At 32.3% G+C, this 1,011,998-nt stretch overlaps 15 protein-coding genes and 5 long non-coding RNA genes across 96 annotated transcripts; 14 read left to right on the forward strand and 6 right to left on the reverse strand.

The window, feature by feature from the left end:
• Window positions 1–2,013: 2,013 nt before the first annotated feature.
• LOC141451212 (uncharacterized) lies at window positions 2,014–124,243 on the forward strand. Of its 19 annotated transcripts, XR_012456587.1 has the most exons (27): window positions 2,014–2,152; window positions 4,083–4,226; window positions 16,225–16,296; window positions 34,106–34,161; window positions 40,958–41,125; window positions 41,584–41,814; window positions 44,899–45,196; window positions 48,397–48,527; window positions 63,758–63,910; window positions 72,253–72,327; window positions 81,377–81,441; window positions 81,535–81,680; window positions 83,916–84,625; window positions 91,284–91,432; window positions 94,689–94,902; window positions 99,139–99,254; window positions 101,423–101,732; window positions 104,072–104,235; window positions 105,192–105,449; window positions 105,662–105,848; window positions 106,203–106,318; window positions 106,536–106,666; window positions 108,167–108,364; window positions 112,931–113,088; window positions 120,014–121,826; window positions 122,915–123,090; window positions 123,593–124,243. XR_012456587.1 is itself a non-coding variant. In XM_074122419.1 (26 exons), exons 2-5 carry the CDS (start codon window positions 4,201–4,203, stop codon window positions 41,005–41,007), a joined length of 204 nt encoding a protein of 67 aa, XP_073978520.1. In that variant the 5' UTR covers window positions 2,014–2,152; window positions 4,083–4,200; the 3' UTR covers window positions 41,008–41,125; window positions 41,584–41,814; window positions 44,899–45,196; window positions 48,397–48,527; window positions 63,758–63,910; window positions 72,253–72,327; window positions 81,377–81,441; window positions 83,916–84,625; window positions 91,284–91,432; window positions 94,689–94,902; window positions 99,139–99,254; window positions 101,423–101,732; window positions 104,072–104,235; window positions 105,192–105,449; window positions 105,662–105,848; window positions 106,203–106,318; window positions 106,536–106,666; window positions 108,167–108,364; window positions 112,931–113,088; window positions 120,014–121,826; window positions 122,915–123,090; window positions 123,593–124,243. The 19 variants fall into 19 exon arrangements, 3 of the variants coding, with proteins under 3 accessions (XP_073978520.1, XP_073978518.1, XP_073978519.1); XR_012456588.1 differs by lacking the exon at window positions 81,535–81,680 and having other exon boundaries at window positions 122,924–123,090; XR_012456590.1 differs by lacking the exon at window positions 81,535–81,680 and having other exon boundaries at window positions 48,400–48,527.
• A 40,211-nt stretch (window positions 124,244–164,454) lies between these two features.
• Window positions 164,455–269,083, forward strand: LOC141451215 (uncharacterized). 27 transcript variants are annotated; one of them, XR_012456619.1, is made up of 32 exons: window positions 164,455–165,370; window positions 167,739–167,924; window positions 174,792–174,966; window positions 176,468–176,629; window positions 181,071–181,287; window positions 185,068–185,210; window positions 186,072–186,183; window positions 188,150–188,268; window positions 194,656–194,821; window positions 200,504–200,593; window positions 205,077–205,177; window positions 208,246–208,343; window positions 216,863–217,010; window positions 217,621–217,817; window positions 221,726–221,835; window positions 222,628–222,722; window positions 224,832–224,959; window positions 244,192–244,308; window positions 244,380–244,908; window positions 246,902–247,517; window positions 248,763–248,923; window positions 249,516–249,668; window positions 253,218–253,366; window positions 254,950–255,010; window positions 257,371–257,524; window positions 258,266–258,397; window positions 263,248–263,401; window positions 263,624–263,765; window positions 264,055–264,288; window positions 264,485–264,646; window positions 266,476–266,669; window positions 268,667–269,083. It is a non-coding gene; the product is annotated as an uncharacterized lncRNA (long non-coding RNA). The 27 variants fall into 27 exon arrangements; XR_012456617.1 differs by lacking the exon at window positions 264,055–264,288 and adding an exon at window positions 170,295–170,377 and having other exon boundaries at window positions 164,458–165,370; window positions 268,667–269,082; XR_012456608.1 differs by lacking the exon at window positions 264,055–264,288 and adding an exon at window positions 192,141–192,341 and having other exon boundaries at window positions 164,459–165,370; window positions 268,667–269,082.
• A 22,819-nt stretch (window positions 269,084–291,902) lies between these two features.
• Window positions 291,903–297,708, forward strand: LOC141450626 (uncharacterized). Its single transcript, XR_012456198.1, has 2 exons — window positions 291,903–292,053; window positions 297,100–297,708. It is a non-coding gene; the product is annotated as an uncharacterized lncRNA (long non-coding RNA).
• Window positions 297,709–393,646: 95,938 nt separating this feature from the next.
• Window positions 393,647–454,980, forward strand: LOC141451219 (uncharacterized). Of its 7 annotated transcripts, none has more exons than XM_074122427.1 (10): window positions 393,647–393,799; window positions 399,913–400,147; window positions 400,234–403,648; window positions 404,560–404,789; window positions 405,485–405,572; window positions 406,432–406,597; window positions 416,009–416,286; window positions 426,898–427,072; window positions 447,477–447,675; window positions 451,281–451,444. In XM_074122427.1, exons 6-10 carry the CDS (start codon window positions 406,465–406,467, stop codon window positions 451,411–451,413), a joined length of 918 nt encoding a protein of 305 aa, XP_073978528.1. In that variant the 5' UTR covers window positions 393,647–393,799; window positions 399,913–400,147; window positions 400,234–403,648; window positions 404,560–404,789; window positions 405,485–405,572; window positions 406,432–406,464; the 3' UTR covers window positions 451,414–451,444. The 7 variants fall into 7 exon arrangements, with proteins under 7 accessions (XP_073978528.1, XP_073978527.1, XP_073978526.1 ...); XM_074122426.1 differs by lacking the exon at window positions 405,485–405,572 and having other exon boundaries at window positions 400,234–400,514; window positions 400,839–403,648; window positions 451,281–451,443; XM_074122425.1 differs by lacking the exon at window positions 405,485–405,572 and having other exon boundaries at window positions 400,234–400,514; window positions 400,844–403,648; window positions 451,281–451,443.
• A 38,148-nt stretch (window positions 454,981–493,128) lies between these two features.
• LOC141451222 (polyamine-transporting ATPase 13A3-like) lies at window positions 493,129–761,718 on the forward strand. Of its 7 annotated transcripts, XM_074122438.1 has the most exons (23): window positions 740,879–741,044; window positions 745,267–746,180; window positions 746,414–746,496; window positions 748,124–748,291; window positions 749,033–749,103; window positions 749,184–749,296; window positions 749,564–749,720; window positions 749,832–750,036; window positions 750,244–750,451; window positions 751,371–751,675; window positions 751,752–751,952; window positions 752,029–752,214; window positions 752,589–752,717; window positions 752,792–752,945; window positions 753,167–753,412; window positions 754,058–754,212; window positions 754,311–754,459; window positions 754,767–754,951; window positions 755,030–755,495; window positions 755,594–755,953; window positions 756,358–756,545; window positions 756,779–756,943; window positions 760,261–761,718. In XM_074122438.1, exons 2-22 carry the CDS (start codon window positions 746,054–746,056, stop codon window positions 756,937–756,939), a joined length of 4,017 nt encoding a protein of 1,338 aa, XP_073978539.1. In that variant the 5' UTR covers window positions 740,879–741,044; window positions 745,267–746,053; the 3' UTR covers window positions 756,940–756,943; window positions 760,261–761,718. The 7 variants fall into 7 exon arrangements, with proteins under 7 accessions (XP_073978540.1, XP_073978536.1, XP_073978537.1 ...); XM_074122435.1 differs by lacking the exon at window positions 740,879–741,044 and adding an exon at window positions 493,163–493,305 and having other exon boundaries at window positions 756,779–761,718; XM_074122436.1 differs by lacking the exon at window positions 740,879–741,044 and adding an exon at window positions 737,386–737,684 and having other exon boundaries at window positions 756,779–761,718.
• LOC141451230 (uncharacterized) lies at window positions 504,538–515,974 on the forward strand. Its single transcript, XR_012456634.1, has 5 exons — window positions 504,538–505,973; window positions 509,979–510,125; window positions 511,212–511,329; window positions 514,703–514,899; window positions 515,641–515,974. It is a non-coding gene; the product is annotated as an uncharacterized lncRNA (long non-coding RNA).
• On the forward strand, window positions 533,175–565,816 carry LOC141451231 (uncharacterized). Its single transcript, XR_012456635.1, has 4 exons — window positions 533,175–535,591; window positions 537,521–537,702; window positions 556,998–557,412; window positions 563,775–565,816. It is a non-coding gene; the product is annotated as an uncharacterized lncRNA (long non-coding RNA).
• Window positions 667,100–701,809, reverse strand: LOC141451226 (fatty-acid amide hydrolase 2-like). 5 transcript variants are annotated; one of them, XM_074122448.1, is made up of 12 exons: window positions 701,666–701,776; window positions 701,133–701,178; window positions 676,130–676,312; window positions 674,705–674,924; window positions 674,414–674,631; window positions 673,204–673,315; window positions 672,972–673,129; window positions 672,687–672,830; window positions 672,495–672,596; window positions 670,693–670,857; window positions 670,431–670,613; window positions 667,100–668,758 (listed from the first exon to the last, which is right to left on the reverse strand). In XM_074122448.1, the coding sequence occupies exons 3-12, from the start codon at window positions 676,298–676,300 to the stop codon at window positions 668,672–668,674; spliced, it is 1,560 nt and encodes a 519-aa protein (XP_073978549.1). In that variant the 5' UTR covers window positions 676,301–676,312; window positions 701,133–701,178; window positions 701,666–701,776; the 3' UTR covers window positions 667,100–668,671. The 5 variants fall into 5 exon arrangements, with proteins under 5 accessions (XP_073978549.1, XP_073978551.1, XP_073978548.1 ...); XM_074122450.1 differs by having other exon boundaries at window positions 701,137–701,178; window positions 701,666–701,769; XM_074122447.1 differs by lacking the exon at window positions 701,133–701,178 and having other exon boundaries at window positions 701,666–701,809.
• LOC141451225 (fatty-acid amide hydrolase 2-A-like) lies at window positions 701,999–731,038 on the reverse strand. Of its 2 annotated transcripts, XM_074122445.1 has the most exons (12): window positions 730,908–731,030; window positions 728,432–728,573; window positions 709,495–709,673; window positions 708,694–708,913; window positions 707,857–708,074; window positions 706,592–706,703; window positions 706,341–706,498; window positions 705,932–706,075; window positions 705,055–705,159; window positions 704,388–704,555; window positions 704,069–704,251; window positions 701,999–702,542 (listed from the first exon to the last, which is right to left on the reverse strand). In XM_074122445.1, exons 3-12 carry the CDS (start codon window positions 709,663–709,665, stop codon window positions 702,450–702,452), a joined length of 1,572 nt encoding a protein of 523 aa, XP_073978546.1. In that variant the 5' UTR covers window positions 709,666–709,673; window positions 728,432–728,573; window positions 730,908–731,030; the 3' UTR covers window positions 701,999–702,449. The 2 variants fall into 2 exon arrangements, with proteins under 2 accessions (XP_073978546.1, XP_073978545.1); XM_074122444.1 differs by lacking the exon at window positions 728,432–728,573 and having other exon boundaries at window positions 730,908–731,038.
• Window positions 761,719–762,982: 1,264 nt separating the features above from the next.
• Window positions 762,983–830,185, reverse strand: jar (Myosin heavy chain 95F jaguar). Of its 2 annotated transcripts, XM_074122441.1 has the most exons (26): window positions 829,924–830,184; window positions 826,091–826,261; window positions 783,905–784,039; window positions 777,824–778,008; window positions 777,285–777,358; window positions 777,068–777,197; window positions 776,768–776,932; window positions 775,301–775,563; window positions 774,174–774,323; window positions 773,833–774,092; window positions 773,489–773,646; window positions 773,234–773,398; window positions 772,925–773,148; window positions 772,637–772,837; window positions 772,334–772,558; window positions 770,844–771,051; window positions 770,622–770,746; window positions 770,417–770,533; window positions 769,305–769,525; window positions 769,129–769,219; window positions 768,891–769,030; window positions 767,330–767,380; window positions 766,239–766,359; window positions 766,012–766,129; window positions 765,325–765,549; window positions 762,983–764,367 (listed from the first exon to the last, which is right to left on the reverse strand). In XM_074122441.1, exons 4-26 carry the CDS (start codon window positions 778,005–778,007, stop codon window positions 764,210–764,212), a joined length of 3,774 nt encoding a protein of 1,257 aa, XP_073978542.1. In that variant the 5' UTR covers window position 778,008; window positions 783,905–784,039; window positions 826,091–826,261; window positions 829,924–830,184; the 3' UTR covers window positions 762,983–764,209. The 2 variants fall into 2 exon arrangements, with proteins under 2 accessions (XP_073978542.1, XP_073978544.1); XM_074122443.1 differs by lacking the exon at window positions 767,330–767,380 and having other exon boundaries at window positions 829,924–830,185.
• Window positions 830,186–830,593: 408 nt separating this feature from the next.
• cn (Kynurenine 3-monooxygenase cn) lies at window positions 830,594–844,378 on the reverse strand. The gene is made up of 11 exons (XM_074122451.1): window positions 843,771–844,378; window positions 839,455–839,524; window positions 838,019–838,209; window positions 837,386–837,434; window positions 837,039–837,126; window positions 835,977–836,145; window positions 834,940–835,185; window positions 834,406–834,495; window positions 832,848–832,988; window positions 831,877–832,038; window positions 830,594–830,870 (listed from the first exon to the last, which is right to left on the reverse strand). The coding sequence occupies exons 1-11, from the start codon at window positions 843,810–843,812 to the stop codon at window positions 830,751–830,753; spliced, it is 1,368 nt and encodes a 455-aa protein (XP_073978552.1). The 5' UTR covers window positions 843,813–844,378; the 3' UTR covers window positions 830,594–830,750.
• Window positions 834,361–854,029, forward strand: LOC141451229 (2-acylglycerol O-acyltransferase 3-like). Of its 4 annotated transcripts, none has more exons than XM_074122455.1 (6): window positions 834,361–834,488; window positions 850,083–850,294; window positions 850,385–850,650; window positions 851,821–851,992; window positions 852,098–852,297; window positions 853,231–854,029. In XM_074122455.1, exons 2-6 carry the CDS (start codon window positions 850,083–850,085, stop codon window positions 853,389–853,391), a joined length of 1,011 nt encoding a protein of 336 aa, XP_073978556.1. In that variant the 5' UTR covers window positions 834,361–834,488; the 3' UTR covers window positions 853,392–854,029. The 4 variants fall into 4 exon arrangements, with proteins under 4 accessions (XP_073978556.1, XP_073978558.1, XP_073978555.1 ...); XM_074122457.1 differs by having other exon boundaries at window positions 850,083–850,287; window positions 850,367–850,650; XM_074122454.1 differs by lacking the exon at window positions 834,361–834,488 and adding an exon at window positions 847,796–847,934.
• Window positions 854,030–854,824: 795 nt separating this feature from the next.
• LOC141451228 (2-acylglycerol O-acyltransferase 2-like) lies at window positions 854,825–861,561 on the forward strand. The gene is made up of 6 exons (XM_074122453.1): window positions 854,825–855,315; window positions 855,442–855,703; window positions 857,278–857,543; window positions 858,205–858,379; window positions 860,352–860,551; window positions 861,229–861,561. Exons 2-6 carry the CDS (start codon window positions 855,480–855,482, stop codon window positions 861,384–861,386), a joined length of 1,023 nt encoding a protein of 340 aa, XP_073978554.1. The 5' UTR covers window positions 854,825–855,315; window positions 855,442–855,479; the 3' UTR covers window positions 861,387–861,561.
• An 823-nt stretch (window positions 861,562–862,384) lies between these two features.
• Window positions 862,385–913,738, forward strand: hlk (hulk). Of its 4 annotated transcripts, XM_074122430.1 has the most exons (35): window positions 862,385–862,606; window positions 882,419–882,601; window positions 883,872–884,012; window positions 884,670–884,705; window positions 886,762–886,944; window positions 887,089–887,232; window positions 887,569–887,751; window positions 888,222–888,353; window positions 888,449–888,631; window positions 888,779–888,910; window positions 889,414–889,596; window positions 889,687–889,818; window positions 889,914–890,096; window positions 890,482–890,613; window positions 890,697–890,885; window positions 891,199–891,339; window positions 892,189–892,371; window positions 892,761–892,898; window positions 893,225–893,407; window positions 902,221–902,352; window positions 902,430–902,612; window positions 903,055–903,195; window positions 904,222–904,410; window positions 904,563–904,700; window positions 905,428–905,520; window positions 908,191–908,291; window positions 908,397–908,481; window positions 908,697–908,828; window positions 909,438–909,620; window positions 909,709–909,849; window positions 909,936–910,010; window positions 911,104–911,211; window positions 911,345–911,485; window positions 911,782–911,964; window positions 912,583–913,738. In XM_074122430.1, exons 1-35 carry the CDS (start codon window positions 862,432–862,434, stop codon window positions 912,750–912,752), a joined length of 5,151 nt encoding a protein of 1,716 aa, XP_073978531.1. In that variant the 5' UTR covers window positions 862,385–862,431; the 3' UTR covers window positions 912,753–913,738. The 4 variants fall into 4 exon arrangements, with proteins under 4 accessions (XP_073978531.1, XP_073978533.1, XP_073978532.1 ...); XM_074122432.1 differs by lacking the exon at window positions 905,428–905,520; XM_074122431.1 differs by lacking the exon at window positions 884,670–884,705.
• Window positions 913,739–916,020: 2,282 nt separating this feature from the next.
• Gdap2 (ganglioside induced differentiation associated protein 2) lies at window positions 916,021–970,111 on the forward strand. Of its 4 annotated transcripts, XM_074122460.1 has the most exons (14): window positions 916,021–916,209; window positions 916,637–916,701; window positions 924,829–925,009; window positions 927,018–927,160; window positions 927,650–927,782; window positions 929,027–929,136; window positions 929,610–929,861; window positions 936,947–937,109; window positions 948,011–948,115; window positions 961,064–961,217; window positions 963,156–963,295; window positions 964,243–964,297; window positions 966,940–967,083; window positions 968,600–970,111. In XM_074122460.1, the coding sequence occupies exons 3-14, from the start codon at window positions 924,831–924,833 to the stop codon at window positions 968,639–968,641; spliced, it is 1,620 nt and encodes a 539-aa protein (XP_073978561.1). In that variant the 5' UTR covers window positions 916,021–916,209; window positions 916,637–916,701; window positions 924,829–924,830; the 3' UTR covers window positions 968,642–970,111. The 4 variants fall into 4 exon arrangements, with proteins under 4 accessions (XP_073978561.1, XP_073978563.1, XP_073978562.1 ...); XM_074122462.1 differs by lacking the exon at window positions 948,011–948,115 and having other exon boundaries at window positions 916,023–916,209; XM_074122461.1 differs by lacking the exons at window positions 916,021–916,209; window positions 916,637–916,701 and adding an exon at window positions 920,850–920,997.
• LOC141451237 (uncharacterized) lies at window positions 927,017–949,060 on the reverse strand. Of its 6 annotated transcripts, none has more exons than XR_012456639.1 (5): window positions 947,711–948,025; window positions 947,519–947,623; window positions 937,707–937,799; window positions 934,624–937,545; window positions 927,017–928,528 (listed from the first exon to the last, which is right to left on the reverse strand). It is a non-coding gene; the product is annotated as an uncharacterized lncRNA (long non-coding RNA). The 6 variants fall into 6 exon arrangements; XR_012456642.1 differs by lacking the exon at window positions 927,017–928,528 and having other exon boundaries at window positions 930,586–934,910; window positions 936,437–937,545; XR_012456641.1 differs by lacking the exon at window positions 927,017–928,528 and having other exon boundaries at window positions 930,586–934,910; window positions 935,299–937,545.
• A 3,548-nt stretch (window positions 970,112–973,659) lies between the features above and the next one.
• On the forward strand, window positions 973,660–979,123 carry LOC141451233 (TBC1 domain family member 15-like). Its single transcript, XM_074122459.1, has 11 exons — window positions 973,660–974,005; window positions 974,165–974,308; window positions 974,528–974,642; window positions 975,510–975,705; window positions 976,091–976,275; window positions 976,348–976,625; window positions 977,103–977,301; window positions 977,587–977,804; window positions 977,895–978,092; window positions 978,173–978,289; window positions 978,690–979,123. Exons 1-11 carry the CDS (start codon window positions 973,952–973,954, stop codon window positions 978,972–978,974), a joined length of 1,989 nt encoding a protein of 662 aa, XP_073978560.1. The 5' UTR covers window positions 973,660–973,951; the 3' UTR covers window positions 978,975–979,123.
• On the reverse strand, window positions 978,724–987,040 carry LOC141451232 (protein arginine N-methyltransferase 9-like). The gene is made up of 7 exons (XM_074122458.1): window positions 986,878–987,040; window positions 986,684–986,807; window positions 982,572–982,808; window positions 982,324–982,491; window positions 981,197–982,240; window positions 980,333–980,486; window positions 978,724–980,089 (listed from the first exon to the last, which is right to left on the reverse strand). The coding sequence occupies exons 1-7, from the start codon at window positions 987,038–987,040 to the stop codon at window positions 979,742–979,744; spliced, it is 2,238 nt and encodes a 745-aa protein (XP_073978559.1). The 3' UTR covers window positions 978,724–979,741.
• Window positions 987,041–987,270: 230 nt separating this feature from the next.
• GABPI (zinc finger DHHC-type palmitoyltransferase GABPI) lies at window positions 987,271–989,676 on the forward strand. The gene is made up of 5 exons (XM_074122464.1): window positions 987,271–987,411; window positions 987,644–988,207; window positions 988,335–988,511; window positions 988,877–989,085; window positions 989,152–989,676. Exons 1-5 carry the CDS (start codon window positions 987,305–987,307, stop codon window positions 989,187–989,189), a joined length of 1,095 nt encoding a protein of 364 aa, XP_073978565.1. The 5' UTR covers window positions 987,271–987,304; the 3' UTR covers window positions 989,190–989,676.
• A 999-nt stretch (window positions 989,677–990,675) lies between these two features.
• Window positions 990,676–993,511, forward strand: LOC141451236 (uncharacterized). Its single transcript, XM_074122465.1, has 3 exons — window positions 990,676–990,849; window positions 992,204–992,999; window positions 993,146–993,511. The coding sequence occupies exons 1-3, from the start codon at window positions 990,724–990,726 to the stop codon at window positions 993,148–993,150; spliced, it is 927 nt and encodes a 308-aa protein (XP_073978566.1). The 5' UTR covers window positions 990,676–990,723; the 3' UTR covers window positions 993,151–993,511.
• Window positions 993,512–1,011,998: the final 18,487 nt, after the last annotated feature.

A 1,011,998-nucleotide genomic window follows, 5' to 3' on the forward strand; every position in this document is an offset into this window, starting at 1 on the left:
ATTAACCCAACTGGTACCTGTTGCTGAGTAATTACTTCTATCTTTACCACAGTTTTGTTCGGAAGGTTAACAAGTTGGAATGAGAGAAATGTATGATTACTGATAAGGACATAATGTCAAACTAGCCTTCTATATCAAGGTGCCAGGAGTGAGAGCCATTTTGAAGCCTTAAAACAGTTTTAAAGAAGAAAATACAAAGTTTTGAAAAAATTTATAGATCTTTTCAAATGATTCAGGCACAAGATTTTTCTCTCCTAGAAGTTTCTTAAAGAATATTTAATTTATTAATAGTAAAAATTATTATATAGTGAGAGTGAAAGGCTAAAGGAGTAACCTAGTGCTAGAGAGCCCAATGCGGGGAAGTGGTTCTCTGCTAGCAACAGAAAGATCCTCTGCAAGAGAAAGGTGGCCAAGGGAACCAATATGGCAGACAACTGTTGTTCCACTATCGTACCCGATCTTAGAATCTATGATAGGATCCCGGAGAAAGGAGGAAGGTTAATTAAATAATTACAAAAAGAGAAACCAACGACGAAGATAAAATGGCCAGTGCCCAAAAAAATAGATAGGAATGTTGTTTTTATCAAACCTCTAAACCGCATGTTCAATGAGATCAGGATTAAATAAGTAAGTAAAACTCAGAAAAACAGTTAAATGGTTTTAAAAGCATTAATTTTTAATGCATGGGTTAGGGTAGGTTCTTAAGAAATGACTGTACTGCATAAAATTCAAGAATTCCAAGTTGGAAGAACGATAATACAAATTCGTTAGTAAATTCTCAGCTTATCCGCTAAAAAAATATTTACTTAACAAACAACATTGGAACAATAACCAACGATTAATAAATAACCCTATTTAGACTTTTGAATGATGTTAAAATGTAAAGCCTAGTTAGGAAAAGATAATACTACTCTTCTGACTTGATAGATACAAAAAAATAGAAGCCCTCTGAAGTGATACATGGTAGCGAACATATTAGATATAACCCAAATTTTGAAGTAGGATTTCTACAAGTTCATTACTTATGCCCCAAAATGATGTCATTTAATGTAAAAACAAGTTATTTAATTCTTCCATTAGATATCCCCCAAAAAAACTCATTGGAGAATAAAGAGTAAGCATAAGAAATATAGAGGTTAAACCAATGATAACTAGGTTTTTCAGTCTGCAAATGATAATGAATTCACAAGTTCATTATTTGCATTAAAATAGTTTCCATGAAATTTATTTTTTCTCCACGTAAATATAATTTTATTGTGTTTCAAATCAGTTATTTATTAATTATCATAAGAAATTATCAAACAAGAGGTAAAAAAAAAGTATGTCTTACCTTCTAAATGTTTGGAACAGCAACCTCCAGCATAGTTGGTTCTTGAGTAAAACAGACACCTAAACATCGAAACCTGGAAGTTATTTTCATATAATAAAATATTATCTTTATAAACATAAACATTTCTCATCCTTGGTTGTGGAAACAAATATCTAGGAGATCTAAATTAATTGACCGAATTTTATGTTAAACTAAGGATCAGTACCCATTCCCGCTCAAGGGTGCAAAACTGTTTCCATTCCCGCACAGTGGCGCAGTCTGGTGAACGGATTTTCAAGTTTGTTCTGTTGCTTGGGTCTGGATAAAAAAAAGGCAAAAAAGAAAGTTATATTTCATAGGTGAATCTGCTAAAAATGTATCGTTTTATAGAAGCAATCAGTTATACATTAAAAGATTATTTGTTTAAATGATAGAAATCATAGAGCTATTATTGAAATGTAGCAAATCACTGCTTCCCCGCCATATTGGACAACTTTCCAAACGCCTAATTTTGACTAACTCTTTTATCAAATAATCTGTCCTTAAATGTAATCAATCTTATATAATTTTAATGGGTAAAGGACCTTAATTGATCTGTACAAAACATAACAGAATTTTGATTAAATTTAGTCAAACAAAATTAAAATGAAATAACTTACACATATGTAGAACGCCATTCTGAACAAACTTCGCGGAATAAACTGAATAAGCAGAGGGAGGGAGCCACTGCTGACCATAGGCTAACGTCACAAAACCTTCCATATTTGATTTATGACTTTCATTGCGTCACTTGTAGTGGTGTCAGGCCCTTCTTCCCGCGTGAACAATGCACATTAAATTAAGGTAAGTACTCGTATGTTTTAAACAAAACATTTTTTTTTTTCACAAAAAATATACCTTTCTACACATTTGTTTGGGAAAATTGTTCGAACAAAACTTTTCAGTGCATCGAACCACCTCTATATTGCCAATTAATATGAATCATACTTAAATTATCACAAGGAATGATTTAAAAGACCACATCAGTCCTAAATTGAATTAATAGTAATTGAAATTGAAAATATCCTTGTTAACAAATGTTAAGCACTAGCAAACCCCAAAGATACCCTCTTTGGATGAGTTATTTATTAGATAATTGCATAAACGGGTGTGAAACCGACTTGTTACCCGAATTAAACAAATTAATTTCCTCTAAATAGAATTCTGTTTGAAGTTAGCATAATTTTAGTGGTAGGAGATATACCAATTGTTTATTAACGTAGAGAAGTATTTCTTTAAAATCTTTCTGATTTATTTGCGGCAGTTACTTAATATTCAGAATAAATTAATTGAGCTGGGACAATTGTACCGGTTATTTTTGAAGTGTTAGGCTTAATATTTACAAATTCTAATTTCATTAAGGGGAGACACTTAAAAGAAGCGACTGGTTTAATAAGTTATTGATGTTTATAAGGAATAGGATTTATGTATAAAATGAAATTTATGGGAGTAAATTCTTCAAATAATAAATAATTTATCATTATTTTTCCCTTTTTTTGACAAGTTGAATAAAATTTGGCAGTAACTTCAGTTGAATTCTGCCAACTTACCTGTAACTTTACCTGTTTAAAGCACACGGGATTGAGATTAATGTACTACAATTATCATGGAGTTGCCTTACATAATTAATAATACCAAATATCCTTTGTGAATAATATTACCGTCTAATCTTAAAAGGTGATGGTATGTATCTGAGCCTTTGTATTGTCTTATGTGATCTTACTTGGAGTTTATAAAGTATAATTATCAAACTATCAAAAACTAAACAGAAATTTGACTGATACTGATTGACCAATTTGTAATATAAAACGGTAATGCTGCTGCTAGTTTACCATTAAATTGGAATTGCGGATTTACAAACATTCTTGTTTTGTTGTCGGACCAATTAAACAATTCACAAATTAATAAGACAAAAATAATAGGCTTGTTCTAAGTACGATTATGATTGTTGCGGTTTAACATTTACTGCGCATCTACATTTGTGCTAGTTCTGTTTTCTTTTTGTCTCTTTTTCTCTTTTATATTTACTTTGATTTTCCGTTCATTGTATTTAATTCTACTAAGCTCATTAAAAAAGTACAAGATAGCATTTTAGCAGTAATTGACAATCGCATTCTTTTGGGAGAAAGTATTTGCTGTTCGGTTTTCCATCCTCATGAAGAGAAAATGATTTCAAGGGCAAACCACCGCTATTTGGGGACAAGGAGGTTCCGCCTTAGGTTCCCCTAATCTACTCTTGATGTGTTAAAGGTAAAGCCTTTCTATAAACCCAGATACTTCTTCTCCATAGATACGAATGAGAGAAATGTCAATTTTTGTTTTTCTTTTGTAACAGAGGAGCGAAGAAGTAGGCAAGTCACTCTCAAACAATCAAGTCACTCACTCCCATAGATGTACACGATCCTAAATTCCCCAAACATCTTCCCAAGATATCAAAGGACGACCTCTCTTTGCCCATCTCTCAAGATAAAGAACTTGCATCTCAGCAAGATAAAGAGGTTTTGTGATTGAGGATTTTCTCAAGCCTGCCGTTGGGAAAAGCCCTCATACCAATATTATTATATAATTTCATACCAGCTTTGAGTTCTAAGATATCTAGAGGAATTCTGAGGGGCCACCACGAAGAGATAGCAATCGGATTTTGCTTTTCTCGGCTGATATAGTGACCTCTATCAATCTCGCCCCTATTTTTGAAACATGTTTCTATAAAAAATGATATAAAATTGGTTTCTAGATGCTAATAAATCAATCAATCTCAGAAGATTAACGAAGATTGCCAACTGTTGGACCATTAAGTGTACAAGCCTAGGCACTTTTTGTAGCCTGTTTAAGAAGTAATTTGAGTGTTGGAGATGACGTCGCATCTAACTTATTTGAGGTAAAGTAAGCATTAAAAGAATACAATAACAATTAGCATTTTAAATAATTGACTTCTTAGGAAAACTCCTTGAGAAACTGCTCCTAAAACGAATTTATCCTCTCCTAGAATCACAGGAAATACTTCCGTCCCATCAATTTGGTTTCCGCGCTCATCACTCTACAGTCCAACAATGTCATCGTGTTGTGGATGTAATCTCAACCTCTCTTGAGAATGGACAGTATTGTCCGGGAGTTTTTCTCGACGTTGCTCAAGCTTTCGATCGCGTCTGGCACCGGGGATTGCTTGCCAAACTCAAGAGCATCCTACCAACTACATATTTTCTCATCCTTCAATCTTACCTTACTGGACGCTTATTTAGTGTCGTCTGTGGAAATTCCTACTCTCCTTGTTACCCAGTTCGAGCAGGTGTTCCCCAGGGAAGTGTCCTTGGGCTTGTACTCTACACCATATACACTGCTGATATTCCTACCAATCCTCGTACCTTCCTTTTTACTTATGCCGATGATACGGCCATCCTCTCTCCTCATAAAGACCCGGTCCTTGCCTACCGCTTCCTCCAATCCCATATAGAATCTCTTGAGCCTTGGCTAAAGAAATGGAGAATTAAAATTAATGAAAATAAATGTAATTACATTACATTCTCCCTAAGGCGAACTATCCTTCCATCCGTTTACCTAAACCTCACTCCTCTTCCCACAACAGATTGTGTTAAGTATCTAGGACTCTTCATGGACAAACGCCTAACCTGGAATCCACATACTAGACTCAAACGGAAAGAACTGAACAGACGATACAAACTTCTCTCTAGACTTCTTGACAAGCGATCTAAACTCTCTCTACAGAATAAACGACTTATCTATACTATGATACTAAAACCTGCCTGGACTTACGGAATGGAACTTTGGGGCTCAGCCAAAGCTTCCAATATCTACAGAATCCAATCCTTCCAGTCAAAAACTCTCCGTAGAATCGCTAATGCTCCTTACTTTGTTTCCAATCATACCTTGCACCGAGATTTCCTTGTTCCCTATGTTTCTGAAGCTGTAAGATCCCGATACTTTAAATTCCACACATCAATCACCTCACATCCCAATCCTCTAGTAGCTCAACTTACCACTCTACCAGGAAATCCTCCCAGGCGGTTGAAGCGCAGGTGGCCACGCGATCTTCTAAATGAAGTAAGAGCCAATGTACAATAGTGAAGTGTACCACTTTGGGAGTTTCACCAATGGGTGAATTCTCCCCTCATGTATTCATGTATGTATTCTATGTATCATGTTGTATCAGCTTCACTTGATGCAGAATTATTCTGCAGTTGTGAAAATAAATAAATTAAAAAAAAAAAAAATAAAAAAAAAAAAAATAATAATTGACTCAAGAGACAGTTGCTTGAATTGACGCTCCTGATTTTTGTTTATTTTTCTTTGATTATACAAAACTGACCGCGACTTTTAAAATAATAATAATAATGATGATGATGAAATTTACAATTAGTGATGGATACTGGAAGGTCCGAATTGCCTTCAACAAATAAAGAAACCAATTCTTGATTTAGTAAAATTTTAAAACTTTATGCTGCATTTTGAAAAAGATTTATTATTTATGAATGTACAGAATATTATTCATAGTTACATGAAAAAAGATAGTTTTGTGCCAAATATGTAAATTATGGTCATTATACCAGCAGTGCTTATGAAATTTCAGTCTTTTATTTTTTTATGTATTTTAAGAATATTCTTCTCATTGATCATAAATTTTCATTCCTCTGCAAAGAGAAGCAAAGAAATAAATATCGCTAACATTTGTGACAAATGGAACTCTTTTACCACTCATGATTTTTTATGAAGTGATTCAAGTTAGTGTGTATGTATTATAAAATAATGCTATAGACAAGTTGTGAACGTCCAGCTCTACTAAAGACTGATCCGTTCAGTCCTGTCAGGCCACATAGAAGTGGACCATATCCTGTGGAAGATGAAAAGGACTTTCTTGTTTTCGAAAAAGAAAGTTCCTTTTTAAAAATATTTGATCCTGTAAGAGACGATTCAGGCTGGCGAATTAGAAAGAATAGGGAGTTGTATAAACACTTCGCTGTGGCAAATATCAGAATCTCTAGGCTGGAGAAATACTGAACTGAATTGGGCCACCTGACCAAAGTAGAGAAGTTCGCTCTACTAGTGGGCTATCTGTTCCTGTACTAGTTAAAGTTCGATTTAACTTTGATTTCTGTTGGAGCTCCTAATTATGTTGCTCAAGCCCCCAAAAAAACTTGAAGAATTTGTTTTTTTAAACTTCTTGCTTCAGCGCGTCTGAAATCCCCTATGGAATTTCGACAAGTGATATCGCACCATTGTAGATGATGAGTAGGTAGACCAAGATTAAGATGGGCATTAGCAAGAAGCTTTTTAGAGAGAAAGACATTGGAAATCGGGTGCACAGAATGGAGTTAAGTGACGTCGGCTTATTTAGAAGGCTCATCGTGGATCGAAGTGCCAACAATATAAGTTAATTCCGTTAAAGAATTTATTAGTTACCAATTTATTTATAATTATTTAAATTCTGTTGCACCACTTAAATTACTTTGCGCATGCCCAGAAAAATTTTAATGATTTTTTAAATTTTTCTTTTATGGTCTTCAAAAAGACCAAGGTGCCCATATTTGCCTTGCTTTGCTTTACTCTCCACCTCCTGACACTCATGATCTTGAGGTCCTCCTGTAGTTGATGCAGTCACCAGTTAATTGGACATCCTCTGGGCCTTCTACCTCCAGGCTTACCTTCCATCGCGGCTTCACTCCATTCTTAATACGTGGCCGGCCCCATTTCAGTCTTTCTTGCTTTACTCTTTGCAGCTGGCAAATAAATGGGTTTTACAGCGCATGTTTGGTTCACCAGCTGCTCTGATAGATCACAAATTAATTGGGGAACACCAAACTCTCATGGCGCATGTTCAGTCACAAACTAGTCAGAGATTCTGATGAAACAAACCTAGATAGATTTATATCTATCAAATGATTGAAAAAGAACATCAAGAAATAACATCAAGAGGACCACTCACACGACTTTCTCTTACCCAGTTCCAAAGGATATTTTAAAATTTTGAGGCATTCTAACGCGAAGTTGTGGTCTTGCCATTACCATGAAACCATTATTTTTTCCCATTCACTAAAAAGAGGTTAATTTCTGCCAGAACACCAGGTTCTCTGATAAAGAGATATTCCAAATAATTTTATCAAAAAAACGCAACGATATTACCCAGAACTAACCTAACCAAACCTAATCTAACCTAACCATATTTTCATCGACTTATTTAACGTTCTATTATTAAGTTTAGTATTAGTTGTTTATCTGAATAATGAATAAAGTGGCACTTTTACACACTTCACTTCAGGCCTTGCCTTTACGAGCGCTAGCGATCGTGACACTGTTACTTATAGTATATAAAAGCACTTTTACTCATGCGTTAAATATCAGATTTCTTCCGCCCTAGTTGCAACTATCCTAAAATGATTGAAAAAATTGTTGGAAGGAAAAAATAAATAAACTTTATAATGAAAATAGATTATATTCGGTGTAATAATTTTCAATATTTTATTTTACTGATTAATTTTAAGTCGTATTTGTTTCATAATTAATCTTCCTTGAATTTCGTGGAATTTTAGTTTACCAGAGGAATCTATATAAGTATATATTTTTTTCTGTATTCTTTATGGTTTTTTGTATTTAAGGCGCGTCAATATTTGTGGTCATGGGCGCCCGGAGCTTTTTTTTTTTCTACTTAAATTCATTTAAGATTTATTAAATTTATTTTATTTATTTTAGACTTGGCTGTCTTGAACGCTGGTGTGATTTATTTATTTTCAAGGAAAGTGTCAATGCATGAACGTTAAATTCACTTAATTGTATTTTTTTTTTAAATAAATTTTAATAGTACGGTAGCAATAATGTTGAAAAGTATCTGATTGCACATTATAGCAATTATTAATGAAACTATCCTTATGATTGAAGGATAGTTACAGCGATTATTAATGAAACTATCCTTATGATTGGAGGGTAGTTACAGCGATTATTAGTGAAAATATCCTTATAATTGAAGGATAGTTACAGCGATTATTAGTGAAACTATCCTTATGATTGAAGGATAGTTACAGCGATTATTAGTGAAAATATCCTTATAATTGAAGGATAGTTACAGCGATTATTAGTGAATCTATCCTTATGATTGAAGGATAGTTACAGCGATTATTAATGAAACTATCCTTATGATTGAAGGATAGTTACAGCGATTATTAGTGAAACTATCCTTATGATTGAAAGATAGTTACAGCGATTATTAATGAAACTATCCTTATGATTGAAGGATAGTTACAGCGATGATTAATGAAACTATCCTTATGATTGGAGGATAGTTACAGCGATGATTAATGAAATTATCCTTTACGATTGCAGGATAGTTACAGCGATGATTAATGAAATTATCCTTTACGATTGCAGGATAGTTACAGCGATGATTAATGAAATTATCCTTTACGATTGCAGGACAGTTACACAGTCTGCGCAATTTTAAACGTTTAAAAATGTTTTATACTCGAAAATTTCTCGGAGATTTTTTTTTGTTTCCTTACTCGAAGGATTTAATCGTGACTATTAAATTTTTAAAGGGTCTCAAATTAGGATCCCGATTTAAATTTTTCCTAAAATAATCCATACAGATAAAAGTATTGAACCGACAAGAGTGTCTGATTGATTGAAGAGTGATTGATTCTATTAAGTTGGGTTTGTCAGCGTTAGATTCACAGCTTATCAGATAGAAATCTATTTCTACCAAAGATTTTTTTCCCCAATATTTGCCTTAGCTTTATAAATACAACACCTTGGAAGATGTACACAAGTATATACATACATGTATATATAATCCATTTTGTTCACACTTCACATCTCTCTTCTACATTCATACCCATCCCAACATGGAACTATTCCTTCCATTTCATTTCAACGTCAATTCCTTCTAATATATCATCCTGTTTATATTTCCGCAAAATATAATTTTTATTCCGGAAGATGTAATTTTTTCTAAACATTCAAAAATGTTGATATATCGAAAACATTCTTTTAATTTTGCGAACGGATAATTAATGTGATAATTATTAAATCAAAATTAAGCGTATAAAGTTGTAGTTTTAATAAGCAAATAGCTGAGTCTACCCAAAATGTTTTACGAGAAAAACCTTGCTTTTTTATTAGTCTCTTTTAACGTGTCTATATTTCAGCGTAAAAACAAAAAGCTGTATAATTTTAAATTACGTGGTATATGATTAAGCGGAGCCTAAACGTTTAATAATAATATTACAGATTGGTGCGTTTCACAGCCTGCTGTAGTTGCGCTGTAAACAATTTTAACCTTCCTTAGTGTTATATAAAGCTCAGAAAATTCGCTATGAGTTCATTTTTTTTTGTTATCTTCGGGTACCATTTTAGTGAATTTTATGTTACTTTTAGCTGATGAGAATTTCGAAGTTTTACAGTTAATCTGTGAACTATTGAGTTCAGATAACAACAGTTCTTAAACAGTGCACAATCAGTTCATCTTATTTTATTACTGTAGCTGCCCAGTACGCTGGTTGTATATAGTATCTCCCAAATCTTGGGAACTTGGCAAGGTTAGCGCGTACGCTAAACATTGAAATATTAGTGCCAGCGGCCAATGTTTTGAGATACGTACACCAATTCTTGCGCCTGCTGGCTAAAACATCTTCCACGTCGATTTTTCATCCTATTTTTTTTTTTTTTTTGTATTACATTCCTTTAACTTCTATAAAGTAGTTATTCTCTATCTGGTTTTCGTTGCTACTTAGTGTGTTGCAATAAGGCAATTAAGGGTGCCGTAAAATTATTATTTTTATTTAAAAAACGCTGAATATTTGAATGTTTTAAATATCGTATTACCTAAATGCCTTGTTTACCTTCCATATTCAATAATTGAATACATTTTAGTTTTAAAATAAAGTAATCGCCTATTTTTTAAGGCGGGGCTCAGAAATATCGCGTTTAAGTCTTCGAAAGGCTGAACAATTAACCAGTTAAGCGAGTTTGACGTGTATAAACGTCAAACCAAATCTCTATTACGGTGCGTTCGACGTGTTTACTCGTGAAAAATATAAAATTGCCATTAACCATACAAAACTCGAAATTTTAACCCTCAAACCACAAGATGAATTTTCCCGACACGAACACCAAGGTAGGGTCGGATCCGACCCGATACTATATTTTCTTACAGTGAAAAACTCAAATATAACTCAAAATAACACATTTATTTCTATATAAAATGTATAAATTTTTTAATAAATTGTATAATTTTATGGCATTAGTCTATTTAGAATGGACTAATAAGTGAAGAAATGAACTTGAAAAAGGTACTTTGTCTCAATAAAAACAAAACTGTTTACAAAAAGGTTGAATGAAAATTAAAGTAAAATAGTTTTGTGGTAACAAAATTATTGAATCGTTATGGAAAAAAATCATTTGATTGTTCGCCATTATCAGTGGGAACAAGTAGGACATATTTTCCAATCGTAAGGAGTAATTCCTTTGGAAAACGCTTGTTTTTCAGTCTTTTTCCTTCTAGAGGAAGCGTCAAGGCAAACGCAAGATTCTTGAGAAACGTCGAACGTGCATCTCCAGAGTAACTTTCTTCATTTTTGTTCCACTTGTGCAGGACAAAACGTATAACGTTAATACCAAGGTCGGGTCGGATCCGACCCAGAATCTGACTTACTGAAAGAAATACAAACCTAGAGAGCGGAGAGACCCTTACCGAATCGGCGGAAACAGTGTGGCCTCTTCCTAAGGACTCACAGAAAGGGTATACCGAGTTTAATCGCTAAGAGTTAATTGTGGGGGGAACAATGGAAATATGTTTTCGCCTCGGGTCGGATCCGACCCGCATCTTGTGGTTTGAGGGTTAATAAAATACAATAAGAATATTATTTGGTGGGATGTTTCCTTTATCTTACCAATAGAAGTGCTAAGTATTTTATACGGAGAAGGGAGCCAGCCAAATCATGAGTGGTTGGTGCATGTTTGGTCTCCCCATTAGAATTACGCTCACAAATAGAAGCTCTCAACCCTTATGCAATGCCGTTTTTACCTTAGATAGAGGTTCAGACCTCCAGTACGAGCTTGATTTCATTTTGCACAGAATTCAAAGCTCTTTTCTTCCTTGTAAAACCTCTTGCGTCCCTAGTTAACTAGGGCAATTCATAAATGAAGCTGTGCAAGATTTTTGAATTGCACAGAATGCTCTATAATTTCAAACCCCAGAGATTGCAGAAAAAGTCGCTTGCAGTGACTATTACGACGTTGTAAACTTCTAGTTGTTTTGCCCTGCGTTCGTCGTGTATACACGTCATTGTCTGATTTTAATTCAGCACACTGTGGGAGGTTTTTTAAAAACTAAATTCCACGCTTAACTGGTTAATTGATACGTAACGATCTCTTGTTAAAAATTAAAACATTTAGAAATGTGTCTAAATTCTTTATTTGGCATTCAAAAAATTATTAATATCCGAATTTAACGTTAAAAATATTTATCACTTTATTGCAGTTCTCCTCATAGTTTCTGTGCGAGCTGAAATTTTGTTGCCCACGTTAATTTTAAAATAAAGAGAGAATAATTAAAGCCCCATGAAAATAACAGATGTCAAAAACAGACCACCATAAAACCCAAATAGAGGTACATATTGTACATTTACACATTTTATTATCAAGTTACCTTTATAATAAGTTTTGTGTTGTTTGGGAGTAAAATAACTTAATTTAAATAACCTTTAATTTTTTTGTCGAATACTTTACTTCTTTTATTTCATACCTAACTTTAGAAAGCAAAATAATAATAATATAGAGGTGCCATGAATTTTGTTTAATGGTTTTAATTGTGTCGCCTGACAGATTAGTGACGGAATCGCTACTAGGAAAGGGTAATTGCGGATATACAGGGTGAACCAGTAACTAATATCCATAAACCTACTCTGTGTATTACATCTAGAGTTCAATGACGTATTGGCCAACTTCATATTTTCCACTGTTCTTTAGTGACGTCATTTAATTTTTTTCCCCAAAAATCATTACTTTTTTGCAATAAAAATATTATTAATCAGAAAGTTTTAGTCCGAATTCGATTCTGATGACACGGTTAGAAAGACATATAAATTTTCTAAAAATTGACACCATTTTGAAGCATAAATTATTCTTCAAACAGCCTCCGGAAACTGGGAAAATAAAAGTTACAGAAATTTTTAAGAAAACTCATTAGACCCTTACGTGATCATTATCAGACCCTAGGCGCTGCCACTTTTTATAAAAGTTTCCTTGTTTAATGGGCTTCCAAACGGTATATCATTTTCCAGGATTCCTTTTATCTTCGTGTGAGAAATTACGATTGTTTTGCAAGAAAACGGGTTCATGAGCACTCAACAGTGTTAGTTTATCAAGTTGTTTAATTCATTGAAAACTCTTTTAGATGGACCAGTAGTCAATTTTTAAAGTAGATTGTCTTAAAATAAGGAAGTCAAAGGTTACAAATCGCACTTGTAAACATTTACTTCTGATCTATCTGAAATATTTGAGAAAATGTTAGGAAATATTTTAAACAAGTACTTAAACAAAAATGCATACAGTTTTGTATTTACCAACTCTAAATTACAATTTCACACACATTTTAGAGGTGAGGTACATTTTAGGTGGTGTTGATATCGTGAGAAGCCGAAGTCATAGCAGTTTGGAGTTTTAAGTACTTAGTCCAATTAAAAAGAGCTACTCACTTATAATAAATGCCTTTTTTTATCCAACAGAATTGCCTCAATGTTCAAACGAATTCTGTGCACAGGATACGCAATAATTAAAAACGTATTTTTTTTTTCTTTAAAGCTACCAAAATGTGGTTTCAAAATGAAACATCACTTGCCTGCTCGTCAATGTCATTCGGTTCCTGTAGAGCTATATCCTGAATACTACTTCACTGCGTCTCCTAAACTAGGTTGCAACGATCAAGGAGGCCGTAATATCCTAGCCTTCTTCCTTTAGCTGGCTTATCTAGAACATTATTGCTTTGCGACTTCCATGTTATCTTATTGGTTTTCTTTCTTAGTTTTATTTTCAGAAGTGTTACTTTTGTTTTCAAAATCTTCTGTGTCTTATTATTATTATATCATTATTTAGTTTTGCTATTCCAAATTTTCGCTATAGTTTTTTCCCTCCTTGTGATAAGTAACTTGTTCCAGTTGCTTTTCATCTCTTTTTCATTGAGAAATATATGCCCGACATTTACATTATCCGGAGGCGCTTGTTTTATTTCACCTTCAGTTTTTACATCATCTTCTAAAACTGCTGCCTCTCTTCTTCAACAACTTCTTGCTCGTTTCTTGAGGCAAGCTTAATAAATCAATTAGCTCTTGAGTTATAGTTGAACTTTCTCTTCTTTAACTTTTTTTCTTAATAATTTTCTATTTTCTTTGTCGTCATGACAATTTCCCCTTCGACAATTTGCTCAACTTTAATCTCTTTAATGCAATCAATTTGATTTACAACTCTTTCGCAAATTCCACTTACTTTGTAATGTGATATTTTGGGGTGGTTCCTTTACAATATTGAAATACGTAATTCATTTAAATAATTAATTATTATTGGAGAGATGCCTCAAAACATGTGACCCGGTGAGAATGAATGTCCATTTTTTATTGAAATCAAGGTAACGACAGCTTTGTATTATACAACAACTGTTCTGTTTAGAGTGACAATGCAGTAAGTTCTTAATGCACTTATTGGCCATCAGGAGAAGCACAAAGTTTTAGTACTTTATCAAAAGCTCATACTGTTGAGAATAACAGTGGCGTAAGTCCACCAGATTGTTTGTTTCTTTATGACTGTTTTTTTGGTGAAGTTTATTGTCGTGTGTTGTTAATTAGTAAATTGTTATATGGTTGTAGTTAACTGAAAATTAAAAATAAGCCTTAGTGTTGGGGTTATTAGTTAAATTTTAATTTTAATTTTTTTTGGTTACTTTTATTTGCTGATATTTTATAAGCTGATACATCCAACATGATAATAGATAAGTACATGAATAGCATGAGGGGAGAATTCACCCATTCCCAAAGAAAACTCCCAAAGAGTTCACCTATTGTGCACTGGCACTTACTTCACTTAGAAGATCGCATGGCCACCTGCGCTTCAGCTGTCTTGGAGTATTTCCAGGCAATGCAGTAAGTTGGGTTACTAGTGGATTAGGATGTGAGGTGATTGATGTGTGAAATTTAATATAACGGGATCTTACAGCTTCTGAAACATAGGAAACAAGGAAATCTCTGAGCAAGGTAGAGTTAGAGAGACATAGTAAGGAGCATTTGCGATTCGACGGAGTGTTTTTGACTGGAAGGATTGGATTTCTGTAGATATTGGAAGCTTTGGCTGAGCCCCAAAGTTCCATTCCTTCAGGCAGGTTTCAGTATCATAAGTCGTTTATTCTGTAGTAAGAGTTTTTTTTTTTTTTTTTTTTTTTTAATCTTTTATTGTAACTTACCACTGCAACAGTTGTTGCAACATGCAAATATGGTGAAAGAGAAAAGAATTAACAGGAAATCATGATTGGAGAAGGCACCCAGTGGTGTCACTCCAGTAACGTGCTCAGCTACACTGCTCTCACGATAAGAGAAGATCACGAGGCCATCTTCTCTTCAATCTCCTTAGAGGATTACCTGGTAATGAGGAGGAAGATAGGTGTTCTATGAGAGGGTTAGGATGTGCTGCTGTAGAGGAATGAAATTTGAAGAAACGAGTGTTAGCAAGATCTGTAATGAAAGGGATTTTGAGATCATTGTGGATGGTGAGATTAGATACATAGAACGGAGCATTAAGAAGTTTTCGAAGTATTTTTGACTGTAATGTCTGGAGACGTAGTGAGTTGGAACGCTTAGTCGATCCCCATACTTCGATGCCGTATGACCAAATGGGTCGCAGTAACATTAGATATAAGAGTCTTTTGTTGTCTAGGTTTAGTTTCGATCGTTTGTCAAGTAGTCTGGCGAGAAGTTTGTAGCGCTGGTTAGTTCCTTGCCTTTTCAGTCTAGTATGGGGATTCCATGTCAACCGTTTGTCTAGGTTCAGTCCAAGGTAGCGTACTTTGTCCACAGTTGGTATAGGAGTTTGGTTCAAGATGACAGGAGGTAGGATTTTCCGTCTGAGAGTAAATACTATAAACTTTGACTTCGAAACGTTGGTTTTGATTCTCCATTTGAAAAGCCAGTCCTGTAAGTGGTTGATGTGTGTTTGTAGAGATCGTGAAGCGATAAGAGGATCGGAATGTGGAGATAAGATAGCAGTATCGTCAGCAAAGGTGGAGAGGATAGTATTTGGATGTTGAGGTATGTCTACTGTATACAAGGAGTAAAGAATAGGACCTAGGACACTGCCCTGAGGAACACCAGCTCGAGCTAGACGGATATCAGAGTAAGAGTTAACATCGCTTGTCGAGAAGTCTAGAGAGAAGTTTGAATCGTCTGTTCAGTTTATTGGGAGAGAGATGACTGTTGATTGAAGAGAATTGGTAGGATTAGTTGGGATCAGATTGTGTTGAAGACAGTTTTTTATTACTATTGCAGTGCCTTCTATGGGCAGTATCATCAGGGTGATCAGTTCTGTGGATAGTGTAGTCGGTTATGTTGAAATAAGATCTGCTAGTAAAATGAATCTCTGTGATGAGTCTTCTCCATTTTGAAGCATTGGTTTATGGAATAAAACCCTTAAAATTGGTTTTAAATGCCGCTTTGTTTAACACCTTGCGCCAGATATGCTGAGAATGACAATGAAGTAAGTCACATTTTTGCATTTTCTAAAATAATTTAAAATCCCATTACATTCTAATATGCAACAAAAAATTTGATTCTACCTAATAATAATAAAAACAAAAGTAATAAAGCTATTTTTTTATCTGCATTTTTTTACAGAGCAAAACACAAAACTCATTTTATCATAAAACTGCTCAAAATGGACTTACGCCACTTTCAATCTCATCTGAAGTAAGTACATGAACTTTTTTTTTATACAGAACACGCAAAATCAAGTATCTATTTCCTTTAAGTCCCAAAATCTAACGTATGATTAAATTTTGGTTTCAAAATGTCACATTTCTAGGCAACTCTTCTCAAAATGTTTAATGAATTTTATGAACTTTCAACTAAAGTTACTGTTTAAAATTGTTCTTCACAAAAAAAAACGAGTTAGCGACTTTGACGACTACAGGATATCATACAAATAAGCTATACTCTTCTGTTAGCCAAAATAGTGGTTTGCAATTCGCGGTTATCCTCTATCCTTAGATGCAACGGTAACGATCCAATGTGGTTACCAGTCACATCATGTCGTTGATTAGTGTTACCATGACAACTAGCAATTAAGCAGGCCACTATCCAAGTCTTGGTGTAATACTCAATAAGCACGCTGTTCCCTGATTAAGGGTTGTAAACGTCGTTTTGGTAACCTGTACGGCATTAAGAGATTTGTGATGATTTCTGTAATGCAGTAGCCATTTTACAGAAATTTAATTTGTATTCATTATTACCTTTGAATTTAGTCTTGCTGAATTATTCTTACAATTATTTACTTTTTAAATATATCTATTATTTTGTAAATAATTATTCGCTAAAATTCGCATTTTTTATTTTTTCTCATTAAACTATTGTAATAAACTGCTCCACAAAAAAAGTGGCGCACTTTGAAAAAAGCGTTTATTTTTTGTTTTATCACATTTTGGGGAAAGATTATTAGTTTTAATTATTTTCATAACCTGTCAGGGAACAATTAATCGAATCAAGGTCCAAAGTTTCTTGTAAATAGAGAAGCAATTCCTCGTTTAATCCCCTTCAGTCTTTTTGTGTAAAGAACAACGTGAACTTTACCTCAACAGTAAATAAATTTATTGACTTCTACAGTTGCGTTTCGACTTTTTTCAAGCTGAAAGCATTGCAAACTCTCAATTACAGCAGAGCAAGTGGCCCGTATTATTGCATTAGTTGAGGATGGACGGAGTCAGCGGTACGCAGCACGAACGTTAGAGTTGCCTGAGACCACCGTCCGTAGAGCCATCCATCGTTACCGGGAGACAGGCCTCTGCACTCGCAGACAAGGTTCGGGTCGACCAAGAGCCACAGAAGCACTTGATGACCGATTTTTTAGAATTCACACTCTGAGAAATCGTACCCTCTGAGAACGATTGTAGAAACGTTCCCTTTTCAGACGAGTCCCGTTTTGCTCTCTACGCACCTGATGGGAGGCGACGAGTTTACCGAAGGCCTGGGGAGCGCTACGCTCCGTGTAATATTTCTGGTAGACTACCATTCGGAGGTGGTTCTGTGATGGTGTGGGCTGGGATTTTTATGGGGACTTAAACTGAGCTCCACATGTTCAACAGGGCAATCTTGAATGCAGATTTGTATGTGAGGGAAATTTTGCAGCAATATGTGATACCCTATGCACCATTTATTGGGGAAAATTTTATTTTTATGCAAGATAATGCCCGATCACACACTGCCGCCTGTGTTGTTCAATATCTCCACGATACTGGCATTCGTGTTCTGAGATGACCAGCACGCAGCCCGGATTTAAATCCAATTGAACATCTTTGGGATGAGCTGGGTAGGCGATTAAGATGGAGAAATAATCCTCCCAGGAGCTTAGAAGAGTTGCGAGGTGCTCTGGTGGAGATATGGCAGGAATTAACACAAGATTTCGTGAGAAATTTAATAAGGAGTATGCCGAGGAGATTGGATGCAGTAATGCGAGCAATACACGTTACTAAAATTCTTTTTCTCCTTTTTTAATCGGAAGAAATACTTTTTTTTTCAAATTCATTTTTTGCTGAGAAGTACTTTTTTGAGGTTTTTATTTCTTTTAGATCATTTTTTATTTTATTTTAGCCCTCCCGTAACTTTATACTTCTTATATTTGCTAACTAAAATAAAATGTAGAACAAAAAAGTTACAGAGAAAAAAAAATAACGCATTTTTAAAGTGCGCCACTTTTTTTGTGGAGCAGTGGAGTAAGAAAAGCTGTTGTTATCGTGCTAAGCTTCGATTTTAAATATTTACATATTAATCCCTCTCACACATACTCAGTGTACGTCTATTTGTGTGCTTGTATGTATGTTACAATTTTATTAACCGCAATTTAAAAACGAAACCGCAAAAAGGTAAAATTAGGTTATGTTGGTAAATTTATCACTAACCAGCTTATTCAAAGAAAGTTGATTGTATAAAAGTAGTATAAATGTTTTACTAATAATATTTACATTATTATTTCAACAAGAATCACTAATTAATTCTTTCATTAGGCAGTCACTTAAAGTGAACTATTAAAAGAAGAATGAATACATTTTAAACTATCTTGCTTAGTTTACTTCTTTAAGAATCAAATTCCACAGTGTCATAGTCCTGATTGGCCAATCGTATTTCTAAATTTTTTCTTAATTCCAAATCATTTAGATAATCGGCACGGATGGTTTGGCTAGTTCCGCACAAGTGAAATGTTCACTGTATGTTTCCTGGCCGAGTCTAAGTTGCGAAAAGAGTCGAGTAAATTCCGAATGCAGTATAATTAACTAATAAAAAATGGCTGTGGATCATCAGTCAGCATTGAGCTAGTACGAAGTGTGGCTATTAAATAACGAAACTGATGCTGCTACAGAAGAACTATGCATGAGCCAAATCCTAACGACCGACAGCTGTGCAGCGTAAAGCCTTCTCTTTCGATTGCAACGACTCACGTGTTTGTACAGAAATCTGTCTGACCGGAACCGTCATTTGTGTAAGAGGTGTTAGTTTCGTTTTGCCGAAAACATGATACTACACATGTAGTAGAGCAACGAATTGTCGTGAAATTTCACATCAAAACTTGGTAAAACCGCTACTGAAACTTATCTTTTATTAAAAGAAGTTTATGGCGATGAATGTTAATCACGTGCGCGAGTTTTTTTAGTGGTTTAAGCGTTTCCAAGATGGCCGAGAAGACGCCGGAGATGACCACCCGGGGGTCGCTCTTCCACGTCCAAAACGGATGAAAATATCTATTATAATTAATCAACATTACTACCGTGAGGTGCTTGCTCAACTCCGTGAAAGAGTAAGGAAAAAACGACCCAATTTGTGGAAGTCATTGTCTGTCAAGACGTTTCTAGCCAAGTACAACATCCCAGTTTTAGGCCAACCGCCTTATTCGCCTGACCTGGCCCCACCATGTGACTTTTATCTGTTCACCAAAGTCAAATCTACAAAAGCGGCCCGCGTCATGCAGGAGCTGACAGAAAAAGACTTCCAGCACTGTTTCGAACAATGGTAAATTTGCATGGAGCGTTGTAGGGATAGGGGAGTGGTGTATATTGAAGGTGATAATAACTAAATATGTATAAATTTAAAATAAAATGTTTTATAGCAATAGTCTCGTTATTTAATAGCCACACCTCGAATCTGAGACTCTCATTAAAACCTAAAACTCTAATTTATAACCTCCCTCCTACAAAATGCTTAAAGCAAGTACCTTCAATCTTAAAAAAAGTATAAATTAATACTTACTCGAGCAGATGAGCAGTTTTCATGGAAACAAGGCATTCGTTTAATTTAGTCGAAATTAGCGAAGAATAAATTAACTGCTGTGGCATTATTGTTAGAAAATTAACTTCTAAAGAAATGTTGAACAAAAACAAAAAATACTCTAGCCAGTATTGAATTAAAGTATGGAATTAAATTATTTAAAAAAACATAAATAAATGGACAAAAGATAATAATGTGTAAATAAAATATAGAATGGCCCCCAAATACAATGGAAAAGAATTTAACAATGCCGACTAATGCGGCAAAAAAAACAAATCAAGGGTCAATTCAGACTATCAATTATAGGAATATAAACAAGGCGGAAAATCAACCAGCTACTATCGGCTTCCGTTTTACAATTAAACAGACCCCATATTCTCGCCGCCCACCAAAAAAAGGCGTTTCTCCCAGGCAAAGAGCTAAATTGGCCATAATTATTGTTTCAGCGTATTCGGCTATATTTTTATAATTGCCGTATTTTGTTTACTTAAAATATCTAATTTGCGTACAATGTCCAATTTGGCCATTTTAATGGAACTGAAATTGTATATTGATTTTTATTTTATTTTACAATTACTTTAAACCAATTACACATTGCTAAATATTGATCAAATTAACTACATCAAGGTTTATAGTAATTTTAAGCGAAATTCATTTGGGGTATCCCTTCTCTAACTGTGGGAAATATAATACAATAGGTTGTAGACGTATCTAATCTGTAAATTTCTTTGTTTGTACGAGGTGTGGCTATTAAAAAACGAGACTGATGATGTAAAACATTTTATTTTAAATTTATACATATTTAGGTATTATCACCTTCAATGTATACCCCTCCCCTATCCCTACAACGCTCCATGCGAATTTACCATTGTTCGAAACAGTGCTGGAAGTCTTTTTCTATGAGCTCCTGCATGACGCGTGCCGCTTTTTCTTTCACAGCTTCAACGGACTTGAAATCTTGTTCCTTTTAATGCAGATTTGACTTTGGGGAACCAGATAAAAGTCTCATGGGGCCAGATCAAGCGAATAAGGCGGTTGGCCTGAAACTGGGATGTTGTACTTGGTTTAGAAACGTTTTGACAGACAATGACTTCCACAAATTGGGTCGTTTTTCCCTTACTCTTTCACGGAGTTGAGCAAGCACCTCACGGTAGTAATGTTGATTAATTATAATAGATATTTTCATCCGTTTTGGACGTGGAAGAGCGACCCCCGGGTGGTCATCTCCGGCGTTTTCTCGGCCATCTTCGAAACGCTTAAACCACTCAAAAAACTCGCGCACGTGATTAAAATTCATCGCCATCAACTTCTTTTAATAAAAGATAAGTTTCAGTAGCGGTTTTACCAATTTTTTTATGTGAAATTTCACGACAATTCGTTGCTCTACTACATTGTGTAAGTATCATGTTTTCGGCAAAACGAAACTAACACCTCTTACCCAAACTATGGTTCCGGTCAGACAGATTTCGCTACAAACATGTGAGACGCTGCTATCGAAAGAGAAGGCTTTACGCTGCAGCACAGCTGTCGGTCGTGTATAGTTCTTCTGTAGCAGCATCAGTCTCATTATTTAATAGCCACACCTCGTAATAATTACAAAATTACAATTATTATTACAAATATAATTGTAAGATAAATAATAGCAAAGGTTTTGGAGGAAAGGCTACTAATGGTCTTCATTAAGACGTTAAGCATGAGTAAGAAAAGCCAAATAATTTGAGCCTGGTTAAGGACGAATTTTGGAGGAAGTGCACCTGAAAGGATTAAATATATCCTTAAAAATAAAACTACACTAATGTTTCTCAAGTTCAAGCTGAATGCGAACAACTTTATAAAATCACCTAAAATTCTTTATTTTATAAAACAATGTAAGAATTTCATAGAAAATTAGATACTTTTTTCTTTCTTTTTACTTAAAGGATAAAAAGTCTGAAACAAAAAAAAATATTAATAAAAATAAGAAAGAAACGTACAAAATTCTCTATAATAATACAATATTTTATACAAAATGAGATAAAATTTAGATACAGTACATATATATGTAAATAGAACATATATATGAGGATTGCCTATTTATGGAAATAGGTACAAGTTGGAGGAAAAAACCTTGCCTTTTACCCCCTTGGGACATATTAGGGTGCGCATGAAAAAGAAAAACAAAATACATATAAAAAGAAAAAGAAAAATCCTTGTATTTCTTGTTTGTGAGTTTAAACAAACAGTGGTCTTCGAAACTTGTTTGTATCATAACCTGGTTTGTTTTATTGTGATGAAATTACATTTCATTAATTTATTTCACTCCAAAGTTTTATAGTATTTTATTATAATGCATTGGTTAGCTGTTACCTCTGTTGATGTAAAAAAACAAAAAAGTTAAATTCCCTTAGGTACGGTTACCTCGGAATCTTGTAAAGGACAACTGGGTAGCTATTTTACAATTCGCAAATAACGAATCTGAATTACGTTAATTGTAACTAAAAATTGCAATTAACAATTTAAACAATAGTTGCATTCCATTCAATTTTGTCTTAGATAGGGTTAAGAGTGTGAGTGTGCACAATAGATTTCTCAAAAATAGTTCCATTAGAATGTATTGTGTAATCTAAAGTAGCTACTTCCGGTAAGAATTCTAGTTTACAAGAAAACGCAATTACATAGATAGTGGTAAGAGAAAATCGTGTGAGTGTGCACAATAGATTTCTCAAAAATAGTTCCATTAGAATGTATTGTGTAATCTAAAGTAGCTACTTCCGGTAAAAATACTAGTTTTTAAGAAAACGCAACCACATAAATCGTGGTAAGAGAAAGTCGTGTGAGTGTGCACAATAGATTTATCAAAAATAGTTCCATTAGAATGTATTGTGTAATCTAAAGTAGCTACTTCCGGTAAAAATACTAGTTTACAAGAAAACACAACCACATAAATCGTGGTAAGAGAAAGTCGTGTGAGTGTGCACAATAGATTTATCAAAAATAGTTCCATTAGAATGTATTGTGTAATTTAAAGTAGCTACTTCCGGTAAAAATGTTAGTTTACAAGTAAACCGTACCACATAGATAGTGGCAAGAGAAAGTCGTGTGAGTGTGCACAATAGATTTCTCAAAAATAGTTCTATTAGAATGTATTGTGTAATTTAAAGTAGCTACTTCCGGTAAAAATGTTAGTTTACAAGTAAACCGTACCACATAGATAGTGGCAAGAGAAAGTCGTGTGAGTGTGCACAATAGATTTCTCAAAAATAGTTCTATTAGAATGTATTGTGTATTTTGAAGCAGCTACTTCCGGTAGAAATTCTAGTTTTTAAGAAAACGCGACAGCATAGATAGTGGTAAGAGGAAGTGAGTATGCGCATTATTTGAAATAAAGTAAATATTTAAATATTAATGGTCAGTTGTGCCGAAAATAGCCGAAAAAAGCCGATCGCATTCGGCTCGTTAAAGAGAAATGAGAGAAGTAATATTAAAAAAGCACGGCTAAGGCAGGTTGGGTTAGAGATCCAGTGATTCTTGGAATTCTGTTATTTTTCCTACTAAATTTGCTCTGTCTAACCCATCGTGCCTTGATGCCTTAGGTTTGGACTGACTTTACTGCTCTGCAGTTAGTTTTTCCGCTATATCTCAGGAACAGAAAGTCGTAGAATGTTCAAATTTGGTATTTCGTTCAAGTGACTCCAGAGGAAGCGTCCAAAAATTTTTGGTCAATATAGGTCCACCGGAAATACCACTTTACTGAATAGATTTTTCACTTTTTTCCCTTTATTTCAAAAACCGCTTTTCTGATTTTCTTCAAACTTGTTATATTTATAGCTTTCAAATAGTTCTTTAACTTTTATTCGAAAAAATTTTCTCTAATACTTCCATTAAGGGCACTTTTGTGGAAGGGGGGGTTAAGCAGTCAGGTAGAATGCCAGTTGGCCGTAATATATGGACTAATTTACAGATTTCCCAGTTTATTTATTTATTTATTTTTGGTTGCGTTTCTGTCTGAAAGAAAAATCATACCTAACGTGTCATCAAACTGCATCAATCATGGCTGGCTCATTGCAAAATCAAGAGATAAGTGTGCACAATCAACCAATGCATATATTACGTGACAAAATAGTATTTACATAGAACTCCTGCATTCTGGTTATTATTGACAGATGGTCTGTTTAACAGCCTCACTAACATGTTCTGAATTTTGTATTTTGTTATACAGCGAATCCATGGCTCAAAAAATACTTTTCTCACCAACTGTATAGTAATTTTATTGTACAATTATGTTACATCGGAAAACAAAAAAAATTCCTGCCGCCACTGAAACTTTTGTTTCGGCGCCGATCCAGGTATTCTTATGATGACTCAACATGATCCCGGTTAATCCGAATCCTGGTTAACCGATAGCCAGTTAATCGAGGTTGTACTGTAGTTCCTTTTTTAGTGAGGTGAACCTCAATTAGAATTTAAAAAAAAAAGAAAAATCAATATTACTTCACAAGCGCAATGTAAATTGTGCATAAACCTTGCACATAAATGCAACTTTAAAGAAAGCTTTCACACAACTGAATCCCCTCTCTTTCAAAGGGCAGAGGGGGGTAACCTGCTTCAAATTTAATTTCAGCATGTTCTTAGATTCTCTTTTCTGAAGTTTTAACGGATGCAGCAAAGTCAACATTTAACGCTAAAGTGTTTTTACTAAGTCCCTGTTTTATGTTGGCAAACTTGTTTATAGGCAAATCTCCATGATAGTGTAAAACTATACACTAGTGAGGGTTAAATTTTTTTTTTTTATTAAAAAGATTATGTTTACATCCGGTTTTTAACAATGATGATCCAATTTTATTATAATTAAACAATTTGGTATTTATTTTCAAAAAATAATTATTTAAGGCGCGTCAATATCTGACGTTATTGGCGCCCGAAGCCTGTCCAGACAGTGTTCTCTAATTATTCCAGACAACAATGTCCATCACTGAACAGTAATCTGAAAGAAGCTCCTAGGAAGAGAAAATCTAAGGGCTAGCAGCTGGATGGATTCGAACCCGGGATCTTAGCGTGGGAATCCAATACGCTAACCGCATAGCTAATCCTTTCTCTAACAATTTTCCTTGTACTACTTATTCTCTCTTACCTAAATAAGGACATTCGCAATTTTCATTTTCGAGCTTTCGGTAGAAAAATACCTGTTCTACGCTGAAAGTGTTTTTTTTAAAAATTAGCCACTCCCTCTAGTGTGTGTGTATGTTTGAACCAAACATTTCAGAAAATCACTTGAAGATGAAACTTTAAACATGTAGTAGTGTGTCACTTCCGGGGTTGACTGATTCTATTTCCGCTCTACAATGATTAGCTTCAATTCAAAATATTTTTTGTGTTTTGTTTTGGGTTATGCTACACCAACGCCGGTACATACAAATTATTACCAATTGGTAAAAGCCACTAATTCGGAGCTAAAAAAAAAACACGGAGCTTTTTGTCTTTTCAAGCAAATCTCAACAGACAGATTCTGGTGTAAGATTTTCTTGCGAGATTCAAGAATTATATCTTTCTGACAGTTGAGCTGTTCATTTTGTTGCAGAAATTGAATTTCCAAACGCTAGATATTTTTCTGCAGTAATTTTGAAAACGTTTAAATTGAATAGTCTATTGATTTGTTTTTCCAAATTTCATCGATAAAGAATTCCATTTTTGGAATTATTTCCACTTCAACTGTCTCGTAAAGTCAAACGAGGAAATTGGTTGCTAAAATATTGACACTAAAAAGAGTCCATTTGTATAATCCTTATTTCGTTGATTTATTTATTTAATAATTATAAATTCAAACATTAAATTTGAAGAATAACAATCAAATATTGGAAATTCACGTTAAAAACAATGTATTTCACATTTATCTAAATACAATGCATTGGTGAATGAATTTCAAATAATGTTTATATAACGTTCCCAGGATTTTGCTATTGATTGTGAAACCATAGCGGCCGCGTAACCAACCAGCTTCCTTTGGGAATCAACCTAAGGGATTTGGTTGATTGTCCTAACTCTGTATAGCGGTTCTTATTTTTCCATTATTTATTACGCCACAAGTTAAACGAAAAATATATTTTTAAAAATAATGTATTCGTTTTCTTCTATTCAATAAAAGAAAAAGATGGACAGCTTATTTTTTTTTTTTTTTGGCGCATCAACAGCTGAGGTCATTAGCGCCCGGAGCTTTTTCCAGTGCACTGCCGGCCTCCGGACAGTGTTCTCTCGTTACAGACAACACTGTCCATCACCGGACAGTGAGCTGTAAGAAGCTCCTAGGAAGAGAAAATACTAAGGGTCAGCTGCTGGATTCGAACCCGGGTCCTCCGCGTGGGAGTCCAGTATGCTAACCTCATAGCTAATCCCTTCCCTATGGACAGCTTATTAATTTGATTCCTAATTTTTCTGCATTCCCTAAATCAGCGTTTCCCAACGTTTTTTGGTTAGCGAACCACTTGGCAGTACATCATGCTAAATTGTACGTAAAAATGATTGTATTCCGTGAAATTTGTTATTCCGAATGTGTTATTTTACTATTATTACCTTTATTTGAATAGAGATACAATGTATCTGTTGCAAAGGAGTTCCAAGTTCATGTTCACTTTATAAACTTTGTAAAGTGTAAGATCTTAGTTTTAAACCCTTTTTTAAATAATTAACAATTGCGTACATATTTTTCTCTTCAAGATTATTAATTAATTTACAAAGTTCTTCTTTAAGGATTATTATATTTGTGCCCAAATATTCTAAATTAATTTCTTTTGAGCATTCAACTACCTGTACGAAACAATTAAATTTAATGTTGCTTCGCTTAATGTTGAAATCGTTTCCTCAAATTTCATTCCTCTAAAACAGCTCATCCTAACCCTCTCTTAAAACACCTATCTTCTGTTATACTTTATCCTTATCACCTGTTACATTATTTTATCACAATTGCTTGTTGCAACAATCGTTCTTGCAGTTGCAAATTTCAATAAAAAATTAAAAAAAAAAAAAGAAAAGTTGCTTGGATAGAGCTTACTCATTGCAATCAGTCTCTTTAAGCAGATTTTTACATAGTTATCATTTAAGTTCTGTCACATGATAATTCTATTAAATTTTCTTTACCTTTTATTGATAATGATGTAGCTTTTCCTAAATTTTCTTTATAGAAGGGGTTTGAAATAAAATTATCATTTGTATTTTCGGGTTTTGGAAAGTACTCCATGAAAGACAATTTTAATCCAGTTAAATGTGTTATGTTTTCTCGTATATCTTGAGACAGACTAACCTTATTACTGTACATACTAACAACTTTATTGTATAATATTATTAATTAAAATAATTTTTATGTATTATAGGAAAAAACGTTTCTGTGATATTTTTATGCTTTAATTTTTTTTAAATTTTGTTTGTCCGCCATTATTGATTATTTTTCGTGTAATACCAACCAGCAACTCGTATACCACAGGTTGGGAAACGCTGCCCTGAATAATGGATCCACTATTATTCTAAATTTTGTTCAAAATTAGTAGGGTACCACATAAATTTGACAAATAGTATTGTATTTCGTTTGAATTCTAATGGCAATGGCAATTTTATAGGTCGTCCTTGTAGTTAGTCAAGAAGTTTCTCATGTTTTGACATTTCGCTTGTTTTTGAAGTCTAGTGCGTGGTTTCAACGGGAGTCCGTTTGTCTAGGAAGAGACCAAGGAAGAGGGATCCACAAGAGGAAGATATTCACTTTGGTCGACCATTTTTCCTGGACTTATTTGATCCCAAATTGTAGACAATTTTTGCATAATTGTTTTCTGCACTATTGCAAATATGGCTTAATTACTAAGTTCTCATAGTACCATCGTAGCGGACAAATTTATTGTATTTCTAAACCGGTTTGGGACTTTCATCTCATCAGAGGTTGATTAAACAGTTTAGGGTAGAAATTCCAACTACACTATGTTTCTGTCTCGTTAACTCAGTGCCAGAAGGGAACTTAATGAAGCCAAGAACACTGTTCTAAGACCTGAACAAATTCTGGCTGAAAAAAAGTGCCGACAAATGAAGCTAGGCGGGCTGATCTGGTTCAGCTTACCAGATTTAAGAATTAAGATTTCTTCTTGAGTGATCTTCTTAAATCGACCAACTTACAACTTCAATTGATTCACAACTTCAAAATGAGCATTTAGCGGCTAACTGATAGTCCACTATTAGGTCTAACAAGACTTCGCAATAGATAAATCCATCGGTGAGAAGTGCTGGTGTTCTTGTAACCCAATATTGCCTAGCGCTCCTAGAATTTATCGATGAACTGTCAGAAATAACCACTGGGAACTTATTTTATTTAGACATTGTAGCCGTTATAAAAAGCAACCGCGGCTGGGATAATGGTCTTAGTTACATTACTGCTTCTTCATTAATGAGAAAATAATGTTTCATATAAAAAAGTAGCCAAATAATCTTACCAACATTGTGAGGCAAGAAGGGTCAATATTCAATTAGCCTTCTGAATTTGACCCTTATGTGTGAACGAATCCGTAGAAGTTCAAACCAATCTGTAACAGCAAAACAAAACAATTCTTCAAGTCTTGTACATTAAAAAAATGAAGATGTAAAAACAGATTCTTGGCCTGAGAGTTGAGGAAGATACATATCTTATAAAGAACCCTTTTTTTCCTACTTCGTAATCATGGAAGCCCTAAACCCTAAGAAAATACTAGTAAACATTTGTTAGAGTCTTGCCGGAAATTAGGTCTTAACCTTATAGTTCTTGAATGATGAACAGGACTGTTATCTTTAGGGGGGCACAACGGAGGTTGTACCTTACTTCCCAATGGAGGCCCCTATTACAAATTAGCTAACAATAAATTAATTTAAAAACGAACAACTTACAGCTTCAATCTTAAAGTTATTAATTTGAAGTCAATAAATTCTCTCTATTAAGTTATCTACAATCTGTGTATACATATATACAATAACTAAATCAGGAAGTACAAGAGTAATTAATTGGTACGTGAAGAGCAGGAGGAGAAAAACTACCAAGTGGTAGAATTTTTAGGCCTTCAGACTGCGAGGAAGTCGCGGGGCCACTGGCGATTCAGTCGTCGAGGAGTATTGCTAGGGATGTCAGAGGAGACGAGAGACAGTACAAGTAGAGAGTAGTATAGAATTTTTGGTATTTAATCTTGGCGAATTGTTTGTACGATTGGGGATGTAGAGGTCGTTGCGAAGAGTGAGGTTAGTCACCGTAGAAAGGCGCGTCAGCTATCTGTAAGAGTAGTTTTGACTGAAATGTCTTGTACAGTCCGTATGTTTGTAGGTTTGGCTGAACCCCACAGCTCTAGTCTGTAAGTCCACATAGGTTTGAGGATAGTACTGTATATTAATCGTTTGAGTTCAATGGGTAATTTGGAGCGTCGTCCAAGTAGTCTGTAAAGCAGTTTCGCACGTTTCGTCATTGCCTGTCTTTTAAGTCTAGTGTGTGGGTTCCAAGTGAATCGTTTGCCTATGTAGAGCCCAAGGTAGCGCACCAGATCTGTACAAGGAAGAGGATTGCTGTTGAAGAGGACAGGTGGACAGGAGCCCCGACGTCCCACTAATATAAGCATTATTCACTGATTTTTGATCATTAATCTAAAGATATTTTACTAAATTTTGTTATTTCTACTAACAAATTTCTTTACCTAGCAAATTTCAATATCCACGTTATTTATAATATTTAAATAAGTTAATAATTCCCCCACTCTAAACTTAAAAGAACAGAACTGAACAGACGCTATCGACTACTTAAAAGACTCTTAGACGACAGATCAAAACTCTCTCTGGACAACAAAAGACTAATTTATACAACTATTTTAAAACCCATCTGGGCGTATGGAATAGAGCTGTGGGGTTCAACCAAACGCTCCAATCTTCAAAGGATTCAATCTCTTCAATGTAAAATACTTCGAACTATTGTACACGCTCCTTTTTATGTCTCCAACTTGACTATACACACTGACCTTAACATCCCTTTTGTCACCACAAGTTGCTAAAACAAGATACAGAAAACTCCACTTCAACCTGCAATCTCATATAAATCCTCTAGCTAAAAATCTTTCTTCTAGAACTCTTCCTGACAACCCGACAAGACGCCTTAAGAGACAGTGGCCTCGTGATCTCCTCTCAAGTGAAGAGAGCGACTAATAGCCTATTTTGGAGTGTTACCGCTGGGTAACTTCTCCACTCGTATTCTTCTGTTATTTGTTGTTACTGTTATCACTGTTACTTATAGCGCTAACGCGCTGATTGTAGCAAAAATAAACGCAAAAAAAAGTTTATAATTCTAGTATGGGGAAATAGGGTTCCAACTCGTTTCACATCCCCCCTATTCTCCAGACTTGGCTCCCTCGACTACTATTTGTTCCCCAATATGAAGAAATGGCTGGCGGGAAAAATATTTTATTCAAACGAGAAGGTGATTGCAGAAACGAATGGCTATTTTTCAGACTTGGACAAATCCTATTATTCGGAAGGGATCAACAAACTAGAGCAGCGTTGGACGAAGTGTATAAGCCTAAAAGGAGACTATGTTGAAAAATAAAAAAGGTTTACCCCAAAAAATTATGTAGTTTTTATTTTTGCAAGGACTTTTCAAACGACCCTCGTACATGGTATACACTGAGAAAACGGGTGAAGTCCATCCAAAACACGGGCAGTAAGAGCGAAGTCCTGCAGGTGTGGATTTCTAAGCTGTATTAATTTTTTTGTCTGGTTTTATGAAAGTTATATATTATAATTTACATAAGTCATTCAAAAGAAAAGCAGAAAACTTGTAAACAATATTATTATTTTCTGAAAACCAGTCATGAACACCCCTGTATGATAGACGACTAGACTGACAGATAAATAGAATTTGGTCGTGGGAGTTGCATGGAGTTTATATAGTGAAATATGATCTTTAAATTACATTATATTCTCATTTTCACAATCTGATTCGAAGGTTATACTAAGAAACTAGAAAATAAACATACAGACAAATAGACACAGAGGCCCCCCAATTTTCAAAAATATTTGTTTGATACTTTTAAGAACATTCAATGCACTGTACAAAATAAAAAAGCATATTTCATTGAACACTGAAACTGTAACGTTTCAAACATTAAAGTTGCTCTCATGAAAAATCTATAAAATGGATTAATTAACCCTTTCTTCCCGTGTAGTCTTCAATTACTACATAACTTAAATATTACACATTTATTTAAAACAGATATTAAGTTTTTTGAAGAAGCTTTCTAATTATTTACATAATCCAGATACACTATATCTTTCTAAGTTCATAATAACTTATATTGCAATTTTACAGAACACTGTTAAGTCCCACATATCATAGTTTTGCTAAAAGAAGTTAACAAATTACAATTTCCCTCTAGTACTTAAGCTACTTACAGAAAGTTTCCGTTTGAAATGTAAGTTTATTTTCCAAGTAAAGGAAAATTGTTTCATCAGTTTTTGAATTACTTATGGTACACTTGAAGTTTATTCTTATAAATACCAAAAAGTTATTTTACGGTTGTTAGAAAGAATCTTTGTTTAGTTAACTTTTTCCCCCATACTAGAATTATAAACTTTTTTTTGCGTTTATTTTTGCTACAATCAGCGCGTTAGCGCTATAAGTAACAGTGATAACAGTAACAACAAATAACAGAAGAATACGAGTGGAGAAGTTACCCAGCGGTAACACTCCAGAATAGGCTATTAGTCGCTCTCTTCACTTGAGAGGAGATCACGAGGCCACTGTCTCTTAAGGCGTCTTGTCGGGTTGTCAGGAAGAGTTCTAGAAGAAAGATTTTTAGCTAGAGGATTTATATGAGATTGCAGGTTGAAGTGGAGTTTTCTGTATCTTGTTTTAGCAACTTGTGGTGACAAAAGGGATGTTAAGGTCAGTGTGTATAGTCAAGTTGGAGACATAAAAAGGAGCGTGTACAATAGTTCGAAGAATTTTAGATTGTAGAGATTGAATCCTTTGAAGATTAGAGCGTTTGGTTGAACCCCACAGCTCTATTCCATACGCCAAGATGGGTTTTAAAATAGTTGTATAAATTAGTCTTTTGTTGTCAAGAGAGAGTTTTGATCTGTCGTCTAAGAGTCTTTTAAGTAGTCGATAGCGTCTGTTCAGTTCTGTTCTTTTAAGTCTAGAGTGGGGGAATTATTAACTTATTTAAATATTATAAATAACGTGGATATTGAAATTTGTTAGGTAAAAAAATTTGTTAGTAGAAATAACAAAATTTAGTAAAATATCTTTAGATTAATGATCAAAAATCAGTGAATAATGCTTATATTAGTGGGACGTCGGGGCTCCTGTCCACCTGTCCTCTTCAACAGCAATCCTCTTCCTTGTACAGATCTGGTGCGCTACCTTGGGCTCTACATAGGCAAACGATTCACTTGGAACCCACACACTAGACTTAAAAGACAGGCAATGACGAAACGTGCGAAACTGCTTTACAGACTACTTAGACGACGCTCCAAATTACCCATTGAACTCAAACGATTAATATACAGTACTATCCTCAAACCTATGTGGACTTACGGACTACAGCTGTGGGGTTCAGCCAAACCTACAAACATACGGACTGTACAAGACATTTTAGTCAAAACTACTCTTACAGATAGCTGACGCTAAAAAGGAGCGTGTGTCACCACTGGGCAGAGACAGGCGAAGGAGTTCATTAAAGGCTATTCACCGAGGCTGACTGCAGAAATAATCTGACAAGGCCGTGGGGCTATAAGGATGAAAAGTAGGCTTATTAACTGACCACTGCAGGCTCAGGAAACACAGGCATCGCCTGGGCCTAGCAGATGATAGCCTCTGTAGGTTCTGTCAGGTAGAGGAGAAAACGGCACTGCACGTGTTGTGTGCCAGTGTGAGGGGCTCGTATGGCTAAGGATGTTACTTCTCGGGGAGGAAAACCAAGGCCTGTGAGCTTTGCCCAAGAGTCGTTCTCCAGCATTAAGAGTCTTATAAGGGTAAAGGGAGTTTTAAAGGGTAAAGAGTAAGGGGAGTCACAATAGATCCAAAGGGGTCGCAGTGACGTAGGCCTTGAGGCCGCCCTAGTCTAATCTAATCTAAGTTGACCCATCTGAAATTTTGAGTGTGGCCAAAAACTCATTTTCGTCAAAATTAGACTTAACCCCTTATTTCCGTATAGTCTTCAATTAGAATCGGCTAAATTATTTCTAACTACAAGGTGTATTTCTTAAGGTATCTTAAAGGATAATCCTAGCCTAACAACTAGGACATCACTTACCTTTTGCATCACCCTACAATTTTCGTACGTTATCTCCAATCGAATTATAAAATTTCAACTATTTGCAATTTTTGTTCTGTTTTTGATATTCGTATTTTGTTCTTATAAACACCTGACTTTGCAAGCATCTCAAAAACGGATATTACCTATTTAAGAAAACTCATTTTCCCAAAATTTTTAATTATCCACAATATTTTGTATTTTCGACAAGTAAGAAAAAGTAAAAAAAGACAAAATATAAAGTAAAAGCGGATTGATTATGAGAGAAAACTAAAGTAGAGAAAATCTCGATTATTCATTATCGATTTCAATACACTTGGCCCCAGTAAAAAATAAAAGTACAATGTGAACGCGTTCAGCATCATTAAAAATTCAAGCAGTTTTATAGAATTAATGTGGGCGACTTATTAACATGCTGATGGCTGGTTCATTAAACGCTGTTTTTCGTTCAGCATTTATTCCAAGTCATGATTGAATTTCTGTTCTTTTCACTTAACCGGGTAGAATATAAATAAAAGTTAACTATACTTCATTTTAAGGGTAAAGGATAATTTTTCAAGGATTTTTGTTTTTATTTTTAATAATAACTGGCTTATCAAATGGTGAATCAAAACTAACGTTACTAAATCAATATTTATAGTATTTACTCTTAGACGGATAATCCTCCCTCCCATCATCTTGAACCGAACTCCTGTACCAACTGTGGGACAAAGTACACTACCCTGAACTGCACCTAGACAAACGGTTGACATGGAACCCCATGCTAGACTGAAAAGTCTATCCATTTTACCATCCATTGTTTTATCCACCACAGTTGAGTGTACTTGGGAAGTTCTCATTTGTACATTAATCGTACGATCAAAATAACGTAATAATTTTATGTTGAATAGATTATTAATGTAATTACTACAATTTAATGTAATAATAAAGTGTTCCACATTTCACACTTTTCAAAAAACACTTTTTTGTTTCAGAAGATTCTATCTCTCTTCTTTGTTGAAGATTGCTAATGAATTGTTCGACTCTAAGGGTGAGTTTTTGTATTTTTATAATTTCTCTATCTTATTTCGTCTTTTAACTACTTACTACACCAGACTCTGGCATCCGTCTAGCCAGAGCTGGTGTTCCCCAGAGCGGCGTCTTAGGTCCCCAGATATACCTCAACATCTAAATACCATACTTTCCACCTTTGCCGATGATACTGCAATCTTATCTCCTCATTCCGATCCTCTTATCGCTGCACGTGCTCTTCAAATGCACATCAACCACTTACAGGACTGGCTTATCAAATGGTGAATCAAAACTAACGTTACTAAATCAATATTTACTCGTAAGACAAAAAATCCTACCTCCCATCATCTTGAACCAAACTCCTATACCAACTGTGGACAAAGTACGAGGGTCGTTTGAAAAGTCCGTGCTAAGTCAGAGAGATAGCACCACTGGCGCGTATCGAGGTTATGTTTAGTTAGTAGCATCTCTTGGAAGAACACACACCAAGTTTCAGCCAGATCGGTCTATTTCTTTGTGTTTGGCATTCGTTTGAATCAAGGAAGTCGAGTGATTTTTCAAAAAATGGACGAAAAAGAATTTCGTGTGTTGATTAAACACTACTTTATGAAAGGCAAAACGCCTGAGGAGACTAAAGAGAAGCTTGATAAACATTATGGTGTCTCTGCACCTTCGATTAGAACAGTTTATAAGTGGTTTCAAAATTTTCGGAGTGGCCATATGGACACAAGTGACGCTGAACGTTCTGGAAGCCCTGTTGAGGTTACTACTCCAGAAATCATTGATAAAATCCATGATATGGAGATGGATGACAGAAGAGTGAAGGTGCGTGAGATTGCTAGTGCTGTGGGCATCTCGAATGAACGGTTACATAATATTTTGCCTCAACATTTGGACATGACAAAGCTATCCGCAAGATGGGTGCCGCGATTGCTCACGCTTGACCAAAAACGAAATCGTGTGAAGTGTTGCAAGGACGGTTTGCAGCTGTTCCAGAAGAATCCGCAGGACTTTAAGCGTTGTTTCGTCACTGTGGATGAAACATGAATACATCACTACACTCCTGAGACCAAAGAACAATCTAAACAATGGGTTACCAAGGGGGAATCTGCGCCAAAAAAGGCGAAGACCGTTCCTTCGGCCGGAAAGATTATGGCGACTGTCTTTTGGGATTCGCAAGGAATAATCCTCATCGACTATCTGTAAAAGGGTAAAACTATTACAGGTGCATATTATTCATCGTTATTGGACCGTTTGAAAACCGAGCTGCAAGAAAAACGCCCACGATTGGCCCACAAAAAAGTCCTTTTCCATCACGACAACGCACCAGCTCACACCTCAGCAGTTGTGGTAGCAAAATTAATGGAAATAGGGTTCCAACTCGTTTCAAATCCCCCCTATTCTCCAGACTTGGCTACCTCGGACTACTATTTGTTCCCCAATATGAAGAAATGGCTGGCGGGAAAAAGATTTTATTCAAACGAGGAGGTGATTGCAGAAACGAATGGCTATTTTTCAGACTTGGACAAATCCTATTATTCGGAAGGGATCAACAAACTAGAGCAGCGTTGGACGAAGTGTATAAGCCTAAAAGGAGACTATGTTGAAAAATAAAAAAGGTTTACCCCAAAAAATTAAGTAGTTTTTATTTTTGCACGGACTTTTCAAACGACCCTCGTACACTGCCTTGGACTGTATCTAGCTAGACAAACGGTTGACATGGAATCCCCATACTAGACAGAAAAGACAAGAAAGGAACCAACGCTACAAAACTTCTCGCCAGACTACTTGGCAAACGATCTAAACTTAACCTACAAAAAACAAAAGACACTTATACCTGCTGTTACTGCGACCTATTTGGTCATACGGCATCGAAGTATGGGGATCGCACCCAGACTTTACAATCAAAAATACTACGAAAACTACTTAACGCTCCATTCTATATTTCTAACCTCACCAACCATAATGATCTCAAAATCCCTGTCGTTAAAGTTCTTGCTAAAACTCGTTTATTAAAATTTCATTCCTTTACAGCAGCTCATCCTAATCCTTTAATTGAACACTTATCTTCTTCCACATTACCAGGCAATCCTCCAAGGAGATTGGAAGAGAAGATGGCCCCGCGACCTACTCTAGTGCATCTATTCACGTTAATGGATTGTCGCCACTGGGTGCCTTCTCCTATCTTCATTCACGACACTTCGTTGCAATTGCGAATTTCAATAAAAGATTACAAAAAAAAATAATAATAACATTTACTAGGGAAGGGATTAGCTATGAGGTTAGCATACTGGACTCCCACGCGGAGGTCCCGGGTTCGAATCCAGCAGCTGACCCTTAGATTTTCTCTTCCTAGGAGCTTCTTACAGCTCACTGTCCGGTGATGGACAGTGTTGTCTGTAACGAGAGAACACTGTCCGGAGGCCGGCAGTGCACTGGAAAAAGCTCCGGGCGCTAATAACCTCAGCTGTTGATGCGCAAACAAAAAAAAAAGGAAAAAAAATAACATTTACTTAGTAATTAAATTCAAAAATAAATTCTTTTATACAATTTTTAGATTTCTTTTTCTTTCTGAAATTATTTAATTTAGGAACTTAAAAGAAGAACTATAATATCATAGTTCCAAAATAGTTTCCAGGTGTCGGACCCTCATTTCTATCATTCTCACCTGCATAGGGGCTGTCAACTCCACCCACCACAACTATGTGTCCCGTAAATAGATAATACGGGCGAAATAATCATAAATTCTATGGAGCTAGCGCGTTATCTAGCGAGGTGATTCTTTTTTTTCGGAATCAATATGATTAAAAGATAAGATCTGTGTTATATTGAACAAACTGAACTGTGTTTACTGGCGACCATTGTAAGTAAAGTATTTATAATTTTTCAAAGATGGCAGCTAAGAGTTTTATTTCGAGTTCACTGTGTTGTGAATATTATTTTCCTAAAAGTTCATCTCGTTACTTCATTTATTTTGCAATGAAATAAGTCAGTTTGACGATGCAAAAACTTTTTTAAATTGGCAACAAAAATCTATCCAGAATATGCGACTCGAGTTATCGCTCGAATGTTCTCCAAGCACATCGAGTGGTGGATGTAATCGCTACTTCCCTTGAATTAAAGCAGTATCGCCCGGGTGTCTTCCTTGACATATCTCAGGCATTCGACTGGGTATGGCACGCAGGGCTGCTTTATAAACTCAAACGCCTACTGCCTTCTACCTTTTACCTCATTCTTAAGTCTTATCTCTCCGACCGTTTCTTCCAAGTCAAACAAGGTTCTTCTACTTCTCTTATCCTTCCAATACTCGCTGGAGTTCCTCAAGGAAGCATTCTAGCCCCCTTACTTTATATTCTCTACACTGCCGATTTACCAACTCACCCAAACTACAATTACTTTCACATTCGTCGACAACACTGCAATTCTATCCCATCAGCTGGGTTCGAAACCGGAAATCCTGTGCTAGTCCCTTTCCATTAATGCTTCAAATAAAGATAAATATTTGCAAATAGATGTTTAGATAGAAGCGCAGAATTGATTTTCACGAATATCGGATTAAAAGAAAGAATATCACTGATTTTTCTCTTTCGTAACTCGCAATTTTTTAAATATTTTTCACCGGTTTCTCTTTTCATTCATCAGACTTGAATTAATCAGTTTGTGTTGTAGAGAAATTGAGACTTCAACTAAGTTTCCGCTTCACACTGTATGTACTGATTCAACAAAATCAGTTCCGTTTTTGTACTAAGAATAAAATTTGATAGAAAATAAAAGAAATTCAGTAGAAGTCAAATTCTTTCTAGTAAAGTGATCATTCAACCTCACTTGGTAGATGAAAATACCAAACGTCAGGAATATAAAAATATTGAAAAGATGAAATTAGCGATATTTAACCAGCAACATTTAAAATATTCTAAAAAAAAAAAAAATTCAAATCAATAAATCGTCAGGATTTTTAAGTTTATGAAGTTCTTCACAAACACATTCATTCACCGAGAAAGTGAGAGAAATACGAGTAGTACCCAACAAAAAAACCTAATGGGAGGTTATAATTTATCTATTTTCCAAAAATCTCATGAATGGATTGCTTGTAATAATTGGTTAATAAAAATACTTTAATTATTCTCATTAAAATGGTTTGAATAGTTATTCCAAAAACTGGAGTGAATTTTTGTGGAAAACACTAAAATAATTCTCAGTTTAAACAAAAAAAGTTTGGAAAAGTTAAAAACTTTGCCCATAGTAAAATACATGTTTATCTTATGAAGTAATTTAGATTATACAACGTGCAGTTAACATTAAAAATTCAAAAGAAAATTTTAAATTTTATAATTTTCTAATTGTGGAATTCATAATTGAAATTTGTTTTACGCGCTCCATAGGATTAGCGTTGTGTTGTTACACGTGGAATACTTTAAGCTTCTAATCTTTAAGACAAAGTATGGAAAGCTCTTTCATAAAAGATGCCTATTGTTCCAGTATTCATAAAGCCTCAGGCATGAAGAAAAACCGCTTACTGCTAGTAACACTGAATACAGCATGTTTCAAGTTATTATTGAATAAGTAATTTTGGAATATAATTTTAAAAAGAAGTTCAGTTTTTCAATTTTATGTATTTGAAAAATAAAGGTTTGCTGATTTTACTGATTTACATTTAAGAAAGTTGATGTAAAATATCGGGATATTTAACCAGTTAAGCGTTAAATTTAGTTTTAAAAAAAAACCCACAGTGTGCGGAATTAAAAATCAGACAATGACGTGTATACACGTCGAACGCAGGGCAAAACAACTAGAAGTTTACAACGTCGTAATAGTCACTGCAAGCGACTTTTTCAGCAATCTTTGGGGCTTGAAATTATAGAGCATTCTGTGCTCTTTCAAAATCTTGCACAGCTTCATTTATGAATTGCCCTAGTTAACTAGGGATGCAAGAGCTTGTACAAGGAAACAAATCATGCTCGTACTGAGGTCTGAATCTCTATTTAAGGTAAAAAAGGCATCGCCCAAAGGTTGAGAGATTCTATTTGTGTGCCTAATTACCCAATCTTTAATGGGGAAACCAAACATGTACCAACCACTTATCATTTGGCTGACTCCCACCGCAGTTCTATTGGTAAGACAAAGGAAACATCCCACCAAATAATATTCTTATTGAATTTTATTAAAATTTCTAGCTTTTATAGTTAATGGCAATATTTTTCACAACGAGTATACAGATCGAACGCACCGTAATAGAGATTTGGTTTGACGTTTATACACGTCAAACACGCTTAACTGGTTAATTGTGAAATATTCTCCTAAACGGAAAAGAAATAATAAAATTTAAAATAGATGTTCCCTTATTGTGCAAAGGATAGCATAATAAGCCCACACACACTGTCAAAAATACATCCCAATCTACGTTATAATCGTCTACCAGTCTTACGTCTTGCTCATTCGCCAAATTGATCGACATTAACCACAGTATCATCTTCTATATTCTAATTCTAGTAGATAATTAATCTATAAATTTCGGCAATCTCGTTTTTTAATTTGATAAATAGTGCAGTTGTGAATCATTTACTTTTCCCTGCTACTTATATCAAATAATATTAAGAGCATTGTTGCAGTTTCAAATTTCAGAAAATTGGTAAACGTGTAGTGCGATTTTAGAGAATAGTTATTTTAAGAATTATTTCAAAAGTTTCATTAAAGTTTCTTATTTATATCGGCCTCTTCCTACTCTTTTAAGGGTTACCATTTTGGTCAAAGCACTTCCTCCACTTCTCCTTGTCAAGGCAGTCCTCGACAGTCAAACTGCAACCCGCTATCTCCTTCGGGATACCATCCTCTCATATCTGTCGTGGTATTTCTTCTCCCCAGCGGCACTCATTGGTAAATCTTACCTAGTATGTGGCCATTCTCCTTTTGTGACCGTACCAACTCAATTCTTTTTCTTCACTAAATTTCTGGTATTGTCCTCTTTTACTTTTATCACTTCTCTTGTTCTTTCATTTCTCATCTTATCCATCTTTCCTTTCTTAGAGTTCTCTTCGGAAAATTCATCTCCATATTCTTTAGCCTCTTTTTTAATTTTGCTAGCGTTGGTCCACTTTTCCCCTGCATACATTTTGTTTTCTTTTAAAATGGTCTTATTCCATTGCACCGAGTGAAGCATTTTTGTGGCCTTCCTTGCATTTGCCATGTTTTTTTAAGTGCCTTCACATCGGATCCCCCTTTTTATGCTTGGTTCGCTAAATCCTTATATTAGATCACTCTTATGCCTGAGAAATTGGATCAGTGTATATTCTAGAGGACACAGGTTTAGCACTATAATTATAACAATATTCCCCGGATTGACGAAGTCGGGCAGTGAGGCGGCGGAAAGTTTGCATTATAATGCATATTCAGGTACACTGTCTAATATATTGCAGTTAGCAGATTTTGTTTTTAAAATACACTTCTATTGCAAAGGATACCGAAATAAATTCGCAGAAAAAAAAGTCTCGGAAAAAGGCACAATTTTGATTAGGAAAAAAGTCACTCATAAATTTAAATTCAAATTTTAGCTATGAAAGGAAGTTAGGTAAACAATCAGAACAGAAGATACATCGACGTTAGACATATATCATATACATACGTTAGACGTGGAGGAGTTAAATTAGGCTTTTTGATAAGGAAGGTTACATTTCATTGTAACTTACAATTTTACAAACTGTGTATTGTTTGTCAGAATTAAATGTATCTCAAATATTATGAGTTTGAAGAATATTCAGTGAATTTAGAATTTTGAGAATATTAGAACTCAGCAGATCTTTTTTTTTTTCTTGTTCAAGGTTACATGGTTTTGAAATGGTTACTGGAAAAGGCTCGAGAGAAAATGTGAAGACTATTCGCCCATCTTTTCCAGCTTTTCTGATTGACGAAGTCCGTAGTTCTCAGAACAAGTATTTCCTGTACAATTGCGTCAAAGGAAATTGGAGTAGTCGTCACAATTTGACAAGGTGAGAGCATTCAAAGTATTTTTTTTATTTTACACAGTACTATTATTTTAACACTGTTTTTTTTTTTTAAATACTTAATTGTTTTCATCCTTTTTATCTGAAGTTAAACCAGGAAAATGAACAATTAATTTAATAACATTATTTCCTGCACACGTGCTTGTTTAAATGAAAAATAGAAGCCGGAATAGGAATCGACGGATATTGGAAATAATATTAGTAAAGAAGGATGTAATTGAGAGTTTAAGATATAACTTGCCATATCCTGTTTATTTTCTTATTATTTACTTTATTCGATAGTTACTTAAAATCTCCACATCCGCTGGTCCTCCATTAAATCAGCTTCAACGAAATGAAGGTTCTGGTTGTTTGTGTAAATGTGGTAATAGAAAGTCGTTTTGGTGTTTTGGTTCACACCAGTTTTTTTAAATTATTATTATTTAATAGATATTGAATTCTAGATGGCAAATTATGTACGGCAACATGAACAGTACCTGGACAAACACGGTTCGCCTAGAATCTCTAGCAGGAACTTCCGTTATCGAACGATCAAAAGGCTAGTCGACAAACGGAAAATAAGAGCTCTACACAGCTCTACAAACCACAATCTGGATGCACTGGAACTGCATGGAAGCTACACATCACCCATAAGTATATCTAACTTCACCAATCGAAAATTCTACGCACTGACGGTAAAGCATCTTTCTATATCTAATGTTAGATGTAGTTACTAGCAATTCTGGCACTTATTGAATTTTATAAATTATTATACATTAGATAAAATGGTAGGATTTCATTGTGTGACAGTTACATGAATGCTTTAATTGCCAAATCGATTAACTCCATAAAACAAAAAGTTTAGAAAAATGAGAAACTTCAATTCAAGTAAACGATGTAGACTGTATTACTGCAGATGTATCTTTTATCTAACGACATATTAAAAGTATAAGATGGAATATATTCTTATTATGCATCAGTGGAAATTAGAATGCAGCTGATTAATCTCTTTCTTTGCTACGGGACAACGACAATATCCAGTTATTGTCTCGTAATACATCGTTGCATTAAAGAGCAGTCTACATAAATAAGAAGTCGACCATTGCGTTGTATAAAGTGACTTAACTAAATTAAAACTGTCCGGTAGGACAGTTGTATAAGGGTTGATCGTCAAAAACTGCACGAAAAAGCGTAACGTTGAAAAACACCCAACTTTGACAATTTTTTTCTCTTTTTCTATAAAAGATAAAATTCCCAAATTTTCTTTAAAATAAAGGGCAAACCCTCCTTTATAACTGTAATTTTTTTGCAACAACCCAGATCTAATAGGTTTCGAGAAAAAAGTTGCCAAAAATGAGCAAAAACCGCTTTTTCAAAAAATCTTGTTGTTCTTGTTGTTACCTTTTTTGTAAACAACGTAGCGCCTAAACGCGCAAACCGATTTTCATGAATGAGGTGTCATTCGATTCGGAATTTTATGTAGATGTGCCTTTTGGGGGTCTCGACGCTGTACATTAAACAAGAGAGGAGTTAGCCCCCTTAATGTAAGGCCCCCTCCAAAATTATTATTACTAATTACTCTGTAAATCTTGGCCCGATTTTGATAAAATTTGGTAGGATGATAGGGTTAGGGCTCCCCTACGTAACATTAAAGCGGCGATCAGCTCTTACACTTGTTGAGGGGAAGTATAGCAATCGTTGCAAATTATCGACACGTGAACCGATTTTCATGAATGAAGTGTCATTCGAATCGAAATTTTGTACAGATTTGCACTTTAAAAGTCTCGACGCCGTGCCTCATAAGGAGGGGAGTTTGCCCCACCCAAATAAGGCCCTTTCTAAAACTATTATTACCAATATTTCTATAACGCTAAATCCGATTTTGATAAAATTCAGCTCGAATAAGTGGTTAAAGCTCCTCTACGTTGCTGATGCTCTTGCACCTACTAAGAGGAAGTACTGCAATCGTTTAAATTATCAATGAATGAACCGATTTAAATCAATGAATTGTCGTTCGATTAAAAAATCTTTGCCTCTTTGCCTTTTAGGGAGAAGTACTGCAATCGTAGTTTATTTTTCTTACTCCTCTTAAAAGGAAGTACTGAAATCGCAGTTTAATTTTGCTATTTACGTACAAATACCTTCCTATGTTATTCAAAACGCTTTTTCAAAAAAATTGTTATTGAGGATGGTTTGGGGGAACGCAACTATAATCATTCTTTAAAAAGATCTCTCCAGTGGTAGTTACGGTTCCGACTTAACACCTTATCAGATTATAATGATAGAATTGCTTATTCCAAATTTTAAAAAAATCTGTAAAGAAGATATGTAACTTTGTAAAATAGACAAAAAGGAAAATCTATCCAAAAGGTACAAAAATCTCCTTAACAAAAACTTACAGTTTCAAATGTTAAGTATAAGGGTTGATTAAACGCCAAAAGGTACACAAATCAGCGTGTACCCAACATTTCATTAATACTTCATTAATAGTCAAGTAATTCTACTGCATTAATTTTCATTAATAAGTTATTTTTTAGAATTTATTAGATGTCACAGACCCTTATGCTGGCCACTTCATTTATAATATTTTTTGTTATAATTATGATAAATCACATATATATGTACATGCATGTTAAAGTAGAACAAGACAAAGTTAGAGTAGGCTACTGTCTTGAATTCGTCTTACCGAAATATTCGTGAGCACAAATAACAAACAGTTAATAACAAGTAGATTATTCAACAACAATTATTGATTTCTCAATTGTAATTTAATTTAGTCCCCCTAATTTTACTTATAGTAAAATGCTGGAATAATTAGCTGTCCTAAAAATATGTATATCTACATATATATGAACAAGCATGTTAAAGTAGAAAAATACAAAGTTAGAGTAGGCTACTGTCTTGAATTCGTCTTACCGATATTACATATATACAACATTGTGGGATGAATACCTAGATTGAGAATGTAATTGAAGAAAACTATATTATTTGCGATAAAGCCAGATAATTATTATCTATTATTATAAACGTTTGACTACTTCATAAAATAACAATTGCTTTAATCAAAGAATGAACTTAAACCGACGATTTTTATTTAAAAATAAAAATAAATAAATGAAATAAACAAAATCATTGATGTAAGTTTTTTATAAAAAAAAGTTTTGAATTTTTTAGCCTCATAATTTTTTTTATTTTTTGTAACGTTTTTCTCTTTAACCTGTAATTAATAGTTTGATTATTATAAATAACTAGATATTACAGTCAATCTACAGTGCTACTTGAACATATTATATTTTGTAGACGAAAATGGCCAGCATAAGGGTCTGTGACATCTAATAAATTCTAAAAAATAACTTATTAATGAAAATTAATGCAGTAGAATTACTTGACTATTAATGAAGTATTAATGAAATGTTGGGTACACGCTGATTTGTGTACCTTTTGGCGTTTAATCAACCCTTATACTTAACATTTGAAACTGTAAGTTTTTGTTAAGGATTTTTATTACAAATTACATTAAAGTATGAAGTTAATCAGATTAGCTTCTGAAATAATATTTATTATTCAATGGCTAAAAAATATTTTGTCATTTAGTAGTGCTAATACTAGGTGTTCTTCCCACAATCTTATATGTATGGAATATAAAATAGATATAGATCCAATAAATATACCGGAAGAGAATTTAAAGGAATAATTAGAGAAAATAAAAAAATCAATTTAATTAGAAAATTATTAACAAAAAATGTTCAAATAAGACAGAAAGTAAATATGTGTTTTAGAGAGAGTTGAGCGCTCTAGGTGTGGTGATAATCTGTCAGGCGGAACTCGTCTTCTCTCTTCACAGAGGACTTTGCCTATAACCAGAGAGAGAGAGAACTGCCAGCATATATATCATCTCTTCTACAGAATCTTGTGTTGCGGAACAACACGACTCATTTGCTGCTCATTCCTGTCTACAAAACACCACCAAATGCCGTGCCCGTGCGCTCTATATAGTAAACAGTTGGGAAAACTAACCGCCGACACTCCTTGCTCAACTGGATGGACGGATGAACTCTCTGGGGGGAATCCAACAGGGTATGTATATATATATAACTCTATTCTAGTCTGTGTAAAGATTAAACACTCGACGGTTCTTCTCTAGAGAGTTTGGCCTAGCTTTGTGTTGTCTTTAGCGTACTCCTTTTTCACCATACTATCTTCGGCCAACACATTAATATCTCAAGCCAAACTTAATGTCAACCATGGAGACCATACTAGTGAGCAGTAGACTGTAGCGTGGTTGATGCGCATTGTGGAGAAGTGGTTCGTCATACAAGGCCAACTTTGTTGTATAAAGTTCAAAGTAACTGTCGTGTTTAGAAGCGCGTTAGATAAATGATGAACTTGGTAGTTAATTCTCTATCTCAGTTTGGTGCACACTTAATTTATCAATGTTATTAAGAAAATGAAAATATTAATCATTCACTAGGTAAACAATTATTAGATCAATTTTCCATTATCCAGGATAGCATCTTCACCTAGTAAGTAATTAGGGGTCATATTTGACCGCAAATATAGTTTTTGATTCAAGATTGAGTAGTAACCAAGCGGTTAAGAGGCGAGTCCTGCAAAGCTAATATGCATTGTTGGTACTGGGTTCGATTCCCGGTCTTGGCCTTGGATTTTATTTAATGGTTAAATGAGAAATAGTAAAGTACTTTTGCTAGTCGCCTCCGTCCTCGACACCTAGTAAATCGTAGTTGGACGTTAAGCCCCGCCTGAAAAAATAGGCGATTACTTTACTTTTTTATTCAAGATTGAGTAAGTTTGGGGCAGAATGTGATAGATTTTCGACCTTAATCCGGGAGATGCTGTTCTTTGTCAAATTCAAATGGGAGAAAATTTTCCGTACATAGTATTGTTTCTTCTCAAAATTTCCTTCTGAAGAGAAGGCTGTGAATTTATGAAAAGTCACTTGATGGGAAGTCAATCTCTCGTCACATCTTCAGCAATGCATTCTTAAAACGAATTCTGCTAGAAAAATAAATCTGATCAGGCATGCTTTACGTCCTACTACTACTACTAACAAATTAGATGTCGTGGACGGAAGCGATTAGCAAAAGTACTTTACAGCGAATTATCAATTTAAAATTTTTGGCTTTGTAGACTTCAAAATTCACATTTCTTAATAAAACTCTGAATAATAATTTTGACACGATATAATTACTTTCTTTAGAGAAAGTAATTAAATGATTTAAAAAATACAAAATTTTAGAGAAGAAATTGTAAACAATAAATAAGAGGGGAAGTCTAATATCTTATCTAATAATAGCTTAGCAACTTCTGTTTTGAATGTAGTCATTGTTGATGACCCTAAAAGTAAAGATAAGCAAAGAAATCTCATAAAAAACCACTATTCTTTTTGTTGAAGACAATTATCTTGTCCAGGAAATTAGTGACATCTTCAAAGTCATCTTTTGTTGTTGGAGATGTTGTTTTCTTTTTTTCTTTCAGATGTAACATTACTGACAAACAAACAGACACATTCCAGTACAAAGAGGTAAAATGGTAATGATATTATTGTATTTCAAGTGATTCTTTACTCACCATGTTTCATTTTATTTTCTTATTGAGAAGATTAGTTGTCGGACGCAATAAAATTATCTCTGATTCACCACCAACAGTTAAGGCGCTCCTTAAAAGTCATTGCGCAATTCTTTCTGACAATAAATATTTAAATTTAATTTCTTTATTTTATTTTATTTTTTATATTTATCTATGGCCTCTTTTCCCTTTCATAGTCATTTCAATTTTAATTTAAATTCATTTCGAAATGTTTACATTAAAAAAAAAAAAGAAAAATGTAAAAACAAAAATATAAAAACCTTTGTAACAAAAATAGATGAGGTCTAAACAATTGAATGTGTGTTGTAAAAGAGATTGATCTTTAAAATCTGCAGGAAAAAGCGTCACGTTGAAAAAAAAAAGCCAACTTTGATAATTTTTTCCTCTTTTCCTAATAATACAATTACCAAATTTTCCTTAAAATATAGGGCGTATCCTCATTAAAAGTGTAATCTTTTGCAACAACCCAGAACAAATAGATTTTGAGCAAACGTGGCCAAAAAATGGTAAAAAAAAAACGGCATTTTTAGAAATTCTTTTTCATCTTATCAATTTTGTGAACAACTTAGCGCGTTTAAATGCTTCAACTGATTTTCATGAATGAAATGTCATTCGATTTGGAATTTCATTTAGATACGGCTTTTAGAAGTTGGTCGCTGTACATATATTAGGATGGAAGTTTGCCTTATGTAAGAATGACCCTCTGTTAAGCTATTATTCTTATTATTGTTATCTTATCATCACTATTATTATTGTTGTTATTATTATTAGTATTATTATTATTATTATTATTTTTTTTAGCGCATCAACAGCTGAGGTTATTAGCGCTTGGAGCTTTTTACAGCGCACTGCCGGCCTCCGGACAGTGTTCTCTCGTTACAGACAACACTGTCCATCACCGGACAGTGAGCTGTAAGAAGCTCCTAGGAAGAGAAAATCTAAGGATCAGCAGCTGGATTCGAACCCGGGACCTCCGCGTGGGAATCCAGTATGCTAACCGTATAGCTAATCCCTTCCCTCTCGTCCCTTATTATTATTATTATTATTATTCATTTTTTCCTGAGTTACATCGACAACTTGTTCATTAGCGCCGTTACGTTATATAAAACCTCTTGTGCTAGAATGGCACCTCTTCTTCCCTCGTTATGTCCTTCATAGCTTCCACTGGGATGTAACATGGAGCCGAGGGATATTGGAGAGTATCGCCCCTCTTCAGCCCTTTGACCATCGAATTCAATCGATGGAGGAAAAGAGAGTTGCTGACTTGCTGGCACCATTCTTTCTTGTTTTGAATGCTTCTGGTGGACTTTTGATAATATCCTTATCACCCACCCTCTACCGTCAATTCAAATCTACCTCGTCTCTATATTTCCAATTTTTAACTTGGACATTACATGTACATCTAAACAGTGATATCAACATTTGAGGTTATTGATTGCGTCCGACATCTTTTTCAACTCTGCCTGTTCCAATGATCTGTAATAGGCTCCTTTGAAGAAGAAATCTATAATTATTATGGCCTTGAACCAAAAATTGAAAGTAGAAATTCAGTAGCAGCAATTGCAGTAGCTGAAACAGCACTAGCAATAGCAATAGCAGTAACAGTAGCTGTAACCTTCTATGCATCTTATTCTCATTTAATTTTGTTCTAATTTTGAACATTGTTTCAGTAGCAGAAGTTGCAGTAGCCGTAGCAACAGCAAAGCAGTAAGAAACTGCACTACCAGCATCAATAGCAGTAGCAGCCGTTGCAGCGATAGCAGTAGTTGCAGCAGCCGTTGCGGTTAAGGCAGCAGTAGTTGTAATTATGTCCTTATCTGATACATAGTTTAGAGTTTATAATTTACCTTCTTGAAGGGACCAATATAAACTAAAAAAGAAGATAATTTTCACTGGTCCAAAATACATTTTCTCATTGATAGATTAGAGTAAATTAATAGAAATAAAAACTCAATCAAAATATGAATGAATTTGCACTCTTTTTCTTAATATAGTGTGTCAAATTCCAAACTTGTTGTCCGTTTATCGTGCAATGGGTAACCCAAGTTGTGTACGTAGGGATCGAACAGCTGGAAATGGTCGAGTACGTGCTGCTGTGGCAACAGCAGCTGCCATTGCAGTCGCCATTGATGTTGACCATAGCTTAATGTAACCTCAACATTGCAAGTATCGTACGCTGCTCAAGTGGCTTCCTGTTTCATATTAGCCACAAATAAGTGGCAATAGATTTATTCTAAAATGTTTGTCAAAAATGGAGGCTAGACGACAACCAACTAACGTTTTTGAAATAGGTTTTCTTAAAAATATTTTTTCCCCAATTTATGGTGCGTAAACATCTGAGATTATTGACTTTTACCAGTGCACTTCAGGCTTCGGGCAGTGTTCATTCGTTAAAGAAAACACTGGCCCATTTCCGGAGTCTGCTTCTAGGTAGAGAAAATTTAAGAGTTGGCTGCTGTTGGAATCCAGAACCAGAACGTTATCCAACAAACTAACTCCTTCATTATTATTTCATTAGGCACCTTGTAACTAACTATACAGTTAAATTTGTGTTAGAGTGCATTCACGAATGGTGTCTCAAATAATATGGAAAACTACTTCTAACATTGTGGTTACATTACTAACTTCAAGGCTTCAAGACTACCGAACTTTTTCGTCATAACTTTTCTTAAAGAGAAAATCCATTCGTCTACCTGTTTCAAGATGAGTTCCTTTTTATTTTGTATTGAAAACATTGCCTATGACTTTATTTTGGAATGGAATTCCTTAAAATCCAGCTTAAATACTGTACGAAATTCAAATTTAATAACCCTTTTAGAGCCAGAGAGTATTGTTCTTCTTCTTAAATGGCGCTACAACTCATGTAGAGTCTTGGCCTCCTCAAGACGTACCTGCCAGGCGTCTCTTTCCTGCGCAGCTGCCCTCCAGTTGCGGAATCCAAGCATTGCCAAAGCATCTCTTGCCACATAATCCTGTGCCATCGCGTTCTTGGTCTGCCTACCCTCCTTGTTCGCTGCCCTCCATAATTTTTTTGGGATCCTCCATCCTTGCCACGTGCCCTGCCCATCACAGTCTTCCGAGTTTTCTGAATTTTGGCGATATCCGGTTCCTTGAACAAAGCACATATACCTCCCGGTTTTTCCTGATTCTCAAACTCTGACCAACACGTACAGGACCATAAATTCTACGGAGAACCTTCCGCTCGAATACCGCCAAGGACCGATCATCTACTTTTGACATGGTCCATGCTTCGGAGCCGTATATAAGCACTGGCCGGATAAACGTCTTGTACATTTGAATTTTCCTGCTGCGGGAGATAATCCTGATTTTTATGTACTTTACTGGGCCAAAATAGCACTTATTTGCGGCCATAATTCTTCTTTTAATTTCCAGGCTCTCCTGATTTTCACTACTTACTAGGGACCCTAGATAGCCAAACTCGAATTTGTAGTGCGCAATTGTCAGCTGCTGTTCCTGGATGGTAGAGCTATATTACAATAAGAAAGTATTGTAATTTTCCGGAATTAGATGATTCTTCATTACGCGAAATCAAACTTAATTTTGCTTTTCTCTCCGACCTTTGACGTTTACTAACGCTTTTAGCATTCATTTTAAACATTTTTTTTTCGTTTAAATATAAATTATTTGGAAGGCAGTGCTGGTATAGCGCGATTTAAGAAAATTCACTTAACGATTTTCTCCAAACATTCTGTAATTAATTAGCAGCTTTTTTAAAACATTTTTTTTTTGGCTGGTTTCTTGCTACTATCGATCTCTAATATCGGCTGATTCATCGATAAATTTGTGAAGCCATTTGCTTATAGTGGAGTGCAGTGATCACATAAAACCTCTAGAAATAAATTGCTCTTTTTACTCTTTTTTGCTTTGCTATTTTTAGCATTGATGCCATACTTCTAGCTCAAGTTCTTCTTTTAGTCACACAGTGTCCATCAGAAACATTCCTCATGGTAACATACGGTTAATGAATTATTACTCTAGTTTCTTTACGAAGATCGTTTTCCTTTGCCAGTCATCTAATCTCGACTTTTTCAAGCAATATTAAGTATGCAATAATTATAATGATAATAAAGCCTTTTATTCTTTAAAAAAAAACAATAACTACAAAAGTAATTTCATTCTTAAACATAATAAATAAAAGACATACACTGGGTCCAAAGGAGACCATCCGTGGAATTGTTGCCTACAGTAATATAGTTAAACATTACAAAAATTGCTTTAAACTTTCATTATAATAATACAGAATTAAAATTAATAAACATTAACAGAATAAAGTATTACAGAATACATTGCATTATACCATTATTTATTTTCTGATTGAATTAAGGTAATTATAACGGAATTTCCAAGCGTGTTTACAAAAATTTATAATTGGATTCCATTTGCGATAACCATTTAGATATGTTATTAACTGCTCTTTTGTGAGACTCTCCTTTTCAAAAAAGCGAATGCGTAACTCTTTTAGTGCCGGACATTCAGCGAGAAAATGAAAAGTATTCTGTGGCAAGGACATATCGCACAAAGAACAGAGGCAACCTTCATCATCTCTAAAAAAATCTATAATTAAGATACATAAGTTCACCTCTCGCTTTTATAATCCAGGAGATCTGATCTAGAGAGTACTCATTGTTCATAAACTTATTTTCTCCTAAATCATAGCTCAGTTCCCCTTGTACAGTCTTCCAGAAGAGGAGTTTCTAGCATTAATAACAAAATTCTGCTTAAAGTTATACTACAATTTGTCACAAATTTTTTGAAATCTACAATTCAAATTAATTATACATTCTAAATCAAAATTAGCAAAATTAAAATCGGGTTCATATTTCTGGAAAAGTATTTTCAAATTTTTAACCCAAGACAAGTTTCTTTTAATTAATTCATTCGACAGCATTTTGGGATATCTACGCTTTTCCATTGTTGCTATTTTCCTAATATATTTAAAATGCAGTCTAAGTGCGTGTAAAAACAGAGATTCGGAATCTATTTCTAATCCCAGTATGTAAGTTGGGGTATTCTGAGGCAAACTAAATACATTTTTTTGGTAAAAAAAAAACGTTCAAATTTATAAACCTTATCAGATTCTTTCCAACCCCAAACTTGAGCCCCACAACTCAAAATAGATCTAAATACAGAATTATAAACAATAAGCTTGGAGGAGTAAGAAATATTTTTATTATTAAGAAAACCATTCCAAACGGAATGTAAACCAGTTTTAGCCTTTGTTACTCTTTCGGGTCATTCCATGTCAAATCAACACAAAAAAAGACCATTTTTGACCTCACCATCTCGGATTTTCTTGAAATTTGGCCCATGTGTACTATTGGTATAGACTTGGAAAAATATGAAATTTTACTGTGATATGTCAACTGGTTTATGAGTTACAGGGCTGTAAAGTTGCCAAAAATGGGCTGAAAAACAGGGAACCCCGTGTTTTTAAATTACTGTAGAAGCTTTCCTAATTGAGCTACAGACTTGGGATTGGTGTCATTTTATAGCATATATAATGCCCTTTCCTGTGATATGCGACACCATATGGGTTAGGATAAATAAAGTTTGTTAAATTTGAATTTAAATTTTTTTAAAAAGTACATATTTTAAAATTTTAAAATTAATTCCATGAATAGCTAGTAGTGTTATGAATCACTGGGCAAAATATTAATTTGGGACGACAATGGCTTCATTGTTAAAAAAATTTAAGACTAAAGCTCCTTTTCATGGAAAATATATTTTAATAAAATTAAAGTAATAAATAAATTGAAAATAGTAATAATGAATCAATGAATCATAATTAATAATTAATTATTAAGATTTAAAATATTGATTTTGAAATCATTTTTAGAATTAATAATTATGATTACAGTAATTAATCATATTAGTTATAATATATTATTTTAATGAAATTATGCAGTTAATCAAATTATACAAAAATAATTCAATTCAATATCTTTGTTCAAGAACAGTCTTCTTTGGCTGAGATAACAGCTTCTTTCAAACAGCAACGTCGGCAAAAGGCTTTAAGTTAAATTTTTTTAACAATGAAGCCATTGTCGTCCCAAATTAATATTTTGCCCAGTGATTCATAACACTACTAGCTATTCATGGAATTAATTTTAAAATTTTAAAATATGTACTTTTTGAATAAATTTAAATTTAACAAACTTTATTTATTCTAACCTATATGGTGTCGCATATCACAGGAAAGGGCATTATATATGCTATAAAATGACACCAATCCCAAGTCTGTAGCTCAATTAGGAAAGCTTCTACAGTAATTCAAAAACACGGGGTTCCCTGTTTTTCAGCCCATTTTTGGCAACTTTACAACCCTGTAACTCATAAACCAGTTGACATATCACAGTAAAATTTCATATTTTTCCAAGTCTATACCAGTAGTACACATGTGCCAAATTTCAAGAAAATCCGAGATGGTGAGGTTCAGACCCCGTGTTGATTTGACATGGAATGACCCTTTCATTGAAATGTCTAAGTATGCAATAATTCTACACATTTTTTCATTAGTTTCTTTTTTGTTTTCAGTGGATGATTTTGGTTTTTATATTTGTAGAAATATCCCATTTTGTCCTGGATTTGTGAACCTCCTAAAAATAATTAAAATCTTATAATAAAAATTAGTAGTACTGCTAAAGGAAAAAAAAATGTTTGGTTTAAACAGTCCATTTAATGCAGAATTTCTCTTGTCCCAATGGACCAATTAATTTCAAACAGAATTTTTAAACACTTCTCTTTTTTTTGCATCAAATTTAATGGAGCAGAACTTAAGGGTTTTTATGCTAAAGCTTGCAGAAATAATGTCAGTTGCCATTAATTCATTTATTTCTTTTTGTTTTCCACGTTAGTCTACGTTTACATTATGTTGCATGCATCGAGCGTTGGTGTGTTTGCGTTTCATCAAGATGTTTTGATCATGAATTAGTTAGCACAAAATGATGCAAGCTGTCTTGGAATAGATTTTTCTAGACAGTGAATTCCTAATAAAAGCATTAGTGACTACATAGCATCTGTTTGCTGCATTCTTTACCACATTATTCTTGTGATTAGTAACTTTTTGTTTTTCTCTCTCTCATATTTACTTGTTTGATGAATTATGTGCTTCCACCCTTGGTCTAAGACTCCTTATTTGATGGCTGAACGTTAAGCCCTGCCTACATAATATGCATTTTACTACCCATTACTAAATAAAAAAGTATTTAACAATCATGTCTAATTACCAGAAATATCTGTTTAGTAGCCTCCTGAGACCACAAAAAAGTGGTTTGTAGAAAGTGGTCATTATTTGTGCGTACTTTCTCCTACTGGATATTTCCCATAAATAAGAGAAATTGTGAATGCGTCAAAATTCGAAAAATCCCTTTATAAAAACGAAACTTGAAATTTAAATTTGATAGGAACCACGGTACGCCTGAGTGGTTGAAGCGGAAGAACCCAGATTATTGATTCGATTTTCTTTGAACCTTACATAATTATTGTAATCATAACTTTTATTTAAACAATTTTTAAAGGTACTTAGAAATTAGGGCTGGTTAGCTTCACTCTAAAGTAATAATTCTCTATAATGTATGACTCTGAGTCTTATATATCTTTAAGAAGGGATTACTAGGTTGCTGCCACTCATAGATTTACAATTTATAAATTGTTAGATTACGACGTGAGATGTGCTAATTTCCTCAGTGAGGAGGTAGACACTCTCAATAGTTTATCTTCTGTTCGTTGGGCTCTCAAACTGAGAGGAGAACTGATGAAACTTGAATTATAAGCCCTATGACCAACAACAGTCTGGTGTAGAATGTCCTCTATGTAATCTTGAGGAGAAGGAAGATACTGTCCACTTTGTTGCTACCTGCCCTGACGCCTATACGTTTGACAGTTTTTGGAGAAAGATATCTCTCTCTAGAAAGATTTGTAAATCTGATGAATGGTATAGATTGGCCTCAACTCATCCATTACGCAACTCATTCTTGGATATGTAGAGGAAAATTCCTCAATGAGCCGGTTTCTTGATTTTGCAATCATTTGAGAGGAGCTTTTGTACATTCATGAAAGTGAATGAACTTATGAAAATTTATGTATTTTCTCACTTTTCCTGTTTTTGTTAGTCAAATCTGTATTTAAAATGTTTTTGTTTTATTTATTTACGTAAAATTATTAATTTCAACCTTTTTTTCCCCCCAATTGTGTAAATAATAAATGTTTCAAACTCCGGCAGACGGTAGAAACCATGCCGTTTAAAGTTTTTTTTGTTCTGTTCCAAAATATTGTACCTTGTATTTTGTTTTTTCATTTAAATAAACTTTATTACTACTGCTACTACTACTAGGTTGCTAAATTTCGAGTTAGAACCAAAATTATTTGTTATTAAATGAATTTTTAACATTTGAATTTTGTTTTTTTTGGTTAAATGCTATCTTGGATTATCTCTTGCCGTGTATATCAAAAACGGTAACAATTTTTCTAGCAAAAATGATTCATAGTTTTTCCTGCAATACTTCTTTGTTGACGTCACCTTCCAAAACATATATCTCATTCATGAACTAGTTAAACATTACTTTAATACTAATTATTGAATTTTATACTACAGTAATAAGACAGTATATTACTTTTTTGTCATTTATGCAATTATAAATATGTATTATCTTTATTATGTCATAAAAAGGGAGTAAATAAAACTTAGTTGTTCCTGTGGCGTATATTTGTATTCTAAGTTATCTCTTAAAACTGCGTTATTTTATATCTTTTAACTATTACGTTTTATATGATGCTTTCTGCTTATCGCCATGAACAAAAATCGTTTAATTGACTATGAAACAATATTAAACGAACAATTTGTAGTTTTTAATCAAAAATTATGACTCATCAAAATAATACTAGCTCCCGGTCATGAATGCTAATTTAATTTCAGTTATGAGCTAATTATTGCTGTCAAAATATTATCTGCTTATCTTTTTTTTTTAGTAGATAGTTTATAGTTCGTTTGGAAATGAATTAGCAAAAGCAATTATGCATTTTTAACTAATTAATCTTATAATGAACTGGTCAGTCTTTATAGTAAATTGAATGCAACCAGCGGTAAAGGGGATTTAGAAAATTGAATGCAACCCGTGGTAAAGGGGATATAGAACATTGAATGCAACCAGCGGTAAAGGAGGTATAGAACATTGAATGCAACCCGTGGTAAAAGAGACCAATTAGCTTGGTCACAGTAGTATAAAATCGTACAAATTTCATGTTTCTGCAAACTTCTTTCAAAGCTAAGAATTAATATTTCTTTTTAAAAACGCTCGTTATAGCGGCTTACTGGGAGCTTCTTATTTTAGGAATTATTAAAACCAGAAAGAATGGAATTCAATACAGTAGTAAGATCGGGTTAATTGGAATGTTTGAATGTTGTTTTTGCTGATAGTTGTTAAAATAATGTTTATTGTAATTACCATAATTATACGTGCTTACTATAAGAGATGTAAAATAAATGTAGCAATTTCCTAGAAAAATAAATATTGTTTTATTGCTATAGCAACTAAAAAAACAAAAAATTGGCAAGTCAAAATTTTTTATTCAAATAGAGATAAAGCAAAGTAGCTGCATTGAGGGAGGGGGCGAGGAGTTGAAGCTGTTTATGCAAAAGCCATCATAAGCAATGCAAATATAGTGTGCAGACTAGAGCGAAATGTTCCTTTCAGATGTAGATGTGTGGTATAGTGATACTCTCAAACCCTTCCAGATCGTGTTTTACGTCATTGCCTGGTTGCCCGGCACCCTATTGTGGGCCTACCGAATTGTCTGCTCTCTCTTTCTCTGAGCAGCGAGCCGACCAATTTAGCCCACAAACCCGTCTCCACCACGGTTTCTACTTCTTACTCTTTCTTTCTAATTAAAAACAAATAAATTTCTCCCCTCCCTCGGCGTCCTTCCATCCTTGCCTTGGCCCTAAAATGTCTTATTCACTCCCCCTTACTAGAAGATCTTGTAGGAATTACTGTGTAGCTCCTTTCCTACAGTCCAGTCGCTAACAAGCAACTACTTGGAAAACAAGTTGTTAAATTAATTTCAAAAGATTATATTTTATAATGATTCAGTGCTGAAAAGAAGAAGGAGTCGGAAAAGCACCCGGAAGCAGCTGCCCCTTATCAAAAATAAAATTTTTACTGTAATATTAAATTACCACAAATTGGCAACTTCATTATTCAAGGCAGAATAGCTTTCTATTAAGAAACCTTACTTTTTTTTAAATCATTAAAATTATCTTCTTTTTTTCTCAATAATAAAAGTATTCTCTAATTTAATGTTTCAACATTTAGAGTTAAATTTATTTCTCTGATTTCTGCTGCATTAACTCCCAGAAAAATAGCCAAGTGTTTGTCAAAGTAGGGGAATTTGAGTAAGTCTTATTGTGAGTGACTGTTCGTTCGAGGTGCCCTATTGAGTGCTATTTTAGTTGTTAGGCTGGGATCCAAGCAAGGAAGCCAAAATCTCTGAAGAAGTGACTAGTAATTTTTGTACTAAGATATTTCGTTAAGTTGCTAATCCATTATACAGGGTGTTCACTTTTAAGTCGGCTCAAATGCATTTAATGCTTAAACGGTTAATCTGAGCAAAAAATGGTAGAGGTAAAATTTGTTGCCCGTCACCTCTAGTTTCAGAATATGTGACTTGATTATAGATTCCTGCTCGCATACGCGGCTGACGCGAGACCAAAAGTGAGGGTTAGCAGTGGACCCCAATTTTCATGTACACAGTTTTAAAGAGTATAAAAATTTATGAAAGAAACCGGAAACCGCAATTCGATATCTTCAAAATTAAAGGTGCTAGGCCATTTCAAAATCTGGTATTTATTAGTCATATTTCAATTTTTTAACTTGTTATTAAAGAGAAAGAAGAGCACGCGATAGGTCATTTTTATGTATTTTTTCATCCCCTTTCTTCTGAAAATATTGCCAAAGCAGTAAAGCTACTATATTTCTTAATATCGGGAAATAAGTCGTTTTCCGAGTGATTTTTCTAAGAAAAATCAAATGTTAAGAGCTTTAGATGTTCTCAAGCATACACAAAATGGCTTAAAATTAATTTTACATCTGTTACAAACAAGAAGGTTTAATAATTATTTGGTAATTTTGGCCTCCTGCCACATATTTAAGTGATCAATATCTTTCATGTAAAGGATCAAACTTTTTCCTTAATTTATCAAATAATGCACTTTACTCAACTTGTTGAGCATGTACTGTGCCTTCAAAGATGCCTCTTCAGATACAGAGAGCAGTTGATAACCTCCTGGCTAATCTGGCTTGCGAGTCAGAGGAAGCACCTTTGAAGCACATTAGATGCTTTATAAGTTGAGTATAAATGTTTATATTAAAACTGTCCGGTAGGAGAGTTGTATAAGGGTTGATCGTCAAAAACGGTTCGAAAAAGCTGTTAACGTTGAAGAAGACCCAATTTTGAATTTTTTTTTTCTCTTTTTCTAAGAGCGAGAAAATTCCCAAACTTTCTTTATAACATACAGCGGTCAAAAACGGTTCGAAAAAGCTGTTAACGTTGAAGAAGACCCAATTTTGAATTTTTTTTTTCTCTTTTTCTAAGAGCGAGAAAATTCCCAAACTTTCTTTATAACATACAGCGAATCCTCCTTTATAACTGTAATTTTTTTGCAACAACCCAGATTTAGTATATTTCAAGAAAAAAACGTTGCAAAAAATGAGCAAAAATGGCATTTTCAGAAAATGATCTTGTTTGTTGATACCTTTTTTTTGGTAAAAAACGTAGCGCCTAAACGCATGAATCCATTTTCATAATTGAGGTGTCATTCGATTTAGAATTTCATGTAGATGTGCTTTTTGTTTTTTATTTTTTGTATTAATTTGAGGAAAATGGAGTACTATTTTTTTAAATTTTTGTTTTAAAAGAAGAGACTTCTTTAACATTTAGGTATGATCCATTGGTTTAAAATAAAATCAATTACTGAAGACAACAGTTTGGTGTTAAATGAAGTTAGCCTAACATCTTAAATAACAAAAATTAGTAATAAGAAATCTATATATATAAAAATGAATGTGTGTCTGTCTGTTTGTACTCGATAGATTCAAAAACCATACATCCAATCGCCGTGAAAATTTGGGAAATTATTAGGTATATCCCCGGGAAGGTTTTTGCAATTTTTTTTTAAATCAGAGTTGGGGTTCTAGGTGCACTCGAATAAATATCCCAAAAATATCAAAATAACATTTAATTAGTAATATTTGTTAAAAATGTAACCATGAAAACCATGAAAAACAGTTTTTTGCAATTATTAATACGAGAATAAATTATACCGAAGATGGTGGAAAATCCATCAAACTAAAAGTACTCAACAATACTATTGACGTTGATAATCGTTGGGTAGTACCATATTCTCCATTACTACTAAAAACGTATTACACACACATAAATGTTGGGTACTGCAATTCAGTGAAAGCTAGAAAATAAATTTGCAAATAAATGAACAAAGGAAGCGATATGGCAGTGTTTGGAGTGGAAAATACAACTGCATCTAACGATGAAGTCACCCAATATCAACTGGGACGCTTCATAAGTAGCAATGAGGCTGTATGGCGTATTACCTGTATATCATTTTCCATTCATGAACGATATTCAACGGTTGTTCATTTAGCTGTACATCTTGAAAATGGACAGCGTGTGTATTTTATATCAGAAAATGTACGTGCAAGAGCAATGTCACCACCGCCAACAACATTAACTGAATTTTTCACATTATGTAGAAATGATACCTTTGCAAGGACACTACTGTACTCTGAAGTAGGGGTAATTTTATTGTTAATTTTCATTTCGATGTATTGTATACATTTGGTCATCAATAAATTATGTTTGAGGTATCAAAACTGCCTTTTTGTTCAAACACAGCAACGTGTGAACGGGTACAGCTAGTATAATATAAATATTTTTCTTTCTTTAGTAAATATCTCATTTAATCTACCTGTTTACGAATCGTTCAATATTCGGAAAAAGAAAATATACCAAGGATATTGATTTTATGTCAAAATGAGAATAGATGTAATGGCCAGTGAAGTACATTGCTTTATTACAGAAATTACAGTCCATTATGCAGACTAATAACTCATTAAAATTTCTTCCAACAATAATATGACCTTAAAAACCTCGTGTGAGGTTACTCACATGATTTTTTCCTACCCAAATTCTATCTTACTCGTATCCTTTTTCTTCAAAGTTGGACATTAAAAACAAATTTAATGCCTTTAAACTAAATCTCACAGCAAAATTATTCTAATAAAGTTATAGATTACATAACTTTAGGTTATACGAAATGTAAATATTCTCTCTTCTAAAAAAAAAAAAAAATGGTTGTACATCTTTAGTTCTTCAATAAGTATATGTAAAGAAGTATCATTCGAGAAACTTTTTTTAAAGTGTGCATTAATGTAAAAATTCATAAAAAAAATGCATAAATGTAATGTAATTTTCAATAACTTTGGATGCTACGAGCTCTTTATCAGAGAAAGGTGTCTGTAACCACTTCCAACGCAAGTATAACCAACTCTACAAAGGCTAAAATGCGGTCCTTGCCATTAAAATAGCATTGCACTACCTAATAATTCATAAGAAGAGAAAACGCTGGATAGACCCCCAAAAAAAGTTGTACATATTTCCCCTCTATCTTTACCGCCGTATAAAGCTCACAGATCAAAAAACCCCATTTTAATCAACCAAGGAATTCTATGGAAATAATACGCTATAATAATGATGGCTGTTGTAGCACTTAGATGGTGTGAGTAATCTAGTTTGAAATTATTCATAGATCGCATTAAAATTTGTTCTCCAGAAAGAGGTTTTAGTTTTATTTCCTTTTATTGCCAAAGTTTGCTAGCCAAGTTGCCAAGTATGCAAACAAAATTTGCATAACCAAAGCTGTATTAAAAAACTAATTTTCTGTTAAAACCAAGTGCTGATTAGTGAAATATTTGATAAAAATAACTAAGGAAGAAATAATATCAATAAAAACAAATCGCTCCAAATACGAGATAAAAAGATCTAAGAATAGATGCGAATGGTTATCTCGCGCAGTAAATTCTAAATTAAGAAAGTGAATGAATAAAGCGGACTTACTCTAGTATACGCCCTAAGGGTTTGTACCGGAGTGATTTCCTGTTTTTGACTCCCTTTACTGTACTTTCAGGACAACCTAAAACCCTATTCCATTGCCATTCCTTATCCTCTTACAAACCTTATCGCCTAACAGAACAAAGTCAGCACAAACTTTATACCACTAAGTTGGTTCAGTATTGTTTCGTGGGTTAGGTCTCCCCGACCATCTTTGGCTAATGGGTGCTATTTTACCTTACTCTCTTCTCTGTGTGTCCCATCTAACTAACTACGTCAGCTATATATATATATATATATATTTAATATAATATATATAGGTTCATCGTCTATTCCCGTCTTTGGAACCCTTTGATGACAGAACAATTATCCACCATTGAAATGCAATATCTTAACTTCTAATACTGCCATCAACTTTCTGAAAACTTGACTCATTAATTACTCACTTCAAAAATTCATTAAATGTATTTACTTTTTTTTTTTTTTTTTTTTTAATTTGTTTATTTATTTTGCAACTATAATAGATATAACAAGCAAAAGGGATGAGAGTAAGGAAATGGCGCAAATACACGGGCACGCACATATATGCACTTATATACACGCGCGCGCATATGCATGTGCGCCAAGAGGCGTGAGTGGAGTGAACGACGACCATCCAGTGATGGAAGCCGTTAGTTCGCCTGATTGGCAAGCTTACACAGCAACCATCCTAGGAGGTCGGCGTTGTGTTGAGATGGTCGCGTGGCCACCGCCGCTTTAGTCTGCGATGAGGATTAGAAGGAAGTGTTGTGGTAGACATGTTGTGGATAAGAGGGTTGTAATGACTGTGTAGATTTGAGTGGAGTTTTGTGTAGCGAGATTGTGCTATTTCAGAAACGAGAGGAATATTGAGATCAGTGTGTATTGTATGATTGGAGACGTAGAAAGGAGCGTTAACTATTGTTCTCAGGATTTTTGATTGTAAGGTCTGAAGTCGGTTGATGTTCGATTTTTTGGCACTTCCGTAGAGTTGTATTCCGTACGTCCATATTGGGGCAAGTAGAGCGGTATATAAAGATCGTTTGTTCGTCAGGGTCAGTTTTGATCGTTTGTCGAGTAGCCTTTTCAACATTTTATATCGGAGATTGAGGTCAATTCGTTTGAGTCTCGTGTGTGGGTTCCACGTCAGTCGTTTGTCAAGATGTAGTCCGAGATATCGTACTTGGTTAGTCGTTGGTATAGAAGTATTGTGGAAGGAGAGAGGAGGGAGAGTTTTCTTGTTTAGAGTGAATACTATGTATTTAGATTTTGATTCATTCACTTTGATTCTCCACTTTTGCAGCCAAGGCTCGAGAAGATTTAGGTGAGTTTGGAGAGCACGGCATGCTATTACAGGATCTAGATGAGGAGAAAGGATTGCAGTGTCGTCGGCGAATGTGAAAGTAATTGTAGTCGGGTGAGTAAGAAAAGAAATAAATGTTCATACAAAGAATTCTGGCGTAATAACAATTTATTCCAGAAAAGAAAACATAAAAATCTAATATTTTCTTATAAATTGTAGTAGAACTGAATCAAAAAAAGGATTACCAACTAAGAAATAACTTACTACACTGAAGTAAAGTAGAAGAAAGAAGATTTGAGAATGGGACTCTACCTCTTTGCCAACCCCTTGATTCACGCTGTTAAGCGTGTCGTTTCCTCTCTACCAAAAGCAGAGGAACTGTATCATCCCAATAGTCCACAATAATGTATCAAGTGGATACATTCTCAATTCTTGTTCTATCAACGATTTGTCGCAACGATTACTTCATCATCTAACACTTTAGTTTTGGTATTAATCTTATACCGGGATTGTTAAGAATAAAGCGTAAGTGTTTCATCTCTAAGTTAGATTTCATCCTTCTTAAAAAAAATTCTATTTTTATATTTTACTTATTCGCATTTTGTCCCAAAGAAATTCAAACTATACACCAAATAAAACCTACATCCAAAGTCAGGTTTCGAGAGGAATATTCTTCAATATGGACTCCAAACTGCAAACTGAGATCAGTAGAGATAAATCTTACAGTTAATCTGAGTAGATTCTTGTAAAAAATACTCAATTATTAATTTATAAGTGTTGAACATGTCGAACAAAAAAACTTACATATTACATCCCTTTATACTTTTAACGACAAAAGTTTTAATACGATTACATTCCGGCTGTTTATGGGTTATTGTTCTAATTAAATCAAGTATAATGTTTTACTCTCGTTATTGTGGATATACTGCTAGTTGTACTTATTTAATTAGCTGATATATTCTACAGAATAGTATCTCAACACAGTAACTACTTAACCAAATCCTTTGTGAATCATTTATGGCAATTCTTGCTCTTCAAAGTAGCCATTTTATAACTGGTACTAGTATGAATGAGAATTTATGTTGTGTTTTGAGATCTTATGCCAACAAACTTATATGTATGTTCCATTCGTTTTCTTTTGTACCTGTCTTCATGTGGCAACTCAAAAGAAGTTTGTTTCTGTCCTTCATATCACTCAACAATAGCCCAATTCGTGTTTCTATTTGACTGCTTTATCTAATAACAATCTGTATTTTTAACAGATTGTGAGCCTACACCATAGATTCACAACCTGTAAATCACGTCTTTCTTAAATCAAAATCTCTCTATCCCATATTTTTTTTCCTTTCCTTTCTTTCCGTTCTCATTGGCGGGGGGATGTTCTAAGGATATGTCGCGTGACAATGCACTAACAGGAAAGACAAACAATAATTAGTCTCTATAAATTATCTATAAAATTTAAATTCCATTAAATTGTATACAGTAAAGACCAAGATAATAAATAGAAATACTTTTCACAATTATATAACCAAAAATGTTTACAAAGCTAATGATATCTGACTTTCCAGGTGTAGTATTGGATGAGGGTATATCTGACCAGACAAATACCCAATGAACTCTTCCCTGGAGGGAGTAGTTTTTCTGAAATAAATCAGCTTAGAAGAGGATATGCCCACCACAGGAAGTGATAAATCTCTTTAGGAACTTTGTAACTACAAAAGGTATATTTTTTTTAGTAAAACAAAAGTAAGAGAATTTTTATTTATTTATTTTTGTAATATTTCAGTCATTAGTGTATGTTTAATGCTTCGGGAGTTACAGTTTATGTGTTTGAACAGTTAAATTTTGGTTTAATTATTCTAGAATCCTAATGCAATGAAATGAATATCATTTGTTTGCATTTCCGATTATGTATTAATGTAAGGCAAGAAAATAAGATTGTTTAATTTTAAATATACATTATAGTATTTGTATATTTATAATAAAGCACTCTTGTATCATTTGTCACCTGATATGAGTGGACAGTTATTTCAAAATATTCCTCTTCAAATTACTTTAGCTAATCAAAAGAGCCATGAAAACTGTCATTTTGGTTTCAAAAACATTTTTAATTTAATTATAGATAGATACAGTCATTTTTTGTTTTAAATAAGGAATAAACTGGTTTTGAGTTATCTTTCTATTTATTATTTATTTTCTTCAAATGAATGACGCAAAAAATAAAAATAGATTTTTAAATGTTATTATTAAATTAAGTGGAAGTCTGGGTCAGTATGCGTTTAATTTTTTTTTTTCCTTGCACACCTAAATTACTTAGCACATGTCATCACTAACGAGCTCCAAAATTCATTCATTTACATATATCCCATCATATGCAAATTGGCACCAATATGGAATGATTTAGTTACATCGATGCTGCAAAATCTAGTAATGGACTAAATGTTGATGAATTGGTTTTATTTGTATTAGCTATTGATTGATTAAGATGAAGTAATTAAAATTTTTTAATCATAATTAAGTTGAACTATTTGGACTCGGATAATATACATTTATTATCCTTATAATTAATTTCAAAAATTATCAATTATTTTAGAGGGGCCTTTATACACATGAAGCTAAGTCCTCTCCCATTTGATGTACAGTGTCGAGACCACTAGAAGCATATCGTATATGAAATTCTGAATCGAATGACACTTCATGCACGAAAATCGCTCTCATCCCAATGAAAAACACCACCCTCTGGGCTTCTTTAACGTCGGCAGGAGGCTTTTTCTCCCAGCTTGACCTTTAAAGTGTTGCCCGAACCTCAGTCTCTCACCGAAAGCGCCCAATTATGTTTTTTTTATCGAAAAAATTTTTCTGTGAATATAAATCCATTTTAGATTTTAAAAAACCTGTTATAGTCTCCAGTGGTAACATTTTCTAGCAATGGTTACATTTATAGTTTGACAAAATATATTAATAAAATAATATTGCTAAAGATTCCTTCATCCAAGTACTCACAACAACGAAAGAATAATAAAACGCTAGATGCTCAAGAACTTAATTTCTTTATTCTAAATGATATTAATTTTTAGAGTAAATAAATAATAAAAAATTTAATCAAAAAGCAACATCTAAACAATTGTAAAATTAGTAATAATCGTGTTTAGAATAAATTAATTTACTGCCCCTGTAATAATTCTAATGAATAAATGTGTTCGAAGATAATTGAGTTATAAATAAACAAATACTAAATTAAAATAATATGCTATTGAAGAAATAAATTTAAAATGGAAAGCAAATTCAGTTGGGAATTTTAATTAAATTCTCGAAAGAATAAAAAAAAAAAGGTTATCGAAAACAATTGTGTTATCAAGAGAATCAATTTATTCTGTTCGTGCTTTTTATTTGGTTTGTTAAACTATTGAGGGTTTGTAATTCTATGGTTTTTTATTCGTAAAATTAAGAAAGTAAGTTTCATTTGTAAATTTCAACTCAAAAAGCTAAGCAAAATGTTGACTCATTAAATTGGCAGCGAAATAACATTGTCATACGGGTTTGCAATCTTAAATTTGAAGTGAATTCCATCTTTGTGGTGAAAGAAAGGAGTGGCTCGGCTTTCTCTTACTACAGCTCGCTAGTAGGTTTTCTCCTAAGATCTAATTTTTTACTAATTTCTTCGCTTTTGAAGGAAGAAAGCATCCAAGAACTCTTCCCAAGATTCAATGTTCTTAACAACAATGACGAAAAAGCAAAAGTTTTACCAGACAAGATGGAACGCGCTTTTTCTTATTCTGGAATTTTTTTTTTTAATCTTTTGTTGGAATTTACCCCTGCAACATTTGTTGCAACAAGCAAATATGGTAAAACAAAAAGAAATAAAAGAAAATCATGAGTGGAGAAGGCACCCAGTGCCACTCCAGTAACGTGCTTTGCTCTCACGATAAGAGAAGATCACGAGGCCATCTTCTCTTCAATCTCCTTAGAGGATTACCCTGGTAATGTGGAGGAAGATAGGTGTTCTATGAGAGGGTTAGGATGAGCTGCTGTAGAGGAATGAAATTTGAAGAAACGAGTGTTAGCAAGATCTGTAATGAAAGGGATTTTGAGGTCATTATGGATTGTGAGGTTAGATACATAAAACGGAGCGTTATGTAACAAGAAAATATGGCAAAAGAAAAAAGAAATAGAAGAAAATCATGAGTGGAGAAAGCACCCAGTGGTGCCACTCCAGTAACGTGCTTGCTATACTGCTCTCACGATTTCACGAAGTCATCTTCTCTTCAATCTCCTTAGAGGATTACCCTGGTAATGTGGAGGAAGATAGGTGTTCTATGAGAGGGTTAGGATGAGCTGCTGTAGAGGAATGAAATTTGAAGAAACAAGTGTTAGCAAGATCTGTTATGAAAGGGATTTTGAGATCATTATGAATAGTGAGGTTAGATACATAAAACGGAGCGTTAAGAAGTTTTCGAAGTATTTTCGACTGTAATGCCTGGAGGCGTAGGGAGTTGGAACGCTTAGTCCATACCCATACTTCGATGACGTATGACCAAATAGGTCGCAGTAACAGTAGATATAAAAGGGTAGATATAAAAGGTCCCGGGTTCGAATCCAGCAGCTGACCCTTAGATTTTCTCTTCCTAGGAGCTTCTTACAGCTCACTGTCCGGTGATGGACAGTGTTGTCTGTAACGAGAGAACACTGTCCGGAGGCCGGCAGTGCACTGGAAAAAGCTCCGGGCGCTAATGACCTCAGCTGTTGATGCGCCAAAAAAAAAAAAAAAAAAAAAAAAAAAAAAAAAAAAAAAAAAAAAGTCTTTTGTTATGTAGGTTAAGTTTCGAACGTTTGTCAAGTAGTCTGGCGAGAAGTTTGTAGCGTTGGTTAGTTTCTCTTGTCTTTTCAGTCTAGTATGGGGATTCCATGTCAACCGTTTGTCTAGGTGCAGTCCAAGGTAGCATACTTTGTCCACAGTTGGTATAGGAGTTTGGTTCAAGATGATGGGAGCTAGAAATTTGAACACAAAATTTAATTCTCATTGCTGTAAATACTTAAAATTCAATGAATTTCTTTATGTGTGAAAATCTCTAAGGTAATTAAAATTCGATCTTAGAGCGAAATAAATCCATTATCTTTTGATTACAAAATACAGTGGCGCCGTGAGTTTTCAAATCATATTCTTTTAAAACCCAATAAAATTAAACCATCATCAGGTATAACCTTTGAATACGGTTTTTCACATTTTCAAAACTATTATACAGAACAGTAAACTTTTAAAGAGGGGGAGCTATTTACGTAAATAAGAAATTCTCGCCAGTTAATGTCTATACTTCCAAGTTGACACGTTTCAACCGAAATTGACAGCTGCTTCAAAACGGAATGCCAAATGTTTTAAAGCTTTCTGGACGCACGAACTCTTATTATGTGCTAAAAATATTTATGGCGAGAATTCAGTTTTGGAAATTTGATAGATTGAAATGCGTTTAGTCTTTTTCTTAAGGATAAGTGATTTAGTGAAAAGAAGAATCTGTTTAGCGGTTATCTTTCCAAATTTGTAACAATTTTATTATTTAATATTTGAACATTTAATTTATTCTTTAAATATGTGTGCTTTAGACAGCTATAATTTGAAAAACTTAATAATTTACTTTATTCTAAATTAATTTTCAAAAATATATTTTGAACATGACTTTCCTTTACTGGAATAATTATAATTGGTTTCTTCTTCATTGAATTTTGCTGGCCATTCAGTTGTCTTTAAATAACTTCATGGTTCGTCTGCTAAAATCACTTTTTCTTCTGGTAGAATGGTCGCACATTTTATTTATTTATTTAAGGCTCGTCAACTTCTGACATCATAGATGCCAGATGCTTCCTTCAGTTCACTGCTGGACTTCCAGATAGTTTCCTCCTCTTGCAGACAACACTATCCATCACCGGACTGTGAGCTGTAAGAAGCTCCAAGGAAGAGAAAAATCTATGGGGCCAACAGCTGGATTCGAATCCGGGTCCTCCGCGTGGGAATCCAATACTCTAACCTCTGAGCTAATCCCTTTCCATGTACAACAATTAAATACTTTAAATAAGCAGTTCTACAGAACTTTTTTTTTTTCTTATTTACTGCCCATTTCCACAGTCACGCCTCCTATCAAGTTCCTGGTGTACTTCATATTAGCAACCAACTTTCGGAGCGTTAGTGAGCTCCAAAGATTAGAGAAACACGTTAATTGTATAATAAGTAATACGTTTGTTGACCAGGCTTAGGCTAGGTACAATATAATATTTGAATCTCATATTGTATTTATCCTTGATTTTAAGGAGTTCCATGTAACAAAAAGACATCCTTCATGAAGTATTCTATTCACACACATAATAAAACATTCATATATTCATACATTCACACCAAGAAAAAATATACCAAGTGCTAATAACATTGTTTTCGAACTTAGAAAAGCGTATTTTTTATTGAAATTTTTTGCATTCACAAAATTTCCATATAGAATTATTAATAGAAGCTTCTTACAATTTTCTTAAATAGTGAAACATAAAGCTTATATAATTATTTCCCTATCTAAATTTGTTGATCGTAGCAACTGGTTGTGTCTGATATGTACTTCGTGTAAGACAAGAAGTACCAAGTCTTGTACTTAATGCTAAATTATAATGTTGAGATCTTCAAATTAGTGTGTAATGATACTACAGTAATACATAAATAAAATTGATGAATAATGTACAAGTTACGAATACTTCACGATGTATATTAAAAAAAAAATAATAATAATAAAAAAGGACATCAAGCACGCCTAACTATGTATTTATGTATAATTTATTTAAGAAGCAGACAGCATGTAATGAGGTAATCGTAGGCATTATAATTTATTTATAACTCGGAGGGTTAGCATGTCACAAATTGTAAACACAGAAAAGATTGATTACCTTATAGTTCACATAAATAAGTATCAATTATGCTGTTCTGTACAGCCTTACAATATTTATATTATATTGTGGTCTGAGCTTTTTGCCTTACTATCATTCACACTATTATAGTATTATATGAGATTATTATGTGATTTTTATTATAACCCAATATTTTTACCTTATAAATCTTATTTATAATTTTTCATAAGTTTGATTAATAATCACATATAACTTCAGTTTAGTTCGCATTAGTATGATTATTTAAATAACAGTTTGATTTTAAAGTCAGTACTGGTTTCCGAAAAACTAAATCTGTAAGATGTTTTGAAGTCTTATATTGAGGACCAAAAATTATTCAAGGCGGGCCAAACACAGCCTGCAGGCCGCGGGTTGATCACCCCGTCAACAAGGCATGAAATATATGAAGGAAATGTAAGGCTCCCAATCTTTATCATCTAATATCTACTCCAAAAATACAGTTAGAAAGCTGCAGTTATGCACAATTGTAATGGCAAATGAGTACTATAAATTGTTTTCCGAAAGTTTACTGAGTACATTTAATGGTAAAGCCTGCCTGAGATATTATAGGCATTACTCTACTTTTACTGTTATTTATGGGCTAAAAATAGTCAATTACAAAAACCCAGATGTCCCGAGTAGATAGATTGACTACATTCAATAAATAAAATTCTGAAATTTCAGTTGTTTTATCAAGAAAGAACTGTTTTCACTTTCTGTCGCTAGATTGTTAAACTGTAGCTTTAATCTTTTAATTTTGATTGAATAATTGTCCCTTTATTATTCGGTTGCAGGAAAAGAAATTAACAGGATAAAAATTTAGAATGTTCGATAGGAATTTGACGTTAATCTTAAATGAAAACTGTCATTTTAAGATTTATAGGGGATTGTGTTGTAACGTTACTTTCTATTGTCTATTTTTTACGTGTCATTTTTATGTTAACTTTCTGCGCTTTATGAAATATTTATTAATTACTATTAAGATATGAGTGATTCACTATTTTCAAAATAAATATTTGTTTTTTATTATGCTATGTTTTGTAATAAAGGTAGTAAAAGAAGTATATTGCCCAAAAATAAACAGTAAGGATCTGAAGGCATTACGAATATCACCTTTGGGATTTGTATGCATTGGAATAACAAGAATAAAAGGGAAATAACTGAGGCGAACAATGGAAATGATGAAGATTTACTCATACTATATACACACACGCTCACACTAAGCAAAATAAGGAACGCCACATCCACAATGTATGTGTCAGAAATAAAGACAATAGAAAATGTTCATTGTAGCAGTGCCTGAATAAACATGAATGTACAAGAACAAACTTGACTATATAAAATAATACATATATGTGTATTCGTACTATACGAGTATGCGCTCTAGCCAAGTGTATAAAACAGGAAATTAAATTCCTAAAATAATTTATAAACTAAGGTAATCTGATATTGATTGAAATTGTTTAAAGTAATCCACACTATTTTAAATTAAACTTATTTATTAATAAGTTTTTACTGTTACAATGTATTTAATTTGTAAAATTGGTAAAAACGTGAAAAAAATTCAAAGTGAAAAACTTTTTAAACATGAAAAATGAAAATATGGAACGTGGGATATTAGTAACTGTGGTAGAGTGCTGGGATTCAAGCTGGAATTACGGAATCAAAGTCATGCTGTGTGCGTTTTAATTGTTAGGAGCCTCAAGAAGAGCTGAGAAAAGGGATTAAACTGCTCTGGAAACACTTCGAAAATTGAGGCTGGCTAAGAATTTTCAGAAAAAGTCACGAGCACGATCCAGTTCGATTTACGTCCACCTTTTTGGTTTGATTACACTTACAAAAGCTTGCTTCTAAATACTCTAAGGTAATGGGCATATTTGTATAAAATGGACTTTATACAGCGGGATCAAATGAATCCCTTACTTCAATGATTTTATGCTCAAGTCTGGATTAAATACCAGAGATTTACTAAAGATTTTAGTTAAAATTAGTTTTTTTAGGTTCTACTTAGATTCAAAACTCGTTTTCAGTTCTAGAAAAGTTTACTAGGTCATACACACCACTTTTAATGTGTGGGTTTGTTCCTTAAATGGTTTAATAATACTATTTAATCAATTTTACTGATTACAAAAGAGCAACTCGATAGAAATCTTTTTTTTATTATTATTATTAGTGAGGCATTGCAATTAGGCCACGATATAAAAATCAATTAATTGATAATTGGAACATATTGATTTACTTATATTAGAGTTAAAATGAATAAAAAACTAGTATGTACAACAATTTAGTTTGGACATGGGTAAACAAATGTTAGCGATAAAGGAAATGACAAGAACATTTGGCAAAGAGGGATGAATACTTTTAAGCTCTCTTTCGGAGAGAGAGGAACCCAGAGAGGCAGTGAGTGGTAGAGTTAGCGGAAGAACGTAAGAAGGCTAGTGGTTATCCGGTTGTAGTAGCGCCTTTTCCATTCCACAAAAGCCTTTAAATGAGGCAGAAGGCAAAGTTGACGTCTGATAAATTGATGATGAGGTATATGAAAAGGGCAAAAATAGAAGAGAATTCTGATAGTGTGGTGTGGTTGTTATATGAAGTAGTAGGCGTCAGAGGGGTATGTATGGGGTTGGGGAACAGAGCCACCCACAGTCGCGGCCTTCTCTGACGCATTTTATCGCGCCCTATACCTTTCCACCATCATTCTAAACACGCTAGCCTTCCTTACCTGGTGGCCCAAGCGGGCCGCTTGCAGGTGAGGTGGTAACTGTGTATAGACTTTTCTGTGGTGGTAAATAGAATTAGCCTTCGCCCGAGAGGGGGATTAGTCAGGGATCGATACAAGGTCACCGAACCTCCCCTGTGCGATACCCACAGAACTTTGCATTATTCCTCACTGACTTTATGTATATTCATTTCAAACATATGTTTATGTAACAGTGTGAAAATGGCGATATAATATGGCTTTTTGACGAGAGCAAACTAAGGTCCTATGGAAGCTCTAATCGTTTTAAAACAGTTACAAACCTTTAGCTCGAATATAATTATAAATTGTGTAATGGGATTCTCTTTACCATAAAACTTTTATCCTTTAATATAATTTATGATTCTAGGATTACTTAAAAAATTGATTACTTTTAATTGCTTCCAGGTTTTTTTCATGGAAATATGCAGAGTAACCTATCTGAAGAATTTTGAACAGTCTATAATTGCATACACAACATACGTGAGCATACATTTCTTTAATAAATAACTAATTATTGATAGCAATAAAAAAATATGTACGTAATTGTAGTTGATAAGTTAGTTTCAATAAGTCTATTAAGAAATATCTTTGGTTTATAGCATACAAGGTATGCTCAATCTTGTTGAGAAGTTGTGCAGATTAGTGACGACTTAGTGGTTTAAATATATTTTGTTGGAATCAAGTTAAAATATGAATATAAATTCCTAGGAAAAATCGATGGTAAAGATGATGACTAAAATGCTTTTAATTTACTTTTCCAATTACCATAAAACGTTCGTAACTGAAGGTCTTTATTATTGATCTCTTTAAAATTAAAATTTACATCATTTCAACGTTCAGAATTTTGTCTAGCAGCAAAAAGTTTTAATTAAATTCTTAATTGATTTTATTACACACAAATGAAAAAAAAAATAAACCCAAGTTAAATAAATATTATTAATTTTAAAAGAGAACGATCAAAGAAGTGAAAAGTGATGGAAAATGTTTTGAAAATTTAAAGAAATAAGACTGTAATAAAACATACCTTCTAAAAAAGAATCCAGTTCACATCGCAAGAACTTTGATCATCTGAAAAGTTTAAAACTTTGTTATTAATTGATTAGAAAAACTGAAAGTAACAACCTCATCAATTCATATTTATGTTTTTAGTTAAGAGGTGCCACAACAACTGAACTCACTGGAGTTTTCTTCGGTTCTCCATCAAAACTCGCCACTACCGGACTATCAAACTAGTACACTCTTAGAAGCTTTAAAGATCCTCCGCCATTAACTTTATTAAGTACATACATACTCTTGTTTGATCGACTTTTTAAGGAGTTAAAAGTTGTAATATCACACTAAACTGTAAAATGTATTAGCTCTCTCAAATCCTTAGGTCAAAAGCCAGTAAACCCTGTCTAAAGTAGAGGCGATTTGTATTGACAGGCTTGACGTTGGCATAGTCAATTCACTGTACTGTGTGCTGACATACCATCTGTGTCAGCTATTAACTCACCACCAATTTCACTCACAATGCATTCAAGTGAGTGAACTAATAATATTCACCTGCCTAGTAAATTTTTGTACTAGGTTACATTCTAATGTATTACCTTGCTGTTAAGTTAAACAAAAATGGCCGAATTTTGAATTTTGTCTTTCGTTTAAGTCCTAAATTTTGCAGTACAATTAATTCAAGGAAATGCTGCATGGAAAATTGATGGACAGAAGTAATTTCATTTTTTTAAATTCTTTACATAACCATTATATTGACTTCTGTATTTCAGAGAGTCGACAGCAATGAAAACTGTTCAGCCTTCGTCATCCAAATTTTACTCTTTCTATTTAGGCTTGCAATCATGCCAAATTTTTGAAATTGAGTTTACTCCAGAACATCAGTTTTGAGGTTTTGAGTCTTTAGACTTCGAAAAAATGTGTATAGAGTATTTTTTTTTTCGCAAAATATCTTAGATACAAAAAATCACAATAAGCTGGATTACATTTCCCTCCACTTTTACATGGTGACCAAAATTTTTAGTTTTTCTCGAAAAAAAAAAGTCCATTGACTTCATCTATATTTTGTATATTCATTGTACTCTTGAAACTTAAGCTTGTATAATGTTTCTAGCAAATTCGATTAAAGGTAATTCATGGTGGGAGTGATGTGTAACATCCCTTTCAATTAAAATTTCAGTATAATGTATGGTCCGATGTCTAATATATTTTAAAGGAGGGTTAAGGAATTTGTTACCAAAATTCCGAGTTAAAAGTACTACAATACTGAATGGATATTCCACATTTTTCTTTCAATATTTTTGAAATTTCCTTGTACAAATTCTTTTGTACTTCGTAAACACATTACATACAAATAGATCCATTAGATTTCTGAGTATATTATAAGCGGAAGTCTGCTATCTAGTGTCATGACATTGTATTGTGAAGTTCCTACAATCTGGATAGTTTTAGTAAGCATTAGAGAGTTTTAAAAAAATGTGGAAGTTAGGGTCTCGATAACCGTAGTAAAAAGATACTGTGAAAGTATTATCGAATGTTTTGCTTTTTGCTCTAGTTTATTCAAACTGTCTTTACGCTTCTCACTTCTTTGTAAATTTTTCTTTACTAGTAATAAAGTAAATTAAGTACATTGTTTTAAAAGAAAAACAGCCGGTAAAATCCAAACATTTTTTTTTCTCATTACTACACTTCACGACTAATCTCTTCAAAGTTTTTTAAAATTAAAATTGAAATACTTTCTTTGTTTTCTAATTTCAAGTAATTGAAAACAATTATTTTCTTTCGATCGTTTTTTTTTTTTATATTTACATGTAAATAAAGGAAAACTTCGTGGCAAAACTTATTCAATTTTACTTAATTATACCGTAATAAAAGTTTGCAAAAGGAAACAAAGACGGATAAGTGTTTTTTTTTTAAAGCGAAATTATTTTCTCAAGTTGAAACAGAGAGGACAAAAAATCCATTATTCTGCAGCAACAGTAGGGAAATTAAGTCGAGTAGAATATTTTTTTTTATATTATTAAAAAAAAAAAGATGCTTGATTATTAAAGTAGAAAGTAAACTTAATAAAATCTAATCATCTTAGATCCTAAATGAAAATGCATAAAAATTAAAAGAAACTATCGTGAATTTAAAATTACACTTTTAGAAGTCAATTTTCATTTTGATTAGTACCAGTTTTATCAGGTTCAGATTAGTTACTTTAGTAATTAAACTACTTAAAACCAGAATTCCGCATCTGGTGTGCTACGGTATTTTGGTGTGCTATAAAATGCTGTGATTTTTTTAAAAAATAATTTATTAAACTGAAAAGTAGTATTTTTTTCTGGGTAGGGAAATAGCAGATTTCAGCAGCACGCCTTTTATTCCGTACCTGTTTTCCAGTTCACTACCTGGTCGTCTTTATAACTGTTTTTAGTAGAGTAATACCCTTTTTTTTAGGGCAATTGATAAGAGTTGTTGTGTTGGTAGTCAGGAGATGGTTATCCTCTGACTACCGGCTCTCCGCTTTACCTGGGTCTTCCTTAGATATGAAATTGGATTTGAATTAGTACTCATCTATTTTCATGTAATTTGGGGGCGTCTTTTTAGTAATATCTTAGAATACATTAGAGGGAGATTTCTGCCAGTTTGCTTACACTAGCTCTAGCTAGAACTAGAACTCATCTAGAGAAGTAGGGTAATAAAAACATCACCTGGAGATACTATTCGACGAGAGGCCTTTCGAGTATAGAGCAAATTAGATCTATTTTGATTGCATTGCAGTACTCTCTCCGTCATTAAAAAAAAAATAAAATAAAATAACAGTTAATGGAACGAATTCCGACGCACAAGTACTACACCTCAGCTTTATTAACCCTGAGTAGATTATTTAGTAAAAATACGCTCCTAAATTTTTTGAAATGCATGTTCTTAATGAACTGAAAACTGTCAGACGAACGAGTAACGAAATAGCTTGTGGTATGCTGTTAATCTTGAAATCTATAATATTTAGCAATTTTAAACGTTTAAATAATTGGGTATTGTATTTTAAGTCATCTACTACACTAAGCGGCAGGCCTATCTTGTTATACTTGTAAATTGTTACACCTCTCAAGAATGTTTTTCACAGTTATATTTGACAGACAACAAGGGAATTTGTTAGGATTTTCTTCAGATAATAAGATTATGTTATGTGTTTCGTATGCCCAATTCTTAATTCTTGTAATAATAAGCCCTTTTATTTTTAAAAGGGGATCAAAATTCCTTCGCTTAATTTTAAGCGCTGCTTTAACCTTTTTTTTTAATCTCAATTTCTTTGCCACTTATTATAAATAATTCTCTTTATATGGTATTTTAGGACGTTCGTCTGAACTTACCATCTCCATCTTGACGCTCTGATTCATCAACCCTTTCATTACCTTCTATTTTGATGTGGCTTGGTACCCAAATAAATACCGACGCACTCACCCGATTCATTCTGCATTCATAGATCATATTAACCTTCTGAAAATTTGTCAGAGTCAGCCTTTAAGCAGCTTTGAGAGTCTGAAAAAAATTACCAGGCTTCCTTAATTTACTTTCTTTATTTATAGAGCAACCTCTGTTAAATATCAAATAGCTCTTGAATTAAAGTGAGACACGGTATGGAAGTGACTGTTGTTTGTTCCCTTTATATAAATGACTGCCCTTCTTCATTCATTGTTATACGGTTAAAATAAATAATAATGATTCATTTTTTTAAAAAGAAAAGGTACCTATTACAGATGGATGTAAGGAAATACAAAACAAATTTAAGAGCTATTTATTATTAGGGCATTTCCTTCCTTAAAGAAAATTCAGAAGGCATTTCAGAGAAAGATTAAACTAGGATAAAGAGGCACTGCCTCAAAATAGGGATTGGACATGGGCCCAAAAAAATCTGCCTTTTTTATCGAGACAATTTTGATAGACTCCTTGAGCATAGTGAAGCGTGATCACACCTACTTTTTAATTTTTTAACAAATAATTTAATAGGTTTTGATCCAGTTTGCTTTACGTACATGTATTTATTATTAGAATAATTAGATTTCTACAATATTTTGCCCAGGTTAGATGTATTCAATATTATACAAATTTATTTGTCTGCTTTATAGTTTTACTCTGTATTGTTTGTTTGACGTTACGTTTTTAATAAGTAATAATTAATTACAATTGTTGAAATATTACTGTTAAATGACATTTTTATTTAAGTAGCCACATTTCTTGTAATAGAGTGTGCTCTCTCTTCTGTAATTAAAATAAACATGATTTTTTTTTTAATCCCCAAAAAAAGCAGTTGATAAGTGTAAACAATTGACAAAAACTTTACTTTAAAAAATTAACAGAAAAAAAATCATATTGGAATTATTTTTCTTCTTTAATTGCGACTGAGTATTAGGGTGGCAATGTAAAGCAAGCTAGCAGGTACTACGGTAATGAGACGGTAGCAGAATGGTATTGGCGGGTCTCTTTTGCAAAGGACAAAGGATGCACTCGAGTTGATCCATACAAGTATACTCTGTACAGGCGTTGGTTTAATGAGGCCCTCCAGCGATCACGACTGCCAATTATGCTGCTGTCAACTCTCAGCTAAAGGCAACTCACTTCTTAACTCTCTCATTGTCCTCCACACGGTCCATCTTGTGCCATTGCCACCCGCTAAGCTCTACTTCCATTCCTCTTGTCATTTAGGATTTTTTTTTTTTATTTTAGCTTTAACGTTAAAACGCGTGCTCGAAATACTATTCGTGATTACTTGTTAGCCGAAAATTTCTTTTTCTTCTTTTTTTCTTTTTATGTAGTATCTTTCCAACAATAATTCTAGATGGTATTCCGCGCAAAAAGATGTTTATGTTACTTACACTGAATATTTTTTCCGCATACAGCCATTCTTGCCTGTACTTCGTTGACCTTAAAGCCCCAACCCTTCGTAGAAATAAATATTAGAATAAATAAAATGAGAATGAATTTTTTGTGCCATATAGATTTTCTTTGTACAGGCGTTTATTAGAGCCCACTTTCGACAATGAAGTGGTAGGTTTCTTCAGTAAATAGAGAGAATAGAAGCCATTTTAGATAAAATCTGATTAAAGTGAAAAATGATTTGTGTAAAGTGGTACTAGCGGTTGAAAATTGCTGATATTACTTTTCGAAGTACTAATAAATACTAAAATTTTCACTTAAATATTCATAACAATGAAATAACTCTAGATTCATTAATCTAAAGGTTGATAGTAAAATCAATAAAACGTACATTAAAGGGATGAAAAAGAAAAAAAATAGCACGTCAATTGTGATACATCAATCACAAGAAAATCAATGTAAAACTAATATTATAAGGAGGTTAAATATAAATCTGTATAAAAATGAGAAAACTCTAATATATTATCAAAAATGTAATTTACACGACAATACTCCGACTATCCTTGTGAAAGATACAAGCGTAGATTCAGCTTCAAGAGAATAAATACTTTACCTCTTCACATGGCATATTTCTTATCAAAGTTTATTCTCAATGCTACGAGTAAAGCCATCATTCACCAATAAACAGGCTGAATATTTTCTCTTTTAATGTGTCACTTTTGTTTCTCATTCTTTCACCTCAGATCGTGATCAATATTGATTTCACTGAAAGTGCATGTTTCGAGGTAAGCTTGATCCCAAAACAATGCACGGTGTATGTCGTGTGTCGTAATAGCTCAATTTTTTTATTCATTCAATGATAATGGTAGTTCCGACAACGTCGGATGTGTTCGTCTTTTTTACTGAAAGGGTGTTTGAATTTTTCGCGATTTTCTGGAATAAACAACGAAAATTCCTTTAATTTCACTAATTAAAATTAAATTCGATGGTAATCTCTTTTAACTTCTGTTGCGTTTTGCAGAACTGAGTGATCGGTATACTCAGAAAATGGAACCCATTTTTGGGGTTAAAGTATCGAATCAGCAGCACCACAATCTCACAATTGCTTGCTCTTACCATTCCTCTTCACCATGCTAAATTTATTTTGTCCATAACTGCGTAAAGAGTAATTTAAAGATAAATTATTTTAAAAAAAATTGGTACAAACGCCTCGTTCCTGCTTGTTTGGAGTAATAGTTTAATTAAGACATTTAATATTTTTTATTTCTCCGATACTACGATAGTACAAAAAAATACGTAATTGTGCATTTTTCAAATTTTGAGTTTACATGGAATTATCCATTTTGTGGTCCCCCGATTCCGAAAAAGTATTTTTAATTTGTTAAAATCTTTGCAAAATGTATATAATCTTTCTTCAATTTGAGTTGCAGAAGTTTGAATCAGTATTTGAAATAATTGACATTTGTAAGTATAATTAACAGGAATTTAACTCAACATTTGGAATCATGGACATTTATTACTATAATTAAGAGGAGTTTTAATTAATTAGTCCGTTTAGGTTTGATAACTAATTATTGGGTAATTGAAATCAATAGAAGTACCCACGTCTCAACCTCACGGGTTCTAAATCACCCATCTAATTAGAAGGTGGTCAGACATCAACCTGTCTACAAATCCATGATAAAAAACTATTAAAAAGGAATATTCCATTCACGCTGACCTAATTTTATTCTTATATATCTATTCTTGCCCACGATAAGGTCAAATTAAAAGGGTTAAAACGTTAAAGGTGAAGGATGAAATTGACTGATTAAAGGTACAAATTAAGAAATAGAGTTCCTTTTCATTTTGATTATTTGTTGACATATTTCATTTTTTGGCATTTGTACTTTGTTTACAAATTATTGCATGGTGCCAAAATTTTGGAAATTGGAATTTGTTAGGAACTTTATGTCAGGAAACTTTGAATAACCAAACATAGGAATGCTTTCCTACGAGGGTCGTTTAAAAAGTCCGTGCAAAAATAAAAACTACTTAATTTTCGGGGGTAAACCTTTTTTATTTTTCAACATAGTCTCCTTTTAGGCTTATACACTTCGTCCAACGCTGCTCTAGTTTGTTGATCCCTTCCGAATAATAGGATTTGTCCAAGTCTGAAAAATAGCCATTCGTTTCTGCAATCACCTCCTCGTTTGAATAAAATCTTTTTCCCGCCAGCCATTTCTTCATATTGGGGAACAAATAGTAGTTCGAGGGAGCCAAGTCTGGAGAACAGGGGGGATGTGAAACGAGTTGGAACCCTATTTCCATTAATTTTGCGACCACAACTGCTGAGGTGTGAGCTGGTGCGTTGTCATGATGGAAAAGGACTTTTTTGTGGGCCAATCGTGGGCGTTTTTCTTGCAGCTCGGTTTTCAAACGGTCCAATAACGATGAATAATATGCACCTGTAATAGTTTTACCCTTTTCCAGATAGTCGATGAGGATTATTCCTTGCGAATCCCAAAAGACAGTCGCCATAATCTTTCCGGCCGAAGGAACGGTCTTCGCCTTTTTTGGCGCAGATTCCCCCTTGGTAACCCATTGTTTAGATTGTTCTTTGTCTCAGGAGTGTAGTGATGTATCCATGTTTCATCCACAGTGACGAAACGACGCTTAAAGTCCTGCGGATTCTTCTGGAACAGCTGCAAACCGTCCTTGCAACACTTCACACGATTTCGTTTTTGGTCAAGCGTGAGCAATCGCGGCACCCATCTTGCAGATAGCTTTGTCATGTCCATATGTTGATGCAAAATATTATGTACCCGTTCATTCGAGATGCCCACAGCACTAGCAATCTCACGCACCTTCACTCTTCTGTCATCCATCACCATATCATGGATTTTATCAATGATTTCTGGAGTAGTAACCTCAGCAGGGCGTCCAGAACGTTCAGCGTCACTTGTGCCCATATGGCCACTCCGAAAATTTTGAAACCACTTATAAACTGTTCTAATGGAAGGTGCAGAGTCACCATAATGTTTATCAAGCTTCTCTTTAGTCTCCTGAGGCGTTTTGCCTTTCATAAAGTAGTGTTTAATCATCACACGAAATTCTTTTTCGTCCATTTTTTGAAAATCACTCGACTTCCTCGATTCAAACGAATGCCAAACACAAAGAAATAGACCGATCTGGCTGAAACTTGGTGTGTGTTCTTCCAAGAGATGCTACTAACTAAACATAACCTCGATACGCGCCAGTGGTGCTATCTCTCTGACTTTGCACGGACTTTACAAACGACCCTCGTAAATTGGGATTTGTTACACTGTAGATGGGAGCGACTACAATTCTTCTTAAAATTAAGGAGAAATAGTTTATAGTTGCTATTGTTTTGGTTTCATTTACTTATTTTTCCCTGAATGAAAACTATACTTGAAGAACCGTCAGGTGATCTAAAATACCTTCTGCATAAAGTACCGTTAGCAGTAACAAGACTATTTGCACAATTAAGAACTTCAGGTCAATACGTTATTTCATTAACCATCAGTATCAATAAGTATATAATCAATCCTAAAATTTTCTGTAAACCAAAACGATTTGGTTTGGATTCATAAAGAGATGAAATGTAAATACCATTAAAATTGTTAATATTTTTAAACATTCATTTATGTATGTACAAATATGTATTGTTTTGTAGAATGACTTATGCGACAATAAACTCAGTTGAACATTATCTTGAATATTTGATCTGGATCCACAAAAGTAATTATTAACAAATTTTCTAATAATAACTTTTTTTATTATTATTATTTAATATCTTATTCACTGAAGTTAATTTTGTTTGTTCACTATTAGACTTCTGTGACAGAATTTCTTAGTACTCGATAAATCAAGTGAAAAATTTCATTGATTGAACTCGCTTTTTCTAGAGATTATCGGTTCTAAGTGGAATATTTACAGCGAGATATTGTTAACAAAAAGAAAATTCCATCTGATATCCGGTAATAGCTATAGCTCAAGTAAGATTTAACTAAGAAACATTACACGGTAAGGTGCCTTTGAATTTCTAGCGCTGGCTCAAACGACATACTCGACAAGGCCTGTTTGACATAGAATATAGTAAAGAAGAATATCAGCATGCTTTAACGAACTGTGGTGTTAAGCTATTAGATATTTGAGACACCTGTTGCTCGGCTAAAGTTAGTTTAGACCAAATTCAAATGCATTGAATGGTAAAATATTATAATGCTAGTTTGAATTACGCTCTTGGATGTGTTAAATTCTCTATTTGCACACTAAATGTCACGACTTAACGTCTTTCTCTTAATGTAATCAAGTAAATTATATTTTCTAAAAAGTTAGTTGGTTATTATCCACGATTACTATGATGAGATGATTATTTTGAAGGAAGCATAACGTAACAGTTTAATCACTCTAAAAATCATTGTTCTCCGAAAAACGAATTTTTTTCGGCGAAGATCTTCAGCTTACAGAAAAGTGGGGAAAAAAAACATACCGGACAATTGAACGTCGGATTTTTACCACTAACTTTTTAACCACATAACATTATTCAGGTGGTAGAATCATAAAACCAAGCGATTCTTCAGTTAATAGGAGAGCTTAACTTGCCCCTCCTTATTACGCCAAAATGACTATTAAGAAAATGTTACAAATAACAGCAATATATTTAACAGTAAAAGCACTTCGGGCAAAAAACTTTCAAACCAAATAATTCAGGAGTCATTTTCTTAACTCATTAATGGCATATTCATAAATGGCAATATTTCAGTTGTGCTAATGTTATTGATCATAAAGTAATACCAGAATAAATATTTGATCTAGAACTATCCTTGAGACAGCATGATATTAAGTTAATAATATTTGATAATTTAAAAAGAGAATTTTGATATCTTTCATGGCCAGCAAAATATAATAGTTCGTAAAGGAAATAATATTTATGGATTGAATGTTATTGGAGTTAAGGGAAATATTCTTTTATTAAAAAGCAATGACAAAACTGTCATTATTTTTCCAATCTTTGGCAAAACGTATGAAGATTAAAAATCATTTAAATTTAAAATAATTATTCCATTTTAAATACTTTAAAACCATTTTAAAATATGCAAATTAGATTATATTTAGAAAAACTAGAAAGTTATAACTTCATAAAATTACTAAACACGTTGATCAACTTTTTTTACAAATTGAAAAATAAAATTAACATAAAATACAATATAGAGTTATTTCTTTATTTGTCGTAAATATTTGTTTGCGACAGCAATGATTCGTTTAAAGACAAAACTTGGATTTGAGTGGGGGCGGAAAGATGTAAGTGTAGTAGAAAAAGACCCTAGGCGCATTAAACTTACAATTCTGTTTGAAGTTCAAGTCTCAAGTCATCTTCCCTTGTACATTTTACGCTCCTTAAATAGAAAAGTCCATTCTCAAAAGTTGATAAGTGGGGTTTTAGTGTACGATTGGACTTCTCCCTTTTGTTTGTCTCTGTCTCATCTCTTTGCGTTTGTAAAAACAATAGGAAACGAGGGTTGTGTTTTGTGAATAGCTGAAGTTTCATAGTAGGAAATCTATTAGTTGAACATATCATCTACTTCTGCAAATCCTGCTTGTTGTTTGGTCTCTTATAATAGTTGTTCGTGTGTGATATCCTATAATCTTTTAGTTAGTATCCGTTCTACTTGCCAGCTCATGTGTGCTTGAATCATATCATTGTTCTCTATGCGCATGAATTCATTTCCTAATAACAAATTATGTGACATTATATTTGTATTTCTTGTTTTTGGTTAATTTAAATGTTAATTATTTTCTAAAAATGTCGAGAATTCAAGAACTTAAAAAAAGTATAGTTATCTGGTGTGGCCAGAAAATAAAAAAATAGATCAGTCACTGGGCATAAATCTATTGTACTAATATTGATTTAGAAATTCAATTGGCTATTGTGTTGGGTACAGTTAGTGTACAATTGCATAAAGGTTAATTGTGTTGCCCTACCTACAAAATAAATTTCGGTAGCTTAATTATAAAACAATAAAGCAAACATTTCTGATAAATAACTTAAAAATCTATTAAAAAATATACTTACATTTGTGAGGGTTGTGTGTTATATTAATGAATAAATAAATAAATACATTGAATTATTTTAAATAATTGCATATTATACGCATTTCTGATAACTTATTGGGTTTTGGAGTTTTTAATTGATGTTTTGATATTTTCAGCTATCACAAGTTAGACAAATACTAAGATGCTGAGCGGCTGTTCGAATGGAATCTCTCAACTGAGAACTTCATTTTGTTATTAAATAGAGGCAGAGAAAGGTGTAAAAGAAAATGACTACAGTAAAAAATCCACTATACTGCGACATGAAAGATAGAAATTGATTTAAAAATGATGAAGTCGACTGTAAATTGTGCATTTAGTTTTAGTGTTGGACAGGTTGCGCTAAGCTCAAATAATTGGACCAGTATGGTGATTTTTTTTTGTCTTGCAGAAGTTCATCCTGTTGTTAAGCAAGCAGAACAATTTATCCTAGGATAAATTTTTCAATACGATTTAAAATACGAGGGGGGATAGCTTAAGATTCTGTGGCATTTTAAAAAACAGAATTATTTTACTAAGTACCTAATTTTATCAATATTGTTCTCAAAAGGTTTTTAATAAAGAACTAGGTGATGAAAGGAAAAATGAATCCGAAATGGTTACAAAAAGTCTGTTGCCTACACCTGAAGGTGCATATGTGTTCCCACTGGCTGAACCACTGATGAATAGAGAAGAGAAAACAATGGAATTTACAATCAATTTTGTAATCAATCATCAACTGAAAGGAAAAAGGATAAAAACTAATTAAACGTTTGCTGGTTGATGTATCACTGTTAAAATTGAGATTTAAAAAAATAAGAGGAAACCCCTTAAGGATTTGGCAATATCAGTGAGTAATAATTACAGTTAATTTCGCGTCTATGAAATTATTTCATTCATGATGTAGACTAAAAGATTAAAGACAAACTGTGCTTTCCACTAAAGTGTAGAACCATGAATATTAATAAATGTTTTGAATTCGTCATGTATGAGTCACAGAACATCCACATCAAACTCTTAAATAATCATTCGATTTTTATAACATTTCTAATCATCCAAAGGCTCAAGGTATCCTTTTCTCTCTTTTTTTTCCAGTCCTTTATAGTTTCTTCAACTCCATTTGTTTGTTCCTCTCCTGTCAAACGTAGATGTTTGCGTTTTGGTAGCTGGAAGCACGCGCTGTATGATAGTCAACGGCGGCACTCCTAGATCCAGTTCGAAAATTTACTGTGAACGGGAGGTAGTGGAAGTGAAGATGACTCTTTTAAGTGTACTTTAAACTGTAATAAATAGATTTTCCGATCCTCTAGAGGGCCAAGAAAGATCTGGAAGTTACGAATCGAACAGCGAATGTAAACTGGACTAGCGTCATGGAACAGATTAAGGTCAGATTACTATCAGAATTTGAAATAAACCGTTAGGAAGTTAATTTATCGAACTGATAGAGGAATTGTTAAGATCAATAGTGCACAACCTTTTGCATTTGTTTACAAGTGTAGATGAAGGGCTGCACTTTCCAGCCTTCAAATGTAATTAAATTAATAACAACGCAAATTTTAACATTCAAAAGCAGATCATCCTTAAAGTTGGGAAGATTTCGCGGAATAGTTAATTTACAATAGAATGGAAGCGAAACGGGGTTCTAGATTGCGAATGAGGGTGAGGGTTCACGCTGGAAGAGGCCAAAGTTCACTTTAAACAATACGATCAAGAAAAGATGAAAAAGATATATTTTGTGTAAAACTTGCACTTATTGGATCGATGCAGTTGTTTTCAAAAGATATAAAGTTAATAGAATCAAGAGATAGATTTATCAAAGATCCAAAAAGGTCAGAGGATTGCCTGTTAGTTAGAAAGAAAATTGGTTCTGGCCGAGTAGATAGGGTAGGTGAATGAAGAGGTAGACAGCTGTGGAATTTGTTGTTAAGGGATATTATTGATAAGGTCGATTGAAAGGAATCGTCAGATTGTTAGGAAGGAAGAAGATGTAATGTACATCGACTAAAAGCCACAACTTTTGGACTGGGGTTCTGTTAAAGTATTAAAGCTCCATTTTAGATCTCTAAAATATACGTGGGGTAGTTGCAAGCGGTTAAGTTACAGAGGGATATTTGTTATCCAGAAGTAAGGGTTATATTTGTAGAGAAATATACGAGTATAACTAGGAACTATTTTAAGCTTGTTGGAAATATTACGTACGCAATACTGAATAAAGTAAATAAAAAACAAAAACGCTTTCTACAATGGATAAAATCTGCTTTTAATAATTTTACAATTATAAATTATGATTAAGAACTTATAGAAAAAATTACGAGAGAAATTGTTCATGGCAACAAAAGAATGGATGGGACAGCTGCTGTCTACTCGTGAATATTGACGTTATGCAAAAATATTTGCATCAATATGTGTATAAAAGTATTGTAAAGAGATGTCCAATAAATAAGTCCCCAAAAAAAGAAAAGAAATTCAAGAGGATTAGATCTCTCGATAACAGAAGTCCACTGTAACGAATTTTATTGGATACCTGCCAGTGTTTCCCCCTGAGCATCCGCAAAATATAAACGATATTAATTGATAAGAGATTTGAGAAATAAATAATATACCTTCATGCAGCTGAAGGACAACTTCCGAGTTGTACCATATTCTGAGGGAGATAATTCTGTCAGTTGGGAAGGTTTTTTTTGACCGTGTGAACAAATCGCAGTAGCGATCAGCTGTGTTTTTGGCACTTGTAACAAAGATCTACTCTAATTTATTGACAGTACTGGCCACCATATCTTTGACCATATGGTATGTGTTTTGGGAAGTGTTATTTATTTATTTATTTCTGTGACAGCTAAGCGATTTTTCGAATGAATATCTACTTTTCTTTCTCCTTGGAGAGTTAGCACATGTTTCTGCTACTACATTGTTATTGAGAGATTTATTCTTTCCTATCTAATGCGTTCGAGTTTTTCACAGAGATACTCAAATAATTTCTTGATTTACTTCTGCTTATCTATGGCTCTTTCAATAAGTTCCTTTAAAAGAAAGCATATGACAAAGAAGTAAGTACCCTACACAGTTCTATTTAGTGAGAATGTCTATTAAACTACTATGTTAAATTCGTTAATAAATCTTACAGTTGTAAATAAGTAAATTGTTCTTACATACTTAACTGGCCCTTAGTCAAAGGAGAACTTTGGCTTGAGTTTTTCATCTCCTTTCGGTCACTCCGATTTTAGGCAGATCATTTTCTAAGACTCTACTCCAGACTTTTCCTCGGGCGTTTTTCTTTTTCCTGTTTATCTGGAATACCTCTCTTCTTATCCTCTTGGCCATTTTCTCATCTGATAGTCTTTCAAATGTGCAAGCTAGCTTATAAATTTTTCAATTAATGATACGTACATCTTCATGCCCTATCAGGTCGTCGCAATTCTTGGTGGGACCTAATCCGCCACGTATCTTGCGTCCGAATTTACGTCTCATTACTCCCCTCTTGAAGATTCTCTAAAACTACTGGTCTACTACTTTGGGAATCCATGATTCTGCACTGTAGGAAGCTGTGGGTCTTGAGTTATACTTAAAGATAGAAAAAAATTATTCGAAATATATCTAATAAAAATAAATAACTTCCCCAATTTTATATTAAATTTTTATTTCAATTTAGGCAATTGCTTTAACTTTAACTTGGCATGTTCAGAGATGGTAGAGTTTTTCTTATTGGCCAGATTCCAATAAAAACTTACTTCAGTGAACATTGGCCAAGTTTGTATATTGCAAATATACTTACTAACTTAACATTATCCTATACATATATTTTTCTGTTATTGTGAAAGACTACTTTTAGAAAAATAAATGATAGATATTGTTATAGTGATTTTATATATGAGTATTACAGAAAAGAACATACAGAAAGCTGTTATTGTTATGCTAGAATTGTTAACTTTTTAGAAAATAAAAAGATAGTAGGCTATGGGTCTCAGAGATGTTATTTTCTTCAAAATTTACGAACCCTCTAAGAAAACATCAGATCGGGCTGTTTTTAGATGGTTCTAGAAAGTTAGAGTAGTCAGATACTAAATATTTTGTATCAACAAACCATAGTCTGAAATTAACGGTCCAATTAATGGAAGTTAGTGATCACCAGATCTGGTTTTCTAGTTTACAGAAACTTAATCCTCAAGTCCAGAACTAGTACAGTTCGGTTCTTTCTTAAAGTTGTTATTAATACCTTCACTTCTAAAGCATTTTCGAATTAGCTCCGTTAGTTTATAAAATGAACTGGAAGTTTCAAAATGGATTTTGATAAGAGTTTGTTTAATTTTGTTAAATTTCATGACATAATGAACTCCACTATCAGCATCCTCACCCGCACAATCATCCAACTGTTGCTTCAGTATCACTTATTTATTGATTAGACCTAAATTTACTTACAAGTCTTCAGGCCTACTCAATCTGTCGAAAGATTATTCTGTGCTGCTTAATTAGTCCTCAGTTACAAAAACTTAGTTAAGGTTTCACCAGCTATACCTTCGAATCCCACACAGCTGTTCAGTTGTAATTTCTTGTTTTCTATCCGCTCTATTGTCCCTATCATCTAGGTCTAGCTAACATAAATGTGATCACAATGATTTCTTTAAATATCTCATATCTTTCGATTCATTCGAGATCTTCTTTCCTATCCACCTGCTAGCATTACCCTATCTGGATTTGTTAAACAATCTCTTTTCGAAAGTCAAGAAAGCCACATTACACATCTGCTTAAGATGTGATCCAAATTTCAGAGCAGGATATTAGAAATTGACAGATTAAGCAGTTGTAAAATTTGTATTTAGCTTCTCACTTTATTTTCTTGAATTCCCAAATGTTTTCGCATTCTGAAGAGATGCTATTACGATGTTAAAGCTTTTCGCCTTGTTTTAACTGACGTAGTGAACGCATTATCGACATCTATCAAAGCACAAATAAATAAACTCAGCTCTGCAGATTGACCCTTGGCTTTTGATTAGACGCCAGTGTTTACTTTTCTTTTGCTGTCATTTCATTTTGTTAAATTTTTCTTTCTTACGTTTTTGGTTTTTATATGTATATATTTTTTATTTAAATATCTGTTCTAACTTACGTGACTTTATTTTTACTTATTTTTTAAAAATTTTGTTCCATAAAATTGCAAAAATTATACATTTGTGAAGCGAGTAGAACTGTTTAATAATCTCTCTCTCGTGGTATACCTTTGTACGCAAGACTGCTAGTACAAACTTTATAAAAACTGATAATCACGTGAAAAAAAAATTTCTTTCAGGTTTCGTAATTAAATCTAGTAACTAAAAATGATGCTGGTGGCTAGTCGTTAATTTAATTTTCAAAAAGGAAAAAAAGGAAGGCATTCTACGAAACCAGATCGATGTTAATGTAAAGAGACCTCTCTTTCATATCAGACCTTTTTTTAAAATTAATGATAAAATCTGTTTTTTAATGAGTGCAACGTAAAATAAAAAAGTAAAATGAACCGTTGCGTGGTTTAATCAAGCAAAATAAGTTACATTTATATGTTAAATCTAAATTTGAGTCAGATAATTTGCAAAACTCCTGTTTCAATTCTCTCGTGATATTTGTTTTTATTAAATGAATTTTAGTAGAATATCGAGTGGAATCTCAATTTTTAGTTTTTGTATTAATTTAATCGCCATAAATGGCTCGTAATGATACGCGGTTCAGAATGATATTTCTCTTATGAAGTTCTAATGAACTAGACCAGAAAAGAGATTGTAATGTAGCGTTATGCCAATACTCTGCCGTCAATAACAAAGGTGGTTAATTAAGTATGTGCTAATTAATATAGTTAGAAATTCCAGATATAACCTAAAGAGAAGATACCGAGGCTTGCACGAAGCATAATAATAATAATAATAATAAATTGTTTAAATAATAAAATTTACATAATGAAAAAAAAAATAAACCTTAAAGTGCATGGACATAGTCCATCTGCAGAGTTACACTAATTATGAGTCATACCATCTATTGAATTTCACAAAATACATTATAAAAAATAAAATGTAAAATTAATACAAATTATAAATTCTGTTTGTACAAAAATAGTGAAGAAAGAGAATTAAAATAAAAATACTCTTTCTTACATACACATACGAGGGTCGTTTAAAAGTCCGTGCAAAAATAAAAACTACTTAATTTTTTGGGGTAAACCTTTTTTATTTTTCAACATAGTCTCCTTTTAGGCTTATACACTTCGTCCAACGCTGCTCTAGTTTGTTGATCCCTTCCGAATAATAGGATTTGTCCAAGTCTGAAAAATAGCCATTCGTTTCTGCAATCACCTCCTCGTTTGAATAAAATCTTTTTCCCGCCAGCCATTTCTTCATATTGGGGAACAAATAGTAGTCCGAGGGAGCCAAGTCTGGAGAATAGGGGGGATGTGAAACGAGTTGGAACCCTATTTCCATTAATTTTGCGACCACAACTGCTGAGGTGTGAGCTGGTGCGTTGTCGTGATGGAAAAGGACTTTTTTGTGGGCCAATCGTGGGCGTTTTTCTTGCAGCTCGGTTTTCAAACGGTCCAATAACGATGAATAATATGCACCTGTAATAGTTTTACCCTTTTCCAGATAAGCGATGAGGATTATTCCTTGCGAATCCCAAAAGACAGTCGCCATAATCTTTCCGGCCGAAGGAACGGTCTTCGCCTTTTTTGGCACAGATTCCCCCTTGGTCTCAGGAGTGTAGTGATGTATCCATGTTTCATCCATAGTGACGAAACGACGCTTAAAGTCCTGCGGATTCTTCTGGAACAGCTGCAAACCGTCCTTGCAACACTTCACACGATTTCGTTTTTGGTCAAGCGTGAACAATCGCGGCACCCATCTTGCGGATAGCTTTGTAATGTCCAAATGTTGATGCAAAATAATTACCAGCTGAATGAATAAATTTATTTAACAATAGCCAATCTTTTCCATTTAATTGATCTATTAGTTCTGCCATGCTTAATTCTACTTTGCCAAAACACCTGACTCTAAATTCCCTCATAATTGGGCAAACCGCTATAAAGTGATAAACATTCTCCACAGCCCCCAAATTACACATGGAACAGTAATGCTGTGCCTCTGTACGCGTTATGTTGTAATTTAATTTAAGAAGCTGCCCTCTTGCTTTAAAAATATTACTCATTAGATAAAAATTATTGTCATCAGATATATAATGCTTAACCAAACTTAATTTAAGCTCTTTGTACAGAGAGTGAAAGGTTGAATGGAAAGCTTTTTTTAGACATTCTTCTTTAAACTCTTGATTTATTTTCTCAAACACTTATTTTTTGCACGGAGCATGCGTATTCAATGAAAATTTATTTTCAACTGATATTCTGTGAACAACTATATTTTGACAACAGAAACAATTGGTAAACTAAGACTGTAGGGTTCATGCACACCTTTCAGCTGGGTCTCATTGGTTGTGATCCTAAAGGTTGTTTGTAAATTTTTTTTTAAAAGTACCTTCATCTTCTTTTGTTCCAGATTCCTCCAGGCAAACTGGGACTTTGACTTGTAAGAAGATTTTTTGTTTTCCACAACTTAATGGAGGTCAAAGTTTACAGCTAGAGGATGGATTTCAAGATGGTGGATTTATTGAAGAAAGATTAATGGAGAAATTCCATCGTGAAGAAGTAATTGTTTTTTTTTATTGCCGAAAGCTGTACTTTATGTAACATTAAGAGCCGTAAAAAAAAAGTTTACAAGTCGAATATGCAATTAAATAAAACAAACTTTTGGACTCAAGAAAATTTCTTAGCTGCATGGTATTTTTGATAATGTGGAGCACCGAAACTTGGTTTTCTCATATACTACTGTTCAGTATTCCAGAGCCTTATTTGCTAGGTGAAATAAAGTTTGAAAATGTTCTCATTTACATATACAATGTAATTACGATTGTTATTATTATTTTATTTAATATAACTGTGTCAACATCTGCGGTCGTCGGCACTCGGCACTCATCTTTTGTCGATCTTTTTATTGCTCTATGAATCTTCAATTTAGAGCAGGACAAACTATTCGGTTTTCTACCCATTCACTTCATATCTCTTTCAGGAGGTTTCCTTCATCTTCCTCAGCACTTCGTTATCACCATTCTTAGCAGTAATTACCTGATCGTCACCAAATAAAAGAAATGCAAAAGTTTTGTCAATTTGAGCATCCATGCTTTTGCAGAAACGCTTCTAGTAAAGCCTCTTTTATTTACAAATTTGAAGGGAATTGGTGAGAGACCTTAAACCTTGATTGACAGGAATTTTCCAAGATCTGTTCGCCTAACTTCACAGTTGTTCAGTGCTATATTTTGTTCCTTCCATCCTCTGAAGAAACCTCCATTAGTTGGTTAATTAAAATTAGATGTACATCTCGATCAGCATCAATATTTTATTCTTATCTGTTCATTTAAATTTATAAAAATGTTAAACATTTAAACTATGTAGATGATATATGAAGTTACATGTATGTTTCGATTGGAATTCATTCAATCAAAAACTAAGTATCTGACTGGACAGGTAAACAACTTTTTTTTTTTAATGTAAATAAATCGCATAAAATCTTCTTTTTTTTAATTTAAAATAAAACTTTCAACTCTTTCGATTATTAGTAAATATATGAAACAGAGTTTTTCATTACCTCCGGATTTATGATTTCTTTGTTTAATAATTTGCTTATAAAAACAATCTGTAAACATTGTTAGAGAGTAAGCTGGCAGTGTGTGTCTACTAGTACTTTTAAGTAAGGAAAATTGTTAAACAGAATTAATTTCATATCGAGTTAGTTGGGAAGGTTTGAGTCGATGTATGCTGTACTAAGAGCTGAGAGTTGAACTGCTAACAGGATTAGAGTGACGGGCTCTGATTACCTGCACAGCTCACTCTACCTAAATCAATTCTCTATACTCGTAAAGTATACAAACAGACCTGCCAACATGCTTCTAGTGCGAGTGAGTAAGAAGACTTAGCACTAACACAAAATCGTGCAGTGTACCTACCTTATGAGACATATAAATAAGTCCTTTACACCTTCAAACCAAATATCATCCTCTTTCACACCAAAAAATTATCTCAATAATTTATACTTTCTCCGACCTTCAGCGAGTAGCTACTGTGAATTTTTAATTATATCCAATCGAATTGAAGGATTATGTACCAGATCACAGTTTCATTTTTGTTTTAATAAAAAAATTTGAAAACAGCAAAAAAAAGGAGTCCAGAATCCGATCTGATTCTCAGCCATTGCTTAACATCTCGTCCCACCTGATCCAGGCAAGCTCTGCCTCGTTTTCTTGTAACCTATTGGCTTACCATCTAAGCACATGCTCAACCCCCTTCGAAACCCATAAATCCATGTTATAAGCAATTTAGAGATGGTTTCGAGACTCCGTTTCAGGTGTTTTTCAGATCGAGGACTGAATGGAGGGTGAACAGTGCCAGAAGGGAGACATTTTGGTTTACCGATGGCTCCAAGATGGACTGTGGGTCTGGGGCTGGAGTGTTATGGGGTCAAACCCGAGTTACCCATTGAGAGATCTCTTGGGAGATACACCGCCGTCTTCCAGGCCGAAGTTTTTGCAATTCAAATATGTGCTGAGGAAAACCTGCGGATGGATCCTAGAAATAGGGAGATCTACATCTTTTCGGACGGCCAGGCTGCACTGAAGGTCCTTGTTTCCTTCAGAATTACCTCTTTCCTGGTCTGAGAATGCAGAAAGCCCCTAGAACTATTGGCTCAGCACAATAAAGTTCGGTTGGAATGGGTCATGTGGGGATTAAGGGGAATGAGACAGCTGATGAACTGGCCAGGATTGGAGCTAACACTCCTTTCATCGGCCTGGAGCCTATCCTGGGGGATCACCAAGGGCTCTCAGCTTCGTGCGGTTCTCAGAGATTGGATCTGGAGGGAGACACGATAAGAACTGGGTGATGTGTCTTGGGGTTAAACAAGCTTGGCTGTGTAAGCAAAGAACCAAAGAGATCCTGTGTAATCACTCTGATTACAGAAGTATGCACGAGGCACTCTAGGTTCAGGAAGCATCTGCACAAGGTGGGGCTTATTAGCTCTCACCTGTTGTTCGATTGTATCGCAATCGTGCGGTTGTGCTATGAAACCTTTAGAACCTTAAAACCAAAGGAGATAGTAGCGCAAAGAGAACTAGTCCTCAACCTCTTTAGTAGGGAAGGGTTCGTCCACTAGATCCAAAAGGGGCTGGCACAGTAAGCCTCTTGTCCCGTTTTTTAATTCTAATTCTAAATTCTAGAGAGTTGGTACGTGGGCGTGACATACTGTTGGCCTATCATTCAGTACGAATCTTTTTCTCAGAGAGTATCTATTTGAATGGTGCTCTGGGGGAAAGTGATTTGTAATATTGAACGTTGGAAAGCGAGCGCGAGACGAGAAGACTGAAGAATAAAAACGAAATTCGAATAAGCGGAGAAGATCGAGAAAATGAGGTGACTAATTGGAACAAATATTTTTGTTTTGGTGCAATTTTCTTACAAATTTTACATTTTTCTTAATCTTAGTCTTTTAAATGTGATTTTTCTGTAAAAATCAGTTTCATAATTTTTTAAAGAAATACCCGGTAAGAAGGTCTACCTGCTAGTCGTCCGTACGCTAAGCCGACTAATCCTAGCAGTGCCGTGGTGGTCCCAGTTTTCTTCTAATGGGGCGGCGCCCAATTTAAAATGATGTATCACTTTTTTTTTGAAAAGTATTATTATTCACTTCCACCCATATTTTATACTTAACTTTACTTACTAATTTTTGTTTATTCTGGAATTATTCCTTTCCTTATCCCATGTGGCTACTAGGACAAATCTCATACAATAATAATTGGTAACTAGTGTACATCTAGTGAAGTTAACTTCTCTAATTGTGTTTTTTCATTTACAGATTCCAATTTTTGAGAAATTTAATGTGATAAGAGAAAGCCGTGTGAATCACACTAAATTACTGCTTAAAAAAAAAAAAAAAAGCGAGAATAAAATTGAATAAAGATAGAAAAACTCAATTCAGTATCGTGAGTACGCGGTGGGAGAGCACTGTATGCTGAGAAGAGTATTATATTACAGCCAGGATACACTGTTTTGTATTCGAAATAAAGCTGGTAAGTTGGAAAGCACAAATAAGTTTAATAAAAGAGAAATAAAAAATCCTTCTATACGGAGAGAGTTGGAATCTGTGGGGAAGATAAATCTGAAAGCGTCCCGCTCGCTCCTCTATCTCTAGTTTAGAATACATGTGTGCACTGTATTTTATACATATATCTTCTGTGGGTATGTCTATGTGTGCAGCTGTATATATATATATAAGATGTCTGAGGCTGACTATACTGTGGGTATATATACACTCAATCGAATGTTTACTGCTGCTTTGATTGGGAGTACAAGGAGGGGACTAGAAACAACTAACCAAGAAAAAGGGTAGATGCTAGCAGACCAAGGGATGTCAGCATAAAAAAGCAAGAAACAGTGCGCTTTCCTCTAAGTTGGCCTTGTGATTCACTAGCTACTTTAGAATGGAAATTTTACTGCAAACATTGGGTCGTCCTGTATCTATTAGTAGTTTTATTTTATTTTATTTTTTTTTTTCAGTATTAACAGTACATCACACAGTTAATATGGTGATTAATGTGAAGAGAAAGATAGGTTAGGTTTAAGTTGTATGTTTATGAATTGTCGAATAAAATCAATTGTGAACACCTTTTTGGTGATGATAGATATTTATGCGTGATATCTAAAATAATATCGTAAAGATAACGCTTTTCTGAGATTAGAGAAACTTCTTTCCTTATGCTATCTTACAAAATTAGATTTACCATCTAGCTTTTGCCAAACTTGGTTTGAAACAAGCGGAAACGGTTAAAAATATTTACGCAGGAGAATGGGCGGATTTCTATTACTTTTAGATTAGGTTCTCTTATCAGAATTTAGTTCCATATATTAGGGGTCGCAAAAGCATTAAAGTTGAAGCCCGAACAAAAAAAAAAAAACTTTAAGAAATTGTGAAAATAATAAAACCTAGATACAACAGTTACCAATTAGTTACTGTTCATTGTTTTTGGCGACTTATTTATTTATACAGAATGAAGAAAGAATAATGTCAATTTCAGTCATTATTATTTGTTTTATTGTGCTGAGCTTTCGATTTAGGGACTAGGTCATCTTCAGGGCTGTGGAACATATTTTATAATGTAGTTACAATAATTGTATTAAAATGATTTTTTTAAAAATTGTTTGTTATTCACAATCTGCAAAAAGAGTAAAATGTAATCAGTGAATATGATAAAAGAAGACTTCATGACTGGATCAGCTTAAGGAGAGAAGCTGCCCACTGGCAACACTCTCGCTGGAGTTTCTTGCACTATTGAAGCTGGTCACGAGGCCAACAGCGTTTCAGTCGTCGTGGGGGATGATCTGGAATCGTTTTGGAGGCAAGATTTTGAACAAAAAGATTAGGACAGAATGGAAAAGAGTCAAAGAATTTTCTATATTTAGATTTAGATTCAGTTAAGTATGTGATTTTGAGGTCGTTATGGAGGGTAGAATTAGAGACATAAAATGGAGAATTCGTAATCTGACGGAGAATTTTTGATTGGAAGGACTGTATTTTTTGTAAATTGGAAAGTTTGGCTGAACCCCACAGTTCAAGTCAGTAGGTCCAGATCGGTTTAAGTACGCTGTTGTATATTAGTCTTTCATGTTCCAGTGGTAGCTTAGATTGTCTGCCAATTAGTCGTAACAGTAACATTTGTTTCGTCTCGGTTGAGTTCAAGTCTTTTCAGTTTGGTGTGCGGATTCCACGTTAATCTTTTGTCGATGTACAACCCAAGGTAGAAAATGAATTTGAGAAAGTAATGTAGTTTACAAAAATGGATTTACTTTATTGCCTATATAATATAACGATATTATAATATAACAGTAACCATGTAAAAATATTATATAGACATTAAGCCCTGAAGATGGCCTAGTTTCTAGGTCGAAAGTTCGGCAAAATAAAAATAGATCATAACTAAAATTGGCATTACTTTTGTCCATCCAATTGATACCAATTAGCTTTATCCGCTATCTGGGAATCATTCACTAAGTAATAATCACTGGGTTCACAGTCTGGAGCTGGAACAATAAATTCTTCGTATGAAACCACGCAGTTTCTGAAGTAAACTAAACCTTTCTACCAAATTCAGTCCCACCTGTTCTTCTGAATTGTTGCCAAGAGACATTTATCTAACATGCCAAGTTGAAATTTCGAAAGGGTTGCTTACTGTGGTCTTTATTAGAAGAAAAGCAGAGAATGCCGGACTTGAAAGCGACCTTTTAACGATTCTCTTTATTTATCTAAGAGAAATGGCGGAGACAACGACTTGTTATTGTTTTCCAATATAGAAACTTGGAAAGGTAACTTCCGAGTTAGAACATTTACTTTTTGAATCTCAAATTGTTTTCTTGGGTCTTATGTCCATACAAACATATCTAGTAGAGGATCTAACTAAAACAATACGTACACATTTGTAGAGACTCAGAAGGAAAGAGAATGTGATTGTTTTCAAAAAAAATTGTATTCGTTCGAGATTATTTTAAAACCTGTGTTTTCGGTAATAATTCATATACTTTAAATGTTTATGCGGTAGTAAAAGATCCCTCTGAATTTAGCTAATAATAAATATAATCTAAGAATTTGGGAATGATTGATTTAGAAAGCTGTTTAATGTAAAATGCTTATAATTAGAATGTGATAAATTGGTAGGAAACAACAACGCTGCAGATAAGGCAGAATAAAAAGACAACTTGAGTGATACACCATTCGTTTCATTACATATACACAGGTGAGACAAGTTTAATTCGTTGGGTGGTGCCTGTTGAAGGACCCATTATACGGATTACCCTTGGGAATGTAGTAGAAAAGGATTTAGTGAGAGCAGAGTACGAAGCGTTTTATTGGAGAAATGGGAGCATGAGGGAAATTTATGGTCCTGTGCCACTGGTGGGGATTCCTCTTCTTCCATTTCGTAACCAACCGAACCAACCCTCTCCGGATCTCCATAATGTCACTCTACCACTTATATAAATGAAGTACTGCCTTTTCCAAAGGGTATATACTTATCCTTTATTATCGTAATAATGTTTCGGTCGATTTGTTTAATGATACACCTGGAGCCCGATTAAAAATTCTCTGTAAACAAGCCGCACAAACTTAGTGTTAATTTGTGTTCGCTCACTATTTTCAAAAGAATTAAACCAAAATTAGTAGGTCTTATTTTTATTTTATTCATATTAATACAAAAAATCTCATTGGTTTTGACAAGATAATGGTGTTATTAGTTAATGAAGAGTGGAAAGTAAGAAGGGCTGTTACTAAACCTTAATTAGGAATTAACGTTAAATGTTAAAATAGCTTTTCTCAAACTTCTCTAATTAACAGAAATGTTGATTTACTTTGCGAGTAGATTAAGTAAGTGGTAATACAAATAACCATCAGGGCCAGTTCTACTTGCGCACGTTTACTTTGGCACTATTGCTATAGAAATCCTGTGCCTTGTTAGGTAATGGAGAGTAATCTACAGAAATACTCGTAGTAATCTTTTTTCCAGCTGCCCTGTAATGAGTTGTAATGTAAACTCATTTTTAATTCCTTACTTTAATCTATATTTTTGGAGAGAATTTAGATTTTTTTCTGATGAATTGGATTCTCCTAAGAATAATATTGCGCTTAAGCCAGATTCCTCTGTTTAACTTTACATTGACTTAATTGAAATTAAATATTATGTCAGTAGCAAGTAGAATCCAATTCAATGGTAATAATTCCTTCTGTATGCCATTAAAAAGGTTCTAATATACCACACAAGCACCTTTCCTCTGAACCTGTACCGACAGACAGAAGCTCTTGTATTTTCCACTTACTAGAACAAACTTTCATTCTACAAGTTGGTGTTTTGGAACCTAGACATATGAGTCAAGTCCTTCGAAACCTTTGCAGTACCCCTTTTCTAAACTGATATTTTCTTTCTAGATATTATCGACCGGCTATCTCGAAATCCTTCGCCGAATAGTCAGTAGCCACAATTTCATTTCGAATCGCCCGTTTTATCAAGACCTCAATGTTCCATTCTGATCATCCACTGCATCTTTAATACGTCTCAGGCCTCGTTATCTTCTTACTCGTAGTTTCACTCTTCTATCCAATCCTAGGGAGTTATATCGCTGGCTAGTGTTTTCCATCATATATCCTAGTTATGGCACTGAGCACGATTCAGAATTCACTAGGATCATTTCGCTTTAGTCGTAGTATAATATACCTCTTTGTTATGTTTATGGTCTTTTAAGGAAATCAAATATTATTTCAGTTTGACTGAAGTTACCTTGCAGAAGTTTGATCATGTTGTATGGCAGTCCGTGTTAAAAGCTATGTAAGTCGTAAGACAGGCAGTCAGCAGAAATGTGTTTTGACATTACACGACTGGTAAGTTGGTTCACATGTCATCTATTCGTCTAGATTTGCTGCGGTTAGATTAAAGATTTTAGATTAAAGAATGAAATATCTAACTTATGCCAACAGTAATGAAAGATAAGCTCTCTATTGATAATTAAAAAGATAAAATTTTGAAAGCCAGTTTAAATGTTATTAAAGCAGCAAGATAAAGTTGGAAACTTCTCGAAGCTTTATGTCCTATAGCTACCGTTGAATAAACGGCGGATATTATTGCAATAGCTAGTTTAGTTTCTAGATAATCAACTTCCATTACAACTACCTTGCGCTAGTAATTTCTTAAATTGGGTAATTAGCTCGAAGTTTGTTTTTACAACTTACAAATCCTATTTTTTAGTTGCTTCTATTCTTGGAATGAGGGAGTATTGTGATCGGCTAAATTTTTAACAATGAGTTATCACAGAAAGTATATCTTTTGAGGTCTTCTGAAAGTTCATAATCAGTTTGCGGCTTCAAGTTACTGCAATCTTAAGCATCTCTTCAGAACAAATTACTGCACTCAACTATGTGTTGTATAATAAATGAAATAATCAATTACTCCAATAAATAAATTAACTGAAATCCATCAATCTATTTAGAAGAATATTGCCAGTTATTTACTTTTTCTAAAATACACTTTAAATCTTGAAGTTTTATATATTTATATTTAAAGAGGAAAGAAAGAAGTTATCTCTTTTAATAATAAACATCTTATTATGTATTCTACAATGTCACTTACATGGTTAGACAGAAAAATGACGAGTAGGCAATATTGAAAAGGTTTTGAGTAGGGTTGGATATCTTCAGTATAAAAAGAAAACTCTTCTGACTACACTGTAGGTAGGCTGGGCAAAAAGAAGGCATGCTATTGATTCTTACAAACTACAAAGAAGTATCAGCCATAGTGGTAGACGAAAAGGAAGAGGGTATATACTTCAGGTACTTCTCTGTCAGCCTTACCTTGGTAGTTCCCCTAAGTATAAACCTTTATAGTATATATATATATATTATCATTTCATCTTTCCTCTTATTTTTGAAATTGAGTGTCCACGCTAAAGAGTATGTGTGTTATTTTTGAAAATTATCTCAAAAAACGGAAAAGATTCGGGTAGCTCAAACTTGTAATCCTTTCAGACGCAAAGATTTTGGTTTGGTGTCGCGTAGGCGGAAGGGGTCAAGCCACTATTCAGTGTTTTTTGCGCCTTGCGGTTTTCATAGTCTAAAAACTAACAAAACGTGCAAAACGACCAAAAATTCATGCAATAAAACCTGCATGAAAACGTGTGCGGCTACTTCTCTAGGGTTTCTCTAAAGACAAAACCAACTCACTGGGATGCCGAGTGGGGACATATTTGAATAAGTAGAGGGCTTCTTCCTTCCTTGAACTCGATGAGTAATATTAGAAATATTTTTGTGGAATATCGTAATCAAATTCGACTATAAAACGTTTTTATTTCACTGTTCCCCTACATTCTGGAAAATCTCCTTACACTTTCACTAATCTCATACACCCGTACAGGCGTTGTCTAAAAGTTCATATTATTGTCAGTTTGTGTAAATGTGGCTGTAAGGTGAAAGATGTTTTAGTGAATGGTTAATAATTGATATTAAGGAGTTTTTTAAGCCTTAAATTTCCTACATTTTGATTTTAATTTTTACCTTAACAAAACTTCTATACAATAGAAATGAATTTAACCTCTTTACAAAATGCCAACAGAACTAATACGCACATATTCCTACGTACTAACAACATCCGTAGTTTTACATAACCCACAAATCCATTTCTTATCGCAATCTGTAATCTCTAAACTTCTTACATTCAACAGCACCCTCTCTCATAATTTTCATTCAGATACATATATATACAACATCTGAATGAGAATGTATATATACAATATATACATATCTTATAACTTACAGATGGCGGAAAGCCTAATCCTATTTTCACACATGTGGAAGCACTCATGCAGGTGTAGAATAATCTTATTAGAGGCAAAGCTATAATGCCTTCAATTGTTCCTACAATATTCGTGATATTTAGTTGTTCTTCAAGTTCTCAATTAAATTATTTTATTATACCGTTGACTTGAAAATATAAAAGTATAATTAATAATAAACAATGTCAATTATACTTATACTATTTAATCTATTGTAATTTCCAGAATGTCCAGATGAAAATAAACTCATAGATTTTCATGTTTCACGGAAGTATGGCATTCATTCAAATTTTGAAAGAAAATATGAGTTCAAAACAAGTTTGGGCGAGAACAGAATATCTAAAAATTCTAAGGATTCACTTAGCAAAACCAAAAAATTATCATCAAATGTAAATCGCTAACATTGGAAGTTGTTTAAATTCATAATTATTGCGAAAATATTTATATATGAATTTAGAGATAGCATTAAATTGTAATTTGCTGAAGAGAAACATTCAAAAGAAAGATGGTGCTGCATAACAACCATATTAGAAAAGTGAGAACATGCCTTAACCAACACATACTCATCGCCTCTCAAATTTATTCTATTAATTAAGCACTCATTACCTGTTATTTCAGTTTGTTTCCACGTTTGTACTTCGTAACTTTCTGAAAGTCCTCAACTCCTCAGCTCTTCATCATAATTTGTTATGTTCTCTATTCGAAGTAATTATTAAAACAGTCATCTGGAAAACAAGCATCACTTTAAAACTATGATTTACAAAATACGAAGGACAAATTTAAAATATTATTTCAAGAAGAATATTTGAACTGCGTTGGTTGAAAAAAAAAAGAAAATTTGATTCTCTTAAATGGTATATTTAGTAATAGAGAATGCAACCCTCCTTCTTAATGACCGTACCGTGTACTTAAATGGTTCTGAAGGGAAAAACATACCTAATCCTCTTCCCATTATTGCTCATTACATTTTCTCTGAAAAATAATCGAAATGGAAAACATATATTCATGTTCTAGAGATAGTCTCGAATCCTAAAAAATGCATTCTGATAAGTCGTATAGTTACAGTCAAGTCTTTAATCGAAATATAAAGTGTTGATTCATTCTTGGGATATTTTTTTCACCTGAATGTACACCATTTTCAAGATCAAGTTTCTTAGTCGCAGTTGATTTCAGACAGAATTTCTGCGAAACTTGACTTGAACATTGTAAATTATTTTTAACAATGTCCAAACAATACAAAAAAAATTCTTGATAAGAATAAAGTTTGTTATTAGAAACTTCTTCAATAAAACGGAAAAGTATAAACAATAGGTGACCATAGACAATAGCGGGCGGTGATGACGTAGCACAATACTGAGATAAGGAAAGAAGAGTGAAAATAAAGCGTAAGGTAAACTAAGAGAAAAGATAGTTAAAAAGGGCAGTGTGCGCTGCTGGGAGATGGGTGAAATGGGGTTGGAAATCTCTAAAGGGTTGTTGCAATTAGATGAAAAGCTAGAACGTGTAAAAGGCTTGGAAGGAAATGTAATCTAATACCTTAGGGCTTTCATTCGATTAGCGCAAGGCGGGTTGTGTGTGTGAGGCGAGTATGTTTGCTTTATTATTGAATAATACTGATTATTATTTTTTCTATGTAATATTATTACATTAGAAAAGCAAATTATATTGTCAAAAAATTGTGTACAAAAAATAAAAATAACATCCTCAAATGAATTTCTGAAATTACATTAGAAAATTACTTCAAGAGCGGATCATCGAAGAACTCTAGAAGAGAGGGTTTTGAAAGATGTATGGGTGATAATGGAAGTTGGTAAGAACTTTTTGTGAGAAATGGGAACAAAACACCTTCGATTACGCAGAAATTTGAATAGAAAACCAGCAGCCTAAAGCTTTATGTACAGAGAACTCAAGAACCAGAAAGAAGGGGTAGATCTTAGAAACGTTGAATGGTCTGTAAAAGACTCATTATGATTGTCACCTGAGATGCTCTAGCCTTGAATCGAAAAGAATGCGAGTGAAGGCTTCAAGAAATAAGAATTTCTTTGAATTTTAAGAGCGTCTCTACAACAGAAATATCCTAACTTCTAAAACTTACGAATCTGTCTAAAAAATTTAATGCAAAGGTAAATTCTAGATCTCTCTAAAGTAGGAAGTGACTAGTTACTTTTTTAAGGAGGTATTATCGAGCCTAGTGTCACGGAACTTAGGAATGCACTCCTAATTTTTTAACAATATATGCAGGTGCTTGCAAAGATTAGTGTAAATATTTGGTCTTATGCAAACTAGCTCACTCACGCAGTGGGAGTGAGATATTACAAAGTGTCGCGTCATACTACTCACTCTCATACCACTACAAAAGGGTTGGATGTCGAAAACACGTCTATTCCTATTCATCAGAAACAGAGAATAGCCCTCCTGCAAACAAATCTTCATGGATACATGATACGGCTTCACGCTGTCAGCAGACAGTTCAAAAGGCCGTCGCGTTATGACTGAACATGTTAATTTCGGTTATCATTCATTTAATTCTAGAATTTCTTTCATACGCTGTTAATTCTTCTGTAAAGATCTACCTCTCTGCTGATGGACCAAGTCCATACATTTGTGTTCTGTATTGTAATTTTTCTTCATGTATGTTTATGTAAATTGAAAATATACACATTATTATTATTATTATTATTATTATTATTATTATTATTAAAGATCTACCTTAATCCTGAATTGGAAATAGTTTCAAATAAATCCACTATGTCAGCAGTAAATCGAAGATACCTGTCCTAATCTAACCTAAATATATTTAGCCTTTAAAACCTATCCTTTTTTAACTTTCTAAAAAAAAAATTAGGTTATGCATTAACTGTATGGATGTTACAGATACATATATACTGCGAAGAAAGATATTTACTTCGGAGAAGAAAAAAACGACAGATTGTCTGCATAGTTACAAAGATAATAGTGCAGAAAAGGAGCAGTATTTATTACGATTGACGATCCAGAAGCTATCAGAAGTCAACTGCTAAACACGATTTATGTTTAAGGTGAATATAAGTCTAACACTTATTTAAATATCATAGTGTACGATCAGTAATGCCAGATTAAGCCTTTAAAACTGGTACAAAATCTGAGTAGAAACAACTTGTCAGTAAGTTGTTGTCAATACGTTTTGCACACAGAAACTGAAGCAAATCAGTAAAACAAGTCCCACAGAGACCAAAATATTTTATTTTTTGTAAAATTAGAAAAACCTATAGAAAAATAGTTGAGAAAGTGCAAGATATCAAGTAAGCTTTTGAAAAATTTCTAGTTCGTAAACACTGTTAACAATTTTAAACGTTTCATGCAAATTTTTGTTAGATTCTTAGTTACTTTTTTTCAGTGATCCTTTAAACCTTTTTTCTTGTTTTCTCCGGAGCAAAATGGGATATAACGTCATTAAAATCTACTCACTTTGCATCTTAAAACATTTAGCCTATCTTGAGATACCTGGGAGCTGAGGTAGTTTTTAATAAGCTTCAGTACGCTGAACCTCCTTTCAGCTGATGCCACTGACACAGGAACAGTTAATAGCAATTGTAATGCTAAAACGAGATTTGTGAATGTCAAGTGTGATACTGTATACTGGAAAGTTTCCTGAGGGCACAGATTATGAGGTAACACCCAGCCAGTGTTTAAAATTCTTCCAGCATATCCTTCCCGCCTCTTTGGTCGTCTTCATTGGCAGTCATTCTGTTAAAAATCATGTATCTTGTGTTTTGTTGATCAACTTCTTGATTTGCTTTAATCTCCTTCTAGATCTTCCATTCCAGGGGGAGGGGAGCTCAGTTGTAGTTAGCAGTATGCTCAGTCTAAGCATTGAAGCTGATAACGTATTTTTGAGCCAAAAAGGCATTAATTTATTAATAATTTTTTTTTCTGCCTTATCTCATAACCTTTTAAAAGATAAGAAAAGAATATTTAGTATTAATTAGATATATAATGGAAATGTTTTTATCAGGCTTAGGGTTAAAGACAGGAAGCAGTGGCGGAGGTTAGGTGATACTTTATAAAGTGTAACTGGTAGGATGTGAGGCTTTCTACAAAGGGAATAGGACTGTAAATAACAGTAAGGAAGGTTCCTGGGCCGGCAGTTCTCCCTTACATTCGCTTCAACATTACATTCAGCCCTACAGAGTACACACTAATCTTATTTGTGGTCAACCAAGGGCTTTCCAGCTTGCCGCAAAGCTCAACAAGAGCCCTCTAAGCTGTGCAGGTAATGATGCTCTCCTTTGGGAACTCATTTAAAACATAATACTATCTTTTTACTATTATATCTTTGTTATATACTTATTGATATACAAATACGTTTATACTCGTAATATTTAGAGAAATATCAACTTGGGAATTAAAATAATATTCTTTTAGACATTAAACGAAACTAATGTGTCTTAAATGTACATATATTATTTACAAATTTGTTATCAGAAAGTATGAAACATTTCGGACAGTGCACGTCATTGACCTACAGACAGTCTACCGCAATTGACTAGTCAATCATCAATAGTAAGAAGCTTTATTGGTGTAAATCAAATTCTCCACGTCACTACTGATTAAAAAAATAATGCCTATTTATTCAGAAAGGCTTTACGTCAAATTAGATGTTTCATCTAATGTAAGTAGCAAACATATTTTACTATAAAGTTCTCATATTAACCATTAAATAAAATCCAAGGCCTAGACCGGGTATCGAACCCAGTACCACAATACATCTAAGTTTTACAGGCCTCGCTTCTAACCGCTCGGCTATCGTGGCGCTTTAAAAAAACTGATCAAACAACCCTTAGAGATTAATGAAAAATACGATACCTGTCTGAATTAATAAAAAGAGGATAAAATCAACAATTGTTAATCATAAAATAGAGAAGGCAACAGTAGTTTGTTTTAATAACAAGTTTGCGCTTTTATTGATAGGTATTATCTAATTACTTTTAGGTTTCTGTAACAGTGTAATTGTTTATGTTGTTAGATTGGACGACTCGCAGGGACTCCAAGTTTGTGACTTTCCGCCTATGGGTTGTTGTTCATGTTAATCAAATTGCTACTGTCTAAACTTGACTTTCCTAATGTTTTCGAGGCCTAAAGGTATTTAGTTCATTAAAATCTACGATTACTCAAAGTCTGATCACAATAGAATAAATTTACCAACTTTTATCATTCAACTAATTAATTTTTTGGGGGGAAAAATGTATTTTTAAGAAAGTCATCACTCGTAAGAAAATCACAGGATCCAATTTAAACAATTGCAATCAATATTAAATTGTTATCTTACGTTAAAGTACAATTTACATTCTTTTTCTAGATAACGGATTAGCAAATAATCTCTCGATGTATGGATAAGAAACAGATATTTTGTATCAAGTTGTTCGGTCTGGAATTAAGGCACTTCTCGGCAACAGTTTAGAGATCAAGTCAGACTTGGATGCATTACAGGTATTTTCAATGTAAACATAATCACTAACTCCTCGCATTAGTATTTTTGGGTATTTTTGTTGATTAAAATACTGTCCTTAACCGAAAGTAGGCCTTAAACTTAGAGACGAATTATTAGTTTTTCAATCCAAACAATTTCTGTCTTTATCAGTTACGAGCCTTTATCTCTCAGACGGCGACCTTAATTTCTAACTTCAGTTCGTCACTGCTATGCTGCTTCGTCTTCAGGGTACCCAAATCTAACGACTTTCTACGCCATTTGTTGGACTCCTTCCCTCAGCTTATTAAACTATTTCCACTTCATTTAACAAATTATTGAGTTAAAACCGTTTGCTTCAATACAATATAAAGACAAAAGATTGAAAACTTTATCTGTGTAGTAAAAATTCCAATTTAAAGCAAATTCGTTATTTAAAATAATAAAATTAAAACCAATAAATCAGTTTTGTTTTACATTAGATTAACTTTTACCAAGGGAAAAAGTATGTTTTTATGGAATATGCAAGTTTTTAAAAGTTGTTAAACGTTTAATATTTTACACTTATTTATACATTTCAACGAAATGTCTTTCAAAATTTATTCATTTTTTGGTACATTGAATTATGTTGTCGAGAGGAAGGCCAGACCGAAGGTGAAAAACTGTTTACTGCAAAAAAAAAAAAAGTAACGTTGCGTTACTGCAATTCCACTCTACAATGGATTGTTTAAGCACGTCACATGTTTGAATTCCTGACATTTTGGTCAATTAATTCCAAGCAAACATTCATTTGAATAGTTACCTCAATATCCTCAGTGGTGAAGTTATTTTTTTGCTTTTTGTTAGTGACAGAACGTAGGATGGTCCTACGGGGTGACTGGAATCAATAGGGCAAAGGAGAGTCAAAAGTGTTCTCTTGTCTGCTTTCTCCTTCCTCCTTCCTTTTTATTTAAAAAATTTAGGAATTCTCTTACTAATCTAAATTATCATTTTTCATACCTTGTTTTTCGAATATTAACCATTTACTTTCAGTAGAACCAGTGATCGCATTTACATCCAAAACTTTCGAACTTCTACTGTTTTTTATACAAATATCTAATTCACACTTTTCGGCATAAGCTTTTGTTGCAAAAAGAGAGGGAATCTTACAAATTTTAAAGAAAGGGAAGTGCTTAAAAAGATTAATGGTTTTGTTTCTGTAGAAGCAAGAACTCTTCATCTAAAACACGGTTTGCATTCCGATGCCGAATTGCACCCACATACTTTTGGCGTGTTGATATAATTGAATTTCTGAACAAAAAAAAAAAGACATTTTAAATTCCAGAGGTTGAAATAGGAGATCCATTTGTTTAATCAAGCCAAATTGTTCATCTCAGACGCGTTTGGAAAGTTTACTCAAATATAAAAATTTTAAATCTATAATGTTCATTAAATTAATTATAAATTGTAATAATTGTAAACATTATTACAATGATTATATAATTTATTTTAGAAATAAGTAAATTAAATGCCTATTTTTTCAGGGTGGCTATAAGTTCAACTACCAAATTAGATAGTTGGAGGTGACTAGCGAACGTACTTTACCATAAATTTCTCATATTAACAAAAAAATAAAAATAAATTCAAGCATATAATGGTAATCGAACCCAGTACCACAATACATCCTAGCTTTGTGGGCCTCGCCTCTTACTGCTTGGCTACCGTGGTGCTAATTAATTTGAGTAATTATTTTATTTTATTAATATAATAAAAATAATTGTTTTTGTTATAAGATTTATAAAAATTATGATTTCATGCTGCTCAGTGCTGTGAATTGCAAAATAAAGCATTGAAGTCAGCTCGAATCGATTTACACAACGCAACAATTCACAACATTCACACAACAATATGATTAATGCAAACGTAATATTAGAAAAAAAGAAGTCTGTTTTCATTCACAGGATTAATGGGACACTTCCTTAGAATAAACAAAATTTCTTCAAATCCCGGTCTTTTTTGCCTGCAGGAGATACTATTCACTGAAAATGAGGAATGCAAAGGACCCCTGGGGAACTTTAGCTCCAACACTAAATAGGAAACTTACTTTCTCCATCTTGCTACAAATAATCTTCAAAAATCTATTAAAACCATTTTAATGAGCTGGCGAAAGAAAAAAATATTTTTCTGTCTCTTAAACCTGAAAACAAGAGATTATTTCATTCACAGGATTGAACTTGATCCAATTTTTGTTTAATTGCGAAGAAAATGAACGATTCAGTATCGGTTCAACTACGAGTATTTCAATATGGATGGAAATATTCTATTGTTTAGCTAAAATAACGTTGTGAAGACAGAACTTTTTAAGTGTATACACATATTAATCATACTGGCCAACAATATCTTGTGACATTAGGGTAATCCTGTTACGTCTATTGTCTCCTTTTAAAGGGTGTGAACAATGAATACCCAACTACTGGTCTTTCTCCGATGAAATACAATACATAATTCGTCGCAAAATAATTAATATCGCTCAGAAACTTTATTTTAATCCTCATTCCAGCGTTTTAGATCTGCATGGGCGCATGCTAGAATATGGTCTTGCTATAAGTGATTAGTGAAGTCCGCGTCTCAGTAATTAATTGTTAACCCATTTTTTTTTTTTTTTTTTTTTTTTTTTTTTTGGCCTTCTGGGCTTGCAGATTAGCCAAATTGTTAACCCATTTCTGTTATTATTAATTATTTTTTAACTCACCTTTGCTTGTGAAAAAAAAAAAAAAATGATGCGGTACTTTAAAAGTAGAGTTTTGTGAGAATATATATGTATTAAGGATTAAGTTTGAGTTTATATCTACTTTAGCACAAGAAACTTTCTGAGAGGCCCCTGAAAAGTACATTGAATCTACGAAAGTAACCCCCAACACATTTGTGCTTTTTTCGGACTGAATTTTCTGACTTTTTTGTGAAAAAAAAAAACATATTTCTGATTACATATGTCTCTTTGCTTGACAAAACTTTACCATTTTTTATTCAATGAGATTTAACGACAGTTACAGTTGGTCACAATACGAGGTATGTTCAAAAAATAAGGTGAATTTTCAAATTTCGCGGGCTACGTACATTCGAATTTCGATTGTCTTTTTTTTTTTATGTTGGTACACTTGTCTCGAACATATTTTCAAAGTTGTAGCTATATAGCATGTTTAGTTTGTATGTTAGAGGCATAAATAAGACAAGTGTTTTGCGAGTTCGGCGATTTTCTTCTGTCGAAAAAAATGGATCAACGAATTTGAATCAAATTTTGTGTAAAAAATGGAATTAAGTGCTCAAAAACACTTGAAATGTTGAGAGTGGCGTACGGTGAGAGTACTCTGTGTCAAAAAAATTACAAGTGGTACAAGCTTTTCCACAGAAAGTCGAGAAGATGTGAATGACGACGCTCGCCCTGGACGCCCCAGCACATCAACAACCGATGAAAATGTTGAGAAGAATCGTCGAATCACAATTAGAAAAGTTGCTGAGGTTGTCGGCATATCGGTTGGCACATGTCCTGCAATTTTTTTCGGAAATTTTGGGCATGAAGCGTGTAGTAGCGAAGTTCGTTCCAAAATTGCTGAATTTTGATCAAAAAAACCGTCGCATGAGCATCGCTCAGGAATTGTTGAATGACATTATCATGTCTCAGTCACCGTATTCACCAGATTTGGCGCCCTGCGACTTTTTCCTGTTCCCATGATTGAAGAGACCCATGAAAGGACGGAGATTTGCGACGATTGAGGAGATAAAAACCGAATCGCTGAGAGAGCTCAAGGACATACCAAAAAGTGCATATCAGAACTGTTCCGAGGATTGGAAAAAACGCTGGCACTTATGTATTATATCTGAGGGGGACTACTTTGAAGGAGACAAAATAAAAATCGATGAATAAATAAATATTTTTTAAGAAAAATGAAAATTCACCTTATTTTTTGAACACACCTCGTACTTTTAATTATTCATTTCTTTGTTAATAAAATTAGATTATCTGCAATTTCAATCTCGAGGTAATTCAGCATTAATCTTAGTAAGCGCTTTCATTGTTAATGTTAATTCTAATGTGTATGAATTAGCTCAGTTAGTAGCGTTGGACTTTAAGCTTAGGATCCCGGGTTTCTTAAGTCGCAAGTGTGCTGCCTTGAGATTTAGTTTTCTTCTGTCAGTCTCTACAGCCCAGGTAAAAAGACTTCGGAGCCCAGAAATGTATTGAGAAAGCTCCGAGTGTCACAAACTTCTTAGATGTTGACCTTATTTAAAAATTAATAGTAATATTTCATATAGTAAGTAATCAAGATCTGAGGGACTCATGAGAGTAAAAAAGAACTCATGTAGGCACTCTTTCCTGTGGAGACTTTGCACATAATCGTTAAGATTGTTTGTGTTTACACAAATAAGATAAATCCATCAGTGATAACGTAGAGAAGTACTCATTGTTATTGCCAGTATTGCAAGAACACTTTCGAGAGGCAGGTAGTGCACTGTGTTAAAAAAGAAGAGGTTAGGAATTGAGTGAATGGAGTAGTGGCAACCAGAAATCCCGGACTCCAGAGAAGAGTCTAGATTTTTTTCTTCCTGTGGGTACCTCTACTTGTCACGCCGTCCGATGAAGAACCATATTATCTATAACTAGAAAATACTAGTTGAAGTAGGCTTAAGTGAGGAACGAGACAGCCTGAAGTTAGCCGGAAACAACTGCAACCCTGAATCACTTCCAGTACTTCTCCAAAATGGAGGAACGTCTAAATTTATGTTTGCTGCGCGAAGAAACAGACCTTTTTTTCCTCTTAACTGTGGTACAAAAAAGTAATAAACATAATAATACTTTTACATCATCCATTATTCATTAATAACCTACACTGTGGTTCACAAAAAGTTTTTTAAAAAGCAGAAAATTACGAAGGAACTTTATAATAACATTTTAATGAATCATGACCTACATCCTAGAGAGGCCACAATGCATAGTTTTCATGAAGAATTTATATATATATATATACGTATGTATAGTTATATGGTGGTTAGATTCTGCGAGCTCTCGAGGTCATTTAGTAAGCAGAATAGTTGGGGACAGTGAGTAGGATTATATGTTTGCGGAGAAAGAAATCATGTTGAGGGTCATAGCTGCAGGGTATGCAGAGAGATGCCCGCGCACAAGGGCGAGAAGGCGCCGTTCCACTATACCCCTGTTTTGTCCTTCTCGGACGGAAGTAATTGTCCGTTATGAATATTTCAAATGGATGAAGAGATGGGGCAGTTTGGCGAGGGTGGCACACAGAAGGGATACACGGTGTTGAGGAATGGAAGGACCGGTATTAAAGTTGATACAGGAACGTTCTGGAATTACAAACACAGAGATATTGCATACTCGCACATACGTACACTTTCAGCCAACTCATTTATTCACCAGTCTTGCACATGAGAGCACTCCCGCACACCACTTCCAGGGATTTATCCTGAATATTTCAAGTCTTCACTTCCATCCCTACCTCTTCAGCTGTCCCTCCGCGTCCCGACTATAATCATACTCACCTGCACACATACAAATCGTCTACGGATTACTATCTAACAGTAAATTCTTTTTTTCACTCTTGTTTACCCAGCTGAACCATGGCTCTTTCGGGGCTTTAAATAGTGATTTCAAGTATTACCATCTTCTTTCGTAATTATTGATGAACTAGTTACGCCAACTGGAGGCTATGCCCCATAGGACCCTTTTCTCGGATCCATACATTTTTAATTCTAGATTTTGCTTTCTATTGCTAGTATAACTGGAATTATTGCAATCTTGATTTAAAATATGAATTTTTGGTTTATTTTGTTCGGGCGCTAATCGTACAATAGGGTATATAATATTTATTTTGGTTGCTGAGTCTTCAGCAACAAATTCTTAGATTTATTACTTTCTATTAATTTCTATTATTTTTTTCCCTTGGTTTTGGCTTCTTGAGCTTAGCAAGTCAGCCATTTACATTATATAATGTACAATAAATATTTTAAATAAGTTATATATGTATAAAATAATTTTCAGTGCAAAGAATGTTAATATAGATCACTTTTGTATCATTATTTTCATTCCGAATCTACTAAAAGTGCATAAGAGCTTTTCTTAATTGCTTATAATTATTTTATTCTCAAAAGATGTCACTGATCTAAGGAAAAAGTTTATGGCATTGTGGTGATAAAGAATAGGCTCTTCTAATTGTACAATATTAGAATTACTAGAAAAAGCTTCTTTAAGATAAAAAATAATTATAATAAATACTTTTTTTGTGTTCTAGAACAATCAGAAACCTGTTTGTGAGTCAACCGTAATGTATGACCACCCCTTAGCAGGGATTCGACCGTTACCATGAATTCAATAATGAGGTTTTTTCGATTGATTTTGAAAATAGGATTCGTACAAAGAGAGGCCAACAAATTTTGTAAGGAAGTGAAAGTAAGAATCACTATTTTATTTACTGAGTGATTTTATTTTATTTCATTTATTTCATTTATTTTCGTACACATTTATGAAATGTGCTGGAGTTATTTAATTAAATTAAGATTTAGGAGGCGAGCTGCTCTAAAAATTATAAGTCGTAGGCAATGAAAATAGACTATTTAATTAGTTGAAACTAATAAACCTGTTAGAATGTAGAGAGTTAATACATTTCTAGAGAATATATTCTGGAATATATCATTAAAATTGTTACTGCAATTTTATGGGATATCGCAATTAAAAATTATTAATTAAATATTTCTATCTATATTATTCGAACAATTAGTTCAGCACCGTATAAGGATTATTATTCCTAAGTATATGGCGGTACCCACATTCAGGTACTACTTAGCGCACCTGGTTATTTTTATCATTGAATTTGAATTTATCTTTGCGTAATAATTTCTAGTAATAAGGTGTTATTATCAATGTAACCAACCAGTAAATTACTAAGTAAAATTAGCAAAGCACAATAGCTTTGTAACAGTAAACAAGCAGGCTCAATAATTGTTAAGTGTTGCTTTACAACGCGAATTGAATTGCAGTAGTACTTAGTTTACCTACTAGTGGGAGGTCTAAAAAACTGTCTTTACCCTTTATGCCAATAAGACCTATGAAGTCTATCAAGTCTGGTATGGGAACGTTTAGAAATCCTGACGAGAATAAGAATAAGATGCCAGAATAGGGTCTTTCTGGTCTGTATGTCCGTGCATTCATTCGGGTTATAAAAAAAGGCAATGGGGTGGCTATTCCCGAAAAGTGTCCTGCTCAGTTCTAATGGTTATAAATCAATTCAAATTATATACACCACTACACTATTTCAGACTTAGTAAATCTTAAAACTAGCTCATTTGGTGAAAATTCAAATTTGATAACGCCCGGCAACATCAGAGGTCAGAAGCACTCTGTGGTTTTTCTTCATTGCCCTGCCAGCTTCCAGAACAATTCTCTCTTTACAGTTATTTTCTATTACCGGACAGTGAACTGTAGTGACATCTAGGAATAAAAAAATCAGTGGTTGCACACTTTGCATCCGTGACCTTCATTTGACAAGACACTGGCCTCATAAGTTAATGCCTTTCCTTTTATTTCTTCGCACAGTGTTCTCTTGTTACAGACAACACTGTCCATTCCCGAACAGTCCATTCGAACCCGGAATCATTCAATACGCTAACTGCATAGCTAATCCCTTCCCTAATTACATTATTACGTACTGTTAATATTTCTATTTTATTATGTTATTATTGAATATTATTGACCCCTCCTATAAGTGTGGCTTATGCCAACGTCAATTTAATCCTCCCACAGTCGCTTCCAATCATGTCTGTTTTTTCCTCATTCTACGGGAGACTAGTATTTTAAATCGGTGCCCTAATTGGTTTATCTGCTGAACATTTTCTACCAATATATTCGTCTGATTTATTTCTTTGTATTCATTCTCACATCTCACAAACCATAGTAAAAGTTGGAAAAATACAAAAGGTTCTCATTAGCTTTATAAAATGTGTAAGTATCGATTAGAGCGTAATTGATAAAAAAAAAAAATACCCCATTATTGTAATAATAATTTATAAGAAATTAATTTAAAAAAGGGTGAATACAAGTGTGAATGTTTGCAGTGTTGTTGATCTTTAAATAAAACCACTATGTATAAAAACTTTTATCTACCAGCTAATGAAAGTATATGGACTAAGTGAAGTGATATAACTTTGTTTAATGAACTAAAAGTACCATATCAAGAGATCTTTGGTAAAGTGTCTTGTACACAACATTGTGTAGCAGAATCTGCTGCAAACAGTATGAGATGGCCTCTATAAGTTGGGATATAAACTGTAGACACTGCAGAATGCACACTTCCCCGAGCCACCTTAATAAAGGTTATTTTAAAGGTCACATATGTTCATTTGACCTCACCATGGTGTGTGTGTGTATAAGCATTAGTAGCTAACCATATTTATAAATCCTCTTAGATGTTACGTAGTAAAATATGATGCTGAGATCTTCAATTAAATAGTTTTGCTAGCATTGAATTCCATTATGACAACTTATTAATATTGAATCTTGTTTTTTTATGGTAGTCGCAAAAATAATTAGTGACATTTTAGATTTTTCGATAGGTAACAGAACTTTTTAAATTACATAGCTTTTTTTTTATAGTTAACTTCGGGAAATTCTGTAGTAAACTTAGATTTCCTTGAACTTTCTGCATTCCACAGTCGTGTGTTTTCCAGCAAGCCTACGATTTATGGTGTACCCATGGTTCAGTCGTTATACTAGGAGGCATTTTGCTATGCAGGGAAAAAAGTTCAGATATGTGAGCGGCCTCTAGAAACCGGGCCAGCAGGTCTCTGATCTCATTACTCCTGGCCATAATGTATGGGACTCTTACGAGGAAGGCCTAGTTTTGGCTATATTAGGATTACAGTTTTTCTCTATCCTTTAACTGACTTCGCCAGTGATCCAACAAAGCTGGGAGAAGGTGACTGTGAAATTTGTTATCCTCGACTTCTTATTGGTAACTTGATGCGACTCACTGAAACACCGTGGTTTGCTAATCGATAAATTAAACCTGTACATCTCGGCACCCGCTCTGTTTATTCTTTTCTAGCCGTCCGTACTCAATAAAGTTGCTGGATGGTCTCTAATCCACTTACTGTTTTTAAAGCCAGAAACCTTTAGGACAAGCTTTACAATAGAGTTTGCTATTGTCAAATAACATTTGATGACATTATGTTTTATTCCACGGAATTAAAATGTTTAAGTAAAAAAAATAAATACAAATATGAATAATTATATTAACCCTTTATTTAAGAATACTGCAAGGTAAAACTACAAGCTGTTTTAAATATGTAACTACGATTTATCACGGTATTACTCCACGCGGACGAAGGTTCTGTTTAATGCTTAAGTCTTTTAAGTCAAGTGATCCACCTTCGGTATCCACACCGGCGCCAAGATCAAGCATCGCATCTTGTTTTTCTTCTCCTTTATGGTACCCAAGAGGAGAATATACCTTTGCACCAAAGAGTGCTACCAGAAGACACAACTGAAAAATAGTTCAAAAGAAATAATTGTAATCCGTTGTTAGGCCGTTGAAGTACAGTACAAAAAACAAATTAAACAAGTTTCAGTAGATATGTATTAAGCAGTTTGCAAATGGCATTCCACATTATTTATTACAATTAAAGCTGTTTATTATTCGTAGCCGAGTATGTTTTGTCATGAATAAGTTTTCATATAATTTTACTAAAGAAAAAATACTTTAGATCAACGACAGTCCATCTGCCGAGTTTTAAACATTTTCAATGGTTGCTTGCTCAGTGTTGTAGTTTACTTCTTTTGGGTACTAATTGCAAGATTCCAGAAAACTAAATTGCATAAACTACAAGAAAGTCATGTGAGATTTTACATCTAAAGAAATTTAATATCTCAATGAAAGTAATTAAATTAAATATCTCAATTAAATGAACTTACTTGGAAGAAAATTCTCATATTGTTGTTACACCAGACTAGTGTTTAGGCAAATGTTATACTAACTGAATCTTTCCCTTTTTTATAAAGTAAATGTGAACTAATTTTAAATCGATTATCTATTGTCTAAGTACTAATAAGCAAAAATGACTTATCGTTAGGAAAACCAGCTTGAGAGAAAGTTAATGTTGCACTCGATATCTGGATAATGGTCTATTAAAGTTATTAACACTAGCTATTTAGAAAAATGATAATTACAGTAGGCAGGAGAAAATATTTAGAACAAAGGTCCCAAAGGTATGATAATAGTAAATCTAGAGAAAGAGAAAATGGAACTGAAACAATTCTTTAGAAAATTGGTATATAGTGTTTTAATAAAACATATAACAATAATAAAAAATAACATATAACAAAAAAAATAGTTCTTTCCTAGTAAAATATGGCAATGAAGTCAATGTGGTTTTTTTCATTAAATTTTCACATTGTTTTCTAAAAAGTAGGACTTAAAATCTTTAGCACGTAAAATATTTGTAACTACATTAGCTGCAGGTAAAATGTAAAATAAGAAATGACTCTCAGCTTGTTTCAAATAGAATGAGATTTCACATAATTTTTTTTGTAAACCTAGACTAGTTTAATTATTTTTGGAAAGACATTTTAATCTGAATTCACAACATAATAAAGTTAAGTAATTCTTGAAAACACTTGACTTACAGAGAGAAACGGTGAGACTTGCACATTTTTAAACATTTAAATTGCACAGTTCTGGCTTTAGTAGTTATTTTCTTGCAAAACATACTTGCTCTTACATAGGGTCTTGAAATCTCTTACACAAGCCACAAAAACATCCAAGTTTGATTTATTTATTTATTTTTTAAGAATTAGTAAGGATTTTAATAATTTATTTCCTTTTAACAAAAAAACCGTTTTCTAATCCCTAAAAATGAGTGTGGAGAGATATAGTACACTAATTTTCTAGCTTCCAAAAGTTAGCTGCGATCCCTTGAAAACAAAAAATAAAATAAAAGCCACACATTTTCAGCTGTTAAAATTTGAGGTCACTAATTATTTATTTAGTACATTACTTTTTTTTTTTTACTACGCCCAATTTTATTTGCAAAATTAAAGGGGGAAAAAACAACCAACTAAAGAATTATCTTGAGTCAGCCAGTTTGAAAATGATACTTTAAGTAAAACTCTGTACTTTATTACATATCTTCTTTCTACAATTTATAATTTCCAAATAGTTTTTAAGGAAATTATTGCATGTAATAGAAACATTTCGTTCTTTTTACACAAAGCAATCATAAAAAGTGGCCAGTTTTCTTTCCGACTTTTAGCTCATAAATTGATTAAATTTCCTTATTATAATACTAAATAGCTTTAAAAAAAAGCTTCCATATATTAAAAAATACAAAGAAATTTATTAAAATATGTATGTACATTTTTATGTGTTAATGAATAAATAAAGTTGACAAAAACAAAAAAAAATTAATATAAACAAAAAGAAGCTCCTATGCACTTCTATATCCGGATACAAAACTTGACATTTCACTGTGTTTTAAGGTGGTTAAAGCTTTTTCCAGTTTACAGAGCGCTCTAGTGGCGATCTTTGGAAACATAAATAAATATATATTTTTTATTTTGTTAATAATTATCAGTTAACTGGGAACTGTTATAATAATAACATTTCGGCTAATGCAAGAATATAAAGAGGACTAGATCTCTTTCGACAGTGATTGCAGAATTGGTTGTTAACAAATCTTTATTGTTGCTATTACTGCTCTTTATCTGAAGCTTTTTTATTCTTGAGAGCTAATACGGTCGTTCTAAACTGCATGACATCGGACCCGGGATCTCGGGATGGAAGACCAGCGCGCTAACACTAAGCAAATTCTTTCCAGCCTTTTCCTCACAAATTAAATTCATGATTAGGTAGTATTTTGAAGTGAATTTGCGTATGAGGATAGCAAAATACTTGAGGTATTTATCAGGACTAATAAACATTGCATGTGATAATTAACTATAATTAGAGTTGGCATCCACAATCATAATTTTAGTTTATATCGTAGTATTATATTGAAAAAAATATTAAAAAAATAGTGATGAGTACAGGTAAAATTCTAGATATACTTTCATGGGGGAAACTTCAGGGTAAATAAAGGTAATCTCTTCAACTTGGAGAGCTAGAGGCTTTTTGTATCTTAAAAGCATAGGCGATGTTGCAACCATTTGCTTACCCCAAATGTTGTATTCTAAATGAAATGTATAGTTTTTAAATGAAAAGATAATGCATTTAATTCTCAAAACCAACTTCCTCCAGCTCCTTAAAAAATATCTGCGCCACTAATTATTTATATATTTAATTATTCTTGTCACATAGCCTGTGCAGTTCCATTTTATAATACGTACTGTTTTTTGGGAGGTATTTAGTTTTGGATTCGCGTGTATCTTATTTTGTGATTTAGCCAAATATTTAGTATGTATGTCAAAACTTTTTAAAACTAAGATATTAAACCTTTTATCGATTTATATTTTTTAATTTGGTCAACTCGATTTATTTGGGGTGACAAATAAAAGACGTTCAATTTTTCAAAATATTTGTATTTTTAAAATATATTGAGAAAAGGTTGTGCTGAAACTTTCCATTTTATAAGAGAATTAAACATAATTTGATCGGTGCTGAACAAACATTCAGCACTTATAATATCATATTACTATAGAAAGTGTTTGCTCGGCCAGCGTAGCTGAGACCAGGGTTATTGAAGAGTAGCGGGGCCAGGGTGGACAACGAGCTGCTGACGGAGGGGAAGAACTGTCTATCAGTTCGGTTCTATTGTTGTCCTTTTACCACTTTCATAATAATGGACAAACAGTACCTCGGCATTGTCCTGATCGAGGTCGGTAACTAGACTGCTCCAGGGGAGGTTGGCTGGCAGTAAAGTGCTCCTCTCCCTAACCTGTCCGGACTTTCCTCTAATGGTGCTCCATTCTCTGCCCTGCCTCATACTAACCTACACTTCCATTGATAAAGTTAAATCGAGCTCTAACTCGTGATAGCAATTCTCTCTTTCATACTCGTTTCAACTTTCCAGTCAATACGGCAAAACTGACACTCTGCTTCTAACCTAGCTTACTAACTAATGGACTAACGTTTTTGGATATATATTGCTTCTCTTCCGTACCCATCAACAGGGAATTATCTTTACACACTCCCATTTGCAGCAAAACAATTGTAGCCTTGCTTTGAGTAAAGCACGGTAATCACTTATCTTTTTACCACACTCAGAATTGAACATTTTCCCTAATTTTATCAATCATAAGACCAACAGAGAACTGTTTTTATACTTTAATTGCAGTAAACCTTTAGCAAATAATTATCATGTATTTTTTAATTTATTTTTGTTTCCAGAAAGATGAGAGAAAACCTGGTAGCAGTTTTGGTTCAAAACATTTCGAGAAGATTCTTCTAGAGCAGCGGTTCCCAACCTGTGGTCCGCGGACCTCCAGTGGTCCGCAAGAACTAAAATATGGTCCGTGAAACACTTAACATTTTTAAAATAATAGTATATTTATTTGACATGCGGCCGCGTGTGCGGCGACGGCACGGTGAATGGGACGTCGAACGAGCGTAGAGCGCCTAATAAAAACAAGTCCAGGAATCGACTAAAAGCAAATGATGTTATGCGTGCCGCTTTGAGCAATCTCATCAATCCCAGGATTACCCGTCTTGTTAAGAAATACAAGCTCAAAAAGCACATTAATATAACTGAAAACATAATCGCAATGTTAATTGAATTTTATTTTTAAAATCTAAAAATAGTTGACTGTGATGTTAAACCTGTGTCCCTGCTAACAACAAAAACATTAAAATGGTCCCTGGTCATAAAAAGGTTGGGAACCACTGTTCTAGAGCTACCATACAATGATATCAATTACTTTACAGTAACTTTTGGATTCTTAGTGATGAACACGGAATCTCCTAAATCATAGCAATCCTTTATGTTGACCAAATAAGTCTTCAATAAAATGAAGACTTCACAGTTTCACAACAACTGCTTTATCTATCGAAAATTAGGGGGAAAAAGATTTGGCGCAGTGATTGGTTTGTTTGAATAATAATAAGCCAGCGGAGTGTACGAGCTTAATTGAGATGAGACCGTTCACCAAAATGATCATAGGCATCACTTATTTCGCCATTAAATCCCGCATGTCTCGCAACTTCACTGCCCCATAATACTTACGTCTTTTCTGTGCCATGGTAGGGGCTGGAGTCTTAGAGGAACGGCAGTGTCAACAATAAATCACTCTCCTGCAAGACTTATCCAGTCAGATTATACCTAGCTTGTTGGCTTCCACTGTCTGCTTAAGCTTTTATTATTTTATTAATGATATATTCGTAACTGTCACAAGTACCCCCTATTTTATTCACCTCCGAAGGCAGAAAATAAATACGTATCAGTAATGCAGTAAATGTGTAATTTTTTTTTAAAATGAAATTATGTAGTAGGTGGACAATGTAGGTGCTTTAATAATATGTTGTCTAGTTATAAATAAAATAACTTATTGAGTTGTAGACATGTTTTTATTACTTATAAAGTTAATATAATAGACAATGTTAAAAAATATTCTTTAAAATTTTAGGTTTATTTATTAGCAGAGAGACTGTAAGATATAGAAATTAAGAGACCTAAAGCTAGACGTTTTTAATTCATTGAAATCTGTCTGCAAGATTATTTTTTTCTCATACACCCACTATAAGAACACTGATTGTGGAAATAATATAAGTGGGTGTGAAGTGACAGACTGAATGATAGATTATGTTTGGTGAAAGGGGCTTGTAAATAACTTAAAACTTATTTTATGTGAGCTAACAAGATATCGACTAACTCATTCGTACGTTTCTAGAATATATATTATTTTTAATAAAACCAAATTTTTTTCACAAAATTATAAAACACATTTTAGGTATGTTAAAAAATAAAATGTTCTAGCAGGTGAAAACTAGTTGTTTGCTTTAGTGGACTTTTAAGTACACATGGTTTTGAAATTTAACTTCTTAAATTAAATCTGAATGAGCAAATGATTCATTCGGTTCTTGTAGATAATTTTTTATTTATGAAGTTCAACATTTTTTATCTGGTGGAAGTATTTATTTCTGCTACTTTCATTAGAAGAATTGTGCCGCCACTAGTGCCAGAAGATATACCCTGTAGCACCTCCAGGTAATGAAACAACTTATCCAAGTATTCTATAGAAGTTCGAAGAAGATAAGTGAGAGCCGGCAATTAGGGATAACTACTCCCTAGCGCCATCCCAATCCTCTCCCTACATTGGCCCTCTTTAAATATTCTGAATAAAGCCCTCCAAAGAGAATTTTAGGTAGGGTACTACCTAACACCTATCACATCCCTCTCTAGCTACGCCTCATTCCCAGATGTTTCAAAGATGGCTCCTATTTCCATCAGGGATGTTCTAGGAATATTAAGGAGTTGGTAGTCTGGAATAATCTCCCAGGAGTCCACGCATCCCTCCCCGCAAAGTTCTCCCTAGACGTTCTAAAATTAGTTCCAAATTAAGGTGTTGTTATTTAATGAACTCCCTTCTTATCAGGAGAAAATCTATTAAATCTAAATTGTTGCAAAAAAAGTTACTTATAAACCAGGATTTGTCATATAATTTAAAGAAAATTAGAGTACATAGAATGAGTATCGAATTAAGCTTATAGAATCTTTTACAGAAAAAGAGAATAAAATTGTGTCAAATTTGGGTGTCTTTCAACGTACTTTTTTTTTGTGCCGTCTCTTACAATCAACCCTTATACGATACTGTCCTACCGGGCAGTTTTAATATTAGATGTAAAAACTCCCCTGCAACCCTGGTTTTCTGCCCTAGTTTTCTACGTAAGTTCGAGGGACTAGGGAGTTAGCTGATTTGGAAAATAATCCGTGACGTTCTACCGAGAGATTATATATTTTTGACATCAGAGAGATGTAATGCGTACATTGGTGAGCAGCAGAATGATGGCACTTAATGTAATAATTTCTTATTAATTTTTTTTTTGAGAATTACAGCCTTTGTTACCATTGTTACTGGAAATGCTAGCGTTATTTTGAGAATGAATTTCAATTTGGTCAGCGCGATTTACAGAATTGATTAAGGAATTAAATTAGGATTAAAATACAAAAAAATTAACAGAATCATGATGAATTAAATAAATTTAACCAACTTATTTATTATCCTTTTAGTTTATCCTAAAAATAAATATACAAAAACTAATTTTAAAAACATAAAATAAAAACATTATGAAAAGTTGTTTCAGAGAGGGATTTTACCTCAGTTTATTGGCGATATTGAATTTCCCTAGGGAAATTTGAAATTTGTTCAGCGTGCCTTCATTTACGAATCATTTCCGGCTGGTGGACTTACTGCTCTATTTGAAAAGCGAAATCTTCCATTTACTAAAATTGGATGACTTCAATAAAGGGCGTGTGTTTACTTTTTTACATAATATTATCAAATATGTATAAATCTTGATTGCCACTAGATTAACAAGTCTGAATGAAATATAAATTGCTAGTTTTTTGATTATTTTTTTTTTAACGATTTAAAAGTAAATTAAAAAATTATAGCATAGTAGTTATTTAAACTACAATATTATTTTACCATTCTTTTTCTGTCAGTTCTCTCATTTTCATTTTCACCGAGATTCTGCCAATGCCTCCCAAACATTCTCTGCTTTCTTCAGTGAAGGTTCTAGTAATATTTTTACCAAGTAAGAAATTTCTTGAAAGCTATTGAAGAAAAAACATTTGTTTGTTCTAATAATATTATTTAGAGCATTCACTTCTTTCTTTCACTTTTTTAGTAAGAAAAATAAAATTCGTATCTAATTACTAAATATAATTTTGTCCTACTTAAAGTTTGCATTAAAAAAATCAAACTAACTTATTATTTGAAACCTTTTTTCACAAAACTTTTTGAATTTTAGGTAAACTTCTCGTGTAAAAGAAGAAAAATAGTGTAAGCGGACAAAAAGATTGTGATCCTGGGCCGAGGCGTCGCGAGACTGTGATAGAAACATTTTTGGTCATAATCTAGACCTAAAGCTTTATCCAGCTTTTATAGGCGAAAGAAAGGATGAATAGTGCAATGAAATATTTTTCAAGAATGTTCTAGAATTTATAGTACAGTATTTATTCATGGATATATAAATCCCTTTGCATTATATTACACTTGAAATTGGTCAGACGATTGTGGCGATTATACAATAAAATAATGTTCGCAATCAAAAATTATTTTAGCGAAATATTTTTTGTGTTTTTGCAAGGCTCCTTGTGTTTCTAATAGATTTATTTGTATAATAATTTTTGAAGTATTTTTTTTTTGGCTATAACTTTTAAATACATTCATATTTCTTTGCTAGCTCTGCTACAGATTTAAGCACATAGATGTTAGTGGAGAATATTATGTATTCGTAGCGAAATGGTGCATCTAAATACCTGTATAAGTCGTCAAACATTCGTTTTCTTTTTACTAATAACGTGGAACTAAATTATGTGTATTTTAAAGTATCATAATAATAATAATTTATTGATAAATTGTGCTTTTTGATAATAAAAGTGCTCTTTAGAAGCTTTGATGTAGTGTAGTATACTAATACTTCGAGGAACTTTTTATATTATCCTCTAATTCCTAAACTATCATGCCTATAAATTGTAAGGAGAAGGTTTCCTTTTTGAATAATAAAAAGTAATCTATTGGGGAAAAAAACATTTTTTGTTACTGTACAAATAGAATACCTTTGATGCACTTCATCAGGTATTTTTGCGTGATCGCATTGCTGACTAAATTTTAAACGACCTTACACGAAATCAGACGTTTGCCAGTAGATATGTATTCTGTTTTAACAATTGCATAATAAAATTTTAAGAGTGCAAGTGTTATTAAATGCAGTTGAGGTTGGAAAGTTATTTTGGATATCAAGTTAACTCTAAAATAATGTTTTTTTTTTTTTTACCTTTCAGCGCTTTCATTTTATTAACATTTCCCACATTTTGGGCATATGACCTCACTTTCATTATATTTATTTCTGTAATGCTTTTAAGCGAGCATTTACATTTTAATTTCTGTGGCGATTATAATCGAAAACCTTGACAATTAATTTCAAGCAAAGTACTTGGTTGTGTTGCCGGAATTATTAAGTCGAAATGTTTATTGAATAAAGGTGCTAATGCCAGTGTCAATATCTACTACTAATTTTTAGCATATGAACAAGAAATAGCATTTTAAAATGCTGACGCTTATATTATTTCAGTTATTTTTTTTTATTTTCACATAAATCTATTTATATCTTAGCAATTTTTATTCATGAAGCTTAAAGGGATAGAGAGAGAAGATTTGATAGGAGGAAAGGGTGAAGGAAAGAATAAAAGTGAGGAAGTTAAAAAAGAAGCGTGGTGCTTTTGAAGGAATAGAAGTTGCCTTTGAATATTTTACGTTGAATACTTTAGTCCAAATAATGTCCTCCTAATGGTATAAAAGATGGGTTTATTAGGAAGGAATGATATAAATTTATTGGTTAACTATTTTATTTATTTTTTTATTTCATTTTTTAAAAGTACGTATTTTACGTACTAATAAATACGTTTATTATTAAATTAATTAGAGATAACGGTGAGCAAGATAAAGTTTTATGAGGTTATAAAATGCTTAAATTTGTGTAGAGAATATTTTAGTTGATTATGTCTAAACGGTTTTCTGTCGCAAACAACAATACCCACATCAGTCCGAATTAAATAAAATGTTAACTGTCAACCCAATAAGCACCTCGTGATACTGATCTCGCTTCACGTCCTAGATTCCTATTTTTGCACGTTTATATCTTATCCAGCAGGGAAGCTTTAACTAGAAACTTAATGACCAGTTATCTTATCCGATCTTGTCCTCTAAATAGCGTTTCCCACCAGTGGTACGCGAGTTGCTTGTTGGTGGTACGCGAAAAATAATCAATAATGGCGGACATAAAAAATTAATCATAAAAATATCGTAGAAACGTTTTTTCGTATTTCATAAAAATTATTTTAATTTAATATTTTACAGTAAAGTTGTTAATATGTACAGTAATAAGGTTGGTTTGTCTCAAGATATTCGAGAAAATATAACGCATATTTAACAAGATTAAAATTGTCTTTCATGGAGTATTTTCCAAAACCCGAAAACACAAATGATAATTGAATTTCAAACCCTTTCTATAAAGAAAATTTAGGAAAAGCTACGTCATTATCAATAAAAGAAAATTTAACAGAATTATCATGTGACTGAACTTAAATGATGATAACTATGTAAAAATCTGCTTAAAGATACTGATTGTAATGAGTAAGCTCTATCCAAGCAACATTAAATTTAATTTAAAAAAAGTCTTAAAACTAAGATCTTACACTTTACAAAGTTTATAAAGAGAACATGAACTTGAACTCCTTTGTAACAGATACATTGTATCTCTATATAATAAAGTTAATAATAATAATAAAATAACACACTCGGAATAACAAATTTCACGAAATACAATCATTTTTACGAAGTGATACAATTTAGCATGATGTACTGCCAAGTGGTTCGCGAGCCAAAAAAAGGTTGGGAAACGCTGCTTTAAATTGTTGGAAAGCCCTGTGTACAATCTCTCTTGTTCATATATTATCCTGTACCTCAGGCACATGCTTTACAGATACCTCAGGCACATGCTTTACAGATAAAGACTTGCAGCAATTATCTCTCTTAGCAACTTCAAAGAATGATGACAACCATAATATTTAAGCACATTCTTCTTTTTTTATACTTCACTACAATCTAAAATGAAAACCTTTAACCATTATTATTGCAGCCCTCAAAAGTATCGCAGCCAAAATCGAGCTATGCTGCTCTGACTTCGAACAGTAAATCAAAAATTTGGTTTTATCCTCTAGACTTCCCCACCATGTTTGATCACTTACTGGATGCATCAAAACGTTGTAGAGATTTTTTTTTGTCAAAAGTTTGTTTGTTCTTTTAATCTGAATCCAGTATACCTGTGTGATGTGTTGAGTCATCATCTACTATTTCATTTGACAATGCTGTGAAATATTAGAGAATATATTAATAATCACTATAATACATTATTTATTTTCTTCTATAATTGTCTAATCCTCTTCTCTCCAAAGTTTGCCGTTTAATCTAGTGAATAAATGTATTTCTTCTGGTTGGTGGAATTGGTTTGGAATAAATTGACTTTTATGTCTTATATATCTTAGAATAGAAAATTATATGAATTTTTTTTAAGGCTGTCACCTGTGGACACTTGTGGATCAGAAAAGATTAATTTTTTTTTAAAGTGAATATCAGTCATCAAAAGGCATAATAAACGTGAGCGAGCGTTTTAGCAAATAATTTCATTATTTTTATGAAGTGACAATTTCATTTACAAAAGTCTAATCTACAACATGCAACTCTGATCCATTAACTAAAATTTCAATCACTGACTGAAAATTAAAGAGATTCCCTAATGCTCAACTGTAAGGGTGATGTGATTAGGAAATTACTCTGGAAATGATTGGAGAGTATGGCACACCTGTTGTGCCCTCCCAACCATCGTCATCCAGTTGCTTGACGACCACTTTTCTCTCTCTCTGACGTCAATTTGCTCTTTCACATCATATTACATTTCGTCGGCAGAGTATTTTCTTATTCTTTTTGTACTTCAATTTTTGTTTCTACTTGATGTAAATAAAGGTAAATAGCATTGCATCAACGACTCGAAATTGAGAAAGCAGATTATCAAAAAAGATTTTAACGAATTTCAGTACATTATTATAAAACTTTACCGCCACGCATGAAGTGATTTCAATGTAGTTTTTGCTACTTTGTTTGGTAGTCGGAGCAAATTTGGAAGAATTGGAACAAATTTTATTTATTGCAGTAAAATAAAATTAGTGTTTCATACTCATTTTTGGCAAATATAATTTCAACCTAATGAGTCTAAGGATTCCTTGTAATTTATTCGGAATTATATTGTAAACAATCTTATTAAAGTGTTATAAGGCCCAAAGTGAACAGTTAAAATGAAATATTAGTGAATTGAATGGTAAAAATTAATGTTGTTTGGGCAAGAAGTCGGGATGTAAGGTTCATTATTTCTCTGATGTTTACAGAATCACAGAAGTCTTTTACAGATTAAAGAGGACTTCCACTTACCATCACAAGAGAACCCACTCTGTTGGAACAAGACAGAAGACCAGAACACCAGACATAGAAAGTACATCTTTGTTCCTCGCTGGGAAACACCACTCTTCCTTTCTTATACAGAACGCCATCACACAGTATAGATTTTTTTTCTTCTTTTTAATTTTCTTTCCATCCTTGGTGCTTTCCACCTCCAGTTGTAGAGTCTGAACAGTCGCCTCTCCGCACCTACACATTCAACGATTCCTTTATTTAATTCTCTGCTCTCGTTTTTATAGACCCACTGTCGGCACCCTGTTGGCCTCCCTTCACGCTCTTTATATATTTCTCAGCAAAGCCACACTCTTGTTATACAACAGACTCTCTCAACAAACTCTCTGTAGGCTCTACTAGAAACAACTTCAAACCCAACAAAACAGGGTCTACCCCCCTATCTTCGCTGTCATATCGTGCTTCTTCTTACTGAGTACACTGATTTCTTGAGTTGTTGATGTAACTAGATGAAATCGTATTCCACGGCTCATTCAATGCGTTTCAGAGTTGATATTATTTTTTAAAAACTCTTTTATGTTCGTCTCATTGCATTGAATGGCTCATTAATTGTTCTAATAACTTATTCCTATATTTACACTATTTAAAAAACCTGGAGGGTAGATTCTTATATTTGTCAAGAATTAATAATAGATTTGAAATTTTTTAAAGTCTTACATTCAAATCCACGAAAATGATTCCGTCTCGTCAGTCTACTTCAAAGTTGATTCAATTCAAATCAAAGTTGAACTTTATTTTACATTCTTTTTGTCTTCATACTATTATCATATTGTGTAAGATTTTGTACTGACTGATCTTACTCTATTTGTAAAACTTATGTTTAATCAAATAAATTATTATTTTTTACATTCTACTTCTGTTTCACTTCTGAAACTCAGAATTGGAATTAGGCTAAGTGTACCTAGACGAGGCTTTGCCAATCCAATTCCACCACGTATTGTTCTTTAACAAGATCACATTAAAAATGATTTGTAATAATTAGTGATATTTTTTTTTTTTTTTTTTTACTATGCAATAATTATTATAGCGTAAGAGTGTATTTTGACCTTGTAAAATGCCGTATAAAATGGCGATGCTGTGTAGAGTAAACAGTGTAGCATCCCGACGAGAAGGGTTTGGCTGTCCAAATCTATTGAAAGGCTCCAGCTAAAACAAGATCAGAACTGAATTGGAAAAAGGATTCTACTCTGCATAGTTAGTTTTTTACTTCTCAACACTCGCCAAAATACTTCCGTCAACTCACATGACATTCTGTTTTAGTTCTTTCCCGATTTCTTAACACTGCTGATCTGTACAGATTTAGAAGACGTATTCTCTCCTACTCAATCTCATACCTTTCAGTCTCACTTCAATGACAACTACTATTCTAACAGGTCAATAAAAGTTCTAAGATATGAACGATGATACATTGAACAGATGTATTTTTATTTTTTGTGTGATAAACCAGATGTTTAATCAGAAGTACAGCTGTACCTCTCCAAAATGTCAATTGCAGCTCTTCAGGGTCTATTGGTCTGCCCAAGAATCTGAGTTTTGAAATTAATAATAGCAAAATATGAGTGAGTTTGCATTGTGGTTAGCTAAAGTTTGTCTTTAAGTACACTGAAACGAAATAAGCGTACATACCTGCATGCTCTACAAGCTGAAACTGCTATTAATCCATAATAAAATGGCAAACATCAAGAAAAACTAAAAAAGAAAAAATGGCGAGTCTTCTTGGCAAACAATGATGAAAGAAAATTCCCCATATGACGCATTTTCAAGCGATCTCGAACAAATTTTTCACTAGAAAAACTTAGCACGATTATAAAACTTTCTTTTTGAAAAGTGAAGTAGAATAAAATGAATGAACAAGAAGTTATCATACTTCTTTTATTGAAGCCATAAAGCAAACGGTTGTTGAATGGCCCAGTCCACTGGCAGAGTTGGGCACTGATTAAAAAAAAAATTAAATTATAAATTTAATTAATTAAATTTTTTAATTGATTAAATTTATTTTTAATTTTAATCAGAATTTAATCAGCGAATTTAATCGCAATTTTAATCATATGACAATTATTTAATCAATTAACTTTCAGATTTAATCGTTAATCAAACTAAAAAAATTATGATTAAATCTGAGAATTAAATTGAACTTTAATTTTAATCACCGAATTATTGTAGTTCAATTTCAATCGTTAATCAAACTAATTTAATCATCCACTTTTATGGCATTTCAACCAATGGTTCGAACCACGTTTTGGCGAGGCCATTTTTATAAGCGTCTTCAATACTTTTCGGTTAACTTTTGTAGACTTGGACTTATTCACGAGTCTCTAGACCAGTGGTTCTTAACCGGTGTTCCGCGAATATGGTCCAAGTGTTCCGCGAAATTTCAATTTTAAATGTATTGAAATTTAGAAACTTAGGAAAGATACAAAAACAAAAAATTGTTCCTTTTTTTTTTAATTTAATTTTAAGCTCTTGCTAAATACCGAATTTCAAATTATTTAATGTTAGTGTCCGCGAGAAAAATATATACATATAATTGTGTTCCGCGTCTATGAAAAGGTTAAGAACAACTGATATAAAGGGTTGAAAATTTTGTGGGTCATGAAATTCTGTAAAATTATGGCTGTTCTATATCTCCCACTGTGAACCACGTATTGATATGGAATTTTGTTCTCTTGTACACTTTGTTTTTCTCAATTAAAAAGTATAGTTATTTTGTGCACAGTTCTAAAAAAGTAGAAGATATAAAGGGTTGAAATTTTTTTGGGTCATGAAATTCTGTAAAATTGTGGCCGTTCTATATCTCCCACTGCGAACCACGTATTGATATGGAATTTGGTTCTCTTATATACTTTGTTTTTCTCAATTATAAACTATAGTTATTTTGTGCACAGTTCTAAAAAAGTAGAAGATATAAAGGGTTGAAAATTTTTTGGGTCATGAAATTCTGTATAATTATGGCCGTTCTATATCTCCCACTGTGAACCACGTATTGGTATGGAATTTTGTTCTCTTATACACTTTGTTTTTCTCAATTATAAACTATAGGTATTTTGTGTACAGATCTATAAATGTAGAAGATATAAAGGGTTGAAAATTTTTTGGGTCATGAAATTCTGTAAAATTATGGCCGTTCTATATCTTCCACTGTGAACCACGTATTCGTATAAAATTTTGTTCTTTTGTACACATTGTTTTTCTCAATTATAATCTATAGTTATTTTGTGCACAGAACTATAAATGTAGAAGATATAAAGGGTTGAAAATTTTTTGGGTCATGAAATTCTGTAAAATTATGGCCGTTCTATATCTCCCACTGTGAACCACGTATTCGTATGAAATTTTATTCTTTTGTACACTTTGTTTTTCTCAATTATAAACTATAGTTATTTTGTGGACATATCTAAAAAAGTAGAAGATATAAAAGGTTGAAAATTTTGTAGGTCATGTAATTCTGTAAAATTATGGCCGTTCTATATCTCCCACTGTGAACCACGTATTGATATGGAATTTTGTTCTCTTGTACACTTTGTTTTTCTCAATTATAAACTATAGTTATTTTGTACACAGATCTAAAAAGGTAGAAGATATAAACGGTTGCAAATTTTTTGGGTCATGAAAGTTTGTAAAAATGTGGCTGTTCTATATCTCCCACTGTGAACCACGTATTGATATGGAATTTTGTTGTCTTATATACATTGTTTTTCTCAATTATAAACTATAGTTATTTTGTGCACAGATCTATAAATGTAGAAGATATAAAGGGTTGAAAATTTTTTGGGTCATGAAATTCTGTATAATTATGGCCGTTCTATATCTCCCACTGTGAACCACGTATTGGTATGGAATTTTGTTCTCTTATACACTTTGTTTTTCTAAATTATAAACTATAGTTATTTTGTGCACAGAACTATAAATGTAGAAGATATAAAGGGTTGAAAATTTTTTGGGTCATGAAATTCTGTAAAATTATGGCCGTTCTATATCTCCCACTGTGGACCACGTATTCGTATGAAATTTTATTCTTTTGTACACTTTGTTTTTCTCAATTATAAACTATAGTTATTTTGTGGACATATCTAAAAAAGTAGAAGATATAAAAGGTTGAAAATTTTGTGGGTCATGTAATTCTGTAAAATTATGGCCGTTCTATATCTCCCACTGTGAACCACGTATTGATATGGAATTTTGTTCTCTTGTACACTTTGTTTTTCTCAATTATAAACTATAGTTATTTTGTACACAGATCTAAAAAGGTAGAAGATATAAACGGTTGCAAATTTTTTGGGTCATGAAATTCTGTAAAATTATGGCTGTACTATATCTCCCACTGTGAACCACATATTCGTATGAAATTTTATTCTTTTGTACACTTTGTTTTTCTCAATAATAAACTATAGTTATTTTGTGCACAGATCTATAAATGTAGAAGATATAAAGGGTTGAAAATTTTTTGGGTCATGAAATTCTGTAAAATTATGGCCGTTCTATATCTCCCACTGTGAACCACGTATTGATATGGAATTTGGTTCTCTTGTACACATTGTTTTTCTAAATTATAAACTATAGTTATTTTGTGCACAGATCTCAAAAAGTAGAAGATATAAAGGGTTGAAAATTTTGTGGGTCATGAAATTCTGTAAAATTGTGGCCGTTCTATATCTCCCACTGCGAACCACGTATTGATATGGAATTTAGTTCTCTTATATACTTTGATTTTCTCAATTATAAACTATAGTTATTTTGGGCTCTGATCTATAAATGTAGAAGATATAAAGGGTTGAAAATTTTGTGGGTCATGTAATTCTGTAAAATTATGGCCATTCTATATCTCCCACTGTGAACCACGTATTGATATCGAATTTTGTTCTCTTGTACACTTTGTTTTTCTCAATTATAAACTATAGGTATTTTGTGTACAGATCTATAAATGTAGAAGATATAAAGGGTTGAAAATTTTTTGGGTCATGAAATTCTGTAAAATTATGGCCGTTCTATATCTTCCACTGTGAACCACGTATTCGTATAAAATTTTGTTCTTTTGTACACATTGTTTTTCTCAATTATAATCTATAGTTATTTTTTGCACAGAACTATAAATGTAGAAGATATAAAGGGTTGAAAATTTTTTGGGTCATGAAATTCTGTAAAATTATGGCCGTTCTATATCTCCCACTGTGAACCACGTATTTGTATGAAATTTTATTCTTTTGTACACTTTGTTTTTGTCAATTATAAACTATAGTTATTTTGTGCACAGATCTATAAATGTAGAAGATATAAAGGGTTGAAAATTTTTTGGGTCATGTAATTCTGTAAAATTATGGCCGTTCTATATCTCCCACTGTGAACCACGTATTGATATGGAATTTTGTTCTGTTGTACACATTGTTTTTCTAAATTATAAACTATAGTTATTTTGTGCACAGATCTAAAAAAGTAGAAGATATAAAGGGTTGAAAATTTTGTGGGTCATGAAATTCTGTAAAATTGTGGCCGTTCTATATCTCCCACTGCGAACCACGTTTTGATATGGAATTTGGTTCTCTTATATACTTTGTTTTACTCAATTATAAGCTGTAGTTATTTTGTGCACAGATCTATAAATGTAGAAGATATAAACGGTTGAAAATTTTTTGGGTCATGAAATTCTGTAAAATTATGGCCGTTCTATATCTGCCACTGTGAACCACGTATTGGTATGGAATTTTTTTCACTTATACACTTTGTTTTTCTCAATTACAAACAACAGTTATTTTGTACACAGATCTATAAATGTAGAAGATATAAAGGGTTGAAATTTTTTTGGGTCATGAAATTCTGTAAAATTATGGCCGTTCTATATCTCCCACTGTGAACCACGTATTCGTATGAAATTTTATTCTTTTGTACACTTTGTTTTTCTCAATTAAAAACTATAGTTATTTTGTACACAGATCTAAAAAAGTAGAAGATATAAAGGGTTGAAAATTTTGTGGGTCATGAAATTCTGTAAAATTATGGCCGTTCTATATCTCCCACTGTGAACCACGTATTCGTATGAAATTTTGTTCTCTTGTACACTTTGTTTTCTCAATTATAAACTATAGTTATTTTGTGCACAGATCTATAAATATAGAAGATATAAAGGGTTGAAAAGTTTTTGGGTCATGAAATTCTGTAAAATTGTAGCCGTTCTATATCTCCCACTGTGAAGCACGTATTGACATGGATTTTTTTTCTCTTAAACACTTTGTTTTTCTCAATTACAAACAACAGTTATTTTGTACACAGATCTATAAATGTAGAAGATATAAAGGGTTGAAATTTTTTTGGGTCATGAAATTCTGTAAAATTATGGCCGTTCTATATCTCCCACTGTGAACCACGTATTCGTATGAAATTTTATTCTTTTGTACACTTTGTTTTTCTCAATTAAAAACTATAGTTATTTTGTACACAGATCTAAAAAAGTAGAAGATATAAAGGGTTGAAAATTTTGTGGGTCATGAAATTCTGTAAAATTATGGCCGTTCTATATCTCCCACTGTGAACCACGTATTCGTATGAAATTTTGTTCTCTTGTACACTTTGTTTTCTCAATTATAAACTATAGTTATTTTGTGCACAGATCTATAAATATAGAAGATATAAAGGGTTGAAAAGTTTTTGGGTCATGAAATTCTGTAAAATTGTAGCCGTTCTATATCTCCCACTGTGAACCACGTATTCGTATGAAATTTTGTTCTCTTGTACACTTTGTTTTCTCAATTATAAACTATAGTTATTTTGTGCACAGATCTATAAATATAGAAGATATAAAGGGTTGAAAAGTTTTTGGGTCATGAAATTCTGTAAAATTGTAGCCGTTCTATATCTCCCACTGTGAAGCACGTATTGACATGGATTTTTTTTCTCTTAAACACTTTGTTTTTCTCAATTATAAACTATAGTTTTTTTGTGCACAGATCTATAATTTTAGAAGATATAAAGATATTAACCGGTGTTCCGCGAATATGATCGAAGTGTTCCGCGAAATTTCAATTTTAAATGTATTTAAATTTAGAAACTTAGGAAAGATACGAAAACATAAAATTGTTCCTTTTTTTTAATTTGAATTTAATTTTAAGCTCTTGCTAAATACCGAATTTCAAATTATTTAATGTTAGTGTTCCGCGTCTATGAAAAGATTAAGAACCACTGCACATGGGTAAATGTGAGTGTAAGGTGGTCCTATCTAAGTCTAGTGAGTGGTAAACATGGTGAAATGTGAGTGTATGGTGGTCCTATCTAAGTCTAGTGAGTCGCCAACTATGTTAAATGTGTGTGTAAGGTGGTCCTATCTAAGTCTAGTGAGTGGTAAACATGGTGAAATGTGAGAGTAAGGTGGTCCTATCTAAGTCTAGTGAGTGGTGAACATAGTTAAATGTGATTGTAAGGTGGTCCTGTGTAAGTCTTGAGAGACACCAACATAGTACAGGTGAGACACCAGACTGGTAGAATGAAGGTGCCAAGTTTAGGATAAGTGATAATATTGATAGAGAAGAGGCACCAGCTAGGCGGAATAAAGATGCATTGGTCCGATTCTGGTTTAACCATTGGCAATGTTTGGTTTTAAAAATTTAATCTCTTAAATTTTGATTAAATTAAAAAATTTAATCGTCCAAAGTGATTAAAACTAAATTTGGAATTTAATTCAATCAATTAAAATTCTGATTATTTAATTTTAATTTTAATCTTAATTTTTAGTTATGATTAAAAATTTTAATTGATTAAATTAAAAGTGAATTTAATTTTAATCAAGTAATTTTGGCCGATTAAATTTTTTAATTTTAATCATGATTAAAATTAAATTTCGGTTTAATTCAATTGTTTTTTAATTGATTAAATTTTTGCCCAACCCTGTCCACTGGGTTTGATTCAACCAAATATGTTGCTAGGTAACTATGTGCAGAAAATAATCCTTACTTTGAGGCGGATGTATAGACCTAGCCAAAATAAGGTCAGTGATGAAGTGATGCGGAAAAACAGGGACAGATTTTGACGAACTTTGACATTCAGCAGTTATATTTTTCCAAGTTTTTATTAAAGGCGTGTCAACATCTTTGGGGATTAGCGTATGAAGCGTTTTCATTAGAGTGACGTCCTTCTCCGGAGCAATGTAGGCTCTTTAGAGAGATATCAAAGTAAATGTTCTAAGGGATTTTAAGTTTTAAGGAAGAAAATTTTGGAGTTTAGGAAAGAATGGATTATCATAAAACTTTTAGGAAATCTTTAAGTTTTACGCACATTTTCAACAAATTAATAAAAAAATGATGAGTTTAGAAATAGACAATTTTAATTAAAGATATTAAGAGTACTTTTTACGTCATTTAACATTTAACATTGCAATGATAAGTTCTTTTTTTATTCCAGAAAGTATTAAAGGAAATAGAGCGATCACACAATAACATCACATTACAGTAGCGATGTACCACAGAAATGAAAACGACAGAATAAAGTTTAAAGTTGGTTGGATGCTGAGAGAAGGTGGATAATCTTGGTTAGATGTAATACGCTAACTTTCCAACCGGCTAAAGTACACCTGTTACATACAGTTGAAGCATCAAATCCCTTTCAATATTATTCCGACAAAAGAGGATCTTACATTAAAAAGAGAAATATACATGTACTGTACTCTGATACAGATTTTTGCCTTTTTTTTTTTTCTTTTCTTTTTTTTAATCCGAAGTGTATTCAAGTTTAAAAATGAAATAAAGGTAGGGTTATGTATATTTTTGTGGGATTATATTTTTCTTTTTTTTAAAAAAGGATTATCTTTAATCTTCTTTTAATTATTCATTTTATATAACCTTAGAAAATAAAAGTGTATACGGAAAAAATATTAAAAAAATCACTCACACAACAGTTTTTACAGTAATAATCATTCTGAGTTCTAAAGTCCAACAAACTGAGAGTCGTGATAACAATAATTTAAACGAAATTTCTTTTTGACCAATCAAGCCACAGTGAGTGAAATTGTAACAGACGTTGATTAGGCTACTATTGCCGAAAATTACCCTAAACAAGAATGGCTGAGAATATAATTTTATTCTAATTTTTCTTCAGTGAATTCCAGGGATCTTAATCCTGTAGGAGCGATTGCATCAAACTATCGTACAGAATTTCTAGATGTTTTGAAAACACTTTAATATTAAAAGTACTTTAAGGGGATGAGAACGCAAAGTTATCTTGGTTGGTTACCAAATCTACCATCTTGGCCCTAGTCTCAATAACCAGGAAAATGATGTGCCAGAGGTAACCACAAAATAGGCTCACAGAAGACTACACCGTGAAGGATGGTTTACGCTTATAATTCTAATAATGGACATCCACTCACTGCGGAATTGAAGGGAATGATGAGACAGATCAGTCGACTAAAGAAGGATGTCAAATTGGGCGAAAAAAGTTATCGGAATGGGAATGGTAAAAATTGAGTGAATGTTTACCATTCCAAAACAAACCTCTTTGAGGAACTGAATGAGATTAAGAACCAAATGGGAGGTTCGAACCGAAAAAACACACTCTTTATATTGGACAAGTTCTAAGTTCATATGAAACTAAGTTAGTGTTGAGTTTTATTAATTCTAAGAGATTCAGTTAATGTGGCAAGGCAACTTCCTTAAATTATGATATTTCGAAGTTTAAATATAAAGTTTTTAAAGAGATAGAATGAGAAACATAAAAAAAAAACCGTTGTCTAATTTGAAAGCGTTCTCTCAAATGTTTAATGAGCTCCTCACCAAAAACTATTCTGCAGTTGGACTTAAATAAGAAACAAGCGATTATTTCGCGAGGCTTTCCAATCTGATAATTTACCTTCATAAACTTATGGTGTTTAGCAATGGTTTACTGCGAATGATAAAAAGGATAGATCAATATAAGGAAATGAGAACGATTTCGCAAAAGCATAAAGAATTTAAAAATGCACATGAAAGTAAAAATGTTTATACTTTTGAATGTAAACAAATATGATAAATCGTTTTGGGAAGATTAACTTTGCTGATTGCTGATTAAGAGGTTTGGAATGGTAAACCTTCACTCAATTTTTACCATTCCCATTCCGATAACTTTTTTCGCCCAATTTGACATCCTTCTTTAGTCGACTGATCTGTCTCATCATTCCCTTCAATTCCGCAGCGAGTGGATGTCCATTATTAGAATTATAAGCGTAAACCATCCTTCACGGTGTAGTCTTCTGTGAGCCTATTTTGTGGTTACCTCTAGCACATCATTTTCCTGGTTATTGAGACTAGGGCCAAGATGGTAGATTTGGTAACCAACCAAGATAACTTTGCGTTCTCATCCCCTTAAAGTACTTTTAATATTAAAGTGTTTTCGCAACATCTAGAAATTCTGTACGATAGTTTGATGCAATCGCTCCTACAGGATTAAGATCCCTGGAATTCACTGAAGAAAAATTAGAATAAAATTATATTCTCAGCCATTCTTATTTAGGGTAATTTTAGGCACAATTTAAATCAAAAGATTTTGCCATTTTCGACTGTATTTAAAATAGTACTTACATATATGTATATACGAACCTACTTATATTTCAAATTAATTATTTTTTGATTAATTTTCAAATGTTTTAGTTCAGTTGATAAATTTGACAAAACGCTACTTTACTATGTAAAAGGCGTGCTATTTTATGAAGTATTTTCAATATCATAAATAACTACACTTAGATAAGACTGACATATTACCCTACATACCAGCAATAACCTGCTGCTAAGCCCAGTTCGATGAGACTTCGCCCAGTATGCAGCTTCTGTTACTCGTTTTGTCAATATATATATATATATCAAGGACTGTCGGTATTACAAAGAAATATAAGACACTCTTTCGATATTAACTCTACCTTTCATGGATGCATGTATACTATAATACAGACATCACGCAAACATACCCAATATTACAAGAAATGTACATATAGATACATATTTTGGAGCATGCAAACGTTATTTAATTTACTGATACTTTTTTTCTTCTTTTTTTCTATGCTCATGGCAAATTTTTGATATGAAGAAACATTTAAACAATGATGAAATATATGTTTTATGAGAATTTGAGTGTATCTATTGAGATCAAAGAACGAAAAATTGTTGCAAGCACGTTCTGCAATGGTTTTTCCGTTTATTTCTATTTTTTTAGAAACTTGGCTTTTTTTCTTACATACAAAATGTTATTATTTCAGACATTTGAATATTTTACGAGAGTATAACATTAACATACAGATGTTTAACTGGAATTCTTTCTTTTTCTAGTACCATACAACGTTTGAAGTATACGAAAAAACGACGCTGGGTGAAGCCGAGGATCTCAAAAAACAGTGAAGTCAAGGAAGCGAAAAGCAGTTGTATTTCAAACTCTAGACGAAGCTAAATAGTTAATACCCAAAGCAATAAATATCATCTGATTTTTAGTAGTTCTGCAATCCGCTCATAATCTAGGGAAAATACTAAACATCAGTGATTTCAACCGTTTTTCTCTCAGGTTGACAGATTTCTGATTTTCATTCATCTTCAGAGATGGAAGCATTATATTTGTGTGGAATAATTTGATTTTCACCAATATTGCTGTACTGTTACATGGTCACCATATTATGTCTCACTACCGACCCAATTTTAAGGTTTATTTCTTGCAAAAAATGAAGTTCAAACTGGAGATAAGCTTCGCTTCATTCGCTTTTCTTCACTTCTTCCATCAAGGTCTTTTCAGAATTTGGTCACTCGATAATGAGAGTCAGATAGTATGATAAAAAATGTGTCCAAAGCTTTATAATTAAAAGTAAAGTTTGTTTATTTAATCTCTGAAAATGGATGACAATCAGAAAAGATGATCAAAGTGAAAGAAAAAATGCATACTGTTTAATGATTTTCAAAAAGATATAAAAAAAAAGCATCTCACAGTCGTGTTAACGTTTCGGAAATATTTATTTCTTCCTCAGAGCTTTATACATAAACAATGCATAAACAATAAATCAACTATAACAGCTTGTTTACATTTAACGTAATTTTCGAAAAATCATATCGATAATTTCAGTGGCATTTTTTTAAAACAAGTTTCTATAGTAGTTGAAGTCGAGTGATATTGCCCAGTAATCCTTTCCAAGTGTTCATCAAACGTTCTAAGCATTTTAAAAATTTAGTCGAGGAATTTATTAGCAACAACTTAAATAATATTAGAGGATATTTCTCTCCAGTCTTTGTAATTCTATCGCCTACTTGTTGAGCATCAGGCTCGGGACTGTGAGAGTGCTTTATCCACTGGCTTAAAAGATGAAGTATGAATTCTTAACTAATGCTTAATTAAATTTAATTATCACTTACCTTTTTAATAAAATCTGTCACTCAAAATGGCCCTGTCATTAAATTATAGTCGCATGATCAAACGGTTCAGTGGATCTGAAAAGTTAAGTATTATTAGTAAAAATAAATTTCAGATTAGTTAGAACTGTATAATTAACAATGTAGGATAATATTCCTATTAATAGAAACTTTAAAATAAGCAAATGTATTTTAACACAAACTCAAATTATTGCTTGGAGCTATAAACGTTCTTAGTAATTAAGTTACACTCAGATCGGAACATCACATCACCATCAGTTACTGTTGATTAATTCTCAAAATGAAAAAGATTGCAGAATAGAAGCTATTACTTCTAAATGGTAGAGATTTATAAATTTCTTAATAGAAATAAAACGATATTGTAAAACTTATTTTGAGAATGAGCGTGGGGATTGTTAGGCTTCTTTATAAATTTCCACTCAGAATAAGGCTTAACCTTATTGATAAGTTAAATTAATTCTGATAAGTATTGTTAATTTGAGTTAAATGTGTTGTTTAAATAAAAATTCCATCTGAAATGGTAAAAGTGTTCTTGTATAATATTCAAATCAACTATCTTTTCAGTTTAAAATTCTGGTTCAAGACAATTTAATAATGTAAACTGCAGTAAGTGAATGCCATGTGAATTTCCTAACCCTTTTTTTTTTTAGTTTTTGATAGTAAAGATGATAAAGAAGTTGACATTCTTAAAAAGATAATTTATGGATTAAAATGGCACAGTTGAGAAGTTATTTTAATAAGCATAACACTGGTTAGAAGTGAATAGAAACCAACTACAGGCGTACTGTTCATGCCAGTGTAACATGTAGTTACGATTGTTTAGACTAGCAGCGAGGCTGGCTGTGAAGTGACAGTTAAAGAGAGGGAATGACCGTTCATTGTTTAGCCTGAAATCACGTAACCAACAGACCGAATTTCCTTGAACTAAACCTGCTTTACAAATCTACTACAAATAAACCCAACTAAATCAACTCCCAACTGCTATTTCTGTTCCAGCAGTTCACAATAGCCCTTATGTACCATCACTGTCACTCGTTGTTCCCTAGATTTACATTTTCCTATTCATTAATAAGCTTCAGTTAATTTGCGTGTAATATTTATTTAAATATTAATATTTCTATTTTAGATTTTTGCTAGTTCTTAGCCCTTTATCTTTACTGTTATCTTTTTAACTAACTTCTACTATATGTTGCAGGGTAGTTTAAGCAAAATTACAATTGGGCAGAAATGCTACGGAACAATACGTTCTGCAGTCTCAAATCCTGGCATATCTTCTTATTAAGCCCAGAGATGAGCCTAGACTACATTTCAGGAAAAAATAAAATATTGCTTTTGTTAGTTTTTGTACTTAGCACAAATGATCCTTAGTTTTGAATTTCACTCATTACGAATAAACATTGTCTCAGCTTCTCGTAAACCTTTTCAGTTTCCAATCCTATGAGAGTTATTGCTGCTCTGAAAAACCTAAAAACGAAACGCCCTTACAGAATATTATGCGGTTATTTTAAATGAAAAAACGTCACTAAGTTCTCTGGTTTTTTTTTTCAGTCACTAAGTGTACTTTATTTTTTTTAAGGCGCATCAACATCTAAGGTTACTTGCGCCCGCAGCTTTTTTAAGTGCACTGCTGGCCTACACCGGAGCTGTAAAAAGCTCTTAGGAAGAGAAAATCTAAAGGCCAGCAGCTGGATTCGAACCCAGGATCTACGCGCTGAAACCCAGTATTCGCTAACCATACAGCTAATTCTTTCTCTTTGTACGGTATTATTATTTATTTTATATAATTGTTGAATTGAAGTATAACTAGTTTAAATTGAAAATAATGCCATATGTATATGCCTAAATCTATTTCGCACAGGATATCCCGAAAACTAAATTCAAATGATATTGATGATTATTATTAGGAAACTTAAAAATTTAATGTATTTACTAAAATTTGAGCATGAATAACAACAATTTATATAAATGCAAAACATTTGATATTAGAGAAAGGGTTAAATTGTACAGATGTGAGAATGTGCCTTCAACTAAAATATAAAACGTTAGGATCGCATGAAAATATCTGCCCTACCATATGAGGGATATAGTGTAACACAAAATTTATTGACATGTTTGTCAACTGTGTATACTAAATCTCCCTTTAAACCCCTCTTGCAGCATTATTTCAAATACTTCATTTAGATATTGTATACGATTTATTGGCCTGCCACTGTTTGACTGATTTTATTTTAGTGTCAACTGTACTAGTTTACCCTTTAGTAAAAGAATGTCAACGAAAACATATAATCATGAATTTTGGAATTTTCTGTATACGCTAGCTAAATAAAATATTGGTCTTTACATATCGAAATATTCAAGTGGAGTCCAGTTTTGTAAAAATACAAATTTATTCACTTCTCTTTTAAACAAATTTTTTGTACAAATTGGAATGTTTCTTTCATTTAACACATATATCTTATCATCAACATCAAACCTAACGCTCCATCCATGTGAGCGGTAAAATGACTGCCAGTTTTCCGTATTGACTCTCATTAGCCAATTCTTCATCAATATTCGTGGCCTTATTTCTTTACAGGTAATCTTTTCTCTCGAAGAGAAAGATTTCAGCCATAAGAGATGTTGTTGTGCACTTACAGGTGGTACTACCAGGGAGTCTTTCATTTTTAGATGTTCCCTAACGGTAGATAACCCTCTTTAGACAATCTAAGAAGTATATTTTGAGATTCACTCTCACCCAGCTTACTATCCAAACCTAGGCTTACCATAAGATTTTTTTCTCAAACCGAGACAAATTAGTTCAAAATAGAAAATAAAGCCTCTATGGCTTTCAATAATTAAAAAGGACAAATAGAGGACTAGTTACAAAAAAAGCAACAATTTTGTAGTATTCATTTTATAGTTACTCATAAACTCTACATGTGACTAACCTGGACATCATTATTACACTGAAATTAAGAATTGCATTTATTCATTTATACTCAGACTTTTACTGACTCATGCAATTAACAAATTCTCAGGGAATTGGAAGTATCCACAATAATAGACGGTGAACACCATTGACTCAAAGAGAATACATACATGACAACGGCTAAAACTTAAGCTACCACAGGATGTATTCAAAACTATTTTAAATGTACATTGTTTATTTTTTCATTGTATTGAATTTGTGAGGCAGAAAGAAACTATCCAAAACATTAAAGGTATTCTTTTTTTTTTTTTAAAAAAAAAAAAGAGTTACATAACTGGACATTTTATTTCAAAAAGATGTTGATATTTGTCTTTACAATGAACAGTTTTAAAGAAATTCATTAATTTTTATCGCGTCCAAAAATTCAGTACAACTCAGTTCGCAATGGATTTTGCTAAACAATAAAGCCTTTACAGTTGATTTAGCTAATTAAACTCATTCATGATTCATTAAGACAGGCTGAAAGTGCATTCTTATTCTACAAGTATACTTTATCAATTTTTAGATAGTGTAGCACATACATTTGGTACTTACAGATTTTTCAGATAACTGTCCCGGTCAAAACTGGACGTATGGTAAGCCTACCCATACCCATCGTCCATCGATTATCATTCCTTTCTTTTACCTGCTAAAAACTAAAAAATAAAAAGGACATGTAAACAAGATGTTTGGAGGGTTTTTTTTTGCAACCTTTATGTTAGAAGGTCATCGAATATTTCATTCAAGTTTAGTTCAAGTTATAATGATAATGTTAGCCTTTTGTTATTATTCAAAAATGCTTGAAAGGAGAGAATATATTTTGGACAAAGTTAAACTTAAAGTCGCATAGAGTTTGGTTACTCTCTCGAATACTTCTAATTAATTAATTTTGGTAGAAACATTTCAACATATTTTCGAGTTTAATACACCTCGAAGTAGATATTTCCTGTGTACCCAAATGATTGATTACCAAACCATGTTTTAATTAAACACATAAAATTAAGATGTTTCAATACGAATATAATTTTATTTTAAAGTAAAGCTGGAATGAACTCTCACTCACATCGTATATTACACTGAAATTTAAATTTATAAAGAAGCCCCGAGAACTAGAATATATATTTCAAGTTTTCAGAAAAGCCTGAGCCATTTTTGAAAAAGTAAACCGGGTAATTGGAGTAAAAAAGTTGAAGAATTTTTCATCAAACTAGATTTTAACAATTCACAAGATGTAGGACTGTACTTTACTGAAAGGATAGCACATTAGAGAAAATCTAACCACCATTCTCTCAGAAATTCCTCTTGATATAATTATTCAAGAAAAATATGTCAAATATAAATTCGTATATTTATATGTTTAATCGTTTTACGAAGATCAAACAAAATTTTAGAGCCGTTTGCTAGAAAATCTTAAAATTCTTAATATTCAGTAAAGGTGGAACGGTTTGTCGATTTTCTTTGAATTTGAAAATTTAGTGCCAATTTTTTTGATTCTAATTAATACTTTGTAGTTGGCAAGTTATTAATTTTGTACAGAAATGGTACTTCAAAAGAAAGCCTAACAATACCTCTCAAATAAATCTCTCTTAATCGAAAGATAGGCCACGTTTTAGTAAATCGTTAAAGCTGTTTTAGAGAAAAATCGAAAATAGTAATAGCTTGATCGATTTTAACAAGTACCTTACTGTCGCGCTCCCTGATAGCGTCTAAGTCTAAGCGAACGAAGTATCTGATGTTATTTCTCTTCAATTTTGTTTTATATTTTAGTTACGTTGGATAAAAACACACACGAACTCACACAGAATTTATAAAAACCACTTTTTCATTCTAAAAGGAATTCAAGATGAATATTTGTGGTACAATCTGGTAATTGAAAATTTACCCATACCTTCTCTTAGTAGAGACGAATAAAGTAAAAGAAAAATATGCCATTTACACACTCGTTTAAACTTAAAAAAAAAAAAAATAATAAAATAAAGAGTTTTTAAATGAACACATATTCAAAAAGTGGGAGGAAAAGTTCAAAGAAGCTGCGATTAATGTGTGAGCGCAAAGGTTGTGTGGCGGTGGGTATGTGAACCCAGAGTAGTCAGGCGTATCAGGGTCAGAGTTGAAGGACCAGAGACAAACGAAACAAACAGTCCAGGGGTAAAAGGTGCGATTCCAACACGGCCGGGAAAACTGCTCACATACAGACAATATTTTATCAAATTTTCACTCACATTATCTCACATTAAATTATACTACAAAATAATTCTCTCATTTAATTTATTTACTCAGATTTTTGGTCCTTTATAATATACGCTTTATTTTATTTTTGTGAAAATGTATAATTATTAAACCTTTTATGGAACATTCTTACTCTCTCATCTTTCTTTTTGTTTTGTAATTCTCACAGATCTAATTAATATCTCCTTAACAAAAACTTACAGTTTAAAATGTTAAGTATAAGGGTTGATTAAACGCCAAAAGGTACTCAAATCAGCGAGTACCCAACATTTCATTAATACTTCATTAATAGTTAAGTAATTCTACTGCATTAATTTTCATTAATAAGTTATTTTTTAGAAAATTCATTAGATGTCACAGACCCTTATGCTGGCCATTTTCGTCTACAAAATATATGTTCAAGTAGCACTGTAGATTGACTGTAATATCTAGTTATCTATAATAATAAAACTATTAATTACAGGTTAAAAAGAAAACGTTATAAAAAATAAAAAAAATTATGAGGCTAAAAAATTCAAAAACTTTTTTTTATAAAAAACATACATCAATGATTTTGTTTATTTTATTTATTTATTTTTATTTTTAAATAAAAATCGTCGGTTTAAGTTCATTCTTTGATTAAAGTAATTGTTATTTTATGTAGTAGTCAAACATTTATAATAATTAATAGGTAATAATTATCTGGCTTTATCGCAAATAATATAGTTTTCTTCAATTACATTCTCAATCTAGGTATTCATCCCACAATGTTGTATATATGTAATATAAAGTAAATAAGATATGCATATTTTTAGGGCAGCTAATTATTCCAGTATTTTACTATAAGTAAAATTAGGGGGACTAAATTAAATTACAATTGAGAAATGAATAATTGTTGTTGAATAATCTACTTGTTATTAACTGTGTGTTAATTGTGCTCACGAATATTTCGGTAAGACGAATTCAAGACAGCAGCCTACTCTAACTTTGTCTTTTTCTACTTTAACATGCATGTACATATTTATGTGATTTATCATAATTATAACAAAAAAATATTATAAATGAAGTGGCCAGCATAAGGGTCTGTGACATCTAATAAATTCTAAAAAATAACTTATTAATGAAAATTAATGCAGTAGAATTACTTAACTATTAATGAAGTATTAATGAAATGTTGGGTACTCGCTGATTTGTGTACCTTTTGGCGTTTAATCAACCCTTATACTTAACATTTTAAACTGTAAGTTTTTGTTAAGGAGATTTTTGTACCTTTTGGATAGATTTTCCTTTTTGTTTATTTTACAAAGTTACATATCTTCTTTACAGATTTTTTTAAATTTTGGAATAAACAATTCTATCATTATAACCTGATAAGGTGTTAAGTCGGAACCGTACCTACCAATGGAGAGATCTTTTTAAAGAATGATTATAGTTGCGTTCCCCCAAACCATCCTCAATAACAATTTTTTTGAAAAAGCGTTTTGAATAACATAGGAAGGTATTTGAACGTAAATAGCAAAATTAAACTGCGATTTCAGTACTTCCTTTTAAGAGGAGTAAGGAAAATAAACTACTATTGCAGTACTTCTTCCTAAAAGGCAAAGAGGCAAAGATCTTTTAATCGAACGACAATTCATTGATTTAAATCGGTTCACTCATTGATAATTTAAATGATTGCAGTACTTCCTCTTAGTAGGTGCAAGAGCATCAGCAACGTAGAGGAGCTTTAACCACTTATTCGAGCTGAATTTTATCAAAATCGGACTAAGCGTTATAGAAATATTGGTAATAATAGTTTTAGAAAGGGCCTTATTTGGGTGGGGCAAACTCCCCTCCTTATGAGGCACGGCGTCGAGACTTTTAAAGTGCAAATCTGTACAAAATTTCGATTCGAATGACCCTTCATTCATGCAAATCGGTTCACGTGTCGATAATTTGCAACGATTGCTATACTTCCCCTTAACAAGTGTAAGAGCAGATTGTCGCTTTAATGTTACGTAGGGGAGCCCTAACCCTATCATCCTACCAAATTTTATCAAAATCGGGCCAAGATTTACAGAGTAATTAGTAATAATAATTTTGGAGGGGGCCTTACATAAAGGGGGCTAACTCCTCTCCCATTCGATGTACAGCGTCGAGACCCCCAAAAGGCACATCTACATAAAATTCCGAATCGAATGACACCTCATTCATGAAAATCGGTTCACGCGTTTAGGCGCTACGTTGTTTACAAAAAAGGTAACAAGAAGAAGAAGAAGAAGAAGAAGAACAACAACAACAACAACAACAACAACAACAAGAACAAGAACATTTTTTGAAAAAGCCGTTTTTGCTCATTTTTGGCAACTTTTTTCTCGAAACCTATTAGATCTGGGTTGTTGCAAAAAAATTACAGTTATAAAGGAGGGTTTGCCCTATAATTTAAAGAAAATTTGGGAATTTTATCTTTTATAGAAAAAGAGAAAAAAATTGTCAAAGTTTGGTGTTTTTCAACGTTACGCTTTTTCGTGCAGTTTTTGATGATCAACCCTTATACAACTGTCCTACCGTACAGTTTTAATAATTTCTAAAAGAGTGAATTCTTACTAAAGCTTTGTTTTCTTATCTCTACCAGGTATTGAAACCTTCCAGACGAACGAATATGGAAGAAACAGGGATGGATCCTGAGCTGTATAGCATCATACAGATTCATCATGTTGGCTGCTTTCAAAGCTTTAATTTAGCTGTAATCCTGCTGCACCACAAGAAGATAGTTTTACCTCCATTTGCCTAGATGAAAGTAAGTGCGAAGACTTCATTGGAACACCAATGCCTCTTCAATGAAAGATACTTTAATAATCATGCCAACAGCTGGCCATTGGAATATGAACATTAATTAACAAATTAACAAAATATAATGTTTTTTGAATCTCTTTAATGAGTTGGGCCTTCTATCTTAAGACTTCTTCACATTGTTAGGATATGAACTTATGGACATATTGAACAGTTCAGCTTACTTGTTTTCTATTGTACTCAGATCAGAATTGGCTGGTAATACCATGCGTAAAGTATTTCTATTATCAAGATTTTCATTTACAACTTTCCTGCACATGTGAATGAGTTTGGTCCTAATGATCTCAGCAAATACTGTACTGTAAACTATAAATTATCCCTTAAGTACAAATTGGTATTCATAGAAACATTTCCAATCATGACTAGAGAAACCAAACCGTTTCATGTGATCCCGCTTTAAATTGATATGCATTGACGCGATTATACACCGTAGATGTCAATTCTGTTGGATCAGTTCTTTTGCAGTTGTTTCTCACTACCATTGTTAAACCAAACGTTTCATCTCCGTTATTGCAAATGTCTTAAATTGACTGGAGGTCTCCGATCTGAGTGGAAGTAATAACTGTAGTTATTCTGTAATGATTCTGTTCTGTTTACAATTATTGTAAAATTAAAGTCAAATCTTTATAAGAGCAGATCTCTTTCTCTCCTTTTTTGTGTTATCTTTTTTCTGAGTTTTTCAATAAATTCTTTAACAGACATTTCATTAGGTAATGAATTTCTACTCAGTTTCCTAGAATTAGTGGGTGTTTTAATGAAAGTTTAACAAACACAAGATCAAATACCGGCAGACATTATATTAATATTGTTAGATCTGGAAGATTGAAAAGACAAAATCTTCTTTTTATTATTTAGATTGAGACGGGTATAAAAGTTAGAAGAATGGGGTGAAAAAATAAAGTTTCGTTTATGAAACATAAAAATTAAGGAGAAAAATGTTCAACTTATTGTTTAGTTTTTTTTTTTTTTGCTTTACTTGACTTTTTAAACTCCTTTAATTAAAATATTAATGTTCTAGAAGGGTGAAAAAAAATTTGTTTGTAGAAAACTTAAAGGTCTTCACATGTATTCACGCACAAACTTCGATCCGTTTGTTCTTGTGGGCTTTACAAAGTGTAAAACGAAAATTAATTTGCATGTTTTTTGTAATTATTAAATTCAGTTTATTTTTCTTTCTTTTTCTTTATTTCTTAGTAAAGTTAATTAAACTGTGTCTACAACAAAAAATTAAACTTTCCAACAGGGATAAAGTTTACGTGTTAAAATCTACACAATTATTGGTGTTATTCTAAGCAGTAAAAAGAATTTAGTTAGGAAAATTACGAAGTTATACAAGAAATTTAACAAACTGTTCCACCGTAATGGTGGAAACTTAAATTCAAAAAGTTCAATAAAGTGGCACAAGGAAGCTTCATGAATCAATTTTCGGGAAAAATATTTTTGAAAAATATTTTACTTGTCTGTATGAATGATTATTATTGTTTTGCAAAATTTCAAGAAATCATCTGGAGTAGTTTTTTTGGTTAATCGCAGAAAAGAATAGTTCTGAAAATTGACAGTTATAATCAAACGATTTTGTTTCTTTCGAAAATCGTAACTTTGATAATACAATAAATAAGCAAACTGAGAGTACTCGAACAGACTTGAAGTCAGACGCAACTCTTAAATTTTAAATGAACTAGAATAGTTTTAGGCACGGTTTAAATATTTTAGTACAAACCAGCTAGGCGAGGTGTTATTTACCAATTAACAAAAAAACAAAATAGCTTATTTCTTTTATGGTTTTAAAATCCTCTGCTTAGAGGAGGCTTGATTATTATTTTGTGACTGTAACGAGACTCTTGGCTGAGTTAACGCAGAGGATGTTGCAACCTTTTTCTTAGCAATTTAATCTTTTCTAATACTATCAATTCAAACTTTATTTGTATAAAGGTACAATGTATCTGTTACAAAGGAGTTCCAAGTTCATGTTTACCTTATAAACTTTGTAGATGAGAGAACACTGTCCGGAGGCCGGAAGTTTCCTGAAAAAAGCTCTGGGAGCCTATATTACCTTAGATGTTGACGCGCCTTAAACATTAAAAACTTTGTAGACTATAAGATCTTAGTTTTAAAACTTTTTTTAAATAATTAAAAATTGCATACATATTTTTTTTCTTCAAAATTATTAATTAATTTGCAAAATTCTTCTTTAGGATTGTTATATTTGTTTTGTATGGAGTGGGATTCTAAAACTTTCATAGACTTGGCAGCTGATAAATATGTGAATTAATGTTCCGGCTCATTCTGATTAACACATTTGAAACAATGATCTTTGGGTTTGCTTGTATATGTGAAATTTTTGATTTTAAATTTAATAACATAAGGGCCACCTAATCTTATTTCAGAAAAAGTTCTTACAACTTGAAAAGAAATGAATTTATCTAAATGTTGATCAACAATTTCTAATAAATTTTGAGAAATCCAAGATGTATTAAACATATTTTGATTTACTTTATTTCAATCAGTTAAATGCAAATATTCTCTATATCAGGGAATACTATCAGAAAAATGAATATATCGCACAGTTAAGCTTAGTATCTTGCAGTAATTTTCATTGATAGTGAACTTTTAACTATATAAAAAAAAGACGTAAATTGATAAAACCAATAAAATTAATAATAATAAAGAAAGATATACACTTACTAATAAAAAGGGTAATATCCGAAGTTGACGGTCACTAAAAAGTTTAGCACGATATTAATTACGAAGAAGCCGGGTCACATGGAGTTACAAGGAACATCTGTCCGTGGTCCTAGTGTGCCAGATGTACCCTAAAACCATTATTACTGTTTTTTCTTCCCCATTCCACTAACTCTGCCACTCATCTTTTACAGATTTAACTTTCTTTTTTTTTCTTTTCTTTTTGTTATTTCTTGTAAAAAACCTAAAAACTGATAATGTTGTGATTCCTTCGGCTATTCTTGCTAAAACTGAAGTAGAATCATCGTTCAAATTGTTTTCTGCATTTCTAATTGAAGAGCTTGGTGCAAAAAGGAGTTATCTACATTTTTTTCAGAAAATGTGTTTAGTGGCGCGCCCCCTATTGTATGTTCAATTCTACATCTTTTGGTGCGTAAACGAGTCTTTATGCAGACTCGTTTATTATTACTTATTCTCTAACCTAGGTTAGATTTGGAGCAAAAATGAGTTTTCTACTGCAGATAACTTTCTGTTGCTCCAAACAGAAAAGATGACGCAATCAATCAAACAAAAATATTTATATTAGGTTTACTTAATGTTTACGTATAATAGGTAGATATTATTATTTTTCTTTTTGACAGGCATAATAATATATCTAACATTCGCTTCGACAAGACACAAAATGCCACTTAAAAGCTAAAAAACAAGAAATCTGTTGACTAAAGTACTTAATATGTACTCAAGTTTTACTGAAAATTATGATTTTGGTGCAAAAAAGAGTCAGCTGCAAAATAACTTTTGCTTATAGCAAGCTTAAAAAATGCCCTAGAACAGGGATGAGCAACCTTTTTAATCAATGGGCCAATTTTAATTTTAATTTTTTTTGGCGGGCTGCACATAGATTAACTCTTATTAATAATTTACGAAACGTCCGTATTACATGTTTGAACAAGTCACCGACAAGGGTGTATCTCGTCTCAAAAAAATCGCGCAGACGCGGCGCGTTCGTATTGCATGTTTAAAAACGTCGTCGACAAGTAACTCGCCATAAAAAAACATTTCGGTTTAGTATGTACTACTAACAATATATTGATGGGAGAAAGTCGATAAAATAAATTCAATTTTAGAAATGCTTGGCGGGCCGCAAGCGGCCCGCGTGTTGCTCATCCTTGCCCTAGAAAGTTCAAATTGAGCCCCCAAATGACCCCTTCATAATATATTAACTAATCCTTACAGCAAACACAACATAAGGAATACATCTTAAAGCATATTTAGTTTTTTGTCCCTACTAAAACTTTTAAAAAACTGTAGATAACCCCTTTTTGCACCAAGCTCTTTAATTATCTTAATAATTTTGCATTAAAGGAAAATAATGTTAGAATTTAAGTAATAAAATTCTTATTTCTTAGATATTTAGAAAGGAAATTGAACGAAATTGTTTTTTCTGCAATTTTTCGGAGAGAAAGAGTTTGCAATTGAGAGAGAGCAATATTGAGTGACAACCCAAAAGTTGACGATACCACTATATGTCCTCTCATCACTATAAAAGAAAGTATAAAACTGTTGTTTAAATGGCGGTGAATGTGTAAAACCCAAGAGAGCTTATTCAAACGTAGAGTGCCTTGCGCGCAATAAATTCAGGTACCAAGCCCCGGGGTTTTGACAGAGGAGGAAAGAAATTGCTTTCCAAACGTTCTGTACCGTAAGACTTTTTAATCAATCTTTCACTTTATAAGATACCAATTGCTATTTTTGTGGCCAATTTACAGCTGAATAAAATCTTTTATATTTACGTAGTATAACCGAACTACTTCTATTTATCCTCTGCACTGTTGTATTATTTTATGAATAAAGGCAGAAAGAACAAAATTGTCTAAAGGAAAGAAAACAATTTCACTATTTAGTTTGTTATTGCCCGTTTTTTTTTTTCAGGTCACTCAGGCCAATTTAAAAGTTGGGAAAATCATTTCCTAGAAAACTCCTCCCGGAAAAAGAGAGCTTACATTCCGTGAAAAAGTCGTTTAAGTGATCCTCCACTGAATGAAAAATAGTGGCAATTTCCGGCTGCAATAAAATGACTTTTGTCTTGTCACTTTCCAAGTAGTTTTTATGCAACCTTAAGGAGTCATACCACTACTAGAGAATGTTTCAAAGAGGGGTTGATTCTTGTTTTATTAAATAATAAAATCATTCTATGTACCTACATAAAGTTAGATAAGTAGATTTACGTGAGAAAACTAATTTTTTAAACTTTTTCCCACTCCTAAGACTTCTTTTTTTATATCTTTTAACGTTGAAAAAACAGTAACAAGTAACAATAATAATATCATACAATCATATTCCATCAAAATTTCAGTGTCAGCCTGTTGCGGACATTTGATTGTAACCAAGTACTCGTAAGAGAATAATCTCTACACAATGTACGTTGTCGTAGATTCTTAATACCTACTGGAATCACTGAGGAAGGAAAACATCCATTATTAATCGTTTGGCAATAACAAAATTATGATTTTTTAAAAACCTACTCAAAAAATAAAAGGGTTAAAGATATTAAAAAGGAAAAAGAAATAATCAAGGAGTAAGCAACATAAGTATGAAACCAATAATCACATTTCATAACGAATTATTGGTGTTTTGTACAAATTTCACCATGTTGAATGATTCACCAATGTGCTCTCAAGAGTAAAAACTAATCTAAGATGGCTATGTTTCAACCCGTTTAAAGGTTTTACTACCTCACTGAGGTTGGTGAACTGCCCGCCCGACTGTGAAGAAAGATTAAAGACTACGGATTATAACTACCAATGGACTCGTTTAAACAGAGAGGGTAGAAATATTCTTTCTATCTTCTTGAATTTTCTTTCTTATCCTCTTCGCTCATTTACAGGGCAACCAAGGTTTATCCACATTTCATTCCCTCTTTATCTTTTTTTCCATTAAAAACCATCTGACGTCAGTCGCTGAAAATTCATTTATTTTCTCTCTGGCTTAATCATGAGTTTAATTGATTACTGAAAGCATGTTTGCCAAAAATTGGATTTTATACAATTCCCACCATCATATTAGCTTTAACCTTTTCAAGTTGGTGATAAAGTAGGGTTAGAAGAGTTAGTAGTGCACTTTGTGTTCTCTCCCCGTGCTTATCTCTTCTCTGGCCAGTTAGAAGCCGAACAAGGGCCAGCTCCCTAATTGAAAGCAACACAACCCTCTTAAACATCTCATCTCGAACCTATTACAGTATTCATTAAGTTTTTTTTTGTATATTAATTTTCTAATAAATATCGTATATACTTTTCATAAGAAAAATTAATGAAGTAGAAGAAATCTTTCCTTTGCAAATTAAAAGGGATTAAAAAGCAGGAAACTAGGTGTTTCCTAAAAAAAAAAAGATTTTAAAAAATATAGAAGATTTTTATAATTTTAACCTTTATTCAGATTTTTTAAACCTGCACAAGTAAAACATAGTCCATAAATGAGTGTGCTGATAGGCCAGAGGCCAACAAGCACTCACCGTCATGACTGTCGTGAACAAAGGCCAAACCAGCGATAGCAGTCGTAATATGCCATTATTCTAGGAGGTCCACGATTGTCATACTAAACAGACGACGTTACATTCGAAGTTGGTCGTGGAGGTTTAGTTGGGAGGTTGGTGGTTGAGAAGGCTTGGACTAATGAGAGGATATTTGGGGATAGAGTTCTAGGTAACTGAATTTGGAGATTCCAGAGGCAATGGGAATTTTAAGGTCTTGGTGGACAAAAACGTAGAAGGGGGAGCATTGACTAGAAAGAGTAAGATTTTTGATTGAAGGGATTGGATACGATATAGGTTCGAATGTTTTACTTACCCATATTTCTATTCCGTATGTCCATGTAGAGGATGGTATTTAGTAGCACTGCTGACTTTTGTTACAGAACGAGACCATTTGAAAACCAGGTATTCAAAATTTACATTATTAAAACTGCTTTAGAAAATTATAAATGATTTGCAGTTATTTATAAATTGTAATTATTTAGTATTCAGTTTGCCATACGAGCGGGAATGTTTCCCACAATTTTGTTAGTAAGATCTCCCGCTCCTTAGTATTATTTTTTATTATTTAATTTATAGCAAAGTGTTTGACTATTTTTAGTGTAGAGAGACATAGCTGCTAGATATGTAATGTTTACTAGATAGTTTGTATTCCTTTTGACAGAAAGTTGTTCATAATTTCACCAGTTCAACATTTAGACAAATTTAAAATAAATCTCTATTCATAGTTACTGTTTATTTTTTATTATTTTATTAAGGCAAAAACTTATCCACTTTTTTTTTAAAGCTTATATTAATTTTATTTGTTTAATTTATAGTTTTACTAAGTGTAAAGTCCATTGTAGCTGTTTCATACATTAGTCAAATCTGTTTTGACCTTGTAACGTCATTAGTTTATAAAAATTATCTTAATTTAATTTACTTGAACTTTAGTAACTAAGCATCATGTATGTAAATCAATTAAAGTAAGGGTTGCTCGTACGAAAAAAATTAATAAAAACTTCAATTTCATGCTTACATATTCATAGTGTAGAAATAAGTTATTTATTTTATGATCATTTTTCTGTAATGAATTATTTCAGAAAGTTTATTTAGAGCTATTTTTTAACTCTATCATTTTCTTCCCAGTTGAATTATATTCATGCAAAGTAAGGGAAAAATTTTTTAGTCATTTTTAAGGGTATGCAGGTTAAAAGGTTTCTTTTAAACCTACTGTGTACGCGTATGTATGTCACTGGAGAAACGCGTTGGTAAAATGAGAGAAGGAGAGGAGAGTTGAAAAAAAAAAGAAAGAAAAATAAACTGCGTGCGGTTGGTTAGAGAAGCAAGACTGGGAAGCAAGCTGTTGCCGGAGTGGGCCCTATCTCTGAGGCTGCACACATATTGCCCTATCAAGCTCCAAACATACACTTCCCTTTCAAAAAAAAAAAACCCTACACAGTCCAAAATGCTTCATACTCGTATAGCTGAGTGCGTCGACGTTCACCACAGTACAAGCCCTTCGCTCCGGAGAACGGCCAGCCGTGATACATTATATACAATATATCTTTCCCGCTACACCGTGTAGCTGTTATATCATTCGGACTCACAAAATAAATCTAACGAAAAAAAAAAGTGGGTAAAAGAAAGACTAACACACATCAATGTCTCAGTGTATGTGAAAGGTGTATTGATTACTTTAAAAACCAATAAACAAAAAAGAAAACAATCACCAATAGCTTTTTTCTTAAAAAACTTCTTTTTTGTTTTCAATATAAAGAAGCAATTGTCATAAAAAGCAATATTTCTCTTATAAAAACATTATTTATTACACCTATTTATTTCTTTAACCATTCTAAATAACACATTTCCACTTTTATATGTACCGATGCATTGCGTTTATGCAGTTAATGAGCATAACAACGTTTTGCTAATGCAATACTGTTATTTGGGCTACTTCTTTCTACTGCTACCTTTTAGGGCACGATGTATTAATTCAACTAGTACTGGATCTTGATATACCTGCGATTATCCCAGCTTTAATAAACACAAACCTTTCATTCTTAACTGGTAGTGTTAGATAAAGTGTTCTATTGCTTGGATCTAGCTAAACCACAGGCTCATCATTATGCAAAAATATACAAAATGTTCAATTAAAAGATGTTTTAGCCTATGAACAATTTAAGATGCAGTGAAGTGGCTTTGTTGGTCACTCCAACAAAATATAAATTTTTCATATTTTATTTTTACCAATTTTAATTATATTCTTATATACTATTGGAAACTCATTAAGTACAATTTAATTTTTATGTAATACAAATGTGAATCGGATAGAGAGAGGAAAAAATGCATTGTATTAGTAAATTATTCTATTTTATTTTCCAATTTAAATAAATTTCAGCAGATTTAATGAAAATTATAACATTATAATTAATCGAATAATTAAAATAATTTGCAAAGAAACAATATTAAATTACCATTGTATAAACAATATGTACTAATTAATGCTTAATTGGGAACAAATGGATATAATTTGAATAGATTGGAATGAAGAATGGAAAGGTAATGTACATTTGCACTAAACTGCGCATTGTGTAATACCTATTATTGACTCTTTTGTTGTTTAGGCTAAACATTGTTTGTGCTAGAAGTGACTGCTAAATCAATAACACTCCTCCTCTCTTCTGACAACCTATCGCAAACAATTTTTTTTTTTTTTAATTTGTTTTCGGTTTGAAAAATTAAAAAACAAACAAATGGTAACAAAACAAAACAAAAAAATCCAGCAGAAATCAATACAAATATTGCCATTATAGTAACAAAAAATTAATTCACATCCATGGACTAATAAATTTTGTATAATATGTCCACTTTATTTCTTAAATTAGGTATTTGTTTTTTTTATTTTAGTGATAATTCTAACAGTAGTCACTGGAAGAAAAACATTTAATTACTTTTTTCCCAGATATTTTGCCAATTATTTATGATACTATGAACGTATCCAACAGTTCCACATTTTGATACTTCTTGTTCAAGAACTTAAGTTATTTCAGATGTATCAAATTCAAAGGTTTATATAGTCTTAATATGCCAGAATTCTTTTTACACTCACAAAATTGCTCGCACTTATTTGTAATATTTTCATTTAATTTTGAAAAGTATAGCTTTAAACATAGCCAGTATGAATTGTACAATGTACAATTCTAACATCTTTATAATGTTATAAGGGCCACTAAATTTTACCTTAAATTTATAGTTTTCGAAGAAAATAGTTTTACAGAAATTTTATGTATAAAGTAAGGAAATTGCATATTTTTTATGGTAGCAGGGATAATAAATTTATATATTTATTTTATTTTACATTTATAAAGGCAGCACTTTATTGCTATTTGTTCATTAAGGGTGAACCGTGTACCTTCAGCCAATCTGCCCAGGGACTCTAGACTAAATTATCTGGCAGACTGCACAAGTAGGTGTTTTAGGAATTGAGTAGGTATTTAGCTGTTTTCAGTAAGTTGATTATGGAAACGTCGATTTCAGTCATTCTCAGTCGATTTTCAGTTTTTTTTTCTTTCCAAGTCAGTTCTTGGTAGCTTATCGTTATTTGATACAGGCAGTGGTTAACTGATTAAAATAATTCCCTCTTTTTATTAAATAAGCCTACTAACTTTATCATTCATTTCTTTACAGTACTCTAAAATTTACATCCTTGATTGAGGTAAATTCTTTAATAATTTGCTGAATAATTTCTTTTTGTTCTTATTCCTTCATTTGCCTTTATTTTTATTTCTCTTCCTCTAAAAAAAAGTATAGCGTTCTTGATTTACAAAGTATTTTACGATTAGATAAAATTCTTAAGTTCTTAACAATTATAAATATTTCAAGAAAAAAATAGAAATAATTTTAAGTTAGTTGATTCTGGCGAAAGGACGCCTCAACTACCCCAAACAGAATCTCCTTCAAAGTAAACGAAGAAGGCTTGGAATTGCAATTCTTTGAAAGCGAAATGGCATACTTAGTATGTGTTTGTGGCACTAACCTGCCACTAGGCAGTTTTTACCACTCTGAAGAAAAAATAATGTATCCATACATTCCCGCTATGAATACGCATATTATACATGTTTTATGCATTTTTCTTTGCTTTTCTTGCCCAAGATAGATAATTGTGTAACAACTTTCGAATATGCTGTTGAATATTTTATGAAATGCTAATAATTTTCTCTGAAGATGAATTTTATATACATATATATATATATATATATATATATATATATATATATGTATATAAAATTCATATATATATATGTATATCGTTAGGCCTTTCTGCAACTTATACATATATATAAAATGAAAAACTTTTATATCTGCTAAATCTTAATCCTTTCAATTAAATGAAAAGATTGTAAAGGGATTTAAAGATATTATTTTATTTATTTCTCTACAGAAAAAAAATCTGTAAACTAGATAAGTATACTTCAAAATGGATTTTACATAAGTTTATACTTTATTTTATAACAATCTGTAATTGAAATAATAAACTTTAACAGAATTTTATTTAATAGCAACAAATCTACCCATGTAACTTATTTGTGTTCAGGAAGATGAAACTAATGAGCCATGAGCTTTAACGATGCGTGCGAATTCAGGATCTGAACTTATTGGCGAACCCACAATGGCCTTCATTTTGCAAGTATGTCTCAGTCTAATTAAAGATATTAGATTGTTATCCTGCTCTTATTAATTCTGTCTTATCTAATAACTATAGTAATTAAACTATTATATTAGGTTAGCATGGTGGCTAACAGACAATACGCTACTGCGACCTAAAGGTCTGTTGTGACAACCACTAGTTAGAGCATCCCTTTTAATACTATTAGTTTGATTAGTTTCTGAAGCTTCTGGGGCAAACCTAAGAAAGTATGGGTATTCTTTTTCTCGAAGAGCCAAACTTTGTGTCAACAAGAGTTGTTTACATGCCTAAGGTATGAATTTGTTTCGGGGCGCTTCAGAAGGCCTACGTTCACTTGATTGGCCGTCTGTCATATCTATAGTAATACTATTACTATATTATCATAGTAATACTATTTATATTTAGCTAATAAATAAAAGGAAGAAGCTATTCGTGTAAAATGCGGAACAGGTGAGTAGGCAGGTGTTGTCGCTTGAAGAGCAGTATTTACATAGTCATTTATTTAATTATACTTTTATAGCGGTTATTCAACTTCTCAGGTATAATCTATCTAGGCAAGATTTGATTTGCGGATATACTTGTCTAGGTTTGATAAATACAGATACAAACTTGTTTTATTTAGGTTCAGTATTTTAAAAGTTGAAAATATATTCTAGAGCGAAAATGCCAGAATTTTATGTTTAACTCTTACAAAATTTTCTCATCCAGGACCGATAAGTTAATTTTAGAAGTAAACCGAGAGAAGTGACCATTAAATAACTTTGAAAACTTTCAGCAGAAACTTCTAAATTATTTTTTTATTTACATTTCTTTTGGTGGTATAACTTTTTATTCGAAAGATCAAACTGTTTACTTGCCTTTAGTTTTTCACACAGAAAGCTTTTGTGATATGTTCTTCACATTTTAAAATATTTTCTACTGTTTGGAAATTATAGGAAGCCAATATCTAAACTTGTATAAATCAAAGTGAATTTAACGCTAACATTTTGTTCCTTTATTTCAAGATAAACTTATTTTTTTTATACCAATGAATTTTATCTATGAAGTGAAATGTTTTGTAGCTTGTTCCCATTTGAGAAATATGGGTTTTATTAAGAAAAAGATAAGAGTCTGGGATCGTTCCAGACAGGAAATTTACGTAAACGTTGTCGCCCAACGTTCTTTGGGGGGGGGGGGTGGTAAAATGTAGCTGTGAGTACTCCAAGAAAGCTTCTTCTGTGGACCAGGGCTGGAGTAGTGAGAAGGCACCGTGTTGCAAAGAAAAGTTAGAGTAAGATGACTATCTGTTATGGGAAAAAGCGTTTTGTAGGTTGTTTTGGTGATAACGTTTCAAGATGCGGGCTGGCAATGTCGTCCTCATACAAACACTCATTATAAGATCTTTCCTCATCGTGGTTTTTAGCGTTACAACTAACTAATCATTACCTGTTTTATCTTAACTGTAGGTAATATAAACTTAGATTAATATTGTAAGTTTTTAACAAATACCTTCGCAAGACTTTTCTTAAAATTTAACGCTTTTAAATTATTTTTTGCTTATAGAAATTTCGATAATAGTTGATGTAGAGTAAACGTTTGTTAATTTATTATTTTTACAAAAAATATTGACAGTCATCAAAGTCGCACATTCTGCCAACAGATTTTTACAGTTTTTATTCGGTGATGATGAATAAGATAATGGATTTTTTTTTTTTTGATGGATTATTGCCATTTTAATTAATTATATTTTTTATTCGTTTTAATGCCTAGCTCGAAAGCTTGGTGTTTAAACAAATAAAATAATTATAATTAGAACTTAAAATAATTTATTAGTGTAAATTTAATAAACAACTGAAAATATTCAACAAAAATAAAAATTTATGGAAAGAGATTACTTTCAAAGATAATGAATTCAAATAAAAAAGACCCGCAAGTCAGCAAGTATACGAGTAGTGCTAACGACATTTGGGTAACGTGTGTGAAGTCAAACTGATTAATCAACCTCTGGTCCAAAGCAGGTAAAAGAAATATGCATGCTACGACGACGGATGAAGTCGAAAGACTTTCGTGATAAGTTTAACATTCCTATTCAATTGGTTTTGCTTTGGATAAAAGTGGAATTACAGGATTTCTCTTAGAATTCCTTGAGGTCGGACATTTTACTTAAAAAAAATGGAAGAAAGCTCTTCAGATGTGAAATTGGGTTGCTATAAATAGTTTTTTATCTGCATCCCAGGGATTATAATACAGATTCAGCAAATCACCAAGTACTCTTCAAATTATCTAACGAATTGCTTTCTAGATTACCTGTATTGTAGCTATTTCTCTAGAAAGCTCGTGGAAAATTTGCCCTACAACTCAAAACAATGCAGGCAGTTTTAATCGGAAGTCATGTCTCAGTTTAAGGAAGAGTAATTTTAAGCAAACATTCAAGAATATTAATTAGCAGACACCTAGTTGGAAATCGGGGCTGAAGGGTTACCGAAAGCGTGCTTAGTCAAAACATTAGCTAGAAGAACTGCTATCTGAACTTTATTTTTAAACGAATGTGTATATAAATTTGTCCTAAACATAATAGTTTTACATAATAGGGATATAACGTTTTCATGCAAGAAGATTTTGCATATAGTCTAGTTCGGTGTATAAGATTAGAATTAGCATTTCAAATACCATCATGTGCGTATCACCGCACTAGTGAGGTAACTTGACAGACGTGCAGTTCAGTTACTTGCTGCTATAATCCTCTGAATGAAGCCATTTTAACTCGTCACAGAGCATTCATTTGAATACAGCTTAACTTTCGGGCTTTGCTTTAATTTATAACCTCGTTTAAAATGTCTTAAGATTGAATTTTTTTACATTAAAAAAATGCTGAAGATTGTAAATAGTTTAATGAACTAACGAAATTAATTTAATTTTTATACTTTTAAGTAAAACTTGTTCTAGAATTATTTTCCAAATTAAAAATCTCATTTCCAGTTTCTCTTTTTTTTAGGTTTTTGAGATAATTTGTGAGCTCACGCACCTACGCGGACCAAAATAGAAAACTTATTGAGATTGATTGATAAATTAGCAATACTTTCATTAAATAGTTGTTAGAAAAAGTTCTTTGATTACAAATTTTTTCACTGATACGGATTTTTTTTTGGAAGGGGTTACATTATAGAAAAAAAGTTTTAGCATGTTTTAACAGGTTCACAAGTGATACATCCTAAAAAACTATGGCGTTCCTTACATTAGAGGCCAATGTTTTAATAAAGATGTATCAGTTTTTGTTCAGTGTTCAGCCATCAAAGGCAACTCTAGTTAACATGGCTGCGCCACATAACTGGGTACCTCTGCGACTTGAAAACTAGCGTACTTCCACTGAACAGCGCATCTCTTCGCTTTCATTATAAAAATAGCAGTACTGTCCAAATATTATGGTTTTACTTTTTCAAGCAGCTCAACATTAATTGAACAATTCATAATTTGTTTGTTTAAATTAAACACTGCAGTACGTTTCTCAATTCATCTATGCAGACATGGCTTCACATTAATTGGACTGCATATTAGGGTCTTCAGAAATAAATTACAAACGTCAGTTTACTTCTATTCTTTTTTTGGTATTAATTTTCATTGTTTGTTGTTCTCCAAGTAAACATCAGAGTGCTCGTAATTGAATTGTTCTATTCTGTTTAATAAACGATTTCATCTCATTTTACTATAACAGGAATAAAAAAAGAAAAAATCTTTAACGAGCATACATATCGGTAAAACAACTTTATAATTTAATTGGATAAAAAAAAGTAAAAAATCTGGTTTAAACAAATTGCATCTATTTTCTCTTTTATGGTCCAGTTCTTTTTTTTCTCCTTTGAGATTTTCCTCAAAATTGAGCGATTACTGCACCGACATCAAAAAAATTACAGAACGAAAATCATCCAACTTACCAAAGTGTCAATGTTACTTTTCCAGTACAGACTCCAGCGCTCCCAGCTGGCACAGTTCTACGCTATTCTGGATCTCTTCCATTTAGTTTTGCCTGTTATCTCGTGGACTGCCAATTTTTCTGCTTCCTGGTGGTCTGCTTTCCATGACGTTCTTAGGCATTCTCCTTTCTTGTATTCCGAACCATATCAATTCATTATTTGATTCAAAATGGGCGACTTGTGGCGGAGGACCTAGGTCCGAAATGGCTCCTACCCCTTTTTTTTAAGAAATATTTAAACTTAAACTTTAATCTTAATCTCCAAAATGCCAAGATTAATTCGATAACGGCCAATTCCCTGAAAGTATCATCTCTATTCAATCAGGAACAAAATCTTAAATCTATTTCTCTCCAACAAATCAGTTGTGAATATCCTCAATGTTGTTTGCATAAACATCGGGCAGTTTCCTAAGTAGTGAGCAATTCTTTCACTTAATTCTTCGAATTGCTAACACTCTGTGCCTGTAAAGTACGCCCTTGACGAACAGTGATCCCCAACGATGGCGTGACCAGTAATCAGCCCTAACATATTCCTCAAATTAATTTGTTTTAAAATTGTTTTCCTCTCTTTTCTTGCTACTGTGCTTGGTTCCTTCTTTTCTCTTTGAAGAACGTTCTCGCGGAATTACGTGAGAAATCAATTAAGTCGTCGTTAACTTTTTCTACATTTTCTTGTCCAGTGTCTTTGTTTTGGGTGCGTAAAAAACTGGATGCTAAGTGTAACTGCCTCTTAGTATTTTAGTGCTAATTTTGCTTCATAAAATAGTATTCATACTCATAATACTAATTACTTTTCTTGCGCTTGTCACTCTCTTTTCCAAATCCATTGACATTGTTGGAGGATATGACCCTTGTTATTTAAAGCAGCTTACCTTAATTTTTCGTCATTAATTTTGTATTTATTGTTCTAATGAAATTTATTTATTTAATTCTATAATTTTATGTTGCAGGAAAGTTGACATTAATACCATCTCCTGGATGTTACACACTGATCAAAATGTTTATTTTACAAACCGAACCCTTTAACCAACTCAACGTTGTGTGACGAAAACGGCTGGACTATGGTTAGCTTGAAATTGTGACTGTTCCATCCATAATGCTGATTAGATGATTCGAGTACATTTGATATATCAAAATATTTGAATAAGTGTAGATTTACATACTCCCCATTTTTACAATCAATGAATGTGTGCGGGCGAGAGATTAAAAAACCAAAAAAAAATAATTATTTCAAAGATTTTATAAAAATCCTATAAAACTGGACAAAAATCTATATATAAAAAAAACAGTAAAAAAATAAGAAGGCAATATATTTAAATTTGAGTTACAAGGAATAATAAATGTTGCGTAAAAAACAAAGATGTTTACAATGTATCGGTAAAACATTATGATAATTCTATTACTATTTGGAGCCAGCCGATATGACAGCAAGCTCTCGTATGTACTGTACAAAACAGTTCAATATCGCCAGCTGATAGAAATATTCTTTTTTCGCTTGCCAATATTTTTTATTTATCTATGTTGTTCTAAAATATAGAAGGAAATGCAATATTTTCTTTCTAACTCAGACAAGGAAAATAAAGAAATTTGTTTAATTTAATTTAATAAAACTAACCGTTTAGTTTTCTGTCAACAAGGTTGCCGTGGCTTGGATTAGTTACTATTTTTGAATCACGTGATTCAATTTTTTTGTTTTGTTTGCGTGTGGCGCCACTACGCGCCCATCATAGTAAACTTCAGAAACATTGCACATCTTACTGTAAACAAGTAAGTAAATTAATTAAAAAAAAGTGAGATTAAATGCATCCCTCTCTATAAACTGCATTTTCTTTGTCTAGTTTCACCCCTTCACAGTTTTCTTTGACTTAAACAAGGAAGTGAAATGTTTCTCTGAGTCCTAGGAATTGAAGAGCAACTTACTGAACTACACTTTGCTGACAGTGATTTGTGAGTTCAGCGGAGCATACAGTTGACATTTACTAAAATGTTCATCTACTCATAATCTGTTTTATGTATACTCATGATACAGTAATTTGTTTTCGGCATAAACCTTTGAGAATGCTGGGCTTTGTGTTAGTCAAAGAACACTAAATATGGAATTCTTGGATCACCTTCATCTTCTCTATGGTCCTCTTGTAGGAATTTCCCAGTAGTTTACATACCAAGTATAGTCCTGCCCATAAGATCTTTTATTGTGGATACTTCCAGCTTCCTGCGGATTAGTTCATTCCGTATGTACCATGGTGCTGCCTAAACGATTGGAAACATTTAATTTTGGAAAACATAGCAGTTTATTCAATACTAGCGTCCATGCACATAGGCTAAGGTAAGTCAGTAATAATCAGAGTTTAGGTGGTATATAACATTCTAAAGGAATTAAATTTCAGAGGTATCCGTCGGTCAATTAGCGAGAGCTGTCAAAGAGTTTGTTATTCCTAACCCAAATTTCAGTGCAATATACGGAGTCTAGATTAGTCCACGTTGGAGTTTAAAATAATTAAAAAGTTATTACTATGAAATTGTTACTTTTTGCTGACTAGATCGCTATTTAGCCTGTTCAGTCCCTCTAGATCCCGGTTTGAAAAATGGATATTATTGATAAACTGATATCGATTGTTTATGCTAATAAACCATTAATACCATTATAGAACATTGTTGATAAAGCTGATACAGAAAAACGGCAATTAATTTTAATTATCTATATACTTGCTTCTCGTTATTTTGTATCTAAATGGCCTTTACTTCAAATTGATTTTATAGGTATTGCCAAACAAGTTTACCATAAAAAGTCAATAAAGAAAAAATGTCGTAATCATTGAATTAAATGTCGATTTAAGTGTTTAAAGCGTGCAATTAATGACCTAAAAACCTTTTTGTGTATTTATATATATTCCTGATTCCATTCATTACCATTATCTTAAACAAACTTATTTATAATTGCTCCTTTTCTTATGTATTTCTGTCCCTATCACACCCTTTTTAAGGAGTTCAATCCTCACCTTCACTAAATGTACTTCTAATTATTATTAAGCAGAAGAGAAAGATCTTTTGGTTGTGAATTAAAAGACTAGTAACTAAATGGAGTGAATCTGCCAGTCCTCTAATTGTAGAAGGTTTTAAAACTACACAGTTAATTTTATGAAGACCAGATCTGGTCTCATTACATATTTCTTTTCATTTTTTTTGTTTCATTTTGCAGCTTAACAACACACTACATGCAATACTCTATATGACTCGTAGGAAAAGGTTTTTCGCTCTAGATACTTTCTAAGTATCTAGAGGGAATCATATACAGTAGTTTGCTTGAAGAAGCAGGCTTTGGAAGAATGCTTCGTATCTTTACGCATTGAAGAAATTTCCACCAACCTCCCATTTGCTTTTAAAATGTTGAATGGCTTGGCACCCATTGTTAAAAAATCATCTTCCCACTAGATCAGTGCTTCTTAAACTATGGGTCGCGTGTTACATCCTGATATTTTCATTAATAAGCTTATATATACAATCATATCAAAATTTGACCTTAACTCAACTTATTGCCTAATCATTAGGTGTTAGGATAAAGAGGTCGGCAAGAAATTTTTACTTTAAAAAAGGAGTCGCGGTCGCAAAAAGTATTAGAAGCACTGCACTCGATGATTAGACGGGACAGAGCAAACTTGGGACAAAGCTAGCAAAGATATACTTCTCAAGGAAGAATTTATTAGAAATAAACCTTTCTTATGTTGAACTGAACAGAAAAAACTGATGCATAGTACAAAGTGATATCTTAATTTTAGTAATCTTGGGACATATTCCCAGTGAGGGACTAATATTCCATTACTTAATTAGGTCATGTAACTGCGAGCTGTTTAACTTTGCTAACTAGTATTGAACTGCTACTGAACTTGTAAAACGGTCTTTATTAATAAAACAGCGGGAAAACAGATAACTAAATCGTAAGTTTATTTCATTGGCTAATAGATCTACTAATACTTAGGTGCAGCCTAATAATTCACTCAATGGAAAGCCACCGATGTGTGGTAACTCCCGTCTTGTCACATACAGTCATCTACTTTACTTGTTGCTGGGGCTTTTATGCCTTAAATTGTAAATTTCAATAGTTATAAAAAAAAATTAGTTAATGTTTAATAAATATTGAAAACTTTCTTTAAGCTTAGAAAACTAAGCGATAGCTAAGCTCTAAAATGATATTTGCTTTCGAACTTAAGCTCCTACTTAAGTTGGGATGGCTCTTGGTAATCTCATCTGGTTTTCCGTTACAATATAACTTTCTCGGCAAGGAACAGTGGAGCCATTAGGTTATTAAGGAGGTTCTATAAGCTCTAAGCACCATTTAGGTGTAGACGGCAACAGATTTTTTTTTTTTGTAACAAATAAAAAGTAGCTACCCCAGGGCTTCGATCTAGAAATTCCCTAATTACAAAAGACACGTTTCAAGAAGACAATACAAACACTCTACCCAATTTAATTGAGAAGGCGTGTAAGTTTTTTAGCGTTGTATTTACACTAGTAACAATTGTTACTGCACACCAAAAAATAAATTCCAAAAAGGGTTAAAATAAAATTCAAATAGCTAATGTTAACATTTATTTTATATTTATTCATTGTTGCCAATAAATATCATCACTCTAATAAATACAATAACGTTAAACTATGCTGCTATTTTTAATAATTTGTATCTTTTTTGTTTGTAGGTGGAGTAAATTAGTTACTATTCAGTGACAGTTATTTGGAGGATATAAATAAATAGTTTTTCGGAGAAAATCCAATCAGAAGTAAATATAGAAAAACTGGAAAAATTTAATGAATTTGGAATTTTGTATTGTTGGATTTTGAAGAAAAATTGTGTACTTGATCGTGGTAATTGAACGAAGTATCAGGTATGAGGTTATTTACACTAATAAATTACTGAAAACTGTTTCAAAAATTTCATAATTACTCCTATATTCATGTAAATAATTTCAATTTTTGGACAGTAATATGGATGCTATGACGTTTGACTAGCTTTTTAATTAGTTGAAATTTTGTTAAAATGTAGTAATTTCTATCTCTCAGTATTAGATAAACCTACTGAAGATAATTAATCTAAAGGTTAGATAGACTTTAAATTTGTATTGCTTGCAATGATTTGTATTTGGTGGTACTTTAGACTTTAGGTGATGTATTTAAAGTGAACGATTTACTGTGTTAGTTAGCTGCAAAGTTGTGGAGTAAAATAGATCGACGTTGTTGGACTTGTTTTGATACTTTCATTGATCTTTTTTGGTCAATTTCACGTATTGAGCCAGCTGGATAGTGCCCTACGTATTGTGTTTTTATAAATTACTAGGCATTGTTTCTTTACCTCTTTGGACCCCCTCAAATAACAAAGGGTAATTCTTTTTTTGGAGTTTACTGTTGGCGTTATCTTCAATGGAGAAACGATTTGCCAACATAAGCATTTATGGCTTACTGCAGTAATTTTCTTTCGCAACATTAAGTGGTGAAAACTTTATCCAGTAAAGCCAAGTATCTCTGCGATAGAATTAGTTTTAAAACAGTTCTTACTGCAAATAAAATGCACGAAATATCAAACAAAATTATCTCTTAATCATGCAAATTTTAGAATACTTTATCTTCCTTTTTTCGATACTTTCATTTTCCCAGGATAAAGTCTGACATTTACAAATGAGGTTACCCAGTCACAAATTACTATGTTAAAAATAGAATGATACATATACTCAGAAAACTATCGTTACAATTTTATCTTCCCGATATCTCCTACTACATACTGGTGTTACCAACAGCACGAACTGCACATTAAACTGTACTAATTGCCAAAGTAGTTAGTTAGTAAAGTTATTACCGGTTTGCCGAATAAAATGGATTTAAGTTCACATGATAGCTCTATAAGCTTCAGATAATAAACTTTATGGAAAACTTTTAAACTGACTAAAGATATAAAATTTGATAATTAATTTATAAACATTTGGAATGAAATTGCATCATATCATATCATCATAATGATATCATTTGTTGTGGAAAAGTTGTTTTAAAGCATTTATTGTAGTTTTCGAAGTTAGAGGAGCTAAGTAATTTTATTAACATTGTCAAATCTATATTTATTCAACTATATGCAGGTAATTTATTATATGAGGAATTATTACAATCGTACAGATCTTCGGGTTTGAGTTTTCATTTGAAATAATTCGAAAATGTGGTTAGTGCTAGTTAATATCTTTGATTTTATCGGTTGTAGAAGCACTTTTATTGTATCCCTAACCGATTTTGGACTTTCAGCATGTGTAGTACGAGCCGCAAACTTAAGTGATTAAACCAAAATGATTAACATCAAATTGATTAAAACTGTGATGAAAATACGAAACCGGCCATGATTACGATAAACATGCTAACAATAAAAACAAAAGATGTTCGTTTCGTGGTTCCCCTTGTTTGAAAAATGGTTTTTACGACTTGATATATATTTTAGAGTGGTGACCGTAGATTGGAAAAGGGGGCGGAAGCTATGCCCCACGGCACTGCAGCCACAAGAGACTTATTTTGCCTTAATGGTGAGCGTAAACAAAGAATGGAAAAACATCTGAATGAAAAGAGCTTTCTTAGCTGAATTTCCCTCTCAATAAAAACGGTTCACCCACTAGTTGTTTAAAATCAGTAATCTGCTGTTTATATCTGAAGATGCCTGACTGCTGGTTTTGTAAATAGTTTTAGGGCAACACAAATTCAAAATTCTTATTTTCAAATATGAGTTGTAAACACCCCGATCTTTATTATTGCTATCATATCATTTAGCCACTGAATAGGGCAGACATCCATCCCGAAATTTTAATAAAGAGTGCCAATTATTTGTTGTTAGACTAGAATTTTGCAAATTTTATGTTTGGAACGTTAATTAAAGTAGTTTTTGTAAAGCCAGAAGGTTAAGACATCTTTACCCACTGTGTTCTGCTGTTAATGGCGGTGCGTTGCTTTTGAAAGAAAGAAACCCACTTCTGACAGTTCCCTTACCAATTCTCTTATATATTAAAAGAAAAGTTGATGCAAAATAAAATTATATCTAATAAATTGTAAACAAGTCCAATGAAAATTGTATTCACTAATTAGATGTTTTGTAAAGTTATTTATTTTTGTTTTTATATCTTGAATATGATCTAAGCCTTGAAATTGAATGAAAATAGCCAGTGTATTATAATGATCTATAAATTCATAATTTCAGACTCTTCCATTTTAATGTGCTCTTGATGTTTCAGTTGTTTAATTGATTCAAGGCTATTTCTTGATGATCTCTTGCTGCACAATATTTGAGTATCATCTTTTCAAATTCTATTTTCTGGTAATTTAATTTTGAAAATTTTAGACACTAGTTTTGTATTGCAGCAAATTTCCCTTCCATGTTCCTTTATTTTCAACCTCTTTTTAACTTGTTCTAAGATATTAAACCAAGCGCAAATTTTAAATGATTTTAATATTATATATTGAATTAGTCTTTATTAAAACTTTGAATTACCGTGAAAAGTTTTCTAGCATACATTATTAGTTGAAACAGTTGTTTAATATCTGTTATAAGTTGGTTAAAGGCCCTAAGGGTTTTCACTAAGTGAGACATGGGAACTATGAATTTGAATTAGTGAGGGAACCATTAATTAATCTTAAATCTAGTGAAAACTGTGAGGGTGAAGTTTGGGCTGGCCTTCAACTAAACTTTAATAAAGTTCAAAGCTCATAATAAAATTAGAATTTCAAAATTTTAATTTCTTATTCCTCAAATTTATTTTTATGCTAAGAGTGCTGAAATTGTTATAGTTTAAATTAATTGCTGAAATAGTTGAAGCCTAACTGTTGCGATTGTTTATGTTTAAAATTTGTAGTGTAGAGTTTAATGTGCCTCCAACTTGTTTTGTATCTATCATATGTGCAAGCATAAATCAGATTTCGATTTTCTTCAAGCTTAAAATAATTTTAACACTGGAGGTAAAGTGAAAAGCAGGGACAGTGGAGCACCGTAATGATCGGTGAAGCAAATTTTGCTGTGGATATCACATTGTATCAAAAGCTAAATTTCAGGGCTAATAATTTAGAAAAAGATAGGAGCTGATTAGCTATACTATCTGTCGACTCATTCATATAAGAACTGGTGACCAGTATACAAGAACATCAGTAGAAGTTAGTTCTACTAGAACTTTCCAACATTAGGTGATGGTCTAAGAATCAAGAATTCAAGAGTTATCTAGAAGGTTTTTGTATAAATACTCGTAGAAGTCGATTTGATAATCATAGTCGTGAGAACTGTGTTCGACAAAACTTCTGGGTTATCGATAGTTTCTGTTTAATTCATTTCTTTTTTTTTTTTTTTTGTCTGTTCCAAGCCAACCTTTTGTCTGCGTATTTTTTATGAAGAGAAGTAATGGAAGAGTTCCATGGAAGGAAAGGAATTAAATCGTTGTAGATTGGAAGACAACAGGATGAAAGCAACGTTTTAAGATTTGTTTTCATTCAATTTAATCTTTAATTTTCTAAACATTATTATTCTAAGAAACTACTAGAGTGTTTCATTAAATGTGAAACTACTAGATGTGTTCATTAAAATCTGTGCTTAAAAAAAAAGGGGGCAATCGAAATTATGAATCGATGAGTCCAGTTTCTGAATTGTTTAGTACCACTCAGAGCGAAAGGTTTTTGTTTGTAGTTACACAGTACTAGTAATTGTTCTAGTCCTGTGTAATTGGGAGTGTTTTTGCGAAGCGAAGGTGTAGTTAATTTACTCTTGATTTGCAAAATAGGATATACAAATACTTAGGTTTTAAAGTAGCAGATATGTGACTAAAACTACGAAAATAATTTAACCGTCGCGCTCATAAAATCGCTCTCTAATAGGTTCTAGAAATTATAAACAATGGCAAATCACGTAATGGATACAAAAAATTCTAGTAACAAACTAGCAACTCATTGAAATTTTTTTACTTAGAGCATTTTTTTCTAAATTGCAAAAGTCTGAAGTAAAAAGAAAAATGTTTTCTTCATATTAATGCTCTTAAAATAAGACGAGTAAAGGTGTAGAACGCCCACTTTGAAAATGATTTTATTTAATTATATAAGTGGAATTAAAGCTAATAAAAACACGAATAATGAATTGAAATTTAATTGGGTGAACGTAAGCACTCGAGATTGTAAGCTGAGCACGCTATCTAATACTCGTACATCAGCACTTTGAAAACTTCAAACTAAAAGAGAAACAAATTACATTAACTAAGTGTTCATATTTTATTAATTTAAACTAAAAAAAAATCCTTATTTTCTCCACTACATTATACTTTTTATAACCTCAGACATTTGCACGTATCACTTGACAGAGCGGTAGTTGGCGTAAATTACTTTTAATTTGGATTGTAGAGGTACATTACGGTTAGCCAGTAATGTTGTTGCGTCTGCTAATAAACGCATTTTCTGAAGTGGTTCTTTCAAAAGTCAGCGAGGTTATCAAATAGAAAAATAGTCTCCCAGCTACTTGTACCTGTCAACTATTTCAATAGGTTTTGTTTTTATCATACTTCCATTTTGATAGGCTTTAATAATTTAATTTTTAATTGAAAATTAAAATTGTAATTATGGAACTAAATAAAAAAATAACTTTTTATTACAATCAGCAGTTATGTAACAAATTGTTTACGTAAATAAGAAGAAAGTAGCTAACTAAACTTGGTATATATTGTTTTGTTTTGTGGATCCGAAGTTATAGAAGTTGTAAATATTGATCTTAAGGGACAGAGGGATGACGAAGAGATTGTATCTAGCTACGGGGTCAATATATACAAACACGCTAACTTCGCATTTTGTTTCATATTTTAGTGGTTTCCATTGTCCTCTACTTATTAATACTTTATTTGGAATTATTATTGCACCTTATTATTGTAGATTAAAACTGTCCAGTAGGACAGTTGTATAAGGATTGTTCGAAAATGCGTAACGTTGAAAAACACGCAACTTTTACAATTGTTTTCTCTTTTTCTATAAATGTTAAAATCCAAAAATTTTCTCCTTTACAACAAGTAGAAATCTAGACGAACTGGAAGGCAATTCAGTATTTTTCCGTTGTATTTTACCTTATATTTTACTCTTCAGAAGATAGGGAATTTGAGCTAGCATTGCCACAACTTTTCCGCTCCTTTTAAATGTTTATCTACTCTATCGGAAGTCTTTTTTATGATTTATTTATTTTTTAATCTGGATGATTGCAGGGGATTGCTGAAGTTCTTTCTTTGTTTTTAAATATTATGGTTAAGCTCTCTCATTTTTGTTTTTGTTTAAGTCAAAATTAATAAATTTTATTATTGCTATTTTATTCTTGAGTACTTAAATTATGATGAGAAAGTTTTTATCTTTAATGACCAGAGAAATAATTTTTTTGAGAAAAATTTTATGCAATGTATCTCTTAGGTTTCAGGTTTCATTGGGTGCTCCATCGGAAGCTTCAAAAAATGGTATACAAAAGACCTTTCTAAGTTATTATGTACATTATGATGTAACTAAGTTGGTAACGAAATTTATTTGAAACGTTAAGAATTTATACATAGTAATACCTTATCATGTTCATGATATTTCTATCATTTTGATATATCATAATGTACACAATAACTTTGTGATATTTTTAGAAGCTCGTATTTAGGACTCTACTAATTTTCAAAATATAGAGTCTTGTAATTACAAAAATTAGTCAAACAAAAAAATCTTCTGGCCATGGTTGTTTCTCATCTTCATAAATTTATGATGGACGGGATAGTATTTTGAAAAAGCTACGAAATACTTAACAGGATAAAGGATGTAGTCTCTGGAAAGAAATTACAATGAGCTGAGTTGATTTCAACTTTAATAGGGTGTACTATTGGCTGAGCGTGTTCGGTATATGGTACTTCTGCCGCGCTGCCTTCTCTTATCCGTTCTGTAAGGCTAAGAGGATGTATGATAAATCTATAAAACATGAGTCAAAAGGTTAGGCGGGCTGTGGGTTCGGCAAGTATTGCGTTGCAAGTCCCTTAGCTATTCTCTGCTACAGTACAGCTTTGGAAGGGTGCAGGGCTTCTGGTTCTACCAGAAAGTAAAGTGGAAAGAGGTAAAGCTATCTGAAAGTCAAATGCATAAGCATGGCTGTTACTATAGTACTGGCGTCGCAAACTCTGTTACTAGCCCTCTGCCCTTTTACTTAACTCACACCATTAAAAGTCCCTTCCTCCAACCCGACTCACCAAGGCAGCCTTCCTTTCAAATCTACAACCACTCTCTAGCAGAGTGTCCCGTACCATCATCTTTCATCCCTTAGCTACCAGCAGCTACCTGCTCCAGCTAGAGAACTTTCTGATGGTTGCAACCAGCTTTAACTCTAACATATTAGTTATACACCTTTATTTGAGTTAAGCTCCTAGCTAGCTCTTCTCACTGGAGCATTGAAGGCCACAGGCTTTACCCAAGATTAACTAATCCTAAACTAAACTAAACCTACTGCAAACACTTGAAATCCTTTATGATAATACAACCTAATGGATACCTCAGTTTTAGAGGAACTTGTCTTTCCAAAACCTGGTTTAATTTGCACTCGCCAACGCTCTAAAATAATATTTTAATCGTTTTAATTTAACATAAATTCTTACTTAAATTTTTCTAGACTAAACCAAAAAAAAAATTAAATAACAAAAGTCAAATACTTAATTGTTTTTTAATATTACTAATTAAGGAACTATTGCTGCTGTATTCAGAAAGAAGAGGATGATAAAATTATTTTACATTAATGAAAAGTTGAATACGAAAAATGGAGAGCTTGAAAAAAAAAAGTTATATCTTCGTTTGGGCTCATCTGGTTACCTGGACATGCCAATAGATTGGAATCAGAAGAAACAGAACCACAAAAACTGAAATAACAATTCAGAATTGGTAAATAATTTGAAAAATGATAAAACAATTTAGCATTAAGACTAAGTTTTATACTTTTGGAAGGTAATTGTAGTAAAGGATAAAACAAAGAAGTAAGAACCTTAAGAGTTTTGTTACCAAATAAACAGAGAACCATCTTTTTATAAATAGAAGGATTTAGGATCAGCAGACACAAGAGTTTACAGCTGTTAACACGCTGACACTTTTTTTTAGCCATTTATGATCTTTATCTGGTTCTTTACATCTGGTTGGTGATATCTGGTGGATCACTTGTAACCTAGATAATCCGACTAGCTGACAGCTTTTAAAGATTTTCATGTTCTTAGGGCTTACAGCTCACCACTACGTAATAATAATGCGCAATAAATAGTAAAAATGAGTAAATGTATCCTTAACTGTTGACAACAATTTTGTTCGAGATACTTTGTTAAATAAAAATTCAATCTTTTTTCAAGGAAGGTGCTTTTTCGTGAATATGTCCTGGACATTCTAGCGCCCAACATTGATCACATTTACTTATTTTGTCTTTTAAAAATCACAATTTTATAAAAATACTAACTCGTAATTGTCTTTGTCTATTATTTTGCAAAATATATGTATATAAATAAGGAAATGAAATAAAAATGTGTACTAGAGTTTATTTATTATAAATGAGATAACAGTAGATTTAGCGATGGACCAAGGTGTTGATGTGGGGAGACAGAAATGAAGAGACATGGGGCTGACAATCATTCATGGTTTGCGGTGCCAGTGGGTTGTCGGTTCAGCCCGTGGTGGCTTACTCACACCGTCTCAATGTCACTACATATCACACTTTACACTGACCACACACTCGACTGGCTCTCCTTTTTTTATATATATATATATATATATTTACTATCTTTCGCCTTATCCTTCCACTTTGTTAACCAATATTTGAACCGTTTATCAAATTTCTCTTTGCTCTCTATAAACTACATATATCCCACAAATAACAAATAAAAATAAGTAATAAAAAAATGCAATGAACAAAAATAATACCATCTACCTTTCAATTTAATACTTGGGATAAAATTTCATACTTTTTTTTTACCAGAGTTTTAAGTATTAAATTACATTAACTCTTCTGCATTATTATTTACACCAATCTTAAAAAGTCTCCTTTAGTGCATTGCCGGACTAAGGATGGTGCTCTCTCGTTACCAGAACACGTCATCATTAAACTGTCTCGGAAAAAAAAAAATCTAATGGCATCCCATTGATTTGAATCCAGCGAATGATCCATGTTCGCAATCATAGCTAGTTAATCACTTTCCATTTCATTGATTTCAATTACTGTAAAAGTTCAACAAAAATAAACAGGTGAATATAATAGAGCGAAAAATAAGGATTAAATAATATTGATTTTGTTTCTTATATTTGTTGAACTTTAGAATTACTTTAGTTCCTTTTTAAAGGGATGCTCATTTGTACTTAAATGTTAATTATAATTAACGTTAGATTATTAATTCTTCTTTTCTAGTAACCGTCTAGTTTGGAAGGCGTTTTTTGGGACTTAACAAAAAAAGAAAAGAAATCAAGTTGCATCAATCTCTAAGTTCATTGGTGAATATTTAGACAACACAGTCCAATACGAGGAAGGGAGGTGAAATGGTCTTGTAGGAAGGGAAACGCGTAAGATCAGGTAGTACTCCACTTGCCTGCACTAGTCAATCTCTTCTCTAGATGTTTTCCTTAAAAAAAGCTAATTACCTAGAATTTAATATTTTTAATGATTTAATTAACTTTATTCAACCATATAACCAAGAATGACAAAGCAAAACTGAAAATAGAGTAGTTCTAGCGTGGAGTAAATATACTTTAGATCTCAGAGGGAGTAAAAAACAATATTACACTCAAATACATTGATGTAATAATTCAGATAAATACCAAAAACTTGTCATCCCTGTTAAATTCAATATAATAACATACAATTTCTTCAAAAACTGTTTAAATAGAAGTAAATCAAAAATTTGTCAGAAAAAAGATTGAAAATGTATGGATATTTCACAGAAAATTTGAAAATTAATCATATATTAGGTGATTATCTTAAAAACATCAACTGATAGCGCAAAATTGATAAACATATTTAAAGAAATTACCAACAATTATTCGATGCTCCTTCTCAAAGGAGTTACAAATCTTTACCAAAAAAATATTACCAACTAATAAGAAATTGACAATTCTTATTAAGTAAGTAAACATTTTATAATTGACAAGTAGAATAGAAGAAAACTGCAACATTTTTACCGAAGTAGGGAAGACTAGTTGCTTTTAGTCATTTAAACTGATTCAGTGACAAGAAAACTGATTGGACCACATTTATGGGCGATATTATTGGCACGATCACGATAAAAACATGTTCTATTTTTGTAACCAACTCGTAAGAAATAACAATCCTTATCTCTATAATGATAAGATGACTTTTTTTTTCCATCTTTCTGATAGATAATGATAGTATTTGAAAAGTTACGGCAAATTGTTTGGCCGGATAAATAAAAATTTCACATCAAAACATGTTAGTTTATTTTAAATTATATCTTTATTAATGTAATTTATATGATGAAGTTTATTGGTCTGGAGTGTACAATTTATATACATCAGATATTACTCTCATTGATAATATAAGTTAGTTCAACCTTGAAATTAGAACTACCTTTTAAAGCAAAAAAATGAAAAGAAAAGGATTTCCATGTTGGAAATGTTCCATGGTCGTGCTGACATAAAGGTTTACGAAGAATTACATATATATATATATCCAGCACTTTGCAGGAAAAGGATAGTTAATAATTACTTAGTCATTAGTAATTACTTTAAACTTACAACTCAGTGCAGATCTCGGAGTAGCTGAGATAAATGGTGCTCGTTTAGGATCTATTATCTAGGTAGGTCTAGAGAAACTGGCATTTCCGAAAGAGGCAACTACAGTAAATTTGTGCTGCTGAGATAATGAGAGAAGAATGATCAATTTCGTAATTTCTTCACAAATTGAGGCAGATCTACTGACTATCAAGTACTAAGAATTTTAATTTAAAATAGTGTGAGATTGCCTGGATCATGTTATAATGAATATTGTCTAGGGTGTTCAGGTATTCAAATGAAAAGCTTAATCTAAGCCATGTAAGTATCTAAGCCATTTTGTCGCGAAGGAAAGTGCCGTATAACCACAGCAAAGAAAGTGTTGTAATAAGACAAAATGGTGGTAGGTGAACGAATATCTGTCTCAGGTTAGAGATAATAAAATTCATTAATGGCCGCTAAGTTAATTAAACTGTGGCATTACTCCATCAAGACCAGGAGGCCATTTGGATGATCTTAAACCTCTTGAAAAGCCACATTAGAGTGAGTAAATATATGCATTGAATGAGCCTATCAACAGATTATCTTCAATCTTATCAGATTGAAGGTTTGTCAGAAAAAAAAGAATAAATAGCACTTCTGTCAGGGTGAAGGTCATGCACAGCTGAGAGTTCGGCACTAAATATATGTGCTTTTAAGCTTTTACTTCTAAACCAACTCTGAAAAGCTGTCTCACCTTGAGGGTGCCACAACAAAGCCTTTGGTTGCGGTGCAGTAGGCTGACTAGCTAAACTCACATTAAATCTAATCCAATCTAAACTTACGTCCAGAGTTAAGGTGAAAGTACTAAGTTTAGAATTTTGACAACTAATGAATTCATATTTCTATACAAATCTAAGAGAGTTTAAACAATTTAATCTTCTCTTTGTGTTGTAATTTCCTAAATAATGTATACAGTCTATATTAAATTAACATTTGGTGTAGCATATTATTTGAAAAGTGTATTTTTCCGTGTACTGTCAGTATGTTGTTGACCGCCTAAAATACCTCTCTGCCATTGACAGAACTATTTCAAATATCCTTTTGAGTGAGTTGCCGATCTTATTGTTCTATTCCATACATCTTTACTTTTTTGAAATATGTTATACAACTACAGAGCAATAAAGCTCCAACAAAAAAAGTAAATACGCTTAAAATAAAAACTTGAGTAATCATCATTCAATATGACTCTCCGAAAGTAATAATGTTTATTACTCATTTTAAATAACCCATTTTGAAACAAAACAGCCAAATTTATTTCCTTATTACGGTTTATGAACGGAAAGTGACATAAGAAATCATATCTAAAATGCTGTAACCCTAAAAAATAATGATTAACAAAAAATATTCTCAATAAATTATCAAGATTAAACTGACAATTTATAAGAACTGCGTGACAATGGGAACTACAGACTGATATAAAGCTGTAAATAACATTCATACTAAGATAGATAAACAAATAAATAATTTTGACTGCAATCATTATATTATTACAACAGCGAGATTAAAACACAAAATTGTGTGAAAGTTATTCCACGTCCAATCACAAATTTTCAATCATTTTTAAGATTTCAGCTGTGTAAAAACAAAATTAAAAAAAAATAGATATTCAAATTAATTATTATTATTTTTTTATTTATCCTTTTAATGAAATTTACACCTGTATCTACAGGGTACAATAGGTAAATGTGATAGGTATAAATCAATAGCGTGTCAGACGTGAATGACGCTCATCCAGTGATGGCTGCCATTAGTCACCCAGTTGGTCACGGGGCCAACGGCGCCTCAGCCGTCTTTGAGGATTGGAGGGTAGCGTAATTGAAGATAAATTTGCAGCTAAAGGGTTGTGATGAAGTGAGAGTTTTAGATGAAAATTTTTATATCGAATTTTGGCAAGTTCGGAGATGAGTGGAATTCGGAGATCTGTATGAATTGTGTGGTTGCTAACATAGAATGGAGCGTCTACTATGCGGCGGAGTAATTTAGATTGGAGTGTTTGCACAGTCTATTGATGTTAGATTTTTTAGCTGTTCCGTAAAGTTCGAGTCCGTAAGTCCATATTGGTGTGAGAGGAGTTGTATAGAGTCGTCGTTTGTTCTGTAGTGAGAGTTTTGAGCTTTTGTCGAGTAGTCTGGCTAGAAGTTTGTATCGTTTGTTTAGTTCGGTACGTTTAAGTCTCGTATGGGGGTTCCAGGTAAGTCTCTTGTCTAGGTACATTCCAAGGTACCGCACATGGTCGGCTGGTGGGATAAAATTAATTATTTATAAACAGAATTTTAAATTTAAATTTACAAACTAGCAGCACCTTTCAAATATTAAAAGAATTGTTTTACTCTTTATTCGCTCTTTGATCTTAATTTTTACACTTTCTAAATCTTACTGTTATTTAAATATTCTATAATGCAGCCTAAATTTCAGCAGGTAGCCTTATTGCCTTCATTTTAACTTTATGTAAACAGAGATAAAAAAATTAAGTTAATATTTTTAAATATTTGAGCAGGGGAGCGGGAATATAGAAATATAAGGCCTGCATAACAGCTGTAATTTATAAGCTGTCTTATAAATCAACACATCAATCTTAGAGGCACTACGTCATTTTTATATGATAAAATTTGCTTACACTCTGTAAGCTCTAATTTTTTTTTATTGCTACAAAATGTAATATATATTGCAAAACAATTGTTCATACTTTTTTATCTCAGCTACCATTCAACCAAAACTTAATAACGCTAGTTACTTGTGAAAAGGAGGATGCGGTCATATATTACTTTCATGATTGCTGAATACATGTTTTGAACTTCTCAAAGCTAACACAATCCATGAAGACCATCTTCCTGTTTCTCCTTTTCTAGCAGCAGGAATTGTCTAGTGTCGTTTTGATTACCGGCGGCTTTGGTGGTGCATTTTGTATTGTATTTTATCTACCAAGGTGGAGAAATTTTTCTCTTAATACTACTTAGTAGATGTCTTGAAATCTTCTTTGTGTAATTGATGACCTTTATGTTGGGTTTAAGATGGGTGGTAAAATATTTTTCATCTCAAAAATAGCTCTCCGTAGTTAGGAGCAGCTACTTGAAGGAGTGCTCTTATCTTAATATATACGGAAGACCCAGGTCAAGTTCTACGTACAAATGAACACCACTGGTGGAAGTTGGGTGGTCTGGGTTCCAGTCCTAGATTTTTTTTTTTTTCATTTATTTATTAATTTTTTGTAATAAACTTATACTTTTTTTGTTATTATTTTGCAGGAGATGGACCCATGAAAGACGGAATCATGTACCTAGTTCCTTGCAGTTATCATCACAACAAGCACCATAATACAAGCCTTCACTATCGTTTTAAAGGAATTGCGTATCCCAAAAAATTGTAAAACGTTACTCATATTTGACCTTACGACGGAACCTTCGAGGCCTGAGATCCTTAATCAACCTGTTGAGATAGTGAAGGAAAAGAAACCTATCTAAGGTACTTTTACTGTGTAACAGTTTGGTGGTAAGTGGTTTTTGAATAGAACCACAGCTGACCAACGACATAGTGAATTTAGCTAGCACTAAGAAAACAGATTAGCACTGTTTTATTTAATTTTTTGGTCGCTGTTTAATTCTTCGAAACTTCTTGAGAGAGATTTTGAAAGCTACCTTAACGTAATATGCCTTGCTATTTATACTGATTGTAGGCTCCGCCTTACACCTACCTAAGTTACGTGGAAGAAGGACTGTTTATTTTTTACGTGATAATGTTTTTTATTACTTGGAGAAGTAACTTTTTTGTCTCACTACTTACCGATTTCATTCCAGGTGGATTTGCTATTTCTTTACGTGCGTTGAATACGGGCGAGTAGCGTTGGTAATTTCGGGTCGGAGAGTAACATCCGTAAAAGAACTCTTGAATTTTTCGATGAAGTCGTTATTGAACGATAAAATATACCTACAATACCTTATTAACTCAACATTATTATTGCGTGTACGTTGAGTCATTGCAACTTTATAGATTATTATAATTCCTAACACAGATGTTTATTCGGCTGCTTACTTATTTCTTACCATTTACATTTTGTTTCACAACTATCAACAAAGATAGGTAACAACGTCTAGCACATCAAACTTACAAGTGCATTCTCACTTTGTAAAATTTTGATAGCTATGTGTTTCTCAACTTATTACTGATATTGATGGTCCAGTATAGCGTTCACTTTTAACTGAAAATTGATTACTGTGTTTTTATGTTTAAAAAATCACGTTTTATAGAATATAAGAAACATGATTTAAAGTTTCTGTTCAGAAAAACTTAAATTGTTTCCTCTCCAAAAGTATTTCTTTGCCAAATGTTATATCGGTAACACTTATGAAAGTATCTTAAGCAGAATTCAGCCGTGCAGAATGGATATTTATTTACTGAATTATTTATAACCTTTGGGAAACAAACTTCTGCACTCATACCATCAGCTTCTAAAATCACATTTTAAAAATATTTTCTCCCTCTATTGTTGAATACATAAATTCTAATAAGTTTCCTCTATATTTGTTTTTTATTTAATTTTTTCCTCTTCAAATTCCTGTTACCGATGCAAAGAGAAATTAGAGTAAAATTTTACTTTAGTTCTAAATGTTTGGGGGGGTCACTTCAGTATAAAAAACATGTTTTTATTTCAAATAAGTGTTCTAAGATATAGTTAGAACTGAGTTCGCAGATCCTACCTGATAGAAAAGTCTAACTTCCACACATCCAGTATTCACTTTGGTTACTTTTAACCCTACCATAGTCGTTTCACAAATTCGTCAGACTCAGGTGATTGACACAGGAAAGACATCAATTCTCAAATGCATTGCACAATACGCGGACCTCTCCAAAAGTTGTTCTTGTCCAGTATGCCACCGGTAGCGTCACTAGCTTCCATTATACGAGATCACTCCTACTGTTATAATCTTGATGGAGTCCTATAGACTTAACCTTCAGTATAAATCTTTTCGACTGGGCAAAAGAGTATAGTTGGCATATGACAATGTCATATCAATTTATTTTGACACTTTTTGATTCTGGCCGCCAAAGAACTGTCAAAAGCAGGAAAAGAAGAACATATTTTGTGCGAATGTGGGTATCTCTTTTAACATCTCCACATTGAAAAGTTTCAGACAAATAAACTGAACACTCAGATTCCAGCTAACATGCTGTGGAGGAGAGGAGGAGGTTTAAATAAGACGTACTCGAATCTTACACAAACCTGAGGAACTAATCACTGAAAATGGATAATAAAATTTTTACTTTATGGAGAAAACATAAAAAATGTACCATGAATGAATCAAAGGAGAGGTTAATTTATCTTAAGTTAACAGAAAAATATTTTTAAAAAATGACTGTCCAATGTTGGATTTAATCTTATCTATTTGGATACTTTATTACTGAAAACAAGAGTAGTCTAACTGTAGACAATCTGTAAATTAATCACCAATAATACGGAAACTGTGCGTGCTACAAGTTCAGTTATCGCGTTTCAGTTACAGGCGGCCATAAAATAACTACCTGTAATCTGGAAAGCAAGCAGAGGGATGCTACATTACAACTGCCGGTTACACTTGATATCAAATTGTTGAGATTAGCCACGTATATTCCATTAAAAAGTTGCATAGTTACGATATCCATGAATTACGTTTAACGATTCATCCTGTCATTTTATTCTCTGAAAATAAAAGAACTGATATTTATCGACTTCTCAAAGCGATTGCTGTAATTGTGCTTAGGGTTAATTCTAATATCTCAAATTAGATTTGTAACTCTTTCGTGGAATTTTTCTACTCATTTCTGTAAACTTCAATTTATTTCTCTGAAACATTCAAATTTATCAATAAAAAGATAAAAGAGATTCCATTGAGCAGATTGTGGAATTGTTTCTATTTGCTTTTTCATTTTAAATATAAGTATTAAGTTTATATCTTTAAATTAATACCATTAAATTTATGTTCCACGAATTTAGAGATATTTAGTTAAGTTGTGTAGAAGATGTATTGTCCAAATCTTGGAATAGTTGATCTGCGTATTGGCGTAAATGATTTGGGACTACTTCTGATGACAGATTAAATATGGACGCAAACTTTCATCTCCAGACATCATAATTAAAGACTGAAGAGTTTAAAGAAAGAAAGTTTGAGGATAACCTTTAATGTTCGTTGAAAGCTTGTCAATTTGGTACTATTAATAAAATCAAGTTACTAATGATGTGAAGAGTGTGTTTTTAATGATAGAATTAGAATTGATCTTCTTGATGTGAAAGTGGTAAATCAAAGCTGCAATTGTCAAAAGCAGTAAGGAGATACAGAAATTGATTTTAATATATAAAGTAATAAGTACACTTGATTTGATCATGAATATGAAAAGTAATGGACCCGAATAGCAGGGAAAAAGATTTCTTCGGAGTTTGTGTTATTCTCTTTGAATAGCAATTTGGTTTCTCTCATCTACTCACTAGGGAAGCGTCAGTGGCAACTATTACCTTAAGAGAGAAGTGTTTCGGACTTGGAGGCCTGTCTCCCTGTCCTCCTAAATATACTTTTCTCCTACAATCCTCTAGCTGTTGTCTTTTTAAGGCATTACCAACAAACGGTTCACAGCAACAGTTATATTTGTCGCTTTTGAAATTATTTGTGAGGAAGGTAGACGTTTGAAAAAGCCAGGATTCGTGCAACTAACTAAATAGAAAGTTAAATATGAGCCGCCGAGTTAAAGCAATTTACTTAATCTAGATTATAAAATTGCCAACTAGAAATTTTTTTATAGCAATTATTTTCGTTGAAAGTTGAATCCGAAGTTTTTGTTAAAAATAAATTTAAAAAATTTAATCATTACTGCACTCTATTTATTCAGTTAATTATTAAACAAGATCCATTATAATTCAAAAATTAACAGTCAAATAAAGACTTTAAATAAACTTCATTTCAGAGATTAATGAATTCGTTTCCAGTTTTATTTTCTTTGTAATTATGCTGTGTAAATATGTTTTCTAAATTAAAATTGTATTCGGATAGTGATCAGATTTTTAAATATTTATTTTTATTTAGGTTGCCAAATCTACATTAAAAAATAATAATAATTTACCGATCTCCGATCTCTATTCCATGAGGCACTTTTGACTTTTCTCAGGTCACAAACGACGTACAAGAAGTTAATCTTTACATTTGCGAAAACTTTATTAACTATTACTTGTAGTGTTTTTTAAAAACTTTTTAACATTAATTCTCTCTGTTTGTCCAGGGCTGTGTTTTAAGATAAACTATGATGCAGATGTTACCAATTGGAATTATTTAATAGTTCGTGGTTAGGTGCTATAAGATCGTCTCGGTGACATATTCGCTCTTAGTGTGTCAAGGAACAGCCGCAGTACGCTACTTACTTAAGTAAGTTATATGTTCACTTTTAAGCAACAACCCTATATTACAATTCCTTAATTGCTAAAACTAAAATTCCCTTTAGGAAGTAGTAGACGTACCTGCAAGGGTCTCGTCATTCCTGTTGAGCATACTGGCTTAGCATTACAAAATTAAATTCAATCCAATCACCACTCAGTACAAGACCATTAACACGCGTAGTTAGTTGATGCGTGTATTTGTTGCATTTGGTCCTGTGAGACCTCAAAGCCTAGCTATTCATCAAACTTACTAAAACAGTCGTCTACATACACTTGGAGGTTACAAACCTGAATTTTTAAACTATAAAGAATTTGGCTTTTATTAAGTCCTTCCATAATTTACAACTTACAGTCCATCCGTCCAATCCCTTCAAATCATCTCACCATTCATGCATCTCTTTAGCCATTTCTTCTTTTATTGCTAGTTTTAGATTTCTTCAAACACCACTTAACACGCAAACTTAAGCCATTCAAGGTTCTATTAAAGTGAAGCATAACATTGAAGTAATCTTATTTTTAGAACAAGTTATAAGTTGTTTCAATTAAAATTAATAACATAAACTGTGGTAAGAGAAATGTTTGAGAATTCGCCCCTATTTAGGTATTTTCATAAATCTTTTGTTGTCTCAAAATCCGTTTAACTTAATTTTATTTATTTATTTTTTTAAAGATGTTTCGATCATGTGCCTATCATTTTCAAATTCAATAACCTTTTCCAAAAATAATGGAAGTCCATTTTTAAATTTATCTACAAACCAAGCGGCATCAGTACAGTTAAAACCTTTTACAAAAGTGTTAACAGTAATAAAAAAGCTGAATTTATTATGAATAATTTTGATATTAATTGCAGGAAGGAAGATGATCTTGTTATCTAAAAATTGTCCTTACATGGTCAGTTTGTGATATCCGATGTTAAGGCCGACCTACTCAAGATATTCTTCAATTTACGTTAGAAGTGCTCCGTAAGTAATTTTGTTTTATACGACAATGAAATACTTGTTATTCTCCAACTTAAGCCATATTTGGTGTTGGTAGTGTTGCGAAGCTAAAAGGGGTTCTGATAAAAAGAAATAAATGTGTAAATTGCGCTCTCTTTATCGCTCCCTTGATTGCAAATAGAAATTTTACAAGAAATAAATTAGAACAATGAAATACATTAAGGTTAAGTGAGATAAGTACTCTTTAGAAACAAAATAAAGCAAGTAATGAAATAATCGTTGTTGATGAAAAAAAGGAACCAATGTTATTGAAGGGCAGGCAAGAAATATCACATTAAAATGAATAAGGGATTAATATTGGTATGATGTTGGTGTGTTTTGTGAGTAGATGAATAAACGAGCCGTACTCAGTGTGTGTGGAAGGTGATAAAGCCATGGTAGAGGCATTCAGGTCGTAGTCTTGGTAACACTAAACAAAACATTTCATACAATATGTCTTAAAAGCTCCTACCCCTTTTTCAAAGTGAGTTACGATAAACACTAAAATGTTTTTTAATTAAACAATAAAACGACCTAATTATCTGGCAAATTTAATTAAAGTGAGTTAAAATGATTCATAAAGGCCAAAGCTGTTCTTAATTGATTTGCTATTTTAGTTTTTTATTAAATTATAAAAGGATCCGAATTTTGTTAAAACAAAAAAGAAGTGTGAAGGACACAGTCTAACTGTTCTGTTTTTTAAAATATTTATGGACAAGAAAAGTCCATAAAAAAAGACTAACAATACGATTGTTGGTAACTGGGAAGTCTTCAGTGTGATCAATAATACCGTGTTCTTTTAAAGAGAAATAAGGAAACAAGTAAAGGTGGCAATCATCAACACCGTCTTTACTTCTTTACTTCAAAACAGAACAGAATCGTGAGCTTTATTTCATTTGTATGCAAGTAGTGATCTGGCTGAGGAATGAGATATTACGTATCAAAGAAGAGAAAAACCAAGCGTGATTAAGTAATGGAAGTTCTAGCTGGGAAATTCTACGTTTTGTATCCAAGTTGGAGAATAGACTGTTGAATTGGTACGGTCATGTCTTCAAAGGAAGAGAAGAGGAGCATGTAAGGTGAAATTGGAAGGCCGTAGACCATAGGGAATAAACTATCGTAGAAAAGAGGGGATGCTAAAGTCATCCTTTGCAAGTCGTTCTAAGATAGGAACTGAAATAACGGATAGATCATTTAAAACGTTTTTTTGGAAAGGACTAAGAGTTTCGGAAGTAGAGAAAGTTTGTAAAAATGATCAAAATTTCCGAGGAATTGTGTACTGTTTAAAAAAATGAATTCCCTTTGATTTCTATATCTTTTAAGGAACATTTAGAAGATCTCGCTACCATGCTTGTCTCCCAGAAACTATCAATTAGTTCCATTTTGAGATTCCATTTATACCAAATTAAAATCCACAGCCCTGATGATGCCCTAGTCCCTACGTCGTAACCTTGGAAAAAAAATACAAAATAATAACTGAAATTGGCAATAATTCTTTCTTTCCTTTAAAAACGATGATAATTTAAAATTCAGTACAGTTAAAATACAAAACTAGTTGTAGCAAGGAAATAAATTTTAGGAACGAATAATTTAAGAAAACATTGGCAAGTTTCCATTAAGCCACAACCTGCCCTCTAACTGGCATGTGGTCACTTTTTGACCTGGATAATATCATAAATTTACTACCTCCATCATGATTTGTATTGTAGAAATTGTACTCCCAAAAAATAACGGAAAATGTACTTTTAATTTGTACAACTTTACACTGGTGAGTTTTTTAATCATTAAATATTATTTAATTTTTTCTTCCTTAAGGAAACATTATTGTGATAAATTTTTGTTATTAATTTGCTCAGCAACTAGCAATCTCATGGATTTTGGCAACACCTTCCTTATTTTTGACTCTTATCAAATATTATTTCTCTTTCTCTTATTTATTTTTTATTTTCAGGTATAAGTTGCTTAACGTTCCGGGCCAATACTCCAACCAATCAAGAACAATACTTTGCTGAGCATTTTTTTCAGTCTTCAGCAGCGATTTCCAAAGAAACAATTGGTAAAAAAAAACTGGTATGTATTCAATATTCAGTTACTTATGTAGTAATCTCTGAATTAAAAGTGGTTTTTCGAGAACCAGTGGCATGATGAGAGGCTTCTTCTTAATAAATAATAAGAACAAAGTTGCGAAAATATTACACGAACAGTACTGTTGGGTTTAAGTTTCCTCTGATCTTCTGAGCGAATAGTTCAAGAACTTCTTAAATAAAAATGTACTAAATGCCATACCTATCTCGTTTCTCATTTCATAGTGGCTCACACATTATCCAGTTCTAGAGGAAGTTGCAACTCTTAAAATGGTTCACAAAAAGTAGTCTTTAGTGAGCTACTTGATTAGTAAACTAAAGGATAGTCTGTATGAATGAGAATCGGAAAGTTCGTTACAGAAAAGGATTAGGAAAAGAATGTACATTTAAACTAATAAAAATTTAAAGACATAATTGTTATTTGAAGGAGAAATATTAAATTACTTGAAACTGAAAAATAACAGAAACTTCAGATCACCAAAAGAGCACTTTTGGTTGATATTTTGTCCTTAGAAATAAAATAAAATAATATGTTAGAAATATTGAAAGAAGAAAGTATTTAATTAACAAAATTTCTATTAGTTTTAATTTATTTTAAGAAAACTTGTAATCCTCTGGGCCAATCTAATTCCTTTGAAATTAGTTAGCTTCCTAATACTGCTGATTTAAACCAATCACGTTGGTTGTTGGTTAATTTCCAATTGATTTCTTGGTTTTAATTAAGTTCAAAGTTGTAATCAAGGGGAATCGTCTTCTAAGAACTGTGGGTATCTATCAGATAAAACTCGACTGGCGGAAAAATAATTCAACGGCAAATTAATTTATTGCTTTGGGATTCAAAATTGAATAATAGGTCATGTTATTGAGGACTAGTTAAATTATAAATTTCTTAATTTCATTTATTTGATAATGTTGATTTACTCCTTGTAAGTTCCAATCGGTAAGAATTAATGAGCTATATTAAACATTAGTTGTTGCTTTGATGCTGTATAATCAATAATTTGTCGAAACTTCAATCAAACTGAATTTCCTCATTTTAATGAATTCTAGCATAATATCGGCCAAAAGCATTGTTTCCATGCATGTTTCCTTTAAGGATCTTTTAAATGACGTTTGTTCAAGGGTATATTCCCTTCGTCAACATCCCTTGTAAATCTTGTTTGAATCGAAGGGACGTACTGAATCGAATTAAAGAAAAAGAAATGGATGTTTGTTTATGTGGAGTTATTGTTTATAGAATATCATTTACAGATAGGTCGAAAGTTACTGAGCGAATCGACTTCATAAGCATGCTGCTGCATAGTAATCAATTGACGAAACTCTGTTTAAGATTGTTCCGTAAATTTCACCACTTTTTTTTTCTACTTCCTTCTGTTCATCCTTATTGACTGTAGAGCAGAATAAGAAAGATGACCGCAACCTTCATCTCTTCAACTGGGCAAGGAAGTATGGCTTAGCTAGGAGGTTAAACTGAAATTTATAGCCTTAAGTTTCTTTTGCTCACTACTGTAATACATCATCACCTTAGCCTAGTTCCATCCTTGGTTATCTTTCGAGCTTTCTTGAGCTTCTTTTCGATTCTAAGCTTTTATGAAGAGGACAGGCCGCAACAGGATTTCAGCTCGGTAAAGAAAGTGGGAGACGAGTCTTTTATTAAAAGGTTGTCGGCTAATTCATTACGTTCAAAATCAATATTTTTTTTGCAACAAATACAAGAGTACCAATTTATGTTCAACATGTTTATTTGAAGTTTTTAGGTCCATTTACATCTTTGGCAGTAGGTCTATGGAGGAGATTTTCCTCTGTAGAAGCATCAGAGGCATCACAGACGATCTATCATACCTACAGACTATGAATATAGTGTGTTCACTTTTTTAAATAACTTTCATTTCACTTAAAACAACACTGACCTCAAGGGAATCACTTCTGAACAAAAAATCTTTTTAATCTCTGTGAATTGGACTTTTATAATAATTTCCTAGTAGTGAATAAAAGGCATTAGATTACCTCACTCATGTCTTTAAGAATTAGGTTTTTAGAAATATTTCAGTATCAACCAAAAAAGTTACCTAGCAGAATCACTACTTTGTTTCTGAAGATTTTGAGGTCTAAGCACACATAACTATGGTCAAATCCTAAATTTTCTAGTTGTTTAAGCGACACTAATGTCTGAATGAAATGTGTACCTTTCTGTGAACTTAATACAAAAAATATATTCAATACCAACATGAGATCAAACTAAAAGATGGTTGTCCAAGAAGTTTTAAAACTTTTCAGTGGGTATTCATATATCGAATAGAAAAGATGAAATGAAATAAAGCAATTGGGCTGTTCAGCTTTTTAATTCACTCGTGAAAACAAAAATCTAACAAAAAAAACCTCTTAACAATTGAATTTGATTGTTCGAATCGTTTGCAACATTTTTTTATTTGTACTTTTTTTTTCTTTGTTGACGAACACTGTGCAACAAACAGTTCAGTGTGTATATTTGAAATATTCTACCAAAATGTTGGAAATTTTTTTAACAAACAAATCAAGTCCCTTATACGAGAACAGCTTGCGTTTGAATCCAGCACGTGTGTTGCCTGTGTGTAAATACTATTTGCTTTACTAATTACTAAAGTTCATTAATCATGCCAATCGCCATCGCCCTGACGGTCTTGTTCGCTGTAAATCAATAACTGCATGCTATTAATACTTCACGCAAACTTTACTGTCGACTACTTCTGTTAATATTTACCACTTGAATAAACATCAATAATTTAACTTTAATATAAGGCGTTTTCTGTTAATGCTTTCACCATTTTCTTATTTGCAAATCAATATTAATCAATAGTGATAATATTGATAAATAAAGTTAATAATACTTTAGTTAAAACAATATAATAACATTAACTGTTTAATTACTTAGTAAATCTTGAGAATGAGTTTTTCTAAAACATGTAACAAAGTTAATAAATTGACTGTACTTAGATCGATTTCAGGACATTCTTACACCGAATTAAACACGATATATTGATTTAAAACTAAAAAATTTTATTGCCTAAAGCGTGGTATGAACTAGTATTCCTCGTATCTTAAAGAAAGATCTCAAATGGTGAGATGGAATTCTGGGTACTTTCAGGTGTTTCTCAGAGATCGCATTTATCACTTGTAATCTCGATATTTGGATGTGACCTCAAAAAAAGGTCCTAAACGTTGAAAATTTGTTCTTTATGCAGACGATTCAAAAATCTTTAGTCTAAAATTAGTTGCTCATTGGACTTTTAAAACTTTTCAACATGCTTAAAATGATCTAGTTTGTTGGAGTCACAGTAATAAACTGTAAATATATTCTTAAACTTAAATAAATAAACTAACATATTTAAATATATTCAAATATCGAATTATAGTATTTCATAAGATTACTTTTTACTATATTGAAGTAATTTTTACTAGATTGAATATATTTCTGCAGAATATATTTCTGAAAAAAGTTATATTTTATTAAAAAGTAAATTATAGCTCTGTGTTCCTTCTCAGAGAGCTCAGGTATCAGCTAAATCTGCCTTCTTGGCAATCGAAGAGAATTAATTGTGATCTTATAGTATTTAACACATTTCTGCACGAGATTGTTCACAACTATTAAGTTCAATGAAATACCATGTTCTATCATTGTATTCCATCGGATTGGAAGAATTTTTTCACTTGAAAGTGTTATTGTATGTTAGTTATCAGTTATGATCTGGATTATCTGGCGCGAGACCTTGCAATTAGTGCATTTATGCTTTCTTAGCTGCATCTATAAGTTTCCTTGTTTGTGCCATAAAAGATTTCAGGTTCTATGAAGGTACCGATATTATATTTATGCTATTCTAGGTGATGCCAATAAGTATCGCTTCCACAATTCTTCAAAACATATTAATATTTTATTTCTTCCCCTATCTCTGCCGCCTACTAATGGAGTGAAAGGTATCTTAAAGAGATGATAAATTAATAGTTATCCAATAACTAAGCCCTGAAGGCCCTGGAGAATCTTAAGATATTTGAACATTGTTTGAGAAGATTAACAATATTATGGTAAGGGCCCTTATGATTATTAATGATCCTAATTAGCTGTACAATTGGAGGTTACTCTACATTATTGAATAATAGCTAATATACGCCTCAGCGCGTTCACAGACCGGTCTTGTTAGTTGTTTAGGATTATATTTTTCTGTATTGACTAAGAGAACTCGCTATAAGACGGTAAATGTTATCACAAACCCTTGAAAGTTTTCAAGTATAATTAAACATTTCTTTGATTTACTGAACCCCTTTGTATACATTAGAAAGTAATATTCAAATACAAACATGTGAGTTTTTGAAAACAGATAGTAAAATATTGGTAAAAAATAATAATAATTTATACATCAACCAATAAATAAGTTGCGGTTACATTCTGTCACGTAATTTGTTATAAACATATACAGAATGCAATGAATAGAATAGTCATCAATGTTTAACATAAATGTTTTATACTCTAGACATAACATAGACCATAAAACGGAGGTAATTGTGATTTGGTTTAAAGTTACTGGTTATTTATTCTTGTATAATGTTTTATAACTTCCACTAGAATGTTGTTAGTGAAATTAATTTGTATATAAATCTCACTTAACATAATGGAAATAATATTTTGTTGAAAAATTGAAACTTGTCTGTTATTATTTGCGGCTATAATTTGGTTTATTTATTGAGGGATGCTTCCATATCAGGTTAAAACCAGATGGCATACAAAATTATTTGAGTGAAAATATCTAACTACAAGTAGAATTAAGATTGCATTGATTTCTTAATAATTAAGAATACGTTTATCAGGATTCCTGGGTTTCTACTTCTTTTGGGATTTGCCTCCCATCCTCACAACATCAACACTTAAATAGACCTAATACTCCTAGATATTCATACGGCTCACTAAGAAAACTATGTGAAAAACTCTTTGGATCTTGTTACCACAGGCTCAATTTTATCCTCATTCATCAACACATTGAACATGTTGAAGAACCAACATTCTAGCTATACAAATATTTATTTAGTATTATTTGCCAATAAATATTTGTAAAATATATAGCTCTTCAAAAATGAAACCAAGTACCTTACAGCATATGAGAGAACATAGCTCATGTATCCAGGTCAACGAACATAACTTCGAAAGAGTTAATGATGTAATAAAAGCTATTGTGAACTCCTAAAGTATTTGAACAGCCGAAATTTAACCAGCACTAATAATTGTATTTTGTACAAAGTGCTAATACGCCTTGTTCTGGAGCTGAAGTATGGACCATGTCCTGGTGACGGAGCAAAAGCTACTTATCTTAGAAAGAAGAGAGACATATGGACCAGTTAAGAGAAATAAACAGTGGATGATAGGTCACAATGAGGGATTGTCAAACTTATATTTGGTAGTGATTGTCAAAAATATCCAGTTCATTATACTGCGATGGGAAGGCCACGTTGTAAGGATGGAAGGAACTGCCAGTCCCAGAAAAGTGCTGTACGGTAAACTAGGGCGGAAAGGAAGTTTGACAGGCAGAAAATAAGATGGCTAGATAGTATTGGGAATGGTAAAAACCAGCTAAATGGCAGGAATTGGTGTATCATCGGGGCTAGGGATAGAGAGATGTGGCTTGGAATTCTTAAGCAGGCTAGGACATAACTGTAGGTAAGTGCATATCTCAAGGAGTTAGTTAAAAAGTTCTTCAAAGCTCAGTAATCAATCAATACATTAATGCAATGTGATAAAGTAAATCCTAGTGATGTGCACACGTAAGAGCTTTTTATTTAAACAGTAAGGCGCGTTAAAATCTGAGATCATTGACGCCAGCAGCTTTTTAAGTGCACTGCCGGCCTTCTATCAATGTTCTCTAGTTACAAACAAGTCCTTCCATCTATCGGAGTGCTGTAAGGAGAAGGAAAAAAATAAATCTAAGGGGCAGCAGCTGGTTTTGAAGGCAGAATCTCCGTATGGGAATCGAGTGTGCTAACCATTGAACTATCCTGTCTTTGACAACATTGGTACCAAACTAATCGCTAACATTGAAGATAAATTCGGTTACTTCAATAAATTCTAATCTTCCACTTGTGTTTCAGAAACTCAAATCATGAAACACTGAGTTCGATGTCATTGAAACAGTTCAACAACAAACAAATAAAAACTGAAACGCACACCTAAATGTATCACTCTAAGTTTTCTTATTTCATCTTTCAAAGTTCAATTCAATTCCAAGTTATCATATTTTAGTTAAATTAAGTTTGGACTCAAATTGTACTTAGTCAACCTACGATAAGGTGTATAATTTTTTATCCTTGTATTGTGAGATTATTTCATTGATATGATTTCTTGATGTTTCAGAGCTTACTCTTAAATAAATATTGATGCCAGAGCAGAGTCATTAAATTTAATTCTTGAATCAAAGGCCTTCTGCTATTCTAAACATTGACGATTCAGCATCACTCGTAACAATTTTTTCGCTACAACTTAAAATTTATTGGATCAAATGGAGCTCACCACAATTGAGGTAGGATTATTTTTTTTAGGAAAACAATAGAATAAAAATTTAAGCCAGAACAAATTTTGGGTTCCTTGTTATAAATGGTGATAACAGCAAAGAAATTAAACAGGCCTACTTAACTATTGTCGACGGGAATATCACAAGTGTAACGCCACATTAATCAAGCGCCTTAAATTTAAGAAGGTAGAAGTTTAAAGAAACAGTTATTGATGCTTTACACTTTCTTAGTAGGGTTAAGAAGTCCCTGTTCCATGAAAGAAACTACAAACAACCGACGGTAGCTGTTGAACCATAAGTAAAATGTTTACTAAATGGAAACCAACTAGAAATTGGCCATTTTCTGAGACTAAATAAATGAACAAGAGTTATAGTTAAGTCTAGACAGAACAGTTACATAACTGACTGTTGGAAACCCTTCTCCAACGAACAAATAACTCGCCAGTCTAAAGTTCTCTAATTGAACAGTCTAAATTAAAGAAGGGTTAAAGAGAGGGTTCTTTCTAAATAACTATTTTAGAGAGTTTACTGTTAAAATGTAAAAAGATGTTCTTTATGAGTATTGTTTTCAAAGAAAATATTATATTTTGTGAGAAACGGTGGTAATTAAAAAAAAAAAATTGAATTTTTTATCTTTTGAAAACAGGATGCTGTAAAGGCCATATTTTCTTTACACTTGGAGATTACCTACAAACTATCCAGATATAAACGAATAGTGTTATTGACAAGCTGAAAAAAAGATTTATAGGTTGAAGTGTAGGCTGTGTGATGGGGTTGTTTGTTGCTATAAAAATACTTGGGAAGAGCGAGGTATGATTTACGCAAGCCAAACCTGCAAAACCTCAATAGAATACAGAAATTTCAGTCTGAACTGTTGAAACACATGACTGATGCATCATACTATTTTTCTCCAAATGCTCACAGATCTATTACTGACAAAACTAAATATAAAATGTTCTACGAAACATAAGCACCTAACAAATCTAAGCAACTATTCTACAACATTGAAAGATAACTGGAAACCAAGTAACCTCGGTAGTTAACTACCAATTTAATGCCAGAGTATCGGACAATGGAAGAATTCTCCACTCAATGTTTTCCTCGTTACACCCTTATTGCAGCATTACCTGACAATTATTATGCATTTACAGATTTTGCTTTTTCAATTAAAAAAGTAATTATGAAAAACATTCAATACTAATAATTTATTAAAATTATAACTTTATTTAATCTATTATTATATAAAAGCGACAATTATTTATTTAGATAAACTAGCTTTTATTTTTCAGAATTTTCAAGGCATCGTTTCTTGAAGCAGATTAGCTTTACAACCCAGTTTGATTAGCAGATATTGTTGGAATCAAGATGCGAGAGAATTTTGGAGTTATCTTTTGGATAGAGGGTTCCAAAACTTGACAGTTCTGCCCTTTTTATCTTCCTGTGATTTTAGATCTGTAGTAGAAGCTTAAAAGGTTAAAGGTCGTTTTCACTATCCTTATAGTCTCGTAATCTATATTTGCCCTTCTTCGCTTTAGTTAGGAAGTTAGTTGTTTGTCAGTTGGCACCTTTTTCTATCTCTTACTAATGTAAGTTCTGCCTAGCGGCTTTACTTGTCTTTACTGATGAGTTCTACCATGAAATTTCTCTTTTTTAAAAAAAAGTCAGAAAAATGATGTCAAAAACAAAACTGGATAAAAAAATAGGTGCATGTTTGTCAAAAGAAATCAGTGACATTGTCCTTGATGAAAGTCTAAAAAAAAATTATTTCCGTAGAAACTTATTTCAAAAACTGGGCAAGTTCCCGTTACATCCTCATATGAAGGGGTAATTGAAATTAAATAAATACTTTAGAAATAATAGCATACACCAACCTAAATAACAACATCCTAATATTATTTTGTTCTCGCTTTGTGTAAACAAAACTTTGAAAGAAAGCAAATATAAAGAATGGTTATTTATTTTGATTCCCATTAAAGTTATATTGAAAAAAACATTGTGCTAAAGTGCTTTATTGATTCGCTGAGAAGTTATTTCAGTAGCACAACTTGAAAATAAGAACTACTAGAAAACTGCTATTACTAGAAATTGGAAGTTTGTTTTCAAATAAACGAATTTTATTAATCTAAAGGTAATAAAATACTATTCTGCTAGAGAATTTTAGAAAAACGACCTTTTTTTTTTTAACTAAAGCAAACAAATGTAATCGATTTGAATATGTTATGTTCAAATAACATAAACAATTTTTGAAGTAATAAGAAAGAAAGAAGGCCCACTAAGTTTTTTAAACATTAAATAATATTTTGTGGTTTAGTATGATTTGAAAAGAAAGAGCTGGATTTCATAATAAACCAAAATATTAATTGAATCTGACTTGATGGTAATAAAAAATAACTTATACACGCAATATTATTTGAGCATGAAGAAGTAAGTTGCACAAAATAAGAAATACTATTCAGTTTACGTTCTGAATCAAAATGCATCCAATTCTCCAGTCTATGTTCAAGACTTAACGGCAGAGAACAGTATCGAACATCCTTTCCTAAAAATGTATACTATTAAATATCAGAATCTTAAGAAATGATCTAAGTCATCAATATTGTTTCGGCGTAAAAGGCTGGAGAATTTATTTGAAACTTTTTACTTTTTCTTAAAAGCCTTCCGGTTTGAAGAACATGAACCTCGGCCAAGCTTGCCACGCTGCAACGCTACTTTTTTAATCTCTTCAAAAAGTATTATTCATTATTTCATCGTTAAACTAAAATAATTGTCATGAGTAAGCAAAAATAACTGTTTATTGTAAAGATGAAGTTACCTGGTAAAGGTCCTTTTTCTGCCCTTTGCATTAGCAGAAGTGGTGAAAGCTGTCAGCATCGTTTTTTGTATTTTTTTTCTTTTATCGCCTCCTGCAAAAATAAAATATGTACCATTAAATTAAAGATTTTTTGCTATAAACTAATTTATATCAATGATCAATTAATGAAGTAGGTAAATTTGTGGGAAAAAATCCTAGGTCTCATGTGATTTTTTAAAATACGCCCTTTCTTAATAGTAGAAATACCTTCCTTTTCCATCCCTTCCTGTCATCAAAGGCATTCCAGTCTGGGTGGATAACCCTTTCTTTACACAATCCCTCCTAATCCGATATTGTAGGATGAAGTTGTTACCAAAATGTTATTTTATGTCTAAGTTTTGTTCAATTTAAAAAACAACACTAACACTTTAACTTCTGAAAAAATCCCTTTAATGTTATTCAATTGTTTGCATAAAATTTAATTTAATTTTTATCGAACTTTTTTTAAAGTTTGTTTGAAATTCGCTCTTGCATGCTATTATCAGTTTGAGTCCCGCGAGTAAATATGTAAGTTTTTATTTGATATAAAAAAAAAGTATTAGCTACAACAGCCCATCCACAATCCCTAGTTATGTCCTGCCGGAAAAAAATAGGCGTTTAGTTTACTTTTCTTTTACTTATTTTGTAAATGTAGTAACACTGTCGTTGTCAGAATAAGCTGGTTGGGGCTGCTGCCCTAGCTGTAGATCCCTAGGCAAAAAATGAAAAGCATATATTTAAAAAAACAAAACGCGTCAAAATTAAAATTGCTCATTGCTTGACATGAAGGGAGAAAGTGCTGGCAGCTGGAATTTACGATTAATTCATTGCCAGCAATAGATCCGCATTCTTCATTCAATCCAAACTACATGAGGAAAGAATTGAACCAAGATGTAGTAAATTTTTAAAACGTGAGGCCTTATTTTAATTAACCTGGTAAATGATTACAATTTTGGTAAAAATGGTAATGAAGACGGCTTTGGTACAAAGGTTAGTAGACAAATAAGTTATATTTTTGTGAAAATTTATTCTTTAAACAATCAATCATCGTCTGACCTAAAATTTTAAGTGAACGTAGAGCATTAAACTTAACAAAATACGCACGATTTTGGATCAAAATTGGATTACCGGTTTGCAAAACAATCTTCTGCATTTTTTAGACTAAAACTATTCTTTTGATCAAAGAATAAAATCTATCAGTAATTTAAGAAAGATAATAGATATTATTGGCAGAGAATTAGATTGTTAAATATACGGAGAAGATTTATGAATATTATTTTAAGAGAAATTAAGGTACTTTTCCGTAAGCCGGGCGCAAATGTCGCCAATTGTGAACCAAACGCGAGCCAAGTCACCGGAAAAAAGTCGAAAACGTTCAACTATAAACAAATATTAATTAATAGTAAGCAAAACAAGTTCAACTATAAACAAATATTAATGAATTGTAAAGAAAACAGTTTTACCCAAAACTGTTTTTCGCTTGCGCCCGGCTAACGGAAAAGTACCGAAATTAATTTATATTATTTAATAAAATGTTGGAGGGAATCAGCAGCCATGTTTGGTTTACAATCTAGGGGAACGACCCACTGCAGAGCCAAGACGGACAAACACTCCTAGAATTTTAGATTAAGTAAATTTGTTCTCTGGACGTACTTATGGAATATATTTCCCTCTACCTCGTACATTTGCAAGTCTTACGGAGAATGGTGCGAGTAACATAGAACTTGACTAAACTGGGGTGCAAAAGCAGCCAATGCTTTTGCGTTAATAATACATGTTACTGAGCCCCCAAAAAAGGGGGGCGAGAGATTAGATGCGTACTTGTCCGGAACAGTGATTGACCACTAAACTTGCGCTCAAACCACAGACATAAGTGAGGACGTACTCATTTGGAAGATACATAACAGAAGAGGGAGGGCAATAAATTTAGAATTAGTTGAGGGGGGAGAGCTTCATTGCAAATGTATAAGATAGAGTGCGCTCGATAATGTGTGGTGTGGCGCGCGCGTCCCAGCCTTCATATAACAAGGATGAAGAAATAATACCTTCCACTGTCCAATTTATTTTCTAACAATTGTCAGTTTGAGTTATAGGCAGCAATATTGTGGGCTCTCGCCCATAAACCACATCACCTTCATTACAACATTATATGTAGGTAGAATCCAATTCCAGGTTTTAAATCAACTGATTCAATCATATTTCTTTCTATATTTTTACTTATATTAAACTTAACATTTTATTTATTATATTTCTAAATAATAATTTTATTAAACATTTTTATAAAAGAAAACTAATCTACCTGTCGTCCAAAATAATTGACCGAGCTACTTTTCACAATAAATGTTATTCAGACAGTTACCAGACGACTTCGTATTACTCAACTGTTTGTAGTTTCTAAGGCGTATCAACACCTACTAATTTTGCTTAAATTTATGCTTTTACTACATTCTCTTGAGATGTGCTATACGCTTTCAGTTTGAAAAGCATGTGAATTCTTGTTTTGAATAATGCTATAGCCAAGCGACATATGAAGGGTGCTTTCAAAAATAATATCTTTTGTAAAAGAAATGTTCACGTTTTTAGTAAGGGTATAATATGGTTGGTTGGTCCAAGCATGCGTCACCGCATTTTGTTGTTTAAGAAGATGGTTTTATTTTCCTCGCAATCGAAATTCAAAAAAGAAGCGTTGTTTGTTTTTTGATTCCTCTTTCAAAAATTGATTTGCGCTGTTGAGAAATGTAATTCTATTGCGGAAAGTATGGGATTTTAACGTAAATCTTTGCTACTTATTAAAATTGTTAATCTATAAAAAAATATTAAATGTGATTTATTAATTGAGGTGTTTTTATTTTCTGTTACAGGTAAGGAAAGTATTGCATTCGTGCCGAATTTTCGATATATTCGTCTTGAGATCTCCTGAGTCAGGAACAATAGGTCTTAAAAAATAATGTGTGAGTATTTATAAATTATAAAATATCCCAAAAACGTAGTGAACTGAAAATTTCTATCTAGATTTAGTAACATGATGAAGGGACTTGACCGCTTCTTAGCAATCAAAATTCTTCAATTTGCCTATTGCTGGAACCCACGAAATTATCTACAAGATGGAAGCCGTGTTCTGTCCACTTTCGAAGCGGAAAGTTCCGCAAACACCAGCATTTAGTTGAGGATAAACTGTTGAGGCAGAAGTGACATCTTACAAGTCAATGAGACTGTAAAAGAGATAGAGATAGGCCTGTTGGGAAGATAAAATCAAATTACATGTATTTGGCGTAGAGTTTACTCTATGGAGAGCAATTGGTGACCAATGAATTGCATTATAAATCATTTATCCAATTTACTTGTTGGGGTAAATGAACGTACAGTTGTAAATTTCAATAAATTTATTTATTTTTTTAAATGAGATTTGAAGTAGAAAAAGAGTGTGATAACAAAAGGGATATTACACCGGTGAGATATGTCAGAGAAGATCATCCACAGTAGAAAGAGCCTAAGATAAGACCTAAGAAAGAGCTTTAAGCGGTGGGGTGAGACGTAAAAGTAGTTATGTTCACAGAGAAGAGCAGAAAGATCGAATAGATCGTGAATAGAGGAGAACGATAAGACCTATCCAGAAATCTTTATAAAAAAAAAAAAAAGCAAAGCGATTACTAAGGTAAGGTATATAAGGCACAGGCTATCTTAGAGTGTAAGAGATTATACTTGAAGAAGAAGAGACTTGCGGGGAAGTCTTTATAAGACGGAGAAAACATTAACAATAAATGATAGAATTTGGCCTTTATCGGGGTTAAGAGTCTAGGGAGGGCTCTCTAGATGTGATAAGATCCTTCTACATAGAGGTTACAAAAACCTCTATAGAGGCTCTGCTTAAAGTCACGCCAAAAGAGTTCAGTTATCGGATATCGATTAACCATGCGAATTTGATAATTGCAAACTAAACTATTTAAAAAAAGAGGTTTTCGAGTAAACTTTTAGTATTGGCTAAAAAATATTAGTATATCTATTTGGGAAAATATATTTCGAGTTAAATCTGATACTATTTGTGATTGATGTAGCGAACTGGCGACAATTCTCCTTAATAAGATATGTGAGATTATCGTTTGCGAATGCTTTCCTCACCATTATATCTCCTCTAAATTACATGAATCTAGTTGGTGTAATGTAAGTGTAACTGGAGAATACATGGAAAGAATCATGTTCGCAATTTAAGTGGGAAAAGGAGGTGTGCATTTCAAACCAGTAACTTTATCCAAACAAGGATGCCATGATCTTGAAATTATATTTGTCAGTTACTAAATTGTAAATAAAATGTCCGACAGATTTTCAAAAAGAAAACGTTAGCTATCTGTTTTAATTTTTAGTATTATCTATTTGGTAATTTTGAAGTTGAATTTAAGGGAATTATAATGCATTAGTGCAAAGTTCCGCCAGGAACCCCTGTTTTGCTATTTTTTTTTTAAATAGGTATGCCGTGATTTTTGTATAATTATTTAATAAACATCAAAATTATTTTTATCGCCAAAGTATGGTAGTAGCTCGATTTGACTTGACTTTAAATACTTAGTCTCTTTTCGAATTCTGTCATTCTTTACAACCAATGATGAAGAATATATCCTGTCTGGGAGTATTGAGGGGCAGGAGAAGTGTTATCATCTAGAAGCGGATATCCAGACTGCCGACTTCCGCCCTGCTTGGTGAAGAGAAAACTGGATTGGAGTTGGGCATTCTTACTCCTTCTTTTAATTTTTTTTTGGGCCTTTCCTCAAAATATCCATTATTCAGCAAACGATGATCCCTGGGTCCGACCTCCGCCGCTGTTTCCAAAACTTCCCTAGAGAAAGTTGGTGAACTAACAGTTTCATAACCTGGAGGTGGTATAGAATGAGATGTCTCATGAATGACTGTAGGGCTAAAAGATCGAGAGGATTCCAGAGTAATAGTTCAACATCTCCAGCTTTAGTAACACAGAAGAGAAGTTCTCAACGAAACATAACTGTATTAGTGTCCTAAAATAAAAGTTATATCAAACAGCTTTGAACACAATCAGTTATTGAGGTAAGCACTGAAGCTTACGCTCAGGAAACGCAGCAAAGAGGACCAAAGGGTGTGCGGAAGATTTCTCTTGAAAAAGTTAAACTAAACTTCCTTCTGTTTGCAGAACAGTCATGAAGCTTTAGCTTTCCGGTGATGGACATTCTGTTTTTAATAGTTTGGTGGCTGGCAGTGCACCGAGTAAAGGATCCGAACAGATGTTGACGTCTAATAATAATAATATAATTATAATGACAAAAACCGCAGGCCAGAGAATAATTAAAACAAAATTATTGATGATTTTTAGAAATAGAACAAATCGAGGCCCTAAAAATCATCAACTATGTAGACAATATAAATCCTATTATGATTTTAGCAGGCAATCCTTCTTCCGTGAATGATGTAATTTTCAGTTGATAATTGCCTATTGCGTGTAGTTCCGCCTAGTAAACAATTGTATGTATGAATATTTCATAGCTCAGAGAATATAGCTCTTGTTAAGCTGTGTAAATTGTGCGGTTAGATGCTAGCGGTTAGCAATTATGGCGTAAATCTTAAAGGAAGTCTTGTTAATATAAATTATTTAGAATTTAAAATGCAGTATCATAGATTTTACTATTAATAGGTTTTATGTATTAGATAGGATCACTACTTTCACCTGTATTTTAAGAGAATTTTTGTAAAAAAAAAATCAAAAGTTAATCCCTAAAAATAGAAGTAAATTGTAGAATTAAAAAAAATTATTATAGATAATTTTAATAATCCTCAAATTAGTTATCGCTTATAGTTAGGTAATATTGTATACATTGCTCTAAACCTGGTATATTTGAGAAAAAATAATATATTGATTATTTTAATGATTTTTAGGCTTTTATTAAATAATTTATTTCTGTGAACAGAAAATAACGTCACAATATGACAATAGCAGTGGAAATTAACCTCAAGATTGCAGGTTAATCACATTTAGCTTCTTTTTCCGAAAATCCAACAAGTTACGTGCTCGGTTCCCTAATTTTGTAAGCATCTAGTGATAGCAGTAGGTAAAAATTATAACATTATCATTAACATTTGTAAGTTGCCGGAGTCAAAATTGTATCAGAGAAAGATATCTTCTTTTCTTTTTTTTCTTATGGGTAACCTGACATTTAATTGTTAAATTTGAGGAATCGAAAGACCTAAATCTAACGCAGCTTTTCATAAGTTCAATAGCACTTAGTTTGAATCTTACTTGGTACACGGGAATGAAGGTCCAACTTAAGACAAGCATAAAGGTAAATGCAAACTCTACATTCTCTGCTCCTCCCCATAATATGGAAATGCCACATATATCGCCTGCCAAAGAGGCTTAAACTTCTATCCGTAGTTTTCTACATTAGTTCTCGTTTGTTTATCGAACCAAGGCGATATTGTCTATACCCTGGGCAATATGACCCTGTGCATGTTACTGCCGGTGGAGTGATATTTATCAGTCTGGTAAGCCTTTCTCTCTGTTAGTCCCCTGTGCCTCAATAGTTTATTTGTTTTTAGCGGATCTTGCTAATATATCATTTTTCCGTTTGTTTATTGAAAGATATGCTGTTGTTTATCTTATGATGGTATTTTAAAGCAAATATACGATCCTTTGTCGCAAAAAATATTTTATTATTATTTTAAAATAAATGCTGTTAGTTCTATTTCTATAACTTTTGGCCTCCCAAATTAATTTAAACGTCAACACTCTCTTTAACTTCATCACAGATAGGTAGTTCTATCACTTTTAAATTCACTTTAATTCCAGCTGTGGGAGCCATCAGGGAGCAGAATTGATCTAGTTTTTGAATCATGTGACAGAGAATAAATAATGAAATTCGCTCTTTCTCAAATTCATTATTCGTTGAATACTTGAAATTAGTAGCTGACATAAATGTCAATCTTATATCCTTTGATTATATTATCAATAAATTTGAATAAATTCAAATAATTTTAAATGAAAAGGTATTGTAATCTTGTGCACTTTATTTTAAAAATATTAGTTTCTTCGAGAAAATGTGATGGCCAAAATACTGCAAGAGGACAGTTTCAGTAGTACAAATTTTCAATTATTTCTAAATGTAAAATCTAAAGATAAAGGATTACAATCGGCAGGTGAAATTAGGAGAAAAAATATTGTTAGTCAGCAGAGAAATGAATTGGAGAAAAATTCCTAAAGTTAACTTGGTTAATACGAAAATATTAATTGTTAACTTTGTTTTTAAAGGCTATACGGTATGTAGTTGGAAAAATTTTGGGAATTTATTGTTTAAATTGCAAAAAAAAACTTTTCGGTTTTATTTTATTCTAATTTGTGTTTCAGTTGCTGTTATTTATTTTATTTGAAGTGTTATATTTTGTTTCCGTTTTTAATTTTCTTGTTTGATTTTCCAGAGTGATGGAAATTGGAGAATATATTTTATTCTATTGTGTGGGTTGCTGCTGGATTGAGTTTGCTTTATTTCCTCGTTTCTCTACCTGTACTACAAATACAGGTAAACATTTTGGATTACTTAATTTAGCTATTTTTAAGCGGAGCATTTAAGATGGTTACTGACCAGAACGAAAGCTGACCATCGTTATTAATTAATTTGCTTAAATCGTCATTACATTTATTATTTTTGGTAACCCGTTTATTTTACTTAAAGATGATTGAATCAAAAGAAATAATAAAATTTATAAAATAATAAGTAAATTATTAAACTTTAAAAAACAAATCGACATAAACCTTGAATATATTTCTAAGAAATGCTTTTACAAAATAAAATAAAATAAAAAGAGATATTTTGAGCAGATTTATTCCAGAGCTGTGCGTCACTATTCAAAAGTGTTCAGATATTTATTTTATTTTTTGAACGTTGCTTTGTTTTAGAAGTTTGATCAAAGTTTATTCCCTAAAATTTGCTTTCATAAAACAAAAGAGTTTTATTAAACAAACCATCACTTCAGAATGATTTATTCTAAGCAAGAATAGGATGTTTTCAGTAAATAACAAAAGAGGATCAAGACTACTGAATTTCATTAACACTTGGTGGACCGCTCTTTTTTGGGAGTTTAAACGCTACAGATTAACCCACAGCCTTCTCAATCCCGTCCAGTGTCAATTCACTCTGAGAGAGAGACTTCTCTTTTCTAAAGCTGCCACCCTTTCCTCCGCCTAGCACTTGGGAAATCTCTGTGTCAACCTTTTCGCACACCTCACATCATACTCTTTCCATTTAGTGTGAATTGTAAGCAAGTCACTTTCCAAGATTAAATCCCTTTTTACTGTTATTTTACTGAAAACTCTCTGTTTTTCTGGGAAAGTATCTGTTAATGTTTTAATTATTGATACTTCATTATAGTTCAGGAAAGTTTATTTTAAAATTATTTTTTTCTGTCTATTGTTTTAAGAAAAATGAATGACTTTTAATTTTACCACTTTAAAATTTGAAAATTCAGAAGTTCTTACATCATCTACTTAATTTTCCATTTATTTTCAATTCTTGATGCACAGACAAATTATTTTTTTACATTTTATTCTTTCTGAGAAAGTAAATCTATCTGCAGGCTCGAAAACAAACTAATGTCACTTCATTCACTTCAGTGCAGAATGTAAAATATAACCCAAAAGATTCTGAAGAATAGTAGAAAAAGATCCCGAAACCTCGAACAATCGTAAAGATTTCCAGTAACCATTGCCAAAAGAAAATACCTTTTTTACGAAATCTAAGGACTGACGATTTAGAAAACACAATCTAGACATTTTTTTTTTTCTGTGTTAAGTCATTTTTTTAGGCTAAATGTATTTGGATTTAGGTTGCAATGTTATAAAACTTAGGTTGATTTCTCAAATACGTCTTTGCAGAACAAAATGCGCAAAACTTTATTTAAACGGATCCACATACACATTTGACTGTGATGATATTTGCTTAATTTGCTCCAGTTCTTGTGAAGATTCAATAATGCATTTTCTTTTCGAATGTAAAACTCTCCAACAGCTTAGATCTTACTTCCTTTCAAATTTTTTAGCAACCAATTTTCATGCTCCAAAAGTAATTCTGTTTGAAAAATTATTAACTATAAAATCCAAAGATCAGGTAAATGCCATACACAATTATTGTAAGCAGTCTCTTAGAATAAGAAGTTTTGTTTTGGGAGAATAGTTTCTTTTAGTTTATGTTGATTTCTCTGCTCTTAAGTTTGTTTGCTATTTTGAACTTTATATTTTATTTCCAAGCATGTCTGTTTTAGTTCTTTTATTTGAAGATATAATTATTATTATTTTTTATTTTATTATTATTTTTTTTTACTTTTGTATTTCTATTTTATTTTTATTTTTATATTTTGTCGTACTTATGTACTTATGGTTGACTCACTTGCTCAAAAGCGTATGTAAGCTTAATAGCAACAAATAAATAAATAAATAAATATTGTAGCTCTTGTTCAATTTATTGTCCGTTGACTTTTGTACCACCCTCTACTCCAGCCTGACATGTTCAAACCTTAGGGTAAGGCATTAAGAGAAATTGAGAGCACCAAGAAAATCGTCCAGAGATCGCATCAAGAGAGCAATTAGTGAATGAAAACATGTCCATTATTACATCAATTCGAGATTCACTGACAATAATTTACTCAAATATATATATTTTTGTAACTCACATTTCTATGGTTGTTTAAAAAATTCATTGATTTTATAGTTTCTTTAAAAAGTGAACTCTTTTAATTAATTATTTATTTTGTTTTATTTTAAACTGGTGTTTCATTGTTCGCGTAAGTTATGTATTTGCTTCAAAATAATTATTATTCATTGCTGTTAAATACGTATTTATTATTTTATTTTGTGTTGTAAAACTGTAAAAATAAAGGTTACTATTATTCCTTTTCCATTCTCAGATATTTTGGTGTGATATAAGAAAGCAAATAAAAATTAATACCAGAGCTTCGGGAAGGGATTAACTGGTTAGTGAATACTGGGATTCCAATGCAGAGATCACAGGTTCGAATCCAGCTGCTGGCCCTTAGATTTTATCTTCATATGAGTTTCTTACAGCACACTGCCCGGTGTGTCTCTGCAATTGGAGCAGTCTCCACTTCCCACAGGCTCTTCCTTTCGAAACCTATCTCTGCAAACTTTTGTTTTTCTCTTCTAAAACTTGAAGGGCCTTTATAATGCTAGGAACAATAATTTCCACCATTATTTCTCCGTTTCACAATTTTCTGGTCCTTATCATGTAGCAAAACTTCAAATGGGTTGTGTTGGAACGTTCTGTCAGTGATTACTGTACGGCCTGTAGTACAGTCAGGTATCTGTCACACTCAAGCATAGACTCAATATTGGTTTCATAACACCCTTTTGTTCTTGCAAACAAATAACAGCAGGTGGAGCCAAGCGTTGATGCTCATTGGTCGAAATATGACGTAGTTAGAAAATTTATTGGAATTTTATTGTTTAAATTGGAAAAGAACTTTTCTGTATTGTTTTATTTTAATTTGGTATTTTAGTTGATGTTATTTGTTTACTTATTTAATATGAAGTATGTTATTTTGTTTCCGTTTTTAATTTTCTTGTATGATTTTCCAGAGTGATGGAAATTGGAGAATGTATATTTTATTAGATTGTGTGGGTACCCGCTGGATTGAGTTTAAATCATCCTTTGTCTCCTTCTACATCAAATACAGGTAAAAACCTATTTTGAATAACCTAATTTATGTAAATTTTAAGCGAAGAGTTTTGTGTCACACCATCATTTGTTGCAAGCGTTGATGCTCATTGGTCGAAATATAATAGACTCAGCTCATATGGGTGCCAGCCGAATAGTGACATGCTTTTCTAGATTTCAATCCTACAGAAATTCTCTGCAGGTTCCTTGCTGTCTCCAGGATGTTCGAATGAACACAAGTGAGAACTTAGCATCAACCTGAGCAAGAGGAATTCCTCAGTATGATCATGGGAGATATTTCTGTAATTGTCTAAATTGTGAATGGCATAGTTACCTAAAATCAACCGAACATTTCCCTTTCTTTATAAATACATTCGCTTCACACATTCATCCCTCTACTGTATACAACTATTTACATAAACTACAGCTAATGATGGATCAGTACTCTGTATTCCTGCTATCCTTATAGCTTAACCGAAATTAAAATCACGTAATCCTTCTCTAATCATTTTCTTGCATTCATTCTAATCGGCTATAACTTTTAAATTCTTTGCTAGCTCTGCTATAGATTTAAGCGCATAGATGTTGGTGGAGAATATTATGTCTTCGTAGCGAAATGGTGTATCTAAATACCTGTATAAGTCGTCAAACATTCGTTTCCTTTCTACTACATAACGTGGACATAATATTATTATATGTTTGAAATCCTCTTCCTCATTGCAATCAACGCAAAGAGGAGTGGACCTTTTGTAGATCCTGTGAAGATACGATCCGCAGACAGCGTGGATCGCTCTCAGCCTGCTTATTGTCGCAACAACCCATTTATTAGTGACAGTTCCCTTAAACCATGGTTTACTAGGTAACTGATCTGATCTGATCTGAGTTTTATAGAATCTCCCTTCATTACCATTACTATAATCTGTCTGCCATTTTTCTCGGCTTGGGGAACGGTGAGTCTGACTCACCTGGCATGTTTGCACTGCTTTGTAATATGTTACTGTATATTGCATTGCGAATCCTCTAAGCCTATGTTGCACTTTGATCTCATGGGAATCCCATATGTTTTTAATAGTTCGATCATTATTCACGCCACTGAGCTCGGATTTGAGCCTCTTTATCTTCTGAAGATCAATGCTCCATGTTATTATTTTGAAGGTTGTTTTTTAAGTTAAAAGAAACAGTAAATAATTCTAAGGAATCTAGAATGCCCATGTTGTTTCTTTTATAAGTACAACTTTTGTTGGGAAAAATGATTTCTCTTAAAAATTTTCTTTCTTATATTCTCGTTGAATATAAGGGGGCTGAGAGAGTAGTGGTGAGCGAGTGCGACAGATAGACTGCTAGACGAAAAGAAAAGAAAAAAAAATGAAATAAAATTGAGGAAAGTTGTAAGTAGTTGTAGCGCGCCGCCGGGGAAATGGGGTTACAGTAACTGTTTGAGGACAGTTGGTGCCAGTCCAGGCTAATGAAGCGTGAATCACCCAACCAATACCCCATATAAATCATACACTCACCCCGACATGCTGACTTTTCTTATAGCCACAAAACTTTATCGCTTTGTACACAAGTAGAGTTAAGTATTGGAAAGGACGTGATATCGTTCTTAACCCCTGGGTACTCGCCATTTAATATAACCACTTCTACCACTTGCCCCATTTCTGCTCCCTCCAAAATTCTTTTTTTTTTTCTCTTCCTTTCTTTCTTTGTATTTAGCCATATATCTTGGTTTCAAGCTATTATACTCTTAACAACAAATCTTTGGCTTTCTTAGTAACCATTAATATTCGTGTTAACTTCCCTTTCTTGAATTGATATTAAAATTAAGCAATTTTATATTCTTATGGTAAACGAAGCAATACTTTTAAAATGGTCGTCACATGCTCAAAGGTTACCTAATTTTATGGAACCTACAATTTTCTAGCGTTCACTCATTTCTAGTAAGAGATGCCATAATGGAATATTACTTTGTCAATGTGGGCCGAATATATTTTTACGATGAAAAATAAATACTCTATAAACAATTTTTAGCTGATGAGACCTCTTACCACCGCTTTCGAAGGCGCATTGAAGAGATTCTATTGGAAAGAACCATCCACAAAGGAGCACAAAAGAAATGCTCACGAAATCTGTTTCTAGTGTGGACATATTGCTACAAAACGAAAAATATCCTCTTTTATTGTTCAATGAGCAAACCACGCTAAGGAGAATAACTGAGGAGTAAAGAAGTTAAAATGTGAGCCTGAGTAATCGTCTCAGCTCTTCCCTGTTAAGACCCAAGGTCCTCCATCGATTAAGCTAAAGATTTGCGTCCATCATGATTCAATACTTTGTTCAGCAGAATTTTTTTTTTTTTTCTTTTTAATGCTAACTGCCCTCGGTTGTGCACCTATAGTGGTGACCATTCACTGATCCTTCCACTGGACAGTATTGACTAAAAGAGTGTCACTTTTTCTAGAAGACATTTCAGATATATTGATGTAGAAGGCTGTGTGTTTATCATTTCCAACGAAACAATAGTTGGTTAACCTGTGTAGTTAGAGATCTAACTCTGTTGAACAATATTTGAGATGAAAATGAAATTGTGTTTAAACCAGTATGAGATTGGTAAACGTCAGATCTAGTGTAGAAGGAGGCAAATAATAACTTATTAATAAAAAAACTTTAAAAGCTATCCAGGAATTTGAACCTCTCATAGCCATACACCTGTGCAGCGTAGCTCACCACTCAGCGTAAACTGCAATAAAGGGCTGCCTTTTCGCAGGGCAGGAATAGAGTGTCTAGGACAAAAAACTTAAGCCCTAATTTAGTACTGATATTTTGATCCTTAGAAGACGGCAACTCAGAACACCCAAGTATTATTCGTAAGTATTAACAGCATCTACAGAATCACGTCTTTACTTACCGCGTTGAGAAGCCTCTATTTTTCCGAAGACAGTAATCTTAGATTTGTTGAACTTAACCATGAGAAAAATCCTTTGATAGCAATACAATGTTAATGTTCCTCTGAAGATATGAAAGACAATATCATCCACCCGCATCAGTGTAGTGATACCCATCAAGGAAATCCTCCTCACTGCAAGAACGGAATCGTCCAAAATTTATGACCAGTAATTCGAAAGTATGCCTGCCAGATAAGGGTAATAATAGTAGGTGAATCTGTAGATGTAAATGGTGGCTTCACCAAACAAGATCAGAAAATGGAGGACGATAGAAAAAAAACGATACGCCTGACACTTAACGACTCAAAGAATTTATACAATTAGATTTGGTTCTAATGAAACTTGCTCACGTTAGAGTGTAAAATATCTGAACGGACAAAGTGATTCAGTGAGGCTGTCTGAAACCGAATAAATCTGTTTACGGCAGTGTTGATTCATTGTTGAAATGAATTTTATATTACCTTTAAACTTCGTTACTAATTGAAGAGACAAAACTTATCTCCTTAACAAAAACTTACAGTTTAAAAAGTTAAGTATAAGGGTTGATTAAACGCCAAAAGGTACACAAATCAGCAAGTACCCAACATTTCATTCAAGCTTAGTTGATATAATTTAAGTAATTTTGCTGCATTAACTTTTCCTTCACATTTTTTAGAATTTATTAGATGTCACAGACCCTTATGCTGGCCAGTTCGTTCATAATATTATTTGGTTATAATTATGATAAAATGTATATTATATCTTCGTTTTTAAATAGGTACTTTATTTTAACTCTATTCCAAATTATTCTTCTGATTTATCTTTAATATGCCCTTTATTCTGAAGTTGTAACATCTTATACATGCAAGTTAAAGTAGAAGAAGACAAAGTTAGAGTCGGCTACTGTTTAAATTTGAATCACGGAGGATTTAAAACAATATTTCAGACTTGAATTCGTCTTACCGAAATATTCGTGAGCACAAATAACACACAGTTAATAACAAGTAGATTATTCAACAACAATTATTCATTTCTCAATTGTAATTTAATTTTACTTACAGTAAAATACTGGAATAATTAGCTGTCCTAAAAGTATGCAATACTTATTTATTTTATATTACATAACATATATATAAAACATTGTGAGAAGAACAGCTACATTGAGTGTGATTGAAGAAAACTATATTATTTGCGATAAAGCCAGATAATTATTACCTATTATTATAAACGTTTGACTACTACATAAAGTAACAATTACTTTAATCGAAGAATAAACTTAAACAGACGATTTTTATTAAAAATAAAATATTCGAAATCATTGATGTATGTTGGTGTAAGCATTTTTTTAAAAAGTTTTTAAATTTTGCAGCTTCGTAATTTTTTTTATTTTTTATAACGTTTTCTTTTTAACCTGTAATTAATAGTTTGATTATTATAGATTAATAGATATTACAGTCAATCTACAGTGCTACTTGAACAAATTTTTTGTAGATGAAAATGGCCAGCATAAGGGTCTGTGACATCTAATAAATTCTAAAAAATGTGAAGGAAAAGTTAATGCAGCAAAATTACTTAAATTATATCAACTAAGCTTGAATGAAATGTTGGGTACTTGCTGATTTGTGTACCTTTTGGCGTTTAATCAACCCTTATACTTAACTTTTTAAACTGTAAGTTTTTGTTAAGGAGATTTTTGTACCTTTTGGATAGATTTTCATTTTTGTCTATTTTGCTAAGTTACATATCTGCTTTACTGTTTTTTTTTAAATTTGGAATAAGCAATTCTATCATTATAACCTGATAAGGTGTTAAGTAGGAACCGTAACTACCACTGGAGAGATCTTTTTAAAGAATGATTATAGTTGCGGTCCCCAAACCATCCTCAATAACAATTTTTTTGAGAAAGCCTTTTTATATAATATAGGAAGGTATTTGTACGTAAAAAGCAAATTTAAACTGCGATTTCAGACCTTCCTTTTAAGAGGAGTAAGAAAAATAAACGGGCGATTACAGTACTTCTCCCTAAAAGGCAAAGAGGCAAAGATTTTGAATCGAACGACAATTCATTAATGTAAATAGGTTCACCCATTGATAATTTTAACGATTTCAGTACTTCCTCTTAGTAGGTGTAAGAGCATGATGGCACTTCACAGCCATGTAGAGGAGCTTTAATCACTTCTTCGTGCTAAATTTTATCAAAATCGGACAAAGCGTTATAGAAATATTGGTAATAATAGTTTTAGAAACGGCCTTACTTGGGTAGGGCAAACTCCCCTCCATATGAGGCGTAGCGACGAGACTTTTAAAGTGCAAATCTGTACAAAATTTCGATTCGAATGACACTTCATTCATGAAAATCAGTTCACTTGTCGATAATTTGAAACGATTGCTATACTTCCCCTTAACTAGTGTAAGAGCAGATCGCCGCTTTAATGTTACGTAGGGGAGCCCTAACTCTATCATCCTACCAAATTTTATCAAAATCGGGCTAAGATTTACAGAGTAATTATAATTAGTAATAATAATTTTGAAGGGGGCCTTACATAAAGGGGGCTAACTCCTCTCTAATTCGGTGTACAGCGTCGAGACCCTCAAAAGGCACATCTACATAAAATTCCGAATCGAATGTCACCTCATTCATGAAAATCGGTTCTCGCGTTTAGGCGCTACGTAGTTTACAAAAAAGGTAACAACAACAAGAAGAAGAAGAAGAAGAACAACAACAACAATTTCTGAAAATGCCGTTTTTGCTCATTTTCGGCAACTTTTTCCTCGAAATCTATTAGGTCTGGGGGGTTGCAAAAAAATTACAGTTATAAAGGAGGGTTTGCCCTATATTTTAAAGAAAATTTGGGAATTTTATCTTTTATAGAAAAAGAGAAAAAAATTGTCAAAGTTGGGTGTTTTTTAACGTTACGCTTTTTCGTGCACTTTTTGACGATCAATCCTTATACAACTGTCCTACCGGACAGTTTTAATATTTGCCAAACGACATAAGAACAACTATAATGAGGAAGTAATTTAAAGTATTTAATTAAAACTGTCCGGTAGGACAGTTGTATAAGGGTTGACCATCAAAAACTGCACGAAAAAGTGTAACGTTGAAAAACACCCAACTTTGACAATTTTTTTCTCTTTTTCTATAAAAGATTAAATTCCCAAATTTTCTTTAAATCTTACTCCAAACCATCCTTTATAACTGTAATTTTTTTGCAACCACCCAGATCTAATAGGTTTCGAGAAAAAAGTTGCTAAAAATGGAGCAAAAACGACTTTTTCAAAAAAATGTTCTTGTTCTTGTTCTTCTTGTTCTTCTTGTTCTTCTTGTTCTTGTTACCTTTTTTGTAAACAACGTAGCGCCTAAACGCGTGAACCGATTTTCATGAATGAGGTGTCATTCGATTCGGAATTTTATGTAGATGTGCCTTTTGGGGGTCTCGGTCCTGTACATTGAATGGGAGAGGAGTTAGCCCCCTTTATGTAAGGCCCCCTCCAAAATTATTATTACTAATTACTCTGTAAATCTTGGCCCGACTTTGATAAAATTTGGTAGGATGATAGGGTTAGGGCTCCCCTACCTGACAATAAAGCGACGATCTGCTCTTACACTTGTTAAGGGGAAGTATAGCAATCGTTTCAAATTATCGAAACGTGAACCGATTTTCATGAATGAAGTGTCATTCGAATCGAAATTTTGTACAGATTTGTACTTTAAAAGTCTCGACGCTATGCCTCATAAGGAGGGGAGTTCGCCCCACCCAAATAAGGCCCTTTCTAAAACTATTATTACCAATATTTCTACAAAGCTTAGTCCGATTTTGATAAAATTTAGCACGAAGAAGTGATTAAAGCTCCTCTACGTGGCTGTGAAGTGCCATCATGCTCTTACACCTACTAAGCGGAAGTACTGCAATCGTTAAAATTATCAATGAGTGAACCGATTTACATCAATGAATTGTCGTTCGATTCAAAATCTTTGCCTTTTAGGGAGAAGTGCTGTAATCGCAGTTTATTTTTCTTGCTCCTCTTAAAAGGAAGTACTGAAATCGCAGTTTAATTTTGCTATTTACGTACAAATACCTTCCTATTTTATTCAAAACGCTTTCTCAAAAAAATGGTTATTGAGGATGGTTTGGGGACCGCAACTATAACCATTCTTTAAAAAGATCTCTCCAGTGGTAGTTACGGTTTCGATTTTACACCTTATCAGGTTATAATGATAGAATAGCTTATTCCAAATTTTAAAAAAATCTGTAAAGCAGACGTAACTTTGCTAATAGACAAAAAGGTAAATCTATCCAAAAGGTACAAAAATCTCCTTAACAAAAACTTACAGTTTAAAAAGTTAAGTATAAGGGTTGATTAAACGCCAAAAGGTACACAAATCAGCAAGTACCCAACATTTCATTAATACTTCATTGATATTATTTAAGTAATTTTACCGCATTAATTTTCATTAATATTTTTTAAGAATTTATTAGATGTCACATACCCTTATGCTGGCCAGTTCATTCATAATAGTTATAATTGTGATAAAATGTATATTATATCTTCGTATAAATAGTTACTTTATTTTAACTCTATTCCAAATTATTCTTCTGATTTCTCTTTAATGTGCCCTTTATTCTGAAGTTGTCACATATACATGCATGTTAAATTAGAAAAAGACAAATTTAGAGTCAGCTACTGTTTAAATTTGAATCACGGAGGATTTAAAACAATATTTCAGTCTTGAATTCGTCTTACCGAAATATTCGTGAGGACAAATAACACACAGTTAATAACAAGTAGATTATTCAACATTATTTATTCATTTCTCAATTGTAATTTAATTTAGTTCCCCTAATTTTACTTATGGTAAAATACTGGAATAATTAGCTGTCCTAAAAATATGCATATCTTATTTATTTTATATTACATATACACAACATTGTGGGATGAATACCTAGATTGAGAATGTAATTGAAGAAAACTATATTATTTACGATAAAGCCAGATTGACTACTTCATAAAATAACAATTACTTTAATCGAAGAATGAACTTAAACCGACGATTTTTATTTAAAAATAAAAATAAATGAAATAAACAAAATCATTGATGTATGTTGGTGTAAGCAATTTTTAAAAAAGTTTATGAATTTTTTAGCCTCATATTTTTTTATTTTTTATAACGTTATCTTTTTCACCTGTAATTAATAGTTTGATTATTATAGATAAATAGATATTACAGTCAGTCTATGTTAAATGGTGTGCTACTTGAACAAATATTTTGTAGATGAAAATGGCCAGCATAAGGGTATGTGACATCTAATAAATTCTTAAAAAATATTAATGAAAATTAATGCGGTAAAATTACTTAAATAATATCAATGAAGTATTAATGAAATGTTGGGTACTTGCTGATTTGTGTACCTTTTGGCGTTTAATCAACCCTTATACTTAACTTTTTAAACTGTAAGTTTTTGTTAAGGATTGTATTGGAATTAACCTGCAAATTAGTTTATTTAAAGACTTTTTCTTATTTTTCTTTGTTATCGGAGTATGAAAATTATCTAGAACATTTTGTGATTTTCGTGATTGATAAAGGAGAGTGGAAATGCTTATTTTTTTTTTTTTTTAGTGGTTCATCAAAGATTAGAAATAATTGGATTACCATAATGAAACAGGACTAAAATCCAATGAATGAATAAAAAAATGAAATTAATTAATGGAATTCTTTTACTTGAGCCCGAGAGGAGATATTCAATGCGACATTCCAGTAACGGAAGGTATCCTAAAAACTAAATTATTATTATTTATTATTTTGTCCTGAAGGCAAAAAGAGTAATGGCGAATGTGAAATGTGTTTAGAAGCATTTAGTAATTGCCTTCTGTCACATATGTGCTTGAAATGAAATCATCGACCAAATTTGATTAAAAGTGGGTGGAATATATCAACTTTGGATTATGCATTGGCGTTATGATGGATTGTCTATCATCAGCCCTGCTCAATTATTTGTATTATTTATTTTAACATTTGGGCTACTGTAGAAAATTGTTTAGCTCTTCGTCAGCCAATTCTTGAGTCCGGTAAAAGACTAAAAAAAATTCCTTTAAAAGCAGTTTTCATTCCCTAATTTTTAAGCTTATTGCTTTATGTACTGCTTGTTATAAATTTTGAACTATCAGCATTGACATAAGGAGGAGAATCCCCCAACTACACTTTTTCATGGTATTGGAAATGAATTTAAATAATCATAGGGTCACTTATGGCTGAATAGAGATTTTCTAGCACTTACAACAATAAAAAAGACAGTCAATAAGATATAATTAAAAATTAGAAATAAAATTGATAATCTATTATGAAGTAATTAATACGTTCTTTTCCACTTTTTATAGCATACGACCGCTATTGGAAGATTTTTTTCCTTTATAAGAGATAGGAAAGGGCGGAAGCTGTCTCTATTTCGCTAACATTATTTGGTCGACCTCTATCTCTATCTTTCTCGACAAAGCGAGTTATTCTGGCCAGATAGAAAGAGATTTAGAAAGCAGACAAAGGAATAAAAGATAAGAGTGAAGAAAGATTAGAGAAGGTGAACTTGTAATTTTAATTCAATTTATCTTCATCTACAGCATCCAGTCAGCCAATCTCCACCACTGGCTCTTCTGTATTCTCCCTTCATTATTTATAATTCATTCTTTCATTTTTCTCCCTGACCTCCTCCATTTCTCTCCCATTTTCCCCTAATTCACTCTTTCTCTTCTCTAGTTCTCTTACTCCCTTTATAAATATTCATTTATCAATATTATTTAGAAAAAAAAATTGCATTAATCATTTCAGAATACACTTTGGATTGGCTAAACCGTAACAAATATTTGTTCCAGAAAATAAAAAAAAATATTGAGAACACTCACAGGACTTTCTCTTACTGCAACTTTTTGTGTTCTAATTCAGATATTTGTTCAACTTGATCAAAAATATCGATCTTCTTCTCGATTACGATTATTATTGTTTAGGTTAAAAGTGAAAAACCTAATCGATATAATAGTGTATCCAGATGTAAAATTTACTTTAAAACTAAACAATTAACAAAACATTAATCACTTTTTTTAAAATAATATTTAAGATAAAGGGTCATATATTATACCTAAATGTACTCTAAAAGGAAGTTGCTAAAGCTATCACCCCTTTACCAAAAAAAAAGTGCACTTAAACGAATTGTTTCAAATAATAGATTTATGTTAATATTAGTGCCGAGTGTGTGCAAGCTTAATGCAAATCGTTTCCCTCATTTTAGAAACTTGAAGGTTTAATGGAAATTTTTGTTTCACTACATTGATTTTAAGGATAGCAGTTCGTTTCGAAAGTCAATTTCGATTCCATTTGAAATTTTAACTCAATTTTCAGGATTGTTTATTTTATTATTAAAATTTCCTTATTATTTTGAAAATGTGCTTAGCTCCACACTGTTGGATAATTTCACTGATTTTACTTCTACTTACAGAACATATTTTTGGTATCCCTTAACGGGTTTCTGTCTTACATCCATCAGTTTACTGATAAAATCAATTTTGGGTAGAGAATTTGACTTCAGCTATGATTCCGAGTCACCTAACACTTTCTGTAACTAAAAATTGGCATCACTTACAGAAGATCTTCGACTATAACTTTTTTCTTTTTGACCTTTCCACATCTTTCTCTAAAAATATTTTCTCTGCATCTTAACGAAAATGATTAATCATATTTTCAACGTTCGTTGGGAATAATAAAGGTACAATTTTTTCATACGTCATTCAAAAAACAAAAACAATAGATTCTTCATTTTAATTGAAAACATTCACACATATTGAATTAGTGAGAAGCTAGTTAGAGAAGGAGTTAGTTGTGTGGCAGAGCAGTGGCAGCACATTATTTATGTTATTTGAAATTTACTGATAGATAAATAGATAGATAAATAATCTTTATTACAAGTATGTACAACAAGTAAAAACATGAAGTTCCAATGAACAATGCATCATAACCTCCAAAACAATAGTACGAGGAAATATGTGAAGGATCCAGAATGAAGGGAAAAAGTGAGGAAAAACCTGTAGCTAATGTAGAAAGTTAGAGAAGGAAGAGTTTAATTCTTTTATGTCTGTAAGGAATAGAAGGATCAGTAGGAGGCTATGTCGCGGCAGAGTGGATTAAGATGACAGGATGGAAAGGAGTTTGAGCAGACGATTTTGGGTAAAGGAATGTATGGCTGCCTCGTGGAGTGAGTTGAAAGTTACTGAAAAGAGTTAAGTTGTAACCTTAAAGAAAATTACTCCCTCACAGACCATAGGAACTAGAATAATAACCAATAATAACATAATAATTATAATATGTCTCATCTCATGTTGTTTGGCTCATAATGTAAGTAAAATGAAAATTATAACTGTAAAACTATTATTAACTATTACATTTTGTATACCCAATTTTCTTTTCAACACTTATATTTTAAATAGAAGGAACAATTTTTTAATAAAGATATTAGTAGAGAAATTATTTTGAACTAAATCTTTAAAGGAAAAGGGCTTTATTACTAATCATTTTCACATTATAAGAAATCAACAGTTTGCGGTAGGTAGGTAGTTGTAGAGAACCCCTGCCAGCGTGTAAGTTCCAAACCCGCAATACTTCTCACTTGTGATGGTTTAGTTTAAGGCAGTTAACTCAGGGATTTTAAAAAATATAGAGTTTTATTTTATTTTAATTTTTTAAATTCAAGTCCACCATCAACTCCCAGAAAATTTTGTTGGTTACTGTTAGACATTTTTTTTAGCCTTACTTCTCCATTGTTATTTAGGTCACTGTAAATTAACTGTAGAAATTTCAATCCGTACCTTTACTGCTGGGTAATGTTAGGGGAGGTTATGCAAAATTTTTTAAATAAATTGATGGATTACCTTATTATCTATAAGTAAGGCGGAAAATAACTCTTGTTCCCACTCAAAGATTCTCTTTGCATTTCCGGTACTTTGGTGTTTGTTGATTTTAGGGCGTTTTACAGATATGAGATCTCGGTTCTTTGTTGAAGAGTGACTTGAGGAAAAACTCTGAAAGGCAATGTACAGGATAAAGTTTTTCCACATACCTATAATAGGTCGATACATAAAGCCTGTTTTGGCTGCAGTGTCTGGAGGGAAAAGATTCATCCCCAAATATAATTTGCATTTAAGCTGAATTTTTTTTATCATTAAAAAATTGAAAATGAGAGACAATCGCCATTTGCCTTTTTAAATCCTATGCGCGAATAGCATGACAGATCAATAAATTTGTGTTAAATATAATAATGTAAATGCGTTAGGAAAACTAGAAGCATATGGTTGGTTGTCTCTGGTAATTTGCAATCTGTTGGTTACGGGCTGGCAGATATGTCCGACAACTGATAAGACCAGCGAGCTCGTTATTTTGACCAACACTGATAATGTTCTCTCTTCATTCACCTTCAGCTCTCTCCAAAACGCTATTTCATTCTATCTTGCTTTTAGCTATATCAGCTTTGTGTTGATGATAGGAGATATATTGCACAGAACTTTAAATCATTTAGAACTCTTCTAATCAATCAAGTTATATATTTGTAGTTTGTGGGACGTCAGTATTATCAAACTTAGTCTAGATTTATGTCAATTTTTGAAATTAATTAGTCACTGATAGATGTTCTAGTTTATCCTCAGGATATCCTCCCTTTCAATTCTGATTCAGGAGAAGAAGAACTTTGTTTTATTTTTTGAGATGTCCCCACACAAGAGAGGTTGCAATCTTATAACACAATATTATGTAGGCACTTAATAATTGTCTAAAATAGATGGATAATAAAAAGTAAAATAAAAATTTATCTAAATAGGATGAAAGTAAACACTTGCAACTTGAACATATGCACCAAAAACATAGCCTTATGGTACAACACAATCTAATACTAATTTGTTAATGCAACACTGATTTGGTTTAATAACTTAAATCAAATAAACACCATATTGCTATCCAAGTTACCTGCCCTGTTATATTCTGACTTTGAACTCAAATTTTGATTAAAAACCGAAACAAATAATAATAATAATAATACAAATAATATAATTGACTCACGTAAAGTGTCGTATAATGGCGGCAATAAACACTAATTAATGTTTTAAATAACACTGAAAACGAACTTCTGATTTTTTCCAATAAGACACAAAAACATTATAGGTATAGTATACTATGGCATTCTATAGTTTCGGCAAGTTTGACAAAATTTGGTTCGTAAAATTTAAACTAATTCTTAAACATGTTTATAAAGGTAAATTAGATAATTGCGAACTATTGTTAGTTTTTGTTGCGTTAGTGTAACAAAAAAATTCATTGAAATTTGAAGCTAATTTTCACATATTTGGATCTTTATCTCTATCCATCAAAATCCAGAAGTTCTTATATTTGATCTCTATTTACATTCAACTGTGATCTGAATTTATCACTAAAAATTTTCAATACTTTCAGAGTCCTTGCGGTCGACAGAGGTCGTAAGTCTGTGCAATTTCAGCTTTAAAAAGAAGACTGACTTCGTTAAATCAGCTCAAATAGAAATACATCTGGAACAGGTTAAAAAGGTAATGTTTGACGATGATATCAACTTCTAGTTTTCAATTTTATAATTTTGTTTATATGCATAAATCGGCGCCAAACACAGTAGCGGTCAAAGGCGTGGCCCGCAATGCCAAGATGCATTTTTGTACTGGGTTCGATTTCCTGTCTAGGACTTGGATTTTATTTACTGGTTTATGTGAGTTTAGTAAAGTACGTTTGCTAGTCGGTTCCGTTCACGACCGCTTATTAAGTAGATGGACGTAAAGCCCGGCTGAAAAATAGCCATTACTTTATTTTGTTAACATTCAGAAGATCTCAAACGAGAAACGTACTGAAAATCTAATTTTAAAATTTTACACAATGCAGTAAGAACAGTAAGAGTAGAATGTCTGTAAGAAAAATAGCACTGGAATTATTCCATTTGGCCTTAGCTATAAATAAAAACAATTTTTGAACATTGTGAAAACTACGAACCTTGAAAAGCTGTCAAATAAAATTGATTCTGTCGGTTGACCGATTTTAATCAAAAATTTCTCTAGTAGCAATAAGCCACTTAGCAACCACCTATCTTCTCTTGCAGAGAGGGAGCAAAGCGATTTAACGTGGTCGAACAAAGCTTGCTAAATACATTGATTATTGATTCATTTTTATACATGAAACAAGGTCTTTTATTTTCTATTATGTAATGACATATAATTTCCACAAAGTAATTAAAAGTTTGATCTTCATTTTCTCGAGCGTTAAATAAATAAAAATTTGTTATAATATCTAGAATTTACTTTTCTGCTGTATTTAATAAAGTGTGATTGTATTAGCTTCCACTGGAAATGACGAGTCCCTTTTGAAGAGCGTCCGAAATAGAGGAGGTGGAAACAAAATTGCAATCAAAGGAGTATCTTACGACTGATAGGTATCAAAATTATCAATATAAAATATCTCGTAATTAGTAAAATGTGTAATCATGAATATATCCCAAATTAGATTACATATTGCACCAGAAAATTTATTCCGGCATGTTTGAAATTGTAAGAGGTTATTTAACGATGTGGGCGTGCAATTTGGAAAAAAAAAAATGGTACGAATATCAAAAAATCTGTTCTAAAATACGAAAATAAAAGTGAATAAACATTTTCCATAAAAAATAGGGACAGTCAATCTTTTTGATCTAGAGAACCACTTTGTGAACCTTACGTTAGATATCGAGTCATATAGGGTTAATAATAAAAAAAAAGTTGGCGTTAAATTGCTTGCCTAAAAGAATTAATTAACCTTGCTTTTAAAGTTTAATCAACTATTATAGTCTTGTTTGTTTAATTGACACTTCGCTTCAATCGCCACAATCACCACCCACTCGATTATATATATATAAAGAGCTACTATAACCACTTATATCCAATAACTTGTTCAAACTGTTCAAACCGCAAGAGCATGTTTTGAGCTTCAACGGGCGACCACCCCACTCGATAAAACGAAGAGAATTTTTGGCTTAAGGTTTTCTACCACATTCCTCAATGAAATGAAAAAATTTAAAAAAATAAATAGACTATTGCGGAAACTAGTTATTTGATCAAACTATTTAACAAATAACAATTTATTTGAAATAATAACTCTCACATAAATAATCACTTGCAAGTAACTGTAAGGTACTTACACATAGTTGTAGAAAAGTTTTACCGATAAAGCTGTAAATTTGAAGGGCACTTCCAAGAAACAATAGTTCGGGTGCTTCGTTATCCAAACAGAAAACAAAACCGAATTTCTGGAATAAAACGAGGATTAATACTGTTTAAAAATAACGAAATATGAAAAAGTTTATTAAAAATGACTAAAACTAGATTATTCCAATAGAACAACACTACCGAATATTATGGACTTGAACAGAATGACTGTACTACAACCGAGAGCGTCAACCTTCTTTAACAATCATCTGACTAGAATATCTATGAATGCAGAATACCATGAGGGTATGCACATGTGTGACGATGTCAATCCGCATGCGCGCCCTACATTCTGCTTTGCCAAATTTATGCCCTAAAATTCCATTTTTTTTTTAAATTTCTGGCTCATTTTATGAAATTAAATTAATAGTTCATTTTTCCTCAGAAGGAATATTTAAGTAGCTTTTATAAAAGGCTGCCTTTGTTCCAGTTTTTTGCAGTACTCCTTGGCAATAAATTTTGTCTAAAAATTTATAGAATAATATTTAATCTTAATGAATATGATAAACAATAAAAGAGATAATATTAGCTTGGTGGATAGTGTGTAGAAATTGAACGGAAACTCTCAGATTTGATCCCAGTGTTTGCACTTATATTTCCTCTTTTTAGGAGCCTCACATAGTTCACATTTTGGTGATGGGCCGTGTTGTGTGAAACGAGAAAACATTGTCCGTAGGCCGACCCAGTACTGGAAAAAAAATGGGTGCTAAAAACCAATCCAATATATTGGACTCTTAGGCACCACAGTAGCCGACCGGTTAGAGGCGAAACCTGCGAAGCTAATATGAATTTTGGTACTGGGTTCGATTCACGGTCTTTGGCCTTGGATTTTATTTAATGGTTTATAAAAGAAATTTACAGCAAAGTATGTTTGCTAGTCGCCTCCGTCCACGGCACCTAATTGGTAGTTGGACGTTAAGCCCCACCTGAAAACATAGGCGATTTTTTTTGACTACATTGAATTCGCCTTAAATAAAAAATACAATAGTACCAATATAATTATTAACGGTATATTGTCCGATAATTAAAAATATTGATGTAGATGGAAAAATTTAGAATTATTTGCTCTAAGAATAATTAATTAATTAAAAATATTGTTAGGGATTGATTTTTAGGTCATCTCAATGGGAATTTCAATCATTCTTATTTAGGACATCTTAAAAATAATGATTTTCGATACTTTAAGATTGATGATTGCTCAAATTAAACTTAGAAATAATTTAGGAAGATAAATTTTATGTATTCTTTAAAATTGGTAAATTAATTGATTATTATGTAATTATATAACTTCTATTTTGCAGACAAACACATGAAAGGACTGTTCAGGAGAATGATTGGGTCAAGCTGTCCTCCAACGTGCCATTTCAGTGTAATTCTCATCAAAACACAATATTAGCATTACATCGTATTGGATCTCAATATTTTTTAGGTATTGGTAACATTTTAACCGTTTATTAAATTATAGGTGAGAGACTTCTCTAATGTTCCTTTCCAAGGTATTCTACCCTCTAACACTTGTATATATATATATATATATTTTAGTGAGTTTAATGTATCAAGCCTGATTTACGTCCCAATTTACAAAACAACTTGTTCTGGTTTTGTATAGTAATTGTCACCTAAGGGTTCTATTTGAGCACAATGTGTGTTAGGCCTATTACTTAAGTTTAGAACTTTTTCTTTGGCTATGTTGATCTCAGTGGGTTCTAGGAGAACTGTTACGTCTCGTTTCCTTCATTGTACTATTTTATTAGAACTTTGTAGATGAATGAATATATAAAAAGTTGATTTTATCCAATCTAGGACGCATGTTTATTATCTCCCTGACCGGTTTCAGACGTGCATCCATTAATCAGTTTGGCATCGAGATTTGGACTTCTCTTTTGTCTCTCTTTGCTGATTGATGAAAGTCCAAACTGGTAAAGTGATATGATAAACATGCTTCTTGCTGTGACGGATAAAATCATCGATATTATCAAGCACTCCGGATCTAATATATAAGTGTGTGAGTGTAACATGAAGCCCATCTTTTTATAAATTTCAAAAAAAAAATTACTTTACATGAAATTGAGTATTAACATCAGATTTTTTAAATTTTATTTTACTGATTAGTCTGTCGCAAAAGTGATAAAGATTGAGTATTTATACTTAATGTTCCGGATGATAAATTACTCTCATTTGGCTATTCGTATATGTCTACTTAATTAGAAATTTGTAATAATTAGAAAAGAAATCTGGAAGCCACTTAAACTTCACACCAAACCAGGGAGCATTCCGATTGTTGGCGATTACCCAAGCATTTGACTTGGATGCTAGAAGGACTTTTTTTTTAAACATTGATTTACAACCAACAAATAAAATGAAATCAATGTTTTCAAAAATATCAAAGAAAAAAAAGACCCTATCTTTTGAGGCAGTTCTTCATTAATAACGATTCTTTATGTATATACGCGAAAAAAATGACAAACAATTAAAATACTCCACTTGAAATATTTTAACCAATCGTGAGATGATTTTATGTAAAATTATTTTTTTACGTCACCCAAAGTAAAAGAAACATGTTCTGTTGCCCATATGTCTAAAGAGGTAAATTTTTCAATTAGATATAGCAAACATTTTCAAAATTGGGCTTCCCACAGTCTTGAATTGAATATTTTATTATTTAGTGCGCCACGGTAGCCGAGCGGTTAGAGGCGAGACCTGCGAAGCCCAAATGCGTCGTTAAGCCCCGCCTGAAAAAATAAGCGATTACTTTACTTTTATTATTTTAAATTGTCACGTTGATTCCTTGGTTTCTGTACGCAGTCAGGTGGTGATATAGATAATAAGAATCTTTGATTTATTTTTTTTAAATCAAATTTAAACCTTGCGAAGAATGATTTCACCGGCTTAAATAAATCAATAAAGTGATGATAATGAAGCGACGTCATGCAGAATACAGAGAAACAATTAGAGCACTGTTCTTTTGGAGCGAGGTTTCCAGGTTCGTATCATTCTGGCTGCCCTTAGATTTTCTCTTTCAGTGAGCCTCATAAGCTCTTCGGATAGTGCTGCCTGTAATAAGTGTACACTTTCCGGAAAGCCGGAAAGAAGTGAAAAGGTTCCCGGTGCCAGTGAAATCAGATATTGGATTGTATTTGAAATGAAACAAAATATCTGGAGTTAAAATTCACACGACTAGCTTTCCCCAAGGTTTTAACTCACTAATTTTCTTCAAATTACGAATATTTTAGTAATATTTAATTCATACTAACATTGTACACTTTATATAACCGGACATTACACTGAAATGTAACTTGATGTAGGGAAGCCTACTTTAACTTTACCAAGGTTAAATTAAAAGTTATAAAACTGTATGAAAGTTATAAGAAAATCTACTGAGCAAAGTGATGATGCCGGTTAATGAATTATCTCCCCACGCGCAATTTTAACAAAACTCTCTTTGACGTTCCACAAGTGATAAGGCTAGCACATTACATAAAAAAAGAGGCATTTTAGAAAGAATCTATTAATACCATCGCTCAAAAATGCCCTAAATGCATTAGATCTTTATGCACTTTTACAATTCTTTCTTTTCTACGAAGAGTAAGAGAAAATAAGAATGCATTTTGAGCTGAAATGTCTTGCAGATATTGGATGGTACCCCACCCTAGAATAGCCAAAAGATTGGCAAGCAAAATACTAACGAAATACTGAGTCTATCCTAAATATCTACGAGTATAAAACGGATTAGATAATCTCGTTCTTCGCAGACCCAGGTTTTCATAATAATTTATGCTTTCAATTAAATAGAAAAATTCATCATTTAAAATAGACAATAAATAACTTGGTAAAACGTTAGAGAGCAGTTATTTAAAAATGGATTTACTTTTCTTCATTACGGTTTTAACAATGTTAAAATTCTAATTTTCTCCCGAATTACATGAGAGAATGAAGTAAGACAATAGGATCTTACAGGGAATAAATTGCTATTATTTAAACTCAGTTCTCTTTAGTTTTCAATTTATTCTTGTCTAATTTTCACTTAAATCTTTCTCGTCATATAATTAAATGTGCCAGTAATGGGAGAATCGTGATTCATAAAGAAGCAACTTCTATATTCTTGAACTTATGAATTTTTGATTAAGAATAAATTCGTTGTGGAATATTGGCTTCGTTTATTTTGTTCATTTCCTTATAAATATTTATGTAAAATAGTATTTTGATAAGCTAAAAAATTGCAAAAAACTAACTACATAAAAATCAATTTCATTAAAAGTTATTATTATTTATTACAATTGTTTAAATGTAAGTTTGGAATTTCTCAAGATTTTATGAATAATCATTCTATTAATGAGCTCGTATACAATTATAATGACTAATGAGCTTATCTTTTGTTACTGTTTCCCTTCTTTTGCCCCACTTATTTCGAGTTTGCTTTAATTACACTTCATCAAACATTCCTATCAAAACTAGAGAAACCTTTCTTCTTCCACCACTTGTTCAGAGATATTTCTCTCTGTATTACAACGGTCAGGATTCTTCGAAAAAAATTTATGGATTCTTGTAGTAAGTTTTTGTTATTATCTTGTATAACAACATAAATCAAATAATGTGAGAAAATCATTAAGTTTTGTTTGTTTCATTTTTTTCGAATGTATTTACTGAAAGATCGCCAGTTTCTGGAGCAAGCTGTTTTAATTCACAATGAGTTTAAAATCTTTGGACCTCAGCATTTGGCAAAGAATTACAAAATCAAACAAGATTTCTTGGTCCATTAAATAGCATCTTAGTTTAAGGATTTCCTATTTAAACTCTTATGAATAACTTATTACCGTATACAGATTTAAATATCTTTTCTTTACTACATTCATTAATTTCTTCATGAACAAAATGATCTTTCTGCTAGATTCTTTGGGAAGAACCTAACTTAACGCATAAATAAAGAAAGTAATATTTAGAAAGTTCCGATTTGATCTGAACAAAAAGTAAACTCTTTCCAGACTTCAGGTTTTCTTATTTTTAAAGAAATCCTACGAAAATTCTCTTCTGCAAGTTCTACATTCTAACTTTTCAAATTTTTCATGGTTCTTCATTTGTTCAGAAATCTCTGTAACTTCTATCTTCTCCATCCCATGGGAACAAGGGCGTTTTGAAAGCTACAGATTAAACATCTTTGAACTAATTTTCACTTTTTAAACATTAATTTCATGTTTCTTTCAGAACATTGAATACCTCCGAAACATTGTTCACAAAGTGAATGCTAGTCAAGTGTTGGCATGTTGTTTAATTAGTGAACAGAATTATGTGAGATGATTCGATTCTCCTCAACGAATTAATACATGCAGATCTACCATTTTTATAGCAGCCAACAAGGTTTTTCACGCTACAATGGAAATCAGATATGAAGTTAGCGGTCAGCATTTTTAAATGCTCCTAAAAGAAGCTGAAGTATAAGACCTAGTTTTTAACCTAACATTTTGGAGTTCCTTGAATAACTGTGGCTTTAAGAAGAGGGCTAAGCTCGCTTAACATGCGATGAGGCAGAAAGCAGAGGATTCCAGGTCTAAATTCTCTCTTCCTAGGAGCCCCTACCTCTAATTATGGTCTGAGCAGATGTAGCAATGGGCGGGGACACTGTCCAGAGGTCGTTAAATTAGAGTCTATGAAGAATGAAAAACTTATGGGCGCTAATAATCATTGATGGTAGATGTCCCAAATTAAACACCATTATATTATAAATTAATGTATAAAGCATTCATAATTCTTGTAACTGAAGTTAATTCTATTTACAAAAATTTAGAATTTTCCCTTACATCATCAACTTTTAATGAAACATATGGTAGGTTACACAAAATTCAGATTTTTATCAGAGTGATAAAATATTAAATATGTTCGGGAAAAGCTTGAAATGGAAATTGATATAGCTCTGTCTTATCCAAGATGGCCATTTGTCTTCAGCATACAGCGCAGCGTTAGGTTGCCAACCTTCCAGTTCTGCTGAAGCTTTTGATTGTAATCTTCAGTATTTTTCAGCATCTAGTACTTTTAACTTTTTCTTATTTTGCACCGAACTTCAGAATTACCATCGAAATCGTGAAATTTATTTCTGTTATTTGATTTCCTATATGTTTTTATTAATCAGGTAATAATTCTTTAGTGATAATGAAAAAATCGTGGAAATTAATTAATATATTAATTCTCTTACTTATATGTATTTAAATATGAATCCAATTTTAATCCTAACATTATGTATACATATATAAAAATCCTGCTACATTTTTTATAAGTAAATCGCTTAAACAGCTCACGAAGGTGAAATGGGATATTGGGATACAGGTGGGGTTACTTTTTATTGGGCAAGAACATTAGGGCGATGGAGGCGTAGAAGTTTTGTTCGCTATATAGTCCCCCACACAGGTCTGCAAGTATTCTGCTCACGTATACCTATCTTTCGGATTTGTATTTTTTATATGTTCTTGTGAGCGATATTTATGTAAGTAAAGTTAGAAATATAATATGGAAAGAATTTTTTAAAAAAAAGAAAAAAAAAAAAAGAATAATGTATTGAATGACAAAATTTTCAATGAAACGGTTTTCACTTTCATTTTATTAATTTGCCAATTCTATAATATTAATTATTGTGATAGGTCTTAATAAAACTAAATCATTAATTAATTATAAAGTTAGTTAATTCATTGTAATAAAATTGTATAAATAGTCCATTTTCTCTAAGCTAAAATGTTTAACGATAAAGAAGTTTTAACGTAGAACAGGGTTAGTAGAGTGAGCGTTGGTAACGGAATGTGGCTTAGCTACAGGTGATCTTTACAGCTTCCACTTCGCACGTCTCCTTTTCATCTCTCTATAATCACATATATAGAAATGTTTATATCTATTCACTTAATTTTTTCTTAGTTGTTATTTTTTTTTATCTTCGGCCAAATTTAATGTTTGAATTTCTGTTCCTTCCTAATTTCGATTCTTTCAATACGACTTTTAATTCAAAAGATTGACGGTATTTACTGGAAATTAGCTATAATTTATATATATATATATGTATATATATTTTACGAATATTAATTAGTAATAATTATGAATTATAGCGAAGAAAACTATCCTAGATTAAATATAAATCATGCAGATAAATTGTTAAACGTACCTCAAATGTTATTTAAGTTCCATTGATGTGGTCTGCAGTGAGGCCCGTAAATTTATGGTGTTTTTTATTTTTTTTACAGACGTTACAAAAGATTATTATATTTTTTTGACGCCTAACAACGAGAAACTAAATTTGTTTATTTTATAAACCGAGAAAAATAAAAAATTAAATTACTCTAAATATTAAAAAAAAAAAATGTATTATTTATTAAATGTTATACATCGGTAGATTTAAAAAAAATATTTTTCAATTTTTAAATATAATATCTTTTTTTAAAAAAAAGATCGTATTCTATTATTTGAATAAAATAGTAGAGCGGTTCTGTGACAAGGGCCAAACTCAACTAAAAGCTGGTTGGTGGAAAATTTCGAATTCCCGTGTGGGGTGCTGCGCTCTGGCTTGGGTTTGTGCACCCGCTCACTCTTCCTTCGCTTCTTCCTTTGCCGCTAGGGTGAAGAGTGTGGGAGTTTATGTAGAGGATAAAAGGGGGAACCGTAGTAGTTCGGGTATCTCCGTGACTGCGTCAATACCCGGCTCTCTAGGTTTTAGGATCTAACGCATACACAAACCTTGCCGACTGTTTCCTAACTAATACATACACACATATAACCTCCACCGGGGTTTTCCTCTTCTACAAGGCGTGAGCGAGCAAGCGAGAGAGAAAATGGTTACCCTTCTACCCCCCCAATATTCTATCTCTCTCCTCTTATTACACCCACACTATCCCCGAAATGTCCCTCTTTTAGTTCCCACACTCTTTGGGTTAGGGATTCCTCCAACTGCAAGGCTTTCTCTACTCATAGCCTCTTCCAGCTGTGAGTGAGACTAACCCGTATTCCGTCCGTCCATCCAGTGTCTCACACCCCATAGCTTACTCGTCACCACTAACCATCAGAATCCTCCCGCACTTGCTCCCGGAACATCGCTCATTCACTCTCTTGCCCCTTCATCCTCCACCGTTCAGTCTCTCATCATTCTAACCAACCTCTCTACACCCAAAAAAAAAGCCTTTCCTCGTTTCCATCCATCGGACTTTTTGCCTTCCTTAAAAATTCAAATCTACTAAAAAGTATGCCTTTAAATTTTTTTTTTTTTTTGCTCTTACTGGTAGCAAATACTCAGTGTCACTAACTACACTGTTATTTTGAAACCAGAGAAGAAGAGGCTCGCAAAGGTGTCGGAGCCACAAGCATTACTGTTATTACACTGCGCCTAAAAGCATCAACCTATTTAACCTTTTATTCCGTTTACCTGATTTAAATTATAAATTTTAGATTAGTAAGTAAAGTATCGCCTAATTTTTCAGACACGAACCTTAACGTCCAACTAACCATTAGGTGTCGGTAATATTTAAGATTAAATAAATGTGAAAGAGAAACATCGTAACTCTGTACTTTAAAAACAGCACAACTGAATTTATATAAATAATAAAATATGTGAAATTTGTCTGAACATTGCTGGCGGCGACTAAAATTCATAGATTCCTTCCTGATCATATTTGCTAGGCAGGAAGTTCAATAATTATAATATTAATTATTTATGCATTCTTTATTGCAGCCTTTATTATTGTAGCCTTTATTATTGTAGCCTTTATTATTGTAGCCTTTATTATTGTAGCCTTTATTTGAAAAAGATTACTTTTTGTTCATTTAAAAAGATAATTCTTTTTTACTAATATCTTCTGCTATTTTAGGCCAATAATTGAATTCTCAGCTTTCTTTAGTTAATTTATTAGTAGATTAATTAGACAAACATATAATAATTCAAAAACTTATCGCTGATTTCTTTCAACGAAGCTCGTTTGGACTAGTTCTCTCTTAACTAATAGAGGATTAAATTTACCCTTTCTATTGCGGTCAGCTTACAAGGTCACACTTCTGGAAAATGCTTTATATAGAAAGCTATTGATGAAGTACCTTTTGATCCAAACTTTTTATGAATTTGTATGTTTTAGTTCTAGTTAAATTATTTCATACTCGACTTTCAACCACATTTTCATCCACTTGTGGCTGCAATATGGAAGCTCTTATGTACTTAAAGATTATCTAAAAATTAATTTTCTCTTTTATATATTTATGTTTGAATTAAGAGGAGTGAATGAATACATTTTCTTTTGTGAGCATTTAAAAGAGCTCTTAAATATCCGCCCCCAGTGATTTTTATTAGATCAAAATTATTAGAATGATAATGGTGGCGCTGTTAATTCTTTCTCGTAATGATAAGTTCTTTCGATCTTCAGGGTTTTTGCTTATAAACAATTATAATATTGTTTACATTGTTACATTTAAGGTTAGTGTATCTTCTGTCCTAACTGTTTAGGTACTCTAATCAGTTTCTTTTTTTTGGATTAATGAATCACTTACCAAAAAACGATGAACAATACTCTGTAATTAATATAAAATTTTATAATTTCATTATAAATCATAAATCTTGTTCTTAAAGAAATAATAAAGTTAGTTAAAAACGGCCGTGGTACTGTGAGACTGCTACAAAACTCTGTGGTAACAACATAGAAGTGTGGCTAAATGTTAAAAGAAGAAATCTGTTTCCTCACGTAGAGAGCGTTAGAAGACCGGAAATACTTTGCCACTTAACTTTCTTGTGGGGATGTTCGCCACTTTAGATAAATCACTGGACCACAAACCTATATCTATTCTAGACTCTAGATCTCTTCCAATATCCCACTAATGTTGATTGATTTCTTTCAACAATATTTCTTTTATTGAGCTATAAAAATCAGTACAGTTTTTTTTTTTTTTAAAGAGATTGTGTTGATCTGAAACCCTTGGAGTGATTGCTTTATATTTTCATTGATACCCTTCCTAAAAAAAAATTACCCAAATGAATTTCTCCTCGAGAATCATCACATTTAAGTTTCCTTATGATTTTAATGGCTGTCTCTACACATAATGCACTAACCATGAACGAATTTTGGTTACTAGCTCACCTACTTTACTGTTTTGGTCCATCTACCCAAGAAGGTCAGAGAAAGAGGAATAACCAAGCTCCGGAAAACATCGGTATTATTCTCAATTGTCTTTACAGGAAAACGCTCATTTTATCGAAGTTTCTTAGTTTATTGGTTTCTTAAATGGGACCTTTTTGCAGGTGGTCATTTGGCACGTTACCTAATCCGTTTCTAATTTTGGGCTTTGCCATCGTCATTACGAGGTGTGGCTATTAAATAACGAGACTAATGTTGCTACAGAAGAACTATGCATGCGCCAAATCCTAACGACCGACAGCAGTGCAGCGTAAAGCCTTCTCTTTCGATTGCAGCGACTTACGTGTTTGTAGAGAAATCTGTCTGAGTTGTTAGTTTCATTTTGCCGAAAACATGATACTGCACATGTAGTAGAGCAACGAATTGTCGTGGAATTTCACATCAAAACTTGGTAAAACCGCTACTGAAACTAATTTTTTTATTAAAAGAAGTTTATGGCGATGAATGTTAATCACGAGCGCGAGTTTTTGAGTGGTTCAAGCGTTTCCAAGATGGCCGAGAAGACGTCGGAGATGATGACCGCCCAGGTCGACCTTCCACGTCCAAAACGAATGAAAATATCGATTATAATTAATCAACATTACTACCTTGAGGTGTTGCTCAACTCCGTGAAAGAGTAAGGAAAAAACGACCCGATTTGTGGAAGAACAAGTCATGGGTTCTCCATCAAGACAACTCGCCGGCTCACACTGCTTTGTCTGTCAAAACGTTTCTAGCCAAGTACAACATCCCAGTTTTAGGCCATCCGCCTTATTCGCCTGACCTGGCCCCATGTGACTTTTATCTGTTCCCCAAAGTCAAATCTGCATTAAAAGGTACACGATTTCAGTCCGTTGAAGCTGTGAAAGAAAAAGTGGCAAGCGTCATGCAGGAGCTCACAGAAAAAGACTTCCAGCACTGTTTCGCACAATGGTAAATTCGCATGGAGCGTTGTAGGGATAGGGGAGGGGTGTATATTGAAGGTGATAATAACTAAATATGTATAAATTTAAAATAAAATGTTTTACAGCAATAGACTCGTTATTTAATAGCCACACCTCGTATATAAGAAAAAGTTGCTACTTTTCCCATTGAATGCTAAATGGCCCAAATCAAATACTTTGCGGATTTGATGTATTAAAGTAGACATCAACAAATGCCCTACTACTTATATTACTGTTGACTTTACAATTCATTAGCAGACAAAACTTAAGCCAGAACCAGAAACTACTCTACCTCATTCACTAAGATTTTAAAAAATAATAAAATTGGTGATTTGGTCTTGAATAGTAAATTAGGTAGTAGTTGGCAATTTGTTCAAATAAAAGCTAGGACATCCTGTAGAATTGAAAAGCTGCCAGGTTTATATTAATCGGCCGCTACGCTCTATTCAGGGTCTTTACTGATTGAAAAAGCTTAAAACAGCTTTCACAATCCATTAAATCAATGGACAAGGAAGATGGTGTGCAAGAGAGAAAGTGAGAGTAATCGGAGGAGATATTACAGAATTAAAGAGACTTAAGGATTTATCGTTAAAGGATCTTCTAAGTCTAACTTCCTCCCTGGCTAGACTTGACAAATGAGAAAGTAAGAAGAACAAACTCCTGAAATTGAATCACTCATTTTGATGAAATACTCCATTGATTCGAATTCTTCGGATGTAAAAGTTAATTAATCTAATAACCTAGTGACTGGACTCTTAAGGATTTAAGGATTTATAAAAAGAAGACTAAACTGTGCTTGTTTCATAGTAGATGCTTTGCTAAACTCTTCTATTACAGGAGATGCTATTAACTTCTTAATAGGCTACAAAGTTATAGAATATTGTTTTAACTTCTATTGTGTATTGTATACATAGCTTCTATTTTCTATTATAGATTCTATTTCTCGCTACCACAATAAATACAACACTGTAAAAATGCATTATGAACATTTTTTTTTAAAATGTTTTTTACCTGGGTAGGATCCACATATGATTCACATTAGCTCACCGCGATCTGTTTAGAATGGTTTTATCCGGCACGTGATCTAACTCCACCGTCCAAACTCCTGTCCTGGGCATCAGGATCACGGGCCAAATCCAAAGTCCTCAGAGTCTCTTGCAGACAAATGTTCCCAGTAAGAGGGCGGTATAAGGACTTGCCTCCATAGCCGGGATAATCCTCAATTTCAAACTTCTCTACCTTGCTGAGAGGTAGGCGGAGGCAGTCACCTTTAGAATGTTTGAGGAGTGAGAAGGAAACGATGCTGCCAAGAAGCGAGATATCCCAGAACGCTGTTCTACACTCTTCCCAGCATTTCTCTAGCTTAATCCAAAGTTCGTTGCGCGGATGGATGGCACAAAGGTGTCCGTATCGAAAACGGAACCTCCGAGATATTTGACGCCTCCTAGTATTAAGCAGCATCAAAGAAATAAATTTTACTTACCATGGACTGGCAAGATAGCATCTAATGTCTCAGAAAGCCTGTGATTCCTGGTATATTCCTAGATGGTCTGGGTCGTGTTACCAACCTTAGATGGATAAATACCCTATTTAAAACACTTTCGGTAATTTAATTTGAGATTAGGTGGGCTTGCTTTGTGGAAAGGGAGACTGCGGCTCCTCTATCTTTCTAGAATCTTTCTGGTACCTCTTCTATACTTGGGGGGCTATCTAGAGGAAAGTTGATCTACGACACGGCTTTCTCAAGCCATGAGTGCAGACTGAGACTCTTCGGAAATGTTCTCATAGAAATTATTAAAAATAAACTTTTGTTTATTTATTTGTTTATGTTTATTAATTATTAAAAATTGCGCTTTAGATAAAGACAGATATTTTATTATTCGAATTAATTCAAAATGAGATAGAAGAACTTAAGTTTTTGGGAAAAAAATCTTTATCATGGCCATTCAAGTTTAGAACGAACTATAATTAGCTATGCTTTAAGTTTTAAATAAAAAAAAATAAATAAATAGAGTTACAGGGAAACTGTTAAATTGAAATAATAAGCGTTGGCTAAATGTCAATTAGAACTGCTCATTTTGTAATTAAACGAAAGCTGACATATTTAACAAAATTTAACGATTAATTCTATTCGTCAGATGTCAAGCCTAACATCTGACAAATAAAATTGTGCTGCAAGTTGTTTACTCCTAATCACGATTATGTAATTAATATTCAAACACATTCCTGTAATTGTTTAATTTTGCATATTCAAATAAGGTTAAAAATAGTAAAATTTAATATTTGACCAAAAATAATTAGCATATTAATTATTTAATTGAAGGGAGATGAGAGAAATAGGCAAACTCAATAGCCTGACTATAAAAGCAGACAAGATCGATACTGCCGGGTGTCTAGCTGGTCTAGCGGGGATCCCTTCCAGCGAGCGACCAGTTGTTGCATTAAGTATGTACTGAGAAATAACTTGTAACAACTTGTTTTTAACAGATCGAAAGAGTTTTACAATCATTTCCTGTAATGGGAACGCTGAAACATCTGTTATTCAAAGTTAACAAAGAGTAGTAACGAATTTAACATAAATATAATTTCGTTCGTTTGACTTTGATTATGATTGTGCTCCGCATATTGTATAAACAGCCTGCACAAACTATCTAAGCCAAAGGTCTAATTGTAAATTTTTTGAAATGTTAGCGGGCTATATCCATTTAGTAGTTAATTCAAAAAATTACTCCGCCAGTGTCCCCTCTACAAAGAATAGAATAGTTTAGTTTCTATGAAATATGTTCTCAGGGAGACTAACTGGTAATTTCCCTAGAATTATTTAGTACGTACATTTCATTAAACGTTATTAACATTAATTTCACCACGGAACCATCCTTACTTGCCATTTGGTTCAGGAAATAAATGTTTGAATTAAGAGAATTGTATTTTCTACGAAATATAATTTCTATTATTTATTTTTAAAGAAGAATAAGAAGGAGACAAAGAAAACCCAGCGAGTTGGAAAATTCACTGGTCAAAAACTGATAAAATGGCAGCTATTTTCCTGATAAAATGGATTTCTAAAAATAATACTTTTGCAGATGAGATTTTTCCCTGAGTAAGTGGTTTCATTAAATGCTTTTCACCAGTTTTTCTCATTATTTAATAGTACCAAGATTTCATTTTCAAGTTCCCTCGGTAAATCGACAACCCTGCAACAACCTAACCGAACAGTCAACCTCAAAGTGGTGAGGCCACATTCAACTTTGTGTGAAGCTACTGTGTTAAAAATTCTACAACATTTTGTGGATGGATTAATTTACTTAATTAATTTATTATTTACTTGTTTATTTAGGTGTCCCCGTTTCCAGTTCGGGCAAATTTAAAGTAGCGTCGGATCATTTTCCATGAAAGGCCTTATTGCGATACCCAGGGTAATGCAGATGCTTTCTTACTATAAATCAGATGAATGGGGACCCAAGATACTTCTTTACAAATCGATTGTTTCTACTATACTGCTTTACTGTTCTGAGGTCTGGGCCCCTCATTATGTGGAAATTGTGGAGAGAGTACAGTTGAGGTTTTTTAAAAACCTTACTGCGTCTCCCACAAAATACTCCGAATCATTTTGTGCGACTGGAGGCGGGCTGCATTAGTTTAAGATCTCTTGTGTTCGACAGAATGCTGAATTACTGGTATAAGATTCTCACTATGTCGGATGACTGTTTACAGAGGGCGTGTTATTTGGAGCTCTTCAGACTGATTGATAACAGAGTTATACCTTTTAATTGGGTACGCTCGCTTAGAGACCAGCTAGTTACCATTGGAGCTCAGGATGTCTGGTTCTCACAATCCAGTTTTACTCTAAAAGAAAATATGCTCAACTTAAAAGAACAGTTTAAAAACCATTGTTTAAGCAAAGATGTGAATGCCGCTATTCATTCTAATTTTAACAGTTATTTTAGAAATATTAGCACTTTTAATATCGGTGAAAATTACCTACTTTTTAAAGTTCACATCAATAAATTAAGACTGATTGCTCAAATTCGCCTGGCTAGCTGCAAGTTCCCTACATTGTCTATTAAAGGAAACAAATGTAAATTTTATCCTGAAAAGTGTTGTAATACCTGTTTCACTAACAGCTCAGATAGTCTATCACATTTTATTGTCAATTGTCCGTTTTTTAACTCAATTCGGGAAAAACTTATCAGTAAATATTTGAATGATACCAGTCCCCTGGAATCTCTATTAACTATCAAAACTATTGAACAAATTAACGATATCTACCATTTTTCGCTAAAGGCTATTGAGAAAAAAACCAAAGCAATTCAGATAGTTTTAGGTCAAGCTGACTGAACATTTGATTTAATAAACATTAACTGAACAGTGTTTGATTTAATAAACATTAACTGAACAGTGTTTGTAAGACATTTCATAAATGTGTTATTTTTTGATACCACTACTATCGAATTTTAAATTGCTCTTAGTCACTCATTAACATTAGTCCAACCGTTCAACTTTTACTCTACATCTCCACAATATTATTAAACTAGTCGTTTCATTATTTCGTGAATAGTCTCCTATTCTTGTTTATGCGTTCTTTCTTTCCCTTTTTTTTTTTTTTTTTTTTGTTTATATAAAGATCTTGTATTTTAAGTTACTTATTACTTTATTTTTCTTTTTCTATTTTATTATTATTTCTGTAATTTCACAAGGATAATCATTTATTTTGTACAACTATGTGTATATTGTCAGACTCCTCTGCAAAGAAGATGTATCTTCAAAAGCAAATAAAATTATTATTATATTATTATTATTATAATTTACTTAAAGATAGCGAGGGAACTTGCAATCTGTCCATTCATTTTACTATATTCCTTTACCAATGTCTACTGGAGAATTCCATATTCTTTGGTTCTACATTCCTCGAAGGAATTGGTCTCCTCAATCGCTTTTTTCCCCACATTTCTTCTACTACTATTCCTTCTATAAATCTTTACTTTCTGGCTCCTAATATCATCCTCGAGTTGCTCTTTCTCTTGAGTCTACGCCTTTTTCAGCTGCTAGCTCTCGATGGTTTTATCTTGCTAAGAGCTCTTCCTAGATATTTCCTCCCAGATAAAAGCCACTTCAGACTTCTTCTCTTACGTTAAAACTTGTTTTTTTTTCCTATTGTAATTTACGGAAAATAACAATTCTCTTGATTTTCTCTAGGTTTTAAAACACCTATGGATTTGCCTTTAAAATTGTCCGCAACAGGAGAAGATTGGGTTTGTTACATATGCGGGTGACAGCTGCCGGTCGTGGCAATACAAAACACCGCCATTATTTAGTTTTTCCTGCGGTTTCTCTTCTTCCTTCTTTCAATCTTGAAGATCCAGTCTAACTCATATAAATGGGCTTGATTTCAAATCCATTATGGACGATTATCTCTATTTGATTACGATAATTGCGGAAATAATACTATTAAAGTATTTCTTTCTGTGAGAACGAAACTACAAAATATTTATTAAAAATTAAATGAAAGTACAAAAATACAACTTCATGTAATTTATAGAAACTGGCAAACATAATGCAAGTTGTAAACCTTTGATACTCAACTAACCGTGCAAATACATTACTTACCCCTGCACTTAAGTCTGCTTCCTCATCGCAGAGGTGACCAACTGTTAGTAGTAAGTTCAATGCACACTGCATCACCTCATGCATAATCACAAAAGCTAGAATTACCATTTCTGATTCACTTCAGGAAACTCTTGTCACTATCCCGGCTGTAGAGGAGATAGTAATAGTAACTTCTGCCTGACACTGCATAGAACATTAATGCAAATAACGCCTACAAAATCAAATTTCTCTAACTTCAATTTATCATTAACTTTGTTCATTTTATTTTCGTACATCATAATTTCTGTTAAAATGAAAAAAATAGCTTAAAATTGCATTTTCAGTTGTTTAAACAATTTAAAGATTTTTTGGTTAATTAAATGATTTTTATTTTAGAATTATTATTATTAAGAACTTATCAAAAGAATTCCTGTCTAAAATGTGTCTTCTTAAACAGCGTCTCTAAATATCTTTATCTAAATATATAAAAGGCCTCGAAGTACACTATTAAACCCAATTATTTGGATTATATAGTTTGTTACTATTCAAATCCCTAGAACTTTGAACACATAATAGAAATAAGAGAATTGCTATTTTATATTAGTTACGATAGAGAAAGAAGTTCGAACGTTGGGGAAGAAGTCTGAAGTGGCTTTTATCCGTGAGGAAATATCTGGAAAGTGCTCTTAGTAATATAAAACCATCGAGGGCTAGCAGCTGAAGAATGCTTAAGAGAGTAGACGATGACGATAGGATTTCAGGAATCTTGGATTAAGGACTAAGAGAAGGAATGGTGCAAGAAAATGTTACTTACTCTAGGAAACTATTTAAATTATTAGGAAATGTTAGCCTAGGTGAACTAAGGATAAATTAAAACAAATAGTTAAATACAGGCGCCATGGTAGCCGAGCGGTAAGAGGCGAGGCCGGCAAAGCTAAAATGTATTGTGGTTCAAAGGCTTAGATTTTATTTAATGGTCAATGTGAGAAATAAATAGTAAAGTGTTTTCTTTTGCCTTCATCTACGTCGCTTAATGTGATAGTTTTGACATTTTAGATAAATTCGAAAATTGTAAGATTTTTCATCTATAAGGCATTTTGCCTATCTTCAGAATGTTTGATTAAACGTGTTAATCACTGTCAAAATAATGCGTACAATACTACCAGGGGATCTCACACTGTCTATCTAAACATCTATAATATACAGGGTGTTCAGCATAAGACTACGGTAACTTCGGGAGGCGATTCTGGGCATCATTTGCAACAAAAAATTCCATATAAACTATGGCTCGATTCGGCTCCGTTTTATAGATATTTTTAATTTTATGTTTTTTTAAGGTGTTACTACTTTTTAGCAAAAAGTTGTCTATATTTCTTAAACTATTAAAGCTACAGCTATTTTAATAAGCTCATTAAAAAGAAGGTTAAATTTCCTTTTAAATAAGCTAATTTGTATTCCAAAATAATAATATTAAGTATTTTACTTTGTGGCCCAAACATAAGAAATAGCAAGTTTCTAATTTTTTCCAAAAACTTTGACTTCATTTTTCTCAAAAACATTTTATATGAAAAAACCGTGCACTATTCAGGAAAAACATCTACATACAATCAATCACCTTTCGAACGGTATACAATAATTGGGGTTATGTTAAAAATTGACGCAGAAATCTGTGATTAATTGCAAAAAAGTAGGCCTCAAAACAGTGTCGGCATTATGAAAGGAACTTACTTATCTCTCTAATCTCAAAGTTAAAAACTGATATGTTTTATCCTAATACGACTTATAAAAACAAATAAATACAACAAGAAGAAAAGATAGTTTAAAGTCTACATTTTCATTAGATATTTAGTTGTCATTTTGCTATCATTATGCCAGCGTATTCGAATATTGAATATCGCGACATGTTATGCATCTACGGTTTCGTAGATGGGAATAGTGGATTCTAGATGTTTTCCTGATAGGGTGATCCGAACGCTAAGCCGATCTTGGAGGTGTACAGGCGGTCCGGTGAAGTATTCCATCCACTATTATTTAATTTGGGGATCAGAGCGAGTAATAAGTTCTTGGCTTATTCATTAGCTCTTCACAACCTGTTAATTCCAAAATTTTATTGAGTAGTTCAAAATGATGATTTATTCACATTATCTAGCATATTTCTTTAATTAACTAAAGAATAACACACAGATCTAAACTCGTTAAACGAAAATCCTTTCTTTTGAAATTGGTACCTTACACTCATTTAACATCATATTCATTTCTCTTCTTTTTATTTTATTTTATTATTTATAATGTAAATTTTATATTTTTGAATATAGTTCTTAAATTAATTAATTATTAAATTACACGTTTGCAAAAAAATCGTACTGGATTTGATGATTCTGATCAGTTATATTCTTATGGTAAGTGAATTCCTTTTATAACGCCGACGCTGTTTTGAGGCCTACTTTTTTGCAATTAATCACAGATTCCTGCATCAATTTATAACATAACCCCAATTATTGTATACCGTTCGAAAGATGATCGTATGTAGATGTTTTTCCTGAATAGTGCACGGTTTTTTCATATAAAATGTTTTTGAGTAAAATGAAGTCAAAGTTTTTGGAAAAAATTAGAAACTTGCTATTTCTTATGTTTGGGCCACAAAGTAAAATACTTAATATTATTATTTTGGAATACAAATTAGCTTATATTAAAGGAAATTTAACCTTCTTTCTAATGAGCTTATTAAAATAGCTGTAGCTTTAATAATTTGAGAAATATAGACAACGTTTTGCTAAAAAGTAGTAGTACCTTGAAAAAACATGAAATTAAAAATATCTATAAAATGGAGCCGAATCGAGCCATAGTTTTGTAAGAGGGAGATCCCCCAGTTCGAATCACGCGTATGACTAATTTGTTAGAAAAAAATGTTTGTAGTAAAGTATGAGCTTCTGCTCCCGTCCACGACACCTAATTGAACGATAAGCTCCGCCTGAAAATATAGGCGATTACTTTACTGACAATTACAAGATGATATTGCTGAATAGTAGAGTGGCGATGTATAAATTCAAATTGATGATCTGCGACAACTTTAAAGAGTCTTCGAGGATTTTAAGGATTTGTTTAAGAAGAAATTTTTCTAAGGATTAGTAATAAACTAATGTGTCGGTGAAACAAAGGGTGTTGATGCCATTTATTTAGGTTTTGGGATAGGATAAACTATGAAGAACTTCCACAAGACGGGGAAGTAGGTTGTCAGAGAATCACGTTGTATTTGTAAGTCAGAAATACTACAGCTTTTTTGGGGAAGATTGCAAAGAATGGTTGAAGTAATGGAGATCAAATCCAGGCGTTTTCCTACATAAGAGAGGATTTATGACATACTGAACATCAGAAGGTTTAAATGTTTTGGGTGGGAGTGAAAGAGAATGAGAAAGAGCAGTGTCCAGGTCTTCTACGAGAGGTTTAAGGAATTGTGAGAGTCGAACATTTTAGAATGTGGAGTGAATACATTTGAAACTTGAGAAGAGATGAGTGAAGTTTAATCAACATCGGCCCATACTATCGCCCATCACTACATCGCAGTGGGGAGGTACTGATTTGTAGCGAGAAATAAATTTGATTTGTAGCGAAGTATTATTTTTGTAGTGGTTCAGAGATATTTGTCTTCAGCGCACAGAGATAATGTACTAAAGATTTTGGTATAGACTTTAAAAAAGATATCATGCCGGAGAGTAAGTACGTATAGTCATCAAAACGATTAGTAAATTTGTTATAGATTTGTTTGTCAGAGGGATAACGGGAACGCTGCCACACGGCGCGTGCTAGTCTCTTATCATCAAAATTAACAAGACTTCGCCCTATTTATATGTATTTTAAAACTTAGTAAATAAGTGTCGTGTAAAGCGAAGAATAGGTTGAAAAAGTAATAACAGAATGAAAAATAAGAATTTAGAATCTTTCTAGGTTAAACTTTCTGTTTGCCCAGGCTTCTTGCTAAAAACTTGTTTTTATGTTTTGTTTTTCAGAAGACTTGAAAACAAGTGTACCTCAGGTGACAACTCAGCTGGGAATATTGAGCAACATTCCTCTTTAATGAAATATAGAAAGATGGAAGAACAAATGGACGAATAGAAAACCAAAGGGTAAAAAAAAAAAATCAAATTTATGTGTGCAGATGTAACGAAATAATTTTTTAATATTCTTTAATTTCTAGGTACCATTCTTTAAAAAGTAAAATTTGAATCTACCAGAGTGGTTCGTGTGTAGTTAGAACACGTTTTAGACATAATAGTTGTACTGGATAAAGAATTATAGTTTGGAGGGAAGTGTTTTATGTGGTAAAAATGGAACATACTGGAGGTAATTGTGTTGTGAGTAATACAGAGCCAACTATGTTGTGTTGCAGCAGCAGTTCTCTCAGGTAATATCATTTAATTATCGAATGTTGAAGAGGTTTCAGGCTATTGGTGTAGAAAGTGGTGACATATATCATCCAGGTTGCCAATATGTAGTTATAGCTAGCTAGATATGAAGTAAGAGGAATGTAGCATGGGCTGAGATAGGAGTTCCCATGGGAAGGGGGTCACATACAACTTCACCACTAGCACAGAGAACCACACATACACTAACGAATATACAGCCTTATTTTATCGGCCCAGCCTTCTATCTATCATCCCACAGCAAACTGTGGGCCGGTGGAGATTCGCCATCATACCGCCTCACATATCCCAGAGCTCACCAAGGTAGTGATGGGCTATTAGAGCGGACTCGTTCCAGTGGAACGAGTCCGATGGTGGAACGAGTTGATTCAAATCCCTATTTTAAAAAAAAGTGATTCCGCCCCGCCCCAAAAAATTGAGGCAAATTAAAATGAAAATAATTAATACTGTAGTCTTTTACACTAAAATAAAACTCACTTAAGGCTACTATGTAGAAGTTCACTGACACATTCCAACTTGTACGAGGAATCCACACCAAAATACAAAATCTGGCGAGCTTAAATACTGATGCTTGAAGAATAAAATAAGTTCCAAGGTTTTTTTAGAATATCGATTCTAAAATAATATTCATTTTATTATTTTGTTAATTTCTAAACAAAAGTAGGGGTCGATCTAAGACAGGGAGTCGAAGGAAAAATAATTTCGTACCCAATATAGCGAACCTTGCAAAGAAACACCAGGCACACCCATCTCATTAATTAAAAAGCAATGCTGTAGTTACTTTACTTATTATTTAATATTTTATTTTACATATAGAAAATGCTGTGTGCTTAATCTTTAACTTAGCGGCTGGACGCTCTTTCTCTTATCTTCATTGGCGAAAGTTAAATCGTGTACATGTTATTACGACGATCAAAGTAATACTGAGCTAAAAAATAGTATTACCTAACTGGTTTACTTACTGCTGTATCCCTCCCACTCTATCACCTACTTCACAAACATTCGTCGATTGGAAATGGGTTGTAGTTTAATATTCGTTTCATTTGAAAACAAAAAACATTATAACGCTTTCTCAAGATGTTTTTAATTTTTAAAAATTTGTTTTTGTCCATTACTCTTATAATATACGAAGAATTTCGAATAAAATATAATATACAAACACAGAATGATCTAGAGTGCAGGTGGAGTCAGTCGTCGTTGTCATGGTGATGGAACCGTTTAACGACTCCGGCCCAACACCAGCAATTTCATTGGTTAAATCCACTGGAATTGGTGGAGTCAAATCCGGAGTGATTTAAATCCTTTTGAAACCGGACTCGTTCCATTTTTTCGTTCACTGAATCTAGCCAATAGAAAATGCTGGAGCTGGAACCGGAGTCGTTAAACGGTTCCATCACCATGACAACGACGACTGACTCCACCTGCATTCTAGATCATTTGTGTTTGTATATTATATTTTATTTAAAATTCTTCGTATTTTACAAGAGTAATGGACAAAAACAAATTTTTAAAACTTAAAAACATCTTGAGAAAGCGTTATAATGTTTTTTGTTTTCAAATGAAACAAATATTTAACTAAAACCTACTTCCAATCGACGAATGTTTGTGAAATAGATGATAGAGTGGGAGGGATACAGCAGTAAGTAAAGCAGTTAGGTAATACTATTTATTAGCTCAGTATTACTTTGATCGTCGTCATGACATGTACACGATTTAACTTTCGCCAATGAAGATAAGAGAAAGAGCGTCCAGCCGCTAAGTTAAAGATTTGGCACACAGCTTTTTCTTTTTGTAAAATAATAAGATATTTTAAAAGCTTGATATTAATTCATAGTAAATAAATATTTCTTTCTTTATGAGTAATTATCATTTTGTTTGAAGGGTTATAATTTTTTTTTATGGGAATAATTTCCTACCCATTTGCGTTTTTCTTCTTGAATCAAGTTAACTCCGGTGGTCAAGCTAGATAACGACAAAACTGCAGTTGCTTTAATTTTTATATTTGACTAGCCTATTTTTGTTAATATTTGGTTACGTTGTTAATTTTATATTTATCAGATCAATTGGGAATTAGGGAACTACTTAATGTGTGTTAAAGAAATATAGTTTTGTTATTAACTGGAAAAGCTAACTTTTAATTATTTATTTAATTACAATGCGTGACATTTGTACTAATGCATAGGGTAAGTACAGACTGGAATCAGTGAACGAGTTGTTGGAATCGATTCCAACCCTGGAACTGATTCAAATCCAACGACTCCAAACGCGGACTCGTTCTGCCCATCACTACACCAAGGTCCACTCAATATATTGTTACCAAACTATATAACCTTCATCCCTTCATAACCCTCTCTCCACTTCTGTAGCGCCCTTATTACATTTCTTCATATTAATGTAATATTTTTTTTTATTAATAAATTCTTTAACAATACTTCTTTCTTACTTCCAAAACATGCCTTAATAAATATTTATTATATTTTTATTGCTACACTCCTGTACATAATAAGCGATTAAATATTAAAATGAACCTTGCATTCCAATTTTGCTTATTTATTTTTATTTATTTATTAATTCTTTCTTTTTTTATTTTTTAATTATTGGTATTTTCAACAATAAGTAATATTTTCTACTAAGTACAATTTCTACTTGAGAGGGACAATATTCGGTAATATCAAACCTTAAATTCTAAAATTTCATGTTTGACTTAGTTCAATACAGGGCTCGCGGCCATTGGTGAGGACTTCCAGCAATGAGAGAAGAAGCCAACTGCCGGAGTAGAAAATCAACATGAAGAAGAATGGATTCACGACTCTTGGATTGTGAAGATTGGATTCTTTTGGCCTTTTTTGAGTCACAGATTTCATCCTCGAATTTCTCAATTGGACTTATTTTGGGATGCGTATACTACAATTGTTAGTATTATGACAAAAGCTTTGTATCTTTTTTTTTTGCCTTTTTTTTGGCATTGCCTTTCGCCATACAGCCAGCATTATCTAGGTGCTTATAACTAGAATATCACTCACTCTCCATTCTTACTTCAAACATACATTCGCTTCACACATTCATCCCTTTACTATGTACAACTATTTACATAACCTACAGCTAATGGATGGATCAGTACTCTGTGCTCCTGCCATCCTTATAGCTTAACTGAAATAAAATCACGTAATCCTTCTGTAATCATTTTCTTGCATTCATTCTAATCGGCTATAACTTTTAAATACTTTCATATTTCATTGCTAGCTCTGCTATAGATTTAAGCACATAGATGTTGGTGGAGAATCTTATGTCTTCGTAGCGAAATGGTGCATCTAAATACCTGTATATGTCGTCAAACATTCGTTTCCTTTCTACCACATAACGTGGATATATCATTATTATATGTTTGAAATCCTCCTCCTCATTGACGCAAAGAGGAGAGGACCTTTTGTTGATCCTGTGAAGATACGGAGCTTTGTATCTGCGCAGATGAATTAAAATTGAAGCTCCAAAAAAAACAAAAACTAAAAAGTAATTCTCAAAATACAATGAATTTTATTGAACTAACATCAATACTTGGAACATGAGAGACACGCTGTGCAATCAACTAGAGTTTTTCAGTGGTTGTACAATTATGTCTCATAAATAATATTTTATTCTTAAATTGAGTAAAATAACTAATTTTGTTTTAATATTCGTTATGAAAAGGCTTTTTTATTTAATACGATTATTAACACATATGGGTATTAGCGTTTAAACAATCGGCCATATAGTTAAGCTAGCAATAACCAAGGTTTACGACCAGACGAGAACATTCTCCAAGTTCGTACAACATTGAACTTCCAGAACATTCCAGTGTAAAGTTGAGTCAACATTCCAGCGCATCCACCTCGAAGATAATCATGGGTTTCCTAACCCACAAACCTCTTCGTCTGTCCTTCCTTTATTGTTCTTACACGTAGTACGAACGCTTTATATTAAACGATTGAAGATTTAACTTAATTTATTGCTTTTAACATATAAGCAATTATTATTCTATTTGTGTGCAAAGGGAATATTTCATTCATATATGATGTAATTAGGCAAAGGATATTTCATTATATTATAATGAATAAATGATATTAATTTTATACAATTAAGTTAAACTTTGATTGTAACTGTGTATAATTCTTTTCTAGAGACGATTTTTGTTCTGAAAAAGATTTGATGTGGATTTATTAGAAGCAAGATCAGAGCGAATGTCTTATGGAAATCTAAAAAGAGATTAGGAACTATGAGATTATGAAAAATGTTAATCCAGAATAGTAGAACTGAATTGTGGACTCTGCTGGATTTTTGAGTGAGTAAATACAAAAAATATAATTATGAATGTAGGCGCAACGGTAGCCGAACGGTTAGAGACGAGACCTTTAAAGCTAATATGTATTGTGGTACTGGATTCCTGGTCTTAGGCCTTGGATTACATTTAATGGTTAATAAAAGAAATTTACAGTAAAGTATGTTTGCTAGTCGCCTCCGTCCACGACATCTAATTGGTAGTTGCACGTATAGCCCACCTTTATTTATTTAAATTACTTTACTTTTTAATGATCAATATTTTTTTTACAGAATAATGAGAGAAAAATTTCAAAACCAAAAATTTAATAACTTAAACTTTAATAGGGAAAGTCCTGGAATATTATATGAACCTATCGTCACTCAAGACGACCTAAAGATAAAGTTGCAACATACTTCATTCTTCCCCGAATGGTTATTCCAACACTTAATTCATCACTCACTTCTTTGTCCCTTTCATACAATCCTATTCGATGCGCTGGCCACGCGATTTCCTCAGTGATAGGGGTTAATAGATAAAAACTGCATTTGGAGAATCACCATTGGGTGTTGACTCCTCTCACGTTATTTGCGAACATACTATTTACTTATTGCAGGATACTTGCTCTAGAAGAGATGTTAATAATAATAGCGAAGATGATTTTGGATAGAGAAGTCAATTAAAAATAAATAAAAAAATCATATGTTGAAGACAAAAAATATATATGTGTGGGTGTAGACAATAATTTCAACCAGATATTGTACACATTGTAAGTATTATCATTTAACTAGAACATGAGTAACCTACCTGATTTATTGACTTGAAATATTATTAAATCTGTTTTTGGTTGTGGCTAACTTGGCTGCAATTGACGTATAACAAATGATGCGAAAGCTCATTCGTCAATGTCCGCACATGCTAAGCGGCAGTGCGGTTAATCCTCTATGGAGACGCCTATGCTTTAACCGCTGCTGGAATTCCTTTAACATGAAGCATAAATATTCACTCTATTTTTTTATATTATCATTCTCTTTATATCTTTCTAAATAATCACCCACACTTTTTATATAATTTTTTTTTTTTTTTTTGGTCATTATATCTATAAAGTTATAATATTTGGAATAGTTGTCACTTCAAGATTTTGGTTTTAATAAATGCATCAATCGAAAGCTTTATTTTTTATTAAAGAATTTATTTGATTTAATGCATACACATTCTTTAGTAATTTTGTAGATAATGATTAATTTAAAAATGACTTTTTACTGTATTTTAGTGAAGGTCACCAACAAGGGTAAGTAAGGGCATTGGTGCTCGCAACATTCAGCCCACTGTATTGTCGATTTACAACATGAACTATTATAGTTCTATCTAACGTTGGTGTATGTAAATCCACTATTAGTGCAGTAATCAGATAAAATCTTTTTAAATGTGCAGAATTTGCTGTTCACTTTTGTTGATTAGATTTCGTTTATTTATTTTACTTTATTTTCCTTCCTTAAATGCCTACATTAGTATATGTTTTGCCTCTGTTTGTATTTTGTTATTTGTTTTTTTGGCTATATTGGATCCAGAAAGGAGATTAAATATGCTAAAAAGACGATTCAAATCTGTATTATGTTAGCCTTTTGATATGAAAGAAACGGTATTAATTAGTCATCTTCTTTGTTCTTAAGATTAAGATTCCAGGAGGGCAACTAAGACCTACGCTAACGTGACCCAATGTATCAATTGTGGCTCCCACTACTCTAGAGCTGCTACTCAGACTCTTAATTCTGGAGAGCGGCTCCTGCATAAAGCTCTCAGGCCTTGGTTTTTTCCTCTCCGAGTAGTGACATCCTTAGCCAGCCAGACCTTTGTTCTTTGCTTTCAAGCTACCGAACTGTCCTTGACAACGTGAGGAAGAAGCAGGTTTCGTGACGTACAGTTAACAAGACAGTTAATTGACAAACAGACTATTTGTCTGTACTGGATACTAATTGCGGCAATTATTAAACTGATCGGAGCAAATAAAAAACACTAAACTAAGACAAAAAAAAAAATAAAATAAAAAAGACATCTTACTACATCTTGAGACATCTTCAATCTCAAGGGAAGATGTAAAGTACTTTGAGCTGAAAGGATGACCGAATTCCTCATGGCCACCAAGAAGTGTGATCTGTTTCCAACTCTTCAAGGCTTCTTTACATCTCTATCGGTTTTCGATTGAGCCCTTTCAAAGTTACCTGAATCATGCTGCACCCTCGACAAAGTCAAATTTAAAACTGACAAAGAAATTTCTAATCGCTATATTGATAATAAGTTTTTTAACATAGATTTTATTAGGGTACTTGTAACATGACTTTCGTTTACTAAAATTCTCGCGTTGTTGAATTTAAGGGACTTTTTAGCAAACCTTATAGTGCCCAAAATTTTCTTTTCAGAAAAATTATTCTTATAAAAACTTTTGAACCAAATACGAAGTTTAGAAAAAATTTAGATATTTAAAAAAAAAAAAAATCTTAGAAAAATGAAAAATCCATTCAGAAATATGGTACTTACGGAATTTTATACGAACACAGAATTTATCCAGGGCATATAAATCCTCTTTGTAATATAAAACATGCAGAGTCGTACATTACTCTGAATTGGTACTTTAAAGAAAGGAATGCCTGCCTCTTTTCCCAAGAGCCCCCAGAATTGTCAAATGGACAAATGTCTTAAATGAAAGATTAGCCCAACATTATGGTGGAGCCATCTTTTGGCAAATCATAAAGAAGTGAAATTCCAAGAAATTTTCATTCAATTTGGAATTTTAGAAACACATTTAATTCTCCATTATAATATTTTGGACGAAACTATACTTTATAATACCCTTTATATTTTTAGAGGAAAGCCTTAAGGGAATAAAAAGTAAAGTAGTGCCTATTTTTAAGCCGGGTTTGATGTCCAACTAACCAATTAAAAACAAACATACTTTACTATACATTCTTTTTTTTTAAATAACCATTAAATAAAATCCAAGGTCTTGACCGTGAATCGAACCCAGTGCTACAATACTCGTACATATTAGCTTTGCAGGTCTCGCCTCTAACCGTTCAACTACCGTGGCGCCTACCTTATTTAAGTTAAATACAAAAAAGAATGAAAAAATTTTACTTTATCGCAATGCTATCTTAAATATATACTTAATAAATTCAAACTTCTGTGTACTTTGGTTATTAGTCAGTTTTTTCTCATATCTTCTCTAGAACTGTTACGTTCTTCCCGTGTACTTTTTTTTTTGTGAAATCAATAAAAATATTTTTGGAAAGAGTCCAAAAAGAGTCTTTTCAAGAGAAAATTCTAGCCCACCAATTTAGGAGACCTTAAATGGGAACTTGTTTTCAAAACTTACCCTTTTGTCTTCTTGACTCTCTCTAGTTTTATGTTCATATACGTATAGGGCGTACGTGTATGAGAGAGAGGTAGAATATATATATTTATATACAATACATATATATAGAATTAATTTTATTTGAAAATCAAACACTTGAATTGGAACTGAAACCATTGTGTATATTTTGCTAATAGAACGGGAAATTGGTAAAGCGGCTGATGTGGAATTGGGTTGCTTTGAAGTTAGAACCGGGCACTCGTTCTCTTGTCTGACACTGCAGAACAAACTTTGAACAGTTCGCCAACATTGGCACCTTACCTTTACTTTATGTAGGAGCCAAAACTACAGTCTAACAGCTAACTACCTTTTTCTCAGCAAGGTTTTCTAGTTTTTACAGCTTTAATAACAGGAAATATTGTCAATGCGAGTTTGAAATTCTAGCTAATTTCTCACATTTTTGATCAATCATGGTTTTACTATTAAAATAAAGGTTACAATGTAGTTGCTAACTTTTTTTAAATAGTATATTGAATTTTAAGGAATTATCAGTAAATGTGCTCTGAACTGGACGCTCATTCTGGTTTACTGTTTGTATAATTTACTTTCCTAAGAGGATTCTTTTATACCCTCGATGTCTCTAAAAAAAAGAGGACTCTATTCGGAGGCTAAGAGTCAAATCACAACGATTTATTGAATCCCCTTGAATGTAAGCCAAAAGTAAAATTGAGAGATTCTAATCTTAGAAACAGTCTGTTAAAGCCGGGGGTTCGCTATCGCTAATTCATTTTCACATTTGTGAACAAGTTTTACGGTTATTTTGCTATACGTAAAAGCCAATTTTATTCTATCCTTTTGATGTTATTTAACCTTGAGAAAAACTTACTGTTCAAGGGTTAATTACTACATTTGTATAATAATTATATGGTTTAAAACTTCCCTTTTTTTTTTTCTTTTTTTTTTGAGGTAAAATTAGTGCTGCTTATATTGATATTGTTAAGCCTGCCAGGAAGTCGCCACGATAGCCAGAGGTTAGAGACGAGTTCTCACAAAGCTAAGTTGTATTGTGGTTACTGGGTTCGATGCCCGGTCTAGGCCTTGGATTTTATTCAGTGGTAAATATTTTGAACTCTATTATTTTTGGACTTTTTTCATTTTTCTTTTGGTGAAAAATCTGTTTTAGAGGGAAATTTAGAAAAAAAAATTAAAGAAATGTATTAATCAACAATAAAATGCCCATTGTTCAATGTTGATGTTGCTTCCGGGAATCAGAAAGATCCTAAAGAAACAATTGCTTTAGCTAAAGAATTCCTTAAAAGCAAATGTATCTATTCTAAAGTCTTGCCGGAGTTATACAATACTGTACAGCCATCCTGTGTGGGGGGATTTCTCCTTTTCGACCACATTGACTTTTGAAAAAATGTTCTTTATGATTTAACTAAAAATAATAAATTATAAGTTTTGCTAAACTTTATAAATAACGTTTGTTAGTAAAGTAAGATTTTATTGTGAATGTTTGCGCTGGCACAGTAAACTGTGGCGCCAATCTTCGTCAACAATTCTAAAACAACAAACAATAATACAAGTGAACTCTTCTACAAGACCTCTGTGTCTTGTTATTATTCTAACTAAAGCAACACCAGCGTTAGGCATCCAGACCATTTACTTCAATCCTTCATTCCCTAACACTGACTACTTCATCTCTCTCTTCAGCCTTTCCATTCCCGGTTCCAACACATCACTTGTTAATGGTGGATTTCACTCTATTCGCAAGGTTTAATCAAAATGGGATTTAGCCTCTTTCTTGTTTCCTTCCTCTTTCAGGGGGGGGGCATACTTCCTTTTTCTCTCTGTGCTTCTTCTGTTTATTTTAAAGAGATGTTTAAGAAGGACTGAGCAATTGGATCTATGCTTTTTATCTTTTGTTTGTATTCAAACCAGTATTGCATTGTTATTTCCATTCATAAAATCAGATATCCGTTAAGTACAATAAAGTATTAGTTATCTGATGTTTTTAAATGAACTAAATAAATGATGAACATGCTACAAATAACTTGTAAACAAAACAAAACAGATAGAAGAAAGGAAGCTAGCGCTGCTTGGTACAGTTTAAAAATACTTCTTATTTCCGATTTGTGTAACTGGAACTCTTGCTCATTGGATATCACCTAAAAACCCTCCCCGCATTATTTTAGTCAAGATAGAGAACTACGAGTGTATTATATTCACATTTTTTTAAAAGGTTTGTGAATAAATGGTTGGTCAGTTGTTAATATAATAACAAATGTTTTGTAAGAATGGCAGTAAAAAAAACAAAAAACGGATAAGCACATCAATATCAGGAAACATGGCACAAACAAACTTTACTCAAAGAAAAGAAGAAAACTATAATAAATTATGAAAGCTTGAACAATACTTTTCCATTATAAGTTATTTTCATGCTTTTTGCTAAGAATGCATCCATTGAATACACTCGATCTATTTTTAATAAATAATCTTCTAGCTTATTCTTTAGGTCTTTTAAACTTTGAACATTACTTATAGAATGTGGTAAAATTTTTATAAATTCGTTTGTCCAATGAAATAAATTAATTCTAAGAAGAAGGAGAAGGAGTTCAGTAAATAGGATTTAGAAAGAATCTTTGCTTTTGTTTTGTGCAGTCTAATGTTTTTATTGATTAAAAATTCTTCTTTATAGCCAAATACCAGAACTTCTAATTTGTTGATGTACAAGTATAAGAAGGAGCGTACAATATGTGGTAAGGTACAAATAATTTTCTTCTGTATTCTGAAAACTCGTATAAGTTTTTCATTGTGAGTTATCACAGTATTTTATGGCATAGGATAACTCTGATACATGTTTCCGTTATAATTCAATTTTAACGCTTTAGTGAACATTTATTCAGAAGTTTAGAATAAATAAATTGTTAAAGCTAACTTTAACTACTAGCTGGTCAATTTTTCTTACCAAATTTAATACCGACGAAATGCGTAGTGTTAGCGAACAAGAAACAAATATAGTTCCCTGAGATAACGAATTCTGGCTGGCTTGAAGGGTTAGGGTGCATGTACTGCTGTTGATAGTCAAGTTGTCCTGTACTGTTTATTTATGCCTGCAAGACATTTCTTTTTATATGGTGCTACAATCCATCAAAGCGTCTTGGCCTTCATGATTCGACATTCTTCTTTATTTAATGTGGCAGCCTTCCAGTGTATTGAATATTACCCATGCTCCATGCAACCTCACTTACTATTGTAGCCTGGAACGTCCAACGCTTCTCGCGCGATTAAAAAGTCTATTCTATTTCTGAGAACTTCGTCACTTGAAATTCCAACCATATGATCCACCCAACGAAGTTTTCCAATCCTGATTACATCAACGATTCATCATTAAATCCCAGTTTTTTTTTTGTCCGCTTCCTCTAGGTAAACGCGTTCTCTAAGTAAACCGTAGATCCATCTAGAAACCTTTCTCTCATAGGTATGCAGCATCTTTTCGCCTCTAGAATACGTTTTTTTTTAAAAAAAAATTAGTGTCATATTTAACGAACTGCTTTGGTATTCCATGAGTTTGTTCTAAATTTTCAGTTTGTTCTAAACGTAACAGCCAATTTGAAAGTTACTTATTTTAGCAAGTCATTTCTTTCTTTTCTTTTAATTACCACGGATAGATAATTAATTTGGGTAGCGAAATAAAGTTTTGTGAGTGCCAGGATGTCACGATTAATTTTGTTCGTAAGTTGGATTCACTGCAAATTAATAATAAAAATTTATGTTCTTTGATTAAGGAAAGTTTTACTGCATTAGAAGTGCGGAGCTGGTTATTACTTTGGCCAGAAATCTGAAAATAAGATAACCTGCTTTCTAGAGGATGAATATGAAATTTGCAGCTATTTCTTAGTTTTGCCCTTGATCATTTAAAATATTATTCTTCAAAAAAAAAAACCTTCCTCAGGATTATTCCTTTCAGAATTTGATATTATAAATAGAAATATTATATGAGAAAAGGGAAAGAGAGGAAGGAAAATGGAATTTAATCTTAAATCTAATTCAGCAGACATGATTTTCTTTTAGGACCAGAGTAGAAAAAGAAAAGAAAAAGCGTAACTCTAGAGCTTATGCTACTTACTTAGCGAAAGAAATGCACGGTAGTCAGAAAGTATTAGAGCTTTTCTTAAATTAAGTCTTCATGGGAGGTTAATAAGCCGTGCAAAGCATCTTTCTACTTACCACAGTAACCATGTAGCTAACGCTAAAGTCAGAAGACGTTGGCTTTATATTGACCACGTAGCGGCTAAAAGGTTTTTTTTGCCTTTGCTGTATTAACATTTCTTTTTAAGAATCTGTAAGAGAGCCCCCTTTTTTTTTTTTGATGCTGCACCTTGGAATAATTTAAATTTATTATTTTATTTTGTAATCTGATCATAATGATGCCGAAACGTAAATTCTTAATTATGTAAAAAGAAAACACTTTCCTTTTCAAAGCTTAAAGAAAAGGCCACGCATGTGATTGGGTATATGTTTCTATTACTAATTACTTGAATTGGATTTCAAATTATCTAGATAAGTGCAAACTTGTTAGGGGTGATTACTATCTAATTAAGACGATTATTGGTACAGAGGAGGTTTACCATTCTCTAATACAATACTTGATCTTGCGTACTATTAAACATTAATTATATTAAGCCAATGAAAAGGATTGTACAAAAAAAAAAATAGTCGAAGTTTATTTGACCAATTGAATTAAATGTTTTAAAACTGACATAAAAATATATTAAAAGAACATGACTCTTGTCAATTTAAATAATTGTTACACAACTTTAAAATGGTAAAATAATTCTATATCAAGAGAAAGTATTTAAAATGATATTAAAACAGTAATAAAATTAGACTAATGAACGTACAAGTGGAAATGTAACAGTATACAATATATAATTAATTATTAATTAATAAATATTCGTTTTTTTTTTTAGTTTTTAATTTTATATTATGTGCAAATTTTATACTGTAATGTTTACATTTTTCTATATTTTATTTACTATATTTTTACTACATTATAATTTAACTATATTTTGCATTATATTTACTACTGATATCACTCAAATGTCTTCATTGTTAGGTTTTTAATTTCAAGATATAATTTCCCAAGTACAAGTGCTTTTAAGAACATTTACACATAATCTTTTTCAAGGAAAGAAAAACTAAAGAGAAATCAGAGTCAATGATAATGTCTTGTTGAGTTGATAACTGGTTGTACTAAAACATAATGTCTGGTAAGTACAGGAAATGAAAAATACATACAAAACCAACTGAATGATCGTGATTTCAAAATTTATATACTATATATTTTTTTTAACATTTGATTACTCCGCTGAGAAAGGAGGAAATAAAAGCCAACTGTAATGTACTTTTCAAGAAATGCGATGAAAATTTTAAAAGCCTCAGTAAGGGTGTTGTTCTATTTAATCTAGTCGGAATCATACTATAAAACTGCCTTGAGCGTTTCAAACAATACTACAGTAAAAGCTCGCATTGCATTCCTTAATTTATTTTTACAACCCTCTTTAGAACCTCATCCAACAGCTCTCGTTGAGTCCAATCTTTTTCTTCTTTTTTTTATTTTTCTTAAAGATAAATGAATTAAAAGTGAATTACAGCATTCGGACTGAAAATTAGTTTAAAATTTACATCGATTTCTTTTGTTTATTAAAAAAAATACTATTGTTTTTCATGATTATTAATTAATATGATCTCAAATTGTTTGCCTATTAATTTTAATTTAAAACCGTGTAGTGTTCTGAAATCTGAGTTCATCTTGAGCAAAAAAACTTGAGTGTGTAAGTTTAAATATCTACACCAACTTGACTAACCTAAACCCTGTAGATAGAGTAAAATTAGAATTCTATCAAAGTATGAAGTAATGGGCCAGAATAGTAAAATATATTCAATCTTTCTGCACAAAATGATTGGAAAAAATTTTGAATGACCAACATCTTCTTTTTATTTAAATTCAGACGTTTGCCAGTCAAGATAGATGGAGGATTAAGACGCTGCTCGCTTCAATTTTGACCTACATTTGCTGCGACATGCATTAGAACTGGAACTGAAGCTACTGGACAGAGCATCGATCTCCTCAATTGAAGCGGGTGAATCTGATTTAAAAAAAGTTTTGTTATCCCTAGCATATAATTAAGTACTTGGCATACAATTTAATCTTTATTTAGCTTAATGTTTTATTCTGAAACAGGATTTAAAAAAAAAAAATGCAAATTATATCATCTTCGGAAAAGAATTTCTTAAATTTTAGCATGTTTTCAGTTTTTACTTTCACTCCGTTCATTATAATTTATTGAAATTGTTTTAAAATTTAAAACCTTTGAAAACCAGAGAATGCTACTGGAATATTTTTTCAAAAGAAATTATTTTTTTAATTCCTGAAATGATCTTTTATTTATTAACTTCGAAAATTCGCTGAAACACAATATGACCTGATTGGCTGCCGAGTTGCTACATCGAAATACAACAAAATAATACATCATCGGTAGTATGTTACAGCAAAGTAATTTATAAACATAACCAAAAAATAAATTAACAATTCATTGAAATTCCTCCATAATCTTTCTTCTATAAAACAGCGCTGCCTTTATATATTTATATAAGTGGTCCCAATTTTTCCCATTAAGAAAAAGAATGACATCCTTCTCTGCTAACTTTTTCCCTCCCAGATATTGTAATCTATAAGGAGCCAGGATAGGGCATATCCCAATAAAGTGGAAAACGTCTTCAATCTCAGATAGATCACACAGGGTACACTCTTAGACTCCGTACTAAAAGGCCTGTAGATAAGGTACAACGATTCAGGTCTGGCCTGCATGATAAGTTTTGCCTCAGGAAATGTCCTGTTACGGGGACATAATCTACCTCGTATAGCAGTCTGGGATACAGTTTATGAAATTGTCCCATTCTAGCACGCGACTCCATGTTCTCTTTCTCTTGTTGTTGCACTACCGAAATAAAAGTATCCAACGTGGTTTCCCCAGTTAGCAACTTTTCCATTTGGGAGTACGGTGTCTGCAATTGGGAGCCTATTTTTGCACATTTTTCCCACCATAGAACTTTATTGGCAATTACTTGTTTGGCTATTATTTTGGTGAGTCTGTGATCCGGGAGTTTGAGAACTTTCAAAATATATTTCAAATGTAATTTCAGCGTGAAAGTAAACATTGCATGTAATCCTGACTCTAAGTTGACGATATAATTTGATACATTACCAGATAATCTGAACAACTTTTTTATAAAAAACCTCTGCAACTTCCCAATGTGTCATATCGTTTACTCTCATAGAGTAGATTCTTTTTTTTAATCTAGTATCTAATAATGTGACAATCTAGTATTGAAAAAAGAAGTCAAATTGGAAGCTTTAGTTCTTAGAAATAGAGAGCTTTTTAGATATTTTTTTTTTACACTAATCGCAAGTACAGGCTTATCGCCAGCTTTTAGTTGATGCTTGGGGTTTTTGAGACGAAAGCAGGAGACAAAATGTTTACAGCAATTTAGATAAATTCAATGTTTGTGGTTGATCTTTTAATGAGTGTAAGTTGCTTTCTGTGTATAGGTTTTCCCAATGGTCGTATTTCCAACTAAAGTGGCAGTGTGTTAGTGTATTTATTATATACAGTGTAGAAAAGACCCATGTGGGTTCCAGATATGAGAGTGAATACTCTGTGTGCCAGAACATCTGTAGATAGCAACAGACTGTGTGCCTCTTCTTTTTTTTTGGATAGGATGGCTTCTCCTCACTGCTACAGCCAGAGTCCCTATTCTTATCTTGCCGGAGTACTATGTCCTCTACTCCAGTCCTCGCAATGTACCCTGTCTCCAACTATACACACACTCCTCAATACAGCTCACATACACACTTCTATCATACACAAACACTCTTCTCTTTTAACTTCTAGTTTATTTGCTTGTTTGTCCTCAAGACCGCACTACTTATTTACAGAGGTTTGATTCTCTTGGGCGCCCGGCTCCCAAACCTTCGCTTCTACCATCAAATAAAAGAGTATCCACCAATTCTTCACTTCTTTTATCTCTTGTCTTTTTATTTATTCCATTTACTTTATTCAACATTTGTTTGTAGAAATTTTATATTTGTATAATGTTAGTGCAAATGCATTTTGCTACACCTCTCTACGTGTTTAACTGCATTGCCTATTTTTTGGCTTGAGAAGAGTCTTCGACAAAAGCTTTCTTTCAGCTTAAGTTTCCAGGTCCATCACGTGGAAGAACACTTAAGCTTTTGATGCATTTTTCCTTATTCTTGTTTTAACAATTGACAACTGCATGTAAGTAAATCACATGGCTTTGTATATTTTCTATGCCATTTGCTCTGTTATCTAGCCATAATACATTAAACTTTATTCTAACAGAATAACAGACTAGTTTATTATCGTACAGCGCTTTCACAATTTAGAGATTAGTGTTATAGTCTTACGCATGCTCTGAAAAAAATCACAAACTTATCAGTGGTAGAGTTATATTTGCTACATGGCTGAAAAGAGTAAGGCGTGACACAGTATGCAACACCAGCAAAACTCCATTGCTGTGCGTAGATAGCATACCGAGATTAAATGCAGGCGCAATGGTTACTCTTACCAATGTTCCAACAATCTGTTGCCTAGTCACACGACGACGTTCCTTTAATATACAATAGTTCTTGAGGTTCACTTAGGTATATCTTTCTTTTTTTTTAAAAAAAATATTTAATTCTACCTAAAATTATCTAGTTTTTAAAGCAATTCTTTAAATGTTTCTGAAAATAATTTTGTTAGAAAAATTATTGAACTACATTACGAGTACTACAAAATACTGAAGGTTATTAACCTCGGGCCCGTACACCGATTTCAACAGAAATGTTATGTTACATCCTGAAAAGAGGTAATCTACATGAAGTAAGATATTAATATGGATATAAAATTTAATAATTCTTAATTATGACCCATAATTTTATTCGAGTTGTCCTTAGTTGATCTAATCAAGGTTAAAAGGGCGTCAGGTTAGCCGAGTAACTTCGCTAGCACTTTGTCAATGTTTAGTAGGGGAAGTTAGTACATACACCAGAATTGCAACCGTCATATCTATACTGGGCCTTCACCAAATCTATCTCCGGCAAGCTCAGGTGAGAAGGTTGGGTACAAGCTGTAACAATAACCTTAATGTGGCCTGAGGCCCTTCATCTATAAGTTCCCCTTCGTAAGATTCTTATCGTTTCTTGTATTAAACAGACTCTATGACAATAGCGCTCCTAATGTATCCATATTTTGACTTGGAAAAATGTACTTTTACGTAACAACAGGAAATATCGTTAGTGATAAAACAAATTGTGTATTAAACACAAGAAGATAACAGAAGATTGAATAATGCAAAGGAGAATGGAATAGTGGCGGGAGGAGTTGAGATGATGTAAGCTGCAGAATAATGGTTTTATAACGGGGTAATGAGTGTGATGGCTTGGAATATCCTCAGCCATACGCCCTCTCCTCTCTGACTGGAAGAGATGGCTGGCGCTTGGTATACATAATATGCATGAGATAGTGTACCAGTGGTGGTTAAATGAAAGGATGTGGCAATATCACCGCCTCTTTTGTTCTTCCGGTTTTCTACAACACTCACACATACATACACATATAAAGAACGCTATGACATTTCCCAGTAAAATGCTAACATCTGACATTCTAACAATGACCTTTAATCAAAACGTTTAATATTACCTAGTATATATACAGATAGATTTAATAACAATAGCGAATATGAAATTCCTTCAATAAACCCTAAATACCTATAATATAGCTTATAACGTTTAGATTTTGTTCTGTCAGCCATTCTCCCTCTCCTCACTCCTCACACTCTATCGCTCCCTTATCTCACTCAATCTCCTCTATAACCTTCTTGCTAGCTGAAAACTTAGTTCTATAATACTATACTGAATTTTCTAATCTTTTCCATACCCTTTTTTTACAAAAATTAATAACCTAAAATACAATTTACTTCATGAATTTCACTTTAAAACTAGAATTAATTTGGTTTAAAAGTTTTAATTAAATTTAGTCTGGTATTTTAATTGAATAATTTAAGTGATTTGTTCTTGGAATCCTTGCTTTAGTGTTTACACAAAAATTTATGTATATACTTATTTAAATTCTTCTTAAACAGAAAATCTAAATTGTCATACTGTCCTTCATTCGTACTATTTTATTTATTTATTTAATTGCACTTTAGGCAATCACCCAGTTACAATGAAATATAATTTAAAGTAACATTTAATAATAACATAACGTATAATATTTATAGAATATACATATATTATACATACTAAAACTGTCTGATAGGACAGTTGTATAAGGGTTGTCGTCAAGAAGTGCACGAAAAAGCGTATTGTTGAAATATACATATATGTAGTCACAGAACGTAAAATATTTATATTGAAATAGAAATAAAATATAGACATACTTAACTTAATAGATATGCTTTAAAATACGTATATACTTTAAAAATGTACTTTAAAAATAGATATACTTTACTTAATAAATAAATTTTAATGATATCACAATCAATTGGTATGTAGTTTTCCTTAGTACCAATCATCGCAAAATCAGTTATTTAAAAAACGTTTCAATTCAATCATGGTATTGAATAAATCAAAATCAGTGGGTAGATGATTAACTTGATCCGTAATTATTCAGAGACTTCTCCTACCTCATATCTAATAATAATAGAAATAATAATAATAATTGTCATCATTTCGGTTAAGGACTTCGACTTCTATTATGTTTTCATTATACATTACAATTGGTGACTTATTACCAATGTAATGGACATCTACGTTGTCCAGTTAATCCTAAACTAGTTGATTTAAAACCCAGTTACCAGTTTTTATTTTATTTTATTTCTTTTAATCTTACAAACAATGAAAAATTTAGATTTTATACCATTTCAGTAATTTGATCGAGAAGATAAATCATGTAAATCACCTCCTGGACATCGCCCGAAACTAGAGGATAGACTTGTACAAGAAGACTGCTGAGAACATAGAGAATTGTGATGATGCTCCCTATCAGAATCTTTCCGTTTTATTTAAATCTGGAGAAAAGGTCTTAAATTAGTGGAATTATTATTATTATTATTATTATTATTATTATTTGAGTTTTTGTTTAAATTTAACAAAAGTTATTTACTTATGTAAAAAAAAAAATAAATCATTATTTATTTTTGAAGATTATTTGTATTTGCTGAATCATAAATTATTTACTTTAAATTAAAATTTAAATTATAACTGAAATTTTAATGATGTACGACATTTATATATGTTACAGGTATGAATGGAGCCTTTATGTCTGGTTAGAAATATTGATCAGGGGAATGCGTTTGCGTCTGGCAGGAACTAAAGGGCTAAGGGAGGCAGCGTTGGACCCTATGCGACATTAAAACCACAACACTATTGTACCCAGAGTATATGTGAGAATATATTCCTCAATACGGTAGACATATAATCATAATTACATCTGATCTACCGTACTAGAGGGTGTCGCAGACATGAAGAGCTAGTTAATAATATGATTGGCCTGGTATATCACAAAGTTAGGTCCGACTAATAGGATAGATGATACTTTTTACCCGTCTAGTGAAAAGCCAATTTTCTTTAACTATCAAAGAGTTTTCTTTCACACGCCCTCCCAATACTGTTCACACTCATAAATTTTACACTTTCTTTTTTCTTTTTTTTAATCTTCTCCTTTTTTTGCAGCAACTAATTCTGAACCAAGCGGTACTCAACTTGACAACACTAATTTAAATCTGGTTAATTATTAATTATATAAAAAGAGATTCTATTAGGCAGAAAAAAATAAATAGGCAACCCATGGTTTTATAAAAAATTCAAGGTGTTCATTTACCTTTATATTATGCGGCCTTAATTAATTATTTCCTACAATTAAATTATTTGCCTATTGCTTTAAAAAAGTTACCTTCCATCTATGATGTACGTATATCAATATTATCAAAGCAATATTTTATTTTTTAAATATCAACTTACGCGAATAGATTCTGTACATAATTAGGGTTTATTTGTGGGCAGAATTATTAATAAGTCAGAAAATCAGCTTGTGCAGATGTTTATACATGACAAAAAGAAATAATTTTCATCATTTTAAGTGTTTAAAGAAAAAAAATCTTAGTTTTCAGGAAGGAACGTTCTTTAACTACGTACACCGAGAGTTCTGAAACTGAGAAACAGTACCAAAAAGAATTTTGCTACATGTGGCGGCAAGTGAATACAAAATACTGAAGTTTAAAAATTACAGAAAGTTCAATTATGGTATTAACCTAAGTTCCACCAGGTAAACTATATTTCTGTTATAATCGGTCAATCTTAGTTATTATTACTCGAAAGGAATCGATTTTCCAGCTTTTTTGGCAATTTTCTCGAAATGGCTTCTGAGATACCTTAAATTGTACAATAGTAGTTCTATAGCATTTATTTGCTTTTTTATTTAAGGCATTTATGGACGACGGAGATGGTTGTTCATCTCTCTAAAGTCCCATTTCTCACCTACTAAGTATTATTATTTGTAATAATTAACTATGTAGCTGTACTGCTAAATTAAAAAAAATATCAGTCCTGAAATACCGCTTGGACTCAATGATTTGTTAGTGTTTAGCGATTTATTTCGAAAATTATTCTATTAAAGTATAATATTGAAGTCAGCTGTCGTTTTAGTACAAATTCCAAATTTTAGGAAGTTTTTATTGTGTTGTCCAAATTTAAGTTTTAAGAAATGAAAATTATTCTTATTGGATTATTATTTAGTATTATTTATGTCTTTTTGGGGAGAAAAATTGGAAAATAAGACTGAAGGAAACAAATGCCAACACATTACTTATTTTTTGTAGACAAATATGCTTTCCTTTACACAATAACGATAGTGAACTTTTGTTCAGGTACTCTACCTCAGACTGTATTTAGACAACCGACTTACGTACAACCCACATGTGTGAATGAAAAGTGAGAAAAAACGATATTAATCCAACGACTTAAGACAAGAGATCAACGATGAATTACTTACTCTTTACAAATCACATCTGAGATCTAAAACCTAACTAAACGGTGCTACGCGAAATAATTCAACATCTGAAATGTCCAATCCATCAAATTTGAAGTTCTTCATCAAATTTTCAACACTTTGAAATGTGTCTCAAAGTTTAATCTCCCAAAGATCTTATTATCGCTTTCTTTACTGAACTAATCCATTCTCGCTTCCTCAATTTCCACAGCAATCTTAATGCTCTTTTCTGAATCCACAATCCCATGTTGGCCTTGCAACCTCTTAAAAAAAACACCTACCTTCTGATTTCCATACAGAGAGTTCCAGCATTTTATGTCTCCTCTCCATTGTCCATTCTACACTATTGTCAAAGTTTATCTTCACATTTTCTGCGGGTTGAAATAAAACATTTGTATTCTTATATTTTCTAATTATTTTTTCTCCCTTTAAATTAGAGAGAAAAGTATATCTTACAAGAATTTTCCTCACAATAGAAAAATGTAGATTCCTTTTTTTATTCTTCTTATATCTGAGAAATTTTAAATAAAAAAAAAAAGACTGAAATAATGAGTGCACGAAGAATAGGAAAACAGAGTGAGTGGTAAGCTAGGGGGATTAGTGGAGCTGACGAGCTGTGAGACAGAACACAAGAGCAAGTATACACGACGGAGGGTAAAGAAATGAAACTCTGGTGCAGCATCTAAACCACAAGATGGTGAATTAAAAAGAGTCCAGCTTTAATATTATATTCAACTCGATGAGATTTCTAAAATCTTTCTTAATTTTTCTTCCTTTATATTCAAAAAATAAATAAATAAATCGGGTTTCTCACATGACTTTTCATCTTTAAGGTATTTATTTATTTTTTCTTATGATTCAAGAAAAAGCTGCCCTGCCTTCCTACTCAACATTTTAGGGAGACATCATCAAATATTTCTTAGGTGGGGACCGCACAATATTTAAAGTGACATGTTAAAGGAGCAGCTTCCCTGCTCCCTAAGAAACCCGTTTATTTTGAGAACCTTAAATGTTTCAATAAAAAAAGAGTTATTATAACATTAATTTATATTTAATTTGGTGGATTTGAGTTTCTATATTTTTTCTTTTATCGTATATTTTTGTAGCAGGGTTATGAAGTTCTAAATTCTTGGGAGTTCCTGCTGTAAGTCATCGGAGAAGAGATTCAAGGAAATGTACAGCTGAGGTTCCATGTTTGTATCTCTTAGCGTTTACAGTTCCAACAATTTGTAGAGATAGGAGGTTCTAATTACAAGAAATGTATATCATTTTTTAAGGACAACGACATCCAACCATTTAGGTAATTGCTTTCTCTTAGCACATTTACTTCCTTCTATAAGTGTATAAACAACATATTGTACAATATAAATTTATACTGTATTATACACCACCACTTCAATTTTCACTTTATGTATATTATAAACTAACTACTGCGTTCAATTACTAAAGATATTAGTGCTAATAAATTTTATGAGAATCATTATTATTATTGGTGTGGGCAATCCCAAAGAAAAACAAAAACAAGCTTTGTTTACGTAAGATAGAAATGTAAGACCCTCGTCTAATCTACTTAAGATTCATAGTGTCTGGGTCGTCCGATCGTTCGGACAATAACCTGAAAGTGTAACAAGTCGTAAGTACTTCTTGTTGTCTATCTTTGCCACCCAAAATTCTTCAGACTCAAACCATCAAATATAATAGATATTCTCTTCTCGGATTCTCAACAGTACAAAAGGGTTTTTGCATTAGCTCGATAAAAATAACTTGGCTTTCCTCAAACTAAGAAATATTGAATCCCCGAAGAATTAAAACCAGTTTTTTCTTGAGACAATAGCTTGAAGATAACAGTTTTAGACTGCTGGCAAATTCTGGATTCCTATTTCGAAATCTCAGCTTTTCGTCTGATTCTGCTGCTGTAAAAAAATTATACTCTTTATTTCCATCAGGGGCAATAAGAAAAGAGTGTTCATTACTTTTTCTTAATAAAAAAAAAAAAAAAAAAAACAGTGGAAATCCTTTAACATTTTGAGAGAAGTATGTGACTGCATTAAAGTGGTGACAATATTCACTAATTTTGAAAAGTGTAAGAACAAAAGAAATAATAAATAAGTTAAAATTTAGGATAAGGTTATATTGGAAATCATATTTAGAACAGCTAACAGAGCTGCAACAGCAAACTAATGACAACAGAACCATTCTCAGCAAAACCTTATCCGCACTCATTATCGGATATCCGACTACCTTACGTTCTCCTTACCTTCTATCCTTACAATCTCCCTCCTAATTAGATAGAGGCCCTTATTTGTCCTTCGCCTTGTTCTTCCTTCTCTCTCTTCACCACTCTCTGATCTCACAACCTGTAAGATCTCCCAAGTAATCCCTCCTTCGCTTTGCTAAGAGTAGCTTACTAAAGCTGTACTCCTCTGTTCAATATAACCACCTCAACAGTTCTATATCTAGATAATACATTTTCCCTTAATGTAAGAGTCTCATGTTGCTATTTATAGTTAATTTTTTGTATTGTTTACCTACTACAGATTCATAGCTTTATTTAATTGTTACTTTCTCTTACTCCTACAGAGAAGAAGTATTGTGATAGCCTCACTTTTTTTAATCAATTTTTGAGGAAATTTTAGAATTCCGTAGCACCTTGCTGTCTTAATTTCTCCAACAGTATTCTACCGAATGCAGTTTCTTATCTGATAATACTTTGTTTACATAAACGCCTTCTTTTTCAGTTTTTAGTTTCAAAAATAATAACGGAAGAGACTATCTATGTACTTGCAGTCAGGAATGTATCATGTCAGGTCATGAAGCAGTACAGAATCGAATCATGTGTACAGGTGTGGACGCTAGAACGAAGTCCAAAATTGCTTTCCAACTTGTTCCCATCAACTTTTTTTTTTGTCAATCTTCTCTCCTGTCTAGAGAGCTGCGTGATTGTGACTTTTCAGTGAGAACAAGGCATTTCATTTCTTTGCTGTTTTCTTCTTTGTTTCATTAAATACACACATAAATAAATTGTAATGCATGATGTAGCTTTCAATAAAGCCAACAATTACTCTTCTTATACTTTTATTTATTTCAAAATTACTTCTTTGCGTTTCGACTTTTGAGACCATTTATAAGAGCAAGACCTACAATTAGAAACTGTTATTCTTATACAATTTTTTTTAGTTATTTCTAGTCTTTTACTTGTAAAAGAAAAAGTCTGCAGTTTTTGAAGTAAATGTTTTCCTTTCTATTAAATTGCATAATTTTTAACAAAACATTGACTTTTTAATTTTTATTTTTCAGATCAATCATAACGATTCTGAGGAATTGGACAGGAGTGTAAAAAATACTTATCTGAAGAGTCTTAAAAATATTTTAAGTTTCTGAAAACTTATTGATTGTTAATCGATTTTTAATTTTATACCAGCTAAATTTTAAATTGAATAGGACTATGATATATGAAAATGTTAACTTCCACATCAATTAATAAATCTATCTTTATTACATTATTATACCTACTTTATCAATAAACACCTTTGATATTCATAAATGTGCATTCAGTATAATGAACGATAATTTTTTAGCTAACTTTAGAATTTATAAATCAAAGTTAAAGACCCGGCCCTACAATCTGGAATATTGGATAATGACGAAGGATTTTTATCAATTATAATTTTAAATTTAAACTATGAATTCTTAATCATAATGTATCTACATGTATTTATTTTGTCAATTTTTTATAGGTTAAGTAATAATCATTTTTTTTTAAGACTCTCTTTAAATAGCGAAGGTAGAAGTATGCAAAGAATTATAGGTATTTCAGAGTAAATAATGATCATAATACATTAATTTGCAATAAAAACTACTACACTAGCTAAAAACACAAATTATATATATTTTTATATTAATAAAATGTAAAAATTAGTTATAAAAGAGTTGTAAATATTGTATGATTTAATATTTGAATGAAACGACCGACTAAAGAGTGTAGATTTGAGGAAAGAAGAAAAAAGATGTTAACCCAAGGGAACCAAGCTTGCTGCCAGTGCAGAAATCCCAGTAATAAAACGTCCCTCTAAAAGCATTTACTTGTATTTGTGAGTGTATTTAAAGCTCTTGTGACTGAGCTCTTTCTATATATATGTTTGGAACTTTTAATATGTGTGTGTGCTTTTTGGGCTCACTCTATTTCTTCCTGTGTATGAGTTTGCGAAAGGGTTATATTGTAGTTAACTTTTAGGGTAGCCAATAATGTGTTTAGTAAAAAAATTCATTATTTCAAATTCTTAATTCCAAAATAAATTTTTTGGGTTTTTCTTTTGTTGGAAAGGTATTCTGTTAAAGACTATTCTGACGATAGTTATAGCTAATTTCTCCTGTTTGACATGCAAGCAAGGTAGAATTAGTTGTAACAAAGCTTGGTTGGGTAATAACAACGAATGAAGTAATTTAATCCACTTAAAAACATGGCCAAAGGTTTCAGTTTAATTTGCTTTATGACTTCCATCAATTCTAGCAAATTATCTTTATTGAAATAAACATGTCAGTTATTGCTGTTGCCTTTGCAATAGAGATTGATTCTTTTCAGTTAATGCATTATTAATTATGTTTTCTAATCAGCTGAAAATTAACACAGATTGCAGCCATCGACCCGATAAATTCTGTTTATTCTGCTTTAACATCATTATCTTCAAATTGCCCATGTGACAAGACATCCATCATCTATTGTACGACTGTCTGTTTCTTGCAGGACATAGAATTCTATCTGTAAGGAACATAATTGAACATATTGTGCGAGCAGGGCTACTGTCCTATTTGTGAAAAGATGTGAAGAAATGCATTGTGTGGAAGCCATCAAAGGAGGTGTTACATCTATCAACAAGTTTGGCAATCACATAAATTTTTTATAAGTAATAAATTAAATATTTGTAAACATTAATTAACACCGCATTTTATTACCTTTTTTTGCAGAAACAGTAAAAGTTTCTCCTAGGCCCTGGGTTCTTTTTTTGAAAGCGTTATAAAAAAAGTAACTAGATAAAAACAACTAGATATTTGATAACGGGTCCCTGTGAAGCACTGGAAGAACGAAGTACGTTTTAGTAACCAGGTTTTATTAGTAGTGATTAGGTATACTGGAAAACTGTAACGTAAGTGAAGTCGAAATTTACACAAGAATTGACAAGATCTAAAGACAAAAATTTGAGGTAATAAAGTTACTTCGTAACAGAGTGAGAAGAGCTGCCATACTACCCTTCCAAAATCCAAACAGCTGTCTCACAATCGAATGGAACTCATTCGATAGATTAAAATAATGATATTGGCTAAAGCTGTTCCAAGGAACCGATAGAAAGCTTTTGTTTGTTGTTCAATGCTCCACTCATTCTGTTCTATCTTTTATTTGCCATCTACCATCTTTACTCAAAAATATTGAAATTTTAGTTTGAGTACAAGTGCTTACCCACAAGATAACATTCTGCATCAATTAAGACTTTTTCTGTCTCAATAAAATAAATTTAAATTGGATTTATTATTTTCTAATCAGTTTGCCTTAATAAATAATCCATAGAAATTCAAATAAAAATTGTACTAAGTAGTTACAGTTTAATGTAGCAGCTATCAAACATATTCACGTATATATCTTCATTATGTTAATAGTAAGTTTCAACACAATATTAACATGAGCAGTATAACATGTATTACATCTGTTAAACTAACTAGTTTAATATCCGATACGTGATATTAACAAAGCTGTCCTGATTTAATTCAATGATACTAACTAATCGCCTATATTTATTTTTGTCTAGAGAGGAAAGAGAAATTATTGCCAATGTCAGATTTTTTTAAATTTATATTTGCAAGCTTTAACATAGGAACTAGTTCAGCCAGCTGGGCAAAAATTAGGTAGTTTATAAAAACTTAAAATGGTAATAATTTTTCGTTCGTGGATGAATTTATCGGTCAAAAAATAATTATAATAATAGTGCGATAAATGGAATCACATTAAGTGAGATAATTAAGTAGATACAATAAGTCCTACAAATATAATGGAAGGATGGAAATAAACGTAAGTAAACCAGCTCTTACGTAGTAAGTAAAATCTACCGTACAGCAGTAGCTAACGTGTAGTAAAGGGAAAACTCGGCCAACACCCTAACTCCTGGTATGGAAATACCTGTACGTTAAAACCCAATCGGGAAAGAAGTGCAACCTCTTCTTCCTTACCATCTCGAAGCTTTAAAAAGATATATATAAAAAACTAATGGGGGAAAGAAGACGCATTTCTTATAATCTCAGTACATCTCGTATCAAACCATCATCGCATGGAATTGCATGACCCAGCAGTTCCCTTACCACATTCTCAAACCTTGCTCTGCTTTTACTTAATCAATATGTTTATTCATACATTGTTTACCTAAATCTATTTTACATTACCAGTTATCAATATTACATTACCAATCTTATAATTCATGGTTTAGTATATGTATTATTATTTAAGTCAAATATAGTTTAATGTTTCATCTTCAATAAGCATTATCTATTTAATTATTATCTTAAAACTTTGATCTTAATTAATTACTTGACAATCCTATTATGCTACTTAATCCCTTTCTAATAAACTTCACAGTAGAACACAAACACAACCTTTGGTATTGTGAAAAAAATATTGAAATTTAAAAAAAGAAAAGAATTTTCCAGAGTTCTGTGAGGTTTGTTTGGCTGAGATTACTCGGACATCTTAAAGAATGTATAATAAAAAAAGTCTCATCCATGAAAAACATTAGGAAGAGGTGCACCTGCATGAAATAGAAAAGATCTTCGACAGGATCTCTTCTAGTGGGTGAGAGGAGTTGGTTGCCGAAAATAAATTGCCTTTCAATGGTAAAAGAGGCTTTGGACTGTTTCTTGACCATTCTGTCCTGGGGTTTTCCATTCAATTTTCTATTTTACTCACAAGTTTTCATGGCATGATAATTAATATTTATTTATATTACTAAGCTGTAAAATGGTTAAGTTATAATGAAGGTTTCAACAGAACTCTCTGTAAAGAAGTTCAACTCACGACACCATAATCTGTATACTTGGAACGCCCGGGATCATTAGAAATGCTCATCTAGTCAATATGACTAAGAAGACCTAAACTAGTTTGCGTTTCATCGTATAAGTCGACTTGTTGCAGCTGAGAAGAAGATAATTCTGAAATTATTTTTTCCATAATAAGCGCACATGCAGATGATACTTCTTTTTTTTTTTTTTTTTTTTTTTTCACTTTATTTGTGTATTTACAACTGCAACAATTGTTGCACCAAGTAAACATGATCTTACTGGTTCAGTTCACTTGTTATGACATGATTAGAGCAATCACCCACTGGTGAAACTCTTTCGCAATGATTTAGTCACAACAGATCTCTAGGCCATTTTCGCTTCAAGCGTCGAGGAGGATTGTCGGGAAGGTGAGGAGAGGAGAGTTGTTGGACAAGAGGATTAGGATGGAGAGCTAGGAGGCTGTGAAAGTTGCGGTAGCGAGACTTTATTAGGTTAGTGACAAAAGGGATGTGTAGGTCAGTGTGTATGGTAAGGTTAGAAATGTAATAAGGAGCATTCAGGATTTTCCTTAGGATTTTGGATTGTAATGTCTGTAGACGTTTGGAGTTAGAGGGTTTGGTTGAGCCCCACACTTCTGCTCCGTATGTCCATATGGGTCTTAACAGGGTCTTGTAAATAGTCAGTTTGTGATTCACGTCAAGTTTGGATCTGCGGTCAAGTAGTCTACTAAGTAGCTTGTAGCGTCTGTTCACGTCTTGTCGTTTCAGTCGAGTATGTGGGTTCCAGGTGAGTCTCTTGTCAATGTACAGTCCTAAGTATCGTACTGCGTCAGCTGGAGGAATCGTTACACCGTTCAGTTGAACTGGTGGGCTCGCAGATTTTCTTAAAGTAAACGTAATGTTTACTGACTTTTGTTCATTAATTTTAATTTTCCATTTTCGGAACCAGGTTTCGAGAAGCTTTAAGTGAGTTTGAATATTCTGACTGGCTTGCACCGGATCGGAGTGAGATGAAAGTATAGCAGTATCATCAGCGAATGTTGAAACTATTGTATTTTGAGAAAGAGGTAAGTCAGCAGTGTATATTAGAAAAAGGAAAGGGCCCAGTATGCTTCCTTGAGGAACTCCAGCTTTTATAGGTATAAAGGATGAGAGAGCCTGCCCTTGACGAACGCGGCAGTACCGATCGGTTAGATAAGATTTTAAGATCAGATAGTAGGTGTAAGGAAGATGATTTTTGAGTTTGTACAGTAAACCCGAGTGGATACTTCTTTAAAATCATTTTTTTAGCGGTTGTGAGATTTTAACAATAAATATTTTTAGTAAAACCTGATGTTAGGATTTACTCAATTAATAATAATAATAATATTACTTTATTTAAAAATACAGAACAAAACTATATTCATGAACAAAATCAAACAAGTAAAGTACAGCATGGAACTAGTCCGTCTGCTGGAGATCGACGTACAAAACAAAATATTGATTCTTATTATTATATAAAGCAATATACAATATAATTAGAATATAATACAAGTTAGAACATAATACGAATAGATTAATAACAAAGACAAAATAAAATTAAATGTCTAATAAATTATAATAACTGAACAGAAAAAGAAATCTGAGATTGAAACAAAATAAAATTACTATCTCAGACTATATAAAATATAAATATCTTGCAATATGAAGAGGCGAAAAGAAAATACAAATAAATAAATAATAATAATAAATAAAATTAAATAACTAAATGAATAAAATAAATAAAAGGATAATATCAAATATAAATCAATAATTAAAACTCCAAAACCAGCTGATAACGTTAGTGCCAAGCGTGTCGGGCAAATTTAATTAATTTTTTAAAATTATTACTTAGCTGATCAATAATACTCAATTAATATACCAAATTGTAAAGAAAAAATGAAGTTCTGTGTGATTAATATCCAACCCTTGTACGCTCACCTAAAACTGGCTACTTTTGCAATGTCACTCTTAATAATGTGAATTTGCGAGTAACCATTAAATGAGCAAAAACTGGTAACACTCCCCAACTCTCCATCTTGAAACCTGCACTCATAGTGTGGTGAGAGATTGAGGGGGAAGCTATTAGAGCGAGGCCACAGGTGTCCATGCACAAAAAGTAGTCCCTTGTGTGACACAAGTTTTTGGCAATTAAATAATGGTATTAAAATACCAACATTTTTGTTGAAACAAAAAAAAAAAACGTAAGTCTGCTCATTGGGTATTTGATCTGCTAATTCTCTTTGGTGCGTTTGTGACGCACGCTTCATATAACAGTAAAACTTCACTGTTATAATTGTACAACATTGAAGTCCAAGATTCAAGAAAATAAGACAAAAAGGCGATAAGAGGAATCCTTATTGGTGATTACAATAAAAATCCCTGAAAATTTATTAATGGGTAATTTTTAGTTTTTAATATAGTGATTCTTTTGCGACTATAATAGCTTTTCTTGAGCTCAACACTTTTAAGTCACTAGAAGATAACTGAGGACAGAATCTCCTCTTTTTCCTCCTTTCTTACGTATCAGTCACTTGGCAGATTGTTAGCAGGAAAATCCAATTTACTTCTGATCGGAGCAACTTTATTTTTTAGAATTTAATTCTTTTTACTGTTAAATTGTTTTCTTCGTCAGGCGTTTCTACGTTGGCATATATAGTGAGAGATGTAAGACCCAATAATACGATAGACGTTGACTAAACTACACTAAAATGGATTTTATGAAAACCTTTTACTTTTAATCAACCTTCTTGAACTCATGAAGGAATCTTATACAACAGGATCACTCTTCTGTTTTCTCCTTAAACAGCTATTTAGTTTTATTTTCTTAAGAATTTTCTCTCCCAGATTCCGGTTTCCTGAAAAAAAAAAATTATCTCTTTACTTTCAAATCCAATCTTGTGAAGCTTTACCACTAATCTATAAGCCTAGTACTTTCATAAGATGTGATAGAAGAAGCGAATTTTTAATACCTACAGTCAACAGGCTCTTTTGAAATTTCTTCTAAACAAAACTACCCTTAGGATTAATCAATCCAGCTTACCATCTCCAAAATAGGTCTTCACAGATTCGTCGTTCCTCCAAAGGATACTACTGAGATGTAATATTTTAATGGTGTGATCCCTTAAACTATTGAAATAATCAAGCCGTAGATGAACACATTGCACATTAAGTGCTACATTTGTTCTACATAATCCTGATATCAAGTATGCATAATCATTCACAATAGCTTTAGCATGGATATTGTTTGTTGTAGGGAAATAAAGTATAAGAAACATGTAAATAAATATGAAAATATGAACTCAACAAAACAAATTTCTTATTTATATTATTAAACAAGTACATAAGGCTTCTAACAAAAAAAAAACCCACTTCAAAAAAAATACAATTATGAGGTTTCTGACATTTTATAATGAATTCTTTTTCTTTTAAATTAGTAACATGTTTCCAAGAGGAAAATTTTTACTTTGGTTTCAATTAAAAAACAAAGATGATATATTTCAATTATATAATTATAATTTCATAATAATAAATACCATAATAATAAAGATATTATTCTCTCGAGTAAGTCACTTAAAAGAGCAATTATTAATCTAATTTTCTTCGTAGTAGCTCTCTTGAATTTTTGAAAATTTTAATTTAGGTAAGAAAATTCTAGAAAAATCTACGAGTAAACAGGTACTTACAGTATAATCAGCAGTTTTTCTTTTAGCTTAATAAGCAAAATGTTAAAAAACTTTATCTGGGTTGGAATGGAATTATTTATAATTAAAATCATGATTAACAAAGAAAGTGAAAAAATGTTAAGATAAAATATTACTAAATTATTAATTAGGAATTATGCACTGAGTAATCTAAATACAAGAACAACTAGTTGTAATGTCTTTTTTAAAAAACGTACTTAAAACACATTCATTAACCTAAACTAGTAAACTAAGGCAAGAAGGTTAAATTAAATAAAATCAACTGAACCGAAGAATGCCGATAATAGCCGACTACATTCTGCTAGATGTAGTTGAAGCAGTTATTGGAAGGTAACAGGCCGCTAAGGCAGCATGGGTTCTGACCCATGTAAAATCTTTGTGTTAGTGAGGTAATTCCAAGAAATCAGTCACTAACACAAAGATTTTACATGGGTTAGAACCCAAGGTGCCTTAGCAGCCTGTTACCTTCCACTATCTGTTTCAACTGTAACTACCCGAATGTATTCGGCAATTATCGGTATTCTTCGGTTCAGTTAATATTTAATTTAACCTTCTGCTATAGTTTTCTAGTTTAGGTAATCGTTAATGTAGTTTGTTTGTGATTTGCAACGAGTTTTTGTTTGTTGTTTCCATTAATAAAAGTGATTTCATTAAACAATTCATTTGAAAAAGAACATAAATGCAACCTTTAATTCATAGTTTACCTCTGGATTATTTAACAAAATGAAAAAAATTGATGTAATAATGCCAGTCATTTAAGGTACAATAAATTATTATTTTAAAAAATGTGTCTCCGAAAAGTTAATTTTAATTTGCCTCTTAACATTTGCATTGCCGGCAGCACAACCAAAATACGCTGTTAAAGTTCATATAACGTATTGTCATATTTCCGTTTTTTTATTTATTTATAAAGCTCGTTTAATTCAATGTGTTTTATCAGTCTCTTGTAGAATGTACTTTATATTCAATAGCTTTCACTTATCTTTGTGCTGAACACTTTATGAACAACATGCACTTTATAAAAATATATTCAATGGTTTTACAGTATTGCTTATTAAGCAAGAAATAATCTATTCATAAAAAATAGAAAATAATGACTGCATTTATCTGGATTATGGTTGTTAATTATAATTTTGTTTGAAGAACAACAAACCAGCTAGAAATAAAATATTGCGTTTAAGAAAAAGGAAAAAATAGAATACAATGCGGAACAGTACTATATATTGTGGATAACATATGCTGTTATTAAGTCATTATCATTTATTAATTAATAGTGTATAATTATTAAAAAGTATAGAATGATGTAAAAAAACAAAACAAAATGGAAGTTGTAGTGTAATAATGATGGAGATACAATGGATATAATTGTTGCTGGAGGTGGTACCATACCCTTAGTGAGGAGGTGGAGTAGCAAAGGGGCCGCCAGACGTCTGGCGCCTACTAAGGTCTTTCTATCTTCTGTGCACCCCTTACATGCTCTGCCCCTTACCAAACATCCAAGGATGGCCCCCCACACTCTTGCTGGTACTCCATCTACTGTCTTACATATTGCACTCTCTGTTACACACAGCATGGTTGCAGCTGTTTCTCTTCTCTTCTAATACTAACCTACTTTACATTTTCAGGATTTTAAATTAATCTTAAATTATTTACTCTTAATTATTTCTTTAAAAAACAATACTATTTTTAAAAAATATATATACTATATATATATTTAAATAAGCTCCATTAAAGACGTTCTGACTAAAGTAATTTTTCAAATAACTAAATACTTTTGAAGACATCTTCCTATCAAATTGTTGTTAGAACCAGAAAATTTGCAGAAGGTAGATTCATGTGTATGTTTACATATTTTTGTTTGAATTAAATTTTAACAAACAATTTTAAATAATGCTGAAACTTTTCTAAAGTTAAATAATTTGCCTTATTTTGACATATTTTCTTTATATACAAATATAATTAAAGCTCATTAACTGAACTTTTCTAAATGACTTCTGTAAGCCCACATTCTTGTCTAACATTTTTAAAATATTTATTTTTAAAAGAAATACCAATTTAAAGAAAGTGGAACTTAGTCTAGCTTTAAAGCTGAAAAAGTGGTGTTGGAAAGTTATAAGAAGTGGGTAGCAGGTCATGAATATTAATTACAGTTGTAAACTTTTCATTTAATTTGCATGAATTATAAATATTACTCAACTTTTTTCTGTTTTTTTTGTTTTTGTTTTTTTCCCCTCTACTTTAACTTTTAAGAAATATAACTGAAACCAAATGAGATAATAAAGTAGAAAAACAAATAAGAAATTAATTTTAATAGATTAATTCTTGCTGTTTTGTTTTAACAAAATGTTTTTAACAGAATTATCTTCAGCGAAACAATTAATTAAAATATATGTATAAGGAAGTTTTTAATAACGCTAATGTAATACTTAATTATTTGACTACAGAGTAATGCCAAAAATTCTTGAACAGAGAAAGGCAATTTTTTTTCCTTCTGCCAAGTGGCTGGATTCACAACAATCGTAAGAATGTAGCGGCTCTATAGAAGATTTAAAAGTATTTGGTACCAGTTATAACGTTAAAAATTAGACTTAAATCTGTTTAATTATATTAAGAGCATTCATTTTTATTCTGATATTAAATGTAAGATCGATAAAGGTTTATTTTAAAGGCATTTATACCCAAAGATGTTACGCTTAATCATGCAAAAAAAAATTACTTTGTTTATAGGATTATTTTAAAAATTTGTGTATGTATCGTTTATTTACTACAATAATATACTTTTCTCAATACCATCTTAAAAAATCTGGTAAGAACATAAAATATTTTCTGTTACTGCAGTGCCTAATCTGTGCATTTTATTTGTTTTAAACTTGGGATTTCTAAACATGTTTACTCTTACTTACATGATACAGTTAGTAAAATGTACATTACAATGAAGTGTAAATACAGCCCAAAGGTAAGGTAGTAAGGTTAAGCAATAATTTTTATATTTGCAATTAATTTAAAAACAAAATAGAAACCATGAGTAAACACTTAATAGGAACAATGTAAAAGTTGGTTAGAAGTTTATTATCAAAAGAATAACCTTACTGCCATAAGAGAAACAATAACCTTAATTCAGCAGTTTTGTTCAACTTTATCTTGTTTTTTCACAGTATATTTCTGCAAGAAGTGAAGCTGATACAATATACTACATGTATAATACAATATGTAAATGCATGAGTAGCTTAAGGAGAAAATCCACCTTATGTTGAAACCTCCCTAAAAAGAACACCACCATTATGCATTGGCACTTTCTTCATGAAGAAGATCACGTGGCCATCAGCGCTTCAACCATCTTGGAGGATTTCCTGGCAATACAGTAAGTGGGTTAGGATATAAAGAAACTGAAGGGTAGAACTTAGCACAGTTGGAATCTTGCTGCTTCGGAAAGTAGAGTGTAAGGTAGAGTTAGAAACGAAGTTAGGAGTATTGGCGATTCCATTCGAGTGTTTTTGATTGGAAGGATTGGATTTTTGCAGATATTGGAAGCTTTGGTTGGGCCTCCAACGTTCCATTCCGTATTAATATTGTTTGAGGATTCCATGTTAGATGTATGTTAATGAAGAGTCCTAGATCCTGTTGTGCTTTAGGTAAACGTGTATTCGCCTTGGGGACAATACCATGTAATTACATTTTTGTTCATTTATTTTAATTCTCGATTTCTTTAGCCAAGGGATTCTAAATGGGATTGCATGGATTAGCATGACCGAGTATTTGTGAGGGTTAAGGATTTCTGTATCATCGGCGTAAAGTAAAAAGATAAGTGTGAGAATGTACAAATATATTAGCAGTTTAGTGCAGTGAACCTAAGGATACTCCCCTGGAGAACGTCTGCACAAACTGGAAGAGCAATCTCTAAGAGTAGCTGGCTTGTAATCCACCTTCTCAAAGAATTGTGAGTGCATATAGCCCTTATTTCCAGACCTAGGGACAAGCTAATGGTGGAAACAGCATGCTCTGAGGCAAAGAGAAGAGCTGTTATTGTGAAGCATTGCACGTTTTTTACTGATAGAGAAGTTATTGATGTTGAATCTGAGTCATTAAGTCACAGTCAGACAACATTGTTTTTGTTAGACCTATTGCTACCTATTCTACCTTTGCTTGTAAATAATATAAAGATATTATTGAATTATTTAAGCTTGTGATTTAGTTCGGATGTTAGTCCATTCCGATTCTTCTAATTTTTCACAACCTTTATCTTGCTCTAATATCTTCTGTATCTAAATGTTACACAACCTAATTGAATAAAGCGTGAATTTAATTTACTATTTTTTGGAGTTCATTAATTATAGAATTAATTTTATTTTGCTGGAAGATCAAAAATATGAAAATGCTACATTGCGTACATCAATCATAACTTCTTTGTTGATCTATATAAAATAAAGGTAAGAAGAAAATAACCAAAAAAACTTTAACCATTAGGTTGTTAAAGTATAATGTTAGACGATGTGAAGGGGCTGATGATTGCAATAATTATTTAGCATAACTTGCAGGTACGTGAATATTACAAGAACGGTTAATTATATCTGGACTAGGTTTGACAGTTACTAATGATTGCACACTGCTGGGTTGCCATCAAATCGGGATAAATAATACATTTAGATAAGCAGATATACATTATCGTCATCTACACACTGAAATATTAGTAATCGGTGAACACAGTGTGATTTTGGTGAGACATTATTATAAACATAAGCGTATTCTCTTATGAATGCAAGATATGCAAGATGACTTGGAATTCTTTTTATACTTTATGAATAAAAAGAGAACGTGGTCATTAAAATAAGTATCAATGCATGCACATTTAGGAACACCGCAAGTTATATTTTTAAGAACTGTAGAAGAGCTAAAAGTTTAGCAAAATTGTTCTTTAGTATAGTGCCATCAGAGGGGGCTGACGACAACGCGACAAAACCTGAAGGTTAGGTTATAGTCTGGGAAGGTTAGCGTCACTTTAGAGTGTTTACGTTTCATAGTGTTTATCGACTGTGAAATATAAACTAGTAATTTAATTATTCTTTACAGAATAATAAAATCTGTTTCAAAAACCGTCTTACATATATGATTTGGAAAATATGTTACATTTTTCAAAGAACTATTGTATATTACTTCGGCAGATCTGGAATAAAGTTAATTATTTGGCCGATAAAAATTTGGTTTCTGTTTAAAAAGGTGACAAAAATCATCAAAAAACGGGGTTTAAAAAGATATATACAAATTTAGAGCTAGACAAATTAAAAGTAAATGATAATGCTGACCAGAAATTATTGGATAAAAATCAATTCGGAAGAATTTGTAAAGATATGTAGGTGGAAGTATTGCTTGTGCAATAATAGTTGCGGTGATTGAATTTAGCAGTTTGTGGTTATTGATAACCTTAAATTAGCTTTCCTGGTCCATCAGAGCCAATTGCAGAACTAAGTCACGTTGTTTGCAGTAACTTAAACTCAAACTGGAATAAAATAATGGTTGGTCCAATAACGCTTTGTTTCTTATATACTTATGATATTAATGCGACAATGAAAGATTTACACTCTACTAGTTTTTTTGTTCCATTTAAGTAACCTTCAAGGGGGTTTTTAAACTTCACTAACATCTTTCTAACAAACACTTTCTATGAGAAAATTTAGACTTGATGCTGAAGAAATTGGAGTTTTAGAAATAAAACATAAGATGCCGTTCGCTCACTTAATTTGTGAATTTTTTTTTAGCGGTGTTAAGGAATTCTTTGACAATTAGCGCAAACTCTTGATGCGTTTTATCTCAGCTTAAAAAGTATACTGATTAACGCAAAACCATGAATACATTATGCGTTAACTTGGAACTCAATCTTGGCAAGCCTTTAACGCAGCAGCAAAAAAAAAAACAAAACATTTGACTTGCTTAAAAGTAATCAAACTGTTAATTAGACGTGAAATATATTTTTCGTACAATAAAATAAATTAATAAAATGAAAAGCAATTAAATACAAGTTAATGTGAAAGTTATAATGACGAGAGACGAGTGCTTGCTACTACAATAAGTTTTAATTGGGTGTAAAACTGGATGGGACTTAGTCGTACGCTTTTAAGATAAGTGTGGTATGGAATATAGTACATGGGGTTTAATCTACGGAAATGAACGTGTCACATATAGTGATAGTTATCGGGCTTAGGGATCAAAACCAGCAATGAGGTTGTTGGGCGCCACAGTTTTGGTTGTCGCAACATACAGGCTAAAGTGTATTTAATTAGTGACTCATCTATAACAAATATGTCGGTTAATTAGAGACAAAGAGGTGGCGCTGCCCCAGTGCAGAGAAATGCCGCTAGTACTAGATCATTCTCTCACCATTATTTATGTTCGCTTCCTTTTCAGTTGATATACCGACTTCTTTATTCATTCCTCATCTTTAAACACCTGCTCCTGCCCAATATTATATACCATATTGTTGGCCGCATTACATGAGACCCTTCTTATACGTATAATTTATTTTCAATAATGTCTAAAATATGTAATTAAATCATTTTGAAATATTTTTAAATAAATTCATAATCTATTACCTAAATGTAGATTATTCAAACAATAAATTGTCTCGAGAAATTATTACACCCACGCCATTTAATAAATCCCCCGTCGTGTATCACCATTTTACAATTAGTATAGAATAAATTTCCATACATTTTAGGAACCTAAAAATAAAAATTAACATTCTACTTTTCTTAATTTATATTCTCTGTAACATCGTGGCAAAGTACGTGACATAAAGAATTAAATAAATTAATCTTTATTGATACGATTTAGATGATTCGTTTTATGGTATTTTAATGATATTTAAAAAAATGAATAAATAAAAATTAGCATTCTACTTTTCTTAATTTATATTCTCTGTAACATCGTGGCAAAGTACGTGACATAAAGAATTAAATAAATTAATCTTTATTGATACGATTTAGATGATTCGTTTTATGGTATTTTAATGATATTTAAAAAAATGAATAAATAAAAATTAACATTCTACTTTTCTTAATTTATATTCTCTGTAACATCGTGGCAAAGTACGTGACATGAAGAATTAAATAAATTAATTTTTTTTGATACGATTTAGATGATTCGTTTTATGGTATTTTAATGATATTTAAAAAAATGAATAAATAAAAATTAACATTCTACTTTTCTTAATTTATATTCTCTGTAACATCGTGGCAAAGTACGTGACATAAAGAATTAAATAAATTAATCTTTATTGATACGATTTAGATGATTCGTTTTATGGTATTTTAATGATATTTAAAAAAATGAATAAATAAAAATTAACATTCTACTTTTCTTAATTTATATTCTCTGTAACATCGTGGCAAAGTACGTGACATAAAGAATTAAATAAATTAATCTTTATTGATACGATTTAGATGATTCGTTTTATGGTATTTTAATGATATTTAAAAAAATGAATAAATAAAAATTAACATTCTACTTTTCTTAATTTATATTCTCTGTAACATCGTGGCAAAGTACGTGACATGAAGAATTAAATAAATTAATCTTTATTGATACGATTTAGATGATTCGTTTTATGGTATTTTAATGATATTTAAAAAAATGAATAAATAAAAATTAACATTCTACTTTTCTTAATTTATATTCTCTGTAACATCGTGGCAAAGTACGTGACATAAAGAATTAAATAAATTAATCTTTATTGATACGATTTAGATGATTCGTTTTATGGTATTTTAATGATATTTAAAAAAATGAATAAATAAAAATTAACATTCTACTTTTCTTAATTTATATTCTCTGTAACATCGTGGCAAAGTACGTGACATGAAGAATTAAATAAATTAATTTTTTTTGATACGATTTAGATGATTCGTTTTATGGTATTTTAATGATATTTAAAAAAATGAATAAATAAAAATTAACATTCTACTTTTCTTAATTTATATTCTCTGTAACATCGTGGCAAAGTACGTGACATGAAGAATTAAATAAATTAATCTTTATTGATACGATTTAGATGATTCGTTTTATGGTATTTTAATGATATTTAAAAAAATGGATAAATAAAAATTAACATTCTACTTTTCTTAATTTATATTCTCTGTAACATCGTGGCAAAGTACGTGACATAAAGAATTAAATAAATTAATCTTTATTGATACGATTTAGATGATTCGTTTTATGGTATTTTAATGATATTTAAAAAAATGAATAAATAAAAATTAACATTCTACTTTTCTTAATTTATATTCTCTGTAACATCGTGGCAAAGTACGTGACATAAAGAATTAAATAAATTAATCTTTATTGATACGATTTAGATGATTCGTTTTATGGTATTTTAATGATATTTAAAAAAATGAATAAATAAAAATTAACATTCTACTTTTCTTAATTTATATTCTCTGTAACATCGTGGCAAAGTACGTGACATAAAGAATTAAATAAATTAATCTTAATTGATACGATTTAGATGATTCGTTTTATGGTATTTTAATGATATTTAAAAAAATGAATAAATAAAAATTAACATTCTACTTTTCTTAATTTATATTCTCTGTAACATCGTGGCAAAGTACGTGACATAAAGAATTAAATAAATTAATCTTTATTGATACGATTTAGATGATTCGTTTTATGGTATTTTAATGATATTTAAAAAAATGAATAAATAAAAATTAACATTCTACTTTTCTTAATTTATATTCTCTGTAACATCGTGGCAAAGTACGTGACATAAAGAATTAAATAAATTAATCTTTATTGATACGATTTAGATGATTCGTTTTATGGTATTTTAATGATATTTAAAAAAATGAATAAATAAAAATATCACTTTTTAATTTAGGGATAAATAAACTCAAATAAGTCTGAAGAGCTTACGAGGTGTGGCTATTAAATAACGAGACTGATGCTGTAAAACATTTTATTTTAAATTTATACATATTTAGTTATTATCACCTTCAATATACACCCCTCCCCTATCCCTACAACGCTCCATGCGAATTTACCATAGTTCGAAACAGTGCTGGAAGTCTTTTTCTGTGAGCTCCTGCATGACGCGGGAGCAGCTTTCACAGCTTCAAAGGACTGAAATCGTGTTCCTTTTTTAATGCAGACTTTGACTTTGGGGAACAAATAAAAGTCACATGGTGGGGCCAGGTCGGGCGGATAAGACGGTTGGCCTAAAACTGCGTTGTTGTACTTGGTTTAGAAACTTCTTGACAGACAATGCAGTGTGAGCCGGCGCGTTGTCTTGATGGAGGAGAACCCCGTGACTTGTTCTTCCACAAATCGGGTCGTTTTTTCCTTACTCTTTCACGGAGTTGAGCGAGCACCTCACGGTAGTAATGTTGATTAATTATAATCGATATTTTCATCCGTTTTGGATGTGGAAGGGCGACCCGGACGGTCATCATCTCCGACGTCTTCTCGGCCATCTTGGAAACGCTTGAACCACTCAAAAACTCGCGCACGTGATTAATATTCGTCGCCATAAGCTTCTTTTAATAAAAGATAAGTTTCAGTAGCAGTTTTACCAAGTTTCATGTGAAATTTCACGACAATTCGCTGCTCTACTACATTTGTAGTATCATGTTTTCGGCAAAACGAAACTAACACCTCTTACACAAACGACGGTTCCCGTCAGACAGATTTCTGTACAAGTACGTGAGACGCTGCAATTGAAAGAGAAGGCTTTAGGCTGCACAGCTGTCGGTCGTTAGGATTTGTCACATGCATAATTCTTCTGCAGCAGCATCAGTCTCGTTATTTAATAGCCACACCTCGTACTCACTTTTATGAAAACTCAATTTATTTTCTATTTCAATGCAATGCCCAAAGTTTCAATAAATTTTACTCAAATTTGCAATTTCAAAACATTTCTATTTATTACTCATATTATACAGTTTATAAAACCATACATTACAATGAAATGGTGTTTAGAAATGTATCCCCTATATCTCACCAGAAGTGCTCTAAAACGAGACATTCCTTTTTTTAAAAGAAGTGTATATGTTACCATGAAAGACCGAGATTGGAGAATATCAAGATTCACTTGATGAATGTTGAGATTCACCAAATACATCTGTAAAAGACCGAATATTTGGTTTAAGTTGTTGCAATAAACAAGATAGTTAAGTTTATTATTGATATTATTTTCTTTCCTCATTTAGAATGTACTTTTAGTTTTAAGTTCGTTTATTTAATGTGATGTTACTTAAGCTTTCTCCTATTTTGACATATGTATATCATATGTTTTAATAATAAAGTATGATTTAAAAACGTAACAAAAATATTTTTATACCAATAATAAACGCAATTATATGATTGAAATTATACAATCACGATAACATATACATTAATAATAGTTATTTATTTAACAAGTGTGGAAAATACTTGACACTTGAGTTAAATATTATATGTTTTCAGCAACCATTAGATTTATTAACTAATAAAATTAAAAATTTCATTTTTACAGTCTACAAAAAGTAATTTATTTATTATAAACATTTATTGTTATATTACAATTATTTACATTACTTACGTATTTACATTACTTATTACATTTTCTGCTGTTTCTTGGGAGGAGTGTTTTCTAAACAGGAATCACAAGAATCCATTTTAAATTTCTATAAGGTAACACTATAACCTTTTTAACTGTTATAATTAAAAATATCTAATTATTTATTAAAGTATTACTTTTATTTCTATATTCTTTTCAATTTTTATTTTATTGTTTAATATTCGTTTTTTAATTATTTAGTTACGTTAAATAAGCTTATTAAAGTTTTACAGAAAATATTTATGTTAATAACAAAACTTCTTATGTCAAGGAAGCACAATAAAGTTTTTCCACTCACTAGTGAGGAAAGTGACACTAATGGGAATTTCCCCCCACTAGTGTGGGAAGTTGGGCATTACACAGCTGATTTTAATTGAGTAATGAGAACCTCCCTACATGGTTGCAGAAAAAGGTTTTTATATGCATACTTTTCGATAAATCTGTTTTTAAAAAAAATTAAAGACTACAAACAGGAATGGATTCCAGAACCACAATTCATTTCAGATTAGCGGTCTAGCAAAAGAGTGACTAGAACGTGCTTGAAGTATTGATTTTGCATTCTCGAAGTGGATTTTTATTTTTGTATCTTTATCCCAAATGTTACGTCTTCATCCATGGTTTTCCTCTTCATCATGCGACTTATGTTTTCTTTTTATTCAGTTTGTTTATTAGATATATCTTAAGCATATTAGATAAGGAAGTTGTTCTGTCTTTAACACTAATCATTATTTTAAGTTTATTTCCTCTCTCATTGAAGTTAAAAAAAAGTACAATTTAAAGTTGAAACATTGTTATTCGAAACAAGTACTGCAAATACAAAGAGCAATAGACATTATTAAAAAATGTTTTAAGTTATAACTAATTGTTAAAACCGTAGCGCTTACAGAGTTAACCATTACCTGATTAGGGAAATTTTCGTGGAAAATAATATACACTTTAAAATAGTTAAACATAAAATTAAACGAGAGTTCTAATTTTGAATTTCCTTAGCTATATACTTATATGCTGGATATAGGCAACAGTGGCAATCCACATAGAAAGTATATATATACAGGAGGCGATGGTAAAAGCTGTGCTGCTGAGCAGAGATATTGCCAAAAGTTTCCATGTAAGCAAGCCTAACTTCTATTGTGCGGTCTGCACGCTGCAGCACACATACACCTTTATACCAGCTTCCTCGTCCACCCCCATGCTTTCTCTGCCATCCAGTTAGGCTTTGTACTCTTCTCTCGCCACCGCTGGCTTACTCTTATTTAGCTAAGGCTCCGTTATGTCTACAAAACTGTATTAAATTCTGCCTTTGCTCAAACTTCTCAAAATGTGTGTCTCAAACTTTTTTTTATATCTACATCAAAAATATATACGTATATATATTTAAAAAGCGTAATTTTTTGTTTTCTTGTTAGGAAGTAGATGTTTCTTCTTTGTTGGGGAGTTTATCAAATATATCGACAATAATCTATCATCTAATATTTATTGTCTAATAACTTTTAAATCTAATTTAATTTATTCATAATATTTGTACGTTTAATATTATTATTGAAGCATTTTTATTAGTTTTTTGTTACTTTATTATTATTATGTTAACGATTATTATTTAATTTCATGGTTGAGATATCGCGAGTTTCATACTGTTCTCTCTATTTGTTCTAATCTGGTCCATAGCTGTAACTGGACCATGTCTTTCTTAGTCATTGTCGCGCGGATCATTTTTCTGAGCGCGGCCGGCCTCCAGAGAGTGTTCAAATTGTGGCTTATTAACAAACTGCTTATTTACCTTAATATTTTCAACAAATATGTGCTTCTTTTAAAATAGCTCAACAGGTTATTATGTGTTCCAGTATCACCTGTACGAATTCCTCTTCTCTGAGCATGAACTACAGTCGAACCTCTCAATAACGGACACTGGCGGGGGAAAGCAAAGTGGCCGCTGTTTGGAGGTGGTCGTTAGAAGGAGTGTAGGCAAGTTTCATAATGAAAAAATATGGGTTTTTTTACCTCAACATCTATTTCAAAATTGTTTATTATTAATAGATTTCAAAACGTACATAATTGCATAATTATTTAGCTATTTGATATGCATCAAATTTTGTTTAATTATCCAAAAAAATTATCAAAAAACTACATATTATTGACTTAATTAATAATTTTTATAATAATCATCACATTTATTCATAACAATAATAATTTATGGTATAATCATCATCATATTATCATCTATTATTAGAAAAATAGAAAAAAACCTTTCGGCAAGTTGACGACGGCTCGATTTGGTTTTTGCAAAATCTTCTAACACATTTATTTTCTCTTCTAGAGTTAACCACTTTCGTTTTAGAGACATATCAGAAAAAATAATATTGTTCGTCCAAAGTAATATTGAAAAATGATTAAATTGGTACAAGATGTGTGAGCTTATATAGGAAACTTTAGGAAAAACCAGAAAAAAAGAAAAACGAGAAGGGATAATTATTTTTATTACCGTGTCAAACGAATCTTTAATATTAAGGTGGTCGTTGGTGGGAGGTGAAACATATAATCCGTTCCCCAAAATCAATGTCCGCTGTCGTTATGTAGAGTGACCGTTAGTCGGAGGTTCTTTTAGTGTATAGAGGTAAAACGGGGAAATCCAAAAACTGTCCGTAAATGGAGGAGGTCTGTAGTGAGAGTGTCCTTTATGGGAGGCTCGACTGTATTTAGTGGTCGGCTCGAGACTGACGGATGTAAGCTGGGCATAAACTGCCTTTGTACCCCCATTCATTGTTCAAATAATTCTCGCCATTGATAGCCGCCAATTGGATGGCACCAATTGTAGCAAGTTCTCATTATTTAAGTTCATCTTCTCTACTGAAGATTCCTTATCTTATATCTTTGACTGGACATACACCAAATTATGATTCCTTGGGTAGAAACAAGCAGTTGGCGCTTCTCAGGACAGTAAATTAAAATAAATATCTGTAATTTTCTTGTAGTCACTGGGGGTACAAAGGCAGTTTATGCCCAGCTTACATCCGTCAGTCTCGAGCCGACCACTAAATACAGTCGAGCCTCCCATAAAGGACACTCTCACTACAGACCTCCTCCATTTACGGACAGTTTTTGGATTTCCCCGTTTTACCTCTATACACTAAAAGAACCTCCGACTAACGGTCACTCTACATAACGACCGCGGACATTGATTTTGGGGAATTGATAAATATTATTAATAAGATATTATGTTGATTTAATACCTTGTTCCCTATTATTAAAAGTTTATATGTATTAAATATCCAGATTTTAATTAGTAGGCATAAGTCGCGACAAATTTTTCAGAGAAAAAGTCGATCCTCATACATTTACAGAATTTTGCCACTTCTGATCTAGTCGATCAAGTAAAGCTTATGAAAGTTTTTATTAAATAACTTTTATTGTTTTGATTATATTAATATATTTGTGAGAATCGTTTTGTATATAGTAAGTGGAAAAAGGGTATTGTAAATATGCATTTTTAATCTTTTATTTGGAGATCTCTTAATTGAAAAATCCACGTGGTTTTGTTTGGCGGCCAATATTCCAGATTAATATAGATACAATATTTCGGCCACAAACGTTTTGCCACTGGCAGGTGGTCTGATGGAATGTTTTCAATCCTGAATTCAGACATGCATTGCTGGCGCCTCTCTTTTTTATACATGCTATCCTATAATACACCCGCCTATATGTAAAATATATCTGGTATGTGTGTAAGTGTAGTCAAATACAGAAAAAACAAACAAACACATATAAAAGGCTCATATATATACATATATATATAGAACAATTTTTATACCTATGCGACCAAAATGGTAGGAGCACGGGATAGGGAAAGGCAAAGACCGGAAAGACTTTATCGAACAACGGTGCAACAACTACGCTGAATTTTAAATCCACATAATCCTGTGCCATTTAAATAGCTAGAAAGCTGCAATATTACTTGCTGGTAAAAATAAAACAATAAAAAATAACAACGAGAACTTGTCATAAAGATGGGAATAAAAGAACAATAACAGTAGGTATCTAAAAATATTTAAAGATAAATATTCGAATTGTTTGTCAATTTTGTTTCTTTTTTACCTGTTAGTCACACCTTCAAATTTATTTAGATTTACTTTGTGGTTATAGTTGTCTACTATACAAATGCAAGATTAGGTATCTTTATCATTTCTATCCAGATTATTATAGTGTTAGACATATCTTTACTCAAAACAGGTGAGGCCAGTGTACAGTGTACTGGGTAACATTATCTCAGCCGCTTCAATTGATTGGTTATTTTAATAATATTGGCTTCTAACTACGCCATTGAGTCTTGGCTTTCCACAACTTTTTTTTTATCAATCCTAGACAATACCAACGCATTCCAGGCCCATGTAACACACCCGGGTGATAAGTGACACTACGTTTTTTTAAAGATAGGATTGCAACGTCTGCTTCTAGTATTAGAGTTCCAACCGATATGTTAGAGTCTTGCAAGAAAAGATGTAAAATTCGTCTTCATAAAAGTAAAAGAGAAGACTTACCGTTGATGACCCTAGTGCAGGGGTCGGCAACCTATTTCAAGTCGAGAGCCATTTCTCCTTAAATAATATTAATAAATCTTACCAAGAGCCGCAAGGATGATAATGTAAAAAACTCTGTAGATCATTTGTATTCGCAAATTATTATTTTATGATATTCAATAACATTTAAATGTTTTATATATTTATTTTCACATATTGCAAAGTAAATAAACAAATAAATAATAACTTAACGAATGAAAAGGCGGCAGTATTACTTCAATCAAGTACTTTATTTTGATATTGTATAATTCTATTCAATTTCGAACCTATCACATTTAAAATTATTTTTGAAAAAATACCTTTAATAAATGGAATTTTCATTAGTTTCAATAAAACTTAACTATTCAATATACGATATTTTTGGCAGGCTGAAGAGTCACACAATTTCGATAAAAGAGCCGCGGGTTGCCGACCCCTGCCCTAGTGGAATGCTCCAGAGAATAGAGGTAGCTCGCTATTGGGAGGCTGAAAGAGGTTAAAGGTTTGTGGAATGATGTAGAAACGGAAGAATTTTTTTTGGTGATGTATGGTGAAGGAGCGATGTCGTTCGTTGTGCAGTCCGACAGGTAGCGTAATGAGTGTTAGGTTATAAACAGACTGTGGTGGTTATAAGTCACTCACTAGAAAATAACGGATCCTCAGTTCTAGTCCAGTGTGTTTTAATCTGTAAAATGTTAATAGATGTTAATAAATGTTAAAATATGAACTTCTGCAACTTATTAATAATAGTCGATCATCAAGCCTAAGTAAATGTAATAAAAAGGTAAACGATGACTTTCCTTTTTTATAAAATTAAAACGTTCTTTAGTTACTAAAGTTGTCGCTCTACTCCTTGTTTAGTCTTCTGGCTATGTTGTGTGACAATCTAGATACGCTTAAATTAAAAAATACTGGTTAGTGCATTTCGTGACTTTACGCATTTTGGTTTGGTTGTGTCAGTTATAAGTAGTAAGTTAAACTTGGTGTGTTGAGAAACATTTGCGACAAGAGGCATCAGTAATATAATGGTGCAGATTTTCATTTACATTCTGTTTACAATTGAAAAGTTTCTTTTTAATCCCCACACTTCACAACCGAACTATCTCTAAGTCCACTAAGGTTTTTTGTAACATATATTACATCGTTTTATGCTAAATTTTGTTTACTTTCTAGAAAGCATCCTAGTTGTCAAAATTGTATTTTTAAAGCAGGTTATTTATTTCTTTCAAAAACAATTTCCTTTTATTCAGTAAATGAAATTATTTTTACAAAAACATTAAATGTTTTGAAATGTTTCCTTACGTTTCTAAGTATTTAAAGAAAATTATTTCTATTTGATCTATTTGGTGTCATCTCTCATTTGAAATAGCTAAAACAAAGAGAAAGTTTAGGTGTGATAATGTTTTAGATGATTAAAGAGATAGAAAAGTAGAGGAGTGCGCTATTTTGTGTTTGAGTGTTGAACACTGTTGAGAGATGGCGCTAGAGGATGAAAGTTGGCGTTAAAGAGAAGAACAGACAAAGCTCCTAATTGCGCAAACCCCTTCAAACATTCTAGGCCTTGTCTGTTTAACTCTATTCGGACCCTATGCCTTCTAATTACTGTTTAAACTCGTAACTCCACCTCTCTTTTCTTCAATGACCATGTTCAAGTACACTCACCCGTCTGTTCTAACTAACCTTTTGGAAGTATTCCAACATTACTTAAGATATACAATATTAAATGAAGTTTTAAACTAAACTAAACTGTGAGTTTCAATAGTTTTAGAGTGATAGCTCTTTAATCAATGTTACATAAAGTATAAAAATGACATTCGCATAAATTGAATACAAACAAATGAAGATAAATTATTTCACCTTAACTATGAAACAAGCCTTCGGCTTCTTTGATAGCTGAAAACTGTCCTACCTAACACCTATCTTGTTCTGAAATCTTCGCTACTAGATAGACTGAAATTATCCAAGAAATTTTCTAAACTTCACTCTATCCTGTAAAGATTTAAATTCTCATCTTTCAGTGGCAGATGGTGTCTAAAAAAATATGGTTTATCAGCATATAAGACAGAATTAAGTTTTAAGCTCTGCTATTTCTATCATTAAAGCAATATTATCATAGGTACAACCTACCTTCTCTTTTAATAATAATAAAAGTAAATACATTTATGTACCATTATCAAAATGATGTCTCTTTACGCAGAAAACATTGCCAAAGCTCGAACTTCTTGAAATTCAGCTTAAATACTATTCACTATCTAGTCCAGTCCAAATCTGGTCAGTAAATAAATGACATTTTATTAGTATAAATATCGGGTGCACTGGAAATGAAGCGTGCATTTGTAAATGGGAGATCGCCAGTTCGAATCCCGCTTGGAGCTACTTTTTTAATTGTTACAAAAAAAAAGTGTTAATAGTAAAGTATGTGCTTTACGCCAGCTACGATACCTAATTGGTAGTTAGACGTTAATCCTCGCCTGAAATAAAGGCGATTATTTCATTATTTAAATATTAAAACTGTCCGGTAGGACAGTTGTATAAGGGTTGACCGTCAAAAACTGCACGAAAAAGCGTAACGTTGAAAAACACCCAACTTTGACAATTTTTTTCTATTTTTCTATAAAAGATAAAATTCCCAAATTTTCTTTAAATCTTACTCCGAACCCTCCTTTATAACTGTAATTTTTTTGCAACCATCCAGATCTAATAGGTTTCGAGAAAAAAGTTGCCGAAAATGAGCAAAAATGGCTTTTTCAAAAAATGTCCTTGTTGTTGTTGTTGTTACCTTTTTTGTAAACAACGTAGCGCCTAAACGCGTGAACCGATTTTCATGAATGAAGTGTCATTCGAATCGAAATTTTGTACAGATTTGCACTTTAAAAGTCTCGATGCTATGCCTCATAAGGAGGGAAGTTTGCCCCACCCAAATAAGGCCCTTTCTAAAACTATTATTACCAATATTTCTATAACGCTTAGTCCGATTTTGATAAAATTTAGCACGAAAAAGTGATTAAAGCTCCTCTACGTGGCTGTGAAGTGCCATCATGCTCTTACACCTACTAAGGGAAGTACTGCAATCGTTAAAATTATCAATGAGTGAACCGATTTACATCAATGAATTGTCGTTCGATTCAAAATCTTTGCCTTTTAAGGAGAAGTACTTTAATCGCAGTTTATTTTTCTTGCTCCTCTTAAAAGGAAGTACTGAAATCGCAGTTTAATTTTGCTATTTACGTACAAATACCTTCCTATTTTATTCAAAACGCTTTCTAAAAAAAATGGTTATTGAGGATGGTTTGGGGACCGCAACTATAATCATTCTTTAAAAAGATCTCTCCAGTGGTAGTTACGGTTCCGATTTAACACCTTATCAGGTTATAATGATAGAATAGCTTATTCCAAATTTTAAAAAAATCTGTAAAGCAGACGTAACTTTGCAAATAGACAAAAAGGAAAATCTATCCAAAAGGTACAAAAATCTCCTTAACAAAAACTTACAGTTTTAAAAGTTAAGTATAAGGGTTGATTAAACGCCAAAAGGTACACAAATCAGCAGTTCCCAACATTTCATTAATACTTCATTGATATAATTTAAGTAATTTTACTGCATTAACTTTTCCTTCACATTTTTTAGAATTTATTAGATGTCACAGACCCTTATGCTGGCCAGTTCATTCATAATATTATTTTGTTACAATTATGATAAAATGTATATTATATCTTCGTAATTAAATAGGTACTTTATTTTAACTCTATTCCAAATTATTCTTCTGATTTATCTTTAATATGCCCTTTATTCTGAGTAGTCACATATACATGCATGTTAAAGTAGAAAAAGACTAAGTTAGAGTCGGCTACTGTTTAAATTTGAATCACGAGGATTTAAAACAATATTTCAGTCTTGAATTCGTCTTACCGAAATATTCGTGAGCACAAATAACATACAGTTATAACAAGTAGATTATTCAACAATATTTACTCATTTCTCAATTGTAATTTAATTTAGTCCCCCTAATTTTACTTATGGTAAAATACTGGAATAATTAGCTGTCCTAAAAATATGCATATCTTTATTTTCTTTATTTTATATTACATATATATAACATTGTGGGATGAATACCTAGATTGAGAATGTAATTGAAGAAAACTATATTATTTGCGATAAAGCCAGTTTATTTATTACTTATTATTACAAACGTTTGACTACTACATAAAATAACAATTACTTTAATCGAAGAATGAACTTAAACCGACGATTTTTATTTAAAAATAAAAATAAATAAATAAAATCATTGATGTATGTTGGTGTAAGCATTTTTTAAAAAAGTTTATGAATTTTTTAGCCTCATATTTTTTTTATATTTTTTATAACGTTTTCTTTTTCACCTGTGATTAATAGTTTGATTATTATAGATAAATAGATATTACAGTCAATCTAAGTTAAATGGTGTGCTACTTGAGTAAATATTTTGTAGACGAAAATGGCCAGCATAAGGGTCTGTGACATCTAATAAATTCTAAAAAATGTGAAGGAAAAGTTAATGCAGCAAAATTACTTAAATTATATCAATGAAGTATTAATGAAATGTTGGGAACTGCTGATTTGTGTACCTTTTGGCGTTTAATCAACCCTTATACTTAACTTTTAAAACTGTAAGTTTTTGTTAAGGTCTTTATTAAGTTTTACTGTAAAATAAAACCAATATTATTTGTTTTAAAAATATTACTGTGGAGCAGCAGACTCTGCTATCCATCTAGCTGGAGCTGGTGTTCCTCAGTGCAGTGTTCTAGGTCCTCTTCTTTACTCCTTATATACAGCAGATATACCTCAACACCCAAATACCATCCTCTTCACCTTGGCTGATGATACTGCAATCTTATCTCCTCATTACGATCCTCTTATTGCTACACGAACTCTTCAAGCGCACATCAACCACTTACAGGACTGGCTTATCAAATGACGAATCAAAACTAACGTTACGAAATCAAAATTTATAGTATTTACTCTTAGACGGATAATCCTCCCTCCCATCATCTTGAACCAAACTCCTGTAACAACTGTGGACAAAGTACGCTACCTTGGTCTGCACCTAGACAAACGGTTGACTTGGAATCCCCATACTAGACTGAAAAGATAAGAAAGTAGCCAACGCTACAAACTTCTCGCCAGACTACTTGCCAAACGTCGAAACTTTACCTACATACATAGCAAAAGACTCTTATAATATAATATAAAGACCATATTAAAACTGTCCGGTAGGACAGTTGTATAAGGGTTGATCGTCAAAAACTGCACGAAAAAGCGTAACATTGAAAAACACCCAAATTTGACAATTTTTTTCTCTTTTTCTATAGAAGATAAAATTCCCAAATTTTCTTTAAAATAAAGGGCAAACCCTCCTTTATAACTGTAATTTTTTTGCAACAACTCAGATCTAATAGGTTTCGAGATAAAAGTTGCTAAAAATGAGCAAAAACGACTTTTTCAAAAAATGTTCTTGTTCTTCTTGTTCTTGTTGTTGTTCTTCTTCTTCTTGTTACCTTTTTTGTAAACAACGTAGCGCCTAAACGCGCGAACCGATTTTCATGAATGAGGTATCGTTCGATTCGGAATTTTATGTAGATGTGCCTTTTGGGGGTCTTTAATTCTTGCAACAACCGTTGCAGTTGTAAATTCCAATAAAAGATAAATACAAAAAAAGAAAAAATGAATTCTAATGAGAAACGATCTTACTTCTTTCAATACAGCTGTTCTTTCCATTATAACTCCCAAACATTTTATAAATAGTTCAACTAACAGCCGATCTAAGGATAATGTTTTTCTCATTACTGGCAGTTTTATTCACCAGCAGAGAGCAGAAAGAGGCTCGTAGAATGCGAAAATCGGAGCCATAAGTAGCTGGGACCTCCGCATGCTGAACCCAGACTATCCCCAGATTTGAGGTAATCTTCCTGTACCCTGTAATTGGAAATAAAAGTTATCATTATTTAAGTGATTGGTCAGTACGAGAAGAGTGTAGAGAAGGTGAAAATCGTTGGGAGCTAGTTTCAAAGTTGAATGCACTCAATTTTAGTCAAATAGTATTTAGGGCAATGTAAATACAGTTTTGTTTTCTGAAAGAAATAAATAAATTTTAGATCGTCTTTACTGGTCTAACTAATAAATAAAAGCAATAACGCTCTATTGAGGGAAGGGATTAGCTATGAGGTTAGCATACTGGACTCCCACGCGGAGGTCCCGGGTTCGAATCCAGCAGCTGACCCTTAGATTTTCTCTTCCTAGGAGCTTCTTACAGCTCACTGTCCGGCGATAAACAGTGTGGTCTGTAACGAGAGAACACTGTCCGGAGGCCGGCAGTGCACTGAAAAAAGCTCCGGGCGCCAATAACCTTAGATGTTGACGCGCCTTAAATCATAAAAAAAAAAAAAAATAAAATAAAAATAACGCTCTATTTCACTTACGAGGTTTGTAAATTAAGCAATGAGACTGATTTTTTTATTAAAAAAGAATTACAATTCTATATTGTCACCTTCAAAATAACTTCCTTCTGAAGCCACACAGCGCTGGAGACGTTTCTTCCACTCCTCATAGCAGTGCCCGAACTCCGATACTGGAATAACCTTCAGCTGGGTCGGTTACAGCCGTTTGAATGTTTTCGACTGTACCAAAATGAGTTCCCTTGAAGTTTGACCCCATTTTCTGGAACGTGTCCATTACTGGCGACGAGTCTTGGGTGTTTGAGTATGACCCAGAAACCAAGCGCCAGAGCATGGAGTGGCACACTTCAACCTCTCCAAGGCCCAAAAAAGCAAGGATGGCGAAATCGAAGATCAAATGCATGTTGATTTGTTTTTTCGATATCCACGGAATCATCCACAAAGAGTTTCTACCTCAAGATCAAACGGTCAATTAACACTTTTACCGAGAGGTTCTTGGAAAAACTTCGAAAAAGGGTCATTCGTGTGAGACACAAACATCAAGAACAAGTGGGTGTTGCATCACGATAATGCTCCTTGTCACACAGCAATTTCAATAAACCAGAGTTTTTGGCCAGTAAAAACATTCCTGTGGCTCCTCAGCCTCCTTATTCGCCTGACTTGAGTCCTTGTGACTTTTTTCTCTTTCCGAAGTTGAAAAATCACTTCAAGGGGACTCATTTTGGGACAGTCGAAAACATTCAAACGGCTGTAACCGACCAGCTGAAGGCTATTCCAGTATCGGAGTTCGAGCACTGCTATGAGGAGTGGAAGAAACGTCTCCAGCGCTGTGTGGCTTCAGAAGGAAGTTATTTTGAAGGTGACAATATAGAATTGTAATTCTTTTTGAATAAAAAAATCAGTCTCATTACTTAATTTACAGACCTCGTATTAAACTAAAATATTTAGTGAAATATTTTCAAGAAGTTAATATCAAATTAATTAAAATCTTATTAACAATTAAAATTCTCTACAATAAGTTAGATGAAACTAAGTGGAAATTGTACAAGTTTTAGAAAATAAGACTTTTTGGTTTGGTGATAATAAATTCGGTGGGAAAGCATTAAGTTAAAAGCTGCTCTTACGTTTATGAAATGGATGAAAATTCATGCATATGGAAAAGATGGAAAAGTGTGTGGTATTATAATTGTTAGGAAAACCCGAGAGCACTGCTGGGAAAGCTTTCCTCACAGTTTTCACTAACACGTTGAATTAAGAGTATATATATACATATTCAACTCATACAGTCACAAGATGTGCCTCAATACATTTCTAGGTCTGCTCTATGGCAGTCACTTTTCCCACATCGTTCTCATTGTATGCTCTCCTTCATACTTCAGTTGAATTTAGATCTATTTCCTCCCTGATATGGTACTTTTTCCTTATTTCACCCGTTCAGGATAATAAGAAGAATCCTTCTCTTCCTGCTAATTTCTATTTTAGATTTTTGTTAATTAAATTTTATAACTTGAATTTTACCATTCTATTTCAACAGCTTCACTACACTGTCCAGAAATGCTTAATTGCGTGTATACCCGAATTTTGTAGAAGGGTTCTTACTTAAAGTTGTGGTTTGAAGGTTTCATAGATATGGTAGTAGAGGTAGCCGAACTAGTATTATTTAGTACCTTAATCTCTTAGATCAGCGTTTCCTAACCTGGAGGTACACGAAAAATAATCAATAATGGTGGGCATAAAAAATAATAAAAATATTAAATCATAAAAATATCATAGAAACGTTTTTTTTCCTATAATTCATAAAAATTATTTTAATTAATAATAATACAGTAAAGTTCTTAGTATGTACAGTAATAAGGTTAGTCTGTCTCAAGATATATACGAGATATGTTTAGATACTCGTATGTTTAGAAATAATATTTTACTGTAACTATTAAGATATCAAGTTTAAAGTTTTTCTTATTTTAGGTTTGCTGTAAAATCAATCAAACATAGATAAGTTTTACGCAATATATTCTTAGCTGATAATACAAATTAAATAATTCGTTTTTGCACTTTGCTAAAGATAAATAACTCAAGAAAGTGGTATAGAGTTAGAATAATGTGGGGATGAAAGCACAGGATAAATACCTAGCACCGATTCTTTACAGAAGGTTTTTATACTTGGAACTATCATTAAAGAAAGGACAAGAAAGATCTCTTGGAGTCTTAAGATAGAAAGCCATGGTAGTTGCCTTTCTCTTTTCACCAAAGGGATTGATAAATACCTGACGACCAAGGTGAGCTTATGGTACAGGAAGTTTGGGTGTTAGAAGCCAGCAGGTTAGTAATAGTCTCACCAACACCGGCAAGAAGGGTTCAGAAGAGTGAGAGAGGAGGACATTCTGTACTGTCGCCATCTGTCTTCTGACACAATCCCTCGGACATTGGCATTTTCTATTTCTCACAATATTGAAGCCTTTTCATTCTCTTTTCGCGCAACTCCTTACCCTAAAGCTTCTACACAGTATTACATCATGTACCTTCTTCCTTTTTTTCTTATTTCTCTCCAGGTAACTCAAATAGCGACCTCTAAATCTTTTTAATTACATTTTATTGATAGACTTGTTCAACTTGTTATTAGTCTTGATAAGTTAGGAAGATGGAATACAATTAATTCATTGTAAAACCACAATTCGATCTATTACCCTCCGAATTTATTAGAAATAATTATAGGCACAAATTGTTATTTAAGAATAATATATAAAATTATGAATAACGTAATATGCAGGCAAACGCCATCTGCCAGTGTTTATTGAACATTAATTCAACCAAAAAACCAGGGCTTAAACATGTACTATTGTTGTCTCTTTTGTACTTTTGTGTTTGAATTATTCTTTGGCACAACATTCATTTCTTCAAAATATCATTATAATTATTGTCATTGATCTACATCTTAAGATGCTAAAGATTTCCATTATATTGTCTAATAAGGTTTCTTATACCCATATGTAAGGTAAGTGGGGGGAAGATGCCACACTTAACACTTATTTCCGTTTTGTAGGAAACTGGGTTATCGAAAAACAACACCAAATGTATCAACGTCCAGGTTGTTTTTTACTCTTTAATTACATATATATATTAGTATATTAGATTAATTGCAAAACCATTAAAATGCATTTGAATGAAATTTGGCAAAACTGGCATCTTCTGGTTTATGCGGGGGAAGATGCAACTATATCTTAAGATATAAAAGAAAGAAAAAATTACAAATTTAATGTTAGGTAAACAGCAAAATATTCTCATTAAACACTGAGGGGAAGGAACACCGAACAAAAGACATTTTTTGTTTAATTTTTAACATTTTTTGCAATGCAAATTGTCTTTGCTGCAAATATCATGTAGTCATCTCTTGCATGTTATGCATTGAAGCCAATCGCATTTTGGGCCCTTCCTATCATAAAAATATCCTTTACACTCAATACAAAAATCATCGTCCTCCTCTTCAATGTCACTCTCACCACTGGTCATTACCAAATTATCGGGAGCGGAGGATGCTGAAGATGAACTGTCCTTCCTTTTCTTTTTCTGCAGAACTTTTCCCCCTTTTTTGTCGGCAAAGCAGCCTTTCTTCTCAATGTCTCCCGTTTCTCCACCGTCGTAAGGACTTCAGCAGTTTGTTTCTTTCCTCGAGTTTGCTTGGGTTTCTGAAATCTGGGGATAGGACTAATTTCTTCAAAAGAAGTGATGGCACCGCTGCTGCTTGTTGAAGCTATTGCCAGAGATGCGTTAACTTCTTGTGTGGCATTCAAATTTTCTTTCATATTGTCAGAAATGGTATAAACATGTTCTGGAATTTTTTGCGTATCGTATGGATAAATTCCGCATGCAGAAAATCCCACGCTGCCATTTCCAACGGTGGTTGCCCTATTCCACGCGGCGCTCAGCGAAGACCCAAATTGAAGTCTGGTGATTCTGCGTCCCGGGTTAGAATGGATCCAGTTGTTAAGGGCCTGCTGCCAAAAAGTTTTGTCTTTGATTTCTATTCCCTACAACATGATATTAGTTAGTTTTTCCTTTTTATTTAATATGTTTTAATGCTGGGTCAATATGACCCGAGGTGACGGCTTATGGCACTTCACATAAGGTGACGGCTCAAGGGTTAATAATATTAATGTATTACACAAAAACTATATTTCGTGTGTCAGTAATTGTTTTATATTGATTTTATATTATAAAATATATCATTATAATGTAATAATGAATGAGAATCAATATGAAATTGAAACACATCAATAGGTGGCATCTTATCCCAAGCACTGGAGGAAGACGCCACATAGGTTTATTTTTGTACTAAGGCTTCAGTTATGTTGTTTCAAGCTAACACGTACTCATCAAGATGTACACGACAAAAATATCACGGAATTATTACGATTAATCTAGTCAATCCGTCACCAAACCTTAAGTATCGACAACGAAATATTATAACATGGGTACTCACCAAGTTCAAAGAGTTGAATTTTCAGTTTAACGACGATTCAACTAGATATAAATAGAAATACTCACAAGCACGGTATTCACAGTTGTTTACTACACAATTTTAACGTAGGAATTGCTGTCATCCAGTTGTAGATATGCAAAATCTGACGATACTTGCATCTTTCCCCCACTTACCTTATATTTTTTTTTATGTAAATTTCACTATTTTACAGGATTTAAAAGAACCCAGCACTAATATCCAATTAATAAATTAATATTTTTATAATGTTTATTAGGTTATCAGCTTTATATGCTCACCCCTTTGCTGTGGTGATAACTTGAAAGCAATAAATTTATTATTATTATTAAATTCAAACAAAAAACGATAGATAACAATAAAAATATCTCTTACAATACAAGAAAATAAATAAATAAATGAGAAAATAGCATCACCTCCGGACAGTGTTCTCTCGTTACAGACAACACTGTCCATCACCGGACAGTGAGCTGTAAGAAGCTCCTAGGAAGAGAAAATCTAAGGGCTAGCTGCTGGATTCGAACCCGGGACCTCCGCGTGGGAGTCCAGTATGCTAACCTCATAGCTAATCCCTTCCCTCTTCGTTAAAGTGTTTAATAACTGTGGCCATTAATTTTCATCAGATTAGAGAAAACAATTGCTTTCTTTTTTGAGATCTTTCACACTCAATTTACAAATCAAATAATAAAATCAAAATGTACTCGATATTTTTTCTTGATCTTTACAAAAACAAGAACTTATAACCATTAGCACATTAACCAAAACTAAATATTATTTGGATTGTGGTGAGAATGAAAGGTTTGATTGAGACTCAGCCGTTTCTACTCTGAGCTGAAAGACTTATCCGCCCCTCTCTACCACTCTCACACTGCTTATCTTCAGCACACAATCTATTTAATGATGATGATGGCAGCTGAATCAGCAGCCCAAACTCAAGCTAATTTTCTAACAACAACGGGAGGTTCTTCTTAATTCACTTTCACTGTCACTGTTAGTGAAATCAAGCTAAAATCAAGCTGTCCGTCCTACTTCTTCAATCAATGTGCACAGTGTTTACTACACCTTTTGCCGAGCTGGAAGGGTTGAGTTTTTTTCACCGACTATTATGGTGTCAATTTTTATTGAATGATCTAAAAAACAAGCTCAGAATGAGCAGCATGAATATTGGTGTACGAAAATGCAAACAAGAAATTTTTTATTTTTATTTACTATTTATTTCTGTATTTATACAAAGTTGCATGTTACGGAAAGAGTTAGCCTTTTACTGTACTATAAGAATTAAGATTCAAAAGTAATTAAAATAAACAAACTTATACAGAACTTAAACGTAATACAACTGCAGGTGAACTTAAAAAGAAAATGGAAAATGAAACTCAATAGAATATAAACTGTTAGTAAATAGGAATCTAGGTGGAACAAAATCATAAATAAAACCTTCGCATTACTGACTAAAACAACATTACACAATAGTTCTACGAGGGTCGTTGGAAAATTCCGTGCAAAAATAAAAGCTACTTAATTTTTTGGGGTAAACCTTTTTTATTTTTCAACATAGTCTCCTTTTAGTCTTATACAGTTCGTCCAACGCTGCTCTAGTTTGTTGATCCCTTCCGAATAATAGGATTTGTCCAAGTCTGAAAAATAGCCATTCGTTTCTGCAATCACCTCCTCGTTTGAATAAAATCTTTTTCCCGCCAGCCATTTCTTCATATTGGGGAACAAATAGTAGTCCGAGGGAGCCAAGTCTGGAGAATAGGGGGGATGTGAAACGAGTTGGAACCCTATTTCCATTAATTTTGCGACCACAACTGCTATCCGAGCAGGTGCGTTGTCGTGATGGAAAAGGACTTTTTTGTGGGCCAATCGTGGGCGTTTTTCTTGCAGCTCGGTTTTCGGACAGTCGCCATAATCTTTCCGGCCGAAGGAACGGTCTTCGCCTTTTTTGGCGCAGATTCCCCCTTGGTAACCCATTGTTTAGATTGTTCTTTGGTCTCAGGAGTGTAGTGATGTATCCATGTTTCATCCACAGTGACGAAACGACGCTTAAAATCCTGCGGATTCTTCTGGAACAGCTGCAAACCGTCCTTGCAACACTTCGCACGATTTCGTTTTTGGTCAAGCGTGAGCAATCGCGGCACCCATCTTGCGGATAGCTTTGTCATGTCCAAATGTTGATGCAAAATATTATGTACCCGTTCATTCGAGATGCCCACAGCACTAGCAATCTCACGCACCTTCACTCTTCTGTCATCCATCACCATATCATGGATTTTATCAATGATTTCTGGAGTAGTAACCTCAACAGGGCGTCCAGAACGTTCAGCGTCACTTGTGCCCATATGGCCACTCCGAAAATTTTGAAACCACTTATAAACTGTTCTAATCGAAGGTGCAGAGTCACCATAATGTTTATCAAGCTTCTCTTTAGTCTCCTGAGGCGTTTTGCCTTTCATAAAGTAGTGTTTAATCAACACACGAAATTCTTTTTCGTCCATTTTTTGAAAATCACTCGACTTCCTCGATTCAAACGAATGCCAAACACAAAGAAATAGACTGATCTGGCTGAAACTTGGTGTGTGTTCTTCCAAGAGATGCTACTAACTAAACATAACCTCGATACGCGCCAGTGGTGCTATCTCTCTGACTTTGCACAGACTTTTCAAACGACCCTCGTAGTGGGCACAGATTGGACATTACTCTTGTAGCGAAGTACTACGTAATCTCATTGCTTTAGTAAAAAAGTTATACACATTAAATACTTGAACTTTATTTGTACATACAAGTATGTTAGTTAAAGAAGTATCTGACTGACTATTAAGGTATCTATTTCTATATAAATAAACTGCAGTAAGGGCATTTTAAAAATATGTGTTAGAGAGATTGATTCCTCGCTTGCTCTGCATAATTTATAAGTTTCAGTTAGTTCAACGCTATAGCTTATCTTTTTTGATACAAACAAGAAAATTAGTAGATAATCAAATCATATTGATAAGTTTGTTCAATATCCGCAATCACTTCTCCGCCCAAATGTCTGAATTTTTCTTTTTAAGCTAATTTCTTAAATCGAGGTTAAAATATATATATATTTTTTTTTAAATTAATAAAACGTTTATTACTTCTTTTAAACATTAGATTGCAAATAAACAACCCCAAACATTTTAAGGGTAAAATCGAAAGCTGTTTGTTTCTTTTTTAAAACCTGTCTTCACAAGCTCAGTTTTCCTCATTTGGGAAATATGATGATTTGAGGTGAACGGCGTTGAAGTGTTTTAAAATCTCGCTTTCATCAGAGTTCTGTATTTTTTCGAAAAGTGATAATTTTGAATTAAAGACTTTACTAAGTGCTCTGTTTTCACTCCAAAAATGAACATTTTCCCGCTTCTTACAAGGCGTTGGATTTCGATCAAGTTCACGAATACCATCATGTGGTACATTCGTCAGTAATAATACTTAATTTTGGGTAGCCGTCAAAGCCGCCCATTACTCGATCGTGTGAATGTCCTTCAGCTGAAAGTTGTCCAATGTTATTCTTTCGCCTTCTGATAGTATACCTCTCCTATATTTCTTTTCGAAACTCTCTGGCCAACCATTTCCGGCTTTCTTTAAAGATCGTTTGAACTCCCATTCCGCTCAAGCTCATTTCTATGAATTACCTCTAACAGTCATTCCGAAAGTTTCTTTATTGTCCTTCCACCTCTAGTCTAAATATATTCCCTTCATCTAAGCTTCTCTTTAACAATGTCTACAACATGGCTTTTTGCGTGTTTCTGAGTTCCGCATTTTGCGTTATTTTCCAGTTGCTTCCTCCTACATTCGACCCAATTCCTGGTCAAGCAGTATTTAGTAAAATAGTTTTACAATAACCCATTGTTTTGCAAATTCTCAATCTCTCTTTTTTTTACAAAATATTAAATAAATTAAATGAAAATAACAACTAAAATATTGGACTAAAAGGTAATAACTGTTACCATTTAGTAAGTTTCAGCTAGTGTTTATTATCTGTAAAGGCTGTAGTGTACAGAAAGAGGATGAGCATTGTAAAGTCTGATCATGTTCAGAGGATATAAAACAAGTAAAAAAAAAAAAAAAAAAAAAAAAACAGAGAATACAAAGGGCAACGATAGGGGAAGAGGTATGTGCAGTACCAACACAGTTTAATAAAATGGACTTCCGTTACTACCTAGTCAATTGCAAACCCTTATTTAAGTATTTGTTTCGCTGGATATTGCCACAATATATTCTCCCATCTATGCAACTGATATGGAATTTATCTGGGACTTCTGCTAATGCAATTATCTAAATGCAATTATGTAAATATTATCTGTATTCATTCATTGAGACCACTTTTGCACTGCCTTTTGGCCATATTTGATTTATTTCGGCAACACAGTCCTATCCTGTATTAGCGCCTTGCTTCTTATAATATAGAGGCCTACTGCCGCAAAGGGTGCCAAAATTTCTTTCCTATTACAAATAAAGAAAAAACTGACTTTCTATTCTATTAAAAAATTGATTACGAGGGTCGTTTGAAAAGTCCGTGCAAAAATAAAAACTACTTAATTTTTTAGGGTAAATCTTTTTTATTTTTCAACATAGTTTCCTTTTAGGCTTATACACTTCGTCCAACGCTGCTCTAGTTTGTTGATCCCTTCCGAATAATAGGATTTGTCCAAGTCTGAAAAATAGCCATTCGTTTCTGCAATCACCTCCTCGTTTGAATAAAATCTTTTTCCCGCAGCCATTTCTTCATATTGGGGAACAAATAGTAGTCCGAGGGAGCCAAGTCTGGAGAATAGGGGGGATGTGAAACGAGTTGGAACCCTATTTCCATTAATTTTGCGACCACAACTGCTATCCGAGCAGGTGCGTTGTCGTGATGGAAAAGGACTTTTTTGTGGGCCAATCGTGGGCGTTTTTCTTGCAGCTCGGTTTTCAAACGGTCCAATAACGATGAATAATATGCACCTGTAATAGTTTTACCCTTTTCCAGATAGTCGATGAGGATTATTCCTTGCGAATCCCAAAAGACAGTCGCCATAATCTTTCCGGCCGAAGGAAAGGTCTTCGCCTTTTTTGGCGCAGATTCCCCCTTGGTAACCCATTGTTTAGATTGTTCTTTGGTCTCAGGAGTGTAGTGATGTATCCATGTTTCATCCACAGTGACGAAACGACGCTTAAAGTCCTGCGGATTCTTCTGGAACAGCTGCAAACCGTCCTGGCAACATTTCACACGATTTCGTTTTTGGTCAAGCGTGAGCAATCGCGGCACCCATCTTGCGGATAGCTTTGTCATGTCCAAATGTTGATGCAAAATATTATGTACCCGTTCATTCGAGATGCCCACAGCACTAGCAATCTCACGCACCTTCACTCTTCTGTCATCCATCACCATATCATGGATTTTATCAATGATTTCTGGAGTAGTAACCTCAACAGGGCGTCCAGAACGTTCAGCGTCACTTGTGCCCATATGGCCACTCCGAAAATTTTGAAACCACTTATAAACTGTTCTAATCGAAGGTGCAGAGTCACCATAATGTTTATCAAGCTTCTCTTTAGTCTCCTGAGGCGTTTTACCTTTCATAAAGTAGTGTTTAATCAACACACGAAATTCTTTTTCGTCTATTTTTTTGAAAATCACTCGACTTCCTCGATTCAAACGAATGCCAAACACAAAGAAATAGACCGATCTGGCTGAAACTTGGTGTGTGTTCCAAGAGATGCTACTAACTAAACATAACCTCGATACTCGCCAGTAGTGCTATCTCTCTGACTTTGCACGGACTTTTCAAACGACCCTCGTATTTAAAGTGAAAGCTTCACTGCGAGCCTTTAGAATGAACTTTACATTTCCGAAAGAAATAATTAAAGCAGAAATATAATAAGAATTCTAGCACAGTTTGGAATATATTTTGTAGTACATTGCTGGACTGGCTTTAATTTCAGCAGCTACCTTTCCGTTAGTTTCCAAATTAGAAATTATGGTATTTAAATTTTATTACCAAACCGATGATTCAGGAATGAAAACTGCTGCAGGTAGCTGAAATTCTCAGCGTTGTGCCTTCCAATTGCCAGTACAAGTTTTCAAGAGTCCACTTTCATGGGAATCAATCCAGGCAATTTATTCCCTGGCAAAATAAATTTAGAATTTAATATCAGAATGTTGATATACTGGTCCCAGGCTTGTCTTTAAAGTTTGTGACGTAACGTCGAAAAGTAGGTTAATCAGTCAAAAATGGTCACAATAACAATAAATTTAATAATAATGATAATAAGAGTGTTAATAATAATAATAATAACAAAGAAGAGCAAGAAGAGCTTCAAACAAGTGCAGTGGTGGGAATGTGGTAGTGGCGAGAGGGGTAATGCAGTCGGAGAGGGGTGTGGAGCAGTCTGGAGTACTTCAGTGCTGGAGTGAGAGCGAGACAGAGAGCGCTTTAGCAGCGGCGAAGATCTGAACGAATCGAGCTAACCGGCCGACCCGCTTCTAAGAAAACGTTCCACTCTACATCGAGAGAGAGAGAAACCGCTGACTCGAGCCACGAATAGCCAGGAACCATCGGCGGAAGTAGGTTGCTGTGCCGCCCCCATCAGGTACTGTGTGTGGTGTGGTTCCCCTGTCCTCGTCAGACCACCAGGACTTGCAGGGAAAATTTAATCGCCAAACCGAACAATTATTAACCCAACCTCCCCCCCCCTGTGCAATAGATTATTTTGTGTTTCGGTTATATTATATTTAAGGAATAAATATTTTAGTTCAGTCATTAACAATAATATCAGGTTATAGATTATATGTAAATTAGGTGAAGGATCCTTATTTTATTTTATTAATGATATTTCATTTTAATTTTTTTTGTCTATTAAATATAAGGTTGTAACACATCCTAGACTTAGTTATTTCTTGCCCTCATTGTGATTATTGTTATTGTGAGTATTCGTTCTCCTCGGAAGTTCCTTGCCCTAGTCTGACCACATCAGCGGAACCGCGTCTACTAGACGACCCTACCATTGGTAGTGTCACAAGTTAAAACCCAATTTGGTGTATTTGGTAGAAAATAAATTCATTTCTAGTGGAAAAATATCTGTAGTTTTTCAACAGTTTCATTTTGTAAAACCTTAGATTTGAGCAGGCGACGCACGTTGCAGCTCTGAAATTGGTGCGAATAACTTTATATTTCAAGACTGCAGTTAAATGACGATTACGATAACAAACTTCAAGTTCAATTTAACACTGCATTGCCAATCCGGAGTCAATTTGACTCCAAAAAAAAATAGGAATGGCCTCTGTTCCCCACATTTCATAGCTATCCCGAAATGCTCTTTGATATGCTATCCCCACTCTCTCACCATTCGATAGTCACGAGCTGAAGACCGTGGAATTCTTAGTTTTTTTTTGCTGATTAGTTTACTTGAATCATAAGAGTCATTTTGACTCCAAATTGGCATTTCACGTAAATATATCGGAGTCATTTCCACTCCTGATTGGTAATATAATCAGATTTTCTGTTATTAACTTGACTCCAGATTATTGCCTAAATGCTTATTTGATAAATTTACATAATTTTCACAGAAAGTATCAAGGCACAAAAAAAAAAGAAGCCTCTTTCTAGAATTGATTTTCTGTCCGAATTGCAGCGAATTGGGTAATTTCCGATTCGTGTCAACAGCGCACAGTAATTGAAAAAATAGTAAATGTAATTTAAAAAATGAAAATTTCCCTGATCAGATGGCAGTCAATCAGGATTCTAGAAAATACTGAAATTACTGCGATCCTAAGTTGAAGTTAATTCCTTCTGCGAGAAATGTTAAAGCCGATTTGTGGACAAAATTTGTTTTTTCGTTCTTAACTCCTATTCTTTCTCATCCTTTAAAGCAAATTTTATTATTAAAATTGAAATCAATATAAAAAAAAGATAAAAATAAATTATGGAGTCAATATGACTCCATATTGGCAATAACTGACTAAGTTCGAGCTTTGGCAATGCAGTGTTAAATTAAATTAATCGTCCTTAATTTCATCTTTAAAAATTTCCAAAGGAAAAGATGGCTATAATTTTACTTTTAAACATTTGCAAACTTAACAATTTCTACAATAATATGACAGAGTGCAGAAATATTGACGCGAATTATAATGAAATTAATTAACTTTAGAACTTATGTAATTCATTATTACAAAATTTCGATATATTGCTTTCTCCTTTACAAAAGGCCTTATTTAAAAGGCTATCAGAATATATACTTGGTGGAGTCCTAACTTATTAGAAAGTCAATAGCATTCAGAGCTATAAACTTCAACAAATATCCTCGACGCTACCTCCTAGCAATGGAGCTTGACTGGGTTTATTAAATGGCTGAAGTTATTACACCGAAGGCGAAAGATGCTCTATTTATCCACATGATTGTTTTGCTTTGATATAATATTAGATGCTTGCTCCATATTAAATCTGCAAATAAATAATAAACAGAAACAAGTAGCTCCGCGCAATTTGCTTTCATTCTAATTTTAATTAATCCAATTTTTAAAAAGTTGATTTGAGTTTAATACTTCAAAAATGTTAGTTAAAATTTAAGGCTTTCTATTATGTGGAAATTTATTAAATATACCGATTTTCTTGCGGCAAATAGTTGTCTTATTTTTAAACTTTTGTTGTGCTTTAGTTGCTCAAGCAGTCTCTATCTTATTCTTTGATTCTGCGGAGGCTACTTTTCCTAGAGTTGTTGTTAGAACCAAAGGCAAATTTCTTCTATCGGCGCCTTACAATAATCTTCTGGCCGTTTCCTCTTTGATCTGCTCTTCCGAGTGTTAAATGAAGTATTTCTCTTTCTACGTCCTCCCAGAACTCATTACTTCCTTCAAATTTCCCTTCTCCAATCACTTAATTTTTCATTATTTTGCCCATTCTCATCTTTCAACTATTTTCGTGATTCTTCACGTTATCCATCTTCTCCGAAAATCTTTTTCCCATAATTCAAACTTATTTTTTGCAGTCCCTTCGTCATTATTCAGGTCTAAGCCTCATTCGAAACAATGGTTTTAGAGATTCTTCTGAACATTCTTTCCTTTATTATCAATAACAGCGAACCATAGAAAGGACGTTCTTAGAATTCCAATTTATTTTTCCTCATGATTCTTTATTGCCCAGATCATGTGAGTTATTATATGCAATTATTTTGTCGGATTTTTTTGTCTTTTATCTTTCAATCTTCATCTATACTTCTTCACACCCGGTGGTTAATGCCACTTTTGGAAGCACTTGAAGCAAAGAAGGGCTTCTGGGCTTCATTGGGATGAAGTTCAAGGCCAGAAATCTCTTTTCTGTGCTTCCCAACTAAATAAACTGTAGAAATTTCTAAGAATTAACTTATTGCTGAAATATTTTTCATATATTGTGCAGAAAACTCTTCTTATGAATAGAAAATCTCATATCATAGATTTTGTTTTTTTCTTCACTTTTAAGACCAACGTCCATAAAGTGTTTTTCCTTTCTTTACGATCCTCTTTCCTTTATACATATCGAGATTACGCAAGTACTTAAATATGAAGAATATAAGAGAGTTGTGGAGTTATGGAAGAGGAAGGGTGACAGCGTTTTATGATCAATGGCCGCCGACTTTAGCTGAATGTGGTATGGAAGGTAGGTAGGTATGTATATCGGTTGTTGTTGGGGTTTAGGCTTGTTCATGTTTTACGATGTATTCGTTGCTGTTGTTGTTGCTGCTGGTGGTGTTCTACTATAAGTGTACAAGCTAGCTGCAACAATGTAGTATGTAACCTATTCCACGCCATCACCTTTGCTATACTTTCATTAAACCCAGTTCTAGCGCTAACCGCACTTCCCCATAGTCAAGGCAACAAAGTTATGGGTTACCCATCAACAGATTATCGCGCATAAAACAGAACCTCTAGCACTTACTATCAAATATCTTAAAACTTTTATTAAATCTTCAAATTTTCTTTTGAAAATCAGTTTTATTAATTAAGTTTTCTCAACAAAATTTAATGGTCTTAATTCCATGTACTGTTAAACTGAAACCTAAGATTTAATTTCCAAATTATTATCCTCATTTTATAAATATTGTGTAAAATCTGGAGACAAGGGATATTCTACATTGATTATGGCCTTCCACAGCCCCTTTCTACACTTTTTGGTAACAAATATTACATCATTTGCATCTGCAATCATCTTCTTCTTCTTAAGAGGCGCTACAACTCATGTAGAGTCTTGGCCTCCTCAAGACATGCCCGCCAGGCGTCTCTTTCCTGCGCAGCCGCCCTCCAGTTGCGGAATCCTAACATAGATGCAGCATTCCTTTGCCACACTATCCTCCCAGCGCAGCTTTGGCCTGCCTACCCTCCTGGATCCTTGCATGTTTCCTTTCAGCACTTTCTTAGGGTACGTTCACAACGGAGCTGTGAGCATAGATGATAGCGGAGATGATAGCAGTGATGCATCAGCGCTTATAGAATAACCTAGTACATTCTTATGTGAGCGTGCACAACGAAGCTTCGACTAGTGACTCATACTCGCTGCTATAAACGAGCATAGATGATAGAATTGAATTTTTCATTTTTCTGCTAGCTGAACTCCAGTATCGGAGCTTCAAAATGGACGTCGAAAAATTATTTAGTGCTGTCTTTACTCAATATTTTTGGTTATTATTTTATTATTTACTTTAAAACAATATTTTGTTTTTTAAATCGTGCTTACATTTATTTTCATGTGTATTTATTTGTTGTTTTTTTTCAATAAAATCATTACTTGCCTAAGAGTAATCACTAGTTTTTCTTCTATGGTTATAGGATTTCCATGACAATTTTTCCAAAGTTTTCTTAATTTTGACCTTATTTTTTCTAAAATATAGTCGAATGTGGGTGGACCCATCCTCACATATTCAAAAAAAACGATCCGGATAATTTCTAAGTTCCTTATATAAATAGTGAAATTCACCCAAAGTACTTCGTTTTTTATTTATGGGATGTACATGATATTTTCTTAAGCGTTTTTTCTTTAAAATATACCATTTTGTTGCTGCTGAACATAAAAACTCTTCTTCACTACTCGACATGTTGCATGTATCACAGCTCCGTTGTGCACACTAATCAGCGATTATATTTTACTCTATCAGTTATCATCTCTGCTATCATCTATACTCACAGCTCCGTTGTAAACGTACCCTTAGGAATCTCATCTTCACTCATCCTAGCTACGTATCCTGCCCATGGAAGTCTATCGAGCTTTATTACTTTTACTATATCAGGATCCGTGAAGAGTGTGTAAAATTCCTGATTTTTCCTACTTCTCCAATTCGGTCCATCGCGTGTAGGACCATAGATTCTACGGAGTACCTTCCGTTCAAAAAGCGAAAGGGACCGTTCATCTGCCTTGGTCATCGCCCACCCTATACTGGAACCATAACTCAGCACTGGTCAGATGAGGGTTTTGTAGAGAAGGGGCTTTTGTGTCCCGAGAAATGAGTCTACTTTTTACATACCTTACTAAGTCAAAATAGCATTTATTCGCGGCCATGAATCTCTTTTGTCTGCAATCATAGTTATTTCATATAATTATGGTTTACTTCAAGCACAATGTGGTGAAGAATAACAATGCCATGCTAATCTTTTCTGTATCGTTCCAATTTTAGTATAAGCACCGTCGAAGCGAAGGATGTACTCGTAATTAGCTATGAGGTTAGCATATTGAATTACCCTGCAGAGATCGTGGGTTCGAATCCAGCCGTTGGCCCATAGATTTTCTCTTCCTTAGGAGCAAATTGTGCTACAAAAGTCCTGGTTTTTGTTTTTATTTTTATTTTTTTTTTTAATTGCAGTGAAATTAGAATCAGGAGAGGCATCATCTCCGTATAATGATTTTGCGAAAGTAACATTTCTTTATTGAGTCAGCTGCTAAGAAAATCGCGTGATAAATTGTTCTTTTAAACTAGTAAGTGACTGAAATTAAATGATTAAATTAAATTAAAACAAAAATCAAAGAAAATTAAGTTTATAATAATATCCTGTTGTTTTTGGCACATAAAAAGGAAAATACAGAAATACCAAACATCCGCCCTTTATTATTCTCTTTGTGTGTGTACTTTGTGGTGAAATACTGTGGCTGGAATGTTACAGAATTTTTCGTTTATTTTAACCAATTTATTTACAAGTTCCAAAGAATTTCACTTAGTTTCCATTTGTCAAAAAACTTTCTTTTAACTCGTAATAAAGTTTTTAAAATACGAACAGACAAACACGTTAAAAACAATCTAGAGAAATGTTTTTCCTTTTATTTTTTGTGACTTTTTTTCTTTAAAATGTTTATTTTTCAATGTAATTTTGTACGCAAACAACATTACGCGACAGTTATTTAATTTCTCTAATTTCTGTAATTGTACAGAAATATATAAAAGCTTACGTTGAAATTTGATTCTTTTCTTTGATCTGTTTTACTATTTTGTATTCTGATTCTGATCAGTCTAAGTGTAGACATTGATTTCAAATAGTTATGTTACTACGATTGTATTTTATATAACCCCTCGCTCGACCAATCAATTAGATAAGCAAACTTAAGATAACACATTTATTATCAGAAATAATGAATGTGCTATTGTGTGAAATATACAAATGATGAAAATATTAAATGAAAAATAATGATTTAGGCAAGAACTGAGGTACAGGTTGGGGCAAAAGGTATGAACCGGTTTTAAAGGGATGTAAAACAAAAACAATTCAACTTACTGAGATTTTGTTTATATTGTTTAATTCAGTACAGAATCGAGTTTTTTACATTAGGTTTGAAAGATGGTATCACGTAGGTGGCGGCCGTCAGCCGCGATGCACTCTTGAAGGCGAATTCTGAAGTTTTCAACCGCTCTTCTGCACATTTCGATGGGTATTGCCGTAACTTCCTCTCTGATTCTGTCCTTAAGTTCTTCCTGGGTTATGTGGACGATGTTTACAAATTTTTTCCTTTATCTACCCCCAAAGAAAAAAAATCACAAATGCACAAATCAAAGCGAGGAAGAAGTGTGGCGATCGTCACTGTCACCGCTGAACGCTATGTGACAATGTTGGAAAGAATAAGAGATAGAAAGGTTTTAAAACAGGGCAAAGTTTAATAACAACAGGCTGATTCAGAGATTTGGAAGGCGAATAGAATCCTCTTCTAATCTTTCAGTCTATCTGGTCTTTGATACGTTGATATTTTTATCTTTAAAACAATCATTTTTACATAAAACTATTCTTTGAATAGTAAATATTAAGCTGACCCTTAGAGACTTTCAATCTTGATATTCAAAAAGCACAAATCATCTTAATTTCTGTACGCATTCTAGTATTAACATTGATCTTTTAAATTAGATATTCTAATATCTTATCTGTGTAAAATTTTATTTATATTTCTAAATAATTATTAAACTGTTCTTTTACTTTTATGTAGATTATCAACTTATAACTAAAGTTTCTTGTTTGTATGAACTAGCAGCTATTTATTTTATTAAAAACTTATTAAACTATGAAACGCAGCTACAAAGTAAATGGACCCAGAGGCTCTCAAATATCCATCTCATTACAGTTGAGCTTGATCACTGGCAAATATTCTATGTTCAATCATAGAAAACAAATAGATAAATAGTGAAATATTATATTGCTTTTTGATTTATTTAATATTCGTCTTACTGTGTTTCTTAACCTGGCAAAAGCTATCATTTTTTTGTAATAAAAAGTTTATTTACTTTAAATGAAGTTCTTGAAACTATTTTTGAAAGTTAGAAGACAGATTTAATGAATTAATTTTAGGTTTTTGCACGCGGTATGATTGTTTATCAATCAGTAGATTTTTCGGCCTAATGAGGTCACCTTCAGCACTACATCTAGTTGCTCATTATTGTTGGTCATGTATTGATTATTCCTTACACCTTATCTCTAACTTTAATTACATCTCATGTCTTTTCCTACTTCCAATTTGCAGTTCCTAAACTAAAAAATTCTAATGATTCAATAAATTTTGTTCGCATAAATATGAAAATCCACAAATGAAATACTGTTTCAGAATACAATTATCTAATTTCGGTTCTATTAAATGGACTTAAGTTATCAGCATTAAGGGAGAAGTTAGAGCAAAGAGAACATTATAGGTTTCTAACTAAATGTGCATGAATGTTGTGGAAAGTGTAGGAGGAAGCCAGTTATAATTAGTGATATAATCTGGAGCACTTAGTTTGAGTGTACTTAGAGCGGAAGGGAGTCTTTATTCGGCTGTTCTTGGGCGAAGAAAAGGGGCCTTTGCATGGATATACACATATATATATTAAGGGGCTGAGTGAAAGTAAAAGGAAAGTAAACTTAATATCTGCTGGTGGCCCCTTTATAATAAAGGGACCAGCCCAGAGTACGGGCCAGTGGCATGGCTATCTTCCTGTCCCTGTCCGTAGCCATTCTTCCGCCTCCCACTGACTATTCACACCCCCATATCTTTCTCATTCTAATTTCAGTATTTCTCTTAGCCTCTTTTTTTCTTTTTTTGCTCTTTACCCTTTTGCAAACCCATTGTTCCCCTTCGTCCAAATAGAAACAAAAGGCCCTCCAGGGAAAAAGTGAAATCAGCAGAATTGGCCCAGGTTTTTAGAGAGTGATGACCTTCTTTAGGTGGGTGAAGAAACAAAAAAAGGTGCATTTGTTGGAAGAAGTAAGCAGTGGGGATGGAAGAGTATGAAGGGCGATTCGACCGTACCACAAGGAGGTGGAGTCGACCACATTGCCATAATGGAAGAGTTGATTCGAAGAAAGACTGCCAACACTAGATGATCTCTAATATCTGGTAATTACAGCCATTTTGTTCCACTCTAACCCAGCCGTAGCGCCTGTCTGCTTCTTTGTCCTCATACTTAACCTCAAGTTTAAAGTACCTGAATGGCTGTCCCTTTTTCTCCAATAGGCTTCTTCTTTTGTCCACATCATTAAAGAACAAAAGTTTATAAGGGTTGCCTAATTGCAAATTGAAGCGCCCATCTTATAAATTTTATCTAAAACTTAAAAAGTGTCCATCTTTTTTCCCTCCATCAATTGATGATGTTTGTGTGATTCAAAATGTTTCAAAACCCTTGGTGGGTCTCTTCATCTAACTTCTGAAGAGAACTAACTGACAATATTTTTATCGTACTCCAGAGATTAGTGGATCAGAGTTAAATCATAATTGTCACACCAAACATCCATAATCTAGGAAATAGTGTCAGGCCAGGCGACAAAATTGTGAGTATTTCTTTCTGTTGGAAAAAAAATGAATCCAGTCTTTAGTAAAAAAAAACCATTAAATTAAAGAACAGGACAACCTAATGTCTGCGACTTTCATCAGCGGTATTAACCAACACTATGGAACTAACTACATTTTTAATTCCTGGTTAACTTTGTGGTATTGTGGTTAGACTGGCCATCGGGCTGCATTGATTATATTCCAAGGAGTGTGAGTCAGTGGACGACTATGGTGGAAGTTGAGGATGCTGTACTTAATCCTTTGAAGTTCTTGCATATATAGACCCACCACAATTACTACCTCACTTATTTACTGCAAAGATGGTGCCATCTAAATGGATCTATGAAACTGTACAATGGCGCCAAGAATTTTTCCATTAAGAGTCTGCACAAGAACATCATCGAATCTATGGTTTTTACAGGCGATCGTCAAAGAGAAACCTGTGTTCTTGTCGCGGAATTTCTATTATCTCAAATGAGTTCAACTTTCAATTGTAACTCTATAGTTCCTCATCAAGAGGTTCAGGCAGAATTTGATAGTTTTCAGTGAGGTACTAAGGATTGTCTGAGGAGTTTGAAGGTACTTTTGGATTAGATATTCAGTTGACTTTCTTTTTTTTTTATATTTATTTTTCAATAATCTGCTTATTAATTAAGCTCTCCAAAGTTGTAATTGAAGATTGTAGAGAATCGGTACACATAACAGCTTCATATCCTTGGAGTTTGGTGCAACTTCCTTTATATCCAACAGCTCGGCTTTTGAAGTCCAGCAAGTACTGCCTTACTGAAGCTGTATTATTTCTATGACGCTGAAGTAACCAACTCCATCACCCTGTTTGTGCCCGTATGTGTAGATCAGTGGTTCCCAACCTTTTTATGACCTGGGACCATTTTAATATTTTTGTTGTTAGCAGGGACCACAAGGTTCAGTATCACAATAAACTACCTTTAGATTTTAAAAATAAACTTCAATTAACATTTTGATTATGTTTTCAGTTAGAAATTTGATTCTTTTCTTTGATCTGTTTTAAGATTTTGTATTCTGATTCTGATCAGTCTAAGAGTAGACATTGATTTCCAATTGTTATGTTACTACGATTGTATTTGTTACAACCTCTCACTCGACCAATCAATTAGATAAGCAAACTGCAAGATAACACATTTATTATCTGAAATGCATTTTGCATTTTCTTAACAAGATGGGTTATCCTGGGATTGATTAGATTGTTTAAAGCGACACGCACATCATCATTTGCTTTTAGTCGACTCCTGGACTTGTTTTTAGACGCTCTACGCTCGCTCAACATTTCACTCACCCCGCCATCGCCGCACACGTGGCCGCGTGTCAAATAAATATATTATTATTTTAAAAATGTTAAGTGTTTCGCGGACCATATTTTAGTTCTTGCGGACCACAGGTTGGGAATCACTGGTGTAGATGATAAAAGCATCTTAACATGCTCTAACTCCTGAAGTGCCGCAATCTTATTTCCATCTCTAAATTCTATCCATTTTTATTAAAGTAAACATTGCTGAATTAACAGTTTCGCCAAGAATAATTCATGGCATTATGTTATACCTTCCGTAAAATTAGAAGCACTGTTTATTGATAAATTTTCTATTTTTATTAGTAAATTAATAACTTTTCGAGTAGATTTGTGGTTTTCAGTGACATAATACGGTATTATTTATTCAAATACTTTGAAATTATTATGAAAAATTAAATTATTTGTCTGCCTTTAAGTGAAACAAATAGTTATTTATTTAACAAGTGTGGAAAATACTTTACACTAGAGTTAAATATTATATTTTTTCTGCAACCATTTATTAACTAATAAAATTAAAAATTTCATTTTTCTGCAACCATTTATTAACTAATAAAATTAAAAGTTTCATTTTTACAGTCTACAAAAAGTAATTTATTTAGTATAAACATTTATTGTTATATTACAATTATTTACATTACTTACGTATTTACACTACTTATGACATTTTCTGCTGTTTCTTTTATTGATGGAGGAGTGTTTTCTAAACAGGCATCACTAGAATCCATTTTAAATTTCTATAAGGTAACACTATAACCTTTTTAACTGTTATAATTAAAAATATCAAATTATTTATTAAAGTATTATTTTTATTTCTACATTCCTTTCAATTTTTATTTTATTTTTTAATATTCGTTTTTTAATTATTTAAATAAAATAAATTTAAATAAGCTTATTAGAGTTTTACAGAAAATATTTATGTTAATAACAAAACTTCTTATATCAAGGAAGCACAATAAAGTTTTTCCACTCACTTGTGCGGAAAGTGACACTAATGGGAATTTCCCCCCACTAGTGTGGGAAGTTGGGCATTACACAGCTGATTTTAATTGAGTAATGAGAACTTCCCTAGGTGGTTGCAGAAAAACAATATTTTGTATTAGCGCCGCCCCTCAAGAATGGCCACTCCTCTAGCAACCCTCCGCCATTGTTTGTAATATAATTTTATTATGATTATAATTTTTTTTACTTTAATTTTTCTTTAATAAATCCAAATGATGGTAGACATCAAGGGACGGCGAATGATGTAATCAAGAAAATGGTAAAGGTAATAAAAGGAATAGGGTAGATTGCGTGCAGGAACATGGAATGGTTCTGGATGTGCATGTTCGCGTGTTTTGGCCGGCCAGCGATGTCCTCACCCCTGACTCTCCGTCAGAGGAGTACACAGTCCCCTGTAAGTTGGATAAGATTACATTTCACCTTGCCGTGTAAATGTGAGTGACATTATTTGTTGTTGTTTTCTTTGTACCAACAGCGCGCTCTTTTCTTTCGGAAATAAACTAACTTTATAAACTTTTATTACTCTTTGTTTTCTAAGCATTTCCGATAATTAAATCAACCTAATAACGAAGATATTGTTCAAATATGTAAAATTATGTTATATTTTTATTAAACCTATCAGTAAGGTTTCTTTTCTAGTTTTGAAGGTACGTAATAAGCAATTCGCCGTGATCACTCAAAGTTTCGTTGTCCATCTTTTATCACTACATCAATTTTAGTTTTCCATTTATCAGTGATCAGTTCGCTGCTGCAACCATTGTCCACAAAACCATGAGCGTGTTAATTTTCTTAATAATTTCAATATAATTATTAATATTTCAGTTATAATTAAATTATTATAAGATCAATACAAAGTAGGTTCCCATCTGTAAATAATTTATGTATATTAAGTATATAAAAAAAATAGAATCAAGTTTCTATGAGGGCCAACAAAGTGAATCTTTTTTTAAAAGGCTTTGTTGCGTGTTTTGGACCAGTATCGGCTCACTACGAAGGGTGACCTCAAGCAAAAGGACTGCCTCTAAAGGCAAAATGGGTCCATACACTTTATTAACCATATTATTTTTAATAATAAATGAGGGAAGGGATTAGCTATGAGGTTAGCATACTGGACTCCCACGCGGAGGTCCCGGGTTCGAATCCAGCTGCTGACCCTTAGATTTTCTCTTCCTAGGAGCTTCTTACAGCTCACTGTCCGGTGATGGACAGTGTTGTCTGTAACGAGAGAACACTGTCCGGAGGCCGCCAGTGCACTGAAAAAAGCTCCGGGCGCCAATAACCTTAGATGTTGACGCGCCTTAAATCATAAAAAATAATAATAATAATAATAAATGATTAAAAATCAAGAAATTGAAAAAGTTGAATAATTTTTTTGATTCGCACGCTTAATCCGTACAGTTTTTCATTCGCGTTTTCGAAAACTGAATTTGTTCTTCTAATTTAAAAAGTTGTTGCAGTGTAACTCCATTCTATTTCTTCTCTCTAGCTGACTTCTTTCTTCTAACTGTCAATCCGTCCATCTATCCATTCTTCCTTCTGTCCATCAATCCTTTTAAACACCATTTTCCAATCCATCATCTCTCCAATCATGCATCAGTCCTTTTAACTTACTATATATATTTTTGGAACGTACTTTCTAAATAGTACCCCCAAATCATCTATCAGTTCATCTATCTTTTTTATTTATCACTTGTACAATCAATTGCTCATTCAGTTTCAGTTTCCAATGTCTTCACTTACGGAGATGGCAGTTTTGTTTTGGTTTTACATTTACAACTTCAGGAGGAGTTTTGAGAAAACTAGAATAGTCATGAAAAATTAAAAACCGCAACAAAAGCTACAGCTTTATTGTTTTATGCATCTGAATATATTTATCAATCTAATTAAAATGAAAGCAAATGTTTTGGATGTTTTTTGAAGTTTACGCATGTCAAGTATTCAAATTAGAACAATTTAATTAATTTTAAAAAATGTTAATAATACAAAATAACTAAATACAACATTAAACAATAAATCAAGTTAATATGTACAATGTTGAGTGATATTTGGTTTGGTGGATGAGATGTAAAAGCTGAAAAGATGAGATGATAACGGATTTAGTTTGGGATAAAGTTTAAAATTTCTTTAAAGAGAGATTAATTTGGCCAACTTGAATGTTTTCTCTTAGGAAACTTTATTTTCTGACTAAACGGAGAGAGTTTTTAAGATGGAAAGGAAATTCAAGGAGAGAGACTGAAAGAATTGTGGAGGAAATGTAAGTTTTGTGTTTAAACGGCTAATTAGAGTAACAGAGGACACAAATTGTTGCTGATTTCCATACAGATCGTAGAGTTCTGTTGTGAACTCCCTCCGGGTTCCTGGACACTCATCACTTCGTTTTATATCATTAAACTGTTTATTATCTTGGATTTTTTTTTTTTTATTTGATTAAGAGAAAATTTGAACAATTTAATCTCAGATTATTTCCTAGGTCCTCTTCTTTACTCCTTAAATACAGCAGACATGCCTCAACATCCAAATACCATTCTTTCTACCTTTGCTGACGATACTGCAATCTTATCTCCTCATTCCGATCCTCTTATCGTTACACGAGCTCTACAAACAGACATCAACCACTTACAGGACTTGCTTTTCAAATGGAGAATCAAAACCAACGTTACGAAGTCAAAGTTTATACTATTTACTCTCAGACGGAAAATCCTGCCTCCTATCATCTTGAACCAAACTCCTATACCAACTGTGGACAAAGTACGCTACCTTGGACTGCAACCTAGACAAACGGTTGACATGGAATCCCCATACTAGACTCGAAAAGACAAGAAACTAACCAACGATACAAAACTTCTCACCAGACTACTTGACAAACGTTCGTAACTTAACCTACATAACAAAAGACTCTTATATCTACTGTTACTGCGACCTATTTGGTCATACGGCATCGAAGTATGGGGATCGACTAAGCGTTCCAACTCACTACGCCTCCCAGGCATTACAGTCAAAAATACTTCGATAACTTCTTAACGCTCCGTTCTATGTATCTAACCTCACCATCCATAATGACATTAAAATCCCTTTCATTAAAGATCTTGCTATCATTCGTTTTCTCAAATTTCATTCCTCTACAACAGCCCATCCTAACCCTCTCATAGAACACCTATCTTCCTCCACATTACCAAGTAATCCTCTAAGGAGATTGAAGAGAAGATGACTTCGTGATCTATTCTTATCGTGAGAGCAGTAGAGCAAGCACGTTACTGGAGTGACACCACTGGGTGCCTTCTACACTCGTGATTTTCTTCTATTTCTTTTACCATATTTGCTTGTTGCAACAACTGTTGCAGTGGTAATTTACAATAAAAGATGAAAAAAACAAAAAAACATTGAGAATAGTACAGACAAAATCTTGGAAAATGTAATTGGAGTTAGAAAATTCGCTGGAATAAACCCTTTTAGATAAAGTTAATGTCGTGATTAGCCTCCATTGAAACCACCTAGTTATAACCTTTCAAAGTAAAAGTAGAGTAAGACTAGCACTTTTTATCTCAAGTGAAAAAGATTTCTCGTACTTTTTAAAAAGAAAAAGAAAAAAACGAAGTACTTTTTAAGACAAAGATGATGTCCTAGCTAAACGTTAAGCTGAACTAGCTAAATAGCGAAGACAAATGGATGAATACACATTAAAAATAATTGTATTATACATATTTATTAATTGATATTATACATGTAAGATATTTAATTGTAATTTCCACCCCCGTCTTTCTGCGCATGCTCGTAGCTTCGAGTGACGAGTGGGTAGGAAAAAAAGGACAGGTTAGGATTGAAAAGAGTGTAGTGAATTATCGGCTTTGAGTGTCGTTTTATAATGCGACCGTTTTATAATGCATGTTGAATTACAACTAGACTGAGTTTCTCTGAAAAAGAAAAGAGATTTATTTGGCATTAACAACATTCTTAAAACATTAATTTTCAATACATAATTATTTAACTATTCTTCAATACCTGAAAAAGAAATGTAAGATATTTAATTGTAATTTCCACCCCCGTCTTTCTGCGCATGCTCGTAGCTTCGAGTGACGAGTGGGTAGGAAAAAAAGGACAGGTTAGGATTGAAAAGAGTGAAGTGAATTATCGGCTTTGAGTGTCGTTTCTCTTTTCTTTTTCAGGTATTGAAGAATAGTTAAATAATTATGTATTGAAAATTAATGTTTTAAGAATGTTGTTAATGCCAAATAAATCTCTTTTCTTTTTCAGAGAAACTCAGTCTAGTTGTAATTCAACACGCATTATAAAACGGTCGCATTATATACATATGTTCATTACATATGTATTTTTTTTACACCAATCATCAAAATTTGTACAATATTTTTCGTTTAAAAGAAGTGCCTAAAATTTCTTTAATCTTCAATAAAACTTCCATGAAAGCAGAGTATTGATTTGATTAGAGGTGTACATTTAACAGGATTTAATGAAGATCATAAAAGTTTTACGGGTATTTAACCAATAAAATGAAGTAGGTTAACACAATAAATCTGTGGTTAACGAGGTTTTTACTTAAATTGAATTTCTTTTAGAATAAAACACTACATAAAAGTAACCTAACAAAAACTTTAAATTAAAATGAACGGTTTTATTTAAAAAAAAACTAAAATTCTTAAGTTTTATTAGGATGAATATAATTTAAAATTTATCCTCTTGCGCCTGAAGCAAACCTAAATTCTGACACCTTAATTCTAGGGTTTTCCTCACAATTAATGTGTAAAAATTTAAATTTTATAGCTTAAGCATTCAAGCTAAGACTTTTATCTCATCACGTACAATATTTAGTATAAATTTCATTAAGTCCTGAAGAAAACTACTCCTACTAGCTACAAAATTCTTCGCATTTTCAGGAAGTTTTGCCTGATAATAATACACCGCCTTGCATAAATAAAAACATATTTGTAGGAGGATCAAACCAATTTCTAGTTTCTGCACATTTTAGGTATGCAGTATCTCAGGTACTTTTTAGAGATATAAGTAAATCATTGCCGTGCGTGAACAACAACTTCGTACACACTCCTTTAAAGAGTAAACCTGGTTCCTGACTTCGATCAGAAGACGCTCTTAGAATTAAAATAACAATTTGGCCATTTAATTTAAACTCGCCTAATTTGCTAGCGCAACAAGGAGAAATTTAAGCCTCTCTCTTTGGAGACATGCCTTGAAGTTGGTCTTAAGTTTTTTACCTCTATTTTCTGAGATTTATTTTATATTTGAGATAATTTCTGGCAAAGATATTTTTGATTGGATACTTCCAAGAATGTGTCTCAAGATCTCTACGAAGTAGAATATTGCGAATATTAATTGCAGCTCTTAGAATATTACTGGAACAAATTATTAAAGGATTTAGTTTGGACTTACGATATATCATTGCTGAGGATTCTAGTAGAGCTTAGCAATTACTTACTTCGTAATGCTTAACATTATTTATTGATGCAGCTCGTTCTAACATCTTACAACAGTAATTAGTAGGAGAAAGAAACAGTAATATGGAGGTTCTGTGCCGAATGGTATTAATGAATTTTAAGGAGGTGAAAAAAAAAAAATGAGACTGTAAAATTCTTTAAATATAAACCGGAAAGCGATAAATAGAGATTCAGCGACGGAAGTAGAATAAAAGAATATAGGACAGAAAGAGGAAGTGGGATTGAAGTGTGTAACTGAGCGCAAGAAAGAACTTGTCTCTGGAGTCTTGTTAAAATTCTAATTCTGGCTCGTCTAGAGAAGACCTTATCCACTTTTATCGTGACTGTCGTCTGGGTTAAAGTTTTCCCCGCGCGCCATATTCCAAGCTTTTATAAGATACACACTGCACAAATAGTAACGTCTAAAAGTGTGTACAAGAAACTTATTCTCTCAACATTTCTTACAGTTCAGACTTTCATATTTGTATTTCAGCCATTCTTTTATTCACTTTTTTCTTTAGCTCCTCACTTCCTCTGATTTCTTCTTTTTCATTTCTTTGTTTTATTTCAATCAGACATGCAACGCTGTATAAGATTATGCATTTGTTGTAAGGCTAAATTAAAAACTTATATTAACAACTAACTTTAGAAAGAAAGTTTTATACAATTTTTTTTTTACAAGTAGGAGAGGTGAATTTTAATATTTTAAAAAGTTGGTTAAAACATTTTTTGTTTACCACCACTAAAATTTAGTTTGTTGTTGAAAATGTACGAGGGTTTAAACTCGAAGAACGGAGAGAGAATTAAAGTAAGTCCATTGGCGACTGTATTGGTTCCTCCTTGCTCCGTTCTTAGCCTCCACTGGCCACTCAGCGCTTGGTAAATCCCTTAGATTAAGTAATCTAGCTGAAATTTTGAGTAAAAAACCGTCGTAAGAAGCCTCAGTTGAGAGGTAAATCCATAAATGTTCCAATGAAAAGGCACTTCAAAAGCTGAAGTGGATGCAATCTACCTTCAGGAAGAGATGTGAAAACAGGTACATTGCCTGAAAACTCTTCATATGTTACTTATTCAATTGGCTAAAACATGGAGTTTAAACGTTTAAAAACTTGTTTAACCTTTGCGCAGGTCTTTAAGGCACTAAATTTAGAAATGATTTAATTTCGAAGGCCCAAAACTCTACTTATCACGCATTATATAAAAAACTAACTATTGACTTAGAGCAGAACAATTATTTTTCGGATAAATTTAAATAAATTTTGTTAAAGTTATTTTCAAATTAATTGGTAAATCTCAATTTAAATGTTGCCAGACTATACTTAGGACTGTACATTGACAAGAGACTCACGTGAAACCCACATACTCGACTGAAACGACAAGACGTGAACAGACGCTACAAGCTACTTACTAGACAACTTGACCGCAGATCTAAACTCGACTTGAATCACAAACTGACAATTTACAAGACTCTGTTAAGACCCATATGGACATACGGAGCAGAAGTGTGGGGCTCAACCAAACCCTCTAACTCCAAACGCCTGCAGACACTACAGTCTAAAATCCTACGGAAAATCCTGAATGCTCCATACTACATTTCTAACCTTACAATACACGTTGACCTTCACATCCCTTTCGTCACTGACCTAATAAAGTCTCGCTACCGCAAATTTCACAGCCTCCTAGCTCTCCATCCTAATCCTCTCGTACAACAACTCTCCTCTTCTCACCTTCCAGACAATCCTCCTCGACGATTGAAGCGCAAGTGGCCTAGAGATTTGTTGTGATTAAATCATTGCGAAAGAGTTTCACCAGTGGGTGATTGCTCTAACTATGACTTTACAAGTGAACTGACCCAATAAGATCAAATTTACTTGATGCAACAATTGTTGCAGTTGTAAATGTACAAATAAAGTGAGAAAAAAAAAAATGTTGCCAGAGATGAAACTGTACATTTGTGTTCCATGTGTAACCAGACTGTGATTGAAGATACCTTTCATTATCTAAGTGTCTGTCCTGTACTATCTGATAGAAGGTAGATTCAGAGTAAAGTAATATCATTTAATACAGATATGTATGTAAAGTACCGACTGTTTATTGATATAGATCTGTTAAGAAGACTTGAAAGTTGTAGAAAACCAAATAAAAAGGTTCAATAATACGATTCTGGTGCACTCTGCAACAGAAAATGTAAATTCTGTTCAAATGTGGCCCCCTCTCCCCTATATGAATTAAAACTGAGTATTTATTGATAATGTTTATTTTTATTTGTCAATAGCAAATAATTATTAAAAGATTATGTCAGAATTTGAGAAGATTTTTTATGGCCAATTTGAACTAGATTTCAATTCAAAAGAAACAATATGGTTATACTTTAACGACGGAAGAATTAATGAAAAGAAAAAATGTGAACAAATAAAATTATGTGGCCGGTAATTAGAATAACAATAAACTACCGCAGGAAATTCATTAATTCCTTTTTCCTCTAGTTTGTTCGCAAAACGACGCTTTGTGAGGAGGTTCTTAATTATGTATTTATACTTCTTTTTTTGTTAATAATGGAATTTCCTGCTTTACTGAGAAAACAAAGAACATATTTCTGCTAGAAATCTAGCCTTACTTTTACATGTTAGATTTTAGCAGTCAACAATTACGCTTGTATGAGTGGAGTAAGTAATAACATCAATGTAAATTGATATCAATCTACACTCAAGTAAATTGACTTTTCCTTTGATCCTGGAAACTTCACCTAGACGTAACTTGTAATATTGTAAAAGCCACTGCCTCCATCTTCTTCCTCGCTTCCTGTAAACTGTTCTTAGAGCATCTCTTTCGCTTTGATTTACTTAAATATTCGTGATTTAATATTACTTCAACACATACACTACGAAAAATTAACTTAAACAGTATTTATGCTTTATAATTAAGTTGAACGCTTATTTAGGAAATTTAAGGTTTCAGATCAAGGATGGTTAGAGGGATCTTAAACTAGTTAAAATATGCTAAATCGGTGCAGAGGCTTTGTAATAGAGTAGTCTAATTAACTATTGCTAGATGCAGAAGGCATCTAGAAATAATCAGTTTGCAAATGTAATGTTTTATACAGTGGAGTCTCGGTTATCCGTCACCCTTTTATCCGTCAATTCCAATTAACCGTCACTGTCCTCATTTTTTCCTTTATCTTTTAGGTACATACTCGTGTCCATCATTCGACAGTTTGCGGGTTTTTTTTCCTAAAAAGATCAACCACAAACAAAACCGCCCACAAAACCGATTAGATGTCGCAGACATTGTATTCATTAATTTTAATACACAATAGAATGAATTGAATAATGAAAGATTAAGGCTTAAGCGTATAAACGTATAAAATATGTATACCAGTTAATACAAAGTTTTATACACGTTAAACAAAAGAATCTGGAAATTTTCCTGTTTTTTTCCATTATCCGTCTATTCGACTATCCGTCACGTGTCCGGTCCCGGTCATGACGAATAACCGAGACTCCACTGTATATAATCTGTAAGGAAACAAAAATCTTTTAGGCATTAAGATAGAAACAAAAATTTGTCTTTATCAGTTTGAAAATTGGTTGTAGTTAGTGGAATAAGTGTTTCATTTCAACTTTTAGATGTGGTTTTTAGTACTTGGCTAAATTGAAATCTGCTTAATTGAAAAACCAGGATGAAGGTTATTTTCACTTTTATAGAAGCGCAATCAGTGCTGGCCATCAGGATAAAAAGGTGATTATCTGGCAATGAAGAATAGTTAGAGGGGAAGTCTAATGCTTTTCATTAAGGGCGAACTGGAGTCTCGCCAAAGGCTTCTGTTCAAATTTAATGGATTCTCCAGCTAGTGAAGGTTTTAATTTTTTGATGAATATCTAGCCTCATAATAGTCCTATACATTATCGATTCTCCTCCAGCTGTGGTGTTGGAGAAAATCATTAATTCGATTTCGATTTCCCCCCCCCCCCCCGCCGTTAGATTTTATTAATACTTTTATTGATAAGATTTGGAGATTACAGATTTTACGTGAGACATTGCACAAAAGTTTTATCTGTTTCAGCTTACTTAGAAAGACATATTCTAAATGCGCCAAACTTGGTTCATCTTTGAACGGAAAATGGAACATTGTTGACGATGATAAAATTAGTGAATTTAATTTACAATTGTGAAACTACGAGGGTCGTTTGAAAAGTCCGTGCAAAAATAAAAACTACTTAATTTTTTGGGGTAAACCTTTTTTATTTTTCAACATAGTCTCCTTTTAGGCTTATACACTTCGTCCAACGCTGCTCTACTTTGTTGATCCCTTCCGAATAATAGGATTTGTCCAAGTCTGAAAAATAGCCATTCGTTTCTGCAATCACCTCCTCGTTTGAATAAAATCTTTTTCCCGCCAGCCATTTCTTCATATTGGGGAACAAATAGTAGTCCGAGGGATCCAAGCCTGGAGAATATGGGGGATGTGAAACGAGTTGGAACCCTATTTCCATTAATTTTGCGACCACAACTGCTGAGGTGTGAGCTGGTGCGTTGTCGTGATGGAAAAGGACTTTTTTGTGGGCCAATCGTGGGCGTTTTTCTTACAGCTCGGTTTTCAAACGGTCCAATAACGATGAATAATATGCACCTGTAATAGTTTTACCCTTTTCCAGATAGTCGATGAGGATTATTCCTTGCGAATCCCAAAAGACAGTCGCCATAATCTTTCCGGCCGAAGGAACGGTCTTCGCCTTTTTTGGCGCAGATTCCCCCTTGGCAACCCATTGTTTAGATTGTTCTTTGGTCTCAGGAGTGTAGTGATGTATCCATGTTTCATCCACAGTGACGAAACGACGCTTAAAGTCCTGCGGATTCTTCTGGAACAGCTGCAAAACGTCCTTGCAACACTTCACACGATTTCGTTTTTGGTCAAGCGTGAGCAATCGCGGCACCCATCTTGCGGATAGCTTTGTCATGTCCAAATGTTGATGCAAAATATTATGTACCCGTTCATTCGAGATGCCCACAGCACTAGCAATCTCACGCACCTTCACTCTTCTGTCATCCATCACCATATCATAGATTTTATCAATGATTTCTGGAGTAGTAACCTCAACAGGGCGTCCAGAACGTTCAGCGTCACTTGTGCCCATATGGCCACTCCGAAAATTTTGAAACCACTTATAAACTGTTCTAATCGAAGGTGCAGAGTCACCATAATGTTTATCAAGCTTCTCTTTAGTCTCCTGAGGCGTTTTGCCTTTCATAAAGTAGTGTTTAATCAGCACACGAAATTCTTTTTCGTCCATTTTTTGAAAATCACTCGACTTCCTCGATTCAAACGAATGCCAAACACAAAGAAATAGACCGATCTGGCTGAAACTTGGTTTGTGTTCTTCCAAGAGATGCTACTAACTAAACATAACCTCGATACGCGCCAGTGGTGCTATCTCTCTGACTTTGCACGGACTTTTCAAACGACCCTCGTATGTGAGAGGAATGGTTTTATGATTCCCAAAACATGATTTAGCAAGAAGCAAAGATCAATATTGGTAAAGTTGCTGGTAGCTTGGCATTGCAGCCTGAGGCTATAAGGTTAATAACAATTAACTCTTAAGCCACTTAAGTACTTGTTGTAATTGGGAATATTGTAACGCCATTACACGTCGTTTCCTCATAGAAAACGTGTAACATCTCGCCTGGGTTTGACGATATCAATTCTATGTTGCATGATAATCTATGTGTGTAATACAGATCTTTGTTTGTCACTTTTGTCTCCTTTTTTTTTTACAAAGCCATAGTCGTCATTCCTTCCAACACTGTACGAAGTTGATCTAAACATTATGAAGTTTCTTTTTGGCTCCTTTTCTTTCCTTATTTAGTGTTTCTCATTTTCAAAAAACAAATTCATACTCTGGTTTCTCTTTAGACAGCTTTCAAAAATATTTATGAAATTGTTCCAAGTATTTTGCATTTTTAGAAGTTAGTGATCTTCTAGACAGGTTCTATTGCCTTAAACAACATAATGCCAACTGCTAATTTTACATCGATTTTTTTAGACTATTGAAAGATTGCCTTTTATGAAAAAAAATACTCATTTTAAATATAAATCTGAGGTAGTTTGCTTGTAATGTTAACAAACTGGTATCCATCACCATTGGCTCATAATATTAGACAAGAAATATCATATTCGTTTTCTCAAGTTCTGAGAGAGAGGTAAAGCAAGGATGGGTACTTTATGTAACTCGGATCGAACACCAACTGTAAACTCAATTATACAATCATCACAAGGAATATAAAATAATGTAATCGTCCTAAAATATTCTGCTTAAGAGCAAGAGAAGTGGATGGTTTTGTGAGCGGGGATGGTAGAGGAGACCAAAGGAGAAAGAAAAACCTTTCTGTTGGTATGGAAATTGTACCAAGGAAGAAGAGAACAGTAGAGTTTACAGAAGACAATTAGGGAGCAGCTGGCAGAGCTTAAATTGCTGATTTAACATTTACTTACCCTAACTTATTACCTTACTTTATAAAATAACTTTTATCTTTATTTATTAAACGAAAAATTGGTACTATATTAATTTAGAAGATGCACGGTATTTTCCATGAATGAGTGGTTTCTTAGAAAACAGATATCTTTATTATTAACAGGCGCCACGGTAGCCGAGCGGTTAGAGGCGAGACCTGCGAAGCTAAAATGTATTGTGGTACTGGGTTCGATTCCCGGTCATAGGCCTTGGATTTTATTTAATGTTTAAAAATGAGAAATAGTAAAGTATGTTTGCTAGACGCCTCCGTCCACGACACCTAATTGGTAGTTGGACGTTAAGCCCCGCCTGAAAAAATAGGCGATTACTTTACTTTACTTTACTATCTTTATTATTAACTTCTTGGATAGTAAGCTATCGCTTTGTGATGCACCGGTTAATGGAATTAAGAGATAATGTTGCTCCAGAGATTCTACTAGGTTCATTTTGCTCAATTCTCGATTGGATAATGAACAGAACTAAGCGACATTTGAAGCAGTTTTTTAGAATTTGCAAAAATTTGTTCTGAACTATTCACAAACGTTTTTCTCACAAAAAGTTGTTACAATTGTTTGCAAGTTTCTTAAAATAAAATTGTAGATCAAATAGAATGGAAGTTGGGTCTTCATTAATTGAAATAAGTTGGCAGATAGTTCAGACGCCATAACTTTACTAAAGAACATCTATTTCCCAGTTTAGTTGTAAAGGTAATTCGCGAGGTATCTCCTCTCCCGCATGCTAGAGGGAGGCGTCATTGTTCGGTCTTAACAAGTTGTTCGACGAGATCACTGTATAAATTCACGAAGGTGAAGGTCACTAGAGATTCAGTCTCAATGAATTTAAGTTCCAGTTAACGTTCAAGAACAAACTATCCTAAGCGATTTAATCCGGAAAACTTGGTTTGGATAACGCTATGGATACTATCGCACATCTTTTGTTGGGTTGTGAATTTTTTACTATTTATAGATTGAAATATTTACACCAGTTTAATTTTACAAGGGAACATAAAGACAGATAAAATAGACATTCTACAAAATTGTAAAAGTTTAAATAAATTTAAGCCTATTTATATTTATTTGAAAATATGTTTAACTTTGAAGAAGAAAATTGAGCAAATGGACATTAAGTTTGTCTCACACATATTATTAATAATAATAATAAATTAATAAAAGTGAATAATTAGATTTGTAGAATTGCTGTTATTTCTCTGTTAGTTATTGTAAAAGGACTTTGTATTCATATTTACATTTAAATCAACAGTCTGTAACTTTCACTAAATTCTGCTAACTTTATTTTGTTATATTTTTTTCTCAAGCTTATTTAAACTGATCAATATGTGAAATAGCTGAACTCTTGCTATAAAAAAATTTGTAATTTTTTGAAGCCAATAAATAATTTGATTGAATAATCCCAAGCGATCCATTGTGAAACTGCCTCGCTAGAACGCTGACAGTTCTGTCAAAAGTCTTTCTCAATGCTTGCAAATAGAAAGTAATTGCGAAATTCGTGTAAAGTCGTTCCGCATAAATACGAGGTTTGGCTGAAAAGTAATGCACACATGCTTGCCAAGCGCGAATGAAGAGCTTCCAAAAAATGCGCGAGGTGGCATTTGGAAGTCAAATTTTCCCTTATTACGTATGTGCAGTTTGAATTCGCTGCGTTCAGCCAGTGTATTTTTAGACGCCGAAGTATGGATACTGGTGTTATGTCACTGCGAGATAAACAGCGTGCTGTTATCGACTTTCTTTTGAATATTGTGCCAGGGGACGAATCCATGGGTCCATCATTACGACCCAGAAGAGAAAAGGCAGAGCACTGAATATCGACATGCGTCTTCTGCTCGGCCGTAAAAGTTCAAAACACAACCGTCCGCTATAAAAAAAAAAAATTCTTCTGACTGTGTTTTGGGATGCTCACAAAGTTTATGTGACCGATTTTCCTGGATCCAGCGGCAACGGTAAATTCTTCTCAGTACTTACAGACTCTAAGAAACTTCCGACGTCGAGTTTGTCGTATTAGAGGCAGCTTGGCACCAATAATGTTGTAATACGACGACGCTCGTCCTCACAACTCGCGCGGCGAAACTGCAGAGGCTCTGGAAAAACTGAAGTTTGATCCAATTCCACACCCTCCTTATTCCCCGGATCTTGCCCCCATGCGATTTTTATTTGTTTCCTCTACTCAAGAGAAATCTCAAGGATAATTAGTACTCCTCAGACGATGAGGTGAAGGCAGCTGTAAATTCCTGGATTCAAGAAAAGTCAAAAGAATTCTTTAGTGACGGAATGGAAAACCTTGTTTCACATTGGGAGAAATGTATTAGCGTTAATGGTGACTACTTTGAAAAGTAATACATAATTGTGAAGCTTAAGAATTGCACTTTAGTATACGTTTTGTCCGAACTTGATAACTCTTTTCTTTCTCCCTCTCCTAGCATGTGTGCATTACTTTTCAGCCAACCCTCGTAATATTAATTTAAGAAAGCCGGCTTACAATAAAGATTCAAGGATCTGAGAATTAAGTTATCGAACTTATAAATAAAATGTAAAGGAAAAAAAAAGTGTTTTAAAATATATTCTGATGATTAATACGATGATATAATTGAAGAGGTCTATGACATCACTTCAGTCACATCTTGAATTAATTACCACTTTCCTGTTCTTTAAGAGTTTTAGGCCGGCAGTAGCCAATTAAAAGGGCTTTTACATCTAACAAACGTTAGCCTGGTACAATGTAAGGTAGAACGTGAAACCCTTTCTTCCGACTTGAAGGAGAGCAAAAACTGCTGATTGGATTGCTTTTTAATTCGCACCCTCCGACCTATTTAAAAGGTACAGTGTGGGTAAAAAAAAAAGGCTAGTCTCAGCACAACTTCAAGTACCGCACCAGTTTTGTAGCAGGCATCGTATTTAGGGAACCCTAGACCCATACTCGCAGCGTGCGGAGGGGTAATGGCAAGATGATGTTTCTCTAATCTCTACACTTTTGGTGATATAAAAATCATTCTCTTATTAACATCCGCACCAGTAGTATTTCAATTTTTTGTTTGGCCGCTTTTCTAGTTGGTCAAGTTGGGATTAATAACCGGTACAATATATCACAGGAAATCATACCTGGATTACTTTTCAATAGAATACTATTAAAAGATTCAATTCCTAAGGGAATATTACTGGCAAATTCAATTATTCGTAAAAGAAAATATATTAAAGCTCTTCTCAATATTTTTATTACGTTTAGTTTCACATTAATGACTTAAAACAGGGGTGTCAAACTCGCGGCCCGAACATTTTTGCGGCCCAGTCAATATATCCGACGCAAAGTAAAAATAAAATAGAAATGTGAATTAGAAACGAAACCAGCATATAAAATTATAATATACTTTATTTATAAACAATACGGATCATTTTAAATTGTACGCGCGAAAATGTAAAATTCTAATTGGCTGGAGTCCGTTTCAGCTAAGCTCCCGAAATAGGAAAGATAGTATCAGTGAAGAGATGTCAAGTATCAGGACGTAAACAATAATTTAACTTTATATATGTTTATTACAAAGTACTAGTCAAAATAATAGTTATTTATTTAACAAGTGTGGAAAATACTTTACACTAGAGTTAAATATTATATTTTTTCTGCAACCATTTATTAACTAATAAAATTAAAAATTTCATTTTTACAGTCTACTAAAAGTAATTTATTTATTATAAACATTTATTGTTATATTACAATTATTTACATTACTTACGTATTTACATTACTTATTACATTTTCTGCTGTTTCTTTTATTGATGGGGGAGTGTTTTCTAAACAGGAATCACTAGAATCCATTTTAAATTTCTATAAGGTAATACTATAACCTTTTTAACTGTTATAATTAAAAATATCTAATTATTTATTAAAGTATTATTTTTATTTCTATATTCCTTTCAATTTTTATTTTATTTTTTAATATTCGTTTTTTAATTATTTAAATAAAATAAATTTAAATAAGCTTATTAGAGTTTTACAGAAAATATTTATGTTAATAACAAAACTTCTTATATCAAGGAAGCACAATAAAGTTTTTCCACTCACTAGTGCGGAAAGTGACACTAATGGGAATTTCCCCCACTAGTGTGGGAAGTTGGGCATTACACAGCTGATTTTAATTGAGTAATGAGAACTTCCCTACATGGTTGCAGAAAAAAAGATTTGTTTCTATGAACAGTGATTTTTTTTTTTTTTTTGCGGCCCACCTAAAGTTAAGCATTGTTTATTTGGCCCAAGTTAGCTTTTGAGTTGGCACCCCTGACTTAAAACAATATCTTGTCAGCGTTATCATAAATATAATCTTTCTTTCTATACCATCCAATTTTCTATGACGAACTATTCCTCATCAAAATAAAAATGCCCAAATCATTTGGTTTTGATTCAGTATTAAATACATTCTAAAAAAATCAATTCTCTGCAAAGCAAACAGAAAACAACCTTTTTTTTTCCTATTGAAATATTATAGTTGACAATAGAAGTGAGTCAAAAATCATAACAAAATTCAAACTAAGAAAATTATTCATTTAATTTTCATTTCTAAATCCTGTGAGTTATTCATTAATATTAATGGCTGTAGACTGTGGTATCAGATTTACGTTTTTTTTTTGGCATCACCACTGGTTGGCCCTATCTCAAACCTCAATTACAGTAGACCCAGGAGATTAGGGTAAGTTATTGAAAATAAGAGAACAATATCTTTAGCTGAACAGCAACACCGTTGCCTGTGATGCCAGTAAGACCCGGAACCCACTCAAGATCTACCTTATTATTGTACCGAGAAAACCGCCCCAAGGACTCTCTGCAATCAGTAAAAGAATTGATGTGGTTTTATAAAGTGCTAAATGGTAAAACAACTGTGGTTGATGTAAACAACTAGAAGGTTTCAAGCTAAACTTTACTCTTTTTGGGCTGTAAAATGTTGTTGGTAATCATTTGGAGTATGATAGTTAGAATTGATTACAGTAACAAGAACTGCTATCACCTAATAGTATAGTGATTTAATGTAAAGTAACGTATTAATTTTAATTTTAACTTAAAATAATATAATAAAATTTAACTTAATAGAATAGCATACCAAATAACAAGGACATAACAAGTAGACAGCGGACCTGAAATAAATCCCTAATGACCAGGTATATTCGCTACTTTGTGGTATTCAGCAAGACCCCTGTCTTTTACTCCAACTGTCTGACATCGTTACACAATATTCTGCAGGCCAGATAACCAAGCTGGATTACCTTGGATTAAAAAGCCATTCCTTGTTACAAATACCAGCCTTTTTGTACTTTGTTTTTTTTCTTTATAAAAAATGGTAGAGTAGAAACCTTTTTGTTCTTCTCAACTAACATTTTTGTTCTTCATTTCCACAAAGAACGGGAACTGTAATTCATCCAATCGAAAATTTTAATTGAAATGTTTTGTCTGTAAGAGTTTCCACTTTAATGAACTCTTCTACACCATATTTAGAGCTTCACATTTATTGAAAATATCTATATTCAAAGAATAAATTAAAACAGTGAAGTAACCCACTGTAAGAATTCACAAATGAAAATATTTTCTCAACTCTTCACTGAGCCGACTTGCAATTCCAGTTCGTATTTTAGAAGCTTAGTCTTTCATTACAAATGCAAGACAATAACTTCAGGCTTACTTTCAAGTACTATTTGCTGTATTTGTGTTTTATAATTAATTGTTGAAAATACTGGATGTACATTTTGATGAAAACATTTGATAAACAATCCACTTCCTTGGGAGCTTTATTAAACTTGAACTCTAAGTTCACAAATCGGACGTCATGCCACTTGTTGTACGTACATATACTGAAGAACTGCGGTGAAGCGAATGATCAGGTTTCAATGAACGACATCTGTGATTGTGAAAAAATAATATTTCTTTCAAAGGCAACAAGTGATCTAAGGAAGCAGCAAAATGTAGCGGTTTTATTTATGAAAACCTTATGATTGCAAACCAGACTGTGGGCTAGATATAAAGATATTTAATTTATTACAGCGAACTGACTTACCTCAAGTTTGTTTGATGTGATGTATTTCTGATTTTAAAAATGTAGGTAGATAGGATAAGAAAAACTTCTGCCTTCAAGCTTTACACAGGAGTTATTCTTCAAAATCTATTCGGACAGATCTGGAGGGATGCCATAACAGATCCTCTGGTTACCTTGCCGTAGGTCACTAGGACTAGTCAATCCCAACGGGTCCTAATCTAATCTAAACTTACTTTCAAATGCTAGAATAGAGAATATAATGCATATGATAGGTGGGTTCATGTTTCTGTTCACATGTAGGAGTTAAGCAATTTAATAGTGACTTTGAGCAGGAATAATGTATTCAGTTAATGTTACGATTGTAGTTTTATACAGCATATTAAAGGAAAACTTTTATTGTTTCAAATATTCTTCGGTAGATGAATCAACTTCTAAACACTCCACCAGCATAATATAGGGTTTGGTGACAACGAAGCATGACATAACTGTTTGTGTATTAACGCTTTTATATGTATATAAATTTGTATTATATAAAAAGTGGAATAGAGGTGAAATCTTGTTAGCAAAAACATTGTGAAGTATGTTGTTTAAACCCCAAACTCAATCGTGTTCGGAGGTAAAGTTATGCCAGTCAGCAATTCAATATAGAAGTCAATGAATGATTAAGGAGATAAGAGAATGAAATATTTTAACTAATGGAGAATTGGCTCCACATTAATTTGAAAAGATAAGAACATAAAAAAATAAAGATAAGAACATAAAAATAAACATAAGAAAATAAAAGGAAATAAAGTAATTCTAATACAGAAATACAGCACACCCAAGAATTTGTGCACAATTTAGTACTAATAATTAATGTCTAATTCCTTTTCAACTTGTCACATGAAATTATTAATAATAATAGATAAACTTCAAAAGACAATTTCCAGAGAACTGAAATGGGAATAAAGGGAATTAATAGTTCATTATTTTTCTTATTTCTTCCAAAGTTTTTAGAAATGATTTCTGATAGTTAATTGCATCAATTTACAAAATGAAGTAATAAAGTTAAGGTAAATAAAAGTTATTTATAAATATAAAGGCATAACAAGATAATAATACAAACATTGTGGCAGGAAGTATAAACAGTGAATTCTTAATAAATTTAACTTCTTCTAACACAGTGTTGTTTTCAGTGTGCTCTAAGAATTAAGTTAGCTTATCGAAGCTATTTATTATTATTGTTAAAATTATTGATAGTTTTTTTTGTAAGTTTAGCTTATAAGTTTCTGATAACACACGAAATTTTATTCTACATTTTACTTGCCATAATTAGAGTGATGAAATAAGACAATCTTCTAAAATAGTTAATATTTTCCTTCCACTAATATACTTGAATGGTTTGTCAATATTTCTAATAGTTATTCATAGCTTTAGTTGCAATAAATTTCTGTAAATAAAGAGAGAGAGAGTATGATACATAGTCTTCATAGAAGAAAACAGAAGTCTAAATCTTTCCCGATTTTCTTTTAACACAGATAACCTGGTTGGCTGGACTAAAGTTTTCTAGTAAGTTGTAAATCTCTCTTATTTTCTTGTTTGCCAATAACATGAATAAATAATTTATATGAATTGATTCTTTCATTACCATTTTTTTTGTAAAAACTTTATATGTTTTATTTGTTCTATATAATCGGAATGAGTGTAATAATGCACCCAATAGAGAGTATGAACATGTTTAAACGGACTAATTCAATCATTTTCATGAAACATGATGAATTATTGCATTATAATTATTGTAGTTGTATTATTATGTTGTAAATACAAAATTGAAGCGAGTTATGAGTGCCTATTCTAACAAACACCAAACCGTTGAAATATTGAAAATGAATGTCTTTGCGACGCCAAATGTTTTATATGAGTTATTCGATTTTCTTCAAGGGGAAGCTTTTCTCCTTTTAAAGAAAACCGAACTGGACTTCTAACTGGTAGACGAACTGTTTAGCACCGTTGGAAATACTTTTTGCATTGGTCTCTCGTAACCTGTTTTTATTTCTTGAGTATTCTAGCAATGAAAAGTACCTGTACTATTCGGATGCTGTATAGCTACGGTGACCATTCGTACTGTTTTTGGCAGGACAGTACTGTTTTCTAAGACGCTGTCCTTTTTTTTTTTGACGTGAATACGTCTTTAAATTTGAATCATATGGTGGCTATCCAAAAAATCTAATGATAACAAAATCGGGGGATACAGTTTGGCATTATAGTTTCGAATCTATCGTCTACATCCAAAATTAAATTAGACCACTGGATAGCTAAAGGATCAAAGAATTCATTACGATAAGCGAGGACTGTGACACATTGCACGCGGTGGAGCGGGAAGCGCCGCCATTTTGAAATAATTTAGCTGCGTATTGAGATTAGCAATTAGTATAACTTTTGACTCGGAGAAGCTACGATGTTCGTTTAAGTTTTAATCGTCAGCTGTCGTCACAATCTATTGATTGTATATAAAACATTAGTGTATAATAGTGACAGTGAATAAAATAAAGGTGTTAGAATAAAAAAATATTATCAAAAATATATAATGTCGGCCTTTACGCGTCGAAAAGCCAAAACCAAATACAGAGATCGTATACGGTTGGAAAGGGCTTCTCAAGAACAATCAAATGGTAAAAGTTGCAAAGCCGGTGGAGTCGCCATATATCGCAACATCAATAGCTTCACTGATTGTCATAGAGTTAACATTGACATTTTGGAAATTTATTTGGAAATGAAAGACGCAAAAGCTGGTGATGTCTGTCTAGTAAACGAAAAAGGCCAATGGCATCTTCAAATTCGTACTCGGGTGTGTGTATATCCATCCGGGCACAGCGTTAGCAGAAATTAAACTCTTACGATCGTTGTTAAAATATTCCAAAATCATCTCTAAAATTATACCCGATTACGAGCCTGATCTTACTACACCAATTATGATAGTTGGAGACTTTTAAGTTGATGTCTCACAAAACCGCTCATTGCCCGACTTCATGCTCAGCGAGTTCAATTTGTCTTATATTTTAAGCATAAATGTCCTGTTTTTTATTTATTTGTACTGTTTTTCAATGAAATTTAAATTGTACTCAAATTTAATTTTTGAATGTAAAAATATAGTATAAATGTATAATAATTAAGTTCGCAAATAATCGTTTAGAAAATTTTTTTCTGTGTACACTAACTTTGGACGAACCTTTAGCGTAAAACACAACCTGTTTTACCGATAGAGTAGACTAGTCGACTAGTGTAAACATCGATCGCTAAATGTCATGTAAAAACTATTAACTAAACTAACCTGTACTATTATAAAGGCATTTGTTTTGTAATAACCGATCTCGTGTTAATAAACGTATTATTATTTTTATAGGATTTTTTTTGCTCCTTGTCCTGTTTTTTTGATACAAAAATAATGGTCACCGTATGTATAGCGTATTATCTTGTGCTTATAGAATAGGTAAATTTTTTGTTTTGTACATGTGTTGAGAATTAGCAAACTAGATGCTATAATTACAAAATCGTGTGTTCTTAAAAAGTAAGAAGCTCATGGCTCATAAGAAAAGATCCGTAGCTTCTAACTTAGCTGACAAGGAGTGAGTTAAAATAGGAAGAAATGTTTGCCCTAAGGAGGATAGTGTGTTAACATTTCTTCTTTTAACTTACGCTTCACTTAGCTCATGCATTTTTCCTAAGAAGGAAAAAAGAGCTCTTATGGGATGAGGAAATTTTCAACTAAAGAGAAAACTAGGTGCTGGAAAGATAGGGAAATATTATAGAAAGGAGAGAGAAAAGAGATGAAGCGCACCGGCTTTTCTCCGACTTTAATAATTAAACTACTTAGTAAAGGTAGGGGGACTTGATATGGGCTTTTCCAGCCCAACCAGTCAGTAAAGGTTAGAAAGCAGCCAACCCTGTTAGAGCTAAGTTTTCAATTATGAAACAATCAAAATTCAAAGTGTAAAAGCGGTTTCACTTGTTACCTTTCCCAGAATGTTGAATACTGAGTTTGGATTACTTGTTAGCTTCGCGTTTGTATTCTTGTGGGCTTTCATTAAATTTTCTGCGGTAATAATATCCATTTTCTACCTTATTTTAATTAATAATAGTGGAATAAAATATGTACAACTTCATATTCCAACATTTACTGGTTTAAGAATGAAAATGTGCGACTCTTTTAACTTTACAACAAGCACAAGGGAAATTTCTCTCAGTAAAAACGACATAATATGACTAACAGTGTGTTATTAGTTTGTAGATTGTAAAGGCAATTTGATCACAAGCTAAAAGCTACCTATTTCTTATAAGTAGGTTATAAATACAATAGGTTTCTTATAAGTATCAGTATTTGTTCGTAGAATGTTAGAATCTGCAGCTGTGCTCATTTTGAGTGAGTGATAAAGTAGAATTTGCCAGTTTGATCTCAGTATAGTGTTGTTATTTGTGGGATACCTGCCAGTAACGCCAAGGTTCATACAGAAAAGGTTAGTCCCCCTCTGAAATCTCTTGTAACTAAGTGAATTTTCTCTTGACCAATTTTCTGCAGAGATCGTTGTCCTGCTTTATATTTTACTGTTCAACTTGTATGAAATAGTTTGGTAATATTTTTTGTTTTAATTTTTACATTTGGTAATAGATTATTCCTGAATTATCCCTTCTAGGTCCATCAAGAGATAGCTGTTACAGAGTAACCATTTTACGTTGTCTGCAATACTAGAGATTTTATTTTGAAACTGAATCCATTTTAAGCTGATTCAACATCTCCTTAGTAATGACAGCTAATAATAATAATAAAAACAATAACAAACATAAGGCTACTCTAAGGCCATTAAAAATTTAATAGGAATTCCTGGAAAACTACAACTAGAGCACATATTAGGCATGCCTAAAAATTGAACCATTAATATTTTTTAAGAGACACTGTAAAGTCACGTACTGCCTATATTTAAAGGCAGAACGAAAGTTATGAACACTGCTGTACAGTACAAGTCAGTAATATAAGGCAGAAACAGAACAAAGCTACCCAATATTAAAACAGTACTAGGCCAAGAAGCATTTAATAATAGTTTTGCCCTGACATAAGCCAGAAAAGTGAACATAAAATTTACCTGGCCAGAGAACTATTGCTCTTTTGTAGGTTCTCAAAGTGATTGAGGAAGGTTTTTGCCTCTTTACTTTAGAACTTTAATAAGACTGCAATTTGTAATAATGAAGCGCAATTTATGCTTAACTGAAGTCACGCTAGAAGACTCATGCTTTATACTTGTCAAAAGGAACTGTAGTAACCAGTGCTACCAAAGTCAAACATTGCTAACCAAACTGCCAGTCAAAGTCAGTGCTAGTCAAGTTAACGATCTCGTTCATGTGTTGTGCAAATTTATAACGTGATGTTTTTAAACTTCTATTCAAAATTTCACTATTTATCTAGTCAATTACATTGTCATTGTTTTACATACGAAACTAGATTGCTAGTTGAACCAGGACTAGGAGATGCGTCTTCTCGCTGCAAAATGTTCTTTAGAGTTTGCCCAATCTGGGGGTAACTCATACCTGGCGTACATAAATAGTTTGGGACTACAGTGTAGAAGTATGAAACCGGATTTTTTTTTGTAAAAATTATACGACGTTGTTTGAAAATGGTAAAAAATATTTTATTCAAAATAATCTCCATTGCAAATTATACATTTTTCCCACCTCTCACGCCAAAAAAACAGTTCTTTTTTTGAAGCGAACTAGTTATCGAGCCATTTTCGTTCATTTTCATACGAATCGAAGCGTTGTTCAGCGAGAGCGTGTCCCAGTGATGCGAATAGATGATAATCGGACGGAGCCAAGTCTGGAGAATAGCTAGTAATTCCCAACTGAACGACTCGATCGTTTCTCTGACCCGTTGTGTTGTGTGTGATGGGGCGTCATCATGGAGCAAAATGACTTTGTGTTGCCTTTATCAATATTCTGGACGTTTTAGCAGCCACTAACAGATTATACACCTTTCTGATCCCACCAAACACAGAGCATTGTTTTCTTTCCAAAGCGTTTTGGTCTTGCAATGGATGTCTATGGTTCACCTGGATTCACCCATGATTCACGACGCTTAAGATTCTCAAAATATATCCATTTTTCATCACCTGTCACGATTCGACAGAGAAATGACTTTCTTTTGTATCTATCGAGCAGCATTTCACAAGTGGTTTTTCAATTTTCTTGCTGTCTTTCATTCAGTTCATGCGGAACCCATTTTTCCCACTTTCTGAATCTTTCCCATAGCTTTCAAACGAATGGAGACGGCTTTCTGCGTCACATTCAATTGATCCGCGAGTTCTTGTTGAATTTGAGTATCATCTTCATCCAATAAGACTTGCAATTCTTTGTCTGCGAACTTTTTCGGTGGTTTCACGTCAAAATCACCACTTTTGAATTTTTTGAACCACTCGAAACACTGTGTTTTACCAAGAGCATGTTCACCGTAAGCTTCGGACAAGCATTCGTTGCGATTCTGTAGCAGTTTTCTTCAAATGATAACAGAAAACCAATGCTATCCGCAAATCGTAGTTTGTAGGCACAAAACTTGACATGTTTAAGGTTATAGAAAAATATACCGGTGTCTGGAAGTTGGATTGTGTGTTGAAAATCTTCGTCAGCTGTTAGAGGGAGATGATGGCACTGCAGTATCGGTCTTACGATCCCTAAACTGATAGCACTATCAGTAGGGAAATTCCGGTTTCATGCTTCTACACCTATGTACGAGGTGTGTTCAAAAAGTAACGGGAATTTTCGTTTTTTGAAAAAAATATTTATTTATTCATCTACATTAATATTGTCGCCTTCAAAGTAGTCCCCTTCGCATACAATACACTTGTGCCAGCGCTTTTTCCAATCCTCGAAACACTTCTGAAACTCGATCTTTGTGATAGCTTTCAGCTCTTTCAGCGATTCGCTTTTAATGTCATCTATGCTTGTAAAACGACGGCCTTTTAATGTTCTCTTTATGTTTGGAAATAGAAAAAAGTCACATGGAGCCATGTCTGGCGAATATGGAGGCTGGGGCATCGTTAAAGTTTTGTTTTTGGCCAAAAATTCACGAACAAGCAATGAAGTGTGAGCAGGTGCATTATCGTGGTGCAAAATCCATGAATTGTTTTGCCACAAATCCGGGCGTTTTTTTCGGATTGCTTCACGCAAACGGCGTTGAACTTGTAGGTAGTACTCCTTATTGATTGTTTGACCTTGTGGCAAGAATTCATGATGCACTATGCCATTAAAATCGAAGAACACAGTGAGCATAACCTTCACATTCGACCGCACTTGTCGAGCCTTTTTCGGTCTTGGCGATCCAGAATGCCTCCACTGGGACGATTGAGCCTTAGTTTCGACATCATATCCGTAAACCCATGTTTCGTCACCTGTTATAACACGTTTCAGTAGATCCGCATCGATGTCGACTTCATTGAGTGACTCTTGAGCAACTTCCATTCTCCGCTATTTTTGTTCGAAATTCAACAATTTTGGAACAAATTTTGCTGCCACACGTTTCATACCCAAAACATCCGAAAAAATTTCATGGCATGAGCCAATTGATATGGCAACATCATCAGCGACTTCTCTGATTGTGATTCGGCGATCGTTCATAACCATTTCTTTCACTTTTTTCACGTTTTCATCGGTTGTTGATGTGCTTGGACGTCCAGGTCGTTCGTCATCTTCAACGTTTTCGCGGCCATCTTGGAAACGCTTATACCACTCGTAAATCCTTGTTTTACTCATAGCAGACTCACCATATGCCTTTATTAACATTTCACACCCTTTATTTCATTTTTTACGCAAAATTTAATACAAATTCTTTGATCCATTTTTTTTAACAAACAAAAATCGCCAAGCTCGAAAAACACGTCTAACCTTAACGGCTGCCACTTAAGAAGTAAACAATGAATATTACTGAAAATTTTATCGTACTTCAGGGGCATGTGTACCAACATAATAAAAAAAAAAAAATTACAATCAGACTCTCCAAACCCGCGAAATTTGAAAATTCCCGTTACTTTTTGAACACACCTCGTACATAAAGGGAGCCTTGTGTAAATATTCTTTAAGGTGGACAAATATCTAGATTATATTAGGGCCTATGGTCAATAGATGGAAAGTGGAGAAGCGCAAAGAAGGTAAAAAAAGACGAAAACGCATTCATCCAGATTTTAGTATTTTGCCAATAGCATCTTTAATTCGTGCGGGTAACTAAAGAAAAAGAAGACTAACTGCTGACCTTGCCACTAAATTTAACCTTGCATTTTATTAATTGATTCCTCTTGAATTAATAAATTCACACAGTACCCAATTGCATATCTTTCTCTCATCCTCGCCATTATTCTCACATTCATGCCAGTGGTGGCATTCACGCCGCAATTGAGCATGTAATAATGACGAGAGAAGTTTAGGTATGCAGAAGTTCTCTCACTGGAGCTGTGCTCTCTATATATATAGCTTCGTAGTCTCCAGTCAATGCGCCAGCTAGCCTATATAAGGGTCAGCGGCATCCACTTTTAATCTTTTTAATGAAAATTCCTCCCAGCTGGGGAATGTTTTGGCGTTTCCTCTCTCTAATCAAATGTGTGCAGAATTAATATGAACGCTCGTCCTATTTTCAACGAAGTTCCTCTCCACCAAAACAGTTCTCTCGCTTTACCAGACAATTGTGCTACATTTTGTCTAACATACCAATATAGAACACGTTACTGAATATAAGTTAATTGGTTTATCAAATAAGAAGACGTAAAATATATATATAAAATATATCTTATCTCCTCATTACGATCCTTTTATTGCTACACGAACTCTTAAACGTATATCAACCACTTACAGGACTGGCTTATCAAATGGCGAATCTACTAACGTTACGAAATCAAAATATATAGTATTTACTCTAAGACGAAAAATCCTATCTCCCATCATCTTCAACCAAATTCCTATACCAACTGTGGACTGTACCTAGACAAAACGGTTGACATGGAATCCCCCATACTAGACTGAAAAGACAAGAAATTAACCAACGCTACAAAACTTCTCGCCAGACTACTTGACAAACGATCTAAACTCAACTTACAAAACAAAAGACTCTTATACCTGTTGTTACTGCGACCTATTTGGTCATACGGCATTGTTATATGGGGATCGAATAAACGTTCCAATTCTTGACGCATTCAGACTTTACTATCAAAAATACTACGAAAACTTCTTAACGCTCCATTCTACATTTCTAACCTCACCATTCATAATGATCTCAAAATCCCTTTAATTAACGACCTTACTAAAACTCGTTTCTTAAAATTTCCTTCCTTTACAGCAGCTCATCCTAATCCTTTAATTGAACACTTATCTTCTTCCACATTACCAGGTAATCCTTCTAAGGAGATTGAAGAGAAGATGGCCCCGCGACCTACTCTCCTCATATGAACAATATAGTGCATCTGTTCACGGTAATGGAGTGTCGCCACTGGGTGCCTTCTCCAATCTCCAATCAAGACACTATATTACATCACATTTGCTTGTTGCAACAACCGTATTAAAATATACTTTAATAATGAATGTACTAATTACAAACTTCTATCACTTTTAGCTTTTTGCTCAAGAATTTTTGTCCATTTCTCAGCAATCAAAATATTAACATTTTATACCGTAATAAGACCTAGCATTACCGTTAGTACCAAGCATATCAAAACAAATAATGCCTGAAATGCCTTAAAGTAAATTACATTAATAAATTCTAAGAAATAAGTTACGAATACTTGTTTAATATTATTATACTAGTGTGATTATAAAAAGAAATGATGGAAGTAGCTAAGTATTTATGTGAAACCGGAAATGTGATTATACTTGCGTAAAAGCTGATAGTGTGGAGGTGATAGGAGCGGTTAAATTGGGAGCCGTGATCTGTTTTACTTACGTAAGTAAAGGAAAATTTGCCAGATCCTTATTCTCAATAAATACTGTAATTTCTTCAAAACACTCCATGGATCTCTATATTATTTAAAATTATAACATAATTTTTTTTTGTCTCATTCGATGCACACCACCCAAAATGAATTCGCGTGCCTTCTCTGACACGCTTGCCATAGGTTCGCCATCACGGTTCTATACCAAAGTAAATTTTAATTACTACTCTGAGATTTACTCACTAATTTGTGCAAAGGCGACAGTCCGCATTAAAGGTGGTTGCCTCTTTTGACATTAATCGCCATTTCTCTCTTGGAAGTCCACGAGGAACTTGAGTCCCTAGAGAATCACAATCTGACACTTGGTTTCAGGTTATAAAATTTATGTGAAGGTTTGAAATTAATTTGCAAAAAAAGGATCAAAATTGAAACCAAGGATTTCATTGAAGTTTGCAAAAGTAATGCTATTGATTTGTGAACTTAATTATTATGAAAATATTCCGCTATAATTATTAAACTAAAGTATTTCTATACACATCCAAAAAAAGTATTCGTAAATTTTATTCAGTTTCAAGTAGGTTTTCCTCAATATGTTATTGAGGTTATCAACAGTATTCAACATTAAGTTACTTGATTGACTTGTGATTGGGTAAACATTTTTTGTGTAAATTGATGACGACAGAATAATCAACAATCTGTAAAGGAAGTTAGTAGGTATCATTTACATTAAGTTATAAAAGTTAAATTGGTAAAAATATTTCAAATTTTACTTAAAAACATTACTGTACTGAGACAAATCAATAAATATTCAATTAATATACTCGCCTGGGAGGCTTCTGTGTAATTATATTGTATTGAATTTCATTAATTGAATTATTTTCAATTTCAGAATAACCAAATTATGATTTATTGTATTTATTGAATTTAACTTTAATAAAATAAATTCTGTTCTCTTTGTACTGAGCGGATCTAGAACCTAAAATTAGCTGTAAAATTATTTTAGTATTTTAGAATAAAACTTTGTTTTGAATAATCTATTAACACTAAACCTACCGACATTTATGCATAACTATTCCTACCATGACTGGTCAAATGACCACACTTTAAAATCACTTAAATTTCTTATTTTAGAATGAAGATAATAATTAGTTAACAATGAAAAAGCATAGTTTCTCTTGTTTAAAAATAAATCTCGTAGATTTTACTCTTTTTTGCATCATTTTTTATAATTACAGGCTTCTCAATGGCAAATTTCCCGCATACTTACTTTTTACATTTTAGACAGCATTTTTTAGTCTTATTGCCTTTGCAGTATCTTATTTGGCTATTTTCCGACCATTTGTTCTTGTACTAGTATTTGTCATGCTTTTGCAATGGTAACACAAATTTTGCCTTGAAATTTCACTTCCGGTAGTTTTTGATACAAAATCCATGCATTTATCCCGGGGCTAAGTCTAGGATATTGAAAACTATTTGTTGTGGCCATCTCCGAAATTTTCTACGGTTATATTTCTTCCACGAGCTGTATACATTTCAGCTAATTTCAGAGCGACAAACTCCCCAAGCGGAACTGAAGGTTTCTCTGCTTTCACGTTTTTCCAAAAATGGAAAACCTTTTATTGCATCGAACACTAGCCAAGATTTGATACCAAATTTGTCCGGTTTATTTGGCATGTACCGAGTAAATCTGCATCTTGACTTTGTTGGGAACAAACGTCCTTGGAAGAGATATATGCTCTTGGTTAGAACAGTTTTGACTGTCCTCAACGAATTTGTTCCAAAATTTAGAAATCAAAGCAAATTTATAGGTTTGTAAACGATTATTTCTTTGATCCACTCGAATAAGCCTCGAAAATTTCCGTCTATACATTTCTGCTCACAATGTTTGAGAAGAATGCTCGTTCCTATTTTTGTTCCAGTGAAAAGGGCAAAATCGTACATTTTTCGCCTCATATGCACCACATGCAAACAATACTCCGATAAATGCATTATCAAATTGAGTTTTCGAGAGAATTCTGTTACAAAAATAAATAAATAAATAAAATAAAATATTAAATAATAAGTAAATAAAATGAAAATATTCAGCCGGTCAAATGACCGGTCGCTGAAGTTAAGACGGACTACAAATTTTTCTCAAAAATCAAATATTAGGAAAAGAAGTGAATATTAAAAAAACAATTGTATACATATTTTAGGAAAAGTCGTGAAGTTTAATGGCGGTATGATGACGCTGTAATTATAAAATTTAAATCAAATTTAAAAAACAGTCAATTGACCGGTCGTGGTAGGTTTAGTGTTAAGTAGACTTTCAAAAATTATATATTCTTTTAAATTTTAACTCAAAATCTTTGAAGTGATGATGCTTTACATAAACTGCAATTGTAAAATTTTACTATACTTTTTTTTTATGACTACAATTAAATAAGAATTTTCTTATGTTTGTATAATTAGAAGTTAAAAACTGCGAAGTGATGATGAAAAACAAGAAAATTATTAACCTGAAATTTGTGATTAAAAAAGATACTGATTTATCCATTAGTGAAAAAGGGGAAATTTTTCTTTAATGTCGTGTACATAACAATTTGCTCTTGTTAGAAATGTAGCAACAGCGCTACGCTGAATGGAGATTTCTTTTAAAGTATTCGAAGTGATATTAAAGTCCACATAATCTTTTGCAGCAAAGGCCGCTTTTAATAACTGTCAGCGCTGAGAGAAGATCCTCCTCCAACTCAACTACAACGTCTACCCTAGTTTCTACTATACTTTGGCTGAATATTCTCTATGTTTTGTTAGGGGGGTCTTCCTTCACTCTTTTTTTTGCCTCATCTTTATTCGCTTCTTTGCGCCAGAAACCCCGTTGCCATCATCATCATCATCATATCATTTCTAAAAAAGAAAAAAGGTCCATACTATCGAGAAAGATGGTGTTGAGTGTTACTACTACTTTGGCACATTGCACTCCACTTCCATTCCGCTAACTCCTAAAGCTTGCTTTCTTCTTTTCAACAGCCCAATGCATTTAAATGAGTTTTAAAAACTTACCGAAAATAATAGAATAAAAAGTCTTTCACTCGTATCCATTGTTATGATTGCCAAAAACTGTCCAGACTTAGAGATGGTATTTTTCTTAGTTGCTTTCTTCCTTCTGTTCTTTATCGAGGAAGCTATTGTATCCCTTTTTTTTCTTCTATTCTTTTTCTTTTCTTCACAATTATTTTATTATTAGCTTCTATCCAAATAGAATTTATTTCAACCGGATAAATAAAAATTAGGTTTGCATTTTACTCCCTTTAATCTCTCTTTTAAATTGTTTATCCCTTTTTAGCAGGGCAAACAGGTTTTATAAAGAACATTTAATGCTCTGTTTTCTTTACCCTTTGAAGTCAAAACAAAATAATTGAGAATGAAGAATTTTTTTTTGTTTTTTTTTAATCTTAAATAGATTTGTAATGAAAGTCTGCAGGTCTAGTTGGGTAAACATAACCGAATACAGGTAGTCCTCGACTTACGACGTTGTTCCATTCCTACGCGGCGTTATAAACCGTTTTTTCGACGTTAAGTTGGAACATTCGTAAACTGTACCATATACAGTAGGGTGGGTCAAAAAAATCGGCTATTTTTTTTTTTACAAGTGCAACGGAAAAATGGGTTCCTAGACACCTTAAAAAAATTCCCACCAAATATGAGCTCTTAATTTTGAAGGGAAGATCCTCCGCATCGCAGTTTTTTATTTTTTTTTCAGTCCAATAGAAAAAAATTCATACCTTTCCATTAATTGACTGTACAAAAAAATGTTTCGAATAAATTTTGTAGGAAATTTAATGTTCTACAAAAAAGGTATCTTATATTTTTTTCGTAAACCTCGCCATTTGAAAGATATAAAGGATTTAATTTTGATTATTTTATGACAAATTCCATTTTTGTTTATGAATTTTATACCTCGACAATAAATGACTTTTACGAAATGCGAAATACTAATATTTGTTGGAAATTAACTGCTCTATAAAATCGGTGTCTTATGTTTTGGCGATAAAGTTAACCGTTCAAAAGATATTCATCATCAAACTTTCATGTGTACGGATTTTAAAAGTTTTTGATTAGATATTCGAAAAATTTCAATTTAATTTATAAATTTCATTTCTTGTCATTAATATAAGTATTATTTGAGTTTTATTTTCAAAATTATCAAAATTTTTCTTCATTTATTCTAAACATTTTAGTTTTAATCATTAGAAATCACGAGATCCTAGGGAAAATTCCTTCTCTAGAGAATTTTTGTTTCGTATTTTATTTCATCTGTTTGAATTGTGAACTTTGAACTAACACCACCTACTTTTTACTTCATCGTTATGTTGTCGTTGGTTTGTATACATTTATTTCTACAGCATTTTTAGTGTTTCCAAAATTTATGGTCTTGTATATGTGATCGATCGATTAATTATTTACAAATATTGTGGTTACTACGTGAATTAACTTGATATTTATCGAAAATATGGATAAAGAAATTCATTTGATCGGAAAACTTGTGCAAAAACTTTCAGAACGTAAGTTACCAACAGTGAAAGAGGTTATGAGTGTTTTTTTTCATCAGCTCAAAGTTTTGAAATGTTCTGTCAAACAAAGTGCCAAAAATGCAGCTGATCAAGTTATTGAATTATGGAAAAACAACCAGATTGCGACTAGTGAATCGACTAGTGTAATAAAAAAAATTCTTCGCTATCATAATCGATGGTTGAAATTGCAAAAATCTTTTGCGCGAAAAAAATCATCAGGACGATGCAAAAATGAAATAAAATTTCAGAACGAACTTAAAGCATTATTTGATATTGTCGATAATAAATCGAGACAAATATACTTAAACATAAATAAAAACTTAAAAAATATTTTGACGTTTCTCAATCGATAACAACTAAAATTCGTGTAAATTTTCTTAAAAATCATAAATTAAATTGAAATTTTTCGAATATCTAATCAAAAACTTTTAAAATCCGTACACATGAAAGTTTGATGATGAATATCTTTTGAACGGTTAATTTTATCGCCAAAACATAAGAAACCATTTTTATAGAGCAGTTAATTTCCAACAAAAATTGGTATTTTGCATTTCGTAAAAGTCATTTATTGTCGAGTTATAAAATTCATAAACAAAAATGGAATTTGTCATAAAATAATCAAAATTAAATCCTTAATATCTTTCAAATGGCGAGGTTTACGAAAAAAATATAAGGTACCTTTTTTGTAGAGCATTAAATTTCCTACAAAATTCATTCGAAACATTTTTTTGTACAGTCAATTAATAGAGAGGTATGAATTTTTTTCTATTGGACTAAAAAAAAAATGAAAAACTGCGATGCGGAGGATCTTCCCTTCAAAATTAAGAGCTCATATTTGGTGGGAATTTTTTTAAGGTGTCTAGGAACCCATTTTTCCGTTGCACTTGTAAAAAAAAAAATAGTCGATTTTTTTGACCCACCCTAATATACAGTACAGTACTGTATCACCATAATAACAGTACAGTACTGTAAGCACTTAGCCTGTTAATCTGTGGGGGAGAACAGAAGGTGGTGTCCAAATATAAAACAATTGAAAGTATAAAAAAACTATAATCAATTATTGAAATAAAAGTTACATTTGTACATAAAAAACCAATGTCTTATACCTTGGTTGCAACCTTGACAATTTACTTTTGGGCCCTTACTAATAAAACAACACATAATTAAAGAGTTCTCAATGACTGGCAGCATACAAGTACAGTAAGACCCCGCTTAACGCGGGGGATACGTTCCATCAAAGTAGAGCGTAATGCGAAACAGCGCTAAACGAGGCTATCTTAATATGTTTCTACTAACTATATAACATGAACTATTTCTTCGACGTCTTCCACATTTACCTCATCTAAACCGGTTTCTTTCGCTAATTCCACTATTTCTTCCACAATTTCGGGGAATCCCCGTAGTGCTGCAAGCAATTTCTGGGAATCCCCGGGTTGAAATAAAAGAGCGCTAAACCGAAACAGCGTTAAGCGGGGTCTTATTGTATATCCATATTATCTTCAGAAGAAGTAAGAAGGAGGTAATCTCTAAACAGGTTGGTACCTTCTCGCGGACGCTTGTGCTGGTCGGCTATCGATACCTGCGCATCCTGTCGATTAAAATTTATTTCTAATGGGGCGACTCGACGTCGTTATTACCTTTTCTTCAACAAGCCTATCCTAATACCTATCCTAACACAGTACCCTACATAATTATCAAAAAACACATAGAAAATACTGTACAGTACGTTTAATAATTAAATGAAACAGTAATAAAAAAAACAGTAGCGTACTTTACGATATCTAATTTCACTTCCATGGTGATGGCCTTGCTTTTCTTCGATGCACTGCCATCAGAAGAGTATCTATCTTACGTTTGGGAGCCATAATGAAGGGCAAAAAGTGATCGTGACAACGATGTTAATTGCTTACTGGGATGCTGGTGACGCCGTCTTCCTCGATCCCGAGCCGCCGCACACCAAAACACGTACAGTAGTTCGCGGGCTTTTCATAGTACTGTACTGTAAATGGGAGTCGTAACCACGAAACGTCGTAACTCGAAACAGTCGTAACCCGAGGACTACCTGTATTACATTATTATGAAATCAAAAATTCTTTCAAATAAAATATTATTCTGGTAGAAAGAAATCTATATAAGCAAACAAACTTCTTTTTATTAAAACTAATTTTTTTTTTTTTTTTTTTGCGCATCAACAGCTGAGGTCATTAGCGCCCGGAGCTTTTTCCAGTGCACTGCCGGCCTCCGGACAGTGTTCTCTCGTTACAGACAACACTGTCCATCACCGGACAGTGAGCTGTAAGAAGCTCCTAGGAAGAGAAAATCTAAGGGTCAGCTGCTGGATTCGAACCCGGGACCTCCGCGTGGGAGTCCAGTATGCTAACCTCATAGCTAATCCCTTCCCTATTAAAACTACTAAATTAAATAATAAGTAATATTTTCAATTCTAATTTCCTAAATTATGGCTGTTCAGTCAACAGTATCAGTCATCTAACTAGGTGAACATTGAACAATAGAAGATGTATAGAGAATTCACGGATGGTAACGTTTTACATTCCTGAAACTCTCTAATTGGAGGTTTAGTAATTTAAACATTCTTACCTCGTGGATATTATTGGGTGAATGAATGTCGGAACTAGCAAATTATTGCGTTGCACTTCGAAAGAACCAACTAGAATGACAGAACTCTTTTAGACTTGACAACCTGGTGATTAGAATAAAGTCAGAATTTTGGCTAGGAGAAAACGTCTTTTATATACAGAGTGTTCAGCATAAGACTACCGTAACTTTGAGAGGCGATTCTGGGCATCATTTGCAACAAAAAATTCCATATAAACTATGGCTTGATTCGGCTCCGTTTTATAGATATTTTTAGTTTTATGTTTTTTCAAAGTTGTCTGTATTTCTCAAACTATTATAGCTGCAGCAATTCCTTATGTTTGGGCCACAAAGTAAAATACTTAATATTATTATTTTGGAATACAAATTAGCTTATTTAAAAGTAAATTGAACCTTCTTTCTAATGAGCTTATTAACATTGCTGTAGCTTTAATAGTTTGAGAAATGTAGACAACTTTTTGCTAAAAAGTAGTAACACCTTGAAAAAACATAAATTTAAAAATATCTATAAAACGGAGCCGAATCGAGCCATAGTTTATATGTAATTTTTTGTTTCAAATGATGCCCAGAATCGCCTCTTGAAGTTACGGTAGTTTTATGCTGAACACCCTGTATATAGAGGCTGTTAAAAAAATCCAACCTTGGCTGAATTTGAAAGTAAGAAATAAGTTAACAAAGAAGAAGTTATTTAAGTCTATTATATGCTTAGAGAAGGATTACGTGATTTTAATTTTGGTTAAGCTATAAGGATGGCAGGAGCACAGAGTGCTGCTCCATCCATTAGCAGTAGTTTATGTAAATAGCAGTATATAGTAGAATGATGAATGTGTGAAGCGAATGTATTTGTAGGTAAGAATGGAGAGTGAGTGATATCCTAGTGATAAGCACCTAGACGATGCTGGCTGTATGGCGGAAGCCAATGCCAAAAAAAAAAAAAAGAAAAAAAAAGAAGTCTATTATTCATTTTTTAAGTACCAGAAATCATTAAATGATTCAGAAAGAAAGTATTAATGTCAGATAAAATAACTGGCAACACATTGTAAACATCGACTTTATTATACATAGGCCTAATATCATAAATATTCTGATTATTGACTCAAAACGTGAAATTTGAATCCTAAGTTCATAATTGAGCGAGCCCAAGAGAGAAAAAAAAATGATGGAATATCACCCACTATGTGAAGAATGGCAGCGATAATCAACAAATCTTCCGTCAAAGAAATCGCACCAATCTTTATATAAATTTTTGTCGTTTTTAGTTATCTAAATAAAGCAGCAAATGGAAGTTAGATAATTATGTTGTGAAGCAGGTTAAAAAAGAAATAGTTGGCCAAAACAAATGAAGTTTAATTAATCTTAAAGGGTAAACATTTCATTTAACTAGACTTACAGCTGGCTGATTGGATAATTACCCTCTCCTACCAGGAATACTAATTCTCTACTCTTCCGTTTCGACAAACAGACTTAGTATACTAAACGTTCTTGTTCTGATATTTGCAACGTGAGTGATCAAATCAAAAACTACAGTGTAAAAGTTAGCCTAAATGGGATCTAATGACGCGATTATGAAGAGAACGATGGGTGTAAATCTATTTTTGTTTATTATGTGGATTAGCTAACTTTATATAGATTATGGTTATCTAGGCCAGGAAATGAATAGGAGAATATTTCTTGCAAAAAAATCTTCTCGAGAAAAAGGTCCATAGATTGTTTCATACAATTGTTTTCTCTTAATAATTTTAAATTGTAAACACAAGTCTTAAAGCGTGTTAAAATAATTCAAAAAAACTTTATTCAATTGTTTAGGAAGATAAAGTACTGTTTGTTTATCAGAATAATTATTTTTTGGAGGTTTTTGGGCAAACTTAGAAACAATATTTTTTAATATCGTCTTATACAAACAAATAGCTTAAATCTAAGAACATTCACTTAATGTGTGAATGGTGCGATTTTATTCTAACAAAGTCAAACTTACGTCTAATTTCCTTGTATTCATCCTTAATCCATTACAGCATTAGGCTACACACTTCATCTATTTAGCCTCACGATAGCAGCGCTCAATGTGATTGTATTCGTAACTTCTCATCGCGTTCATCCCTTTCAGTTAAACCAATTCCTAAACATTATTTATGAGTAAACGCTCCTACTGTTTTTTGTCGCCCTCATTCCTGTGACGTCCTGAGTATGTGTCCATGATACGAACGTTTAGTAAAATCTTCTTCAGATAATTAAAGAAAAACGCTTTCTTCAGTTGGCCGCAAATTAATTTTCCAAGAACTTCTTCATAGGAGTCCTCAATTAATAACCATAGGGACTTCCCAGACGAAGAAGAGTTTTAGTCCACTAGAGGTTAGAAGTGTTCTAAATTTCAAATGAAAACCCTGTAGTGTACTTATTAAAACAGAATGAAGGGTCCACTGAAGTATTTTCTGACACTTCCAAAAGTAATAAGTTTTATTTCATTAAAAATAAAGGTACCAAACATTGCGTAACACCTTCTATATAACATTTTAATGATACAGACGTTGTTATGCAAAATGTGTTCGCGTTTGTTCTCTTGTTTTAAATATGAATTTGAAATCTTTTTGTAAAAATAAATTACAGAGAAAAAAAAAATGAAGAATGCTACTTCTGTTATATTTACCGATATTTTTGTTGTAGAAAGGATCATTGTATACTACGTATCATTCTAAACGTGGTATGTTACTGTGGTTTACCAAGCAACAATTGTCAATATCAGATTGGTTGATCTAATAAAAGGATAAAACAAGAATATGACAAGGAACTGTGGCAATCAATAGATTGTCTTCTTCCTTCTGTTCTCTTTCCTTCTAAAAGTTGTTTTCTTACTTAAAGTTGATTTAATTTAAATTTATATTCAATTCATTAGTAGATTATAGTTTCAGAGCTTAGTAAAATTGGGTGCCAAAAGATTTAATTGATGAATTTCGGTTAAAAGTAAAGAAATAAAATTAAAAATATAACATGCGAAATTAAATGAACAAATAATACAACCGAATCTTGCAAATAAAAGTGCAATAAATTCTCTGTCGTCCACTATACAGGGTGTATACAGGGGAGAGGTCGAAACTTCAGGAGGTGATTCAGCAGCTCAAATGCAACAAAAAATATTCTATTCACTATGGCCCGATTCTCAATAGTGTCCAAGATATTTGCATTTATAACTTTTTCGTCGATGTTCGCGTTTTTCACCATAAAAACGGCCGTAACTTTTCTATCCTTTATCCTACCACAAATCTGCTTATTCCAAACGAAAGAGCATTAAATTTCCTATAAATTTACTCAATACCGAGCCTCAAGTCGTTTCTCATAACAATGATATTTTTACTTTAATGTCTAAAAAATTCGTTCTCGATGATTTTTGTTAAAATTTTCAACTGCATTTTTTCAATGATTTTTTAGAACGAATTTTTTAGACATTAAAGTAAAAATATCATTGTTATGAGAAACGACTTGAGGCTCGGTATTGAGTCAATTTATAGAAAATTTAATGTTCTTTCGTTTGGAATAAGCAGATTTGTTGTAGGACAAAGGATAGAAAAGGTGCGACCGTTTTTATGGTGAAAAAGTTATAAATGCAAATATCTTGGCCACTATTGAGAATCGGGCCAAAGTGAAGAGAATATTTTTTGTTGCATTTGAGCTGCTGAATCACTTCCCAAAGTTTCGACCATTCCTCCGTACACACCCTGTATATTTTGAACTTTTTTTAACAATCAAAATTAGTAACCTTTCAAACCTTTTTTGATTTATCTATTATTAATATAAACTTTCTCCAATTTTATAGTTAATAAACCAAAGCGTGGTATAGCTAATAGATAGATCTGGTAAAATGCATGCAGCCAAATGGCTACTTATACAAAATTATGTTAAAATGAAATATTTAAAATGATCAGTTGCAATTTTTTTCAACTATTTTTGCAGTTAAATACAGGTATGACAGTTTTTATAAAGAAATTTCTATTAAAAGAAAACAAAATGTTCGTGCAATGAAGGGTTTAATATATGATCGTTGTTACTGTGAACAACATTTATTGGCGAGTGGCACACGTCCAATCAATAGCAGCAATAAGATTAGCATTTCAATCGGACCAAACACGTACATCAGGGTGGCCCAGGAATTACCAGTAACGATAGAACGGTGTAGAGAAGGTGGAAGTAACAGTGCTCTGAAGCCCTCCAATCACTGTGGCCGCAGGCACTCGCAAATATCGCAAACTAGAAAGCAAATTAGAGGTGCACGCCCGTAGGTATGTATGTACAAACTGTGACAGTAGTCCATTCCTGCAACTAGTACCAGGGCACAAAGATGAGAGGGCAGGGAGATGCGATTCAGACCAGGTTTAGTGGCCCAGGTGACACTTTCTACTAATTACCACATTTGGTCTAAATTCTGACTATACATTGATTTATTATCGTATGCTGAACTATGTTTAATCTAAATTAAGTTTATCACTAGCTAAGTTAAAAGTGGAGGCATTTGACCATCGTATAACTAACTGGGTTTGTTATTAAATTCTATTACCAACTAATTCTGTGATATGGTGATTGAAATTAGATTTATTCCCCTTCAGTATCTGCTAAAGATGTTTATTTAACCAGTTAAGCGTGGAATTTAGTTTAAAAAAAAAAAAAAAAAAACAGTTTGCGGAATTAAAATCAGACAATGACGTGTATACACGTCGAACAAACGACGTGCAAACAACAACACCAAAACAACCAAAAGTTTACAACGTCGTAATAGTCACTGCAAGCACTTTTTCTGCAATTTCTGGGGCTTGAGATTACCAGAGCATTCTGTGCTCATTCAAAATCTTGCACCGCTTCACGTATGCATTGACTAGTTAACTAGGGACGCAAGAGCTTTTACAAGGAAGAAAAGAGCTTTGAATTCTGTGTAAAATGAAATCATGTTCGTACTGAGGTCTGAACCTCTACCTAAGGTAAAAAAACGGCATTGTTGAGAGCTTCTATTTGTGTGCCTAATTCCCAATCTCTAATACGGAGACCAAACATGTACCAACCACTTATCATTTGGCTGACTCCCACCACCTCCCTCCGTATAAAATACTTGGCAGTACTATTGGTAAGATAAAGGAAACGTCCCTCCAAATAATAATCTTATTGTATTTTATTAAAATTTCGAGTTTTTTTAGTTAAAGGCAGTTTTATATTTTTCACAACGAGTATACACGTCGAACGTACCGTAGCAGAGATTTGGTTTGACGTGAATACACGTCAAACGCGCTTAACTGGTTAAAACCTCAGAATGAAAGTCATTTAAGTGATCGTTCCGTCCAAGAAATTTATTTGACTAGTCATGTTTCCATCCAACAATTTCTACCAATCTTTCAGTCATACAATGAATTACAAAGAGCAAAACAGAATCATAACAAAGAAGTGTTTTTAATTTGTAATTTGATGTGAAAAAGCTGATCTTTAATTCAAATCCAGATGGACCGAAAAGGTAAGGGGCTCTAAACTCAATAATGCCATAAATATGCATTGCACGAATTTTGGAAAAGAGTTCCTTTTAATAAGAAGGGATGTTAGGCTGGGATTGCCGCTATCTTCAGGCAGCCCCTGGAAATTCTTGGAGAATTTTATTGGTTCTAAGCAGGGCCGGATTTTCCTATAGGCTAACTAGGCTTCAGCCTAGGGACTCAAGATCAAGAGGGGCCTACATTCAAATTGTTAGGAAAATTAAAATTGGACTATTCTAAAAACAGTACCAGTAACAACATGTTTCATTTAACATATGGATATTTATATCACAGTAGTGATGTATTTTATTATCTCTCATGTAATATATACAAACTTAAAAATGGGAGGTGAAAGGGCCTCCTAAGTGGAATAGCCTAGGGCCTATTTTAATCTAAATCCGGCCCTGGTTTTAAGTTAGAATTAGGAAACAGTTTAATCTAAATTTTATGACGTTCGTATTATTCTAGAATTAAAAAAAACATTCGTTCTGTATGTTTTGATTAAGATATTTCTTGACATTTGGCCCTTTAAAATACTCAAAACTAGTATTGTACAAAACGTTTTCCATCTGTGCCTTCCAGATAGTAATGATGTCAGATTGACCCTATTCTGTTTGAGCCAAATTAAATACGCAATCGCATTAATGGAGTTTCGATTCTACAATACTATCTTACATAACTTTCATATTTAATTCTTTCCACTTTATTAGCCCCAACTTCATACTTTAAGTCTTTTTACTATTTATTCTTTACAGTTGAACTTGGCGAAATCATTTTCTTGCAAAATTCTGCTTGTGTATCATTCTACAGTCTAAATGGATTGCCTTCAAGTTATTGATTTCTTGCGCTATACATCCAATATTATAGCTGAATCGAACTTTTTGCTTTAAATCAGGAATAACAAAAAGTAGTTCACTACCAAAAACGATGGAAAACTATTATCTGAAAGCAAATAAATGGCGTTTTTATTGAACTTCTATGGAATATAGGTGAATTATGGTACCGAAATATTTTAGATATATGCCGGCTATCGTTGGATATAGAACCAGGAAGTATACAATTGAAAAGAACTATAATAGCATCATGTATCCAGCATAATTCAGCATAGCTAGCCATAGAAATGTTACTGACGCAAGGGTTTCAAATAATGTTCTGCCATAACGGAGACATATGATGCCACATTTCCTATGCTGTACTGCCCACTAATATTGTTGCTGCTCTTATCGCATAAATCTTTGAATGAAGTGAATTCTGATGGGATGCTATTTAATGTTTTTCTCATTTTAATGGAATAAAATTTCTTAAGTTTTTTGTTTTTTTTTGAAAATTGTAAATTGTTTCACCTCTAATGAGAACCGTTTACGTGATCTTACACTTTTCTAAAGAATGTTTACAATTAGAGACAATTCTAGGTTTTCCAATCATTACCAAAAACCGCAATACGAGGGTCGTTTGAAAAGTCCGTGCAAAAATAAAAACTACTTAATTTTTTGGGGTAAACGTTTTTTATTTTTCAACATAGTCTTCTTTTAGGCTTATACACTTCGTCCAACGCTGCTCTAGTTTGTTGATCCCTTCCGAATAATAGGATTTGTCCAAGTCTGAAAAATAGCCATTCGTTTCTGCAATCACCACCTCGTTTGAATAAAATCTTTTTCCCGCCAGCCATTTCTTCATATTGGGGAACAAATAGTAGTCCGAGGGAGACAAGTCTGGAGAATATGGGGGATGTGAAACGAGTTGGAACCCTATTTCCATTAATTTTGCGACCACAACTGCTGAGGTGTGAGCTGGTGCGTTGTCGTGATGGAAAAGGACTTTTTTGTGGGCCAATCGTGGGCGTTTTTCTTGCAGCTCGGTTTTCAAACGGTCCAATAACGATGAATAATATGCACCTGTAATAGTTTTACCTTTTTCCAGATAGTAGATGAGGATTATTCCTTGCGAATCCCAAAAGACAGTCGCCATAATCTTTCCGGCCGAAGGAACGGTCTTCGCCTTTTTTTGGCGCAGATTCCCCCTTGGTAACCCATTGTTTAGATTGTTCTTTGGTCTCAGGAGTGTAGTGATGTATCCATGTTTCATCCACAGTGACGAAACGATGCTTAAAGTCCTGCGGATTCTTCTGGAACAGCTGCAAACCGTCCTTGCAACACTTCACACGATTTCGTTTTTGGTCAAGCGTGAGCAATCGCGGCACCCATCTTGCGGATAGCTTTGTCATGTCCAAATGTTGATGCAAAATATTATGTACCCGTTCATTCGAGATGCCCACAGCACTAGCAATCTCACGCACCTTCACTCTTCTGTCATCCATCACCATATCATGGATTTTATCAATGATTTCTGGAGTAGTAACCTCAACAGGGCGTCCAGAACGTTCAGCGTCACTTGTGCCCATATGGCCACTCATAAAGTAGTGTTTAATCAACACACGAAATTCTTTTTCGTCCATTTTTTGAAAATCACTCGACTTCCTCGATTCAAACGAATGCCAAACACAAAGAAATAGACCGATCTGGCTGAAACTTGTGTGTTCTTCCAAGAGATGCTACTAACTAAACATAACCTCGATACGCGCCAGTGGTGCTATCTCTCTGACTTTGCACGGACTTTTCAAACGACCCTCGTAGATCCGTGAAATAAAGAATATATCAATAGCATTTCAAAACATATTCCACTTGACAGAACAAGTTAATAAATTCAACAATGGACTTAATTTACAAAAATAAAAATCTCTGATTCTGAAATCTTTATGTTTTTGATATTAGTGCTTTTGTTCCTTTCTTAGCTAAAAGTAATTGCTACTTTTTCCAGGTGGCTTTACGTCCAATTTCCAAATTAGTTCTAGCCTACATACTTTATTATAAATTTCTTTTATTAACCATCAAATAAAATCCATGGTCTTGACAGGGAATCAAACCCGGTACCATAGTACATCTTAGCTTTGCGGGCCTCCCCTCAAACTGTGGCACCTTTACCCAGTTTTACCCAGTTTCATGTGAAATTTCACGACAATTCGTTGCTCTACTACATGTGTAGTATCATGTTTTCGGCAAAACGAAACTAACACCTCTTACCCAAACGACGGTTCCGGTCAAACAGATTTCTCTACAAACTCGTGAGACGCTGCAATTGAAAGAGAAGGCTTCACGCTGCACAGCTGTCGGTTGTTAGGATTTGGCGCATGCATAGTTCTTCTGTACTCAATTTTAAATTAAATATTATTCCCTTCAGCCAAACCTACAAATGTAGGGACAGTACAAACATTTCAGTTGAAACTACTTCGACAGATAGCTGATGCTTCATTTCTACGCGACTAACCTCACACTTCATAACGACCTCAACATGCCATTCGTACACCAAATCGCGAAGACGAAATACCAAAAGTTCTAATCCTCTTGTACAGTCCTCTGACATCCGACTGAATCGCCGATGCCCCGCGACTTTCTTGCAGTCTGAAGATTATAAAAATTGTCATTCATATCCTGTAGAGAGTGCTACCGCTGGGTAGTTTCTCTCCTCCTGCCTTTGACGCGTCCATTTATCGTATATATTTCTTTTTACTTATTGTGTATATTATATACAGTTTGTATATAACTAAATAAATTTTTAAAAAAACAAAAAATTAGTCTCTTCTGCCATCATACTATGATACCCATGGTTGGATAGAAGGGAAAAATTCAGAGTTTACTACATCTTAAGTGCTATTTTCCTTTTAATAAGAAGGGAAAGACCCTTTGTACAAAAACTTGCGCACGTGATAAACATTCATCGCCATAAACTTCTTTTCAGTAGCGGTTTTACCAAGTTTCATGTGAAATTTCACGACAATTCGTTGCTCTACTATATGTGTAGTATCATGTTTTCGGCAAAACGAAACTAACACCTCTTACACAAACGACGGTTCCAGTCAGACCGATTTCTCTACAAGCACTTGAGACGCTGCAATCGAAAGAGAAGGTTTTACGCTGCACAGCTGTCTGTCGATTGGATTTGGCGCATGCATAGTTCTTCTGTAGCAGCATCAGTTTCGTTATTTAATAGCCATACCTCATGAATTTTTGAAGGCAGCTAGTATTCATCAAAAACCAAGTTAGACGAATCTAGGGGTACTGCGAGGATTTTAGTGAAAGGATGTCGAATTGTTTTAATAATTTGAAGTGGCAGTAAAAAAGAGTTGCTCCTATCAAAGAACTTTATTTCTGCAATAATATTATCTACATTGTAATTGAAGCTCTGCAACTCTATAGCCATGTTTACAGTGGCTGTCTTAGAATGAACCATAAAGCAAAACACATTAAACCCATGTCTAACTAAACAATTAATCTGTGTCGAATCAACCTGTGTCATGTGTACAAGGGTTGTGTTAAATGTTGGGCAATCCCAGAGTAGATATAGGCTTAAAGCTAGGTTACCATCGTTCCTCTGGAAATCCATCTTTACGCAGCTCTAGTGAAAACCAACATTAGGTAAATTTGATAAATTTTATAGCTTTACTTATAAATTTAAGTTTATGTAGTTATTTTAAACGTGTTTTAGGATAACAATTGAGTAATTTAAACACAAATTTTTTTCATAGAATTGGTGAAGTCTAAACAGTAAGAACTTGCTAGTGCTGTGAATATTTAAATTCTGTAATAGAAATGCAAATGCCAGAATTGTAGAGAGAGATAAAAAAAAAATTACAATTTAAGTTTAATAAAAATTTTCTCCATGTCCAACTTGAAGAAAGTTAAAGTTACAAGTAATAACATTTAGAGGCCTTTATTAGAGAGCAGAACAAGAGGTCTTCTTCTGCTAACTCATATCCCACCCAGGCGGCATGCCCGACAATCCTTTCCACACTTTTATACGACATGCGGCTTCTCGCATCCACAAGTATTACTTTTCTGTCTTCTTCTAGTCTTTACCACATATTTCGAAAATGACTTACCAACGATTCCTTTAAACTTCATTTAAAGATCCATTTTGGGTTTTTAGTTTAACCAGTTTTCAGTTTTAGTGACAATATGTTAAGCTTTTTCTATATAATTCTTTGGAAAAAAAAGAATCCTAGCACGAACATGCAGTAAGTGATTGCTCCTTGTTGGAAATTCTAATCGAAGTCAAACTTGTAATCCCTTGTAAAAGAATTATGTGCAAAGGACGCTGACTTTTGGGAGTGTCAGGGGGAATTAGGCGCTCCTTCCTTCCAGATAAGGACCAACATCAACCACTCGAAGTCCTCTGAATCTAGAAGAATCTTAGGATGTGTATGTGACTCTTCCTGTATCTAACCTACATCTTATTTGAATGATAGCCACGCAGACAGTTTGTTGGAATCTCTTATTTTCCTATAGAACCTGCAGATGTCTTCACCTCCAAGGCACCGTTTGTTCAGATACAATCTAGTGAGCTTTTTCCTTAAAAGAAACCAGTCATTAGACGAATCTTTTTATTTATTTTAAGGCAAAGCTTAGGTTTCTTTCGTTACAGTTGTCAATGTATTGTGCACTGTAAATGCTTGTTGTATTTTTGATCAAGTTAGCAAGTAGTACATTTTGCGGATAATTCATTTATGGTGTTCCAATTATTTACTAAGAACTTCGAAAATTAGAGGTAAACAGCACCTTTTAATGTCTAATTTGACTTGCTTAATATGAGCAATTTTCAACATAAAATGATGAACTGAATAGGCAATTATAGAGGCGAAACAAACTGGGAACGTAACAGCGTGGTAGCCGGTTGAAATTAGACGCTTTTACCGCCAACAAAATTCTCTAATTTAGACAAGTTGGTTATTTACATTGAGTGATTTCTCACTCAATGAGATCGGTTATTCTCTTTGGCCTTATGAGCTTAATTAAGCTGCTAACCGTAATAAACTCTTTCTAACTTGAGGTTTATCATTTTTAAATTGTTTTCACTTTCTCTAATTCTGTCGAATTCTTAGCTTTTTCGCCTCATTCTGTTGCCATTAAACGAAGGCGAATCTTTGTCTTCAAACTCAAACGCACCTTAAAAAATACTTTTAGCATGGCCCTCTAAATGGGCATTTCCTGTAAATGGGCGCAATTTTGAAACTTTATAGGGATGCAGTACTTCTGGGTTTCTTCCGGGCAGAAAGTAAACTGCATAAACTGCAATAGAAGATTCTAATTGCACGAATAATTTAAGAAACAAACAACATTTAATTATTTTTCTAAAACAATAAATATGATTTAGACTCACATGAAACAATCAAATTATATTTGTTGGTGATGTAATAAAATATGTACAGTAATAATAGTATGAAGCCGCTGCCATCAGTATCCTATTTGGTTCTTGCTTGTTTAACTCCTTCTAAAAAAAGAAGGACTCGATTCATTTTTGTCTCCGCTGTATTATGTTATTATTTATTCATTTTTTTACCCATAAAAAATAAAATAAAATTTGGGATAATGTGTTTGTTAAGGTATGGACTTCAAATTAAGGTAGTTAAAAGCGGTCAGCAGGTTTATTCCAGAACCTTGCTTTTAGTTGAGAAAAGGGAACAAAAGGTCTGCGCGAGGTAAAAGGGTTGAACAAGAGGTTGTGGACGAGTGGGAAAGTGTGCGGGGGATAAAAGGTTGTCCCTTTTGTTGCAAAGAGAAGGGTTATATCCTGGTTTAAGAGGTCCCCATAGTATCTGTTGCAGGCTGGCCACTAATTGCCTGCCACCTAGATCCTCTGGCAATAAATGTTGTATATTAAAATTTATGCTTAATTTTGCAATATTTACTTTTTAAGTATCACTTAGCCAAACGGTTTGAGGCGACGCTTGAAAAAGTTAATATGTATTGTGTGATACTGGGATTCGATTCACCATCTATATCTAGGTCTTGGATTTTATTTAATGTTTTATATGAGAACTTTGTAGTAAAATACAGTACAACCTCGATTAACCGGGCTGACCTCCGGCTATACCCACCCCAGAAAACTGAAATCCCGGTTAAACCGAATACACAGTATTACATAGTAATACATTACTGTTTCGTCCCAGAGGTCTCCTCCTATCTTAGACAGCAATCCTATTTTTTATTATTTTTTGTTTTTTTGTACCGTATTGGAGGGCAATATTTTGTACACTTGATTTTTTTTTGGAAATTTCGATGATGTGGATTTTATCTTCGATAGATAAACAAATACGTTTACGTTTAGCACCAGTTTTCTTAACGGATTCCATTGCATAAGTGAAATAAAATTTCGACCGAAAGGGCAGACGAAAGATGTTTTCTGTAGGATGAACTGATTAACACTGAAGACTAGCTTGAGATTAGGCTGCTCTCTAGGAAGATTAAAATAATGCCGGTAATTATCCATAAAAATATTACATATAACCGTGAAGTTGAAAATCAACCATTTACGGACACGTAAATCCCATGGTCTTTTGTAAGACCGTGGTAAATCCCGAGAAATTGAGTACTAATTGCTCCAGATTTTGGGTTTTTATGTACATAAATACATACATGAAAATCAGGTCATAAAAGAGTTGCTACCACGCCTACAATTATGTTACATCGGAAGACAAAAAAATTTCCTGTCGCCACCGAAAATTAACTTTTGTTTCGGCGCCGATCCAGGTTTTCTTATGATGACTCAACATGATCCCGGTTAATCCGAATCCCGGTTAACCGAGGGCCGGTTAATCGAGGTTACACTGTATGTTAAGCGGTTAGAGACGAGACCTGCAAAAACTAAGATGCATTGTGGTATTGGGCTTCATTCGTGGTTTAGACCTTGGATTTTATTTAATGTTTTATATGAGAACTTTGTAGTTAAGTATGTTTGCTATTCGCCTAATTGGATAGTTGGACGTAAAGCCCGCCTGGAAAAATAGGCATTACTTTACTATATAACAAATCAATTAATGGAAAGAACAAAAACGAATTTTCATTAACCATGGAAATTGTTTATTCTATTTTGAGCACAGTTTTAAAATTTAAATGATATTTACTCTTTATAAATAGTCTGGTTTAGAACTGCTTGTTTTAATGCGCTCATAGTTTTAGAAATTTAAAACAGATAGAATAATTTAAATCGATTGCGTTCGACCTTTATGCGATTAGTGGCTGAAACTGGCAGATAAATTTGAAATTTCCAATTTTGAAATTAACATTTAGTTCGTGTGTAGGCTGTAACACAAACTGGCCCCTCTCCTATCTCGCTAATCAAGTTAGTTTTCGACCTCATTCTCATTCATGCGCTATGCAATTAATGCGCATGCAACTGTTATAATTATTTTGCACGTATAGCTTTTCCAATATAATGATTTAAAAAATATAATAAATATACTTATTCGAAATATTTTTTGAACTTTAAATGTTGTTCTAGTTTGCTCCTTGCAAAAAAAAGGGAAATGCATCAATAAAATATATGAGGAAAGGTAACAAGCGTTGAGCTGTTTGGAAGGTTAAGATTTGATGATGTGGAAAAAAGAGTAGAAAAGGGAAAATCTTGGATGGTGGGAGAAAACGTTGAGATAAAAGAGGCGATGAGACAAGCAAACGGAGGGATGTTAAAATGTAAATAGGTTCGGTGTAGCTGTCCTTATGCAGATGTCTATGTTCCAAGTTGCGGCTTGTGCGTATGCTATTCCTAGGGCTGGGTATGCCAAATGCACCCAGTGAGTGGCAGCGTACAAGCCTCTTCTACTCACAGAGGTGGCTCTCACTTCAGCCCAATGTCTAGTTATGAATAATTGAACTCTCATGAGTCTTACATTAGAATGGCTTGCCTCTACTCCCACAGGAGGAATACTGTGTAAGCTGGCAGTGACTATGGAGCCGGTACAACAGTACGGGGACTTAGCGTTCTGAAGCGCCACTACGAGAGAACACTCTGCTGCTACTTTAGCAAACAGTCTAACAATTCCACTATACCATCCCAGTGTAATGTATTGTTCCCATATCCAGGTCCTCTTACATTCTTGTCAGCCCGTAACATCTTCAGCAGCTTTTAACTCTGATAGTTTTGGAGGAACATCAGCAGTGATGCTTTAGTTTACATGCAAAGTACAACTTTTTGAAAACGTTTTATTGGAGGCTTGTAAATTGTATTGACTTAATAGTTATGAAGAGGGAATTTGTAATTGGAAGATCCCCAGTATAGCTACTTTTTATATGTTATAAATAATGTGATTTGTAAAGATTGTTTCCGCACCCGTCTATAGTTATGATTTTTGAAAGAGCCAAGAGCTTTTTAAAACATTTCATTTGACAGGAAAATTAGATTATAGCAGCTCGGAGGGTTCGACATGAATACAATTGCAGGAGAGATAGGAGAGAGTAATGTGGGAAAAATAAGTGGTATTTATTAATGTTATTCTGCGGAGTCAGCTTGAGGTGTCAGGCTCGTGTTTGCAATGCTGTAACTCACGACACCTAGTTGGTAGTTGGACGTAAAACTACTAACTTTACTTATTTTACGTGATTAAATTGTATTCTAAAACGGAGAAATCCTAGGAGAGTGAGTGGTAAGCACCTAGACGATGCTGGCTATATACATAGACGATGCTGGCTGTATGGCGAAAGCCAATGCCAAAAAAAAGGCAAAAAAAAAATCCTACCTCCCATCTTCAAGAACGAAACTCCTACACCAACTATGGACAAAGTACGCTACCTTGGACGGTACCTAGACGAACGGTTGAAATGGAATCCCCCCATTCTAGACTGAAAAGAAAACTTAACCTACAAAACAAAAGATTCTTATACCTGCTGTTACTGCGACTTATTTGGTCACACGGCATCAAAGTATGGGGTATTGACTAAACGTTCCAACTCTCTATGCCTCCTGACACTGCAATCAAAAATACTTCGGAAACTACTTATCGCTTCATTCTATATTTCTAACCACACCATCCAGAATGATCTCAAAATCCCTTTAGTTAAAGATCTTGTTAAAATTCATTTCTCTAAAAATTTCATTCCTCTACCGCAGCTCATCCTAAGCCTCTAATTGAACACTTAACTTCTTCCACATTACCAGGTAATCCTCCAAAGAGATTGAAGAGAAGATTGCTCCGCGATCTAGTCTCATCATAAGAACAGTTAATGGAGTATCGCTACTGGGTGCCTTCTGTCCATAGTCATGACATTGTTATCGTATATGACAGTTGCTTGTTGCAACAGTTGTTGCAGTTGTGAATTCCAATAAAAGATTTTTTAAGAAAACATTGTATTATAATGAGTGGCTAATTACTGCAAAAAGAAGCAATATTGGGAAATGTTCGATTCATAAAATGATCTGCCTTTATCGTAGTCAAAGTTCATCGTAGAATAAGCCCAGAATATTAGGCACCAAGTGTAACCCTGCTGAACTATTTAAAAAGAAAAAAATTACATTGTAATGTGGACAGACCAGTATTGTATAGTGTCCAAAATTTATGCGAAATTTCTGGGCGCCTATGAACTCAGATGCAAACGCGCCCTAAATTAAAAGAAAAGTAGAAAATAAAAAGGATAATGAAGATCATAAATTCGTGTCTTAACGAAGGAAGAAGATAAGATAAGTCAGTGAAATATTTCTTATGCCGCACTAATGCACACCAAAGAAGGTCTATCTAGCCCACAAAATTAACAATAAAAGAAAATAACAGTTATAGTAGTGTAACAATTATTATGGTGGCAGTGAGTGTGTATGTGAACGTCATCAGTGAGTTAATGTAATTAAAACGTAATGTATCACAATTTAGGTAAGGAAGACCTCGCCGCGCTCCTCCCGGGCACACTGTGTAATTGAGAGAATTGTAGGAAACTCGCAACTTATTGGATTAAATAGCCCCAGCAGATGAGGGGGCTACACTGGTAGGGGCTACATCGTAGGCTACACTAATTGAGTTCAAAGAGTATACAATTAAAGCAATAAACCTTGAAGCACTAGCTTTTAGAAAAATATTTGTAATTAAGTTCAACAAAAGTTAACTTTACTTTAATGGTACAATAATTAAGTTATTTAGAGACTTTGTTGTTTAAGTCCAAAATGATATTAATGAAAGCCTCATGTACAAATTATTGATTCAGTTATTATTGTATTGTTTTGAATTTAATTTTAATGAAATATCCTGATTGGCCAGTAAGTTTTCATCATAGTTTACACGCATAAAATATTTTGTCACTCGATTATAATTATTTGTTTGGTAAGTGGGTGGTAGTCCTGTGCATACCGGAGCTCTTTTGGGCCTACTTACCTACCTCAATGTTAAGGTTATTTTGAGAGAGTACATATGATGTACGTTGGTGCGGAGCTAGGGTTTCCTGTGGCCAAGAAATTACTTGTTCCTAACAGAACCCTCTTCAATGAAACAGCGTGGCCATGCAGCTAACTACGATGATGAAGAAACGCTAGGCCTGCTAAAAGTGTTGCTAGGCTTTTCTCCCCATCGAAGGGTACACTGGCCATCCTAACAACTAACCAAATAGAACGGGGGGACCTATATAATCAACATGGCTTCTTTTTGTTGACAAGCGGATTGTTTACTACATGTTTAATGTCGTTCCAAGATGTCTTACCAGTGCTAAAGACCTTTTTCCATGTTCTTCTTCGATAAATACTGGAGCGAAGGTTCCCTACTTCTCTAACGTTAATAGTACGCCCGCAAAAGTAACTGTAGAATCAAATAATTGGTTATATATCTCTTTTTTGTTTTATTTACTTATGAGCTTAAGGAAAGATTATGATCCAGTGGCCGTTAATAGACACAATTACAGCGAAAATTGTTAATGTTCTTTTTTTTTTATAGTTATGCTGTACAATTCTGGATAAACATTTTCGTTGCACATGCAGTTAAGAGGTTACTTTGTGATGCATGCATGCATATTTAGCTTATTGAAGTATTTGAAGAAGAGGAAGGCCTGTGAATAGCTGTCTCGCGCAGGTAAAGGAACTAATGATAGTGCGAGGTCTATGCGAAAGCGACGCTCTGGATAGGGAATGGTGGATGCTTGGCGCAAGGAACGCTGGTTAGGGAAGGTTGGAATAAGAAGAAGAAGAAGAAGTATCTCTAATTTTAGATTTGGGTCATGTAGCTGTTCAGCATGTTAGATATTATCTTCGGCCTCTATCATCAATAATTTAGATGAGTTTAAGCCATAGTTCTTGTGTTCGATGTAAAAATTGGAGCACAAAAGCTGTTAGCAAAAATCTTGTTTTGAACTAGTCGCTAGATCGTAAAACATTTAAGTTTTACTATGAAAACACATTTGGTAAGTTCAACCTATTTTAATTCATTCTGTTTGAATAGTTTTTTTGGTTAAAAACAAAAAAGAATGGTAAAATAAGAATATTTTTAGAATTAATAATGTGGAGACGAGAATAGGGTAATTGATAATTGGCGTAAACGGTACTTGGAGCAGTGTAAATGCGGGGAAGAGAGGATGAACGAGCTAAAAAAAGAGGAGGTAGACGTTCTCCCTAGATGAGAGTGGAGGTAAGCTTGCGAGAGGGAGTATTTGTTCTGGAGGATATTGTGTGTAAAAGGAAGTATATTGTTGGTAGAGAAGTGCAGATATGAGGACGACATGGTATGTATATACGAGTGTGCGCCGGTAGGCGATAGAAGATAGCAGCACTGTTATATAACCTCCAGACACAACCACAGAAGCACTTGCAGCCTCACCTACTATACTCTTCAGTTGGTACCTATCAGAAGGCATATAGCCTCACATTCCCTGATATACCCCAGACTTCCAACGTTCTCTCTCGTTGCTATCTTCTCACGATATAACCTGCAACCGTTCACATCACATAATACAATTTAACACTGAGTGAACTCGTACAGGTTTATTATTTTTTCTAAAATAATTTAATAAAACAAGTTCATTTATAAAGAAGCTTGGTTGTCTATGTAAATCTAGATTGTACAAGTCTAGGGTTCTAGTATTATTTATAATCAAACCTGAAAACAACAGGTCAAGACGGTTTGGTTTTATTTAACAATTAATTTCACTTACAACTAATGGCTGAGCATAACCAATCTTTTCCCCCCCAAAAATAAAACATTCTTTCACCAATCTTCAAAAATTACCTTTCTCGAACGATAATTTTCAAATTACAAGAATAAACGAAGCCTGAACGTTCAAGAATTATATCTTTTCGCAGCATCTTTTTAGCACAGTGGTCCATACTAGTCGTGTTTTTGGTCCTAAATAGTCTTGAGGATCCTGAGGCGTTCATTGCCTTCTGATAGGTACCAACTGAAGAGTATAGTAGGTGAGGCTGCAAGTGCTTCTGTGGTTGTGTCTGGAGGTTATATAACAGTGCTGCTATCTTTGAATATCTCTTCAACTGATCAACTTCCTTAATTCTCTGCTAGCTTTCCATTTAGAAAATTCGTTCATCAATCTTGGATGAGAGTATCACTGTTTTCTCGCCGCATTAGAATGTTTTTATTTACAAGAGATATTCAAATTTAAGTTATACAATCAGATGGAAAATGAAAATTACTTCTTATTGTTAAGTTATGACTGCGGTGCTAAGTTCTTACTGTTATACTTATAGCAGAGATCACGGCTTTAATTGAAATCAAAAGTTTAACGAGTACTTTGGTAGAATCTCCATCTTTCTTTGCTCACTAAAAATTAAAACTAAGTTCTAATCGTAATCATGGTCAATACGAGGAAAAGGAGAATATTCCTGAACCTATGAGTGGGAGAATGCTCTCTTGAAAGGGTGAAAGAATTTAAATACTTGGGAGCAGTTTTAACCTCTAATAACAGTGTTAGGGAAGATATTTGTGAGAGAATCGCAGCAGGTAAAAGATGTCTGTGGGCGCTGCAGCCAGTTTTTAAAAGGAAAAGCTTGTCCCGAGCTATAAAGATAAGAATATACCAGACTAACTTGCGTCCAATAGTTACCTACGGTTCGGAAGCATGGGTATTAACCAAAGCGGACGAACAAAGGTTGTGGCAGGTGGGAACGAAAAGTATTAAGAAGGATTTTCGGACCTGTAAGTGGCGCAAGATGGCTATAAAATCAGGACGAATCGAGAAGTCGTTGAACTGTTCGGTGAGCTTGATATAGTAGCCATTGTAAAGTCTGGTAGACTACGATGGCTGGGACATTTGCACCGAATGGAGGAGACGAGAGGTTCCAGGAAAGCAATGTATGGACACCCTGGTGGAAAAAGGCCGAGGGGTAGGCCTCGACTAGGATGGTTGAACGACGTACAGGAAGATTTGGAGGCCCTTGGTCAGCAGAGATGGAGGACGTCGGCAAGAGACAGAGATAGGTGGAGAGGCTAAGGTTCGGGTCCTTCATGGACCGTTATAGCCCTTGAGTAAGTAAGTAATCGTAATCTCCGGTTTAAGGTACATTGATGGGATTTTTTTTTTTTGTAAACATTGTCATAGAAACCCCGACTTTGGCCACAACTAAATTCATGTTCTGGCAAAAGCTGCAGTGGAGTCAATTTTGCTTCTCAGTCAAGGAGTTAAAGTCATATTTATCTCTTCACAGACTGTAGAGAAAGATGGAACTACTGCTCGAGATTGCCAAGCAAGATAGCCTGGCAAACAAAATATGTAATACGAGGGTCGTTTGAAAAGTCCGTGCAAAAATAAAAACTACTTAATTTTTTGGGGTAAACCTTTTTTATTTTTCAACATAGTCTCCTTTTAGGCTTATACACTTCGTCCAACGCTACTCTAGTTTGTTGATCCCTTCCGAATAATAGGATTTGTCCAAGTCTGAAAAATAGCCATTCGTTTCTGCAATCACCTCCTCGTTTGAATAAAATCTTTTTCCCGCCAGTCATTTCTTCATATTGGGGAACAAATAGTAGTCCGAGGGAGCCAAGTCTGGAGAATAGGGGGGATGTGAAACGAGTTGGAACCCTATTTCCATTAATTTTGCGACCACAACTGCTGAGGTGTGAGCTGGTGCGTTGTCGTGATGGAAAAGGACTTTTTTGTGGGCCAATCGTGGACGTTTCTTGCAGCTCGGTTTTCAAACGGTCCAATAACGATGAATAATATGCACCTAATAGTTTTACCCTTTTCCAGATAGTCGATGAGGATTATTCCTTGCGAATCCCAAAAGACAGTCGCCATAATCTTACCGGCCGAAGGAACGGTCTTCGCCTTTTTTTGGCGCAGATTCCCCCTTGGTAACCCATTGTTTAGATTGTTCTTTGGTCTCAGGAGTGTAGTGATGTATCCATGTTTCATCCACAGTGACGAAACGACGCTTAAAGTCCTGCGGATTTTTCTGGAACAGCTGCAAACCGTCCTTGCAACACTTCACACGATTTCGTTTTTGGTCAAGCGTGAGCAATCGCGGCACCCATCTTGCGGATAGCTTTGTCATGTCCAAATGTTGATGCAAAATATCTCCCGTTCATTCGAGATGCCCACAGCACTAGCAATCTCACGCACCTTTACTCTTGTGTCATCCATCACCATATCATGGATTTTATCAATGATTTCTGGAGTAGTAACCTCAATAGGGCGTCCACTCATAAAGTAGTGTTTAATCAACACACGAAATTCTTTTTCGGCCATTTTTTGAAAATCACTCGACTTCCTCGATTCAAACGAATGCCAAACACAAAGAAATAGACCGATCTGGCTGAAACTTGGTGTGTGTTCTTCCAAGAGATGCTACTAACTAAACATAACCTCGATACGCGCCAGTGGTGCTATCTCTCTGACTTTGCACGGACTTTTCAAACGACCCTCGTATAAGAATCAGGCATTTTCTCAGGCTTTTTTAGTTGATCGTAACTCTCGAGTTCAAACATAACTTGCTTCAGATGGTTTTCCTTGGCCTTTCTCGGCTCTTCTAAGGAGTCGATCTCTTATTCCCCAAACTGAGTTACCAGCTCATTCCTTTTCCAGATTGTTGGACATTAAAAAATTAACCAGCTTTAGCAGCGTGTCTTTACTCTGAGAAAAAAAATCTCTAACAAGAAAAGTTTTTATTTTAAATCTAAAGAGCCACATATTTTTTTTTGTTCGGTGCCCTAATTATTAGGTTATCTTTCAGATAAAATATTGAAATCACAATTATTCCTCTTTCATAATTTCAACACTTTCAATAGAGTGCTTAAAAGTGCTAATGTTATTAATTTTTAAGCTTGATATTAATAAAAAGTCAAATCAAATTAGTAATGTCAGCTTTTAAAATTAGATAGCATTAAACTCTTCCTTTTTTCATTACCACATTTTACCCATTATATTTATTAAAGTCATTATTAATTCTACTTATTAATACTTTGCTGTGATAAAATTATGAAAGAAATTCATTAAACCTTCAATTTTTTATTAATTTTTCTTTCTTTCTTTTTTTTTTTAATAAAAGAAGTATTTTTAATTACTTCGTTAATTAATTTTAAAAGTTAATGCGGCTCAAATATTATAAAAAGCCAGTCAATTCTGAGTAATTCTCTATTTTCGCTTATTAACAGAGATTATTGTCAGTGCCGATTATCTTGAGAAATTATTTGGAATGAGTCATTCTGAATTTAAAATAGAGATTTCAACTTCTTTATGCTATCTCTCTTCTTGCAGTAAATATTAAGAAAGTATGGTCACTAGAAATTTGAAGCTGAGTTGCCTTGAAAACTGTGTGTTTTTTGGGGAAAACTTGAGTTACAATCAACCGTTTTTTGAAGCTGACGTACACAATATGTGCAATCATGTGTTGAAGTTTAATTCGGGTCTTTTGAGCGTACATTATAAACGCTTCTTGGTACGTCAATCAATAAAAACTAAGCAATTATCTTCCAAAGTAAAAGGAAACTACGAACAAAATAAAAAATGTGGCAAATAATATTAAAATAATCACTTTCTGGGCACAAATTTAACTTAAAACACTTTCATTGAAATACAAACAAAATTCGTGAGGACATTTAAATATTTAAAATTAATAAAATCAGATAAGGGAAAATATCCATTTGCAGTGTGATAAAAAAAAAAAAAATGACGATGTGGGAAATTGAAAAGGAAAAACGAGGATCATTACATGATAATAGGCAATTGTATTCTAAAAGGACATAGTGGGAAATTGGACTCAACTAGGCCAGGGAGGGAATATCAAGTATGGCGCAGATCAGCTGATACTGCTGAGGCAATAACTACTTTAAAGAATACGACGCGGCAATACTGTTATTATAATGGCGGATTATTATTGTTTTTATTGTATAAAATAGTAGTTATTTTTAATAAATACTCGATATTCTATTTCGTATTACTTAGGGCAAACGAATATTGCTTCACTTTTGCTAAATGATCCCTGTAAATCTTATACGTTTCCGCCCAGCTTGCACGATGAATTTAGCTACAGAAATCTGAAGAGAAACACTCCAGCTTCAAAACTTTCTCTTACTTCAGTTCTTAAAGTTCGAATTTACAAACTAATACTGAACTAACCTGAACAGTAGTCTTCTGCTGAACTTATCTTGCTACAAGAATGTGTTTCCATAAATTATAATTGAAGGTAAGAAAATTTGACTACTTACAAACGGGATGGTTTAGGGAATGATCACCAAAATTCTAACATTTTCTAATAATATGTTACCTGTACAAAATTATTGTAAAGTCGACAATATCTATTATTTAAGAAATTACAGCCTCTTGTGCAAATATTTTTCCTAAATTATCTTCTGAAGCTGGTAGACAGCCTATTGATTTTCTTTTAATAGATTTTTCCAAAGCAGATATTTTGGAAACTGGTGGTATGTGATCCTTTTGTTAAAAATAAAGACACCACATGATTGTGTTCTCTAAAAATATTCCGTTTTTATTTATTTCATCCTTTTTCGTACTCTGTTCCATTCTGTTCAAAGATCAAAGGAACTGCGTACCACATATTCACAGTGTATGGGTGTAAGAATATACAGACTTCAAAGAAATATATTATTTTTAAATATATAAAAAGGATTGATGTTCACAGAAAAACTGTTGTTGCAATTGATGTTGAAATACAATTTTAAAACATTTAGTAAGCCTGAGTGTGATCTTTCAATCAGAGTTTCAACATTAAATTAATAATTTGAGAAGGAGTGTTGTTCTGGGGTGTTCCTTGATGTGAAGCAGGCTTTCCATCGGGTGTGGCACACTGGACTTCTCTGGAAGCTCAAGACCATCCTTCCAGCCACCTATTTCCTCATTTTGAAATCATACTTGACTGACAGACATTTTAGAGTGAAGGTAGGAACTATTCTTTCTCCATTCAGCCTTGCTGACGCTGGAGTCCCGGCAAGGCAGCATACTAGGCCCCATTCTGTACACTATCTACTCCTCAGACATACCTACTCATCCTCAAACTACTCTTCTCATCTTTGCTGACGATACTGCCATCTAATCTACTAACAAAGATTCGTTAATAGCTCATAGAAACCTTTAGTCTCACCTCACCTCCTTAGAAAAATGGTTCAAAAAATGGGCTATCAAACTGAACGAAACAAAATCTCAAAACATTACCTTCACTCTTCGACGCATCACTCTTCCTCCTGTCTTTTGCAATTTAAATCCTTTACCAGTAGTCAACGTAGTCCGCTACCTTGAGCTTTGCCTTGACAGAAGACTTACATGGAACCCTCATGCTCGACTTAAGAGAACAGAACTCAACAGACGCTTCCGACAACTGAAAAGACTACTCGAAAACAGATCAGCACTCACTCTGGACAACAAAAGACTTATATATGTAAGTATATTAAAGCCAGTCTGGGTTTATGGCATCAAACTGTGGGGTTCAACCAAACGCTCAAATCTGCAAAAGATCCAGTCCTTGCAATCTAAAATTCTTCGCTCTATAGTAAACGCTCCTTTCTACGTCACCCAATCAAACCATTCACACAGATTTGAACATTCCTTTCGTGCAACACAAGTTGCAAAAACACGTTACAGAAAATTCCATCTTAATGTAATGGTTTTTGAGGAGATGTTGGTTGTAGATGTTGATGGATAAATAACACTTTTAGTATCGGTATAAGACTTTGTATATTTATATGACTGACTGCCAAGGACTGTATACTTTACACTACAAGAACAGAACAGACTGACTGACGTGGCTAAACGATGTGTACAACTCAAGTGTAAGACTTTGAACAGAATATCCGAATCTCCGAATCACAGAATCTCTCGTTCTTATATACATTCGCCGAGCCTCCCTTCTCTGTGTGCCGAGGGGGCTGTCTCTTTCTCTCTGGCTAGAGTGGGTGAGTGGTGGGGTTTCACTACCCCTACGCTAGAGTGGATGAGTGGTGGGGTTTCACTACCTTTACATCATTTGAGGAGATGTTGGTTGTAGATGTTGATGGATAAATAACACTTTTAGTATCGGTATAAGACTTTGTACATTTATATGACTGACTGCCAAGGACTGTATACTTTACACTACAAGAACAGAACAGACTGACTGACGTGGCTAAACGATGTGTACAACTCAAGTGTCAGACTTTGAACAGAATATCAGAATCTCCGAATCACAGAATCTCTCGTTCTTATATACATTCGCCGAGCCTCCCTTCTCTGTGTGCCGAGGGGGCTGTCTCTTTCTCTCTGGCTAGAGTGGGTGAGTGGTGGGGTTTCACTACCCCTACGCTAGAGTGGATGAGTGGTGGGGTTTCACTACCCTTACATTAACATTCAAACACATCACAATCCCCTTGTACAACATCTATACAAGAACATTTCCAGACGACTTAAAAGACAGTGTCCTCGCGATTTCCTCTCCGATGAAGAGAGTCAGTACAATTTAGAATGTTATTGGAGTGTTACCGCTGGGTAACTTCTCCACTCTGATATGTGTGAATGTTGCTTATTATCACCCTTCTTGCTTATAACGCAATGTGTTGATTGTAACTAAATAAACGATTAAAAAAAAAAATTAATAATTAATTTTATTGTTGAAACTGTTGAGAACATGTACATATATAACAGCTCAGTTGAGCTTGGCAGATTTAAATTTAAGTAGTTTAAAGTATAGTAATATTATATTTGAAAATGAATTTACAGTTCAATAGAAGAGTCAGTGAAAGCCGAAGGTCCAACAAAACAAACATCTTTTATCTACTGCAAAATAACATTATGAAAGAAACTAAACTTATCACATATCATCTCAAACAGGAGGATATCCGCGAAATCTCTGTTTCTATAAAACTAACGCTCTCTTTCGTTTCTCAGTGGTTTTCTTTGCCAAAACTTAGTTGGGCTTTATTGTATTCCCTCAGAAACTTTAGAATCTTTAGGAGATCCACTGTTTCTACTATCACTCGGAAAATTGTACTGCAATGATCGATATACCTCAATCAAACCTAATACATAACAAAATTATAAGTAAATACAAACATAAATTGTATTCAGAAAGCTATACATAAATATGGATGGAATTAAGAGTAATTTATTAGTTAACTGTTCTAGTGTGCACTGTTAATATGGCTGAACCGATGATTTGGTGTATACAAATGTGGACACAATTCATCGGAGACCCGTGGCCAGTGAGCCGTCGTCTCTAATCTATATGGAAATGGAAAGGATAGGATTTGCATTGATAGACTGTCGGCTGCTATAGTGGACATACCGAATTATAACTCCAGAGATAAACGACCTTCCACACTTCACTCGCTAAAATGATTCGACCCCCTTTGGACCAAATATCTCTCCTTCCCACTCAATCTTAAATTCTCTATCAACCCATCTATCTGTCAAAGTCTCTTTCAACTTACCGGGCGGAATCTCATATTAATTTTCTCTTTTCGCTTTATTCATTTAAAGCACGAATGGCCAACATGCATGTGGCCCGCCTCGAATAATAGTATGGCCTGCAAGATTCAACCAATTATACAAAGCCGCTTTCTAGCGGTTTTTATTAAGGAAAATAATATAAGATATAAGGTAATAAAGATTTGGTGTTTTGCACTTCCTTCATATTTCGAGTTGCTGTATCTCTCGTCCTGTTGGTGCAATTTTTGCGAAAACATGGACAATCGTAGTACTAGTTTATTTCTACAATTGTGAAAAATTGCCACATTCTAGCTGTGTTTTTTTAAGGAGATATAAGGTGATAAAGTTTTGGTGTTTTGCACTTCCTTTATTATTGGAATAAAAAAAATAAATAAATATTGTCAAATTTATCGAAGATCAACACTACCACCTTAGAGTAAACTTATTTTTTTTAAAGTTTCGAGAGTTGTGTAGAATGGAGCTATATCAATTCTTGTATCTTCATGAATCAATTTTTATTTTCTTTCCAGAATTATATTATGTTCAAGAGTTAAAAGAAAATAAAACATTTTACTGTTTAAAGTGGTTTATCACAGAAACATTTGGTAATATAAACAACTTGTCAGTTCATTGTGGGCTTAGAAAAAGTTGTGCTTTAGCTTGTAAACTTGTGTAAACAATAATGGGAGAAGTTTGGATGTATAAAAGTTTGGATAGAAATAAAAATAAAAGAATATGTTACTTCTTGATTTAAACCGCTACCACAGAACTCTTCTCAGAATTATGTGACAAGGTGAGTGTAAACATTTATTGTGCGGCTGAATTCAGTGTGTACTCGGCTTTAACATTAGGTTTTTCCCAACCTACTTATCAAAAATCTAGCTTGTTTTTTTGACCCAATCCGTTTGTAGTTTTATTTTATCAGGCATTTTATATCACATACTTTGATGGTGAAGATAGAATAAAGAACTTACTGATCAAAATAGTTTATTGCCTGTGGTTTACTTATATAAATTATTTAGTTTTATTTAAATACTGAATCACACTTTACTCTGAAGCGAAAGCAAAAGTATAAAAACTTACAAAACTGTTTTAAGTAAAGGCAAGAAATTACAAGTATGGTTTGCAAAAACCTTATTCCATAATGTTGTTTTTAGAAATTTACTGTTCTTTGCATTTCGAAAAAAAGAAAAACTGCATTTGCATCCCAATTTACAGCACGATTAGTAACTGCAGTGCTGAGCATTCCAATTTATAGCAGAAACTCTTATGAATCTTACTTTAAGAAATGTCGCCTAAGTAGTTTTCCGCTATAATTTATAATTTTATGATAATTTTCAGCAAAAACTTTACAGCAATAAGTTCTAGTAATTATTTAGCACAATTAAATGTGCATTATTAAGAATCCAAGATGGTTATCACATTAGCTTTACCAAAGTGTTTTCTCTAACTCAAAACATTTATCCTAAACTTCTTATACATTCTCTGTTCCAATCTCTATATACTACTTAACCTTTATTACTAAAACTTCTGGAGCAGTTAGTTCCTTTTGTAGAAATACAACTTTCGACTGATATATCCATTTTTGAAACCCGGATAAATAACTTGAAATTCAGCTTAAAAGGAGTTCCAAATTATAAATTTTCCACCTGGAATAATACAAAACTAGCTGCAGTAAGATGCCAATATGAACGGCCTGTGTAGCTCTTCAGAAGTAAATAACTATTGTATATCCAACAATCACTTGCCACTCCTAAATTTAAAATTAATAATTTAAATTGTTATGTTCTTTTTAGTTTACTAAACTTTACCATTGCTTTTGTTGCGATAAATTAATGAACTTGACTATTGTTTTAAAATTTATTTTGTTACTTGCAATCTGCATATACCTACATATGAACAATAAGTTAATAGAATAAATGAATGCGTGATTGGTTGGAGAGAAACTATCCAGCGGTAGCACTGCCTGCAGGATATTAAGGATCTTTAGGTCTTCAGACTGCAAGGAAATCGCGGGGCCACTGGTGGATTCAGTCGGCGAGTAGGATTTTTAGGAATGTCAGAGGAGGCGAGAGACCTTTACAAGAGGATTAGAACCAGTAGAGAGAGCAGTATGGAACTTATGATATTTCGTCTTGGCAAATTGGTGTAAGAATGGAATGTTGAGGTCGTCAAATTATCACAGTTTCATCTCACTTCGATGTCCAACAATAAATAGAATAAGAAACAATTTAATATTAAATAGTCACTAGAAATACTTCAAAAAATTAATAGCAGAACAAAATTTAAGCACACTGACACGTACATATGTACAATGGCGAACCAGCTGATTCCAACTGAATTATTTATGTTGCTAAGCGATAATTCTGCTAACGTGAGTTTTATAACTCTGTTTAGGAATTATTAAGCTGACGGAAAAGCTTAACCTTGTTACATACTTAAGGCAAGGTTTTCAATTAGAAATTTCATCTGAAGGTTTAAAAAACTTTTCACTTTAAACAAAAAATATATAAAAACATCATTTGGCAATCTGAAGTTTTTCAGCTGACCAGTATTTATATCTCATAAGTTGTTGTGAAAAGATAACCAACATTTTAATGTAACTTATAAATAAGGCGAGTACAGTGGATTAGTAAGTGGGAGCTTCCAAGTTCCACATGTAGCTATTTTTATTTGTTAGGTAAAATCTTAATAGAATAGTTCAAGCCTCCGTCCACGACACTAGGTGGATGTTTAACCATCTGAAAAATAGGCAATTACGTTACTTTTTTAAATTTTCATTTGTTCCAAATTTGGTTTGATTTGCAGAACACATTTCTATAGTTAATTGTTATCCATAAAAAACGCTTCTTCACAATAAATTTTTCTGAACAGAAGAAAAAACAACATAAAAAATCTAGGATTAAAATCACCGATAATTGGTGAACTTGTTGCCCTACTCTACATGTGGTTTACTTAATAGCATGTGGTTTACCTAATAGCTTGTGGTTTACCTGGAGTACATTTTATCTTCACTTTGTTCCAAACAATATTTTAAAACCCTCCATCGGGCGCATTTAATCTGTGAAATGAAGAGGGCATTTTCTTATTGATAGCAACTCAGGTATTTCTTAAGAATGAGCCATGACCCTCAGTAGCTTCCTCTTTTACCTTCTTCTAACTAAACGGCTTGTCGGTGGTGTTACATGGTCTTACTTAGCCTCCGCGTAATCTGTTACGCCCGATAAGTAGAAAAATTATTCAGGTTTTCTCATCAAAAACTCTTACAAAGTACTATCATTTACGAGACAGTTTCCCATTCATTGATTATTTCTGCAATGAGTGTTTTTGTAGAATAACATTGAATAGAAGAAAGAGAAGGAGATTCAGACTCTAAAAAAGAAGCTTTTTCTTTTAGAAGATCATGATGCGGATGAATTAGAGTGGGTGTGTACAGATAAAGTAACCAAATTGTCGGTTAAGTAAACCTACTTCTAGAGTTAGACGAGGAAACCATAATATTTTATTGTGTTTGCCAGGTGTAGTTGGTGGCAATAGGAATACAGAGTGTACAGGAACGTTCGAAGATGGCTCATGGCCATTTTTTTTGCTCTTCTGAACAAAGCGGACACCAATACGTGCAAAATTTCTTGGATAATAATGCTAATAAACCATCGCATATTTACAAAAAGAAATATGCACCTCCAAATTAGGGATTTTTGTATAGTTTTTTATGGATGTTAATGTTCTATTCCACTTAACAAGTTTTTTTAAAGAAAAATTTGAAATAAAGTGATATTTTTCAAACGTTTTCAAAACATTTTTGATGAAATTAACAGATATTTGGTCATTAATCTCACAGATTAGTTGCGCCCAATGAAGCGTTAAAAAAATAATAAAAAAACCAAAAAAAATTGAGGAATGAAGACAAAGATATTTGGAATTTTAATTTTGTTCAAGATATTTTAAAGAAATACATCGTTGTCAGAAAGATGAGGAGGAAAGTCTTCTTTCATCCATCAATCTTTTATCAAATCGTTCATAATTCAATCAATCATGAGCAAGTTGCTTGCCAGACAGTTGAACAGATTGTGTATTTATTTATTTAAAAAAAGAAAAACAGAAGAATGGTTGGTGAAAAATTAGTTTTTCTGCAACCATGTAGGGAAGTTCTCATTACTCAATTAAAATCAGCTGTGTAATGCCCAACTTCCCACACTAGTGGGGGGAAATTCCCATTAGTGTCACTAATGAGTGGAAAAACTTTATTGTGCTTTCTTGATATAAGAAGTTTTGTTATTAACATAAATATTTTCTGTAAAACTCTAATAAGCTTATTTTACGTAACTAAATAATTAAAAAACGAATATTAAACGATAAAATAAAAATTGAAAGGAATATAGAAATAAAAATAATACTTTAATAAATAATTAGATATTTTTAATTATAACAGTTAAAAAGGTTATAGTGTTACCTTATAGAAATTTAAAATGGATTCTAGTGATTCCTGTTTAGAAAACACTCCTCCATCAATAAAAGAAACAGCAGAAAATGTAATAAGTAATGTAAATACGTAAGTAATGTAAATAATTGTAATATAACAATAAATGTTTATAATAAATAAATTACTTTTTTTTGTAGACTGTAAAAATGAAATTTTTAATTTTTTTAGTTAATAAATCTAATGGTTGCAGAAAAAATATAATATTTAACTCTAGTGTAAAGTATTTTCCACACTTGTTAAATAAATAACTATTTTTTTATTTTCACATTTTTCTGAATTAAGTAATTATTACTATTTAATGTTCATGCTAGTATTGCTGGTTAGGTTGAAGAAATTACCTCTTCTTCTTGAATATGGGTACAACTAATTTCATTTCATATTTAAGATAATGGTGATTGGCGAATATAAATGTATAATACAGTTTTAATATTGAGTTTTTATATTCACTTTCAAAACGATTGAAATTGAATAAAAGGAAACTTGGTTAAAGAAAGGTGTAGAATAATAAAAGAAAGAAAACGTAAATCTAGTTAGTTTCACTACCTTAGAAACTATGAAGAATATTTGATGTAGTTTCTTGATAGAAATTAGAATAACATAATAATAATGAAAAAAGTTACAATATAAACTGTAAATACATTTTAGAAAGACGAAGGAAGGAAAAGGCTATTGGAGAACAAAGTATTGGAGATGGGCAGTGAAGAAAGAAGGAAAGGACCTATGTCCTGCCGACCGTCTATTGTACAGCCAAGGACATAAGAAGTGTTCTGTTCACCCTTCACTCGTTCTACCTCTTGATAGTGATAGAAACTCGGAAATGGACTCCAAATTGGAAGGATGATAATTGGTATAAATCAATTGTTGGGCGGAAATAGGAGCGTGCTTTCCTGCTAGTAATGGTTCCTTCTTTTCACTTCTATTGCACAATCGACATCGAATCTCCAATACCAACCTAGTCACATGCTACACTACACCCTCCTTTGCTAGACACTTTTCTTTTATTTCTTAAGTAGCTGCTTCTATTTAGAATATTTTCCCTATCATTTAATTATTTCTTATTATTTAAAATGATGTTAAGTTTTTTTTTAAACTTACAATAAAACTTAAAATTAAAATATCCATTATGTTGGCAAATTTTAATGAAAATGCAGTCAACGTTTTTGTCGCCGCTCTGATGAAATTCAAAATTGAAATCTGATTCATTAAAATAAAAAATCTTGAATCTCGATGAGAGAAAATAATAGTTATTTAATAGCCAGTATCAGTCATCTTTATAACATATAGAACCCCTTCAGAATGGGCTAGTTTGTCTTAGAATTAATTCTACTTTCCTCTTTAAACATTAATAGATTTGAAAATTATATTTTCACAGACATTAAGCCATACTAGCATAAAATTGAACTGCATTGTTATTATAGTAGGAGCTATTTTATTATTTACTTCAAAAATTAATAATACTCGTAAATAACCAACTCTACTAAATTTATACCGCTTATCTGAAAATTTATAAAAATAAAAAGTTACTAAGTGTAAGCAATACCGCTTAAAACAGCGATTTAAAGTTGAACTTACTTCTCTAAAAGGGGTAGCGGAATAAGAGGGGTCTGGCGGCCCCCACCGGTTTTGATACAATCGACCCAAAAACCTTGGAGGAGACCGAAAAAAAATTTTTGAAATTTTTTCCGACCCTCTCCAACCCCATGAAAACCCGTAAACGAGAAAAATGTGTTTTTTTGATATTTTAATTTTTTTCGAGCGTTCTAATCATTTTAAAGCGGTTCCAACGCAACTAAAAATGTATTTTGGATGTGTAGATGTTCCCTGAATTTTTCCGGTTTTTACTGTACAGTTAAATGAAGTGAAACATAGCTTTGAATCCAAAAAAATCGTTAAAAATCGGGATTTTTTAAAAACAAGTCTTCGGCATTTTGGGCTGACTCGATGGAAAATGACGGCCTAACTATGGTTGAAAGATACACTCTTACTCTACAAAATGGCGCAATTAAAACTCAATTTGGTTGCTTGTTGTCTGCGATAACTCAATTTGAGTAAAACGCGAATTTAAAAGGTATGCGATTTTGGCCTATAAAATAAGTCACAATTTAATTAAACAAAAAAAGCACCAAAAGTAATGTTCGTATAAAGGTATTCAAACTCGCTGATCAAGAATTTGATGTCAAAAACATGTTTTGACAATTGACAGCTGTTAAAAATGCTGTCAACAAAAAACGAAGAATTCATTTTTTTTTTCAATTTTTTTTAAATGCACGGATAATTGTTTTTATTTTCAATTCATTGAGGTAATTATAATCTTGAATTTGATGATAAAAGTATATGTTGATAAAACGTCATATCACATTTTTTTAGTTTGATTTTCTCGAAGATGTTAATTTTTTGAAATTTTTTTTAGCTAAAACAGAGATGCCACCAAAAAAACGAAAACTTCCAAATGATGAATGAATGATGAACCTGTAAAAACAATCTTCAAATCTTTTTCTGTCATTTCGGGAAAGTCTGATACATCGTCTGATGTCAATGGTTTGAAGATCCTGATGCTGACAAGTTTGAGAGTACTGATAATTGTCGTTCCACACGATCACGATCTTGCGGAAAAGTTTCGTGATGACTGTGGCTTGTTGATGGTAGATTCGGATCCGCACTGACTAGACGAGTTGAACGACGACATTTTCCGCACAGAACGTTTCCTACATCCACTTCTTTGTCCAGTTCAACCGAAAACAAGTTGGCTTCTTCTTCTGAAGTAATGACTTTTTTTTGCCCGGTGCCGTATCGCAACAGTAGGTCGCATTTTATGCACCTTTCATCATTTGGAAGTTTTCAAATCCAATTCCTCGGATCCGAATCTACCATCGCGAGCCTGACACCTCGAGCTGACTCCGCAGAATCACATTAATATAGTATACACTTATTTTTCCCAAATTACTCTCTTATGCTCTTACGCTCTTATTTAACTGTACAGTAAAAACCGGAAAAATTCAGGGAACATCTACACATCCAAAATACATTTTTAGTTGCGTTGGAACCGCTTTAAAATGATTAGAACGCTCGAAAAAAATTAAAATATCAAAAAAACACATTTTTCTCGTTTACGGGTTTTCATGGGGTTGGAGAGGGTCGGAAAAAATTTCAAAAAATTTTTTTTCGGTCTCCTCCAAGGTTTTTGGGTCGATTGTATCAAAACCGGTGGGGGCCGCCAGACCCCTCTTATTCCGCTACCCCCTTTAGTATAAAAGTGGTTTCACTATTTAACGATTACAGTAAACCTTTCTAGGCCACTGGAATCAAAAATTCATAAATAATAATAATAATAATAATAATAAGTGTTTATTTAATTTCAATTATATACATAAATTACATTACAGAAATAAAAATAATAATAACACTCAAGTGCATGGAGCGTACTCCGTCCGCAGAGTTGAGTTTCGTTTATATACAATACAACATAAATACAACACATTTTGGAAAAAAAATAAAATAATCCACTATTGAGTAAAAAATTAACTAAATAAAACATTTTAATCACAATTAAATTCATTAATTATTAATCTTCTATAATGTAAGGCCTCTTTTAAGTAATTGCATAAATTATTCCAATTCCAACCGTTTAATATTACATACAAATCATTTTCAGTAAGGTTTTTTTTATTAAAATACTTTAAACGGTATGGAGTTAAAATAGGACATACGGAAACAAAGTGTACTATATCCTCCACTTGATTAAGGTTGCACAGTGTACATAAATGGCTGGTATCAGGTTTAAAAGGTCGATAGTTTAAACACAATGTCTCCGTTCTGGCTTTTAATATCAATTCTATGTCGCCGAATTGCCTGTTTGAAAAATAATCTGGATAGTAAGTCAATTTTGGATAGACTTTATGGTGGATACCATTTCTTGCTTTTGACTGTGCAGTTATCATTTCCTCTATCCCTAATTTACTCACTATTGCATTTAATTTTCCTTCCCAAGCAATCACAGAATTATTATTAAGTTTTATAAAAGGTATGTCAAAACGAGTACATAAATTTTTCAGTGTTTCATACCATAACGTATTTCTCGTAATAACTATCTCAGCTATCATTTTAGGCAACCTTCCCTCTGGTAATTTCATTATCTTTATTAAATATTTAAAATGTAATTGCAAAGTGTAAGCATACATACTACAAAGATTTAATTCTAAATTTAATACATAATTAGCAGTATTAGGAGGGAGGTGAAATAACTTTTTGACAAAAAATCTTTGAAGCCTTTCTGAATGTTCATATTTTTTATAGCCCCACACCTGTGCCGCATAACATAATACACATCGCGAAGTTGCATAAAATAATTTGTATTTACAATCTAGTGTAGTGTAGTGTAGATTGTAGTGAAAATTCATAAATAAACTCTGGTTATTTTATATAATTCTGTTTAAATATTCACAAAATGGATTCCGACAGAAGGTTTTACCAAGCCGTAGAATGTGTAGAAATTCATTACTTTTGTATCTATTATTTTATTTTGTAATAAAGCATTATTATACACAAAAGGATATTATTTTGTTCTTGTTACTTAGATACAGTTCCCTCTAGCTCTATGTTACATTCAAGCTACCCAACCAAAATACATTTTAGTTGTTCATAATCATATTGTTTGCATAGTTTATGTAATTCGTATTATAATATTTCTCGATTATGCTCGATAAATGACTATAATTCCTAGTAACTCTTATTTTAAATTCAGTATTTTCGATAACAGTCTCACAACAGTTTACACGTCTGTAATATAAATTTTATGAATATCACGAGTATAAGCAGTCCAATTTGTGCTTGAAATGTACGAAGAGAGAACGAAGACAAAACAAAAGTAGAGCGAACGTTTTACTTTAATCATGATGTAGTGTTGTGCGAATCATTGGACTCGCCAAGCGGCAGATATTTTACATTAGCTCCCCATGGTTGCTAGTCGTAAAGCCTGTAAAATGGTTATTGCGTGCTAGTTGGTTGGGGAAATAGCGGTAACTGTGAAAGAGTTAGTAGAAGCGGAACAGTGACTTTGGGTAAGAGGGACGGTAAAATGGTTTCGCTGAGTACGATGTGCGGGTAGTAGAAGGTAGAAAATGTTACAACAGACGACTGGATCAACAATCGTTTTTTTTCTTCTTGTTTTTTAAACTCGTAACTATCCTTCTGTGTTAGTTGCAGATTTCTGCTTGCAGTTGACTTTAACCTATATTCTTTTTGCTCTCCAAGGAATTTCAACTTTTCGCAAACATAAATCAAAGTCTTCCAAGCTTTAAAATTAAGTAATAAAATATATATTTTAGGAAATCACGCAATAGAGATTTCACTTTTTCCCAGTCACAAGAATTTAATTGTAATTAAATAACTACTCGTTAGGACCTTAACCTCTTTAATAAAGCCTCTTAACTTCATTTCAATTACTGGGACTAATTTACTGCTCAAATAATTTTGTGGTCTTGAAATAGGTACGAAGATGCCCCACTCTTATTACAACAGAACCCATCTCAGACTGGCGATCGCGCGCCATCTAACAGGGTACCCTTATCATACTTCTTCTGACACAATTTGAAAAATGCTACTAAGTTGATGATCTCACCCTTCATAGAACTTGCGCTATACACTTTATAAGAATGCCAGTTACTAGGCTGTTCTGGAACATCCCTAGTTTGAGTTTCATTAGTTCTTATTTTTCTCAGCATTGGCTCTTCTTACCGTGATTACAACTAGAATTGGTCAGGCGCTCTTCAAAGCTATTATAAAGGGTGCGAACATGCGCGGTGTTTTCATATTATAACTGGGCTACAAGGTTTTTGGAGAAATTAATGTAGTAGCATCCTTTATTACTGGCCAGCTAATTGGCGTACTATTTACACTTAATGTTAACTTGACCCGGCAATAATCTAAGTGTTGCCTTATCTTTTGTTCAGTATGCCTTGTCAGGAATTTCCTATACTATCTAGCCAGGAAAGAGGTAGTTTTGAAGGCTGCCAGTGTCCTTAGCGCAGCCTGGTTGTCCAAAAAATAAGTTGGATTGATTTTTTAGAGATCTTTCAATTAATATCTTTGGTCACACTCCATATAGTCTCCAGACCTCATGCTGCAGGCATTTGTTAACTAATAATAATAATAGTAATAATATTATCTTTATTAGGTCAATTTAGGAAAATAAACAATGTATGAACATTAATATTAACTTAATCTTGGTTATAAACCGTCAGAGGGACCACTTGTAAACAATATTCTCCATTTGATCAACAGTGGTCTACAATGACTCTATACTGTGCCATTATTTTAAGGTCACTTGAACTTATTTGATTAGTATTTTGGGAGGATATAGTCAACAATCGAAATGAAAACAATTACTAGCAAAAGGAAAGGTATGTTCATCAACTATAGTTCATTGCTACTTTAGTTTCCTTCCACTGTTAGTGAGAGTTATCATGAATCTAATTTTCTCCTGTACCAAACGGAGTGTGAAGTAGTATTATTCACTTCTCCTTTAAGTACTAGAGTATTAAGTATTAGCTGTATCAATGAGTGGCAACTTTTAACTTTATTTTACACTTAAAAGAATTTCTGATAAGATCTATTTCCACTGACCGTAATAATGAAGTAAAAAACAATGTACCCTATAACTAAAACTTAACCTGTCTAAACATTCCAATTGTTAAACAATTCTGTTTTGAAATACTAAGAGGAAACACTAAAAAAAGGATATCTGTCTTGATTAAAGTAATTTATTTGCTTTAGAAGCTGTAGACATTTAAGTCGGATTGTTGTTTTAAAGTGAGTTTGCTGAAATTTCACCATTCAGTAATATAATATTATTTCTAACTCTAACCCGACAGACGATTTGAATATCTAAATTAAATCTTTTACTCTTTCGTTCGCATTAGTTGCTTTAATTTCACATTTTTTAATTTATTTTTTAAATTGATCAAAACAGAGAAAAATTGAACTTTATAATTCAGGTGTATTAAATGAATAATATATTTTGTTGTGCAGTATATTTTTCCCGAACCATGCAAACTTATTTATTTGGCCTGAAGTTTAATAAAAGGGCTTATACTTTGTTTCAAATCAGAGTGGTATATGACAATAATTCTGAATATAATTCTAAATTTTTTAAGAAGAGCACACAGAAATAGAATAAGAGCTCGTCCATATATCCATTCATTAGAAACTGCATTATTGGTGACGAAGAGTTAACACAGCAGTATTTTAGGACAGAAAACAAGAGTGTCTAATATCTTGTGTTTCATCTCTTCGACAGTTTCCGGAGCTAGCCATAAGCTAACCTTTGAGCGCACAATAATATTAAATAATAATCAAAACGGAAGTAGAGAACTTTGCAACTGCAACAGTCTTCGAAAAACGGCAGTCTCTGATTTAATTCTTGAACGTTCAGGCTTCATTTATTCGAAAAGCAAGTCATTCAAAATCTGCATTTTTATGCTTAATATAGGCATTATAAAATATTAATAAATGTAATGTTTGGTTTTAAGAAAAAGTTTGGATAGACTTAGGGTTTAATAGAAAGCCTCTGCTTCCGATTTAAAGATGAAGTGTGCACTAGTAATGCACTTATCCTTTGTGTTGAGGGCAGTGTTGGCCATTATTTTTCAGTTAATTTGTATAACTAGTCGTTTACTATTACAACTAATTGTTCAGAAATAGTTGAACACTATAACTGGTAACTAATGTGTCTGAATTATAACTGCGGACTTAATAATTGTTGACTTCGCCGGAGTTGAAAGCGATTATCTTGAAGTTTAAACAAGAAAATCGATTTATTCTTTAGGACTAGTGAGCTCTAGCAGCCAGGTCAGCTGCAGTAAACTACCTCTTCAAGTAGAGTACTAGTTTTGGGATTCTACACTTAAACGTACACCCATATAAGAGATCTGCACCCTTACAATCCACCTCGGATTTGAGGCTGTTACCATTTTCAAAATAATAATAATAAAAATTATTTTTTATTACGATTTCCTCCCTTGAGTATACAGTTTGAACAATAAAAATAAACTTCCAAGCAATATGAAACTGTTCACCATCTATAGTTTGCTATTTCCTATCAAGACGGCTATACTCAGTGCTGTATTACAACTAGTGTGATGTTCAATATATTGAAATAGCTGCCCATTAAATTAATCGAATCGTAACACTATTAAGTGCGCGCGCTTCATATAAGATTTTTTTATTAGGTTATAAAGTGTTTGAACTGTTTATGGTGAATCTTGGCCAAGAGTGTTTATGACCCACTATTACTTTATCCTCTTGTGAGTTAGTATAAGTGTTATTTTCTAACGTTTTTTCCATTAACTGGATGATTACATATTTATAGGATAATAAATTCTGTACAGGTTAGATTTACTATAATCTTGTTGGTATAGTTCAAGATGAAATCGTTTCTTCTGAAGGGATTTATTTCAGTGCTTGCTGTTAGTTATATTTTGAAATCTAAACAAAATGTAACATCAAATGAAGGAGGGAATTAACTGAGTAGTTGGCGTACTTGAGTTCCAAACCAGCTGCCAGCCCTTAGAGAAGCTCTTTCCCTTAGGACTGTGATTTCTTTAACAAGATGTAGCAAAAAAAACCATTCACATCAATCTGAATGAAACAGTAAACAATAAAATGAGGCAATAATTACTTTATAAAGGTGATTAATTTGCTATTTGTTTCGAATCGCTTGTTGGAGATAGGGAAAATTCAATTCGGCAAGGTGTAATAGTAAAAATATTGACAAGTTCTCAGTGAATCTTGGAGATAAAATCCAGTTTTTATGTTTAGGAATTATTGATTCAAAGTCGCGGGTCAAACCAAATGAAAAATAGCTCTTATGACTAACAAACTTGCAAATACAATATACTATAAGTCCAAACAATACTTAAGCTTTTTTAAATTTTTCATGTATTTAATTTTTTTTGTTTGCTTTAAAGGAATTCTAGAGTCCCAAACTGATTTTCGGGGAGAACTCAATTTCAAGATTCACACACTTACTCAATTCTTGAAAGCTGTAGTATCTGAAATTAAAGCTTAGACAATTCTTAACTCTTTGGGAGGCCTTAATATTCTCGCGCCCAATAATCTTTTTGAAGTTATGCAACAATGCTCCCTCTCCTTCTTCGAATTGAAAACATTTAGGGAAATAATTCGAAAACTATGAAACACAGTAAGCTCTAAAAAACAGGCAGGGATAAGCATGTTCTCTATCTAAAACCAAACAAGTTAGAGTGACTAATGTGGTTGCTAAGAAAACTTTGTAGAGATTAAGGCTGTACTTCATTTTGAGTGCACTGGAATGCCATTTTAAGAGAATTTTCAGTCATATGCAAGTTAATGTAATGGAGTTATCGTAAATGAATTACAAAGTGCAAACAGCACTAAGTTATTAATTGCCCATATTTCGGTAAAGGTCTGTTAATAATATTTTAAGTTAAGAGTAACATTTGTAGATAGGGAACAGTTAGATAATTTGATGGCGATAAATAACAATGTAGGTACCATATTAATAGAGAGGAGATGGTGTATGATGGCGTAGGATGAGTGAACTGCGGGAGGGTGAGGGCCAGCCATAATATTTATGGTTTGTGGTCAGCCAGTGTTCTGCTACTAAATAACGACAAGATCCCTGGGTAACACTGTTACACTGGAAACGACGTATTTATCGCCATTGGCCCCTTGTATTTCATTGTGTTCTGATTTGTGTTGCCCTGTACACCAGTCACTAAGAGAGAGAGAGAGAGGGAATCGGCGAGAGTTCCGGACTACGTATGAAGCTGTAACCATCAGGATGGTCATTGTGGTGTCGCCAGTGGCTAGCCGACATGTGCACATTGTTTTGTGCTTACATACCACGCCAACAGATAATATTACCAAGCATTCTGTGCTTAATCACTTCAACTATAATCAACATAATTTGGAGTTGTTTTTTTTTTGATAATTTAATACATAATTAACCATACAAAAAAGCAATGCGCATGTCAACAACCTTTCAACAAGTGTTTATTTTAGAAATCAAATTCAATTGTGACTGATATGACTTTCAGTGACTAATTGATTTAAGCTCGATTGTTAACATTCGTAGTTGCAACTAAATTCGTATGGAAAGTTTAATTTTTCATTCCTTTTAAAAATATTGTCTTCCTATATTATGTCTATATTTTTCTCCACCTTACACAAGCAAAAGATGAACCACGATGCAAATTTGAATTTAAAAGTGGGTCAATAAAGATAGAAAAAAAAAAAAAAAAACTGCTTGGCAATAAATAAGCTTCGAAATGTCGCCAAAAAATAGAAAAGAATATAAGAAGCATTTAGAAGAAAGAGGGACAGCGCATTCTACATCACTACTTTGTAGGGGAGTAAAATTTGGTTTGGGTCTAATATCCTCAGAAGTTTTTCCAATAAAGGAAGGAAACTTTTGATTCATAACAAGAATTTTCTAGTAATCTGTGCCAAATATATAGGATTCATGCTTTATAAACCTTTTATTGTTTTGTTTCCTTTGAATGGAATGAACATATCCATTCATTTTGAAATAATAAACACACATGAAGAAAGGTGTAGTATACTATTTGCATCATTAAAGCGTTAAATATTAGTATTAGAACATTAAGAAACGTATTAAATTTGCCAATCTCACTTTGATCCAATCAATACAAAATTAATCTATACAGATGTGATTCTTTTCTCAAATTGTCAATTTTCTCAAATATAATTTGAAAGTAGATTCTGTCTTTATATAATTCATAAATACAACTTAACATTACAATTTATAGTTAGTTACCTTCTTCACAATTTCTATGATATTAATTTGTAAGTCAAACGAATACAGTGTATTATTCTAGCTGAACGCAATTCTTTTAAAAATCATCCGTGACCTGTTTTCGTGATGTAGTTAAAATTTTTCATCATTCAAGATTATATCTATAGTTTTAAGAGATGGAATGAAATTTTTACCATTACATTTTATAAAATTCTAGTTTTTCTTCTCTATTGTGCGAACTCTTAGCCTTACAATGATGTTTACATTGAGCAAATATCTGCTGTGAACATTCATGCGACTTTCTGTAACGGTAAACATAAATTTTCTTCTAAACTTGGAACTTTTGACTAATAATTAATTCTTATTACTTCAGAAGAAATCTAGCAGCCTTCTCTCTCTCAGAAGTTATACTTAAATTGAACTCTAAATCGAATTTTTAATAGAGAAATGTTACAAGTAAAAGTTGTAGATTCATGTGTTTGAGTATCTTAAAAACTATTATTTTAAGGTCTCATTGGTACCTTAAAGATTAAGGTACCTATGGGTACTATTAACACAATCTCCATCGGCATAAAGTCAGCACATTGATATCAGAATCAATCAATAGATTTGCTCCATCAAATTCTTGCCCTGGCAATTCCTAATCACTGCAAAAATGCGAAGGGTATGTAGACATATTCGAAACATGAGATTATAACAGGATTAAATGCGTTCTTTTAATAAAATTTCATGGTCCATGGTGACCTTCTTTTTTAGCTGTTTTTAGCTGTAAATTTTGTTTCATATTGACTCGACTGGTTAAATATTAAACATTTAGCATGATTCTGTGTTTTTTTAAAATTTAGTTTTCCAAACATAGTTTTCTTTAGCCGGTCTTATCTTAGTATTCTTTTTTCTTACCAATTTTTGGTTTGTTTTTAAATCAGTAATAGTTAAAAAACATTCCTTGTCCCTTAACATTCACGATATGGAAGGTTAACCCCAATGTTAATTCCTTTATCTTAAGTAACATGCAAATGGACACAACGTAAAAAAAAAAGCTTCTTTTAACAATCTGCATTCGAATTTTACATTATTGTTATTTGGATTCCGTTCCTACGCCTCTTCAACTCTCTACAATTCTGGAGTTCCACCCACTCACGCTACCATCGATTTGAGCTTTAAATTCTCAGATTACTATTTTTGTTTAGATTATTCTTTTTTCATACATTTTCATTGCAGAATAATAGTGAAATAAAGAAAGTGTAATATTGAACGAGAACATCATTTGCTCATTCTTCCCGTAATCAGTAAATCCATTTCAATAACATTCATGAAAATCAGTTAGACACTACGTTGTTTACAAAAAAAAGGTAACAAGCCTAGAACAATTTTTGCCCATTATTGGCTAAGTTTTTCTCGAAATCTATTTAATTTGCGATCTTGCAAAAAACAATTACCCTTATAAACGAGACTATATTTACCCTATATTTTAAAGAAAATTTGGGAATTTTATTTTTGATAGAAAAAGAGAGAGAGAAAAAAAATGGCCAAATTTAGGAGTTTTTCGTCGTTACGCTTTTTTTGGGGGGCTCCTTTTGACCTTCCGGACGGTTTAAGCTAAATCAGCTCCATCCCATTTTCCATTTCATACTAACTTCTTCTTTAGAGATCTTGAGCGTTCTTGGTGAGCAACACCTACAACACAATATTCATCAAGCTTCTTCTCTGTACCCTTAGGAAATACAGAGATACTTGGTGATGGATGCGTATATCTATATTGGGTTTAGCTTATTCACAGCCAAATTCTACCTCATCATCACTCTCATTCGTTCACATTTGCTCATTATGCATTTCACGAGCAAAATGGCCATTGAAGTAGCCAAATTTAATCTTTAAATTCTCAATAGATTTGTTACTGACTCTAAATCTACAAAAGTTTCTAAAGTATTTCTTTTTAATTTTTTAATCTTTTGTAGCTTGCAGTTAACAGTTTCATCTCGAATAAATTTTGATAATTGATTTTGCCAATGAATGGTATTGATTAAATAATAACAAACAGCAAACTGCTTAAAAAATTAGTTGTATCCCAGCTGTACACGAAATCAGCAGCTAATTATTAAACAATACAGCTACTGAAGTATGTGCCAGACAACTTGAAATATCTGTTTAATTTTAGTCCAAAAATCCTTCCCCATGTATCTCCACAGCGTGTTAAAAGAAACGCACATTTCTTGGCCTGACCAAATTATTATAAACTCAATTGGCCCAAATTAAATATCTTAAAAATAATGTGCGCCTAGAAGAGGCAAATTTTTTGAATAGAAAAAAGAGAAAATAAAACAATAGGAAGTTTTATAGCGAAGGAATTAGCTATGCGGTTAACGTACTGGATTCCCACGCGGAGATCCCGGGTTTGAATCCAGCTGGAGGCTCTTACATTTTTTTCTTCGTAGGAGCTTCTTACAGCTCACTGCCCGGTGATGTACAGTGTTATCTGAGAAAACACTCTCCGGAGGCCGGCAGTACACTGAAAAAAAGCTCTAGGCGCCAATAACCTCAGATGTTGACGCGCCTTAAATTAAAAAAAAAGAAGGTATGGGCGGTAAACTGAATAGTGTAAGGTTTTAGTGAACAGAGAAGATTATATTGTTCAGGAACAAGAGACGATAGCGGCAAGGTTAAGACCCCGTTCTGTTCTTGTGTGTCTCTTACAGTTGAGAGTTGACAATCGACCAGTATCCACTTCTCTTCTACTCCCTTACTGACGACAACTACAACAAGAACTGAATCTCACCCTGCCTACGTAAGTACTCCACTGCTGGCAAGCTGTCCCTGCAACTGACACTTCATTTGTTATTCAAGATCCATCCTCTTCTTCCACAAATACACTCTGTTCATTATTTCCATCTCTGTAATATGTATAGTTGATTTCTCTGCTTCCAGTTCTTCTGCTACCATTAGTGTTGAAACGAAAGATCACTGGATAGTATCCAATCGAGCAATAATGAACGAAATGGATAGTAACTTTAAGGGAAACCAGCTAACTATCCTTAAGCCCGATTTTCTCACATCCATAGTGTCATAGATCTTCAGCAGGGGGGAGACTCTTCTTTCTCACAATCTCTACAAAAAAAACGTCTCTTGTGAACCCAATTATCTAACGATATTTTGAAAAAACCACAGCCCAGCAAGGAACCCAACCAGGAATCTAACTATTAAAACAGCATTTTTATTCACTGACCTACATACTCCAACGACATAGATGATTGGTCTAGTTGTAGTTTAAAATCATTTCCTGCTTAGGTAAATTTAAGTTTCAAGCCTGTAACATTACGTACTTCGTTTGTCACTTCATTTTTCTTTAACTCATTTGGCCGCTACAATTGAATTGTGACTTTTTCTATAACTTTGTTACCAATCAGCTTGAGATCACACAAAAGTTCATCACAAAATCTTGGGTATATAACCAAAAATGTGTTACAATTCCCAATCGTGAATTTGTAGAATAACACTAACTTTTCAACCTTCTTTCATTACAACCAAGTGGTCTGGTGCAAGTAAAACATCAGCCATCTTAATTTTTATAAAGTTAACAACAATAACTGTCCAGATTTTACAATTTGAATTCTCTGTCATTAGGTTGCAGATGTAAAATTTCAAGGAAGTGGGTTTAATAGTAAAAGACTAACAGAAAAGACAAACTTTTCCTGAAAAGGCGCCCGCATCCTGTACACCTCGAGTAAAAGTTTATCCTTCCAACAAGATTATGAAATCATCTAAGACATAATCATATCTTGGCAATAAATTCAATTCAGCTTCCAGCGCCAGGTTTGAGGAAAAAGTGAAGGAAATTTAAGAATAATTTAGTACAAAAGTTAGTATGTAAATTAAAATTTTAATATATATTCTTATATTTATAAAAATCATATTATTACTGATATTAATAAAATATTTAAATAGGTAAAATCAATATTGCTGAAACAGTAGAGGTTACTGAACAAAGCCTGGACCCAATGTGATAAAAGTACCCTTTTCAACAATATTATGCTTAACGCTAACAGTATCAACAACAATACAAGGTGCATTTCCATTTGATTAAGCCACTACAGTTAGGATACGACCGCTTTAGTTTACCAGATGAAGAGGTAGGTAGAGTGTGATGTTCTAACTCCTGTATTCAACATCATGGTTTTCATGATGAACCACGAACGAGGAAATCATTGTCAGCTGTATATGTACAGGTATGTATATAACCTCGGTTTCATGCTCTGTTTAAAAGTGAATTTCTGTGGACTACATTAGCATAAATTTTCTACAAACAGCTTTTATGTTTGTAACTAATTGTGTAAATTTTATTTTTATTTTTTAAGCTGAATATAATAATTATAATAAATTGAGAAATAACTGGATTTCTAATTTGGTCTGTATTAATGCATAAAATATCTACAACATCCTGAAATTGAAATTTATACTTTTTTTTTTTAATTTATTAAGTTATCTATAATCTGTATATACATATATTCAATAAGTAAATCGGGAAATACAATATTAATTGGTACGTGAAGAGCAGGAGGAGAGAAACTACCCAGTGGCAGCACTCTCTGCGGGATATTAATGATGTTTAGGTCTTCAGACCTCAAGGAAGTCGCGGGGCCACTGGCGATTCAGTCTGCGAGGAGGATTGGAGCAAGTGGAGAGAGCAGTATGGAATTTTTGATATTTAATCTTTGCGAGTTGGTGTACGAAGGGGATGTTGAGGTGAAATTTATACATACTTATTTTTAAATATGAACCTGTTTCAGATGGGTTCGACATCTACAGTTAACAAAGTAATTGAATGATATGGTGACATTCTGAAAGAAGTTAGAATGGTTCACCAAAACTCATAATTGGATACCATTATGTTACATTTAAGCTTAATTTGTCTTGAAGCCGTAAATAGATCATTTTTATTAAAATATTCTAAAATCGGCAAATATTTACCGAAACCTTTTAAAATAAATAGATATTTTCTTAACATCCGTCTTATAGACAAGTATGTAGACAATCAAGATCGATTAACTCAACCAATCAAGCTAAATTCCATTCAAATCCTAAAATGAATTACCAGCCTCCTCACGTATAGAAGAACACTACCAGTCCTAAGAAAACCTACTTGCTCAGTTTTATTCGCAAACATTTACCTAAGCAAAGGAAATAAGTGTGAGGATTAACAGTGAGCACCTCACAGCTCTGCCAGTTGGCCATTGTTCCTTCCCAATGTTATGGATACGAATGTACTATATCATGGTCATGGTATTTCTCTCTCTGTTTGTTTACACTCCTTTTCAACAGTGCTTTTTACTTCCTTCATCTTGCTGCCATTTCCTTTTCCGGCTTTTCTTCTCTGGGTGCAACAGGTCTGCATATTTGTGTCTTTTAGTCTATTCAACTAAATTTATTGCCGGTTAAACGGTGCCTATCTCCTGTAGATTTCATTATCTTCTTGATAATTATATCTTTACAATTCTTTCTAATTTGAAAAACTAACCTCCAGTTTTATTAGTCAATAATTATTAAAAAATTAAAATTTTTTGTTTAAAGTTTTAACCATTTAAAGATAAATTAAGCCATTTAAACTTTAGGGTTTTTACTGTATATTTAAGAATTTTCGCATCGTAAGTTTAGCTTAATTCAAATATAATTAATTGTTTTTTAGTTACCCAAATGTTCTTCGTTGATGATAACAAATTATCTATTGGGTAGCTTACAAAACAGGATAATCTAAACTGATAAAAACAACGAATTATGTGTTTTCTTCTATTTTCGATTGTACTTATAAAACCATTAAAACTATGCGTTTGGTAGGATTGGTAGACTCAATTTATTTTCGCCTCTGACATTCCTATTGCAAGCGCGCAAAAGCGCCTTCTCCAGCCACAGAGAATCGGGTATTTTAGAGACAGTTAGTCTCTAGTTCCTTAGTTCGCAAGTCCCACCATTTCGTCAAGGTTAGTCACAAGTGGGATCAAGGCTGGAAGGGCCAGGGCCTTAAAGAGGCCAAAATAAGAACACCGTACGAGACAAAACTCAACACTGATGCAGAGAAAAACCCTGTTGATGACTATTCAAAGCATACAGAAAAGCGGCTGTTGTTCCTAGAAACATTTAAAAAATTGTAGATTATAAAACCAAGTCTTTTATAATAAAATGTTTTAAATTACAAATTTCAATTTTCTTAATTAAAGTAAATGAAATTTCTGAACGTTGGGTCAAAATAATGGAACAGTTTAGGTGGTGGTCTGACCTGGCCGGCCCGTTATATAGACTCAAAAGACTCATTGTTTGTTAGTAGTGCTAGCTTTCATCGGGGGAAAGGATATTAAATTTAGGTTTAGTAAGAGGAGTTCATGTCCAAGAGGAGATGAAAATGAATCTTGAAAAATGGTGTAATGCTATCCGCCATCAAATTTAGCAATTAGAGAAGCTGCTTAAGTAAATTCTTTGTTCCAGAGCTCAACCTACATTATTGATGTAAGTGTTATTAATGAAAAATAATAATTCTATATAATTTTATGGTAACTGCTATTAGCAGCTTCTGCAATTTATATTTTGTATGAAAGTTTAGTTCTATAATTTCAAACTACATATTTATACCTTTTTAAAATGTACAAGCCTTTTTAAAGTTTCAGTTCTCTACATAAAGTGTAACGCAGACGTAAAATACTTTTGAGGAAGCCTCTCGTAATCGTCAGTTATTGGTTAAAATTGATTATTTAATTATTGTTGAGCCTTCTTCCCAATTAATTCACTACATATGACTGACCAGAACTTTTATATATTACCATCGTTCGAAATTTTCCTCTGAGGAAAAGTTTTGCATAGAATTTCATATCAACTCTGGGGCCCGACCCAATTATAACCTTATCAGAAGGTACCGCCTTCTGGTCAACAAGGACCTTGTATTCTGTCACGTTCGCTTGGTTTTTGATTGTACTTTCTGATACCACCAACTATTCAGTTATTCCTGATGCCTGCAAGTCCCATTGCGTTCTCAAATCCCCATCTTCCGTGAGATTACATTGATACCGTGGACGGCTCTTTTACTGATTTCCTGCGGCGTAGCAAAATATGAAGTGCGAGTTTAAATAACTATTGGGCTACATTGATCTAACTTAATTGGTTTCTTTCTTACAGTTGTGGGCATCTAACGGTTTTTTATTATGTAGTTATTAGGATATTATTATAACATATAATTTAAGGAGCATCAACATCTGAGGTTATTGGCGTTCACAGCTTTTTTAGTGCACTTCTCTTTCGTTAAGAAGCTCCTAAGAAATGAAAATCTATGGGCCTGGAGCTGCATTTGAACCTGGAATTTCCATGTGTGAATCGAGTAAGTTAACTATTTAGCTAATTCCTCCTCTCTATTCTTGTTATTAGGCGACTGAGTAGCCAAATGGGTTCTTATCTTTCTATTTCCAACCCACCCTACACAAACAGGTCCTCTCCCAGAAGCAATCGGAAGTTACTGGGAATATCACAAGTTATTCCAGAACTCAAAATATTCCAACCATTCCCTTGAATGTCTCTCCTTAAAGCACCAAACCATGTACTAGCGGAACGAGCACACTGAACTAGTAATAGGTTATCCTGTCACCCCAACACTGTCATCACAATTCTTAACTTAGGAAAGATAACCCAGCATATCTATTAAAACTCTTAATTGCATTCTGCACTGAGGGAGCAGAAACTTTGCGACTCATCCTGAACCCTTTTTTATACGTTTTTAGCTTGGTGGCACTAGTTCTTATCTTTTTAATATTACTCCAAAACAATGTCCTTGTCACAAAATTATTTTTGTAATGATGACCGTTGTTTCAGGACCACTAAACGGTGTTGCAAATCCATTTCTGGCCGTGTTTGTGCTTTCGTGTTTTAGCCTAGACCGCTGCCAGATTATACGAAAAGATTCTCAGCTTATTATAATATTCCTGCTGCTCCTCCTTTAGCCAACAGCATTTAAAATATATCAGTGATCTTAGTCTAAACACCAGTTTCGCAATTGTTCAAACTCTATAACAGTTTGTGCCGGAGTGCTCCTGTGTAGATCCATCAAAGTAGCAACAGATTGTGCCATTACTTTCCTCCTTCAAGAAATATCTTCCCCGGACAACTTACTCTAATTTATTTACTCTTAACGAAACCCTATTTCTTTTTCGTAATAAGTGGTTTAAAGAACAGAATTTGGATAACCATGCATCAACTTTCATACTATGTTAACATGTGCTTCTTTGACTGCTTTAGTGGACCGGTTTACATCGCATCTTGAGACGTTCATCATTGCCCTCTTCGATTGCAGAGAGCTGTAATTAAGTTTAAAAGCTAAAAGCGCTTCCAGGTAGGATATTGGCGTTGTTTTTCATCGCCTTGGGGATTGCTAAACAGACCATGCATTATACTCTGCAAAAGCTTGACATTAACTCCTATCTGAAGGCTCGTCTGCCGTACCACTGCGGCAAAAAGAATATTAACAGGTGAGCTAAAAAAAATTGTAATTTTTAAAATACATCCTTTTATTTATTTCTTTACAAACAATGCTTATAATTATTGGGTAAATTGTAGAAGGGCCAGTCTGAACTGTTGAGAAACCAGAAAAAAACATTCTTGATAAGACTTGGTTGCTACTGGACTTGGTGCCTGAATATTTCTCGTTCCTAATCAGCTTATTATTTGCAATAATTATGGCTGGTGAATCCTCTTCGTTAATAATAATAATAATAATAATAATAATAAACATTAAGCTTAATTATTTTAGAATACCTGAATATATTGACCTTTTTTTTTGTTGCTTTGCTTGGGTGATCAGCCTTGAAATTCTTCTTTTTACATCCTAATCTATCTGTTTATACTCTTAATTTTAAAACTAAGGCTTTTGGAAAGAATTCCACAAATCTTCTCTGAAATTTTTAGTACAGTAGGAGGAGAATGTTTATGACAAGAGTTGTTTTAAGTTCTTTTGAATAAATCATAATTTTCCTCTTTAATTTCCTTACATAAAAAATCAGATACTGATTCAATGAAAATTCATAATCGTCTCTTTCAATGAATTCAAAATTCAAATAAAAACTCGTTTATGTAAACTTGACAAATTTCTAAACTAATTACTGTTCAATATTTAGCCTCTCTGTAGTAGATTAGATGTATGAGCGATAGAAAATTATTGTTATAGGTCGTTGATCCTTCGAAATCTTGAGTAAAAGAAAGAAGTACAGATTTAATATTCGACGATGAAGAAAGACCTAACAATTCGGCAGAAGGTAAAAATAAAGTTTAAAACCCAATCTGACGTTAATTAATATTTCAAATAGAGTTCTGCCGTCATAATCTGAAAGGAAATATTCTAAGAAACATAATTTACTGACTTTTAATTAGTGATTTTTTTTTCGAACTCTAAGAGAAAATAAAAAATGGAGACAGAAAAGAAAGAGAACAAACGATGAATATCCTTTGAAGTGAGAACATCCAAGTAGCGTCCGTTTTCTTTTAAGTCTTTTCCAGTATTAAAATGATTTCTCTGTAGATTTTCAGATCAGTTTTTAAATTAACGATATCGCTTCATTCATAACATCTTTTGATGTTACTTTAATTACATTGCCTTATCATTTAATTACTAGTTACTGGTCTGAAGGGCTATGCCTAAATGTTCGTTCCATCTTATTTTTCGTTAATCTGTATTAAAATTTTTATTCATCTCTACTTGTTCTGTTCGTTAAGAGAATTTACTTCCAAGTACCATGTTTCCATCACCAAATATTTACATAAGAATGTGTATAAGAATATATGGAATGGATTGTGATGGAATCCAAATGAACCTGTTCATGAAAGAAAAGAGATTACCTCAGGAATAAAAAATTACATACAAGTTTCGAAGCTAGCTTACGACGCCTATTCGATTCTTGGTTTCAGGTTCGCTAATAATCTGTCGTTCTCGCGCTTTTTAATTAAAAAACAAATAAAAATAAAATAAATAATTTCTAACCCCTGAAGATGGCTTAAAAACCTAACGAAACAGAATAAAAGAACGTAACGACTTGAAATTTACAATTTCCAGTCAGTTTATTTTCATCTTTTCACATTCTCTTTGCATATTTTGAAGTTGTTTTTGTTGATTTTTAGATCATGAAATTGAAATTATTAAGCTGAAGAGATATGGCTCATAAAGTAAGCAATTTCTACCATAGAATGGAAATTCTAAAAGTTTTTGCTCGGGCGTTTATGAGTTCTACACAGAAGAATGCACTTATTCATTTGCTCACACAGCCACTTACGCTGGAAACGTTTGGTAATTATAATTTAAGTGTGAATGCACTTTATTTCCTCTTATTCTCAGTTTTCGAATTATCATTGGATTGGGTGTATTTTGTAGCGCATCTAATCAATGACTGGCTTCATCAATTCCTTGAATATAGTTTTATGCACAAGGTGTGACTTTGAACTCAAAAATACTGTTTCTTAAGAGAGCTGCTGTTACTCTCTTGAGTGCCGCTGTTCGTACATCTGATGTAGCCACACTTTATTTTATTAAAATTTTATTGCGGGTGAACTTGCAAGCTGTTTCTTATACTTCAAGTACATGGTTGCGTTTTATTGCTTACATCGCTGATTTGTGCTAATCGACTTCAGCGAACAATATTAAATTGAAGATACTTTTCTTTCTCAGCAAGTTAACGAATCCATCACCTCACCACCACAACGGCTTATCCTATGTAAATGTGAAAAGCTGGGTGAGTTGTGAAAGTATTTTCCTTGTTTGGAGGCCTTCATAAGCGCCGAGATGTCTTGCATGAGCATCTAGCATGTCTTTTGCATAAACATTAAGATACCGTGGGCTTAAGTATTTTTGAACTTAACTTTTAAATTCTGTTCTCTTCTAAAAATAATATAATATTAGTCTAAACTTTTTAAAAAAGTAAATTTTAACGCGGCTTTCAGTTTCTGAATGTCTAAGATTTCAAATTTGTCTTTTATAGTACACTCTTTCTCATTTGTTTTTTCAAGAATATAATATATTTATTTCATAGAATGGTATAAGTTGATACGAATTCCCAATTTATTTCAAAATATTGAAAAGTGGGGGTTCTATGTTACAGTTCGAACAATAGAGGAAGGGGCGAGGTCTTGATCCACTAATAGTTTAAATTGGTCTTAGATGGCAAAACTTGGTCGGTTGCGCATAGTGTAACCAACCTTCGGGCATTGTATCTCATGTCGTCCCTAACCAGTCAGCAAGGTAATACATTTTTTTTTCCATGCAATTCTATTTACAAATTTATAATTTTAATTTTTAAACAATGTTAATTTTGTGAGCTCAAGAAGATTAACTGAAATTTGATTTCTTATTAGTAAGTTTAGAAAATTTTGGAGGTGTTATTTCTAAAGAGGAGAGTATAGAATTTGTTCGAGAGTTTGCTAAACCTGCACGTAAAATGAAAATATCACTTGACTCACCGTATGTGAATCGTACAGCGAATCGCCAATTAGGTCCTTTCAATTTTCAGATTTCTTAAGCAATCCCAATTTTTTGTTTTGGAATGATTTAAATATGGTTTAGTAGCTATGAAAATAATAATTGTTGTAATAAATTCAGAAATGATCAGAGTTTAATTAAGACATAAACAATGGTTTCAAAAATTCATAAAAATTTACTAATTTAATTAAAGTTGCGTTGTCAGAGAATTATTTCATGATTTAGAACATGTAATTAAAGTTTGAAACTATTTTTAAGCTTACATGGTACATTCCAACAATTGAAAATACTCCACAATTGAAATACCCGACTCCCAATAAATCTTCACAAATTAAAGTATAGTTTGTTTAATTAAAATTCTTGGTCTAAATATTTGAACTAAACTTACAGTCTTGTATTTTTATTTTTTTAAGTGTATAAAATGAAGGCAGTATTTTTTTCAAATTTTCAAATTACTTGATATTTGAGCATTCAGCCAACAATTCAGTCTATTGTATCAAAATTTATGAATACAAAAAGTAAATTTTTTAGTCTCCAAAATCAAAATACTCATTATTTGGTATTAAATTCCACTTACACTCTCATTCACAAAGGCGTGATACGTTTAGTTGGTAAATTTTTCTCTACATCTTTGATATCCATTTATATTTATGGTCATCAGTTCATCCAGTTGCAGATCCAAGGGCAATTCTTCTGCCTGCCTAACTCATTTTTGGCTTTCTATATCTTCTTTTTCCGACCATTAATTTCATGTAGCTTCTTGGAATGGGGATTCCTCGAACCTCATCCTAACTGTGTGTACAGGTCTTTACACCGCAATCTATCCTATTTCTGCTAGACCTTAATAGACTTGCCCACCCCAATGAAAAACTTCGGATTTTGAATTAGAAAATACTTTGTATGTGAGAATGCTTTGGAAGTGGATTCTTATCAAGCCTCCAGTTTTATCTTTTATCTATGAATCCGTTATATACATATAATCTATAGATGTATAGATAACTGAATTTTGTAATCTTCTTGTAATGTTTAAGTGAGAAAAGTTGTTTACTTTAGGAATCTATACTTCGCTGTGGGTGGCATCCTTAATTAAGAACTATACTTAAACGGCATAGTCATAAAATTCTAGGTCAATTTTGTTTACTCCATCAAAGGGATGTCACTTTTATTTCATTTTATTCTCGCCCAAGGAGCATCAATATCATTGAACATTGATCTAATCAATAATAAAGATGTTTTTCCGATCTGGTATTCGCTCTTGGGGAGGATTATACTTAATGCTTTACTTTTATGTTCAAGTAACTCTTTAATCATTTTGCCCCAGATATCGTTCTAAAGTGGAATACAATGTGATAAGGAGAAGATGTAAATAATGAATTACGTTAAACACATCGTAATGTCATGTCGATGTGGAAATCATTTGTAAGATATACGATGCACGGATAATACAGGGAACCAAATTAGGTTTGAGACCAAAGAATTATTATGTTCAGATTCGTTGTATTTTTCTATTATACTTAAAAGGACATCCTGCATTTCTTAGTGATTTTTAGTTATCCTCTATAGTACGGTGAGAATTTAAGTAGCAGTTTCGAATGTATTTTTAGTTTAATATAAGTTCAAGTTGTTGCAAGATTATCTAACAAAAAAATTTGGGGCGATTACTTGAAAGAGACTTTCTTTTACTTCAATTAATTTAATTTAAAGTTTTCTTGAAACAATTTGTTGGCAAAAAATCAGTAAATTGTTGAAAGCAACTTTCGTTCAAACGATTTTCTTCAAATTTGAAGTTTTATTATTGCTATCTTAGTAGTAATTAGATAGTAAACTAAACTTAAATGAGCCTTAAGAGAAAAGCTTAACCCATTTTTTCTTCCAATAAGAAGCATTTTAGAAGACATGAAAAACCTAACCACTAAGTGTATGAAATGAAATAAGATGAAAGCTATTTATCAAATATTTTAAACAATACACTTAAATATACTTAAATCAGCTAACGCTGTGGCTACAACTATAGACTAAGTCTATAATGTTACAAAAAAAACAAAACCTTTAACCGGTTATCAACTCCAAATACTACAAGACTCTTCACTTTTTAACTATATTCAAAATTATAAAAAATATTCTGTTTTTAAAGTATTCCACTTTTTAATATTTTTTTCCTCAAAACTTTTCTTTTGGTATATTTATCTAACAAACAGTGCATTCACGTTTAATTTCTAGAAAGAATGATTCCTTTAGAAAAAGATAGTACCTTTTAATGGAACAAAAAGAGATTAAATTCATCTTTGTACGAAAGAAATCTCTTTATTATTTCGTAAGATAAACTACCATCTTTGCTCTTGATTTCTTTTTTGTACTTCGACTTGTTTTTTTTTACTAACTTTTCAGAGAAAAGAAGAAAGAATTTCAGAGAAAGAAAGTCAGTTTCTGCTTTCAAGTATCATGATTGATTGTAGGCTAATTGAACTTCAGTTTTTATTCACCCAGTCTAGTTGTTTCGGTTAATATCATTTTTAGGAAGTACAATGAAGGCACTCTGTTAATTGTACAATTCCAAACCATTTCTATTTCTATATTTACTGAAAGAATAAGAAAAATGGAAGTCAGTAAGATAAAATAATGGAAACTTTTATCAGCTATGGTCCTTCGGGAATCTGCAGGTTACATGTGCTTTCTTGAACCTTACTTTGGTTAAATTTATTAACCTCTCGTTGCTATTAACAACATATCGTTCTTTAACTTAAAACATTGTTTTTTTTCCCTTCTCCGTCAACAAAACCCGTTCATTGAATTAATAAAGCTAGGTATTTTTATTGTTTAAAGAAATTAAATTAAAAAAGGCGAACAGTTCTGACCTGAATCTTTGAAGCATGAAATCACCATTTCCTCTAATTCATTCTGACCGATTTTCCGACCTATCACAACACAATTACTTTCAGGCAAGCTTTATTCCATTTAATAAATTGGTATGGATTGCAAACTTCAATCGCTGTAAAAATTTTTATATTAACGATTTAAGTAAAATTGAATTTCTCCGTGATCTGGAATCAAGTACCACATTTTAGGTAATACATTGTATCAAATATTTTTTTTTCCTTCATAGCATTCTAGTTGTTTTATCTTCAATCCCCTCATAATCATTGTAGACTTGAGGCTTTCTTCTTACAGTCTTCTTAGGAGATGCAGGTGGAGAGGATGTGTTGATGTGGTTAAATGAAATTTGAAGAATTAGATTACGTGTTTAAGGATTTTAGAAGTCAGTTAAAGGAAAAGACATGAACGCTTAGATATTGTTAATAACTCATCAAATCAATCAAGGCTTTCTTGGTGCTGAAAAACTTATTAAATGAACTATAGAACTTTCTGCTGAACTTCCTTCGTATTATTTGACTTTTCGTGCATTTAACTGATTTTAATGGCTTCATCTGAGAGATTATTGGTGCCTGGAACTTTTTCCTCTGATAGCTTAGAAAGAAGACTATCTGAGTAAAGGTTGGTGGCTTTTAACCCGCCATAGCAGCGTTCTCTGGATTCCTGGTTTAATCTCTTTCCCTTTTACACGGAATTAAAGTAAAACCACTTAATCAGAAAATTTGAAATAACTCTTTTCATCCAGATTTGCGTCAATTTGTTTTCACAGAAATTCATTATATTCTTGTGACATCTTCTTAAGAAAGTTGTACAGTTGTAGCATTTGGATGTGAAAATGCACAAAAGAGGCTAGGATTTCATTTTCTTTACAAATGTCACAATATGCTCCAGTCATAGTGTTTACACATTATATGCAAATGATTTGGATTTTGAAAACAATTGAATATTTTGAAATCCATCAATCCATTTATTGCTCTTCAGCTTTAAAGAATCTTGGTTGAGATACTTCTTTGACAATGTAATAATAGGTTTTTACAAAGCTGCGATTTCAGTCTTCGTCATACTCTGCAAGAGGGTGATTTGTTTCTTCCCTTCACCCCGAAGATTTATTTCAGTGGCCCCCAACATACTTAATAAGATTCCCTAAATGTACCACCTTATTAAAAATGAATCGCATGTAGAGTAGGTAGTTTTTAATTGCTGGATTGCTTGTTTACAGTTGATGTTATCCACTGAGAAAAGATCTATTTCTTAGCAGCTGAATAAATGAACAAAATATTGACATCACATCTGCGAAAACGGTTCCAATTTTAAAACGGAACCAAATAATTTCCAAAATAAAATAGAATACGTTTTCTCGGAGTGTTTTGTTCTACATTTTTTTAAATAAAAAAAACTAGAAGGAACAGAAAAAGATTAAAAACAATGTGCAAATAAAAAGAAGGGTGGAGCAAAGGCAATCTTCAGCCAAGGCTATGTTGAAATCATTTCCGTACATTGTATTCGCAGTAGTGTGTAAAAGTATTATTGAAATTATTCCACTTATAACGCCCTAAATAATGCATGTGTATATCCTAATATCTATTATATAAAATTTCATTATTATACAGATATATATGGTATATTGTTCCTCTTTAATAGTAATTTAATCTAATTCAATTTAGATCAGATATTCTCTATATTATGATTACATTTATTTTATTAATAACGTTAAAGTGTTTCATTATTTAATTACAAATTAAGTAATTAAATACTAGGTGCTTGTTAAGTTATGTACTCACATTTAGGTTCAAACATAAATTAACCAATGGTAATTTCTGTTGTTTTTCATAGATTAAATTATACTTAATTTCTGTGATTTTCCCCGAATATATATGTAAGATATTTAATTGTAATTTCCACCCCCGTCTTTCTGCGCATGCTCGTAGCTTCGAGTGACGAGTGGGTAGGAAAAAAAGGACAGGTTAGGATTGAAAAGAGTGAAGTGAATTATCGGCTTTGAGTGTCGTTTCTCTTTTCTTTTTCAGGTATTGAAGAATAGTTAAATAATTATGTATTGAAAATTAATGTTTTAAGAATGTTGTTAATGCCAAATAAATCTCTTTTCTTTTTCAGAGAAACTCAGTCTAGTTGTAATTCAACACGCATTATAAAACGGTCGCATTATATATATATATATTTTAAACAAATTGCTATTTTCTTTAAACATAATGTAGAATTGATGTGGATAAATAAATAATAAAACCAATGAGAGAACTCCTGACAAACCCATGTAACATTGAAATTTGGACCAGTATTTAGTGTTTCGCTTCTATGTTAAATAATTCATGTAAATGTACTGATCTCTTTCAAGAATACTAGGTTTGAACAAAAAGTTAATAAACTGTTGAAGTAACGTTGGTCCGATTGTTTAATAAGTTAAGAAAAGAATATTTCTAAACATTTTCTCTTTTTTCTGAATGTAGAATATATAGTGATATAGAAACAGTCGCAGATTACCTCGAACTGCACGACTTCTTCTAATTAATTGATGAAGTTCATGTTGCTTGTGTGGAAGTACTTTCCCGATCATATCGTTGTTTTGTCATTCGAGCATTACCTAATGAGACCAACTAAATGTTAGTCAAAAGAGCATCTACAATAGGCAAAAAAAGTATTTGCACACCCTGTTATTTTAAGGTTTCATATAAAAAAAAATTCGCTTTTTTTCCCAAATTACGTTTATTTAACTTCTTAAATCAAGCTCTATAAGATGATAAATAAAAATATGCAAAAGAGTCAAATAAATTAAGTATAAAGAACATAATGTTATTTTATACTGCAAAAAAAGTATTTGCACAGCTGTAATTTGGGATCTCTTGACATGTAAATAAAACAAATGCCCTAACAAAAGAGGATTAACGTCACCTTTGGTACTGTCTATACTCCCTTTACTAGATTCATTAGTTTTAATTGTGTTTTCAACTAGTGCATTGAGATGGCTCCAAAATCTAGAAAAATTCCTGTGAGTGTGAAACAGGAAGTGCTTATATTACATCGTGCTGGAAACAGTAATAGAGAAATCGGAAATAAAGTAAATTTATCGTTTTTAACAGTGAGGTATATCATTGAAAGAGGAACAACAGAAAATAAACAGCGAACAGGTCGACCAAGAGCCTTAAATGAACGTGAGAGGAGGAAGGTCGTCAAAGACGCACTGAGAAAACCAACTTACAGCGTTCAAAAACTTGCGCATGACCTGGCGTCTTGTTCAGGAAAGACGGTTACACCTCAAACAATAAGAAACGTCCTTCACAATAAAGGCATACGAGGCAGGCGACCCTTAAAAAAGCCATTTATTAGTGAGGTTAATAGGAAAAAACGTCTTGAGTTCGCCAAAGAATTTGTTAAAAAACCTGTTGAATTTCGGGAAAAAATTATTTTTTTCTGATGGAAGCAAGATTGAGGTTTTTAAACCACAAAATATAATAACAATCTGGAGAAGAAATAAAACTGGTTTGAATACAAAAAATATATTAAAAACTGTTGAGCATGGAGGAGGAAATATCTTGGTTTGGGGCAGTATGGCTTACTCTGGGGTGGGTAATTTAGAAGTTATTGAGGGCATAATAACAGCTCGGTCTTAGGTGGAGATGTTGCGAGGCAACTTGAAGGCAAGTGCTGTAAAATTAGGTTTGGAGAACGATTTTCATTTCCAGCAGGATAACCATCCAGAACATACGGCCAACATTACAAAAGAATGGCTCCTTTATAATGCCCCAAGAAGATTACTGACCCCACCTCAATCACCAGACCTCAACCCAATTGAAAATCTGTGGCATATTTTGGACAGGAAAGTCCGCCAGACCTCTATTACAAGTAAGGAGCACTTAAGACAAGTGTCAGTTAATTCCTGGAACAATTTATCAGATGAGGTGACAAGAAATTTAGTTGAATCAATGCCAAGGCGTTACAAGCCGTAATTGAAGCTAAAGGGATGCACACTAAATATTAAGGACAATGTTATGATTGGTTATGGGTCAACCAAATTATTTTTTGAAATGTTTAACTAGGTGTGCAAATACTTTTTTTGCAGTATAAAATAACATTATGTTCTTTATACTTAATTTATTTGACTCTTTTGCATATTTTTATTTATCATCTTATAGTGCTTGATTTAAGAAGTTAAATAAACGTAATTTGGAAAAAAAAAGCGAATTTTTTTTTATATGAAACCTTAAAATAACAGGGTGTGCAAATACTTTTTTTGCCTATTGTATACAAGGTTAATTGGTCTTCTGTAATGATTCTGCTCATTCAACCGTTGTCATTCGTGATCTTTGCCTGAAAAATACTTAGACATCTTTCGGAGTTCCTTGAGTCGACCCTACCAACTTTTTTTTTATGCCTAAGCGTAGAAGTAAGAGTTGAATAATGGATAACAAATAGATATAATACTGGACGAACCACAGCACATCGAACAACGCGTTTTCTTAGTGCTTTCTGCAGTGGTAGCACCACTGAGTTCTTTGAGTAGCTAGCCAGAGGGAGCTCTTTGAAGAAGAAATGTTAGATAAGTCATTAATAAGTTCTGCTACTTTTTAATGTGCATGGTAGTATTCGCGTTTATTTAGAATAGTAAAATATTGGGCAATGATTTTATCTATCCAAGAATGTTTTAGATCATTTTTGTGATTCTCAACTGATTTGAGAATTTTTTGTCCACTATTCAAGGCTTTCCAACAGTTCTGCGGGTTTACCTTCTTGAAGAACTAACGAATGCGAACTGTATTTCTTAAGGTATATTTTTGTTTACAGTTTTTTTCGAAGTAAAAGACAAAACTTATCTGATATCTGATTCTTTCAACAGAACTGCTTTTGTATATTTTACTTCATTAGACTTTAGTCAGCTTGCTCTTTTTAGAAATTTTTAGAGTAGTGTTTGCGGCTAGTATTTCTGCTCTGCATTATCATCCTAGTAACGTTAGATCGCCTAACTTTGTTGTGAACGATTCGCTAAGTATCACTACCTCTCTCTGCCGAGAAACACTGTACAATCTGACTTTGTTTGGCATTTTTAGGTATTTTTTTTCTGAGTATTTCAATCTTAGTATTTGTTTTAAAATCTACCGTCTTACTCCGGTGTTCTTGATCAATAAATTTCATCGTCGGTAATAGAAATTGCATTTTTTTTTATTCGTAGACAATCGCCCTTTATTTTTCATTTTTAATCAGCCAGACTGTGTACTCAATGGTAGGCATGGGATAATCTCTTCTCTTGAGAATGGCCTCGTGTCAGTCCAGCGTGGTCGGTTAATTCTCCTCTGTATACATTTATTATTTAATGTCTAATGATACTCCATTTTGTTCTTGCAGAGAACGCCATGACTAAGGGTGATGGCCACTCCGACACTGAAAGTGAAGCATCAATAGAAGGATATTTCCTGACTAGAGGAGCCTTCTTATTAACGCCAAGTCATGATTTGAATATGGACAAAGCTGCTTCAATATTAGATAAAATGAATTTTAAAGGTCCATTCTCATTGACAAAAACGGCTACAGGAATTTTATTTAAATTTGCTGATCCAGAAGATTATCAAGCCACGTACAAGAAAGGATTTCACAAAGTGACTGGTGCTAGATTTTATAAAAAGGTTAGATTTATTTTTATTTATTTTATTTAGGCATTTATTTTTTTCCTTCTCTTTACAGTGGTTAGAGGAAGTATTGCAATCGTGTCAAATATTGGGTATTAAGTTTTCAACTATTTTGAAGTGCGATTAAGTTGTTTTTAGAAATGGTCTTTGTATTGTATTTAGTTTCTCGATTTCCCCCTAAAGGGTCTTTTTATGGCATTGAATAAATTATATTATATTTATTGTTTGAATAATTATTTAAAGGAGTTTTAGTTTGTAAATTATGTCGGGAGGTGCCAAAAGTCAAATCTACTGTGACCTAAAAGAGCAATATGGTTCCATTAGTTGCTAATATTTTATTCGTAGCATGTAGACGACTGTAAAGTATACGTTGTGTAAGTATGTGAAGAGTGTGGAATAGCTAGAGTTTGCGTTTGGGTTAGCTAAACCAAAATGTTTGAATACATCATTACAGATGCAATTTGTATTGTGGGAGTGTTAAAGGTGACATATGATGACGGCTTATCGGGGCACGGCCAGAAGCACATACTTTATTATATACATTTTTTCTAACAAATAAAAAGATTCGAATTGTGGTCTCCCAGTTACAAAGCGAAAAGAATTTTTTTTTTCGGCCTTTAACAACCTTAGGTCATATGCCGAACCCCAACAAAATGGATCGCCAGTACCCTCTATCTTCCCAATCTTCCTCAGACAGGCCTCTTGTTGCCATTATCTCCTCTACCCCGTGCAACCAACTCCTTCTTGGGCGGCCTCTTCTCCGGCTCTTCTTCGGGACATAAGCTTCTTCAGCCATCTCTCTTGCCCCATTCTTCTGAGATAGCCGTACCACTGCAGCTGTTTGGTCTCAACGGTGTGCACTATGCTTGTGCCCACCTTAACGATGTGTCGCGTGTAGTCGAGTTTGTCACCCGCTGAGTCCTCGAAAAACGACTTCTCCTAAAAAAAAAAAAAAAATCCATTTCTAAAGCTTGCAGCCTTTGCGCTTCGTTCGTTCCAACCACCCACACTTCCGAGCCATAAGGGGTTACTCCTTCAAGGAAGGAGTGGAAAATCCTTTTTTTGTGGTCTCCAATGAAACACTTGTACTCCACAGCACGGGGTTCATCATGCCAATCACTTTCTTTCCTTTTTGTATCTTTTCATTTATATCGCTTTTAAGCGTTACCTTTCCGTTGATACAAACTCCCAAGTACTTAAAGAGAGCACCCCGACCAAGGGACCAATTTTCTAGTGGAAGAGAAATTGTAGGAGTATTACAGGCCAAGTATTCCGTTTTCTCTTTGCAAATTTCTAGACCCCATTTAGAATATTCCTCCTCTAGCTTCCTCAGCATGTAACTTAGATAAAGAAAAAATAAAAAACAAGAACTCATGATATGTATACACACTTTTTGCTTGCTTAATACAAAACAAAATTAAAATCTGTGATATATTGGCTAGTGTTCACTAGTCATCTTCAGAAGTCAGTCTGCCCTTACCTACTTAACCGTCAGTCAGAGATTGCCAGTAAATTAACTGAGTAGTTTCGCCAACTGCTCTATTCCTTATTTGATAAATTGTGATATAGTGACAACCCTTGGCCCATCTGTTGGCACCATTCTTACTGTATGTCTAGTCAACTGCCAAAAGTAGTATACAGGATTAAATATAAACCCTTTTGGATGGATTCGGGAGTTTAATCAAAGTTTATTCAACAAAGCATTCTAATTCCTATGGCTTATATAATCCTAAACAAAATTACCATTCTACCAATTAAAATTCATAGGAAAACTATCAATGTTCTTTACATGAACTTAAAACTTACTTCAAATCCAGTTTTATCCATTAGCCCATTAAATTTTATCCATTTTGACACGCATTAAACAATATTACATGTTTTCTAAAGTGGCCTTTTTGTTTTACACTAATTTGTTTTAGAAAATGGAACCTTTACTTTGCTAGGAGGAATTATTTGTCGCTCTTACTGATCAAGTCTTCACTTGCCAGTTTTGCTCCTTTTCTCAGAAGCAATTTTTTTTTTTTTGACACAGTTAAAAAGGATAATCAGATTTAAGGGTATACTTAATTCAAATCATCAATTTTTAAAATATTTTCATTTTTACAGATCTCATGTGTAACTGCGTGTGTCTTGTACTGACATTTTTCTCTAGCTGTTTCTCAGTTGGTAGATACCTAAGAAGGGATTGCTTCCTCTAAATAAAAATTATAATTATCCCTCTCTTGTAGTTCCATAACAGCGCTCTTGCTTTTCGTGTTTGCGGTTTTAGAACGCTGCATGATACCTAGATGCCCAGTCAAATAATCGAACTCTGGCAGGCTTTAGTAGGGGTCCTGCATTAGACTGTTGCACTAAGTTTTACTTTAATCAATGGCTTTACTGTTGATTAAGATTGATTTATTGCCGGTCATTTACTGTTTTAGTAAATAAATTGCTGAATATCCCAGCTGAGCGGCAACACTCAGGTTTCAAGCACCAGTGATATGATGTGCTTCAACATGATTAAATATCACACAACAAATTGATAAGTTTATTAAAAATTAAGAAGAAATTCGCTAAATGTATTGAATCTGTATTAGGCCACCCATACTTTTGCCCTTAAATTAAAAAAAAAAAAAAAAAAAAAAAAAAAAAACTGACGTAAATGGAGGTTTAATTGCCGACGCAAATTATAGGGTTTGAAAACGATAAAATATTTTTTCTTTGTTTTGCTTTTAATATTATAAGGCAGCTCATTACAGAGACAGTACTGAGGTACCTGTACCTGGCAGGTAGCTGTCACAAGTACCCTCCATTATATACACAGTTACGTCATTTTTTGTTTAGCCAAATAAATTTCATTTAATGTTACTAAATGTATTTTTCTTTTTTTTAAAACGTGCCCTCATATATTATTTTACAAATATATAAATTGGTTAATTTTCAGTATGTGTATTGAGAAAGAATATTGTTTATGCTTTTTGCAACTTGCTATGTTTCCATCAAAACTTTAAATAATATTCTTTTCAAAATATTAATATTAATACAATTATCATTTTTTTGAGGTCTCTACTATAATTAAATTAAATAAAACATAAAGCATATAATGAAGCTATTGGCTAAAAGAAGAATTCATCTTTTGGTAACCCGTGGAAGGGTTTCTCATTTACATTTTCTACAATGTTTGAGAAGCATTTTGAGACATGTAGTTGAAATTGAGAGGAATCCGAGACGTGAAATCTGATACTTTGGAATCTTGTAGATTCTATACAGGGTGTCCCAAGCTATATGGATAACGACTTTTTCTCGGAAACTAAGATAGCTAGAAAAAAAACTAAAAAATACGTGTTCCCTTAGTTTTTTGTTAGAAATCCAAATTTACTTTGTAAATTTTTTTCGGTGCTTCCAGAAGCGAGATACAGGCACCAACTTCATTTTTTCAAATGGGGAGGTGCGGTTTTTATTTCAGAAATTGATTCCTCTATTTTTTTAAAGAAAAATTTACTGGAACGGTTTTTTTCTGTGAGCGATATTTTAGAAGTTATGAATGAAAACATGATTCTTATAAGAAATTTCAAAATGATAATATTATAACGGTTTTTTGATTGAATAAGAAGAAAAGTACTATTTTATCATAAATTTTACTCCTCATTAATATTACAGATCATGCTCGAAATGGCCTCCACCATTAGAGATGCATAGACATGCACTTTCCTGCCCCTTACTGCCAAAGAAATAGAAGCTTTAACCGACTTACAGGCATCTATTATTCTCTGCTTTAGTTCATCTACAGATGCAATTCCGGCTTGATTCTGATACACCTAGATTTAGAAATGCTTTCAGATAAGCAGAAATAAGGAAAGAAAGAAAAAAGTTATGAATAATCACCTTGTTTTTCAGGTATCCCCAAAGGAAATAGTCCATAGGTGTCAAGTCCTGTGAGAGAGGTGGCTACTGAATCGCCCCCCGTGTCGATATAACATGCCCATCAAATTGCCTATCGAGATATCTCTTTACATGCCTCATGGTATTATATCGACACGGGGGACGATTCAGTAGCCACCTCTTTCACAGGACTTGACACCTATGGACTATTTCCTTTGGGGATACCTGAAAAACAAGGTGATTATTCATAACTTTTTTCTTTCTTTCCTTATTTCTGCTTATCTGAAAGCATTTCTAAATCTAGGTATCAGAATCAAGCAGGGATTGCATCTGTAGATGAACTAAAGCAGAGAATAATAGATGCCTGTAACTCGGTTAAAGCCGAATGTACTTCTTTGGCAGTAAGGGGCAATTGGCAGGAAAGTGCATGTCTATGCATCTCTAATTGTGGAGGCCATTTCGAGCATGATCTGCAATATTAATGAGGAGTAAAATTTATGATAAAATAGTACTTTTCTTCTTATTCAATCAAAAAACCGTTATAATATTATCATTTTGAAATTTCTTATAAGAATCATGTTTTCATTCATAACTTCTAAAATATCGCTCACAGAAAAAAACCGTTCCAGTAAATTTTTCTTTAAAAAAATAGAGGAATCTATTTCTGAAATAAAAACCGCACCTTCCCATTTGAAAAAATGAAGTTGGTGCCTGTATCTCGCTTCTGGAAGCACCGAAAAAAATTTACAAAGTAAATTTGGATTCCTAACAAAAAACTAAGGGAACACGTATTTTTTAGTTTTTTTCTAGCTATCTTAGTTTCCGAGAAAAAGTCGTTATCCATATAGCTTGGGACACCCTGTATATTGGAGAACAGAAGGTTGTTTCGGATTTTCAACGTTATAGTTTGATTCATTACTTCTTTTTTTTCGCGCCAACAGAAATTTATAGGGGTTACTTATAGTTTTGACTTAATACTTTTTTTTTTTGATTACCGCCAAATGTACACTGCAGTCACAATATCCATTTTAAGTGGGAGTTAAGAAATTAATATTTAACATGATCAGCTTTTAGGATTTATTTTTATGTAGGATCATGAAAATGCAGAAAATTTGAAAAATTAGAAAAACTGCATCATCATTCTTCATTAAATGTTCGTGCAACTTACCGTTACACTTTTGAACATGCTAGACATTAATTGTACAATCTATTGTTAAATAAAAGTAGTAAGGATGTTGGAATTTTTACATGAACACTTGTGGTTTCAAATTTAGAAATACCAAATTTAAACAGAGAAAATCTGGTAAGAACATTTAGACGACTCTTTCTTGCTACAGTTCATGTTCTTCTTCTTATTATTATTTTTTCTTGCAACTTAAAAATTGCCTTAAAAAAGAAGGCTTTATTATTGTACATAGCAGTGTAATGAAACTTGAAGAAAGGTGGTGAAATATTTTCTTCCCAATCTTACTAGAACCTCTGAAAGTTTGTAACTGATTAGGAATAACCATACGTTACTCCCAAAATGAAAGACTTAGATAATTCTCAGTTGTCAGTACAAAATCAGATTAACTTGTACTATACAGTCACAGTTTTTCAAACATTGAATTTTAGCATTTCATTTGATACTCATAGTCAGGAGGAGCAGAACTAAACTTCCTTTTTTCTGAAAACCTCGTTTAAATGAAGCCCTGAAAAAAGTTAATAAAAATAATTCGCCTGCATTTACATAGAACATACAAAAGTTTAAGGAATTTTATTTACATATTGTAAGACGGATGTCCTAGGCCTCAAGTGAGCCTTACCTACATACTTACCTGTTGTTGTTTTCAAAAAACTTGAAAATATGATCAGTGAAATAGCTCTTAGGTTGGATTATTTAGCTGAACCATTTTTTTTTGTAAGTAGAAGATCTTTTAAAATATTACTTTTTGTGAACATTAAAAATCTTAAATCTACTCTTTCGCGACCCTTTTTCTTAAGTGGGTTGTTAAGAGCGAACATTTCTAAGGGCCACAAAGAAGGCCTTGAAAGACCGCTTATTTCCCACTCCATATTTGTTATAATAAGAGTCCTTGTTATTTATTGCAATAAAAATAAATAAAAACAAATCATGCAATAAAAATAAATAAAACAAATCATGCAATAACAATTTCTCTTACAAGGATCTAGCTAGAGCTACATACTGGAAGAATCACTTCCTTTTAAAAAGCAATAACTGCTTTGTAAAGTGGGTTAATCGTCCGAAACATTGCCTCAGCCATCTTTCCATATCATATTATCGTTGCATTCTCCTTCTAGTACTTCCTTCGTCTTCTTTGCTCATGAAGCCTGTCTCTAAAGTGAGTCATTCATTTTTAAATATTTCGACTTGTTAAAGTCTGGTATATTATTTATAATTTTAAATTTTTATAATACTTAGTTCAAAAATTGATCATTCAAAAAAGGTTTTATTAAGTAGTGGTGTAAATTGTTAAATCAATTCTGTAAATGGTATAAATTGTGATTGGTTACTAGTCAAGAATATATAATCGGTCTTGCTGACTGTGAGTTTGCTTTAAAAACCAGAATGCGATTAATTTTTTTCTAGTATCCAGTTACTAAGGATTGGAAAAATCACAGAGAACTGGTAGAATACTAGTTGACGTTGTGTTTTCTATTGATATAGAAATATGCGTGACATTAAATTTTATTTGTTTATTTCTCAATCAAATTTGACTTGATGTATTGCTTTTTTAGAAGATTAATTTAAAAAAACTTTGAAGGAGATTTCCTTGTTAACCCAGTGTGCCTCCTCTATTTGGAGAATAGGGATTTGGATTCACACCCTCTATTGAAATTTATAACACGCTGCTTTTATTTAATTTCCATAGACTCGTTTGGAATCAGAATTTGGTTCTTCAAGTTCGTTTATGAAGATTAATATTCCTCTTGTTGCAGGAGGAAAGAGATAGTGTTCCTTCTTTACTCATAAAAGTCTAATTTATAACGACTCTCCAAAACATTTTTGTTTTTGATTTTGGCGTCGCCGCTGTTCATTACTTCTACGTCGAAAGGCATAGGACTTAGTCCTTAGATAGGCCATTACCCTAACTCATATTCAGTCATCCAACTGTTGTATCTTTAAACCTCGTCCATTCCAAAGATCCTCCGTCTGCTATAGCAGAAAGAGGGAAGATTCTCCGTGAATTCTTCCTATCTTTTATTGGACCTACCGAATTACCTTCATATCGATCAAATGACGAGCCCCAGGCTTGGTTTATTAAGTTTGTTTTAGGAGAAAGATTTAGTGGTTAATGTGAGAATTTTATAAATGGTTAAGTATGTTTGCTAGGCGCCTCCACGACACAAAATTTGGTAGTTGGACGTAAGGCCCGATTGTAAAAATATGTAGGCATTACTTTTATTTACTATACAATTTTAACGAGAACTGATATAAGTTTTTCAGTAAGCTTTATTTGTTCTTAGATACATTTGAGTTCGCTACTGACTAAGCGTCCGATAAGTCCTTTGTAGACTTTGTAAGTTACCTAAGTCTTAATATTTGGTGGTTAATTGGGAATGGACAAGCCTTTTTTAAAATCAACCATTTTTCCTATGCTAGGATTTGCAGTTTTCTTTTCCACTAGATAAATTATATTGTTCAGTTTTGTTTTGAACATTATCCTGACTTCTCTCAAAACTTAGAAATCTTTGACCCTTGATAGTTGTCGTTAATTTAAGGCCTAAAATCTTCTTCACAATGAATGTTATATTTAAATGATTAGAACAGTTATTTCATTAAAATAACGTGAAATATTAATTTCTTTTAACAGTTGCCACCATATGAAGTAGATCACCTAGTTAGCAGGAAATATAATTTAAACAACTTTATTAGGGAATTGCAGCTAAGAGAAAGAGAACACTTAGAATCAAGAGCGAGGAAGGGGCAGTTCCATAGGATTTATCCCAGACTGAAATACATTGTAGATTATATTCTTAATAGATCTTACTCTGATTCCAAACTTATTATCCAGGCCAGATCAGAATCATTCTGTCTAAATTATAAACCTCACGCTCCAGTTGCTTGTCAATTGTGTACCCTTTGCAATTTAAAAGAAACAGAAGATATTTTGCACTTTGTCGGAATATGCCCGAAATTCGCAAATATCTCGACTGGTCTTTACTAATATCTAAAAGATGCCCTCACATTATAGGGAATTGTTGCTGGAAGAGTTGATTTAGTTAACTTCCGTGTTCATCTCCTAAAGGAATAAATTTCTTTCTATTCTATCTCTTTTTTCTTTGTTAATTTTTTTATTAATTATGAAAGTAAAAAGTCGTTTGTAATCATTCATAGATTAGCAACTCGGCAGGCGGATTCTGTCCATGCTGATAAGTACCGCTGATTTATGTTTATCTATCTTTTATAATGTATTCTATTTATTAATAAATGCACTATTATTATTATTTTTTTTGTTTTTTGTTTTTGGCGCATCAACAGCTGAGGTTATTAGCGCCCGGAGCTTTTTCCAGTGCACTGCCGGCCTCCGGACAGTGTTCTCTCGTTACAGACAACACTGTCCATCACCGGACAGTGAGCTGTAAGAAGCTCCTAGGAAGAGAAAATCTAAGGGTCAGCAGCTGGATTCGAACCCGGGACCTCCGCGTGGGAGTCCAGTACGCTAACCTCATAGCTAATCCCTTCCCTTATTATTATTATCATTATTATTATTATTAATTTTTTTTATTGATTTTCTGCATTCACTATTTAAATGTAATTGATTGTTTAAAATACAAATTATACGAGAGAATATTATAATACATAATATATATACCACAAAAAATTATCTGCCATGCCATATTGTTATATAAAAAGTTTATGGCAGCTGTAAAAAGATGGTTGTCGACAGTTTTGTTGAGTACAGCATTGGCTGGAGAGTGTAGAAGGCGATGTTTTTTGAAGAGTCCGATGAGGGTGTTTTCAGAATACAAGTGGTCGAGAGCGGCCGAGGCTAAATGAGAGAATGGTTTTGTGGCTGGTATGGACGGACCATAGTGAAGGAAGAAAGAGATCCAAGCACATAGTACTTGACCCACTAAAGTCCAGATCTTGCTTTCTCTCTTGGTGGTGGCTCGTACACCAACGATGGCGCCGCCTCTTTGCCCCCCCAGCTCTTCCGTCAAGCTGGCCCCTTTTCAAATATTTAAACGGCCTTGTATAAGTTTCCTAGTGGAGGTTTACTCCCTTTAGCCAGGCACTATAGCTACCATCTGTAACTAGCTTTACCTCTTCACACTCATACGATAGAAGAATACGCCTCAGTAACAATGATACCACCTTTGATTGTATCTATTATTAACACGAGAAACAAGAAAGCAATCGCTGAAGTTGCTCTGTGTTTCCATTCCTCCTCTTCACAAAATGGGCTTACACCTCAAACTCCCATCGCCGAATAAACTATGAATTAATTATAGTACTTTCCAAACCAGTGAGTATACCTGTTTAATATTTATACAAACACTGACTTCAACCCTAAATCTAACCATCATTCCATCTTGCTAACACTTGATTACAATTTCATCTATATAGATCATTGTTATTTCTTTATTTGTTCTCTTTTGCATTGCAAGAAATTTGAAAATAATTTAGTAAAACAGGCAGTAATATTATTTCTGATTGGAGGATCGTGACCGAACTCTGAGAGGTCGTAATTTTACTGTTCAAAAATGTTGCCAGTCATTTGTATCTATACAATCCACATTTTCAATGTATAAACATCTTGTCATATTTTATAATGTTATTTTATTTTTTATGTTACATACAATTTTATTTATATTTAATTTTTTTAAATCACGGATTTTTCTATTTTTGAAATCGAGAAATGAACTTCTCGGAGAAATGCCGACTACAAGCCACTGATAAGTCTCGGGTAATGAGCGTCACTGTCTGAATACTCTGGAAATACCTTTATACCAAACTTGTAAGGCGCTGTAATGAATTTTGAGCTTTTTTTTTTAAAGAATTTTCAATTTTAATTGAAGCTTTGCAATTAAATAGAAAATCATCTTGCAAGTCCCTAAGCATACTATTCAAAGATTTTTTAAGATCATAAAATTTCTTGATTAGGTAGCTGAAAGTAGCACTTATTTATTCCTTCATTTGTCCGTCAGTTTGAGAATCTTAGTTTTCCAAGGTTTCTTTAAAACCCTTGGCAAGTAATCTAGCCACTTCTTCTGGCAACTTGGTAGCCACTGCGTTACCAAACCACTGTAAGAAGATTTGGGTTATGATATTGTGGAGACCTATGTAAAAAAATGATTTCTTTTTTTCCCTTTTTATATAATGTATATGTATTTATGGCAACCGACATCTGGTTTTTCTTTAAGAATTTGTAATTACCCGTGACAATCTACAACCATTCCATCAGTAAGCCCTATTGTTAATCACAAAAATTAAGGACAGTCGCAACAATAAATGAAACTTGCTTTACCGCAATGTACAGCTTCTTATTACAGCCACTTTTGGACTCCTTTGACTCCAAATAATCAAAAAAAGTCAAATAGAAGTTGAAACATGAAATCTACTGAATTTTCACTTCAATCTAATCAGTTATCTTTATATGGGCGTTATTTCAAAATCCAAAATGCATTGTGAAATACATTATTATTTAAAATCCTTATAAAATACATTATAACTTTAACTTTTTTAGTTATTAAATTGGACTATAAATGCAAATGTTTTAAAACAAGTTGACCTTTCAGGTACCAATTCCTTGCCGCCCTCAGAAGACTTTTGTAGTCCTCGTGTTGGATGTACCAGAAGATCTGCCTGAAGAAGACATACGCCATTCACTTTATAAATTCCAATCAGTCGTAGAGGTTACCAGAGTGCACAGTTTACCAATTTCTAACGTAACGGATAAACAATCAGCCAACGGTAAGTTGGAAAACTGAAAAATTTTCTTGGTATTTTTTTCTAACTCAGTTAGCCAATTGAGATGGAAATGTTGGATTGAAATTAAAAAAAAAATTAACAGTTAGTACCTTGACAATCGCCTGCTAAACTTTTTCTAGAATTATTTTAAATTACTTCTACATTGTTTAACAACATTCTGTATGTATACATACAGTTAGTGATAACTGTAGTTATCGCAAGTGAATATAATTATTCTGACATAAGTTAAATTGGAAACAAGAGCTATTTCCTTTTTAATAGAAACATCATATAATACCCAGTGCATTCTGGGAGATTAATTCCAAAACTTATTAATAACCGTTCATGCTGTCAAGTCTGTGTTATACATATGTATATATACATATAAATATGACAGTGTGCGTTTGGGGATGGATAGAGAAAGAGGGATTAGGTTGGTGGAATAATAATTCCAACTGTAATGTACCAAGTATTCCTTTTCTATGTCAGCGTCGGGGAAAAGCATGCTATTCCCTTCCAGACATAGATATATGTATATATAGTAAGGGCCTGGAACGGCCCCAATGGTGGCCTACCATCATTTAGAATATTACGTGCCTTGCATAACCTATCGTCACCTAATATCCCCACAATTCCTTCTATGCCCCTTATACACTCTAGCTTGTTGCTAACCCTCTATTTTTCCAACCAACTTTTATTTTTTTTTACCTTTCCAGACTTTACAATCTCCCTTACGCTTGTATAATTTTATGTAAATTTGTTCTTTTATTTATTATACAATTTATATAATGACCAAGTTGATTGTAAAAATTTGCTGGATATCTATGTTTTTCTTTTCTTTTTAACTTATTACTGTTACTACTAACAACGGGTTTTTGAAATTGAGAAATTCATAAAAAATAATAATTAATTTTCGATATGTGTTTGTGGGATAAAATAAAGTAAGTAAAGTAAACTAATCGCCTATTTTTTCAGGCGAGGCTTAACATCCAACTACCAATTAGGTGCTGTGGACGGAGGCGGAAGCCCATACTTTACTATTAACAATTTTTTATAACAAATAAAAAGTATTCACAAGCGGAATTCCAACTGGAGATCTCCCACTTATAAAGTCATGGCTCTTGACCAATCTTAGTAGTTTTTAAACTCTAAATAGTTTTAGTTCACCGTTTACCAACATTGGATTTTATCCTGTATTTTTATGCTAGCAAACTGCACAGCTTGTTCAGTGGAGAAGTTATGATTTGCTTTTTTTATTTCTATTTCCTGCCTCTTCCACAGTGTCACCAGCTTGCACAGCCATGTTGCTTCTGTCATTATATCTTCCACTCTCGAAGGATTGTTCATTAACGAGCTAATTTAATTTTCTTAAGCTCATAGCAGTGAATCGTTAGGGTGTATCAACAATTCTTACAATTTCTTCTTGCTCTTAAAAGCAAAACATAATCATCTAAAACAGGCGTGGCCAACAAGTCGATCGCTCGCAATGTCTGCGGTGGAATTCCGTCTACTATGGACTTTGAAACGATTGTAGAAAACATATTGTTAATAATTATCCATGTTCTTTTAATTCCTTTGGATGTGAGTTTTTTGGCCCTTTAAATAATTATTGTTGTTTTTTTTTTACGTAGGTAGATAAGCCGTATATCTATATTTCAGTACGAGGTTTACTCAGCGAGCTATTGATAGATTAGCAAAAAGTAAGTCATATTATTCTTTCATGATGAATTTTCCTGGCCCAAAATAAAAAACGCGTGAGTGAAATATTGAAATCAAATTATCAGCCATACGTGCATTTTTATAACAACTTTTTCATATTTACGAACAAATAGTACAACAACTTATACATTACAGTTGATAAAAAAATTAAATAGCATTTTAAGTTAGTAAAAATCTATCTTAAAAAAGTGTCGGAAAATCGAATATTTTAGGTACCGCATGTACGGAATGCTGCTTTCAAAAGTTGGGACTGGAAATTTATTTTCTTCATGAGCCTATATTTCGAAAACTTAATAAGTGATTAAAAAAATTATATATTTTACTTATCTACCATACCTTGCTGGAATGCACCTTATACTTAAACAGAGTGTATAAACATAGTATGCATTTCACACCCCTTCTTCACCCTTAGACTACGCCTAAGATAACAAGTCGATCGCCACACACTTTTAAGATAAAAAGTAGATCTTATATACAGAAAAGTTGGCCACTCCTGATCTAAAACATATAATAATAAAAACATTTCTCTAGTTCAAAACTTAACACACTTCGAGCATGGACTTAGTCCGTCTGCCGAGTTGACTCTAATTTACAATAACATAAACTACGAAAGTAAACATATTTCTGTATTAAAAAAGATCTAAAACATTTATGTAATGTAGATTCTTATAAGATAGTAGTCTTAATTGTATTGGCGATCCCACTTAAAAAAAAAAAAAAACATAAGTTGCTGCATTAGGCGTTGCACATTCACGGGGTGTTTGATTAAAGAAAACAAGATGAGAAATTGAAGTCCACCAAAATTAATGGAAAGATACATGGATAAAACATTAAATTGCTGAAAAAGAAAATCTAGATTTCAGAAATTATGAGTCGGGGTTGAATGAAAAAGATATTATTTCTGTCAGTTTTTTCGAAAACATCTCAAACTGCTGCATCTATCTGCTACGTTTGAATTCTGGTCGATAAATATAGAGAATAGGCAGAGAGAATTGGTAGTGACGAAGTAATTACAAAAATATGACAACCACTTTTACTGGATAAAAAAATATGAAATCATATTAGTAAACTGATTTTATATTATTTATATATTATATATAATAGATTCAGACTTCCGAAAGCTTCTTTTTTTTTTAATTATTTAAATTAAAAAAGATGATATTTGTATAGCAACCAAAGAAACGATCTAATCCTAACTTTTACCTAACGAGAACCTTTGTAAAAGGTAAATGAGAGGTAGTAACTCTTAAGTTTCGAGTAGTATTTAATAAGAGGAGCCAGCAAAGTTGTTTTAGGTTGGCTAAACTTTGTAATGCCCATCATACTGTGAGGTCAGCCTGCTGTTGCTCTGGCAATCACCTTAATTAGCAAAGAGAGGGAACGGCGGCTCGCCATTTTCGTAACATGAAGCAACTCTTCTCTAACTTTTTTGTTTTTAAAGAAAAAAAACAGATAATAATTACTAGAAATTGTTTATAAAAAATATATTTTACAAGAAATTAATAATTCTTTGATCAGAATTTATAATTGTTTCTAGTGAAAAATTCCCCTGCTTTTCTCAAAATTCGAAATTCTAACTGCAAAGAAGAAACATGTTATTTTTGCTTGAAATACGTTTCAGACAAACAAAAGATGTATTTGTATTTGTGAGAAAGTTTTGGAGACAAAGAAGAATCAATAAGTGGTCATAGCAACTGCTATAAACCTTGCAATCTTGACACTACAATCCCATCTACCATTTTTTGGTGAAAACATTTACGTTTGCTTTTGCTTTATCTACATTGTGTTAGTTTTAATTTCTTTGATAAACGTTGTTTTTGTGGTTTGATCACGTAAATTTCTTTACTTATAAAAAGGTTTAACTGGTCAAAAATTTCCTCCGATTACATAGGTTACAATTTTCACAGTAAATATTAAATAATTCTATTAATCAAATATCAGGCTCTTAAAGTGAACGGTATCAGTACATTATGCTAGAGCACTTGCAACTATAGTATAAAGGTAATTTGGAGCATTGAATTGTATTAATGCAAATGCTGCCCAAAACCATTAATGCAATGCTATCCTATCCCATAATACGGCAACATTGAGTACTATCGCTACAATACGGCCGTGATTGGGTAGATGGCCTTCAAAGTGTACATTCGATTGGTTGTTGAGTGAAATTACCTAGTATTTAGTAACTGTAATCTACTACTGATTTCACAAACTATCAGGCTAAAATTGCCTAGGATTACCTTAAATCCTGAATTGATTGCGATTATAATTTTAGATAGAGTTCACAATAGTGAGATAAAAATGTATGTTGATTTAAGAATTTAGTAGTAAACAGAATCGCCAAAAAGAAGGAGGTCGAATTTGATCCGGATAGGTTCTAGTAAACTTGTCACTGAGAATTTGAGACCTAATGGCGTAATACCACTTCTCAGAGGCAGGTGAAAGAGTTAATTCTAGGAATCCCTTCAGTGTTACGAAGAATCTGCTTAGCAAGGATTAAGGATTTCTGAGAGCAATCTGCGTCCCGTGAATGCAGACTAAGGACTCTTTCTTTGCCGTTGTGTGGTCGCAGCAGAAGCGAGATTCTTCTCACAGGGCGATGAAATGGTGTTAAACTGCACAAAGACTCCTGCCAGGCAGGGATTGTTGGCCTATTTCTCTTTTTATATTCGTTATTTTGATTAGTAACAGCCCTTAAAGGATTCTAAAAATAATTCTGATGAGCCTAAAGCAAATGTTGTTGCTACGGCTCGTGGGAGTTGTTTCTTTGAATAAAAAAAGAGACAGCTAACGCTTGCTTGCCTTCCCAGTGCTTTTTTGATTTCTTCAAGGAAACTATCCTTTGCTTTCAGCGCTGATTTAGTGTTATAGGGCGATTCTAGCTGACTTTGGACAGCTCCAAACCGCGCCAAGCGGTCTGACTGTTCGTTACAGTCAGTTCGTTCGCAGGTATATCCTGCATTGGGACGGAACCACTTAATGCCACCTTCTTACCAGCCTTTGATGTCGCAGAGGCATTGTATGGTCTTGGCTTCTGCCAAACTCTAATTGTGGCAGCTTCTAAAAGTTCTGCGATTTTCTAAGCAATTACCAGAAAAATTGGGTAGTCGGATAGTGCTTTTTTTTGTTTTTTCTTTAAATTAATGTAATGTAAGAAGTATATTTACAAACTTATAACTGTACAGAAAGTTTGCAAACCACGAAAACACTGCCCAAAGTATCGCAACAAAAATAGTCTCTCTACCACAATGTTTGCCACAATATTGCTTCATTCTCTGGGCTTAGTATTGGATTTTCTTCTTTTTTTTTAATTTGTTAATTTTGGGAATTCCTGTTAATTTGGGAAATCCACTCCACTCATCCAATTTAAGAAACCTAATCCAAGTTAAAAGTAAACCCTGCATGGAGGCACAGTCGCCCATCTATTTTATTTGTTTTCTTCTTTAATAAAAATTCTCAAGTCAATTCTATTGGTAATCTTCATTAAACTTTAATGCAGACATCGGATGACGTTTTCGCGTTTTCAGATGGACAGAAAAAGCAGCAAAACAGGATGGAATAGTTGATTTAGTTTGATTTATTTAAAACAACTTTAAGGATTAAAAATATGCTAATTGACATGCATAATTTATAACAGCATCAGATTTACAAGTGACATACTATACTGATTGATCACACTGGGTAAGACAAAATGCTAAACCCATTTCATCTTGAATCAGGTTACAAACAAAACACAAACGCCCACAAATGTTTTTAGACAGGGATGATGGATTCGCTAGCCTTTACTGTGCCAACTGCTAAAAGCTTTACAATACAAATGTGGAATAGATCCTTTCTTTGTAAATAAAGTATGTATTTGCAAAGATATTTAGATTTTAAAGCTTGTTCTAATTACAATAAATGGAATGTCTGCTTGGAATTTCCCCTCTATTCCGACTTACTAAAAAAATGCCTTTCTAAGTCTGCTCTCCAACTAACTGCAGTATCGCAACGATGTCTTGGAGCTCCAAACTTTCCAAGCTATCCCTTGAGAATGTATCTCTCCCGAACAATCTAAACCTAGCATTGACAAAATGGGACATTTGGAGTCATACACCATTTCCTCATCTCCTTTATCGTATTTTCTCTCTCAGGACATACCATCGTTTTTATTTTGCTCAGCATATTCATCAGGACAATTTACCCCAACTTATTAGATGCTTCAAACTGTCAAACTGACTAAGAGTATAATTTATGGTACTTGTTAAATGAAACCTCTTTACACTTAGGTAAAGTTGTTAGCGAATAATATTTAATAATTCTGCTTGATTACTTTTAATTGGAATAGAATTGAGTGAATTAAATAATGGCATAATTGAGGTATGTGATTAGTATTCACCTTTCACCAGAACACCCTTCAGACTCATCCAGTCTTTCGCACTCTCCAAAACAATTCCTAAACTCATCTTTAAGAATGTTTATGAAGAATAGAAGCTAAGAGTGGAAAACAGGTGGTTGGTTTTTGAAATGGCTGGACGGGTAGTAGGTGGTAACCTATAAATTAGTAATGCTTGTAGCAATTAGTTGACCAACGTAGCTTGAGGATAATTTGTGTCATTATGGTAGCTAGACAATTACCGATCAATATTAAAGTTTCATTTTGACGTAACTGCTAGTGAAATGATGAGTTATGGGTGAGTTTGGAGTGGGATTTAACTTGGTCCAGACAATTAATGTCAACTTGTACAGCAGATGATTACATAGTATTGACCACGTATAAACTTGTCAATTAAAACCTTTCATTATTCTATCAAATTCTTTTACAAATAATTTCGAAAGGGAATATTTTTTTTCTACCATTTATTCAATGAAGATGATAAGTTATACTTTTAATCTTTAAAAGAAATAGTAGAGAGAAAACGTTGTTAATCAACGGACAGCGAGCTGTAAGACAAAATCTGGGAGCTGGTATTTGGATTCGAACCCTTAATCTCCGCTTACTCCTTTAATTGTGTGAAAATATTATTCTTGTTCGTTAGAGTGCACACTAAAACTTCTTCGATAACTGTATATTCTCCACTGCCATCTAGGTGGTTTTATTTAATTGAAACTGCATTTTTCTTTTGTAATCATATTTTTATAAAATATAAATAATTCAACTCAAATTCAGTAGCAGGAACTGAATGTTAATGGTAAATTTATTTGAATTTATATTATAAACGGAATTTTAAAAAAACCAATGTACATTATTTGATCGTATTTCTCCATTTTCTTTTTTGGTTTTATGGTGTTAATCGAGCTGTGCATTGAACGGCTCATTTATGAGTAAATAGTAGAAAATTCTTTACATTTATTCGTTATTTTTTCAGTTTTAATGTTAGTATCAAATCTTGGAGAATTGTTCATTTCATCTTTGATTAAATTCGCTAGTTTGCTTTTTCAAATATCACCATCATTTTGTTGTATTTAATGGTTTTGAAACCGTTTATAGCGTTTATTATTTTTCCGAACACAAATTAAATTGAAGTTTTTTTTTTTTTTTTTTTTTTGTAATTTATTTGTTATTCACAATCTACAAAAGAATAAAATGCAATCAGTGAATAAGATGAAAGAAGACATTATGGCTGGATCAGCTTGAGGAGAGAAGCTGCCCTCCGGCAACACTCTCGCTGGAGTTCCTTACATTACTGGAGCTGGTCACGAGGCCAACAGCGTTTCAATCGACGTGGAGGACAATCTGGAATCGTTGTGGAGGCAAGATTTTGAATAAGAGGATTGGTACAGAATGGAAGAGAGTCAAAGAATTTTCTATATTTAGATTTAGATTCGTCAGTTACGTATGAGATTTTGAGATCGTTATGGAGGGTGGAGTTAGAGACATAAAATGGAGAATTCGTAATCTGACGGAGTATTTTTGATTGGAAGGACTGTATTCTTTGTGAATTGGAATGTTTGGCTGAACCCCACAGTTCAAGTCCATAAGTCCAGATCGGTTTAAGTACGCTGTTGTATATTAGTCGTTTATGTTCCAGTGGTAGTTTGGATTGTCTGCCAATTAGTCGCAGTAGTAATTTGTTTCGTCGGTTGAGTTCAAGTCTTTTGAGTTTAGTGTGCGGATTCCACGTTAGTCTTTTGTCGATGTACATCCCAAGGTAGCGAACTAAATTAGCAGAAGGAAGAGGAATTGAGTTAAGACTTATAGAGGGACAAGAATTACGACGCAAAGTAAAAGTTATCTGTTCGCACTTTTGAGGATTGAATTTGACTCTCCACTTTTTGGCCCAGGGTTCTAGTTTGTGTATATGAGATTGTAGATGAGAGGAAGCGGTAGTGGCGTCTGAGTTAGAAGAGAGAATAGCAGTATCGTCAGCGTAAGTGCAGAGCAGTGTGTTTGAGTCAGTTGGTAGGTCGGATGTGTACACAGTATAGAGGAGCGGTCCGAGAATACTACCTTGAGGTACACCAGCCCGTGCCAGAGAGTAGTCGGAAGAGGCAGATCCACAACTTATCTTAAAGAAGCGGTCGGTAAGAAATGATAGTAGAATTAAGTAATAAGTTGATGGAAGAGCACTCTTTAACTTCCACAATAGTCCTGGGTGCCAGACTCGATCAAAGGCCTGAGCCACGTCGAGAAAGGCCCCACAGCAATATTGTTTCCGCTCCAGAGAGGAAGATATGGCGTCTACTACTCTGTGACACTGGTGAATAGTGCTGTGCTGTTGTCGGAAGCCAAACTGATGTGTTGGAATTATAGTCACAGATTCCAGAATAGGGTAGATGCGTTTAAGTAAAAGTTTTTCCAATATTTTTCCCATAATAGGTAGCAAACTAATAGGTCGGTAAGAGGTTGGAAGGTGTAAGGATTTATTAGGTTTCGGTATCATTTTTATTACAGAGAATTTCCAAGTTAAGGGAAAGTATGTTGTCCTGAGAACTGAGTTATAAATGTATGTTAAGAAAACGACTGCTTTTTTCGGAAGATTGCGAAGAATTTGTGCTGTTATCAAGTCGTATCCTGGAGATTTTTTGTACGGTAGGGATTTTATTACGTGTTTAACGTCAGACGGAGTGAATGGTTTTGGTGGTAACGAGAGTGGGAGAGGGATGTCTAGGTCTGCTATGACGTCAGTGCAGTGTGACTCGTCTTGAATATCTGGGTGAGGAGTGAATACGTTAGTTAAGTGGTTCTTAAATTCTGTCGCTGTTTCATTGTCGGTAACTGTCCAAGATCCATCGTCACGTCTAAGAGGAGAGGAGACAAATTTATATCTGGGAAGACGTTTGGTGGCTGTCCAAAGAGATTTGCGGTCAGATACCAGAGAGGTCACGTACTCGTCATACTTTAGGGATCTGTGTTTTTGAAGCTCTCGTTTCAGCTGTCTCGTCAGTCGGTTGAAGGTCAGCTTGTCACTCGGATAGCGAGTGTGTTGCCACACAGCACGGGCTCTTCGTTTCTCTCTTATTAGCATTCTTATGGCAATAGGTACATTGTATTGTCGAAAATTATTGTCGAAAATTAAAGTAAAATTGTTTTTTGAGTATTGTACCCGTGCTTATTGGGAGATATTATCCTGTATTTCTAATATAACTTTGAGCTGCTTTGTTAAATGTTTGCTCTTTAAATAGACGAGTGGTATCCTCCAAAATGTAGGTTATTTAGTTCATTTTTACCGGAACAGTAATTTCCTTATGTTTCTTTCTATATTCCAAAATTAATAATGAAATTCATAGAAAGGCTCGTCACATTTCTAAGAAAGTTTATTGGTAATTTCTAAAGTAAAGTATTATTCAGTAAAAGCTGTAAGAATATCTTATAGGAGGTCGTTATTGATTTCTTCTGAGAAGTATGAAACATTATATTAAAGAAAGGTATCAAGTCAGAATCAGATAGTTATTCAAAAAAGTAGGTATCCCCTTACATGATGAAAGTTTCTTTTAAGAATTTAGCTAATTAAAGTACTTTAATCTGAAAAAAATGTTTTAGCAATAACTAAAAAAATAAGTGAAAATGAACACCACTATAAATGCCACAAGTTCCTTATTAAGCTTTTTTTGTCTCTCTTAATTAAACTAAATTTTAGCTATATTATCGTTAATTATTGTTTAGAAAGAAAATACGAACTCCTGCGGTTGGTAGACATCCAAGTACGCCCGCCCATTAAAAACAACCTTCAGTATAAAGTGTACCTAACCTGCACCTGCTTATGGCAATTCGTCAGAATTGTGCCTTTTCGACGTACCTCCGTCAGGTGACCGCTTCGAAGTAGATTACTCTGTGTCGTTACAATCTTCGTGGGAAATATGTTGTAATCACACACCTAAGCTGAAGATCCCCCTCACAAAAGGGACGTTTTATCATAAGTAGTAACCAACATTAAAACTATCCGGTAAGACTATTGTGTAAAGGTTGATCAAAAACTGCATGAAAAAGAGTGACGTTGAATTTATAATAAACACTCATAGTTTGAAGAAAAATTATGGTTACCTTTTTTGTGTGTGTGTAAACTGCGATAATACCAAGTCTTGTGAGTGTTGATAACATATATTTATATATTTTAATACAGTACGAGAGTATTGGCTTATAGCTAGAGAAAATTTTTATCTGACCTAGAACACTGCTAGACACAATGGATATCACGCCTGGTTGCCGCCTATTTCTTAGTGATCAATAGGCCCACTCGGCTGTGCACATAGAGTTGGATGAACCCACTGTCTGGCAGACGTTACAGCCCATATATAACTCTCTTTTTTCCACTCTTTGGAATGAAACATAACTAGGTCATTATAATTTTGATGATTTTCTTTGTGGAAAATATTTTTTTTACATACAGGGTGACCAGAGTTATATGCTCCACCCACTTTTTTTTTTAACGGCGAGTAATTTCGAAAAAATAAAAAACACGTATTTAATCATTTTTAGTCTAGTTTATTTTCAGTGATTGGCCCATTTTTTTAAACCCCTGTATCTCGAGATACAGCATCTAACTTTGTCTTTTCAAATGGAACGTTATATTTTTTTTTGCATATTTTTATAGTATTTGAGCTCCTAAAAAAAACAAAAAAACATTTTTTGAAATCGGTTAGGTTTTTCAAAAGTTATGGTAATTTAACAAGTGAAAAACAAATTTCAGTTTACTGTCAAAATTACATTATTTTTTTTTAAAGAATCTGTTCAAACTGGGCACAATCAGCGGATAGGCAAGCCAAAACTCTGGACTCCCACGCTTTGCTTGTAGCAGCACTTATGGTGGCGAAGTCAAGATCTAGGCAGGCTAGAGTTATTCGACGTTTCAGATCATCGACTGAAGCCACGGGATTAGGGTTACTGTGCACTTTATTTTTTAGGTATCCCCACAAAAAATAGTCCATTTGGGTTAAGTCCAGAGATCGAGGTGGCCATTGGTTGGGACAATGAGTCCCTAAGCACTTTTCATGGAAATTTCTGTCCAGGTAACCTCGAACAACTCTCACGATATGTGCCGGGCAACCATCTTATTGAAAATACATATCTAGCCGACGTTGTAGATGAACATCTTCAAGCAGAACTGGCAAAATGTCTCTTAAAAAAAAGTTGGATACCTTTCACCAGTTAAGTTCTCTCTGTAGAAGTATGGGCCGATTAGTTGATTTCCTAAAACTCCACACCAAACGTTTGTTGAAAAAACAAGCTGAACGTCGAATAACTCTAGCCTGCCTAGATCTTGACTTCACCACCATAAGTGCTGCTACAAGCAAAGCGTGGGAGTCCAGAGTTTTGGCTTGCATATCCGTTCATTGTGCCCAGTTTGAACAGATTCTTTAAAAAAAATAATGTAATTTTGACAGTAAACTGAAATTTATTTTTCATATTTTAAATTACTATAACTTTTGAAAAACCTAACCGATTTCAAAAAAAGTTTTTTTGTTTTTTTTAGGAGCTCTAATACTATAAAAATATGCAAAAAAAATATAACGTTCCATTTGAAAAACAAAAGTTGGATGCTGTATCTCGAGATACATGGCTTTAAAAAAATGGGTCAATCACTGAAAATAAACTAGACTAAAAATGATTAAATACGTGTTTTTTATTTTTTCGAAATTTCCCGTCGATAAAAAAAAAGTGGGTGGAGCATATAACTCTGGTCACCCTGTATATATTATTTATATAATAGGCCAGCTTGCACTGAGAAGGTTCCGATCGCCAAATATAAAGTGATTGGATTTATTGAAACATTTTTAAACAGAGGACCTAATAAAAAAAAAAAAAATGGGTAGGAACTTCAAAACAACTCCTGGAACTAAAAATAGAAAGAGCTTTCCTATGCGGTGATATAGTCTTAAAAGTTTCTTCTTTTTATAGCCTAACTAATCTCCAATTCCTTAGTAAATTCCAGCGTTTTAGATGCCAGATTAATTAATTAATGTCCAGGCTTGGTTTTAGTAATGTTAATTTATTTATATATTTGTGTAAAATACAGTTCTGATTTTTATTATTTAAACCTCAAACCCGTTTTTATTGAAACAAAAATTTAGTTGGTGCAATTCTAATATCATTTTTAAGGTATTCTCGTGCTACGTTGCTCGGCCAGCTGGCAAATATCCCGTGCCTATTAAATTAATTTAAAAAGACGAATGTTAATATTAAAGTAAAAGTAGTATTAAGTAACTAATTTCAAATAATCTATTTTGCTAAAATAATGTGCTATTCAATGATAATTCCAGATTACTTCAAAAATTTTAAGAATTGGGTTATGAGAAAGATACTTCTTGTTCTTGAATTTTGGGAGTGAAATCGGCTTTAAATCGTGGTGTTATTCAATTTTGGATGTTATAATTTTTTTTTTAATTTACCCCATATTTTTTTTTTTTTAATCTTTTATTGAAATTTGCGACTGCAACGGTTGTTGCAACAAGCAAATGTGGTATAATATAGTGTCTTGATTGAAGATTGGAGAAGGGCGACACTCCATTAACGTGATCAGATCACTATACTGTTATGAGGAGAGTAGGTCGCTGGACCATCTTCTCTTCCAATCTCCTTGGAGGATTGCCACATTACCAAATGTGGCAGAAGATAAGTGTTCTTATTAATTAAAGGATTAGGATGAGCTGCTGTAAAGGAGTGAAATTTTTAGAAACGAGTTTTAGTAAGGTCGTTAATGAAAGAGATACCCCATATTGAATAATTGTATGTAAGATATTTAATTTTAATTTCCACCCCCGTCTTTCTGCGCATGCTCGTAGCTTCGATTGAAGAGTGGGTAGGAAAAAAAGGACAGGTTAGGATTGAAAAGAGTGAAGTGAATTATCGGCTTTGAGTGTCGTTTCTCTTGTCTTTTTCAGGTATTGAAGAATAGTTAAATAATTATGTATTGAAAATTAATGTTTTAAGAATGTTGTTAATGCCAAATAAATCTCTTTTCTTTTTCAGAGAAACTCAGTCTAGTTGTAATTCAACACGCATTATATATAGATAATAACTTAAAAATGCACATTTTTTTTTTTCAATTTTAAATTTAATGCGAATAAAATCTTAAATATTGCTTGTGCAATAGTGGCGCTTGAAAAAAGATTTAAATCGTTAAAAATAACGAATCTCTCTTTTAGATTTATAAAATGAAACGGAAGAAATACTAACGCTTCTCTTTGAAGCGGATTTTATAGCATACTTTTTTTCTGCCCAATTTATTTTCAATATTACTTCACAGTTATAGCAAAAATAAAATGACAGATATAAATAAAATAATATTAGTATTCATAATATTTAAAAAATAAAAATTTATCTAGTAACCATTGTGAATAATTGATTTTTGAATGTAAGCTCCAATTCTAACTTTTAATTTTCATAATTACGTACTGATAAATGTATCTAGTGTGAGTGAATAAAATAAATACTTAATAAAATCAACTTTTTTCTGTAGGATAATTATTATGATAAATCCGGAAGTTCTATTTTTATTTTGCAGCCACGTCTCCTCCTCAAAAAGTGCTAAACTGTAATCGCAAAAAGGTAGAATAGAAGAGGCCGTTTCGTCCGCCTACTTTGATGATTACACTTTCTGGATGGTCATAAGTGGAGTCAACGGTCAGAAATTTTATAAGTGAAAGTCAACTTTTACTATATAAAACCTGATGATTTAAACTCTGAGAGTGGATGAAATCAGAATTATAGAAATAGGCATCTTACGACGGTTAAAATCAGTGATAATAAGCTGTGTTCTCACTGTCCGGTGATGGACAGTGTTGTCTGCAAAAAGTTCTGGGCGCCAATAATTCCAGATGTCATTAAAAAAATATATGAATAAAAATAAAAAAGCTGTATGGCGAATCTAACCATGTCTCATAGGAATTTTAAGTTAACTTAGTCTACGAGTTAACTTGGTCCATTTAGCCTCGTATCTTACAGAGATAATTTCTGAGACTCTCGCACCATATAAATAAAGCATAAAACCAAAATTCGAGTCGGTATGGCCATCATTATTGGTCTGGGTCCAACAATCACTCAATCTGGGTCGGAATTTCACGAAGCTTGAGCCATTTACCTTTACAAACAGTGACTTTTTAGGATTTGTACGCCCCCTTTACTGGCCCTAAGTAACAACCTCACCCAGGACAAAAAGCTGTAGACGCCTCTCAGCAACAGGATCTTCTACCCTAAGTTCAGAAGTGCCGTCCAGAAACACGCCCACTTATCCAAACTTGATTGGCTGGCATTCCCTGATAATCTCTTCTTCCAAAAAAAAGAAACTAGTCCTTGCCCCACTTTTTGTGCCACCCCCAATGAAAAAAGTGGTAGTTGGCCATTCACAGTATCATAACTTTACCAGTGAAAGAAAGAGATAACAAAATTTTTATTGAATATAATGTAATTAAAGGACCATTTTTATGATGAGAAAATTTTATTGCTAAAATAATTTTTACTGCCAATATTTAAACAGAAATTCTTCATGAACCTTTATTTAATAATTATATAAAAACGTTTTTCCATAACGATAACCTGACGGTTACGGTTTTTGTTATATTTTATTCATTTATTTATTTTGAGAGCCCTTCAAGTGGGTACGTTTTCCATTTACATTACTGGGGGCACGCTGCCTTGTTCAAACTGTGGAAATTGTAATTGGTAGGAGTAAATCAACAATAAAATTAAATTTTCACATTAATATTAAATTATTTTACTTAGAAATAAAACGAAAAATTCCTTTCTTTTGCGAGAGAGAGTGCTCACTTACACAGACCACGAAGCGAAAATATCTTATTAATAAATGTGAAATCGCAAAAAATTCAAATATTTTTAATGTAATTATAGTCAAGACGGTTATATATCAATAAGGTTTTTTTATAAAAATCACAAAATAAAAAAAAAAACGAACTGTTAGCCCAAATTATTATTAAGGCATTGCAAGTTTTCCATGAAAAATATTAATTCATTTTCTTTGGCTTTTTACAGGTTTTTAACGTTTAAACGACTAAATATTTTCTAGAGCAGTTTTTGACTGGAAATTTAGAAGAGCTCTGTTGACGTGTCAAGCTTTGTATTTGTCACATTTTCATTGAACGGTTCTTCAAAAATATATAGTATTCTGAACAAATATAAGTGTCAAGTCAAGACGGTGATAAAGAGTGGACGTACAAAATAGTTATAGTTTTATGTTAAGTAAAACTAACACAGGCCAGATGCAGATGAAAAAGTCCATTTCTAGCCCACGCTTACTACAGTATTACTTCAGCAAGGCCAAAAGGCTATTCAGTGGATCGTAGGCTCTTGATGGGCATTCTTACAACTGTTGACGGATAGCCTTGTTTTGGTTAAGACTCTATGAAAAAGTCAATAGTGATGATAAGACTTAAATATTGATGTGAAGGACATGGAGATTTCTGCACTACATAGAATGAAAACTATGTTTTCAAATTTTGCCCAGCTATTTCTCTCTAAATTGATACTGATTTCACAGGCTGCGACCGCATAGGCTGACAAATCAACCTACAGAAACTAACCTAGTCTGTACTTAACGACCAATTTCTTTTTAGGTTGGAGAGTCAGCTTACTTAGTTTAGTAGACTGAAGAATACAGGGTGTCTCAAGCTATATGGATAACGACTTTTTCTCGGAAACTAAGATAGCTAGAAAAAAAACTAAAAAATACGTGTCCCCTTAGTTTTTTTGTTAGAAATCCAAATTTAATTTGAAAAAAAATGTCGGTGCTTCCAGAAGCGAGATACAGACACCAACTTCATTTTTTCAAATGGGGAAGTGTGGTTTTTATTTCAGAAATAGATTCCTCTATTTTTTTAAAGAAAAATTTACTCGAACGGTTTTTTTCTGTGAGCGATATTTTACAAGTTATGAATGAAAACATGATTCTTATAAGAAATTTCAAAATGATAATATTTTGCAAAATTTTTTTTTTGATTGAATAAGAAGAAAAGTACTATTTTATTATAAATTTTAACTCCTCATTAATATTACAGATCATGCTCGAAATGGCCTACACCATTAGAGATGCATAGGCATGCTCTTTCCTGCCAATTGTCCCTTACTGCCAAAGAAATAGATTCGGCTTTAACTGAGTTACAGGCATCTATTATTCTCTGCTTTAGTTCGACTACAGATGTAATCCCGGCTTGATTCTGATATACCTAGATTTAGAAATGCTTTTAGATAAGCAGAAATAAGAAATAAAAGAAAAAAAGTTATGAATATTCACCTTGTTTTTCAGGTATCCCCCAAAGGAAATAGTCCATAGGTGTCAAATCCGGTGAACGAGGTGGCCGGCCACTGAATCGCCCCCCCCCCCCGTGTCGATATAACACTATCAGGCATGTAAAGAGATACCTCGATAGGAAATTTGATGGGCGTGTATTATGGTTGCATAGGTTTTGTTCCATTTATCTTCTTTCTTTGACTTCCCTTCAATTGTAAAAAATTGTTATAAGTTCGATCAAAATAAAAAAAAGAGTACGGGATATTTGTTTTTTTTAAAAAAAAGTTTGTATACGTTAACAAACTAAAAACAATTAGTTACGGTAGAAATGACATTAGTGGAATTGTAACCAAGATGAAGCAGTGTCTAGTGGCGAGACAAAGGCACAAAGATTGTTCTGCGTTTCATTAAGACAGCCGGTATTAAGGCTTCCCCAAGTTTCTCTAATTGTCTCATCTCCGTCCCTATCGCACACTTTACTCTTTCAATCCACTTCTCTACTCTCATTTCTTTTCTTGTTTTTTCTATCCTTTAAAATTACTGTTCTTTTCAAGGTATTTTATAACAACTGGAATTTAGTAACCGAAGTATAAATGTAAGCTTTAGCTCAAGGCAAATATTTTAACAATTTTATTTAAAGTCTTATGATTTTGAATAAGTATTAAAATGTAACTTTTCATTTATGTACTTATTGATTATACATTTATAATTATTTTAGCGAATCTAGAAGTTTATGAATACTGATTAGTAAAGTTAAGGAATGTATATATTTTTTAATGGTTGCTCCTACTCAACTAGGGAAACTAAGTATAGAAGTATTTTCCGTGTTGCTCAGATACTGTGATAATCGAACTTAGATGATGAGTGACATTACACTGCCTGACGACTTATCAATTGTTTGTTAATAAAAAAAACTAGGTAATAAAGATTGATTCCAAACCTGACCTTAAAATTGATCACAGATGATTTTACAATAGTAAATTGCAATTTCTGTTGGTTATCATCATTAAAAGAAAAATATTCTCAATATGAGCAATCGTTCTCGCAAAACTGAAGTGAGCTTGAGAAAGGTATGATGCATCAAGAATTAATTGGAATATGCGTGCGCTGATGGTGAATGCTTTTGTCTTATAATTTTTGAAATCTTTCTATCCGTAGCAATGTAGGAGAAAGCTAAGATGTATTTACTAGCTTTGATTTTCGATGCGTCCTTTACGAGCCGGAAAGAATAGTTAGCCGTTGTCTGCTGGAATGGAAGAAATGATATGAGAAATTTGTTTAGGCATACGTGAAAATAAACAGGGAAGGGTTTAGCTTAGTGGTTAGCGTAACTAGTTTTCTATGCAGAGATCCTGGGTTTGAATCCGGTTGCAGGTCCATTGACTTTCTCTCATTAGCAGCTTCTTACAGCTCACTGTCGGTTGATGAACAAAGTTGTCTGTAACATGCGGATATCCAGAGGTCGGCAGTGTAACACTGGTTTGCAATAACCTCAGAGATTGACGTGTGTTAAGTGATAAGAGCTGTTCTATAACTATAACTTTGAGCCCTCCTAAAATAAAAGAAATAACCTTAATTTTTCACTTCTTTGTAGAATTTGTATCAGATAGGCGGCAGGCACTTTAACTATTTACTTTTATTACAAATATAAAAGCTATAATAAAAGGAGTGTTTAAATAAATAAGTCAACTACAAAAAAAAATCGTAGTTTAATTGTTACAATAAAATAATGTTTAGACTAACTAGAGTTGAATGTTAAAAGTAAACAGAAGCAGTTGAACAAAATGTTAAGAGCTGTTGACTTATTTTCTTTCACAATATGTTAGCGGTGAAGAGTTACGACGGCCAATACAATTAATATCGGCTATCTAGTCTGTCCCATAAAAGTACTATGTTACTTTTATTTACTATGGTCGACAATGTTGTAAATTTCATTTACTCTGTACAAACATTTACACTAACACTAAAGTAAGGTTTTTTTTTTTTTTTTTCTTTAAATTAACCCAAGCCACTATCTAAACAAATAAGCAATTAGATTGTTGAGTAAATAAATGGACGACTGGTTTCTTTTAACCCTATGAAAGTACGAATGGAAGTAAAGAATTCCTGTAAAGTAAGAATATATTCTACAAATATGTTCGCCAATCACTTATTAAGTGAATGACCTCAAATATTGGTTTCACTTGTCGATATAGTTTTATCATGTATCATTAGTGAGCTTTAAGGCTCCTTATAAGGGTGTTCCAAGTTTTTGCTACTTATGTGATATTCCTCCTCTTCACTTCAAATATTACAATTTTAGATTTATGCTGAGGTTAAAAAATTAAATGTAAATTAAGGATTCAAAATTGACGAGGAATCGGTCAAATAAAGACAACTACTCGTCTTTTTACCTGGACATTACAAATACAAAAATACAAACAATTTAGAGAATCAGTAACATAGGAAATCAGTAAAAAATCAGTACTATAATAATAAAACGTCTTAAAAAGTAAAAAAAAAGACGAGTTGTTGTTTTTATTTGACCGATTCCTCACCAATTTTGAATCCTTAATTGAATAATTTACGGTCACGAAACCTATATATTCATACTAAATGTAACTAATATGTCCTCAGCTTTTGAAAGATGCAGCTGTAGGATTTTAAGCACTTGTGCCCCACAAACTGCACAACCCCAAATCTTGATAATGCAAAAGAAAAAGTGAATAAATAACAAAATTCTGTAGACTTAATCTTTGTGAGAAAAGTATTTCATCTATATTTACTCTGTGTTCGTGAAATGAATAAAATACATTAAGTTTACTGCAGATGAAGCTCTGATGAAAGATTTAACCAATTGAATAAATGTTCTAGTCTGAGTAGAACCTGCACACATACATTTATTCTAGATAATCTGGCGGTAAGAACTCTAGCAAATCCTTTAAAGTTTGGGAGATCAGATCGTTGAGAATCCTTGCTTCTAGTTCTAGTCACCCAAAATTCAAGCCTATCGTATTTGTTGGTTTTATAATATATTCAAAAAATCTAATTGTCTGATTTTCTCTATTGTTAATCGCATCCATTTTGCCCAAACTATCTACTTGTTTTTTCTTTACAAGTTTTAATGAATTTAGACAGTCGATTGTGTTAAATTTTGTAGAAGAAAATCTGTCTAAATACACTGCAATTCACTCTTCTTATTTTGGTAATATCGGTGACTTCAACTTTGGCTTTTCCAATCTATTGACAGTAGTTTGCTTTGTGGTTTTTTTCCGTATAATTAATCCAAGCGATGGGACAAATCTACGAGTATTCAATCCTTGAGTTCCTCGCACATACTTGAATATAACCAGTTCAATCTCCTGTGTACTAAAATGCTTCATTCTTAATAAGTTTATTATTGTATTTTTATAATTTTAATCTAAATTATAATATGAAATAAGTAGGGGTTAGATTAAGGCGAGAGGACTATATTTAGAATGGACCACTTTGGAATACCGAAAAGAATTATGGATTAAAGAGTGGACATAGCTATGTAGGATAGCCGGAGAGATCGGATTGTTGGATTAGAGGAGAGCGCAGATTAGTTTTTTCCGATTGGGAATTGGGTGGCTGTCACATTGACTCTTGATTACTGGTGGAAAAGCGTCAAAGTGGCTACAGCTCTCTAGTGGGCTGTAATGCCAATAAATAATCATAAAGTTTCAAGAGTTCATCTGGAACTCCCTGCTTTTTGGACAACTGCGTCACATTATAGCTTCAGTAACGCCAATTTTTTTCCCCCAGATTTATTTCTTTTAATAGTAAATATTGGATTTTGGATTTTGATTTTTCATCAACATAAAAGTTTTTAGTGATTTTCTTTCTGTGTTTCTAGAAGGAACTAACTATCCACATAAATCAAAAATCAGTTCTTTCTTAATCCATTAGAAAACAATAACAGCAACATTTTTTTATTTGAAAGTTAATAATTTATTTATTTATACTCTGGTCTCTCTTCAAAACGAATAAAGTTAATAATAATAATAATAATTAATTAAATGTTTCAGAAACAGGAAAATCAAACAAAAGCGATGGTTACAGTCCACCATTAATCCGTATTACGTTAGCCTCAATGGACGAGTGTCATACATTATTGCAAAATGGACTGGATTTCTATGGTGCTACCTACTTTCCTACTGAACCAGGTCCGAATAACACTTTGCTGAAGGTGGTCGGTAGAAAACATTCAGCGCCAATTGTTAACAGGTAAAATGTTTTACAATAAAATTATTATTTAATATATATTCTGATATACTGATTGGTTTAAATATATACGAAATGAAAAGCAAAAATAAGGTAAAATATACCTACTAGTAGGTATTCATAATCAACAGTATAATGTACATAATTTCGTAATGAGGAGAAGATAAAGTTTGATTGAATTAGTGGCTGTTTCATCGAGAGATGCAATACAATCAAGAGTTTGGTTCGAGATTTATTTTCTAGCTCCTTTTAGTGACATTTACTAACCATCAAAACAAACGCATCGAAAACTTTGAAGGATGGTTTGAGAAAGATGTTTTAATTCTCTTTCTCTTCATCAAAAATTAGTTTGATTTTGCATTGAATAATTGTGATACTTAAGATCCCAAAGTCAGTAGTGTTTAATTAACAGCTTTTCGCCAATAAGTAATTGCAAAATATAAAAAAAATAAACTAGAGTGAAAAAAAAAGCGTAAAGAATGGTCGTAGAAAATAAATAAATAAAGCTGTACATTTTGAGGTAATAACCATAAACTAGTTGGAAGTGAAGCCTGGTGGGACGTAGAGTGGCTAAAAAGAATTCATTGGACTTTCATATGACAACCGACTAACTGTGCAATACGTTCATCCAATCACAATAAATTTTCATAAATTTCTTTATATATACATATATATTGTATATAGTTATTTTCCAGAAAATATTAACTGCAGATCAGTTACTTATTTGTCCAGAGAAGTTTATTCTGTACAAATTTGGACAGTGAGTTCAAATTATTAAGCAAACTTGATTGGGAAAGAATGTTAGAAGAGGCAGAGTCCCAGACAGTGACAAGGAGAAAAAGAGATTGTCATTCAGCCATAATCATCAATAAAATAATCGTTTTACTATTATAATAATATCTTTTTTTATTATTTGCTTTGATTTTATTTAAATGTGATTTGTTATTAATGGGCACAAATAAAGCTCATAGTGGTTGAGTGTTAAAGCAACAAATTCAATATCATCAAGTTCTTACATTTTTCTTTAGTCAGACGTAAACTGTGTGGCAGTGTATGATCTTGCTGGAAAACAAAACTTGCGTTTGTTATCAAACTAAAATGAAAAATGTTGGGCCATTTTTCGAAGCTATTCTAGAAAGTAGTTGGCAGTAAAAGATACTTGTGTTTTCATTCGATTGGGTCTTACCAAAGGAGTGTTGGACCTGAAATTGTTTATTTTAAGAGCGATAATTACCACTACCAAAGTTTTTGAAACCAGAATTATTGTTTAGAAACTTTATAACAAAAAAATCGCTGGAAGCGCTAACTTATTATGTAAGGATGTTGATGTGGATCAGAAGTAATATAAGAACAATGAAAAATAATTAATTTTAATGAAGTTATATTCCATTCAAACGAACGGAATAAAGTTTTAAAAGGCAGAAAATCGAATAAATACAAAAATAAAATAAAAAAATGGCTGCGAGATTGAATTATCTTTCGTTCCTAATAAGTAAAAAGGAAAGAAAAAGAAAAAAGAAATACAGGAGACTGCAAAAGCCCTTCATAACTGTAATCAAGAAGGCAAAAACCAATCACCCGTTTCAAACCATATTATACGTGGTTTAAGCTAAATAACTGAGTTATAAAAGAAGGAAAAAAAGTTTCATGGGAGGATTGTTTAAAAATAAAAGTAATGTTTTTAGATTCTTTCATGGATAAAAATGGTGTTATTATTTTAATTTCTTAAATTAAAGCACAACATCTGTGAAAAAGGCGCCCGGAGCTTTACATTGTACTGCCGGCCTTCTGTTAGGTTCTTTACAGTTAACACTGTCCTAAATTCCAAAGTTAACTGCCAAAACTTCTAGCGCCTTACTATGTCTTATCAGGAATATGCCGATATGCCAATTTAGCGCGCAACATTTTTGCTGATGTCTAAAATAATTCACAGCAAAGTGAAACTAATTCTTAGCCTCTCCGAAAAACTAAAAATAAAATAAAATAAATGAATAAATAATAATAAAATACAAGCAAGGAACGAGGATTGTAAGCGTCCTGGCTAGTTTTTCTTTGAAATTTTTCTGATACTAATTGACAGTGTTAGGAAGAGGATTACCGCATGTAGTAATGGCCAGAATGCTGGTGCAATTTAATTCACTCACAGAAAATAAAGTGTGATTTTGAGATGAAAAGCTAGTCCCAAAAGTCGTCTAAAAAGTTCAAAAAGCAGTTTCGAAAATAAACAATTTGAATAAGAAAAGAAAAACAGCATAAGGTCATCTGGTGAAAAGTTTTGAACATAAACTCAAACATAAACATTTTTGAAAAAACCGCTAATTAGTCATATGGAGAATGCCTAGTAAACAACAAAAAGAGGTGTATTATATTAACCTCAAACCTTGGGGTATTTTCCAAAAACAATAAAAGTTCATTACTATTGGCTTGTGAAAGGTCATTATTATAAATGGCATACTTTTCTAGTTCGGTTTTAATCTGCCAAAAACCTGTCAGATTCATCATCAAGATGGTGACAAAGATTGGAAAAAGAAAAAATAAAAATATCAAATAGAAGGAAGGTCTAAAAACTCTTTAATTTGCATTTTTTTAATAAAATGCTTCCTTAATCTCATTTCCATTAATCATATTAAACCAAATGATGGAATGCAGCCTACTTTAGAATAGAAAAAAAAAATTAAATGGAACGGTAGAGTTGAAAAGATGGAAACTTCGGGATGTTTGGTCAACATAGTACATGTAGAGGGTATTCGACTAGAGGAGTAGTTCTGGATATCCAACGTAACTTCGTTGTGAATGTATGTGCGGCATACTGGACAGGTAATCCATCTTAGTTATCTTACGGAGAGTGGTTATATCAATTGAGTAAGACTTGTCCCGTCTATCTATCTGCTTGACACTCTCTTAGTCACTGCTGAAACCTACCAGCCGCCTTTCATTTCTCTTAAGGAAAGGAAGTAAACAGTAACACGCTTGTTTTCAGGATAAATTTCTTTAAATTTGTAGTTTTTCAAATTTAAACCACTAAATAAAAACATAGATAAAACTAAAAAGTGAATAAAACGTTTAGCACAAATAGAAGGATTGTTTCAATTCAAAAGTGAAATCTTTTAATGAAACTATGGCGATTGAAATGATTATCTACAATATATCTCGATTTAAATTAATCTACTTTAAATAAGATATCTTGACTGAGTTTCAACATTGTTATGTAATAAAAAGGTTATTGCAAGGTGTTTTAATCACTTTTTTAAATTAAAAATGAAACTAACTGACCATCACTAACATATCCGTATTCATGAGAAGGAAAGATGAATGAATTTTGAAAACAGTTCAAATTCTTTTTCTCCAACATCTGGCTTTCTAGCTTGGATAACCGATTTCTAATGGTATTCAATAATTGTACATATATGTATCAAAAAATGTGATATTGGGTCTCTACTTTAAAAATACATCATATGGAACTGAAAGAACAAAAACCTTAAATCTTCAAATATTATTGAGATTTTTAGAAAACATTGAATTACAAAAGATATGATCACTTGAGAAAACAATTTTTTTATTTTTATTTTTCAACGTAGATATTGATAATGAAAATATTATTTTTACAGTAACGTGTGGTGTAGTTGCCAATTGGTCTTCATTAGTGGCCATAAGTGTATTAAGTATACTACCAGATACTGGAGAGTATCAAATAATTGGCATAATAACCATCATGTTGATCGCATATTACATATTGCATGAAGCTCTTGCTATGATTTTAATAAAATTGGGTTACAGTTTCCTACATTTTTTTTTTTTTGTAAATAAAGAAAGATTACTTTTGTTAATCATTTGAATGTATTAAGATATAAAAAATATTTTTAAAAAAACTATAGTAATAAATATTTGCTGAAAATAATAACTTTATCTCATTTATTATTATTTTAACATTTCTTTTAGTATTAAATTTTTTTATAGCACATAACCTGGAATCAATATATGTGATATCATATTCATGTGAAACATAAAATCAGTATGGTGCTGCCATAATGACAACTACTTCAGTCTGTAGAGATATGCATGAGGTTTAGATAAAAAAAATAAAATAAAATAAAAAGTGACATAACGTCTGTTATAGAGAACTATAATACAGACGCATGGTAAAAATGTTTAAATAACATAAAATTTTAAGTGCAAACTTGAGAACAAAAATAATTAAATTTTATTTAATTGTTTGTTTGTTAAAGAGTTGATGTATAGTCAGTTATCCTAATTACTACTCTTATGTATTTAATATTGAAGCTAAGGAATAAAGATTTTTGAATTATTCCATATCTTGAATTCAATCCAGATTAGAGACTATCTATATTTCTGTATACTTATTGTTAAATTGTCTGAACATACTGATTAAAAGTTCATGGAACAGTAAACTGTTGAAACCTAAACAGTATTCAAAATATCCAGCAAAAGGTCCTCTTCGTCCTTCACTGATTGTAGGATAATTTTTGATATGCCTGATAAATTTATCTAATACATAATTAAGTGGAAAATTGAAGTGTGGAAGTGAAAATATATCTAATAAATAATGTTGATGTAGGTTTTCTTATTTATTTTCTGAACTTATTTCGATTTTTACTTATTATGTTTAATATGCTTACATCGTGTGCTTATTAAGCAGTTGTGAATTACATATAAAGGATAACAACAATTAAGATAAAACCTTTAATAAATTAATGTATAATGCACAAACTTTTATCCATGTGTAAAAAAATATTTTTATAAAATATCTTGTGGTTTTTACCGCATAATGTACTTGTACATATTGTCTGCACGGTGTCAGTCAGATCGATAAGAAGATGGACAAAGGGGTAGAGTGGACTCTAGTCATTTAATCAGAGGCAATATGTTTACAGAAGGCATTGGAAAGTTAATACGGGTCCATTAGTTTTGTGGTTCCATCGACGCCATGGAGGAGTATACTCTTAGTGTGATGTGTATGTTGTTATGTTTGTGTGTGTGTGTGTGTGTGTGTGTAAATAAGGGTTGGGTCAAGGGGCTAATGAGGGTCCACTAACAACTTGCTGGGATAAGCGGCGCCTCGTATGTTCACAGGCGTCCGTGGACATGGCGACCTCATTACTGACTTAACTTTATTGTACATGTTTCAAATCATGTGTTAACGTACGGAAATTATGCTTATTATGTTTGCATACTAACTATACCTGTAGTAAGCGTAAAATATCTACATATGTACATATTTATAAATGTATACATATATCTGAATATAGAAAAATGCTTTATTTATTTTAATTTTTTGTATGTAACTGCATAATAAGTATGCAATCACAAGTAGAGACTAAAGTTATCCTGTATATATTTAGCGACAAGAATTAAAGGTACCATTACTTTACTTAATTTGTGAATTTCAACAACTTTGATAATTTTTTTCAGGCCTAGTTTTTTAAAAAAATATTTCTCCTTGACATTGCTGTGGGGATAATTAAACTTAGCATTTTGTAAAGTTTATTTCTTTATTTTGGGATCGGTTGAATGTACGAGTATTTATTGTACAAGTACTGCTGCTGATAGTTGATCTTCAAGTACTTTTTTTAAAACTATATATTTGTAGCTTAAATAGTTGAAAGATTTAGTTTGAGAAAGTAATTTTTTGTTAGGGATAGGCAGCTAAGAGATCTTTAGGAACCCAAATCTTATAACGATTCCTAACCCATTTCTTGTAGCATAAAGAGCAGAAATATCAAAAGTACCTACACTTTATAGCAAGAAAATCATCATTTACTTTCAGCATTTCTAGAAAATGGATTTTCAGATGAAAAATTGGAATGAAAAATTACATGAATAATTATGTCTCACCAAAATTAATGATCATATATTTCTGATAAAAAAAAAAAAGTTTGAAAAAAAGGGTTTCAACCATTAATAAAAATTATACAAATTATTCTTGGATTAAGGGAGATTAAGAGAACTGCTGTTGTCAAAACAGTTTATTTGGCTGAAGGAGGTAAAGGAATGTCTGCAAATGATTAAATGTCATCTCCGTGTAGTGCATTTAATTATGCTGAAAGCTTGCTCCATAAAGTATGGAGTGGTGGGATTCACTTACTGACCGGGACTCGGCAGCACGCCATCTCCATGCAGTTATCTCCTAATCCACAACAATAACTACTGTATAACTAACTATATCATTGTGAGGTACTGTCGACTACATTTAGTTGCCATTGATGTATTTTGTGGCATTATACTCTCATTAATTAAATATTAACCTAGCCTTGCTTTTCAGCTGAGTATACATATATAGGTACATATATATATGCATGTAAACATATGTTCAAAGCTCTCCCTTGCGATATTTCACAATAATTATATTTTTATGTTAAACTTTATGTTAAACAATATCTGCTCAATTTTTATTTTAGTTAGCGTCTCTCTAACTTCATCAAGAAAATGGAAGTGAAAACATAATACATCAATAAAATTCATTATTTTCCAATATGTAGTTAAAAAATGTATTGTCTAATAAAAATAATTACTCAAAACATTAAGTTTACATTTGAATGTAGGAAATGGATATGCTATTTTCATATAACAGTTGGATATATCTCTGCTTGTTTAAATAATTCGCTGCTTTTGAAGGCAGATAAATTTGTGAGATCAGCATGTCCTGGTTTAAGTTAAATAGATGAATTTTTTTTTGTTAAAAAATTTCTTTCTCTTTACCTAATAAAGCAATAATTATGAGAAAAAAATTATCATTAAAATTATTAGTTTTAAATTTAAATTTATATTTCAATTATTAATTAAGGTAAACAAAAAATAATCGAATTTTTTTGGTAATGTTGCAGCCGACTGTGGGAAACTGGAGCTAAAGTTCGAGATCTACTGCCAGTGTTCGACGCATCAGGATTTGCGAAGATACCTCCACCGCCGAGCAAAACTGTTAAACCTAGAACATAATTTAAAACATTTTTCAAAACTGAAAAATATATGAATATTTTATTCATAAAATATTAAATATAATAATGTTGCTGGATTATTTAGCAACATGACGATTTGTCTTCCCACAAATGATCGACGTATGCACCGAATACGAAATATAATTGTAACAATTTTAATTATAATTAATGTCTAAATTAAATTAAATTATTTTTTTGTATGCTAATTAAAGATAATAATAATTCAAAATATATTTTAATTAAATTACTGACGTTAGAATTATAAAAAAAAGAAGTAATAAGTGCACTAATCTTTATATCTTAAAGCAAGAAGTGTTGTATTAACCTTAATAACAACAAATTTTCTAAACAACAATTGTATCTTTTATTAAATTTTTTTATTTAGTTTTAAGAACCTCTTGCACTGCACTATGCTGCAGAGCAGTATTCTTAATAATTTATTCAGATACAATACATCAAATTTTAATGAAAATTAGGAAATTATTCCCAGTTACGGGAAGGTAATCTAAGCACATCATGGAGGATCATTGCGTTCCTGTGGATTGCCAAGTATTTGTTCTAAAGATCTAAGTTTGGGTCTAATGATGCACTGATTTTAAAGATGGAGATCACGAGACACAATTGGTGTTTGCATCACTCAGTGAAAGTTAATGTTTAAAACTAAGAGATATCTAGTATAACCAGTCAATTAGGCAACTATTTATGTGGAATTTATGACAGGATTCACAATTGTGAATTTCCCTCTGCAACTCAAAACTGTTTTTGTTTTGTTAAAGTTGCGAAGTGCAGTGCTGCACTTCTGAAGATAGACCCTAGAGCTTAAAAGATGCAATTTTGAGAATAAAACGTGAAGTAATCGTCACTTATTGGACTTCGCAAGGTGATTATTTAAAACAATTGTCTCCTATCGTTTTAACTTCAAAACAAAACAAAAAAATAAAGTGATATCTATTGTTTCAAGCAGGCTTTACGTTCATCTACCGATTTGATGTGATGGACGGATGCGACTAGCTAACATAATTTTCTCTAAATTTCTTTTTCTACCATCAAATAAAACCCATGGCCTAGAATCGAACCCAGTACCATAATTCATCTTAACATAGCAGGACTCGCTTCTAACCGCTCAGCTACCGTGGTGCCCTTGTTTCTAATTATTTTTCAGCTCACCATTTTCTCAGTTCCCAATGATTAACTGCTCAAAGAGAATGCAGTTAGAAAGGCCACTTAAAAAATTCAATTGATTTATACAATCACCTAAAGGTTATTCAAGAAGCTTTCAGCACGTTTGTATGCGATTCAGCTCTTTTGCTACAGTCAAAGAACTTTTCACCCACTTATTATTTTAAAATCCACTTTTCTCGCTGAAGATTTATCTGATTTTTCTTTTTCTTTTCTACGCTCGAATCGCTCTTTTAAGTTTTAGGAATCAAATTTGAACATGTGGTTCATTTTGTTTCCTTCACTCTCTTATCCTTCATCTTCCCTATTTCTTTTTTTCTGTTCCGGCTGCAAAACATCCCTTTTTCAGAAGATTTTTAAACTTTAACAGTCATATAAAACAAAACTGCAATCATTTTGCAAAGAATTTTTAATAAACTCTATAATAAATTAACAAACAAAGTTTTACTCATCTGTGTATAATAATAACGGATAAATTAAAGCGTTCTTAACTTGTAAAAAAATAAAACAAAACCCTTCTTCAAACGCTGACTTAAATTATGTTTGATAATTTTAAGTGTTATGTCTACAAAATCATGAATAGCTATGTTTCTTATCACAGGATTGCTATTACTCACTTTTGCAACAAATGATTTTGATTTTTCAATTATAAAATCGTTTATTCTACGGAGTTCGTAATTTACAACGTACAGTTTTCTTGTTTTCGAAATTGGAGATAATTTTAGAGCCATGAGAAAGCATTGAACTAGCAGGCGTTATCCCAGGTTCACATAACATTTAATATGTGAAGGGAAAGATGTAATGACAAAAATAGTACAAATGTGCAGATAGAACAATATGTTTATTAAATGCAAATAATAAATTCTGATTTAAGGAGGATTGTTGCTGTCAGCGTAACGTACAGCCTAATGTTTAGAGAGAGGCATAGCGAGCCTGCATATTGGTTTGATGATGACCTCCATCTGTGTCCTTGGGAAAAGCCAGTAAACCTTCACACTTCAGGAAACCGAGTGCATACCCATGAAATAGATTCGCATCCAAATGGAAGAAGCAAAAGTGGAAGAAGAAGGATTTAGAAGGTAGTGGTGAAAAATGTGAAAGCAACTAGCTAGGGCTTAAAGTGTGGCCTCAAAAAATAAAAGAAAAAAAAAATAGTCTACAGTGAGTAGCTTCCTTCTTCAGCGCGTCAATCCAAAGTGCGAAAAGGGTAGCAGGGAAAGAAGCTTTAGGTGGTATGCATTAGACACGCTATGTTAACTCTGGCAAGCATCACGTTTATATTTTAGAGCCCTCGGGAGTGCTGGGAGAAGAGACGAGAAATAAGAAAGTGGGAGTCGGTCAGGGATGAGATGTAAGCTCCCTACTTTCATTCACTCTACATAGAATTCCAATTCTTTTGGTTCAGAATTAAATTTTTGGGAGACAGTTTTCGCAAAGATAGTTTATTTTTAAGATTTGATTTAAAAAAAAAAAACGCATTTGTTTTATGCATTAACAGATATTTTTCCTTAGATTTAGATTAGAATCCGTTAGGATCCTATTCTCCAAGCGCAATGGAAAAAGTCTTCTTGTGCCAACTTCTTGAGGTTCTTATAAGAAAAATCACTACTTTTTTAGAAAGGTATAGGTTTCTTCACATCTAGTTTTTGGCTATTTCTTCTAGTCTCTGGTTTACTATATTGTGAGGTAACGATTGCAACGAATAAGCCGAGATTTATGGGGCTGGTTTCTCCTCCCTCTGACTAAGTCTAAAGGTCTGAAAAAAAAAATGGCTTTTGATAAGACCAAAAAAAAAAAGACACAAGGGTTTAATACAATGCCTAAACTCTCCTGTCCTTTACGGGAGTATACGAGAGGTGTGGCTATTAAATAACGGGACTATTGCTGTAAAACATTTAATTTTAAATTTATACATATTTAGTAACTATCACCTTCAATATAGACCCCTTCCCTATCCCTACATCGCTCCATGCGAATTCACCATTGTTCGAAACAGTGTTGCAAGTCTTTTTCTGTCAGCTCCTGCATGACGCATGCTGCTTTTTCTTTCACAGCTTCAACGGACTTGAAATCGTGTTCCTTTTAATGCAGAATTGACTTTGGGGAACGGATACAATTCACATGGGGCCAGGTCAGGCGAATAAGACGGATGGCCTAAAACTGGGATGTTGTACTTGGCTAGAAACGGTTTGACAGACAATGCAGTGTGAGCCGGCGCGTTGTCTTGATGGAGAACCCATGACTTGTTCTTCTACAAATCGGATCGTTTTTTCCTTACTATTTCACGGAGTTAAGCAAGCACCTCACGGTAGTAATGTTGATTAATTATAATCGATATTTTCATCCATTTTGGACGTGGAAGGGCCACCTGGGCGGTCATCATCTCCGACGTCTTCTCGGCCATCTTGGAAACGTTTGAACCACTCAAAAATTCGCGCTCGTTTAACATTCATAGCCATAAACTTCTTTTAATAAAAGATAAGTTTCAGTAGTGGTTTTATCAAGTTTTGATGTGAAATTTCATGACAATTCGTTGCTCTACTACATGTGTAGCATCATGTTTTCGGCAAAACGAAACTAACACCTCTTACACAAACGACGGTTCCGGTCAGACTGATTTCTCTACAAGCACGTGAGACGCTGCAATCGAAAGAGAAGGCTTTACGGTGCACAGCTGTCGGTCGTTAGGATTTGGCACATGCATAGTTCTTCTGTAGCAACATCAGTCTCGTTATTTAATAGCCACACCTCATACATCCTCCTCCAACTCCTAAAATTTCTGAGGAAGTTTACGCTCTTACAAGACCATCTAAGTTGGGAAAGGCTATCTCCGTGGGATTGCCTACTGTTTCGGAGGCACTTTCTTGATACATTCACTTCTATGACATAGTCCTTTAGGGCAGTTTGCATGGCACCTTGGATTGAGCAGAGCTAGAATTTGCCTGTAGGTTATACTTTAATCAGAGTAGAAGATCAATACTGCTGTGGATAGAATCTATTGAATCGTATCGGTAAGTAGCCCAATAGGTGAAAAAGAGGGTTAAGATGATGTTAGCAAATAAGAGAGATAGCTGGTGAACGCCAGAGACGAGAAGTAGAGTGAACTCTGTGCATAATGAAGATGAACTATCAGTCTTCATCTCTTTCTGTCCTCCTCTATTAATCCCGGTTGGCCCCGTTCAGGAAATTAAACTTTACCTCTTCCCGTCGTACGTACCTATGGCGTCTTTCCTCTTCCATCCAAACCTCCTCTCTCGTACACCTTCTAGCTCTTCTGATAAGGTTTATACCATTTCTCATCTTTTTCTAACTTCTTAGTTAAAAAAGAAAAAAATGGCCTTACTTTCCTTCTCTCTCATTCACAAGACCATCTTTATCATCAATCTTCAATCTTCACTTCTGTTACCCTCATTTTATTGAAAATGGAAAAAAAAAACTGTTCGCATTTTTATTTACTCTTAAAATGTAAATTATTTTCTAATCCCTGCACCATTAAACTAACCAAAGTTCCTGATTTATAAAACCAAAAGACAATAGAGTTATGAAAACTAAATTCAAAATTATGGTAAAAATAATTCCAATTTCAGTCATGATTTTTTATTATGCCGAACTTTCGACTTAGGGACTAGGTCATCTTCAGGGCTTTATATAATATTTTACATTCTATAGGGTTGGTGTACCTTCTGCCTTGTCTGCTTATGAACTTATAAGTACCAACCTTATAGAATGTAAAATATTAAATTGTCAATAAGCTCTGAAGATGACCTAGTCCCAGGTCTAAAGCTCGGCATAATAACAAAAATCATGACTGAAATTGGGGCATTATTTTTTTCATCCTATTGTATTGATGAATCAGTCACCAAAAACAATGAACAGTAAGTAAAAAATATGTTTTGTCAACAGTGCTAGTAGTAATAAATTCGCGCAACTTTTTTAAATTTATATAATAAAAGAATAATCAGTTGTAATTTTTTCACACATTCAAGTGGCTTTATTGTTTAAGTCCTTCGAAGTTAATTAAGTCAAAATGAAACTGTTTGGACGCAAATTCTGATCTGTATTGGTAAATATTAACTGAATGCTCGCGCATTCAAGTCTAAAGTACAGTGAGACGGTCGGGAACTGGGTCTTGAGAGGACCAAAGCCATTTACGGCATTGCTCTTGGCGATTAGTCGTAGCAGTGCTGGGTGAAAACCACAGGCTAGAGATAGGGCGAACACTTTTATTATTAGCCATTTGCAAAGTCAACTACCTATTGATCCATCAAGGTTGGAGCGTTATTCAAATAATCGGTAGCTTCTCTACAGAGTGAATGCAGGCATCACATTAACCGATAACCTGCGTGTAAGTTTGATAGAATAAAAAAACTACTGCATCGGGTGTTATGTGAATATTTTGTGTTAATGTGACAAAATGTGTGGCTGAGAGATCGGCAATTTCTGAAAAAGCTTATTCCCAGGCGTTCCTCTCCTCGTAAGTCTAATCAAACACAAGTACGGAGAGGGTGCCACAAATCCCTGGTTAGCGCTCCCATAAATAATAAATAACTTTCATTCAATTTATGCCAAATTTTTAGATTCTAGAATTACGTTTTGATTGCTTAAAACAGATGGATTCATATTTCCATAAAGATTTAGAAAAGTTAAGTCATTTGATCATTTCTTGGGGCTGAAATTTGCTATGTAATGTACAAAGCCTGATTAACAATAACATTTTTTATTGCAATTAATGGTGGCCTCTAAATTATGCATATCTTTTTATAGTTATGTTTGAGGAAGAAGACTATTGGATAAAGGGAAGAAGCATAGTTTTGCATTCACTCTCTTGATTCTACAAATATTTCTATCACAGCCTTTCATTGAAGTTAATTAAAGATTAATTGTTGCAATGAAAAGGTAAAGCGCTTGTTTCAACAAATAAAGTCTACTTTTCACAGATTTATGTAAAAATCATACCAGTATTTGGAGAAGGGTAGCTCTGAAATAAATTAATTTCACTTATCAATAGCATATAAAATCCCAATTTATAAACAGACTTGGGATAGCAGAAATAACAATACAGGAGGCATTCATTGTTGCAAATATACAAATATTACTTCTATTGCCAGTGATTTTCCATTATTGAATTTTAAAGTGTATAAATCAACTTTTTAGACTGAATAAATGAAAATGATCAAACTGGCCTATTCTGAATAATTCATAAGGCCGTTAAAAATAATGATATGCATCTGATGGCAATATAAGCCGGTATGTATAGACACATAACCATTCTGCACATTTGCTCTTGTTGATTTTATGTTCTAGTAAACAGATTCTGCAAAACTGCTTAAGTTTCCATTGGGAACCTAATATATAAATATATTTTTTAACTTATTTTACATTCGTAAGTGGTGAAGTATTGCAATTTTGTCCGTAAAATATAAAATAAATAAAAATTGTTGAGGATCCCAACTTCGAAAAGTGTAGTTTTTACAAATTGATACTTGGGATTATGAGGTCAGCAGAACACTGAAACGAAAAGCTCAAATTTAACATTATGACTATGCCCAGTAGAAATTTTGACAATACTTTTTTATACAATCATTGGTTATCCAAGGAAATAGCTGAATTTTCATAAATATATACTTATTAACAAATTAAATCTCGAGAATTGATCTTTAATATTGTGAGAAAAGTTTTTTTTGGTTTAATCTGTGATAAAATGAAAATAAGATACAGGGATATAAGCCTTAACGGCTTAGAGGACCTTATGCATTTTTTTTGTGATGAAACCTCGTTTCAAAAACCTATCAGTATGTCCTCTTTTAAATTTAAAAAGTACGAAATAAGGAAATATATACATTTTAGGGAAGGGATTAGCTCAGTGGTAAGCGAATACTGGTTTCCAACGTGGAGATCGCAGGTTCAAATCCCAGCTGCTGGCCCTTAGGATTTTCTCTTCCAAGGAGCTTCTTACAGCTCACTGTCCGGTAATGAACATTGTTGTCTATAAAGAGAAAACACACGAAAGTCGGTAGTGCACTGAAAAAAACTCTGGGCTCAATTGACCAATTATACAATTTTATTTTTTTTGTATTCAATTCCCAAATTTATTTTTAATGAAATGAAATAAAAGAGGAGAATCAATACCTACTATTGACTTTTAAATTACATTTAACTATTTTCAGAAAAAATAAAATATTTATTCTTATAGAAATGGATGTAATGTCCGTGGCGTATGGTTGGTTGAATTAGAAAATGGCATTTAGTCCGAGTTAAAATTCTCTTCAGACCGCTTCAGCCAATTAACGCTCATTCATTCCTATTTGCATTTTTAGCATAACAACTTCCGCTCTGGTACATACTCCCTTCGTTTTCCATCCTCCTGAAACCTATAAAAGTTCTTTATTCACTTTAAAAATGCCCGTTAAAGTTTTCTCATGTATAAGTGTGTCACAAAATGGTAGTAGTTAAATACCGATAAGAAGTTCATTTACTCGTTTAAAAAGTGAATAGTAGTGAAAAAAAAAGAGGAGAAAATTAAAATAAAAAGTGCACTTATAGTTTATTAATGCAGCTGGTGTTTGGGGAAACAAAAACGCAAATTAAGTACACTACAAGAAAAAGAGAAACACTATAAATGGTAATTATCACATCTAAATATAAAACAGCACTGTAGCAGGTTGTTATGTACTTGATTTAAAGAAATAGAGTTTTAATTTAAGAACAATTATAGTCATAGACATTCGACCGCCTTCGCTACAATTACAAAAATAGAATGGCATTAGATTTAATTTGTACAAAGTCCTAGCTTGAATTAATGATTATTAAATTAGATAAACTGCTGAAGAATTTATTTTACAAGGGAAATTCTGAACGTTAGAAGTAGCGTATCTTGAAAGTCAACGGGCTTTACAATTCAAATCGGTTAGCTGCTGGCGGAGAATTGAATTTGATGTAACTACTAGTTGATTGAAGGCTTTGAAGGATTCTTGCAAGAGACTAAGGTAGGAGTTGGTGCTTATCTTTAATGTTTTTCGCCTTGTCGATTATCTGCGTTCATCATTTTTTCTCAAAGGGTGGCAGGATTCAGGTGGAAGCATCTCTATCTCTTATCAGAGTAAGTTCTAATCCCGCAGATTTACTTAATGCGGACTGTTGCTTTCTGCCATCATTTCTGGCAAATCCATTTTGTGTATTCTTTGGAATGGCTTTCTCTAATAGTTTTTAAAACAAATTCTTGCGAATACTTATAAAATATTTTATTGCAGGATTGCAAAAGAAAAGAATTCAATATTGCAAATAAAACGACTTTAATTACAAAAAGACATACAATTTACAATGGTGTATGTTACAACATATAAAACTCTCTTTTTTCTAATAACCCCACTGCTGCCTTGTCACTTTGCACATTTATTACATTTACATTCCAACACTCTCCTTTAATTGCTAAGTGTGACACAGTTGATGAGATGTCAAGTTTGTTCCCTTCTCAGCTCACAGAATTTAATGAAAGCCAGGGTAAAAATTTCTTTCATAGGTTCTACTGAATCGATATGCACAAGTTCGATGATCCCGTATTCACATACGAGGTGTGTTCAAAAAATAACGGGAATTTTTAAATTTCGCGGGTTCGGAGAGTCTGATTGTAAAATTTTTTTTTTTATTATGTTGGTACACATGCCCCTGAAGTACGATAAAATTTTCAGTAATATTCATTGTTTACTTCTTAAGTGGCAGCCGTTAAGGTTAGACGTGTTTTTCGAGCTTGGCGATTTTTGTTTGTTAAAAAAAATGGATCAAAGAATTTGTATTAAATTTTGCGTAAAAAATGAAATAAAGTGTGTGAAATGTTAATAAAGGTATATGGTGAGTCTGCTATGAGTAAAACAAGGATTTACGAGTGGTATAAGCGTTTCCAAGATGGCCGCGAAAACGTTGAAGATGACGAACGACCTGGACGTCCAAGCACATCAACAACCGATGAAAACGTGAAAAAAGTGAAAGAAATGGTTATGAACGATCGCCGAATCACAATCAGAGAAGTCGCTGATGATGTTGCCATATCAATTGGCTCATGCCATGAAATTTTTTCTGATGTTTTGGGTATGAAACGTGTGGCAGCAAAATTTGTTCCAAAATTGTTGAATTTCGAACAAAAACAGCGGAGAATGGAAGTTGCTCAAGAGTCACTCAATGAAGGCGACAACGATGCGGATCTACTGAAACGTGTTATAACAGGTGACGAAACATGGGTTTACGGATATGATGTCGAAACTAAGGCTCAATCGTCCCACTGGAGGCATTCTGGATCGCCAAGACCGAAAAAGGCTCGACAAGTGCGGTCGAATGTGAAGGTTATGCTCACTGTGTTCTTCGATTTTAATGGCATAGTGCATCATGAATTCTTGCCACAAGGTCAAACAATCAATAAGGAGTACTACCTACAAGTTCAACGCCGTTTGCGTGAAGCAATCCGAAAAAAACGCCCGGATTTGTGGCAAAAAATTCATGGATTTTGCACCACGATAATGCACCTGCTCACACTTCATTGCTTGTTCGTGAATTTTTGGCCAAAAACAAAACTTTAACGATGCCCCAGCCCCCATATTCGCCAGACATGGCTCCATGTGACTTTTTTCTATTTCCAAACATAAAGAGAACATTAAAAGGCCGTCGTTTTACAAGCATAGATGACATTAAAAGCGAATCGCTGAAAGAGCTGAAAGCTATCACAAAGATCGAGTTTCAGAAGTGTTTCGAGGATTGGAAAAAGCGCTGGCACAAGTGTATTGTATGCGAAGGGGACTACTTTGAAGGCGACAATATTAATGTAAATGAATGAATAAATATTTTTTTCAAAAAACGAAAATTCCCGTTACTTTTTGAACACACCTCGTAGTACCATTTAACATCGAAATGCTTAGTCCATCTTGAGTTTCCACTGTTTGTTGCTATGCTGTTACAGCTGGTGTTATCTTCTCGAACCTTCACCTTTTTCGTATCTATATTTTCTTCTAATAGACCCTTAATCCATACCCAGCCTCTGGTAGCTTTCATACAAGGCATTGTAATCTGCTTCAGCCGAAACAGGTAAGCATTCCATTTGTTTCACCATCCATTAGAGCTTGCTTAAATGCATAAACTGTCTTAGACCGTTGCTAAGAGTCTATTTTTTTTCCATAAACATTAATCATCATAAGGTCTCCATTTATAACTCTTACCTGATTTAACGCAATAATCGTTGCATTTAACATGTACTTATAAAGGAGGCTTATAAGTAATCCCGTTCAAGGGAAAAAGCAAAACTAATCCACAAGTGATTAGTAGAGTGTTGGAAAAGTTCCGTAACCACTAACTTCTTCTAAGAAGTTGAACATTCTTGGCAGACTGAATGGCCAACCTGACTAAGTGAAAATCCAGACAAGAAAAAAAGATTGTTAGTAGAGAGATTGATAGTCTGCGCCGTTTTCATGAATGCAAAGCATACTGATGGCATTTTATTAATAATTTTTCATCCGCATTTTATCACTTTGGTATTTTATTTAATTTAGAATGAAATCATTTTACAACGCTCACAATTTGAAAGTGTTCTTTACTTTCTTCGATAAGAAGCTTTCATTTTAATTTAGAATAGATCATAAACTAGCCAACGTGCAGCGCCACTGTACACTTAAGAGCAACGTTGCCATCGAATAGTTAGGCTCCGTCCAGTAGGGAAATAAAGAAAGAAATGGGCAAATAGACCTGCAAGCACTAGACAACAACAAGACCCAACCAGTCGTAAAATCTGATGTAGTCTAGTAAATTTGACCTGTATTTTGAGATAATTTATTTATTTCAAGGTCTTATATGATATCATTTGATGCATTCATGGCACTACACTCCGTTTTTGCCAGTTCTTGGCGTGTCGGAATGAATAAATCAACATAGCTCTTAGCGGTAAGATCATTTTTTTAAAAATTTATTTAACTGAAATATATTGGCACATTTATTTGAGAAATCTTTTCTATTTGTTGCTAGATGGAAATCTTGATGTAATCAAATGAATGTATTGTGTCAGATACCAAAAGTTTTGTGGTGACAGTGAAATTCAAATTAATGGCTAAAAGAACTATGCAGTGCACTCGATATATTACAAATTGTGGACCGGTCAATTCTTCTCGTGTAAGTAAAAACTTTGTAAAGAAATATTGAAAATAGTTTTGGTAAAGGCTGCTGTTTGAGGGGTAAATTTTGTAATTGAAGTTTTGAGGAAGAAAACATCATTTTTTTTTATTTAAAAAAATCTGACTATCTAAACAAAACATGAATTTAAGGTACTTGGAAAAGTTTTGAGTTCTATTAGTCACATGTGAACTGTACATAGTAGGAGGCTTTTAGTTGAATATGTGAGCTAGCGAATACGTATGGTTGATTATTTTAGATGTAAATTACTTGTGTAGTTAATGTGATTGTGGTCAAATGGTTGAATCGCATTAACCAAATGAGAAGGCTCCCAGAAGTACTTGTACTGGCGAGAGTGCCTCTTCAGCGACGACTACTGGTGTGCCCTACATACACACTACTATCGCTGAGCCGGCTAATTGACCGACTGCCTGCACGCACGTTCATATTATATCATCCTCTTTAATATTGTTATTATCTTGTAAAGCTAATAAATTGTACTCTTTATTAAAATTAATTATTTATCCTTTTTATTTTATTTGTCTTTTTGATTGTTTTAATACTCTAAAGCAAAGTTCAAGAAATGATTGTTGTTAGATTAGTAAAGCGATGGAGACTGAAGTTTCTAGTGGGTTTTAACTAAGTATGAAATTTAATGATTGATTTTTATGCGCAGATCAGGTTAGCAGTATCCTTACATAGTTATGACTGTAAAAAGTTAAGGCCAGAAATAGGGCAATAAAGGAATCTCCATTATTTTTATTGACAGCGGAATTATAAAAAAGGCTAGAATAGCGCAGGTTATCTCATTCAAAAGAAAGGTATACTCCAGGTAACGAAGCTTGCTATTATTACAAGCACGCATAAATAATTATGTCCTCTCTTAACAGAACTTGGACAATTATTAATGATAAAGGGACCGTTGAATGGAGATAAGACAAGGAGTGCAAGTGACCCATTTGTGGCCCAACTGCCGTCTTCCTACAGTTTGTTGATGGGAACGAACTAGAGAGGTGCCCTCTGTTCAATTAATCAGCTACAACAATAAATAATTAATATTACTTAAGTGGCAAGGTACATAGTCTTAACAGAATTGTGTACATGACATCAAATTGTCTGGGTGACCATTTATCAGTGAATTGTTGAAATAATACGCTGATTGCAGGAGCACTTCATAACCAACGTTATGATGTTAAAGTAGTAAAAACCTAGAGCTCAATTTACATGAAATTGAAATCTGCCTACAGCATAACCATTACTAAAAAATAGTTTGTAAAAATTGAATTTTTTTTTGGTGGAATTTGTGTGGCTAAATGTCAACTCAAGTTTTGTAAAAAGCTGTCACCAAAGGACTTACAAAGTAGATGACAATCACAATGGATAGTTTAAAGTAAATTGGTTAAAAATCAATTGTTATGACAGTCTTGAAAATATAAGAATTAGTCAAAAGATAGGGAATTTTTAAGTTATGTTTTGTTCATGGCTCAATTTGACCGAACCTCCATATTTAAAAAAAGTATCTTAACGTTAATTTCAATTTAAGTTCGATCTAAAAATTGACACTTATTGCTATAAATATGCCCTTATTATTAGAGATGAAATGTCTTTTGTTGGGCATTCTTTTATTTTATCGATATTGGCTATTATTTTAATATATTTTTATCCAATTGGGGTTCTCTAAAGATAACTATTTGTTAGAAAAGTGTGATTATAAGTTTTGACAAATATATATTTTTTTAATCATACTGAACCATACAACTGGGTGGTTTTGAATACCACTTTTAAATAAACAATTTTAAAAGAAACCAAATTAGCATTATTATTATTGTTATCCGAAATTTGGCACAATGGCAATAGTTTTTCTTAAGAGTATAGGAAGTAAAATCGCGAACATGTTGCATCCTAGTCGTTGTCATGATTATGACACCCAAGCAAACTGTAATATGAGCAATTTTAAAAGGTAGAGGTTTGTAAAGTTGAACATTAACAATGCTATAGTCAATGAAATTAACACTTGCGTAATTAGATTACAAATAATATAATCGCATAATGTAGTCCATTTAAATGGCATAATTGTTTGCAACGTATATACGTGCATTAAGGGTGTTTGTGGGATACGTCTAGGGAATCTGTTTATAATATAATTCATGACGTGTTGAATTCAATAATTTACTAATATGTATGCTGCAATTTGGTACGTAATACTACCGCCACCTGATTGTCGGCTAGCTAAACGTAATCGAATGTAAATTTGTCATTGTCATTTATAGTTTGTGACGTATATAAATGTGGGCAATTATTGACTTACATTCATGTAAAGGAACTGAACAGTTTTCTAAGATCTTGCAACTTGACAATTTAATCAGTTTATCTAAAGAAATCTTATTTTATTTTTTATTTCTTTAATTTTAATATTAAATACCTTATAAGCAGCATTGCTTGAATGCGTTTTGTCGAAGTTGTACAGCATTTGTTGGAGTCAGGCAACGTTGTTTAGCTGTAGATTAAGAGGAAGGGAGTGGATATAAGCCAAATCCACAGCAACTTAAGGGATTATTTTGGCTCCCACTAATGTACAAGTGTATGTACACAGAATGTATACTTGTAGAGTGTATATGGTGAGCTAGATTTTGCCAGTGGGTTTGCTAAACCTGGAATAGTTGTAGAATAACTAGCAGTGTGGCCAATGTTAAGAGTTGGGTTAAGCTAAGTTTGAGAGAGGCATTGATAAATTAGCGATAATTTCGACAATCTCTGGTAACTGAAATCTCTACGTTTGATATTTGTCGGAGGTGTACTTGCTACAGTTTTTGTTGAGATTTTGCTATCCAGGATGCTGAAGAGAGAAGACTGCTTTGCCCTGAGGGGAAAATCTAAATAAAAAGAATTACAATACCAAATCTGTTGTTAATTTTCCCGACTTTAACTTGAAGCAATTCACACAATTAAATTTTCTTGAGTTTTTAAAAATACATAGTTTGCTGGAGGGCGGTAAGTAGGTGCTCTCCATTGAAATGACAATATTCATCCTTACTTCATTGTTCAGTAGTTAAAAGAGTTAACTGTCAAAAGATTTCTAGCCGGGGTTTCTTGCTACCAAAATTCTGGCCTGAGGAGCCTTGTTAGCAGACTTTGGGCATTCAACACCGAGAGATGGTCAACCCTCTCACTTTTGGCGAAGGCCACCTATGGAACTCTTACAGATCAGAGAAGTAGTTACTAAGGATCAGCACGCGATATTCAAGTCTATCCCAGTAGATGCGCTAGTCAAGGAAAACGGCACGGCACAATCCTATAATTGGCCGTGAATACTAGCCTTAATATGTCATTAAACCTTTTTAGGTGCTTGATACGCTCAGATAAAATCTTTTACAGATTCCTGCGAAGAGAGGGTTCAGCTCTTATGCATACTAACGAGGTGGAAAGGATACGCTTTTTTGTATCCTAACTGATTGGAATCGCTAGTTTACGATATGAGGTTTCTGACACTTAGAGGCTAGTGGACATAATTTGCAATAACGACTAGTGGAAAAACCTTGGTTCTTATAAAAATGGAAGATTTCTCTTATTTTTGACTGCAGTACCTGAGGAAAAAGACCCGCTTCATGTTTTGATCTATTCAAGATTAGAATAGATATTAATTAGATTACTCTTGTTTTTTTTTTTTTGAACAGGTTGGAAACATCATGGAAATATTGTAATTATTATATAATATAATATATATTATATATTATTGTAATACATAGCTCCCTCAAAACAGATAGTTTCAGAGTTTCTGTCGAGATACATTTCTTACTCATACTGTATTTCTACTGCTATGTCTTTTGAAAGCACAGATACTATCCTACAAAAGTTTAAGGACCCCAAAAATAAATTTACAAAATCACTTAGGGATCAAGTTGGAATGATAATACTAATACCAAATAATTTATAATGTAAATGGCGTATGTGCTTAAAGTTGTTTATCCCTCAAACTGTTTGTTGCTATTGGATGATGCAGTTTGAATGTACTGAAGGACAACAGGAGATGCACTGTACGATTGCACATGGTGATTTGTAATTTCCTGTTTGCAGAACACAACACTCAATCAGCTAAACAGGCAATGCTAGTGCACATGCTAAAACAATCAATGCTTTTGATCGAATTCAAAAATTACTTTAATCAAAATGTCGTTTTAATATGGTTTGAATACTGGTTAATAGAATTTTCAACCTTCAGTTCAATTTCAAATTTATTGGTTACTTTTTGTAACCAATCATTGTTGTTCGTTTTAAGTGTGGTTAAAAATTTCCAGAGTAGTTAAAAAATTTGGATGTAAGGAATTTAAATCATAGTTATGACTTAAAAAGTGCAGCATTTTTATCTCCGGTATCAAGAAAAAGTCGATTATTTATAACAGCGTTTCCCAACCTTTTTTGGCTCGCGTACCACACGGTAGTACATCATGCTAAATTTTACCACTTCGTAAAAATGATTGTATTTCGTGAAATTTTTTTATTCCGAGTGTGTTATTTTATTATTATTATCCTTATTTGTATAGGAGAAACAATGTATCTGAAAAAGGTGTTCTTTTTCATTGTATTAACTTTGTAAAATGTATGATCTTAGTTTTAACACTTTTTTTAAATAATTAAAAAGTGCATACATATTTCCTCTTCAAATTACTAATTACTTTACAAAGTTCTTCTTTAGGATTATTATATTTGTGCCCATATCTTCTAAATTAATTTCTTTTAAGCATTCAATTACCTGTAAGTACCAATTAAATTTAATGTTGCTTGGATAGAGCTTACTCATTACAATCAGTCTCTTTAAGCAGATCTTTACATTATCATTTAAGTTCTGTCCCATGATAATTCTATTAAATTTTATTTATCTTTTATTGATATTGATGTAGCTTTTCCTAAATTTTCTTTATAGAAGGGGTATGAAATCCAGTTATCATTTGTGTTTTCGGGTTTTGGGAAAATACTCCATGAAAGACAATTTTAATCCTAGTAAATGTACTATTGTCGAATATCTTGTGGCAGACCAACCTTATTCCTGTACATATTAACAACTTTACTGAATAATATTATTAATTAAAATAATGGTTATGTATTATCTGAAAAAAACATTTCTCTGGTATTTTTATAATTTAACTTTTAATGTCCGCCATTATAGACTATTTTTCGCTAACCACCAACCAGCAACTCGCGTACCACAGGTTGAGAAACATTGTTAAATCCAGGACACTGAGAGAACATGACTAATTCATTAATCCGGAAGAAAAAGAAAGAATAATGCCAATTTCAGTCATTATTTTTATTATTTTACCGAGCTTTCGACCTAGGGACTGGGTTTATCCTCGGGGCTTATTGACAATATAATATTTTTTCATTGTTTTTCTGAAGTTAGTCTGTCTTCTGACCTGTCTGCTTATGAACTCTCATTATCGCAGTCCACAAGAAGACAGGACCTACAATACAGATCGACATAAAAAAGAAAGGAACGCCATGCTGATTCTCAAAGACAAGCAGTTGTTCAACGATCTTAAGAATTATCTAATGTTTTAAGCATGCTATAAGGGGATCTTTTACATGTGTTATTTTGCGCCGAGTTGAACAAACCTATGTTTACCAGTATCTATTCTGCCGGCAAATGGTATAATTTGTCCTTGAGATCATCTCACATCCTGTTCTACTCTTTAGCTGAAACATATTTTAATGAGAATTTTTTGATAAACTCAAACTAGATACTACAATAAAGCAAATCATTTCACCTTGGCAGATTATATCTCCTAGTAAAATCTCTTTTTCAACAAAATTTACCGTTTCAATATTGTTAATTTATTTTTTAATTCAGGCTTGTAAACTTACTACTGAAGTCAATGGTGCCTGGAATGAAGTCTTTTTCAGTGCAAGCACAGCTTCATCCTAGAGCAAGCTGCTGAATGCGATCTCTTCTTCTATTCTTCTTGCGAGTATCCAAAGCACTAACTATCTCTTCCATTCTTCAATTTTGTATTCGGTTTTTTTATTTTTACTGTAAATGAGGAATGAAACAAAAAATGAAATAAGTGTATTACAATTTTTAAAAACCCTTGAAACTGAGGAAATAACAAGTTTTATTGTTTCAATTTAATGAATGCACATCAGCAAGTTTTTATCCAGGTTTTTTATTTTTGCTAACACACCAGTTTAAAACATGTACATTTATGCATTAGATAAGGAAAATTGTACAAAATTAAAACAGGCGTAGGAGAAAAGCGAATAAAGTTTAAGTGAACAGAAAAAGGAACAATGATGCGGAGGTAAGAGCAACGCTGCGACTGTGCGCGTGTGAAGGAAGTGAGAGAAGGATTGTTTAAAATGGAGAGACCTTTTACGTAATTAACTATGGTGTGGAAGGTAGAGCGAGAACTGGCAACGGTCGCTCGGCTGGGTTGTAGAGTATGTAGTATTTGGCGCTCTCAAGTGAGCATGGTTGATGTAGTATGGGGATTGTACAAGTAGGGCTATACTGTATATGTATATGTGAATGTACATCTCTGCATGTGGAGCTCGAGAATAAATATATACTATAGGATGTGAGAGGATTTCATTTCTCACCAGATTTTACTCCAGTGAAAGAGCTGTTATAATAATTTTCCTTTTCTGCAAATAAATCCATTTAAACGCTACCCTGAAGAAATGGATTTATACTTGAGTATACATTGTTAGTATAAAATGCACAATACATAAGTCATGTTTAGGAGGGATCCAATACAATCTCTTAAAGCAATGCGAAGTAATGGCTGCTTGAAGGTCTTGCAAAAAGTTGAGCGAAATCAAGGAAATTCTAGCCAAACTATTGAAGAATTTGTATTTTTCCCTTTTTTTCTGAATCTCTACATCAAAAACTGGCCGACCTAATCTGTATAATATAAGCTTGGCATTAAAGTACAATGTTAGAAACAGAAATTGAGGAAATTGCAGCTAAACTCTTGCAGAATTTGTATTTTTCCCTTTTTTTCTGAATCTCTACATCAAAAACTGGCCGACCTAATCTGTATAATATAAGCTTGGCATTAAAGTACAATGTTAGAAACAGAAATTGAGGAAATTGCAGCTAAACTCTTGCAGAATTTGTATTTTTCCCTTTTTTTCTGAATCTCTACATCAAAAACTGGCCGTCCTAGTGTGTATAATATAAGCTTGGCATTAAAGTACAATGTTAGAAACAGAAATTGAGGAAATTCCAGTAGAACCAATGAAGATTTAGTGTTTTTCGCTTATTTTTGAAACTCTACATCGAAAATTAGCCGACCTAATGTGTATACTATACGCTTGGCCTAAAAATCACTGTTAGAAACTGAAATCAAGGAAATTCTAGTAGAAATACTGAAGATTTTGTATTTTTTCCCTAATAATAATCTATAATTTTCATTTAGGAGGAACGTTTTCTCAGGCTTACAGACCTGATAGGACTTGGGCCATCTCCATTCTAAAATTTAGGATTAAAATTGATTGTGATTACCTATTAGTTAGGTATTTAATCATCAAACAAAATTATAATGATGGACAATTTACAATTTTATAGAAAAATCAATGCAATACAATGAAGCCATAAAAAAAAAACGCGTCAGTTAAGTAATCAAAACGGCGGTACAAGTCTGCTTCAGAAGTGGCGCATGCCAGTTGCAAACAGCAGTTCGTGCTAGCTATTTGACTGCAAACAATGGCCTTCTGCCTCAGTATCCTTCTACTAAGCTTGAAAACAAACCGAACACCAGCTTTGACAAATGATTTTCTTTGTTATTTATTCATTTATTGATATATTTTGCAACTGCTTTCATCAAGTAAATCTGTTAATAAACACAAATAGCTTAAATAAGGGAAGAGCAGCTAGGTGTCCATTGATAACCCTTTAAAAAGAAAAGATAGATGATAGACTATGAATGCTGGAGGGTTTTGTGAAATATTTTCGATAATACGAGTATATTGGAGAAATGAGAATAACTGCAAAGTAATGATAAAAGTTAAAGTTTCAGTGAGAAAAAATGCATTGAAAAACAAAAATAAATCATTATAATAGTCGTAATACTTAATATTCTTAATTGTTTAATAATTTAATTGAATTCTATGAAACGTTTCGTTAGGAAATGGGTACGGTAAGACCATAATATTATGGGTGTGCAATGAAGGAGCTCTACTGCAGCAAGACTTGCATATGGCGTTTGTATGCACTAGTTGGCTTTGTTCAATATTACAAACAAGCGGTATAAGGGGCACAAGGCATGTGCAGACTGAAAGTAGTCGGAGGCGAACTGGAGGCCTCCCCTCTCAGCCGTCGCCAACTTGCTCTAGGTTTTATTGTTTTCGCAAATGGAGCAGCTAGGCTTCCCGTGCCTCTTGTCTGGCCCAGAACAGCCGCATACCGCTATGGTTCTTTACAACGTTCAGCGGCGGTTGTACGGGCGCTAATACACGTTCTCTTCATATTCCATCCTTTTATTTCCCATACCCTTCTAAACCAACCCTTTACTCTTGGCTGCAGTAACGCCTAGGTTTCAGCCGACTAGTCAGTATCAAAACATTCTGTACACTGCATAAATATATACATATGTATATAAGAGAACCAAAACTTTCATCTGACTATAAATGTATGTACCAACATACTCCCTTCTTTTGATTTTTCTCTCAAAGTTTCTTGTATTTACCCAAGTAAAATGTTCACGATATGTCTTTAATTAATTACTCCAAAAATTGTCCATTAATCACGTTTCCTGAATTTATACATCATCGTTTCATTTTCTTCAAGATCTAAAAACTGCAAAGCTTAAGCAAGAAAATTTGAGCAAAAAGTACAGTTCATCCAAGATTATGAAAAGATATAACGGCTGATTTGGATTCACCTTTAGCTAGCAAGTTTCAAACTCTTGAAATCCAGTTTCAATAATATCAGACCTTTTTTTTAATCTAAAAAAGAACGCATATGGAAGGTTTCAGTTGAGTTTCACTTGAGCCATAATTTTCAGTTAGGAGGAACGCTTTCTCAGGCAAACCGTCCTGAATGGACCTGGGCCTTCTTCAACTGCTTCCTCCATTTAGGATTAAAATAGATTATGAAAGTGTTAAATCTATTATAAAAACGAATTATTAATCAATAAAAAAACGGAATAGTTGTGCCAGCCTGTATATCACTGAGAGAGGCAACACTGTTATCTGCTTAAATTGGTACATTTAATAACACATCACTTAAAATAATATACAGGTACTTTTTCACCTTACTTTTTCTTTCTCTATTTTCTGCTTTCATTTAATGGACTTTTAGAATGAAACGATTAGTTTTAGTAAAATCTTTTCTTTTTTTTTTTTTTAAAAAAAATCTTCACTTTAAATCCCGGCCAAATGAAATAAGTGATTTTACAACTAGTCCATGATAAATAATGATTAGTCAGGCAGAATAAGGCTGGAAGACAATGATAAATAGATATGAAGGCGCAGCTAAAACTCGCTATCACAATGGCTTTGGATTAAGATTAATTATCTATTTATTTCAACTTTCTTTTTCTAGTTTGCCTTGTAAGTCGAAAGCACGACAAATACCCTTCTTTTGTTCACCAATTTCTATTATTATCCAAATATCCATTATTATTACCAGGTATATCTAAATCCACTGATTAACCATTAGCTTAATTTTGTACAAAACTTTTTGTGCTACAATTAAAACAATCAATTTTATGTTACTACCTGTGGTTGCGGTTGGATAGAGAACCTATTTCACTTAACTATGTAGCGATTCTCATTTTCAATGTTGGTTTTCAGTTATATCTTTAAGTACATTCACGAGTAGGTGCATGTTCACTCGTAGTTACATGGTGAATATACTTAGTGTCATGAATTACTCATTGAGAGATCTCTTGGGAGATACGCCACAGTCTTCCAGGTCGAGGTTTTTGCTATTAATACATGTGCTGAGGAAAACCTGCGGATGGAACCTAGAAATAGGGAGATTCGTATCTTTTCGGAGAGCCAGGCTGCACTGAAGGCTCTTGTATCCTTCAGAATGTCCTCTTCCCTGGTTTGGAAATGCAGGAAGGCCCTAGAACTACTGGCGCGGCACAACAAAGTTCGGTTGGAATGGGTGCCGAGTCATGTGGGGATTAAGGGGAATGAAAAAGCTGGCCATCTGGCCAGGAATGGAGCTAACACTCCTTTCATCGGTCCGGAGCATGTCCTGGGGATCACCAGGGGTTCGGTTCGTGCGAGATTGGATCTGGAGGGAGCACGAAAAGAACTGGGTGATGTGTCCTAGGGTTAAACACAGCAAGACCATGATGCCTTGGCTGTGTAAGCAAAGAACCAAAGAGACCCTGTGTTTGGGTAGAAATCAGATTACTCTGATTACAGGCCTATTCACGGTGCACGGTAGATTCAGGAAGCATCTGCGCAAGGTAGGGCTTATTAGCTCGAAGACGTTGTGCAGATTATGCCAGGAAGAGGAGGAAACGGCCTCTCACCTGTTGTTATGAAGCGTTTGCGTTATGAAACCTTTGGAACGCTAAGGCCGAAGGAGATAGTAGCGCAAAAAGAACTAGTAGCGAAAGTCCTCAACCTCTTTAGGAGGGGAGGGTTGGCTAACTAGAATTAAGACGAGGCTGGCACAATAAGCCTCTTGTGGCTGCGGTGCCGAGGGGCGTAGGTCCCGTCCCATCTATTATCTTATCTTAGTGTCTTGAATGAGGTTGTATTAGGTTCAAAGAAATATGAGATCCTGTATTAATGTTGTGTGAGTAGACTCTCAGCTGATTTGAACTTTTAAAAATTAATTAATCTTACCTTTTTGGCGGAAAAAATCTGGATCTTCTCCTCTTCTTGGTATTTCTCGAATTACTTCTCTCCTAAGAGTAGCGGAACAGAGATTTTATGAAGACTTATCCCGTTGGTGAGATTGAGGACTCACATCTCTTCATTTTGCTGAGTGATGGATTATAGGAGATTCCTCAGAATATTTGGGAAGACATAAGGGTGGAGGTGCTAGAGAGCCAGATCCTTTCTTCCCTGCACAATGCGTCCGGCAATCTGTGCTGAAGTAGATTGGCCAAAGAGTGACTGGCTCGGAATCAGAGCCCTAGGAGTAACTAGAGCTTTTGAACTCCTCAGAAATCCTCCTATGGGGCAAGGAATGAGGATAATCCCAATTTCACCTGGATCTAAATAGACCAATAATGAAACAAAAAAAAAGTCCTTTTTAGCTCTTCTCTTAGAATATTTAGTTTGTCTTTGCAGTGTACTTTTCTTGGGCTACATTTCCAATGCCTTAAATATGTAACCTTAGATTAAAAATATTATTTTTTTTAAATACATAAAAATATACAATAAGCCTTAAATGATTTCCTGCTTAGAAAAGGAAAACGTAAGCAGTTAATATAATTTTGCTAATTTCAAAGCTATAAGCCGCTTCACCCCTCAGGGCGGTTCGCAAGTAAAAGTTTAATACCTCCCTTTCCTCTCGTCCACAGCTCGATCCATCTCTTGCCAGCAGTAACTAAATTTAAAATACCTTTTTTGCTACTTCGTTACAAGAGACCTGCAAGGAGTTTAAAGGCTTTCTCATCTAAGCTTCCTAACTTGTATTACATATAAATTGTTTTTTTTTTCTTTTTTTTTTAAAACCCAAATTCTAATTAATTTTTTATTAAAAACAAAATATAACATTTTTATAAAACTTTTTTTTATTTTATTTTTGGGTTAACAGGGTTTGGGGTTTTCGCACTTTTTCTTTTAATATTGGGATTTTACTGTTTACTTATTAATTTTGTTTTTTTGTAGCCCATTCTACATTTAAAGTTATTCCTTTCTCTTTAGGGTTTTGAATTTCAGTTTTCTCGATGTCAAAAAAGTTACGTATCCCTCCAATCATGACCTCTTTTTTGTAAAACATCTTGACAAGCCTGCAGTAGTGTTAGATATCCTTCTGGAGCATTCCTTTGACTGAGTATCTCCCCCCTTGCGAATTGAACCTAGTATTGCCAAAACGGGTCCTCTGGCTTTTGGTGGTATTAAGTCTTTTCCAACTCCCTAATCACAATGCTTACCCTGACTAATCACTCAAGGGGGCTAGCCAAGCATAATCAACAGTTATGATGATGTAGCTTAACATTAAACTCCAAAAATATTACAATATCCTGGTAATATATTTACCGAAACGTTGGTATGAAGAAACAAAATTTGTGTTTGAGTTTATTGATTGACCGCACCTCAGTATTCCCCAAAAATCATCAATTAACAACCGGTCGAAAACCAAAAAATCATCGTTGATAAGACTATTAAAATAAATAGTTCTATCCTGTACTAATATTTACATCCTTTTAAATGAAATAAATTTATTAAATAGAAATATTTTTCTGTAAAAAAAGTACAAGTGATAAATTATTTGAATTTGTAAGTAAGAGATGGAATAGGATAAGATGGGTACAGCAGGAGAAGTGAGATACAGAGCTTATATCCAACCAGCTCACCCTAAACTAAGTGCTACAGATTACCCTACCTAAAGGGCTTGTAGCAGCAACTTAATTGCTTCCAGTGTTACTAAACTTGCCGAGTTTCTAGCCACTGGATAGTATTCTAGTTACTCAACAATTTGAAAAGCAATTAATTCAAGATGAAAACTTTTAATTAATAATCATAATTTTATTTAGAACGTAAATTTAAAAGTTTTTGCCCAAAATTACGTTAAAACAAGGGGTGCCGGGAAATTTAACAGTATATGCGCGTAAAGCAATATATAATCATAAGGTTTTTGTTATATGCAAGGCACTATTTTCAAAAACATGTATACAGAACAGCGTCTTTGTTTTGGGTCTAAGTTTCTTATTTTATGCAGAGCATATTCTTCGTTTCGAACAAAACTTCAGTATTGCTAGAGCATTTTCTTCTTCATTAGGTTTTAAATGTCAAAAGGAAACTTATGACGAACCTATGGCGTAAATAAAATCTTCTATGTGACCACTCTTCAGTCAGTTTAGGAGCTACCGCCTTTCTGTAGCGCCCTAAGATTTGCCAAATAACGTCAAGGCAATGCAATGAAAGATCTTCAACAGTCTTCGGGCGTGACAAAAGAAACTGTTCGACACCAATTATGAATCAGATAATTAGCTGCTTCATCATAACCAGTTCTAGTGTTTAGATTACTGACTCATGTGCAAGAACTATTGGGATGGACATAGTTCACAGAGTGAATAATTGGAGATCAATAAAATGTCCCGTCTAAGTTAAGAAAAACATTATTTGCCTCAAAAAAAGTCTGGCGCTTTCTTCAATAATAAAGATATTATTCACAAAGAATTATTTCAAACTGGTCAACCAAATACTGGTGAGTATTATTCAAAATGTTTTAAAGTAGTTGAAGGCCAGAATTCATTGCATTTATCCAAAACACATTTATAGTTGGTTATCAACAAATAATGACCGTTTGTTGAATTATTCAATGAGTTTGCCAGGTTTAACAAGTTTTCTAAGAGTAACTCTGTGATTTCTCTTCTTTTCCGAAGCTTGAAATGTTAAAAATACTTGTTGAAATTGTTGAAAACTTGTAAAAATGGTTAAAAAGTTGAAAGAAAGTTTGTTTATTTTATCGAACAAAACACCTTTGACGCATGCTTTAGAGGTAATTCTGCAATAAGAACATAAACATGCTTTATTTTAATTATTTAAATCGTTGTAACAAGAATATTGAATGAAAAACACAATCACATGGAATAATAATTTCTTGACTCTATTTCTTTTTACAGGTCTATTCTTATGAGTAATTCCCAAAGTATTTCCTTACTTTAGAAGAATTTTGGAAGTCGTTAGACCATGCCCTATGCTGTAAAGAACAAAAGATTTAAATGGTACAAATACCTAATGCGAAAAGGTTGTATAGATGTAACTACACTAGGATAGTTTCACAAGTTACCGATGGAATCGTCTGACCAGAAGACGCTTTAACCATCAAGGTTATTAACAGGTAATAGCGAAATAAAATTGTTATCTGTGGAATTTTTGAACCAAATGTTGATAGCCCAATGCAAAGCTTATTTTTTATAATTAAAACGAATCTTTTCTATAAATTTCAAATAATTTTTGTTAATTTTGGAAGTTTTGTTACTTTTATTTGTTTTATTAAAAAAAGCAAAAGGAGAAAGGCAAATAATGCTCATAAGAACAATGATTACATATAGAGAAAGAACCTTTTTCTAAAAATAGTAGATGAATCTGAGAATCGATACATCATTTCATTGCCACTCCAGACTTCCTTATGCCCTGTTAATTTTCTCTGCGATGCACTTAAAGGGCGACCAGCCACTTCTTCTAGTCCTCAGAACAATAGACAGTACCGGAAGGAAGAGTTGAAAAGAGATCTCCAGGTTTTTCTTTTTTTTTTTTTGTTATTTCTGTCTCGCTCTTCCAGTTCGTCTTTCTTTTTCTTTTCTTTGTTCTACTTCTTCTGTTCCTTCAGTTTGCTTCCAGCAGCCTCATCTCTCTCTTCACATCACTTCACTTCTCGTACATATAAAGTCAGACAGACACACCTACCTATTCACTAACTAAGAACAATGCCAGCAATTCTAAAAGCTCAGCTCCTTTTTGTAATGGCTTAGACTTCAAATTTATATTCGCAAACGTGCATACTCTATATATCGTACCTAAATCATTAACACTAAGAATCAAGTATTTGCTAAACAACTTTTTTACTCGTTTATCTAGTTTTAATTTAAAAGTGAAGACATCAATAATTTTTAACCAAATTTAAAGATACATTCATTTCTAATTACTCAACATTTTCGATTGGTTAGTATCTGCTTCGTCAATCGAAAGTAGTCAGGTGTTCATAGGCTCCAGGAAGCTGGCAATTGAAATTGGCCATGGAAGATGACTTAGGGCAGAGAGGTCGGCAACCTATTTTAAGTAGAGAGCCATTTCTCCTTAAATAATTTTAATAAATCTTACCAAGAGCCGCAAGGATGATAGTGTAAACAGCTCTGAAGATCATATCATAGCAAATTATTATTTTATGATATTCAATAACATTTAAATGTTTTGTACAGATGTAAAGGAGGATTTGCCCTACTAAATAAAGAAAATTTGGGAATTTTGTCTTTTATAGGAAGAGAGAGAAAAATATTGTCAAATTTGGGTGTTTTTCAAAGTTACACTTTGTCGTGCAGTTTTATTACATTTATTTTTACAGATTACAAAGTAAATAAACAAATAAATAATAACTAAACCTGTGCTTGGATGAAAGTATTTATTATATAATTACGTACTTTATTTTAATATAATTCTATTCGATTTCAAACCTATCGCATTTAAAATTCTTTTTGAAAAAATATCTTTAATAAATGAACTTTTCATTTGTTCCAATATAATTAAAATATACAATATATTTTGGACAGGCTGAAGAGCCTCACAATTTGGATAAAATAAAAGAGCCGCATGCGGCTCGCAAGCTGCGGGTTGTCGACCCTTGACTTAGGGGAACAAAGCCAAAAAAATATCTCTAAGAAAAATTTGTAGAAGTTCTGGAATAATTTACTTCTTTTTTTTGCAAACATTTATTAGATTTATAAGAAGCATAAACTGTAAGGCTAATATAATACTAAAATTGTGAACATATTCGATTATTATGTTCCTATTGTTACATAGATAAACCACATTAACAATAATTGACTTTGCATAATTAATGCGGCCAGTATCATAGAGGTGGTAGGCGAGATGTTGTGAGATAGGTTATTGTACAACAATAAACTGAACGAGGCCTGCGTCTGAAAGCTGTAATTGAACTATGAGGTCGGTATACAACCACCATCGGAACTGTGGTTACTAAATGTGTCTTCCTTGATTGATTTATATTAAAACTTGTATACGTATCATGAATATATATAGCCGACAATGAGCGGTGAAGGGAATTTAATATCTGTAACGAGTGTGCCTTACTTCGCGGTTACTCATTACGTATTATGCCATCATCTTTCTCTAAATTTTGCCAGGGAAATTGTTCATTACACTTACGACACATTATCCTTCTCTTTACCACCATTGGACAAAAACTGGTTTGTGGTATGTGCGATACTATTAACATAAAATAGTCAAGGGTTGTAAGTACCTTGTCAGCGTTTTTTTAAATTGTTACCAGGAATCTAATCACTAGAAAAACGATAAATTGCAAGAAGCTTAATATTGCAAATCAAATTTTAAGTTTGCTCCACCCTTGTTCAAAATTCTCTTCTCCAAAAGCTCTTTCTGTTCCTCATTGGTACTTGCCTGAATCTTCTATCCTACATTCTCAATCACTTCATTACTTTGTGAGAGAATACGTCTCAGGGTTGTTACCATTGTTGTTGACAAGTGTTATGCCACTGAATTCAACCAACCTTTTATCAATAACATACTCTTGATTCCACAGAAATGGTTAATAGCTTTTTTCACTACATCATTGTGCTAAATATTTTCTATAAAACATGAACGCTACCTGTTTCCATTTTGACATAAAAATTGAAAGTATTTCTGCGCAAACGAAGGAAGTAATCTAGAAAAATCAGCTTCCCATATTCACCTGTCTGGCTCCAAAATTCAGTTATAGAATCCAGCGAATATACCAGTTTACATTTTGTATCCCAACTCTCGGACATTAAAAAACGTAAAATTTTCGCCACAACCCAGTTTAGAATAGCATGTTTTTTTGCCAAAGCTGAATTTTCGGTACAAAAAATCAGTGCTGCTAGAGCATTTTCTTCTTCGTTAGGTTTTAAATGTCAAAAGGAAATTTATGACGAACCTATGGCGTGAATAAAAACTTCTATGTGCCCACTCTTCAGTCAGTTTAGGAGCTACCGCCTTTCTGTAGCGCTCTAAGATTTACAAACTAACGTCAAGGCAATAAAATGAAAGATCTTCAACAGTCTTTGGGTGGGACAAAAGAAACTGTTCGACCCAATCAGATAATTCAGATAATTGGCTGTTTCATCATAACCTGCTCCCAAATTGTTCACTGCCAACAAGGAGTTCTAGTGCTTAGATACTGAATGTCATGTGCAAAAACTATTGGGACGGACATAGATCACAGAGTGAATAATTGGAGATCAATAAAACGTCCCTCTAAGTAAAAAAACCAAACATTATTTGGTTCAAAAACGTCTGGCGCTTTCTTCAATAATAAAGATATTATTGACAAAGTATTATTTCAAACTGGACAACCAATTAATGGTGAGTATTATTCAAAATGTTTTAAAGTAGTTGAAGAGCAGAATTCATTGCATTTATCCAATATACACTTATACATCGTTATCAACAAACAATGACCGTTTCTTGAATTATTCAATGAGTTTGCCAGGTTTAACAAGTTTCTAGGTCTAAATCTGTGATTTTTTTTTTTCTCCGAAGCTTGAAATGTTAAAAGTACTTGTTGGAACGAGCGCCTTATCATCCTCCAGAAAGGTGCCTTCATGCTTTTGAAACTATTAAACATCCCAAGTCGATCATTTTCATAAAAAAACCATAAATTTTGTATTTTCGGTTATTATAGTTATTGAATGTATGTTGTAATAAATTCCTCAGCATTCGTAAGACCGTCTGAGCTTCAATACACATGTCGAATTGTGACCATTTAATCAGCATATAATAAGAAAACGAAGTCCATACTCCCTTTTATGCAAATATAATGAATAATAATGTACATAATATTATGAACCGCTTAGAAAGACAAAATAAATTAATAATGGGATGAAAGTTAAAAAAACAAAAAAATACATTTCAATTTCAGACTGCTTGGAAACTAAGCAGTGCTACTTATTTGAAAACTAGGCTTAAATTAATTAAAAAATAAATTTGTATTGCTATAAAATAAATTTATGTTATACATATATAATACATTTATACATAATAATGAAACATAAAAACATTCATTTTATTGCAATGAAAATTTAATTTTTAATCAATTTGAGTTATTTTTTACTGCTGTTTTTCTAAGTCTAAAATTGAAATGTAAATGATTTTTTGTTTCTTCAAATTTCATCACATTATTCATTAATAATTTTTTTTTTTTGGGTTACCAAGCTGTTTTATTAAAGCAATCATTATCCATCAATATTTTCTGAAGTATGTATAAGAAATAGACATAAAAAGTGGATATGTATAGTTGAAATAAATAAAAACCAACCAGACGTTTGGTATATACCAGACTGGAAGGAAACAAACCATCTGTCACCAACAGCAAATCACCTACAAAATGATAACCCCTTAAAAAAAGAGCCTCACACATACTACTCCAAGACCGGAAAAAAAATACCCAGTCATTCATTTCTATCATGGTTTCCTAAGGAGGGTGAGTGGCTAATGAACCTCTTTGCTGGTAAATCTATATATATATTTCCTGTCTTTTGCGAGCTGGGTTGTATTGATTTCAGTATAGTCAACCTCTTTTTTTTTTCTTTTTTAAGCATTTCCACGTATATTTTATCTCTCTCTCTCTCATTTGCACAAATGATTCCAAAAAAAAGAGTAGTTTGAAAGTGGAAATCATAAAGTAGATTAGTTTATTATAACTAAATATCTTAAAGACTTGGAATTTTTGGGAATGTCTTTTAATGAAGTTTTCATCTGTGACACTTTGAACTAATTAATATTTTAATTGAATTTTTTTTTTTATGTGAAGTCTTATTGTTGTGCCTAATTTATTAAGGCAGATTTCTGTTCTGAGTACTTACCGTAAGAAATGAAGATTCTTTAGAAACAACCAGCTCGTTAGAATCAAGTAAACTCAATAGACATCCATACTCTTGGAAAGTGTAATGAGTTTATTTTTGAAAAGAAAATTTACTTAATAATTTTAATAAATAAATTTTAATTGACAATTTAAAAAGCATTATTTAATTTATGAAGAGTGTTAGAAAATAATGTAATAGGAGTTAATCAGAAATTGCTTATGCACAAACTAGACTCGTTCTTCTTTTCCAAATGGAAGACAAATCAAAGTTACTAGAGGAATGATTAAATCTTTGAAAAGATTTCCTTTTAAACTTAAGATATAATATCTTTATTGAATCTATTAATTAGATACATTTCCTTGATTAAAGTAAAACAAAAAATTAAAAAGAGAAAAAATATATTTTACAAATGATGGTAATAACACTACTCTCATTTTAAATATTTTTTAATCACATTTTAAGACAAATCAGAACTTTTTTATTTTTAAATTTAAGTTACGCCAACGTTTAAGGTAGTTTTTACCCAGTTTCTTCTCGGTAAACGGTCAGCTTTCACATGGTGTTCTTTCGTTTTAACAAACATATCCTTCACATGCTGTAGAAGCTGTTGGAAGAAAAATTTCTAACTTCGGCTTATAAGTTAAGCCGTTCAACTGAGTTTCTCTTGAATCTATTAAAAAATATATATTTATTATAAACATATCTAGCTTTAATTAACTGAATGTAGTAAGGTTTTTTTTTTTTTTTTTTGTTTGCCTTAGTATTAAGTTTGGCAGATTAACCAATGTAAATATTAAATTCATGGAGTGTATATAGGCACTGCAGCCTGAAACCTCCTTTGTATAATTTGTATTTTTATTCTATTTTAAACTGTAAATAAACTTTTTCAATTCAATTCAATATTTATTATATCCTTTAACGAAAAATTATATATTTTTTTAAATGTAATATTTCGAAAATTGTACTAAATGATATAGCGTTATTGTTGTCAAAACAATATAACAGAGCAGAATAAAGAGGAATATATATTTATATAGTCATTATTAGTATGGTCATGAACTAACAGGTGGTCTGCTCTTCATCCAAAATATGGCATCACAAGCAGGAACAGAGCGGTACATGAGGAATAGTGAAGTGAGTTGTGGCGCTGGAAGGTCCTAAGTTCTTGGACAGATCCCCTCGTGTATATCCACTTCACAGGAGGTCGCTCCCCACACAACACCTCACTCGCTTCTACACTATGGAGCTCACGCTGAACCATGGCACCATCTTCTCCTGCTATCTTCTCCTGTTAGCGTCGAATAATGTATTAAAATGTTCTCACCACTTCAACGGAATTCACTATAGTAGTTCTTTCAATGTCTCTCTTTCCTTACATAACTTATGGATGGTTCAGCTTTCGCTCTAGTGCGCTTCCATAGAAGAACAACATCTCCACCACTTCAGCTTGCGCCCATTATATAATTTTACTATAAATCATATACTACTATTTCTTCGCTTTTCCTGAAATTTGTTTATCCCTCCGCCAGGAATAGAAGCATTATTAACATAAACAAGAATAACATAGCGCTACAGAAATACATTTTTTCACTGATTAAGTAGCTGTTACATAATGGAAAGAACAAAACTGCAGGCCATTCTGACTCTATGTTTGCTGTTTTCATTATTTCATTCAGTTTGTTGCTGGGAAATATTTCAATACATGCTGTTCATGAGAATAAAGGTGGTAGAAACACAAAAAATCCGTATAAACTGGTTCTTGTTTATTTCATAATCTGATCGATAACTGTCGCCACCCAGGTAATACGTATATTTTTCAATTTCAATTTAAGGATAACCGCAGTTGAGTACAATAATTCTTAAAATGGTTACAGATAGGTTTTAATTACAGAATGCTTTATAATCGCCAAAGTAGCTTCACATTTAATGTTACCAACTTTGCTACAGCTAATCTGTGCCAATGGTTTGCACATTTTCAACTTAAATCTTTCCGAATTTTATGTTTATTTTAATCGCCATTTAATTACCCATAAATCTTGAGAATCTTTATTAACTTTTTACGATTTAAAACCGGTTTCAACTGAAGCGATAAGGTTATAAGGCGTATAGCCAAAAATACTAGAAAATAATATTGAAAAAGTGCAGTTCTATTCTTTCTACAATTTTTTATTTTTCTGCAATAAATACAGAGTAACTAAAATTTAAGAGCAATTTAAATTTGTTGCTCAACAATATAGAATAGGTAAAGAAAAATTAGAAATGGGAAAAGAAATAAAATTTTAGTTAAATCAAAGGGAAGAATCTCACTAAATATAGCTAAGTAATAAATCACTTTGAATCGTGTTTTCCGTTGCATGTCAAAACCCATTGCATGTACCAAATGAATAGGATTTAATTAATATAAAAAAAAAAATCATCAATTTTATATGATCATTCATAAGATATTTTGAATAAACAATTGGTTACTACAAATTCGAAATATTGAATACTATTTATTATATTCTCAACAGTTTCCTCAAGATGGTTGCCATGACCTTAGTGAGTGAATAATTAATGGTAAATAATAAGGTCTGGTGAACTAATTGCTTAGTAATTCGCGGTTGCTCCGTTAATTTCTATCTCGGAAATTAACTTAGGCCACAGGAGTTTAGCAATCAGTGGTTGTAGTAGCTTTGAGCATTCTACTTCAGATGTAACAGGAAGAAGAGAACAACTTGCTAGTATAAATGGGCCGAGTTAGACAGGAATTCTCTTACTCAATCTTCTCTCTTCCCTACCTAGAGATATCTCTTCTCTTTCGTAGTACTCATTCCAAGTAGACACTTTGGTTGGATGAAGTGCACGTTTTACTTGATGCAGAGGAATGGGTTCGGACAAAACTACTAGTTTAGAAGATTCAGAAATGGTGGAAATAGTAAGTTAGATGGGCCGAGACATTTGTCAAGTTACAATTCACACAAAAGGAGGTTTGCTTCGCTACGGCTGACCACAAAACTTTACATATGTGTTTATAAACACGACATGTTGTCGCCCTTCTCACAACATTTCTAATTCCAATGGTGGTTAGCTATAAATCAATCCCAATGCAACCATTTCCTTATTACTGCAAACTATTACTCCACAATAAGGTCTGTTCTCTCTAATTAATTATCTAGTGAGTCTGGAAATCTTAAATTTGAGAGCGAACTAAAAAGGTTCATACAATCCTGAACTCTGAAAATCTTTAAGGCAACTAAATATTAGTAACTTATATTTTCTTTTGCCATCAACGACGTTGCAATCGTGTCAAATGCTGAATAGTGGTGATGGAAGGTAACAAAATTATTTCTTCTGGTGGTGCCTTCCCCTGGACAACGGCCTACAGAAACATTTTAAGAACTTGTCTAGTAGCCAGAAGTTGAGGTTATTCTTATTCTGAGATATGTCCTAAGGTAAACTATTCTCAAAATATATGGGGAAAATTTTTGGGTTTAAGGAAGAAGGGCGCTCAAATGTCAGAGAGGGCAGCAGCCTAGGAGATACCTTACTTCCTGGCGCTGATACCTGACCGAATCCAAGGCGCCAAACGATTTTGGCAGAATGTTGGAGGGTGACTGAATCGAGAACAGACCGGGGAGGCACCAGACTCCTTCTGGAAAAAGTAGCTTCTCCTGACTAATACGAGTTGGCGAGGACTGCCCCCTCAAAGTAGTTTTTTCTAGAACATAAACCTATCTTCGGGTACAAATGGTTAGGCTACAGATAGTTATTATCCCAAACTACTGGCTCCCATTCTTCCTATAACTTCCATAGAGGATCTGTGTGAGATGTTTCATTACCTGGGAATGCTGCAGTTTAGTGAGCTCCCTGGCGCCTACGGGAGGCTCAATAGATTTAAATAAAGGTCATAAAGGGCAGACTACCTCACCATAAAAAAGAAATACCTGCAGTATAAGTATAAGGCACTGAAAATTCAAACCTAAAAGATAAGAAAATCAAATGATAATGATTCAACACTCTGAATGGAAAGCATAAGATATTAATCGCATTTATCAAGCATGTAAGTTATAAAGCAGCAAAAAATGGAAACAGCAAAGGTTATTGCTGATAATAAAAAGCAGACAATGCTCTAGATGATACAGGTTTTTATATTTAAGTCACCTTATTTCCTTGTGTAGGCAAAGAGTAGCACCATCATAAAATCACAGTTCTTTTTTTAGTGGAAAAAAATGAGATGAAAAGACCGTTTGGAATTATGGCCGCAGCGCTACTTGCTACTACAGTACGCGGGGCCTCTTGCTTAGGGTCGTATTTTAAAAAATAATTGACAACAAGCTCTCAGCCAGTTCAATTTTCTATCTCATCTAGCAGCAAATTGAAGTAATGCACTACATCCATAGGGGAGTCGATATGTAGTGGAAATGTATTATCTGCTATACCAGTACGTAAGGTTATAATAAATGTTTCTTTTTTTTATTTTTCTTCATATATATTAAATGTACTAATTTATTATCCGAATTTCTTAACTAAAAATAAATCTAATACCACTCAATTGTAAATATGATTAAGCAGTTCTAAATAACTTTTTGTTGAACGAAAATGTTTTTGACCATTCAGCAACATACCTTGGCATGTGCAAGACAAATATCAGCTGAAAGAGCTCTTAATATCAGGTTAAAATATGATCTACTGAACAAAAACTGCCATTCGAATACATTTTACTCGGTAAAAGATTGTAGCAACTTCATAATTAACCACCTTTGTAGTTTCTACATTACTCCGCACAAAAAACATTTCCTTATCTTTTAGATAAAAACTTTATTTCCATTATATTGTCTCGTAGTAAGATAGGCGCACACTGAATTGTAAATCATTTGATTTCATTGTTTAAATAAATGGGAATAACAGTTAAAAAAGGATACCCTAAATTGTAGAAATGTGCTAGTTGTAATACAATGTTTTTCCATGAAATTTAATATCAAACAGAATGTCTATTCAACGAGTATGTCACATCTCCATTCTAGTGACACTAGCATAAAATTTTCAATATTTCTTCGTGGAATTTCTAGACGGACACATTTCAACTACATATATATTTTAGGAAAACTTGTTCTTTATTTGTTACGACAATTTTTACATTAAAATTAGAACTTTTCTCATAAACTTCATTTAGATTTGACCATGAATTAAATAGTTTTTGGCTGTTAGGATTTTGAGATAATAATAATTTCTTCTTACATTATCATACAGTATTTAATTTTCTATGAACTGGCGTAAAAAACGCCATCCTTCGAGTAGATTCTTGCTGTTGATAGTACTAATATTAATAATACCAGAGAGTATGGATGTGAAAACAAATAATTGTGGAATTTGATAAAGTTAGATTTAGAAAGAAATGGTGCGATATTTACAAATAGGCTACTAACTTACTAGCAAGCGTTTTCAAAGCGGCGGAGGATTTTAAACTATAGAGTTTGTGTTCTGTTGAGGTTTAGTCGTTATGGTCGAATTAAAATGTAACAACTTTGGTAATTACTAATATAATGACTGGATAGATCTCATGTACATGAAGTAGCTAATAATAGTTACCAAAAATTTATAATTAATTTGTGGAATTGTGTCGAAATAATTGTTGCGGGGAAAGACTGTTTTCTGTTGATTAATTCCCTGATATTTATCCCAAATTGTCTCCAACGTACCTCAATTACTTATTCACCAATTCCCTATTTGAGTTTTGTTAATTTATTTAAATAATTGTTAGCAAATTCTACTTTCTGAGTTTTCTTCTTCTGTTACTCATCAGTTCTGTCTAAGGCATTGGATGTACTAGATATTTTATTCAAGACATAATGTTCAGACGAGAAATTAGCATTTCAAAACACGTATTTTGCAAATAGAGTATCTTTTTACATGACATAATCCTCTAAATTTATGTTGATAGCATTGCTATTCTTTGCATTTGCCAAAATCCTTTCACTCGTCTCTTCAAAGCAAAATGTAGGGCAACGTAGTTGCACATTAAAAAGCAATAAACAAAAATAGAAAAAGAATTTCACGCTCAAAAAAAAAAAAAAAATGCAGAATATGAGGCAGTAGAGAACTGAGAATGGGAATTTGGCTAACTAACAAAGAAGGGCATAAAACATTTTATGCGACGCAAGGCTAATAACAGAAGATAGATGATCTTTTTGGTTCTATCAAAAGCACATAAGAAACTGTTACAGAAAGGAAAATAAGTATACATGTGAGATTATGGCAGCATGAACGAGATCCTAATGATTGCAGTCTTGTGGCGATACAGAAAAGATTGTTCCATAGCGGAAAAGAAATTGAATACAGATGAAGCTCAATAATAACTAAAGGCAGTGAGAGTTTTCGACATTAGTGTTTGTCCGAACTTCACTGGAGGCAAACTGTCAAATTGATACTTGATGCTAAGTGGCAGCCGTCAGAGTGCCGTTGGACAGCTGTATGAATAATGTAGGGTTATAACCTCCGCCCGTTTTGTTTGTGTAGTTTATTTATTTCGTTTTTGTATGATGGCTTTTCCACTTGTTTGAGAAAAGAACTCTGTTTTTCATCAAAACTTCACCTATGACCTCTTTCCAACTAATTCAACCACAAAATCTTCACTGAGTTTATTAGGCATAAACTGTTCTTGAATCTACTTGATGTGGTAACGACTTGTTTATGGAATAATCTTAATGGTTAAAAATTTATAACGTTGTTTAACTTTTTCACCAGTCTTTAAAGTTTTATTAACCATAGTTGGCCTTAAAATTCGGTAGATTCACTAAAATAAAACTGTTCAGTTGGGTGCAACTCCAGTAAACTTCATGTTCTTTTTTCAATGTTCTAGAATTTAGCACTTTGGTGAAGAAGAATTCGTGCCCTGAAATTCCTCTCCAAAGTCTAAAGTCTAAGCAAGCATACAGGACAGGAGGAAGTCTTACTCCAACAGATTCCCTGATCACGGTAGAAGAGATTGACTGGTAAAACGCCACATAATCTAATTACATCTAAATTTATGTCCAATTTTTAAATTAGATAATTATGTTTAGAAAGCACATTTCAGATGGATTCATGTTACTTTTCAGGTGTAAGCTATTTAATCTTGCCTTAGAGCTGGAATTTCATATATATTGTTTGTGTAGTTAATTTTTTTTTTTTGTAGGATATCAAAGGAAAGTTTCTTTTTGTATTTTACATATGATTCAACTTCTAAATTCCTTGAGGATTGACTACCGTAGTCAGGTAAAATAATTTTCAATAAATTAAAAACAATATTTAGAGTTTTGATTATATTAATTTTATTGGATCGGTGAAATTAATTCTGAATATAGCTTATCACAAACATATAAATAGTTCGCCACTTTGCTATTCTATGGTGCGGTGTTATAATCTAGTTTAGAGCAGTAGACCTACATCATTCTAAATATCCTATCCAATCTAATAGCTGATACGCCATTGTGCTTATTGTTATGTTCCAACTTTTATTACTCCTAGTTACTGGCGTCGTTCATTAGCGGATTAAAGTTTCTAACTGTTCACTAGTACTGCAATCATCTGCAGTTTTCATTGCACTTTTCATTCCCTTACTATTTGTTTAATTCAATTTTTTTTTTTAATTCTAGTTTCAGATACTCTGACTTTCCGTATTGTGGTAAAGCACTATTTGGCAAAACTTCTGATCTCTATTTGACTATAATTGCATCTAGAAAACATCTGTCTAAATCTTAACTCTTATTATTTTATTTAATATCATTACATGATATTTTAAAATAACTTATCCAATGCCTTTTATTTACAATATGTAGCTTTCTAAATTCTTTTTGATCACTTAGGAGTCAGACATTTCTTAAGTCGATTCATATAAACCACTCGACGTTCCCGGAGGTTAGCGATTCTACTTTCTTTGAACAAAGATGTACGGTTTGTGAATGATCCGATATACGGCCAAAGCAGTTTGACAAATTGCCAACTTCTAGAGCTGAAAACTAAAGCCAAACGCTGTCGCCCCACTTTGAATTCTCTCTGACTACATTAGGTATTTTATAAGTTCTTTTGTCGTTTTTTTGCTTCAACTCTTGCTGTCTGAGATACTCACAATCAGCGAATAAAATGGTATATTCTTCGTTGAACAAAGAGATTTACATATCCGAAGAACGAAGTGGACCTCCAAGAAGCCAACCAATTATCCAGAGGAGAATGGTTAGAGATTCTTGAAGAATTCCATTTGGGACCTTCTGGAAATCACTTATGAGTTAGTTACACAGAGACTATAGAAAATTAATCTCTATTCAACTTGATTCTAAGTAGAACTAATGATGCTGTTACAAAATCATTCTCAATAAAATTTTACGATTACTAAAATGAGTTCTTAATGACTATTGTAATGTAAAATTAACATAATAAATACCTTATAATAAAGATATGCTGACGTCACTAATTGGTGATAAGAAACACTTGGAAATTATCTTAAGCATGTTCTTTTAGTCAGTGTTAGCTGTGCGGTCCTAGTTAACTGTGTGTAATTGTTTTTGAAATTACTTTTTGAATTGTGAAGAAATAATAAAGCTGAGTTTTTAAAATCTGACGGGGAATGAATAGTTCTTCTGTTGGCTTAGAATGTGTGCAATGTAACAGAGATAATATAGTGAAAGGTAATGGAATTTACTTTATTATTATCAGTTCTTCCTTATTATATTTTGTGTAAAAAAGCATCTACTAAAAACTGTAGATTAGCTAAAATACTTATACGAAATAAAGCTAAAGTAACGCATGTTAATAAGCTAGTAACGCCATGCTATTTAAATAAAACAACTCATTATTCAAGTTTATTAATTTGGTTCTTATTTATTATATATATGGTTTTCTAAAAAATAATAACTTTTTTTAAAAATAAATTATCTCCTATACGAGGATTAGATAGTAATCTGGATTACGAAACGAATTTAAATTGGATTTTAATGAATTCCAGCTCAAAAGAAAGATACAATGTTATGTATAGAAAGAGGCTTCATATTGGAAAAGAAGGCCAATAGATTTTACCTTTAAGGAAGGGTACTTTTAAAAAAGTTTTCTACAAAATATAAAAGAAAAGACAGCTTTTTTTTTTGAGAAGAGTCTTTATTAAATGGGACTGCTTAAGTTTTCGGCAATACATTGTTTACGTGATTTGTTTATAACAACTTCAAACACTAAAAAGTAAAAAAGGAAAATGTTTAATAGTTAATTTTTTATTGGGTGGAAAAAATGTCTCGTTTTCAAAAAAATTCTCGAAAATCACACTAGCTGATTTCATTAAACATATCATAGATATTTTTACACATATGTAACTGGTAAATTAAAGATAAGAAAAACATCTGGGAGGTGATAAAAAGAGCTCTGTATTTTGCGCAGAAGGAGGATTTGGAGAATGGTAATGAACTGTATCAATGTTAAAGTTTAAGACACATCACTATCTTTATTATAACAAGTAACAATATTTGTTTTGGGATAATTTTGAACATTTTATTTAGCGTTTTAATTCTTGCAGCATATTCTCAGTTTGTTCAAAATTCTTATCTTTAGTGCCTTGTAGCGATTTGTAAAATTAAACAAGAAAATTAAAGTAATTCAATTTTTTTTTTTTAGCTGGGCTTTAACGTCAAATTAGCAAAAATCTCCTGTGTTACTACAACATATTTAAATATTTTAAACGATTTTTAACAAATAAAAAAGATTTTAACTTTTTATTGAAAGCTGGAAATCACAATTAAAACGAATAGAAATAGAATAGAAACATGGAAAGCTCAGATGAAACATTATAATCTATCCCTTTAGTATTTTTCGAAAAAGTGAGGCAAAGGCTATTTCATCTAACAGTCTTTACTTCCATTTGCCGATCAGAACACAACTAAGAACTTAGTTATTAAAGTAGCAAGATAGATAGTTGATAGAGTGGCGTAGACGTCGTAAATGTGTAATTCAAATTAACGCTAAGATTGTACGTAAAGCTGGGATTACTTGTGAGATTTAATATTTATTACTGCTAAAGTTGTTCACGGTTGTGACACATTGTAAGAATGAAGCAACCTAGAATCTGTAAAAGGTAAATACGATGGGGTACCCAAAAATAACCGGAATTGCGTTGCCGCGCATGGAGCTTATGTAGTACGCATTTCTGCCGCTAGACGTGTATAGCGCAATTCCTTGCCAGTTCAGTCCTGCCTGTGTTGTCTGCCTGGCTTGTTCTGTTCATCTGCAGTGATTGTTTTTACCAGCGCTGTTTTGTTCTTTTTTCGTTTTTTATGATGGCAAGTTTAAGTGAACAACGTGCAGTTCTGAAATTTTGTTTTCTACTCGGCAAAAATGCTGCTGAAAGTGTTTTAATGTTGAAAACAGCTTACAAAGATGACGCTATGGGAAAAACTCAAGTATACGAGTGGTTTACTCGGTTTAAAAATGGCGACATGTCGATTGATGACAAACCTTGTTCTGGACGTCCATCAACTGCCCGAATCGACGAAAATGTTGAAAAAATTCGAGAGCTGGTGTTCACAGACCGTCGACAGACAATGATCAACTGTCAGAGAGTAGTGGGTTATCTTGGAGCTCGGTTCAGCGAATTTTAACGGAAGATTTGGGGATGAAAAGGGTTGCTGCCAAGTTTGTTCCTCGAGTTCTGACTGACAATCAAAAAGAACATCGAGTTGTAACATGTCGTGCTTTGAAACAACAGCTTGAAACTGATCCAGACTTTCTGTCAAAGGTCATTACTGGTGATGAGTCATGGTGCTATGGTTATGACCCAGAAACAAAGCAACAGTCGAGCCAATGGAAGACGTCATCTTCACCCCGACCAAAAAAATGTCAAGTCAAGTCAAACATCAAAACAATGCTGATTTGCTTTTTTGATGCCAAAGGCGTAGTCCATTCAGAGTTTGTCCCCCCAGGTCAGACCGTCAATCAAACCTTGTATTTGGAAGTTTTGAAAAGATTGCGCAATAGTGCTCGCCAAAAAAGACCCGATTTGTGGCAAACAGGAGACTGGTTCTTCCACCACGACAATGCACCTGCACACACAGCCATCTCTGTTACACAGTTTTTGGCTAAAAATGGCATGGTTCCGCTGCCCCACGCACCTTACTCGCCTGACCTGGCTCCGTGCGACTTTTTCTTATTTCCACGCATGAAAAAGGGCATGAAAGGTCACCGATTTGACAACATTGAAGAGGTCAAGAAAAAAACGAAGAAGGAGCTGTCAGCCATTTCTAAAGATGACTACAAAAAATGTTTCGAACAGTGGAAGCACCGGTGGGACAAATGTATTAGTTGTAATGGAGAGTATTTTGAAGGGGATAAGGTTGTTCTGTAAAAAATTTGTAAATAAATAGCTTTTAAAAAATAATTCCGGTTTTTTTTTGGGTACCCCCTCGTAGAAGATGTCGAATACGTCATTAGAAGCCTAGGCGTAAGAAGATGGGGAAAAGTCGCTTTGGTGAAAGAGGAAGATTGAGGAGATCCTTCGAGGACTATAATACCAAGAAAGAGGATTCTATACCTTATTGAGCGACAAGGAAACATAAATAACTACTGCGCTTTGGCAAGAAAATCTACTTGAAAGATTCATAAAAAGTAATAAAAATTTTATTATTGACATAAAAAACAGAAGTTTTTATAAAGAACTTTATAAAATAATTTTTTATAAATATTAAGTCATCGTTATTTCTTAAATTTAACTTTTTTGAGGGTATAATTTGAATTGAAATGTTTTATTTAATTTTTGCTGTTGAAGACTAAAATTAAATCAGTTTTTTGAAAAAAGAAAAAAAAAAATCTATTATTTATAACATTTGTTATTAACTTCCTTAATTTATAAAAGACAACCCTGATGGCATTTCGTTATTAAAAGTGGAAATGTCTCGTCGTCAAATGTAATCTCGTCTTTATTTCTTTTCTTCAGAGGTTTTTCCTGTAACATTTTATGTTAGGCAGTCCAAAACCCTTCATGCTGTCTTTTATTCTAGGCCAACTTGTTCCTCTTTATATCTCTTACGTTACTGTGCCTTCTATTGGTGAACACATGCTCCCAAGGGTGGTAACATTCAGTGTTTGACAATCTTACCTCCATCTTCCTATTTTCAGAAGAGGTTTTTCTTTTACAGCCATTTAAGTAGTCCTTCTCGTTTATATCATTCTAAAACCAAATAAAATGTGATTTTTATATATTATATATTTTTCATTAATTTTAAAAATTGATTAAATAAATAAAATTGCCAGTCTTTGTTTAAGAGTTATTACACCAAATTTTACCATTTTCATGAAAACTTTGTCCATCAGGTCAAATTTTTACAATTTTAGTAACACATTTACTCTATATTAATGTTAAGGTTACAGGGTCCTGCATTAACCTGAAAGTTTTCTTTTTAGAAAGGTTTAAAAATTATGCCTTAGTCAATAATACCGTCCTAAAACTTATATTCTGGCAAAAATTTTCGAATAAAAGATTACAGAGCTGCATGTGTGAAGCCATTTTTTGAATTTAACCACCAAATAGTGCTGAAAAATTCTTTCAGTGCGGTATACCTACTTCGGATGAGAGAGTTTACCCGTTAAGGTGTAGACTATACTTTCTAAAAGTGGGCGTTAACGGCCCCACGGTAAAGGGCTCAGAGAAAATTGGGGCAATGACTGATTCGTATTTTTCAAATATTTTACAGTAAAATCAAAGCCTACTTCGATTATTTAGTTGTTTTCTATTTAATTTTGGCAACATAAGCCAATTCAACAATTGCTCCCTGTATTGTGGAAGATTGTTCAACGATTTTTGATAGCATTCTCATCGTCGTATTTGTGTTGAACGTGGATTTAGTGCTGTGGTAACGCACAATAATCAAATAAATCGTTTGCATGTTACCAAAAGCGGTGACTTACCGCTGTTTTTTTTGAGTAAATTCGAGCCCGATATTAACAAACTTGTTAAAAATCATCAGATCCATCTTTCGCATTTTTGCTAAATATTATTTATTAAGTTGCCTTTTATTGCTCTCATTAAAACAGTCTCATTTAAAATGTAAGTTTTGAACTCAGAAACAGGATAAGACTCAAATGGCACGCTATAATTAAATTACATTAATATTGCGATTGTGATTAAGATGTGGTAAAGTTAAAAATTTTATGGGGCACTAGAAAAATAATTGATCCCCCAAAAAATGTGCATATCGCTCTCGTTATCCGAAATCGGAGCAGCTCGCAAAAATTCTTCCTAGTGCAAAGAAAAATGATGAAAATTTGTAAAAGTTAAATGTATTTTTAAATTACAATTTTCTTTCTTTTTCTTTTTTTTTTGGCGCATCAACAGCTGAGGTCATTAGCGCCCGGAGCTTTTTCCAGTGCACTGCCGGCCTCCGGACAGTGTTCTCTCGTTACAGACAACACTGTTCATCACCGGACAGTGAGCTGTAAGAAGCTCCTAGGAAGAGAAAATCTAAGGGTCAGCAGCTGGATTCGAACCCGGGACCTCCGCGTGGGAGTCCAGTACGCTAACCGCATAGCTAATCCCTTCCCTCTACAATTCTCATTTCTTTTATTATTTATTTTATAAAGTAATATTAGTGGAATTGTGCTACATTTTGTTGCTAAAACATCCCTTATTTTTTTCTTTTTTCTTCCAAGTAAGGGATAAAGAACAAAAAAAAAAATGACATTTCACGAGCGCCTAGAATAAGATTAAAGCACTCTGAACTTTTCGCTGTTAAACTAAATTAAGTCATCGGCGCAGCAGATCACGTAAGCGCTTAGTTCAACGTGCATAATGGTTTTTCTTCTTCAACCACCATTGCCCTTCTTCCTACATTTATAAAACATCGTCGATCCCTCAACTGACGAGAAGGGCTCATTGCTAGCAGTTAGCTTGTTACTTGTAGGACGATAAGAAAGTAAAAAAACTTTATCTTAAACTTAGGTTTCAAAACCGTTTTATGGACTAACTAGCATCTATCTTGCATAATGACGAATTAAGGTAAAAAGTTAAGGTTATTGGTTCCTAATAAAATATTCTTAATATTGGAATAGCCTTTCCGGAAATAGGCTCTTATAGTATCTTAACTTCTTCACGAAATAAGAAAACGTGTCATTCCTAAAATTTTTCGGAAGAAATTATTAAAGGAAATATCTTCGCTTAAAACAAATACAATATATGAAAATAATTACCTTCAACAGTTTTCAGAGGCATTAATTAAAATGATATTTTACAATAAGCGCATGTCTACTTAGCAACATCTCTAAAATTAAGTTTCTTAGACAAAAGATATGCGATGACAAGGACATAATAAAATATTTTTTGGTCAAATTCTTCGATTTTCTAAGCGATTGCTAGTAATTGTAACTAACATAATGTGGCGTTCCGCCTTGGAGTCGAATAATACTGTTATTTTCTTAATTTAATAAAACAGTTATATTTATGAATTCAAACTGTTAGAAAAGTGAAAGGTAAAAGGAGACGTGACGCTATTGATTTAGGGTAGAAATTAAAAAAAAAAACTAATATTGTAAAAGGTCTCATAATCTCGAAACAAGCATCTTATGGAGCTGTTTTATTCTTTGTTGATTATCTAATTCTGCTTAATGCAAAAAATAAAAAATAAAGATAACTGAAATATTGTAACCAGAAAGGATAATTGCTAGATCCTTATCCTTTGTAGCATGTTAAAGAGAGAATGAGCCAAAAGTTTATCTTTTTATTAAATATGTCGTCTGACTAGAGTAAATAAAATTAACAAAATGTTCCAGCCACTTAAAATAATAAACATTTTTACCATCAGGGCGTAAGCAACTGAAATTCATTATGTATTATCTATTTGTTTTTTAAAACTACCTGATACTCGTATTATATCTTTAGATAAGCTAAACATATAAATAAGGCGCTACAAAATAAAATAAAAATTGTTACAAATTGGAAAGGTTATTGAGAGAAATAATGTGTTAGAGATTTGTGAGAAATAAGACGAAATAGAAAATAGGATAAGACCATGGGTGAAATAGAAGATATATCTAGAGTGATGAGAGTGTGGCGGCTAAGTTTAAGGAGGGCATTGTTTCTTCACAAATGGCCACATTGATCCATGGCTGTCGTCGTCCGGGCGTCCACTGAATAGAGGACCGAGGTCCGATAGAGCCAGGCAACAGCGGCAGCAGCAACACGGGGACACCCTACCCAACAGCCACATAGATATTGAGCCTTCTTCCAAGCAAGCAGAATTCAATTTTCTTGTTCAATATCCTCTCCCTTCGTCTTGGCCTCTTCTGCTCTTTCCGTCACACCCATCCATCCCTTTTTCTTAAAGGCGTTCTTGGTGTGTGGCCTCCCTTTTTCTGCTTTCCTTCTATCTACATCCTCCAACACTCCAATTGCGCAAGAAGGTACTTCACTCTTCTATCGTCATATTTCCCTTCTTCATTCACTATCTATATTTTTCTTTCATTCTTCTCTCTTCCTCCTGCCTTCTTTCTCTTTCTCTCCTGCTATGTCGCTCACTCGTTTCCTTTCGGCCGCCTTTATCGTGCTTGCATGCAAATTTTATTTACACTGCAGTGGGAATCTTTTTCCGCTTTCAATTTTCTCTAAAGGGTATGAGGCTCCAGTCAACCTCTTCTCATCTGAATGCTGAAGAAATGAGCAGCAACAAAACCTCCAGGATCCTGGCACTACCTCCTGCCTCTTTCTTCGTATCCCAAAAGAGAGGAAAAGGGACAGCACCTTCATCTTTCTTGCTCTACTATTCACTTTATTCCTTAGGTCTTTTTGAGCCCTTGCCCTATCTTTCCTAAATTACATATCCATAACCTCGGCCATATTCAATGCACCTTCCAGCAGCCTATTTCTAGTACTGGAGTGACTAACTCATTCATATCTTCCAATACTTATATTCATACTCGATATTAAGCCGAACCTTATATCTTTATATATTTATTTTCTTTTTATATACATACACAGACATCTTCTAATATTATGAGGAATTTCTAACACATTCTTATTCAGTACATTTATTAAATGATTCTCGTAGACAGTAAAAATTACATTCACTTACATCTTACGAAGCTAGATATTAACTTTACTTAAAAAGCTAAGTATAATATCTTTTCTGTCAGCGATTGAGTATTTGACAATGGGGTTATGTGCGTGGACTGGTAACTAGAAGTGTAAAAAGTAATTTTCGTACTTCTATAGCAGTATGTCTACTTTTATGATCAAAATAATGACGTGTTTCTACCAAGAATAGGCGTTTCTTTGGTTTGTACACTGTTCAGAGTTCAGTCAAGGGGATCACGGAGCCCTGTAGACGGTAGGATGTGAGAGGAAACGCGACAAAGTTAGATCAAAAATTCGGTATGAGATAATTTTGGATATAAAATGAGATCAAAGATAGGGAGTAATTATTGTTTACCCTAATTTCTATTTTGAGAGGTAATTAAATATATTGATTTTATAACAAAGGGAAGGGAACCAGAAAAACTAAAAATTTTCTTTGATAATTACGTTTCTCACCACCATCTTTATTACAATATGCCTAATTTAGAACCTAAAACACCTGACTTAAATAATTTTCATTATCTTAATTCCTATTTTGAGTTCGCAGTTTTTCGCCTGATTCTGCCTAAGCACTTCTAAACAGTACGGCTTCTTTTTCCCCTATAAGCGGAAAGTTTTACTCATGATTCAAACGTCAATGAAATAAATGACATAGTTAAGATGATACGTACAAGGTGCAGACAAATAGTTATTTCAAGAAAGTAGCTTTTAATTAAGCAAATAGCTAAGAGATAGCTTGGTGATAGCTTCTCTCTATTAAAATGCTATTTTCCAAGTGCAAATAATAGCCGGCAGAGTAAGTCGAGAAGCCTCTAGTAATTTGGGGTAATAAGAGTATGCACCTGATGAGAAGAGTTTTGTTCAATTGAAATATAACAGTTTCCATCTAATACAAACTTCCTTTTATTCAATGCCAACATAAATATTTTTCCTGCCTACGATAAATGAACATTTTCCAAAAAATTATTTACATCAAATTTTCTTCTTGATGTGATAATTTTTATTTTATTTTAATTCTTCAAGATTTATTTTAAAGGAGTAAGTGTGTATAAGAAACTTTTAATCAGGTTGAAAGTAATGGAGATTTGTGTTGTGATTAGCAAGAGATTTTGTTTTGAATTGTTGAAGTCATTTGTCCTTAAGACAGTAATTAGAGTGAAATAAAAAGTAATAGGGAAAATGGAAGGCAAACAAGGATATTACAGCCATTTTACTGTAGTAATACAGGACTCCAAGAAAACAACGTAAAAGATAAGAACAATAGAAATTAAATATGTACTAGAAAAGAGGCACGAGGGTGGCCTGGATGGTTGAAGTGAAAAATATAGTAATTAAAGGAACTTGGCATCATCAAGTAAGGAGGGGTGTTCAAATAAGATAATCAATAACAAAAAGCTGTGAGGGCAAAGTCCAGGTTGTGGAGAAGGCCGAAGAAATTGATGGTCTGGGGTGACATGTCGAAGGAAGTGATAGCGGCCAAGCAGCAGTGGAAGAACAGCTTAGAGATGCAAGCTGGTCGAGCTGGGAAAAATCAAAGGAATTGAAATGTTGCTCCGATTGATAACCTACAACCTTGGTACTTAGTAGGCATTCAGGAAAAGTAAAGTAAATTTGTTGTCTAGTGTTATCTAGTGAGACAGATTGTTGCAGTGTAAGGGAGCTTCTTTAAAGATGTGTTGAGATTCCCATAGGAATGTTGCTCCTAGAGTGTTGAAAAGAGGCAGTTGGCCTTAACTAGGTAAGATGCTAGATGTCTTGACAGTTTGGACTGACAGTGCTAAGTAGTGGTTTGTGTTGTTTGGCTGGGTTACCTATGGGTACTTTAAGGTATAAGATGTTAGTCCATTGTATGCTAGTAATACTTGGTTAAGTGTTATCTCCGTAGAATGACCAGAGAAGTATGAATGTAATAAATATAATTCGAGTTATCACAATAAATCTAATAAACATATTCTACAGATAATAAAATTTCCTTAAAATTTTTCAATTATTTATTTGTATTTGAATACTTCTGTACTGTGGGTGTTGCTTTTTTTTCTATTAAAATAAGGCAGTTAGTAAGATAGTGGTCATGAATACAGAAGATTGTTGATTAGGAGAAGTTGGATGGCCAAGATACAAATACCCTGTTTTTGTCGACGTAAACCCGGCTGGCCGCCTCCCAGACTTGGACCAACTACCGCCCTTACTAATTCACACAGCCAATATATTATCTTCACTCGCAAATTTACATTCACCGACAAATTAACACTAATTTATATCATTACGCTAGTTTATTTTTTTTTTTATAAACATTTATTAAGTTAAACAATATTTACTTCAAAAACACTAATTTCTTTATAAATCAAATTGCATATAATATTTCCAAATATAGATTACTTTGGTGAAAAGCACTTTAAAGATTTGTACTACTGATTTATTAGTCTTTAAATTCATTCTAACTTTAATATAAATAAGTAAAAGACAAAGTAGCAACTAAAATTGACTTCAACAACAACAAAGTTATGAATGTATAAATTAGAAAATGGTAAATAAATGTCAGTTAATACTTGCACTAGCCTAAATCAGAAATAACTTCATGTTATAATTACTTTACAGCTCAACAAATTTAGCTCTATTATAACTGATCAGCTCAAGTCATAGATCTCATTAGATCTGATACTAATTACGCAGAACACTTTAAAGAAATTACTTAGTTAATAACTTAATTAAAAGCTTGAAAGTTAGGAAACAAACTTAAGATTAATTATTTTCAACAGAGTGGAACAATAGTGTTCAAAATATTAATATAATTGAACGAGGGCAGTTAATGTACTTTAGAAAGTGCCCTATCTTAGTGTGCCCTTAATTCATTTGTAAGATTAGGATTTAAGGAATTTGTTTATTTTTTAAAGAATTTAATAAAATGATAGGACGGTGAATGTGTCTGTTAACTACGACTTCTCGCGGCTCAGGCTCGACCACTGGGCTGAGACAGGCGAAGGAGTTCATCGGAGGCTATTCGCCGAGGCTGACCACAGAATTAATCCGTCAAGGCCGTGGGGCTATAAGATTGATTGTAGGCCTATTAATAACTGGCCACAGCAGGCTCAGAAAACACATGCATCGCATGGGCCTGGCAGAAGATAGCCTTTGTAGGTTCTGTCAGGAAGAAGAGGAAACGGCACTGCACGTGTTGTGCCAGTGTGAGGGGCACGTATGGCTAAGGATGTTACTTCTCGGGGAGGAAAAACCAAGGCCTGAGAGATTTACCCAGGAGCCACTCTCCAGAATTAAGAGTCTGATTAAGCGGTCGGGTCTGGAGGGGGAGCTCTAAAGCCGGGGAGCCACAATAGATCCATAGGGGTCGCGGTGGCGCAGGCCTTGACGCCACCCTAATTTAATCTAATCTAATCTAATGACTTCTCGCAGAACATCTAATTATTGTTTTCTGAAGCCCATGGAACACTCGGGCTACAACTGTCTTACTAATAAAATGGGTAAAATAATAAAATCATTTTCAGTTTATATTGGTTGAAAGCATAGGTTCAAATATGGAAATATGGCTATATGAATATATAGCTGGAAGGCACGGATCTTTAGTTATGGAAAGAAAATTAAATATTGCTTTAAAAGAGTTGAACTGCAATGATACCTTTCTTATTTTATTAACTTGCTCATTTTTGTCCTTAAGAATTATTGTAAATTGAAGATGAAGATGAAATTAAAATCATAGTAAGTAAAAATTAATTTTACAACATTATTTATTAACTAATTAATTTTACAACAATATACCTAATTATAATTCAATAGATATTTATTTTGTCAAAAAAAGTTACGAATACTGAGAACAAAATTACATCAAATTCTGTAAAAGCTTAATATCAAGGGTCACCACCATAAACAGCATAATTGGGAACACAAAAAAAAACTCTGACAAATTAAGTTGTACTGGCTAAATTAAGAGGTTCCACTTGGCCATCAGTTTCCAAGAGTTACAGCTCGGCATGATGTAATTAACCCAGTTTGCTGTGAAGCCCAAGGAGTAGTGGGCGATCGTACACCTACTTAGGCAGCACGACGTTGAATTATTAGCCTTCGTCTAGTTTTTATTACCACAGCTGAAGACCAAACTGGAAAGTGTTGAAAGAATCCAAGTCATTTCATTTAGTTTTTGCAACCCATTCTGCCATATCTTTTACACATTATTAACAAGCTCAGTCTAGGCACGTTGTTTACTTCTTTCACACTAATGAAGTGTAAAATATTCCTTTCATGTTTCATCATGTATTTACTGCAGCTGCAATTATTTACAAAAATCATTCCCTTCTTTTTTTATACATTTTTTTTTTTTTTTGGCAAATGACTGAAAAAGCTACATAGGTTACTTGCAATGAAGCTATTGTCCATTTTTTTTTGGCTAGCTTAACTTTTTGGTTTTCTTGAACAATCTGTACCACGAATTGATGTCATATTAAAAGGGCACTTTTCCATGCTTTGGAAAAGGGTTGGGTGTAAATTAATGAGTCAAAATAAAACACACAAAAACAATAAAAGATACTGTTTTATCGAGTTAAGAGTTAAAAGAAAGAAGAGAGTAATTCTATTTTCTTTTTTGATTTAGCTAAGTATATTCTATTTTCATCATTTCAAACTAATCGTTTCAAAAAATTACTGGTAAAATGCATCATCATTAAACTTGAGAAAAAATATGTACATATTAGGTTAGATCACAGCATGTTAAAAGTAGTTCTCCAATAAAGAAAAATCTATTTTGAAGGTGAAAACCTTTCTTTATTGTGCACTGTGAGCGCCACCTACTGAATGAATGTGATAATGCTTGTAAATAACCTTACGCTAAATAATGGATATAAAACCTCTACAACAAATCCTTGTTTTTTTCCCTGGTCATTCAATGAGAAATCAAAATTATATGCTTCTTCATCCAGCAAAAGATAAAACTCGTTAACTAAAATAAGCAGTTAATCACAATGACCCCCAAATTGATTGAAGCAAAGTGTTGTTTTAGAGCTTTTTTTTTTTTATGTAGTTTCCAATTTTTGTGAAATACTACAAAATCAAGTTGTTAATTCCTTATTCAGAATCCATGGAAGAGAATGGATACAGAATGCAATAGACCAGTCCGTGACCTTCCAGCAGCCCTTTGGTTTGAAGGACACAAAATAGATTAATATTGGAGTTGCTCAAATTCTGCAAACGAAATGAGCATCAAGTAAAAGTGAACCTTTTTTGTTTACAAAAATAGAAAAATCTCTGGTAAGTCAAATAATCAGATCTAATAGCTAGTTAGTTATGTAATAATGATAATAATAAAAAAAATGAATTGTTACAATTTTGTAGAATAATTAGAATAAAGCGAAATTTGTTTGATGAAAGCGGAAAGTTATATAACAGTAAAGAGAAGAAGAAGAAGATTTGTTTCTATAAATGGGTTATATAAGATGGCAGAAGTTAGCTAGTTGACTGGTCCAGAATGAAATCAAGTAAACTGTAGAATACTTCGACCCATTTCTAATCCCTCATCGTTCACTTTTCTTTCCCACGCACTTTGCTTTAGGATAAAGAAAGAAAATAAAGTGGAACTTTTAAAATCTTGAGGAAACGATTGGGAAGAAAATTACCATCACATAATCACTTAGGGTAATTTCTTTCTTTTTCTATTTTCGAATGATCAAATAAGTGAAGAGAGAGAAATTGAGCAAATGTGTGTTTGGGAAAGAACGAAAAAGAGAAATAAGGGAATTTTCCTTTTATCTACGGTTAAATTATCCATTACAGGAGCAATAAATGCTGGATTAATTCTTGAATGTACAGGAGTGAGCTTACACTGTAATTAATGGCTGTACACTGAGCTTTTCATTCAGGTGGAAAAGTTGATGTACCAGAAGTTCCAGGTCTCCCAGAATTTTATTTACTCTTAAAAAAAAGAAGAAATTAGTACAAAAATATTGTCCTAAATATATAGGTGCTACGTCAACCGAGCGGTTAGAGGAGCAAAGTAGTCTGTCTGTGCCTAGGATTTTATCTGATAATACTAAGAGAAAATTTTTTTTTTGCCTTTTTTTTGGCATTGGCTTCCGCCATACAGTCAGCATCGTCTAGATGCTTATCACTAGAATATCACTCACTCTCCATTCTTACTTATAAATACATTCGCTTCACTCATTCATCCCTCTACTAGTTATATACAACTACTTACATAAACTACAGCTAATGGCTGGATCAGTACTCCGTGCTTCTGCCATCCTTATAGCTTAACCGAAATTAAAATCACCGTAATCCTACTGTAATCATTTTCTTCCATTTTTTCTATAACTTTTTAATACATTCATATTTCATTGCTAGCTCCGCTGTAGATTTAAGCACAGGTTGGTGGAGAATATTGTCTTCGTAGCGAAATAGTGCATCTAAATACCTGAATATGTCTCCAAACATTCGTTTCCTTTCTACCATATAACGTGAACCTAACATTATTATATGTTTGAAATCCTCCTCCTCATTGCAATCTACGCAAAGAGGAGAGGACCTTTTGGATGATCCTGTGAAGATACGATCCGCACACAGCGTGGTTCGCTCTCATCCTGCTTATTGTCGTAAACAACCCATTTATTAGTGACAGTTCCCTTAAACCATGGTTGTCTAGGTAACTGATCTGCCATAGTTTTATAGAATCTCCCTTTATTACCATTACTGTAATCTGTCTGCCATTTTTGTAGTGCTACTTTTGCAATGATACACTTGATATCGGTGAGTGCTAAGAGAAATTAATGTTCGCATTAACTCAAAGTAAAGTCACTTTACTTTTTATTTTTTGTCTTGTTGTGGTAAAGTCGTTCGACAAAAATGTTAGCATTTTTCACCTTACAAAAACAAAAAAATTGTTTACTCGCTTATTAAGATTACTTTTAGATGTATAGGCTATCATTTTCAGTAATTTAAATAAATCGGTTAGCAAACTACTCAATAGCCTCCAGATATCAGAAATTCTTTAGGGTGAACAATTCTAATTACAAGTACTTTAATGTGGATGTGACATTTCTTGGTATATTTTAAAACTGCTGCGTAGTTCGGTTGGCATGAGCGGTTTACTTTATTTAAAGAAACACAATTATCAATTCTGGACTTGGGATTGGTTTTTAAGAACAATTTAAAATAACTATTTACTGTCTAGATAAGATGGGCGATTAACAAATATAAATTATAATACTTGATAATTATGTACGGCTAGACAAATTGCATAGATTCAGTAAAGGGTTTACACTCTTCATGTAACAGATCATTCCTGATATTAAAAACAACATAGTTCATATAGTTACCATTATTTGGCTTACCAATTTCCAAAAAAAATCCCTCAGATTTAATTTATCTTTTTACTGAATACCTGTGAATCGTACCAAAACTTCTTGTAACCTGAGTTGTTGCAATTTTTAAATTATTTTCATTTTCTGAATTCCTATTTCGAATTCTCAGCCTTTTTATCTTGCTCTGCTGTCATTACAGTTAGCGATAGAGGGGAAGATTATGTAATTTGTTTGTGAAAACCATGCGCTGCTCGTAAGGTTAGTGGTTCACCTGTACTACATATATATATTAACTCCAGGAGAAGCGTTCGTGACTTTCATGGCCTCATTACCGGACTTAAAATCGAATGTATTAATAGATTCAACTTATTATTTTTTTAATAGCACCGCTCTAGTGCATGGCAACTAATATAAAGGATTACAAAAATTTAAATCTCTGTTCTCTGAAAGGTCTTGTAGATTTGTAAAGCATGTTTGAAAAATGTAAATCTCCTGCTTATGTGGGCGGGTTGACGTGAATTAGTTTTTTTTTTTTTCCTACGCCAAGAGGTCTTTGTGACATGTCACCGCCTGCTTGATTCATGTGCCGCCCATCAACTCAGCACTGCTGCCACTCACATTTTTACAGCCCGTAACACGGATCTCTGCCCACTCTGCTCTATTCTCCTTGTTTAATAATTTCAACTACAGATTTGTGCTCTTAGTCTGTCTTCTAAGTTCTGGGCTAAAAAGTGTTAATGGGTTATTCGCTAAATAAAAATGATGACACTCAGTTTCCAGGTGGATATTCCTCCAGATTTTAACAAATGAATCGTTTCCAGACATACTTGGTTCAGGCACCACAGTTTAATTTACAGCGAGCTCTTCACCAAAATGAAAAAATAAATCATATTTTTATTTAAAATGTCAGCCTAAAAATGGCTAGGCTATAAATGTATAAATTTCACTGAAATCTAACTTCGTGATATGGTGGGTGGCGTCACGCGATAGTGATGATTTTTTAAATAAGAAATTAATTGCAGAAAACCACTAGATTATACACACAATGCAAGAGTAGGCAAATAGTAACATCATGTTTACTCAAATTGGAGTTAAGGGAACATTTTTAAGATTAGGTTTCCAAAAGGACGTAGATTGTGGTCAAGAATTCTAAAATAAGCTGCGAAGAGTTCCATCAGTTAAATATAAATAACTAAGCCAACATAAAGAGTGAATTTATGTCAAAAAAATTTAATTACATAGAGTCAATTTAATTTATTTATCTAATGTTTTTCTACGTATAATTTCAATCATATCCTTGATCTAAGTCCATCAAGAAAAAACATATTTAGTTGGTGGAAATAATGAGAGAAACAGTTTGTAATTGACTTAGTTTTGTATTCTTAAATATACATATATTCAAGAAAATCGGTGCAAGCGTTTAGGCGCTACGTTGTTTACAAAAAAGGTAACAAGAAGAACCAGATCAACAAGAACAAGAACATTTTCTGAAAATGCCGTTTTTGCTCATTTTCAGCAACGTATTTCTTGATTTCTATTTAATTTATGTTGTTGCAAAAATATTACAGCTATAAAGGAGGATTTGCCCTATATTTTAAAGAAAATTTGGGAATTTTATCTTTTATAGAAAAAGAAAAAAAAATTGTCTAATTTGGGCGATTTTCAACGTTACGCTTTTTCGTGCAGTTTTTGACGATCAACCCTTATACATCTGTCCTACCGGACAGTTTTAATTTATTAAATACTCGTATTCCTTCCTCTAACTTATTAATGCATATTATTCTTATACAATTAAATCTAAGTTATCTGCGTTAAATTTGTCTTTTTTTACTATGTACAAGATTATTTGGTATATAAAGCTACTTTTTATTTGTTAAAAAGAAAATGTTAATAGCATAAGTATTTATCATTGAAGTTTAAGTCCCGCCGAGAAAAATGGGCAATTTGTTTTACTTTTCAGAAATATTTAAAGGAAATAGAAAGGACAGTAAATAATAGAAAGTAATATTTTTAAAATTGATGACTCAGTATGCTGTAGATATAAGCAATAAATAGTAAACAGTAAAAAAATCAAAAAGTAAAGGAAGGACAACTTAACAACGAAGCTGTAAGTATGAATTATTTTGTTGTATATAATAAAATAACAATTCTCATTCTACGAATGATAGAAGAGAGAACAAAATGTAAATAACGTAGCTATCGAAACGTCAAATAACTTTGAGACCAAGCAGAATATTAAATTAAAACGTTACAAATTTAACAGGATTAATATGCACTCCTTTGGCAATTGTATGGCTCATTTAAGAGCAGAGCGATTGATTGTTTTCAACCAGCCACTCGTGTGTAATTTTACGCTCTGTTCTATGAAGTATGAGGTAGTTCAAGGGGGCTTGAATCAGCCACAGATTGATTCAGTGTTACAGTAGATCATTCCTTTGAAAGAATACACCTATGGATTTTACTAACTTCTAGTTTTCAGTTTTTTAGATTTTGTTTTCTTTTAAAAGGAAACACAGATAAAATTAATCGGAGGATTTCTGAAATATTCAGTATTATTTTAGAAATAACATTGAATATTCATAATTATTATACTTTTAGTACTGAAAATCCGCCCTACTGTATAATATCTTAGATTTATTTACATTATTATGCTTCATTCTATTTTCAGTTTAGGATTTTTATTTAATGTCAAGAGTTTTGTTCAACAGATTTGTTTAAGAGAGGATTTACTAGACATATTTAGTTGGACTTTTCTACCGTAAGGTGTAGAGCGATGACAAATAGCTCTCACCACCTAATCTGGTTTGTAGCTTCATTGTGGGCAGAAAACAAAGGCAATCACGTTTTTTAATGTCCGTTTAAGGTTATCCAGCGTGGTTGTTTTGAAGTAACCTCTTCTTTTGAAAAAGTTTTTGGCCAGGAACATCTAGGTACTTAATGTAGTCATCTTTGTCTTCCCAGACAGTTCTCTTTTTTTAGAAGCTTCTCCATATGAATGATTGATTCTTCATCACATCTTGACTAACTTTCTCATCTTTATCTAAATTCACTCCCTTAACTAAGAGTTAATTTAAACTCTTCGACTTGTTCGGCTGTTTATCATCTAATAAAAATTTATCATCTAGAAATTTAAAAAAAAATTAAATATTTATTTATCAATTCTTTCTTTTATTTACCATGGAACCGTGGCAAGGAGTTACTCATTAAATCACTGGCAAGCTACGATTCCTAATTCGCCTGGAAAAGCTAGGGAGTTAAAATTTTATTGGAGCTCCAAGTGTCCAACTTTGCAGTGAAAATAATCTTCTGAGGTACGTATTTCACATAATCAATTAGGGCAAGGGACAGCAAGAGTCTAATAATGTCTTCCTATCTCACTCCTGAGGGAGTAGAAGAATTCTGAGGATGTGTAGTTCCTCAGCCCTTGCACAGTCCCTACAAATAAAATAGAAAGATTGGTGTTCTCAGGTTTTTTGTAGAGAATTGGACTGTAACAGCCAGAACACTAACTCAGATTGTGATTGACATATAGAAACTACATAAATACATCTAATTCTCTCCACAAAACTGGTGCACCAAAGTGAAGAGGGTTTAAAGTCCAATTTAAGTTAGTTTAATATAAAAAAACAAGAAAGTGATGTGGATGTATTCGTGGTGTGCTCCAATTCGGATGCAACAATGTGTCCTTGTTGAACCTGATGAGACAGGAAAGGTAAATGAATTATGAGAATAATTTGGGTCTTTATTTTTTTAAAAAATAAAATAACTAAGAGAAAAAAATAAAATTAAAATAATAATTATAAGTTAATTTATATTAAGAGTTGCGTGCCTGATTGATACAATGAACGTTGCAGCTAGAAATTCAGGAATTATTAAAGAAAAACATTTTTCTAATAGGTCTGCATGCAGCAAACCTTGGTTTAATAGGAACTGCAGAGCCGCAAAAAAATGTTTTAACTCTATTCATAGAAAATGTAGGAGGGATGGTTTTGAGGGAGAGTTGTTTGAACTCTACTTGAATGCTAAGAATCAATATAAAAAAATTATTAGACAGGAGAAAGAAATATTTAAAAATAAATTGAGGGCTGATTTCATGAATATAAATAATTCCAAGCAATTCTGGAATTTAGTGAAGGCCTTAAATAGGAAACCTCAAGTCAGTAGTTTAGATGTTGCAGCTTGGGAGCAATTTTATACTAACTTATTTCGAGCTAATTCCCCGATCCCTTTAGAATCGGTCCATTTTTATGGCGTTTCAGTCGAGAGTCTTGATTCGCGTATCACCTTGGAGGAGCTTGTCGACAGTATGGATTCTGGCAGGAGTGGCAGGTCACCTGGCCCTGACTTGATTCCTGCCGAGTGTTTTAGGACTCTGCCTGCTAGCTGGGTTCACTACCTTTTGCATCTCCTAAATGTAGTTTGGGAAAGTGAAACGGTACCTGAAGCCTGGAGTGTCATCAAGCTAAATCCGATTTTTAAAAAAGGGAACCCCGAACTACCTGAGAACTACAGGGGTATTGCCCTTGTAAATTGTATTACAAAGATTTTTACAAAAATTTTAAATAATCGACTTAGTAGTAGGGTTGAATCGAATGAGGTGCTACCTATAGAACAATACGGCTTTAGAGACGGCAAGAGTTGCGTTGATGCAATTTTTGTTCTGAACTCCGCTATTAATATTCAGTTAAGGTTGAAAAACAGTCAAGTCTGGGTCATCTTTGTAGATTTTATGAAAGCCTTTGACTCTGTGTCCCATGACCTTCTTTGGCTTAAGCTATTTGATCTAGGAATTAGTTCGAAATGTATAAGATTGATTAAAAAAATTTATGATAATGCTGTTGTTTTCATTGATCAACAAGCCACTCAATCTAGGAAAATAAAGGTCGATAGAGGGGTTCTTCAGGGGGAAAAGCTGAGTCCTCTGCTATTCTCACTCTTTATTAGTGACATTGTGGACTTTTTCCGTTCTAATGGGGCTACTGGTATTAGCATCAATAACGAGTCAGACCTGCTGATGTTGCTGTACGCCGATGATCTGGCTATCTTTGCATATTCGTGGCATGATGCTCAATTTAAACTTTCGTTTCTGGCTAAGTACTGCGAAAGAAATGAGCTTGTAGTGAATACCTCAAAAACAGTTATAGTACCATTTAACAGAGCTGGCCGCATCAGGAAGCACTCCTCTTTTACATATAATGGTATCCCAATAAAAGTTAGAAGTAACTTCCACATACCTAGGTGTACCTCTTGCTTCCTCTGGCAAATTCAGATTAGCATGCGAGTTTTTTGTTTCCAAGAGCTCTGTTGCGATACCGAGAGTTTTAAACGTTCTATCATATTACAAATCTGACAGTTGGAAATCTAAAATGCTTCTTTATAACAGTATGATCTCTTCCGTGCTCTTATACTCCTCAGAAATCTGGGCGCTAAATTATTTTGCTCAAGTTGAACGCGTTCAGTTAAAATTTTTGAAGTTGCTCCTGAATCTTCCACTTCACACACCTGATAGTTATGTCCGCCTCGAATCTGAGTGTCTCCACATTAAGGTCAGAATCTTTAGTAGAGTTTTGAAATTCTGGGTTAAATTGTTATCCGCGGATAACGATTCATTGCTGAGAAAGTGTTATTCCAGACTTGTGGAACTTTTGCCTAACTCTGATGTTCCCTTTAATTGGGCTGGTTCCCTGAGGGACCTACTGTTCTCCATTGGAGCTCAGGACGTATGGCAGAAGCAATACGCGGATAGTTGTCATCTAATAGACCTTAATTTAAAATTTTCTAATAATAGTTTCAGTAGGGATATCGATGTGGTAATCAACTCAACATACAATCCAAATTACCGATTATTATGTGCTCTAGAGCAGAATAATGCGCTTATTAATCTTAATTGTAATTTTGTTATGACCAGAGTAATTGTTCAGTTTAGAGTAATTAGCAATAAGTATCCAACCGTTCTGTACAGTGGTGTGAAACACCATTTCTATCCTAATAGAACCTGTTTTACTTGTTTTAGTAATCAAAAAGATGATGTTTCACATTTTGTCCTAAGCTGTTCTTATTATGGAAAGTTAAGGGAGAAATGGCTTCACAAGTATTTAATTGCCAGTTCTGATCCCTTCCTCTCACTATTTGATATTGATGACAATTTAAAATTGAAAAGTATTTTTTATTATTTGGCAGGCGCGTTGGATGAGAGATTAAAATTTGTTAACTGTATTTTTGGTAGCTATAAGGATATCTCTTTCTAGAAATAAATTTGAATTTTCAGTATCCACTTAATTATATGAAGGGATTAGCACCAACACTAATTAATATTGTCATTTGAATTTTTGTTTTTTGCTCTTGTAATATTTATATTTTTGTTTCTTATGTAAATTTCATTATTTTTTGTATTTTATTTTATTTTTGTTTCCAATGTACCTTTTTTGTTTAGCAGAGGCCAACTCTCTTGCTCTTTGCTACAGAATGTAATTTCTATAAAGCATTATAAATAAATAATAATAAATAATAATAATAATTAAGAGTTGCGTTAGAAACTTGTAGACAGGTTATTTGTAATATAAGGTTATTAGCCAACTGAAGACACGTTCTGCTAAACTTAATATCAGAAACATTGGAAGGCTCGTTAAGGTGTAAGTTATAAGAGATTATGAGTTTCCGATGAGAGTAAGGTCTTCTTCTCAGGGAAGGAAGGAAACTGTGCGAGAAGTAAGGGGAAGTGAAGGGCAGTTTACCAAGGAAAGGAAGTTAGCAAACTTTACACTCCTGGAAGATGACGGTACTAAGGAGTAATAAGGCCGTCCCATAACTTTTGCTGATTCTGTCCTACTAATTACTTTGATAACCTGCAATAATGTGATATTAGTTATGGCGCTTTTCTCGTAAGTTATATTCGTTTTAAAAATACACTTACACTTTATTATTTATAAAATAAACTAAACTTTACAGAAAATTTACTAATTAAATTTAATATAAGAACAAAAATTGGAAAGAATTTAAATTTATCATTAATTGGCAGTGAAACTTTAGTAAAATAGAATTGACAGTTTTATAACAAAATTCTATAAAGTAAAATTTTTCTGGCCCTCACTGTTGTGAGAAGAAATATTGCTTCATCATTTAAAATTTGAGGTTTTTGAATTCTCCTCAAAACTATTAAGTAATACTTAGAAACCAAATTGATGAAAAGGTAAAACTATTTTGACCTTTTCTGAAATAATATTCTTTGTTTGAATGTTAAAAGTATGATTTATAAAACAGCTAAAAAATACTTTCTCTTTTTTTTTTTGAGACTAATTAAATTAATATTCAAAGGGAACAAATATTATTGCCAATAGCAGTCGCAATTTTGTATTTGTTTTATTGACAAATTTTTAACCTAGGTATTAGGTATCTACAGGGCAAATGCTTACAATTGTAATTTGTTTGAAATCGTTTAGCATTTAATTTTAAGGTTGAATGCTTGGCCATAAAACTAAAACAAATTTATGACTGAAATTGGCAATTACATTTCTATCTTTCTTTTAACAAAAGAAGTTATCTCTGAGGAAGAATCTTATTTCATTTATAGAAAATTATATTTTATTATATTTTACAATCATGGATCATATTACATTTTTCAGAGATTATTGATCTAAACAACTGTACACTCTATATTCAAATTGTGTTTGCCGACTGGGTAAATCAAGAGCTGTTAATAAATTTATTGTTCTCTCGTATTACTTATTATTATTTATTATATATATTTATTTTATGTATTTATTGAATATATAATTTATTTTGAAATTTACGCCAGAGCTGGTTGCTCTATATTATTATTAATTTTTTTTTAAAAAGTATTTTTAGTTAATATTAGAATTCGCTAGAGTCGCTAGTAACAATACTCACAGTTAAAAAAAAGAATTTTATCTGTGATAAAATTCTTTAAAACATTTATCTCTCTTGGGCATACAACTTTTTCTACTTCGCTTTTGTTGAGAGGAAAAACTAAATAAAAACTACAGCATTTTCAAATTGTTAAACTTACGGAGATCTCTTGAAATTAACATTTATCAATTTCTCGAAATGTTATTTTCTATCATGATTATTCTTGAAAATAAAGTGATGATTCTTTCTAATTTTCAATTCAAGTTGTTGTAACGCATTTGAAGGAAATCGTTCTCTATCCAGGCTAAACCAGGTTTGTAAGATTGATGTGTTTAATAAGGTACTAGAAGCTCCTCTAAGGATTGCTTGGTCAAAGTATTTACAACAGAAAGAGACTCTTAAGGACTGACTTTATCCACTGATTTGGGGTAAATCTGCTTTCGATGACCTTCTAGCTGAAAGACCCTGGAGAATCATGATAAGAATTGGCAGATACTTTAATGCAGGATATGATGTTTAAGAACCACTAGAGCTAAATTGTTGTTATAGATGAACAGTTGTTCTAGTTATGTCTTACATATTTTATATACTGTAACTCGATTAGAGTGACTTTTGTATAAACCACTTCTTCTTAACTTATTAACTACATTTAGTTAAAATGTTCCTTGTTCTTTACTTCTGTGGAGACTATGCAAGTTTGCTAAATCTTTTTTGGCCACCAACGATGGATTGTCACACGATGAATTACGGTGAACAATCGCATAACTCCTTTTAAAGCTGAAAGAATAGAATAGAATAGAATAAATATTTATTATAATAAATATATACAATACATAAAATAAATATAGAAGTATAAATGTATAAAAACATTTCAACCTTCTTAACTAAGTGAAGTAAGAGAAAAGTTAGGTGAGGAGGATTGGAATGCAGGGAAAAAGGAGGAAAAGCCTGCAGCTAGTGTAGAAAGTTAGAGTAGGATATGTTTTAGACTTCTGTGTCTGTATGTTGTAGAAGGATCTGTAGGAGGCTATGTCGCGGCATAGTGGATTGGGATGGCAGTTTAAGATGGAAAGGAGTTTGAGCAGACGATTTTGGATATAGGAGTGTACGGGAATAATGGACGCAGTCTCGTGGAGTGAGTCAATTCTAGTACGTCGTGGAGAGTCTGTTACTTTTAAAGCTGAAAAAGAAATACCATTTATTTCTTAATAAAGAATAAACAACTTTTAATCAGTTATCCAGAAATACTATAGCGTTTAGCGAGAATGATCCATTGTGGTTATGTGCCTGATTCGAAGTGCATATCAATTTAGAAGAGGAATATGTGAAATTTATTAAAGCGCATGAGATTTGTGTTTCTATTGATCTGCAAGAATATTTTATAAAAAGACCATTTAAAAAGGTACAACAAAATAAAATGTGTATTGCAGTGGATATTCGACAGAGACATTATTGTGTCACTGCATTTCCTTTTTTTGATAATCCCCCATCCTGGGAAATTGATGGTAGCGGAGTAGCCAGTGATAGAAGGTAGGGGTCATGGAGGGAAATATCCATATTGCCCAGAACAGTGTGGAAGCTGACATCATTTTGAAAAGCTAGCAAACGTTGTGCGAGATAATCTGAGTGCCTGTTGCGGCCGCCAATAATAAACATTGCAAGTTTGTCCTCTAGTCCCCAACACAAATATCATCAAAACAAACCAGAAATCAATAACAGTATTCTTTCACCATAGTTACAGTTAAATAAACTATTATTATTTATTTAAAGATTTATTTTTAATTATGATTCAACGAAATGGGAGTTATCATTTCTCTTATCAACACTTATATAAGTATGACAATAACAATATCTGCCAACATCGATGAATCTAATGTTGCTATCTGCTAGAAATATACAGGGTGTCCCAAGCTATATGGATAACGACTTTTTCTCGGAAACTAAGATAGCTAGAAAAAAACTAAAAAATACGTGATCCCTTAGTTTTTTTGATAGAAATCCAAATTTACTTTGTAAATTTTTTTCGGTGCTTCCAGAAGCGAGATACAGGCACCAACTTCATTTTTTCAAATGGGAAGGTGCGGTTTTTATTTAAGAAATAGATTCCTCTATTTTTTTTAAAGAAAAATTTACTTGAACGGTTTTTTTCTGTGACCGATATTTTAGAAGTTAGGAATGAAAACATGATTCTTATAAGAAATGATAAAATGATAATATTATAACGGTTTTTTGATAGAATAAGAAGAAAAGTACTATTTTATTATAAATTTTACTCCTCATTAATATTACAAATCATGCTCGAAATGGCCTCCACCATTAGAGATGCATAGACATGCTCTTTCCTGCCAATTGCCACTTACTGCCAAAGAAATACTTAACCGAGTTACAGGTATCTATTATTCTCTGCTTTAGTTCATCTACAGATGCAATCCCGGCTTGATTCTGATACACCTAGATTTAGAAATGCTTTTAGGTAAGCAGAAATAAGGAAAGAAAGAAAAAAGTTATGAATAATCACCTTGTTTTTCAGGTATCCCCAGAGGAAATAGTCCATAGGTGTCAAGCCCGGTGAGAGAGGTGGCTACTGAATCGCCATATAACACGCCCATCAAATTGCCTATCGAGATATCTCTTTACATGCCTGATGGTGTTATATCGACACGGGGGGCGATTCAGTAGCCACCTCTCTGGATTTCTATCAAAAAACTAAGGGAACACGTATTTTTTAGTTTTTTTCTAGCTATCTTAGTTTCCGAGAAAAAGTCGTTATCCATATAGCTTGGGACACCCTGTATAGTGGACCTACATTATTTTTGATAGAAAATTATCCACAATTCTCCTTGCATATTTATTAATTTAGCTATCAGGCTGTTTAACTTAATAAAAGACCAAAAAAAATCCAATGGGAAATTGTGTTAATATGTATTTATCATATTTGTTTTAATAAATTGATAATTCACTAAATTTTGTAAAGGAGGTAAAATTAAAGCTGTATTTTTTATTTATTCTTAAATTTAACTTTTCCCTAATTTTAATATAAATTAAATTATTTAAAATTTATGAATTTACAATTTTTCTATTTTTTATATTTTCACTACCTTAGAAAAGACGATGTGTAATAAATAATCAGACATAATTGATAAATGATCTACCCTCCCATAGAAAAACATTAAAAAATAAGTACCCTAGAATAAAAATAATGAGATTCATTCTGCTACTAAATGATTCCTTCCAGAATCCACTAAATCCACTGAGAAAAGAAAAACAATTTAAAACAAAAAAACCCAATGAGAAATGGTGGTGTTACATATATGCCCTTAAACTTTATGTTAGTAAAATGATTTCATATATCATCCATTTCTGGTGTGGCCAGTGGTATCATTTTAATTAAAACCATATTCACAACGGCATACCTTTTTCATTCGTACAATGCTGTCATCATTGTGGAAGAATTTTACTTCCTCTTTTCCAATTCTATTCCAGGATATAAGAGGCTATATTGGAACAGATAAATAAATGGATATTTACAAGCCAATGGCTTTCACACGGTAGAATAAAAACACAAAAATGTAAAATAAAAAAAACAAAAGGGAAGGCAGATGAATTATTACAGTTGGGCAGTTAGCTTGGCGTCCGATATATAACAAAATGGTCAGATTATGGGGAAATATTGTAATCGCCATATTAATTCACAAATCGCAAGAATTGAGCGCCAGATTTCAATTTATTGTTTGCACTTTTTTTTTAACGTTTTATTAATTTCTTGCAGTGATGAAGGTAAGAGAAATTATTGGTTAATTTTCAAAGAATGTTCACCTTTTGAGCTTTATGGGTAAAAAAAATATGGTTTGTAGAAAAATAAACTGAATGACTGGTAAAGCAATGAAGACATACCATTATATGTCCAGTCGGTAGGTCATGTGGGGATTAAGGGGATCAATTAGGATCTGACGTGAGCATGGAAATAACTGAGTAATGTGTCTCTGGCCCTGGGGTCCAATACAGCAAAAATATGTTGCCTTGGCTGTGTAAACAAAGAACCAAAGAGACTCTGTGTGCTTGGGTAGAAATCAGATTACTCTGATCATAGGCCTATATACGGGACTTGGTAGTTTCAGGAAGCATCTGTACAAGGTGGTATTTGCTCGGAACCGTTGTGTGGATTGTGTCAGGAAGAGGAGGAGACGGCCTCTCACTTGTTCAATTATGTTGCAATCGAGTATTTGCGCTATGAAATCTTTGGAACTTTGAGACCAAAGGAGATAGTAGCGCAGAAGGAACTAGTAGGGAAAGTCCTTAACCTTCTTAGTAGGGGAGGTTTCGCCAACTAGATCCAAAGGGGAAGGCACTACCTCTTGTAGCTGCGGTGCTGTGGGGTATAGGCATACCGCTTCTTTTTTTTTTGTAATCCAGTCGGCAGAGCTGAATTTCTAGAAAGCTGGGCATCAAATCGCTAGCGATTCGAGAAGACCAAACTCGGCAGAGTTAGGTCAGAAAAGTGCGTAGTCTTTCACTAATTCATATTAGTCTATTCGAGGCGACTATTAATCTTATTATGAAATGGACAGTACCCTATTGCTAATCTCTGTTTTGGTTCAGTGGTGTCACAGCAGGAAACTTCCCTTATCGATCTAATCCTGTTAGGATTAAGAAAATTGTTTTCCTGCTTTTTAATGATTTCGTATCCATAGTGACAGATAAAGATAAAAATCTTGATGGGGGGAAAAAAATAATGAAGGTAATTTTGTACCAATCAGAAGTTAAAAATAAAACCTTATTCATTCCCAAGTTATTTCTTCCTAATTACTAGAGGAAAAAGGTATTTTTTTTTAGATTAATATTACCTATTTTTAGGCATTAGTAAGAACATAATATCCTCTGAACATCTGTGCAGGTTCAACAGCCAGTTCGCTTCATTTACTCATTTCTTCAAGTGCTTGTCGAACTCGCACTCTTTATTAATGATTGAGATAAATTAAAAGATCATTTCCTGTTACTAAAATGATATTTTCACATTCACATTTTGTTTTCTACTTTTCTAACAAACTTTTCTAGAACTCCCTCAATAAATATATTAATTTTAACTGATTCTACGCTTCCACACCTAAATATATTGCAAGCGGAATTATGAAAAAATTATTTATTTATTCATAACGCAAGATGGATTGAAATTAAAAATATGGTTAAATTGTAAAAATAAACGTTAAAAGAGATGCATTTCAATTATTACTGGAGAAATAATTAAATTATTTCTTTAATTTTATTATTTAATTTGACCATCAAAAGAAATTTTGTAAATTGGCCGAATTTACATATGTAAATTATAAATTTAATAAAGGTTAGCTCAGTAGTTCATTTCATTCATTTGCTCAGTACGAAAATTTATTTCACCCAACATAATGTAAAATTTTGTTTGTATGTTTTTATTTATTAAGATAAGATAAGATAAGATAAGATAAGATAAGATAAGATAAGATAAGATAAGATAAGATAAGATAATAGATGTGACGGGACCTTACGCCCCACGGCACCGCAGCCACAAAAGACTTATTGTGCCAGCCCCTTCTTAGTTCTAGTAAGCGAACCCTCCCCTCCTAAAGAGGTTGAGGACTTTCCCTACTAGTTCTTTTTGCGCTACTATCTCCTTCGGCCTCAACGTTCCAAAAATTTCATAGCGCAAACGCTCGATTGCAACGCAAACGAACAGCAGGTGAGAGGCCGTTTCCTCCTCTTCCTGACAAAATCTGCACAATGGTTCCGAGCTAATAAGCCCCATCTTGCGTAGATGCTTCCTGAACCTACCATGCCCTGTGAATAGGCCTGTAATCAGAGTAATCTGATTTCTACCCAAAAACAGGGTCTCTTTGGTTCTTTGCTTACACAGCCAAGGCATCATGGTCTTGCTGTGTTTAACCCCTGGACACATCACCCAGTTCTTTTCGTGCTCCCTCCAGATCCAGGCTCTGAGGGCCGCACGAACCGAACCCCTGGTGATCCCCAGGACGGGCTCCGGACCGATAAAAGGAGTGTTAGATCCATTCCTGGCCAGATGATCAGCTTTTTCATTCCCTACAATACCCACATGACCCGGCACCCATTCCAACCGAACTTTGTTGTGCCGCGCCAGTAGTTCTAGGGCCTTTCTGCATTCCCAAACCAGGGAAGAGGTCATTCTGAAGGATACAAGAGCCTTCAGTGCAGCCTGGCTGTCCGAATAGATGCGAATCTCCCTATTCCTAGGTTACATCCGCAGGTTTTCCTCAGCACATATTTTAATAGCAAATACCTCGGCCTGGAAGACTGTGGCGTATCTCCCAAGAGATCTCTCAATGAGTACCTCTTTTAATTATTAAAAAATATTATACAAACATCTTTCATTTGACTCCAAATAAAACAGAGCTAGCACCAGTTTAGATACACCAACAGTGTGCACAAAAAAAATCTGAGCGTAGGCTATTTTTAAAACCTTTAATTCATTGAATAACGTTTTTGAGAATGGTACAGTTTTAATTATTTTCTTTATAACCACTATTTCAATTAGGTCTCTAGATATAGAATACACACGCCTCTTTTCACCAGTATGAATAATAAATACGAAGTCATTCCAAAAGTAAAGCCTCCTATTTACCTTTCTTGAATACTGCCAGAGATTTAAATTATACATTATAATCATTTACTAAATCCTTTTTAAAGAATAAAAGCAGGGTAAATTTCAGAGATTCCAATACGATAGAATTAAATAGTAAAAAAGATTTTTTTGTTAAAGCAAGCACAAGAAGTCACGCTACAGCAAACTTTTATCTAATAAGACTGAAAAGGTTCTTCCTTTTCTAGTCGTTCTATCTTGTGGTCCGTTTAGATAAATTTATAAAATAAAATATTTCTCTTGAAAATTCTTTCTTAAAGGTTCTACCTGAGATCTTATTCGCTGATAATTTTTAAAAATAGAAAATTAGCTCTTAACGTTAAATATGAGCTTACAAGCTGATTATAAAGTAGACGATTACATTTATGTTTTAATAAAAAAAAAAAGTTGTTCTACTTCAGCATCAATTTTTTTCTTAAAGGTCTTTAACAAGAGTGTCAAATTCAAAGCTGTCCCTGTAGAGGGAATAGTGTACCCCAGCCTAACAATTCACACCCAGCGATACTGCGAACACTCACATAGTACTTAGGGCTTTGTTGATGTCCGCAACTGTTAGAGTACAGCGGATTCTCAGCCAAACCACTATCACTGGCAGACAAACTCAAATACCATTTACGGATTAACTAGTGGAGGCTTTTTTTTCTTTCTAGAAGCCTCTATTGCTCGCTTTCCAGTGATGGACAACATTAACTATATAGAACTTATTCTCAGACAGTGAAACTGAAGCCTGAGTAAGGTTAGAAAACCATTTTGTCAATAAGTTGAAAATATTGTTTATTATCAAGGCTAAAACTATTATGAAAACTTGACCTATTTTGAGACACAAGTGGGCTACATAATTTACAGGCAGCCAGTCAAATAGCACTCTCTGAAAAGAGGAAAAAAAACCCGGAGATTTCACGATACCGATTCTCCTGAAATGTTCGTTTAGGTAACCGTTCACATTAAGAAACGGGATTAGAGAACATTTTGTTGGTAGCAATTTGACCATCCTTACTCTATACATTCCTTGTCCTTGCTGGACGCGCTTTAACACCTCATTGCCAATGCTCGAACTTAAGTTATTGCCACTGTGGAGTCATATTGACTCCATAATTTATTTTTATCTTTTTTTTTATATTGATTTCAATTTTAATAATAAAATTTGCTTTAAAGGATGAGAAAGAATAGGAGTTAAGAACGAAAAAACAAATTTTGTCCACAAATCGGCTTTAACATTTCACACAGAAGGAATTAACATCAACTTAGGATCGCAGTAATTTCAGTATTTTCTAGAACCCTGAATGACTGCCTCCTGATCTGGGACATTTTCATTTTTTTAAATTACATTCACTATTTTTTGAATTACTGTGCACTGTTGACACGGATCGGAAATTACCCAATTCGCAGCAAGTTTTGGCTGCAATTCGGACAGAAAATCAGTTCTAGAAAGAAGCTTTTTTTTTTTGCCTTGACACTTTCTACGAAAATTATCTAAATTTATCAAATAAGCATCTAGGCAATAATCTGGAGTGAAGATAATAACAGAAAATCTTCTTATATTACTAATCAGGAGTCGAAATGACAAGATATATTTACGTGTAATGCCAATCTGGTGTCAAAATGACTCTTTTGATTCAAGTAAACTTATCTGCAGAAAAGAAACTAAGAATTCCACGCTTTTCAGCTCGTGACTATCGAAAGGTGAGAGCATATCTAAGAGCATTTTGGGATAGCTACGAAATGTGGGAAACAGAGACCATTTCAATTTTTTTTTTTTTTTGGAGTCAAATTGACTTCGGATTGGCAATGCAGTGTTAAACGCACAGTTTCTTTTCATTTTGCTCTTATAGTTTTTCATAAGCACTCGTTATTATAGATTCAATATTATAGGCTATTTGTAATTCTACTTCTTCTGCCAACCTCTAGACTTCTCAACTAAGGGGGATGTTAACAATAACAAAAATTTCTTTTGAAAAAAAGCCAGTCAGTTCTATAAATTAAGGTAGACATGCTATTATCTTATCGAATATAATTAATTTAGGTATTATTCAGATACAATTCGATATGAATACAATAATAATTTACAGTGCCTTTATAATTAATTAAATGAAACATTTTATTAAAAATAATGACGGTGATATTGAATAAGTTTTATCATCAATAATTATTGGCCAAGTAATTATACAAACATACACCCATACATAGTACATAATATATATATTTCTTAGTTAAATATATCAGATATATAAGTGAGAGTTGGCTATAAAGTAGGCCACACTTACAGTGGGCGTACACAGACACATATACGCTTCTCTGCTGCTAGTTAATGGAACATTTAATTAGTTTAGGTCCTAGAGTTAGGAGTGTAGATGATGGGTATATAGCACGCAACTAGCAAGGAGTATCTCCTCCCATTACTGTACCGATAAACCCTTATATTTCACTTGATATACACGTCAGTATTCTGCTAGCTCTCTCTCAGCCAATGCATTATACAGTTCCTGCGAATATCACACTATTTGTTACATCAAAAACACTCCCATACCGACACTTTTCCATTACCATACCTTTACAAAATATGAATATGTCTCTTCTTTATTGCTGAATAGAATATCTTAAAAGAAAAAAAAAAGCAAAAAATGGAAGAGACTATTTCAGGTTGTACTTGGAGTATCAGATGATAAGCGAAAGTGCAAAAACACTCGAAGCTTCATTGGTTACACTAAGTAGCCACTACGCTAATGTGTGCAGTGTTTTCATGATGTAGGTTCTAATAATGTATCTGTAAGTAATATGGGCAATGCAAAATAAGTTATAATAAGGAATCATGAAAATTTTGCAAAGCTTTCTTTAAGCTTTAACTTGCAGGAAAATATGGAATGAAACTTTTGGAGCATCTGCCAAAGCTTTAATCATCTACAAAATCCAATCTTTTCAATCAAAAATATTCCGTCGAATCGCTAATGCACCTTTCTTTGTCGCTAACTCTACCTTGTTCCCTATGTTTTTGAAGCTGCAAGATCCCTTCTATGGTAAGTTTCATGTCTCAGTTTTCTCATATCCTAATCCTCTAGTTTCCGAACTTACTGGAATGTCAGGAAATCCTCCAAGACGGGTTGAAGCACCGTTGGTCACATGTTCTTAATGAAGAAAAGTGCTAGTGCACAATTATGAAAAGCTCTTCTTTGGGAGTTTCACCATTGGTGAATTCAGACCCTCATGCTACTCGTATATTTGTGCTATATATCATCTTGTATCAGCCTCACTTTTTGCTGAAATATGCAGTTGTGAAAATCAATAAAGTTTAAACAACATCAACAACAAAATCACAGAAATGATCCGTTGTAGACAGAAGAAAATCGATACATTTTGCTACAAAGTCATAGTTCTCTAATTACAGTTCAAAATCTTCTTTAAGGCAAGATTTTTTAGCAAATATGAATTCGGAAGGAGAAAATAACCATTGGTGCCACAAACAAGCCACCATATGACTGTAAAGCAGAACTGAGGGTTGAGTCATGCATAAACGATTTTGTAAAGATTAGGGACGGCAGCCGGGGGCTCTACAAGATTATAGAATGTAGGAGGTGCGATCTAGATCTAGGCACTGCTCTTCGACGATTTATTCTTGATAGCAGAAGAGCTACCTGCAACTATATGCCCTCGGTTATTGCTAGAGTTTGATAAGAACTAAAATCATTCATCTGGGAAAGTCGTTCCTGTCTAGTACCATAAGCAGGCATCTTTGTCGCGACATTGGTGCTTATATTCGAACAATAGACTTTCTTTTAAGTCCTAATCCAATCTTAGCGATCGTTTTCAAGGGGGTTATTGCAAAACCAACTTTTGGATCCGGTAATTGTATCATTCTTCCGCTCTTATTCGAAACTATTCTACTCTCCAAGAAAGTATATTAACAATATTATAAATATTAAACCCATTCCATGCCTGAATACAAATTTCAATTCAATTTTTCGCACGTTAAAGTATGAAATTACCATGAAATGTTTCTCTTTTTCATTTCTGCGGTAAATGTAAATTTCAACTGTCATATTACCAAGAATTTTAAATTTTGTAGAACATATCTGCCTACTGTTACCACGATATTATTAGCGTCACTGGAAATATAACTTCGTGCTTTGTGTTTTTCGTTTAAATTTATTGCAATAAAAAAGTTCTAATAATCCATTTGATCACTTTTTATTCGTTATCTCTTAAATGGCCCAAAAACTTTCGTTTTTTAAAATTCAAGTTTTAAGAGATATTTATTGGTTATTGGATAACAGGCAAACAAAGAAGAAAATGGGAAAAATTTGGGTTAACCTTAAAAGTTAATTGTTTTTGGAAAATTTAGATTAGCTCTTTTATCATAATATTGGAATATAGATTTGATAATTCGATATGATTTCTTATTTATTTTATTTTTTTTACAAACAATTTTACAAAAAAAATGTTCTAAAGGTAAAAACCTTTAAAAATAACTTAATAATTAATATTTGTTTGCGTTGAAGACCACAACTATGTGAAACAATAGATTTTCTATGGCCAAATAGGATGGAAATCTCTTGACAATAGGTAGATTAGTTAGAGCAATTGGACGGCTAGCATGCTGGGTTGTTAATTGCTTCGAATTATTCACATGACCAGAGCAGAAGTTTAGATGGTTTGAGGCTCTAAAGCTAGGAATGAGTAGAGTTCCCAGGAGTGGCTACAATTCATTGACAACATCATAGTGTAAGTACCATGGTCCGAACTCCATTACTGGCTATATTGCTTTACCTAGATACCTAGCGCTGCTTTTGGTGACCCATCAGCATGTCATGCTGTTCGTCCAACGTTCTACCATCTGTCTATTTCTCTTTCAAATACAGCTCTGATTTCAAATCGTTGTATTGAATACGTTTTGATGTTCAATGAAGGATTACATCTAGAGCTGGTCAACTGGCATTCGAAACTTTGAAAATAACGTATTTTGAAAATGGTTTCATTTGAATAAACATTGCTTTATTAAATATATTAATTATGGTCTATGATTAATATTTGAGTGATGAAATTCACCTTTTTTATAGCTTCGTTATTTTCTAGATATTAAACTTCAACAAAATCATCAGTTTGATTTTCATAACTATTTTGTTTTCAACCGTTTGTAGTTAAGGAAACGCTGTATTTATTTAGATTAGATAACGTAAATTAAATACACAGTGAGAGAAAATCTGAGGTAAATGTTAATTTTTCTATCATAAATTTAAGATTAATGATGCAAGTTATCTTGTGCATTATAAGCAGGTTATAATTATAGGAACTCGAGATTGTTCTTAAAATCTTCTTTTGAAAAGTTTTACATTACTTTGAGGCTTTTCTCCTTTACTTCTACTGCCAGTAGTTTTGCTTTTAGTTGAAAGAATCAAAAATTTGCTGGAAAAAAGGTACAGGATAAGATGTATTTTCCACACGTTTAGTCAAATATACTTTCCAAGAAATTTGTGACCGATTTGAATATGGTAATCCTAAAGAAAACTTTGTAGATTGTATTTATTATATTGACTACGAAAAGTTGTTATAATTCAGTATCGTTTAGTTTTGATTTATACTCAAAAGGTACAATTATTAAGTCCTTTGTCATTTTGCACTTATGGCCACGATTATTTGAAGTGAACAACACCTCCGCATTGATATAATAATTTCAAATCAGCAAAATTAATTAATTCAAGGTAATAAAATAATTTTATTACTCTTCTTATAAAGTCATAATTGAATTGATTAATATTGATAGTTGCAATCAAAATGGCATATTGATTGTCAGATTAATCGTATGCTTACACATATACATATAATATATATAAATGGTATAAGAAAGAGAAATGTTTAGGTCTTGGACAATTCTTAAGCGGTTAGACTAATTTCAAGGGGTTAGATTTAGTTTTAGGGTTAATCTTAATAGATTAGAGTTGAACTTAAATTTAAGACCCTTTGCACACTGGTTTAGTTGTAAGGGAATAAGGCAATATACTTGACTGCGCTTTGGTATTCGTGCCAACATCATTGTAATCAAGATAACACTGCTCGTACAATATTACGAGTATTATTAATTGTTTATGGGTAAGAACAAATTCCTGCGCTATACAAGGTCATTTTGGATCCGTACAGCATACCCTAAAGTAAAAACAACACAATTCAATCCGAGACTAGCACAGAATTCAGCACAGAAATAAACTTAAGGTTTAAACTATTGCCTAACTTCAAGGGGAAACAGTGTTATACTTCGTCTAGTGTTAACTAAATGGAGGACTGCTAAATAAAATTATATTTATTTTCATTAATTATGAAAAATAAAGATTTTATCATTTTGAATTGACAATTTTAGATGGTAGACTAACGTAAAACTTTAAATTTTTAAGTTTTAATGAATATAGCTTAAAAATATTGGAGAGCATTGAGCATTGACGCGGATAGCCAGAGAATGTGTCCAAAGCATACCGTTTTTTCCCGTATCTTAGACGTATTCAGTATTTATTAGGAGAGCCCAACTTGGATAATCGATTCTGGTCAAAAAATTATCTTAAATCATTAAGTTACCAGGCAAAATCATGAAACAGTCTCCTAGGAGTTAGTCTTCAGCAAAGGAAGTCTCAATAAACAAATGTACAATAATACCGTGTTCTGTTATGTTACTGCGATATGATTTGGATGGTGTAGGAGGAATGGCCTAAGAAGCTGATTCAGTATGTTGCAGCAAAAAATTGGTAACGCGGGCAACCAAGAAAGTAGTGATTAGAAGACACAGAAGAGAACATTTTGGTAAGAGCATTGCGAGATTTGGATTGAAGTATCCATGTTTCTTTTGATGCCGAAAAAGAAATAATAGATTTGTACAAATTAGTTCATATCGAACATGAAAAGGAGTTTGATTTCATTAAACAACTTAAGGTTTTATTTAAACAAGACTTTAATAATTTGTACTTTTACCTAAATTTAATAAAAAATAAAGTTAAATGTTTTTGAAGTGAGTAATATTTAGAAATATAAACTTTTTGATGAAAGTAGTTTGTGGTTTGTGTACGACTTTGTTATTAAATGTTGCTTCCTGAGTGGAAAACTGGGACCATGGTTTGTGTACAGTTAAGGACTGTAGGAAGTCCTTATCAGCTCTCTCTCCAGTGCTCTGATGTTATAACGCTTAGTACCTCTACCACAGCATTCTGCGAGCACAGCGTTCTACACTGTTATTACATTTACCTGCGAAATGATATTAGATTTATCTTTATATAAATAACTTTAATTTTCACAATGTTTGTTATAAACTATTTGATTGTTGTAAATTATGAAAATAATAAAGCAACAAATTTTAAATTCAAATTTTTCTTTAAGGGACAAAGTTATATTATAATTTGTGAGATAACAAATAAAAATGAGTGTTAGCAGGAGTATTTTTGGACAGATTTGTATGTTATCTTGCAAAATTGCAAACATATTTGTGTTTTTGTTAATTTTTAATCTACATACTGAGCTTTATATACAAAAAAAGAACATCAGAGGCATTGAACATCAAAGTTTTCCAATTGAGATGCAAGCTCAGGTTGGTTTGTGGAAGATCAATTGTGGAAAACGTAGTTTTAGATTTTCTATAAACTACCACGTTGAACAAAAATCTGCAAAACACAGAAAAATATGTCAAACGAGTATTATTTATTGAAAAAAAAATACTTTTTTAATACTTACTCAGTTGACGTTCGTTTCATAATAACCTCATACTCTGTAATCGACTGGAATGGTAGTCTTGGTCTATCTAAAAAATAATTTTCTTCGGCTAACCTCAGGCAAATCTACATTTGTAGGGGTTCACAGAAAAGAGCCAGTGGGATTCAGCGACTCAAGCATCGCTGCATTCCAGGCCAGTGAAAAGCAATTGATCTCCATCAATGGCCTCCGGTTACAATTTGTACATCAGCAAGAATCTCATTAACCACACTTGATCTATTAAAAAGAAGTAGTATGATCGGAATACTTTATAACTTCCAACGAGGACGAACATAAAACATTTCTCTTTCCTCTCAAACCTTATACACTCCATCCAAATGGAGTGATTACAAAGGAGATAAATAATTGTAGACTCAGATAAATAGTAAACTGTCTTTTCCGTTAGCGAACCCATAAATGTACAATTAAACTTCACACCAAAGAAACGTGCGACATTGTCCATTTTAATAATCAGTCAGAAGTTAACGCAGTCCATTAAGTTAAATTCGCTGACAACAACGATGTTCAACCAGTGCACCCATAATTCTATTGATTCTCGTTTATCTTGTGCCAGTGTCTCAAAGCGAAAAATAAAAAAATATCTAGTGATGTATTGTTGCATGAGTTTAGTTACACATTTTTTTAAAATAAGATCAGTTGAATATTACTCTGTTATGATTATACACATACCTTCTAATCAACTGTGTATCGATTCATCTGATCCTCCAGCGTACCGTGTTCCTCTAAAAAGATCAGTCGCTAGCTCAGAACATCTTGTCAAACAGACTCAACTTTAAGGCCCTCTTGAATTGTCACTTCTCCAAGTACTTTTGAACTACAGTAAATAATGTGGCTATAATTTTACAAACTCCATAAATTCATTAAAACATTTAAATACACCATAAAATAAACATTTCTGTAAAAGATTTTATAGCTTATCCCTGCATCAATATGGTATCATTGCTTATAAAGCCAAGCATTTATGATTTGGATTATAGCCGCAGCACTAAAAGGGGCTGTACAATATTAACTGTGAACTTGATGATAAAGCCAGCTAGAATATGCTGACCCAGATTTCCGCATTATATTTATCTACTTCCTTAAATTGCCAATAATAATAATAAAAAAATAAAGATTTTCTTTTAAAGTGTTTTTACCTGACATAGGTTGTTCCTTTATTAAAATATAGATTATTACCCATTCCACAATAATAGTGGTTACTTTAATTTTTACTACACAACCAACTGTGGTATTCATCGTTGATGGCAAGTTTTTATGACAGTAATATAATACTTTACTTTTTATGAAGTCTTTCTGTTTCTTTTCATTTTTCGCGTTATGAATTATCGATCTAACAAAGGTAATGGCCAATTGAGGTTCTGCATCTGCTTCCAGAGTCAATCCTGCAGAGCTGGAGGCTATAATAGATTTTATTACCATTAATTTATTATTGACTTTTTACTGGAAAACAGTCTCAAAATGTTGGATATCATTTCTTAAAATTCAAAAAGGTATAAATGTAAAATCCATTCATTTTATTACATTCTCATTTCTCATTTGGTATTTGGTGCCCACTTAATTATCTTAAAGTCTCCTTTAAAACTTTGAAAAGATTAGACAAACGAGTTAATATTTTTTGGCTTAAAATGCGGATTCTGACTAAAACATTTTCAAGTTGAATTTAAAGAAATCGGATTCTTGAGCAAAAGAGAGTTTTCGAACGCATTCCATAAATTAAAATGTGTTGGTAAAAATTATTCCGATTACTGATTCTGATTCTCTCCTAATCTGTGTGATAAGTCTTAGGGCTGTTCAGTACTTTAACAGCTCTAGTTTGTTATTTGTTATTGATGTTCACTCGTGTTGCCAGCTACGATTTATATGTTCTTTTACTACCCGACTAAATCAGCGTCAATGTTGATCCAAGAATGACTACTTTGTTAAAATTAATATGATTCATTAATTCGTAAGATAGTATTATATAAATTATTTTATTAATTATTGTAGTTTAGTGATAAATGGTCTTATGAGAGATAGTGTTACATGTACACTGAAGGTCGTGGAAAGGCGGCCGGCCCTTCATCAAGACTTGTGTACAAATTCTGGCCCTATGACTTCAAAAGGTCTGTGCACCTTTAGTCTAAACTGCCGGCAAATTCACTAAATTGACTTAATGAGCTCTTTGCTTTCCCCGTAAAATAATAAAGCTACTTCTGAACTTCTGACAATATTATGTAAACTTATTCAAATTTCAAAAATATATTCTCATGTAAATTAAATAAAATAATTTATATGTAAAGGTTTGCATCTTTTTACAATCTATATAGAAAGTTGTTTCGCAATTGTTATTACTTTAATAATCACAAATCTTTAATTACTCTACCTACTAATACTTAAAATTTCCAATAACGTTCAACAAGAATAAGGTAACTAATTTTGTTTTTGGAATCGGTCAGAGAACTGAAGATAAAGACTCAAAGAATTGATTTAGGCTCCTGATTTAGTCGGACTCCACAAAAATGTTCTGGTCTAATAATAATAAAAATAGTTTTATTTTATTTTTAAAACAAAAATAATTATGTGGAACTGAAAAATATCATTTAAGACAAAAGTTACAAATCAGAACCAAAGATAGCAGCACCCATTTCAACTACTAATAAAAAATTGTTCTAAAATAATAACTAAACTTTTCGCTTGAACCGTTTTAAATAGATTACAAATATAATAGATAATCTGCCAAGCAAATGAAGCAAGGTTGAGCAATCATAATTGATTTTTCATTTGGATCAGGGTGATGTAACGTTAGTTTTCATTTCATAACATCCACTTAGCATTTCGGCCCTGGAATTTACAAAATTACTTGTAACTACAGTATCTATTTGCTTGTAAATAAATGTAACTAAAGATTTTTTAAAAATCCCATATTTAAAAAGTATACAATTAAAGTTGTTATAGTAGCAACGATAGAGAGTCTTGCAGGAGGATTACTCTTTATTGTTTACAAAAATGAATAAACTAGTTTAAAATAATATCCTTTGACTATAAACCGTCAAGCCTGCATTTGTTTCTTTAAAATTCGTTGAGAATATTTATTTTTATCGTAATTTATTTCAATTATGTAATATTTACATATTTATTTTATTTTAAAATAGATCCTTTAATTATTGTGCCTAATGTTGGTACTGTTTCACTTATAATGCAAATATTATCCAGTATCATACCTTCCACCAGCCATGCCCATATTTAAATCTCATCAAAAATGTCTTTAAATCCTGTAGTCGGTTATGAAGGGGGAAGAACCGGGAGCCGTAATTGGTTTGTAAATTAGTTTCCCTGGCATATAACTGAATATTAAAAGTTGCTATCCCAAGTGCTTATCCCCAGGGCAGTAGAAGTTGCTCTCAGCTGTCAGGCGCGAGGAGAATAGGGCGCTGAGGCGGGTGTGGGACGGTTGAGTCGGGGGTTTAAAAGTTATAGAAGTGTCACAGAAATGGAAGCTGGGAAACCAGAGGGAAGTGCTCTTTCTCAATACTGAATCTAGATAATGCTAATTGTTGGTAATTTATATATAATTTCAGTTGCTGGTATTTAATTAGTCCTCTTCATAAAAACGAAGAGATTTAAAGCCAAGGTAACGTTGGATTTTTATTTTTTGATTTAGATATTTTTATTTAAAATATAAAAATGTTTCGTTTATTGGTGGTTAAAACAGAAAAATATTAAAAAATCATTCAATTCCTTAACCAAGTAACTGTTTATGACAAAGATATTCGTCATAAAAAAAAGGGTAAAATTTTGTGTTATGACGAATATATTCGTCATGCGTTTTCAGTGGTGACCATCGGCATTTAATTTTGCAATTTTAGTTAAAACTAAAATATATTCGTAAATTTATTTTTGATGTTTTTGGTTCCTATTTATGTTAATTTAAATAAATGAATAAATGTACATGAAATAAATAAAGAAAAAAGTATAAAAGTAATTTCATTGCAACCTAATTTCAAATCAAACATACTCTGGGTTTGACGAATATATTCGTCATCGCTTATTTTGGTACGAAGCACGTAGGGGACACATTTTCCAACTAGGTCGAAACAGTTAACTGGTCAAGAGAGGTAACTTTTTCTAGATCACTAAATTTGGAAAAAATTCAGTATTCACAAAAACCAAAACTACTTAACATTTTGGGAAATCATCTTAATTTCATTATTATTTTTTGGTATTTAAGGCGCGCGTCAACATCTGAGGTTATCCTGCGCACGGAGCTTTTTTCGGTGCTCTGCTGGCCTCCGGACAGTGTTCTGTCAGACAAAAATAAGTAAGACAATGAGCTGTAAGAAGGAAAAGAAAATCTAAGGACCAGCAGCTGGATTCGAACCTATGATCTCCGCGTTGGAATCCAGTATTCGCTGACCACTCAGTTAATCCCTTCCATTTTTATTATTATTATTATTTTGTATGAAGTATATTTTTTTTCTGCTGGTTCAAACGATCTATTTCATGAAGTTGTTTACTATTGTATTTACTAGAGACTTTTATTTAAACTCACCTTACTCATTGTGACAATTTATTGATAAAGTATGAAATCTATGAATAGAATAGGATTAGAAGGATAGGTCCTAGGAAAGAGCTGCTCAGTATAGAGTTGATAAATCAGTGATGATAGGCTATTATCGACCAGACAAAGCAATGGTATTCTGGGTCTTTCTTGTGGTATGCTCATCCCACCAAAAACAGCCCGCTTTCTAACAATCCATCTTCTTTACGGGACTACTGTTTCCCTGTCCGTGGACTGATGGTTTAGAACTAGAATTCTCTGCCCACAGTAATACCCCCACTAATACAAGTTTAGCAGAGAACCTGGGTCTCGGTTTGTTGTTAAGGTAGAGAAGGATTAACAAGGGGCATAAGAAGAGAAGTGGGCCAGGAGTTGGCCAGGTTATATGTACATTCATCTATCCTATGTCCACGCTATTAATCAAGACTGTAACCCCCACTGGCTGGCTGCCTTCGTCTGCACAATCTACCTGTGTCCCACTCTCTAAAATCAATTGCCCTCTGTGAATTTCTGTCTTTAACTTTGTTTCTTAGAAATTACTTTACAGACAGTACAAAATGTAGCAGTTTGAACATCTTTCACTCCATTTTAAATCATGTACTGTACATTAATTAAATAATTGTATTGGTAAATAAGGGAAGTCATCTAAAAAGGCAAACTTCAATTAAAATCATGGCAACGAAAATATAAAACAGTTATTACAATTTTAATGAACGAATTTTCTTAACATGTTCAGTTTTAATGAAGGTTTAAATTACACTCGCATTAATTAAAGAAAGTTATGGTAAGATAAATGAATAAATACAAACCTTTAACTTGCAAGATATTCTTTAAAATAGAACATTTTCATTTTCTGTGCACATTGCCAATGATTTGCTAAAGTACGAATCACTCTGCTAACTAATGTGAATAACTTTCGGTGCTGGTGAAAAAAATCTTATGTAAAACTTACAGACATCGATTTCCTACGGCTATTTTAGGCTTATATTCTCGCTTTATATGGCATCTCATCTTCTTTTTCAGTGCACTGACAGCCTTACGGACTGGGTCTTCTCGTTACAGACCACACTTACATCACAGGATAGTGCATCTGTAAGAAGCACCTAGGAAGAGAAAATCTAAGGGCCATCTTAAGGCTACTTTTTCCGTAACCGTGTTAATAAGCAAAGATTAATAATTAAGGGGTCACCGAATATGCATAAATTAGCAATAATACAAATAATGATGTCAACAACAAATTGTGTTGTAAGTGGTGTGTAGGTATATATAAGTTTCTGTCTGCAGTCTGCTGAATGTAATAGCTGGTGCTAAATTTATTACTATCTACTATTATTCATATAAACATCCATCACCAGCATTACGGCCCTTCAGGCAAATCAATATAACACAATTTGGGTTACTATGAGGAATTATCGCTGGCCAAATTTCCTTTAAACATTCAGTTAGATTCTATTCTCTCAATTGTAAAGTGCATTATTACATTCACATTCACTTGTAAGAAAAAGTATTACTCTGATTTTATCCGACGTAGAACGCATGTTTATTAAAGTATCCTTTGATCAAACAACTTCAGATAATGGATGAAACTCCTACACTAGTTGGGGGTACTAAAAACATTCGTGCTAAGACGGACAAAATTTACAATATTATCAAAAGTATCACATTTTAAAAAATCGTTCCAATCGTACAGACTTTTCATTTCAATTTTCCACCCGAAAATAAGAGATTGGAGTCCCTGAAAAATTAAAAAAAAAAAAAATACAGTCAGCTTGAAACGAACCAAATCTATAAACGACGATCCTGGCTAGAATGCGTCCATGCAAATAGAATTTTTAAATCAAACACACATTCAAATTCTGCCATGATTTGCTTTCCTTCAAATTCCTTTTTTTTAAATTGTAAACCTGTATGATACATTAAAATTATCATACATTTATTTAGTAAACATTCGTAGTTTGATACTGAGTTTGTAATAAAAGAGAGTCGTATTGTGGTAAACATCACATTACTTTTGAAGTTACTCTACGTTTTGACTTTTTGTTTTAGATTCAACAAAATTAGTAAAAAGCCCTTCTCTTCTTTCTACAAATTTCTACAAAAATGTTACACAATCGCTAAACTTCCTTTTGCGAATTGCAGTTGATGTAACAGTAGTATCATTGCTCTTGGTAGGTTAAACTGTAAGAAAATATTATTCTGACGTAATTACTTACTTTAATTAATTAACTTGTTAAGTGGTCTGTCTCCTCCCGTCCCCCAAACCATTGTCAACATTTAGTAAACACCGAAGTTGCTGGTGCATGTTTTGGGGCTGTTATTACCAGTCTTGAGGGCTGGAACAACCAAACTGTCTTCGCCTTACCGGGAAGTTGTTCTACCACATGATGAGCTTAATTAAAGGTTTTGATTGAATAGCCTGCTCTGATTAGTATAGAGTAACTCAAAAGATGTCAGATACTCTGTTAGCTCAAGTAATTTCATCAGGTGTGTAATTTGTGTTAGAAAATACAGTAAATTATTCAACTACGAATAGCAAATGTAAAAGACGTTTAAATATTCTGAAATTACATTTAAAATACATGTGACTTTTACTTAGAGGAAATCTCTGAGTCATTTTCACATCATATTTAAATAAATTGAAAGTAACTGTTTTTTCGAGCACTATAAATTCAATCGTTTACTTCTGATAAGAGCATTCTTTTTCATCTTTCAGGAAAGTGAAGGTAAACTTCTGTAAATAGGAGAGGCTAACGACTCATTTTTGACTTTGGGTAAAACAAAACCTCTCGAAATTTCTTCCTGAAGAATCTAGGATGCACGTAGAGGTTACCGGGATTCCCAGTTTAGTTCACGAAGAATATACATATATAATGAATAACATGACTTCCGTAAAAAGTGAGCCTATTCATTACTTGATTCACAATCAAGAGTAAAAAAAGCGAAAAGTCAATTCTTAGTATAGCAAATTGAATCCGTGTAAATAATTAGCAATCAAATAGAATTGCTTATTTCAGTTGTACATCTCATGAGAGTAGTAACTCGCTTTTCTTAAAAAAATCATTAACACTATCTTCACTACAATTGAGTTTTGAAAGGCACAATATTAATAACAAAAGGATAACAATAAATTTTAATTCTAGTAGACTAAGGATAGTGTATAACAATGTCCGGTAGTGGCAATAACGGGGTTACTTGGATTAGTGTTAGTCACTCGCAAATCCCTTCTGGAGAAAATGCTATCCTGACAACAACAGCAAAAAAGCATTACAGTGAGTAAGTGAGAAGATGAATTGTTAAGAAAGGAATGGAAGCGAAATCCTCAGGGACCACTTGGAGTCTTCTCGCCCACTCATTCCTCTAAGTCACCGCCCTTGGTTATCCTACCTGTCTTTATTTTCTTTATTACTCCATCCTCGATTCTCTTCTTTATCTACTTAATAATCTTTAAATTAATTGTTTACTTAAAACTAACAATCAATAGTAGATAGGATTTGCCGATTCTGGCACACCTAAAATACAAAATGGCGGCCATCCCCTCCCCCTCCCCCACCCCTACCCCCACCCCTCCTTATTGACCAATCATCGATTTCGACGACCACTTAGGCCACGCCCCCTACCCCCACCCCTCCCCTTTTTGACCAATCATCGAACTCGACGACCACTTAGGCCACGCCCCCTACCCCCACCCCTCCCCTTTTTGACCAATCATCGAACTCGACGAGGGCTTTAGACCACGCCCCTACCCCCACTCCACCCTTTTAATCGACCAATCAGCGAATTCGATGACACCCCTTTTACCCCCACTCCTACCCCCACCCTTCTTAATAGACCAATCAGCGTATTCGACGACATCCCTTTACCCCCACCCAAGCCCTACTCCTATCACATGACACCTACCTTTTCCCCCACCACCTCTAGGTCGTCGTATTCGTTGGCCTCTTAAGCTCCTCCTACAAGATGGGGGCTCTCCTAACAGCTGTAGTACACAAGATGGCCGACCTCGTACCAGCTGATGACCACAAGATGGCCTACCTCATACCTCCACCCCCCTCGCCCACTGATAGACAGGAGGGGGATTTTTTTTTTTTTAATTATTTTTACTTACCTGGGATTCGATCCTACAACCTTCGTACTGGTAGACACGTCATCTGCACCAGTCGGCCACAGTGGTAGTCTCGCTTACTCTAGTTTTGAATGTTCTCTTATGTTTTAACTTGGAATTATTTTTTAAAAAATCTAACCCCCCTCACCAAGAATTTTTTTTTTATTTAAATTACCCCCACTATCACAAAAATATTGAAAAATAAAAATGGATAACCTCACTTTAGGTAATAGAAAAAATTATTTACTTACCCCCTCCACCTGGACTGCTTCCGCTGCTGATGACGCGACCTACACTCATTGAAAACTAAACCCGAACTGACACTTGGACTGCGATACTAGCATTAACCCCCCACCACCACAATTACGTCACACTCTAACTAGCCAATAGAATTGCATCTTTTTTTCCAAATGATTACCTCTCTGGACAGGTCTCTGTAGCAAGCCACCCCCTTTCCCTTCCACATCTTTTATCATACCTGTTAATTTATATATATGCCAACATAGCTGAACATGCTCCAACAAGTCTGGACATGTAGCCAGCTGTTTGAACAGGCAAGTAAAAATAATGATGACTCATACCATTGTCATATCCTCAACGAGCACAAACATGCTCCAACAAGTCTGGACATGTAGCCAGCTGCCTCTTTGAACTTTGAACTTTCATATATCTTATTATTATTTCCGTTTACCAACTATACAAACCTGTATGAACATGCTCCAACAAGTCTGGACATGTAGCCAGCTGCCTCATTCGCTTTAACCGTTTTTTTGTTATGTGTGATTACCTGAACATGCTCCAACAAGTCCGGACATGTAGCCAGCTGCCTCTTTCGCTTTAACCGTTTTTTAGTTAGCCAATAGAATTGCGTGCTTGTCTTCCCTCTCTCTCTCTTACAAGTGTCTCTCTCTCTAAGGTGAATCATACCTCCCACCTTTGATGCAGGACTCAACCTGTCCGTTAACTTCATATATGTTTCTTAGAAAAACAATATTTTTAAAACTGAACTTTGCCCTTATTAGCTTTTATTGCTTTATAAATAATAAAACTTTGACTCAACGAGCACAAACATGCTCCAACAAGTCTGGACATGTAGCCAGCTGCCTCTTTCGCTTTAACCGTTTTTTGTTATTATGAAGTTAAAAGTAAATTGAACTTTGAACTTATTAATAAAATATAAATAAGTTTTAATTAACTTTTCTTTATTTATCACATAATTTGTATATGGCTTAATATTGCTCAACTTGCATGTCTGAGCTTGCCCTGTTTGAATTGGTCAGTAATTAACTGATATCTCCCACCCTTGGGTATGACGTCACTTATAGTTAGCCAATAGCATTTCATGTTTTTACTAATAATCGATTATCATAATCGATTCTTCTGATAATATAAAAGTCGCTCCGAATTCTGCTGCGGTCATACAGTGTTTAGTGTTCTTAGTGTCAACAGCTTTTCCAGCGTCTTGCCTTCTTTGAACTGTAAGTACTTTTTTTATTAATTTTCAACAAATATATATATATTCGTTTTTTTTTTATTATTTCACTTCTTTGTATTTCATTTTTTTAAGTTTTCAATTTTAATTTCATTTTATATAGTTAATTCTGTTTCTTGTATATATTTCTTTAGTAATATCTTAGTCTAGTTTATATTCTTTATTCATTTTTATTAGTAATTTTGAAATATTCGTGGTTTAAATATATATATATTTGTAGTTATTATTTTGTGTTACTCACTATTTGAATAATAATGGAGTGTCAATATTGTGGAAAAATGTTTTTACGGGGGGATTATAAGGAACGTCATGAACGTGCTTGCGCCGCAAATGAGCAATCTCGTCGATGTCCTAATTGTAGAGAAAGTTATTCCTCAAGAAAAACGATGCTTGCTCATTTGCGTCGCTGCGGTACTGAAACACCAGTCATGGCAAAACGAGCTCGTATTGAGGCAGCTCAAGGCCATTTGTACGAAGTGGAGTCAGCCTTTGGGAGGACTCTTCGAACTTTTTTCCTTCCAAGTTCCGGGGCAGTCGACGCAATGGAATTTCTAACAGGTCAGATAGAAACATTGCGTCGTCTGCTTCAGGAAGTAATGGCAGACAGCGATTCTCCCCTCAAATATAACTTGGTCTTGGAGGCGACCTTTGAAAACATCAAAGGTGAAACTTGTGATCGCGCCTTCAAGACTAAGAATAAAGTAATTTATGAAGACTCCTCCATAGACGATTCTCTTAATGAGAGCTTCAAGAAGATTGTAGTAGAGATGGAGGAGTCAACACTAAAGGGGAGCGGCTGGTGCCTAAAAGAGTTCGACGGAGTCCTCTTAAAAGTAAATAAATTTACCCCTCTCGGCGGCTCCAGCTTCATTCCCCTTCCTCCTCACATTGCCAACAAAAAGGCTGTTATTAATGTTCAAAATACGGATGACCGATGTTTTCAGTACGCGATACTCTCTTGCTTCATCACACAGAATCCACAACGCGTTAGTAAGTATGCTAATATAGAGCACAGGTACAATTTTGACTGCATTTCCTTCCCCACTCCTCTCCATGAGGTGAAAAAATTTGAAAAGTACAACAACATCACGATAAATGTTTTCACCCTTGGAGAGAAAGGAAACGTGTACCCTCTAAAAGTGGTAAAGCAGGAGAAGGAGGACCATCGCGATCTCCTTCTTCTGACTTTAGAGAATGGCCGAAGTCATTACACTTATATTAAAGATTTTGATAGATTAGTCGTCAGTCAAATTACTGCGCATGGAAAAAGGGTACACGTTTGCAAGCGGTGCTTTACCCATTTCAACATGGATGGTGAAAGCATCGCCGAGCGGGTGAGGGAACATATGGAGTATTGTGGAGTAAATAGACCGACCCGGATTGTATTGCCAGAATGTAAAGACGATGGGACCCCTCCAAAAATATCTTTTACAAAAATACAAAACCAAATGAGGGTTCCCTTCGTCGTTTATGCTGATTTTGAGGCAATTTTAAAAAAAATGGATACAAACGGAAACAATCTGGGCCGATCGTACACAACCCCCTACCAGAGCCATCTTCCTATGAGTTTCTGCACTTATGTGAAAGTGGCAGAAGACATACGCCACTGCCTTCCTGCCGATTTTCCTGCGGAACCTTACATCTATACGGGTGAAGATTCCGCAGAGAAATTTATGGCTTACGTAAAGGCGGTGGCCGAGAAGGTGGCTCTGGTATACTCCATTAAGCGGCCAATGCTACCCCTGACACCATCTCAGCTGGAAGACTTTAAACGGTCCCCAAAATGTCACCTCTGTAATCTTCCCTTCAATAGATCCGATCCTAAAGTGGCGGATCACGATCACATCACTGGTGTGTATCGTGGTCCTGCTCACAATTCCTGCAATATCCTTTACCGCACTCCTCGTTTCCTTCCCGTCTTCCTCCACAATCTGAGCGGCTATGACGCCCACTTTATTGTTCGCCAGTTGGGGTATGACTCAAGTCGCATTGACGTCATCCCCAACAGCGAAGAGAAATACATCTCATTCAGCAAGCAAGTGGGCGCTCTAACCGTCAGATTTGTGGACACCTTCCGTTTCATGTCTTCTAGCTTAGATAGGTTGGCCAAGAATTTGCCCAACAATAAATTTATAGACACGGGCAAATTCTTCCCCGCCGACAAGATGGATCTGGTCGTAAGAAAAGGAGTGTACCCCTATGACTACACAGATTCGTTCGAGAAACTTAGGGAGACGGTTCTACCCCCTAAGGAGGCATTCTATAGCACCCTTAATGAATGCCACATCTCGGACGAAGACTATCAGCATGCCCAGTCAGTTTGGGAGGCCTTTGAAATTAGAACCCTAGGGGGGTACAGCGAACTCTACCTTAAGGTAGACGTAATGCTCTTATGTGACATCTTTGAAAATTTCAGAGATGTTTGCATAAGAGCATATTCGCTGGACCCTGCCTGGTATTTCACGGCCCCAGGACTGGCTTGGGATGCCATGCTGAAGTGTACAGGGGTACAATTAGATCTACTCACTGATTATGACCAGCTCCTGATGGTTGAGCGGGGCATTAGGGGTGGCATTTGCCAGTGCAGTCTTCGCTATGGTAAAGCTGATAATGCTTATCTGTACCCAGATCGTGATCCTCATAAGGAATCTAGCTACATTGCCTACCTAGATGCAAATAATTTGTACGGGTGGGCAATGTCAAATCCACTTCCTTACGGGGCTTTCGAATGGCTATCAGATCCGGATACTCTAGACTGGGGCAATATGCAGGAAGATGGTCCCTTCGGGTATATTGTCGAAGCCGATATTGAGTATCCGGCCGAGTTGCACGAACTGCACAACGATTTCCCCCTTCTCCCGGAGAATAGGGTGCCTCCGGGACAGGTTAATAAGAAATTGTTGGCTCCATTGACCAACAGGGAGAAATACGTTGTTCACTTCGTCAACTTGAGGCAGGCTATGGGTTTAGGTCTGCGGTTGGTACGCGTACATAGAGCGCTGCGATTCAGGCAGTCCCGTTGGCTTCGTCCCTACATCGACCTCAACACCCAAATGAGACAACAGGCGACCAACGACTTTGACAAAGACTTCTACAAACTAATGAACAACGCAGTATTTGGCAAATTCATGGAGGACGTACGAAAACGAACAAAAATAGAACTAGTAACCGACGAACGTAGAATACGGAAACTAATAGCGAAACCTACTTTTAAAGACAGGACGATCTACTCTGAGACGCTGACTGCTGTACATCTGGACTTTGAACAGATCACGATGAACAAACCAATCTATGTTGGGATGGCCATTCTTGATCTGTCCAAAGTCCGGATGTATGACTTTCACTACAGTACAATGCTGACCAAATACGGACCTGACAAACTAAAACTTTTATACACAGACACTGACAGCCTCATGTACTTAGTAAAGACGAAAGACTTTTACGAGGACATAACTACAATGATGGACGAGTTTGACACCAGCGACTACCCAGACGGACATCCATGTAAGAGCAACAGAAATAAGAAGGTGTTGGGGAAGTTCAAGGATGAAGCCAGTGGAGAGCCTGTCTCTGAATTCGTGGGCCTCCGCGCAAAGATGTACGCAGTACGCATCCGCGGCCTAGAGAAGAAGCGGGCGAAAGGGATAAAGAAGGCAGCCGTAGATAAAAAAATCACCTTTGATGATTATATGGCTGCCCTGTTCGAGGGAAAAGAGTTTACAACCACGTTTAGAACAATAATTTCTAAAGAACATAAACTCTTTTCCGTCGAACAGAGAAAAGTATCCCTTTCGCCCCACGACGACAAACGCCATCTAGTCGATCGTGTACATACTCTCGCCCATGGCCACTTTACCATAGCGGACTTGCCTGTGTAAAGTTGTGGATTTTTTGTAAATATATATATTTCATATACTATGTACATGGTTACCTTGTTTAGAGTAGGTCTTTTTTTTTTTTTTGTTCTAGTCAATCTTTATTTATTAATTTTTTTTTTAAACGTATTTTTGTAAATATTTTTTTCCATATATTATTATTTTTTGTAAATATTTTTTTCTATTTATTATTAGTATTTAGTATTAAGTTTTTTCTAATTAATAGTTTATTAAAATAAAAAAAAAATTAAAAAAATTAATAAATAAAAAAAAAAAGGTGGTGGGTATTTTAGTTTAAGTTATTTTATTTTATGTAAATAGGATGTGTGAATGTTGGTGGCGGGTGTGTGAATGCAGTGTAGATAGATTTCCTGTGCCATGTACATAGCTTAGTTATATATATACAGAAGCGAGAGAGCGTTCCTTATTAGTTCCCATCATGCGCTTGATAAAGCAACATCACACCCTCTCCGTGCAAAATCTTGACGACAGGGCCTCTTCCAAGAAATGCTCCAAACACGGTCAGCTTTTCCCAGATTCCATTAGATGTTTAATATGTGGACCGTCTAATTGTGGGAAAACTAACCTGATGTTGAGCTTAATATACGATCCAAAGGGGTTGAGATATGAAAATATATATTTGTTTGCAAAGTCATTACAACAGCCCAAGTACCGGAAGCTAGCTCAAATTTTAGAACCTTTAAAAGATATTGGGTACTTTGAATTTGAGGACAATTCTCAAGTTCCCCCACCTAAAGAGGCCCTGCCAAATTCAATAATTATTTTCGATGATATAGCATGTGACAAGCAAGATAATGTAAGAGCCTATTTTTGTATGGGGCGCCACAGTGGAGTTGATATATTTTATCTAAGTCAAAGTTATACTAGAGTTCCTAAGCACTTAGTAAGAGAAAATGCAAATTTCCTAATACTCTTTCGGCAAGATGAATTAAATTTGAGAAGAATTTACGATGACCATATCAATTCCGACATGGAATTCCAAACTTTTAGAAAAATTTGCCACTGGTGTTGGAAAGAAAATAGATATGGTTTTCTAGTGTTGGACAAAGATAGACAGATTACTGAGGGAAGGTATCGAAAAGGTTTCGAAGCCTATATAATACCTTAACTATGTACTTGAAGATCATTGTTCATTGAGCCATGGAGGGGTCAACTAGTGACGTTGTAATGCGTGAAATAATCGAAACCAGAAAGGCGATTCAAGAAAAGTGTAATTTATTGAAGAGAAACAGAGAAGAGACAGATGAATATTTGAAAATGAAATATCAACCTTTATTGAGTCCATTGAAAGCATTGGTGGAAAAGCAGGAAAAGCCACCACTTGAATTAAAAGAATCTCCTAAACCGGAAGTAGCTACTTGTGAAACACCCCTTCCACCTCCAAAGAGACTAAAATTTCTGAGGCTGGAATCGGCTACAACACCGCCGTCAAGATTTACAAAAACATGGCATGAAGAACTTTCAACCCCAAAGCGACCGGAAGTTCTAAAGTTATCTTCTTCTGCTTCTGCTGAAGCAACCAGCCCGCTTCAAGAGGTACGAGAACAAGCACAAACTCCCGAAGGGAAGGAAATTTCAGCAAAATATTTGAAGGAAGTTGGAGAAATGTCCTCAAAATATATCAAAAAATTTATTAAAAATGAGACCAAGGACTTGGATATGATATATGGTGTAGTTTATGACGGCCGGAGATTTAGTATTGGTGACTCAGTGGTCTCCATCAGCAAAGATATTCTATCCGTTGGTGATAATACCTATTTCGGCACGCCAGGTCTTTTCGAGTTATTATTCTTGACAAATCCAAACTTGTCTATGGTGAAAAAGACGGATTATATCAATTATAAGAGCATACTGCAACAGACGAACGCTCATAGAGAAGGGCACAGCCCTTCCGGACCAATTAAAGTTCTGAACACAAACATGAAATACAAGAATGTGATTTCAAAATTGTTTTCAACAAAAAGAGGTGCCGGATATGTAGATCCTAACATGCTTGTAGATCGATTAAGAAGATTGCTTGGCACCAACAATGCCAGCGCGGAAATAAAAAGTATTGAAGCCCAGCTGAGAGATGGAGGTATAATAGCGTAGTGTGGACATGAACAAGCTTCATTTCATCATGGCCTCTGTTAAGGAACAGATTGTAAACGAGTTGCATAGACCAGCAAGAAGAGTGTTCAAGAGAAGAGCAGTCCTTCTGAAGGGCTTAGATGACCTGTGGCAAGCCGACCTAGTGGAACTAATACCCTACGCTAGATTCAATAAAGGCCACAAATATCTGTTGACCGTGATTGATTGTTTCTCCAAATATGCATGGGCGATCCCTCTGAAGAATAAGACAGCCCTGGAAGTGAGTCAAGCATTCGAGAAAGTATTAGCCGATCGGAATCCAAACAATTTGCAAACGGATAATGGAAAAGAGTTTTACAACAAGATATTTGGCAAGCTGATGAACGTGAACGGTATAAATCACTATTCTACCTATAGTAACTTAAAAGCTTCAATAGTGGAGAGATTCAATCGTACTCTGAAAGCGGCAATGTGGAAAAAATTTAGTCTCCAAGGATCGTACGACTGGTTAACCAGTATTAAATCGCTAGTGAGTAAATATAATAACACTAAACACAGAACGATCAAAATGGCACCGGCTTCAGTACGGGGAAAAGAAATAGAAGAACAGCTGTTACGTGAAGTATATGCGAAGAAAACTTTGAAAAACGCCAACATTCCCAAGTTCAAAGCTGGTGATCATGTACGCATATCCAAATATAAAGCTCAATTTGCTAAAGGCTACTGCCCTTCATGGTCTACAGAAATATTTAAAGTTGCTGAAGTGAAAAATACCATACCGATCACCTATCATCTGAAAGATTATAAGGGGCAAATGATTGCTGGAGGTTTCTATCAAGAGGAACTGCAGCTGGCCAAACATCCCGACAGTTACCTAGTGGAGAAGGTTATTAAACGGAAAGGTGATAGAATTTTGGTGAAATGGTTGGGCTTAGATAATTCACACAACAGTTGGGAGAATGTTAAAAATGTTCATATATAAAGCCAGAAACAACTAACAACGTTTTAGTTTATCATGAGACGTGCTAAAGATAAGAAGAAAAAGAAGAGAATCATCCCCACTCCTAGACGGATGGGTGGCAAATCTTCAAAATTGAGTGGAAAAGCTAAACGAATGCTGGATACGCTACCTCGCTTGCGGTTAAGTAATTTTGATCTAATTAATTTGGCGAAATCAAATAAAATTCCTCATTTCAGAGGAGTATTCATGATTGATGAATTTCCAAAGAAACCTTGGAAAAATGAACGAGCCATTTTTAATTTGGATAGCAGTGTTGGCAGTGGTACTCACTGGGTTTGTTACAAGAAGAGAGGAGAATATGTTCAATTCTTCGATAGCAGTGGTGCCAATCCCCCTGCTGAATTTGTCCGATATGTAAAGGGAAGTCGAATTTCATGGAACAGGAAGCAGTATCAGAAAGTTGGCACTAACAACTGCGGCCAGCTTTGTCTACTCTTCCTGCTGGATGTCTTATAAAAGAGAGGCTCACAACTGAAGTTGGCCATTTGATCACTAGACGGAGATGGGGTTAGACTTTAGAAGAGGCGATAAAAGGACAGTTGCGGAGAAAAAGAGCATCATTCCAGTGAGAACAGTTGCCGAGCGAACATCGCTGACCAACAGTAGTATTCGATTTCTTCAGTCTGCAGGTTACTACGTTCTATCGTCATCATGGAAGTGTTAGATTTGGAAGAGAAATGTCAGTTTGACAATTCAATCGAGTGCATAGAATTGCATTCCCATCACCCATATGCTTCTTCAAAACTACTGCCAGGCGATGAAATACGCATTAGTGTACAACATCAAGATCTATATACGCTACCCAGTCAAAGTTTGCTCTACTTGGAAGGCAAGTTTTTAAAGGAAGACGGCTCTGCAGTTCCTGTTTCATCCAAATTGACCAATAATGCTTTTGCATTTCTATTTGATGAAATAAGATACGAACTAAGTGGAGTTGAAATAGATCGAGTAAAAAACCCAGGAATAGCTTGTACACTTAAAGGGTTGGCTTCGCTTAAGGCAGGCTGTCAGTATATTACAAACTGGGGCTGGTGCTATCCTCAAAGCGATGCTCTCAACATCACTTCAGCAGAAGGATGTTTTAATTTATGCATTCCGCTGTCATCGCTACTGGGATTTTGTGAAGATTATCAGAAAATTGTGATTAATGTTAAACAAGAATTGATACTTGTTAGAAGCAGACAAGATGGAAATGCCTATAAATTCAACAGATTGAATGAAGAACAAGCGGTGGAGAGGTGTAAAATTGAAATGGTGAAGCTTTGCTGGATGCTGCCCTATGTAACAGTCAACGAACATCAGAGATTGGCTCTTATGCGTCATCTTAAATCTGCTAAGGTATTTGCTCTAAGTTTTAGAAGTTGGGAACTCTATGATTACCCTTTGTTGCCGGCCACTCAGAGGCAAATCTGGTCAGTAAAGACATCTAGTCAAATGGAAAAGCCCCGATATATCATTCTAGCTTTTCAAACCGGACGTGCTAATAATGTGGAAAGCAACGCTAGTCACTTTGACCACTGTTCTATTTCAAATGTAAAACTTTATCTTAATTGTAAAGCTTTCCCATACGGCGATTTGAATGTAGATTTTTCCTCTAACCGTTTTGCCATTCTATATCATATGTATGCTTCCTTTCAAATGTCATATTATGGAGAACAAATGTATCCTCTAAGTTCTTTACAAAATTTTAAAGAGAAAACACCCTTAATTGTAATAGATTGTTCTAAACAGTGTGAATCTATCAAATGTGGTCCGGTAGATGTTAGATTGGAATTTGAATCAAAAGAAATGTTCCCGCCCAACACCACTGCCTATTGTCTTATTATTCACGACAGGGTGGTAGAATATAATCCTTTGACAGGTATTGTACGTCGTATGGTATAAGAAGGCTTGAAGAGCTAGTTCAGTGTTCAGTATGGCTCAAACAGGCGTGCTGATAGCTGACTTCCAGTGCTTTGTAGACAGTGTAGGAGGTTATATTGTTAAAGAGCTTTCTCTATTAGACTATAATTTTCAATCAGTCAGGCACTGGATATTCAAGCCACCTGCCCAACATAAACAATGTGAAAAAAGTAGAAGAACCAATTATTGGTTAGAAAATTATTATCATAAAATTAAATGGAATGACGGGGATATTGAATATGACATGATTAGAGATATTTTCAAGTTTATTGATTGTAATTATAAATTTGTGTTTGTTAAGGGTTATGAAAAGAAAAGATTTCTTTTGCAAAATCTGTACAGTTGTTGTGTAATTAATTTAGAAGATTATGACTGTCCAAAACTTGATTCATTAGAAACAGCAGGAAATCAGTGTATTATACACAATACTTGTAAAGAGAAATGTACGCAATATCGAATTAAAGCCATCAATTGCTGGCTCAACAGTAAATTTGGTTGAAATGAGACGGAAATATTTTTGCCTTGAAGAACGAATGTGGTCACTGGCGAATGCATTGAGTTGCACACAAACCTGAATGTTGGTCACTGGCGGGGTGTAAAATCCCCGTAAACCACGAATGGATTTGTGCAGATTCTGTACAATGTATGAATGCGATTGATGCAAGGCAGCTAAAATTCCAACAACCATTAAAATAAACTGATTCGATAGCAAAACATTTCTTATTTATTTCACTTTAATGTACTAATTAGAAATTAAATATTTTATTTGTATTTGAAGTTGATTTTTAAGTTTTTATATTTTTCTGTAGATATGTATCTTTTTAAGTTTTATTTCAATAAATGTATTGAAGTTAAATTATTGCTTTATTTTTCAATTATTCCTTTTATTATTATAAAATTATTTAAAAAAATAAAACAAAAAAAACAATCTTCCTCGATGACCTCCACCTTGACGTGGTGAGGAAGCTTAAGGCGGAAGCCGAACTAAGAGGGGCGCATATACAAAATTTATTTAGTTAAAAAAAAAAAAAAAGAAAAACTAAGCTGCAGCTTGTGCACGTTGAGGATATGACAATGGTATGAGTCATCATTATTTTTCCTTGCCTGTTCAAACATGTTGTGCAAGCGTGTTAACATTTTTTAAAAAGTAAGTTTTTAAGTCTCCAAAACATTCAAAGTTTTATTATTTATAAAGCAATAAAAGCTAATAAGGGCAAAGTTCAGTTTCCAAAATATTGTTTTTTTCTAAGAAACATATATAAAGTTAACGGACAGGTTGAGTCCTGCATCAAAGGTGGGAGGTATGATTCACCTTAGAGAGAGAGAGAGACACTTGCAAGAGAGAGAGAGAGAGAGGGAAGACAAGCACGCAATTCTATTGGCTAACTATAAGTGACGTCATAGAGTGGGGGGGGCATCCGTAACGGTAGAGTAGTGAAGCTTGTAAGGTAATTCGTCATTCGTTGCCCACAGCTCGAGAGGTTAACTTCATACTTCAAAGGTAAGTAATAATACTTTTTTTAAAGAAACAATATATTGATAATGATGTGATACTTTCATATAATATTCTTCTTTTAGATGTCTAAGTTGGCAAGCTTTTTGAATGATGTGAATACAAGGTCTGTGGGCATTGGCAAATTATCAGATCTAAGAACCGGATACTCATACGAAGTGAAGCAATTCGAAAGAATCAACACTAAATTTGGAGATGCCATCGTTGCCCATTTACATTATATTGGCCCGACAATGGACTACCCAACGAGGATCTTCCTTCCACGCAGATTTGCGGCAGTGATAACTGATGAAATGGTGGAAGATTACCAACAATCAAAGAAAAAACTGTTAATAATGTACAAAGGCTTTAATAATGGAAGATATGACATAGAATTTAAATAAAATTTATACTGTGAAATAAATGTTACTATTTTACTTGTATACTTCCGTTAAATAAAAATAAAATGTTTTAATTAATGTTTGTTCATTCTTATTTTTACTTTATACACTTATAAATAAAGAAAAGTTAATTAAAACTTATTTATATTTTATTAATAAGTTCAAAGTTCAATTTACTTTTAACTTCATAATAACAAAAAAAACGGTTAAAGCGAATGAGGCAGCTGGCTACATGTCCGGACTTGTTGGAGCATGTTCAGGTAATCACACATAACAAAAAAACGGTTAAAGCGAATGAGGCAGCTGGCTACATGTCCAGACTTGTTGGAGCATGTTCATACAGGTTTGTATAGTTGGTAAACGGAAATAATAATAAGATATATGAAAGTTCAAAGTTCAATTTACTTTTAACTTCATAATAACAAAAAAAAAAAAAAAAACGGTTAAAGCGAAAGAGGCAGCTGGCTACATGTCCAGACTTGTTGGAGCATGTTTGTGCTCGTTGAGGATATGACAATGGTATGAGTAATCATTATTTTTACTTGCCTGTTCAAACAGCTGGCTACATGTCCAGACTTGTTGGAGCATGTTCAGCTATGTTGGCATATATATAAATTAACAGGTATGATAAAAGATGTGGAAGGGAAAGGGGGTGGCTTGCTACAGAGACCTGTCCAGAGAGGTAATCATTTGGAAAAAAAATGCAATTCTATTGGCTAGTTAGAGTGTGACGTAATTGTGGTGGTGGGGGGTTAATGCTAGTATCGCAGTCCAAGTGTCAGTTCGGGTTTAGTTTTCAGTGAGTGTAGGTCGCGTCATCAGCAGCGGAAGCAGTCCAGGTGGAGGGGGTAAGTAAATAGTTTTTTCTATTACCTAAAGTGAGGTTATCCATTTTTATTTAAGTTGAATATTTTTGTGATAGTGGGGGTAATTTAAAAAAAAAAAATTCTTGGTGAGGGGGGTTAGATTTTTTTAAAAAAATAATTCCTAGTTAAAACATAAGAGAACATTCAAAACTAGAGTAAGCGAGACTACCACTGTGGCCGACTGGTGCAGATGACGTGTCTACCAGTACGAAGGTTGTAGGATCGAATCCCAGGTAAGTAAAAATAATTAAAAAAAAAAAAATCCCCCTCCTGTCTATCAGTGGGCGAGAAGGGTGGAGGTATGAGGTACGCCATCTTGTGGTCATCAGCTGGTACGAGGTCGGCCATCTTGTGTACTACAGCTGTTAGGAGAGCCGCCATCTTGTAGGAGGAGCTTAAGAGGCCAACGAATACGACGACCTAGAGGTGGTGGGGGAAAAGGTAGGTGTCATGTGATAGGAGTAGGGCTAGGGTGGGGGTAATGAGGTGTCGTCGAATACGCTGATTGGTCTATTAAGAAGGGTGGGGGTAGGAGTGGGGGTAAAAGGGGTGTCATCGAATTCGCTGATTGGTCGATTAAAAGGGTGGAGTGGGGGTAGGGGCGTGGTCTAAAGCCCTCGTCGAGTTCGATGATTGGTCAAAAAGGGGAGGGGTGGGGGTAGGGGGCGTGGCCTAAGTGGTCGTCGAGTTCGATGATTGGTCAAAAAGGGGAGGGGTGGGGGTAGGGGGCGTGGCCTAAGTGGTCGTCGAAATCGATGATTGGTCAATAAGGAGAGGTGGGGGTAGGGGTGGGGGAGGGGGAGGGGATGGCCGCCATTTTGTATTTTAGGTGTGCCAGAATCGGCAAATCCTATCTACTATCAATAATTAAGGCTAGTATTAGTTTAAAGGTATTATTATATATTAAAATAAATACAAAAATTTGTTGTAGGATATATTTTAAGAACTACAATTGCTTGAAAGAGATCATACAGGATTGTTGACAACTTCATTTAGTGCGCTTCACTGCACTTAATAGTGGAAATATTAAGATCAATTTACACGTTAATAAATCATGACATTTATGATGTCTTTCTCAGTTACCAAGTTCCATTCTATCGAACCACTCAGTGAAATTTGCCCCTTATACATAATATAAGGATATAAGCAAAGATAGAGTTATGATAATTTGGTTAGCCACAATAAATTAAGGTTCAAAAATAGAACAATCTAGTTGATTTCACTCGATAATTGAGCAGCAAAAATTAGTAAACAACATTTCATTAATAACACATGACTTTACAAAATTAGTTGTTAAAAATATCGTCCCTAGTTTATAGATAAAGATATGCTAAGTTTGTAAAATAGTTGTAATAAAGTTAACATATTTTCCTAAAGCTTATGATAGATTTTACGCAATATAGGAGTAGTTTTCAAGTATCTTGATTGTCTTGAGTTCATCTTTTTCTTTTCAATGTAACTCTAGCGCAAACTAACTTGTAATTTAAACATTATTAAGTCGAAAATATTATTTGTGTAGCTAATTTGTGTAACGATCAACTGAACAGAGAGGGAACATGTCTTTTTCATAAATAACCTTCAAGAACAGTTTTCTAGCTTAGAATGGAAAGTTTTCCAAAATTTTCTGTAGCTAAACTGGAAAATGTTAAAATAAATTACCCAGACTATTTACAAAAAATGTTTAACTATTTGTAGAATACGACATACTACAGAAAACTACTAAAAACTCTAATTCTACTAATGAAAACCTTTAAAATTTATAGTACTAGATGCTAAATTCAACGAGATTTCTATATACTTTGAAATTCTTTTCCTAACAAGGCATTTCTAAACTGAGAAAGCCTGAAACTGAAAAAAAAACTTTATCTTTCTAAAGAAAAACTCTGAAACGAAAAATGTTTTCCTTTTTTTAAAAAAAATGGGAGGCACACATCTTGCTACTCATTCCAATCAAATTAACTCCATTTTCTGTGGGAAAAGGCAGCTCTCCTAACAACTTCACGGAAGGGCTGCAGTATGAAGCCCTTAAAGAATTTCGGAATTTTCGGTGGTGTTGCAAGGAGATGGGTAGTTTTTTTTTTTCTTATAATGGTTATATATTTATTACAGGCCGTGACCACTACATAATGATGAATTTATACATTCAGTTAAATTCATCAGGAAATTTCTAAAAGTATATTTACTTTCTTAATCCTCTTTCCAGTGATTGTGGAGAAATAGTTCTTTTATAGATTAGAACAGTTTGGTAATATTTTGAAAACAAAACACAAGTTACTAACAACTCATTATATTTTTTTCTGCGCTTAGTCTCCGAAGACTATTTATTATATAGCTGGACTGAAACTTATCGTACACTTATAAAAAGAACAGAAATGGACAAATTTTCGCAGAACCTGATTTAGCGAAAGAGTGGATTTTATACGATTTGGCTGCTATAAATCATTAATGAGAAAGACTTTAAGTTGGTGGGAGAAAAAAGGAAAGAGAAAGTGGGTAGCTACTCAGAGATCGAGGGCGCCACGGAAGCCGAGCGGTTAGAGGCGAGACCTGCGTAGCTAATATGTTATGTATTGTAGTACTGGGTTCGAATCCCGGCCTTAGACCTTGGATTTTCATTAATGGCTAATAAAAGAAGTTTACAGTAAAGTATGTTTGCTAGTCGCCTCCGTCCACAACACCTAATTGGTAGTTCGACGTTAAGCCCCGCCTGAAAAAATAGGCGATTTCTTTACTTTATTTTTTACTCTGAGTTCGAGGGTAATTGACGATAGAGAACTAAGTTTTTCTGTACTCTGGTACAACTAGAGTATCCATTTAGAATAAAAGAGAAGCAGAGTGCATTTTCCACCAAAAATAGAAAGTCAAGATTGCCATTTGGAATTTTTCAAATAAAATTGTAATCATTCATTAAAGGAAAGCGCGTCACTGTTCACACCAGATGTTTGGAAGCCGAGATTATATTTAAATACACTTCTTACACCGCCCTTTAAAAGAATAAATTGAAACTTAAGGTAGGACGGTAGTATATGGGTAATAATGTTTAAGATTAATATAAAACAAATATAAACTTAGAAAATAATCTGAAGATGTAGAGAATATTGTGGCATCAAGTCAATATGATCATGTTGGCTGTTGTATTTTGCCCTACGAGATCTGTTCAACATCAACAGCTAGTAGCCGTATATAGTAGTGTGTGGACGTACGGTTTTCTAGACAGAATCCCTTGGGTATCTCCGAGGGTATTGGTATAGCCTTCGGCCAGCCGAGCGTATCTGCTGACGCAACAGACATAAACAAGAGAGAAATAGAGATACCAACTTGCTAAGGAGAGAAGTAGTCTTGGTTTTGGCCCTGCCGCTGCTACACAACTGCCCTGTCGACACATCAAAACCACCAATCTCCTTCTGCCTCCAGCTAGTTCTTCTGCTCCCACTCCACTTTACGCCTGCCCACCACTCTTCTTTACTTTTATATATATATATTTACAACAAATCCCCACACTACTAACATTCTCTTGTTACTATAGTCCCACTCCTTACTGTTTTTACAGTCTTCAGTAGCATAGTTCCTTCCTAGCTAAACCTCGATGTGAAAGCACAGGCGTGGACAGAAGAGGGTAAGATATAAACCCTGTGTATGTCTTTCGTAAAATTGGATTTTATTTGTGAGAGACAGTAGTTTGGGAAGGAGAGCATGATTTTGGCGACTCTCAGTGTTGAAATGAAAGTCCTGTGTTTGTAACAAGGACTTCTTCTTCCTGCTTAGAATATATACAAAACAACTTCCTGCTCTACATTTGTAGCATTACCTGTATTACAGTCATATCTATAAACATTTGTAAACTTTTTGTTACATTTTTGTTTTGTTTACTTTTATTTACTTCCTTAAATCCATTGAACTATATTTGCCTTGTAAAGGCATGGATAGTTAAATTTCCTATTTTGCTAGTTTTTAGTGATATTTATTGATACTTGTTTTGTTTTTTAAAATTTACTGCTAGCCCTTAGAGCGAAATATTTATTAGCTTTACTATAGCAGGGCAAAATGAAAAGTTTTCTGCCTTGCACAGAAATGGTGCTGTTAACAATGAAAATTTGATCGATGGCGAAATAACTTTCTTGAAATGGCTTTCTAAATTAATCATGTTGAATGTATTTCGTTCAAAACAGTAATATTGTTAAATGGTTTAATGCCAATGGGAATTCATCAATTCTTTATTATTATTATTATTCAAAAGAAGGCTGCTCTTTCATGTTTTAACCATGAAGAAATGGACGGCTGCCTGCAGGAGTCAAACTGGGCTGTCTTCTCTTGAAGATGACCCATTTAAAAGAACCACAAAAAAAAAATCCAAGAAGTTGAATAATACTCTACTGGACATTCAGTCATTATAGGTAGGTGAGGTAGCTGACATACATTAAAAGAATGAAGAATCATACACGTGTGTTTGGTAGTGCAGGAGCACATAGATCTCAGCCCACAAAACAAACTTTGGAATTCAGCATGCTGTAATCAGCCCGTCAGTATAAAATATTTCTGAATAATTTTTGTAATAAATTCCTGAAGCACATTCCTGTTACGAATAGACATCTCTTAAGTATGAAGAATCTCTGACAGTTGTAGTATCATTACTTTTAGCTATTTCAATGGTGAATTTAGAGCAAATTGAATCCATATCTTGGTGATTTCTACTCATGATTATCTAAATAAAGAATATAAATTGTCAGGACCAGCGAATGAATGGGAAGATTAAATGAAAACCGATACTAGCTTCTTTCAAAGTTACATGCGTCTAATGTCTCTCATATTTATCAAGAAACGGGTATCTGAAGACTTTTTTTTTTGGGGGGGGGATATGCAAGCTCTTAAAAATTTAACGTTTAAATACAACTGATATTTTATTAAAACTAATACATTTATTCGAATAATTGATTCCTTAAAATTTCAGATTTCAACTCAATAGGGTTGGATGAAAAGTATATTACTAATATGTCCCAACTATACAAGAATCTAATTCCATTTCTCAAACACAGAATATAAATTGGTTGTTTGCACTATACTGTGGTCAATGGTTAAAAAGAAACGGAAAAACAAGATAGAAGTAAAAGAAAAGAAAAACTTTATTAGAATAAAGGCAAGACAAATAAGTGGCCCATGAGAGAAAATAAGAAAACTTGAAAGGCTGTTCTCTAACAGATTTACACTTAGATCGCAAGAGTGACTTATTTAGAATACCAAATTTAGAATACTCATGGTTGCTGAGGGTTGTAGAGTAAGGACTTGCCTCTCAGTTCATCCCTATCGCTCAAACAGATCTCCCTTTTGATACACAAATATACTTTTGTATATTTATTATTATTAAAGTAAGTATTTTTCTTTTGGTTTACAAAAATTTATCATGAATTCTCTTCCAATTATTTCAGTTAAATAGAGACATAATCTTTTTTCAGTAAATCCCTTTCCAATTTAAAAAAAAAATAATCCTTTACGCGATAAAAATAATTACATAAATAAATAAGTGGGGAAAAAAATCAATGAATTCATTCTTTTAACAGGCATATTTACTTGATTGGTTTTAAGTTTTAAGCATTTTAAGTGATCAAATCATCTAGATTGGATAGAGAATTTTTAATTTCATTTCTATCATTCAGTGCAATATATGACTCAACACACTATTGATTATTTATTTTCTGCACAAAATAAAAGAAATGGTAGTTACAGGAATACAGCCAAAAGTCTAAATCAAAGCTTGAATTAAAGCTTGAAAAATTTAACAACTGATGCTTTATCATCATCCGTTTCTAGAATGTTTCTACCTCTTCACATACAGTCTTACTCCCAAAAACATTTTTGCAACTTGAAAGCTAGATAAACCCATTGGTCAAACTATAATGAATTACAAATTACAATTCGTATCTATTCATAAAAATCTCTTTTTTATTAAGAAAGACAAACAAAAAAAAAAAAAAAAATAGGCAACAGTTACAATACCTACAAAACATTGTTTACACCATAAGTTATACCCATTGTTGATTACGCTACTTAATACAAATAATTCTGCAAAATTACCTATTTCTCGATTTTGCTCAAATCTGAACCCCTTTTATTCTAAAACACAATTGAATATCGTTCTCTGCCGAAGTTAGACAGAGCCAAACAAATCTAATATCAACACAGATTACTCCATAATTAGATCAATCGATCAAATCAATAGTCCTTATTTACTTGAACAGTTATGATTCCAAATTTCTAATACATACGCCAAATATTGAACGTTTCATATTAGAAACATCTTAACCTTCAAAACAAACCAGTGAATAGAATTATTTGGCTTACAAATAAGTGTTCATTAACATTCCTTGCTGTAATAAACTGGATGCCTTAAAATGATATTTATCCTGTATGTTAGAGATATTAGGATATTTTTTATGATTTATATATTTTATAATATTTACCCTACTTTATTAAAGTTTTATTTTCTATTTTTTTATTCATAGCCACCAAAAAGTAAAAAGGTCTATTGCTAAAACAAATAAATACATAAATTGTGGGTTCAACATTTCCATACTGCTTTAGCTCATTCATCACATTAGTCTTAAATTTTAGATATTCTCCATTTGTGGTTACATTAGTACAATCGGAATTTAAGTCACGTTTAAAGTTACAAAAATTAAATTATTGAAGCTTAGCCTTGGATTATACACATTAAAGTTAATCTAAGGATTAAATAAATAGAATAGAGTAGAAATTTATTATTCTGGGACAATTGTCCCCTAAGAATAAACACAGGTACAAATAGAGGCCTTAATAGTTTGGCCTGTGATTGAAAGAAAATAAATAAATAAATAAGTATTTTCAAAAAGTGAAAATAAAAATAACAGCAGAAATTAAGGAAATAAATTAAAACAATTAGAATTTCGGAGGAACCTGAATAGAAAGGAGATAACTGAATAGACGGGATTTAAAGATAGATAGGATAGGAGCATGGCGGACAGATGATGGTAAGGAGTTCCAGAAAGTGGTAGGACGTATTAGGAAGGATTTGTCAAAGGATGAGGTACGGTGAGAGGGAATATAGAGATCGGATGAGCGAGATCTTATATTACGGGAATGTATCAAGGATTTAAACTTAAGGAGTTGAAAAATATAGGAAGGCCTTTGAGACTGGATGACTTGAAAAAGGATAGAAGCGAAAAGATATTGGCGGCGATAGACAGGAAAAAGCCACTTCAAATAGATGATAAAAATAAATAATTATTTAAACGAAGTGCCAGTAATCTAGTATTCAGATAATACGTAGATGAAATTAATGTACATAAAAAATTCTTTATAAAGAAGAGATGAGATGATGAGAGATGAGAGATGCTTCCTTGAGGGGGCAAGAATATTTCTGCCTTCTATAGATTTTTGTTGCCCTATCTAAACCCTTCAAATATTCATGGCAGAAGATACTATTGCATGTCGCATTGACAGCTGGTCCGACGTAAGAACATGTGTCGACCTAAATTATCCCTTAAACACTTATTATTTTTAGGGATTGTAACTCTACAATACTTGCTCCAAAAGGAATGGAATTTAACAATATTTTATTGTATTTAATCATCACTTCTTCATTTAGAGTAAGTACTGGTGCGAGTACTTACTTGGGATATTAAAGAGGAGAAATCAAGTTTATTTAAAGTTTGTTTACTCCACGAAGAAGGAAATTGAAGCTCCTTTGACTTTTTTCTTTGCGAAGAGAAGGAAAGCGACCATTTTGTTCGGCAGGGCGTTTAATTGGCTTTACTTGTAATGGTATAAAAAGTAAGCTTCTAAAGTAAGCTTAATCGCGCAAGGCGCCGGTTGATGTAAATATAGCGTCGAGTTAATTACACGAAGTTGCTCGCTGATTAGAGTGTATAGCAAGCGTACTTTTTACTCATCCTACCGTGCTTGTAATGTTGAAAACAGTTTGTTGCTGTCTAGATGTAGACACATTTGTATGTTAATAGGGAATAATAGAGCTGTAAGAGGAGATTGTATGAGCCAGAGACGAAAGTTACCCACTTCTAGTCACTATTCGTGCTGAGCACCCCGCTCCAACTTTATATCTCTGCCGCACCCACACGGGGCGTACACCATACTAGTCGGGCTGTGAAGAAGTGAGGCAGACGATGCAAACAGGATTTGGCCGCCTTTCTGACCAAGATTTACAGAGGCTGTTGCCAGCTATTTAGTGGAATACAACTGTATTCCAGCGTCAAGGCACAGAGGCGATGTAGCCCCATAAACCTCTCTACATCCAGCCCATAACTTGTTAACAATGCCCCGTATCTGGCCAGAGTTTACAGCCCTCTTGATCCTATAATATAATCAGCTTACTCTTTAACATTAAGCAACGCCCAAACAACAACATGATTTTATAACGTTTTCTTAAAAAAAAACTGTTTCATATAAAATCTGTTTATGAAACAGATGAATATTTGAAAAGTCTGTCAGTACAGTAACAAGTAACTCAATCTCCCAATCAAATTATAGGGGAGAGGTGGCACCTTTGAACAGTTGTAATTTCTCGCCAAATATTTAAAACATTTATGATTGGTAATTTTCTCCCTATTTTGTGGTAGACCTGTTGTATAATTGACAGAGTATCCCTTCGTTTTTAATTGTGTGTAAAGTCAGAATTGAGGAATGTTATATTTTGTAAGGTGGAAGTAAAATTTTTGTTCCAGCTTTGGAAGTAAGTATATTGTGAAGATTGAAGTGGACAAGGTGTGAGTATTGTTAAAGCCCATATTACAATTTGGAATTCGTATTTTTAAATCTAGTATTTACAAAAGTCTATTCGCTTGCAAAAAAGTGTTGGATATTATATTTTCTTTTATGGAAGGAGAGGGGGCACATTTCAACATCTCAGTTAAAATGTGCCCCACCGACCTGCAAGTTTGTGACTTTTTTTTTTGTTTAATCGCAGAGAAGGAGAAAGTGGCCTGAATCTACATTAAGAAGCGCAACAAACCGAATATTTTGTTTAAACTTCCTAAACCCATCACTCTTCCTTCGGGTACAACATCCCGAACTGAGGCATTCTTGATTGTTGAACTAGATTTCAGTGGTTTAAAAGAGAAAGTAATGTACTAGTGAGAGAAATAACTAATAGAAGGTAGATTCAGAGTAAAGTAATATCAATTCTTTCTAATTTATATGGTGTTGAAAGGTACCCCACCAGTGGGGCAGATATTAACATTTGACACAACATTTTTAAATTAAAAAAATATAGATATGTATGTAAAGTACCGACTGTTTATTGATATATAGATCTGTTAAGAAGACTTGAAAGTTGTAGAAAACAAAATAAAAAGGTTCAATAATACGATTCTGTGCCCTCTGTAACAGAAAATGTAAATTCTGTTCAAATGTACCACCCTCTCCACTACTTTTAGAAAAGATAAAATTCCATTTTTAAGAATAACAGTCATGCAACAAAATCTGATTGGAAACAGATTTTCTCTGAATTTCCTCTTGCTGTAATTAAAAATAAAATTATAATTAGTAAATACAGAATTATCTTCCTTTTAGTGTGGATTTCCGCTTTAAATATTAATTATAATTGCTTCATCTTACAAAAAAGGAAATAAGAATTAACAATATTAAGAAAACGATAGAAAATTATGATCATGTACCCTTAATCGCAAATTTTCTTTGAACGTATAACTTTTAATTCAGTAATGCACATTTATAAAATAATCATAGATTGTGCGTAAATTATAGAAGATGACTCTTACCACTGGATCGAGCTCTGTTATCATCAAGTAAAGAAAATAATCTGATCAACGCTGTTAAGAAGATAAATGATACTTTTGTAACCTATGTTATATGCTACAGTATCTACCTACGGTGGTCCTGTAGTCCTGATTATGGTAGGACCAACGGACGACGGAATACACTGGGTGTAACAGTCGATTCGGTTATAAATTAAAAGTTAAATATTTTAAAAATAGTGACCAGAATTGATTAACAGTCTTTCTCTATCGCTAAGGCCCTCGAAAGTAGTTTTAAGTTACAATGATTTAATTCAAAGTATTATTATGAAAAAGAACTAATCCTAAGGACAGGCTAAAAAACTCCATCAAGGTTTCTCGAAAGAAAGCTTGTAAGAAGGGCTACTTATCTGCCCTGAGAGGCCCACAAATTTTTTACACGTGTAAAAAAAAAAACACAAGCGGCGTCTTTTTACAGGGTGTTTGATATTATAAAATGAAAGAGCAATATGTTGTTGGCGTAAATTAATTCTTCTCTGTTTCTATCTCACTTGCGTACCGAGAGTGTCCGAGAGTGGTGGCTGTTCCTCAGTCAAGAGAGACGTCGCAGAGAATACGAATAATTAATGTCCCACTTTAATTAGCAGGACGTGTTGTCGTTTGAAGGAAGGCCCTGGCTTGCGGTTATGCTAACCCTACTACTGTACGCCTTATAACATTTATAATTCTCTTCTCCGCCGACAATATATCTCTGTCCATAGCAGGGCAATCGATGTTGTGTTGGGCGATGGTAGTAGAAAGTGGTTGGTGCCCAGGGTGAGACTCTCTCGCTGGGCTACGCCCGCTCCTTCCATAGGGCTGTCAGACCTATTAATTCGCCGGCTCTGCCCGCATAACCCTCTCCCTGAGTTCAGTCCCTAACCAGCAGGGCAAACCTACTCGTTGTACGCCTTTTCTACCCAGTCCAACGCCTCCAGACTTCATTTGTCTTTCGTCCACGGCCAAATTTAATTATTTCCTCTTCTCTTCGTCGCCGTATCTGTTGTTGGTTACAGAAGAGAGGGGTAATTGCCAACATCCCTACCACAAATTTTTTCCAACTCCTGAAAAATGTTATTTCCGCAGTTATAATACAGGTATTTTTCCACTAAGCAAAACCGAAAACAAAAAGAAAAAGGTTGTTACTATTTCACTTGACAGGAACCTGAGGAAGAAGATTAGGTGTTAAGCTAGGCGCCCATGAATTCAGCTTTATCTTAATAAATAAGTTAATGTCCTTTATTTGGACAAATAGAAACAAATAATTAGCCTTTGTATATAGCAACTCCTTCTTCGATCCACACCATTAATAGTTGTTACTCACCGATCTTTGATGAATATCCATTTTTGGGGTAGAGCCACCAAAAATTCACAGAAGTTCAAATCGAGCAATAATCTTAAGAGGAAACATCTATACCTTCTTCACCGTCAACCTATGTGTGAATAAAAGACCTCTAATCCAGATTTTCCACCCAACCGAGTAACATCTAAAATACTTTTCATACCAGATGAACACATCGTGAAGAGCGGAGCTTCTCAACCTTTTCTTATCCACGACCCAACCAAGATCTATCTCATACTGAAAATGTTATAGCGACATCAAATGATTAATCTTTCGAAAATTTGGTTAGCTCCACCACAGTGCTGGATAACATGGTTGATTTTTGTCCGTTGTATCCCTGAACGGTTTTGGAGTTTTAGCCATCATCACTGGTAGATTAATTGGTTAGAGAATCCGACTTCACTTGGATATTCATATCACCAAATTGATTAAATGTACCTGCGATAATCGAAACCAGCCAGGGATTCGATAAACATGCTTGCTACGACATACAAAATCACCGTTATTATTATATCCTCTAATTTTTTTGAAAGCATTATTTTTTATATAATTATTATTGATATTATTTAACCAATAATTAATGGTATTTTGTCCAATTTTGCAGGAGTTCAGAGTGAGGTGGTTAGGAAATAAATTCATAAGTGATGATGAAGCCATAAAATATCTGAATGGTGATTATGGTTGGGAAAATTTATATAAGTACACCGAGTATGCCTGGAAATATAGAAGTTTTCTTATAAATGAGTTTAATTTTTAGTTTATGAAAGTATTATAATTTAATTTCTTTTCTTTTAAAGTAACAACTCAGTTTTCAGTTTTATTTTAAAATATATTTTCGTTTTTATTTGTTTTGTGTATTAAGTAGCGGCAAGTATGGAAGTCTAGGGTTTAAAAGTACAATTTTAGTTTATTATATTTATATTCTGTAAATTTATTTGAAGAAAAAGAAGTAAACATCTTTAGTTATAAACTTTTATTTGTGCATTAGACAACTTGGTCAACTTGGCGGACGGACTCTGGAGTCTATGCCCAAGTGTTTGTAATCTGTTCGTGTTGTAAATATGTTATTTTTGTTTCAATAAAACACTATTATTATTATTTTTTTTTGGCGCATCAACAGCTGAGGTTATTAGCGCCTCTAATATCTGTTCTTCTCGAACATATTGCTCCACTACATGGGATGGCAGATGTTCTTGCAACCCATGCGCATCCGACGCTGAACCTTGACCAGCAAGGTTAGTGGAGCTCCAGGTTATGAACAATGCCTCCATACATCCCCTCTTACATCATCGACTCAGTCGACGAGGGGGAGGGTGGATACATAGTTGCCATCCCTTACATTTTCCTCATTTCGGGGTTATCCAAACCCTTAGGTATGCCTCTTATCAGTAAGATAAATTAAAATAATTGTAAGTAAATTATCGATGTGCTTCCTTATAGTAATATCATGTAGACTCAACTCGTTTCTTTCTTGGCCAAAAGGTTATTTGCTCTTGAAGGGAAGTACTTTTATAAATATTCCTTCCCCTGTTAATAGTCCTTAATTCTAACTGAGTGTAGTACTCTTATAAATATTCCTACACCCGCTACAACAGCTATACCTACAACTAAGTACTGTACAGTTATACAATCATTCACTCCAATAAATACATTCACGCCAATAAATACATTCACGCCAATAAATGCATTCACGCTAATAAATACAATTATACCAATAAAATTCTTTCACTCTACATTTACACTATTATTATTATTATTATTAATTAATGGTATTATTTTTATTGGTATTGTTCATTAATTACAAACGATTGGACACATGCGGCATGCGAGCTGGCCAACCCTACAATCTAACATACAGTGGAGTCTCGGTTATCCTTCATGACCGGGACTGGACACGTGACGGATAGTCGAATAGACGGATAATGGAAAAAAACAGGAAAATTTCCAGATTCTTTTGTTTAACGTGTATAAAATTTTGTATTAACTGGTATACATATTTTATACGTTTATACGCTTAAGCCTTAATCTTTCATTATTCAATTCATTCTATTGTGTATTAAAATTAATGAATACAATGTCTGCGACATCTAATCGGTTTTGTGGGCGGTTTTGTTTGTGGTTGATCTTTTTAGGAAAAAAAACCCACAAACTGTCGAATGATGGACACGAGTATGTACCTAAAAGACAAAGGAAAAAATGAGGACAGTGATGGTTAATTGGAATAGACGGATAAAAGGGTGACGGATAACCGAAACTCCGCTGTACTATTAATGCTACGAGTATATTGGCGGCAGCACATGTCTTTGGCGTATTACACACTCGTTGCAGAGCACTGGTTAAACAGGAACCAATCTTTGTTAATTTTCTTTAAGAGAAAACCGGAAAAGAAAGTAATAAATCACACTTGCGATTTATGGGTTATATAGGAACCGTTTTAAATATTATTGACATTTTGTTTAGTTTTGCCACAAAAAGAAACAATTTAATACTTTTTCAAAAACTCAACAGCTCTCAAATGCTTCTTTTTCTGCTGTAATTTCAGTTGCAATTGAAACATAACTTCCTGCTTCTGCGGATAATTCCTAATCCTTTATTATTATTATTTATTAAAGAACTACATCAAAATTAATGGACTGTCAAATTTCATTTTAATGGACAGGAGACGTTTGACAACTAGATATTGCACGATTTTTATAGCACATTAATGGCGAGTTCTATGCATCATTTGTTCTGACATTATTTAAATTAGTATTTCGAGACCATTTAAGAGTTCCATTTTTAATTAATTATTATGCAATTTTCGCCTTGAATGTAGCATGTCAACGGATATTTACAGGCGATGTATTAATTATTAAAATAAGTACGCAGTTTTTTTTTACTGTCATTAAATTACGTAAGTAACTTCTCTTGCAGTTACTTTAACAGCTGTATTAAATTTCAAGAGCCGGATAAACTTCATTGATGCTTTCTTATACCAAATTACCAATCGAACTGCTAAAAAGATTTGGACTTTACACAAAAAACCTTATCAAGAAAGTAGTTAATTCACTAATAAACATGAAAAAAACAGACAAAACCGGTAAGTAGAAGTTATAATAGTTTCTGGAAGATTAGGGCAGATAATGGGTTAGCCCTGTAGGGCACACAAAAACTGTCATCGAGTGTCAAGAATAAAATAGATCCTTGACAGTTATGTATTCTGTAACTTCCGCAACTGCCTGAAGTTTACGTCTTTTTCTGCATTGTTAAGCCTTTTGAATAGCCTAAACCGCTGAATAATTTTTTTTTTTTTCCTTAAGGAGTCTTGGTGTTATAAAAGAGTATTTCCTACATAAATTAAAAAATGAAGTAAAACTAGAAAAACCATTTTGCAAAATATATAACTTTCCAAAATTAAGATTCAAAGAATAAATGAATTCTACTTTAAGAAAGAAGATAGATTTACAATAAAAGCGAGTACTTAAAGTTGGTATGAAAATCGCTGCAGCTGTTTCGAGAACACTTCAAAACACTCATAAACATATTATGCTAAGTTTCATATCTCGTTTTCCATCAAATATTGAATTTTTGCAATACTTTCACTGCATTTTTTTTTTATCACTAGCTGTTGGTTCGTAAACTTCATTTTTCTAAGGATCACTTAATATGAACATGCACTATTTCTATCAATAATAACAATAATTACAATTGGACCTGATTTAATAATATTGACGAGACATTAAAATAATTAAATAAAAAAGAAATTGATAAAATTATTTAAATTATTTCAACTTTTCAAGAAATAAAGAGAACAATTTTGATGAACGTGTGTTTGTAAAAGCGTTGTAAGCACTTACTGAAGATCTTCTGCGTTGAAATACTTTAGGTGTGCCAGGCACGAACAATTATTGTCCGTGCCCAGCAAGTTAGAGGGCAAGGTTGGCTTGAGCAAGAGCCGTAATGCAAACAGAAGGAGACAATGTATGTTTACACAGTGTTAAGGGCTCCGCCCCATCAACGATCCCCCACCTGAGGCTAGTAAACAATGGCACTATTGACACTGTAACCCCCATTCTTTCTGGGCTTCTACTTCTACAGTCATGTTACTCGGTTTTTGTCTTTTTTTTTTCTTTTTTTATCTACGGCATAATCTTTGGATCATCGCGAAGGAAAGCGTCTAAGTCATTGGTTCCGCTTAAATTATTCCCAAATTATAATAATCTTGCATCTTGTTGCGCATAAATGTCATCAAGGATTATATAACCTGAATTTGCATGTATTTATACATAAATACGAGGTGTGGCTATTAAATAACGAGACTGATACTGCTATAGAAGAACTATGCATGCGCCAAATCCTAACGACCAACAGCTGTGCAGCGCCTCACGTGTTTGTAGAGAAATCTGTCTGACCGGAACCGTCGTTTGTGTAAGAGGTGTTAGTTTCGTTTTGCGGAAAACATGATACTACACATGTAGTAGAGCAACAAATTGTCGTGAAATTTCACATCAAAACTTGATGAAACCGCTACTGGAACTTATCTTTTATTAAAAGAAGTTTATGGCAATGAATGTTAATCACGTGCGCGAGTTTTTGAGCTTTTCCAAGATGGCCGAGAAGACGTCGGAGATGATCACGGCCCGGGTCGCCCTTCCACGTCCAAAACGGATGAAAATATCGATTATAATTAATCAACGTTACTACCGTGAGGTGCTTGCTTAACTCCGTGAAAGAGTAAGGAAAAAATGCCCCGATTTGTGAAAGAACAAGTCACGGGGTTCTCCATCAAGACAACACGCCGGCCCACACTGCATAGTCTGTCAAGACGTTTCTAGCCAAGTACAACATCCCAGTTTTAGACCATCCGCCTTATTCGCCTGACCTGGCTCCATAGAAATCTGTTTCCCCAAAGTCAAATCTGCATTAAAAGGAACACGATTTCAGCCTTTTGAAGCTGTGAAAGAAAAAGCGGCACGTGTCATGCAGGAGCTCACGGAAAAAAGACTTCCAGCACTGTCTCGTTATTTAATAGCCACACCTCGTAATTTAGCAAGAATTGAAAACTATTAGAATGAAATTGCGGATAATATACTTAATGAACTCACATTACCATTGTAAACTTTAGATCTTGGCGTATGCATCTATGCCCTGCCTACAACGCAATTCTACGCTGTCACCATTGTACTAATATAACATAAACTACGATTGCCTGCAGATGTAGTTGATGTGTCCTAGCAACTATTTGAGATTAGCGAACACATAGCAAACAGGGAAACTTTTACATAAACATCTCCCAATGATTACTACGCTAGACCTTACATCCAACCAGTGGCTCACAATGTTTTACAGGCTAGTGATTCGCGTTTGTACACTTCTACATTAGTAAATGTGGCCAGTATTTCAAAGACTTCCTGTGTATATATTATAATTGAAAAAAGAATTCCAAATTCCACGAAAACCTGATGAATCTGAAACTGAATGGATGGAAAGATGGAAAATGGAAATTCGAATGAATTTGCACAATGAAAACTGATTCAATGTGAAGAAAATCAAACCACATTAGCTTTAAAAGAAAAAAGAATTAAACCGACTACATAAAATTTCTTTTTAATTGTACAGGAAAAACTAGAATTAAAAGTTTATGTATTAAATTATTTAGTAAAAAGAATTAAACTTTTTAATTATAATAAGCATAAAAGTTATGGATTATAACCAATAATGATAATAATCAATAATGATGGAAAACATGGCACAATCAGAAATCAAACTTTCAACTAAGTCAAACAGTAATTCTAACAACACTAACATTTAGTTAGGATTTCACAAGTTTGCTAACTTAGTATGGACAAGTTTACGCCTTAGGTTATTTTGCTATTTAACAGCTCCGCTAGTAAATAAATATGTTTACTAAGAGAATCCTTTACTAATTTCGTTATTTGTGAGATTTCATTTATTACATTCCCAGTTTGCTTTGCTAGCAAGAATGGAGACGTTTTAACAATTTGAGATTCCCTGTTCTGGTGTAAAAATCTCATCGATTACTGACGTATGCATACAAAGAACATTATTCTTTCCTAAGGCTATTAATTGTGGCTTCCAGATTGTTTTTATTCTCGCACACCTCACAATATTTAAAAAAAAAAAATGTTTAAAAAATATCTAAATTGACTACTTCAAAGCATGTTGGTGTCATTTATTTCGTTTGTGTTAGAAATATGATCAACAATAAATAACCTCTGCATCAAATCGCCATCTAATAAGTGATTTTGGGCTTCACCAAAATCCATCAGTCTGTTAGCTGATCTTTAATGATTTCTTGCTGTCTCAGGTAATCACCAATTTAATGGTAATGAGGATAACTATTACAGTACTGCAAATGTAGCTTATAGCAAGCCAACAATACCGTTTAGATAAATTATGTTCATAAAAATTCAGTGCAGAATTAGTCAATTACAAGTGTGATAATGGCAGTGATAGAGAATATTTTATTGTGTGTCTTTGTCACCAGAACACATGACCCAACTCGTGTCGTGAGGTACTGTGAGAACGTCATTTGAGTAGTCTCTATTTAATTCCATTATTCATCGACTCTACAGGACCATTGAATAGAAATGACTGATCCAGCTAAAGAAAACTAGTTGTGGAAATCTAAAAAAAAGAAGTTTTCCTGCTTTAAAAGGAGTGCTTTATATATATATAAAATTGTGTGTATGTGAGACAGAGAGAGAATTGGCACATAGAGATTCGAGACCACTTAGATTATACAACTTAGTGTGGATTATAAAGATGTGTGTGTATGTACTTCTCCTCCCTCCATAAAAAAAAGGTGGATGAAAAAAACATGGATAAAATGGGAAAGTAGGATAGACGTGTGGAGAAGAGAGAAAAGGTTCAGAGCTTGATATAGAGGCGGCGGAATGGTTCAAGTAAAGCCGCAGTTGGATAATATGAAAAGAAAATACCGCAGGCAAGGGTTAGATGAGTAAGAGTAGTGTACGGGAAGTGGGTTAGCTATATATGGATGTGTATGTAGGCCCTGGAAGTCTGCTCTCTTCTCTGCTGCGGGCATGTTTGTCGGGCAATAAGAGTAAGGAGAATGGAGAAAAGCAAGCAAGAGAAGTGGTGAGGATGGGAACGAGATGGCATTGGATTAAGAATAATGGTGTGGAAAAGGGTATAGCCGGGAAGAAAGCTTAGCCAAGTTAGCAGCACTGAGACGTGCGGGTGTACAACAGGTAACCCGGCAAAGTCAACTTTACCGACAACCAGAGTGTGCAGGCCAACTCTTACAAACTACTATTAGCAATATCCAGCCCCTTTGCATTAAACATAACCTTATTTAACTTGTGCTAATTATTCACTAATCTGCGATGCCTTAATAATTAATTATATTCAACTTCACCACCTGTTTTGTTATCGCAGTTCAGTAACAATAACACAATTATTGATTAAAACCTTTAAAAATTAAAACAGTTAAACTTGATCAGAATTAACGTTGAATGTTTTGTTACAGGTATTTTGGAAACGGTTGACTTACATTTTTTAAGTATCGTTTTTAGAAATACATGAATTCTTTCTGCCTCACTTCTTTGGGAAAATCCCCCAAAAATAACTATGTAAAAATTGGGAAACATAAATGACCGACATATACATTTTACACTCTTCTAGCATATGAATTCCAAAATCAACTCCTGATATAGACTTGTAGACAGAGTTTTGTTCAGATGGCTGTAAAAAGTTAAATCTGTTGTAAAAGATCCTTTGCGATTCCCTTAAGTGTAGTGTTTGTATAGGTACACACATTTTATCAAGTTTACAAAGAGTTAAGTTATTAAATGTGAATGTGTGCGAATAACTATAGCCTAACTACATCAGGTCTATTGGCCATAAAAATGTTAACCATCTACTTCTTTCAGCTGAAAAAAAAAAATAGCAATTAATAAAATTATTCATATAAATTCATTAACAAAATATTTATGTAAATTCTTTGACATAAATTTTGCCTAACAATAGTAGCAAGTGAATGAGAAATTTAGAATGTTAGTTTAATTTTAACAACACTGTTAAACCGAATTAATATTTTTTTCAAAATGAAATTATTTCAATTGTAAAGCAAGCAATGTCAATTGTATAAAGGTATAAATTAGTTAAATAAATACCATAATTTGATTAAAGAATGTTTTATTTGGCTGAAATAAATTTATTTTAGGTGGAAATGCTGCAGGAATGAGTTCACTTAACGCATCTTAAGACTTGTCAAAAAATAGATGTAAAACTTGGTCCATTCAATTAAAATAAGAACTCTGTGTTGCCTATATATTACTTCCTGTGATATTGTAAGTATCCCTAAAATCTATATAGTAATATTTTATAAATGAAAAGTAGGTAAAATACAAACAGAAGTGAAAAAAGAAGTGTGCGTCGTTGATTTTATCCGTTGTAGCACCCATGTTTTTTTTACGTGTCGACCAACCACATTTTAAAATATGCATATTTGTCGCCTACAGTAAAAGTATGTGCTCCACTTGTACCAAAATTGTGTGGGGAAGCTGCGATGAGAAAAGTGATGAGGCAGTTTTATCACCGACTAAATAAAAGCTTGGCAGAGCTGAAAAATGTAAATAACGCCAGCCAATGGTGTTATTTAAAGCTGGTTAATTGCTGGTTTACTTCAATCCCACTGAGTACACTTAACCAATCATTTTTTTTTAAAACCATCTATACTTTTCATTTTGTTGATAAAGGTAACATTGTACCCTGAGGACTTACGATAAATGAATGTAATGTAATATGTAACATTTTTTAGAAGACACACAAGCCCAAGGACTAGAATGTTATGTAGTCAAAATAAATTCTCAAACAAAAAATAATCTTTACTTCATACTAGTTGGAGTAGATTCTATGTCAAAAATTTAATGAAACTATTTTTGAGGCTACTTGGAGCACTTTAGCCAATTTCAGAATGGAATTGTTACAGAATTAAAATAAAAATCTGTAACAGCTAACAGAAGAGAGTTTCATGACTAAAAATAAAGTCATCCAGCTACGCCATTTAAAATTGAACTGAATTTTACAATTTAAACGACAAAGATTCTCAGCGGATTGAAGCTAAATTATTTTAATTGTAATTTTTTATTGCTTCTATAAAAAATATTTCATTCACACTCTCTGTGTTATTTTAAATTTGTCTCCTATCGTCAATCGTTGTTAAATGTGAAGATGAAGTGTTGAGGTTAATGATAAACTCATGCCACTCTTGCTAAATCAATTTTTCTTAAAATTTGAAATTTGATTCCATTCAATTCATGGTAGTGAGTCTACAACTGAAGTGCACTATAGAGGGAAACTTGCTTCCAAGCATTATCCTAAGAATATTTTCCATAAATGTTATAAAATAGATTTATATGTACAAGAGTGCAATGGGTACATCAAGTTTAAAATTAGAACTGTTTTGTTAAAAGCATAATTATGAACATTAATATTCACAATATTATTAAAAAATGTAAACAAGATATTATTGCTTCTTTCCGTTATCACTTATTAAGTACTGACAAATATTCAAAAATATAAGTTTAACTGGATGTACGACTTAAACAGATTAAGAGAGAAATATTTGCTTAATTAACTTTATGGTAAGATTAAAACATTATCCATTTAAAGCCAACATATTAATACAATGTTCGAAAAGGTTTAAATGTCAGGATTTTATTGCTTTAAATTCAGATATGCATTTATTATTATTATTATTATTATTTATGTACTGAATTTTGTCGTTTTTATTCTATAGGTCTAATTTTTGCTTTCGAAATATACTTTCTTAAAAGTTAATAAATATTTAATTTTTAAATAACGATAAAAGAGGAAATTTAATACGTTACAAAAACATTTGTAAGGCAATAGTACACACATTCAAAATTGCCACTATATAGCGTTGCAGTTAGAATTTTGTACAAATATGAACAAAAATTCACTAAAAATTAGATTTAATTCTTAAAACACAAATAAGAAATTTAATAAGAGAAAAAAAATATTATCAAGAAAAGGTATAAATAATAGCTTTTAAATGCTTGCACTAATTGCAACAGATAAGTGGATGAAGGACTCTATTTAAAGCTGTACGCTGATTAATATTCTGTGTTACTTGCTGCAGTTCCATTTAAGGAAATGAAGAGATTTAACTTTGATCTTCAGTAGTAACTTTGATATTCATTTGACTGAGGAAAATTGCAAAGCTAAGTAAAACAAAGATGTGAAAGCTAGATACTTTGCAGCGGACAATACACACTTCACAGAGAACAAGGACTTAGAATTTTAATTAACTAGTGCTACTTATTATATTTTATTTTTTACAACGTTACCAATACATAATATTTGCAACATATTAATTAATATCCAAAAATGATATTCCAAATTTTAAAAAAATCCAATCCGTAAAGCAGATATGTGACTTTGCAGAATAGACAAAAAGGAAAATCTATCCAAATGGTACAAAAATCTCCTTAACAAAAACTTACAGTTTAAAAAGTTAAGTATAAGGGTTGATTGAACGCCAAAAGGTACACAAATCAGCTAGTACCCAACATTTCATTTACACTTCATTGATATTTAAGTAATTTTACTGCATTAATTTTCATTCATATTTTTTAGAATTTATTAGATGCACATACCCTTATGCTGGCCATTTTCATCTACAAAATATTTGTTCAAGTAGCACTGTAGATTGACTGTAATATCTATTTTATATATAACAATCAAACTATTAATTACAGATTAGAAAGAAAAACGTTATACAAAATTAAAAAAAAATTCAAAAACTTCTTTTTAAAAATGCTTTCACCGACAAACATCAATGATTTTGTTTGATTATTCAACAATAATTATTCATTTTTCAATTGTAATTTAATTTAGTCCCCCTAATTTTACTTATAGTAAAATACTGGTAAATAAGCATATCTTATTTATTTTATATTACATATGTATATACAACATTGTGGGAAGAAAACCTAGATTGAGAATGTAATTGAAGAAAACTATATTATTTACGATAAAGCTAGATTAATTATTATCTATTATTATAAACGTTTGACTACTACATAAAATGACAATTACTTTAATCGAAGAATGAACTTAAACCGGCGATTTTGATTTAAAAATAAATAAATAAAATAAACAAAATCATTAATGTTTGTCGGTGAAAGCATTTTTAAAAAGAAATTTTCGATTTTTCTTTTAATTTTGTATAACTTTTTTTTTCTAATCTGTAATTAATAGTTTGATTGTTATATATAAAATAGATATTACAGTCAATCTACAGTGCTACTTGAAAATATATTTTGTAAACGAAAATGGCCAGCATAATAAACATGTGACATCTAATAAATTCTAAAAAATATGAATGAAAATTAATGCAGTAAAATTACTTAAATATCAATGAAGTGTAAATGAAATGTTGGGTACTAGCTGATTTGTGTACCTTTTGGCGTTCAATACCCTTATACTTAACTTTTTAAACTGTAAGTTTTTGTTAAGGAGATATATATGTATGTGTTCATCTTGAATGTGAGTTAGAGAGATGGTGAACACCGTTTTATTACGGAATTGAAAAATTAATCTCATAACATAATCAAAGCTATAAATAAGAAGTATACACTATTTTATTTAAACAAATAATCAAATTATCTGAGTTATTACACAATTTGTCTAACTGAATAAACCCCAACTATAATAAGGTTTAAAATAAATATTCTTTGAACAATAAACACACATCTTTTCAAAATAATCTCGCATTTTCTTTTCTTACTTTCTGTGCGCCGCTGGCGTCCTAAAAATAGCTCCTGGACTTTCTCAATAACTCCATTCCAAATTTCTCGGTCGTTCACTTTCTGGCGCCATCTTATTTATTGTTCTAGCTTGCTTATAAGATTTTCTTCTAAATCTAACCATTTAGCTGGGAATGATCTCGATTTCTTGCGCCTCCTAGCCTTTCTTTTGTACCTTCTTTGCTGTTCTCTTGAGACAATAGTTCCCGAGATATCTGCATTAACCATTCTTTCTTTATATAGGCGATTATTTCTGGCTCTCCAAGGAGTTCTTTAAGTACATAGTTCCTTCGGAATCGCCCATTTAGGTCTTGTAATTTCTTTTCACAAAGTCGGAGAATTTACTCATTCTCTTTAGTCAGTGTCCAAGACTAATTGGCGTAAGTCTGACTATAGTTTTATTGATAATTTTCTTTTCGTGACAGTGGTTTGAATTGCACAACCTCCTGAGCTGGGTAAACTCAATTATCTGCAACAATACTACCCTACTTCTGTTAAACGCTGAATGCCATCTTACATTTACAATGTTGTCTATAGATTTCTCTACTTAGGTAACTACGCAGTTCCTGGTCGGACATAAACGAGTCGTTAGTAGGAATTGAGCGACATTATATCACAACTAAATGAATGAGGAGGCATTGAATGGTATTCTAAGGAGTGGTTACACCTGACAACTGGCTTCTCTCTCTTCGTTGGAGAGCCTGCTTTCTTTAATCTTAGAATACCATCCTAAGAATATTTGGGGAATGTTAGGGGAGACTTGGAGGCATAAAAGAGTGGTTATTCTTAAAGGTCCAGCTGCCTGCATTATCTAAGAGATGAGGAATTGTGAAGATGAAACGATCAGACGGACCCTCAAGGTAAAAGATGTAACTACAAAAAAAAAGTATTGGCATTTGCACACGCTGAAACAGCTAACTTTGTTTACGTTTGGTAATTAATTTTAAAAATTATGGTAATGCGATTGACACTAATTTAATGCAAGTTCACAATTGATGTTCCTAAATATATAAGTAATGAAGAGAACAAACAAAGGTGAGCATAAAACTTATAAGCATGAAAGTTTGCGCGCGCTGAAGGTAAACTATGTGAAGGAAGTGCCCTTAGTTTTAATGCTTCGCCAACGTCTCCCATCCATTAGACTCTGAAATTTAATCAACCACGCCCAACCAATTTCTTATGTTACACTGAGAAGATCTCAAGCTGCGTCCCTTCCTCAATGCCCCAGCTCTTTTACATTCTCTCTTCTCTCTTTTATCTCAATCAAATTTTCTTTTACTCTTTCTTCTGTTTACCAGTGATATATTTTATTATAAAAATTGAATTTATAAATAATAACCTTTTTTGTATTCTTTTTGTGCATCCTTCTTTAATAAATGTAAATTCAATTCTTTATTATATAATATTCATTCCCAACTTCCGAAAAGTGAGAAAACATTTTGATGGAAAAGTCCTTTGAGGATTGGTCACTCCTTAAGTACAAGAAATGGGTGTTTGCAATTTCAAACACAATTTAATACTTACAGAATTTATTAACAGCAGAAATTCATTAGATCGTGCTAGTAAGACATACATGATAAATAAAGAATATCGCTGCTTTCTGTGTGATATAAACCAGGATGAGGATACTAAACATTTCATAGTAAACTGCCCGGTGTTTTATGAATTTAGAAAATCCTCCTTCAGTAAGACTAACCTGACTCAAGAAGAATTAATTCAAATTTTAAAGGAAAAGACTGAGAAAAATTGTGTCTTTTTGGAAAAATGGCTGAAAATTATAGATTAGTTTTTGCATTGTATTTTTGTATTACCTAAGAAATATATCAGTTTTTATTTTTCTATAGTAGATTTGGTTTTGTTACTTATAACGGTAGGACTATTTATTTTTATATTTTTCCGAATCTATCAATTTATTTTTTAATGAATCTTAGAATTTTATTTGTTTGCAACAGCTCCTGGCAGACAGATATATCCATGCCAGAAAAATGTTTAATTTATATATTAAAATTATTGTGAGTGTTTTTATAAATAAAGCAATTAATCTATCTACATTAGATCGTACACTGAATAGACTAATTCCGTGAACTACAACCTTTTGTGTGCTGTTTCTGGAGCTTGAGGCCAGATTGCAAGAGCTGTTTGATCCAAGCATGAGAGGTAATAATACTCTTCTCGGTGATAAGTACCATGAACAGACGAAGAGGATGTGCTCCCAGGGTTTTCAGTTCTGTTCAGATTGCACATCGAGTCGAGGGTCTATGAGATGGTAGCCACTTTTTCGATCTGATCCCTGAGATACCCGTAACTGACTAAAATGCCGCAGTATTTAAAGATATTAATATCTTTTTACAAGTAGCCAGTGATTGTAGCATGATGTAAGCGCAGGAGTTGCTTTATCAAATAATATTAATCGTTAACAGTAAATGAGTTTTAATATTGATGTATTGCATTACAGTAAAGTAATTTTGTTCCTTGAAATAACCAGGACGAAAAGAGAGTCTAAATAAGATGGCAATGCGGAGCAAGTTGGCGAGTTGGCTGTGCGATAGAGTTGGCGAGCGTGTTAAATCCTTTTATTACATTATTGAAGGGCTTAACGCACGTGGTAGTTTCCTAACCCTTGGGTCATTTCACGGCTGAGCTATTGTACTACAGAATCCAGGTACTACCTAGCCGCGCTCTGGGTCTCAGTTAATAGAGACTACTGATTATATTGATTAGAGAGTTACTTGTTTCCTAGAATATTGCTATACCAACTTTATTATATTGACTTCCTTAAGTTTATTGAGAAATTTCAATTATAGCTACCAAGTTGTAGAACTGGACTACCCAAGTATTAATATAATCTATAAGTAAATTAACGTTTGTTTCCTTCATTGAAAACTCTATTGTTTTGTTACTGCGTTGAATGGCATCCACTTTGCATTTAATCAAGTGACTTCACTTTAATCGTATTAAAAGCTATTTATATATATTTGTAGACTTATATGTTACAACAAATTAATAATTATTTTTCTCTCAGGAGCCTCTTACCAGCTCACCGCCCAGTGCTTCTGATTGAATAATAATATAAAGAACTTATTTATTATACATGAACAGAATACAAGGTAGATCTGACTAGAATTGAGAATTAACGCTGTATTTTACGGCCAAAACTTGTTATTTAGAGCATGTTATTGGTCACGAAAAGTTTCTTTAGATTGCGTTGTCAAATAAAGAAAATATAACATCTCCTCGCACTTTAAGAGCAAATTTAAGAGTGGGAAACTTAAAATTTATTGCATGTGAAAGGGTTAAAGTGTAAATTATGTTTTGTACCTCGAGACTAAATTGTTTCCTATCTTCCTTTACACTTTAAAATTATATTAGAATTATATATTAAAAGTCTTAAATATGCCCAATTGTAGGTACCCTAAAATTCTTTTGAATGAAGTAATTAAAAATGAGGTTTTCTGGTTTAAGGAACAGAGAGAGTTGTGTAAAAGTCATGGTTTGGAAATTGATATAAATGTAAATTTAGAAGATACTTTTACAAACCTAAGAAATGCATTACAGGTAAAATTTAGGGAAAAATTTGTACTCTCTGCTACTACTTCTATCACTTCTGTGATTTATAAAAACTTGAATTATGACATAAACTACTTAGATACAAAGTTTAAAATAACAGATATAAGTAGGGAAGGGATTAGCTATGAGGTTAGCATACTGGACTCCCACGCGGAGGTCCCGGGTTCGAATCCAGCAGCTGACCCTTAGATTTTCTCTTCCTAGGAGCTTCTTACAGCTCACTGTCCGTGATGGACAGTGTTGTCTGTAACGAGAGAACACTGTCCGGAGGCCGGCAGTGCACTGAAAAAAGCTCCGGGCGCTAATGACCTCAGCTGTTGATGCGCCAAAAAAAAAAAAAAAAAAAAAAAAAAACAGATATAAGTTAGATTTTAAGGGCTAGGGGAGAGCTGCTAAATTTAAATTACAAACGCTATTCCAGAGGTTCTGCAATTTGTTCACTATGTAATAGATCCGAACAGGAGGACTTCATTTTCTGGCGATCTGCCCCATACTGAGTGAAATCAGGTTCAAATTTGTTTATACAAACCAGCCTTTCTAAAGAAAAGCTTATAAAATACTTAAATGGATCTAATTTTTATTTATTAATTCATTATTGCAAATTGGCTTGGTCATACAGATATAATTTAATTTTAGAATTCAATTTTTAATTACATACTGTTTTTTATTGAGCATTTATATTGTTTTTAGTGCAAAGACTCCTTTTTATTTTTATTTGTTTATTTTTTCCATTTTCGTTTTATTGTTTTTTGATTCAGTTCCTCTGATGGTGTTCAACACCAGAGAGTATTGCCTTTTATTTATTTGTATTCTATTGTGTTTAATTTAAATTCATTATAATAAAAGATATTATTATTATTATTTTTATTATTATTATTAAAGTGTAATATGGTTCTCTATTTTTTGTTGAAATAGAATGAAACCCTAAATTTAGAATAACTCCATTTATAGAGCATATTCTGGATATTTAATAAAGTGTAAAGGGAAACATTTAATAAACCTTTTATCACCATTTAGTGAAAGTGTAATAGATGGTTGTGAAGGTCAAAAAATATATTTTATGTGTGCATAATTATGATATACGCAAGTGCGCTAGTAGTTGAAGCGAGTGAATGTATGTAATATAAGTAGGGTAGAAAATGAGTGCCCAGTCTAAAGTATTCTCAGTAGAGGGTACGAGAAGAAAGGGTCGACTGGGAGCCAGAGAAGTACTAGTACTGTGTAATTAGGAATAGCAGTGTCGGTAGCTGTACGGCCCAGCCAGGATCTAACATTTAAGTGGAGGCATAAGGCTTTACGTGGAAAGAAAGAACAGGCGAAACCTAAATCCAAAAAAGAGAGAAAACGGTGAAAGAGAGAACAGTTTTCTGTTGATATAAATGACTGTATGCGTCACGTACAGAAACTCCTAATGAACATACAGAAGGACCTCCCAAGTATAACTGGAGCGGTTTAGGAAAAAGTGAGGAATGGTTATTGAAACAATACTCCTGCTTGCTCATTGTGCCCAGTGAACATCCAAGTCCGACCAGGGCCGCGTTCCCCATCCTGGAGTCTTTAATTCCCTTGCCGTTACTTTTTAACCCAGACCCCAACACACAAACGATTCCTCTTTAGTAACTATATGGTCCTTGTTTTCAAAATAATAACATCACCTCACAGAGCTCTGTCTACAGGGTTCTATCATTGTTTTTATCATTGGCTGAAGCAGAGGGTGGTGGTAGCTGGAAGAAGCACATCCTTTCCACTTTAATTTCTGATCCTTTATGTGTTTTTGTATCTCAGTAGCATATTGAGAAAATGATAAGTTCTTTACGCTGGCTTTTTAAAATTCTCGGCTTTCTTGTAGGACGGTATGGGTGGTGCCAATTTTTGTAGAAAGTGATTCTTGCGAATGTGGTCGTGTGTATTTATTTTATTGGTTGATATTAGTTGTCTCCATCCTCTCAAGCGCCAAAGCTGTACAAGAAAGACTGTTCAGCTAAGCTAGAAAGAAGTTCCTATTTGTTGATGTTCATTTTTTTCTGGAAACAGTTTATACTGTTAGATATGTAGATATAAGAATAGATTGTACCTACATATTTTAAAAAATCTACAGAATAGTATGACACTCAGTATTTACGAGAGAACTAATGAAAAGTAAGTTAAGAATTAATGAAGAATATTGGTTATTTGCCGAAAAATATAAGGGCCCCAATAATTGTCGACGGCAAATGTTGATTATGCTTCGCACATGAAAGCCCAAAATCGTATTCAAATTGATGTGTATCCATACTTTGTTAACCATTTTGGATCGTCTGATAAAATGGCGCTAGTGAGTTCTAAAGTTTCTTTTTTCTTGTCGTTTGAATCTTGGAGGTTTCCATTTAGTTGTTTATAGAATTTGTGGAGTCCTAAATGCAGAAGAAATAAATGGTACTACTTTAAAGGAGAGTTTGAAGTTGCTGTGTCCAGGGATACCCACAAATCAAACATTTATGGATTTTGTTTAGACAAACTTGGATGAATATTAAGTTGTGAGAGAGTCACTGGAAGCATTTAAAAACAAAGGGTTGTTGCTTTCCCAAAAGAAAATAACCACGCTACGTTATTGTCCATTTAAAAATTATTACTTCCTTCTCTGTCATTTAAAAGAAATATTCACAGCCTAGTTTAATGAATATATTTGTCCTACGAAAGTGAATAAAAACTTGTATATTCTTGCTACAAGGAATTTAGATCCATCTTTTTTTAGAAAAGGATAGCAGTCGGCTAAATTTTGCTTGCATACATCTTAGAAGTATATAAAGTGTTGGCTGAGAATATTTCTTTTTTTATTTGCTGTTCTTTATACATTATACCTCGTTTGGTGTGGCAGCACGTAAGAAATAAGAACCATAATACGGCATGAGGTTCTGGGATCTCATGGCTAGAGAAAAAGAGAAAGAGAAAGTGGGTTGATGGTATATGGAAAAAAATATTTTATCTCGGATACGTGAGTACCGTCGTCGACTGGGCCACAACATTCTCTTCAATGGAAGTGTCAGTAATAAGAATTTATCAGCAGCTAAAAAGAAGTCTAACACACTGCTGGGGCACCTGCCTTTTAGATCTAGAACTTAAGCTTCATTACCTGATCTCAGATTTCATAACTCGTTCAAATTACTTGATAATTTTACATCTTACGTCTTCTAATATTGTCATTGAATTTATATTCATTTCCGCTATAAAAAAGTGTTCGCATTACTATCTATACAAAGAATTTTAAATTTATTACTTTGAGAATGAAATTTAGCGATTGTTTCGAACTTTTTAAATTAAATTGTAATCGATATAATGTTTTATAGTCTCTTGAAGAAGAAAAATTGTTTCCAGCAAATCTTCAGCCGCTTGAATGAACAAAATGTCTCCCAAATCGGGAAATAACATTAAACTCTAGCTTTTTTTATTATGCTGTGGTATTATAACTGATTGGAACATAATTCCAATATGATTTTTAAAAAATAAGTTTACTTGATTAAAACTATCAGTTTTAGACTTTACAATGGTATGAAAAGTCTGTTCAATTCTTTTCAGTTATTTTGGGTTTAATTTAATCTTTTGATTATGATCAACCTGATGTTGGATTAAAGTGTATAGACAATAAGAAGGCAGTGTTTTAAGATCTTTCGCGTTCATTCTGATGAATGGATTTTCCATTAAGTTGAACTGTAAATCCACTAGCGTTTCTCAATATATTGAACGTTAATAATTTGATGAGTAATAAATTCTTTGTGCAACAGTGGAACAGTATTATTTTTTTTAAGTTTCCTGTAATTTTTTAAAAAGTAAACGCCTTAGAAGCTATTTATTGACTGTCTATAATTTTAGAGAGATCTTGGGGGGCGTTCAATGTCACGGTTCCTTAAGAATTATCATTGAAAACGTGTAATTATTGAAGTCAACTTGTTTTTTTGTTTCGTACAAATTGTTCCAAGTTAATTTAATTATCCTAAAGTAATTCGTATATTTTTTTTTTTGCGCATCAACAGCTGAGGTCATTAGCGCCCGGAGCTTTTTCCAGTGCACTGCCGGCCTCCGGACAGTGTTCTCTCGTTACAGACAACACTGTCCATCACCGGACAGTGAGCTGTAAGAAGCTCCTAGGAAGAGAAAATCTAAGGGTCAGCTGCTGGATTCGAACCCGGGACCTCCGCGTGGGAGTCCAGTATGCTAACCTCATAGCTAATCCCTTCCCTGTAATTCGTATATTCCTTCGAAATTTGTTTAATTCATTCACAACTATATAAGAAGCCTAACAAGTGAATCTGTTGGTAAATGAAATACAAATTTCGTGAAATCATTCACAGTACAGTAGAGCACTGGTTATAAGTGTTTCTTGAAGAATGTTGATCAAGAGACCAGCGTAGTTTCGGCCTCCTTAGAGGATTGTTTGGAATGAGTGAGTGAAAAGAGTCTGTGAATGACCTGCTTAGAACGTTTTTTTTTTTTTTTTAATGAGTTGTAGAACAAAAGAAATTTGGGCATCATTAAGTGTATACGGTATGAGTTTAGATGCTTGGTTCAACTCAACTCAACCATTATATTCTATCTTTTAAAAAGGGTTTAATAATGGTGCTATACAAAAGGCTTTGGCGTCTATTAAGAAGTCTAGAAAGAATTTTGTGATGTATGTTAAGTTTCAGACTTCTTAATCTTGTGTTTGGAATCTGTAAGTATTTTATCCGGTTGACAATCGGTAAGATAGTCCCTTGGAGGAGAATTGGCGGGAGTGAGAGTAGATGATTTGAAAATTGATGATCAAACATTATACTGATAGAAGGAATCTTTGAGCTTCCACAGCAAGCCCGCGTGCAAGACACTAGGATGGTAATGCTTCAGCTAAAGAAAACGGATAGCGTGCTACCAAAAATGCGGAGAAGTTGCTGAGTTATAGAATGAGAGGCACGAAAACCAAACTGATGAGTAGAAGGGAAATCATTAAAAAGAGAGTATATACATTTGAAGAGGAAAAGTTTAAGTATTTTTCTCAAGATGGATGACAGCCTGATTAGTTAGTAAGGTTTGATGAGTTGGGGTATCCCAATGATTGTGGCGAATTACTGAACTAAAGGAAACATGTGTTTTCCGCAGGATTACATCATGAAGATTGGTTAAAAATAGTTGTACATTCTTAATGAGATGGTATAGAGCTAAAGTTGTAATGGAGATTGAATGAGAGAATATTTTGGAAATGGTGAATTCAGAGGGGCAGAAGGTTTGTGTTTCAGAAGTCTAGAGCATTTATTTGTTGAAATAATTATTCTTTTCAACATGAAATTAGTTTAAGCTACACTCCTTTAGTGTGTCCGTGAATTGTCATTTCCCTTTTTTTGAGTGTGTAAGTGTGTGTATTAGCACTTAAGCTAGAATGTTATAGTCCGTGCTTATATGTCCAGGAACTGTGCTCATGTTACATCTCTATCGTCTATTCCGGTCATTAACTTATCCTCTTGAAGTGGCTAGCAGCTTGGCGGGATAATGCTGTATGTTGGAGTAGAGTTAGTAATACTGCAGTGAAAGAGAGAGAGGAGTTATCTAGTTGACATGAACCGCTTCCACTGTCGAAACGAGCGAACATGGACACGAAGGAGCGCGCTAATGTAACGTTCGGAGAGATATGTAGTATATGTGGAGCGACAGATAGACAGACAGCCCAAGCGAGAAAGAGCGTGCGGGCGTGTGGGTATGTTGGTGAGGCATCTGTTGTCAGGGGGTGGCCAAGTCTCGCCCCTTGTTTACCGATGGTTTCCAACGGGCCTCCAAACTACCCGCTCCGCCCCCAACTGTACCTCTTCACCTATTTTCTCTAATGCGCTCAATTTACCAGAGTGGTAGTTAACCTAGTCTCTTAGTGTTCTCTCGTCCTGCTCATCCGCCGTTCTAACACTCATTATACTTCTTATCCACCTCACTACCACACCAATAATCCATCCAGTCTGCCTTTCGCAGCCACATTCTAACTAGTTAGGGTTGCTCAGGTGTATTCGCCTTCTCTTTAACTTTAATTCAGCCTTTCAAACAACGGGACCTTACGTACAATGCACAAACACAATCTGTACAATCTTACCGGGATTACTTACAAAATTACCTTCATCGAATGTTCAGAACTAGGAAATTAGCTAGCTAATCCAGAAATATCGTTACGAGCAAAATTAAGGAGTATATATACATATATATTTTAGGAATGGACAAAAACATTGATCGAATTTGTATTCATAAAAGTTATTCTTTCAGCCATTTTATTTTTATCTTTTGCATTTCCGGTCCCCAAATAGTAAGACGCCAATTATGAAAAAAATTCAACAGCAGTTAACTGAAATTCATTAAGATCTCTACACTTAATCAAGAAACACTGTAATTATTATGTCTGACTAACCGAAAATTACAAGTGATTCATGCTTAAGTGGAGAATAAGTTTACGACAGGTTGCTGACGAAATAATATAAAGGTGGTGGTACTTTCTACTTGAACGAGGATGAACTTGGAAGCAGCTATTTAAAGTATAGTTGAATATTCTTGAATAAGGCGTTCTCTAACTTGTTAAGTTTTTGAGAAGTATATCTTGACTTATAAGTGGAGCTTTTATTTATATTTCAAGAAAAGAAACTATCTTTACTGCCTACCCTCTATAATTGCCCAACTCGATGCTATTGTTCTCAAACAATATTGTAGATTTCTTCTCTTACTAAATTTCTAGGAATGGACAAAAACATTGATCGAATTTGTATTCATAAAAGTTATTCTTTCAGCCATTTTATTTTTATCTTTTGCATTTCCGGTCCCCAAATAGTAAGACGCCAATTATGAAAAAAATTCAACAGCAGTTAACTGAAATTCATTAAGATCTCTACACTTAATCAAGAAACACTGTAATTATTATTATGTCTGACTAACCTAGAATTTAGACAATTGTAAAAATAAACAAATTTTATGTGATAACTTACAGAACTTTCTTTTACAACTATTCGTAAAGTTTCAAGAAGTCACAAATTTGGATTGGACACCAATCTTTTGAGTAATTTTACTAGAAACATAGGCTTATAAAGCCTAGACAATTTTCCTCTTTATCTTAAACTTTAACACAGCATTGCCAATGCTCGACTTAGTCAGTTATTGCCAGTGTGGAGTCATATTGACTCCATAATTTATTTTTTATATTGATTTCAATTTTAATAATAAAATTTGCATTAAAGGATGAGAAAGAATAGGAATTAAGAACGAAAATACAAATTTTGTCCACAAATCGGCTTTAACATTTCACGCAGAGGGAATTAACTTCAACTTAGGATCGCAGTAGTTTCAGTATTTTCTAGAATCCTGATTGACTGCCTTCTGATCAGGGACTTTTTCATTTTTTTTAATTACATTCTTTATTTTTTCAATTATTGTGCGCTGTTTACACGGATCGGAAATTACCCAATTCGCTGCAAGTTTTTGCTGCAATTTGGACAGAAAATCAATTCTAGAAAGAGGCTTTTTTTTGCGCCTTGATACTTTCTATGGCAATTATTTAAATGTATCAAATAAGCATTCAGGAAATCATCTGGAGTTACGTTAATAACCGAAAATCTATTTTCATTATCAATCAGGAGTCGAAATGACTCCGATATATTTACGTGTAATGCCAATCTGGAGCTAAAATGACTCTTATGATTCAAGTAAACTTATCTGCAAAAAGAAACTAAGAATTCCATGGTCTTCAGCTCGTGACTATCGAATGGTGAGAGCATATCTAAGAGCATTTTGGGATAGCTAATGTGATGTGGGAAACAGAGACCATTCCTATTTTTTTGACTCCGGATTGGCAATGCGGTGTTAAAGGAATTATATACAAAGTAAGTAGCATTTTAGGCACTAGCAAATTAGGCTACTCTGTCGGGATATATATGTATTTATATATATAAATGTATAGACCTACAGTTGTACGAGTATAATATAAGGCAGAAAGTAAGCTGCCGGCCAAATAAAGGTGTTTCTTCTTCTTTTTAAATAAAAAAAATAACAAAAACATTCACCAATGTTCTTGCTGTTAAGTCTTCAAGCAACCAACTTATTTAATAATAACAACAAACACTTAAGTTGAATGTAGGGAAGACTCAAAAATTCATTCCAACTTAAGTTTTGTTTTTTTTCAATTTGGAAACTTATATAACAGTACGGCCCTTACAATAGCGTTTAAATTGTGATAGTGTTCATTTGTAACTATGTTGCGGAAGATGACAAGCCCAAGGTATGTATTGAATTTTGTTCTACGTTATAATCCAAACAGTATGTCTACCAACTTGCCTACTGTTAACAACAATGCTGCAGGCGCCAGCAATACGTTCGTTGGTTATGTAAGCATAAATGTTTAGTATATACCTGAACGTTATATAACTAGTCGTTTACATAATCTACCATATAGACTGTGCGACTAGCATAAGCAATTTTCAGTTCTGTAGAAAATAACCATTGTTTTGCAACTGTAATATAGAAAATATATTTAGACTTTTTCTTTTATGTATTTTGGTTTTTCTTTATTTTATTTTATCTTTTTTGAAGGAATATATTAGAAAAAAGAAGAGGATAAACCCAGAGAAAACAACTTCAGTATTTAAGAAGATAAAGAATTGGTGAACAATCAAGGGTGTGTCACTTTACTGCAGTACATTATTATTTCATTTCATTGGAAAGGTAAATATTGTGTTAAGAACTCAATAGAAAGTGCTGCAGCTTGGCAGGAGGCTGCGACCAGCAAAGTGATTGAAGAATGAGGGTGATAAAGAGAACAGGATGTTAACAGCAAACTGCATGGTGAGATGTGCAATGTTAAATAAAGGTTAAAGATCCAAGCAATACAGCAAGTGTCTAGCGATAGTCTTGCAATAAATACAAAGGTACTTCATGCCTTCCTCAAATATTGAAGGGCTATGCTCATTAACTTTAGTAAATATTTGCTTCTTGTACACCCTTTAATTGCTTTCATCCTCTTTTATTTAAAATTAGATAAAATTAGGTTTTTAAAATTACTGAACGATCCGGTGCAAAGTCTGGCCACCTTTCTTGATACCAACTTTTCTTGCCTAGTTCTTTAAAAACCCCATTTAATAGGTATTACCCATCAATAAATATACGACTCAAAGCTGAAGCAGTGTAAATTAATCTGCAATTGCCTGAAGATTATCTGGTTCTTGAATTGAAAGCTTCGAAGAAATTATTAAAAATTAAGGACTGAAACTGGTGATTTCTCTTATCAGATTTTTAAGCTCAAAAGATTATTGCTGTAATTGTGTAGAAGCTGAGTGCAGGGTTAAAAACTCTTAAAAAGTAAAGCCAAATATTTGTATTGTCGCTAAACTAAACTTTTGGTTAAAATATTCTATAACAACCAGGCCACATCCAGGGGTGGGTTTAGGCGGTAGAGCCTCCCCTCGATAATATTATATGCAAAATAAAAAGTTTTCATTAATGTGCTATAAATATAAAATAATTGCAACTTAGTCTTGACAATGAAATGCAAATTTAAATGGCTGATTCTTCTATCTTAGTGTAGAAACATTAAATCTATAAACTAACCATAATCTATGTATTCTAATAACATAACGTTCTAATCTAAAAATCGGACCTAAGTTTAGATTAGATTAGATGGAGTTTGGGCAGTCACCCTATTCCTGGTATCTGTTGCAGAACTCTCTAGAGTTGGAACTTCTCCCCAGTACGATCTGTTTGATTATACTCTAGGGTCTTCAGAGGGACTTCTTGCAGAGCTAGAATACACGCGTTCCCTTCCTCCCTAGAAGTGCTAAACTCTCAGCTAGACCTCTTTCTCAGGTAATTGTCAGTACATGTTGTTCCTTCTTCTTCTTCTTTCTATCAAGCCAATATAAGGTATCCGTTGTTAAGCCCATGGGTTGCATGTGTGTATACCTAGTTGCAGGGTCCGGTTCTAAGATAGGTTGGAGGAATGATATAGTAAAATTACGCAAGTGGCTAATGGCTTGTCTAAGGTTTGCACCAAACAATGCTACCACTATTTTTTGTTCCAACGCTTTGTAAGCTGTACTTCTGTATTTTGTTGTATCTTAATGGCTCAGGCCCCTTTGAAGGTATTATGGGAACCCTTTCGTTCTGAAAGCCTGGGCTCCCAGAAAATAAGTACCATTATTCAACAGAAAGACCAATCTGGCAGCCTCAAACTGCCTTCATTTAACTTTGTAGCACTTGATAGCTAACAGATTCACGTAGATGTCAGAAAATTACGACTGAGGATGTCAATGTCGTTTCCTTATAATCTCTGCAGCATAAATTGTAACTATTTTTGTGAAAGACTTGGAGCCGCCCGAGAATAAAGTCTCAAAATCATAAGTTTAATGTGATTTTCTAATTGATAATTTTGGATTTTGGCTTTAAGAGGTAATATTCGACTGAAACAACAAGACGTGAACAGACGCTACAAGCTACTTACTAGACTACTTGGCCGCAGATCCAAACATGTCTTGAATCACAAACTAACAACCTACAAGACGCTGTTAAGACTGGACATACAGAGCAGAAGTGTGGGGCTCAACCAAACTCTCAGACTCCAAACGCCTGCAGACATTACAATCTAAAATCTTACGGAAAATCCTGAATGCTCCATTCTACATTTCTAACCTTACATTACACGCTGACCTTCACATCCCTTTCGTCACTGACCTAATAAAGTCTCGCTACCGCAAATTTCACAGCCTCCTAGCTCTCCATCCTAATCCTCTCGTACAACAATTCTCCTCTCCTCACCTTCCAGACAATCTTCCTAGTCGCTTGAAGCGGAAGTGGTCTAGGGATCTATTGTGATTAAATCATTGTGAAAGAGTTTCACCAGTGGGTGATTGCTCTAACCATAACATTGCAAGTGATCTGAACCAGTCTGATCAAAAATATACGTACAACATTAGTTGTAGTTGTAAATATGGCTAATAAAGTGAGAAAAAAAGATGTAATATTGCGTAGATTATTTCGTAAACCTCGGGAACGATCTCATTAATAAAGTGATTGCGTTGTATTCTAAATGAAAGAACAGTTTTAGTATGAAAAAGTAACGCATTTACTTCTCGAAACTACGAACGAATTTTTGGGTTAAACTAACCTAAAACCATTCACTAATTAAAGACATAGGTGTTCACTCTATAATTTCTATTTTTAAATATATTTTCATATTGAAAGAAATGGCGGATGTTTATAACCAAACCTAATACATATTTACATAAAAAGCAAATATTTGTACAAGAAGTAGCGTATTGAGAGGACAAAAATCAAATAAGGAAGGGAATGAAATTGAGATAAATAGAAATTGAAAGAATTCCGTATTGTATACTTTATGGAAAGAGGCAGTCTGTGTCTACTTTCCGCCCATCTGCATGGACAATCTACAATGTAATGCAATCAGTCGTACGTGAACTGTTTATCGTATGCATCGCAGCTGTGTGTTTCAATTTAAAATCACATAAATCAAACGGGTGCCCATATAAAGCCAGGGCCCCACAGAGGTAATATATTGAACAACAACTAGAAGGGCGCTGGGACAACTAGAAGGGTGACGGTAATAATACGAATTTACTGCGAGATCAACTCCATTAATATATCGATTACTTCCTCTCATACAGATTTGATACACAATAACTCAGATCAATACATCAGTAATCTCCATTTTTAACAGAATTTGATTACTTTACAGGATTTAAATTATCACTTTTATTTTAATTTTTTGGAATTACTCATTGTTGCGCATCATGATTTAGTGTTCATTAAGTAATAGCCTATTTCTCTGGGAGAGCTAATATAAATTAGGTGTCGTGGATGGAGGCGGATGCACTTACATTATTATTAACAATTTTTTCTTACAAATTACAAATAGCTTTAAGATTTAAAGAATTTTAATAGAATTAAGAGGAGTTCGAGGACCTTTCATAAATCCCTTATCATAAAGTTATTACGTAGCCGCCCCTTTATGATTTACGATTTATTAATATTTGGGAAAAATCTAGCGAAAACTCTGATGACTTTTATTCTTCTACCGTAACTTTTCTAAAGACAAATTAAAGGAAATAACCCTTGGAAAAATGGCATTTCTCGTTAGGTGATATATTTGTGAAGCATATTTAACACCGAGCGGTAGGACAATTGTATAGAGAGGTTGATCGTCAAAAATATTTGTCCAGAAAAGTGTAGCACCCATTTAACGTAGATTGATTGTAATAGAAGGAATGAAACTATTTATTAGTAAATCTTTAAATAACATCTCTTTGCAAATAGATATAGAAAATGGTGGAGAACAATAGGTGAACATGAAACATGAACCGCAATTTTCTTTTACCTACTTCGCAACCATTTTTCCCAATTTTCTGTTTACTCTTACATTATGAGTGCAGAAACAGAGACATTAGGCTAGAAAAATCTTTAAATTTTTTTGTTTTTTTTGAGAAAATTTTTTTATTGCATAATTTGATTTTTCATTAAATACCTACGGGGGGAAAATTGGTAAAAATAATTAAACTTTTCTTTTTCATAGAAATAATTGATAATAAAGAATTGGCCATTCACAATGAAGAAGGGAAGTGTAAAAAGTGGGTCGGTTGCAGAGCCAATCAAAAGCTAGAATTATTTATTAAACCACGCCTACCACCATGTTTATTATGCCACGCCCTCTTTAACGCTTAATAAAATGGATTTCTTATTTTCCTACTTTTTATTACTTTTGACAAACAAAAGCATCAGTAAATACAATTAAAATTAGGAATTTGTCGTCTCAGAAGAATAAGAAATTTACAAATTCCGCACAGCTAATAACAAGTAACTGTTTATGAAAAAGGAATTAGCAAAGAACAATTTTTTCAATCTTACAATTTTCTTTCAGTTCAAATTGAATTTAAAAATAACGAGTGAAAAACTAGGTATGATTGATAGGTACAGTCAGGGCCGGATTCAGATGAAAAGAGACCCCCTAGACTAATCCACTTATGAGGCTTTTTCACCTCCCATTTTTAAGTTTACATGAGAGATAATAAAGTACATCACTACATTGATACATCACAAAAACAGTGTTTTATTGGTAACTGTTTTTAGAATCGTGTAATTTTAATTTTGCTAACAATTTGAATGTAGGGCCCTCTTGATCTTGAGGCCCTAGGCTGAAGCCTAGTTAGCCTACAGGAAAATCTAGCCCTGGATACAGTTGACTTGCTGTAACTTATTAAATCGAAACAGTATTTCGTTAGAAACTGCTATTTTATTTAATTATCATAATCATAATTTTAATTGATTGAATTAAATTCCAAATTTAGTTTTAATTACTTTGGACGATTAAATTTTTTAATTTAATCAAAATTTGAGAGATTAAATTTTTAAAACCAAACATTGCCAATGGTTAAACCAGAATCGGACCCAAAAAATTTTCAACCCTTTATATCTTCTACATTTATAGATCTGTGCACAAAATAACTATAGTTTATAATTCAGAAAAACAAAGTGTATAAGAGAACAAAATTCCATACGAAAACGTGGTTCACGTTGGGAGATATAGAACGGCCATAATTTTACAGAATTTCATGACCCAAAAAATTTTCAACCCTTTATATTTTCTACATTTATAGATCTGTGCACAAAATAACTATAGTTTATAATTCAGTAAAACAAAGTGTATAAGGGAACAAAATTCCATACGAAAACGTGGTTCACAGTGGGAGATATAGAACGGCCATAATTTTACAGAATTTCATGACCCAAAAAATTTTCAACCATTTATATCGTCTACATTTATATATCTGTGCACAAAATAACTATAGTTTATAATTGAGAAAAACAAGGTGTATAAGAGAACAAAATTCCATACGAAAACGTGGTTCACGTTGGGAGATATTGAACGGCCACAATTTTAAAGAATTTCATGACCCAAAAAATTTTCAACCCTTTATATCTTCTACATTTATAGATCTGTGCACAAAATAACTATAGTTTATAATTGAGAAAAACAAAGTGTATAAGAGAACAAAATTCCATACGAAAACGTGGTTCACAGTGGGAGATATAGAACGGCCATAATTTTACAGAATTTCATGACCCAAAAAATTTTCAACCCTTTATATCTTCTACATTTATAGATCTGTGCACAAAATAACTACAGTTTATAATTGAGTAAAACAAAGTGTACAAGAGAACAAAATTTCATACCAATACGTGGTTCACAGTGGGAGATATAGAACGGCCATAAATTTACAGAATTTCATGACCCAAAAAATTTTCTACCTTTTAAATCTTCTACATTTTTTATAGATCTGTGCACAAAATAACTACAGCTTATAATTGAGTAAAACAAAGGGTACAAGAGACAAAATTTCATACCAATACGTGGTTCACAGTGGGAGATATAGAACGGCCATAATTTTACAGAATTTCATGACCCAAAAAATTTTCAACCCTTTATATCTTCTACATTTATAGATCTGTGCACAAAATAACTATAGTTTATAATTCAGAAAAACAAAGTGTATAAGAGAACAAAATTCCATACGAAAACGTGGTTCACGTTGGGAGATATAGAACGGCCATAATTTTACAGAATTTCATGACCCAAAAAATTTTCAACCCTTTATATCTTCTACATTTATAGATCTGTGCACAAAATAACTACAGCTTATAATTGAGTAAAACAAAGTGTACAAGAGAACAAAATTTCATACCAATACGTGGTTCACAGTGGGAGATATAGAACGGCCATAATTTTACAGAATTTCATGACCCAAAAAATTTTCAACCCTTTATATCTTCTACATTTATAGATCTGTGCACAAAATAACTATAGTTTATAATTGAGTAAAACAGTGTACAAGAGAACAAAATTCCATACGAAAAGGTGGTTCACAGTGGGAGATATAGAACGGCCACAATTTTACAGAATTTCATGACCCAAAAAATTTTCAACCCTTTATATCTTCTACATTTATAGATCTGTGCACAAAATAACTATAGTTTATAATTGAGAAAAACAAAGTGTATAAGAGAACAAAATTCCATACGAAAACGTGGTTCACAGTGGGAGATTTAGAACGGCCATAATTTTACAGAATTTCATGACCCAAAAAATTTTCAACCCTTTATATTTTCTACATTTATAGATCTGTGCACAAAATAACTATAGTTTATAATTCAGTAAAACAAAGTGTATAAGGGAACAAAATTCCATACGAAAACGTGGTTCACAGTGGGAGATATAGAACGGCCATAATTTTACAGAATTTCATGACCCAAAAAATTTTCAACCATTTATATCGTCTACATTTATATATCTGTGCACAAAATAACTATAGTTTATAATTGAGAAAAACAAGGTGTATAAGAGAACAAAATTCCATACGAAAACGTGGTTCACGTTGGGAGATATTGAACGGCCACAATTTTAAAGAATTTCATGACCCAAAAAATTTTCAACCCTTTATATCTTCTACATTTATAGATCTGTGCACAAAATAACTATAGTTTATAATTGAGAAAAACAAAGTGTATAAGAGAACAAAATTCCATACGAAAACGTGGTTCACAGTGGGAGATATAGAACGGCCATAATTTTACAGAATTTCATGACCCAAAAAATTTTCAACCCTTTATATCTTCTACATTTATAGATCTGTGCACAAAATAACTACAGTTTATAATTGAGTAAAACAAAGTGTACAAGAGAACAAAATTTCATACCAATACGTGGTTCACAGTGGGAGATATAGAACGGCCATAAATTTACAGAATTTCATGACCCAAAAAATTTTCTACCTTTTAAATCTTCTACATTTTTTATAGATCTGTGCACAAAATAACTACAGCTTATAATTGAGTAAAACAAAGTGTACAAGAGACAAAATTTCATACCAATACGTGGTTCACAGTGGGAGATATAGAACGGCCATAATTTTACAGAATTTCATGACCCAAAAAATTTTCAACCCTTTATATCTTCTACATTTATAGATCTGTGCACAAAATAACTATAGTTTATAATTCAGAAAAACAAAGTGTATAAGAGAACAAAATTCCATACGAAAACGTGGTTCACGTTGGGAGATATAGAACGGCCATAATTTTACAGAATTTCATGACCCAAAAAATTTTCAACCCGTTATATTTTCTACATTTATAGATCTGTGCACAAAATAACTACAGCTTATAATTGAGTAAAACAAAGTGTACAAGAGAACAAAATTTCATACCAATACGTGGTTCACAGTGGGAGATATAGAACGGCCATAATTTTACAGAATTTCATGACCCAAAAAATTTTCAACCCTTCATATCTTCTACATTTATAGATCTGTGCACAAAATAACTATAGTTTATAATTGAGTAAAACAAAGTGTACAAGAGACAAAATTTCATACCAATACGTGGTTCACAGTGGGAGATATAGAACGGCCATAATTTTACAGAATTTCATGACCCAAAAAATTTTCAACCCTTTATATCTTCTACATTTATAGATCTGTGCACAAAATAACTATAGTTTATAATTGAGAAAAACAAAGTGTATAAGAGAACAAAATTCCATACGAAAACGTGGTTCACAGTGGGAGATTTAGAACGGCCATAATTTTACAGAATTTCATGACCCAAAAAATTTTCAACCCTTTATATTTTCTACATTTGTAGATCTGTGCACAAAATAACTATAGTTTATAATTCAGTAAAACAAAGTGTATAAGAGAACAAAATTCCATACGAAAACGTGGTTCACAGTGGGAGATATAGAACGGCCATAATTTTACAGAATTTCATGACCCAAAAAATTTTCAACCCTTTATATCTTCTACATTTATAGATCTGTGCACAAAATAACTATAGTTTATAATTGAGAAAAACAAAGTGTATAAGAGAACAAAATTCCATACGAAAACGTGGTTCACAGTGGGAGATATAGAACGGCCATAATTTTACAGAATTTCATGACCCAAAAAATTTTCAACCCTTTATATCTTCTACATTTATAGATCTGTGCACAAAATAACTACAGCTTATAATTGAGTAAAACAAAGTGTACAAAAGAACAAAATTTCATACCAATACGTGGTTCACAGTGGGAGATATAGAACGGCCATAATTTTACAGAATTTCATGACCAAAAAATTTTCAACCCTTTATATCTTCTACATTTATAGATCACTGCACAAAATAACTACAGCTTATAATTGAGTAAAACAAAGTGTACAAGAGAACAAAATTTCATACCAATACGTGGTTCACAGTGGGAGATATAGAACGGCCATAATTTTACAGAATTTCATGACCCAAAAAATTTTCAACCCTTTATATCTTCTACATTTATAGATCTTTGCACAAAATAACTACAGCTTATAATTGAGTAAAACAAAGTGTACAAGAGACAAAATTTCATACCAATACGTGGTTCACAGTGGGAGATATAGAACGGCCATAATTTTACAGAATTTCATGACCCAAAAAATTTTCAACCCTTTATATCTTCTACATTTATAGATCTGTGCACAAAATAACTATAGTTTATAATTCAGAAAAACAAAGTGTATAAGAGAACAAAATTCCATACGAAAACGTGGTTCACGTTGGGAGATATAGAACGGCCATAATTTTACAGAATTTCATGACCTAAAAAATTTTCAACCCGTTATATTTTCTACATTTATAGATCTGTGCACAAAATAACTACAGCTTATAATTGAGTAAAACAAAGTGTACAAGAGAACAAAATTTCATACCAATACGTGGTTCACAGTGGGAGATATAGAACGGCCATAATTTTACAGAATTTCATGACCCAAAAAATTTTCAACCCTTCATATCTTCTACATTTATAGATCTGTGTACAAAATAACTATAGTTTATAATTCAGAAAAACAAAGTGTATAAGAGAACAAAATTCCATACGAAAACGTGGTTCACGTTGGGAGATATAGAACGGCCATAATTTTACAGAATTTCATGACCCAAAAAATTTTCAACCCTTTATATTTTCTACATTTATAGATCTGTGCACAAAATAACTATAGTTTATAATTCAGAAAAACAAAGTGTATAAGAAAACAAAATTCCATACGAAAACGTGGTTCACGTTGGGAGATATAGAACGGCCACAATTTTACAGAATTTCATGACCCAAAAAATTTTCAACCCTTTATATCTTCTACAGTTATAGATCTGTGCACAAAATAACTATAGTTTATAATTGAGAAAAACAAAGTGTATAAGAGAACAAAATTCCATACGAAAACGTGGTTCACAGTGGGAGATATAGAACGGCCATAATTTTACAGAATTTCATGACCCAAAAAATTTTCAACCCTTTATATCTTCTACATTTATAGATCTGTGCACAAAATAACTACAGTTTATAATTGAGTAAAACAAAGTGTACAAGAGAACAAAATTTCATACCAATACGTGGTTCACAGTGGGAGATATAGAACGGCCATAAATTTACAGAATTTCATGACCCAAAAAATTTTCTACCTTTTAAATCTTCTACATTTTTTATAGATCTGTGCACAAAATAACTACAGCTTATAATTGAGTAAAACAAAGGGTACAAGAGACAAAATTTCATACCAATACGTGGTTCACAGTGGGAGATATAGAACGGCCATAATTTTACAGAATTTCATGACCCAAAAAATTTTCAACCCTTTATATCTTCTACATTTATAGATCTGTGCACAAAATAACTATAGTTTATAATTCAGAAAAACAAAGTGTATAAGAGAACAAAATTCCATACGAAAACGTGGTTCACGTTGGGAGATATAGAACGGCCATAATTTTACAGAATTTCATGACCCAAAAAATTTTCAACCCTTTATATCTTCTACATTTATAGATCTGTGCACAAAATAACTACAGCTTATAATTGAGTAAAACAAAGTGTACAAGAGAACAAAATTTCATACCAATACGTGGTTCACAGTGGGAGATATAGAACGGCCATAATTTTACAGAATTTCATGACCCAAAAAATTTTCAACCCTTTATATCTTCTACATTTATAGATCTGTGCACAAAATAACTATAGTTTATAATTGAGTAAAACAGTGTACAAGAGAACAAAATTCCATACGAAAAGGTGGTTCACAGTGGGAGATATAGAACGGCCACAATTTTACAGAATTTCATGACCCAAAAAATTTTCAACCCTTTATATCTTCTACATTTATAGATCTGTGCACAAAATAACTATAGTTTATAATTGAGAAAAACAAAGTGTATAAGAGAACAAAATTCCATACGAAAACGTGGTTCACAGTGGGAGATTTAGAACGGCCATAATTTTACAGAATTTCATGACCCAAAAAATTTTCAACCCTTTATATTTTCTACATTTATAGATCTGTGCACAAAATAACTATAGTTTATAATTCAGTAAAACAAAGTGTATAAGGGAACAAAATTCCATACGAAAACGTGGTTCACAGTGGGAGATATAGAACGGCCATAATTTTACAGAATTTCATGACCCAAAAAATTTTCAACCATTTATATCGTCTACATTTATATATCTGTGCACAAAATAACTATAGTTTATAATTGAGAAAAACAAGGTGTATAAGAGAACAAAATTCCATACGAAAACGTGGTTCACGTTGGGAGATATTGAACGGCCACAATTTTAAAGAATTTCATGACCCAAAAAATTTTCAACCCTTTATATCTTCTACATTTATAGATCTGTGCACAAAATAACTATAGTTTATAATTGAGAAAAACAAAGTGTATAAGAGAACAAAATTCCATACGAAAACGTGGTTCACAGTGGGAGATATAGAACGGCCATAATTTTACAGAATTTCATGACCCAAAAAATTTTCAACCCTTTATATCTTCTACATTTATAGATCTGTGCACAAAATAACTACAGTTTATAATTGAGTAAAACAAAGTGTACAAGAGAACAAAATTTCATACCAATACGTGGTTCACAGTGGGAGATATAGAACGGCCATAAATTTACAGAATTTCATGACCCAAAAAATTTTCTACCTTTTAAATCTTCTACATTTTTTATAGATCTGTGCACAAAATAACTACAGCTTATAATTGAGTAAAACAAAGTGTACAAGAGACAAAATTTCATACCAATACGTGGTTCACAGTGGGAGATATAGAACGGCCATAATTTTACAGAATTTCATGACCCAAAAAATTTTCAACCCTTTATATCTTCTACATTTATAGATCTGTGCACAAAATAACTATAGTTTATAATTCAGAAAAACAAAGTGTATAAGAGAACAAAATTCCATACGAAAACGTGGTTCACGTTGGGAGATATAGAACGGCCATAATTTTACAGAATTTCATGACCCAAAAAATTTTCAACCCGTTATATTTTCTACATTTATAGATCTGTGCACAAAATAACTACAGCTTATAATTGAGTAAAACAAAGTGTACAAGAGAACAAAATTTCATACCAATACGTGGTTCACAGTGGGAGATATAGAACGGCCATAATTTTACAGAATTTCATGACCCAAAAAATTTTCAACCCTTCATATCTTCTACATTTATAGATCTGTGCACAAAATAACTATAGTTTATAATTGAGTAAAACAAAGTGTACAAGAGACAAAATTTCATACCAATACGTGGTTCACAGTGGGAGATATAGAACGGCCATAATTTTACAGAATTTCATGACCCAAAAAATTTTCAACCCTTTATATCTTCTACATTTATAGATCTGTGCACAAAATAACTATAGTTTATAATTGAGAAAAACAAAGTGTATAAGAGAACAAAATTCCATACGAAAACGTGGTTCACAGTGGGAGATTTAGAACGGCCATAATTTTACAGAATTTCATGACCCAAAAAATTTTCAACCCTTTATATTTTCTACATTTGTAGATCTGTGCACAAAATAACTATAGTTTATAATTCAGTAAAACAAAGTGTATAAGAGAACAAAATTCCATACGAAAACGTGGTTCACAGTGGGAGATATAGAACGGCCATAATTTTACAGAATTTCATGACCCAAAAAATTTTCAACCCTTTATATCTTCTACATTTATAGATCTGTGCACAAAATAACTATAGTTTATAATTGAGAAAAACAAAGTGTATAAGAGAACAAAATTCCATACGAAAACGTGGTTCACAGTGGGAGATATAGAACGGCCATAATTTTACAGAATTTCATGACCCAAAAAATTTTCAACCCTTTATATCTTCTACATTTATAGATCTGTGCACAAAATAACTACAGCTTATAATTGAGTAAAACAAAGTGTACAAAAGAACAAAATTTCATACCAATACGTGGTTCACAGTGGGAGATATAGAACGGCCATAATTTTACAGAATTTCATGACCAAAAAATTTTCAACCCTTTATATCTTCTACATTTATAGATCACTGCACAAAATAACTACAGCTTATAATTGAGTAAAACAAAGTGTACAAGAGAACAAAATTTCATACCAATACGTGGTTCACAGTGGGAGATATAGAACGGCCATAATTTTACAGAATTTCATGACCCAAAAAATTTTCAACCCTTTATATCTTCTACATTTATAGATCTTTGCACAAAATAACTACAGCTTATAATTGAGTAAAACAAAGTGTACAAGAGACAAAATTTCATACCAATACGTGGTTCACAGTGGGAGATATAGAACGGCCATAATTTTACAGAATTTCATGACCCAAAAAATTTTCAACCCTTTATATCTTCTACATTTATAGATCTGTGCACAAAATAACTATAGTTTATAATTCAGAAAAACAAAGTGTATAAGAGAACAAAATTCCATACGAAAACGTGGTTCACGTTGGGAGATATAGAACGGCCATAATTTTACAGAATTTCATGACCTAAAAAATTTTCAACCCGTTATATTTTCTACATTTATAGATCTGTGCACAAAATAACTACAGCTTATAATTGAGTAAAACAAAGTGTACAAGAGAACAAAATTTCATACCAATACGTGGTTCACAGTGGGAGATATAGAACGGCCATAATTTTACAGAATTTCATGACCCAAAAAATTTTCAACCCTTCATATCTTCTACATTTATAGATCTGTGTACAAAATAACTATAGTTTATAATTCAGAAAAACAAAGTGTATAAGAGAACAAAATTCCATACGAAAACGTGGTTCACGTTGGGAGATATAGAACGGCCATAATTTTACAGAATTTCATGACCCAAAAAATTTTCAACCCTTTATATTTTCTACATTTATAGATCTGTGCACAAAATAACTATAGTTTATAATTCAGAAAAACAAAGTGTATAAGAAAACAAAATTCCATACGAAAACGTGGTTCACGTTGGGAGATATAGAACGGCCACAATTTTACAGAATTTCATGACCCAAAAAATTTTCAACCCTTTATATCTTCTACAGTTATAGATCTGTGCACAAAATAACTATAGTTTATAATTGAGTAAAACAAAGTGTACAAGAGAACAAAATTCCATACGAAAACGTGGTTCACAGTGGGAGATATAGAACGGCCACAATTTTACAGAATTTCATGACCCAAAAAATTTTCAACCCTTTATATCTTCTACATTTATAGATCTGTGCACAAAATAACTATAGTTTATAATTGAGAAAAACAAAGTGTATAAGAGAACAAAATTCCATACGAAAACGTGGTTCACTGTGGGAGATTTAGAACGGCCATAATTTTACAGAATTTCATGACCCAAAAAATTTTCAACCCTTTATATTTTCTACATTTATAGATCTGTGCACAAAATAACTATAGTTTATAATTCAGTAAAACAAAGTGTATAAGAGAACAAAATTCCATACGAAAACGTGGTTCACAGTAGGAGATATAGAACGGCCATAATTTTACAGAATTTCATGACCCAAAAAATTTTCAACCCTTTATATCTTCTACATTTATATATCTGTGCACAAAATAACTATAGTTTATAATTGAGAAAAACAAGGTGTATAAGAGAACAAAATTCCATACGAAAACGTGGTTCACGTTGGGAGATATTGAACGGCCACAATTTTACAGAATTTCATGACCCAAAAAATTTTCAACCCTTTATATCTTCTACATTTATAGATCTGTGCACAAAATAACTACAGCTTATAATTGAGTAAAACAAAGTGTACAAGAGAACAAAATTTCATACGAAAACGTGGTTCACGTTGGGAGATATAGAACGGCCATAATTTTACAGAATTTCATGACCCAAAAAATTTTCAACCCTTTATATTTTCTACATTTATAGATCTGTGCACAAAATAACTATAGTTTATAATTGAGTAAAACAAAGTGTACAAGAGAACAAAATTCCATACGAAAACGTGGTTCACAGTGGGAGATATAGAACGGCCACAATTTTACAGAATTTCATGACCCAAAAAATTTTCAACCCTTTATATCTTCTACATTTATAGATCTGTGCACAAAATAACTATAGTTTATAATTGAGAAAAACAAAGTGTATAAGAGAACAAAATTCCATACGAAAACGTGGTTCACAGTGGGAGATATAGAACGGCCATAATTTTACAGAATTTCATGACCCAAAAAATTTTCAACCCTTTATATTTTCTACATTTATAGATCTGTGCACAAAATAACTACAGTTTATAATTGAGTAAAACAAAGTGTACAGGAGAACAAAATTTCATACCAATACGTGGTTCACAGTGGGAGATATAGAACAACCATAAATTTACAGAATTTCATGACCCAAAAAATTTTCAACCCTTCAAATCTTCTACATTTTTTATAGATCTGTGCACAAAATAACTACAGCTTATAATTGAGTAAAACAAAGTGTACAAGAGACAAAATTTCATACCAATACGTGGTTCACAGTGGGAGATATAGAACGGCCATAATTTTACAGAATTTCATGACCCAAAAAATTTTCAACCCTTTATATCTTCTACATTTATAGATCTGTGCACAAAATAACTATAGTTTATAATTCAGAAAAACAAAGTGTATAAGAGAACAAAATTCCATACGAAAACGTGGTTCACGTTGGGAGATATAGAACGGCCATAATTTTACAGAATTTCATGACCCAAAAAATTTTCAACCCTTTATATTTTCTACATTTATAGATCTGTGCACAAAATAACTATAGTTTATAATTCAGAAAAACAAAGTGTATAAGAAAACTAAATTCCATACGAAAACGTGGTTTACGTTGGGAGATATTGAACGGCCACAATTTTACAGAATTTCATGACCCAAAAAATTTTCAACCCTTTATATCTTCTTCATTTATAGATCTGTGCACAAAATAACTATAGTTTATAATTGAGTAAAACAAAGTGTACAAGAGAACAAAATTCCATACGAAAACGTGGTTCACAGTGGGAGATATAGAACGGCCACAATTTTACAGAATTTCATGACCCAAAAAATTTTCAACCCTTTATATCTTCTACATTTATAGATCTGTGCACAAAATAACTATAGTTTATAATTGAGAAAAACAAAGTGTATAAGAGAACAAAATTCCATACGAAAACGTGGTTCACAGTGGGAGATTTAGAACGGCCATAAGTTTACAGAATTTCATGACCCAAAAAATTTTCAACCCTTTATATTTTCTACATTTATAGATCTGTGCACAAAATAACTATAGTTTATAATTCAGTAAAACAAAGTGTATAAGAGAACAAAATTCCATACGAAAACGTGGTTCACAGTGGGAGATATAGAACGGCCATAATTTTACAGAATTTCATGACCCAAAAAATTTTCAACCCTTTATATCTTCTACATTTATATATCTGTGCACAAAATAACTATAGTTTATAATTGAGAAAAACAAGGTGTATAAGAGAACAAAATTCCATACGAAAACGTGGTTCACGTTGGGAGATATTGAACGGCCACAATTTTACAGAATTTCATGACCCAAAAAATTTTCAACCCTTTATATCTTCTACATTTATAGATCTGTGCACAAAATAACTACAGCTTATAATTGAGTAAAACAAAGTGTACAAGAGAACAAAATTTCATACCAATACGTGGTTCACAGTGGGAGATATAGAATGGCCATAATTTTACAGAATTTCATGACCCAAAAAATTTTCAACCCTTTATATCTTCTACATTTATAGATCTGTGCACAAAATAACTATAGTTTATAATTGAGAAAAACAAAGTGTATAAGAGAACAAAATTCCATACGAAAACGTGGTTCACAGTGGGAGATATAGAACGGCCATAATTTTACAGAATTTCATGACCCAAAAAATTTTCAACCCTTTATATCTTCTACATTTATAGATCTGTGCACAAAATAACTATAGTTTATAATTGAGAAAAACAAGGTGTATAAGAGAACAAAATTTCATACTAATACGTGGTTCACAGTGGGAGATATAGAACGGCCATAATTTTACAGAATTTCATGACCCTAAAAATTTTCAACCCTTTATATCTTCTATATTTATAGATCTGTGCACAAAATAACTACAGCTTATAATTGAGTAAAACAAAGTGTACAAGAGTACAAAATTTCATACCAATACGTGGTTCACAGTGGGAGATATAGAACGGCCATAATTTTACAGAATTTCATGACCTAAAAAATTTTCAACCCCTTATATCTTCTTCATTTATAGATCTGTGCACAAAATAGTTAGTTCGATAACTTTTGAATCGCTTCTAGTAAATTTTATTTAATGGATCACAAATCCTAAATGAATTCATAGATGGAAACTAGAACTTAATCTCATCACTAAACATATCTTTATTTATTCATTTAAATCTCAAGGAACTTGTGAAAATAAATTCAAAACTTTAAACCTAATTTTACTTTGGAAAAGCTTTATGGGAATTTCAGGTTTTCCGTTAGAATCCGTGAAAAATTGAAAAGAAAAAGGTTATTTAGATGTGAATGAGCAAACAACCTTCAGCTTCTTCATTAGCAATCAAATAAACAAAATTACTTCATTTTTAAGGACTTCTAGTGTGGCCTATAATGAACTGAAAATTAGTAAAATTAAAGGAAAAAAAATACATTAAATTTAATAAGAAAGAACTTATTCTCTAGGGATAAATGAGGGAATATAAATGTAAGAAGAAAAGAAGTAGGAATGATATTTGGAGTATGAGTTTTATTTCTTCAGGTCTGTTGGGAAGACAGGGATAGAGCCGAGTTAAGTGTGCTGTAAAAGGGTGTTTACAACCCCTGCGGCGGCTATTGCTTATATTCCTTCTTCATGCCTTCATCTTTTTCTGTTTTTCATTCTTCTTCCACTAATTTTTTTACTAGCCGTTCCTTTAATATCATTTTTCATCATTTTTCTACTTTAAGAGCGCAAAAAACAAAATAACCTATTATTCCAAGGATATCAAGAGGAAATACTTTAATTTGGAGAAAATAAATTGTATATCATGAAAATTTAATAGTCTATCACAAATTCTTGTGCCAAAACAGTAAGCTAGTTCTCTAATAGTTCTGTTTCTAAATTAAATACCTGTTTCAGCATGCTTTAACCAGTTAACTGTTTCGATCTTGTTGGAAAAGGTGTCCCCTTCGTACGTCGTACGAAAATAAGCGATGACGAATATATTCGTCAAACCCAGAGTATGTTTGATATGAAACTGGTTTGCAATGAAATTACTTTTATACTTTTTTCATAATTTATTTCATATAAATTTATTCCTTTATTTATATTAACATAAATAGGAACCAAAAACATCAAAAATAAATTGACGAATATTTTTAGTTGTAACTAAAATTGCAAAATTAACTGCCGATGGTCACTACTAAAAACACGTGACGAATATACTCCTCATAACACAAAATTTTGCACTCTTTTCATGACGAATATCTTCGTCATAAACAGTTAACTGGTTAGAGAATTTAATTTTCATGAACTTTGACATAATTATAGCTCGAAATAGCTTGTTAAAATCAACGGGAGCTATGCACATAAATCTATTCTAGAACCTTGTCTCCATATGAAAGTAATTTATACTTATGCCAAGGTTGGGCCTCTTCTGCTTGTCGAGAGGAGATTAATGACTATTTTGAGCGTTGTCGCCTGTCTGCAGCTGGAGATTGAATAACATATTGAACGAGAGAAGTTCTTTGGGTCTTGAGATTAAGGTGATTGCTGTCATCTTGTAGGGGTAGCACTAAGATTACGATAGATCCAATTCTTCTTTCGGATAGCGTTGACTGCTTAGAGAACGTCTTGTTAGATCACCAAATTAGTGGGAGATCGTAATAGAAAACTTCATGCCTCATTCAAAATAATAATGTGAATTGGATATTCGACTTTTTAAGTTTGTAGGTATAGAAAGCGCGGATGAGTTGACCAGAATGGAATCGTCGATACAATTCTGTGATTCCAAAATTAGCTTGTCTTAACTATTTTATGAGAATCATATTAAGGAATAATAGATCCACCATTGGATTCGATGATGTAGAAATTTTACAGGACGCAGAATGAGATGAGATGCGAAATTTTGTTGTAAACAAAAGAGATCAGCACTTAATTAAATGGACTACAGAAAGCAATAATTAGGAAAAAAGCTAAATAAGACAGGAATGTGATTGTATTTCTTTCCTTAACTGCTAAATTAGATCAGATTAATGGCTTTAACAAAAAATGCTAATATTATTTTTCTTATTTTCACGTAAATAGCTGGATAAAATCTGGTTTCCACTTCCTCGTTTTTGTTTTATTTAAAATAAGAGGATTTCCGGTTAGAAAAGTTCCATTTTATGAAAAATTCTGAGGAAAATTCAGTCTTTTTCGGCATTTTGGTGCCTTTTAAACTAATTAGTTTAAAAATATTCATAAGATTTTTTTAAATATGAACATTCGCTTGCAGCAACGTTGGCAAGGATGATGTTTGACTTAAGCGAATTATGTAGCTTACCTCCTAGTAGCAGCAAGCTCGCTTCATGCAAACTGTTTACAATCTGCCATCTTAGTGGCGAAGCTCAGCATCCTGGGGAACACAGTTATCTAAGCAACCACTCACTTACAATCTCGGTTCACCCTTCCAGTCCATCCTTCTAGCTCACTCACTTGCTTCCCTTAAATCCAATTTTGTTGAATCTCGAGGCAATTTCACGGCATGGCCGTTGGCATCCTCTCTTAACATCCAAACGGATCTTTACAATAAACCCTCTCTCTCTTTCTTTAGTCCGTTGCGCTGTCGTCTGCAAAAAAAGAAAACTTAAACCTCTAAAATGATCTAAAACCATTTCCACTACTCTCGTGAACACCGTTCATTTTTAAAATAATATTTACTCATGACCACGATAAGCAATCTATCACATATTATACCAACTATGAAGTATACAATGTATTACTTCTGCTCCTCAACTTCGTAAACGATTATCTATTGTTCTGTGCTTAGAAGATTGGCACTACGGCGGAAGTGAAAGCTAAACAGTTTTGCCCAAAAGTTGGGAGACAACCTGCTGCAATTAAACAAGTCGTTCAAGTTAAAAACATTAAAAATTAAAATAGATCAACTATGGAACAGAACTAAGGATTCAAGATAGGCGAGGAATTGGTCAAATAAAAAACAAACTTTCTTTTTGCCAACGTTTCGACAAATATATTGCCTTCTTCAGGGCCTGGATATTACAAATACAAAACAATTTACAGAATCAGTAACATATAAAAATCAGTAATACAAAAATAAACAGTTCGTAAATTGTTTTGTATTTGTAATATCCAGGCCCTGAAGAAGACAATATATTTGTCGAAACGTTGACAAAAAGGCGAGTTTGTTTTTTATTTGACCGATTCCTCGCCAATCTTGAATCCTTAGTTTAACAATTTACGGTCACGAAACCTATTTATTCATATGGAACAGAACGTTTCTATCTTTCAATTTGTTCAATTTTTTTGGGAGGAAAGTTTTACAGAATTTTAATTGGTGTACTTCTCAAGGCGTTTATCTGATTAACTATTTCAATAATAGTGTGATCGGCTATCTAGTAGCAAAATTTCGTTCATTGTTTTTATTATTATCATTATTTTAACATTATGTCGAGTCGAGAATCAAAATCAGGACATCCCGTTGCTGAAGCTGTTTGTCTAGGGCACCAAATAAGACGAACTGCAATTGCGCAATGGTGGTTCTAAAATTTTGAACGAAAGATTTTGACTTCAAAATAGCTTACGTACCAGCGGACGAGTTGCGTCAATTGAAGTAGCTTGGAAGTTGACCCAACTCAAACGAGAGTTGTGAGCAACTGCTGATGACCCATCCACACTGCTTTTGTTTTGTAGTGCTAATGGTTTAAAGTGCGTTGAAATGGTGGGAAAAAACAGGATAATTGGATACCTAATTATTTAGACGAACTTAAAAATTATCATGTTTGAAGGTATCTATTGTCATTGAGCAACAAAAACGATACTTCCGTAAAACTCGCAGATGTCACTCCTGGAATGTGGACTGAATCCCAACTACAGACAAGGTGGATTTACTGTAATTTGAACTCAGGTTAGGAAAAATTATTTTCTATCTGAAGTTTACATTCATACAGCACTAAATTTCAATAAAACTTGTTATCTTGAGGGGCGTGACCTCAATAAACCTCTCAAAACATTTCGTGTAATATCTGATATCAGCTGTTATATTTAATATTAACTGTTTCTTTTATCTGAAATATAAAATTGAATAAATATAGTTCTTACTTTTAGTGAAATAATGAATTTTTTTGTCAGTTTGAATTGAAATTTACATCTACAAGCGAAGATCTCCTTAAGGAGCAGGGGATGAAGTGACTTAGAGGAGTTATCACCCAGTGATGACTCTTCAATTGCGTTATTTGTCTATTGACTCGAACGCTGAGAAAATCGCGGAGGCGGTGCCCCTTCAGTCGAAGAACAGGAATATAGTTTATTACGTTATCGTTTTAATGAGTCACAAACGGACTTTGAATAGCGTTCTACTAAGGGCAAATGCGACCCATAAAGAAGACACAGCGACACCATATCTTTAACTTAAAAGTGTTAAAAGTTAAAAAAGAAGAAATTTTGTTAATAAACAAATTAAAGTAGAAGCTCACAATTGAAGTTAAACAATAAGCAGAGAAGTTTGGTTAAATAAAATCAAACAAAACTATAATAGAAGCAAACTTTGAAACGTGAATTTTCTTGTAAGTTCACGTGACTCCATTATTAAATGCATCGTAATGGTTAAGTCCTGCCATTTTACTAGCAAACACGTGTCTCCACAGCTTCATTGGAGTTGTGTACACATGTTCTTACACCAACTTGTAATTTCTAGTTAAATTTATACACTAATAAACCTTAGTAACATTTTTAATTTTTGTTTGATTCAAAATTTAAATTTTCTTAATTTTGCTACAACTAGTTAAAATTATATTTCTAAATTGTTTAGTACTGATCACTCTTTAAAATTGTTAGAAGCAAAACATTTTTGTTACATGAACAAAACCATTATAAAGGGTTTCAAATTTCAGCAAAATTGATGTACAGTTTTGAGCTCTACATTTACTATTTTTTCTACGATAAAGATAAACGACTAGTTTTCAGGCGTGGCCTAACGTTCAACTACCGAATAATGTGTCGTGGACGGGTGCGGAAGCTCAAACTTTACTACTAAATCTATTTTATATCAAATTAAAAGTAGCTACACAGAGGATTCGAACTGGGTAACTTTCAGGTACAAATCCACATTCGTGACCACTACACCATCACCCGCCCCTTCAACAATGTAAGTTTAGACGTTAGTCATAGGTTTCGAAAAAGGAACCAAATCAGTTTACTGGTCTTATATTATAACTGTCCGGTAGGACAGTTGTATAAGGGTTGATCGTCAAAAACTGCACGAAAAAGCGTTACGTTGAAAAACACCCAACTTTGACAATTTTTTCTTTTTTTCTATTAAAGATAAAATTCCCAAATTTTCTTTAAAATATCTGAGAAATCCTTCTTTATAACTATAATTTTGTTGCAACAACGTATAAATGGATTTCAAGAAATAAGTTGCTGAAAATGAGCAAAAACGGTATTTTCAAAACTTATGATTCTAACAGAAATATATTTATGTGTGATAAAAGGCCAGCACAAGGGCCTGTGACATCTAACATATTCTAAAAAGCATGATACTAAAAGTATGAATGAAATGTTGGGTACTAGCTGATTTGTGTACCTTTTGGCGTTTAATCAACCCTTATACTTAACTTTTAAGACTAAGTTTTTGTTATCCATCTAATTAATCTAATAAAGCTATCCTAATAAATATATATTTTCTGGAAAGGCTAAAATTTAGCAGTGAAAATTTGAACAAAATATGCTCATACATAATTCCGTAAGAATATCTTTTTGAATAAATACATAAAGCCGTAGAAGATAGAAAGTAGAGAATGTTGGTAAATCTTTGAATGAGATGTGTTAGAGAAAACGAACATAAGATAACATTGGTGTAAAGGAGAGTGAGTTAGAGATTGGGAGAGAAAGATCATATCCCAAGAAGGAATGGATGTAAAGAAGTGGATATAGGAAGTAAGGATACAGACGGCTGGTGGCTTGCATTGAGTAAATCGAGGCTAATGATGGCTGTCTTTAGAGGAATAGGTGGCAACTGGGCCAGATAAGGGGCACACATACTTACCATATCCAACTTCTCCCAGTCGATCTTCCTTACTTTTTTCTCTACTACTTTCTTCCCTCCATACCATGTACTTTGCTGGGTATCAAAAGAAATATTTCACTCCTTTTACTTATTCCCTGAGATCATCCCCCTAATACAAGTCAATGTAAATAAATAGTAGTATGCTTTAAAAAAAATCTTTTACAATAAAATAACTCTATTCTTTATTACTTTTTTTTAAGAATTCTTTTCTTAATGCTCAGGTCCCTTACTGATCCAATTTCTTAGATTTAGGACCAAAACTCTATTAGTTTCAAAGTTATCGAATTTATTCCCGCACCAATTGAAACAAAAATATATAAAAATTGCGTATAAAAGAATGGAATGTCTAAAAGTAGGTAATACCAACAATTTTATATCAAGTTGGATTTATCTCCTTCGCTTATCTCTTTGGAACCTTCACCAACCAGGATGCTTATCCTCTCTTCGAATTCAAACAGAACAACCGGAGCTACAGCAAATGTACAAAGTTTTCTTTTTTCTATTGGCGTCGTAAAATTACTTCATTATAGCCATGTTTATTAATAAATTCTAGTTATATTGAATGAATAACTGCCACAGTCATCAGAGTTATATTAAAATCTTTTTTACAGATTTTTTAAGATCTATTTAATCTTCTTCAAGCCAAAGTACCAGCTCAGTTCTTCACTATTCTGCTGATAATTTTACTGATTGTTTTCTTTGACGGAAGTTTATCAAATGCTTCCTTTTCTGTTGCTACCATTCTATAATAATCGTATTCGGCAAATCGCTTAAACTCTTTCGAAAATATGAGGTCTTTTTCAAATCTAAAACAATAAACATTGGTTCTTGAATAGATAAGCCCCCTATTTTGTTTGCATCCTTATGAAGAATTTTTAATTTGATCAACTGAGTTCTCCCGGTCGTAAAACTTCCAATAGCACTCCTGCTGAAAGGTTATTCAGCAAAACTTAAAATTTTATTATATCCCTTGTTACCCTTCTACTTATAAACCGACATCCTCTCTATACTTTTAATAATAATTAATTTCAGGTAAATCCAATGAAATCCGCTCCATTGGACTGTAAACAAGAATGTGACCTTTCTCTTTCGAATCAACTTGAGAGCGCAATAATCCAAAGGATGAGTGCAAACTCTAGGTGCTTCGTTTTCTCCGCCCATAGGCTATTTTATCGAATTCATAACCCATTATTGTAATTATTGTTATAGTATAGCATTATTGTATAGCAATTACCGTACAGTTCAAAGTCACAACGAAGATTGAGGGATATAAGTGGTTAAGCGTTAAGCGGTAGCGCGTTGAAGAGAGACATGCAAATTGTAGGATTTGATTGCGACATTTGGATTCTGGTTGTTGAAATGTAAAAGTTTAGAGATGTTACTGCCAGGTACTTCCGGAAGTATAATCACTCGTATATTAATTTGATGGGTTAACATAATTTTATGATAAACTATAGTTAGCATCCGTTTCCATCCACAACATGTAAGTTATCAATTGTATATAATTAAAATTTGCATAAAATGATTAGTAGTAGTTCATTAATTGCCATTTGGGTTCTTTCAGTATTCAGATGTGAAAAAAGCATCACTTAGATTACAAATAAGATCATTGTTGTTCTATATACTAATGCTTCGGAACATTTTGTACTTAGTTTTGACCGAGACGATATCAAGAGTCCTAAACACTTCGAATGCCTAAATCCATCGGGGTCAGCAGGTTTAAAGGCACCAATTCCACACCATTGAAAGTCTAAATTGCAGTTTTGTAATTTGATGTCATGTAGCAGTTCTCATTTTGTTTTTCTTCATATCTTAGTTATTGCATTCTTTTATTTAATCTCTTTACAAATAACCTGGGCACATATTAAATTTATAAAGTTTATTAATTGGTCCGTGTTCGAGGCAAATATCTATTACGGTATTGTCTTACACTCATATTGAGATTCTTATTAATTACAATTAAAAGATTCTTCTTTATTTAAAACAAATTAATATTATTATCAAATGTCACAAATCGAAATAAGATCGTGATGTTAATTTAATAAAATAATGGTTTAAAAAAAAAACAGAAATCCTATTATCTCTTCGACATTATCATAAAGTATATTCGTCATTTTTGTATAAAGGAGATTAATCATATTGAAATCCCAGAAGTAGGGAGAAAGGATACCCGCTGCCTCCTTGCCAGGATTTACTTGTCCCCTTTACAATCGCTTATCACAATATTCCTTGGGGGGAATAAATTCTTTTACTTGTTACCCGTTTTCTTTTTTTCCAATTCATATCAATTCCTCAAGTAGTTTATTTTCTTATTTTATTTCCATCCTTCCTTACTTGGTGTCTTCTCGTCTTTCTTGACTAACCTTCCCTCGCCTGCTAACTGCTTTTTTTTTCATAACCTAATTTTAAACCTGCCAGAGGTTTAAAAATGATTTTAATTACACTACTGTAAACCGAGTAAATAAAAGTTTAAACGAAATCAAGTTATTTCTTAATAAAATAATTTTTTACTCCGGCAAAATAAATGATAGCACACAATGTACTTACCCAATTTTAATTTTATTCTGCAGTCTTAGCTATATGCAAGGAAACTTGTTAGAATAAATAGGTGAATACATTGCAGCTGATGCACTATTCTAAATAAGAAACTACTTTATGTATTAATTTTTGTTTACTGCTGCAACAAATTGTCCGAATTTCAAGTCAAATAAATCTGTAACTTCATTCAGCGAATTAGCCAGCCATAGATCTATTTTGTGGCGCATTCTAGTGACAAATAAACTAACACTTTCAATGAAAAATAAGTTTCAATCTAACAAATTAGGATGAAACATAGAAATAAATTAACCTTAATAGATGTGAAACAACTTATCACATTATGAATAATTTTATACAATTACTAGAAGATCACGATATATTTTTCTCGATTGCAAAGAAAGCAGATTACTAGGAGCAGATGTCTAAGCTCACTATGAGGTAGTATGAACTATCATTCATTCTCTAATAAAATTTAATTCTTCTCAGTAATATTTTCTGCAATCTCACTCCAATCAAATGTTGAACGAGTAATTTAATTGTTGGTAGGTAAACTTTTAAATTGCTTTAAGTTCTTAAGCAAGAAAATCTAAAATTCTAAATGTTTCAAGTGTGTATGATAAATAAAATACAGATCTTAATTAAAATTGATGTCAAGATCATTGATTGAAGAATTCCTTGTTAAGATACTATTATCAAACAAGCAATTCTATGATACACAAATATTTTACAGTTGAATATGTCAATATACTAGAATGTATCTATATGTAATGAATAGTTTATTATTGCATCTGTAAGAAACAATATTTAAAGCATGTCGAAGAGGTTTAAAATCTTCTGAGCTACTAATCAGTTTAAATGTTTTTAAATTATCAGCAAAAATTGAGAAATTATCATCTACAATGGATTTCAATCTCACTATTTTTCATTTCCTAGTGCCTCACAATGTGCTGGCATCCATTGTACCACTATCTTTCCATTATCCACTATCTCGTCCATTGTAGGGCGAGTAGATCGAGAATGTACAACTTCTCCTTCCTCGGTTAAGATTTTACGAATTTTACTATTTCAAGGAATAAGTCCTACATCCCGACTTTGGATGAGAAAATCTGAATTCAGCGTAGCTTATATTAGAATCAGATATTTCCAAGCTCCAATAATTGCAAAATGACTTATCTAATTTCTCCTTTAAAAAAAAGGCACTCAACTTCGTTGTACTTTTTGAATTATAAGTTTTCATTAATATTATTATCTGTATTACATTGTTGTAAAAAAATTCTTTAGATATAGAATAAATTTGTAAAAAGTCGGGCCAAGCTAAAGAAAGGAAGTAATTACCTCCGTTAGAGTGTAAGTTAAACAGCAACGGCTTTTACATCTTCTTCTGCCGCTTCTGCTACTAAGTTGCACCACGAAGCAACTATAAATATAAAAGAGAAATTTAGGGTCGTTAGTATGTATGAGTTGTGAGCACCAGTTTTCTAGAGAGAGACTGCTGGCTGTTATGGAAGGGGTTGGTGAAGTACGCTGTTGCGATAAGAGGTTCTGCTATGAATCTTTGACTTTCCTTCCAGAGCGAGGCTCTAATCAGTTGCTTGCTTTACTTCCTTTCGTTGACGACCTAGTACAGCCAGCAGACATGGTAAGTCCAACACAACAGCTAACGACTTCTTTAAACTGGGCAGGCACCGTCTCACCCATTCTTTCACTAAGTTTATATGCTACTCCTTTCCCAGTGCTGTACATACAAGTGCAAGTAAATGGACTCCGTTCCTACTAACTGGCGAGAATACACTGGTTACATGAAACAGACTGATAACAAGGTTTCAAAGTAAGATATACAGTAATAGTATTAATGGCGCTAGAAATGAAGGAAACGGAACAATTATGAAATAATCATTTATTATTATTATTATTATTTTTTCGCTCCTATGGTGAAGTAAAAATTTAATAATAGCAATAATTATTAACACAGTTCATCATGGTTACATAAAACTGTAGCTGGGTTATTTTCTCAGGCTGAACCAAACTCGTATGGCTTCTTTGTAATTTGTAATTTGCTCTGGCAATTAAAAATCTTCTTTCCCTCTTTAAATTACAAACTCCTTCATATAATCAATAACAATATACAGAATAAAGCAGAAATAATAAACTTTAAACTATTAAGTTAAGCCAGACAGATTTTGTCAGCCGCTGTCAGGTTCCAATAATTTATTTTATTACTTTTTATACCTGGAGTATAAATAACAGTGCTCTGTGATCTTCCAAGATCTATTGCACTTCCCTTACTTCTGATAGAAAATTTCCTGCAGCATTCTCTTTAACCCACAATATCCAAAAAAACTATGGATCCGATGGATCTGAAAATGATGTATCGTCCTCCAGCAACTGGCAACTTCCCAGTTACATAAATCTTCCTGAGACTATGGAAGCGAAATCAATCCGGAGATATACGAGATATACCTCAATCAACACTTTTACCGAGAGGTTCTTGGAAAAACTTCGAAAAAGGGTCTTTCGTGTGAAACCAAACATCAAGAACAAGTGGGTGTTGCAGCACGATAATGCTCCTTGTCACACAGCAATTTCAATAAACGAGTTTTTGGCCAGTAAAACATTCCTGTGGCTCCTCAGGCTCCTTATTCGCCTGACTTGAGTCCTTGTGACTTTTTTCTCTTCCCGAAGTTGAAAAATCACCTCAAGAGAACTCATTTTTGGACAATCGAAAACATTCAAACGGCTGTAACAGACCAGCTGAAGGCTATTCCAGTATAGGAGTTCGAGCACTGCTATGAGGAGTGGAAGAAACGTCTCCAGCGCTGTGTGGCTTCAGAAGGAAGTTATTTTGAAGGTGACAATATAGAATTGCAATTCTTTTTGAATAAAAAAATCAGTCTCACAACTTAATTTACAGACCTCGTATTAGAGTTTCTACCATTAACCTGCACAAATAACAGTTACCAGATCCTGTTTCTTCAGATAACCTCTGAGATGACAGGTCCTGCAAGGAAACCTGTATTTGCTGACAGAATTTATTATTACTCAAGCTGAGGCATGCTTTAAGCCATATTCTATTTGCCCAGAAAGATCTATGTTAGCCGCCTAAAACAGGATGGCTAATCCACAGCGAAGCTTTGCAGATCTTTTTCTCTCACTTCAACTCTTGCCTAGGGAAACCAACGCCTATCCCGCTGAAGGGTTTAGAAATGTGTTCTGTATTCTACACTGAGGCTCTGAGGTGACTTATCTCACAATGTGGAAAAGGTTACTGAGCCTTTTGTGTTTTAAAGAGGCATAAGAGTGGATTGTGATGACTTGAGGACAAAGGTACGGTTAGAACTCGAGGCCGTTACCGGTACGACCATTTGATTATAGGATAATTGCTTGAATAGCAGTAGTTAGCAAGATAGGCTTATTATACAAGGCTTGTTAACTTAAAGAAACTACAACCAGAGCCCATAAACTCTAAGGGCATTAAGAAGTAGAGCTCTCTCTTAGAATTAGCTGCCAGATTTAGTTAGACCCAGGAATCACCCAGAATGAGCCTAACTATCACCCATGAGGCACTCCCACACTGACCCAAAGTTAGTTTGGGTAGAGCAGCAGTCTTGATACTAACTATTAACAACTCTTAAATTATTAAATTCTTCTGGAGATTAAATTACCTAGTTAAATTTTATCAATTACATTATTTTCAAATACTTCATTTTTTTTCTTCAAAAGATTGTATAAAAATATACTAAGTCCATTTTTAATTACTGAGGAAGATATTTAAGCGGCCATTTATCCAGCCAGAGCTCTTTCATGTTTTTAATCTTTTGAAAGCTCACTTTTCTCAATGTTACAGCATGAACCATTCCTTTTGCTAAGGTTTTACTTTTACATTATCTTTGCTTTAAGATTTTTATATTAACTCAAAATTTTATTTTCTGTAACAATATAAATAACGCTGATCATTGGAAAAAGAAATAAATATTTGATGTTATTGAACTTAAAATGTGTTCTCAGGTTATTAAATTTTTAGCTCTTCCAACTGGATTTTGACTCAAAAAAGGCAGACCAACTTTAATGTTGAATGGAACCTATATATTTTTTTGATTTCTTTCTTCTTTTTCCCTTTCCTTTTTGTCAGGTTGTTAAGAGAAACAGGAAAAATTTCAGAACAATACCAGAAGAAAATGTCAAGCTTAATGAGAACTGTAATGATTGTTGTTCAATGATATAGGCTTGAAGAAGGAAAATTGTTATCTATTACACAATTGAGGAAAGTTTGATACACATTCAGAAGTTTATATGTTGTCCACATGAGTGCATTGAGTGTGCATTGAATCGTGGAAGTAAATACGACCTCTCGAGTATAGCATTGTTTCCCCGTTTTCCTTTCAATCATTTAGAAGTTCTAAATTTAGACATTAAGTCTGCTCGCTGAATGTCAAGCTAATTAAAGAATATTAGATTAACTCTGAAGTTTTGAGATGTGTAAAATGAAAATAAAACAAATTACTAAGATGGAGGTTTTCCTTGACGTCGCTCAGGCGTTCGACAGGGTGTGGCATGAGGGACTACTGTTTAAGCTGAGGGAGATTCTTCCTCATACATACTACCTCATCCTCAAATCGTACCTAAAAGATCGATATTTCACAGTCAATTGTGGAGCAGCAGACTCTGATATCCATCTAGCTCCAGCTGGTGTTCCTCAGGGCAATGTCCTAAGTCCTCTTCTTTACTCCTTATATACAGTAGACGTACCTCAACATCCAGATACCATCCTCTCCACCTTTGCTGACGATACTGCTATCTTATCTTCTCATTCCGATCCTCTTATCGCTACACGAACTCTTCAAACGCACATCAACCACTTACAGAACTGGCTTATCAAATGGCGAATCAAAACTAACGTTACGAAATCAAAATATATAGTATTTACTCTAAGACGAAAAATCCTACCTCCCATCATCTTGAACCAAACTCCTATACCAACTGTGGACAAAGTACGCTACCTTGGACTGTACCTAGACAAACGGTTGACGTGGAAACCCCATTCTTGACTGAAAAGACAAGAAACTAACCGACGCTACAAACTTCTCGCCAGACTACTTGACAAACAATCGAAACTCAGCCTACCCTATTTGGTCATACGGCATTGAAGTATGGGGATCGACTAAACGTTCCAATTCTCTACGCCTCCTGACATTATAGTCAAAAATACTACGAAAACTTCTTAACGCTCCATTCTATATTTCTAACCTCACCATCCATAATGACCTCAACATCCCTTTCATTAACGACCTTACTAAAACTCGTTTCCTAAAATTTCATTCCTTTCCAGCAGCTCATCCTAACCCTCTCATAGAACACCTATCTTCCTCCACATTACCAGGTAATCCTCTAAGGAGATTGGAAGAGAAGATGGCCTCGTGATCTACTCTTATCGTGAGAGCAAAGCACGTTACGGGAGTGACTCCACTTGGTGCCTTCTCCAATATTCATTCAAGACATTACATTACATCACATGTGCTTGTTGCAACAACTGTTGCAATCGCAAATTTATAAAAAATAAAAACTAAAAAACTAAGATATTTTTTAATTGGTTGCCTACCATTGAATTAATTAATCAGTAAATACGTAGTTATCAAATAGTTTTCTGTCATTGATTAATTTCTTTCAGTTCCCAGGATATGAGGAAATTTCTCTTCGTTGCAGAACAGAGATGCCAAAACTTTCTTGTAATAAACGGATTTCTAAATTATAATTTAAAATTTAAAATTGAATTGATACGATAAAGAGAGAGATTGGAAATGTAACTGTTGCAGTTACCACAAATTCTATTTTGTGTGATTATGTGGTTTTAATTCTAATTCATGGCTTCGTATTTTTAAGGCTTTAATAAAACCAAGAGAATTACGCTTTAAATTAAACAATATAAACATTGTTTTATTTAACTAATGCATAAATCTTACAAGCCGGACATTACTTATTCTATTTCATATTGTAGAAATTTGCGTATACTCCATAAATACTTCAGTGGATTAAGGTCATGTAGAGTTATACATAATTCTTTCCTTCATTGGATTAATTTTACTTTTTTTTTATATTGAAATAGGTTTGAAGTTTTAGTGTTGTAACAGAAATAAAAAGAATCGTTTGAAAGCTTCTAATAAGCGAGTATAAATGAACAGTTTCTTTCCATTAACGCTGTAGGGTCCAAAGTATTTATAGATAACATTTCCGCAAAAATTTATACATTTTTCACATTATTGAACGAAAATATTTCATTCTTCTAATAATCTCGAAATTGATTCCCAACCAAGTTTTAACTAGTAAAATAAAACTTAAAGCACATTTGAATTCATATTCTTCTTTTTTTATTGGAAATCCTGTCTTTGAAATTCCTCTTATCAATTATTGCTTACTTTTCCTAAACCCTTGTTTTAATTAGGAAATGTAAATGCTAAGAAATAACGTGTTTAATTAATATTTTTGTTTAACAAAATGACATTTGTAACTTCCTCTGCTCTAATAACATTTGGCAAGAGCAAATGTAGTACATCTGAGTTCCGTAAAATCATTACAAGCACAATGCCGATTACTAAAACGGAAATGATCCTCTGAATTTATATGTAACGCTTTATTTTATTTCCAAGTGTTCATTAATGTTAATCATAACAGGAAATTAGATATTTACCAGAGAAAATAGTAGACTCTTTGTTAATTACTTTAAATATAACTAAATACAGAATAAAATGAAACAGATTTACTTAAATGGACAGACAGTAAAATAATATAAGAGAAGGCAAGCAAACTATACGGGCCCTTAAATTCTCAGGGTAGCCTGCGTGTTGTTAAGGGTCGTAAAGAGCTGTGATTCCAGCTGTAGAGCTGCACACATTACTCAATGTCTTTACCAGCACTCGTTAGCGCTACTCTCACAGATTGCTGATTGTCCGCAACTATTTATTTCGTGGGCTGCCCATTTTTATTCCACACACAAAAAAGAAAAAATACCTTTACCTGCAAGTTAAAAACCTTCCAAAAATAAACTTTTTTTCGTCATTACTTATTTATACATTAGTAAGTAAATAAAAACAAATTCACCAATTCCAACTTTCCTATTTGTAGAAGAAATTATTTATTCAAAGTTTCTTGTCGATTTGTGTTACTAAATCTTTATTAGTAGGTTCTTAATTCAGGGCAGATAACCTTTGAAACCTAATTAAACTGAAAATGGAGAAGTCAGGAAAGTATAAAAATTGCAGAAAAGTTGATATTTAGTTTAAGTTCTCTATAAGAAGATGCTGCAACCGAAAATCCAACTAACTACAAATTACAAAGCTTGATCACAATTACCTTGCCAAGATACATTGATTTCCGAGTGCCCTTACTTACCAATTTATTTAGAACAAGGTAATGATTAAATTTATTATATTAAAGAATTAAATTAAATTATTTAACATTATTTTCAAATGAAAAATAAAATACAGAACTTTTAGTTTGTAGACTCAATAATGTGCAAGAAAAGCTCAAAATAGTTTGCTTTTAAAAGCTGATTAATTTTTAGTTCTTATTGTTACGGAAAGTGAGTTCTCGTATCAATTGTTTGCAATAATGAAGCTTTTTAATAAGTGATAACGCCACCGGTGCTTCAAAATATCAATAACTCAGTTATCGTTTAGTTGGCTATCATAGGAAAGTTATAATAATAATAATAATAATAATAATAATATGAGGATAATTTCTTTTTGAAGAACTTACTTTCAAACTCAACTGGGAGATTCTGGGAAAGATGGAATTATTGTAATTTTATGTAAATGATTTTTCTAAGTTGGAACTTACTGAAAAAGAAGGTATTTTTTTGTCAGGAAAAAATCTGTTTTAAGTTTTATATTATTTAAGATCATAAGAAAGGTTTTAAAGAACAAAAAATAAATTATCTACAGTTGACTTCTTACAATAAAGGGTCTTGATAAGATGGGAACGGATTCTTGCTCCAACAAAACTACGAGTACTGGCTTAAACTTCCGGCCAAGTCGCAACGACTCAATGGTTGTAGAGAACGGTCACTTCTTCACTTGTAACCTATCTTACTGTTTCTTTTTCAACAAGATTTTTTTTTTAGATATACTCATACACACACGGAGGAGTTTTGACATTTTTGAAGTTGCCTTTTGTCCATAACTGAAAAGTAATAGCGAATGGAAGAAGGATTTGAAAAGACATGAAGAAATGGTAGATAGCTGGCCGGAACTTCTCTTTGACCATGTATGCTTGTCGGCGTGTGGAGGATTACTTCAATATCGGACAATTGTACGCTTGGATAGAATGAAGGGGTATCACATTTATATTATCCAGTCACCCGCGAATAAAATCTATCTCTCTTTCTCTAAATCCAATATGGAGGAGCAAGGCACACATGTACAAGCACCCAATCAATACGAACTGTAATAGAAAAGTTTTCAGTTAAAATAAAAAGGAATAAAAAAAAAACAGGAACATTTGTTGGCACTTAAGAATTTGTCTTATAAAGTAGGAAATTCTTCTGAAATGGAACGTTGCGAGTTTTTTGATTAGTTTAGGAGATTGGAATATCTACAATGGAAACTTTTTTTACCTACTAACTCATTCAATTAAATATCGGCAAACTTCAACGAGAAAAATTACTTTAAATGCTTATAAAATTACATGGAATTCTTAATTATAATGTACTAAAGCTTTTCTTAACATTAGAGGGATTGGGGAGCAGAGAATCTGCCCTCTCTGGTGTTACGCACACGGATGGATGTAAACGGATGGATGGAAAACAGCTCAGGAAAGTGAGGGTGGAGTTCTTGGGCGAAGGCACACGGATTGACTACATTCTCTTGTGACGGAACCTTGATTAACCATTTTTATCACTTATTTAGTTACAATCAACGCATTTTGCGTTATAAGCAACAATTATAACAATAAATAATATACACATATCGGAGAGGAGAAGTTACCCAGCGGTAGCACTCCAAAATCATTCTAAATTCTACTGACTCTCTTCATCAGAGAGGCCACTGTCTTTCAAGACTGTCTAGAAGTGTTGTCTGGAAATGTTCTTGAAGATAGATGTTTGTACAAGTGGATTGTGATGTGTTTGAATGTTAAGATGGAATTTTCTGTAACGTGTTTTTGCTACTTGTGTTGCACGAAAGGAATGTTCAAGTCTGTGTGAATGGTTTGATTGGGTGACGTAGAAAGGAGCGTTTACTATAGAGCGAAGAATTTTAAACATCAAGGGCTGGATCCTTTGCAGATTTGAGCGTTTGGTTGAACCTCCACAGTTTTCGATGCCTTAAGCCCAGACTGGCTTTAATATACTTACATATATAAGTCTTTTGTTGTCCAGAGTGAGTTTTGATCTGTTGTCTAATAGTCTTTTCAGTTGTCAGAAGCGTCTGTTGAGTTCTGTATGAGGGTTCCATCTAAGTCTTCTGTCAAGGTAAAGCCCAAGGTAGCGGACTACGTTGACTACTGGTAAAGGAATAAGATTGTAAAAGATAGGAGGAAGAGTGAAGGTAATGTTTTGAGATTTTGTTTCGTTCAGTTTGATAGCCCATTTTTTGAACTATTGTTCTAAGGAGGTGAGGTGAGACTGATGGTTTCTATGAGCTATTAATGGATCTCTTTGTTAGTAGATAAGATGGCAGTATCGTCAGTATAAATGAGAAGAGTAGTTTGAGGATGAGTTGGTATATCTGAGGAGTAGATTGTGTACAGAATGGGTACAGTAAGCTGCCTTGCGGAACTGCAGCGTCAGCGATGAAAAATTTTGTCCTGACTTTAAACAATTTCAGGGCTTGTTTAATTTTTTTAAAAAACTTGTGATCAGTATGTTTTGGTTTTAGTTTTTTGCGGCCAACTGGAATCACAATTGTGCAATTAATGATGTACGTTCGGGGTCAGCGTTAGTAAAAAGAAATGTGATTGAATTTCATCAACGAAACTTTTCTTATTTCCAATTAGAGCAATGAAACTCAATAATCTAATAGTGGTTAGCCGATAATTTTCCCTGTTTCATATTATTATAAGGATCATTCAGCTATTAAAAAACCAAAGCAGAACTTCAGGAAATCTTTGCTTTCAGATCACAGCAATTGTATAAACGTTACAAAGTCTCAAAAAATTAACGAAATTTAAAGAACACTTTTTGTTTAATGATAGTTCTTATTATGACATACATTTGAAAAAAAAAACATAATTGAGGTTATTTAATAATCTTGGAAATAATTTCTAAGAAAGAGTATAAACGAAGAATAGGTTTGTAGAAGCTGTGAATTTGGTATTTAATGAAAACACAGCTGCGAGATTTATGAAGTAGACATTCAGCAGCTATTCTCTCCGTCCTTCAAGGAGAGATTCATTCAGCCCGGCTACACTCTCTTTCATTCTCATATCGTGCGCTATACAGAGAAAGGCGCCAGGACACAATGATGTTGTTGGCTGGATGCTGTAAGAGCGGGCTCGTACTCTGAACTGTACCAGTCTAATTATTCTCCTCTATCTTCCATTCTAACCAAATCATTTTGCAGAGTAATTTCCGTTTCTATTCACAAATCACAATAGCATTTCTCAACATCGAGACCAAAAAGGTAAATGACTTTCTTTTGGTATTCAACAATATACCATAATATATATTTGTTTTATAAACATCATTTATTTATTTAACAAAAATTTATCCGTTATACTTCATCTGAATGAAGCACAATTCCGATGTATATATCTATTGGATCGTTACCAGCCAACAAACCAAATCAACCATCACTCCAACAGTCTGCCTTAGTTTTGCGGAATAAAAAGTGAAATTTGCTGCAAAAAAACAATGATAAATAACTAAAATAAAACAGAAGAATGCTTTAAATTATCTACTTTTATGTTTACAATATGAGTTACGCTCGGAACATAACAAGCCAGTCCAAATAATGGCCATATTCCCAGTCCAAATTGCAAAAATATTTCTTTTTATTCCCTTGATTTACTGCGAATCAATCTACATCCTAATTATTGACAAACTGAATTGTAGTTATTCTAGTTACGTTTGATTGAAATGTATTAATAATTACACAAAATTTACCAAAGCTAAATCGTTTTTTTTGAATTAGTTTCTTCAATTTTTCCCAACGGGTCTTATGGTCCATTAAGAAAACAAAATTGATTAATAAGAGCGGATTTGTACAACTCAAGAATGATATCTTAAAGAACTACTTAATTCCATAGTCGTATTAACAAATGAGCCGAACAAACTTAACGGCAGTGGTCGCAAATTACTTAGCGAGACCAAGAGAAAAGACTACACCTGAAATAAGTCTAAATAATTTAGACTGTCTATCTCACGAATAGGTTTTTTTGCTTTTACTTGCATGGTGAATAAATAATCGCGTCATATGTTCTATTTAGACACACTCTTGATTCACACTCTTTGGGACAATAATATGTTCTTTAAATGCTGAAATACGTCCGATACAGTTCAATCAAGGCAGTTCAACGTGAAGGCTTCGCACCATTAAGCAAGTATCTCTTCTGATGCTGTCAAAAGCCTATTTAAAAAGCAAGTGGCCCAAACTGATCTGCAGATACATAGATTCATTGTTTTACCTGAAATTAGTTGTTACTTTCAGTTGCTTGAAGTTCTGAACAGGTGTTCGAACTTTTATGAAGCCTCCATCAATCATTCTGGTGATTCAGATCTTGTTTAACAAATTTATGACAGTGTTAATGAGCGGATATAATGGGCCAGAAGATCAGCCGGATGAGGGTTGAGTATTAATGAATGATGTTAAGTGATATTTTTCAAATGATCGTACTACATCTTTGTAAATCTGCAGAGAACTGTTTTTAAATCACATTTCCTTATCCACCCTCTTTTGTAGGCATTGACAAAAAGGGGCTAGTCCATCATCTGCTATTGTATCCCCTTTTACATTTCTATCAAACCAACTTTTCTTCCTCGAGGTGGCCATCCTAACCAACATACAATGACGGGCAATGCTCTTATCTTGGCAAGATGAATGATGCTATCCTATAATAAGGAGAGCTCTGTCTTCAATGTTTGTGGGAAAACTTCCCTCTATCGCTGAAGGCTATATCATCCCTTGTTTGATGAGGAATTTCCTGTTATCGGCCTTAAACGGCTTCACTGATTGACCACATTCGCATTAATTTCACCTTTTCAGCCTGTATTCTGACCACATTCGCATTAATTTCATCTTTTCAGCCTGTATTCTGACCACATTCGCATTAATTTCATCTTTTCAGCCTGTATTCTGACCACATTCGCATTAATTTCATCTTTTCAGCCTGTATTCTAACCACATTCGCATTAATTTCATCTTTTCAGCCTGTATTCTAACCACATTCGCATTAATTTCATCTTTTCAGCCTGTATTCTGACCACATTCGCATTAATTTCATCTTTTCAGCCTGTATTCTGACCACATTCGCATTAATTACATCTTTTCAGCCTGTATTCTGACCACATTCGCATTAATTTCATCTTTTCAGCCTGTATTCTAACCACATTCGCATTAATTTCATCTTTTCAGCCTGTATTCTGACCACATTCGCATTAATTACATCTTTTCAGCCTGTATTCTGACCACATTCGCATTAATTTCATCTTTTCAGCCTGTATTCTAACCACATTCGCATTAATTTCATCTTTTCAACCTGTATTCTGACCACATTCGCATTAATTTTATCTTTTCAACCTGTATTCTGTCCACATTCGCATTAATTTCATCTTTTTAGCCTGTATTCTCTATGAACCTACCAACTAATATTAAATCGGTGCACTTAACCCAATTCCTTTCCCGTTTATTGTGAGACAAATAATTTTATCCGTCTTTATAGTATCTAACAATTCGTTTTCTGGCTTTGTAGTGATTCTATTTTTCTAAAAGCTTCTTTTATTACATCTCTTGAACCCTTTCCTATACCATTAATGCCAGCAGCCCTTACATCTGCAACAATGTCTTTCTATAGATTTTGCTAGAGATGGACACATAATCTTGGCAGTTTTTCGCTGTTGCTTTTTTCCAAGGTGTTTTTTTCCCGACCTGTTCTCACTTTCTGTTCTAAAAGGCGACAGTAAACTTTATTTGCAACCAACATTAACAAACGACATTCCTCAGCGGTTCTTGGTCTGTATTAAAAAAAAAAAAAAAAATTATAATTTACGTGTTGAATATTTCGCTAAAGAATGTCACTGCGTTAGCGTGCGTTACCTCGCCCAACTCACAAACCCATTAAATAGTAATATCATTACGTATAATTTTAAAGGTTATACGCATATATTCTGTAGAATAGCCGGTATTGAACATATTAACCATAATAATTAGTAGAAAAATGAAATGATTGATAATTAAACATTGGTAACACAAAAGGATTTTACAATTCAATTGTTGGCTATCAATTGGAATCAGAACAGTGTACGTTTTTTCTGCAATTACATTTAATAATAAACTAAATAGAAACAATTTAACTGTGAAATAAAGTAACAACGTAATATCTCATAATATTTAATTATTTGTGGACTTTGTACTCTATATGTTCGTAATCAATAAAAAGGAAATATCATTAAATGAAAGAGGAATTACTGTTGGTTAAAACTAAGTTTTGATAGGAAGGCAGGCAAACAAAAGTATTTGTAAGATACTGGACCAATTTAATTGTGGTTAAATGATTGCCTCCTTAATTGTTCCCATTATAAGTCCAATACTCTCTGCTTCCTGCTACCAATTACTATGGTTTCCCCCTAACCTCGCCATTCCAAACTTCCTTTTCTTTCAATCATCTATTTACTAGAGCGAACCACTTCCTTAATTTCCTCTCTTTCTACAGTAATTACTCCATCTATATTCGGAGAATTCTCATTAGCTGTGTTGTTCAATAATCGCAAAAATATTTCTAGAATAAAACTGCAATGAGTTGCTGCAATGAGGAATAATGAAGTTTAGTTGCAGTTACCTCCACTCCTGTCCGGCAGGATTTATTGTGACAAAAAGTTGAATACTCCGATAGTGAAATGATTAGTTTCTGAAGAAACCGTTCTGTTCTTCTCTCCTGGTTGACTTCTTTGACAAACAATTGGTAAATAATGGGCTTGAATAACTACAGCTCTTACCTTCAACTCCCAAAAATAGCTGAAAGTTTGCTTCTTAATTCTGAAGCACCAGAAATGTCCGAGTTAAGCTTAGTTTTCCTAATATCCTAAGGCACATTTTGTGGAGACTCTAAATCACCGCTAGGCTGCAACTACAGTTTAACATGCCGTTTAATAAGGCTAGGAAAAACAAAAATTCTTGTTATCAGTTTACAAGATAGCTATTCTATCCAAGGTAAGTAATAATCCAAGATATTAGAATTATTATTTGAAAAATATTGCATATTAATTACAATTCTTTTCATAATTACTTCATGCAAATTTCGCGTTGACGGATCTATTAACTTCCTTATTAAAGAGTACATTTTTCTTTAATTATACAACGTTTATTTGTTTCGTGCTTTCTAATTAATCAAAAAATATATCTATATAAAGTAAGATATTAATTTAAATTGGAAAACATGATATCATACTTCTTCTAATGGCTTCGGAGTGGCGCGAGGATTTTGGGGGTGAACAGAGATCTTTTAGGAGAAGTAAGTTTAATGAAGAAAATTAACTGTCTGAGTTTTGCCTGGTCGATATTAAGCTTAACGTAAATAATCACAGTTGTTAACCAACCAAACTTCTTCAGATAATCTAATTAACTTACTTTAGACAGAATATTACAATATATATTTTTTTATGCTTTCAATCTATAAAGTATTACTAAGAATTCTAAAAATTTTCTGCAGTTAATTAATTTCAGTTTCTATCATAGTACGATCCCCAATAGACATTTTAAAATCAAGAAACATAAAGTCAAAATTTTAAAAAACAGAAGAAAATATAAAAGATTAGGCGTCTGTTAAACTTAGAAGGGTCAGTTTAATGAGATGTCTATGTTGAGAAGAGTTAGTGTCTGCCAAACCAAGATAGCCAATGGGCAAACTGTCAATGGTCCATATGTTTAAGGATTAAATATTGAACATATGGGTAAAGGTGAGAATCAAAGACAAAATTACGTTTAGAGTTCATCAAACCTTAAAAACGGTTGATATCTATCCAAAGTTGAAATATTGTATTTCTACTTAAAAATATTATCACGAAGTACCCACTTTGGAAATTTACATACAACTCCAGCACTTTTGATAAATTAGTTTCTGGACTTGAAAAACTTTATATAGGTACTCATTAAAATGTAATCATAAACTACATTAAATGAACTGTTCTTTAGCATTAATCTTTATCAGATTAAAGGGCCAATCGATATGCTAATACACGAATCAATTATTCGGTGAATAATTTGAACAAATTGTTTCAAGCTATGTGTCATTTAATCTCTTCAATAATTCTGTTACAGTTCGGATTATGCAGTTGTTTTCAAAGCTTTATTTGATGTACAGTCGAACCTCTCAATAACGGAGCGGCAAATTGGCCGCTGTTTGGAGGTGGCCGTTAGAAGGAGGTACACCAGTTTCATAATGAAAAATATGGGTTTTTTTTCCAAACATCTATTTAAAAATTGTTTATTATTAATAATTATTGGCATAATTATTTAGCTATATGATATGCATCAAGTTTTTCTTAATTATCCAAAGAAATTATCAAAAACCTACATATTATTGACTTAATTAATAATTTTTATAATAATCATCACATTTATTCATAACAATAATAATTTATGGTAAAATTATCATCATACTATCATCTATTATTAGAAAAATAGAACAAACGGCAAGTTGACGATGGCTTGATTTGGTTTTTGCAAAATCTTCCAACACATTTATTTTCTCTTCTAGAGTTAACCACTTTCGTTTGAGAGACATATTGGAACAAATAATATTGTTCGTCCAAAGTAATATTGAAAAATGATTAAATTGGTACAAGATGTATGGAGCTTATATAGGAAACTTTAGGAAAAACCAGAAAAAAAAAAAAAAAACTTGAGAGGGGATAATTACTTTTTATGATCGCGTCAAACGAACTTTTAATAATAAGGTGGTCCTTGGTGGGAGGTGAAACATTTAATCCGTTCCCCAAAATCAATGTTCGCGGTCGCTATGTAAGAGTGTTCTTTTATATAGAAAGTGTAAAACAGGGAAATCTAAAAACTGCCCGTAAATAGTGGTGGTCGCTAGTGAGAGTGTCCTTTATGGTAGGTTCGACTGTACTTCATTTCAATTTTAGAAAAATATTTATTGGAAGCTAAGGTTTTCTTGAATAATTTGCAGTAATATTCTAATACTTTAAATTTCAAAATTTATTAAAAAGAATTTTAGCAATATAATGAATCGTGTTGAACGATTCATATACCTCAAATTAGATGTAGACTTTTGAATAACTTGGGGGAGAGACTTTTCTAAATGTGTTATAGGGGCACATTCTTAGCCATAAAACGGATTATAGGGGCATATTTAAAATGGTTGCTTCATCCCGTTCTCATACATTGAAAATACGGTAAAAAAAGGGGCCACTCTACAGCACCCTGTTCTCACGATCATCTATCCTCCTCGTGGCAACCATCTTTTACATTCACTCTCTTCGCTCTTCCTTTCTTGCTCTCATATTTAGAAAAGAGAGTGGAGAATGGAAAAGCTAGCAGAGAGCGGCATTGAATATTGTGTGCGCGCGCGTGTGTGTGTGTGGATTTAATAAGGGTTTGTTGGAGGTGTGAAGGGTGTAAGGGGATAAAGCGAGGTGGTGGCTGGGTGGCTAGAATGGCTGTGGGAGCAGAGTGGGTATGCGTGCCGCCCCCGGCTGGAGGCTTGAATAGGGCTCCGGTCACGTGGCCCCTGGCAATCGATAGCCTACGCATTCACCGTCTTTGTCCAACTTTGGTTCTCTCACTCGCCGGCTCAACAAGTTAGTCCCGTAGCACACTTCTAAGCCATAACTAAATGATGTGGTCTCCCAGTGAAATACTTTCAGTTCCAGCTTCCCAGCCGTTTCATCCTCTTTTACCTTCTTCACAATCCTTTCCGCTTCTCTTTAATAATAATCATAATTTTAAAAAACACACACACAAACCTTGATTACTTTAACCAGTTTCTACAAAATGGCTCATTCAATTACGAGTATAACAATATATTTAGATTAAATTAAATTCTAGTAGGGTCTTAATGGCCTACGCCACCGCCACCCAATGGATCTATTGTGGCTCCCACAACTCTAGAGCTCGCCCTTCAGATCCGCCCGATTATTCTTAATTCTGCTCTCAGGCCTTGGGTTTTTCCTTCCCGATGAATGACATCCTTAGCCAGGCAAACCCCTCACACTGACACAACACGTGCAGTGTTGATTCCTCCTCCTCCTAACAGAACCTACAAAGGCTATCATTCGCCAGGCCCACACGATGCACATGTTTTCTGAGCATGCTTTGGCCAGTCAATAGGCCTGCAATTACTCTGATAGCCACACGGCAATGACAGATTAAATCTGTAATCAGCTTTGGCGAGTAGCCTAAAATTGAACTATTGTACTTTGCCTGTCTACGTCCAGTCTTGTTCGAGTCAAGCTGGCTGCCATTTAGACTCTGTACTCCTCTAAGCATTGGCTTCACACTATCCGTTAATGGACAGTTTTCTCTGCAATAAATGAGCCTTGTCCAAAGGATGACAATTATTAAAGTCACTTTCCGTTAAGAAGTAGAATAAAAAAAACTGGACGGCAGTCTCAGGAAATGAACATTTCTAACCTAAAAACTTTGTCCGCAGTTAGTCAAAGATTTGGGTAGAAATTACTGAAACTGTTGCATCATCTCTTTTTTTCTGAGCAAATCCTCGTCTTATCTATTTCTTTCTTAGCCATTCTTAAAAGTGGAAATCGGTAAAAAAAAAGATTCGCCTTAATTTTCCAGAGAGGTTGAAGAAAGAGGATCTTAATTTTGCATTTAAATACTTTCCATCAAAATTTGTCGCTTAAAGAACAATTATAAGAGAGCTCTGTTATGTTTATAGTTTGTACTTAGAACTAATATCCCCTCCCTAATTACTAATGTAACATGTTAGTTAATAAACAGAGTTGATAGTGTGCACACCTTTGCCCGTCTCTGTGAATACCCCAATTCCTTAATAATAATATCATAGTATAACATGGCGCAGTCGGTAGGACTTCAAGCTTCAAGCTTCAAGAACTAATTATAATTGACATAAAACTAAATTTGTTCATTGGTATGTGTAAATTTTATGTTAATATTTGATATTTGTAATTGAAATAAATATTGTAATTCTTGTAAAAAAAAAAAAAATTGTTGTTAGCTCCGAGGGATTAATATTTATTAACAATCGATTAATAGTACCTTCCAAATATAGAGGTGAAATATTGGGTAAGCTTCATGAAGGACATATCGGCGTTACAAAAACCCTGCAATTAGCAAGAAATCATGTATACTGGCCAGGTATAACCGATGATATTAAAAGCACTGTTCTAAGGTGTCAAACTTGTGCCAGGTTTAGAAATAATAACATTAAGGAGCCGTTAGGGAAGGGATTAGCTATGAGGTTAGCATACTGGACTCCCACGCGGAGGTCCCGGGTTCGAATCCAGCAGTTGACCCTTAGATTTTCTCTTCCTAGGAGCTTCTTACAGCTCACTGTCCGGTGATGGACAGTGTTGTCTGTAACGAGAGAACACTGTCCGGAGGCCGGCAGTGCACTGGAAAAAGCTCCGGGCGCTAATGACCTCAGCTGTTGATGCGCCAAAAAAAAAAAAAAAAATTAAGGAGCCGTTAATTCCACATGAAGTGCCTGATTATCCGTTTTTAAAGGTTGGAGTTGACTTGTTGGATTTTGGAGTAGAATCTTATCTTGTGCTATTCGACTATTATTCCAAATGGCTAGAATTGAGGCGAATAAAATCGAAAGACTCAAGCCAAATAATAGAATGTTTAAAAAATATCTTTGCTACCTTTGGTATACCCGAGTTAGTAGTAGCTGATAATATGCCATTTGGCTCAAACATGAGTAAGGATTTTGCAAGGGATTGGAATTTTCAATTCCAATATTCCAGCCCTAGATATCAGCGGTCAAATGGAATGGCCGAGATGGGTGTACAAATTTCTAAGAAAATTCTTAAAAAATGTAAATCTCAAAATTGTGACCTTGACGCTGCCCTTTTGCAATATAGGGTAACCCCTATTCTTGGTAGTAAGTGGGCACCTGCTCAACTATTACAATCTAGAATTCTTAGGTCTAAGATTCCTATAAAACAATCATTATTAAGACCGGAAGTAGTGAAAGGGTTTACAGAATTCCTGTCTAAGTATCGAAATAAAGTGGGGGATTATTATAATAGATCAACGCGACGTAAAAAAGAATTCCTAGTGAATGAGGAAATTTATTATAGAGAAGGTAAGGAGTGGAAGAAAGGGAAGATAGTTGAGCAAATAAATCCCAGATCGTTCGTTTTAATAAACGAAAATAATAACAAAATTAGAAGGAATTCCTTTCATATGAGACCTTCATATGACAGTCATGACAGCACTAATAATCGGAACGATTGTAGCGTTAGGGATGATACAATAAACAGAGACGTTGTCCAGTACAGATCCGCAAGGGGAAGGCTGACCATCAAGCCCCAGAAATATCCAAAATAGAGGATATTATTTCGTTAAGAATTTTGTTAATAGTTATTTGTATTTTATGAATTTATTTGAATTATGTAAAAAAATAATTAAAATAAAATAATTGAATAATAAAAATATATTGATAATAGTTAATTTGTTAAATAGTATAGTTGATATTAGTTTTTGTGTTTTTCACAATTTAATTAAAGTTGGTTAATTAAATAAAAAGATATAATTAATTTTATTTATGGGGAAGATGTTATGTTTATAGTTTGTACTTAGAACTAATATCCCCTCCCTAATTATTAATGTAACATGTTAGTTAATAAACAGAGTTGATAGTGTGCACACCTTAGCCCGTCTCTGTGAATACCCCAATTCCTTAATAATAATATCATAATATAACAAGCTCAGCAAAAATTGTGTTTGTCAGGTTGATGTTAAAACAAAACAAAACAAACAAACTAACAGAAATTATTGTTTAATTTTTTTCGGACGGGACACAATGACTAACTATAGGTAAAATACTAAAATACCCAGCGTGACTCTGCACAATTATAATTAAAATTATTGTAAGATATAAAACTACTTAGTATGATGAACTTTCATGTCGCATTAATTAAAAAATTTATACCACACTCTAAACCACAATGGTTAATATCAAATTATAATCTTTAACCAGAAACCAGTTAATTTCTGAGGTATCTTTGAAAAGCCACAATAATGGTAAACCACTTTCATCTTTTGTGGTTCTCTTGCAAATACATATTTGTTCATTTAATTACTATTATTTTTGTAGGTTTAATACGTAGTCTAATTTTTTGCCATATTATAGTCTAAATTAAAATGTATATATTTTTTATTTCACCCACTAATTTATAAATTGGTTGTGTTAATTTTGAATTAACACAATTCATTTAATATCATGGATGATAATATTTTTACTAGCTTTTTCGCTTGCATGATTTAAATCGGTATTGTCAACCAAAATCATACAATATAGAAAGCATTATTCTTAACTAATGCTGTGTTTTAGCAATATTTTTTTTTAAGGATTTAATAAAGCATTTGTAAAATACATTGTTCCTATAGTTATGAATACTTTTATGTAACTGTGTTCGTAAGTGAACTCGAGCTTAAAGGGATAGGATCTAGTGGACAAAAATGAAATACTATCAGAATAAAGGGATTCCTACCTTACCATAAAACAGATATTTCTTTTTATCTTTCAACTCCATGGCCAAAAAACGTTTACCATAACATAGATTCCTCATAACCTTCAGATCTTTTACCTCCAGCCATTCGCCTTAAACTTCTTCCTACTCCAAATCTCCAGAGACACTAAGGGTGCGTTCCACTAAGCGACCACGACGACCACGCTCACGACCGCGATTTTGCCCGTTCCACTTGCTTGCGAGCGTTGCGATCGAAAACCCAAGTGGAATGGACTGTGGGCGTTTTAACCGTTCATGTAAACATTACATATGGCGGCCTCGAAAATAAGTTAGAAGCTTGAAGAGATTATTTTTTAATTTTAACCCCGTTTATAAGCAGTTATAATAAACTATTAATTATTGGTAAAGTTGACTTATATTAAAAGAATATATATAATTCAATTTTTTATATTACATTTTAGTGGAGTATTTATAAAATTTACGTTTAAATAAAATTAAAATGTCTTTTGTGGCAACAGTTGGATATTTATTAATAATGCTTTAGAAAGTTCTTTATCTAGTTCCGACGAAGAGTGGAATGCAATTTTACAAAATCGCAATGATGAAAGCGAAAACTTAGGCCACGTATTATTAGCTATCAGTGTAATTGATCTTTATTCAGATGAAGAATTTAAAAGTTATTTCAGGTAAATGATTTTGTGTTATTCAGTGATTTAGTATGTAAAGGGATAAGTAATTATTTATTTATTTATTTTTTGTAGACTTTCGAGAAACACATTCTATTATTTACATGAAATAATACTTTCATTTACATGAGATAATTTTTTCGGTCGCCATATTTTGTTTTAAAAATTGCGCCATATTTCTGAACGCCCACTTCGACCCAGCTCTATAGATGGGGCGTTGTGGGCTTCGCGTGAGCGAAAATAGTGACGTTTTCGCCACGACCACAACGACCGCGGTCGCCAAGTGAAACGCCTGAAGGTATGTTTTGGTCGTTGTGGTCGCTTAGTGGAACGCACACTAAAACGTTGGATAAATTTATGTTTTCATGTTAGTTTTATCAGCTTACTCTCACGAAAGTTTTTGCAGTTTTGAATTTCTAATTAAGAAAAACATGCGAAATACTCTTTGACCAGAGTATTTCGATTACGTAGACTACTATCCCAGAGTATTTCGATTACGTAGACTACTATCATACTTTCTTTTTAATATATTTATTATATTTTCCAAACGAGCCATCTTCTTATTTAATAGATCAAGACCTCCAGGTAGCGTAGTCATTATTTTATGAATATATCTGCGCATATATTACTTTAATGCTTTAGATAAGCTTAGTGTTTCTAACATTTAAAGTTATCAATAATTGATGGTAAGTGGCGAGTATTAGTCCAGTCAAAAGCGTGGCTTTGTAAGTGATACACAGTTCGAATCCCGCCTATACTTTTTATTTGTTAGAAAAAATGGTTTATCGTAAAGTTCGTATCGTCCACACACCTAATTGGTAGTTGGTCGTTAAGCCCTACCTGAAAAAATAGGCGATTGCATTGCTTACTTACTTTTCTTAATTGGAGATAAAATATTCTTATTAAAAATCATTGAATTCCAGTAGATTTGAATCAAAGCTCTATTTATTACCTACTAGCCTAATACTGTGGAATCATTTGTTCTAATTATTCCTTCTTTTTAAATCGGTGAAAATAGATGATAACAAGTTTTTGAGGTTATTCACCTCAGTTTAAGTATTTAAATTAAAACTTTTAACACAGAAGTAATCATTGTCAACATCAAGAAAGATGAAGTAGCACAGCATTTTGATGCCTTGGACCTTGCTCTCTTGGTGAAATAATATTTTTAAATGTCAGCCCAGTATTCTGTTTTCAATTCTTGAAAGAGGTTTTAAGAAATAAGTTTTGTAGGGGCAGCCAGCCTAACTGTCTCTCTTCCGAACAATATATCTGAAGAGTCTCCAAATTAATCGTCAAACAAGTTACACCACCATTTTTAGTATCATTCTATCATTTCAATCAATTCCTGAATTAATCTCATACATTAATATGATTCGCTCGATAGTGATTCGTCGTTTTAATCACAATAAATCCATCTTCTTTGGAAGTAAAGCAGGATTATTATACTTTTGAATCTCTTTAGTTGAATAAACACTATTCTCATTGGCCCCATCAATCTCCCATTTACAAAAGCATTCACAGAATTTACTCACTTTTCCTATTTTCCCTAATTGAGTCTCCGTTTTTAGTTATATATATAAAAAAAATCATTCCAGTCCCCTTTATCCGGCCATTCGCCATTCTAGGCGAGAAATTGAGAGATTCTAAAAAAAAATCATGAGCTCAAAAAAGTAACAAAATAAAATAAAACCCGCATTTATTCTAAACTGATAAAAGTAGGTTTAAAAAAAATTGTATATTCCAATAAAAAAGAGAAAATAATTAAATGGATTTTGTGAAAGCAACGTTGAATCTCAGATTGTGTGTGTGTTTGTGGCGCTATTAAGTTGTACTGAGTAAAAATAATGGTTCAGGTACCTCCATTAAAATTGCAACCAATATAAAATGCTTTGATACCATTGAGTGAGTCGCTTTCGTGTTGAATCTTGTCCAAAAGTGCTAATATTTACTGGATAAAAAAAAAAAGATTCTGGTGTGAACCCATTCTATTTTCTCTTTGGTTTAATTTGTACTAAAAGATGAGTTGTATCAAATATTAAAGTTACAATAAAACTACTACCACAAAACCTGGTAGGGCTTTTTATATACAAACAGCATTCCAATTAGACTTCTAGATAACCAAGCAGAAATTACGGCAGAACGAAGCACCTTTCTAGATCCTTACTCTTCACAATAACCTCAACATCCCTTACATACAAAATGATTGATTTTCTGGATTCCAACGTGTAGATTTCGGGTGCGAATCCAGCTACCGCCCCTTGGATTTTCTCTTTCTAGGAGTTTCTTATAGCCTACTGTTGATTGGTGTTGATTTTGCGCCTCTTAATTAAAAATAAATAAATAATTCCTCATTTACAACAACTTGCCAAGACAAGAATAACAGAAGTATTCTTCCACTTACTCTAATCGCATTCTCTCGCCTCTCTTACCATTCAAGAGAATTCACCATGCTGGCTGAATAGCCAATAGGCCACGAGACTTTCTTGAGGTTCAATATCATAGACATTCTTTAAGGAATGTTTCTGTTGGGTACATTCTCTCCTCCTGCTTATCACACACCATTCATATCTTCAGAAACAATAAATTTTATTAACAGATTGTAAAGAAATAAATAAATTTAAACAAAACAAAAAAAACTCAAAATGGTTATTAGATTGAAACATAAAATAAAAATTCTGTCCGACTACATTTTTTCCTTACGAGGATTAAGAAAATATAAAGATTACAAATAAAATGTATTTAGAAAAACATAATGCAAATTTTCTCTTCTCTGCTTTTGATAAAGTTGTAAAAGGAAAAGCTTTCGGCTCTAGGGATTCCATGAATTCCACCCTCTATTTCCCTAAAATAGAAACGGTTTGGGCTTTTCCTATATCCTGCCTCATTCTCTTACAACTTTAGGGTTGCAGTTAGTTTTGTACGAGTAGTTGGCCCAAGTGGTCCATTCAACTTATACACACAATTTCTGCAAATATTACAGACTTAATAGAATCACTAAATCTGTTTAACTATTATTAATTTTAATTTACGAAATAATAGAAATGGTAAATTAAGTTATTGTTTCATTTCTAAATTATTAAAATTTGCATTTATTAAAACAATCTCGTTGAATTTGATGAAATATTTACAATTAAGATTCAATCTACCCAGTGGTTTATGTTTACCTTCATAACCTGGACAAAGCTTCAGTGTTCCAATCTATTCAAGAAGTACCTATCTGTAATGCAAAGGTATTATGTAAAATTACAGCAACACTTAGATTTTTTTATAAACTTTTATCTTAAAAACACAAGGAAGGAATTTTCCTCAGTAGAGGTAAATTTGTCCACTTTGGAGCCAGCTGGCTGGAACTATTAGATTTTTCTTCCTATGAACTTTCTACAGCACACTGATTGCTGATGGATTGTAGTTAAATAGAGGACACCGTCCGGAGGTAATGAAATGGCTCTGGGCGCCAACGATGACAACCTCTATTTCTGTAGGCGTTCTATATTCTAGCCCTTTTCGGAAAAGCCCTTATTTTCAATGTGCCAAAATTGGGAGAAAATGAGTTTCAGAATTGGCAAAACGCAGGTGTTAGTTCCAGTAAACCAGTTATAATGAAACTATATTTTCAATCCCTTTACCATAATGAAGTTTGGTTACCAATACTCATAGATACATCTCAAAAAACATGCATCTAAAACCTGGTTTTCTAGTCGACAGGTCTCAAAATGCGAATACTCAATTTTGAAAAATCTGTCATGAATGCCAGACCTTCTTCTTACAGCCTAACTAAAGAAGAATAAACAATAAGGAAAATTGAAAATTTTTCAATGAAATTCTCGAATTCGGAAAAAAATTAATTTATATGTTAATGAAATCATTATTCTTTTCAAAGATGGCTGTATTCTTTACAAATTAATCAATATTATACCTAAGTATTACTTGTGTAGATGACATGAGCGCTTTCTATCGACGAAACAGGCAACTTCGCGCTAAGTCTTGATTAATTTTACAATATTTTATTAATTCCCTTAATAATGCAATTGTATTTTACCTCTCAAAGTTAGTCTTATTCTTGCTGCCTTTTTTGGGGTCTTTATGTTTGGAAGAGATCTAGATCATTCCTTTGTGATAACTTATTACTACTTTGAGAGCGCTAATAACCACGCTGATAAAAAGTTAGTATAAAATTCAAACACAAATAAAAATTTGTTTGTTTGTTTTTCATACAAGAGTTGGCCTGGGTAGATCTACAGCGTCCGTTTGGCATTAGTTGAATCGACTTCTTCAGTCCAATTTGAAATCATGACCACTCTCTGTTCTGAGTAGCTGTCTTGCAACTAGGTATTTTATTTTAAATAGAAAGTTCTTTCAACTCAAATTTTCTGAAGACGTGGCATAAATTTACAGTAACTCTTTGTCATCTTACTAAAGAGAAAACTCTGATTAAAAAACCAAAAGAATTCTTGGTCTCCCACGTTTCTTGTGGTCTAACATAAAAACTTACTGGTTAAAAAACCTTTTTTATGGCTCTATTTTCATGAAAATTGGCCACCTAATAAATCTATGGAATTGATTCTCCCTTAATCCTAAAGAAAACAATTTATGATTCATGCTAACCTCTGAGAAAACAATAGTTCTAACAATACTATACAGTGAAATGGGCTAGTGTTGGGAATTTATATCAATTACTTGTACAAAGTACAAAATACAATGTCTTAAATTTTATTTTGCTTCAATTTCATTAAGTTTTGAGGTTTCTTGAACCTCAAAAACAAATCTCATACCAGTCTTAAATTTTATTTTGCTTCAGTTTTATTAAGTTTTGAGGTTTCTTGAACCTCAAAAACAAATCTCAAACCAGTCTTAAATTTTATTTTGCTTCAGTTTCATTAAGTTTTGAAGTTTCTTGAACCTCAAAAACAAATCTCATACCAGTCTTAAATTTTATTTTGCTTCAGTTTCATTTAGTTTTGAAGTTGCTTGAACCTCAAAAACAAATCACATACCAGTCTTAAATTTTATTTTGCTTCAGTTTCATTAAGTTTTGAGGTTTCTTGAACCTCAAAAACAAATCACATACCAGTCTTAAATTTTATTTTGCTTCAGTTTCATCAAGTTTTGAGGTTTCTTGAACCTCAAAAACAAATCACATACCAGTCTTAAATTTTATTTTGTTTCAGTTTCATTAAAGATGTTCCTAAAATAAATTATGAACAGTGTTTAAAATATATAACAATTAAAACACTGTTATAGCTTAATCTACCCTTATTTCAACTTCTATTTACAAAATAAATCAAATTTTAGATGGATTTTCTTCCAATGCTAAGTTGGATCTTTCTAATCAATGAATGAAATCCATTTACTTGGGACACCTTGAAGAGAGATTGTAGTCGACAGTACAATTATTGTTAAATATTAACTTAAAGTTCTTAAATCTTCCCCCTCAACAGAAATCCTTAAAATTTACTTTTTCTATCAAACTTTCATTCTGCTTGGAAAAAAACCACTTTATTTAAATGCCATTATATATGAGGATGGTGTATTCCTGGCTGGATCAAGCAGGAGCTTTCCTCGTTCTAAAGAAAAAAGATTTTAGGAAGAAATACAATAAAGAAGTTTCGCAGTTTGTAAGTGTGTATAGAATAAAGGAAAAAGAAGGGAAGAAATTATTTGAATTTATGGGATTGTATTCGAGTGTGTGTAAGCAAGATCATGTGGTTACAGTGTTTTCCAGTACTTTAATATGTACGTGTGGTTGTTTCGTGCTGGTTGATAGTTCACAAAAGAGTGAGACTGGCTGACAGTTCTCAGAGGAAGAAAGAGCGAAGAAAGAGGAAAGGTTATGCAGCAACAGTGTTACCTCACAGTGACATCGCAAGCAGGAAAAGAGGTGAACCTATTAACTGAGGACAAAAACTGTACCAAACTTTAGTCTGGCGATTGTATTGTTTTAAACTCTTCCACCTTTCTGATGCCCCTTCCACTTCCAACATCTCCATTCCTTGTGTGAGTTTTAGGATTTTATCTAAAAGGAAATAAACGAAGACTAAACTTTGGACAAAGCATATTGTTCTCTCAGCATTGCTCTTTACTTCCGACCTCCATTCTGCCCCGCACAGCATGCTATACCGCTGTGTCTGTTGATTACAGAAAGGTAATTAATGTACTGCTATGCGCGTTGCTTTTCTTTAAGTAAAACTAACTAAAAACGGAATGAATGGGGAAGAGTGAAAACAAATTCTTTACCAACTTCGTATAATTCAATTCAATGGGGGGCTAACTTTGCAAAAACCTTCAGATAAAATCAAAATTATATTAAATAATATAACTAAAATAACCGCAATTTCTCGGACATATCTGAACTTGCTTTTATGACGTTAGTTACCAAAAAATGGTAATCTCATAACTAACTTAGTTCCACATTTGGGAACTGAAAAAAAAAACCTCGTTCAAAATATAGAAGCAAAAATTTTCGTTTTTGAAAGTTTTGGAATGAAGAACCTTAGTTTACTGTTAACAAACAAACAATTCGTTCGAAGCAGAAGGTCCAAGAAATGCCTCGTCTTGACAATCCTGGACCTAACAATCACCCGTAGACTCACTTTAGAGGTGCTACCTTGTCCTTTTGATCTGCTTTCCTGAAGGGCTTTTCTTTATAATTTCTTTATATATGGTGTACTCACTGAACTCCTTCCGTATCATTGCTCCATTTTGATGATTTTTATGGTAGAAACTGAAAATTAAGGGGCGCCGAGGCGATTAAAGGCTTGGCCCCGCAAAGCTAAGAAGTATTGTGGCACGTGGTTCGATTTCCTGTCAAGACCTAGGATTTTGATTAATGTTTAATATGAAAACTTTTGCAAGTCCCTCCGATCAAGACTCCTAATTAGGCAGTTCGAATAAAAAAATAGGTATTACTTTACTAAAATTAAGGGTAACCCTAATAACAAAGTATATGTAAACAAAGATAACCTCAGTGCAGAGGAACGATCAAGAAAAAAAAAAGCATAACTTTTAATTTAACTTCGAAGATTTCTGGAAATTGACTCCAGTGGCCTAACGTTCATCTGGCTAAAAGTGCACCGTCTTTACTATTTTGATAGAATGCGAAGTGCCAAAAACTATAATCAACTTTGTAAGGAAATGAGTATGGACTTACGGTATAATTGGATTAGTTCAGCAGTTTGGCCCAAAAAACTCTGGAATTTAGATTTGCAGAGAGGCTGCAATGTAGGAATAAATTAAAGCTAGGATTTCTTGAAGATTGAACAGACATAAGATAAATGAGTGCTCATCTCGTGGTCTACCCACTTTAAAATACTTAAGCCTAACTTTGGACAACAAACTGACTTTCACTACGCATGTACAGGATAAATTAAACGCAGGCAAACTGGACTACACGACTATTATTTCCTCTTCTCTCACGTGACTCTAAAATGACTGTGGACCTCCTCTACAAAGTAGTCATTAGGGCGATGTTGCTCTACGCCTGCTCCGCCTGGAGCTTGGACTTGTAGTAGCAACATCAAGATAACGCGAAACAAATTTCTGAGACTCGCAGCAGACTCTCCACGACGCACTAGACTCACTCCACGAGACTGCATCCGTTATCCCATGTTCTCTCCTATATCCAAAATCGTCTGCTCAAACTCCTTTCCATCCTAGACGGCCATCCTCATCCATTCTGCCGCGACATAGCCTCCTACGATCCTTCTATAACGTACAGACACAAAAGAACAAAACAGATACTCCTCTAACTCTCTACACTAGCTGCAGGTTTTTCCTCTCCTATTTGTCTGCATTCCTATCCTACCCACTTAACCTTTCTCGTTCCTCATTTGTTATGAAGGTTAAAATGTATTGAACATTATACTTCATTATTTATTTTATGTATATATTTATTCATTCATTCATTCATTCAGATAAATGAGTGCTGTGGATCTTTCAGTCTCTCCATTTTAAAGTCGGTGTAAAATATTGTTTAGCGAATATGAGAAAGACGTAATTAAAAAAAGAATAACTTGGAAAAGTTAATAATGAAATAATAATAATGTAATTTTGATTTCTACACTAGGGCTAGGGAGTAAGAAAATTTCAAATAATAAACTCATTCAATCTAAAATGTAACAAAGTGATTAGATTCCATTGATTTCGCTACAGTTTGATTATTTGGTGTTGAAACTTGGGCAAAGATATTGAAGGTAGAAATCAAGAGCGTTAGTAATACTATATCAATAAGGTGTGATTAGTGATTGGTGAATTACTTTAGGAAATGATTTATTACACAGGATGTGATGAGGCAGTAACCAGCACTGGTATAGTGGAATGTACTTGAGAGAGAGAGAGATTGTAGGAGAACATGTTGTTGATGATGAAGTAGGCAGCTTTGGAGTCAGGTAATTAGGCAAAGAGGCGCCGTCACTTCCTACAGGATTAAGGTGAGCGAGGATGCTACTACAGTAAACACCAGTGCAACTTACTAAGGGTTAATCACTGTTAATTAAGATGTTTCAAACGGATGCAGGCAATCTTTTATCTTTCATGTTAGACAATCTCAAACATTAAACTATTACAAACCTAAATCAATGTCTATTGAAAACTTTCTCAGCGATTTATAAATATTGCCAATCAGAAGAACCGCCTTCATTCAACCTCGGCATTCTTAATTGCCCAGAAGTTGCAGAAAATTATTGCCTAATTGCTCTTCTGAAGAAATTATTTCTTGAGGGAAAGCTGAATAAACTCTTCCATCTTTATTGTTTTTAATATATTTCCGCAGCAATGGGATCAAATTATTGCATAAATTTTAAATATATTTCAATGTCTCACGTTAACTAATTTGACTGCATAAAATGACTTTATGAGCTTCAAGATGTTGTGAAAACGTTTTCAATATTTATAGGTTTGAGACGAGGTTTAACCAGTACTATATAACCCGTTTTGACTTTTATAAATTGTCACTGCCTTATATTTGCGGTGATTTTGTTATATAACTATATCAGAATTATATTCATATATTTATCAGTGAATAAACTTGCCCCAGGTGACAACGTTAGAAAAATAAACAGAAATACGTGCACCAGTGTCTTAACTTATAACTATTTATTTATGTCTTCATATGTTTACGTCCTAAATCTAATCTCACTTAAGTCATGCACATAACTTGTTGCAATTCAGCGCAAAATTGGTGCTCTTAAGTTATTTTTTCATTTGGGAATAGATAAAGAATCTGTCGCAAAAAGCCTTATGAGGCATCTGGGTAAGAGACATGGTTTGTGTTTGTCCAAATATAATTATGTAATAATAATTATAATAATAAAATAATAGTAATAATGATGCAATAAAATGCGTTGATTGTAACTAAATGATAAATAGTAATAATAATAATAGCGGAGAAGATCCTGAATAGCAGGTAAAAAGAACGTGCCACAAACTGGTAAAATGCGTTTTTATTGAATAGCTACCAATGTGGATTCCTGCTTTGGAGCTACATCCTAAAGGTAGAGAAGTTTGTCGAAGATAGCAACCTTCAAAGGCAACTTCTTTACTCTAACCATAAAACCCTGATTAAAAAAAAAAAAGACAATGGTAAAGAGAAATGTTCTTTACGAAAACTATAATGTCCATCAAAAAAATCTATCATTTTCTTGGGAAATGAAGATTGATCTTTACAGTTTTTGACCGGCCAGGTACTCTCTCGACCAGGAGAACACTATGCTTGTATGATCTGGAAGTTGAGTTATTGTTTCATTACGGCTTTTTGATGCGCATATATAATTAGAAATAAAAATAACATTCTAGTTTTTAATTATTACTGCATAGGTGGAAACATTGTTGAAAATACAGACCTAGAATTGAAGCTGCAAAGATTCATAGTAATCAGAAACCCTAACCTCATTTACAATGTTTCGACTGACGATCCAGAAAAGAACATAATCTGTTTAAACCTAAACAATCTGTCACAAAAGAAAAGCGTTTGCCTTACACACTCTTTCGAGATCTCTGTTACAATATACATGGTATTGAAATTTGTCTCATTAAATGCCCAATAAGGGTTGTAGTGGACTTTGTCCACGAAAGGAATAGCATTAGTCCAGTAGACCATCAGGAACAATAAAAATAAATAAATGTTTAAGGTGAATAAAAGGACATAAAATGGGTCTATAACTGAGGGAAATATAGAAAATTTACAAAGGAAAATGGTAGTTTTGGGAAAGAAAGCTTAAAAACTAAATCGAGAATTACGGTCTCTGTAGAAATGAACTGCGGGTTACTCTTATTAAATTAATACATTTTTTATTATGTTAATTCTAATTTTATTTTTCACCAGATCTATCCAAAATTTACCTTTGATTAGGTGCCTTTTTATTGGAATTTAGAAAACTATCTATATATTATTATTTGTAGCTATAAGAAATGTTTAAACAATTTCTTCATTTTCTTGTAGAATATGCAGGGTACAAATTTCCTTAGCTTTTACAACATAAGAGTGGAACCCTTGCACTTGAATTTTCTAATATTTTCCGATTATCTAAGCTTGAATAAATATTCCTTGCATTGTAATGGGTTGATTTTCATGAAGATAAGGCTAGTATCGTTTCATTCCAGGGTGTAAAATAAACCGGAACTTGCAGATTTTGCTGCGCTGAAGCTCCTCTGATAACTTGTATATCTATTCAGTTTCCAACAATGTTGTTTAATTTTTCTCTTCGAACCAACTAATTGTAATTCTTTCCATCCGGCGATCGTAAGAAAATGTTGAACTTGAACTCCTAAGGTTTGAAAATAAAGGAGAGACACATATTAATACAATCTTATTTCAGTTAGTTTTCACATACATTCTACTCGTAATTAGAGAATAAAGCTGCAGTTCCATTTGCATTTATATAATTCAGAAATGGCAAAGTATTGATTCTATTTTCAATAAATTTTGTAGCAATCTGTAGAGGATCTATTCTAGGTATTCATTTACATTGCGGATGCAAAACTTTTACAAGACTTCTGTACGAGTTTTGATCAAAACTAGCCCAATCTAAAACAAAAACACTGTACAAAGTTTTAAAATATTTTATAGTGAAACACAATCTATACAACTCACATTTTCAACTTACATGAGCCTTGGAAAAACTAATGTCTTTTATGGAGCCGTAACTCTGGATTTTCGCCTTTTTGGCGCGGCTTTTAGTCGCAAATCTAGAAAAAGGAAAGTTAATTTGGGACGCGAGTTTACTCAAGCTGACTGCCCTAAATTTCTTTCCTTCCTCAAAAAACATACCAATTAGATGGGACTGTCCTTTGATCTTCTGCTCATTCCAAGATGGCTGATGGGATTTTAAATGTCCTTTTGATTGTCCAACTCCATTTCTTAAAGGCTAGCAGTGCAATCAACTTAATGTCAAATAGAGAAATTGTTTAATACAAGTAGACCTTTTCAGTGCAACTTAGTCCTAAAGATTAAGTTACAAATATTAAAAAGTCCCTTTCGATAGATATTGTAAGCCGGTCGCAGGTTGCTCACAGGTTTTGCCATGTAATTTTCATGTAACTTACTTTAATTTATAACCCATCAATATATGAAGCAGTTGTGACCTTCTGAGTTGTGTTATCTTATCACTCAATGCTCTGCAACTCCTATTACAAAATTTCTAGTAAGTTTAAGCTTCTGCATCAAGAGATTCGAGGATTATAAATTAATCTAGGTTCCTAACTGGTCTTAATAATTTGTTTTTAAATATTCAATGATAAGAATTTCTAATTCATTTTTATAATGACTATTATTTTTTAAACTCATGAATCTTCAATTTAATATTATATTAAAAAATACCACAGTAACTACAGTAAGCCTGTGAATAATTACGTATGGCGGTTAATTAAATGCTAAATATTTAATATAACACTAATCAGATTATCATTAATTGAAGCCAGCGATGATACAATTAACCAGCTTGTGGAAGACGATGTTGTATTGATTAGTATATACTGATATAATTTCAGTTTATTGGGCCACATCATCATTTTTTTTTTTTTTTTTTTTTTTTCTTATTTTTACTTTATTTCTGCAACTGTACATATATACAACAAGCAAAATTGATGTGTGAATAATGTACATATAAATAAATATATATACAAATTGGCATGAGCGATGTGAACGGCGACCATCCAGTGATGGGAGCCGCTAGTTCGCCAAGAAGGCAATCTTACACAGCAGCCATCCTAGGAGGCCGCCGTTCTGCACTTAAATGATCGCGCGGCCACCTCCGCTTTAGTCTTCGATGAGGATTTGAAGGAAGTGTTCTTGAGGATAGGTCACGGATTAGGGGATTAAAATGGAAGGATAGTTTGGAATGAAATTTTGTGTAGCGGGATTGGGCTAGGTCAGAGACAAATGGTATGTTTAAATCGGAATGGATAGTATGGTTGGAGACATAGAAAGGAGCATTGAGGATGTTTCTCAGGATTTTGGATTGTAGGGTTTGAAGACGGTTAAGGTTGGATCGTTTAGCAGTACCGTAAAGTTCAATTCCGTATGTCCATATTGGGGCTATCAGGGCAGTGTAGAGTCTCTTTTTGTTCAGTAAAGTAAGTTTAGAGCGTTTGTCAAGTAGTCGTTTTAACATTTTGTACCTGAAGTTGCAGTCAGTTCGTTTGAGTCTAGTATGAGGGTTCCACGTTAGTCGTTTGTCTAGATGTAGGCCAAGGTATCGTACTTGGTTCGCAGGGGGGATAGGAATGTTATTCAGGTAAAGAGAAGGGAGTGTTTTTTTGTTTAGGGTGAAGACTACATGTTTAGATTTGGGTTCATTTACCTTAATCCTCCATTGCCGAAGCCAGGGTTCGAGGATGTGAAGATGGGATTGCAGGGTTCGTGTTGCCACGACAGGATCTATGTTTGGAGAAAGGATTGCCGTGTCATCGGCATAGGTAAGGGTGATAGTGTTTGGGTGAGTTGGTAGGTCAGCCGTAAATAGTGTGTAGAGGAGGGGAGCAAGAATGCTTCCCTGAGGAACTCCTGCAAGAATGGGATAAATAGGAGAGGATGAGGCACCTTGGACTACTTGGAAGAAACGGTCGGACAGGTAGGACTTGAGGACAAGATAATAGGTTGCAGGTAGGACGCCCTTGAGCTTATACAGCAGCCCTAGGTGCCATACCCTGTCGAAGGCTTGCGATATGTCCAGGAAAACACCCGGGCAGTACTGCTTCAGCTCAAGGGAGGTAGCGATGACATCCACAACGCGATGCGTCTGGTGTACAGTCGAATGGCAACTCCGAAAGCCGAACTGGTGATCAGGAATGACATTTAGGGCTGCTATTTCATTTTGGAGACGGATTAAGAGGAGCTTTTCAAGGATTTTCCCTAATAAGGGCAGAAGACTTATTGGCCGATATGAGGTGGGGAGGTGTGTAGGTTTTTTGGGCTTTTGTATCATTCTCACTGAAGAGAATTTCCAGAGGATGGGGAAGTAGGTGGTTCGAAGGACTGCATTGTAGAGATGGGTAATAAAAACTATTGCCTTTCTGGGAAACTGGAGTAGGATGTTGGAAGTGATCAGATCATAGCCAGGACTTTTCTTTTTGGGGAGATTAAGGATTATCTTCTTAACTTCTTTAGGAGTGAACGGTTTAGGCGGAAGTGAAAGCTGAAGAGGAATGTCAAGTTCGTTAGTGATGTTTTCAGTATGTTGTAAATCTTGTAAGTCTGGGTGTGGAGTGAAAACTGAGGAAAGATGTTGAGCTAGGCATTGGGCTTTCTCCTCATCGGATTTAGCCCAAGAACCATCCGTCTGTTGAAGAGGGTGAGAGATGTTTTTGTATTTAAGTATTTTCTTGGTAGCAGTCCAGAGTGAGTTGTCATCCGTTGTAAGTGATTCAGTGAAGGTTGAGTATTGTTCGTTATAATATTCTTGCAGTTCGTTAGTAAGTTGTCTGGTCAGTTGATTGAAAAGTCGCTTATGAGAGGGGTATCTGGTGCGATGCCAGAGAGCTCTCGCACGACGTTTCTCTGTAATTAGTTGTCTTAGATAGAGTGGGAGGTTTTGAGGTGTCGGTCTTCTGGGTGGAGTGAGCTGTGTGGTGGAGAGCCACACGCTTTGTTGGATAGAGTCAGTCAAGTATTGTACATTATCATCTAGCTGTTGTGGTGTCTTAAGAGGTACGTTTAAGTTCAGTTTTTGCTCTATAGTCTCTCGAAATACGTCCCAGTCTACAGTCCCGTTAATAAGTGATTGCCTAGGAGGAATTTGTTTTGGATGGATGTCAAGAGTTAGGATAACAGGGCTATGGTCAGAGGATAAATCATTTAGAGTGTGTACATCAGTATATAAGGATGAAATATTGGAGCAGATAAAGAAGTCCAGAAGATCGGGTCTTTTACGAGGAGAGGTTGGCCAATAAGTCGGTTGGGATGAGGATAAGTAGGAGTAACTGTTTTGATTAAGGATGTTAAAAAGTATTCGGCCTCTCGGGTTCGCCACACGACTGCCCCAGCTTGGGTGCTTCGCGTTGTAATCGCCACCGCATATAAATCGAGGACCTAGAGAGGAGAGGAAGGATAAAAGTTGGTTTTGGAGGATTATTTGATTGGGAGGGCAATACACGGCTGCCAAGGTATAGGAAAATGGCTCCGACAACAGAGAGATGACGGTAGTTTGAAGGGAGGGTGTTGCTTGGGATGGGATTAGGAAGTGTGATAAGGAACTGCGAACAAGTACTGCGGTTCCTCCGTGAGCTGTTCCGTCAGGGTGGTTAGTCTTGTAAGTTGTGTATCCTGTAATAAAGAACCTTGATCTGTCAGTGAAGTGTGTCTCAGTTATCAAAGCTACGTCAATACGTTTGTCATGTAGTAGTACTTCAAGTTCCTGTCTGCGGTTTGTCAGTCCGTTAGAATTCCAGAGGAGAAGGGTTAGGGAATGTTGGGTGATGGGCATTAAGGAGCTTGGTTGGGGAGGAGCCTGCTGACTACAGTTGTGAGGAGAGTTATCAGAGGCCCGATAAGTAACTTGAAGTCTGATAGGAAAGAACTGAGGAGTGAATTGATGTCTCCTGAGTTTGAAGGAATTGGAAGTGGAGGGGGAGCTAAAGGCGGTTGTGGCCCCGCGGCCACCCGAGCAAATGACATGTTTTTGTTGACTGGGTTGAAAGAAGGAAAGTGTCTTGGTACTTGAGGTGCTGGTGGCGGCTGATCGGCTGGATGCTGTGTTCTTCGGTGGGCTGAAGGATGCTCGTAAACAGGTCGTTGCCTTCTCGATCGCTGTAGTTCTCTGTGAACTATGCAACCTTTGTAGTTCGCAGGATGCTCGCCGTTGCATAGTGCGCATGTAGCTGGAGTGTTCGGCTGCTTTCCGCAATCCGGGGTGAAGTGGTCGCCGGCGCATTTTACGCACCTTGGCTGGTGCTGGCAATAGCTTTTTGTGTGTCCGTATTCTTGACAACGCTTACACTGGACTATAAGTCGTTGTTTATGGGGCTCTTCGACCTTAATTCGAGAATAACATAAAATTTCAATGTCGAAAATATCTTTGTTATTCGGGCGGGGTTCCAAATCTACGAAGAAGAGTGGGAGCGTTTGCTTCGTGACAGGGTGGATAACTGGTGTTACATTCCGTACAGTGTGGCCAAGCTCAGTAAGCTCTTCCTTAATGAGCTCTACGGGAATACTCTGATGCAAATTTCTTATGACTACCCTGTATGACTTCTCTTCTTCTAGCTGGAAGGTGTGGTAGTCGGCTTTGCGCTCTTTGAGGTACCTGATGATACCTCTGTAACTCTCAACTGTTTTTGGGTTGATTACTAAATCAGTAATTCGCGCTTTGCAAGTGAATGTGTCATTTCCCACTATCTCAGATAATTTAGTGCAGAGAACTGAGTATTTCTGAACATTTTTCACATAGATAGGTGGTGGTTTGTGAGTGCGCACTGGCGCGGTAGGTGCGACTTCCATTTCTTCTAGCTCAGAAAGCGGCGCAAAGGGATTATCAGACAAGACTCCCGGTGGAGCTGTGACTGTGATTGCACTCGGTATGACAATATTAGCAGTGCTCGTAGTAGCTGTTTGCATGTCGGGCATTGCAGGCTGTCGAAAGATAGGCTGGCTGAGAGAAGACAGTGAGCCTTTGGGTTGTTGTTTGGCAGAGGATCTGGTAACCCGAGTTGAGTCTCTCAGCCTTTTAGTTTTGTTGGGTGAGCTGCCCGATGTGTTGGTTCTCTTTTTTGAAGTTACTGACGTAGTTGACTCATTGTCAGTAGAGCTTTCTAACACAGTATTGTCACTAAGGCCCATTACTATAACAGTTCATGTTATCACTCATTCAAAAAAAAAAAAAAAAAAAAAAAAAAAAAAAAAAAAAAAAAAAAAAAAGAGTTCGCGTAATTTAAAAGAATTCAAAAGAGAAAGAGAATTATGTACAGAGAATAGAAATCGGAGAGAATGAGTATTCAATGTCTATATACAGTATGTACAAATAATATTTACAATACAGTTCATTGTCCAACTTTGTAATTATATAAACAGCTACTTACAGTATGTACAAGTATTCTTCTTTTAAACCAATTAAAAGTTAATTGATTTAGCCAGAAAGAAACACTTTACGATATTTAAAGTACTTTTAACGTGTAGCGCGTATTTAAATTGGTCACTGAGACACTTTTCAGTGGTTTATTCGAACAACAAACTACTGAATTTTAAGTATATTTCACAGAGCAAAAGATGTGATGTTCACTGTTCAAATGTTGTGTATCAACTATACATCATCATTGAATTATTTAATTATAATTATGTCCACTGACCGTTAATAAGTAGTATTAAATAAAATATGGAATTATCAGCTTGAAGATTTTTTTTTTTTTTTTTTTTTTTTTTTTTTAATGAGGCAACGAATTCATTATTATACATATTCTTAATAGCACCTCTACCAGCAAAAAATAGGCATGTATTTTAGACTTAGTCTTCATCTGTGCAGGGATTTTGGATAACTTATGGGCTTCAACCAACTTCGGCAACTTCTTATGAGCTCCGGCAAGTAGTTGGAAATTTTAGAATTAATTATCTCATTTATTAGATATAATTTTAAATTGGCTAAAATATATATATATATATATATATACAGGGTGTCCCAAGCTATATGGATAACGACTTTTTCTCGGAAACTAAGATAGCTAGAAAAAAACTAAAAAATACGTGTTCCCTTAGTTTTTTGTTAGAAATCCAAATTTAATTTGTAAATTTTTTTCGGTGCTTCCAGAAGCGAGATACAGGCACCAACTTCATTTTTTCAAATGGGGAGGTGGGGTTTTTATTTCAGAAATTGATTCCTCTATTTTTTTAAAGAAAAATTTACTGGAACGGTTTTTTTCTGTGAGCGATATTTTAGAAGTTATGAATGAAAACATGATTCTTATAAGAAATTTCAAAATGATAATATTATAACGGTTTTTTGATTGAATAAGAAGAAAAGTACTATTTTATTATAAATTTTACTCCTCATTAATATTACAGATCTTGCTCGAAATGGCCTCCACCATTAGAGATGCATAGACATGCACTTTCCTGCCAATCGCCCCTTACTGCCAAAGAAATAGATTCGGCTTTAACCGACGAACAGGTATCTATTATTCTCTGCTTTAGTTCATCTACAGATGCCAACCCGGCTTGATTCAGATGCACCTAGATATATCACGCCCATCAAATTGCCTTTTGAGAAATCTCTTTACATGCCTGATGGTGTTATATCGAAACGGGGGGCTATTCAATGACCATCTCGTTCACCAGATTTGGTCACATATGAACTATTTCCTTTGGGGATACCTGAAAAACAAGGAGATTATTCATAACTTTTTTCTTTCTTTCCTTATTTCTGCTTATCTAAAAGCATTTCTAAATCTAGGTGTATCAGAATCAAGCCGGGATTGCATCTGTAGATGAACTAAAGCAGAGAATAATAGATACCTGTAACTCGGTTAAGTATTTCTTTGGCAGTAAGGGACAATAGGCAGGAAAGAGCATGTCTATGCATCTCTAATGGTGGAGGCCATTTCGAGCATGATCTGTAATATTAATGAGGAGTAAAATTTATATAAAATAGTACTTTTCTTCTTATTCAATCAAAAAACCGTTATAATATTATCATTTTGACATTTCTTATAAGAATCATGTTTTCATTCATAACTTCTAAAATATCGCTCACAGAAAAAAACCGTTCAAGTAAATTTTTCTTAAAAAAATGGAGGAATCTATTTCTGAAATAAAAACCCCACCTTCCCATTTGAAAAAATGAAGTTGGTGCCTGTATCTTGCTTCTGGAAGCACCGAAAAAAATTTACAAATTAAATTTGGATTCCTAACAAAAAACTAAGGGGACACGTATTTTTTAGTTTTTTCCTAGCTATCTTAGTTTCCGAGAAAAAGTCGTTATCCATATAGCTTGGGACACCCTGTATATTATTTATCCTTTTATTGAAATTTACACCTGTTCCTACAGGGTACAATAAGTAAATGAGATAAGTGTATATAAATAAATAACGTGGCAGACGAGAATGACGGTCATCCAGTGATGTCCGCCATTAGTCACCCAGTTGGTCACGGGGCTCTTCGAGGATTGGAAGGTAGCGTAGTTGAAAACAAGTTTGCAGCTAAAGAGTTGGGATGAAATGAGAGTTTTTGATAAAAAAATTTATATCGGATTTTGGCAAGTTCGGAGTTGAGTGGAATTTGGAGATTTGTATGTATTGTGTGGTTGCTAACATAATCGTAGAATGGAGCGTCTACTGCGCGGCGGAGTATTTTGGATTGGAGTGTTTGCAGTCTATTGATGTTTGATTTTTTAGCTGTTCCGCAAAGCTCGAGTCCGTAAGTCCGTATTGGTGTGAGAAAAGCTGTATAGAGTCGTCGTTTGTTTTGTAGTGAGAGTTTTGAGCGTTTGTCGAGTAGTCTGGCTAGACGTTTGTATCGTTTGTTTAGTTCGGTACGTTTAAGTCTCGTATGGGGGTTCCAGGTAAGTCTCTTGTCTAGGTACATTCCAAGGTACCACACATGGTCGGCTGGTGGGATAGGTGTATGATGTAAGAAGACAGGTGGTGGAGTTTGACGTTTGAGTGTGAAGACTATGTATTTAGACTTAGTTGGGTTAATTTTTATATGCCAGTTTTCTAACCAAGGAAAATAATTTTAGTTAATTTTTAATCAAAATCTTGACAAAGAAGGAATTCGCTTCTTTGTCAAGGTTATTTAATCAAGATTATTCTCGTATTTACTAAATTTGTTTGGATATTTTCTGCTAATAGAGATAATATTTGGGCGCCAAGTTGGAGTAGGAAACATTTAAGTAATGGCGGATTGGTTTCAGTAGAAGAAAATCGAAGAAGAGAGGAGCAAACAACATTGGTTGCTACTAAGTGTTAATCACTATTAATTAAGATGTTGCGAACAGTAGAGGTCCTTGGAATGGTAGGTAAGAGGCGAATAAAGTGTATAACATTTGTGAGAGGAGACGGCTGGTTTGAGAGCAAGTTTTGGGTGGGATATAGTGAAAGATCTACTTCCAACCATCCTTTCTCTTTACCCATCTTCTTAGTCAACCCTTTTCGCTTTCTGAATCCACTTAACAGTCTCTAACTGAAGGTACTGTTCCTAGAACGAAAAGCAGTGTTCTCTCCAAGAAGTTGAGTAGCTCAGTGAAACAAGACTCAAACTCATTCTCATTTTATCTCTTTCTCTTTCTGTTAAGAGGGAGCCAAAACTATTTGCGGCCTCCTCGTCTCCACTTAACAAACACTTTCTTCCGTATAAATCACATCGGAACAAGGCTAAAATGCCGGCAACAACTACAACCCCCCTACAAAGGTATATTATTAATTTTAGTGGCTCGCTCTTACCGTTCTATACTCTATACAATCTTCTATACCACCAAAAGCGTTTAATTACTTTGTTGATGTGTGGCCCGTACAGACTCATATCCAGTTCAGCTCACTTCTTCACCCTTTGCCACAGGTTTTATACCCATATCATACTACTCCAGCTTGTAAAACCTCAACCTATTATTCTCATCCCAACAATTTACCACAAAGGGTCGTCTTTACTCTCTCTTACAAGGCCTTCAAGTTATATAAATTTATTGGGTTAAACATTAAAGTTGGCCTGATTATCAAACAAGAACAAAAACAGTATCAAGACGAGGGACGTAGCCATTATTCTGCCCACTCAATAAAATAGTCAAAAATAAGTTTTCTTTTAAACGAAAACCAATATAAAGTGATTTGCTTTTTTCACCAAAAAATAAAGTGCATTAGCAAGTAAATAGTAATAAATTGTACTTGAAATTTATTGAAATCACATAGTTTTAATGAAGCTTCTCTCTGTTTTTATTGCACGAAAAATAGTGCAAAGAAAAAGGAAGTTTGTTCATTAAAAAATTAATGTTACAATCTTGCAGAGGTTCTATTTTCAAGGTTGGACAAGATAAAGAAGAATTAAATGAAGGATGAGGATTAAGATCAAGGAATAATAGAACGTTACTCGCAATCCTTTGATTGTTCCTGCCTACTTTAGATCCCAAAGGATATTAGGACTAATTGAATGAATGGTAAAAAGATATATATACATATATCTTTTAAATGATTTTAATTCCGAAAAATTATGTATAAAATTACAAAACTTGAGAGGGACATACTGTAACTACGTTTTAAGGTTGAGTTAAAAAAAAGTAAAGATTTTGTAAGTACGTAAGACAATTTTAAATCACTAAAGCGGATGCACCAAGAATGACAAAGTTACTAAATAATTTTAAAGAAATTTATGTTTATATAAAGTTAATATCTGATTTTATGAAGTAAGTTAGGTTGGTTTATCCTTTCGTTTACACTATATCCTCTTTTTGAACTAGCAAAATGTATTTAAGTTCAGGATATTGGATAAATGGGTACGCGAGAGGGTGTGCGGATAAAATGGCAGAGAAAGAGCTGTACGAAGGTGGAGAGAAATGAGTGAGTTAGTTCATTCGTGTGGAATATCCAACAGGAGCAGAAACGGCTTTGTAAGAGCACTGAGCCCCCACCATAACCGTCAGGGTGAACGGAGCAGTCTTATAGCAGAATAGAAGGGTATAATCACTGGGCTTACAATCCAATACACCATTGTCTCACACAGATCTTCCAGTCCTTCCCTTCTCCATCCCTTTTCTGATAGCAGCCCTTGAATTACTACGCTCTTCTTCATCCTCTAGTAACTTGATGGAAATAAGGATGAAGCAGGTTAAACACGTACAGTCTGTCATCAAAACGATATTCCATATTGTTGCGACTGCACAAGGGAATTCTTATTTGTTTCGTCTCTTTTTTTTCTTTTTTTTTAAAGAAAGAATTGCGTCATTCTTATCTCTCGATACAATTCATCCCAATTTTTAGTACTCGGATATTATCAATATCTGCGGGAACTGACTGAGTCCTTTGCTGACCAAGAACTCTCTGAACCCGAACAGATTCCTCAAAGAAAGTACTGGCAATTAAGCAGAGACTAGGATAGAAACACAAGAGCCACTCAAGATTCACAATAATCTTTAGAGGAAACATCCTAAGCTTTCCATTGTTAACTTGTTCTGAAAGAAAAACCGGGAGCTAATCTTCTCAAAATACTGTCATGAGAAGAATATGAGTTTTTTTTTTTCTCAAGCTCATGAATTTTACAATAATGTAGAGGAATGTTTTCTTAATTAAGAGATCCAAGCAGTAATCTGGGATGTAACTAAAACTGACTCAAAATCATCTTACTACCAGCCTACTTTTGGATCCACAATCAGCATTTTAGGCTGTCGCTAACCGACCGAGCTTATTCATTAAGATTTATGACTTAAATGTGTCCATTCTTTAGTCATAGGCTAACAGCAAGTTCGGAAAGAGAGGCGCCTCATTTTGCCACCTCCTGATTTCCCGAAACACCCATTTGGCCTGGCAAACAAAGTAGAAGATGATCTAATGTTAGAAGAACTTCCAATCTCTCTTGGAACATTCCAGCTCCAACTTCGTGGCGACAGAAGACGTTCTTTCTGCTTAGCCTGCGTATTCAGGAAGCATTGAGTTCCTGCCCCTACCGAATTACGACAAGGAGTAGCACAGTTTTCAGTCTGAGAGACAGTTGTCTTGTGATTGATTATATTTGAAATAGACAAATAAAAATAACTTTTCTTAACTGGTCGCTGAAACTTTATCCTCTGCAAAAACTTTCGTAACTCCCAAGCGTTCCATGGGTTTTGCAGTAGACTGGAATTGTATTTAAAGTATTATTAGATAAGAATGGCTAAATCGCTTCAGAATAAGTTAGTCTAGGGCCAATGCACTTCACAAATAGAGAGAAACAGAGATGAATATATAGTTATTTTCCAATTATTCCAACATTTTTAATCTCTTAGGAAAAATCATTGTCAGATGTTGTTTTGGAAAAAAAATGAATTGGTGATACAAACCTTTAATAATAAAGGCGTGCTTAGAGTAACTATTAGCTGAAGTTCGTTAGGCTTATCTGGAAACGCTCAGTCTACTTTAAAGAACCAAAAGTTCTAGTGTCCTTGCTAGATAATTGGAAGTATCTAAAGACACTGACAGTCATCTACACCGTATGGATATAAGTGGCAGTGTCGCTTCAACAGTCGCTAAAGAATATTACTTAACTTCATTTTTTGTTTAATTTCTAAACAACATCTTACATGTTTAGATTTACTCGCAAAATTCTGAGACAATGATCAGATACTGATAAAATTTATTTTCTGTTGCTTTGTTTTAAATATTCTATAACTATAAAACAATGGTTCATGTCTTAAAGGACATGATAATGAATGTCTGCCATTACTTCACTCTACTAGAAGAAAGAAGTGGAAGAGTTTAGCTCACTCGTTAAAGCACTGGGCTCATACATGGAAATCCGGGTTCAATAACAGCTGTTGCCCTTAAATTTTGTTTTCCTTCTTAGGTGCTTCTTACAGCTAAATCCGGTGATGGACATTGTGATCTGTAACAAATGAATACCGCACGGAGTATGGGAGAACACTGGTCAGATGTTAACGCGCTGTAATTTAAAAAAATGTGAATGGAATACGTATACTCAAAAATAACCAGCGTTGACCATCAATTCACCTAACCGTAAATTTGTACATCCTTTGAGTAAAATTATGTACTACCACACAACTCCCTTTAGCCCTTACACCTAGCTTCATCCAATACTTAATTTTATCATAGTTTTTTTGAAATTTAATAATTTTATCGTAGCTGAAACTTAACTGACAGAGTTTTGTGTTTTTATGTTGTACTCAAAACCCAGGAAATGGACTTGCAAAGTATTGAACAGCTAATAGAAAATAGCCTTACAACAATCAAAATGCTACACATTTTTAACTTTAAAACAGAATTCAAAAAAACAAAAAGTAACGTATATTTATACATAATTTATTTTAAATTTAAATCTTCAACTTTTTATTTACCAAAAAACCTAATTTCTACTTTCAACAAAATTAAAATAAAATTTTAACTTCAAATGGTAAAAAGATATAAAATAATTTTATTAGACTTTTGCAAGTTGGTTTTTAAACTTTTATTCACTACAAAAAACATATCCCTTTATGCCATATAAATATTAATACGGTTCGCTTGTACAGTTTAACGTTAATTTACATTTTTGAATTATTAAAATGAACGCTTGTTAATTGTTAAAAAAATGATAAAAGATTCATTTTTATTCATAAGGCAAAAAAATTTAAAAAAGTAATAAATAAAGCCGACCACGATAAAGCAGCAGTTATTGTGATTATTCGTATTTGAGATATTTAAATACAATTTAAATTCCGCTATGAAATGTAAATATTTAATTTTAAGTAATGCAAAACAAAGTATATAATAATGGAAATACGAAGAAGTATGAAGCATGTGCATACGTGCGTATGTTAACTACATGTAACTATGATGTATGTTTTTAAAGTGTGTTCATATGTTGAGAGTTATGGGAAAGATGTGTGTCGTACGTCATGGGTGTTTAAGTATGTGGTAGTGTTTAAGAGGAAGTGGAGCAGATATAGTCTAATATCCGGCCAGCTTCTAACGATGTTCCAATGACATGTGTTTTCGGAAATGACTCAGTAAATTTTGCAGCCCAACGTTACAAAATGCTACTCAGTTCCAATATTATTGGGCTAGCTTACTTTTAGTACCGATATTAGAAAAGTAATTTCGTTCATTTTCATGATTCTATTATTACTATTTACACAGCCACAGAAAATCAAATTTCCAATATCATTTATTGCTGTTTATTTTTATTTATTTATTTTAGTTTATATTTTATTTTTTTGTGTGAAAATGAGCCAGTACAATTTTTGTTTTATTGGTAAATACCGTTTAAGAATTTTTGATGACGTTCAGGAATATAATTTTACTCTTTTCCCAATTCTATGTAATTTTTCTCGAAAATAATGCCAATGAATTATGTTTTGTGGAGCTTAACTTTTATTTTTATTGAAAGCGTCATTTTAGGTAACGCTGCAAGCCAAAATAATATACTCGTATTTCTTGCTATTCCTGTCGACATATCATTATGTGCAGTTGTCTGAGAGCTCCCACTGAGTATTCTGCAACAATTATCTGTCTTGTTAATTATTATTAACCTTCTTTAGGGTTAAAATCGCCAAAAAAAAATGAAGAACTTACAGTTTAAATTTTACATACGAAGCCTTAGTATCGAAAGAGATGAAATATCACAATGTAATTGAAGTACTCTATTGAGAGATGCAAAACAACTCGAGTAAGAAGAAAATTTGCAATTAGACCTGTGAAATTTTTTTGGAAAAAAGAATTTTATAAATATTTCAAAATTTTTTGATTTTTTGCAGAATCTCGTAGTAAAGGGCAATGATCATCTATTTTATCCTGAAGGTTTTTTAAAATTAATTTTTCAGAAAACCAGACCAAATCTTGAGATAAATGATAAACTTTTATTTTTAAAAAAGATAACATTTTAGCAACTTGAACTTGTGCAAATATGTGCACATCCTTTTTCTGAAACGGTCACCAATTTCAAAAAAAAATAAATAAAATAAAATGTAACAATATAAAATTTACTTAAGATAAAAATTTGTTGTTGGTAGTAGGTAGTGGAAGAGAGAAGATGTACTTATATTGTGGCAGTATAGTTCAAGAGAGAATTTTGAAGATGCCAAGTGGTGAAACTGGAGATCTGAAATTGTAACATGACTGTCAGCTGGTGAAATGTGTTAGTCAGAAAATGTAAGCATTTCAATCAGATGTATAACCGTGTTAGGCACCGGTGTCACTACCGTCCTCTGAGCTTCCATCTCTCTGCACGCCCTTATATTCTGTGTACATATCAATGTTTCAACTCCACTAATGCATCCTGAACTTTCCTTTCAGATAGGTTCCTCCCTTGTCTTTTCATTCCTCATTGCCTCCCTGAAACTAAACTTACACTTAATTCAACTCATTAAAACTTAAATAGTTCTATACAATAATAATATTAATAAATAATATAATATTCTCTCAATCTTCTTGAAAAATCTTGAAACACTTTTAATCTTTATTTGTGTTATTAATTAAAACGCACGAACAATAAGATTGAACGAGATCTACTCCGATCACGTCAATAGAAACACATCTGTTAAACCACTCAGATACATAAAAATAATAAAATTAAACTAGTAGAAAATAAAAAGCGACTTCTTATAACACACAGGATGAATAATAATCCATCGAAATAAATATATTAATGCAGAATAATATTTTCTAAAGAAAACCAACTGAATATCGAAGCAAATTTTTACCTGTTCTGATTAGAACATGCAAATTGTAAACTTGCCACAGCTACCGATGCATTTTTAAAACTGGTTAAAAGTGATTGTCAATTGGAACGATTGCAATGAAAGAGAATGTCCTATTAGAATTGAAAGCACAGACTTTCGGATATGGTTAATACAAGATATCGAGGGTAGACTTGAATTCATAACTACACAAATGTTTCAGCTGGCAAACCAAACAGATGAGCCTTAGCAAAACTACTGTTGACCTTAAGCATTCAGGCTAACTAATTTTGAAGCAGAAATGCATAGGTTAAGCGAGGTGGTAAAAGCACCGCCAAACGCAAGGCTGTATTTCTATTAAGACTTGCGGATGGCAATAAAAACCTTCCTTTCCTCTAGACCAGATACCACGAACAGCTTTTCACTAGAAAAAGGAGAATCACCTAACAAATAACAAAGAGATGGAAAATTATGAATCAGTGGATCACTAGCAACGAAACATTAAGCAACACTAGCAACGAAACATTAAGCAACACTAGCAACGAAACATTAAGCAACACTAGCAACGAAACATTAAGCAACACTAGCAACGAAACATTAAGCAACACTAGCAACGAAACATTAAGCAACACTAGCAACGAAAAATTAAGCAACACTAGCAACGAAACATTAAGCAACACTAGCAACGAAACATTAAGCAACACTAGCAACGAAACATGGATTAAGGGCTAGGTTCCTGCCCTAGAAACGTTTACAGATTACTTGATGATCAGTGTGTCTGGCCCTAAGTAAAGGCTTCAAGCTTCAATTGCATCAGAAGTTTAAACGTTTCCTATCTAACCAATATCTTCTTCTTTTTTTTCAATCATTAACAAAATTATGAATTTTTCAAGTCAGGATTCCTAATGAAAGTGTCAATTTTCAGAAACTATTATGTATTAAGAAAGACGGTATTTTTTTGTTTACCTAAAGTTTTTTGCATACTTAGTTTTCAGTTTTGTAATTTTTTTCTGCTTCTTTAGATTGCGCAAAGTTTTTCCATTATGGTACAAAACGTTACAATGAAAACATCTTCTTTTTCAATTATTAACTATGTTATTATTTTTAAAAAAAGTTATAACCGTAACAAAATAGAGATATTTTAAGTATTAGTGATTGGATTGTGCTTAAGGTTTGCTAGTTTTAAGTAAGAGACGGCGTTATAAAGAGACCACACGCTGTTCTATCCTATTACATTGAGTGGCCTCCTTGGTGGTGCCTCTCAGACTGTTAGTATTGCCCTTTTAACAGGCGTTCCCGTTACTCTGCAATCTAACCGCATTAGGCGGCACAATTTCCACACCCATCCCTTTTCTCTATCAGAAATTCTCTTGTCACATCAGGAGGTCCAAGGCTTCACTCTCCTTACTAACCAATATGTCAATGAAAAGGAAGGGAACAACATGAACAAGATTCAGGGGTACCATGCTCGGAAAACCAGCGACGACGGGTAAAAACCAACACCATGTCTGCTCGCTTATTTTTCTTAGTCTACATTATATTAAGTTAGAGGACTTTCGTTGACAATTTTATTTCACCCTTGCCAATCTCTTCAATGCAAATAAATTGACTAAAATCAGGAATTCTAGCACTAACTTTTTAATTCAACAATACATAAATTTTATTAGGCTTGATAAAATTTAATGAGAAATAATTACTATTTTTATTTAAAGAATTATAAATTTAATAAATTCAAGTAGGTATATGAAACTTGTAAAAGTAGATGCTTTCTTGGTTAAAACAAATTTTCTTAAATCTAAGAATTTCAGTCTAACATGAAATGCAATTCCAATGGACGTTAATTTTAATAATTTCTAAAATCTTTTTATGTTTTCAACTGTTTTAAATATCTACGTAATGGTTAAATCGTCAGTTAAAAAAAAGCAATTCTTAAAAAGACCCAATAAAAGATAAAGCTTACAACTTTAAAGTACTAAATATTTTTAACCATATAACATCTTTTAAACGATTTATTCAGATACAATAATAAGCGAAAGAAACAAATTGAATACTTTGTTTTGCAGTCCAACTGAAGAGAGAATGTAAGAGAACATGGAATATGAATTTCCCAAGAGATCAATAAGGTTGTGTGGGTAGGTTTAAGACTAGTATGTACAAGTGAATTAGGACAGAGGTTTAGTTTGAAAGTTCATATTACGCTCAGATGAGAATGGTACACAAGCTACACTAAAGGATCAACAGTGTAAAACATTAAATATCTAATCCAACATTTAGTTATGAACAATTCTGAAGCTTTATTAATTTTTGTTTTGATAGCATTAATATGGTTATTATTAAGTGTTTGCATTCTCTTGGATACATTTGAAAGTGTTTACTTTAATCTTAACCATTTTTAATTTAAGTTAACAAAAAATTAATTAGGTTTTTACTTTTGCAACCTTACAATAAAATCCTCCTATCTACTCAAATTCACACAAAATATCGGTTTTATTTTTGTTTTTGGTTTTTTTTTAAAAAAAGCAGAGTTTCTTTAGAATTTATTAGAAGTTTGTAATCATTTGACTGCGTTTCCCAGTCAGTAATAAAAATTATACTATTTATTCCACACCAGGTAGTTTCTTTTCTTACTACAGTGACTATTTTGCATAATATTCTACTGCAAATGGATAAGTTTGGCCATTTTTAGAGCAAAATTGAAAATGTGATTTTTTTTTTATTCTTATAAAAAGTTTTCAGAGTCTACTCTTTATAGAATGTGCTAAAATTTTAATATAGTGACCAATAAAAATTTAGATGAATTTCTAGTATTAATAAACAAAGGACAATAATTAGCAAAATCAAAATATATCAGAAAACAAGCGCACATTATCTCCTAAAGTTTGTAACCATTGAAGCCAATCAAATGGTTTTCTATATTGTTCTACGACAATTATCTATGGCTTCGTTTATGTTATTGGCACTAACGTCTGAACCTTTTTAAAATTAATTGGAAAGATTTTTTTTTTTTGGCGTTCTTAATAACAATTTAAGATTTTCTTAAATTAATGACCGAGCTATCTATTATCTTTGGAGCAGTTATTGTTTTTGGAAGTTACTTATAAGTATAAATACATTTGACAATTCAGATTAAAGTGTGGTGACTCGGGTTAGAAAAGTAGGATGATAGTGTTGGAGGTACTAGACCTAGAATAAATAGTTAAGTCTATTTTGTAAATACTCCAGTACTACTTTTCTTTTCTGCGATTAATGAAATAATGATATATTGGGTTAAAAACTTGGTATAGCTTAAACTGTAGCAATTTATTAATTTTATTTATTTATTTCTGTGTTTATACAAAGTTGTATGTTACAGAAAGAGTTAGACTTTTACTGTACTGTATAAGAATTAAGATTCAAAAATACAATAATTGAAAATAACAAGCTTATACAGAAATTAAATGTAATACTACTTCTGGTGAACTTAAAAAGAAAAAGGAAAATGTCACTCAATAGTACATAAACTGTTATTTTTTTTGCTTATATACGAAAGAAAACAAACTAAGTGAGCTAACACTACATAAAAATAACATCAACATATACTAGTAAATAGAAATCTAGGCAGTACTAAATCATAAATTAATCCTTCGGATTACTGACTGAAATAACATTACACAATAGTTCTAGTGGGCACAGACTGGACATTACTCTTGTAGCAAAGTACTACGTCATCTCATTGCTTTAGTAAAAAAGTTATACACATTAAATACTTGAACTTTGTTTGTACATACAAGTATGTTTGTTAAAGAAGTATCTGACTGACTATTAAGGTATTTATTTCTATATAAACTGTAGTAGGGGCATTTTAAAAATATGTGTTCGAGAGATTCCTCGCTTGCTCTACATAATTTACAATTTTCAGATAGTTGCAACGCTATAGCTTATCTTTTTTGCATAAATGGTACATTTTTTAGCAGAACTTATCCTGAGTTGGCTGTACACCCTGACGGCTTTCAAAAAAATATTATAAAACAAGTATTAGTTTTCATATTTTGCGTGCAGGATATCCTTATATAGTGTACTATACGAGGAAGAATGTGCTCTCTAGGTCATTTGAAATAGATTTCTGCCTCCAATCACCTAACAGTTTGTTTTTAAATTTTTTCATTAAATGTGCCCGCTGGCTCTCCCACAGCTAGTCATAGCCTAACTCTATCGGACAGTTTTAATGCAATTTAATATAAACAATCGGTAGAAAGTAATATAAGATTCCAAGTATATTTTATGGAAAACTTTGATATTTCCATCCAAGCTCAAGGATTACTAAGATGGAGAGATTCACTTTGTTTGTCTTTGTTGCATTAAAAGAGCACTATATGGCGAAGACAAAAAGAAAAATCAAAGATCTGTCGCGCCTTCGAATGTTCTATATCAGCCTTCATGTGTTTGCTTATCTAAAACATATTTCTGTTTCCATGTTTTTAGAAGAAGAATATTTTTTGGTATTACTTCTAATATGACAATAGTGACAATAAGACCAGAACTGCTGAAAGTTGAAGGCTGGAGTTTAATCTGTATTCATGTGGGACTGGTGTAAGAGGGGGAGATCATGATATTGCAAGTGCGATACTGAAGTGAGGGTAAGAGTTAGATAGGATAGAGCATAGTGGTAGACAGGAGGTTAGAAAGAAAATTCCTAAAGCGTCGCTTCCTTCTGGGTAAGCACTTACTGTAGAGACACGCTTATCTAGAAAATATTTCATAACGGAGTATGTACGGTGTGTGTGCTTGTGGAAATGGCCGGCCACAAATGTGGTCGGATAGCACAAACAAAAACATAACGCTGTTTTTATTGCTGGCCATGTTGAAAGTGGAAAAGGAGAACCGTCAGCTTTAGAGGATGGTCACACAAGAATAGGGAGTTTATCGCGGTGAACACTATAACCTAACTTCTCACCATCTTTACATTGTCAATTCTCATTTATTCCTTAACTATATATCGCAAAACTCCAATTAATCTCATAGCTTCTCTATATTTATAGTTTCATTTCGTAGAATAGACACATAAGAATGTTTATTTAAGAAATATGATACACAATTTTTTAAAAAAATCTCAGTTAGCTAATCCAAAGATTATACATTTCTAATTTAATTTTTTCTAATAGAAAATTAATATAAAATAATTAATAATTAATTACAATCTAAAGTTTTAAAATATGTACGAAAGAAATATCGTTAAACCACATTTGTTTCGTTGACACTTTTACTCACCGATTTTCACCAATTTGGAATTTCATTAACATATCTGATCTTTATTAATATCATAAAGGTAATGTAGGCGTATATTATACTTAAAGTGACTTAAGGGGAAAGCTTAAAACGACTCTCTTCAGGAACTGCCCCGAGAAGCAATGGCTGAAAAAATGTTGCAAATAAATATTACATTATTTACCCGTATTTGCAATGAGCATTCGATATACAGGGTGATCCATTTAAAACGCACCAATCGCTAATAACTTTTTAGAATAGCGGAATTTCGAAAAAAACCCACGAAGTAAACTATATGTTTTTTTTTGTTTAGTTTTTAAATTTTCCACCCCCGATGCTATATCTTCATTTTTTGCGGAGTTACAGCTAAAAACCCGATTGGGGTTACATAAGGACCACTGGTTTTGACAATGATTATGAAAACTACATAAAACAATGTGAAAAATGATGCTAATCCCGTTTTGATATCCATAATATTAGTCGAGATATTTAAGATCAAAGTTACAATTTTATCTATTCGTGAACGGTTTTCAATATTAATTTTCCACCAGAAATACTGGGGATCTCCCACTTACAAAACCACGCTCATGACCACTAGACCAACACCCGCCCCTCACGGGCAAGATATTCTTACCGTAATCATAGGTCAAGTAGTCCTGCATAAGGGGTACGTTAAAATGATCTGAAGATTGCTTTTATTTGATGATAAAACAAATTTACAACCATTCACTCACAACCATTACATTCTTTACATTCTTTAAAATCTTCAATTATTATTATTTTTGCTCTTTGCGTCAAAAATAACATTTTTTGCAGTCAGAGGACCTCCCAAAACGTGTATTTCTGGTGGAAAATTAATATCGAAAACCGTTCACGAATAGATAAAATTGTAACTTTGATCTTAAATATCTCGACTAATATTAGGGATATCAAAACGGGATTAGCGTCATTGTTCACAATTTTTTATGTAGTTTTCATAATCATTGTCAAAACCTGTGGTCCTTATGAAACCTTGAGCAGGTTTTTGGCCGAAACTCTGCCAAAATAAAGATACAGCATCCGGGGTGGAAAATTTGAAAACTAGACCGAAAAAAAAACATATAGTTTACTTCGTGGGTTTTTTACGAAATTCCGCTTTCCTAAAAAGTTATTAGCGATTGGTGCGTTTTAAATGGATCACCCTGTATATATACTTTTTTTTAAAGATTCAATTTCCATTCCAACTCATTTACTGAACATTTATGAATTTCATTGAGAAGCATTTTAATAGCTCCTGGTCTAATAGCATCAAAACACTCCAAAATTCAAAAATCCATGTAATGCCTAGTTCTTTCTTTTTTCCAGTCAATGATATCTTTGTCCAAACCTAAGTGTACCCAAAAATATGTAATGTAGGTTGTACTGTACATATATTGGTATTTTATTAATTTTTTAAATAATGTACACATATTGTAATAAAGATTATATATAAAATGCTTAGACGTAACTTGATAACTGTCCAACTTCTCTTTCATCTCGTAGCGGCTGTGTTGTTCAGGTAAGACATAAGTGGCCATACTCTCAAGCTTCTTCCTAAAGGAATGAGGTTTCTTTCTTAGTCTAGATATTCCCTAAGACTGGCATACAGTAAGTTCTCACTAGAACTCCTAAAGCTCCATTTAACAAAGTTTTTGTGTAAAGCATTGCAATTAGCATGCACAGCTGCTGTAAAAATAGTAGTACCGGTGAATGAAGACAACTGAAATATTAGAATATGGTACGTAGGAAAACTAAAAGGCAAAAATGATTTTATTGAAAAAACAAAAACGATAAATGGAGAAAAGAAATAAAACTTCACTGTACGCTTCAACGGTTTATTTAAAAAGGAGGTTTTATTTAAAATTTTTTAGTTTTAAATTTAGTAGTAAAACTATTTGAAGAATACTGTACATAAAAAAATAATGATGACATTTGAAGAGTCCAAAAAAATATAAAAAAGGAAGGGCTAGCGTAATATGTATAGGCCTTAGAGAGAAGTCTTAGCTCCTGTTTAACCCTAGAAGTGCCCTTAATCGAATTAATCCGGTAATAACATGTTTCAATAAACATTATAAATCTACATAGAAATGAGTATATCATTCGATAAATAGACAAATCATTTCTTGTGAATACAGATTTGAAAAATCAATACATTTTATTCTTCAAATAGAGTAAAATAATGTTATTAGTTTCCTTTAACTATATTTCTATGTAACATAAAAGAGAGAGCTAACCAGAGTTAGACAAATAAAACTTTTATACCAATTCATTAAGTACCAATGACAATATTTCTATGAAAACAGTCTAGAAAATGGAAGTGTATTTTACTGAGGATACAGAGATGTGTTTTTGGCCGGCCATAGTGATACAATGCGAGCGTACACATTTAAGTATATAAAAGAAGTTACAGCCTTATCCTTTCTTGTGCAGGCGTCACTCCTTACAGCACATTTATCACTTGGCAAGAAAGACAATTCACACTTCCTTACAAGCCGAACAGAAAACATGCCATTTACTTTATACCAACAAGTAAAGTTCATTAATAATATCTCTATAAAATGTTCTACTTCTTTTAGTCCCTTTCATTAAATTTACCGTTATTTAATAATTGTGTTTGATAATATTTTCATACATCATGAACACGTGATCATTGCTTTGTAATTTATTCTAAACTGTTAACTCGCATGCAACCGGTATCTGAGTTAATCCCTTTCCTAATATTGACTGATTAATTAATTAACTATTGATTTTTATTAATTAATTATTAATAAATTAACTTATTAATTGAGTAATTTCTCTTATTAATCATCAATAAAAGAAATACGACTTGAAACAGCAGGTACCAAAATCACATTGTCCCCTGTCTAGCAAATAATTAAAATTCTGCAGTCTTAGTTTTATTAACTTCTAATTTAATGCTCGATATTTCAAGTGTTTTGTTGGCCATACAAATTTACCGTTAGAACTCGCATCATTAAAACAAGCTCGCTTAATCAACTACAGGAGTGTTCGTCCATTACAGTGAATTCATTGTGATCACATTCTATTGTTGAAAAATCTGTTCATTTTATTTGAAACTTCATCTTAATAAACAGCTGTACTACTATTAGGTAAGGCAAACGTTAATGAACTATGAAGCTTACACTACGGTAAAAGGATGATAGACCCGCGCTTGATTTTACAAGTAGTTGTTTCAGCCAGCTCACTTGCAACCATCCTACAATCTGTTTTCAGTCATTTGTCTTCACCAGTATAAAATATTCTAGAAGTTAATCGAAAGAGGACTTCGTATTTTACAATTTTTACAGAAATTATTGTAATATTTTTATGAAAATAATTTTTAAAACTACTTTATTAAGTACAAACTAAGAAATAAAATGCTTCTATCTCTAATTATGGCGGTATCCATCCTCCAAATTTTTCTTCCAAGGCTTTTGCTACAGCCAAACACAATCTGTCTTGATGAGGGCCAGCTACAACCTGTAAAATAAAAGAAAATGTATCATTAAATTGCTTAGCAAAAGATAACCTTCCTTAGTGTGTAGATCAAGCAATTAGGTATCAGTTTTATTCAAGTGCTAACTTTAATTTGTATTTCAAGCTTCAAGCCTCTTTCACAATTAATTAAAACCAAATAAGCAATGCTAAGAGCTGATTAAGGCTCGTAGTCTTTCATACATACAAACAAGAATAATTTTGTGGAGCTAATATAAGTATACGTGGATACATGTAGATAAAAAGAGCTTTATTTAAAAACTTAGCAAGGTGCTCGAAGGAGGGATATTATATAAAGATCAAAACAAAAAGTTACATTTTACGGTCATAAATGAGCAGAAAGAGGAGAGTAGAATGTGCTTTTAGGATATAACAAATGTTATTTAACTTTTTAGAACACTTAGAAAATTGCTTATACACAAAATACAGAAATTTAGTAATATCAGTGAGACTTATTACAGGCATAGTGTCTCCAAGTGTCATACACATGGCCATCTCATGTTCCACGTAGTAAAAGTAGCGATTATATAACTTTTCTCTTTGTAAAAAAAGAAAAAGAAAAAGAAGCTTTTATAAGTATATAAAACTTTTATATTCCGGAGCAAACTGACGCTCAGATAAGCAACAAGTGCTATTTACAAAAATTCATTGTTCATACTTTTGCATACTTTTCTTTGTAGCACCTCGTTTAAAAATAATTTTAGGATTATTATTTTATAGCCGGAAACTGAGGGAATTTTACACCTTCACTAGCTGTTCAATATTTTAACCTGTCGACATTCACTTCAATGTTCTTTACAAATTAAAACTGGAAGAAGTCTTTATTGAATTAACTGCGCACTTCGTCAACTCTACAAGTATATTTCTTCCTTTTCCTCAGAGAGTTATTTAATTTCTTTTTTATTATTAACTATATGACATCACAAGAAACGGACAAGATGGTCTTAAAAGATGTTGACAATTCAAGTACATCAAAGGTTGGAAATGTGAGTTACAATCAGGGGGCACAAAGTAATCTTTTTTTTTTACAGAAATAGGATTTTTATGGGATTCCAGAAATAGACGTGACTGTAACCCTGATAATCTACTGAACAAATTGTAGTGCAGATCAGTCATATAATTATCCAAAGAATGCGAAATTCTTAGAGCGATTATTAGTTGTTAGGACAACTGAACGTTCAAAAAATATCAATGACACAGAAACTTTTTATGATAAATTATAATTATAGCAATGAGAAAATAATATGTGTTTTGAATTCAATTTTTTTTTTTATGCACAGTCTTCACATTTGTATGCATTTTTTCGAATATCTTCATGTACTTCTACAGGCACAAAACTGTCATAATACATCCTTTCTGGTCGCAGTAGATTTTAATACTGCAGGCGCTACAGCTAATGAACGACCATGGCTAGTAAAATGGTTATTCTAAGCGAGCGAGATTTGGTCAACACGTCTTAGATCTCATCACAGTTCTGTGCTGTCCTACGCATATGCATTTATTAAATATTTGAGTCTATATGAACTACCTAGCATTCTCCGAACATTTTGCTCTTTCAGGAATACAGTAACTTCCCTAACTCACTAATAATTATATATTTTAAACGTAAAGAAAGGATTTTATAATAATACAGATACATTAAACTTTTCATAAATACCTGGATACCAATGGGTAAACCTTCTTTATTCAAACCTAATGGAACGTGAGTTGCCGGTAATTCTAATGTATTTATAATTATTGGATACATAACTGCATGAGTTAGTATAAAGATTTCATTGTGATGTATTGCTGGAACTGGAAAGGTAGGATATAGTAACACTCCGTTATCTTTCAATGTATCCTGTAAATGTTGAATTTATTATAAATAAATAAATAAATCAATCAATTTAGATATTAATATTTTACAAATATGGGAATACCTTAAAACTATTCTTGAGATCTTCATTCAGTTTGTAATACTTTTCATACTTTCTTTTAGAATAAAGATTCAATTTTTGGACTATACTATATAAGGCACCAAAACGAGAAATTTCTGATAAACCAAACATTGATTTCAAACATTCAACATATGCATTCAGCTCGCCCTGAAAAAAATAAAAGTTATCATAGTAAATGTTACAAAATAATTATAAAAAAATTTCGTGTCGGGCTAAACCTAATCTGGTGTAACCTAATTTGGGGGAGCAAAATATATTCTTTACTTCCACAAGGTGCTAACCGGACAACTTCTCCTAGAAGAAGACTAACAGAGACGGTATGAGAAGTTCCCATAGCCGGAATGGAGGTAATTCTCAATCTTAATCCTTTCCACCTTGCGTAGAAAAGGTCGTAATCTAGAGCAAGTAATTGGAAGATGGGAGGAGAGCAAGTGGTGCTAGAAAGCACCAGTCTGCCGTTCCCTTCTTTTCTTAGCACTTACTTCCCAAAAAACAATCTAAGGCGTCATGCGATCTATAAAAAAGAGTAGAAGGCACAGTGATTACTGACTAAAACGGAGCTTCCAAAGTGCCGAACATCCTTTAAAGTAGGTTATCTTGGGTGGACATTTTACCTTCCTAAAAATCCTTCGAAAATTTCTGGTAGTTGAGGAGGATAGGCTCTCTCTTGGGAGAGAACGGAGTTTTACCCCGAACTGCCTAGATCCTGAAATTTCAAACCTAGAAAGCTAGATGGTCTCCAGATGTTTGAGCGGAATATGTCCTTCAAGTGAGAATTCTGGGAGCGGTTTGACACCAGATTGATTCATCCACTGGAGTTGCTGCAGAATCATAAATAGCTCCAGGGGGGGAGCCCCCAATTGATCTAATTAGTGAATTATGCAGAATATCCAAAAAAAAACTTCTTCTCGCGGAAGTTCCTTGATCAAATTTTCCAGGGCGAATATTCCAACAAAAACTATAGATTGCTATCGAATCAAATACTTAGTGAAATCATTGTGCTCTCTAACAAATAAATTACATTCAGAAAAATAATACATGCAGCTCGTAGTAGAGGCATTGCCCCATAATTTTCACATAAGAGATTTTCAGGTTTTTAATTTGTTTTATGTATATTAGGCTAAATTCCATTCAGTTGGAATGCATTCGTTTTCCGAATTTCCTTTTTAGCCAAAGCCAGTTTACATCTTAAGGTTACTTAACCTTAACGCTTCTGTTCATTCCTCATTTCTACATTTCTGCTTTTCTTCTGTGAATTAAATTGGATTGTTTAGTATTTAAAGTTAAGAAGGCGAAATGATAGAAAATAATAACTAGAACAATGGAATGAAAGCGAAGAAATCCAAATGTCATTTAACAGACCAAAAAATGTAGCGCCTCGCGCTTAATGGTTCGCGTAACACTTCCTTATATAGAGAGAATGTGCTCAGAAGTTGAGGCCGAAAACATAAAAACATTTTAGACCAAAAGGATTTTCCAATTTTACACTGTGATGGTGGAAATAAAATGTGATCAGACACAGATGATTGTCAGACAGCAGAGAAACTGAATGCCCCTGCTACCTAGTGGCAAAACAGCGAACTAGTACTACGCCATGTTTGCTACGTTTGGTCCTTGTAAGACATAAAGTATATTTGCTAAAATTAGAATAGTAAGTTATAGTAAGAAAGAAACTATATAATTTGGCACCTTTTTTTTTTATCTACAGTGTACTTGGCAAAACTGTTAATTCGCATTTTATTATTACAAGGCATCTTTAAAAAAAGAAGAAGTTTTTCACTTACTTTTTTCTTTGTTACAGAGGAATCTAACAAGTTTGGAATCCCTTTTATTCCAAGTACAAGCGCCAAGCCTATATTTATTGAATTAGCTAATTCAAATTTTCCCTGTTTAAATCAAGAATATTTATTAATATTGTTGCCCTCTTACTTGTACCATAAAATAATTCACAAAACAAAAACGGCAGATACCTATACCTTTTCCGTTCGACAACCGTGTGCCGTTTTCAAATAGTGTACAGCTTCTTGCATTCGCATTTTAATTTCTTTTGCTACCGGTACGGCATCCAATGAATTAGTTGCTTCCTCTATAAATAGGACATTTATTTCACTTAACAGCACCTAGTAAACAACAGATCTTAGTATCTCTAAGGGATTTGAAATTTCTATTTTGATTTATGATTTTGCGATTCCGGGTTTTTGATTTGATAGTTCTAGTAAAACATTGGTATAACATTATCAGAAGAAAGGAAGAACTATTACCGGTTTATCCAGCTGTAAAGATTGAGCTCGTTCACCAAGTAAGACGTTCATGAGTAAGGACAGATCTTCTGCATGACGTGCTAATGGTCCAAGAACCAGATATTTTTGAAAATTATGATCAGATGTGTACGGATAGTGTCCTTCCAAACTTACATAACCTAATTCATTTCTATATTTAATTAAATATAATCAATGTTGTCAAAATAAATAAATCTACTGCATTTTTTGTCACCTGGTGTTGGCTTATGACCAAATATTCCATTAAACATTGCTGGTAACCTAATGGATCCACCAAGGTCTGACCCAATACCACACAGTGAACCAGCGGAACTAATAATTGCACCCTGGAAATTAAATGTATAGAATAAATAATTGTATGAATTTTTACAAAATCAAAAACAAAGAACGTTAAAAAAGTTTTTATAACGAGGAATATCAAGTGTCCGCCATGAGGTTAGAGAAGCTGTTCACCTCTGATAAGAATATTTAGTTTGAAATAAACTCAGATATCAATAGAGCAAAAAACTCGAGAAAGATATTACGCAGATTGCACACAAGTTTATCTTTGAACCAGATCTAACTACATACATGGATCAACAAAATCTTCTTAAGAAATTCTTCAGTGATGTTTTACTTTCTCTTATATTTCTTCAAAGTACAAGAAGAAAATGTTAAGAATGTCAAAGAAGTAAAAACTTTGTGTTTTTCTATACTTAGAATGAGCCTTCGACAACACCTCACGTATGGGTGTCAAGAAGGCCTAGTACGCAGAGGAATGGAGGCACGACTTTCAGATCGATGAATGCCTTGCTGTTCAGAACAGTTGAAACATAGATGGTCTAATGAATCATAAAATTTATCCCAACTAAGGGATGTCCTCAGAGAGGGTTTTTTTACCCCTCTTGACGTGGAGTTTGGTGATTGATGAACTTTACTGCCAATTGACCTATCACGGCATCATCAGCAGTGGAGGATAATATTGCCTTAATGCTAGAAGCAAAATCGAAAGCATCATCAGTAGCTAGCCACTGTTTGCTAGAATTCCCATACTGATGGAATTTCGTACGGGCCATCACCGACTCAGAGGGTACCTCAAGCTTAGCCTGGAACATGAAAGTACTTGCAGTTTCTATGAGGAAGTGGAAGAGACTCTAATTCACCTATTGATGGACCACGAAGCTGTTGTTCACATTCCTGGAAAGTTACCATGTGTTGGAAGAGGATATAATTTCTCTAGAACCCTCCCAGATGCTGAGCTTCGTCTTGAACTGGAAGGAGTGCGGACTGTTCCCGCTGGCGCCAGTTAAGGACAAGCAGATCTACGAATGTCTCCCCCCCCCCCAAAAAAAATACATCAGATCTTAAGAAGTTTTTCTGATATTTTTTACTGTTTCTAGCAATTCTTCCAAATAATTGTTAAATGCAACCAAATTACAACTAACTTCTCCTCCTGAAGAACCTCCTGCTGATCTATAAAAGTTGTAAGGATTTCTAGTACATCCTGTTACAAGATTGTTAGTCTCCCAACTCATACCATATTCCGGAGTATTTGTTACAGCAATTGGTATACCACCCGCTTTTTTCAACTCTTTAACAGCTTCACCATCATCTTCAGCAATTGTTCCCTTTCGTAGTAAACATCCTATTGCAAATGACATTCCTGTGGGGAAAATTTTATGTAGAAAAGGAAAAAAATTTTAAATGATTTTTACAAAATTTTATTAACAGTTTACCTTTCAAAGAGCAAGTTTCTTTAACTGTAAATGGAATTCCCAATAAAGGTTTGTCTTTTTCAATTTTTTCTACATTATCTAAATTGGCAGCAATATATTCATCTACTTCATCAGCTTCTTTTTGAGCTTCTTTAAATCTGTCTTGAACAATAGCATTTACAATCGGATTCACTGCTTTAATCCTTTCAATACAGGCATCTACAATATCTCTACTTTTTATCTGAAAATTTCAACTATTTTTATTTTTAAAAGTAAATTCTTTCCAACTTTATAAAAAAATTAATGAATAAATAAATAACTATAGTGACACATACTTTAAAAAGTTAAATGTATTCTTGGCTGAAATATTGTTATTTATTTAAGATTTGAAGTTTTAAAAATTTAAAAGATATTGAGGGTACACTTCTGTTACACAACCCAAATTCAAATTCATAATTTGTTTCATAATAAAGAGAAAATTTAATTTAAATAAATAAAGAAATGACTGTGAAGAAAACTTGTTGCAAACTAAACATTATCTAAGCAAGGGAAAAGTACAAGAAGAAGCAGCAGCAGCTCTGACCTGGAATGTTAAGACTGAATGTTAAAAGTGAAGGTTTTACAAACACTTTTTTCAGATTGTAGAGTTTAGGTTACAAACGACTTTAGATCCTTCGAAGCATTGCTTTATCGCACTTCAGCAACTACTCAAATTTATTCTTATCAAACTATACCCAGAAGACGTACCTAATCCAACATCAGAGATGTTTTTTCAATGCACTGCCAGTACGTAGAAAGTATTTTCTCGATAAAGAAAATACTGCCCATTACCAGGTATATTCTATAATTGTTGTATAGCAATTAGAAGCTCCTAAAAGAGAAAATCTAAGGCTGGTAGCTGAAATCGAAACCTGGATCTCCGTGGTAAGATCAAACACTAACCACTCAGAAATTGTTAGTGTAAATATTAGTAAAATAGTTATCTTTTTATATGTTACTGTTTTTTCTTTCATTAGTTGTTTCGTTAGAAAATTCATTAGTTGATTAATCTTAGAAGTAATTGGATAGTTTCTTCATCCTTTATTTTATCATGCTCTTCTACACAAATAAAATAGTTTCAATTTAAATTGTAAGCTTAAAATAGTTTATGAAAGGACTTCTTCAAAGTTTCTCTAAAGGGTAGGATGTGTGGTTATATTTAAATTGTTAGTTTCTCAAGCTTTCAATCAGTCAAATATATTTTAACTGACATCATGGTAAATATAAAACATACATAATGATAATTTATACTTAACTCACTAGTATTATATACTGATAGATATATACTGTTATTGACCCTAATATAAACATAAAATTTCTTTCTTAATTATGAAAACTAGATCCGAACTCATCTCTATATTTTTATTCAATGCATTCTTTTACTCTTAACAATAGCGAAACAATTACCTCGCCTTCTCGGATCTTCCTTGCAATCTGTACAACGCTCATGTGTAGGTAAGGCGAACTAATTGCAGGAAGACGTGGTTTGGAACGAAGAGAATTGATGTAATAAAATGGCCTTAGAATCCAAAAGATCAGCCGTTGAAAGATCCCTACCAGTAACATCAATATTTCCATTTTTCATTGAGACTGTAACAATTTATTAATAATTATTTATTTAGTTAAATATATGATCATTTCCAAAATGAATTTTTAAAATGTAATAACTGACGACATTCACTTAGAAATTATGTAAACAGATTTCTATTTAGCTATATTTTCAGTAGTCATTCTCGCGACAACTAGATGTCCCTCGCATAAGGTGAATGATTGGTTCACACCAAACTGGCCAGGAACTTTCCAGGTGCTGCTGCAAGGATCCTCTACCAAAGCTGTTGTCTGAATTAGGGATCTAATTAAGGTACCCAATCATCTATATTGTTAGAACCAGACCTAAGTAGCTTTCTTCGTTGATAATTTAGGAAGCGTCAATAATGGCTAACGCCGATTGTAAATAATTAAAAACCATCCTAATATTTTAAAATTGAAAGGAATGGTTAGTAAGGAGTGTTATACGTAGGATATATATTTTCATTGTTTCGACATGTGATCGTATATTGTGACATCTATACATTCTTCATTACGCTCGCAACGACTTCTTGTTCTCAAATATTTTGGCCAACTCTACTTAGATGGAAGCTGCCATTTCTGCCCGGAATTCTCTTAAAACGAATTTGCCAAGGTGAGTAAGCACTCACCTTGGAGTCACTAACACTCACTCACTCACTCACTAACAGAGTATAAGCATGCAAAAATCCATACAGGGGAACTTGATGAACTTGGTCTTTTAATTGGACCCAAACGAAATTTTTTATTTCATCTACTTGCGATTTCTAATACTCTAAAAACCCCCATCTCGATCTCAGTGGATCCCAAAATTTGAATTTTCGATGAAAACGTGATGACGATTTGAAATGATCGCAAAACATTCCCTTATCAGTTGTAAGAGATAATAAAAATAAGTAAAATTAAATTTATTCCTTGATCATAAACTTTATCTTAATCCAGTTTTATTGCTTACTCATTGTTTGAATAATATTGCATAATTTACGTGATATCTACAGAAATAATCTTTTTTTATTTAAACGATGATTCACTCCAGATAAACAAATATTTAAATAAATAAATAATAATCAAACATTCACGTAACAAAAATAAGTGAACCTTTTTTTGTTTGTCTAATCCCAATAAATAAAATAATTAATTTTAAGCAAAGTCCAGATTTTTTCAAAGCTTTCTTTTAAATATAAATACCTCTTTTATGTAAATTTATGCATTGATGAACAAGTTTGTTAATACTATTGATGATCAATATCATCCATTGAAGGAGTAATAACTCTCCTTTAATCGTAGCATTTAATTATATTTAAATATATGTATAATTGAATTACAGGTGTTTTGGAAAATTCTCAGTTCGTGTTCCCATCAGTAAACTACTGGTACTTCTATTTTTTAGGAGTAATGTGAGAAGTAAAGTACGGTTCCTGTCATTGGGTCTATCGATTTTAACACCTAATTTGGTAGTTGGTGCTAAGCAAGCGTGAAAAACTTGGTGAATACTTTGCTTTATTTTATTTTCAATAGCCCACTCTGAGAAACTGCAGGGAATTAATAATAATGGAACAGATGTGTTGAGCTAGATAGTAGAGGCTGAAATCCGCATCATCACAAAAAAAAAAGAGGAATCGTTTTAAAAGATCTAAAGATTTAAAACTGTATAGATATACTCAGATCTCAGAACTGTTAAATAATAATTTTGTCCAGAATAATGTTTCAAATAAATAGGTTTATAACAGAGAAGTTTAAAATAAACAACAGACTAAAGGGTTTTTTTAAGCGTATGCTTATTTTTTTTCGAAAAATGAGTTTAAAAAAGCACTCACACTAAACAAATAGGGTGAAGGGAGCTTAAGAAAAAATTCGAATTTCGTTTAGAATATCTTCCGTTATTTTGGCTCCAGGTGTTGGTTGGTACAATTGTGCCGCTCCATTAGATTGTATTATGTATTCAGTAAATTCGATTTTTAAATCAACCAAACATTATTACTTTTTTTAAAGTATTTCAATGACCCGGTGATTGACATACCGAATTTTAGGTGGTACCAGTGTTTGACATGTGGTGGGACCAGTGATTGACAACAAGTATATTCCTGAAACGACCTAAAAAATTCAAAATACCTAAATCACTGTTCCACTTAGATTTTTAACAAAAAAATCAGTCTTATTCATAATTAATAACAATCGGTTTTTAAATTGGCCTACCTAAATAGTGTAATATTTTTCAACATTACGCTTTTTCGTGCAGATATTGACGATCAACCCTTACACAACTATCCTAACGGAAAGTTTTAATTTCGTTCAAACCTTCTAGGGCATCTGCGTCATTCAATTATCGAGAAACTTCATTATAGAAAACGTTCAAACCAGTATTGGTTTCTTTCGCTCAAGAAACAGTTCGCTTATCCCTCTTGCAATGATAGGATGACGGTTCCGGAATACTTTCTACCAAGATTTACCTGGTAGGTTATTATTGAAAGTGTTCGGTATATCTAGTTTTTTAATAAGCTGCCACACATTCAGCAGTAGATGGCTTTTAGTGAGATGGGAAACCCAGCTCTGGCAATGGGCGTGATCCAAAAAACTAAAAAAAATCCTCTTCCGCAGACGAGAGTACTGCACAAGGCTCCATTCGTCTGCTGACATAAGATTTACCTTTCACTTTGTACAGTAGGGTAACTCGAGCGACTGGGTGCTTTATAGTAGCTTTACTAATTGATGTTTCTTGACCTACAACTACCTCCCGCAGTTAACAACACATTATTGGCATGAAATTTTGTTCACTTATATACTACACTTTACTGACTTATAAGTTATACTATAGTGTTGTAGTTTCCTTAGCCCATTAGTTGAGAAGATATTGAGAGTTGAAAGTTTTTTGGGTCATGATTTTGCTGTGAAATGGGGCCCTTATAACTCCCACAGTAAACAACAGATTATTCGTATCATATTATGTGCTCATACACACTCTGTTTTACTGAGTAGGATGCTATAGTTTTCTTGATTACGGATCCATTAGTTGAGAAGTTATTGAGAGTTGAAATTTTTTTGGGTCATGGTTTTGCTGTGAAATTGGGCCCTTTAAACTCCCACAGTAAACAACAAATTATTCCTAAGAAATTTTGCGCTCAAACACACTCTGTTTTACTGAGTAGTATGCTATAGTTTTCTTGAGTACCAATCCATTAGTTGAGAAGTTATTAAGAGTTGAAAGTTTTTTGGGTCATGATTTTGCTGTGAAATGGGGCCCTTATAACTCCCACAGTAAACAACAGATTATTCGTATCATATTATGTGCTCATACACACTCTGTTTTACTGAGTAGGATGCTATAGTTTTCTTGATTACGGATCCATTAGTTGAGAAGTTATTGAGAGTTGAAATTTTTTTGGGTCATGGTTTTGCTGTGAAATTGGGCCCTTTAAACTCCCACAGTAAACAACAAATTATTCCTAAGAAATTTTGCGCTCAAACACACTCTGTTTTACTGAGTAGTATGCTATAGTTTTCTTGAGTACCAATCCATTAGTTGAGAAGTTATTAAGAGTTGAAATTCTTTTGGGTCATGATTTTGCTGTGAAATGGGGCCCTTATTACTCCCACAGTAAACAACAGATTATTCGTATGATATTTTGTGCACTTACACATTCTGTTTTACTGAGTAGTATGCTATAGTTTTCTTGAGTACAGATCCATTAGTTGAGAAGTTAATGAGTGTTGAAATTTTTTTGGGTCATGATTTTGCTGTGAAATGGGGCCCTTATAACTCCCACAGTAAACAACAGATTATTCGTATGATATTTTGTGCACTTACACATTCTGTTTTACTGAGTAGTATGCTATAGTTTTCTTGAGTACAGATCCATTAGTTGAGAAGTTATTGAGAGTTGAAATTTTTTTGGGTCATGAATTTGCTGCTAAATGGGGCCCTTATAACCCCCAGAGTAAACAACAGATTATTAGTATGATATTATGTGCTCTTACACACTCTGTTTTACTGAGTAGTATGCTATAGTTTTCTTGATTACGGATCCATTAGTTGAGAAGTTATTGACAGTTAAAATTTCTTTGGGTCATGATTTTGCTGTGGGATGGGGCCCTTATAACTCCCAGAGTAAACAACAGATTATTAGTATGATATTATGTGCTCTTACACACTCTGTTTTACTGAATAGTATGCTATAGTTTTCTTATTACAGATCCATTAGTTGAGAAGATATTGAGAGTTGAAATTTTTTTGGGTCATGATTTTGCTGTGAAATGGGGCCCTTATAACTCCCACAGTAAACAACAGACGATCAGTATGATATTTTGTGCTCTTACACACTCTGTTTTACTGAGTAGTATGCTATAGTTTTCTTGATTACGGATCCATTAGTTGAGAAGTTATTGAGAGTTAAAATTTTTTTGGGTCATGATTTTGCTGCTAAATGGGGCCCTTATAACCCCCAGAGTAAACAACAGATTATTAGTATGATATTATGTGCTCTTACACACTCTGTTTTACTGAGTAGTATGCTATAGTTTTCTTGATTACGGATCCATTAGTTGAGAAGTTATTGAGAGTTAAAATTTCTTTGGGTCATGATTTTGCTGTGGGATGGGGCCCTTATAACTCACACAGAAAACATAAGTTTATTCGTATCATATTATGTGCTCTTACACACTCTGTTTTACTGAATAGTATGCTATAGTTTTCTTATTACAGATCCATTAGTTGAGAAGATATTGAGAGTTGAAATTTTTTTGGGTCATGATTTTGCTGTTAAATGGGGCCCTTATAACTCCCACAGTAAACAACAGACGATCAGTATGAGATTTAGTGCTCTTATACACTCTGTTTTGCTGAGTAGGATGCTATAATTTTTTTGATTACAGATCCATTAGTTGAGAAGTTATTGAGAGTTGAATTTTTTTTGGGTCATGGTTTTGCTGTGGATCGGCCCCTTATAACTCCCACAGTAAACATCAGATTATTCGTATGATATTTTGTGCACTTACACACTCTGTTTTACTGAGTAGTATGCTATAGTTTTCTTGAGTACAGATCCATTAGTTGAGAAGTTATTGAGAGTTGAAATTTTTTTGGGTCATGATATTGCTGTGAAATGGGGCCCTTATAACTCCCAGAGTAAACAACAGATTATTCGTATGATATTTTGTGCACTTACACACTCTGTTTTACTGAGTAGTATGCTATAGTTTTCTTGAGTACCAATCCATTAGTTGAGAAGTTATTAAGAGTTGAAATTTTTTTGGGTCACGATTTTGCTGTGAAATGGGGCCCTTATTACTCCCACAGTAAACAACAGATTATTCGTATGATATTTTGTGCACTTACACATTCTGTTTTACTAAGTAGTATGCTATAGTTTTCTTGAGTACAGATCCATTAGTTGAGAAGTTAATGAGTGTTGAAATTTTTTTGGGTCATGATTTTGCTGTGAAATGGGGCCCTTATAACTCCACAGTAAACAACAGATTATTCGTATGATATTTTGTGCACTTACACATTCTGTTTTACTGAGTAGTATGCTATAGTTTTCTTGAGTACAGATCCATTAGTTGAGAAGTTATTGAGAGTTGAAATTTTTTCGGGTCATGATTTTGCTGCTAAATGGGGCCCTTATAACTCCCAGAGTAAACAACAGATTATTAGTATGATATTATGTGCTCTTACACACTCTGTTTTACTGAATAGTATGCTATAGTTTTCTTATTACAGATCCATTAGTTGAGAAGATATTGAGAGTTGAAATTTTTTTAGGTCATGATTTTGCTGTGAAATGGGGCCCTTATAACTCCCACAGTAAACAACAGACGATCAGTATGATATTTTGTGCACTTACACACTCTGTTTTACTGAGTAGGATGCTATAATTTTCTTGATTACAGATCCATTAGTTGAGAAGTTATTGAGAGTTGAATTTTTTTTGGGTCATGGTTTTGCTGTGGAACGGGCCCCTTATAACTCCCACAGTAAACATCAGATTATTCGTATCATATTATGTGCTCTTACACACTTTGTTTTACTGAGTAGTATGCTATAGTTTATTTGAGTACAGATCCATTAGGTGAGAAGTTATTGAGAGATGAAATTTTTTTGGGTCACGATTTTGCTGTGAAATGGGGCCCCTATAACTCCCAGAGTAAACAACAGATTATTAGTATGATATTATGTGCTCTTACACACTCTGTTTTACTGAGTAGTATGCTATAGTTTTCTTGATTACGGATCCATTAGTTGAGAAGTTATTGAGAGTTAAAATTTTTTTGGGTCATGATTTTGCTGTGGGATGGGGCCCTTATAACTCCCACAGTAAACATCAGATTATTCGTATCATATTATGTGCTCTTACACACTCTGTTTTACTGAATAGTATGCTATAGTTTTCTTGATTACGGATCCATTAGTTGAGAAGTTGTTGAGAGTTAAAATTTTTTTGGGTCATGATTTTGCAGTGGAACGGGCCCCTTATAACTCCCACAATAAACATCAGATTATTCTTATGATATTATGTGCTCTTACACACTCTGTTTTACTGAGTGGTATGCTATAGTTTTCTTGATTATGGATCCATTAGTTGAGAAGTTATTGAGAGTTAAAATTTCTTTGGGTCATGATTTTGCTGTGGGATGGGGCCCTTATAACTCCCACAGTAAACAACAGACGATCAGTATGAGATTTAGTGCTCTTACACACTCTGTTTTGCTGAGTAGGATGCTATAATTTTCTTGATTACAGATCCATTAGTTGAGAAGATATTGAGAGTTGAAATTTTTTTGGGTCATGATTTTGCTGTGAAATGGGGCCCTTATAACTCCCAGAGTAAACAACAGATTATTAGTATGATATTATGTGCACCTACACACTCTTTTTTACTGAGTAGGATGCTATAATTTTCTTGATTACAGATCGATTAGTTGAAAAGATATTGAGAGTTGAAATTTTTTTGGGTCATGATTTTGCTGTGAAATGGGGCCCTTATAACTCCCACAGTAAACAACAGATTATTCGTATGATATTTTGTGCACTTACACACTCTGTTTTACTGAGTAGGATGCTATAGTTTTCTTATTACAGATCCATTAGTTGAGAAGATATTGAGAGTTGAAATTTTTTTGGGTCATGATTTTGCTGTGAAATGGGGCCCTTATAACTCCCACAGTAAACAACAGACGATCAGTATGATATTTTGTGCACTTACACACTCTGTTTTACTGAGTCGGATGCTATAGTTTATTTGAGTACAGATCCATTAGGTGAGAAGTTATTGAGAGATGAAATTTTTTTGGGTCATGATTTTGCTGTGAAATGGGGCCCTTATAACTCCCAGAGTAAACAACAGATTATTAGTATGATATTATGTGCTCTTACACACTCTGTTTTACTGAGTAGTATGCTATAGTTTTCTTGATTACGGATCCATTAGTTGAGAAGTTATTGAGAGTTAAAATTTTTTTGGGTCATGATTTTGCTGTGGGATGGGGCCCTTATAACTCCCACAGTAAACATCAGATTATTCGTATCATATTATGTGCTCTTACACACTCTTTTTTACTGAATAGTATGCTATAGTTTTCTTGATTACGGATCCATTAGTTGAGAAGTTGTTGAGAGTTAAAATTTTTTTGGGTCATGATTTTGCAGTGGAACGGGCCCCTTATAACTCCCACAATAAACATCAGATTATTCTTATGATATTATGTGCTCTTACACACTCTGTTTTACTGAGTGGTATGCTATAGTTTTCTTGATTATGGATCCATTAGTTGAGAAGTTATTGAGAGTTAAAATTTCTTTGGGTCATGATTTTGCTGTGGGATGGGCCCCTTATAACTCCCACAGTAAACAACAGACGATCAGTATGAGATTTAGTGCTCTTACACACTCTGTTTTGCTGAGTAGGATGCTATAATTTTCTTGATTACAGATCCATTAGTTGAGAAGATATTGAGAGTTGAAATTTTTTTGGGTCATGATTTTGCTGTGAAATGGGGCCCTTATAACTCCCAGAGTAAACAACAGATTATTAGTATGATATTATGTGCACTTACACACTCTGTTTTACTGAGTAGAATGCTATAATTTTCTTGATTTCAGATCGATTAGTTGAAAAGATATTGAGAGTTGAATTTTTTTTGGGTCATGGTTTTGCTGTGGAACGGGCCCCTTATAACTCCCACAGTAAACATCAGATTATTCGTATCATATTATGTGCTCTTACACACTCTGTTTTGCTGAGTAGTATGCTATAGTTTTCTTGATTACAGATCCATTAGTTGAGAAGATATTGAGAGTTGAAATTTTTTTGGGTCATGATTTTGCTGTGGGATGGGGCCCTTATAACTCCCACAGTAAACAACAGACGATCAGTATGAGATTTAGTGCTCTTACACACTCTGTTTTGCTGAGTAGGATGCTATAATTTTCTTGATTGCAGATCCATTAGTTGAGAAGATATTGAGAGTTGAAATTTTTTTGGGTCATGATTTTGCTGTGAAATGGGGCCCTTATAACTCCCAGAGTAAACAACAGATTATTAGTATGATATTATGTGCACTTACACACTCTGTTTTACTGAGTAGGATGCTATAATTTTCTTGATTACGGATCCATTAGTTGAGAAGTTATTGAGAATTGAATTTTTTTTGGGTCATGGTTTTGCTGTGAAATTGGGCCCTTTAAACTCCCACAGTGAACAACAGATTATTCCTAAGAAATTTTGCGCTCAAACACACTCTGTTTTACTGAGTAGTATGCTATAGTTTTCTTGAGTACAGATCCATTAGTTGAGAAGTTATTGAGAGTTGAATGTTTTTTGGGTCATGATTTTGCTGTGAAATAGGGCCCTTATAATTCCCACAGTAAACAACAGTTTATTCGTATATTTTGTGCACATACACACTCTGTTTTACTGAGTAGTATGCTATAGTTTTCTTGAGTACCAATCCATTAGTTGAGAAGTTATTAAGAGTTGAAATTTTTTTGGGTCATGATTCAGCTGTGGGATGGGGCCCTTATAACTCACACAGAAAACATCAGATTATTCGTATGATATTTTGTGCACTTACACATTCTGTTTTACTAAGTAGTATGCTATAGTTTTCTTATTACAGATCCATTAGTTGAGAAGATATTGAGAGTTGAAATTTTTTTGTGTCATGATTTTGCTGTGAAATGGGGCCCTTATAACTCCAACAGTAAACAACAGACGATCAGTATGATATTTTGTGCACTTACACACTCTGTTTTACTGAGTAGGATGCTATAATTTTCTTGATTACAGATCCATTAATTGAGAAGTTATTGAGAGTTGAATTTTTTTTGGGTCATGGTTTTGCTGTGGAACGGGCCCCTTATAACTCCCACAGTAAACAAGAGATTATTCGTATGATATTTTGTGCACATACACACTCTGTTTTACTGAGTAGTATGCTATAGTTTTCTAGAGTACAGATCCATTAGATGAGTAGTTATTGAGTGTTGAAATTTTTTTGGGTTATGGTTTTGCTCTGAAATTGGGCCCTTATAACTCCCACTGTATACAACAGATTATTCGTATCATATTATGTCCTCTTACACACTCTGTTTTACTGAGTGGTATGCTATAGTTTTCTTGATTATGGATCCATTAGTTGAGAAGTTATTGAGAGTTAAAATTTCTTTGGGTCATGATTTTGCTGTGGGATGTGGCCCTTATAACTCCCACAGTAAACAACAGACGATCAGTATGAGATTTAGTGCTCTTACACACTCTGGTTTGCTGAGTAGGATGCTATAATTTTCTTGATTACAGATCCATTAGTTGAGAAGATATTGGGAGTTGAAATTTTTTAGGGTCATGATTTTGCTGTGAAATGGGGCCCTTATAACTCCCAGAGTAAACAACAGATTATTAGTATGATATTATGTGCACTTACACACTCTGTTTTACTGAGTAGGATGCTATAATTTTCTTGATTACAGATCGATTAGTTGAAAAGATATTGAGAGTTGAAATTTTTTTGGGTCATGATTTTGCTGTGAAATGGGGCCCTTATAACTCCCACAGTAAACAACAGATTATTCCTATGATATTTTGTGCACTTACACACTCTGTTTTACTGAGTAGGATGCTATAATTTTCTTGATTACAGATCCATTAGTTGAGAAGTTATTGAGAGTTGAATTTTTTTTGGGTCATGGTTTTGGTGTGGAACGGGCCCCTTATAACTCCCACAGTAAACATCAGATTATTCGTATCATATTATGTGCTCTTACACACTCTTTTTTGCTGAGTAGTATGCTATAGTTTTCTTATTACAGATCCATTAGTTGAGAAGATATTGAGAGTTGAAATTTTTTTGGGTCATGATTTTGCTGTGGGATGGGGCCCTTATAACTCCCACAGTAAACAACAGACGATCAGTATGAGATTTAGTGCTCTTACACACTCTGTTTTGCTGAGTAGGATGCTATAGTTTTCTTGAGTACAGATCCATTAGTTGAGAAGTTATTGATAGTTGAATGTTTTTTGGGTCATGATTTTGCTGTGAAATGGGGCCCTTATAATTCCCACAGTAAACAACAGTTTATTCGTATGATATTTTGTGCACTTACACACTCTGTTTTACTGAGTAGTATGCTATAGTTTTCTTGAGTACCAATCCATTAGTTGAGAAGTTATTAAGAGTTGAAATTTTTTTGGGTCATGATTTTGCTGTGAAATGGGGCCCTTATTACTCCCACAGTAAACAACAGATTATTCGTATGATATTTTGTGCACTTACACATTCTGTTTTACTAAGTAGTATGCTATAGTTTTCTTGAGTACAGATCCATTAGTTGAGAAGTTAATGAGTGTTGAAATTTTTTTGGGTCATGATTTTGCTGTGAAATGGGGCCCTTATAACTCCCACAGTAAACAACAGATTATTCGTATGATATTTTGTGCACTTACACATTCTGTTTTACTGAGTAGTATGCTATAGTTTTCTTGAGTACAGATCCATTAGTTGAGAAGTTATTGAGAGTTGAAATTTTTTCGGGTCATGATTTTGCTGCTAAATGGGGCCCTTATAACTCCCAGAGTAAACAACAGATTATTAGTATGATATTATGTGCTCTTACACACTCTGTTTTACTGAGTAGTATGCTATAGTTTTCTTGATTACGGATCCATTAGTTGAGAAGTTATTGAGAGTTAAAATTTCTTTGGGTCATGATTTTGCTGTGGGATGGGGCCCTTATAACTCACACAGAAAACATCAGATTATTCGTATCATATTATGTGCTCTTACACACTCTGTTTTACTGAATAGTATGCTATAGTTTTCTTATTACAGATACATTAGTTGAGAAGATATTGAGAGTTGAAATTTTTTTGGGTCATGATTTTGCTGTGAAATGGGGCCCTTATAACTCCCACAGTAAACAACAGACGATCAGTATGATATTTTGTGCACTTACACACTCTGTTTTACTGAGTAGGTTGCTATAATTTTCTTGATTACAGATCCATTAGTTGAGAAGTTATTGAGAGTTGAATTTTTTTTGGGTCATGGTTTTGCTGTGAAATGGGGCCCTTATAACTCCCAGAGTAAACAACAGATTATTAGTATGATATTATGTGTTCTTACACACTCTGTTTTACTGAGTAGTATGCTATAGTTTTCTTGATTACGGATCCATTAGTTGAGAAGTTATTGAGAGTTAAAATTTTTTTGGGTCATGATTTTGCTGTGAAATGGGGCCCTTATATCTCCCACAGTAAACATCAGATTATTCGTATCATATTATGTGCTCTTACTCACTCTGTTTTACTGAGTAGTATGCTATAGTTTTCTTGATTACGGATCCATTAGTTGAGAAGTTGTTGAGAGTTAAAATTTTTTTGGGTCATGATTTTGCAGTGGAACGGGCCCCTTATAACTCCCACAATAAACATCAGATTATTCTTATGATATTATGTGCTCTTACACACTCTGTTTTACTGAGTGGTATGCTATAGTTTTCTTGATTATGGATCCATTAGTTGAGAAGTTATTGAGAGTTAAAATTTCTTTGGGTCATGATTTTGCTGTGGGATGGGCCCCTTATAACTCCCACAGTAAACAACAGACGATCAGTATGAGATTTAGTGCTCTTACACACTCTGTTTTGCTGAGTAGGATGCTATAATTTTCTTGATTACAGATCCATTAGTTGAGAAGATATTGAGAGTTGAAATTTATTTGGGTCATGATTTTGCTGTGAAATGGGGCCCTTATAACTCCCAGAGTAAACAACAGATTATTAGTATGATATTATGTGCACTTACACACTCTGTTTTACTGAGTAGGATGCTATAATTTTCTTGATTACAGATCGATTAGTTGAAAAGATATTGAGAGTTGAAATTTTTTTGGGTCATGATTTTGCTGTGAAATGGGGCCCTTATAACTCCCACAGTAAACAACAGATTATTCGTATGATATTTTGTGCACTTACACACTCTGTTTTACTGAGTAGGATGCTATAATTTTCTTGATTACAGATCCATTAGTTGAGAAGTTATTGAGAGTTGAATTTTTTTTGGGTCATGGTTTTGCTGTGGAACGGGCCCCTTATAACTCCCACAGTAAACATCAGATTATTCGTATCATATTATGTGCTCTTACACACTCTGTTTTGCTGAGTAGTATGCTATAGTTTTCTTGATTACAGATCCATTAGTTGAGAAGATATTGAGAGTTGAAATTTTTTTGGGTCATGATTTTGCTGTGGGATGGGGCCCTTATAACTCCCACAGTAAACAACAGACGATCAGTATGAGATTTAGTGCTCTTACACACTCTGTTTTGCTGAGTAGGATGCTATAATTTTCTTGATTGCAGATCCATTAGTTGAGAAGATATTGAGAGTTGAAATTTTTTTGGGTCATGATTTTGCTGTGAAATGGGGCCCTTATAACTCCCAGAGTAAACAACAGATTATTAGTATGATATTATGTGCACTTACACACTCTGTTTTACTGAGTAGGATGCTATAATTTTCTTGATTACAGATCGATTAGTTGAAAAGATATTGAGAGTTAAAAATTTTTTGGGTCATGATTTTGCTGTGAAATGGGGCCCTTATAACTCCCACAGTAAACAACAGATTATTCGTATGATATTTTGTGCACTTACACACTCTGTTTTACTGAGTAGGATGCTATAATTTTCTTGATTACAGATCCATTAGTTGAGAAGTTATTGAGAGTTGAATTTTTTTTGGGTCATGGTTTTGCTGTGGAACGGGCCCCTTATAACTCCCACAGTAAACATCAGATTATTCGTATCATATTATGTGCTCTTACACACTCTGTTTTGCTGAGTAGTATGCTATAGTTTTCTTGATTACAGATCCATTAGTTGAGAAGATATTGAGAGTTGAAATTTTTTTGGGTCATGATTTTGTTGTCAAATGGGGCCCTTATAACTCCCAGAGTAAACAACAGATTATTCGTGAGATATTTTGTGCACTTACACACTCTGTTTTACTGAGTAGGATGCTATAATTTTCTTGATTACGGATCCATTAGTTGAGAAGTTATTGAGAATTGAATTTTTTTTGGGTCATGGTTTTGCTGTGAAATTGGGCCCTTTAAACTCCCACAGTAAACAACAGATTATTCCTAAGAAATTTTGCGCTCAAACACACTCTGTTTTACTGAGTAGTATGCTATAGTTTTCTTGAGTACAGATCCATTAGTTGAGAAGTTATTGAGAGTTGAATGTTTTTTGGGTCATGATTTTGCTGTGAAATAGGGCCCTTATAATTCCCACAGTAAACAACAGTTTATTCGTATATTTTGTGCACTTACACACTCTGTTTTACTGAGTAGTATGCTATAGTTTTCTTGAGTACCAATCCATTAGTTGAGAAGTTATTAAGAGTTGAAATTTTTTTGGGTCATGATTCAGCTGTGGGATGGGGCCCTTATAACTCACACAGAAAACATCAGATTATTCGTATGATATTTTGTGCACTTACACATTCTGTTTTACTAAGTAGTATGCTATAGTTTTCTTATTACAGATCCATTAGTTGAGAAGATATTGAGAGTTGAAATTTTTTTGTGTCATGATTTTGCTGTGAAATGGGGCCCTTATAACTCCAACAGTAAACAACAGACGATCAGTATGATATTTTGTGCACTTACACACTCTGTTTTACTGAGTAGGATGCTATAATTTTCTTGATTACAGATCCATTAGTTGAGAAGTTATTGAGAGTTGAATTTTTTTTGGGTCATGGTTTTGCTGTGGAACGGGCCCCTTATAACTCCAACAGTAAACATCAGATTATTCGTATCATATTATGTGCTCTTACACACTCTGTTTTACTGAGTAGTATGCTAGAGTTTATTTGAGTACAGATCCATTAGTTGAGAAGTTATTGAGAGATGAAATTTTTTTGGGTCATGATTTTGCTGTGAAATGGGGCCCTTATAACTCCCAGAGTAAACAACAGATTATTAGTATGATATTATGTGTTCTTACACACTCTGTTTTACTGAGTAGTATGCTATAGTTTTCTTGATTACGGATCCATTAGTTGAGAAGTTATTGAGAGTTGAATTTTTTTTGGGTCATGGTTTTGCTGTGGAACGGGCCCCTTATAACTCCCACAGTAAACATCAGATTATTCGTATCATATTATGTGCTCTTACACACTCTGTTTTACTGAGTAGTATGCTATAGTTTATTTGAGTACAGATCCATTAGTTGAGAAGTTATTGAGAGATGAAATTTTTTTGGGTCATGATTTTGCTGTGAAATGGGGCCCTTATAACTCCCAGAGTAAACAACAGATTATTAGTATGATATTATGTGTTCTTACACACTCTGTTTTACTGAGTAGTATGCTATAGTTTTCTTGATTACGGATCCATTAGTTGAGAAGTTATTGAGAGTTAAAATTTTTTTGGGTCATGATTTTGCTGTGGAACGGGCCCCTTATAACTCCCACAGTAAACAACAGATTATTCGTATGATATTTTGTGCACTTACACACTCTGTTTTACTGAGTAGGATGCTATAATTTTCTTGATTACAGATCCATTAGTTGAGAAGTTATTGAGAGTTGAATTTTTTTTGGGTCATGGTTTTGCTGTGGAACGGGCCCCTTATAACTCCCACAGTAAACATCAGATTATTCGTATCATATTATGTGCTCTTACACACTCTGTTTTGCTGAGTAGTATGCTATAGTTTTCTTGATTACAGATCCATTAGTTGAGAAGATATTGAGAGTTGAAATTTTTTTGGGTCATGATTTTGTTGTCAAATGGGGCCCTTATAACTCCCAGAGTAAACAACAGATTATTCGTGAGATATTTTGTGCACTTACACACTCTGTTTTACTGAGTAGGATGCTATAATTTTCTTGATTACGGATCCATTAGTTGAGAAGTTATTGAGAATTGAATTTTTTTTGGGTCATGGTTTTGCTGTGAAATTGGGCCCTTTAAACTCCCACAGTAAACAACAGATTATTCCTAAGAAATTTTGCGCTCAAACACACTCTGTTTTACTGAGTAGTATGCTATAGTTTTCTTGAGTACAGATCCATTAGTTGAGAAGTTATTGAGAGTTGAATGTTTTTTGGGTCATGATTTTGCTGTGAAATAGGGCCCTTATAATTCCCACAGTAAACAACAGTTTATTCGTATATTTTGTGCACTTACACACTCTGTTTTACTGAGTAGTATGCTATAGTTTTCTTGAGTACCAATCCATTAGTTGAGAAGTTATTAAGAGTTGAAATTTTTTTGGGTCATGATTCAGCTGTGGGATGGGGCCCTTATAACTCACACAGAAAACATCAGATTATTCGTATGATATTTTGTGCACTTACACATTCTGTTTTACTAAGTAGTATGCTATAGTTTTCTTATTACAGATCCATTAGTTGAGAAGATATTGAGAGTTGAAATTTTTTTGTGTCATGATTTTGCTGTGAAATGGGGCCCTTATAACTCTAACAGTAAACAACAGACGATCAGTATGATATTTTGTGCACTTACACACTCTGTTTTACTGAGTAGGATGCTATAATTTTCTTGATTACAGATCCATTAGTTGAGAAGTTATTGAGAGTTGAATTTTTTTTGGGTCATGGTTTTGCTGTGGAACGGGCCCCTTATAACTCCCACAGTAAACATCAGATTATTCGTATCATATTATGTGCTCTTACACACTCTGTTTTACTGAGTAGTATGCTATAGTTTATTTGAGTACAGATCCATTAGTTGAGAAGTTATTGAGAGATGAAATTTTTTTGGGTCATGATTTTGCTGTGAAATGGGGCCCTTATAACTCCCAGAGTAAACAACAGATTATTAGTATGATATTATGTGTTCTTACACACTCTGTTTTACTGAGTAGTATGCTATAGTTTTCTTGATTACGGATCCATTAGTTGAGAAGTTATTGAGAGTTGAATTTTTTTTGGGTCATGGTTTTGCTGTGGAACGGGCCCCTTATAACTCCCACAGTAAACATCAGATTATTCGTATCATATTATGTGCTCTTACACACTCTGTTTTACTGAGTAGTATGCTATAGTTTATTTGAGTACAGATCCATTAGTTGAGAAGTTATTGAGAGATGAAATTTTTTTGGGTCATGATTTTGCTGTGAAATGGGGCCCTTATAACTCCCAGAGTAAACAACAGATTATTAGTATGATATTATGTGTTCTTACACACTCTGTTTTACTGAGTAGTATGCTATAGTTTTCTTGATTACGGATCCATTAGTTGAGAAGTTATTGAGAGTTAAAATTTATTTGGGTCATGATTTTGCTGTGGAACGGGCCCCTTATATCTCCCACAGTAAACATCAGATTATTCGTATCATATTATGTGCTCTTACTCACTCTGTTTTACTGAGTAGTATGCTATAGTTTTCTTGAGTACAGATCGATTAGTTGAAAAGATATTGAGAGTTGAAATTTTTTTGGGTCATGATTTTGCTGTGAAATGGGGCCCTTATAACTCCCACAGTAAACAAGAGATTATTCGTATGATATTTTGTGCACTTACACACTCTGTTTTACTGAGTAGTATGCTATAGTTTTCTAGAGTACAGATCCATTAGATGAGTAGTTATTGAGTGTTGAAATTTTTTTGGGTTATGGTTTTGCTCTGAAATTGGGCCCTTATAACTCCCACTGTATACAACAGATTATTCGTATCATATTATGTCCTCTTACACACTCTGTTTTACTGAGTGGTATGCTATAGTTTTCTTGATTATGGATCCATTAGTTGAGAAGTTATTGAGAGTTAAAATTTCTTTGGGTCATGATTTTGCTGTGGGATGTGGCCCTTATAACTCCCACAGTAAACAACAGACGATCAGTATGAGATTTAGTGCTCTTACACACTCTGGTTTGCTGAGTAGGATGCTATAATTTTCTTGATTACAGATCCATTAGTTGAGAAGATATTGGGAGTTGAAATTTTTTAGGGTCATGATTTTGCTGTGAAATGGGGCCCTTATAACTCCCAGAGTAAACAACAGATTATTAGTATGATATTATGTGCACTTACACACTCTGTTTTACTGAGTAGGATGCTATAATTTTCTTGATTACAGATCGATTAGTTGAAAAGATATTGAGAGTTGAAATTTTTTTGGGTCATGATTTTGCTGTGAAATGGGGCCCTTATAACTCCCACAGTAAACAACAGATTATTCCTATGATATTTTGTGCACTTACACACTCTGTTTTACTGAGTAGGATGCTATAATTTTCTTGATTACAGATCCATTAGTTGAGAAGTTATTGAGAGTTGAATTTTTTTTGGGTCATGGTTTTGGTGTGGAACGGGCCCCTTATAACTCCCACAGTAAACATCAGATTATTCGTATCATATTATGTGCTCTTACACACTCTTTTTTGCTGAGTAGTATGCTATAGTTTTCTTATTACAGATCCATTAGTTGAGAAGATATTGAGAGTTGAAATTTTTTTGGGTCATGATTTTGCTGTGGGATGGGGCCCTTATAACTCCCACAGTAAACAACAGACGATCAGTATGAGATTTAGTGCTCTTACACACTCTGTTTTGCTGAGTAGGATGCTATAGTTTTCTTGAGTACAGATCCATTAGTTGAGAAGTTATTGATAGTTGAATGTTTTTTGGGTCATGATTTTGCTGTGAAATGGGGCCCTTATAATTCCCACAGTAAACAACAGTTTATTCGTATGATATTTTGTGCACTTACACACTCTGTTTTACTGAGTAGTATGCTATAGTTTTCTTGAGTACCAATCCATTAGTTGAGAAGTTATTAAGAGTTGAAATTTTTTTGGGTCATGATTTTGCTGTGAAATGGGGCCCTTATTACTCCCACAGTAAACAACAGATTATTCGTATGATATTTTGTGCACTTACACATTCTGTTTTACTAAGTAGTATGCTGTAGTTTTCTTGAGTACAGATCCATTAGTTGAGAAGTTAATGAGTGTTGAAATTTTTTTGGGTCATGATTTTGCTGTGAAATGGGGCCCTTATAACTCCCACAGTAAACAACAGATTATTCGTATGATATTTTGTGCACTTACACATTCTGTTTTACTGAGTAGTATGCTATAGTTTTCTTGAGTACAGATCCATTAGTTGAGAAGTTATTGAGAGTTGAAATTTTTTCGGGTCATGATTTTGCTGCTAAATGGGGCCCTTATAACTCCCAGAGTAAACAACAGATTATTAGTATGATATTATGTGCTCTTACACACTCTGTTTTACTGAGTAGTATGCTATAGTTTTCTTGATTACGGATCCATTAGTTGAGAAGTTATTGAGAGTTAAAATTTCTTTGGGTCATGATTTTGCTGTGGGATGGGGCCCTTATAACTCACACAGAAAACATCAGATTATTCGTATCATATTATGTGCTCTTACACTCTCTGTTTTACTGAATAGTATGCTATAGTTTTCTTATTACAGATACATTAGTTGAGAAGATATTGAGAGTTGAAATTTTTTTGGGTCATGATTTTGCTGTGAAATAGGGCCCTCATAACTCCCACAGTAAACAACAGACGATCAGTATGATATTTTGTGCACTTACACACTCTGTTTTACTGAGTAGGTTGCTATAATTTTCTTGATTACAGATCCATTAGTTGAGAAGTTATTGAGAGTTGAATTTTTTTTGGGTCATGGTTTTGCTGTGAAATGGGGCCCTTATAACTCCCAGAGTAAACAACAGATTATTAGTATGATATTATGTGTTCTTACACACTCTGTTTTACTGAGTAGTATGCTATAGTTTTCTTGATTACGGATCCATTAGTTGAGAAGTTATTGAGAGTTAAAATTTTTTTGGGTCATGATTTTGCTGTGAAATGGGGCCCTTATATCTCCCACAGTAAACATCAGATTATTCGTATCATATTATGTGCTCTTACTCACTCTGTTTTACTGAGTAGTATGCTATAGTTTTCTTGAGTACAGATCGATTAGTTGAAAAGATATTGAGAGTTGAAATTTTTTTGGGTCATGATTTTGCTGTGAAATGGGGCCCTTATAACTCCCACAGTAAACAAGAGATTATTCGTATGATATTTTGTGCACTTACACACTCTGTTTTACTGAGTAGTATGCTATAGTTTTCTAGAGTACAGATCCATTAGATGAGTAGTTATTGAGTGTTGAATTTTTTTGGGTTATGGTTTTGCTCTGAAATTGGACCCTTATAACTCCCACTGTATACAACAGATTATTCGTATCATATTATGTCCTTTTACACACTCTGTTTTAGTGAGTAGTATGCTATAGTTTTCTTGAGTACAGATCCATTAGTTGGGAAGATATTGTGAGTGGAAATTGTTTGGGTCATGGTTTTGCTGTGGGAAGTTATAAGTTAAATTTTTTTTTAAGCTCTAAATTACCGGTCCCTTCACCCTATTTGTTTTGTGTGAGTGCTTTTTTAAATTCATTTTTCGAAGAAAATAAGCGTACGCTTAAAAAAAAAAAAACTTTTAGTCTGTTGTTTATTTTAAACTTTTCTGTTATAAACCTATTTATTTCAAACATTATTCTGGATAAAATTATTTTTTAACAGTTCTGAGATCTGAGTATATCTATACCGATTTAAATCTTTAGATCTTTTAAAACGATTCCTTTTTTTTTTTGCGTAGGTGCGGATTTCAGCCTCGTTAAATTCGATGATAGGTGGGGGTAGATTGGTGCTGATCGGTATGGCTTACAGCTTCGTTGAAATCGATGATTACCCGGTTAGATTTGGCGGTGTTTGGATCTGGCACAATTTAGGTGCGCCAGAACCGCCATTTTTTCTCTACTACATAAATAATTATTATATTTTACCAATTACATAGAATTACGTTCCTTGTGCAACACAATAGAAACAAAAAGAAGAAAGAAGAATTTCTTTGTGGCGATAACTATGGCGTAATGAGAATACTCTGAGGTATATTAGATGGTAGGGCTTTTGTTAGAACAAATGATTGTGACACACAATAATTAAAGGACATTCTCAGAACTTGCCTGTTTAATTAAACCAAGAGCTCTGTCTGATGAAGGGCTCCTGGTAAATGGGAATATATTTTTCTTCTCCGAACATGCAAACTGTAAGATGTACAACTTTTCACACTGATATAATATGTGCAATGAAGTTTTACATTTTTTAAATCATCAAAATGGTACCTCGTCTTAGGTAGGAAACTGTTGTTCATTTATATAGGAAGCTAATAATAAATTTCCCTTACCCTTCAGCCTGTGGTTTCTACCCACATACGTCCATACTTTAACGGCTGCACTCATGAGGAGCATTTTGAGGTTCTACTCGTACATAAAGACAAAGTGTTCAATAAAAGCTCTACAGGATAAAGTGATCTGCCCCTCATTGCCGGGATATCGCTAATGTCTGGACATGCTGACGAGAAAAATCCTTTTTTGCCATCCAGTAGGATCCCCAAGTAGTCTCATTCTACTCTTAACCAGACTAACATAGAAGTTAATATCCCGTATGACCGCCTGGCTATCTGAGAAGATGATGTTTTTGGTGCATTTCAAATTCATTTCTACATTGTTACGTATTTTAGGTTAATAAGTAAATAACATTTTGATGAAAAAAATATAAATAGGACGCTCTTGATGATCACAAGAAACACTATTTATTGCAAGTTGTGTTAATCATTTCTACATAATGAGCTAATACACTGGTTTCATAAGCTTTATATATTGCGACTAGCTCTGCCTGATAGATTGTGTTTAATCTGCCCAGGCTTACCGAGATTTCAAACATGGGATTAAAGATGGGGTAAACATGGCAATGTCTTTCTGGGAGCAAGAATCGCCTGACAATGTTTATCACTAATACCTGTAATCCCTGTTTGATTCGCAGAGCCAATGATAGTTTTAGTTTTTCAAGTTGGCTGATAAAATTTTTCAAATATGTCAAATATTCTTCCGAATGGCTTCTACAATTTTCTCTGAACTATGTACATAGGTTAGAATTTCATAATTATAGATACACAACTGCTTTACAGACTACTTGAACCACGCTCTAAATTGCCCGTTGAACTCAAACGTTTAATATACAGTACTATTCTCAAACCTATGTGGACTTACGGACTAGAGCTGTGGGATTCAACCAAACCAACAAACGTACGGACTGTACAGACATTTCAATCAGAACTACTCCGACAGATAGCTGACTAACTTTACTCTTCACCACGACCTCAACATTCCCTTCATACACCAACACGCCAAGACTAAATATCAAAAATTCCATACTGCTCTCTCTACTTGCTCAAATCCTCTTGTACAGTCTTTCGCCTCCTCTGACATCCCTAATACTCCTCGCCGACTGAATCGCCAGTGGCCCCACGACTTCCTTACAGTCGGAAGAACTAAATCTCTTCTCTCTCCTACTCATATTCTCCTCTTCACATTCCCGTCTCTCTTTTAGAGAGTGCTACCGCCGGGTAGCTTCTCTCCTCCTTCTCTTACCGCACCAGTTCATCTCATTCATCTCCTATTTACTTATTGTATATATTTATACAGATTGTAAATTACAAAATAAATAAATAGATATACAAACATAAATAGCACAAATAAAGTGAAGTAATATCTATTTTTTCAATGGGCATTAAGTCAAACTACTAAAATTAAGTTTTGTAGAGAGTGGCGATTAGCAAACATACTTATTATCAAATTGTCAGGTTAGCCATTAAATAAAATTTAATGGCTATCTCGGAATCTAACCCAGTAAATAGGCCTTAGCTTTGCAGGCCTCTCCTCTAACTGTTCGGCTATCGGAGCGACTCGTATACTTACTCGTATATGTACAATAATCGGCAATCCCTAATTTGATAGTTGGGACGTTAAGCCCCGCCTGAAAAAAAAAGTCGATTACCTTAACTTACTTTACTACAATATTTTCAACCTTCAATAGCAAACCTTTTAAAGGAAAATTGATTTTGACCGTGTTCTGCAATTAATTTACTCGTACACTTATTACATCCATACATTAACATACACATATTTATTAGTAATTAGCTCAATAAAACCTTTAAAACTGCAATTATGGGAATAACACATATTAATGTACACATGCAAGAAAATTACATTACAATTTTTCTTTAACGATTTCCTGTTTTAAATGGTGGGAAACAATTATTTTTTATTTATTTTCGTTTAGATAAAGAATTAATTTTTATGAAGCAGTATTTTAGCTTATTTTTTCCTCCCGAGCTGTCAATTGATTTTTCGCTTTGATTGTGTGTGCAAGAGTGTAACCCAAGCAAGCCTCCAATCTCAATTTATTGCATTATGTTATTCACTATATGTATTCGTTAAAATACGAGTAATTCTTAATTTTAATTTTTACTTTTGAAATGATTTTATTAATGATTTAATAGTTAAACGACGTTTTGAGTAAGTAATTTATTTTTCAAGTTTGAAATTGCTACTTATTTTAAAATTGAAATTAATGTCATTAAATCAAAACAAATTGTTATTGTAAATAATATGTATATTATGCATAAAAAGAATTTACACAACTTTATGTTTGATGCAATAAATATGTTACTTAAATACGTAGATAACGAAGTGCATTTTTATGGCTTGCAAAAAATTTAATTGTTTTTTACTGAACTTTATGAACGTCTTAAATTTATGTTTTTAATGGCATGCATAATAGTTATTAAAAAAAGAAATCCAGAGAAATATTTTTTTTTATAATGACGACTGTGGTCATTTCGCACCTCTCAGCTTATCAACTCCACCAACAGGATCCTCACAAGCTGGGATAGCTCTTATATTTTCTTATTTATATTTTCGTTTATTTCCTGAAGCTAATTACATATATTAGTATAGAAATTATTCGAATATTCTCCCACAATCTACGAGACTTAATCACAGTTTTCATACATGTAACTCAAACACTAAAAATGGGCAAAAAAAAAACACACCACGCACAATTGAAGTATCAGGGCTTCTCTGTAGATGACAACTGAAAGAGTCATTGTCTTGGTATCTAATCTAGTATCGTATTGTTACAGTAGACGAGGCCAGCGTTTGGAAACAATGGGGAGAAGCCAAAAATTTATAGAGTTTCAGGGAAGAATGCATACAGGATACAGAAGTAACATTTGTATTCATAAGGAAATAATCGATAATAATTATTAAATAATAATAATAGATTCAAGGAAAAATATTCATTAAAATAATTTAAATTTAAATAAACAAATAAATTTAATTTAAATGATTGGATCGTTTACTGCTAAAAGCTTTCTACAACTATGTCTTTAATTGCCATATTTTTTTTAAATTGAAGTAATTTATTGTTTAAAATGATATCAAGAGATGAAAATGCTATTTTATAATTAATTTAAAAAATGTTATGGCACGACTTCCTTTTACAACTATTCTCAAGGTTCTTTCCCTCAAATTTTCTTTAAATTCCAAATATTTGAATTATATTTAATTATTACCAACATTATCCGTTTATTACATTGAAATTTAACTTTACAACACCACTAGGTGAATTGCCTTAATCATACTATTTTTTTCTAGAAAATTGATTAAATTAAAAGTTCTAAATCACTGTGAATGTAATTGTATATGCGAAGTTTAGAGGATAGTCTAGGAACCATTTCTTCAACCTCGATTTCAGCAACAAATTCAATCTTCTTAAGATTAGATTACATTTCAGAAAAAAAAAACACTTTAGAAAGTTGCCCCTTTAAAAAGGCTACATTCTAGAGTTGTATCTATACATATGCCATCAGAGCTCAAAGATTAAAGTAAGTGGTAGAGATCGTTTTCAAGAACATCACAAAACACTGAAAAATCAATTTTCGAACTAGCACTTTCGGTTAGCTGACACATTTAGTTCATTTGATTTTTATTAACGTTATAATACAAGTACAAGACAGTTCAATATTCTAAGATAACTATTTGAAGAAAAGCCTAACCAGTCGCCCTCTTCTGAGAGTGCCCTTATTTCAATTTTTCTAGCAGAAATGGTTCAGATAAAATGATATAATTCTACAATCGGTTTACTGTGTGAAAAAAAGAATAATCAATAAAGTGATCCTTACTGTTGACCAATTTGGGCCAAAAGAATCTACTATAATTTTGCCAAAATCATATACAGTAGGAAGGTTAATTCATACACTTTTACAGATAATCAAGATTAATGTCTGCGATAAGTTGAGTTTCAATCTGAACAAAGCAGACATTGGCCACTATTCAACATGAGTATTATTCCATAATTGTATTCAAGAGATGTTTTCAACTAAAAAATTGAAGCTAAGAAATAGTTTTCTTAGAGAGATTATAAATAATTAAGCATAACTCACATACAGTAAGCTTTCTTCGTGTTTGAACTGCAAACTTGTTCTGCTACTGAAATGTGGAAGCGAACAAATCGGTTTGTTTAACGTTCAAGGTTGCAAGTGATAAAAACTAGTCATATTTTATATTATTCACTCGTCACAGTAGAGCTATTCGATATAAACTGAACAATTGTTTTTTCCATTTATTATGTAAGGTGTAATACCATCATCCCACCTGAGCACTTTGGATGGTCAGCACTTTAATTAAAATATTATGCTGATGAATGTTTCAATTGAATTTGAATTAATTTTAAAACAACATGTAAAAGGATATTCATGGCAGAATTCTTAGTAAATTCTATTTTATTGAATTCAGATGAACTCGTAAGTGCAATTGAATTTGTTTAACTTCTGGTAATATCCAATTTAAATTACCAGTTCATTGTTTAAACTTTTTATAACTTGAACTTGTTTGTTACAATCACCAATCTTTTTTAGAAATAATAATAAACAAAAAATTATAATTATTCTCAATATTAACAAATACCAATGATTACCTTAAAAAGATGTGCCAAAAGGTGACGGACTGTATCAATATGGTGTTGCACAGAACTGTATCGAATCAAACCATTTAGTTGATTAGTGTACACGATATGAACAACTACTGAATGTTATCTTTATCGCATGAGTTGTTATTTTAACTGTAATTGTTAGTCACTAATTATTTTAATGAAAATGCACATTTTGAAATTTCATTTTAATATTTTTTGTTAAATCATTTTAAGGCATTATTCGTATACAGAATGTATAGGAGATTTAGTTGAAAACCGATTCAACTTTTTCTGAAAAATTAAGTTAAATACTTAATAAAAAAAAACAAAAACAAAAAATCACACGTTGGGAACCATACAACACTCTGTTTTTTATTAGTTGTATTTTTTTGAACACAGTGCAGAGCTTTATGATTTCTAATAATTTTCATGTAGTACTTCTACTTAAGCTAAGTTAAATAAGGATGGAGTATTTTCTATTTATTTATTCAAAAATAATTTTAAAAATAATTTACAACCTTATTTTTCTTTACTTTCAATCATACTTTATTTAATCTAAATTATTCTATGATAATTTCAATATATTTTACAACTTTTATTTGTAATTTACTTTACAATGTTAAATTTTTCTATTCTTCGTGTTAATTAAAATGTTCAGTTAAACATTAAATGGTAAAATAATAACTATCTAATAACAAAGTTTTGGTATTTACAGATAATTATAAACACGTAGAGAGAGAAACAAATTATTCCTAAAAAATAAATTATAAAATTATAATTTAAAAAATGATTATATTGGTGGAAGTGCCCACCCTCCAAATTTTTCTTCTAAAGCATTCGCAACGGCTAAGCATAATCTGTCCTGGTGAGGTCCAGCGATAACCTGAAAATACATGAAGAACTTTGATGTAAAAGTACGTATTCAAATTCTAAAATTAACAGTCAAGCTTATAACGCACAAATTGAAAACTGCAGCTGTAGATAAGGGAGAGCTGAAATTATACATGATCAAGTGTACTAATTCCTTCCATTAAATTCATTTAAAGAAATAAATTACAAATTTGGAGAAGAAAGTTACAATATTACAATAAAATTATCCTGAATTACTCAAATTTTAAATTCAGTATTGAGCTAAAAATATTTCATCACGTGAAACTGGTATATTTTTATTCATGGTTTAAAGAGTAACATAATTGCGCTACCTAAATTTGGAATATTAATGACAACATCTAATTAATTTCCTAATTAATGCTTTTATTTACATGGAAACCCAGAAACAAACATTTTAGACGTTTAATAAAATGCTTGAAAAAGCTATAAAATTATGAATAAGCTTTAAAAATATGATAATTTATTTAACAAGGTTTCCGGCTCTAAATTAAAAAAACTACTGATTTAATTGGCTCATTAGTAAACAATAAGAAAATAGAAATAGTGCTATTATTCCAGCACTTATTTCTTTAAAATTATCTCTAATTACTTATTTTGCTACTTTTTTAAACTCGGATAATTGTGAGATGAGATCATACGTTGATAAATTCTTCGTTTCGCTATTCTTTTCTCTATTTTCTGTGCGATTGAAAATGCTTCAGTCACATTTGAAAATTAGATGAGAAATTTCAGTTTTGTAACTTTGGTGAAATATTTTATGTCTTGAAGACGAAGGTCTTAAGAGAATCCTATTGAACTATGGGCGTCAATAGCAATTTGAATTCTCCAATATACAAGAATAATTCTTTGATAATAATAATCTAAACAAATTTAATACGAAAAATCTTGTTAGGGAATTCCAAGGATTTGATATTTGATTTTCCCTACAAAACGTTATTTCAACGTTGGAGGATGCTACATATTTTTTTACATTTCATATTAAAGTAATTTATTATTAATTGTAACATTGAAATGACCTTTCATTTTTCAACTTTCATGACCTTGAATGAAATCTCCTTAAATGTCTATAGGATGAGGATACATCGAAATATTGGAAACAATAAATGGAAGGATTAATAAACATCGGTTGTTTTGTCCATATCCTATATATTTTATGATCTTCAAAACTTATTACGAAATTTTGATCTAAGCTCGCTCTTCCCTTGAAAGTCTTGATTAGATCAAGATCTCAGGGTGAAAGAGTTACAACTAATACCTGATTTATGATATTAACAAAGTAATAATAATGATTTATGGGCGGAGTGATTGGAACTTTTAAGATTTACACCATCTTCGTTTCTTAATAAAACCAATCCTGTTTAGAGGTTTTTATACAAATTTTTCTTTCTAATTAAATTTGTACTCCCTTTCTAGCCTGTGTATATATGCTATGACTCTGTAGGAGCTAGTATACACTATTTGGTACTCCTGTAACTTTGTAAATAAATTAATAAATGAATCTAATAAATTCGAAATTACCTGTATACCTATAGGTAGTCCATTTTTATTCAATCCAAGCGGAACATGAGTTGATGGTAATTCTAAAGTATTAAAAATCATTGTGTACATCACGCCTGCAGTTACCGTGTATATTTCATTGTGATGTATCGCAGGCATTGGAAATGTCGGATAGAGTAGAACTCCGTTATCTTTTAATACTTGCTATAAAATAAACAATAATTTATTATGATTATTATAAATATTATTTTAAAAAAATTAAAATTAGTATTTTGAAAATATATAATCTTGTTTATTAAGAAAAATTAAAAATAACTATTTTTGTAAGATTATTGCTTACCTTAAATTTAAGTTTGAGATCTTCATTTATATTATAATAATGTTCATATTTAGATTTTGGGATAAAAAGATTTACATTTTTAAGTACCATAAATAAGAGGCCTGCTGAAGAAAATTCTGATAATCCCAAAAATGATTTTAATGTTTCCACATAAAGGTTCATTTCTTCCTGAAAAATATCTTGTTTAAGAGAAGGTACAATTTATAAGTACTAAAAAAAAAATTATGTATTATTTGCTCATCGCTATATGCACCAGACATAACTTTTAGGCTACACATACGAGTTATATTCTTTTATTATCAAACTCAAAAAGTACTCTTACAGTTGAAATTTCTAAAAGCAGAATTATGAGAAGATAAACAAATATTTTCAGGGCTTAGAGGATTTAATTAAAAATTATTTGAGCAGAAATTAAAAATGACCGTCATAATTATTTCGACAATTCAATATCCAGACAGAGAGCTTTAAACTTTCAGAATAACATTAAGTTCAACAGATGTTCAGGGTAGCAAAGGTTAACAATATCTTTGATTGTATCTAGATTTATTGGGTTAAATATTAGGATTAAAGTGAAAATATTCTTTAATTAAAGATAAGCTTAAAATAATTTTAAAAATAAAATGCTTGGAACCTTGTTGATAACTTTTTGAGAATAAATATCATTTACCTTCCCTTTCTTCTGTGATAAATCCAGTAATTCTGGTACATCCTCCATTCCAAGGAAAACTGTGCCACTAATTTCAACAGAATCTGCCAACTCAGGGAACGGACCCTTCAGAAAAAAAATACAATAATAGTAATAATGAGTTTAATATTACCAAATACTTCAGAGATAATTAAACTGGATGGAGGAATAGATGTGTCAATGTGTATCATAATCATCTCTTTCATCTTTCATTATTTAGTTTGTTATCTAATGAATTCTGTGTAAAAATGAACAAAACAATTTCAGCTATGCAAGCATAATTGGAAAATTTTACATTTAATACTTGAAAGAAATGTTTTTTGAATAGTAAGAGTAATTTATTTAAAATAATGTAAGCGATACAACAGCATTTCTCAAAAAAGAGGTGGCTAACTTTGCTCATTTAAAATGCATATGTACTTCATACTTCGAAATTAAATCATGCATTTAATGCTTGGAAAATAATTTTGTTGTTTAATCTTTACCAGGTGAAAGAAAAGGACAAAATATTTTTGTCCAACAATTAGTTAATGTACAATTTTAAATCCATTAACATTTCTAGGCAAAGTTTATTTAGTAACTAGGTTAAAAGATACTAGGTAAAGTGTTTGATCATTATTTAAACATCTGAAAGAAACCACCGACAAATTTCCTTAAATTTCTCAAATGAAATCTTCAATGTGAGAGTTTGATAAGAATTAGTCTTCAGTACTTAATCAGTTTAATGCAGTAGTTTAAAGTAAAAAATCTTTATTATTCCATTGATGAATGAATATTTTCAGTCTTGTGAAGAAAAATCCTTATTACTTTGAAAAGAAGAATATTGAATATTGTTAAATGTTGGATCTAATTTTATTACCCTTTCAGCTTGGCAGCCATAATTAGTTTTTAAATATAATGCAGCATCTTTTAATATGTTTTTTATCTCAGGAGCTACGGGCACATCAACTAAAGATTGACCAGCTTCTTCCATGTAGAATACATTTATTTTGCTTAAATCTACCTGAAACATACGAAATTAAAATTATCAAAAAAATATAACGTTGATATTATATAATATCAATATAATATTGATGAATATAATAATGAAAATATAATATTGATAGCATTCAGTTCAGAAAAAAAAAAATTAATTAAATAAGAGAACATCACAGAAGGATAGTAAATTGATTTCAATGCGTCACTTATTATTTCGATCTACTCTGTGATATTCCAGATAAAATATCTAACCAAGAAATTAAACTTTCTAGTAAAATAAATACATTTACCTTTTTATCCAAATTTAGCTCATTGGCTCTCTCTCCAGCTAATAGTTTCAACAACAATGGCAAATCTTCTGCATGGCGAGCCATTGGACCGATTACTAAGAATTTTTGAAAACCTTTATCTTGTGAGAGAGGAAAATGGCCTTGCAACGAAACGTACCCTAATAAATTAATTAATTTAGTGTTTTTTTTTTTATTTGGATTTGTTTGTTGAAAATAAATTTATATGCACAAAAAAGAAAATAATTACTTACCAGGTGTGGGTTTGTGTCCAAAGATTCCATTGAACATTGCTGGCACTCTAATAGACCCAGCTATATCGGATCCAATACCAAATAGAGATGCTCCAGCCCCGATTAAGGCACCCTGAGAATAAATATCAAGTATTATGATAAATAGTAAGCCAATAAAATAATAATAATAGTAAAGTGGTTGCTGTTATTGACTAGTTGTTAATAGACACTATTTTTTTGAGAAATCTAGAGTTTTGGAAGAAATAATTCTTTGTGCCAACGTTTCGGATTAAATTATCTTCTCATCATAGCCAAAAACAAAAAGAGAGATCCAGGTGTTTACAGTATCAACGTGACTACAAACATTATTCATAAAAAAAGGAAGGTAACAAGTAATAACTAATTTTTCAAAGAATAAGATAATTTGTTAAAATATATTGATGTTGTATGTAAGAGGTTGTTTGTTACAATTAAATATTGCACTCTTTACTAGCTTTCATTTTAATTATTACTAGTTTTAATAATAAATAATTTTAATATTGTATACGAATATTTCTTACTTTGAAAGTTGGAGATAAATAATGCTACAAGCCAATCAAGTGACCAGTTTTAATTTTCCCTCTGATTTATTTCTTTATTAAGTAACACACTATGGCAATGGTTTTTTTTAAAGCAGTGCTTACTTTATGAAAAAAATAAAAATGGAGAAGCTTCCCAAAAGAGAGAACTTGAGGCCAATCTTCTTCGCAGGATACATTAGGAGAGTTAGGAAGAAAGGCAACAGAATAAATAGATGGAAAGTCATGGAGAATAGTTTCATTGAATTCTTTCTGTCATTGACTACATCAGACTAAAATAATGTTCAATTTTATATGAATGATTTGACTGGAAATCTATTTAAAAGCTATCTATTATAATTTTATGTAGATTTTCTATAAAGTTCGTTGAAGGATGCTATAAATACTTAAATTACTACTTAGAATTTTTTTTTATTGCTACTTAATATTTTTATTTCTGCAGTTTAATCCTTAATTATGCAACTGATTCACGCTGCTTTAAAGATAGGTAACTGCTGACCCATGATTTATTTTCAATTACAAAATCTAAGTTAGATTAAAACACAAGTCTGAAAAAACACAAGTCTGGATGTTGCAATAAATACAAAGAAAGGTATTTAAAGAAACTTTAAATTAATTATTTTATTTTAACCTTACTTAAAAATAGAAGATTACAAAAGAGACCACTCCAAAAGTTTGCAAGATTTCTCTAACAAATTTACCACCAACCTCTCCACCGGATGATCCCCCAGATGTTCTGTTAGTATCGAACGGATTTCTAGTACAACCAGTTATTAGATTATTAGACTCCCAACATAAACATAATTCGGGTGTATTTGTTACAGCAAGTGGTATAGCTCCAGCTTTTCTAAGTTCTTTAACAGCATCTCCATCTTCGGTAGCAACAATTCCATTGCGAGGTAAGCACCCCACAGCTTGGGATAAACCTGTATTTAAAAAATAAAATTATAACAAATGTGAATGATAAGTAACTTACTTTAAAATATTATAATTAAAATTTACCTTTCTAAAACTTCATATTCTAATAAAATCAGTCGTTTGCATGTAATAATAAGAAAATAAGAAAATGTCTATATTAATTACAATTTATTAGCTACAATTCAAAATTAAAATTGAAGAATAAACTGAAATGTGAAATGAGCTCCCTAATTTAAACAACTGTTGAAAGTTTAGAAATTATTTTTGACACTATATTTTTTATTATTTATTTATTTTTGTTTCGTAGGAATAACAGAAAATAATTGAAAACTGTAAACTATTGTGGAAGAACTGATAATTACTTTCTCCTAACTAACCAATTAGTAAAATCTTCTAGAATACAATCTAATGATTAAACATTATTAATTATACACTAATCATTAATTTTAAAGGACTTATAAATAGATTAATATTTACTGCAGCCAGTAAATTTTTGTTTATTTATGAACCTTCTTATATATTTATTTTTTAATATATTTATCTTAATAACTATAGCTTCCAAGTCCAATTCTTGAAGGTTTATGACTTTATACGGTATAAGGCTAACTGTTATGATATAATCATTACCTTTCAAACCGCAACTTTCTTTTACAGTAAACGGAACTCCCAACAAAGGTTTCTCGTTTTCAATCATTTCCATGTTTTTTGCATTCGCTGCAATGTAGTCATCAACATCATTAGCTTCTTGTTGAGCTTCTTTAAATCTGTCTTGTACAACTGCATTTAGGACTGGATTCACTTCTTTTATCCTTTCGATACAAGCATCTACAAGTTCTCTACTTGTAATCTGAAAAAATACTTAACAATTTTTATAAAAGTTACTATTAGAAAATTTTGTTTATAAATGTTGGGAAGATATAGATCCAAATTGAGGATTTGTTAATAAGTTGTTAAATTTTTCAAGAACTGTTATGATTTTCAATGCAATGCTCATCCTTAATTATTTCTTCTCTTAATTATTTAATGGCCTTTCAAACGTTATAATATTCGACTGTAGGTCTCACTATATTTTAAACAAAGGATGGGCTTTTAGAGTTGCACAAAACACCTATTTCTGAAATGGAGTGTCAGGTATAGCTTTGAAACTCGAACGAGTTTGTATACCCTTTTTAGGCCCTTTTCCCTTTTAAACTAAATAACAGGAGCACCACAAACAATTATGTTTAATTTTTGCATCAAAACTTATCTTAATTTTATAGACTTTAATTGAGATAACCAGGAAAGTGATTTTTCTTTTTTGAATAGATACGAAGTTGATTGGAATAATTTTTTTAGAGCACCATAAATAGTTAGAGACAAAATAGAGCATTGGTTAGAGCATAAAATTTCAAGTAATACTTGTATGTATACAAAATTTTACAATATTACCTTTCTTGCCCTAATTTTTCTGGCTAATTGTGATGCACTGAGAAGTAATAAAGGTGATTTCACAGAAGGTAGGGAAGGTGAAGATCTCATAGAAGTCACAGCAAAAAATGGCCACAGCAACCACGATAAAAGCTTCTGAACAGCTCCAAGCATCCTTACTTTTATTTCCATTACGCCGTCTGATAAGATACCAAAAAATAAATAAATAAGAATAAAATAACTTAATAATTTATTTGATTGTGTATATCTGTAACCAGGTTTTGTAGGTTTTTTTTCATTTTCCGATTAGACGGATTTGTTTGAAATATAAGTGCATTACATCTTTATTTTAAAACTATTCTTTTATTTACGATACAACACAATCCGAACTTTATAAAATACAAATGATAATAAAAATCAAATGAACACTGTCTTTAAGCTATTATTAAATAAATATTAATGAATGACAGTCGTTAAAAATTAGTTTAATTTGAGGTTCTCAGTGGGCTACAAGGCAGAAAAAGGGGTCCTGGGATGTACGGCGCTAATCCAAGAATCAAACCTTGGAAAGTCTTGACAAAATGTTTAGTTTTTTAGACGGCTAGTTGCTGTTCATTTGAAATATAAGAGAAGAAAAGATTATTTTCAACCGCAGCCGTAATTCTCCAGGCATTGATGAGTATTGGATACATGTCTGCATGCCGTGGTCTTCAGATCCAAAAGTATTATGAGTCGGAAGTCTTTCTAGCCAAAGAGGGGTTCTTTGGTACCCTCAATAGTGCAGAGCCATTTATGACATAGCGAAATGCCACTATTGTGCAGCCAAAAAAATCTTGGAAGCACAAGTAGCAGGCCAATCGGTAGAAATAACTGATGGATAACTTCTACATCTGTCACCAAAAAGTAATTCTGGAACAGCATCGTTTTGCTACCGCCTGATATGCCACTTCAATCATTGTAGTTCCATTACAATACTATTAATATAGAATTGAAGCTTAAAAATTGGAAGAAATTTCGTTATATGGCATTGCACTTTACACATTAAAATTCAGAGTATGCTTGCAGTTTACTGGAAAAATGCAAACCACTTTTAGAATACCAAGTGCATTCAGTAAATTATTTCTTACCTATATTAAGTTAATTTCTAGTGCTGGCTTCATATTACAATAGCACAACGATATCACTAGGGAGCCCAGTGATATCACTAGGAAGCTACATGTTCGAAAAGCTTGTAAATAGCCCATCGCAAGTCCGAATCAGTGGACTTAACAGAAACTGTTATGCCCAGTGGCGAGTTAACAATCTTCGAGTCAGCAAATAGCGATTTTATTAAACGAGTTAAGCCTACATTCAGCAAGAAGTGCAAGAAGCAGTATATCACGAAACGTACTTAATTTACAGTGTACAAACTATTTGTTTAATCATCCATCTTCACCACTTCAAACATCTGTTTCACGTTGTTACCTGAATATGTACCAACATTTATCTACCTCCCAAAATCCAGACAGCCTTAAAACTCAATTAGAATTTAACCGCTAATGAACATTAATCCATCAAAAATTTAACAAAATGCATATGTAATTATAAGAAAATTCGAAAAATACTACATTGCTAAACTTTATTGTGCAATAATTTTAAGTCTTTAATGAAAAGTAATTTCAGTTAAGTTATTAGAGATATAACGACTTCAACGATGTAACCTCCTGCTGATCAAATAAATAACTTTTTATTTCTTTTAGATGGAAAATATAATTAATCTTTACGACTGTTTTCCTTTTAATTTGTTGTATTTCTTTTCATACACGTGTTATTGCAGAACATAACTTTGACTTTGAAATTTAACACAGACAGAGATTCATTAACTATAGAATAAAATGATTTGCAATTGTTAAATTAAGATTACTTCTTTAAGAATGAGATTTTAAAAGCACTTCCTCGCTTAATTGTAGTTGTATAACTTCTTGAAATCTGCGAAATCTGTGGTTTCTGACAGAATATCTCATGGATACTCCATTTTCCATTAATAATGGTTAGGTTAAATTGAAAGGTATGGAAAAACACACACAAAGTATTTACATTAAGAGAGTGGTAATGAATTCTAGAGCAAAACGTTCAAGAGATTTGATGAACGAGTAAATGAATGATGGAATTAGTGAAACGTTGAGGTTCTGTTGAAACTCCCTAAGGTTCATTAATTACTAAATTATTATAAAATTTGGTACGTTTCTCCAAACCTAAATTATCCTTGGAAAAAAAATTAGTTATCTCTCTCTTACTACAATTTATTATACGATTCTGACAAATTTACCCCAAATCCGATGTTTTTTATTAAACAAATTGAGTATAGGTATTTTATTCAGTATTTAAATTGAACTGGTTATACACAAGTTGCTGCCTGTACTTCTCATTTGGGTCAAAAAATTCGTATGAATCACAGCCTTAATAATTACTGGGAAATTCCATATTTTATAATTTTATTGTATTCCACTTATTTGATTACGTGGCAGGGTCCATTGTGCTGGATAATATCGTTGATCAGAAGTTAATTTGTCAGTAAGAAAAAGCAGAGAATTTGACTTCATCTATGTTTCTGTCACTCACAGAAATAATGAATCATACAGCAAGTGTAGTTCATGAACATCGTGAAAGTTAAATTTTCTACACCGTACCGATTGATGAAAAAACTCTGATTATGGAAGAACATTTGAAACCGGCTAGAAACAGAAAAAGAAAAAGCGTGCTCGATAAGAAAGATAAAATCAACGCTCTCAGTTTGTCCGTGGTCTAAAATGATGCAAGCGATGTAGAACCAAAGCAAATGAATTACACCAATCCAGAGAACATTGAATTTACTTCATTCTCTATGAAATACATAGTAGAAAGGGATTCTAACTTAACACGTGCTAGGTTAGGAGAAGGCGTAAGTTTAATACAAAAGAAAGGTATGAATATAGGGGTTGTAAAAGTTATAATTAATGTAACTGATTTGCTAAAATTTCAATTTCAGAATACGATTAGGAAACACAAGGGAGTTCTCTTAAGTGAGAGATATAAGTGTAGTACGTGAACATCTTCGCATTCGGCAGCATATTGAACTTTGAAGAGAATCTAGACGACCATTACATTAAAAATAACAGTCTATAAAGGCAGCATATTAGAATGTTCACATAAGATTCAGTAACTTCCATGTACAAACCTTGAAAAACAAGTTTAATTACGAAATAGACTTACCTTCAATTGAAAATAAAAATTATAAAACCAAATCTCAAATCCTTAGGGCTGTTACTATACTATCAATTAACTGTTGCTCCTTATTACAAGATTTTTTTTACTATTTTTATGAACATATGTATGGGTAATTTGTTGCTTATCAGTCAAGTTTATTAGGTTAACCACACAATTGTTGTGGGAATAGTTTTCCTTATCTTTGTAAAGATAAAATAATGATTTATTGTTCATTTAATTGCTTTGATTAACTAAAATAAGTTTTAGCAAAAATGTTCCCTTTCCAAATTCCTTTCACATAGTTTATGAATTCCATTTATATAGATCTTTCTCATCAATACAATGAATCGTTTAAAACTTAATCACTGAATCATGTAATAAAAACAATTAAATGAATATATTTTATTTGATAAATATCTTCTTGTTACTAATTAAATAACCATTAATCTACATATGTGTCCATCACGGCTGTATGTAAAATAAATAAATAAAATTGAACGTAAAAACCATATGTAACAAATTTCAAATAAATATTTTGCTGCACTTGTGTTAATACGATTTTAATATCGAATAACGTCAATATCGTTAGCCCCTCAGCTAAAAAAAAAAAATAACTGCGGTGGATACTGTTTATTTTTTTGTTTTTTTTTAATTATTGGCACCCACAAGAGCCTTTCACAACCAAAGAGACTGGACAATAATATACATAGTTTAACATATACATGTATACATAATGAATATATATAAAAGAAATAATGCAGCACAGGTACACAAAAATATTTAAATTACTCAAGGATAATAAAATTTTAATAAAAAAGAAGGTAAATCTTGCCAAACAAGTAAAATTAAAAATTAAAAATTTAGAAAAACTGGTATAATCAATAATTAAAATTGTACTTAATAAATTATTTACAAGTAAAAAAATAAATAAATTATGTAACATATAAAGTCACGCATAGTATTACTTTTTTCGATATGACATCCGTTATAATCATGGTCAGATAATCACTAATTAGTTGAAAATTGTCGATTATTTTTTTATAGCCACACCTAAAACTGAATTAGACTTTTGTTCAGACAGTAAAAATTTCTTTTCCATCATTTAAATTCGAACTTGACACCTCATAGATGTGGTTTGTCGTCTAAAACTGCCAGCTACTTCTTTAGAATTCACAATATAAAACGAAGTTAGTCCCGATTTGATCGCTTTAAGTCAATCTGTAAAAAACGCCTTTCTAATACCAGCAAATCGAGAACTTCTAAAGTAAAGTAATTGCCTATTTTTTCAGGCAGGCTTTACATCCAACTACCAATTAGGTGTAGTGGACGGAGGCGACTAGTCAAACATACTTTACTGTAAATTTCTTTTATTAACCATTTAAATGAAATCCAAGGCCTAAGACCGGGAATCGAACCCAGTACCACAATACATTTTAGCTTTACAGGCCTCGCCTCTAAACGCTTAGCTATCGTGGCGTCTCTCGAGAACTTCTAAAGCGCATCAATAAATCTGATTTTAACTCTATTACATTAACTTCTTTTTCTACTACAAATCACCTGAGCCCTCATAAATAGTTACTTGCTAAGAGAGGTACTGCTGGCTAAAGACTGCTCTAGAGAGATGGTCCGTAGCATTTTTTTTGCAAATCAATGGTGCACATAATATTCGCAGGCATTTGCCACTGCAGAAAGAGCACTTCAACTACATCTTCGAACAGTATGAACTTGCTTAACAAAGACGAAACTATAACTTTTTTTAAAAAGAAGATTTGTTATTTCATTGGTCAAAATTCACTTTTGTACATCTTTAGAGGCGTGAGCAGCATCAAGAATGCACTTTTCTAGACGAACTGGAATATGACATAAGTCTGCAGCTGTAGGTATAACTTCTTCTTTGAAGTAGTTTCATAAGTTTTGTCAGTCTTCAACAGAACTTTATCCTCTCTACAAATTATTCCTGTAAAATTTCATTGGCCAATGTAATTTGGTTGAAATAAGAACTATTGATCCCAAACAAAGCAAATATTTAGATCAATGATAAACAGCATATCCGGTAGTTGCGACAGGCCAATATAAGAATATTTGTTCACTAAGGAATTCGACGTAGTGCATTTTCTAGAACTATGTTGGGAGTTTTTCCTCAATTTTATCACTTTATCTACAAAATTCTATTTAGAACGTATTCATAAATAATGATCCAGCGACCTTCAGTTCTGGTTGACCGCAAACAGGTTTTAAAGCAACAAGATAAGACTAGCAAACCTCTTACCAAAAAAAAAAAAAAAAAAATTAGAATTTTATGACCTTCAACTTCTTTTAGATTCACTTCATAATCACTAATTAGCACCATTGGTCCATCATTCGTTTCGTTCAATAGCAGGCATTCTTTGCAAATGTGAAATTTAATATCAACTTAGTTGATATTTGTTTGAAAATTTTTTGTATTTTTCACAAAGTTAAATGTGTTACAGTCGCATTTTCTATAATTTTCAATTGAAAGATTTTCATAAAATTTTGCTACATAATTCGGTATTTGAAGAAATTGAAAATCGTAAGAAACGTCTAATCTTTTTTTTTACTAACACAAGGTCAAAAGATGGCAAAAATAAATGCGCCTACTTCAAATTGTTAGCTAAGTATTATAAAAGAAATGTGAACAAATATGTAATTGCGTAAGAAAGAATGATAAATTATCAAATTATGATTCGTTGGAAAATTACTATGTTATTTTTATTTATTTTTTAAACCTTGCCAACTCTAATGATCGATAAAGTATCTCCACTGTTCAATTTTGCAATCGTGTACACAAAGCTATTATTATTCAATGTTATTTTTTTAAGTTTTAATGTTTGCACGTCTAAAACATCATTAATCTAACGTTTTCCTTACAATCTGCTAATACAAGTCCGAGGCAAAAAGATGAGTTAAATAAGTAATCATATGAAATAGTATGCGATTAGCACATAAGTTTTTTTTCTATGATTGTAAACTTTTTCCAACTAAGTTATAAAACTACAGACATTTTAATCAAAACAATAATTTTTTATTGATTCTACTATTAATTTTCTGTACCAATAACCTATTATCTTTAGTTTATTTACAGCTTCTAAGAGAAAGTTTTCTGATAATGTAAATTTCTGCACACGATTTCTTTCGAATTTGAGTTAGCTTATTTACACGTGCCTCGATACACATAAATAAAATTAATCACATAAAGTAGGGCTTTGCAAGTTACAAATGTACAATCCAAAATAGCCGGATTGGGTCTTAATTGTGAAGAAATGAAACTCATTCATGACGGTGCAGTAATATCATCCCTTACTAGAACATAACCCAACTGCGGTGAGGCTAATCTTCCGCGAGTGCACGGATTTTTTTTTGAACAGAGTCATCCAAAGTAAGCGGCCTGTGTCATTGGCAAAACCTTGGCAATGCACTAAAAATTAAGCAACTAAGTTCCCAGTGACATGCAAAGCAGCGTACAACTACTCGTATGTATTGCATATCTAATATGAACTGATTTTTACTGAATTTAATATTAGCAATTCAATTGAGGTCAGTATCGCTCGTCGATAGGACGTTGTTTTTGAAAAAAAAATAAATGTAACTAAACTAGCTGCACAGTTATTGAATGTGATAGATACAAGTTGGATAATAAAGTAGGAATTGCTATCTATGACCCTCAGCCACGGTTTATAATGAAGAAATTGTAGCTATCATCAAGGTCTTCAAATATATAATTAAATTAACTAATAATATTATGTAAAATCATATTACAAGAAGAGTGTTTGAATCTTGACAAATAGAATGTACAAGTGATCAGCATGGGGTATTTCACAAAACTATGATTCCCAAATTACTAAGACAACAAACAATCCAACTGCTTGGAGTCATATCTTCGTCATCTTTGAAAATCGTAGCAGACTGCTTGCGCAGCCCCTGAAATAACATCGATTTTTAACAATAATTAGTTGAGTATTTATGTTTGCAGCTGTTTTATAAAAGTAAATAAATGTGTTTCAAAGGCTAAGAGTTGAAAGAAAATGGGTGATTATTCCAAAATGTTAGCTTCATTGCAACGCTACTAGAGCTTTATTCTTAAAAAGTCATCAACAAAGAGTTTTTTTATTTAAATACTTTTAATAAAAACTTCAACCCAAAGCACAATTACAAAATGTCCAATTAGTATTCCTATAAATGACAAATATTTGAACAGAATTCTGTGGTAAATTCTTATTCAATTATTGAGTGCGTATCAAATTAGAGGAACTAGTAATTGAACATGATCTTTCTTCATCTAGTTTCAAGTTTGTGAGTTACTTAGATATAATGAACGGATATAGAGCTGTAGGATGTGGGAACGATAATTATTTTTAGACAAACCATAATTTTCGCAGTTTTGGTTTCGCTGAAGTAGATTAACTTTCAAGATAGTAAAATATTGTTAAACATATACATCTTAAAAAACTGAACATTAAACTAAATCACTTTTGGAGAGATCCCTTTCCTAAAATTATTTTTATAAAAATAATGGGAAACCTTATCGCCAACTAGTAGCACAACTTATCTTTTGTCCCAGCCAATTTTAAGTTACATATTCCCAATAATTTCATTCATATATTATATAATCCGCTAAATAATGTGAGTTAACAGAAACCTGAGGATGTAATACAAAAAACCGTGGGAATATTTATACATTACTTCTTTTAATATATTTAACAACCGGCAGTATTATGTCACTAATAAGTATTCCAATTTACTCTCATTACCGTGTAATCAAAAGGTTCATAGTTGATAGATTAAACTATTAAACTAAAAATATATTTAAAACGAAAAAATAATCTTGTTTCGTCAAGAAGTTATTGGTACCAAAAAAAAGTCACATTGTATCAGCAAACAAGTATTTTGCAAAAGTAGTAGATGAAAATATAAGCTTTTGTAACATAGTTATGTCATTTCTACTAAAGAGAAATCTAAATGTAAAAATAGTAATTAACTAGCTAGCTTGTAATACTAGTATACTAGTTTTTTTAATCTAGACTAGAAACACCCAGAAGTTGCAATTTAAGTTTATGATATTATATGCAATTTCTTATTCAACTAAAAATCAATTTAGTTTAAATATTCAATTTTGTCATGTTTATTGGTACACAGTACAATAATATAGAATTGCCCATCAACTATAATAATTTTAATTCGTTTTAGGTTTGATAAACAGATACATAGGCCAAACTGGACGAATGAAACCAACTGTTTTCTCCAGCATTTCGGATCCAAATCAGGCACAGAACTTTTCTAGGGTACAAATAGACTACACTTTTTGGGTGGTAATGATTTCCGAAAAACTATAGATTGAGCTATCAATTTACAATTAATATAATAGTACCTCGAAGGTACACAACAATATGTCACATTTTAAATTTTTTACAGACCAAATGAAAGAGTTTTTTCTTACTTATAAGCCCACAGGAGTTATTTTACTTAAATCTTTGGTGGATAATAAGTAACATAGACGCACGTTAACAAATGGTTGGGTAATAAAAAAAATAATTTTGTATTAGAAAGATTAAAAAAATAAATTTTGAAAAAATGGACTTAGTATTGTAAACCTCCGAGTACTGATATACAATATAAAATTTATTTTAGACACTTTTCATTAAAGGTACTGATATACAATATAAAATTTATTTTAGACACTTTTCATTAATTTTTTAGGCACCAACGAATAGGTATCGTATGTAGAGGGACGCCTGCTTTCTATTAGATTGAAGTGCTCTTGATGGGATTTAGAGGGTTTGGATGGTTGTGAGAGAATAGAGATCTCGTCAGCATTGGTAGTGATTAAGGTGTTAGGGTTGGATAGGAATATCAGAAATGCACAGAATGTGACCTTGGATGCTGTCTTGTGGAACTTGAGAAGAGATAGGTTTAACTGGGGAAAATTCAGAGCCCACTCGCACTTTAAATTGTTATTTAGTTGATTAGGATCGTAGAGTTAAAGAAATATGTGCAAGGTAGGGAATTGATAAGATTGTAGGGAAGAAGCATCAGTAATTAAGGCAGAAACTGAACACTCACCGAAGTTGTATTTAGTTTTATCATCTGTAAAACCCACTTTCTTCTTGCTCATACCTTAGTTTAGTTTTATTCAGATGTGCGATTTTTCATGGTGAAACAAAAAAAAAACATTAAATATTTATTTAGTAAGTGTGAGAAAACATATTCTTTTAGTTAGGAACGTCACATGTTTCATTTGTATGCCATTTTAGCAAATATTTGTCTAGAAACAAAATACCTTCACACTTCCTGCAAAACACAAAAGAAAGAATTCCAAGTAATTTTTTAAAGAAAATATCTTCTAGTAATGGATAATACTCTTCTTATGAATATATTATGAACATACTCTCTTATTTGTGCTAAAATGCATCAAGGTTTATTTGCTTTTCTCTGCTTTTTCACGTTTACCTTTTTTAAACACAACTTGCAGCGTTTAACTGCGAAAACATAAGTACCCTTCTTTTTAAAAAATGAATGAATTCAAATTTTTGTTCTCAGAGAATCTAAGATCTCGTCTTTATGTTGTAAACATATTGATGAATCTGTGATTAATGTTTGTACTTCTCCTTACGGCAGTAAGAGAGATAGGAGATGAGAGATAGTACGAGTATAATAGCAGTCATATTTCTGCCGTAATTCAATACTTTATAGTCACAGAAAGTGAAAATGACATATGATTCAGACATACAATGATAATCAGATGGCCTTCATTACCATATTTAGTTGTAAGATAGCTATCATTAAATTCATTTAGTGAGACAGTTAATGAACTTTTGTTCATTTAATTATATCATAAATAGTCCTTGAATGGGGCACTTCTTCTGTTACTAGTCTTTCATAGTTAACATAATATCATTAATAATGCTGTAACGAAATGTTCTATAACTTATAGCATTGCGTAAACTTTGAAAACTAAAATGTATGTTAAGAAAAATTTCATCACACGACCAAAGTATTCCTCTAATGTTTGTTTGTTCTCATGTTATATGGAATTCTATTGAATTTATCACAATTATTGTAAAACAATGTTTAACTTTGATTCTATCGAAATATCTTTTCGTTGGTACATGATTTTATAATAATTATGTTTCTCAGTACATCATTATTTATTTTCAGGAATATCCTACAAAATACTTAGCATCTTTTGCAATATAATGAATAGGACAGTTTTTTTATAGAATAATTATAGATTAGTCTTGCACTTATGTTTAAATTAATTTATTTTATATTATTGATTATTCTATGTTTATTAACCATTCTATTCTATTTAAATTTTCCATCCGTTTGACCATCTATTAATTTATATTAATTAATTCTGTATATAGTTGGTATCATAAATATAATGGCACACAAAAATTTTCTCATAAGGTGAACTGATCTTGTATTTGTTGTGCACTTAAAATTCTGTAAAAAAAACTGTTCACCTTTTTTATGAACATTTCAGCGTTTTAAAGTTTTTAATTACAGAGGGAGCCCTTTAAATTACATCTTGAAGTTGCTCATGTCTACTCACATATATCTTCTTACAGGGTGTTGAAGTGATGAGATGTCACTTTAGTTTTTTCTGGACTACTTTATTATAGATTGTTTTCTTATTTTTTAGAAGCAATTTAATATTCAGTAAAAAGTCAAAATTGGAGGAAAATTCTTTTCAATGAGATCAGAGTATAAAATTCATTTTAAAACTGAGAAATTGTTTTTCCCTTATAAAATTACGTGTTTCTTCTTCACTAAAATTCAGCTTCAATCACCTAAAAATTTACATACTTATACGAAATACATTTTAGGCAAGTTAAGTGCTATAAACCTTGAACCTTTACTCACATATGTTATAAAATGTGACTAACACAATAAAGGCATATAGTTCTATGTTTATTTGTCAAACAATACGATTGTTTTTTAGAATTACTAACATGATAACATGAATGGTAACATGATATTAATAAAAAAGAAGTTTATTTTCCCCATAGTAAATGAATTAAGTGCTTTTAGCACATGGTATGGTTTTACAACAAGTGATGAGGTAGGTGACTGAGCCATCTCCAAGGCAACCCCGCTTTCCTTTTTACACATTTCATATTCAAAACGTGTAATTAACCAAGGATACTAGCACACTTTAACAATAAATGAGTAACTTTATTACAAATTAATCTGTATAAGTTAATTGCAAATCTTTATTAATTACTATTATTTTATTACAGGGCCATAAGGAAATAGGAAATAGATTTACTCTAATAACTCAAATAAATAAAGGTCCATGATCCGTCAGTGACACAATTGCAAACTCACTTCTTTCTTTCTTCTTTTTGACAATTCGATTTCATCTTCCTCTTTAACAATACAAAAAAAACAAAACAAAAGATACTTTAATTCCATCACCGAGTTCTACGTTAAAAGCAGAATAAACTTTTGGTAAAACAAACGATTGAAGAATCTATAATATTGGGCACTATTTCACAATTTGCACTATTTACCAAGTTTTTTTAGCAACCACTTATCGAAGGAGTGGTTACAATATTACTCATATTACTAAAAACCCATACCAAAGTAACTGATAAAGACACTTTTATTGTGTTCGCATTTCCACAATATTAGGACACGCCTCCTAAAAGATTTTCATGAGGAAAATTAGCTTTTATGTTTCTGGAATATTCATCTACCACCGCATTAGTACTCGACATCATAATACTATTTTATTAGAGGCATTAACAAACAGTGTTTCTCAAAAAAAAAATGTTCAGAAACTGTAGCAAAAGTTAATTACAAGTTTCAACAAAGTAGTGTGGATATGTTCTCTCAAAAAGGGAATGTTTTTATAGCTGAATACTCTTCAGCTGGAGTTATCTGCAGCATCCCTGGGGTCAATTAATCAAAGCGAAGGTCAGGACTTGGGAACGCAGTGCGTTCAAGCAATGATATTAAAAGGAGAGGAAAGTATGGCTGCGAAATACCAGTTCAAGGATATTACTATACCAAGAGCAAGAAGGTTAGTGCTGGACAAATCAGATGGAACTACTGGCTCGCTCATTACACTCAGAATTAGAAACACGTCTAACCCACTTTGACCTAAGCTCGTAGTTTATTTACAATCGTTAACTTTTATTTCTAGATAAAAAAACAGATGTCTACTCTTTTTTTTTAATCTTCATTTAAAAGTAAAACTCAGAAATATTTCAGTAATATCCAGAAACCCAATTCATTTCTTCCTAACTAAACGCATCACAAGACGTGTCCTTTGGATGATTATAAAAGATGTTTTATTATTTTTATTATTACTTTTTTTTTTTTTTTAATAGCGTGATCAAGGTCATGCACCTGCTTTAATTGTTGATAAGAATGTATTGTACCTTATTGTGCTACAAAAACCGACTGTTCTAGCGCACTTTTATACTAACAAGTAAATCAGAGTTAACGGTCAAAAATTATTTATTTTCATTTTTTAGTATTGTTAGGGTTTTATTGTTAAATGAATGAAACAATATCTTCATTTAAATTGTAGAAAAACAATAAATACAAAAAAATTAAACATAAACTTCTTTTAAGACAGCTGTCATGGCTAAAAGCTGTTGGTGATGTCCTAATATTTGTGTTAGAACATTTTTTTCCTTGTTTACATTTAAAATTGATTGAAATTGTAAATTTATAATTATTTTATATTATATTTAATTGGGGACAGTTTTGCAACAATACAATTTATTTGTTCTGCAACAATTTAATTAAGATTAAAAAGATTGAAAACCAATTTTGCCATGAAAATAAACCATCATATCTCTCCTGAAAAAAATTAATTTTTAAAGGATCACATTAATCGAAGCTCACTTGAGAGTTTAACATTAACATTAAGGGTCGCTCAAAATTATCCCGCATAAGTGATAATTGCTTCCACTTCGAGACTAAAATGGCCAAACAATTTTGATCCACTTTTTAAATGCATGCTTGATCCTTCTCCATTGATCTGCTCCTTAACTTTCAGTGAAATTTCCCTATCAAAGATATCAAGTTTATAAAGTGGGTAAAAATCTACAATCAAATCCTTCTCATACTTCTCAAAATCTGGCCAAAAATATTGTTCCAAACATGCAAATTAAGTTTACATTTTAATATTACAACATTTAATGTAATTTTTTTTATTGAAATTTAACATTTGTCTAAAGATAATCTGATGTAATCGTATATTATTTCTGTAAGGATTGAATGAGTGGATTTTTCTAACTTGAAGGAGAAAAAATCAAATATTAGAGCCAATAATATATACCATGTTCATGTAAAAATGCAATTAATTTTTAGTTTTTTTCCATATTTAAGAAAAATATACTGCTTGCTGCTGAATAAATATTTAAAGTTAAACATTTTTAACAATCTTAAGAGAAAAGAACTGTTCTTATTTTTTGACGAGAAATATATCAGGGCAGAAACAACAATTAATAAAAGAAATATCTCCTATTCGTTTGATTGTTAATGTGTAAATTATCGTCTTCTCTTTTTGCAAAGTTATTTTTGGTTACTTCGATGCTACAATATTAGTTGATCTTATTTCTTTATTAACATAAACAGAATAATTTTACAAGTTTTAGCATAATTCTGTTCTAAAATTTTTTTTTTTTTTGGCGCAATCACAGCTGAGGTCATTAGCGCCCGGAGCTTTTTCCAGTGCACTGCCGGCCTCCGGACAGTGTTCTCTCGTTACAGACAACACTGTCCATCACCGGACAGTGAGCTGTAAGAAGCTCCTAGGAAGAGAAAATCTAAGGGTCAGCTGCTGGATTCGAACCCGGGACCTCCGCGTGGGAGTCCAGTATGCTAACCTCATAGCTAATCCCTTCCCTGTGTTCTAAAATTTATTTACTTACGTATTTCTTTATTTATCAAGGCTAATACAAGCAGAGTTCCTGTGATGTTTACAAATACGAAACCCGGATTTTGTTTTTCTATTCAATTTAAAAAAGAACTAAGTAATTTATTATGTGATTTACGCATTTGCATGTGCGTTAACTATCACTACCTTTATAGATCAGAAAAAAAAATTAACTGCTGAAAGGGTTGGCAGCTAGATTAAAAACCGCGATCTTCACTGGGAAACAAGTAAGATAACCACTAAGGTAATCTTTTTCCTTTTATTTATTTCTTTATTGTTTATTTACAACAGTCAGTGTATTCAAGTACTGCTTATTCTGACGTACAGTTGGCTGATATTTCATTAATTATAATTACTATGTAACAAATCTCACCAATTAAAAAGAAAAACACAAAACAAAATTAAATAGTAATAGCAGACCCGTTAATTATACTTTTATCAAATTTGTTACAGTAATTTTCTCGAAGAGGTCAAATTTATGTTAGGGAAGTTATGCTTGAAGAAATTGCAAAAGATTGCAATCAGTTCCTAATTCGTCAAATTGCAACACGGAAATTTTTTAATACATCACACAACGTCATTGATTTGCTAATTCTCTATTCTATTAATTAAAATGAATCATGGAGGAGAGATACATAACCGATATCCATTTTCTTATCTGAAGTTTTCGCTTGTTTACTTGTTTTCAATAGTTTTTATTATTATTATTTTTTATTTAAACGTTTGCAATAATTCCAAGTGCACTTAATAGTTTATAAATTGGTTTTAATAGTTTATATCTTAAGACGGTATACAATATAATTTGGCCACGCATAAAAATATTACCATCAAGGATCCTCCGTAACACTTCTATATAATTTGATCAGAAATAAAATTTTAAAACAAAAAGTCGTTTAAGAGACAAAATCTTAACTTTATTAAGGTTGTCCTTTCTGTATTCTTTAATTTTCTACTTATGTAGTTAATAACTCCTCTTAGCAACTTACAAGCCCAGTCATTGGCTATATCTATTTTTATCGAGTTTAGAGATCGTCCAAGTTTCTATTGAGGGAAGGAAACACAATTTTGAAAATACACTTACAGAAAGAAAAAAAAAAAAAAATAAAGTTCTCACAAACATCTTACAGCAATTTATGCAATTTAGTTGAAAACTAAAATTTTTAGTTTATAGTTGCTATTCTATTAATAACCAGAATAAAAACTAATTGCGATGTGGAGGAGAGGTTGAAATTCCTAGACTACACTTCCAAATGTGATTCCTAATAGAATTAAAAAGAGCGCTGCAATTCGTGCAGCCCAATTATTCTTCTAGCATAAATGTAGCTAACTGTATATTTAAACTGCTCAGCATAACAGTTGACTGTCAAAAAGTGTACGAAAAAGTATCTAACGTCATCACCATAACCGTAATGGTGAACCTCTTTCACACTTATCAGAGGTGACACGCGAACTCATTTTGGGTTTTGGGAATTTCAGGAATGGGCAGAGACAATAAATTAATATAAAATTTTAAATAATATATAGATCAGTATTTATTAAGAATTGCAAACTTTCCATAGATCAATGATCATAAAGTGAGTCGTATAATACAGCTTTTGTCTTATACTACAGTTGCAAATATCCGAAATTTATTCCAAAATTCCTGTATGTGACATGGCACCAGATTTAAGTATGGATTTTTCAAACTGTTGTTACGCTGAGCACAAAAGGTTCTCCATCACAGCACCATACTTTACTTATTTATAAACTATAGTTCTTTTGTTTACACATCCGTTAATTTGAGAAGATATTTAGGGTTGAAATTTTTTTGGGCCATGAAGTGTTTCAAAATTGCGCCTCCTTTATTACCCTTTGTAAACAACATACTCGTATGGAATTTTGTTCCCTTATACACCTATACTTTACGAACTACGAGTGAATGTACGAACTATAAGTGAACCTTTAATAAAAAGAAGTACAATGTTACACAAAGATGGCTTGTGTGTTCAGGTCAAGTAAAAAGTTGGTTGTTTTTATATTATTATTACTTAAAGTTGTGATGGAGCTGCAAATTTCACCTCTAGCGCAGGAAGTTCAGGAACATGGAACATAACTGCAGTTGTAAGTTTGTAGAAGAGAGAGTTGCCTCAGAAATAAATTATGTTCAAGGAGAAAGTAAAATGTCAACTTCTACGTAAAGTTAGTTCCAAGTAGCGAGATATTTTGGAATTCAGCACATATAGAAATTTATATGCATTTGAGAGCATTGTAATATCATTATTTTTATTGTTATAAAATAGACCATTTAATATATTCATTCAATGGTGAGGCCAAAGTCCTGTATGAAATTAAACGCTATGGCGTTGGTTTTCAGCGCATGACTTATTTTAAGTAGTACAAGTTGTATTATCGATATCTATTTTTTGTAAAAAAAAGAATTTTTGAATTAAGAACAGTGGAAAAGTAAGAAATAAAAATTCATAAAAATCTTAACTGGCACTTAAAGTTTAGGTGGGGGATTGGAAGAAGATGATGGTTTGGACTAAAGTGATGTTTTGTGGTCATTGCTTTCGAAAAACAAAACATGGGGTTTGTTTTGAAATGAGGTTTATTTCTAAGAAATTGTAATAATTCTAAAGTAAAATAGTAAAAGTGAAGTAATAATGAATCCCCCACCATCCATCTTCTTTTTAATGGTAAGTGTAGGTGTTAACGGTGGACACATGTTTCGGACATTAGTTATGATCTTTACTAAAAAGATGAATAGAATTAATTTCATGATTAGTAGTTACAACACCGTTATTTACATTATTAGTTCACTAACCACAATTTCATCTTAAATTTCCTTAAACTAATGCAGCAGAATGGATAGACTTGTATGTAAATAACTTTAATTATTAATTCAACAATTTTAAGGCTAAATACAGTTTGTTGCATTATTTAATGAGCATGATGTGAGGAAGACGGTGTTAATTTGCTAGTTCTTTTCAATTCAAACTAATGTTGATGAAGATATTGTTCAAAACCATTTAGTTTTAATGATTCTACTACTTTAATGATACTTGTTCGGTCGTGACCGAGACCATTCGGCCAGTTTGGCTAGCGTCCGTCTCTCGCGAGTCAGCCTCGCGCCCGCGCGCGTACTAATGTACACATCCGCCTTAATTTCCTTCTTTCTACATATTTCTTATCGCTCATTATTATGTTATTATTTTACACCTTTTTTATCCTCTCAAACTTTCTATATTAACTTGTTGTTTCCGCTTCTATTTCCTTTATTTGTTTTTCTATATTCTAAACCCTTTGCCCCACTACTTCCTTTGAACCATGTAGTCACCTTTCTAGTCTGTGCAGTTCCCCGCTAGTCCTTGTTTAAGACGCTTCTCTGCTCACGCTTTAGCAACTCTTAACGCATCTCAACCCGCTTCACTTCCGCTGACACCTAACAGTACGCATCATCCGCATCTGAACGCCTCTCCAGAATATCGCTTCACGCATATTCCACCGCTTATAGTGCACTTATTGCACTATTCCCCCTTTACTCTTCCGCTTACCTCATTTCCACTTCCGCTACGCTTCTCTGAGCCTGAGCCCAAATATTGCCTCCCTTTCTCAAAGCTCAACACACACACACTCACACATTTACATAAACATATATACACGCTTCCGCTCCACAGCTTCCTTTCCTCTCATCGCTTCTCAGGCAGCTTATCAACATACCTCACGCACATCGCTCCTTGCAAAGGGTAAGTACCTTCCCCTTTTTCTTTTATTTCTCTTTATTTTTTCTATTCTTCTTTGTCTACTATTATTTCGTACAGCGCCCACTTGGGCACCTTAGCATTTGGGTGTAGGCGGCCACGCGCGCCTACAATACTACTAGATTAATTTTAAGTTTACAATTAGGATTTTTCTCAGGCTAATTTTTTAATTTAAGTTAATTAAGAAAAAAATTTGGAAATAGCTTAAAACAAGCTAGTTACTCAAAGAAGTGGTACGAAATAATTTGATTGTCAGAAGAATAGAAATGAAGGACTTTTCTCTCGATTAATCAATGGAAGATTTAGATTATTTTATTTTTTTACACCCGGTTTAATTTTTTTTTATTATATTTTACAGGACAATTTTTAGTAATTTAAATTTCACAGAAATCTGTGAACATGGAATTGAAAGACACTCATTTCAAACTGATTGACTACTATCCTCTACGACGCCTAAAATAGATTTAGGAGGTATACTATGTTTTAATGAAGCCTATTTACAAGACCTACAGGATTATGCGGAGCATAATCTGTGACATACATTCACATTTACATGTAGTAAATATTTATTATAGGTTGTAAATGAACGAAGTAAAAAATGAAAACGAAGGAGAGAATAAAGACGGAGCCTGTTACTAATATTAAACGTAAATTAATGTGTGACATTTAAAAATAAGAAGAGTTCTTATAGTATTGCCGAACTGTTTATTTGCTTTTCTTGATTTGTATTTGTGAATTGCAAACAACTCAAATAAATCCTGCATTTAATATTTACTGGCTTACTCAGACGTTTGTCTATCCTTCGACCTCAAAAAAATAAATGTTATTTACAAATAATATATAGGTTTACATGTGAAATTGCCCTTGAGTTCTGACATAAACAAATACAAATATACTAAATAATAGAATATATTTACAGCTAATTAAAAAAAAAAAAATCAGTATTAATGCTGACTAACATTCTCATTTTATTATATTCAGTTTCATAAAAACGATTAAGTATGTATGAGCTGCGTGTATGGAATCAGAATGATTGAATCAGAATAGATATTGGATAAGCATATTAAAATAATTATGTTACCTTATCAAATCTTGAACTACTTCGCCCTTTGATTGGATTAGATAAGCCGAGTTTAATATTCTTTCATTAGAATTCTTAGATTCTCAAAATCAAAGCTGAGATGAAGCAAGATCCGCGATCACTAATTAACATCAAAGTTTTGCTGTAACATCAGAAATAATCGATTGAAATGCTCAACTATTTCTTTTGCAGGCATTTTTTTTTTATTCGTGTAAAGACTAAATTTTAACTGGCAACCCTAACCGTTAAAATAAATTTCTTTTTACTGGACGTTCACTTCAGATATTGCGAAGTGAACAACCTTGAATGGTTTAGCTAATAATGGTTCTACTTTTTGTTTTTTTAGGAAATCGTATTTATAATATCAACGAAATTGAGTAATTGCTGAAATTTGATATATAAAAGTCAAAAAATAAATTTTCAAAGCAACCACTGATAACAAAAAGATAACTATTTCGTAGGTTATTATAAAACAGCGTTTATTGAAAAGTGTTGGTTTGAGAACTTAACAAGAACTGTTAAGAACTTATAACCTGATACCAATCTATCTCAGTTAATATTAAGGAACATAGTGCTAAGTTAGAGATTAATTAATTCCAAACTAAGGCTGTACTCTATTTAGAATTTATTAACTCTGATATTGTTAATTCTAATTCAGAACTTACACTCCAGGGAATTCTATCGATTCATTAATTAAAAGAAAAATTATTTATATTTTTATTTGTGAATGAATATACGTTGACAGAGTATTTTGCACTGCTACCAAAAAGATTTATTGTGCTACCAACTGGTGCCTACTAAAACTAAAACAAGTGATAGTTCGACATGCCTAGGATCTTTAAGAGAACTTAAAGTGTTGACAAAAGTGGGAAACAGTAGATAGGGATAACCATTTTCTGGATCCAAAGCACCCTACATCTCCAGTTTTGAGAATACTAGCCTAGACTAGATAAATTGCTTTCCTAACTCTTAGACAAAAGTAACTACAATAGAGGAGGAGAAGAACACATAAAGAAAGAAGCATGAAGTAGACCAAAGGGTCACAAATATGATCAATCAAAAGGCAGCAACAATGGACATTTGCAATAACTTGAATCGGGCCACTTCAATGTTTCTAGACTGTACACCATATTCCTCGATTTTGGATAACCAACACCATAGCAAGTTTCCCAATTATGAGTTCAACTACTTAATCACTCTACTAATTTCCATAGCAATAGTTGGGAATAGTTTTCAATGACCATTGTGTATTAATTACACTGGTTTGCAACTTTGGTTGTCCTAAAGTCTCATTTCTCAAATCTCATTCATTTGTTAATACAGAAACGTTTCGCACCCACAATGGTCCATTTTCTCTCTGAAGATCAGAAGGTAGAGGAAATTCAGGGTATTGAAATCCCAAAAAGACCAACTTCTGTAAGTACAGACTTTCGTTATACTCAGGTATAAAGAGATCAGTCTCATCTAAAATAGTCATATAATATTGAGAATAGCAATGTACTGCTAATAATTTAACATTCTTATGAGTTTTTATGTCCTCAAGTTATGTGTCACTTAAATTGAAAGTAAGTTATACGATTGTTGAGCTATTAAATTGGAGAGCAATGAGAGGTGCGGGAAAGATGCTGGGGCCACAGTGAGTTGAGTAAAATTGATTGTATTGATAAATAAACAAAATTATTTAATTTATAAAGATATTACATTAAATATTATAATTATTAAAAACCAATAATGACTTTATGGCCCAGTAGTGGAGAATGGCACGTACAGAAGTAGAAAAAATGCAGAGTTGATGGCATTGTACGAGGAGGCAGATGTGGTCAAAGGTATAAAGATCGGAAGACTACGTTGGCTGGGACACCTACACCGGATGGAGGAAGGAAGAGCTCCGCGAAAGGCCTATGAGGGTCATCCCGGTGGGCGTAGACCTAGAGGGAGGCCGAGATTGAAATGGCTGGAGAAAGTGGAGGAGGACTTGGATAAGCTACGCGTCAGACAGTGGCGAAGGAAAGCAATGGATAGATCCGACTGGGATAAAGTGTTGAGTGAGGCCAAGGCCCTACTAGGGCTGTAGCGCCGAAGAGTGAGTGAGTGAATAATGACTTGATATTACAATAAAAAATAACTTTCATTAAATCATTGTCAATAAAAAATAATTAAATTCAATCATTCGTAGTAATTATTTGAAAATTCTTAAAATTGGTGTTAAAGGAGCTACCATTTTAAAATTATTTCAATCAAATTGAAATTATTTATTTACGAATATGTACATCTTCAGCATTGTGAAGTATTTCAGGCCGTCTGCCCACATAACTTAGCAGAAAATAAAAAAAATTATCAATTTGTCAGTGGTTAAATATTAAGCATATTTAAAAGTTAAGCAAAAAAATGTCAATCAGAATTAAGAAACTCTACATAACTTGAAAAGAAAAACAAAAATTATTGAAAAAGCTTCAAAGATAAACATAAAACTGACCTGTGTATGGATTTTTGGCTAATTTAAAAAAATACAGAACTATCAACTATCAAGACGGTCGGTTTGTTACTGACTGGTAAACTGATAGTGAATAAGTGAATGGCCGGTTGGTATTCTACTGAATGATCCCCTCTTAACTCCTTGTGTATCAATATATGTTGATTACATCTTAATTTGTTGTTGTTACCTATTGTTTTTGTTGATTTGTTTATTTGTTTTTTTTTTAACACAGCAAAGAGGAAGTTTTGTAAATGTGACGAATTTTCGAAGTTAAGTTTTAAGCCCTAGTGATCCGTATTTTGTTTCTAATAAAACAATCCGTAATAAGTTTAACTTACCATTCATTAAGGACTTAATATCATCTAGATACAAAAATCTGAGAGATCATTTTTTTCTGTTTTTGTTTTTTTTTACTGAAGTAAAAGTGAAGGAATGGTGTGCGGTCAAGGGATGTTTTGTTACCCATTCATCATAAACTTGCCCACTACAAACTCTATCCAACATTTACGTAATCTACATTTTTACAAAAAGTTTTAGCAAATTAAAGTTTTCGAATTGTGATAATTGTAGTTTTCGAAAATGAAGATTGGAAGTTGAAGATTTCTCTTGATTTCTCTAAGGAAAGAAATACTAATGTGCGAAAAAATTTCCGTTATTAATTAGTGATTTGAGTGAGCAATTGATAGTAAGTAACTTGTGCTCGTCCTAAAAAGAAATCTTCAAAGAGCATCAAAGAATAGACCAATGAAAGAAGTAGATGAAAATCGCTGGCGTGGAAACAGGACCCGCAATGTGTTAAGATAAAGTTGAATCAGTAGTAATTTTAATAATACTGTATAAGTTAAAAGAAAATTACACTGAGAAAACAAAAAACCTGTAAAATAGAACTTCAATTATGGTAACCAATTTCCTTATTTTGGAAACCCTAGTATAGTTACTCCGAGAAACCGAGGATTATATTGAAGTGATTCTTTAGAAATCTGCTAAAGTTTAAGTTCACTGAGAACAATTTGCCCAAAATCAACTTTCCTGAAAATAAAATAAAAGATATTGTCTTTTAGTTGGGCAGTGAATAATAAGAAGTTTAAAGGAGCTCTTCTGAAACTTTTAGTCAAGAAAGGCGCATTTCTGTTTGGGATTTCGAACTCCTTCTGTGCCATTGTCGTAAAATTCTAGTAGAACAAATGTAGACTTCGTATTCTAACATTTACTTCACAGTACTTGCTGTAACCCACTCTTATATGAGCAACAAAATTTTGGATGTTTATCTGGACAGCTCGTTGATGGCTTTACATTTTGAAGTAATTAAAAAAATAAGTTGTTTCCTATTTAGATATTTCCTTAATAGATAAAACTTCTCACTTCAAAATCTCTATCATTTGTCTACCTTTCAATGCAAAAATACATCAAAGTTTTTCGTATTAAAGAAAAAAAAAAGTGGAGGTATAGACTGAATTTGTGTTCAACAGAAATTTCAAAAAAATAATAACTGATATAAAAAAAAATTGAGCTATTTAAACTTGTTTTTTTCATTTAAAAGCATCAAAGCTGAAGTCATTGGCGCTCGAATCCTTCTCAGAGTAATGTCGACCGAGTAATTATTGTTAATAAACCATTAATATAGATATTCCTTTATTTTAACAACTTATGAACAATTAAAAATTTTGCAATAATTCCAAACTTAAATGTGTAAGTTGGAGTTTGAGAATTCCAAGTAGGAGAAGAAATTCATTACAAAAGTTTAAACCAAAATTTGTGTTTTTGGGGAATGATGCATTTAAACTATTTCTATTTTAATTATTGTATTTGTTTTTAAACTAACTCATTAAACTGGAGGTAGTGTAAATCTCTAATTTATTAGAGAGAAATAAAAAGCATATATTCACTTAAATTTTTTCTGCTTTGTTATAAACCCATATTTGTAAAAAGAAATTCAAGTCTAGACAACCTAAAAAAACTTTATATTTTTATAATTAAAAAGAAGAGGACTTAGTAACAATTCTTGGAAGAAAACTGCATTTTTTTTTTTTTTCGAAGTGTATGGTATTATAGTATTCGTGATAGAATTACAGATTGTCCAGACGATATTTCTCAATACTAAAAAAAGTCGCAAAAAGTTCTAAAAGCGAAACCAGAGGGACGAATGTTGAAAAGTTAATGTTGCTGCCATCTATGAACAAACAACAAAATTATTTATCTTTGTTAAAATGTAAGCCCTTTTTTTTTGTATTTTTTTTATTTTTAGGCGCTTGAACATATGAGGTCTAAGGCATTTTCGGCCCTTTGCCTGGTACCGAACCGTGTTCTCTCGTAACAGAAGACATTTGGGACTAAAAAAAGTTTTTCACAGGCTAACTTAGTGTATATTAATGCTATATATTTTTACTTTATATTGCAGATTGTTTTGTATTTGACTAGGTTTTTACACGAACATTGAAATCTCTGAAGAAACCCAGCACTAACTTAATATAAATGTTAATATATTAATAGCAATAGTATAAATAGTAATTTGGTAGTAGCAAATAATCTCTACAAAATTTATTAAGATATAAGGGGTAGTTACATGTTGACTTCTTTTTCTTCTAAACTTTCAAAATCTCGTTTGTTGGTTGTAAGTATTGACAACTGTCTTATTTTCAGTCATTGATGGGGCACAAGATCCAGGCCGAAATGTATAGCATATAGAGAAAGTTGACCTGTCAACAAATCAGATTTCAGAATGTCCAAGTATCAGCTAATGTATCTGGCAATAACTAATAAATACACTATAATTTTTCAATTTAACTTGACTTTTTTCTTTTTTTTTAGGGAAGTGTCATCATTTCTTATGGTCTTATAAAATTATTGCATCCCAATAATTATTTCATTATTTAATTTATTTGACCCGAATTTAACAGCGAATGCTTTAATAGGTTGTATAAGGGAAGCTGCTCATAGCAAAAACTGGGCAATAGGTCAAAATGTTAGGAAGATTGTATTTGGTAAGAAATGGTTTGATGGAGAATGTTATAAAATGAGGAAACTCTCTTTTAGTTTGCTGAATTTGTTTCGTAAGACCAGTTCTAAAATAGTTAGAGATAAGTATTTGCAAGTAAATACTAAGTATAAGGCCCTTTGTGAACAAAAAAGAAGTGAGTTTTATAACAATATGGGCGACAAATTTAAATCATGTCGTGATGGTAAGACATTCTGGGAACTCGTAAATAAATGTAAGAATAAAAATTTCATGGGTAGTAGTACAATTAGTCCATTGGAGTGGAAAAATTATTTTAAGGATTTATATAACCCTATTGTAAGTTCTGATCCAGTCCTCTGGGCTGAACCCTATATTGCCGATGTTGTGTTTGATCGTTCTTTTACACTGCAGGAATTGCTGCTTGTAGTGGGTAGTGTAAAGGATAACAAGGCTCCGGGACTTGATAGGGTACCCTACGAATTTTACAAAAATGCATCACTAAATTTTCAAGAATGTCTGGTGGATTTTTATAATTATTTATTTAGCGTGGGAGTTGTACCGGAAAGTTTTTTAAATTCAATAGTGTTCCCTTTGCATAAAAAGGGCAATCCCAGCACTCCAAATAATTATAGAGGGATCACTTTTATGGATTGTATATCCAAACTGTACGCTTCTTTACTATTGAACAGGTTGACTGAATGGGCTGATAAACGAAACGTCTGGAGTGGGTATCATCAGGCAGGCTTTAGGAAATTTCATTCGACCATTGACCATCTATTCTCTCTGACCAGCATTATTCATCTAAAATGGATGAAGCCCAAGACTAAAGTTTATGCTTTTTTTGTTGATTTTCAATCAGCATTTGATTGCATTGACCGTAATGCATTGTTTTATAAACTAAGTAATTTGGGTCTTAGTACAAAGTGTCTAAAAGCTGTCAAAAGCTTGTACAGTGGTACTAAAGCAAGAGTTTGGTGTAATGAAGGTCTAACAGATGAATTTAGGACAGAGTCGGGTGTAAAACAAGGTTGTGCGTTAAGCCCTCTTCTTTTTTCATTATTTCTGCATGATCTACCAGCACGAGTAGAGGGGGGACTGATGATAGGTGGTACAAGAGTAAATATGCTCCTATATGCAGATGACATTGTTTTGTTGAGTGATCAGCCAAGCCTTCTACAAGAAATGATTGATAAATTGTATAATTATTCTGAAATTTGGAATTTAAAAGTCAATTTATCCAAATCCAAAATTATGATTTTTAAAAAAGGGGGTGGTAGAAACAAGGCTAATGAGAGATGGATGTATGGTTGCGAACAAATTGAAGTAATTAAGCAGTATAAGTACCTGGGTGTGAGCCTGACCCCTAACTTGAATTTCAAACCGCATATTAAGGAGAAATTGGTTATAGGAAAACGTAGTTTAGGAAGTATATGGAATAACTTCATTTCAAATAATTCTATTGATCTTACGGTGAAATATAAAATCTTTGATGCAGTTTTGCGATCTATTGCTTGTTACGGTAGTCAAATGTGGGGTTCTGTCGCCTTCGAGGATTTGGAAAAACTTCAGAAATACTTCATCAAAAAAATGTTTTGTCTTCCGATTAATACCCCTAATTATGCCATTTATTTGGAAACCGGTAAATGTTCACTGTTCACCTACACATTGAGTACACACTTCTCATATATTCTTAAGATTTTTGCTGAGCATCCAGATAGTAGATTAACTCACATGTTGGCGAAGGAGGTTGTTAGAAAGCAATGTTTCTGGTTTCAAGATTGGGTTCATTTGTCTGAGTTACATGATGCTGAACTAGAACGAGCGTATAGTCCTAAGTGGAAGCAGCAAATGATAACCATTATTGATAAGATAAAATCAGCTGAGAGGTCTGAATTTGAATTTCTTGCTAGAAATGCCAGTTTTCATGAACTATATAAATGCCTAAATTATGACCTAAATTACATGGAACTGAATATTGATCACTTTTCTAAACAAATAATATTTAAAGTGCGAACGGAAGGCCTAAATTTAAATTATAAACCCTGGATCACTCGCAATTATTTGTGTTCAATGTGCAACCTCAGGTCTATTGAATCTACTTTTCATTTCTTGGCTGAATGCCCCATTATGAGAGAGTTCAGGATCCGATATTTTAATAAGCGCGTGCTTAATAAAGAAGAAGTTCTGTGCTTACTAAATGGTAGTAATTGGCGAGCTCTGATTAATTTTGTAAAATGTGCGATGCGTTATAGGAGGTATTTAGTTAATGAATTTAACTATTAATTTATATATTGTATATAGTTCTCCTACTTTAATTATTATTACCAAATACTACAGTAACACTTAAAACTAGTATTCTTATGTAAATATAGTTTTCTTTTCCTCACTTTTCTTTTCATTAAATATGTATTTATCATTAAGTTAATAATTTTTGTTTCAAATGAGACTCTGACAGACGGTAATGTACCATGTCATTGATGTTTATAAAAAGAATATGTATATTTTGTTTTCCCTATTCAAATAAAACATTATTATTATTATTATTATTATTATTATTATTAGTGTATATTAATGCTATATATTTTTACTTTATATTGCAGATTGTTTTGTATTTGACTAGGTTTTTACACGAACATTGAAATCTCTGAAGAAACCCAGCACTAACTTAATATAAATGTTAATATATTAATAGCAATAGTATAAATAGTAATTTGGTAGTAGCAAATAATCTCTACAAAATTTATTAAGATATAAGGGGTAGTTACATGTTGACTTCTTTTTCTTCTAAACTTTCAAAATCTCGTTTGTTGGTTGTAAGTATTGACAACTGTCTTATTTTCAGTCATTGATGGGGCACAAGATCCAGGCCGAAATGAATAGCATATAGAGAAAGTTGACCTGTCAACAAATCAGATTTCAGAATGTCCAAGTATCAGCTAATGTATCTGGCAATAACTAATAAATACACTATAATTTTTCAATTTAACTTGACTTTTTTCTTTTTTTTTAGGGAAGTGTCATCATTTCTTATGGTCTTATAAAATTATTGCATCCCAATAATTGTAGAGGCATTTAAAATCTTATCTTATTTTTTCCATATTTCTGAGAGGAAAACAAATATTTGTTTATATATATAAAAAAAATGTTTTTTAAATATTCTATTAATATATGAATAAACTTTTATAGCATTTGCTTATAATAGGTATAATGGTGTTTATAACTTCTAAGAATTTTATCAACAGCAAGCTATCGTCCGGTTTCAAACGAAACAAGAGCTTTTAATTTACTACATTTTATCCACTTTTTACGACATTTAATCTCCATCTGTACTTGCAAATATTGTTAGCTTTTATGGTGGAGGTAGTCCAAAAATAAACATTGCTAACCAGTTTTCACCGATTAGCAAAAGAAAGCAGAACTTGTTTCCATTTAGTCAGATAAATACCTCCACCTTTTAGTCAGTGAAGTGCCGTTTTTTTTAGTCAATATATTGCCGCTTCTTTTTAGTCAGTAAAGTGCCGCTTACTTTTAGTTAGTAAATTGGCAGAAAAAAATACTTTTATTTTATTTTATTTTTTGACATAAGTGTTCAAAATTAGGTCATAACTTCTTGGATTAAGTTACTTTTAGCACAAGATGTTTGGTTTTTGTATTCTGTGAGGACGTACTTAACCGATCTTTTTTGAAAGTTCTATTGAACTAAACGTAAACACGGTATTTCAAAGAATATAACACAGGATAGTTCGAATTCGGGCAAACTACTTTCAAGATCCTAATGTACACCGACAGGCTTTCAAGACAGAATAATCCATTTCTAAAGAGTGAGTAAAACTATATACTAGGTGCCTCAAATATGTTTTGTTCTTTAAATTACTTACTAATGTTTGCACAATATTATCTTGTTTTCTATTTAATCATCAAAACTTTATATCTTCGCCAATTTCCAGGCGTTTAAGGCATGAATCAACAAAATAAGTCCTTTTGGTAATGGTGATCAACATTATCAAGCGTTTTAAGCAGACCAGAATATGAAAAACTTTCGTATTTAACCATGGAAGGTTGAACTCAACCAGCTATATGAAAATCGCGTAACCAATTTAAGTTCTTGGATAATGCTTGCTACGTTATTTAGCTCATACAACTTTTCAAGTCAATTTTTCAAATTATCTGAAGGATCCCTGTAGAAATCTTTCTGGAATCTAGCTATTAAAAATGATCCACGAGATGTCTATGAATAAAGTCCCTTGCAACGTGCATAAAATATTGCATCAAAGAACGGAAGCAATGTTTCTGAAAGTATCATATTACAAAATTATTTTTCTAAATATTAATAGGTATAAATAAAAAAAAATAAGGAGAAAAAGTATTCAAACGTAGCTTTTGTCTTAAATATTTCCTTTAAAGACTTGGGCATTAATTGAAATTTTACCCTACGTGAGTCAACCATTGAAAATAGAAAAAATTAATGGACTTCAAAAAATTAGTATTAAAACCACTATTTATTCCTTGATTTTGAGGTCTTATCTCTCTTTCAACTTCCTTTTAAATAATCTTTTAATTTAGCTTGTGCTGACTTTATAATTCTTATCTTTTTTTTTACCTTTTGCGAATTAAGTTCAAAAGATTTTGTGTGCCTGTGATTGCTCACACACCATTAAAAATGTTAAACCGTGCTATTCAAATTAATTTTCTGCTTTTGCTATCGTTTTATAAGTAGTTATGATTCATAATAATATTATGTATGTATATTTTCGATTTCATACTTTTTCGCTTACTTCCTGTTTTTAATCTGTTTTTTTGATATAATGTCAATTATTAAGTTTGAGAAGTAAATGTACGATCAACAAATGGCTAAAGATAACATCATTTCTTTATTGGTTGAAAATATTAAGTTAGTATTAGAATAAATTATGTAAGTTATCACATTTCTATTGCGTTTAATGATTAGCCTGCATTAATACTCCAAAACTATTTATTTGTTGGGTGGTATAAAATAGAAGAATTGTTTAACATAAAAATATTTAGTTGAATTAAAAACAAAAAAAGAGAAGAAGACCGTTAATAGATTTCATTTGATGGCAAGTTCTCAAAGATAAATCCATTCTTTGTAATTAACGCCTCTAGATGACAGCACCTTACTAGAAATCTCCTACTCGACATTTGGAAATCAGCAGAAAATTTTTATTTTTTCGTTTTCTTTTCTCTTCTTAGAACTACTATTATACCCAAAACCACTTTTTAACACTGGTCTAATAGCTACCTTCAACTTGAGAAAGAGATTCGTTGATAATTAAGGAGCAATTGCTGAAAATTCAAGCTTGGTTTGGATATTAAAAGCGATTCGACTCACTTCCACTTAAAAGATTGAACCATAAGGATTTAGGTCTATCTAACTGTCTCTTTTTTATCACCAGACAGTCTGCACAGAGCCTTAACGACCAACTAAAATTTTTACTATTCTTGCTTATTTTGTGTCTCAGTCCGAGCCTGCTCCCCGCACATTATCTATCACCGTAACTACTACATTGGCTTATCTTTCGATGGTTATCAACAGTGGATTTATGTTGGAAAACTCTCTTAGGCATTTATCCTACTACACACTTGTCACATGAACTGTCTATCTTAACCTACCAATCTAATTCACCTTATAATGCGGCACCCTGTATAAGCTGTTTAGGTATTTCCCTCATTAATAGGTCCAAGAGTTCTCCTCGTACTAATCTTTCTAAAATATTTCATTTCTAACGTTATTCTTTTAATTTCCAACCGTCCAAGGCCGCAGTTTCCATTTACATTGCTGGTCACTGAAGCAAAGATTAATGTTTAAAAAAGTATTGTTCAACTTTCTTACATTTATGATCGCATTTTCGATTTAGATTGAGTCGTGGATGGATATGGCATTTGAACTTCCAGCAACGGTTTTTAGAAATTTTGTTAACCCGCTGACAATTTTAATATTATTTTGACTGAGTGTCCGATAATAAAATAGAATTTGTATGTCGGATCTCAATGCCGTAGGCAAATATCAAATTTGATAGTTTTGTTTTTGCTTATACATGAGTAATACAGGACATATCTCTTTCACAAACACACCCATGAAACATTTTTGTGAGTGGTGTAAAGTACAGGAGCAATTTTTTCCCTTTGTTCACATTCAAATATGAACAATTTTTTTATCATTATATCTCAACAGTTGAGGCAGGCTGTTATTAAATTTTTCTCTTCCTAAGATGATCCACTGATTCTTATCTACATAGGGTTGCCCATAAAGAGTCAGCATTATCCAAAAACTTCAGTTTACTGAGGAGAATCGAGGTAACAGATAAGGGATATTAAAAAAAGCTGTAGATTTAATTTAGAAACAAATCTGTGTTAATTAGAAACCTATTGTACATTTATAAACAAACCATTTTATGAATTACATTGTAACTTTTTCTGCTGTAAAAGAAAAAAATATCTCTGAATATGTACCCATTCAAACCTTGTGTTGCTAATAATCTAGTGCCACGCCCATTCATAATATTTTAGTCTTGAATATAGATTTTCTTAGAGGTTTTGAATGATATTAAAAACTACTACTTTAAGATGAAAATTTGGTTCCATTATTTTTTCTAAAAAGGAATAACTCGCTTGTTAAATGAGCATTTCTTTAACCTAAATATATTGGGTGCCCCTCACACTTCTCTAATTACAAAATATTCAATTACTTTCAGAATTTTTTAATAACCATTGGTGTTAGCCGTATTCTGTTGAAATGGAAATAGTTTCAGCATGTTTAGTTATTATTTCTTTCTTCAGTTGACTTCAGAGATGCGTTCACTTTCTCATTGATTGTAGTTTGAGTTTATTGGTTTTATGTGTCAAGAATAGTTTAAACAGAAATTAAATAATTTCTTATCTGGTTGTTTATGGTATTATTTTTTCTTTGGATAATAATTCAAACAAACAATATTTCGTTCCATAAGACTCAGGAGTTAGCTGTCTAGCACACCTGAGTGTGCAATCCAGCCCCAGTAGTTCACCCATTGGTCAGTATCGTAATATAGACTAACAGTAGAGGTGATAAATTTGAGTAAGGGGTTACCAGCAGTTGCAAAGCAGTTTTTTTTTTTTTTAAATTGCCGTTAATTTTGAGATTCAGTATTACAATAAATACAAACTTGGATTTCAATTCCGCAGATGTAAGTAAAATATTTCATATTTCTAAATAAATTCAAATAATAAGATAAATTTTATTTATAACCAAGAAGGTCATTTAAAAATGTGGTTTTTAATACAATTGAAAGTAATATAAGTTTGTTGAACACAAACACTTATTCAAAAGAAATTGAGAATATACTTTTCAATAACATTTTTGTTTACTAAAAAATATGCCTAAAATAAAATAAAAGGTAAGTGTTTGATTTTGCAATGATAAAGTTTTTGTTTTAGTCTAACAAGTACATAAGCAATGCCTGGAATTTTGAGTAGAACGTGCCTCACTATCTATATTTAAAATTGAATAATAATTTTCCACGAAGCAGTCTTACTTTTTTAAATCTCAGATTAATACGGTCTTTACATTAGTAATACTAGGTATAAAAAGTTTGTCTAACAGAATATACATTTTTATTCATTTAATTTAAAGCATGTGGTAATTTTGAGGCACATTTGTGAGGTAACGTGCCAGCTCAAATAATGTCATTGCCATAGTTGATTCACATTGTCATACATTTATTTGTACGGTCTAAATAGAGAAGCTACAGTTTTAGCTTAAGAAAAGTATTGAAATTCATTTTATTCCAGTTAAAACTGTTCGTTAGAAAATAAGCCGAACGGAAATTATTATTTGATATTATCTATTAGAATTTAATTGTATTTATTTTCTAAGATATAAGGTTTAAATGTAAAATCAAGAGTAAAAGTATTCCGAAATTATGCATCTATTGTATATTTTTTCCTTATTTTAATTTTTCCTCACAATTCTTGTGGCTTGAGCTACCTTATTTTCTTTTCATATGTTGTATTTTGTCCTTCGAATATCATAAAATTAATGTATTAATAAACATTGTTAAAAAATAATTTAAAATTTCACCCTTGATATCTTTCATCAGTGGTTTTTGCGTAACATTTGTATGATTATCTGCTGGGTAAATAATTTTATTTCTCACTCTGTTGTAAATAAATTCTTATAAGCATTAGGCAACAAAGTGATACTTATTGATTAAAACTGATTACATTTTACTTCACTCTAGATATTTCAATAATTTCTGCTTGAAATTTTTAATAACATTTATTATGTTGATTTAACTATATTGGGAATGCCATTCTGTACTGGCTTTCTTTCTAATGTGTTCTCTCATTCCTTCCTTACCCAATCTTTCTATGAAATTCTCGCCCCTCTCTAATTCTTGACTTTTATTAATTGCATTAAAGTAATAATAACATATAGATCGCAATACTACGTCAAATTAAGAAATCTGTTCCAATTTGATGTTACATTTTGATTGAGAATAGGATTCTTCTCTGTTGTTGCCCTGATAAAATGTTCAAAAGTCATGTTAGACTTTTTTGCGATTAAAAGTGTAGTTCAGGATCACGGAAAGGATGCAATTTTTTTATGCTTTATTCTGCTGAAAACTCTTAACCTCGTTGGTTGACGAATAGGTTCATTTAAATTTGTTTCCAAGTAATCCCAACAGTATGACATGTTTTAGAAATTCATTTAAAAAAAATTGAAAAAGTTTTCAATGCCTAATGTATAACAGTGTTCTAAAGGGGATAACTTCAAACTATTAATAGTTAGTCTCACTTCTCTCTGTAATTGTTGAAAAATGAAAAAACAAAATAACTTAAAATAAGTCAAAATAGTAGAGAATAGTATGGTGACAAATTTAGAATCCAAAAGAGATTTAAAGAGCCGTGCTTTGCTTTACCATGTTATTTTTACAGAAACCTACCTGCCACAATTAATTTTTCGAAGGTTTAGCATCGGTACTTGCTCTTATAGCGTTTAACTTTCTTAGTTTTTAAAATTGTGGGCTTTTTATTAATGTTTTTTAAATATTTATAAAACAAGGAAAGCCATAAATTGTAAGAATTTCATATTTTTTTTATTTTTGGTATATGATGTAAAGGTTGTTATCTAATATTGACACTCACCTTTTATCAATTATACTTTCGTTTATCCTTCATTCCTGTTTTTCGTCAAATTTTTTCCATCCAGATGTCTTGCTTTTTCAGTATGAAGTATTCAGTTTAGAGTAAGTAGATATCTCCCTCTAAAATTTACATTACTAAACTTTTCTATTTCTGTTCAAAGAATATCTCTTACAAAATAAACATGCTGTAAATTTAGTTATTTGACCGTTTCTGATTAAATACAGTAGAATCTTCATTTTATTTGATATACCAAAAGAGTTCTTGAGTACCGGTAGCTTGTTGCTGTAGTTTTGTTCTATAAGGCAATGTGAGATTGAAAAAGTTATCGATTGGTTTGTAATTAAATCTCTCGACTGTACTATCCTTCAGTGATTTGAATTCGAGTTGGAACGCCATAGTCTTTATCATCAAAACCTCAGAATGCTTTGTGATAGACATACTTACTTCCTATGTTCCAAAGCTTTGTGTCAAATTTAAATATGCACTATTTAAAATTAACATGATTTTTGAAATGACTGTGACATTAATTCAGAAAAAAAAACACATATTACTTCTCCATTTGGGCTTGTTTTCTTAATAATTATATGATTAATCCTATTTAGGGAACATATAGGATTTTTTGGGAAAGATTCATTGGGTACTTGGTCTTCTGCTTGTGATTTTTTCATTAATTTTCAGGTCTATTTTATTTAGTACATTTTTTTGTTCTACAGCTTATCCATGTTCTACACATTCTTCAAGGGTTTGAAATTATTTATTTAATTTTTTTTTTTGCCGTATCTTATTGTTTCAAAAATGTTAATTTATTAATTGATATTAAATAAATTTTTTAAAAATATAGTCCTCATTTCAGTTAAGAGAGTTGGATGCTTTATTCGTGTTGAAGCGTAGAAAAAAATGATGCATTGCAGAACATATTTACTCGTCTTGAGGTATGATTTTATTTGCAGTGGTCATAAACAACCATCCTGATATTCTGATAATCCCCTCCTTTGTGAAGAACTGGTTTCTGGAGATCGCGGTTTTAACATTATGCATGCACAGATGCAGATAGTGTTTTAAATAGTGCATTTGTGTGTTCATTCTAGTAGGGTTTCGTTAAAAGAAAAGTAGTCAAATTTGTGTTTAGTTATTTAGTTAGTTCAATATTTGTAAACTTGGCTGGCCATATCTAAAATAATGGTTCACTCAGAGGATTATGGATAATAGTGAGGTATCTGTATCTTTTTTTTTTTTTTTCTCGTTATATATTTTGAACTTTGATTTTTGTTGTTATTGTTTATAGGTCTTGAAAATTGGTGTACATTTGGGCAGGGATGTAGATCACTTTCATTGGGTTTGAATTGAGTTGTATCATAGTTTGTTAGATGGTGTGGCACTCTTGATCAATCCACTTCAAAGTAATCCATCCTGGCTGAAACGTTTATATTCAAAGTCTTTTCACTAGATCTTTGTTTATTTAATTTTTTTTAACAAACAATTTCTAACATCTTGGTTCTTTTGATCTTACCTCAGCTGCATACCGACCTGGTTTCATTCTCTTTTTTGCATCTGTTTTTTTATTTGAGGGTTCAACCAAAAGATTAGTTCTCTGAGAAGGGGCAACTTTCTATATTCACTGGCACCGTAATTTCTATCAGTAACAACGAGAATCTGAGAGATTTCAAATAACACAATAGATGGAAAAATTTTACGTGTGTACGAGTATTTGTTGATTTCAGCCTGGCTGTTGATACCAATCTGTGATAGGTTAGAAAAGAGCTGAACCATTGTAAAAAGTTAAACTCTTGTGATGCCACTGTACTCTAAACAATACAAATTCTTGAAAGATTTGTCCATGTTTAAAAGTGACATGCTTAGATTGAGAAGATTTATGTGTGTTGTTAAGGCTTGTGAAGAATATTTCGTAAATGATATTCCTTTAATAATTTTCAAATAGTTGGTGCTAATTTTGACAACACTTATGTTATTTTAGGTTGAAAAGTTTTCCAACAATAATCGCAAACTTAATTCCAATCATTCAAACCTAAAAGTTTAACATTGTAGTTAACATAGTTAAAATATTAAGTATCTCATTATTTATTTACAGTAAAAAAGAAAATACATAACCTTACATACATAAACATTTCAAAAGAATTAGTTCCTTTGTTCTATTACATAATCAATAAATACGAAAAATGAAAAGCTATTTGATAAAATAAAATCACCTTTAATAATCAATATATCATTATACATATTTTATATTCTTTTTTTTACTTACAGATTTCTTCAAAACTGTGAATTTCCTTCAACCGTTCGAGCATGAATTTATTACTCTTACATGAAACTGATTTAATTTTTGTTAAAAAACATTTAGTGTGTATTAAACTAATTTCCAAACTGTAACATTGTGACGGTGAAGTGTTGTGAACATTTTTTTTTTTTTAATAATTAGTGTTTATTTTATTTTTAGTTCTTTTTTAATTTTTGTTTCATTGTTATCATTTCGATAAATTCAACAAAATTAAAGGAACACTATTATTTGGTGAATGCCAATATTTATTTATTTTATAATAATTTTTAAAATAAAGTGAAATCAAAAATCTGTCATCATGAGTAATTTGGCATCACCATACAGTAATCCAAGACAGTTTTTGAACTGTGAAGATGATTTAAAGAGACCAAAAGTAGGATGGAAAAAACCTGATCCTGGAGACTGACATATGCTTTCATCAACAAAGCCGGATAGATGAGAGAAAATTAGCTATAGATAACAACCAGAGGAATAAAGACTATTTTATATGTTTGCATACAAATATATTTATAAATATATAAATAAACAACTTTATCTTGGTTGTTCTATATAATGGATTATAATTATCCCGGTGTAATACTGTGATTGCTTGTATTAGGGGATGGCTTACGAAGGCCACTCCTAATGTAATACGGACAATTTATACAAGTTAGATTTGTTTTTGGTTAAAAAGAGAAAAGAAAAAAAAAACTTTGTGTGAAAAAGTATTAAAAAAATAAAATAAAAAAGTAGAGAGAAGGTACTATTTAGATCATCATGCCATCTTCGCCAAAGGGTATGAAAATGGGATTTCAAAGGAACACATTCAGCAAGGTGTCTTTTGCTCAATCCGTTAATCACAATTTTAGAGCCGATATTATTAATGATAGTGAACCTTTGCAAGGTATGAAATGTCAATTATTTATTAATTTTTAATTATTTTTTCCTTACTTTATTGTTTCATCAAAACAAAATAAAATTTATTATTCAATGAATTGCTAGCTAATTTACACATCCTTATTTGCTATTAATAGGAGTGTGGTTTGCATTCAGTAACCTGTTTGGTCATTCTGTGTCACTTGCAATTTTATCATAGATTTAGATTTTTATTTTATGATTTCAATTATTTCTTTATAGACTGCAAGACAACCCAACAAAATGGTAACGTCCAAAATGATATTGGCGCTGACTATATCAATTACGGAATGGACGACCAGATGGTAAGTTCATTTTTTCATTTATAAATAATAAAAATGAAAAATAAAGATCATTTTATTGACAAGAATAATAAGTGAGCAGAAATAATCTGTAAGAAAAACACAAAAACGTAATAAAATAATTTTTTAACACAATGCAGATAATATATTAATAATATTAAAACCAAGGCAGTTTGATTAAACATAAAATAATATTTTAAAATGAAGAAATATTGATGTTAGTAGTTTTACGGCAGAGAAGAATTTAAAAGCCACATCAATTTAATGTTTATGTTGTAAAGTAAAAAATTGGATTTTCATAAATCTGATTTATCATTTTTTTATGTCAATTTCCTTACTTAAGAAAGTGTCTTAACGGGCAATATTATGTAAACATATTTTTTTCCCTTCTGAAAATTTGTTTGTTATTTGCTAATTGATTCTCAAGACATTTATTGATTTTGAAATTGTTTTGACATGTTAGGTTAAAAATTAGTTTTTATTTAAGGTGTAACCAAATCAAATAACTCAGCCATACTCATTTTGTTATACTATAAACAACGCTGATTATACATTTTAATGTTTCATTGGTTTAAACAAAGTTATGGTAAAAGGATTCGTATATTACCTTGAAGAAAGTATTAAATCTGTCAAAAGTTAATAACTGATTGATTCATGGGTAATGTACGGCTAGTCAGTTTCCTTCAGCAGTTTTTATTTTTTGCTTCTCGAGGTAGTTCACAAGTTGATTGGTGGTTCATCTTGAATATAGTGATTTATTTTGTGCGTGTAGATGCATTTTAATTTGACTTTGATCCCTCATTTAGACTAAATTTAAAATTAGTGTTTAAAATTACTGAATTTATTCACTTAGATTTCTTTAAGATGGTCATTTTTGAGTGAAATGAGATCAGTGAAATGGAACATACTTCTTCAAATATTTTCTCAAATGATTGTTTGCCGTTTTAATATAATTTCAAATCACTTATTAACTTCTCTCACTCTCAGCAATTATAAATGAAACTTCTTTTATAGAAAAACATAACAAGACAAGGAATTTGAGAGTAGTAGATACACTTATTGATATCTAAATTCAAAATATCTCTCTAAAAGATTATATTCCCTCTCAAGAATTATAATTTTGAACAAATAAGGTCGCTTAAAATAATTTTAAGATCTCAAACCAACTCTTTGATAGGCACCATGGTAGACGACCAGTTAGAGGCAAGACGTTCAAAGCTAATATGTATTGTGATTCTGGGTTCTATTCTCGGTATAGGCCTTGGATTTTATTTTAATGTCTAATATGAGTACTATATAGTAAAGTATATTGCTAGCCACCTCCGTCCACGACATCTCATTGGTAGTTGGACGCAAAGCCCGTCTGATAAAATGGGCATTACTTTACCAACTTCTTGAAAAGTATAAAAGACAAATAATAGAAAGAAAAATTTGTACTGAAATAACTTCTTGGTTTGAGAAATAAGTTTTGAATTTGAGTTTTTTTACATGAAACTAGTGTAACAAAGAATATTATAAAAATAAGTAAATTGTACTGTTTTCCAAAGGTTTTCAGAAATATTTGTAATCATTAAGAGATTATAACATTTTTGATAATTTTTTTTCTAATTTATATTTTTTTCCTTCCCAGGAAATTAAGGGATTTGTTAAAGATAAACTGCGTAATTGTCTAACATGGGTTTTTATTGTATTAACGGTTGGCACCCTAAGGCTTGTGTTCCATTGGTGGCCCCATTGGATGCTCTACGCTACACACCGTCCTTCATCTTTAGATATCGCAGAAAAAGTTCTAGTCATTGTAAGAATTTTATTTAATATTTTGTAAAATAATATTTATTATTTATTGCGCTTTAATTAATATTGTTTTTTTTTTTCAATGAGTTGTTTTACTTTTAGTAATTATTATTTATTTTATTATTTTTATGACTTCCGAAAAGGAAGCTAATTAATTACTCTCTATTAATGACCAAATTATCTTTTTACACTTCAATGGTTGTAATACTTTACAATAGTATTACACTTTAATAAAAGGATTTTGTTAAAAGAAGCGTGACATCTCAGTCCCCTTTGAATCCCTAAAAAACTCAAATAAAGGTCATAAACTAAAATAGAGGTCATTAGCGCCTGGAGTCTTGATCAGTCAGCTGTAAGAAGCTCTTAGGAAAACAAAATCCGAATTCTAATCCGAGATTTTCAGAGGAAGATGTGCAAATAAAACTCACAGATATTTTTTTTCACTTATTAACCAAAAACGAAGCGATTCTTTGATTAATTTTTTGTTACTCTACTACAGCCATTAAATGCGCACTTATGTTAATAGACTGCTCTTTTTCTTTGCTTAAGAAACATCATTTTATAGTTGCTCTAGCTCTGGGGCAGTCGAAAGAGAGTGTTTCAAACATTAGCAATTTACTTTCCAAATTTTTTCTACCAAGACAAGATTTATATTGATTCAACAAACATGTAACCAAGTGAAATGCAGCTTACTTTTGTATTTTTAAATGGTTCATTGAAAAGTATATTTATATTTAAATTTCAGGAACGATACCAACAAAAACATAAATGCTATCATGTGAAGAACGTAAAATTGATCACTTCTCATTCAACTAGGTACATATTTTAAATCGATAAAATAATTATTTAGGTATTTTTAAAATTGGTTTCAATTTTTTGTTTTTATATTTATTTAGGGAATCTATTAAAGAAGATGAACAAAATACTTGGGATCAACATTTATTGATGGAATTGGAGAAATTAGAAAAAACAAAACTTTCTGTTCATACATCTGGGGGTTATTTTAAAGGTAAAATGTTACTTTTTTTGTATTTATTTCATAATATTTATGTTACTTTTTTATTATATCATATTTTATTTTTTCCACCGTAGATCTCCTAATTTTTAAATTGCTTAAGGATAATCAGGATGGAAAATTTTACAGAAATTTTATTCATTGATGAAAAAAAGTAATCTCTATTTTTTCCAGAGTTTAAAATTAATTATAAATATAAAACTATATTATTTGAATATTTATCTTTTTAATGAAAATGCTTAAGATATACGTTATTTCTAGAAATGGACACAGTGAGATTGTTTAAATGTAAGAAGATGACCTACGTTTGGGATCCTGATGAAAGTGCTTTTTTTAAGCTAAGAGGTTTGGATTTAGATATTTCTGCCTCAGCTCTACATTTACATAAAGGATTGAATGTTAGCGAACAATTCTTCAGGTTAGCAATTAATTTGTTGTTAACTTTTAAAATTTAAATTATTTGGGACATTTTGATGCATGAATTTGTATTATTTAAAAATGTTAGTAAATTATCTTTCCCATTTTTTAGGAGAGCTGTTTATGGTGCGAATGAAATTATTGTCCCTATGAGAAGTATTACCGCCTTATTATTCTTAGAGATTTTAAATCCATTTTATATTTTTCAAATATTTTCATTTACACTTTGGATGGTTGATGATTATGTCTACTACGCATTAGCCATTCTCTTAATGTCTTGCTGCAGTATCACAGTCGCTGTTGCCCAAACTAGAAGGGTGAGTATATCTACTATTATATTATTTGTCCACATTGTTTTTTTTTCTCTTTTATATTTAGAATATCGTTTAAAACTTGATGAAAGTAAACTTTGAATCATCTAATTGCATTACGATATCTTTTGACCATCCTGCCGTTTACAAAAACACATTAAAAGTACATCCTGCCCGTTAGATTAAAGTATATCTATTATTGTTTTTTTTTAGAATCAAATTAATCTTTCAAGTAGAATACATTCAAGAGACGTTGCTAGCATTGTCAGAGGTAATTCCGGAGAAAATGAAGTAATTATAATTCCTACTGAACAATTAGTTCCTGGTGATGTTCTTGTGCTGCCGTCTCATGGCTGTATTATGCACTGCGATGCAGTTTTATTGACTGGAAACTGTATTGTAAATGAGAGTATGTTGACAGGTAAATTATTTGCTTAAAACTAATTTTAAATTTTTTTTCTGGTTTTAATTGTTAAACAGAACTGTGATAACTTATTAACTAATTTTCCAAACCGTTTCTTTGTAACCTAGTGTTATATTCGTATACAAGTGTTTGTTATCTTCATGAGTATCTTTTAAAGTTGGGGACCTCGAATTCATTCGACTTGTCGTTTCGTGTCTCTTCATTACGGGAGTGGTTTTCGGATTTTAATTTGCGAATACACATTGGATCCTAACTTTAAATCACCCAATCAATTATTCACAATAATTCAAGATGACTTTAATATTTTCTTTCATACTATCCTGTTAAGTAACTAATGAATAACCAAGCCTCTGTCAAAAATAGCTTGTGCCCAAGAAAAATGTCGTTGGTAACCCAAGTTCCATGTGACTATCTTAAGAGAAAAAGTAGGTTTACAATTTCGTTGGGTTCTCTCTCCTATCTTAAGATATTAGATAGGATAGGTTAAGGAGCAGAGAAGAAGAAAAGAGTGACTCACTTCTGGAAATGCACCCTGGTTTCCTCATTCCTTAAATTATGTTTTACTTTAGTTTGGTTCCATCAGAACTTCTTACTGATCTGTGATTATATGGTGCATGCTCAATGGCTGTTCTAACAAAACCGAACCATGAACCAAAAGTCCATTCAGATTTCCGACCGCCATTCAATTACCTAGAGTTTCGGAAAATTTCTTGAAACATTTTTTGGGCATGCGCAAAGAAATTAAAACGTTTTAACTGAACTCAAATCATACAAGGATCGCACATGCGCGCGAAATAATCACAAACCAATTGGTAACTAATCGCAAATGGCTTGATCAAAGAAACGTTTTGTAAATCATTTAATTTGTATTCAAGATCATCTGTGCCTAATTGTTTTAAGCAATCAAATTTTCCAGGTGAAAGTGTACCAGTAACAAAAACACCGATGCCTAATTCTGCAAATGTATTATACAACGAAAAAGAGCATGCAAGGCATACATTGTTTTGTGGTACTCAAGTGATACAGACACGTTACTATGGTAATGAACGAGTCTACGCGGTAGTTATTAGAACTAGTTTCTCTACAGCCAAAGGCAGTCTAGTTAGATCAATCTTGTATCCACCACCAGTAGATTTTAAATTTGAACATGATTCCTACAAATTCGTTCAACTCTTAGCAGTAGTTGCAGCTGTGGGAGTTCTGTACACTGTTGTTAGTAAGGTAATTTTTATAAATTCTTTCTATGATGGTAAATAAGAGATTACTCATAATATAGATCCAAGTATTTTTCTTGTAGGTGCTCAGAGGGAATAACTGGTCTGACATAACACTTGAAGCTTTAGATCTGATTACAATTGTTGTGCCTCCTGCTTTACCGGCAGCCATGACCGTGGGTCGGATGTATGCACAAGCTAGACTTGAAAAGTCAAACATATTTTGCATTAGCCCGAGAACAATCAATGTGTCTGGCTCAATCAATTGTGTTTGTTTTGATAAGGTAAAGTTCGTTTTTGTACTTACAGTAAAAGAATTGATTAATTGATGATCAAAATTATTGTTTTCTAAAATTTCAGACTGGTACATTAACCGAAGACGGATTAGACATGTGGGGTGTTGTTCCTGTAAATAATTCAAAGTATCAGTTGCCGGTTAGAAATATTAAAGATTTGCCAATAGATCATCTACTGAAAGGAATGGTTACGTGTCATGCTTTAACAGTGATTGATGGCAGTCTAGCTGGAGATCCGTTGGATATTAAGGTCTGTAAGTTCAACTAGAGTTTGTTTTTTTAATAATTGTAATAGTAGTTTTTACTTATGTAGGTTAGAAAATCAATGCGGTGCGTCAAAGTTTTGATTTACAGTTTTCCCCAGAAATATCCGATTAAGGTAAAAAAAAATGCATTTTTAGAAATTGGTACGAGTGTGCGTAAACACTAGCTCAAAAACGAAAAATCAGTAGAATTTCTCGAATGTGAAGCAGTATTTTGATTTAAGTATTTGCCCTTTTTTTCCAATAAAACAATATTTTTTTGCTTTAAATAATCCTAACATACAATCTGCAAAGGAAAAACTTTCAGTAAAAACATTTTCAGAAATTTATTTAAATTGTAATGTGCCTCTCTACTCTTCAGATGTTTGAAAGCACTGGTTGGTTATTGGAAGAACCTGAAGTAAGTGATGCGGCTAAATTCGATCTGATATCACCAACAGTTGTGAAACCTCCAAGTTCTGATGGTAGAATCACTGAAGATCCTGAAGAGGTAAATGTTAATTTTATTCGTTTTTATATTTTTGAAAATTAGTAGGAAAAAAAACGAAAATTAAATTGTTTTAGGTTTCTTTAGAAGTTGGCATTATTAGACAATTTCCTTTTTCATCAAGTATTCAACGAATGAGTGTTATTACAAGACGTCTTGGTGCTAGACAATTCACTTTGTATTGCAAAGGCTCACCTGAAATGATTAACTCCCTCTGCGATCCAAAAACAGGTAAGAATTGTTGCATTTATTTTTGTCGTAAACACTGCTCCTGAAGGAAATTTTAATATTTCTTATTTCCTATTTATTACTTACGTAAATTACGTCTGGTTCTATTAATATATAGTTAGAAAAAATAGACATTTCAAGTTATTGGTGTTACTTTTTTGTGAGATCTGTAAAAAAAAAATTTGGGATTAATTTAAGATTGTTGATATTTATTTTTATTTTAGTGCCTGAAAATTTTGAAAATGAGCTTGAAAGTTATACTAGAGAAGGTTATAGAGTACTTGGAATAGCATACAAAGACCTACCAGCCAAATTAAGTTACGCAAAAATGCAGCGATTATCTAGGGAGGAAGCTGAAAGTTCATTAACATTTTTGGGACTAGTGATAATGGAAAATAGACTGAAACCTCAAACAACTGGTGTGATTCATATGCTACGAGATGCGAATGTACGAACTATCATGGTAACAGGTGCGTTTTAATCTACCTGTTTAAAATTTAATTTATTACAGTAAAATTCATTGAATTCTGATGTATCACCTGAAACTTCTCAGGAGTGTTCTTACAGCGCCTGATAGTTTCGAGCTATCATCATCTGTGCTTCCATTTCTTCAAAAGGTTGCCTGAAACCTCTTGAGTAAGAGGATTATTAGTCAGAGTTTAGGAATGATAACCTCGTTGTTGTATGTCGACATTGCTTCATCATTTCATATCTTTTTTTTTTTTTTTTTTTTTTTGACCGTTGACTCATCATCAATAAAGATCATGCGTTAGAAAAAGAGAAATTTTTGTACCCTGAAAAAACAAATAATAATCTCTGGATTTCATATTGGATTTCGAGAAATCAACGGGTAATTATTAAATATCTATCCGCGATATTCCGAAATCTCTATACATTAATCTGCTCAGCGAATTACAGATACATTAAATAAACGTCTTGAAACTTTTATATTTCATTTTGGACATGTGCTTTCGTATCCACTTGAAGCTCTTCCATTTGTTTCCATTATCGAAATTTAGAATTCATTAAACTCAAACCACTGTGATGAATGTTTATTCATTTTCATTCAATACATAGTCCAATAAATCGTAGCCTCACATGTTAACGTATTGCAGGAGATAATATGCTCACAGCTTTGAGCGTTGCTAGAGATTGTGGAATTGTTCCTCCTGGACAACGAGTAATAATGGTACAGACGTCTAATGATCAAAGTAAAAAACCTAATGTTTATTTTACCCAGTCAAGAGGAGCATCCAGTCCAGATACAGCGGTAATATTTCACAATCTATTATTAATTTCTTTAAAAAATGAAGGAAGGGGATTTTTAAACTGGAATATATTGAAAAAGTTTTATTTATTTTATTTTAGCAAATGGTTAATGAAATTAGTGAAATGACGTATACGGAAAGTATAACCAGTTTTCAAACGATAGACTCCGTTGTGGTACCAAGTCGTACAGCAAATGGCATTGCCAGAAGCAGTATTATCACAGAATTGCCATTTGATGATAATATTGTGTAAGTTATACTTTTCATAATAGAAATATTTTGAACATTTACGATTATTTTCTGAACTTCTTGGCCTCACCATAGCAGCAAATGGTTTTGTGTAATATAAGTCAAATTCTCTGCCAGCCTGATCTCAGATGATACATGAAAATCCAAAATGGATGAGTCAAATAAGATGATATCATCCAAATGGCGAAGAAATATTAATTTTGCAGGCTTTAACATAAAAAGCAATGTTAAATAACCGAAGTATGTGGATCTTTGAAAAATGATGTCAACATCTTCGATTCATTTATATTTTTGTTTGTCATTATAGGGAAGACGGTATTTTAAGTACAGATTATTGTTTTGCTTTGACTGGACCAACTTGGACCACACTTAGAACATTTTATCCAGATTTGGTGGTGAAAATTGCAACGAGAGGTGCTATATTTTCCAGAATGTCTCCAGATCATAAGCAACAGCTTGTACAAGAATTGCAAGCGCTAGAATATTTTGTTGGTTAGTTAAAATTTTTGTTAAAAGTTTATTATAAAAATAATTAAAAGTGCTTCTTTGTTAACAGTACATTTGTTTCAGCTATGGTTGGCGATGGAGCTAACGATTGTGGTGCATTAAAGGCAGCTCATGCAGGAATATCATTGTCAGAAGCGGAGTCCTCTGTCGCATCACCTTTTACCTCTAAAGAATCCAATATTAGTTGTATAGTTGAGGTGATTCGCGAAGGAAGAGCGGCTTTAGTTACTTCTTTTGCCATATTTAAATATATGGCAGCTTATAGTTTAATGCAGTTCGCTTCTGTCATTATTTTATACTCTATTGATTCTAATTTGACTGACATAGAGTATCTTTATATTGATCTCTTCGTTATAACTACTTTTGCCTTTGTTCTTGGCCGAGTAGAGGCTTTTAAAGGAGCATTATATCCGAAAGCTCCGCAATCTTCGTTAATTTCACTTGCACCGATAAGTTCATTATTGATACAGATGGTAATTGCAATTGGAGCTCAACTTATCAGCTTTTATCTCGTTCAGACATGTTCATGGTAAGAAATAGATTTTACTACGTTAAGTTAAGATTGTTCATTGTATTTTATAATTTTTTGTGTATTTAAAAAAAATGTAATAGAATTTTTTGTTTAAGGTATCACGAAACTGGTAATTTTACTGCGAGTGATATACCTGAAGGAGGTTACGAAAATTATTCAGTATTCACCGTGTCTAGTCTTCAGTACATAATATTAGCACTAGTATTCAGTAAAGGTGCTCCTTATAGGCAATCGTTGTTTACTAGTCCAGGTTTAATGGTTGCTACAATAATTATTACACTGTTCACATTGTATCTTGTGTTATATCCAAGCCAGTGGTTAATAAAAACATTTGAACTTGTGTTACCTCCTACTATGAACTTTAGGCTGTTACTAATCACATTTGGTATAGTTAACTTAGTATTAGCCGCTATTTGTGAATATTTGTGCGACTATATCCAAGAATACCATTCCAAGTAAGTTAATATAAACTTCATTATTTATTTATTTTGAATGTGTGTGATTAATAAGACTTTCTTTATATTTCTATCTTGAGAGGAATGGGTAAAATTGTTAAATCATTTAGCTTATGATTATTTAGATTATTCTTGACGGTTGTTAACTAATTTTTTCAGTTTAAATGTAACTACTTTTTTAAAAAAAATTCATATAACACATTTATATTCAAATTCAATTGATTTGTTTAACATTGAAATGTCCCAAGATTTGTACTGGATTTTAAGTTTGTTTTTAGACACCTACATGATTTCGCTGATGGCCAAACCGTATGATGACTCAAGTTCACTTATACATATCGGTCCCTTCATTTACATAAAAATATGTTTATATTTTCAGATATAATATAACATAATATTTTCAGAGTTGGTAAGAAAACACTACTTGGTTATGAGTTACAAGATAAATGGATGAATGAAAAATATAATTGGCCTCCATTAAGCAGTGAGCAACCCCCTCCTTTACAAAATTCTCCTATACTCGTTCGTCCCGTACCTCCAACTGTGACGGTCATCAATTCTCCACCGAACAAAAAACGTTTGAGTATTGTTGGTAAGCAGATTTGTGATAAACTTTGTAAGTAATATTAAAAGTTAACTATACTGAATATTATTTGAAATCCATTAAGGCACTAAATACAAATTCGCCAATAGCTTTATTCAAAATCCATCTCTTTGCTGACCAAAATCTTGCCCATTATTCTGAAGTTAAGCTTGCATCAAAAAATGTATTTTTTGTACCTTTCTTTCTTTAAATTGTACTGAAAATATAATTTTCTCTTTCAGGTCGATCAAGCAGTAGTGATCTACAGTTAGATGATCTAAAATTCTGTACTCCATTACGAAGTGTACAAAGCCTTCTTGGTGGGCAATCAGAAGATAGTTTAGCTGGTTATGTTACACCTCCGAGCAGCATCGCACCAACGCCGGCGCATCAACGTTGCTGACTAAGTAAGTCAACTTTTAAACTTAGTTTGGAATGTCTTTACAAGAATTTCCTAAGTTAATCTTTCCAACAGAATTTTAAATTTGTAACTACCACAGCATATAATTATTGTGTAAATATAATATAAAAGTTTTGTTCTTCGTCAACTTAGAAGGTACGTTAATTTTAGGCCTGGTGTAAGGTGCTTAAGCATTACTTCTTTCTGCTTCTTTATTGTAGATCTATTACAAGCAAAATTTTATATTTAGTCTTTTAAGTGCGGAATTTGACAGCAAAAACTTACTTATAGTACTAAGAAATATTTTATTTTAACATCTTTAAAAATTTAAGAGAAGCTGGTTTTAGGTGGAAATTTCTCGAAATTACGGAGTCTCTAACTACTTTTTTTCTTATTGTATTAAAATTTAAAACCAAATAACACGTGTAGTTCTTTCATCAATTTTACAAAATGTTATCTTAAGTGTACATACCCTGGAAATTTAGAGAAATAAATCATTTTTATAAAGATTCAATTTTTAAAATATTTCTATATTCCTTGATAATTTAGATAATTTTTAATTAAAAATATCTTTGGTAATTTAAGAAATTACCTGTAATATTTATTATTGAGATATACTTCAATAAAATATCACCGTAAATTTTTAATATGCAATATTTGTACAAATTATGCACCAAATATTTGGTAAAATTATTTAGAATCAAATTTATTTTACATTTAAAGAATTGAAGGTATGCCACGAAATTTTGTACTTGATGACAATGGAAGTTCAATCAATAAATCTGTCACTGACAAGAGTGGCTCAATCTGAGCTTTTAGAACCTTTTGGTTCTAAACTTCATTAATACTGCGTTTATTCTTAAACCTCGTATTTCCTGAAATTGACCATTTTTTTCATCTGTAAAATTCTCTTGTTCTACAAAACCATCCAACTTAGTACAATATTTTTTCTCACTCTGGTACTTAATATATTAATTAGCCCACAGTAGACAATAATTATCTCACAAAAGTAATTAAACGTTCAAAAGTTAACCATTCTATTTCTGAGGAAAAATAATGTAGAAGTAACTAATTAGAAAACATAACAGCCTTAAACCATGAAGTTAAAAAGTCATTTGTACAGCGAATTAATCCTTTAAGGTCTACTCCTTTAAAAGAAAAATAATGTGTAATGCGCTTTAAATTAGTGCAATGAATATTGATTCTTACTTTAAGTCCATTTCTAGTTAATTGATTACTTCTTCAGAGCCCAGGAACCCAATTTTTTGATAGATCGTTCTATTTGTAAATTAATACGTTATCTTAAAGTAACATATTATATATACATTTTTTTGGTTACAGAATTCAATACTTAAGCTTTAGATACTCCTTTAGCTCGATGGATATACAGTGTTGAACAAAAGTCTACATACACCCCAATATTTCGGGAATTTTCAAAATAAAGAATTATTAGAGAAAAAATGTGATTTAAACATTTGTAACTATTGTTACTAAATATATATATGAGAGATGAAAAGACCTCTGCCATCTCCCATTGCATATAAATAAAAAGATCGGAGTTCATGCCTGAACAAAAGTCCACATACAGAATTGATAAATTCAATATTATAATAATACTTACTAGTTAGGGTAAATCTTAATATTTACAAATTTATTAGTTTTAGTTGAAACGTGAATATAGGCGGATTTAGTTAAGAATTTATTATTATTTAAAATGGTTCACCAAAGAGAGGAAATTCCTGTGTCAGAACGCAGATTAATAGTTAAATTAAATAATCAAGGATTTTCATATCGTGACATTACAAACATTATTCAAAGAAACCACGCTAGATATCCTTTCCGACCGAGATAAAAGACAAATTTTCAGGGTGTATGCAGAGTTTTGTTCGGCACTGTATGAATTATTTATTTTTTTAGGAATTGTTTTTTATTCCCCGTACGAATAAAGTAAGTGTAACATTCTTAATAATTTGGTGCATAATCTGTGGTGCTTTAAAAATTTGTGGAAAATGAAATAAACATTAAAGAATTTATCTCGTTACAAACATAGAGGAATTATACTTTTCTTTAGTGGTAGATTTTCAAGCCTATTAGAATTTTTTTTAAATAATTTTTTCCAAATATTCGCGAAGTGATAGGTAGTATTGTTTTAGAGTGTTTTGAAAAATAAAATTTATTATAATTTTGTGTCTTCCTCTTTAATGAGTAAAGTAGTTAAAAATTATTTTTTTTTTTAAATCATTAGATGTAAATGTCCATAAAGATAACTTTATTAATTAAAAGTAAAACGTTCTTGAACAAAATTTGGTATTATAAAAACACTTATTTAAGAGATAATGTTTCTTACTTTTTTAATTAATTAACATAGAATGTAGTATATATACATAAATATAAATACTACATCGGTGCAAAGTTTATGGGATATATTGCACTTCTTTAATTTTATTGCCCTTATTCCTAATTGTTAATTTTTTATTTATTTTTTTTGTGATTAGAAGGAATCCTTTTAGGTAAACTTGCACTTGGTCTTATTTGTTATTATTATTATTATTTTATTATACTTATTGTTATATCTTTCTCATAGTTTATGACTGCACAATAATTGCTTTAATTAAATTTATTGGAAATGGAACATTCGTTAGTCTGTTACCAACCTTTTTTTTTATTATTTTGCTTGTTTTTAACCAAATAATAATATGGTTATTACTTTTTATAAAAGTCAGGGTATCTGGTAAGGAAATAAATAAGTTAGAAATCGTTCAGTTATTTAGAACTCATATAATATTTTTATATGTTATTTTAAAAACAGTCCTTTTGTAAAATCTATGTTTCTGAAAAATATGTTCACAAGGTTTTTAATCATTCAGATAGATAGAAAATGACGTTTGTGCTTTTGTAAAGTTGCAGTTTAAGCATAAAGAGTTCACATTGTTGAAAAAATCCAATCTGTAAAGGTTATAAGCCAGATATCTTGTTATTCCAGTCATTATTATCATTCAAGGCATTTTTATAATTTTTTAAAGTATTGAAAATAATAAGTAAACATAGCTGCTTTTCACTTTTTTTCTGAATAATTTTATTTAATGATAATTGATCAACTTATCTGTTTTTAAAATTTGTGTTTTTTACCGAAATAACTAGAAAATATGTTCTCTTCTTGCAAATGAAGATATCGTCTTGATCTCATTATAGGACTGTTTCTTTACACATTCCTAGAGAACAGTTATGAAGCGTCTGGTAGTGTACAGATTACTCTTTCTCAAATTACATAATTGAAAATTAGGGCTTTACATTTTAAGGATTAAATGAGAAACCCCTTTATAGGCAAGCAATAATCAGCAGACGTACTCGCCATAAACGATTGATGAGAAGATTCTGTTGCGAAAGCGAAAATCCTTGGAACAAAATCGGATTTGTTGAAATGGGTCTTATTTGGATTTTTCCTAAAGTCAGTTCATAGACTTCCATTTTTCTATGGTTTGGTTAGTCCAAATTTTTATTTAAAAAGAATTTAAGGGTTGCTAATCCTCTTCATTATTTTTATTGAAGTTCTTATGGATTTTTCTTTTATTAAGAATAGTTTCTTAATGGTTTAATGGTGTCATAATTATCTTACCTTTAATAGAGAAGAGGGTGTGGTCTGCATTCAATTTATCTAATTAATAATATTAAGAGACATTTCTGGAAAGTTACGTTCGCCATCCTCCCTCTAACAGCCAGTTACTTTAGAGAACAAGCACATGTTTGTGTTATATTTCTAATCATTTTGAATTTGAAATCACATTAATTTTTATTCTACCAAGCGTATTCTTTAAAAAATGTTTTAACAGAAAAAATTATGAAATCTATTTAAGTCTAAACCAGAGATTTCGTGAATATGTGTGGGTGTTTTTTTAACTTCAAAAACATAAATGTCATTCCTACGTTTCTTATATAAATTGACTGCAAATTGTTCCTGACTTACATATATTTTAGATGCTTCTCTGAATTTAATTATTTAATTACTAAGATGCATTTAATTAAAAAAATATTAAGGGCAGCACAAACTGTTTTTATAATAATAGGGTGTGACTCTAAAATTATCAGGGCATTATTGATTTTTTTTTTATATTATTATTATACAGAGCAATCTTTGTTTGTTGCGTGCAAAGTTGTTTTAGTGATCAATCCCTTAAAAAGTCAACTTACCCTTGAGAATGTTATTGGGTTTCTAATAGGTTTAATTAATAATAGGCAATCTTATTTTTCTCTAAAAATTTAGAATGTAACGTGTATTTTTTTTATTTTTCAAGTAAAACCAAATTGTTCTTCAACTTTTATTAATTTAAGAATTTGCACAGCATCTTTTATTTTTCTTATTTTTATTTATTTGTTTATAACAATTAGCTTTAAGATTAGTTTGTTCCTTTTATTTGCTGCTTTTTTTCTTTAATTTTAGATTAAAAATTTAAATTTTAGTTCCTACAACTAAACATTTTATACTTTTCAGTATTGTTGTACTTATCTTAAAAATAGTATAATTAAAATGTTAATGTATTATTAACAGGTCTAAATTTCTATTTTATAAAAATAATTTAAAATAAAAAATTGAAATTAATGAAAAAAGATTTAAGAAATATCTTTCTTTTGTTTTATACTTGTTGTACTGTTACAAATTATATTTAGGCAAAATAAATCAATTAAATGAAAAAAAATTGTTCAAAATATTGGTTGCCAAAGATGTTTTTTTAGAAGTTAATGTAATTGAGGCATTAAAATAAACAGTATTGGGACTACTGAGAAGTATTTAATTTTTAAACAACCTTATTTACCTTTCTTTCAGATTCGGTAAAGAATAAGAGTGAGTATCGATTTAAAAGCACTTTCAAATCAAGAAATAAGAGATTTTATAATATGTCTTAAAGATGTTTGATTGTTGTTTAATCTATATAAAATAGGTAAAGAGGCTTCCTCTCTTTGCACAACTTGTGTCAGCGTAGAAGACATGGAGCACATTGTTATGACGTGCTCCAAATATACACATCATAGACACCTCATGTTTAAAAATTTAAAAAATCAATTGTCGTCTGAGATAACGTACCCCAGGATTATTAAAAATAGAGAAGCATATGATGAACTGGTGCACTATATAAACATACTTAAGGACGCCTAAATAAGAATTAAGAACCAAGAATGTTCCGGCTAATAGTGCAAACTGATGCCAGGAAAAAAAAAAAAAATTGTTTATAGAGATCATAGTTTAAATCGATGTTTTTTTAAATATTTCTTTATGATGTTTTCAGTAAATTTGATCTATAGGTTGTGAAGAAGGTTAATGCATTTTTAGCTAAAAATAATATTGTTCCACTGGCCGGAGGAGAGGAGATTAAATATTTGTGCCTCAATATTTCCTAATTGGTCGAGAACATTCTGAAGTTTACTTTGAAATTTAACATTTAGTCCTAGAAAATAAAACTTTGTTAGTGTTGTGCGTACATTTTAATAGTATATTTAAATACAGATATGTACAGGAAAGGGATTAGCTATGCGGTTAGTGGTAAGCGAAGATCTCGGGTTCGAATCCAGCTGCTGGCCCTTAGATTTTCTCTTCCTAGGAGCTTCTGACAGCTCACTGTCCGGTGGGTTACAGTGTTACCTGTAACGAGAGAACACTGTTCGGAGCACTGAAAAAAAGCTCTCTTATCCCTTTCCCGAAGTCTTCTCCCTTATAATGTTCTAGACAGTTTGCAAACTTCCTCTATCTTAGTTTTGTCTTATGGCATCCATTGCTATACCATAACAGGCCTCATCTTCGTGCCCAAATTAGTTAACTGAGGACCCCAGTTTGTGGCCAATGGTAAACCTTATCCTGTAGTAGAAACTAATGCCTATTCTGCCTCACAGTGCCTTCAACCTAAGTATTTGTTGATGAATGAATTTTCGAGCGTTGATCTTGTTTTCTTCAGTATTATTATTATTATTTTTTTTCTGAATCCCTGATTTGTCTACTACCTGTGCTCAGGACGTCTTAAATCAAATGTCTTAATACGATTAAAAAAAATTCATCTAATTTAAAGAAACTATTACTTTTTTATTTAAACTAGTTTTATATAAAATTCAAATAAATATATAATATATATAATTCAACTAATCTTTCATCATCTAAATCATTATCAGTTTTAATTTTGAATTAGGTTTTTCTCATAACTAAATTTAATAAAAATACTTTACATAAAAAAAAAAGAGTTCAACTCATGTTGAATTTGATAACAGAATAATGCAATTGCTAGGTGTTTGAAATGTGTCTGAAAATGAATAAGATTTTAAACAACTAGAAGCACAAAAACATTTGTACTAATAATAATTGAAGCAAGTTGCAAATTAGTGTACGTTAACAAAACAAAAAATACATGCATTCGCTAACAATAATTGTTTTTTTGTATTCACATTAATCAGCTATCATCATACTGGATCATTGAGATCAAAGATTTGTCATCTGTTAATGGAATTAGTAACTGATATTTGGTTAAATAAATAAATATATTTACCAAAAATTCAACTTAATTGACCATAATTTACAACCTTTTAAAAGGTTAGTTTTTTTTTTTAATAAAATTTGGTTTAAGTTTACTTCATAACTGATATGTACATAAAACAACTTTTACGATAGGTAACAACAATGGGATTTTTTTGCATTAAAATATAGTAATTAATTATTAAATTAATATTGGTTGTCTTGGACCAAATGATATATATAATCCTCAACAATTATTACTGTTGTTATAAGGAACCATTTTGTGTGTGTGTGTGTGGTTTTTTTTTACAAAATGTAATAACTTTGATTAAATTTACATAAATTTAAAATCTGGAACCCGGTTATACTACAGGAATAGGAAACAAAAACAGAAAAGAAAAATCACATTAAAAAAGTTATCACAATAATTTTAAATACATATAAAAGCATACTTTTTAAACGATAGTGAACAAAATAATTTCTAATAATACTTTTTCGATTTAAAGAATAATTTGAATTCTGAATTTCAAATTTATGGAATGAATTAAAAAAATTATTATTTTTTTTTTTGAAAAAAGAAAGGAATATTTAAAAAAAAAGAAAAAGTAATTTAATAAATAAATCATCTGTTATGAAATTACACCTTGTTTGCTTTACTTTTCTTGCAGGAGACTAGAACATCTATTTACATTGTACTCATAATTCTTTTATAGATGGCAATTTACTTTATGATTATAACTTTTTTTAAAAACTATTTTCCTTACCTAATTATAAATATATTTATTGTTTTATTATTCTATCTGCTGTACGGATATATGGTTTACCTCCGTGTCTTTCCCATTCTCTGATAAACTCTTGTTCCAAAATTTCAGCTCCACGTTTTCTAGTCAATCCAGTTTCTTCTAAGCTTAATTCACACATTTGCATGTCATCAATACCTGTTAAAAGAGTATATTACGAGATCACTAATAAAATATAAAATTTCCTACCATAAAATTAAAGCCTATATAATATATACCATGACTGACTAGATTCAGCTTTATATCGCTGAACTAACTATCAAAATTGTGGATCACAAAAAAAAAATCTTCCTGTTCTTTCAATATTCTGATAGCAGAGATTTCAAGAGGCAAAGTCAAACTCAAAGTAAGAAAAATTGGTTTAAAGCAATCACATGGCCCGTAACTTCCCAAATTGGGTGGATTGAAATAATACAGTAAAAACGCCTGATTTCTCAATTTTTTTTCACAGTAGAAGATAATATAAAAAACTCTTCCAATAATAGTTTACTATTGCTATAAACATAATTCTCATTACCAGTTAAAACAATAGAACTCACTGAAATAGAGCACAAATTTCTGTAATCTGGAAGCAAAGTACAAGAAATTTGCACTCTAAGGCAAGTGGTTTTCTTTAAAATACGAATTTCAGCAACTCTTTAATGTTACAGAAGTGATAGATTTTAATTTAAAGCTGGGGAAATATTTCGACAGCTAATCAATATTTCTCTATAAGAAATGAGAAGCATTTTTGTCCCAGAGCATCTAGTGTGTAGGACTAGAGGTGTTTTTTGTTCATCAAGTTAGCAAGTCCTTAATAAAGCTTATACAGATCTAATAAAAGTGCTCAGTGAATTTTTAAATAGTACTCTTGTCGATTCTTGTTCGCAAAAGAATATGAATGACGCTTACGAATCTAGTACGATCGATACTGTTTAATATTTGTAGTACCAAAACGACATCCTAAAAAATTTACTATTTAATCTGGCCACTAAACACTTGAAGTTTTCTTGCACAAAGACGCTAGCCAGAAAAGACCGCATATTCCTACGAATAGTTATATTTTTAAAAAAAAAAATTGTATAATGAGAAAATGTTAAAAACGTGGTAACTAACCAGCGGTGAGAAGAATAGCAGGTTTGTCTGGATGTAGCTCCATTTGTCTGGCGACGTATTGCCCGTCAAAATGAGCGTACCACCATCCTCTTTTATTAGAACCATCCATTAGGCAATCTGAATGTCCATTGGTGAGGCCTCCAGGTCGAATAAATGGTATTCGGAAATACCTCTGGCTACTGACGCTTATAGGACTTTTAGTTAATGTGCGTGGTGAATTTGCGGCTATAAATTAAAAATATTTTTATTAATTTTAAACAATTTACAAATTATGTAATAAAAAAATATTGCAGGAGGTTTTTTTTTAATCCTTCATTCTTGCTTATAGTAATAAAATCTGATCTAAAACTTAAGGGTCTTCAAAGGAAGAGTATAAAATTGTAGGAAAGGAAGGCCATCTAGATGATGAGAGGAAGGAATGGCTGCCAGGTTTCCAGCGATTTACTTGCACAGTAGCAGGACCAGGAAATTAGGAGTAAGTAACTCAGAACAGGGAATTCAGCTGTTAAATTAGAAAATAATTAAAAATTAATACTTTGCAGTCAGAACAAATTCATTGAATATCTTACTGCGTAGAAAGTAGTAATGGTGGAATGCAATTGATTGAGCTTTAAGGCTTCTACAATAATTATCCATTGTAAAACTGTCAGAGATGTGTTAGAGGATAAATTAAGTCCTGTTACTTACCAGCATCCATTATAGATCTTGGCGCACGTTCATTTTCATTCATTACAGAACGATGACGATTCTTTGCTTTCCACGCATGGTAAATTTTCAATCTTCTGTGAAATTCTACTCGGCAAGCCTGATTCAGAAAATTCACTTAAAAACTTATTTGAACTATTTTTTTTTGTTGTAATTCAGTTTTAATTATTTAGCTGTGGCAATTAATTTATTAAATACAATTGACTCACCTCCAAAAGGTCGATGTCGCAAGATGTGTTAATTGTATCCCTGAGTTCGGAATACTTCCATTTTGAAAGATCGTATTTTGAATTGTTGTTGAGACCTTGCTGCGCCTTAATATGTTCAGACCTATTTAAAAAAATAAAAACGAAGAATGAATTAATAAAAAACAAAAGTATTAAGCTCACAGAAAAAAAAAGCTACTTCTTAATTTACAGAAATTGCTTTAAAATAAAAATGTGGTTTTTTTTTTCCCATAAGTTGTGCATCTTTAAATTTTAGTGAATTATTTTACTTTACACTGTGTTCGCTAAATAACTTCAGTATGCAGGGATTTGAAAATAATTGAAATACGTGTGCATATTATCATAAAGACCGCAGTTTCAAGATTTTAAAAAAGAATGTTTAATTTTTCAGTTCGAATAATCAAAATGAATCACAAAAGTTGCTTTCTTTTCTTCTCCTTTGTAAGAATTTCCTTTCATCAAGGCCGTTTGAGTGGATAAGGATCCAAATTTAAAAGTAGATTAGCTTTAGCTTCTAAATTTTCTGATATTTTTTCCCCTCTTGAGTACAGTACGTTCTTCCATTGTTCTCTGTTTGTGTATATCAGCACTAACTAGAGGTGAATAAGGGCATTCGCACAGTCAAAACAAAGAGGTAATAACAATTTCATTTAGAAGTAACAACTTATTATGAAAAGTTCATAAGCTTCTAAACAAACGATCAAAACTACAAATCAATAACTTTTGTTTGCATAATTCATTCGTTTAACATACTTATAAAGGGTTCAACTGCCGCAAAATTAAAAAATGTGTATTATTTTCATTGAGGTTGATTATCAATAAAATATAAAAAAAAGTACATAGAGTTCTTCTGAAATTATTTATAAGCGACAATAATATATCCTTTTTCTATTTTAAGATTCTAATTAGGCAACCAGCTGTGCTATTTAATTTCGAAACAGCGTGTAAAAAATTGTGAGATTATAATATTCACAAACATGCTTTTTTTTTTTATCATCCATAACATGCATGAGCTCCTCTTATACATATATCATAAAAATCCAAATAAGCATTTGAAGTGAGCAAGGTGATACCTGTTTAATTTATTGTTAGAAGTGAAATTCGTCATCCGTGCTCCAGAAAACCTAAGATAAAGCAATAATACAGATTTATATCATTTAGGCAAAAAAAAATAGTTAGTTTCATGAAATAATGCAATAAATCTTAATTGCTTAAAGGAAAAAATATCCTAATGCCATATTACCTTAAAATGCATTGTCTTATACATCCTTGTGCATTTATATCTCAATATTTACATGCATTAATTTGTAATAATAAACTAACAGGAATTTCATGCTATTTAACTTTTCAGCTGTTTCGTTTTTTTGAGCTGAATTATACTAATTCAGAGATTAGCTTATTTACAGGATTCAATGTAAAGAATTATTAATTATTTGTTGTAAATATTTACGATAAATTCATTTGTTTTAAGGAATATCGTAACATAATAAACATAAAAGTTAGCGTAAATAAATATGTTTGTACATTTCTAATACATTCCCCCATATAGCGCCGATTTTTATCATTTGTCGCAAATATTATATATTCTTCAGTGTTGATTAGGTGTTGGGAACCTTCAGTATTAAGAAAGTATTAAGCTCACATTTATTTAATATGTCCACTGCAGATTTTGAAGAAAAAACTACATTCGATAGGCTTCGATCTCCTTCAATGTAAAGACTTAAGGTTACTCGCTTAAGACTCACCCAACTTAGAAAACGCAGTTTCATCATAATTACTCGAAGAAGAAGGGCAATTTACATTCTCCAGTCAAGCATGGAAAATTCCAATTTCAAACAGAACCTGTGATGAAGATGATGGAAACGTACCTTAATAGATAGTTTCAACGAAAACCTATTAAAATTTCATTTTATAAACTTTTTTATTATTATCAATCAACTTAAAAACTAATATGCCCACATCCCTAACTTTGTTTTGACTGCAAATTTTCGAATTAATCGAAGAAAAAAACCGAATTACGTGTAATTTCCTTCACGAAGCTGCAGCTACTGTACATCTAAACATGATGGATGGACTCCAAATTAAAGCATTGGAAAGTTGGTATACAAGTTATTATATATTATTTATATAATCTTTAGAAAAAAGAAAAGCGAGGAACAAGTGATGATTTGGTAAGCCCCCTTAATAACAAGCATTACTTTAAAAATACTGAAGGTCGTCCAGCTAAAAACAACTTTTATTTTGTAAATAAATAGTGTCCTGATAATAAACATCATTACTGCAAACAATATTGCTGGACTTGACCCTATTTGTGGAAAAGTTAAGGACTTTTTAAAAAAATAAAATAAATGTGCGCGTATTAAAAAAGGCAAGGAAATTTAGGAATAGCTGACTTTTCTAACAATTGGTACCCTTTGACACGATTTTAAATTTAAAAAATATTAAATAAAAGAATTCAAGTCCTTGATTTCATATTAAAAAAGAGCAAGCAAAATTATTCCTTTCATGCTTGAACTGTCTGCAAACCTCTTACAATGAATATATATCTAAAGAGGAATTTCGTTTGTCATGGAGACAGTATTTATGTTTTATTTCTTTAATAGTATTTTTGTTTTCAAATAAAAATTTAAGTACTTGTCATTAGGCGAGATTATATCATCAACTTGACTATTGCTCTCTTGAGCCAATCTTAAAGCTAACTCATGATCCCGTCTCTCTTGTTCCAGCTGGCCTCTCCTCCTGGCTTCTTCTTCGGCTTCTCTCAATAGTTCCAGCTGAACCAACAATAATAAGTAATAAATAAATAAAAGATATTGCAATTTACAATCTGCAACTTCTGCAGAACAAAAAGATTATCCTTTTTTATATTTACCTGCAATTGAGAAGCAGCCTTTTTATCAATTTCTTCTTGTCTTCGAAGTTCTTCTTCTTCGTGCTTACGTCTCAATTCCATTTCTGTTTTACTGTAATCCAATTTTTCACCATTAAATATCAATTTAAAATATCTTATACAACGTAAATAACAATCAGAATTTCTTAAAAACCTACATTTTCTTATTTTCTTCCTCTTGACGTTTTCTCCTTTCGTCTTCTTCCTTTCTTAACCTTTCTTTCATCATTTCTTCTTCAATTTTTCTTAATCTTTCTTTTTCCTCTTCATCTTTTTGGAATTCTAACTTCTTTTGTAATGTTGCTAATTCTCGATTTGCTCTGTTCATTAGTGTACCGTACATTGCATTTATTTCATCAGCTCTAATTTTGGGATTGTTCTAAAAATTAATAATTCAACGCATATAACTTAGAATGTCAAAAGACCTATAAGACAACTTTTAAAACAATTAAAAGTACTGAAATCAAAGGATTTGTTGATGATGATGTAGAAGAAAATAGGTATCTTTTTGAAATTAGAAACGGGGACAATATTTAAGTAGTGGGCTTACTACATCCCCTGGAATAGCTCCCTGCCAAGTCTTAGCCCTTCACGGGCTCATCGCTACAAGATTTTTTTTTACTTTAAATGATGTTAGATGTAGAGACTAATTATTGTCATATTAACTTTCCAGATTCATTTTTGGAATTTTTTTCTTCATGGCTACGAAAATTTTTAAAATCTATTTTTCAATTGATATATATGATATACTATATGGGTAGCGGTGTCGTAGACCTTTAAGGCCGCCCTACTAGAATATGTAATTTTGTAACCGGCTTAGGGAATTTTCTGTCTTCTAATGACTTAAGAACAGTCACAGAAATGTAGAAATACTTATTTTTAATACAGAATGACTTGAAATTTTTCTTTTTTTTGTAATCCTTCTACAATGGATACATTCTACACATCTGTCATGGACAACTGAATATGAAAAATATTTCATTTGAAAAGAAAACATTAAATAAGGAGCAAAATGGTAAGGAGAGCTCACAAAGAAACGATTTAAGACATTGATCCGATAAGATATGAGGTTCAGATTCAAACATAGACAATGCTACCCTTAGATTTTTTTTATTGCCAAGTTCTTGAAGTTTCCGAACCAGAGAAGGAGAATGTCCACTGCAAAAAGTAAACTCTATCCAGACAATAGTGCAAAAAGGAGGCTTTAGAAGGTAATGCCATTCATTGGGCTCTGAAGAATTAATAAATAAAAAAGTAAATAAATTATTACTTTAATTTTAATGATTGATTCTCTCATCTCTTGTTGTAGTTTCTTCGCTTCCATTAAGCTAGCTTCCTTGTCTTTTCTAAATTGATTTATTATTGTCTCCATTCTCGTGATTATAGACTGAAAACGCAATTTGTTGAAGAAAATATTTATATTCTTCTCTAGAGAGATGGAAATAACGGATATTTGTTTTACATTTATATTTTACCTGTAAATTGTTTATTTTAGCAATGCCTAAATATCTTGGTCTATGCTGCTTTTTAGCTAAATACATCCTAACCGTTTTCTGTACATTAATATGGCAATTGATTCTATATTGAATTTTTCTATCCACTGAAATCATTAAAATGTATCAGTTACACTTAATCAGTAAATAAATAAATTATAATTGAAAATCTAAAGGCTAAAACTAGATTATAATAAAGCATACATTTTATAACCGACAGTGCACACCATTGAGCTTTTTTCCATCTAGAAACTAACAACCATTTTCTAACTTTAGCTACCATTTGTGCCAAATTTTCTGGATCAGAACGCAATAAGGCATCGAATTCGGCAAATTTTCCTGGACGGAAAAACACTTTTGAAACGCCAAATCTATAATCGTTTTCACTTAGTCCTAATGCATGAAATAACGCCTGAAATCAAACATTAAATTTAAAAATGTGTTCTTGGGCATTATAAATGGTACTTCTACAAATATCATATCGTATTTTGCAAATTTATTAAAAATTTTCAGTAAAACGTCCCCCAAAATGTGTACAGCATATATATTATACACTATATGTAAGTACATCTCCATAGGGTATCCCGCAGAAGGTGGGTTCAGTCCCAGTGGAGTCTGTGTCAGGTGGAAAAGGAAGTCTCTTATTCCCTGTCAGGTTGCATTGCAAACTCTAATTTGCGACGAGATTCTCTATATACTTAGAGACCAATGTTTTATGCAAAAATAACTGGAGGGATTTCACTGAATTTATAAAAATGTAAAAAAGGTTTTTCCAACCAGAACTTGTTTCAAGGAAAAATAGAAATATCCTCTTATTTCTCGTTTAAGAACTCCGAAATGGCTTGGTTGCACTCAGAGATCTTTGACTCACTGAACTAGAGGAGCTCATATTGCAAAACCATTGGAGGGTAAAACCCTCAGGATACAGGATCTATTGACCTTAGATGATGACGAGCCTTTAATTACATAATGATAGAAATAAAAACTATGTAACTTGTGAAGTAACTAATATTACTAATTTGAAAGAATTGTCAGTACAAAGTTAAATGGTTTTCGACAAGCATGAAACGTAAAATCGTTTTGGGAGTACTGCTATCATTTGTATTTTCAGAATTTTGTCATTCAACTACTTTTCAAAGATACTATTCAAAACAACTCTCTAGTTGCAGAACACTGCTTAAAAGCGTGCCCGGAAATGGTCAGGTTCCAATTATCAAGAGTAGAATACAGATTAAATTAGAATGCATTTCTTTTTTTTCGAAATTCCACGAATTCTTAAGAAAACTCAGTGAAATATAATGCTGTAGGTACATAATTATTTATTTAACATCACACCCTTGGTATATAAATATAAGGGTTGAAGGCTTTCCAGCAGGTTTTTATTATTCATTGCTTAATTTCTCGCATTGCGAGGAGTGATGGGACAGCTTATGGTTAGGGAAAAAGTAGCCTGTCTTGCGAAATTGAAATGGGTGGATTTTCCTCTGAAAAACTTACATCCCTGGGAGCCTTCTTACTATGCGTGCTGAATCTAAAGCAGTACAGCTTTCTGCGTAGTAAGAATTTTTATTATTATAGTTAAGAGTATAATTCAAACCCCGGTGATTCTGGCAAAAATATATAAATACCAAATTGGCATTTGACTATGATGATTTCAATTTGAATACAATTAATTATTTAAGTATCTCACTTACTTTACAAAATAATCTAGGGTCCAGTCTTGCCAATTCTGGAGGTAAAAAGGAACTGTACATTTTATAAAGATCTGTAAATTGTGTTCTGGAAGGAAAGCCCTGTTGCATCAATTCTATCACACTTGTCATTCCAGAACATTGTAATTGAGATAAAATTGAACCTCCTTCAAACTGATGATCAACCATATTTTGATTTGGTTTTATACAACGAACAAAACTAGTACCCTGAAATAAAGTAGAAGATAATTACTCAACATTCATTGATGATCACGGAAGTTTGTTTATTTTTAAAAGTAATCTTACCGTGCTCTTAAGCTTGTCCATTAATTCCCCTAATTGTGTTTGAAATTTCGAACCAACGCTTATGAAGGTCAGTTTTCCTTTTTGGTTGTGAGTATTATTACCATTTACGAACATAGTTTGAAGAAATGGATTTCTACTTTCTTGAACAAGGCCTTCTAAAGAAGCGTGAAGAGCGTCGTTATTTTTTTCTATAAATTTACTCTAAAAAGAAATAAAACTAATCAAATCTGAAGAAATGGTTAAAAATAAAAGAAAATATGCATAATTCTTTTTTTCCTTAAGGCTTACAGTATCGTAGCACACGGCACCAGCGAAATGTCTGACTAAGAATCCTTCTGAATCTCTAATTTCACGATGTGCTTTTAATTTTGATGCTCTAGGTAAGGCTAATCTAAAATGTGAACCCCATCGTTGATGAACTTCAGTTGTAAAGTGTTCCGTGCTTGGTTTTGGTAACTTGGACTCTTCATCTAACAAGCTAAATAAGCCTGAATTTTTACCTTCAATTAAATCTGCAAGGAAAAGTTACATGTGCAAGGCATAAGAGGAAAATATATTTTTTAAAACTCCAATATAAAGATTAATTCTTAAAATTACCAATGCAATCCTGATTGTCAACGAATTCAATCCTTCGTACTTGTAAACCTTCTCTTTGATAAAGTTCTTGTTCATCTTTCAAGATTCGTTCATTGAAAAACTGTTGCAATTTTTCGTTACAATAATTAATACAGAACTGTTCAAAGCTGTTGACTGTGAAATATTCTGAAATTATAAGCACGCTTATACTACATCTTATTATGATTTGCAAATAAAACAGGAAAAATATTTAATAAAAAACAGCAATAAACTAACCAAAACCAGCAATATCTAAGACACCAATGTAATAACTGGATGCCTTAAAAGGTATACTTTTATTAATGCGTTGCACAATATAATCAAACAATTTACTGTATAATGCTTTTGCTAGAGCATCTCTGGCATTATTTGCTTCGTAAACCTTAAGTGGGACCCTGAAATATGAGGAAAATAATTAACAGAATTGTAAATGTCCACTCTCTGCTACCCTTCATATCACTGAGGCTTAAATTTGATCAGTATATTCCCTTTTTAAAATGACAATTTTTTTTTTTCCGTTTCTTAGCTAATAAAATAGAAGTTATATCACCAATTTGAAAACAAAACAAAACAAAACTAACATAATAACCGTCCCTTTTGGACCGCCTCTATTGGTCATCATGACTTTATTAACAAGGGCTTGGCGTAGTTCCTCCTTGTCAACAAACAATAATGAAGCTGCCATTGCTAAACTAGATTCAGAAGAATTCATGACACGAGAACCACCCTTAGTCCCTTCGGTATTCTCTTCAAACGATATGTTTCCTAAATGCAACACAGCGGCCACCATTGCATATATCTCCATACGTTCATCTTCACTTAAACCTAATCTTCCTAACGCCTGCAAAATTAAAACAGAGATTAATAGTTCGAGATATTTAAATAAAATGAAAAACTAAAACAATTAGATGCAATAATTTACTTCATCCATGTTGGTGAAGTCTTCAATGTCATCCAGCATAGGGTCTTTAAGCCCTCCTTTTTTAGCGTGGGTGGCACTTTTCTGTGTATTGTTTAATTTCCTTTCTGTATTGTTATTAGTGAAGTATTGCGTGCAACCATTTTTTAGATACTGTAAATAGATAATTGTTTTCATTAAACATGTATATTGAGGTACAATAAAGTATTTATTACTTTATTTATTTCTTTTAGATACATTAATCCATAGCAAGGAGTGGTGTTTACATTATGTAAATATGTACATTTAAATATATTGCTCAATATAAAAAACAAAAAAGCAACAACTGAAAATAATATAATAAATAGTATAAAATATAGTGTGCTCTAGAAAAAAGGGAGAGAAAGAAAAATTCAAAAGAAATGCCTGTTTATTAAATAAAATAAATTTGCTTAAAGAATCTAAACAAAGATGAGAAATGAAATTCAGACAATACTGGGCTGAACTTGACCTATAAATATGATTATTATAATTATTGCAAACATAGAAATGAATATTAATCATGGAAATCAACAACTATCAATTATATGTTATTTCTAAGAGCCAGCCTTTTTTAACAAATAAATAGATGTTGTTTAATTTCTTTTTATCAATATTGGTTAACAGATTTTCAATTTTTTCAGAACTACTTTGGTCTGTCAAGAAGTATTGTTTTAAATATTTAATTCTGAACAACAAGAGAAAAGGGCAGTTAATCAAAAAATGTAATAAACTATCTGTTTCACTGGAATTACATAGATTACAAAAAATTTTCAGCAACTAATTTAATTTTTTCACCATTTTAGTAACATGGGATATTTCTTATACGCCGTGCAATAAATTATTCAAAAAATAAAATAACAGAGGCGCCACGATAGCCGAGCGGTTAAGAGGCGAGACCTGCAAAGCTAATATGTATGTGGTACTGGGTTCGATTCCCCGGTCTTTAGGCCTTGGATTTTATTTAAAAGGTTAATAAAAGAAATTTAAAGTAAAGTATGTTTGCTAGTCGCCTCCGTCCACGACACCTAATTGGTAGTTGGACGTAAAGTCCGCCTGAAAAAATAGGCAATTGCTTTACTTTCCATTTAAATAAAATAACATTAACTCACATGAAAATCATCTGGTTTAGTGAGTCGAAATCCTTGCCTCATATTTTCTGGCGCCCCAGCACATAATAAATAAAATACATGGTAATTTCTTTCTTCTGGTCCCTGAATTACAATTCTAGATTTCTCCAATAAATAATGTGATATATAACCACCCACAACTGCACATTTCGAGTCAAAATGCACTTCCATGAATTTGCCAAATCTTGAAGAGTTATTGTTTCTTGTAGTTTTTGCATTACCAAATGCTTCTAATACTGGATTAGCTGGCAAAAAACAAAAGGAGAATAGAATTTAATGGTTGTAGATCAATAAATTTAATTTTAGGCACAAGAAATTTGAATAATATTAGAAAACTTCAGCCAAGGGCCTGGTTTTATCTTCGTACAGAAATGCCAAGTTTACAATATTGGCTATTTGATTTCTTCTACTCTCTTTCAATTACTGGATAACTCCTTCTTTTATCCCAAGTTAACATCTTTGTGAATCCACTGGAGGATAATTAGGATGCCTATTCAATTTAAAGAATACTAGAACTACAGCCAAGCACATTCTTAGAGGCAGGTATAGGATTTGTTTTGAAAACGAAGATTGCACTGTAGGTAGTGAAATGCTGAAGTCCTTCCAGTAATGGATTTATCAAAATGCTAGTCATAATTCAGAACTAATTCAGAAATGAAGTTAAACGAAAAATTGGTGCCATTAAGGACCAATTTTTAAAGCTCTTATCGGGCAAACTTTCTCTCAAAGGCTGAAGATTTTTAGTATGTATAATTCATTTCTTTTAATTGGTCACTATAATTTTACACATTACTTTTGAGGTTCCGATTACCTTAATCATTAATTTCGACTTAGCTTACTCCTAAAGAGGCATACCACCTCGCAATCCCACCGGTAAATGGCAGTGGGTTTTGATTCAGATCAGCTCGAGTGGCCTTACCGATTTAATCTAGCCTTTGAATGACTCGAAAGGCTAAAAAAATATATCTTCACATGGCGTTCCTCAGAGAGTGGGGTCCACCTCTTAATATAAGAAAAGGATTCTCTTTGATCCTGTCTGATTACTAAGCAATCGCTAGTTTGCCATTTCCAGAGTGCGCAGGCAGAAAATTACTTGACTTTAAGAGAAAGATTGTTTCTTCACAAGGATAACAAGGAGTCGGTGCAATAGCCTCCTTTACTGCTGGACCCTTCATGTTCTAGTCTACCTACATCTAACATTCACTACCTTGAAATAATTATTATTTATAGCCTATTCATTTTAAGTCAATAATGCTTTGATGTGAGGTCACTGGATCTATTTAACTCAACATCAGAGAGACTTCAAAACATCCCAACGAACATTCAGCAAAATATAGTTCAAAATGTAAAAAGGAAAAACTTTCAGACAGACTGAATATCAAATATTAGTTTAACCATTCTTCATGCTCTAAACTGCCACATACTTTTATTAAAATAACTAAATAATACCATCTAATATTTTTTGTTCAATTGGTCCAGCTGCTGTTCCCCATAGATCACAAAGATATCTGAGTAGATATTTAGTTGATTCCGTTTTACCGGCTCCACTTTCACCAGATACAATAATAGATTGCGATTGCTTTAAGACTTTCATATCTCTAAAGGACTTATCAGCTACCAAACAAATAAAAATAAATAAATAAATAAAAATAATAATTATATATATATGTCGTACATATATTTATATTTACAAATTATGGAGAATAAATAATAAGTATACTTAATAATACATAATAACATAATAATAACCTATGGCAAATACATGTGGCGGCATAACTCCTAATGATTTACCCTGGTAAGCTTTGATCATTCTAGAAGAATAATAATCTTTTATTTCAAAATATGGATTTACAGCTATCAATATATTTGCAACATATGTCTGAAACAATCAAAGAAAAATATTAGTATTAATGTATATTTTTTTGAATAATAAAGATGAAAACGATTTCACATAAATGTTACTTACATAAATTTTGTCCTTTTTATAACGGTTTCTAATATTATTTAGTAAGGTCGCTTCATTTAAATTCATGAGAGAGCCTGAAAATGTGATTTAAAGTATTAGTGCTTTCATTCTGTTTCTAATAAAATTAATGGAAATAATTACATGTAGTAATTAACACTAAAATAAGATTGTTTTATATGATTCGCAATCATAATCAGTTCTCAGATCATCGTAAAGTGGAATCCCAAGCAGGAGAACTTAATCTAACAATTTTTAAGATTTTCTTGTTCAAGAAGGCGGTAAAGTTCGATTTTTTTTTTGGTAAAAATTAAAATGTCTTTTATGGTTCCTCCTCCAAAATGGACAAGAAAAGATTCCAAAAAATTCCCATTAAAAGCAATATCAATTAGACAAACATTGAACTATTAGTTTTTTTGTAAACAATTTATCAAACTCAGTGGAAATAAAACAAAGTAAAAACTCTTGTTGCGACAAAAGCTATTAAAATAATTACTTCATAATAACAATCGTAATAATAATAATAAGATATTCATACTTACAATTATCATCAAAATCTTTATTATCGTGCTCTTCAGCGAGGTACAACCTGTCCAGACTGACCGTTACTTTTGGCCTTTTCTTATCTAATGTCTGAACTGTGACCTCGTCCATTCCAATGTCCACTATCTGTCCGAGAACGAATCCTTCGTTTGGATCTGACAGCCATACTTTTTGCTGTTCCATTCTGAAATCATATAGAAAAAGTGTGGTATTAATTTATTTACAGAAAGTTTCCACTTAAAGACACTTTTTAGTGACGTATTTATTGGACAATTTTAGTTAGAAATCAATACACTAGTTTGTAGTTTAGAAGCTCAAGATTTGGGAGAGTAACCCACCATTACTCAAAGATATCTCAATTTGTTTGAGAATATTTCAATGAAACTTGTTAAAGGATGGTTTATTATAAGACACGCTTTAACGATTTTGTAAGAATTCCAAGTATGAAAAAATAAAACCATCTCATTTTTCTATGAGAAAGTGGTTTCTTTATCTCAGTTTTAGAAAAAAAAATTGAGATAATTTTTGTGGTATTGTTATTAATTATTTTTGAATTTCAGTTTTACGAAGACTAAGTATAATATGTGGGTCGTACTCGATATGGGCTTGTTAATAACCACTCAATTATTATTTCCTGTGCACTTACGTATATCAACAGATAAAATGCATTGTCATCGAATTACACTTTTTATTTTAATATATTTTAAAATAAGTAAATACTTGTGTATTTATTTATAGAAAAAATAAATACTTGTGTATTTATTTATAGAAAAAATAAATACTTGTGTATTTATTTATAGAAAAAATAAATACTTGTGTATTTATTTATAGAAAAAATAAATACTTGTGTATTTATTTATAGAAAAAATAAATACTTGTGCGTACCATCAGTCACACTACTAAAAATATAGAATGATATTAATAATGTTACTGCATATTTATATACACAAATATTATATAATTATATAATAATATTGTACTATTGTACCAACTATATATATAAAGTATAGTGTTTGTTAATGTTCTACGTTCTACGTAAATTAGTTACGTTCAAAAATATGTAAATCCACACACTGTAAAAAATGAAATTAAAAGAAAATGAAGTTTAATTTTTTAAATAAGTGTAAGGGCTAAACTAGAGAACTGCCTGTAGCTCTAATAATCTTTAAAGAAATAAATCTGTACCTCGGAGGGAAAAGGCACCATGTCCATTTTTTCGATTTTCAGATTTTGGCATCATTTTACAAATTTTGTGTTGCTCTTTCTACAGGTGTAAAGCACTATGTCCTATGTTTACTATTAAGCGATTTATGTATTTTTAAAAAGCACTACGATACTTCATTACTTAAGGGTAAAAGGCACTACATGGGCATACATTTTTTTCTCAATGGAGATCAAAATAAAATATTTTAAAATATGGGAGTTAAAGTGGCCATACCAACTATAATAATTATGGTGAGAAGTACAGGAAAGAGTATAACCGGAAAAGTAGAAATAAAACGAATTTGGAATAATATCTTCATTTGGCTCCCCTGTAAAATTTACTTTTTGTGACATGGTGCCTTTTCCCTCCGAGGTACAGAAATATAAAAGGAAAAAAAAACATGGTATAAAGAATATTTCGATTACACCTCGACCTACGTCACACAAAGATGGTTAACGTGCAGTTCAGAAATGATAGCGTAGGATGGCAGCGATTAAGGACGTCTAAGGATGAGTCACGCCACATCCTCATCGGATCAACAACAACAATTTATTGGCTTTGATTCTTGAGAAAATAAATATTTATTTATTAACCTACTTTTTGCGTATTAATTTTGAAAAAACTAAATTGAAAATATTCAAATAATTTTTAAAGAAAAACAGGAGCAATATTAGAGAGAGATAGAAGTTAGAAAAATGCAAAGATAGACCCAGAAAAGGATGATATGGGACGTGAAGAGGATGGAGGCTGATAGGTTACCTATATGTGCCCGGAGGAAGAGAGAAGAGATTGAAAGATCAAAGTTATTATGGTTGGCGAAGGTGGAAGAGGATTTGAAAGAAATTGAAGTTAGATGACTTAGAAACACACCCAGAAACCACCGGAGTGGTTGTGATTGAGAGAGCCATGGTCCTCAAGGATTGTGGAGCCAGTAAAGAAGGAGAAGTTACTTATTTTTCAAATTCGCGAAAATGGTAGAAAATATTAGGCATAAAACGCTTTTCAAAAAAAAAAAAAATTCCTTGCAGTTCAAAACGAGAACTCAGTTTCGAAACTATCGATTAACTGAAACATATTCCATGTTAATAAATAATTTATTGCAACTGCAATGCAGAAAAACAATTAATGATCTATTGCGTCACATAAAGAAGACAGAAAACATTGATAAAACAATTACAATGAAATATTAAGGTACTGCAAAATGTATAACAAAGCTAAAAATAAATATGTTCCAAACATAATGACTTTAAGAAGGCACTGGCTAGAGAAAGTAATTCTGATATATAACAAGAACGAAAACGTAAAAAGAATTGAAGAAGTCTCAAAAGTTGTCCTTGAGTTGAATTTCAATCAATACACCTGCTACAGTTAACAATACCAGCCAGTATTAATAATGTGTGCGTCAAGTCATTATCGTACGGACAAGGTGTTCAGTTACGGATTAAGTTTTGTGTATGCCTCTGGCTAAGTTATTCATGTCTTTTCACACGATCATAAATAATGGAATATTAAAATCACGACAACTATCCTAATAACTATGAAGATTCTAACATTCTATCCTTAACATCAAAAATCAACCACGAACGACTTGAATTTCAAATTTTTTAAACAATAAAAATGTCTACAACCTTACTTTTAACGTTGAACGGTTCTACAGTTTGATGAACGGTTCATCGTGATATTAATCAGTTTTATTCATTGGCGTCAATTTTCATATCAAAATTCCCTCAATAAAAATCGAATGATGCAAAAAAAGCCCATCAAAAAATATTGCAAGCTTTTTTATAGTTAATTTAATAAGATTAATATTGTATACAATCACTTTTTTTGTTTTCATTGTTATTATACGGATAAAAAAGGTGAATTTTCGATTTGCACATGTTCCATAGTTTCATGACTTCGACTTATAAGCCAATCTTCCATATAAATCAGGCGTTACGATTTTACTGAATACACATTCAAGACTAGGGGGTTCTAAGAAAGAGAAATTGCTAGTTTTTCTAATTTTAGTAATTTTGTCTAGCTTACGCCCATCTACAGGTTTTATGCTGATAAATTAATAATTTCACATAGTTTTTGATTAGTTACTTTAAAAGTGCAGTTTTAAATTAAGTATTCAAAACGAACGTTAATTAATCGGAATAATCCCTGAAAATGAATTATTCTCTAAGTCAAAAGCTTGGCAAAAATAAATAAAATATATTACTAAATTTGGGAATAATCTTTCTCTCTGTTTGATCATGAATCAGTTTCAGATATGAATAATTATGATGCAATTATGAATCAAAACAGAATAAATAGTAAAAGTATACTAAGTAGTTAAAAAATCGCAATACATAGCTGCTTTGCAGGTTTGCATTTCAAAGATGTCACATTAAATTATAGAAACAGTCAATAAGTAGATTTTACATGTAATACACTGTTGTAATGAAGGTTTACATACTTTTAAAGTAAACAATCTTGACAAGAATGAATTTATCAATTATTGTTATAATAATTGTATTTAGACTGAGCGTACCAATATCTGAACATCAGCTTTAGTCGGTTCTTCTATCTTGGGGTTTTGTTCACTTCAGCTTCTTGATCTAATTGAGTTCTTTACTTTGATGTTTAACTTATTTTGGTCAGTCTTTATGTGATACTGTTAAACATTTACTGTTAAAGTATAACAGTGAGTTATTAATCTACAAATCTTCTACTTTTTCATTCTTTTATATTTAGGAAAATTTGCTTTAAGATTCTGATGGAGATTCCAGCCTGCAAACTCTTCAGACTTTGATGGCAAAATTCATTGGCAAGTAGCAAGCTTTTTTACTAATGGATACGTAAGCTGCTACTCTAAACATCGTCACAAATCTTTGTGCACCCTACTTTTTCAGTTCAATTTGCAAAATATCAAACTATTTTCAAGAAGTATGAGTGAGAAAGACGCTTAGACAGAAGGGAACGGGCACATATTGTAATGGCTTCCCCTGTTTATAGTGTAGCTGCATTACCTTCGATCCCTTTTGAAGAACTGTCAGAATTAGCAATAGTTAGCGAATAAGATGAGCAAAACAAATACGAACTTGGAAGCCTTTGGAACAGATTCCAAAAACTTTGTAATGTTCATATCAATTTCTTCTCTTACGCGAATTCTTCGTAATCCTGTTCATTAAATCAAACGATTGTCGTAAAACAAAAGAAACAAAAATACTAAAGTTTTTCCTGTAAAACACAATGTAGAACTGGGTTTACGGTTGGAATAGTAGATAACCCATCAAAACATTATCTCCAAATAGTGTTCTATTTGACCAAGATTCTAGTCTGCTTTTCATTTATCAAGACATCTAACAATATTTTCACCTATTGTTACATAAGTCTTACCTAAAAATAAAGAAAACTGCTTATAAAATAAACTTTCACCCATACAAATACAGTTATAAACAAGCACAATTAGTCTTCCATTAATCTTCAACAATAAGAAATCATCTTCACACTTTTATTTCAAATTTTGGCCTTTGCAAGATTAGAATCACTACATGATCGTGGCAACATGTCTTGCTTGATTCATGATCATTATTTTTTTTTCTTTTTAGTTAAAAGTAAACAGCTAATTTTCAGCTATATAAGTTTTTCTATAGTTTATAGATAAATAAGACGACGAAATAATTTTTCTTTCAGGTCTAACTGAGCAAGCCAACGCATTTTGCATCTTGCGATCTAAAACCGAACTGCGTTATTCCAACAGAGTTATTATTTTTATCGTTTTTTTAAATTTATATTTGATGATTGATTCATATTGTTAATATTTACGTTTTTCTTCTAAATATCTAATAGAAATCTATTAAAGAAAGAGAGTTCACTACAAACTTCTAGACGAAAATTTATTTCAGCTTATAATTAAGAAAACTTCATTTGCAAAATCCAACAATACAAGTAAAGAACTGCAATATTGATTCAATGTTATGTTACAATATTTTTGTCGCCAAGCAGTGAACTATGAACGTTCAATATAGATGCTTATTAATCTTATGCAGCCATGTACTGAAAATTAACATTCATTAACTAGTACTGCGTCTCTTTTTATAAGTAATCATTGAATAAAGAAAAAAACTGTTATAATATTTTTGTTTTGTTTTTAAATTTCGCTGTTGATTACAATTAATTTTAATTATCTTCAAATAAATTATTCTAAAAGAACACGTTTATTTATTAAGCTAAATTCAAGGAGAAAGTGTACAAGTCATATAATTAATACTAGAATCTCCGAGCATCAAGGTCTAATGCTTTCATATTGTAAACAAGAATTCTAATTAATATTGTATTCATCTAAATAATAATTGTTATAAAACGAATAAAATTAATATGATTCACCATATGTTTGCGTAAAAATATCTTTTATTTAAACTAAGTTAAGTTGAAGCCCGTACAAAGTTACCTGGATTATTGGAAAAATATCCAATTTATTAGAACGCTGACTAACATGTATTTTAATATCAGCTGTTAAGAATTCTTTGAACTTTATTCTAGTTTCATAATCTAGTTATTATGGTAATTGGTGATGGAACGGTTTAAATTTCAACATTATTCACTCTTTACAGCTTCCATATTTTTATCAAAATGGAAGATATTAATGCGTGTAAGATGAATTGAAACACATTAATGCTTATTTAAATATAAGGAGCATTTAAATAGATATTATATTCTAATTCTCACTTTTGCTGCTTAGATATATAGATGCATACTTGGGTAGATTTACAGATATTGATTTTTCGCATAATCTCATTAAAATGTTTAACGAATCTAAGTTAATTTCTGTTTGGTTTTTACTTTTATAATTTTATAAAAATCACAAAATTTATAAATATTCCTCTACACAACACCCGCTACTTACTTTTTCTAAAAGAGAATCCAAGTTTAGTGTACAGATTTTGGAGTAATATCTTGCGAACTAAGTGGCGTAGCTCGGTTTTGTGTCACGCCTCTTTTATTACTTCTCAAAAATCAGGAGCTTATCATTGCCAATTTCCTGTCAACAAAAAAAAATCTTGATTAATACTTTCACTTACTTAGAAGGAAATAACGCATTACAGACAGGAAATAATATGTTTTGATGAATACAAAGATTTTTTTTTCGCTTGGTTTGTCTTTGAATTCATTTGTTTGTAACCATTCAAACGAGACGAAGACCATATCAGTATTATTTCCTTCCTCATTAAAACATTCTTTACATTGTATAAAAATCACAGGAATCCCAACGAGAGGTATAAATGAAAGCCTTATTTGATTCCCTGAATCTAGGTAATTCTTTCTGGGCTCTAAAAGCACTAGGTTCATTTTAGACAAGAAATAAGAGACTCCTCATTCTTCTGTACACACAGACTTCACAACATCTGAAACTATCAACGTGGCACCGACTATGGAGATGTTTTGACTGTACCAAGTCGGTATTGCCACCATAGTTAAGACCCGGAGCCAGTTAAAATCTCTCCAGCTTAAAAGCTTCATGGGCTGCAAGTGGAGAGGCTCCATTAAAACAGACGCCTGGTCTTTGCAACTAAAAAACCTAAGACGTGAAATTGCTCAGTGTAAGATGCCTAAAGATCTCTCTCCATCCAAATCGGTTTAAATTTAGCTAGCATTCATTTCAGACTAAGAACCTAAATCTAAACACAACAGTCCTCGGAAATCAAGGGAATAACTGGCAGACCGGGAAAAAGAAGCTATTTCTCGCCGATGAATAATCCAAGATGTGCGACTTAAACGGGGATCTTTAGAAAGATGTGATTGTTATTATTTAGCATTCTTATCAACATTCTTTCTGTTTACAAACATCTCTAGTCCAATCAACGTTGGAAAACTCTTCTAGAATGTAGACATATAAAAGAACTGCAAAGATCCGGATGTCTGGATAAAACTATCTGAAATTTACTCCCAACAATTTGTCCATCAGATGTAAGAATCGAGCGAAATTTTATAAATGGTTTGAAAAATTCAAAAGTAGGCGATTTATAGTTCCTGAATTGTAATCATCATTATTTGTTGTGAAGATTAAGTTCAAAAACTATCGCATACATTATATATCAAAGATTTTGTTGGTTACATCGAAAATAGAAATCTGCTTGTAGAAAGATAGATCTAATCAATACAATTTTATATGAAGCTGCAAAACAGGTGAATATAGAACTAGAGGAATTGTAGTTCACAATACGTGTGAAAGTCTTCACAACTTAATTAACAATTAATACTATCATAATTTTGTTTTCTTTAAGTTTCATGACGTTTTATTGTCAGCAAAATGACAGTAAGAAAAAAATTAAAATTCATGCTTATTTTTCAAAAAAAATCATACAATAATTTGTCATTCTGAAGTAAAAGTTGTTTGAAAATGTGAAATTTATTTCTAAATGAAAGTTAAGAAACTTTCAAAGCTTTTGCTGGTAATAGAACTTTGGAATGACTTATCAAATAGATGATTATAAAAACGAGATAATATCTTTTAGCTGTGAAGTTAACTAGTGAAAAAGTCTACGTTAAAGACAAATAAATCAGTGTACAAGGTGAAATTATAAATAAATATTAAAATGAAAGTATAATAAGACTTGTATTAAGTTTTATTATATGGATAAACATAAATAAACCTCCTAAATTATTTTATGAACATGTTCTCCATAAATGTGCCCTTGGATAAATGGAACGTTTTATAGTCGAACTATTTAACTGTTTTATGAAATGCAATTTTGCGTGAGATAGAATTTTACAGATTTAAAAAGAAAAACAAGTATTAATATCTTGTCTTGGTCGTGAGAAATGTGCCACTGGTTGTCTGATAGAAAGAGACACACAAAAAATAGTTGTGAATTCCGGAAGTACAGTCATTGTTGATAATCGACTCATTACGCAATTGGTAACTCAATGAAATTGAAAACTGCTTTTATTTGTACAAGAATTCTTCTTGGATTCAAGAATCTTAAACTCAAGTAATTAAAATTCATTAAAGTTTATGAAAGTGATTCATGTTTTAACTTTTTTTTACGAAAATAATTACAGAAACAGACTAAATGTTCAAGATACCTTTCTACCGGTTAGCTTCCTTCGTAACCACAAGTTTCCACTAACTAAGCAAGCGTAAACATGCGTAAACCAATAAGAAAACAACAAACAGGAAATTGTTTTAATTTTATGTGAATATTTAAATGGTATATTGACGTATTACAACCTAAACCGGAAACGCAATTCGATCAAAACCATTTCAATAGACGAGAAAGGCACACACGCGGAAAAATGTTAATAAAGTAAAAACTAGAACATTAATAATAGTGAACTAAATATTTAATCACATGTACAGAGATTTATTATTATTATTATACCGTTATTATGCGATCACTTTAATTTTTTAGTTGGTCATAGCGTTTAGAATTACGTGTAAGTCTTCATAGGTTACGCTGCTTAGGGTCTCTGAGTATGAGAAAATAACCAAAAACAATTTATTAATCGTAATGAGTAGCTTCAGTAAAGTAACATTTATGGTAGCTACTAATAACTTAAGCATAAGTTAGCGCAAATAACAAAATAGAAACTGAAAAGGATTTTGAGAAAGAACAGAATCAAAAATCTATAAATTTAGTTCCTTCTTCGAGGTGTAAGAATAAAGTAAAGATGATTGCTTTAAACATATTACTTTAAAAGTGTTAACAATAAATGACCCGGTGAGAATGAAAGTTAGTGTAAGTCCATTTTGAGCAGTTTTATGATAAAATGGGTTTTGTGTTTTGCTCTGTAAAAAGTGCAGATAATAAAAATAGCTTTATTACTTTTGATTTTATTATTATTACATAGAATTAAATTTTTTGGTGCGTATTAGAATGAAATGGGATTTTAAATTATTTTAGAAAATGCAAAAATGCGACTTACTTCATTGCCATTCTCAGCATATCTGGCGCAAGGTTAAACATCATTTAAAACCAATTTTAAGGGTTTTATTCCTTAAACTAATGCTTCAAGATACAGAAGACTCATCACAGAGACTCATTTTACTAGCAGATCTTATTTCAACATAACCGACTACACTATTCACAGAACTGATCATCCTGATGATACTGCCCTTAGGAGGCACTGTAATTCTAATAAAAAACTGTCTTCAACACAATCTGATCCCAACTAATCCTACCAATTCTCTTCAATCAACAGTCATCCCTCTCCCAATAAACTGAACAGACGATTCAAACTTCTCTCTAGACTTCTCGACAAGCGATGTTAACTCTCACTACAGAACAAATGACTTATCTACACTATGATACTGAAACCTACCTGAAGGAATGAAACTTTGGGGCTCAGCCAAAGCTTCCAATATCTACAGAAATCCAATCCTTCCAGTCAAAAACACTCCGTAGAATCGCAAATGCTCCTTACTGCGTCCCTAACTCTACCTTGCTCAGAGATTTCCTTGTTTCCTATGTTTCAGAAGCTGTAAGATCCCGTTATATTAAATTTCACACATCAATCACCTCACATCCTAATCCACTAGTATCCCAACAAAACTGCATTGCCTAGAAATATTCCAAGACGGCTGAAGCGCAGGTGGGGCCACGCGATCACATTGTCATTCTCAACAGTATGAGCTTTTGATTAAGTACTAAAATTTTGTGCTTCTCCTGATAGCCAATAAGTACATTAAGAACTTACTACGTTGTACTGTAAACAAAACAGTTGCTGTATAATAAAAAGCTGTCGTTACCTTGATTTCAACAAAAAATTGACTTACGCCACTTTCATTTTCACCTTTAATGTGAATGAATAAATCTCAGCGCCCAACTTAATATTTTACCAAGCAAAATTATCTCAAGATCAAGAAACGAATTTTAAAGGGTAATAAAGTGTCGGACGAAAAGAAAAAAATGAGCAACACCTTCTCCAATAGTTTTAATTTTAGGCAAGGAAAGAGAGAGAATTAATTTACAGAAAAGTAAGCGAACATTAGGATGTAATTCCGAATCAGAAGCAAGTCAAGTAGAATGTCTGGCAGCAATTTCACTGAAGAGAATCACTTCAAGTGTTCTGGAGACATAATTAAAAATAACTCTTATCTCGTCTAAAAGCATTCGCCTCAGTGAATGGAAACCTATAATTTATCTAAGTTTTTTATTCTGTAGGTTTTTATTATAAGAAAATTTATATAATCAATTTTAAAATATAGCCTTTGGAAATAACTAATAAAATATTAAAAGCAATAAAATTAGCAATTGATCAGTCAGTCGATTTCAGCCAGTCGATTCAGACCAGTCGATTTCTGGCAAAAAGAACTTATGTTTTAGAGTTCATTTTTTTTTTTGTTTCATTTACTTTTCTTTACTATTTTCAATATCCACGTTCTTACGTTCACATTACTGTATTTTTTGAACATTATTTCTGTTTGATTTTAAGGCACATAAACATTTTAGGTCATTAAGCCCGGATACTTTCTCAGACTACAGCTGAATCTCTGAACTTGAACACCAGGATCTCATTATCCACTCAACTAATCCTTGCCTTTAAAATTATTTACGAAAGAAAGATTGCGAAGTGTTCTGACCGTTTAGAAGACACGGAGTCTTCTCTATCCAATCCGTTCTTACAGCACTTTCTCTCCGGAAGATCCAAGAGCCTTCGGTGTAAGACTGAGTTGTAGATACTCCTATTTTTAGAGGAACTGACCGGCTGGTATAGACTCAAAGGGTACCTGGAAGAGTAGGGTATAGAACACGATGGTATTTACAGATTCTGTGGGGGAAATGGAGGAAAACTCCAATACAGAACGCGATACCATTATTCAAGAAAGATTCAAACAGTTGTGGGTAATTACAAAGTGCAGAAGGAGGACATGTTCTCCTGAGAACCTCCTCAAGTTCAGGGATTTATTCTTCATCTGTGACTGGAGGGAGTACTATGCTAAAAATCTATAAATCTGTAAACAGAAAGGGAAGGCAATAGTTCTTTGAGGCAACGTTGCACAGTCCGTATCTCTAAACATAAAAGCAAAACTAAACATTCCTAATTTGTTATTAACAGTTTGAAATCTGAAACCTTTCGATATAATGAAGAGAAAAATCAGCTGACAGACAAATCAATAATAAATCTTACATCTAAATAAGTAGGTATAACTGAACAAATAAATGAAATTATCAAGGTTACAAATACAGTAATTTCCACATGATTATGGCCATATTTAGCTATGAAAGTAAGAGCTAACTGACAAGTATGTTGCAAAGCTACCTAACCTCTTAGGTAACTTATTCGCTAGCCAACACGTTCAGAATTATCCATGTCTACAAGAAATTCCATTTTCACAAATGGAAATAAATCTAAATCTAATGTACGCAATATACTTAATTGTTCAACACAGGTTAATTAACTGTAAAACAAATTTACTATAAAGGAGAGAGTATAATTTAAAAACTACACATTGACCCTACAATTATTAACTTAGCGTAAATCTATTTAATTACAGAATTATTGAGCCGTTTTTATTGGCCTAGGCATTATTTTATTTATCAATGAACGATTTAAACTTATGAACTTAAATCTTTAAACCGAAACTTAAAAACACAATGATTTTATTTCGAAACGCCCATTGATTAATAAAACTTTGCAGAAATTGAAACTAATTAAAAATACTATACCTAAATGTTTAAAAATACTTTTGATTGCCTTTTTTAGTGCTTAAGTTTGTGATTCACAACTGTCCAAATGTAGTCTTCGAAATAAAAGCTTATACATTTTTGTATGACTAGTCACTTATTGTTTTATGTCTACCTTATTTTTGGTAGTGTGATAACGTCAAGTGAATGTTAAAGTTAGTTTGAGTATCGCCAAAGAACTATAAATTCAGTCAAAAGACAAAATGTTCTGAATTAGCCTAGACCTCCTAAATTGGTAGCAAAAAAGTTGTAGTGAGATCAAAAAAAAATTTTAACTGTGATAGTTTAGTAATTTGAATAGAATTATATTAAAATAAAGTACGTAATTATATAAGACTGCCACCTTTTCAATCAAACACAGGTTTAGTTATTATTTATTTGTTTATTTACTTTGCAATATGTGAAAATAAATATATAAAACGTTTAAATGTTATTGAATATCATAAAATAATAATTTGTGAATGCAAATGATCTACAGAGTTGTTTACACTATCATCCTTGCGGCTCTTGGTAAGATTTATTAAAATTATTTAAGGAGAAATGGCTCTCGTCTTAAAATAGGTTGCCGACCCCTGGTCTAGGCTAAAGCCTTTGGAGAATTCGTAAAAATTAGGTTCCTTTAAACAACTGTGTCTTTATTAAATTTTCACACTGACGGCCAATAAAAAAAACATGTTGAATAACAAAACCTTGAAAATAATAGGGTTTTTTAATAACCGAACAATATTGACGTTCTTCGGAATCACTAAGCATATTGATGTTGTAAAGAAGTTATAAAATATCCACAAGAATCACACCTCATTACTCTAAGTGTTTAAAGGTGAATGGTGTTGAATTATTAGAAGAGTGTGATGACGTAGGGAACGGATTCGTGTGTATTTACATATATTTTTCTAGGCAATTTACAGACGTTTTTCAACTAGAAGTATTCATACTGACACTTTTTAAGCTGTTTGAGTCTACTTTTATTTCACATATTTCCACATATTTGGATGTTATCGCATATTTATACATATTTGATAAAAATAAATAAATATTTCTACATATTTAATCAAAATATGTACATATTTTTTCATATTTTTCATTTTGGGCATATTTTCATAATTGGGAGGTGGTTGACAGGAACTGTGAATCACAGTGGGTACAATGGTTATTGTAATTTACACAGAATGCTGCTAAACAGTGACGGGCACTTGTTAGTTCTTTGTAGTTGTCTGACGTTGTCTGTTCTTTCAGCTCGTTCGTTGAAGTGTCCAATTCATTTCGTTCGGTCACTCAGTGTATTCTTTTTTGGGTGAAATGCCACGAACATCGGCCTCAAACAAACAACTGGTTGCTAAATATCTTCGCGAGTTTCCAGCAAAACTTTTTCGAAGTGATGGAGACATTTTGTACTGCACAGCTTGTGACAAGCGCGTTTCTTGCTCTCAACGTTCCCAAGTCACCCAACATATTGCCACCGGATCGCACATAGAGAATAAAAACAGAAAGAAAGAGAGGACGTCCTATCAAGCCTTCCTTACATCTCCATCATCAAGTAAGTCTACTCTGAGTACAGATCTGTGTCGGGCTTTGGTTAGAGCAGATATCCCTTTCCACAAACTTAAAAATCCTCATTTCAAAGGATTTTAGTGGTTACAAGTCCATCTTACGCCCAGATCGTCGTCACTTTACGTTCCAACATTTGAAATTTCATGTGGTTGCAAACAATTTCGAAGAGTGAAGTTTTCAAAATTGAAAATTTAACACATCTTTTTATAAATAGTAAAAATGTTCTTTGTTGTTTAAATCATTATAACTTGTAAAAACAAATTATTTTGTTCCTAATAAATTATTATAAATTGTAAAAATGTTCTTTTCTTGTATAAATAATTATAACTTGCCCCCCCCAAAAAAAATTTCATTTTCATAAAAAAAAATGTCCATTTTACTTAAATATTCCAGAAAATATTTTAAGAAAATCACATATTTTCCACATAATTGACGAAAATAAATGCATATTTTAATTAAATATTTGGCATTTTTAAATACATAAAAATCCGTTCCTTAGCTGATGAGTTTAAGCGAATAAACTTTTTAAGTTATTTTCAGTTCAGCGAAGAATTAAACCTACGGTTATTTAGTTATAATTGTTTATGAATGAATATAAGAGATAATCAGTGTGATCTTTTTTTTAAATAACTTATTGCCACTTCTAGCCTATAAAAGAGCAGATTGAGCAGGAAAAATATCAACCCAAGATTCTTCTAAATAAAAATATGAATCTAGATTTGCCAAAAAACTGCTGTAGTCATTAAATACATATTAAACACAAACATAATCTTGATATTTCTCACATCTGATAATGACAAAGAGGCGGCCAGATATTACGGCAAGAACTCTAGTGAAACCATAAAAGATGTTAAGTACTGATATGGGACTTAATGTAAACATGTAGCTGACGTTCCTCGCTTCTTACTTCTAACGGACTTAAAAAAAGACTTGAATGTACTTAGGTAAATGAAATGGAAGTTTTTTTTGTTTAATCGTAAGTTCTTAATAACTTCATTTAATGGTGCAATCTGTATATTGTCTTCTCAGAGTTCGTTACTCCGTTGTATGAATTTCCTTTATTCAAATTATATTGAGTTTGGCTTCATTGGATAAGAAAATATTCAATAAAACAAGAACTGAGATTTGTTTTTGTTAAACTCTATCTACTTACTTTATCTTTAACATTTTTCTCCATTTTCTATTTTGAATTTTAAGCTTATCTACACGTTTCAACCTGAGGATGAGTCCCTAAATGTGTATCTGCAGTATCTGTCTGGGTGGAAAGGTAATAAATACCATAATAAACTCAAGTTGCGGAAACTAGTGGATTGTTCAAATTTAATATTCCATCAAGCCACCACCACCAAGAAAATCAAAAATATGCTTTCAGTCAAAATAAATTGATCAAAAGGGTTTTTCTTTACAAAAATGATCTAGTTTTCCACGATTTCCTCTTCACTAATCAATAAACTGTCATTATCACTTTTAGAAAACACATTTTTACGAAAAAACAAAAAATCACCATCTTATTATTGTTGTGGCGAAAGAATGATGTTAAGCACCACCAAAATGTGCCATTTCCGTATATGATACCATGTTTACCGATTTATTGCAGACTTCAACAAAATAGAATAAACCTTAGCCACGGTAGCCGAGCGGTTAGAGGCGAGAACCTGTAAAGCTAATATGCATTGTGTTACTGGGTTCGATCCCCGGTCTTAGGCTTTGGATTTTATTTAATGGTTAATAAAAACAATTTACAGTAAAGTATGTTTACTAATCGCCTCCGTCCACGACACCTAATTGGTATTTGGACGTAAAGCTTGCCTGAAAAAGTAGGCATTACTTTACTTTACTTATTTACTTAGATTATACGATTATAGATTATACGATATAATACTCGTATTATACATTAGATAATTAAAAACACAAAACAAAAAAGGTTTTAACCAACATAAATGAGCGTAGGAGAAAAAAAAGGAGATTATAATAGGTGACTCACGGGGCCAGGTAAGAGTTAAATGTTATGTCCTCTAATTTCCATGGAAGTTTGGACCGGGCGGATATACAAGCCCAAGGTCCTGGAGTTGGGGCGCGTGTAGCTGCATAGTGGGATGTTACCCATGTGCTAATACAACAGCTGTCGGCAGTCATTCTCAATTCATTCGCTCAACATTCAATCATTTTTCTGTTGTAAGCCACAATCGGTGGCAAAAAAAAACTACCTAAAGTCAAACGCTATTGGAAAAATTAGCTGAAATTTATTGATCTTACTTTTACATTTTAGGGGCAAAGTGTTATTCTCCAGGATTGATTGTGATCTCCGTTGATTGTATTGTAAGTACATATTTTACAATGCAAGCCCTTTGAAAATAATGACAACTATTAAAACTTCAACATTCTTAGATATTTCGCGCAGTATGCGAATACAACACTTCAATTGTACCTCTTTAACTCACTTGAAACCGTCTATTTTTCAAACCTTCATTTAAAAACACATTTATTGTCTTTAGTTATCTTTACTTAGGATCTAGGTTTGATATTATGTTAAATCCGTGTTTTTCAACGTTAGGCAAACGCAACAATTTGTTAGTAGATAAATCAATGGTTATACAAATTAAAGTTCACAGCTAGAAAATTATTTAATGAAAAATCTATGCATTGTGACATGATTGGTTCTATCCAGGGGACTAGTTATATATTACCAGTGAGTTGCTTTAGTTTAATAATTTATGTGTTTCTACTTACAAGCGAAAATCTCAACTCATCCTTTAGAACACTCTGAACCAATTATAGTCTTCTTACTGAATTCATTTCGATCAGAAAAGTTTGGTAAAGATTTAATCTATCTTGTGGCATGCGCTTTTGATTTCCCTTGAAACTTTGTCGAATTATATTTGGTATGGTTGTACGCTGTATGATTCGTTACACAGAAACAGTTTCTGTACCATTGTTCTTCTTTTTTCTTTGTTGCACTCAAGCGTAGATCACGTTCTGAGATCAAAAAGTCTTCGGAGTCGCCGCTTCTATCACCACAAGTGTTTTGAGCATCTAAGAGAGATAAAAGTTGTGTTTGTTCATTCCAGCGATTCGGGAATACTGATTTCTTGATTACTCTTAAATATAACCCTACACATTTTCAGAGAGGTTATTATATAAAATGGTTTCTTTTGAAGATGTTTACAATTCTTTGGATCCTCAGAACATTTCTTCAACTGCTTAAATGTATTATTTTTTTACTATGAAAATTTGTAAAATGTTATTTTAGTTTCTAATAACAATGAAACGATGTAAAAAGTATATTTTAAGATCTAAATTTTCAGACTTTTTGGACACTAAATGATAAGTAGGCATATCAAGACAAATCCAAAGAGGAATATTGTCTCTTTCATAACAAATTCCAAGAACGATTTGTCTTACAATCTTTTTTAGGACGAGACTAGAAGCTGATAAGAATAACTATGTAATGAATAACCCACAAATAAGTTTATGTGAATTAGAAAATGAGATAAAAGACAAGAACGACCTAGAACATGGTTGAAGGTTCTTATTACTAGAGAAATGGAAGTTCTAGGTTGGTATATTGGACACGCAAGTTTCTGACAGCCTAACTCTGACAGAAAAACACATTTAGTGACATAAACAAACTTGACGAAAGATTAATTAAATTGTTATCTAATCAAGTGTAAACAATGAATTAAATTTTATTATGTAATAAAGTGATACATTATCTGTATTTGTTTATTTATTTATTAACTGACAACAATTAAAAAACTGTCATAGAAAATAGCAAAAAAAGCTGTTTTCATATAATCACAGTTATGGGAGAGCAACAACAAAACGTTAGTTAGCCTGGTCCAGGAAAAAGGAACGCAGTATCCGGGCTGGACCTACCGCTTGCGAGACCACCGCGTTTTTTAAGGAACTAATCCCTTTCCAAATGCATTTAAATCAGAAACAAGGCAATTTCTGTTTACTTAAGACCTCACAAAATAATCTGAAACAAGTTTTACTGGATTTCTCCAATAACAATTTTACTGAAAGTCTGAATGTTTAATAAATATTTAATTAACTGGTCTTTCTGAAACTGTGTTTAATTTTACAAAAACAATCTGGATCAGAAGAAGCATCTTAGCTTGCAGAACCTCAAAAAATACAAAAATCTAGGACAATATTTCAAATACTCTTATATTTACATTAGATTCCAAAGAGTTTTAGAACGTCTAAGCTAACTAAGCGATCAGGAAGGTCAATTGTTGCAACCACTAGTGAAAGCACAACCTGTAGTCCTGGCGTGCTTAATTAGACTTGGTGGTTGAGTTGCTTCTGGACAAATTAAGGAGAGGTGTTAGGTTCAAAATTCAGAAGAATTAGGATAGAAGGTCCGAACTCTAAGCTGTACATGCCCTTTCACATCGTCGCAAACAACATGTGCAGTGTTGTTTCCTTTTCAGGTCCTGAGATGCATATGTTTCTTCAGTCTACACAGAAGGCTTACAATCCTTCGAATAATTCTAGTAGAATACCTTAATAAATTTAGAGCAAGTAGTTAATAATGAACTTCTTGGCCTGCTTCAGATTTATAGTTTCCGCATATCACTTCTGCGATTTGCTGTACACCTATAAAATGTTACTTGATTTCATAAAAAAAAATTAAAACCAAATTCCAGCATTTGGTTAACTAAATAATTAATTCAGGGACTTAAAAGTTGATTTTTCTTAAAGTAAAAAATGATAAAATATTTCTCTGAACTTGAATCATCGTTCTCAAAATTTAAAAACTTTACGTAATTTTTGAAAGAAGAACAAAAACAAGATGGCATCTCGAAAATATTCCTCACAATGTGAATATAATAATGAATAAGCAGTTGAAGAAATCTTATTGGTGGGAATCAATATAGTTATGTAACATGGAGAGACAGGACAGTAAACGGCAAGAAATTACCTCAACTAACAATGGACCCAAGTTCTGTTTCTTTTTACTACAATAATATAAAATGGATATGCAACACAAAGACGGATTACATTACTGCAACACTCTTACTACAATAATATTACTACTTATTTGGATTTTAAACTAAAACATTTAAATTCTTATGAAATCTAAAAATGATTGTTAGTACTCTATTTATATTTAACTTGTTGATTCTCTTCTTGTTGTTGCCGAGAAAAAAAAATCAGAAAATACCCGTCAAGAAACTAGACAAAAACAGTTTAGCGAGGTTATTTTCTAAAGGTAAACTGAACCGTGAGTGATCCAGGACAAGCACTGAACTTATTTACAGCAATTAGGACCGTAAACGCAAAATCTTGTTCAGAAAAAGAAAGAGTTTGATCCAAAACCGAATTCTCTCAGCAGAAAGCTGATAGCTAAAGAAAAGGATTTAACTTCTGAAACTCTATTAATTGAAGATACAGTATTTAGTTCAAAAGTCTTTCTAAAACGAGATCTTACAGCTCCCAGACAAACGTATCTTGTAATTTGTTTGTAATATAAAACCTAAAATTGTTAATGATAGTGTCATGGTAAAAGAAAACATTTAATTGGCGCTGTGTATTTCTTGAAATTTTAAAATCCTAAGAATGCTTATCACGATAAATTATAAGCAAACAAAAGATTAACACTTCCATCATTTTAAAACGTTACTGAAGTTTACAGATAAAACTAAATTAATTGGTTTTTACTTTTTTTTTACATTAATTTAAAAGTAATTATTGAAATTATTCTAATTTATTTATTAGCTTCTTGTAGGAAGTGGAAGATTTGAGATAAAATCAACTGAAAAAGAAATCAGAGGTGAATGGCCAGTGTTGTCCATAGGAATGTTATTCCCATGGGAATCCCATGGGATGGGATGGGACAGCACACATTTGTATTTCCCATGGTAGTCGATACATGGTAGTCGATAGAATGATACTGAATTGTCATACTTAGATTATACTTTTGAGTGTTAAAGTTAATAAAGTTAATAAATTTTGTCGTTTTGCGCGTCTCTTTGTACATGTAGTCCTATTTAGTAGACACTAAACGTAAACTTCCATAAATTTAATAATTTTATTTGAACTGTATTCCATATTAATATTATAATGGGAATCCCGTGGGATGGGATGGGACAGCACACATTTGTATTTCGATACATGGTAGTCGATAGAATGATACTGAATTGTCATACTTAGATTATACTTTTGAGTGTTAAAGTTAATAAATTTTGTCGTTTGGCATGTCTCTTTGTACATGTAGTCCTATTTAGTAGCACTAAACGTAAACTTCCATAAATTTAATAATTTTATTTGAACCGTATTCCATATTAATATTATAATGGGAATCCCGTGGGATGGGATGGGACAGCACACATTTGTATTTCCCATGGTAGTCGATACATGGTAGTCGATAGAATGATACTGAATTGTCATACTTAGATTATACTTTTGAGTGTTAAAGTTAATAAAGTTAATAAATTTTGTCGTTTTGCATGTCTCTTTGTACATGTAGTCCTATTTAGTAGACACTAAACGTAAACTTCCATAAATTTAATAATTTTATTTGAACTGTATTCCATATTAATATTATAATGGGAATCCCGTGGGATGGGATGGGACAGCACACATTTGTATTTCGATACATGGTAGTCGATAGAATGATACTGAATTGTCATACTTAGATTATACTTTTGAGTGTTAAAGTTAATAAATTTTGTCGTTTGGCATGTCTCTTTGTACATGTAGTCCTATTTAGTAGCACTAAACGTAAACTTCCATAAATTTAATAATTTTATTTGAACCGTATTCCATATTAATATTATAATGGGAATCCCGTGGGATGGGATGGGACAGCACACATTTGTATTTCCCATGGTAGTCGATACATGGTAATCGATAGAATGATACTGAATTGTCATACTTAGATTATACTTTTGAGAGTTAAAGTTAATAAAGTTAATAAATTTTGTCGTTTTGCATATCTCTTTGTACATGTAGTCCTATTTAGTAGACACTAAACGTAAACTTCCATAAATTTAATAATTTTATTTGAACTGTATTCCATATTAATATTATAATGGGAATCCCGTGGGATGGGATGGGACAGGCATAAATTGCCATGGGATGGGACAGAAAAATATGTCACATGGACAAGCCTGTGAATGGCTAGAATTTGAAAATAATAGAATACACAAAATTCTAGATTGGATTTACTGTAATTCATTTTAATTTTTTAAACATTTTTAATTTCCTCATTTTTGTTCTAATACTTTGAATTGTGCAATTTGTACAAGAAATGACTGGCGGAGTTCAAGATGGTTTGGCTACTGTTTCGAAATTATCAGTAAAGTCAATACCCAATAGTCGCATATCAGTTTCAGATTTTGGGTGTAGTCTCTTAAAGGGAGTGACTGGGCTCAGATAGCCCAGATTTTGAAGACGTTATTGTTCAAACGCTCACATTTTTTGCAACAAGAAGCTTCAAATTTGGGACAGATCACTATAATTCTGAACGTTTAGGTCTGTGAAAAGTAGCTCACAAAATTTCAGAATAAATGCAACGTTTTACCCTTTAGGGTAACTATTTAAAGACATTAAAACTAAACTAATTGAATGAAAGAAAAATATTAAAGGTTAAACAGTGTTATTTAAACTAATAAGGTCAGGTAGATGAAAAAATAAACATAAAACTGACGTCCCATAGTTGTTATATACAACTTTAGATATGTTTTACTTCACAGATTTATTTTCCAGTATCTATTTGTAAGTATATTTATTGCTAAAAGTGAATCATTAGTCACCAAGGTTAAATATTTATGTGAATTGTTTATTAAAGATGATAACAAACCTATTGTTTGTAAAGATTAAATGACACCAGATAGGCACATATGTGAAGTTTGATACAAGAACTATCAAGGAATGGCAGGATTGATCAAGACTTGCTGAATCGGATGGGTGTGGCCAATAAAGCCTACGGTCTGATTAGGAGTACTGTGGTTGGTAAAAGAGAGGAAATGACCGTTTTCAAGATCGTTTACTTACCTCTTCTTCAGAGAATCAAGAACTACGCTGGATAAGCTGGATACAGCTGCCGAAATGAGATTTCTCCGCCGTGTCGAAGGAAATGAATCAATAAGGAGCAGCTTAGAGATTCAACCCTTTGTAACCAAGTTGGAGAATCGGCAATTAGGGTGATTTGGCCACGTCTGCCAGAGAAATGGAGAGGAGAAGATTAGGCGCTTGATGGAGGCCAAATCTGCAGGCCGCAGACCAAGATTGGGCTATTTGGACCATATCGAACGATTGGCACAAAATCAAGGTCAGACAAGGTCATCTTTCCGAAGATTGGCAGGTAAAAGAGAAGAGATCGTCCGATGGTTAAAGGCCTAAGCTATCTAAAGCTCGACGCTGAAAGATATAAGAGCTAAGACAAAGAAGAAGAAGAAGATACAAGAACTAGTCCAACAATGAATAGCGTTCCAAAACCTCAAGAACATTTTTGAAGTTTTAGAAGTTTTGAACGTTGTAAAATGCAGTTAATAACATGCATTGACAATACTATGTGCAGTATTCATTCCCTTACAAGTTTAGCGGAAATAAAGGGGATTCAATCTTCATCGAATTTGCGCCACAGTAGCCGAGCGGGTTAAGAGACGAGACCAGCAAAGCTAATATGCAATTTGGTACTGAGTTCGATTCCCGCTCTTGGCCTTGGATTTTATTTAATGGTTAAATGAGAAATAGTAAAGTACGTTTGTTAGTCGCCTCCGTCCACGACTTAGTTGGACGTTAAGCCCCGCCTGAAAAAATAGGCGATTACTTTACTTTACTTTTTTACTTCATCGAATTCCCTTCTTTATGCTACTTGCGAGAAATGATGTTCGGTAAAGCTCGGTCGCAGTTTTGTGCCTATTTCTTTCTTGCTGCTAGCTGATGCTGGCACTTGTTTTACGTATAGCTCCAGTTAGTAGCAGACATCTGGGCAGGTCACTTTTTGCATTCTCTCTTCACTGACACGTCTGTGGTTCAGATTATCTGTGGTTTTGAATCCATTCTCAAATTAGTTTCTGTCTTCCTGGAGCCTAATACTGAGACTTCTCGCTTAGTTGACTTGTCCACTTATGGGCGAGTTCACATACTCTTGTAATGGCTGCTACCTTCAGAATTGTTGTCAGAGAGAGTTTTAAGATTTTTTTTTGTTCAAGCAAAAACGAAAAATAAAATGTCGATAATCTATATAATTTTATTTACGATTAAATGGCTTCAAGCGGCCACCAGTATTATTAGCATTATTTGTGATTAATTTATCTGATCTAAATAATTATAGTTAAAATTAAGGAGAGAAGCGCGGAGGATAATTACAAAACAGCTGTTATTAATTCGGTTTAGTTAAAGTAAATTTCTATCTTGTGTTTTACATTAATTAGAGCGCAGATTAATAAATTATTTAAATTAAAAAAAAAAAAAAAATAAGAAAGACAAGAAAGCTGAGATCATAATTAAAACTCTCACTTGTCCGTGAAACAATTTTTTTTTAAAAAAAAGCTTTCAACTTCTCCTGTTTGTACTTGGACATTCCTTGAGAGAAGTTTGATTTGTACGAGGTTAATATTGGGTAACTAGTATATAATAACTATCTTTAATGATAAGTAGATAGTAAGATCACTTTATGATTATTATTATTTTTCTTAGGCACGTTCAAGTAAGAAAAAAGTTTTTATTTCCATAATGGCACTTCTGTTATCATCTCAGTTCATAATTTCTGAATTAAAGTAAGCGATTTTTTGGAGGTTTTCCACATTTTATTCAGTTATTTTTCTTATTGTGACTTTGACTATTCCAAGATTACGAGATTAAAAAATACAGAAGAAAGTAACGCCTCTAATGTTTTTAAACAATGATTCAATTAATTTAAAAAAATTAATGATTTAATAAAGCACAGTGTTTCCTCACAGATATATGATAGTTATTTTATTTTTCTAAATATAAATTCCCCACACTAGACTTAAAAGAACAGAACTAAACAGACGTTATCGACTACTTAAAAGACTCTTAGACGATAAATCAAAACTCTCTCTGGACAACAAAAGACTGATCTATACTACTATTTTGAAACCCATCTGGGTGTATGGAATAGAGCTGTGGGGTTCGTCCAAACGCTCCAATCTCCAAAGGATTCAATCGCTACAATCTAAAATATTTCGAACTATCGTAAACGCTCCATTTTATGTCTCCAATCTGACTATACACACTGGACCTTAACATTCCTTTTGTGACCCAAGTTGCTAAAACCAGTGTTGTCCATAGGAATGTTATTCCCATGGGATGGGATGGGATGGGACAGCACACATTTGTATTTCTCATGGAAGTCGATACTTGATATTGTAAAATAAATTTAGATAAAATAAATTTTAGATTAACTGAATTATTAGAAACGGTCGATGAGCAGGAAATTGATAGTGTGTGCTGAATGAGCAGAGTGACTCAGAAATAGAATGAGAGTGTCAGAATGATACTGAATTGTCATACTTAGATTATACTTTTGAGTGTTAAAGTTAATAAATTTTGTCGTTTTGCGCGTCTCTTTGTACATGTAGTCCTATTTAGTAGACACTAAACGTAAACTTTCATAAATTTAATAATTTTATTTGAACTGTATTCCATATTAATATTATAATGGGAATCCCGTGGGATGGGATGGGACAGCACACATTTGAATTTCCCATGGTAGTCGATACATGGTAGTCGATAGAATGATACTGAATTGTCATACTTAGATTATACTTTTGAGTGTTAAAGTTAATAAATTTTGCCGTTTTGCATGTCTCTTTGTACATGTAGTCCTATTTAGTAGACACTAAACGTAAACTTTCATAGATTTAATAATTTTACGATATTTGAACTGTATTCAATATTAATATTATAATGGGAATCCCGTGGGATGGGATGGGATGGGACAGGCATAAATTGCTATGGGATGGGATGGGATGGGATAGAAAAATATGTCCCATGGACAAGCCTGGCTAAAACACGATACAGAAAACTCCACTTCAGCCTGCAATCTCATATAAATCCTCTAGCTCAAAATCTTTCTTCTAGAACAGGGGTGAGCAACCTTTTTAATCAATGGGCTAACTTAAATTTTAATTTTTTTTGGCGGGCCGCACATAGATTAACTCTTATTAATAATTTACGAAACTTTATTTATAATAAATATTAGAATAAAAAAATATAAAATTAAAAAAAAAGTAAAGATTTCATGTACAAATTTTAATGCAAGACAAACAAGAAAAGAACAGAAAAACAAATTTACTTGAAATTTTTAATGAGAAATTTGGCACTGTTTTTCCGATACAAGCTGATCAATATTAGATCAAATTCAATTTTAGAAATGCTTGGCGGGCCGCGTGTTGCTCATCCTTGTTCTAGAACTCTTCCTGATAACCCGGACAAGACGTCTTAAAAGACAGTGGCCTCGTGATTTACTCTCAAGTGAAGAGAGTGACTAACCATATAATGTTTTGGAGTGTTACCACTGGGTAACTTCTCCACACATTTACTTCTACTGTTCACTGTTATCATTGTTTACTTATAGCGCTAACGCGCTGATTGTAGCATAATAAACGCAAAAAAAAATATGTATATATACAGGGTGTTCATTTTAAGACGGCTCAAATGCATTTCATGCTTAAACGGTTAATCTGAGCGAAAAATGGTAGAGGAAAAATTTGTTGCCAGTCACCTCTAGTTTCAGAATATGTAACTTGATTTTATATTCCTGCGCGCTACGCGGATGACGCGCGAACAAAAGTGAGGGTTTGCAGTTGACCGTATACACCATTTTAAAGAGTATAAAAAGTTATGAAAGAAACCGGAAACCGCAATTCGATATTTTCAAAATTAAAGGTGCTAGGCCATTTCAAAATCTGGTATTTATTAATCATATTTCAATTTTTTAACTTGTTATCGAAGAGAAAGAAGATCACGCCATAGGTCATTTTTATGTATTTTTTCATCCCCTTTCTACTAATAATATTGCCAAGGCAGTAAAGCTAGTATTTTTCTTAATATCGGGAAATAAGTCGTTTTCCGAGTGATTTTTCTAAGAAAAATCAAATGTTAAGAGCTTTAGATATTCTCAAACATACACAAAATGGCTAAAAATTAATTTTACATCTGTTACAAACAAGAAGGTTTTATAATTATTTGGTAATTTTGGGAGAGTTGCATTTAATTACCAAAAAAATTGGAAACCTCCTGCCACATATTTAAGTGATCAATATCTTTCATGTAATGGATCAATCTTATTCCTTAATTTACCAAATAATGCACTTTACGCAACTTGTGAAGCATGTACTGTGCCTTTAAAGGTGACTCCTCAGACACAGAGAGCAGTTGATAACCTCCTGGCTAACCTGGCTTGCGAGTCTGAGCAGGCACCTTTCAAGACACAGTTCATGCTGCAAAAGTGCATTATTTGATAAATTAAGGAATAAGATTAATCCATTACATGAAAGATATTGATCACTTAAATATGTGGCAGGAGGTTTCCAATTTTTTTGGTAATTAAACGCAACTCTCCCAAAATTACCAAATAATTATTGAATCTTTTTGTTTGTAACAGATGTAAAATTAATTTTTAGCCATTTTGCGTATGCTTGAGAACATCTAAAGCTCTTAACATTTGATTTTTCTTAGAAAAAATCACTCTGAAAACGACTTATTTCCCGATATTAAGAAAAATACTAGCTTTACTGCTTTGGCAATACTTTTAGTAGAAAGGGGATGAGAAAATACATAAAAATGACCAATCGCGTGATCTTCTTTCTCTTTGATAACAAGTTAAAAAAATTGAAATATGATTAATAAATACCAGATTTTGAAATGGCCTAGCACCTTTAATTTTGAAGATATCGAATTGCGGTTTCCGGTTTCTTTTATAACCTTGTATACTCTTTAAAACTTTGTACATGAAAATGGTGGTCAACTGCGAACCCTCACTTTTGGTCGCTCGTCTGTCGCGTACGCGATCAAGAATCTAAAATCAAGTCACATATTCTGAAACTAGAGGTGACGGGCAACAAATTTTTCCTCTACCATTTTTAGCTCGGATTAACCGTTTAACCATGAAATGCATTTGAGCCGTCTTAAAATGAACTCCCTGTATAAATATATACGAGTATATATAAATTTAGAGGCAAATTCATTTCATCAAAGTGGATTTAATGGATACTTTATTAAAAACTTTCCTTCACATTCATATTTTTCTCACGTTACGATCACCATGGCTTTGAGTAAAGAGTTTTGAAAGAGGAGCTTTTAAAGATCCTTGAGGTACGTACTAGTATCTGAGCACTAAACTAAAATATTCTAAAGTGAAATGAAGATTTGCATATACAACTTTGAAAGGTAGGTTTCAACGGATTAAACTTAAAGGACAAGTGTTATTGCTCTTTCTTTTTTTTCTGCACAATTTTTGAGTTGAATTTCTAAATTTACAAAGTCCTTATTGGCTTTTGCAGGGATGTAATAGTTTTAGAAATGTTGTCAGACAATTCTACTAATGTTTGTTTTTTGTTTAAGAAAACAAAAGAAATAAAATAGATAGGTAATCTTGGACCCGGTCGAAGAGAGTAGATCACTGAAGTGAATCGAAACTAAGTTTCATACCATGAAACCACATTATCGTCTTTTTTTTCTTTTCTTTTTACATAATTAGTGAACCTTAAACAGAAAGAAGAGGAAGTTAAGTAGACGCGGTTTATATTAAGAGAAAGCAAAATAGTGTCTGTGACATCAATTGTAACAAAAACGTGAAATTCGTGGTGATGCAACAGTAATGGACAAATTTTTTGTTCTTCCTAGTTATGTTTTAACTAGCAATTGATTGCCATAATGTGCGCAATGGCTAAAAATAAATTTAAAAAAAAAACTCGTCTACAATAAGTAAATATTGTGTCATAATTAAGTGAGTTTGAATTACACTGATTGTCTCTTGGTAAACAATTTGATTATTACAATTATAGTGGGACAATATGTCTAAAAATAAAACGAACTACATTTTTATAATTTTGTATTTATCCTGAAAGATTCTTACTCTACGTTCAATTGTGAAATTGTAGGCCAATAAGTAATAACGTTTTATCAGGAAAAAACCAACTATGCAAGTTTCAGCCAGATCGGTCTATTTCTTTGTGTTTGGCATTCGTTTGAATCGAGGAAGTCGAGTGATTTTCAAATCGTGTGAAGTGTTGCAAGGACGGTTTGCAGCTGTTCCAGAAGAATCCGCAGGACTTTAAGCGTCGTTTCGTCACTGTGGATGAAACATGGATACATCACTACACTCCTGAGACCAAAGAACAATCTAAACAATGGGTTACCAAGGGGGAATCTGCGCCAAAAAAGGCGAAGACCGTTCCTTCGGCCGGAAAGATTATGGCGACTGTCTTTTAGGATTCGCAAGGAATAATCCTCATCGACTATCTGGAAAAGGGTAAAACTATTACAGGTGCATATTATTCATCGTTATTGGTCCGTTTAAAAAAACGAGCTGCAAGAAAAACGCCCACGATTGGCCCACAAAAAAGTCCTTTTCCATCACGACAACGCACCAGCTCACACCTCAGCAGTTGTGGTCGCAAAATTAATGGAAATAGGGTTCCAACTCGTTTCACATCCCCCCCTATTCTCCAGACTTGGCTCCCTTGGACTACTATTTGTTCCCCAATATGAAGAAATGGCTGGCGGGAAAAAGATTTTATTCAAACGAGGAGGTGATTGCAGAAACGAATGGCTATTTTTCAGACTTGGACAAATCCTATTATTCGGAAGGGATCAACAAACTAGAGCAGAGTTGGACGAAGTGTATAAGCCTAAAAGGAAACTATGCTGAAAAATAAAAAAGGTTTACCCCAAAAAATTAAGTAGTTTTTATTTTTGCACGGACTTTTCAAACGACCCTCGTATAACTTTTCAATCAATCTGTGCGATTCAGCAGAAAAGAGCGACCTTTACCAATGTTAAGTTTGGCTTGGAAGTCATTAGAGTTAGTGTTTTATTAGAACCAATCACACAAAGCTGCGATGATTAGAGTTTTTCATAAATATAACGATATATTAAATCTTTTGATATAAGAAAATTATAGTTTGATCATGTTATTTCATTTATTTTCCTTAAAGGAATGTTAAACACATAATCAAAATGTTCGATCTGTAAACTGCCTAACAAACTACTGTGATATTTTAACTGGTAGGGCAACTGTTGAACGAAATTCTTAGGATAAAAAAATAATTGCCATTTCAGTCGGGTAAAAATTTATTTTGCCTAGCTTTCGACCTAGGTCATCTTCAGGGCTGAGGAACATATTTACAGTTTGTTAACAATGACTCTATTGAAATGAATATGTATAATAAAACGAAATTTACAAAAATTATTTACCTAGTTTAGAAAGTAATACTATTACATTTCAGGGTTGGTGTGTCTTCTGTATTGTCTGTTCATGGACTGAGTGTGATCGGTCTATGTACAATATGTGTTAGGTTGTGTGGAAGTCAGTGTTGCCAATTGTCAAGTATTTTGTAGTAAGTTTGCGTATATGTTGTTTAAATTGTTCGTGTCTGTTTTGAAATTTATACAGTTTTCTGTCTTAGATATGTATATCATTTCTAGAAATTCTTAGGTTAAGTTAGATAAAGAAGAAAGCCCTTAGCTACCTTCACCAAATTAAGACATGGTATCTGCCGGCTGAAAAAACTGAAATCTTCATTTGGAAAACATTTTCAATCGCTTCTACATCAACTTCAATCTCAAAACCACTTTTGTAAACTCGATTATTTCGTTATCTACTTGTTATTATTATCATCTTCGAATTTCTTTCACATGACTAACAACAACTCGTCAAAACCTGAGGATTGATCATTGATGATGCTTTGGAAAAGGTGTAGCACTTCACTTATCTAATCTACTACTTTACAATTCTTAACAATACTTAACGACAACTCTGGTATTGAAAATCTGTGACTCACCAAAAACAAAACAGAATTAACACTCAATCACGGCAGCTTCTTATTTTTCCCACTAGTTCGTACTTTATTGCAATTTCTTTGAGAATTATTTTTGCAATCGAATTCGGTCAAAACCATTTCCACTTTAAGACTGAATAAGACAGTGGAAAACATAACCACTTTAATATGCTGGAATAAGTAAAAAATTAAGTTGGTTTCGAGTTACTAAAAAGGGCCGAATGATTCTCTGCCATTAATCGATTTCGAGTGCTAGCTTCCAAATCTTTTTTAGATTTACTTTTGAGGGTCTATAATAATATACGCTACAGGATTTAAGGGGCCTAACAGAGTTTAATTAAACGTTAATTCAAAAGTCTAGGTTGTAACCGAAAAATAGTCGTAGGTGGCAGGAGCTGCTACATAATATAAATTTGCACTTTGGACTGCAAGACCAGGTGCTGTTTACAGCCAAGATTCCCAAAATAAAAAAATTCATTCTCTACCGTGCGTTCGGCCTGGCCAGTGCCTGCTTATATTATCTATCGTCTGTGAGTTCTATATTTTTATTATAATTTTGTATCTAGTATAAGTTTTCCTTTTGTATGATTTTTCCCTTAATTAAAGGTATTTTGTTGTTTGGTTCATTAAGCACAAGAAAGGATTTTATTTTACTCCCTATCGCCCCGGGTGATTGTCTCCAGGAACCTCCCTCCTCTCACCAGTGAGCTATCCCGCCAGAGGCACCCTTAAGGGTATTTTTCTAATTGAGGCTGGTTAGGGATATCGTATCTGATAGCTTCGGCTATCTGGCGCCCTCAAAGATACCGTCCCTTTCCCCTAGTCGGTCACAAGGTTTATACTTAGAATGAATGAAATACCTTCAAGATGTTGCAAAACTGAAAAGCATTATCTTCTCTCTGCAGTTCGATATATCAATAAAGTCCCGTCTGGAACAGTTTATTAAGAACAAAAATCGTTAATCACATATAGATTGAACGCCGTATTAAAAATTATTACTTAAACAAGACCTAATTAGACAACAAAATCTTGTTTAGACTTGTTATAAGTTCACTAATCAGAATCTCCTTAAAAACAACAAAGAAAACTTTGACTTTTCCCGTCAGAAAAAAAGTTTACAACACTGTAAGAAGTATATTCAGTATCGGATTAAGGAATATTTAATTACACCATAGACACTGCATTAATTAACAGTTAGTAGCGACTACGGTGCTGCCATCTCATGGTCAGGTGAACTTTGTAAACCATCACTCTTATTATTTCTCTACTTAAGTTATTAGAGAATGATTAAAGTTATTCAGAAGGCCTGACTATTCACAAACACGAGTTATTCAGAAGGCATAACTATTCACAAACAGTTATTCAGAAATAGTTTTTCCTATACTATTTTAATTAATGACAAGATTTTTTATCAGCAGTGACAAATGATAGTCTTTTTTTTTTCAAAAAAAAAGTTCATTTATTTTATCTCCCAAGTTTTTTTTTTCACATTCATCATCTTATCTCAATTTATTTCCCTCTCACGAAAGTACCCAGAACAGATATTCCTTGGTTTTTGCTAATAATATCCTAGTTTAACATTATTTATGGCCTGACTATTCACAAACAATTTTTGTGAATTAACAAAACTGGTAATTTAAATATGCCTTTTTTTATTTAGATTCCGATCTTGAATTCATTTCATAAAGAATTGTTAAAACATAATAAAATAATAGTATAAACTGAAACTATATTTTCTATTGCAAACAGCTAAGGTAAGGTTAATCCCCCATTTCATTTAAATTAAAACTTAAATAACAAAGCTTCTTTTTGGAAACTAAGCATTCATAATGCTCCTTACTTTGTTTCCAATCATACCTTGCACCGAGATTTCCTTGTTCCCTATGTTTCTGAAGCTGTAAGATCCCGATACTTTAAATTCCACACATCAATCACCTCACATCCTAATCCTCTAGTAGCTCAACTTACCACTCTACCAGGAAATCCTCCCAGGCGGTTGAAGCGCAGGTGGCCACGCGATCTTCTAAATGAAGTAAGAGCTAATGTACAGTAGTGAACTGTACCACTTTGGGAGTTTCACCAATGGGTGAATTCTCCCCTCATGTATTCAAGTATGTATTCTATGTATCATGTTGTATCAGCTTCACTTGATGCAGAATTATTCTGCAGTTGTGAAAATAAATAAATTAAAAAAAAAAAAAAAAAAAAAAAGCATTCAAATTTTATCAAATATTTAGCTTATTGATTTTCACCAAACAGAGTTCGTTGATTCATCAAATGAATATTTTACAGTAACAATATAACTGAAAATATGTCAACTATTAATAATCTATTATGTACTTTGCTTTTTACATAATGTATATGTAGGAAGACGAAAATTTGGTTCTATTCTAAATAATTTACTAACTTAAAGGGTAATACCCTTTCTGCGACTTCGATTACATGAAAATGGAACACAGAAAAGTTGATACAATAAAAATAAAGTGAGTAAAGTATAATTCTGGTTTAGTAAACTGGTATTTTACTCACTAATTACTTGAATCAATTGTGATCAAATTCATTCGCAAATTCTTTTTTCAGGAATTAACAGGAGCAATCAAAATTTACTCAATTGGACAATTTTATTGATACAGATTAACTTCAAGCAATTGGTTTTTTAACACTTTCTATTGGAAAAATAATTTTCACAAGTGGAAAAAAATTGTTAATCTGCTGGAATAAGTAAAAAATTAAGTTGGTTTCGTGTTACTAAAAAGGGCCGAATGATTCTCTGCCATTAATCGATAAAATAAATAAATAAGAAATACAACAAATATAACTCTAAATCGGCACTAGAAATGTTGTTAGAGAAGTCCGCAGTTTTAATAATTTTCACAAGTGGAAAAAAATTGCTATATCTAAAAATTCTACTGAATAGGATGCGTTATCAAGTAATTTTAACCATGACACTATAAAGAAAAATGGATTTTAAAGCGTCGAGGGCACTTAAAAAACCTTGTCAATGTTTTATCAGCGCGTTGAAGGGACCTGCATGAATACAATACTCTAATGGTGATATTTACATAGAATCAGATAAAAAAAAAAAAACAAGAAAAACACGATTATAAAACAAAAATTAAAAACAACGATAACAACAATGCTGTATTATAAGATAAAAAATAAATAAATAAAATATTCTATAATAATAAGGTACGTTAGAAAGACAAAGTTCTATTCGCCATTTTAAATTGTATTTTACCAAGCTCTGGTTATTTAGTACAGCTCTTATCTTATATTCTGTGGCATACAATTCAGTTTAAGTTAGTCACTAATATTATGTAAGAAGTAATAAAAAGTTTTCTTATTGTGTCGGGTTTTATTGTTTAATAACCTTCCAATTGTTAACATACTTTTGTAATGCACTATATATTTAATCAAATTTCGCAATACTGAACACATTTCTCGTCTTATTGAAACACTTTTTGTATTTTCTTACAACTGTGTAGTCGTTTCGTTTGATCGTTTTAGAGTTCAATGGACTATCCATTACGAAAGTTTCTTAAATGATACAAAAAAAAATGTTTTATCACAAAATCGTTCGGCATTGAGAATTGCTTACTAAACTCAAGAGCGTCTTACCTGCTACCTCTCTATCTTATCTTTCTAGACTCTTTTTTTAGTGTAGTTCGTCATAATACATACTTTACTTTATACTTATGCCGATGACACGGCAATTCTCTCACCTACAAAGACCTTGTCTATAGCCCAATAAATGTACAAATCAATTAAAAACAAATGGAAGTCGGAGAATTTAAGATCGGTGTTTATTGTTTAAATACGCTGAGAAATACAACAAATATAACTCTAAATCGGCACTAGAAATGTTGATAGAGAAGTCCGCAGTTTTAATAATTTCAATCTAACTTAAAAGATTACTCAAAAACTGAGATAACGGTTGTTTAATATTATGACGTCTGAATTTAGTATCTTTTAAAGATTTTCCCCACTTATCTGAGTCATTCCTATGTGCAGTAAGCATTGCTTTCTTGATATTACTTTCAGGGTTGGACACTGTTCATCCTGCAAGGTACTTTTTTAGGTTGTTCATCAGTTAGTCTGTAGTCCTAAGGGAGCATGCAATATTGGTCAGTAAGAAATATTGTGTTTGTAAAACTAAATAAATTGTTAATTGTTAAAATTTAAAGAACCAATGGTAGACATTTCCATTTTTCGTCAATCTCTTGTAAAAATAACATGAAGAACAAATTTTAGAAAAGAGATTCCCAACTTTGGATAGCCTTTTTTGTAAGCTAGTGTTCAAAAATTCACAAATTCTAGCTGTAAAGTCCTTAATTAGCTACACTAAGATAAAAAAAAAGTAATTTATAAATGAACTAACTAGAAACTAAATATTACACGAAAATATTATCTGGTGCTAATGCTTAAATGGCCTTCTACGCTACTCAAACACTGACAAAAATGCAATCTATTTTCAGTATATGATTTGCATTTGTTTAAAGAATGAATACAGGTGATACTAATAATGATAGTAAGTTCGTTAATACAGCCAATGCATTTGCTCAAGTGTGACGTAAGACAAGAACATCTGTTTTTTGCCATGCTCGTTCAGTTAATTTTGAAGTAGAATTCCTATAGAAGAAGAAACGGAAGTTATCAAGACAATTTCAAGCAACTTATCATTCTGAGCATTAATAGTTTTTAAGGTACCATAACTTGAGAGAACATTTCTGGACATCTCATCCTCCGGAATAACCAATAAAAGGTCCCTCCATCCATAACCAATCTTTTTCATTTTATCTATGACCTTTACTATTATCTATTATACCTAATACTTTTAATTTGCCAAGTCGATTGAAACTAATGAGTGATAAAAGAAGTCGAAAATAAATTTAAATTAACCGTAAAATTTCTAAATGGAAATAAATTCTGAAATTGTTACAACGTATATGTCGGGTAGGTACTCTTAGATGTCCGAGAGTCGTCAGATATACGTGGGAGTTCATAAATACCATGTAAATCTTTCAACCATATTTGCTAATGGTTATTATAGTAAAAAGTGGGCGTAAAATTTTAAATTCAATCACTTTAAAGAATTTTTCAAGAATTACATACATAAAAAGCTTTTTCCATATAAAAGAAAACTGTTCTTAAAATTCTCCTTCTTTAAATCTTCAGTTAGAGGGTTTAAAAGGTAATAACTATTAGAAAAAATGCTCATTTGATATGTTATTTCCCCTCGGACAATCCGTGATGTTTTGGTATCGAAGCTACTTACTCACGATCAAGCTTGCGGTTTTATTTTCACTTATACGAGCAAAACTTTTTTCTCGGCTGTAATTTCTTAAAATATTCTTGAACGCCCTTCCAACAACCTTCTTGCACAGACTAAAACCCTTTGTTTAAGGAATTTCTATGTCGTTGCTCACATTGTTGGATAATATCGCTGATTTTATCTATCGGAATACACGTTTTCTTTGTTTATATATCTGTACTGGTGGTTTACTAATTTTGTGGATTCTTATTTAGAACTTGCTTTTGTAAGTTTTATATGTTGAATAAAAACAACGACAAATCATTTTTTAAACTCAACCTACAAAACAAAAGACTTATTACCTCTTGTTACTGCGACCTATTTGGTCATACGGCATCGAAGTATGGGGGATCGACAAAACGTTCCAATTCTTTATGCATCCAGACTTTACAATCCAAAATACTACGAAAACTACTAAACGCTCCATTCTATATTTCTAACCTCGCCATCCATAATGATCTCAAAATCCCTTTCATTAACGACCCGTTTCTTAAAATTTCATTCCTTTAAAGCAGCTCATCCTAATCCTTTAATTCAACACTTATCTTCTTTTCCACATTACCAGGTAATCCTCCAAGGAGATTGGAAGAGAAGATGGGCCCGCGAACTACTCTCCTCATAACAGTACAATAGTTCACGTTAATGGAGTGTCGCCACTGGGTGCCTTCACCAATCTTCATTAATAATCAAGACACTATATTACACCACATTTGCTGGTTGCAACAACCGTTGCAGTCGCAAATTTCAATAAAAGTTAAAAAAGAAACAAAAAAACTATATTACCTCTATTTTTCCAAGTATACTTAAACTGGGATTGAAATATGTCCCATTTTTCCCTTGTTTTACGTCATTAGGTAAGGATGGGACTACAGATCTTTTCTGATGACCGAACATTGAGGATGTCCATTAACAAATGCTCCCCACTTTAGCCCAAATTAGTAATGGAAGCAATTTTGCAGAAAGAATTAGATTCAATTGAATTTTCTGCAATCTCCATCCTTACCCCTTATTTCTTCATTAACTATTCAAAGGAAAATTACTTTAACCATCTCCAAGAGCATTTAAGAGACAATGTGCGCTGTTTTAAATGGGATTTGCTTTTTTTAACAAAAAACACTACTAACTGTCCGTCACCACAATTGCCAGACTACCAAAACAGGAAATACCCTCTTGTAGAATGTATTCAAGAAATTCAAATTCATCTAGAAGATTGTAATGAATCTAATTCTCTTTGGGCTGTGTTTTAACTTGTTCTTTTCAACGTCAATTTATTGCAATAAAGATTTGAACAAATCACTAGGTAATTTAACCAATTTTAACAGTGTGTGCATGATTTATCCAATTTTTAACTTTATAAAATTGTTGCAGACAATTTAAATAGTTAATGATTGTAATAGTTTTGGTCAATTATCTAGAATTTAGCCTGACGAATTAGAGGATATTGAATTAAATTTTAGAGATACATTCCAACTGTTTTATCCCAGAAATTTGGGAATACAATTTGTTTAAACCATTACTGAAATTTTCACAATTGACATTCTATTTCTTACTTTCTCTAAAATGTTAAAAGTTAGTAATGTTATTGAATTAATATTTCTAATTTGTTCTTTTTCAAAGTGTGAACAAATCCATTCTCTTTCCGATAAGGACAATCATCTTTTTTGATCGTAATTTTCTCATTATCTTTTAAATCATTTTGTTTAAACTTCTATCCATCTTTCTGTACCACTTTTATCACATGATGATACATTTTTTTACAGCAAAATTTAACACTTAAGGAGATATTTTGAGGGCAACTTGTAATACATATTGGTTTTCAGTTAACAAATTTTTCTTATAGAATGTACAATAATTACAATTTCTTTCGAATTACTAGTTTAATTCTGTTCTAAAACAATACAAAAAAAATAGAAAAGGCTGAGTTTCCTTTATATTCAACTCAATTACGATTCCATCTCTCATGGTTGGAGTTCATGGACGTAAACATTACTGACCTTTAAGGAAATTGCCAAACAAAAAACTATGAGGATTGCCGGAATACGGTCTTTACATATTTTTCTTTCAATCAGATATTTCATTTAGGTAGAACGATGTACGTATATTCTTTAATTTCCCTTGAGAAGTTCCCTTAAAATCGACATCGTGATTCTTAATTCACAATATTTGCAATGCTGAAAGTGATATATTTATTTTTCTCAGCAAAAAAAAGTAATTTCTGTCAGTAGTTCTATACAGATTGCGTGAAAATTCCGAGTTCAGTTTCACAGGATTATGAGTTTAATTCCCCTACTTTTAGAAGTCATATAAAAATTATAAGTTGGACATAAATATGTTAGTTTGGTACAAAAGATGCAATAGAAGCAAAATCAATGTTTAAAACGGGTGCTCCCAAGAAATATCAACCATTTTTTTTGGCCATTAGTATTGCTTGATTATTGTTATTGTTCTAACAGGTTAGGGTAAAGTCGGGTGAGATGGCCAATCGGGAGAGATGGCCAACAGCCGAAATTTAACCGAAATGTCGTCCGACGGCGCTGCGTGACCTCTCCAATGATGAACCTTCATGTCTGACTGCAGTGAGTTCATTTTGGTCTGCGTCAAAGTGTTATTAATTAACTCAGAGAATAAAAACATTATCGTCTCGACAAAAAATTTTATGATAGTTGCATACTGCGTGCTGCAGCGAATGTATGTGTCGAAATTTTAGTGTTGTTTTCTACATATTAGGAAAGTACAGTATACATTAATGAATCCTAACTTCTAAAACTGTCAAAAAGTACGCGTTGAGTTATGTTTATCATGTTGGCCATCTTGCTCTACCATCAAACAGTAGGGATAGATGGCCAATTATTTTTACTTTTTTTCTGTTATAGTTTGGCTCAATTTCCAATTTTCACTGCAGAAAAATGCCAACTCTGCATAAAAGACAGAACACTAACCGCGGAAATTATACTGAAGAAAATACTGAGATCGTATTAATCCCACACCCAAACTGTCCGTCTCTGCAAGAAAACGAGCCAAGTCTGTTGTCACTTTATTAAATTCTCTCTAGCATATTGCTGTTGTGAAAAACAGAGTTGCAAAGAAATCCAAACCAACAAGAAATACCATCCCCAAAGAGAGACAATTCTGAAAGAAAGGATTGTCCGAAAAAGAAAACGCTCACCTTCCCCAAGTTCCGACGATGAAGAGGACGAATCAGGAATCGAATTTGAAGAGGAAAGTGATGCTATTTTAGAAATAGATGAAACTGAATGTACAGATGGCCAATTGATATTTTTTTTTTTTTTTTTGTAAGAATAAAAAAATGTTTCCCTTAGCATTTTTCCTGAAATTTTTACCTTATCTTATGTTTGTGAGCGTATAAGGTTTCCAAAAATAATAATAAAGTAAGCCTAGCCCCTACCAAAAATTTGCAGGCACCCTCCAAATAAAATGGTGGCCATCTCACCCTATTTTACCCTACACCAAAGTAACGTCACATTTGAATTAAGACAATATTTAAAACGCACTGTAACTTTTAAGCATGTTTCCAAGTTAAAATCAAGTTTCAAACTGGATTAAAAACAATTCAAATTCTGGAAAACAAAATTGAATTAAAAAATGTAGGCCAATAAAAATTAAATAATTTTTTTTTATAAAATAATTACCATCTTTTTTAAAAACTTTTAATAATAGTAATAGTTTCAACCTCGTTCTAAAATTTGCAATTTTTAAAGAAGGAACAGCGAATTGAAATTAATACATAGTGAAACATTTTAAGAAATCATGACGTTACTGATGTAATTTCATTTTTCTTTACATTCCACAGTTACGCCTAGAATAATTCTTTCAAAAAAATGTAAATATTCATAAAAAGTCTTTGTTTTTTTAATTTGAAATAAGATTGAATAGTACTATTTTTGTTACAATCTAACTTTCGATAAATATATTCAATGAAGGAAACGTGTTAAGAATAGTCCGGATGAGTCAATTATTAACTATCTCCAGTTAAACATAAATATTACGAGTTAGAAATGGAAGACCAAGGAAAGTATAAATTTAAAAGATGAAATGAAGAAGATGTTAGCAGATTGATATGCACGGCTGGTAGGACCAGTTTGCCGCATCATGCGCACGTATAACTAACTGTACACTGGATTATTAAACCAAAACCGATTCCTTCAAAGTTTTTTTTACCTTGAGTTTCTGATAAATGGTAGATTGAAATAGACATTCTTTAAAACAAAAACAAAAATCTGGTCATAAACTGACACATTCTCTTGCTAAAGTTTTTGTAATTTCATTATTTTGTGAAATTAGGATTTGTACTAAAAAAAAAAAAAAAAGAAGTAGTTATCTATACTTGTGTAAATGCTGCCAAAACTCAACTATACAGGGTGAACCAGTAAGTATTGTCCATAGGCCTACTGTGTGTAGTACATCTAAAGTGGAGTTCAATGACGTATTGGACAACTTCATATTTTCCACTGTTCTTGAGTGACATCACTTTAATTTTTTTTTCTAAAATCATTACTTTTTTCCAATAAAAATGTTGTTACTCAGAAAGTTTTAGTCCGAATTCGATTCTGATGACACGGTTAGAAAGACAGATAAATTTGCTAAAAATTGACACCATTTTGAAGCATAAGTTATTCTCCGAAACAGCCTCAATCTTCCTCCAGAAGCTGGAAAAATAAAAGTAATAGAAATTTTTAAGAAAACTCATTAGGCCCTTATGTGATCATTATCAGAGCTAGGTGCTGGCACTTTTTTTTATAAAAGTTTCCTTGTTTAATGGGCTTTCATTTTCCAGGATTCCTTTTATCTTCGTATGGAGAAATTACGTTTGTTTTTGCAAGAAAACGTGTTCACAAGTTTTAGTGTTAGTTTATCAAGTTGTTTAATTCATTGAAAACTCTTTTAGATGGGCCAATAGTCAATTTTAAACTAGGCTGTCTTAAAATAAGGAAGTCAAAGGTCACAAATTGCACTTAAAAAGTATTTAAAAAAAAATCCAAACTCTGAAATATTTGAGAAAATGTTAGGAAATATTTTAAACAAGTACTATTTTAAGTACTCAACAAAAAACAGAAACGTTTTTTGAGAACTGATCTGATCTAGCGATATTCTACGTATTCCTACTAATGTGCTAATTCAAAAATACAGCATAATCTGATAACTATTCCATATAAAGACAGTTAAAAGGCTTTTCAAAATCATCAATTATACTCGATTTACTTTAAGTTAGATGAAATAAAATGATAAACAATACTCTACAATCTAAAATATCACAATACTTTTACCTTGGAAAAGACAAAATTAACTAATAGGATAAATAAATCTACCGTAATAACAAAATTAGAAAACGAAAATTACAGTTTATAAAAGTCAATGAATTCAAGTTAATGAATTCAACACTCAAAGAAAGTGCAGGTAAGCCAACCTTTCAAGGACTACAACCTGTTCTTAATCAAGTGCATCCAAGGTCATTTATATATTATTATAAATACCTCAAAAAAAACCTACAGCGGAAAATATACTCAAATATTAAGAAAAATAGTATTTCCCTCTCAAGATCAGTGAGAGAAATTGAACCACAATAATTAATAACAGAAAATTAAACGTAGAATATTTCCATGGTAACTAAGATATACAAGGTGAAAGATTTGATCAATAGTGAAGGTTTTCTACTAGCGTAACAACAACATTTAAGGAACGATCGCATTGGAACGGATATTATCATCTATGCTGACCGTTACAACGGAAAAATAAAAGATCCATCGTACTACTAGAAGATAAATCTACAGCCTATTCGTCTCGCACGTAAAAAAACATACCGTACAACTTGTTGTAGGCACTTTATTTCTGTATTAATATTATTTATAAAATTAAAATCTATTATTAAATAATAATTTTTAAAAGAAATTATAAATTGCGTGTGGCACGCTAAATATTTAAGTTTCTTCATCAATCTAGCTTGGTTTTAAAATAGAATTAACACCAAAGTCTTTATTTCGAGCTAAGTTTAGAATTTTTTTGCAGCAAATTTCAAATTGTATGCGTCTTCTAACAATTTGGGTTGAGCATTCAAACTTAGAAACTCGAATAAGTCCTCCGACAGAAACGTTTGATGCAGTTAAAGAATTAGTGTTAAAAGTAAATTCAGTTTAACTAATTTTGGAGTTAATTTTAATGAAATGTGGGCGATTTATTGACCAAATTCTCGCCACTGCTTGCTAAAACGTCTTGAAAGATAATCAAAATGAATGCTGTAAATTCAAAATGAATTCTGGAAGCACAATTTTAATAACGAAATAATGAAATATTTAAAGTTACAATTGTAGATGTTTTATTCTTGATAAAGTAAAAGTATAGAATTAGGTAACGAGAAACTAAAGTTCAACTCTGCCATCTCACGACTTCTAACAATCAAATGAACTTGGCAATTCGGCTAATAGTACTTTAGTAAACCTAAGTACTTAATTAACTTTGCTAGCAGTACTTAATAATTAAAGTTATTGATTACAGTTTCAAGAGTTCAAACCAGAAAAAAGTATTGGTTCAATATTACAAATAATAATCTGAATTAAAATAATTCAAAAATTCACGAAGTATTTTTAAAACTATCTAAAAAAAAAACAAAGCTATAAAGGTCATTAGGTCATTTATGATACTTTCCATTTGGTCAATTTATAAATGAACTGACTTTTTTAATTCACTAAAACGTTGTCTTTGATAAATTTATAAAAATAATTTTGTTTAAAATGAAAGTCACCGTTTATTTTAAGTACGTACTTCATTAAGTTTGCATTCATTTTTTTATAAATCTAATTTTATGGTTAGATAAATTTAGTATTGAAATAGGAAAGACTCCATTTCTTAAAGCAATAAAATTGCACTTTTATTTGATTGATAATGGTTTAAACATTCCAATCAGGTTGTCACATAAAACTGCACATATGTCACAAATATCAGAAAATAGAAGGTTTTTTTTAAATTATTATTTCAACAATAAATTGAGCACTGATTTAGCTACTAGAGCATTTCTCATATCCTACCGGCTTGCAGACAGTATTCCCCTCGTTACAAAAACCACTACTAGGCAAGAAGAGGCAAAAGGATTCTACAAAGAGAAAATCTTCTGGAATCAAACTCGTTATCTCCTCTTTCAAATTGTTATAATTATTATTAATGAAAGTATTTGCCAAATACTTGGAAATAATTAGAGAAAATGAAAATTACAAATGAATAATTGATGTGAATTTGCATAAATAGAAGTTGGTCTTAAAACAGGATACAAGTAATTTCATTGACACAAGTTAATGCAAATACTGGGCAGCAAAGAAAGTGTTAATAAATTAAACCGAATGGCGTAAAGAAGTGACATGAATTTTCTTTGTTTATACAACAGAAATAAACAAACATGGCACATTACGAGGGTCATTTGAAAAGTCCGTGCAAAAATAAAAACTACTTAATTTTTTGGGGTAAACCTTTTTTATTTTTCAACATAGTCTCCTTTTAGGCTTATACACTTCGTCCAACGCTGCTCTAGTTTGTTGATCCCTTCCGAATAATAGGATTTGTCCAAGTCTGAAAAATAGCCATTCGTTTCTGCAATCACCTCCTCGTTTGAATAAAATCTTTTTCCCGCCAGCCATTTCTTCATATTGGGGAACAAATAGTATTCCGAGGGAGCCAAGTCTGGAGAATAGGGGGGATGTGAAACGAGTTGGAACCCTATTTCCATTAATTTTGCGACCACAACTGCTGAGGTGTGAGCTGGTGCGTTGTCGTGATGGAAAAGGACTTTTTTGTGGGCCAATCGTGGGCGTTTTTCTTGCAGCTCGGTTTTCAAACGGTCCAATAACGATGAATAATATGCACCTGTAATAGTTTTACCCTTTTCCAGATAGTCGATGAGGATTATTCCTTGCGAATCCCAAAAGACAGTCGCCATAATCTTTCCGGCCGAAGGAACGGTCTTCGCCTTTTTTGGCGCAGATTCCCCCTTGGAACAGCTGCAAACCGTCCTTGCAACACTTCACACGATTTCGTTTTTGGTCAAGCGTGAGCAATCGCGGCACCCATCTTGCGGATAGCTTTGTCATATCCAAATGTTGATGCAAAATATTATGTACCCGTTCATTCGAGATGCCCACAGCACTAGCAATCTCACGCACCATATCATGGATTTTATCAATGATTTCTGGAGTAGTAACCTCAACAGGGCGTCCAGAACGTTCAGCGTCACTTGTGCCCATATGGCCACTCCGAAAATTTTGAAACCACTTATAAACTGTTCTAATCGAAGGTGCAGAGTCACCATAATGTTTATCAAGCTTCTCTTTAGTCTCCTGAGGCGTTTTGCCTTTCATAAAGTAGTGTTTAATCAACACACGAAATTCTTTTTCGTCCATTTTTTGAAAATCACTCGACTTCCTCGATTCAAACGAATGCCAAACACAAAGAAATAGACCGATCTGGCTGAAACTTGGTGTGTGTTCTTCCAAGAGATGCTACTAACTAAACATAACCTCGATACGCGCCAGTAGTGCTATCTCTCTGACTTTGCACGGACTTTTCAAACGACCCTCGTAGTTATTATTATTTTAAGTTTTGTTGTAAACTAAGCCTGGATGTGAGAAATTAAAATACCTGCAGATAGTACAGCAAGATTATGGGTACGTTTACTTTCAATTCTGCTATTTATTACTATATTTAAAAAAAAAAAAATAAAGAATATAAAAGAAATAAGAGAAAAGAGAAAACAATCTTTTAAGACAAATACAAGATTTACGTTATGTCACAATCACAAGGAAAAGAAAAATAACTTTCACACGGTCATTGGACAAGCTTTACTGTAAAGTTTAACTTCAATTTTCTTATAAATTGGCCATGTTGCTCAATAAATTACCAAAATTATGTAACAATAATAATAAAAAAGAAATTTAGCGCAAATTACTCACAATATTCTCTCTTGCCACAATTATTGTTCATCTCTTAAAACTTGTTACATAACATGGGTAAAAGAGAATTCAATGAACAGTAAACATGTTGGTTTTCATATAGGAGAAACAAAGGCGCCACGGTAGCCGAGCGGGTTAAGAGGCGAGACCTGCAAAGCTAATATGCATTGTGGTACTGGGTTCGATTCCCGGTCTTTAGGCCTTGGATTTTATTTAATGGTTAAATGAGAAATAGTAAAGTACGTTTGCTAGTCGTCTCCGTCCACGACACCTAGTAAATGGTAGTTGGACGTTAAGCCCCGCCTGAAAAAATAGGCAAATACTTTACTTTATAGGAGAAACAAGACTGACAATTCCATAATCCCAAAAATCTGTTTTCTAGTAAAAAGATGATGCACTTTACATATTTCTTCTTTCTTTCTTTGGCCGATAATCCAACCATGAAGGACGCTGGTCTCTTCTAACACTCTCTTCTGATCCCAAGTCATCTGCCTCCATCAACTCACTGTCTCCGAGATCTAGCTCCCTCACATCAGCCAGCCACCGCATTCTTCTCCTGCCGCCAGGATAGGCGGCCCTAAAGATATTTCCGGGTATCCTTCCCACTTCCATTCGCTCCAGATAACCCAATCATCTTAACATCCCATTCCTAACAGCTCCTGCTCTCCGCACAAGTTGTGGGTAATGATTATCTTTCTGAGGTATTTTTTTTTCACTTCCTGACTCCAAACAGTCACCCACCTTTCATTCTCAGCATCTAGGTGTCGCTATCATTTGTAAAGAAGATCCTCTTAGGTACAATCTAAAAACAGATCGTCTACTTGGCATTCCCGAATAATTACTGAGCGAATTTTATATCGAACTCCGAGGCCATCTTCTTGCTGTTGAAATGTATTTGGTCTTTCATCCATTAAACTCAGGTACAACAAATTTACTAGCTTCCTTGGCGAACTCCTTTAAATGTCATCAAGGTCGTGATGAAATAACCAAATCGACTGGTATTTCTACTATTTCCAAATGAGGTGTGCCACCCCATTCACAGACGGTCCTCGCCAACACTTACAAAATAAAATATTTACATATTTTCTTCCCAGAAATTTTTAAAAAATGATTTTGCACATTTTGTTAACCCATCTTCATCAATTTTGGCATTTTAGTCAAAAATTCAATAGTACGATCTTTAATTTTAGCTGCCCAGAATTATTTAATATCAATATTTATATATTTAATAAAAATAGATAGGGTAGAATATTAAACCATTTTTTACTATTCAGTAAATAATTCTTCTAATTAGTGATCTGAAATTCTTAACTGCATAACAATACCCACTTATTTGGCTGGAATGTTCAGTTTTAATATCCAAAAATACACCCAGTACACGCTTAGCAGCATAACAAGTATCGTATTTAGGGAAAAACTTTTTTTTATAAAACATTATCAGGAGACGGCCTTAAATAGATCTGATAAAGACCTAGGAATTGTCAAGCCTCGATCTGGATTGGAAAGTTCCAACTTCTGAGAGAATCCAGATGCCTGGAAGACTAGGCAGCCAGCTACATCTGGAAGATGGGTCCAGATTATCGCCGAACAAAAGAACATTTACTTTAGCTGTTCGCTGAATTATTCTCTTAACTTAATGATTCGTGGCCAAACGATTCTCTTAATGAACTATTTATTTTGTTTTTACTGAATCGTTCATTTTTCACTTTCTCTGAAACGATTTTTTTACAACTTATTCAAAATTAAGATGCAATCGAACTTTGATAAATGCAAATAACAAAATAGTGTGTATGTTTCACACCAGATCTATTACTTAACTGCACTTTCTGTCTGCTTTATGACAGATCTGTAAGAAATATTCTTTCCCACTAAACAAGGCCTGTTTTTTCAACTTGCGAACAAAGGATAGCTTAAAATTACTTTTTTTATAAAAAAAATAAAAATAAAAAAGGGGCTAAAAATAAAAATAATAATCCAACCTTCGCTACAAATTATTGAAGTAAATTACAGAGCAGTTATTATAAGTCTAGAAATACGCCGAGATAATTACAGCCCCTTCGTGACTCAGTTAAAACTTTTTTCTATTTAGTGCGACAAAAGAATGCTTAAAAATACAATGTACTTTCAAAAGCAAGCTAGAAACCAGAAAACTAATTTTGTAGATTATATATTTTCTTAGGACTACTGTTTTTTTGGGGGGTAAAACCTTCTTATGTGTTCAAAAATAGTTTAATGTTCTACCCACTACATAATATATAAAAAAACTGAGAAAAGCCTTGTTGTAATTTTGAATTTAAAAAATTCAAAACAAATTGCGTGATTACAATAAAGAGAAATGACAAACATCAATGAGTAAATCTAGTAGTGTGGAGAAAAATTTAAAAGTATCCATTTAAATAACTCTCCAAATAAATAACTCATCCAAAACACACGAAATAAAAACATCGTTGTGGAAATATTACATGGAAATTGGTATGGAAAAGAGAAAAATCGTGAAGAAAATTCAACAATGGAGTTTCTTTTTTTTTAAAATTACATCATTCACAAGCAGATTTCTTATTAAAATTCCATAGGTAATACGTTCAAACCACCACAGCGTGGACACAAACTACATCACAACACACATTATTCATGACGACTACAACAAAGATAGTGCAAGGAAGGATCCCACGCCATATAAAGATCATCATCACAGCAGCACAACCTGTGCACTAACTGGAATACAAAATTAGGTTTGTCACGACTTTTTTTTTTTTTTTTGTTTTTTACCTATCTACTTGTTTGGGAGAAATAATAAACTATTTTAATATTACCGGAACTTAGCGTCCCCTATCTTACAGCGGAAGTCATATAACCCATTGTTTGTTAGCTATTTCAGGATGTGAGGAGACAATACACCGGTGATACGATAAAGTAGTTACAAAAAAAAAAAAACAACATTTCGACCTTTTAAAATTCATATGAACCTGACTAAATTGGAAATTAGTATCGCTGCTTACTGGCCTTAATATAAATAACCTTCCAATTTGTACAGACAACAAATACAAATTTGAAAAGTATACTTGATTTTTCTTGAGCAGAAATCAAGAATGATTTAAAGAAGAAAGCAAAAATGTCTTCACCAAATAGCATGATTAATTTAAAAATCACAAAATAAAATTCTAATTTGAATAATCTCAATAATAAATAAAAGAATAACTAAGTCTGAAACTAAGAGTGTAAGTCCAAAGTTAGAATGGTACTGTTAGATCTAAATAGCTGAGTGGTTATCAAAAAATAAAAAAATTATTCAGGGATGGATTTTGACCGAATACGAATGGATTATTCTCTGAAATCAAACAAAATAAGCTTTGTCTGTTAATTTCTATCATTTTGAAGTTATTAGAAGGTAAGAAAATAAGTTTTTCGCAGCTGGAAAGGTAAAAACTTATTTTCAGATGAAAATTCAAAATAAAAAAGATGGCTACTTCTTTCAAGAAAAAGTTAAATGGCTGCTGAGAAAATTGACGCGATTTGTTTCTAATTGCGTTTCACCAGCAGAAATTGATAAATATTCAACTAAACGTTTTGTAAAGACGGGGTTGGATAGGAGCAACCAGCTGGCCTAACTATCTAAGTGAGAGAGGGCCCCCCCCCATGTCCAGTCAACCATTTTTAAGTAATTTCTAAAATGGAAAAAATAATTAGCTTTAGAAAAAATATTATTTATAACCACATTAAAGCCTGAAAACTAGAGAAAAGTATAAATATATTTTCTTTTTTAAATTATTTTTCTCCAAGATTGTAAAAACTTTTCTAAAACTTGAAAATGAAAAATTTTAGATTTCCATTGGACAGACCATTGACAATTTTATCTTTTTACTCCGATTATCGCACTAACATCAAACTAAATATTTACAATTAAAAAATTTGAGTCAGTAAATATGTGAGTAAGCAAAAAATAAATAAATAAATAATAAAAAAATTATGTGTCTAGTAACAGAAGAAATTATTGACTCAAATATAGTCAAGGTCTTGTCAATAACCATGTTTAATTTTTTTTTTTCTTAATTAAACAATTCATTGTATTAATATTTAGCTTAAGCTTTTTTAAGAGGATGTAATAATTAAAAGAACAAGTATTTTACCAGATAATAGAAGTAATGAGGCTACAGATATTCAAGAGTTCTTAGCAACTTTTATTATAGGTGAGGGCGTTTTGGTTTCTACCAGTAATTCAAACTTAAAATAAGAGGATAACTGATTCAATATCTAAGTGCCACACAATACGAAAGCTGATGAACGTTAGAATACTGGCGCCAAGTCGGTGGTAGAGTTAACTTTGAACCCACCTTGCTGTAAACATTAAGTTTTGCTCTTTAATTGATACAATTATTACTTCGATTGAAATTATGTAATCTCAAAGTTGTTCTTATAAAAAAAAAAACCGGCCTTAAACTTCATGAATCACTGATTGTAAGTGCGATTTCCGTTTTTACCATCGGTTTTCAATCAAAAGTTCTTATTTATTTAATAACTGTAATAAAAACTAGAACAGATTTTACTTGAAACGTAAAGAAAATAACATAAAGGCTGGATATTAAAACAAAAATAATGTAGTGGACTTACCTCATAGCACCACAAGTAAGCCCTCTGTACTGTTGTTCGCACACTAACACACAGCACACTGAGACTGGCGGTTTTGTCTGAGTTACTTGTCAGTTATTTTGTGGAGAGGGGATGGCCATAGTTGGTTGCAATAATAGTTCATAGAGGTCGGGAATGTACGAGCCATTGCTTCTGTAGATTTCACGTAAACAAAAATTAAATTCTATTAAAACGAATATAAATTTGAAGTATTTAAAGAGAGAAACACATAGTGTATGCATGTAGCCTAATTGATTTCAGACTATGTTTTTGAACAATAACTTACTCTTCTAAAATTAGACTTTAAATCAACTAAGGTTCAATTAAAGCACCCCAGGCTCATGGGATTTTTTTGAATGCACCGAGCTAATATTGTAAATACCACCTCATGATTCTTTTCAATTATTAAGACTTAAATTCCAGAAATGTGGGTTCATTTTCCTCATTTCTTTGAAAATAAGTTTAGTAATAATAAAACAACTCAGATTGATTAATAATTGGAGTCCAATAGATTGACCTATTAAGCGACTTCATATAAACAACCTTATGTGCTTCATATTATTCCATATTCAATGGTGTATTTAATTTTTTATAAACTTGAAAATATAGTAGTAATAAGATTTTGATGTTAGAAATAAGTAAAACAGAAATCTATGTAATAAACTTCTTTGGGTAGAAATGTCAATGAAGAGAATCATTAGGTAGGTCTCTTAGGAATGCTGAAAATCTATGGATCAAGAATGTCCATCCAAACTGTTGTAAACACTAATGAAAATCATTTAAAATCTGTAAATCTAATATTTAGTTACTCTCCTTTTAAAAGCTGGCGCGAACATTTGAATTATTAGTGCGTTCAATGATGCTACCATCTGCATTGTAATTGTAGTTCGCTAGAAAGTGCGCTGGAAGAGATTTTCTCTTCACGATGATGTGGACAGTGTTTTGTGTAACGAGAGAATATTGTCCGGGGCCGACTGAAAAAAGCTCCGGGTCTTAATAAACTCAGATGTTGATAAGCTTTAATTCTACTCTGTCAGAACACCAGAAATTTTGGACCATTTGAAAGGAAATACGAACCTAGTCCATATATAAATGTTTGGATCTATTGTGCCCCGAACGAAATTGATAAATTAATATAAGATGATAAGATCGACAGGATGTTGTTTTTGTAAAAGAAATAATAGAAAAGAGAATTCAGTAAAGCAGTCCCATCAGTTGATGGTTTTGACGGAAATTATCATTTAAAAAAATATTTTCAACATTTTGAACACTATTGTTAAAAGATTTAGCAAAATAGAACGAAAGACAATCCCATTTGCCCTGTTCGTGATTTTTTTTTATCATCATTTAAATATTAAAAATGAAAAAACACTTTATTTTATTTACGTTATTTAAAAGAAATTATTTCTCTTGCAGGACGAGGATAATTATTCCACTCAATTGTAAATGAACACCCACATTTTTAAAGAATTTTTTCATGCAGAGAAAGATGACTTAAATTGCCACAATATTTCTGCCCTATTTGAGCAATAACAGTAAAAAATAAATAAATCGCGTTGACATTTTCAAAAAATTAAATTACTTCTACACCGTGGTTTAAAAACAACGGTAGAATTATAATTGCTGAATAACTGCTAATTTAATTTTCAGCGTGTTAGGGTAAAAAATTGTGAAAAGGTTTGCGGAGCTACAAGTTAATCAATTTTAGTGTTGGAGTTCAAGGTATTAGCGCTAAAAATAAAACAGCGGACACACCATCCGCCGCTGAACACATAGACTGAGCAGCGTTTGTGCAGCGTTGTTGTTAGCCCGCCATGTTTAATGGGAGGAAACGGAACTCCGCACGACCTATCTTTATCCCCCATTTGGGTTGAGCGAATACTGGAACTGCGCATGTGGTTTAAAATCATTTTCTTATTTTCTATACCACGTTATCTCACTGCACGTTACCTTTTTACAGCAGTTGTTAAACTAGTACAGTTTAAGTCAACATCCAATGTTTGAGTTGTAAATTATTTACATTTTTTCGTTTTGTTGGTTATAATTTGTACTGTTTTTTTCATTTTTTTTTTAATAATGACAAGTGTTAACTGTGAACTGAGAAAAATTTATAGCCAACGTGGAAGAGTTTTATTACTAAAAGATCGATTTAAATACTCAAAATATGGTGGACTACAATCTGGTGAAACTGGTTGGAAATGTGTGGAAAAATCTTGCCGAGCGAAATTGTATACAAAAGGCGATGATTGTAAACTGTCCAGAGAGACTGGCGAACATTTACATTCGCCGCTTGATGAAAATGTAATAATGCGGCAGGCGATTAGTAATCGTTTAAAAAGAAAAAGTACTGAATGTCTAAGCGCAAAACCTTCCAAACTGGTGGATTTAGAATTGAAAACAAATGAAAACGCTTTAACAAAGTTAACATTAAATGATATAAAATTAATTAAAGATAATATGTATCATGCTCGAGCGAAAAAGAAACAATCTTTGCCCCCAAAAAATAGAAAAAGAGAACAATTAGTAAAAATCGATGATTTAAGTGTTAATTTAGCCAGAGAGCAAACGTTATCAGAAAATGATAATCTCTCACTGCCACGTTCATCGCCGGATATAAGGTGAGTCTAGAAATTATTTTAAAATCGTTTCTCATATTAAAATCATTATTATATTTATATTTATTTTTTAGCAAAACAAAGGAGGCAAAAGACAATATTTATCAGGAACAAGAAAACGAAGAATGGCCGGAATGGATTTGCCACATACAACCACATTTCTTAGCTACTGGCTTGATATAACTTCTTTTTTTTTTATTTCTAGGCCTTTTAATAAACTATATTTGTACGAATATTGTAAATTTAAACAAATGAAACATTTAAGTGTACATATTTTTGCAAAAAGGATAGTTTCATGTTCAGTATTTCCTGCTAAATGTGTGATTTAAAATTATTTTTTAAAAAAAAGTTCCAACCCATAACTGCTTTAAACAAACAAATGTTTCTAGAATTCCCGATGACTATCGTACGAGTACGATATCGTTGAATCGGGTACGACATTATTGTTGTCAGAATATATTCTTTATCTCAAATGTAATTCTTAATGTACAGAGATATGTATGTATCTTCTTTTTTTTTTTTTTAATCTAGAATAAATATTGAGACTGAATTTTAGATAATGCGTTTTATATTAATCCTTTATAGAGTTTGACAATGGAACGTTGCATAATTGCATTAGTTTTACCTCTTTCACTCAGTAAACCGTGCCATGGAATCAACTGTTACGGATTGGATTATTACCTCATCTAGAATGAAATGAAACTGGTAAAGTACAAATTCAAATTATAAATTGGACAAAATTTTATTTTAAAATTTCATGTTTATAATCTCACGTTTATTGATTTCCCCCCCAAAAAATACGAGATGATTAACGAGATGAAGCATGAATTATATCCATTAATTACAAAAAAAAAAAAAACTATGTTTATTGTATTTATTAATTAAATAAAACTATAAAAATGCATTTATAATTTAAAATTGAATCGAAACTGAAATAAATCAGGACCACTCCCTGTATGCTATCATTCGATTAAACCCCGGCCAAAGCTCAGGTCCTGGCGCGTCTTGTTGTAGAGTTTATAATTTTATTTGACTTCGTGTATTCGCTTTAATTAGGGTTTTAGTATTGATTCCTACACTTCATTCTTATTTAGGCTAAAGTTTAATTTTATTCAGTCTGCTTTTTAATATTTTAAAAAAAGAAAAAAAATTATTGAATGAAACCTGAATTAGATAGTACTATACATGTGGTAAGAATACCTGCATTTTCTTAAAGATTGTTTTCATATAATATTTTCATATAACTCGACTTAAATAAGGAGATCATTAAGGAATTCATTTTAAGTAGGGATAACAGATGGTTGGACACATAACCTTGCACAATTACTGTCATATTGAACTAATAAAATGTAATATTAACTTGTATAAGCTCTCATTATTCAATTAAACGAATGATGTAACTGGACTTGTATGATCAATTCACAAGACACCAAAAAACCGATAAATGGGAGACAAGCATAAAAAATACACTTAGCACACAATAATAATAAAAGGGTTCTGAAACATTAAACAAGTCCAGCGTTTTCCAACAGAGTTCTCTGTTTGTTTTCTGCTACTACTGACCTATTTTCATCCATCCAGGACCAGGAGAACAGGAGTTCGTAACCTTGAACTAAATGATAAACAGTCCAAGCAACACTTTAAGGAGCCCGTACATGTTAAATTGTTAATCATGGCTGTGAGCGGGAATAAAGAATTTTTCTAAATTTAAATTTTTGATGAAAGCTATATTAAATTTGAAAATTGTAAATTGTCTACTGTTATAAGTAAGAGATATTTAGTTGAGACATTCGTAACAATCATTTTCAAAGAGCGATGAAGTGATAAAGATGTTTTCACTTTGTTCAAATTCAGGAGTTATGAATAAATATTATTCCGGTATAAAATTTATTTCACAAAGTACACAAGCTCGAAATAACATAACATTCTAATCACAAAAAGTAATTAATAAAACCTATTTACTTCCATAAAAATGTGCTTTTTCCAATACTCTTTTTTTAAAATAATTTTTAACTAAATTCGTTGGCTTACAGTTCACCATGAAAAGGTGAATCCTTGATAGTTCCACTGAAATATATACTCCTAGTTCCAAGAAAAATAGTGCAAACTACGATGAATAGTAAACAGTAAAATATAAAACGTAGCATCTGTAACAAATTAATTTCAATTATTTTCAGCGAAAAAGTTGACGGTAAATTTACAAAGTATTTTCACATATGAATATATTTTTTTCTTACATTCGTGCAGATAGAAATTTATGTTGAATTTCTTTTCCTATTTTTAAAACCCTAACTAACTTCGCATCCCTAAAGCAATACTTTTATGGAGGGGTTTATCGAGGAAACAAAAAAGGTTCAAAGCCAGTAACGACCAAGGGTAAGCACCATAAGCGAAATCTTCTGTCCCCATTCTGTTAGGTAAACTAAATATAAGGATATTAATTTAAACCTATAACGACAGATTGGTGTTTGTAGACTTCATGTCTTAGCATCCGTGGTCGTGAGCGCTCGGAACTTAATTCATTGCTTAGATGGCCTCCGGACAGTGTTCTCGAAACAGACAACAATGTCCATTTTCGGAAAGTAAGCTGAAAGAAGACTCTTGGGGAAAAAAATGTAAGGACCAGCAACTAGATTCGAACTCAGTAACTTCGCTTGGGAATTCAGCGCGCTAACTACAGATCTAATCCCCTTTACTTTCATTTTCTATTGCTATGGCAGAACTAACAATGCTGTGAAATTATAGAACTAGATATTGCGACCAGATGGTTTTAAAAGTTAATATAGACAGCGATTTGGAATAGTGTGACTTACTGGGCGAGTGACGAATTTTTGTCGTGCTGACTTGCTAATGGAAAAAGGATGCGACGAATTTCAGAAAAACTATGACTAAAAATTACATGTAGGCTTACATTTTAGTAAAGGGTAACTTGGACAATTTGTATTCCAAAAGGAATGAAAATATAAACATTTGCAAACCTTTTATTTGAAGAAGTGGGAAAAATTAGCGATTGGATTGCGCGGCGCGATGTGAGAATTAATCCAACGTGTTGAGTTTCACACACAAGCTAATAACAATCGTGTTCAACTATTTCATCATTATTTCTTTAGCAATTAATTGAGTCATTACCCTTTTAAAAATTAAAATATTTACCGAATCTTGCCATTTTTTGTTGCTAATACATTGCTTGTAATCCATATTAGAAAAAGTTACAGATTGATAAAGTGGTACCCAAAAAGAGGGAACAATTTTATAAAGCAAATTATCCAAATATTTTCTAAATAAAAAAGATGGTCGATTTACCAGATCACGCATCTGAAAATAAATACAAACATTATTATCATTAAATCAATGTACAGATTCCACTGAAAGGGGAAAAAATAAATAGTCTTGTAAAGGAATAATGTATTAAAGGAACTTTAAATGCAAGTACTGACAGCCGTGTTCATTTGTGTCATGAAAAATTATTATTGGATTAATGTTTACAATTAGCTTCTTGTACCAAACTTCGGTGTGACTACAATTATTTTGACTCTGAGTTCATTTCTTTGTTTATGTTTTCTACTCTAAGGGTTCTTTAAGCATAATTGTTTTTAGCTCTGACGTTATGCACTGATTTCATACGTAAAAAACGATAATAGTTGAAGTCAAACATTATTTGTATAAGGCTAATATTATAAATAAGAGTTAGGTTAAGTAGAGGCTGGTAGAAATTACTTGCACTTTCTCAAATCAGGAGAAGGTCCTTGATAAATGATTGCCAACAAAATACAATCCCACCAAACATCACGAATAGTGGCGATTATGCGTTCTGTCAGAGGTCTTGTTAAGCAAAATACCATTTGTTCTATCTAAATAAACAATCTGTGTTGTTTTAACAAAAATTTATTTCTGAAATGAAACCATTTTTTTGCTAAACTGGTAGGTATTCATTTCTGAACATTTTTTATTTTATATTGTAGCTCTGTTAGTTAAGTAGTTTGTTCCAGTTTGAGTAAGGGTTACATAAAATATATTATATAACTATAAATAACTTTAAGCGTGAACGTGAGAAAGACAAAGATGAGTGATGATTTTAGTGTAAATTAAGATAAATAAATAGATGATTCCTTATAATATCTTACCTCTATATAATTATACATAGCCAAATCACAAATAGCTTCTGCGTTCGGATTTCTAGTCATAGAAAATATTCTTAGAGCATCTCCGACGCTATAACCATGGTTGTGCAAAATATCATCGAGTAATCGAACGTCCTCAAACCCCTATGGCAAAAATACAAAACGACGTTTCACATTTTAGTTAATGAAGTAGCCTAAGTAACGAACAAAAATAGAAAAACTATGGAGGAAAATGAATTTTGTAGTTATTGCCCCATTTTAAGGATGATACTGTCAATGTTAAGTTTATGGACAAAATTGATGAATTGAATTAGGTATTCAAGACAATGTTAGCTATTATTTTAACGAATATTTTTAACGCTTTTGAGTTAAATGTTTTTCGTGATGTCAGGGTCAATCCTAAATTTACCTAATCTTTCCATCTAGAAACCATTTTCTCAGAGCACTGTTTTAAATAAAAATGTAATATCTATAAGCGGCTTTCTATGTGTGGCTGAATGAGGCCACTACCTAAGAGTGGGGTTCGGGCTCTGATATGTCCTAATCACAAGAAAGGTAGTAGATTAAAGTGACAACATTATTACGGGACAACCTAGCTTCTAAAGTCCAATTTAGCAGATCAAACACCTTTTTATAATGCATTCAATAGTAGAAACATTTCAGGAAAATGTTTTGGGCTTCCAGCAGTTAAACATTGATTTTTAAAATGGCTTATGTTGGGGTCTTAAGAAATGGATTAATTTATTTTTTCTGATAGAGCTTCAGGTACTAGCAAAACTAATTAGACCGATTACGAGGTTACTGATGATCTTGCTTTCGTTACAGTGCAAGGTCATCTCAATTGAGAGTTCAGTAACCATCGGTTTTAGACAAGGTGATCGGTAATCTCCAGTTCTTTAAAATGTAGTAAAGGAATCAATTATCCGCTGTAAAGCCCTGGGGGTGATATAACATATGACATTGCACTTTGCAGATGATGATACTGTACTAAGTCAGCATCTGCATTGAAAGAATGTTTGTTGAAATTGTGTGGGGAAACTGCTAGATGCTGGTAATAGGTAAATGCGGAAAAAAGTTATGAGCTTACGTCGAAGAGTAGGATACGTTCTTTGGGAGTACTATTTCGAAGCGACAGAAAAATTAAAACGCTTAGGATTGATAATGACAAAGAACAATGATATTCGAAACAGAGTTGCAGCCGGGAATAGGTGTTACTTTTCCTCAAGACCTACTCTAAGAAGTAAGAACATTTGTCAATGTTTATAATACAATTCTCCGATCTGTAATTTCATATCTGGGCTCTGTCTAAATTTTTGGAATTGGTAGATACTGAGAACCATCTTTGTCCCCATAGAAGAAAGTGGATTTTATCTTAAGAGGAGAAACTCCGAGCTAAAGGGGTTCTCTAAAGAGGATGATCTCGTAAAGAGAGCAAAGATTTCTAAATACCGGTAGTTGCTTACAATACTGTCAGTAGCTTTGAGAAAATTTATTTATTTAAACTGTCATTTCAGGGTGCATTACAAATTTGCGAGCGGAAAAGAAATTCTACAAAACTTACAGCGTTCATCCCCTGTCCGAAAAATGGAACCATTGCATGAGCAGCATCGCCAATGATTACTGCTTTGCCATCTACATGATAGGGTGAGCACTGAAATATTAAAATAAAACAAAATTAAATGCTACTGAAGATAGAAATTAGATTATTAAATACATTATTATTATTATTTTAAAATCAAAGTTACTAGATACATTATGTAGAACTTGTGTTTAATACAAATATTATACTAACTAATGTCCTAATACCCTATCTCCTAAGATAATTATTTCGTCAATTTTTGTAAACATTCGTGCTGCGCTCACATTCATTTGCAAGTATAATTGTTTGGTAGTTGATATTAAACGAGTAACTAAAAAGTATAATATGTAAGCATATACATGGTTATACTTCGGTATTCGAAGGAACCAGGTTTCCTTGTAAATCGAGGATGGAGGTAAACAGTTAGCCTGAGTTTATTTTATTAAAAAGCAATTGTGAATAAAATTAGGCGTTTTCTTTAATTTATATTCAATAATGGTTTGAAAGTAGTATTACCTTAACAGTTAGAAGAAATGAGGGTTTATTGCTAAGAAAGGTAGATAAAAGAAAATCTTGCCCGATTATATCAACAGCGTCTGGAAAATAAAATTTAAAAAAATGCAGAACAGCCTTTTCATTATCAAGTCTGGCGAATTCTTGGTGAGGCATAAACAATGTAACCGTCCAACTTTTATCTTGATTTGGTAAAGCAATCATCATAAATCCACCTCTTGGCCAAATATGGAGATGATTTGCAGCCATCTAAATAAGACATTTAAAAAAAAAATACGTTAACATCGTTGAGGTAATTATTTCGGTATTTATTTTATAATATATATAATTAAAATGGAAAATTTTAATGCAATTATTTAGTTCTTGAATGAAATTTTTTCAAACTTTAATCGATTAATAATAGGTCTTCTTTATGTAAAGAGAAGTAAAACAATCTCGAGTAAAAATAATTCTACTTATTTTTCCAACAAAATTTTTAAAATGTCAATGTTATAAGCCCTGTTCTCCTGCTTTTAATGATTTTGCAATAGGCATTGAAAGAATTCATTAAACCTCTTTTTTAGAGTTTGAGAAACAATAAAAATATCTACCGTGCACTTTGAACAAAGCACTTGGTCTTTGAGCAAATTAGGTTCATGGGAATCAGGGTATATAGTACAGGGCTTTCACCCTAAAGTTAAGTATGGTAAGCCTCGAGGTTTTTTTAATTTAAATGTAATGGTTTTGGGATCAAAACTCACAAAGTTGAGGTTCTCTTTTTGGTAGCTTGCAACTTAATAAAGCTTTGGTTGGTGGAAAAGTTAAATTTTCTCATCAAGAGCAATAATCATGATAATTCATGGTTTTCATAATTACATTAATACCCAAGATAAGAGGTGCTTGTGAATCGATTAAAAAGTGTAATAAAATATTCATTGATCAATGAATATCAGGCTTTGATCTCGAGGAAAACCGCGGTAAATCTTAGGATAAAGGTAGGGCATAAATAAATATATTAAAATACTAATGTTTCTTTGAAACTAAATATCATAGAAACCAACCATGTGGTTATTCTCTGGTGGTATACACAATTCCATGTAGCCATGTTTAACATACGTTTGAGTATAGTTCACCATTTCTCTCTTAACCAGTTGACTTCTAACTGCAGAAAATGCTCCATCTGCACCTATTATTAAATCAGCTTCTTTCTCTACTAGTGCACCATTTGATCTAAAAATTTATAAAATGGAATTTTATATACCAGAACTTAGCTGTCATTTTTAAGGTAACTATTTGTTAACAAACAAATGCTATAATGGCAGTATTTCACTTAGTTATTGCTCTTTTTAAGTTTGATAATATTCTGTTTTAAAACGCGAGCAATAAATAAAGCAAAATATAATTAAATTCTATTTTTTTCATCATAAAATGTTTAATTGCTAGTTATAAAATTAAAATAAAATTTGCTAGTAGTTCTTTATAGTGGCGCTAGATAGCATAGACATCCACATTCTTATTTCTCTTAGTCAAGAGGTCGTAATTGGATGGCGATAAATCTTCAATTCAGAATTTTCACTCAAAACTTAAAGTAATTAAAATTGAAAGTCCCACCCACCCGTAATCTGTAAACAAAAATTGAATTAAAAACGATCATTACAATACAATGCCACTCCATAGCTTATTTCATAAGGTCACAGTGCTGATTCGGACCATTACCTATTGAAACACAACTGCAGACTGAGTAGACACATACAAGCACAGATCTGTCCGTGGATTGCTTTTGCAGGTTTGACAGAAAAAAAGTAGGATCAGCACTACCTGTTCTGGTTTTTTTTTTTTTTTTACACAATAAATTTATGGGGCGCGGAGGACACCCACAGAATTTAATTGAACCTAAACTTTCAATCAACTAGAAGATACAAAAAAAAAAAATTATGAAAGCAGAAAACAGATGGAGATATTAAGTTATCTGACCTTGTCCTAAAAACGGTTTAATTCTTCTATAATTTCAAGAAAGGGGGTTTAACTTTAAACCCTTCTGGATGGACCTTCGATTGGTGTATAGTGGAGTATAGTAGATTATTGACAAATAAAAATAAATGAATAAATAATAATAAAAATACCTTCTAAATATCATTTTGCCCTCAGAGAACTTAATATTCATTAATTTGTGTTCAAAGTGAAAATGAACATTGGAATCTTTTTCAGCTTCTGGAATTTAATAAAAAAAATTGTACGCCCTATAGTTATGTGCTAGCAATGTATAGAAAAATCATCGTTAAAGGTTAAATCAGTGAATCCACTGATAAATGTTTGTGGACTTATTTTTATAAAATCGTTATATTCAATGTTTTAACAAAAAACAAAACAAAAAAAAACACAAATCACAATTTATATTAGTAAAAGAATACAAAAAAATAGTTTTTGATTGTATGCAAAGAAATCTATGGATGAAATTACTTTTAATTACCTGTTAATAAAATTTCATTTAGATATTTTCTTCCTACGGAGTATATACACTGAAAAAAAAATTATTTTAATTAAATTTCAGTAGTAATTTAAATTGAGCAATATCACGTAGTGGCTAGGGCTGGTATTGTAGATTTCTAGTAATCGGAAGTTGCTATTCAAGATCTTACCTTATTTTTTAATCCAAAAATAAAATAGAATGTAAATATTTAAAATACTATAAATAATAATATAAGATAATCCAGTGACACTAGCTCGTTACTGGTGTCTCGATTATTAAATTTAAAATCTTGGAGGAGTTTCAGATGCCAGAACAGAGAAAGACCCCGCTTGCAATTGGTCCACCTTTAGTCTGAAGAGCATCAACTCTTCAAAAGCTCTATTTTCTACAAAAATAAATAAATTAAAGAAGCTTTATTTAAAGCTTAACTTATTGGCAGTGGCTTGTTATCAAGAAGCTACAAATTATCATGAAGTTTCATTTCTTAAACATTTTGGAACTGGATCTGAGTTTGGAAATCATCAGCATTGTAGAATTAAGGTGGAAGTCTCTCCACATCTTTTTCCAATATTTGTTAAGAATTGTAAGAAGTCTGCATATATCTATATCGAACGAAAACAATCATATAAGTACCCTGTTAAAAACTGGATCATATGGTATTGAACGTGTTCTGCCGTGTATGTCATGTACCATCCTACCATACATAGGTATTCCATATTCAACCATAGTTTTCTCAAGATTAACTCCTTTGAGTGCTTCTTGTCCTCTTATAGATAATGCCAAGTTAATAGATCTTCCGTGTACCAATTCACATTCTCTTATATCTGTATGAATTAAAAATTAAAACAGTTTTGAGCTATATTAATATTTTTTTTTATAGAAATGTGTACAGAAATATCTACTTATTTAGATTGATCATCAATTTAATGATGTTTATTAGGACTTCTCGATTAATTTTATGAATTAAAACATTTTCATGTTATAATACGAGTATGATTGATAAATTAAATTAAAAAAAAAAGATTAAAAAAATATCTAAAGATTTCATAAATATCCGCTAGATGGTATAGCAAACACTTTTCTCTAAAAATCCAGTCAGATCAAATATTTGAACTAAGATCTAAGCTTCTTTTGAACACTAAAAAAGTGGAAAAAAAAATCTTTTGTACGAATTGTATGTTCCTCAAAATAAAGAAACTTATAAAAGAATAGATCAACTAGATCGAGTTTAGAATATCATATTCTACAATTAAACTTCGAGAATGAATGCATTGCACGTAAAATAACAAATAAATAAAAATTTACTACCCGTACAGTTTCTATTTATGGGACGCTACAATTTACTGCCTGGAGGCATTTAGATGTTGATTAAATTTTTTAAAAAAAGGCATATTTGTTATGCAACTAATGAGTAAATTTAAGATAATTGTCCTTTTTTCCGATTTAGGACAATAACTGCCCTTAAAGCTCACATATGAGGCCCGCTAACTCAATCTTTTAATTTCAATTCTGTGGTTTTGTATATGCAAGGTTGTGTGAGGTCAAAAAATAATAATAAATAAATCCACAGATTTTTCACCCACTTATTGGGCTTCGGGACTAAAAGTTGCCAGGATTTCTTCCAAAGCCTTTTCTTTTGGAGCTTCTTCATTGGCGTAAATAGATTTGTACTAAATAAATCAGTATATCCTAAATTTAGCCCCCCACAAAAAAAAAAAAATAATAAAAATAGTAACTCCATTCTGTAATTTATAATTTACAAAAAATTAATAGTTATTTCCCACCTTCTCTAAAGAAATACATGTATTTAATTTGCCACAAAACTCAAAAATTTGAGCGTCTCATTCGGTAATGACACACATACTCATAATGTAACGTATAAGTGGAAAGGCTTGCAAATCGTAGTGAGACAATAATTTGAAAAGGTGCTAGAGTAATCTCCACTTTTTAGGTGGTAGAGAGGCACTCAATTTTTATGATTACTTTTTTTTTTTAATCATATTCAACCAGAGTTCCATATATGAAATGTCAAATGAAACTAATGGTCTTAAAGATATTCAAAGGCAAACCTTCTCTGTATTCATAAAGATCCACATCATATCCTCGTTTTCCAAAATAGCATGCGCAAAGTGATCCTACCTGTAAAGAAGAAGAAATATATAAGTTCAGATTTAATATAATCTTAAAAAACTGACCGAAGTAAATATATTTATTCGTCGACTTTTAATGGCTTTTAAAGTGATTTCTCTTCTTCTTCTTTTTTATTATCTACAAATACATTTATTTCGACTTTTTGGTAATCGTTTGCCTCACCAGTGAATATCCCGAATGGATTAATAACTCTTTTAAGACACAAATTTTTTTATGGAAGGAAAAGATTGGTTAGAGTCAGGACATGATGGTCAAAGTCAGAATCCATTTGGCAGCTCTTGGAAATTCTCTTCCCTAGAGCCTGTGTTCAAGATGTAGACGAAAGCCGACATTTCTACCCTCCACACAGTTATTACCATACAATCCAGAACCCACATTTGGAGAACAATTACAGCAAGATAGTTCAAATTCATTTCGCTAGATTTGGTGGTAAATCTGGAGCCTTCAATTCTTTGTCTCTTTGTTCAAATAGTTGCTAAAATTAGAGAAAATTTCCGCTATAAGTTATGCAACAAAAAGTATAGTTATCAACCCCCTTCATCAGCAAAATAGAAGGCAGCTTCGGAATTTCCATTCATCCTGGAGACATTGACTTTATCACACCACTGGAGCTACTCTTAATACACTTTTTAATTTAACTCTACTAATGAGGGAACAATTTTCCCTCATTTTTAAAAATCTGGACAAAAAAAAAACAGTCTTAACATTGAACGAATTGAAGATAATAAATTTGAAGGCTATTTAGGTTATCAGTTACCCATTAAACTGATAAGTATATATGAGAGGGCTCCAATTATAAGGAAACTGAGCACAATAGACCCGTTTACAGCCAGGTGGGGGCTTTACTTTTAAATTACATAACAAAAAGTAATGCTATGTAATTAAACATAGCTATTACATATTAACTGTTAATTTAAAAAAATAAAATAAATCAATCAAATAACGTGCTTATTTAAAGCAAACTCCCAAAAAGCTTTCTCTAATCATATGGTTTAAAGAAACTTCATACTTCATTAAGGCATTAACGTCCGCAATATGCAATAACGTATAGTCTCAGTTTCAGATTAAAAAGCAAATACGTTACAGAGTTCGTCAAAATGGAATCTAACATGCCTGTGGCCATTATTAATGTGGTATATCAGAATTTGGATTGATGATAACGAAGTAATTTTCCCGAGAGGTTCAAAGAATTAATTCTCTATTTTGGGAACGAGCAATTGCTTACTACTCACTTTTGACCGTTACATGACAATTTTCAATCTTTTTCTAGGTTATGCACCCTCATTCACATTCACTTGGTTAGTCTTAGAATGGAGTTATTGAATGTCAGTCAGGCAGAAATTCTGAGTTAAATTTTCAAGCACTTTGTTGATTAAATTTCCAGAACAAAAGCAGATTAAAGCAATCCTACAGCCATCTCATGACTGTTGGCAATGGAAGAAAATTTTTCTTTTCAATTACTTTTTTTGACAAATCTAGAACACAAAACTTATTGAACACTATCTGCTTATAGTAATCTCATTTCAATCCTATTGATTTGTTTCAATGATGCAGAAATTCCAAAATTTGCATTTTAAAAAATAGCTGTAGATTCTTTCTTGGCATCAACCAGCTTAACTAATTTATTCCACAGAAATTTCAATAGAATTTAATTAAACAGAAATTAGCCAGTAATTCACAGATGTAAAGTGGTAAATGAATTAGGCTGAAAATGTAAACCCACTGAAAGAATGTAAGCCACTCTGATACCATTACATAAGCCCGAGTTTGCTGCTTGAAGTATCGTTCTGAAATCCAAGGTAGAAGCAATAACTTTTAAGATTCAATCAAACATTATTTCCGTTCTATTCATTTAGTTGGCTCAATCATAAATGGGTGTTCATTTTTTTCCAAACACTCTGTACCAGTTATCAATTTGTATTCCAGTTTCTGTAATATCAATAACTATTGCTAAATAGCCTATATTCTATGAATATAAATCACAAGTCCGGCAGAATTGGGTTTTATATTAACCGAGTGCTGTTGTAAATTTTAAGATTTCAGAATGATCCGACTTATAGCAATAAATTTGGTTTGAAGTTCGCAGAGAACAAAACAAATAATTTTTTTTAGCCATGGTTGATTGTTTGGACAAAGAAGCCTGAAAGAAAGATAAGCATGGTTTAGTTTGAGTTCTTCTAGTTAAAGCAAAATTACTTTTCATTAACAAAGTTGTCTTAATAAATTCTTTTGTTTCTTTCTCACTCTTTACATTCTTAGAAAATTATTTCTTAATGTTACTATTTGTTTCAAGAAAGATTTTGTCAAAAATATTCACTTGGAAGTAGTTTAAAACATCATTAGTTGATCTATTCATATTCTATTTCAGAAAAACTATTAATATTGATGGTACTCTAAGTAAATATTCTAACCACCCATTCTTGCCGAGTTCTATACATTTCGGGTTTTCTTGTTTTGTGTATCCTCGTTCTATTAATAATATATTTATAATGATTTGTTTTGAGAGAATTCTCTTAACTTGAACACTTCAAATGATTTGGCAACAACAAAGGGGCATAGAATGAGGTACACACAGTATTTTGGGAGTGTTCAATGATCTATAAAAATAATAACTGGGCTAGCAAATTGTTTAATCACAACGATATTTTCACAAAAAATAATAATAATAATAAAAACGGCTACACATTATGCAAATGTGGTATTCATTATGATTACAATCTGTAATGACGTGGAATGCCTGATAAATTATTGTGTTCAATGTAAATTCTAAAAAAAAATGCCTAATATAGTCAATAATTTGTAATTTTGTAACTTTGAGTACTAAAAAATACGATTGCCAACTTTTGGTATTAATTTAGTACATACTTTACACTTAGAAATTATCGTATCTAATAATTAAAATATATTTTAATATAGCATATTCAAATGTTAATTTATTATCGTATGAATGCTTAATTGCATTCTACCGTCTGCCCAGTAAATTTGGTGTCTTACAACCTCTTCAGACTACTTATAGGAACCACTCGTCTATTTTGAACACCTCATTCAATAGTTTCTTCACAAAGTCATAACCAGAGCAAATGCAGCTTAACACAAAGTCTCCCAGATACTTTTTTAAGAATTTACTTTGAGTGTATTTTGTGCCATTTTGTAGTTGTTGCTTCAGTTCTAGTCGTTGCCTGAGATACTCAGGAGACCTTTCGAGCATATTCACAGCTAACTGGAGCGATATGGCATTATCACCAAAGGCAGTTGCTCACCCCAATAATCTTGGCGCCCATTCTCAAAATGACTCAGCATGTTGTACAATGTTCTGTTGAACCAATCGATCAGGCCATCCGAAATGTAGGTTGTAAGAAGTCATCTTTGTTTTTACCATTCCCAGACGATGATATGACAACATCTGGTGAAAAAGTTTTTGTTTCTGTTCGAAACATTGCGAGAAGTAAGAGAAAATAAAAATCAATTATTAAGGGTATGGCTAACTTAATTGAAGATTTTCTAAAACCATTTATACATAAATCTAGACTTTCAATTTTATTTGTTTTGTTTTTTCAGTTGGGTTTTACATTCTCCAAATTAGGTGTCGCGGACGAAGGCGACTAGTAAACCTACTTTACTAGAAATTTCTTAATGTAAACATTAATAAAATCTAAAGCATAGACCGGTAATAGAACCCAGTACCATCATACAACAATAGTTGAATTCCCTAAATAATTTTTGCAGTCTCATCATTAAGATCAGATTTATTGCTTAATGTGCAAAATGTAACATTCTTAGTTGCCTAAATTTCGGTGTTATTTTTGTGTAATTATTCTTTAGTATTCACTGAATTAATATATTTTGTTTGTAAGGTATACTATTTTTCAATTTATAGTTTGGCCTCAAGCACAGTGACTGTAAAGCAATAAAAAAGTGTTCTTTTATTTAATGATTTTTTCAGAAACATTTGTTTTAAAGGCTTTTGAAGAGCTGAGTAGAAAATGCTAATTAAACAGAATCGACCAGCCATGGTGGAGATATCAAGGGAAATATTTTGAAATGTCGACAATAAAAAAAAAGAAAAGAATTTGAGAAGCTTTAGTATTATAGCTCTTTCTTTTCTTTTCTAACATCGCCAGTCAAGTACTTCATTAAATATACTAGTAGTTTAATACTGATAATGGCTGATAATTTATTGCTTAGAATTCTAAATTTAATAAAGTAATTTAAAATAAAACATAAATATATTTACCAGACCGCCTCCAACTATAGCAATTTTAGAATAGCCTTCCATAATTATAAAACTGAAGTTTGCTAACACACTGTTATTTAATAAAAGATATAAAGAAATGTTTACTTTTCACGAACACAATATCTATCTGTTATAATGGCTCCGGCACTATTGCAATGAACGGCGGTGAAAAAAAAAAAAAGAAAAAAAGATGCCTCTATTCCCACCGGTCAATGTTATATAACAGTTTTACTTATTCTTTGCTGTAATGTTATACCAATGAACCCACTCAAATGATAACAGGTTTAAACAAAATAAAAAATAAAGTAAAGTTAATATTACATTACTTAACTGAAGGGACTGTTTATATTTAATGCTTTAAACTATATATTTTAATAAAGGAAATCATATATCAATCTACTTATCGTTGATTTTTTGAAAAATTTATACCACTGATAGATAAGATACAAAAACTTTATGGTGAAAATGAGAGGATCGAAAGATAACGCATTGGTATAGATTGCATTTTATCATAGATTGCATTGACAATGCATTTCTAAATAATTAAGGAAATAATTAAATAAAAAATTTACTACACTTTACAGTTCTAAATTGAACTCACTAAAACAATGACATCAAACTATTTAGTTAGATATGTAAGATAAATAAACATAATAGAAATGGTGCATTGCGAATTTTGATAATTCACAATCTTGAAAAGAATGGAAAATTCCAGTTATCTTTTCTGCGGGAATTAAACAAAAAAATGTTGGTGATAGATTTATTATATATTTTTATACAAATATTATTAGCAATTTAATAACAAACAGTATGAAAAATAATATTAGTGCTGCTGAATTATCCGTATTGAAGGTTGTTTGATAATAAAGAAATTTATTTTATTTAAAAAAAATACCAGAACCAGTCCAAAGTTTGCAAGCTACATTATTTTTTAAGGCTTGTCAACCTTTTTAGGAGTCTTTTTTTTAAATGCACAGCCAGTGTACGAATAGTGTCCTATAAACACTGCTCGTCAGTCCAATTACAATAAGATAATAAAGGCTACAAGAGCCACCCATGAAGAGAAAATCTTAGGGCACTCAATTTCCTGTATCTTCGGCTGGAGCTCTTTCTTTCTTTAGTTACTTTTATTATCAGTGGTAATATGGTATACAGAGAAGCAATAAATATTATTTAATAATTATTTTTATGATCCTTAAGACGTGAGTATGGAATAAAAAGGTCGTTGTTTAAAATGTAAACCAACTATCTGACCAGTTTACATTGTTTTTACATTATAAACTTAATTGTGACAATTATAATAACAATTCAGTTCCTTTATTACACTATTTTCTTGTTACTTGTTCTAGAAGTTGTCTAGCTTATCAAAGATGTTTATTTCACAATGGTAACCTTAAAACTATCATTATTTTGTCATTGTTTACCATGATAATTAATATAATCATTTCATTGTATAATTTAATTATTTTATGTACATACATATATATTTTTTTTCTGCCCAGTTGGTTATTCATTAAGTTTTATTGAATGGCAGGGATTCATTTTACACCGAACAACGATCTCAGAGTGAGATATCATGAACTATATTTAAACGATTGCCAATGTTTCTACAAAAAAAAATTGGGCAAACTTACAAAAGTTGTGAGTAAAAGATGCGCACTCATTCCTTAAAAATCGTGGAGTTAACATCGTAATTTCAGATTAAAACAATAATAAAATAAATTAATTAAAAAAGTAATAAATAAAAATTAAATAATTTGTTAAAAAAAAAAGAATCAAATATGTTCATTACAAAAATAGTTTCTGTGCGTTTTTTTTTTTTCGTTGTCAGTCAATTAGACACTAATATTTCAAACAATTATAAAATAAATACAATGTTTAAACATTTTATGAGAAGTCAGACTTTGTAAACATTTTACCAAAATGCACTCTTCCTTCATATTTTTACTTTTTGTTGCAGTTGCTAAGAGTTTGTCAGATTTCAATAAAAAAAACTTTTCATCGGTAGTGCAATTTCAAAAGTTTCCTCATTACATTGTTATTTTTGATTTTTAACCTATGCCGTGCTATTTCCTTGTGTTACCATTTCAAAACAAAACGAAACAAATCATTTGTTAAAATGTAGTTCACAGGGAATTTTAATCAGTTTTGACTGTAAGAATTGACTAATGAACTCGCAGTTTTTTTTTACTATTCTTGAGATTTTCTGTAATGCTTCATTTTTTCTTAGCACATTCTGAAGTCATAGTTTAAAACCTAGGATATTATTGTGCTTGAATTTGATATTGCCAATTGGAGATCAACAGTTCGAGACACAACACTACTAAGTATATTTATTTGTGAGAAAGAACTTAACAGTATGTGCTTCCACCTTCATATGCTACATTCAATTTTTTCGACAATTATTCAAACCGTTTGGAAAGAAATTATATTTTTTAAAGTTAAGAACATGCTTTTTTGTAATAATTTACAAGTATACATCTGTTACAGGTGAATTTTTAAAAAACCGGTAGATACATAAAACATACAATTTACGGAATACCTCGTTCCCAAGCGCTGCGAATGACATCCATATTTCTTGAAGAGGCAGTTAGTGAAAGTATAATAAGAACTCAGGTTTCCCTAGAAAGGGGAAGGTATTTTTTGATATTGGTCTGCATGTAACTACGAAAAATGCAAAATTGTTGGTAAATAAATTTACCTACAAACAAGCGCCTACTTTTCTTTAATTTTTTTTGAATACCAATCTCTTAATTTGATAAGTAAATCTTCTTGGTAGCTTTCTAAGACTAATGCTTATTAATATTCAATACATACTGCAGATCCAGAATCAGTCCTCATCGATAAAGTAAAATGGTTCAATGTGCCGACGTTCTGCTCATTTACACATCAATGGATTACTAAAAGGAATGTAAATGGGCGCTTGAAGCTACACGACTATAGTTTGAGTAGCCTATTATTAACGGAATCGAAATCAGCTTTCTGTACATTTGCCAAAAATAGAAGATAAATGAAAATTCCTTACAAAATGTCCGTCACTTTGGACAGAATACTCAGTTGGAAAGACAATATAAAAAAAGTGGAATTGAAAGTAGAAAAATACCTGGAGAACTTTATGATCCAGGAAGTAGGTTGCCCCAAATTAATGTTTTACAGAGCCACAATACGGGGTAGTTGACTTCGTAAGCCTATTCTTTAAACAGGCTAGAAATTTACCGCTCTGCATTCTCTGTGAGTTACACAAAACAATTGTGCCAGCGTACGTCCACTATTTTCAGATGTTTAAAGCGAACGGCTCAGCTCAAGCTGTCCCGCACGTAACTGGATGCAGAATTGCATATGATGACTAGATCTTGCCTGATATCCTCTTGTAAAACATGTGGGTGAATTTAGTTCCTGTGGAGACTAAGCCAAGAAGTAGGAAACATATCTTTACACCCATTTGCACTGCAATCGCTAATTTGCTTTGTTAGGCCAACAATACTTTAAATACTAGAGAAGGCAATACGAAAAGCGGCAAAGGAGAAACCCTGGACAAAGTGTAAAAGGTAGAGATTTATCCTAGTAGAACGAAAAAGGGTCATATCAATATGTCTCTTCTCTTCTGAGGGTAAGGTGATTCACCTTAAACCTTTGTGCAAACACTGTCAGAAGGAGAAAGTGGTAGTGACATCTCTGTTTGCAATCGCTAGTTTGTGGCATCAAATCTCGCAGTTGTCTGAAGACCAAAGATATTGTTATTTGTAACGAATGGCTAAATATATATTCAGGAAATATTTCGTACATGACTACTTCATGCAAAACGGAAGTAGCAAGTAATTAAAGTAAATAAAATGTATTGACTTCGGTTGTTCCAAGGATCTAATTATTGCCATTGCGATAAAGGCAACATTATTTGGAATTAATTTAGAATTTAGAAATTTAAATAAGTAATTTCAATTATTGAAATATTTGAATGCCTTTTTCATTTTAAAACAAAGTCATCTATCCATTTAGTAAGTAAAATAAGTTGGCACCGTCCGAACTATCTTTCATGACAAGGGTGGGGATCTCTAAGTAAAGGAGTAGGGTTTGGAATACTAGGAATAAACATTGGCCAATTGGGCTCCGAGTGGACGAGTCAAACTAATGGTGTTTCAGTGGTGCACGTGATCTATTTCAAAGGTAAGATGTTATAAAAATCTTTGTAACAATTCTAAAATAATGTTATCTAGAGATTTATTAATAGCATTACACGCTAGCCGTCACGTGATTGTATTTTCTCTTGTAAAGTTCTGTACTTTTGTTTACAAAGTGGTTAAAAAATTGTCAATGCATGTACCATATACAATATTTTTTTAATCTGAATTTTGAGGAGTGTGATTCCATCATTTTACATTGATATCCAGTGTACATATCCAAACAGAATATTTTATAAGTTCAGTGAAAAATTTAAAACACCTATTGCGCAAATAACATCAAAATACAACTAGAGTAAAAGAGATTCCACACTACAGTAAACTGACACCTAGTGATTTAACTGTTTTTAAATTTAGATCCATTCTAAGAACGTTTACCTCGCTGAATCTTTTAATCAACAAGCGCTGCATTTTATGTTATTTATTTTTTACTTTTCCAAAATATTAATCAAATTATCGTAACTGTTTAAACCCTCATACGACTATCATGACTTCATCATCAATTCCAGTCTTCTCTACTTCGCCAAAAAACAGTCCTTCTTCTCTTGAAATATTTCTTTATGCTGTTCTTCGCACAACGACTTTCGGTCTTTATGGAAACTCTTAGAATGAGAGTCCCATCTTAAAAGTACATCCGCAGACGGAATGGACCAGCGAAATCTTTAGGATTCTTGGTTGTCCCTGCATTTTACCAGCCCAGCAACACTTTAGCATTAATTCTGGCGTTCATACGTTTCTGTCACAGCTTGCAGAGGTGTAATTTGTACTACAACTTGGGTTTGCAATCAAGCAAACCATGCCTTTATGTTACACTCACGCAGACTTTACTAATGAACTCACTCGAATTCTGTTTTTTAAAAAAACCAATCACCTGGGACCATTAAGAAACCGATTTTTTGATCTTAAATAATCTTAAAAAAAGAATTTTAAACATATTTAATCTAGAACAACTTTAACACCCTACACATTATTCGTAGTTTTTAAAGGACATGGAACCTATAAGAAGTATCTCCTCAGGTTTCATTCTGTCCTTACAGGCACCTCACTCTCCTCGTTGACCCTACCATCAGAATATGCATTCATATCTCATTTGACTTCCATGTGCATCGAAATTTATGGTTCGCAAGTCGCATTCACATTTTGAGATTAGTTCTGTTCTATTAAAACTGTCCGGTAGGACAGTTGTATAAGGGTTGACCATCAAAAACTGCACGAAAAAGCGTAACGTTGAAAAACACCCAACTTTGACAATTTTTTTCTATTTTTCTATAAAACATAAAATTCCCAAATTTTCTTTAAATCTTACTCCAAACCCTCCTTTATAACTGTAATTTTTTTGCAACCACCCAGATCTAATAGTTTTTTATCATCTTGATTTGCAAGATTTAGTTATTTATCGCTGATTAATTCCTACAATTCGTTAATATGCTTACTTTATTGTCAGTCAGCTTACAGATGCTCAACAATTGTTTTTTCATCCTCAACATTCTCCCGGTGATGGTGCAGTTGTCATTCTAATATCGAGGAATTTAAATTTCTCTGACAAAAAGTTTAATAAAGATATCTGTCGGTAATTTTTGAGTTGATAAATAACTCAAAGATAATATTTTTCTACGCAAAAGCATTTTTTTTTTAAATGATTCCTTACAGCAATAAGTTTCGACCTAGCGTTGAAAACATCACTCAGAGTTGACTTTAGAGAGTTCAGAATTAATTAATTAAGCATAAGCTGTGACTTATAGTTTATCCGGTCAATTTTGAGTTTTGAATCCTACAAAACAAATTTCTACATTGGACGTATGGATTTCTTCCGATGTTTATTTAAATTCCAAGCTAATATTGTTGTAAATATCTACTAACTCTAGAACAAAACAAGTCATTGATTTAACCCACAGATATATAATTTTATTTTCCTAGTTAGATATTCCAGCCATAGTAACGGATTCTCCTTCAGTATAGTTTTTTCCCACTGCTTTTGCTGTTACTTCATTGCAAATCCTCTTTAAAAAAAACTGGCCTTCATCAAAAAAGGGGTTGAAATGACTTCTTAGATAAATCTAAAATCAAGTCTGTAGTTGACTATACTGCAGTTGTCTGAGTTCATTTTACTAATACAAATCTTTTTTTTTATTAGATGGGTTCGCTGAAGTATGAACTATGCGAAGCCAGAGAGACAATGCTAACCACATTGAGTGCTGCTGCAGTATTGTCAATGTTTTATTTTGGACCGTTATTCGGAGTACTGATCTCCATCTATCTATTATTTACACCATTATTCCCTCTACTTCTACTCTACTTTCTGTGGATTTATCTGGATGGAAATACTGCACATCGAGATGGTAGAAGGTTTTTATGATTTAACTGTTTTAATATTAAATAAATATAATTTCTCAATTTTAAAAATTAAAGTAATAATAGTACTGTTTTAAATTACAGATCAGAATGGTTAAGATCGCTTCCAATCTATCAGCGATTCAGAAATTATTTTCCATCAAGGTTAATTAAAACGGCTGACTTGCCATCTTCAAAAAACTATATAATATGCGCATTTCCTCATGGCATATTATGTACCAGTGTTTTTTCACAATTTCTATCTGAGAATAAAGAATTTCAAAAATTATTTCCAGGGATAGAAGTCTCCTGTCACACGCTAAATCCGAACTTCTATTTTCCATTTTCTAGAGAGTACGTTCTTTCAATAGGTTAGATATTAATTTCTAGAATAATTTAATAATAAAAGATAAGTATTTTTCTCTATATCATGTAATTTAACGATGGACGTGATGTCTAAGAGAAGATTTCAGGGGCTCTGTAACATGGAATGAAATCCACTCACTTAATGATTTCGGCTTTTCTCTTCAAGAAATCGTTCTGAAATCAGTTGCTCCTTCCATAAATTCCTGTTACTCCTGGACTGCACCCCTTTACTTCTTCCGATCAGCGCTCTTAACCCTCAGACGCTCTGGTTTCTTTTCTGGACTTTTTCCAAATTAATTAATCAACAGACATCTATTACCATAGCACATTTTTTTTTTCTCAGTTTTCTAATTAAAGTTTTACTGTTTCTATTTCTTTTAGAATATCTTCATTTTTCTATTTGATCGTTACTTGTTTTCCTTTAACTTGTCCCCCAACATACTACTACTTCTTACAGAAACAAGTCCAGCTTCTTGAATGCACCAATTGTTTAATTTCATTTTTTCATCTTGTATTTTAAATTCGCATTTTCAATCTTACAAAAAAAAAAGAAATTAAAACGTAAATCCGGACTTCAAAAAAACAATGTCAAGGAGGTTCAATTCAAGACAAGCAAGTCAAATGCCAATGCAGGTCAGGGTTGAGATAAATAAAATTATTTTATAAGATTTTTGTTTAATTAGCAAGATCAAATGACTAATGTAATTTAATTTCTATAGAAAAAACGTAAATAACAAAATTTCAAACCATACTAGCCGAGGGTTAAGAGGCGAGGACCGCAAAGTTATTTCCTCTGACCTAAAAGTTAGCATTTAATTTGTCAACAAATTAAGATCATCTATAGTTTTAAAGAATAGAATGTTTGACCAATAATTATTGGATACTTATCATAAATCATTAATTAAAATTATGGAATGTATTATTATTAGATAACCTTTAAACTTCTCGTCTATCTTTTATTTTAAGTAATAAGTTGTTAAAGTGGACTATCTTTCATTGAATCGTTAAAAATTATTTAAATATTTGGGAAATGCTCGTTGAGCGATCAGCAGGGCACTAAGTTAGTGCCCGGCGCTAATGATATTAGACCATGATGTTGGCCAGTCTTAATTATCAATGTATACAACATTTAAAATGATTTGGTAAATAAATAATTATGCCAGCACTGTTTTTAGGTTTTTGTTCCGTGTCTAAAGAGGCGTTAGTTCATCAGCTATCTAAACCAGGTGGAAGAGCAGTATGTTTAGTGGTCGGTGGTTCAGCAGAAGCGATGATCAGTTACCCTGGTACTCACAGAATCATCGCTAAAAATAGAAAAGGTTTCATTAAACTTGCACTCACTACTGGGTAAAAATTTTGTGTAGTTTTTTATTTCTAATGATTTAGCATTTGCCATTGTACCATAATATTACAAATTTGATCTTTATATTGTTTTTTTGCTTGTAAATTCAGATCTGATTTAGTGCCAGTATATTCATTTGGAGAGACTGATCTATATAATCAGTGGATATTTCCTGAGAATTCATTATTATATAAAATTCAGCAAGCTGTTAGAAAATTTACAGGAATTGCTCCTGTTTTATTTTTGGGTAGAGGGATCTTTCAAAACCATTTCGGGCTGTTACCATATCAAAAACCAATTAACATGGTTGGTAAGTATAAGTTTTATTTTTTTTAAAGATATTCGTTTATAATCCATCTTAACCTTTAAACATTTCATCTACAATGACTAAGAAAAGTTGTTATTTTTTAAAGATTTACTTTATTACTTTATTAACCCTTTGAGGAATGCAAATCATTTAATCGAATGCACTACCACCTACCGGTAAACCATTTTAGTCTCTTCTAAAGATCCCTACTCCTGATCTTCACCTAACCTGAAGAATATTTGCCTAACTAATTGAATTATTGAATTTTTCCTCTTATTTCTCTTAAGTTTATAAAAAATAAATCGTAAAATATTCTGTAAGAATGGTATGCCTCCTCAAAACACCATGTGAAAGATATTAAAATAAAATTTTAACATTTTAATAGCAGGGGCCTCCTAATCAGTGTTTTGGCCATCTATCTTTAAAAAAAAAATCTGGGAACATTTAAAGTAATACCCAATATTGTAACCGTTGAACCTTTTTTTCAACAAGAGTCCTAATTTTTGTAAGACTGATTATGTCTTATTTGATAAGACTTTTTAAAAACATAAATTGCTAACACTCTTTATTAGTACTTGGGATTTTTATTTTCATATCTTCCTCAACAAAAATTCTCTTTAAAGTTATATCAACGAGCACTTTTTTTTTGTACTTCAATCTGTCTCACGTATTACAAATCTAGTTCCTATTTTATTTTTAAAGCAAATTTCCATTCCAATGATATCTCTAATTCGAAATGTATGTGGAAATTTAACATCTTTATGCTTAACCTCTTTAGCCAGTAACAGAAGTTTGGTTAGTTTTAGAACAAGATTGCCATTTAGATTTAATGGATAAATACTGATGCGATACTAAATCTTCTTTTTTTCATGCCATAGTGAATGATTTAAAAAACATTTAAATACATTTTTTTATTTTGATTTAATATTATTTCAGTTGGAAAGCCAATAGTTGTTGAAAAAGTTATAAATCCCACCAAGAATGAGATAAATGATCTTCACGAACGGTTCATCCAAGAACTTATAGCTTTATTTGAAGAGCATAAGCATAAATATGTTCCTAATCCGGAAAAATCTCATTTGAGTATAGAAGATTGAATTCAGTATTTAAATTTTTAATTTTCTCACTCCTTACTTTAGAGTTTCTAAAGAGACCTCAAAAATAGATTCTATTTTAAAGTGACTTTCGAAGAAAATTTATCTACTTTGGTTCAGTTGTCACTCCTTTGTTATAAAAGGTATTAATAATATTTTAATTGCATTTCATTTAAATTGTCTTTAAATCTTTCCTCGCTTAGTTCCTTCGGTCTTGTAGCTAATTTAGTTTTTAAATTATAAGCAACACTTGTATTCAATCTTTTTACCTGATAATAATTTAGTCCCGCAAACATTGTAAATATGTTCATAAATATGTGCATTTTTGTAGCTAAGGATTGTTGTAACAAATACTGTATATGTCTGTTAATTTTATTGTTGTACTTTTTGCAAAATGTAGTTATGTGCTAGTCTTTGTTCAACTCCTTGTTCAATGTGTAATTTTTTCATTGTGAGATATTTATTATTTTCCATTGTTCCTGATCGAGTCAATGAATTTTTGAATTAATACTAATTCATAAGTATTTTAAGAGATATGTGTTAGGTTGGGAGACAGTGCTACCTCGAATTCGAAGAGGGCTACTGAGGCAAACTTCAATCAAAAATGTATATAAAAAAAATAAAATAAAAATTAAATTAAATATTTTGTGAACTACTTTATAATAATACTTTATTAAGATCAGCTTTCCCACGGAATTTTTTTTCGTTTATTTGTTTTTCTGTGGATTTCTGCACTTCGACGAACTTCTTATTTGAACCACAATAGTGCTTTTTGATTGATATCAAATTGCAATATGTACAACTATAAGCTTAAGAAAAAAATCATCTAGATTAAAAAAAAAGCTTTGTAACGCAGATAATAAATATTTAAGAAAACTAAATTTTTGGAAGCTAGCGTCTCCCCTTACAAGAAGCTTCCTTAAATAGATTTTTTTGGCGAAACTATTCAAAAATATACGTTACAGACCTACTCGTATTTGGTTTGTGTAGTGAAATAACTGTTGATGGTTCGAGTAAACCAACATCTAAAAAATAATTTTTTTTTTTTTTAATTGCTGTCATGCAGTATAATAAACTGAAAGGCAGAGGTTAATTATGTTTTTAAAGAAAGAAGATAAAAATTCCATTTCAAACGATATAAGTCTAAAGAGAAAACATAAAAAAATATATGTTTCAAGAAAAAAGGTATGAACAACCAAGCGCTGAAGGAATTAAATAAGAAAAAACAAAGTTTGATTTTAATTTAAAATTTCTACAGTGTTTTAACTGTTTAGTTTTCCCAAACTCTCTCTAAATTAAAGTTTACAAATAAGAAATGCTGTAGACATTTTAGGAAATTACTAAAAAGACTAGTTTGAAACAAACAAGAGCACGAAACACCTTATTTTCTTTTCTTACAAATAGTACTGAACAAAGTTCAAATTCAAAACAAACAGTGAATAAAAGCCATTAAAAATAACCGGTAAGTGTAGCTAGTAAAATCAAACATTGATTACTATTGAAAATAACTAAACGAAGTGAAAATTACCCTAAAACCTAGCAATATTTTACAATTAAAATGATGGCACAGTGTTATCACTTGCGTACTAAACACTTTATATTGTAACAAGCAATATACTAAAGACCGTACAATCCATGTGGGAAGTTTAGTGTGCATACAGTAGCCGAACTGTTTTGATTACATCTTCTAATACCCTTATCTTTTACTAAACATTAGTTGACTAGAGTGGGGATCAAGGTAGTAAATTGGTTAACCGAAAAGTGAGCAATACGTACACTCTATTTATAATTGTCATTTAAGTGCACCGTATTAAGTTTTAAAAATAAAACATGGTTTCCAAGGCAGTGATGGGCTATCTTTCTTAGAGTGCAATTTTAATCAGCAGAAGTACAGCATTGCAACACCATTTCACCTGTTCTAGAAAAGGTATTCTCAGAAAAATGTTTCTGAGCAATCACATTACTTTATTTTACCTAGGATTCTCAATTTAAAATTGGGTTTGATATTGTTCAACAAGAGTAATAATTGAATATTATTTGTTTTACATTACAGATTTCTATTTGTTTTCTATATTTAAAAACAAAACTAATATGGATATTCTAGGAGTTAAATTTGCCCCATTAAATACACCACTAAGAAGAAGATTAGAAACTTTATGTGCATTCTTTTGGATAAGTTTACTTGCTTTCGGAGGCATGATCTGTACATGTCTCCTAGTTTACGTTATAGTATTTACAAGATTCTACTTGTTAGGATTTCTTTATTTATTGTGGATTTATTTAGATAGAAATACTTGTCATCAAGGAGGAAGGAAGTAAGTTACGTATATTTTAATTAAAATTTTATTTTACTTTGAGCTTGTTTAATATTATACTAATTACTTATTGTAAGTTTCACAAATTTAAACTCCTTATCTCTTAAAAAGTCATCAAGTTGATATATTTTGATTAACACTATCTATCAAATTCCAAAATTAACCAGAAAAACACCACTCAAGAAAAAATTTTATATTGAACAACTACATATCAATATTATACAATTTATTATTTGATAACTGCAAACAATGATTCGGCAAAAATATGTTTTAAAGAAATTCAACTAAAAAAAATAATGTAATGTAGATAATTAAAGCAACGTAGTTTGTGTACGTTTAGCGCTGCGACATTTAACTGTTGCAGAAATTATCATCGTCACTCTTTTAAATATTCAAGGATAAATTTAATAGAGCATTTTATATCTGAGTAATTTAATAAAAATGAAGGTCTATTCCTCCTTAATAAGCTTATTGAATGTACCCGCATTTACTCGAATCTTTTTAGTCTCATTGCAAGCCATCTAACTATTGATCTATTGTACTTTTGGATGCGTTAGATTATCGTTCGAAAGAAAGTTACTAAAGTTAAGTTTATCATTGCCAAATTATTTAGATGATTATATAGTGCATTATAGTGATTACGTTAAACTGAAATTTGGTCATTTTCTGTATTAAGTTTATTTAGTGTTACAGTTGTGGTTTTCTTGATTGTGTTTATTTCTTTAGAAATAATTAAGTATTCATTATTTAAAGATTAAGTTGTAAGATTTAAGACCCAGTTCAAGCTACAGATAATTTAGTTTCTTCTAAGAGGGTCTTAAAGAGAATTCTCTTTTCTTCTCAGACCTAAATTAATGTAACTCTTGCTTTAAATATGTATGTAGAACTTTGTTGAAAATAATGAGCAATAATTTACGTTCTACATCATGATTAGTTTAGGTCCAACTGAAACAGAAAGATACACCATGCTGATTTCTCAAACACATTTTCGCGTAGCTCACTCAAAAGATATATTTTCATCCATCTGTAATTTAAAAAAAAACCTCAGAGTAAGCTCTTTTAAAACTCATAAAAATAAAAGACTTAAATCTATTTTTTTTAAATCTACCTTAATTATTTTTTTGGTAAAAAAAAAGCATCACAATTGTTTTTCTGACATTATCTTAAAGGCGTTTTTCTCACAAAACTTTATTAACTTAATGGAGTTAAATAAATAATGTTTAAGTTCCCAAGAATCTGTTTTCCGTTTAGCAAATAAGGATAGCTGAATATTAGTGTTCTGCATGATTTTTGAATACAGAACTCAAAATGACGTTTTCCTGTATAGTTTTGCTGGTTCTGTTGTCAGTAAAAATTAAATATATTTCAAAAATTTCGAAATGAAATTCTTTTGGACAATGAGAATTTGGTATCAGAAAGTCAGGAGAGATAAATATTTTTTTTCTTCTTTTCCTCACTACTCTTATCTCTATCATGTTCAATACTTGTTCTGCACTCATTATTTAACTTATGCATAACCTAATTGATGCCAATAAAAGGATAGAATATATTGAAATAACTGTTTGTTTTTGCAGAATCACCTATTGCAGAAATCTAATATTTTGGAAATATTTTAAAGATTTTTTTCCGCTGAAAATTGTTAAAACCTGTGATTTACCTCCGACTACAAATTACCTGTTCTGTGCTTTTCCACATGGATTACTACCAGCTGGAATATTTGGTCATTTTGCCACAGAAGTAACAGATTTTCCAAACCTTTTCCCAGGTCTTAAAACACATGTGGCTACATTAAATATGCATTTCAATACTCCAATTACCCGAGAATTACTATCCGGCCTTGGTATGTATGAGTCAGTGTAAGATTGATTGTTATTATTTGGAAATTGTGCTTAACTGATACCAGTTAGTTTTTTGTTGTTTTTTTTATTACATCAAGAAACTCTTAGTAGAAATATTATTTGTATGGCCTCAGTCATTCTCTTCCCTTAGAATAATACCACGTGCAATTTAATACTACGAAGATACGAATATGTTATGCAATAATAATCATTTTTGGCTAAAGACGAGTTATACAAAAATAGTAATAAATGGTCTAATAAAATAAAGAATTATCAATTAATAGCTTGACGAGAGAAAATTAAAGCTAAAAGTTGTAACTAATTTGCATGTGATAACTTGCCAATAAATTATTAACAAAGATTGTTGCATCATTTTACAGTTTTTTTTTCCGAAAAAACATCTATCCTCTGAACTCATTCAGTTTACTGCAGATATCAATTAATATTACAAAATTAAGTGAAGGAATCAAGTATGATTTCATGATAAGTCCCTTGGGTCTTACGGGAGCTCCAAGTATCTTGACGTAAAACTTTTTTTAATTTCGGAAATAATTCCTTTTCTGTAATTTCGTTCTTGTTTTCTCAACTGAATGTTTATATATTTCACAATTATCACGATATTAATGAAATTAATGTTAACTATTTAATATATGTTTTAAATAGGTTTTGTTTCTTCATCTAAGGAAAGTATAAAATACATTCTGAACAAGGAGGATAAGGGACATGCACTTGTTTTGGTGGTAGGCGGAGCCGCGGAAGCACTCTACGCCAGACCAGGAACCAACAAAATTGTTTTAAAAAACAGAAAAGGATTTGTGAAACTTGCACTGAAAACAGGGTAGGCGTTAAAATGAAAAAAATTCTATTATTTTTACGACAAAAAAGTATATTAAGATTAGTGATTTACTTTAATTATTATCATTATCTAATTAGTTTCCTCTTTTATGAGAAAAATTATTTTACTTCATTAAATAATAAGGTTGAATAAATTATTAAGAAAAACTGCTAATAGAAGCACTTCATTTGTCAAATAATTTCTTTAGTTTTCCAGGAGTTTCTTGAAAATATTTAGTTAGGAATGCTAACTCAATAATCTTTTTTGCCTGGATTTTTTTTAGAGAAAAATTATTTTAGGGAAATTATGAGGTACTTCGTGACCTTAGGCATTTCTCTAAGTTCAAACTGTAATTGTTAGATGGGCACTGTTTGATCTCCATTAATGAATCCCATGTTGGATAGTTTTATTGTCCCAATAATTACACATGTAAAATCTATTATTTAATTCCACCTACATTTGCATATAATTTTAAGGCGCAACTATACTTTACATAACAATTCTTTATTACATTTCAATAAAATTTATTTGCTTTAAACAATTTTATCATTTGAACACAATTAATCTTAAAATCATTAGACAAGTTTATCTATGTAAACATTATTTAAAGCAACATTACAAAATAAAAATTATTATATTTGTTTTATCTTTTGTGTTTACTGTACAATTGTATTATACATAAATGATTAATACATTTATTAACTGATTTGTAATGTTTCACTCTAAAAATTATAATTGTAGAGTGAATTTTATGCTGTTTGATTATTATTGTTATTTAATTTAAAATATTTAGTTTACATTAGATTGAGAGAAAAAACAAAGACTTTTTGTTACCCTTTAGTAATTCCGTAGAGGAATGTGGACTGGTCATATTTTTAGATGACTTCAGGTTCCTACGGTTATCCCAGCCTTACACCACTAACAGCTCTTTTACCAATTTCTTATTGCGCTTAGGATCTGCCTTGTTGTTGTGGGCTATCAACTATTTGAGTTTAGTGAATCAAATCAGTGGGCAAAATCTAACTCATCACCACATACGTACTCATTCTGATTTCACGTTACTAACGTCTACAGTGCCAGGACAAACTGAGCAAAAAGAGAAATATAATAGATTTTTTAGATTTAGCAATGTTACCCGCTATGTTAACATAATCCAATATATTCAAATAATTTTACAATTATATTTATTCAGACATAATAACACTCTCATTCCATGGTCTACTCACGTTAAGTACTTAGGGCTAACTTTAGACAACAAACCGACTTTCCCTACGCACGTTCAGGACAAAGTAAACTCAGGCAAACTGGACTACCCGACTATTATTTCCTCTACTTTCCAAGTGATTCCAAAATGACTGTGGACCAACAAAACTCCTCCTCTACAAAGTAGTCATTAGGCCGATGTTGCTCTACGCCTGCTCCGCCTGGAGCCCTGACTCAGGAAAATCAAGATAACGCAAAACAAATTTCTCAGACTCGCAACCAGACTTTCCACGACGCACTAGAATTTTTTACTCACTCCACGAGACTGCGTCCATTATTCCCGTACACTCCTTTATCCAAAATCGTCTGCTCAAACTCCTTTCCATCTTAGACTGCCATCCCAATCAATTATGCCGCGACATAGCCTCCTACAGATCCTTCTACAACATACAGACACAGAAGACTAAAACATATCCTACTCTAACTCTCTACACTAGCTGCAGGTTTTTCCTCTCCTTTTTTCCCTGCATTCCAATCCTCCTCACCTAACTTTTCTCTTTCTTCTCTAGATAAGAAGGTTAAAATGTACAATACATTTACACTTCTGTATTTATTTTATGTGTATATTTATTGTAATAAATTTTTCTTCATTCATTCATTCATTCATTCTCAATTGTATTTATAGTATTCGCAGAATCATTTATTTAAATTGAAGACAGGTGGTTTTAATTGGGTTATCCGTAAAGCTTTACTTATAAATTTATATTTTCAGGTGTCCTCTAGTACCAGTTTATTCATTTGGTGAAAACGATTTATACAACCAAGTTTCAAATCCTCCCGGCTCACTTACTTACAACATTCAAAACTGGTTAAAGAATGCAACTGGCATAGCTCCGTGTATCCCAATTGGTCGAGGTTTTCTACAGTACACTTTTGGTCCAATACCTCAAAGATGTCCAGTTACTACTGTAGGTAAGTATGTCCTCTACTGTAATCTATTAATTGTTTTCATGCTTTTATCGTATATTATATTCTACACTACGGTTTAAATACCTTCTGAATAGTTACATAGAAAAACCTAATATTTACTTTACATCTCTAAAGCCCTTCTAAATTTGTGATCATAGAAGAAGCCGTTTTCTTTAAAATAGATTGAAAAATGCATTTATCAGGAATAAGAAATATTGTCTAATTTTACTTAACTGGGTCTTCTAACGTAATGATCAGTTAAGGCGTTCTGATATTTTCTCTTTTCAATTATATTGTTCTCACATATAATAAGCGATTGAGTAAATTTGATTGAGACATTTCAAAAATCCTGGTCAGTTCCTTTGAAACAAGTTCATAGAGTCAAGACGAAACTGTTGAACAAACCTAAATCTATTTATACCTTTATCTGAATATAATCTACAATCTTTATCTTCGATTCTAAAAAAAATAAAATATCATTAAACATGTTTAAAACCATATTCATACTTTAATAATGAAGGTGCCTTATGGGGTACAAACTAGAAAATTAGCGACAGAACATTAATCTTTACTGCAATAACTTCATGCTGAATCAGAAAACTTTCATGTCAGAAGTGGTAATTGGTAAGATTTACTAATTCTATATTTGTGTAATTTCATATTTTTTCTTTAAATTACAGTTGGAAAGCCAATCGCAATACCTAAAGATGAAAATGCATCACAGGAAACAATTGAACGTTATCACCAAATATTTTCAGAAGAGTTAACAAAATTATTTGAAGAACATAAACATAAATATGTTAAAGATCCAGAAAATGCTCAATTGGTTATTGATTAGTACCATTCAAAGAAATACCAAAGCAAAATTTTTTTTAAGCACAAATGTTTTTGTAAAATATGAATTGTATTGTTTAATATAAAAGACTGGATCTAATGTTAGTACGTTTTATATTCTAAAGATAAGATAAATTATTGTAAATTTGAAAGTTAATAAATAATTACATACTATTGAACTTCTTTGTCGAATCATTTCAGTAATCAAATATGTTTTTCTTCAAAGAAACAGTTAATTACTTACATGAAAATGAGATGAGAGCTACTTGTTGCATGAGGCAGATGTGGCAATAATAGGCTTTGTGAGAAAAAAACAGTTGATAAAATTCTACATTTGACCAAGTTGAGATATATTAAATTTTCAAAAATGAATTGATCGTTGCTACTTTTTTTTTTCTTGCGAACACGTTGTTTGGTTCTTATCATTTAATATCTACAATTATCAATTATACGAAATGAAAAAGTCATGTAATTTCTATAATTTCAGGTAGTCTTGATTCTTGCACTTTCAAGATGGGGATGAATAGCTAATTTACAAGATCTTGAATTCTTAATTATTATTGCATTATATAAATTATTTTATGCATACCGGCAATCGAACAAGCACACTATACATCTTAAGTTTGCGAGCCGCGCCACTAACCGCTCAACTTCTGAGAAGAGGAGCCTATTTGAGGAAATAATAAATTGTAGAGGGGAAGTAAATATCTCGGAGGTAAGAGCTGAACTTACATGCGGAGAAAGGCTGCAATGATCTCAGATGTTGACGCACCACTTTAATAAAAATAAAACGTATATATCCATTAATTTTTTTCCATCAATTAACCCCCCCAAAAAAAGGCTAGAAACGACAAATACTTCTGCATTCCTCCACGTGTTAATGAATTAGGGTTTAGGGGTAAATGTACTTATGATTTTTGAACAATTTAGGAGGGAGGCGCTAGCTGATTATGAGGAGGAGGCAAGTGTGGGTAAAGAAAGATATATTTATAGAGGAGTTGTGGGTATGGTTGGGACGTTAGTGTAGTAGTGGTGGCGCGCGCGGTGAGATGAGGTGGTCTCTCCTCCGGATATGCCTCCTCGTGGGCCTGCTGGCCGTGAATTTAACGGTCGCTAAAAAGGCTGGCGAATCTGCAAAACAAGCGGAACCAGTAATTGAGGAGGTGACTGCTAAACAACTAGAAAGGATTTTACAAGATAAAGATTTTGTAGCTGTCTTCTGGTGTAAGTAACATACTTGAATAGTTCTCTGAAGTAAATAATTAAACATCTCACCACAAAAAAATCTGTAATTTCAGTAAAAGAATACTTGTAACATCCGCGTACAAATTAGGTCGTAAATGAAGTAAAGCAAAAAATACAAGGTGGAGGTTACAAATAAATAAAGGTTTAAAATTATTTTCATAAGGTACAATTTTAAAAAGGAAATCATATTCGAATTATAGATTGGAGGAGATATAAATCTAGGTGCTTACAATCACTTGTTAATGTTCATCATAAATCTATATTTACTCAGAATTATTATTATTTTTTTTTTAAGCTCAACTTCTCTACCCCACATGTAGACACTTATTTATCATATGGTGCAGTAAAACTATTTTTGTTAGCCAAGCCTGTGTACGTCCGTGAAGAGCCATTTTTGTAATTCAATACTTTAAAATTCACCTATGATCTGACTTTTTCATATATGTACTTATGTATACTTTTATTTGCCTTCTTTACACCCAATTAAGCAGTATGAGAAAAGATTGAAGTTGAAAAATCAATAATAAAATAAATATTATAACATACAGAACTTTAAAAAAACAAATGTAGACAGCAAATTTGAAAATAAAAATTATAATAATATTAAGTGCTGGCTAAAAAGAATAGAATTCTCGCGGTAGGCAGTTTATAAATAAATTAGCTCCCATTTCTATATATTTTAAAACGTGCGGCACATTATAATGTGGGCCGTTGTCAACTCAAAATAAGAATCAATCAGAAAATTTTATTTTTATACAACATAAGTTAATTTTAGAAGCAAATCTTGAAATCATGTTCATTTAAGTTGACTTAATAGAACAAAAAAAATACGTATTTTATTAACTTCATCACAATCAAAATGGCAATCTTGTCTTATTGGAAAATAAAAATAAAAAATCATTTATGAAAGTCTCAAGGCACTTTTAAATTCTTGTTGTAATTATTATATTTTTTTTTACGAATCATAATTTTTAGACAACTTAGTTCTTTAGAATGTAACCAGTACTGAGCAGCACTGTAAGCTTTCACAATCCTTTAGAACACCTTGATAAAGAAATTGTCAAAATATATCTGACTGAAAGTAACATGCTGTACGTTGCCCTAAGGATATCGAATTTAAGGCAACGTTCTTTGCGCCTTTATTGCCTATGAATCTGGTATCTCCACGTTTGGAAATTTTGAAAAATAATCATAGAGGTGTTTTTAGTTTAATAAATTGTGGAAAAGCTTCGTTTTTGTAGCATTATGGAGAGTGTTTTTTAAAAAATTTGTTTATTGGTTCTTTAGTTAAGAGCAGTTGATTCTTTTGTAATTTATTCTGCTCTCCTGCCCTAAAGAAGCTTGGTGAAGGTTACCAAATAGAATAAAACGTTGATCAAAGAATCTTCAATCGCCAAAAAATAAACCTTCTCCTCTTAAACTCTGACGCATCAGAAACCTAATAAATTGATAATGACAAAGATTTATATAACAATTCTACCAGTGCATTTAGAAAAAAATGTTTAAAAAAAAAAACAGAACTAAATTCGAGAAAAAAGTCAATATCGCTTTACAGATTGATTTTTATTTTTTATATAATTTGCTCCATCTGCTTTTCATTTCTTTTGTAGTAATTTGATCACTGTATTTCTTCCTACAGAAAAATCAAATTTTGAAAATGACACGATTGCAAAAAAAAAAATGTATATAACAAAGTACAGAATCTCCACAAAAAAGCTACTTTTATTGTTTGTTGCCTTAGTTACATTTACTTTTCGTGAAATTTGAAATTCTCAAGCAAATTATTACAGACATAAAAAAAAGACAGTAGTCCATCTTCAATTATGAATCTAGTTAGAAATATTCAAGTTGAATGTTTAGAAATGTATCTGCTAGTAACGTCTAAATCTTACCACCTTCTTACAACACTAGTCTTATAAGTCTGCCCCCACCTTTAAAGAAAATTTTGTCAGATATCCAAAAGCAATAGTGCCGAGCCAACTAGGTATACCAGTCAAAATGCCAATGGGTCTGCTACCTTTCAATACTATATTTTACAATGAATATATTAAATGCAATCGAATTTTGTGTTAATAAACATTTGATGTAGAATTTAAATGTTTTCTTGTTTATAATAAGTGGGAACAGTAAACGGGGAATAAAAATAAATGTCGAATTTTCTGATGACGTGTAAATTCAACTATATCACGAGAACTATTCAATAAGAAGTTTTAATGTTAGACGGCTAGTAAATACGTGTATAAACTCTATTAAAAAGTTGTTAAAATTTAAACAAATTTTGATATTCTTAAGGTCAGATAAGGTCATTATTAAGTATCCCAAAACGCTTTTTTTTCTGATACTAGTTTAAATGAACCCGTTTCTTCTTGCATCTTCAATGATAAACACAATCTTTAATGTTTAAATAAATATCTTAAGTTGAATTTTATATAACTTGAATGTAGCCCTAAAACCAATGGTTACAGGTTCAAATTGTCCGAAGAAATTGGCAATGCTGAAAATCAAAATTCGTTCCAAAACTGCTTAGTTAGTTCATAATTATAGAGCTGCTAAAAAATTTTAAGTGTTCGTTAAGACTTGTTTTTCGATTACAAAATTTTTTTTAAGTACTAATGGATTAAGATTTTATCTCTGGTTTAAACACAGGGTACGTCACAGATTTAAATTATTTGAATTCACAATTAAACCCGATGTATTGGAAACTAAAACGTTGACGCTTTAATATAATTTTTAACGAATTGTCGACTCAATAATCCTAGAGAAGTTATGAATTCAGAACTCTAACTAAAAAGATGTAGTCAACATTTCATACTATTTTCATTGTACAAAGCTCATTGTGTAACTAAAACATTTTTCCTTTGAGACCTGGAAACACATTAGACTGATCGCCATGACTCCCAGCATAATATTTTTCGATATAGAATCAGGTATATATATATACAGTCCTTGGTCTGCAGTGACCTCAAACTGTCAAAAATGTGAAACATCTGACTTATAGCAGAAAATAGTTCTAGCCATGTTGCATTTAGAACTGTTGTAATATTGTTTACTGATTGGGTTTATTTAGTTAACTTAACCGATTAGCTTTATATTGAAGCTTATACTTAATACTAGTAGATCTACAGTTGAACAAGTTTGTACACAATTCAACCCGTTCAAACGCAATCTGTCCCCAAACTACACTTCGCTCGAATCTTTCCCGGATGCTGAAGCGTCGATATCTCGCGATGATCAGCGTTGGATGACCCTCATTCAATACTTTCAATTTATTTTGTTTATATGTGATACGCAATCGTTTACTTGTTGTCAGAAGGCATTTGTAAATAAAAGAATAAGAATTAAAAATAAAAAGAAGGTGTAATCGATCAAGTCCGATTTCAGATAAAATGTATTCTGAAATCAGCAAACTTCCTTAAGTACATTTAATCATTAGTTTAGGGAGCATTCTTTTACCAAATATGTCTTATGCACTACTCAAATAAGTTAACAAAGAGGTGGCTTTACAACAATACGAATAGATGTAGACACCCAATGAACAGTAGCTAATAACTTGAAAGTAGTCAATTTGTAATCTATGAGATAAGAAGAAGAATAAGAAGAAAACAAAAAATAAATTATAAAGGCTTTCGCATAATTAAAAATGAATAGTGTAGGTTGAGATTTAGAAAGACAGAAATATTTCGTTGGCTCAGAAAATATTTGGCAGGCTGAATCCCAGGGCTCACATTAGTAATTAAAATGGAATATTGTAAGCAAGAAAAATTATTTGAAGAATTTAATTACATTTACTAGCATTGTAATTAATTCAGTTTATTTTCTTCTTTTTTCAGTTTTGTAGAAAAATGATACCAAATTATACTTAGAATCGCGACTGCAGAATACTTCTTCCAAATTTATCTAATTTTATTATTAAATGCATTTTAACTACTTTATGAGTTTGAGTGTAGTTAATCTCTCAATATGGGCCTAAAAAAACTATAATTTCTCAACTTGGCGTTTAGTTTGGTTAAACCAGATATTAGAACTATGACGTGAATGCAAATCTACCTAAAAAATAGTAAAGTCTAGAAAAAGAAATCACCTCATCAGTTTTCTATTTCTATAATATTTTTTTTGCATCGAATACAGGACTTTATCATTTATAAATTCAGTAACGGATTAAGGAAAATTTAAAAATGCATTTCAGTAACAATATTTAGAAATGCTTTACACGGATATAATGAGATAGTGAGTCTTAAATGTGTATCTGTCTCTCAAAACTTGTATCCAGAAATGCATCTTTCTATTTTAAAGCCTAGGAATGTTTTGACTTTCTCAGAAAAACAAACAAATTCGAGTTTTTTAACTCGGTTTTCGAGTTCTTTAATTGCTAAATTTATTGTTACATCAGAATCAAAACCATTTTTTTTCTTTTTACCCAGATTAGAAAAGAAATTTGGTAGAATACTAGAACTCTGCTACAAATTTCGTAGGCGTGGTAATGTAAACATTTATTAAAAGACTATAATATTTTTTGTATGTGTATAGTACATTTTTCTGTAGTTAACCGTATTAGACGTTAATGGCCTTAGATATGGATGCGCCATAGCAAATGTTCTCATTTAATGCAAAGAAATATTTGAACAAGAAATGATTGAGATGACACCTTCCTTAATTATTAAAACAACGGAGGACTAAGATATTATTGAATCTTTTAGTAAGGCTCTTTAGCACCTAGAATGATGTTATAATCATCACGTAAGTGTCATTTGCATCCATCCAGAGTCTTTTAGTGCACTGCCTGATATTGTGCTCCAGAGGCCATCTATAAGTGGAGAAAATCTGTAAAAGCAGAATCGAACTTGGTTACCATCTGCTTATGATTATTTCTTTTGCAATAGTTCCTTTAGCAATTGATTGATTTTTGCAATTGATCAACATCAAATCTATCCATTTATTTTATCCAACGGAATCTAATCAATTTGTTTTAATTAAGACGTGTTGCCTTGTCCCTTTGTCTACATCAATCTAACTGTTCTTTGGCATCATTTCCTTTGTCATAAACTGCCAGCTTCCGTTTGATAATCTCTTAGTAAGATACTGAGATCTAAAGAGAGAAGTAAAGAAAGAAATCTTAGGTTAGCACTGAACTAACATAAGTTAGTGATTCAACGACAATTCATATAATAATGATCGCTGTATCTAGAAATTATTATTATTTACTAAACTTCCTAAAAACAGTAATTGTATAAAACAATATTATTTTGTAGAAACTATAAAGGCAGAATGATTTCTGAGAATTACATAAAAGAATAAATTCAATTTTAAAACTATGATAAAAGGACCCACTGTTCCTTAAATAATTTAGAAATATTGTCAACCTGAACATGCCACCTTTTATTAGGATCCTGAAGCTAACAAGAATTACATTTATTAACAAGTATTAAAAAGATTTGTTTTTTTAATTTAGCTGAACCATTTTATGAAAATAAATTCCATATATTAGGTTGGCAACTATCTTTTACTTTTATTAACTAAAGATACGAACAAGAGAAAGTGATAAATTAGTCTAGTGTGAGAACAACTGTTAAGGATTGTCGCCAAAATAACATTCTTACTCAACTTCCTTTATAATCAACTACCAAATAAAATTAGTATTCACTAAACAATACTAGTGTAACTTGCTGTCGAGGAGATAGTGCACCAATTTTCTTGAAATAACACAAAAAGTAATAACAGTGATCTATTGTGGGCTAAATGTTTTGAGCCTTGAACTCATGGCAGATATCTTTTATTTAGACGAAGTTAGATGGTATAAGGCAATGTTTGTACCAGTATGAAGAAAAGAGTTAACTATTGAAAGTATATTTTAACTTAATTTTCACAGGGAATTCGTGATTATTTCAAGTGGTTGCAATGCCGGCTTCAGTTGTTTCAATACTATCTTTCATACCTTCCTTTAGAATTACTGTGGCCTTACTACCATCGGAGATATTGAGTTGTTTTGCAAACAGACCCACACTAGATGTTTGGTTGAAAAGTGAGGATTTTGGAAGTGTTTTCACCCTTCGGTCGCAAGGCTATTTACAGAAGTCATGGTGGTAGTTAAGTGAAGAATCCTAGGGATTAGCTGGGATCAGTGGTTGGAGCAGGATAGAATCTTCACCGATAGTCAGCTGCAGTGAAAGCACTTACTTGTCCGGAGAGATTATAAAACTTGGGAAGAAATGAAAATATATGATATTTTTATTAATTATTATTATCTGTGCTAATGCAAGTATTTCATTTAAGCCTTATAATATTATCGTGTAATCAACAAGAAACATTGTATCAAAATGAAACTTAACTGCCAAACTATTAATTTAAACACAAGGTAGAACATTTCCCCACTCTCGGTTATTTAAAATAAGTTGTTTATTTATATCTAATCTTCTTGTGTGTTGTAACATTATTCGACATAACATTGTTAAACTGAAATAAATTAAATTCACAACATCGTAAACAGTATTATGTTGTATAAATATATATATATGTGTATGAATCATACAGATTGCCCTACTTAGGCTCAGTCAAGCTGCGGTCCAGATTCTATAAATTGTTGACACTCAAATCAGCTCCCTAGAAAAACAAAAAATAAATAAAAAAATCATTAACTTTAAAGGCTTATGTTTCGTAAAAGATAATTTTAAAAGTTATTTGCAACTCAAGACTGCTTATGAGGTTTAGCAGTTTTGAGTGCTGTACCAATTAAATGAGAATTAATATCCTTTTAATTAGTTTAAAGGGGTTAGTTAGTGGAAAAGCATCGATTTCCGGACGCAGAGATCTAATGGTTTCAAGTGCTGCCTTTGGATTTTCCTCTGTCATGAACCTCTACAGCTCCGCGATGACAGTGAGGTTTGCAATGTGTAAATACAGTCCGAAGGGAAGATAACCTGTTAAATGAAATACTCTTCTTCGTTTTAAACTTTTTAAAATCTAAAACATGGTGTACAGCACCTGGATAGAATTCTAGTTATAATATAGTTTAAAATAATCTTTTAGTGGCACGAATAAGATTACAATTAACGTCACCTCTTTGGGCGTAGGTATATGTTCACAAGTACAAGGATATATTATTGGAATTTACTGCAGTTTATAATGAATATTCGGAAAGTATTCGACATATCATTACATCAACAAAGAATTATTAGACCAAACGCTGAGATGGTACGGTTCACCTGACGAAGATGGTTGTAGGTTACGAAACCTTATGATGGTTAGGACATGTTACGAAAGAAGTATGCAGAGTAAGCGAGATAGAGGATGGGCAAGAAGTACATGGAAAGAAAAAAATTGATAGAAGTTTATGTTAGAAAAAGGAAATGTAAGGTTATTCACTCCATTTCAGTTGAAATGTTTCTATTTCCTACACATCATTGATTCGCTAACTATTTATTTAACGTAACGCACTATCTTAATACAAAACAATCGCGCGACCGCCGTTGTGGTTTTCCAAGGAGAGTATGAAAAGAGTGTGTCAGTATTAAAGGATTAGGGAGAGCTTGGAATCTGGAGTGAAATCTGTTCCAGAAGGGATTAGGCCAGCGTGGCGACAAACGGAATGTTGGGGTCAGAGTGTAATGATGTAAGAATGGACTACCGAAGGCGTAGGGTTTTAGATTGAAAGGTATGGTTTCGGTTCAGGTTAGAGCATTTTACTGTCTCATTTCGCAAACTTACTATATAATTAAAAATAAAATTAAAATTTTGACTTCTTGATGAGTTTTAAGTAGTTCTTGCTGATTACGTATGTGAAAAAACTTACAAATTTTTCGTTATTATCTTTAATTGGAACTTGGCCAGGTCAGATAGATAACATAAAGAAGAAACATGACCCAACATTCTGTTATTTTTGCTGAAGTGTGACTTTGAGAACTTAAAATAATTTATGCATTTGTGATGCTGACATTATTTTAAAATAATTTTTAAAGTGTGTCATGTTAAGACCTTGGAACTTGACACCTGATTTAAATCTTAAATAGATCTCAAATATTGGAATAAAACAATTGGTATCATAAAGATAGGAAAAGTTGGAACCACGTCTAACTATATGAGTTCAAATTTGCTGCTCTCAATAAAATTAATTAATTCTAAAGTCAAAAGCCTTGCTTTAATTCAAAGAAGATGAGAGTGGTTTGGATTATGAAAGAGAAATATTTTTTTAAAAAGGCGCGTTCTGAAACAAGGTGATTACCTTTCTCTCATCCTATTCATCTCCTGTTCTCTTACACCATTTACCTTAGGAATAAGTAAGCATGTAGTTTAGGTAGAGGTAGTAGTTCTCTTTTCTGCTTATTAGTTCAGCTCATTTCAACTAGGATGACAATCCTAGTTGGTAGATTTAGATTTAGATAATAAATGTATTTCTTATAATGTTTGGGCAATTAAAAGAATAAAAAGAAATGAAACGTTTTGACGATGCAACAGGAAATTTCGTCAAGATGTCATATTTCAGGATATCTTAAAAATATTACTCCAGTGAATGATTTTCTAAGGTTATTTTCTAAGAAAACATTAAGAAAGGAAGACCTCTTTTAAACTGGTTGGATGTAGTAGAGGAAGATTAAAAGTTAATGTTGGAATTACTTCCAGAGCTGAACAGAATGTAATATTGAAGTCCACCTGCCTTTAGAAATGTATAGAATCAAGTTTTTAAGATTTCACTTTCTTCATGATCATTTTTTATGTCTTAAAATTAGAACTTATAGTTTGATCTGCAAGGCTGGAAAATATCCATCATTTCATTCGTCATTTCATATTGTTCTTTTTTAATTTTGTGTATTTGTTTCTCCGTCAGATTACGAATTCTCCATTTTATGTCTCTAACTCTACGATCTCAAAATCTCATACATAACTGACGAATCTGAATATAGAAAATTCTTTTACTCTCTTCCATTCTCTACAAATCCTCTTGTTCAAAATCTTGCCTCCAAAACGATTCCAGATCATCCTCCACGACGATGGAAACGCTGTTGGCCTCGTGACCAGCTTCAATAGTGCAAGAAACACCAGCGAGAGTGTTGCCGGTTGGGCAGCTTCTCTCCTCAAGCTGATCCTGTCATGAAGTGTTCTTTTATCGTATTCACTTATTACATTTTATTCTTTTTGTAGATTCTCAATAGTAAATAAATTTAAAACAAAGAGAAAAAAAAATGTATTTGTCATTTTGACTGATTTCGGAAAAAGTTGTTGCCAGAGTTGTCACCATACTTTTTGAGTCAGTCAGTATAATGAGAACATGGTGGAAGCATTAAAAGTGGATTTCATATTTCTCTTCAGAATGTTGATGTTCCAATTACTGAAGATGTATGATGAAGCTTGTCAGAGTAAAAAGAAAAACAAGCATGCTATCACAGATATTATTGATATATGTATAATAATAGTAACTACTTAAAGAAAAGATGAACTTTGAAAGGTAACATTTTATTAATCACCAATTAAAAACTAAATGTCAGATTTTAATCTGTTAATTATTTTTAATTAGAATCTTTCAAGAGGCTTAAAAAGCTACCAATGATTATTTTTGTTTGCAGCATTATTTAACTATTACCTGTAAAATACTGTTAAACAGTTTTTTTTTTTCTTTTGTTGTTTATATGATTAATCTTTTATTTATTTAATAGATAAATGTTTCGAAATAAGTTTACAATGCCCGAAGAAGAAAAACAAGTAATAAAAGTAATAATCGGCTATAAAGAAATAAGTTGAACAAATATTACAACTTTAATGCAGGTCAATTTCAACATAGATTGACGTTAATTTAACGATAACTACAATTTCGTAGATTGATATTGTATGAACTTATTGACTCGTATTTGTTTTTTTTTTATGGAACTGAAATGTTAAACATTGTAGAAAAAAAAGAAAAATTGAAACTGTTCGCTCCTTGGGTTTATTGAATGGGGAAAATATTCTCATTTCTGAAACAATCAAATTCCGGAAATAATTACATTTCCCCTAAAACACTGGATTGAGTCCAAACCAGCTGGCAATGACTAGAATCTCACCATCCTTTCATTCAATATGGAACAGCTGCAGGTGAAATCATATTTTAATTACGTGTACTTTTCATATACATTACTATACTGTACTATAAATATTACATATTTATACTCAAAACATATCATAGATGTACACCCTCTCTTTGATAAGTGCCATTGGAGGTATTTTGTAATGCCACAAAACGGTGAAAACTTCGTAGGACTCCTCCTGGGACAAAAGATCTGCCGCCTTAATAATATTTAGATATCCAGGCTAAAAGAAGACTTGCCAATGCTCTTCAGGATGTTTAAGCAATTCAAAACTGACCTTGATCAGACTTTAAAAGACTTGATAGCATATAGGCAGTCTGGCTTTTAGAGAAGATGGCCATTCTAGGACTAACGATTCCTTTTTCTGTGATTTTAGCAGTACTAATAAATTTGTTAATAATAAATTTTATTAACTCTCTTCAAAAGAATTGCTTATTGAGAAGGTGGTCCATGCTTCCAAGCCTCTTCGTATGGAATAAGAGGTTCGAAAGGCTGGCCGAAACTAAATTGGGAAGCTATTCTGAAAGAAGGGTAGACTAAAACCAGCTCCAGATCCAGTCTGGACAAACTTCATAGGACTCTTCCCAAGTTTAAAAGATCTGTCGTAATTTTGATGTCCGGGATAGCCAATTCTTGCTACCACTTACTCATCAAAATCTGTAAGCAGTTCCCTGAAGCAGATGGGAGCTTGCCACTTCATTAAATGAGAGTTGTCGTGGCTTTGGTATGACTTTAGAAATATAAAAGGACCCCATAGTTGTTAAGGGTATGATTCTTATGGCATCCATACGCTTAGTCAGGAAAGTGAGGCAAGGCCCTGACCGCATACATCTGCGAGCTCTAAGGCCACCATTACCACATTAGACTATCCCCACTGGTACAGATCCAAAAGTCTTCAACTCCTGGAATTAAAAACTAATTTTATGAGAAAAAGAAAGTTATAAATGTTGAATAATTTTTAAGTACACTCTTTCTAAAACTGTAAATATTCTTCTAGGGTTTTTATGAAAATTTTTTTGAATGAAGTTAAGTATTGCCAGAAAGATTCAGTGATTAACCTGTTGCTATTGCATATCACTAGCTTGTTAATAATGGTCAATGTATAGTATCTACATAGTGTTTAGTTATAGCTCAAAATATCGAATTGCTCTTAACTGTGTTCTATTTATATACTGCTTGAGCCTGAAGCTAGCCTGTGCGTCTTGTTGTACTCAGCACATGACAGACGTGCTTGTAACTCGTCACAATAAATCTTACTTCAAAGATATTGCCTACATTTGGAATTCATTAGAATATGTGCATTGTATCAATTATCATAGGTTTAATAAACAATGTAACATTTAATTTGATTAATAGAGAACCTAACTTTTAAGTTTTTTTTAAAACTTCATTCTCGTCTCAAGGTTTTACTGTCATTTATTCTAATTATTTTTTGTAGCTTGTTTTTATCTAGATATTTCTTAATATTTCTTTAATCAATAAGTTGAGTGATGCATTCCAGTCTTGGTCACGGACCGCCGGATAGAAGTGTCATTCTTTTCAACGTTTTGAAAAAGGAATTAAGTGAAATAATAAATTTTAATTTTAGATCTTTTGGCCTTAGTATCTTGCTAAAATTGTACTCATGAACGCTAGAGATATTTTAATGTTACTATTTCTGCAGATTCAATACTTTTCACACAAACTGGAATTTTGGTTTTAATTGTTAAACATTAGATTTGCAAGAATTAAATATAAAGAGAACCTAAAATTAATTCAATTAATGCAAGTAATATGTAAAAAAAAAAAAAAAAACAATCGATGTTATTGAACTTCGAGACACAAGAAAATGATAATCTCAAAGAAATACTGAAAGCAAATACATGAATAAGTTTATTTGGCAGGATTCATTGCCAAAATTTATTTTGTATTGATACAGTTTCTAGCAGGTGTCTTAATCGCTAAAAATTATTCACTGTATTGCCAATTAAAATCTTAATTTTTAATTATATTAACTGCAATTGTTGCAAATTCAACTATGTTTCTAATACTACATTACAAATAACTATGTGTTGGAAATTATTGCGTAATAAGAAAATCACATAAATTTATGTTATTGTCTTAATTTTGTTTTTTGGAACGTTACTTTTGTTTGCCATATTTAGGAGTTTTATTAAACAAAGGCAGCTGGCTTCATGATTCTGCTACAAATTATTTATCTTCTTGTCTTTTGAAAGCTTGCTTTTTTTCTTTTTCCTTCGTCCATTTCATCAGATTCTTTTTTACATTATGATAGTCTTATTCCTCATCTTTTTGGACATCTCAATTTCTTTGTTTCCAACAATAACTATTACAACTAAAATTTCGGTTCCTCTTTTCACTGATTTTTGTGTAAACGGCCATTAAATATTAGGAATTTCTTTCAAGTCACTTTTTTTTTGTATATCTCACAGTACTATAATTTTGGGTTATTTTGCACTTCTATTTCCATCGATTCGTTGATGTCTGCCTGTGACAGACGTTCTCCACTCTTGATTTCCCTATAATGGCATAAGGAGCAGTAATGAGTTCTCTAACAAATCTGTTGGTGCAAATGAATGTACCAACATATGTAGTGGTAATTACACAGTTTCTTTAATCTGACTTTCAGAGGCACAGGCTTTAAGTTTTATAATCTTAAAGTTAAACTAGCTAAACTTCTGTAAATAGGTTGTAACAAAGTTCAAGAATTTTTTAAAATCCTGGGGACATTTTCCACTTGTCATAGCAGGCTAATAATAAAAGTAGCCTTCTAAATTATAAATGTGAAACTTCACTAAGCATTGTTTTAAAGATACATAATTATTGTAAAAATTAAAAGAACAAAAAATAGTAAAGGTTGACTATCTTATAACAATATACATTGCCTTATCACCTGATTTATCTGAGATCTCAGATATCTGTGCTTGCCAAATTGGAGTAATTTCTAAAGTATGCTACATACTTATGATTTTCAAACGTTTCCAAGCCATAATAATAAAAATAATATCTAAATATTTAGAGAAATAAAAATCAAATTTTTTAGGCAAATTTATAAGTCTTCATTGGAGATAATTGGATCTCTTTAAACTATTTACTTTGTAGCATTGAGAAATAAAAGAAGAAAACAGTGCTGTACAATATGCCAAGTAAATTTAGCTGGCCCCTGTCAGTGATGGCAAGGACAGCTGCTCTTGTCTACCGCTTTTGTTTTAACGTGAATATTTAATAATGAATTTAATACACTATTATGCCTCTTCACTCTATTTAACTACCCTAGAATATTGTAGAATCAGTTATCAAAAAAACAAGGCAATAGATTTCAAATAACAAAATAATAAGTTAGATTTGTCTATACTTGGTTGAATATAAATTAATAAATACAGTTTTTCTTGAGTGAATCAGTGAATGGTTTTTAGTATTAATATTAAATGGAATGCTTTGTATTTCGAAGTCTGGTTTATTGGGTGCAATCTTGATGTCAAACTTTTCATCAAACACAGCGACTTTTTGGCATTCGTAGAAAAGAATGAGATACAGGAGAAATATTGAAAAAGCAAAAAGTAAAATAAGGCCTAGTCATTCATTGCCACAGCTTACAACCGTATCTTTAACCAACATCTCTAAATTGCTGAAAAAAAAGGAATAATATTAGAGATGATAAATGTTGTTAAAGAAACTACTTCAGTTAATTACAGAACGGATACATCTGTACCGATAGTTGGCAAATAGAGAAAGACTCGTCTTTGAGATTCACACCAGACAATGCAAATGCTAATTAGCAAAACTTGCTTGTTTCATTGAAGAGGCAATCGCTCATCACCTATACCTCAAAGATTATTACATAATGACTTTTAGGGTTCTTCAATTCCACACTTTTATATAGTTTTCTTGGCAATCCACTTGCTCCATTTTGCCCTATTGAAGAGGCAATCGCTCATCACCTATACCTCAAAGATTATTACATAATGACTTTTAGGGTTCTTCAATTCCATTTTTTTTTTATAGTTTTCTTGAAAATCCACCTGTTCTTAGTACTTCGCAGTTATTCATGCCTCTTAAACTTCTTCTAAAATCTGGGTCTGCACCTCCTAAAAAACTCTCACAAAAGGCAAAAGTACAAAACGAAAAATTATAAGCTCCCCAACTTAATATTCTGTTAAACACCACCATTTCTGCATGGATATCGCTCCTGCTGTTATCTCAGACTAGCAATACTGATCTCTACTAATAATAACGCAATTTAAGTATAGCCAACAAAAAAAAGTTGATGTGTACAGCAAAGCGAACCACAAGTCAACACTACCTCATCATCATGACATTCGCTTTGCACTTACATTACTCAGTAATAAAACAGAAGCTTACATCTTCTTCTTCTCTAAGGCTCAACAGTCTTTAAAAGGACCAAGGCCTCCACCACTAGAAGCTTACATGCTACACTCTATTAAATAAACGCAATGTTAATGTTTTGTTGATTTAGTTTGCTACATGGAAGGTTTGTTTTCAAATTAGTAGTGGTAAAACTACAATTCATTATTCTTTGTTATCGTCAGGGAGGATGCAATTAGAAGATATGTTTGGAATCTCCATATCTAAGCTCTACTCTAGATTTAACCTTCTTTCGCAGCTTTTATGGCCTTTAATAAAGGAAAATTATTTTGGAGAGGGTGCTATCGACCGCCGTTATCGATTGGATTCTCTAGATATAATATGTATTTCTCTGGAAAATTGAGTACTCAATTTTTAGTTTATTATTTTCAGAATATCCCTTTTGACCTCTTATAATTTTATAGGACAAACACATTAAAATTATTGCAATACTGGGAAAAAAAGATAAACAAAAACCCCAACTCTAATGGACAAACTGTTGTTTACGTGATGGACAAAGTATTTTTTTAATTTCTTTATTTATTGACCCAAAGCTTTTCTAGTCCCTGACGGCCTTTGGAAAATGTTTTCTCGCTACAGACATCATTTTCATCATTAGATAGTGAGTTCTTTGCTCTTCGGAGAAAGAGAAAATCTAAGAATGGCGCTCTTGTTCTGAATCTCCTGCTTACTAGTTCAATGTACTACCAGCTATAGTACCTTCTCTACACTGTTATTTTAATTCTTCGGTGATTGTAACTATTATTTGTGTTTTATGGTGCTAAATTTTCAAAATAATGGTTCTGACTAAATGTAGCGATTGAAATGAAATGTTTGCAGAGTTCTTTCACAGTGTCTTTTATATCTTGAATCTTTCTTTTTTCGTGCATCGTTCTATTGGAATTCCTAAGAGTATCCTGACATACTTATTTGGCACTCTGTACAACTTCCTTAGGTTGGGGAGCTGTAAGAAGTACTTGTGTTTTAAAATTTATTTGAAACTTACTTAAACAGGTTTTTTTAAACAGTTTAATACTCCAACTAAATAAAAATAGGCTAATAAAGGGTGCTCGAGGCGTTTTGGTGTCGCTTTTCCTAAACTACCGTATTGAAAGTACTCTGTAAAGTCGTGCTGTTAACCGATTTTTTTAAATTTGTAATTGATGCCATGAATTTTGCATTTCTTGATATACCTGTAGGTATAGGTAGAGAAGCAGTCGTTCATTAGGCTGGCATCACTCTTTAAGTGTCAGAAGGAATAATCATCGGAGATCATCCAAAAATCTATCTTTCTCCTGAGAAAATATTTTTATTTTTTTTTTTAAAGTAAAATCTGGAAAAGTGAATAAATGATTAAGAAGTATTCCAAAAGATCTCGAAAGACCATTACAACTTAAATCATTCTTTCTTTAACATGTAACCTTGTTAACTGTCGCAAATAATTAAAATTTTTTACTGCATTTTTATTAAACATAAAATAAATTATTTATGATTGTGGCATTTAATGTTTGAAAATAGTGTTAAGTAGGTGGGGATTCCTAGGCGCTCGCCATTTTTGGACTTGGGTCCACGAATAGACGTGCCAAGTGAGCGGCCTACTAGCCTGACTAACAACATCGGACGTCTGCTATTCCTCCAATTATTATACAATTAATATTAGATATACAAATGGTACAATACACATTTGGTGCAATGCTAAAATCTAAACATCCAGGCAGAATGTTTCTGAACCTAATCAATTTTAAAACAGTTTTTTGTCAGTTTTAAATTTAAAGGTAGAAATTGCCTAGGATTGAGCAGTTGGAGTGCTGCAATATTTAAGTGAGACAAAAACATTAAAACAAATTCAAAATTTAGTGTATAGTAAAAATGATATAAATTAGCTGGAATGAAATTTAAACTACAATTAGGGAATGAGAAAAAATTACATAAATGTTTTTTTTTCAACGTATTCCCTTAAATTATAAAAAGAGTGCTCTTCTAGGCTGAGAGAAATTGGTTTCATAGGAAACCCAATTTTAGATTGTATAATCTCGAAAAAAAGGAAAGTAAGTGAACAAACCCTTCCTGGACTTGAAATATATATACTCGTACGTAATAATACTTTAACCAGTTTTCTGATAGTTTCTTAACAGACTCTAACACAGAATAAATTAATTTTTGTATCCTTTCCATTTAAAAAAGAGATGGTAGAAAACAGGACCTCCGGCAACTTAACTTATCACAAATTGTCTATCGTAAGCGACATCTCCGGTGTTAATTTGTAAAATTAGGCGAAGTAAAATTATTTTTCCAAAAAAAACATAATAAATAATTTTTTAATTTATATGTTTTGATTTGCTAATTTTCTAAACTTATATATATATATTGGAACCTATAAACTGTTTCTAGACTCCCATGTAAATCTTATAACCCAGGATTTTAACCCGAGAACATAAATCCGAGGTTATTCACGAGAATTTTAAAAATCAAGAAAGTGCAGCATCAGTGAAGTTGTGCTGGATCCCTGCCTCGATCTGTTATTACACTTCAGACGAGACAGAGATGCCAATGCAATTCCTCTGGTAGAATATCATCTGCAAAACTTCGTAGTAATTATTTAAAGAGTTTATATAAAAGTCGTAAATAAAGGATTGCAAAAAATTTAAAATAATAATAAAGCTTAGATTCTCAAATCCAGAAAATTTATTTGTGAAAATATATGTTAGTACTATTTTTTTTTTTCGGTTTTAATAATTTCTTTAATTATTGTTTATAAATTAACAAGTTTTTTTCTTAATCGTACCAATATTTCTCATTCGGTGTCCAACCCTGACGAGGACTGTGGATGATGATTTTTTGGAATTTGATTTCATCCCCAAATTTAGATAGTTTTTTCAATAAACTATTTAGTACAAAAACAATAATAAAAGAAAAAAAATGGTGGAAATCTGCTAGTTCCATTTGTCTGGAGCGTTGAAACTAGTATCTATAGAACTCTTGTTAATAATTAGTTGATTTCTTATTGATTTAATTAAAATTAACTCTTTTCCACCTAAAACGTTAGAATTAACGGTCTCCCACTTTCCATCTAAAATACGAAAATTTAGCTGTAAAATTTTAAATACAAATTATGGCATGTTTTTTTTTAACATTAACAATTGCTTGAAGTGCTGCTTGTAAACACTTTTCAGATTCTAAATTTGTGTGATCAATATTTTAGACAACAGGCTTACATAAAGTTTATTTATTAATTTATTTTTAAATGAACATTAATAAAAATAAAACGGCATTAATTAGAAGAATAAGTTGTGCGTGAACAATGTTTTGAATACAGCAGTCACCCGAACACTGCTCATGTCAGGTGATAGATTGTCTGCAATGAGATAGAAAACTAACTGAACACCGGCAAATCAACGAAAAAGGCTTCGGAAGTCAGTGACCTCAGATGTATTTTTGAATCGCCAAATAATACTATATAAATGATAATATAAAATTGAAAAAAGAATCAATTCCTCACTGTGTTTCAAACTTCTCACAAACTTCCAAGGATTCAGCTTATTATTATTTGAGTAAATACAAATATATTACGTTCAACAATTACAAGTTAGACTGAAACAACTTCAAATTAGAGTGAAGTGTATGGTTGTTGATTTGTGGGAAAAAAGCTTTAAGACATGAGTTTTTATTCCCTAAAGTGTAGAACTGTCAGCCATTCACGCTTTCAATCAATACGTTTAGTGCTATTTCTTCTTCTTTCCCGAGCGAGTACAGGGTAACCTTGATCAGGCATGAGTTCGCTCAGGTTACAGTGAATAAAAAAATGATCCAAGTGTTTTTACATTGAAAATATCAGCCATTCAAGAAAAAATAGCAAATATAAGCAAGAATGGAACATTTATAATTATTATAACTACAGCAGACGATATTATAGACTAGGCCTAACGACACCCGGTTTTCTGGTTGACTAAGAAGAGATGGTGTGACAGCATGCTGGAAAATACAAATCAATCGACTAAATAAATAAATAAAAATGTATCCATAATCGTCTACAAATGAAATGTACTTTTCCTTGGTAAATTATAATTGAAAGTAAAGATGCTTGTATTAATAATACGAGTAATAATAATTTATCTTAAAAAGTATAAAAATATTTCATTGCTGCAGTATAATGAAATTCCTCTTTACTTGTTCATAAGTTTATTTATACTTTACCGGTCAGATTTAAACTATACACCTATTTATATTTGATTTTCTTGAAAAATATATACGTATATTTAGTTATTAAATATAAACAAGTATGTTTTTCAGTCAAGTTATTTTAAACATAATTAGATAGAATTAATTTTTTAATAATACATCTGAATGGATGAAAATATTTCTTACTCTACATTAATTTTTAGGTATTCTTGTCACACGATTGACTCCTGTATTGTTCATTGTAATGTTAGGACATTATCTGCTATTCCTAGAAGATTCGGGTCATATAAAATGTGATGGTTTCGAATGGAACCATAAAATTATGCAAGTACAGTTTGAAATGTAGAAAGAAAATGGTTACTTTTTCCACAAGGATTTATGATTATAGGGTTATTGGTCGACTTTGGCAGGATTTTTTTTTGGCAACGCTATTAATGTTTTAGTCCGTGATGGTACGAGAAAAGATTCTTTATACTTTTATTCTGTAAAATTATTACTTATTATTTTATTTTTTCTTTGCAATTAGTACTGAATATAGTCTACAGTACGGATATTCTTGAGATTAAGATTCTTCTTTTCATTCTGATTCTCCATTTCGAGTTATGGTTTTTGTTCAACAATAACACTAGTTACAGCATTGTAATGCGTTAAGACAAAAAAAAAAGGTTGTAGATGAGCGTTAAAGTTGGCCTTCAAAATCAAAGATATTCTCTTTATATTATTATTATTATTATTATTATTATACAATTTTATGACAAATTTTTAGCAGTAGAAAATAAAACAATTTTACTAGCATTGATTAATTCCACTGCAATTATGTTGTGAATAAATAATATTTTTCAAATAATTAGGCAAAGAGTTGATATGTATATTAAATGCTTTCTAATAACGTGATCCACATTAGGAAGCTTATGATTTGAATTACTTTAACGATTGTGAATATGGAATAGGTATTCTATCAAAAACTAAGTCCTTGATAATTATGCACATATTTTACAACTGCTTATTCAACTGCAATATTCATAATGGGCATGTCTGTTAATTTAAGACGAATTACATTGCTTTTTTATTGATTTATTATTTTTTTAATTAGCTTTTCTCGAGAGGTCGATAGTTAAGTTAACCTCTGCTATATTTATTTTTTTTTTCTGGACTTTACAATGTTCAACATTTTTTATTCATGTTTTCATTTCAGACGCGAGGAGCTGTATTACTTGCGACAAAGTTCTAGAAGAATTAGAAAAAATTGATGATGATACAGATTCATTTGGAGTAGATTTTGTAAAAATCAACGATAAACGACTGGCTAAGCAATATGGTATTAAAACATTCCCGGCTCTTACATATTTCCGAGAGAAAGAGCCCATCATTTATGAAGGTATGACATTTTCTGAGATATGCATATTATCAAAGATTTTCAATAGAAATATAAAATGAATAAAAGTAATAAAAAGGTCCATTGCAAGAAAGCCTTAACTTGGTGAGAGAAGTAAAAACTTGATACACTTTTACCGCAATTGTTTCTTAAAATTTTCACTATCTTTGCATTTTTATTTATTGTGATTTTGTAAATGCTTTTCTTTACTCTTCACAAAAATGCTTGGGTGTGCACAGATGATGGGTAGCTGCCTGGTACGTTATGTAAAATTAACGGACGCCAAAACTAATACTGTAAGTCCTTTACAGGCCCCTTCCAAAAAAATATATATTTTTTTTTAAACACTCACTCCACATGATTGGTTGCATTCAATATCATTTAGGTAATGGAATTCAGAAGAATGAATTAGCAACTCATCTAGTACTTTTTAAAATAAACGATCTCCCCAAAAAATATTTTCATATTGTCCTCACTTTTTTCTGTTTTGTACAGTTAAAAGACATGTTAACTGTTTTGCTACAAACTGGTGGTTTCAGTGCTTCCTTGAATAAATGGCCTAATAAATATTAATATTATATTATATTAATATTATGTACTAGATGATTTGTCTGAAGATTGTCTTTACAGCTCTTTATGATTCCTTAAAATAAATCGGTAGTAAAAAAAATTTCGTCGTCGCTATGTGTAATGCATGCTAGCCTAGCTGTACTAGCCTAACGCGTTTCCGATTGTTTTTCTTTTTTAATTAGCAAGTATCCATCCTGCGACCGACCTGAATTTCCATTTCAGTTTACCTACAGAATGGAGATTTCAGCAAGTTCTTCAGCGATGCATAAGACTTGTGCTAGTTTTTCTCGACAACTTCTTGTGAATCCTCATCAACATCATACGATGGTTACCCTGATCTCCTATTTCTTCTGAGGTCTCGTCACCACTATTAAATTTTTTAATCAATTGCAGAGCGTTAGTCAAGATTATCTTCCTTCTTGAACTGTGCTCAAAAGTAGCGTAACTTCAGCAGCTAATGTCCTAAAATTACAAATACGAGTATATAGATAAGTTATAGTAGCTAACATTAAAGTGAATGTTATGAATGTTGAAGACTGTCGTATAATATATTAATACTGAATTCCTGAGGCTACTATTCTCTAAGATCTTTCACACACTCATTGATGCTACTGGTAAAATGCTTTCTGATAGAGAATGCTTAAATGAACTTTTGTATAAATAATAATTTTCAATTAAATTTTATTTTAAATTAACATTTCAGGGGACCTCATGGACGAAGAAGATGTACTTGACTTTCTCACAAGTTTGGAAGCAATGGACCTTCCCGATAGGATAGAAGATGTTAATTCTAGAATATTGCACAAAATTATTGAAGATACAGAATACGTAGCTGTTCTATTTTGTAAGAACTTCCACAAATCATTTTTTTTAACAATAACTATGAATTACAAATAAAATAAGTTAAAAACAATAAACCCATTTTCATTTCTGATACAGAAAAGTAATAATAACAACAGTTGTTAAAGTGAAAATGATTATTTGGCAACGATCTGCTTATCATTTGTGTGTGTACAATTATTGTAAACCATACTTCACGAAAACATTTCGCGTTTAAGACACATTTATGTTCGCTAACATCTGTTGGTTTTCGCTATATTTCAAGATTTTTTTTTTTTTATGTTTGTTTGAAATTGTCACTAATGAGAACACACAATGATAACTTTATGAAGACCTTGTTATTCATTTGAATATCTGCACTGAAGAAGATGTAAACATTTTAATCTAGTTTCAGGATTCAGCCTTATAACGCTCACGAAATTTCGTTTGAAGGAAAAGATGTTGAAAGGAAATTTGAAATTAGGGATGCCGGAATTTAATGTTATCGGAATTTTAGAATACTATACTGCTTATTGTTTAATTGGACGAACATTTATAAATGATTGCTATGATTTTTTTTTTTTAAATATTTAGACTATCAAAGTTGATCATGTTTCTTTCTTGTTTTCATTGTTGTATTTGCCAAATTATGAGTGTTATAATAAAGTTGGAATTCGTTTAGGCCCGGATCAAAGCAAATGCTCAGCTGCCAACACTAGTAAGTAATATAGTCCAGACATTCTATCCGTACCATAAGTAGTCCTTCTAATGTGTTTATTATATCAGAATTGAACTTTTATTATGTTAATATCCCTAAAACAATAAAAAAAGTAAAATTTGGATTTGGTAGGTTATAATTCACTTACATACTTTTAACTAGTTCTTACTGTTTATGTAGATAAATACAAGAGAATGCTTTTTTTGTGTAAATAGCTACAATAATTTATTTATTATTTATGTTTTGTTTATTAACTACTGTATGGGCTTATGTACTAACCAAAAATTATTAAATTACTCTTTCAAATATAATAATAGTTTTATACTGAATTTAGAGCGCTAATGTCCACGCAATCGATGCGCAAAAAAATAAAAATAAATGGTGATTAGTTTTATAATTTTGTCAGATCAGAGCTTGTGAGACCAACGTGTCAAGGTGTGTCCTTTTTCAAGAAAATATTTATCACTTATTTTAATCAGATAATACATGACCAGTGAGGTGTTATGCTGAACTCAAAGCTGCAAAACACCATGAAGTAAAAGGAAACTGCGAACATAATTGAAATTTTTTTAAAATTTTGTTTATTGTATCCTCGCAATCTAATTTATTATGTATTCGTATATTTTACATTAATTTTTCCTGTTGTCTAGAATTGATTGAAATGTCTAAGAATTAAAAAGATTAAGATCCTTGAATTAAAAAAAAAAAAAAATTTCTTAATTTTGCAGCAGTTAATCTTATATGGATTGATAATTATCTACTTGATCCAAAAATCATTTTTAAGTCACTGATTTTCTTTTTAATTTTCAATATTTTTAAATACACAGAAAGAGTAATTTACATCAACTGCAGAATGAAATCAGGCTAAATTATAAGTAATGTATGCTTTTTAACATTAGCTTATTTTTTTTTTTTTTTTTTGGGTATACTCAATTCAATTTTTCAGAAATTAAAGATAAAAAAAATTAATTAAACTGTGTTACAAAAAGCATGTATTTGTCAAAATAATTTGCAGCTTTTAATTATATGATTATTTGAAAAATATATCCAAGGCAGATTTTCAAAGACACGCATGAAAAGAATGCTTTAGTTAAAACTTAAATTTAATTTTTACATTCTTCCCATTTTTAGTAATTAGAAGTGATAGTAAGCTTGTTCTAAATTAGGTATTTGAAGGATTTAATTTACATATTATACTTATTTAAAAATCCATACATAATTTCTTTTCACAAATGAGTTCAAAATAATTGGTTCATTTAATTTGTAACTTTAAAATAACACTCTAACTTAGGGACCTGTCAGTAACTGTCAGAACGTCTACTGAAATCCACTTATAGTGGATTTTTAACTTGCTATTGATCTTCTTTCTTTTGAGCGGGACCCTCTAGAGTGGTTGGAGGCTAGTAGTCTAATAAAAAATGTGTATTTTCTAGCATTGGGACCCAACCACTTAAACAAATTAAGAGAAGTAATCACAAATATTTAGTTTGTAATTGCTTATTATTATTATTATTTTTTAACTTGAGGCTCATTAATTGTGAGATTATTTTGACTCTCTGAGTCTGAAAAAAGCTGCGGGCGATATCGCAGATGACGTGCATGAAAAAAATAATCATAACGTTACGAGAGAAACAAAAAGTATTCATCGTAACTTTGATTGAGAAATCATTTTCATCTCCTAATAAACGTGGGTAAACTAAATAAAAAAAATCACTTAAGTTCGAACAATTTCCCTAATTTTAATCTTACCATTAATTCTTATTGGGTTAAATATTACAATTATTTTTCTTGAAAATTAGTAAACATTTATTAAGGTGGTTGGTAAATCGATAGGCCTTTAATTATTATGTGAAGAAAATGGCCAAAGGAAGCTATTTGGGGGACCAATTTCTTTATTAGGTATTTCTCAATGTTCCAAGTAGCAGCCAGAAACTTAGAGTAATAGAAAGAATTTTGTCTCTTAAAGGACTTTTTTTTGGCTATTATCTATAAAACCTTAACTCATAAATATTATTTAAAGAAATATAACGTTTTTAATGGTATTTGTTTGATTTAGATAAACCCCAGTGCAAAAAATGTGCTAAAGCTCTTCAAGAATTGGAAAATATTGATGATGAGGCAGATCAACTTGGTATTGGTTTTGTTAAAATATCGGATGAAAAATTGGCAGACGAATATAATCTTGGAGAACTTCCTAAGTTGGTATATTATCGACATCAAATACCAATTATATACGAAAGTATGTCTTATTTATTGATGCTCTTTAACCAATAATTTTACTTGATTGACGTAAATGAAAATTTCAATTTAGAATTGATATTGGAATAATCAAAGCTAACTCTTTGCTTTTCTTTTAAGTTGAAGTTAAAATCTATTTTTCCAGACGAATTAACCCGCGAGGAGGACGTACTTGAATGGCTTGTCCAAAATAAGTCTACCGGTGATGAAGATGATGTTATTGAAGATGTTACAGCCAAAACACTTGGCACTCTCATCGGCTCTATAGACAACTTGGTCGTCCTCTTTTGTAAAGCACTTGTATTTATTTATTAACAATTAAGTCGATCTGCAATTTTTTTACCGACAGCAAATTATCTAAATTTCTTTTGTTTGACACGTAGCATTAATTAAAAATTTATTTAAGTAGAGTACATTGAATTAGACTTGAAATTATCATTTTTTAACAGAATCAATAGAAATACTTTTGTAATTTGTTTAAGCCCTTTGCAGATACATATCCAATTTCCTTTAAAGAAATGAAAGAGATATTAGATGTAGATATTAGTTCTTTCTTATTTCATGTTTCATATTTTTTATGTTTTCAAAGAGTGGCAAAACATTTTCAATAATAATACTTTTTCAGACGATAATGACGACGAGGACTCGATGCAGGTATTGGAAGAGCTAGAAAAAATAGACGATGATTGCGACAAACATGGAATACAATTTGTGAAAATTGATGATAGTGAAGTAGCTCAAGAATACGGAATAGATGATCTGCCTGCTATTGTGTACTTCGAAAAACAAATTCCTAATTTATACGATGGTATTTCATAATTCAGATGACGTTTTAGTTAAACTTAAGCAGTTTTTCAATATCCGAATTTAACTTTATGAGTAGAGTTGACGTGACGTTTGGTATGAAACATACCTAGAAGCACGAACCCCTGAAAAAATAAAATAAAACATAAATGAATATATCAAGAATCTTTCCAGTTTTACAGCTGCAATCTAAAATTTATTTATTAAATTAATTTTAAATTGTCTCCGCATTCGTTATAAAAGTGCGCAGTAAAAATTAATCTCTAATTAGCAAGAAGGTGTAAGAAATTTTGTCAGTTCAGTGGAGCAATGTTGCAGAGGGAAATAACCCCTGTTTTTTATTTATTTTTTGTAGGATTTTTTTTTAATTGCGAATTATATTTTTTGTACATTTAAACTAGTCAAATTAAAAAGTATTATTTCCCTGATTTTAAGAATTAAAACAATCTTTTTCAAAGTTTATACATTTTTTAGGTGACATCGAAAATGAAGATGAAATTCTGGAATGGTTAATTTCACAATTAGAAAAAGATGAAATCGAAGATGTAACAGATGAGATGCTGGATAAATTAGTGAAAGATGGAAAAACTTTGGCAGTTCTTTTTTGTAAGATTTTTAATCATTTTAAGAAAGAAAAAAAAAACAAATCGGCTTAAATAATTTTTTTATACTTATTTATTTATTGGTTTTAATAATTTTAGATGACAATAATGACAAAAAATCACAAAGAGTATTAAATGAACTTGAAAACATAGATGACGAATGTGATACTTTAGGTGTTACATTTGTAAAATTAGATAATGTGGAAGAAGCTAAGGAATATGGCATTGAAAAAATACCATCATTAATGTATTTTGAAAAAGGGATTCCAACTATCTATGAAGGTATTAATTAATTGCTAAAGAGAATGAATTTAAGCTAAATTAGAGAAATTTTGAGGCAAAATTTTCTTTCTTTTTTTTTACAAAAATAACATTCCCAATTAAACGAATATTGATTCCTTCATCTTGCAATTTATTAATTTATTTCAGGGAATTTGGAAGATGAAGAAAAAGTCTTGGCTTGGCTAGAAAGGCAACAAAAGAGTGATGAAATTGAGGATATTACGGACGAAATGCTCGATATGATTATTTCAAAGATGTCACACGTTGCGGTATTATTTTGTACGTCAAGATTTTAAAACAAAAAATGTATAATAATGATAAACTAATATCTAACAGAAATAGGTGCTTATAACGAACTTTTATTTTAAATTGAATGCATCCAAAACATGGAATATTTAAAAAAATTATATTTATTAGATTGATAGGTATTTGTTATGCTTCTTAATTAGATTGTTTGAATTATTTAAACATAAAAACATGAGTATAATTTCAGATGGTGAAATATTTTTTTATAGTTGTCAGCTTTTGATTATTGTATTCGCTTAACTTCTTGTTCTATTCTTTTAAATAAAGAATTTCGAGAGTATGTCCACGCCTGAGTTGTTGTTCCAGTAAAATTAGACTGAAAAGGAAATATTCCGATTTCTTTTTTGAGGTTTATTTACTGTATTAAATACAACAAAACACCAATTGCAGATAATGTTTAACCGCTGATGAAGCCCTAATATTTAATTATTTAAAAGTTATTTCGATTTTTTTTAACCTCTGATTAACTTTTTTAGATGATAAAGATCAAAAAAAGAGTCAGAAAGTGTTACAGGAATTAGAAAATATTGACGATGAATGCGATCAAAATAACATTGCCTTCGTTAAAATTGATAATGATAATGAAGCAAAAGAATATGGGATCGATAGTTTACCTACATTAATATTTTTTGAAAGAAAAATTCCTCACATTTATGAAGGTATATTTAGGCTATATATTTTTTTTTATTGAGCTGAGTCTATTTGCATTATGTTGAAATAATTATATGTAACGATTTTCTTTAACGTAGGTGATTTAACAAAAGAAGAAGAATTACTTAGCTGGCTTGTCCATCAAAAACGGCACAGTGAAATTCCTGAAGTAACAGACGAGATGGTAGAGAAATTAATTGATTCTGTTCCCTATCTTGCTGTCATTTTCTGTATGCATATTTATAAATAGCTTTTCGCACTCAACTAATTTATTTTATTTTCTTCCAAGTTTCCTTAAAACATATTCTTAACTTTTAATTTTTAGATGATAAAGATGATAACCAGGATATTCGCACATTGAATGAACTTGAAAATATCGATGATGATTTAGAGAAAGCAGGAATAGTTATTGTAAGAATTGATAACGACCCTGAAGCCAAAGAATATGGTATTGACCATTTACCAACCCTTGTTTACTTTGAAGAAAAAATACCAGCAATTTATGAAGGTAATGCAAGACGTATCTGAAATTCCATTCACTGTTTCTTTTCTTTGTTTGTAAGAATAGTAACTGCTTTCAGGACTTTGTTAACTAAAACAATTAAAAAAAAAAAATCAAAATTTTGCGCATCTAGAGTCGCTAAATGATATAGGTCCCTCAACAATTGCTTGCAGGGTTTATGATATTGCAAAATAGAACTTCCACAGGGAAGGGCATTCTTATTTTCAAAAACAATAAATCAAAAGAATCAATTCTTCTGCTTTAAAGAAACATGTACCCTTTCAAAACAGGCCCTTCATCTCAGAATGATTGCTTGAGCAAATATTCCTTCTGCCCAAATACTTTCCTAAGATATACGATTGAATCACCTCTTTTTTGTCTAAATTCGCAGGCGATTTAATGAACGAAGAAGAAGTTCTTAAATGGTTGATTGAACAGAAAGAAACTGCAACTATAGAAGAAGTAACCGATGAAATATTAAAAGAACTTATTAACGAACATGAATATGTTGTTGTTTATTTCAGTAAGTTCTGTTTTTAATAATTTTGCTCACTAACTTTTATAAAAACCACATATTTCACTATTTCAATTATTTTTCTTCATAAGGTGGTCGTTGCGAAGAAGGAGAAAAATGTGACAGTATTTTGGATGAATTAGAGAATATCGATGACGAACTGGATGAAACTGGTATAATCTTTGTAACTACAGAAGATCAAGGTTTAGCCAAAAAACATGGAATCAAATCGTTCCCTTCGTTAATTCTTTTTAGGAATAAAGAACCTGTACAATATAAAGGTATATAGTGTTATGGAATGCTTATCATAATAATAAAAATAATAGTAAGGTTGCAAAAAACAAAGTTGTAAATTTTAGCTAGTCAGTGGCCATAATTATTAAGGATTATATTTCGTATTTATTTATTTTGCCCAATGACTGTTAGAACACAAGAAAAATTAGGCTTAAAACATCAATCACTTTTGTAGAAAAAAATATATATATATTTCTTGCATTAGACACATCTTATTTAATAATTTGTAGTTCAGTGAATTCATTAGACCATCTAATGAATTAAATATTTATGAATAGACGTGTAATCTTTTATGTGTAGGTGATATTGAAGACGAGGATGAGGTACTGTCGTGGTTGACTGATGATGACACGCTTGAAATTCCTGGACGAATTGAGGAGGTGAATTCTAAAATGTTGGAGAAAATTTTGAGCGAAAACGAACACGTTGTTGTATTTTTTTGTAAGTAAACATAATTTTTAATTGTGTGTTATTTTCCACACCATTACTGTATGTCTTTTGATAAGGTATAATCATCTACCTTCGAAGGGCCAAGGCTTATCAATCGGCTAACGCTTTTTTATTTTTTTCATTGATTTCATCCAGCGTTGTGAATCCAACCATGTGTTTTATTTGACGATCAGTACAATGAAGTTTCAAATTTTTTGTTCTGCCGTAGTTATTTTGTTCCATTTCTCAAGGAAAGTAAATCTGGAGTTATGTATCAAAGTCGAATTTGTTAATATTAGAATCAGCTTAGGGGTGTAATGTTCTCTGAAGATGCGTAAAAATTTTTTTATCATTTTATTAGCCCCATATTTCTAACTAGATTCTTTAAATTTTTATTTTACAAAAATACAATCGTTTAGATGGCAATGTTGAAATTTTGTTAACATTTTTGTGACATAAAATTTAAAAAAGAAATAGATATACCTATATATGTATATTTATTTTACGTCGATTGAGTTTAGGATCTGCCACTTCTATAACCGTTTCTTACAACAGTTGAACACAACTTACTTCTGGTGATTGATTTTACAGTAATTGATTTAGTGTATCAAGAGACCGAAACCAAAGGTAAATCAAAACTCACCATTCGTTCCCTAATATTGTGAAAGTAATAATCAATTATAATTACTTGCTTTTGTAAAGAAGAAAATGTAGTTTTTATTCGGCAGATCAATGGCATGCTTCCTTTTATCTATAAACATCTGGTTTTTGTTGTTAATTATTCCAATTTTATGTCGGTTATCAGTACAATAATAATTCAGCCATGACTTCTCTCACTAACAACAATTAATTATTCTTTAGATAGTGAAGGGGATAAGAAAAGCCAAAAAATTATAAGTGAACTTGAAAACATAGATGATGACTGTGAAGAAAAAGACATTGACTTTGTGAAAACTTCGGACGAAGGAATTGATAAAGAATATGACCTACCATCATTACCATGCCTGGTCTTTTACAGGAATAAGTTTAGAAAAATTTACACAGGTAATGATAAAAAATTAAATTTATGATTAGTTATGATTAATATTATGTAAATGTATATTGTAATTTACTTAAACTAGAGGCTAGAAAACGTTCATTTCAATGTGAAATCAAAACCACTTTCTACTCTCACTTACCTTTAAACCAAAAATTCATAAAACAATAACAGAAATTTAGAAAAATCAAAAACTTTCAGAGAAGGCGTAATTTAAAGATTAAATTCATATTAGTGAATTTGGAGTGGTGAATTTTTGTTCTTCAATTGATCTAAAGTGCTTATAATAAGCGCAGAATTTCTTCTCTAAATGGAAATATAACAAGTCCAAAATATATTTATCTGTTATATTTACTGTTTACCATTAGGTTATTAAGAAATATTTCGCTATTTCCAGGAGATTTGATGCAAGAAGAAGCCATATTAGATTGGGTTTTAGAATTACATGAATCTACTCCAGATGTTATAGAAATGGTTGATAGGAAAACCTTACAAGTTTTAATAAATGATGTGGAACATTTAGCCGTATTTTTCTGTAAGTAAATTTACTTTATTTAAAGGTATATTATTTGTAATCATTATTTTTGGGAACAGCAGCTTATGCAAAAATGTTTTGTTCATTGACCAAGTGTTTAATATAGTGTATTAAAGGAGGTATCATGTTTTCCTATAAATATGAGCAACTGTTATTTATATTTCTGAATGGTAAATAAATAATTTCTTTATATTTCTTGTTCAGAATTGAACAAGAATGTGGGAAATCTTTGAGGTAATGAGCAGCTTGGATGTTAACTGACTTGTCGCATGTTTAGCTTAGTCAATAGCATCAATTTACTATTATATTCAATTTATTGATTTCAGATAATGATAATTGCGCTAATTGTCCTGCCATTTTGGAAGAACTGGAAACAATAGATGATGATACTGACAAACATGGAATACAATTTGTGAAATCTAAAGATTCAAAATTAGCCTCAGAGATAGGAATATTCAGTTTCCCAGCTTTGGTATACTATGAGACAGGTGTTCCTATTATGTACGACGGTAAGAGATTATTGTTTACAATTTATGTTCACATTTTTCCTTTTCCTTTAAAAATGATGTTACAAATACACAAAGCAAATTCTGTTAATCTATTCCAAATGCAATTAAACAAATCGTGAAAGATATATATATGTATTAATGTCTTGAATACTTGAATTTAATTTTTACAATTTCTTTAGAGTCAACTTACCTCTCACTTCCATTGCATCCCTAAATAGCCGAAGAAAGCTTCCCGTATAGGATGTTCCTGAACCTTCTACTTAGGGTGTATTTAGAAAATCCAGATATTGTACCGAAACTCCAATAAAAGGCTCTTCAGAAAACCCCAATGAGAACGGGAATTTGGGAGCCTGGCATAATCGCTCCTGGCGCCTCTTCCTCTGCCCCTCAGATTTCTAAGGGTGGCTTCTCCAACAAAAAGAACTATGGTATCCTAGAAAGTTCTTGAAAAAGAGAAAAGCCAGTACTCACCTATGATTCCCTAGCATTCCACTTATCGCTTTGGCGGGATATTCCATTCGGCACCTCCAGATTTCAAGATTAAGAGTTTTCTAAGAAGGTCATACATTTCTCCAGCTATGGGAACACTCAGGCTCTCTAGAAAAATCCTAGGAATCAACACTTTGTATTCACCCAGGATCTTAGAGGAAGCGTCAGTAAAGGTGGACAGCCGGCAGACCCTTAAAAACAGCCTAAGTACTTCTCCCTCCTTGAGGGGGCATGTCCTCTTCTTCACCAGATATTTATTAAAGCTTTTGAAGAAGTGTTGAAAATTATTTAACTTGACAAAGCACTTAGACCAGAAGAAAGAGGCCAAATAACCCCTTCGCCCCTGGTCGCATGACGCCGTAGACTACGATAGAAAAATGCAGCAAAGGATAAGGGTACAGTAGTCAAGTATATTTCGCTCCGTAGTGCCATAAGTCCCCCTTTCCTTCCTCAAACATCTTCCCCAGAAGTTGGGAAGACGACTCCATTTGGAGATTATTTCTCACCAAGATGAAAGGTTTTGAGTTGGAGGATTATTACAACCCGCTATGGAGTAAGTCCTTACACTGTTTCTGTTGGCTTACTGCTAGGATACCTTATTACTCGAAGGGACACGAGGTGATAAAGATCAGATTTTGCAGCCCGTCTCTCGAATCCAAGACTTACTTGTGTAAAAGTGATTGCTGATTGGGCCTGCTGGCGTACCTATTCCATTTAGTAAGATTATCAGAAATGTTTTTCGTGTTCAGAAATTCTTTTAGAATTTGTGGAGATTCTCGTCAATGTCAGGGACTTAATAAATTTAATGCACTTCATTTAAGTGCGTATGAAATCCTCCTCCTGTTCAATAAATTCAGAGCATTTTGGTCCTTGCAACAATTTATGAATGGATAGGGAATCCATAACTATTTAAAACATGAATGTCAGATGTATAGACCTCGTATTACGATGTCAAATATATTGTCTAGCAATGATGCAAAAAGAACTTCACCGCGAGTTTACTGTAAAATGAATTCCTGTTAATTTGACATCTCTAGTTTTTACTTAGGCAATTATTTAATTTTAAAAGAACCTAGGGCCCAGCTTCATTTTTTTTGAGATTTTTTTTTTTTTTACATACTGTAAAAAAAGTAGTTTAGCTTTTAATATTTAATTCATTTTGTTACATAATCATGTTATAGGCAATCTTAAGAATGAAGAGAAGGTACTGGACTGGCTAATTGAACAAAAAAGTAAGAAATTAAAATTATCAAAAGTTAAAGTATCAAAGAAAAAAATTTAAATTTAATAACTTAATTACTTTATTTGCTAATTACATCTATCATTTCTCAAAAAATTAAGCTTGCTTTAATTTTAATTGTTATAATAATAAATTACTCTCTGTGTCTCTTTTCTTATTTTAAATTCAATTAAAATAACTCTAATAAAAATTAAAAACAAATTTTAACTGTCACCCAAAATATGTTGCACTTGGAAATTACTTAAGCATGTTTATAATAATTTTATGTTTAAAGTGATATTGTAATTTGTAAATATTGTGTAATTTGTGTAAATTTTATATATAAAAAAAGTTCAGCAAAATATATAAAAATATTTTATTTATGTAATGAGAAATTAATTTCCAGTCCATTTATTAAAAGTACCTTTATTTACTTTACATGAGAATTTAATCATTAATATTTAGGTTTTGTTGATGATGATGATGATGAGGACGAAGATGAGGATGATGAAGATGAAGATGAAGATGAGGATGAGGATGAATATGATGATGATGATGATGAATATTATGATAATGATTATGATGACGATGATGATGAGGATGATGATGATTATGATGATGATTGTAATTGTTTAATGAAAAAGTACTCAGGTACATTTTCGTAGGAAAAAACGTATTCGTGTGATGTTTTCTTGAAAAGAAATATTACTATACAGTTGGTGAAAATAGATAATTATAAAAAAGGAATTACATATAAACAATAATTGTTTCACTTTGAAAGCAATTATTATAAGAAAAATTCATGGAATAGACGTATGTTTTCAACATCAGCTGCACTTTTTTTAAAATTAGATATCCAGATTTTTGTAACACCTGGACACAGAAGTTCAGCAATTATTATTGATGAACATCTTGTACATCCAGTGGATTTTATTTGTTTAAAATTTATTTTGACAACATTGCTCGTGGTTTTGTTATTAGTGAAGTAGCTAGACAGTGGTTCTGAAACCTATCCGTGTACAGTTCAAGATCCAGTGTGCTTCTTTTATTCAATTTATTCTTTTCTTATATTTATTAATTTCTTTATAAATCTGATTTACGCATTAAATAAAACTGATTAATTACATAAATGAGATTAATATTTTGTATATTTCTTATTCTGCCCTTAAGAATAGTTAAATTTTATTAATTGTTCTTACATGAGGGATAGTAAAAATTACTTTTTTTATTAAATGTAAGAAATTATAAATGTTTCAAATTTAAGCCATCGAAAACCGTCAGAATAAAAGATAAATTCAAAAGAAAATGAGCTCTTGCAGTCTAAGATCTAATGGCTAACTTGTAATAATTAGAATTTTATTGTCATTTTTATCATGCACATATATCATCAAGATTTTTATTGTATATGTATTCAAATATATACATAGTGTAAATCTTGTTATTAATGTAGTTCAACTTCTGGCTACTAGTGTTATGTTACTTCAAAGCTGCAAGTAGGGCCTACAAAATATCTTTTATAATCTACCCGAAAAGTTTCGGAACCACTTGTCTAACCACTTTTGAAAGGTGTATATAATCGAATAACTAGAACTTGAAAATACGCTAGAAAGTTTGGATCTCAAATCAGTTGAAATAAAAATTATTTTATAATTTTTCCTTCATATTTTTCAGATGTTTTAAAACATATTATTATAACACATTTGCCCAAACCGTATAAATATGGTTAAACTTAAAAGTTTGTATTGGGAACCATCAACTCCGTATGTTTCTAATCCACTCTGTAGACATTCAGCAGTTTTTATCAAATGCCAAGATATAGCAGCGGCACTTAGGCTCACAAAATATAAATGTAGCAATAAGAATTGTAATTTATATTGCTTAAGAATCTAAAAGAAAATTTCGACGCTATTGTATCGGCTCTAGGAAAGTGTAATAGAGAAATAATAATTTCTTAAAATAAAGCATATACTTTTTTGACCGTATCATTGCCAAAGCAATATTTTTTTATCATCGCATCAGATGGAATTTACTTCACGAATTTTCGCAACTAATAGTTAGAACAATTTAGTAAAATATAGAAATGTATTTCTTCCTTCAATGATTTGAGAAAAACGGGATGAAGATTTCATCTGTAAACTCCTTTTTATGATATAATCGGATTTATATATTTTAGGTTTTCTCTGATGACTTGCTATAAATCTGTACAACCCTCATTGAAAAAAATAGAAGCTTTTTCATTAATTTAGTTGAAAACAGAACAATAAATTGTTGCCTTTTATTATTGTTGAATTATTAAATTTGAACAAATTCTTAATTGACGCTGTTGCATGAAAAAAGTTTTCCTATATCATTCGTCTTCACATCAAAAAAGTAAAATTATTTGGCTATTTTTACCAACTTTTAGATTTGTTTGCTTTTATTTCTGAGTTTTCAATAGGCAAAAATCTTAACGGGACGAAGATTGTTTATCAAAAAGGTTTCAAAGTCTAATTTATCAAAAAAACAGAAAATATTCAAATTCCTTTACTTGAAACTTTTATTTTTTCTATTTCTGTGCATTTCTTTCAAATGTGTTATAATCTCCAAATTATATTTTTATAAAAAAAAGTAAGAATAATGATAATTGTAGAAATGTTGATTATTTTTTCGCTCAAAAAATGCAAATTGCGTGGAAATTCCTCAAATTGATGTGCCAAAATTTTGTAGTTAGGTATTAAGCAGTTTTATTATGGGAAATGCCCCTCACTATTTAAAATCAAACACTTTTTGGTTATTTTTCAACAATTGAATGAGGAGGTTTTTATCAGCAGTAGAATTATTGGTTTCAGTAAAACACAAAATATTTTCTACTTTTTCAATAAAACTGAGGCTGATATAAATTAAATAACTATGATTTAAATAAGATTTCTAAGCACATCAAGCCTGCATTTTTAATCGTAACTTAATGATGTGAACTTATTCTTGCCTTCTGTTTATTTACTGCTAAAGCAGACTGTGTAAATAGAAAGAAATGTTTTCCTTAACATTTAACAACTTATTTGTCTAAACATAGCTTGTATTTTGATTGCATGCTTCCTAATAAACCCCGTACTAACCTCAGTCAAATTCGTCTGCAGCAAATATGTCATTTTATTTACTTTTTTAATTCAAAATTTGTTTAATACCACAACTGACAATTCAAAAATAAAAATTTCCAACAATTTAACATTAGCTTCATGCACACATTAAAAAATACAATTAAATAAGTCAATCTGTTGTAAAATTATTTTAAAGCATGCAGGAATTTCACTGATTTTATTTTATTTCTTTTATTGAATTTGATTTGCAAGTGAAATTTTGGTAGTTTAGTTGATAATTTTAACATTTATATGAATTTAAATTCTAAAATTGTGATATAAGTTGTAAAATTAAAATCACCTATTTAAAAAAAATCAGTTTACAATTCAACAAAAAAAATCTTTAGGTTTTTAATTTAGAATTAATTTATTTTATTTAAATTTTTTATTTTTAATAACATCTTTTCACTGAACCAATTTTTGAAATAATAATTTTGCTGCAGGCGATGGCTGTTTCATGATTGGTTTGAACGCCAAGACGCAGGCTCTGCCAAAATTCTTTGAACCTTACAAGTGCTGTCCAGTTACTACTACTAAGAAGAAGGAAACGAAACTGAAACAAGTTTCATCTTCTCGATCTTCTTTAAAAAAGAATATACCAGTAAAAAGAACGGATGTTAAAAATGCTAAAAAAATACCTTCCACTATTCCGGAAAAGTCAAGTAAAGGGAAAAAAGGACTCTTTGGCAGTGGGAAGTATATTTGGTGGTGGTAAATTCCTAAAGTCATGTTCTGTTTTCTAATATAATTTTTCTTTTTGTAAACTCTTAAGTGCCTACACATTTTTTTTTTCAGATCTTTGAAATGTAAAACTCTAGATGATTCGAAGTTTAAATGAAGTGGGACTATGCTTAGTCGTCTAGACACTCGCCTTTTTCTTATGTAGCATTTATTAACTTAAATATAAAAATAATTATGCTGTAAGGGCACTAAAAGTTACGTTGAAAATTTTCCTATTCTGACAAGTTTTCTTTCTCCAGCTCATCAGCACTCAAGAGCTTTTTCTGTTAACTTTTACAGAGTTATTGTTCCAAACATACGTGATGTATCAATTTTCTGTTAACTGCACATCAAGTCGTCCCCGATTTGATTCAGAGCCAATTTAATGGCATTAAATGTGCTGTCTTTCCTTAGAAGACAGTGAAGTCCTGAGTCGAATCATCATTCTTGCTGCACTATTTCTGCAAAATAAATTTGCATCCCCATCTAGAAAAGGAGAAAATAATTAACATAGTCTCACTTCATAACCATCATTTTTGAAAACTTAATCTCATCTAGCCTTTATTTTCTTATAGTTGATTTATTTTTATTATTCCTTGGTAAACCTTATCTCAATTATTTTTTTCTTTTATTTCCACCTTGTTTGGTTAATATTTTATGTTGTATGGAAACTTTTGTCATTCTTGTACGGAAATACTTACTAATTTTGTTTTTCTTTTTCTATTAAACACTTCATATAATATTAATTAAGCCATTAATGATGATCTCAATAAAAATCTTTCGATGTCTTATTATTTAGCAAAAGAACTAATTTAAAGTCCATAAAATTATAAGATCTGTAGCATTGTATTATAAATTACATTTTTATAATCAATAAATCGAATTTATAATTATTTTCTGATGTATATTTATAATGAAACCGAATATTTTATTGAATTTTTAAAAACAAAATTTTGATTAGAATTTCAAAAGGTTTTTTTTAATTGGCTAATATTCTTTCCAACAATTAATGAAGACTGTCTTTTATTTAAACGCTTCATTTTAATTTTATTTTACTCTTAATGTTATTTAGTTTTAAGATTTATTTATTTTTGCAAATCGTAATATTAGCAATCGAAGAATATTCTTTAAAAATAATTTTTAATCTTATCAATTTTTGTTCTTTTCTTCTGGTTAACATTTTTAGATTTTAAATTTCATCTAGTTATTTTTACTTAATTCTTTTATCTTTTTTATTTTATTTTTTTACTAACAGACCTAACACTTTGTCCCATTATGTTGAGTAAACGTTGAAACAGAAAATTTCAGTTATTACAATCTAATATATATTGTTGCCATAATTATTTTTTACTATTCCTCCTACTTAAAAAATTTCTTAATAATAATAAAATCCAAAACGATAATTTAGTGGTTCTGAAATTTCGACTTCATTTTAGGAAAGAGGTATGAATTTTCAGTTAAAATACCAAACGCTAATGAAGACAACTAAATGTGAAAATGTGGTTAGGCCCACATTGTTGGATTATGTAGCTGATTTTATCCTTCGTAACACGTTTTTTTTAAATTTTTTTAATTTTTATTTATTTATTTCTTAATCTCTTACCGGTTTCCGACTTTTATCCTTCGCCTGAGGTTGATTTAGGGAATTTTATTTCTTCGGTTTCTATCTCACATTTCACTTTCTGACAGTAGTCAGCTATGACAGATAAATCGGCAAAACAACTTTTGCTTTAGTAAGAAGAGAATCTAGCATAAAAATACAAATTTAATTGGATATAATATAGTTGCAACATAAAGGATATATATTTTTTTTAACTGTTTTGACTATTCTGAACTGCCTTACATAAATAGAACTGTGAAAAATATTTCTGAAGATTAAAATTAAGTAGACTTTCTACTATTATTATCGCACTTGGTTGTTGATTATTATTTTAGTTTTACGTCCTTGTAATAATTAATACCTAATGATTAGCTATAATTATTACATAGGAATAATTCTGACAATAATTTTATGGTTAAATATAATAATTATTTATTCGTTAGGCTCAATCGATTATCTTACGGTGATTCAAATTGTAGTTTGAATAAAGTAAAAAGAAATATTTCATATTTTGTTATAGTTCCTGAATAATATTGCATTTGAATTGAAGTAATAAATTATAAACAATATATATATTCGGCTGTCACAAATATTTCTTTGATGAACAATTACAATAAAAATAATTGCATGAAAACATTTGGAATTTCATTTTAATTATAGAAATTATCTAATTATACCCTGCTATTATTATAATTTTTTGTAAATTTATTATTTTGATAAAATTTATGTGATAAGCACTTTAACATAATAGGACAATTTTTTTATTAGTATTATGTAATAGATTTAATTTCTTCCAAATATTTTGTAAGAAATTATTATTATTATTTTTTCTAATAGTTATTAAATAAAGTAAATTACTTTTATTTTAATTCATCTTCATGAAATCTCTGGATCCATTTGCACATATTTTGATGCTGTAAACACTTTTAATTTAAATAAAATTATATATGTAATTGCATGGAAATTACTATTTGTTTATTGAAAGCAATAAAATAAAAGGTTGTTATATTTATCTCATAATTTATATAGGATATAAAAACATTCATTTTTTAGTTTGTTGTTGTTTGATCAATTTGTTAATTAATATATAAATAATTTTATATACTTAAATTACTTTTCAATTAGTCATTTACCAGTTCACCTTCTTAAAAAGAAAATACTAATTACTATCTATAGAGGTAATGTTTCTTTTCTGTATAAAAATTATTTAAAAGATGTTTCTACAATGAGGAATTATAACAGGATTAATCTTATGGGTTTTACACTTGTGCTTCTTTGCTTCATAAATAATGTTTTTATCCTTAAACAGCCAAATTTGAATATTTCAATTATTACTCGAACTTGTCACCTAATGTACCAGAACTCGGTCTTCTAAAAGCACCCTAGAAACTAAGTTGTATTTATGGTTGAAAGAAACAACGGGAAAAACTTTTGGGCAAACACTCAAGAAGGTTTAGTAATTGAGTAATCCTCTTTCAAAAATGTTTCAATTTAATATAATTTAATCACAATCAATGCTGCTTTTTTTTTAAAATAATTAGTTAATGAACGGGAATAATAATTTTCTAAATTGAGTCCCTTATATGGGGCAATCATTTTGGAAACATCGCATATTTAACAAAACTTCAAGTCCTTTAATTTTCAAAAACTATAATTTATGAAAAAACAGGAGATTTATTGGATGAAAGAAAAGTATTAGATTGGATGGTTCAACAAAAAACAGATGAAAGCATTGAATATATAAGCAGAGAAAAACTATTTAAATATATTGAAACTAAAGAATTTCTAGCAGTGGTATTCTGTAAGTAATTATATTTATTAATTGATTTTCTTACCGATATGTTTTCAATTATTTCATATACATTTTGTTTATTTTAGTTAACAGTGAAGATTCAGATGTTCCTAGAGTATTGAGGCACATAGAACTTATTGATGATGAAGCAGCAGAGTATGGTATAAAAATTGTAAAATGTGACGATTTGTTAATGGCTAAAAAATATGGATTTAGAAATCCACCAGGCATCTCTTACTTTAGAAAAGGAAAATATATAAATTATGACGGTATGCTAAAAATTAATACTATATGTTTATAAGTAAAATAAGATCATTTTTGAAAGTATTTAAGATGTGGCACGTTATAGTGTACCGGTCAATAGCGTTTGCGTATTTGTGAGAACTGTTACAATATATTTTCAGAATTCCGTCTTCATAACTTTTTGAATTGCATTTGCATTTATCTAAAAACTTTAAAAGCGAGGAATATAATTGGGATATCTCCCGTTTGAATTATTATTTTAGTTGCTTTATTTGTAAGAAAAATTGTTAGTAGTCAAGTATGTGCTTTTATACCGTCTGCACCACATAATTGGTAGATGGACCGCCTGAAAAAATAAGCAATTTTTTTAACTTCACTAACAATTTCTGGAAAAAAAGACTATATCGTATTTATTATATCCTTATGCTAATTCATAACCCCCTAGTTATGGTGAATTCTTTTTTCAAGGTGATATTGATGATGAAGAAGAATTGTTGGACTGGTTAACTGATCCAGCTAATATGGAATTAACGGAACATATTGAAAGGGTTAATAGGAAAATGTTTGCGAAAATTCGTCAAACATCCGATTATGTTGCAGTATTTTTTTGTGAGTTTAGCTTTTTTTATTAGATGACTATTATATTTTTACACGTTATCGGTAGGAATTGTAATTTAAAAATTAACGATAAATACATATGTAACTAACTCCATCTGCAATATCTTGTTTTTTGATATTTTACTTCCATTACCAAATTTGATTACGTTTTATAGAGATAGGCCAGAAAGCCTACGTAATAGCCTCAGAGGAGACAACTTTTAGTTAAGGGGATGTTAAAACGAATTCTAACTATTTAGACTATAACTAACTTACTAGCTTTACTGAGTTTTCGAACTACTTAGTTATCCACAAGGCTATTTTGGAGCCTCAGTCTCACCTAAACAAATCAGGAGTAGAGGAAACAGGCGTGCAACGACTTTGTTCGTTCAGCTCTTTGGGCCCAACATTTTCACATTTCCAATTAATCTTGAAAATGAATTTCTCCCTTTTAAATCATCACTGAGATTATCTAACTAATTAAGCGCCACAAGATCCAAATTTCACGTGAACTACAAGAGCCATTTCCTGTATATAATCTAATTAATCTAAAACAACATCATTCCGTAACTAATTTCGCTCTTAAGCTTGAGTACTGAAAAGAAGAGTAGAATTTTTCTGTATTTGATTATATCAATTAGATAAATCTTTAATGAGTATGAATATTACATACTTTTTGTTTGAGTTTGAAAAGTTTATTTACAATTTAAAAACAGTTATACAAATAAAGTATATTCAAAAGGAGGTTTCAAGCTACAGTGCCTACATACTTTCCACAATCATGATTTTTACTTTGATAAATAGTCCAGACTTAAGATAGACAAAAAAACATTTAAAAACTTTACAATATACATAATTTTTGTCAGTAAAAGGTTTGAGAAGTGAAATCTCGTTCAAAATAACTCCTCCGTACAAAGCCAATTACAACAAAAAAATAAGCACACAGTACGACACGCAATATCTGATACACCGCAGCCAGTTAACTCAATATCTGAAATACCTATGCAATCATTTAATAGTTTTTATGCATACTTCCAGATAGTGACGATTGCAAGCAATGTGGTCGAGTGTTAGCGGAAATAGAGCACATTGATGATGAGGCAGATAGTGCTGGTATAGATTTTGTAAAAATTAATGATAAAAGTTTAGCTAAAGAACTTGGCGTTTTTGCATTACCAGCCGTTCTATTTTTCAAAATGGGCTCCAAAGAACCAGTTATATATGCAGGTAATTTGTTTTAATAGAATTTAATAATGTTTTAAATTGATTTTAAGTTAAAGGTTACAAGGTTATTATGTTTTCAACAGCTTTAATCCATTTTTAAATTACATTTCTCACTATTTTTAAAAGGGTGCTAAAATATAAAATGTTATTTATAGGTGATCTATACGATGAGAATGAAATTTTAGCTTGGCTATTGACCCAAAAGGATCCATCAGGAGATGTAATAGAGGAGTTAGAAGGCGAAGCCCTTTTAAAAGCAATTCATACTTCAGACTCACTGGCCATATATTTTTGTGAGTTACGCAAAATACAAGTTACATCGAAGTAATAGTAAACATTTTTTCCAATTAATTATTTATTTTCTGCTCATTTTATTTTAAATTTAATTACTAATTTTGATTTTTTGTTTCCTTGCATAAATATATGATTGTGCTCATCAAAAAATGTTCTACTTCAGAGTGAAAAATTTCTCACTTACTTACAATAACATATAGAACTTTTTTAATGAGAATAATTAAGTTTCCATTATTTGATGAGTAATTTCTGATAATTTGCATAAACATTTTTTTTCTAATAATTTTCAGTCATGTAAATAAAGTTACAATTTTCATTTAACCAGTAAGAGATTTGCTATTAAATGCATATTATCTTTGTTCTTTTGACAGTATTTCTTGTGAGTATGTCAGTCAAGCAATTAACTTTTTTAACTGCCCAAGTAACAATTTTGCATATTAACATTTAGATATTTGTTTCGTTTATTCAAGTAATTCGCTTAAATCTCATCATTGAATTTAATTACTTTTTCATTGAAATAATTAGTTTATTCAAGAAGGTAACATAAGGAAGCTTCCGGACTTAATAATAAAAAAAAAGACAGCGAATCTCTTAATAAAAAAAACCTCCCAGATTAAAATATCTTTTAAAAAGTTAATTAAGAGAAATAACTAAATTCTGATCAAAAATAATTAGGGCTAAAATTATTCATTTAGTTAAGGAAATTATTTAATATGTCACATTTAGGGAACAAGACTCTCTGTGAACTTTGCAATACAAAAGCGTACCGCAAGAAGCTCAGCAAACAAGGGGCTGATGAAGGATCGGAAGATTATGAGGGTATTTATTAGACAACAAATGTTCGTAAAATCCCTGTAGATTAGAAACAAAAATCCTTTTAGATTGTACTTTTCTATATTAAAGTGACAATGGGAACTAAAATAAGTTCCTTAGACCATAGAAAATATTAGTTTCTTAATGGTTTACATTTTGAGTTTAAAATTTAGAAATTGTGAAAATGTTGTGTGTATGTTGTGGAAAAATTTGAATGCGAATAATGCTGAGAAGTCATTCTTAAGAATAATAACTTAATGATTTTTATGTTGTAAGAACTCTCATCCACTACACCGCAAGGTAGATGAGGTAGGAACTCTCAATAGTGTTGTAATTGGTGATGCCACTATAGTAAGGAAAGCTGTAAAACAAGCCTGCGGATTTCGTTTAGAAAGGCACATTTTCCAGATATTCATCAGAAATATTGTAAAGTCTAAAAGAAATGTCCGCTGTTCAAAATTACAGAACATGATTGGACGTTATTATTATATAATATTTGCAAAATATGCAGAGATGGTGGATTTTTTTTATACAGAATAGTTTCCAGATATCATCAACAAAGACAATTATTCCGAAATCGAAAATTTTACCTGTAGGTTAAAACATAAATTGCAATTAAATGAGGGGTTCTTTAACGTTACCTGTTCCCTTGGACATCTGAATTTCTTTTTTAATTTTAAACATTTTATTTAAGAGGTAAGCATGGGCTATGCTAACTTATTTTATGTTTCACAGGAGTTAAAAAAATATATATTGTTCGAATTTTTAATGTTTGGTTCATTTTCAGTTATTACTCTAATCTAATTATTTTTTAAATATTTGTAAAACTACATTTCATGATATTTTAAGTTTTAAAGATATTCCCTTTTAAGATAGTCATAGAATCCAAAAAAACTCTTACAAAGAAATTATTTAATATGTTAAAACATCAAAATTTATTAATTATCACCGTATCTTTTAAAATTTGATAACAACTTCAAAAAAGAGAGCAGGTATATAAACCCATCTCTTTCTTGGAAAAAATTATTCTTAAGAGAGCCAGCCATTGCACTTTTTTTTTGCAATCATCCAATTCGGCCTTTCTTTCTGATCTAATTAAACGAAAAACGTATTATATTCAGAAAAAAATGTAGAAACGCTTAAAAATGAGGGAGCCCTAGCTCAGGTGCTGTTTATTAATAGTAACCAGGTACCTGAGCGACTTCAGTGAAGCGAAGGTAAGAAAATGAAGAACCTAACTGCAAGGTAAATGGCAGATAAAAGAACCAACTTACTTTGTTAGCACCTTCCCAATTTTATTAATTTCGCATTAAAAGTGCTGTTTAAGTTAATTAAAAATATCCATTATTAAGTTATAAATGTTTAATAGCTTTATGTGGTACTTTTGTTGACGAAAATTTCTACTGCCTATTCCACTCATTAACAAAACGAGCACTTGCTTGTGAATTTTGATCATTAATTTTTTGTTGTGACGAAAAAAAGGAGGTTTCAAGAAAACAGATTGTAGTATCGAATTTTGGAAAGTGAATTATAGTTTTCTCAGCTCTGTGGAATTTGTTTTGCATCTTGATAATCCACTTTAGACTTAAGCTAATTTTCGATGACTGTTAGTTATAAGTTATTTTATTAGACTTGAGTGAAAACAAATGCACTCTCTTATTTAACTTTTCCTCCTTTCCAATTTGTTTAAATGCAAACCGGTGGCAGCATTACCGTCTTTAAGATCTTCGGTATCTTCTGTATAGTAAGTAATTCTCTTTTAGTGTGAAACTCGATTTATTTTAAACCAATTTCTTCGGAATCATTCATAACAATTACTTTGGATGGACTTATATGTTAAGCTTGTTCATATTTTTCTACTTTTATTTTATTGTTTTTAATTAACTCTTAGATTTTGCTTTATTAGTTAGGTTTTATTTTTTGCCAAGTACAGGTTCCTTCAAATATGTGCTTGCATTTATAATTTTTTTTTAATATTGAATTGAGCGACAGTTATTTTAAATATTCATGTTGTCAAGGAATAAAATAAGTGAGCTGTTCAATGGTAAATTAAAATATATATACTATATGCATATGTACTATATACTCGTATATAAAATGGAAATGGTGTAATTTTAGTTTTCAATTTAGAGGATCTCCAACTATACTTATTAGTTCCTTAGGTACTTCATGCAGCTTTTAATTTTCAATTTTAACAGCTTCTAATTTGCTTCGTTGTAGCATACTTTTGTTTCAGTTTTAAATTCCTTCAGTGGTTCAATTTCTCTTCGTACAAAATCTAAACCATAATCTTTAACATTATTTTCTTGTTAACGAAAGAAAGTTTAGCACATGTAAGAAAATATTGCACTTATATTAATGTTTGCTAACAAAAAATCAGCTCTGTAGATAGTGCAGCTGACTCACACGCCGGGATGCCAGTTTCGAGACCAGCTGCCTGCTTTTAGAATACCTCTTCTTAAAAGCCTCCTATAATTTACTGTTCGATAATAGTTTTGTCTATAATCTTTCTCTCTTTCCGAAAGCCTGCAATGCAGGCTATATTGACTAAATTAAAACAAAAATACATTTGATGTTATTACACTTATTAAGTCTATTTAATTCACTCACAACAAATATGGTTATCTTTATATTTATTGGCACATCATGTAACACTTCATTAAACATAAATTTTAGATAAAATAGATGAATGTACGCAGTGTAAAGATATTCTTGAAGAACTAGAAAACATAGATGACGACTGCGATCGCCATGGAATTACCTTTGTAAAAACACCGGTAATTATTTTTAGTTCCTAATTGTTTGGGTTTACAAAAATCAATGTGATATAATTCATTTAAAATTCGAAAGATTATTTTCAAGAAATTAAAAACTAATTTCAGGATTACACAATTGCTGCTCATTTTGGTGTATTAGATTATCCATCATTAGTTTATTTTGAAAATCAAGTTCCAAATGTATTTGAAGGTGGGTAAATCCATTTTAATTATATTCATTTTAAGAGTTTTCTTTTTTCATTTTAAAATTCAGAATGAGAAGAATTTTTTTCATAGCCTTGTCTGACTACTCAGGTCAAGAATATATTGGAATTTAGCCAAGATTATAAATTTACCTACATAATGTTTATACCATTCTTCAAATTAAAATTTGAATGTACTTATTTGAAATAAATCTGTTTTTAGGCGACTTATCTGAAGAAGAGGAAGTTTTACAATGGTTGATTACGCAGAAAACTGAAGACAGAATAGAATTAATTACGAGGCAAATGTTGGAGACTATGGTAGATGAAACTCAATACCTAGCAGTATATTTTTGTAAGTAAAATAATGAATCGTTGTTAGAATTCATTAATTTTACAAACCTTTTTGAACTCAACCAACTTACATAACCAAGCCCTGAGGAAGACCATAAATTTGTCGAAACGTTGGCGAAAAGACGGAGTTGTTATTATTATTATAGTATTTTCTTTTACGTTTACCTACTCTCTGACCATCACTGCCTAATAGAGGCCTGAGCCTCAGCCCCTCAGCCACTACAGTCTTTTACATTAACAAGCAAAAATTAGCGAGCCAAATCAATTTTTGATATTGCCATAGGATATTAAAAATACTTTTAAAAGTTTTTTTTACAGTTGAAGATTTTTTTTTTGTTTTGTTTCCGACCGGTTTTGGAGCACTAGGGCACAAGAAGTGTGCTTAACACATGTTTGTGATATTACACTGTATACAAATATTCCGCTGATGTGCGAACGTTCGAAACTGGGTAAAGAGGGGAGAAAGAGAGCGACTAAGTCTCTGACCAACAAAACTCTGCTATACTGAATGTGTTTTCTTATGAGATCTTAATTTTCTTAATTCTTAATTTTTTTTTAATTTGATAAATCTAAAATACACTGAAACATTTGCGAAACTTATTTTTCTCAGATAAGCCAAGTTGTCATATTTGTGATGAAATATTGGAAGAATTGGAAAAAATAGATGACGAAAGCGATGTTTTTGGAATACATATGGTAAAAATTATGGACCCACAATTGGCTAAAAGATATTCAATAAAAACATATCCAGCTTTGGTATATTTTAGGAACGGAAATCCATTAATATTTGACGGTAAAGATTGCATAAATTTGTAAACTGTATTTACAAAATGAATAAAAAGATATTTTTATTACCTAAATATAAATATTAAATTTTTCAGGAGATCTACAGAATGAAGTATCTGTATTGGAATGGTTAATTGACGATGAAAATAGAGAACTAGCTGATGAAATAGAGGAAGTTAATGCTAGAATGTTGGAAAGGTTATTAGACGAAAGTCTTTTTCTAGCAGTATTTTTCTGTATGTAACATTTACTTTGAAAATATTTCAGAATGAAATTGAATTTTATTTTTATTACAAAAAATGTATTAACTACTTTGTCATAGATGATGAAAATTGTCCAGAATGTGAAGAATTGCTTGAAGTTTTAGAAATTATTGATGGGGAAGCTGATATGTATGGTAAATATATATTTTTTTTTTCTGCATGCAACCTCAAATTTGATGGAGAAGAATTATTCTGTTTTGAGTACTACACAGAAATTTTTTTAAATAAATTATCATTATTTTGGCAAACTATCTCTGGCATGAAAATATTTTCTTCGGCGGAAAAACCGCTAACAATGTCCGACTGCATAAACTGAAGAAACTATAAAAATGACCTTAAGAATTGTTGTCATAAAATCATTTATTGTGTAGAGTTTTGAAAAAAATAATAATAAAACAAAAAATCAAAAGATGTCTCTTCTGAGCAGTGGTCTAGCAGCTCACAGTTCTATTTATAGTGATCTTCCTGAAAAATGCATGTCCGAAGGGAAGGTTTGCCATAACATTGAACGTGGTCAACGTACGGTGTGTTTCATTGAATACTTTCAACTAAACCCAAATAGTATTTTAGGTATTTTGTGATTGTAACCTATTTTTTTTTTTTTTTTTTTAATTTATACTTTTTTAATGTTAGTTTTTAATGTTAGTATCATTGGTAAAGTATTGCTTGCAGGTCAAATTTTAAATGTTGCTTTCACCAAAACTTCGTTTTATAAGTTTAGAGATTCTGTTAAGTAACTTTAAAAAAATTTGACCCCTAAGTTTTGTCAAGGCTCATTAAAGATAGCAGGAAATAGCATGAATGAAAGAAGCATGACTTCGCAAAGAGTAAACCAAAGAACTTAGTCTGAGAATTCACATTTTTTCTATAAAATCATTTTCTATTTGTTGAGTGTCAAAGTTAATTTATTTTTAGAGTAAATTATAAGTTAATAGAATCTTTAATTACATACATAAGTTGCTTTTTTTTAATTCACTGCGACTGCCTTTGTACTATAAATCCATCTGTATTCGGAGCTAGCCTCACGCGAACGTTTTATATTTATTTTATAGTTAAAGCCTGCTTGGGGCCATTAATGACTCATGGGCCTTGCTTCTAAGCCACTGCTTCGGAAAAGAAATTTGTTTTTTTAAATTGAACATACTTCCTAGGTTCCTAAAAATGAGAGAGAGAAAGAAAAAATTATAAAAATAACGGTAAGATATTTTTTCATTTTTTTTTTTTTAGGGATTGACATGGTTAAAATATCAGATCCAGAAGCATCAAAAAAATACAATATAATGAATACTCCCTCATTAGTTTATTTCAGAAAACGAATTCCACTAACATATGATGGTAAGTTCGTTAAAAATCAACTTGTGTTATCCGTTTCTAGATGGCTTCAATTATTGTTAAAAATATATATTCATTTTTATTGCTTTGAAATTGAAATAGAATTAATGAAATGAATTTTTATCTTGGATTTCAGGAGATCTATCTGATGAAGATAAAGTGCTAACTTGGCTTACGTCTCAAGATGTTTTTGAATTAAAAAATGAAATTGAGGAAGTGAACAGAAAAATGGTAGACAAATTATTAGATGAAAATGAATTTCTGGCCATTTTCTTCTGTAAGTTCATAGTTTGTATAGAATTTAATAATAAACACTTTTAAATTATTATGATTCTATTAATAATGTTAGTTTCTTTGATATTCACGGACATATTTCCTTTCGAGCACCAAATTAAAAGCTTAAAATGTAATGTTAAAGTCGTAATTGAGTATTTTGCTGTCCATCTTTTAACAAGGCCATTTAACAAGGTTAAATCATAAAATTTTGAAATATTCAGCTTCATTAATCTTGTTCTATCCAAAGAAACTCTTGGATTTTTAATAGATTTTAAGCTACAGGTTCTATTTTTATAGATGAAGAAGATGATTCAGCCACAGATCGAGTGCTAGAACTCTTAGAAAAAATTGATGGTGAAACTGACAATATGGATATAACTTTTGTAAAAATGGGAGATACTCGTTACGCAAGAAAATGGGGAGTAGTCAAACTTCCTGCTGTAGTATTCTACAGAAACCGTTTTCCAAGCATATATAGAGGTAAATATAAAATTATTCCTTTATTTGAAATATTCATAGATTAACTCAATGGTTAAGTGCATTTCGGATTCCAACACGAAAATCCTGAGATCGAATCCAGCTGCTAACCCATAGATTTTCTCTTCCTTTGGTAGCTTAATATTATTCTTCTATTGGAAAGAAGGTGAAGTAATATAATTTGCTAAACTTCAAGAGAACCCTGTTATATTATTATTATTTTTATTTACCTATAGAAAAATACAATTCATAGCATGGGGTCAGTTTTTTCCCTTATTATTTACATCTAATTATTAGGTGTATTATGAATGAATATATTATTTTATTAGCGAAAGAGATAACTCAAAATTTCAGAATAGTCTTACCTAGTAGTAAGCTTGTTTTTTGGGCTTTAATTAATTTTACGAAATATTTTGCACCTTGTTTTTATATCTACTCTTTCTCTGAGCCATTTTTTTTAAAGGCATTCATAGTAAATATTAATGATGTGGTAAATTTTTAATCTGTTACAAAAAAGTGATCTTTTTTTTTTTAACGAAATGTTCTTAAAACCAAACGCTCAAAATCAAACCTTGCACTAATAATCATTATGTTTATTAAGGGATTTTTTTTTATTTTCAGGTGAATTCATTAACGAAGAGGTGGTGTTAGAGTGGTTAAGGAAAAATCGATTTAGACAACCCGAATTAAATTTATTCATGTATGCCTTAATCGCCATAGTGTCTGCCTTTTTCCTTTATACAGCATTTCTAATGTACGGTTTTCCACAAGCTTTGACAAGACAAGCGTGATATTCAATGTTTTATCGATTTGGGTAATATCTCTGGATCCAGATGAGTAAGTGGATCCTAATAGACTTTTTGATGTAAACTATCTGCCACATACCTGTGAAGAACATTCACTAAGGAAGTTATTACTATATGAAATTTCATATAGGGACCATTTGTGTATTACATAAATTTACTTCAACGTAAAAAGTTACTTTGTGCAGTGAATACAAACTTTACTGCCTTTTATTAATTTACTTAATTATTATTTAAATACTTGTTTAGTTATTATTGACTGTAAATATAATTTATTTTGCAAATAAGGAAAACATTTTAGATATTGATCGATGGATTATAGAATACCAATGATATTTGGGTTGTTATTAAATCTGCTTTATTGTATGGTTACCAAAAAAGTATTTAAATATAATTGTTGACCTTCTGGCTCATATTAAAAAATATATAAATATTACTTTTCCTTAAGTGAAAATTGAAAGTAGCAAATAAATTTGTTCGTTAATTTAATTTTGAAACGTAATTTAGTATACTGTCTTTTTTCTTTTCTTTTTATAATTGCTAAAAACACTATTTTTCTAGCATTTATAAATTTGAAATTATTCCCTTTTTGTATCAAAGATTATTATATTGTCTGGTTTACCAATTTATGCTCTACTCAGTTATGCTTTTCAACTTTTATTTCTGAAATAGTTACTGTTTGTATAAACTTCATTATTACTTCTCCTTCCTCCTGAAAAAAAAAATTGTTTCACTCTGTGAAAGAATGTAAATGTTTTAATCCTAAATGTAAATATGTAATTTGTATCTTAATCACCTACCAAAAAGAAACATTTTTCCGACCCTACGTTCATTCCTGTTCATATTTTCTTTGGTTTGACTGATCCTTTATAAGGGCCTAACTCATGTTTGCATTTCTACTGTATTTATAAAATGTACTTATGAATTAAATAATTTAATTAAACAGACGTTATAAATATTAAAATGTTTTATTGTACCCAAATACTGCTTGTGTTTGTTTTTTATTGCATAAGAATTATTGCTTATTTATTATTTTACATACCTTGCATTTATATTGTTCAGAAACTTAAATACCTCAAGCCAAATAGAAAACCATTGTAGCACCAAAATCTCTGACAGCATTCTAGGTGAAAACAATTTTACCGCTAGAGAAAAATTAAAGTGACTCAATAAAGAGAAAACAAATTGTCTTGCGGATTTTATGTGAACCATAAAAAATACTCTTTTATGAAGTACTTTCTTTAATCTTGTGAATATTTTTTCGTCGAAGATGTAAGCAAAATTGCATTGACTAAATTTTGAATCCATTCAAGTTTTATATTTACCATCAAGTTACTCACTAAAGCTTGCTTGAGAGAATTCACAAATTATGAATGCCAAAGCCGTCATTCCAGTAGCCATCTTATCCGATAAAAGAATAATATTTCTAGTGATGATTTTTGCAGAAAATTAAGAGTGAACAAAAAAAATAGGAGAGTAAAGAATTTACTCCCTGAAATTATATTAAAGTCATTTTTTCAGTCTAAATTATTGACGAACGATTCGCATTACCCCGAGTCCATCTTCACTTAAGAATTATAGAATCATTCTGATGAATTAATAGGAAAGATGGTTTTGTTTGTATGCTGTCTCATGATTCTAGAAATTATCTTGAATAGGACCAAGTGAAAGGTAAAAAATAGAAAAGTCTACGCTGAGGAGAAGTTGGAGGTAGTAGTGTGCTGACTAGAGAATAGTCCTGTCTAGAAAAGGAGTTGGAAAGAGAAGTATGAAGCCTAAATAGTTGCCATATTCGCTTTATTGCTTATTGCTGTTTGTGAGCCTCTTTACTTACTGTAACGACTCTGAGTATACAATAGAAATAAAAAATATCACCTGTTGGGAAAATGGGCTGAACATGAGATATGTCTAGATATTCACGAGAGCTTTTATTACAAGTTTCTTTGTCGTTTATAGGTATGAGAGTTAATTGGACGTTGGGAAATAGTAGTTACACCACAAGTGCTAAACAGATAAATTATAAAGACAGATACATGCATAGCTAAGATTGTCACTTTAGTACAAAGTATACAAATATAAATAACTGCCAAGTGATTAGGAGCGGAGAGCTATGACTCTCGGTAAAACTTTGAGCATATTCTGCTCCATTGTCAAATTTATGGTTAAATTAGGCAGCATTACTTGGTCATTTCTTTGTAACGTGATATCTTGAGTAGAGCACTGCCGATAGGCACCGGACGCCAGCTGTGTCAAGCATTCAATACATTAAAATATTGAAGAATTTACATTTTTCAGATACTACTATTATTGGTGGTGGGGAAGGACATCAGCCTTACTCCATTCAACGTCATTCGAGCCTGTAATGCTATCCAGTAGAAAATAGTATAGCAAATATTACCTAAATTTAAAAATGCATTACACATCATGAAAATGAATACAGCAAATATTTAAAACTAAATATGCAAAGAATTTAGCGATAATCCACTTTACTAATGTCTAGTTAATTACTAGTTATCTAATTCTTAACTGTTTTTCCAAATTAGAAGTTAGTTTAGATAGTGCTTTTAGAATGTACTGCATCGTACTTTATAAATTTTCTTTTGGGGTCAGTAATTGCCTTAGAAAATTAAAAATTTAGCTGACAAACTCACTAGAAACATCGCTGATTTTGTCAGTCGTAGAATACTTGTTTTTTATATTTTTGATCGTTTGGAATTTCACGCATCATTAGAATTTAGCCCGCAATAAAGTGTGTTTAATTCAAAAAAGGGTGAGTCAAATGTCAAATTGTACAAAAACTAATTAATCAACCTCTGATGATGGATAAAATCCGAAAATGGCCAGGAATATATGTAAAAAATGAGTGCTACGACGAATAAAGTCATCGGTAGTGTCTAGGCTGCAGACAATAACACACTCAATAAAAAAAAATTTAGGTTTACGCCCCCTCCAGAAAAATCATGAATGTACGGAGAGAGGTTATTTTAGAAGTTTGTTCTGAACAATATTTAAAAAAACATTTCAAAAATTATTTAACTAAAAAATCTTCCTACTCAACAGATGTGTTGAGTTCCAGGGAAGTTAAAAATTTTTATTTGGCTGAACGAAACATGCAATATGGAACAATTAATTACCAACGTGATAGCCCAGGGTTTTAAAAAGATCATTTTTTAATATTTTTTCACACATAATTTAAAAATTAATACTCATTTCAAAAATGACTTGGATGGTATCATCTGGTAGTAGCCTTAGGATTCGTGAGGTTGCATTGACTTGGTCTGTGGTTGTTGGTTGAAGCTGTAAGTCTGGCGGGGAGCAGGGGCGGGAATTTTTCCTGCTTGCTGACAAGTTTTATATCACATATACATATAGATATATTGTGTCACATTTATTTTCTGTTGTTCACTGAAGTTGGTTGAACATACCTTTTTCAGAATTGAGTTAGGTAGGTGAATAAGTTAATTTTTCCTTATGTAGGCCATTTTATAAAATATATTAACAGAATAAAATGTTTGGTACTAGTTTTTACTTTTTTAAAAATGTAAATATGAATATATTTTGTTGTAAAAGGTAAAAATTTTTCATTCTACTTTGTTTTAAAAAGTGAGTTAAATATTTTTATACGTTAAATTATTTTGGAAAAGTGATAGTGCTTTAGTGGGGAATCTGCGTTGTGTTAAAAAAAAATTCGTATCTCATTTTTGTAAATGCAATTATTTGGGTAGTTCCAATATTTCGTGGTAAAATAACTTACAAATTTCCCAATGCAAACATACTTCGAGAGGGCGACACACATTTTATCAGTTTTCTTATTGATTTGTAATAAAAACTCTTAACATGATGTGGTGGCTATAGTAATTTTTGTTTTGTAGTTGTGAGAACGGCAGATGAAAGAAATCTTTTTGGATTACTTTTGAGGGAGAAGATTTGAATTCAGGTAATTTTTATAGGTTTAATTACATTATATTTTTACTCAATATGTACCCTTCAGGATTCCTTTATCGTTTTGTCTTAGGCTGTGTGTATGGTACTATTTTAAATTACAGTTTCGGTGATATATGTACTGCATACATCGGATATTGACATAGTAAGTGTAGCATTTAAGATAAGTAAAATATGAATTCGATATAAAATGCACAAACGTAGTAGTTAAAAGTCTGTTTTTTTATTTATTTAATAACTTTTTTTTATAACAGCAAGCTGAATCATTTCAGGCCCTACTCTAACCACAATCATGCATATTGGGTAAAATTCATTTGCAACGTTGTAAATATTTGTCTGTCAACTCTGCCTGAACAAGTTAATGTAACTGTATACAGGGAAGTTCATAACTACAGTTGAAAGAATGCCTCTCAATACTACAATAATTATTCTAAGACAATTTCCTGCGCAGTTGATTAAAATCATTTTTTATCACAGCATGCTTATTTTTATTTATTTATTTTATTTTTTTATTATAGACGGCTTAAACTTTATTCTTCTTTGGGGATCGGTTTATAATATTTGTGAAGGAATCTTCGTGAGGTGACTTGACAGAAACTTTCTCTTAAATTTCATGAACCAATCGCCGAAGGCGCTCTTAATGAATGCATATAAGAATAGTATCATTAAAATGAGAGATGAAAACATTGATATTGTTCAGTACTGAGGTTTCAACCATGTGCTTGACAGATGTTTATGTTGGCATCTAAATCATAGCAGGGATTTCAAATTATTTATTTGATTAATTCGATTGGGCTTAGATTTGCTAAGAGAGAGTTATTGTATTGTAATAATGTTTCAGGAAAGATTTTGTATGTTGTTTTAATTGTATTAGTAACAAAAGTAGTTAAGGCCAGTGTGTAGAGGAAGGTTTAAAACGTAGTATGGTGTACCAGTAATTTGTAATAACAGCTCAATTTAAATGTTTGTATTTGCTAGAGATGTAAAAGTCATCGGGATTTCCTAACATATATGTAGGTCCATATAGTATAAGTGTTATAAATTAGTAAAGTGTTCTAGAGATTTTGGTTTTGCTTTCCATTCAGTAATTATATAGACTGTTGTCTAAATTTGTAATTTAATATTTGTTAGTTCAATGTGTGGGTTCCCCCCTAGTGGAGCCGCGGTCGCAAGGTATATCAAGTAAGCAGTCTTCTGTGGGTGTTTGGTTGAGTAGACTCAGACATGTACGTTTTAGTTGTGCGAATGTCATGTGAGATTTCTGATAGTTGATTTTACTTCTCTGTTACCAGCTCAATTGCTTGGTGTCATCAGTATGTGTCTGTGTCATGAGTAAACAATGAGTTCAATGACCCTTGAAATACTTCCTTAGCGGGCGCTACCCTTTTTGTGGTACATATCAGGTAGACGTTACGTTCCTTTCTCTAATGCAGAAAAACGTGTCAGATAAAAAGAAGAATAAGATAATTGTCGGTGAAAAAAAAAAAAACTGTTTTAGTATGTAAAGAAATCCTGGGCGCCAGGCCATATCAAAAGTATGTGATACATGTAGGAACACCGTAGAATAGTACTCTTCTTGTTCGGATTTTATTGTTATTTCATCAGTTAGTCTGTGACATTGATGATAAAGCAATGATTGCGAAAGTCACAATGAAGTTCAGAAGGTTTTGTTATGAGGAAGTTAAATGGTTACAGAATTAATTTCTATATAATTTGCTGAGAATAAGTAGAATGGCCAGTAAGTTGATGGCAAATGTTCTAGTTTTCCGAGCACGTGAAATAGAATAATGAATTTACAATGGAAAGTTAACGATGGTAATATTGTATCAGTTGAGATAAATATGAAAAGTATAAAGTTACTACCATTTTTCAGGCGGGTTTTACGTTCAATTAGCTGTCCTAGAAGGAGGTGACTAGCAAATATACTTGACCATTAAATTATCGTATTACCCACTAAATCAAATGTAAGGCCTAGACCTGGAATAATAATAATCCAAAAGGCCCTAGAATATTCTCCTCGCCCTGCCTTCGTTTTGCCACTTTTGCATTAACCCACAATATTTTTTACCAAAATATTTCTTAGGTTTGTGGACTGAAAGAGAAGGATAGATCCATTTCTTTTTTTGTGACTTATTAAAATAATTCTAACTAAATGTTGTCAGTGAGTTTGAATTGTACCAGAATTTTAGTATTTTGTAGTTGGTGTATAGAATTTTGTAGTCAGTTCTTGTATATAGAATATTTATAGAGTATATCGTAAGAAAGGTGAGGAGAATATAAGAAAGAAAAATAAATGCCAAAGTGTTAATCAGTTGTAATGAAATGACAAGGTTCTCTGAGATTTGTTTATAAGAATCACGATTTAGGTCCTCATGATGTGGCTCAGTTATTTTATGACGTATCTGGCAATAGTTTAACCGTTTTTGCTCAACTCCTGTCGTCTTGGCGAATCTATTTGATAGAGAAGGATACTTCAATACCTCTCTTTTTTGTAGCTTGTTAAAATAATTTGAAATCTGACGTCAATGAGTTTTTAAATAGTACCAGAATTCTAGTATTATTTTTTAGTTTGTCAGTTCTTGTTCTTGTTATAAAGTGATTAAATTTAGAACTTTGACGTCCACATTAATGTTTTCATTAAAAGTTTTCAAATTATTAACAAAGAGATGTATATTTACATCTGTCAATTTTAGCTTCTTTTATTTTAAAGTTAATTTATTAATTTAAATCAATCAACAATTATTATCAATGTAATTAATTGTGCTTTCAATTGATATGAATCTTTATTTTTATCTTAAGTATTAACTCTGATAGGACATGTCTTTCTTTAAATAATTGTTTATTTTGAGGTTTTTGCACTTCGTGAATTTCATCTTAGCAATTTAAAGTAGTAAAAAGGATTGTTAAGAGTGCAAAAAGTATTGTTTTGTAAGAATTATATATTTAAGTGCCTTCGGATATTTGTAGTATTTCTAATTTAGGACATTTACTTAGTAGTTGAATTAACACAAAAAATACATTTTCGATTAATATGAATGGAATGTTATCTAAAATAAGACTAACTGTTTTCAAGTTCCTGACGTTTTCAGAAAATAAATATGTATGTCCTTCAATTTGACGTCACACTTAAAAGTATTAAGAACCAAATTCTGATAAATGCAATATACTCGTATTTTTAGTTCTTATTTTTTGTACTATGAGTTACGTGATTACTCATTCATTTCTTTTACTGCCATTGTGTCAATTTTTCGAAATTGATTTTTTAACGGCAATATCTTGAGGACTACCGAACATCAATAATAGGTTTTTAACATCTCTTCCCTCGTCAAGGTAACGATAAAATTTCGAATAAAAAACCGGTATCGTTGCTGAAGAGGATACTTCTATCGAAGAACTGTACGGTGTGTATTGCATCCTGTTAGGAATTATTGTGAAGGGGATCTGTTTTTCAATTTTGATCTGAAATTTTAATGCTTAGATTAAATGAACAGTAATTATTACAGATTTGAAATGAATTTTTCAATTAGCACTGCTGTAGAAGAAAGATTTTTTTTTTAAAAAAAAATCCTAGTTGACCAGTTTTTCCAGTAAAATGTCAAATTGGAAGTACAGCATGTTGCAATATATTAAAATATTTGAAATGTATTCAGATATTTTTTGATGGTCAAAGCAGTACTTAACATCTGCTAATCTTCTTGCCGATTTATTTTAACTGTATGCGTTAGCTACTTTATAAAGTGATACTTATTATAGTTGTTTCATGTTCCTACTAGCCGGCGGTAATCTATTTTATAACAGTTTGGTTCATTGGGCTGAACAACATTCGAATTAAGGTCGTGGTCTGCATTAACTCCTCAATAGCCTACTAATATATTACCTGTAGTTAAGTTATTTTTTCAAGTCTTAGCCTCGTCCATCGATCTAAACGGTGTGGGGTCTTTTGTTTGTGTTACATTAATGTATTTTTATTCCTAAGGTTGAAATCATATGAACATTTATTAATTTATAATATCATTGAAAGGAGAAGATTTATATCTCCTGTTAGTCATGAATTTGAAATTTTGTGAATATTACTGAGTCTGTAAACCATTTGTAACTTAGTGTGTAAAAAGTGAAGTGTTTCGTTATTCAATGGTCTACACTACATTTCTGAAGTAATATCTCCCAGTCGGTGGTGGAGCATGCGCAGTTAAAGGCGCCTATCTTGAAAGAATCGCTAACTGTGTGAAAACTGTCCTTCATCGTTTTAAGTACAATATTTTTAAGAGAGTGTTGTTTCCGTGCATTTGCTGTAAGTGATTATTTTAATTTTACTGTTTCTTACTTAATCATTTGATGTTTTCCATTATTCAAGTGTGTATATTGAAGTGAATAATATCAAAGTGTTTCGAAATTTCTTCACAAAACAAGTTTTGAAATTGGCTTGCAAAGAAAACTTTTCTTTTTTTTTTTTGTCAGTGATTTGAGTAGATTTGATAGTTTTTGACAAAACTCTTCGTTCTGTGTATCATTCACTACAGCTTACTTGAGCAATTAATTGAAAATTGTTGAGAAAATCTATTAAAGCTTTAAAGTGAATAAAATTTTAGAAATTCAGCCATAATTACTACAAATAGAAACAAATTAACAATTAAAAACAAGAAAAAATTGAGAGTTTTTTTTAACATTGCGTTTTTTCGTGCAGTTTTTGACTGTCTTGCGGGACAACTATATAATTTTTTAAACAGAACACTTGACAGTAACAGCAGAGAAAGGGAATTCCCCTTTCGCTAGTACCATTGGTTAGCGTATACTGGATTCCAGTCTGGTGTTGCTGGGTTTGAATTCATCTGCTGGTCGTTAGATTTTTTTTTGTTTTTCCTTAATAGCTTCTTATAGCTCACTGTCCGGTGATGGACAGTGTTGTCTGGATGGAGAGAGATCACTGTTGGCAAGCTCCGGGCACCAATGACAAAGAGGGTGATTGGAGATTACGACTATTTACAACATGTAGCGAAATTTCTAAGTTTTAAAAAAATGTCCCAGAAGCATACAAAAATAATGTGAATTTTTCATACCAGACATTTTTCAATTGGTATAAAAAAAATTTTTTTTTTAAGTGGTGGTTGTACATGGAGTGTGTTGATCTTAGGTGAAACATTTATATTTTCCCTGAAATATTAATTTTATAGTTTTGTTGAATTATCTCTTCTTGATTAAGTTTGAAGGTTGTTAAAGTGGTTGTAAAATTGTTTATCTAGCCATAAGATTGGACGATTTGATTAAAGTTCTTGCTTGGCCAAAGATTGATAGATAACCTTTTGTCGTCAACCTTTAAAAGTCATCTCTTGTCTACTCATCATTGTTTGTTCACAATTTTGTTTTGAATTATAGTTAGATTTTATTCTTGATTTTTAAATAAAAAAAAACCATAAAGTTATCGGCAATTGGTTGTTATTTTCAGCAGGTGTTCTGCTTCATTTTAAAACACTGTTAACAATGTCTTTGAATCTTTATGGTTAGTATTTAAGAAATGGAAAATTGTTTTTAAGAAGTTCTTTCTATTAAGCACGCATGAGTTGCAAAAAAAAAAATTTTTTTTACCATCTAGATATCTTTTGGTTTAGAAAATGGTTTTTATAAATTGGCAAGAATGTTTATGTTAAGCAAAAATTGTTTGAAGTTTTAACTTGCTATTTCGGTAAGTTCCTGCAATAGGTTTAGGATCTTTGGCCCTTCATCATGAAACTGCTCAAACGTCCATTGTAATACAAGTAGTGTCCAGCGAGACAAAATCAGTAACCCCAGTATGTGTGCTTTATTTTAAGCACTTTGACCGATTTTCTTGAAAACGCGATATCTATCTAAAACCCAACCTAAAGATAGACGCTCGTTGTCGTTGAGATTACAAAATGAAGTAAGCAGTTTTTAAGCTATGATTAAGCAATTGCTGGGCTAAAGTGGTCTTGGATAAATTAGTTACTCACCTTTTATCTGCAAATCGTATCGTTTTTTCAGCCCATAAGCTAGTTTTTCATTTCATACCCTTTTTTTTTGTTGCAATACATCATCCATTCTTTTATATAAACCATTTCTTTTAATAGTTTAATTACTCACATATTATTATTCATTAACACTACAGGTAATTTGAACAAAAATAGTTCACTATTTATTATATAATATTCGATAAGATATTTAAGACGACTTTGTATACCATATTATTACATATTTTCAGTATTAGTGACCTAAATAGTATATATATGTGTCATATTTTAGTGACAACATTTGATACTAGGACAATTTGCTGTGACACTGACTCAACCAACGATACATTTCCCTGTCTGTTCTGATAACAATGTGTATTAATAATTAGATTTGTACTAAAGGTTCAATACCCCTGCCTTATATCTAATAATTGACTCAAAGATTGACACTAATGGGACATGAAAAGTAAAATATAATCCTGATGAATTAATTGTATATTTGGTCGTTGGTAACAAGCTGCAATAGCAGCATCTTTTTTTTAAAAGTAAAAATTTTACTTTTTTAATTTTACGTTATTCGTAATGTCAAACTTAATGTAGTTAGCTCCAACCAACTATTTCAGCATATAAAAAAATAATCCTATTTCAGAACCCTGTTCTCAGAAAAAATTATTGTCAGTTTTGTGTTTCTGATTGTACGTATCTTAATCCAGAATTGAATCCTGTTTTGGGAAACGGTATGCATATTCTTTAAATTAGGATTTCCAATTTTGATTGATTATAATTCATATGCGTATTTCTTATGAGCTGTTAATTCATCATTATTAAAATGATTTCGCAACAGTTTATTACCTTCTTATAGATAATAAAGGGACTGGCAATTTGCTAAAATCCACTGCGACGTAAAAGATCTAATGTGGTTCCCTTAAGTATTTAACATAAATCTAGACTTCTAGTGTGCTAAATATGACCAGTACGGTTGATGAATTAAGTAAAGTTTGTCTGTGGGATCACAAATAGAGGCCTACAACAGCTATCTTTATTGGTGTGAGTGTTCGGAATGTTATTGTAAATGTTGTTGGAGAGATTGGGGAAACCCTTAATGACGCCCAGATCTCTTCTCTTTTTTAGGCAAATGTTCAGAGGGAATTTTAAAAAAAATACCGCCACCCTATTGAAAGTGTTTAAATTTTTCATTTTATCATCAGTTAAAATTGCCTATCTTCCTACCGCTGTCAAATAAATCACGTTTTTTTTTATAGGTTCTGTTTGTATTGTTTGAGTAAATTGATCTTAACATTTTTTTTTCTATTGTGCCTGATTGCCGTGATCAAATAAAACACAGAGGTAAATTTCTCAACGTAATGACTTTTAATGGAGTGAATTTGGGTGGTGGAATTCCATCTGAGCATAAAAAGTGCTACTCCAAGAACAAGAATTACCATGAGAGAACCTTACCCAATAATGAGGCAGCAATTTAAATGAGGAGTTAATTAAATAGCAGCTTACCATACTTCCTTTTACAAAAATAAAATCAATTTGTACGAAAAAAGATGTACAAAAAAAAATGTCTTTAATTTCGTAATTTCAAAATGAAATTAACTAGGTTTATGTTGTCAGAGAACAACTAGTCAATCTTTCGTTCTCAGATGCATAACTATAAAGAAGTAAAGTCATCTGAATTCCTTCAAACTGTTCCAAGACAGATTCTAATTGATTAATGATTCCATTAAATAAGATCTAATGCTAAACATAATCATTTTAAATGAGCAAGAGAAATAAAATATTTAAGGCACAATCTAATTATTTCACGGCCGTAAGAGTGTTTCATGGCAATTTTAGTAGATTTTACAATATATTGTTTTAAAACATGAAATTATTAGATTTTATTTTAAAATTTCAGAATTTCTCTTATTTTGAACAGAACACAGTTTTTAGTCGAATAAGAATTTAATCTATTTATGTCTGTTCGTTTTAATTTAGCTATGAAATTTGCTAAATTTAACTTAATTTTCAACAGCTAATTTAACTTACACACTTATAAAATGTTTGTGCTCATTTTGTAAAAACTAAATATTTATCCATTTGTTTAGTTAATGTATATTATTGATTTTATTTTTTTATCTTATCTCAATTCTGTATTGTTATTATTTTTACAGACATGGTTTTAGTACATGAAGATCCTCTTGGAATGGTTAAACCTGTAATTGATGTGTCTACATTACATTCATGGGGCGACACTAATCCATTGCATATTCCAACATCTTATAACGTTAGTTCTAGTCTCGAATTCAGTTCGTTTCCAGTTAATCATAATTTAAATAGAAAAGTTGTTTTTTGGTAAGTGAATTTTTATTTTTTTTAGTATTAATATTTAAATATTTGCTCTACCATTTTTTGTAAGGTCGTGAAGCTGTATATAATTGGCAATATGAATATTAATGTTTAGGAATTAATTAATGTAATTTCAGAATATTAGGTTTTCAACTAATATCAAAAGAAGATTTTTCCACTATCATTGTTCGCTGCAAAAATCTTTTGATTTACCAATAACTGTTCCTTGCTCTAATAATGGGTTATAATCATATATACTACCTTTCTTGTAAAAGATGCGCTGTAACTCGTAAAATAAAGAAGGCGCAGCAACCGTTATATACTGAACCGAAACCTTACTGATAGTTAAGGCCATTTAAAAGAGTTTCTAGTAGGAAATCGCTCAGCAGGACGTCCCAATGCTGAGGCAAGCTTGACAGTTGTATCTGGGAAGTGCCATATACTGTAGTGGATGTATATTCCCTTGCATATCCTAGGTTTGAGGAACCCAGAAATAAGATTGAAAGTGGTGTTGAAGGATGAGTGGTTCATCTTGTTACCAGGAAAGGTTCCAACACCCCATCACAAAAAATGAATAAAAAAATAAAAATAGATTCAACGATTTACCCTACATTGATCCAAAAATGTATGCTTTTTAGGAATCTTACGATGTACGTTGAATATACGGTTGGGCCTGCAAAGTTATAATATCAATGATTTCATTCGTCATTGCGTGCTTGTTTTGTTTCATTTGGCAAGTTTCTGTTTTTAGACAGATCATAGACTGAATCATGTGGTTAGTGAGAAGAATTCCACTTATATATAGCTTCTGATATATCACCACAACAAGCATTCTATGGCGATTGAAATAATAACTTAATAAAATATTCGGGATCATTGCTTATTCAGGATTTCAATATAGTACTACTATAAAATGGATATAATATATCCATCTATTTGAGAAGAAATTAATTGCATCAAATAATATTTCATAGTAATTTTGGTAATTTGGTGATACAATAAATATTTTTAAATAAATATTATATCCCTGATAATTTATTTTTACTTAAAGAAATATATCTCCTAAGTGAGAAAACCAGCTTTTGTTTACAATATCAAGTTATTAAACTAGAAATCGTTAAAGAACATTAAGTTCTTATCATCCTTAACAGGCCCATTTGTAAGATTTATTTTTCTTAGTTTTAAATTAGCTTTTTGTATTTGTTTGTGAAACATAACAGTTATTCGATCTTATCTTTACGTCATTATCATTTTCTTAAATCATACCTTGGCAGTCCCACCCACATTTTTTGTTTTTAATTCATTGTAGCTTATTTGTATTCAGATACACTCAATGTATACATTTTGTGTTAAGCATATTTTCGTAAAGAATCTTGTGATAAAACTTTTGTATTGATTTTAAAATATCAGTCATTTATTTTCATTTTCTCTTAATTGCGTCAATAATTTTGTTTGAGTTAGTTGTGGAACTATACTCTTAAGAAGGGAAAAATAAGGACTAGTCCTTGCTTTTAAAAGTAAATAGATTAAATTGATTTCTAGAAATGAATCTAAAAAATCTTTTAGAATCTTGTCTGAGAGCTTGTTGGTGGTCAGATTGGTAACAGCAGTGGTCAAATGTTACCGCAAAAACTAAATAAACATCAATAAGAGCTCAAATTTGTATCAAATTCTTATTCAAATCCTCTTTTAGGTAATAATTTCTCTGCTGGAACTATCTAGAACCTACTGAAATATACGTGAAGGGACTACTGAAGCAATTTTTCAGTTTTTTCGCAATTTTATCCTAAATGGCTTTACCTATTTTCATTAAATATTCCGTATACAATTTATCCACCGGTTTATTACTGTATTTGTATATAGTTCACCTAGTTTTTTTTATAATTATCTTCGCTATTACAAATTTTAGATGACTGTTTAGGCTGTATTGTAATTTTATATTTATAATATTATGTTGAATATAAGAGATTAATAAATATTTCATTTTTGTTTAATCAATAAATTTTGTTTCTAGGGAAGGTGACATCACACAGTTGAAAGTTGACGCAATTGTACATTCAACTAATGAAACATTCACGGAACGTAATCTTATAAGTGATAAAATTTATGCTGGAGCCGGTCCGGAACTTACGAGAGAAATTCTTGAAGAAATTAGAGGTTACACATCTTACCTTTATTATAAACTGTTTATTTATTTTAAGTCATAAATTTCCAGTAACCAGTTTCAAAAATATAATATTTCAGCAGTATTTTATTACTATTAGATGGAACATTGAAAAGTAATTACAATTAAAAATTATTCTGTGGATTAAACCGTCGGAATATGTACCTTTTTATATTATACCACTTCACAATCATAATTGTTGTTTAAAATATTTAGTATTAATTGTTTATTACACTTTTGAGAACATTGAAACACTTACTGAGATTTTTTCATTCTCAAGTGCCCTCAAAACGATTAGATTGGTTAGATTATGTAAGATTTTATGAAGGGAAACGTTAAGATCACAAAAGGAAAAAGGCCTCTAACAGAAGAAAAATCTCTGATATTCCCCATACAACCTCAACCTTCTAGACCTTTATTTAACTTGAATATATATATGAAAATAGTTGGTTTATGTTTTTTTTTTCATTTCTGATTTGTAGAATGCAAAAGTGGAGAGGTAGTCGTAACGCAAGCTTACAAGCTCCCAGCAAAATTAATTATCCACACCGTTGGACCAAAATATAATTTGAAATTTCAAACTGCCGCAGAAAATGCTTTGCATATGTGTTATAGGTAAGTCTATTTCTGTAACGATAACAGTTAAAATTATTGTCAAGTTTAAAATAAAGTAATGTGTGACATAATATATTCAACCTTGGAATATACAAATGTCATAAGTAAATTGAAAACTTCTGCACTGATAAATTAATTCCTTGACGTCAAATGTGTATATTTTTATCTTTATGGTCAAGTTAATGAAATTATAATCTTAATTATTTTACAGAACAAATTAAAAAATCCATTGTACGAAAGGTAAACAAACATTTTCGTCAACAGTAAATTTAATCAAATGTTTAGAATAATTCTTCACAGTTTATCAAGGTACATCAGTACTTAGAGCTTTTTTAATACCCTTTAGAGGAAAAAAGCCTCTCCTTTTTAGGGTTTACAAATTCGAATCGTATATTTAAAATTACCATATTTACAAATAAGTATAGAAGCAAAGAAATCAATAAAATCAATATAATTTAAGTAATTAAACCAGAAGATCAAAAAACAGAAAACATAAAATGAGAATAAGAAAACTGGTAATAAATTAATCATTTATATACTAAAATATATACGAGATATATACTAAAATTGGTAAAATTGATCATTTATTAAAAATGGACCACGGTGTATGTAGATGGACAGCTTGGCTCCTTCTCTCATTTTCTTTAATGTGATAGAATTATTGGGCTCGCACTGGTGAAATCAGGCCATTGATTACTCACTAGATGGATTTTAGTTCCGTCTACTTCAACATGACTTACATCATCCTTAAAATGTAAAGTAAAATTGAGATAATAGAGTGCATTAAAAATCATTCTAATTGCCGAAAGAGCCACTGAATTCTAAGCAAATTTATCACTGTAATTTAAAACTTAGTGGATCCAAGAATCTGGCTACAAATTGGAAAAATGAAGTGAAACTGTCAGGCCCAGCAATCGTCCCGACCAGTTATTCAATAAGTCAATAATTTTATAATGAATTGTGGGGGAAAAAAAGAGAATTATAATAATATACTTCCCTCTACCGCGAAAAATCTCTTAAAAGCACGGTTTATGAATACATATATAATATATACATATTTCCCCCAAACAATTTATTATCATGAAAACTAGTTTGATGCAATTTTATCATTTAATGTTTGTAAGTTGGCCCAATTGCAGTGTTTGTACCACAAAGCGAATACTACAAATAAACTAAAATTTTTAATAATTTTGTTATTAAAGATTGTCCCTTATATGTAATCATATAAATGTATTATTTTTCAGGAATGCTTTACTGAAAGCTTACGAACTAAAGTTAAAATCGATCGCTCTTTGTGTTATTAATTCAGTAAAACGAAATTATCCTCCAGACGAAGGAGCACATGTGGCGCTAAGTATGATTTACAGTTTAATATTGCATAATTTTTATATCTTTTTTTAAATAAGCGTTTGAAAGTATTTTTATGTAGTTTTTGCACTTCTTATTATTTTATTTTATTTTGGGGGTTTTAAAAACAAATTTTCCCTAACTAGCATTGTGTAAATAAATAAACTAATTTCAGTTGTTGTAATTTTCTGGATGGCATAATCTACGTTTAAATTCCATGTACACTTTTATACATAAACGTGTAAATTATGCTATACATTTTCAATTTCAATTTTATAATTTTTGGGTTCTCCACCTGAAGTAGTTTATTGTAAATTAGTGATTTGATAATAGTAAATAGTATCGTATACATTAATCTATAATTATTAGAGCTATATTTGAGAAAATACGAAGGACAAAAAATATAATAAGTAATTTGTATTTTCATGAAAACAATATCTTACGTCACCCCAAAAATAATTTATTTCTTCTGTTGTAAAGGAACAATTAGAAGAATATTAGAACATCAAGAAAATAATGGAAATAGCACTCTTCAGACGGTTGTTCTCGTAGTTGAAAGCTGTGATGCTGGAATATACGAAGTTTTGCTACCACTTTATTTTCCTAGATCTGCCAAAGAAGAGGATGCAGCACTTTTACAACTGCCTTCTGGCAAAGATTACGGTCCTTACGGAGAGCCAGTTTTCCCAGATAGACAGATTAGAATAATTGACAATCCTCATCATATTAATGGTATTTATTTAATTATATATGTTTAATGTATGTAATATATATTTAATAAGCATAACATGATTATGATGGGCCCAAAGTTCAGAATCAAGAGAATTATTTTTATGGAAGATAAACTCAATTTCCTTTTTTTTTATTATATGATTAAAGAGAAAATCGGAAATATTCGTTGGATATAAAGAAATGCGACACAGTCTTCCAAAAAAATGTTGAACGTGAAGTTTTTGGATGTGTCAATCAAAGTAAACGTTTTTTTATCGTCTAGGAGAATGATCTCTATGTACATTTCTTTATTGACTAGAATTAGATTTGTGTTTAGTATTTGAGTGTTCATACTAGCGCCTCAATGTGGACAGCTCTAGTATTATGCCCTCTAAATTATTTTATTGGCGGTGAATACAATGAATTAACTCTGTATTTTTCCAGCTCCAGTTTCAATTATTTTATTTAGATGTTCACTGGCTGCTTTATATGTAACAACGATCAAAAGTATATTTTGTTTATGTGAAAAAAAAGTAATTCTAAGTTCATTTCAATATTATACTTTTGATTTATTAATACTCAATGTTGAAAAGAAACAAAACGTTGATAAGTAGTGATAGTTTAAAGTCTAAACCGTCATTAATACGTTCATGTTCAAAAAAGTTATGGCAAAGAAAAAGTGCTACTCGGGACTATGAGCGTTTTTATAATTCAACTTCAGGTGAGAGGAAATTAATTTGCGAGATCTTAAAAATAGTTTATTATTATATTGAAAATAAATAAAAGAATAGTACAAGAAAGAATGCTGTAAAATTCACACAACCTCAAGTATATAAGCTATTAAAATCAAAATCCTTTTAATTAGAAAATTAAGACAACAGTTAATAAATTTAGATTTATTAGTAGCTTCCATCAGTCATACTCCAAAAATATTTTTCTTGTTTGAAAAGTCCTTAAAACTAGACTTTTTGGTGACAATTAAACTTCAAAAATTAGCCTTGATTATAATGTGGATCCTTTACTCAAGTAAAACCGTATAAGATTAAAACATTTCGATTTTTTTTCTTCATCTTTTCTGCTGTACAAACACACAATGAAGATGGAAAATGCAATAATTATTTGGAAAAATCTCAAGTATAAAATTCCGTAGCTGAACGAAAAAATCTTCCAACGAAAGTTCTGCGTTAAATTCTCTCAAGTTTTAAAGGGCAGATATGGATAATGCTTTCAATTTCGAACAGGCTTTAGCGACCCTGGGGATGGATAATGGTCTAGTAAAAATGGAAACTTCGGCAGAGATTATTTCAAGATCTTTTTAGGCTTCGAAGAAGGTTAAGCTAGTTTAAGACAGCTAGAACATTCCGACTTTTCAGCACTTAGATTAGTGGTTTAGAACTTTTATTTTGCACAATTTTTTCGTTTAATTTGTTGGCCCATTGACTCATTAAGAAGACAAACTTAAAGAAGGCCTTTTGCCTTTTTTTTTTTAACGAATTCTTTTAAATGATAGGAGTGACGTCGTAATAAGAGAGGAAAAGAAGAGAACCTATGTTTAAGGAGTTTTTAGAAGTGTTAATAGGACAGATGTTAAACAGAAAAAAGATAATGTGCCAATTCATTACAACTTTTAAACCAGGAAGTGTTCAATCTAGGGACAGCAACCCTATTACCTCTTCAAAGAAGTTAAAGAGAGGAGAAATGAAACATCACCTCTGTAACATGCACAGGGCGAGTAATAACAAATAGAGGGCATTATTTCATTAGCGTTGGAATGGAAGATTCCTATGTAGATCCCAGGTTCGAATCCAGCTATAGGCTCCTTAGATTTTTTTCTTCCTAGGATTTCTAATGATCCATAGTCCGGTGATGGTCGTATCGCCAACTAACATTTAGTAAAATTTGGTACTTGAAAATAAAAATTATTTAAGAATTTCAAAAGAAAAATAATTTTTTTTTTCTTAAGAACATTTTGTACGATTTTTTATCTTCTACTCAAATCACTTAGAAAAGTGTCTTATTAAGTTGTATTTCTATAACATTTCATGAACAATCATTTGTATTAACAAAAATGCGTTAAAAAACAATGCCATTGAACAGCAATTTGTTTTGTCAGTAACTTCAGATTAACATCATGGTTCGCGCTCATTAAATTTTTTAAAAAGTTTTCCGGAGAATACAGTAAAGAATCTTAATTGTATTCAAAATGTAAAGTAATTAATAAGCTGATATCATTTCTCTTATTAGGTTTCACTGATTGCAGTTAATTGATTTTCCTCAGAAAATATTGCTAAATTACAATCCAGGTTGCAATCAATACTTGATGATTGAAAACTTCTTTTCAAAAATCAGGTATTAACTACTTACAGTTAGTAGTTGAATTGTTCTAAAAACGGATCTTTAGATGAACTGTTTAATAATAATAAAAACCCAAACTCTGTTCAGTATTTCCCTTTTTCCTAAGATTTGCGTGATTAATTTTTTTAGACCTTAGAATTGTTTTAAAGGAGCTCTCATACGGTTATCTGTTTTATCTGTAGATACATTTATTACTTCATACAATGACGCACATCATTTTTGCTAAATTGTTGCCAGTTCAATTTATCGTTATTATTTTAGTGTTTCTGTTTGTTTACTGCGTCTGTAAATATGTACGTACTGCGTATGTATATGTATTGATCTTTTATTTGCTTATTTCTTAGTAATCCCGGAGAGGTTCATACTTTCATCATTTTACTTTTTGGTATAATGGAATTTACAATTTTAGTTGAGGTAAACTTTAGCTGCAATCTTTTATTGTAAGGGGATATATTAATTTATTAATTAATTTAATTTATTTATTATCTCCACCAGATTTGAACCGATAATGTCTGACCAAATTCTTCTAAGAGAATTTTCTTTGCTGACTTTATCCCCATAGATTCAAAATTTTGATGGTCTCCTTTTATTTTATTTTATTTTTTTAATAAAAGTCAGTTTACTGAAATTGTGTATGCTACATTTAAGCGCCATTACCAAGGCTCTAATTTTAAATTTTAGCGTGATTTTAGTGATTTCTGAGATCTGTAGACTACTATTTCAGTCACTGTTTAGTTGTTTATTATTGGCTTGAGATTTGAGTAATGAGCTGTGCCAATCAGTGCAAATATTGGCCCAACCTTTGAGTTCTGTGAAACCAAAAAAGGATAATCATAATCAAGTTGACTAAAAATTTAAGAACAATTACTACTTTTATGCAATAAAGGTTTCTTAAAATGCTTAAATTAAATTGTAGCATTGAGGGTATTTATGTATGTAATTCAATGGCATGTATGATAAAAACTAAATGTGAATTGGAGAATTGTGTTTTTTAATTTTTTATACTAGGGACAAGAGGAAGGATTGCAATCATTTCCAATTTTTGATAAGGTTTTTGATTTGTTATCTCCCGAAATACACCTTTAGAGGTCCCTTAAGTCCTAAAAAGTGGTTTGTGTGTTAGTTTTCTTTATTGGCAAGAATCAACATAACGCCAAGTAACTACTTGGTAAATCATAATTTATATTACATGTATATCTAAGACTATTCCTTGTTATAAACTAATAACAACTCATTGTTGCAATACGATAGTAAGTAAAACCAATACTGTCGTAACACAAACGTATGTGACATGCCATAAAAATAATTAGACATTTGTTTTTTGTTGAAGTAGTTTACAGAGTAATTTATACCGTCCGTTTAGTTCTTGTCCCTTTGGTCTAGAGTCTGTGTTCCAGGTGAGTCGCTTACCTCGGTAAAGTCTAATTTCGAGTCTAAAGTCTAAAGTGAAACTTCGGCGTAGATAGGGAACATAGCCAAGTAGATAGAGCCCGAGTGAATTCAGACGGAGAGTTTGTTCAGGAAGGATTTGAGGATCTGGTAATAAATGGAGGGAAAGACTTCCTTATGCTTCCAACGCAAGCCAAGATGCCATACCCTATCAAACTCTTGGAAGAATAAAACCCTGAGAAATGTACTTTCTCTCGGGGATGCAATCTCTACAAATCTGGAACAAGGTGGCACGGAAACCGAACTGATGATTGGGTAAGAATTCTTCGAGATGACAAGATATATTCAAATATCCGTTCTACTATATATTCACACACTAGGAAGAAGAGTGACTAGGCGATATAATGAGGGGAGAGTGTTTTTTAGATTTGGCGGGAGAATGATGGTAGCAAATTGCGCTGGAGAGGGGAAAGTAGGAGGAATCCGAGCGCTTGGTATTGAAATTAATTATTAATACAAAAGAAACCTTTTAAAACGGGTTAGGCCTTGATAAATATCCGATTAATGAAGTCCGTTAAATACGACGTAAAAACAAAACAAAAAAATTCTTGTTAAATAAAAAAAAAAAGCTTGATATTTAGTAGAAAGTTTAAGACTTTATAATACGCATCATTTTAAATATTTTCGATAATTAGCTATGAATAGCATTTCACAAGGCATGTATTCAATAACAGGTTATTGCATAATAGGTTCTCTTTGTTCTTTTTTCCTTCTTCATATTTGCATCATTTGTGTTTACGACATGGTTCCATTTATATTTAGGACTTATATTTTGTAATAAATTTAAATAAATTCAAATTGAGAATTATTTGAATCTTTGTTGAACTGATAACGACTCATCAACTATGTAGATTGAATCGACATTGAACAACAAATTGATGTGATTGTATATACAGTAGTCTGTAATCGTACAGGTATTTCATACAGCCTTGACGCTTTTTAAACAAAATTTATTTTTAAATAATATTGTGCTACTCACTCTTTCATTAGTAAGAGAAATAAATTTATTAAATTATTCTAGAAGTTCCACTGTTTAGTAGGTAGCCTAAATCTAATTTTCATTAGATGACCTCTCGTTATGCTTTCATATCCATGGTAGATCTTCCTACAGGCCAAAGCCCTTCAAGTACTCTTTTATCCCATTCCTCTAGGTTCTGCAGGTTCTTCCTCCCTATTAGATTATCTTAGGAGCTTCTCATAGCTCACTACACGGTGCAATGCATTGAAAAAGGCTCCGTTTGCCAAAATCCACATTTCTTGAAGTGCCTTAAATTAAACAAAAAAAAAAAAAAAAATCAACAAAATTGAGCTGTGAAATAGTGTTTTGAGGTACAAAAATAAGAATATTGTATAGGAAATAAAAGAAAGCCTTGACGGTAAGATCACGGAAAACCATCTCGAACCACTAAAACAGTTATGAAAAGTAACGGTCTAGTTAAAAAAAAAAAAAAGAAAAAGTGACACTGTTTGCTTACATAGTCATGTAATATTAATTTGTCCACTTAAATCATGTAGATATTTTGGTTAATTATAAATTTTGTACAATCAAAATTAATAGAAAGTACTAATTGTTTTATAACAATAGCCACAACGTTTTTAAGTAATACATCCACATATTAACTACTTCCTATTCAATTTCAAGGCTGGCACTCACCTAACTCCTAAACACGACCTTAATGCAATCACAATATACTTGCTCCTTTATTTTATTTTTCATAGTGTCGCTGTTTGTCTACAGAATGCTGGGCATTTTAAATGCTTGGTTAATCTGTCTGTATAAGATAATTGCGTAATTAGTTAAAATTTGGCTTTCTGTTTCGATTATATTTGTTAAGTTAATTTTGTGGGTAATTTTTGTCCGGTAATGATATTTACACAAGAGAATTATAAAACTTTCTAAGTATTATTTATGTATGGTTTTTAATAAATAACAACACTCAAAATTAGTAACCAACGAGTGCCATAATTTTATGCGAAATATTACTTGTGTGTAATTTGTTTTCATTTTTATTGTTAATATTATTTCTAACAAAAAGCAACAACGAAAAAAATTACTTGAATTATCAATAAAGAAAACTTTTATATTGTATTGTGAGATTTATCGTTAAGGTGAAACCTTATATATGCTGTGTTGGTTATTTAATAATGTAAGTAAAAGGTAGTTATTTTTAGTTATTTCCTTTCAGGCTATCAGTATTTGTAAAATTATTGTTCAAGTGATATGTCCAGCATGTTAAACTAAGTTTCTTTCTTGTCGATTTCTTCAATAAATTAAATTCAAATTTTTAGTAATGCCAAAAATGGACTATTATAAATATGAACATTTATTAACTAATGGTAAATATGTCGTGAGTTTTCTTATGATTTTTTTTTTTAAATTTTTTGTAAGTAGTAATGATTGAATTTTGGGCTTAGACTAAATCATGAAATTAATTATTGTTATAAGTTATAAGCTTTCAACTATAAATGTGCTTGAGCGTTGATACAGATTAAATTTGAATAATAATATTTTATCTTATGATAGAACAAAATCAATAAAACTTCAATCTTTTGGTTACTTTTCATAGCTTTTCATTATAATTGGTAAAAAAAAAAAAAATCTATTTGGTTTATGATTGCTTGAATAGCTTGTATTGATCTTAAAATTAGATTAACCTGGCAATCACTCAGTTATTTAAAATTTATTGGATTAGAGTGTTACATAAGTAAATTTTGGATAAATATTCGTATGAAATAAAACTGGGACTAGTTTTAATGGAAGCTACAATGAAAAATTATTTTTTTAACTTTACCCATTTAATTTTCTTCTCTATCTGTAAGTGCTCCAAGTTTTCCTTAAAATGTAATTGATTTTTTTTTTTTAATATCTAAATAAAATGGTTGAAGTGATAATTATCTGATGATCTGATGATTTGCAGTTGTGACATTTAGAAAACTACAGTACTACTACTATAGAAAACGAATTCTGAGTTATTTATGTAATACTAGTTGAAGTATGCATTTATGTTTTTATTTTGACATTCTGAACATGAGAAAGAATTGTTTTTAGAAAGAATAGTTGTTTTTAGAGTCACAATTTCAATGTCATTGAAGATAGAATTATAATTTTATTTATTTTTTCTTTGTAAATCTTCTTTTAAAAATTTGCTGATTCTAGGAATTAATTTTCATTTTTATTTGGTGCCAAAGTAACTTTTTTTTTGTTTCTGCGTTCAATTTGTTCAGTTATAGAAGTAAAATATGTTATTTATTATTATTTTTTAATTAATACATTTTTTTTTTTTTTTTTTTTTTTTTTTCAGAAGACGACTGCTCTATTATTGATCTGACTAGTCATTTTGATGTAATGAGTGATCCTACATTTACGCAAATGCAAGGTGATTTGGACCAGCAAAGGCTTTTAGGAGAACGACATGTTCCCACAATAGATCCATTTATTGCTAAAGAAATTCATAACCAAGAGAGGTAAGTACTATTAAAAACTCTTACCAATAAATTATCGGTAAGAGTTACTTAAAATATATAATATATACACGTAAGTATAATGAAATTTAAATCCTTATCTTTTTTGCAACATTTCTGAAGTCTTGAAGAATAACTTTTGGTCATCTGTTAATCAAAATTCAATGTAGTGTGATTCACCTTGTTGAGATGGTCTGCTTTCGCCTGTCCTTAGAATCTCGTAAAAAAAATTCTGCGAGATCATCAGCCTAGTGCACTAGTGTTATAAACAGAAATTTCTTGACAAGTTGTCTAAGTTAAATATTAATGAAATGTCGTTTCTTGTAGAATAATTAAAATATAAATGCCTCGTGTTGTACATTGTTGGCATAGAGAGAAACTGTCCAAAGGCCTAAAGTGGACTGTAAAAGGCTTTGAGAAGTTGCAAAATCGAGACGACCTACAACAAAAATTTATTTTCATTTAAACATGGAATCTGCCAATTTTTTTCTGAGACTGTGCAATATATTTAAAAAGAGCTGTTCATCCAGAGAATTTACTTACTTAAATGTTTACAATTCATCATCTACTGTCTTTCTAGAGTTAAATTTTGCAACTAACCTGCGTCCAGCACTGCTGTGAGCCTTCACGGTAGCTTAATACTCTTCAATCCATTTTTCTTCTGTACAGGGTTTATAGTACATATCTAAAAACCTGCATCACAGACACCAGTTCATTGTGAATTAATTATTTTAATAAATTTAGATTAAATCTAAACATTGTATTGATGGTCACAGGCAAATTTGAATGCCAAGTATTGTAGCTAAGAAGAAGTAAACTCTAATGCTGTCCTCGACGTTCTTGTTATGTAGCCAAGTTCTTTCGACAGTCAGATGAACGATGATTGACGTGGTAAATCGAAACAAATCCCTGGAACGGGTTATTTTATCAAATTCTGAAAAACTATTCGTGGAAATTGTATACTTCCCATCAAGCTTCCATTAGGAAAAATTGTATGTGAATATTTTGTTTTTTAATTTTCCTAATACTTAAGGCGAGAGAAAAGAGACGGAGATTCTCTTAACTATAGTTTTTTAATTAACATTTCTTTTTCAGTGATACGAAGTATTGAACATGTGGTTAGGTCCTAGTGCTGCATAATACCTTTAATATCCCTATTAGCACTCTTGTGTTTTCTATTTCTGACTGGTTTTGGAATCTCATTATCATTAGAGTGATCACTTGTCTGTGTGATATACTATGTTACTGACTGATGCATGGTAAAAGAAATCAAGATTCTCTACCCACATTGATGAAATAATCTGATATGGATGTAAGTTGCAAAAAAGCAAAAAAAAACAAACATATTCAGAAGAAGAAAAAATATGCGTGCTAAGACAGATAACGCAAGATAGTTTACATTCGATTGCAGAAATGATTCCACTGCAAAGGGGTCGATCTTTAAATTTACTCATTTCTGAGCAGAATTTCCTTCTCACGATAAAATAATGGCTTTTGTGCAAAAATCGTTATGTTACCTATGGTAGAATACCGAATTAAGAAAAAACTAAAACTATTTTTTTGCCTTTTGGTAACCTGAACAAAAGCTCTATCGATGAGCTAAAAAGTAGTTGTGAAAAAATTAATAAAAGCAACGTTTTCTATTTTCAAAAAATATTTTGGATACGCCCAGCTTTAGAAACTAGTAGAAAACTTAAAAAATTTTCTTATATTAATTAAAATATTTCGAATTCACTTTTAATTATTATCGAAGAGATACTTATTTTTTACATGTAAAGTAAAGCGCTTCAATCAAGATAAGTGTTAATTAATTGTCAAACTACTTTTATATTTTGCTTTAATTCTTAGTATGTATTTTTTATAACTGAAATTCATCATTTAAAATCAAATAGAACAAAAGAATCGATTATTTTTGTTTAATAAATCTATACATCTAAAGCACTTTACTTTAAAAGTGAGCTTCAAATCAGTTTGGGGAATCTTGCAACTGATGTTCCTAGCAGTTTAAATATTGAACTACAACCAACAAATATAGAATTGAAGCAGAACAAGGCATTGCTATTCATATTAAAAAATACGATCAAAAAATAAAAAATTACAGTTACTCTTGAACATTTGAGAATATATTCAGTTCAAACGGGATAAGGGTAACTAGTTCATACTTAAAGTTAAAACTAACACAATTAGTTAAATTGCGGTTTATCCATAATTATTTAAGATAATAATCCTGTTAAATCCATTAAATCAAATAATGCACTTCGTCAATAGGCCAGCAGTCTGGAAAGTTAATATGTCTAGGTTTGATTCCCTAGGTCTAGGTCTTGGATTTTATTTAATGGTTAATATGAGAAATTTATAGTAAAGTATATTTGTGTGAAGCGAATGTATTTGTAGGTAAGAACGGAGAGTAAGTGATATTCTAGTGATAAGCACCTAGACGATGCTGGCTGTATGGCGGAAGCCAATGCCAAAAAAAGAAAACAAAAAAAAAAAAAAAAAAAAATATTTGCTATTCCACCTGCAGTTGGATGAAAAGCCCTTCAAAAAAATAGGCATTACTTAACTTATTTTACTTTTTACATGATTCTTTACTCAGCCCATCAATGAAAAATTCAATTTGATGATTATTTATTTATTGTGCTTGTGATGAAACTGGGTTAAGTAAAAGTGTATTATTTTATAATAACCGTAAGAAATAATTAAAATTTTATATTTTGGAGAATAATCTGAATTCATAACTAAAATGTTTTTATCTATACAAAGTAAAACCAGAAATGAAAAATAAGCAAGTGAACATAGAATTATATTCTTGGTCTGTAAACATATAAGTCAAATCCTTTAAAGTCAATTAAAGCTTTTGCTTAAAATTTAAATAAACTTATGTTTACGTGCTAAAATTCAGTTCTTCAATCTCAGTACAAAAAGGTCTTCAATTGTTAGGTATTTAGTCTGAGACTAAGACTTAGAATGGGCTGATTTGGGGATTAGGCTGATCGCCTCAAAGGCGATCGTTGTTTCCATCTAGCACGGGGCATTCCCATGGTTCTGAGCTTGTGTAGCGTTCTTTTAACTTTTGCAATCAAGACAAATAATAGTATCTTCTCGATGTCCTGATTAAATCCCGTACCGGATGGATGCCAATGCAATTCCAACCAGCTTATTCATTTTTTTTTTTTTGCAAAGTTGTTTTTTTCTTTTTTGTTCTAGCTTTGTTCAAACAGTTACTAGAGAATAGCAAATAACCTCATATTTTCTGTCTGATTTGCAATTGCTAATTTGTGATATGAAATCTCTGGCACTTATTGACCAGAAGATATGTAACTTAAAAACGACTAGTGGAAAACGACTAGACGCTAATAGTCTGATCAATAAGCCAATTTTGTCTGCATTACCCTTGGGAAACGGGTTCCTTCTATATTCTAATCTAATCTTGATCCATCCATTTAACTTTTGCTCGCCTTTGCCACACTTTCTGTGAAGGAGAAATTTTAAGAAATTTACTTAAATTGAAATCCGATGGAAGGAATTTTTTTTTTAAATTTCAAACTTTAGAGTGGATCAACGTGGGATCCAACCATGTATTTGGGTATTATTTTTCTTTTAAAAATTAAACAGAAAATATTTTGGATACTATTTAAAATAAAATTGTGACATCCTTTTTACACCTTTTTTTAATGTACGTTTGGAGGTCATTCCGTGATTTTGAATTGAGTAGAATTTCTTATATAACTGTAGCAACATTTAGTGCAACAACTTTTATTGTTGGAAAATGCTTTAAAAACAAATTGTATAATTTTGTAGTCTGCTTAGATTTTATGGTAGAAATATCTAGAGAGTTTAATTATGTGTAAACTACAGAAAGAGAAAATCACGTGAGTCGTGCCAGATTTTTGTAAGTTGTGAAGAAGTTGAATTCTTGCTAGGTGTTAACAGAGCAGTAAAAAAGAGTGATACATTTTTTTTTCATTTTTTGGGGCAAAATCTCAATTAAAAAAAGAAAGAAAAGAATTGTAGTACAAATGGAATAAACAAATAAATTGTTAGATCAGTTGGTATAGCACACAAAATGAAATCGGAAACAAATATAAAATGATATAAAGCTGCATAGCCAACTGATACTGATGAATGCACACATTCTTCTGGAATTATTAAAAATAAGGGTCGCAATTCCATTATATCCAAGAATAGTCAAGAATAAAGTAATCGCCTCTTTTTTCAGGCTGGGCTTAAATTAAATTGTAGCAGTTACAGGGTCATGGACGTGCAATATTAGTGTTTCAATTTTTATGATTATATGCCACTATTATAAGAATGATTATTGTATATTAATTATGAGATTTAAGTTTAAGTGAAGTAGGAATTTGTAAAACAACTTTCTCTATTATCTTTCTAAAATTTTAAATTTAAATAGAATAATGTTTTCATGTGATTTCATTCTAATTAGTGATAATTCATCATTCATTGTTGATGTCATAAAATGTAGCTCGTTTGTCAATCTTGAAAGCATCGTACTGGAATGTGTGTTAGTAATTTGTTACTACCGCTTTAGCAGTTTTTTTAAATTCCTAAGGCAATCTGGAATGCCTCTTCAGCATTCAAGGTAGCAGTTTCTTGCAATTAGCATTTCTATGCACCTTAAGTTATTAATGAACTGTGATCAAGAGTTCTTCTTGTGACATGCGTTGAATTTTAAATTTTAATTTGTTGCAAGGTGTTTTAACCCTCTAGTAAAATCAGAAATATTTCAGTGGCCTACGTTTTAATAATAAAATAATCAATAGGATTTACTTTATCAAATTGAGAATTCCTTTTGATGATTCCGCATTTGCTTGTCTAGAATGTTGTATTGAATTGTGTGGTTTGTGTTCAGTTCTTTTTTACCAACAAATTTTTATATATTAATTTTTATGTGCTCCTGTTATTATTTTTATATCTAGTATTCCTAAAAAAAAGCTATTTGTTTACGAATTCATAAAGTATAGTATATTCATAAAGTTTAAGAATTGTTAAAGCTGTGTAGGTTATAATATTTAAAGCTATAAACTTTGAACTTTGATTGGTTAGACTTAAAAGCTACTAAGGGGTATTTATTTAACATTCCTACAAAACGTAAGACTTCTCATTTATTACTGGGCTGCAACTGCCATATCCTTTTTTTATTAATAACCCTAATGATAACTTTAGAAAAATGCTACTTCCAAAAATTACCTAACTTGAAGATTAAACCTGATTCTGTATTTATTATTCAGTTGGAAGTATTCCTCTGAAGATCAGCAGCTGGTTCTAAAATTTGCCTATAGTAAAAATAAGACAAAGTGACATTGTATAATCGAGATCCTGAATTTGTCAAATTCTGGAAATAAGTACTTTAAGACTAATGTAAAATGTTGCATACTTGATAATAATATTTTTCTAAAATTTCCATTACAAAAAATATTAAATTAACCTACATAATAAATTCTATTAAATAAATATTTCCTTAAAATAAAATAATTTGAAATTTACGCGTTATAAGGAACTTACTCCTTTTAAATACTTGTATTAAAATAACTTCAGTAAAAATAAATAAATAATTTAGTTTTAATTACTTATTCTACAGCTGTATAACTTTAATAATACTATCTCCTTAACAAAAACTTACAGTTTAAAATGTTAAGTATTAGGGTTGATTAAACGCCAAAAGGTACACAAATCAGAAGTACCCAACATTTCATTAGTACTTCATTGATATTATTTAAGTAATTTTACTGCATTAATTTTCATTAACATTTTTTAGAATTATTAGATGTCACAGACCCTTATGCTGGCCACTTCATTTATAATATTTTTTTGTTATAATTGTTATAAAATGTATATTATATCTTCGTTATTAAATAGGTACTTTATTTTAACTCTATTCCAAATTATTCTTATGATTTCTCTTTAATGTGCCCTTTATTCTGACACATATTCATGCTTGTTAAAGTAGAAAAAGACAAAGTTAGAGTCGGCTACTGTTTAAAAAATTTGAATCACGGAGGATCTAAAACAATATTTCAGTCTTGAATTCGTCTCACCGAAATATTCGTGAGCACAGATAACACACAGTTACTAACAAGTAGATTATTCAACAATAATTATTCATTTCTCAATTTTAATTTAATTTAGTCCCCTTAATTTTACTTATAGTAAAATGCTGGAATAATTAGCTGTCCTAAAAAGTATGCAAATTTTATTAAAATGCATATATATAGATAAAAAGATATTACAGTCAATCAATTTAAGTTAAATGGTGTGCTACTTGAACAAATATATTGTAGATGAAAATGGCCAGCATAAGGGTCTGTGACATCTAATAATTCTAAAAAATGTTAATGAAAATTAATGCAGTAAAATTACTTAAATAATATCAATGAAGTACTAATGAAATGTTGGGTACTTCTGATTTGTGTACCTTTTGGCGTTTAATCAACCCTTATACTTAACATTTTAAACTGTAAGTTTTTGTTAAGGAGATTTTTGTACTTTTTGGATAGATTTTCCTTTTTGTCTATTTTGTATAGTTACATATCTGCTTTACAGATTTTTTTAAAATTTGGAATAAGCAATACTATCATTATAACCTGATAAGGTGTTAAGTCGGAACCGTAACTACCACTGAAGAGATCTTTTTAAAGAATGATTATAGTTGCGGTCCACAAACCATCCTCAATAACAATTTTTTTGAAAAAGCGTTTTGAATAAAATAGGAAGGTATTTGTACGTAAATAGAAAAATTAAACTGCGATTTCAGTACTTCCTTTTAAGAGGAGTAAGAAAAATAAACTGCGAATACAGACAAAGATTTTGAATCGAACGGCAATTCATTGATGTAAATCGGTTCACTCATTGATTATTTTAACGATTGCAGTACTTCCTCTTGGTAGGAGTAAGAGCATGATGGCACTTCACAGCCACGTAGAGGAGCTTTAACCGCTTCTTCGTGCTAAATTTTATCAAAATCGGACTAAGGGTTATAGAAATATTGGTAATAGTTTTAGAAAGGGCCTTATTTGGGTGAGGCAAACTCCTCTCCTTATAAGGCACAGCATCGAGACTTTCAAAGTGCAAATCTGTACAAAATTTCGATTCGAATGACACTTCATTCATGAAAATCGGTTCACGTGTCGATAATTTGAAATGATTGCTATACTTCCCCTTAATAAGTGTAAGAGCAGATCGCCGCTTTAATATTACGTAGGGGAGCCCTAACCCTATCATCCTACCAAATTTTATCAAAATCGGGCCGAGATTTACAGAGTAATTAGTAATAATAATTTTGGAGGGGGCCTTACATAAAGGGGGCTAACTCCGCGCCCATTCGATGTACAGCGTCGAGACCCCCAAAAGGCACATCTACATAAAATTCCGAATCGAATGACACCTCATTCATGAAAATTGGTTCACGCGTTTAGGCGCTACGTTGTTTACAAAAAAGGTAACAAGAACAAGAAGAACAAGAACAAGAACATTTTCTGAAAATGCCGTTTTTGCTCATTTTTGGCAACTTTTTTCTCGATACCTATTAGATGTGGGTTGTTGCAAAAAAATTACAGCTATAAAGGAGGGTTTGCCCCATATTTTAAAGAAAATTTGGGAATTTTATCTTTTGTAGAAAAAGAGAAAAAAATTGTCAAAGTTGGGTGTTTTTCAACGTTACGCTTTTTCGTGCAGTTTTTTGATGGTCAACCCTTATACAACTGTCCTACCGGACAGTTTTAATTTAAACAAAAATAATCTTTGTTCACTTAACAGCAAGATGTTTGGTTTACTATATAATTGTTTCAAGTTATCTGTATTGTATTTTAATTGAAGATACAACCTTGGATATGTACTGACTTAAGTAATGATCTATTTAATATTCTCATTTCATTCACATTTTTGTTACCTTTTTTTTTTCTACTAAGAAAAATAGTTCTTGTCAAGTTTATGTAATTAGTTTTGACGGTCACTAACTCAAAAAGAAAACAAGTAGATGGCTCACAATTCAACATGAATTACTATTTTATTAGTTTTTTTTTTTTTTTCACTTTATTGTGCTTACCTCAAAAACGTTTTAAATAATTTTCATCATGGCGGTACTTTTATTGCACTCATCTAAATCTACAGTCTTTATTTGGACCTAGTACGAGTTAGCGTCCTGATGTAATGCGGTTTGCGGTCATAAAGTTTCTTGCCTGTAGTGGAGGAGGTTTTTTTATGGTTGAGCGTACCATATTTGGGGGGACCAACAGAAAGAGCATAAAGCTTTCCCTCCTTTGTTAAAAATAATTGTATCAATTCCCTCTCGCATTTCAAGTTGCGGAACGTTAGCCACCACTGTCCAGCATTCTGCATAGAAGTGCCTTCATTCGAGGGCAATAACCAGCTTAGTTTGGACTAGGCCAGCCACCGAAATGATCACAAGCTCACCTCGACTTTCATCTTCTAGGACATATCAAGCAACTCCACTGCCAGATCCTCTCCTGGTGCTTGCGTAATACGGATCAACTACACAACCAGAAAACTAACCCTTAGTTACACCAAACGTTCACGAAAATGAAGGGAGAAATTTAGGCAATTTGAAGAGTTGCTATTTTCCCATCCAAAAGTTGTCTTTACTGTTCTATGGCGCATCCAGAATGCGGAGGATTTTGGGAAAGTAAATTCATTTATTTGTATTTTGAAACTATTCTTTGACTCTTTATGGTTCTTAGAAGTCTTGAGGGCACGAGAAGTGGAAGCCAGACTATGTGCGGCGCTAGTCTGAGGTGTAGATCTCGGAAAGCATGGGGAAAACTGGCCTTTCAGTCGGAGTTGTAATTCATTTATGGGAGGGATTATAAGGGAAGAATAGTCAGTTTCAAGGGTCTTTATTTTCTCAGATATTCTTAACTAATGGTTAAGTATTACGAAAGAATTCCAAGTGGTGTGAGACTGCCTGGATAAACAGTCTAATGAGTTATTGATGCACATCGTCAAGAAGTCTTGGTATTTACTTGTACCAAAGCGTAATGAGACGATAGTTTGTCAGTCTCGAGCACCCTTCTCAAGGTACCTTCAAACAACCTGAGACATTTTAGTGGTTTCCTATGGTATTGAAAGCCAATAAGATAGATGACCTTAGACTTCTTGAGGGGCCACGGCAGACTGAGCGTCACATGAGCCTGTCGACGGAGACAGACTTTTGCAAGAAGAAGAAGCGACTCTACACGTATTATGTATTTCCTTGTCAGCCTTCAATATTTTACTCAGGGAGTTACTCTACAGTACCTTGCGTCTAATCAGGCAGGCACGACCTGTTAGAAGCTCTACCTAGAAGTTGCCTCAACAAATCTTTTGGTCGCGGTGGAATAGACGGAAGAGTCAACCCTGTCAGAATCTAAACTAGTCGTAACTTTTATATTAGAGAATTATTTTTGGATAGCAGGTGGATTCATGTTACAGTACAGATGTAGAAGAACTAAGGTTATTTAACCTTCTCCTACAGCTGTAAATTCGTAAATAATTTTTACAGTTTACGTTACATTTACTTTTTTTAAAAAGTATATCAAATTTATTTGGTACTTTTCCGTTAGCCGGGCGCAAGCGAAAAACAGTATTGGGTAAAACTGTTTTCTTGACAATTCATTAATATTTGTTTATAGTTGAACTTGTTTTGCTTACTATTAATTAATATTTGTTTATAGTTGAACGTTTTCGACTTTTTTCTGTTGACTAGGCTCGCGTTTGGTTCACAATTGGCGACATTTGCGCCCGGCTAACGGAAAAGTACCATTTATTTTTATTTTTTCACATAATTTTCGGAGGAGGATCCTTTTAAACCTATATCTATGTACATAGCTTTTATGTAAACCATTGTGTGAGTGACGTATTTATTTTTAAAAAAAAACTACTGGTCTTATTAGCGAGAAAATTATGGGAAACTAGAAAATCGATTTGAAAATTTTCATTCTTTTAGGCGGAAACATTTTTCTTCACTCTTGTTAAGTAGACTAGCAAGTGTTTAATAGGCTTTATACCTAGTTTAAAGATAATCATTTGATCGTTTTTCAAGAAGTTCACAAGAAAATTTCGTGTAATCAACCATTATAGAGTTGGTAGTTCTGCTTGAACGATTTTATTTCTTTTAGATATTTTTATTAAAGAATAATATTTCTATTATGTATACATAAATAGTTGCAACAGATTCAGTGAAGTATTAACTTCGAGTTAATCTTATTTCGCGTTAAACTTGGAAATACAGAAACTATTTCACTGTTATAAATAGTTGAATTGTACTTTTAGGATACTACAATAGCATTTTAAATAAAAGCTGGAAGTTTCTTAGAGCTTTGCTTTAAAATTAAAAATTTCGCATTATGTTTGTTGTAGAAATTCAAGTTTAATTTAAGTATGTTTTAACTAAGCTTTACCTATTGTGTCCAAAATCTCCCAAAGATCGGGATCTTTGATGGTTTCGATTAAATAAGTTCTAGGGATAGTTTCCTGAATTCCGGTCATCTCTTAGCATGTAATTTCTGTGAAATTAATAAATAAACATTTTTTTTGAAATCTCAGAATCTTACATCATTAATAGAGTAGTAATAAAATAATAATTAAATTACCTTCATTCATAAAATAAAAATTACATAAGGAGAAATCCTTATTACGAGTAATGTTGACAGTGTAAATACTTGTAAAGTACTAGTAAATGTTTGTTAATCCGAATCCCCTCTCTGCTAAAATACTACCTACACTCTCCTTTATTGCTACCAGTTGATCTTGCCCCAGTAAGCGCTATACTCGCCTAGATATTTCAGTGTCTTAACTAGACTAATTGTGAGCACGTAACCGAACTATCTCTCAATGACACGTACATTATGTAATTGTCCGTCTGTTTGATTTGCTACTTTTATTTTTTTTAGATCTTCTATCTTGTGCAATATCTCTTATTTAGTGAATATGGAAATTCTTAGTCCTCAGACAATTGTTTTAGATGGTATTACTGAAGAACCACCAATTGAAACAAAGTAAGCTTTTGCTATCATTATTTATTAGACCGAAAATACATTTTTATTTATTTATTAAATTAATGATTAAAAAAAACAAATCTTTTTTTTACTACTTGAAATAACTTCGATCTTAGTTAAAGTTTAATAATGAAGCAATTTTATTGGAAAATCTATACGTCAATAATTAACTACTGTTCCAAGTTATGTTTATTTTTGAAATTTACGTTTTTAATAACACTCTAAATATACTCATTTTACCTCTCACTTTGCAAACATATATTTTTTATATTTTTATTTAATTTTTCTTTACACTTTTTTGAAAATTTACTTTAGGAAATGTTGTAGGTGTTTTAAAAGTAATTTTAAATATTATATTGCCTCGTTGGGCAATTAATCCGAAAAATAAACCTACAAAATTAAAACCAATCAAAATTGGTGCAAGTAAACAAGAGATTTTCTTTAAAAGTATTCTTAGCAAATTATTTTATAATTTCTCTCATCCAGCACAGAACGAAGTTTTTGATTGTGTTAAATTGTTTTCAAGTTTTCTCGGATAGAATCAGATTTGAGGTCTCCCCAGGAGTTAAACAAAATTACTTTAACAAAATATATTTATATTTTAAAGCGAAATTTTAAATCTTTTTGAGCTGGAACTCATATTTTGTAGGTATATCTTACTTACTTATAGAATACTACATACCTTAATCTGGAAGTACGTAGTGCTTGCACGAAAGTTGTATTTGTTTGCGATTTCGGTGGAAATTCATTTCAAAATCGCTTCTTCGAATTTTTCGTTGAACTTTCGCCATTCATTGCGCACATATTGTTTGGCAACTTTTATTTGTAACCTTACACTAAGTAAAGTCCCCATTTAAGGGCACTTTTGAGAGAAGTTTGGGTAAGTTTCCCATAAATATTGTACCAATTCAGGGTTTTAAACAGATTCGTCATTTATAACGGAGAATTGGTGCAGACAGAGCTTTCATTCAAAAACGTTTTAAATCTTGTTAATAAGTTATGTATCTCTAAGTGTGTTTAATACCATTGGAATATACCATTGCATAATATCTGTTTACAAACTATCAAAGAAATATATGTACATTAAAGTAGTAATAATTGCGTGGAAAAATAGATAACTACCTTTCAACTTTATTTTATTTTTTAAAAAACTTTATCACATTTTGAGGGTTTTCATTTTTCCTGTTATTATATAAGAGGAAAAGTCGCACATTTTCAAAGTGAAAAATTCCTTCAAATTGCGCATTTTAAATATCCAAAATATGTTTTAAAAAAATAAAATAAAAAATGAATTGTTGACTATGAATTTGATTGTCTAACAGAAAGAACTAAATCCTTTCCAGAAAAAAATTGCCCTAAAGTTGATATTATTTTTGGTGACCATCACTAGGTATAAAAAAAGGTCCAGCTTACTTGCTAGTGCGGGTTGGTAAATTCCATCCAACCCCTCAATGTTTTTATACTATGAAAAATGGTGATGCAAGTTTATTGGATTTTATTTATTTTAATTGTAGCTAATCGAGACTTTTAAGCCTTGAATTCAACTACAGCAAATCGGCAAATCGTGTACCCATAGCGAATCAATCACCGTTGCAAATACCGTTACGTTGCAACAACACCTTCTCTTGATAACTTGACTCGGTATCATCATTGGGCTGATTGAGAAACTATACCGTACGATCTGCGGTACAGGTTCAGTGTCTTGTCATATTATTAAAACTTGTGAAGTTAGCTGTAGGTGAGGCTGATGTTGATAAGAATAGCCACGAAAAGGAGTTTTAAGTAGGTATTAATTTATAGGCACGAGCGGAGAATTGGATTTGATTAGGAAGGCTGAAGGGCTGAATAGAATAGAAGGTAGTAGTTCTAAGAGATAAATGGCTAGCTTTAACACTATCTTAGGAACGAGCGCAAATTACAATAACTACTGGGTTAAACTAAGTATAAACAATTTCTAAAAACAAATGTCTAAAATGAGTAACGAGTAGAGATCATGAAGAGTGTGCAAGAATGAATATTCTGAATTACTGAATGCAATGCTTGAATGTAGTTGAGTGTCCCGATCGGTGGTCTGACGTCCTTTATACTTTAAACCTTTCATAGTTACTTTTTCCAACTTTTGAATTTCCTAATTCCATCAAACGTTACTGATTTGAAATGGAACACTAAAACGTCACAGCTCGAATCCATCCCCGTTTAGCATATCTTTCACAGGACAGTACCTGCTGCATAACCCAAATGGGTCCTTAGAATGCTTTGTATCAAAACTTGATACGGAAGAAAGACGTTTTTATCTGTATACACTACAGCTACGAAGTTACTTATCGTGTTATGTATTTTTTACTCCCCCTACCTTAGCAACATCTAAAAGAGAACGTCCTGGGTAAATTCAGGATATCTGGCCAATTTAGTTAAAAGTTGTTCAGGTTGTTTGTTTCGCAGTGGTGATAAACTTAAAAATGTTTTTTCAAGACAGCCTGTATCATTTGTGTGTAGCTATCGATCGATTTCGGGGCAAACGCCCTTTCCAATCGATAACTACTACTACACGAAGCAGAGTCTGAACTTAATAAAATACTTAATATAAATTAAATAATATAAGTTATCTATTTCATAAATTTATCAATCGGTCAAATTTTCTTGTAACAATTCAATTAAGAGACTTCATATTTTAGTGAAATCTGCTCCCGCTATTTTGCTGTTCCATTTCTAAAAGTAATTGCGTAAATAATTCTTAGGAAGTAAAAAAGTTGAGGTTTAAATTTAGAATGTAATTATCAATGCAAAATATTCCCTCGCTACTTATTGTTTTTCATCTGAATACTTACACATTATATTTCTACAAGTAACAATTAAATATGTAAATCACTTCGAAAATGCCTTGTAGTTTTTGTGAATTATATATATATATTTTTTTGTTTAAATTTAAGGCGCATCCACATCTGAGGTCATTAGCGCCCGGACCTTTTTTTTTCTCTTTACAGATTACAATGAGCTGTTTGAAGGCTTCTTGGAAGAGAATTGTAATATTATTTATTTAATTATATATTCATATACAATTAATTAAAAATGTTAATTCATTTTTTAAGAAACATATAATTTAAACGATAAAAGATTTTTTCCCTTATCTTACAATGAGCATGTGCCATAAAATAATTAGGCAGCTTCCATTGTTAATTATGTTTTATCATATAGATTAGGAAGAACTGGTTTAGATTTAATTGAATTATAAGGATTAAATATTAAAGTGAGAAAAATTATTGCCAGTTTATAACTTATTTTTTATTTATTTACTTTGCCAATCTTTCGCGTATGGAATACATACATCATCTTTATGGCTTATTCTGATTAATTTAAAGTAATGGTTGCACTTTTACGTAGCATTAAAACTATGTTTTAACCTTAAAGGTAACTGTTATTTTGTATTCAATACACAGTTCTATTCCAACTAACATTTTACGAAAATGTATAATTGTTAATAAATTAGAATAAGCCCTGGAGATGACCTAGTTCTCCTTTTGAGGAAAGCTTAGTAAAAATAAATAAAAAAGAATACTGAAATTGGCAATAAACTGTACAATAAAACAGTAAACTTATATTCAACTACCATGAATTCTACAAATTTAACCCTGTTAACGCTTATTAATCCAAAATATTTACGCGTTGTCTACCTTTCCTTGCGAGTTACACATTTTAAATAACACCTTTTATTTCTTGCAATCGTAAAACATGTCCTTTTTTATCAAGATTTTTGCAAAAATAAATAAATAAAATAAAAATAAAATCTTCCCCTGTCTAATTCATTTTGTAAACTTCTATAATTGGGAATTGTGCACATTTTCTCTATTTTATTATACATACTTATGTATAAAATTTTATATTTCAAACCTTGATAACTGTTTTGGTCCCAAAATGCGTTTGCAACTGTAGGTTACATGAGATTCTAAAATCACTTTTGTTTAAATAAATAAATAGGTGTAAATATCCGAAGGAAATTTAACAAACGTTTACAAAATTTATATTTTTTTATAAAATCATTTTATTTAATAATAAGCTTGTATTTTATTTACATATTTAGTTGTTTTATTTTCTACGTAATAACATTCTTTCATATCCTTCAAATTAAATGAAGGTTATTTTATACATTTGGAAAAAAACGCAAATAAGCTTTTAGTAAAACTGTGTAAACTGATGTAAAACATCAATTTCGGTTTGATTGTGGCTGGTATGTTTGGTTATTTAAATAAATGTGTAGAATCAAAGGCGAATATTTTTTTTTTGAGGTTTGTGGATGATTTTTGCACTGATAGAGAGAGGTTGGAGTTGCAACAAAACATTTAGAAACTCGGGATTTAACGTTTCCGTCCTCCCTAAAAACAAGTGCCCTCAGTTATTATTTTTGGAGCTCGGAAATAAATTATACCTAAACCAAATTAATCTAAGCTCAATAAAACCTGCCAATTAAAAAGCAACAGTTTTAGATCACGTATATCGCGGTAGTATTTACAAAACGTGTTATACTGCAGACAACTATTTATTCAACCTTCTTAAAGGGATCATTGAATCTAAAAACAATAGACTATTGAATTTACAGAGACAATAGTACGAGCTTATAAAAGTGCACACGGAGAATAAAACCTACATATATATTTGCCATTTTGTTTATGAGATCACTTCCATTGACACAGTTTTGAAGAACAAAGATTTCATTTAGTGCTATGAAAATTAAGGTTGCGAGGAGTTATAATTTTATGAATCATCTGATCCTTGTAATTATTGAATTATTATGGCCCCCCTACCTCATTTTGAATTTGTACTTAACAATTAAAAGACATAATTTTATGGGTGTGCATTTTTTACCTGATAGTTGAAAATGGAAATATTTTTTACTTATTTATTTATTTGAACGCATTACAGACACATTTTATACATTTTTATGGCAAAATGGAAAATAATATAATAATTATTAATGCCAAAGAATAAAATAAAATTAATAATACTGCCCACAAAAGTAAAACTAAGACAGTCCTTTTGAATATTTATTATATTTAAAACACTACTCATTAAAAGATTCTGTGGAAAGCTATTTGCTTACGAAGAATCGCTTAGTATTTTAAAAAAAAATATGTAATTAAATTTGTTTAAACAAGCATCTCTTGCCCGTTTCTCGTTTAATAATGAATAGAACAGAGATCTGGTCTGAATCTTTGCTCTTTAAATGTTAAGCAGTTAGTAGAGCGATATTAGGCCGGAAATAATATCTTTAACCTCTTCTTTTTTTTTAATTTTTTTTATTAAATCATGTCAGCAGAGCCATTAATCTTAATTTGTTTATATGACGCTTAATATTCCTCTTCAAAATTCAGATTAAATGATTATGGACCTTAATGGAATAATTTATTATAACATCTAAATCCTTCTAATTATCTAGATTCGGTAGCATTAGATCCTTATTGGATCTTTAAACTCTGGCCTTTGAACAGTGAACATCGTCTCTGTGCAGTTTATTTTCTTACAGTGCTATTTAAGCCAAAAAATCTTTTTAAATAATTCTACAAATTGGTATAACATAATATATTCTGTTAAAGTGACTAATGTAAGTAATAGATAATCGTTTGGTGATAAATCGTACTATGTTTGGGTTCTATTAGAACACGCACACCATACAGCTATCTTTACGAATTACAGCGATGAGGGAGAGAGCTCAAGTCGGCAGCGTTTAAGACGCCTAAAATGATTGCAATGCCAGAACAAAGATTCTGTCATGTATAACACTATACCAGTAACCAAACTGAACAATACGCCATTTCTTAAAGATGTACAATGGCTTCAAAAGAATACACCACAAAAAGATGAAAAAAAAAATATAAAATTAAAACTGATAGCCGAATATCTACGGATTTATCAAGAAGTTATGGCACCTATATCTGGAAGAAACTTTTGGCGTCTTCTTAGCAACAATCACCAGTACATTTCACTTTGGTTAAAAGATTGGTCTAGCCAGAAATAAGAAGCAGTAAGAACTAAAGAAGCCCAACATTTACCGTTAGAGTATGAGGTATACACAGAATGTCCTGGCGATAGTTTAAAACAGTGTTCGGCAACCCACTGGGAAACTTTTAGTGACCCCGTAAACAATTCTTAATTACGACGATCGGTAGGTATTTTCGGCATCGAATTAAAGTGTGCTTATATTGGAGATGTGTTACAAAATGTGATGAAATTCTATTATTAGCAAACGAGTACTAGTTTTACGAGGGTCGTTTGAAAAGTCCGTGCAAAAATAAAAACTACTTAATTTTTTGGGGTAAACCTTTTTTATTTTTCAACATAGTCTCCTTTTAGGCTTATACACTTCGTCCAACGCTGCTCTAGTTTGTTGATCCCTTCCGAATAATAGGATTTGTCCAAGTCTGAAAAATAGCCATTCGTTTCTGCAATCACCCGCCTCGTTTGAATAAAATCTTTTTCCCGCCAGCCATTTCTTCATATTGGGGAACAAATAGTAGTCCGAGGGAGCCAAGTCTGGAGAATAGGGGGGATGTGAAACGAGTTGGAACCCTATTTCCATTAATTTTGCGACCACAACTGCTGAGGTGTGAGCTGGTGCGTTGTCGTGATGGAAAAGGACTTTTTTGTGGGCCAATCGTGGGCGTTTTTCTTGCAGCTCGGTTTTCAAACGGTCCAATAACGATGAATAATATGCACCTGTAATAGTTTTACCCTTTTCCAGATAGTCGATGAGGATTATTCCTTGCGAATCCCAAAAGACAGTCGCCATAATCTATCCGGCCAAAGGAACGGTCTTCGCCTTTTTTGGCGCAGATTCCCCCTTGGTAACCCATTGTTTAGATTGTACTTTGGTCTCAGGAGTGTAGTGATGTATCCATGTTTCATCCACAGTGACGAAACAGCTGCAAACCGTCCTTGCAACACTTCACACGATTTGAAAATCACTCGACTTCCTCGATTCAAACGAATGCCTAACACAAAGAAATAGACCGATCTGGCTGAAACTTGGTGTGTGTTCTTCCAAGAGATGCTACTAACTAAACATAACCTCGATACGCGCCAGTAGTGCTATCTCTCTGACTTTGCACGGACTTTTCAAACGACCCTCGTAAATATGTACTTTTCTGCTAACATTTTGTGATCTCTTTAAAGTTATAAATAAGGATTTGATGATAATAAATTTGTAATTATCTCTTTAAGAAATATTGGATTAACCCATCTGTAATTTTTTTTTTCTGTTCTCTTAGATAATATGTAATCTAAAATAGAAGTGTGATCCACCAACAAAACTTTTTGTTAAAAAAAATTAAAAAATTACCCACTTATAAAAAAACGTTGCCGACCACTGGTTTAAAGAATTGTACCAGAAGTAAAAGCTTGGAAGTCCTGGAAGATCCTCCATCATTAGCGCTCTGACAAAATAATTTCTTACTGGAGTATCGGCTTGATCTTGAGATCAACTTTCAGCTGACCCAGATGCTAAGCAAGCATGGCAAATTTAATGTCTATTAAATGACAGCCTAGAACTGTTGCCAGCTATAAAAGTTGCTGAATGCGGTCAGTGATCAGTCAAGGAGAGCAAGGTCTTCTCCTTAATATTTATTTATTTTGCCAGTAAATATTGATGAACTATATGTATATATTTCTTTTCAAATAAATATATGTACCTAGTAACAATTAATACGTATTAATAATTTAATATTATATTATTAATACATCTTTACTTCTGGAATGAATTTTTTTAAAAAGTTATTTTTCGCTAAACTGATTTCTTTGAAATAATTTGTAATTAACATACATTTGTTACTATAAATCTTTAAAGCAAATAAATGCTCTTAAGTCCTCGCTCAGAAAAAAAATAATTATTACAAAATGAATCAATGGGAAAGAGATAAAGACATTTTTTCGTATTCAGGGGGGCCACATGTATTTGCTGCAAAAATTCAATTTCAGAAACTGGACACTATCAACAATACCTCCTCTTGCTAAGTGTACGATGAAGTAAACATTGACCTTTGTGTATGTAGGAAATGAGACAGTAATGGATAGAGTAGCCCAGGAACAAAACTAAAAAAATAAATAAATGAAAATAGCAAAAAACCTTGATATTTAGCTGAAAGAAGTTGACATACCAGTAACAACATATTACCAAAATGGAATAACATGTTTTAGTTACTACGATTTCGATTTTTTAAAATATTCTTTTAAAAGTAAGTGAATAGTGGGAGTGAAAGAGCGTGCCCTTAAAACATTCTCATTTTTTTCCAATTCTAGGGAATTTCATGTGAAAATGTTTGGCAAATTATAGGAATTTAGTTTTCTTTCTTTAGGCCTAACAGTATTTAAATCTTTGTGTACATGTTTGAGAGAGTTTTGCTTAAGTTTTGAGCCGATTAGCTCAAGAACAAGAACAAAAGTCGAAAAAACCTTGATATTTATTTGAATGAAATCGATACTTCATTTAAGTAGTGCTAGGGGTTAGTTCAATGATACAAAATTTCCATTTATTCGTTAGCCAAAATAATTCTTTTAGGAACAGTTCACTAATTTTTGTTTTCTTTTAGAATAGGGTTTCAAAATGTCCTTGTTTGGCAATGTTATAATATAAAGTTGATTATGTTGCAAGAAAATGTATAAAAGTCTATACACATTTTGGTAACCCAGATCTCTCATTAACAAATTATTACTTAAAGCTGGTTAAAAAAATATATATTTTTTAATTTTAGGGGCAAAATAAAATGTCTAATAACTACAGCAATTATAATTGTAGAAAGAAAAAACTGGCAATTTAGCAGAAGAAAGTAGGTTAGCGCAAATTTAACACGAAATTAAAATGTTAATTTTGTTCAAAGGTTATTCTATAGATTTATCCACAGTGATTCATATGCAAGAAATAGATAAATGCGTTAGAAATAGATGTTGAACTTGAGTGTTTGGTTCTTATTAATAACTTGAGTTTCGCTTCATTTTGACGAGTAAGAAATGTATGACAAATAATTATGAGTCAGCCCTCACATCAATATTATGTATAAATGAAAATAGAATCTGATCGCATTTACTTAGAAGTTCAGCAATTCTTTCTTTTCCTGTACTGGAAATATTTCCTTGTATTTACGTATCCTATAATAAATATTTTAGTTTGTTAAAAAAAATCAATAAATAAATTAGCTAATTTTAAAACGTATATCCTGTTTACTAATTTTTCTTGAGTTGCGTCAACTGAATGGACGGATTTACTTCCTGAAGGGGATGGTTTGGTTTAGCATTTTGATAAAGCTACGCTCATTTGGCGGTCCTAGTTACGACCCCATGGAACAGGCGGTTTGTTCACTGCTCGCCCCTTAACTACAAATCGCCATTTATTTCATTTAGCTTAACACCAGCTTTGTTGTCTTGATTTTGTCGTTTATTTTTTCTGATGATGGAGGTATTACGATTAAGAAATGAAAAAAGTTTAACTGCAACTTTAGAGGATACTACTTGAGATGGATATGGTTAATTAAAAAAATTCTTTGCACTTCATATCATCGCAACTTTTAACTTTACATTTAACACCAAAAATCTTAGGAATATAAAGGTTCACTTTTTTTTTTCTTTTTTTTTTTTCAAAGCCAGAATACATATCTAAATGATTTATGCTAATCGATAGCTACCTAAGATTGTTCGCTAAATAATTCCAACAACCTAATTCATCTTTTTCTAAAAATAGAAAGTTTCCAATAATAAATATATGTGAAGGCACATACGAGGTGTGTTCAAAAAATAAGGTGAATTTTCACTTTTCTTAAAAAATATTTATTTATTCATCGATTTTTATTTTGTCTCCTTCAAAGTAGTCCCCCTCAGATATAATACATATGTGCCAGCATTTTTTCCAATCCTCGGAACAGTTCTGATATGCACTTTTTGGTATGTCCTTGAGCTCTCTCAGCGATTCGGTTTTTATCTCCTCAATCGTCGCAAATCTCCGTCCTTTCATGGGTCTCTTCAATCATGGGAACAGGAAAAAGTCGCAGGGCGCCAAATCTGGTGAATACGGTGACTGAGACATGATAATGTCATTCAACAATTCCTGAGCGATGCTCATGCGACGGTTTTTTTGATCAAAATTCAGCAATTTTCGAACGAACTTCGCTACTACACGCTTCATGCCCAAAATTTCCGAAAAAATTGCAGGACATGTGCCAACCGATATGCCGACAACCTCAGCAACTTCTCTAATTGTGATTCGACGATTCTTCTCAACATTTTCATCGGTTGTTGATGTGCTGGGGCGTCCAGGGCGAGCGTCGTCATTCACATCTTCTCGACCTTCTGTGAAAAGCTTGTACCACTTGTAAACATTTTTTTGACACAGAGTACTCTCACCGTACGCCACTCTCAACATTTCAAGTGTTTTTGAGTACTTAATTCCATTTTTTACACAAAATTTGATGCAAATTCGTTGATCCATTTTTTTCGACAGAAGAAAATCGCCGAACTCGCAAAACACTTGTCTTATTTATGCCTCTAACATACAAACTAAACATGCTATATAGCTACAACTTTGAAAATATGTTCGAGACAAGTGTACCAACATAAAAAAAAAAGACAATCGAAATTCAAATGTACGTAGCCCGCGAAATTTGAAAATTCACCTTATTTTTTGAACATACCTCGTATACGTAGTTTGACAATTTAATAAAAGCTACTTTTCTGGAGTTCGCAATTCAAAATGAGTATTATCTTGAAATACTTGTTTTGATGTTCTCAGTACATGAAAAAAAAAAAGATACCAACTTTTGTTAAAAATTGTATCGCAGGCGGATCTTTTTAAAAGTTATGATGAAAGTATTTTTGAACCTATTCAGTGTGAAGTGCAAACCATAATTTGAGTTTTAAAATTTTTCGGATTTGATTTTGTCTTTCCAAGGAAAGTGCAGAGGCAAAAGATAAGATAGTACAGTATACACTGTTTTGGTTGCAAGATGCAAGAAGGCGTTAAAAGAGTGGGAATCAAGGTCAACAGATGTATTATGGCTTTGAAAAGGTCTTTATAGGAAATCTGTGGCAACTTCTCGACCAAATAGTGGCTATATGTCCGTCCCACTATGAAAAGACTCTTTAGTCATACTATCTCAAAGATCATCAAGTAATGAATAATTATTGCAATGAAATGAAATCTTTATTAATCTTACCTTCCAAACTAGGTATTAGTCAGCTTAATTTTTGTAGTTAATAACTTTCACTATTCGTGGCTGTAAAATCCAATAGTTTCCTTAAATTACTGGTAATATCAAGTGGTAAATGTTAAATTTGAAGGTAAAGTCATGACAAAGAACACCAATGTTAACTAAGTGTGTGTGAGATAATAATATGTTTTTTTTTTTTACACAATGCCATTGACAGTGAAAAAGCTATTGTTGATCTAGATTCTTCATTGTCACACACTTTTTTTTTTCTTTGTATTTTACTGTCCATTAACCTCCGGTCAGTCTCCGCTTTCAAGCAGTCTTCGTACTTTTAGTGAACTCCCAGAAAGATACGTGTAATCTTCAAATTCAATCAGACTTGCATCAAATTTGCAATATCCCGTTATGAAATTTAAACGTACTGCTCAAGCGATTAGAAACAGCTGTTACTATGTAAAAGGCAGTTGCTGAACTGTTTGAGATATAGCACATCATTATTGCTTCTAATGAGCAGCACTTCGTGATATTTTCTTTTTTAAAAATATTTTTACCAAACTTAAACGAAGAAATATTTTGGTCGAAGTATTTGTACGTGAGATACCTTTTTTTTTACTCTCAATAGTAACTACAATTAATTATCTCTATTTATCATCTTTATTTGATTGTCAACTGAGAAATAATTCGCCTAGGGCAGAGTAAATATTGCCAAAATATAATTTAAATATAATTTAGGTCAAGTGAAAGTTGAATTATAATCATACCTAATAAGGTGACATTTTAAAACATTTTTTCCCCCCCTTAATATGTGGGTGAACATTATGTAATAATAAAGCAGAATAATATTTAAAGAAATTCCAAAATGCTAAGTATTACACTTGCGAGAAAAAGCAAGGGTGTCCAGTCTCACATTTCTTGGGTGTGTGAAATTTAGTGTAAAGGAAACAAATTCTAGAGGAACGAGAAAACATGAAAGATTATCTAGTTTTATCATAAATATTAATTTTCCTATAACCTGCATATTACATTTTATTGTTCAAAGAACCAAACAATGAAAATGGTAGTTCTGATTGTACGGTTGTGTCCAGTAGTATTTGTACAAGTTAACCTTGTAAATGCCATTCTTTTCTTTATAATAAATAAAATGCAAGATGAATCAGTTGTGAAACTATTCCACTATATACCTTTATTAAGTAAACTATACGACAATACCGATGGAACTTAGAGCACGATAGCTCTGATGAGTCTCACCTGGCAAAATTATCTTCTGGAAAAGTCGTAAGGTGTTCGCCAACCTGCAAGTCAAACGCTAGGAAACCTGCATAAACCACCGCCAGAGAGGCTTCTCGCTTTTGCTCAAACTTGTGTACAGTAGGCAATCCAGCTAGAAACCCAGTTCGATAAACTTAGTCTCTTGCTTCCACCACGCATTGCCATAGAAGATTGACATGAGGAGTCGTATGTACTTCTGCTCACGTAGCGAGTGTATTTTGTAGACCATGTGCTCCCTCGTGATGTGTTCAAGCTATGATCTTCAGTTAATTCCTTACATTTTTTGGAAAGTATCAAATATAATATGATCCGTTGAACATGTATAGCATGAACTAAAAGAAAAAGCTCTTTCGAAGAGTACCAAAATTACAATTCTGTCAATTGTTAAAATTGTATTAAAATGAGAGAATCTGGTGCTATTCGCTCATCAGATTCTTTCCCTTTCTTAAACTCTTTTGGAATTTCAATTATTTTAAATAATAAATTCTTGTTTCAGATATGACAGACTACTGAGACGTGCCAAAACAGAAGATTTAAGAGCAGTGTCTGGCATTGGGTGTCTTTATCAAAGCGGAGTCGATCGTTTTGGAAGGCCTGTAATAGTTTTTGTTGGGAAATGGTTTAAATTTAAAGATATAGATTTAGATAAGGTAAATGTTTTTTTAAATCATATTTTATTTTTATTTTGTTGTAATAATGCATTTCTATAAAAATTGCTTTATTAAATTTTGTAATTGTGTAGTTATAGCATTCTAGCAAATATCTTTATTGATTATTGATTTATTGTCAACGCTGTAGAGACATTTTATTCATGAGAAAATGAGACACCCGTACATAGTTAATTACATGGTGAGCCTAGTTGGACATCATAGAACTTATGTATTACGGATTAGAATTAAGATGATGATATATACAATGCCCAAGAATTTGCACTTGAGAAGCCAGTTGTGAGCACATACAGTAATAGACACTAAATTTAAAAGAATACAAATGTTTCTTAAAAAAAAAAAAATTGGTATCTACTTTTAAACGGATTCAAATTAAATTTTAAAAAAATATATAATTAAGATTTTATTTAAATTCAAAATTCTCAAATAAGCAAGATCTTTGTACTTTGTTTACAACTATTCCTTGCTTAATTTTATTTTTTATTTTCATCAACATAAACATCTGAGGTTATTGGCACCCGGAGCTTTTTTTCAGGGCACTGTCGGCCTCCAAAAAGTGTTCTCTCGTTACACAGACAACACTGACCATCACCGGACAGTGAGCTGTAAAAAGCTCTTAGAAAAAGAAAATCTAAGGGTCAGTAGCTGGATTCGAACCTGGGTCCTCCGCGTGGGAATCCAATATGCTAACAGCATAGCTAATTCCTTCCCTGAATTTAGTTATTATTTTCAAACCTATATTGAATCATTACATCGATTTATAAATATTCCATTTTTAGAGAACTTAATAATAAATTATTATTATTTTACCTATTGCTTAACTTAATGATAAAACAGTAGTGGATTTTATTCATTTCAATCTTTAATGCCTGAAAAGAGTGTGAGAAGGCATGACGTCCAGCTCGCGACGCTATTTATAAATACATAGCATACAAAATGGGGAAGGAATTAAAGCTTGCACGGTAACGTGCAAGGAGTAGCGTGATCCAGGTAGCTCAGGGTAATCTAACAGAGATAATGTATGTTTTCAGGAGATAATAATGTAATAAATATTTTAAGTATATATTGTACCGGCAAAATTACATTTTACCATGAAACATTCTATGCTACCACTATTTGCGGAGCAAATCCTCAAATATTTACATTTTTCAATTTCAAGGTTTTTCTTTTTTGTATAAGATTAAGTTAAAAAAAATTGCATTATGAATTTAATTTAATTTAAAAGCTTGAGTAATGTGCAGATTTAATTTTGGTTATAGGTTTTGTGCATTTTTGTTTCCACCCGTTTAGGCGTTATTCAGTCCCGTTATTCAATCATTGCTGTTTTCATTTAATTTTCTCTTTTCTATCAGAATTCGAGAAAATGTTGAATTTTTATAATTTTTTTGTTTACTTATGCAAGCACGTTTTTCAGTACCAAGCAATTTTTGTTTTATTTTGTTTTTGTACTGCTACCCATAAATTTGAACATTTTTATATCCCTTGAAATCTGTATACTTTAACCTAGTTTGTGTCGATGTAAACCTTAGATGTTCTTGATCCCTACAATTTTTTTAGTGACTCTTTTAAAGTCTATGATTTTCGCAAAATTCATTTTATTAGAGGTTGATAAGAAAAGTTGTTTTTCTACCTTATCATTTTCTTATTAGAAAAACCTAAGCAATTAATGGAAAAAAATATCTTTAGCGGACTTCTTGAACCTGCTTTGCCATAAAGCTCCCAAAAAAACATTTATTTGACACCATTATGCTTCTCTCCAACATTTTTTTTTTTGTTTCGGACCCATGTCGGCTTAACTAACAACGATAAGCTTCTAAAACCTTCTTTTTTTTTACCGTTGTGTTTTCTTCTATTAACGCGACAGTTTACTATTAAGTAATATCAATAAAAGTGTATTAAATCAATTAATTTATTTTGCAGGCTTTGTTATATCTGATATATTTGTTGGACCCTCTTGTTAAAAGTGATTATGTAATTGCATATTTTCATACAAATACTTCAAATGTAAATTACCCATCACTTACTTGGTTAAGAGAAGTTTATAATATACTACCATATAAGTAAGTATAAGAATAATTTGATTTCATTTTTGTATAATAATGGTTACTATTATTTCTTAATTACGAGTTGAAAAAATTTGTCTTTAAAGAATTCTCTCAGGTTCTTTTCCATCCACGTATAATTTTTTTTTTTTAAATGTTTTTCTCCTAAAGTATTGAATTCATTTTAAACGTTAGGAGTTTAACACTTTTTTTTATTTAAGAAAAGTGTAGCTTAGTTTTAAAAAATAACATAAGAAATTAGGGTGCAATACTAGGAATTATAGGCACCGCGGTAGCCGAGCGGTTAGTGGCGAGGCCCGCAAAGCCAATCTGTAGTGTGGTACTGGGTTTGATTTTAGGCCTTGGATTTTATTGGATGGTTAATAAAAGAAATTTGCAGTAAAGTATGTAATATGCTAGTAGCCTCCGTCCATGACACCCAATCTGTAGTTGGACGTAAAGCCCGCCTGAAAAAAATAGGCATTACTTTACTTAATAAAAATAATTAGTTTAGGCAAGTATTTGCACACTAGACGGAAGAATGTATACTGCATACTTGAAACAGTACAATTATTAAGTATAATTAGCTCTTTTAACACATGTAACATTGAAGGTGATAGATAAGTGAATGTTAAATTAACATTCTTCTTCTTCAAAGACAATATTTAATTAGAGCGGTTGGTTGCGTGTTTTCCATAATAGCCCAGGAAACAAAAAATAGTCGCAAAATTTTTTCATTAGCACAAAGAGAGTTAAAATTTGTATTTAGGCGAAATAGAGGTCTTTTAATTGAAAATATTTACTTTAAATCCTATTTTTTATCAATGCAAAAGAATGAACACCATCTATGTTCAGTAAGAGTGGTCATAAGAGAATTATTCATATTTGTTGAGACATATTCATGAAATAAAACAATAAATAAAAAAATATAGATTACCATTAATCTATTTATATTTTTGTTTTAGGTACAAGAAAAATTTAAAAGCGTTTTATATTGTACACCCAACCTTTTGGACCAAAGTGAGTAAAATTATTTTTAAATAATATTTCGATCATCTTATTGTAAAGTTCCTGTTAGTAAGATAAATTATGTTATAGTATATTTTGAATTTATTGAATGATTTAAAAAAGAAGTAATTATAATCATATTTTATTATTATCAAGTAACTGTTCAACTAAATAAGATGCTGGCTCAGAAATTAATGCTGTTTAAATTTTTTTAAAACGTACTTTTTATTAAACAATCAATAATCTCTTTTAATGTGTATGATAGTCAAGGTAACTGTATCGAAAATTAAAGTTTTGCTATAATGTGTTGTGAAGGACATTTTTGAATATTAGTTGGTTTAACATACAAGTAGAGCGGAAAAGAGAAAGATGTTTCACTTTTGATTTGTTACTCCATGACTATTCCTAAATTAGGTCAATTTTTTCTTACTATATTATTGTAAACAATTCTAAGTGTTAATTTACAATTAATACTCATCTAATATTTGAAAGAAAGAAGAGAAAACTGTAAAGCAAAGTAATTGCAAAAATAATTAGTGATAAAAATCTTGGCAAATTTCCCACCAAATAAAAAAAAAAAAATGTAGTTAAGCATACAATTTCAGATTCATTAAGAAATACCACTCTAGCTGTTGGTAAAAGTGACGGAAAAAGCTAACCAAGATACAAAAGTATGAGCTCAATTTTAAGTCAACAAAATTACTTATTTAAAAAATAAAGACTTAAGTCTCGAATATTTATATCAATTCGTCTCCTTGTGCACACAGTTTTTCAATCACTTTAACAGGTTTTGGGCTGTATTTCTCTAAGAATGTAATTGTTTAGCTCCTTTAACTGTTTAAATGAAATCATTGCGATTTAGACCAATTCTGATCTCTGGAAGTACGTTTTTTTTTTAATTCCCAGGTTTGAAGTTTGCTTTTTAGATACACAGTTCCATTTGTTTTAATGTCTAGTTTTACAATAATGCAATACTACTTTGTTAGCATGTCGTAGCGATCGTATGAAATCAGCGTAACTTCAAAGTTTATGCATATTGGATTAATTGATCAAAAAAAGTTTCGTGAGGTTCGGATGTGAGTTGTCCAATTTTTATTTACAATTTTATTTTATTTTTATTTTTACTCATTATTGCATCGTTAATTTAATTTAACTGTTAATGCAGTTGCAAGAATTGTTAAATCTTGACTACATAGTTGGCGAGTAGGCCGCAAGGGTCGCTTATGGGTAGTACAAATAAATTTCATTACTTGAATATTTCTTTTAAAGTAAGAATGGGATGAGATTAAATTATCTGTTTACGAATTCAATGAATGAATGAAATGCAACATATTTAAAAATGTTGCTTAATACTAATTTATTGCTTTTCTTACAGAACTTGTAATCCAAATGTTAAATATTAAATGTTAAATATTGAATATTAAATGTCAAATAATAACAGCCGTGTGTTAAGGAAGTCACGGTCTAGTTCTTCATGTACTCTTAATCTTTAGTAATATTGTCCTTTCATTGCCTAAGAAATTTCACGTAATAGAATTTCTGGCCATAATAAGTCAGTCGTAGGAGAAATTTAACATTCATAATCTACCTTCTTCTTATGATCCCCGCGTTGGAATCCATTATGCGCTAACCACAGATCTTAATCCCTTTCTTTTTGTCCTATATTGTTGAAAATTCTATTTTCATAGTGATGGTACGAATGGTTTACAGATACACTATAAAAAACTACTGCTACCAAATCGTTGGACTTCTTTTACTGGTACATTCATAGATTAATTAGATGTTTTACACATCAGATCAGGGGAGGTGATCAGGCGTGTTTGAAGAGTAAGATTGTTGCGCTTTTAACTGTTCTTGTTTAGATAAGTACCAAAAAGTTTTTAAAATAAAGTTCCTCAGACTACTCGAACAAAGCCAATAATTTTTGGGGTTGATATGGCTCTTTATTTATTCAAGATAGCATTTTGCCGAATATAGAGCAGATGATATAAAATTCTAATTTTATTTATTTGTAATATAAAAGTTCTTATCGCTCATTTTCTTAAGATCTTAATAAAAAGGGTGTTATCAAAATTGTATGAATGAAATCAGTTTACATACCTTAAGTGAAGATAGAATAAAGTTTTAAAAATTTAAATGTTTCTTCAACAAAGTTGGCAATACATGTTTAATACCACCAGAAAAAGAATTAGTCCCTCAGATTTTCAAATTTTATATTTGATATTTGCGAGCAAATACGAGTCTTGACTTTGCTTCATGTAAGCTAGACTTTCGGTATTGTGGTATACATTGTCTATTCCTCTGTCTATTGCTTTTGACATTAGATTTTATGAGTAACCATATAAAATATAAATATTTTATATTTTTTTAAGTAAAATATAAATATTTTATATTTTTTTAAGTAAAATATAAATATTTTATATTTTTTTAAGTAAAATATAAATATTTTATATTTTTTTAAGTAAAATATAAATATTTTATATTTTTTTTAGTTTTTGATTTTATAGTATGTTAGTAAAGAGGGATAGAGTATGGTTCACAGAAATAACTCTTTCTAGAAACTTATGTGTAACAACTGTTAATGTGCAGGCCACACACATTTTATGAAATAATGAAATTTGTTACAAAATTAGATTAAATTTAATTATTTTCAGATGATGACTTGGTGGTTTACAACATTCATGGCGCCAGCTATAAAACAAAAAGTTCAAAGTTTGCAAGGAATAGAATACTTATATGCTGTTATACATCCCAGCCAACTGGAAATACCGGCATTTATCACCGAACATGACATGTCGGTAAGCAAAATAAAGGAAAAAAAAAATGTGTGGCGTTTTTTATGTGATCTATTATTATTATTTATGATTTAAGGCGCGTCAACATCTAAGGTTATTGGCGCCCGGAGCTTTTTTCAGTGCACTGCCGGCCTCCAGACGGTGTTCTCTCGTTACAGACAACACTGTCCATCACCGGAACAGTGAGCCGTAAGAAGCTCCTAGGAAGAGAAAATCTAAGAGTCAGCAGCTGGATTCGAACCCGGGACCTCCGCGTGGGAGTCCAGTACGATTATTATTATTATTTAAGGCGCGTCAACATCTACGGTTATTGGCGCCCGGAGCTTTTTTCAGTGCACTGCCGGCCTCCGGACAGTGTTCTCTCGTTACAGACAACACTGTCCGTCACCGGAACAGTGAGCTGTAAGAAGCTCCTAGGAAGAGAAAATCTAAGAGTCAGCAGCTGGATTCGAACCCGGGGCCTCCGCGTGGGAGTCCAGTACGCTAACCGCATAGCTAAACCCTTCCCTTATTATTATTATTATTATCATATATTATATGTTTGTAAAGAGTTATTTTTTCGAAATTTTAAGCAAATATAATTCATGTTTCCACTTGTTATCTCTGGCAAATTACTAGTGTAAAATTAAAGTAAAGCAGTACCTACTTTTTCAGGCGTGCTTTAAGTCCAACTACCAAATTAGTTGTCGTGGATAGAGGCGACTAACGAACATACTTCACAATAAAGTTTTCATATTAAGGATTAAATAAAATCCAAGGCCTAGTCCGGCCATCCAACCATGTTACCTTTACGGGCCTCGCCTCTTAGCACTCGGCTACCACGGCGTCTAATCACTAGGCAGTGCAAATCTTTAGAATTAGTTTCTTAGTTGTTGTCTGTGTCAGCAGAATAAAGAGAAGCCTCCAATTTGTCGGATTTGTTACTGTCATCTTTTCGGCCTGATCTTTCTATATTCGCTTGTAGTTCAACTCTGCTTAGAAATTTTATCTGAGATAATATTTACTTACCACTGTCGGACGTACTTTGTGCTCTGCTGATCTCCAGAAGTCTGTCTCCAAAAATCTCTTGCGCTGTGTTCTTAGTTGTCAAGATAAATGCTTTCGAATATTGACGTGAAGCTTAACATTTTGGTTGCAATAATAAAATGCTCCCTACACTAAGGTTAATTAACGACTAATTTGTTTCCTGATCTTTCATCTATCAATCAAAATACTAAAAGGGACCAATTTTTTCCATCAACCTCAAGAATTTGGACTGTTTGTACTCTTCAAATTACCTTTTTATTTTTACTTCTACCACATTCTTTTAGATCATTTTTTTTCCGCCGCATATAACTTGGTCTTCTTCTAGAATAATGACATGTCTTAGGTCTTTATGATGCATATTTATAGTTTGTTGTAAGTTTATTAATGCTAATCAGGTGTGAAAATGAACCATCATTTCTGTGCTGGTATTTTTGCTGAATAGATGAAACTTTTATTTTTATGTGCAATCATAAACTTGTATTTATGTTTTCAGATAAATGGATTGAGGTACTTCAGTCCAAGTTCAACGACATAATTAAATCTGCCAAATAAAAATAAAATGAGAAGAAGTTGGTAAAGTAATAGACTTGAAATAAAAACTAATCAGTATTTTGCTTGTGTCAATGGTTTATTTTCTACAAGCAGTACTTTTGATATATAGAGATTGCATTAAATAAATAAAGAATTGCTGGTTTTATTTTTAAAGATATAAAGTAAGTGATGTATCACAATTGAATATGTGACCCACTTAATTGTTTGAAAAAGAAATAGTAAAGTTAAATACTAATATTTAAATAAATACTGAAGTTGTTTTTTGTGATCTTTCGTGAAAAGAGTTAATAAAATTGTTACCATTTTACACTGAAAGTTTTGCAATATGTACATAAAATATTATTAATAATTGTCAAATAAATAAAAATTGTTGAAGAATCGTTTTTGTAATTGTTGAATTAATGAAGTAATCATTAATGACCCGTTGTTGTTATTTAAAGAGAACACATCAAATCCGTTGAACAATATATATGTAATTGTTAAAGTAAAAAAAGAAAACTTGAAAAAAAAATCAAAATTGTAGAAAGTTATATTGTTAATTTACATGTTAATGCCTTTTATTGTTGTAGTTAAGTTTCGTAATGAATGAAACTTAAAAAATGGCTTCCTTTATTTAAAAAACAAAAAATAAAAAAATTAACCAAAAAAAACAAAAAATGGTATGTTAGTAAGTAGTAATTTTCCATAAAATTAAAATTAAACATATTTATAGTTACTTTTATTTAGAATGCATTCCCATATTGCGTGCAATAATTTAATTAAAATAATAAAATATTAAGTACCTGCAATTGCTATTTTAGATGTTACAATCACAAATTACCTTAAGATTTAAAGAAAAATAGTTCTTTTTTTGCAGATTTTTATTATGTTATATATATATTATTTCAATTTTATCATTTTATGTTTAAATTTAATTAAGGGAGCAGCAAGTCTTGAAAAATTGGTTCAGTTCAATCACAAATTGCACGAGAGTAAAATCTTCAATTAAATTGAAGATGTTAGAGTCTTTTATCCACAAGTACATTGTGATTATAAATTACTTTTATTTTCATGTAATAGAAAAAAAAGTAAAAATGAAACAAAAACAAAAATTTACACTAATTTTCTGAAAAACCGAACTTACTAAAAAATAGTTAATTACGTAACAAAAATATGTAACATAAAACAAAAAAAAATATCTTAAAATCGATTTTATGAAGTATTTTATATGAAATTAAATTAATAGAAATATTAAATTTCTAAATATGTTGGAAATAGTTTTATAACTATTTAATCTTTCATTAATTTATTATTTATGTAATATTACATCGTAGTTTCCTAATTGTATTTAATTAACAACACACTGATAATGATTGACAAAGTGATTTACTAACTTTTTGTTTTATATTAATTCTAAAAGAATTGAATGGATTATATACAGTTGCAATAAAATTAATATTGTTTCTTTTCAGTATCTTTGCTTTGTGGAATATCCTCTTCTCTCTTCTCTTTTTAAGCTTCCCCAGATCTATTTTGGTCGCAGTACTCTACGTTTAAAAATACACTCACAAAATAGTTAGTTAGGTAATTCTACATTCTACATTAAAATGTTCAAATAAATTGTTTTTGAAAACTTGAAATGGTTAAATGAAATTATAATCGTGACATTAATTACAGGCGGTGATGATCACGTAATCCAAATGAACTGTTTTGACTTGAATTGTTTAAATAAATTTAAATTATGATCAGTTTTCTCATGTTTCTAGTTTTTAGTAATGCCAGTCTTTGGAATTGTTTTTCAACCTCCTGGCAGAGTTCGCTTACTATAATACTGCAGACGGAGTGCGTATTAAGCGATAAGGAATTTACAGATGCTTAAAACCTCTATCGAATGGCCGAGGTCCATTTTCAAGTTCAGTAGGGTTAATGTAACCTAGGCTTCTCAGTAAGGTTTTTTGTCCTAGGTTTTTTCGATCTAATATTAATGAGAAGTTAAAAAAAAAAAAAAAAAAGAAAAATGTAGGAAAGCAAGGTATTGTTCATCTGCGTTCAGATTCAGAAGTTACAGTTTACTAATCTCGACCAAGTTTTCTTACCATTTGACTTGGTTTAGGGTTTTTGAAGTTCTTTAAGTGTAGGGATTACACATTAGTAATTTAGTGTGTTGTTATTTGTAGTTAAAAATAAATTTTTAAAGAAAATAACCTGTGAGCAAACCATGGAATTGTACATAAGTGGAACTCTCTGCTAAGGGAATTCTGAAACTTTGCTTTCGGTTCTTTTAAAATGAAATTCTGAATTTAGTTTGCGAGAATGGTTCCCACTATCGCTTCAAACTTTTTGACCAACCCAACAGTCCATGTTAAGATGAAAGGTGAGAGTTACTGTGTACAAGCTGGGATAGAATTGGATGAAAACCTGATAATGGAAAGGAATAATACATTAATGTTATAATTTAATTTACATCTAACATAAGATTGTAGAAATAGGAGCACTTTTCAGGTAAACTTAATCTCATATCAAACAGTTCCAGTCCGTGGCAACAAATTATCATTCAGATTTCTTAAAAAAAAAATTTTTATGCAAGATAATTAACTTGTTTTATTCGGATTATACTGAAAAATAAACAGCATAAGTACAAAAACCAAAAAAATAAGAGGTAGAAGAAGAAGAAGAGAAAGAAAATGCATTATTAGAAAAACCTTCACTACTCATGTAATTTTGTGTATTATTGCCTATTTTTTCGGGCGGGTTTTAGTAAGTATCAAATTAGGGCAGAGGCGACTAGCGAACATACTTTACTAGAAATTTCTCATTTTAACCATTAAATTAAATCCAAGACCTAGATTAAAAATAGAACCCAGAACCACAATCATCTTTCAATCAATATAAGTGAATGTAGTTTAAATAAGAAGTAGCGTTGACATGTACTTTAAATAAATGCTTTTTACAACTTAAACCTTGTTAAACCTTGCCTTTTGTTAATTTAAAGTTTGCTTATTTGTCTAAAAAAGACAACTTTGATTTAGTTTAAATGTTACCATTTTTCTAAGAAATTAATATTTTGCTGTATTTACCGCCGAAGCGAGAACGAAATTTATTATTTAAACAAAATTAATATTCTGAGGAAAAAAGGTTTAATTTGGCCATACGTATAATAATTTTATTAGATTGAAAATTAAAACATTATATATTCACAATAAAAGAGAAAGATTATTTATCAGAAATAAAGGTTATAGTTTTTATGTTGTGATACTTAGAACGTATAAAATAATAATAGATAAGATTACCTGAAAAACAGTCCCACACAGGCAGAGTGGTAGATCTTATGGATTGTTGAAATTGATTGCTGTTGAGGATCCTGTGTATTTTGAACAGAAAGGACATTGAACAGTTGAAATTTTTGAATGTGCCAATAGTAAATTTACAACACGTATCGCTCCAACATTTAATTTATTTATCAATTTATCTAGATAGACATCACTAAATCAAAAATTAAGAGAAAACAACAAAGAAAGTCAAAAGAGTAGAGACTAAAATGTCGATTTGAAAACCCTAAATTATGGGCAAGACGGTCGACCATTCAGGAAAGAGACGTCCTCCCTTAACGTTTGCAGACTCTCTATGAAGGCAATGGCTGTGATTTTTTACGGAACAGGTCGAATAAGTCTCACAAACCTGACCACAATCAAGAAAATTTCAATGTTTTTTTCAAGACAGGACTGAACAGTATGTATCCCTCAGGGATGGAGGTAATTCTCCATCTTGCACTTCCAAGTTTGATCGAGTGAAGGACAAAGGGAATCATCTTCAGTATCTCTGGAGAGGATATTGGAAATTTGGTATTGGAGGGTCCTTTGGTACCAAGGAGTAGACATTGTTGACTGCTAGCTTCTTGTGGAACTTCTCTAGAGATGACTTGAATAAGTACTACGCTTTGTAAAAAAAATTCCTCAAGGCTGAGTATTAGAATGGAGTGGAGTAGTGAAGTCACCCTTTTTTGTATTAAGGTTAATGCGATTATGTGATATACTGACGGAAAAGAGGACTCCTTAAAGAACCGTAGCTAGATTGTTTGGCTTAGATCAAGCACTCAGAATCTTCGAGTTACTTTTCCAGTCTCATCAAATTGGAAATTCATGAGTCTAGTTCAACCTGAACAGGAAATACCGGAACGGGATGGTATTTATATTTATGATAGCGTGGTTGCAATTCAAGAGCAAAATTCATGTGTTATCAGCCCGAAAATGATGTGGGAATGCCTTAGCAAACTTGATAACTGAGATAAGAATATAAATTTGCCATAATATGGGGTTACGAAGAAATCAACGTGGGAGAAATGAGGAAGTGGACAATTTGGCAAGGCTAGGAGCCGCATCCCCTTTCAAGGGTCTATTTTGGGGGGATAAATCACAAGTTCCTAGGAGAGGAGTTCAAGAAATAAGAGGAACCCAGCTGAGCTCTGGATCACCTACTAGGACGATACAGACGAAGATGTGATTGGAGATTGGTAGAATAAAAATAGGTGCGCAATACCAAACGGGGCATTATTGAGTCAGTGAACATCTGAAAAAGCTAGGCTTGGAACGCGTCAACAAGTGAAGATTTTGTGAGGAGATGGAGGAGACTCTAATTACTTGTTGGGCTGCGGAATTTTAGTTGAGAGAACAACAAATTCGTTCTTGATGGACTGTACTTATTTCTTTCGAAATAAACTGGCTTTATTTTTAAAGAATGAAATCAAGTACTTTAAAAAATAAATTAATTTATTATGGATATCTTTCCATTAGATTGTCTAGTTTATTATTATATCAAATTTTTAAAAGGAAAAGCAATTTTGAAGAATGAATTTTACATCAATAATTATAACATGAATAAATCATTTACTCAATCATATTGAGTTAACTAGGTCATAAAAATTATTAACAATATTAATCATTCTAAATATATTTACTGATTGCAATCACATAACCGTGTACTCGTACAGATGACATGGTTAAAGGCTTTACATTGATAGCTCAGTGCAAAGTGCAAAAAACAGCGGAAAAAAGGTTAACTAACTAACCTTCATTTAGTTTCAGTTCTCAGATCCTTCTTTATCATTTAACTTGTTCGAGATCGTCTGTACAAGTTATTATCGGTTGAAAGAATTTGTTACCATTTTTGGCTCGCATTGTGGACATTAATAAGTGTTATTAATTATCTTCTGTTTTACTTCCAAATTTTGGAATGGGTTAATTTCCAGCAGGGCCATTCCTATGCACAGTTGCAACATATATGTAAATTGGCTGATGTTTACAAGTTTCTATTTGATATGGAAAATTCTCTTAACAGAAGTAGTTCCTGTGAAACTTCATCCACAGGAAGGGTAAGTTGGGAGTCCTAATTTGTTGTTTGCTGATATTTTTATTGTGTTTATGCTGATATGTTTATTTACGGCATGTTAATTATCATTATTGATATTTGTGCCATAAAACTTGTTAAGCATGCAACGTTCCTTGTTTCACTGTAAATCTTTTTTTGTTAGGAAATATTTAGCCATCATGGTGTTATTTTGATACCCACGCCAGCCAACAAGGATGAAGGGTCTCAAAGTGGATTATTTATTTCATCGCAAAATTCCCGAGAAGAAGACGTTCAGTATGGAGGAATACTCAGCATAGTGAGTTATGTAGGTAATTCTTTTTATTAAGCTTTTGTGACGCTGACAGTTTATATTTAACAATTTCTCACGATTCTTCTTCACTATTGTTTGGTGATTTTCAAGGTTACTTGTCACTTGCCTTGATAACGTAGTGAAAAAATTGCTTAGTGTCTTATGTTTTAAAATTTTAATGAGGATATAGATTCCTTTGTTTATATATATATTTTTTACATTTTATTTTCATAGAACATTGGAAAATATATCGAATGGAAACCTAGTGAGGAATCAGTGGTAACAGAATGTATGGAACCAGAATGGGCAATGGTAAATACAACAACATGCCGTGGAAGGACTTCAAGTGGTATACAGTGATTTCATTCAAATAAGATTATTCTGTCCAACTAATATATTTAAATTAATCAACTTCGCGTTATTCTTTTCCAAGATTTGGTCCAAAAATGGAATAAAACAAACAAGAATTGGGTTTTATATTCAACTATGCAGCAAAAGTGATTTTGAATAAGCAATATTTATTATTCCAAATCACTTTGACAAATATTAGCTTCGCGATGACTTAAAACATATTTTTAGGTAACAAAATTTTCATGCCTTTTAAATTAAGTTCGCAATTAATTTTCTCTGGTTATTTATGGCCATTAAAATGGAGCAAATAACTATATTGAATGGGTTTTTATGATATAAGCTCTTCAGCTCTAAAATTCTGTCTGATCTTTGTTCTGGTGGTTTCCGTAAGTAAGACCATTCCAACACAACGCTTCTATAAATTTAATAGTTGTATTTTATTGTACAGATTGTACATTTTTTACAAATAAACGAAAATTTACTAGAAAAATCAGTTTTAGAAGAATGCTAAGGTAGAATTAGTAGTTTTGTTTCTCTTAGAAGTATCATTTCAAATTAAGATTATTTTAATGTTGAAAAGAGTTTTTTGAAAATAAAAATCGGAGTTAGAAGAAAATATCAGAAATTAAAACCGTGGGAATTTTAGTAAGGGGAAGTCGAGTGAGATTATTTAACCAGATTATTTTGTTATCTTAAAAAAGTACAGAAATCGGTTGTAACAGTGTTTATAAATAGAAAAAGCTACACGATTTCTTCTTATATTTATTTTCTCATATCCTTGTAAGTTGAAATGTCGTAACATAGTCAATTTTTTCAATAACTTGTTCCACATCCTATTTTCTGATTACATTTGTTAATATTTCAGAGAGTACTGATAATTCTCTTACAAGAATATACACTGTACGAATACCAATAGAAGATCTGAAAAGCCTGATGATATATGACAAAAAAACTAGGCTTGCCTTATTTCATAAGGATAAAAAAGAGCATAAATTTTTTTTCGAATTTCAAAATGCAGATTGTTTCCTTAGTGCACTTCGATCTGTTGTTAAACTTAAAAGGTAAAAAATGATTTCTAATTGTGGTGATATTCAAATTAAGAACGTTGAGTTGGTCTCTCACGATGTTTACATCTAATTTTTAAAAAATCGCAATACCTAGTATTGGTCTAAATCCGACATTAAAAAAAGTCCACATACCTCATTAGTTTTCTATGTTATTTCCTATTTGTTCTGCATCATGAATTTTTCTTTATATCTGGTATATTTTCTTTGAAAATGTTTGAACGTGCATTTTATGGAATAAGTTTATATGTTTATTTTTAGTTATTCAGTGTATTTCTATAACTTTTATGAAATTAAGAATTAAGAAAAATAGGTCTTATGTAAAAAAAAAATTGGAGAATTGAGAGGAGAAAGGCTATATAATTTTGTTCCGTTTTTAAAGGTCGCAGGAGGACAAACATATTTATTATGTTGTGGACGATACCAACGCTTTAATCGATCCATTCTCAGAATTAAATTTATTTCATGAAAACCATAGGGATACAGTTTGGCGTTACTTTAACAATTTTAAGAAAAGTCCTTACGAGACAACTCTTTCAACATTTTCCAAATTCACTGAATATTTTTGTAAGTACTATTTAGTCTTCATATTTTTGTACATAACTTAAACTATTTTTATAATTTTTGTCTTTCGATTAGTATATAGATCACCAGAATGGCGGCCGATTGAAGAAGACGTCGTACATATGTTCAATCGGGGACCAGCATCAATAATGCCTAGTAATTCGTCAAGGCAAGACGGAGAAGATGGTTACCATGTTGTTATGGAGAAAACTCGTCCATGTGCCTCACAGTTACCACCTAGAGTAATAATACCAAGAGGTCAGCCTCTTACCCTTAGCCAGTGGACAAATGCTCTTGACGCGGAAGGTCGTGTCGTTGATGAAGAATCAGTCAAGAAAATCGTTTTTGAAGGGGTAAGTAATAAAACAAACAATAGAATCTACTTTAGTTTTTATTTGTTACTCCTATAAAGCTTTGTAAGTTAGTAAAAAAGTTTGTCCATGATCTCCTCTCCTCTTTTTTAATCCGACAAATAATCGCAAGGTACTTAAGGCGTTACTATTTGCGCCATTACACCTAAACACTCGGTTCTTTACAATCGCAATAGCTGTTTGACTTCAATGTTCCATTGTTGCAACCTTTTTATGCATGATGAATAGCTTTTAGTGAAAACAACCGTCGGCGTAGTTTTAAGTACAGTGAGTACGTATTATCTATTGATAATAGATTTCTGTAATTTTTTTTTTTTTTTTTTTTTTTTTTTGTCGGCGCATCGACGTCTATGGCCATTAGCGCCCGATTTCTGTAATATAATAATATATAATTATTAATATCAATAATAATATATAAATAATAGGTTTCTATTAATTAAGAAACATTTTCTTTGGCAGGGAATAATTCCATCAATACGATATGAAGTTTGGAAATTCCTCTTAGGTTATTATCCTTGGAAATCTACCAGTTCAGAAAGACATGAATTGAGAAAAAATAAGGTGGAAGATTACTTTAAAATGAAGCTACAATGGAAGAGTATGTCACCTGAACAGGAAGCAAGATTTGCTGATTTTAGGGATAGAAAAAATCTAATAGGTATTAAGGGTTTTTGTTTAATTTTCCTTCATTTTTTTTAAGAATTTGTGTTGCTAAAAAACTTAGAAGTTGAAAACGTCCTATAAAATAAACCCGATGAAATTAAGATAAAAAATGATAAAGCCTTTCGTTTGATAATAAAATTAAGTCAGTGACGAAAATAATTGTGTTGAATATAAAGAAATGGGAAATGTGATCATAACATTAAAAAGTGACGCCAAACAATTCCATTTTATAATTAATATTTCTAAATCGTAATTTTGATTTGGTTTTGTTTTGTTATAGAGAAAGATGTAAATAGAACTGACCGTACATTGCCTTACTTTTCTGGTGAACGTAATCCTCATTTGATCTTGTTATACGACATCTTAATGACATATGTTATGTATAACTTTGATCTTGGATATGTACAAGGAATGAGTGATCTACTCTCACCAATATTGATTTTAATGTCTAATGAGGTTGATGCCTTTTGGTGTTTTGTTGGATTTATGGATAAAGTGGTGTGTTATTAGTTTTCTTTTTTGTTTTTATTATTAAGTTATTTTAATTTTTTATACTTAGAGCCCTGACTGACTTATTGATGTTTACAGTATAGAAACTTTGATGTGGATCAATCGGGTATGAAAAAACAGTTAAGCCAGTTACATACACTATTAACGGCCGTCGAACCTGAGTTAGCAGCTTATCTTGATGAGCATGATTCGGGTAATATGTTTTTCTGTTTTCGATGGCTGCTTGTTTGGTTTAAACGTGAATTTGTTTATAACGATATCATGACTTTATGGGAGGTAAGTTATTTTTTTTTTTTGAATATGATACGGTGGTACGCTTAGCAAGACTTTTTTTGCATTGTTTTTTTTCCCTTCAGTTACTATGGACTGGTTTGCCATGCGCTAATTTCCATCTGCTAATTTGTGTGGCCATTCTGGATAATGAGAAGAAGGTTCTCATGGAAAGTGGATACGGTTTTACTGAAATTCTTAAGGTATTTTACTCACATTATTTACCTCCTACATAACAAATTCTATTTCTTATTGTATAACAACAGAGCTCCGAAAGTAGTTAGGGATATTAAAAACAATGTATGTATAGCAGATAGCATATACATATGTTTATTTAGTGCCAACTTCTTCTAAAGAATAATTTTACCGTCGCTAAAACCGAAATAGTCTCACAGTTTCTTGAAAGTAAGGATTAACTGTAAAGTGCACAACTGCACTTTTTCTTTTCTTTATGCTGGCCGAAGAGTTTTGCAGTTTTTAGCGATTTTTTTTACCTTCCTGGTAATAGTAGGCATTGTGACAATTAAACATGAAATTTTTTGTAAAAGAAATTACTTAGTGCATCTAAGTGGAACTAATATTATGATTTGTTTTTATTTCTAGCACATAAATGATTTATCTTTGAAGATGAGTATGGATGATATAATTATGAAAGCGACAGCAATATACAACCAACTGAAAACTTCTTCAAATTTGACCACCTCCACCAAAAGAGTGATTGGGCTTGTAGTCAGCGAAAGTGGTACGCACAGTACAAGTAGTGACGACGAAAGTGTTGAAGAACAAGAACGTGATATGACAATGCCTGATAGTAATGCTTCATTTAGTACATCTTTTGACACTGACATAGAAAAAAATTGTGAAAAAGGGATAATGTTCCACATGTAATTATGTTGAATTTTTTTTCATGTTGCATACATTTTATTCTAGAATTAAAATAAAACAAAAACAAAAAATTGTATACTTTTATAGAATTGTACAAATTTATATTTTCATTAAGCAATATGTATATTTATTACAAAGTTTATTTGCAAAAATGTGTTTACTTCAATTTGGAGTGAGACGAAATTTTCTGCTAGAATTGACTGATCGTATTTAGTTTTGCTTAAATAGGTTAGACTCGTGGAAAAACACACTTCAGGTAACTAAATGTACTTCCCACATTATTTTTGTTTAATCCTGTAAATGAAAACTTTTTGCAAAGATTCGTCATTGTTCCAACGTAATACAGAAGCGTGACGTATCTGAAGGACTCAGTAGCATAGGGAAAATTATTTTCTTATGAATGACAAAGAGGACAAACTCCTTTAGAGACGTGCTGAATAAAACTAAAAGAATATGCAGTGGATTTTTTGCTTAGGCCAGTAAAAAAAAAAATATCTTGGTTCTTTCAGACTTATTCAAATCTGTGGTCTTTATGGTGTAGATTCTACCCTATAGAATGATTTCTTTAGGAAAATAAAATTTATAACAGGAGTAAAAATATACTTTATTCACAAAATATTCTTAATCTTATGAAATAACAGCTTTTGGCCGTACATTTTATTTATTATTATTATTATTACTTTTTTTGCGCGACGAATGTTTTGGCCATCTTTTGTTACTCTCACGTTTAGGGGTTTTGCTTTTAATAACTGTTTTTAAAGTTACAATAATTATCTTTTACATTTTTCTACAGAAAAATATAAAAAGCATGAATGATAGATAGCTCTTATTTTGATTATATCTGACTTTTTCACTTCAATTCGTGGACTTATTAACCAAGCACACTGATTTATGAAAGAATCACTAGCAATCGTTGAATAGCTATATTCAATAAAAATACAGTCAAACCAGTATAATATAGCATTTAAACAACCTTCTTCAATGATCTCAACTTCTTTTTCAAATATAACATTTTCGTCAAGCGATAAATTTTCAATATTTAATTGGCCAATTGTAAATTGCATAGAGAGTGTTTTATGAATAATTTCATCCACTTTTAGATCTATGTGGTATGGTACCTGAAATTGCAAAGCGAAAAGATTGCTATCAGTTTAAATAGTAAAAATAAAAATATTAGAATATATTACTTCATAGTCACAAAGTTATTTTTTTTCTGATCGTTGATAGTAAGGGAAAAAATCAAACTGAAACCATAAATATAAGGGTGTTTTCATACATTCCTACAGAAGAATTTGTAATCTGTGAACCAATAGTAAATTTTTTACTTTCTCTTTTAAACGTACGTATAGAGCAATCTGTACCTTATAATGATTGATGTGCTCGGCTACATTAATTTCTGTCATTAATAATGGATTGGTCACTTCTGATCCATTAGTCAAGTGTAGTGAATCAACAAGTATACAACGTACATTTATTTGGGACGGTAGAAGGAATCCATTAGGATGTAAAGCTTGCCTAAAAAAAAAAAAAAAAAATTATAATTTTAATTGTTTGTTCTTGAACACAACAAAATTTTGAGTTATGATTAAGTAATAGAAAGTAGGTTAAACTAAACAGAGGACGAAAATCTTGCAGAGGCACTATGTTTGGAAGTTTTTCTTTCTGACATTCACACCAGTATCTAATAATATTTGAGTGCTTTTAATATTTATGTTTCTCTCCTCACTCGTTCTCTTTTTTAAATTTCTTTTCTCAAAAGTTAAGGCTGGCGATTTCATCTTCTCGAAGTTAGTTATTTTATTCTTCAATCTATTGACAGATTCAAGTATCGTGTACTTGAGGATTAATGGAAGGTGGTAGTCAGAGAAAAGAGTTAAGGAGACAGCTGCTGCATGAATGTATTACACTCAATCTGGAGTCGTAATGTATGCAACCTTATTACCAAGTTTAAAATGTAAACATAATTCGTAGAAAGCCTCGTAAAATGGAATCCAAGGCATGGACGCTCACAAATACAATGCAGTGATGGAGGGGAGTGTTCGAAATACTCCTTCTTAAAGTATCCAATAGTAAGAACTGTAAGAGAAATGGTAGGTTCTAGGCACAATCCTAGATCGTATTAACAAACAGAAGATGCGGAAGTGCCCTCCTTACAGAAATACCTTGGTGAATAAGAACAATTTTCCTTACTTAACAATTTAATAATAAAAATAAATAAAAAATACCTTATTGTACTCAAATGGTTAATAATATCGTCATTGAATTCTCCAGTAGTTTGGATGCAGTGTAGTACAATTATGTCAAACTGGGCGACAGAATTTTTCAAGAGATTCTGGCAATCTTTCCACGTAATATTTTCAAATTTATTTCTATTGATGTTGTTTTCCTTAAGAATACAATTAAATTTCTCTTCATCTATTTTAGCTACTGAAATTACATCTGCATTGCACTGTTTTGAAAATAAAAACCCTAGTACTGGAAATGGAGATAAATCAAGTACTTTATTTATACTTTTTAATAAACCGCGACTTTTAAGTTTACCCATAACATTTGTGAAGATACTTTGTAGAGATAAGCAATTCAAGTATTTGATCATTTCTTGCGGCACTTCTATTAAACCTTCGTTAGGCTCACTTACATTTGTAACAGATGCTGATAGTTCTCCGTTTGTACATCCAACTTTTATTTTAATAAGCGAGTTTTCTTCTACAAAATGTGTTTGATTAAGAGGAAATATTGCTTGATCCCAACAGCGATTATTACTAAACTTTGGAGATGATGTCACTACTATATTTTCATCTAAATATAAATCAAACCAAACTGATAAGGCATCTACAAAACCTTCTTTTGTACATTTAATAGTTGAATCATGAATATTTTTGTCTCCATTTAAATACTGTTTCAACTCTATTATATTATTAAAATTGATTTGAAATATTTTTTCAGGATATGAAAGGCATTTATGTTCAACTAATCGCAAATTTTCAGTGTCGTACGGTTCTGTTCTGCTTGAAGTTAATTTACTTTTATCGAGTTTTATAATGTTATCTATAAGTCTTTCTTTTCCAAATACATAATTCATTCTAGCTATTTTTAAGCACTGAATTGGTGTAACATACAATGACGCCTTAAAAGGTATAATTTCCCCATAAACGCTATCAGTTTTTTTACTTAAGGAAATCAGATTTTCCCAGGCGTGTATTATTGTTTGCAATATTCTTTCACCAAAAAGTGCTGCATCAACTGTTTCCGTGACAACTAAAGAACATCTGAAAATGGTAAATAATGCTTTCCTTAAAGCAGAACATAACAACAAAACTAAACGACGGCAGAGAAAATTAAAAATAACCACCTGTTGGGCATATCTTCCGGTATTATAATATCATTTGATAGCTTGGGAATTAACGTTATATCCTGCTGCATATGGTTCGAGGATAACACTCGATTTGCTAGCTCAACCATAGTTTCTGAATAATCGCATGCGTATATTTTATCAGCTCCCTCAAATTTAGCATAAATACTAAAAAATATTCTTTTAAAATATTGAATTATAGAAAAAAATAAAATAAATGAGAGAAGTAGTGGCATTAACATTTATACCTCAACAAACCAGTTCCAGTGCCAATATCTAAAATGGAGTTATGACCTTTTTTAATTTTGTTTGAAATTGCTTTTCTAAAACTCTGGTTTCTGTTGTCATCATTAAGCATTCTAAAGTGCCAACGCTCAACAGATTCATTAAATAAATTGTACAAATTTCTATGGGCTGGTACGTATTCATCATTTATTTTAAGTGCAAGAAGAAAATATTGACCAGCTTCCTTCCGATAATTCAAGCTGAAAAGTGAAAGCGAAAATAATCTAGATTAGATTAGATTAGACTAGGGTGGCCTCAAGGCCTACGCCACTGCGACCCCTTTGGATCTATTGTGGCTCCCCTCACTTTAAAGTTCACTCTCCAGACCTGTCCTTTTAATCAGACTCTTAATGCTGGAGAGCGACTCTTGGGTAAAGCTCACAGGCCTTGGCTTTTCCTCCCCGAGAAGTAACATCCTTAGCCACACGAGCCCCTCACACTGACACAACACGTGCAGTGCCGTTTCCTCCTCTTCCTGACAGAACCTACATAGGCTATCATCTGCCAGGCCCATGCGATGCATGTGTTTCCTGAGCCTACAGTGGCCAGTTAATAGGCCTACAATCATCCTTATAGCCCCACGGCCTTGACGGATTAATTCTGCAGTCAGCCTCGGCGAATAGCCTTTAATAAACTCCTTCGCCTGTCTCTGCCCAGTGGTGGCAAGCCACCACTCCTGAGACCTACTCTGCACCCATAAGTTAATGGTCGCAGCCTTAACACACTTCGGAACCCCAAAACAGGGCTCCGGGTCAACGAAGCGTCCCGCAGAGCCTTCCCGGGCCAATAAATCTGCCGCTTCGTTTCCTTTATGTCCTGAATGACCAGGTACCCAGACCAGAAAGACCTTATTTTGGTCACTAATTTCCTTCAGGGCACCCAGACAGTCCCAAACCAGCCTTGAGTTGACCTGGTAGGAACTAATTGCCCGTAGAGCAGCCTGACTATCCGAGAAAATTACGACCTTGGAATTAATAATTCCTCGCCCTTTAATCTCGGCAGCACAGAACCTAATTGCAGCTAGCTCAGCCTGAAAAACTGTAGCTAGTTTTCCTAGGCTAACCGAAAAGCTATATTTCGGTTTCGCCCCGTACACTCCCGCTCCCACACCCTCCTCCGTCTTGGAGCCATCCGTGTACCATATTGAATCTCCCTCAACTGGGGGCCCTCGTGTCCAAGCCTCCCGGTCCCCAATACAGACTTTGAAAGGCTTGTCGAAGTTATATTTGGGAGTCATAAAGTCCGAAGGCAGGCCCAGAATTGGGTCGGCCTCCAGCTCCTCGTACAACTCTTGATACGCTCCTCCATGCCTGACGGTAATGGGAGCTTGTCCTATCATAAGCCTAATGACAACGGCCTTTACAACGCCTTGAATATATATGTGCAAAGGGGGCAAATTTAATAAAACCTCCAAGGCCGCAGTAGGGGAAGTCCTCATGGCACCAGTAACACTCAGGCAAGCCAGCCTTTGAATACCACTTAGTGCTCGGACTCCACCCACCTGCAAGGTTTTCGCCCACCATGCTACCGCCCCATGTGACACCATGGGTCTTATTACACTCTTGTAAATCCAGAGTGTCATCTTAGGGCTCAAACCCCAACTTTTCCCACACAGCCTTTTGCAGTATCCTAAGGAAACCTTAGCCTTGTGGGAAATCATATTTAGGTGTGAATTCCATGTGAGCCTTTTATCGAAGATAACTCCAAGATACTTGGCCTCCATGGACAAGGGGATAGTAACTCTCCCCAAAATTGGTTGCTCCAGTCCACCCAGATTCTTCCTCCTTGTGAAAGGGACAACCCTAGTCTTATGCGGATTGATGGAGAGACCTTCCGCCCTACTCCATCTATCCACAATATTAAGCGCTCTCTGCATGCGCTCCGAAACCGTATTAGCGAAACGCCCTTTAACAACCACTGCCAGGTCATCTGCAAAGCCTAGGCAGTAGAAGCTCTCCGCCGACAGTTTCACTAAGAGGTCGTCGACCAGAACCGTCCACAAAAGAGGTGACAAAACACCCCCTTGCGGGCAGCCTCTAGCCACTCTGACCTCTACCGAACAGTTGTCTAATGTGGCCATAACAATTCGGCCTAATAAATTAGACTTGATCCACTGACAAATTGTTGGCGCTAGACCTCTCCTTGGCAGAGCATCAATCAAAGACATAGCCGAGACATTGTTAAAGGCCCCCTCTATGTCGAGAAAACCGGCTATAGCAATTTCCTTGTCCTCTAAGGACTTTTGGAGCAGCCTCTATGGGCTGGTACGTATTCATCATTTATTTTAAGTGCAAGAAGAAAATATTGACCAGCTTCCTTCCGATAATTTAAGCTGAAAAGTGAAAGCGAAAATAATCTAATAACTTTTTTTTCTTGGTGCACCTATATTGCCAGAATCACAAAACTTGTGGAATGAAAGAAATATACAGATATCATAATATTCAAATGTTCACAATGAAAATTAGAAAAATCGCGAAGTTCAATTATGTTAAGATCATTGTTCTATAAAGTATATATAGAGGAATGTGACTTTTCTGAAATTATTTTTATAAATTCCTTCACAATTACAAGAAATATTAACATTTCTTTACAATTTAGTGATTCTTCAAGGTAACAGTTTTGTGGTCGCTCTTTAAAAAAAAAAAAGTGTACCTTACGGGAATTAGAAAGTGCAATCAAACTTCAAAAAACAAACATTATTCTAGCCTTGCTATCTTACTTAATTTATTTAAGAGATTTAAATTTATTTGAGATAAAGGTGAATTTCTTGGAGACTGGACTGTTTTTGTGCCCCAATAGACACAAAGGGGTAGCTCTACTAACACAATCTTCAAGTAGTTACACTCAGTAGAATTCATAACTGAACATACAAATTTTAACAATAAGAGTAAGACTATTCTGATTAGTCAAAATATGTGGTAAGAGTTAGCTATAGCTAGGTTTGGAGGTATTAGTAGAAATGAAATATATCTGGACCTAAATGGAAAATGAAGTAATTTCTCATTACAGACAATTTTTTTAATTTCTTAACAGTAAACTAAGCAAAATGCCCTGGGCCACAGATCACATTTAACTGAAGATGGTTGAATATGACAAGATTGCTTTAATCTTTGGGGTGATCCAAAAATGTCTGCAACAGCGGATATATACATACATACATGTGTGGAATAAAGGAATATCATCTTGGTAAAAGTAAAATCTATAACCTTTCATTAAAAATGATTTACACACAAGTACTACAAATGAGTTAAATCTCGTTATTTTATTACGTGAAAAGTATAATGAAATAAATCTCTTCTAATAATAAAATGTAAGACAACAATTATAAAACTACATTAGCTGTGACATTTTCTTTAGAGAGTTTGAAATTAAACATTTTAAATTGTAATTTTAAATTATTAAACCACTTATCGACGTGTTCTGTAAAATTGTGGATTAGAATGTAACTAAATGAATATATTTCATATGGTTTGCCTTCATATTCTATGAAAACTTTAACACTGACGAGTGGAATCAAGTTGAAAGTTGAAAAGTTATTATTGTTAACATTATATACTACCGGGTAACCTAATATCATCCCGAATACTTTTGGGCTGCACAATTTTGAAAAAACAGCATAATAGGAGTTCTCAGTTTTTTCACTACAGAGTTCATTGATTTCTTTTTGCAAAACCTTCATCAAGCAATCATCTTCATGAGGTGACACCACAGATAAGTCACTTTCCTCACTGATATCCATAAATTTAAAAAATGTTTTATCGGTCAGAACACGATTAACGGAAATATTATTTACTATAAATATATCGTTTTCTGAACAAATAAGAAAAATATAAGAATGCAAAAGATTGTATATTTTTAACTGTGAAATAAGTAATTTCAAAGTGGAAACCGCTGGAAGTGTTCCAATGTCCCACAGAAAACTAGGCTTCGTACCACAATCAACAACTTTGAAATTTATATAAATTTTCTTGTAATGTTTACCCCATTTCTTTCTATCTAAATATTCCATCAATAAAGGCTTCCACATTTCAAAATCGTTAACCAGACAATTAAATGATTTCAAACTCATGTTCACCTGTAAAGTAGCTTGCCTAAGTTATTGTAAAGAATGTGATTTTGATAATACTCTAACGCAACTTCATAACAAGAAAAGAGTTCTGTATATCTTCCACTAGCCAGTAAATCTTTTTCCCATCCGCCTAAAAAACAAGTCAACATAAGAATCATTTCAAATAAATTAACACAGACTAAGTATACATATTTACTTACTGATTGCAGTAATCATTAAACTCTCTAGTTTATCCTTCCACTGGGGCTTTAATTTCAAAACTACTAATAAATGTGCAAATGATCTTCCTGGTTTATCTTCCTTTAAATATTTTTTGGCTAAATACAAAGATCTACTGATAACTTCTTCTTCTCCATTTTCCATTATCCTTAACTTCTAAACTATTTTTATTAAGTTAGGCAGAAGAAACATATAACTTTCTCTTATTTGAAAAACGTACTTGATTTGCCCAATAGACATCAAATTAACGCCCTATTCAACTGATTAATGTTTGGATAACCAACTGTTAACCTTCCTATTTTGTGTGATACTATTATTGCGGGTCTATCGTTACATCAATAAACTCTAATCAAGTTGTGATATTTTTAAAGATTTGATGTGACTGAACAGCATGTTTAAAAAAAGAAAATGACCAAGTCCATGTGTTGCTGTGAATACATTGACCTTAATGGAGAAGACAATCATATTCTGGGATGCTGTTGTAATTGCCATGAGGTGGATGACTGTTTTGAAAGGTACGCTTAGGAATGATTATAAACTTTCTTGGAAAAACTGTTTATCAATTTTTTTTTTCAAATAGAGATCATTTTTTGTTAATGTACAATCTTTAAATTATCTTTCTATACAAGTGGCCGACTTTTAGAGAATATACCTACCAAATTAGTTTTACAAATCCTATTTTTCTCATTTGTTTTTATAAACAATTTGTCTTCCGGAACAACTGAATTAAAGTCGATTTTTTTTCAGGATTATCACCGGTAAAAGGATACCGTTGAAAATTATACAAAATATAATGTTAAGTGCAAGTGATCGTTTTAGAATTCCATGGGTCGGAGGTGCCCGCAAAGTATCTTTGGATGCCTTATTGCCTGTGGTATTGTTATCTATTTTTATTTTTTGTGCAGCCCAAGGAGTGTGGATGTCAGTGGTTGCTTTTGCATTCTTACCAATCTTTTTAATATATGCACATTTTTTATATATGAAACTGTATTCACAAACGCATTTCTTCTATTCCTGGAATATAACGTCAACGCTCTTTGTTTTCACACTATTTGAATTTGTTGGTGTGAACATCCTGGAGATAAGAGAGGATGAGAATTTGGCCTTTTTTAGTTTGACCATTGCGGTACTTTTTAGCATCTATAAAGTAAGACAGAGAGAGCGAATGTCTTTTGTGGTAACTGAATTTCAACAGGATTCTTCTAATTTAAACAATTATTGTCTAGACTGTAACATTAGGGTTCCTACTAGAGCATTTCATTGCTACACTTGTCAAGTGTGCTTAATGCAGAGAGATCAGCATTGTGCTTGGTAAGCAATTCTCAGTTGTTTTTTTAAGAAAACATTAACAATTACAATTGGTATTTGGAGTCAATTTGATTTTCTTAAGTTAGAAAATACATTAGCATAAATGATTAAATTATGTTGGATTTTTCAGGCTAAACTGCTGCATTGCGCAGTTTAATCATTCGTGGTACATGTTGTTTTTAATATTCAACTTCAGTCAGTTGATATTGTGTTCAAATCTTATATTAACAACGGCGTGTCATCCGTTTAAATTTTGGGGAGCGATAATGCTGCCCGATGATTGTAGTGATGTCTATTATGATAGTCAGTAAGTACGTAAATTATTTTTGTGTTATATTAAGAATTGTAGAGAAACATTTCTATATACTGAGAGTCAAAATTTCTAGATATTTACCATATCCATAAAACTTGCTAGAATTCTTATTAAAAAAAAAAAAAATCCCGCACTTTTTCAAATCAAAAATCAAGTATTATACTTATCATCATTCTTTATACCTGCAATTTAGGAAGCTAGAAATATGTCTCTTTATAGATTTTAACCTTTTTTTTCTATTCCAAGCAGATGGTTTTTAGAAGTTTTTCTATAAACTTTGATAAATACGTTTCAGAGCATGCCTAAAAAGGTGAAAATCCACTTATGCAACTTCAAATACTCTCTTATATTTATTCCAGGTTTGCCATTTGCTTTGTTACATCGCTATACTGTTTCGAAGCATCCATATTTGTGGGGGCGATACTTATACATGAGTGCTGGCTAATTACTATTGGAATGACTGGTCATGAATTTAGAAATCGAAATAGGAGATCACTATGCTGTGGATTGTTAGCATCTCGCCCTTACAGTAAAGGCTTTATAAGAAATTGGATTCATTATTTCAGAGGTAAATTAAATAAATTTATACATTAATTATATCCTTTTTATATATTAATTTATTCTTAAATTTTAGGTGGTGATAATCAAAGGGCATATTACTACAATATATGAATAGTATAAACACTATTGCCTCAGCTAGTCAAATTTCTATCGCATATTCCTTAAAGAGTTCCTGATATAAAATGGAGAGCTTTATTGGACTTATAGAAGAAAATTTGCTCATATTATCAACATTCGATCGTTTAGTCCTTCCATTTTAGTGTAATCGTTATTTAATATAAAAAAGTTTAGCTTTGCTAGCAAAAGCCTTAAGGCAATTTTAAAAAATAACTTCTAATAGTGCACTGAAGCCTTTCCATCTCAGCATGGAGTGCCACTTAAAACGCTCAAATAAATCTTTGTACACCTATAATTAGATTTACTGTATTCTAAGGTTCCTCGATCATTTATGTTTAAACTTTTTATGAATTAAAAATTTATGTTTTTAAAGAAAAAAAAGGGACGTTTCAATTCGCCATGAATATTTTCATTATTATTTTTTTGTTTTGTTTTAAATTCAGTAACTTTGTACTGAATAAACATTTATTGAAAGTTTAAATTCAAATTTATTTACTTTAAACTCCATTTTTCTTACTGCTGCCGATAGAATTTGCAAAATTTGCAAATTCTACAAATAATATATATATATTACTGGATATTTAACTATAAATATGATGTATATATATAGTTTCTTAGAGAGAAAGGGAGGAAGAGTGCTTAGAGTTGAGGTGTTACCTTAAAAATTTATTTAAATCATTTTATAAGTAAATTAATGAGGTCAAAAAATGCTGCCAAACTGAAGAACAGCAATTGAAAGTAACAGCCAATAAGCAACAGTAATAAGTAAAACAAAACATTATTTTAAAAGTTAATTTTTACAGTTCTGTTCAAAATGATCTGAAATTGATTAAAATTAATCTAACAAGTGGTTCTAAAATGTCAGGGGCATTTATAATTTTGGTAACGAGTTGGTCACCAATATAGAGTTTTCTGCCTATACTAGTCTATGTGTGACCTATTAAACAATGTCGTTGAAAAGTTAGAACTAATAACTTTGGAGAGTAAGAAACTAGCCTCTACCAATCAAACTATTCGTTACTGAGGTTTAGAATATATTGAGGCAATTTTGCGTACCTGCGAGTTTTCGATTTTCATAATTCGATTTTCACTTATAGTTACCAGTTAGAAAAAGTTGTATTTGTTTATTTTTAATGTGAATCCATATCTGTTTTGCCAAGTAATCTTAAAAGATGAAAATCGCAGGCTTTAATATTTCGTTTAGATGTGATTATAAGACCTGATTTAAGGTTTTGGTGAAAATAAAATTAAACAATAATTGTTTTCAAATATACTATACAATATTCTTGCAATTAATTACCGCTCTAAACACTAATTAAATTAGTAATTGTTAAAATAATTGAGCTTCCAAAGAATCGAAAAAACGTAAAGAAAAATCGATCACTAAATTGTTATTTTAAAAAATCACTTTTTGATTGAGAATATGTTTAAACAATGAATTAAAAATATAATATATTCTTTGTTTACTTAGTGAGAGTATATATATACGAAGTAAAATGTTCTCAGCAATTAGTTTATTTTTTTTAAAATGTACTTTAGAAAAATGTATTCTAATAATCTCTCTGAATTACCTGTCAAATCTACAAAAGAAGCACACGCAACTGCACTGATGCTCAAATATATCGCATTTTTTGCGTTGACCATTTGTTTAATTGTAAGTAATTTTGTTTTTAATTATTTATTTATATTGAAGAAAAAAAATAAAAGAAAAGGAATTGGGATGATCTATGTAGACACTGTGTTGATCTTAAAAATAGGTTTAAAAAAAATAAAAAAATTGTTGAATTCTCCAGTGAAGAGTTACTAAATGGTAAGGAAAATTCAAAAACTAAATTTTATTCCTCAATACAAATAAGCTAGGATTAAAAGTTTTGGAAAAAATTATTATTTTTAAATCGAAAGTCCTTTAGTTTTCATAAAATAAATGAGAGTGATAACTTCCTGCGTGAATAATTTTGGTCTCTGTGACGACATTAATTTCAGATGGGTTAATTCTTGTTGCCACCTTTTGAAGTACCTTTTAAAGAAAAAAAATTCTACCTGTAGTAGTTTTACATACTTGAAATTTTCCCAATTTATTTAACCTAAGAAGAAAATGATTTAGGGGGAAAAGATAACATTTAAGGTAGAAGTATAATAATATGGTTAACAATACTTTCTATGACACGACAAGGTGTCCTCTTGTGGTAGACTCTTCAGGTAAACTAGAAGTGGCGATACAGCCTCTAAATTATTTACTGTTTAAGAGACTCTTCAGCGCCGCCCTTCGTATCTCATAATCACGAGAGTAAGAACTGCAGGTTTTGTTGAAAAATAATTTTTAAACTTGTGCACAAATAATAAAACTTTATTTGTTGCTTTGAAATTTGTAAAACTATAAGCTAAGGGTAAGAGGAGGGGAAATATTTTAAAATCATTAAAAAAGCAAACCAAATTTAATGCGCATTATGGTAGCTACTATTAAACAATATACTTCTAAAATATCTTTAAAAAATAAGTCTTAAAATAGAATTTTAATTATTTACACGTTTACAATATTCATTTTTAAAAATGATTTCGGTGTAATAATTTTATTAATTTCAAAATACGATAAGTCGTATAAGTCAGTTAGCTCGAATTAATACACACACCTTCACCTCAATGGAAAATTAAATAATAAACTTTGCTCCAAACACTGCCTTAAATTAAATTGTTTGATTAGTTTTTGGTGTTTGGCTGTGTGCTTAAATACCTAATACATGGAAAAGAACAAAAAAAAATACTTTTGTATCAGAATTAAAAAGTAATTAATCTAAAGGAATAAACTAGCTAAATTAATTTCTTGTTTGTAATTTTTTAATGATGAACTATTACTTGATAAACAAATAAAGCTTCCATACTGACGATTTATTTAATAATGGTTATTTCATTTTTTACGTATGATGCACAATTGACTTTTCGGGAATCATTTAATAATGAAATAAACCATATTAAAATAATTTAAAAAACTACATTATTTTTTGCAACAGGTATGCGCCATTTGCGTGAGAGTATCTCTTATACCGTACAAATCATCTATTCCCGAAAAAGTTACACCTATCCAAGGGGAGGAATCAATAGGCAACGACCAAGTACAAGGATATATTGTCGGTGGTAACATTCAATTAGAACCCATAGCTACCATTTATTCAGATGATGAGCCAGCAAATGAAGAAAGTAGAGTAGCTGTGAGAGATAATTTTAAACAAGTTTCAAAAACTCAGGAATCTCAATCGGAAACATCAACAATTGTGGCAACGATAACCTCAGCTTTTCCAATTTCATTTACTTTCCCAAACTTTGGAGCAATTTTTAAGGTACAAGAAAATAACGAGAAGGATGATGAAGTAATAATCACTGATAAATATGGCATTGTAAATGAAAGTTCAAATCTGAATGAAAATCAATGCCCCCTTAGAAAATGGTTTCCTACGTTTTCTTCTGAAGATGAAGATAAAGATAAGGAATCGGAGAAAAACGGTACAGAGAATGATGATGGTACTCCTTTTGTTCTATTTTTGTTTCCATGGTTTTTCGGATCAGAGTCTGATTCTGAGAAAACAAGTTCGGAACCGACAAGTACTATTGAACGGTTTAGACTTATTAATATGTTATTAAACTTTTCGAGAGATGAATCATATCTCTATCCAGTGGAAGAAAATAGTACTCAGGTAGAAGGAGAATATTTATTTAAAGTTCCTACATTCAATAACACATCTCTTTCTAAAGAACAGCCAGAAAGGACCAACAATTCACAGACTGCATTGGCACTAATCCCAGCAGCTGGTAATGAAATTTTAGAATATTCTTATAAATTGGCTTTTTCTAGTATTTTAAATGATTTTATTTAAGCATATTTATATAATTTTTTAATGTAGTTATTTTTATTAATGATTTTGATTGCTTCTAAATGCAAATTTTTTTGTACTTAGGTTAATTTCTACACTTTTACCGGAAAAAAACCGGAACAACTATAATCTGTCCTTAAATTCGACTGGATTTATTAAAGCGATTTTTTTGTTCGCCATCATTCAAGCCTGCAGTGTCAAAATTTAGAACGTTTTTGGATACTATATTATTATTACAGGAAGAAAATAAAAGTTTAGAAATAGAACTTGCTATAATTATATTTCTACATTAAAGATAAATGAATGATTATTGTAATTTTTTAGTGGACAGGTTTTGCTCTAATTTATTCATTTGCTTTAACTTATGCTAACCTTAGTTATACTCGTATTTTCTTTACTGTACTTTATAGTGTTTTTATTTTAGGAAATAAAGAAATTTTCAAATGAAAATTCTACAATTCATAATTTGAATGTACATAACTCGTTTGTCACTATTTTTTTAAAACCTTTCGGCGTGGATTGTGAAACCCAACATGTAACTTATCTTTTCTCTTAATAAGAGCCACTTTTGAGAACATAAATCTCTGCAAAATCAAAGCATTGTTCAAAAAAATCTCGTAAGAATGTTTTATTCTTGTTATTTTTTAAAAAAATAATCTCGTTAGACAATAAGTTCATTCTTATTCGATTTTAATACATTTTGCATTTTAATAATAGTCAGTCAACATTAAGTGTGTACTGCCCTTTGATTTTACAGTGCAAACGTGGCACTGCTTTCTCTCATTCATTCTCTCCAAACGCAACGCAAAGCGTTTTATACATTTATAGTAATTCCGATGTAGAAGGTTGACTTAATTTGCTACTTTGGAATTTAAAATATTTAGAGATCGCAACGTAAACAAGCCTCTTTTCAATTGCTCAAAATCCAGTGATTAATCTCACCAGAATAATTTTTCCGTTGTTTGAAAGAAAGGACAAAAAAAAATTAATTATTATTTTCAATCCTCACCTTCCCTCGAAGAAGAAAAATCTGCTTAGCCACTAACACCAATTTCAAACCAAGTATTCGATCAAATTTCAATGAAAATAATATCAATAATTTTGCATTCTTTCATGATCTAGTCGTAGAACTAGGTTTGAAGAAATTGTATGAGCTATTCCTCATACAAGTAAACTGTACATAATGTGTTAATTGCATTAGGAAAAAGTCATAATAGGTTTTCTAGTTTCTCTTAGTGTTTTAAGAGGAGTTATTACAAACTCATCTATTTTTCATATAATAGATTTTTTTTTTTTTTTTTTACTATAAATGTACTTACTTTATAATTTAAAATAACAACGTGATTAATGATACAAGGGGATTAATACTTATATGTCAGTTATTCTAAACCTCTGCCCAATTATTCCTAATATCCAGATAACATACATTTGTCTAAAACAAAATGAAGACAAAAAAAATATAACAAATATTCAGAACAAACTAATATATTGGCTGTTAAATTGCGTACGGTAAACCAGTATGGAATTATAGCAAAACAGTGTTAATTAATCAATCGCTGAAGAAGAGAAAATTCTTGCGGATAATGTGTGTGAAATTTTAAATTCTTGTAACTTTTAATTTGAAACTTGATCTCAAATTCTTCATTGACATACGGTAATTAAAAGTTGTTTATTAGAGAAGAGTTTTGTATTTGTGTCAGTTGAATGTTGGCGTTGGCCTTACAACATTGACTAAAAGATTAAAAATTGTATGGAGCTAAACTTTTGTAAACTTAATGGGTGAAAATGTATTGAGGGAAAACTACTCAATAATATTTTATGAATTCTCGAATTTTTCTTATACTCAAGTGTAGAGTTGGGCACTGATTAAAAAAAAAATTTAAATCTAAATTTAATTGATTAATTTTTTAATTGGTTAAATTTATTTTTAATTTTAATTTAATCGGCGAATTTAATCGTAATTTTAATCATATGACAATTATTTAATCAATTAAATTTCATAATTAATCGTTAATCAAACTAAAAAAATTATGATTAAATCTGAGAATTAAATTGAACTTTAATTTTAATCACCGAATTAGTTCAATTTCAATCGTTAATCAAACTACATCCACTTTTATGGCTTCTCAACCAATGGTTCGAACCACGTTTTGGCGAGGCCATTATTCCAAGGGTCTTCAATAAATACTTTTCGGTTAATTTTTGTAGACTTGGACTCCTTCACGAGTCTCTAGACCAGTGGTTCTTAACCGGTGTTCCGCGAATTTGGTCCAAGTGTTCCGCGAAATTTCAATTTTAAATGTATTGAAATTTAGAAACTTAGGAAAGATACGAAAACAAAAAATTGTTCCTTTTTTTTAATTTGAATTTAATTTTAAGTTCTTGCTAAATACCGAATTTCAAATTATTTAATGTTAGTGTTCCGCGAGAAAAATATATACATATAATTGTGTTACGCGTCTATGAAAAGGTTAAGAACCACTGATATAAAAAGTTGAAAATTTTTTGGGTCATAAAATTCTGTAAAATTATGGCCGTTCTATATATCCCACTGTGAACCACGTATTGGTATGGAATTTTTTTCTCTTATACACTTTGTTTTTCTCAATTACAAACTACAGTTACTTTGTGCACAGATCGAAAAAGGTAGAAGTCATAAAGGGTTGAAAATTTTTTTGGTCATGAAATTCTGTAAAATTATGGCCGTTCTATATCTCCCACTGTGAACCACGTATTGGTATGGAATTTTTTTCTCTTATACACTTTGTTTTTCTCAATAACAAACTACAGTTATTTTGTGCACAGATCGAAAAAGGTAGAAGTCATAAAGGGTTGAAAATTTTTTTGGTCATGAAATTCTGTAAAATTATGGCCGTTCTATATCTCCCACTGTAAACCACGTATTGGTATGGAATTTTTTTCTCTTATACACTTTGTTTTTCTCAATTACAAACTACAGTTACTTTGTGCACAGATCTATAAATGTAGAAGATATAAAGGGTTGAAAATTTTTTGGGTCATAAAATTCTGTAAAATTATGGCCGTTCTATATCTCCCACTGTCAAACACGTATTGGTATGGAATTTTTTTCTCTTATACACTTTGTTTTTCTCAATTACAAACTACAGTTACTTTGTGCACAGATCTATAAATGTAGAAGATTTAAAGGGTTAAAAAAATTTTGGGTCATGAAATACTGTAAAATTATGGCCGTTCTATATCTCCCACTGTGAAACACGTATTGGTATGGAATTTTTTTCTCTCATACACTTTGTTTTTCTCAATTACAAACTACAGTTATTTTATGCACAGATCGAAAAAGGTAGACGATATAAAGGGTTGAAAATTTTTTGGGTCATGAAATTCTGTAAAATTATGGCCGTTCTATATCTCCCACTGTCAAACACGTATTGGTATGGAATTTTTTTCTCTTATACACTTTGTTTTTCTCAATTACAAACTACAGTTATTTTGTGCACAGATCGAAAAAGGTAGAAGTCATAAAGGGTTGAAAATTTTTTTGGTCATGAAATTCTGTAAAATTATGGCCGTTCTATATCTCCCACTGTAAACCACGTATTGGTATGGAATTTTTTTCTCTTATACACTTTGTTTTTCTCAATTACAAACTACATTTACTTTGTGCACAGATCAATAAATGTAGATGATATAAAGGGTTAAAAAAATTTTGGGTCATGAAATTCTGTAAAATTATGGCCGTTCTATATCTCCCACTGTGAACCACGTATTGGTATGGAATTTTTTTCTCTTATACACTTTGTTTTTCTCAATTACAAACTACAGTTATTTTGTGCACAGATCGAAAAAGGTAGAAGTCATAAAGGGTTGAAAATTTTTTTGGTCATGAAATTCTGTAAAATTATGGCCGTTCTATATCTCCCACTGTAAACCACGTATAGGTATGGAATTTTTTTCTCTTATACACTTTGTTTTTCTCAATTACAAACTACAGTTACTTTGTGCACAGATCTATAAATGTAGAAGATATAAAGGGTTGAAAATTTTTTGGGTCATAAAATTCTGTAAAATTATGGCCGTTCTATATCTCCCACTGTCAAACACGTATTGGTATGGAATTTTTTTCTCTTATACACTTTGTTTTTCTCAATTACAAACTACAGTTACTTTGTGCACAGATCTATAAATGTAGAAGATATAAAGGGTTGAAAATTTTTTGGGTCATGAAATTCTGTAAAATTATGGCCGTTCTATATCTCCCACTGTGAACCACATATTGGAATGGAATTTTTTTCTCTTATACACTTTGTTTTTCTCAATTACAAACTACAGTTACTTTGTGCACAGATCTATAAATGTAGAAGATATAAAGGGTTGAAAATTTTTTGGGTCATGAAATTCTGTAAAATTATGGCCGTTCTATATCTCCCACTGTGAACCACATATTGGTATGGAATTTTTTTCTCTTATACACTTTGTTTTTCCCAATTAAAAACTATAGTTATTCTGTGCACAGATCTATAAATGTAGAAGATTTAAAGGGTTAAAAAAATTTTGGGTCATGAAATACTGTAAAATTATGGCCGTTCTATATCTCCCACTGTGAACCACGTATTGGTATGAAATTTTTTTTTCTTATACACTTTGTTTTTCTCAATTACAAACTACAGTTATTTTGTGCACAGATCTATAAATGTAGAAGATATAAAGGGTTGAAAATTTTTTGGGTCATGAAATTCTGTAAAATTATGACCGTTCTATATCTCCCACTGTAAACCACGTATTGGTATGGAATTTTTTTCTCTTATACACTTTGTTTTTCTCAATTACAAACTACAGTTACTTTGTGCACAGATCTATAAATGTAGAAGATATAAAGGGTTGAAAATTTTTTGGGTCATAAAATTCTGTAAAATTATGGCCGTTCTATATCTCCCACTGTCAAACACGTATTGGTATGGAATTTTTTTCTCTTATACACTTTGTTTTTCTCAATTACAAACTACAGTTACTTTGTGCACAGATCTATAAATGTAGAAGATATAAAGGGTTGAAAATTTTTTGGGTCATGAAATTCTGTAAAATTATGGCCGTTCTATATCTCCCACTGTGAACCACATATTGGAATGGAATTTTTTTCTCTTATACACTTTGTTTTTCTCAATTACAAACTACAGTTACTTTGTGCACAGATCTATAAATGTAGAAGATATAAAGGGTTGAAAATTTTTTGGGTCATGAAATTCTGTAAAATTATGGCCGTTCTATATCTCCCACTGTGAACCACATATTGGTATGGAATTTTTTTCTCTTATACACTTTGTTTTTCCCAATTAAAAACTATAGTTATTCTGTGCACAGATCTATAAATGTAGAAGATTTAAAGGGTTAAAAAAATTTTGGGTCATGAAATACTGTAAAATTATGGCCGTTCTATATCTCCCACTGTGAACCACGTATTGGTATGAAATTTTTTTTTCTTATACACTTTGTTTTTCTCAATTACAAACTACAGTTATTTTGTGCACAGATCTATAAATGTAGAAGATATAAAGGGTTGAAAATTTTTTGGGTCATGAAATTCTGTAAAATTATGACCGTTCTATATCTCCCACTGTAAACCACGTATTGGTATGGAATTTTTTTCTCTTATACACTTTGTTTTTCTCAATTACAAACTACAGTTACTTTGTGCACAGATCTATAAATGTAGAAGATATAAAGGGTTGAAAATTTTTTGGGTCATAAAATTCTGTAAAATTATGGCCGTTCTATATCTCCCACTGTCAAACATGTATTGGTATGGAATTTTTTTCTCTTATACACTTTGTTTTTCTCAATTACAAACTACAGTTACTTTGTGCACAGATCTATAAATGTAGAAGATATAAAGGGTTGAAAATTTTTTGGGTCATGAAATTCTGTAAAATTATGGCCGTTCTATATCTCCCACTGTAAACCACGTATAGGTATGGAATTTTTTTCTCTTATACACTTTGTTTTTCTCAATTACAAACTACAGTTATTTTGTGCACAGATCGAAAAAGGTAGAAGTCATAAAGGGTTGAAAATTTTTTTGGTCATGAAATTCTGTAAAATTATGGCCGTTCTATATCTCCCACTGTAAACCACATATTGGAATGGAATTTTTTTCTCTTATACACTTTGTTTTTCTCAATTACAAACTACAGTTACTTTGTGCACAGATCTATAAATGTAGAAGATATAAAGGGTTGAAAATTTTTTGGGTCATGAAATTCTGTAAAATTATGGCCGTTCTATATCTCCCACTGTGAACCACATATTGGTATGGAATTTTTTTCTCTTATACACTTTGTTTTTCCCAATTAAAAACTATAGTTATTCTGTGCACAGATCTATAAATGTAGAAGATTTAAAGGGTTAAAAAAATTTTGGGTCATGAAATACTGTAAAATTATGGCCGTTCAATATCTCCCACTGTGAAACACGTATTGGTATGGAATTTTTTTCTCTCATACACTTTGTTTTTCTCAATTACAAACTACAGTTATTTTATGCACAGATCGAAAAAGGTAGACGATATAAAGGGTTGAAAATTTTTTGGGTCATGAAATTCTGTAAAATTATGGCCGTTCTATATCTCCCACTGTCAAACACGTATTGGTATGGAATTTTTTTCTCTTATACACTTTGTTTTTCTCAATTACAAACTACAGTTACTTTGTGCACAGATCAATAAATGTAGATGATATAAAGGGTTAAAAAAATTTTGGGTCATGAAATTCTGTAAAATTATGGCCGTTCTATATCTCCCACTGTGAACCACGTATTGGTATGGAATTTTTTTCTCTTATACACTTTGTTTTTCTCAATTACAAACTACAGTTATTTTGTGCACAGATCGAAAAAGGTAGAAGTCATAAAGGGTTGAAAATTTTTTTGGTCATGAAATTCTGTAAAATTATGGCCGTTCTATATCTCCCACTGTAAACCACGTATAGGTATGGAATTTTTTTCTCTTATACACTTTGTTTTTCTCAATTACAAACTACAGTTATTTTGTGCACAGATCGAAAAAGGTAGAAGTCATAAAGGGTTGAAAATTTTTTTGGTCATGAAATTCTGTAAAATTATGGCCGTTCTATATTTCCCACTGTAAACCACGTATAGGTATGGAATTTTTTTCTCTTATACACTTTGTTTTTCTCAATTACAAACTACAGTTACTTTGTGCACAGATCTATAAATGTAGAAGATATAAAGGGTTGAAAATTTTTTGGGTCATAAAATTCTGTAAAATTATGGCCGTTCTATATCTCCCACTGTCAAACACGTATTGGTATGGAATTTTTTTCTCTTATACACTTTGTTTTTCTCAATTACAAACTACAGTTACTTTGTGCACAGATCTATAAATGTAGAAGATATAAAGGGTTGAAAATTTTTTGGGTCATGAAATTCTGTAAAATTATGGCCGTTCTATATCTCCCACTGTGAACCACATATTGGAATGGAATTTTTTTCTCTTATACACTTTGTTTTTCTCAATTACAAACTACAGTTACTTTGTGCACAGATCTATAAATGTAGAAGATATAAAGGGTTGAAAATTTTTTGGGTCATAAAATTCTGTAAAATTATGGCCGTTCTATATCTCCCACTGTCAAACACGTATTGGTATGGAATTTTTTTCTCTTATACACTTTGTTTTTCTCAATTACAAACTACAGTTACTTTGTGCACAGATCTATAAATGTAGAAGATATAAAGGGTTGAAAATTTTTTGGGTCATGAAATTCTGTAAAATTATGGCCGTTCTATATCTCCCACTGTGAACCACATATTGGAATGGAATTTTTTTCTCTTATACACTTTGTTTTTCTCAATTACAAACTACAGTTACTTTGTGCACAGATCTATAAATGTAGAAGATATAAAGGGTTGAAAATTTTTTGGGTCATGAAATTCTGTAAAATTATGGCCGTTCTATATCTCCCACTGTGAACCACATATTGGTATGGAATTTTTTTCTCTTATACACTTTGTTTTTCCCAATTAAAAACTATAGTTATTCTGTGCACAGATCTATAAATGTAGAAGATTTAAAGGGTTAAAAAAATTTTGGGTCATGAAATACTGTAAAATTATGGCCGTTCTATATCTCCCACTGTGAACCACATATTGGTATGGAATTTTTTTCTCTTATACACTTTGTTTTTCCCAATTAAAAACTATAGTTATTCTGTGCACAGATCTATAAATGTAGAAGATTTAAAGGGTTAAAAAAATTTGGGTCATGAAATTTTGTAAAATTATGGCCGTTCTATATCTCCCACTGTGAACCACGTATTGGTATGGAATTTTTTTCTCTTATACACTTTGTTTTTCTCAATTACAAACTACAGTTATTTTGTGCACAGATCTATAAATGTAGAAGATATAAAGGGTTGAAAATTTTTTGGGTCATGAAATTCTGTAAAATTATGGCCGTTCTATATCTCCCACTGTGAACCACATATTGGTATGGAATTTTTTTCTCTTATACACTTTGTTTTTCCCAATTAAAAACTATAGTTATTCTGTGCACAGATCTATAAATGTAGAAGATTTAAAGGGTTAAAAATTTTTTGGGTCATGAAATTCTGTAAAATTATGGCCGTTCTATATCTCTTCTTGTGAACCACGTATTGGTATGGATTTTTTTTCTGTTATACACTTTGTTTTTCTCAATTACAAACTACAGTTACTTTGTGCTCTGATCGAAAAAGGTAGAATATATAAAGAGGCGAAAATTTTTTGGGTCATGAAATTCTGTAAAATTATGGCCGTTCTATATCTCCCACTGTGAACCACGTAGTGGTATGGATTTTTTTCCTCTTGTACACTTTGTTTTTCTCAATTACAAACTATAGTTATTTTGTGCACAGATCTAAAAAGGTAGGAGATATAAAGGGTTGAAAATTTTTTGGGTCATGAAATTCTGTAAAATTATGGCTGTTCTATATCTCCCACTGTGAACCACGTATTGGTATCGATTTTTTTTCTCTTATACACTTTGTTTTTCTCAATTACAAACTACAGTTACTTTGTGCACAGATCTATAAATGTAGAAGATATAAAGGGTTGAAAATTTTTTGGGTCATGAAATTCTGTAAAATTATGGCCTTTCTATATCTCCCACTGTGAACCACGTATTGGTATGGATTTTTTTTCTCTTATACACTTTGTTTTTCTCAATTACAAACTACAGTTATTTTGTGCACAGATCGAAAAAGGCAGAAGATATAAAGGGTCGAAAAGTTTTTGGGTCATGAAATTCTGTAAAATTATGGCCGTTCTATATCTCCCACTATAAACCACGTATTTGTATGGAATTTTTTTCTCTTATACACTTTATTTTTCTCATATAAAAACTATAGTTATTTTGTGCACAGATCTATAATTGTAGAAGATATAAAGGGTTGAAAATATTTTGGGTCATGAAATTATGTAAATTTATGGTCGTTTTATATCTCCCACTGTGAACCACGTATTATATGGAATTTTTTTCTTTTATACACTTGGTTTTTCTCGATTACAAACAACAGGTATTTTGTGCACAGATCTATAATTTTAGAAGATATAAATTCTAGTGAGTGGTAAACATGGTGAAATGTGAATGTAAGGTGGTCCTATCTAAGTCTAGTGAGTGGTAAACATAGTTAAATGTGATTGTAAGGTGGTCCTGTCTAAGTCTAGTGAGTGGTAAACATGGTGAATTGTGAGTGTAAGGTGGTCCTATCTAAGTCTAGTGAGTGGTAAAGATGGTGAAATGTGAGTGTTAGGTGGTCCTATCTAAGTCTAGTGAGTGGTAAACATGGTTAAATGAGAGAGTAAGGTGGTCCTATATAAGTCTTGAGAGTCACCAACATGTTATAGATGAGACACCAGACTGGTAGAATGAAGTTGCCAAGTTTGGGAAAGGTGATAATATTAATAGAAAAGAGGCACCAGCTAGGGGAATAAAGATGGATTGGTCCGATTCTGGTTTAACCATTGGCAATGGTTGGTTTTAAAAATTTAATCTCTCAAATTTTGATTAAATTAAAAAATTTTATCGTCCAAAGTTATTAAAACTAAATTTGGAATTTAATTCAATCAAATAAAATTATGATTATTTAATTTTAATTTTAATCTTAATTTTTAGTTATGATTAAAAATTTTAATTGATTAAATTCCGATTAAATTAAAAGTGAATTTAATTTTAATCAACTAATTTTGGCCGATTAAATTTTTTAATTTTAATCATGATTAAAATTAAATTTTTGTTTAATTCAATTGTTTTTTAATTGATTAAATTTTTGCCCAACTCTGCTCAAGTGTTCATAAAAGAAATTTTGTAAGAAATTTAAAGACCAACTTCGAAGGAAATAGAAAGAATCTAAATGTTTGCAGATGGTTTTTATGTTTTCAACGATTTTCTGAATAAACTCAGTTTCTTTAAAATTAGTAAGTTAACTATTAAATTAAAAGCCAAAGTACTTTAGAAGCTTCTAGGGAAACTGGTACAGATATATCATCTTCTTAGATGAGATTTCCGTTATGGTTTTCTGTACCATTGAAGGCTATGAGTTTTTTTTTGTTCTTGTGTTCTGTATTATTAAAATCATTCAAATATTTTGTGAAATCCCTAAGTTAAAAACTTTCTTTCTTACTACTAGGAGAGAAACTATAAAACTGTCTTATAAGGGTTTTTAATACCAAATTTATTTTTTAGACAAAAATGCTCCAATAATTATTGTAAATTTACAATTCAGAAAAAATTCTATTAGTAGAAAAATAAATATTTTGGGATCATGGCAAACAAAAGACAATTTTGTAAATAACAAAGATTCATTCCAAATAAAAGTCATTTTAGTTTAAAGCACTTGTGTAAACATATTGTATAAATAATTTTTATTGCAAAGAATTCGTTTTCCTAAACATTATTTTTATTTAATAAAAACTGAATAATATTTTTCTGAATATTGTGATCAAAATAAATTATTGGTCATCAATTTATTAAAAAATTCACTTTGATAATTTTTACATTTTTAATATAGCTAGAATAAGTACCTCAATTAATAGAGAAAACTGGATTCTTTAAAATCTATTGCCTTTACATTGCACTTTATTGAAGTGATTACAAATAACTGAGACCTTAATAAATAGAAGACTCAAGCACATTGTAGTAATATAAATATTATCCTTATTAATTAATAGTCTAAAGGTCCCTGCAAACTGCATTTATTTCTTTCTTACCTGTGACCAAACATTTTGGTTCCCTTTAGATACTAGATATGCTTCTATCTTTCAACAGAAAGTATAAAAATGTTGAAAGTAAAGAACCTATCAATATTTTTTAATCAAATTTGAGCTTACTAAAGCTCAGGCTATTTCAAAATACGATGTATGATCAGTCGAAAATTTTTGGACTACTTTCAAAGGATCACACATATTAAAAATAGTAAATATTAATCTAATAAAGTTAAGTTTGGGATTTTTTTTTTGCGGGATTTATATCACTTAAACGTAATCCATTCAACTTAGTGTTATTTAGGATTTAGGAACAAGGTCAACCCGGATCCTCCTTTAAGACAAATTGCTCAAGATACGGTTTTAAAAGCTCTTTTCAATTAAACTTGAAACTGTGAACTTACTAAGTCAAGACCATTCAAGAATAGGGTTTGTATAACTCCGGAGCCGGGATCTTTACAGTGAAGCTATGTGGCTAAATATCTATTGTCATTCTAAGTTCTCTTAGGAACCCTAAACAAAAATGTTTAATTCACGTTTTTCCAGACTGAAATTTATACTATTAAAAGCTATGGTGAGTAAAACCTGAGAAGTGGCTTAAGTATAAGAATATTCTCATTATTTCGAAAAGTCAGGCAGTGCTGTAAGTGTGTTAGCAGCTTATCAAACTTATCCAACAAATCTCATCCATTATTTGGAAATGCAAGAATTTCAGGATCGTCTTTCTCTGCAATAAGGTAGTTTTTGAGTTAGTGCCGAGTCACGCTATCTAGGAGTAGAATATTTACTCCATGTATTGGTACCTGGCATTGGCAATTACCAAAAGCACAAAGCAATGGCTTTGGAGAGTGCACGATTAATCCAGGAAGGCTGTACCAAGTATCAGTTGTGTAAAATCAGGACTAAGGAAATTCTGAGGTAAGTAGATGGTAATGAGATAATTAATAACATTATGCAATGATTACTATAAGAAAGGAAGATTTGTAAATTGAATGGGAATCTTTAGAAACTGATCTATTGCTGTAATTAAACTTTTATCAGAAACTGTTAATTATTATGCATAAAGTTTTATTTAAAATCTTTTTCTAACAGTCATAATACATAAGCGACATATTTGAAAACAATTCAATTAGTAGAAAACAAGAAATAACATTAGTGAATACAAGGAAGAAATAAAGAAAAGTGAAGGTACTATAAATGAAGAAATGAAGTAAACTCGTTCGTATGTGTTCGACAGTGACCTCATTTTGTAACCTTAAAAAGAAAGTTTTTTTTTTGTTATATTTTATTATTTTAGCAAAAAATGTAGTTAGTAAGAAATGTTTTTAAATAGTCTGCAATTTATTTGGATGTAATTAACGGCTTAAATTTATTATAAGGATCTTTTATCTTCTTTTAACGCAAGAGACTAAGGCTTCCAAAAGTTAGAAAGTAGCAATATTACCAAAAAGATGTATTGTTAGAGAGAATCCCTAAACACAAAATTTGAAAATTGTCTCTTTCGCGTTGTTTGTGTTGAACTCCTTGCTCAATGAGTTGAATATGCAGGGACATTTCCGAATTACTTACAAATAAATGAAAAAAAACCCTGTCAAATCTCAATCTCCTGGCAACGGTGGTCGCTCTTAAGGTTGTACCGTACACATTTTATACTTACATTAATTTCCGCTGAGAAACTTGTTCCTCCTACCATTGAATCACACAATGGCAAATTTTTAAGAGCAGTTTTATTAGCACTCTTTCGCGTTGAAAACATTTCCTCCAAATTAGAAATTTTTAGGCACATATTTTACTCACTTCTAAAAAAATTGTAACATATATGACCATAAATTATACTTTAAAGGAAGAACTACCCATCCATCTCTCCCTGAAGTGTCCTTAACCTTTCCCGAAAAAAAATTATGCATTAATAGTTTTAGATCAACATGAGTATTATAAATTTACAAAATTAGTTAAAATCGTTGAAGCTAAGTTTCAGAACATTTCATAAGAGTTGAAATTTACTTAGTGAAGTGCAACCAGTCAAATCAAATCAAATGTAGAGATGTAGAGAAATTTGTTTATATATGAGACCAACTCGGAATATAAAATTTCTGCTTCCCATGAATCATTTTATTGAAATATCTTGTAAAACATACCACCACACACCATTTTGTAACCATTTTTTCGGACTTAGTACAGATAAAGGAATTTCAGTGAGGATAGAAGAGTCTCTGTACGTATATTCCCAGTTATTTAAAAAATCTGTCATTATCGCATTAATTTTCTTTGCAACTAAGAGAGAATAAAAAGTGATTACGCCAACCTCTAAAACTTTGAAGTGTTAAATATACCATTTTTGTTGTTGTACAACCTTTAAAAAAAGACTAAAGACAATAATGTAATGTTTACAAACTGAACAATGCTAACTCTAATATTGCAATGTACATAATCAGATTACATTTAAAATGCTACAAGAACAATGAAGTTAAGTATATAACTTTATGATTCAAGGGTAATTATTCTTCAGACTAATCCTTAACATAATATGGATGTGTAACGTATATTGTCATATAACTAGGGCTTTTGAAATCAAGGTTCTTCTTTGACTGTGTCTTCACTTCAAGGATTCACTTTTACTACTCTCATCACAGTAAATGATCAAACGGTTTATTACTTCAATATTTTCAATTTTGAGTTTTAAGAAAAATATCTGCTTTACATTATGTTGTACCTGAATTATGTCGTAAGAATAGAAGTAGATTAAAAACGGAATCGTTATAAGAGCAACCAGGATGTAAGGGCTAAGTAAGGACTATCAGAGATCTCTATAAAGGACTTGCATAATTATATTATGTGAGATGAAATGAGCTTAGTGATTAGAGCATTGGATTCCCATGTGAGTATCCCGGATTCAAAACTAGCTTTCTGTCTTTTCTCAGCCTTTCACTCTTATTTATCGCATCGTTTGATGGGAGATCTTTTGGTTTATTGATTCCTTTAAAATGTTTTCATATTAAGGTTCATCAATATTTCATATTAAGGTTTTTATTTTTCCATGGACCAGTGAGTTAGCATTCCTAATTAGAAAGATAAAGATAGATTATAAAACGCGTGAATCATATTTTAAACTATTATACTTTTGCAATAGAGCAAGGAATAGTGACTTAATTATTCGTTTTAAGCACTTTTTTTTAAAAGAAAAAGTTGAGATAGTCAAATGTAGGAAATACAAATTAATTGAATATACATTTAGTTATAAAAAAAAATATGTCATTGTTCGATATCACACTTCCTAAAAAATAAATTAAATAATTTTAAATATGACATATTTATTTAATTAACAATATTACAGATAAATCCTGACGTAATACTTTTACGGAAATGCATTTAGTGCAATATTTCAACCGCAACTTCTTCGGCTTATAACTAAGATTATTTAATATCTCGGATTCTTGTATTTATAAAAACTTACCTAACGATAAATAATATAATAATTTCAATGTTTGCCGAAACATGTTAAATCTAGAGTCATAACTAACATTGCTAATAACTGGTTTTAGAAAATACTTATTTAAAAAAAAAGTATTTACTGAAAAATTTATATAGCTAAAATTGGCATCTAGTAAATGCGATGAAAGGAAAAGATGAGTACAAGAGTGGAGCAGTTGTCCTCTGACAAATCTCAAGAAAATTACATATACTGAGGAATGAGCAATATGCAAGTGATAGTGAATGAGATGAACGTGTTTACAAGTTTGTAATTTGCTTGCATTCCACCTCATTTGTGCTTCTATTCTAACTTTATTTTTATTTGTAACATATGTATATGCTTCCTTAAATGGAGTTTTAATGAAACACCTAAGCAAAAAAGAAGAAGAAAAAATAACTAAATATTAACTTTAAGAAACTATAAGCCTAAGAATATTACAGGGTGCATTAAAATTATAATCATAAATTTTTATGCCTTAAATAATAATAATAATTTTTAAAGAGGTAGTTTTAAAGTCATATACATACCTATTCTAGTCGAATAGGAAATAAATCTTAATAGAATGCAAATTAGTTTTGTAATTTTTTTTTTTAAACCTGACTTTGGAAAAAAATAACGCATATCTTCTAAGACATAAGCTTTTTGTTTTTGTTTTGATTAAACCAATAACAGAGGATAATCTATTATGAATGGCCTAGATTAGTGTCCTCCGACTCAAAAAAGATAGGCCACATTGGATAGGTCAGAATTTCTTTTCAAAATCAATAAACTACTTCGATATCAATAGATTAATGTGTCAGTCAGATTCAAAAATGCCAAATCGGAAAGGAAAATATGAACTTAGTTTTATTTTTGTATTATTTATTTCTGTTTTATGGTGCCTACAGTTTGGGCATCTTTTTTGATCATCAAAAAAATGCTGTTGTAGCTCACAGTACTGTTTTTATTTAATAATTTAAGATTAATCTATATAAACGTCCATTCAACGGAAAATATCTCAAAATAACTTAATGTAACCAACCAAATCCTAGCTTTGAGAACTACAAGTTCAATTATCAATAAATTTTTATTAATTATTTATTCTTTGTTTATGGAGAGTTATTTATGATTCTCATTTCGAATATGGGAACAGAAAAATCTTTTAAAAAAATAGTGTTTTTAGAATGCAGTTCAAAACGAAATTTTAAGATGAAATAAAAGTTAAAAAGTTTTCTGAATAAAGAATATATCTTTGTGTGAGATTGTAGACATTATTAAATACTAGATATATTCAATTAACTCTCTCTCCAAAATTATGATTACAATTTTGTAACTGTGACATAATACTATTAGGAAGAAGAATGCCCAAAACCTACTGGCAAAACTTAGAAATGGAAATAACATAATGCTGCAACAGTGCAGGTTTTTGGTTCGGAGTTTACACTTCATATAAATATTTTGAGGGCCAAAAAATAATAATAATAGTAAAAAAGATCTGAATTACTGGAAAAAAAATTGCTTAAAGTATGTTTTACCATCGGCCCTGATAATATGCTTACCGTCTACAGCTGCCAACTGCATTTTAATGAATCCATTTTAAACATTTTGTTACTTTCTAGAAAGCCATTGGCATGATTTTCTTTAATATTGGAAATTTTTTTGCAATCGTGTAGACCTATAACTTTTTTTTAACATTACTCAAGCAACGTTTATGTAAAAAGAAGTTGAGCTCAGCCACCCAAAAATAAAAATTGTATAATCATAACTCTAGTTTTCCACTTCACTTATAACATTATTCACTTTAGAGACTCCTCAAAACTGTGCTCTGTTATCAAAGGGTGCTGCCATAAGATCTTTTAGCTCTCAATGTTTTGGCTAGATTTCCCTCAACCTGCCTATTTAGGCAGGAATAAGATCAATATGGTCAATATCGTTTAAGAGACATCTTAAGATCTGAAGCACTTTTTTTATCATGATCACGCAGAAAGCAATTTTTGTTAGGTCTCAGCTTTACTTAAAGTATATTGATTTTATTGAAGCCTCTAACAAACTGTTACGCCTGATTTCCAATACTATGATTTTATTACAATTGTAATATTGAAGTTAACTATATTTTTAGTACAAGGACTAAGCTTCAAGTAAAATTTTGTAAATTGTGGTTCTAAGAGGAAGTTTTGCAATTGTTTACAACCAATTTTTCTGAAAGCTATTTAATTTCTTTGTAACTCTCTTTTCGTTTATTTTACGAATTAATGTAATAAATAAGCTTTAATACAAACAGCTAAAAACGGAATAAACACTTGAAGTTTAATTAAAAACATAAGGAAATAAATGCTGATTATTATTATTTTTGTAAACTTTCTACCAGAAATCCAGCAATCGTTACTTAGCATAGAAGTAAAGCTATGAGAACGTAGGCACTTTGTTTATTTGATTTTGTAACCTGAAATTAGTTCGTACGTGTAATGGCTGGAACAAACCAGACTATATTTATTATACTTGTGTATATACAGACTAATTTATTGTTTTAGGAAAGTCAAGTAATACACATTCTCTGCGATGAATACAGATTAAGTTACACATTGCCTGGCATACAGCACATATTAGACATACTATATAATATAAATAAATTTAAAATGTATTTTTCTAGAGCCTATGATTATGATAAGAGATTATGATTTTGATTAATCATTACATTGCCACTAAAATGTTTAAAACTTCAAGGGAAGTTAGAAAAAAAAAATCCTAAATTACAGGAAGTGTTTTATAATACTTCCAGCAAACTTTTCCTCCTAAAATTAACAGCGTTCTTCAATTAAACAGCTTAAGTCATTAAAACTATCTTCAAAATAGTAAATGAGATTATTATACAAACTTTTTAAAACCAAATGATTTGTAGTTTTAATAATTTTGTAAAACCTAAAAAAAAATTAATATTTCATCAATTAATGCAATAACATTTCAAGAGTCATCCTTACAAATGTCATTCTAATACCAATCTGAGCAATAACTTAAGCCTCCAATAGCCTTACCAACGAACTGATTATCTATGCATATGTGGTATTATGTAATTCCAACAAAAATGTTAAATTCAATTTAAGCTTTACTTTTTATTAATTTTCATTCTGAAATTTTAAGCTAATTGATAGTCTATATTATTACACAAGCTTTCAGCTCTTATCGTTTACATCAAAAGAGAAAATAAATAGAAAAAGCTAGTAGCCTTGAAAATGGATAGCTTCTAGATACTTTGTTATCAAAAATAATGATTATGTTTTATTTTACCATAAAGAAAATTCAATTGCAGTTTCACATACGAAAAACATTTTAAAGCATGGAAAACCGTAGCAATTTAGGACAAAGATTGTTAATAAGCTGTTTATAAATTAAATTTTTAGTTTCTAGACTGTAACGTTTTCTCTCAGTTTTCTCCTTACAATGACATCATACCTATACGCCAAATGCTGCACAGATATGCGAAACATTGTTCCCAAGGTCCGAATTCCCGATTCAAAGCTCACTTTATGGAATGAAGTGTTAAAGATAATGATGCAAGCCTTTGTGCTAATCTTTCCTCACTGAGATTCTTAGCAGCCCACACTAGGAAGTATCCATACGACGAAATCGCCACTTGGCGTGGTGCTACCAGCATCTATTACACGTTTATTGCCCAGCAAACAACATCTTCGTCAGCTGCCATAGCGACTAACAAAGAAATATATGTATTTATCATAATTTTATTTACAATTAAAAACAATTTATAGGGTTCTTTACTGAGAAATTCATTAGCGTACATATTTTTATGGAAAACGCATTAACAGATTTTTATGATGTATCTGTAATAAAACACTGATTACTACAAAGATATGGCGCTAACCGATTAGATCATATTAATAAAGTTGGCCATAAATCTTCTTATTAAATGTTCATATCCATATTTAAATCCTGAAGCATAGCAATGAATGCAAAACAGATGACTTTATAGTCTTCAGTTTTTTCTACTTAATTTAATTAAAGTATTTTACTGGTTTTATCCAATAAAATAAAACGTTTGTCAAAAATCTTATATTATTATTTGAGACTGGTGTCTAAATGTGTTGATAGAGAAAGTTGTGTATTGCAGCTCCAGGACTCCACCCGCTCAATCAAGTAACCGATGACCCTAGACTCAACAACCAACTCAGCTACCTTGTCACAACTACTATCTATCTTTACCACGCCTTCTTCTTTATTAGTTACTCCGAAAACTTA

Source organism: Rhodnius prolixus, unplaced genomic scaffold (assembly GCF_049639745.1).
Source record: "Rhodnius prolixus isolate KJV_2025 unplaced genomic scaffold, Rpr scaffold_8, whole genome shotgun sequence".
In the NCBI taxonomy this organism is placed as follows: domain Eukaryota; kingdom Metazoa; phylum Arthropoda; class Insecta; order Hemiptera; family Reduviidae; genus Rhodnius; species Rhodnius prolixus.

Coding starts and splice junctions, on each gene's coding strand:
- LOC141451226 (XM_074122447.1), bottom strand. CDS start 676,300: ATGGAAATATTGATGTTACTGGTAGGGATCTTTCAACGGCTGATCTTT. Junction 674,632..674,704: donor AGAAACTTGCTCTTTGAAAG/GTAAACTGTTAA, acceptor TTTTCCCCACAG/GAATGTCATTTGCAATAGGA. Junction 672,831..672,971: donor CTTTACAGCTGGATAAACCG/GTAATAGTTCTT, acceptor GTTGTTTACTAG/GTGCTGTTAAGTGAAATAAA.
- LOC141451232 (XM_074122458.1), bottom strand. CDS start 987,040: ATGGAAAATGGAGAAGAAGAAGTTATCAGTAGATCTTTGTATTTAGCC. Junction 982,492..982,571: donor ACTGGAACTGGTTTGTTGAG/GTATAAATGTTA, acceptor AATATTTTTTAG/TATTTATGCTAAATTTGAGG. Junction 980,090..980,332: donor AGCACATCAATCATTATAAG/GTACAGATTGCT, acceptor TTGCAATTTCAG/GTACCATACCACATAGATCT.
- LOC141451236 (XM_074122465.1), top strand. CDS start 990,724: ATGTACTTTAGAAAAATGTATTCTAATAATCTCTCTGAATTACCTGTC. Junction 990,850..992,203: donor CGTTGACCATTTGTTTAATT/GTAAGTAATTTT, acceptor TTTTTGCAACAG/GTATGCGCCATTTGCGTGAG.
- LOC141451233 (XM_074122459.1), top strand. CDS start 973,952: ATGGAAAATTCTCTTAACAGAAGTAGTTCCTGTGAAACTTCATCCACA. Junction 974,006..974,164: donor AAACTTCATCCACAGGAAGG/GTAAGTTGGGAG, acceptor TTTTTTTGTTAG/GAAATATTTAGCCATCATGG. Junction 977,805..977,894: donor TTGGATTTATGGATAAAGTG/GTGTGTTATTAG, acceptor TGATGTTTACAG/TATAGAAACTTTGATGTGGA.
- jar (XM_074122441.1), bottom strand. CDS start 778,007: ATGGAACAGCAAAAAGTATGGCTGTCAGATCCAAACGAAGGATTCGTT. Junction 776,933..777,067: donor GCCACATGTATTTGCCATAG/GTTATTATTATG, acceptor TTTGTTTGGTAG/CTGATAAGTCCTTTAGAGAT. Junction 769,031..769,128: donor AGGCTGCTTCTCAATTGCAG/GTAAATATAAAA, acceptor TTGTTGGTTCAG/CTGGAACTATTGAGAGAAGC.
- LOC141451222 (XM_074122435.1), top strand. CDS start 746,054: ATGCCATCTTCGCCAAAGGGTATGAAAATGGGATTTCAAAGGAACACA. Junction 746,181..746,413: donor TGATAGTGAACCTTTGCAAG/GTATGAAATGTC, acceptor ATTTCTTTATAG/ACTGCAAGACAACCCAACAA. Junction 756,546..756,778: donor AAAACGTTTGAGTATTGTTG/GTAAGCAGATTT, acceptor TTTCTCTTTCAG/GTCGATCAAGCAGTAGTGAT.
- LOC141451228 (XM_074122453.1), top strand. CDS start 855,480: ATGGATATTCTAGGAGTTAAATTTGCCCCATTAAATACACCACTAAGA. Junction 855,704..857,277: donor TGTCATCAAGGAGGAAGGAA/GTAAGTTACGTA, acceptor TTGTTTTTGCAG/AATCACCTATTGCAGAAATC. Junction 858,380..860,351: donor AAACTTGCACTGAAAACAGG/GTAGGCGTTAAA, acceptor TTATATTTTCAG/GTGTCCTCTAGTACCAGTTT.
- LOC141451212 (XM_074122417.1), top strand. CDS start 4,201: ATGACGTCGCATCTAACTTATTTGAG. Junction 4,227..16,224: donor TCGCATCTAACTTATTTGAG/GTAAAGTAAGCA, acceptor ATTTTTTTACAG/AGCAAAACACAAAACTCATT. Junction 16,297..34,105: donor CACTTTCAATCTCATCTGAA/GTAAGTACATGA, acceptor TTTTTGTTTCAG/AAGATTCTATCTCTCTTCTT.
- hlk (XM_074122430.1), top strand. CDS start 862,432: ATGAGGTGGTCTCTCCTCCGGATATGCCTCCTCGTGGGCCTGCTGGCC. Junction 886,945..887,088: donor AATACCAATTATATACGAAA/GTATGTCTTATT, acceptor CTATTTTTCCAG/ACGAATTAACCCGCGAGGAG. Junction 911,212..911,344: donor AATTCCACTAACATATGATG/GTAAGTTCGTTA, acceptor CTTGGATTTCAG/GAGATCTATCTGATGAAGAT.
- LOC141451219 (XM_074122427.1), top strand. CDS start 406,465: ATGGCTCATAAAGTAAGCAATTTCTACCATAGAATGGAAATTCTAAAA. Junction 406,598..416,008: donor ACTTACGCTGGAAACGTTTG/GTAATTATAATT, acceptor TTGTTCTTGCAG/AGAACGCCATGACTAAGGGT. Junction 427,073..447,476: donor GGATAAACAATCAGCCAACG/GTAAGTTGGAAA, acceptor TAAATGTTTCAG/AAACAGGAAAATCAAACAAA.
- LOC141451225 (XM_074122444.1), bottom strand. CDS start 709,665: ATGGAAATAAAAGTAAGGATGCTTGGAGCTGTTCAGAAGCTTTTATCG. Junction 706,704..707,856: donor GGGGATCATCCGGTGGAGAG/GTTGGTGGTAAA, acceptor ATTTATTCTCAG/GGTGCCTTAATCGGGGCTGG. Junction 702,543..704,068: donor GACTACCTATAGGTATACAG/GTAATTTCGAAT, acceptor ATGTATTTTCAG/GTTATCGCTGGACCTCACCA.
- cn (XM_074122451.1), bottom strand. CDS start 843,812: ATGGAAGGCTATTCTAAAATTGCTATAGTTGGAGGCGGTCTG. Junction 832,039..832,847: donor CTATGTATAATTATATAGAG/GTAAGATATTAT, acceptor ATTTATTTTCAG/ATGCGTGATCTGGTAAATCG. Junction 830,871..831,876: donor ACAAAAAATGGCAAGATTCG/GTAAATATTTTA, acceptor AATTTGTTACAG/ATGCTACGTTTTATATTTTA.
- LOC141451229 (XM_074122455.1), top strand. CDS start 850,083: ATGGGTTCGCTGAAGTATGAACTATGCGAAGCCAGAGAGACAATGCTA. Junction 850,295..850,384: donor GCACATCGAGATGGTAGAAG/GTTTTTATGATT, acceptor TTTAAATTACAG/ATCAGAATGGTTAAGATCGC. Junction 851,993..852,097: donor AAACTTGCACTCACTACTGG/GTAAAAATTTTG, acceptor TTGTAAATTCAG/ATCTGATTTAGTGCCAGTAT.
- GABPI (XM_074122464.1), top strand. CDS start 987,305: ATGACCAAGTCCATGTGTTGCTGTGAATACATTGACCTTAATGGAGAA. Junction 987,412..987,643: donor GTGGATGACTGTTTTGAAAG/GTACGCTTAGGA, acceptor ATTTTTTTTCAG/GATTATCACCGGTAAAAGGA. Junction 988,512..988,876: donor GATGTCTATTATGATAGTCA/GTAAGTACGTAA, acceptor TATTTATTCCAG/GTTTGCCATTTGCTTTGTTA.
- Gdap2 (XM_074122460.1), top strand. CDS start 924,831: ATGGTTTTAGTACATGAAGATCCTCTTGGAATGGTTAAACCTGTAATT. Junction 925,010..927,017: donor AATAGAAAAGTTGTTTTTTG/GTAAGTGAATTT, acceptor TTTTGTTTCTAG/GGAAGGTGACATCACACAGT. Junction 967,084..968,599: donor TCACCGAACATGACATGTCG/GTAAGCAAAATA, acceptor TTATGTTTTCAG/ATAAATGGATTGAGGTACTT.